The 1,118,761-nt window shown below is 35.0% G+C and overlaps 9 protein-coding genes and 2 non-coding genes across 14 annotated transcripts; 7 read left to right on the top strand and 4 right to left on the bottom strand.

The window, feature by feature from the left end:
* The first annotated feature begins 48,638 nt into the window (after window positions 1-48,638).
* On the top strand, window positions 48,639-114,578 carry Gyf (GIGYF family protein Gyf). 2 transcript variants are annotated; one of them, XM_089235878.1, is made up of 30 exons: window positions 48,639-48,760; window positions 52,923-52,975; window positions 53,300-53,564; window positions 54,894-55,020; window positions 55,962-56,091; window positions 58,107-58,135; window positions 58,262-58,399; window positions 62,027-62,200; window positions 62,341-62,432; window positions 67,706-67,774; window positions 68,301-68,726; window positions 70,351-70,459; window positions 70,717-70,818; window positions 72,710-72,774; window positions 74,000-74,178; window positions 76,675-76,803; window positions 79,450-79,574; window positions 80,041-80,141; window positions 81,831-81,968; window positions 82,253-82,576; window positions 82,914-83,093; window positions 83,855-83,953; window positions 85,277-85,374; window positions 85,828-85,945; window positions 90,007-90,170; window positions 90,322-90,412; window positions 92,934-93,033; window positions 95,118-95,164; window positions 102,147-102,260; window positions 114,253-114,578. In XM_089235878.1, the coding sequence occupies exons 2-30, from the start codon at window positions 52,941-52,943 to the stop codon at window positions 114,463-114,465; spliced, it is 3,981 nt and encodes a 1,326-aa protein (XP_089092004.1). In that variant the 5' UTR covers window positions 48,639-48,760; window positions 52,923-52,940; the 3' UTR covers window positions 114,466-114,578. The 2 variants fall into 2 exon arrangements, with proteins under 2 accessions (XP_089092004.1, XP_089092005.1); XM_089235879.1 differs by lacking the exon at window positions 82,253-82,576 and having other exon boundaries at window positions 48,648-48,760.
* A 10,025-nt stretch (window positions 114,579-124,603) lies between these two features.
* On the bottom strand, window positions 124,604-131,777 carry Spase12 (Signal peptidase complex subunit Spase12). Its single transcript, XM_089235877.1, has 4 exons — window positions 131,618-131,777; window positions 131,428-131,487; window positions 129,545-129,631; window positions 124,604-124,805 (listed from the first exon to the last, which is right to left on the bottom strand). Exons 1-4 carry the CDS (start codon window positions 131,660-131,662, stop codon window positions 124,704-124,706), a joined length of 294 nt encoding a protein of 97 aa, XP_089092003.1. The 5' UTR covers window positions 131,663-131,777; the 3' UTR covers window positions 124,604-124,703.
* Window positions 131,778-133,627: 1,850 nt separating this feature from the next.
* Window positions 133,628-141,165, top strand: RPA1 (replication protein A 70). The gene is made up of 2 exons (XM_089235876.1): window positions 133,628-133,748; window positions 139,074-141,165. The coding sequence occupies exon 2, from the start codon at window positions 139,123-139,125 to the stop codon at window positions 140,962-140,964; it is 1,842 nt and encodes a 613-aa protein (XP_089092002.1). The 5' UTR covers window positions 133,628-133,748; window positions 139,074-139,122; the 3' UTR covers window positions 140,965-141,165.
* Window positions 141,166-159,562: 18,397 nt separating this feature from the next.
* Window positions 159,563-688,432, top strand: LOC149082608 (inactive dipeptidyl peptidase 10-like). 3 transcript variants are annotated; one of them, XM_089235874.1, is made up of 21 exons: window positions 159,563-159,761; window positions 590,884-590,998; window positions 604,544-604,642; window positions 612,191-612,285; window positions 634,366-634,440; window positions 634,575-634,627; window positions 634,943-635,021; window positions 638,034-638,160; window positions 639,932-640,092; window positions 644,964-645,064; window positions 645,248-645,374; window positions 650,939-651,085; window positions 652,422-652,501; window positions 661,480-661,709; window positions 668,983-669,081; window positions 683,886-683,961; window positions 685,180-685,374; window positions 685,560-685,717; window positions 685,864-686,001; window positions 686,088-686,161; window positions 688,001-688,234. In XM_089235874.1, exons 1-21 carry the CDS (start codon window positions 159,645-159,647, stop codon window positions 688,121-688,123), a joined length of 2,469 nt encoding a protein of 822 aa, XP_089092000.1. In that variant the 5' UTR covers window positions 159,563-159,644; the 3' UTR covers window positions 688,124-688,234. The 3 variants fall into 3 exon arrangements, with proteins under 3 accessions (XP_089092000.1, XP_089092001.1, XP_089091999.1); XM_089235875.1 differs by lacking the exon at window positions 159,563-159,761 and adding an exon at window positions 357,174-357,550 and having other exon boundaries at window positions 688,001-688,431; XM_089235873.1 differs by lacking the exon at window positions 159,563-159,761 and adding an exon at window positions 478,889-479,415 and having other exon boundaries at window positions 688,001-688,432.
* TRNAS-GGA (transfer RNA serine (anticodon GGA)) lies at window positions 303,926-304,000 on the bottom strand. The gene has a single exon. It is a non-coding gene; the product is annotated as a tRNA-Ser (tRNA).
* A 13,470-nt stretch (window positions 688,433-701,902) lies between the features above and the next one.
* On the top strand, window positions 701,903-704,211 carry CCT7 (chaperonin containing TCP1 subunit 7). The gene has a single exon (XM_089235872.1). The coding sequence runs from the start codon at window positions 702,152-702,154 to the stop codon at window positions 703,775-703,777; it is 1,626 nt and encodes a 541-aa protein (XP_089091998.1). The 5' UTR covers window positions 701,903-702,151; the 3' UTR covers window positions 703,778-704,211.
* A 3,875-nt stretch (window positions 704,212-708,086) lies between these two features.
* Window positions 708,087-726,864, bottom strand: LOC149082606 (protein arginine methyltransferase NDUFAF7 homolog, mitochondrial). The gene is made up of 11 exons (XM_089235871.1): window positions 726,774-726,864; window positions 724,375-724,454; window positions 722,700-722,845; window positions 722,399-722,479; window positions 720,166-720,276; window positions 716,734-717,024; window positions 716,424-716,540; window positions 715,411-715,557; window positions 713,367-713,472; window positions 711,961-712,028; window positions 708,087-709,359 (listed from the first exon to the last, which is right to left on the bottom strand). The coding sequence occupies exons 2-11, from the start codon at window positions 724,442-724,444 to the stop codon at window positions 709,180-709,182; spliced, it is 1,317 nt and encodes a 438-aa protein (XP_089091997.1). The 5' UTR covers window positions 724,445-724,454; window positions 726,774-726,864; the 3' UTR covers window positions 708,087-709,179.
* A 49,023-nt stretch (window positions 726,865-775,887) lies between these two features.
* LOC149082605 (uncharacterized) lies at window positions 775,888-787,427 on the top strand. Its single transcript, XM_089235870.1, has 3 exons — window positions 775,888-776,943; window positions 777,508-777,656; window positions 786,659-787,427. Exons 1-3 carry the CDS (start codon window positions 776,589-776,591, stop codon window positions 787,157-787,159), a joined length of 1,005 nt encoding a protein of 334 aa, XP_089091996.1. The 5' UTR covers window positions 775,888-776,588; the 3' UTR covers window positions 787,160-787,427.
* A 60,034-nt stretch (window positions 787,428-847,461) lies between these two features.
* LOC149082604 (uncharacterized) lies at window positions 847,462-848,585 on the bottom strand. Its single transcript, XM_089236768.1, has 2 exons — window positions 847,857-848,585; window positions 847,462-847,470 (listed from the first exon to the last, which is right to left on the bottom strand). The coding sequence occupies exons 1-2, from the start codon at window positions 848,583-848,585 to the stop codon at window positions 847,462-847,464; spliced, it is 738 nt and encodes a 245-aa protein (XP_089092894.1).
* Window positions 848,586-872,086: 23,501 nt separating this feature from the next.
* On the top strand, window positions 872,087-872,158 carry TRNAA-GGC (transfer RNA alanine (anticodon GGC)). The gene has a single exon. It is a non-coding gene; the product is annotated as a tRNA-Ala (tRNA).
* A 150,526-nt stretch (window positions 872,159-1,022,684) lies between these two features.
* LOC149082602 (gonadotropin-releasing hormone II receptor-like) lies at window positions 1,022,685-1,117,940 on the top strand. The gene is made up of 5 exons (XM_089235869.1): window positions 1,022,685-1,022,791; window positions 1,051,292-1,052,140; window positions 1,105,333-1,105,566; window positions 1,107,057-1,107,313; window positions 1,116,174-1,117,940. The coding sequence occupies exons 2-5, from the start codon at window positions 1,051,760-1,051,762 to the stop codon at window positions 1,116,658-1,116,660; spliced, it is 1,359 nt and encodes a 452-aa protein (XP_089091995.1). The 5' UTR covers window positions 1,022,685-1,022,791; window positions 1,051,292-1,051,759; the 3' UTR covers window positions 1,116,661-1,117,940.
* Window positions 1,117,941-1,118,761: the final 821 nt, after the last annotated feature.

Genomic DNA, 1,118,761 nt, shown 5'->3' with positions numbered 1-1,118,761 from the left:
GTTGAAAATATTAACTATCATTTCGCAGTGTATTTATCAATCACTTACATGCACTATAAATTTTTCTGAAGTATGTAAATCCCTTAAAAAAAATTTTCACACTCCATCCCATAATTCATGATCAACATGCGTAATTTATCTTCCTACATTTCTTATTCCTATGTTCCAAGACTGGATATGATACTAAATATCGTATGATCTGCTTTTCTTTTAATCAAATAATAACTTGATAAATCTTAATGACATTACTGAAAAATACATAACAGGTTTCAATGATCACAGAGAAACCTCAAAAAACCATTTGTGAATTGTGACGGATGATATCTGAAATACGGTCCTACTTCAAGAATTGGCCAACAAAGCTGCAAGTGGTCTAGCTTGTCGTACATTTAAGACCTTTGACCTATTCCTGAAGATTGTGTTTCACGAAGCATAAATTAACATAGCTGCTACATCAACATAAAGATCGCAAGAACCAAAATTTGGTTTTATCCATTTGCAACCTGAAGTGGAATATTCCATGAACTTTTATCGTCCCTCATCATCAGGCATGTAATATTTCGCAAAATGGTGATTGTTCTTTATCAATGAAAGCGTAATTAGTCCGTTTACACCAACGGTATTTTTGCGCTAACAGAAGTGTGAAACAAACTTTATTTCTTTCTTTCAAACCGATGAAACAAGGCGCTGCGATTCGGTTCGGAAAATAAAGTTCCAATAAGTTCACATACTACTACTGCTACTATACCGTAGGCCTTATATGCAACTCGCAAGCATTCTTTGGCGCAGCATGATCAGACGGGTCCTTGTGGCACAAAAAATGAAAATTCTATCCAAACCGTAAATATACCTCTGGGGAATGTTTTCGGTAAAGTAATTAATTCACGTCAGGGCTGGACAAATCTATTTCCTGACATGCCTGGGGCATATTAAAATTTTGACCAGACAAGCATTTTTTTTTCGACCACATGCCCGACGTGGACATGTTAAACAAATTTAATTTTTTTTTAATTTTTTCATCGACGATGATACAATTGTTCCTATATACATGATTGCATAAAACTTCACGGAAATGCTTTCTTTGGCAGCCATGACGCAAATGTCAACGTATTATGATTTATTTTCAGTCTCAGTATTTAGCAGCTTAGTGGGATCATAGGCCTCTTACATTCTGCTACTAGGCTGTTCCGGAAAACGGAAAACCTCACGTCCGGCAAAATCGTATATCCTGATGTTATTCACGGAAGAAGAGAAAAAACTTAAATCGCATAAAAACGTAAAAATATATTTTTCCAAAAAATTATATATTATATGACATAATTATACTATAAAAAAGTGTCCGAAGGGGATAAAAATTCTGTTATTGATTCTAAAAGAGTAGAAAATACTTATACCTCATTTCTCTTCTACACAGCAATATCGGGGGGAAAATATCACAAAAATACAGGATTCCTGCTGCCACCTATCAACTAAAAACTGAACTATCTGTTACAATTTTGTAAGTGAAGTTAGTTGCATGTTTGAAACCGGTATTTGAAAATGAACAAAATGTGTTATGATACAAAATATTATTTATTTTTATGCTGCGTACTGGTATAAATTTTATGCGCCAGAATACTGGTTAATACGATTTTATGTTTGCCGCTAGATTATTTTTGTAAACATTAAAAATATATTAACCTGTATTTAGACGCATAAAATTATCACCGGTATGTTGAATAAAAAAATATATAGTTTAAGACCACATGTTGTTCATTTTCATCCTGCATATTGGTTTAAACCCTACAATAATTTCATTTTGATAATTATAATTGGCAGTTTTGATTTTATTCAATAGGTGACAACAGAAGTCCTAACTTGAAGGGGTTTATCATACTTATAATTAGCAAACGATAAAAATATGAAATATTCAATATAAAATCAGAATCATAAAGTCAGAAGATTAGAAAATTTTCCTCCTGTTTTTTGTAACCGATTTGCAAATTATTTCTCCTATATATATGCCGGTTTTTGTAAATGTTCCCCTAATTTCAGTGGTCAACAATGAGGAAAAAGGTTGATAAAGCTAATAGGTAATTTTATCGCCTTACAATTCGACACGACATAATTCCCTCTGTATATATATTTTTAAAGAAGTCCCAGTTTCTATCAGTGAATTAGCGTTATGTCCCGGTTTTTATCAGGATTTGTCCCGGTTTCTAGCCACCCTATCCTCGCCCGAGCCTGCCATCTGGTCTCACGTCTTAAATCGGCTATGATTCTATAAGCAAGGTGATTTGTGATTCACCTCTTCTCCGACGCCAATAGTGCGGAAAAATTATAATTAGCGGTTTAACATTTTAGATTTTCTATTAGCGACCACATTCCTTATGAATTTTCGTATTTCTTTCAGAATTTCGATTTAAAGATGAAACTTATACCACTTCAGATAGTTTTTATGCAAATAAATCAATTTGTTTTTAAAATGTTTGAAGTAAATCCAGCGACAATATTTTTCTGGCATATGAAATATTGTTTCGAGCATTTACTATTTCAAGTTAGCTTTTGCAGATTTGTCCAGCCCTGGTTCACTGTTGATGTATTTATCGCCCATTTATTTCATCAAAAAAATTCAGTATTTTAAATAAGTTATTATTACGGTTATTACAAAATAACCATCGATGAACGTTAATACAGTAAAAAGACAGTTGCTTCTATTGGATTTATGAAGTTTTTAGAGTTCTCCGAAAGAGATTTTTAGAGCCGTGATGCAAATTGTTAAGACCGTAGACAGTAAAAAAAATCACAGTACAATTTTTGGCTCTTCTGTATTCATATTCCACCGTCATTCTACAGAAAATTTCAGAATGAAGCAGATATTTGAAACACGATCAGCAAATCTCGATAAAGCCGCTAGATATCAAATAGAAACTAAAAGTTGTAATTGATCCCAACAATAGAAACCGATCTGGTTTGGATATTTTTATCAGTTCAGGATATAATGCGCATTAATGAGATTCACACTTTCACTGCCTACAAGTACCGATGTGCGAGCTATATACCTATACAGAACACATAGCTAACAGCTCGCACCGTGATTTACTGGCGTGCCGTTGATCTATCCTAGAGACGTATTTCCAATTAGAAAATAATTCAAATAATGTGTGGACCTCAGATATGTCATTCATATTACAAGGGTTGTATAGTTATTGAAATAAAGAAATAAACTTTTTATACGGATACCCTATGCCCAAAAAAAACCCCAGTTGGAAAGTTGTTGTCCTTTATTGAATTCCATGTTTCCAAGGGTAATATTCACTGTAATATTTTAATTCAAAATTGGGGAAAAAAGTTTGGAAAAAACATAATCCGTTCATTTCATTTCATGGGAATGGAAAAAAAGGGTTTAAAACCCGTTCCAAGGATTTTCACTAAAACCCGTTTACATGGACTGGAACTTCAGCCACACTTTTTAGATGTCATCAGAGGTCACGTGGGTCGGCCGGTTCAATTTACCAAAGGATTGTAGGTAAAGAGGTTACACTCCCCAAATATCTCCAAGACTCCAACAAAGAAGGGTAATTTCTGCTCTTCTTTTCTTTCCGTACGAGGGCAAAAAAGCCGTCAAGCGAAACTATAACTCAAAATGCAATCGCAATATTGCTCATGTAAATGAGGCTATGAATGAAGGGAAAAAAAACATTTTACGTCTGTTAATACTGTTTTTCTCTAACTTTTCTCCGTTTTTTAATTCAAATATTTCAGCGAAATTTTTGCACTTAGAAACGAGAAATTTCTTTTGTTGACCTTAGAAGAGACGGGCAACAACTTTATAATTGGGTTTTTGAGCAAAATGTGCCCGTATAATTTTTTTTAAATAATTGTACAACCTCTTGCGTGATGAATGACTTATCTGAGGTCCACACATTCTTTAGATACTTTTTCTAACTGGAAGTATGCTTCTAGGATCTCTAATTCGCTACTAATTTGTGGTTCGTGCTGTTAGCTATGTACCCTGTATACGTAACTCATTTAATCTGATACGAATTATTCAGTTAGTGTTTTTTATATATGATGCTTCTTTGAAAATCGAGTTGTGTAAGATTTCAATCATGGATTTTTGTTGTTTTTGGTGATTTGTTTTATTAAGATCTAACAATATCTGTTGAATTGTATATTCTTAGAAGATACAAGTTCTCCCTTTTTTTCAACAATCTCCCAGAACTAAGTACGGTTCAAACGCAAAGTTTTTACTACATAGAGTATTTATTATTTGAGTAATTGTGAAGAGTATATGTGATAACTATAAGCTATTGTGAATATCATGTTTTTTCCAGTTGGTATAATGGAAGTTCGGAATTTTTTTTTTTTTTTTGATTATGCTAATTACGTACATGTGCAAGACAGATAAGAATAGTAATATCAAATTAAAAGCTTTTGATTGCCCTCCTGTATAAAATATCGAGTTTATACTCTGCATAAAACCACAGAATATATTCCCTGATAGTGTTTCAAATGCGAATTTTTATAATTAAAAAAACTTTTAAAGAAGCAAATTTTTTCCTCAAAATATTCATAATCCTAGTGCATTTTAAATCAATCCTCTAAATCAAAGCATCCAATGTGAATTTTAAGTTTCATAATACGAACAAAAATCATATTCGGAGCAATACTAGCTGAGAAGCTGCTATGTTACAAATGAAAGATTTGATCATTGAAAAAAAAAAATACTGGTAGTTTCGGACGAGATCAATGGAAAACTAAAAAGTCAGTTCAAAGTATGTGCGAATACAAATTTACAAGAAATTGCTTGAAAGAATGTGAATACGCATAATTGTATGCACACAAAACAACGCCTTTGTAGGAAACTTAGTATTCCATGTAAAGAGGGGGGGAAACGATTTTGAAGGCAAAATCTTAGCAATTAATGATCGTGAATAAATTTCTTAGAATTTATGAAAAAAATGTTTGCGCCGTCATACATACATATGTATCAGGAAATTAAAACGAATCTATATCTGCAGTCGAAAAATAACTATGAAAATTGAAAAATACTGAACAGAACCTTGAATCCAGCTGCAGTCCTCGTCAGCATTTTTGCCGATTAAATTACTTTTACCTATGTAAAAGCGATGGCCCCCAACATGACCGCAAAAGAAACGCATTGCTACCACTAAAAGTCTCTATTCCGAGTGGTTGGTACACCAATCTTCCGATGGGAGACATAAAGAACCGTTGTACACTTTTCGTGCATGAAATGACCGTGATTTTCAATAAAAATGATCAAAATGATTCGAACAAGAAAGGAAAGGAAAAGCGGAGAAATAATAAAATTTTTCTCAAAAGCATGAAATTGCTATTAAATTTGGAAAAATATTCATAATAATTGTGTGTTGTTTTTTTTTTTGTGAATTTCATTTTCATCATTTGTTTCTCTCTCACTCTAATCACTGATAGATTTATTATTTTAAAAGTTTACTATTTATATAATGAAATTTCCGTCTATATGTCATGAAATTTACCGTTCGCTTCTCCCGTTGAAACGTATTGCAACACGTGCCATCTAGTGAATGGAAATAATAAATATTTCAAGGAACCGAATATGTATTTCGAAATATCTTTGTATCAATTTCAAGCCTGCGTCTTACATACATACATATGTGCATATATATAATGACCTTATCTTTTACATCTATAACTGTTTGAAATACCTTCCAAAGCTTACGGCTTTAATTTCATTGAATCTATAAGACTAAGAATCTCCAGAATTTTTTGTTTTGAAATACTTAGAAGTTCTTTGAAAAAACTAGAAGAATTAATAATCTTTATTTATTTTTATTGAATCTATATTTTCAGTAAAGTCACTGATGTACTTGAAGAAAAAAACCAACCATATTTGAGTTCGAAGAAAAGTGTTTCATTATGTGTATTATTATGCGAAAAGAACACATCAATAAAAAGCACTGCAATTAAATTAGAATAAATCAAAAAAATAAAATTTGTGTAACACATCATTTTATATTCGCGAATGGATTTGAACGTCAGTTACGTTATACAACATCCAGTACATTTGAAAAATTTCTCAATAAATACTGAAGCATTGTTTGTAATCACATACAGTCAAATTTGATTATAACATCGTCGAAGATTCCGTGAATTTTTATTCTTATAGTCGAGGTTGCCGTTTTCAAGGAATTTTTTGGACGAAAAAGTTAATGCCATGCAATCTAATACTATACAAGAAGGTATTATTTCATTATCTTCAGGGTGACCATATTTGAAAACTCGGGAAAATGGGATAAACACGAGAAATCACCAATTCTCGCTAAATTTTAACAAAGGTTACATGCTCCTATTTAACATCGCCCGTAGAAAGAACATTACCGTATTATTTCTCATAATTTCGCACTATGCGACATTTACATTGCAAAAATGTCCTGTTTTTCTCGCTTTTTGAAAACGAATTACTTCAATTAAACTTTTTTTTTTTTACTAGAATGAGAGATGAAGATATTTTGCATAATTTTTTTTCTTATAAATAGCCTAAAAACAAATATATCTATGTAAATATCTTAATAATCTTAAAATTTGCTTAAATTTTTCTCCTGTGAACAACATTTTAGATCACTGCATATTTTTTAGTGTTGTATTTTCCACTGTTTGTTAGCCATATTTGGCGATTTCTCTGACAGTTGATAGTATTTTTAGCGAAAAACAAGTACTATCAACTGTCAGAGAAATCGCCAAATATGACTAACGAACAGTGGGAAATACAACACTAAAAAATATGCAGTGATCTAAAATGTTGTTCGCAGGAGAAAAATTTAAGCAAATGTTAAGATGAATATTTGCATAGATATATTCGTTTTTAGGCTATTTATAAAAATTACGAACAATATCTTCATCTCTGATTCTAGTAAAAATTAATAATTGAAGTAATTCATTTTCAAAAGTGAAAAAAACGGGCCATTTTTGCAATGTAAATGTCGGGTAGTGCGAAATTATGAGAAATAATACGGTAATGTCCCTTCTACGGGCGATGTTAATTAGGAGCATGTAACCTTTGTTAAATTTTTTTTCTTCCGTCGTTAGGTATCAAAAACGTCATAAAACTACGAAAATGTGTCGTTATATCCGAGTTTGTGGCTTTTTCATCGACCTTATAGGCAAAGATAATTAACATTATTCTCTATGGAGTAGTAACAGTCCAGACCACTAATCATTGACGTTATAACCAAAGTGTCGTTACAACCGAGCTCGTTATAGTCGAATTTGACTGTATACTGAAATAATTCTATTGTAACATGATGATATGAATCTATAAAGTCATGAACAATAATATAAATTATCAAATTTCTAAAAAAACATGATACAAAACCTCAGAAATAAAAGAAAAATAGGTATACGCGTATGTTTCTCTGCTTTAAGTGAAGTCAGAAATCTTTTCCTATGACAATACATCGATCAAAAAATTTTTCAAGAAAATAAATATACCCAGTGAAATCTCATATCACGATATTCTAACAATATTAAACTAAAATATTCAAGACGTTCCCATGAATATCATAATAGTGTAAAGTTTTGAAAGCTTACACTCCCTGTTTCCCAGATATCCACTGAAATGACTGAACGCTAGTAAGTATCGTCAAGTTTTCTCCATCATTCCTGGCAGGATTTATGAAAATACATGGTTTTCAGACATAAAAGAACACGTAAACGACAAAATACGCAGTCAGACGCATTTTCCATTCCTCATTAAGGAACAGAATATATTTCAACTAATTAGAGGAGATAAAAGTTCAACTGTCTAATAACACATCCGCTACGTAAATGCACATGCGTGTTTTTTTTTTATCATGGAAGTACATCTAAAACGAAATCTAAATAAATGAATAGAAATGTCATTTCACCCATTTATGAATCATAATTAGTAATTAAATGCGATTTCACTCGGCTGGCACTCTAAAATTCACAAAAGTATGATAATGCCAGCATTTAGTAAGAAAAAATTTCCACATAACGAGAAGTGAGAATATTAAGTTAAAAACACTGAACAATGATGTAAAATTGTGTCCGACACGAAACTGTATCATTCTGAATGATTTTCACCTGCTGAACACGAATATCACCATGAAAATGTTTTATTGGCTCTTGTTTTTGATATCTACTACGTCACTCATTACAATAGTGCTGTAACGCAGTGTTCTTCAACATTTTCCTTCTTTTGGACCGCTGACAATAAGTGAGCAATTTCCCGGACCGGCATAAACGGGGGAAAATCATGTTCGAATCTTCGAAAAAAAATATGAGGGAAAATTTCCTAATTTTCTAACTTGTTGTATTTTACCATGTGAGAAACATAGTTGAGCTGGGATCCATGCTGCCACCTATCAAATAAAAGCAAAACTATGTCTAGTTCTTCAAGTAAAATTAGTTGGTAGTTTTAAACCGGTGTGTGGGGCATGAATAATATTATGTGATTTGATGCCATGTATTTTTTTTGTTTTCATGCCACACATTGGTGTAAATTTCATATGCCATAATACCGGTTACTATGTTTTTATGTAGATCATTAAATTATTTTGCGGCAAACATAATAATATAGTAACCGGTACTATGGCGCATAATATTCACATTAGTATTCTGCATGAAAATACAAAATATGGGGTATCATACCACATATTAGTCATTTTCAAGTTGCATACCGGTATAAAACCAACAGTCAATACAAATAAATATTTTTTATAAACAGGCCAAATGCAAAATGTCAAACGAGGTGGTTGAGAAAAATATGCCCATAACAAATATGGATGTCATATATTTCTAAAATAGAGCAACCCCCAATTAAAATGTAATAACGAAAACTAAAAACTATGTATGATACATGATAAAATACAATGTCCATAATAAAGATTTACGGTTGTCTTGTATGGATAGCTTCTAAAGTTATCCCCAAAGATTTCTTTTTGTTTCTTATTAAACGTGTTGATTGTGTTAGAATTTATTACCTCCGGATGTGAGCTATTTTATTTACTAATAACCCTATTAGAGGAAAAACTCCCTGTGGCACCACTAGCTGGAATTGTCCCTTATCACTCGATACTAGTGTCCCCTTGTCGAAGCAGTTGATTGACGTTGCATTAATAGGCGATGATCCATTTTATCCACGCCTGTTGAATATTTTGAACACTCCGATCATATCCCTCGACAACTTAAATATGTTCAAAAAATGAAGTCTCAGTCTCTCTTCGTAACTCAAGTCCCGTGTGCGAGCAAGAGCACGCGTAGTTGTTCTCTTCATCCCCTTCAATCAACTCTATGTCCCTCTGTAGGTATGATCTAAAAAACCTTTTATTTGATTTATATAATTTTTTTACATTTTACTTGAAGAATATGCAACAAACAGTTTTGTTCCTATGTGAAAGTGCCAGAGGAGATTCTAAAGCATAGCTTCTCTATTTCAAGCAAGATTTATGCGTATTTCTCTTCTATAGAGAATCGGTATTGAGTTATCATACACAGAATTAAATGTGAAATTTTAGAAAAAACCGTAGCCACACACATCAGCATTTTCGTGGTCACATTTATGTTCAGCACACCCCAAATTACATGAGAAATAACTGCTTTCGTCAAAATATGTTGTATGTTGTTTAGTGTCATCATTTCATACGTAGATTTATCAGCTTGATTTTGTTTAGTTATTTTTATGCTACTCAATTATGAGAAACGAATTTTTCATCGCTATTCTTTCGAGAAATCCAATAAATGTTCATTTATACGCGAAGAATAAGAATGTAACTAAAGTGTATTTATCCGAACCCTGAAAAATTTAATATATTAGTGCACTTTGTTCACTATTCACGTCGAATTTTCGTTCTTGAACTATGCAAACACATTTGAGCATTTGTATCAGGAAAAAAAAAACATTATGACGAATATTATCTATTACATATAAATCCTTTATGCATTTCATAATACCTTATCAACTTCACCAAGAATGTAATAAACTAAGCATTAAAAGAAAATAATATTTATGCATTTATTTGATTCTCAGATGCTAATAAAATCACTGATATTGCCTTTTCTGAAATTTTGAAGTACACTGGAAAATACTATATTCTGTATAGCATACGTGAGCGAGAACTCACGGTAATGCTCTAAAACGATGACTTCAATTACTGTAATAATAATAATAATACATGAATGAGCTATTTGAACACCGAGCACTGTATAATCTTTCTTGCAGATCAAAAATTAATTGGACTTGTGTGAAAATAAGAAAATTGTGCTTTGCTATTGTATGTATGTATGTACGAGAAATTTAACAATAAATCCATTTTTTGAATGAAATTATTTCTGGGTATTTTTTAAAATGCATAAATAATAATTATAAATAACTTTGCATATTACTCAATTTTGAAATAGTGAAGGCCATGAAATCCAATTAAATAAGTAGTTGGCGTTATTGCTTTTGTTATGGGTATTGATTTATTTACTTATTAATAATTACATACTCATTTATTTATTCAACCAAACTTACTACTTAATTTGCTATCAAATTTATTGCGAAAAAACTTAATTAATTTATCATTTTCTGACGATTTTTCTTATTTTTTTTCAATAAAGGTATTTAACTGGTCAAAAATTAAATTTTTTTCAAATATTAATTGGAATTCATCACGTATTTTAATATATGGAACATAATTTTTCAGTTTTCTTATCCTTTGGCAATAATTACAGAGTTCATTGAAATTTTTTTTACATTTTACATTACTGTCGTTCCCCCCCCCCCACTCTATTTTATTATTTTTCTACTTCAAATTTATTCAATTAATTTCCTTTTGTTATACAAAACTAATCAATATTTAGTTTGTTTTCAAGTTGTAAAACATATTTGCCTCAAAAAAATTTGCTTAGGCAAATACAATGTTTTTTTAAAAGCTAGAAAATTAATAAAAAATTTTCACGTAGATGTTTACGAAACGAAAGTTAATTCTCGTTAATTTCATTTTTTCTCCAAAATTTTTTGGATAAATAATTGAATGAATTTAATAATGTTCCTACAAATTTTTGTAAAATACCAAAGAAGAAAATATCGTGATTAATTATTTATCACTGTGCATGGAGAAGGCCTTGCAAAACAAGAGAAATTAGTACAGGAATGTTCTCTTCTCTCTTAAAAAATTAATTTATGCTTTTAAATCTCAGTTCGTATGTTTGTTCTTATAGAATTCATTTAACTCTATGTAGGTTTTTCAGAAAATTATTCATATGCAATTTATTCAAGTTTCGCATGGTAATTACATAATAGGCAGCAGAGCAAGTGTGCACAACCTTTCAGTCCACAGCCCTGATACGTACACGGAATTTCTGCCGCTCGCGGGCCAGAAATTCATATATGTAAGAGGATCATATAGCACGTATTTTGAGGAACGTTCCAGTAATTATGGCCGTCCAAACATTTTCATAAAATGCCCATTTTTTTTTCTAATTTTCCACGAAGCTTATTTGAATTTTCGAAATCAAAAATTAAGATTATTTTCATGACTTATTTAAATTTTATTAGGATAATTATGTATGATTCTATCACGATTGTAGTCATATAATATTCATCTTACATATTTGTCAAATATATGCGTTTTATGATGATGAATTACAATTTAATTCATTAAAACTTGCAGTAGCACTCTAATTCTCACTATCAGCAATTTTTCAGCGTTTTTACGGATAGTCTTCAACTTTACTTGTATTTAACATTTTTTTCGGCTGGAATATTCAACACTTTATTGCATTTTTAATGGGGTTTTTTCTTTTTTGGCGTTTTTCCACATTTTTATGAAGTAAATATGATCAGCCTAGGTATTCATTGTGCTGCGTGTATTGACACTTTCCTACCAGAACACCTTTCGCGCGATCGATAGGGGATCCCTTGGCGGACCGCATTTTGCCCGCTGGCCGGAGGTTGTGCATCCCTGCTATAACGATTTTAAATTTCTAAAAATAAAATTTTCAATGCAGAAAGACAAAAAATTATTAAGCTAATTAATTCAATCTTCTATTTTCGATAGGCATAGTGGAGAAAAAAACTCAAACTATTCCAGGAATGATAGCTTCCGTAATTTCAAGAATTTCCCCCTTTCATTCAAAACCTGTTTTTGCTATTTTCACTAAACGTGGTTAGCGATACCATGTTGTATGGAAATTTCTGTTCCTCTTGATGCCTAATATCACCCCTCTGAGTTTGTTGCCACTTCAAGTCTACACCCTGTAGAAAAATCGGCAGAAGTTTTTTTTCCACCAGTTCATCTTCTTTAAATTCCGATGGTATTAATTTTGTTCTTACTTATTTAAGTTACGAACGATTATACTTCATGCATTATTATCAATTCGATACCTTTGATCCTCTGAAAATTATTCTGCAGGTAATGATTTCGTAATTATTCAAAAAGGAGCATTTATAAATTTCGAATTCAAATCTGAAAATTTTGATATATAATGACATCGCAATCATTAAGCATTCATATACGAACGGAATTATTAATTTTAATATATTCAGCACCACTCAATCAAATAAGATGGGGGGGGGGAGAGAAAATAGAAAAATTGAGCTAAATGAAATACACCGTATAAGCATTTATTTTCCCTGAAACGAAGTTTTGTAACAATGCACATATTTCAAAAAAAAAGAGAGAGAGAGAAGTCTTTGAAAATGACGAAGCTTCCAAATTTAATTTCATGCTGCATATATTAAAAGCAGCCAAATTTAAATTGATGCATTGTTAGTGGATCTTCCGATTCCTCGAAATAAAATGTAGGCGAAGAATTTTTTTCTTTTCTTTCTTTTTTTCAAAGAATTTAATGGAATTTTCCTTTATATTTTCTTCTTTGTTCCGAGAAATATTTTACTTTTGTGTTTCTTCTTTTTCGTTCCGTAAGTAAATAAGCGTCTTCAATACAAAAGGGCTGATGTATCAGTCGTTTTTAATGACTTGAGACAGAAATCTCGGAGCTGACCTAAGGGTAAATCTATTTATCCCGGCAATTTATTTACTCAAGAATCAAAATCCTTTCTTCTTTTTTCCGCCCCTAAGGAATTTAAGTAAAATATACTTTTCGTTGCATAAGCTATTTTGGCTATTTGCCGATGATATGCGTTTCCTATATACATAAATCCATTTCGACTAAGAAGCGCATCGGTTGCCATCGAATATAAGTAATTGATTCGAGCAAAATTTGCTCAGAAAAGCATGGTTTTGAATTAAATTAATATTTCTTTGAAGAATTATTATTTAGAAGAAAGTTATCGAGACTGAAACATTTTACGTAATTTTCTTTCGTTTGATTCACCGTATGAATAAATGCATTTGTCTTAAAAAGCTATTTTTTTTAATACTGAATTTCCTTTTAATGACCAGCTTTAAAAATATTTGAGTTTCCAGAAATGATGTATCAAATTATTTTCATTAGATTACAAGGACTTTTAGACAAATATGATTGGGTATGAAAAATGAATGGTATTGAAATATGGAGATGATAATGCGTCATAATAGTGGCATTGTGTGTTTTTTCACGGAGAATATCCAAAAGAAGTAAAAATCCTAGGTTGATTCTGAAATCAAAGTGAAATATGAAAAAATATCAGCAAAAGAAAAAGGAACATTTCGCTAATTTTAAAAACATAAAATCGCAATTGGAAAAATATCAAAATTATAATTATGGCTTATATTTATGAAGAAAAATCAAGAAAAGAAATGTACAGTCGGATCCGTTCATAAAACAAAGTCGGAAAAAACAGCGAAACTCTTCGTTATACGCGAAATTTGTTATATCTGAGGATGGTGTCACTCTCCGCTATCCATACGAAGGTTTTTAATGTCAGTACGGATATAACGGAGTTATATCTAGTTATATTCGTACCGACTTGAAGAATGCGTTTAAGCAAAATAAAACATTTCACATGCGCGATACTCATTTTTTCAGTAATCTGAGCATTCTTAAAATAAACAGATTCAAATAATATATCTTAATAAAGAATAAAAATTTATATAATTAGAATCTCACATAATTGAATACATCAACAAAATTATGTGTCAATCATTGCTTCTTTTTTTTTCGTTGATATTTTCGCCGACTTGGAACGTTTCATGTTGAAATCATTTTTGTTAAATGAGCATACTTTTCTTGTATAGTATGATTACGAACACAGGAAAAATTTTCGTCTTATTTTTTCGAACCATTTGAAGAGAGTTACGAACTCCGAGTAATAACCAATTTTTTTTATTCCTCACTTTTTTTCTTTTTTTTACATTTTTTGTCTTTCAACCAACTGCAAAGCTACAAGTTTTGAAACAATGAGTAACATTTTGCACTTGGACTTTCTCAAAATTATAATTTGCACACGATGAACCCCATCCCAACTGACGTCCGAATCTATCTTGAGAAAGGCAAATATTCACTAACCAAATAAGGTTTTTTGCAAACAAAATCGGATTTAACAGAGAAAAGTAGCGAAAAAGAAACAAAATAGGATTTTACAGTACCGAAAACAGCCCTACTGGAATGTCTTTCAAGTAAAGAAACGAGGCATTATCAGTTGCAGAAAGGTAAATTTACAGATAAGAAGATTTAGATAAGATTGCAAAGAAATTCATGTTGATTTCATGTCTGAATCGTCTAAAATTCGTTATAGGCGTACTTTACTAACATCTGTGTTTTATAAGCAATCAAAATTGCATAGATAAGCAACACGAAATTCACGGGACACGGAAAAACTTTGTTATATGCAGAAATTCGTAATATCCGTGTTCGTTATGAGTGAGTCCGACTGAATATAATTGGCACCTCTTTCTTTTATACCAAAAAATTCCATGTTTTAGCCCAAAAAAAAAAGTGCTTTTGAGCTCTTCTATGCCCGAAATTGGATATTGAAAAATTCTTGTATTTTGCTATTTTTTTTATGATTGTCTCCGAATTCCTTTGAATTTCAAGAAAATAATTTTAGCTTGTAAAAAAAATATCAGAAGCCAAGAGAATCACAATCACCGATGTTTCGAGAAATTGTCTTTCAAATCACGAGTCAAATTCTCCAAGATATGGAGAAAAACGTGAATTTCGCTAATTAAATTTTTTATTTTGTTGGAAATCATAATTTTCATATCTTCTGAAATTATTACTCTTGGAAAGTGACATAATCCGAGCTGAATATTTTTCTTCTCTATCTGATCATTTTTTCGAGTTTACTTCAATTTTTCAATCAATGTTCATTTCAATCGAGAAGAGCATTGGTTGAAAATATTTGCATAGTGTTTTAATGCTAGAATTTGATACATTAAAAATAATTGATTTTTACAAGATTCATTGAAAGATTGGTTAATTGTGGAGATGAAGATTACAAGGAAGAAAATACATCTCTGCCCCCCCCCCCCCACGGGGATTCGAACTGCGGTCTCTCACTTTCTGGATGAGTTTTATTTTGTGTAGCGCCCTCTATCGACAAAAATGTGAACTATTGTTTTTCCTTGTATTTAAAAAAAATAACCCCCCCCCCCACCCTTCTGCAGAGAAGTAAGGATTTTCCTTCGAACTTTGTTTTGAACTTCTTTTTTTTTTTTAATTGTTGGTATTATATGTTTAGGCAATGTAGATTCATAAAACTGCTTGCACCCATACAGTTTTCTTTTCTGGCAACTCTCAAAAAACAAGATGGTGGCCCTCCCCACGTTTTAGTGCGAATAACACACTTTCTCGCTAACCGCATCTAAATATACCAATTCTTTCAACTTTTATGAATTTTTAAAACATTTATGGGGCATCCTGTATATGCCTCCATGTCCAATTTTCTTCAAAATATGTAAAATTCAATGAATAGATGTAACTTTGTTTTCCTTCAGTTAATATTCTTTTTTATCATTTTAATTTCTCAAAAAATTACGAATTTAAAAAATATTACGCAGGTTCTATATTTGGTTGAATTTGAAGAACATAATGTTTTTTTGAAATTGCATGGGGAGGTTGAGAAGATGCTGAATTAAAGTGTATATCTCCGTCCGCAAACTGTTGCAAGAATTTTATTTATTCACAAAATAATTCAAATTTCTTCAAAAGTAAAACTAGTCAATATTTTAGGTTGCATCGATAAAAACAGGTTCTGAAAAGGGAAAAAATTCCATCATCTGCAAAATTATCAAACAAAATTGTGTTTCCCCTTTTTATAATCAAAGTTTTTAAAAGTTCAAAATATACAGTGCATATATGTTAGCGCGGTAAATGTGATAAATCACTTATATAATAACCGGTTTCCATGCATACTTGCCAATTGGCTTGGTAAATTTGATAAATTTATCACTTTTACCAGAGATTATGCATAATGCCCATGAGTCGTTAAGTTTGATAAATACATGAAATTTATCACCTTTACCTGTGATTATGCATAATACCCTAGTGTAATTATTTAACTTGATAAATATGAAAAAAAAAACCCAAATGTGAGTTTCTGGTATGTGTTATGAATATTGTCGGACCCCCGATATAATGATAATAAATTTTGCTATCGTACCCCGATATAATGATACAATGAATTATCATTGTATAGTCTATTATATAGTTCGATTTATCATGCTCACCAAAGACGCGACGCTTGGGTATTATGCAAAATCACTGGTAAAAGAGATAACTTTTATTTAGCACTCATTAAACATACCAACGAAGCTTGGGAACTATGCATAATCGCTGATAAAAGTGATAAATTTAGGTGAACGCATCAAAATGCTTGGCGATTTTGCGCAATCACCAGATTTATCACATTTATCGTGGCATATATATCGTTTATTTTTTAAAGGAAAAAGAATTCCTCATCGATTCCAGATTTTTAAATTTTTCAACGCTCCCTGATATAGTAAAAAGATTTAGAAATTTCTTCAATCGAGTGAACTGAATAAAACTCAAATTTTTATTCAATCCGCTGCTTTGAAGTGCGTGTTTTACTTTATACACACACATACACAGCAATCGGAACTCAATACGCTATCCAATGTTCCTTGAATAAAAATTTAATGAAAATAAAATAACAAGGTACTCCTCAAAGAAAGTTTCTTCCGTGGGAGAGATTTTACCTTCTCCCAGAATAGATTTGCTGATCCATCGAATTTCGTTTGCACACTTTTTCCTTCCCCTTATTCAAACTTTTCTTTATCTCCGAAACCAAAGCCGCGGATGCCCATTGAAAGCTCAAATTTCAAAGCAAACCGTTTTGTAATGGTGGGCTCGACATTTCTAAACTTCTTCTCTAGATATCGACTTATCATTCCCGAATCGATATCGAATGCAGAATAATACTACCGTTGAGCTCACGGTAAGATCCACTCTAAACCTGCACTCGAAAAAGCTAGAAGAAGCTCACCTGCGTCAGCGAGGAAGTATAAAACCTATTCATTTCAACTAAAAAAAAAAAAAGAAGGAATTTTCGAAATATACGAAGAGAAAAGAAAATTCCAACCATTGGATTTCACGTATGAGACTTCCTTGTGATCCCGCCTGAAACACTTCTCGCATCTATTTCATATCATGGAATTTTCAAGTCATTGTACACAAATAGAATATGTATGAACTAAATTATTCTTCATCGATTTTTGTATGTTGAAAGAAAATACCAATTTTACAAACATCATTTCCTAAAGAAAGAATTCTGTCCTGATGTTGAAAATCTTCTTGAATCGATCGATCGAGTTTCCTTCCTTTTCCTTCGATAAAGTTTGCCCCCTGTTAAGTGAATTAAAGAACGCATACAATGTGTCTAACATTATGCATGTTTCCATTATCACGAATGGGAAAATTTTTGAAGAAAAATTTACTTCTTGGTGGTGAGTTAACTCTTTGGATAAAGCAAAAGCTTCTCATGGATAATTTTCGACCATTTATTGATTGATTGGTGAATGAAATACATTGTTATTTTGAATGGTATGAGAAACTAAAATATAACATATTACAATATTATATTTTCTCGGATTTTAGAAAGATGGACAATTTTAAATTAGACATACAGACTCCAATTTCCAGTGTCAATTACCCCTTCCCGTTGATCGTGGGTGCGAAGTACCGGGCACAACAGCCACCATCTTCTCGGTTATAGTTCCTCAAAAAAGAAGTCTGGTTTAAGCCATGGAAAGATGATAGCTTCACAATAATTGTTAAGCTATCATCTTTCCATGACTTGAACTCTTCTTTACTTCATTGTACTACCTTATCACTGTACTACCATTTGACTAAAGAAAAGTCCTATCGTTTTTCCTCTGCGATTCATCCGTTTTTTTTATTCATTAAAAAAAGCATCGGAGTTTCTTAGTGTGGATTATGCACTGCGGCGTTGAATTTCAAATTTCATTTTGCGTGAATACGTGTTATATGATATTATTGGCAACAAAGGAGAAGAATGCCCCATACTGGTTGTTATACAGTGATATATATATATATATAATTTTCAGATATATATTGGGGAAAAAAACAAAAAGTATAGCTGTAGTTACAAATAAAAATAGTATAATTAAAAAAATAAATAAAATATGTTAAAAATTGTAATATAAATAATAAAAGATATTCTGATGCAACGGGTGGAGGTGCTATAAAAATTACATATGAATATTATCAACATGAATTCTTAACATGTACTCAATATTGCCCCCAAATATACAAATAGAAAAAATTAATAAATAAAAACATGTTAATGACACAGGCTACGTGATAAATATAGAGCCAGCACATGAATTTGTACAGCATTTGAAACATTGAGATTGCCTATTTCTTTTATGACCTACCAGTATAATAGAGAATATAGAGTCTCAGATCGCGTATATGGTCGAAAATTATCGTAATCTGAGAAGCAGAGGAAATTCCAAAATAAAAGACCGGCCTATCATAAATTTATTGTTTTCTTTATCGACAACTTAATGGGTAGGCAATTTTGTTTTTCTTCCTCGGTTGGAAACTCTCCTAGGCAATAAAGTTTCATCCACGGATCCGGGCGGAAACACTTTTGCAACACTATTTATAACGTCTCAACCAATATATCTCCATTTTCTTTCGCCTACGCTCGCAGAGCACGATGCTTATAAAGTGATATTTATTTGGCGTAACTTATGTATTTCTTCTTTTTTTCCCCTCCGACGTACCTGCCTCAGAACATCAATCGAATCTGCAACGGAAAGCATAATATACTTTACAAAGACACATAAGACAGAGTCAATAAATAACAACAAAGCATGCTAGAAGATAAGGAAGACAACAACTCCGCTGGTGAATCGAAGTTTCTTAAAGTAATCTGCATGTTTTTGCATATTCATTTTAGTCGTTTGGTAATGTATGTTGACATTATCAGCACCGTTAAAAAAAAAAAAGAGGGAAAATAATGTTCTGTCATCTTTGACATTGAAGATGACGTTGAGCATGAATGAATCAAATTATGAACAGGAAAATATTTTTTCCCCCTTTCCTTTATAAATCTGAAGGAAAAAAAAGCTCAAAAAAAAACTTGTAGAAAATATCGTCTCGAATGAATGTTGAATTTTGATAAATTACGTACGAAAATACTTTCAGATACATGTGCGGAAAAAGTTATGCATCAACACAATTCGTATTGATAAATTGCAAATTATGTAGACCATGGGTTGAAAACTTGGCGTACTATAAGCAAAAACTCATAGATGAAAATTGAAATTTTTATAGAAAACACAAATTATATATTCTTGAATATGTAAGCTGTTGTCACGAAGATGCACAGAGAAATTGCACAAAATTAGTAGAATATTTTGTTAAAGTTGCAAGTCATTTGCAACTTTTTCTGATAGAGGGTTGAGCAAATACTTTTTTCTTATTTAATTTTTTGTCGGTCCCCTAAATGTACTCGTGACTGAATTCTCACTGGAAATAAATGGTGAGTACTAATATAGGGTATATACATGACTGAAATATCAGAGCGATTCGTACAACATTTTTCTAGAAATTCGATAAACTGTCCAAACTCCAAAAAGAACATGGATTTTTGGAAACACATAGTGTACTATTCTGTGTCTATGTCACAACCCGACAACCGTATTCCTGACGTTGAGGAAAACTCGACAAGAAATATGTCAGAATTCTGACCCACACCAACACCAGCTAAAACAGACTGCACCTACTCTGCTTTAGCTTCTGTTGCCCATACCCGATACGTATACGTGTATATTCTCCATTCGCATAACTACTACTACTTACCCGTACATGCACCTCGTACACATTTCTCTACGGAATTTCTAACAAATCGGCACATGTCGAAATGTGTGTTCTGAATGTGGCCCTAATGTATTTCTGTTGTAGAGTTGCGCTTGTTTCGTGTTCATTCTGCCATCTGTCTTCCATTTTCCAAAGTAAAGATGGAAATGCTTAAATCCCCATGCCATGTCAGCACCGTGTTGTAGGTCAGCCTGCTCTCTGCGGAGAGACCCTTCAAATGGGAGGCCGGCTCGCATTCTCACCGCGAAGCCGAAAACAGCAGAAAGCCAGCACAGCCGACCACCACCGTGCCGTCAACGAGGTTCGAAACTGGATCCTCCGGACGAAAGTCCAGCACGATCGTATAGCGGCCATTCCCATAACTACATGATATCAAGATAGGTTATTTCCGTTAAAAAGAAAGGGTAATGGTGGGATCTGTAATAAGATGACGATTAGACGAGACTGGTCGGCAACTCGATGCGAGACTGAGTTCCAATTAAAACCGGAATAACATTTGTTTTCAATGAGAAGGGGGATACAAAATGCATGAAGTACGCAGGCAAATTTTTCTACATACTGAAAGACATCAATACGAGTCGATATGAGATCTCCATCTTTCGTGAGAAATTATAGCTAAGAAAACGCTAGAGCAGGCCTTCCCAATGATTACTGACAGTCACTTTTTTTTTCTTTTGATAATCAAAGAAAAATTCCACGTGTCATTTCAAACGGATCTTGATTATTCAAACGGATAACTAGCTCCATTCAGAATAGCTCGAGGCCGGGAAAATTACTGTCATTAACTTACAGCATTTCTTGATTCCAGCTATTGAATAGCTGATAATTTCGAATGAACGTATCGGATTGGCAGTTCAAAATACTGTAGATTTTGTTAAGCATCAATAGCGGGGGGAAATTGATTCTTCTGCCCCGAATGGGGAAGGGAAATATATCTGCAGCTTTTTATCCACGGGAGATAAGTCCTTGTCCAACGATGCCATTTCCATGAAAGTAATTTCTGACGACATGCCGAATAACATCTTCAAATTAAATGTCTTCAGGGAGAAGAGACAAAAGAGCCGCATCAGATAGACGAGGGGGGACTATTTCAAAATGAATGAAGACTTTTTTGTTTGCCTTTGAAATAACCCCGCTGCTTCATCACAACCGTCATCATTGGGGTACTTTGGTTTTTTGATGACTTCTGTGTTATCACCGAAGAGTCTCGAAAGGAAAGTCGGAACATTCAATTATTTATCTTATTAGATGTCTTGGAATGCAAATCAGGGCACGAGCTGTTATCGTTTCTTGTGAAGATAATGAGTGTTTACATGTTTTTGGGGGAGAGAACATTTTTATTATTGCCGGGACAGCAAATTAACTGTATTCTTCTCCGGGTTGTTAACGCAGACTGGCTGAAAAATATGCATGTCAGAAAACGTATAATAGTGACTCCCATTTGAAGGAAAAAATTACTGGAAACTGCTGAAAATATCCACAAGAACAATGTCGTGATATTTTTTCCGCGAAAGCAACATTTTGTTTTGGCAATGTGCGTGAATAACAATTCAAAAATTAAATTACAGGATGAAGTTTATAATAACAAAAAAATTATCCTTTTAAATTTAGAAACGACACAAAAAATATGTTCTCGTCCTTTAAAAATCTCTTCATGGAAATGAATAAGACTATTTCAACAGCGATTCCGATCTGGAACAATAATCATGTACATGTAAAGTCCCGTTTACATGGGAAATAAAATATCCCGGGAAATTACTGGTAACAGAGATTTCCGCAACAACTCGTTTACATGGCATTTAGTTCATGCCGGTATTCCCTCATCTTCTTCTTTCCGGAATTCGTCACTGGTCACGTGGGTTGAACGGGAGTGGTTGGCTCAAGATGGCTGACAAAGGAGCTAACAGTAGTTTCCGCGGCACAAAGGATTATTGGAGAGGAGGTCGGAGTCACCCACCATTATTTCGCAACAAAGATGATACTCTTTTGAAGGATCTCCGTCCCTCTTCTATTCCCATGAGGAAAAAAATTTGCTATGCAGATAATAATCACCAAAGCAACCCCCCCCCCCCATGCATTTTTACACGCTTCAGCCAATCACCGCCAAAATTCTCAGAATATAAAACTGAAGTTGCCTCTGAGCTGGACAGATGCTATTTTATGGCCGAGCTTACCCCAGGATGACATGAAAAAGTCAGTCCGACAAAAATCTCCGGAAGAACAAAACTTCGTTTTCAGGAATTCCGCTGTTTGCTCACCAACAGCTAATGCCGTGTACTGAAGTGGAGGTTGGAGTTGGGGAGGGTTACCTCTTTTATTCAGAAATAGTGAAAGTAGGATGCGAACAGCACTCGATGTTGATTCCTATGGCCAAATCATCGCCTCTGGCAAAGAAGCAACGCTTGCAAAAGAAAAATAAACTTTCTGAAAGTAAAGAAAGAAAATCTCTCGCCTTGCTCTAGGCAAAGTAATAAAAATGAAAGGACTGTGTGAAAAATTCATTGTAAGCGAGGGGAATCGAATCGTTATTTGTTCTTTTTTTTATCAGTTCTGCTTAAGTTGGAGGAAAATTATTGTTGTGGAGGTTTTTCCTAATAGTATAGTGGCGTCATCTGTTGTGGAAATTGAGAAAAGTGACGTTCCCAAGCACTGGGCAGACATCCTCTTTTCTCGATTTCCGAACCTGGTAACCTTACTCAGAACACATATTCCGGCAGGTGTCGATTCGCCAGAAATTCCGCAGAGGGAATGTGTGCGAGATGCGAGTACGGTTAAGTACATAGTAGTTTCTCTCGTACAGTATGTGTGTTTTGTACGTGCAAGATAAGTTTGTAATGACACACAAAGGTACCAAAAAAAAAGGAATAAATAAAAACGTACTGAACTCGGTTTGCAAGTATCGTTCGAAGCGTTATACTAATGAATCTCAACATCCGTGACGTTGCTAGGTTCATTCTTAGTGCATGAAGAAGGTGCATCTTTTAAAATTTCTGTAGTTGCCTGACATAGAAGTGAAGAAAGCGCCTCTCTGCGCCTAGCGCTTTAGAAGAACCAGATGTTGGTGATGACGTACAAGTGGCGTGGTGGTGGAAGATGCTTGTCTACCACCGTGAAGGTTGCTGTCATTGTCCCAGGTTCAAACCCGAGGGAGGATGTAGATGAGATGTTTTCCCAAACTAACTTGAGGTGACCACCGATAGATAGTGCTTTCATTTCCCACCCATCTCATTAATGGCAGTAAATTGCAATATGGCGACATTCGCAATAGAATACAAGTAATGTAAAGTGAAGCCAAAGCAAAGTACAATAATGAGCTATTCAACAATCATTTTTAAGCCCTGCGGCTCTGACAAATCCTAGGGCCACCACAACAGCATACGAAATCACTGAATATGCTCTCACAGTCAGTTTTAACTTTCAAACCTAACATTGTCCAAGCTCTATATTATATTGTTAATTGCCGCTGTAGTGGTCGAGTGACGGACTAGCGTCGCGAGGTGCCGGATTCGAACCCCACCGTTACCAAAGTGGTGGTCGGCTGAAGTTGGTTTTCTGTGGTTCCCAACTTCAACGCGAGAATACGAGCCGATCTCCCCTTTAAAAAAAGTCTCGCTACAGAGAGTAACAGACCTACAAACAGCATAAATGTAATTCAATCATAACACATCACTCACTTCAGTTCTGAAATATAGATGGCGGGACTGAAAAATCAAACACAACACTGCACACGCATTCAGACGGTTAGGTACACACACACAGTTATACTTCCGGCGCAACTCACTATAGTAAATCGCCCATAGATGGTGATAGACCTGAGTTGTGTTCGGTTTGGAAGAAAGAAATACATTGTTTATTACACAGAAAATTAGTTATTTAATTACTCGATGATTTAATTAGGACTAATTTAAACGGAAATTTCTGCTTCGAGATTTCAAGCGTTCTTCTGTTACGACGGACTCTCATGGTGAACAGGCATGGCTAACCCGATTCCAAAACAGATATTCGTGTCATGTAGCCTAACAATCAATTTTGAACTACAGTACCTCAAAAACCTCTATTTTGCGGACACCGGTGAAACAAAAAAATTCGTCCGCAAGAGGGGGGTGACTGTTAATCAGGGGTTTGAAAAGCATAGCTTTAGTATACACAGGGAAATCATTATTGAGCCATAAAAGAGGGTTGACCTCATCTGAGGGTTGTCCGTTAAGAGGGGGGGGGGGTTACTGTTTTACTGTATTTCATTCAAAATATTTTCTTAACGTTTTGAGAGTTTCGAAAAAAATTCAAATGTCTTTTGTCAACAAGTTCGACCCAAAATTCCCAAAAGATAGAAAGTTTATAATTGTGAGCAATTGTCTGATCCTGAAGAAAGGATAATCATCGGCCAAAACTAGATCACACTCTAAACCAGTGGCTAACTAGGTTTCAGAGAGGTACTCTCTCCAAGTAAGTAAACTTGGTTTCGAACCTAGGACGCTTGTATGCTATTCATAATGATCGTCGGTAGAAGTGATAAATTTAGGACAGTTTATCAAACTTACCAAAATTTTTGGCAACTACGCATAATAACCGATTATTGTGTGTATTATAACCGCATTTACACATCTACCGTACCAGTAACGTTAATTACAACTACCCAAGCATCCAGCAGCAGTCTTCTTTTTCATACCAATCTTGTTACGCCAGAGAATCTCATAACTCACTTACATAAAATTTTGAAATGTCCATATTAAATGGCTACTAACCACATATAACTGCATAATATAATACAGATTACCCGTTACTAAGATTAGGTAATGAAAGATCCATAGTATATGTTAAAAAAATGACTTATTCCGACTGGAAGTAAGTTTTAGGAAAAATGTGATTTCACTGAAAGAACAAAAACAATAAAAAGTAAAAAAAAAAAACTGGGGAGAAGAACATTTTGCGTTGGAAAAGAGGACTTCATTCCAGAATATTCCTTGGATGCGTGACGTGAATAGCAATTCGGGGAAGCTTCCGAATTCGCCTCTGTAGCTCCCTATATAATTTGCGTCGAAATTCGGGAATGACATCTTCTGACTCACAAATAGGTAGAAGTAGAAGGAAAAACTTTTTTTTTTCTTGTCATCATTTTCTTACCCCCTTCCTTCCCCCCCCCCCCTAGGTTTCCAAAATGGAGAAAACTCAGTTTGATTTCGTCGGATGAGTTTTTCTCGATTTCCTCGCTGTCAAGACTTTGATCAGTCAGCCACGTTATCGAGATGGTTTCTAGTGGATTCGATTTCCTTGAGCTTTTGTTTCCCATGTTATTTATTTTTAGTTTTTTTTTTCAAGTTTTAGTCCTATTTTTTTTATTCAAATTGGATCGATTTTAGAATGAGATGGTTTACCTGATAGTTTTATAGTCAGTTACACACACAGGAAAAAACAAAAATTTTCATTCAACTATGATAGATATAAAATGGAATAAAAAGATTTAGGCCGAACACATAGTGAGGCGACAGCGAGGTGGTACGGGAGTGTGTAATGGAGACTAGCGACGAAAACAATTCTATTGTTTTGTTCTAAATAGCACATACTCGAAAGGAAGAGAAAGAGGCACTCAACGAGGTGCGGCATTCGAATAAAGGGTGTTTGTTTATACCTCTATGTGCTGATTCTCGCTATATGCTGATTGGCCCGTTTCTCCCTTCCCCCCTTTTTTCTCTCCCTCTTCTGCGGAGGCATCATCACCACATCCTTACATTTCAGAAACCCTCCGGCCATTTTCTCTATCCTCTTCCTCTTTCACTCCGGCTCTTCCTCCACCCCATACGTGTTTTTTTTTTCTTCCTGGTCGCAATTCTCGTACAGCTTGACCCTTCGCTTCACTATAATCGCAGCCTAAGACACTTCTTTCGGTATTCAGAATACTGTATAAGAAATTTTCTGAGAAAAACTATTCAGAGAAAAATTCACATCAAAATCAATCTTAATATTCCAAATATTTTTTACTGGAATCAATGCCTTGGTTTTCAATGCAATCTTATGCTTTGTCAGGTGCGGCTAAAAATATACTATCCCGCAGCATGAAAATGTGATTCACCATATGGAGTTCCCCCGGAGAGAACATTTTTTTTTCTCCAGAACAAAAAAGTCAACTTTACATCCTACCTCAGGGAGCACCGCTAACATCTCCCGAGCCGCAATTTAGTGCCCCTGCGTTTATAATAATTAATTCACATACTGGCGTTGAATGAAAAGGACATGCATTGGACATGTATATACAAATACATCCCAATTAACTGTTCACGAGCAGGTATTTGGAGACGCTGACAACTTCACTTAGAAAGAGAATTTCAATGTACCCAGATTCACTACACGTATCACACTGTATACGTGTACATTCTCAAAATTCTCCGACGTTTTCTGCAACAATATTACATTTTTTATTATTTGTATTTCAATGCATGAATAAGATAGAATATGAAGTCGGGTGAAACATATCATATCAGTCCGACAATCATTTAATATTCCAACATAAAAAAAAATTATAAATATCAGGCCGGCTGAAATATAGACAAGCAAATCAGTCCGTTTCCACCAGATTGAAGAAAATTGTAATACGGTTCTTTTTTTAATAAGAATATATTTTAACTTAGAACGCATAAGTAATCTCTTATAAGAATATATTTTGAGGTTTATTGTGTAGTTTACTGAACTGAACTGAATTGAATTACATCCTACTTCGCTGGTGCCACGGCACAATTTTTAATGGCCGTTCTGCCAGACTTAGCCGCGGGCCACGAAGTACGTGACCTATATATTGTGTAGTTCAAATTATATTTGGATCAATTTATGCATTATTACATAAATTATACATTATAGAATTAAATATTTACATACGGGGGACGGGGGGGGGGTCCGTAGAAACTTTAAAAATGAATAAAAACCGGAAAAATAATCGAAATAAATAACGGTTTGCAGGGTTAGCATCGCTAGGAATGAAACTCGGAGGATTCTGTCTAACAAGACAGGAAAAAAACTCGAAAAACAGCCGATAGGTGGCGCTGGTACGAGCGACTTCGGTGAAAATATGCAAATGAGACGGTTATAAGAACTTGCGCTCCTAATCCACAACCTGTTCACCGTTGTAAACCGTGTATGTGGGCCTACTGCACTGTGCCGTTGCTGGATTTGGGACTCGCCTACAATGTGTTATTCCCTGTGGTGGTGATGTGGAACACATACTGCTTCAATAAACGATTTAAAGGCATTCTGTTCGCTATTTGCGTATCTTTTCTTTGACTTGTGTACTTCAGCGCCACCTATTGGCTGTTTTTTTCCAGTCAAAAAATTACCGTGACCTAGTGATGGTAACCCTGCAAACCGTTCCTTATTTCGGTTTTTTTCCGGTTTTTATTCATTTTTAAAATTTCTACGTACTTTTTCCCCCCACCCTGTATATTTTGCATTCACTACAATACACTTGTTATCGCGAACAAGTAGATTACATATTGCAGTATAAAAATCAGTATATGACGCAAATGCAAAAAAAAGCAAAAATGCAGTATATATTATTAATAAATTGCCAGTGTAACTCAGCACCACAAAATGTGTATTTATTTACTTACAAATACAAAAATATGTGAATTACACAATACCAATAAATTACGCATTGGTACCAGTTTTGAGAATGAAAATAATTATAGTGCTTCAACAAAATAAAAATCCAAATTTTCATACTCCGTCCCCGTCCTCTAATTTTCGAATAGGAAGTTGTTTCCCTGTCTCTCCTGAAGCCAACAAAACAATTCCAAGTTCCTAAGTGCAATATTCAAATTCAAATTTCCTTTATTTAAGATTTTTAAACACAGTTACAAAACATTTAGGGGCTAAGCAAGCTTGTGAGCTATATTCGCTGAGATACGTGATATTCGAATTCAAAAACCAGAGAAAAGTAGGGAAAGGACAGCATAGATGAGGAGGAGGAATTTCGTTTGTTTTCGCTGCTCTTTCGTAATTTTTCTCCGATTTTGAATTCGAATATCTCAGCGAATATTTCTCTTAGAAACTAGGAATTCTTTTTTTTCTTTTTTTTTTGTAAAAATTTAGATTTTTTTTTTTTTTTGTGACACATACTGTATTTTCACTCTCAATACTGGTACAGGTTAATTTTTGAACCTCTTTTGAGCATTTTTTAATCTGGAATCATAACTCTATACGACGGACGGTTGAAAGAGATAAAAACCGCATTATAGCACTTACACGACATCCTGTATATAACACTGATTCTACCCTGTATATCACAATATGATATACAGACTGGGGGAGGGGGTGGATGACGCACTTTAAAAATTAGTTTGAAGTCAACGAATTGAAATATGTCCGAAAATCTTCAGCCGGCGGCGATTCGTGACTGAAGTAAAACCATTTAATAAATAGCTTAATCACTAATGGTACTTATTCGCAAATGTTAACATAGCAATGAAATCTTATGTATATAAAGCGACAGTAACAGGAATATTAGGAAATAAACTATTTATCGTACACCCTGCATTTTTTATAAGACTTCGATTTGTATATTTCTAGTGATTTGCTTTCGTATAGCGCAGTGTTTCCCAAAGTGGGCATTATTGTCCCCTGGTGGTCGATGGCATGGCCCGGGGGCGATTGAAGATACGAGTACAACATAGGATCATATGGATTTGTTTGAGTAAGGGACCGATGAGAGAAAATAATTTCTGAAAAAGGGAGTAATGGAACAAAAACTTTAGGAAACTATAGTCTAAGTCAGCGGTTCTCAACAGGTGCTCCGCGGAGCCCTTGAGGCTCCTTGTACACTCACCAGTGGCTCCGCGGCCGCTCAATGAAAATTTAAAAAAATGATTATAAATATTTTTAAATAGTAAAAATGAATCAGTAACTTTGATGAATAATTAAAAAATTGGTCTACGGGGCTCCGCCATAGAATTTTTTTTACTGAAAAGGACTCGCGAGTCAAAAAAAATTGAGAACCGCTAGTTTAAGGCTTTTTTTTTTAACCGAGCACAACTCAGGTCTATCGCCATGGGAAAGTGAGTTGTGCCGGAAGTGTAACTGTGTGTGTACCTAACCGTCTGAGTGCGAATGTAGTGTTGTGTTTGACTTTTCAGTGCTGCCATCTATACTGCAGAAGTGATGTGAGTGATGTGTTATGATTGAATTACATTTGTACTGTTTGTAGGTCTGTTGCTCTCTGTGGCGAGACTTTATGAAGGGGAGATCGGCTCGCATTCGCGCCTTGAAGTTGGGAACCACAGAAAACCGACTTCAGCCGACCACCACTGCGGTGAGATTCGAACCCGTGCCGGAATTGTAAGTGTGTGTACCTAACAGTCTAAGTGCGTATCTAGTGTTGTGTATGATTTTTCAGTGCTGCCGTCTATATCTCAGAAGTGAAGTGAGTGATGTGTAGTGACTGAATATTTGTACTGTTTGGAGGCCTGCTGCTCTCTGTGGCGAGACTTTTTAACGGGGAGATCGACTCGCATTTGCGCCTCGAAGTTTGGAACCACAGAAAACCAACTTCAGCCGACCACCACTATGGCGACGGTGGGGCTTGAACCCGGGTCCCCGCGATGCGAGTCCGTCACTATGACCACTCGACCGTTTGGTTTAAGGCTGTCTGTTGACAAAAATTTGAAGTAATTTTGTATTTTTTTAATGTCAAAAATGTTTTCTTTTCAGAGAATAATTTTTTCGCAAATCGCATTCAAATATACCAATTCGTTTCATTTCTATTAAATTCGTGGGACATCCTGTATTTACCATGATGTTGGTTGCAGATTATATTTCATTTTCGATAAAGAAATTTTTTGGAAAAAAAATTTGTTTCACTTCGGGAAAAGAAGAGGAATAGGAAAAATTGAAGACACGTGTCTTCTCAAATAACAACGATGAAAAATAAAATAACATTTATAAATTTAATTCATAAAAACAGAAAGGTTCGAGCCAAACTGGAAAACAATACTATCTTTCCGGAAAAGAAGACAAAAAAACCGGAAATTTATTTTTACTTTTTTTTTCTTTTCCTATTTCTCCTATCTTTTATGGTTACCTGCGGCTTCCTGTTTGTCGATGCGAGTGAGCACCGGGGAGCACTTTTTCGCAGTAACCCGGCCTTGTTATGGTCGCTTCCTCCAGGAATTAGTGAAGAATTATTCTCGGTGCCTCAGAATAATTTCCACTGCTTCCTGTTAGGGAACATCCGGGTTATCGGAGGATAAAAGAAAAAAAGAGTGTTTTTTTTTAACTTCTGCAAAGAAAAACGGAAGCGTATGTTTTGGATATGGTCAGCCGTTTGAGAAAATTGGATAGGATTGTTTCTTTTTTTTTCAGCTCCTGGATATAAATATAACTAACTTTTTTTTCGGACGTAAATAACACACACACACGTATGTCATCGTGTGTTTATCATGCGTTGCTGGACATGTTTTTTTTTTATACTTTTCTTAAAATTTCATTCAGTTTATATATGAAATGAAGTTTCTATAAAAAGGAAATGTTCCCTTAATCTTTCTTTCCATTCAAATTAATTCTCGGTGATTAATTGAATAATCAGCTTCCGGGCATTACCACGAAAAATATCAAAATGACATATGAATTTCCTTTTTGTTTAATTTGAAAAAGACCATCAGTTTTAGCAAAATAAAACGAAAAAAACGGTGTAACTCGCTTAACATTATCATCATAAATAAGACCTGTCACCAGTGATTGTTATCGTGTATACAACCTCATGAGCATAAAGAATTACTGGACAAAATTCAAAATAATAAGTGTGAATAAGTGTTGATACTTTGAAATTAATTACAAATGTATTAAAGCTATTTTTTTGCTCTATTTTTGACATGATGTAGGTACATCTGTGTGCACTGTGCATTCAACTGAGATTTTTCAAAATAGCTCTTCCACCAGCTCTCATATAGTCTGATTACCTTAGTGGGCATCTATGACCTAAATTAATTGACGTTTCCTTTGAAGTCTTCAATTCATAGAACAGGAGACGTTTTCATTTGTGAATTCTTTCATGATGCTTCCTACAATACCAGCTTGGAAAAGTTTTGCCACAGAGAGCAACAGGCCTACAAGTAGTACAAATATTCAATCATCACACTTCACTCATTTCGCTTCTGAAATATAGATGGCAGCACTGAAAAATCAGACATGGCACTAGATGCGCATTCAGACTGTTAGGTACACACACTTACACTTCCGTTACAACTCACTAGGTAGTAAACTGCCCATAGATGGCGATAAACCTGAGTTGTACTTAGTTCGAAAATTTGGAAATAATTTTTGTTTAATGAATTTTTATTATTTAATTTTTAACCCTTAGAATTTCCTACGAATGCCAAGAATCTTCTCCCGTATTTTCGGCTTACATAATTCATAATTTATCTCTTCAACCTCGATTAAAATATCATATAATCGATATTTAGAACTTGGAGGAGAAATAGAGAAATCTTATATTTCTTCTCGATGACTTACGTAAGTTTATAATATGTTGTATATTCTTTTTTCCCCTGTGGCGTCATCTCTCGCTCCCCTTACGTGCACCTCCTGATGCGTGGGTGGCAGAGGCGAAAAAAGGGAACAAGCGAACTGTTTCCCTTGCGTGACCTACTTCTTGCTCAGTGTGTTGCTCTCGCGCAAGTGATATAGTTTCTCCTTTTTTATTGAATAAATTTATTTAAGTGAATAAATTTATATTCTTTAAAAAAAATATCATATAATGTGGCTGTGATCACAGTATTCGTAAGTTCTACCTGATCATCTTCATCCATCGTTACGAAAGCTATGAGCTTTAAAAAAGCACCTCTCTGAATGACAGATAAATAAAAAATTATTACTATTATACTCCCGCGCGTTGAGTCTGTCTCTCTCCGTGGATTTGAGTAGACTGAAGCGCGCATGCGCTAACTGCGCTCACCTCCGTAAAAATTATCCAATTAGCGCCTACTTACAACTTATCGTGAGGACAGTTTCAAGAAGAATCGGTAAGTTAAAATTAAGTTGCCAACTAAAGCACTTGCCTCGTGTAAACGGACCTTCAGTTTCTCTACTTCCAAGACATTGCGTTTAAGCAGATTTTTTTGTATTTTTTCTTTTATTTGAAAAGTTAGCGTCCTCCATGGGCTAAACAAAGAATAAACTAACTGATTATACTGTAGATAACTTTGACATTACATGGTACGAATTCTGAATTTCTCATGAATTTTAATTGTTACATATTTATTTGATTTCTGAATGTTTCATTCAATAAAAATAGTATGTACACATGGTAGTTGATATGTATTTACAGCTGTCGCATGAATTCCAATATTCGCGGGGGTCATTAATTAAACGGGGAGAAGTTTTATAAATTATGACATTAAGCGGGAAGCTTGAACTTTGTCTGTTTTGAAGAAAATTTGGTTCCAGATGGTTTTATCAGTATAAGCGGGATATCAGATTATCCATTACCCGATTCAACGGGGCCGACTGCACGCGCATTTAGCCTACAGTTTGTAGCCCAAGTCAGCTAGCGATACAAAGTCAAACAAGTTGATTAATATGCATACAGTATACGGTCTTGACTTTGTGGGCTGATGCTTCATGCTGCTAGAAACTTCACGTTCGGTTTTAGAAAGAATGGTAGAAAGGACTGCCAAATTCGTAATGAAAGAATCGAAACCCATTGTTCAAAAACCGATTACGAAGCTTCTAGCAGAATTCAGCACCTTCTACGAAGACAATAACACAAGAAAACAAAGAAAAGTGTTTGAAGTCTCTCCAGACCTAAAGTCAGGTCCAGTCCTGGCATCAGCACGTTAAAATACAAACTGTCGGTTGTACTCGAGGACGTGACCTGCCGAAAGCGTCATGCCAGTATTGACAAATTAAAATGTCTTTGATTCTATAGATTGGAAACTTTTCTGGTTGAAATATAGCGTAATTGGGTCGTCAACGGTCAACAGATCGTCGGATTATGTGAACGCCGGTGAAAGCCATTTCTGAAAAGGATAAACTGAATATGCACCGATGTCGTATTTACATCACATCAAGAGTATACAAAATAACTTTGTGAGTAGGTTTGTAAATCATTCCTCAAGAGAAGCAACAGTGTGTTTATAATGATATAACTATGTATATACATATATCTCTTCTTCCTCTAATTATTAAACAAAATAAGTTGGGTTTTGTGTTTTTTAATTGCAATTCAATACCATGCTGCGTAATGTTATATGATTAATTCGAAGAAAAATATTTTAACAAAAATAAAAATTCAGGCTTTAATTTCAAACAAAGAACTAAACGAATTGTTCTTGTAAAGCATGCGTGGATGAAGTGAGCAAAATAGCGCAATCACTTTTTAGGTGAATGAAAACTTATGAAAGTCATGAATTCGGATTTGATATCACGTAAACGAAAACTGCTATTCGAATATCCACGTTAGTTTTTCGTGACTGTTTCGAATTTCGCACTTCCTGATCGAAATCTCTGCCTCTTCTCCCAAATCACACAATCGGACGTCACATACTCGGAGATTCTGGTTCTTTTCCACGGCTTCTTTCAGTGCTCGACCGGCGACCTTTAAAGTGAAAGGAAAAACCAAAAATTTAAATAAAATCTCATAATAAAAGAATGAAAAAAGAATAACGTGCCTGCATTATTGTATTATGCTACAGGATTACACCAAGACTATTTTTATAGCTATTATAAAATAACTATCGCACTTTCTAGCTTCATGTTAAATTTGAAATGCATCATTACATTTATTATATTATTTTCCTACCTGAAGCATGGTATTCCATAATCATCACCATTTTAACGCATGGGCTAACCCGGGTACGCCCAGGGCATAGGCGGAACATGGGGGTGATGGGGTTGTCCCCTCCCCTTTCAGTGAAAAGGTTTTGTTACTAGCACCGGTGGAGGGTGGAGATAGATATACGCTCCTCTCCCTCATTCATTATATACACACCGTAGGTGATTCGCCCCCCCCCACCCCCGTCTGTATCCACTTATGAGCCGGGGGGGGGGGAATTCATAATAGTAAAATCTAATTATAATTTTGGAAAGTAAGTACTCTTCTAGACAGGTAATTAATAATAATTGGTAGAAAGGTACTTTTAGATAGGTGGGCTACCAGAAAAATAACTTTCCCCAAGGGCCTATGATTTTGTTAGACGACTTTGTTCATAACAACTCATAAGAATATTATTTTTTTCATTGTTTGCTAATTCTTCATGACTATTCAGTGTTTTATTTTGATATTTTGTATCGAGAACTTTCGAAACAGAATATTATATATAATATAGAATATATATATTTTGTGTAATATATACAGGGTGATTACTTAATTTCCCTTGCCGCACTTTACTGGCGAATCAATGATACTAGAGGCGTACTTCCAATTAGAAAAATTATCCAAATGACGTGTAGAACTCAGATGCATTATTCATATTGCAACGGGTTGTGTAGTTGAAACTAAAAAAAAAAATTAACTTTTTATACGGACACCCCCCCCCCCTATTCTCAAAAACTCAATTAAAAAGTTGTTGCCCTGTCTTTCTGCGATCAACAAAAATCTTCCATTTTTCGAAGAGCAATATTCACTGAGATAGTTTTCAAAATATTATATATATTAAAAAAATATATAATTATTTATTATGATATATTTCAAAAATCAGAGAAATGTTGGGAAAAAACAACAAAAACTAACGGACAACGCTTCTTTCCCTTACTTATATAAGCTGTTCTTCCCACCTTTCGTCAGAAGAGACACGGCCACAACTTTCTAATTGGGTTTTCGAGGACAGGGTGTCCGTATAAAAAAAATAATTTATTTCAATAACTATACAACCAACCCCTTGAAACATGAATGACGTACCTGAGTTCTCTCTCTCTCAAAAAATGCGGTAAAATGCCGCAAGATGAATTAAGTAATCACTCTGTACAGGGGCGTACGCAGAAAAACTCGACATAGAACATACAAGTATAATGCGCACAAACAATTCATAATTAATGTTTCCCCTTCAAACCTCAGCCAAAACTGGCTGTTTAAAAAAATCATTGATTTGTGTTTATTGTATCAAAATGTCCTTTAGAAAGGAAAAAAAATTAATTAATTAATTTGGGGTGATATCTCTTCACTAAGATAATTTGAGCCAGGTACATATATGTACCACAGGTATTAACTTGAAGAAAAAATCACGGGATCCGTTTCAAAATATTTTATTTTTAAAATGATATCAAGAAATACTAAATAACAAAACTGTATTTATTCGAATGAAACCACATTTATGGACACAAAAATAATTCGCCTGCGATCTTCAAAATTTCCAGTTTCTTGTAAATAGGACAAAAATCCGAAGGTTGTTGGTTGTCTTATTACAATGTGCTATCAAATTTCTATATGAGCGCTCTTTTTACCTCGGGCTATATCTAAACGGGTGGAAGAATACTCATATTGGGAAATATGGTATTTTTATGTAACGCGAATTGCATTAAACATTATAATGCTCTGTTTGTGTTGTATTTTATGTGTTATGTCGAGTTTTTTGTTTTACAGCACCACATGTGAATGAAATTTGATCGTTTTTTTAATTGATCAAAAAAAAAATGTAAGCCATAATAAATATTTTAGTGCCATTCCACATTTTATGTCAACTGGTTAATTTGTTATTACTTTTTAAAATGTGTCCACATGATTTCTCGTTCACTCTGTATTTTCCTCTCAAATACACACGATCAAAATTTTCTTTTGAAAGAAAAAAAAATTCGATATACTCACGGTACCCATACTGTTACCAGAGAGATTCAGAGATTTCAGGGTAGAAGAAAGTCCTATCAGGTTGGCGAGCGCTAATCCAAATTTTTCTCCAAGCAAGTTCGAAGATACGTCAAGAGACTCCAATACAGAATTACATTTGAGGCACTCTACGAAAAATTCCCCAGTATCATCGGATATTCCGTTCAGCTTCACGTTTAGACTTTTCAGAGTACAGTTTTCGGTGAGAGCTACTGCCAGATATGTAAGACCTTCACCGATGGCGTTATGACTCAGTATGAGAACTTCGAGAGAGCTGGTGCTCATCAGAAGCGCTGCGAGCGATATGCAGCAACTGGAATTCAAGACATTGCAAGAGAATTCGACTTCTTTCAGCGATGCGATTTCTCTGAGTGACTTGCAAAGGTGCGACGCAACCTGTTCGCTTATGTGACAGCCACTTAAACGAAATATCTCCAACGTGAGCATTTTAGCCAAACTCTCCGCCAATCTCGAACCATCTTCAGTGGTAAGCTCATAATCGGTGTATTTGTAATCTATCCCACAGTCTTTTGGAGCGAGGAACATCGAAAATTCTTTCAGACGTGGAAAACGCAAGAGAATCAAGCCAATATTGGTATGATTAGGAAGTGCATAGGGAATAGGAACTTGAAAATCCTCCTCTTCCTCCAAATCTTCCTCTTCGCACTTCAGTGCAATCAGTTGGAGTTTGTCCACAGCTATCGAAGTCACGAATTCCTTACACAAGTTGATGACATCATCGAGGACTTTTACGTCCGACTCGTTTTGGACAAATGCCTCGATTGTATCTTCGACGGTGTGTTCAGCAAAGAATTGTCTCCATGGCTTCCGCCTCGAGTTGCAGAATCCCCAACAACTGATAGAGCGTCTTTTCCAATAAGTTTCGTCATCCAATGATGGCAAGAGCAGCTCGTATGGCAAATCGACGGGCAACATCTCCATAATTGTTTTCCACTGTTCGGCTGTAACGTTTCTCCTAATACTGTCTACGCCGTTTTCTGAAATGTGGCAAGTAAATTTGGCAAAGATTATATATCTTGCGTTTATCACTAACGCTGATACTCTATATGCATCACATGTCTTAACACATAAAGTAAATTAACGGTTTTTCAAATAGAAATATCATAACTTTTATGTGTGTGACTCATAATAAAATTTATACAATTTTTAAAAGTTTCGAATCCGTTGAATAGTAAATCCCGTTTTGCTTCTGATATTAACTCCTTCACGTACACATGAATGAATGAACGCCAGGGTCTCTGCCACCGGACTTATCCCGTTGCCGAGATCTCTTCCAGCCCAGCTTCGTGGCAGAGTCTGGAACAAAGTGAGTGTGTACACCTAACAGTCTAAGTGTGTAGGTAGTGTTGTGTATGATATTTCAGTGCTGCCATCTATACTTCAAATTGTGAGTGAAGTGTAATGATTGAATATTTGTAACGTTGTAGCCCTGTCGCTCTCTGTGGCGAGACTTTTTAACAGGGAGATCGGCTTGCATTTGCGCCTTGAAGTTGGGAACCACAGAAAACCAACTTCAGCCGACCACCACTGTGGGGTTCGAACCCGGATCCTCGCATCACGAGTCCGTCACTATAACCACTCGACCACCACAGCGGCCTTCACGTACACAGACATTAGGCCACAAATTTGGACGATCTATATTTCAAGTATCGGTGATAAATCTAAAAAAAACTGGTTTCCTCGTCCGCATGATAAAAAAGGAAGAAGAACGGGAGGAAAAAGAAATAGAACAAAAAAGAAAGAAAAAAAAAAGATGGAGAAAATAGTACATTAGATTTCTCTTCCGCCCCACCCTGTATATGTGTCACTGCCAAAGCCAGAAGTGCGGCCACTTCACGAATTGACCAAGAGTTTTGGCCAAAGTCCAAATTGCACAAATGATTCGGACTTTGGAAGACCAGTTCGAAAAGTAGCCGTAGATCCCTGACCAAAGCTCTATGTGCTGATGTAAGACGGCCCGGTAGGAGCCAAATGCATTTTTTTTAATCGCCAACGTGTCATACACGTCTATATATAGCAGCTGTATTGGATTGGATCCATGTAACGAGAAAAAAAAATTGAAATATCAGAGAAAAAAACTGTAAAAATAATTATATAAACATATAGTTTTTCTGCCAAATTTTGGAGAAAAAATGATTACCGCATCGTGACTGTGGTCTGACGGGTTGCTATAACTAACGTGGACGTAATTATCACGAAAAAAATACGCCAACTTGACGATGATCCCGAATCATGTTTTTTTCTTGGACTTTGGTCAGGAATCACCGGCCAATTCGAGAACTGGTCGGCCAATGTCCGAACTTCAGGGATTTGCCAGGTCAATATATTTAACGAAATTGGCCATTTCGTGAAGGTGCAGGCCCTGTCACGAGTTGGCCAATTTCTGGCTTTGACAGTAACATATATACAGTAGAGACACACGATAATACGAAGTGACCTCATTCCCATCCCCCTCGGGTTATCGAAAAACTCTAATTATCCAAAAAACAATAAAAACTGCTTTAAATGTTAGTTCTACTTAAAAAAGGGCAGGCAAAAGCAGTACCAGCATATTTGATTCTTATATTCTTATCATACATATTTCTTGATTCTTGAATGAGATATAGGAACATACCATGTGTTTAAAAAAATGAAGAATGTGAAAAGGGCGCGAAGATGAGAGAGTGATTGAGAAGATTTGGAAATGGGATTGATGGTGAACGACGCCGAAACACTGATGGCTTTCAACTACGTAAGCAATCAAGGCACAGTGCCATTGTCCACCATTACGAAGAAAACGGCCAAGTGACGCCCCCGGGCTCGGATTTGCAAGATTCTACTGTTGTAGAAAGATACACTATATGTAGGGGGAAAATCCACTAAACAGGAGTATAGAAAGAACGAGGACTGGAAGAAAAAACCACTTACGTTTTCATAGGCTTAAAATAAAGCTTCGCGATGATGAGAAATAAGTTGGGGAAAAACCAGGGAGAACTGGAATGAATTTCTTCCATTGGCGTTTGGACGAGATATTTCGTCCGTGATCGTTAAGAGGTTTATACATGCGTGCCGCTTACAGTAAATGATATTAAATATTTTTCAATACCATCCGTACAAAACTCAATTTTTCATGGTTTTATTTGTTATGCCATCTATTCAACATCGATGACACTAAATGGTATAAAATAAGGTGGCCTCTTCTAAGCCCCCGAATGCATTGTGTTTTTTGCGTTTCGTGGAAAATTATTGCCGTTAATATTCTTCCAGAGATTTTCTCATCTCGTCACTTTTGTGATTAAAACAGAGGTAGATGTTAAATCATTGGCGCAATAAATAAGACCATCAAACATTGAGTCCTGGAACTTTTTGTTCCGACGGTGTATATTTCATAAGAAAACATATGACAATTTTTGTCATCATATTCATGATGAAATCTTTATGAACTATAGTCCAACTCAGTGTTTCCCAACCTGTGGTCATTGGACCCCTGGGGGTCCGTGAGAACTTTGTAAGGAGGTCCGTGGTATCATTTTCATTCATCTATATTACACTTTGCTCATAGTTCGGAAAATAGATGGCAGATGGTAACACTATAACAAGCATTACACAGGTACAAACTTCGTTAGGTTCACAATACGTACATGCACATTCCAACATGTGCCAATTCATTAGAAGTTCCGCAGAAGAATGTGGACGAGATGCATGTGTGGTTTAGTTGTACTAGTAGTAGTGGTGGTTCTCTAAGTAGGGCACCAGGAAACAACTTGTCAAGCTGTACATGTATGCCTTCATGATTTTCATGGAAATAAGCATGGTTTATGAATAAAATTGTGGTCGAATGTTATGATGAATAAAATTTAAATTGATTTGAAAATAAATTTTTTGTTACAAATTCGATTCTTTTTATCTGCCCGATTTATTTTCTTTAATGTAAATTCAACTTTGCACGTATAAAAACAATTCAACATTCGCATACTACTCTACTTTAATGCCGATCAAAAAAATTCTACTCTTAATGTTCCACAGACCATTCAAAATGTTGCGAATGTTTATGAATTAACTGTAATATTTCATACAAAAAAGAAGCATCCTTATTCTTATGATTATTAATTTTTTTAACCGAGTATGAATAAAATCTTCTTTCAAAAAATACAGTTTACCTAAAAAGTGTATTATGATGCTCTCTAAACAAAGATCATGAAGGTATCTGACGGGACATACTGCCCAAAGCTCATCCTCTGCTTTTAAGTGGCGTCCTGTACTTCTCAATATCACATATCGGTGGTTGTAGTCGATTTCTTGTTCGATTGGGCCACTTGGCTCTGGTTCTTTCGTTCTGCAATAGGATACATGATCATATGTTTGAAAAAAAAAAAAAAGGATCAAAGACTGGTTGAGACATTAAAAAAAAAAAAAAAAACCGTGTATATAACGAAAGTCTCCACAAAATATGAAATAGGAAATTTCTTACTCATCCGCAGCTGATGCTTTTGATACTGAGTCGATTATCTCAGTCACTAAAGATGACACTTCAGATGAATCCGCAGGGATTTCGGATGGCTCTTCAGCGGACATGATTTCAGTTGTTAGCGCTTTCAAATATTATACGGGATGCTGAAAACAAGAATAAGAATTAGCAACATAAGAATAACAATTTCACTAAACTGGTAAGTACAAAATTTTTTGAGGGACACTTTTAAGTTCAACATAACCAATTTTGGATCAAAACTTAATCATATTTTAACCAGTCAAGTGGCAATGACGAATATATGGGTCATAATGTTTCCAATCCTTGAGTGGTGATGACGACTATATGGGTCAAACTTTTTCCAATCCTTGAGCGGTGGTGACGAATATATGGGTCATGGAAGACCTGTTCCTTCCCCCTTGACCTATTGTACATTGACTGACACCTTCAACGCCTCCTAATCCTTCAAATGAATGAAGCGCTCAGTTGAACAGTACAATGAATTGGTTATAGACCGGCACAATAAATACCGTCTGTACAGAATAAGGTGTGGCTTTTTTACTGGTATCTTGAAAGTAAGAATGCTAGATTGTTAAAATGGAATTAGGGAGGGGTGGTACAAAGAAAGAGGGAGAGAAACTGTTTATCTTTCTAAGGAGGGGAACTGTTTTTTCCACACTTATATTCACAACATGTGAAGCTGTACGTCAAAATTTTTCTCAAAAATATTTTTTTATTTTATTTTAATTTTTCAGTGAAATCTCGATATAACGATATTCTCGAGACCATGAAAAATATCGTTGTAGAAGGGTTATTGCTATATCGAGAGGCAGCACTTTAATATTAGGCTATAGGCATTGCTAAATAAGACGAAAAAATATCGTTGTAGTAGGATTTATCCATAGCCCCCACAAGGGGTGGGGCAAGGCTCCAGCCGTGGGGCCCGGGACGATTTTCATTATTTTTGTTTTTTAACGCTATAAATCCATCATAAAAGGGCCTGCGAAAGTCTGGTCGGGGGGGGGGGCCCGCAAAAGATTCCAGCCTAGGGGCCCTAGTCCAGGATGTGGGGGCCATGGATTTATCGTTGTATCAGAGACATTGTAACGAGATTTCACTGTATATAAACACATAAATAAACGTATGCAATCCACTAAAATCCAACAAAAGGTTTATTGACTGGAAGATGAAATTAAAATTAAATTTTTTTTCAGAATTTATTATTTTTTTTTAGAATTATTCTAAGTTATTATGTATATAGATTTAACTTGAGACTTGCATAATATTTCGTGCTATTTGTTAATACACAATTGCTGTTTTAATTATAAATGTTTTAATTATATTTTACAAATTTTTTAAATACAGTGGAACCCCGCTACAACGATAAGCGATAAATCCTTCAACAATGATATTTTTTCGAGTTTTGTGCGGAAATGTCACTACTCTAATGTTAAATTGATGCCTCTTGATGTAACGATAACCAATATACAACGATATTTCTTTCTTGGTCTGAATAAATAAATATATATAAATGGGCAGGGCCGCAACTAGGGAGCAGGGGTGTAAGTCGATTGCGCAGAAGATAAACCGTTTATAGGTCGATTGCGCTCACCCCAATATCCAAACAACCCGATTTCCAGACTCGGCGCAATCGACCTGTTGGGGGGAATACAAACACTCCCATTTTCGGCACAATCGACCGAGCCCTGGACCAGAGGGGGGGGGGAGCAAATTTCATTATCAAACCTTACCTTCAACATTACAGGGGGGGGGGGGCAAAATGCGCACTTGCCGCCCCGGGTGATCAAGCATCTAGTTGCGACCCTGCATAACAGTGGCGAAGCCCGAAATTGGGCAGTTTGCCCAGCCAATGTCCAAATTTTGTGCTTTGACCGGCCCCCATGTATCGATTCCTATGATTTAGGGTCATCACCACGTTGGCATAGTGTTTGGTGATAATTGTGACCATTTATAATTATGGCTAGCGACAGCAACTCTAATGATCAAAGAAATCGGTATATTGATATCTTAGAGATCGACATACCGATCAGAAAGACCGTATCAGAAAGACTTTTTTTCTCTTTTGAAAGCAATAATAGTCTATGTGACTTGCACCCTACCAAGGGAACTAAATTTTATAAAGAAATAGCTCATACGCGGTATACGTCAAAACCAAGACTTTCTTTATTTGAAAACGTATGTGATGTGGCTTTTTTGAAACATTGTGCTGCATGTTTAATTTGTCTTCGAAAGCAAAATCTACTGTATTATCCGACATCTTAATTTCCTCAATTTTCTCTTTTTTATGTGAAATTTGAAAGAAAAAAAATCGTAGAGAGATGTCGGTTTGTCAAAAATAATATTGAAATTGACATGTTTTCTGAGCAGCGTCAAGGCATGAAAAGATCCCCCCCCCCCAAATACGGAATGTTTCGTTGGCGTATGAAAAGGGGAGAAGGGATTCAAGCTTTGGCCGAGATTACAGCGTTATTTTTCAGTAAAAACTTCACTTTCCCCCTCCTTCAGAAGAAAAAAAATTTGACCCCTCCTCCCCCCCATTCTTGAGAAAATCCTGAGAACGCCTATGTTGTATTTAGTATAATTTTGATACACAAAGCTACTCGATGTATATATAGTAGTTTTCGTAATACATACCATGCATGCAAAAAAGAATGGGATGATTGTGGTCCGGATTTGATAATATAATTCCTTTTGTATAATTCTTTCATTCTCTTTGAATGATTCAAAAAAGAGACCAAAAATTGTTTGGTGTTTATGCACTTACTAAAATAAAAGACATATTTTGTACATGCTTATTTGGCAAAAATGATTTAAACGCAATACGGTTGACATTTACAATCATATCAAGAAAAATAATAATCGGTACATATTATTTTCTATATAATCACATATTGCATTTTAAGAATGTTCAGATTACTGAAAAATGCGTATCGCTCGTGCAAAATGTGTTATTCGCTTAATCGTATCATTTTCCAAGCTGGAATTCGCGTATATTGAATACATTCGCTGTTTTTTCTAACTTCGTTATAAGCGGGTACAACTGTGTGTATGTATGCGGGTTTTTTTTTTTTTTTGAATGTGTTTATAGAATCCTATGATAACACATGTAATTTATGCGAAGCGTAAAAATTCAATTATATGTGACCAACTGAATGTGACATTACATTGAGATAAACCCTGAAAAGCAGTTGTTATCGTTGATTCAATTAAAATTTTGACAAATATTCCATTTCTTTTGTTACCTTTTATTTTTTTTTGGTCTGTATATCATCAAAGAAAGTAAATTTCATCAAAAGAAAAAAAAATTCTGTAAGATACATCGCGTTGCTGAACATGCCACCTATCGAAACGAGGCTCAAATAGGCTTTTAAAACGTTTGCGTTTATAATGTATCTTACATTATTAATGGCATGTATTAAATACATCATAATAATTGATTCCTTCCATATACACATAAAATCGATATATTTTATAATCAGTTAGTTTTTTACGTGAAGTATAAATCATTTCGTGTTGTATAAATAGATTAAATAAAAACGAAGGTATTTTTTTCCAATTCATTGCATATTTCAAATTTACTCATAAGATATAATATCGATATTTGTATAATTAAAATCATGGACTACTGTTATTTTCAACTTTCTAGGAAATTCAAGGTACACCATATATGTATATTTTTGTGCCTTATCACACATAATGTGTGTTGCTTTCATAAATTTCCTATACTGTTCAAAACTGTGCAGCCTTTTCCCTTGCGAAAAAGCTATTCGATTAAACTGAAAAGTATGCATTGGAAAAGTGCATCACACTTCTCGGATAAAATGGGCTAAGACACTTTAGTGATACCACAAAATGATAAGTCGCATGCAACGTCAGCGAAAGAGGAACGAAAAAATTGCAAGGAAGTGCGATTATAAAGTATTGTAACGCCATGAAACTCTACGTAGACTCAGAACGGGCTTAAATATTTTTTTAAATAAAAATGAAAAGAAAAACTTTGTTGCGAAATCCCTGATACCCCGTTATAGTGTTGCTGTGCATTTAGAGAATATAAACGCTTCTTTTCGCCGATAAATTAGTGAGAAAAGTACAATATATATACAGTGAAACATCGATATAACGATAGTCTGCGGACTAAGAAAAAATATCGCTGTAGTGGGATTATCGCTATATCGAGAGGCAGCCGATTAACATTAGAGTACAGACATTTCCAAATAATACTTGAAAAATATCGTTGTATCAAGTGTCATTTTAGCGATGTTCCACAGCAATAGGAAAAATGAACTTCTAAATATGTCTATGACCACGACAGGGAGAAAAAAAAAATGGCCAATACTGTAACAAAAGAACAGGTACTGAAGTTGAGTGTGTATTAGTAAAGAATAGGATCACTTAGGAATAGGTGTAGCCAACCTGTCACTTGGATGGACCCCACCAACCACGCCTTCTCTGTTGTCCTGCATGTTTGTTGGGGGGGATAGCACTACTTGAGATAAAGAAGCTTCGCCACTTTACAAGTATTTTTCCGTATAACCTCACACCGTTTTTCAAATAGAAATCGAAAAACCTTTCACCGCTCAACCGGTTAATTGCATAAATATAATTCAAAGTATATGTAGTCACAGCTATTTTTATTGAAAACAGGTTTAAATTTAAAAAAAAAAATCTGTACATTTTCAAGTACCAAATTCCCTGCCTTAGCCAGCATGCAGTGAAACTCGAAGGACACCAGCTTTTTGAATGTTGGGATTTGTTCCGTTTCCGGTATGCCGGGAAAAGCGCGGTATAATAAGGATCACAATATGCATTCCACCGATTCAATAGATTTTTAAAATGAAGAATTTAAAAATTTTCCAGAATCAGTGACTCGAATTTTCCGGCACGCCGGCTAATGTGGGGAATGCAGCATTAAGATTGTGGATAGAGTCTAAACGAAGGCCGTCCAAACTCATAAGCCCACCTGCCAGAAGCCCGGGGTCTTTAAGTATGTGGGGGTTCGTGATAGTTATATCTATTACTATGATTTAAAAAGAAAAATATATATATTAGCACGGGGAAGCCCTCAAAATGCATCACACTGCTTAGCGGAGGGGAGGGGGACTATGCTGTTGTTTTCATTCTTGAGACGGCCCTGGTATTAACCTGAATTGAGGAATCGGATTGGGCGAATATTTTATTCATTAAAGGGAACTGCTCCGTTTTTCATGCTATAAATTCACTGTTATGCCTACTCTTTGGCCCTCTGCCCGCCAAAGATCCCAGTCTGGGGCTTTTCTACAAGTTGGGGGAGGGGGCATGAGTAGAAAGGAAGATAAATGAAAATGTGCACCCACAGGGAAAATAATTATTATGTCAAGAAAATTCATTAAATTGGGATTTCTCACTGTTCACTTCTTTCTTTTGAGACGCAATTCGACTTACCGGAACTGTTATGTTGTATGCTCAACGAATCTTCCCAGTGGATGAAATAATTAACATTAAAACAAATACGGAGGAATTTAACACGAACAACAAGCCGTTCTACAAATCAATCGCATTAGTTGGAAATATCTAATTATATTAATCCGAATATTATCTGAACAACCTAATAATTTTTCTGACCAGGATAAACAGGTCAAAATAGTTTAAAGTAAATAGTTTGAAGTAAATTATTCGTTCTGATAATGGATTGTAATGGCACTAATTGCAAAAATTCCAAAATCATAAATTTTTTACAGGCAAAAAAAAAAAAAAACTCTCTCTACACAACTTTTTTTTCCTCGAGGTAACGTTAAAAAAACAAGATCTTGAGTGTAGGAATAGGCTGACCATATATATCTCTCATTCTCTCCTCGGCAAAAATACGGTATATGTACAGTCAACCCTTGGTTTACGAACATCGAAAATTGGTTTGGTTTACGAACAATGAAAATTGATTCGGTTAACGAACTAGTCTCGGTTTATGAACGCACAAAAAAAGATGTTGAATCTCGAGTATATGTCAAAAGTGTGGTCACGTGGTTATTTACCTATTTATTGAGAGAGAGAGAGAGAGAGAGAGGAGTTAGTTGAAATTTGATTCCATCTGAGTAAAGTTTACGCCATCTAATACTATTCCTATTATCCAGTCTTTCATCCATGGATCAACAGGTCATTTCAAACTTCAAGAAAAGAAAATCTATGAGAAAGAACTTTTCAAAAATGTTTCACAATAATTTTTGGCATAAAATTTACCCTCCCGATGATTTCTCAAAGTATTATTTTAATATTGTATATTGCAAATTGCGTATTGCGTTTGATGTTATTGATAAAGTTTGACAGCAAATATTTTACAAAACTATGAATTTGGCTTGGCGGATATTATTGTGGCCAGAGATTTTGTGAGCTTTTACATTGGGATTATGGATGATATTAATGAAATCAGACATCGTTTTCATTTCGTCTCTTTCATACTGTTGTTATTTTCTCAGTAAGTTGTTATTGTATTGATTTTCGTTAGTTTCACGTTATGCACAGGGGCTGCTGCGAAATTTCGAACCGGAGAACATCGGGGTGCCAGCAACGGATTAATTCATTTTAAATTGATTCTTATGAGAAAATATGTTTCGGTTACAAACAATTTGGATTACGAACGAACTTCAGGGACGAATTGAGTTCGTAAACAGAGGGTTGACAGTATTGGGATACCAAGTGCGGAAAAATACGGACATCGCCGAAAATGAACAAACTAACCAATTCTGAATTCACTAAGAAATCGCAGAGCAGGAAATATAGCACACAACTGCGATTTGTAGTGAATTACAATGAATAAAAAGTTTTCTACGGAATAAAAAGTCTCACATGAAAAACTAATATGTCATATGAATATTGGACTAGTGTATAAATAATAATTTATAGTCGTAATTGTCATAATATATTTATGACTTTGAAAGGTTAAATCCTTAGTTTAAATAAAGAATAAAAAAAAGACAAAAAATTCCAGTTGACACCATTGAAAATATGTAAATTCCGAATTTTAGGAAAAGATAAAAAGAAATAACTTAATATAATGTATAATAAAATTTGAAAAGAAATACAATAAACATGTTGGGGTAAATCGAGAAGATATCGATACTTAAAATAAGACAACCATAAGTATTTTTTATGGGCATTGTATAGTATTTTATCACGTGTATATATTGTTTACTATTTTTTGTTAATTGCATTTTTAAGTGGGTTGCTATATTTTTGAAATATATGACATCCATATTTTTATGGGCATCTTTTTCTCAGCCACCTCGTTGGGCATTTTGCCTGTTGTGGCGTTATATTTGTATTTGTATAATAAACATTTTTACAAAACAGTCAGGAAAGAAAAAAAATCCCGTAAAAATACGGATATATCCTGAAAAGTACAGGTCATATGGTCAGAACTATATTTTTATTTATTCGGTAGTATATGAATAGTACTGATTCTGTTAATCATCTAAGTTAGTCATAAATAATGTGGAATAATAAACTTTTCAATTTAAAAGAAACTAAAAGCGTTTAATAACCTTGAAATTCCAAAAACAAAGAAGTTCAAGTTATCACGAACTCTGTGCTTAACCCGCGGTTACAGAAACCAATCTGATTTATTCATCACTAGATGAACTTTAGTTGTGTTTACTGGCTATTTAAAACAGATATTCATTATGAGAACAATTCGAAATTTTGAAGTACACAGAAAATTTCATTAGATATTTTTGTCCACCAAACAAAGAGTATCTTGAACTCCGTAAAAATAGACACGGTTACAGAAACTTGAGTTTTGCATTCCGTAACATCTTTCTCATTACATTGTTCATTAAAAATAATTAATCAAAACAAAAGAATAAAATAATAATACATCTTTAGATATATTATTAATATATTATAAATGACAATAAAAACATGACAATTGCTCAATAAATTTTTTTAAAACGTAAAAAATATACTAATTATAACCGAGATGATTTATTCAAGCCGATCAATAGTATCTGTTCATCAAGTTCATAAATTCATGAGTTTTGTTTTATTTGGGATTGTTTTGAATTTATTAAAATAAATTTCATGGGAAGAGAAAGAGAAAACGTTTTTTTTTATATTTACAAAATCGGAAACCTAAACGTTGCCAGATAGGGTAATCATGAGTGGGGTGGTCACGTGATCATAATATACTGCCATTTTGGTTTGCTGTCGTGTCGAGATTTGGGCGAAATCGCATTTATACAAAATTTTCAAAACATTTCTAGGTAAAAAAAATACTAAATGTCAAAATGTCTATGACCGTTACCGCTTGTCAAAATGTCTCAACTTCGGTTTACCGCTCCGGAGCAGTTTTTATTTAGCATTTATTTCTCTGTAAATCGGGGGTGAGAGAGTATTGTACGATACACAGCTTAAAAAATATGTCAGCTGTATAACAATGTTTTTATTTACATCTGTTCATGTTAACCCGCATGAGAAAAATCATCAACATGGATTATGTTGATTTATTCAAATGAGTTTTTTTATTTGACACCTTCTCTACGGATCGCTTCGCACAATAAAATTTAAACCCCATGTGAAGTGTGAATAATTTCATGCTTAATGCGCGTGTATTGTTGACTCAAAACAGCAGTGCATCATCATCATGATTACATGAGCATGAAACCACAGTTTGAATGTTTCTTTTTCGCCGTGTAAATATGCTATGAGTGATTGAAAGTGTGTTTATGTAAAGTTCATTCATGTTATTTATGTGATTTGTATAAAATATGCTCAATATGCAGTGAAAAATTTGAGTAACAATACTTTCATCAATAATCCCTTATATAGTAAAACCACCTCTTAATGCTCACCTCCCTCTTTGGCGGCCGAATGATAATTTCCCCTTGTGTAATAAAGGTGCATTTCAAACCCGTGATTAACAGCCACCTGTCTTTTATGGGAAATTTTTTTTTGTCCTGATAAGTGTCTGTGAAAGAGGTTTTACTGTATAATATCCAGTCCCGCCACACTTCCCGTAATCTTGGTGTATCCCACTTATAGTAAGATAAATCATCCTTAATATGTGCATAAGTGAGAGGTGTGTAAGAGTGCATAGCATTCACATTTATCTTTGATCCGCAGTGTAGAAAATCTGTCTAAAATTGAGCGAAATGCACAAGTGAGAGATTACTGTGTAAAGCTTAGCAAAGTGACTTTTAACCAAGAGAAAATCATCATGAATTACGTTGATTTTTTAAATGTGTTTTTATTGGACACCTTTACCACTGATCGTTCCGCTGAATAGTGAAATTTCTATGGTTAATGCTTGCTTAGTGTTTATTCACAACAATACATCATCGGGATGATGAAACAAATCTATAGTTTGATTTGTTCTTTTCTCAGTATAAACATGTGATAAATGATTTCAATTAAGTGTTAACATTAAAATCATTTATGTTCTATTTATGATTTTTATACAATATGCTCAGTGAAAATCCTTTTTTAACACTGGAATACTAGCTGAAAAAAAGCTGATAAAAACTGCATGTTAACTGTCTATACCTCTACGTCTGAGACATAAGAGTTAGTATTCTCAGGTTAAAAATACCCTACATAATGATGTTACTCTACATTCAGAGTTGGTCTGATTTTGCACTACCCGAAAAAACCCACCAAAAACTACACTTTAAAACTGCATTTACGTGCAAACAGTATGTTTTCTAATTGCCATTATTGCATTTTTATGCTCTATCTAAAGAGAAATACATGAGTAAATGTATGTATTCAATGTTATTTGCATTAGAGGGAAAACCCTTGAAAAATCCCATTTATCATAATATAGTGCAAAATGATTTTGCCCCTCTCCCTACAGAATTTTCTATAACGAGTCACCGCTGATGTAATTATTACATAATAAATTGTCATACATTATTAGATATATTACATTTATGTAGGCTACATAATATATAACTGTCTTTCCTCATGCCTCTGTGGTGGTCGAGTGGTTATAGTGACAGACTCAAACCCCACAGTTGTTGCAGTGGTGGTCAGCTGAAGTTGGTTTTCTGTCGGTTCCCAACTTTGAGGTGCAAATGTGAGCCGATCTCCCCATTGAAAAATCTCACCACAGAGAGCATTGGGTCTATAATGGGTACAAATATTCAATCGTTAGATTTCATTTCTGAAATACAGTTGGCAGCACTGAAAAATCAGATCACGACACTATATGCATATGATGTCGTCCATGTACGGTGCCTTTCAACATATATATATCCTCCAAGGTTGAAATATTCTATAGGCCTAGCTCAGATGGTAGAGCACTTGTCCAGCAAGCGAGTGACCAGTGTTCGAGTCCCCGTGGGGGCAGTGATGAATTTTCTTTCGTGTAATCTTCATCTCCACAAATAACCAGTCTTTCGATGAATCTTGCATAACACTATATACATACTCAGACTATTGGGTACATACACTTACACTTTTCCAGCACAACTCACTCGGTAGTAAATTACCCATGGGGATATATCAATGTTGTGTTCGATTTCAAAGAAAAAAGTTTTCTACATGCTCCAGTAACATAAACCTGAAAAAAACCTGGGTTTTTGCCAACCCTGTTTCTACTCCTGTCAAACTTCCTATAAGATTAATATATTATATTTATATCGTGATAAATCCTGTACAACAATACTTTTCTCCGGTCCCTTCAGCATAAATAAATTTCAAATTTCACTGTGTGTCATTGACCAAAAGAGGATTCTTGATAACGTACTAAACATATTTTACATTTAAGGAAGTCACTTTATCCAAACTTACCTGGGCCTTTTAACCGAGGGTTGGAAAACCCAGGTTGTTTACAAAGTAAATATGTTGGGGCTGGACAAATTGAGAAACAAAAAAATCTAGGTGCCAAAAATTTTTTTAGGTATCAAAAAATATTTTATCCGAAGAAAAATGTCCAAAATAATGCTTCTTTTGACTTTTTTTATGGCATAGTAACCCTCTTTCATGTTGGCAGATATGCTGCGATAAATTCCAAAAATTCTGTGCTGGTCTCAGCCTGCAAGTTTATAACTACACAACGGAAATTTTAGGCACCAGTACCAGTTTTTTAGTCACCATGGTGATTTGGCACCTAGGATTTGTCCAACCCTGAAGTATGTGCATAAGTAAATATATACAGTGTGGGGCAGCTGGATTACACAGCAAGATTCTAAAGTCATGGGACAAACTTTAAGTGGTGATATAAGACTCCTAAACAAGCATTTTTGATCGTAGAATGCACTGTGAAATCGCAATTGCAAAAGGGTTAGATGGTGTTTTTGGAGAGTTCACAACAGCATTTCACCAAAAGCAAATATGGCCTTTTTCTGACTGATTTGCTGCAATAAGAGCAATCAACTATCTAAGGGGAGTGCAGGATACTGTAATGTGGTAGTCCTTTTCGTGCTATAATCTGTGCAATGCAAATTTCTACCACAAGTCATTATAGTGCTTGGTCATTGAGAAATTGAATTTTCTGGATGTTATGCCAAAACTGATATTTGGAAAGAAAAGTGATTTGTTTCCTCTGGGAATCGACAATGCCCGGCATGCAAGGGGACCCAGGTTCGATTCCAGGAGGAGACCACTTTTCTTTCCAAATATCAGTTTTGGCATAACATCCAGGAAACTCAATTTCTTTGTATATTTCAGGTCGGAAAAAAAACCCATGTCTTTATACTTGGTCATTGTTTGTCGCTGCATAAGCTTGATGATTCTTTCACTCCCAAAGTAGAATATGCCGAAATGTGCAATATATGTTGCAAAACAATAAGTGCTACTGCAGAACAATCTTGAGGAATTGTAAGAAAAATATAGGAAACACTATTATGGGAACTGCAAAACATGCTTTGGGGCCTTGCACCAATAACAAACTCAGTCCAATCTGTGCATATGAACCCTCGAATGGTTGATTGCAGCAAATCTGTCAGACAAACATGAAATTTGTTTTTGGTGAAGCGGTATTGTGCACTCTCTAAAAACTTACTTTACCACCTGTGCTGTTGCAATTTGACCACACATTCTATGGCCAAGAACGCTTATTTAGGTGACTTATATTACCTTTTTTTTTTTTTTTTTGAAAGTGTCCCAGAATCAGGGAAGACGAAATTTAGAATCATCCTGTGTTTGTACGAATTCTTTTCTGAATAAATTTAGGATATTCATTACAACTTTGACTCACAGAAGACATGTTTTTGATTACATATTTTTTGTATACACTGAAAATACTATATAGCAATACCCTCTATAACAATAATTTCCTATATTAGTTTTTAAAGAAACTGGAATCAACAGCTCATAAACATTCTTTATTAGCTGTTCTTTTATAATCCGTTTGCTACCAATTAATAATTATGCTGTTTTTATATGTTTTTATTGCTTGTTGATCAATCTTTTTATTTTTTACAGTGTTATCCAGATTCCACAATGACTGAGACTGCATTGAAGTTTGGTCCGCAATGGTATGTTCCTGTATAAAGTGATGAAATTAATATTTATATGGTGAAGAGATTCATTTCAACTTGGCTTATAATGAAGAAAATGAATTATCTGTCTTATCCCAATGTCATTATTAAATTGCATGTAATAATCCAAAAATTTTCAGTTTTCCCGTGAAGTTTGCAGAGCTGCCAACTTTCCGGAGTTAGCACAGCATTGTCAGATTTCACGCCCTCCTCCCTTTTTTTTCACATCCTGGGATAATTCCCATAAATTTATGTGCAAAGAATATTACTATCAATATTATTGGGATTGGTCTTAACCATTTTTTTAAATAACATTCACAGGCTTCGTGATTTAGCTCATGGTAATAGTGCATCGCCTCCTGTGTCTCCTGAAGCATCTTCTGGTCAAGAAGCCTCATCCATTGCTGAGATACCACCGCCACCTCCAAAGTACAAGCTGGCTCAATACAGGTATGGGAGAGAGGAAATGTTGGCTCTCTACTCCAAAGAATTAAAGATGCCCGAGTGTCTGAAGGAATTTGATTTCTTGATGTCTGAGAAGAACCAATTGCCTTTAGCTTTGGTACCTGTCTCTGAAGAGGAGCAGGTATATTTTACACATACAAAATATTTATTCAAATTTTTTTAAAGCATATTTGTACAGGACTGAACAAATCTTTTTTTTTTTTTTTTTTGTCCACACATTTAGTATTTACACGTAGAAGATTTTAAGTACCAAAAACCTTTTAGTCACCATGGGGGACTAACGCTTGTCAGGGATTTGTCAAGCCCTGTACTTGTATATTGTATACTTTTAAATTTTTCAAATAATATCTCAATTTTTCGTTACTGTTTTCAAGAAAATTAGCTAGAAAATCTAATAATGGGGGGGGGGATAATTTCAAAACCAGATACATGTTTTCTCAGCGGACAATATATCAACGAAAGAAACTTTCTGGGTATTATTGCCGAAGTGAGTTCGGAACTGATGAAGACCATCAAACTCTTTTTCACCTTGGCAATAATCCCCAAAGCAGAATGTTTTGCATTGTTCTGCAATGAACCCTTGGCTGACTGGAAATGTTCTATGGGTAAAAATCCCCATAGTAGTGTTTTTACATTTTTTCTCAAAATTCTTCCAAATTGTTCTGCAGTAGCACTAATTGTTCTTCGGCATACGTCACAGATTCTGTCATATTCTGCTTTTGGGGCAATAATATTCAAAAAGTCTCTTTCCTTAATGTCATAAATTGTTCTGATTCTTGCATGGATTTAGGCCTATTGATGTCAATTTTTGTGGGGTTTTTTATTTTTTATTTTGAAGGTTACTTTTATCAATTTCCCAGAAGTTGAACCCAAGAATGAGCACGTTCGGAAAAAATCAATTTTCAATGTTTGTATCATTCAGTTATTTTGGATTTCTCTCCCGCAGAGAACAGGTGGACCTGCAACATGATACTTATAACATGGAAATTCAAGCCACATCATCTTCACTTCAAAACATAGGGGGACAGATGGCAGCACCAGCAAGAATACAAAACATGCACACCTCTCACAAAATAAATACATGGGGCCACACATGCGCTCAAAACACACATTCCAGCATGTACAGATTCGTTGGAAATTCTGCAGAGGTTAAGTAATAGTTATTTTGGGTCACCCTTCCAGAAATAATGTGGCAAAGTTGAGCAAAATAAATAATGATATAAGTATCATGTTGTGTGATGTCTAACTTGACTGATTAATTTGCTAACCCTCGAGAGCAGCCAGAAAATGATGTGCCTATTGTTATGGGAATTGACACGTTTAAAAATTAGAGGAAATGTTGGTGTTAATTCATGAAACTCAGTTTGACCTAGAACTTGCTACTTGTTTTTAATGTATATATTGAATTTTATCTGTATTCTGATCCTCTTTTTTGTATTATGCATGGTAGCGCATTTGGGCAAGGTCTGTGAATAGCGATGTAGCTCTTAGAGGGTCAGGTAAAACACCGCCTGGGCCTGGTAATGGTGTGATACGTACATCTAGAGGTGGTTCAGTTGATAGAGGCAGAGGGAGAGGTAAATATTTTTTACAAATATTCTGGATATTCTTAATCTTCATATCTATGAAAATTATCTTCTAGAAAAAAATTAATTTACAACTGAAGAAAATAAATTTACAACTGAAGAAAATAAATTTACAACTGAAGAAAATAAATTACTACCATAAAAAAAAAGTCTTGCATACTTATACTACAACTATTCAATAGACATATAATATAGCTTATTATAGCTGCCAAGTCTCCCAAATTTCTACTTATCCCCGGGCTCCAGAAAAATTCTTATATCTCCTGAATGTTGGTGGTTGTAAAAATTCTTTTTTGGGGGGGGGGAATATTCCTTAATAATTTACCCAAAAAAGATGTTGCTTTAGTTTTTTATCTAAAAAAATGGCTTCACGTGCATAATGTGGCGCTATTACGTCAAATCACAAAAAAATATTTCATTTTCCGGAGGAGAGGAGAAATATTTTCCAAACACCATCAGTTCCGTCTTTTGATGCCCAAAATTTGCTCGATGACTTGCATCTGCTTTGACCATGTGACCTGTTTTGGTCCAGATGGCCATTTTTTTATTGATTTGAGAATAGTTATGACCCAGGGACAAAGCTGAAAATTTATTTTGGGGAGGAGGCAGACACCATAGTTCCTCCCCCCTCCCACTACAGCCTTGTATTGGCAGGTAATTCAACCTACTGGTTGGTGACGATTGGTGGCTTGGTGTTAATGATCTTTGGCTTGCAAGATGTCATATTTTGTAAAGAGGAGAAAAGTCCCTACTGTCTTACTTTCAGAAATGAAAAATTCCTATATTGTTTCTCAAAAATCTATTTTATATTTGTTTTCGTGTTGAATTTTGATCTGTGCATAAACTTCCCCAATTTTCACTCTCCAAAGGTGGCAGGTATGTCATAAGCATTGTTGTAAAACATTTTTTAATTTGGTGTGATTTTTTTTAAGGTCGTGGTGGTTATTACCAAAGGGGTATATCATTTGAAGAAGGGGATGATGGCCAACCTAATAGCTTTTCCAGATTGAAGATTGAGAGAAGTCAAAGTGCCAGTGAAAAAGATCCAGGTTGGGAAGATAGGTAAAAATAATGAAATACTTCTCATTTTTCTTCTGCATGAAACTTTTTCTCAGTTATTTTGTAAATCTGTATATTATAGCAAGATAATATCTATACACAGTTTTAGACCAAAATTCTTATTATAACTTGAATATTTTAATTTTTTAATTTTTTTCTCATTCATTCACAAATTTTACAGTTTTGGTGAGAAAATATGATTTTAGAAAAATATATAAGCTAGTGATAATTTGCATAATAAATGTAATTGTTTATTTTTTTAAAGAAAAATGTACATAGTGAAATTCTACAGTGAAATACAAAGATTTTCTTCGGACCAAGAAAAAAATATTATTGAGGGATTATCATTATATCAAGAGGCAGCATTTCTATCATATGCCACCAAATTTATGTTCACATCTCTTCTAAATTGCTGCTGTTACTATCACCAGAAAATATTTTATTCACCGCAAATGAAAAAAAAAAAGCCAGTAAATAAAATTCAGGTAGATCAGTGGTTCCCCACCTTTTATAGGCCATGTCCATTAAAGCATCTCTGAAATCCAGATACCCCAGACTAGCATTTTTTTATGAGGAGTAACCATTCCCCCCACCCCTCCTGTGAAACTTCATAGCTCCATGATAAAGGTTTTTTTTGTGCAAAAACCAATCTTTTTTGCTTTGAATCCTTAAATTTTGTTAACCACAAGAGCTTTGCTGCCCACCCTATTTGTGCTACTTCCCCGTGTTACTTGTAATTCTTGTTTTATTCAAAATTAAACTATTCATGTTCAGGAAGCCAAAAAAGTCATTTGCTTAGTTTAAAGCAGTGTTTTTAACCAGGGGGCCTTGGAAAAACTTCAGGGAGTTTGTGAGTTTGGATGAGAAAACAATTGGGTCAATAGAGATGGATATTTTTTTTTTGATCCACTATACATCAACAGACTTTTTGGATATTATGCCGAGGTTGGGCTGAGAAAATCATTGTCCATTTCTTGTGTTGCTACCTAGAGGCCATTCGCTGAAGTTAAGACAGCCCCTGCAATGTCTCCACTCAGCAGGTCAAGCTACTGTGCATGTTTTAAGGAAAAATGGCCTCGTCTTCATGGTATGCCCTTTCAGTGCCCTTCCTTGATTTACAAGAGATTCTGGACATGATTTCTGGTAGAGACAACGGAACTCATTTCCCAAGTTCACCTTGGCATAATTATGTTCGGAAAGTCCGTCAATTTGATGAATCAACTCGTTTTTATGCAGTTTGCTCATTGCTATATACAGAATTTTATTTTGTAAATGGTTCCATAGCCTTCAATTTTCATTTTATTAGCACAGGGAGTCCACAGACTCGCCTTACTGGCAATAATTGTCCATGGAACACAAAACAATAAAAAACCCTGGTCAAACATCTTTCAAAAGAAACACTGAAGGAGAGAAATGGAGGAAAGGAGTCTGATAAATTGTTTAAAAAGTATAAATTTGAACTGAAAAAAAAAAAAATTCTGAAATTATCCAAGTCTTACTAGAAAAATTCATTCTCAAAGTTGCTCTCTTTAAAAATCAAATTGCCCCCACGTTGGGAATCACAGAGGTAGATATTTTGCCTGTGAACCGGTTTAGCATGACACTTGTGTAGTATCCAGAAAATAGAAACGTAGACAATTTTTTTCCATGAACAAGAAACTTGTGAAGAGTTTAAAAATATATTTAAGATGATTTTGAGTGAGACATGAAGGAATAACATTGTAGGGATTTTGAAATATCTCTAAAATATGTTGTTACAGAGGACTTTATCACATTAAAATATATCATTGCATCACAAATTCAACATTAGACTATAGGCAATCTTGAACAAGATTTAAAAAAATATCATTGAGGAGGATTTATCGTTATATTTTAGCCTTTTCGCAAGATTTCACTACATTTGATGAATATTGTTTCTGTGATTATAGTTACAATAAAAAAAAAAAAAAAAAAAAAAAACTAATTCATGTTCTCAAGACTGAATTTTGATTAGTAAAATTTTCTCTACTCTTTTTCAGAGATCGGCGATTTGAAAGACCATTTGCAGGTGAATATTTTTTCTAATTCCCCATTTATATATAGGGGCCTATGGAAAAATCCAGATCTATTTTCTATGCGTATTATTCATATTATATGATGATTATCAATATAATTTTCATGTTTGTCTTCAAAGTTAGGGGTGTGGATAACAGCAGTAACAATCTAGTGAAGGATGTTTCACGAGCTCCTTCTGATAGTTGGAGAAAAGTTGACAAGGATGATGATGGGGGCTGGAGAACAGCGAGTGGTAGAGGAGGAGTCGATAAATTTGGTATGCATTTGTTTATACAAATAAACAGATTCTTGGCAAATATTTCGGCAATGTGGCTGAAAGAAATATATATGCCCATAGACACCTATGGATGTATTTGCTGTATAATATCAGTTGCATGACTTGCAGTCTTCAATTCTGTTCTTTCATTCTTGTTTGAACAAAACACAATAGTTTTACTGTTTGCTTGCTTTGCAATTTTAAATTGCAGATTTTTCTAAAGAACTGCAAGAAATCATCTAAAATAATAGTAAATTTGTGTGTGTGTGTGCAGATAGTTTACCGAAAATATTATAGAGCTTGACAAATGAACTTAAATAAAATTCCTGCCAGTTATATTTACATAGGCCTACTCACTCTGAAATTGAATCATAAATTTATGTCAGGTTTATAATGTCACAAGACTCTTCATATTTTCTAGTTTGCTAGACCTTTTTTTCAAGATTGTCTCCAGATTGGGTTAGGGTTGGGTTTTCATGACAAGCATCAAAAACTGATCCAAACTTAAAAAATGGTTTATACCATCAAAAATCTAAATGAATGCTTTTGGATAATGTTTTGAACACAACAGGTATAAAGAAAAACTTACTTTTCTGCCTATTACAATGTTTTATTTTTAAACATTAATTTATTAAAATAATTAAAACAAAATATTAATTATAATTTGAAATTTTGAATTTTCCAATATAAAATGAGTCTAAAACATATAAAATATAATTTTTTGGGTTATTTATCTAACCTTCTCTTTACCTGTGTTCAATTTACTGAGTGAAATAGGGCTATTAAGGCACAGTAGCCCAGGTCTATATGATCTGGCCTTGCTCTCCTTGAGTACCAAAAGATGTTTAGATGTGTCATGAATTCGATCAATACCAGGTTTGTCTTTGTCAGAAACTTTCCTGACACGAGGGTACAACAGAAATTTTGGCATGACCACAGAAAAAAATTGCTGCCTCAAGGAGTCCCACACCAAGGGGTTAGCACACCAACCTCTCAGTGAATATAAAAAAGGATACCGTTCGGAATCTCCAATAAATTATAGGCCCTGGTCTAATTAGCACTCATGCAAAAAAAATGACTATGGTGTGACAAAAATGATCAAATAGAGTCATTTTTAAAAATGTGTGATAGGGCATCAGTGTTAAGTTTTTGACTTCAGAAACCAACTCAGTAATAAAACAGTCAAAAAGCATATTGTCAATGTTGTCAAATAGTTTTTTAACCAGGTAGATATGTTCAATAACAAAACACTTACTATTATGTAGATTAAAGTGTTTTATATTTTGAGTTATGTGTAATTACTGAGGAAAAATATAGATATTTTAAATTTTCTAATCTGCCCACAAAATTCAATTCTACACTAAAAATTCTTGTCCATCATTTGTTAACACTAGGAGGGCCAGACTAGATGTTATACCTAGACAGGCCAATTGCAGTTATTTTGACTGCTGCTTCTGTTTAGTACAATATGCTTAATCATACAAAATTTTTACAATAAAAAGTATACAGGGTGTCCATAAAATGACTCTCCAACTTTAAATTTGAAAATAAAGAGGACATTTAAGAAAAATCAACCAACAAAAGCCTACTAGTTATGTTGGCTTAAATGTAGCAAATACACTTCTTTATTGAATTTTTCAAGATTTATATGAGAACCTTTCTAAAACTTTTATAGTGTAATCTCGGCCTAAGAAAGAAATGGTGTTTTGATTGTGAATACACAAACTTCTGTTTTTCCCGCAAAAGCCTTTTTAGCTAGTTGAGTGACATGATGCAACAAATATCATCATTATTATTTGTTACTAGTGATATGACTGTATTGTGTGTGCCATTAGCAAAAAATAGGGAATATACCTAAAAACAAAACCATACAACGCCCACCCCAAAAAGTAAGCAATAGAATTTACGTACAATATTTGGGCCATTCTAGGTATAAATGTCTATCTCCCGAACAAAACCTCCAATTTGTGTACACCAAGAGAAATATATAAATAATGAAATAACCAAAAGCTGAGTCTGTACATTGAATACGGTCAAGATCATAGAGTTTTAAAAATCAAAAACCTTCAAAATGACTGCTCTGGTCATTCTAGTGTTAATACACTAATTAAACTAATTTATTCTCACCTGAAAATTTCTCAGGTTGTATAAATCCAGAGTTTTTAAAGAGTATTTTCAATCAAAGCAGAGCTGGCAAGACTTGATACCAAAAAATCATTGTTTTACATGTTTAGATACAACTTCACTTGGAAAACCATTGTATTATAAATTCTAGTAAATCTACCATATCATGGTCAAACTTAGTCATTCTTACTTTTGCACTAAGAATAAGTTGCAGGAGTTTCTTAAGCATCATATGCAAGCCAGCACTGCCAAAATGAAGGGAATTTTAGTCCTACAATTTTGTATTTTGATTTCTAGCTACATTCTAATGTTATGCACAATATGGGTATTCTTTTAAGTCAGTCATTATCTAGATACTATAATTTAATAACAGAAATCAGCATTACATAGCCTATATGGTGTAAAAATAACTTTTTTTAAACACCTATAGGCTACCTATGTTTACATTGGATGAACGCAGGTGTCGAGGAGATATGATCGAAGTGTTCAAAATTTTCAATGGGATGGATAGGATGGACCATGAACTTTTAGTACATCGCCAATCGACTGCTTTTACAAGGGGACACCAGTATCGATTGGTGAGGGACAATGCAAGGTTATGGTGTCGCAGGGAATTTTTCTCCAATAGGGTTGTTAATAAATGGAATAGCTTACCCCCGGAGGTAGTAAATTGTAACACAATTGACACGTTTAAAAAGAAATACGATAAACATGTTGGGGTAAATCGAGAAGCTATCCATTCTTAGAATAAGACAACCATATGTAATCTTTATGGGCATCGTATAATATTTTATCGTGTATATATTGTTTGTAATTTGTGTTAATTGCATTTTTAATTGGGTTGCTGTATTTTTGAAACATATGACAACCATATTTTTATGGGCATCTTTTTATCAGCCACCTCGTTGGGCATTTTGCCTGTTGTGGCGTTGTATTTGTATTTGTATTTGTATTTATTTGTTATAAAAAGAGTGCAGCAGATGTTTGTCCAACTGTTTTTATATTATACACATATACAAGCAGTTACAGAAATTTTGGAAGGTCAAGAATCATCTTGAATTGAAGAATATCAAGTTTTCATATTCAAGTTCCATAGTTTTCATATAATTATTCTATAGTCCTTCAGCATTTATGCTATGTCTTATTCAAATTTTATATTTTATAAGGGGAAAAAATCCATATATATTGTCCAAAATAATTCTGTAGAGAACAGAAAATTATTGTACAATCACATCAAATATTTATTCTTTGTATTGTATAGTCAGTTTAAACATTACATGCAATTAACATATGTATTTCAAATGGTAATTTTTGTATTGAAAAGCAATATTTGAGGTTTTGACATTACAGTTTAAACCACGATTTAAACCGTCAAAAACTATCATGTGTCAAAACCAGCCAACCCTGGATTGGATGCATGTCACCAAATTCAGGCAGTTTTTATTTCTCTTGTTTCAATGGTATTTTTTTAACATTTGAACTGATTGGTATTATTAATGTTAGGTGCAAGAAGTTCATGGCGAAATCATGATAGGGACAGAAACAGGGGTGAATATGACAGCAAAGAAAAAACTCTGCAGGGTAGAGACACTGTAATGAATGGACCATTGAAAAGTAAGACCACAAATTCAAGGCAAAGAACATCATCCAGCAACTTTTGGGATGATGATAGTCCAAGTATGTTGATATACATGATTAGGTTTAATTTTTGTTCTATTCCAAAAAGTGCCTCCCCTTTTATTTTAGACAAATAGTGTATTTTGAAATTCATCTGGGAAATAAACCTTTCAATTTTTCTTGAAATCATATTTTTTCAGATGATAATTTGCCTGAATGGAGTGTTGAAGAAACGGCTGTCACTGATGCTGTTGGGACGTTTGATTCATCTGGTGCATTCATGGAAACAAAAGTATGCTGGAATTTATTACTTTTTTCATTTCTTTTCTCGAACATTATTATACACTAAAACATTGCTGAATTTTTGTGAGAGAAGCAACATTTTGTAAGAAAGATTATCTATCTACATCAGTGATTCAGAACTTTTTTCTGCCATGCCGCACCTAAGAATCTTGTAAAATCTTGATTGCCCCCTTTTTTAAGAGATACATGGGCGGGGGGGGGGGCAAAGATAATCAATCAAAAAATGAACAAAAGTTAAATTATTGAAAGGAAAACAACTTTAAATGGTGTTTTGAATAGTTTCTGTGAATTTGAAACACTTTTCCATGGTTAAAAGTTTAAAATTTCTTTGGAGCTATATTCTTTGCTCTCCTCATACATCAAATTATCCTGTGTGCTCCTGTTCCCCTCTCTGTGGCATGCACAGTTAAACCTCTCCATAACGGACACCCATGGATTTTGTCCATTAACGAAGAGTGTCCATTAATGGATAACGAAATACTCTGAGGCCTGTCGACATAAGTAAAAAAAGGAATCCATTATCAGGTGGTGTCCACTAAAGAGGGAGCACTTGTTGAGAGAGATATAGTTTTATATTATTTGGAAAGGTATCTCCTATCCACGTGGGAGAAGTCCAAAAATCTATCGACTTTGTCTATAGATTTTGTCTCTAGGTTTTCAACATTTGAGACTGAGCAAGCCAAACAGGAAGTTCTGTATTATTGACAAATTTTATTTATTCTGAGACATTAAATATGAATTTTCATTAATGTGAAATTATTTTCTCATTAAACATGAATTTTCTTTAACTTCTTAAATGTTTTCCTTATGAAATTTGAATTTTTTATCAATTCTGAGAAATTGTTTTTCTATTGAATATGAATTTTCAAATTCTGATTTCTCCCACTAAAAATCAAATTGTACCCCCCCCCCCTCCATGGTCCCCACGTTGCGAATCAGAGATCTATATGTACAATGAACTTTCATTTATCCGAGGATGATGTCACTCTCCGCTATCCATACAGAGGTTTTTAACAGCTGGCTGATGCGAAGATATATTTTGGAAAGAGGGAAAATTCAACTGCACCTGCGTGGAATCAAGCCCATGTCCTTTCGCTTTCCAGCTGTTAAAAAATATCAGTGTAGAGTGATATCATCCTCGGATGAGTCGCCATCTATTGGCATTGTCAGCAATTGTGAGCTCTGGCCTGAGTTAGGTCTGAGTGTCCATGTATAGTACTGTTCAGTGCACACAAGCTCCAAGGAAAGATTGAGATATTCGTTGCCTCTGTAGTCTATTGGTCTAGGGCCTTCACCCAAAAAAGTGAAAGAATGTGGGTTCGATTCCCCGCAGGGGTAGTTGAATTTCCTCTCTTTCCAAAATATATCTTAACATCAGCCAGCTGTTAAACCTCTGTATAACTTTCATTTACATTCGACGCCACCTGTGTGGCCTCCATTGGTTAGGGAGCTAACGGTCTGGGTTTGAATTCTGGTTCGGGTGGACGTCTACTAACACTTAAAAATGGCTCGGGGATCCATGATGTTCTTAAGTACGGCCACCTCGTTGGGCAATTTGCCTGTTGTGGCGTTGTATTTGTAACAAATTCTCTGGACAGATGTAACGTATCTCTTGAGAATACATGAGGGTCACATTATTATTATTACTATTTTAAAAAATGAAATAAAATTGTACTTTCCTTCTAGTAATAATTAATGTGCATTGCTGCATTGAATATCTACTGGTTTTTTTAAATTCAGTAATTTTCTTAAAGACTAAAAATGAATTACTAACTGTTGACTCCTAAATACCAATCAGGCTCCCATGACTGCAATAATATTTGTAATAAAAGAAAATGCAATTATTTAAAAATCTTTAGCACAAAAGATCCTCTCACTACACCTAGAGCTTATCTAAATTTTCAGTGCCACTATGTTTTTGCAACCCCCCCCCCCCCCTTTATAATACCTACACAAATACCCTGTTGTTACAAGTGAAATGTATTATTCCAACTCATGATTTCTCTATAATTTTTTGTTTGATGAAAGGAAGTGACTTATTTATTCGCACACAACAGGCACCAGTCCGATTATAGTGATGAACAAAATCAAGTAATATACAAGAGAAACATATATGAAAAAGAAAACACATGCAAACATACAGAACATGTAAATATAAAAGACCCCCCCCCCCAAAAAAAAACAACAAAAAACATGTATGCATATTAAAAATCTACATTATTTTATATTAAAAAACAAAAAAGTGGGGAACCTCTCTCAATATATATTTGTAGGGACATAGAATATAAACAATGTTTTCTGAGGTTAATGCTGGGACAATAAACTATTGACAGGAGATGTGAGGTAAATAAAAATTGTTCTTGAGTACTTTGATTTCAGAAAAACAAAAACTATGAAAAAGTTTTTTCACATTGAATTTTTAGTGTATTTTATTGAAATGTTGATTTATAAGGATTTCAGTTGGTGAGTAAACACTGTAATTGATTTATTTTTTTTTTTACATAAGTAAAGCGTGAAAATCTGTTTTGGGTACTTTCTATTGTTAATACTTTAAGTGCATAATAAGAATTCCAAACGACACTGCAATATTCCAAAGTTTGTCTGACAAAACAGTTACAAAGGAGGGGGATAGTTTCAGTGTTATGCAAAAAATGACTGTTGTAATAATGACTGTGAATAATAAAACCCGACATTTCTAGATGCTTTGACAAAATATTATACAGTAAAATCTGTCTTCAAGGGAATAGCAAGGGACCAAGATTTTTTCCATTGAATACAGGTTCAATTGATATAATGTGTAAAATTATGTAACAATCTTGTGTGATTGAAATAAAATAAAAATTTAATTAAAGTAAATACCGTATATACTCATGTATAAGCCGACTTGTATATAAGCCAACCCCCCTACTTTAGGACCACCGAAACCGCAATAAATTGAAAACCCGTGTATAAGCCGATCCCCAAAAACTCCGTGCATTTCAGAGAAAAAAAATTCTTATAATTCCATGAAAAATGAATAGCTTACGGAAATTTACAACAGAAAACGATTCAAACTTTTTAAACCATTTCTTCTGAGTCTCCAAGCTCATCGTAATCCATCAGATCATCATAGAGGGTGCGGCATCGCCCCTATGAAGGGTACGCTGTCATCGCCATTGTCACTTTCAAAGAGGGTATCATCTTCAGTTCTGTCAATCGCATTGCTGATGCAACACTTTTTGAAAGATCGGATGATAATTTCGGCGGAAACGGAATTCCACGCCTCATGTACCCATTGGCACACTAGGCCAACGTCAGGTTTCTTCAAGGCACCACCTTTTGTGGTTTCTTTATCATCGGAACTCATCCATTCGATCCACAAATTCCTCAAACAGTCTTTGAAAGGCTTGTTATGCTCACATCTAAAGGCTGCAAAATCGACGTGAGCCCACCTGGTATCAAAGTCAATGATGTTTTCGATTTCTTTGCCTCGTCTTTGACATTTTCGGGGGTTTGAACATATCCCATACCAATAATGCCGGTTTCTCGAACACTGCTACAAAAATGACTACTGATTGTGCGGGGTCGATATTTTCTCATCAAAAACTGACCCGAGTATAAGCCGACCCCCCCCCCCCCCCCACTTGAGGAACGAATTTTTCCACAAAAAAACTCGGCTTATACACGAGTATATACGGTAGTTTAAAAATAGATAAAATAAATTAATAAATAATTAGCCTATAATTACTGAACACTGTATTTAGGTTTTGACAGCATATGTATAAAATTCTGACTTGCATTGTTTTTCCTTCTAAAATAATAACTTCCTCAAAAATGTTCAATTAGGGTGTAAATATCTGTCGTGTCAGGTTCAGTTTGTACATTATTGTCTATGTTTATGTAATCCTCAGCATCAGAGCTGCCACTAGTAATTTTAAGAGGGAAAGAGTAACATGATTTTGCCGTCACTATAAAATTTGATGACTTTATAACTGTGTTTATGTTCCCACCTAAAATTTGAAATCCTCTAAATTTTACCGTTAGGGCAGTTGTCCCCTTTGCCTCTCTATAATTAATTCTGGCCTTGCTCAGCCCTGCAATCATGAAATTCACACAGCTATACAATTGAATACAATTTAAACCTTGCACATCATTTGGAAATTCAACCCTTACACTGATTTTTCCCGTGGAAAAGTCTGTTTTTTTTAAAACATATGTAACTATTTCAGAAAGCAACTGCTTTACTACATATGTTATCAAAATTGCAGCATCAAGTACAGAAACAGTTTTTGCTGATCTAAAGGTGGATGATGTAGAACTCGTATTTGCAAGCATAGATTGTGTAAAAAATTTTGATGTAGCACTTTTAGAGTTTGTATGATCCTTTGCTCTACCGGTCGCCAAACACTTAGTGTTTGTGTGAAATTTTCCATGAAAGGGTGCGATTCTCCTTTCCATTTCTGCATTGGGCAGGTTCCGTTTAATCCAGGTTTTTAATGCATATTTTGGCGTTGAAATCACAGGACCACAATTTTTTCCTGTTGAAGACAGGTTTCCACTTTAAACAGGTTCCAGTACAGACAGGCTTTACTGTAATAATAATAATTAACATTTTCAGTCTGTTTATTGAAGTTAAAGGAACTATTGAATATGATCCCAAAATCTTTCATATATTCCACATGTTCTAAAGGCTGATTGTCAATATTATAGCTATGAAAAAAAAAAGTTTTCTGATTATACATTTGGTAATGTTCAAATTCAGCAAATTATGTTTATACCATGAACTGAGCTTGTCTATAAAATGTTCTCAGCATATTCGCTCTACTGTTCACAAGACAAAAAAATTTTAATATCAGCAAACATTAAAGAAAGGCAAATGGTTATGCGAAGACTTCATAACATTCTCATAATCAAGGATGAAAAACTCCTCCATAGATGGAACGGCTCAGTTTGGTTACAGTTCCAGAATGGGTAATCCATACTCTTATAAAAAAAAGCATATGTGGAATTAATTTTTATGAAATTTCAATGTAGAAATGGGGGAGAAATTCCCTCCCTATTTTTGATCTAATGAAAATGATTGAAATACTGATATTCTGATGAAAATAAATGAAAATCAAAAACCTAACAGCCAAATTTCCAAAAAAGTGGCCAAAAATTTGCTGCTAACAAATTTGGGTGTAAATAATACCACCAAAAGGTATTAAATTATTATTTTTCTTTTAAATTTCTGTTCTTTTTTTATCTACTCTAAAAAAAATTTTTTTTCTTTTCATTCTTTAGGAATTTAATAATTCTTTACCAACAGAAGATGTTTATATATCAGATGAAGAAGAGGCCGCAAAGAGAAAGGTAAGAGTATTGCTTGAATATTTCAACTAGCATATTTTGACTTTCAGCCTATAACCCTACCTGTAACCTTTAACTTGCCATGTATAGTATTTGAGTTAAAATCCCTTCTTTCATTCTTTAATGTCATGACAATGATGCTTTTTTTTATCCAACTGTTTAGCATTTTTGTGAATTTGAAGATAAATTTATAGTATGTGTTTATAAAAATTTGTGCTTAAATTTGCATGGTGTCAAAAACATTGTCAGGTTTCTTAACACTTATCAGATCAAGTTTTACTCTGTACCAGTAGAAATTTATTTCTTTGTGAAAAGTTAATGCAGTTATGACTGTAGAATTTCAAGAAATAATTTAGAACTTGACACAGTGTATTTGTTCTACATGTTCAGAATATAGAAATACTCAGCGATATTGCTGATAAAGCAAATTGATTATAATATTGACTTTCAGTTTCAATAATTTTTTCTTTAAACATTGAGAAAATAATCAATGTATTGAATCAAAAATTCCTTGTGTTTATATCTGTAGGAAGCTTCCAGTAAGTTAACTGCAGCAACACCACCTGACAAAGGAATGAAAAATGGCAGTGGATCAGTATCCTCATGTGTACCACAAATTGCAGCCCCATGTGCCAGAAAGCCAAATGTCCCAGAATCTTTACCAAAACATATAGAAAAACAGAAGACAGTTCCGGTTATGGAAAAGAAACAGAGTGAAGAACATAAGATAAGTGTCTCGTCTCCCAGGCAAGAAAAACCTCCAAATGTTATATCTTCTATGGAGAATAAGACTTCAAGAACTTTGTGTGATAATGAGTCTAAACAAGAAGCAGTAGTTTCTCATGTTATGGACAGCTTAATGTCAGACTTATCTATCCAGTCTGCTGCTGAGGATGATGCCTTTGCACATCACAAGAAAGCCACTGAGAACATGATGGCACAATGGACAGCTGAGGTATGCATGGTTTTTGAATGAAATATTCAATTTGTGCACGTGTGCTTCCAATCCAATGCTCAGGTGAAATTACTCTTTAAAACAATAAATTGTGTTCAAAGTAGTCAATGTGTGTAAAATATGTTTTTTAAGATTTTTGTTGGAGCTATATTTTAATATTTTGCACTGTCTCTGTTGCAACATTGAACTTTCCCTTCAAGTGTCTCGCTGTTCACAGTCACCCATTATGTTGAAAAGTTGTGGTTTTCACCACATATGATTACACCATCTATCTCCATTACTTTATGATCCTATAAATCATCAAGAAATCCATCAAATCACTACTTACAAGTGACTCTATTGGATTATAACCAAGTTTAAATGTTAATACTATTTGAGTACAAATACAGTAGACACTACTTATTAAAATCATAAATAATGTTATCATTTGGAAATTGTCATCACTTATATGAAGTGAGAAATAGACCAACATCATAACATGGGGAAAGTTTTGTTATTAAAGTTATCACACACACACAAGACTTTGGTTTATGTTACTTTTTTTGCCGTATTTTGATGCTATGGTTGAACCAAACACATTTTTCCCCAATAAGTTATCATTATTGATTTGCAAGATTATGTAGGATGTCATAAGGCTTCCTTATTGACAAAAATTCCCGTACTCTGTTCACAATGTCCTGATCAGTCCATAATAGCCCCTATGATTCATGCACATATGCAGCTGATCAAATTAAGTGCCATGCTTTGTATCTTTATATAGTGAAACCTATGTATAACAATCAACCTACTTATAACTGTACTTTGTTTGTTTCCGGTGGAATTCTGATTTGATAGGAAATAACACAAATGCTCAACCTGTCTACAAGGATAACATGTCTATAACAATATTTTTTCTAGGTCCCTACAGTATCATAGGTTCACATGAATCACAGGTTTCATTGTAATTTATATTTTATTAAAAATATATATACTTAGAAATAGATTGAACTAGTGTTTATGATCAGCAGGTTGGTGCTACTCCCAAAGATTAAAAATTAATGAAACTTGAATGGAAAAAAAATGGAATAATGAAAAAAGAGATAGAATTATAAATATTCAATTATTACTACTTACCATATTGCCATTGAAAATACTTCATATTTGAATTAGAAATTCAGAAATTTTTTTTAATTACTTAAGCATTCACCGCGGCCTGTTAATGAATATGTTGCACAACATTATACAAATACAACGCCACAACAGGCAAATTGCCCAACGAGTTGGCTGACTTAAGAACATCATGGATCCCCGAGCCATTTTTTGGAGGCCCTACCGACTACTGCTACACCACACATGCACCCTTTGAATGTTTTCTACTTGCTGCTGTAAAGAATTTTTTGTATTCTTGAAATGTTTTGTCATTATATTTAAATGTATATTATGAGATAGCTAGTTTTTTATTAACCCTAAAATTTGATTCTTAATGATTTTAATTAACACGTAATGATATAAACATGAATACAACTTCAATCAACTTAAACTTCGAAGCTACTTTTTTTTTTCATCTAACACAAATGAATGAACTTGATACTCTAAACCTTGCTGGGCAAAACAGATTTTCAGTGGTCTCTTCTTATAACTGTAGGAAGAGCAGAGGGTGATTTCTGAAACTGTCGCTAAAACTGCTGTCCTTGATCCGCACCACGAGGATGCCCATAAATGGTTTTATCGGGATCCTCAAGGTGAAATTCAAGGTAAGCAATGCACTATTTCATTATTGTGTTCTGTGTTACATTATAATTTCATGCTAGAAACATAATCTTGCCTTTTTAAAAGTTCAGAAAATGTCACTTGTTATTCAACATCAATGGATTGTGAAGTATTTTTTTTACCAAATTGAATATATTTTCTAATATACTATTCTTAAATTTTTTTTCTCATTATGCTTTTGAGTTTGGCTTTTGTTGTTTATTTGTGTCAAATATCAATTTTTTTTCATTATTTTTTGTAGGCCCATTTCCTTCAACCGAAATGCTGGAGTGGTTTAAAGCAGGTTATTTTACAATGAATCTGCTGGTCAGAAGAGGTTGTGATGAAAGGTTTATGCAGCTCGGTATATATATATAACTACCCATTTTTGAACATTTACATTTTTTGGGTTTTTTAGTTTTCCTTTATATAACCTTATTAATCATTACTGCTATTCTGTGCTGGCTTTGATAAGGAAAAAAATAAGTTATGTATCAGAGACTTTCAAAAATGTAACACCTGCCTCTTTCTTGTACAGTAATCCTATGCTACTCTCATGAAAATAATTGTATTTATGGAACAAATCTATTTTTAATTACTCAGAGTAGGCACACGTAGCAATCTTCCTCTTTGTTTCTCAAAGCTATATTGTAAAACATGCACTTCTACAGTCGCATGGCAGGGAAACAAATTTAATGTTAGGTTTCACAACATGTGTGTGCACATTCCAACATGGACCAATTACCTAGAAGTAATATTGATGAGGTGGATGTGTGATTTAATAGTAGTCACGTGGCAGCACCCAGTATGATGTTGGGATTTTTTTTTTTTTCTGACTTTTGGCTTCATTGTCTAAAACATAGTTTCCCAACCTTTTTGTCCCATCGCCCCCTTCAGAAATTTTTTCATCTCATCGCCCTCCAACGCAATTTAGCCCATAGGTATACCCTCTGGTATACCCGTAGCTTCTACTGCCCTCCCGGAACTTTTATCGCCCACATTGGGAATCACTGGTTTAGAACAAGCATCTTCAACCAGTTGCTCATGAGCACCATGGTGCTCTCTGCTGGTCGATTTCGTGCTTTTGAGCACTTCATCACCGTTCCAACCTTGCACAAATTACACTCAAAAATCAAAATCATCCTGATTTCATGCATTCATGTGTCAAAATGGACGTAAGAATACTCTTCTATTGATGAAGGGTACAGACTGCTTGTGACTAGAAAAAGGTTGAAGACTTCTGGTCTAAAAGTTGAAATGTACCTATCTGAAATCAGTAGTAAAAAATGCTTGTATATGTTTAATTCATTTTTTGCCTATGGTTCTGACTCCATTTTTTGAAAATTAATTCAAAAACTAAACTAAAAATTATCACATTTTTTTGAAATTTGAGGGGAAAAAATTTCAATTGTTCTTCACTTATTGATTTCAGCACGAGAAACGGTATTATGTATTTATTTTTTAGCACTTCATAAATTTTTGGACTTTTCCTGAGTCATGCTCACAGCATTATCAAAGCTAAGTGCAGCATGCTAATAACAGGAGGTACCAATGTAAGAAAACTGCGAAATATTTTGGGCTAACACACACAAAATCGTGCAGTGTGCATTTTGCAGGACACAGCAAGTTCCTTTTTGCGGACATAGTTTGCAGGCATTTGTTGGGGAAGGAAAGTTAAAAATTGAGGTGTGAAAATATCTGTATGATTCATATTTTTTCAAAAGGTTCAAGAAATCAGTTTAATTCTTTTCCATCCTTTTAATTTCCTTAAAATATCAGTCAACGTGTTAAAATGTTTTATTCCCATCTCACTTCCCTAACAATGCTTTACTGCACCCCCAGGAGTGTAGGATGCCCAGTTAAGAACCACTGTTATAGACTATTTAATGCATCTTAGGCTAGTTACCTTATGAAATTGTCTAAATAAACAAAGGAAGGGGGGGGGAGAACATTTTTTTTAAATTCATTAAAAAAAGAAGCTGAATGAAATTAGTTAAATCAAAATAAGATTAAATCAAAAATCAGTCGCTATGAAATATTTCATCTTGAAACTAAGATACTTATGCCTGTATCTATCAAGAGCCTGCTGATCTTGAGAAAATTAGTAAATCTCAGAATGATGTATGTTAATTATTGCAACCATCAACTTGGGCTAAGTTGACAGAGAGGAACTAGAACGGTGATTGTGTGCATTTGGGGGAAAAAAATATAAATTTTTTTATTATCATTTATGAAAATTTTCATTTCCATTTTAGGTGAATTGATTCAACTGTGGAACCGCATACCATTTTCACCTGGTAAAAGTCCCCCGCCTTTAAGAGTAAGTATTATATTGTAAATTATATATAAAAGATCCTTGTTAGATAAAATTATACAACCAAACTCTTGTAATTTTTGTGCAGTTCACATGAATTTCCTGTAAAGTGCTCCACTGTGTTAATCAATAATATAAAAGAGGTTTTGTAACCAGTTAACTTCGATTATATACCTACATATCAGAACTTAGATATACTTGATATGTGAACATTATATAATGATCAGCATTAGAATTGGAAAATAAAATTCATTGGTTCCATGGACTAGTGAGTAAGAGAACCTACTAGTCTGCTGACATAATGACCAGTACACTAAACGAAATCTGTTCTAAATAATAATTGTATGTATTAATGTATTAGCATTTAGAAGAGTGATATACCACCCAGAGGGGTGCAAAATACCATAAAACATCCACTGCGGATTGGTGATTCTCCCATGATTAATGCATCATCACTGGGAGAGGTGCACTGTTTTCACTAATTGTCCCGTGGACCACCACAATTTTTTTCTCTGTAGTTCAATTGTTTAATCAGTGGGGTGTCGGACTAGCGAACCACCAATGATTTCAAATGCTGATGATGGTGTTGAGTGAATATAGTTGGATGTATAAGAATCATGTCAAGATATTTTAAGAACTGAATTTATGTACAGTAAAAATATATCAATATTTGTATTAATGGGGGCGGGGGAAACAATCTTAAAGTTTACTATTCTTATTGCATGAATACACTGGGTTATCTGATTTAATAAATGAGGGGAACTCCTGGAATTGCATTAGATAAAAATGTCATTACATCACCCCTTTTATTTCATCAGAGTTCAGAACCATCTTATGGTTCAGATTATAAATAATATATAATGTATTAATGTATTCATATATTTTCTGTTAACAACTTCAGATTAAATAGAAATTGTGATGGTTAGTGCTTTGTGTATGATGCTTCAAATATGGAAATTATTCTCCTTCAATAAAAATATTACTAGCATTACATGCATATCCGACAACCATTAGAGCTGAAAGTTTAAATCAAACTCCTCGAGAGACTTTTCTTTTTCTGATAAACTTAATCATCTTTGCGAGGCTCCAAAAAAGAGTACCACTATGCCTCGTTATGAACTGCTAACTTGTTAAAAAATTTGATTGTCAAGGATGCAGTTTTAGCAAAATGTTTTGGCGATAAATTGTGATGTTTCAAGAATGTGTTGGTGAATTAAATTTTTCTTTTCAGGTGACTCCTGCACCATCCATTGCTGCTCCTGTACCAGTCACAAAACCAGTATTGCCTAACCAATCGCCATCTACTCAGGCCCCATCGCAAATTAGTCAATCAGATGCACAGTTACGGATGATGCAGCAACAACAACAACAAATCTTGCAACAGTTGATGCAGCAACATCTTTTAATGAGGTGAAAATTTTTATTTATATTATTAAATTCAGTTTTTTCATAACTGATAGGAATGGATATTTCACCTAAAAAATTAATTTGGTGTCAAATGGTTAATGCATCTGCATTTGTTTTAATAATTCTTTGTTTGGATTCCAGGAAGGACTTAGTGGTTTTTTTCTGGCAATTCATAATATGCATGAACTGTTGATTCCATTTCAACTTACCTTTAGGGGCATAAAATCATCATTGTTCAACAAAAATGAAATTTGTATATATATATATATATTAATTTGGGAAGCATGGAGAATGGAAAGACTAATAATGACACATTATAATACTTAATCGATGTATGTTTTGCAAATTCTAGAATTTATACAGTGAAATCTTTATACAGTAACATCCTTCGCTTTACGTGATTAATTGGTTTCACAAAATGATCACGTAAGACAAAACCGTGTAAAGAGTTGAATATAACATGGATAAAATAGGGGTTTCCCTCAGAAGGATAAGAAAACAATTAACCCAACTTCCAGCATCAAAATAATGTTTTTTCAATGAATTAGTTATTCAAAATTATAAATAAATCTCATTAATTTAGGCTGTGTGAATAAATCTAATTAATACTTTTAACTTTTCACTTTACTTCTGATTGATTCTAGTGTGAATGTGGATGTTTTGTTCTGAAAGGCCTGATATGGTGTACTGATAACTTTTTTAATGAAAGCAGTGATTCAAATTCAGCTGAAAAACAGTATTTGATTCACTAAATTGACCCTATGGAATATCCTGAACAAAAGAGTAATACCGTCCCCAAAGTTGTATGTTTTGCAACGAGCCATTCAGCTGACTAGAAATTTTCTGCTGTAAATATTCCCATCATAGTGGTTTTTTTTATCAGAAGCATTCTTTTCTTGAGATTCTTACAGATTTCTTTGTAGCAGCACGTATTGTTTGGTGACATAAGTTACAAATTTTGGCATATTCTGCTTTAAGTAATATTGTTATACACAAAGATTATCTTTACAAATAGTATCTTTGTATAAAAGATTATAAAAAAATTATTCTCCCTTTTATTATTAGAGTTGCTATTTGAGTGCAGGGCGGGGTGGCCCAGGTCGATAAGATACTCGCCTGAAGTACCAAAGGATGTTTAGAGGTGTCGTGAGTTTGATACCTGGTTCGTCCGTGTCAGGAAACTTTCCAGACACGAGTACAATAGAAACTGTGACATGACCACAGAAAAAATTGCTACAGCAGGGAGTTCCCATCGAGGGGTTAGTGCACCAACCTGTCAATGAATATAAAAACAAGTCTGGCGTTCGGAATCGGCAATAAATTGTAGGGCCCTGTCTAATTAGCCCTCGTGTGCAGAAAATGACTGTGGTGTGACAAAAATGATCAAATGATTATTTGAGTGTAAAGCATTATAGATTTCAATTTTTTTTTAATAACTAGAATTCCTGGGTTTTTTTTTTCAATTTGGAAGTATCATGATATGAATATTTAAACTTTATATCTGTTTGAGATGTTCATCATTGTTCTTAATGCATAACAGTTCTTTGAATCTATTAATAAATATATGCAGCAAAACCTCTATAAGTTGTCACCCTAATAAGTTATCACTCCTATTAATTGTAATTTTTCTTCTGTCTCGTCCAGCTTTCATAGATAACAATGTTATTAAACCATTGGTTACTGATTTCATTTAACTTGTCACTATAGAAAAGTTTGAGCTAGAGGAACACATGATTAAACTGATTAATGGATGTTTGGTGGGTTTTGATGAGTATTCTAACTACTTCCAAACATATTTTAACTGTGAGACTAAATCCAATGACTTTCCATCATTTGTGTTTACAGTATTTAATCAATGCATTGAATTCATTTGCAAGAGCATGAACTTGAATTTTAAGTTTTTCACTGTATTTCAAACATCAGTTCTTTCTCTTAGTGATAGAGGGCGACGATTATACAAGAGATGTCAATATTAATTAGCGTGGAACAATGTAAAATATATGAGCACAACCAGCAATACATGATTTCAGATTCTAAATGGATATCAGTTACTAAACAAATAACAAACTTCAAGCTGAAATTCAAAAGTACCAAATACAGTATAAAAAAATTTGATCAAACATATTAAAACTTTTGCTGCTATCTAGTGAGCATAATTCGAACCAAAATTACAATTTTTTTGTGTGTATACAGGGGTTTTTGCCCAATGAGAAAAAGGTTAAAATGTTGTCTGTGACCATATCTGAAGGTGATCGTTAAACAGAGGTAAAAATACATTATTTAAATAGTTTTTTGTAAGGAAATTTTTATTTGGCCGTAAAATGGATGACCATTAAGAGGGGCTGTACTGTATTTTAAATTTATAAACATTGAAACTGATGGCACTTTGTTTAAGTCGTCACCCTGCTTAAACCGTCATAATTTCTTGATAATTGAGTGGCGACTTATCAAGGTTTTACTGTTTTTTGCTCTCATGTATTATTTCTTTTATTTTTTCAGACAAGCCCACGTGCAGCAATTGATATCACAACTGAAACAACAAGATGCCTTCTCTAATCTTAACAGTCAGCAACAGAGCCAATTGGTTAAACACCTACTTCAGCAGCAGCAGCAACAACAGGTCCCCAGGTACGTTTGAATTAATTAATGTTCATTGCACCAACCTTAGGTAAAAAAAAAATTTTCAAGATTGATTCTTGATGGGTAGTTAAGAATTGTCTACAGCCTTAATTTATCTATAGCCATAATATGGAAAAACATTCCAGACACGGACCATCACATTATGAATATTTTTATAGTGAAGTTGCATTCACTTCATCAGCTCATACACCCCTCCCCAAATGCCAGATGGTGGTTTTTAAAATAAAACTGACTCGTATAGGGGGAGTCAAATGTTAATGAAAGTGTTGAATCAAAAAATTTTCCCCTGTGTCAGAATTGAACTATTTCTACGTTGATTTGTGACATTTTCAGTTAAACTCAATTCAGCAGCAGTCAGCCAGTTAGTTTTCTAGGGTTTAAGTAATAAATATTACGACATTTGAATTTATGCATAAGAATATTGTCTAGTTTTTTGCAATTCAAAAGATATGTGACAACTCCTGAACATATACCTTGCACAAAACTTGCATTAGGGAGGGTAAGAAGGTATGTGGAATAGTAGGAGGAGTGGGACACGCAGTTGCTTTTATAAATTAATAAAATATTTTAATTTTTTTTTTTCAATGTATGGAGCTGTTAATGCTTAACATTTATTGCTAACAAACTTTGGACAAAAATATTTTCTGCATTATTAATGGAAAAAATCATTATTCAAAAGTATTTTCATTATTCAAAAGTGAATACTTTTAATTTTATGAAGTAATTTTTTAGTTTTATTACGTTTTGAACGCAAATTGGATGGATAATAGTTAAAGTAGATCAATTCCGAATACATTCAAGCATTGGCATTGAGCCTTAAAATGATGTGGCTTGTATTTAAGACTTTTTTTTTTATAAATGAACCCACTAGAGGGAGGAATGAGGCATCCTAATTTTATTAGTTTAAAAATATTTGATACTGTGACTTTTTAATATTTTTTCTTATATATAGTGGCATTCTACCACAGCTGCCAAGTCTCCCGAATTTTAGCTTCATCTCTCAACCTCCCGAAAAGTTCTCGTGTTTCCCAAATTTTTTACAAAAAGCCCAAAAAATCTCTAATTGTCCCTAAACATTTCCTACTTTATTTAAAAAGAATCACCACTTCTGAAAACAAGGTCCATCCCCCCCTATTTATACCATTGAGTTTTAGACAAAGCATATTCATGACTCAGCCATCATCTCCTTGGAAGAAATTACTATAACTTCCCATAACACAACTGTTGCTTTTATAATTTTAAACATTGGTTTTGACTCTAGTTTGTAAATCAAAACTGTAGCCAGTCTATTTTTTTTTACATTTTTCATTGTTAGGGGCCATTCAAGTATTACATCAGCATTGATAGGGGGGAGGGAGTTTCCCGTTTTGCTGACTTTTGATGACAAGGGGGGGGGGTGTTGGATAATGCTTACATCATCAACCACCCTTTATGAAAATATGAAATGTTTTTACTGGCATCTTACTCTGTGCACAAAAATGAGATAAACCTTTCGATAGTTTGGGGCACTTGAAGTAACATTCCCCCTACTGATAAGTGCCCTACAGAACCACTTTAGTGATCTCTAAATGTTTCCTGCATCCAATTGATCTGGAAATGTGTCCAGGCCGCTTAAATGCTATGGAAATGATCTGGGCCGCTTAAGTACTCTAGAATTGTGCCACACATCACTCAAGTGATCTGTAATTATATGCTGTGGATCACACTTAAATAATCTGAGAATGTGCCACGGATAGCTTTAGTGATATAGAACTGCACTGGGGGGTCACTTAAGTGCTTTAAAACTATACCGCATGTCACTCAAGGGATCTCTAAATGTGTTAGGGATCATTTAAGTGTTCTGAATGATGCCCCGGGTCACATAAGTGATCTGAAAATTCGCTGCTTAGTTTATTTTTGCAAAATTCGTTTTGAGGAGGGCAGGCTGCGTCAGATAACCTCCAGGGCTGTCATTTCAACTTTTTCCAGGGGGGACAAAGCACATGTATATATATATATATATATATACCATTTTTAGTGTAAACGGGGGGGGGGCTGACTGACGGGCCTGCCCAGGGCCATATTTAGGCCAAGGGCCTTTATGCGATTTATCATTACATGACATAGAGAGTGGGTCGCAATGAATTTATTAAAGAGATACATTTTGAGTTCATAGCCTTTAAATAACATTGAAATTAACGAAATTGATTATATTAACATATCAAAGTATTTTCTTCCAAAATTTTAATTAAAAAATATTTTTTGTATTAAAAAATAAATTTTTGATGGTTGGGGGGGGGCGCACGAGCTCCTCTATGTTGCCCCCCCCCCCCTTACGTGTACGTCTCTGATCCCACCAATATCAGAGAAGCAGAGCTGATGAAGGAATTTTGCTGACAAGGGGGGAAAGGGAGTCAAAAATTGCTAAAAATTTGCTTACGTAATACTTGAACGGCCCCTTATCTTAGATTGTGCAAAATACTTATTTTTTTAAAGTTTCCTGTACTTATGTCTACATTTTCTCTAAGTTTTCTGTTTGAAATGGTTGGAAGCATCAGTCTGTTTTCTTATGTTGCAAACAAATTCTAAACATTCCAAGTACTGGGACTTTAAAAGAAAAATAATTCCCAATTACATTTTTTTTTTCAATTTTAGGCCTGGAGGGTTCCCGGAAAGTCCAGTGCCAACACTTCCATTCCCCTTGATGGGTTTAACAGTGCCATCCTTAGCAAAAAATGATCTTTCCATGTGGAGCATCCCACCTTCAAATTCTACACCAGGTAATGTTTGCAGATTTTCAAAATGTTGCCAGTAAAAGATCTTACAAAACTGCCAAATAAAATCACCAGTTAACTTTCAAGCAAATTTGAATTTTACTAAGGCTAGGATTACGCTACAAAAGTTTGATAAATGATCTTTTACAAAACTTGAAAAACAATATTGATTATATTCGCTCAAATGCAACCAATTCACTTATTGGTTGTATTTTCAAAGTTTTGTAAATGATCTTTTATCAAATGTTTATAGTGCAATCTTGGCCTAGGAGTATAAATGTTGTACCACATATTTGTTTGTAAAGTATATATTTGCCATTTTATATAATATTTCTATTACTAAGATAAGAAAAGCATATGGAGGATTTACAAAAATGGTTAAAATTTAGACCCACAATACATTGATGTATAAAATTTGTACAAATTTAAGTTACCTGTAAAAAAATCTATTTATATTCAATTTTATTTTAAGCTGCATGGCCTGTTGGACAATCAAATAATCATCCAACAGGTGGTATTTGGGATACAGATACTCCAGCAACTGCACCCATCAATGCAAGCGAACTGGAAAAGGTATGTGCTACAATTCTTACATACACTGTAGTCAATATGGCAATATTTATATCTAGTTTTAAAACTTGTATGTGTAATCGTCCGAGCAAATGAGCATATAATTAAACATTTTCTTTTGACATTATTGCTTGACATGATCACCACAGAAACCTTTTTTGTTTCACTTTCTTTAATTATAAAAATGTATTGAATTCTATCATTTATACCTGTATAAAATGTAAATGGTCATTTCCATTTATACATTATTAAAATTACAAATGTAAAAACATTTTCATTTGTAATTTTAATTTTCTTTCTTTTTGATACTCTTAAACATTGCACAACATTTTCAAAATGATTTTGAGAAGATGCAGTTTTCAAGCTTAAACGGCTTTATTTTTCAACATGTCTGTTGCTTCTGCAAGTATTAGAGTTGAGAACCTGTGTTGCTTCATTATATTCATTTTTGTCCTCTTCATCAATGTCCACAGTTTTTCCCTAGAGTTGAACAAGCCTTGGTTGGACATGGAAATGTTGCTGAGTGACGTGGATATTCTGAAATGAATGAAGAATAATGCTAGAGGGAGGAATGAATTTCCAACACATATCACCAGACTAGGGTTAGATTGCTCCAGCTTTTAAACATTCCATCTGTGTAGAGATTGCCACTCACACACACAAACTTTGTACTTCCTGACTAGTGGCATCTGCTCTTGGCAAGTGCTAATGAAATCATCCAAGAACCAGTAAAACTCCAGCTGCCTATGGAAAAACGAAAGATAGTGTATGTAACTGGAAATGAAAACATTGCTTCTTACTTATTGCTTAGAACCACAACAAAAGGTTTAGATTTCGTTAATTTTAATTTTTTTTTAAATATTGACTGCATTCTGGAAGACATCAGTAAATCATGAAATAAAGAAAAGGATGACCCAAAATTTAGCCAGAAATTATGAGAAAAAGAGACATTTGGCATGTGACATATCAACCTTTGAATTATCCAAAACATGAAGAAAGATTGAATTAAACGGGTAATTTCCACATTAAATTGAATAAAAACTTTCAGGAAAGAGTTAGATTTTTTTCATAAGCTCTTTCAAAATCGCATTTTACAATAGAGCCTTTCAATAGCAAATGCCATGGGACAGAAAAATTTTTCTCCTAACACATGGAGTGTCCATTAATGGGTAGTAAAATATATTGTCGTAATTCCAAAAGGTGTTTGTCATGAGAGGTTATACTGTATAGTGATCACATTTCTTATGTTACTCATGAAAGAGTAATAAGGGTACCTTCATTGACTAGGTGAAACCTTGTGGAATCAGCGGGTATTGTAAAAATTTCTTACTTTTCAAACTTAACAATCTCCTATTTTGATCAAGAGGTGACATTTCCACAAATTTTCCTTCAAAACAGAACATTTCCAAAATTGAAATGTAGATTATCCCTTGAATTTTGATCAGTATTTAGATATGCTTATTCCACTCCCTTGTGCTACCTGCTGGGCTATTTTCTACTTTTGTAAAGCAGTTCATTTCAGAGAAATGGTTTTTATTTCTAGTGTAAATTTAATAATTGTCAAAGTGTTTTTTTTTAAATAAATTCATTTTAAATGAATGTTATAACTTTAGTTCATGTAATTTATTTGTACAATCACACATTTTCTGCTATTTTTTCTTTATGATTTTATTTAATCTTTCTTCTAAGCAGCAGTTTGCTGAAGAAGAAGAAAAAAGAAGGCAAGCACTTGAAACAGCTAAAAGACACGAAGAGGAGCAAAAAAGAAGAGAAGAAGAGCTTAGAAGAAAGGAGGAAGAAGAACGGCTAAAAGAATTGCAGAGACATAAGGTTTGTCTTCTTGTATATATTTAGGTTGGTCATTCTTTGGATATTCAAAACTTCTGAGCGATACAAGTTGGAGTTGCATTATTCTTTTTCATTTTTTTAGCATTCAAATAAGGCTTTTTTTCTGTTGTGTTGTTTGCCTAGTGAATAACAAAATTACTTCGAAATTGACTTTTTATTTTTAACTAATACAGAAATTTAGGTTGAACATAAGTTTCTTTTATGCTGCAGATTTTTTTTAAATTACTATCATGTAAAGTTTGCTAATTGAAGACAGAACATTTCAGGAAGAGGAAGAACGGAGATTGCAAGAGCTTCAGAGGCTAAAAGAAGAAGAGCTTAGAAGACAGGAAGAAATCAGACGTCTAGAAGAACTTCGGTTAGAGCAGGAGAGAAAGTTAGAAGAGCTTAGAATACAAGAGGAAGAGCAAAGAAAGCGGGAGGAACAGAAGAGGCTAGCAGAATTGGAAGAGCAGAGAAGAAAAGCAGAAGAAGAAGAGCAGAGAAAGTTAGAAACACAGAAGAAAGAGGAACAAAGAAAGAAAGAGGAACAGAAAAGGCTAAAAGAACTCAAGAAACAAGAGGAAAGAAAGCGGCAAGAAGAACTCCAGGTATGCTACATTTAAAACGCAGGATAAAAATTAATGTCATTTAAATATTTTTCCTTTAAGCATTTCCTTGCTGCTGTTTAAATGGGTCTTATTTTGTGAAACTGAAGTTTTTATTCTAGTATCAGAGTCAGATTTTTCTGCCCTTCTGTTTTGCTTCAAAATGATGTTTTTCTGTTTTGTGAGATATTTATTAATTATGCTGTAGAAACCAACTTCTTGAAAATGAAGCATATCACATTGATTTGTCGAATTTTTATTATAATGACTTGAATAGAGTAGTTTGCTTTGTGTTTTGTTGATCAGATTCATTTCTCTTCCATTTCTTTGGTTTCTCCAGGCAAAAGAAAGAGAGGAAGAAAAGCTCAAAATGGAAAGGCAGAAAGAAGCACAGAGGCAAAAAGAGCAAGAATTGAAGGCACAAAGGGAAGCTGAGAAAGAGCTAGAGCTACAAATAAGAAGAGAAAAAGAAGCACAGGCAAAGAAAGAGGCGGAACTTTGTGAAATGCAGGAGCAAAAGGTGATAGCCTAATCATTTGTGTGATTTTAAAAATAATAACAATCTTTTATGATTGTGTGACAGATCCTAACAGATCTGTGTGATATTGGTATTCATATAAGCATAGCTGCCAAATCTCTAGAATTCAGACTCCCAAATTTCAACCATGATTGTAAAAAGTGCTTGCTTTTGAGGGTGGGGGATATTCCCAAGGAATTTACCCGGAAAAAATACTGTTGATTTTTTTATGCCCCAGATTATATCACAAGCATAATGGAAAATGCTGCCATTTCCTCTAATCACAAAAAAAAAAAAATCATTTTGGGGGAGGTTTAGATGGACAAAATTTTTTAAACAGCCACCGATAATGTGGTCTTTCCACTTCCGAAATTAAGGAGATGATTTATATCTTTGGCTATGTTTCCTTCCCGTTGAGTCTGTATAGGTCCCGTTTTAGGCCGGATGCCATGTTTTTTTTTGCAAGATTTGGTTTGAGAGTTGAATGACAGGTAATTTAATCCACTGGGTGGCCATGATTGACAACTTGACGCTAATTAGCAATGGTTTGCACGATGTCACGTTTCTGCAAAGGGAAGGAAATCCCTACAATTTTAATTTTATTAATGAAAATTCCTTTGTTTTTTGAAAATCCCTTTTATATTTATTTTTGTGCGAAATTTGGAATGCTTGTGAGAATCTCCAGAGTTTTCACTCTCCAAAGTTGGCAACTATGTATTAGGAAAGTTATAGATTTCTACAAAATTTCTTTTTCTTTTATTTAGGGTCCAGCTTGGAATGTTCAGAACTTAGACAAGAGTTCCAATGAGCTTTCTCTCTCTGATATCCAGAAATTACAGGAGAAAGAAAGGGAGGAAAAAGAGGTAATTTTTTGAGTGCCTGATTTTTTTTTCCTGCATTATACTAGTTATTATATTATATGGTTTTTCATTCTTATGGTTATAAGATATAACTATACTCATTAGACAAAAAAAGATATCAATGTAGGTTGATTATTGTTATATTGAGGGCAAAATTATTCTCATGTACCACTTGATTTATGCACGTTGTTATGTATGTTGTGGCTATTTTCTCTAAAAAAATTGGTGTTAGTACAACCAGAAAATGTGCTTTTTAGTTATTTTCCACCAAAAATTTTAATTTATTTGAAATAAAGTTCAGTTAGATATATTGCTCCTGTAAAGAGGTTTACCACATTACACTTTTGAGTCTTACACAGGAAGTAGCAACACCAATAACTTAATTTATATATTCAGTGATGAGGGGGGTGGTGCCTGATACAGTCGAATCCCGTTTTAACGAATATCGTTACATCATGAATGACTGAACGCCAGAGGCTCTGCCACTGGACTTATCCTGTTGCAGAGATCTCTTCCAGCCCATCTTCGTGGCAGAGTCTGGAACAAAGTGAGTGCACCTAACAATCTGAGTGTGTAGCTAGTGTTGTGCTTGTTATTTCAGTGTTGCCATCTATACTTCAATTTATGAGTGAAGTGTAATGATTGAATAGTTGTTACGTTGTAGGCCTGTTGCTCTCTGTGGCGAGACATTTTAATGGGGAAATCGGCTCGCATGCGCGCCTTGAAGTTGGGAACCACAGAAGACCAACTTCAGCCGACCACCACTGTGGCGACCGTGGGGGTCCTCCCAATGCTAAAAAATATTAAAAATATATATTGTTTTACACAGTTTTTCTACACAGAAAACCAACTTCAGCCAACCACCACTGTGGTGCCGGTGATATCGTTATAGCAAAAATTTTGTTTTAATGAACACTTCTCTAATCCCCGAGGTATGTTTATATAGGAACAATGCAAAAACCTGGAATTCCTTTATACCAAAATTTTGCTATAACGAAGTAATTTCTCCAGTCTCTTGGAGTTCGTTATAATGGAATTCAATTGTACAGATGTTATTCGAAACCCTAAGAAGATCAAAAAGGAGAGAAATTTGCAAATATATTAAAGGTCATTTTGAGGAAAATATAAAAATATTATTGAAGCAATTTCAAAATTTTTTAAAATAATATTGTTACAAAGGGGTTTGTAGTAATAAAGTATATCATTGTGTAAAAAGAGTTTAAGATTAAACTATAGGTGATTTCAAATAAGATTGATTAATAATATCATTGTAGAGGGATTTCTTGTTGCAGGGAGGTTTCACTTGTGTATAATTTTAATTTTCAGAAGATTCGTCAACAGCAACAGCAATTTTTGATGCAACAGCAGCAGCAGAATATGAAACAAGCACAAACAAACAAAAATGGCCTTAGTTGGGCCAAAAGGTAACTTTTTTTCCATTGCATGTGATGTAAAATCCTGGAATTATTTTGAAAGCATAGCTGCACATGTATATCATGAGTAAACTAGACATAAAATGTAAAGATGAGTGATGGTCACTGATAATTATACTCTTCTACTTGTTAAATTTTAGGAATTACACATAATTATAACATTGCTATTATCCACAGTCATAGCTTATCATTACAGTTGGAAAAGCTTAACAAAATTTAGATGCAGTTTGTATGGAGATAGTTCTTTGGCATCGCTGCACACTAGCTATGTAACTGTTTCTTCTTTTGTATCGTTTATCGCACCTTTTTTTTTTTTTCCTACATGCTCACATGCATTGGGCACTGCAAGTCTTTGGTTATAAATCGCTGGGCTGTCGCAAATGAAATTCCCTTTTAAGAGCGCATAAAAACTAATTCATTTTGTGTGTTGCTTTTCTTCTCCAGGTCAAGCAATACTGTCGGAGCCGTGAAATCACTTGCTGAAATTCAGCAAGAAGAGGCTGAAAGAATGGCCCAGGAGCATAAACCTCCGAAAACAGCAGCTTCTACATTGTCTGCAAAAGTAAATGTTTTTCTGTTTCAATGGTATGTGTTTCAGTCCATAGTACTGAAAACACTGGCTCACTGAAGGTGCTTGTTGATCAATTTATGATTTTAGTTTATCAATGTTGAAATACATTGCAACCAGCTATGTGTGTATGCATGTTGTAATTCCAGCAGTAATATCTCTATATGATGGTTCTTGCATTTTCATAAGACCTGACCTAAACGAGATACAAAGAATGATGAAAATACTGTTCATCTTGGGGGGAAAATATTTAGAAGGGATGCATGTGGGATTAACTTTTAGGGGGAGGCACAAAAGGTTATATTAACATATTGGTTGAAATAGTAAGAAGTTGTTTTTTATATTTTAATTTTGTCTCGGAATATATATAACTATAGTTTGTTTCAGGTTAACTTTGCAGTGAAGAGAAAGGTAGAGAGTGTATTCCTTCACCGCAAAATATAGTTCCCATACATCGGAGGTTTCTGATGATCATTTATATAGAATATTTCAATTTTTTTTTATGATTTCGAAAAAGATACTGAAAAAATACCGTTTTGAACCAATGTATATTCGTTTAAAATTTTTAAATTAGAAAAAATATTGGTTACCATTATCAAAAATCCATGGCGAGCTCAAGAACACTTTGGCGCGATTTCCAAGAAATTTTCCCCGCCAATATCACTGTCATGCTTTTTGTTTGGTTGCACAATTATATATATATATTATATCGTTATTTTGTTGAATTTTCCAATGGATACAATTTTTCCTTCAGTTTTGCATGTAGTTATAGGCCTACACACCCAGACAAATATTCAATCAGTTTTTTTTTCTCCCAAAAATAGCCTCTAACGAATTCAGATATTCACTCATTGATTACAGGAAGTGTCCCTCTTTCACGACAGCGCCGATACCGTTGTGAGAGACTCACTTTATGGGTGTAGGTTATGGTTCCAGGCGCCCCCCCCCCTTTTTTTTAATTATATATTTCTTGCCGTGTTCGTAGGATAGGGGTGGTTTCTGAATTCCAATAGCCGATAGCGGAGGGTGTTGACATAAGTAATGTCTCTTTTGCACCAACACGCCATCTTCTCCCCCACAGCAGAGGCTGTTCCTCCAGATGCCCCTTCTGTGTCTCTCCAGATAAATATAAATAAGCAAGAGAGAGAGAGACCCACAATGGTTTAGGCTTGCAGTGTATTTTTTCCTTCTGTGACAGTTGTATCTTTCTTTTCACCAGAGATAGAAACACGCTAAAGCATTCTCTGTTCTTTTTGGCAATAATGCATAAAGCACGTTATTGAAAAGGAAAGAATTTTGGATTGCAGATGGCCTGATGGAACACATGTTGGAGCAACAATTAATAAGTAATAGAGAATCCGATAGTTCTACAACTTCAAGTGAGGATTCCATAGAATGGGAATCGGTAAAAAATGACTAAAACTGTAGTGATAACAAGTGGCATCGACGTATATGCGTTCGGGTGGGTGAGCGACGGAAATTTCGGCAAGAAAAGTGAGTAAAAGAATTCTAAATTTTTCCTTATAATTTTTATTATTATTATTATTCGGGGCTATTCCCAAATTCAAACGTGAAAACCAGGTTAATAGAAGTTATTAAGATATTTTTCAATAAAAAAAAAAAGATTTTTTTTTTCAAAAACCGCACTTTAATTTCTGAAAGTATCAACGATGGTTTTTTTTTTTCATTAGCTAATTGTTACTAACTGACTGCAATTTTTTTCTACAAGATTGGCGAGAATCAGCCATACCTTACCGAGGCCGTGTATCGATACATAGGTTAAAAGGCTTTCGTTGTCATAGCAACGAGTGATGCGGTTCCCTTGTAGCTTCCTCTTCACTGCAAAATTAACCTGAAACGAACTATAGCTATAATACCCGGTACTGCCCAGGTTTTCTTCAATTATTAGGAGAATTTAAATAAAAGTGACAAACCATTATTAATATATTAATAATGGTTTGTCACTTTTATTTAATATATATCTCTCTATATATATATATATATATATAGAGAGAGAGAGAGAGAGAGAGAGAGAGAGCCATAAACTGTTATGCATATACTACTTCAACTTCAGCCATGTCACTATATTGCAATTTACTGCCATTACTGAGTTAGGTTAGGAATCAAGACTTCATCTATTGGTGGTTGCCTCAAGCTCATTAGTGAAAATATCTTGTTATTTATATTCTTTCCCCTGTTTAAATCTGTGACTTGACTGCAACTTCCACGGTGGTTGACGAGCATCTTACCACCGCACCACTTGGACTACTAAACCAGACATGAACCTCATCCATATTCTTCTGCGGAACTTCTAACGAATTGGTACATGGTGGAATGTGTGTGCGTGTAGTGAACCCTCCATGAAGTTTGTTTCTGTGTAATGTTTATTATATGTAGTGCTGCCATCTGCCATGAATTTTTCTAATTTATGCATGAAGTTTAATGATTGAATAGTATACTGGTATACCGTTGTAGGCCTGATGCTCTCTGCGGTGAGACTTTTTAACGTTGAGATCGGCTCACATTTGTGCCTCGAAGTTGGGAACCACAGAAAAACAACTTCAGGCAACCACCACTGCTGTGTGCACCACTCAGTCTATTATACATATACTAGCATTATCAAAGAAATGCCAAACCATTGTAAAGGCATGTATGAAATGCATTGTTTGGGAATCATGGTAACCAAAGTAAGCATTCCAATAGTCATTGTTGAGGCTCAGGTATCATTTTTACACCACAGTTTTTCACCCATTTTGCACATTTGCCCTGGTCTGAGAAACTTTTAAATTAGCCTGTCAGGTCCAGTTTGATATATATGCAAAGTTTGTGTGCTGTCGATCAGTCTAAAATTATAGATTTGTATAGAGAACACAGAGAGAGAGAAAAAAAAAATAATAGAAGTTGTGTGTGTGAAAGATCCAGCAAATATCAGAAACATTGGACATAATTAATATAATTTCTTCAAATTAAATAGTTCCTTTAAAAATAGACTTTGTATCATTATCATTAAATTCTCTATTATTCAATATTTTTACATTGATTTTAGAAGAATAAAATTTTTATATTCACTGCTTGAAAAAAAAGTATATTTTCATGGCCGCTGTGTACACCCCAAGTGGATAAGATACTCATCTAAAATATCAAAGGATGTTTAGAGGTTTCACGAATTTGATATTGATTCATACTTGCAGAATCTCTGCTGATGCAAAGGTGCTATAAAAATGGTGACAACATGCCCATGCAGAAAAGAAGCGCTACTGTATGAAGTCCCCCCCCCCCCCCCCCACAGAGGCAATATGTAAGATATGTAAAAAACAAAAAGCAGAAGCTTTGAATTCTGCTGTTTAAATTCAGTAACTTGTAGGTGCTAGCCTGATTAGCTCTTGTGTACAGAAAATGACCATGGGGTGACAGAAAAGGCTCCCTGTGCCTTCCTCCATTTATGGCCATGATCCTTGGCTCCTAAAACATTTGGCTGGCACTGAAAAATACATTGAGGGCAATTTGAATAGTGATTACAAATTATATTGTATTTGCAGCAGTTTCAAAGAAATCTTTTTAAAATATAGTTGCAGAGGGATTTATGTAGTTGTATTCATAAGAGTGTGTGTAATTAAATTAATGGCAATTCTCTCTACTTAAGGTTTAAAAAAAAATTGCTATGAAGAGATTTATCAATACATTGAATATCATTGTAGTGCAGGGCTGGACAAATCTCAGTGGCCAGGCTGCCATGGTTACTAGAAAATCTATGTTGCGCCTAAGTTTTCTAGATGTGGTTGTTAAATTAGAGTATAAGGGTAACACACAAAATTTTCTGATTTCATTATGCTATGTCTTTTAACATAGGAAAAGTAAAAGAAAACATTATTTAGGACCATTTTTCTTGAGCAAAATACCATGCTTGATTCCTAAGAAATTGGGCTGGTGTTTAAATATTTTTTTCTATTTTAGTGAGGTTTAAAAAGTAGGTGCATTTCTATTTTGAATTCATAATTTGAATGTCATGAAATGTTTTGTTTTAGTTTTGCTATATTAAATATTTTTATGTATAGGTGCAGCAACCACCTCCCACTGGAGGAAGTGTTTGGGGTAGCTCTAGTCAAATCATTCGTTCTTCTTCGTCATCGTCCTCCTCTGCCCCAGGGTGGAATGCAGGTGGTTGCTTCTGGGACACTGCTGTCAAAACTCCAAGTGCTCAAAAACCTACAAAATCAACGTAAGGTTTTTGATATATTCAACTCACTTTTTAATCATTCGAAAATGATCAAAACAATTGTAAAAAATAGAAATTTTTAGCTCTGTTGGTGCTGTTTCAGTTTTTATACTTAATTCTGATCTTATAACAAAAAAAAAATTCAATTTTTCAGTGATAGTGCCTTCCCAGCGTTAAACAACTCTATCAAGCCTGCCAGCACAAATAGCAATAAAAATAAGAATGTCCGAGCCAAGAAAGAGCAGGTAAAGTCATTGAAGCATATCATCAATTTTAAATAGAGTCAAAACTCGTTAAAAGACCACTTCAAGGAACTTGATAAAAGTTGCACAAAAAGGTTCAGTGACCTCACGATTGCACTATATTTAAATGTAGTTACATTAATGGGCATTTCTTATTTATCAGGGTGACACCAAAAAAGAGTGGTTTTATTGCCATTGTCAATTCTTCAGCAATTTTAGTGATAGATGGCAACTTAACTTGCTTTTTTAGCTATAATTAACAACTTAAATTTTGACAATTTTTTTGTCAATAATGTGTGATATCATGATCCAGATTTTCTTTTTCCCATATTTTGATGCTGAAAATATTGGCCAGCCCAGATATATTAGTGTTGTGCTTATTGACACTTTTCTACTGGGATACGTTTGGCTGGCTGGCTGGAACCTCTCAGCTGGCCTCACTTTACCCATCACTAGGTTATCCTTAAAATATTTAATTGCGTAATGAAGAGTTAATAAAATCCTGTACAAACATTGATTATTGCTTTTGCAATGTCAATTTTTTCATTGGTGTAAGGGTGTTATTCCTGTTAATAATTTTGTAATTTCTATGAGAGCCATCAGTAGATATCTAGGCTGATTTAAATTGTTGACAAGAATGAGAAATTCATTGAAATTTTCTGTATTTGCTGTCACTATGACACGTTTTGCCGATATGGCTTCAGCTTCTGTATTCTAGCATTTCTTTCTTTCTGGCACATGATTCATTTAGGAACTGTCTGAATTACTCTGGCATCCATGTGAATCTTCAGTCCATTAGGATGCTTCCAAAAAATAAAACTGATATGAAACATAATAAACATGATATCCCTTTAAGCCCAAGCTCAAATGATGGTGCGGATGAAATACTTAAGAAACATTCATGTTTTCAAAAATTTCCTGGTCTTAAAGGGACATACTAGTGGATACATGTCAGTGCTTTGCCACAAACTTAATGCTGTTAGCACAATAGTAGAACATATATTACTAAAATTCTATGTACGGTAAAACATCCCAACAATGGCCACTAACGGGACCGTGAAAATGTGGCCGTTATTGGGAGAGGGTAGTTTTATTTCTGGGAAAAAAACACTAATTTGCTATCTATGTATACATATATAGCAGATGAAATGACAATTCATTCTGTAACTGATTACAGTAATTATATAATTGAATATTTTAAAATATATGGATATATTTTGATAATTTGATAATGTATTATGATAATTGATTAATCGATCTACAGCACTATTATGACATCCTAAAATTCAGTCTTGCAGTGTTCAGGTAGAACGTAAGTGAGAGAAACTGAAATGGACCAAGACAGTGTACCAGCAAGCCCAAATAGTTTTTTTCACACACTAAACTTTCAACTAGACCTTTTTTTTATGGTGTTCCAAAATCCAATCCGATAGCTGAAGACATAGGCGCTGACATACATGCTTGTTAAAAAAGGGATTGACACATCCCTGGACATTTCTATTGCTATTTGCGAGCACCATTTTTTTAGACGGTGCCATCCCTTGGAGTAGGGAGTTCCGAATAAACAAAGGGTTTCTAGTAATCCAATAACTTGCTTATCCCTCTAGTGATTTGAGTGCTGACAACAGGTCTTCTGTTGTCCCTCATATGATCTCTTCAAGTTTTTTTCCTCTTTAGTACCTTTAATATACCCATCTAGCATTTGTACTCGGGGAAAGAAAGAATACATAATCTTTCCCCCCCCATAAAATTCGAGGAGTGGGAAAACTCCCTCAAAAAAGCAGCTTAAAAATTATTTTTTCTCATCCGATATGCATATTTTTTCGAAAGTGGCCGTTGTTTAAAAATCATTGTTCGGAAGTTTCTTGTAATGTTAAGTCTATGGGACCCATTCGGTTCCAAAAAATGTGGCAGTTGTTCAGAGATTACCGTTCAGAGGTGACCATTAGAGGAGGTTTTACTGTACATTAGATATTAAGATAGAAAGAGGGAGCCCTCAAGCAGAATATGCCGAAAACTGTACAGAACAATCAGTGCTGTTGTAGAAAAGTCTAAAGGATTTTTAAGGAAAGGACTCTTCTCTGGGTATATAGAAAATTTACTATGGAAATTTTTACCGCAGAACATTTTCAATCAGCTGAGGCCTTGTTGCAGAACAGTACAAAACATTCTGCTTTGGGGAAAAGAAGGATATATATATATGAGGGAATGTGGATATAGAAAGAGAAGGGAAAGACTGATTACCTTTTCAGATAATCATGTTGCACTCACCTATCATTAGTGCTGGTTTTCATTTACAGCACAGAAAAAGTAAACATTTCTTTAGTCACATTGAGAATTTTTAAAATATTTTTGTATAATTCATTTAGTTTTATAAGTATTAATAATGACTTAAGTATCAAAAAACTCCACTATATATGATTCATCATTGCTGAGATTATCAAAATGTTCATTATCTAGCATGTAAAAAATTGTCATAAAAATTTATCTTGTTTATATGAATAAAATTTTCATTTGGATATAGGATGCTGTTTTGAAAATATTCGAAACACATAGAAAGCCCACCGATGAGTTTACTGGCTGGTGTACTGAAGCTCTCAAATCTTTGCCTTCATTGGTAGATGGTATGTTTAGTTTTTTTTTTTCTTTTTCCATCAGTCATGATTATATTTAATTTTAAATTCACAGTGAAAAAAAATAGATTTTTTCTGATACACTTAAGCCTAATTTTTTTGCTTAATGCACACCTTCAGGTGCATGAAAAATGTTTTGATTTGTATGAATGACAGAGCTTACCTAATGGAAGGTTAATGGCATATTGATGATACAGTATTTATATCATCTTCATTTAGTGATCCATATTATATGTCCATAAATTTGATTCATCTATGCTGTCTTTGTCTTTCAACATAAATTGTATGTATATATATATATATTTTTTTTTTCAATAGATGAAATATGTGAGTTTTCTCACATTAGTTATGTTTTCATGTATCACAGAAATGACTATTAATTCAGGGTTATTCAAAAGAATTAACGGTCGACCAAATTTCATCTAGCCATTTTCTGGAGGGAAAAAACATTACATTACTTAAAATAAATTGACTCCTGTGATTTTCCTGGGTTGGCCTTTATTGTCCATTGCACAAGTATTCAATATAGCCACTATCTACAGCATGAGCAACATCTAGTTGGTAATTAAATCACTCCAAAAAGGATTCTCTATATTTTGGTCCTAAGATTTTCAGACATCAAATGTGATTTATTCTTGTGGAGATACATTAAAAGAATGGATTGTTGTACCTTTCTCTTTCTTGTTTTAACTGACCACAACCTTAAAAATTTAATCACAACAATGGCATACTATATGGAGCCAGATGCATTTCAAACAGACTCAATGATGTTTGTGCTGGAGGTAGTATTGACATTGAACTCTTGTAAGATGGTTAATAAAAATTCATAATCAAAAAAATCAAAATCATAGGACAATTTACATGAGGTGTGTACTTCGTGTGTGTGTGAGATAGAGAGATCAGGGTATTCCTAGAGACAGAAAAATCACATCCCGGTTCGGGCATGGATATTTACTAACACTAACAAATTCCCTGGACGGATCATGCTGATCCCTTGGGAATACGTGTGGATCACATTATTATTATTATTATTATTATTATAATGAAATTTTGTTATAAAGGAATTACAGGTTTTGCATTGTTCCTATGTAAACTTCTCGGGATTAGAAAAGTGTTTGTTAAAACAAGATTTTCACTATAATGGTATTCGTTAAAACAGAACTTGACTATTTACTAATAAATCAGTCTATAAATTAGTGGGGTAGATCATTATAAGGGTGGTAGTGATCTACCACCCTTTAACTAACACATAGTTTCACACCTGAATATAAGAGCTATGTCAGTATTATTGTGTTGGTGAAACTTAGCAGTGTACTTGTCTGCATTCAGCATTTGGAATGCTATGTGTTCAGTAGGTAGGTGGTGCCATCCAGCTTCCAAGTTGCTAATGCATGGATCCAAAACTTAATGTATACATATTTGTGTTGTAGTTCTCTGTGATAGTCATGGCAACAGAGCTTGTTTTTAAAGGTAGGGGATAGAAAGTATGAAAAACCTGAGAAAATAATATTTAGCCGATGACCACTGCACAAACATGGGTTCCAAACCCAGGTTTTTGCGAAATGTGAAATCTGAGGAGGACAGGGAGGGGGCATGCCTCCTCTCCAAGAAGTTCAAAAATTGAAAAAAAAATTATTATTTCTATAGAAAATTAAAATATTGAAAAAAATACATTACACTATTTGTTAATTTAAAATTATTTTTGGGTGTTAGTGACCAGGGTTTGACAAATTGGAAAGCACATTTAGGTACCAGCAAAAGTTCATGGCGGCAAGCATTTTTGTTTGGTGGTGCTACTCATTGTCTTTTATGGCACTTTTCAGAGCTAGCAGAAACACTGACATAATTTCTTATAATTTTGTGCGACCCAAGACTTCAATTCAGTTATCATACATATAAAAAAAAATTCCACTTTATGAATACTCTTACATCTATACCGATTCCCTGTGTACAAAATTCGCATTGGACCATAAGTTACGTTCATTTCATAATTTTTTTAATGTGCCTTGTACATAAATTTCTACATTCAGAAAATAAATATATTTTTAACCACAATTTTTCTTTCTTTTTTTCAGTACCAACATTTGTTGCGTTTTTAAAAGATGTGGAATCTCCATATGAGGTAACATTTGGTGTGAATTAGTGAACTTGAAGAAAATACAGTTGAGTCTTCATATAATGAAGTCACTTTGTTAAATCAAAATATTTGTTATAAAGAGTCAGGGTTCGTCGATTGATATATATCATTATATATATCCGATATTTATTTTTAAAATATCACGATATCTGATATTTTTGATCAGTATGTATGTATCAATGTGTATAGTTCTGATATTTTCATTATTTAAATATCAATGGGCCGAATTAATAAAAAGAAGGAAAACTTTTTACTTTTTTAAAAATGAAATAAATCCTTCCTTTCAGATTAATAAAAAAAAGCAAAACCTTTTACTCTTTTAAGTAAAAGTAAATCCTCCTTCAGTTGACCTTTTATTTGAGACTGAAGTAAGTGGTTATTAATAAAAAGCACCTTTTACTTGCAATGCAAGAGCAAAATCGTTCAGAAATGATGAGGCTGGTCAGTAGCAGATTCATCCTTGAAGAAAAGGGTTGTTCTGCATTTTCATTCCACTATAGCTGTGTTAGTGAATGTGCGAAAAGTGAAAAATTACAAGTTTCATCCAAACCCACATACCTTTGATTTTAAAAGGTTATTTCGTTTTGAAGAAAAAAATTTGGAATGGCTTACAAATTTACTTTATGGATGAAAAAGTCAAATGGAGAGGCGATGAGCTTTCATCATCGCAAAAAATGATAATATGTTTGCGGTATTTCTCTGATCCTGGTTATCAAAACGGAATTGGCAAGGAACTTGGAGTTTCGCAAGCTACAGTATCACTGACTGTACGTGCTGCCATACCCTGTATAATAGCGTAGGCCGATAGCTGTATAAAATTTTCCACTATGCAAGATGAAATACTAGGAACAAAGGAATTATGGCAGAGAAAATACCCTTCTTTTCCTTCCTTTTATTAATTCGGCCGAATGAATATACGCATGAATTTTTTGAATTTTTGTCAGGAATTGGTTAACCAGTAAATAAATAGGTTTGTTCAAAAATAGATGTATTCAATCTAAAATGGTTTAATATTTTCAGTTGTGAACGCATTGATGTTTTCAATTGTGAATGCACAGATATTTTCAGTCTCGCATTTTCATTTGAGAAGGGTTTGATATTTTCATCTGAGAGGGTTTGATATTTTCATCTGAGAGGGTTTGATATTTTCATCTGAGAGGGTTTGATATTTTCATCTGAGAGGGTTTAATATTTTGATATTTTTTGATTTGATATTTTCAGTTCAAATATCAAATCATTCTCAAATAAAAATATCAAACACTTTTCTCAAATAAAAATATCGAACACTTTTCTCAAATGAAAATATCGAACACTTTTCTCAAATAAAAATATCAAACACTTTTCTCAAATAAAAATATCAAACACTTTTCTCAAATAAAAATATCAAACACTTTTCTCAAATAAAAATATCAAACACTTTTCTCAAATAAAAATATCAAACACTTTTCTCAAATAAAAATATCAAACACTTTTCTCAAATAAAAATATCAAACACTTTTCTCAAATAAAAATATCAAACCCATGCAAATGAAAATATGAGACTGAAAATATCAAACCCATGAAAATGAAAATATGACTGAAAATATCAAATCTTTGTCAACTGAAAATATCAAACCATTCTCAAAAGAAAATATCAAACCATTCTCAAAAGAAAATATCAAACCATTCTCAAAAGAAAATATCAAACCATTCTCAAAAGAAAATATCAAACCATTCTCAAAAGAAAATATCAAACCATTCTCAAAAGAAAATATCAAACCATTCTCAAAAGAAAATATCAAACCATTCTCAAAAGAAAATATCAAACCATTCTCAAAAGAAAATATCAAACCATTCTCAAAAGAAAATATCAAACCATTCTCAAAAGAAAATATCAAACCATTCTCAAAAGAAAATATCAAACCATTCTCATAATATATATTTGAAAATATCAGATATACATATGAAAATATTGGTTATGCATGAAAATGTCAGATGCAAGAGTAAGAGATGAGATTTAAAATATTGTTTTAAAATAAACAGCAAATGAAGTGTTCATGTCAAGTGAAATGTTCTACATTTTAATTTATATCATGTTTAAAACATTCATAATAAAGAGTAAGTTGACCATTTTATTGAAATTATTCGATATATATCACAAATTGGAAATTTTGATATTTTCAAAAATATGATATTTACGAACCCGGTAAAGTGTAAACTTGCAGGAATGTTTATGTTTACAGTGAATATTTTGCTTTATAGAAGTTTGTTATACAAAGACTCTACTGTATTGTATTTGCTAATTTTTTTTGCACTCTCAGTTCAGTACGAAGAACCCTGTTATACTTTGGGTGTTGTTAGAGGGATAGTCTATACTTTAGAACAGTGGTGTTAAATTCAATTGGGCCCCTTAGCCATTTGCTTCAAAATTACCTCTTAAGTGGGCCGCCAATTACTAAAAATTAATAAAACTTGTCCATTACTAATTGAAATTTTTATTTGTAATTAAAAATGAAAAGCATTAGAAATTTTTTTTAATAGGAATCAAAGGGGAAGTGCAAGAATTATAAGTAAGCCATAAAATTAATTCTACTTGCCTACCAACCAAGATTTTTATTGATCAACTGTTTATAAATAACGAAATAATTGAGAATATTATTTTCTGAATTTCTTCTTAGCAAATCCAATTCCCACTTCAACTTAACAAATCCCTTGCCAGAAAAGTATATGTTAGCTGATCTTTTCCTTGAAATTGGGTAAAAGTCATTCAAATGTCCTGTAATATCAATATTAAGAATGCTAGATATTGCACTAGTGTCTTATAATGAAACAAAACACCTTCATGTTTTAAAAAATTTCTAGGAATAGTTCTACCTTATTTAAAAGTAAAAACAAAATTTTTTTAAAACTTTATAACCAGGGTTGTTTGGTTTAAACCACGTTGGTTTAAACCTTGGTTTTAACCAAGTGGTTTTTTTAAAAAAGCCACTTCGGTTTTTTTCAAAAAATCAAATAAAAGTTGCCCAAATATAAATTTTTTTCCTTGAAAATATCATATTGGTTCATTATTAGCCAAAATGTTTCATTTTTACCACATTTTATATCCTTGGGGTACATTCTGATGGTATATCTTTAAATGACATAAGATTTTATAAGTGGTTTTTTTCAAAAAGTCTCATAAAAGTGGCCAGAATATATATATTTTTTTCATATGAAGTATCTTAGTCATTTAATATATGAAATTTATTTATATATGAAAGCCTAAATTTCTCATTCTTACAACATTTTCTAACCTTTGGCTACATTCTGATGCTCTATCTTTAGCAAATTCATGAATAAGGATTGCATCACACATCTAAATGTAGTGGTGTATTATCTCACAGGGTTTTTTTTCCCCTTCACAAAGAAGCAGCTACAGTAGTGACACCATCATGCTAGGGTAGGTGGTCCTATAATCCAATAAAGACACTAGCTGTCCTTAAAGGACAGACTAGTGTACTAGTTCTAACATTACCTCACATACATTTTCATTTTCTTTCCCATAAGAAGTAGCACATCTCCTACTGTATATCTCCCAGTCTTAATATTCTCTCTCAATAGTTGTTTTTTTTATACTTTCACACACACACTGTTAAGCCCAATTAATCAAGGTTCTACTGTATAGTAGTAACAGATTTCCGAAAAATAATCAGCTATATACAGGGTGATTATAATTAAAGTTTTGATTCCAAAACTATACAATAAGTACTGATCAGAATGACTTGAAAATTTGCATGGATACTCCTGAAGCAATGGAAGTTTCTTTCGCAAAAGCAAAAAGTGTAAAATGTGCAAGTAGACGATGCTGTACTTGGCCAGCAGTATAATCTATTTTGTGCAACCACATCATTTCGGCACTTCCACAGCATCAGTGTGTGGATAGAACTTCTATCAAGATGCACATTGCAATACCAGCTGCTGAAGACCCATTTTGACAGGATGCACCTTAACCCTTGCAACTTCTGGCTGTGGGGATACCTCAAAATGTTATAAACAGTGGTCAGATTAAGTGGTTTAATAAAGCTGAATTGCAAGCACATCCACATTATGACCATGGGGCATACTTTGATTCTGTTGTTGAACAAGAATTTTTGTGCTTTCAACCTCATAGCCAGAACACGCGGTGGACAACATATTTAACATTTCTTAAGTAAGTTGTAGTTATTTGTTCAATTACTTCGTTTTTTGTGATGTTTCCATGAATTATGAAATTGTGAAATGTTATAATTAAGGTATCATTCTGCCATGACTGTCTATCGTTTCCATTCTGCGGGCAAATTTCCCACATGTTGCATGATATCATTAATTTTACATTTTTAAGTATTTTTTCCCCTTTATCAAATAAAATTGAATTTTTTTCAGGAATATTCATGTCAATTTTCAAGTCATTCTGACAATCGTTCTTTTTTTACAGTGTTTTGAAATCAGAACCTTAGTTATAATCACCCCGTATATCGTAAACCATTGCTAATTAATCTGCATTATTTATGCTTCATTAAATACATTATATTCACCTAATTTTTATTACTTTTTGCAAAATAGCTTCCTAATTAATTGTACTGAAAGTAACTGGAGAAAAACCTTTATATATTATATGATTAATAATAACATTAAAAGAATTTTCAAACACTCAGTAATCCATTGAGTTAAGCAAAAAATAATTAAATTACAAAAGTTGGTTTTTGTTAAAATGTAAGAAATATTGATTAATTAGCATGGGAATAGTGTTAATTACATTAATAAACATTTTATTTTAGTTAATTATTGGAAGTTTGAATGATTTTTCAGATATTTTATTGTTTTTAATGTTAATACTATTTAAAACAAAAAAACCGGTTTAAACCAAAAAAACCTGGTTTAAACCAAAAAAACCCGGTTTTTTGGTTTTTTTCAAAAAAACCGGTTTTTTTACCAACCCTGTTTATAACCAAGACAACCAATATATTTCAACCAACTCTTTAATGAGGCAGGACCAGCCAAATTTGTCTAAGAAATTGCAAGCATAACCACTGCTTGACGCTTCTGGATCAGGTGAAGTTCAATGTGCTTGTAGAACGAGAGCATTAGTTCTCTGCTGCTAATTTCTGACTCTTTGCAGCAGAGGACCAGCTGTAAATGATACAATGGTAAAATTGCAGTTCAGGAATTTTCTGAGTGAATTTTTTTTTCAATTTTGCAGTAAGTCTTGAAGCAAAATTTATATTTTTAACAGACATTGGTGGCATACCACTCTTTCTCACTGCTACTGGTTTGTTCATGGGAAATTGATATTTTTCATCAGTGCACTTTGCACATAATTTGATACATTTTGCCACAGCATTGGAAATATCATACCCTTTTGTGGTTTCGTGAATAGAAAATATTTCTAAAAATTCTTTAGTGATATTCATATTGTCATTGCACGCTCAAAGAAACAGTCATTTGAGCTACGACTTGAACACCCAAAATTTCTTTCAGGGCGGTTGAAAAGCACTGTACATTTGAGGGTATTACTTCAAATGCACAGTGCACATTATCCCCTATTACTTTTATTATGTTGATTACAACCTGTCTCAGTATAAAAAATATGAAATGCTCCCACATATTTGAGACAGACATTTCCTGCAGCATTTATCATCTATTTCTTAACCAAGGAACCATTGCTAAAAAGTTTGAAATTTTTTGTGAATATGTAGTGGCTCTACACTCCTGAATCATTTGAATTTATAATTTTTGGACGTAAATGCTTTATACTTTTATACAAAAAATATATTTTTTAAATGAATTTTTTTTATTTGATTGGGATGTCACAGTCCCACCAATAGTTCCTTCGGGGGAGTGGGGGTTGCAAGTTTGACGCCCCTACTTTAGAACCTAACCTGATATATGGTGTTGGTAAAAATAGATTTTCTCATCATCTTGAAGATGGTTTAATAGTTTATTTTACAGCAATGCAATATTCTTTTAGTGTGTCCCCACATTGACTTTCACAAAATATCTTATTGGTTATCAAAATGAAAATACAAATACAACGTCACAACAGACAAAATGCCCAACGAGGTGGCTGATAAAAAGATGCCCATAAAAATATGGTTGTCATATATTTCAAAAATACAGCAACCCAATTAAAAATGCAATTAACACAAATTATAAACAATATATGCACATGATAAAATATTATACAACGCCCATAAAGAATACTTATGGTTGTCTTATTCTAAGAATGGATAGCTTCTCGATTTACCCCAACATGTTTATCGTATTTCTTTTTAAACATGTCAATTGTGTTACAGTTTACTACCTCCGGGGTATTAAATGATAATTCAATACATTTTAAAATGCAGTCAATGGCTGTTTTTAGGACCTCATACAGACTTTAAACAAAATCATCTTGTAAATTTGAAAAACATTTGGATAAATGTTGTATTGCTAGGGATCAGACTAAAATTTATAAAAACATGTCAGTTTGTAAATTAGAGCTTTTAATATCAGACGTGAAGTATTTTTTTTTAAATTTATAAAATTATTGTTACCGTGAAACCTCAGATGTGCTCCTCTTTTACATAAAACAAAAACTGCAATTATTATTTAACTTAAATAACAGCTTTTTCTTACTGTCACCCCTCTTTTAAGAAATTGTTTTTGCCCCCATCTGTGTGTAAAAGAGAGAATTTTTATTGAATTTATTATCAACATTTTGATAATTAATGTGCTATTTTTTTAATAACACTCATTATCGGACGAAGCAAATGAAATTAATTTATGTGCTGTCAGAAGTCAAACCATTTGCTACCTTTGTTGAATGTTTGACTTTATATTTCAACATTTTTTCCATTCCTTTCAATGTATTATTCACTTCAACATTTATGGGTATGACAGTCTGACATATCCTCTCCTTATATTTTTTTTTCCCTTGTGGAAGGTTTGCTTAAAAATTTGATTTTGCTCATATTTTGTTTTATCCTTTAAGGTGCACGACTATGTTCGTTCTTATTTGGGTGAGACCAAAGAAGCTCAGGAATTCAGCAAACAGTTCCTAGAAAAACGGAGCAAATACCGCAATCAGTCAAAACAGAATATGGAGGTAATTTACAAGTTTTGGTATTTCATAGCTGCCAAGTCTCACGAATTTTAGCTTCTTTTCTCGACCTCCCGAAAAGTTCTTAAATCTCCAGAATTTTTACGAAAGTCACAAAAAAACCCTAATTATCCCTAAACATTCCCTACTTCATTTAAAAAGAATCCCTGCTTCTGAAAACAATACCTAAGGAATTTCTTGTAGGGCAAAATGTCTTTTGCTTTGATTTTCCCCCTTTCAAAATGACGTCTGACGTTGTGAATAGGGGAATAGTGCGAAATTCCTTTTTTAAGGGATTTTATAAACCCTCTGATCGTAACAAGAAAAGTTGTCTTATCGTGCAGGGAAATAGTATAGCAGCCAATAGTCCTGGATAATAATTGAAGACTATGTGGCGATGCTGTCGGCAAGAGTGTGTAGGTGTTGGTTTCGGATAGCATAAATCTGCCAACACCTCGTTATGTGCGCGCGCCTTTTCTTAGCCTCTCTTCCGCTTTTTGGCAGAGAAGGCTTTGGTTTCTTGCAGAGTAGAGATGTCTTTTGACTGTGTGTCCGTGTATTATTATTTCGTATATATGTGTTAACGTGCCGTGTGTTTCTTCTAATTAATAAACCGTATATTTAACCGTATCTAGAATTGAACAGTCTTAGTGGAGTTAAATAAAATTTAACTATGGATAAATAGCTACTTCAATTTAAATGTCATTATCACCTCCGGCAACTACATATGGTGTCCACAAACTGGTGACTCAGGACTATCGGATTCGTTACAACGAATCATGAATACCTCTCTGCAATGTGGATTTTAATTTCAGTTTCGTGGTGAGTGAATATTTCTCTCTTTCGTAGGACTATTGCCGTCTTCATTCTTTCGCTATGGCAAATCCGCAAGCAACTGCTAGTCAGACTGAACTTTCCCTTTCGGGAACCGAAGTCTCACGTGTTTCATTCCGTGCGCCTCCATTTTGGGAAGCCGACGTTGATTTATGGTTCCTTCAAGTGGAATCCCAGTTTATCACGGCAGGCATTACCGCGGATAAGACGAAGTTTCATTCGGTGATTTCCGTTCTCGACACAAAAATCTTGTCTTACGTGAGTGATTTAGTACGTAATCCTCCCTCACACGATTTATATGAGACTCTAAAGAAACGTATTCTTTCCCGATTTGCTCAATCTGAAACTGCTCGCTTGAAATCTCTTTTTCATGAGTGCGAGCTAGGCGACAAAAAACCGTCCCAGCTACTTTGTGAGATGCGAAACTTGTCGAATAACACAATCAGTGATGATGTTTTGAGCACATTATGGCAGCAAAGATTACCCGTCAGTGTTCAACAAATTTTGTCGATTTGTCGGGATCCTCTTGACTCTTTAGCTCAGATAGCTGATCGCATATTAGAAGCTTCGAGTTTCAACGCTGTCGTTTCTCAGGTGTCTCAACCTCCTCTGCCTTCTTCAGAGTTGCATGAGCTTAAAAAAGAAATTGCATCGCTCGCTACACGAGTCGAAGAGCTCTCTCGTTCTCGAAACCAATACAGAGGTCGGTCGCGAAACAATTCGAAAACTCGTGAGCGGAAAAAATCTTCAGATCGCTCCGATCGACGCAAATTGTGCTGGTATCATGCTCGATATGGTGAAAAAGCACATCGTTGCATTTCACCTTGCCAACACTCGGAAAACTAGTAGGCAATCCTGTTACAGCGGCGGCCGGAGATTGCCACTTTCAAAGTCGCTTATTCATTTGTGATAGAAAATCGAAAATTCGTTTTCTTGTTGACAGTGGTGCAGCTGTGAGCTGTTTTCCTAAATCACTTGCCAAAGTTTCCAAGCCTGACGACCTTTCGTTATATGCGGCTAATGGCACTAAAATTCACACATATGGAACTAAGCATTTTGAACTTGATCTCGGACTGAGGAGAATATTCTCATTCAATTTCTTAGTGGCCGACGTCACAAGTCCTATTTTGGGTGCCGATTTCTTGGAGAGATTCGGTTTACTTGTTGATGTCAAGAATCGCCGGTTGGTTGATAATTTGACAACTCTATACTCTCTTGGTGTCGTTACCACTGGTCCTTCTCTCGGTCTAACTACAGTTTCTGGTGCCACTACATACCATAAAATTTTGACCAAGTTCCCAAATCTCACTGGTTCGGTCTTAAATTCTCAACCCAAACCACATGCCATTATCCACTTCATCGAAACATCAGGGCCTCCCGTCTTCGCAAAGGCTAGACGTCTTTCTCCTGAAAAACTTTTTGCCGTCAAGAAAGAATTTAACTTGCTTTTGAAGCAAGGCATCATTCGTCCTAGCAAAAGCCCTTGGGCTAGTCCTATCCACCTAGTCCCAAAAAAGACAGGTGGTTGGCGCATATGTGGCGATTTTCGTCGGTTGAATGCCGTAACTACTCCTGATCGTTATCCTATTCCCAATATTCAAGACTTTTCTTTCGGTCTGGCTGGAAAAAGAATATTTTCTAAACTCGATCTTGTAAAGGCATACCACCAGATTCCTGTGAAAGAAAGTGATATTCCCAAGACGGCTGTGATTACACCGCACGGTCTCTTTGAGTATGTTTTCATGACCTTTGGGCTCAGGAACGCCGCACAAACATTTCAACGATTCGTTGACAGCATCCTCTCGGATCTCGACTTCTGCTATGTTTACTTAGACGACATTCTTGTTGCGTCAGCTGATGAGAAGTCGCATGAACAAGATCTCGATGTGTTGTTCAAGAGACTAAGCGAATACGGTTTAGTTCTCAATCCTGACAAATGCCAATTTGGACTCAAAGAAATTCAGTTTTTAGGTCATCTTGTGTCAGAAAAGGGCATTTCCCCGTTGCCGGATCGTGTTACCGCACTTTTGGACTATCCATTGCCCAACACAATCGATGAGCTGCGACGTTTTCTGGCACTAATAAATTTTTATCATCGTTTCATGAAAAACGCTGCCTCTACGCAAGCATGTTTACATGATCTAGTTAAAGGCAAACAAAAACGGGATAAAACAAAAATCGTCTGGTCTGAGGAAGCAAAATCTGCATTCGAGTCATGCAAGGAAATGATTTCCAATGCTGCTCTATTGGCTCATCCTATTTCAAGTGCGCATCTCCTTCTAGCTGTCGACGCGTCTGATTTCGCGATTGGCGGAGTTTTGAATCAAGCAGTTAATGATCAAACTCAGCCATTAGGATTCTTCTCGTGTAAGCTAACTTCAGCTGAACGCAGATACAGTGCGTACGATCGAGAATTGCTAGCGATATATTCAGCAATTAAATATTTTCGACATATGCTGGAGGGATCTGACTTCGAAATTCTCACAGACCACAAACCATTGGTCTATGCATTTTCCCAAAAAAGTGAAAAATGTTCACCTAGGCAGATTCGTCATCTAGAATTCATTAGTCAATTTTCAACCCGTATCAAGCACATTTCAGGCGATCGAAATGCAGTAGCCGATGCATTTTCAAGAATATCGGAAATTGAAATACCTCCTAGTATCGATTTCGCCGAGATGGCTCGCGCTCAGGATGAGGAAGAATTGCGATTACTTCGTGAAATGGACTCAGGTCTCGAGTTAAAACCAATGACTTTCGGTTCTCCTGAAGTCACTCTACAGTGTGATGTTTCCACTGGTTCAATTAGACCTTACGTACCGTCAACGTTTCGCCGCGCTATTTTTGATGCAGTGCACAACCTCTCCCACCCTGGTGCCAAAGCTACTACTGAAATGGTTCGCAGACGATTCATCTGGAAATTTTTAGAAAGGGACTGCAAAGAGTGGTGCAAAACTTGCATCCATTGCCAGCGATCCAAAGTTGGTCGTCACACACATTCTCCTATTGGTGCATTCGGATTACCTTCCGCAAGGTTCTCGCATGTCCATATTGACATCGTGGGTCCACTTCCACCAAGTAAAGGAAATCGCTACGTTGTGACTTGCAGTGACCGATTCACCAGATGGCCGGAAGCTATTCCTGTACCCGATCAGACTGCTGAAACTGTGGCATTCGCTTTCCTGTCGAATTGGATCTCCCGTTTTGGCGTTCCAGAACGCATTACTACGGACAGGGGTTCTCAGTTTGAATCTGAACTCTTCCGATCTCTTGCGAAGTTGCTGGGTGTGGACAGGGTGCGTACTGCCGCTTACCACCCACAAAGCAATGGAGCCATCGAGAGATTCCACAGGGACTTGAAAGCTGCCATCATGTGTCACGCCACTGAAAGATGGGTTGACCTTCTTCCTACCATTCTACTCGGGATACGCTCAAGTTTCAAACCTGATTTTGGTGCTACGCCGGCGGACATGGTCTACGGAACATCTCTGAGGTTACCAGGAGACTTCTTCAAAGATTCCGGTAAGCACACCTCAAAATCTGATTATGTCACGAACTTGCGTATGACTATGTCAAAGCTTCGTCCTTCACCTTTGTCCAATCATTCCTCAAAAAACATTTTTGTGCACAAGGACTTGGCCAGATCCACACACGTTTTTGTGAGGGTTGACACTGTAAGGCGTTCGCTACAGCAGCCTTACCAAGGACCTTATGAAGTTTTGAATAGGACTGATAAATTTTTTACTTTGCGTATCAATAATGAATCTAAGTGTATTTCTATTGATCGTTTAAAACCTGCATTTTTGTTTAATTCTCTCGAATGCAAAGAATCTAATGTTCGCAAATCATCTATATGTAATGCCCCAGCCTCGCCACAGGGCTTCGTCACGAGGTCCGGACGGAAAGTCCGTTTTGTAACACCTTATCAAGCTTAACGTCCTTCGGACTCGTGGGGGAGTACTGTGGCGATGCTGTCGGCAAGAGTGTGTAGGTGTTGGTTTCGGATAGCATAAATCTGCCAACACCTCGTTATGTGCGCGCGCCTTTTCTTAGCCTCTCTTCCGCTTTTTGGCAGAGAAGGCTTTGGTTTCTTGCAGAGTAGAGATGTCTTTTGACTGTGTGTCCGTGTATTATTATTTCGTATATATGTGTTAACGTGCCGTGTGTTTCTTCTAATTAATAAACCGTATATTTAACCGTATCTAGAATTGAACAGTCTTAGTGGAGTTAAATAAAATTTAACTATGGATAAATAGCTACTTCAATTTAAATGTCATTATCACCTCCGGCAACTACATATGGTGTCCACAACTATAGTGATACGCATATGGTCAAAACTTCCTCTTTTGTTAAAGTTACGTACTTGCGATAACATGAATACTGATTAGCAAAAAAATATTTAATTAATTTTAAATATACTTATTTCAATGAATTTCCTTTCATCAAATGTTCCTAAAAAAGGCAGACTTTTTCTTTTTGTACAAGTTGTGTTAAGGATATAAACATCGGTCATAATGGAAAGACTGACATCATCACCCATGTGAAATGAAAAAAAACATCAAGCAAATATCACAAAAAAGTCACATGTTTTTCAAAAATTGATGCTTTTTTTCCATTCATCTTCCGATGACTTTGGGTCATTCGGTCATTCGCATAGAATGTTTGTTCACATAGTTTCTGATTGAACACAACACCTTTTTTTAGATCACCATTGAAGTTTTGGCCTCCAATTTCATTTGTTTTTGCATAGGGATTTTATTTTCAAGTGTTTAACTTCCATGTGTGTAAAATCTCTATTTTATTTTACTTCAATTTTTGAGTAAGGATTTTATTCCCTACATTTCAACTTTTATATGTGAAAAATCCCTATTTCATTTGGAAAATCCCTTTTGTATTTATTAGGGAGTGGTTTTAGTATAAAATACGGGTCCCCTCGGAAATCTAATTTTCATTTTCAAAAGTTGGCAGCTATGGTATTTTGTAAATATTTGCTGTCTGTAAAATATTTTGCAAAAGCACAGGGTGGCTATTATTTAAGTTCACATGCTCTGAGCTGTCTACAGCATTAACTAGCCGTTGAAAAATTATGGAACTTTGATAACATCTTAATGAAGGAATTTGGAGAATTTTTAAAGCCTTTTTTAAAAAGACAGAAAAGAAGCTCCGCAACCCCCCCCCCCCCCCCCGGCTTTAGGATGATGCCACACAAGCATTTCTTTCCAGAAAGGGAATTTTTTCGCATGTTTTTAGCGATGAAGTATGAGCTGGGGTGGCCAGACGATCCGGATGGAAAAAATTGTGCAATGAAGCCCCCCAGACAGGAGAAAGAATTTTTGTTCTGTGCTCCTCCACCATGGAACAGATTTTGCATGGTGATGGATATTTTTCATGCATGAGGTGGTCACACAAGTGCTCAAAACACAGAAGATCAAAGATTTTTTTTTTTTTTAAATTTGAGGAGTCATTTCGATTTTTTAAACTTTAAAATTAGATTATTTTTTATTTTTTTTCGTGATCATAGTTTTTTGCCTGCTCACGTTTTTTTCCCCCTAATCAATATGAAATGGATATAGATGCATTGATGCACACGAAAAGGGGAGAAGTGAGTTGAACCCCTTCCCTTTCCCACTGAGATTATCATATTTTGGAGACATATTAGTGGATTAAGAATTGAACCTTCAGGCAAAAATAATTGTAACAATTTATAGCGTGGTTATATTTAGCTACTGATTATTTTTAATAAACCAACATTAAGTCACTAACTACAAGTGGCATAAGGAAAAACAAAAAACTTTATAAAATGTGAATGGAATAAAAAAACCACTGAAAGGCTTGGTCATGGCTACTCTTTATAGCAGTGATTCTCAGCTGGTATGCCGCTGCACTGTGGAGTGTATTGAGATCCTTCAGGTATGTAACAAGAAACCCTGAGGACAGAAATGCCATGCACTTGAATTTGTCTTCACAATACTTCCACAGTGGAGGCGAATTTGAAAACTCTGCTCTTTTATTTTGAAGGGCACATGAATATAAAAAGGTTTAGCAATCTCTGTTCTGTAGAGATTACTAAATGAAAATATCTGATAAGAAATTTTTTATTTTTCCCAACATAAATAAAAATTAATAAAGCCAGTCATATGCTTTGACTCTCATCCAAGCAATTTAACATACAGTATATATATCATGCGTAAAATTTTACATCTCTACAATAATTAATATTAAAAAGTCACCTACAAATAAGGAAAATACACAAGAAAAAATTCAGGGTTCGCACATCCTTACAAACTCCTTAAAAACTCCTTACTTTTCATTTCCCTCTGGAAGGGCCCTTATAACTCCTTACTTTTTGCAGCCACGCCTGAAAAAGTCTTTTTTTTTTTTTCTCTCTGAAGGGATGATCTTTTTTAGAATAGGCGTTCCCCACGGTGATGAATAGCATTGCCTAAAAAAATAAGAGGAAGCTTCCCCCTAATATAAAGAGGAAGAAAAGATAAAAAAAAAAAAACGCGCTCTTCCTCTGTAATAGGAAATGTGAAAGCAGGGGATGGGATTGGAACATCCAATGGTTGTGCATACCTGCCAACCGTTACGATTTTGTCGTATTTAGTAAATTAATACGATTATACGCTTTTGCTTCTAAAAATGCGATTTTTTACCGAATCGCTAGTTTTGACGTGTTTTTCTGCCTATGTCGCAAACTGATCAGCGTTGGAAATCGATGGTCCGTAGAACGACATCACTCCGCTGAACCAGTAGCCGAAAATTCCCCCATGCCCAGTGGTGAGAAAGTTTTTACTTATGTGGCGAAACGATGTCTCGAACCTCCTATATTACGCAGTATACTGAGTGCAGACCTCGCAGCTTTCCTATTTATCCTACTATTTTCCTACTTTCGCCGCAATCGTCTTCTTTTTTACCACAATTCTCTCCTACTGTTCCTATTTTATCCCTCCTTCCTATTTGCTTACAGCCAATATCTCACTACGAAAATTCCGAGAAACCGCAAAATGTCACTGCTTTCCGCAGTTTTTTTGACGTGTTTTATTCACATTACAACTCGCTACTGAAAAAGAAAGGAAAAAAAATTTCGAGTAAGGGACGACGACAAGCGTATCTTTTCGCCGCCGCGCCTTAAAATGCTAAAAACTGAAGTCCAGTGGGGAAAGCGAATCTGTTTCGCAGATTGGTTGCCGTAAATAAAAAGGCAAAAAAAAAAGAAGAAGAGGTACAGGCTCTATCCACACACAAGATTCCATGAGAGAGAATGGGTTTATCTCTCCTGGGATCTCGTAACGAGCGTTCATCCCTGAAGCCAGGTTTTCCTAGGAGTAGGCTTTTTGCGCCGCGTGAACCTAACTGGATCATTTCGTGTCGGCAGAAATGAGTTACATAATGGCGTTACGCATTTGCGTTTTCCAAGCGTGGCACATCGTCTCAGGATGGCTATATAGTATATGACCCTGGCGTCATCTACTCTATCGGCTGCATGCTCCGGTTTAAAGGGAAGAGACACAACACGAAAATGAAGGGAAGGTCGCTGAAACGCGCGGCACACGACGCTTAACTCACTAGAAGCAGTCTGCCAATCACGCCCGATGTAAAGCGCTGTCGTGAGCCGTATTGCGCTCTATAGGAAAACAGTCGTACTGCTTTTCATATTGATGAATAGACGGCGTGTAGCGCTGGGTGATTCACGTTGCGCGTGGCATAGAAAACCTGCTAGTAAAACCCGGCTTTTAAAAGTGACAGCCTCTGGTTTTACAGGAGGGGAGGGGGGAGGACGAGCCGATCAGCCGCTATAGCTGAACCCACTTTTTTTAACCTTAACCTTCTGAAAATAACTTTCGGGTATCTTTATGTTAGGGGTCATTCAAGTATTACGTCAGCATGGATGGGGGATTTTCGATTTGCTGACTTGATGACGTGGAGGGGGGTGGTGTTGGATGATTCTTACGTCATCAACCACCCTTTATAAAAAATATGAAATATTCTTAATGGCGCCTTACTCGGTGCGCGAAAAACGAGTAAAACTTTTCACTAGTTTGTGGGCACCTGAACTAACATTCTCCCTATTGAGTCCCCTACAGAGCCACTCTAGTGATCTTCAAATACTTAGCGGATCCAAATGCTCTGGAGCTGTGCCGCGCGTCATATAAGTGATCCGTGATTATGCCGCAGATCATTGCATTTTTAATTGGGTTGCTGTATTTTTGAAATATGACATCCATATTTTTATGGGCATCTTTTTCTTAGCCACCTCGTTGGACATTTTGCCTGTTGTGGCGTTGTATTTGTATCTCTCTCTGGCAGAAGTGGCCACAGCTCAAGCAAGATAAAAACAAAATTTATTGCAAACTCAATACATCACTTCCGATTTCTTTAAATCATTTTAATACTATATACTACCGCAACTCTCTCTCTTCTTTCTTACTACACTTCTCAATACCTAATCTTGATCATCATGCTCTGTTACTGTTCAAATTTGTGTTCTCTTGTCGCTTGTTACTCGTGCGTACAGTCACGGCATATCTCTTTCTTTTCAGCTGAAATTGCTACCCATCATACCCTTTATTCTGAAAGTTGAAGTCTTGGAAACATTGAAAAAGAAATTAAATGAAAATCAATTCACATGTGGGCTTCTTTTGTTTTTCTGTGGGCTTCTTTTATTGTCTAGTGGTGCAATTTTTTTTTTGGAGAGGGCGTGGCCCCATGACACCTTAAAAACTCCTTACTTTTCATTTTGAAAATTTTATATGAGCCCTGAAGAGTTGCTGCAAATATAAATAATTTTGTAAGAAAAATCCTTGTTGGCTGTGGTTTTTATTTTGAATAATTGGAGGGGGAATGAATATCACTTTTAGAATTTTTATAATTTATGTGATGCTATTATGAGTTATATTTTTGACTAACACTTGAAGGTTTTAGAACACTTTGGTGATGACAGAAAGCATGTACGTGGATTGATTATTTTATGAATTCTTATGATGTCGGGTAACAAATCAAAACTTGTAATTTTTGAACCACTTCTACATCTATATTTTTGAGAAGAGGGAAAGTTTGTTTGCAAATTCAAAATAAATTTGCATATGTGCCCCGCCCCTTTTTTTTGCTGTAAAACTTGTAAGTTATGAAGTTTGCCATGACTCCTTAAAAACTGCTTGAAACTCCTTAAAAAGTCCTTAAAAACTCCTTACTTTTCATTTTGAAAATTTTGTATGAACCCTGAAATTACAATAACTCCTAATGCATTTTGACACAATGGGTGTTGTCTCGTCTTCAAAGGAAAAAAGATTTAACCACCAATTGCGCTGGCCGAGGATCTCACTTGGGTTGAATACCAAATTTTAACTCTCGGTTGCTCAGCGGAAAAAAATATGTTCACTTCAAATATCGTGGTCAGAATGTTTGAAGTGAATTTGATATTCAACCGAAGTGGGATACTCTGTCAGCTTGATTATAGTGGTTAAATATTTTTTCCTCTGAAGACGACTCCTATTGTGTCGAAATCAGGAGTTTTTGTAATTTTCGTGTATTTGCCTTATTCATTGGTGACTTCTTGATATTCTTAGGCAAAGTTGATCTACTCTTCCAAATAATTAATATATATTTAGAATTATTTTTTTCATTGTAATTTTCTTTGTACTAGGGGCCTGGCCCCAGGATGTGTGCCAAATCGTTCCCATCCCATCAGGTCTATCTCCACCTATGAGAGGGAAATCAAAAAATACAGAGAAAAATTCATAAATCATTAAACACGACCTGACATTGCATAATCTATTCACATGATTTAAGACAGTGACTGGCAAGCTGCTGTCCACTTAGACATTGTCTGGCAAGATGCAGATTTTAAATTAATAGTGTAGAATTTTTTTTTTTTTCAATTTCAGTGTCTTACAAAAATTTATCTGGGGAAAGGGGCGTTAGTTTTTTGTGCACATGCAAAATATAGTTTTCACAATTCAAATAGAAATTGATTTAAAAACTTTCATGCACATAGAAAAAAATATGGAAAAAACAGCTTTAGTATGCTTAAAGTGTGACACGCACATATATATAAACCTATTCTGTTCCCCTCCAACGTCGTCATCTCCTCTTACCTTCCGCAGGAGAAAATATACTGTATGTAAAAAAAGAGGGGGAAGATATATATATATGATCCAGTGTGTGTGATTTTGGAGTAAAACTCGTGTTTCAAAGAATAAAGTTGATTAAAAACCAGAGTATTTCTTATAAGAGTTTCTTATTTGTGTTGTGTTAAAAAAAAATGTGGATATTTTTTAAATTAGACAATTTTTTGATTCCAGGTTTGATCATTTTAAAGGGGTATAATTTTTGAATTTCCCATTTCTTCACAGGCATTCACAATAATAATAATTAATATTATTTTCCATGCACCCTTTTCATCTAGTTGTGTTCCGTCACTAAGGCCCGCAATTTGTTTCACTCATAAAAACATTTTCCCATCACTGATTTGAGAAATCGATCTAATTTTTTCATTCCTGAATCTTGAATTTCACTTTAACAAACTTGTTTTACAAGAAGAATAATTATCATGACCATTTACTGATATCATTTGAAAATCATCTGAAATTCTTTATTGAAAAGATTAGCGATAAAATTTTAAAGGAATATTCCCCCAGGCGAGGAGTTTTTATGGACCTACTCCATAGTAAATTGGTCGTGCTTTAAAAAATAAATGAATCCTGAGCTTTTCAGCTGGAAATATTATTCTTCACAAAAACTGTCTATTTTTTTTCTGGGTTGAGCCTATTTATCAGTTTTCACAAGACGTGCCATCTTCTGACATGGGCTCACCCAGGCACGGCCCAGGTGCCTTCAGCTTTATCATAGTTTATCTACGGCTCCCCGAAGTAGCATAGAAAAGAATCACTTGAAAGAACTGAATGGGCCACATTAACTCATTGTAGTGCTTCTGACAAAGGTTGATGGTGCCTTTAGAAGCTGCACCACATACTTTAAGAACCATTGTCTTAATTATTTAATGACGACTTCAATTTTGCATTTTTTCTGTCATATATATTGTCTTATCAATAAACGACAATTCCGACAAGATCATTTAGAGGCCTGTTGATGAGCATATTTTATATGAATTTATTTTATTATGCCTTTTTGTAAAAATTGTTTTTTTTCTTTTTACCAACAGGAGAACATGTGGGGTCCAGCACCAGCTCTAACGCCCTCGGTAAATAAGACGGTTGTACCGTCTATAGCTGATGACGCAGCCAACACCAAAGGCAAAGCAAAGAAAAAGAAAAACAGAATGCAAAAGCTGGACAGTTCAATGCTGGGCTTCACCGTGCAACCTAATCCAGATCGCATCAATGTTGGTGAGATCGACCATGTTGAAGGAATGTGATATCTTACATTTAAATGAAAACAAAAAAAATTATTTCTGAAGAGCTCGCTCATTTCTCACAAACGATGTACATATTTGTAATTATAATAAAAAAAAAACAAATGGCAGTATCATTACTGTTGGTAGAGACCTCAAGCTGAGAAGAGATGCCTTTTGGTTTGAAAGAAAACAAATTGTGATAAATTTGAATTTTGTTACAGAAAATAATCATTGATTCTTGATACCACACATGAAATTTTGGTACGAGTTCTTTGAATGTGTTTGTTATTACGTTCCACGTGTTATAGACATATATACATGGCCGGGAGCTTGTATAAAATGACAAGAGAATAGAAAGCGGGGAAAAAATGAGCCTTAATTGACAGAAAAAATAAGAGATAATTTTTCAATTAAAAAATAAATTTGTATCGAGTTCCATCATTGGAAAAAAAAAAAAAGAAAACTCGTTTGTAATTTTTGCTCCAAATGGTTGTAAATAAACTGCAAGATCAATCGAATATTATATATATATTAAAAGCTATTTATTGAATTTCTATATAAATTTCTTGTTTTCCTTATCGAGAGATGCTGTGTAATGATACAAGAAATAAATTATTAAGTTTATTCCTGCTTCGTTACGTTTAGGATGATGATTGGCATTTAATGGAAACGCCATAAAAATTCTAGTAATATAATGACCTATAAGTTTCAAATATTTGATTTGATAAAAAAGATCATGTGGTTTTTCTTCATAATTTTTTTTTTGGCAGGAGATTTGAAAGAATGTCAAATTCACTGCATAGCAAATACAATATAAAAAGAGGTCACTATCACTATAAAATTTTCATTATAATGGACTTTTCATTATTAGAGTGAAAATTTGAATTTTTTGCTCTGTCGGAGTAAGAAATTGTAGAACATTCCTGTTTTTATAGGTGGATTATGTTGGCTTTTTTTCTTGGCTCACAATAGATAAAATGAATAGACTTTCAGATTATTATGTGGAGATAAACTTGGAAAAAAGTTCTGCTGTTGTCTCTACTGGGAATCGCACCCAGGACCTCTTGCAAACCAGACAAGTATACTGACCATTTTTTCACAGCAAGACAAGATTTTACCCTCTTAAAACACGCCCAGTAGGTGATTGGCCGATTAAAGACGTTGCAGCCTTTCTCAACTTCAGCAAATGGCCTCCAAGTGGTAGCAGTAGAAATGGATGATGATTTTTTTTCTCGATCCACAATACATCAAATCAGTACTCTTTCTGGACATTCCTGCTTTATCTATATTATAAGGTTTTTTTTTATCATTTTCTTTTTATATTAGCTAATGAATAAGATTCCAATTGTGAAATTAATTATAGTAGCAGTTGAATCTCCTAAATGTTTCTGAATAGAACTTTGTTTCCAAAATGATTTAACCTGATCGGCCAAACAATAACATTTCTGAACTATCATCTCACTGTACGAAACAATGAATCAACAATGTTCTTAGGAAAGAAAATGTCTGTCCTCTGTAGTTTAATGGTGGAACACTCGCCCGGAAAGTGCAAGGTTGGTGGTTCGATTCCCCACAGAGGAGTGTGACTTTTCTTTCCAATTATCTTCTCTTGGTATCCTGTTATCTGTTCTTCGTGTTATCTCACTGTTCAATTCCATGTCTACATGGAGGTCTGGTAAAGTAGGCTCTAGCAGTGAAAGACGACAGGGACTCTATATCGCTCTTTAGGCGTAAACCAATAGTAAATTGGTAAATTGCAGGGGCATACGCAGGATGAAACTTTGGTGGGGCACAAGGAATTTTAAAGACATTTTTAGTTACTAACCTTCAAAAAGCATTTAAATTAACAGAAATTGATTAAATAGGACATTGTTCCCACTGATATGGCAAATTTTAGGCTTAATTTGTTCTTTGTGAAGGATGTGGGAAAGATTTTTTGTTTCTTCTAAAAAAAATCATATTTCTTTTGATCCATTCCCTTTTTGAAACTGTTGAACTTCTCCAATTGCTGATTTAATTGAAAATTTTAATTAAATAGCAAGCCGTGTGTTTTAGAATGCTAATGATTTTATATAATTTTCAAACTATTTGAAACACAAAACCTGATTAAACTTTTGCCTGATGGGTTTTTAATTTTTTCTGCATTGAAAATGTCAGGTTTTTTTATTTTTCCATTCTATTCGTGTGTCTATGACTTAGGAATAATAACAGACAATTACAGAAAATCATAATTTTTTAATTTCAAAATCTTAACATTTTGGTTCACTTACCTTTTTTTGAAGTCTTTTTTTATCAAAAGCTCTTATTTGGATTTTTTGCATGGGATAATTTAGGTAGGATTATTGGATAATTTAGGTAGATTATGTGTCTGCTAGCTATAATACCCGGCGCTGCCCGGGTTTTCTTCAATGAGGCTTTTTGGATGACATGATACCTCCCTCTTTGTGGGACATACAAACTGTCCACGTTAACCAATATGGCGACTTCCTGCGCGACTCATGAAATAAACAAATCTAGATGTAAAGAAACGTAGAAATAAAGTTTTTCCTACTTTTTAAGGGCAGCTAAAGATTTGGATCCCCCCCCCCCCAAACTTCAAGTTATCCATCTGCCTGTTTCAGCTCCCAAAAATACTTAATTAAAGCTGTGGAATTTTTTCGATGTACTTTTTATGGACCCATAATTAATTTTAAATATCCTAAGCCACATGAATTTATGCAGTTGAATATTAAAAGACAGAATACAGAGACATTAATTTTCATGCTTGAGAAGATGTAAATAAAAAGTTGACGTCAATGTTATTGCATGAATATCCAACTCAAAAGTAGGTCCGGCTAATTGCTTCATATTTAATCTCCTGGGCTTCGTATATCTCTAAGCGAACTCAATATTTCAAAAGTCGAGAATTCTATGCAGTTTCTTAAAGTTATTGATGTGGCAAGAAACCCCCACTAAATTTCTGCATTTATACAGTAAAATCGGTAATTTTAACACTGATTTCTGTGGGGATCATCCTTTGCCTAACCTTCAAAGTGATGCTGATTCTGACGACTATTGAAAAAGTGGCAGACCATTATAAAGAAATAAACTATTATACATACACTACTTTACCGCACACAAACTCCGGTCATATATCGCCATATGGCAATTTCCAACCAGTGGAGTTGGGTGGGAAATAACGGCTCCATCCATCGGTGGTCACCCTAGGCTCGGTAGGTGAACTTTCTTCTGATGTTCCATGCCTGGATTCGAACCCATGGACCTTGATGGTAACCTTCATATAGTGGAAGACGAGCATCTTTACCACTGTGCCACTCGGGCACATTATGCATATACTGGCAGGGTTAAAGAAGTGACAAACCATTGTAAAGGCCTATACATGTCTGAAACACATTTCTAGGGAACCATGGTAACCAAAGTAAACGTTTCAAAATTGATTTGGGGCCCAAAAACTATTGTGGTCCGATAGTTTTTTTGCTCATTTGGGGCATTTGCCCAGGGCTGACAAACTTTTAAAGTAGCCTATCGTTCAAGTCGGGGCCCCATTTGTTATATATGCAAAATTTGGCGACGGTCGATCTAAAATTGTAGATTTGTATAGAGAACATACGCACACACAGAGACAAAAAATCAGTTTTATATATATAGATATAATTATGTTCAACAGTAGTCAAAAAGACTAATAAAATGCTCGATTTCATTCTTAAAAAGGTCTCTTTGCTTTCTGCTAAAGTGATTCTTCCACTTTTCTGGGGATTGGTTTGTCCTGCATTGAAGTATGTTATTAGGTTTTGGAGACCATACAATGACTTGGTAGAGGAAGTGCAGAGAAGAGACACACGTGCTCTTGATGGCTATGAAGAGCGACTTGCTTTTTTGAAAATGTTTAGATCGGAAGAGCGCAGGTGTCAAGGGAATATATAATTGAGGTATCAAAAATTTTGAATGGGATAAATGGACCATGCGTTATTAATACATCGTTTGTCAACTACTTCAACATGAGCACACCAGTATCTATTGGAAAGGAGCAATTCTGTGTTGTGGTGCATGTCACAGGGAGTTTTTCTCTAATAAGGTTGTGTATAAATGGAATGGCTTACCTCCAAGGGTTGTGAATTCTAACATGATTAACATGTTTAAAAAGAAATACAATAAATATATTGGGATAAAAGAACTATCCATACTTAAATGAGATAGCCATAATTTTGTACTGGCAGTATATTTATATTGTATCATATTTATTGGTTTTTTATTGCTCTTATTGGATTGCTGTATTTTTGATATATAAGGGTGTACGAGAGATCTTTATTCTAAAAATTGATATGAAAAGGTGAAATGAAATGCAGTTTCCGACAAAAGAATGAAGAAAACTATCCAGAAAAAGAGCTATTTTTCTTTGAAAGTTTTTTCAGTGTCAATTGCCTGAGGTAGACTGTGCTAGTTGCTTGCAGCTGCAATAAACGAAAGTGCCGACCGCACAGGAGAAAGCATAGTGTGTATTGTGGTTAGTGGAAACAAAATCACTACTACTAAACCATACATGAAACCCTAAACAAAACCCTAAAACAAAATCACCAAAAACCGGGTAAAGAAAGTTTCGTCTGATGAACCACATGAGAATCCACCTTGCATGTCAGGCAACTGGTTGAAGCAATCTTTCTGCAGGATAACAATAGCACTATTTTGAAACTGCCTTTCTAATAATTGCGAATCCAGCAGGTATTCAATATCATATTTTATTTTTCAGCATAAATTTCTGGGTTCGTACAAGGAGCCTAGGCAAAAGAATTGAAAAAGAATTTTTTCAATAATGCAGGTGTTATACAGCAGCAAAGTAAACCCTATTAATACCTCAGATATAGTCTACTTGGGGAGAAAAATTTTAATCCGATAACTCATATATAGGGAATAAAACTGGTATACAAAGTAAAATCTTGTTTTGACTATTGGAAATGAAGTCTGTGATGAACAGTATGTAGTTTCGAAAAATATTGATTTCTGGGAGAACCACTAGAGATGTTCAAGTTTTACTTTGATCTACTAGGGCTTAAATCCCAGGCTCCACTGTAATGAAAAAAATCAGTACTGATGACTAAAATTTTTTCATGTTATTTCTAAATTGGTGCCTATGTATGACAGTATTTCCTCCAATATCTATTCTATAATATAAAATCACAAACAAACTCGAAAAGGGCCTGTTGCTAAGCAACCGAGTGACGGAAACTCTGTTACGGAAGTGGGTTCGATTGATATATCGATATTCACATTCATATATCGATATGATATCATATATCGATATTGGGTCGATATTCACATATCGGGACCCATTTGACCCATCGGGACCATGTTATGTGCATGTACCAAGAGGCTCCTACATCCTACAGCAGAGCCCTTAGGCTGGAATTTAGATTTCGAGCCCCCAAACCAGCTTTCAGGGGCCCCCCTGTGATTAATTTATAGTGTGAAAAATCAAAAAGTGAAAAGAATCGTTGTGGCCCCTGTCAGCCCTTCCTTTGTGGGGGGGGGGGGGAGGTCCATGCCGAGAGGTATATATATGTGTAATATACACACACAACAGCAGTGCTCCCAACACAGGGTCGGGGTACCCGGGGAAGATTTCACGTATAAGTAAAAAGTTTTCATTTCCAGGGGCCCTTGATGGATCTCATTGTTTTCTTGCTGCTTTAACGTTGAAAAATTTCGATAGCGGAAGCAAAAGATATATCCAGTCTGGGGCCCCACCAAAAGTATGCGAATTGGTGTCCCGGGTAATTGGTTGGGGGGTCCTGGATTTTATTCGTTGGTAAAACGAATACAAATGGACATTTTTCATGGCACTCGCTCCGGGGGATGACCGACAAGCTTCCAAGTCGGGGGCCCTATGTTTACAGGTTTCATTTTGGGGGCCCTGGATTTTATTCGTTGGTAAAACGAATACAAATGAAAATTTTTCATGGCACTCGCTCCGGGGGATGACCGACAAGCTTCCAAGTCGGGGGCCCTATGTTTACAGGTTTCATTTTGGGGGCCCTGGATGAATCTCATTCTTTTCTGTTGTAGAATTTGCAACAGCCGAAGCCCGAGATAAAGCCAGTCTGGGGCCCCACCAAAAGTATGCGAATTGATGTCCCGGGTAATTTGTTGGGGGCCCTGGATTTTATTCGTTGGTAAAACGAATACAAATGAAAATTTTTCATGGCACTCGCTCCGGGGGATGACCGACCATCTTCCAAGTCGGGGCCCATGTTTACAGGTTTCATTTTGGGGGCCCTGGATGAATCTCATTCTTTTCTGTTGTAGAATTTGCAACAGCGGAAGCCCGAGATAAAGCCAGTCTGGGGCCCCACCAAAAGTATGCGAATTGCTGTCCTGGGTAATTGTTTGGGGGCCCTGGATTTTATTCGTTCGTAAAACGAATACAAATGAAAATTTTTCATGGCACTCGCACCGGAGGATGACCGACAAGCTTCCAAGTCGGGGGGCCCATGTTTACAGGTTTGATTTTGGGGGCCCTGGATGAATCTCATTCTTTTCTGTTGTAGAATTTGCCACAGCCGAAACCCGAGATATAGCCAGTCTGGGGCCCCACTAAAAATCTGCGTATTGTGTCCCCGCTACTGTATGTGGGGCCCTGGATTTTATTCGTTGTAAAATTGATAAAAATGAAAAATTCTCACAGAGGGTGTCCGACAAGCTTGCAGGTCAGGGCTTCATGGAAATGTTGGCAGGTTGTAATTCGGTGCCCCTGAATGTATCTCATTGATTTTTGTGGTTTAACATTGTAAAATTTGCAACACATCGGTAGCCCAAGATATATCCAGTGTGGGGCCCCACTGAAATTCAGCGAATTGAATCTGTGGACCCCCATGGGGAAGTTTTCTGGGGATACTTGATGAATCTCATTTGTTTTTTGTTGCTTTATTATTATTTTCATTAAAATTCGCTTCTTCAGTAGGCTGGTGCTTTCACACGTCCCTTTCCCCTTTTCCATAGCACGCTGATGAAGTGGGACGAAATAAACAAGATATGTCCGGGAGAGAAGTGGGGGGGGGGGTTGGCCGCCAAAGGCGGCAGGGGGGCAGAGCCCCCCTAGTAAGATATAAAGTTGTAGGAAATAAAAAATCATCCTTTGGGATTGTCTTTTGTCGATAACAAAATCATGAGTGCGCTTGGCTCCCAAAATATTTGGCTGTTTCTCTTAGCAACGCACAACACATTTGCCGTCCTGTAAGTCTGTCCACTTTTACTTGGTGTTCATTGTGGAATGGATCACAAACACCCAAATTTATTTCTATAAAAAGTAATATTTCTAGCTTTATACAAAACCACCTTGCTCTGAAAGTAAAATGTCTAATTCCTTAACTAGTCATCTCTGGCCAATTAATTTCCTATTTTTCCCCTTTTCAAAAGTTTGCAGCTAATAAACACATTTTCCTGATTAAAATTTTTAATGATTACACTAGAACCCCACTAATCCGAACTAATTGAGACCATGACCTGTTCGGAACACCAGGGTTCATCTTTCAAACACGACTTTTTAAAAACTGTAATAATAGTGAGTTATCCCTACAGATAGAATCCAGATATGGGCGGAGATACGGGGGATCAGAGTCAACAGTATATATGTACAGATGAATTGACATCATCTTGCCCCCCACCCCCAGACTTCCAAGTAAATCTTCGCCTATGCCACCAGATTCATTCAGAAGCTGTGGTTGCTTTTGAAACTGCCCTTCAATACACAAAGCAGCATGATAATGCAACTCTTACAGACCCAGGGCTTCCACTCAAAAAATTAGGAAAACGCAGGACTAAACAGTAAGACGGGGAGGGTAACCCCTTACACAACATAATCATAGCACAATGAAAAAAAATCCCTAAAAAAATTTTTTTTAAATTAACTTTTTTTTTCATAGCACTATTTCAGTATCCTATAAGATTGACTCTCTCATGTCAAAGCAAAATGACAAATGCCAAAACCGTGTGCTAGCAACCACAGGTAATTTTTTGCTGTTTCTCCTCATATATATTACTTTTTTTTTTTGGAGTCTTCCAAAGTGCAGTTTGTCAACTCTTTTCGACAATACACAGCAAATTTTGAAGACACGTTTTTTAAGAATGACGCTCTTTCAAGACCACTTTCAAAAGCACAGTGCAAAATGTGTGAATTACAAGATCCGATGTAAATAAGACAAGGAGACCCAGATAGTTTTTTACTGCTTTGTCCATCCTTTTTTAAAGGGATTTGTTTACATTTTACTGTTCAATGCCAGTGTAATAGCTTTCAACAAATGAAGCACTTTCATTTCTAGCTCTTTGCTGTGCATTGTAAATATTGTTTATGCCTCTTCATGCCTTAAAAATACAGAAGGCAACTGAATGCTATTGGGCAGCATCAGAATCACCGAACCTACAATAGGCCTATGTATCCAACTGCTTTGTAATGCAAACATGTTGTTTCATCTATTTGCACCATAATTTTGAATGATGTTACTGTCCAAGACCATGAAGTAATAAATACAAAATTATTTTCTCCAGTGGGAGCCCTGCAGACCTAAGCGGTTGGTCTACTTTAATAGGGGGTAAAATCACCCCTTTGTATGCTTAGTCATGTTTCTGAGGCGCAAATGCAAGCCGATCTCCCCGTTAAAAAGTCTCGCCACAGAGAGCAACAGTCCTACCACGATAAATCATTCAATCATAACACTTCATTCATAGTTAGAAAAACGGGTGGCAGATGGCAGCACTACACATAAGCATTACAGAGAAACAAAAAAAAACTTCATGTCAGGTTTCACTACACATACACGCACATTCCCGCATGTATCGATTCGTTGGGGGTTCCGCAGGCGGGGTGCATGTGTGGTGTAGCAGTAGTAGGTAGGGCCTCCAAAAAATGGCTCGGGATCCATGATGTTCTTAAGTCAGCCACCTCGTTGGGCAATTTGCCTGTTGTGGCGTTGTATTTGTATGTTACAATAGACGTTATACAGTCAAATCTTGTTATAGCGAAAATCTCGTTTTAACACTTTTCTATAATCCCCCAGATAAGTTTACATAGGAACTAGCTAGGTATCCTGGAATTCCTTTATAACAAAATTTTGTTTTAACAAAGTGATTCCTCTGATCTCTTGGCGTTCGTTATAATGGGATTCGAATGTATTTAGCATTTGTTTTCTGTTGTTGATTCAACTCTTTCGCACAGTTTTTTTAAGAGCCTTTCGATTTAAACAGGTTCTCAGAATTTTGAATGATAAACGAAAAAAAGAATTTCTAGATTTTTACTCAAGGAAATATCAGAGATGTTGAAGTGTTACTTCAGTTTCATCTATATTTTTGAAAATTTGTTCATTCCTCGATCATTTTTTTACTAGGCCTTGTAAAAAATTTTAGGATGAGAATGGCTTGGGTAATGTAACCCAGGTCGATAAGATACTCGCTTGAAGTACCAAAGGATGTTTAGAGGTGTTGCGAGTTTGATACCCGGTTTGTGTGTCCTTGTCAGAAAACTTTCCTGACACAGGGGTACAACAGAAACGCTGAGATGACCAAAGAAAAAATCTACCCCATCAAGGGGTTAGCGCACCAACCTCTCAATGAGTATAAAAAAAAGCCTGCCATTCGGAATCGGCAATAAATTGTAGGTCCCGGGGGTCTATTTAGCCCTCATGTGCAGAAAATGACTGTAGTGTGACAAAAATTATCAATGATAATGCCTTTATTACACTAGGAAATTATTTTATCGACTGAGAAATTGGATGTTATGTGGAAACTGGGTCCCCTTGCATACCGGGCAAGTGCGCTAACCAATACACCAGACACACTTCAAAATTCCTTATAAAAAAATGAGTAGCGTGAAGTCATAGCCTCCCTTAACTGCAGCAATTTTCGCCATTTGACTCCACTCAGCGCTTCATGCTACTAATGAAATTGAAAAGTGACTCTGGTGTATTGGTTAGCGCACTTGCCCGGTATGCAAGGGGATCCAGATTCGATTCCCAGAGGAGATAAATCACTTTTCTTTCCAAATATCAGTTTCGGAATAACATCCAGAAAATTCAATTTCTCAGTATATTTCAGGCCAAAAAAATACTCTCCTCTTCAATTATTCTATCATTCATTTGTCACCACATATCAATAAATTGAAAGTATACTGCCATTAAGTTCATTTTTTTTATTTCAAAACACAAACTGAACACTTCTGATTTACAAGACGTGGAACACATATACACGAATAACTTGTTTTGTGCAAAAAAAAGTTATTTTTTCTTTTTAGACTTCTGGGTGTCCTGCACATCTTCTTTGGGTTTCTGCCATTGGAGTGGGTTCTTGCGATACATCTGCCATGGTGGCAAAGTCAGCTGCAAAACAAAATAAACATCAAATGAAACTAAATTTTGCAACAAAAGAGAAAAACCATTGAAAGACACCTTCTTTTGGTCTTGTCTCTAGCATTGAATCTGAAATTGCACAAAGAATTAATTCATGCACAAATTTATATAGGGTGTTCAGATCCATATGACACAAGTTCCACTATCAGCTTAATCTGTATCAGAATCTTTCCCGGGACAGGAAATGCGATAAGATAGATCAGGAGTGCACAACCTCTAGCTTGTGGGCCAAATGCGGCCCATGAAAGATGTTTAAGTAGAAAATTAGCAATATTATCTATAATTAGACTGACTATGCCTTTGATAAAAATATGGTGAATCATGATACAAATGAGATTGCAAATTTCACCAAAAAGAACTGCCAAAGAAAGTTGGCCAACTAAGAAAAATTTCCAACTATGTCTAAAATTGCCGAAAAATCACTAACGATGGAGGAAATAGAGGACTACTGCAAGTCAAAATGGATTAAGACATAAGTAGATATCTTTTTGGTGAATTAAATGTTATACATTATAATATGAGTATAATTCATTAATTGTAGATACTCTACAATTTATTAAAATCTTGATTTTTCGATAAGGAAAAACAGTAAGCATGTTTCATTGAAAATAGGGGGGGGGGGAAGAGACATTTTATAAAAAGGTTTGAATAAAAATTACCAGAATGCTCCTTAAAATAGGGCCTTATGGTACCAATACATATACAAGTTTCTGGCACCCTGAGACAGACTTAGCCTATCTTACCACATGGTGGAGATGTTTAGTGTAAAGACATCCCCATCAAGGGGTTAGCATACCAGCCTCTTGGAGTTATGAGAAGAAAAAAAATTTTCATTTGCGATCTACAATAAAATAATGCAAGCCAGCCAGATTAGCGCTCATGTGCAGTAAAAAATCCTTGTACAACAAAAAAGTAGTGTTTACTCACTGTTTGCTGCAAATAGGGTCACTAGATGTCCTTGTAATAGAGGAATTTTGTCATTTTTGATGTTATTTTAAGCATAGGCCTACTCTTACGCTTTATAAAATATGTTTTTTTGTCCTCCTTTTTCAGATTTCCAGCATTTTTCTTTTTCTTCAGGGATGGGAGAATTTTTTTTACTCTACAGGATCATATGAAAAAAGGCAGTCCTAAAAACCGCTGGAAGAAGAAAATCACAACATCCCTTCTGAGAATACCACTGTTTTGTAACCAACAGCAAATACTGTATACTGAAGTAAGGAGGGAAGAGGTGTTATATCTTCTATTCAGAAATAAACAAATTAGGATACAAACACTCAATGCCGATTCAGAAAAGGCACCTTCTGAGGGTAGAGCTTGGCAAAGTTATGCAAGCTTTCAGAAATGCCTATAAATGCAACAAAAGACAAGGTCCTCGGCCGAAGGAAAACCTTTCACCATGCTCTAGGCAAAGCAATAAAATTGGCCACATGATAGGAAATTTATTATAAGCCATGGAGAGGGGGGGATCACTATTTGTTCTTTTTTGCTTTAGTTGGGTAAAATTATTATTGCAGGATTGTTTGGTCAGTATAGCATAGCTGCCAACTTTTGAAAATGAAAATTCGGGAGATTTTCGCGCAAACCCGTATTTTATGCTAAAACCACTCCCTAATAAATACAATAGGGATTTTCCAAACATTAAAGTTAAAGCGTAGGGAATAAAATCCCTACGCAAAAAACAAGTGAAATCGGAGGCCAAAACTTCAATGATGTAAAAATAAATATTGTGTTCAATTAGAAATGCTGTGAACAAACATTCTGTGCGAATGACCCCAAAATCATCGGAAGATGAAGGAAAACACCGTCAATTTTTGAAGAACACGGACTTTTTGTGACACTTGCTTGATGTTTTTTTTTCACTTCACGACTGATGATGGCAGTCTTTCCATGACTGATGTTTATGTCCGTAACACAACTTGTACAAAAAGGAAAAGTCGGCCCTCTTCTGGAACGTTTGATGAAAGGAAATTCATCGGAATAAGTATCTTTAAAATTGATTAAATATGTTTTTGCTTATCATTATTCATGCTTTGTTATATCGCACGTACGCAACTTCAACAAAAGAAATTTTGACCATATGCGCGTCACTATAATCTTCAATTATTATCCAGGACTATTGGCTGCTAAGCCATTTCCCTGCACGATAAGACAAACAACTTTCTTGTTACCATCAGAGGGTTTGTAAAACTTCCTTAAAAAGGGAATTTCCCCATTTACGACGTGTGACGTCATTTCAAAAGGGAAAAAAAAGAGGTTTCATGCCCCACAAGAAATTCCTTAGGAATTGTTTTCAAAAGCGGGGGTTTTTTAATGAAGTAGGGAATTTTTAGGGACAATTAGGGATTTTTGTGATTTTCGTAAAAATTCGGGAGATCGAGCGATGAAGCTAAAATTCGGGAGACTTGGCAGCTTTGGTATAGTGATGTCATCTCTTGTGAAAATTGACATTACCAAGAGTGCATGCATTCTGCTTTTGCAGTTTTCAAATTCTCAAACCCTGTACCTCTAAATTATAAATTGTTTTACTGTTGATATTTTCTCAAATGTTGGTGGAAGACTTTTCAAAGCTTTTGCAGAATTCAATCCATTTGATATTTAAATAGAAATAGTTCCATATTGTTGATGATAAAAACATGGCACCTCTTCGCTCTCAATGCTCAAACAGTGTGAAGCTTATACATCGGCACCTCGAGCATCAAAGGGCCAATTATTTGTGTCATGAGAACCAAGGTGAAATAACCTGCTTCTTCACTATACACTCGCACGGATTCGCCAACGTCATTTGATAAATTCCCTATTGTACAGTAATATATTTACTACACCTCCAAATATTCTTTTTTACCACCAGATTTAGAGCTATTTGCCAAGATTACGAACCAAGAAGATAATAACACCTAAAAACGCTTGAAAACAGGAAGGTTAATGCTAGTGACATATATATCACGTTTAACAAGTCCTCTGGCAATGACATCACAGCCACATGCAAAGATGGTGGCTATGATATGCTGATTTTCTGTCTTTCTTACATGGATATAACGGAAAAACTTGTCTGTGTTTGTAATTTTTGTGATTGCATTTTTAATTGGGTTGCTGTATTTTAATATATGACATCCATACTTGTCATGTGCATCTTTTTCCCGGCCACCTCATTGGACATTTTGCCAGTTTTGGCCTTGTACTTGTATATAACATAGATGCTGCCATATGCACTTCTACTTTATTATCTCAGCACTAGATGGAGTTGAACCATTCTATTCCAAGATAGAGCACTCGAGTGGCGTGGTGGTAAGGTGCTTGTCTACCACCGTGAAGGTTGCTGTCATGGTCCAGGGTTCGAATCCGAGGGAGGATACAGTTAAGATATTTTCCCTAACGAGCTTGAGGCGACCACCAATAGACAGTGCCTTGATTTCCAACCCATCTGATTAATGGAAGTAAATTGCAATTTAGCAATATGACCAGAGTTGGTGTTTGGTGAAGTATTATATTTCAAGAGGTCTGGGATTATTATTACCACTATCCTTGCCATGCTTTGCAAGATTGCATCCCCAAGCAATTTTTTTTCCAATTTCAGATTTCCTTGGGAAGATGCATCTGTTTTACTTCCTCATACATCTTTTAGCAAAGGTTCAGCTGCTATGTATCCACATAAATCCGTCAGCAGCATTTCTTAGTCACAGGACAAATTATGTGAACACTCTCTCCTTACTTTTGGGGTACCATATTACATCTCAAAAGATTTCCCGATGTTTATATTTTTCGTAAAGGACCCTCTCCTCAAAAGTCCATCCCATGGGCTATTCAACACTTTCTACCAAGTAAAAAAAATTCATTTTTCCATTCAGCAAGTTGCCCTTATTTTGCTTTTGTGCATCACATTTGAATTCTAAAGTATGTTAATCACTTCAAAGAAAAGGAAAAAAAAGGGTGTGCATGTGTGTTCTTAAAAAAGTGCATTGCGGCTACTGCACAGAAAAATTAATTGGTCAGATGACTGGTTAAAGTTTATTAAAAAACTTGATAACAAAAGGTGAACAGTATATTGGGTATCAAACTACTGAAATAGAACGTCATTGAGAAAAGAAAAAGGGTAATTATGATGAATTCAAATTTAATGCAATGTTATACAGCTACATCAATTACACTCAAAGCTCTGTAATCGATGAATTTTTTAAATTACTAGCACTAGGCCAGTCACTACATAGAGCTCAGCAGGCCATGCTTTGAAGAAATCCCTGCTGCACCACACACTAAAAATGCACAGGGGAACTGAGGATCAATCCATTTTGCGACATACTGTCCACCAGGGCGTGACAAATCTGAGGTTGTCATGGCAACTAAGAAATCTGTATTGGCGCATAAAATTCTCTAAATGTGGTGGCTAGATTGGAGTAAATTTCTAAATTGTAGCCTGAGTGTGAAACAAATTTCCTGATTTCATTACGCTACATCTTTTAACACGAGAAAAGTTGAAAGAAAACATTATTTAGGACCATTTTTCTTAGCAAAATATCATGCTTGACTATTGAGAAATATGCTCATCTTTCATGACAGAGAGCCTGGGTCATGTCTGGCGCTACAGCCCTACTGTCCAAAATATGTTGTTGAAAGCTTAGGCTATACACAATAAATGGCTGGTATTATATTCACTTGAAAGAAGAGTTTTGGCTCCACATTTTAAAAAATAGAACTGAAAAGGAACTCACCAAACACGACAGTATGAAGCCAGACCCCAAGATATACACAGTATGAGAGAATTTCTGCGTTGCATAACCAGTGGCGAGACCCACAGCCTGTTGAATCACAAATACAATGAATGTACAATAAACTTACTATAATGAATATACAGGAAAACTTTTTATTTATGAGCATCTACCTCCATGAAAAAATTCCTCTATTAAGGATTAAATTACATTGTGCGGGTTTACTGGCTACTTGCTAGCAGTTTTACTCTATGTTCCCTCCAAAATAGAATGTTTTGCATTATTCTGCAACGAACCCTCAGCTGATTGGAAATTTTCTGCAGTAAAGATTCCTGCTACGCAGGTCATATGCACATCATGCCAGACTCTCGTCCTGAGGATCCAGGTTCAGACCTCATTGACGGCACAGTAATGGGTCACTGAAGTTGGCTTTTTGCAGTTTTCAAACTTCAAGGCATGAATGCAAGCCAGTCCCCCCATTCGAAAAAGTCCCTCCACAGAGAGCAAGCAGACCTACAACACGATACTGACATAACATGAAAATTAAAGCATTTTCATCTTCCACTTTAGAAAATGGAAGGCAGATGGTAGCAAGAACACAAAACAAATGCAACTCAATGGCATAAATACGTTAGGGGGACACATTCCAGAATGTGCAAATTCATTAGAAATTCCATAGAGGGATGTGTATGAGGTGCATGTACAGTTAAATAGTAGCAATAGATTCCCATATATATAGCAATGGTTCCCAAACTTTCCCAAGCAGGACCCCAGTTTGACAAAAAAAGAAATTGTTGACCCCTTACACGAGCTGACCAAATGTCCCGGAAAACTCTAATATTTTTTTGCCAGTAAATTTGCGGTTGTAAAAACACTTTTTGGAACACTTGTTTTGGTTTTAATCAAGTGATATTGACTTTTGAGGATGCTTAATATATTTTTGATTATATACATACTAGCTACAATACCCAGTACTGCCCGGTTTTCTTCAATTACTGGCAGCATTAAAGAAGTGACACACCATTGTAAAGGCATATGAAAAGAATTGCTAGGGGAACCACGGTAACCAGAGTAAACATTCTCAAAGTGGTTGTTGAGGCCCTGGAACCATTGTTGTCTAAAGTTTTTGGTCCATTTGCTGTGCTCTAAGAAACTTTTAAAGTAGTCTATCATTCAATCCCGATCCTGTTAGTATACGAGCAAAATTTGGCAATGATTGATCTAAAATTGTACATTTGTATGGATCAACATTTCTCAACCTATGGTCCATGATGATGACAAAGGTGGCCTGCAGGCAGACTTAAAATTAACCTCCAAATAAATTGTGAAATTGCTGTTAGTAATATCCTTTCGGAAAGGGTTTTATCCAAGTACCAAGTTTATACTGTGGCGTACCTGCCACAACAGTAATCTCAAGAATATTACATCGCAACATGTGTAATTGAAGCTCTCTGGGCTAGTTGAAACTGGTTCGCTCGCCAGCTACTCGTCAGAGAATAGCTAGGAAACTTGACCAATGTAATTGAGCCTTATAAGTGGAGTGGCCATAGCCCCCCCCCCCCCCACATATTTTTAGAGGCTCCCGAATTGGCTGCCCTTTGCATTATAGTCTTTCGTAGAATACTGCCGAACGTGGAGTTAATTCCGATAGAAATTGTGCACAATCGTCACATAATAATACTCTGTAGCAGTATCAAAGAACATGTATAAAAGCCCCCCACCTCAAAAAGAAACACGGGGGCAATCGTTATTTGGCCGTAAAAGAGGGGTGGCCGTTAGTGGGGGTGGGGAGTTTCATTGCATTATAAATGTCACATACTCCATTGTGATATGAGGTGAATGTACAGTGGAGAGGAATGAAAGTGATAAAAACAAATCAAACTCACAGCAAATGCTAGAATCAAGGTCTGGAAAATCTTCTCAGCTACCTTTTGTCCTTCGTAATCCTAAAAATCGGATATGAAAATTAAAATAGCGCAGTTATTATCTGTATTATGATCACAGTTTTCAAGCCAATGGACTACGGAACAATATAGCATATGGACTGAAAAGAAACAACGTTAACACAAGTATTACCATGTGGACGGGAACACGCTTGAATCTCTCCATAAAACTAGCCATCACTGATGCACCTTGTGATTTATTATAGCTTGAAATAAAATCGGTGAAATGTTGCAATGATCAACACCGGCTCAGTTATGGACACGTAAATAAACGGCTCACATCATCAACCCAAAGTTGCCAGGTTCTTGAAAAAATTTTCAGACAAACTTTTTGGCTGGGAAATCCTCAAAAAGAAGCCGAAAACTTATGAAATTTATATGGTCAGTCACGCATGAATGTAATTTCAAGTCCTTGATCGCTTTTACTGCCATCTATTCAGTAATCCTGAGACTTCATTAATGAAAGAACTCAAGCTATACTCTACTATTTAAAGAGCAAACGAAAAACCGTCAATGAGTATTATTTCCAAACCATAGATGGCAGCAAATTCTGGCTCAGCTCAGTGTTTGAACATGATGTTGACATTGAGCTTATATTAATCACTGAGCTATAAGGAAAGTTTCACTTTAGTTCAGTGTTTTAATTAGGTCAGTAAAAGTTTACTTATAGCTCAGTGATATTAATATAAGCTCGATGGATGTTGAGCATGAGGATGGGTGCGGCACTGAGCTATAAGTAAACTTTACTTAATAGCTCAGTGGGGTGCATAGGCGGAGATAGACTTGGAAGTCTCGGGGGGGGGCACGGTCATTATTGCTGGGGGGGCAAGATGATGATGATGTCGATTCATCTATACATATATGCATTAGATCAGTCGACTTCACCTTTGATGCTGGGGGGGCAATGCCCCCCCCCCACATCTCCGCCCATGGTGGGGTTGGATGACAATTACGGCCGTATTCACCAACACAGTTTCAACTGCGATCGCAGGTTAAACGATCAGTGATCGACACGGATTGGTTAAAATACTTAATTTAACCAATCCGTTTCGATCTTCAATCCTTCCACCTGCGATTTCAGTTGAAACTGTGTTGGTGAATACGGCCGTTAGAGTACGTGAAATGAGTATTTGTATTTATGTCACGTTATATCAAATTATAATGTGATAAAAATTATCTTCATTCATGAATTTGGTCAAGAAAGAGAGATTACGAATTCAAATGCACGTTTTCCAAAATACGGGAAACGGGATATTTTTGTGTTATTTTTGAATAAATGTGTGAAGCAAACAACTAGCGGAGCGCACTCTATTATCAGTAGTTATCAGTTCTGGTCTTGGACCAAACAACCAGAAGGGCTCTGGAAGCTGCTCAGACCTCGGTTTGCAGATTCGCCCTCGGAGCGACCTCACTCGCAGCAACGTGCGCAATTCAAGGTGAAGTTGGTATCTCCACCTTTGAAGTAAGGGAAGCAAGATCAAAACTATCATACGTCGCCCGACTTTGGTCAGTGGATGATCGTAGAGTGGTGAAAAAACTCTTCATCTACTCTTTCTATTGCCTCCAAAATACATCCTGGTGGCGTAGGACCAACTTCCTCGGTAAAAAGTATCTTAACACGCTAGTGCTACAAAACATCCAGCGACCAGGTCGAGCAATTGAAACATCGATTCGCAAGAAGGCCCACGAATTGTGGAGGCAAGAAGTGCTAAAGAAATCATCATTGAACTACTATTGCAGGAAGTTAGCCTATTCCTGGGAGAGCGCGTATGATGGATCTCTTCCATCAACACTCTTCTTCAAAGCTCTTACTCGCTCACTGGAGACAAACCACCGTCTTGCTAAGTTCACTGTGAACATGGTCGCGACATGCCCTCTCTGCAGGATGAACGAGGAAACCATAGAACACATCCTATTGCACTGTCCTGAATTGTCACGCTGCCAAATGTACCTACACGAGCCTCCACATGTAGATGACCGTATTGCTTTTAGACTCGGTCTAAACATAAGAAGACCATCTGACAAAGAAAAAATCGTGAATGACACGAAAGCACTGCTATGGCAGTGGCATAGCAAAAGAAATTAACTACGATGAGAAGAGACACCGGTGTTGCGGTGCTAGCCGTTACAAAGGCGTCCTTATCCTTATCCTTAGTTTCCCGCCATTACGGCAGTCCGTAAATTTTTTTTGGCTGCAGTGAATTGCGCATTTTATTTTGTCTACTGTGTCGAGGAAGATTGCGGTGTTTATTGAATTCAGTGTGGTAAGTGTTTATATCATGTTGAATTGTTTAATGTCAAAAGTTATCCGAATTTGTCGCCGCATTCAAAGTTGTATTCAACCGTTTCATCTGAATGAATACAATAAAGTTGTTTTGTATTGTGACATAATTGATTATGATTTATTGTGAAAATAAATTGAGTATAAATCACTAATATATTGTAGTTCTTTTTACGTAATACAGCGGAACCTCCTTCAACGGACACTCCCCTGTCCCGTGGAATAGGACTAATATATTTCACTCCCCCGGTTAACGAATACTCGATACCGATACAGCAAAATCTGGCAAAATATTTTTTTTTTCATAATCTCTAATTTAATATTCAGTGGTTATTATGTATAATTCCAAGCTCCCGTATTGGTAAATATGTTAATCCGTCAATTACTTGATTAACTGATTTTAACTATCCTCTTAACACTTATTATAGTTTAATTTTGATTTCAGAATATAGATGTGTAATATGCACATATCATGGTTACAGGCAAAAACAATTGGTTTAATGAAGAGAAGAAAGGTTATATATTTTTTTATCAGATTTTCCAACTTTATTTGGGAATTATGCATAATCACCGGTAAAAGTGATAAATGTAGTGAAATTTAATCAAACTTTTTCAAGATGATTGATGATTATGCATAACCACCTTTGTATTATCACTTCCACACACAGTAGCTTAGGAATCAATTGTGACCGAAGCCAAATGTGTAAATGTGAAAGTCTTATAAATGACGTTCTACTGTATTTTGTACCTCCCCATTAGTAGACAAAAGTTTTGGTCCCATGGCTGCCCATTATCGAGAGGTTCTACTGTATAAATCAACTAACAAATGCAAAAAGCTTAATTTTCTATTTCATCAGTAGTTTAAGCTTATGATATGCAATCTTCATGGGCGAAAATGGGGGGGGGGGAAGGCGACGTCAATGACATATGTGACCGTACCCTTGGGTAAAATGAAACTCGTATCTGGTTATAAATGCCTGCCTACTAATTTGCATGTGCTTTTCCTTTAAGCAAACCATTTTCTTTGCGGCCTCTGGGACATGTCCTGGTGGGTTCATGCATTAAATCTGCATTGCAGACTGCTCTAATTTATATTTACATCTATGAATTGATATCAGTGTTTCCTCCCTCTGTCTATGTGCAGTAGTTTTCTCGTTAAAGTGGGTTTACGTCAGTATGAAACAGACCTTCCTAGGGGCTCCCAAAGTAGAATGTTTTGCATGCTCTGCAATGAACCTTCAACTGACTGGAAATGTTCTGTAGTAAAAATTCCAATATAATAGTGTTTCTTCACTACAATTTTTTTTAAAATTCTTTTAGATTGTTCTGCAGTGGCACCGATTGTTCGTGAAGGATTTCAGCATATTCTGCTTTGGAGCCTTCGGGAAGCATGAAGCTTTCACGAAGGAAGTTCAATTAAAGTTAAAGGTGCTTTTTTATTCATAGGTATTTCAAATGGGGGGCACTCCACCCCCCAGTTTTGGTTAAAGTTTGGTGATATTTTGATGCATATGCAGCCAACAACTTTAATTCGGCTGTCATAATCATTATTTCATCTTCCGCTTGGCTAAAAGTTGGATAAATCACGAAAAAATCTAGGACAGTTTTTAGAAAGTGAAAGAAACATTTTTACCCGTAGGCGAAAGTTCAAAATAATGTTTCTTTAGACTTTGTAGTAGGAAGTGGCCTCAAAGCAGAACATGCAAAAATTTGCAACTTATATTGCTAAAAAATTTGAAAGAATTTTAAGAAAAATGTAGAAATTTTTACTGCAGAACATTTTCAGTTAGCAGAGAGCTCCTTGCAGACCAATGTAAAACATTTTGTTTTGGCCAGGGAGGTGGATTTAAAATTTGCTACGCTTGGAAAGAACTATAGGAATTTTTTGGTTAATTTGTGCCTTATAGAGAACAAGTCCCCCCAAAGCAGAATGTGCCGAAATCTGTGACGTACGTCGCAGAACAATTTGGAAGAATTTTAAGAAAAAGTGCGAAAAAATCCCACTATTACATGTATGGGGTTTTTTACTGCAGAACATTTCCAGTCAGCTGAAGACTCGTCGCAGAACAGTGCTAAACATTCTGCTTTAGGGCAAGTCCCTTTCAGGTAAGCCTGCTACCTCTGTTGGCCTGGGAATAAAAGACCAGAGGATGCCAGTCTCTGCTATTACTATGAAGGTTTCGACAGCAGGCTGGTGCAAAGATCTATATATACAGGAAAGAAAATCCACAACTGGTTTTGCAGGGAATCTAACTCACTTCTTGGTGAGCACACTAGACTGCAAACGAATCCTGTTTCCTCAGAGCCTGTGTTTGGACAGCCAGACCGAAGCTCGTGATTTCTGACATTGTCACCGGATGACCACTTATCCAAAACGAAGTCTCTCACCTCTATTAGACCTATTATGAAGGTTTTGACTGCTAGCTGATACAGAGATAAGTTCAGTTAATTTTTTTTACCTGGATTTGTGGGGAATCAAACCCACATCCCACAACACCAGTTGAATTTCCTTTTCTGGATTTATCTTTACATGAGTCGGCTGTCGAAATCTTTGTTATAAAAGATCAGTCCCGCAGTTCTGCAACTCCTACATAAAAGTAGACAGTGTGTATTCACCATACACTTGTCTTCTTTTGCTGATGCACCTCACAAACTCCAACTCAGCAGAGGCATGTGAATTCTCTCTCCGAACTTCCGCCGCTTGGCATGCAATTTGTTTTACTGAGCAGCTGTTGGCAAGAATTTTTTAAATGTAATGTTAGTTCTGTGTTTTTTCAGAACATTGATCAAGGCTCGATGAATCAAGAAAAAAAAATCTAGGTGCCAATTAAATATTTCAGGTGCCAAGCATATATGTTTTTCCCCAAGCTAGTAATTACTCACAGAAAAAATTGTAGGTGCTAATATAAATGTTTTAGTTGCTATAGGGCCTAATGCCCAGGATTTCTTAGACCCTGCATAGGCCTACATATAAAAATAGATTGGTTATAGAGGCTTGAGTCCTGTCAGCCTACATTCATTGTAGAATAGCATAAGATCCCTGGACAGAGATTCTCTTCTTACCATGAAAAAATATGCCATCTCATTTTATAGAAAAGTATACAATTCATTAAAGATCATTGTTTATTGTTATATTTTTTAATTTTGTCTTGTTAACACGGAACACGCTTGTGCATCTACCTTATCAATTTGTCTTTGTTCAGAAAGTCTCAACAGCCCTCAATATATTACACAGTAGAGTCTCGATAATCAGAGGTGAATGGGATCAGGGCCACCTCGGATTATTGAAAAACTTGTATTATCTGAAAAACAAAAAAAATGCTTATCTGGTTTCCAATTTCAAGGTGCAAATGTGAGCCGATCTCCCTGTTAAAAAGTCTTGCCACAGAGAGTAACAGGCCTACAACTACACAAATATTCAAACATCACACTACTCAGAATTTAAAATATAGATGGCATTACTAAAAATGTACACTCAATATATCCACTCAGACTGTTGAGTATACATACCCACACTTCCAGCCCAACTTAGTCGGTAGTGAATTGCCCATGACCATAGACCAGAGTTGTGCTCGGTGTGAAAGAAAAGAGAGAAAGGGCTAGCATACTTACTGTATTTTTATTCTTGAATAAGACATAGATGTCATGTGTTTGAAAAAATGATGAAAGTGAAAAAGCACGAAGATGAGAGTGATTGAGAAGAGTTGCAGATGGGATTGATAGTGAATGGCACTGAGATACTGATAGCTTTCAACTGTGTTTCAAATGATTTTATGTAAGCAATTGGGGGGGGGGGGGGTAGAGGCAATGTCATTATTGTCCATCATTGTAAAGAAAACAGTCAAACTTTCCTGTTTCTCAGCAACCCCCCTAAAAATTCGCTGCGTCCATTCAATAAAATGTATTTTGTTAGACCAGTTACCCATTATAGCCGCTGTGGTGGTCATAGTGACAGACTCGCTTTGCGAGATCCCAGATTCAAACCCCCACCATCACCACAGTGGTGGTTGGCTGAAGTTGGTTTTTTGTGGTTTCCAACTTCAAGGTGCAAATGCGAGCCGATCTCCTCTTTAAAAAGTGTCACCAATGAAAGCAACAGACCTACAACCAGGAAAAATTGTAATTCAATCATAACACATCACTCACTTCACTCCTGAAGTATAGATAGATGGCAGCACTGAAAAATCAAACACAACACTACATACATACTCAAGAGTGTTAGGTACACACACACAGTTACACTTCCAGCACAACTCACTAGGTAGTAAATCACCCATAGATGGTAATAGACCCAAGTTGTGCTCGTTTTGAAAAAATAAAAGTTACCCATTATAGGGCTGGCTAGTCCCTTTCAAACTGAAATTGTTGTATAATGCGTAGGTACTGCAAAGTATTCCTAGCAAAAAACTAAGAAGTTGGGTTATTGGATGGAAAAAGGGATGGAGGCTGGAATTTTCGATACTCTACTGTGTTCACATTGACAAAGCATTTAGAAAACTTTAGAAAAGGTTATAACAATGGATCATGTTTAGAAATATATTCCAACCGCTCGGTAAAAAGAAATGAGAAATGGCAATAAATTATTCACATTAACAATTTCTGATGCTATGATATATAAATCCACATACATAGGAAAATGTGATTTGTGGAAAATTCACAGCACAGTTACATCATTGGTGAGCGAGTGACCAAATAAGTTGCTGAATAAGTTGGGGATTAAAATAGTGAGTGGCATATTTGTGTGACTAACTCACCTGCCCATTCGCTTGCTTCCCCCACTTGCCTATCCGTTCAGTCACCCATTTTTGCACATTGCAGAATACTCTTGTCCACATACGGGCAGCGGTTATTAGGCCTGCTGCTGTGCGGTCATGTGGGCACAGTGCTGGACATCGTGAGGACCCAGGTTCAAACCTTGTTGGTGCACTGTGGCGGTTGGTTGAAGTAGGTTTCCTGTGGTTTTCCAACTTTGAGGAGTGAATGCGAGCCTGTCTTTCATTAAAAAAAGTCTTTCTGCAGAGAGCAGGCAGACTGGATACTAACTGAAAATTCAAGCATTTAGAATCTTCATTTCAAAATATGGAAGGCAGATGATGGCACCAACAAGAACACGCAGAACGTGCACAATTCTGACAAAAATGGGTTGAGGGCCTGCACATGCTGACGTGCGGTTAAATAGTATTAGTTAATAAGCATATCCGTTGCTTAATCAATGTTTTACATATAAGATACTGATCTCATTGATGAAGTTCTTGATGTTTGACGCTAATGTGTTTTACCTAATCATGTGCTCCAATTTTATCTATAGATTTGTTTTGTCTCTCACTTTGGTTGTTCAAGAGGATCGAACAGAAGTCATGGTTCCGAGACTTACAGCTGGAGCTATCCAAAGAATAATCAATGGTGAGGAGGTACCCAAGGCCACCGTGCAGCTCCTGGGATACAAGAAAGTCCCAGGTGGTGGATCCAGCGATCGGTACAGGCTTCTATTGTCTGATGGTTCACAGTTCACACCTTTTGCCATGTTGGGCACCCAGTTGAACCCCATGGTGGTGAATAACGAACTGGAAAAATTCACCGTTATCCAGATTGACAAGTGTGTCTGCAATCATGTTTCTTCCGAGAAGAAAGTGATAATACTTCTCAGTGTGACTGTCCTTGTTCCTGGTGCAGAAGTTGGTGAGAAAATTGGCAATCCTCAGAATGCTGGAGTCCCGTCAGATGCCATGGGTGCTTCTACTGGCGCCCAGAAAGATTCTCAGCTTGGTGCTGCCAGTAATAACACGAGCAGAGATACGTATGGAAGCTCTGGAACTTGTAGGTCTGAAGCAATGGATTCACGAAATAATTCTTATGCTTCCAGTTTTGGCAACAGGTACTCTGACCAGTCTGCTAACACTCACCCGATCAATAGTCTCACGCCCTATCAAAATAAATGGACCATTAAGGCCAGGGTCACCAGTAAAGCCCCAATACGGCATTGGAGCAATTCCAGAGGTGAGGGGAAGTTGTTCTCTGTGAACCTCTTGGATGAAACTGGCGAGATAAGAGCCACGGGTTTCAACGATGCAGTTGACAAGTTTTATGACCTCCTGGAAGTTAATAAGGTCTTCTATATTTCAAAAGCTACCTTGAAGACTGCCAACAAGGCCTACAGCTCTCTCAAAAATGATTATGAGATGACATTCAACAACGACACTACCATTACTCCTTGCGAGGACAACATCTCTTCGATACCAATGTTGCAGTTTGATTTCGTTCCGATCTCGCAAATTCAGCAGGTAGACAAGGATGCTATGATAGACGTGATAGGTGTTTGTAAAAACGCTGGTGATGTGCAGACAATTGTTACCCGTACCACGAACAAGGAGCTGGAAAAACGAGATGTCAGCCTGGTGGATACGACTAACACTGAGGTTTCCTTGACGCTTTGGGGTGAAGAAGCTAAGAAATTCGATCCATCTGCCAATCCTGTCGTTGCGATCAAGGGAGCCAGGGTTTCAGATTTCAGTGGACGATCCCTGTCTATGGTTTCGTCCAGTTCTCTCCAATTAAACCCAGACATCAAAGAAGCGCATGTTCTGAAAGGATGGTTTGACAGGGAAGGTTGTCGATCCGAGTCCCATTCCATCACTACGAGAGGCGCTGCAGGAGGCATGCCGACGTCATTCAAGACTTTTGCTCAGGTGGCATCGGAGAATCTGGGAATGGCAGATAAGCCAGATTTCTATTCAGCTAAAGCCACTGTCGTTCTGGTCCGCAAAGAAAATTGCATGTACATGGCCTGTCCCAGCGAGGAATGTAACAAGAAAGTGGTTGACATGAATAATGGCCTGTACCGCTGCGAGAAATGCAATAAAGAGTACCCTAATTACAAGTGGCGCCTGTTATTGAGCGTCAGTCTTGCCGATTACACCGAGAATGTCTGGGTGACTTGTTTTGAAGAGGCTGCAGAGATTATTCTCGGCGTTCGCTCTCAGGAATTGGGAGCTCTTAAAGAATCAGACGAGGAAAAGTTCAATGAAGCTATATCAGAGGCTAATTTCAAGTCGTACATTTTTAAACTTCGTACAAAAATGGAGACATTCAACGAAGAGAGCAGATTGAAGACCATAGTTGCGTCTGCCATTCCTATCGATCCAGTTACTTACGGAAAGAAGCTATTGAGCGATATCAAATCACTTGTGTCATCTTTGTAAGAGAATCTAGAACTTTTCTGTTTTGTAAGCTTTCTTCTGTTATCATGCCTACTGCGCACGATTCGTCGAACGGAATATGTGAGTCCAGAAATTTTTCTTGTTTCAGAATCATTTGGTTATTAATGATACTCGTATCCTGGAAAAGTGAATATTATCGTTAGACATATTGATTTCTCTGAATAAAAATATTCTTTTTTAAAATTTGTTTTCTCTTCAGTAGAAGGAGTTAATCGTAACTGACCGTGATATAACAAATACTGTACGGTCAAAGAAAGAGGTATTGTTGCAGAGGAATTATCGTTGTATCAAGAGGCACCAGTTTAACATTATAGATTATAGTTTCCCAAAGTTTTTGTTCCATTGCCCCCTTCTTCAGAAGTTTTTCTCTCATTGCCTCCATTTCAACTCAAGTGAACCCATAGGATCCTATGCTATGCCCACCCATTCCATTGCCCACTTTTGGGAAACAGTGAAATAAATATTTCCAAACAAAGCTAGAAAAAGTACTATCGTAGAAGAACTTATCATTATGTCAAGTGTATTTTTGTGGTAAGATTTCACTTAGATTCTCACTAATTCTTCTAATGCAAATTAGAATGTACCCTGTAACCCTTTTCTCTATATGGACATTGGTGGGGCAAAAAAAAATCTCCTGTAAGAGAAGGGGATGACAGTGAATCAAAGATTTGAAATACATACTCTTTATTATACAATAGAAATTATTGACTGCAAAAGAGGGGTTTTATTGCTGTATTTCATAATAGAAAAGTTGGAACATTTCAAATAGTTTGTCCTGCCTAATCGCTTAATCATATATCAACGATTCCTGTGTGCAATATCAGATTATGCAGGGAAAAATTCAATTGCCATTTTACAAGGTTAACATGGTTTGTATATTTGAAACTGATGAAAGGTCAATATTAATAAAGCTTCTCGAATAAGTCAGACATCGCGAATGAAAGTTAGGCATTGTTATCATTGTAATTAAATACTAAGATTTTTAGAAAAGTTAGCGTCTTCTGTTGGCTCAACAGAAGACCAAAGTAAAATGTGCTTATTGAAGACAATTTGCAAAGTTGGAGGACGGTACCTACTCTCAAATGTGTTTATCTTAACATATTTTCCATCAATTTTTTCAAAATGTTTCTATAAAAACATCAATATAGTGGTTGGATGTGTGAAGTGTTTTACAGTCAAATCCCGCTATAATGATCTCCAAGAGACTAGAGAAATCGCTTCGTTAATAACTAGGGTCATCCGCCCCCCCCCCCCCCACTAGGGCAGGGCTGACTGGGAAATTCTCATCACTTTTTGTTTTTTGACGCTATAAATTTACTTTAGGAGGGGGCCCCGTGAAAAGTCTAACCCAGGGGCTCTGTTCCAGTCATGTGGGGGGGGGGGGCATGACTAGGTTTACCAACTGCCCTTCTTTGAGAGGGCATGGCCTCTTTTTATATCATTTCAAGCATCCTTCTACGTTTATGGAAAATTCAGTTTTGTCGTCCTTTTCAGGTTTCCCGAATTATTTTTCATTTTTCTGCAGAAATTTTTTCCCTTCACTTTGAAACATGTATTGCTTCATTGAATTGAGTTCCCCCACACACACACACACACTTATAGACGCTAACTTTTCTGTAGTCACAAATAGTCATCGAAACTCCCAGAATTTTGTTTTTTTAGTGGTTCTGTTTTAGAGTTTTGGCAAAAATTGTGACCGATTTTATTGGTGGGAATAGTGACGCCATCTATTGATAAGTGACGTCATTAAGGATGCGTGAGCAGATCACCTCCTTTCTCAGTCTTCGGATATGGTAATCGTAGTTATAACGCATTCCGGGGTTTTTTTTTTTGTATTATTCCTATATCAACTTATCTGTGGGATTTTAAAAAAGTGTTCGTTACAAGATGTTCGCTGTAACAGTGTTCGTTTAAACGGGTATTCGGTAGGCTGGGAACTTCAACATTGTCTCAAGCATGAAATTTTGGTGCCGGAGAATTTCATCCGATTAAGCGGGGCGGACATCATGTAAAAAGTAGTGTTACAATTTTACTGTTTCATTTATGTTTGGAAAATTTTCATTTGGGATGAAGATTATGAACATGAGTGATTTTTATCGTTGGAAGAAAGTTTGCAAAAACGAACTCAACGGACAGGCGCCACTGAGCTCGGGCCACAGAATTTTCCCGAAATTATTTTTCAGAAATAAAATACAGTGTTGCCATCTATGATTCATAAGTGTTACTTCTGGTGGTCAAATACGCCGTTAGATGGCAGTGTGAAACAATTTTAAGAAATGATTGAAATAATTACAGCGGCATAAGCGAAAATAGACTTGGGGGGGGGGGGGGGGCATAATGATGTCAATTAATATATACATTAAGTAAGTCGACTCTACCTTTGACGCTGCCCCCCCCCCCCTTCCCCTCGTACCTCCGCCCATATCCGGCGAACCTTGTGAGACGAATTTTTCATTCAAATACCAAAGCAAATTTTACTCTCGAATTAATTTTCTTCTTTTAATCCTTCAACTTATAGGCGGAGATAGACTTGGAAGTCTGAAAGGGGGAAGGGCACAATGATGATGATGGCAATTCAACTATACATATATGCATTAGATCAGTCGACTTCACCTTTGATGCTGGGGGGGGGGGGGGCAATACCTCCCCTCCCCCACGACTCCCCGTTTCTTCGCCCATGCTTAAACTGAGTAGGAATTTCCATCCTTGATTTCAGGTCTCATCATGCTTTGCTGGGCATGGCCAACACCCACTAGAGAATGTTTTCTAGTGGGTGTTGGCATGGCCCACAGAGTAAGAATAATATAGAGCGCGCGCGAGGGGTTACAATGTGAAGCAAAGATCCGGAGTCACGTGACTCCGGTCAAAAACCTGGTCAGGGAATCTCGCTTTCAATCAAAGCCAAAGCGCTTGAAGAGGCAAGCGCTTTGATCAAAGCTGCATTAAGAGTCTTTCAAGCATCTTTCAAGCGGCTTTGCTTTCAATGCTTTCCTTATGGCTATTCGTATGACGATCTACACGTGCTGTCTTATTTTTGATTAGAATGGCCAACACTTGCGCAGATGTTCTGAACGGTTTAAGAAAGGGGAACCAGTATCCTTTCACAAGGGAATACTTTTTTGCTTATTCCCCTTCTTATAAATTAAAAATTGGAATATTAAATTGCTGATTCAATGGATTTCTGACGTAGTCTCAGTTTTTAACGATTCCATTTTGGATTTAATTCAATTCCAAGGATTTAATTAAGTTCCAAGTTTTGGTAAAATTCAAATGTCATGAGCCATTATTAAATGTTTTAATAGAATTTTTGGCAATAAATGATTGAAGTAATGAGTTTTATTAACTTTTAACTGAAATATACGTCTCCGCAAGATTTGGCGAGATTTAGCGAGCTAGTGAGTTTATTCGAGTTTCGCTAAGCTTGAAGAAAATATGCTTTTCAGAATGAGGAATATATGGCAAATATTTTATTTAAATAGAATGTAATGGAAACGCACCCTCTAGACCAGTGATTCCCAACGTGGGCGCTGACGCCCCCTTGGGGCGATGGAAAGTTCCAGGGGGGCGGTAGAAGCTACGGATATAACATAGGATCCTATGGGGTGAGATTGCGTTGGGGGGGGGGCGATGGGAGAAAAACATTTCTGAAGAAAGGGGCGATGGGACAAAAAAGGTTGGGAAACCATGCTCTAGACAATGGCAGTTTTGCATAAAAATGTATAACTACCTCTAAAAATAGTATTTTTGCCTCTCTTCACGCCTGAGATAAAACTATTACAGAAAAGAAATTTTTTTATTGATTAATTTGTGTTTGTTGTATGTGAAATTGCCCTCAAACAACAAAAATAAATAAATTAATTAATTTTCAGTCAATATCTTTATTAGGACCATCTGAGTTAAGATATGAAGTCACTATGTGCACCTCAGATGTTAACTTGAAGAAAGAATCATTTTAAAAACTACTTAATACCTAAAACAAAATGAAGATTCACATATGTATACTTCTGGAGCGAAGAGGTTACACATATGTGACATGTAAAATACATTTACGTACTCTAAATTATTACATATATACGCGACACGAAATTTCATTTCTTATAATTTAGAAAAGTACTGACGATGAGGTATTGCAATTTTTTTGAAAAATTCATTTTATTCCTGAAATATTATGTAAGTGTTTACATTTTTGTTTGATAAGGTTATAAAAGGTTTTTCAAGAATGTTGGAAATGAAACTTTTACTTATTATTTAAATATTTCATGACTGAATATGGTATGAGTGTGAATGTGTTATATTACATAACATAATATGATGCATTATAATTATATACTCAAAATGTATGTGTGATTAAAGTAATTTTAATGTTCTTGGAAGATAATTTTTATGTTTTAATAACCCCTAGTTAAAATAAATTTTCGAAATTAAAAGTGACAAAGTGAATGAGAAGAGAATATTTAAAAATATAAATGAAATAGGCTGTATATATAAGAGATAGGTTATATAATAGGATTTAAAAACTCAAAAGTCCTAAATTATTAGGAATTATCCCTTTCGGAAAATAAAATAATTCATTTTTCAATATTTGTTTACATTATATAGAATTGATTTTTTTTTTCGAATCCCTTATTCACTAAATATTTTACAAAAGAATGAACGAAATTCATTGAAGAAATGAAGGAAAGTTTTCATCAACTCGATCGAGTCAAATTTCGTTACAACAAGGCAAGTTTTATGAATAGCGTGCGCGGTCTATTATATCTTTAGTCTATGGCATGGCCATATTAGTCTCCTAGAGATGCATGGCATCACGGCCGGAACTAGGTGGGAGGGGGGCAATTACCCCGGGTTGGAAAAAATTTAGGGGGGTGGCAGTTTTATGTTGCAAAATTATTGAATTTTAAGGTTGTGGGGTCGGCAAATAATCTTGATTACGGCCCTGCATGGCATAGCTCCTAGCCTGAGATCTTTGGTTGGGGTGCTACAAACCAGACATTTCACGGGACAAAGCATTGAGGAGAGGGGACTGAAAATCGCCATTCGTCCCGTATATACGGGACTCGATCCCATACAGAGAAAGCGGAATGGTGCGTTGCCTTGTATATTCATGGATTATTGGGGGGGGGGCGGGGCTGAAAAATTGCATGACCATACAGAACCGACTATTCGGTCGGGGTTTGGGGAAGGGCCAACTGGTTAGAAATGCACGTCTACCTTAGCATGCTTACTCTCGAATCCCATTTTGAAGGGAGTCCCTCTGGGTTTGAGACCCCGGGCTATGACTGGTATGCCCATGCGCTGTGCCCTCTTAACGCATGGGTACGGCCCGTGTGTCTCAAAAGAAGAGACGCCTCACAAAAATGAGGTACGCAAATTTTCGAGGAGTATGCATGTAAATTTGCCTGGTAGAGGGCCTCAGAAAAATCACTTAATTGGTACTCTTAAGACGGTACTGGGGGGGGGGGGACATGATCTATCCGACAGAGAAACAACGACCAGCGGCGTCGGAGCCGGGGAAATCCGTGTAAAAACATATAATAATTTAAATAAAGTTAAAAAGGAAGTTGTTTTGCAGAAAGAGTATATAAAGGGTTTGTGGACTGATTTTTAGTTACACCCCCACCCCAGAAAAAATTTCTAGGTGTATTAACACACACTGCTTTTCAAGAAATGGTCGTGAAAAAAGCATCGTAAGGCTGCAAACGGTAAATCTTAATGAGAATTTATTAATTAATTTACAATAACCCCAGAAGGCGTGAAATGCACTTACACTGGAATAAAGAGTCGGGACTGTTAGAGTTGGGACCACGAAAATGAGTCGTATTAAGTGGGAACGTTATAAGCGGGATAGACTTGTTGTAGAGCAAGGATACTTAATCTTTTTCTAACCGCGACCCATATTCAACAAAAATATCGGCTTCGCGACCAACGAGACTGTTTTTCGAAATCAGTGAAAATTTATAACGTAACTAAGTGGATTCGTACGATCCATCACATAAGCACCTGCGACAAGTTAGGGTCGTGTCGTGACCCATAGCTCAGGAATCCTCTGCTGTAAGTGGATTCGTACGATCGTCTCGTCGGAAGACCCCCCCACCCCCCGGGAATCAAATTCAGGTCGGAACCATAGCTCAAGAATTCCTGGCTATAAATATTCGTACTACCTGTCTCGGAAGCCACTGAGAATCAAACTTGAGTTGTGACCCATACGTCAAGAATCTCTGGCTGTAAGTTGATTTATACGACCCTTCTCGGAAGACCCACGAATCAAGTGTGGTAGTAGCGCAAGAGCTCCTGACTTTAAGTGTATTTGTACGACCTATCTTGGAAGCCTTGAAAACTAAATTCGTGCAGTGACCCATTGATAAAGAATCCCTGACTAAGAGGCTTTATACGGCCCGTGATGGAAGCCATACGACCCATAACTCAAGAATTCCGTGGCTGTAAAGGATTTGAACGAACCATCTCGGAAGACCTTGCGACCCATAGGTTAAGAACCCCTGCAGTAGTTTCGAAAATCCGATCCCCGAAATTGAGAGTTTCCGTATAATCCGAGGAACTGGAAATTTTTGAATTTCCTTCTTGAGAGAGCGACCCAGGGCTGTCATTTCAACTTTTTCCGGGGGGGGGGGGCAAAGAACATGTACTCAATGTATGTGCATATATACCTACCTATACATACCATTTTTACTGTATTTTCAAAAGCCAGGGTGTGGGGCCCTGACCCCCTCCCCCCAAATGACGGGCCTGGCGAGACCCCCTCTTTCTTCCTTTTCATTTTTTTTTTAGTCCAAGAACACAACTTCTCATTCCCCCCCCCCCCCCCCCCCAGGAATACTACGTAGTACGTACGTATTGTGCAGTAATTTCAGTTTGAAAGGGACTAGGCAGCCCTATAATGGGTAACTGGTGTAGTAAAATATTATACTCCTTCAGAATCATCGACGTGAAGAAAACATTATGGGGGGGGGGGGGCCCTGAAAGGTTTTGGTCGTCCCGTATATACGGGACTCAAGCACATACGCAGGATAGGGAGGTCTCAGCCCCTAGGTTCTAACGCCTATGGAATCCTTGAATGGACGTAGACCATTTTAACTTTCGGGGCTCGCTCACCATCAATCCCATCCCCAACTCTTCTCAGTCAATTTCTCATCTTAGCACCTTTTCCCATCACATTCTTTATTTTTTGAAACACGTCGTATGACATCTATATATAATTCAAAAATTAAAAACACAGTAATTATGCTAATACTGCATTTTTGCTATTTGCATTGTTACATATCAAAATATAAAGTATATCTATATAAATGTATATAAAATTGATTTTCTGTGTGTCTGGCTGTATGTATGTTCTCTGTACAAATCTAGAATTTTAAATCGATCATTACCAAATTTTGCATATGTACCAAATGGGACCCGTCTTGAACGATAGGCTACTTTAAAATGTCGTCAGAGCAGGGCAAATGCCCCAAATGGGGAAAAAAACTATCGGGCAACAATGGCTTTTGGGCCTCAACAATCATTTTCGGAAAGTTTTCTTTGGTTACCGTGGATCCCTAGCAATGCGTTTCAGACGTGCATATGCCTTACTATGGTTTGTTACTTCTTTAATGCTACCAGTATATTTACAATAGTTTATGCCTTTATAATGGTTAGCCACTTTTGCAATAGTTGTCAGAATCATCATCAGCACTTTGATGGTCAGGCTCCCCATAGAAATCAGTGTTAAAATTGCCGATTTCGCTGTTTAAATGAAGAAATTTAGTGGGGTTTTCCTGCCACATCAATAATTTTAAAAATTGTATTGTATTCTCGATTTTTGAAATATTGAGTTCGCTTAGAGATACGAAGCCCAGAAAATTACATATGAAGTAATTTGTCGGACCTATTTTTTAGTCGGATATCCATGCAATAACATTGATTTCAACTTTTTATTTATATCTTCTCAAGCGTGAAAATTAACGTTTTCGTATTGTCTTTTAATATCAACTGCATAAATTCATGTGCGTGAGGATATTTTAAAATTAATTATGGGCCCGAAAAAATTCCACAGCTTTAATTAAGTATTTCTTGAAGCAGAAGAGGCAGATGCATGGGCGGAGATACAGGGAGGCGTTTACGTGGAGTCGACTGATGTAATGTGTATATGTATAGATGAATTGACATCATCATCATCGTGCGCCCCCAGCAGTAATGACCTTGCCCCCCCAAGACTTCCAAGTCAATCTCCGCCTATGGGCAGATGGATAACTTGAAGTTCAAGGGGGGAGGGAATCGAAATAACTAGCGCCCCTTAAAAAGGAGAAAAAAAATGAATTCATTTCTAGGTTTCTTTAAATCTAGATTTGTTTATTTCATGAGTCGCGCAGGAAGTCGCCATATTGGTTAACGTGGACACGGTTTGTATGGTCCTCAAAGAAAGACGGCGATATCACGTGAGCCAAAAAGCCTCATTGAAGAAAACCCGGGCAGCGCCGGGTATTATAGCTAGGGATGGACGGCATATGTCTATATAAGGTAGTCAAATTCGTCCCAATCTTTTGCAAGCATGTTTGCATCCACTGCTGCTGTTATGCGTATCTTTAGATCGGCTAATGTAGCTGGAAGGGGAGTCACATAAACGTAGTCTTTTATAAACCCCCGCAAGAACAACAGAAGGAAAAGTAATGATCCACGCTATATCTCGACATGATTCGAGGCACAAATGCGAGCTGATCTCCCCAGTAAAAAGTCTCGCCACAGATAGCAACAGGCCTACAGCGGTACAAATTTTTAATTTCACTTCACTCATGGTTCGAAAAATAGATGGCAACGCTATAACAAGCGTTACACAGCAATAAACTGATACGTTATTTTCACAATACGTACACGCACATTCCAACATGTACCAATTCATTAGAAGTTCCGGAATATGGTAGTAGAAGTATCGAAGGAATATGGACGAGGTGTGCACGTGTGGTTTTGTAGTAGTGTATATCTCGACGGAAAATAAGAAAACAAAATATTTTTTTTTCTTTTCAAAAAGTCTACCTATTGACCATTTCCCTAACAGTGAAGGTAATAGGGTCAATGGAGTCCTCTCTCTCAACATAAAAATCGCAACAAATTAACAGACACTTTTATGAGTATTTGAGATTCTCGACCTCACCTATTACCCAAAGTAGTTGGCTTCCCATATGAATTTGCTGACATAGGATATAAACCCCGCCACCTGAAATACGTTCTATATAAGTGACATTAGGGTTTTACAGGGTCGTATCATGCCTTCCCGGGGCAAACTTTTTCTTGGGGTCCCTTTGAAAGAGTTATTATTATGCGAAATAAGTATACATTTTTGTGGGGAGGATCACGGCCCAGGGGCAGTTCCCAGTTGCCCCAGCATAGTTACGGGCCTGGTGTTAACAGATTTACGGCTCTCAAAGTGGGAACATCCCCGTTAACTGTATAATATTCTACTGAGACCGAAAAATCTAGCAAGTTATCAATTATTGGCAACGTACATTGGATAAAATCACATGGCATTAGTATGGTCGAAGCGAATTAGGTTACTTATTTGTAGGGTAACCATGTTTCCTCCAGAAAAATACGGGAAATTATGGGAAATCGCTAATTGTCGTTAGACAGTCACCAAATTACTGTGAAATTGCCAGTTATGTCACAACTAACCAAAAATTTCTAAATAATGCAAATAGCTATTTTCAATCCCCAAGTTTCAAAACATTTCCAGAATGAGTTCATTTGTGGTGATATTTGAGAATTCCGAATATTTTGTTTCTCATTGTAATCGATTCAAATTTATTTTTTCCAAGTCAATCGTCAACATACCGGTGTTTTACGAACACGTGACAGGAAAGAGAGTTCGACTGTTAACAGGGGTGACCATGAATTGAAAATGCATTGACAACGTAATTCACTTTTTTGTTCATTATGACTGGATAAACTGGTGGGTTTCAGAAATGGTAAGATACATTAGGCTATTGACAGGCCATTTCTAAGTCGAGAGCCGATTGAACTGTACTTCAGCCAACTGCTGTTCGTCTACTTTTCTCTTCACAATGTCAACAAAACTAAAAAGATTGTGCCTGACAGTGGGTGGGAAAAAATATTTTGAAAGAAATTAGGCCTAATATATGTGTGAACACTTACAAAGACTGAAATCGCCAAAAAAGTACGGCATTCAAAAATTTTTATACAGCAAGGAGGTTCTAGCGGCGTGCCATCATCCTGTATTTCAGAGAAGCGAGATCTGCGTGAAAAATGTTATCCTACATCAATTCTATGGAATCTTATATTTACCAAAATGTTGTGCGATGAAGCAAATAAAAATAAGTGATTTTTATGTAAATCCCTCAATATAAAGGTGAATGACCAACTCATTTTTATTCCCCGCATTTTTTTCATCGTCTCTCCCATTTACGAACTTTCGATTTTACGAACAAACTATCATGTCCATACGGGTTTGTAAAAACGGGCATCGACTGTGCAAAGCCTCAAATAAATAACGAATGAAGATAAGACATCCCGATCCATGGGAATATGCTATAGTTTGTTATTGAATACTAGAAATAAGTTATGTTTTTTTTGTTTCTCCCTCTCTCTCCCCCCCCCCCCCCGTTACGTATCAATAGATTCCTTCATGTTCTGACCTAGGAACCTAGGAATGACCTTTAAACCTAGGAATTTTTCTGGAAAAAGCCATACAAATGAAACACAAATGGAGAAAATGTGTCGTTTCCGAGGTCGTTGCATTTCGTTGACGTTATAAGCGAGGTTCATTAGCATTATTATTTATGGGAAACAGTCGCAGCTTCCGCTTAATGTCGTTACAGCCGAGTTGTTGTTACAACCGAGTTTTACTGTAATTGAATTTCGAAAATTTTCCTACTCTTTACCCAGAGAAACATGGGATATAAAGCTCTTTCTCTCTCCCTATTTTCGCAATATGGACAGATGTCATTGAAAAATCCTGGCATAAAGCCCACCAAAGATCTTAAAGCCAAAGGGTCCAGCTCCTCCCCATATATGTTGGGGCCCATATTCCATATATCACATTAAAAAGGGGGCACTGAAATATAGAATACTCCCGATTTTTGTGGAGTATTTTCTACGTATATAGCAATAACTACGCATCATTTGCTCATGCATAAAATGACGAATGCCCAATCACTTACTGATTTGGATAATTTAATTGTTTTTGTTCCAGTAATTTGTTATGGAGAGTCGAATAAAACCAAGAGGAAAATACAAAAACTAACGACTTTTTTCCCTTATATCATCGTCATTAATATCAATATGCGCTACACTGTAAACCATAATTCAATATCAGAATCGTTAATTACGAATAATTGAATGAAAAATATTGTGTAACAAACATAATATTGCTTCTATATATTACATTACCAGGGAAGAAAGAAAGCACTCGTTTCGAGGAGAGGTAGGTAGTTAAGTCCAAATTAGTCATTACGGAGAATTATCTGGATGTTCCTTTGTTATTATTATTTTGTTTTAGTGCTTACATCCGACATAAATATAAGTACCTGACAGTTCCAGCTGCTACGTTGAAATAAAAACGATAATGAGTGCTTTTCTCCGAGAACAATAAATTCGTAAATTATTTTTGTAATTAGAGTTAATTATTGCCATCGTTTCAATTATTTTATTCCCTTCCAAAATTTAATTTTTTTTTTTCACAGCGACGAAATGTTCATTTTTTCAGAGTTTCGTTTTTAATAATTCAATGGCATTGGTTGATCATTGGAAGGTATCAAGGAATAACTGCGATAGTTGATTTAATAATTTATCAATTTCCTATTTGCGTGTGATGAGTTTGAAAATGCAGGTTCTCAATATACAGATCTACAATTTTCGACCGATCTTCTCAAAATTTGTATAATAATACAGGGTATAACTAAACTGATGGTCAGAACTGTAAAGGGGCTGTGATAGAACTCGCCAAAAGAAACACCTTTCACCGTACAACGTGGGGTCGAAAAGCAAGCGGCGAGCCGCGAGAGGGCGCTTTCTCTGGAGTGAATGAAACCTTTCACACAACCCGTCATTCAGCTGCTATACGTCGCTGATGTGACACCTGCATTGCAGCTGCTGGCCGCTCATTTGAGTGTTTGTCGCAAAGTTTTCGATAATAAATATTCTTTGTCCTTTATTATTCGTATTTACTGTGTTCCCCATTTTCACCATGCAGGCGCCCTCTCGCAGCTCGACGCTTGCTTTCCGGCACCACATTGTATGGTAAAGTTGCTTGTTTTGGCGAGTTCTATCACCCCTTACATTTCTGATCATCAGTTTAGTTACACCCTGTTTATCAAACAGGATCCGACAGTCAACGATAATATAGTCTATTTTTAACGTTTTTCACATTTCAAAATAGTCTAAAATTCTTCCATCGGAAATGGTTCATCGGCTTCAACAATGATCCTTTGTAATAATTCTTACTTACACACAATGGTTACTAAGAAATCTGTTTTTCTACATGTTCATCCCTTCACAATGATTAAACACTTCTTTAATGTTTCGAGTATAGAGGAAACATACCAGCAGCGCAGCGCAATATCAGAAGTTAAAAGTGATAAATGCTCACAAACAAATTTTCAATTGAAAAATGAAATTCTCTCATAAAATTATGTAAAAAAATACTAAAATCATTGCTTTAAAACACTGTTTTGTTTATTTATTTTCGCGTCACTATGATCATAAAGTGAAACTGTTCAATTCACACATTTCAATTTCAGTTCCTACTTGCGGACCGATGAGATTGTGTGAACAATTTCGCGGAACGCCATAAATGTGAGGAATAATTTGCAAACAAAACAATAATAGGAAGAACATTTTCCTATGTATTATATTTTAGCATGTGAGAAATAACGTGGAATTGGGACCCGTGCTGCCACCTGTAAAATACAAACAAAAATATTTGCTTTAATTCTTAAAGTAAAATTGGCAGTTGAGAAAAATACCGTTTTTTTTATGCAATACAATACATTTACGTATTACCATTTTTACCGGTGCGCAGCATGCAAATAAATAGTACATGGTATGTGAAACCATGTTTTTATTTTCATAATACACACCGGTGTAAATTTTATGCGTCGTTATACCGGTCACTATGTTTTTGTTTGCCAGAAAGTAATTTTCGCGGCATACATAAAAATATTGTAACCGGTATTTTATATATGTATGAGTATGCAGCATGAAAATAAAAATATATATATTTGTATCATACCACATATATACAGGGTGATTATAAAAAAAACTATCCCGACATATGGGCCCCTAACTATCATGCCATTCACAGAAACTGAATGAAATTTTGGCATAAGGTATTTTGATGCATGCGCTCAAGAATGATATGGAAAACAACAGTGACACTCTAACAGTTACGGTTACAGTGAGAAAATAATTTCGAAAATATCAAATGGCAACACCAAGTTTTTTGTATTGGAATGTGATCTCCATTGTGAAAAACCCTAAATAGCGTTCGAACGGCAACTGTAGCATGAAAATCACCGGCGGTACATAGACTAAAAGTGAGGACAACCAATAAGGACAGAGACGCAGCATAAAATAAAGCATTTTATTGTGTTTCACAAATTTTCCACATGACCTTGTGGAGGACTAATCAGGTTGGGATCTCAACCGAAGAAACGGTGTGACTAATGAAACGAACATTAATGCTCTGGTGCACGGCAAAGTCCTTTTTACTTTTTCCTTGCCCAGCTCCGGGGATTTTCGTGCTACAGGTGCCATTCCAACGCTATTTAGTGTTTTTCAGTATGGAGATCGCATTCCAATACAAAAAATTTGGTGTTGCCATTTGATATTTTCGAAATTTTCTCACTGTAACCGTAACTGTTAGAGTGACACTGTTGTTTTCCATATCATTCTTGAGCGCATACATCAAAATACCTTATGCCAAAATTTCATTCAGTTTCTGTGAATGATATGATAGTTAGGGGCCCATATGTCGGGATAGTTTTTGTATAATCATATATATTATTCATATTTACAGCCCATCGATATAGAATCCACAGTCAATTTTACTTGAAGAATTTATAATGAATAGTTTTATTTGCTAAAGGTGGCATCGTGATTTTTTCCGGAGTGCATGTTGAAAAAAAACCCCACTAATTTAATTATCAGTTGATCAATTGCATTCGAATTCTCTGGAATCAATTTGCAAGGGCGCGGTATCCCAGGTCGATAGGATACTCGCCTAAAGCACCAAAGGATGTTAAGAGGTGTCGCGAGTTCGATACCTAATTCGTCCTAGTCAAAAAACTTTCCTGACGCGGGTACAATAGAAACGGCGACATGACTGCAGAAAAAATTGCTACCGCAGGGAATCCCCCCATCGAGCGGTTAGCGCACCAACCTCTCGATGAGTATAAAAAAAAAAACAGGCCTGTTTTTCGGAATCGGCAATAAATCGTAGGTCCCGGTCTAAAATTGTGTGCAGAAAGTGACCGTGGTGCGACAAACATGATCAAATGATCAATCTACCAAATTTAGTTCATATCTATAGTAAATAGCTAAATTGACCTCAATAACACCGAGAATGATCCAGGGCAGTCTTAAGTGTGTCACGTCCCCCCCGCTCCCGGCAAAATGATTTTTCTGAGCTTTGCCAGGCAAATTATCGAAAATTTCAGCCAGTTCTATTTTTTGTGAGGCCCCCGGGTAGGGCCCATGTCTTAAGACGGCATTGGGGTCATCCGCTTCGGATTGAATCTGGTGAAACGACGGAGATTGAAACCTGCACAATATCAATTACGTATGCTTTGTGAATTTAATGTGTGAATGTTTCATAGAGAAATATTGCACTACATGAAGGTTAGTTAATTGAAGCTAATAAAGTGCAATAAAAAAATTGTTTTATAGAGCCATTAGGGGAATCACATAAATTTCAATACGAATTATTGTACACACCCACATTTAAGTGAAAACTCAGAGAGTATTTTTTTTGTCTAGTTCACGAAAAGATCCAGTTAAAAGAGGTTATATTGTACTGATAAACTATTGTTTGTGGTATGTGGAGTAAAATAAAACAAAATGCTACGCCAAAGTAATTTTTCCCCTCGAAAAAACGAGGTTCTTATATAAATTTAAACCTTATTTCTCATATTGTTCAGTGGTCCTTGCACGCAATACACGATTGTTATAGAAATGAGTTTACTCATCGGAACTTTTAAGGTAAATTTAATGAGTGAGGATAAAAGAGTCTATGAGTTAGACTCGCATGAATGAATAAAATTCGGAAACAAAAAAAGAATTCTTAATGTCCATTTTCAGATGGGCTGTGAAAATTAACGCGTTTTATGGTAGAAGAACGAAATTAAAATGAATTGATTATAGAGAGAAATAGCAATAAAAAAAAAATCTATCCGAGGTTATTACAGAAAAAAACAGGAGTGTAAGAGAGAAGAGATCTCGGGTATATTCCGTCCTGAAAGTTAAGAGTCTATAAAATAGAGAACGGGAAATGGGCATCACGGAATCCAGAAGAAAAAAACCTATAATGAGAGTGAAGAAATAGCAGCATGAGGAAAAAATGAGAGAGAATGAGAACCCAGCTGGCCAAGCGGTGAAAACCCCTGGTTTTGGTCTTTCATAAAGTGCCAAAAATTGTTACCTTCATTCACAATCTTCAATATATCTTGCAAACATTTCTCTCAATAATTATGTAATTATTCAAAGAATTAATGAAATTAAGAAATTATGATTGATTGAGAAATAATTTCTATCAGAAATTACGAAATTATTTCTCTCATTGATTTATAAGTTATTTTTCCCACTAATTCTGAAACTATTTGTTTCAAAAGTTATTATTTTTCAGAAATTGAAAAGTTATTTCTTTCAGTAATTCCGAATTTTCACAAATTCTGGATTTATTTCTTTCATGCATTCCGAAATTATTTCTTTCGCAAATTCTAGAATTAATAGTTTTTCAATGTTTTAAACCATTGAACTGAAAACGATCTGCGGGCCACAGCAAAAAAGCTCCGAGGGACAAATGTGGCTCGCGGGCCATGCGTTGAAGTTGGCTACAATTGCGTTTCATGGAGCAACACACGAAAGTTCATCGGTAAAGAATTCACTTTTCCGAATAAAAAAATATAATTACATTAAAAATCTCATTAAAAAGAAATTCAACAAAATTAATTTTTGTGCCAAAATTAACCAAATCACAGAAATCCCATTAAAGAATATAATACATGCTTATTGTAAAAATAAGTTTACTCACATAGGATCTTTTAAAGTAAATTTAATAGGTGAGGAAAAGAGTATAAAAAAAAAATATCATACTTTCATGTATAAATTATCAGAAACAAAACGGAATTCTTAATCTTCATTTTCAGAAAGGGAAAGAGGAGCTGTGAAAATATTAACGAGTTTTATGGTGGAAGAATAAAAGGAAAATGTGAATTGATTATAGGGAGAAATGACAATTACAAGAAAAATCTATTCGAGGTTATTACAGAAAAAGAAAGAACTATAAGAGAGAAAATGCCTCTCGGGTATTTCGTACTGGAAATTAGAGACTATAACTCCCTGCAATGGATTCATAGTCTCTAATTAGAGACATTCTAGATTCATAGTCCCTAATTAGATACTATAATTCTAGATTCATAGTCTCTAATTAGAGACTGAATTCATTTTCAAATCCATTCATAATTGATTATTCTCCCTATAATCAATTATAACCTAAACCAGGGGTTTTCAACGCGGGATTCTCACACTTTATGTCCAATTTTTTTCCCCAAACTCTTTCTTCACTCTTATTTTGGGTTTCTCCCCCTCCCTATTGTTTTCATAGTCTCTAATTCTAGATTCAGAGACTACGGAAGCAATAGGGATGGGAGGGGGGGGGGGAGGAGAGAAACCCAAAATGAGAGTGAAGAAAGAGTTTGAGGAAAAAAATTGGACAAAAAGTGCGAGAATCCCGCGTTCTTGCATAAAATGCCGACATATTGTCATTCATATTCAACAAATTTGAGGAAAAAAATTGAACTAAGTTTATAATGTTCTCTGACTTTTCTGACTATAACACCTTTCATCAACGTTCACTATCGCGTAAAATTTACCATAATCAATTCATTGTTTGGGGGAACCAGTTTATATTACACTGATATTGGCATGATCATTCTATTAATCAATTTTGAATAATTTATCTCCGATCGTCTTTAATGCTATACAACACAGCGGTTCCCAACCTATCTCCGCGGAACCCTTGGGCGTCCATGTGCACTTCCCAGGGGCTCCGCTACGGTTCGAGGAAAATAAAATGAATCAGTAAATTTTATAAATAAATAAAAAATTAAATAATAAAAAGAAGCCTACGGGGCTCCGCCATAGAAATTACATACTAAAAAGGGTGCTGCGAGTCAAACAGGTTGAGAACCGCTGATATATCACATGAAATTCATCGATTAGTATCAATAACAAATCAATTAAGAATTTATTTTTTCCGAATAACGAAATTAATGCCATTAAAAATCTCATTAAAATAAATGAACGAAAGTATCTATTTTTCGTGCCAAAATTAATCATGTTCAAGAAATCACATTAAAAAGCAATACATATGCTTATTATAGAAATGTGTTTACTTACACAACAATATACAATGGATCTTTTTTCCTCTTCGCCCATTAAATTTCCTTTACTCTATAAATTAGACTCCCAAGAATGAATTCATTAAATCAGAAACAAAAAGGAATTTTTAATGTTCATTTTCAAGATGGGGGGAAGATGAGCTGTGAAAATTAACGGGTTTTATGGCGGAAGAACAAAAGAAAAATTAATTGATTATAGGGAGAAATTGCAATAAAAAAAAATATCTATTCGAGGTTATTACGGGAGAAGAAAAAAGGAGTATAAGAAAAAGGCTCTTGGGTATTCCGTCCTGGAAGTTAGAGACTATAAAGAAAAGAATATGAGAGGAAATGGACATCACGGAATCCATGGGAAAAACCAGAATGAGAGTGAAGAAAGAGCATGAGAAAAAATTGGACACAGAGAGAGCGAGAGGAGCAAGAGTTAGTCACGTGTTTTGTGTTGTGTCGTGCGCCAACCGAAATGCGCACGGCCATATCCAGGAGCACGTTTCCTGCACTGCAGGGAAAGGAAAAGCAAGTGCGATAGATCGTTTCCAAAACTGGGGGTATAGGACCTGGCTCTCTTTCTCTCTCTCTCTTCTCTTACATCAGGACCGGGACCGTCCCCCCCTTGTAGAGTTCATCCTCTTCACACATTTACTTTTGCAGCAGCTCCACACTCACACACACACACAAGGCCAGTCGGATGATTCCCGGACAGTCCAGTCAACAAGAAACCTCTCCCGTTTCCTATAACTGTTTCTTTTCCCCGTTTCCCAGTTATCCTTGTCGTCCCGAGGCCACGTGAGTTTTTGCCGGGACATTTCGACGGTTTGGAACAATTCGACCACCTCTGCGCGGTTTCTTTTGACTCACCTCCTTTGTCAATTCCATCCGGAAGTATCTAATTAGATACTTCTAAATTCTGTTTCGATATTGTTTCTGATCTCTCCCGGACAATTTTCCAGCTGAGACTTTTTGAAAAAAAAAAATTATTGTGTTTAATTTTGACATTGTAAATTATTTGTTGCCCGTGACGTCCACGATTATAAAATTATGAATTATTCCGGTGGTTGTCCTGGAGGCGGAGGTGGTGGAAGTTCTGTGAGGTACAAGAAAGCCGACGGTGGACAAAAAGGTGATGCTGAAAACACGGCCATGAGTGACGATATGGTGAGTCTAATTACTATTTCTTTAGTTGAAAATTTCATGATCATTCTTATTTTATAGGAGATATTCTCAACCGGTGGGTCGCGGAAATTAAGGGAGTGGGGCTCATAGAAATTTAAAACAAAGAGAACAACCAATGATACTATAACCATACATTGCTAATTCATTTTTTATGACCATGTATAAAAGTTTTGCGTAATATCATATTATTTTGTGTGGCATACAATGTTAAAGAACACTTTTTGATAGACGCATCACGTAAAAATTATTTGCCTTTAATATATTTTTAGTTATTCAACCTATATACGAAAGGCGAGATGTAAAATTTCTAAATATTTCTATTTTGTACCGCCATGAAGTAAAGTTAATGAATGCAATTGGGGGATGAAGTCAATGTGAAATTAGGCTAAATCAGGAGTCTTCATTTAAGTCATAGGTTACATGTTTTCAAGAAATCTGCGCGATCTTTCCAATTAAATACGTTCTGCATTGACTGTGCCAATACATTCAAAGAGAAGTGACTGTGTATCTGATCAAAGATTATACGATATTTTTTAACGAAAAACTTTTCACTTGTTACCTGGAAAAATTCATGAAAATGAGTGGTTATATTTCATAGTAACCATAAGTTTATAATGTTTTTCCAAAGGTTTTCAGATTATCGAAACTGCGAAATTAAAATATGCTGTCTGTCATTGATACTGACAAAACGATTTTTTGTGTGATAAGTTTGTAATTAAATCCAAATGATACACATTCATCTCACATAATTTCCGGAATAAAGTAATAATTGCATTCCCCCAGTTTCATACTAATTCCAGTGTGGGTGATATAACCATGATAAATTTCAGTGATTTCAAGTCGGTTGAGGAAATTCTATGAAAAAGTTTTAATAGAAAAAATGTGTTGCAATTTTGTTGAAATGAAAAAAAAAACAAAAAAACGAATCTTATTGCCATATCAAAGCAAAACATGAAAAAACATTCTATTTCGAAACAGTCTACATTCTGGCTACATTTAAAACAATGACATTAATGTGGTCATTCGAGTTATGCCTTTCTTCAGCTTATTTAGTTTTATAAGATGCATTGAAAGAATGGTTATTTGTGGAGATGAAGATCAGAAGGGAGAAAATTAATCTCTGTCCCCACGGGGACCCGAACTCCGGTCTCTCGCTTGCCGGACGAGTGCTCTACCGTCTAAGTTATATATTATATTTCAACCTTGGAGTGTATATACATGTTGAAAGGCTCCGTATATGGACGGCGGCAGCAATCAACTAATAGCTCGTGGGGCAGAGATGAATTTTCTTCCTTGTAAATCTTCATCTCCACAAATAACCAGTCTTTCAATGAATCTTTTATTAACAAGTGGAGAGGACATTTCTATATGTTACCTAATTTTGCAAATAAACATAAAATTTTATTAGTGAAATTTTTTAAAGAGAAGAGAATTGTGTTGAATTGAGGAGAATTTTATCGAGAGACAACCGTACAAAGAAGTACGGAAAAGAAAACTGAAGTTGTTTAAATACGTTTTCTGATTATAACATGAAAATTTATTGATCATGAATTGAATATAGTTTTGACTTTTTTTTTTAATTATCAGCTTTGAACATATTTTTGTATATTATCGAAAGATATATAAATATCTGGGAATATACCGATTTCTCATGTATATGATAAAATTTGTGCTTTAATACTATACTCGTGACCGAGCACGTGATATTAGGAAACATTTAAAATCTTATCAATGGAAAATATAAGGAAATAAATCGCTTATGTTGTGCGCAACATTATAGATAAATATATAAACACTCGTACATTTACGGTGTAGTATGTAGTATTTGCATGAAAGGCATTTTTCAACATCTCTGTGTAGAGATGATTGTTGTGCTGAAGCGAGAGAATTGCATCGAAATTTCAATTAAAGTTTTCTTTTCTTTTTCGAGAGTCAACATTTTTTTTGGATTTATTTGATATGAGAACTTATCCGTCGTTTTTTATGTGAATTCGACGATTTCCATTACTGTTTTATCTTACGCAACGTTTGAATTTATTAAGGAATTTCTACATTTCTACGGAACGCTTGAAAGTATATTTTGCATATCACGTAACTATCATATAATGCTCTCTAAGTGACATATAGGATAGTTACACTTTTTGATTTTTACGTGAAAACTTTCTTGGTGTACGCAAATGTTATGACATATTAGTGTTCAGATCTATTTTCGCAGCTGTCTGAGCCCTGGGTTGTCGCGATTTGTATTGTATTGAGCCTTTGGCAGAGTAAGAGATTTTCTTACCCCTGAAATTATTTGTCTCCTACATCTCGAACGAATTACTGTATAACCTCTCCCTTTAGGATCACCCTGTCTACGATAAATTACGATATTAAGGAAAGAACGACTATTACTATCACCCTATTGCTTAGATGTAAATTTTTTTGTTTATTAGAAAATTCTAAACTGAACTATTTTTATCAGAATATTCTAACCTGAACGATGATTTTTATCAGAATATTCTAAACTGAACGATGATTTTTATCAGAATATTCTAAACTGAACGATGATTTTTATCAGAATATTCTAAACTGAACGATGATTCTTATCCAAATATTTTAAACTGAACGTGAATTTCTATAGGAGCATATTTTAAACGACACTTTTATCAAAATATTTTAGATTGAACGTTAATCTCTATCAGAATATTCTAAACTAAACGATGATTTTTGCAGAGAATGTTCTCCACTAAACGGTACTTCCTATGAAAATATTTAAAAATGAACGGTAAATTCATTCAAAATATTTTTAACTGAACGTTGATTTCCACCAAAGTATTCAAAAATGAACGATTTCTACCAGAATATTCAAAAATGAAGGATACTTTCTATCAGAACATAAAAATTTCTATCAAAATATTTTAAAATGAACGATAATTTTTATCAAAGTGTCATCTATCATACGACAATTTCTACTAGAATATTGTAACCTGAATGATACTTTCTGCCAGAGTATTTTGAACACGCGATACTTTCGATCAGACTATTCTGAATTGAACAAAAGCTCCTATCAAAATATTTGAAACGAATAAAAATCCTTATGAATAAGCTTATATCGAAGTGTCCATGTTTTTGCGAGAGAAAGGCCATTCGATTTCGATTCTGAAAGCGTAACCAAAAACAATAACAAAGTTCTTCTCCCAACCCATGGTTAAAGTTCTGAATCATATTGACCTTGACGAGTTTTATGGGGACCGCTCCTGCCGTCAACGGCATAATGCGATAAATGATAACTTTAAAAATAATGGCATCTAGATAACCTATTACCAAGTACAACCTAGTAAAAGGATGTTAAAGAATTTAAGGTGTGCCCTCTGGGTGTGGTCACGACCGGTTACATATTTGTGACAAAAGAAACAATCTATAAAAGCCGGACCCTTCGACCTTTACTCGTTGGTCCGTCGAAACAATCGAGAACTAGTGACAACGAACAACGCGTAATTACAAAGACCCCAATAGCCTATATTGGTTCAATGAAAAGACCTATTCTTGAATTTATGTTGCAAAAGATTAGGTTCACGAAAACTTTGCCCCTGACGTTTCATTCCTGATATTTCGCCAGCCCTGATCGTATGAGTGAGCCGTATGGGTGACCATATGAGTGTGTGAGTGACTGTGAGTGGATGAGTGATAGTATAAATGACCATCCCTTGGTGCCCGAGTGGCGTGGTGATAAGATGCTCGTCTACCATCGCGAAAGTTGCTGTCACGGTTCCAGGTTCAAACCCGATATAGATAAGATATTTTCCATTACGAGTTTAAGGCTCCCACCGATAGACAGCACCTTTATTTCCAGCCCATCTCATTAACGGCACTAAATTGGAATATAGCGATATGACCAGAGTTGGTGTTTGGTGAAGTAGTATAAATGACCACCTCCCCAGCATGTCTCAACCCACACGGGGAACCATGCCCTTCCCCAGTTCTTGTGTAGGCCTGACAGTATAAATTGCCATGTGAGTGATCGTATGATTGACCAGAAGGGTGATCGTGTTAGTACCTAGTGAGCGATGTATGTGTGACTAAGTAAGTGACCGTATGAGTGATCAAGTGAATTGGACATTTAACCCCTGACATTTCGCCTGCCCTGACAGTATTAGTGACCAAGTGAGTGATGGTCAACTCATTTGATCATGCATATGGTCATTTACTCAACCATAATCATTCACACTCACTTATTCATAGTCACTCATCCACTCATATTGTCACTAATAGTGGCACTCATCTACTTATATGGTCACTCACCCAATCACTCGATCAGTTACTCGGTCAGGGCAAGCGAAATTTCCGGATCCCAAAGATTGAGCGGCAACATCATCGCAACGAAGAGGAAAAATATGCAATATAAATTGATAGCTCAAGACTAACGAAAGGCCCGTTCCATCAAACTGATAACAGCCATTTGCGTTTACCGCTAATTTCCGGCGAATACATTAGTTTGTGTGTGGAAATAAATTGCCACAATTAAAAGGCTGTCTGAACAAGGTTCTTATAAACGACGGAATTATAAATCTCATTTTTACGGACATATTAAAGAAAACGCACAATTTTCTAAGGAGATACTAAATGGTTAAAGCAGGGACGTACTATGAAATAAGGGCCGTATAAGGTTGTATAAAATATAAATTGATTGATAGTATGATGGTGATAATTGATAATGTCTCAAAGGTTGCCTCATATTTATTTGTGTTTCCTCTATAAATGACCAATATGTAAGACATAAGTTATGCCAATTTATATCATTTATACGTTTGTTTCTAAAAATTAGAGCATCGCATAAACTTTCAAGCGCACCTCGTGAAATGCTCAAGTGAAGAAAAAAAGCTCTAATTTCTATAAATTTACAAAAAAAATTAAAAAAAATGCACATAAAGTAGGCTACTGTAGATTTAATGCCTCCTGAAATGCCAAATTACTTTTTTTCCTTTTGGTTAAAAAACCTTACTCTCCCGAAATAATTTTCCACCCATGTCCAAGAAGCTGTATCAACGCTGCTGCTTTTAAATAGGCAAAATATCCATGTCAAATTTCCGTTTTCGTACAAGTCTTCAATTTCTATAACCAAAAGATAAATAACCTAACTTCCACCTTTTTTTTTTCAAGCCGAGCACAACTCAGGTCTATCGTCATGGGCAATTTACTACCTAGTGCTGCCATCTATATCTCAGAAGTGAAGTGAGTGAAGTGTAATGACTGAATATCTGTACTGTTCGTAGGACTGTTGCTCTCTGTGGCGAGACTTTTTTGTCAATTTTAGCCAATGGTCGATAGAGCCTGGGCGGTGCATGGCATGAAATGAGGGATCTTATAACTGCTGTTTGAATTTGAAATTCCAACTTGGTTATAAGATCCCATAGAAAAAAACTGTCTCCTTACAGGGCATTCATTCAAAACATACATGGCTTCAGGACATTTATTCCCGAAGTGTGTCAGTTACCAGCCCACTCATATGAGAAAAGACTGGAATTTCCATGTGCTTTTGGATGCGAAATCTTTCAAGCATTGCACGCGTATACTTCAGAGCAATTTGTTGGTTTCTCAGCCCCCACCCACAATTATTTGCCTAAAATATTTTAAGTAAGTAAAACTTATCCAAACAAAAAATTCAATGCCTAATTGATTGAGTTCGTTTGAGTTATTTTTGAAATTTAACTTCATATTCTTTCTATTATCTAGAACGTAAGTAAATAATGTTTTCCGTAGAATCAAAATTTCGCCACAACGAATTTTTTTTTAAAGAAGTTAAAATTCGTAAAATTGGAAATTTCTTTACAACAAAATTTTGCTGTAACGAAGGAATTTCTTCACTCCCTTGGAGTTCGTTATGACTGGATTCTACTGTATATAAATAATATAATGATAATCACCAAGATGATCTGGTGATTATATATATTTCTGTGGGAACGCAATCAGCGTACGATTATGATTTTAATTCCGTGATATCCGATTATGGCACTGCGATTCCAGGTTTTTCACTGCTAAAGTAACAGATCTACTCACTGTAGACGCATCTTTTTGTGACATGAATAGAGGAATGACGACATTTCATCAAAACAAGAACGAACACTACGGCCGCCGGTTGTACCGGTCTCCGCAACAACGTAAGCTGCGGTGCAAGAACCTAGGCTGACTATAACCACGAGTGGAATGTTATCTTTCTAGGTTGCCGTTTAGCGCGGGACGCTCCCGGCGCCGAGGGACGGTCGATGGTTGTTGTATGCGAGATTTCTAGATTAATCATTGTTGTTGGGACCGATTGCCCTAAATCTATAATTACGTTTCGAAGTATATGACAGTTGTGTGGATGATTGTTGAAGCCACTTATCAATTTACTTTTGTTGTCTTTGTAGGAAGTGGTACGTTATTTGTTATTCAATAAAATTTCCAGACACATCCATCCTTCGGGAACACTTCGATATCTCTGTGAGATGTAAAGTAGGGTGTGTGCGGTACTTCAATGTTCAATGCATAATGAATTATTATAATATCTTATAACGTGTTTACCCAGTGTTGAAACAAATACACGCGTAATTTTGCGTTTGTACAAATGCCCTCTTTTTTTGTCAAAACTCGTAATGTCAAAATTAAGTCATCAAAATTTTACATTCATAACCAGGAAATACAAAAACACTTATTCAATCAAGTTGATATCCATTCGCATGAAAATGTCCATGCAATGAGCTGTTTTTATTCATAATGCTATACTGTTCTAATTTTTTGAAAAAAAGTTCCAGGAAGTTCTAAATTCTTGAAAAAAAGAGGAAAAAAGTAATTTGATATTTTAAGATGTTTTATTTACTTTATGAAAAATTTTTCACCACGTATATGCTCAAGAAGAACCTCTTAGGAGATAGAAATGCAAATTATACAACCATGCTCTTAATGATTTTCAAACTTGAGCATGTCTGGAACGGCTCTAGCGAGTTTCTGGGATGTATTAATTTTTTGAAATAAACGAGTGTAGATGTATTCCAACAAGCGTTTCTATTTTAAAACGGTAAGAGTGAGAATCTCTACGCTGATAGCCCAACAATGCTAAGATTCTGGCAAGCAAGAATCCTGATATCATCAAGATTCCAATAAGCCAAAATCCCGATAAACACATCTCCGATAATATATACAATGCTTTTCAAAAGTTAAGCACGTGATGCAATGCACGCCATGAATTTTATTGGGTGAAAAATGAGTAAAGAAAAATGCAGCACAATGTACGATAACGCGAATGTACACTGCTGGCCATCGTAAATGCAACACCCTGAAGGAAGCATGCAAATAATATGAAATTTACAACATACATTAGCGGAGGTGAGATATGCAAATGATTAGAATTTCAGCGCAGACGCACATCACGCGCGCCTGTGGCGCCACTTCAAAGCGCTATTTAAGGCTTGGAGATTTCGACGATTTGAAGTACGGCAATTGTGTTTTTCTTGTGGTTTTTTCAGAAAAACGATCAATTATGCCTTGTAGAAAACAGCGATCATCTTTTGATCAAGTATCCGAGTTCGACAGAGGAAGGATAGTGGCCTACCGAGATTGTGGATTATCTTTCAGGGAAATCGGTAGTCGTGTTGGCCGAAACCAAACAACTGTAATGCGGATATGTGATCGTTGGATGCAGGAGGGTACGACGGACCGACGTGTTCGATCGCATCCACCTCAGTGCACCACTTCACGTGATGACAGGCGTATTGTGCGTATGGCCGTGACGGATCGCTCAGCCACATCACGAACCATAGCACAGCACATTCAGTCTGTACCGCATCATCCAGTGTCTGCGCGTACCATTCGACGCCGTTTACAGCAGAGTGGTATGTTCGCAAGACGTCCATTGCTTCGTCCACCCTTGACGCAGAACCACAGACGTCTCCGCCGCCAATGGTGCGATGAAAGAAGGATGTGGACGGCACAATGGAATGAAATTGTCTTTACTGACGAGTCACGCTTCTGTCTGCAACACCACGATGGTCGGATTCGAGTCTGGAGACACTGTGGAGAGAGGATGCTGAACAGCTGCGCTATGCACCGCCACACTGGTCCTGCACCGGGTATTATGGTATGGGGCGGTATTGGATATCACTCTCGCACTCCTCTAGTACGCATTGCCGGTACTTTAAAAAGCCAGCGCTACATCTCCGAGGTGTTGGAGCCAGTTGTCCTTCCTTACCTTCAGGGCTTGCCCACAGCCATATTTCAACAGGATAATGCGCGACCACACGTGGCACGCATTGTCCAAAGGTTCTTCGTCAATCGCCAGATTGAATTGCTTCCCTGGCCAGCTCGCTCTCCGGATCTTTCGCCGATAGAAAACATGTGGTTCATGGTTGCTCAACGATTGACCCAGATTACATCCCCAGCTGCCACACCAGATCAACTTTGGCAACGCGTGGAAGCTGCTTGGTCTGCTGTACCCCAAGAACACATCCAAAGTCTCTTTGAATCAATGCCGAGGCGTGTGGCAGCGGTGATCTCCAACAATGGCGGCTAATCTGGCTACTGATTTTGGCAGGAACCACACTTCACAGAAGTCTATAAATTTAATCATTTGATGCTTGGTCAACATGTTATCTATAAAATAAATATTGTTGCGATATCTCTTGTCTTTCTTGGTGTTGCAATTTGGGTGGCCAGCAGTGTATATATCCAATGCGGAAAAAAACATTTGGTATTTGCATAATGTCATAAGCGCTATCGTTGTTTGAGACAAATACTTCGACATTTATTGCCAATATGGCCGATAGATGCACAAATAGTACGGAATAATAATTTACAGAATAAATTTGGATCTGAACGTACATAACTCCAGCACTTCAATCCCCAGAAACGGAACGGGGGGCTTGAAGAGCATAAGGGCCCCTCATGATTTATATGACGTGTTAGTATGATTTTTCTGAAGAATGAAATTGATTGGTAGATACTTCCAGCCTGGTAGGGTTCCCCCCAAAAACATTTCTTGGCCTGGGGCCCATGTTTCTGCCTAAGACGGCCTTGCCGTAGAACGCGACTTTCAGTTTTTTCTGATGGGAATGTTAATGTGTGCAACTTTTGATTTCGTTAATGTAATTTTCAGTGATAAAAATTAAACTTAAGTATTCCAGTTTATGCTTTTCTAACAACATGAGTGAATGTAGCCCTAGGATTTGTTGTGAATATTTTTGGTTTTGACGAATACTACCACCTCTCTTATTTCGCTAAAACAGTTTACGAACACCCTGTATGTGACCTACAACCTTAAAAAAAAAAAATGACCATGAAATAATCAATTTATTCTAAGAAACTTCATTCAGGTATTGTTATTACCTTCTGAGAATTTCCCACAGAGAAAACAATTAATAACCGTATGTCAAAGAGAAGAACCCTACTGTAATTTGAACAATGTTATAGTTGCATTTTTTGTTTATATTCATCGCAATTAATCTCGCTTTCGATTCAATATATGACCCAGTATGAATAGTTATTTCTACAGAGTTTATGCATAGAAGATACAATGTGAAGATATTTCACTTATATTCATATATTAGAGATGAGAAATGGTGTTGCCAGCTGTAAATATAACTTACACCCGATGAGTTACGGACTACTCGCGACGAGAGAACCATTTTTCAGTTTAAATATTCAGAATATACGTCTATAGACGCAAACACATAGGCGTTATATTCACTTGACTGTTCACGGTTATTCATTTTTATACCCTAAAGGAAATTTAAACGGTTCGTTCTCCAGAGGTGGAAAAGTTCCATTTGTTTCACATGGTAAAATATATTTGAAAAAAAAATGAGCACATATATAAAATATTGTCGGAGAAGAAAATTTACCCATCTTTTATAAATATGCCTATGGCATTAACAAGGTGATTACTAATTTTATTGAGATATGCTGTTAATATTTCCCGTGAAATAAAAATACACAGCCGACGTTAATTATAACGACCCCTCCCCCTCAATCGTTCCACGGAAAACGGACGTTATATTGGGAGGTCGTTGTATAGAAATTTTGAAAAAAAAATTCCATTCTATTGAACGGAAAGTAAAATTACGTTATCCGTTTTTTATAACGTAAGCAGTTGCAATGAAAATTTATCGTGTTAGGAAATACTAAATTTGTAAAAATTAATTGCATTCACGCATCTATGTATGTATTCAAGATCAAGGGTCAAGGCCGAACATAATTTTGGTAAACTAAAAACTGGATTTTGTTTATTTTTGGCGAAAAAAGAAGCGAAGCAGTGCTGAATTTGGACTTCGTATTGGAATGAATGGTCTTTGCGGGCCGTTGAATTGGATGAAAAAAGATATGGGATGAATAGGAATGCAATATTGGTACTTATCGTACAGGTCGTTAGAATGAAACGAGTGTCGACTGTATTTTAGAAAAAAGATGAGTTTCAATCAAATGGCAAATACATGCACTAAAAAATTTTGATAACTTTATACAATTTTTCCAATATTTGAAAATAATCTGCTTTTACGGGATACACAGGCTTTATAAAATTATGGTTGGTGTTTTGTGCTGTCTAAAGCATTAACATGTTCCCTGTCCTGTACTTTCCTTGAAGGAAACCAAGGACTGTAAGATAATACAGTCTTACTCTGACAGATTCTTACTCTGTAAGAATATTTCTGCAGGGTGATATCTGTGCGCCTTTTTTGTCTATGCTGCACTTTTAGTCTTTGCGACTATTCAATACATTGGGAAATTCTAATGAATTTGTACAAGCTTGCGTGTGTATATGCGTGGTACATTGATGTTGGTAGTTATGCGTGTTTTGCGTTTCAGCAGTGCCGCCATCTGGCTTCTATATTTTTAACTTAAAAATGGCAGATGACTGTAATTTTGGGTTAGTAATTATCGTGTTGAATGTCTGCCTGCTTCCTGAGGAGAAACTTATAACACGATACTGCTGTTCATGACTTTTTTCCCCGCATTGAATTATCTATTTCTTCCTTGTACACATGATATGAAGTGCCAATCTGAAGCACTATACATGTAATCTATAATGCTCTCTTTCATTCGCATGATTTGAAATTTCATGTATAGAGCCAGCCCACATTCTCGATAAATAGTTATCCCGACTCATGCTCAAACCCTTGATCACTGTGTTCGGGCGCAATGTTCTTTATGTGTGTACATGTACAAAAATGTAATAAACACCTAATTAAGTTCATTTATTGAACTGCCAAGTGATGAACATCATTATTAGGGGGTGTCAATGGAAGGAAAAAAAAAACCACAAAAGTTTCTGCAAAAACACCATGTATTTGATATAAAACGAGTTGAACAAATTTTAATGCGAAGTGAAAAAATAGCCGCGCTGTACTTGTCAGATCAAATGCATCCGAAGGAAGGAAATTAGCGAAAATCTCAAGAAAGTTGTTCCTGTCACCTTTGGGTAAATGAGAGAACTACATGTGCATGGGCCTCACAGACTCAACCCTTGCACTGGAGGGTTGAAATACTTTAACCCATAGTTTCCCAACCTTTTTTGCTCCTTCGGCCCCTTCTTCAAAATTTTTTTTCCTCCATCGCCGCCCCCCAACACAATCCAAACCATAGGATTCTATGTCATACCCTTAGCTTCTACCGCCCCCCCTGGAACATTCCATCGCCACTTAGGGGGTGTTAACGCCCACGTTGGGAATCACTGCTTTAACCCTTCATTATTTACTTTTGCTTTCAAGCAACATGAGTTTCTTACAATTTTCATGTAAAGGCGTTTTATATTTTTATCTCCTTTCGGCATTGACACTTCTAAGCAACTCCTAAACATTCGATTTTTACTTGTGAGCTGTTCATGAAGTTTCTATAATTAGCAGCATAATTGCTCTAATGGCACACATATCTTCTATTTCTTGACAAGCCAAGCAAGAATGATTTTTGATCCTTGCATTTTGGGTGGAAATATCATGCGTAGAGGAGACATATTGTTGTGCATTCTTCGGCAATGATAGAAAAGTAAGTTTGCAAACAATAAATTAAATTTTTAAACTATTTAAATTACACAAATACACTGTGGGATATTTCGATACCGGTCAATTGAAGTAGCTGTTCTCAAATACTCTTAGTCATGGATCCTATCCAAAAATCTTGGTGTCTCTGTAATATACTCCCTTATCTCTATTTATGGCAACAGCCATTTAAACTACAGCCAGCCGACAGCGAGAATGTTCTCGAACAATTGAGGACATTCTAACCAGCACTCGTAAATATGATGCGATAGCAATGCCATCTGCTGGACATCAAAAGTTAACGTTTAACTAAAGCAACGTTTCATACTCTTATCGAGAGATGTCAGCAAAGTACAATTTCTGTCAAAAATCATAACAATATTACTATTGCAGTCTATCAGCGTTGCAGTTGTGCGTAAATTTGAATACGTTTTTTTTTTGTGTATAATTTGTTTATATTATTTTTCTCCAATTTGGCATTAGTTTAAAAAGAGCCGCTTAAGGCCGTATTCACCGGAAGAGTTTAACTGCAATTGCAGGTTAAAGAATTAGAGATCGAAACGGATTGGCTAAATTCGGGATTTCAGAAAAGAGGAAGAAGTGAAATATAATATGTCCATCATACAGGGTATCCTGTAAGTGCTATTGATTTATCTCATCAACCGCCTTCGTAGAGGTATGATTCCAATTTCAAAAAAAAAATGCTCAAAACTCGTTGAAAAATTACCCTATACCAATTTCGAGTGGAAAATGCAGTGGTGTTCCCGAATTAAAAAAAATTAAATTTTTATACGGTCCCCTTGTCCTCTAACTTCCAATAAAAAAGTTATTGCCCTATAGGCTATCTCCTGAGGCCAACGGAAAAAATTCCATGTTTCTAAGTGCAATATTCGCTAAGATATTTTTGGACTCGAAAATCGGAAAAAAGTTATGAAAGAAGAGCAAAAACCAACGCGGACACAACGCTTCTTTCCCTCATTTATGCCGTCCTTTCCCAACTTTCCTCAGATTTTTGAATTCGAATATGTCAGCGAATATTGCACTCGAAACAGAGGATCTCTTTTGTTGTACTCAGAAAAGACAGGGCAACAACTTTTCTAACTGGAAGTTGGAGGGGACAGGGAAACCATATAAACATAAACACTTCGATTTTTTATTTCGTTGCACACTGTATTTTCACTCTCGAAACTGACACAGGGTAGTTTAAGAACGCCTTTTGAGCAGTTTTTAAATTGGAATCATTCCTCTATGATGGACCGTTGATGAGAGAAATGCCGCATTAGCACTTACAGGACACTTTGTATATATATACAGGGTGTCCTGTAAGTGCTAATGCGACCTTTCTCTAGATCCGTTGCGCCCGACGGAAGGTTGAAATGATTCTCGTATATCTACTCAGATAATTTAGGGGGGGGGGGGAAAGAGTTGAAAAACTTAGTTCTGACATAGTGTGTCCGCAACATATGAAGTTAAGACATGAGGAGAGAAGTTTACAGGAATGTTGAAAATATCATCAACAGTCGAGAGGAACAGTTTCAAGTGTGGAAGGAAAGAGTACTTGTGCCGGAAAGTACGTGAGATTTCTTTTAAAGCAATGGATTCGAAATCGGGTCAGGTTTTCGAGAGCATGAAATGCCGTGTCATGTCATGTCGTTCCATTTGGAGACAAGAAAGAAATGTTTTGAGGTATGTGAGAATTTCCAGCGACGGACACGGAGATTTTTAAATGACGTCGTTGTCCTCTCGGAAAAGAATTAACGACTTTTCTTTTCTGTTAATGAATCAACGCGCGAGAAGATTTTACGCTCATTCAAGTTCCCTCTATTAACACCTCGGAAGTACGAGATGAAGTCAACGCTCCATTTATAATTACCGCTCATATTCTTCAAGAGCATCTTCCATGGTACGCAATTCTCAAAGGAAGTACAAAAAAAAAATGTCCGGATATACTTATAATTAGGAAATGCAATCACAGTGGTTTAAAGTATCATCCAAATGGAAGTCTTGATTACTTCTATATTTGTGTACTCGAGAACGCATATGGCTATACACTTGGAGCAACACAATATTCTCACATTATAAAGAATGTCCTGAAGTTCTAATTCATCCTTTATCTCATCAACCGTAGTAGATGAGAAAAGGCCCCTTTATCTCATCGTCGTAGAGCTATGGTTCTAATTCTGAAAATGCCGAAGATGTTTTCAGAAATCACTGGACCACTGATTATGGCCACATTAGCTATGGCAACCCCTCACATCGCTGTCACAACGCCGTAATAATTTTTTCTGCAAAATTTGACAGAAAAACTATATTTTCATGTTGTATATTATTTTTGTAGTTTTTCTCTCAAATTTTTCTTTTCTTCTCTCCCATCACATGGAGCTAATCCAATACAGCTGCTATATGTGGCCATGTATCATATATTGGCGATGGAAAAAATGAATTTGGCACCTACCGGAACGTCCTACATCCTCACATCGAACTTTGTCCAGGGATCTTCATAAAATTCGTGAATTGGCCGCACTTCGGGCTTTGGCAATAACATATACATTGTACACATCCGTATGTGTACATCCACATTCTCTTTCACGAGAGTGCTGTTTTTTAAACTTCTTTTCTCATTTTTCATTATTACTGGTGCATCAATATTTTTTTTACTTTCATATTCGTTTATTCCATTCATTTTTGTTCACTATTTTCGTAATTATGTGTAGTTGTCATACTTGTCAGTAACTTTCCTGGGAATTCCACGCCGAGGGGTTAGTGCATCAACCACTCAGTGAGTATAAAATAGGAAAAATTACCAACGCTGTGTTTGGAATCGGCAAAAAATTGTAGGTCCCGGTCTAACGGCGCTTATGTGCAGAAAATGACCGTAGTGCGACAAAAATGATCAATGACGAAATGATGTCGATTTATGCAACATTGATCTCCCATAAACAAGCCACTGATGACAAAGGCCAACTCATTGTTGATTTGATGGCAAAAATAGTTAAGAGCAGATTCATCTTCTTCTTCTTCATCTCGGTTTCCGGAATTCAAAGGGATCAGTAAAGAGAAAACCCGTTGGATTGTATAATTGATGTTAGTCTTTTATTTGCCTCTAAGTTTGTTTAAAAGGAACATTTATTTCTTCCCTCTTGCTCTTTCAAAATGAGAATGTAGCTCCATTTAGCAGAGCTCTTTTTGAATGTTAATGCGTTTTGAATGGCGAATTTGTGTTGCCGCTTCCTACGCGAATGGATTTTCCTTCTAAACAATCTTAGCATTAGAACTAGTAATTTTTTCTCTGAATAATAACAATAAAAAAAAAAGATTCTTTTTTGACTTTGAAAGAGAAAAGGAAATAAAAAGAATATTAAAATAAAACCTCAGAACTAATTAAAATTAACGAGGGTTTAATCGAAGTACATAAAAAATGAAAAGATAATTAGTTTTTACGTGATCGCGTCCAGTTTCTTTACCCCGTCTAGTTTTGATATTTATGGTGAAATTCTGTTAAATGTAATTCTCAAGTGTACCTTGATTGCATTATTCACACTCCGTATATTGCGTCTGAAACGTCTCGATAACGAAAAATCCAGCGTTAAAAACAAGAATAACTCTCTCGTGTTAGGCGCATCTGAAGTAACATATAGTAATAAATTCCATGCTTTCATTTGACCATTCGGGCAATGTAATATACAAATACAAACATAAATTATACAAACGGCACAAAATACACACATATATTACATACGCTATGTAGCCCCAAGGGACGGTAAGGTCCTTCCAGCAGGCTTATATGATTTTTGTTATTGATTTTTTTCCTGCAGCAACAGCTCATTTATATATTAGATGTATTTTACTATATATATACACAGTATATATTATTGACATGCATTGAACAATAATTGATTTCAAATCACTGCATTAATATCTGTGTTCTTGATCATATCAAAAGTATCGTATTCTGTGTTTCTATTACTATTTGTGTGATTATTAGTAGATGAAGTTCATTATTTTTGGAGCGATGTAAAACGAAAACTTTTTTGAAAAGTTTAATATTAATATTAATATTAAGTTAATTTTTAAAATAAAACATCGGTTTTATTACTTTTAGGCACTTGATGAATATTTTTATTATCTATTCGAGATTTTATTTTCATTTTTTATTGACCACTCTTCATTATTGATGATAAATTTAAAAATTTTGTACACGTAGTTCTGTCTCAGTGTCAATATGTGATCTATCTATTGGAACATTTATTAATTCCCTTAATTTATAATTTAACCAATTAGTATAACTTTTTTTGAAAAAAAAAGAAATTGTTTCAATTTTTCAAATATTAATTAAACCGTAAAGAAAGACGTCCTCTCTTTTTTTGTAAATATATGTATGTGTTTGTGTGAAAAAAAGCTAGCTGTGTGAAGTTATATTGATGGTTATATAGGAAAGGAATATATAAATATAAGGAATATATCTCTACATATGGGTCGCTATCTGGTGGCTCTGATGTCATTTGCGAGTTATTAGCCGAATGTGTTGCCTTCGTACATCGCAGAGCCATTCAGTATATTATTACGTATATAATTATATGTATACGTTCCAAGGAGTGAATATTCTATCTGCTTTCATAGCTTAGAGGTAGAGCATTCGTCCGGCATACGAGAGACCGGGATTCCTGTACCCGTGAGGACAGAGATGAATTTTACTTTCTTATAAACATCTATATCTCTTCACACAGCCAGTTTTCCGTATATATTATATTAATTAGAACGTTTGTTACAAAAAAGAAGGTTTTCCAGACTCTCACTAATCGGGCAAATATCAGACCTAGGTTATGCTTTATTATCGAAATCGCCGGCTAAGTGGAAAGTTGTTTAAAAAAACTGCTTCAATAATGTAAATTTTTCTGGATAGACACTCACACAGGGCCTGACACATGAGCAAGTGGGGCATTTGTTCAAGGGCTTATGGTTTTGAGACAGCAAAATTTAAACAACATGTTGTATTCATTGAATTAACGGAACATCTTTGATTTTAGTCGCAGTCCTATATTTTCTATGCTTCGTCCAGTGTCCTGATCGTATCAAAGTCGGGAACTGGACACACAGTAACGTGTTTTTCCTTTCCCCACACACGATGGGAACCAGCTTGAGAACTCCGGATTACTGGACGGGCCAGACAAGTACACGTTCGGATTATAGAACGTCTACTTTGGTTCCAATTTCTGTGTGTCTAGAATTATCCATTTTATCATATGTCAAAACAAAACTACTTCCGATTTGTGCAAAAGAAAATGTTTTTTATAGGTGAGCTTTAGTCTGTAATAACTGAAAATAATAACTCCAACAAATTTGTTGACTCAACTTGAAAAAGGTAATTTCAACATTTTTTTTTTTTGGTTGTTATGAAATTATGTGAAAATGGAGCTACTTTTTCTCTGCGAAAAATCATTCAATTGGTTTTTCTCCTTCAAAAAGAAAAAAAAAAAAAGATGACAAAGTCAAAAATTTCCTTGGAAATTATCAAAATTTATGGAGTTATCAGAAAGCGGTAGCCCATGGAAATTAGACAACAGCTCAATGCATCAAAGGATTTTTCAAGGTTTTATGGGTTAACACACACAATTCTGGTCAGAATCTTTCTCTTGTAACAACGATGCTAATTTCACTTTAGGAAGGAAGATGGTACCAAGGCAACCACAAAAACATATGGCTATCGCTAAAGTCTACAACAAGTAGTTAGCACACTAATCTCCCATTAAGAGGCATAAAAAAAGCATCCGAAATCTATAGTAAATTGTTGGTCCAGGTCAAAATAGCTCCCATACGCTTGCAATAACAATGGTGCAATAAATGAAAATTGAGGAGTTATTAACTCCTCAGTTCCTTCTGTCGAATGATCGCACTTTCTCACATAGATGAAAGGTTTGAAGCTTATCCCTTCAACAAGAAAATAAACGTGATATATAATGTTTATTTTCTTGTTTAATTTCATTATACAAAAACCTTTGGCCCTTTATCTACTGATGGTATTCTATAGCAGTGTTTCTCAACTTTGGGGCCATATGGCCCCCTGTAGTTCTGAGATACTCAAAGGCACCACGACGGAAAATCAAGCTGAAGGGAAGCCATGGCAGGCTGCTACTCGGGGTCACAAAGCTCAGTAGAAAATAAAATCGGATATAGAGAAATGATGCTTCTCCGTGGAAAAAAAATGTGACTACTTTGAGAATGAAGCAGAACTGCGCATGGACCGAGGAGCGTCTCAACTTAACCCGAACGCAGCCCTGGGTTTTTAGTGCGTAGGGAGGCTCCACGATAATGATATTTGATACTTTTTCTTCTCTTTTTTCGAGAATAAGTATGTAAATATGTATACAGGCACTCTCAACCAGGTAGGGGACCCCCCCCCCCCGATGCTGCTAAAATGGCCTCGCATAGAACCAGTGTCATTTTAACACATGGGGGCCCATCCAGGCATGACACTGAGCCTGATGTTAATAGGGAGTACTACATGATGAGACCTTTTACCATGATTTGCGAGAGTAAGTAAATACCTAAGCTGTTGTTTCCAGCTAAAGTAAAGGGGCTCCAGAACATCTTTTTGAACGAAGGTCCATGGTGTTGAGACGACAGGGTGCCGCGAGTTCGATACCCGGTTCGTCCTTGTCAGAAAACCTTCCTGACACAGGGGTACATCAGAAACGGTGACATGACCGCAGAAGAATTTGCTACCGCAGGGAGTCCCCCATCGAGGGGTTAGCGCACCAACCTCTCGATGAGTATAAGAGAAAAAGCCTGCCGTTCGACAATAAATTGTAGGTCCCGGTCTAAAAAAAAATTAGCCTTCGTGTGCAGAAAATTACCGTGGTGCGACAGAAATGAGCAAATGATCATAAAAAATGCATTTATGCCCTAAACAAACCTAAAAATATGCCGCAAAAACCTAAAAAATATGCTTTCATAAATAGACTGACCATATTTCCCACGAGAAAAATAAAGGGAATTACAGGGAATCGCGAGCGTCAATCATTGTCGAAAATAAAACCTGTCAGTAGTTACTAATAATTATCAATGAGAAATCACGAATCATTGCCAAAAACGATGTCAAAGGTAAGTAAAATGGCCAATAATTGCTAAAATTGCCAATTGCGGAAACTAAAGCTCCGGTGGAGAGCTTGGGAGCGAGGAATCTCTCGTCATTGCTATATGCTGGAATTTACAAAATTATGCTTCATGCCTTAAACTACTGGCAAAAAATGCAAAAATACCCTATAAAACATGGACATATTTGGTGCGTGGGGGAAAAAAATCCGCTATCGCGTAAAAATAGTGTATTATGCGGTTATATAAATCCTAGCCCTAATCATTACACTTATCATTAGTATAAAGGGCAGTGCTTTGAATGTTTTTTATAAGAATAGTTCATTAATCACGCGGACGTATAAAACTACCACATTATACTAGGCCTCGTTAATGTGCTGCGGTTTTAAAACTAAGGTGATAGCAGCAGCAACAGCAACAACAAAAAAATATTTATGGCGTTATAAATTTCATAGAGTTTAATGTAGTGAGAGTATTCGTCGTTAATTCGCAAAAAGGCGTCTGTGAGGCGTCTCTATTTTATTCGTTGGATAGTAGCAGTTGAAATCGATTGTATGATCCTTTTCCTCATTCGTATGCGGAGTCATACAAATAAATGCCTGTAAGAAAAATAAAAAGAGATGGCGAATGAAATTTGAATGATATTTTCAGCAATAACATCAAGAGCCTGTAAGTGAAATTTTTCATTTTTTTTCAAAGATAAAGTTCGGGACGAGTTACTGCTTTTAAAATAATAATAATAATAATGTAGTTGTGCTCTATTTTCTATCCCTTGACTTTTAAAGTCTGGATTATGTTGCTTGTTGAACAGGAGGAGCCATAAAAATTGAAAAGTCTGGCTATTGAAAAGAAAAAAAAAACATTATTTTTCCTTCAATTTTTTAGTGACTTTTGAATAAAATGAAAAAAAAAAGTGAATGAAATGATACTTTTTTTTGTCTGAAAGAAATATCCAGACGGTTTTTAGACTTTTTCGATTCTCGAAACTATTTGTGGTTTTTATGAGTTTTGTGTGTTTAGACATTTTCTTCCCTGTTTTGGAAATTTGCATTTTCATTTTCTATCCAATAATTTGCTGTGTGTATAAATTCTTCGAAGAAAAAGCTTTAGATGTTCTGGGAGTTTTAGTAAGAATGTATAATTTTATGATTGATTAGTTTCCGGTGAATTAGTCGAGTGGTTATGCAGCGGTCTTGAAATTCTGTTTTTACATCACGGCAATTTACCGATATGAAAATTGTATAATTCAATCAAATTAAAATTCACCAAATGGCCGGTTTTCATGCGTAACCGTCGAGAATTTTGGCGAAGTTTGATAAATTTCCATAAATTTATCACTTTTACCGGCGATCGTAGTTAAACATGACGCATCGTACCACGTATATGATACACTGATCCATACATGTAATTATTACATATCACATCATAATATATTTTGTTAATATTTACAACCAATATTTTTTATGAGCATCTTTTCTTTCAGCCACCTCATTGGGCAGTTTGCCTGTTGTGTCCTTTGTTTTTGTATTTGCATGTATTGTATCATTATATTGGGATACAATACAATAATAATTATACAGGGCTTTTTGCCTATTGGGATAGATCGTAAAATCTGTTATCATTATATAGGGGGGTCCGACTATATTCATCACACATACCAGACACATTTGGAATTTCTTTCATATTTATCAAATTCACCAATTACACTAGGGTATTATGCGCAATCACAGGCGATGAATTTCATGAATTTATCAAATTCACCAATTACACTATGTATATTCACTGGATGTAGTGTTAAATTTATCAAACTCACCAAGACGATTGGTAAGTATACATAATAGCCGATTTATTACATTTACCGTAACATATATAAAAAGACAGGCAAATTCAATTTAGTGACACATTAGCTGATCTTGAATAGCATATCGTCTTTCACTTTCGACTGATGCTGATTAATGTTAAGCGCGCAAATTTATATTTCCACCGATTGGACAATTTGGATAATAATTATGTTTTCGATGCAATAGGGAAAAAAACAAAACCAATCCAATCTATTTGCTTTCCGTTCCATTCAAATAGGAATTGTATTCCGAAGATAATTTTTTTTTCTTCAAAATTTCGATGCAATGACCTTCCAATGTAACATCGGTTTCTGTGAAACGATGGTGGTGTGGTTGGTATAACGACTGCCGACTGTATTAATGATTGATATTTAACGTGAGGGTTATATATTTTAAACACACTCGATAAATAACTCATATAATGATAGTATAACCAATATAATAATTTACATCATTAATCAAATACTTGATTGCAACAAAAGAGGGACCATGGAGCCAAGCGTCATCAATTTATGCCCAACAGTGGTCAAAATAATTGGGCACGTATATTGACAGAAATCGGTTAAAATAGTGCACAAAAATATTTTCGATCGATATTTTAATTTTTTCGTCAAAAATATTCCATTTTCGATCGTTTTGGACCCCTACAGGCAAGACCACATCGGACATCATCGGCTACTGTGTCCCCCCACGTTGATCTTAATTACAATTAAATTTCACCAAGGAGGCGAACTCATGGGACGCTTGTATCATAACAGAAGCAGTACGAAAATGAACAAGTTTTGGTATCATGACCATATAGTCATTTTCATGCTACACACCGGTTTGAAACCAACAGCCAATTATATTTGAAGAACTGTAACAAATAGTTTATTGGTTAGTTCACTGACTCCTTGAAATCTCTCCAGTGGGGGGGGGGGGGAGCGTATACCCACGGTTAAAGACCCCTGCTCTAGAAGCTGTTCAAGTTTAATGTCATTATTGACAAGATGAAGAAGCTTTACGATGCCAGAAAATAATACTATATTTCTATAATTTAAAGTACACCTAAAAATCCCTGCTTTCATTATCAACAGTTGCAAATTACATCGAAAACTTGAGAATTATTGTATTATTACCATCAAGATGCTTATAGTAGGATTTAAACGAGTAGGTAGGATATAACGATTTATAGTAGGAACAAAACGTTGATATTTTGGATCAGTCTCCCGAAAAGTCAGTTTGTCAAGTTCGGTCAACAAAACACTTTTTCAACGGAACATAAAGGCAAAAAGAAATTATTATTTCGATTATGTTGATTAGAGTCACTGAAGCTGATGAAAGTTATATCGGAATGTTTCACCGGTGATTAGTCCGATCAATTAATTTTTATGAAGAGACAAACGAATTAATCGAGGCGTAAGGAAACGCCGGATCAAGTTACGCATCATTAAATGAAATCGAGATCCATTCTCTGAGTAAAGAAGACAGTTTAGAAACGAAATCACATAAATTGTTATTAGTGTGCTCGAGTAAACGTTTTCACCCTGCAATTGGTCTGGAAATGACGATAATTATCAGCATTAAAATATGTGAATTTCGTTGGTATTCGATCGAAATGTGACGATATTCAGTTTCGAAATGAGCTCAGATGAAATTTGCCGTCTTGAAAATCATATTACGCATACCCATACCGACTTAAGTACCATGGAGAGGAAAATTTCAAGAGGATGAAAACAATTTTCTGTATTTTAAATGAATGTGAATATGATATATTCTATCTTTTATTATGTAGAATTAAAATAACAATAATCGTTTATCATTCCAACAGCTCTTGCGATTCGTATTGATGAAAATTACCAACATTTCATCACATAGATTTCAGAGTTTGAGGCACTGGAAAACAGTTATGCTAAATTGTTGTCAATTTTTATGCATGAAAATATTTATCTTTTTAGGGACCATTCAAGTATTACGTCAGCATCGATGGGGGGTTTGGATGATGCTTACGTCATCAACTACCCTTTATGAAAATATGAAATATTCTTAATGGTATCTTACTCGGTGTGCTAAAAACGAGATCTTTCGCTAGTTTGTAGGCACCTAAACTAACATTCTCCCTAATGATAAATCGCTTACAGAGCCTCTTCAGCGATCTCTAAATATTTCACGGATCCTTCGGCTCAGGAAATGTTTCCGGGCCGCTTAAGTGCTCGGAACTAAACTGGGCAACGCATCACTCAAGTGATCAGTAATTATGAAACGGATCACTTAAGTAATCTGGGAATGTCCCGCGGGTCACTTGAGTGATGTAGAACCGCACTGGGGGGGGGGGGCGCTTAAGTGCTCCAAAATAAAAATCCACATGTCACTCAAGGGATGTGCCACGGATCCTATTAAGTGTTCTGGAACTGTGTCGCGAGTTACTTAAGTGATCTTTGAATGTGCCACGGGCCTACTTCAGTGATCTGAAAATGTCCCACGGGCTACTTAAATGCTCTGGAATTGCGCCACGGGTCATTTAAGCAATCTGCAAAAATGTGCCACTTAGTTCATTTTTACAAAATTGGGTTTGAGGGGGGGGGGCAAACCACATCAGATAACCTTCAGGGCCTCATTTGGTCCGCGGGGTCAAGGGTTTACCATATATATGTCTTAAAGGGTGGGTGGCAATGAATTTCTTAAAGAGAAATTTCGAGTTCTTACCCTTCATTGAAATTAACAGAAATCGATTATAATAACATATAAAAGTATTTTCTTTCGAAATTTTAATTAAAAAAATTTTTTTTTTTTGCATTAAAAAATATTTTTTCGTCTGGTGGGTAGAGGCGCACGACCCCCTATGCCCCCCCCCCTCCCGCGTACGTTTCTGATCCCACCATTATGCGTTAGGAGATAGGAGGCAGTGCTGACGAAATTTTGCTGACAAAGGGGAGGGGGCGAAAGGGGGTGAAAAATTGTTAAAAATTTGCTGACGTAATACTTGAACGGCCCTTACTATTGAACAAGAAGTGCCGTAGTTCCATGTTACACTTCAAAAATTAACTGAAAATCAACCAATTAGCGTACGAAAGCATATTATGTAATCAAATGTTGATCATGGTATAATTGTCTCTATGAATGAAAAAGTTGAAAATTTCACACATAGATCACATTATATCAGAAGTCACGTTAAGAAAAAGCGTTCAGAATTTTTAATTACACCTTTCATCCCCAAAACCCAATTACATTGAAACCTCGATATAACGATACTCTGGGGACAAAGGAAAAAAATATCGTATGAGGATTATCGTTACATCAAGATGTAGCATTAACATGTCACCACCAAATTTATGCTGTTGTTGGAGTCGTTTTTCAGTGTTGACGTTGTTAGTACCACCATAAAATGTAGTTGCAAGAATTTATTCTCAGCAAAAAATTTTAGTAAAGCAGTATATATATATATAGTATATAGTGGATTATTAAAATTCAGTAAGTTTTGTTTCGCTCTGTGTAGTTATTTACCGCACAATGTTATCATGTCCTACCCAGAAATAAGCTTCACGGCAATTTCATAGGAGGGTAGTTAGTGCAAAATACCGATGTTGTTAAACACCCTCAAAAGAACAAAAACTTGTAAGGAAACTGATTCAAACATAAAAAGTATCGTTATAGAAGGATTTATAGTAGTAAAGGATATTCCAAACAAGCATCGGAAAAATATCGTTTTAGGGGTATGTCGAGTACCGTTGTAGAGAATTCCCTGTATCATGATCTTTCTGTCATTTTGCTTGAGTTTTTCCCTTTTGCGTTGAGAAGTTTCATATCGGGCGGATTGTTGAGATGGCGGGATTACTCACTTCCATAACCTTTTCTGTCATATAAAATGAACGATGTCGGTAAAACTATTGCAATATACTATTGCATTTATTTATATTATGTATCTGAAGGACCAGTTGGAGTAAGTTTGGTTAGCTTGGTTGGTAAGAGTAAGTTTCCCACTGGTTGGAAACTGCCGTATGGAGATATATGGCACACATGAGTTGGTGTGCGGTAAAGTAGTTGGGTTAAGTTTGCATGCGTGACTCAATCATCAATGGCGTGTATTTTTCATGGGTAAACAAATGGGCTCTTTCATTCGAAACGTCTTTTGTAACATGAAACACAACTATAAAAACTTCGTTCAAATTACATTATTCATTCGATATAAGGATATAAAAAAAACTATTATTTATATATTTAAAATATATATATATAAAAGAAATGAAAAATATAAGGAAATAAATAAATTTGATAAGATTTGATTACTTTTATATACTAACAGTGTGTAAAAAAATCATTTTCCGTCAGTCTTGTATGTGCGTGCGCGTCTCTTTATCATCTTAACAAAAATTAACATTCCTTGACATATATCCGCTAAATTTTGTCTGTGTATACGGAACAGCACCCGACAATCTTGATACGTTACTTAGAAACTTTTTCCAGAACTCGAATTGACAACGTCAATTGTTATTTGCAGCCCCACCCCCCCCTTTCTTAGAGCAACACTTCGCTTGGGATCTCATGATTTTCAGCTGAATCTGCATGGATCCAAGACAAGAGGGTCGCTCACTGAATTCTATCATAAGAATCGTCTGATCTGATTTATAAAATTTTTGTTCACTATAAATTTACAGAAGAATAAATATAATGAGTAGAAAGTGTCTGGCTCCTTGTTTAAAGAGTTGGTGCAGTGGTTCTCAACCTTTTTTCCGCCATGCTACAACTAAGCATCTTGAAAAATCCTTATGCCCCCCCCCCATCACTCAAGAGACACACACAGGGTTGGGGGAGGCGAACGATAATTGTAAAAAGGTAAAATATCGAAAAATGTCTTTGAATGCTGTTTCAATCAATTTCTATGAGTGTGGAAATGCTTTTTGAAGGTTAAAGCTCAAAATTTCTTTAGAGAGATTCCATGTGCTCAAAACTTAAACTTCAGATTAGCCTAAGGGCTTCCTCCCCCCAAGAAAGTAGGTTCTACTTACAATCCTGTCCCCTTTCCATGACATACAATAGAACCTCTCAATAACGGACACCCATGGGGCCCGAAAAGTTTTTCTGTTAACGAGGACTGTTCGTTAATAGATAACAAAATACACTGAAGCCCGTGGACGTAATTTGAACGTATCTGCTAAATGGGAGTGTTTGTTGAGGGAGGTTTTACTGTAATTTTTATTATTTGAAAGGGACTTTTTATCCTCACGCGGAGGAAGCCAGGAATCTATCAACCTGGTCTAAACCAGGGTTTTCAACCCTTGAAATCTTTACAGGTAGCCCCAACGGGGACCAAGGACTTCGTGTCAAATACGGAGCCCTACATTATTCAATTACTACAGAATTTGTTTATTCTGTGATAATTTATTCATTAAATATGAATTGTCATTAGTTCGTAAATTATTTCCTTATCAAATATGAATTCTTTCTTAATTTCGAGAAATTATTTTCTCCACTAAATATGAATTTTCCGTTAATATTCTGAGAAATAATTTTTTATTAAATATGAATTTTTCTATTAATTCTGAGAAATTAGTTTTTCATTAAATATATGAATTTTCATAAATCCAGATTGCTACCACTAAAAAGTCAAACTAAAACTTCTACGGTCCCCCGGTGATACGTAGGCCCACATTGTGAATCAGGCTGTTATAGAGAGCTAGATGAGACAGGGGGTGCCCTAAGAAGAAAAGATGGGCGATAAAGGTTAAGAAACACTGCAGTATATATACTACACTGCGAATGTTTTTCTAATCGCATCACGAAAAGACCCTTCCGGGGTATAGTTCGAGGCCTACTCACAAACACTGAAGAGAGTATAAATCTTGATGAATGGGTTATTCTCTTGTATGTTGTCAGTGACTGATGAATAAACTAGGAAAAAATAAATAAATATAAAAAAGAAGCAAGTGTTTCTTTCCTCGAAAGGCAATCGATCAAAAGATACAAAAATGTCTCGTCTTGAAAAAAAAACCATAGATACATTCTTTCTCAAGGAATACAACTTACACAGTGGTTTTTTTCACTCCTTTCGGGTCAGTCTTTGAGAGAATCGTATCAACACTCGAGGGCGTTTACGAGAGAAAATTCATTTGTTGGCTTCCTATCAAAAATGATGGTTATATCCTGTTGTAATAATAATAAAAAAACGAAAATAGGCACCTTTTTAAAGGACTTTTATCTACTTTCGTACAAAGGCGTCACTTATTATCTCTTGCACTCCCTGTGAGTTGCTTTGAAGAACTTCACGGGTCTTTTATACGAATATGAAATACGTGTCAGCGCATCCCATAACACAACTTCCAAAAACGTCCACTGAATATTTCACTGTCATTTTTTCCGCTTTCAATATCTTATATCCCTCGGGTACATAAATATATTGCGCCTTATTCTTTGAATCTCTTGGGGGCCGTTCAAGTATTACGTCATCATCGATGGGAGGGGGTTTCCGATTTGCTGATTTTTGGTGATAAGGGGGGAGGAGGTTTGGATAATGCTTACACGTCATCAACCACCCTTTATGAAAATATAAAATATTTTCAATGGCATCTTACTCGGTGCTACAAAAACGAGAAAAACCTTTCGATAGTTTGTGGGAACATGAAGTAACATCCACCCCCCCCCCCCCATTGATAAGTGCCCTATAGAGCCACTTTAGTGATCTATAAATGTTTCGCGGATCCAAGTGATCTGGAAATGTGTCCGGGCCGCTTAAGTGCTCTGGAGCTGCGACACGCATCACTTGAATAATATGAGAATGTGCCGCGGGTAACTTGAGTGATGTAGAACCACACTGGGGCCACTTAAGTGCTATAAAACTACGTCACATGTCACTCAAGGGACCTCTAAATGTGTCACGGATCGCTGGACCTGTGTCCCGAGTCATTTAAGTGATCTTAAATGATGTGCTAGAGGCCGCTTAAATGTTCTGGAATTGTACCATGGGACACTTAAGCAATCTGTAAATGTGCCGCTCAGTGCATTTTTACAAAATTAGGTTTGAAGAGGGCAGGCCGCATCAGATAACCCCCAGGGCCATATTTGGGCCAAGGGATTTTATGCGATTTATCATTATATGGCTTAGAGGGCGGGTCGCAATGAATTTATTAAAGATATACTTTGAGTTCATATCCCTCGAATGACATTGAAATTAACAGAAATTATAACAACACATATAAAGGTATTTTCTTCCGAAATTTTAATTTAAAAAAATTATTTTTTTGTATGACCCCCCGTGTACGTCTTAGATCCCACCAAGATGCGTTAGGATTCAGAGGGGCAGAGCTGATGACGAAATTATGCTGACAAGGTGGGGGGGGGGGGGTCAGCGTTTTGCTGACTTTTGCTGACAAGAGAAGGAGGGGGTCAAAAATGGGTAAAAATTTGCTTACGTAATACTTGAACGGCCCCTTATAGAATAGTATAGAAGCTCTCTCCGAGTGAATTGCAGAAGATAACAGATTTCGGATAATCTTGTCAGAGCAAATGAAAAAAATCAATAGCTTATTCCATGATCACATGAAAATTCATATCGGATTATACTATTGCTTTTCGATACTTGGTGATTCTAAATTCATAGTAGACTTCAAGAGGTCGATATAAGACGACTAAGCAAACATTTTTGGTCATAAAATGTGTGGCCGAATCGCAATAGCAAAGGCGGTAGAGGGCGCTTTTAGAGAGTGCACGCGGCATTTCAACAAAAGCAAATATATTTTTCTGACGGATTTGCTGCAATAAGCGTAATCAACCATTCGAGGTTGCAGGGTATTGTAATGTGGTTTAAAGGTGGGGGTAACGCAGATTCTACCGCAAGTCATTATACCGCTTGACCATTGTTTGGCGCAGCATAATCTTGATGGTCCTTGCACCAATAAAAAATAAACTCCAACATCCAAGCACCGTCGAATGGTTGTGTATCAATTCCGTCGGAAAAATATGGTATTTGGTTTTATTGAAGTGCTGTTGAGCAGCACTCTCTAAAAACACTCTCTACCGCTTTTGCTATTGCGATTTCATCTCACATTCTACGGTCAAAAATGCTTGTTTAGATGTCTTATATCATCTCTTGAAGTTTTTCCCACGAATTTAGAACCACCCTGTGATTGTTCATCTGGATTTATTTATAAAATTTTATATTTTTGAAATGATTCAGGATTCATTTCTAGGTTCATTTGAGATCTCACCATAGCGAGTATCAGGCCTACAACGCCACAATTATTCAGCCATTACACTTCACGCATGGTTAGAAAAATTGATGGGAGATGGCAGCACTACACCTAACAAGCATTACAACAAACTTCACGGAAGGTTTACTACGCGTACACGCACATTCCAACATGTACATATTCGTTTGAAGTTCCACCGAGGAATGTGGACGAAGTACACGTGTGGTTTGGTAGTGGGTTTATCTGAGAGAATTTTCTTAAAACATTATAAAATAAAATAAAAAAACTTCAGCTTATTCTCTGTGTTTATCGATTTGCTATTTTCAAAGGCTATATCTAATTAATATATTCAATGTTTTATTGTGGTAATGGAAAATGTCTCTTACGTATAGCAGCTAGATTTGTCCTAATCTCGTCTGGTAACCATAACAGACTCACGGTCTTTGTCTGGGGGGGGGGGTGAAAATGAAAAGGAGGAATGAAAAGGGGGGGGGGTTTGAAGGTTGCTTACGTCATCAACCACCCTTTTTGAAGGTATGAAATATTCTAAGCTGCTGACGAAATTTTGCTGACAAGTGGGGGGGGGGGGGGTCAAAAATGGATAAAAATCTACTTACGTAATACTTGAATGGTCCTTAAACTAAATTTACCTGCAATCGGGTTCCACAGGCCGGGGTCTTTGATGTTAGAAGTAAAGTTTTCCCAAGATTTTTTTTTACATTCATTAAGTATAAACTTTGAAAAGTAATGTATGATAATTTCAATGAAAAAATAATTTGAATACATTTTATACCATATTGATTTCATATCTAATCTATAATTTGATTTTTTGCTGGAAAAAAAAAAAACCTCATCTATATAACTTAGGATAATAATAATATACATTTTCATTTCATACCAAGCATCGCCCAGGTTCTATCGACAATTGTGAACTTTAGCCATTGTCTAAGATGAGGGGGTTGGGCGGTGTCGGGTGCTTTATTATGCATGTAAATTATAAATTACATTTGTGCATACGCGATGATATAAAACACATTAAGAAAAATTAAAAACTTACAATAACAATAAATTTACAAAAATTGATCAAATAGCTTTCATATATCCCCGCCACACCAACAGACGGCTCATTCTATCTATCTATCTATCCCAGCGATTGGTTTAGCTTTTCCGCCATATTTCTGAGGTGCCGGTCAAAGTGACTGTGTTGCGGGCTCCCGTTTGAGCCCCCCCTCCCCCCAGAGCTCGGTTGAGCTTTTCAGCCATGTCTCTACGTTGTCGACCACAAGTTAACAAGACCAATAAAACCCATTTGCTCACCAACGAGGTGTTTAGTGAGATGGTTATTTTATATTATACAATAAGAGTTTCTTTTTCGTTTTGTTTGTTTGTTGTATTCTACGTATACATATATAATATGACAAGTGCAAGAGAACAGATGAGATGGAATAGCCCCCCCCCTCTAAATTACTTCTAAAATATACCTTCATTCTTATATATACATTCATTATTCTTAATGAAACCTCAGAACCTTTTCTCCGACAACATTCTTCTTCTTACACGTTATCTGGAGACTTTTTTTTTAATTGGAAGTATACTTCTAGGATCACCAGTTCGTCATTAAAATATCATACCGTCTGTTTGCTATGCACCCTGTATATGTGTGATTCTAAAACATTTCAGTTGTCCGAGTTTTGCTTGTTTCGTGTTGTATTGATGCTGCCATCTGGCTTCCATATTTTGAAGTGAAAACGTCGAATGCCTGAATTTCGATGTTATGGAAGTATCGTTTTGGAGTCTGTGCCACTGTTGTGCTCTGCGGAGAGACCTTTTCATTTTGGAGACAGGCTCAAAATTCCAACTACGGACAGTGTATACTGAGAGTATAGCCATATAAACGGCCACTCACCTGAACTAACTTCAACTACATGACAAGGATGTACAGATTTGTGGAATTTCCAAAAATTATCAGAAATGAGAAATAGTACAAAAAAATTCATGAAATTTTTCAGCAAGGGAGCATGCACAACCATCTTCAGTCTGCGGGCCAGATCTGAGGTATTTCTGCCGCTCTCAAATTTCACCAGAAACTTGTATTTAATGGATGACCATGTGCCCTGCACTTTACGGGACATCCCCGTAATTCTGGCTGGCCCAACATTTTCATCAAAGTTCCATTCCCCCCCCCCCCCTTATTTTTCAATAAAGCTCACTTGAACTTTTGAAATCAAGAGAATTGAGATTATTATAATTCTTAAACCAATGCCTTTGACAATATCTTTGACTGTAATTGACGCAACTTTACTTCCCTTTGATAGTTTTTTTCCCTCAAAAATTGGCAACCTTACTTGCCTTAGATAATTTTTGCTGTAATTGGCAACTTCACTTTTTTTTTGCGATAATTAGTGATATTTCGTTCGATCTTGATTTCCGGTATTTTTATGAAGGAAATATGGTCAACCCAGGCTTTTTATCGTGCTTTGTGTGTGGTGAAACTTTTTCTACCGGAACACCTTACTCGGGCCGGACTGAACCTCTTGGCAGCCACATTTGTCCCGCAGTCTGGAAGTTGTGCGCACCCGTGTTTCACAGTATTCAATTAATTTTTTTCCCCAGTTACTACTGCTAAGAAATAATAAAGATTTCTGAAGAAAAATTTCCATGTAATACTCGATGAACTTCCCATAATATGAATTAATCCCGTATTATCTATCAAATCCACTTTGTATCCACGTCGGAATTTAAATCACGTAATTCGTAGCATAAAACAGTAAAAAAATAACGTAATAATAAAAGAGGTTGTGGGGAGATTCGAAGGGTATCATTACCGGGAAGCACGTGGAAGAAAACGGTATAAAATAAGAAATATATAAGAAAGGTAAGAAATAATACTTTTCTCTCTATAGGAATATTACACCGAAATTACTACCAAACGTGGCATGGAGCCAAACTGAATAGCAATTTTTGACGCTTCGTACAATTTTTTTTTTTGTTCTCTTTCCTTCGACGCTCGGTGTTGGAAAAATACTTAGATAAGGTACAATATGTAAAAAAACGGATAGAAGAAAAAGTATGTTACAATTTTTATTCTTTCCATTCACGTACGAAACTTATCTCTTTACGATTCATTCGATCTCCGTCCGCTCGAACGATTTAATCGTTTAATGAGGCTCGAATAAGAAATTCGATTTCCATTCGAAATGATTCTTAACCTACGAAGACAGATATCAATTCTACCTTTTCTTTTGTTTCACATTCTTCCCGAGTAGAATGGAATTTTTTAGTTTTTTGTTGGAATGAAAATAATAGAAATAATTTGATTATTTGTTGCTGAATCGGAGGTTTTTTCAACCAAAGCATTTGGATTTTCCTCACGTATTTTGCTACGATTCATTTATGTGTTTTTAACAATTGGAATTGGGAGAGAGAGAATCGGTGTTGAGATTATTTCGTCTATACATACATAAATTGAAGTGATGCCTGGATTTTTCTTTTGGTTTTTGAATCATTTAGTTTAAGGACAACAATGATGTTTTGTTTGGGAAAACATATGTGTAAATATAATGGATTAGAGATGCAATTATTATATGAGTAGATAAAATGAAATTCATCTTTTGATCATTACTTGAATTTTTTAATTTTATGGGCATACAATTTTCATATACATTTCAAAATACATGTTCAACATGAAATACATTGAAACATATTTCATATGAAACTATTTTTAACCAGAGTAAAAAAATGATTATTTTGAACCAGTGCTTACAAAACCATTGTAGGAACAATTGTTTACTAAGGCATTGTGGGAACTATGAACTACTGTTAAATGAAGCACGGTTGAAAACAATCGTTTACTAAGGCATTGTTGAAGACAATTTCCTACTGAAAAACCATTATTACTAAAGCAATATAAATACGATTATTTAATAAAGCATTGTTGAAGACTATCGGTTAATAAAGTATTTTTGATGGCATGATTTGATAAAGCATTCTTGAAGATCATCGTTTACTAAAACATTACTCATATTCCTATTTAAGCATTGTAAGGAATATTTTTTACTAAAGCATTGTAGGAACTATTGTTTACTAAAGCATTGTAGGAACTATTGTTTACTAAAGCATTGTAGGAACTATTGTTTACTAAAGCATTGTAGGAACTATTGTTTACTAAAGCATTGTAGGAACTATTGTTTACTAAAGCATTGTAGGAACTATTGTTTACTAAAGCATTGTAGGAACTATTGTTTACTAAAGCATTGTAGGAACTATTGTTTACTAAAGCATTGTAGGAACTATTGTTTACTAAATCATTGTTGAAGACAATAATCCGTAAAGAATTATAAAAGAGAATCGTTTCTTATGGAATTGCTCACAAACCATTATTAGTGAAGTATTGTAGAAATTATATTGTTTACTAAAGCATTGCTTAAAAACCATTGTTACTATAACATTTTCAGAAAAAAAAAAAAAAAAAGTGAGGATTCATACACAAACATTGATAAAAGAGTAAACAGCACAGCGAGTATATTTTTGTAAAGTCCATTTAGCTTAAATTCGTTAGTTGTAGGTCATTTATCGCAAGGATTTCTATGACTGCATATTTTTTATGCCTTTTACACATTTTGCTATTTTTATGTGATAGGGCATTTTTTCACGATTTTCATTAATTTTAAGGTATTTTCAGGATTTTCATTAATTTTAATGCATTTTCATGATTTTCAGTAATTTAGGGGTATTTTTCATGATCTTCAGAATTTAAAGCATATTTTCATAATTTGGAGTACTAATTTGCATATTTCGAGTTTTATTCGACAAAGACCTCTCTCTCTCTCTCTCTCTCTGTTTCCTAGGTTCATTTCTCGCAATTGGCGATTTTAGCAATAATTGGCAATTTTCTTACCTTATCTTTGAAATCGTTTTTGGCCACAATTGGCACTTTTTTGGAGGTTTCAGCAACTATTAGCTATTTTATTTGAGTTTTTTTGGCATCCTTGTTGACAACGATTGGCGATTTCCCGTATTTTCCTCGTGGTCAGCCTATTTATAGAAACCATACTCTTAGATTCTTTAGGGCATAAATACATTTTTATATGGAGCATATTCTGTCGATTTTTAGTCATGACTCCTAGCCCATTAATATAGGTACAGAAACTTCCAAAAATGTTTTGTGCTACTTTCACAAACCATTTTCTTTTTGCCAAAGTTATGTTAAAACCAGTTATAAGCTGTGTTGTATGTCATTGCAATATTTTTCGTGAAATTCAGATTTATTCGTGATTCAGATTTATTCTGCTACCCACCATTACATTACTGCATAATCTATTTCAAGTCGAGTCGTAGATGACACGTGAGATGGCTTTAACTTCTTTTGGAAGAGAGAGGGCAAGGAATCGGAAATATTTTCGGTGAATTGTTGTTCTCTGAAATTTTGATGTTTCCGGAAGATCGTATAGAAATTTTATGGCTTAAACAGCGAAGCACTAGTTACAACACAATACGGGATACCGCACGAACAAGGTGTTGTTCCAATATTTGCCACATAATGTCTCTTCTTATATAGGGTACACGCATCGCAGTGTCTATGTACCCGAGCAAATGATGCGGTCGTAAAGAACAGCCTGACCTGAGCACCATTCGCTACTGAATCTGCTCGTCACACAATGGGAGCAACCCCATCCCTCCCTTGATCTTCGTTCCCTTTAAAAGATTAGTTTCTTGGCCGTTTATTCTATCGATTTGTGTGCCCGTGATCAAGTTACTGTAACATCTATGAGATTTTTGCTATTTCCTGCGCCCCCCCCCCACTACCAGTGACCTTCAGGCAATGGCTTTTGCCAGCGTTGCAATGTGTGTTTGCTTCTTCTTTATTTACTTACTTACACTCGGCCGCGCAGCAAAGCACTCTTACCGCATTACTATAGTTTCGAAGCAATTACTTTTGCCACGAGAAAACCTAAGAGGAGGATAAACTCTCTTATTTCCTCTCCTAGACGATACGATGAATGGACAATTGATATAGATATTAATCGTGAGATATCGCTAATCTTTCGAGACAAAAGTTGCTATAGTTTCGAAGATAGTTGTTGGCAACATTCCTCATTGTTCTTTAAGATATATGGATTGCGTGGGTGACAATAACACATCATCAGTTTTGTGCCGATTAAGTCAGATTACGTTTAGTTTGTTGACACAAACTATAGCAGCCATTTGGTTGCCGATTTACTTGTTGTGCTTGTATGATTGGAAATATATCATAGAATTCCAATGTGTAGAAGAAGTAGTTATGACGTTAATTTAGTGATGGAATTATTAGGTTTGATGCTATAAAAAGGTGACGAGTACTGCAGAAAAATACACATTTAGTTTGTAAAAGCAAACTGCGGTGTTTCACCTTACAAATTATGTTTACGTGCGAAGTAGATCAGCATTACTTATGCGTTTCCAGATTTTGAATCCTTAAGCCGTGTTTTTCTAAGAGTATATTTTTTGTGCAGCGTCAGGTTGTTGATTGGTTAAAAAATTTGAGTTTCCAGTTTTTATCCAATAAACAACCTTACGCTGCGCACGCGGTGCAAAAACCCTACTCTTAGGAAAACACGGCTGTCATAAAAATAATACGAGTAGCCGTTTCCAGTGTTTGAGTTTGGTCGTGGCAGAGATTCTTAAACACCAACGACATTAAGTCTCATTTTTCGGTGACCAAAGAATGCTGCTGATAGATGCCCTTAAACACGGAGCCACCGTCAAAAGTTCAGGAGTACTGAAACTACTCACATATTATATAATGCATGGATGTAACGTGTGGATGTAAATGTATTACATCCACCTCTGCAACATTCCTCTACGGAATTTCTAACCAATTAATTGCATGTCGAATCTATTATTATGTGTGTATGTGTGACAGTAACGTATTTATATGATGCCAGAATTATGTGTTTCCTGTTTCAGTGGTGGCTATCTGTCATCAATCTCAGGTGTTAGGATGGCAGATGCTCATATTTTCGTGTTTATGTAAGTGCCATGTTGGAGGTATGTCTGCTCTCAGCGGAGAGTTTTTAAAATGGGAGACCGACTCGAATTCACACCTTTAAGTTGAAAAACCACAGAAAACAAAATTCAGCAGGCCACTGTGCCTCTAGTAGGGTGCAGGTCATGTTTTGTGCTTTGGGAAGTACTAGAATACTTACCTTAGTCCAGACCTGCGATTTCCTTTTGTCTGCGTCCCCCATCCGAAAAAGTACACAATCCTGAACATATGTAGAGAAATAGAAAATTTTTTCATTGAAACGGGTCGACATGTTAGAAAATACCCGTGAGACGATGATCCCAGTACTGGCTTTGAAAATTTCTCAATTCAAAATGCTTTAATTCTAAATTCTTCAATTTTCAAAACTATTTCGATCTTCATGTTAAATTTTTATTTCAAAAACTTTTCATAGTGGTGTTGCATTGATTTCTGCTGCAATTTACTTTTTTTAGCCTTTGCGCTAACTATTTAAAAATGCATTATATTGTAATATCTTAAATCAAGAACATATTTTGTCGCGAACATCTATTCTAAGGGCATTATTTCGGATGTTTTTTTTTGGCCACTGTCACATAACAAAACTTTCATTTATAAGATAACACAAAAATAGGATATTTGTCTTCAGGTTCAAGGCCTCCAATTGACAAGTGTACTTTATCGCTGGGAAAAAAAAAGAAAAGAAAAAAACTTTTTGTAGTATTTAAGTGGGAAAAAAAAGAATTAAAGTACTTTGTAAAACAGCGTACATATTATCAATGTGATGCCAAAATTTTTTGGCAAAGTGATCTTAAAAAAAAATAACTTAAAAATAAACGAAGTATCCTGGCAGATAACCAGGAAGATGTATGAACTGGTCATGATAAGGATAAAAGTTAATGCCTTCCAATAAATTAATATTTAATCCATTTGAAAAGTATGGCTCTAAACACAGGAAAATCCAAAAAATGCATAGCAATTACATTTATTTGATAATTATGTACCTAGTGTTTGAATATCTAAAATGCGAAATCAAAGCATTCTTCACTGAAATGTTCGATCACGTTTGCCTTATTCTTCGTCTCGTAGAATTTTCCAGAAAAATATCGGAATAAAACGATACATAAAGATATCTATTTTTTCTTCGCAAAGAACGTCCTTGTGATCAAAATGTTTTTGATATGTCTCCGAACAAAAGCTTTCAAGATATCTCGATGCGAATTCTGTCAGGGATTGAATAAATTAAATGGGAAGAAGTTACAATATGTACAATTGTATTGATACTACAGAAAAAAATCAAGGTCACAGAATAATTCTGTTATGACATTTTTCATAAGGGCGTGGCAATCAAATATTGCTTCACGTTACTGCGTTGTCCTTCGAACGCTAACGATATCATTTCATTACGTCTCTTGAAATAAAAGCAATTTAACATGGGGGGGGGGTTATTAAACATAAGCGCATCATATTTCGGTGCTGCAATATTATTTTCCTCAAAGTAGTCGGTGGGCCGAGCCAAAAACACCCACGAGCCATACGTAGAAGAGTTGGTTTACAATTAAATTCGATAATTATTCACCGATGACTGATCCATCAGCTGATATAAGAAGGATACTTGTAATAAACGAAAAATAAATAGGTTCCAAAACTTTCCAAAAGTCATCCTCAAGAAAGAGCAAATTTGCTGCAAGCACCTTAAATTCTTTGGCAATCGACTTCAATCACTTCGGCCAATCACAGACACTTGACTTCGGATACTGTTAAGAGCTCAGTAGAAGAGATTTCACAAAAGCTAAGAGAAATTAAAGAAAACGTGAAGTTCAACCGAAAGAGTAATGAAAAAAATGTGGAAAAAAAACCTCCTCTTTTTTCATCAATTCTGTCTAGTTTTATTTTTCCTCTTCGGTACATTGTACAGATAAAAAAGAAGGAAAGGAGAGAGAAAAATCACCTTGAACATGGCATTGCTCTTTATTATTTTTTTGTGTTCAAGAAACCACCGAAAGAAAGTAGCAATTGTACAGTATATCTGAAACTTTGAGGCTTTTCTGGACGCTTTTTTCTCGGTCTGGAAATAGCGTTTGATTGAGTACCAGACAGAAATAAGAAAATATATCTTCTTTTGACATGTTAACAAATATAAAAGAAAACTCATGGTTATTTCATTTTTTTTTGTGCGTGAAGATATATTGTTTGTTCACTGACCTCTTAGGTACAATAGCTTCTACTATATAATTTTTATACATTGAACTGATACTTATTGGGATTTTTCTGTCATCTTTAACACTTTTTCATGGATTTTAGTTGTTTGGTTATAAATTATAATACACTATAAAGAGATTAGAAAAAAAAAAAAATTCGAAACCATGTATGCCACGGAGTTTTGAGCTAAAATTTTTCACCCAAAATTATACTTAATTTAGTTTTATATTCTATTGTATCAAACATGAACTCTTGTTCACTTAAATATTTACCATCGATAACGCAAATGTACCATAGGTGACCCATATATTTACGATTTTTGAACTCAGAGACCATTTATTGCGCTAATGTTAACCATTGATAACTTAAATACTGGCAATTTACAACTAAAATATCAACCATTGATAACGCAAATATTAACCATTCATACCGCAAACGTTAACCATTTATATATAGCTCAAGTTCTGGTAATTTATAGTTCAAATACAAATACAAATACAACGCCACAACAGACAAAATACCCAACGAGGTGGCTGATAAAAAGATGCCCATAAAAATATGGATGAAATTATCCATAATTTCACCTCAAAAATACAGCAACCCAATTAAAAATGCAATTAACACAAATTATAAACAATTTATACACATGATAAAATATTATACAACGCCCATAAAGAATACTTATGGTTGTCTTATTGTAACAATGGGTAGCTTCTCGATTTATCCCAACATGTTTATCGTATTTCTTTTTAAACGTGTCAATTGTGTTACAATTTACTACCTCCGCGAGTAAGCTATTCCATTTATTAACAACCCTATTAGAGCCCTGCGACACCATAGCCTTGCATTGTCCCTCACCAATCGATACTGGTGTCCCCTTGTAAAAGCAGTCGATTGGCGGTATACTAAAAGTTCATGGTCCGTCCTATTCATCCCATTGAAAATTTTGAACACTTCGATCATATCTCCTCGACACCTGCGTTCATCCAATGTAAACATATTCAAAAAATGAAGTCTCTCTTCATAACTCAAGCCCTGTGTGCCAATAAGGACACGCGTAGCTCTTCTCTGCACCCCTTAAATCAAGTCTATGTCCCTCTGTAGGTATGGTCTCCAAAACCTTACAGCATACTCCAGTCCAGGACGAACTAAGCCTCGAAAAAGCGGAAGAATGACTTTAGGAGAACGCGAAGAGACCTTTTGAAAATGAGACCAAGCATTCTATTCGCTTTTTTTTGACCACCGCTGAACAATGTTCAGAAAACCTAAGTCGCTCGTCAATGAGAATTCCCAAATCGGTGACCCTAGTTGCATCCGGGATAGTGACACCATTCAACTCGTAAGAGAACCGTGGGTTGTTCGAACCAAAATGAGCGACCATGCACTTATCTACGCTAAACGTCATGCTCCATTCATTTGCCCATGCTGCAATCCTATTTAAGTTGGTCTGGAGCAACTCCCTATCGCTTTCATTCCAGATTACCCCCATTAGCTTCACATCATCTGCGAATTTGCTAGTAATCCCATCGATACCCTGATCGAGTTTGTCGATAAAAAGTGATCGGCCAATGTTAACCATCGAGGACTCAAATATCAAATATTGACAATTCATTGCTCAAACATTGACAATTCATTGCTCAAACATTGACAATTCATTGCTCAAACATTGACAATTCATTGCTCAAACATTGACAATTCATTGCTCAAACATTGACAATTCATTGCTCAAACATTGACAATTCATTGCTCAAACATTGACCATATATAATTCAAATATTGACCATTTATAACTTAAATAAAAACCATTTTTGATAACTCATATATGCATTTCAGCTCATATCTTTTGCACGAAAAATAAACTATTAATTGCTCACAAATAACCATACTTAACTCACAAATAAACGATTGAAAACATAAATCAATGTTAACCCTCGTTAACTCAAATATCAACCATTGTTAACTCAAATATCAACCATTGTTAACTCAAATATCAACCATTGTTAACTCAAATATCAACCATTGTTAACTCAAATATCAACCATTGTTAACTCAAATATCAACCATTGTTAACTCAAATATCAACCATTGTTAACTCAAATATCAACCATTGTTAACTCAAATATCAACCATTGTTAACTCAAATATCAACCATTGTTAACTCAAATATCAACCATTGTTAACTCAAATATCAACCATTGTTAACTCAAATATCAACCATTGTTAACTCAAATATTGCTAGCCATTATTAACTCAGATAAAAATCATTGTTAATCATTAAAAATTTAGTCACGTAATATTTGTTCATTAAAAAAATTGCGGATAAAACCATACCACTAAGTTTAATCACAGTTACAGTTTCGATTCTACCATTTATCGTTCCTATCATAGACTATCTAAATGAGTTTATTTTTTAAGTGATCTGAGAGAGAGAGAGAGAGAGTGTATGTACTCTTTTATCATACTTATACCATGTAATTTTTTGTTGTCCCTTGTTTTTTTAGTTAGCTTTGATACTTTTTTCTCCGTAAGTGTTTGGTCTATTTGTTTGTAGAGAATTTGTACTCGTGCAACATAAATCGACATGGATACAAATCTTGAGAAAACACGAACCTATACGCACATGAATGGGTTTTTTTCTCCCCTTATCTCCAATGTTGTAAGAATTTCGTATATGGATGTAAGGGGGGAAGCATCATATTTCCTTAAAGAAACTATTTCGTAGCAAACAAGTTGAATAGTAAAATCGATGAAGGCAAAAAAGTAAGATAATCCTCTTGAAAATCCTTTTCAAACAGGTTTACGTAAACTCGTGGGAAATGTACGGTAAAAGGGATTTTTATGGTTTCAAATTCTGTTTTTCTTACTTTTCAGGTTTTAGTTTTTACCTTTTTTTTCGGCACGAACAAAAAGTTATTTTTGAAAATGCATTTTATCTAGGAAAAAGAATTGTTAATGTATATTTGAAGTTTCTTAAATCACATGGAAATAGAACCAATTTCAGCTTATTGTATGCCGTCTTTACTGCATACGTGGTCTGTAAAACGTATAATTTCAAGCGATTCTTTCTATTCGGAAAAATAATCTATGATAATCCATCATTTATTCCCATCCGCGACTTCCTAATTCTCACGTAAAGATCGTCTACAACATGTATACTCAACCCCTGGCCCGCGCGCGCCAAATGTAGCCCTCGGAGTCATCTAATGCGCCCCGCGATTTCGAACTTAATTTTGTAAAAATAAAAACTAAGTAGCACACATACAGATCACTTAAGTTACCCATCGCACATGTCCAGAGGATACTTAAACGGCCCGTGTCCTATTTACGGATCATTTAAGTGACCAGTGGCACCTTTATAGAGCATTTGCGTCGCTCTATAAAGGGGCCACGGATATAAGTGGACTAATAATAAGACTGGAAATCTTCAATCAAGTTTAATGAAAATATAAACTCATATTATTAATCATCATCATTTAAAAATTATTGTAATTTAAATCAAGAAATATTATATAATTTTAAATATATTATACATAGCGCCCTGTAAATCTAAATTCGGCCATTGTTTCTTAATGTTCACTGTTTTCAATGGGATGGATAGGATGGACCATGAACTTTTAGTACACCGCCAATCGACTGCTTTTACAAGGGGACACCAGTAGCGATTGGTGAGGGACAATGCAAGGTTATGGTGTCGCAGAGAATTTTTCTCTAATAGGGTTGTTATTAAATGGAATAGCTTACCCCCGGAAGTAGTAAATTGAAACACAATTGACACGTTTAAAAAGAAGTACGATAAACATGTTGGGGTAAATCGAGAAGCTATCTATACTTAGAATCAGACAACCATAAGTATTCTTTATGGGCATTGTATAATATTTTGTCATGTGTATATATTTGTTTATAATTTTTGTTAATTGCATTTTTAATTGGGTTGCTGTATTTTTGAAATATATGAATCCATATTTTTATGGGCATCTTTTTCTCAGCCACCTCGTTGGGCATTTTGCCTGTTGTGGCGTTGTATTTGTATTTGTATAAAACGTTCATCGTGGATGCATGGTTTTAGTTTTAAAAAGTGCTCGAAATGTGTTCAAAAGCCACACTGTACCAGTTTTGAAAGTGGAAATACAATGTGTCACAAAATAAAAACTCTTAATTTTTATACTGTCCCCTTGCCCTCTGACTTTTAATCAGGAAGTTGTTGTCCTCTGTTTTCTGAGCCCAACAGAAGAAAGTCTATGTTTCTAAGTGCAGTATTCGCTGAAATATTTGAATTGAAAAAAGAGAAATGACACCATAAATGAGGGAAGGTATGTTGTTCGTTAGTTAATGTCGTTCCTTCCTAACTTTTCTCCGAATTTTGAATTCAAATACCTCAGCGAATACTACAGTTAAAAACATGGTTCCCCCACCCCTGTTAGCCTAAGGACAGGGCAACAACTTTCTAATATTAAGTTAGAAGATGGGGAGGGGGGCGTATAAAAATATAGAGTTTTTTTATTTTTCAACACAATGTATTTCCTCACTCAAAACTGGTACAAGCTCATTTTTTTTTTTAATTTTACAAATACAAACATGTAATACACAAATACAAACATGTGTTATACGAATACAAACATGTGTTATACGAATACAAACATGTGTTAACGAATACAAGTATGTAGTACACAAATCTAGAAATGTGTTACACAAATACAAATATATAATACACAAAAAAACAAAAAACAAAAAATGGATGCACACATATTACAAACAAACACTTTGTAGCCTCAAGGGACTGAAAAGTCCTTCCAGCAGGCCTAAAGGAATAAGCTATAGAATATTTTTTCTTTCTCTTGCAACAGCATTATTATATCTATTAGATATGTGTTCACAAATGTATTTTCGCTTATCTATATATATCTGAATAATGTTCACAATTAAGTTGTTTTTCGTGTAGCTCAAAATAATACAACCATCGTACACCTCTTCTCTTATTTATTATTATACTCTTTTGCTCTTTCAATACTTTCATTTAAATGGTTTCGTAATCTATGCGTCTTACGAAGTCAAAAATCTCATGATTTATGTTTTTATTATTATTAAATTGATTTTCAGTGTGAAAAATGTTCAATATCTTAGGGGCAATGAAGGAAAAGCTCTTTTTATATAATGTTTTAATTTGGTTTTGGTACTTGATAAACTCGATTCTATCTATTTGTAGTTCTATTTTGAGTTTTCGTCAAGTAATTTTCATTTAATCGTGAAAATTTGATAACTCTGTACAAAAAGTTTTGTCTCAAAGTTAGAGTATGGCATTGTATTTTAGAACTATCGATTAATATTTGAGATCTTATTCTGTTATATATATTATCTAATTTTCGAGTATTCTCGTAACATGCTCCTCCCCAAGCACTGATTGCATAATTGACAATTGAATATATCCATGCATAGAATAAATCTTTCAAAAAATGTTCATCAATCAAGTTTTTCATTTTGTAAATGATCACTGCATATTTCCTAATCTTTTTGAACACATTTCTGAACACATTTTGAGCATTTTTTATATTGAAATCAATACCTGTACGACGAATGGTTGGTTGCGATAAAGGCCAAATTAGTACTTACAGGACACCATGTATATCAAATATATTAAATAAAAATTACATCACGTTATTTTATATATATATACACACACACAGTATATACATCTTAATTATCGAATATAATTTCATTAAATTCGTATCCAATCTGACTGTCACACATGACGTGCTGGATTTTTACATTTATTAACTACTGTATGTATTTATAAATTTATCTAAAAATATACTTATGGATTCAAGTTGTTGATTACCCTGTAAATATTCACCTTTGAGTGGTTTTTAAAATTTTCCTGTGATCCGCATTTTAACTGCCACAATGCAAATCGCTGAACCTTCTTGAAATCCCCCCGCTATATTCAAGAAGAATATTTTTTTCCGATCTCGTGAGCTAATAAATGCTTTTCCCTCAATTCAAAATAATTGTTATGATAAAACAAGGAAGGAGGGGGGAACTAACGTTTTCTGTTTCTTATGCTGTAATCGTATACAGACTCGAATGGAAAGAAGAAAGAAACATTCTTTCTCTTCCCCCTTCTGTTATCAGACTTTGAATAGAAGCTGACTCCGCCCATTGGCAGTTGATTGACAGGACAGTGAGAAAGAAAAACGTGTCATCAGGAGAGGAAAACTTATATATGTTACTGCCGAAGCCCGAATTATACAGATATTCCGATTAATATGATCGTTAGAGTTGCCATAGCAAACCATAATAATTTTTTCAAATTTTTTTTAAAATTAGTTATAGCTAATTATAAATGACCATAATTATCAGAAAAAAAAATACGCCAACGTGTCGATGTCTCCGAATCATAGGAATCGATATAAAGATATATGGAGATCAAAACACATAGGAGTCGGTGAAAGCCCGAATTTCGGATATTGGCCGGGTCAACTGGGCTGGCCAGTTCACGAAGTGACCAAATTCGGGTCTTGGCAGCAACATATATATATATACTGTAGTATAAAACAACGGTATCTGGGCTCATGTTTACAGTATCGAGAGAGTTTCAAGAACCCGAGATATCCCGGGATTACCGCTGTACGAGTTATAAGCATTTGAAATATTTCCCACAGAATAAATGTAAATTCACTTCGGAAAAAAAATAAGCGATAAAATTTCATGAAACCAATACCGTGCATTGAATAATGATATATAATGAGAGATATATTCATATGAATATATTATTTTAGATTATAGGAATTGTTCCTACACAGTTCGCGGGAGAAATATTCGCTTTCGCTCCTTTTTCTGAATTTTTTCCATAAATTCAAAAGAAAAATCTGTGAAAAATCAAATTTATACACATGTATTCTATATTCACGGACGGGAAAAAAAAATAGAATAAAAATGGTGCTCGAAGGGTTTTAAGAGAAAGAAATTTTGTGCTCGTCGTGAAAAAGCCTCATCTATCGCCCAAATGATATTCTTAGTATGTCTCTAAGAGAAGAAAGTTTTTTCTCCTTCGAAGGTTTATTCTTCTTATGGTGTCTGAAGTGCCGGCTAAAAAATAAAGAATAAATAAATTCCTACATATATATATGTATACATACATATACGTACGTATGAATGGTTTTCGGAGGCATAAAGTGGACGCAATAAGTAGAGGATAAAAAATAAGAAATACGAAGAAAAAGCACTTCTTTTCTTTTCTATTTCTTATACATTAGATTTTGGTCTTTTTTTTCACTCTTTCCGATTTCTTTTCTTTACTCAAATGGGATCAATAGGTTGGAAACACTGCGAATAAATCGCTTGGGACGACTTGAAATTGTGTCTGAGGTAAGAAATGACCTTTCTTTTTTCTTTTTTACGTAAAACTCGAGAAGTTTTCAATACTATTGGGCTGGAATTTCGCTTTTTAACTTCTTTGTTTTTCTCCCTAAAGAACAATAAAGGAGCGGATGCTCAACTTGGCACGTATTTTGTTGGCCCATTTGTGTAGGACGAGACCTCATAGGTTGTTGTGGTTGAATTAATGAATAGAGTGTATTTCTTAGGTTCTTAGGATCAATAATTTATTTATTAATACGGTATTTTTTTCTTGTAAAATACTTTGATTCTCGGAATTTGTAAATGCATCGACGTCGCTTAATGTGATCAAATCGGAACTCGGGTTTCTGATAACAATAACCAAATGATAACTATATCCGAAAAAAATCACGTTTGAAATTACGGTTACCATACATTTTATTTGGTCAAATGTGACCTATGGTAAACTGGTATTGGTGAAACTGGAATGTTCCGTTTTTCTTTCTCACACTATTGGTCGGAAAATGTTCAATCATTTCATTTTTTCAAAAATTTCATTCTAAAACTGACTTCGTTTTACCTTACTTTGATCTAACATTCTGCATTTCTTTTATCTAACCATTATGAGGCCTTAGAATGGAACTGTCTAACATACATAGAATGTATAATGTGCGTAGTTCTGATTAATTTATCAATTTGTGATGTATTGTAACATTTATACACGGGGATCAAAGAAACATCATCATGAATTGAGCGTTCGTTGTATCTTTTGTAATAAAGTTACTAGTTCTCCATCCTAGGGGATAGAGTTCTCTTCAAACTGTAATACAAAAATTTCGGTATTTTAAATTAATATTTTTGAAGTGATAAATGATATTGAATGAAATAGTCTTCAAGTCATTTTCCAAAAGAACAATAGTGTGTAAAACTCCCTTTCAAAGCAAGTGATTCAAATTTCGTTAAAAGAGTTACCCACCTTTAAAAGAAGAAATTCGTATAATTTGAAGTAATTATAAATATTTATATTTTTGCAGTTGATTAACCCCTTTAGCGGTATGCCCGGAGATCTTCCTGAACACTTTCATAGCATTAAAGAAAACCAATTGAATAGGTTTTCTTTATATAACTTTGAATTGTATGTGTGTGTGCGCTAAAAACTCGAGCCCTTGCCTCCATCCATGAAATAAAAACAAAATCGTATTTGTTGAAATTTTTTTTTACAGTTTACTGCGTTATAATAAGCGATACATTTTTGAAATAACAATTATTCAAGACTATCGTATTTTTAGGAGCAGTACAGAATTTTAACAATTAGTTTTGATGTGCCTTAATCAAATGTCTAAAACAATTTCAAAACACCCATTTTAAACTTTAAGGTGAGACCGCGTATTACTATGTGTCTCGTAATCATGAAATAAGCTGGAAAACACGCACGTTTTACACTCTTAATTAGCTGGAACTTTCCAATTCGGTGAAACACCTTACAGGACGCAGTTTATATCCGGGAGAAGGAGAACGATCAACGCTGGAGGCATTTCTGCATCAGGTAACTGTGTGGAATATACCCGCTCTCAGTCTGATATCGTATTTTTGCGTGGCACGTACGTGTACACACTTTTCACAAACTCGCCAACATCTCATCGGAAATGCATTTCACTAATAAACACATTTCTTCACTTGAAAGCTATTAAGGAAGTGCAAGCGCCTAATAGCGGAACATTTGGATTAAAACTCTGTTTCTCTCTCTCTCTCCCTGGTTCTAATTTCTCGGTGTAACTGTTTCAGAGAGAGAGAGAGAGAGAGGAGTTTGGTATAAATGTTACTACTCACTAACGCCTCTAAGTAGTTTCCACTCTAGGAAAAGAGCACTTCAAGCGTATCTATCTATGCAGCTAGATCTCTCGAGGATTAAGCGGGCAATTGCTGCACAAAACCACACTCACACGCGTAATAATCAGCTGGAAATGAAATGGTGTCGTCGTCATATTCTGACACGCGTCATCATCAAGTATGCCGTAAAATTTAGGCTTAAGTGGATTGGAATTTTGAAAACAGAGGTAATTTTTTCTACGTTGACTATTTGCTACTTCTTTTTATTTTACAAAGTGGACTACCGTATTTCCATGCGTATACATTGAAATACGTTGTAACCATCTGAATTTCTCGATGTGGATTATACAGGGTGTCCTGTAAATCCTAATTCATCATCCGTTCGTTATAGAGGTATGGTTCTAGTTTGAAAAATGCTTGAAATTGGTTCAGGAATCATACAGATTCAAGAGTGAAAATTCGGTGTGTAAAATGAAAAATCTTAATTTTTATCCGTTCCCCCCGTCTTCCAAATTTAAATTCGAAAGTTGTTGCTCTGTCTCCACTGAAGCAAACAATAATAATTCGACGTTTCTAAGTGCACTATTCACTGAGATATTCATATTCGAAAATCGCTGAGAAAATGGAGAGAACAGCATAAATGAGGTAAAGAAGTTCGTTTATGCTGTCCTTTCCCAACGTTTCTCCATTTTTCGAATTCAAATATCTTAGCGAAAATTACATTTAGGAACATGAAAATTTTTTCCTTGGTCTTAGGAGAGACAGGGCAACAACTTTCTAATTGGAAGTTAGAGGACGGGGAACCGTATAAAAAATTTCGGATTTTTTTATTTATTTTACGACTCATTGTATTTTACTCTTGAAACTGGTACAGAGTGATTGCTGAACACATTTTAAGCATTTTTGAGTTTTACCCATACCTCTACGACGAACGGTAATATAAAGGCCGAATTAGGACTTAGGACCCTGTATACGCTGAGTATTACCTGCATTTGGAGGAACCTAAAGTGCCAGCAATAAAATATAAAATTCAGATTTTTTTAAAGACATTGGTAAATATTTGGAAACATGTTGGGCGATAAATACTGTCGACTACCGTTATAGCAAAAATCTCGTTTTAACTAACACTTTTCTAATCTCCCAGATAAGTTAACATAGGTACAATAAAGAAATTTCGTTATAACAAAGTGATTTCTCCGGTCTCTTGGAAGTTCCTTATAACAGGATTCGACTGTACAATGATTGGGTTTTTGAATAAATTTTGAATTATTTCTTTGAAAATTTGTTCTATCGTCAGTAAAAAAAAGATAAATACAGTCGAATGCCGTTATAACGAACTCCAAGAGTCCGGAGAAATCACTTCGTTATAAAGGAATTTCAGGTTTCTCTATTGTTTCTATGTAAACTTATCTTGGGGTATTAGGAAAGTGTTCGTTTTTTAAAATGAGATTTTCGCTATAACGGTATTCGTTAAAACGAGATTCGGCTGTATTCTGATTAAAATATTAAAATATGATAAAATAATTTAAAAAGGAAAATTCGGTCAATAAATGCTGAAGAATTTTTCTTCAAATCTAGACTCGTTTTAATACAGATCGTGGAGGTTTTTCGCTAGCTCAATATGTCTGAGATCTGCTTCAAGACCTATCAAAATAACCCGATTATACCCAAACCTGGTCTCGGTCTCTCTATGAATACTAACCTAGGTACACTGTGTCCCCAGACAGCCAAGAAGAGGTAGGATAAACTTCACATTCGCAACCTACTTCACCAAACACAAACTCTGACGCGCCATATCACAAAATTATTGCCATTAATGAGATGGGTTGGAAATGAAGGCGATGACTATTGGTGGTCGTCTCAAGTTCGTTAGAGAGGGGAAAACATTTTATCTATATATATCCTCCCGTGGGTTTGAACCTGGAACCGCGACAGTAACCTTCCCGGTGACAATATTGGCGCAGTGGTAAAGATGCTCGTCTTCCACTATGAAGGTTACCATCAAGGTCCATGGGTTCGAATCCGGGCATAGAACATCAGAAGCAAGTTCTTTACCTACCGAACCTAGGGCGACCACCGATGGATGGAGCCTTCATTTCCCACTGGTAGGAAATGGCCGTATGTCGATTTATGACTGAAGTTGGTGTGGGGTAAAGTAGTAGTAACCTTCACGGTGGTAGACGCGCATCTTACCACCACGCTACTCAGGAGTGGTAACGTATTTAACTTGGCTTGAAACTTTCATCAGCACCATAAGCTTACAGTAAAACAAATGTCAATTCAAATTTGTTGAATGATACACAATTATGAACATTTATTTATTTTACCACAAACAAAGCCATAATTTGTTTTATACATTTGTTTGGGAACATTTTGTAGAAGCCGCGTTTTATTGCATCACACAAAAGTGAGACCCAGTAAACATTTTTACAGGGGCGAAACATCGAACGAACTGAGTTTTATTATATGACATGATATCGCTCTCCACTTGTTAATGCAAGATATACGGGAAACTGGATGTGAAGGTATTTATTTTTCGAAATGCTGATTTTTTTAAGGAAGGAAAAAAACGACGGACCCGGGTTCGACTCCCGGTAGAGGTTGAGATCAGTGTTGCCTTCCTTAAAAAAAAAATCAACATCTCAAAATATAAATATCGTCACCAACATCCAGTTTTCTGTATGTCTTGCATGAATTTTATTAATTAACCGATTAAGAAATATAGTTGTCCTACACTTGTGCTGTCATATGATGATGGAAGCAGTTGTACAGCTTTTATACTTCAAAACACCAAAACCTCTACAACGCATGTGAGATGTGTTACGGGGGTTTAAAAAACCAGTGCCACTTCCATAGATATAATACAGTCGAATCCCGTTTTAACGAGTACCGTTATAGCGAAAATCTCGTTTCAACGAAAAATTTTCTAATCCCCAGATAAGTTTACATGGAAACATTTTTTAAAACACCTGGAATTCCTTTATAACGAAATTTCGTTATAACGAAGCGATTTCTACGGTCTCTTGGAGTTCGTTATAGTGGGATTAACTGTATAACCTTTAATCTTATGTTCATGTGTACTTCAAAGTACCGCCAGTGGTGAAAGGATTAAAGAAGAGAATGTTAAATCGCCATATTTGGTGAACGTTGCCGTGCAATCGCAGATGATAGAAAATACAAAACACATCGGTATAAGGAAACAATTAATTTGATGCTCAAGGAGAGAGAATGCTAAACTTAATTAATTGAATTCAACAACTACGATTCCACAACGTACAGATAAAATCACCGAAAAAAGAAACCTGAAGGAGATACAAAGGCATTCGAGGGAAAAAAAAGAAATTCGAGATGCAAAATGAAGATTTGTCGGTCGTGCTTCAAGAGGCTGCTCAGAGAGGATTTTGAAAGCGACTAAAGGATTGATTTATTACCAAGAATGAGAAGTAAGAAGATGACCCAGGAAACATTGGTTTTAAAAACTTAGAACTGTGGGTATGAATCGATGTACAGCCCCTGCACTTTAGGGTGACTGGGAATTGCCAAGTGGTGCCATTACGTATTCAAGAAATAAAATTGAACGCATGCCATTATAAGTTATGGTCGTTTCAAGTGTGATGTGGTCATTCAGTATCGAATCACCATATTTTTTCAAGGAAATAGTAGGGGGATGTGGTTTTATGTCCACTTGCTACTAGATCACTCAGTGATACTCAATGATGAAAGATATGCAGGCCTATGTTGGTCTGGTGCTCTGTACAAGAGATTCATGCATATGGTGATTGAATATTTCTTTTAAAGGCACTTCGAGTTCCTAAAATGCTGCCATAAAGTACCTATTTAAAATACTTATTTCTTTCTCAAGGACGCAGCAACCGAAAAAAAAGCTGTCGGAGCTGAAAAAAACCTGAACAGAATATGAGGAAATAGTGTTAATAATGATGAATAAAACTCTCTATCGAGGAAATGACACGTGATATGGATATTGAAAAAAAAATAATGATAATTTAAAATTTGATTTTTTTGAATACCTTGAAGGTAATTTGGTTAACTTTCTGTAAGTCTGATCGAGAAAAAGAGATAATGATGTTCAAACTTCAAAACAAAGTAGTAGTAGATAATCACTATTACTCTGCTATTATGCTGTAACTATTTTACAACAAATATATGCAAAAAGTTAAAAAAACTAGGGGGTACATATTTTTTCATGTTTCCGGTATCATGTAAGTTCAGGTAAAATCATAATAAAATTCAATATACATATATGCTTGTCCCGACGCAAAACCTCAGAGCCTCAAACACACTCTCTAAATGGAGTACAAATGTAAAATCGATTATTTCAACAAGAACCATTTCGTGACTTTCATGTTACGAGACTCACCGAGAACCATTAATCTCGATATATTCGAGTGATAGTTCGTTCGACACGCCTCGAGAACAACCTATGTAATTGATGGGACAAGCAAATATTATAACATTGTTCTAGTCATTTATATATAAATATTTTTTTTCTTCAAAATGCGATGTTTAATAAGAGCAGCACGAAATAAGTATATAACAAGAATAACGTGTAATCATAATTCTCCCAAGAGAGACATCGTGGAGTTATGGGTGAGGCTCTTATACGGACACATGAGCAACCCATATTTTTTTATGAGTTCTTGAGGTGTAGATGAATTGGGGGGAAAAACCCAGTCAAGGTATTTTCCTATCAATCTCTTAAGCTAAAACGAGATCAAGTCAAAGCTTAGAAGTCACCAAAATAGAATCACTCTCCACCACGTTAGAATGGTTATAATGAAAACCAACCTGTTGTACAATTTTCTAAAAAAAAAAAAAATGGAGGAATTGTTTTTAGAAACGTTTTATTCTTCATATTTACAGAATCAGGTTTTTCTTTTCTGAAGAAAACGACACCTGTCTCTGCTGTCATATAAGGAAAATGATAGCCTTAAAAATTCAAATTGCTCCATTGCGAGGATCAAAGATATTGATATTTCATGTAATGTATTGTTTTCTAAGATTGTTTTCGGTGAAGAGTTACTGAAAATATAAACAACTCTTCCGGTATTGCTTGAAGAATTGTTGCAGCAGTAATATTGACTGCAACAGCAATATTGCTATGATTTCACTGAAATTGCATCCGTGGTGACAGCTCTCGATAAGAGTATGGAGCGTTTTTAGTTCTCTTGGTCCAATAGGTGGCATTGCTATTGAGTGGCCGAGCTGTCATAGTGACTTACTCACATCGCGAGAATCCGCGTTCGAACCCCCACTGTCGCCACAGTTGTGGTCGGCTGAAGTTGGTTTTCAGTGGTTCCCAAATTGGAGGAGCTAATGCGAGTCGATCTTCTCTTTTAAAAAGTCTCGCCACAGAGAGCGACGGTAAAATTATTCAATCATTGCACTTCACGCATAGTTTGAAAAATTGATGGTAGATGGCAGCACTACGCATGACAATCATTACACGGTAACATACTTCACGTTAGGTTCATAACACGTACACGTATATTCTAACATGCACGAATTCGTTAGAGATCCCACACAGAGAATATGAGGACGAGGTGCGTGTGTGGTTTAGTTAGTAGTAGTAGTTGTCAAATAGATTTGACTCCATTGTTCGAGAGCATTCTCGCTGTCAGTGGCAGTAGTTTCTGCTGCTATAAATGGGGGGGGGGAGGTCCATGGCAGACACCTAGATTTTCTGGGGTGCACACGACTAAAAGTGGGGGAGGGGTCTATGGCAGACACCAAGTTCTCTAGAGGACGTCTACGACTTAAAGTATTTGGGAACCGCTGGCGTATATTATACTACTACTACTACTACGTAACCATACAATGCACCTCGTATATATTTCTCTGCTGAATTTCTAAGGAGTCGCTACATTCCGAAATGTGTGTTCTAACTAACTTATTTAGGTAGTCAGAGTTATGCTTGTTTCATGTTCTTGGCCGAGCTGCCATCTGTTTTCCATATTTTGAAGTGAAGATGATAAATCCTTGAATTATACATATTATGCAAGCATCATGTTGTAGGTCTGCCTACACTCTCCGAGGAGACCTTTTCGAATGTGGGCTCGTATACTATTCCTCTGCGGAATTTCTGACGAATCGGTACATGCCAAAATGTGTTATGCGTATGCGTGTTATGCGTATATGTATATGCGTCGCCCTGACGTATTTATGTTGTCCGAGTTGTGCTTATCTCGTGTTCATGTAGGTGCTGACATCTGGCTTCAATACTCTTAAGTGAACATTGTAAATGCTTGAATTTTCATGTTCTGTAAGTATACTGTTGAAGGTCTGCCTGCTTTCTGCAGAGAGACTTTTTCGAATGAAAGACCGACTCACATTCACGCTTCGAAGTTTGAAAACCGTGGAAAACCAAGTTCAACCTCAGTGACGCCAACGAGGCTCGAACCTGCATGATGTGCTCATATATGTCTATAGTTATTTGCGGCACCCGTTCGAGGCCTGCTGGCGACGTGCGTATGCACCTGCCCATGTAACCTCAATTTTTTTGTCTTGTCCGCTGGGGGTCTCTCGGTCCTCCGGATGTTGCATCGCTCTTCCACCATGGCCCAAACTTTATGGGTGACCAGCTTATATCCCCTATGGGGGACAGAGAGGGGGTCATGGTGGGTTTCGGGTCCTCACGATGAGAGTCCAGGACGATGCCCACACGACCGCACCGTGTCTGTATATTATCAGGGACGAATAGTAAGAGCTGTTTCATTCCTTTCAAGTCGCTCTTTCTGTCTTGGCTCAGTGGGTTTGTTACCAGATCTACTGCGTGACACATCACTGCTCAAACACTTGTTTTTAGTAGACGGCATCAGCACACGAAACGCGCTGAAAATTTGCGTGACTTTGTTAACATTTGAGTTGATAATTTTGTTGTTCTAAGTGAGTGATCTCTCGTTCATGATGTCGTCTTAGTGTCACAAGTATGTGCGGGTGGTATTTTAATAGTATTTTATAATTTTATGATCTACAACCTAAGAAATGGATTTAACCCAAGAGATACTTGTTAAGTAATAATATATAGTAAATCATTCAAATTTATAATAATAACTTCAAACATTTTGTATTAGGATTTTCTTTTGTATTTGCTTCCTTTGTTGCAGTTGTATTAGCAATAAGACGTCTAAAAGCTACACCTGATTGAAATGAAAGCAAACAGATAATAAAAAATTACTATAAAGTTCAAAAGAAAATTATGTGTGCTTTCAATCAACCCAATAAAAGATGATGTCATTTAAATAATATGGATCCGAGAAAAATATTCTCAGTGGACGTCACCTCGTAAGCAAATGCAAAATTTCGCATTTCAAAATGTTTAAATAGTTGAACAAAGCAAACCACAGTAAATATACAGATACTAATGATAATAATCGAAAAAAATAATTTTTCGGAAAGTATTCAGTAAAATGTACAGTGATTGCAAACTATCGTAACTAACAGGGCAGCAAAGCGAGCCCACTTGGTTTAGCTGGGGGATGACGTCACACATGACGTCAGCCTGTACCAACTGCGAAACAACGCTTATTATATAGCCGTAATATATTACACTGAAATTAATATTGAAGAAACATCGGTGATAATGATTCAAAACAGAAATGGCCGAGATGAGATCCAGTGATTCGTATAGCGCAATCGTTTTTCCAAGTGACTATGCAATAGCACTTTATATATTATTTCTATGCTCAGATTGCAAAATGCTATAAGTCATATTTTTTTTAAAATTTGAATTAATAATATTTTGCAAACAGCTTTTTGACTTAATACAATTTGTCTCCTCATAAACTAAAAGAGAAATATTAAATTTTGCCACCTTCAAAAGGACAAGACTCCGGAATGCGGGCAACTCAAACTTTCGGGAAAAATGACTTATAACATTCTGTCATCTGAGTACAGATTTATTAGCTTATGCCTAAATTTAGAGAAGAAAAAATAAGCTAGATCATAAAGTTGTTTTTCTATACAAAGGGAGTTAAGTCAAATGAAATAAAATCAATCCCATCAAATCTAATTTTTATGATTCTTAATCAGTTTGTATTTGAAATAGAAAACATTCTCTATGAAATTATTGCGAAATATGCTTCAGAAAACACAAAAATATTGCTTAAATGCCACAATCAACAAACCATCCAACCATAAAGGTGTTAAAACAACGCTTCTAAGATTGCGCTATTGCTCTCTCTCGCTCTCTCTCACACATCACTGAACGATAAATCATTATTTAAAAGCCGCGTAGGCGTAGATTCATGAGTAAGAATGTGAAAAAAAAAATAGCCGCACCCACACAGGCCGTAAAGTTCATCGGTGTTAAACTGTTTCGCCACGCCTTTACGAACACAAAAGTGATCAATTAATCGAATTAATTAATTAGTAGCCATTTCGTATGCATTAGATGGGAAAATAAAGTGCACGGATCCTTAATTATTGATTGTCATTAATCAACAAGGACTTAGTTTGCTTGGCAGTAATGTATCGATGATTGTTCTAATTAGATGTTCATCCACTCATTGTGTAACTGATTTTCCTCGATATTGCGGATCTGTAATACCATTTCGGTCGATAGTTATTATCCGTTGATTTGGAGGATTTCAAGACGCCGGAACGTTTCTGTCAATGTCATATGCGCACGCTACGAACGGATTTCACACGCCATCAGAAGAGCGAAGCGTAATGGATTATATAATTTAGGCGAATCAAATCAAGTTATTTTTTTTCCTTAAAGTACATATATACAACAGAGATTTTTTCAGTGTAAGATGCGTTCCATAAAAACAGAGTAAAATCATAAAAAAACAATAAATATAGGTACAGCATAAAATAATTTGTTCTTTTTTTGCCAAATATTTTTTCCTCGATGATATGCAATAGACCCGTCATTCAATTATTTTCAAAATTCTTCTTTTCAGAGCAAGTAAAGACGATTTTTTTCCGGAAGTTTCCTTAATGAACCCTGCACAGAAGAAATAACGTCAGTATTTTTCATTGAATTTTCTATCATGGAGCTTCTTCTTCAACTTCGGAAAACGCCAGGAAATTACATGGTGCGAGATCTGCGCTGTAGGGGGTAGTGGAGTGATTTTAATATTGAATTTACTAAGATATTGCTGAACAGAAGTAGTGCCATGCGGACGGGCGTTATCGTGATGTACGAATACAAGTAAACATACAAATGCCACAACAGGCAAAATGCCAACCAGGTGACTGAAAAAAGATGAACATAAAAATATGGATGTTGAATTCATATCAAAAATACAGCAACCCAATAAGATAATTAAAAAATCAATAATTATGATTAAATATAAATATACTGCCCATAAAATATTATGGTTGTCTCATCAACGTATGGATAGCTTCTCGATTTATCCCAATATGTTTAACGTACTTTTTTTTAAAACGCTCCAATTGTATTATAATTCACGATCCCCGGAGGCAAGCTATTCCATTTATTCTCAACCCTATTAGTGTAAAACTCCCACAACCTAAAATTGTCTCTTACCAATCGATAGTGGTGTTCCCTTGTCGAAGCAGTTGATTGACGATGTATTAAAACTCATGGTCCATACTATCCATTCCGTTGAAAATTTTATACACTTCGATATGATCGATATGATCGAAGTGTAAAATCCTCTTCGCTATCTGTGCTCTTCCAATGTAAATGTATTAAAAAAATCGTCTGTCTTTCTTCTTGGCTTAAGCCCCGTGTGCCATCAAGAACACAAGTGGCTCTTCTCTGCACTCCTATAATCAAGTCTACGTCACTCTGTAAATATGGTCTCCAAAACTTGTCGATGTACTAGGATGAACTAGGCCCCGTGATCACTTTAGGAGAACTCAAAGAGACTGTTTTGAGAAGGGTGCGTTTCGAGGATTCGGTACTTATTTGACCACTGCTGAACAGTGTTCAGAAAACCTAAGCCGCTCGTCAATGAGAATTCCCAAATCGGTGATCCTGGTTGCAAACGGAACGACACCTCCATTCAACTCGTAAGTAAATGGAACAACGTGGTTGTTCGAACCAAAATGAGCGAGCATGCAATTGTCAAGGCTTAAAGTCATGTTCCAATCATTTGCCCATGCTACAATCATATTCAATATCATATCAACGTACACGTAGTGTCATATCCAACATCAAGTTCACGATGCTTTCCAGATATGTGTTGTCCCAAACTTTTCCAAACTGAAACGTGATGAGTAAATCCAATATTAAAGTAATCAAGCATCCACCCAAAAGTCCGAATCTCACACCATGCGATTTCTGGCCGTTTCCGACGTTAAAAAGAAAGCCTCCGTGTTACAAAATTCAATGAAGATGCTGACGATGTTTCAGCTGTGGGGGAACCTGATGTTCACTGAAACAGCTTCCAGAAAAAGGCTCCTTTACTTGCTTTAAAAAGTGGACTGAACGGTGGGGCCATCGCATATAATCTAAGGAAGATATTTTGAAATAGAATAATTATATTTTACTGTACTTATATTTCTTTATTTTTTCATGAGTTTATTCTCAGTTCTTATGGAAAATAAGTTATCCATCAGTTATAATGGAGTTCTTATGCTATGCACAGAGAACAGTGAGGCCAACAACATTTCAAATATTCACGCATGACCCAACAAGCAGAAACATAAACCTGCCAAGTTGACTGCTTCCGAATTCGGAAGACAGATGGTAGCACTTAGAAAGCAACACATATAAACCATTCCTCAGAAAGAGCCATCAGGTTAGGTTCATAACATATACACCAGGGATCTTCAACCTTTCAGACATCGCGGGCTCAACAGGAACTTCCTACTAAGAACGCAGACCACCTACTCATTACTGAGGTATTTAGAATTTTAAGATGAACTCCAAATTTACAATCGCACAGTGGCATCTTAACAGAAGGGCCAACGGGACCCCACAAGTTACACAGGGGCCAAAAATAATTGTAGAGCCCCTTTTGCTCCGGAATTATTTCCTTTAATAATTATCAATCTTAGTTATTGATTAGTTCCTGAAGAAATTATTTTCCAACAATTCTTTGAAGGTTTCTGATTAATCACTTCTTATAATTACTGTGAATTTATTCCAAACGATTCTGTGTAATTATTTATTCCGTTAACTCTGAAATTATTTTCTTCAATGCGTCACCAAATTATTTCTTTCATTAATTCTAAAATAATCTCTTTCAGTAATTCTGGAATTATTTTTTTTATCATTTATGAAATAATTCCTGTCGCTAACGCTGAAATTATTTCTTCTGCTAATTCTGAAAATATTTGTTTCAAGTAGTTCTGCAATTATTCTTCCATTAATCAGAAATTATTATCAATTTCAGAATAAATTCAAAATTTCTAAACATATTTTTTTTAAAAATTCTTAAATAATTTATATGTTAATAAAGTATGCGTTTTTTAGCATTTCTGTGAATTTTGTGATTAGGTATGCCTTCCCAGATGCTCACTTTTCCGTCTGAAATGTATGCATTTAAAGGCCCCATAAGCTGTTTGGGCCTCGTGCTGCCTCTCACTGAGATGCGGCAAAAATTAAATTATTATTTTTTCTAAATCTTCTTTCGATATTGTTAGACATTTTCAAAAATGATCGCTGGAAGACGATAAAAAGCTTCGAGAGCCAACAGTGGCCAGCTGGCCATGCGTTGAAGACTCCTGACATGCGCACACATTCCGACGCGTAACCATTATTAAGAAATTCTGTTGAGAAACATAGACGAGTTGCACATGGACAATTACAATCAGAACTAATAGTAGAATTGTGATCATGGAAAATTAAATTAGGGGTTAAAATGAATGTTATTTTGGAAGAGAAATTTATGAACTTAGTTCTTGATGAGTTTATCTGTAGGTCGATAGAAACAAACCAATTTCAAATTCGAATTAAATCAGTGTTGATTATGTTAGTTAGAGATTGGAAATCGTTAGCTGAGTAATGCAATACTGTGTCATCGGCGGGAGTTATTATATTGGCATTTATATTTAGTTTGCATAAATGGTTTATGAATATTAAAAATAATAATGGTCGTAAGACAGAGCCCTGAGGAACGCCATTCTATATTTCCAACGATGTGCTAAGGCTATTGTGAATTTTGACTGATTGTGTTCAATAAGAAGCAATTAGATTGAAAGCATTACCTCTGATTTCGTAATTTGACAACTTATTTAATAATATATAACGATACACACTATATATATATATATCAAAAGCTTTTCTTATGTCAATAAATATTTCAAAGGTCTTTTTAGAGATTCATCAATATTTTCAGCGATATATTTAGTAAATGTTAGTAGACCAATTTCTGTATTGTTGTGTATGCGTGTAAGGAAGGAATTTAAACTGATTATTAGAGAAGAAATTGTGAAATAGGACAAGAAAGAAACAATTATATTTTTGATAATTGTTTCAAATACTTTTGAGATAGAAGGTAAAACTGAGATTTTGCCGTGAAGATAAAAAGATCATTCGGATATCCAGATTTATACACACGAGTGACGATAGCTTATTTCGGAAATTCACCATTAGCCATACATTTATTTATCAAATCAGAGAGAGTATTCAAAATATAAAATATATGGAAGAATTTTCAAGACCTTGGTATTTATCATTTCTGCAAGGGATCCCCAAGTGGGTAATTATTTAGTAATTGCACCGATTTCCTCAGCAGTTGTTGGAAAAAGGTATATTGAGAGATATAATTCGATTTCATGTATTGCTTAAAATCATCATCCATGTTGATATTGGTGGGAAAATATTTACAGAATGAGAATTTGAGTGTTTGGCCAGAGTGGAATAGGATCAGAATCGGAGGAAAACAGCTTATTTTAACCATCAGTTTTATTAATTATACCATCAGTGAATTTCCAAAGTTCTGTGGCAGTGTTACATTTTGAAAATTGTTTGGAAAAATATTTAGTGTTAGCAGATTTTATTTTGGATTTGATTAGTTTTACAACATTTTTATGGGCTATGTTTAATGGGATACGATAGGAAACGTTCGCGTTTTATAGCAAATTTTTTTCTTAATTTTCTGCAGGTGTAATTCATGAGTGATCCAAGGATTCAGCTGTGTTCGATTATTCTTACAATTAACATATGTAGTGTGATTGTATACTATTGTTTCAAGTTTAAATAAAAACTCTTCAAAATTATTAGAAGGGTCAGTTTTATTGAATGAAAGATTTTAATTTCGAAGACAAATATGAGAAGTTTGCAATAAATAGTTTTTTATATTGGCGATTAGTTCGTTTTGGTCTGATAGTTGAAGAAGTGGGTATACTGAAACCCAGCTTAAAAATTGTGGCCTAATTGTCTGTTAAATCAGAGAAAAAAATGGAAGAATATGTATCACTAATAGGAGGAATTTCGTATGAGTATGTGATCAAGGCATGTATTCGATTGAGGTTATTTATAAATATGGATAAATTGCTAGAATCCTTTACTAAACAATATGTTTAAGTATTCAGCAGTAATATTAGAGGTTTGCGTTAAGAGGTCAGTATTGGTATCACCGATAATTAGAACATTTATACATTTGATACGTTCAATAGTAGTTTGCAGTTCGTTGCTGAAATTGGTAGATAGAAATGACTGAGATCGCTAAATTGATAACATAGTAAAACAAGCTATAACACCCGGCGCTGCCCGTTTTTTCTTCTATTACTGGGAGGATTGAAAAAGGGACAAACCATTATAAAGTCATAAACTATTACACATATTACAATTGACCGACCGATGTTAGTTTACCCAGAATTGCAAAAGAACCACGGTTTGCAATTTTGGGTAAACTAATGTCGGTTGTTCAATTGTATTATATAAACCCAAAAGATAATTAATTTATATTACACATATACCGGCAGGATTAAATAAGTGACGAACCATTCTAAAAGCATATGCATGTTTGAAACGCATTCTTAGGGAACTAGCTGAAAAAAATAATAAATTTTGCAACATATTTAACATGATGGATGTGCGTTAACGACACCGAAGCTCAAAAGCGAAAAATTGTGAAAACTTTTCCTGCAGAAATCAATCAATGATCAAACTACACGATAGTCAATATTTAGTTTATCTAGATCTTGAAAGATATTGAACATCACTATCTCGTCGTTTGCAAATGAAAAAGTTACGAAAATAAACAAATAAAAAAAATAAATACAAAAATATACGAGTACTTTATCCGTGTTTGATTAATTAATTGAAAATTCTTGAAGCTATTTGGGGTGATGTTGAACGGAAAACCACGAACTTTTATTGCTACAAGGTTGGTTGACTATTGAAATTAACGGGGAAAGATAAGATGAATGGCTCAATTTCTTTGGTAATTTGAACACAGCCGGAAGCTTTTCTTTGCTAAATAAACTTTTCTATAAAGCGGCACGTTTAATTCGGGATCATTTTATATATAAGAAACTTTAAAAATCTTTTTTTTAGAGAACTAAAGCTTAAAATTTTCTCATCACGTTATTCAAAAGCGTACATTCATAATGAGAGAAACGAAATTTAGTTACAGGTCTCTAATTGCTCTTCTTATTTCTATTCAAATTACATAACACAGCGAAAAACCTCTAATGGCTACCCCGCATATGCGATCATCCCTCATTTACGGCTAAATAATAATCAAGTTTTATTTTAAAAGCTCCCACATAGCAACCCCGTTTTTTACGCACACCCCCCCCCACTCTTTTTACGGACTTATTATTTTTTGTTTTACCGGTGTCCGCAAAAAGAGTGGTTTTGGTGCATTTATATGTTATGTACACTGCTGGCCACCCAAATTGCAACACCAAGAAAGACAAGAGATATCGCAACAATATTTATTTCGTAGATAACATGTTGACCAAGCATCAAATGATTAAATTTATAGACTTCTGTGAAGTGTGGTTCCTGCCAAAATCAGTAGCCAGAGTAGCCGCCATTGTTGGAGATCACCGCTGCCACACGCCTCGGCATTGATTCAAAGAGACTTTGGATGTGTTCTTGGGGTACAGCAGACCAAGCAGCTTCCACGCGTTGCCAAAGTTGATCTGGTGCGGCAGCTGGAGATGTAATCTGGGTCAATCGTTGAGCAACCATGGACCACATGTTTTCTATCGGCGAAAGATCCGGAGAGCGAGCTGGCCAGGGAAGCAATTCAATCTGGCGATTGACGAAGAACCTTTGGACAATGCGTGCCACGTGTGGTCGCACATTATCCTGTTGAAATATGGCTGTGGGCAAGCCCTGAAGGTAAGGAAGGACAACTGACTCCAACACCTCGGAGATGTAGCGCTGGCTTTTTAAAGTACCGGCAATGCGTACTAGAGGAGTGCGAGAGTGATATCCAATACCGCCCCATACCATAATACCCGGTGCAGGACCAGTGTGGCGGTGCATAACGCAGCTGTTCAGCATCCTCTCTCCACGGTGTCTCCAGACTCGAATCGGACTATCGTGGTGTTGCAGACAGAAGCGTGACTCGTCAGTAAAGACAATTTCATTCCATTGTGCCGTCCACATCCTTCTTTCATCGCGCCATTGGCGGCGGAGACGTCTGTGGTTCTGCGTCAAGGACAGACCACTCTGCTGTAAACGGCGTCGAATGGTACGCGCAGACACTGGATGATGCGGTACAGACTTAATGTGCTGTGCTATGGTTCGTGATGTGGCTGAGCGATCCGTCACTGCCATACGCACAATACGCCTGTCATTACGTGAAGTGGTGCACTGAGGTGGATGCGATCGAACACGTCAGTCCGTCGTACCCTCCTGCATCCAACGATCACATATCCGCATTACAGTTGTTTGGTTTCGTCCAACACGACTACCGATTTCCCTGAAAGATAATCCACAATCTCGGTAGGCCACTATCCTTCCTCTGTCGAACTCGGATACTTGATCAAAAGATGATCGCTGTTTTCTACGAGGCATAATTGATCGTTTTTTTGAAAAAACTACAAGAAAAACACAATTGCCGTACTTCAAATCGTCGAAATCTCCAAGCCTTAAATAGCGCTTTGAAGTGGCGCCACAGGCGCGCGTGATGTGCGTCTGCGCTGAAATTCTAATCATTTGCATATCTCACCTCCGCTAATGCATATTGTAAATTTCATATTATTTGCATGCTTCCTTCAGGGTGTTGCATTTACGGTGGCCAGCAGTGTAATATATATATATACGTATATATATATGGTTATTGATAACTCAAATAACAATACAGTAAAACATCGCTTTAGCGGTCACCGGTGGGACAGAAATTTCGTCGTTAAAAGAGGGATGACCATTATTCAGAGAGTTTGAAATGTATACTTTCATTATACAAGGGGAAATACTTATTTGTCTGCGACCGCATCTGAAGGCGGTCGCCCAATATTCAAAATTGTTTCGAACTCCTCAAATATTGTTACATGTTTTCAAATATTGTTCAGTGCTTTATTTTATGTATAAATTTGTATGGTAAATCAATTGAAAAATCAAGTTTTAATTTATGAAACTATAATCGTTATAAAGTTGCGTTAATTATTTATAAATATGCAGAATCGGCTGTGCAGTGTGTCGCAAAAATAAATTTTTATTTTATAAATTTGTTTCTGTTTATGAATAGAAAAAAATAGGATAGCAATTCCTGAGTCGAACAATGTATAATATTCATATTGAAAACAAATGTTGAAAATATCATTCAACCCCCTCTTTCGCGTACACCAGTGGGACAAAAACACTGTGAAAGCACGAGGGGAAGGGGACCGCTATGAGAATTCACTGCGCAATGTAATTCATTGGGTATCTAACGTATACACAAATTAACACAAAGATAATAAAACATGTGCAAAATATTAATCTGATGAAGTTTTGCTTGAGAAAATGTTGATATAATATTTCACATACAATAGCAGAACCATTCTTAGTACAAAGTCCTCCAGTGTCTCTTCAGAATTTAATACTTCAACAGAAGTAATGCTCTCATTTTTGTAAGAGAGATGGCGTTGCATAAAGATATTGCTACCGCTACAAATCTCGCGTAGCGATTAGAAAAAAAATAAAAAGTAACAAAAAAATCAAAAAAAAAAAAAAAAAAAAAATCGGAGAATCAGCTATTATATAATCCAATGTATATATACTGGTAATGAGCGCTCATGAACATGATGAAAAATATTTCCGGGGAGTGTAAATTTTCGTTATCTAATCATTATTGACGTTTTGGTATAACATTACTAGAGGTAATTTATCATGGAGAGAGAAAATCAACATTTTCGGAGAGTCCGAACATCACGGGTGAGAATTTCAGTGAAAACAGTGAGAAAAAAAAGGCGAGATTTCTTTTTCTTATCGATCTCACCAAGATTCCTTCGAGTCGAGTCGTACATCTTGGGGAATTCAATCTCCCGGAAACATTTCTGGCATAATTGCACATAATTCGTTTTTGTCCCGGTGATAAGGATGAAAAATAAATAGAACGCAATCAATTTGAAAAAAACAACTGGGTAATTTTTCCTTTGATGTTCTTACACCACACAAACATTGCTATCCAATTTGTTACGATTCCCGGAAATCGTATGGGATAATATACAATTGTCTTTTCTTATACAAAAGTCTTGTAACATCTATCTGATCTTTACTTAAATGAATATTTATGTCTAAGATTATAATGCTATTAAAGAAATACTATCAACATTTCATAGAAAATAAATATTGCATCACAATGAGAAATAATTTTGAAAATATTTTTTGTTGATTTTTCAAGATGATTTTGACTGAAATACGAGTTTTTTTCAAAAAGTACCCGGCGATAATTTATTTTTCGGGCATAAACTTATTCTGGATAAGGAGGCGTGATTTGGTGCACGTATGTAGGCAATCCTAGTCCAACAACACACTAGTAGCTTCTGGCTGTGGGGAGGGTACCTCAAATGTTAAGAATAGTGGTTGTATTGCGAACTTAGGTGAATTGAAAGCACATCTACATCATGATCATTACATACTCTGATCTTTTGTTGAACAAGCATTTTTGTGCTTTCACCTCATAGACAAAACACAGTGAACAATATATTTACATTTCTTCAGTAAGTTGTATCTGTGGTTATTTGTTCAATTTCTTCATTTGTGTGATATTTCCATTAATCACGAAATCATGCGATATTAATTAACTTATTTTGCTCGTCACAAAATGCAAGACCGATAGCCACACGAACACGAAGCAAGCGCAACTCGACAACATAAATACGTTAGAGCCCCGCATACACACGAACATAGCATGCAATTAATCTGCTGGAAATGAAAAGTTGCTTCTTTTCAACTATTATAACTATTATGCACTTGTACTACTATGAAATAACCAAATTTAATAAGTTTATTTGAACCTAAGCTTGTTTTCAATTACCCTGAAGTTTTGGGGTAATTGGAAGCATGCATTTCAGGGTCTGTCTAGCAGTTTTCCTACAATTCTATAGGAGTTCAGGCTTCTTCAACGCGACTTTGGATGCCGTCGCATGAATCCAATGCATCAGTCATTCCCCGGTAGCCCGTTATGGAACTTAGTATATAAACTAGATTTTCATAAAATAAAAAACATCCAAGTATTTACGCGGTTTCTTATCCTCTAACTTAACTATAGTGACTAAGTGGAAAAAAATCCATGATCCTAAGTGCAATATTCACTGAGATATTTGAATTCAAAACCAGAGAAAAAGAAAGAACAGAATAAATGAGGGAAAGAAGCACTGCTCGTTAATTAATGCTGTGCTTTGCCAACTTTTTGAAATCAAATATTTCAGTGAATATTGCACTTGGAAACGTGAATTTGTGTGTTTTCCTCAGGAAAGACATGCCAACAACTTTCTAATTGGGGATTTTTTACGACAGGGGCGTCGATATAAAAATTTAAATTTCTTGTTTTGTGACTCGCCTTATTTTCACTCTCAAAATTGCTACACAATGATTTCTGAACACATTTTGAGAATTTTTGTTTTAAATTTAGAAATACACTTTTACGGCGACTGGTTAAAGAGATAAAATTATTAGGACTTCACAGGACACCCTGTATATACACACACACATAACACGTTAGTGGATGTTCCTTTCCGTTAGAAATTCAAAAACAGCCGACAGGTGGCGCTGACGTACACAAGCCAAAGAAAAGATACGCAAATAACAAACAGAATGGCTCCAAATCGTTTATTACTGCAGTATGTGTTCCACATGACCATAGGCGTACGTAGAATTTTCTCGGGGGGTTTCAATTTTTTTTCTTCTTCTCAAGGGAGGGAGGTTTACGTTTTTTCCCGCAAAAAAATTCCCGTGACCTAGCGATGCTAACCCTGCAAACCATTTATTACTTCGGTTACTTTTCCGGTTTTTATGAATTTTCAAAGTTTCTACGGACTTTTTCCCACCTTGTATATATATTTGTTTTCCCAACAATGTTTTTGCCATTTCGATGCATACATATACACACATAACGCATATCCAATGCGAATACAATTCATGCGAAAACTAATCTGAATATTTGAACGTTTCAGTTAGAATATTCTCATCATTAGAGAATGAAAAAATAAGCACAGACTTCTTGAGAAGAAAATGAGTTTATTCTTTTCTTGTTGCTGCTTCTGTGTGAGAACGTTGTGATTAATTTCTCGGAACATTGCATTCAGTCGTGAAAGAGTCAAAGAGTCGTAAGAAATCGTACTCCCCCGAAAAAGACTCCAAAGATATATGATGTCTCTGAGGTATGAACTCGGGAATGCGGTTTCCTCCTGAGCACGAATTCCAAAAGAGTCGGTGACAACAAATTTGTCATCGCTTTTTTCTTCTGGTCTTTCAAAACGACGCTCTTTTCATTCTTTTCATGACCCGATGTAATATGTGTCCGTTTATATCTTTCTTTACCCTGAAATCTCTTTCTATTATCGCTGACTGTGCCATCAGAGAATCTGTCACAGGTATTGGAATGGCGATTTTCCGTTTATCTTTCAGTTTCATTTCACTTATTTACTCGATATCGATTTATTTAGATAACGAATAGTGATTTTTCTAGGGTTATAATTAGTGGTAATATTTCATGAAAAAAATATGCTGATGTTTTAAACTTGGTTTGGTCCCACACGTTGTGTGGTAAAGCTCTATTTAAAATATTACAATTTATTGAAAGTCCATTTTCAAATTCGATTTAAATAACTTTTGAACATAAAAAATATTGTGCATGATTTTGAAGTAAACATTTCTGGAAATACATCATGAACAGCAAAATATTTAGAAATATGCGTGAAAAAATACTATGCGTGGAGTATAAAACTGCACGTCTGAAGAATGTCTCTGACAAATGATTCGAAATGTCCCATGAGCAACTAAATAGTTTAATAATGTCTCATCGAAACCTAAATGTTTAGATGATGTTCCATCAAAAGACAAATTTCTCATTAAAACCTAAATGTCTGGATTATGCCTCATTAAAACCTAAATGTCTGGATAATGTCGTATGAAACGCAAAATACTTGAAAATGTGTTTGAAAAATGTCTTACGAAATGCGAAGTGCTTAGAAATGTATTTTTAAATGACTCACGAAAACCCAAATGTCTGGAAATGTGTCTGAAATGTCTCATGGAAACACAAGCACCTAGAAATGTGTTTCAAATGTCTCATGGAAGCACAAGCACCTAGAAATGTGTCTGAAATGTCTCATGGAAGCACAAGCACCTAAAAATGTGTCTGAAATGTCTCATGGAATCACAAGCACCTAGAAATGTGTCTCAAATGTCTCATGGAAACACAAGCACCTAGAAATGTGTCTCAAATGTCTCATGGAAGCACAAGCACCTAGAAATGTGCCAGGAAATGTCTCATGGAAGCACAAGCACCTAGAAATGTGTCTGAAATTTCCTCATTGAAATCCAAATGGCTGGAAATGTCTTATTGAAATCCAAATTATTGAAATACAAAATATCTCATTGAAATACAAAATATCTCATTGAAATACAAAATATCTCATTGAAATACAAAATATCTCATTGAAATACAAAATATCTCATTGAAATACAAAATATCTCATTGAAATACAAAATATCTCATTGAAATACAAAATATCTCATTGAAATACAAAATATCTCATTGAAATACAAATTATTGAAATACAAAATATCTCATTGAAATACAAAATATCTCATTGAAATACAAAATATCTCATTGAAATACAAAATATCTCATTGAAATACAAATTATTGAAATACAAAATATCTCATTGAAATACAAATTATTGAAATACAAATTATTGAAATACAAAATATCTCATTGAGATCCTAATTATTGAAGTACAAAATATCTCATTGAAATACAAATTATTGAAATACAAAATATCTCATTGAAATACAAATTATTGAAATACAAATTATTGAAATACAAAATATCTCATTGAGATCCTAATTATTGAAGTACAAAATATCTCATTGAAATACAAATTATTGAAATACAAAATATCTCATTGAGATCCTAATTATTGAAGTACAAAATATCTCATGAAAAGCAGCCAAATGTTTGGAAATGAGTCGATACGCCAAATTTCCGAAAATATAGAATGGAAGAAAAAGTGTCACATATGAAAAGACGAATGTGAAACTTACTACTAAATTTCATTCCAGAATTTTTTTAATGCGAATTTTGTTTGGGTAATGAGATGCTGATCCTGACACTCGAGAAAAATATTATAAAATAATGCATATATACCTTCGATGTTCTCCGAGTAAAATTGAAAACAGAAAAAGTTGTTTCTCAGGGTATAAGGAACGTGATCGAAGAAGAAACATTACTCGAATATTTCACATCACAGACAGGTTCATATCTAGTCATTTTGAATATAATGACAGCAATATATCACAATACTCTCTGAGAACAAAGTCTCCGAAAGTGTTTCGCATGTTTTCTTAGTACGTATCTAGTGAGAAACTGATCTATTGGACAGTTGCCAGACTTCCGGGATCTGATGGCTTTGCAAACTCAAAGGGCAATGCAGATGACTACTAAATGTGTCCTATAGGTACTAAATGCTGAGATTTACGAAGTAATGCTTGAACTTACGCATTATCTGAACTTGACGAGTTTTTAGAATTGTTTCAACATATCGTAGGATGGAAGCAAAATCTAAGGCCGTTTTATCTATCTTATAAAGTTTTGGAAAGAAACTGATAATTTCACTGTTAACTCATCTGTTAAGTAGAAACTTTTTAGAAGAGCTTTAAAACATATACCATTCTACAGTGGAACCGTCCCTAACGGACATTCCCCGTTAGTGGACACCTCCCGTTAACGGACATTTTTCTGATCCCCCGGTCTCCCGCAGAATAGGACCTTAATATATTTCACTCCCTGTTAGCGGACACTTTTCTGATCCCCCGGTCTCCCGCAGGATAGGACCTTAATATATTTCACTCCCTGTTAGCGGACACTTTTCTGATCCCCCGGTCTCCCGCAGGATAGGACCTTAATATATTTCACTCCCTGTTAGCGGACACTTTCTATACTCAATACGAATCAGCTAAAATACCCTGGGGGGGGGAGGCCAGAGCGGGGGTCACGCTTGGTCTGGAGGAGGACACTCGATAGCGGACAGTAAAATAAGGCAAATTCAAATTTTTCTTTTCAAACGCTATTTTGTGAATTTTTGTTCATAAATCGGGAATATCATTTTCAACGGTGATTATGTGTAATACCAAGCTCGTATTGGTAAATATGATAATCCGTCAATCAATTACTTGATTAACTGAACATAACTATAGTCCAGGATGGTGAATTTGAATGGTAATGTGTTGGTTTTGTTTGCACATGATGATATATGTGTGAGGAAAGCCAACATTACAAGACAATGATTTTTATGTTTTTTTTTATCATAGTACTTATTTTATTTAATTCCTTTTTCATTGCAAAATACGTGCAGACCACGTATTCATGTATATGGAATAATAACCCACGTATTATTCTATATTTATTACATTCCAACTTTATTTGGGAATTAATACACATTAATATACGCATAGTCGCCAGTGAAAGTGATAAATGTAGTGGAATTTCACCAAACCTTCTTTATCTAGACGATTGGGATTGGTTATTATGCATAACCACCGGTGTATAACTTTTACAGTAATGTACATTTTAAGTTTAAAATGTATAGGAGCCAAACGTCGTATAAATGTGAAAACAGTGTCACCTCGTGTATAAATGTATACATGAGGTGACACTGTATATCGTACCTCCCCAATAGCGGAAAAAATGTTTGGTATCATGAGTGTCCATTATCGAGAGATTCTATTGTATCATAGTACATAAACACATGAACATAAAACTTGATTTTCATATACTTTAAGTATAGTGGAAAAAAAAATCACAATTCCAATTTAGGATTTCATGTGTTATATGCATTTCTTTGGAATATCTTGGTGTTTCCTCCAAAATTTCATATGAGGATGAAATATTTAAGATGCATTTAAGATGTATCTTTTTCCTAAGAAATCATTTATAGTATTTTAAGCTTTTTTATGAATAACTGTCTCTCGGAATGAAGAGAAATGTTAGAGAAGTTTTTGGAAAATTAATCAGAGAGAGGGACATGTCAAAAGGAGACACTTAAAGGCCTTAATATTTTCATTATTAAGTCTATGGCATGCGAGAGGTTAAGACAGGGATTCTTAACCTTTTTCAGCCACGACCAAAAATCGACAACGTCAGCTTCGCGACCCATGGAGCTGTATAATTTTCAAAATTTATGAAATTAGTGACGCAATAAGAGCATTTAAAGTATAACAGGACTGTAAGTGGATTTGTACCGCAAATCAACCCGTGAATCAAGTTTTGGTCGTGACCCATAGCTCAAAAACCTATGGCTGTAAATGGATTTGTACGCCTCTTCTCGGAAACCAATGGAAATGAAGTTTGAGTCAATACCCAGAGCTCAAGAATTCCTGTGTGTAAGTCAATTTGTACGACTCATCGCGGTAGCCCGTGCTACCCAAATTTGGATCGCGACCCATGGGTTGAGAATCCCCGGGTTAAGATATATGACAGCGTATGAAACGAAAACCATTTGAATGATTTTGTTGAGGTTAATGAGAAGACATATCTGATGGCAGAAGTGTGAAAAAATAGACATCAATAAGATAGTCAGAATGCCCTGGTGTTGCTGGAATGAACCACCATTGGCTTTAAGACATTCAAAATATCTTTCTTGAAGAGATGTCGAATTGGGTATTGTCGGTGAATAATTACTTCGCTCGGTTCTCCGTAATGAGAAATTGGGCAAGAAACATGAAAACATGACAAAGCGATCCAGCATGCTTTTCCGTGACGTAATTTGTTTTTGTCGGATAGTAATTGCACATGTCTACGGGTGTTTTTATAGCATGGGAAATTTAGCTATTTTTAATTAGTTTTTGGGTGCGGATTCCAGATCTAACGCTAAAAACGGCCATCACGTCTAGCTTTTTTGTTGTATGGTCATTAATATTGATTATCTTTTAAAATTACTATATTTAAACCATATGTGTATATAACATACGTGGTTCTAGATAATTTATTTCTATTTTTTGCCATTTTCAAACTTAGGGAATGGCAACACCAACACCGATTTTCTCTGTAATTGTAAGCAGATTATTAATTTTTTAGTTGAAAGAGGATAAATGAAAGAAATACGCTTTACGCGCATGTACAACGTTTAGTCAAACAAATGAAGCCATACATCAGAATACCAAAAATAATTTTTGCTTCAACTTTACGTTAAATTTGAGCTGATCAGAAACATACTCAAGGGGGGGGGGGGGGTTGCGGGCATTAGGGGTCTCGTGCCCTTCCCAAGACGATCAAAAATAATTTTTTTTAAATATTTTTATAGAAAAAATTAAATATGGGTATCGAAAGAAAATACCTTTATTAGCTACTTTAATCAATTGCTTTTTGTAGGTTAATAACTAATAATTTATCTAGAAGAAAATTCTTGTGAACCCTCCCTTCCTTCAATCTTTCGTTCCATCTCCAATGTCGGGACTGCGACCGCCTCTGGGGCTGATGGGAAACATTATGAAGGATATGGACAAATTTATTTTACCGCACACCAACTCCGGTTATATATCGCCATACGACAATTTCCAACCAGTGAAGTTGGGTGGATAGGAGGCGCCATCTATCCGTGGCCGCTCCAGGATCGGGAGGCGAAGAGCTTGTTTCGAATGTTCTTTGCCCGGATTCGAACCCGCTAACTTTGAAAGCCACCTTTAAAGGGAAAGACGAACATCTTGCCACTGAGCCACTCGGGTTATGGACAAATCTGATCAAATTTTCTCGCATTTGGAAAAGTTTTCCGACTGAATAAGTGTGACAACAAAAAGAAGAAATATTTGTAAGCTATAAACAAGGATACCATCGAGTGATTTTGTTTTTACAGAGATTTTTAATACAAAGGATTTCGCTGTACATGGTTATCATTCACATCTGTAATGAAGGGGTGTTTAGGGAACCACAAAGAGAAAATTACCAACGGCTTCTTAAAGACCTGTTCTGTTCGTATAGATATTGTTTATAATTTTGGATATTGAATATCTCCAAAAATAAAATTCGATTTTTTTTCCTGATAACCTGGGAGCAGCCAGTGATGAACACTGAGAAAAGTTTCACCAAAACATTCAAACTATGCAGAAGGCAGTTGGGACCCTTCAGTGATGGGTGATTACTGTTTGTTTCTGCAGAAAGAAAACAACACGCTTCACAAGGGAGAAAAATGAATTACTTTTAGAAAATACTGAAGTACATTTATTGATTCACAACGTAATTTCATACACGCTAATTTTTCCGATGAAAATCACAATGGAATTTAATAATGATAAAAATAGAACCGATTAACTTACTCACATCGATTCCATAACTACTAATTATCTCTTACCTTACGAGACGTTACCTTTTGTGAAGAGGAAAGATAAATTGTCTAGAACCTTAATCTTTTCGCGTATGTTAATGTGTATTTTTAGAAATCTCACGCCCGTCATATTCGTCGCGATTCCAGCAGGAGTGGCTGCTCTTACACATGTCTCGGACGAAACACTTGAAAACAAATTCTCAAGGAGCGAAGCATCAAACCGTGACAAAAGTGACAACGAGAGAAGGTTGTAGGAGGATGGTGATGATGATGTCGATTCGAAGCCAAGGCTTTTGGCAAAAAAAGAGATAATCTGTTTTACGCGGTGTGGTGGAGCAGTTAATTCTCTAGATGTCCTTATCTCTGACGAATCCATTATGTCTCGGTGGTCTTTTGTTCGCGACGCAGGGCAGGGGAGATGGAGAGCATTAGCGAAAGAACCCAGGCATCATCCCATTGAAAACACCGTCTTCTCTTGGTATTTCACTCTTTCCTCCTCTTGTTGGAAATGAATCGCAACAAATGAAATCCAGAAGTGGAATGATGATAATAAATGTTCAGCCCTTCCATCCTTGAGGACCAAGCACTTACACATTTTTCGTTCTTGTTATCATTATTATTACTTACCGCCGCTCTTTTTGAAACACTATTTTTAGAATTAATGAAAATTGAACATGTTGATCGTTATCGAAGTGATGTCGAAATGTCTTTCGCTACTTAAAGCTGTTTAGTGATGATAACACGATCCAAATTGGGCAATGTTTCATAAAGAGAGCTGATTGCCTCAATTATAGTCCAAAATATATATCCAGTCATTAACTCAAGTGTCGTATCAGGTATTAAGTATTTTTGAAATGCATTTAAAAAAAGCATGAAAAGCAATGGAACATACTTTGTTTCTGATCCTCTAAGTAAATGAAAGGAATAGAAATTTCATTATTGTTAGCGACGATATAAATATTTTATATAAAAATTAAAGTAAAATATGGTAAACGATTATTAGTAAAGAAAAAAGAAACTGAATTGTAATATTCAGATTTTAGTAAAAGAAAAATTTCGAGAGGTATTATGAAAATGTTTTGTTATAGCCCATGGTTGAAAAATACTAATTGGTGTTTTCAGTTCAGCATTTTTTAGAATTTTAAGGAAAAATTCTCTGCTTGTAGTTAATGCTCTAGATGTCATAATCCCATTGAATACATCGTCTCTTCTTGGCAACGTTCCCCCTCCACCACTTTCTGTTCCGAATGAATCGCGACAAATAAAATCCAAAAGGGGGAATGACGATAATAAATGCTCAGTCCTCACATTCTCGAGTGTAGATTAAGTAAGTATTGATTTTGATATTAAATAAATGGTGGAATCTCATTAAGTTTCGATAGGGATTTTTTTTAAACGTTTTTATTAATTCGTAATATCACTACGCATGGGGACAAATATTAATCCTCGATTCTATCTTTCTGATTTATTTGATTTTATTAAAAAACATTTCTACAGTTTTTATAATCACCATTTACTAAGTCTTAGAAAGTGGCTCAAGTGTTGATCCGAGCGGCAGTTCAACTGGTCTGGGATCAAATTTTAATGAGTGAGCGTAAAAGCTTATGACTGCTGGTTGCAGTATATATAACGAGCGAGGACTAATTGAAGAAAAGTGTCCAAACGGAATAAAAATTTAAAAAAGTAAATAGAATTTGTGGCTTATTATGTCAATAGTAAGGCAATAGTAAGGCAATAAATATACCCCAGTTTTATTACACAATAAAAAATAAGGTGTGTAAAAGGATCATTGCGCAAAAGAAATGAGCAAATGCAAAATAACATGAAATTTTATTATTTAGCAATTTATGCATACAAATATGAAAATGCTTTTCAATAAAATATATTTTTTAAATGTGATTTGATTGCGATATGTGTTGGGTTCTAACGTGTTAGGTTCGAACAACCCTCGTTTCTCATACGAGTTGAATGGTGTCACTATCCTGGAACAACTAGGAGCACCGATTCGGGACTTCTCTGAACAGGTGTTTTAAAGATCGGAAAACCGAATAGAATGCTCGGTTTCATTTTGGAAAAAGTCTCGTTTCGCGTTCTCCTAAAGTCATTCTACCGCTTTTTCGAGGCTTAGTTCGTCCTGGACTGGACTGGAATATGCTGTAGGGGTTTGGAGACCATACCTACGGAGGGACATAGACTTGGTTGAAGGGGTGCAGAGAGAAGCTACGCTTGTCCTCGTTAGTACACGGGACTTGAGAAGAGAGACTTCATTTTTTGAATATGTTTACATTGGAAGAACGTAGGTGTCAGGAGGATATGATCGAAGTGTTCAAAATTTTCAACGGTATGGGATAGGATGTACCATGATTTATTAATACGCCGTCAATCAACTGCTTTTACTAGGGGACACCAATATCGTTTGGTAAGGTACAATTCCAGGTTTTGGTGTCGCAGGGAGTGTTCTAGTTCGTTTGTTAATAAATGGAATAGCTTACTTCCGGAGGTCGTGAATTATAACACGATTAATGCATTTTAAATGAAATATGGTAAACATGTTGGTGGCAAATCGAGAAGCTATCCATACTTAGAGAATAAGACAATCATAAATATATTTCATGGGCATTGTGTATTATTTTATCACGTATATATAGTTATTAATTTTTATAATTGCATTTGTAATTGCGGGTTGCTCTATTTTAGAAATATATGACATCCGCATTTGTAATTGCGGGTTGCTATATTTTAGAAATATATGACATCCGCATTTGTCATGGGCATCTTTTTCTTAGCCACCTAATTAGTTATTTTGTCTGTTGGGGCCTTGTATTTAATGACTTGATTATAACTTGAAATATATTACATACAATACATTTATGCACGTATGAGTATAGGAATGATCTGAATATTTCTCAGCATCCTGAAAATAAATACTGCATTATTTGTGAAAATAATTGCTTTTAAATTTTAATCAATTCAATAGCCTTTTATGAAAATGCAAAGCGTGTACTACAACGCGTCACACAGTTATAGTTACAACGACCATTTAATAAAGTACCATAGAAAGTTTATTTTGTGTAGTTATTAAAATGAAGTGCTGAGACCAAAGTAGTGGAAATTATACGCATACAGCAAGAAGTAGTTCCGGAAAACAAAACTTCACCGTGCATCTTTTTGCTTGGTACCTTCACCTCAATGGCTTCTCATGAAGTGGAGAAGAGAAGATGAAAACAGATTTTTTAGTCCCCAAAAAATCTGCTCTCGCAAGGAGACGGTGCCTCGGGGTGCCGCTGGAGGTGCTAATTACACCCAATTGCTCACAAGCTCCGTTCCCACAGAGAATCCTTATCTCGCGAACTTTCCTCTTCCTTTTCAGGAAAAAGTCTTGCGCGTTGCCTTGCTTGGCTATTGCTTTTGGAGCTCGTCCAACTTTCTCTCGTCTAGTACAAATGGTTCTTTGGAGGAATCTGCTTCTTCCTCCGTTTCTTTTATTATTACTTCCTATTTTATTTTTTTCCACATCTACTTCTTATTCTTCATCCGAGTTTTCTTCCTTATATATATGTATATATATATTTTTTACTCCTATTATTTTGCGGGGGAAGTTGGATCGCCTTCTGTGCCTTAAGATCGTTAGCGAACGTAACACTATAACTATTCTCATCACATGCCTCTGAAGAAGTCTTTCCTCCCCGCTGCCCATGTTTTTTTTTTTCCCTTTGGCATGAAAATTCGTGTTTGAATCAATGCGAATAATGAAAGAGTGTAAAAAAAAAATTTTCTCGTGCTATTTCTTCATCCGTAATAGCCCGAGAAAGCCTTCTAAGAATGTGGAATCTGTGGTTTATTACGTCGATGATGAGCCAATAATTACAGCTCCCTTCTCTCACAGAATACGTTTGGTGATTGATGATAATGATGTACTCTGAGGTTTATCGGTCTTTTCCGTATATTGGACACCTGTAAAGTTACAATGAGCATATCCTGCACGAATATGATTCCCAAATCGGTTTGAATTATGTTTCTAATTCGCTTGTATCTTGAGTGGTTCATTATGGGAGATCTATTTCTTTGACTGAAAGTTAATCATAAGACTTTAATATCAAGTTCTGTAATTAAAACACAAAAAAAAAAAATGCTGAATTCGTTTCTTTCAATAGTTTGTGATTAATTAGTTGGTGAGGTATCGAAGTTCGATGAGATATTTGCATGATGTATATGTTACTGCCATAGCCCAAAATGCTGCCAATTCGCGATAAGGCCGGCCAATTCACGAATTGACCAAGGGTTTTGGACAAAGTACAAATTGCGGAAATGACTCGGACTTTGGCCGACCTTTTCGTCATGTGGCCGGTGACCCCTGCCCAAAGCCCGATGTGTTGATGTAAGACGAGCCGGTAGGCGCGAGATGCATTTTTTTAATCGCCAACGTATGATACATGTCTATATATAGCAACTGTATTGGATTAGCTGCATGTGGCCCGAGAAGAAAAAGTGAAATTTGAGAGAAAAACTATAAATTTATTATATAATTTTTCTTGCCAAATTTCGAAGAAAAAAATGATTACCGCATCGTGACTGTGGTCTGACGGGTTGCCATAACTAACGTGGTCATAGTTATAACGAAAAAATACGCCAACTCGACGATGATCCCGAATCATGACTTTTGTTATCGAACTTTGGTCACACTTCGCGAACTGGCCGGCCCCGTCACGAATTGGCCAATTTCGGGCTTTGGCAGTGCCATATACAGTTAGAACATTTTCTCTCATTATAGTTTGAAACTCTCTCTTTCTCTCTCGGCTCTTGTTAGATTCTCTTCTGTTTCGAAATGGTTAATTCCCCCTTGGGGTAGACAAACAATGTAATAAGTTTACGAATGTCATTTTTAATAAATCGCACATTTACCTCATAAATATTTCTCTGAAAACCAAACCTGAAATGAATTTGTACATTTCTATAAAAGTGTCGTGTTTGTGTTTATTTCCTAATTTGGGTATAAAGGGTTGAAGTGTGCGTGTTATGTTCTCGAAGTGCGGCCATCTACCTTTAGGAACTGGAAGTGACATTTCCAGATTCGTGGATTTTTATCATTATAATTTTTATCTTCTGCGTGGAGCAGTTTTCTGTGGAGAATTTTTTTTTTTGAATTTCAAGCTTTTTTTTAGCTCCAAAATGTTCACATACCAAGGGGTTAAGACTCGAATCTCTCGAGGTCTGTCAAAAAAAATCCACTTAAAACTCCACTATGAACTGTATAGGTTCCAGCGCAATTAACTTTCAACAGTGCAGAATGATGATCGTCATAATGATTCAGTACATTTTATAAAATGATTGATAAAACTATAAGCGTGGATGGAGCCTCATTAGATCAACTTGGAACTTTTATGCTCTTTTATTATTATTGAGACAATGCAGCTATAAATTATGCTGCAATCATATATAATGATCATTCCTTTCGAATATTCACGTCAGATGAAATTATTCAGATATTTGTTGCAGCTGTGAATATGCAGCTATACACGCAATTCGTACATATTCCTCCGTGGAAATTTTAACGAATTGGTGCATCGCGGAATGCGTGTTCTGAGTGTATGCGTGGCTTCTCAACGTATTTATGTTATCAGAATCGTGCTTATTTCATGTTAATTAAATGCTAGAAATTTAAAATTAATGAGACTATTCATGAAATCGAAAATAATTGAATTAAAATTATATGTCATGCTTAGATATATATATATATACAGGGTGATTATAAAAAAACTATCCCGACATATGGGCCCCCTAACTATCATACCATTCACAGAAACTGAATGAAATTTTGGCATAAGGTATTTTGATGTATGCGCTCAAGAATGATATGGAAAACAACAGTGTCACTCTAACAGTTACGGTTACAGTGAGAAAATTTCGAAAATATCAAATGGCAACACCAAGTTTTTTGTATTGGAATGTGATCTCCATTGTGAAAACCCCTAAATAGCGTTCGAACGGCAACTGTAGCATGAAAATCACCGGCGGTAGATAGGCTAAAAGTGAGGACAACCAATAAGGACAGAGAAGCAGCATAAAATAAAGCATTTTATTGTGTTTCACACATGACCTTGTGGAGGACTAATCAGGCTGGGATCTCAGCCGAAGAAACGGTGTGACGAATGAAACGAACATTAATGCTCTGGTGCACGGCAAAGTCCTTTTTACTTTTTCCTTGCCTAGCTCCGGGGATTTTCGTGCGACAGGTGCCATTCCAACGCTATTTAGTGTTTTTCAGTATGGAGATCGCATTCCAATACAAAAAACTTGGTGTTACCATTTGATATTTTCGAAATTTTCTCACTGTAACCGTAACTGTTAGAGTGACACTGTTGTTTTCCATATCATTCTTGAGCGCATACATCAAAATACCTTATGCCAAAATTTCATGCCAGTTTCAGTGAATGGTATGATAGTTAGGGGCCCATATGCTGGGATAGTTTTTTTATAATCACCCCGTATATATATATATATATATATATATGCTCATTCATAAATTTTACGTATTTATCACGGGATCTATGGACACCATACTTGCAAACGGGGCTTTTTCGGATATAGTAATTATTCGCTTATTGGTGTCAGAAACCACGAGCCCGGATGCGATCACACGATGCGGCGTGGACTGTAATTTTATTTAAAAATCTTTATGTAATTTCTTCGCTAAAATTTCTGCTGTTGAAAAATTCCATATAAATTCATATTTAAGAACATTTTCCTTCAGAGAAAAAAAAAAATCTAAATTCACACAAACATCGGTTAAAATATTTCCGTCCTTGAATATACATTCTACGATTCTCATATTACAAAGGGAAAAAAACCCCGAAAATTTTGCATTTTCTTGGAGAAAAAAAAATAGAAAACATGAAGTGATTCTCAAGTTTCAGACCCATTTTTACATTTTTTTCTATCTTATCATTTACATTTTTTTTCAATGGAAACCACTTTATAAAAGAAAACAGTTGAACAGGAATTTACAGATACTTCGACAAGGATAAAGGGGAATAGACAGAAAAAGAAAAACAAATCCTTCCACATCTACAAAGACCTTCGATTCACCAGTATAAATGTATCGGAATGTATGCGTGGGTGTGTGTGTGTTGAGTACGTACTGTGCTCGACCGAGTATTTGCGGAAGCTATAATGCGATAAATTCCGCCCATGAAAGGTTTACTAAAGTCATTTCGTTCTTTTAAGCTCAAAGCAGCCTCAAATAATACCCTTATCTGCTCTAACGACGCCGTAACGTGTGCCGAGAGAGAATAGGATCATGAGGGAAAAACAGGAGTAGAGGGTGGATGGATATATCCAGGGCTGAAGGATCGGACCATTCTGTTTGGCTGAGCCCCTCGGACTCCGAATCCGAGTTGGATACGATCCAAGGACTCTCCTCCGAACAAGTCGACCAGAAGAAAAAAATAATAATAATAGAATGTTGCGAGGAAAAATATCTGAGATTTCACATTTTCCTCTTATTTATGGTTATTTCTGAGTAATATATAAGTAAAAATAACTAAAGAAAAATAAAGGAGTACTCGAACGATAACGTATTTACTGTAGAATGCATCTGTATGGAGTTTGAATATTCACCGTTATCATTAAGATTCGGAGAAGTGGTCATTATGCCCATTCATTTGCTGTCAACAAATGCCAAGGCCATTATCTTCATATCTCTGGTTATGCGAATCTCATTTAATATCGGATTGTCATGCATATTTATATTTCCCCTTTTGTTCGAGAAGTTATTATCCATTAGATAACTTTTAGAGCTTTAATTGCTGATCCATTTAAAGCGTAACCTTTTCTGTTCATGGGCCAGATATGCGATAAATATAAATGACAACTTTACTCTCATTTGACAATTTTTAGGTTATAAATAGCACCGTTACTCATCTTTGCCAATTTGTTTGGCGAAAATCGGCAACTATATTTCACTTTGAAAAAAAATTTTTTTTGGTTATTATCATCAAATTTACCTGCCTTTGGCAAATCGTTATGTCTATAATCGGCAAATTTACGTCACTTTGACAATTTTCTTTGGTTATAGATGACATCTCTACTTGCCTTTGATAATTATTTTTAGCTGTAAATGGCAACTTTACTTGCCTTCAAAAATTTTTTTTTTGGCGGTGATTTGCAATTTTAATCGCTTTGCCAGTGTTTTCAGCGATTATTTCCGATGTCTCGTATGGATCCCGATTTCTCGTACTCATATCTAAAAGATCCTGTGGATAAATCGTATGGTTAATTTTCTACCGGAATACATTTCACTGGCCGGGCCTTCGAAAGCCGGGTTGTGCACCCCTGATTCAAAATATGATTGTCATTTGGGAGTGGAATAATCGTATTAGCTCTTCTCATTCCCGTTTTGTATTTGACAGAATAGTTCACTTCATATCCGTGCTAGTGAGCACGGATATGAATGATGTGTGTGTATGGTCATTGAAGAATATCTTGGTTAATACCGTATATAGCCTATATGTTACGGTAAACTTGATAAATCCGATTATTATACATAATAAACCGGTTATTATGTATAATCACCGAGCTCTTTGGTATGTTTGATAAATTTCCATTTATCATTTTTATCCGCAATCATACATAACACACAAGCGTCGATGGTAAACTTGATAAATTTCACTTAATTTATTACTTTTATCGGCGCTTATACATAGTACCCAAGCGTCGTTGGTAAATTTAATAAGTAATTATTAAATTATGCGTAATACCCAAGCGTCGCGTCTTGGCAATATGATAATTCGTACTCTATAATAAACTATACTACTACTATATATATGATGATTCATACATGTATTGTATCATTATATCGGGGTACTATAGCAAAATTTGTCATCATTATATCCGAGTACGACCGTAAAATTTGTTATCATTTTATCGGCGTCCAGCTATATTTATCATACATAGTAGACTCATTGGCAATTTTATTCATATTTACCTAATTCACAAATTACAGTAGATTACTATACATATTCATAGATAAAAGGCGGTAAATTTCAAGTATTTATCAAATTTACCAATGATATTGGGGTATTTTGCATATTCACCGGTAAAAGTGATAAATTCATCAAACTTAAGAAGACAATTGGTAGGTATGTATAATAACGGATTTATCACATTTACCGTAACATACATACATATGCTGATTCGATGAATTTTGTTTTTCCTAGACGTACATAAAAATAAAAGTGCACTCGAACGATAACGTATTTATTGTAGGAGGAATCCATATGGCTTTTGAATATTCCCCGTAATCATTAAAACTCGAAGAAGTGGTCATTATGACCGGCTATCAACAAATACCAAAGCCATTATCTTCATTTTTCTGGTTACGTGAATTCCACTTAATATCGTATTGTCATGCGTATGTATATATAATTTGCCCTTTCAGGCGAGAAGTTATATCCACTGAATAACTTTTCGAGCTTTAATTTCTGATCCGTTTAAAGTATTACTGTCATTTGGAAGTGGAATAATCGTATTATCTCTTATCATTCCCGTTTTGTACTTGACAGGAATGATTCATTCGATATTCGTGCTAATGTGGGTATGAATATATGGAAGTTTCAAATGAAACACTTACTGCAATCTATTATTTTGAATCTGTGAGTGACACGATTATTTGGTTGGATGCAATGTCTCTGCTGCGTGTATGGTCATTGAAGAATATGTTGTTAATACCGTATATGCTAATTCTGATTCCATGAATTTGATTAGTTCTGGAATTGCGGAACTTCTAGAAGAGTGTTCCGTAGGAATCATTGAATCAAACTTCCAATCTTCCTTGTGTTTCGATCGAGAATCATCAATGCTTGTGTGCGTTTTATTTAAACAGAATCACCACGTGAAGTATACTTTTTGCATGTATAATTTAGGATGAAAATATAGTTCATTATTGAAACTTCTTATTCAAATTGAAAGCAAAAGCTATCTCTCTATGGAAATCAAAAAATATCATGAAAATATCTTTTTAATGAATCACCGAAAACAAAGTACATTTTCTTAGAAAAATAATTAATGAAAGTTAATTATGTAAATTATTTCGCAAAAAATGGAACTCTAGTATGAAGTAGTTTGAAATGAATTATACATATAGGGTATCGTGGAAGTGCTAATGCGGCCTTTATATCATCAGTTGCTCGTCGTAGAAGTAAAGTTTCAATTTAAAAAATGCTCACAAGTCATTCACAAATTACGATGCGTCAGTTTGGACAGTGAAAATACAGTGTAAAACAACATAAAAAAAATCTAAATTTTTATACGGTGACCTCATTTTTTAACTTTCGATTAGAAAGTTGTTGCCCTGTACCTCCTGAGGCCAAGAGAAAAAATTCCATGTTTCTAAGTACAATATTCACTGTGATATTCAAATTCAAAAATCTGAGAAAAGTGGAGAAAGAACAGCATAAACGAGGGAAATGAGAGTTGTCCGTTATTTTTTCGCTGTTCGCTCATAACATTTCTCCGATTTTTGAATTCAAGTATCTTAGCAAATATTGCACTTGGAAACATGGAATTTTTCTTTGTTGGCCTCAAGAAAGACAGGGCAACAACTTTATAATCGGAAGTTGGAACATTTGTTTGAATTCTTGAAAATTTGTAAAAACATAAGCAGTATTGAAGATACGTAAAACATTATGTTGATATAACATAGCACGTACAATCAAATATATTTTTATCAAACTCGAAATAAGTCATTAGTTAAGTAATAGTTTTTATGATATTTTTTTCTACTAGAGCACAGTTATTGTGACTTTTATTGATCATGTTAGAAGGTATATATATATATATCTACAAGACCCGTTAATACAGCTCTGGTTGCTCTCAGAAATTAGAGGTATGTCAAAACGCGGTGCTGTCAAAAGAAATTTTGGCAGCATCAACATAAAAATAGACATTTATTGCTTCTAATTTTGACTAGTACATTGTCCAGTTGGAGTTTTCGGCATTGACGGAACGAAGACAGAGAAGGATGGCTCCCCCTTAAATACATCACATGCAATTTCATTGCAATATCAATCTTATTGCAAAAAAGCTACATATAAGGATGCGTCTTATAACGTCCGGATGGAGCTTTTGGTAAACATTTCATATTGAAGGAAATTGAATCAAACTAATGAAAATCTTTTAAAAATAGAACTGTATCGTAGTATACTTAGTAAAATATCTCAATATAAACTAATTACATATAAGAGAAGATAAAAATATACATGTACACATAAACGGAAACACAATTGTACGTAAAATAATTTATATAAGTAATAATTAATCAGTTAAGAAGCAAGTTAGTAAGTCAACGAATAATTATTAATTATTATTTTTATTTTACTTCCAAATATTTTCTTCTGAATAATGATAATTATACCAATACGAACAATTTTTTATGAATATTTTTTTAATGAATAGCTATTGCAATTTTAACGAACAATGTTCTCAATTAGCAACAGCGGTTTTATTTATTAGAAAAAAATACTTTTTATACTCCAAATATATTTTAATTAGTTAATGTTAATTATTATTCCAATAAATTATTGTTAATTTTACCAATAATTATTTTAGTTACTAAATAATTTTAATTATCAATGGTTATTATATAAAATATTGATTATTAATGTTAATAATTCCACCAAATGTGTTTTCTGCTAAACATTATTAATTCCTTTTAAATTATTTGATACCGATACAATATGTTTTCGATTTTTTTTAAATTAGTAGTTTTTAGTTGCTTTTTTGAAAATATATTTCTCATTCATGATGCATCAAAAAACAGAAAACCTTTTCATGATTTCGTCTGCTTGGTTGCCAATAATATCATATAACATGCCTTCACACAAATTGTAAAATAAATTTGAAATTGGAAATTGAAAAAAAAAAATTGATAGTTCTTATTTTAACGTGCTCCGTCTTTATTTTATATGTGACGATATTTTTCGATTTCTCAGTTTTAAATAAGAAATCACATTTCCATCCTAAATTACGGATGTTAAGAGTGAAAGTTTAGTTGGAGATTCTGTTTAAATCAAAAGAAATCAGGTAAAGGTGTGCGATCTAGAAAAAAGTGAAAGGTAAGGACGTAGACAATAAACATATACGTAAAACTTGAGTGTGGAGTCGTTTTCTCGTCGTTAAGGCACGTCTTGGTATTTCTCGTCTTGTGTGAGGAAATAAAAGAACATCTTATACGGGGAAACGTTGGGGAAAAAAGCAAATTGTTACTGCATCTTGCTATTGCTCGAGGCTATTTAAGTAAATCGCTTGGAGTATCAAGGCACAAGCACAAACTATGTCATTTGTTGAGAGGTTTCAAGATAGCATAGCCATTTACAGGCATCGCCAGAGACTGTTGTGAGAAAATCCCCAAACAAGGTAGACATACGCTTTTGCAAGTGTTTACGACTATTTCGAACGTATACTTTTTTTTATTGAGTATTTATGTCTTACATTTTAACATTTTAAGATAACTGTTTTCACAATTTTGCCTAACATCGTCCTGTGTAATATACGTATATACATAAATTATATTCAATTAAACGTAAATTATTCACAATCGATTCTGAAAATAGTATTGCGTTTCCGCATGAAATCGAGGAAAAATAAAAGTGTCAAAATATCAAACACTTCTATGGCTTACCCCTATACCCTATATAACAGTGTGTTAAAATTTTTTTTCTTAAAAAAAAACCGATCTAAATTGGTTCTGCTAACATATTTTAGTTGGAACAATGCATCATCATGGAAATTTAATTAGAGTGGACTTTTTAATTAGCTGAAATATTTAATTGATTCAAAAATATAAACTTTGCCTTGATTTCAATACTATGCATAAATAGGTAAACTCTTAGCAACGTTGAATAGTTTTTACCTCGAATTTTATTTCTAACCCCTCAATGCGGGGTGCACTTTTATAAATAAATCTCTGAACACGTAAAATTTCAGCAGCTCTCAAACATGACACAAACCAGGAATCAGCTCTTTCTAGATGAAAAAGTACTGTACTTATAGTCGTATTTTGTACTGGAAAAACATAAAAGTTGTGCTTTCTAAAATATCAAAAAAAAAAAAAAAAAAATAAGTATGATGGGGGTTTTTTTTCGACCGTGTATTTTCTATGTATATGCAATTATATACTGGATCATAGAGGGTTGAATTTCAGTGAAATGAATTTGTATATCGATTGAAAAAGAAAAAAAAAACCTATTACGGTAAACATGATAAAATGATCACAAATCATGAAAAAATACGCTGATTTGGCGATGGCCCCGAATCATGTTTTTCGTTATCGGAATCAGGTCAGGGATCTCTGATCACTTCGCGAACAAGCCAAAGCCCGAAATTCGGACATTAGCGGGGCCAATATTCAACGAAATTGACCATTTCGCGATCTCGCCAATTTCGTGTTCTTTGATATAGTAACATATATAATTCCATAATAAATTTATTTAAAGCTTTAGTTGACTTTGTCAACTTGACTCATTTCAAAAATACAGATTTCTTAAAATTAATTCACTTGAAATGCTAAAGTGCTAATGACTAAAAAAGAAATCATTGTTGAAAACATTAACGTATTTTTCTTTCATTAGTTCCGACGTTGAAGAAATATAGAAGTTGAATGAAGTATTAAACATCAGCTACAACTAAGTACATAATATAAATATGTTTGACATTTGGTCTGTAATGTGGAAATATGACATGGTAATAATAGTAATAATAGTAGATAACTAACAAGCATAAACGGAATCGTAAATCATTTATATTATACCATATTTATGTACTAGAGCTTATATGCACCGTGAACGATCAAAATGATAAATAGGTCTTGATCAATAACTTACATCTCAAACAAGTAAATAAAGGTTAGAGAAGGAATAAATATGAATTTTATTTATTCATTTTGGTATGCCTTTATGTGCAAACCTGAATAAAAGCATTGAAAGTGACCAAATATATCAATGTATGCACATGCATAAACACATATAAATGAGATATATAAAGATTTGAAAGAGAATCACGACTTTTTCCAAGTCAGTCTTTCTATTCCTTCTATATGTTATCTCGAAATAGATGACATACTGTATCTTTCGTCAAGAAATGGCTATAAAGACTGCTTTATTTTCTGAAAAAAAAAATATTTATTGAATAAATAACAATTTTGTTTGAAATCAGGATATGAAGCATTGTATATCCAGCAATGATGTAGGCCAGTGTTTATCAACCTTTCTGAAAAGGTTGTTCGGGTCAGTAAAATGTCTGAAAAAATGTGATATATTTTATCCCGTTTCCTCAACGATAGTTTTATTTAAATTTTTAATATTTACTTAAGTCGTGAATACACAACGTTTGCATAATAATATGAAAATTATGTTATGATAAGTATGGCAAAAATTATAACTATTCATCTCACATGTTTGTCAGGATTAACGTTTTGTCCTAAATTTTTTTTGGAATTACAATTACGATTTTATTCATGATGGTGCCTACTTCTAACAATGTTTATACGGGGCATAGGCAATAATTGTCGATGTCCCATGTTTTAACGATTATTATTTAAGATTCCAGTTTACTGAATTTTATTTTTCTCAATGAGACATTGTCATCGAATCATTTGAATAAAGTCGAATCCCTTTTTAACGAATGCCGATATAGCGAAAATCTCGTTTTAACGAAGATTTTTCTAATCCTCCAGATAAGTTTAGACGGGAACAATGCAGAAACCTGGAATTCTTTTATAACGAACTTTCGTTGTAACGAAGTGATTTCTCCGGTCTCTTGGCTTGGAGTTCGTTATAACGGGATTCGACCGTATTTTTCTCTTGAAATACATTTTTGTTCACTGCGATTTGTAGCAGCTCTTTATTTCCACAACCTTCAGCAATTTTAGCAGTAAATAGCAAATTGAATTTGAAGCAGTAAACTGCATTTTTCTTTGTGGAAAATTTAGTGATATCCCGTATTCATGGATCGTGATTTCCCGCATTTTCCTCGATGATGTATGGTGATCCTAAGTATGAACGTATAATTTTATTTGAACACATATGGATATTACTGATATCAACTAAAAAACAGGTGAATAATTTTATTAAGTTTGCCTGAGGACCACCTATATCATCGTCGTGTACCGTAGGTTGAGAAACGCTCATGTAGGTCATACAGGGTGTTCAGAAAAGCGACGAGCCCATTTATAAAATGAATAAAAAAACAAACAGAACGGGAAACGATAGAAATCCACCTTTCGTTGCATTGTGCTTGGGAAAACAACAGGTGGCACCGCAGTCTAGTAACAAAAAGCAAAATAGTACTTTTCTAGATATTTTCAAGTTATCCGCCATTCGCATGCAGCAAAAACCATGGTATACCTGTGCAAACGTCCCAGCTTGGATGGCCTAAATTGAGTTCGATCGGAATTTCGAAATTTGGTGCAAAGTTTTGTTAACAGATGACACTGCAGTCTCTAAAACAAAACAATATAATGATAAACAATATACAATATTCTTAAAACCTGTTTCAGTTTCTGCGAATTTTTGTCCTGACAATTTAACTTTCAATTTTTGACAATTTGATCACTTTCTACACCGTGTTGTTGCTGCAAATGGTGGTTTTTAATAATGGTTCTTAGAAAGAACCGTATTTTACAGTTGTTCCAGATTGCTGCGTCATCTGTTTCCGAACTTTAAAACTAATTTTAAAACTCTGACTGAAAATTTGCAGTTTTCACAAACACAATGCAATGCATCAAATGGTGGATTTCTATTGCTTTCCGTGTTTTTTTTTTTTGTTATTAATTTCCAACTGACAAAGTCATTTCTTGGGACACCCTGATTGGGAAATCCACTGTACGTACATTTATCATCCACATCGAATGAGAAAAAAATTATCACATTAGTGCCATATTGGTGTTGAACTAATTGGATTAAAATACGCAATCAACACATAATATCAGTTCTTTGTTCATGAATTTACAAAAATAATATCGTCTTTTTTGTAATTATCGAAATTGAATAATATTATTTAAAAAACTGAAATTCTAAAAATTTTGAAGCAATTTTTATTTGTGTGAAAACCATTCATTTTTATCTCCGAAATAATCATTTCGCATGTCGGTAAAAGGTAACCTATTTTTTGCATGGACAGAATCCTTAGCGTTGGCTTTTTCTCACTTTAAATTCTATTGCAAGAAAGAGCGATTTAGAAGCAAAATAATTGCAGCATAACCTGATTCTCTCATTATCATATACAGTATGTGCACACATGTTTTAACCTATATGTACAACCTGTGGTACACGTAGCCTACGTGATGGTCCATTAAGGGGGTGCGTAAAAAAACAAGCAACAGCGATGGAAAAAAATGGTTAAAGCATTGAGAACTATTGAAGAGAGCTTTATTTACGGCACAATATGCAAGCGGATACGCAAGCATTGCTAGAGAGCTATACGCAAACATTTCTAGGCATAAGTAACTCTCCTGCGTAATCGCCGTGGTACGAAAACCTTTTAAGGAATACGTGAGTATTTTAAGGGTTACGTAAACCCATGTCTAGAGGTTAATAAGCATAGTAGGAATTTCTAGGAGGGCACTCGTTTTATTGCAACCCAACGGTTACGTATCGCAAGTATCTTACGCATTTCAACGGTATGCATGCATTTCCTTGGGTAGACAGATCTCGTACGTTTGTCTAAGAAAGAGCAAAACTCGTGCGCATGTCTAGGGAAGAGCACAGCTCGAATGAATTTCTATATATAGGAGTATAAGCGCGTTTCTTAATCATTTATGAGAATACTCAAGCTTCGTACGATTGTATGGGGCTAACCGTAGGCATTTCAAAGGTTATGAAAATGCACGCCTTTCACGAATTTTTACGAAGGGGGTACATAACATTTAATTTGCAATCATAAGAAAATTAATTCAGTGTGAGTTTAGTCTTTTTAGGGTCGATGCCAGCACCGGAATCTCCTATGAAAAATGACGTGAGAAAATGTTGGAAAGCATAAGGCTGTACGGGGGTTATTTAACAATAATGGGGGGGGGGGGGCTGTATAACATTGGTCTTCATCTTTCTTATATTATTTTTATCTTATTATTTATTTATTGTTATTCTTTTAATAATAACAATTTTTCGTTCATCACGTGTATTCATAAATTACTTGACATGAAGGTAACACATGATAAGATACATGATATTTGTAGAAATCTTCATACGTCTTTTTTCCAATGGTTATTCACAACTCATCCGGTTATTATATTCTATTTCTTTTGATTCGAAATTGAATCAGATATTCATGTGCAACAAATTCAGACGTGTGAAAAAAAGCAACAGAGAAAGTGCGACCGACATATGGGATTGAGACATAACATAGATATGTTATGTCTATGTTGTGTCCGAATGTTCTTGACAACATCGGACTCAACAATGGATATACTACAAAAAAGGGTAAAGATGGCGCATGCGTCGACCTGTTATATCCAATGGCTATAGGGGAGATGACTTTGTTCAGCGACGTCATGAGCTTCACGCAGAAGCCTTCTGCTATAAATGGTGTTGGCCCTGATCAGTGGTGATAAAAAAAATTCAGATGGGAAGATTCTTCAAGTAAAAAAATAACTTTTTTATTTTGTATCAAAGAAAAAAAGGTTATTGCGTAAGTCGTAACAAAACTTGGCAACCATTTCTGTTGGGAAATTCGGGAGCTTATAACAAGTATTACGTGAGATAGTTTGTCACAAACTTGTCACAAACATGTCACAAAAAACACACACCAACGCCAATGCGTATTTTCATTAAAAGCTTGCATTATTTCTTCGGAAATAGATAACATAGTTTTTTACTACACGATGGGAGTTCCTTGAAGATCTTTTCCTAAGATTATGTTTGTGTTTTCGGTGTGTGTTATTGAATTCGAAGATAAAAAATATTTCTCACACATAAATGCCTTGAAACTTATTTTTTATGATTAGAATTTTTGTACAGATTCCCAGATTGTAAATTCATACATCAGGAAAAAATCGTTCGACGAATAAAGAGTTAATAACAATAAATACGTATTCGAAATTAGACATCTAGGAGTTCAATAACTCATAGGAAATAATTGCTGTAAGTGATAACTGACAGGAAGGATTAGTTTGTCGTTGTCAGAGAGCGCTGAAATGATGGTCACTGCAACAATCCTTGGATATTAGCTGAGTCGGTGTTGATCTCAGAATACTTCTTGAAGAAATCAGTGGGGGGGGGGGGGGGCATGTGGAAACTTCTAGAATTTTCCCACTATCACTAACATCGGAATAAATATTTTATCGCGAAAAAAGCTGTGTGGTTTCAAGTTTCAAAAGATTTTCTGAAAATTATCCATAAATAGAACTCAGTAATTTTTTCAAAAATAATTTTCCTCAAAAACATTTTCATGAACAATTTCGACAATACAAACATTAGCAAATATGCACTAATACCGACAATTATAAACCATAAACGAAATTCATAAAAATTCCTCGGAAGAACTTTTAACTAATTGATGCCTGCCAGAAACAGCAATGCATAACTCCCGTAGTCTGAATTGTATGTTTTTACTTGAGTGCTACCATCTAGCTTTTGGATTTGGAAGAGAAAAATTAGCAAGTGAGTGCTGGTATACTATACAAGCACTTACTATGAAACAAATATACATTTTATACGTGCATGATTTTTTTTAAATGATTTAATAAAAAAATATACAAAGTTTCAAAATACACAGAAACATAAGAATCTTACAGTAATTTATTTTATGTATAACTATCTAATTAAAATTTTATTTCCATATGTTATCGAAACACTAAGATTGGGCCTCGAAACGTGCAGCACGTTACAGGGTCGTGCGTATGGGTCTGAGTTATCAAGCTGTATAATCTTTGTCTATCTATCATGATATTTTTGTACTTTTATCTTGCTATCGACATTGATAAACTCTATTGCATTAACTAGAGCACCAATCTACCCGGGTAGAGATGCCGTACGACCTGTGAAGGAAGTGAAATATTTGGGATGTATTCTAAACCACACACAATCATTATCCTTCGTTCCTCAAATAAATCACGTAAGAATTAAGGCCACCTAAACCATGGGAATGATGTCACGCACAACATTCCCAAGTGCAAGACTATTTCTTAAAAACAGCCATGTTGTTTAAATCGATCATTAGACCTATCATGACCTACACCGCTCCAGCATGGGCTCATGTTTCAAAGACCAACATCCAGCGTCTGCAAAGTCAACAGACTGAAATAATGAGAACCCTTGTGCGTGCCCCAAAGTACATTAGGGGGCTGACATTAGAAAAAACTTGAAGATTCCAACTATCCTCAGCTACATCCAACAAATCTTAGAGGATCACTTTCAAAGGATAAGGAACTCAGAGTGTCGGCATCTGAGAGAACTGGTCGACTACAACTCTCGTCAAAGACTAAAATTTCTCAGGCCTCAAAACGTGCTGCACGTGACATGGTCAGTAGGGTGGAACGAAAAAAAAAATTCGAAATTGCCATCGTAATAGAATTTAAAATATGCCTTTATGTGAAGAAATGCCATTCCTAATTTTTTTTCCCAAACTTCAAACTTCTTGAGGTTCCTCATCGCCCCTGAAGTTTTAAGCACGTGTGGAATTCTCTAGCATGACACCGCTTAAGAGGCTTTCCTATTCCTCTGAACTCGTGATTGGTTCAGTGGCCCCGATGTTTTCCCCTTGTTTTCAGTATTCATCTTCAATCTTACCCCTTAACTGAGAGGGTGTATAGCAGTCAAAATGATGACCAGAAGCTTTTATGGTTGTGACATTTTAGGAAATCCCCCCCTAAAGAGTGGGATTCTCGGGTCTCGCCCACCTATGGCGATGTTAAGCTTTGTTATTTACTGACTCAACGCAATATGAAGGCACAACAATCAAGAAAAGATCCAGCTATTGGAGACATTCTTGAAATTATCATGCCAAAGACAGAAAATATTTGGAAAACTGCTTCAATTCCTACGGTTTCTCACCAACGGATATGCAAAAATTTCAGACATTTACTGTAAATACAAGAATCTTCAGAAAAATATGAAAAAAAGAAAAGATTCTCAAACTTTCAAGTTGAACTTGAAATCCTTTCAGTGCGAAGCACGGACATTTTTCGACATTGAAGCATGCAAATGTGATTTTGAAGACTTTAAGTGTAACAAGTTGAGAAAGATCCCAAATTTAGAGCGAGATTTCTTGCAAGAACAAAGAAGTACACGCAAGATGGCCATTGGTCGGTCGAGTAGATGTCCTAACAACAAAGAAATTGAAAAACAATGAACAAAGGAAAATGAAAATGGTATCCCGTTTGAAGTCATCTCAAGAAGAAACGGCGGAAACTAGTTCATCCACCACTGAAAACTCATCTATATCCAACGATTCTGAGGAAAGTGATCTATGTGAGCCAAAACACAGTTTACCGTTGAAGTTAGCATTTCTATCCACCAGTACTGAAGCTGGTCCATCAATCGGTGCCGAAGCAAGTACTTCATTTGCTTTTGAAGTTCTACCATCATCCTCTCAGATGAGAACTAAATTATCAAATGTTCCTCTTGCTTGTGATAGAACTGGTGTGTCTTATCGATCAGCTGCAATTATGGCGAATGCTGTGCTGGAAGATGTTGGGTTATTGACGAAAGAGAAGGCAAATATGACAATAGACCAATAAATTCAATATGACAGTAGACCAATAAATTCAATATGACAATAGACCAATAAATTCAATATGACAATAGACCAATAAATTCAATATGACAATAGACCAATAAATTCAATATGACAATAGACCAATAAATTCAATATGACAATAGACCAATAAATTCAATATGACATTTAGAAATGAAGGATTATAAGAAGCAGAAATTGGTACATTCCATGTTCCGAAAATAAAATTTTCTGCTAAGCAGTATTCGGAACTAATTTCATGGGATCAAGTGCGAGTGACTGAATCTCCTATTATAAAAAATCAGGAAATGGACCCACAAAAATGATCTGAACCTGCTCTGTACCGAATTTTCCGTGTCACACACAAGCAGTTGAACGGTGCGTACGACTCGTAATTGAAGCATCTCTTGCTGTATCAACAACCGAGAGTCATGAAGGCTTCATTCAGGCTAGAATAAAATCAAGGAGCACTCTTCCATCGTTTAAAAAAAAAAGCGGACTATTTTGCAAAAACGTGAAATGTAATAACAGTGTGATAACAGAGGAAGCAATAGAGGCATTCTTTTCTGATACCTATATCATCAAACTATGTTTTTTTTAAAATTTGGAACATGGTTATAGTTTTGCACTCACCCCCACCCCCCCAAAAAACAGGTTTATTTTCATCTCCCTCTACCAATCACTATATTCGGAGTGCTTGAAAAAATTCTCCTATATATATATATATATATATATATGTGTGTGTATATATATATATATAAAATTAAATATTAAAGAATATATATATATATATATATATATATATATTATGTTCGAAAAGATTTTTATAATGACTTTTCTTAGAAAAGTCTTTTTGCTCGACCTTTAGGGTCTCTGAGGGACCTCAAGATATCAAAATATTTCCTAGATTTTGGTATAACTTCTTAAAACCTAGAAAGACATCTTTTGAATACTAAGGCAACATCAATTTCCAAAAAAAGTGAAGAAACACCCTTTTTCGTTCCACCCTAATGGTCAGTACGTTAGAGTCTGAATTACTGAGCTCTATAATTTTTGTCTATCTATCATAATATTTTTGTACTTTTATCTTGCTATCGAATTTATTGATCAACGCTATTGCATAGAGTAACATTATGTACCAATTATTACAATCTCGGCTAAGACATTAATTTTTCTATTACTTCTTTTGCGTGTTACATTTTTTTTCTCATTAATGCATAATGTAACATTTCGGTGAATTGTACATAAGTTATTAATATCCATTATACTACTCGAATTTGTCTCATAATATTTATTTTCTTACTATTGGTTTTACTGATCAACTCTATTGCATAGAGTAACATTCTGATGAAGTGTACATGGCTGATCTTTGTGTATTGCAGTATTCTGAGGGTAGCATTTACCAGACCGTATGTTTGTGTTTTTTTTATGTGAACTACATTCACTTCACATCTACACAAACTTGTCTATAACGCTCTTCGTAGCCAGCAAGGGCCGTCTGTATGTCACCAGGCAGTCCCCATCGGGCTGGGCAGCGGCGAGAAAAATTAAATTCTGTCTGTCTGTTCAATTATAAAATATTATTACAATTTAATATAATAAAAGTTAAGCTAAATAAATTTAAAGTTGAAATAAAATCGCATATATGTTTGACGTAATCGCAGATCAATCAAAAACTTAATCAGTTACCTTTATTATGATCAAGTGAATGTTGTGAATCAAAAAATTATTGTCGAATGGAATTTTAAATTTATATTTCTATGTTAAAAGAAAGAAAAGAAAAAAACAAGGAGATTTTAAAAGGAAGCTAAATTTATGTAGACAAGATGCTGTTGAAAGTGGCAAAAGCTCTGACCGAAATTTAGCCACATAACAAAAATATTAAAGAATAAGCGAGAGATTTATGAATGCCCGCTATTTTTATCCCTCGGGGTCATCCTGAAATTAGTTTCCTATGTGTTGAGATGAATACGAATTACTGCATAACTGAATATGTAACTTCAATGAAAATAGTTTCCGAGTTAGGATAAAAAATACAGCTCTCGAGAAGAATTTCGAATAAAAGATATTTCAATCTAAGTTTTTAATAAAGAAAAATTTACTAGTAGAATAAAAATTACGGAAAGCATCAAGTTGATAAATTTCAGAAACTTAGAAGAATTCTGTTCTTTCTATTGCATGACATTGTTTGTAATTCTTACAATTTATCCAGAAAAAAACAATGAATTTATCGCTCCTTTACTACAATTTGATTATGTAGTGTCTGATAGGTTTATACCATGCAAACAATAATGAGTGCAGTGGAACCTTTCCTAACGGATACTCTCCATTAACCGGAAAATTCAATTGACTGACACTTTTCTGATCCCCGGACCCGGGGAATAGTGCTTAAAGTATTTTACTCCCAGTTAGCGGATACTCCCGATAGCAGACAGTAAAATCAGAAGAACTCTAATTTTTTCCCAAATTCGAATTTATTTAACAATTTTTGGTCATGAATCAGGAATGCATCATATTCAACTAAGATTATATTTCATCCTATGTTCTCGTGTACGTAAATATAATAGATCGTCTTCATTACTAAATTAACTCAACATGACTATGATCCAGGATCGTGAAATTCGAATGGTAATGTTTTGATTTTTTGTTTGTTGATTACTGTGATGAATGCCAACATTACAAGACTTATAGTGTTGTTATGGATGTTTATTTTTTCTTCACACTTATGCTGATTTGATTTAATTTTTATTGTAAAATATGTCTAGTGCATGTATTGTGTACGGGTAAAAATAATTAATTGGTTTAGTGAAGAGAAGAAAAATATAAATATTTCCATATTTATCAGACTTTCCAAATTTATTTGGGAATTATGCATAATAGTCTGTAAAAGGGATAAATGTATTGAAATTTAATCGACCTTTTTTTTATCGAGACAATTAGCGACTATGCATTTTTACTGTAGCATACATATACAATTTTATTGGAACAAATTTCCTCCGAAGCCAAACGTCGTACAAATATGAAAGGCGTACAAACGAGTTTCCCCTATATATCGTACCTCTCATTAGCACACACACCGGCAGGTTCTACTGTATGCAGATCAAGGATCGATTTTGAGATCTAAAAATATTTTGTTCATCATTCCGATGCAATTTTAAATCTTCATTGTGATATCTCATTCCCGATTTTCAATTACCCAGGCAACTATAAATAGTAACTCCATAACCGAAACACTAAAATTGGAAGTTTCATCAGGTGAAACCTGGATAATCTCCATTAACAGTGTTTTGCGTGTCCTCTCAACATACCATGAAAGGATTGAATATGCTGTTACAATTCCCCAAATATTCCAGGAATAAGAATATTCGAATTTTAACGAACAAAGCAGCGTAAAAACAGGAGTTTATTTTTTGTATTTTGCTACTCATTAGCAATTATTATCATTCCAAAGCTTTACAATTTGAAAACCTGTACTTCAAGATCCGAAACTTTGTTATGGAGCTGTTCTGTTGTATACGTATACAGCTGCACCAAATTGTTTACACAGTGGATATCCCTGCATCCGTAGAGTTTAGAAACACACTTCCGAGCACCAAAAGTTTTCAAATGACGTACAGTTACTTAAAATCTCAAAATTTGTCCTTAAGTAGAATGTCGCAACAAATTTTTTATTTAATGTTTTTAATGTTGCATTCGAAAAAAAATGCAATTTCTAGTGTAAATGACTTATCAGAGAAGCATTTAAATTTCACAAATTGGAAGTTTTAGCACACAGCATCTGTACATAAAAAGTAAATTTTTTAATTTTTCTTATGTATACGAACTCTGGAAAATTTAAGACATTTTGAGTAACCACACGTCATTTGAAAACTTTTTGATAATTGAAAGTATGTTTGAAAAGTCAACAGTTGCAGCGCAAGTTCTATGGACAAGCAATTTGGGACAGCGTGTATGTAAGAAGTCACATTCATATAAAAGATTATTTAGGGGATAGTTACCTTTTTCAATATTAAAAATAAATTAACGTGGAGAATTTCGAGAAAAATTTAGAGTAACTGACAGATATAAAAATCTCAGAAACCTGTCCAAACTACTGGAAAAATTCATAAATCATTAATAACATTGAATCTGAAATGTGTGAGACCTTCTCGTCAATATTTCAATGACTATCGTATCTCGAATATTTCAAAAAATTTCATTTTAAATAATTTTCACATACAAATGTGGAAAAAAAAAAATCATTCCCCCGTAAAGAAACTTCAGAATATATATTTTTCCAATTTGAACTCAGACATTTCTAGAATTTACCGCGATCTAAAGGAGCTTTCTCACATAAAAACTAACAAAGCACCAGCTCTATATTCATGAACTTATTTAAATTCCATTATGGTGAAGTATGTCCGAAGAAAAACTTTAATTCCTTTTACTTTAAATTAAACTTCGATGGTGGAGAAATGTTTATTGTGAAATATTTCAGTTGTCATCTGAAAATTCATTCTAACCCAAGGCAATATATTTTGGTGGAAAAGTAGACCTCTCTTTGTGGGAAGAGAGCGTTCGCTCATCCTTCTCAAATGGTGAACCAACCATCATGCAAAAGTTAAAATATGAGAGGCTTTTTTCTTATATTTTGCTTCTCCCCAAGCAGGGCTATGTATCGGTTTCTGCCCATGCTGTAACATCAAATTCATTGGATAATGTCCAGAGGAATTCTTAATGTTACTGGCTTGGATTATATCCAAGAGAAATATTTCTTAAAGTTGGGAAATTGAAGGGAGAGCGCATTCCTTCATTCGGTAAGCTAGAAAAGTCTCTCTTCGAAAATTAAACAGAATAGCATGTCTTAGAAAAACATGTGATTTCAAAAACTGCTGCTATCCATGCTTTTCATTTGTTTAGAAGAAATATCTGAATCGGCATCGAAAGAAGAGAAAAAAAACATTTTTCCCATTTGTTTTTTCAACAAAATTTTTGAATATCTCGAAGAAAACTAGAACTTTACGTGGGAAATTTGCATGTACAGTATCTGAAACGTAAGTACATATGCGCAAGGAAACGATAGTCTTTTCTGTGTTTCGTATTTTTATATTTACTCTCCCGTAGAAAACAGTCTTGGAATTTCTTTCTATGCTCAGTTTGGAAACATGTTTTTTTTTTTTTGTGCCTTAGGAAACTGTATTTCTGGTGAACATGTATTTGGAATTTTTTACACTGTATGTTTCGAATTGAAATAAATTCAAATAAAATATTACACGAAACTATTCCTAGAATTAGTATTTTAAATTAATTGTGAAAATAGACATACTCTGATACACATTCAAGAAATGTACGTTTGATATTGCATATTTATATTCTATAGTTCACCCCTATAAAAACATATGTTTTTTTTTCCTTGGAAAAAACAGATGCACATTGGGGATATTAGCATATTTTAAATACGAACACATCACACAGCAAGCTAATTGATCAGTGTAGCTTTTCTAATTAGCTAAAATGGTTGATTCAAGGGTAAAATACACTACATATTCGTAGCCTTTATTTTAATGATATCTATCACAACAAATATTACCTCACTCAGCATCATTTACTACCGAGTGAATTGTGCCGGAATAGTGTGTGTATCTAACAATCGGAGTGCGTAATCTAGTACCGTCTGATTTTTTACTGCTGCCATCTACATTTCAAATTGTTGTGCCAGAAAACCATGCAACTTCAGTTGAAGAGTTTTTTCGTTGAATTTTTATTTTGGATTTTTCCTCCATTTGAAGAACGTAATTCTCTGAACACGCGAAATTTCAGCAGCTCTTAAATAAATGACACTGACAGGGAATCAACTCTTACTAGGAAAAAAAGTTTTGTAAAGTAGAACCTCTCCATAACGAACACCCATGAGACTTAAACTTTTATCCGCTAACGGAGTGTCCGCTATTGGAGAGGCACGATATACAGTAGAATGTCGTTTATACGACTTTCCCATTTATACGGCGTTTTTATTCGGTAGCTGTTGGTTCCTATATGTTACTGTGTGTAAAAATGGTACACAGGTGGTTATGCATAATCATTATTCGTCTCGATAAAGATAGTTTCATTAAATTTCACTTCATTTGTAATTTTTACCGGTGATTATGAATAATTCCCAAATAAAGTTGGAAAGTCTGATAAATATAAAAACATTTATATCCTTTCTTCTTTTCATTGAACCAACTAATTATTTTTACTCGTACATGATTCGTGCACTAGATATATTTTGCTACAGAAATTAAATTGAATTAATATAAGCGTGAAGAAGAAATAAACGTTCATAAACACATTATCAGTGTTAAATTGGCTTTCTTCTCACGTATCAACACATGCGAACAAAACCAATATTACATCCGGAATCAGCATCCCGGACCACAGTTACGTTCAGTTAATCAAGTAACTAATTAGCGGATTGCCATATTTACCAATGCGAGCTTGGCATTATACATAATCACCGTTGAATATGATAGATTCCCGATTTATGAACAAAAATTCACAAAATAGCGTTTGGGAAAAAAATTAGAATTTGCATTATTTTACTGTCCGCTAACGGGGAGTGAAATGCATGACAGCCCTACTCTACGGGACCGAGGATCAGAAAAGCATCCGCTAACGGGGAGTGCCCGTTAAGGGAGGTTCCACTGTACTTATATAGCCGTCGTTTATACTGAAATGACTATATATAGAATATACCCTACATTTTCTAAAATACTGAAAACAAATGAGGAAAGAATTAGCACTATAATGGGATTTTTGACCAGGTATATTCAAATATATACGTGGCCATAGAGTGAGTGCTACACAAATGATGAGCAAGAAATATAATTCCTCTCAAAATTTCAGATACTTTATTTCGTGTAGAGTATGAAATGAAAGAAAAATCGCATGTATATCATGGACAGCTTTTAATGGGTATTAAATGATACATTTCTACAGTATATGCATGAAACAGACAAAACTTTTCTACAAAATGAATACTCAAAACTTTTAGAATATAGTATTCGCCATTTGTTAAAATCATCTTTTATCCTCCGCTGATTTTGATTTTCTTGAGCGGCTGATTTTTATAACCGACAAATCTAAATTTTAAAAAATATATATTTTCGAAGAAAAGCTCTTTAAAATTAATTGACACTTGTGCCAGTGTGTAGTTTGTTACTGATCAACCAATTTATTAAACTAGCACATTACAGAGGTTTTTTTGTACAAATGTGTGCGGAGATGACAAAATGTTATAAGCCAATTTTTAAAAATTTTCAAGGTGGAAAATTGTAAATAACATTTCGCCAACCTGTAATTTTGTGCCGATTTTGTTTATTACGATTCACTTCCGTTGTTTTCTCATAAACTGAAAGAGAAAGACTTACATTTTGCCACCTTCTAAATATTAACGATCCAGACAACTCCGGAATGCGGAAACTCAATTTTTTAGTGAAAGTGACGCATAAATGTTTGCTATCTGAGCACACAGAAATGTTCTCTCGACAACATTATTCTCACGTTTTCTTGAAGACTCTGATTTGTCTGAAACGGCTTTTCTCTCAGCTCAATGCATGAAGGAAACAGACCTTTTCTGGACATTATGCTGAAGTGAACTCGCAAAGAAAAGTCAACTGGGTTCCACCAGGAATCGAACCTAGGTCGTCTTGCAAACCGGGCCAAGTGTATGCCCAGATATATATACACACCGAGGACCACCGAGTTTTGATCATTTGATGGTTTTTCGTCGCATCACCGTAATTTTCTGCGGACGAGGGCTAATTAGATCGGGACATACAATTTATTTGCCGATTCCAAACGGCAGCCATTTTTATACTCACCGAGAGGCTGGTGCGCTAACGCTTCGATGTGAGACTCCCTATAGCAAATTTTTTCTCTGGTCACCGGTCTCGTGGCCGTTTTTGTTGTACCCCTGCATCAATGAGACACCCACTCAACACACACCCACACAAGGTGATTTCAGCGCATTGTCCCATGGGAATTCGGGTGCCTCCGGTGAGTTATTGAATATTAAAAAAATATACACCACTGCCACATCCATGCATTTCATTTTTTAGAAAGAATATCTGAATCAGAATTGCAGAAAAAGCCAGAAGGAAAAAATCAACAAAATTTCTGTATACCTCGAAGAAAACTATAAACAGTCTGACACGTAATTCGAGGAATGTAATATCATGCAAAGATATTGAATATTAAAGAGAAGATGGGACAAAGCAATGTTTCGAAATTTGAGATGCTTCATTTTTTGTTGAACAGAAAGGGAAAGAAATGTCATGTATATTATATATATCAGCAGTGTTTTATGGGTAATAACTGGCGCATTTCTATATGTATGAAACAAAAAAAAAATTATAAATGAATATTAAAAACTTTATAATATTATCATAGTAAAAATAAGTTTGTGTATCAAACTACAGGGTATTGTAGTAAAAGTATTCAAAAATAACGTCTTGTATGTAATAAAAGAACTACACATGATTACTTATAAATTTTAAAAATGTTTAAGAGAGAAACTCAAGTTTATTCGCTGGTTGATAATATGCAATGTCAGCACCATCAGTAGCTCTGCAAATATCGGAACGACACCCGACATTTTTCCTGTTGTTTAGTAGCGTTTGAAGTGTTACTAAATCAATTCTTGCAGACACGGGCTATTTCATTTCATTGGAGAGGATTCACATTTAACTCAGTTCGTACACGGCTTCTAACACGCGTCACCGATTTAAATTCAGCTAGACAAAGCAGACACACCGAAACGTTATGTTGTGGCGTCCACATGCTACTTCTGCTAGTACTAAATCACACATGAACCTCATAAGCATTCCTCTGAAAAACTTCGGTGCTAGTCGGAATGGGCAGTGGATGTATCGCGTGCCATCATCATCAAGTTGGTATCTGAAGAAAGCCTATCATGTGTTCCAAAGTGCTGCCATTTGTATTCCTAATTCAAAAGCACAACTCGGCAGTTTATTTTGCCCGTATCACGTAGTAGGCATGAATTTTGAACGTCTTGGACTTGATGCGTTCTGTGAAGAGACTTTATTTTAAATAAGTGATCGGCTCACATTTTCACCTGGAAGTTAGAAATCCATAGGGAGCTGTGGTCAATGCAGCTTCTGCGAAAAACTTCTCAAAGTAGCGGTCGACGGTGAGCATGCGCGAATTGGCGGAAAACTTGAAGCAATATGCTATTGACGATGTGGCACGTTCAAAACCAAGCATGTGTGGTTCTCTCAATATCAGCCATTCCTTTTGAATAGCTTGGACACCTGATATGGAGAAAAATTTCAAATTGAAAACTTACAGGTTTTTAACAGTTAACGGACTTTAAATTATTCATGTAACACACCACACATTTAGACCTTCATGTATTTTATTGAACAAAATTTTATTAAGTAAAATCTCTTCAAAAAATCCGTACGTATTATCCAAGTTATTGGTTATTTGGTTATCCCAGGTTGGTCTTGAGCACGTTAGCTCGGATAAACAGCGCCCTTCTGCATAGACAGTCATTCCTACCAATGCTTAAAAATACAAAATGTTCGCTTTTAAAATTCCTCTTTAATCCTTTATTTGGCTGTGTTGCACTCAAAAGCAAAATGAGTTTCTTATATTTTTCAAGTAAGAGCATTTTAAAATTTCATTTTGGCATTGATGTTTCTAAGCAACTACTGAACATTTGATTTTTACACATGAGATGTTCACGAAGTTTTGTAATCAAAAAACTATACACAAGCAAAATGGTTCGAGAAGGCGCGTGACAAGCCAAGCAAGAACGATTTTTGGTTTTTGCATTTTGGAGAGAAATACCATGTGTAGAGAAGACGTATTGCTGTGCGTTCTTCGCCAATGATTGAAAAGTAACTTAGCAAACGATAAATGCCATTTTTATACTATTCGAATCTACGTAAATCATATATGTATGCTCCCGGTAGTGCAACACCTCATTCTTTTCTAAATAATGACAATAATTTAATTACAATAGCACTCAGGGTTCCTCATGTGCTTAATACACACACAACCCCCTCAAAAAAATTTTCCCTTCTGGATATTTCAATACTTACCAATTAAAGGGTTAAACAGTCATGCGTAGATATGTCACGCATATCTCATTCATTGAATTCATTGAACGGCGGCGAATGTCAAATATTTAACATTTTTGGCCTCCTGGAACTGCTGTTCCTTGGGAACAAATAATTTATAAGAACAATGTTGATGATAACGTTCTTTTTGTTGTTTTTATTAATTTTTTTATTGTCTTGTGTTATATAAGTGTTCATGTCGAATAAAAGAAATATCTAGTGTCTTAACAAATTCTCTTAAATGAAATAACTTTTCCAAAACCAGAGTATTTCTCCAAACAATTCAAAAATGACAGTCCTGAACAATTCTAGTGAAATAAATATATTATGCAATTCAGGCGAATTGTTTTAGTTCGAGAATATTCTTCGGAAAAAAAACCTTGTAAATGTTTGCAGCTGCGGGCAACATCCCGAACAAACAGTTCTAAAGCAACACTCATCAAACATTAATAATTTAATGCATTTTGTGGAACCCGCAAAAGAAATTGAAAACGTTTTCTTTTCAGTTTTAGAAACAATATATCGGTTTTAAAACTTTATTTTGTTTTAAAAAGTATTCCGCTTCTGTAATGTACTCAAAATGTTCTCTTTATACTGTAAACTAATGTATATTTCGGTACATCAGATAAAATTCAGGGTTTATACATTATTCAACAGACTGAGCTGATGAGTTATTGATACGTTTTGTTCATGCGGCATCCGTGAAATCTTGTATCAATCCAAAGACACCGAATGATGTCTGAAAAAATTTGAACCATTTCATTCCAAATGATATTCTGTACAATACTTATATTATGAATATATTTACCTCAAACAGCGTCAGTTTGAACATTTCTCTTTTAAGTATGTAAAAATGTTATGCCATTTGAATAATAACTCTCAGTGTTGAAACATAATAATCCTATATTTAAACTGAAAAAACGTGGAAGTTTTTGTTCTCTTAGGTAATGAATATTACCTAAAGAGAACAAAAAAAAAATAACCAAGTTGTCTGAACATAAATAATAAATATAACAGAAACAAAACACCGAAAGCGTTTAATGTTTTCAAACAAAAGTATCCAAAATCTTAAGAATTGTTCTCAAGGGAACAATAATTTTCCGAATTTATGTCGTTAGGGATTCGTGAAGAAAGATTCGGATTGCGGAAATATATATATACCCGAAAGAAAATTTTTCTGGCTTCGAGTAGTGACAATGGAGAAAGGAACGAAACTATCGAACGTTACTAGTGATTGTGGAATAAAATCTAATGACTTTCACTTATCGGCAATTATTTGAAGGGAAATGGATAATTATAAGTCATAAACGATTTATTTGTGAGAAGTGCAAACTGAAAGAGAGAGTTGCATTTATAACTTAAATGAAAGATTCTTTCTTTCCATCGGATTCTGTTATGTTCATAGATGTCAATAGGGATAATGAATACGGCAGTTTTTTGGCCAAAACATGTGACAGCATTATTCTTGCTTAATATTAGCCTCACGTTCTACATGATTTGAACTAAATAAGTTTTGTTGATTCATTTTACACGATGTACAGTTGAACTTGGCTAATTTGAACTTAGTTAATTAGAATTTTAGGAGTTCCCATTGAGTTTTCTATACAATTTAATGCTAAAGTTGCCTGTTTGAGTCGATATTTTTTCCTCATGCTTTGGATAACTTGAAGTTTGATTCAGATATGTCATTCGCAAAATGTCTATTTTTTCAGAATTTCGGGGGCTACGTTTTGATCATCTCTTTTCTTTTTCCGTGGTTTACTTATTTTTCCAGAATACAACATGTTGCCAACAATGAAAAAATTATAATCAACAAAATAAAGTTTTTTTTTGTCGTGGCTCCAAGCAATAAGAAGAAATATTTTATTTACTAGTTTCGCACATTAGATTTTGTCTTTCTGTGGACAGCTGGAGTTCTACCGATTTTGGGATGACTTGTGATATTAAAATACTTCTACGTGAATATATACTAAGTGAATACACACACAACAACTTAAGTGACCATACAAACGAAAAAGCAAAAATAGCTACATAAATTTCATGAGAACCTTTTCTTTGAAACTGATTTGAAAGGTCCATAGAAATCCAGATCAGAATTGGTGAATGGTGGGCAAGGGGTCACTCTGTCCTCTGGTAAATTTCCCATGATTTGTTTACATATAACTGGTATGTTATCTAAAGCATTACACAATGACACAATTATGAACAATTTAGGAGCACCCAAAATAAAAAAAAAGTTGAAACAACTTCACAAATGAAATAGTTTTGATGTTCATTTACATTTTATGCAGGCATAATAAATGATAGCATTCAATAGATTTTTATAACTATTGAGAGATTTTGATTGTTTGAGAAAGTATAGGTATTCTATATTGATGAATGGGAATGGGATAATTCGAACTTTTTTCCCGTCCTCTTGAGCTTCGAATTAACTAAGTTCGACTGTATGTACCTACGGTTTTAAAGGGAAACCCAAATGGTTGATAAAATGCTTCAATGCTAAGTCATCATTAGAAAAAAGTTCATCCAGAAAATAACATTAAAAAAAAATCTTGAAGATATAACAGGCGTTGCCCAGAATTCGAAGCTCACGTTAAAAGAGAAATTCACATACAGAGAAACGTGTGCGACACATTCCAATATGCATCAATTCGTCAGAAGTCCCTCAGAGAAACGCATAGCCCCCCCCCTCCCCCGCAATCACTATTGCAGGAGGAACCCTGGATGGCTTTTGCACTTTTTTGAATGAATGCCTTCCTGGGTAACCAGCTTATATTTCCCATGAAGACCGGGCGTGAGTATGTTTGGTGATGGTGTTATCATGAGGGCCTGTATGTGTCCCTGAAATACCGTTTCCTTCTAGACATGTAGGTTTAACAAAGGGGTTTAAAGTTCTATCATGCTTGTTATTCGTGATCTTTTATGATCAGAAATCTTCAGTAATTCGAGAATATACAGGGTGAACGCGACCTGTTCTGCCAAATGAAAGAGGGGGTGATAGAAAAGCCCAAGTGGCACATGAAACACCTCACCAACCCTTCCCATCTCGAACCGTTTGTTATAGGGAATATTTTATTGTTGAAGAAAAATGCGTAAGGTCTGAAAAAAAAAACAAATTTATGAAGTTTTTGAAAAACCTATACGCAAACTAAGCATACATTTGGAAAAAGCGGAAATAAATCCTATAAAGTGACATGAGTTTCATCAGAATATCTGGATTTAATGGCGTGTTACAAGAGCTGAATAATTGGCAAAGTTTAAAATCGAAATGTCACCAAAATATTTTAAAACTTTAATTTCGCGAACACTCTTCTAGATACAACCAGTGAAATTTACCAAAAACGTTTCCACTGCATCAGCTTTTGAAAGAGCCTACAATAAACCATAGCGGTGTTCTGGTTCAGGAGAAATTCAGCCTTTTGTTCGCAATACATCAGTGAAATCGGCATTCGTTGAAGATAAAGGGTCTTGCACCTCGAAACGAGGTAAAATTACAGACAAAAATATACAAACGTTACTGGGAAAAACAATATAATGAGTATTTCCTTTAACGTAAAAATCATATATTCAAATAGAAAACATCAAAATAATCCACAAATGTGATTATTAACATATGCACACAAAAGTAACACTAATGGAGGCAGGAACATATTTTACATCGATGAAATGCATAATAAATCTACATTATACTTGTAGAAAAGAAAATTAAATGTTTCTAAATTTTTAGTTCTATCAGTTCCTTTGATGCTAGGAGATTGCATTAGAGATACAACATCTGTTGCAACATCATTGCATTAGAGAAGTCAACATTTGCTGTATCTGACACTGATGTACAATAAAATATTTTCTCGACGCTCCTCCTAAGGAAATTCACTTGATAAAAGTTTTTGTTGGACGCATTTTCCGCTCTGTAAACTTGTTACCAATGCTTTTTCAACCAAATTGATCAGGAAACATCTTAAAGGTGGACGGAAGAGGCGAAATGGTGCTAGCTGAAGTTTTTACAGGAAAAAAGTGTAGAAATATGTAAAATTCAAAGTATAAAGTGTATTTAAAAGCAAAAAAAAAAAAGTGTTAAAAATTTGTGTACGTTGAATATTCCAAAGTAAACTTGTAAAATTCCAAGTTCTATACTGTTCAGAGGTGCACGATCTTTTTTGTTTCAAATTGCGCGATGTTCCATTATTTTTGAAAAATATTAGTAACTTTTTCCACAGTACTTAGTATGACTGAGCATTTGGCACGGTTTATGTGGTAATATTAAATGAATTATAATTACTTAACATACTTCAAGAAGGAGCACGGCAAAAACAAGCGCACAATTTTGTTACTTTTTGTGAGCCTACTTGTAAAATCTCTGTAAAGGTAATAGACAAAGAGCTGAAACTACATTCAGTGGCGAGGTCATGTGTTTCTAATTTCTTGCACTCCATAAACATAAGCTATAATGCTAAAAAAAAGGGTTTTAAATTGTTTATTATGAATTATTTTGAATTTTAAATATTTATATCTGTGTATTGCCAATTATTACAATGCTATAAAAATTATTTCAATTATTTCAAGGTTTGCTATCTTCAAGGAACAACAGTTTCTCTTGTATAAAAATAACAAGAAATCAGCTTCTGATGGACTTGCTAGTTCACACTAAAATTTTGAAACGAATCAAAATAAAACACAAAAAAACGATATTTTAAAAAAAAGATACCAACGGTAAAAAGAATCCACTTTATACAATTTACTATGGATGTCCAAGTTCAAGTCCACTGAGAAAGGAAACGAAACCGAACACATGAATTAAGATCGACGATAGATCGAGATCGTGACATCTGCGCTAGATCTGAAAGAAACTTAAAACCTAAGTCCATAAAAATTCGAGCGTTAAATGCGCACCGCATAAAGCATTTTACTTCATTAGTTTCCGTTAGGCGATGACAGGTGAAACATAGGTTGCTGGATACTTGCCAGCTAATGACTCCGACCCTCTATTCACTATGAAATATGGCGATGACAGCAATAAAAAGGAAAAAAAAAAATTCTTAATGCAAAAATATAAATGTATTCAACTTTTTATTTTAGTCTTTTTTCCCCCCATTCCTTCCTCTCGTTACTTTAACATTATGCAGATGCTTTTCCAGCATCGAGTTTTTGCATTTGCTTCCCGCAGCCGAAACTCTCCCATACGCAGTATATCTTGCAGCAAAATTGAAAGAAAATGAACCGGGAATCTAGAAACAGGTTGAATTGCTCGGAAAGAGACTGTGCGTCTCTATGGGGCAACAACTTTGCACTTATTTATTTATTTGTATTCTTCTTTTGTAACTTAGACATGTATGTATGTATACGTGGAAGCAATATCCCAAGACATAAAATATACGACCCTTGCGGAATGGCATAAATTTTGTAAGATATACCGAAACCATATATATCTCCGTGCATTCCATACTGAAAATTTAAAGTGGTTTGATTTTGAATTTTGATAATACACCAATATGGAAGTATTGCCCTGAGAATATGGTGTAGTTCTTATCTCAAGAAACATAGATATAGGGGGTTCAGTTTCATTGGCAGTAAAGAATCCGATGTGAGAAATTCAAGTATTGTTTCTATCATTCTGCGGTAAATCATTCAACCATAACACTTCACTCATAGTTAGTAAAACTGGGGGCAGATGACAGCACTACACATAACAAGCATTACACAGAAACAAACTTTACGTCAGGTTGCACTACACGTACACGCACATTCCCGCATGTACCTATTCGTTGGGGGGTTCCGCGGGGGGGGGGGGCGCATGTGTGGTGTAGCAGTAGTAGGTAGGGGCTCGGGGATCCATGATGTTCTTAAGTCAGCCACCTCGTTGGGCAATTTGCCTGTTGTGGCGTTGTATTTGTATTTGTATATTTGTTAAATGAAACGATGGTGCGTTTCTATTAAAATCTAAAATATTTCCCGTGTATTTCATGTTATATCTGGTAGTTTATTTCGGTTGTAGATGATGAATAAATGAAATTAGATGTTGCGTCACCCTTATTTTAAGGCCAAATAGTGATTTTAAGGGGGGAAAAACTCTTTTAAATAATGTATTTCGTACCACTATTTAACGGTCACGCTCACATACAGTCATGGACACTATTTTCATCAATCATTCTACACGGTTAGAACCCCCCCCCCCTCTCCCGAACGAGACAGTGTTCGAATGTACCCCCATCGCGTAATTCATCGAATGAATTTCCCGTAAGAAAAAGTGACTTCTCTACTCTTATGGCTCTAAATATCTCAACTTCAAGAGTTAATTTATAGCTCATGTGGCTCAATTCAAACTCACGGCTTTATTCAATAACGTTTTTTTCTGATTTCGGCGGATTTTAATAAAATTTTATAAACACACTTTCGTGTGTTATTACTTTTATTTCGGTTGCAAAATATTTTTTCTGCCAGGATGATGTCTGATGCTTGATTAGAACTTGTTCTAAAACACTTTACCTTCTATGATCTCTTGTATATTTGTTTGCGCATGACAAATACATGGGAAAACACTCATTATACCTAGATCTTTTTTCTCTCTCCCTCTCTCCTTTTTGGTATTTTGGAAAATACATTTTTAATGTGATTCTAACATAAAATATGGCCATGTGAATAAAATACTTTTTTAGCTAGAAAGAGTTGATTCCTTGTAGGCGTCAGTTTTTTTTAGAGCTGCTGAAATTTTACGTGTTCAAATATTTATAAAATCGCACCAAATTGAGGAAGTTGACAATAAAATAATTCAAGATGAAAATTGTTCAGTTATGCTAACCTGTTTATAACCGTTTTATAACCTGTGATTTATAATTGTGATTTTGTGATTTATTTACATGAATCACCAATTTTTCGATTATAAATTTTATACTTGTTTACTGGCGAGGTGCGTAATGGCACCTGCCCATGTATGTAATATATCTTTCTCAAGTTCAATAAATGGTCAAGTTCCCCGGAGGCACCCGAGTCCCCTGGGAGAATGTGCTTATATCACCGAGTGTGACAGAGCCTGGGTGTCTCTCGGTTCCTATCAAAAAATATGGATGTCAAATACATCAAATTATTCAACAACACAAAAAAAAAAAAATCAATTTTCATGGAAAAACTACTTAGAGTATCTATTGAAATTCTGCTATCCGAAGTCCAAACTCAGTTTGAGGAACAAAGTTTTGATGTACGAACAAATCATTCTCCCAGTGTTAACACATGGTTCCCCAACTTGGGCTTTCGCATCTAAGAGCAACATGTACAAATTACAACGATTCCAGAATCGCGTCCTCAGGCGCTTCTCTCTAAAGCACCAAAATTTTTCCTCCTCACCGATCTGCACAAATATTTGAGAGTGTCGTCCATGTATTCCCACATCAAGAGATTAGCTCGAAAACAAGAGATCTCCAATTATAATGCTCACGAGTTTTTTGAAACATCTATTACTTAAAAACATACTCCATACAAAATATGTGTCCGAATTTTGAAAAATGTGTGTGCGCTTCTGTACATATACATGCATATATATGTTTTTGTAAATACTCAAACATTAATTAGTTTATCTTCCAAGACAATGGTTTAAGACAGTCTCACGAACGGAGGCATCAATTATGCGACGAACTGATGGATAAGGCAATTTCTCACAGCAAAATGTTATTTTTTTTTCAAATATTACTATTTTATGCCAATGTAATACTGTGCTACTCCAAGATGAAAAATAAGTCTCTTTTGAGCTCGACGCTCTGTATAACGTTCAACGGTCACGGTCAAATTCACACTATGGTAAAAATCACGACACCCGAGTGTGTAAGATATTCCATTTATTCCCAACCCTGTTAAAAAAAATTCCCTGCTAGTGATCAGCCTGGATTTGTCACCTTACCAATCGATAATGGTGCGCCCCCCCCCTTTCCGAAGCACTAAATTTACGGGATAATTAATAATTAATGTTCAATCCCCGCACACAAACACACACCCCACACACTGTATAAAGAATAATGTCTGTCTCATAGCTCAAGCACCGTGTACCAACAAGAGCCTACATAGGTAAAATTTCTGCAAAATTAATCGCAGCTCTACACATAACCAGTATGTGTTACCAGTATCGATTGGCGAGGGACAATGCAAGGCTATGGTGTCGCAGGGAATTTTTCTCTAATAGGGTTGTTAATAAATGGAATAGCTTACCCCCGGAGGTAGTAAATTGTAACACAAATGACACGTTTGAAAGGAAATACGATAAACATGTTGGGGTAAATCGAGAAGCTATCCATTCTTAGAATAAGACAACCATAAGTATTCTTTATGGGCGTTGTATAGTATTTTATCATGTGTATATATTGTTTGTAATTTGTGTTAATTGCATTTTTAATTGGGTTGCTGTATTTTTGAAATATATGACAACCACATTTTTATGGGCATATTTTTATCAGCCACCTCGTTGGGCATTTTGTCTGTTGTGGTGTTGTATTTGTTTTTATTGGTATAACAAGTATTACACGAAAACAAACTTCACGTCAGGTTTCACACCACGTACACGCACGTTCCAACGCGTACTAATTCGTTAGAAGTTCCGCAAAGGAGTATGGACGAGGTGCATGTGTGGTTTAGTGTAGCAGAGCTATAATCTCTGGACCCCTCGACCAAGACTATCTACGCCTTTATGAAGGTGTGGTCTTTTGATATAACTCCAGATTCACGACACTATTTAAGACAGCATTATCTGTATTTACCAGGTTCAAACTTATTCGATAGATTGTGGAATTTCTTCGATATCGTCAGAAAATTAGAACAATTTAATTATTTTCTTTAGCGAGAGAATTACTAGGTGACAACATATCTATTTCCAGCTTCAATAACGATGGTAGCAATTCGGGGCGTTATTTCGTGAAATATATGGTATGTGTCGCGCGAGTGACTCTACTCGAGCGTATGAAGAACAAACATCGTAATTAAGATGACCTGTCAGCGAGACGGACATTATTCAGCTCGAAGTGATGCGTTATTTACTTCCCAGCCTCAAGATACAGAACGGTGACAGCATTTAGTAAATGTGTGTGTATGTATCTGTGACAGTATAACCGCGGCTTCTCTTAGCGGGAAGCGCATAACTCGGTTATCTAACTTGATTTCCGTTCTAAAACTTAGGCTATTCTGTAAACTGGAAGTCGGTTAATGTTTTAAGTACACCGAAAGGGGAATACGGAAACACTTTTTCCCATGCAATTTTAATATTTAGCCATTAAATTATTTTTATATTTTGATTTAATTGCTTTTCAAGGAAAGCAATTTCGCGAAGCTGAAATATAAGTTTCGAATTATTATGTTCCGAGGATAAATGTGGGGGGGGGGGGACAGAAGCGTTATGTCTGCTACATCTCAAACTAACGTAATTTTCCGAAAATTAATAAACATGTTCTAAGACAAAAACAAATTTATTCTGACAGTAAAAATGTCAAATCTCTCTGACGGTTAAGCAATAATTGGAACGTAAAAGTTCTTAATGTGTAATTATATTTTTGAATTCTCTGTTTCGTGCGCTTACTTAATAAATCCTCAGTAAGGATCACATTCTGATTCGAATTGCAGCATTTATTCGAATAGAAAAATAGGAACGCGACTATTTGAAAAAAAAGATGCAAAAAAAAAAAAAAAAGATAATAATTTATTGAAATATCAAGGCAGGATTATTACTATATTATAAAAGCTGATCACAATCTTTAATGCCATTCGAAAACGGTGCTATCGAACTAAAAACACTGGTGAGGTAATGACACGAATTCCAGGAAAGGATTTTACGTATTCCCGTGTTCAGTGATGTCGCTTACAAACAGGAATAAAACGACAATATTTTTTTCTCTCATATGGTTACTATATCATGTATACTTTGAACAGTTCATAGAGTACTTTTCTTATTTTACATTTTCTTTTTGCGGGTACTGGTGACCATATATATATGTTACAACACAACATGTGCAACTTCCGCGAGTCGGTGTTTATACGATAAATACTGTATAATAAATCGGTATAATTATGCATAATCACCGGTTATTATGCATAACTCGTGAATGAAGTTTGTGATTAATATGGAAATATCACTTTGCATACAGAAATGTCCACCCCACTTGTTAATACAAGATTCACTGAAAGACTGGTTATTTGTAGAGATGAAGATTATAAGGAAGGAATTCATCACTGCCCCCACGGGGACTCGAACAAACCCGGACGAGTGCTCTACCATGTAAGCTAAGGAAGCAGATAGAATATTTTAACTTTGGAGCGTATATATATATGCTGAAAGGTTGAAGCGTTCTATATGTCTCCATAGCTTAGATGGTAGAGCTCTCGTCCGGCAAGCGAGAGACCGGGGTTCGAGTCTCCGTGGAGGCAGTGAAGAATTTTTCTTCCTTGTTTGTAATCTTCATCTCCACAAATAACCAGTTTTTCAATGAATCTTGTAAATATCGCTTTCATTCAACAATTTACCATCTGTACTTACCGGACGACGATGTGCACGTATTTTGCTATAAAAATTCGAATGTGTTTAAAGAAGATAGAATTAAATTTTATTTTTGCTAGTCTTGTGATATTGGATTTCTCTCACATGTGTCAACATGTGCAAACGTAACCGACGTTACCGATCGGATTCGTCAAAACTTAGGCTATTCCGCTAAACTGGAAGTCAGTTAATGTTTTAAGTACACAGAAAGAATACAAACTCTTTTTCCATGCAATTTTAATATTAATATTTCATTTATTCGAAGAAAAAAACTTCAAGAAAAGAAATTTCATGAAGCCGGAATGCAAGTTCCGAAATATTATATTCCAAGGATAAATGAGGAGGGGAAAAAGCGTTAATGATTTTTGAGCGATCTCAAAAAACAACGTAATTTTCCGAAAAGTTACGAGACAAAAACAAGTTTATTCTGACAGTTTAGTAATAATTGAATCGTAAATGTTCTTAATATGTAATTATATTTTTGAATTCGGCATTTCGTGCGTTTATAGACATCTGAAATAAATCCGCATTAAGGATCACAGAATTATTCTGATTTGACTTTTAACATTTATTGGAATAAAAAATTGAAACGAACACTAGAAAAAAAGGATGGGAAAATGATAATTATTTATTGAAATATCAAGGGAGGAATATTACAACCCGGAAATTATTGGTGAAATTAAACCTCGTTGATGGCAATTGATGTTGTGTCATAGACATTCATTAAGCTTGCTATAAATGTGATATCGGAGATTAATGACGATGGGGGAAATCAGAAAAAAATCTAATTCTGTATCTGATCCAAGTATTAATGTACGTTTTGTAAATGAGAACACCGTTGAAAAAATGGATGAAAGTATAACTAAGTTCTTTTTTTTATCCATTATTTATTGAAAGGGAGTCAAAAATTCTGTAGAGCGAAAATGGAGTGAAAGGAGAAAAAAAGTGGAATTAAAAAAAAAGATAGATCAGATGGAAAATGAAATTAAGAAAGAAGGGAATGTGAAAGAAAAGGAAAAATAATGATTAGAAATAAAAGGAAAGAAGTACTGATTGGAAACTGAAGGAAAAAATAACGAGGAAAAGAACGAAAGAGAGAATTAAGTGTCGGAAGCATGAGAGGGAAAAACAGGTTAAAAAACAACAAAAAGAAAATGAAAGAACTTGAGAAAAAAAACAGAAAAGAACGAGAGAAGAAAGGAAAAAACAGAAAATGACAAACGACAGAAAACAAGAAAATGACAACAGAAAGAAAATAGTCAAAACAGTAAACATGAGATAATTGCGAATGAGTGGGAAAAATTCAGTGAATAAGACGAAAACGAAAAATGAAAATTAAGAAGAAAAACGTCGAAAAAAATATTTTACGAGAAAAAACAAGGAAGCAGCAGTTGGAAGCAAAATAAGATCAATTGGAAATGAAAAACAAAATGACAGTAAATACTTATAAATAGAGATTGAAAATTGCTAAAAAGAAAGAGAATGAGTAATAACAGTAAGTACATGTTGAAGGACAATATAATTCATTCACAGTTATGATTTATAGGCCGCTGTGGTGGTCGAGTGGTCAATATGACGGACTCGCATCGTGAGGACCAATTCAATTCGCCGATAATAGCCCCGGCAAATCGTCTAGGGACAATTTACTGCCGAATGCCTTTCGGGTATTTTTATTGTATATGAAAAATATTTACGAAGCAAAACTAACGAAAATATTTACATGATATACACATTATATACATAAAGATACGATGCGCCGCTGTGGTGGTTGAGTGGTCATAGTGACGGACTCGCGTCGCGAGGTCCTAGCCCCATCGTCGCCACAGTGGTGGTCGGCTGAAGTTGGCTTTATGTGTTCCACAATTTCGAGGCGTGAATGCAAGCCGATCTCCCCCTTAAAAAGTCTCGCCGCGGAGAGCAACAGAGACGGGGGGGGGGGGAGGGACTTAGGGGGCTATAGTCAAATTTAAGCCGGGAGTGGTAAAAGAAAATAAAGTAGAATGCGATAAGGAGAGAGACGCGTAACCATAAATACATCTTTATATAGACAGGAAGGAATCATGTCAATGTGGAACCAAACGAGTGACCTAGAGAGTGTGCAAGCATTTGAAGGACCAATAAGAGTGACCCAAAAGGGTGAAAGCATGTGAATGACGAGAAGAATGAACAAAACAGTGTGAAACCATGTGAATGACCAAAAGAGTGACCCATTGAGTTTGTAAGCATGGGAGTGACAAAACGAGTAACCGAGAGAGTGTTTTAGCATGGAATAGTTAAGTATCTTGAAGAGTGGCCTGGTGGGAAGGGACGAAAAGAGTGATCTAGATGGCGTAAAAGTATGAGTGACAAAAAGCGGGACTTACAGACAGAAGCATATTTGCGGGGTCGGATCTAAGTGGGCTATAACCCAGGAGGGAGCATTAGAGGAATCAGCAATCAACAAAATTATAACTGAATGGATACAGAGCGGCAAACTTTCAAAAGCTTTTTGGCATCAAAACCATGAATCCACATTTGGATATGAAAAAAGTTTTTACTCTAACAACAAAAACTATCCGAACCGACATTATATGGAAGATGATTAAAAAATTAGAATAAAAAAAAAAAAAATCTAAAAAAATGGAGCAAAAACATTGTTGTCAGTCAAAGCTGCGCCATCTACCGACGGATAAACTAACTTGTGGGTTGCAATAAATGTTGTAGAAGGCAGAAATCTCTGAGATAAAACGATAAAACATATACATATAAATACAATAAATTGACAAAAAAACCATCTAAGACATTCCAAATCATAACACATATATTCGTGAAACTAGTCGCAAGTGTGAAAATAAGCGAAAACAGTCACGAAACAATAAACAAAGCATAACAATATGCGAAAACAAACGCACAATTCATCAGAAAAATAAAAAACATCGATATAACGAAGAAGGAAAAAAATGAATGTGAATTCCCGTTTTTTTTGTTTTTGTTAGATAGCCCAATGGGCAGAATGCCAAACGTTCCGCCCGTGTTAGCCCTCTCCGAAGAATAAAACGAGGTATTAAAAAAAAAAAAAAAATGTAATAAATAATGTGAAGCTATTACACTTTTGTTGGTGAACTGGAACAGATGCTGTCAAAAACCGAATGAAAAACCCCCGTAATTGTTTTGAACCTTCTGGGCATTTTATTTTTATTTTTGCTCCTCGAGTTCATCCCGGGGGGTATTTCCGTCGAAAAGAAATCCTTATTAATGGCAGGATGTGCGCGGAAAGCTGTAATGAGTCCCTAAGTATACCTGGCATCAGAGAGATAGTACTGAACAGACTCTAGGACAGTAAACATTATATATATTGTCTTTCAAACTATTCTTTTACAGAATAAAAATCCGATTTGTTATAGGTTAAACTAAATTTAACAGCACGCCATACTCGCATAGAAAGGGGGGGGGCGGGCAAGAGGGGCGATCGTCATCCTCACCATTCAGTGGAAACATCTGTATTATTATCATCGGTGGAGGGGCGGGGGTGGACATTATCCCCCCTCCCACTCCCCGTCTACTATATATATATATATATAATCTCTGTGATTCACCACCCGCCGGTTCCAGGAGACTGTATCCGCTTGTGAACAACATATTGCACAGCAATGTTTCTCAAACTTTGTGATATCAGGGACGCCCTGTAGGGAAAGTAAATGCACAGTGGAACACCCCCCCCCCCCATTGTACCGAAAATCAATGTTTCGCGGACCCCATGGAGCATCGGAAGGTCAATTTCCGCGTGAACTATCCCAGAAAATCCAAAATGATTAGTTTTCATAATTTGCGCATAATGAAAAATGAAAGTGGATTATACAATGTCGAAGAACAGAATGTGCCCTTTGTGCTATGGGAGTAAATGTGAAAATGATTCCGTGGATCCTTAAAGAGTACTAAGGGATCCTGGAATGCGGGGCCCTACAGGTTCAAAAACACATGTTACAGAGGGTAATTCAGATTGTTTGTCCACATGACTATCTCTGCAACCGTTGACTTTAGAAGTATACCTCCAGTTACAGAGAGTTTCCAAATCACAAACGGTTTCTAAGAAATTCGTAATTTTTTGATGGATGGAATACATAAAAAATTGGAAAATAAATATATTTGATACAGTCCACGTGAGCTAAAACTTTCATTTATTGAAGTGTAGAAACTGCTTCAAAAAAATTGAAGAAAATTTCATATCTTTAAATGAATGTTTGTCGAGATATTTGAGAGAACAAATTACTATGTTTTGTTGACTCATCGCTGTGTTGGAAAGTTTTTGTTGGCTTGAAAATTTGCATTTCTAGGGATTGCACACAAAAGGGAAGATCTCAAACATTGGTTATTTTACTTAGATTATTTCACTTTGTATTTAGAAGGACGAATGATTTTCTACTGTGTCATGGTTACATGAGCCAAAATCCTGCAGCAGGGCCCCACTAGTAAGGGCGCTTCCGCGGACCCCTTTTTTAATGGATCAATCGTGTGAAAAAAAAATGAAAATCAATCCGGTCCACCCCACCTGAAGTTGGCTGAAGTTTGTTTTATGTGTTGCACAATTTCGAGGTGTGTGGATATGAGCCGATCTACCTTTTAAAAACTCTCGTCATAGACAGCAGCAGACCTACAAACGGTACAAATATTCAATCATTACACTTCGCTGACTTCACTTCTGGAATATAGATGGCGGAACTGAAAAAATCAGACACAACACCACATATGTACTCAGACTGTTAGGCATACTCACACACTTCCAGGACAACTCATAACGCGTAATAAATTTCCCGTGGCGATAGACTTGAGTTGTGCTCGGTTTGAAAGAAAGAAATTGCTCGAGCGCTGTCAGTCCCAGCCTTGTGGGAAGGGGGGGGGGCATTTTCATTATAAATGAATTTTGTCTTGGATAAAATTATAAAAAAGTAATTATTAACCTTTTGGAGGCCAAGTGAAATTCAGAAAAAAAAAATGGAACGAGTTGCAAATGTCTCTTCGGTGGATAGAAACGAATAATAAAATCGTTTGTGGTTTCGACTCCAAACTACTGGGTCTCATGACGAGCGCAAATGAATGGTGATTTCGTAGCGAAACATCTTGACTGGAATGTCTTTAGAGAGATATGCTTGCCCGGTATGCAAGAGGGCCTGGGTTCGAGTCCCGGCGGAGACGTGATGACTTTTCTTTCCGAGCTCCCCTCAGCATAATATCCGGAAAATAACTGTTTCCTTGGAAAGTCTTTATTATAAAAAGTATTTACAGCGTGAAACTCTTTTGTTTTTTCAGTCACAATGCCATTAAAATTTTCGTGATCTTTATGATTTAAGATTTTTTAAGACTTAAGATTTTTTAAGACTTAAGATTTTTTACACTTGGAAATTAATTTAAGTTTCCACAATTTGTGAAACATGCCATAATTATTGGTAATAAATGCTGAAATGTCGAATATCACCGTAAATTTTGCATTTAAAAATACGGAAGCTTTTGAGGATAACTTTTCGAAGCAGCTTCGACATTCCCCTAATTGACACAGGGGGAGCTGTTTGTACAGTTAATTTATTTTTTTTATCACGAAACTAAAAAAAAATGAAAAAAAAATGGCATTTCTAGAAACTGCCTGACGTTTAGAACTTTTTGTATATAAATGGAAGTATACTCCTAATGTCAACGGCTGCAAAGATAGTTCTGTAGAGCAACAAATTGAAACAGCCTTACTTTACGAACTTATTGCATTGTAAGTTTTGGTGCAGGCATTATAATTAGCATGAAAAATTACTTGTGTTTCATTATAAAACTAGCTATATTACCCGGTGCTCTACCCGGGTTTTTTTAAATATACTGGAAGTATTGAAGAAGTGACACATCACTGTAAAGAAATAAACATGTCTGAGCGAAACGCGTTGTCAGGAAACCACGGTAACCAAAGATTTTCGAACGTCATTGTTGATGCCCGCGAACATTGTTGCCTGGTGATTTTTCTCCCATTTCAGACATTTGCTCAGCTCTGACGAAGTTTTAAAATAGCTTATCGTTCAATCCGGTTCCTGTTTGATATATACGCTAAATTTGGCTACGATCGGCGTAAAATTGCAGATTTGTAGACAACACACACACACACACAGGCACACAGAAAATCAATTTTATATTAGAGATACAAAATTTATCACATAAAAATAATATATTTATTATATTTTATTATTTTCTTATATTATTTTATAGAATTTTAAGATCATTTATCAATAAATTATGTAGATAAATGACCGATATTATAATTTTAGATTGAGAAAAAGTTTCTGAAGTTGCGAATAAGAGTTTTTGAAAAATAAAACATTTTACGAATTCAGTAAAAAATCAACAATATATATATTTATATCATATCTATAACTAGATAAACTATATTCTATAACTAGATACGATGTATAGATTGATCTTGCAACCACAAAAGTGTGAACACAATCTGAATATTCTTGGTAAATGGAACTAGAAGACACCAGTCATTTCCAGAAGATCGATCGGTCCAACGAAATTCATTCTTGATGGACTTTTAACTCAAAAAACAAATTCAAAAAACGAACAGAGCAAGAAGTTTTTCTTTTCGTATCAGTTTTCAATCTACCAGCACGATGTTAGTCAGGACGTAAGAATTTATATTTTTGTATGCCATTGGTGAATCGGAGTGTATAAGAATTTCAAGGTGAGAGTGAACGTCTAGGAAGAGAAATTGGTTTTTATTCTGAGATATGTTTCGTTTCTCTAGTTTTAGTGTTCCGGATGTCAGACACAGTGATGTTACGCTATTTTTTATCGAGATATATTACTTTTTTCTTCTCTGTTGTTGCAAGAAATAGGATTCAGATAAGAGGCAAAAAACAAACAAAATAAGAACATAGCTCGTTCATATATCACATACCACTGAAATCATATGTCAGGTGGTTGACGGCTGTTATTTTCGAGTTCAGTGATATCTTCCAAGCAGCTGTTACCAGTCAAAACCGAAAAATAACTTTTTTATTACCGAAACGTATTCCGCGTTTTTTATTTTCCTGCAATCTACACATCGATTCCCCTTGATTACTGTCATCTTTTCTTTATTTGACGGTATTTTCTGTAATGTCCCCCCCCCACCTCCTTTTCCTCCTACATTCTTGTTTTTTGTAACTTTGAAATTCTGTTAGGATTTCTTTAAACATTAGATTCCATATGCAGTATATTCACTTGAAAAGTCCGCTTTGTAAGTATCGATTTACGATTTTCAGGCAGATAAAAAACGAACTCTTGTATACGTCGCAGTTGGACATGTCTCAAAAAATATACATGCCCGACAGGGCACTCGCCTTATAGAAATATCCTATGGTACGGGACCGGACTTGGACAAATACGGACCTGAGATGGTCAGATCATTCGACTGAGAATCACTGTTAAAAACCGGGACATGATGAACATTTTTTTTTTTTCAGAGGGCATTATAATGTCGAACTTTTAAACCAATAAATAGAGTTACCTGTTGGCACAAAAGCCTGGACCTCGTACAGTTTAGCTCACTGTTCTTCAACTTTTTTTCTGTTTGCAGACCGCTGAAATTAAATATGCATTTTGGCGAACTGGCATGATGGAGTGATTATTTGTCATCTATTTTCCTTTCAAATTCTGAAATAACACCATAATGATTTATATTATATTTTATTAATACTGACATTCTCATTTGCCACATAATGATGTTTATATTATACGACAAATTGATTTATTTACTTGTTTCTCTTCAAAAAATCGTCATCTTCATAAATATAATAACTCTAACAATATTAATGAAAATCGTTTCATTCATATATGATGAATTGTATTTATTTATGTGGCTTATGCACATGAAATGAATTGTATATTTCTCATCTACGATCACCAGTATGGATCGTATGATCCCTTTGTGATTCTATTTGTTCTCCGAGATGTATTATGATATATGAATGAAAATAAAAATTGTGAACCGTCGAAAAGGAATGTTTTGAGAAAAATTGTCTAACCTTCAGACTGATTACATTTCATATTTATACTTTGCTATTGTAAATACTATGAGATACCACGTTAAATTATAGGAATCCTGCTAACACTTATTTGATAAAAACAAAACTGTCTGTTATCATTCTTAAAATTAGATGCTTGTTGATTTTGGACCGATTGGGTTTCATGAAAAAGTAATAAACAACATGTAACGTGGGACTAAAAGTTTCTTATTTTTAAGCTACATATTGATATAAATTCTATTCCCCATGATATCAGTCACTGTCTTTTTAAGTTAACCGAAGACCGATAATTTGGCACATAAAATTCACACCAGTATGCAACATAAAAATAAGATAAATTATGGTTTTATACCACATGTTGTTCATTTTCATAATACGCATTGATTTAAAACCAACAACCATTTTATTTTAGGAATTATAACAGATAGTTAAATTTTTATCCCACAAATGGCAGCAAGGGTCCCAGCGTTCAAACATTATCTATGTGCATTTCTCTTCTATACAAAACTTACGAAAAAGCAAATAGAATTCGAGCTCATTCGTCGATGTTGAAGGCAAAATAATTTATTCTTTTGTCACATGGAGAAATCTTTAAGTAACGTCTTCCGCTTTCAAATCGCTGCTCTGGAGTCATCAAGTAAAGATTTGTATGATTATGTATGTACTTTAAATGAAATAAAAAAGCCCAAGTGAGCACCAGGCTTCTAAATTTTAAGTAAAAACAAATCGAAATACGTTGACTACACAGTTGCTTCATGGCTGCTAAAAAAGCATATCTGTGAAAATTTTACGCATGTGAGCAGGCAATTATAATGTGATTGCATGCATCATCGTCGATGAAAATTAAAAAAAAAAAACGGAAGTGTTATTTTTTTTCATAGAAATGCTGGTGTCGGTCACGTGGTTGAAAAAAAAACACATGCCCTGTAGCAGTTTTTAGATACCTGGGCCTGTCGGGCAATGGATTTGTCCAGTCTAGGTTTATGTACCAAAATACTAGAAATAAAGATGAAAAATTAAAATGTATAAAAAGAAAACGATTAAGAACGAATCGTAGACATAGATAAGAATAAAGTATTTAAAAAAAGGAAAAGGGAAGAGAAATACAGAAATCTGAACAAATAATAGTGAGAAGAATCACATACAAAATCCAAATATAGAAATACCATCAAAAAGAAAGAAAATAATAAGATAAGATAGTAAGGGAAAAAAGGAAGGAAATAAGCTTATATATAAAACAAGGCACAGAAAGAAAAAAGGAATATAAAAGATATTACAGAAGAGAAGAAAGCAATAAAAATGAGAAAGAACAAAAAATAATGGAAGTAATAGAAAAAGGAAAAGAAGATAATGAGAAAGAGGTAGAATAAAGAGAATAGAAAGGAAAGAAAAAGAAGAAAGATAAATAAGAATCGATAAGAAATAAAAAAAGACAGAAAAAAATCGAAAGGACAAGAAACGGATAGAATGAGAAAGGGAAAGCAGACAAAAGAGAAGGATGGGAAAAGCAGAGATAGTAGAAGAAAGCTGATAAGGTAATTCAAAAGAAATTAGAGAAAGAAGAAAGGAATACAGAGGACAGCAGAATAAGAAAGGTAAAAAATAGATCGAAAAGAGATACGTAGACGGAAGAAAAAAGATAAGAGGGAATACTGTGCTTTTCCGAAAGTTACACCTGACGAGACTGCATAATACAGTCAAACCCCGATGTAACGCAAAAGTTTTTCTCGCAGATCTCTGGAACTACAACGAGTTGGGCGTTATGTTGAACTACAAATTAACGTGTGCGATCCTTATGTATGGAAGATTTATTCACTGAAAAATTTTGTCACTAAGAGGGATTGGCGCTATATCGGAGGGTGCTACAGCGTGGTTTGACTGCATATACCGAAATACGCTAGCTAAGTTTTTTAGGATGCTCGTAATAAAAGCTCTACTGCAAAATTGAGCCTCAGTTAAGATCGTCCGTCACTCAGAGAAACGTATAAGTGCACACTTCCAGGGTAATGAATCCCAGACTCTTTACATTGTTAGATATTAAACTGCTCAAAGAATATTTGGATGGTGAGGGATTATCTTGGAAAATTTATTAAGCTCACCCGGCAAGACGTCAAGAGAGTCTCTTAAGTGAAGAATTAAAAGGATTAATCCAGTGACAACACTGTGAGCCTTTAGCATTACGAGCAGGCAGGGCCGTCTTAAGAGCATCATGGCCCACTCAGGAACCACTTGGACCCAGGCCAAGTGGTTTTTCTGAGGCCCTACCTGGTAAATTCTAGAAAATTTCAACCGGATCTCATTTTTGTGAGCCCCTCTTCTCTTGGGGCCCCCGGGGCCTTGCCCGGGTGAGCCCATGCGTTAAGACGGCACTGCGAGCAGGCTACATGAACACAAAGTGCTCATTTCAGTATTCAGTTTGGGAGAACACTATTGTAGGAAGAATAAAGGTAAGTGATTCTACAGGAAATATAGTCGCAAAAAATACTTTCATGAATTCGTAGATTTTCACACATCAGTACAAGGATATCACCTGAAAATATGCCGTAATGCATACTTTGCTAGATGCATTAGGGCATAGGAGTTACAGCCCGGGGGGGGGGAGGGCTGTAACCTGGCTCTAGGACCGGGTCTCATTTTTGGAGAAACACGGTAGAAAATAGATCGAATGAAAAAGAAAAAAATGTAGAAGGTTAAACAGAAAATTGGAGAAGGAAAAACATAGTCAAGAAGGAAATATGAAAAGTATAGAAGAAAGGTGATAAGAATAAATACAAATACAAATACAAATACAACGCCACAACAGGCAAATTGCCCAACGAGGTGGCTGACTTAAGAACATCATGGATCCCCGAGCCATTTTTTGGAGGCCCTACCTACCACTGCTACACCACATATGCACCCTTCCCCCGCGAAACCCCCCCCCCCAACGAACCCCCAACGAATCGGTACATGCGGGAATGTGCGTGTACGTGTAGTGCAACCTGACGTAAAGTTTGTTTCTGTGTAATGCTTGTTATGTGTAGTGCTGTCATCTGCCCCCAGTTTTTCTAACTATGCGTGAAGTGTTATGGTTGAATGATTTACCGTTGTAGGACTGTTGCTCTCTGTGGCGAGACTTTTTAACGGGGAGATCGGCTCGCATTTGCGCCTTGAAGTTGGGAACCACAGAAAACCAACTTCAGCCGACCACCACTGTGGGGTTCGAACCCGGATCCTCGCATCACGAGTCCGGCACTATAACCACTCGACCACCACAGCGGCAGAGGAGAAAAGGGAAGAAAAAAATGCATGAGAATGGGAGCGAGAAGGAACTGGAGCAAAAAGTGCAACAGAAAATAAAACAAGAATATATGACGAAAAAAAATAGATATAACAGGACTCAAATAAGAAGAAAAGGAAAAAAAGAAAACAAATGAAAAAAAAACCATGTAAAGTATGGAAAGACGATGAGAAATATGAAAACAAATATAGGAGAAAAGAAAGAAGAGATATTTCATACATATGTATACATATAGAAAGATAAAGAAGAGATAAAGTTGGTAGTTCAGTTCTGAGAAAGGAAAAGGGAATAAAATTTAAGAAGAGATTAGAAAGAGCAGAATGGTGAAATTGAAAAAAATAAAAATGAAAAAAAAGAACAGAAAATGAATATAAGGAAAAAAAAATGTTATGAACGGTGGGAAGGGAGGAGGAAAACAAAAGAAAAAATGAAGAAAAACAAGGTAGAATTTAAACAAATGTGTTTTTTTTTTTCAAAAACCAAGATGTCAAATTACAGAAAACAATGCTCAGAAAACTTTCGATGAATATTTCTATGTCATTATTAAACGATCGAATCATTACGGTAATGTTTCTCATAATTCTTCAGACAATAGAGGAGGAAGAAAGAAAGGCTGAAATATCAGCAAAAGCAGAAAAAAAATCTATGAAAGCCAGGGAATGTAATAGATTGGCCTTTGCCTTATGAAACTGTCAACTCAAGTCAAGCTGATATTTTCCAGATCAGTTCCGATGAAAAGTTATTTTTCCCGAAAAGTCATCGGACATGAAGCGAAAAATTTCGAGAAAAAGTTGCAAGAGTTTTTTTTGAAAGTGTAATAAATGAAGATCAATAAGTTTTCATGACTTGACAACGCAATTCCATTTATATGAAATAGCGTAAGATAAAAATAATTGTATTATCAAGATAATAATAAATACTATTCATAAAAATGATTATATATTTTGCACTTTTATGAAAAAAATTCTAAGTATATCGTTTCATATTTTAAACGATATTAAATCCGTATAATATATATATAATATTGATAATTTGCTATTTTAACACAAAAAGTTTTCTTATAAAAAAAGTATTTATATAAATTTTGTTTCTCTACAAACACGATTGCTTTTAATTGTGCTTTATTTGATCATTATCGGTTATTTTCCATGTATAAAATTTTTTTGTACTCAGTAAATAGTAATTAAACGGATTTAGCATTAGAGAAAAAAATTCTTGTACAAATATTTAATTTCAAATTTTTTCAGAAGAATCATTTTATCACAGTTAGAAACAGTGGAATATTTCCTCATGCTAAATAATTTTATTTAACATAAATACACATAACAATTTCCATTCATACATGGAAGCAGGAAATTTTTGATAATTCTTATCAGAAGGAAAAACTTGCGTAGTGAAATCAAAGAAACTTGATTCTTATATTTAACAGTCAAACCAATTTTATAACCTATTTTAAATCACAGGTTCGATTGAAGCGAGAAATTCATCTCGTATAATGTTTTATTAATTGAGAAATTTAATTTTTACACCACTTGCCACAAAATGTGTTTAAAGTCACAGTAATGATTACTAGGGAAATTTTCAAAATAAGAGAAGTCAAACACTTTAATGAAGTCGAAATTTAGAGAAATTGCTGTTTGCTCCTGGGAAAAATTTTCTTTTGTATTCAATAATAAAACGGTTCCACTAATTACTTCCCAAACTCGGAAGTCGTTTGCCCCCCTCTAAATAGATTGCGTTAATTAAGACTTTCTTTCCTTAATTAGCATCGGTATTCGGTGGTGAATTAATTATTTGCTGAACCAATGGATTTTTTCAAACTTGGTAGTATTCGGCAGAAATTCCTATGTACTATATCCTTTGAGTTCATTATTACCTGATGCTTTAAATCTTATTACCCAAATCTCGTTAAGTTTATGCTCTTTTTCTTGGATTTTTATATACGGAAAATGTCTGTGTGAAAATACATGAACATGCACGTCTATAAATAAATTGGATCCTGTAATGTTTTGCTAAGCTCAGGGCAAGAAATTTGATGAATTTGTGCTTCATTGTCTATTTTGTACTGAATTAAAAAATGCACTCCGATGATGAAATTTGATGTAGAAACTTCATATGGAATTAATCATCGATGCAATATTTTTAATTTGAATTTTGTTCTCGTTATTAGACGCTTTGTTTAAAATTTCCCCCTTTTGTTTTTCTCTCAAGGGCTTTCTTTACTAACCTTTAGGAAATTGAATTTTCATGAACCCGTTCCTATTCATAATCTTTGAATAAATACAGGATGTTGTGTTAATACAACGACAAACTCAGAGGGTTGTTAGTAAGCATCAAGAGGCAATAAAAATTGCAATGGAACATGGTGTCGCAAACCACGTTGAGAGGGTGAAAATCGCGAAAAACGCATGCAGGCTGAGTCCAGAGGAGACGAAAGGTGGATGTCAGTTGATCGCTGAATGCATTCGTGGGTTCGCTCACCACATCGGACGTAAGCAGCGTCGCGAAACAAATGCGCTGGGGTAGTATCACGCGTTGCGGACGACGAAAATTTGGCCGAACGCCTGAATGGAGCAACGTACCTTGTTTTTCCGCAACACATCCTCCCAGAATTGCTGCAAAGTGTGCCGGTCGCAGTGCAGTGAGGTATGGGGTTCATGCATGATGGTGCCCTTGCACATTTTTACCGCGATGTGCGTAATCACTTCGGTGTTTCATACCCAAGGAGGTGGATTGGACGCGCGGGACCCGCTGCTTGGCCTCCGCGTTAGCCGCATCTCAATAAGCGTGACTTTTTCCTATGGGGTTGCCTTAAATCACTAGTTTATGCGACGCCTGTGGACACACCTGAGGACACACCATAGAGCGGATTTTCGTCGCTGCGGCAGACGTCAAACGCATACGTAGTATCTGCGAGCGCATCCGGGAATCGTTTTTACGTCGTTTTAGACTGTGCAATGACGTCAGTGGTTGCCACTTCCAACAACTCTTCTAATAATTAATCGAATAAATCTTTTTATAATATATTATAGTTTTTGTCGTTCCAGAGTGACGTCGAAACCTGCATGCGTTTTTTGCGATTTTCACCCTCTCAAAGTTGTTTGTGACGCCATGTTCCATGGCAATTTTTGTTCATCTTTATGTCCTACTAACAACCCTCTGATTTTCCCGGTCCATTAACAGAGCACCTGTATTTGATTGCACATTAAAAAATTGATTTAGTTTTCGTTGCTCTACCGTAGATTATATTGTTCTGATGTATAGTGATTAAAGAGATCTCCTTTGGATGTTTTATTATGTTATGACATGCATTGTTCTGGAAAAATGAATTGTTTTGGAAACTTTGTTGCAGAAATCATAATTTCGGAAGCATCGCTAATCCTGTATGGTTTACCCTGATAAAAATATATTGAAAAATATTAGCAAATTTGAATAGGTTTTATCTCGAATGTAATTTTTAGTTAATTCAATTTTGTGTGATTTCATAATTCTTTGAAGCCATGAAGTTTCAGCAGCTCTCAAAAAATGACACCGACAAGGAATCAATTCTTTTTAAATAAAAGTAATGTACTTATATAGCTGCATTTTGAACTGAAATGAACACTAAAACATGTACATCCTAAAATACCCGGAAAAAAATATAGAAAAAAAATTAGGTATAATGGTTTTGTTTGACCACGTGTTCGTCACGTGTATTAAAATAATACCTGTTACCCTGCGGCTTCGCTCACGCGGATTAAGTAATCTGAATTGCGATGATTTCCCCATTTGAAATCCTCATGACTACATGGGGTTCAATTTTCAGAAATCACGTCTTAGTGAATCTCTATACTGTAAAATATAATACTGATAAACTTTTATATTTATAGCTTCAGCGGTTTGAGCTCATTGATGATTTCCTACTATGAACTTTGAACACCCCCTTACCGTCTTATATCTCCCTTAGACGTTTGATTTTGAAAACAAACAATCAAACCCTTTTTAGTAAAGCTTTACATTGCAAAATAGAGATACGGACTAAATTTCGTATTTATAGCGTCAGCGGTTTCGGCTCGGCATGATTCCTCTACATAACCTTTGAATACCTTTTTTCAAGGGGACACCAGTATCGATTGGTAAGGGACAATGCAAGGTTATTGTGTCGCAGGGAATTTTTCTCTAATAGGGTTGTTAATAAATGGAATATCTTACCCCCGGAGGTAGTAAATTGCTACAAAATTGACACGTTTAAAAAGAAATACGATAAACATGTTGGGGTAAATCGAGAAGCTATCCATACTTGGAATAAGACAACCATAAGTATTCTGTATGGGCATTGTATAATATTTTATCATGTGTATATATTTTTTACAATTTTTGTTAATTGCATTTTTAATTGGGTTGCTGTATTTTTGAAATATATGACATCCATATTTTTATGGGCATCTTTTTCTCAGCCACCTCGTTGGGCATTTTGCCTGTTGTGGCGTTGTATTTGTATTTTTTTCGATGCAATGAAACCTATACGAAAAAGGTAACGTCAAGAGACAGAAATAATACTCCATTGTAGACATTGTATTCCATTTTATGAAGGTGCACACACATACACACATAAAATCATTAATCAACTATTTTCTGATTCCGTCAAAGACTGGTTTCCGTCTCATAAAGTGTCCGTTTTAATAGGCTTTACCGGACAGTGATACCTCGGCTCACGAAATTTTCGCCTAACGAACGCGATTAAGGAACGAATAATCTTCGTAAGCCGAGATATAACTGTATTTGAAATGTATGAGTTTGAGTAGTGTCACAAAACACAATTGAAAAAATAAGTATATTTTTTTATTTAGTCGATTTCATAGCAGTATTTTTGCGATCGTTCCCACAATAAAAAAAAAACACCGCAAAAAATTTTTGAGAAAATAGAATTAAGTTATTATATATTAAACAAATACAAATCTTCTATTGATTTGATTATCAACATTAATGAGCTGACTTCATACATATAACTTCCAAAAATAGTCTATGAGTTCTAGAAAATTATATGAGGATGACGTTGCAAAATGTAATAATCAATAGCTTGCCAAACCAATCAAATAAACAATGCAGTTTTTAATTCAGAGCAGCTAAAACAATTTTCAATTGTTCATTCAATTTTCAATTTCATTATATATTTGTTTTCCGAATTTATTTGCTTTCATAATTGCTTTTTCTTCTAAAGTAGTCGTAAAAGAACAAAGAAGCTAAAAAAAATTTACGGTATTTATAAATTTCCGCGCTCTTTGTATATCTATATGTGGCGACATCTACCGAGTTTCGTTGTAGATACTAATTCCGAAGAAAACTTTTTGTGATTTGCTTTTTCCCACCAAATAAAAATAAGTGATAAAAATATATTTTGCTTTATTGAAAATAAAACTTTATGGAGTAGCCGTCGCTTATAAGAATCACGTTCGGTTCAGGAATTACTGCTTAGACAGGTTGAGTTACACAGTGTTTTACACGAGGGCCCTCACCCTCTGGGTATTGGTAAAATGCACAGAACTACTGATGAATGGAAGGAGGAGTTACAAAAAATCTTACATCGTGATGTAATGCATGACATCATTACACACACTGAGGAACTTGACATGAGTGGTGTTGAAGTAACAGAGGAAGAAAATGTGCACAGTTCTGAGGAAAGTATGAGAGTGCAGATTGAAAATAATCAAAAAACTGTTAACTTCGGTGCTAAGACATTAGAAGACAAGACACAAAATACTGATAACGAAGGTACTGTGGTCATAGATAAAGTTGTGAATATACTTGAGTCAGCTAAAATTGACTCTGATAAGGTTAAACTGATTATTGCAACTCTAATTCAAATTCTCGAACAGCCTAACAATAGCTCAATTAATTAATGCCCCCCCCAGGCCATTGACCCTAATGGCCTGGAATGCAAATAGCTTAAGAGGAAGTACAAAAGAGATTTTCAAACAAACTCTTTTTGATCATCAAATTGATATAGCATTGATAAACGAGACATGGTTATTACCTAGCAATAAATACGAGGTTAATGGATATCAATGTATAAGAAGGGATAGACTTCATAATAGGGGGGGAGGAGTCGCCTTATTTATTAGGAACAATATCCCTTTTCAGCATTATGCACTCTCTAACTCTTACAATATTGAAGCAGTAGCTGCCACCATATATGTAAACAGAGTGGCTATGAGATTCTGTGCAATTTACAAGCCCCCGAATAACAATTTAGATATGGATCTCTTAAAAGAGATTTTTAACACTACTTTACCTGTCTTGGCAATAGGAGATTGGAACTGTAAATCTTCTCTTTTCCACTCCAGAACAACAAACAGACAGGGTAGGATTTTGAGGAAATTCTGCCTGGACAATTTTTTGGAGGTTATATCTTCACCGGAGCCTACTCACCATCCTCCTCAAAATTTTGGGCTACCGGATGTTATAGACTATGGAATTGCTAAGAACTTTTTACACAATATTAATATGCATGTCAAACCATTGCTTTCATCACCTCATAATCCTCTTTTCCTTACAATAGATTTCTTGATTCCAAGGAAAAAGTTAATCTGGAATCAAATTGACTGGGCTCAGTACACTAATATTTTAGAGGAATTACCGGTCATTGAATTTAATGATCCAAGTGCTTTGGATATTGACCAAGCAGTTGATCATGTTACTACGGTAATTAATAATACAATAAAAGAAGTAACAACAGTTAAGCGAAGTTCCAAAAACAATTTTGGATTACCAAAAGAAATTCTTGAAAAAATCCAACACAAAAATAGAGTTAGAAAAAAATGGCAGAGGTACAGGGGCAATTTGGATAAAATTATACTAAACAGATTACAGAAAGAAATCAAAAAAGAGGTCGCAAATTATGTCAATGAAAGGTTTTCAGATTTCATTGGTAATGCAACAGCAGAAAACGGAGGTCTCTGGAAAGCTTGGAGAATCTGCAAACCCAAAAACACAAGACTTAATAAAATTCAGACAACAGCTGGGAATCTGATTTTTACTGATCAAGAGATAGCTGACACTTTTGCAGAAGTGTATGAAAATCAGTTCACCAGGAATACCAATCAACCATTAAACACATATCAAAGACTGAGACACAGGGTGGCCTCTTATCTATATAATGCTGCGAATTCCCCACAAGGTCACATGGAACTAACCTCAACAAATGAAATTAGGGACATTATCAAACATCTGGATATTAAAAAAGCAGCTGGTATTGATGGAATTTGTAATAAAGCTTTAAAGTGTTTACCAGATAATACTGTAGAATCGATTAGGAATATTTTTAATTCTGCCTTACAAAACAATTATTTTCCTTCCCCCTGGAAGAAATCAATAATCAGGGCAATACATAAACCTAGTACTGATCCTATACTGGCAGGAAATTATAGACCAATTAGTCTTCTTAGTAATCTTAGCAAATTATTCGAAAGAATTGTGGCACCCAGGCTATTACAGTATATTGACACAAACAATGTCATAAGACCTGAGCAGCATGGATTTAGGTCCCAACATTCATGTGTTACGCAGCTGCTAAGAGTGTCTGAATTTATCACAAATGCATTTAATAATTTTGACCATGTTGCTTCTGCGTTCCTCGATATCTCAAAGGCCTTTGACCGTTGCGACCATGTCACATTACTTGCCAAGCTAATTCACCTTGACTTCCCACCATATTTTATAATTTTCTTTTATAATTACCTTTTGGGTAGGACTTTTCAGGTTAAGATACAAGATACTCTTTCAGATGTTAAAAATATCCGAGCCTCTGTGCCACAGGGTAGTGTGTTAGGCCCGCAATTGTTCCTCTTATATATTAATGATATACCAGCTCCGCTGAATGGAACAATTGCGTTATTTGCAGACGACTGTGCGGTGTTGTGTAGCAGCAGAAGTGCATCACAAGCAGTGGAAAATTTACAGGATACTCTGGATCACATCGAATACTGGTGTGATAAATCTGCTATCAAATTGAATGCTGCCAAGTGCAAATTCATGTGGTTTACGCGACGACGTAAACTTCCCAGACAACTTATCCAAATTGGTGACCAGTTTTTAAGACCAGTAAATCAGGTAAAGTATCTGGGATGTACACTAAACAAAAATCTTTCATTTTCTTCACATATTGAAATTGTCAAAAATAAGACTAATGGAGTAATGGGCATGTTAAACAAAATCACGTTTCCACAGGCCAAATTGACATTGCATAACAAAATCATCCTCTTTAAATCAATACTCAGACCTACCCTACTTTATGCATCCCCTGCTTGGGCCCATGCTTGCAAGATGAATATTAAAAACTTACAAACTGTTCAAAATAAAATTCTTAGAAGATTCACAAATGCTCCATGGTTCATCAGAGGTTTTAATATTAGAAAAGACTTGAATATTCCACATATATTTGACTATATTCAAACTCTAAACAAAGATCAGTTTGACAGAATGAGAGAGTCTACGTACCAACACCTTGCTGACATAGTGGACTATGATGTACAAGCCATAGGGAAATATAGGAGACCACAGCAGATATTCCATTTAAATTGGAATAATCTATAGCTGATAATTGTATATATGAAAATGTTGACACCATATGTATATATATAACGGTAGTTGGAATTTTATAGTGTATTCAATAGAAGTTGAATCTTGTGTTTGTACATAATTCTTAAATTCTGAGCACTTACTGAATAGAACTCTTGTGTATGTATATATCTCACTGTATACTTTGATCTTGAACAATTAGAGTAGTAGTGGCATTTTTTTAAATGTGCCCATCTGGTTTTTGACTGTTAACCCTTATGGAGTTGAAATGATGTTGGAGAAATACTAACTTACAGTCAGTTATGTATTAGGACTGCCATTAACTGGAAGGTACAGTAATAAGTTTGTTATGGAAGGTACTTAATAGGTTTGTTACGGAAAATTACATATTCAAAACGTATATTGAGGTTTTTGCGCTGCGTCCCCCATGCAGTGTTTTTTCCCCTTTTTTCCCCCTGTATAGAAGGGACTTTTACGAGTGAAGCTTTCTATGGTGTTTCTGTTCTTGATGTTTCTGCATAATGACTAAACAAACAAACCAAACAAACTCTGGCTTAAATTTGTATAGTCTGACCATTGACGACCAGCTGATGTTTTTCTTTTTCTCTTTCCTCTTCTCCTCTTAAGCTTTTTTTTTTTCTTTCACTCTTCATAGGCCTTCCTGGCCAGTTTGTATGCTGACAGTCGTCCATATAGGATGGGAATCAGCTAAAAGTTCTATTCTGGTCTGGTCTGGAAATGTTGATTGTTATAGGTGGTTGATTCTTATGGCCGGATATTTTTGTTGTTATTCTTCCAGTTACCACTGGAGTATGCACAGGGATGGGGGGCTGGCAACAAGCAAGATTATGGTATTATTAAAGTAAAAACAGAAAAAAAACCTTATGAATTTCTCAGTTATTATTTTAATTCTAAAATCTTAAATCAGTTTTAATTATCTATTATAGTATAACAGTGTCAATGTAGACTGACTAAAATGTTAAACAGTAATTGTACTACTACTGTACTATTGTCGTGGCTGCACACGCGCACGGGTGGGGCTGACAGGGCTGTAGCCCTGGGACCCTTGTTGATTCTCATCTGTTTTTATTTTTTCACGCTATAAATTCACTACAGACGGGGCCCTTGAAATGTCTGCCCAACAAAGATTCAAGCCCTTAGGAGCTCTGCTCCAGTATATGGGACTATGACAATTGTTCGAGCGCAAAATTGTAGATTAGAGGTTTCCAAACTTTTTTGTTTCATCGACCCATGGCCCCCCACATCCTTGAGCCGGGCCCCTAGACCAGACTTTCCACGTGCCCTTCTATATTGAATTTACAGCATTGAAAACAAAAAAGGTAGTAATTGTTCCGATCCCCGGGGCTGGCTGGAGCCCTGTCAGACCCATCCTTGTGGGAGGCCATGCATCGACCCCTCCTTAAGAATGTTTTTTAATCATCGCCCCATCTTAAGTTAAACCATATAATCCTATGTTATACCCATAGGGGATAAGTTCTGTCATTCATGAAAGGATGCTCACTTTACTACAAAGCTGTAATCCTTATTGTTTGTGTGGGGGGGGGGGAAGGGGCAACGATAATATGGGATGGTTTTTTATTACGAAGATAAAAGTGACACAATAAGTAGTCCTCCAAATAACCTTTTGGGTAATAAAAAATATTCTACAAGTTCCCACCACTGCAATGGTACCACCAACGGTGGCAGTTATGAGAAAAATGGGTTTTTTTTGTTTCTTATAAGCGGAAATTTGATTCTTATAACGGATGACTTTCCTATGTTAAAACAGCTTTTGGCTTTTGTTTTGCATATTTGATTTTTATAAGCGGTGGCTACTATATTTCATATTCATTGCTGCTAAACAATGGTAATAATAATATACATGTTTATGTTATGAATTATATAATGCGTACTTGTGAACGTCCAAGCTCCTTCATTACATTTTTCTATATGCGAATTTTGAGGCTTTGCACGTGTTCAATAAGGCCCTGCATAAGTAATACTATTCGGAATAGATTTTTATGAATGTTTAACTAACTATGAAAATAAATTATATATCGGCTCGGAAGAAAAAAGAACATTGAAGGGTCAAGTACCTTAGCTAAATAACTAAATCACGTAGGAGCTATCATGGGTTTTCAATTGGGATTTCGTGACAGCATTTATAGGGTTACGCATGATCAACCGTCGTGTTACCCTTAATAGTCCCAGAACCCAAAGATCTTTCAAAAAAGAAGGATAAATTTATCACTACTGATAACAGTAGCAAAGCTCCTCTTTATTTTGAATTTTATTGATATGGTGCCGTTAAAAAAAAATCAGACCATTTGAACAACTAAAAAACTTAGAAACAGTAACATTACATTTTTCACATTGAATTTTGGAACTAGACGCTCTAGAATTTACATGCACTTTACGGGGTCACGCAGGTCCATCTGAACAGATGAGTTCCTCCCTGGCATGAGGCATGAGGACCTCATTTGCATGGGGGCTTCCGCTGTAAGATCTGGCACTATGATATATGACAATAAATATCCAATTTAAGAGGTGGTGCCTAAGCCCTCTTTCATTTTGTCCTAGAGCCGTGATGCTGTTGCGACGGCATTAGGGATATAATTTTATTTTGGGTAAGTATCAAAAAATTCGTTGGAGTTTCATGGAACAGCCTCATTATCATCAAGGGTTCCACGAGAAGTTATACGTTGGACCCCTGAGCTCGATAGAAAAATAATAAATGAGAATCAAATAATTTGCTCTTATAAGATTATTTGGTTTTTTCAATTCCGGATATTTCACTACAGCTTTTGCAAAATACGAAGTATTTAGTAAATTATACTCATGAATATAGTACTATGAATTTTGTTCAGTCTCTTAAGTTTTAAAAATCGTATATTCGAAACATCTGAGATAGAAAGTTCTGAGAAAGTGTAGGTCGTTGGACATTGTAGATTTTTGGAAAATTTAGATTCACACGATATAATGTTTACAATGTGTGGGCTATTCTCTCTAAAAAAAATGACATCGCATTGCAACAGGTAGGCAACACCCCTAGGAGCCGCGACGCACACCTTGAGGTACACTGTCCTAGTGTATCGTTAGATCGCACAGGATGCGACAGATATTTTAGGGATAAAATTATCGAAATTAATGTAGTATTTGGGTTATGATTTCTGACCAGTTTGTTCTGGCGTTTGTGGCCAGAAATGCCTCGAAATCAGGGACGGGTGCAGCGAGATTAATTTCCTATGTTCCTGTGAGAAGCTTTAGTAATAGGCTATGAATTTACGTCAGTGTTGCAACATTATTTCTAACAATTTTTTTTAGATTTCTGAAAACCATGGTTACAAGAATGATGTTGAAGAATTTAATTTTCAAAGTATTTTCCGACCAACAAAATAAACAATACGGTGCAATAAATAATCCTAATAAATAAATAATCCTCTCCGGAGTATATTTGGATATACATTTCGAATGCCTAATCGAAAAACCCTTGATAAAAATTTATTTTCGGTGTGTAAAATACGATTTTTTGTGTCAGTTCTGTACAAAATACGTCTATATTTAATTCAATTTTGATTGTTTCAACATGGCTCAATACAATGAAATACATCATATGATACGATAACGAGGTAGCACACATATATTAGTGACAACACTAATTTAATACATAGAGAGAGAAAATTTAAATATTCAAATATTGTTCAAACAGATTGCGCATTACATGCAGCTGCTCCAGCCAGATGCCGATAAGGCAACACAAAAATATAACGGTGACTTCCCCAGCTCACGTTTAGTCATCTTCATACAGGGACTGCAAATAACAGAAGAGACGTTATTTCATCCTTTACCAGCCCAATGAGAACTGCAAGACTGAACTCTGACGACTAATAAAAAACTTTTTTTTTTCCTTCCTTAAAAAAATTAACATCTCAAATAATAAATATCTTCACAACATCCAGTCTTCCGTATATCTTGTATTAATAAAAAACCTCTCTGGCGCGTTGTGAAGGAACACAAGTTTGTACATGTATGTGTAAATCACACAGTATCTGTTCGTGTAAACAAAAATTCAGTCCAACGTCATGAGACGGATTGCAAAGGGCGAACATTTCGTACAGACAGAATTAAATTTTTCTCGTCGACTTTGCTCGCTGTGAAGGGGGTTATAGACAAGTTTGTGCGAGTTTTAAATTGTCGATTTGAAGTGCTTGTAAGTTAATAGACACACAAAAAAAACATACGGTCCGAGAAATGCACACAGATCAGCCATGTATTCCTCTTCGAAACATTACTCTATAGTACTGATTCCCGACATACACTAAATATAAATAAAAATATTATTTATATACTTTTTTTTGCACAAAGTGGGCAAAATGTCCATAAAAACTTTAAAAATTCATAAAACCCAGAAAAATAACAAATAAAAATGGTTTGCGGAGTTTTATGTGTTATACACCACAATGTATAACACATTGCAGGTGAGTCACAAATCCAGCAGGTCCGGATGTATAAATGAAAACTCTCGGCGGATCGAATCTTTCAGTTAAGACACACGGTTGTCAACGGTGAATTGTGCCGTTGATGTTGCTGTTGTGGATTAGTAGCGCAAGTTCTTATAACCGTCTCATTTGCATATTTCCACCGAAGTCGCTCGTACCAGCGCTACCTATCGGCGATTTAGAGTTATTTTTCCTGTCAAAAAAATTCCCGTGACCTAGCGATGCTACTCTGCAAACTGTGTTTTATTTCGGTTATTTTTCCGGTTTTTATTCATTTTTAAAGTTTCTACGGACTTTTTGCCCACCCTGTATTTAAATTAATATTGTTAATGAGCTATCGCCTTGTATTTAATGCATAGGTTAGATAAAAATATTTAAGTTGGTAAATAACAATTTTTGAATAGGTTGCCTAAACGCAGTTGCACTAAAACAAAATACGTCTATTTAAGTGTACAGTGATTTTTTTAATCTAAAGTAATTGCTTCCTTGTCGGTGTCTTTTTTTTTTTTTGAGAACTGGTGAAAAATTGTACGTTTTCAGAGATTTGTAAAACCACACCAAATTCAGGGAATTAGGAAAAACAGTTCAAGGTAAAAACTATTCACATACGAAGGTATTTAACAGCTGGCTGATGAGAAGATATATTTAGGCCAGAGAGAAAATTCAACTGCCTTTGCGGGAAATCTGAGAGCTTTGACCTGAGTTAGGTCCGACCGTCCATGTACGGTCCAGTTCAGTGCACACGAGCTTCAAGGAAAGATTGAGATATTCGTTGCCTTTGTAGTCTAGAGCGATCACTCCGAAAGTGAGAGGAAGTAGGTTCGATTCCCGCAAAAAGGCTCTGTTGAACTTTTTTCTCTCCTTCCTATATATATCTTCTCATCATCCAGCTATTAAATACCTTCGTATGGACAGCGGAGAGTGGCATCGTCCTCGGAAAAACTATTCAACTTTGCTGAAGAAGATTTTATCTGTTTCTGGAAAACAGTAAAACTATATTTTACGCTTAATTGTTGATTTAACTGATTAAAATATCCATTTTAATTAATCAAATTGCTGTGTTTCAACTAAATGTGAGCTGGCCAACACGGCTCTTTACATTCGTATTAGCCGAAAAGAAGAATTTCATTGTTTTTAGGGGTAGTGAACCGTAGGGGTTAATACAAATATATGCGAGTCAAACAAATGTAGTATTTATAATGAGAGATTTTGTACATCTTTAATCGTTGGTGTTTTAAACTCCCAATTATACATATAATTTTTTTTGCTGCAATTTGTGATCGAAACTTTGAATTCAAAGGTTATATTTAATTTGAATTATATTTTGGGAAAAATCTACTATTAAGAATTTAATTGTGCTATTATTATCTCGGTTGGAATTTGTTTCATTTACGAACCTACAATTTCTGTTTGGAGATTTCTTGGAATTGCTATGAGAAGAAGCCAAAAGTAACGACAAGTTTGCAATCAGTGGAAATGTAAGTTTCTAATTTCCTCTAAGAGCAACTCCACATTTTCTAAGCAATGAAACCCATTCCCCGTTGTTTCTGGAAATAAAAGAAAAGTTCGTTTGCGGATTAGATGATTAGGTCGTGTTTCTGACGAAAAAGATTAATTTTCGCCCATTTTCCGTGGCTTAAATTCTTATCGAAGGGATTCATTACGGGATTTGCTGCTACTTCGAGAACTCATCGGTTATCGGCAACGTATCTTGATCATTTAAGAAAACAACATTGTGGTAAATTAAACAATGTTCTTTCGAAATAAAACGAAAGCATTAGCAAATTGCTGCTTTTTTTCCTCTATCTTCTTTGGATTGATGGTACAAGTACTGGTTGGTTCAATGTTCGAAAATTCAGTACAATACATTGATTTTTTGGAACTTTTTTTATTTAGTACGTAATGCACATGTTGCAATACAATTGTGAAATTTTTTTTCAATGGTTTTCACCTATTAGCTCCATCATGTAGTTTTGCGAAACTTTTTTCTGCTACTTAATCAAGGGATTATAGAAACGAACAATATACAGGGGCGGCTGAAAGTCAATGTCGCATCCACTGCAGGGCCATATTAAGAGCATCATGGGCCCCCGGGCCAAGTGATTTTTCTGAGACCCTACCTGGCTAATTTTCAAAAAATTCAACTACTTCTCATTTTTCTGAGGTGCCCGGGTGGGCCCATCTTCATATAAGAAATTAAAAATTTTCTTTAATTTTTCACGTATCGATTGCGATTTGCTGCATTTATCGGTGTGGCATTGAACAACTGAAGATTCTAATGATGCGAGTAATCGGAACTCCACCGTAATCCATGTTAGCAAATGCATGGACTACTGCTACTTAATCCTACATGGACTGATATAAATGCTACTTAGACGTGGCTCGAGCTACAAAGGGTTCATACATTGAAATCTGTTAATGATACTGTTTAGTTATTCGTTATTTCTGGTACTGAGTAGTATACTATAACTGTTTGCGTCTTACTTTCATGACCGTCGTTTCACGCGTATAATGAAGCCTCATCATTTCGAACAATTTTTGAACCAATTCGTATCTATTGTTTAATACAACATGATTATTGAGACCACAAGAGTTTTACTTCATACCACACTCTTATAGTTATGTATTCATTTAATATAAACTTTTTAAATGAGCCATGGACTTTCACCCCACCTTGTCCATTCAGGTATTAATTAACACAAAAAATAGCTTTTTTCGTATACAGGGAAATTATTCGCAGTATTTTTTCTAACTACCGTGGCACAAGTTATACTGTTTTGCATTGATAATATGCAACATGCAACGTAAGTGAGAATACTGAAGGAGAGACATCAAGTGCAGGGGGAAAGATTTATTTATAAATTAGAATTGATTCGTGATTTATTTTTTTTTAAACCGCGTAATTATTTCTTGGTAAGCAATATTTGCGTAATCTTCAAAAACAAAAGAAAAGTATTTTCCCAGAGATAGGTTTTGTGCTTTATAATATGTGTTACTGCCAATGTTCGAAATCTGTCAGTTCGTGAATTGGCCAATTTCGTTGTAAATTGACACCATGAATGTCTGAATTTCAATCTTTGAATAACCAGTTCATGAAGTGGCTGAAAAATCCCTGGCTTAAGTACGAACAGAAAAGCCATGCTTCTGGGAAATCGCTATTTGACATTTTTTCGTGATAATAATGTCCATGTTAGCTGTGGCAACCCATCATATCGCAGTCACGATGAGATAGCCGCTGTGCTGGTCGAGGCCGATTGGCCATAGTGACGGACTTGTCTCGCGAGGTCGAACTCCACCGTCTCTATAATGGTGCTCGACTGAAGTTGGGTTTCTGTGGTTCCCAACTTCGAGGTGCAGATGCGAGCCGATCTCCCCGTTGGAAAGAAAAGTCCCGCCACTGAGAGCAACAGGACTACAATGGTACAATTATCCAATCATTGCACTTCACTCATAGTTATAAAAAATGATGGCAGATGGCAGTACTGCACACAAGCATTACGCAGAGACAAACTTCAAGCTAAGCTCACAGCACGAACACGCGCATTCCAACATGTACCAATTCGTTAGAAGTCCCGCGAAGGAATATGAACGAGGTGCATGTATGGTTCAGTAGTAGTAGTAGTAGTCACGATGCGGTTATATTTTTTTTTCCTTCAGAATTTGACGAAAAAACCTACACGTGTTTATATTATTACGAAAATAATTTTTCTCTCACATTTCTTTTTTCTCTCTCTCGTCGCATGAAGCTGATCAAATGCAGTTATTGTATCCAACCATGTATCATACGTTGGCGATGTAAAAAATTGATTTGGCACCTACAGGACCATCTTAAATGGGACATTGGCCTAGGATGTCCATGCAATTCGCGAATTTTGAACTGGCCGGACAATGTCCGCATTATTTCTACAAATCGGACTTTGGTGAAAACTCTCGATCAATTCGCGAATTGGACGCATTTCTGGCTTTGGCAGTTACATGTGTATTTTGAATAGTGAGCTTTTCATATCCACTCAATATGCTTCTGATAATAATTTGTAATTTGAAATATTTTTTGGATTAAAGATGTGTCATTAAAAATATAAATTTATTTACGAGTAACGCAATAAATTAAACCAAACTAAAAATGATAATTAAATTATGTGAAAATATGGTGGGGTGTGTCGTAAATTATCGTCTTCCAGTACGTACATGGATTGCTCTCCCATCTATCCGTTCCGCATAGACATGAAAGAACCTTAAAACTGACAAAAAAATGACAGAATGCATGATTAGTTTTAAAAAATGGTTAAATAAAATGACCAATTCTTAATCATAGACAATTTTTCTATTCGCAGTTTATAGTAATTTGATAATTTTTGATAGCTTCACGGTCATGATTTTTTGCACTTGAGGACAATTTTAACGGATCCATTTAATTTCAAATGATGCTTTTTTTCCAGTTTTTTTCATTATCTGGTAGATTTTTCTGTTAGCTATTCAAAGTTACTTTAGCGCCATCTCTCAATGAGCTGATTCTGTATTCATATAAAACTGTGTTATATTTCAATAAATCTACCAAATACAGGGTGTTTCACAAAATAATCATTCGATTAAAAAAAAAATCATAACTATTCAGCTTTTAATTCGTTTTGATGGAATAGTGTATAGGTAGAAAGACGGAAATTTCGAGTTTCACGCAGTTGCCAACAGGTAGCGCTTACGCTCTTCCTTCGCAAAGCCACTTCAGTGTGTGTCAAGATTGGCTTTTTCCACAGTTAGAAACCGATTCGGATGACTTCATTTTTCAGCAGGACGGGCACCACCCTGCTGCACCACCACACTGGAGCTTGAAATTTCGAGAATTTTTGAACGATCGCATTCCTAAACGATGGATCGACCGTACGGGACCTTCATCACTGGCCTCAAAGATCGCCGGACCTCACATTGTGCCTTTTCTTCTTGTGGGGATTTATAAAAGACTACGTTTATGTGCCTTCCCTATCAGCTACATTAGCTGAACTGAAGATACGCATATTTGTATTTGTATAACAGCAGCAGTGGATGCAATCATGCTCGCAAAAGTTTGGGATGACGTCACTCTCCGCTACCATACGAAGGTTTTAACAACTGGCTGTTGCGAAGATATATTTCGGAAAGAGAGAAAATTCAACTGCCCCCTGCGGGGAATCGAACCCACGTCCTTTCACTTTCCGGGTGAACGCCCTAGACCACTAGACTACAGAGGCCCAGAATCTCTCAATCTTTCCTTTGAGCTCGTGTTCACTGAAAGGGCGTTCACCCGAAAAGTGAAAGGACGTGGGTTCGATTCCCCGCAGGGGCAGTTGAATTTCCTCTCTTTCCGAAATATATCTTCGTAACAGCCAGTTGTTAAAACCTTCGTATGAATTTAACTACCGTATATAGACATAAGCTGTGCATCCCAAGGTGGACATATTGAACACTCCTTTAATTTGGTTTGCGAAAAAAATTTGATTAACCATGTAATATAAAATTAAACTTGAGTGTCTATGTGTTAAATATGTTTCTTAATATACGCATTTCAAATTGGGTGAATGTTTTTGAAACACTCCTAAGTGTAAACGTTTTATATTAGAATGAAAATAGAATTACATTCAATGACAGAAATTTTAATTAAAACGCCATAAAAATAAAAGACCATGTCATTAATTTCTTTTAAACATTTCTTAGACGATATTCATCTACTTTCTCTTCCCACGAATAAAAAGGGATATATGTATTTTTTTCCTTTTTTCTTAGTGTACTTTCTTGTTTTTTCTTGTGTCCCGGAAGAAGTTTTTTTGAGGAGTTTTCGTTGTAGTTTTCTTGATTTAAGGCCGGTGTCTACTCGAAAGTGAAAAATGACTTTCACCATCGCTAAAGTTGTATTCCCGTTCCTTGTATTTTTTTTATTTTTCCTTCTTCTGCTTTTTACTTTATTTATTTAGTCTGTTTAATCTAACAAGGGGCGGTGAAAGCAAAGAACAAGTAAATACAAGTTCTTTTACTAAATAAATCGCAAAGTACTTTTTCCCTTCTTTTCAAAAAGAATGTGTTTCTTTGCATAATCTTTTTTCTGTTTTTGCACTTTTACTTTGTCCAAGCGAATTTTTTCCCCCTGGTTCAAAATGTACGGTACTAAAATGTATGCGATACATGCATGCATGAATATATATTACTTTATAGAACCGAGGGAGTTTGTTTTTTTTTCTCAGTTGAATGTGTAAATGGGAATACATACGTATATATGGAATCAGTTTCCAGTTCTTGAAGCAAAACGTAAGCTTTTCCGAATAGTTCTAGCTTTAAAAAATATTCATTTTTTTATTTTGGATTTTCTGAATTATTTTTTCTATGATGATTTAGTATAGCGTAAAGAATGATTTTTAATGTCTGTACGTATTTCGTGTGATCAAATAAAAAGTTAACGAGGGCTGCTGAGGAAATCCAAAACATTACAGCAGGGTTGCACAACCATTTCAGTCCGCGGGACAGAAACTTTCCCACAGGGACAATGTTGAGGGGTTCCCCCCTTTGAGAAAGATCTCTTCATTGTTCCACTAACACTTTCTTTATCCGTCTCTTTTTTTTGTCTTTGTTCCAATTTTTTTGTTCACTTGTATAATTTCTAGTTAAGTATATAACTGCTGCCTTAGGTGCTATACTCTAACTTTGAATTTTAATGCTGTCTTCTGTTTTTCAGTCAAATCTTTGATTTTCTTTCCCATCTTTTGAATGAATTTTCAACGAGCCCTGCTTGAATTTTTATTCTTTGCTGAAGTCAAGAATTAATATTATTTTCATGACTGATAAATTATATTTTGTTGGATAATTATGCTTCTATCATAATTGAATTATAGTTACATAAATATATTTATTTCACATTGTTCTCTATTTTCCGCTATTGACGATTTTTCAGCGATTTTAGCAATAATTGCCTGTTTTATTTGCCTTCGTAAATTTTTTTTGCTGTTAGTGGCAACTTCACTTGCTTTTGACAACTTTTGGGTATAATTGGTAATTTTACTTGCCCTTGACAATGTTTTGGCTGTGAGCATATAGCTGACAGCATATATACGTTGAAGGGCACACACATACTCGGGAAAAACATATTGTGGAATGTATCAGTTCGTCAGAAATTACGCAGAGGAATATGTACAAGGTGCTTATAAGGTAAAGTGGTAGGATATTTCTCATTCTGATAATATCAGATCTAAATGAGAACTAGCTGGAGAAAAATATGACATTCCAACTGACAATTCTGTATTCCTTGGCAGTCATAATCTAATATGGGATGGTGAACAATAATATAATTCCATTAGAAAATGGTGCTTCTCTTGATAAGATCAGTCTTAAAAATCAATAATTTTTAATTGATTATGATCTTAAATTAATTTCATTATGGCCTGCGAATAGTAAACAAAAATCACGTAAGTGACAGCGATCGGTTACACAGCCATTCAGTGTCCTTTGCTCATCCAAAGGTTGAACACCCCACTTCTAACTCAATACATATTTTGGCGTAATGGATCATCACATGGGCTGACCATATTTCCTGTAGAAAAATACCGGATATCGAGATTTTGAATACGAAGAATATGGGAAATCGCCATGCCAATTATTGCAAAAAATGATTCCATAAGCAAGCAAAGTTACTAACTATTGCTGAAGTCACTAGAAAAATCACCAATGGTGAGAAATGGAGCACTATTGCAAATTGCAGTGAATTAAAATTAGTTCTACGAAATACGTGACGTATGGTCACCTTAATTATCACCGCATTTTCACTTGATATACCCGAATTTATACTATATTTTATTCTGACACGATCTTTTCAACCGAAATACAAAAACTGAAAACTTCCGAATTCATTGATAGTATGAATAATTTAAGATCTGTAATCGTTCGTTGGAGATGAAACTCATTGAAAACGAGTAGTAATTAAAACATGAATATATATCCACAGACCGAGTGGAAGTAGTCAACTCCAATTTCTGTAATGGCTTTCACAGCTTTCACGCTTCCGTGAAGCTCTTTCACTAATGAACAATAAGCTGCCAGTTATCAGTGATTCGAGTGGCACGATGCTGTCAAAATCCGATGCAAACATATTTGCTATCGAGTGAGAAAGTCCAGCGTTTCGGTTCTGGTTATGACGACAGATAACTATACGATTAGGCGTTGCGAATCGTATTTGAGAGATGCCTTTTTCTTGAATGAGTTTTGAGTATATATACAGGATGCGATGACAGTGATAAACCAATCCAGCCAAGGGTGAAGAAGGGTTACTGAGTTCAATTATCACATAAATGTCTTTTTTTTTATCGATTTTCTCTTGAAGTGAAAGCTGTATATTCTCTACTAGTATAGTGTGGTCATGAATAAACAGATACGACGCAGACATATGTAACGCCCATTCTGATAGAGGTATTTTGATGAAACTTGGTATATAGGATACATGGACTATGGGGGGGGGGGAAAGAAAGATTCGATAAAAACATTAGTGCAATTTTTGACTACTAGGTGAAAAATTGGCACTTTATTATTACAGTATATTTTTTCCGTAGTCCAAATAAAGTATATACCAAGTTTCAATGAAATACGTACACCACAACGGGCACTACATAGGTCGGAGTAGTGTCTGTATAATTGAGCTGAGTAGTGTAAGAGTAATTATACCGGCACCTCTCTGACATATTTCATTGAAATTTAGTATATATGTTACGGTAACTACGATAAATTCGATTATTATACATAATAACTTATCATTATGCATACTTACCAAGCGCATGTTGCTAAGTTTGATATATTTTCCCAAATTTATCACTTTTATCGGTGATTATGCATAGTACCCAAGCGTCGCCGTCGTTGGAAAATTTGATGAGTAGCCTACAAAAAAAATTATCAGTTTTTATGATGCATAATACCCAAGCGTGGCATCGTTGGTAAACATGTCGATAGAGCCTGGGTGGTTCACGGGTATGTGTTCTGGATAATATATATAACCGATTTATCACATTTACCGCAACGTATATGTACAATATATAACATGATAAAATATACAAAAAAGGCATACAAATGGTAAAATACTGAAATATAATAAATTTATACGATTTAAACTAAATTTCAAAAGCCCAAAGAATTGAAATTCGCGAAAATTTCATCACCTCCTTCAGAAACTCGTCGAGCGTAATGGTGGGCAAATTATCCCCCAGCAGCAAATCTCATTCGAACTTCGTTACGATGCACGCTCCGAATTCCGAGAAAATTATGTGAGTATTGTCAGTTTAGGCAGAGCTTCAAATGTATGGAAAATGCATGGTTGTACTACAAGTATCATTTATTATCGAACATCGACACTTTACATTATCACACGATTTGTATTCCATGCAATTTCCCAAAAGCGAGAGTCCGTCTCTCACTATCACACGCTCTCTCTCTCTCTCTCTCTCTCTCATGCACGCGCGATTCCAGCCGACGACGCCCATAATTTACACTCGAGGTCTCCCTCTGAACGTCCAAATATAACAAAACCTCCATTAGAAGCACCTCAATCTAAAACGATGGTTTTGCCACCGTTTACGGTAGTAAATTCAACCTTAGCACACCCCCCCCCCCACTCCATGTAGAAATAAATCGTTCTTCATCGGCAACGACGTCGTCGTCACCCGTTAATGATAATTCTAAGTTACCAACCGGGAAACTGCGTAGGCTAAATAGTTCCAGGTTGCGCTGAATTTGGATACATACGCGTTGAATTGATTCCTTTGATTCCTAATGTATCAAAGATTTCCAACACAAAAGCTCTCCCACAACTCTTTATGGCAAGGGTGCTCAACCTTTTGGAGAGCGCGAGTCACACTTCGTTGGTTTGAAAACGTATCGCGGGCCACGTAATTGATGTGGGAATGTACCGTCTCGGCCATTTAAGTGATCTAAATGTGTGCCGCGGTCTCTTAAGATATGCTGATGTGTACCGCAGATCACTTAATTTAAATGGAAAATGTGCCGCAAAAACCAATCAAATGATCTGAAACAGCTCTCCAGGTTACTTGAGTGATCTGAGAATGTTCTGCGATCCTTTGGCACCGTGGGCCAAACAAAAGATCTGTGGATGAGCACCCAGGTCAGTGAGGGATCTGTAAATGTACCGCGGGTCACTTAATTGAAGTGAAAATGCGCCGCTGGTGAAATTAGTAAATGCGCTGTGGATCTGGGAATGTGCCGAGACCACATAAATGATCTGGAATGTGCCACGGGAAACATAAATGATCTGAAAAGATGCTGCCAGCCACTTAAGTGTTCGGAACTGTGCAACGGGTCAGTTAAGTCAACTGTAAATTTGCAAGGAGAGACTTACGTGATCTGGGAATATGTCACGGGCCATTGAAGTAATGCTTCTGGCGCAACCCCATCCCGCCCCTAAGGGCATCCGGGTAAAAATCCGTAGATTCACCGCCGGGGCCACTGAAGTAACGTGGAACTCCATTGTGTGAGTGACTTATGCGATCCGTAAATATGTCGCTTATACTTCATTATCACAATATTAGGTTAGAAGTTCCGGGTCACATCGGATGACTTCGAGGGCCACGGACTGAGCATACATGTGCTTTATGGTTTTGAGGCTGCTTTACGGAACCCAAAAAATTGTGAATATTTCTCTAGTACACAGGGTGCGTGTTAAAGTTCACGCAAGTTCTGTGGTTCACGAATCCTCATTTCTAGAAACTGACAACTTAAAAAAAAAAAAAAAAAACAAATAGGACTTACACGGGAATGACCTTCAAAATACGGGTCATATAGTCTTAATAGTATTCAGATAAAATGATATATTTATCGTATCTTATCGCTCGCGCATGTGGAGTTGGAGTGGGCTTCTCGTTTAAAAATTCATGAAGGAATACAACAAATATTAACTTTGAACAAAACGATTATTTAAAAGAGAAAAATTGACAATGCAGGGTGAGTTGAATTACAGGGTGTCCCATTAATTCGAAAATTTTAGAAATTCATAAAAATTGAAGGAATTTCCATATTTTTATGGGGTTTGCTAGAGAAATTTTTTTTTTTTTCGTACAGAAAAAAATTAAGTTCATCTTTTTGTCGATAGAGGAAGCTGCAAGAAAGCAAATCACTAGAAATATGAAAATCATAATCGTATAAAATGCAGGGTGTACGATTAACAGCTCTCATTTCTATGTTACTACCAACATAAGGTTTCATTACGATGTTGCAATTGGTGGATGAAACATTGCTGGTGAAGGTTTTTGTTGTTTTACCTCAGCCACGAATCACCGGCTCAAAGGTAAACGAATGTTTCGGACAAAGAGGAGATTAAAGAAAGGTTCAGGTTCAATCACTGCGGCCGGATTGGTTTTCATCGCTCTTTTTATCTACAAAAAATTTAGCTTTCCCTTTTTTTGTACCAAAAAATAATTTCCCTTCGTGAAAATAACTTTTTCACAAATCGCCTTCAAATATGTCAATTGCTTCAATTTTTCAAACAATTTAGCAATTTATTGGGAACCTTGTATGTTCATGGTTTGAATGTTCGTAATCTCTGACCGACGATGTCGGTAGTGAAAACAACTGGAATTGTTGTTCTTCAGTGGCTTAGCCGCTGGGGTGGTCGCGTGGTCATAATGACCGACTCGCATCAGACCCGGGCTCGAACCCCACCGTGTCGCCACAGTGGTTTCCGGCTAAAATTTGTTTTCTGTGGTCCTCAACTTCGAGGCGCAAATGCAAACCGGTCTCCCCCGTTAAAAAAACTCGCCGTAAAGAGTGAAAGGCCTCTATATAACGGTATTATTCAATCGTTAAAATTGATGCATAATTAGAAAAATGAATGGCAGATGGCAGCACTAAACATAACAAACATTACACAGAAATAAACTTCATGGAAGGTTCACTACATGTACACAAACATTCCACCATGTACCAATTCGTTCCGCAGAGGAATATGGACGAGGTATATATATCTGGTTTAGTCATCTAAAAAGATCTCAATTAATTTAAACTACTCTATTTCATCAAAATTCAAAATAAAAGAGTATCAGTTATACTGTACGAGCAGCAGTAACAAGAAAGATTTTTTCTTAAAGTAAAAACTCTCCGGGTTTCGGGGATTTCGAAGGATTTCGTGACGTTTGATCTCACGGAACCTCCCCGCCCCCCAAAAAAAACAGCTTTCACGGAACCCCCAAAAATAAAGCTCTCAAGAAACTCCAGGGTCCCACGGAACACCAGTTAGGAAAATATTACATACATCCAATTTCCCCATTTTCTCCTTGCTTCAATCCCTCAACGCAACGGACGGATTCAAAATCAGTTGATAGACTTCGACGAGGCCTGGAAAATAAAACACTTTTTCTAGGGTCTGGTGTTTCTCGAACGGCAAAGGGGCCGATGGTGAAAACCTTGAAAAAATAAAACAAAAAATAAAGTCAGTAGAGAGATGGGCAGAGAAAACATGAAACCGGGAAGGGGGGGGGGCCCGGTTTCCAAATCGATTTTGTGTTCGCCTACCCGGAACTGTTACATTTTCGCCACAAAGGTAATAGTAGCTGCTTGGACGACCGCCAAGCCGGATGGTATATTAGCATGCTTTATTAGAAAAGGGAGAGCGCGTAAGAAAAGTGGAAGAGGTTGAAGGTGAATTTTCAATGTTGTAAAAGGGGGCCCCGGCGCTAAAAATCCTCTCTCCTTATCCGACAATCTTTTCTCGTCTCGTTGCTTCCTTTTCCGTGGTTTTGGAAACGATTTTTTTTTTTTTTTAAAGGGATAAACGATGTTGGAGGTGGTTCGTGTGTGGGAGAAACATGCGAAAAGGAGAAAAAAAAAAATAATTCAAATTCTCCTTTTGTGCAAAAGTTTTCCCAGATAATAATTTGCTGTTTGCGAGTGAAAGAGGAATCGTTATAATTATTATTATTCGCGTAACCGCTACTCTGTAATTCATCAAACACTTTGAATTTTGTCGTGGTATGTTATCAAGGGGGGAATTATTTCGAAGCTACAATATTTGAGATTTAAATAGAAAATTATAGAGTGTAATATATTTTATCATTTGTTTTTTAAATAATGATAAAACTTGAGGAGTAATTTTAGGTAAATTCTAATTCAAAACTCTATGATAAAGTTTTGATAAGTATTGGAAGAAAATATGTTTCATGCTAATTAAAGTTGTTGAAACCGATACGCATTTTATTTTTAATTATTCTAAAATTTGTTCTTCTAAATGTCGATAAATACAGTAATTCATATTTTAGAAAGCATTGGGATTTGTATTACGTGAACGTGTATTAGTCTATGGCATATTCCAAATATATAATTATCAAATTAGCCATGTTTGGCTTATAAAAATGCCCGTTATGTGTTTTCGAAAAATATTTAAACATCGACAGAAAGTTTGAAATTTCAGATAGTGCGCATCACCTCATTTGTACTTTGTTCACATTGATGAGAAAGGATACAAATACCGCAAGTAAAATATGCTCGGATAGACCTTAAAATTCGGATTGTACTGAAGATACATGCATGAAGCTCTACATTACATGCACAGTTAGGTTTCACAACGATGAATTTATTTCGAAAAATCCACCTCTTTGGTGAATTCATTGAATTAAATAATATTTGACCGCTTCTCAAATTCGAGACCAAATTTCACAATTTTTTTATATATGATAACTGGTTACTTAGATAACATGTTTGAGAGATTGCAAAAAATTTAATGTTAATTTAGCATGTTTTTTTTTGTAATTGATGGAAATTTACAATTTACAGACGTTAAACTAATTAATTAATTTAATTAATTAACTTAATTTAATTAAAATAATTAGTGGTTATGATATTGGATAATCTCATGTATCACGTGTAGCGAAAAATATTTTTTTCTAGTTTTAAAAAGTTTGTCTCTCTTCATGGGCATGGAAAAAAAAAAATTCCAGATCAAAAATAAAGATAAAATTTCCAAAATTGTCAATTTTGAAACGCCATAAAAATTTAAATTTATTTGCAAGAAATTAAAAAAAAAAAACCACTATGACACTCGATGTGGAGCTTTTAATTTTCAAAAATCCTAAATTTGAACTAAATCCATTGGTTGGAAATTTCCGTATGGCGATATATGATCGTAGTTAGTTTGCGGTAATGTAATGTTAAGTTTCACACTAAGATTTAGGAAACATATAGCAGCGTCTCCTGAACGTATAACATGCATGATACATACATATACTGTACGTGCCTGGTAAGTCATACAAAAATTTGAATAAAAATTAATTCAAAAAACAAATTTTAAGCAAAGTGTTGCGCGAATGCAAAACAACAGTCAACGTCTACTGAGGTCAAAATGGTTCAAAAATTACAACGTCACTAGAAAACAAGTAGGACTGATGAAAAGAAAAAAAACCACGACTAGTACACGAAAATATTCTAACTCTGCTAACGCAAATACATTTGGGCAACGCACATATTTCGGCTCTCCTTACGAAGGTGTTTAACAGCTGGCTGATGCGAAGATATATTTAGGAAAGAGAAAATTCAAATTCCCCTTGGGAAAATCCCACCTACGTCCTTTGACTTTCCGGGTGAACGCACTAGACCAGTGGTTCTCAACCGGGGACCATATGGCCCCCCTAGTGGTACTGGATACTTCGAGGGGGCTACGGAAGAAAATTTAGAAAGGGGCCATTGTAGGTGGTTTGGAGGACTGCAGAGAACCTAGAAGAAAAATTAAGGTGTGAAGAAATAAAGCTTTTATATTTGTGACTATACAATTACAGAATCCAACAAAACCAGGGCCGTCTTAGGGCATGGACCCACCCGGGCTTCACCACCTATATTTTGCAGCAGGTTCCCTAGAGGATGGGGTTTTTTCGTAGGCCTTGGCTAGATTTTTCACAGACCCCTCCTCTACATTAAATTTATAGTGTGAAAAACGAAAAATTATGAAAACCATACCATCACGATTGCTGACACTGTCACCAGATGGCGACTTAAGATTATGGATAGCGGAGAGTGTCATTACCCTCGGATAATTCGCCATCTGGCGGCAGTGTCAGCAATTGTGAGCTCGGGCCTGAGTTAGGTCCGACCGTCCATGTACGGTCCCGTTCAGTGCACACGAGCTCCAAGGAAAGATTGAGATATTCGTTGCCTTTGAGTCTAGTAGTCTGGGCGTTCACTGTAGAAGGACGTGGGTTCGATTCCCCGCAAGGGCAGTTGAATTTTCTCTCTTTCCCAGATATATCTGTTAAAAACCTCCGAAAAAAATTTAATCCCCAATATTTGATTTTACTTTAAGATAAAAATAACTCTACCTATATACGGAAAATGCTTGTTGGTCTCATAAGAAGAAGGTAGACATCCCACATATGTACATAAATGGGAATACAGTGTAGGCTTCAAAATACAAATTTAGAGACCACAACCGCCAATTTTCCCAATGAGGTGGCTAAAAAAAATTCCAATACGCGCATGCATTACTATTACTACTTAATCGTACAAGCACCTCGTACACATTCCAGTACGGAATTTCTAACAAATCGGTACATGCAAGAATGCGTGTTCTGAGTGTGTGTGTGTGTGTGGCCCTGACGTATTTATGTTGTCGTAACTGCACTTCTACCATGTTGTTGTTGTTGGTGCTGCCATCTATATTTGGAAGGAAAGATGGTAAATGCTTGAATTTTCATGTATGTGCAAGTATCGTGTTGTAGGTCTGCCTGATCTTTGTGGAGAGTCTTACATAGAGATTCATGTACTTGGGAGTTACTAGATGGCGATTTGTAAAGATCAAACTTTGCTAAAACAAACAAATTATTACAACTTAGACAAAAATGTTTTAAAGATTTTCGGTCTCCGAATTTATTTAACTGCGCGTAACGAGATTTCAATCATACGAAACCGCGACATCAGAATTTTTCCACCGAATATAACTCATACAAGTACGACTAAATTACATAATATTACTATATTCTTCTGGAACAATTCAGAAATCGGCCAAGACAATCCGGTACAAGCCTTTCAAACTAGTACGTTTAGTCAAGATAATATCTTAGATTTAGGATAAATATTAGATCTAAGTGACCTAAAATCTGAAAATCAATAAGATATTAGCCTATTATTTTGAAAACCTGCCGTCAATTGCACGAATCTGACTACATTCTGGGTGGAATTAAAAAGAAAATGAAATCAAATAACCATCAATTAAAATAGAATAAAGGAATGAGAATATAAATTCGACAAAAGAGACACATTTTCTTCTACCCGCGCATCATTATAACATGCTATTCATAGTATTAGAGCTATCATTAAGAGAAGACACAACTGTGGAAAGACTACACTGTAATAAATTAGAACCAATTGCCAACTTATTTCGTCGGAAATGTTTTTCGTGAGACAGAAAAGGGTGTCTAACTATTACTAATCGCACACGTAACTTTTCTTCTTCCATCACAAATCGTACAAATAGGGGTTTCCTTTCTCCCTTCAGGTTCCAAAGTCATAGAGTGAACTAACTCAACACACACAAAGAAGAAACAGTAATGAAAGTCACAGAACAATATGTCTTCTTGGTAATCTTCCAACTCAGAAAGTTAATTAGGCATAGTTTAAAGCCGGAATAACGATATAGGTAGAGGGACAAAAAAAAAACCAAAAACGTAAGATATATAAAAGGCGCATGAGAACATAAAAGATTGGTGGCTTGAGCTGCCATTAGCCATTACTAAACTGGCAACTAGAGCCGCTAATTCCTAGGCAATCGTTGTAACCTCTACAATAAGTCAGCCAAAAAAATTAAAAATGGCGTCTCTGTACATTCCCTTTTGCCAAGAAGTGATTCTAGACCCTTCCATTTGTTTTGTGTGTGTGTGTTGCGTGTTGGTTGGTGTCTCTCCATTGTGATGATCGTTTCTTGACAATCCGCAATGGCGATAGGTGGAAAAAGGATCTCTCTATTTTTTTCTTCCAGTCGTTTTTATTCCCAGCACGTGGCACTCGACAATCAAAACAACAACTTGATAAAGTGCTTATTCTTCGAAAACTTATTTATTTTTATTGGGACTCATTCAACTGTGTGTGAACACACGTCATCGATTATCACGTTGGTCAAATACACATACAAGGCCACAACAGGCAAAAAAAAAATCTATAGCCTTCTTTATAGTTCGCCATTCGGCGACAAAGCGACTGTACGGCCTCTTTCGCTTCTGGCGACAGGGGCCCTCAGTAGGCCGCTGTATAGTTCGTCGTTGGCGACAGGGGCCAGCCCTGGCGCATCGAGCGGGATGGAGTGAGTGGCGACCTGCACCCAAAGCCCCCCTCTTCGGCTCTCTTAGAGCCCCGCCCACGAGAGGGAGAGAATGGCTTTGGGTGTCCTCTCTTGAGAGCACCCCAATTCCCCTCTCAGCTCCCGCCGAACCCTTAGCCAATGTCTAACGAGGTGGCTGAGAAAGAGATGCCCATAACAAATGTGGATGCCACATATTTCTAAAATGCAGCAACACAATTAAAAATGCAATTACAAAAACTAGAAACAATATATGTACATGATAAAATATTATACAATGCCCATAAATTATACACGATTATGGTTGTCTTATTCTGGTTTAAGCCAAAGGTGCCCAACCTCTATGAGAGTGCGGGGACACTTCATTGGTTTGGAATGAGTCACGGTCACTTCATTGGTTTGAAACGGGTCACGGGCCACTTAATTAAGTGATGTTGGACAACGGCGCCTGTCACTTAAGTGATCTGAAAATGTGCCACACACGGGCCGCTTGAGTGGTCTGGAACAGTGCCGCTGGTCTCTTAAGTGATTTGGATACGTGGCATTGGTCGCTACGGTGATGAGGAACTGTGCCGTGAGTCACGTAACTGCTCTGTAAATGTGCCGAAGGCCACTTGAGTGATCTGGAACTGTGTCACAGGTCACTTGAGTGGTTTTTAGACCTTTTCACCGGAAGAAGATAAATGGAATCACCCATCGTGGCGTTTCATGACGTAGCCAGACGCCAACTGAGCGGGGATGCACAATATTCCGTGGTTTGTTTGCATTGATAGATTTTTGTTGCCTTAGATTTGATACTGTCGTGAACATACGTCTCTCAGGAAAAATGTCAAAAAATGCAGTCAAGTGTCAAAGAAACAATAATTCATAGTTGTTGTGGCTAGAATCTATAAATCAACTACATGACCAATGTTTTTTTTCCAAATCTCAAAAAATGTCAAAAAATAGCAAGTTCTTTGTTTTTTGTATCGTATTTCAATTAATTTCCAAGAGAAAAAACTTAATTTCCAAAATTAAGTATTAGCCGCTGCGGAAAAGAATTAAACAATAAGTAAAGGAATTCATGAAAACTCATTAATATAATCAATTACAAGGAAAAAACCTGAATTTTCTAACAGATGAAAGATATATTATCCAAGGGGGTGCGGGAAAGAAAAAAGGTTGGGAGCCACACACACTGATCTATAGCGTAATTTAAACACGTATTAGAATTAATATAATAATATTTTCTGCGATAAAATATGTAGCAATATTTAGCACAAAAATAAACAGGCACGGGAGAGTGTGCGGAAAAAGTATTTGCTGTAACATTTATAAAGAAATGTGGGTGGATATGTAGGATGAGTCGTTTAAACGCCGCTAAAACAAAGTTAAATAGAAATATGACAGAAGGAAATGGAGGAATGTGATCATCGAAACGACGTTATTTCCATGGATTATCAAGAGCGAATTTTCTAAATTAACTTTCGTATATAAGAAACAAATTTTATAACTTTATTGAAAGAAAAATGTTCGGTGGACCGATAAGCTTTTATTCGGGAGAAAGGAAAACTAAAATAGAAGCCAATGATGAGGAAGATTTCGAAGAATTCATATGTAAACCTAGTCGATGACAAAAAAAAAAAAAAGAAGAACTAATTTGCATCTAAAGTACATATACAAAAGCATAATATAAAAGAAAATATATTTCAGAATATTCTAAAAAAAAAAAATGCATTTCAACGGAGATTATTAAACAAGAAAATGAAGCGGAAGTGAAGGATTTTCTCAGTGAACACACATAAGAAAATTTCAGAATACATCAAAAATAAGAAAGAGGCGAAGTAATTTTCCTTAGATATATGCGAAGAAAATCTCCAATTTTCAACAGCTATTCCATATTTTGGCTTCGATAAAGATATATTTTCATTTATGTATACACGCGAATCATAAATAAAGATTTCGGTATAATTCCAGTTTCGCCATTTCATGGTTCATTTTTCCTCAAATCCGTTATTCCGAAGTATTTTCATCGGTGTGTAACTGCAAATGTATCTTTAATGGATAGGAATAATATTTTTACTGGGGGTTTTTAACACACCCACACACGTAAGATGTTTGATAAGGTAAACAAACTTAATGTTGTGTCAACACTGGAGATATGGCCGTATTAAGACTATAAATTATATCCTACTTAGTCCTTATGAATCGTAAAACTTGAGGATTTCGGATTTATAATCTCATGGTATTATTTCATTTTTGATTCGAACAAGCTTTTCCCATTTTAAAAGTCAGTGTTTATGGCAATTTTTAGGAGTTATTCGAGGGTTGTAGCTTGTGAAGGAATAGGATTTTATAATATTTACTTTTGAAATACTCTTGTGTGATACTTTGTGATACACACACAGTCGAGTCAAAACATTAAATTCACGTGTGGGATGAACAAAGGTCTAGTACCTCAATGTTTCTGGTGTGTCTGGAAAAATTACCGAATGGAAAATTCGCCGAGAATAGTTTGTCATGAGTGAATGAATGATCTAGTGATAAAATGAGTCACTGAGTGCAAAAATGAGTCAGCGAGTGAGCTATTGGGCCAGCAAGTAAGCAAATGAAAAAATGAGTGAGCAAACGAGTCTGTGAATGAGCAACTAGCTAGGTTTCTCACTCTTTTACACACTCAATCACTTGCTAGCTCCCTCTGTCACGCATTCGGTCACTAACTTGGTCGTTCACTCCCACTCGCTAACCCAGTAACTAGATCGCTCACTCTGTTACTCCCTGGCTATGTCGCTCATTCTATTAATAACTCATCAGGTCGCATACTCTGTCACTCACTCTCATTCTACTGTTACTCGTTCACTCACTAGATCACTCAGTCTACCACTGGGTCGCTCACTATGACACTCACTCACTAGGTCACTCATTCATTCGCTCATTCGTCAGTTTGCTCACTTACCAACACTAACCAAGTCCAAACCAACTCATTTACCAACACAAACCACTCTGTCCCTCACTCACCAACTGCTGCATCATTTACTGACTCACTGACTCGTATCGGATTGTTGTCGGTGAATTTTCAGTTGTTGAAGTTTCTTAGCGGTGAATTGCATGGCAGGCGAATTGTTATCACTGAATTTCCCGTAAAGCAACGTCTGGTCGTTAACATACGACTTATATCAAGCCTCTTCAATTTATACCAAGATTTTGGTCTTGATCAAGGTTAAAATTAAACCTGAGCTGGCGCTGGCTCGGCTAATGTTTCGTTTCTTCACGACACTTGTACGAAAGAAGAGCTCAATTTCAAACGATGCTCGCGTAATAGCATCCCTCATTCAGCAGAGTGTTCATGCACGATTTACGTGTATAAAATTTGGTACAAATAGTTGGTGCTTTGAATAATTGATAAGTACTAGGTCAGAAACACGATTAGTGTATTAGGCTACACACCACATACCGATGAGGTGATCTAGATCAAATTAGTTGTAATCTTATAGAGCTGAATTCAAACGTACCATAAACATATGGTCTTCTGCGCATCGTACACCGATGTCAATCGAGGTAGGAGTATAGAAGGCACAGATAGCGATAGAGCCAGTTTTATTTTTTCTCTAACTCTATCTTCTCTGATGGGACTTTTTTTAATTCTTTTTAATTCATCTCATTCCTTCTAAATTCGTATCATTCCTTCTATATTCCCACCATTTATTCTGAATTTGTCTCATTCCTGATATATATGTGTGTGTGTGTGTGTGTGTGTGTTACTGTCAAATCCCGAAGTTGACCACTTCGCGAAGTGGCCAGGCCAGTTGACCCGGTCAATGTCCGGAATTCTGGCTTTCGCCAAGCTTTGGTCGGCCTCCTGTATGTCGATTCCTGTGCATCCCTATACATTTATCACTAAGATATAGATATTCAGATTCCTTTGACCGTTAGGGTTGCCATATCTAACCATAACGATTATGGTTAGCTGTGGCTAATTCTAAATCGCCATAATTATCACAAAAAAATATGCCAACGCTGCGATGACCTGCAGTCAAAGGGATCGGTCTGAATGGCGTGGTGGTAAGATGCCCGTCTACCACCGTGAAGGTTGCTGTTGCGGTCCCGGGTTCGAAGGGAGGATGTAAATAAGATATTTTCCTTAACGAAGGCAGTAAATTGCAATATAGCGATATCACCAGAGTTGGTAAAGTATTTATAGGGATCGATATATAGAGGGACCGGGAAAAAGCCCAATTTTCGGACATTGGCTTGGTCAACTGGGCTAGACAGTTCACGAAGTGACCAACTTTGGGCTTTGGCAAAGCATATATTTCCATAAATTAATCTAATTTATTCTAAGTTTCTCTAATTATTCTAATTTTTTTCCCCTCTTCAAATTTTAAAAGTGGGGAATGCGGTCTTTGCGTGTGTTAATATCATCACACAAATTTCCGTTTGATCACTCTATAGGAAACTTTTCTTTCGTTGTCATCAAATTTCATCTCCCCGTCAGTTCTGTTTTCAAGCCGTACGTGACACTTTTTTCTCCTGCGTATGTGTGAATGTCAATTTCTTTATCCTTGTTTTCCCTCTATGCACTATCTCTTATGAAGACGCTTCAGTTACTGTATGTGCCCAATCTCAGGCACCAACATAGGCGTTGTTGTGTTGTCCGCAGACTCATGAAGAGACATGTGCACATTTTAATGTAAGGCAATGAAATAACCCGTTGAATTCATCCCTGCAGAGACGCCAGTGCAAATACGTTATTAGAAAATAATTTTTGTCTTTTAACTTTTTCGATTTTCATCTGAATACGTAGATGATCTTGTCCGTATTCACTTGGTCTGGAAATTTCTCTCAAGAATTATTTACCGTGATAATCAAAATTAATTATTGTTATTATGCCGAAGTGGAATCGGAAGGAAAAGTCGTCCGGTCTTCACCGGGAATCGATACAAGTTCTTTTGCAAACCGGGCAAGTACGCTACTGTATACACTACTGGTGACACGACCCTGCCTTCCCGATTTCACGCACTGTGACATGAGGCGCTGAAGTAGAGGCATTTGTTACCTCTCTTAACGTCAACAAATGACTCCCGGGTGGAACGGTATAGAGAGATAGACGGCATTTCTCAGCCCAATACATCAATAAAATAGACATTTCCTGGATATTACGCCAAGATGAACAGGGAAAGGAAAACTATCTGGTTCCTAAGGGAACTTAGCTGGTTTTAACTGGTTTCTAATTATGATGAGTTAAACCTCGGCACTATTTCCAGAAAATGTCTATTTCCTTGATGAATTGCGCTAAGAAAAAGCCGACCATATAATCCCTACCTATTATTAATTAGCTGATAAAATAGTTCATACAATATTTTTGCTGTTTTCCAACTTCGAGCCCATTTGAAACATGCTCTCCAAAGAGAACAATTATACTTTCATCATGATAGTTACACGACATGAAAATTCAAGAATTTATCAATTTTTAGTTCAAAATATGGGCGTCAGATGGCAGAGAGAACGAAAGAAGCATAGCTTTGACAGCATAAATAAGTTGGGGCTGCACATGTTAGGGCATACATTCTGACATGTTACGAATTATTAAAAATCTCGCAGGGGAGTTGCAAAATATGGCTAAGTAGTAGTAGTTGATATAAATATATATTGCTAGCCAATAATCTCCCCCGTTAAATGCTCTCTCTCTCCCTCCACAGAGAACAACAGGCCTCTCTACAACGGTACATTTATTCAACCATTGCACTTCACTCATAGTTGGAAAAATTTATAGCAGACGGCAGCAGTACACATAGCCCCAACTTCGAGCCGCAAATGCGAGCCGAACGCTCCATTAAAAAGTCTCCCCACAGATAGCAACAGGCCTACAACGACAAATAATTCAATCATTCCACTTCACTCATAGTCAGAAAAACTGGTGGCAGATGGCCGCACCACACATAACAAGCATTACACAGAAACCAACTTCACGTCAGGTTTCACTGCACATACCAACCAATGAACCAACTCGTTAGAGGTTCCGCAGAGGAATATGGACAAGGCGCATGTGTGGTTTAGTAGTAGTAGTAGTAAATGTTATAGAGATATTTTAGATATCTCGGTGGATTTTCTTGTTTTATGCAGTATTATGATTAAACCACACATGTTTTGTAAAAATCACAGTGTTTTGGAAAAATGAAGGGCCCCGCACGTACTCAGTTGCCTTAAGAAATGATGCTGGAACATAGAGATAAGTTTTAGCTTTGAATAACTAATAAATTGTCATACATGAGACGGGATGCGGAGGAATAAAAATACGAAAATAAAAGAAAAATTGTATGACAAAGTTTTTGAGGCGCCGGGAAACAGCGATGATAACGCCGATAAAAATAGAGTCGGGAAGTATGTGCACAGTGTTTTATATGTATGTTAAGAATAGCAAAAGAAATGCCTGGGAAAAAAAATTGGTTGCGCGAAGAAAGTGGACACTCAAAATGGCTTTCCATTTTTTTTTACTTCTTCTTTGGTCTCTATTTTAAAACATCTATTTCATCCGGAGTGACATTCACGGGATCGAGTTTCCCTGACTTTTCCGGGAGAGACAGGAAAGAAATGGTTTCTGCACTTATGGCCGACCTCATGGATTATCTTTTCCACAACAAGGGAGCTCTAGCTTTACTGCATATAAAAACGATTCCGAAAATCTGCTTTCAAGGCTCCGGTTTGTTCGCGTCTAAAATGAAAATACCTTCTTTCTTTCTTTCTTCTTTGTCATGTGTTAACAACAACATATTTATGTGTACAGTACTGGCCATACAGGGAGTTTCGTGGAAGACTTCTGAATGAGAGGCATAAGTCCGATGCAATGATAGACAGAAGGGTGAAACAAGTATGTATTAAAGTGGGCAGGCAGTAAAATTGAAATTACATTCTTGATGTTAAATACTACTACTTAACCGTACATGCACTTTGTACTCATTCCTCTGAGGAATTTCTAACTGGTACGTCCCGTGATTTGTGTTCTGAGCGTGGTCCCCCTAGCGTATTTATGTTGCCAGAGTGTAGTGCTTGTTTCGGGTTCTTGCTGGTGCTATCATTTTCACTCTATATTTTTGAAGTAGAGATGTTACATGCTTGAATTCTCATGTTCTGTAAATATGTCTGCCTGCTCTCTGCAGAGAGACTTTTCCAAATGGGAGACCGGTTCGTATTCACGACTCGTAGGGAAATACCGCAGGAAGCCTAATTCATTTGACCACTCTAGAAATTAAGGAGACTTAACAACTTTAACACGGTGAAACATTATGATATAATAGAAATATCACTAAAAATAGTATTTACATATATATATCTATCGATTGATTAATTTAAAATTTTTTTACACATATTCTTGACGTGCTGGTAAAAAGTTCTGCATACCTTGAACACTTAATGTTTTGTACCATGACATCAATGCAATTGAATAAAAATTGATTCAAAATAAAGAAACTGTTCAGTTCGTGAAATGAAGCAAACGTTTGAAATTTCATAGACTCAATCTAATTGAAATTTCAAAAATTTTAAAATTAAATTTTCTAAATAAGATTGAGTCCATGAAATTTCGAACTTATGCTTCATTTCATGAACTGAACAGTTTCTTCATTTTGAATCAATTTTTATTCAATTACATCGATGTCATGGCATTTTATCATTTTCGAAAATCAACTAAATATATATATTTAGTATTCAGAATATGCAAAACTTACGATAACACATACAACCAAGAACATGTGTAAAAAATTTGAAATTAATCAATGGATAAATACTATTTTTAATGATATTTCCATTAGAGCATACTGTGACTCACTATGTATCAAGTTCCCCCTTTGCTGCAGCTCCAGGCAATAGATAGAGCTGCAGTAGCTGAACGATGCTATTTGTAGGATGCAGTAAGAATTTCCAAGCACTGGAACAACAATTCTTATCATATCACAGTTCACAAACTTGCCTTTTTTTGGCTTGGTTGTGATTTTACTCATGATTACGAAAGAAAATTTCATCATTATATTAGAGACATCGCATGGGAATTTGAATGTCATCTATTGACCGAGATTGTGACTATTTCTTCTAGATATCTCTGTATTTTAATTTTTCGACATTCCCTTATACATACCACTTACATCATCTTACACCATCCTTCTATCTTTCACTGTTTCGTAGTTTAATAGTCATATTAGAGAGTCCTTTCAAAAAGCTGCCCTGAGATTGTGTGAACATCGTGCTGGACCGCCACGCGAGGATACAGAATCGGACCCCGTTGGCGGAACGGTTGAAGTTGGTTTCCTGTTGTGTTCACCTTCGAGACACGAATGCGAATCGGTCTATTATTTGAGCATTTGTCAAATCATCAACACAACAGGTATCTGTCATTTTAATTTTAAAATATGAAGACAAACAGCAGCGCCACTAGAACACGAAATACGTATGACTCTGATAATATAAATATGTAAGGAGCCACACCTATACCTTCAGGCATGCTCCAATTCATTCGAAATTCCACAGATGAATGCTTACGAGATGCATGTACGGTTTAGTAGTAGTCACAGGCATCGCATAGTGACTCAGGTGACAACTATTGATTCGGATAGTAAGCACTTTTTAAAATCTCTGTATTTTAATTTTTCGGTGTGTTCTCTCGCTCTCTTTCTTTCTCTCTCTTGTCCATTATACAAATCACCAATTGCACGCTGTCTATACCATTGTCGGAGTTATGACACGTTAAAGTCAGTGAATCTTTAACACACATCCCGCTCTTACATATCGCAAATACTTAAATAAATTAATACGTCAATTATTTAAAAAATCTAAATGCAAATTTAAAATAATTGAGACAGCTTTCATAGCCGAGGATAGATGCATAGATGCTTCTAGGATATACAGCCGCCAAGGGAAAATTGTTCGTCCACAAATAAGGTATACGAAGGTTTTTTAACAACTGGCTGTTGCGAAGATATATTTTGGAAAGAGAGAAAATTCAACTGTGCCCCTGCGGGGAATCGAACCCACGTCCTTTCACTTTCCGGGTGAACGCACTAGACTACAGAAGGAACCGAATCTCTCAATCTTCAATTGGAGCTCGTGTACACTGAAATGGACCTTACATGGACATCTGGACCAGACTCAGGCCAAGCTCACAACTGCTGACGCTGCCACCAGATGGCGACTTATACAAGGATGACGTCACTCTCCGCTACCATACGAAGCCAATGTTGTTAAAATACCTTCGTAAGCCAATGTTGTTAAAAAACCTTCGTATGGTAGCGGAGAATGACGTCATCCTTGTATAAAATACGGTATACACCTTTAGAGTGATCCATTCCCTTCCTTACAATTTCTATTTAATTTTTTTTTTTTTTTTTTGAATATCACGTTCGAAAATCCACCTCGTAGACCCGTAATATACAGTTATTTTACTACGCGGCAATGTATTAAACAACCCATGAATTTTATATAGAAGTCCTATCAATCTCTCATTCCGATTTACTGTAGATTAGTTAGCAGCCTGTGTATACATCGTTGCGTATTTACATACGTTATTAGAGAGCGCATATGCGTAATAACCTACTTATAACTCATATGTTACTCCTAAATACGAAAGCTAAGACTCATAACGCATAGTTGATTATATCTACGCTCCTCAATATCTTACAACATTATATCCCCTTTACATTAGATTTACCAACTATGCACACAGTTTACAGACACAGTCCAAGCAATATATAATTCCCGATTTCGCGAAACGTGTCAAGTATTATTAGGTCGCACCAGACTGTATTACGATATCCTTGGATTTTACGGTGTGTATACCATGAGCAAATTCAACCATTTCAGCAGACCGAGTGGTTGCGATAGGATAGCGCATATCTTCTCTGGGGATGATGAGCGTTTGCAAGAGATCTCATGGAGAGATGTTTGAGAAACTTCATCAAAACTTTCTCCAGTATAAGCTAATAAACTGGTATTATCATAAAAGAAAATAGAGTCCTTTTCTCGTCTCAGTTCATCATCAGATACTTTCGAATTGATGCTGTCGAACCCGATCCTGTCAAGATTTTCGCAATGCCATTGTGATCTCCGGCAAACATTTGCCGTAACCGTTGAACGTAATTGAACCCTGGGTGATAACATAAAACCTTCGGATAGGAGGAAGGGACGTAAGAGAAGGATTTTATGGATTTGGACCGAGACCAAATGTGCAGCTCTGTACGTATGAGCAACTAAGCTACTGTGGATATTGCGTCTGGTATTAACAGGAGCGGCAGTTTTACTGCGCACACTCTCAAAATGAGAATACAGCGCAAACGAAAAAAATGGTAATACTCATTGAAGCAAATAACTGAATAAACACAGATTTTCTCTCAATTAAAGACCTTTATCATATATTTCAGTTTTATGCCACCATACCAGAGTGGACCAAAAGTCACTATACTTTTTAAGGAGTTGGGGAGCGGGGTTTTTCCTTGTAAATATTTTTAGCAAAAAATACATTTTCCATTTTTTCAATATTTGAATACTATAACTTCTGCGTCCAACTGCGTTCGAGTCTTTGTTCAACCTGCATTAGAAGTATTTGTAAAATATTTTAATATCAAACGCTGGCAAGCATTCTACATGCAAATGTTTTCCATTGAAATGGCATTTTCCTCAAAATTATGTTTTTTTTTGTCTGATAAAGAAAATTTATTTTAGACATCGCTTGTTCAAATGTCAAAAATTGTTGTGTCTCTCAGCACTACGGTGTTACATGCTTTAACGCGAGAGTTATTTAAATAAAAATCAATATTTAAAAAAAAATGTATGGTTTTTACAAAACGTGTAGGAATTTCTGTGACTTTTGAAAAAATTTGCATGTTTTTAAAGTTAAAATTCTTAAAAAAAAATAATCAGCAACTAAAACGCATAAAACTTATTGAATTTTACTTTACAAATACGGATGTAAATTGGTGTTGATAGCATATTTTTGAATGAAACAATACATCAACACAGCAATTTAGTTGATTAAAATGGATTTTTTAATTAAATATGATGACCAATTAAAAAGTGTGAAATGTATACAATTTGCCTTTATTTTACTGTTACCTATAAACAGATAAAACCTTGCTTAACGAAGTTGAATATTTGTTGCCTTGAATTTTATTTCCAATTCCCTCAATTCGGTACCATTTTATGTCTCTGAACACGTAAAATATTTCAGCAAAAACGACACCAAAAAGGAATAAATTCTTTTTAGGTAAAAAAAAAATTTAATAACCGTATTTTGTACTGAAATGACACTAAAAGATGTACTTTCTATGATAACATAAAAAAATGAGAAAAAAATAGGTACAATGGGACCACGTATTTCACCATGTATTTGCCTTGTATATTCAAATATACACCAGTTCATCTGCAATATATAGAGGACAGAATATCCGTGAAAGTCAAACAAATTAGCCTACGAGTATGTGCTCTGCTCCGTTATTTTGTCAATTCATATTTTATTAGGTAGAGAAAATAGTTCTAAATTTCCAGGTGGATTGACATTGCCAGGTTCTGGCGTTGTCATTCTACTCTTCGAATGACATTTCATCTGTTTCGGCAAATGTGACTATCGTAAATTTGAAATATACTCGTAGTTAATTTTCAACAGAACTACTAAAAATTTGCAGATATAAACCGGTGCAAAACTTTCAAATATTCATAAATAGACAGATATTTTTCAATGTTATTTCATTTACAAATCTGTTTTCTTTTGAAAGAGCACCCCTTCCAGCAAAATACTGAGCAATTTTTATCTAGTTTTCAAAAGAAGCCGAATTCACGACATGAATTTTTGTTTGAAACCGCATATTTCGGTTCGTCGCTTCTACGACGATTTGTTAGATTTTTATCAATTTCCAAAAAGCCTGGCGTTTTATGATGTACTCTGTGTATAGTTTCCTCATTAATATACATATGCTCTTTTAGTTTTTCTATAAATTTCAACTGATTAGAGATGTTTCCACGATAGCTACGTGTTATTATTGTTAATCTTTAAATAATAATACATATTTCTGGAAGAAAACATAAAATAAATGTCATAAAACTACATATTTTATCTATTTTAGAATTTTTTTTTCATTTAATCCCGATAAGTCATTTTATTTGCCGTTTTTAAATGAAGCCTAATTGTGTGCTCTCTAAATCCAAGAAGAGATGATATCACGCAAACCATTCATCCATAATAACGAGATAAACGCATTGACAAAGCCCGACGTTATTTAAACTGCGAATGGATAGAGAGAATGCGCTGTTTAATTTTTTCTCCTCATCGCACTAATCCGCTGGTAATTTGCCACTCTTTATTGTTATAATTTATAGATTCCTTAAATCATTCAACAGCTTATGATAATATTTGAATAACAATATTATAAATGGGAAAACATGAAATTAACCACTTAAAAATCATCATCAAATGGGAAAGTATTTGAGAACTAATGTGCAATCCTCAAATCAAATAACTTACATACATACATATTTATCAAAAGAATAAGAAAAAAAATTAATTTGTCTATTTAAATATGAAATGATTTTTTTGCAAAGGTTGAAATGATCTGACATTTGAATATTTGTTCTCTTTTGAATATTTTAATCATAATATTTTCTAATTATTCATTTCCTGCATTAAATTATTCTGACACTCTTCAAACATTTGCTAAATTGGCATCTTCATAATCTGAAATCTTATCCCAATACGTCTGTTTTCATCTCAGTACTATCGGTTAATTTTCATTTTTCAAAAAAGGACTACGATCAGTAGTATATAACATATTTAGAACTGTGAGATATACAGGGTGTCCAAAACATTTACTTACACTTTGAAGGTGAAGCTAGAAAGAAACAGCCAGCGCAATAGAAATGCGCTGTTCGCTGCATTTTTATTAAATCCAGTAAATGTTCGATTGAATAGAAAAAAAAAATACTGCGCATTATAAAGCGTACTATACTGTGCCGCTTATAACGTTCCCACTTAAATGTTTTCTCGCTCATTTTCGTGGGGTCCCAACTCTTCGTTTACTCATCGAGATTACTTTTACAGGCACTTTCTTCCGGGTTGGTATTCCAGCATGCCCAGAAAAAGTCGGCGTGCGTCCGAGAGGCGTGGTGGTAAGATGCCCGTCTACCGAGATGAAGGTTGCCGTCGGGTCCCAGGTTCGAACCGCGGGAAGAATATCACTAGCAAGATATTTTCTCTTACGAGCTTGAGGTGACCAACAAGAGATTGGCGCTTTCATATCTTTCCAACGCAACTCGTTAACGGCAGTAAATTGCAGAATATAGTGATGCGGGCGGGGTTGGTGAGTGATGGAGTAGACAAATTCTGTGAAGAGATTTTTTTGTCTGTTCAAATGCAGAGTGACATTATCACGCAGAAAAGTCCGTCACTCAACATTTTCAGAATCTTTGTTATTTTTGGGAAGATTCAATTCCTTGAAGACGCCTGACTGCTAACGTCGGCTTCTCGTTTACGCAACTCATAGGAGGTCATCGGATGGCTTGAGACGAAATTCTTGCGAGACATAGTTTCAGCGCCCTTCCGGCGTATGAGCCGTGCCGATGAATGAGAAGTGTCATTGAAAACGACGTGTGGAAATTTGAACGAGACCATGAATACTCGTAGCTGTGTCCCCCAACTAGATAAAATGTATAAAAAAGAATGTAGCCTTTTTTTTTAGAATAATTTTTTCTAATATACTCATATTTTGAATTTTACAAACAAAACCTTATTTTCTAAATTTTTCTGCAATTATCTTTGGCTTCACTTCTGAGATCTGTTGAAATTCTATAGTGGTGCCCCTAATCGGATATGCTGTGAGAATAAACCGGACTCTCCGAATGCGTAATAACATGCTGATTTAACCCAATTGGTTGTATTTTTCATGTTTTATTAAATAACTTTTCTGATACATTCATAGTTTAATCCCGGCTCAACGGATGTTACGGAGGTTAAAAAGAAAGTGTTACTTTATAGTACAAACCGTTATATTAGTCAAAAAGTAAATTCACGCCCAACATCAACTACAATGTTTTCAATCTTTATAATCTTAAAAATATAACTACAATTTTGTGGTGTTTGGTCAGAACATGATATCTCCAAAAAAAAACGGCTTTTTGATCTAAAAGTAGTCTTGCTAATTATAACTAATTAGAAGTGAAGTAAATGCACAAATGCGTGCGTATGGCTAAACAACATGCTGATGTATGATATTTTCATTTGTATTTGTGTATATGCTTTATTTTTAATTTTTAAATGACAATGAAAATGCTTATATCTCAAAAGTGCGATTTTGGACTTATCATGTTCTGACCAAACACCACAGAATTGTATACTGTGTTAAATATTTATCCCATCGCATAAATATATATTTTGAAAATTCATTTAAAAAATAAATATATCAAGTGGAAAATAATGACTTAATCAGATTTACTTTTTGATTCCTGCAAATATCGTTTTTTTTTATAGTTTCACTGAAATTTCAGTGCTAGTGGAAACTATTCTTATCCTACTTCTTTTCTGGAATGAAACAACACTGAAGCATGCATTTGTTTCGATGCAAGGCGGCTTTTATGGATTCCATGCGTCAGCTGCTTTTATATGTATATGCATTCGGCTAAGACCCAGCGTTAATCTTCCATAAAAAGGACGCTTTTGTTTCCTCCCTTTCCCCCCTCCATTCTAATACAATGTAAAGGCACAGCTAGTTCTCCAAACAGTCGTCGAAATGACATTCTGTGAATGCGAATACATAAAAATTCACGTCTCCGTGTGCAGATTCGGTTCTGTCCGAAAACCCATAAGAACGGGTACAGGCTGAACAACAGTTTCCATCGAAATAGATGGATCGCTCGCTCGCAATTTTATTTTTCGTCTCTCTTTCTCTCTCTCTTCTTGTATCATCGACAAAAAGGATGAGAGAAGTGGCGATTGAAAAAGATGGGTAAGTAGACTTTTGGCTATAATATTGATGTTTCATATATTTCCTTTTTTTTATTTTATCCATCTCTCGGCTGCAGTGAAATGTTGCGTCTTCAGAAAATGGATGGATTCTAAGGTGAAGGAGCAGAAACACCTGGCTTGCTCTTGCTCTTCCTCCTCCTCCTCCTCATTCTTTTATTCATTCTTTAACTCCTATCTCTTTTTCTTTCTTATAATCCATTCTTCTGCACCATAAGTATGAAAGAAAAAAAAAAAAAGATAAAATAGAAAGAGACTATTCCAGCAGAAAGAGTAGCATCAGTCAGACATCATAGCAGTTTTCTTGGAACTTTGCCCGCAAGAGAACCAGACAATAATTCTTTCGTTTCTATTCAAAGACGAAACTGGGACAAGATGATCTTTAACATTCAAAATATATTGTTCTTTTCATTTTTTAAAAAGGAAAAAAAAAAGAATAGAAATATATATTTATATAAAAAAACGTAATGTTCCAGTTATGTTTGTAAAAGGTGAGCCTTGCTTAGCCGAACGAACATTATAATGAAATATATGATCTGAAAAAGATCGAATATTTTTAAGTACCTATTTTTTTTCAAATATTTCTTCAAGAAATGGAATGAAAATCGATTTAGATCGAAGTGTAGATTATGGAATAGCTTTTAAATTACTTTCTAAAATGTTTGATCGATATAATATTACTTGGATGATCATATTCTATGAAGACGAATTTGGAACTTTGGGATAGTAGATACAGGACATCACCAATTTTCGCCAATGAAATTGCCAATCGTTTGTGTCTCGCAATGTGGTATTATCATCAAAATATATCGCGATCTTCTTGAACTTGGTTACAGTCTCTAGAAATATAGCAAACAGCTCGAACTGGTTACCGCCTCAAAAAACATCGCAAACTGCCTGAATTTTGTTATCGTCTTTTCTTCAAAGTTATCGCAAACTTCTTGAATTTAATCACCGTCTTCAAGAAACCTAACGAACTCCTTAAATTTGGTAACTGTCTTTAAAAATGTCGCAATCTGCGTGAATATGGTAATCGTCTCCAAAAATATTGCAACCAGGGGAAAACAAATGCTATTAAAAGAGCTATTTGAATTCTGAATACAACAGTGAAATCAGAGAGCAAATCTACAGTTAATTAGAATGTATTTCATAGAAAACTATTAAATATTCACATTTCTATGCAAAGCTATGTGATTACAGTGTATATAACGAATTCGAGAAAGCTTCGTTCCGAAGTAGGATGGTCAAAAGGCTTACTAAAAATATTGGAAAGTCCCGTAAAATACAGGTCATACAGTCATCGTAAATATAAGGCTACGCCAAGCTTGTTTTATTTTTTTAAGACGTTTTCATCCTTGAACATTATGAATAGCACTCTGATGGCTCTCTCTGAAGCACATGTTCTTAACCAGGTCCACGTCTGAACCCCATTAAATGTCTTTGGAAAATTTTCAGCATGTACATAAGATTGGGTGAGAATATATTCTGAAAAGGTCTTCACAGCCTTGATTTTACTGGTGTAAGGGGTCCGAGGTATTCATTTTGTTACAAAAGGTCCGGGGAATACGAATCATCAAGCACCTCTAGCGTAAATGCTCCCTCAATAAGCATTCTACAGTGCGATTTCATCAACCTTATAACCGAAACTACAGATAATACCGAATTACTGTTTTGTAGATACCGGAGGAAACGTTTGTTGATAATGAATTGTTCCCCGGATGATCACGGGAACCTATTTAATGGCTAATTAACTCGGAGCGTACCTCACCGCTAATGCAAACAATGGGAATCAATTGCCGTCCGTGAGTATTAACGAGATCAATTGTTCGGAATATATAGAGATTATATTGTGGTTCATAATAATTAATCGGTGTTGTTGGAAATTACAAACCAATATTCACACTCATGTTCAAACAGGTACGTAAATCTCAATGATGCACCCCTGACCCACCGTTAAGGTGAACAGAATATTTCGAAAGAGGTACGCAAAGTAAAGGGTACGCGAATTTTCGGAAGACGGTGGTTTTTGTATATTCATGTGCACATCTTGAAACGTTTTTGAGTAAAATCATAGATCGGATGTCATCTTTCTCTTATTTAATCAGTCCGCCATTTATATTATCATTGTTTTTTATGTACTGACTGTATTTCTTGACCAATATTTTCTTTCAAAAACACAATTTTCGATGCTTGGGGGATATAGTGAAATTTTGTTTCAAAAATCTCAATCCCAAACAAAATTAACTATGACATTATAATATAACATTCAAATTTCGACTAATTGAATTCGCTCTTAAAATATTCAGAATTAGTTCTGAGTATTAACCCACAATAAATAACACACGTTATTGAACAGAAGCTTAATTTTTAAAATTGAAAATGGTACATACGTTGATTTTCCATTTTTTTCGTTTTATTTCTTCAGCCAAACTCCTAAGGTTAGTCCTCGCGATCCTTTACACTCCAACAAATACGGTACACGGGGGTATGTAGTCAAAATGAATAATAAATGCACGGTTTCATGCTTAAAATTAATTATGAAGATCGATCAGCAAAAAAGAGGTAAATTCAACCAAAATTTGCGATTTTCTTTATTGCAGTAAAAAAAAAAGAAATTTATCCACATATCATTAGGATAAAAATTCGTCCAGATATCAATGATGGGGGAATTCTTCAAATATCACGTCGTAAACTTCTTTCAGCAGGAAAAAAAAGGAGCAAATTTCATTCACATACATTTCTTATATTTCTCTCGATAGTAATTTTACGGCATTGAAAATATCCCAACGGAATTTCTCTTGCTAATTATTGTTGATTTTTCATATTTTATTTTTTGAATCGGCTTTACATTTTTTTATTCTTTTCGGACACTCTTCATGTACAGTAATCATTAGTAATCATATCAGTAACTGTATCAGTAATCATTATAAATAATACAAGAGTCTTTGATTCCATTTTCCCGAGAAATTTTTAGTTAGCCATACATTCAATACCGCGTACAGTAATTTCCTGTACGTAATCTAAACATGGAAATTTCGGTTCTTTGAGAAAAAATTACATCATATTATCCGCGTAATATTCAAATTTCATTCACCAATAATAAAAATTCATTCACAAATAATAAAAATTCATTCACAAATAATAAAAATTCATTCACAAATAAAAATTCATTTACAAATAATAAAAATTCATTCACAAATAATAAAAATTCATTCACTAATAATAAAATTCATTCACAAATAATAAAAATTCATTCACCAATAATAAAAATTCATTCACAAATAATAAAAATTCATTCACAAATAAAAATTCATTCACAAATAATAAAAATTCATTCACAAATAATAAAAATTCATTCACAAATAACAAAATTTCATTCACAAATAATAAAAATTCATTCACAAATAATAAAAATTCATTCACAAATAACAAAATTTCATTCACAAACAATAAAAATTCATTCACAAATAATAAAAATTTATTCACAAATAATAAAATTTCATTCACAAATAATAAAAATTCATTCACAAATAATAAAAATTCATTATACAATAATAAAATCATATGCAAATTTTATCAACAAATAATGAAATCTTGAGAAATAGAAGAGGTTGCTGATCACGTTTTTGTAGAAAAATAAAAAAGTTTTCTCCTCATACATACACACACCATCTATAAACGTTTAAAAAATTATTTTTTAGAAATTAATTTTCAAAAATAATCACACTCCAACCTCAGAAAAAAAAACAAAAAAAAAAGCTCTGCAGATAAATACGCAGTAGTGTATAATCCGTACTCAGACATTCAGATGCCTTTCACGTAAAATTCACGGAATGTACGGTATTTCTAGCGAATTCATATTATGGGAAGAAAACGCGAATTTATTCCACCGAGGATGTTAAAACATGACCGCTATTTTTGCAATGACTTTTAGAATACGAAAAAATGTGTATTACCATACATTCATCTTTATTTACTGGTCCCAAAAGAATACAGTTATTTCATACTTGGTCGCACGAGGCGATGCCAGCTTCCACGTTAACGAATTCCTTGGGTAAAAGAAAAAAAAAAAAGAGATAAATTTTTCACATCGCTTTCGATTCGGTTCACGTCCAAAGTACTTCGATTTTAAAATAAATTTCACGTCATTTGTTTCCATAGGAGAATTCATTTGTTACTCGAGCTACTGTAACGTATAACATGGATGAAAATTCCAATACATGTGAATTTTTTTTTTCTTTTTATTATCGCACGGTGAAAACTAGATATCGAAATGTGTTATCGAGCGCGCTTCAATGCATTTGCTCATCGGCATGTGACCTGAACTCTAGCCAAACCTGCGCAAGGGAAAATCCGATCAATCTGGACATTACATCGGAACACGACATGCGGTAATTTCATCCATCAGTGAGAAGCTTCCTGAAAATGTATGTATTCAACTCAGACAACGTAAAATGGATTCCTTCCGGAGCCTTTTACAAAATGAAAAAAAAAAGAACTCCTCGAAGAATTAATGGATTGTGACAACGTGTATCGAAAAATTATGTGTATCGCTAAGTCAACGATGAAACCATTTACTTCTAATTTTTGCTACCGGCGCAAAAAAGTAGGGAAGGAGGAGAGACATTATGATTGTCTGTCACGTTTGATGGATCTTGCAAAGCTTTATTTAGTTCTGTAGTGAGTATACCTGAGTAATTATATGCTCAATTTCGTGATGTGAGTGGGAGGGATTTTCACGCACTCTTAGGGTCATGTAATAACTGATAAGATCGGATCATACCACCTATGCTGTTTTGAAATTTTTAATGTGATATACACATATAAAAAATAATTGAATACACAGTATATTGAAGAAGTGTATGATTTGCAGCGTTTTAATTATGTATGTGTGTGTGGTGGTCGAGTGGTGTGTGATGGACTCGCACCGCGGGAACCTGGGTTTGATCCCCATCGGCGCCACAGTAGTAGTCGGCTGAAGTTGGTTTTCCAACTTCGTGGCGCGAATACGAGCTGATCTCCATCTAAAATGACGCGCCACAGAGAGCAACAGGTCTACGAACGGTACAAATATTCAATCATTATGTGGATGAGAATAATGTGGAATCGCTCATGGACAAAAATTCTAATGCCTGATATTCATATACAGAGTGGGCAAAAAGTTCGTAGAAAATTTAAAAATGAACGGTTTGCAGGGTTAGCACCGCTAGGTCACGGGAATATTTTTTAAGGCGGGGTAAAATAGCCGATAGGTGGCGCTGACGTACACAAGAAAAGATACGCAAATAACGCACAGAATGCCTGCAAATCGTTTATTACAGCAGTATGTGTTCCACATGACCACCACAACCACAGGGGATTTCGTGGATCATGTTCCATGTGACCACCATATTGTAGGCGAGTCACAAATACAACAACGGCAGAGTGCAGCAGGTCCACATACACGGTTTACAAAACGGTGAACTGATTATGGATTAGGAGCGCAAGTTCTTGATATCAAGTTATACGTCTCATTTGCATATTTCCACAAAGCTGCTCGTACCAGCGCCATCTATCGGCTTTTCTTCAGTTTTTTTTTCATTTCAAAAAAATTTCCGTGACCTAGTGATGGTAAATATGCAAACCGTTTTTTATTTCGGTTTTTTCCGGTTTATATTCATTTTTAAAGTTTTTACGGACTTTTTACCCACCCTGTATTTGCAGCTATCACGATAACTTATTTCTGAATTAATTGGTGAAATTACAAAGTATGTGGCATTTTGGTGCTGACATCTGCAATCTATCGCTCGCGAGTACACACAATAGTGCTCGATACTTCTTCTTTATTTCATGCTGTAGAGTTTTTAATTGACATCCCAATTCAAGTTGCGTTCACAAGTGCAAGTCACATTAGGCTGATTTTACTTCAAGCAAATGTCAGATTTCCCACATGTGCGATTTGTCATTACCGTTCTTTTGACGACATTAACGGCTCTCGTGAATGGAAAAATATTGAAGGCGTCCCATATCAGTGATGGACAAATATATAGTTCAAAATCAATTGAAAAAAATACAGTCCGGGTTTTTATTTTTGTTGAGATAGTGCGGGTGGAGGAATCCCGGCGTATTTATCCATGAGTATTCTGCCGATGAGATCACGACAGAAACAAGTAATTGTTGGAGAGGTTAATTATTTCGGGCATGAGAAGCATTACGCTATTTCTAGGTAGAACAATGAATATACGAAAGCACTTCAGCAGTTATTCAAAGGATTCGGGACATCGAGATTGTAACATCAATCGCGGTAGAACGAATAACACAAGTGCTAGACATTATTAACCTGCCCGCCCGAATTGCGTGGTGATAAGAGGCTCGTTTTTCACTCTGAAGGTTACCATCAAGATCCACGGGTTTCAATCCGGGCAAGAACATCAGAAACAAGTTCTACCTACCGAGCATGAGGCAACCACCGATTACATGGCACCCTCGTTTCCCATCCAAGTCCAATGGTTGGAAATTGCCGTATGGCGATATATGTCTGGAGTTGGTATGCGGTAAAGTAGGCATTAATCACCAAATGCTATCCTTCAAATTGCAGTACATTTGCTACGGGTTGTTACCTCAGATGTAATATACAGTCGAATCCCGTTATAACGAGCTCCAAGAGACCGGAGAAATCAGTCCGTTATAACGAAATTTCGTTATAAAGGAATTCCAGTATTTTTGCATTGTTCCTGTGTAAACTCATCTGGGGGATTAGAAACGTGTTCGGTAAAACGAGATTTTCGCTATATCGGTATTCGTTAAACGGGATTCGACTGTATATGATTGATTTTCTATTATACTTTACTATGGTGGAGAAATCGATGTTCTTTACACTCTGTGGAGCCCAATCCTTGACTCTCGCTGACTTTTTATGATCGGATCTTTTTTGGAGGAATGAATAATTTTTCACGCAAATTATTTCGCCTTTAAACGTTTCACGTACAAAATTTTGGCAAGAAATTTGGATTATCTCTATTTGACGAATAGGCGATAAATCTGGTAACCTTGTCTTAACCTAATCGCACGTTAGAAAAAAAGAGGGATAAAATATATGAAACGAAAAAGTAAAACACATAAGCAATATATAAGATTTTTTCTAGCCTCTTTTCAACTTCATCCTAGGTGTTCTCTTTCGCTCTTGCATGTATACTCTTTAATGTACAAAGATACATTATATATATATGGGAAAAAATCAGTAACACACAGGAGTATAGAAAGAAAAAGCAACTTTCGTAGATAGGGCTACTATAAAGCTTCGTCATGGGGAAGAGAGTGAGGAAAGAAGGTAGAAAACTTATTTGAATTTATTCCAATGAATGGTATTTGAACGTAATATTACGCCTGTGATCGTAAAGAGGTTAAATCCAAAGAAACTTGGGTATCAAACACATTTTTTTCCAAAAATTCCTCAATGTCAATGTTCAGGTTTGACGAATATGAGACATGAATTTCTTCATGTCTAGTTCACTTCACTCTAGTTAATCATATGTTAGAGTCACAATTATCATATTATAATCTATATGGAGATTTTTAACAGCTGGTTGACGTGAAATGGATACGGGAAAGAAAGTCCAGCTGTCCTCGCGGGAAATCGAAGCGACGTCCTCTCACTGTTCAAAACCTCCGTATGGATAGCGATGGGTGTCGGTATGGATAGCGATAGTCACTATCTGTTAGTAGTGTCAGCAATAGTCAGCTTTGACCCGAGTTACTAGGTCCGACCATCCATGTGCAGTCCCGTTCAGTGAACACAAGCTCTAAGGGAAAATTGAGGTTCGTTGCTTTAGTAATCTAGTGGCCTAGGGCGCTCACCTGGCAAATGAGATGACATGGGTTCGATTCCCCGTAAGGGCAGTTGAATTTTTTTTAATTTCCCGTATTCATCTTCGCATCAGCCAGCTGTTGAAAAACTCCGTATAGATAGCGAAGCATGAAATCATCCTTGGATATAATCTGTATGTCATGAAAATAATCTTAATTCCTGATTTCAGTAAAGAATAAATATTGAAGCAAGTCTTGTTAAAAACACGATAACAAAACGCGACGTTTTACAAAAACGTTTGAAGGACCAGTTTGATTGATGACCGCTCACGCCCATAGCTGGTTGTGCAAGACAACCTCTTCTCTTCAACTCCTAGGAGGATGGGTCGTGTCGGAGAGTATCTTCTATTTATTCAACAAACGAAAGAATTATATACATTCTGTGGAAACAATCCATCAGAAAACATTGAGCACGATATAATCAGGAGTAACATAAGAGAAAAATGAAATAATAACAAAACAAATACCAAAAAATATACCAAGAAATAAGATTGAACAAACTTTAATTTACACTAAATAACTATGTTTCGTAGTGAATGTTCCGTAAAATAAGGATCTTATGGCGACCCCTATATATGTACAAGTTTCTGTCCCGCAAGCATCAAAAATACTGTATACCTGGAACACGGATTGAAAAGGTCGTACACCTCTTGAGTAGGAGCAAATATCGCAGAAAAACACTTCAGAAGCGACATTATGTGATGAACGCAGTCATAAGTATGTTCACTGAATTTATAATGTGCATATTCTGTTGAATATGTTGGAGATTTCACGTATGATAGAATTCGAACTTTAGAGTCGTGATACATTTCAGAAAAAAACTGCACTTATAGCAGATGCTCGTGGACATTTAGACTCTTCAAGTGAATTCCTTTCATCTCGATACCTCGTAGAGAGAAGCTAATCATTTCTTCACTCAAGTTTTACGTATCTCCATTCCATATTGAAAATTAATTATAAAAATAGTCAGCTCAATAATAATTTTTGCACAACAGTATTTTTCTTATCTGTAGCAAGAAGAGAACTGGTGTTGAATACCTTCAGACCTCTTCAGTTTTCTTTAATAAATTTTGTAACTTTTCACTTTGAAAACATTTTGTTATCGGATGGAAAAATCTTTCAAGTCAAAGATAATCTTAATTAGTTCAACTTTGAGTGAGCACATTTAAAGAACGCACTCGAAGTAGAAAAAAAAAACTTGAAACAATAACATCTGCTTTTAAAGATGAATTGTTCGTGACCTGATGCTGGGATGGTGGTGGTGGTGTCTTGTTTGAGGAAAAGAAAACAAAAAAGAAAATGTTATGCCTATAAATAACCTCTAAGATTATGGCTCATGGCTGAGCAGCGACAAATGAAGACGAAGTGAAAAGTGCTTCGATGTAAAAAGGAATGACAGCTGTAAACGCTTGTTTCCATTTTATTTATTTTTTACCAGTCTCTTTATGTTCGCGAAAGGTTATACGCGCTGTCAGCTTTGCATGGTCGGCTCTTTGTGTACGTACATGTCGTTTCGTAGAAAACTATATTAGAAATATCAGGGACTTATAAATAAGAATCCTACTTTTTATTTTCCTACTATGTCTTCTTTTTTTTTTTCAATGTTTTTTTCCCACTTTAATCTCTTTTGGTATGCATTTCACGAGGAATTCTTGCACCTGTCAATGATGTCAGTGTCGAATAGGATAGTACTTTGGATAGTTTCAGCATTATTGTCTGTAAAGATCATGGAATGCTTCTTAGAGGGTGTTTTTCGAATATGAAAGTAATTCAAAAAGTGTCATCTAAACCGTTTCTACTACTACTACTACTGCTATTTAACTGAACATGCACCTCGTACGCATTCCTCTGCGGAATTACTAACAAAGCGGAACATGTTGGAACGTGCTGTGTGACTGTATGTATATGCTTGTTAGAAATGTGATTGTTCTTTATTCTTGCTGGTATTGCCCACTGTGTTCCATATTTTGTATATATATGGTAAATGATTGAATTTTTCATATTATGTAAGTTCCATGTAAAAGTTCTGCCTGCTCACTGTTTTTCCATGATGTTCACACACACACATACAATGCATTAATTAGGTGACAGTTATCGAAATCGCTCTTGTCATTTTCCCTTCCCTTTAAGGAGAAAGAGTGACAGTAAAAAGACAACTATACTCAAGACAAGCGCTCGTTACAAAAATTTACGCACATGAAAAATAACCAACTGTAATGTCTAATATAAATGACCTTGTGAAAAACACGCGTATCGCTATATATACAATGTTGTAGGTACACCAAAGAATTAAGACATCACTCACCACTTTTGTTTAAAACGTAAAAATTTGCCTCAACGGCGATAGACCGGAGTTATACGTAGACGGTTTGAAGAAAAAATCCTGTAATGTCTGCTGCGGTTTGCTTACCGAATGAGAGAAAGTTTGAATAATTCATTCACATTCGACAAAGCGTACACTGTATATATTTCCTGCTTAAAAATAAGAAGTAATATATACACTCGACTTTGTTTCTTTTTACTTTTAAACCGTACACAGGCCTGGTCGATCGCCACAGAGAAAATTCACCAGGTGTTTTCAATTTCAAACCGAAAGAAAGTTAGAAATGTCGATTAAATTATCACTTTTTAGTTTCAACACATTTAACTATGAAGTACAGAGTTTTGGTTGCGCGGTAGTTCTGATCGATAAGATACTCGCTTAGAGTATACCAAAGGATGTCTAGAGGTTCGCGAGGATGTCGCGAGTTCGATACCGGATTCGTTCCCGTCCGAAACTTTCTTGACAAAGTATGACAGAAACGGTGACAACATGACCACGAAGGAAGATTGCTAGCGGAGGCAGTTCCGCAAAGAAGGGTTAGAGCACCAGCCCCTCGATGAGTATTAAAAAAAAATTAAATATCGAACGCTGTCGCTCGGAACAGTCAATAAATTATGGGTACCGGTCTGATTTGGCTCTCGTGTGCAGAAAATGAACGTGGTGTGACAAAAATGATGAAACAGGACACAATTTATTTGCTACGATCAGGCTTCTGAGAAACGATCAAATACATCTGAATATATTTACTTTGGAAGACATTTTGTCTGGTGTGCCCTTTGTATTTGTATTTGCATCTAAGTGAAGGCAATCTCAATAGAGATGCATTACAATCAAGATGTCTTTTTTTGGATTCGTGTGAAATGAATCAAATTTGCAACCATTTCTAATAGCACTCAATTATATATCGGTTTGATTACTCTTAATTATCATTGCCCACATTTATGTGTAATTCACAAACAATGGAATGAGTAACTCAATAATTTTTAAAAGACGTTTGTTATAAGGCTAATAAAAATTTAAAAGTATGGTAATGAGAACATTTGATCGGGTCACTTATAAAAGTATTTTAATGTATGAGAAATATCGAAAAGACGTTGTCATTACACTTGAACCAAATTCCAAAAGAACATTCCAACGATAACTATAAATGAACACCATATTTATGAAAGGTAGAAGTTTATAACTCCCAGTAGATAACAGTATTTCTACTCCGACCTGAAATATTGTGAAGATAAGGAATTCTGAGTTATTAACGATATAAAAGAAGAGACTCAGAATAAAAATGCCCCAAGTATAAAAGTTGACAATAACTTTTTTTCCCCCTAGTGAAAGCATCAGGAGAGAAAAAAAGAAAGAAAAAAGAATCGCAGATGTACTGAATAACTTTCATTCCAGGAAAAATTGGCTTTTCCACTCTTTTCTCTTATTCTGTCCATTTGAGGAATTCCTTCTCATTCATCGTTAATGGTTCGAAGCGAAAGCATTTTGCGTTTTCCATATTTCAAAAGGGGCAGAAAAAAACTACCTCTAGCCTAAAACTCCAAAGTATATACTCTAAAGTAAAGTCTAGATTCCACCTGATAAAAGAAGAAGAAAAAATTGTATATGTATATATATTGAGTTTTCTTGCTTCGAATTTCATTTCTTCTTCTTAGGCGACAGGAAAAACAAATACAAAAAAAAAAACCAACAAAAAATAACTTTGAAGGAAATTCCATGGTATAAAATATACGGCAAAGTACGTGCCAGAAATACACGAGAACTTCGGGGACTGTAAATCGAGTTTTTTTGCACTAAACTGGTGACATCATCACCACCTTCATCACGTGGAAAATGCATTGGGAAAAAAACAAATAAATATTTCGGGATTTATGAACTTCTTGCTTATATAGTGAGATGTAAAGTGTAGAGACAGAGAGAGAGAGAGAGAGAGAAGAAAGCGTTTAAAAAGAATTTTTCTTACAAATATCATTTGAGTCAGGAGGTTTCTTTTAGGTGCCTAGTGATGAATTGCAGGATCACGGTAATTTGTAAGTGGTCGGCATGCGAAGAAAATAACCGTAAACTGAGAAAAAATTGTTATATATGCGTATGTATATCAGTGCTATTTCTCATTCAAGAACTGTGATGCGGTTTCAAGAGTATCAAACTCGAACTTTATAAAAATAGAATAAGGCTGCGTCTCCATGGGTGGTGATACGGGGAAGGGACAGGAGGGGTGCCCACGGCATCGAAGGTAAAGCCGACTGATGTAATGTATTTGCTTATATATGAATTGACATGATCATCATCATCATGAGCCCCCCTCCAGACTTTCAAATCTATCTCCCGCCTATGAGCGTCTCTCAACGTTTCTGAACGCAAGGAACAGTAAAATATCTGAAAAAATTCTACACACGCCCAGTTGTGTCCCGGAACACTCCTGTATTTTCAGCTGTTCCGAATCGTTTTATATTTGTCCAGTTTTTTCAACGATGCGTATTTGAATTTGTAATGTTAACTAAAATAATAGATTTATAGCATAGCTCGAATCTGATCCCATTGGCTCCCGACTCAGGGAATTATCCCGTTTCGCCGTTTCAAGTTTTCGTGCCGGGCAGAACTGTATACTCTTCGGGGTTGGTCAAGGGTGCATCATTGAGATTATTAAATCGTGGATAAACCGCATTTTAATAACATGATGGTAATTATGACTAGAAATACAGTTTTTCATCTTACCTTTTTTTTGTAAGTTTCAACTTCTTCATTCCATTTTTCAGCGGTTTTAACTGCAATTGGGGAATTTGCCAACTTAAGACATTTTTGATGGCAATCAGAAACGTTCCATATTTTACCGTATTTTAGACCTCAGTTCCTCTTATTTATATGAATAAGATATGGCCCTCTGATCATTCGAATATTTTTTTGTGTGTTAAGTGGCAGCTTTTTATATATCTCCACCTTTCATTAATTTTTGAGTTATTAGCACATTTGTCGTGAATTGCAAATTTTGGCTACAACTAATGATATCGCGTACTTGAGATTTCAGTTTTTCGCATTTTCCTTGAAGAGGTATGGTGAATTTAAGTATAAAGGTATAATTTTTATTTGAACTCTTATGGATATTACTAATATCAATATTACAACCACTGAATAAATTGTCATTCAGTTGGAGTCAAATTATCAAGTCTGTCTGCGGACCACCTGTGCTTTCGTCGTACCATATCTGATCCGCGGACCACAGGTTGAGAAATGCTGGAATAATATATTGCAGCTCCCCCTGGCCATGTTTTACTCAATATTTTGCGCGAAGTCATTATAGGTGTTTAATAACATAAAAGATTTATAAAATATACATACAGGGTATCCTGTAAGTACTAGCACGGAATTTTTTTGTTGGCATCAGAAGAGACAGGGCACTAATTTTCTTATTGGAAGATAGGCACAGCGGGAACGTATGGAAATTTAGGTATTTTATTTTGCTACGCACATTTATTCTCAAAACTGGCACTAGGTAATTTTTGAATGAATTTTCGAGCATTTTTTGAATTGGAATCATACCTCTACGACGGACGGTTGATGACATAAAGACCGTGCTAGCATTTATAGGATACTCTGTATATGTTTCATAAAATGATGTTGCGAAAAAAACTTGATTGAAAAATTTACATATTTTTATTGGAATGGTCAGTCTATCAAATCATTATTAAAATGAGTCAAATCAAATTTGTTCAATTCAATTCAAATAAAAAAAAAATCCCAATGTGACCCTAAAACACTTTTTCAGTCTTCCAAGACAGCCCAGAGGACAAAAAGTCCAATATTTTTGGTCTTTGGGGCAATTTTACTAAGATGGGGCTGACAGTGGTTTAGCCCTGGGGCAAAGGACGATTCTCATGATTTTTTTTCTTCCTTCGCACTACGTATTCCCCATAGATTGGGCTTGAAAAACGGGATAGCCTAAGGGCCCTGTTGCAGGATGTGGGAGTCATGGGCTGTGGACACACTTCTTTTGTATATAAAGATTGGAGTCAAGTGATATCTTGTCACATTTATTGATTTTGCTAAGCTCCTTGTTGATTGGTGTCACCAAAAAAAAATGTTTTTTTGTATTTGGTGAGTGTTCGTGTGGCTTCGTCATCGGTGACTGCTTTTTTTGCGAGTCTGTCGTCTATTCCTGTGCTTTTGTGTGACTCGACCGTCATTCATTTGTGTTTTATTTCACACAATTACTCACAATTACGCAATTATCATTATCAATTCCACACATTTTATTGTGTGGCATCACCATAAGCTATTGATGAAGATTTTGTTATTTGATCTGATCACCAATTTGTGAAAGTTCTTTTTCTTGTCCCAGCTGCAATATTATATCATTGACAAGGTATTTAATTATGGTACATCAGGCAATTGAAATCAGAAAATGAAATGACATTGAACACAGCAGTGGAATCACTACAAATCTCTGATTACAGCCAATCGCAAACAATACATATCAGTATTTTAATAAATTATAATACTGATACAGTATAAAACAGTACATAATCAGTTATTATAATAAATTATAAACCATTCACTGTTGGTTATTTAAATTATCAACAAATAAAAAAAAAATCAAGAAAAATCCTACATGTACTGATTACAAAATTGAAATCCTGAGAGCAAAATATGTTTCTGCTTCGAAGCTGGGCGAGATCTTGGCAACAGCGGTTCAAGTCCGGCGGCAGAGTACTGGCGTTCAGAAAGCGAAAAAATATATGCAGTCGAATCCTATTATAACGAACTCCAAGAGACCGGAAAAATCACTTCGTTATAACGAAATTTCGTTATGAAGGAATTCCAGGTTTTTGCATTGTTCTTATGTGAACTTATCTGAGGGATTAGAAAAGATTTTCGCTATAACGGTGTTCGTTAAAACGGGATTCGACTGTACAAAAGATAATCTGAAGAGGAAAACTATTGTACCTTGACCACAGTAAAACCTGAAATAGTTTTGGCACTATTGAGCTGTTCCTTTTTTTTTTTTTTTGCAGTGCAAGAGATTAGAAATATACATGACCTTACTACTATACGTGGTTTAAGCTCTTTGTCTGCGGCATTGACAAACATTTTGCAAGTAGGCACGAAAAGTAAAAAAAATGTGTTCTTGTCTTTTCTGTGTTTCTTCTCAATGTTTTAAGTTTAGTGAATCATATTTAGTAATTATAATCTATGCATTTTCCTGATAAACCCTACCAAGTGCTCAATCATAAATGATTATGAAGAAAGTTATTAATGTTTTTTCACAAATAATAGAGTATCGTGTACCTTGAAACATTATAAAACTTGAAATTTTCTTAGTTCACGTTGGAATACTAAACTTACACTTATTTTTAATTTTTTTTATTGCTTTTAAATACAATTTATATCTTAAATTTCAGTTCAATACTTTCTTTTTGCTATATGAACTTAAAATATATCTATTTCTTCCATTCACCTTCGGTTATTTCCTAGTGAAATTTGTTGAAAAAAAAAAGTTAACAGTGTGGGATGAATCGACAAAAACTTTTATAGAGTGAATTTCATTAGTGGGAGAGGTGGAAAATATTTTATTGTTTATCTGTGCCGAATACAGAATGCAAGCCCATCTCCCATTTGAAAAAGGCTTGCCACAGAGAGCAACAGGCTTACAACGGTACAATTATCCAATCATTGCACTTCACTCTTAGTTGGGAAAATTGATGGCAGATGGTAGCACTACACATAACAAGCATTACATAGGAATAAACTTAACGTAGGTTCACAAAACACGTACACGCACAATCCAACATGCACCATTTTTTTGAAATTCCGCAGAAGAATGTGGAAGAGGTGCATGTGTGGTTTAGCAGTAGTGACTTACACAGCAAATATTGACATCATGGATATTGTATCTGGAATGAAATCACCTAGCATCAATGGACCTGACAGAACTCAAGATCTAGAAACATAATTCGGCTTTTTATAACTATAATGCAAATTAATTACGCATTTCATCTATATAAATACGTTCCTACCTCCATTGTTGTTACTTTAGTTTATATATATATATGTATATTTATAACGTCATTATATTTTGATATTTTTATTTCAATATGTGATTTATATTAAAAAATATTCATTACATACTTATTTACATCAGTTACATTTATTGTATATGATTTTTCTAGTAATATTTGTATTTTTTTTATTTTTATAAGTTTACCCGATTTCAAGGAACAACAATCCATGCTAAAAAGGACAAGATCATGTGTTGTACCTTGGAACATTTCGTCTTTTAAAAATCCATCTTTCAGGATTACAGTAACAAACATATGTAATTTAAAATTTATATGATGTTTAATACAGTATGTAGTTACTAAAAATGAATTTAGTGAAATTTCACAGTAAATAATTGACCGAGTTCCAAAATAAAATTAAGTTTGAAACTAATGTACCAAGATGTAAACAGTTTCCCCCTATATGTTTCGATTTAGTTTAGAAAAAAAAATACAGAGGTAGAGGAAAATATAGAAAGGAACATTTGATTGTTGTATTTTCAAAGTTGTGATTGACTCCATTTTTATGATTACAACCAATTTCAAATCAATACGTAATCAGTGACTACTACCAATTATAAACCGATAATTTGTATTTATTACTTAGGTTCTCGACACATATTTAACATACCATATTTGAAAAAAAAAAATCCGTGCTAGTATTTGGTAAATACTGAAATGCGAAAAACGAAAAAATACATAGAAAAAAAAAAAAAAAAAAAAAAAAAAAATAAATAAATATATATATATATATATATTATATATATATATTGTGTTAGATACAAAACAGGGAAAAGAAAAATTTAAAAAAAAGAGTAGTCTTTTTCTCTCTCTCTCTCATTTTTTTGCTGTAGGCATTGTCTGGTGGAAATCTTTCGCATTCCATTCAGAGTTTTTTTTTCTTTCTAAGGAAATAACTATAATTCCATTTCTTTTCGCCTTTTTTTTTTTCACTCCCATTTCGGGGATGAAGTCCAAAGACGATCGTTTTTCTTAATTTTCTCTGCAACATCAGAAACTCTCACAAAACATTTTCTTCTCTTTCTTACTTGTGTTTTTTTTTTCCCTTGTACACAAATAAGAAAAAAGTTGTCATTTTTTTTACGCTTCATATTTTTTTCTTCTTTGCACATGAAAGTAAAAAATGAATCAAGCTGGAAGTACAAAAATATTCCCGAAAAATTGTTCCCATGTTAGCATTTTTTTTTCCCCTTAAAGCATTAGGGATGGAGAGAAAATGACGGGGAAAAATGTTTTAGATAATTGTTTATCTCCAGGGCAATGAAATATTTTAATTAGTAAAGTTAAGAGAAGAATTCATTAGACTATTACTAGAAGCGTTAAATGTTTTTGATGTTCTTTTTTTTAAACCGAGAAGAAAAAATAATGTGTATATATAATACTTATATTTGTTTTCCTAAAAAAAAATAATGTATGAGCAATCGTTAAAAAAAAGATCAAATAACTAATTTTACACATGAATCAATTACAATTACCGCAATTGATGGTTAATATGGTCAGTGGAATATATTTTATTTATTTTACTGTAAAAAAAGGTGTTTGAAAAACATTATACACTATAACCATAAATATTTCCTATTGAATAACTTTAGGTAGAATTTCTGCAGCTTTGCATAAGTAAGGTGATCATGTGACCCGTATTTTCCAGGACATTCTCATTTTTTTCCGTAATTTTGGTTATCCCGTCTCCCGTACTTGTAACGAACGTGAATTCCAATTCTTTACTGAAATCAAGGACTAGTATTATTTTTTCTCACCCTGTTAATTACATAATGACAATTATGATTATAAATATAAATAATCATTTCATGTTTGTCATGTTCAACCGAGTTTTTTTTTTTTATGAACTTCATTTTTATTCACTACGACCTGCAGTACCGATTCATCTCCCGCCACTTGGCTTTTTTCCAGCGGCTTCTGTCATAGTTATAATCGACAATTTTTCTCACCGTTGACGTTGTTTTTTGGCTATAAATTAGTTATTTCTGGTATTTTTTCCGTATTTGGGATCCTAAAATTTCTGCATTTTTCTCTAGGAATATCATTAGCCTATATGCAAAACCACGCAATTTTGCAAAAAAGATGGAGACAGTTAGGCCGTATTTGCTCCTAACCTGAGCTTCTTTTCTACCATTTTTTTTTTCGTGTATGATTGTCTATACATACTTGTATGGCATATTTGGGTGACCCATGCGAATGGGTTTCAAACTTACTTTTGGAATATCTCAAAGTAAGAGTTTGGAGTATCTACGGCTTGAAAGCTCTGTAAAATGTCATCTTTTAGGAAGCATAGAGAAGTCTCTGACAAACATCCCCATCACACCCATGCTTTACGTTAGATAGAATAGTTAAAATCCCCTATTCATAATCAACTCAGAAAGACATGGTCTCATCTTCTACCATGCTGCACCAAGCTTTCGAACGGTTTTTTTTGCCTAAAAAATGTTTTAATCGAACTATTGTCTCAAAGTCCAACTTTTTTAGCATTTGCGGGAACAATATCTGTCTTCCTATAGAAGACAAAAAATATTGACAACGTGATGAGGACAAACAACTTTTTACAAAAAACTGACTATGTTTCGCACTCATGTGTGCCGTTATCAAGGTGGAGAAACAAAGCCGCGCGCGTCGTGTCCCAACGAAAAACATGGTCAGAATGAGGTAGTGTGTGGTGGTCAGAGTTGTTTGCTTCAGTTCAGTATTTTTTTTTTAATTCTCAATTTTGACGTCCTAGTTGTTGCCATCGGTTGTTAGTGATGACATATCTCCAGCTTAACGGGCCCTTCGAATATTATTCAAATGCTGTTTTTTTTAATGGATTCGTGATAGTACAATGGAATGGAGGACGTTGATTTTATGCGATTTACTAATTGTTCATGAAAAGCCTTTGTGTAGGTACACACAAAAAAATCTAGAAAAAATGGGGGGTTAGAACATTTTGGATCAACTTAGCTTCTGGAAAATCTAATTTGTGGTCTTCACTCCAGCAGTGTAAAGCTATTGTGGACCTACGGACTTCTTGATTTTTAACGTAGCTTCTATGTTCGCTTAATCTACATTTCAGAGAGCGTTTGATTTTACCGTTGTAGTCTTGGGGACAATCTGTGCACGAAATAAAATAAATGCCCTATTGCTTAGTTGGTTAGATGACATGTTTCGGGAGGGACGGGGGACGGGGGGCTAAGTCAAAAATTCTTGGGTGGCAAGTCGATGATCTGTGCTTGAAAACGACTGAGAATATGTTTGAGTTACGTAGAGAGAAATGGATTGAAAGGTATGGCAGCTATATCTTTAATAAAAAGTCCTCACTGTTATTGAAAGTGGTATCGGTTGTCGGTCTCATTGTTTTTCTGATGATGTTATTTATCATTCCCGTGTTAAACCCCCCCATCTATGGCATTAGAAATAATGAAGCTGAATTCATGATCAAATGAGTCACTGTTGGAGCACAATTCAAAACCTCTATGAACATACGACCGAAAAGCTGAAGCAACACATCAAATCACATCTTTGTTTCTCCACCCTGATAACGGCACTCATGAGTGCTGAAACATGCGTCTGTGTTTTGTAAATAGTTATTTGTCCTGATCTCACGTTGGCAATACTTTTGGTTTTCTTTAGTTTCGGGATAGTTTTCATAGTTCGGGCTATAGTTTCATTTTGATTAATCTTTTTTTTTTTCACCTCACACCGGTCAAATCGTCATGAGGCAGTTTACTCCGAATGAGTTGGGTTGAAAAACTTTTTAGGGTAAAACCATGCTATATTTCCGCTCTCATCTTGAAGTACGGACTTTAGACGAGGGCATATTCAGAAGGTTTCATCTATCGGTGTTTACCTTAAGTCTGATAGAGAAAGAACTTTGATTTGAAAATTATTAGGATCGAATACGCGGACCTGACAGCAGCTTCTACGTTGGTAGTCGATCATTTTATCATTACGCCACTCGCACCCCAGTAATATTTGTCGACTAATGTCAATCTATGTCTTTGTTGATACTCAGAACGCGTTGAGACTGCATGAATAAAATATTTTGGAGAAAAGCAAGGAAAAAATAATAATAATTGATGAGCCCTCAGATTTGATCAAGAGACCGGGGGGCTGAAAAATAAAGGCACTCTGACTTCATTACGGTAATCTGAATGTTTTTTTTTTTACCTTTAATTGTAAGACACGATAATTGTAATTCATTAATGAATGAATTAATTAAATAATCGAGTTTTATTCGTGTTTAATCTAATTGAACGAATTAAGTGTACTGGGAAGTGAAACTATTTTGTTTTGTTAATCTTTTAAAAAACATACTGAAGTGTAACACAGAAACGAGAAAGAAAAGGGTTTTATAAACAATTCGACTTGAAAAATTTATGTGAAAAACATAGTTATACCCGTTCTTCCTTTTATACAAAAAAAAAAAAAGAAGCGTTAAAATAATTACAGGATATGCATCTTTTCGGTGGCTTTCTCTAATAAAATAACGAAGATATTCGTATTGATGATTTGATGCGTTGTGAGCAGAGAAAAACAACTTTCTCTATTCGTATCGAAAGGTTGCTATATATGAGAAAAACATAATTTTTATAGATACAATCACTCAATAAATCAATTAATTTAATAACTATTAATATAATAATCATCACTAAAGTAATGTGTATTTTTACGTACATTATTAGTATAATATGCGCACACAGGTTTTTTACGAGCATCATTTGACAACACATTCGAAAGTACAAGAACTGAAATGCCGAATGTCTATAATGCCATCATACTTACACATGTCCAAGAACTCATGTTGTCCGCATCATATAAAGAGCAACATGGTTTTGGTGTTCCCATTATCACTCTTTAACAATTCTAATTAATGTAAAAAATATTTAGCATGTAATCATGTTAATGCACATCACACTGCAAAGAAAGTAACGACATATTAAAAAAAAACGTGGTGTTAGTGCACAATTTATCAGTGTAAATTTAACCTTCTAACTGTAGCTTAAAACATAATAGCTAACTATTACTAAAAACTCATTCAGATATGACAGCATTGAAGAGTAGAAATAAATTTCAACGTTTGAAAATCAAAATTTTATTGACGCTTTATATTTACGATCTTAAAACATAAAAAGTCGTATTCATACGATTAAGAATATTTTTATCCGTCAATTCAATTTTGATGTGGAAAAATTTGGTAACAAAGGAATGCATTTACGGGACCATAATCCCAAATTTAATTCAAGTGATTTGATTATCATAATATGAAAAACTGACATTTTTCTTTCGTACGAGGCTATATCAACTTGACATGTAAATTGGCAACGTTTACCTTATTGAATAAAATACTTTCATAATGAAAGAAAAGAAACCATAAACTGAAAAGTTCTTGTTTTTTTCTGAAAATATCCAGAATTAAAAAGAAAATGCTTAATTTTTCAAAAGAAATCCCTCAGAATGACTTCATAATGTTTTTATCCGTCAATTCACTTTTGATATTATAGGCTTCACATTTGACCTTACAGATACAATTTCGACGCCTTTTCCATTTTATTGAGGCACGTAGGGAAGTCATTTTTCATTCAGGATGATTGGCACATTCGATGGCACCGTTATGTGGCGCTGTCTAGTCACGTTCTCTGATCCCAGAAAAAAAAAAAAAAAATCTAATAAAAAAAGAAGACAACGATTGGGATTACATTTGGGCAAAAAAGATGAGAATAAATCGGACATGTTTTGAGGATGCTTCTTTGAAGATTTTTGAGTCGAAGTACTAGAAGCCATTTCTAGTTATATTTCAGATGCACGACTCGGGTGCCTTTTCCTTATCCTAAGGTTTTTTCGTTCTCTTTCCATATTCGACGTCTAGGAAAGTCTTCCATCACGACAAACTCGTTTTTAGAGTTCTGCTTCTTAGAGATACCAGAGTGGAATACATAAAGAAATATGAAAAAGAAATGATATGACTTTTCTCTTATGCTGTTTGTTCACTTACGGCTATCTCGCGAGTTTTGCCGACTGACTTCAAGGAAGTTTTATGTAAACATCTATTATAAGAAGCTTAAGGTTGAATCTGTCTTGTCCTGTTTAGTTCTTGATGCTGGATTCAGGAAGAGAGAAATTTTTAAATAAAGGAAACTTTATATATACGTTAGGAAGGATAAGGAAATTTTGCGTCAAAATAAATTATTCAAGCTAAGTGAAATCTCAAGTATTATATAAAACACGTGGCGCGAGATTGAGTTTATATTAACCAAGTATCTAACAATATTTGTGAATGACTACTTGCTTCATTTACGTGAGCGAAAATGAATTATATTACTTGAATTTGAGTAATCTATACCAATGTTTTTCACTCGCTGGTCCGGGGAGCGGTGCCTGTATGTGAAACATTTGGCTAAATTCACGTCTTTTACTCATTTGACAGCCTTTGCATACAGTAAGTGCGGATATAATAAATAAGATAGTTTCCATTCATATACGTACACTGTTTTTGCATGTTTTGATGGTCCGCAAATTATTTCTTCTATTTTTTGAAAGTCCTCAAAATACTTATGTTGTTTATGTACCTTTTTCCGGTCCAAAATTTTTTTTCTCCTAATTGTGCAAATAATTTTTTTGTATTTATGTGTTTTTTTCAGTCCGAAATTTTTTCTTCCTATTTATTAATCTATTTTTTTTGTCTGTCAGAATATTTTCCTCTTATTTATTTATTAATTTTTTGCTAATCCGCAGATTATTTCTCTCATTTCGGCCAGTCCACGAAATTTTGCAACGATTTTCACCGATCCGCAGTTGTCAATAAGTTGAAGAACATTTGATCTATACATAATTTTATTGTGTTTGTTTCGGCACAGAATGAGTGTCATTATCAGCTAAAAGGGTAGATAACATACTAATAAAATCTATCATAAGATGTCGTTTTTTCAGGGCTCTATCAGGACGAGCTTGAAACTTCTCTACAGGCTGCTAAATGGACAGAATGACAGTCAGTTGGACATTAACGTCTGATTTTACCAAAATTACCAAAACGTACGACAGAATTTTTAACTTGCAACACTCATTTTCATGGGTTTTAGCGTTAAGAAGCCTGGTATAATTTTAAGGATTAATTTAATTTCAATAATTTCACCTTTAATTGAGGTGACACGGATAGTTAGTTGTTTAACATTAAATGATTTTTTTACAAATATAAAAGTAGTGATATACTCTAAAAAGATGAGAGCTGCGATGGTGGTTTATTTATAAATCTGTGATTTTTTGTAATAAAGCCGCGGCATCTATAGTTTTAAAATTCAGTTTGTGTTCTTGTGGGTAATTCAAAGACGCGGTTTTTTGAAAACAAATGCAAACAGGCTACCCTGTCAGAATGGTCTCATCACAACGATCAGCAGAATCGCAACAGCATAATGCATTCATTAGAAAAAAAGTGGTTAAAATTTATCACTTTAACTTGTGATTGTGCATAGTGCCCAAGCGTCATTGGTAAATTTGATAAATTTCCTTAAATTAATCACTTTTACCGGAGAATATGCATAATAACATTCTAAGAATGCTAACATATGCGAAATTCTAAAGCTCAATAAATGTTTATTCTAATATGAAAACAATTCTAGGTATTTACGGATTCAGTTAATCAACAAATGAGAATCGCGCAAAATTCAAAATTATAATTAATATCTCTGGCTGTTAAAATTCTGTAATCCATATTATTAAACAAATGATAGTGAAACTTATAAGAAGTTGATTTTTTTTCTAATAGGAAAAATTTCAACATAAGTATAAAGGCAGTCAGAATGATCTATAAAATATTTATGAGAAACTATTTCCTGATCTCATTACGAGATAAATATGGAGAAGTCACCGAACCCGATCAGATTTATAATTCATGAAAACATATTTTTCTTCATGAGTAGAAGAATGTCTAAAGCAAATAATAAGTAATAAACAAATAATAATAACTCGATCACACGCAATAGTTTTCGGAAAAATGGAAAAATAGAACAAACTTTACTATATTTATTAAGAAAGATCTTTCTAGCGTTACTCTGGAATCTATGTATATTGCTTTTTTAGTAGAAATTTTGCAATATTTTGTTATCATTTTTAATTTGTTTTCGAAGATCGAAGCAAAGTTCTTCCTCTATTTCTTTTAATCATTATATTATTTTTCTCTTTATTAATTTTTTTTATCAACTTTTAATTTTTTATAATTTTTTAACCAATTCTCACTTTTTTATCAATTTTTAATTTTATTCCGTAAACAAAATTCAACCATTATACTTTCATAATAAAAGTTCATTTTTCTCCCTTTCTCTTACTCTAACTTCTTCCTCTGTTAAATAAATGCCAAAATGCATTCAATAACTTGAAAACTGTATGGAAATATTATTGAGGATTCAAATTATATCACATTTCGTGGATATTTACCTCTTCAGAAAAATTCTTACGTGATAAGAGAATTACCGGCAATTTTTTATGACTTTATTTCCACCGGTCTATTTCTTTACTGTATTAATCATCTACATAATAAATAGTTATGTAGTTCTTCTATATATAAATCTATAAATATATGTATTTATTATAGATTTTATCAATATGAGATTCTTATTCATTAAATTGAAAACAAAAATATCCCTTTTAGGAATTTTAAAATTTGTGAATCTACAATGAATGTGCATAATGAACAAATAATAGAAAAACCAATAATTTTCATTTAGTCGTTAGCTATAATATCCGGTGCTTGCCCAGGATATGCGGTGATTACTGAAATCACCGCATTACTAAAAGTCAATTGAAAAGTCCATTAAAATAATATAAACTTATGTGCAAAGAAAAGCAGTAACTTGTTTTCCTCTTCTATGTTTAAAGAAAATCCGCCAAGAAACGTAGGACTACTGGACGGGCCGGACTATTGAGATTCTACTGCATGTATATACAAAATTTGTGGACACACAAACAGAAAATAAATTTTATATATATTTAATTAAATTTTTCATTTATGAAAAAGCTTAAATGTTTAAAAGATATTCATACGAGAAATATTTTTTGCGTTTACCACCCAATAAATACGGACTGAAAATAACATTTTTGAATTCATAGTTTGATTTTACCAATACAATTAAACTTTCTTTTAAATGACATTAAATTTTTTTTAAAAATTAAATTAATTTTTAGATTATTTTTAAATTAAATTTATTTTTTAATTATATAATTTTATCTTATAAAATTTGTTTTTAATTGAATTTTATTTCGTTTGTTCAAATTTAAATTAGTTTAATTTTTTAAATTGAATTAAATTAATAAAAACATGTTCTTTTGATAATATAAATCATTTTTCACTGATATGTAATTTGATCAGACGCAAGAGTTTCCGGAAAACTGAATAGCCTACATGAGACTATAAATATTTATCGAATTCATTAGCAAGTATGTTTCTAAATTTATGTCTAACTATAAATGATTTCCTGAGTAGAAAACCGAATGTTTTCTGTTCATATTGCAGATTTTTCATAAGAACGCAAAGGGTTTCAGAATTCTAAATCATTCCATTCGTATATACTAAATCAAATTAACAAGCCACTGAATACTACATAGAATTTTCGATGAATTATACAGAAGCACGTACGAGTATTATAAATATTCCATTGTTCTCCATTGAAAACGTTCCACCACGCAAATTAAATCACCGTGCACGTGTGTAATTGAAAAATGGAATTTACAAATAAAAATAAAAACAATCGCGAGATGTGATTTTCGCAGAGAAGGGCGCCGCCGCTTCAGTGGCGATATCTGGCGCGGCCTCGCGCTCTCCAGTTCTAGTTACGGGAGGTGGAAAATCCTGTAATCGTTCCAGACATGCAGGTTTTGGCGAGTTTCCCCCGAAACCGCCAGAATGAATTAAAGGTATAGGGAAAAGACCTTGTACAACAGCGGAACACACACCAGTTTCCGCTCGGGGACCACACAAACTCATGAAAAAAAAACCTAAAAAAAAGCAAACAGGGATATCAGTCCAAATATTATTACCTATTGGGTCCAACAAAAATTGTGTACGTGTGCCGGATAAATGTGCAAAAAAATTAAATATTTATACGTTATTTTGCATCGTGTATACAGCGTGTGATATGCATAGGTGAAAAGTTCACGAAAGCAGTCGGTTGCTTTTTGTTTTCGATTTTTTTTCCGCGCTAAAGGGTTGATTTCAATTTTATGTGGAAAATTTTTGATAATTACTGTTATTAAACCGATCGCTATAATTGGAAGATGGCCGAACCTGGAGCTGATCCTTTCGATGATGAGGTAAGTTCATTCTTTCACGATTTTCGTTTAGCAGTGGAATTTCTCTGGAAAAGCCGGCGTTTTCCTCTTTTTTTCAAACTATTAATGGCATCTGCGCCGCATACGTCACAAGAGCCGCAAGGAAACCCATACTGTTGCGAGATGAGACGCGGTCAATGCGGTTGGTTTCCCGCTCGAACAGTATTACAAGCTTATAAATCGCCATTTGGATAATTAATTTAGAACGTTAAGCAATAAAATGAGTATTACTTCATCCAATAACATAGACGATGTTCAGAAAAATTGAATTTATATCGAATCAAATCAAATTTATTCATTTTCAACATACAGACATTCAACATTAATTTTGTGAAACATATTTATCATCTAGAGCCTATGATGCCTGTACGGATGATTGAAAATTTACATGATAATTAATAAATAAAATAAAAAGAATACGACACATGAACAGAAACATTAAAAAAAGACGCATACAAAATAAACGATACAAAATTATCAATGCCAAATGAAAAACGTAATGATAAAAATTAACAACGTAAGAACATAACACAAAACACACAATTCTGAATGAATGACGAGAAATGTAAAGTGCATTAAATAAAACATATACATGGGGAAAATGAAACTGCACGTACATAGACAACACAAACAAGAACAATTCATTTTTAATTAAAAAATATACATAATTAAAGTGGCAAAGCTAAAGTGAAAAAATATTGCTTCTCCTAAAAGTCAAAATAATTGTTGTCTACATCATCTATTGAAATGAACAATTTTAATAATGAATTATTCAATGCCGCGTGTGTGGCCATATTTTGTATTACTAGTGCTAATGAATTATATAATTTCGGAGCTAAATGATAAAAATGTTTACGAAAGACTTCTTTTCCAAAAGTAGGAATACGGTAAATCATATGAGGTCTTCGCTCGGATAGATTATCATTATTTTTTAATACAGATACAAGGCCACAACAGACAAAATGCCCAACGAGGTGGCTGAAAGAAAGGTACCCATAGCAAGTAGGGATATCATACATTACTAGAATTTTTGAATTGCAAGAGCCTTTATTACGGTTTAAGAAAATAATTATTCGAAAAAGAGCATTGTATGGCGCAAAGGAAGTAGATTAAAATTTCTAAAAATTTTAAAACAATGAGACACTGACCTGAATTCAAAATTTTGTTAACTCTTTCTTTGGATTGAAAATAAAAGGCAATAAATTAGTTTTATGATCACCATCCCCATATAATTGTACCATAATTTAAAAGTGAATAAAGCCGTGCATAATACAGGTCTTTTATAAAATTTGCGGAAACTTTCTTATCTATATAATAAAAATTATATAAAACAAAACGTTTTTTTTAAGTAATTCATGAGCATGGGATTTCCATTTTAAATTGCTGTCTACATTTAAACCCAAGTATTTAATATTATTTATTTCTTGAATTGAATCGCAATATGTTACGGTAAATGTGATAAACGCGGTTATTATGAATACTTACCAATCGCCGTAGTAAGTTTAATAAATTTATCTCTTTTGCCACAGAATATGCATAATGCCCAAGTGTTGTTGGTAAATTTCATAAATACCAATAATATATCATTTTTACTAGAATTTATGCATAATGATCAAGTGCCGTTTGTAAATTTGATAAATACTTAAATTTAATCGCATTTATGTGTGATTTTGCGTAATACCCTAGTGTAATTGGTGAATTTGATAAATTTGAAAAAAATTTACAAATGAGTCTATTATATGTGAGTTAAACAGTCGGACCCCGCTATAAAGATAACAAAAATTACGATCATACCCCGATATAATGATAACAAATTTTGTAAACGTACCCCGGTGTAATGACAACGAAGTTAACGATCGCACCCTAATATAATAGTAACAAATATCGCACCACGATATTATGATACATTACATGTAAGAATTATCATTTATAGTATATAATATAGTACGATTTATCATGTTTAATAACGACGCGACGTTTGGGTATTATGCGCAATTTCCGGTAAAAGTAATAATTTTTTGGTACTTATTAAATTTGTCAACGACGCTTTAGTACTACGCATAATCGCTAATAGTGATAAATTTAGTGAAACGACACTTGGGTTCTATGCATAAACGAAGGTAAAAGTGATTTATTTAGGGAAATTTATCAAACTTACCAAAATTCTTGATAAATATGCATAATACCGTTGTCGTGTATAATAACCACATTTATCATATTTACCGTGACAGATATAACGATTGCTGTAAATTTATCCATGGAGTTATTTCTTACATTTACTTTAGGAAACTATCCACGAGAAATTGAAACGAAAATTTTCATTAAATACTGCTCAGTCTGTGTATTGTAAAAAATTAAATACTGTAATCAAAACTTGTTTAAGACATTTTTTGCCTGAGATCCGTATATCAGTGTATACCATATTATAAATATAGTTTCTCAATATATTCACAGTGCTCATAAGAAATTCTTTTGACGTATCGGTTACTATAGATTTATTCTCTATAAAGTTATCTTTAATTCTTTTTAAGGAAATATCTATCAGGGAAAAAGATGATTGTAAGATGATTGGTAGTTACTTGGTATATTACTTGGTATATATATTGGTATATTACTTGTCTCAGACAAGTAATCTACGGTTTCTAGATAAAACGTATCGTAGCCTGAAATGACAATAAGGGATGTAATTCCAAAATTACTGAAAAATATTGAGAAAAGAAATAGGGGGTACAATAGGTTTTTTTATCATGTATTTGCCATGCATATTCAAATATACACTGGACCAATAGTAGGTTAAACATTAGTTTTTTTTAAATTTCATAAGCTTTATTGTTCGTTTCAGTGGATACCATATTCATGATGAATTGTTTAGCCATTTTAGGGATTTATATTTAGCATTTCGGAAATTTCGCAAACCACGTTTTCTTAGTGAAGGATGTAGACAGACTTGCTTGAAATTTCGAAGCGAGAGGACCACATAAAGGATTGAGAAATGGGTTGCGGGTCAGATAAGTAATTTTTCAACTGGTGAGAAATAGGAACCAACTCCCGTTGGAATTTCGGTGTAGTTTCCACTAGTGGCCGTAGCATTCGAAACTAAAATTTATCACATGATTCGATATATGTTTCGAGAACTGGTCACAAAACGGTCGCTGTTTCGACAGCCGAAAGATTTACTGTCTCTCCTCTCTAAAATTTTTAGTACATTCCCAAATGTATCAAGAAAATTAAAAGGTAACCGTATAGCAAAAATTTTATATGACGCTACACCCATTTTGACTATTAGTTTTTTATTAACTAATAATCATGCAACATAATTAGAGGGGATTACAAACAATTTAGTCCACAGCGTGTCAAGTTATTGCATATAATCTATTCACTTGAATGAAATGATACATGCAAAAACCTATGGTTGGTCATCATCCTATGTCATAGGACAGCAGCTTCAAATGGTCGCGGCACATTTTTAAACGCTTATTTGGCTTTCATATTTCAAATTTAAGACTAAAGATATTTATATACTATTGAATCAATACCACCTTGAAATAACGTAAATCAAATTGAATTTTTATGGGATGAACAGAGAGATGCCACAGAGAGCAACAGTCCTACAACGGTAAATCATTCAACCATAACACTTCACTCATAGTTAGTAAAACTGGGGGCAGATGACAGCACTACACATAACAAGCATTACACAGAACAAACTTTACGTCAGGTTGCACTACACGTACACGCACATTCCCGCATGTACCGATTCGTTGGGGGGTTCCGCGGGGGGGGGGGGGTGCATGTGTGGTGTAGCAGTAGTAGGTAGGGGCTCGGGGATCCATGATGTTCTTAAGTCAGCCACCACGTTGGGCAATTTGCCTGTTGTGGCGTTGTATTTGTATTTTGTATTTGTATTTGAAAATTTTGTGAAAATTTTTGATTGCTTTAGTGCTTGGTCGAATATGGGTTTTGCCAGAAAAACTGTAGAGCCTGGTGTCATCCAACTATGTTGATTGATTTCATGAATGCAAAATCGTCTCTAATGCTTATATTACATTGATGAAAAAAAATATATATATGTACCTTTTTGAAACAAATTTTGTAATACCCAATATAACCGAGAAATATCGCAATTTTTCTCTATGCTCAAAAATGTCTCATGGATGCACCACTCTTCGTGAAATAGTTAATGGTAAATATATGGAAATCGTTTGAGAAAATGATCTCTTCTCGATATACGACATTAGTCTTTCGAAAACGATCTACGAAAGAGATGGAATCGTTCTCTTGAATCTGAGTCAAGTTAGAAAGGCCTGGAAGCATAGTAAGTGGGTCCCACATGATTTGTCAACGAGCAATCAACTTTAAAGCTTTGCATTTGCTGACTCTTTACTTATCCTCCGTCATAAAAATAAATCGTTTCTATACTCCTTGTTGATGAAAATGGAGTCGTTACTTCGTCAACTAGCTGACACATTATTTTGACTTTGCTTTGTCATCCAAGATATCCAAGGTTTCATTTCATGGCAAAAGCCTCGTGATCTAAAAAAGTTAACGCTTGGTGCAGGGAGGATTTTATTTGATATTTTGCACTTGGAGTTTCTTCAGAAAAAAAATTTTCATGCTGAGGTTTAAGCTTTTCAGCACGAATATGTATATATGTATATGCGATATCGATTCACACGTCAATGTCACATAATATACATTGAAAGTTGACCACGATATGAATAAAAGCTACCCATTCACCGTTAGAAATATACAGCAGAACCCCGATTCAACAATTTCTTTATCCCTTTCAGACTCTAGTGCCACAAATGTGTGGGTTGCTTTTTCTCACTTCAGAATGTTTTCTTTTGACCTCAGGGAGCTAAGCCCTGATCTGAAGGATTGTATAAGTTTTGAGTTACATTTATATACTCAATTTGAACTTTTGAGGGCATTCATCAGAGGGCAGCAATTAAAGTTGAACTTTCAAGGAGTATATGAGACGGCTTCCAGGAAAAAGTGAATTCTAGAGAAGTGTGATTTATTTCATAAAATTTAGCAATAAAATTCTGGATGAAATTTATATGTGAAGATGAATTTACCTTGCATCACATCTTATCTGAAAAAAGTTTGAACGAAGTGAAATATTTCTTCACAAAAAATTGAAAATTTGGCAAAATAAAGATTTGGTGACATTTAATTTTTAATGAGTTTTTTGAATACCAATTTTTCAAAACATTTTGAAAATTCTGAAAACTCAATGCTCGGGTTTGAAAGGGCTAATTTAGTAGAATTTTTTCACGGACCTGTGTGAATATATTTGACCCATAAGACTCTCTGTCTCTTCTGGTATGTTAAGTCGGGTATCTACTATATATGATTAAACAAAAAAGTTTTATTTTAATTTTTTCTACTTTGCTTCTTATTTCACTTTTCACAATATTGGATATAAAGTGTTAAAAATCGTGTCTTTTTATAGGCTGTAGGTTCGTATAAGCCACATATTATTCTCAATCAGAAACTAAGGGAAAACCACTATCACGGAAATAAAATAAAATAAATTTCAAGTTTTTATATTCACTGCTTGACAAAGTGCATATAAAAACATAAATCCTAAGGAGAAGTATTATTTTTCGTTGTGAAAAATAAAAATAAAACATTAAAATGAAACTTCGCCATTTTAGTAGACATCCCGGAGTGCCTTGATATTGCGAAATGAAACATATTACCGCTTGGCGAGAAAAAAAAAAAGAGCAAGAGGAAAAAAGATGATCTTCATCACCAGCAATTGTAAACAGTAACGAAAAGTGCTCGAAATCTGCTGGAAATAAGGACAAATATGAGCGGTGTCCGAGGAGGTCACACTTCATACTGAAGAACTCGCATCCTTATTTCCAGCAGAACGAGCACTTTTCTTAACTGTTTACAATAAATTTCTGTGAGGAGCATCATTTCTTCCTTTGCCTAGCTTTTGTTGCCATTTGTCGATATTCGTTTCATTTCACATTATTAAGATACTTCAGTTTGCGTGCTAAAAATGTACCAAGTGTCATGTCTTTGACGGATGTCTATCGTTAGATATGGCGAAAAAAAAACACCGTTCCTTAGCATTTGTCTAGCAGTATATATAACTTGCCGTTTCAGCTTTGTTTGAGAATTTTATAATATTACGTGTCAGATATAGTTTTTGAATAAAAATTTAAGTTTTCTAACTGGGTTTTCTAAAAAGAAAGGCATAAAAACATTCTCATAAAAATTATAATAGGGAAGACTAGATGAATTTGCCTAATAATACTAGATGAATTTGCAAATACCAGGAAATACTAAAAAAGTAGTTTTTAGTATTTCTTAGTATTTGCCTTATTCGTTGACGATTTTTTTGAGAAAAATTAGAATCCTTTGAAGTTAGTACGTCAGAAAAAGAAACTAAGTTTAACAATAATAATTATTGTTTTTTTTTATAAGTGCATCACACAATTTCGTTTAGTACACTTTCTGACAAAGAACAGCATTTCTATTCATGTGAACATGATATGAAAATATTTTCAGCGAGAGGAAAGTGTCGGATTTACTCATTTTTTTCCCCTTCAAAATACGTTGATTGCTAAGTTTTCAGTAAATTTCTTACGAATTGCTTTGTTGTGGCATTAACCTAAATAAATGCGGTTAATGACGCAAAATTTATTGAAAGATCATATAAAAACAATTTTTCGAATTAAGTTGTCAATATTTGTGGGATTTTTCGATTCTAATAACATCTTCTGTTCCCAAAATACGGTTTGACACTTTTCCAAGACTTTCCGAGTCCTGGAGTTTGTGTCAGTATATATCGATGTTGGTCATTAAGATAATCGAATTCATTAAACTGACTAAACTGAATTATGCTTAATTTGAGCAGTTCCCGAGACGAAATGAACATTCGATACCCTAAGCGGATCTGTAAAGGAATATAATGGATCTTAGATTGTATCTTTTGGCTGGAAGCCATAGAAATAAATATGACACTGAATACCTCTAAATCAATTCCATTTCTACAGAACAAAAAATAATATTTTTTCTTCAGTGGTAAATAGCCCCGAAAAACTGTTAGAGCAGCTATTATTTCTAGACACGTCTGATACAATTTCCCGAACAAAAGAGACGGTCATACATTTTTGAGACCATATAAACCAGGAGCTCTTAACCATTTTTAGCCGTGACCAAAAAATCAACAGGATCATCTTCACTACCCTTGGGACTATTTCTTTTTTCTAAGTTCGTAAAATCAGTCTGAGTGCGTATATGGTGTTGTGAGTAAAAAAAAAAAAGAAAATAAAATTCACGTACAACACTATAAACGCAATCAGACTGTTAGGTACACACATTTACACTTCCGGCACGACTCAATGGGTAGTAAATTGCCTGTGGCGGCAGACCGGAGTTGTGTTCGGTGTGAAAGAGAGACAGTGCATTTATCACAGGGCTGTAAATAAATTTGTACGACCCATCTCGGAAACTCCTGCGAATCAATCTTGGGTCGTCACTCTTAGCTCAAGAATCTCTGGTTGTAAGTAGATTTGCACGGCCCACTTTGGGAATCCAGTTTGAGTCGTAACCCATAGCTTTAGAATCCCTGGCTGTAAGTGAATTTGAACGACACAGCTAGAAAGCTCCTACGAATCAACTTTGGGTCCTGACCCATACCTCGAGAATTCCTAGCTGTGAGTGGGTTTGTAAAATCTCGGAAGCCCCTGCGAATCAAGTTTGGGTTGTGACGCATAGCTCAAGAATCTCTGTCTGTTAGGCTGTAAACCGATTTGAGCGATCCATCTCAGACGCTCCTGCGAATAAATTTTCGGTCGTGACCCATATCTCAATAATCCTCAATCTGTAAGTTGATTTGAGCGACCCGTGTCCGATGCCCCTGCCACCCAAATTTGGGTCACGGCTCGTAGGTTTGAAACCTTTGGTGTAAAGTCTAGTATTTATTATGATATTTTTCGATATTGTGAAAACATAAAATCATATCAGAAGCATGAAATTCCTTCTATTCCAACATTGAACGGAACACCTTCATCTGGTACGGTCAGAAATCTCAAACACCCGATACTCCGTCACTTTAGGCATCCGGCAGTTTAAAACGGATTTCATAATCAATTTGTTATGAAAAAAATTGTTGGAATAGAGGAAATTTATATCTCTATGAGATATGTGTGGGTAAGGCAAAATGTGAAAAAATAAATGAGGAGAAATATGGAAACAAGAATAAACTAAAATAAAGAGAGTTAAACTAAGCAAGAATTAAAATCAAGCAATCAATAAAATAAACAATAATAAGTAATTTATATACATAAAAGAAAAACTGTTTTTCTGAATAAAATATTGTTAATTTGCTGTTTCTTGAAGGAAATTTATTGTTGCATTAATACGCCGCCATTAACAAATTAAGAGAGGTGTGAATTTATCTAACCTTAATTTTTGTTAATTAATTAATGTTAAAATTGATTCCGAACTTTTGGGGGTTTCAGGTGTATGTTTGTCCGGAACCTATCCGGAAAATGTGTTTCCATGATTTAGAAGAAAATTTAGTTTCTATATATATTAGAAACTTTTCAGTGTAATGAGCTTTAAAACTGATTTCCTCTAATTTACAGTATATTTTAAATTATTACTCCGTAATGAATTCCCGATGGAACAAAGCAATTTCACACATTCAATGGAGACACACCGATTTCGCTATTTTACTACAACTTGCCTTTTGAAACAGCAGTTTTAGAATCAACCGTATAGTTTTTATTGCTTTAGTCCACTCTTCCAGAAATGATACTGCAGATAATGTGGTGTGCTAGGGTTTTTTATCTATATTTTTGCGTGTAATCTACAGAGGCGAATTTCATTCGTCAATACTGAAATCTTAACCATTGAATACATAGCTTCACATATAAATGCAAAGGGTCTTTCAAACATGCAGCCAGTTTGAAGATAAAAATTCAGAATCACCTTTGCACACATAAGGTGTGGTCATATTATTTTCATTTTATATTTTGAATTTGCTGGTAGATGTATCAATTGACGGTAATAGTTTGTTTGCTACAGAGCATGCGTCGCTGTGAATTCGCGACTTTTGATATATAGTTTTTTATATATTTTGCTTGCATTTCTTTTTTTTAATCTGGAAGTTTGCAATCTTAATTTTATTCTTACTATAGTTTGAATCACAAAGAAGGTAGTTATATATCTGGAAAATAATATTACTTTAATGCAGTTACTTTATGGGTGATTTTTGAAGCCGTATACGGCCTCTTTAAGGTCCTATATATGCCATATAATATTTCATTAAGAGATTCATCAATTCGAAATGGATTTTTTTAATGATTTTTCTGGATTTTGTTTGTACGTGTCATTATTAACTGTGAAAAAAAATTATCGGATAGAAAAAAAAATTATTCATTTGGGTTAAGGAATGGAAGTAGTCGTTAGAACAATTTTTTTTTAGAAAAGATGTCGATTTTTCTATTCGCACTCCTACACCATATAAAAATGTTGAAAAAAAGTATTTTTAATGAATTTTAAAAGCTATTTATTTCTTTATGTTCCAACACCTATAAAAAAAATGATGTAACATAGTAATCCCCTTATGGTGGTCCAAGGGCTTATACGCAAGAAAGAAAATGGTAGATTAGATTTGTTTCGAAACATGAATTTCACTTAACTTGAAAAAAAAAGAATGAATTATCATAAGAATTTCTGATGTCCATTGTTCGGAATGCCCTTTAAATACTCGGAATTCTGAGTATTTAGCAAGCATTTGTAACAATTAATCATTTTTTGAATGTCAGATAACAGTGATTATAATCACTTTCATATAATTATGAGAGTTTATTTTATTAGGAATAAGTACCGCGTGGGGTGAACACGCATACCCTATTCCGCGAAATATTGTATTTGTAATAGAGGATGCTTTTTTTCTTTTACATATCGCCATTACTCTTTCGCCCAAGTTCCACCGTTTTTATTTTACGAATATCCTCTCTTTATTTGAGAATTTATATCCCTTACTTACTTCACTTGAAAAAAACAGTGTTGTAATATTGGAAATTAGGTTGTCAGAATTTCAGGTTTTCGCTATTTTGACGTTGAAATTTAGGTTTATCGACATTCTGACCTGCACACTCGCGATAACGTATAAATTAATACAGATTACAGCCGGAAGAAGGTTCCCACTCATACTGCATCAATCATGCTACTATCATATAGTAGAGCTTCTTCGTGGAGAGTGCAATTGACTCTAAAACTATCTAATTTCTCTACATGTAACTAACTCAGAATATTGTGTTCATTTCAAGCCTCAATTTTTCTGCAATTTGAATAACATTCAGTAAAAACCAGTTACGTTAAAACTGTATAGAGGAACATTCTAGACATGAAAATCACATTCAAAAAACGAATAACTAAACCTTAAACCCTTTTTTATTTATTTTGATTTCTACTAATTCTTTTATGTGAATCTCTGATCCTTCAGAACACGATGTAAAAGTTAGATCGTTTTAGGGATATATTTTATATAAGGGCTGAATCTTCTCGGAGGAATTTCATGAACAAGGGCAAACAAACGGTGGTGTGATTTTCTAATCTCAATAATTCGCAAATACGTTGAACAGCAGATAAGAACCACTTGGAGAGAAAAGTTTAGAAGACAAACTCACTCGGAAAGTTTTAACTGTATAAATAACCAAGTTAAACTGAAGACAAACTTCGATACGTTTCTCGAATGTCGCCTCGGGGAACAATTCCGAGCTTTCACTTCAATTAACTTCAAACAGACCACCGCTTTTATATACATCCTCCACCCTGTAGTTCATGCTTAATTTATATACATTGCCAGCGGCGTACGTATGGTGGATGTCGGGGTGGCTTGTCTCATTCACCCCCGTGTGTATATACGTATGCATGCGACTGGTGGCGATTTCCCACGAGTTTAGACGTCCGGTTTTGGCACGCAGATTTTCGTGTAACTAGCTGGCATGAGCGAACGGTAAGCGTGACCACTATCATGAAGGCGGACCGGATGTCCCAGGTACACGACTGTATATGGTGGGTCGTTAACTACTCTAGTTATGAAAGCAGGTAACTGGCGTAATCTAACCAATGCTCGTTAATTCAGCGCCAGGAAAATTTTTAATTAGTTATTCACCGATGTCTCATAAAGTTTTGATTATTAGTAATCGATTTGGTTTTCGCAAACATAAATATTTCGTTTATTTACATACTGGTTTATCAAAGGATTATGAGCATGCGCCGATCGATCACGTACCGATTCCGATTTACGGACGTTATTATCATTCTGAAACGCGTTTCGATAAATAATTTCGGATGCTGTTAAATTAGCACGAGATAAAACGAGAAACGACATTAGGAGAGTATCACACGATATCAACAGTCATGATGATTTTCACGGCCGGCGTTCATACGTCAATATCAGTCTCATGTTTGAACAGAGCCCGTTATGAAGAGCTGAAATATTCACTGCAAATATTGATAGAATAATGCAGTTCCAAATGGAAGCGTCACTATTATTTTAATATATTCTCAAAAATAATAGAAATGCTTTTGGATAAAAATCTGCGACGTACAGAAATTCAATTTTATTTGCTCGTTAATTTTTTGAATATTTTAATTTAATAAAAGTGATGTAAGCTTCGAACTACTGATGAACTTATTGGATCATTTGTTTAAGGGGTCCTCTACTTTCTAATAACATGGTAAAAACATTTCTTATATTATTTAAAATATTATTCATCCATTGATTTTTTTCAAATATTTACCATATATATTTGATTGTGTATGCTATATTTTATGCCCTCACAAAATTTAACGCGTATCCAATACTTAATTTTTAACAATTTTTTTAAATTCTCAAAAAAAAACTCGTTAAAAGCAGCTTTCGCGCATGAGAAAATAACATGGCAGAATAACAAGGAAACGGAATAAAAATTGGTTCAAAATAAAGAAAACTGTGTCGTGTTCTCTCATAAAATGACAAAAAAGACCAGAAATCAGTTCATAAATACTCGGTTAACAAAATTTTTTAAAGAATTTTTCAAAACTTAAAATTTTCATTTTTTTATAAGTTTTTTCAATATACGAACTGAACATAATTCCTTATTTTGATTCGTTTTTTATTCAATTACATTGATTTCATGCATTTTTATCAAGCGCGAAAGCTGATTTTAATGCATTTTTGAAAATTTGTAAGTCATTAAGTGTAGGGCTGGCATTACACTATGAAAGTTTTAGAAAGTTCTTTTTTAAAAAACTGAAATCAATAACCTTATTGGTCGTATTTTTCAAATATTATAAAAGAACTTTTACTAAACTTTTATAGTGTAATCCCGGCCTTAGAGATGTGTGAAACTCTTTACTGGGGCATAGGATAGCATACATAATCAAATATATGTGATGAAATTTGGAATATTTTTAATAATATTTCAGCATATGAAAGTATTTTACTATGTTAAAAGATAGGGGAAGACCACTTTAAATATACTATGATATTTTCCCTCGAAAAAGCATTTAGTAAATACTGCATTTACTTGAATTAGTGAAATTATAAAAAAATAATTTGGAAAAACGCAAATGTTTAGACATTATTTAAGGATAAAAAATGTCTGTATTATTCCTTTAGCTTGCTATGATTAGGACTATATAACAACTATATTTTTACAGATATTTTTCCAATATTTACTTCTTTACTTTATTTATTAATAGTTCTTATTTTTCTTAGTATTTTTTACCTTTATTCTTAATATTTGTTTGAAGTCACCTCAGTGAGCTATTTGCCTGTTGTGGCTCCAGATTTTGTATCTGTGTAAATATTACCATGAAAAAAAACCGATTAGCACAACCACACGGTATATGAATTTGATAATAAAAATGATAGATATCATTCTTGATAATCATATATAAAAATACAGGCATTGATAATAAAAATGGTGTAAACTGCAAGCACAATCTCGAAACTTTAGGTCATCAATCGAGAAGTCCCTAACAGATTACCTTCATACTTGAAAAATTCGCATCGAATTTGAATTTCAAATATAACTTCGAATTTCGTTTAAAACTAATAAAATGCTACTCAAAGGTATTAGAAAACAATAAATTTTGATATTATTCATGAACACTTTACCATTAAAAAAAACCGTACTATCGGAATCACTGAAAGTAAACATGACGCAAATCAAAATCCCAAAAATTGAAAAAAACAACAACAGATTAATGCATTTCCAACCAATTTTTCTTATGCTTGGTACGCGTTCAAAAATGTAAAAGATAAAACGCATATAATTTAAATTTACATTTCATTTATAATTTAATCGAATCACAAACACAACGTACATATTTTTTTTCAAAATTTAAAGAAAACAAAAATTCAATCCGAAGAAAAGGGTGAGCTCGCTCACTGAAATTGGTGTAGAGTTATTCCACACATGCACGCATATGCAAATGAAGACAATTTTGTCCTCTAATATACTACAGCTTGGAATATATTCTAGAAAGAAGAAATAAAAATAAATTGGAGGTTAAATAGAAGTAGCGGGAGTTCGGTATCACCGAGTTTTTTTTTGTGAGACAAATTGCGAAAATGAAGTAGGAAAAGGGGGAGAATATAATGTATCCCATGTTCCTAACACTAGGCGAGCAATGCTGTAATTTTCTCTTCCCATTTTTTTTTTCTGGATAATGTATACTTAAATTTGCAGCTGCAGAATATTACTTGTCAGTAGATTCCTTTCGAAAGACCCCCATTTGGTACAGCCGCAACTCTTCCCAAAATTTTATAACGGGAAATTTCTTTTTCATACATTTTTTTTGTCATCTCGAAGAGTGAAAATGTCTGGCCCTTTATCACATCAAATATTTTTACGAAAAAATTTCAGTTATGGAAGAAAATAACTCCTTTGTTATCTCTCTAACATTAAAAATTTATCTATTTATTTTATCTTTGACGAAGATATATGAAACAGTTTCTTGTGAATTTTTATTAAGAGGAAGTTTTTGGAAGACATGGATACGAGGGTCCTCGCTGCTAACCTCTTCTATTGTGCCGATTTGAAAATATTAGCTCGCTATATAAATAATTTTCATGGGGGAGGGATGTAATAGAAAATACTTTAAATTTTCTGTACTAGAAAGATAAAACGGGGAGAATAATCCAAATGAAACTTAATTCATAAATATTGGTCTTATTTTTTTGTTGGTTGTGAAGAGATTCTGATAGAGACATTATAGAAAAATGGTCAATAAAACGTTTTGTGACTTATATTGGCAATATATCATTGTGATGGGTTATCTTAATATTATTATTCATTATTCTAACTTTTAATGTGTTTTAGAAGGGACTTGCTACTGTGATCAGCAGGCCCACAACAGAATCTATATTCGTTTCACATTCAGTCGGATTTCCAATTTTTCAATTTTTTTTAATATAGATAGAGGGGCAGCATATACTCAACACGTTTCGAGAATCATGCACATTTCTAGTTTCTAGAATTCAGTGTTTTAACGTAACTCACCTCTCCGGGATAGGGTTACCAGACGTTCTCCTTTAAGAGGACGTTTCGTCCCTTTTGCTGCCATTTCAAGCGTCCTCCTCCGTTTTAGAAAATTTGCCCTTCCGTCCTCCTTTTCAGGTTTCTCGAATTAATTTTCATTTTTGTTTTAATACGCGATCCTCACCCTTTCCCAAGGAATCGGCATGATCCGTCCAGGAAATTTATTAGTGTCAGTAAACATCCGTGTCCGAACCGGGATTCGGATCCAGACCTGCACAGTGAGAAGCTAGCTCCTTAACCTCTCGACTGCCAGGCGGCAAAGTTTTCTCCTGGGGAATTTTTTTTTTACTCTGAAACATACAGTATATCTCTTTGTTTTTGTTTTTTTTTCCGCACCCGTTTTTACTCTCTTTGACCAATGGCCGTTGTAAATCCCAGAGCACAAGAACCCAACAAGTTGTCCCAGAGTAGGGCAAATGCTATTTTAACCATGGTTCAGCTTGCTCCGTGCTAATATGAAAAAGACAGTCCAAAAAACGTTCTGGAAGAACAAACCTCTACATCCATTTTATAATACCATTGCTTGCTCACCAACAGCTGATTCCGTATACTAATGGGGGGGGGGGGGTGTTGACGCTTCCATTTATAAATGAAAGAAATAGGATGCACAAACAGCAATCGATGCTGATTCCTACGGCTAATTCGCCTCTGACTAAAGAAAACAACGTTCCCGAAAAAAAAAAAAAAAACTCTTCTGAGGGTAGAGAGAGGAAACTTCTCTCGCCCTGCTCCAGGCAAAGTAGTGAAACTGATTAGACTGTGCAAATCATTCACTAAAAGTGGGGGAATATGGATCGTTATTTGTTCTTTTTTCTTTTGATTTTTTTCGAGGTTCTGTTTTAATTGAGAAAATTATTGTGGCGGCGGATTTTTGCTAATATAAGTGGCACCGCTTGTTGTTTAACTTTGGAAAAGTGGCCTTAGGAATTGTGCGCACAAGCAACCTCCTGTCTCAGTTTTCGAATCTGGTAACCCTACTCCGGGAATAAATAGTAATAAATTGCCCAATGGGCATATAGAGTATATGTCGACCATATCAAGAGAGGCAAAGTTATTTCATGATATCCAAGTCATGTTTTAGAAATCCATTAGATATTGATCGCTAACCAAATTACTTGAGTGAAATAATATGCATATGCATCGTATAAACATTTTAAACACAGTGTTGAACTAGTGTTCGAAATTACCAGTGTGTATTGAGGAATCTTTAATTTATTTAAATCTGTCGGCATTAATATCATTGCTTTGATATATTTACATCATCAAATTTTGATTGCTGTATGTCGCATATATATAATCGATAGATATTAAATAAATAATTTTAACACGGTTAAACAATTATTCATTATCAGATTTTAAAATTAACAAAATTCACAAACAAATTGTAATTTCAAAACTAATAACTTTTTTAATCGCGACCGATTTACAAATATTTTCAGGTAAATTTAGGTAAACTTTCTTCCTTTAAATCTTTCCTGAAACCTTAAGCCTCTTAGTGTGGAAAAAAACTGTAAGTGAAATATACTCCGATTTTGGAAATTTCTTTTGCAAAATAAATATCCTCTAATTACCTCAAATATTTCACAATTAACCGAAAACAATTCGAATATTCATCAATAAGTTTATTTCGAAAATACGTTTTTTTTTCGTATGATTAAAAAAAAATAAGTAAAATTCATTCATTGACTGATTGTCTTTGTATAACTGGATTATTTCTTAAATTTTATCTCCTTCTTTATTCCGTAAGATTATTAAATGAATACAGGAGATAAAATTAATTTTGAGGCATGAAAGACTTTTTAGTGAAGGCTTCAATAAAATGAAATTCCAGCGTAAAATGTGAGCGGTTGGAAGCATATGTGAATTTTTTGAATTAAAATTGTTAAAGTTATAGCAATTCTTTTCCAAATTTAAAAATTCTAAAAACTTTGTACGATTGTCGTACATCTACGATGGATGTAGGTCATTTTACTAACGAGGCATATAAAAAACCTCTTACAAGTTTCGTGGTTTATTTTTAATTTAATCGACAGTCATGGTAATTTTAATCAAACATTTTCAAATTTTCATTCACACACATTTCTTTCTTTTAATTTTACAAAGAGAGATATTTGCATTCGATTTCTTTTAAAGTATTTTTGTAATCTAAAAATATTACATAATATTCTGAAGATTCAATTGTCACGAGACCTCTTAATTGATGATATTGTAATGCAGTAAATAAATATGTATTAAAATGTATCAACATGACAGTTATACAGGGTTGAAAGAAAAACCTGTTAAAGATAGAGGCAAACTGCTTAAACAATTTGAAAGTTTCAAGTTTTTTTCTATAATTTACTACAAAATGTTTACATGAGTGGCACGAAGGATGTCAAGCCTATATAGCATTTCTTGTTATGCTATTTGTAACATGGATGTCAGGAAAAATGGAAGTAAAAAATTAACGGAAATCAAAAAAACAACTCTTCGACACTTTTTCTTTTTCAAATATTTCAAGCTATTTGTTTCCATTTTTCTGATTTTATGTTAAAATATATATATTTTATGTAAAAAATAAATAAATATATTTTTTCAAATCAGGTCCAGACATCCGGATCGACCAGCATTTAATGCAAGTGCAGATGTGAAAAATTAAAAAAATCCATAAACTCAATAAAAACGTTTAATGGCAACAGTCCAACAAAAATAAAATCAATAAATTGTTTAAAAAATTTTTTTTTTCTTTTACTTCTATCTCTCCACAACTATTTCTGTGAGCAAATGGTCGAAAATTTCGAGTCTAGATTCTACTAGAGATTATGGCTGATTTTTCAGTAATATTCTCGAAATCACTTTAGCGTCATCTTCGTTCAGTGAGAGAAAGTAGTTTATTTGCCGAGAAAAATTCAAATAAGAACAAATCATGTTAAATTCCCGAAAAAATTCAGAACTTACTTTCTTTAAATTCTTATCAATTTTGGCTGCCAAGCACTTTTGACAATGGTTAACTTTTCAATAAATTAATTTTTTATGAGTTTCTCAGTGTATCATAGTAATTTAAATGTTATAAAATTGCTTCATGCTTTTATTAGTATGTATAGGAATTAAATTCAAGCGAAGCATACTATTTTTATGCTGACCTACGTGCGTCACGACGAGCTGGCGATATTGATTTCTGTGGCTATTTTACACTTCGAAGTGACTCGTTTATAAGTGGAGGGCCATGAGCATGGCAAGGGAACCGCGGGTGACAAAAGTTTGATAACTATTGCCTTAATCTGTTTCATGCTTTGATTTTTCTTCGTTAATTACGTACACGAGAGTGGCCATTTGTTTCCCTTCTCGAATCTATATGTCAGAATATAATTTCTTGTCAAGAAAAGTGATAAATAGTGAAGGGTGATTAACACATTTATCCGTATAATTAAACATTTATCTCGCAGAAACGTCCATCATGTATGAGAGGAAAATATGTGTGTTCATTTAGTTTTTTAACAAAATTATTTATCGTGGGAGAATTATGCTATGTTTGGTCTTAAATGTTGAAGAATAGAACATGAAGATAGACAAATAGTTGAAGAAAATAGAAAAATGATGGATGAATATTATGAAAAAAAAATTATTTTCTTTTCAAAAATATCCAAGATAACTGAAAAGAAAATTGCTAAATGAATTTTCTTCTGTGATTTTTTGGCATTACAGAGCTAAAGAAAGGAGCAAATTTTGTTTTTAGGGATTCTCTATATATTAAGCACATAAAATAAAATATTCGGAATCATATGAAAAGATTATACGAATTGTACCAAATTTTATCCAGGCCACTAACATAGTAAATTATAACAAATTTCATTTGTGTAGCAGTTAGACTACTTGAATTCAGACTACTTGAAGACTACTAGAAGACTACTTGATTCAAAAATTTATGAAATGCAGGGTTAAAAATTTCAGTCTGTAATCTTTTATTTTATCAGTGAAAGTGACAGGCCACTGTGAGGTCGTGTGGGCATCGTGCTGATCAAGGTTCGAACCCCGTTGGCGGCACAGTGGTGGTTGGCTGAAGTTGGTTTTCTGTGGGTTTCTAACTTCGAAGTACGAATGCGAGGCGGCCTTCCATTTGAAAAAAAAAAATCTTTCTGCAGACGAGGCAGATCTTCAACATGATACTTACAAAACATGAAAATTCACGCGTTTATCATCTTTACTTCAACATACGGAACGTAGATGGCATCACCAGCGAGAACACGAAACAAGCGCAACTTTAACAATATAAATAATTTAAGGTTATGTATATCAATCAATCAATCAGTATATCGGGACAATATTGCTGTCCCGGCCCTAGGGTTATGTATATAACATATACTCATACAGCACGTTCCAACATGCACCCATTTAATCAGAAATTTATTCCGCAGAGGAAGTGTACAAGATGCCTGTTCGGTATAGTCAGGTTAAGTAAGTCAAGGGACTTATCCCTTTCAGAGAGAGAGGCATATAATTTCAAAATAAATTTCTGTCGAGCGCGAAGGCCAACAAGTCATATTGCGTTAACTAGAGTCACATAATTGTATCTTGACGTGTAGGCCTTGCGTGGGTCCTGGCTGCTAGTCAGATAGGAGACAATCCATTATTGGAGAATTTTATTAATTCTGAGACGTAATATATGAATAGTGAATTCGTGGAATTTCAAATCATTTTCGCATCAAATATGAATTTTCATCAATTCTGAGAATTTAATTTTTCATCACATGGGAATTTCTATCTCTTAATTCTGGACCTCATTAATCTTCATTAACATTCAGGAAATATTTTTGACGTTAATTCTGGAAATATTTTTCCTATTAATTCTGGAAATATTTCTTTCAATAATCTTGGAAAAAGTATTTTTTACTGATATTCCAAAAATATTTCTTCCATTTATTCTGGAAATAATTTTCATTAATTTTGGAAATAATTTTCATTAATTTTGGAAATAATTTTCATTAATTTTGGAAATAATTTTCATTAATTTTGGAAATAATTTTCATTAATTTTGGAAATAATTTTCATTAATTTTGACAATCGTTTTCATTAATTTTGACAATCGTTTTCATTAATTTTGACAATCGTTTTCATTAATTTTGACAATCGTTTTCATTAATTTTGACAATCGTTTTCATTAATTTTGACAATCGTTTTCATTAATTTTGACAATCGTTTTCATTAATTTTGACAATCGTTTTCATTAATTTTCTTTCCACAAATTCTGAAATCAATTATTCCATAATTATGAAATCACATTTCGCTCATCAAATCTGAAATTATTTCTCTCATTAGTTCTGAAATTTTTCTAAAAGTAATTTTAAAATTGCTTCTTCAATCAATTTTGGAATACATATTTCCATTGAGGTTTTTTATAAAGCCTTTCTATAAATTCGGTAACCATTGCATAATTACTTTACATAGTAAGCCTTTGCGTCGTCGGGATACTACAAATAGCTTCAACATCAGCATATGGCAAGCGGACCATGCTTTGAAGACCCCAGGGTGAACTAGTAATAGTAGTAATTTAAAAAAAAAAGGACCTCGGAAACTACTTCAGATTCTTTTTGAGCTATTGTTTCTATCTCTGATATCTTTTTGTGAATATATTTCATTTTCCTCAAAACAACTCAACATCTGGACCACAATTTGTATGAGATCAGAACAAAAGAAACGCATGATTTTTCTATTTTTCGAAAGTTATAACTGAGAATGTTTGAAATGTGCGCACGTGGTGGAAACAAGTTAACGCGTATGTAGAAATAAGAAAAGAAAGTCTTTTAAATCACTAAAAGATCGTGATCGTCGAGAATCGCTAGAAATTTCTTTCGAGTCGAGCGAAAAGATATAAATAATAATAGAAATGAATAAATAGAAAAACACACAAACGTTCCGGTTCATTAAACAGGAATTTTCCTGAAAAAAAAAAAATCCAATTTTTCCCCAAGAATTTGTTACGATCTCACCAGCTGTCCCGAGTTTGAACTGTTCTAGATATTTATTTATACTGAAACAGTACACTCCCTCTCCTCGTAGTTACGTGTATGGGATTTTTTCCTACAAATTTTCACGACACATTAAGCTCTTGCAAGAAAGAAGAGAAAAGAAAATTATTGCTGACATTTCTTTGGGAATTAACATGTCAGCGAACTTAAGCCCTTTAACTATAGTCTAGAATTTTTCCCATCCTATTTTCCTAAACGAAGGGATTATATTCTAACTGATGTAATTAACTTTTGCACAATCGATCCTATTATAGCAAAGTCGAGGATGGATTCTTTGTTTTTGATCTATCACCTAAGTGTCTATGACGTCGGGAGAACATGATGACATGATAAAAACGTGGGCAAAAATGAGAAAATGAAAGGGGACGAGTTTTATCGGTATTTAATCCCATCTAAATGTTTACTTGATAAGAACTCTTCTTGATGTGTGTAGGATTTTCCTCGACTTACGAGTAAAAAGACTTGGAAATAAAATATCTATTAAATACATGATGTTTTCTATAAAATGCTGATAACTTATAATTGCGTTTTGAGAATATATTTTACAATTTTTAAAGCAAGATTCACACAGCAACCAGATATTGAAACCTAATTCTGAGATGTTTGGGCAGAACATGATATCTCCAAAAAATGGTTTTTTGATCTAGTAGTAAGTCATGCTATAGTATAACTAATTAGAAGTGAGATAAATGCACAAATGCCTGCGTACGGCTAAACAACATGCTGATGTATGATATTTTCATTTGTATTTGTGTGTAAGCTTTATTTTTGATTTTTAAATGACAATGAAAATACCTATATCTTAAAAATGTGATTTTGGAGTTACCATGTTCTGACCAAACACCACAGGATTTACGTATCCATTCGGGTATTTAAAACTGACTGTTTCTTAGACAAGATCGAGTTTAGTCGTCTACACAGTGTATTTGAAATACAGTGAAATCTTGCTGCAACGACACTCGATATAACGATAAATCCCTCTATCCCGATATTTTTAAAAAGATTTTTAAACTCCTACAATATTTTTTTATATTTTTCGCTCAAAATAATCTTTAATTTATTTAATTTTAACCGTCACTTGTTTTTATCCTCTCAAGAGCGCCTGATAACATAGTTGTTTTGTACCACGTGATCACTGATAATGTTGATGAAGCTGTTGTTATTGCTGTTTCCACTGTAGGACACAAAAGTGCGTTACGGTAAACTTCTTTATAGGGATATTGCATCTAAGAATAAATTTCGTTAATCAAGTAATTAATTACAGTTTTTCGTGGCGAATAAATACTTTAAGGAACATTTTTTGATGATATTAACAACGCAGTTTTAGAAACTCATCCATTTCAGTTTTCCAAATCACATTTATTTCAATTTATCAACTTTACGTTCATTTCTATAAATTAAATTACGTTCATTCCAATTTTGTACATTAAATTCATTTCAATTTTCAAATTAAATTCATTTCAATTTTTCAAATTAAATTCATTTCAATTTTTCAAATTAAATTCATTTCAATTTTTCAAATTAAATTCATTTCAATTTTTCAAATTAAATTCATTTCAATTTTTCAAATTAAATTCATTTCAATTTTTCAAATTATGTTCATTCCAAAAAATTTGCAGTTCAAATTTTTTTTTTTCACTAAATTGAAATTTTTTAGTGTTTCTTTCCAATTTTTATTTTTGCTACTATTTTTTGTGGAGACAGCATTCATTTACAACAGAGCTAGTGCTTCGCATATGAGACATTAAATACACGTATTTTTTTATGAGATAATGTTGATGCTAACAGATCCACCTGTGTCATCGTTGGCGAGAACAAACGTTATGTGTATCAACGTGAGCAATATGTTTGTGATTGAAATGATGGAAAGAGAATAATACCGATACCAATGAACGAGAAATTGGCCTGGATTCTTGAGTGGTTATTCTTTCGATGATGGTTTTCTTTCTCGAAAAACTTTTTTTTCCCCCTTCGGACTCTTACCAAACAATTCATCTAGCCGGAGTTGCCGAAAACCTTATAGTATATCAAGAACAATACCGATATAGATAAGGTTTGGGGGAAAACTCTTCGATGATGAACGGTATGGAGTGTGTGATGAATAGTGGCACTCAGCGTCATCTATTTGAAGGCATCACTTCGGCAGCTACTTTCACAGAAATGACACCGCCGCTCGGCGTTATTCAAGTTTTCCTTTTCTTCCCACGGCATCGATTTCTTATGGGCAGACAAAACTTTCTATGGCTTATCGAAAAATGTCTTAAATCTTGGAAGGATAATAGCGAATGTCTCTACACATTTCCCGTGAATGAACGTTACACAATCCTTCAAAAATTTTCATATATATATATATATATATATAAAGAGCACAACAACACTTTGGCTGAACTTTATACTGATGATGGTGTGAGGTCAATATCGATTTTCAATGAATTAGCTGGAATGTCAGTATATAAAATGTGTGATTCATCACGTAATAGTGAGACCTTAAATGGCAGAATTTATATCACACTTTTTAGAGTGAAACGGGTTAGTGAGAATCTATTGAAGAGGGTTTTTGTATAACACGTTATTGGTATTATTGCTAGTATAGTGATACGTTATAGTAATTTAGTAACCAGTGTGCTATTATCACTTACATATTTGGTGTATAAAAAAACCTTTGTTCTCAAATCTGTCTAGATTCTCCTCGGAATGAACTCTGCGAAGTGCTCGTAGGTGGCTCGAGAGATATGCAACCAAATAGTGTGGATTGTACCCTTTTCTGATTTACACGGTGGGTCTGAATTGTTGTGAAATAGAAAAGAAGTCTCCAATGGACCAGCTCGTTCCATGGAGAGACGGGCCCTTCGCAAGAAAACCTGTTTCGAAGGACGAGTTGAGAGAACCAATATTTCTCCTATAGATACTCTAGTGGTTCTCAAAGTGTGTGTCGCAACTCCTCGGGGCGTCACGGTGAGCTGGCGATATTAATGCTTGCTTTGAAATGGTTGTTTGGTGGACTATTCTAGAAAGCCGTGGATGAAAAGAAAAAGTATAACCACTGAGTTATAAAGGGCAGTATAGGATAGGATATAAGAGCCATTTGAAGAGAAAGGTCAGGTACATTTTCTTAGCGAAGGAGCCGTCTTTTAGTGAAAGACTGAACTGATCCATTGTGAGGATTTTTCATTGGTGACTTCTTCTTTTTTAAATAAACAACATAATTTAGCTCCCCGGTACTTCTTTTGAGTTCATCAAATTGATGATCAACTAGATTGATATCGTGTCGAAGAGATGAGCAAAATTAAATTCTTCGTTATGCTCTTTAAGCCATCAACAAGTATCGTCATATCCATCAACAAATGCTTGAGATTTGTCGGATGAAGAATCTGGGAAAGAATCCGATGGGAAGCAATGCCATCGTTGGTCATACGTGGCCATCAAAAATATGTAAACACTACTGGCATTTCAGTGTTGTGCTTTTTGAAACAAAGGATCTTGTTCGTGTCGGGGAAATATTCTCCCAAATTATAACTCTCCTTCCCACAGCTTGAAAATTGATGTTAATGCGTTTTTTTTCTTCGGGATCTTGTCGGTAGATTCATACGATGCATCGGTTTAAATAGAGGACCACACAAATTTACTTAAATTATTACTTATATTTGATATTATTTATTATTGTCTCATCTCTTTGACGAACCGGAGACACTTCGCCTAAATCCCTCGTTGCAAAAGCAAAGGTTTTCGCATCATATTTGTCTTGTATCTCAATTGATGTTATTTATGATGAACTAAAAAAAAAAAAAAGACAAGTCATCGGAGTTCATTTTCAGTTAAGATTTTATGTAATTCGACATGTTCTACTCCTTCCATAGATAAGATCATACTTGGCAATTCTTCTTCAGCACGATCATCCAGTAGCCAATTCCAATCACTCGTATTTTATTCAGACACAGCCGTTATTACACTGTATGTCAGCGTTTCTAAACCTATGGTCCGTGGACCTCCTCCTGTCCACGACGATGGCATATATGTCCGCAGGCAGACTTGATAGTTCAATTTTAACTGAATGAAAAATATTCATTTGTTGTGATTGATATTAAAAATATCCATATGGGTTCAAATAAAAATTGTACCTTTATATTTAGGTTCACTATACATCATCAAGGAAAATTCTGGAAATTGCGATCCTATATTTGGGATATCACTAATTGTAGTCAAAAGATGCAATTTACGACAAGTTGGCCAATTACTGCAAAAGTAAGTGAAGTGTGGGGGAAATAAAGGGCTGCTTTTTACAAATCACAATAAAAAAAATATATTTGATAAAAATATTCAAATGACCAGATGACCATATTTCGTTGGGAAAATTAAGGGGAACTGGGGTCTTGAATACGGTAAAATCCTGTCACCGGTCGCCATCGAAATTGTTGCCATAAGTCGAGAAAATCCCTTTTGTAGTTTAAATCGCTAAAAAATTGAGAAAAACACGTTGAACTAGACAGATATGTGAGATGAATATTTGTATTCACAGCTATAATTATCATAAGTTGCGAGAACGCCGTTTATTCACGATTTTAGTAAACATTGGGAATTCAAATAAGCATTGGTAAAAAAAGAGACAAATGTATAAAACAATTCAGAACAACCATATAACTAAAATACAGGAATGCCCATTAATACGGGTTACTAGGGATCCATCGAATTGTTTCAGACATTTTACTGGTCCTTGTGTTTAGGAAGGTTGAGAAACGCTGCTCTATATGTGAACGTTAGCAGTTTCTGCACTCGTACACTTCACGATATCAGCCCCTTTCACTGATGCTCGTGACACTTCAACGGGCACCCATGTTAATTCTACATTCAGAACTAGTTAAATTGCAATCTTCTCATCTCTTTACAGTGAATACAGCTGGAAATATTTAACAAGCATCCAATCAGTTTATTTATTATTCAAGGCAACCTATTTTTCACACCAATCTCCTCCTCTGACCGCTATCAGTTTGGCATGATAACTAATTTACACCAAATTGTGAGGCGGCCATAATGAATCTCGGTACACTGCATGCCTTTTTATTTTTTCTTCATTCCTTACGGAAGGCTAACATTCTTCGACAGCGTATAGGTATCACTTCCAAAACACCAATCATGAATCTGTGTTCGAGAGCGAGTATTCCTGGCATTTGTCCCACTTAACCACGGCCTTGAATCTTCAAGAACAGCGTTTTCCGATAAAATTACTCCGATTTCGTTTTAGTTTTCTTTCTTTTCTCTTATTTTCTCTATCATTTTCTTCGAACTTTCGTTTGGAACAAATCATTCTGAAAGTAGAACAAGCAAACACAGAGAAGCAAAAGAAAGAATTTAAAAAGGAAAACACGAACGGGAAAGAAACTAAAATAAGAAACATAAGATATTGGAAGCAGAGAAATAAATAAATAAATAAAAATGTTAAATGTTTTATGCTGGGATGAGAACCATTTAAGCGTAAAGATCCGAAGAAAAGAAAAAAAAAATCAAATAAATGAAATAACATAAATAAATAAATTTAGTACTATCTTCTATGAAATATCGAAGAAAAGTTCCCGTCTTGTTGAAGATATGAGTGGTTTTTGAGAAGAGAATAATACACTGGGGGGCAAAAGAAGAGGTACATCAGAAAACAGAATTATATACTGTATAGATATTTCTTGGAGAGGAAATATGTATCTCACTGGACATAGGCCATCTTACCCTCATAGAAAAATTACTCCTGCAAGAATAAAATACAATGCATTACGCTCCACAAATCAAATCGGACTCCAAGTAATTTATGATACGGTCTAGTATCGCAAGTTATTTTTTATATATTGTTGGAAGAGAAGATACATCTCTTTCTAGAGGTTTCATACCATCAAAGTTTTTCTATCTACCTGCTAAGATCTTACGTTCAAAAAAAAAAGTTGATGTTATACGTATTTGTACAGTTTATAGAGGAAAGGAAAGTTACCGGAAAGAAATATCTTATTTCCCGATAATTCCTGGTAATGAATGAGACGTAGTATTATATCGAACTGAAATGGGTAGGAAAAAATTATTTTGTGATAACTTTTTATATATATCATCGGTGTTAGTGATATCAAATATCTTTATTTATTATTTGAAAAGAAAATAGTTGGGACGGATTTTGATTGTATAGAGATTCGAAACTTGCTGGTATCAGCTTGTAAATCCGAGGAAAGGGGGGAAATAAGGATTCTAAATAATGGAAAAATACGGGAAATTTCAAACTTTCGTCAAAAAAATTTCAAATGTGAGCAGAGTTCTAAATTACCACTAGAATCGTTAATAGTAGGATATGAAGAACTGTAAATCGCAATGGATTAAAATGTATTCCAAGAGAAACACGTTTAACATAACAATGATGAGATATGAGTAGTATGATATAATTCAAAAAAGTTATGAAAATAATATTAATACTGTGCTTGTTTTGAGTAAAGAATAAAAATTCAAGTGGGTACCGTTAAAAAAACAGGAGAAAAAGAAACTTTTCCCTAATATAAATATAATTTTCATACAAAAAGAGTAGGGATGGCCAGTATTACAGCTAAATACGGAAATGAACCGAAAAAAAAGCAGAGGCTTAAGCCTCATGCCGACCAAGTATTACAGCAAAACATTTAATGTATTCGTTAAAAAAATAAATAAAATATCGGAAAAAAAGTATTTTATATACATAGCATATTTCATACAGCATATTTTACAAAGGCTATTTTATTCAGCCAATTTCTGTTAATTTGAATGCTTTTTGGAGTTTGGTTATTCAAAATTCATCGAGAAGAAAATCCTTATGCCCCCTTCCCAAAGGTCGATCCTGCGTACGTTCCTGATAACAGGCGTCATATGGTAACACTACGTGATCTTTATGGTATCCCCGGGAAAAATTTTGTCCGCAGAGACACATTTCAAGTATTTATTCACTCACCACTCAAAATATCGCATGTCTGTGCCTACACCTAAAGACTGCAATGTTCCAACGCAAGTCCCCTCTAAATGATGTAAGTGGAATCGCCCTGTGGTGTTAGATAAGGTTTTTTAGTCACGGCCATCCCGTTACATGCACGTGCAACGATCTGGTGTGCATTTGTATTGATAGTGTTGCTTCCTCCAATATTACAACGATATGCTTGCGGTTAACAGGTGTGTTAGAAAATAAAGATATGCAAAATGATCTATCATACTGATGATTTAAACTTCAATATAGTTGCATATAATTGCGAAAATAATACGTAAAATGTGATTTTAAATTTTAGTGGCTTTAAACCGTTCTCTACTGTTTCAATGAAAATACTCCATCTCAGTTACCTCGAGATATAATTATCTATCATCATAATTATAAGAAGCAATAACTGTGTTTATGATCTCGAAATATTACCGCGTTTAATACACCTTTAGAAACTGTAAACTGCTACATATATCAGTCTCAAAATGTCCGAATGTAAAAGTTTGTTAAACAAAATAAAATTCATTCACTGATTATTATAAATTTCCCAATAATTAGAAAATATATCTGGAGAAAATATATTTTCAAAAAATCTTATCTGTATTTAATTCCGCAGCTTTCATTACTTATTCCAATCGATTTATTCAAATTGAACTTTGGGTATAACCTCTTGTTCTTGATATTAAATGTAAAATCTCGAATCATCTCGTAATTTTAATAATACTTTGTTTAAATTTATTTCAATATTTATCCTGTGAAAAATTACATTCCCGAAAACGAATCTCAATACCTACCCCTCAATTTCAAATCCTTTTCCAGAATTATCTTAAAATGTGTATGATAAATTAGCAATGGGGTCTTAATCTCCAATGTCGTAAAGGAGGGCAAGGGAATGATTGCCTTGATCGCAGCAGGTCCTAATACCCGATCCCCGATGAGCAGGAACATATTCAGTCAATTTTCCACGTTTAACGAGAGACAGATTCGGAGGTTGAGACATCAAAGCGAATTACGATCTGTCCGATGGTAAACTAACCACGAATAATATCCAAGGGCTATCCCCTTCTCCCTCTCAGATCCTTAATATAGAAATTTCCAGGAACTTGTAACGGATGGGAAATTTATGCAAAATACGTTTCGAGAGTATATTTTGCTCTCATTTTGTTAAAATTATGAAGCAATGGCGATATGTGAACGCTCATTTTCGAGGAAACGAGAGAAGCAGCTGGCGAGAGAGAAAAGATTTCCGTGTATTTTACAAAACGCTGTTGCTCTCTTTTATATAATGAGAATTAATGCGGACTATTTGTTTTCCCAAACATGGTAATTTGTCTCTTAGTTTTATGAATAATATGATGAAAAAGAGAGCATTTGCATTCCATTCAATTAAATGTTACATTCGGTGTCACGTGTTTCAGGTTTTGAAAATATAAAACAATCCCATTTTTGAAGTTGATGAATGGGTTTATTGCATCGATGAAGATAAGATTTAATTTCTAACAATTTCCTAGAGATAACAGTGTTAGGTATTGCAAATTTCCGAGCCAACCAATATTTCTTAAATTTTTCATTGCCTAAAAAATTCGTTGTTTTTCTGAACGTAAATTTTGTATTAATGATTTTACTGTAACTGGATAATGAGAAGCAATCTGAAATTGGATATAACACTGCACACGAGTTTATTACTACAATAAGTATAGTACAAGAGAAGCTATTTTATATAGTATTCTTTTTTGTATAATATCTCATGTAAATGGATTAGTGATTATCGGATGTGTTTATCCATTACTGACGCTGTCAGGGCCACCCTTAACATACGCGGGGATCGGTGCGAAAATAATAGCGGGGACCAGAGGAGTCAATAATTTCGGTACCCCTTAGCACCACTTTTAAGTATTCTGTAGGAGAGGAGAAAAAGGGCTATATAATAAGAGCTGTTTCATCCCTATGAAGTCGCGCTTGCCGCTGTGGGTCAGTGGGTGTGGTCTCGGAGCTACTGCGTGACGTCACTACTCAGACACTTAGGGGTCATTCAAGTATTACGTCAGCATCGAGGGGGAGGGGGTTTCGGATTGCTTGACGACAAGGGGGGGGAAGGGGGTTTGAAAATTGCTTGCGTCATCAACCGCCCCTTTTTGAAGATATGAAATATTCTAAGCTGCTGACGGGATAGGGGGGGGGGGTCAGTGTTTTGCTGACAAGGTGGGGGAGAGGGTCAAAAATGGCTGAAAATCTGATTACGTAATACTTGAATGGCCCCTTATTTAGCAGCATATAAAACGTGCTTTTTTTTTTTACGTTTTCATTGCTTATTTTACTGCTTTTAAGGGAGTAATCTCTCCTTGATGGTGTTGCCACAAGTTATGCGCTTGTGATATTTTTATAATCTATAAGCTAAAAATTAAGTTATAATAAGCTATAATTAATTTATTACAATTAATATGCCACGATATATCATATCATTATATTAAATATAACATAACTATCATAATTAAATATAATTAAATGCAATTTAAACATGTTATATTAATAAATAAAAGAAGAGAGCTTTCTCGTTAGCCCCGTAGTCATTGGATATACTGCAAAAAAAGGTAAAGATATCGCATGCGCTGGCCTGCTACATTTAACAGCGTATCCACGATGTAATGATCGTAAGTTGTAAAAACATACATAGGTCTAAATTATTATTGCGAATGAACACACTCATCGTCTACAATTGTTGAAAATTATAAAGGAAATACAAACACCAAAAATAAATAAATAAATAAATAAATGAAAACTCAAAAGAATTCTGATATAAAAGTGGAACACTTCCGGATAAATTAGGAGGGGGAAAACATAAACGAAAACGTGAATTTATATTTACCCAAAAGATCGAGGGAACGAAACCCAGTATCTTGAATAAGTTAATTTGAATAACCCGGCTCATGAATAATGCGATGAAGTGTTGTAAATGGACAACCACCTAAAAGTAAACGAAGTGTATAGAGAATTCTAGAGAAAGCACCGCCGCTGGTGAATACGGAAGAACATTTAAAAAAAAAAAAACTTTTTGAAGGAGCATTAAATTTAAGAGAAATTCTTAAGAAGATGGAGATGTGCTTCTAGGCATCAGGTGCATAAGAGCATTTCAATCATTCGAAAGAGGCAGTTTGTGTTGTTTGTTGTACTTTGAGAAAAAAAAAATTGAGCTTCTTTTGTATAGTTTTTGACCTTTAAAACATTTTAAGTTCTGATTGATCATGTGTGTGTTTCTTGTAACGAACAAATCTTTGCAGATAACAATTTTCAAGATTGTTCGAAAGTTTGCTTAAGAATAATAATCTTTTAACTTAAATTAACCTGATAATTAAGATAAGAAGATTGAAGTAAATATGTTGCCGAGAACTTGTTCCCGATGCAACTAAAGCAGACCTTATCGAAAGAAGTTATTGATTGTCGATTTAGTTAGCACAATTAGGTAATCATGAGGTAATATTTTGAAAACTTTAATTGCAATGAGCCTTTTTTTTTACTTTATTTCTTAGTTTTGAGACGGTAAAAGTTCTCAGTGATTTTCTTTTAATGGACCATCGGATAGGCGAGATAATATTTTGGATTATCATTTCATGTAAATTTTGGTCATTAATAGTGTTTGATCTCGGCACCACACAGATTATTCAGATGAATTCCTTAATTTTCCGATTTTTCGTTTGCAAAATGTATATGATAGCACTGCATGCAACACGAACTACCCAGAAATGCACGTTTGCGATAGGGAACACAATATTTTCCGAAATGTGTAACACTTTTTGTTAGAGGTTCCTCAAATGAATGTTTACGAGTCCATGTGTTATGTTGTGAAGAAAACTATTAGTAAATTACCCAATAGATTCTTAATCTAGGAGTAGATCATGGAAACCAATAGGCCAGGGGTCTTCTATCTCATATTGGAATTTTGAAAAAAATATCCAAATTGAAATTCTTCACGAAGATCGCGGCTCTCATTCAGAATTCTAAGATGGAATTCAGGTTCAAAAGGGCTAATGTAGAATAGTGTAGAAATGAATTACCTTTTGGGTTTGATCATACAATTGAATAATCGACGTTAAATCTACCCAAAATTCAAAACGAACACGGCCATACGCGTTTCGGAACTATATGAAACAGCTACAAGAGAACCGGCAACAAAAGAGTAGAGTAAGAAGACGGAAGAAAGAAAAATGGCGGAGCCAATCGCAACCGAGAACGTGATAGTGATGCTGATGGAGAAGAATAATTATTGTAGAAACTGTTGCCAGATTTTTGAGAAGGGTGGTGTGGTAGATAGGTCGTTGACCAACTGGTTTTTGTTGATGTGGAATGATTCAAAGAAATCCAAGTCAGACGGTGAGGGGCATTTTCGGATGATTTTGGCAGAAGAGAAGTCAAATTTATGGTCAAAGGACCAGCAGTGTTGGGCTATGGATGAGCGGTTAAAGTCTTCGTTGCTTACGTATCTTCTATGCTCATTTAAACGGTATTTTAGGGCACGTTTAGTTTGGCCTATATATGATAATCCGCATTGACATGAAATGGTGTAGATGCCCCAGTTGTAGAGTGTGTCAATGGATCTTTTAGTTGAGAGAAGCGAAGTTTATTGACGGGGGTGAAAACCACTGAAAAATACAATAGTGTGTTAACGACGGGGTCATAATATTAACAAAAGCTCAAAATAATAATACTTTCATTTATTCTGAAATCATTTCTTTTATTAATTATAAATTTGATTAATCCCGAAATCATTTCTTTCTTTATCACCAATTCCGAAAATTTTTCGACTCTTATATTATTAGTTCTGACTCTTATTTTATGACTCTTATTATTAGTTCTGACTCTTAGTTTATGACTCTTATTATTAGTTCTGACTTATTTTATGACTCTTATTATTAGTTCTGACTCTTATTTTATGACTCTTATTATTAGTTCTGACTCTTATTTTATGACTCTTATTATTAGTTCTGGAATTATTTTCATTGATTCTCAAATTATTTCTTTCGGTAATTTTGGAATTATTTTTTCACTCTTTCTGAAATTGTTTCATTCTTTAATTAATAAACTTACTCGTTTCTTCTATTCTTGAAATCATTTTTTCATTAATTATGAATTTCCATCAAATCAAATCTGTAATGAGAAATATTTTTATTTTTTCACTAATTCTAAAATCATTCCTATAATTGAAGCGTTTTCAGAATTTTTGTAGCTTCTGCAATATATATATACTGTTTATAACTTTTTTTGGAAGCCGACATTTGTCTCTTGAAATTTATGGAATCAGGGCCCCTCAAAATGCTTTAGGACCCCCATACCTATTATAATATCAATTTACCAAAGGAACAACATTATTGGTAAATTGTCGCGGTGTTAAACAATATTATTTATGTTGCGAGTTAAACGATACCACATGTTGAAGATGTAAACGAACTAGTTTCTTTAGCGCGATATACTATATAACACAAGGAAACTATAACCAGGACATTGCGAAAATAATACTACTTTATTTACACTCAGAGAATTACAGGTTAATTTTATTTATTCATGGTAATCCTTAGCCGTGGTGCATTACATTAAACTCAATTACAAATTACAATCAAACAAGGGCACTTTCACTCATTCCATGAATTATACAGAAAAAGGTCACAAAATAATCATATATAGTTTGAAATCACTCACCGTGATCTCAGTGGAAGGTCCTAACCTGCCCCTACATTTGAGGGATCTCGACCCGGGGTTAGGGGGAGAGAGAGAGTTAATGAATCTTCAACCGCGACATGTTGGTCAACCAACTCCCAGAATTTCTCTGGTGAAACGCCTCGTGTGTTCACAAACCAAGTTGGTGAAGACTCCTGCTATAGGATGAAAGCTATCGCCTGATTTCTATAAGGGGTTTTCATTGGCTCAGGTGATGAGAAAAGATCGTATTGTGTAAGTACATATTCGGTACTAAAGTGCGCCGTCGAATTCCCTGGTGAGGGAGAGGTGAACACATGTGTTGCTTTCAATGTCTTGATGTGTGTTCTGTGGTTTCTCGATGGGAAGGGGGGGGGGGAGATTGAGTGTAGGTGCACTCGTGACAAAATCAAAGGAAACATCGCACATCGGGCTTTGTCAGACAATTTTAATCAACGAATTTCAATCGAAATTTTTAAATTTAATTTTTAACTTTTAAAATAAAAAACTGGGCCACGGCAAAAAAGGCTTAGAGAGTCGCATTTCCCCACCCCGGACCATGTATTGAAGACTCCTGCCGTAGGCAATTCAATATTTGTAAGAACTAAGTTTTGATTTAGCATAAATTCAATCAGCTCATTAAGGGAAAATCAGTTTTTCCCCTCCATCAAATATGAGAGCGGATAGAATATAAATATTGAGTTAAACGACATATTTTATAAGTTATCACTATTTCTTTAGTTTACAGAAAAAAAAATGAATTTAATACCACAAAACTGAGTAACAGGCAATTAATTTTCAAAAGGAAATGGTTCCCCAAAAGTCACCGTTCCAAAAACACTCAATATAAAGAAGATAACTCATTAAAATTCATGGAATTTCCTTTGCGCTTCTCTTTCCGTGAATATTTATACTTTTCTACGTTGCATTTAATTAACAGCCGGCTTGGAAGTAACTACTTGGAATTTTGTAGAATAGCAAATTGTGTTCTATTCCATTGGCGATACACAGTAAAACCTGCTCTAACGGCCACCTCAGAACAACGGCCACATTTTGTTTGAACCGAACGCGTTCCTTAGACATAAAATTACAGGCGACCTCCGAGCAACGGGCCACTTTGGACATAGAGTCGGAAAAAAAGTGCACATTTCGCCATGAGAAAATAATTTTCAAACTGATTTTCAAGGGGGGGTCTCCCCCACGGGGGGGGGGGGATATGTATGCTTTCTTTTCGTGGGTACAAATGCTAGATGGGTATATTTAAGGCAGTAGCGATGGAAAAAGGCCCACTTAAAGTGATCTATAGTCGTATCGATAGCTGCTTAAGTGATATTTAAATGCACCTCGGGTCCCTTAAGTGATCTGAAAATGTGCTGCGAACCACTTAATTGAAGTGGAGAATGTGCCGCGGATCACTTAAGTGATCTAGAACAACGCCCCAGGTTGCTTAGTAATCTGTAAATGTGCTGCGAGTCACTCAAGCGATCTGAGAATGTGTCGCTTAGTTAGTTCTTACAAAATTGGGTTTGAGATCGCGGGTCACATCAGATGACTCCGTGGGCCACAATTGGCTCGCGCGTCATTTGCTGTGCATTTATGGTCTAGTTGATCGTGGGTGGCAATGAAGAACTATTTGGGGGGTGGGGGAGGTTCTGGTACACCGTCTTAATCCATATACATTTTCTTTTTTTTTCGCTAAGTCGTTTCTGTTGTGTTCGGTAGCAGCACTGTAACCCTAAATTTTAGGGTGACAAAAAAGCACTGTAGTTCGATTAAAAAGGTCGCAACTAGATGCTTGGTCAGCCGAGAAAGCACACATTCTGGCACCCCTTTCTCGTTCTACGTCGGGGTACCAGACCAACAATTTCTATAGCAGAAAGCTTCCGCGCGAAGCACGTGACATCACTAAAGTCGTCCATTTCACCTATAGTCATTGAATATACTGCAAAAAAAGGGTAAAGATTTCGCATACGTCGCACTGGTGAATGAAATGGATGGTTATTCTCAGGTGAAATAGACGACTTCAGTGACGTCAAAGCTTCATGCGGAGGTTTTCTGCTATAGAAGGTGTTGACCAGACCCGCCTGATTCCCCTCTAGTCGGGTGGCCCCATCAATTAACCAATTATTATAATATACTATTACGATATCAACATAATCATATATTCTGATAAACTTTTTTAATAATTAATGTTATTATAAATTAATAAATTATATAATTATCTTAATCAATTACAGAAAATGGATTATTGTTTTACGTGTTATATAGATCGCAAATATCAGTTGGTTTTTTTTTTCGGAAATAAAATGGCCATTTCCAATAATGGCCAACTTCCTAATAGCCACTACATTTTTACTGTCCCTTTAGTGGCCATTGTTGGGATGTTTTTACTGTATATTTTTTTAATTTTTCTATACGAATATACAGAAATTAAAATATTAAAATTTAGCTGATATTAAAATTTGCACCCAATATTAAAATTTAGCTGATTGTATGCGAACATTGAATTTAATTTTCATGAGCAAGCATTTGTTCCGTCCTAATGTTCTTTAAGAAACAAGGCTCTATAATACTGTGGTTCTCAACCTTCTTCAGTCCATGACTCCCGTTCGAACAATATTTTCTTCTCGTGGCTCCCCTGTCTTATCCAGCCCCCTCCCCCATTCGAGAGCCAGATCCTCTTCTACATATCGAATTGGATTTAATCAAAAATTAAATTTATAGCGAACAAAAATTTTTGTGGATCGATGTCTGGAACCCCCCGGCCCTGGGTAGTCGACCCTACCGCAATTACTCAAATGAAACCCTTGAATAGGCTCTTAGTGTGATAAGAAACCGATGCGCTCACCATATTTGATCTTATTGGGGAGGCGTGTGTAAGGGCCATGAAGGAAGTTGGAAAATTTTACTCTCTCATGGCCTGACCCAGCTGACGAAATCTGGTATCCGAGGTGCCGAATCATTATGAAAATGAAGAAACCTTGAGCATTGGCAAGGACAACAAGTTTGTAGTGGATTCGAAGAAATCAATGTTATATTTATAGTGTGTTATTTTTTTAAAGAAGAGTTTTAAGTCGCCTTTTTTTTATTAATGTTTCAGTGAATTAAAATATTCCAAAAAAGTAAAAATAAATGCTTTCTTTACTTGAAAATGTGAATGAACTGATTTTTTTAGGTTTCAGAGATTATTTTATTAAAAAATTCAAAAATTACCTAATTTTGGACAAAAATAATTTTTCCAAAGGGTTCCAAGTAAAGTTAACAAACGGAAAGCGCGTGGCACATAGTCATCCTCCAGGGGATGAGCAAAAACACGTACATGCACATTCCAGCATGTGCCAATTCGTTAGAAGCTCCGCGGATGAGGTGCGTGTGTGGTTCAGTAGTAGTAGTGGTGTAGATGGTAGCATGCGTACCCGGTTTGTAAAAAAGGCCGGGGTCGTGCAGCCCCATTTAGAGATAAAAGGCCTCCGCACGGGTTGCCGAGTTCATCTGCAACGTCATTAAGACTACCACGTTTACAACATTTTGAACCACAGCATTCCATTTGGTGTCTTCTTAGTTTGGCGTAGAATATTCTTGGTTGGCTCGCAAATACCGCATGATGATTGGATGCCGGGTAAAGAAATCGACAATTCTGAGCCCGATCGTTTCTTTTCCGCACAACGATAATACTGGCACGTGCAGCGGATTTTTTTTTTTTTTGAGTATTCCGAGTGAGGATGGACTACTTACTGACGTCAGGAGTAGTGTGCAGAGGTCTTCTGTCTCAAGGAGGTTATGGTTCGGGTCCCGACGGAGACCACGTGACTTTTTTTTCCGAATTTACCTCGGCACAATATGCAGAAAAAAGAAAAATATTTGTTTCCTCGATATATTGGGGTGCGGAGAAATGTCACCCCTATTTCCCTATTAATATTCCACTTCTCAGTTTCCGTAAATTTGAAATAATAGAAAACAATATTTGAGGATGAGAAATAATTCAAAAATATCGCCCCATGATACATAAATATTTCTGAATAGAAGAAAAGCTAAACACTTACGGCACGTATGTTCTAATTACTGTTTTAATATTTTATCGTACCGTTGGGTAATGTTTCCGTGGAGAGAGTGAGACATACCGTACACTGACTATTCTCTTGATTGAAAGAGCTCACGTGCTTTCTCTGTACTTTTTACCACCGAGTTTTGAATGACTCCCTGATTTGTTGAGGTTAGCTACCGTTCATCTACGAAAAGAGTATTGCTTTTCAAGCACGTTATTCTCCCGCTAATTATTCTCTAGGTGAAAGCATTCCAGCAGGCCTACATAGTGCCATTAACGTAATTTAAACGTGCGTGAACTTCACGATGAAGTATTCGGTTCATGTACAACATGAAGCCAAGGTCTTCAAATAAAAAAAAAATACAAACTTCCGTTGAGTATTACACGCATATATATTATGATATTCAGGGTATTTTCGACGATTTACTCTCATGATACGTGTGGGACTTCATCAAGTGAGATATTTTGCTCGATTAATAAATAATTCACGAGAGATATTTCTCGGAAATGAAATATAAAAGTAAAAATAAAAATAAATGAAATAAAAATGAAAAATGAATGAAATAAAAATGAAAAATGAATGAAATAAAAATGAAAAAATAAAACATTTTACAGATCAATCTATAAATGTTTTTCATGAATGGAAATTTTAAATTCTATGATTTTCTAGGTATATATTTTATGGTTCTGTTTCAATGAATCAAATTCAGAGAAAGAAATTATAATCAAACTTAAATCAAAATGTCACCGTGAGCACGGTTTATTGTCTTGCTAATGGTTTCAGTTCAGTGTGTGTACTTTCTTCATCCGCTTGAGTGGCGCACAGTCATAAGATGGTCGTTTTCCACTGCGAAGGTTACCACGGGTTCGAATCACGGGTTCGAACATCAGAAAGAAGTTCTTTACCTACCGACCCTGGGACGACCACCGATAGATGGCGCCTTCATTTCCCCACCCAGCTACACTGGTTGGAAATTGCCATATGGCGATATATGACCGAAGTTGGTGTGGGGTAAAGTAGTCATTCCATATTTGATCGAAGAAAAAAATGCGTTAGTGTTAATTGTATGCTTCTTTACTGCTATGCATATTTCTTGCGGAATCAATTAGTGGTGTGCAAAGGAATGCACATACTAGATGGAAGCCATTTAAGACTTGCTGTCCGAGTTCAGTGGTGGTAAGATGCTCGTCTGCCACTGTGTAGGTTGCCGTTAGATCTGAGATTTAAAACGGGGGAAAGGCGAATATGGATAACAAGAATTAAAGAGCTTGAGGTGACCATCGATAGATGGCGCTTTCTATACCAATCCAACTCGTTAATGACAGTAAATTGCAGTGTAACGGTTGTATGACCGGAGTTGCTGTTTAGTGAAGTAGCCGTTAGCTTGAAATGTACCATTCAAGCACTGATGCCACAAATGTGTGTTTGTTTTTTCTCGCAGAATTTTCTTTTCGTTTGACCGCATGGTGTCAAGTCATGACTTAAAGGTTATGTAAGTTTTGAATTAAAAAGATGGTGAATAAGAACTTTGGGGGTGGGGGGTGGGGCTTCCACCAGAGTGCAGCAATTAAAGTTGAACTTACAGGGTTTTTTCAAGATGGTTTCAGGATAAAGTGTCTCCGGAAAAAGTGGGATTTACTACATAAAATTTTGCAAAAAAATTCTGGAAACAATTTGTGTACGAAGATCAATACACCCTGTATCATCTTGGCTGAAAAAATTTGAACGAAGGGAATTATTTACTTACAATTAACAATTAAATGCATAAATAAATAAATCCAATGAAAAAGAAAGATTTAATGACATTTATGTTTTTAAGAGTATTAAAAATTACAAATAATTTTGAAAATTCCAAAGAAATGAATGCCCGGGTCTGAACGGTTATAGTTACTTCGAAAGCAATACCTCCCATGATATAACGCTTTAACGGGGCATCTACATCCGCGTGCTATGTGCTATCCTTGAATGGTTTGCTGAAATTTCCCATAGATTTGTACGGATGTCAAGAAATATTTCACAGCTAGCCTACCAAAAGGTATCAGACAAACGTCAAACTTGGTCGAGTCTGCAGACGGTCGGCATATCTAACACGGTACTTGCGTTTCGCCTCCACGAACTTAACTTGTACGTTTGAAGGCTTGTGTGGTTCTGCCATTGCAACCGCTTTGCATATGGGCGAGAAAAAGAAGAGAAGAAGAAAACAAACAAAAAAAGTCCTGCGCCTTTATTTATTATTCCACGGTCAAAGCGAGTAGACATATGTAACTTCAAGTTAACGATAAGCGCAATAGGACTCGGCGTTTACAATGTTCACCTCACGGCAGATAAATAACGGTATACATACACCAAAACAAGGTTTCTTTCCACAAAATATTGTCTTCAACATTCAAAACTCAATCTCGAAACAAACAGAAACGCTCTCTTTCAAGTTTCCACCGAAAATGGTTCTACTCAAACGCAAACAAAAAAATGAGAGGACAATCATGTGTGCTAATTGCATGTATTCAAACACAATTAAGTACGAACGGGAGAATGAACGAATAACAGCGACCCAGAAAAAAAACCCGTTATTTAATTACATAATTTGTTGTTCGCGTGAGTAAAAATAATATTCCCGTTTCATGTTCTAATTTCCAGAAAGCGAGAGACAATGGTAATTACTTTTAAGGGGGAACATACAATTATTTTGTTTAACATTATACATAAAATGTCTTGGAGCATAATAGAAATCAAGTTCGTTATTATCAAATTCTCAGCCCTCTAACGAATTCCGAATTTAATTTTGCAAATATCTGTCAGAAACCAATTTTGATGAAAATAAAATAAGCACTGAGGAGAAATTCACAGAATCAAAACTTTAAGGTTGTTAAGGTTTTGCTTCGGCTGATTATTGAACCTGTATCAATTATTAATAATTATTTATTAACGTACTCAATTAGAAGTTTTAAGTGTGTATTGGGACACACATTTCCTGCTTGATAGAAACAAATTAGTTGCTATTTTACTAAAGTATTAAGTGAAACAACCGTAAGACTCATTATTAAGTAACAATCATTAATCGATTTTCCGCATCAAGTTCGGTTTTTTTTTTAATCCTGAGAGCTAATTATAACGTTTTTTATCGCTAAAATCATTTCCGCCTTGATATCCCAAGGGATTCGAAAGCTGATAAGCTAATTATAATTTATTATCAGACCATCGAAAAAAAAATTTCACGTTAAACATAGCTATTCCATAACTGTCGGATTGAAAAAAGTGAATTGTGAGATTGTCTTATCCCTTTCTTTCTCCAATTTGTTTATTAATCCCTTTCTCTAGTTTCAATAAATTGCTTCATGGTTTATCTTATGGTGGTTCTCAATCCGTCGTTCGCGGAACATTGATGCTCCGTGAAATCACTGTAAGTAAGAAAAAAAACTATGTAACGTTCTCCTTCAAATGCTTAAAGCAGTTCGTCTCTTCTCAACATTTCTTTTCAAAAGGGATAAGGACTTTTGGACCACCCGGTACAATGAATTATATTTTCCGCATACAAATATTCGATTTTCCTTTTATTATGTACTAAGTTCCGTTCTTTAGAGTTTAAGTTGTGTACTTAAAACAAGATAGCTCGTATAAATAGTTTTCAAATTGAGAAAAAAGTGGGAAAGAAATTAGAGAACTAAAATATTTGGAAAAAAATTGAAACGCCATATCCGATGTTTGGCTGACCACTTTGCGATTCCGTCAAAGTTGGAAATATATCACAGTTTGCGACTTTCTACATTTACTTCGAGCTTTGGCTGGTGGTTTCGTGATGTGGCTAACAGTCTATCAATTTGCTTTGGTATGACCTTTTTCCTTTTTCTAACGTGTGGTTGGGTTAGCACAAGTTTTTATAATCGATTCGTCAAATCGAGACCATCCAAATTTGTTGTCAATCGCTTGTTGAAAGAAAGAAAAGGAAACGTCAAAGAAAACTTCGTGGGCCGAAATATTCGTAAGCCAAGGCATCAGTGTAAGCTTATCTTGATGCAGTTAATAATTTTAAATTTTCAGAGAGAGTAATAGGATAATTATCGTAAAAGGGAGAAATTCCAAGAAAAGAAAGCGATTTCGATAGCTCTTCTTTTCTCGTATGGGAGAGTATTCTTAGAATTTTATAGTCTTTTATTGAGAGGATAGACTTGACCCTCTTATGGACAAAGCTCGGAATTCCAGTCCCATTTTTATCTCTCACAACTACTTCGGCTACTTCAAGATGTTCTTCGAGTACAGTCACGCAATAGTGTAGAAGCTTTTGTGAAGGCAAAAGTAGCACTCTCTGTGAATAGAAGCAATGACCAAAAGAATATAAAAGTAGGGGGGAAAAAAAAGAGAATATAGTCTCATTACGATAAGGCAAGAACAGGTCACGCATACAAGATGTTCAACTAGACATACGATTTGGCAGACACCCAACCTAAAATACACGTTTAAAAAAAAATTATATAAGAAATTTGTAATGCATTACGTAAAAGTGTAATTGTAAAAAAAAAAATTTCCAGATCTTCTCTGAAGTCACATAAAAAAAAAAACCCCAAAAAAAAACCTAACCTGAGGTTTTTTTTGTTTTTTTTCGGAATTTTATATTTAAGCTAATTTTTTTCACTTTTTTCTACTATTAGTGGTATAAAAAACTAAAATCAAGGAAAAATTTCCTGACAGGAAAGAGAAGTAATTTAAGATCTTCCGGGTGATGATGAATTCCAGAACAAGATTTTTTTTTTCTTTCTATTCCTTTTATTTTAAAATTCAAATTCAGAAGACTTATATAACGACTTTTAAGATTAATGGAGTCTGAACACCTTTCATGAACTCCAAAGAAAATTTTCTTTGGGTTGAAGAAAATAAAAGTCATTATTTTCTTTATTTCTTGCTCTTCTTCTTAAGTGCTTTCAATGCGTCTTTATTATCCATCGAATAAGCAAGCATCTATCAGTATTTAAATGCATTACTATATATGCGTACAGATGTATTAGTCGTGTATATGAAATTGAAATTTCCACTCAATGTTATAAAAAATATTTTATCAATTGATATGAGATTTAAGATATAACATCCAGTGAAAGCTGTCCAAGACGGACACTGTATGAGACGAAAACCTGCTAAAACGGAAAGATTTTTTGGTCAAGTTCATGTTTTTGATGGGAGGGAAGTTAAGTCGTTCTGATCCCCCTTTTGTAAGGAAAACTCTTTCACATCTTGAAAAAACGATGAAAATGCGCATATTATATATCTGAACTGCATCTGGGGGTCGGGCTTGAGTGGAAGCCGATATACTATTCAAAATTTAGTCAAAATTTGTTTAAAATTTCATTTGTGATGGAAATGGTAACTTATTAAAAAAACACTCCTATTTCTTGGAAAAAGTTTAATTAAAGGCTAAAGTTAACTTCTCAATTTTTATTTTAAATACAGTGAAACCTCGCTAAAATGATACTCGATATAACGATATCCTTTACTACGATAAATCCCTCTATAATGATATTTTTAGGAGATTTCTGAAACCGCTATAATAAACGATACTTTTTTAATATTTTGCTCGAAATCGTTTTGAATTTAATTTTAACTTTGCCACTTGTTTTCTTTCTTGTGAAGGCATCTGATAATAGCAGTATTTTGCTCTAAAAATCCCCGACAGCTAAAGGAAGCTGTAGTCACTTTTTGTGTATGAAACCACAGTGCAATAAGGTAAACGCCTTTACAGGCGCAATAAATCTTAGCTAATTTTTATAATAAATTAATCAATTGCAATTTTTTGCGGTGAATAAATACATAAAAGCGCATTTTTTGATAATATTAATAACGTCGATTTAGAAAAGATGACAACAACAGCACGGATCTGATCACACGTAAGGACAATTTTGCCTCTCGATATAACGATAATCTCTCTACAACGATATTTTCTTTTGGTCCACAGAATATCGTTACATCGAGGTTTCACTGTATTAAAAAAAACCATTTTTGACAAAACTAAGTGTTCATTCTATTGCTATTCAGGAGAACGTTTTATATTGAAGTTTAACTATTAATACATTAAATATGAACTTTCAAATATTTAGTTATTTGAAACAGCAAACATGAAAAAATTCAAAATAATAATAATGCATCTCTCTGTTTAACACTCGTTGGTTCATAGAAATTGATGTTCTCAAAATAAGTTCTTAAACGATAGAAATAAATCACTGCATATATTTTTATGTGCACGTCTATGAAACGGAAAATAATTTCCATCTCTTGACTTTCCGTTCTATACAGGTTTCACTGTTAAGATATATGTTAAATTTATGAAAATAATATTTTATCAATAGATAGAACGTATCGAAATTACTCATTTCTTTGAAATATATCATCAAATACATTTGCATCAAAAATTTAATAAATACGAATGTGTTTTTTCTTAAAGAATAAAAATTTGTAGACCACATAAATATCGTTCACTGGTATTAAAAATATGTATAATCACGTTTATTTTTCTTTTAAAATACTATTTTGGAAAATTTTAATACTGTATCAACTTTTGACATGGAAATTTGGATAGAATTTCACATCCCCACCAAAGAAATTGACTTAAAATTTGGGATTTTTTAAAATTGAAGTTCAATAACTCTTTGAAGATATATTTTACCTTTTGAGCATTGTATTACGAATAATCTACATCTCATCAATAAGAAATCATTTTACATCATTAATATCAGGTAATTTTTTCAACGAACTTTTGTGTTGTAGTCCATAGAAATGAAGGATAAATTCTAATATAATAGATCTTTATAAATTAAGTACATAGCAAAAACAAAAAAAGAACTATACAATAGTCAGGAAAAACTAAATTAAATGTTAAATGACCATGAAAAAAACGTTGAATCAACATGATACAAAAAACATTGGATCACGATAATGAAAAATAATCACCATTTTAAAGAAAAGTTGGATCACTGTGGTAAGAAACTAACATGCTTGAAAATCGAAACAAGCGTTAAATCACCTTCAGAAAAAAAAGATAAATTACCATAAATAAGGAAAAAGTCAAATCACTTTGGTAAGGAAAAAACCACGATTTAAAAAAAAATGTGTTAGTTCTTTACGCAGTCTTTAAAATTTCCTTGATCCGTATTATAATTGACACGGTGAAAATCCCCTACAACAGGCATCTTCAACCCGTTGCTCGCGAGCACTACCGTGATTCCTGAAGTACCCAGAGTGCTAAATGCTTGTGCCCGATTTTGTGCTCGCGAGCACTTGATCAACGTTCCAATTAAAACACCTTGTTAAAATTGCATTCAAGGATTGAAATCATTCTGATTTCATACATTCGTATGTTAAACTTACCGTAAGGGTGCTCTTCTTTTGATGACGGGTACAAACAGTGCTCGCGACTGGAAAAATTTTGAAGACCTCTGAACAAGAATAATATTTTTCCTATACTACCCCAGAAGGGATGGGAAAGCCTCCTTCTGCAACTAAAACGTGAGATGGCTCGTAATCACCGAAATAGAAGACTTCAAGTTAGGCGACATACCTCGTCATTGCCCGTATAAGGGTTGAATCATCATGAATACCGATACGTTTATTCAAAACGATTCAAAAAGTCGTTTAATCACCGTAATAAAAAAGAGGTTGAATCATCATGATACAAAAAAGAAGAGTAAAAAAAAAATAAATCACCATGAAGAAACGGAAAATCTTCAGATCATGAATAAATAAAACGTTAAATTAATTTATAAAAAAACGTGATATCATTAGAAATGATTCTAAACGCGTAAAATAACTATGATGGAAGTTACAGTCAAATCACTATGATTAAAAAAACATTAAATCACTATAATTAAAAGAGCGTTAAATCACTATAATTAAAAGAGCGTTAAATCACTATAATTAAAAAAGTGTTAAATCACTATAATTAAAAGAGCGTCAAATCACAATGATTAAAAAGCTTTAAATCACTATGATTAGAAAAGCGTTAAATCACTATAATTAAAAAAACGTCAAATTACTATGATTAAAAAAAAAAGTTAAATCACTATGATTAAAAAAAAACGTTAAATCACTATGATTAAAAAAAACGTTAAATCACTATGATTAAAAAAAACGTTAAATCACTATGATTAAAAAAACGTTAAATCACTATGATTAAAAACGCTTCAAATCACTATGATTAAAAACACTTCAAATCACTATGATTAAACAGCGTCCAATCACTATGATTAAACAGCGTTAAATCACTATAATTTGAAAAAAAGCGTTAAATCACTATAATTAAAAAATCGTTAAATCACTATGATTTACAAAAACATTAAATCACTATGATTAAAAAAGCGTCCAATCGCTATGATTAAAAACACTTCAAATCACTATGATTAAAAAAGTGTCCAATCACTATGATTAAAAAAGTGTCCAATCACTATAATTTAAAAAAAATAATGAAATCACTATAATTAAAAAATCATCAAATCACTATGATTAAAAAAAGCGTTAAATCACTATAATTGAAAACGTTTCAAATCACTATAATTGAAAACGCTTCAAATCACTATAATTAAAAAATCATCAAATCACTATGATTAAAAAAAGCGTTAAATCACTATAATTGAAAACGCTTTAAATCACTATAATTGAAAACGCTTCAAATCAATATAATTGAAAACGCTTCAAATCACTATAATTGAAAACGCTTGATTAAAAAAGCGTCAAATCACTTGGTGGAAAAAGAAAAGTTAAATCACCATTTTTTAGAACATGATAAATTTTCAATCCAGAATAAAATTAGTCCATTGAAAAATTTATAAAGTATGAAACGCACTCCTTTTCGAATCACGAAGTATATATACCCAAAGTATTTCAGCGAAGCGCTGCGTAAAGATCAGAGCGATTTCGGGGTATCGGTAGATAGTTCATAACGTAGGTTGAAATTTCACATTCAGATCGGGAGATTCGATAGGCTCCCGGTTGATTGTCTCGGCCATTCAACATTAAAAAGAGAAATCGTTTCGGAAATCGGTTATCTACTGCTGTCATCAAGGGGCATCAATTCACTTCAAAGAGGAACACACGGCCATCATGATAACCGAAGGAGATATTTCAGTAATGTCTCTTTATTTCTATCTGCACTAGTCTTAACAAAGAGGGGGGAGACGGTGATTAAAATCGTCCCACAGGACATTAAAATGGGTGTAGAACTTACTATCTGACACTAAAACTCCAATTTTCGAAGTGCGGGTTCCATTTAACTGGTCATTTCACGATTACTTCTCACTTGCTCGAGGCTTACACTCCTACATATGAAACCAATTTTATTTGTGCTATTCCGATGTAGTTTCATTGTTCTACAAAGTAGCGTCACAAGAGGGAGCTTTTCCGAGGATTTGATCTTGCGCGTCGATGCTGCCGGATTTCGAGTTTATTGCGGGTGTGGAATCATGTGGTAAAAAACAAGACAAGAAAAATTGTATACAATTTACGTTGTTTACTTTCATTGTGAGGGGAGTACGGGAGGCGGAACCGTGGGTGGCGGCCGTGGCTGTAATACCCTGCTTTCTGGGCCTTTGCATCACCCGGTTCTTCCAGAATACTCACACCCCTTGGGGTATAACCAGCTTTCATCTCCTATGGAGACAGAGTGGCAGTATGTTTGGTGATAGTGTTTACTTTCATTGATTTTCTGAAGTAACATGAATATACCGGGCTGAAGATACCAAAAAATAACGGCTCATATTGAGAGAACAATACACTATTACCTATTACTTATACATTTAACCACTTTACGATCAAGGACTCACACTAGCTCTCTCTATTTTCTTTCCTCTAATAATATAAGTAGTCCAAAATTTATATTTAACTATAAATATAAATAACTTTACTACATGCCGACTGGCTATCACATCGACTTTAACGTAATAGTTACGTGATACCACAGTTAGATAAAACTTAAAGTTTTGTTTTTCCATTTTCATCTAAAAATATGAAAGATGGTCGGTAGCACCAGTATAAAAAGAAACAAGCGTAATTATAACAAAATAAACATACACGGACATGATCCGGCGCGTACGAATTCACCAGATTAATGTTTACGAGGTGCACGCACGGTTGAACAGTAGTAGTCGGAGCGAAAAACGTCTCAAAGCAGCTATCGAAAGTCCGCATGCGCAACCTTTCCAGAAAACTTTGAGCAATCCCCCCTATCAACGGCACAGAACTTTCATAACTAAGCATAATTGGTTCTTTCAGTGAAAGCCCATACTTTTGGATACCTTTAACCTGTGGACACCCCGTACTTTTTTACCCGTACGGAAAAAAAAAGAGATTTTCCAAAATAACCTACAAATATTTTTATTGTTAGTGTTCAATATTTGGAGTGACATTACCAATAAAAGTTATGGCAACACTTCAACTTTTTCTTTCAAAACTTTCATTTCGTCTCGTGGCTGATTACCAATGTCTTCCATAAGAACGCCATCCATACGTTAGAAAATGTCTTCAAGCTATCAACCTAAATAAAAGGCGTCGTCCAAAGCTTTAACTATCATCACAAAGGATAAAAAAAAGAAGTTTGGATAACGATGGGGTGTAGAAGTAACGCGCAATAGAACTAATGTGGTATGACGGGGGGATTCAGTCTCCTCTTTCTCTGTTATCACACTTTCATTTCGTCTATTTTTGTCATCGGTGGTGATTAATGGTGACAACAAGGATACTTGTTCCACATCTTGAAAAAAAAAATGGTGACGAAAAAAGTAATTCACACACAGGCTTCGAAGTATAACGCAGATACACGCGACACTTTATCATGGGAGACGAAATGTTCAATTTATTTTGTCACCGCACAGCCTCTGTTTGGATGTGATTACAACGACAACCACAATATTTAGGTACATCACAGTGGTAGTATACACACAGTGAAACCTACGTTAATGGTCGCGTCCATTTAGCGGGCACTTTTCTGATCCCCAGCCCAGTGGAATAGGGCTTCAATGTATTTAACTCCCCGTTAGCTGACAGTAAAATCGCTTATATCCCCTTTGGGGACAGAGTGGGAGTCATGTTCTGGATTGGTGGTGGTGTACAAGTAAAATCAGGCAAACTCTACTTTTTTCCAAACTCTCATTTCTCAGTTTTCGATCATATACCGAGAATTTATCACATTAAACTTAGATTATGTATAATCTCAAGCTCGTTATTAATTATGATGAATTAATACGATAAACTGACAATCATTAATTACGTAATTAACTGAACATAACTATGATCCAGGATGGTGAATTCGAGTGGAAATGTGTTGGTTTTGTTCGTTGATAACGTGTGAGGAAAGCCAACATTACTTAGACTGATAATATAAATAAATACAAATACAAGCTGCTCACAACAGGTAAAATGCCCAACGAGGTGACTGTGAGAGAAAGATGTCCAAAACAAATACGGATGCCATTATATTTCTAAAATAACAGCAACTTCCCAATTAAAAGGGCAATTATCAAAACTGAAAACTATATACACATGATAAAATAGTATACAATGCTCATAGAAAGTATTTATAGTGTTACCTTATTCTAAGTATGGATATGTTGCTATGTAAATGTTTTTATCTTCTCTTCACACTTATTTTATTTTAATTTTTGTGGCTTAATATGCGTAGCACACGTATTGTGTACGGGTAAAAATAATTAATTTGGTTTAACGAAGAGGAGAAACGTTATAAATTTTTTTCATATTTATCATACTTTCCAAATTTATTTGGGAACTATGCATAATCGTTGGTCAAAGTGATAAATGGGTGAGACTTTATCAAACTTTCTTTATCGAATGATTGGTGATTATGCACATTCGCCAATTTCACACATACACAGAAATGTATGCATTTCAACACTAACATAATGTGTGGACACTAACATAAGGCTGGGATTCGATTAAAATTTTTAATTGGTTGATCAAAATTCTTTAATCGATTAATCGAATTTTAATCGAATATATTTTGTGACCAAATAATATCAATAGATTCTACAAAAATATATTTTATTCATTTCCTTCATCTATTTGGTAAATGGAAACAAATGTAGGAATAGGTTAAGAAATTAAGGCTGTTCATTTTTCAAGCAGTTTAATATGCTGAATATATTTTGTCAAAACCTGTAATTTCTTCACCTGAATCTTGTCGTTTTTTTAAATTGGTTATTATTCCCTCATTTCGAAACTACTTTCGATTATAGTGTGTGTGTGTTGCTTGTTTTCCTAGAAACGCCTCTCGAATGGTACTCGTGAGATCAGCTGATGCTTCCACGAATACGAAAAACTACTTAGCGGAGACAATAAATTTTGGTCATCTAAAACTCCGACCAAACTGAACTCGAAACTTAATCATCAATATTCGTTGACTAATTCGATCAAAATATGGATTCAAACCTTTCTTTTAATATGGTCACTTATCCAAAATGTCCTGTACACAACAGGATTTATAAGACATCACTAATCGGTTAAAAATATCGTATCAATTCGCAAACATTCGATAAAAATTTTAATCGAATTGGAGTCGATTATAACTCACCTACAATTTTCAACTGTGATTGCCAATTGATCGATTAACTGATTCGATTAATCGGATCAGCCCTAGTGTAAACCAATTGAGACCTAAGCAAAACGTCGAGTAAATTGGAAAGTCGTATATCAGTTCTACTGTTTATCGCACCTCCTCATTAGCGGAAAACATTTAAGGCCCCATTGGTGTCCGTTATCGAGAAATTCTTCTGTTCCAAAAAAAAAAGAATGTTAGTTCGTGAATTGTACAGTTTCTTATATAGTCCCCGTGTGCCCGAAACCTAATTGGAAAGTTGTTGCCCTGTCTCTCCTTATGCCAACAAAAGAAATTCTATTTTTCGAAGTGCAATATTCACTGACATATTTGAATTTAAAAAACGGAGGAAAGTTGAAAAAAGAGAATTTAAATACTAAAACTGTTTTTCCGCATTTTTTAGAGCTGTTTTTTTTCCTAATTTTCCACCGTTTTCTTGAATTCAAATTCAAGTAGCGAATATTGCACTTAGAAACATGGAATTTCTTTTGTTGGCATCAGGAGAGACAGGGCAACAAATTTCCAATTAGATTTCGGGGCACACGAGAACTGTATAAAAAAGTTAATTTTTTTATTTTAATACAATTCCTTGGAACATGAATGACTTATCCGAGTACTGCACGTTATTTGGAAACTTTTTTTGATTGGAAGTATACCTGTAGGATCAACGATTCGAAAGTAAAATGTCATATCCCCCATTTGCTATGCCCCCCGCATGTATACATATATGCAGACACATTTTTCAAAATTCGGAAACATATTTTGTATGGAAGATGTTTTTAGGCCTTAGAATTTTCAGAAACTCGCGAGCATCGCAATTGGAGATATCTCTCAAATGTTGATGACACGACCTCTTTTGTATTTCGAAGTATTTTCAAGCTAGTTTCATGGAATACATGGACGACACCTTCAAGTATGCAGATCGGTGAGGCATTTTGATGTTCTCCAGAGTGAAAAGAGCCCGAGGACGCGAATCTGGAATAGTTGTAATTTGTATATGTTGCTCTCATGCTCTAGATGCGAAGGCCAAAGCTGGGGCACCGTGAGTTAGCAATAGATAGGCCAATGATTTGTTTGTACATCAAAACTTTGTTCCTCAAACTGAGTTTGGACTTCGGGTAGCAGAATCTCAATAGATTATCCAAGAGGATCTGATCCTTTTTGTTCTTGGTATGGCTCCTAAAGTTGAGTCTTTCATCCAGGGCGATACCGAAGCACTTAGTTTGAGTCGACGGCATGATATCTTGTCGCGCTATGACGATCTTCGTGTTTGATGGGATATCTCGGTTCGCGAGCCATATTATCGGACATTAAGTTGGCGTTGTTGCATGCATTTCATCTTTCGATATTTGTAACCAGCTTGGAGATTACTTAACGCCTTCAAGGGCTTCCTGTCAGCGTATAAACCCAGGATGCCCTTTGGTACCATAGGATCATCGGGCCCAAGTTGGAACATTGGTTAATTTCTGCGGTAATAAGCCGTTTATCCTGACCTGAAAGGTCCGATAAGATAAACACAAACTCTTACTAATTGTTTTGAGATTAAATATAATTAAAATATACATACATTATTATTTTCTTTTCATATTCATAGACATGAAATTAGTATAAAAATTATTTATAGCACCTAATTTATATAGAAATTTGTGTTTGTAAAACCAACAGCTCTTCGAATTCCATGTATATTTTCAAAAACGAGGCAGAGAGAAACAAACTGGAAAAAATATCGATTTCGTAATTTTCTAAAAGATGGCAGCACTAACATCGTGTCTACTTTGTTCTCTAAATACAGCACTCAACAATTTATTTGTCGTTTTCCGATGGTTATAGACCTCAAGAACGGCTTCATTTATTATTGTAGTACAGTAAAGCTTGATTAATTCGAACATTTGCGAACACCCCTTGGGTTTTCTATCTAATTTAATGTTAAAAGTTCTTGTTTGATTCGAACCTAATACAAGTGTGAAAAAAAAATTGTTTTTCTTTATCTTTTGTTGTTTTTGATAATTTAATGCCCATTTTAATATTGTTAAGCCGGAGTGAAATCAAGAATTTGTCCCATTTAATAACGATTTTATGCTTTTCAACCTATAGATCGAGGTGTTATATTCAAAATATGAATATTTTTGTCGTCATTAAGAATGTGGGAAGTATCGGAAAGTCAGATATTGTAAATACGTGAATGAAAGTATATTTCCTTGATAGCACAAAGAATGATTAGCAAAATTTGGGAAAAAATAGCATGATGAATGATCATGGACTGTTTCTATAAATCAGGCTTTGAACGTGGTGAATAGATTCTTCAGCGATGATGATTCCAGAAACAATGAAATGACATAGTAGCTATGATCAATTATTATAATTATAAATTAGTAAAAAGTTGGGAAACAGTTTCGTAACTGATGATGCAATTTTTATAATTGACAATTATTATTCTATTTGAATGTTGATCATGGCGCAGTTTGACCAAATTGGTCCTTGCGCCAATAAATTGAAAATCCAATCCAATCCAATCCAATGTTGATCATTAAGTTGCAATTTATTTCGTCATTTTACGAATCCAGGATAGATTAATTGAATAATTTGAACTTTTGTTTGAACTAGAGCATTATTTCCCAAAGTCGATAACCGCTTCAGGCACTTTACTAAGCACCACTTCAGGGGTCCATAGTAATCTTAAGATGGTACTGACGATAGCGGGGTGAGGAGGGGAGGGGTGTTATGGATTGACATATGGGGGGATGGGAGCAGAATGAGAGGAAAAGATACGTTTTTCTGGAATACTGTTCCCAGTGTGTGTAGGTGGTGTTTGTGCGTATGGGGTGGGGGGGATTAAGAATATTGTACAAAAAAGTCGTACTTGTTTCATTCGGGAAGAAAACAGAGCTCTAACTGCCGTATTCACCGACAGAATTTGACCGAAATCGTAGGTTAAAGGATTTGTGGAGATTGATGCGGAGAATCCGTTTCGATCTCTAACCATTTATTCTGCGACTGCAGTTAAACTCTGTTAGTACATACGGCCGTAAGTGTGTGTGTGTGTGTTTTTTTTTTGCTAATGTAACTGTCACCGATCAGTAAAGCTTACCATCGCAAGTTTCAACACCAACTGCAGATGAAAAGGTTCAACATTTCCCCGTCGGTTTAGTTTTGATAATGGTGAGGTCATTATTGTAGTAACACTGCTCATTCACCTACAGCTACGGCAGTTTATTTTCTTTTTTCTACATAATGTCGTCATTGTCATCCCCTTGATGGAAACATTTTGTGATGAATTCAATCTTGCAAAAAAACTAATCTCTAAAAAAATCATTTTTTACGTGAATACGTCTTTTAAATCGTCTGACGATACTGGGAGCATCCGCAGAAAGTTGCTCGACGAAATTCTTTAGTGCAGTATTCACTAAGGTATTTCAATTCGAAAAACGAAGAAAAAAAAAACAAAAAAAAACAACGTTAAATGCGGGTAAAACAGTTTTCCTGGATTGCATGTTAACATGGATTGTAATTATAATTATAATTTGTTTCAAACTGTATAAAAACAAGTTGTTATAAGAGAAAAACTGTTGATATTAACTGTATGAAATCCGGAGAAGTGAAATTCTTTTCCCTCTCAGTAGGAAACAACATTCAAACAAACGTATTGAGAACTTATATTGTATTAAACTTAAATCTATCTCTAAAAGCTTGGATATAAAAAATTTACGCAACTTTATAGATTTTGCTCATGAAACTACATTTTTTCCCCTTGAAAACCATTATTTTTAGCAAAAACAAAAATATTTCAAGAATTGAAAAAAAATTTAGCTGGAAATAAATAAATTTATAAATCTCACATAGTTTCATTTTTTAAAAATAAATCGAAAATAGGTTGATGTTGATTTTATCATTTCTCTCTCTCAGAAAATGGTTAGAGTTTTTACCAATTTATTAATTTATTTTTGTTTTTCGTTTCCCCCGATCCGTATTTTTTTGGTTATCCATTTCTTTTAGTACAAGATCGAATCCACGAATGAATCCATGAGGGAGACGCCCACATCCCAATAATTTATTTCTTCCTCTAGGATGAATCTGTTCTTGACGTTGTCTAAGAATCATTATTTATTGGCTAGTATGACCGCTGTATACCAGTTACAAAAAAAGATAAAAAAAATATATACCTGTATTTCCTCTTGAATCTCTAAGATTTAGTATTTTCTCTCTTATCTCGTTTCTACTTTCACTTCAACGTAACATTTCATCTTTTCTCCTTTACAGAATCGAATATCTTCCTCGAGATTCATTTATTATTTTGGGTTTCCGGGATTAAGAATGACTATTGCGCGTTGACCCAGGTAGATAAGATGTGGCTCAGTCCTTGCTTAGATTTTTCTTGACCAGAGACAGTACGTTTGGTTGTGGAAGAGAGATAGTGCTGAGATTACCGCACAAGCGAATGGTTACCTAAAAATGTCACTCCTTGGTGAGGTATCGGAATCCGAGATGGAGTTTTGATATGTACTTTAATCTAAATATTGAACCTCTTATCGCCTCATAAAAATACGCTTTTTTCATGCGTAAAATCCAAGGATCATACGATGAAAAACACAATTTCTTAACGCGGATTATATAGGCTTTCCCGAATTGTTTGCACAGCAGAGACAGGGCAACCCTTAGTCAAGATCAGCGGTTCTCAAAATTTTTTGATCCACGGAGCCCTTTCTGGTATATAATATCTATGGCGGTGCCCCGTAGGCCTATTTTATATTTATTCATCAAAGTTACTGCTTTTTATGATTCAAAAATATTTATAATTATTTTCTTCAATTTTACTGGGTTTTTCTTATTTTCTTCGAGTGACCGCGGAGCCCCTTGAAGTTCACACGGAGCACTAGTTGAGAACCGCTGGTCTAGATAGCCCCCTCCCCTCAATCTATTCAACGATTACAGGAATATCTACTGCAACCGTTGTTTTTAGAAACATAGTTTTTAATTATAAATATTTTCCAGTGACGTGCGGTCACTCAAATACCCTAAATTTTCCAAAGTTTCATATACTTAAATAAATGGAACAATTAACGCCTTTTATGTAGACCCCCGTTGTTCAAACTTCCCATCATTGAAATGTAACTTGAATTTTAGAAAGCCTTTTACACAAAATCTATTGTTTTGAAAAAACAATATTTATCGAGATATTAAATATAAAAATTACTATATTTCGGAAACTTATCACTGTGTTGGCAAGTTTTCTTTCTCTCAAAATTTGCCATTTTTAGGGATGCGCGTAAATAAAATGAGCTCAAATATTTTTTTACTCACAATAAAAATAAGGTTATATATTTTGACAATTACGAACTGCACAACTTTTAATTTGATTATGTTTCGCAATTTGTGAATCTCACCCTCAGTCATTGAAGATAAATGCTGAAAAGTTGAAAGTCAGATAACACCGTTGATATTGCATTTAAAAATACAGGTTTTTGTAAATGACTTCTCAAAGTCGCATTTACATTTCACTAATTGAAAGGATCAACATGCATACGCGGCAACAAAGGATGCCGCGTATTATTTGAAATTTTTTAACAGGTGTGAATACAAATAAATATTAAGAGAAAGTAGTTTCAAAGATTTATGGACTGAATATAGAAATAGAAAGGAGGAACATCGGCAATTTTTCCTACAAAAACCATTCCGTTCCTTAAGATTTCATTATTGGTAAACTAACCTCATACGCGCATTTTTACATGCCACCGCGGGTTACACATATTATTAACGGTATATGGAATGAGTTAACAGAAATGAGCGAATCAGAATTATTGTGTTCATGTGATTTCATTAATATTTTTCATTCATGACTAGTAACAATGTATTAACATTGTGTTTCAATAAAAATACCCGAAAGTATTGAAAATTCTATGGTTAAATTTGAATTTCGAATAAAACATGGCAAATTATCAGCAAAAATAAAAGGCAAATTTTGCAGAGATGAACTCTAAAAGAAAAGTTTTTTTTAACTCTAAAATTAATTGTCTAGAAAAGCATAAAAATCGAAGTTTTTTTAAATCTTCTTATCAAAAAATTTTCAGTTATTAAAATTGGTATCTCTGCCTATTATCCAAAAAATCCTTCCGGTAACAGTTGAATAACAAACGTTATAGCCGTAATTTTAGTGATTAAAATTCTTTGTCTTTGCTTATTTTTACTCTCCGTAACAAGTAGAATGTGCCAAAAATTAAGAGCTACAATCACTGATATTTCAATAAAATTTCCCTTCTATCGTTATGTTGTGGATTTTTCTTTGTATAACAAAGGGAGGCATAAATTTTATAACTGATATTTTTTTTCCTTTTATTTACTGTATTCCTCTTAATATTCAGTTTTAGGGAATCCAACCATAACAAAACAAATTTAATTTGCTCACTGATTATTTCTCATTGATCACTTGAATTTTAAGATGAAACGTAAAATTTCTATCCCATTCAGACACTTTTGATGAATGACCTTGCATATGACATTAAAAAATTTCTATCATTATAAAAATCATCCAGAACTCATTATAACGAATCGTTATCATAGAATGAGTAGTTACTCATATTCACAAAAAAAAATTAATAATAAATTTGGTTTATCTCAGACCTAAAATGTAATTTGGATCACAAAATGGAATAGGAAAGAAAATAGTAATTGAAGGTCAAAAGTAGGATCTTTATTAATTAACAAACAATACGAAACAAAGAGTTAGAGAAGGGAATATTATTTGAAATATTACTGCCGAAAAAAACGATTATATTATATTTTTCAAATTATCGGTCTATCAGTATTATGATTTGAGACAAAACTGGATTGTTATTTTTTCATTGGATTCAATAAAACACAGATTTCAAAATCCATTTGTTTTCTGATCAAAGAGAGTTCGCTTCCCATTCTTTTCGATATTATAAATGACTTTTAAGAATTGACTTTATCTCTGATAACCATTCATCTGTATAGGGAAGCATTCAATTGTCATTGAATGTTTCTTTTATGAAAACGAACATTAGGAATGCCAATTCTTTGAATTCAATGACAGGACCGTTATCTGCAGAGGGGAATCAGAAAAAATTCTGACTTTTGTCTCCATGACAGAAGAGATAAAAGTTGTCCAAACTAAATTATCGATGATAACAAGTCATTAATATCACTGCGAGAATTATCATGTTATTCCTGCTTATTTTCAGGCAATTGCAAACCTCATTCGAAGTACAGCAATCACGTACTTTTTCCCCCTGGATCCGATAAATAACTATGATGTGTTTCAGTTACATGTATTAGAACTCATACATAGAACGAGTTTTTGCAATCTGATATCTCAAGAGTGTAAAGATAAAAAGCTATAAAAAGTAAGAAATGTGAGAAAAGAAGGGAAAAAATATTCCCTAATATATCGACTGAAACGTAATTTTTGTGGTTATAGCTCAGGGAATAAGTAGAACTCAGACGTTCACAAAGATTTCGAACACTTCCAGAAAATTACTGCAAATGGGTGGTAAACCAAACCCTACTTATTATTCACTGTTTTAAAGAGATTGTTTGAATAGTTTTTAAAGGGATTAAGTTTACTCATTATTGAGATCACAAGACTACGAACCACCACCTATAGGCAAGCCTTTGATAGAGAATAGGGCTCTTTTGAGCTCGGTGGGCTCCGTATAACGCTCAAAGCTCACACTGTGTCTTTTTTAAAGATGGGTCTTCCAGCATCCACTGAGATGGGGGCTAAAGCTGTAACTGATTACAGAAACAGACAATTGATAGTAATATGTGTCATCTGTAAACCACTGAATAATAACTTGGGCATTGACTTGCTAAGCTTCTTATTCAATTCAAGCAAGCCCACGTTCATTGCTGGGGACTGGAACAGCAAAAGTCTTGCGCCTTGTATCAGCGGCCTTGTATAGCAGTATGTCTTTTTGCAAATAAGGCAGCAGAAACCTACCATTGTATTTATTTCCCGAATCGAATTTCTCCGCTGAACTCACTTTATTGACATTTCTCAGAGGTCCAAGTGCTCTTTCTTTCAACCATTTTGTTTTTCCTTCGTCAAACACAACAATGTATTTTTTTTTTCTGCTCTGGGAATCAAAGAATCATGTACGTAGATGTTCTATAAAAATGGGTAGTAAACCAAACCCTATGTATTATTCACTGTTGAGTCACTCAATTTATTCAAAAGCTTTTCTTCTTTTTTTCCGCTTTCGTAATAGAATTAACACTTACGTTAACTATCATATCTCACTGAATCATGTTTTCATGATAGCCATTCGTCTGCATTGGGAAGCATTCAATTGCCATTCAATGTTTCTTTTTTGAAAACGAACATAAGGAATAACAATTCTTTAGATTCAATGACAGGATAGTTATCTATAGAAAAGAATCAGAAAAAAACCCCTCTTACTTTATTTGGTTTCTGTTACAAAAGAGGTAAAAGCTATCCAAACTAAACTATAGATGTTAGCAAATCATTAATATAAATACCACTGCGAGAATTCTCATGTTGTTCCTGCTTATTTTCGGGATATTACAAATCTCGTTTGACGTACTCCAATCACGTACTGTTCCTCTCAGAATCCGATAAATAGCTATGTGTTTCAGTTAGATGTATTAGAGCTCATAGAACGGAGCTTTTGCTGCTTGATATCTCGAGAGCGTAAAGATGAGAAGCTATAAAAAGTAAGAAATATGAGAAAAGACGGGAAAAAAATATTTCCGTGTGTATCAACTAAAGCATAATTTTTGTGGTTATAAGCTCAGCAGAATAAATGGAAACTATGACGTTCGCAGGGATTTCGAGCACTTTCAGAAAATTACTGCAAATGAGTGGTAAACCAAACCCTATGTATTATTCACTGTTGAATCACTAATTTATTCAAGAAGCCTTTTTTTTGTTGTTATCCTCTTTCTCCGCTTCTATAAAAGGATTAACGCCAACATTATCTACCATTTCCTCACTGCATCATGTTTCCATAATGAATGTGTTTCGTTAAACAAAAACGTCAACAGAGTCTTGGCGGGGATCCACTTATTTAAGATCATTTTATTATTGTTCTAAGCTTTTACCACTAAGTATCTATCACACTTTCTGTTATGTTTTATATGCTACGATAAATGTGATAAATCGGTTATTGCACATAGTAACCGGTTATTATGAATACTCACCAATCGTCTTGGTAAGTTTGATAAATGGTAGAAAAATTGTAACTTTTTACCAAAGATTACGCAGAATACCCAAGTGCCTGGCAAATTTAACAAATACTTGAAATTTATCGCCTTCATCTGTCATTATGAATTATACATAATACCCTAATAAATTAATTGGCAAACATGATAAGTATTAAAAAAAAATCCAAATGAGTCTAGCGAGTGTAATGAATATAGTCTGATATAATAGTCTGATCCCCCGATATAATGATGCGATACATGCATAAATAATCATGCAAAGTGCATCATGTCGTTCGATTTATTATGTTTACCAACCACGCAACGCTTGGGTATTGTGCGTAATGGTCGGTAGAACTGGTAAGTTTTTTAGTTTTACTTATTAAATTTACCAATGACACTTGGACACTATGCATAATCACCGGTAAAAGTGATAAATTTATGGAAATTCATCAAACGTGCCAAAATGCTTGGCAAGTATGCATAATTACCAGTTATGTATAATAACCAGATTTATGACATTTTCTGTAACATATAATACACTAATAAATTTGGACGGAAGAAAAAAAAAATTGAAAATTACATGAAAAAAAACAAATTGACATACCTGGTTGGCGCATAGGAGGTTTGTCTTTTTTTGACACTGGAAAAAAAAAAGTAAAAATTAACCAAAAAAATAACAGTAAAAGCTCTATTCGGCGCCAATTTGACCAAATGTAGCGCACTCCGCTTAACACTTTCATTGTGGATGACGCCATAGTGGGGCCATCATTGTCTTGTTCCATTTGGCGTTTTGGCGTGTGTTTTGTTGGGGGGACTATAGAATGGTAATGATGGATGTGGGGGCCTTGAATTTGCATTGCTGCAGCATTCTAAGTTTGTCATACTGTCAGTTAGCTATTTCAAGTTTTTTGTCTACTTTACGAACCTTCCGTTTCCGTAAACGACTTTTTAGATAAGTTTTAAATTTTCATTTATTTGTTTATTTATATATATATATATATATCCACATCCCAAAATGACTGTTTTTTTATTATTACAAATAAACAGTTTTTTTAAACTGAACCATTAAACATGGTTCTAAAGTTTTTTAATTTCTAAATTTACTAACCAGTCACTTTTACATAATTTTACTCGCTCTCGGAGTCACTCTTCCGCTCACTCACCTGCTTGCAAACTTTGTAGGTCACACTTTTGATCACGCACTGACCTATTCCCTTATTTTTAAATTCCCTTATACAACTTTTGCCGCCCTTCTCCTGTTCTACTAATATTTTTGGTTGCTCATTTTGCCACTCCTCTGAACTTGATGCCCTGGGCTATATCACACTAAGCCTTCCTGTAAATACGCGACAGGTTAGTTAATTAAATACGGCTTTGTTAGTTTTTCCATTTGGTTCACCCTGTTGGCTCATTGCTCCTTTCCTTTTATAACTCAAGGTAAGAGAACGGTTTGCAATATAATGTATCAATTCTGACCGTACCAGAAGGAATAAAGTAGCCATATAATACAAATATATGTCAAAAACGTGGAACACTGGGACTGTACATTTCGAGAAAATTTTTAGGTTTTTTAAGTCTACAGCTATTATAGTTGGAAATTTCACGAATATGTTCATAGTCAGAGTTATGTAGAGAATCATAGCAGTTTCTGGAGAGCTTTTTGGCCTAATCCATGATTGTTTCAACCTTGGTATCTCTGCGCGTATATGCTTATTTCTAATGAACCCGGAGACCCTGGTAAAACGTCGGAGTGTTACGTTTTGGAAATGTTCAAGAGCAATAATAGTAGGATTTCTAGTACATATCCAGGCAGGAGCTGCGTAAATTAATGTAAGACGTACGGTAAATTTATAGAAAATGAGTTTGTTGTTGATAGAAAGAGAAGGCCGTATTACGCCTGTCAATTTTGTTAAGTGCCCCTCTGGCTTATTTGGCTTTTTTAATAATTTCAGAACAGTGATGGGCGTACAAAAGACGTCTGTCGAAAATTACACCAAGATATTTATGTGTATCAGATGTATTAATAATGTTTCCTTGCACCAAGTGCCAATTTATTTATTTCACGAGAAAAACGGACCCAGGAAATACTCTCATCTATATCGGTGGAGCGGCCGCAGAACCAGTAAGAAAAGTGAAATACTTAGACGTGTATTTTGGACCGGCCAATGACTTTTGGTCCGCCGATTGACTATGTCAGGAACAAGGCCACCCATGCCCTAGGCATGCTCTCCAAAATGACATTTCCTCAAGCTCATCTCCCGTTAAAGAATAAAGTCATACTAAATAAATCTATACTTGGACGAATTATGACATCTGCAGCCCCGGTCTGAGCCTACGCAAGTCATAGCAACATGCAAAAACTACAATCTCAGCAAAACAAGATCATAAGGTCGCTTGTGAGGGCACCTAAATTTATACGTGGAGCTGACATCAGGAAATACCTAAGTATACCCCTTATACCCTAGGTATACTGGAATTCATCAAGAAGCTATCTACAACCAACTATAACTTCAAAACTCTGAATATGACCATCTCAATGAGATAGCGAATTACAGTCCATTACAGCGAACAATATACCATAGGCCAACAAGCAAAAAGGGTATTGCACTCTGATTGTACACTCTACTGATAAAGAAAATTATGTACTCTATTCTTATTTTCGTTATAAATGTTTTCGAGAAAAATAAAAAAAAAGAATACGAAAAAAATGGAAAAAATGTATATACATTTATACTGTGCATTTCTATTTTCAGTGTTCTGCATGTCATCCTATTATATCCCACTTTATCTACTTTGCCACTGGTATATTGTACTCATTCTTGTATCTGCATGTGTTATCTCGATATCTTATATGCGTTGTATGTATTATATGGTTTTTATCTATAAACGTTTTTTTTAAATATTGACTATTTTAATTTTTCCCCCTTATTGTGACCTTTTGGAACGCATACTACATTTGTACTTTTGACATGGCGTTTGACTGGAGTTTTGTTAACGCAAATACACACTCATGCTTTACACATACATGTACAAACTTGACTTTCTTCTTCACAACGCCTCAGAAAGGCTGTTTGTAAATCGTCAGACAGCCTCATTGGGCTGGGAAACGCCAAAATAAATTAAATTCTTTTCTGTTATATCGTTCTACTTTATATGTGCTAAAAGCTTAACATTAGTCACTCCTCATCTGGAATTAAGGAGTCAATAGAACGATTAACTTTAATTATTTTGATTTTGTGTTATCAAATAATCATGATAACAAGGCAAAGAAAATTTTTCACTGCAAAACACTAGGTTTATTGGAAGAAAAATAAGGCATGAAAAAGGAATGGTAAGCGCATTAGTAAAAATGCATTCTTTGGTGAATACTGTGATTTTGTAGGGATGTTGTAGCTTCCTAACATACACACTAAATTCAGAGACAACCCATTAGCAGTAGAACCACACACACAGAACTAAATTTAGCTGGAAAAAGAAATGTTCGAATATTATGAAAGTAAAAGAATATATTTTAAAGAATAAGTTTTAAAGTAATTTAGTTAAATAGGATTAGTATGATATTTCGTGGCTTATCTACAAGCCGATTTATTTTTAGAAAAACATTATTCTGGAAGCACTGCGCTCACATGGATGCGGCACCTACGTTATCGTATTTTTATGCATCCAAAAAAAAACACTATCTATTATAAATTAACTAAAAATCTTTTCCTGTGACATTCAAACATACCTAATTAAATTCAATTTCTAAACATTCAGAAATAGTTCTAAACATTTACCAAGCATTTTCTAAAAGTATTTGGTTCCAGAATGTAAGAAAAGTGTAATTACAGTACATGTAAGTTAGATTTTATTACGGCAATAAGTGGAGCATGCGTTGAACAAATCTTTTTCATGCATCTTCGACTACTACTACTACCTAACCCCTACAAGCAGCTCCTACACATTACTCTGCTGAATGTTTAAAGAGTTGGTACAAGCAAGAATGTTTATGCATAGACTTAACATATTCACTATTGTCGAAGCCTGTTTTTATCGCTCTTCCTTATCTTGAAGTGAAGATGGTAAATGCTTGAATTTTCATGTTACAGCATTTACTATGCTTCTTTGATCGCGGCGCTTGTAACCGAAAAGTAATTTGCGAATTTTATTTGATTTGGATGTAATAATTATGATAAATATGTAAAATTTGCTGAACACTTCTGAAAAATTCATAGGTTTTAACACGTCAATATATAGAAATAACGCTAATTCTTCGAAATCAATCGGATATTATCAATAAAAATAAATAATTAATTGTCATACTGCTGCAGTCCCTGTAACTGCTAGCACGGCCTTTGAGTCATCAACCGTCCATCGTAGAGGTATGATTCCAACTTAAAAAATGCTCAACAAACGTTCAAAAATTACCCTGTACTAGTTTTAATAGTGAAAATAGAATGTGTAACAAAATAAAAAAATCTAATATTTTTTACAGTCTCTAACTTCTAAAATCTCTCTGTGCTCTAACTTCCAATTAAAAAGTTGTTGCCCTGTCTCTCTCGATGTCAACCCAAAAAATAATCCCACGTTTCTCAGTGCAACATTCACTAAGATATTCGAATGCGAAACACATAGAAAATTTGGGAAAGAACAGCGTTAATTGAGGGTAAGATGGTTTTTCCGCATTTAACGTTGTTTTTTTTCCCCCCACATTTCCTCCGTTTTTCGAATTCGAGAATATCTCTGTGAATATTGCACTTAGAAACATTGGATTTTTTTTTTGTTTGCCCGAGGAGATACAGGGCAAAAATTTCTAATTTGAAGTTAGAGCACAGGGGGACGGTACAAAAATTTCGATTTTTCATTTTGTGATGCAGTGTATTTTCTCTCTCAAAACTGATTTTCGAACACCTGTTAAGCATTTTTAACTGGAATCATACCTCAACGACGGGCGGTTGATGAGATGAAGGCCGTGCTAGCACTTACAGGACATCATGTATAATGACCATGGAGCAATTAGATTAGATTTCCAACTATTAAAAATTGAAAAATCTGTAATTTCTTCCTACTTTGATTCAGTTCTTGAAATTATTTTCAAGAGAAAAAGCTTTTAATTAAAATCAAAACGAACAGAAAAGTTGTAAATTCTGAAAGTTATGTAAAACATTAGGGTTACGTAATTATAAATTTTGAGGTAATAAACAAATACTGTTTCAGGTAATTTAAACAAGGGGATAAATTTGAAAATTCCATTTCGTGTTCATAAAAAATTAACAAACTCCAAAGGTAATATTCGAATTTCCGTTTTAAAGTATCAATAAATCATTTCCTCCCCTCATCATTTCATACCAATTTCTTTTCTGCAAAAAAGGGGTTTTAAATATTCGTCGTTCGTAATGTTTCGCTACTAAAATACGACGTATAAATAATGTCGGATATGAAAAGGAAAATCGAAAGCGCACTTTTGAAACATAAATTATTCATATACGAGTAATATCTTCCCATATCCAATCGCATAATATAACGTATATCGGGTAATGAAATGTGACTCTCAGTATAGCCGTGCGCGATCACCCCACGGTGAAGTATTTATCCAATAAGATCGAACTATCGCAGCAGCTTTTTTAAAAAAAATAAAATAAATGATGAAAAAAAAATGTTAAAATCTTCAGAAAATCGAAAATAGAATAAAATTTAGATTCATGGATGTTCCGTCCGCTTTCATGTTACTTCGACGGTAAAATATATGTATTTGGCTTATATTTCTTCGATATCCATATTTTATCCGTACCTCTTTTATGGATTCCGTTATATATATATATATGTATTGATGTTCTATATGCACATAAGAGACCTATTGAAAGGTACGACTTGGGAATCCGCTGTTGAAGCAAGTTTAGGGATCTAAGTGGAGTTTAATCCAATATATAATACTAAAAGAAAGAGCGAAAAAAAAAAAGGATCTTATAACATACGATATTTTTTCCCCGGAAAATTCCTACCATTTTTTTCCCTGTCCCGATTCCCATTTTATTCTAAGAATCGGCTGGAAATAAAATCAGAAGCGACTTTAGTGTTATTCGTGATTCAGCAAAATCTGCAGTTACGGAGACATTTCTTCCCCACGTATATCTTCGCATGTTATGGGTAACCGTTACGGAAAATATTTTCTTGGAAAAAAATATTTATTGAAAAAGTGTATTTATTTTATAAATATTTGATAAGTATCGCCACCTTGTTCCGACTTGGGCATGAATAATTCATGAACGTACATTTTTAGGCAATTATCTCTCTTGACGCCTCTCAAAAAATCATTCCCAAATAATAGAAATTTATTCTTACGGGAAATATCTTTTTTGTGTCGTTTCCGATTTTCTTTTTAATTGAATACCAATATTTGGTTTTCGTATCTTGTCACTTGTAGTTTAATTTATCATGGTTTTATTCGGTTATATACGATTGAATATTTATGTTTCTCTATAATTGGAGAAAATCCCACTTGTATAAATAGCAATAGAATGTTAATTATTTCCGCGCAAATAAAAGTAATTGTCATTTTGCTTACGTTGAATAATAAAACAAATATCTAAATAGAAATTATGAACTGAAACTAATTGGACAGTCGTTTTTTTCTTTATTTTATGATTTTTTCCACTATATTGAGAATGCAGTTATCAATCCATAGTTTTTATGAATTTTTCCAAAGATTAAGTACATTTATTGACCTACAGTTTTTACAAATTTATCTTAGTTCAATGTTACTTATTTTTCGAAAATTAGCCTAGGATTTATTTTTCTGAAATTGTGTGTAATAAGTCTTTGTTAAATAAATATTAAAAACATTTACTGCATTCATAAACAGTCCGGAATTTATTTTCTAAGTTATCTCCAAACTACAAAATATGTATATCCACATTTAAATGTGGCCATGATGCAAGAATTTTTTCTCTCAGGAACGAAAACTGTAATGACATGAAAATAATTAAAGATATACGAGACGCACTCAGTACTGGATACAGAGTGATACAGAGTTAATTCCCTTTCCCGCATCTTACTGGTGAACCGTTAATCCTAGAGGCATACTTCAAATAAGAAAAAAAAAAAATCCAAATAAGATGTAATACTGAGATACGTCATTCGTGTTGCAAGGGGTAGCATAGTTGTCAAAATAAAAAATAATAATTTTTCATGCATATACCCTATCCTCAAAAAGCCAGCAAGAAAGTTGTTGCTCTGTCTATCTCGAGGCCAACAAACAAAATCCCACGTCTTTTAGTGCAATATTCGCAGAGATATTGGAATCCAAAAGTAGCAAGAAAGTTGTGAAAGCGCAGCAAAAACGAACGGTCAACGCTTCTGTCTCGCATTTGTGCTGTTCGTTCCCAACTTTCCTCCGTTTTTGAAATCAAATATCCCAGTAATACAGAATAACCGTTTTTTACCTGTTTAACCGTCTCACGCTATTTCTTCCCAACTTCCCTCCGTTTTTCGAATTCGAATATATAAGGTAATATTGCACTTAAAAACATGGAAGTTTTTTGTTGTTATCAAGAGAGACAGGGCCGCTACTTTCTAATTGGGTTTTGGGGCACACGGGGACTGCATAAAAAATATTTTTTTTTATTTTAATAACTATACAACCCCTTGCAATTTGAATGTATTTGAAAACTTTTTCTAATTGGAAGTATACCTCTAGGATCAAAGGTTCCCCAGTAAAATGGCATACCAGCAGTTTGCTATGCACCTTGCATGTTTTGATAAATGCGATCAATTGAGTTATTATGCGCATAATCATCGGTTATTATGCATAATAGCAGGCTGTTTTAGTAAGAATGATAAATTTTGCAAATTTATCACATTTACCGGTGATTATGTATAATACCGAGCTTGTATTGGTGAATATGATGAATCGTTTAACCGGACATTATGCTCAATCTACAGTGTACGATAACATATATTTCATTGGTGATGTTGGATACGTTTGTACATGTTGATACAAGTGAAAAAAGTCAACATTGCAAAACTGATTAGCTTTTTTAATATTTGTAACTTCTTCACAATTGTTTGAATTTAATTAAATTTTTATAGCAAATAACTTGTAGTGTACCCATCACGTATGGTACAAACTGATAAATACTGTAGTTGAATTTAAGTGATACTGCAGCATGATTTTATCATGTTTATCAGACTCACTTCATTTGAAAATCATTCATATTCGGTAAAAGTGACAAATGTAGTGAAATTTGTCAAATTTATAGAGACGATTGGTAATTATGCACGGTAACCGGTGATTATGCACAATCTCTCTCACCGATTTATCACATTTACCATAACACATACACATAATAGAGTTGCACTACCAAGTGTGAAATACATTTTTATAAGTTTAATAAATTTAAAGATATAGAATGCATGTGTGTGTGTGTGCGCGCGTGTGTGTGTGTGTGTGTGTGTGTGTGTGTGTGTGAGACCATTTTTTTAATAACATTACCGTTAAGTGGGGTGACTCGGGTACAGATTTTGAACATAATTTATAATGCCTCCCTTATGAATCAACGTTTTTCACTGAAAATTGCAATTTTTCTCAATGATTTTATGCAAGGATAATTGTTTTTCAATTTATTATAATGCAGAAAAATGAATGCACAGTCGTATCGAAGTCATTGCGTCAGATGGATTACCCCCTATTACCTTGATATTTCACCTATGCTTCCATCTCACCCACAGGAAATAATTCGGGACAAATAAAACGAGTATAAATACATAATTATATTTTAATTACAAATATTTAGATTACTCGAAATTATTGTTACATGTCTACAATGTAAACCTGCCTGGTCAAACATCCCTGTTTTGGAGGGTTTATCTTCGTCAATAAGGAGCCAGATGAATTCCAAATCTCATCTTTCAGCTCTGATTTCCAATATATTTACCATTTTTTCTTCCATGGTATTCATATCAAAAATTTCAGTAATCTGACCTGGGTATTTTATTCCCTCATATTTAACCTAAACTATGATCCCCAAATCTGATGTCGGGGGTATACTTTGTCCTTCATCAAACTGTTATGTAGTAGGAGTTAGAGCAACATGTTTATCTTTCATCTCTTGTGGTGCAGGAGCATTGATTTCAGAACCTTCTTGCACGAAAAAAATGTCGTCATTTCAAACAACATTTCTTATGTGGTTTATTCATTTATTTTTTGTTCTACTGTGATTAGTTCTACTGGTTGAAGCCTCCTCAGGGTTTAGACTATCCAGGTCATCGACGGTTATTCCTTTTCCTGGAGAAACTAATAGCAAATACTATCCCCATGTCACCCCGCTGTTTCTAAAAATTTCACTGATCACACAACCATTAATTAAAAAACTGATTTAATTAGATAATTTATCATGCACAATTGAAACAATAAATATACGTACAAAAAGCAAACTACTATCAAGACAACATGTAACCACTAAGCTCTATAAAAAAAGTTTTGCAATGGTTTCACGGAACCTTAAAACACGGATTATGATAAAAGTAATCGGGGAAAAAAAGACATGATAATTACGGGAAATTTTGGGTGCAATTTTTGACCATGGAGGAATTACTCTCGCGTGGCCAGACCTGGAACCTCATCTCTATTCCAATCAGGCTATGGCGTCATCTAAAAAAAGGGGAAAAAAAGAGCATGTATAGCATGTATATAGCCAAGTTACCCCAGTTTACTGTACATCACTACATTATATGTATTAAAATAATATATTTTGAAATAAGATGAAATAATTTGTTTCAAAACAAAAGTATTCTGGACAATTCCGAATGGGATCGAACCTGTGATGAAAAATATAAAAATAAATATTGAACATAATATATTGGTGGTAAATATGTATACTGCTGTCGTAGATTCTGAATCTAAATATAGTTGGTATATTTATTGAAAATACTCTATTAATACAACGTATTTATATGTCCTGTAAAACACAGGAAACATCTCAAAACATCTCTAAGAAGTAAAATACGCCGGGCAATAACTTGGATTGTATTTTGAGCTATATTGCTGTTTGCATATGTCTTTCCGCATGTCTTTTTTGCAAATAAGGCAGCAAAACCTACCATTGTATTTCTTTTCCGAATCGAATTTCTCCTCTGAACTTATTTTATTGACATTTCAGACATTTAAGTGCTCTTTTTTTCCACCCATTTTGTTTTTTTCTTCGTCGAACACAGCAACGGTTTTTTTTTTTCTCTTCTGGGAATCGAAGAATCATGTACGTAGATGTTCTATACAAGTCGTAACATATTCTACTCGGGAAGTATTGCTATCGGGAGAAACAAAATGAAAAAGGAAGAAGAGTTCCACTTAGTTACGATAAAATGAAAAATTAGATGACAAAAACGTAAGGCCTTTTACCCGTTTGGTTTCACTAGACCACCGTTGTAGGAATTGCCATCAAATGCCTGTTCCAGACGCTTGTTAATATTGCTTTTCCCTCGTCTATTATGTAATGTTAAATTACACCCAGCGTTTTGTCGAGAAGGAATGCCACTTCCATTAAAATATCCCAGTATAATTTTTCGTGAGATAGAAAAAAAAAAATTTCCTCTTCGCTGTATTGTTATTAAGTTGTTATAAATATGTATGAGTTTCCATGAGAATATTCTAATGGTTGTGAACACATTCAGTCAGTGTTAATTAAAAAAAGAGAGAGGCTTAAGGGGGGTCGTCACGACCCCTGACGTCGATTTTTGGGAAATAAATTTATATGAAAAATGTTCCATATTCAGTTGTGCGAATCAAATGCAAAAAAATTCGTGGAAGTTGGTAAATTTGTTGTTTTTTTTTTTCTCAAAATAAAAGAAAGAGTTAATGAATTGTAGTATAAATGCATGTTTTACCGTACAACATACAGGCATGCATAACATACATACATAACACAGCCATAATGTTTTACAACCATGCTTTTTTTTAATGAGCAGTGTATTAAACTTTGCAGCGTACCTATTATAATCATTGCTTCCTCCGGGGAGCCCTGTATGGCGAATTATATTTTCCAGGCCGGGAGTTTCATCGCTTGTTATAATGATTGGTGTTTTTATAGCACTTATTGATTGGGTTGCTGTAGTTTTGATGGGCATCTTTTTTCGCCCCCCCCCCCCTCGTTAGGAATTTTGCATGCTGTAGTATTTGTATTTGTTTGGGTAAATATGAAAAATTCGTTTATTATGCATACTCGCCGTGCATACTCACCGTTAATTATGCATAACTACCGACCATTTTGATAAGCTTGAAAACTCTGGTAATTATGTATAATTTCTAGGTCGATTCGGTAAATATTATAAATCATCAACTAATTTGTTAAATTTTCCGGACATTATACTGGAACTTCAATCTACGATGATGGATTTATTCGATGATATTGATTTTGTTTGAAAGTGTTGATAAATGTGAAGAAAACGAACATAACAGTGCTGATAAACATTTATTCGTTTTATCCTCTCGTAACAGTTATTTTCATTTAATTTTATTTTTATTCATCAAAGTATGTGTAATGCATCCATCACGTATGAGAGGAACTGGGAAGTGGTTGAATGCAAGTGATATTTCCGCATGATTACTTCCATATTTATAGTACTAACCAGCTTCATTCGGGAATTATGCATAATCATCGGTAAACGTGATAAATGTAGGTAAATCTATCGAACTTACCGACACGATTGATAATTATGGGCATAATAAGCGGTGATTATGTATAACTTTCGATTTATATCACATTTACCTTAACATATGTAAGAAAAAGTTTTTCAGATTGCATTGTTAGAGCTCATCCGAAAGATAAAAAAAAATTATTGCACCGAAAATTCTAAAATTTCGCATAAATCTTCATTTAATATGTGTTAGTACAATGGACCTCCAATTTAACAATTGGCCAATGGTGTCTTTTTTTTTAATGTTGAATTCGGATTTAAAAAAAATTTCCAAACTTCAAAAATTCATAAAATTCTAACAAATAGTCAAACATACAATTCAGTACATCATCACTTTCACAGACGATTAAGTATATTTACCAAATAAAGTTGGAAAGCCTAATAAGTATGAAAAAATTTATAACCATTCTTACCTTCATTAAACGAATTAATTATTTTTACCATACATGATACGTTCACTAGGCATATTTTGCAACAAAAATTAAATTAAAATAAGTGTGAAAAGAGAAGATAAAAGCATTTACACATAACAACATTATCAGTGTTGTAATGTTGGCTTTCTTCACACGTTGTCAAAAAACAAATTCGAATTCACCATCCTGCACCATGGTTATGTTCAGTTCATCATATTTAGCAACACGAGCTTGAACATGATTTTAGTTGGATATGATAAATTTCCGATTTATGACCAAAAATGAATAAATTCGAGTTTGGGAAAAAATTATATTGTGTCTGATTTTACTGTCCCGTTGCAATGGACTTCATGCCTGAAAGTGTTTATCTATTTAATTACATAAAACAAATCCAATAAGACCACTGATAAATAATCGATTGAGCCTGGAGAAGTAAACGAACTAACTTCTTAAACTAACTTTTTTTTTATATCGTGCTTATGTGATGGAGTCATAGCGAGGCAGTTAAGTATCTCAGCTATTTATCTCAGAGCCTGGATTGAAATTTCTTTGTTACGTGTACAATGTTTATTCTTCGCTTTTCATTTTTAAGTGCACCAAAGCTCTCTCTCTTACGTGCACACCATCTCGCTTATCTCCGATTTATCTTTTTTTTACCGTTTTTTCTCTATTTTTTATATTCTCTCCTCCTACTCTTTGCTTTCCCTCTCGAGATCGGATTATTTTCGGGCCATAAATCCAAAAGCGTGGTAATACTTCAAGCTATGCTTGTGAAAAAGCATAAAAAAAAAAAAGCTTGTGAAAAAAAAATCCCTGGACGAAAATTCCTTCAGAGGCCGCGAATAAAAGTTCTTGATGTCCGGGATTCGAAATCCTTTTGTTCGTGATCAGATTCCTACTCCTCACACACATATATATGTTTTATATCCTATTTTCATCCGGTTTTTTGTGCACATAAATAAGACTCCAATGATTTCCTGTCAGCGAAAAAAAAACTTTAGGATTGGGAATAAAAAGTAGATAAACAGCTTCGATATAGGAGCAAGGGAAAAAATGTATGCGCGTCTCTTTTTATGGCAGGGAATTCCGTAATACTTGAAATAGGAGGAAACAAAAATCTCTCACAGTGTGACCTTTGAGAGTATCAAGAAGGTAACAAGCTTAAAGTCCTTGCATTGATCCCGGCGAAATTGTTTATGCACTTTTGCGATGGTAATGCCTGCACGTAATGCCTTCAGCGTTTTTCTTGATACCCGAAATCCCTTTTCAGAGATGCTTCGATACTGTATATGCCTATCATATCAACGATGGCATGCATAAATTACATGAAATCACGATACTTAGGTAATTAATTTATAAATTGAATGTTAATGAAATAATTAGGATTATCAATATTTGTTTTATTCCTTTTGTACAGAATGCCCCATAAATTCGTAAATAGTTAAAAAAAATGCAGAAAACTTAAAGGAATTAGTGGATTTGAAAGTGGTTAGCAAAAACGTTATTCTCACGAATGGGGAATTTTTTGGTAAAAATATTTTAAAATTTTGTCGATAGAGGGTGCGGCACGAATGTAAATCACAAATTTCCACTCAACCTAAACCTTTCTTCAATCCCTTCTGTGTCCGATGCGTTCATAAAGCTTTAGCCGGCGATTCGCGTTGTTGGAGGTAATACAGCTTACCAACAGTGATTCATCCACCAATGCCAACATAACAATTTAAAAACTTGTCGGAGTAGCCAGTAATACTTTCCTTTTTCGGTGGAGTGAGGGGTGGGGGTTCTTTTAATGAACTTTGGCTGCATAAATCATCTGACGATGGGAGTGATGCATAAAAAAAGTGTATTGAATATACGGAAAATTTAATAAAGCTTATTAAATTATTAACAATGGAGAGATATATATTAATAAAGTTTTTACACTCTGCAATAGATTAGACTATTTCTCTGAGGGAAATGGCGATTTTGATTATAAATACAAATCAGAGAAGCCGTTACGAATTACTGTATACGAGTCTTAAGATGCATGCAAGAAATAAACCCGACGGATAATTTTGCAACAACAACAATACAGATCACATTATGATAACGGAAGAAACAATACAATACAATACAATAAACAATATACAATACACAATACAATATACAATACAATAAAATATGTTTAGAAAAATGAGCAGAAAAGTCCAGGTATAGTCGAAATCGAGCCTGTACTATAATAAACAACTGAATTATTATATCAACAATAATGTTCTAACCCGAAATAAATAACCATGAAAAACAAAAAAAAAACAATGCGTGTATCTGATAGATACAGTGGAACTGACGACAATGGGGTACGTTGGAGCTTTTTTGTTGTTGTAGGTGACATTCAACTACTAGTACTACCAGAGATAGGATTCTATTAGTTTCTTACAATTTTTACCCGGTATTCTCCAATACATATTGCCCTAGATGTATATATTTGACATAAAACTGTATTGTCCTAGATCCGACCAATGCTCATTAATGAAACAGCTGGCAGGTGGCAATTGCAGCGAACAACAACAAGCCGACATTTTTTAATCAAACTCTCGTTTCATGTATAGCATCATCAATACACTATATGACAAATATTTTTATATCAGTGTACCACAATTTCTGAGAATATCACTGTTTTTCCATGTAAGAGAAACTGCTTGTAAAGAACTTTTTCATATTAACCATAAACCTTTTTGTACGAGAAGATACCGAGGAAATAAAATACTTCTACATAAAAAGATTCATATCTGAGAGAAAATGGTCTTTTTCCCCTCAGAAAATCTTCAATATTTATTGCATTTGTTTTTTTTTTCAAGAGTCGACACCTCAAATAATCATTCGTCTTACCTATATATAATTGAAATTCGTTTTATACAACATCTAACGCTGCATTCTATAAGGATATGTTTGAAACGCTTAGATGCTTTATAAACAACAAATTAATAACATTTCCCCGCGTATTAGTTCAACAGAATGTACATAATTCGCAGTTATTCAGTGAATATCCTATGATTATCCGATTGTTTTATGAGCGAAAAATTTCATTGTATTCAATCATACATAACTTTGAAATCTGTTCATAAACTCACACGATGTCACGCTATTACCATGGGAAATTTCGTTATCGAGCTTACTTCCTGCAAATAACTTGCAAATCGATGTCTTGGCAACTGTGTGAGTGTGTAACCCAAAGGCATAAATGGCGATATTCAAATTTCTAAAAGCACTTATTTAATCGAATAACTGTTTTCCCCTTTCTTTTTAAAACACGTTATAGATGCTACAGAATTAATGCCGATGGAACAAAACACGCCGAATCCGAAACTATTACAAATTCTCGCTCTGATAATCATGATTAATCCGGCTAATTGATTAATTTCATCGTGATAACTTACAGGCTTGTCGTGGAAATCGATTTCATGTGATATTTTTAGATTCGCGAAAACGCATTACTGCGCTCTCTGTTAATAATAATAAAATAGGGGAAGAAAAATTCCATAAACGAATTCGATTCCGGATGGAAATTTTACAGTGTTATCTGAAATTGTTATTTGTCTTATCTGCAACAGAGAAAAGAAGTGATAAATAGCATTCTGGAGCATTTCAACGGTTTTTTTTTCATTCTAATAACACTTTACACATTATCTTTTATTGATAATAAGCAAGATTGGAAAATTTTATACAATATATCAGTGATGAGTTAAGAAAAATACTTTTGATCGGAATGAAGAAAAATGTTCTAAATAAAAATGCTTAGAAAAGAATACGAGAGAAATTTAAAACGGTAACATAATATACTTGGCAGTAATTACATTTGAAGGTTTCTTTTGTATTTTTTCGTTCGTTTTTTTTTCATTCCAGAACCGATATTTAGGCGTACGAATGGATTTTCCGATACGAAATCCATAGCTATATGTTGCTTTAATTTTTTATCTCCTTGGAATTTTCTGGCGGAATACCAAGAAAAAAAAGTGTAAAAATACATTTAAAAAAGTATATATATATGTAGCAGTATGAGCTAGATAAAAATCATTATCTCTGAATCAAAGAAGAAACATGATTTTTTTTTCCTTAGTGAAAGAAAGGAAAATGAAAGATACGTTCGGAAAATGAGTTTAACGAAGTGGGAAAACGCATCGAGAAGATATTCTTGAAGAATATCGATATTTTTAGTTTATCTCTCTCATCGCTAGATTTTATTTATTTATCTTAGAAGTATTCTACAACCCGAGTACAATCGATATTTAAATATATCGGGAATTTTTGAATTCAATTCAAATAAAATGTTCAGTATAGTTCAACGATTTTTTAATATATAGGGTGATTATAATTGAAGCTCCCGTACTCTGCGTAGTTTTTCCTCAAAAACTGTTTATCTGAATACTGTCTAAGGCCTAACAAACCACAAAAAAAATCTATAGTATGTCCTTTTTTTAGGATATCTTAGTGAGACCACAAGAGAGAGATTCATGAAACAAAACAAGTTCAATTTTCGACCACTAGGTGAAAAAGTGGGGCTTTTTTATTGAATTTTCTTTTTTCCCCATGGAACATGTAGCGTATGTATCAAATGTCAATGAAATACGTCCTCCAGAACGGGCTGTACATAGGTCGGAGTAGTGTCATTATACTGACGGCGTGCTACATTGGTCTGAGCATTGTCAGGATACCGAAACTGTTGAGACCTCTGTTGCGTCCGTTCTGGTGGACGCATTACATTGAAACTTGATATATATATACGCTTTATGGACCATGGAAAAAATGAAAATGCAATAAAAAAAGTCCCCGCTTTTTCACCTGATGGTCGAAAATTGAACTGTTTTGTATTTCACAAATCTCTCTCTCCCATGGTATCATTAAGATATCCTTAAAATTTGCTGTATTCGCATGTAAGCAGTTTTTCAGAAAAATTACTTAGAGTATGGGAACTTTAATTATAATCACCCTGTATATTCTTGCACTTGATAAGTTGTCAACCATTTTCATAGTTGGTAATATGAATGAAAGGGGGGGGGGTAAAATGTATGTGATAATAAGAAAAAATTTAAATGTTATGCATTACCATATCTACTCGAATGTAGCAAGCAGTGTCTTCATACAAAATCTGAATCTGCCACGGAATGGTAACAATATTAAGGGGATTTATGTATTGTCACAACTATATATAAGGAATAAGGTGTTCTGTAAATTAGATTTAAATAGCATGGATAGAAAATTCGTAGTGAGAGTTATATATAACTTATGTTTGATCTCCAAAATTCATCTTACAAGACGTATTTTAAGAAAAATCATTTTTATAAATTTATGCGACAGGTTTATTGACTAACAAACTACAAAAATTTTACAGTAAGCCCTGGAAGAAACTTTATGCAAACATTTCTTTCAGATAGGTCAATAATAGGTGTAAGGGGACAGTTTCCCCCATCTTGATAGGAGGGTGTAGGGCAGTGATGCCCTACTTTTTTTTTTTTATTAGAATGACACTAGAAGTATTTGTGAGATGACTTACAATAAAAATAGACACTCTAGTAAGGAAAAGTGCACTAATTTCACTCCCCCAATTGCCGAATTCCATCCTCTCTTATAATAAGCTCTCGAAATTGATGATGATGTCCCTACAAGAAACTAACAATAATATTATTATCTCCGTTTGGTTCGGCAAAAAATATAGGGACAACATAAGCAAGCAACTTCGATACATTGGTCTATTTCTAACACCAGTGTTAAGAGTTGAAGTACACGATCATAAAAACCTTAAAAGATTTCCGGTTCGCTGACGCGGATCGTAAAATAACAGGGCAATATTTTCAAGAACTTCTTGTTACCGTCGATCCGACGGAGTCCCTGTGAATACCTGGTACTGGATCAGAAGAGCGAGCGACACACAAGCAGGGGGAAAAAAAACCTATATACAGTCATTAATCATCGTATAAACACCAAAAATTCCGTTGTTCATGTACGTTGAAAGACCAGAAAAAAAAAATACTTTGGTCTATCTGTCAGCTAAATTTCAGTAAATTTCTACGAAGATAAAAATAAACTTTTCAGGAAACTAGAAAACGGGTATACCTAGGAAATTCCAAAAGAGTTTAGCTAGGAGAGTTATTTCCCTCTTTTACCGTAACATATACCGAACCCTTTTTGAAATAACGTTAGAGAAACTTCCGTGATATTACAGTGGTGTGCACATTTAGCACTAAAAGTTCTTGAAACTCAAACATCCTTAAACAATACGGGGGAAATAAATTTTTTCGTTACAATTCAATTTATTTCCACACATGAAAAAAAGAATTACAGAATATTTTAAAAGCTGAAGTACTATAGAAAAAGTAATCATTAAACAATGGAATGCACGTATAATCATGCACATATACACGTATAATCGAACCACGGAGAAAAGGGCAAATAGGAGACTTCGTGGTTGATGTTCATATATTTATTATTTATGCATATTTTTTTTCCTTTATTTATTTATGCATATTTTTTTTCCTTTATTTATTTATGCATATTTTTTTTCCTTTATTTATTTATGCATATTTTTTTTCCTTTATTTATTTATGCATATTTTTTTTCCTTTATTTATTTATGCATATTTTGTTTCTATATTTACTCTTATATATATTTTCTTTATTTACTTGTGCATATTTTTCTATATTTAATTTGTAGAACAATAAAATTCGTATTTTTCAATCTTTTTGCAGGTGAGTAGTTCAAACACAAGTTAGAAATTTATTTTCAATCAATTGTGATGGAAGGAAATGAATATTGCATTATTACTGAGCTGAAAATACACATGTAATTACATGTATATATACCGTAGTAAATGCCTGGACAAAAAAAGTAGGTAGAGCAGTTACCTTTTTGTTCATTTTCCCTTAGTATTTTTATTTTGCATTCTTTCTGAAGTAGTTCATCTACAAATGATAGATTTATTATTCTGTTTTGATAAAATAGTTGTTTTTTTATTACGTGTAATCAACACAAAAATAAAATGTAATCAATAATATAAGTATCATCTCGACGTTTCATAATGGGTTAATAAAAATTAATTCAATTTGCAAAAAAAAAAAAAATAGGTCGGATATTTACTGTCTATTAACTACCTTATTAAAATGCTCAATTTCACACATACAATTTAATTTTGCATTTCAACCCCCAAACTGCGCAAATTGTCGGTGTTGATTATAGGCTGACCATATCTGATCGAGAAAAATTCCGCAAAATATGTATCTCAAATGCGGGCCACGAGTCTTTGCAATCGCATTGAATCAAAACGTTCGTCGTAAAACGATCAACCTAAAAAGCGTTAATTATGTCAAAATATATATGTGTGTGTGATGAATATTTTATTTACAGTAGGGACATCCAGAAACATGTGAAAATGTTCGAATGCTCCATGATATAAGGGCCATATGGTCACCCGACCGCGAGAAGAGAATACTTTTTCGTTCTTTTTGTTCCAGCACTTCCACATCTACTGGGAACGCTAGATGGCGTCTGCATCAATTAAATAACAAGTAATACTTTTCTTGTTATCTAATCCTGAAATCCACAAAACAGCCATAGTGAATAAGCCGTCAATAGGGACTGATCTCCCTGCTATATTTGTCTATAAGTAATAAGAACGGTTGAAGGTTATCCGACTAACGTTGAAAACACCATTTTTGAATTAAATATGTTTTTTTTTTTCGATTTCATTTTTTATGATCGCCCTGCTTTTGCGATTCTAAAGTAGGCCTCGTTTTGTTTATATGACGCTTGAAACCGCAGTTACACCCAGTTTAGTGTTATTTTTTTATATTATATACAAGTAATTTGCGAATAAAAACTTTAAACGCGTGTTACGAAGAATTTTTGCCATTTTGCTTGTGTGAGTTTGAAGCATGATTTCTAAAAATCTATTCATCGTACCATTACGAAATTTTATAATAAAGTATGATATGCTGCCATATATCGTTAAGGTTATGAATCAAAATCCAAGGTATATATATTTGTCGAATTACAGTGTTTTATACAAAATATGTTAAATAAAATATTAAAAAATTCACACTTACATCAACAGATTTGGGTGTAACACATGAGCATACGATACAATCCTTTGAATGAATTTTGTTTAACCTGCATCATATTACTGTCTGAATGTACTGTAAAAGTAACAAATCATTTCATGCATAGAATTTTTTGTAAACGTGTTTCGAATATTACATGAATTTTGTTTAAAATTTGATTTAAATAAAAAGACTTTATAGAAAATGACATCAGGTATCCAAAAATTTGTTATTGTTTTCACTATTTTGAGACACTTTCTGTCAGAAAATGTTATTAACAAGTTCATTCTAGTACAGTCTTATTAAAAAAAAGTAACAAGAAACGTTGTTGGATACCTTATAAATAATGATCTTGGTTTATTAAAAATATGATTTCAGAAAAAATATTATTTCGTGAAAATTTTGATGTAATATTTATGGTTATATACATCGTGAAAGCGTTTTATTTCAGAAATGTTTATCGAAGAACATTAATTAATATATGAGACGCAATTGACGAAATAGTCGACAAAGTGCATGACAAAACGGGAAGGCGAATTGAAGTAACTTATTTGATCACGCATTAAATATTTATCAGTTTTTTTTTTTCAGTTGTTTCAACTGCATATCATCATCCTAATGCACCTTTAATTCGAGTGCACATATTCTCATAAATTTATTTATTCGAAATCATGCAAGTTACTCCAGAGAAATGTTTCTCTCGCCTGAAAATATTTAATTTTTCACACTATAATTCCATTCCATCCACGCATGTAATATGTATATACGTATGCGTTTCAAATCCTTCTAGACTCGCAACTAATTTGCGTGGGAGTCTAAACAATAATAGAACACTTTAAGTACATGAATATTTTTTAATTTAATCAAGTTTCACCATTCTATATGCCGTTTCGTTATGTTTGAATTTTTCTTTGTTTTCTATTATTCTGTAGCATACCATGCATATGGGATGCCCAAACGGAAAATATCCTACCATATAAAGTCAAAATAAATCAATTTTAATGTTCCTTTATCTCATCCTAGTAAATATAATTATTTATGGAATGCCTCTTTCGTGTTTACCGCTAATTAGAAATTCAATATTACCGTAAAATTTTATTTTTTCCGAAGTGTTTCTGAAAGAGACGAGAATATACTTCAAAAGATTTTGTTTATTTTTACATCAACACTTTTTATAAATATCGAATGACTTCCATTTTTCCGTGTATTTTGCTGTTCTTTCGAAGGCAACTATTTTAAAAGTGCAGTTTTTATCTTTGAAGATTTTAAACTGAGAAACGATCTGTTCAAAATTTGAGCAAAAAAATTACCATAAAATCTATTTCTTCTAGAAAAAACTATATTTATTTCGAAGATAAAAATTTCTGTTTCATCTTACAAGATAAAAGTCCCAAGTCTTTAAAAAGTTTTGAAAAAAAATCACCACTGATTTTATTCATTTAAGTTTTCACAGAAATATAAGAAAATCCGGCAGAATTATCAATTTTAATAAATTTTTGTGTCTATAATATTGCATTCCACCGCGAATTTTTGTTTTTGTTTTTATTTTTATGAGTTTCTGAGTGAGATGAATGTACTTAGTTTGTTTTAATATAATTTTTTGAGGACGACACCTTGGAACCATTTCCTTGTTAGTTCAGTTTATTCATGAAATAATTCTATTAAATTTTATTTTTAAAATCAATGATATTCAATATAGAATAATTATAAAAAATATCCACAGCTTATTGTATAGTTCATAACATGCACAGTACATATTTCAACGATATACCTATTTTTAGACCGTATTAGACCAGATAATATTTTGCACAATTTTTTTTTCTTGACTTGCGGGTGAAGGAAACAGTAGATGAACATTGCTGTAAATTGATATTGAACATTTATAAATACGATAATTCAAATTCCAAATTATCCGATTATGTTCATACATTCTACAACAAACATTTAGTTTTCTTTATAGATCCTTACTTGAAAGTTAATTACAAGTTTTTTTTGAAAAATTACATATAAATTTCGAAAATAAAGTGGCCAAATTATCAATATTGAAAATATTTTTTTACTTAATGTTATTTTCATTATTTACTTACCAACATTGTAAATAACATGCCCTGTAAATTTTTACTTTATACATATGACATTAAGAATAACTAAATGAATGATAAACTAATGTGAAGAATAGTCTTGGCATTGTTTAACTCTCTATGGCCCGGTGTATATTTAAAGGTACATGGAAAAAAAACCTCATCAAACCGATTTCTATTCTCAATTTTTGTTGGTATTTTAGCAAGTGGATCATTCTGCAATTTCAGCACGAAAAATACGGCTGCCCAAGTACAATATTTTTTTTTCCATCAAGAAAGAATAGAAACCTGGTCGATGCTATTTTTTGAGAGATTTCGAAATTTTGAGTTCAGAGATTCACAAAACTATGCCGAATTGAATGAATCGGAAATAAAATACACGGTAACAACTATTCAACTTTGCTAAGCAAGATTTTGTCTGCTTATAAGATAACAGTAAAATAAAGAGAAAGTGCATAGTTACTCTTGTTTACCCTATCCTCCTTATCCTTACTTTGTTGCACCCTACCCTAATAACCATTAATTATATTTATCCTTAGTTTGTCCATTGTACCAATCAAAAAAAAATCAATCTCGTAAATTAAATTGCTGTGTTGATGTATTGTTTAAATTAAAATATGCTAACAGCACCAAATTACTTCTATTTTCGTAATAATAACAATTTTTCAATACGTTTTTATGGGGGTGAAGTATAGAGTACTAAAAACCTTTGCTCGGGAACCATGTTGACCAGAGTAAAACTTCAAAACCTATCGTTAATGTCGGAAAACGTTTTTTATCCGACGAACTTGTGACCATTTCGGTCATCTTTAAATAGAGTAAGGCTTTATAGAAGTCATGTATGATAGTATTGAAAACGTACGAACGAATCGACAGAGAAAAGTGAATTTTATTCAAATAGATAGAGATTATATTTCGGCTTACTTTTAAAACTTTAAACACCCGTAGCTTTTCTATACTTAGTCAACTTCGGAACGCCCAAAAATAAAAAGTCATTTCTTATGTAAATTGCCGACGACAGGAAGGTACATAACCTCTTCCGTCATATTATATTCCTTATTATATATCAGAAAAAAAGAACAACGAAAAAATATCAGAACGTATATTAGACGGAAAAGAAAATTATTGGGAAGGAGGCGATGCTGTAGGCTTCTTGCCTGGTCGATATTGCTAAGGACGTAGACATGATGAAAGATAGAGAGAGAGAGAGAGAGAGAGAGAGACGGGGCCAATCAAAACTTCAGGTTGAGAAATATTCTGTAAGAGCGAAAGACTGTCGAAAGGCACGCGAGAAGATATTTAAGGTTAAAGCAAATATTTAAAATACGTCAGATATATGCAATCGCTGTCATCCATCATAACAACGTACAATCAGAGTCAGGGAAGCGGGCCGGGATGGAAATATTCATGCTAAAAACCTAATACATATTTCTGTACCATTTTTGCGATGCCGATGGAGTTCTACGGGAATAGGAGAAAAAAATTCTTATTTTTATATTGAAGAGAACAAGGTTGAAAATTGAGGTAAATTACGTGAAGTTTCAATTCGTATAAAATTGTATTGAATATACCAGTACTAGATATCCATTATTTCAGCTCTTATATATATTCTGAAGACTCACAGCAATAATAAATATGAAAGTCAATGATAACTGCGAGAAGATATATGTACATACACCGCTGTATTCTCAAAAGTAGATATATACGATCATAATAGACAACGGACATTTGATCAATATCCCTTTCAGTGAATACAATTGAAGATCGGGAGAACTAAAAATTACCACATAGAAACCGAGTATGTCGGTATAATAACCATTAATAGAAAGAAAAGAAAATTAACGAATTGATATATCCGTAGACTAGAATGTTTATCAAAATGTATTGTAGCTAGGGCGATAAAATTTGAATTTTCAGTTTCGAAAACTTTTCACAAAATGACTTCAGACCTATATGCAATAGCTGTCATTCATCATAACAATGTTCAACCAGTCAGGGAAGGGGGAGGTGTGAGATGAAAATATTCATGCTAAAAAGCCTAATACATACTCTTCTCTCTACCTTTTTTGAGATACCGATGGAATTCTTCCAGAATAGGAGAAAAAATTCTGATTTTCGCATTCAAGAAGTAGAAAATTAAGGTAAATTCCGTGTAATTCCCATAACTATTCATATAAAACTATATTTAATACTTGTACTAGAAATTCATTATTTCATCTCGTTGTATATACTATTCTGAAGGCATACCGCAGTAATAAGTATGGAATTCAATGAAAACTGCGACAGGATTTACGCACATACGCCGGCTGTATTTCCCAACAGAATCCTCAAATGCAGATAATGCCATTAGACAGCAAACATCTGATCATATACTTTTCAGTGAATACAACTGAACATATCAGGATAGTAAAAATTTCCTCATAAACCGAGTACTGTTGGTACGGTACTCATACATATGGGAAGAAAATTAGCAAATCGATGATGTTCATGGAATAGAAATGTCGGTCAAAATGAATCGCAATAAGGGAAATTAAACTTAAATTTTAGTTTTCAAAAACTAAGGCAATAATGGAGAAAAAAATTTCACCTACACACGACGGGAGACGAGCACTTCGTTTTTTAAATGTGCGCGCGAAATCATTCCTCTTCCGCAGGTGTGTACCGATATTCAATTTATATACACGTGCATTTTCCCTGCATTACCCAGAATCCGGAAGAACATTTCAACAGCAGCTGCTGACAGTGGTGATCAGTGATTCTGGCAGCCCAAGGAGTGTGACGAAGGATTTTTGGGGGTGCGAGAAAAAATCATGAAGTGAAGCCTGATCATAATATAAAACTGATCATAGAATAAATTGAGATGATTGGAAAATTTAATTTTTTTTTAATTCTTTATAAAATATGTATCACGCCGACATTTTGACACCTCATTTTTTAGGCTCCGCTTGCAGAAATGTCCTGCGCAAAGTTGACGATGCAAAATCTTTTTTTAGTGAATGATGATACTTGCTTTCCATTTCAAATTGGGAAAAATACCACTAATACCCAAAGTATTTTGCACTTTGTTCACATTCCTACCTCGTGTTTTTAACATACTGCGCTTATATCTGGTACTATCATAAACATGATTCAGGAAAAACGTCAGAAAACTAAATTAAGTTCTAGCAAACATTATATATTTTCTTTCTAGCTGGAACCGATTTGTTAAGAACAATTCATTGAATCTTTTTCTTTCAAGTTTCGAAAGAAAAATTTTAATTTTATATAATTTCAGTTTTTGAATTAAAAACCAAAATTAACTATTAGCCATGCCAAAAAAGGATATGGTAAATAAAATAATATTTAAAAGTTAACTAATGAACGGTTAATGTAATTAATTACAAAAAGCTTAATTTTATAACTGATATATAATATTTATTACACTAATAAGATAGAACACATTGTTTGCTATTAAATGGCTCCTTCTGTTACTTTATATTTACAAAAGGAAAAAATAATATCAAATACTATCAAGTAATAATCATATATAAGGAATATTAGTAACCATTTCCTAACCCATATTAATAATAATAATTCTATAACCTATTCCCATAACCATCAATTAACTAATTTCTGAAAAAATCTATGACGATTCCCAAATGACTAGTAGATATTATTATCACAAAAAATGAGAAACTTTGCCTGGTTTTAATTTATACAAAAATTGCCACGTTTTTAAGACAAATAAATTCATTCAATTCATTCAAGACAAATAAATTACATTCAATTCGACCAATTGAATTTATTTGTCTTAAAAACGTGGCAATTTTTGTATAAATAGTAGATATTAGATCATTTTTATCACACCTATTGGAAGGACACCCTAGTCCCTTGGGGTCAAGGGACTGTTCCTAATACAATAGAATCCCGTTATAACGAAGAGACCAGAGAAATCACTTCGTTGTAACGAAATTTTAGCATTGTTCTTATGTAAATTTATCTGGAAGGATTAGAACGAGAAGGCTAAAACGCGATTTTCGCTATAACGGTATTCGTTAAAACGGGATTCGACTGTACATGCACTTTTTCCGTTTTTGTCTTTTTTTACAAGTTTGTACCAGTTGTCATATTTTTCTTGTTGTTGAATAAAAAAATAAAAAATAGAAAACACATTTTCCAGGGAGGGAAGTGCTGGAAGTTAAATCATATTATATCGGAGTTACGGAATGGAAAAAAAATGGTCGAGTCTTTAATCTGAAGTCTGCTTTATATTAAAGGTTATGTACACTCAATAACAAATTTTGGCGAAGTATCTGCGTCCGAGATAAAAACAGTAATTTCTTATGTAATTTTGTTTTGCTGAAAATGAATTTGACCATAAAAAAAACTGGACGGTTTTTGTTAGGATGTATGCCCATAAAACGTTTTATTTTTTGAAATTGCGCATTTAATACACATATACAGTAGGTAACTAAACTGATGGTTAGAACGGTAAGGGGTGAAGGAGCTCGCCAAAACAAACAACTTCCACCATACAATGTGAGGTTGGAAAGCAAGCGATGAGCCGCGAGAGGACGCTTCCTCTGGAAATGGATAAAACGTCGCCTTTCGAGAAGCCCGTCATTCAGCTGATATCCGTCGCCGATGTGACGTCCGTATTGCAGCTGATGGTTGCTCATTTGAGCATTTGTTGTAAAGTTTTCGACAAAAAGATTATTTACCCTTTATTATTCGTTTTTACTGTGTTCTACATCTTCACCATGCATCGCCTTCTCGCGGCTCGCCGCTTGCTTTCCAATCCAACATTGTATGGTAAAAGTTGTTTGTTCTAGTGAGTTCCATCCTCCCTTACACTGCTGACCATGAGTTTAATTACACCCTATATAATAACGCCATACAAAACATTGAAAAGCAACGTAGGTATACCGAAAACAGAATAATATATGAAAAAACAACACAAATATACAGAAACTAAACAAAAACGCAACAAAAATACACAGAAACGTAAATGTTCTACAGTGCGACAGTTCATTTATCGGCGTCGGACACGTACTTCGTTTTGCACTAAACATAAGGAGCATCTCTGGAAATCGCTCAACAGTAGTCAGGCAGCATTAAGGTTGGTTATTTTTCCCTGGTATCGTCGTTCTATGGTCTTTACCACGTAAAGCATTCATATTACAAAAACAAGAGCCAATAAAACCTGTTCGTGGGGATATCCGCGTTCATCAGATTAAAACCTTTCTGAATTGTGTACTTTCTTATGAGAAGCAATTTCATTTTTGTCCAGTGTATCCTTTTAGCGAATGAAAGTTGAAGAGATATCGGGGAGATGAAAATGAATACATAGAAACCGAGTACGTGTCGGTATAATAACTATTAGTACACGGGAAAGAAAATAAGAAAATTGATGATGTCGGTGAAATAGAATGTTTGTCAAAATCTATTGCAATAAGGGAAATAAAATTGGAATTTTCAAGTTCGAAAACTTCCACAAAAATTGAGATAAAAGTTTTCGCGCGTGTATAATACACGGCGGGAGACAAACAATTCCATTTCGGAATATGTGTGCGTAATCATTCTTCTTCCGCAGGTGTACCGATATTCAAATCACGAGCATTTTCCAGAATCCGCAAGAACGTTTCCGGAACAGCTGCTGACACTTTAGATTAGAACGTGCGAGCTCTAGGAAAATAAATCGTTAAAACGGAAGGACATTATTTTCGTGGGATGCGGAGCTATGCGTTTTGTTTTGGACCACGTTGTGGAAAATAAACGGAGAGATATCACAGTGTTAAAATTGTTCCTCGTCCTCCTCGCACAACGACTCGAAAATCCCGAATTCGCAAAATTGCATATAATGACATTACACCCCCGTGAGGATGAATAAATATCTCATCTTCACGATACGTGGATTATTCATCGGGAAATATTTTAGTAAATTAGATTTTAAATTCGGTTTCCCCTCCTTTCTATCTTAGAATTGACAATCTATGGAGATATTCCGGATAATAATGATTTTAAGATAAGATTACATATGACAGTATTGATAAATCTACACGGCGATAATGATGAAATTTACATCGCTGCAAGCTGAAAAGTTTCACCTTTAATATTCATTGAATTTCTCATAGTATAAAAACAGTTAGTATTTAAAATATATTTCACTACTTTGTTTTTGAAGTTGAAATGATAAACTTCATATTATGTTTAATTTTTAAATACAGTCAATAATTTATGATAATTTGTTTTCCGTTTATGTGTTCCGCAGCGAACTGTGTTTCTGTGTAAATGTGTGTGTAGTAAAATGCTGACTATAACTTTTTCATAAAAATATGGCAAATTGAAATCTTGAAGGTCCTTCGGCAATTATCTCACAAAAATTTGTGAATAGTTGAATTCAAAGGTTGTGATTTTAGCTCAGTGCCCTAGAGGGAGCGATCGGGCGGGAAAAAAAAAACTCCAGACCGGGAAAGCAAAGGTAAGAAAAGTTGTTAATTATGCCCAAATAATTGTCAAAGGGAGGTAATGTAGCCAGCTATCGCTAGAATTGCTGAAAAATCACCAGCGGTGAGAAAACAGAGGGCTATCGTAACATCCAGTTGATTGAAACATTATTTACCAGGTAAAATATTATATTTTTTACATCATTTTTGTTCCACCACAGTCACTTACTACACACGAGGGCTAATTAAACCAGGACCTACAATTTATTGCCAATTCCAAACGGCAGCCTTTTTTTATACTCACCGAGAGGCTGGCGCGCTAACCCCTGGAAGTGGGCCTCCTGAAGGTAGCAATTTTTTTTCTCCTATGGTCATGTCAACGTTTCTGTTGCACCCCTGTGTCAGAAAAGTTTCTGACAAGCACGAAACGGTATCAAATTCGCGCGTGACACCTCTCAACACCGTTACTTACTTTAGACGAGTATCTTGCCGACCTGGGCTACCGCGTCCATATTTTTTACAAGCACGAAGAATGAATATATAATTATATTACTATAATTAATTATGGTAATCAAATTCATAAATTTTTATCGTATGATTTAGCATCTGAATCCTTGATTTCAATAAACATAAAAATTCACGTAAGATTCGATGAAAATCAGGATATTTTACATGAGTTGGGATAGACAAAGTTAAGAGGATGTCCCACGAAATACGCGAATAGAATAAATGTCACATATCTGGCCCGCGGGCGGAAAAGGTTGTGCACTTATGTTTTACAGTATCATATTTTGGCCAGCCTGCCTGCCACGATGTTTACGTTTTTAAAAACATGCTATTAAGGGCAGGTTTATGCCACTCTCACAATGATATGATATCTCTTGTAGCTCCTTGAGACGACATACAAACACATCCACCATCTTCGAGTGAAGTGTGACGTATCATCGCTTTAGCCAATCGGCAAAATCTGTTTTTTGTTGAGAGATGGAGAACAATGAGTTCGTTTTTATAAAAAATCTCACTTCCGATCTCACTCAAAATTCACGGATAACACTAGATATGCACTGAAACTGTTGGGTGTACATCACAATTCCAGCATAACTCAGTCGGTAATAAGTTGCCTATGGTGATAGACCGGAATCATCGTTATTTTGAAAGAAACTAAGTCCGTTCCTTTGACGATGTGCTGTCGTGTGGGCATCTTGCTGGATTGTCATTGCGAGGATTCAGCTGAGAACTTTGTTGGCGGCACAGTGGTGGGCAGGGTGAAGTTGGGTTTCTGCGGATTTCCAACTCTGAGGTACAAATGTGAACCCATCTCTTCACAGACAGCACGCAAACCTTCACCACGATACTTACTTTGCATGAAAATTTTGTAATTTTTCACTTCAAAATGTTGAAAGCAGATGACATCACCTGCACAACACAAAACAAACATAAATACGTAAGGGTCACACATTTCCCACACGCATAACACGCGTTCCTACATTCAACCAATATATTACCTTGGAAAATAGTTTGTCACCCCGTGATAGACCATACTTTCATGGGTAAATAAGTAAATAAGAAAAGGGGCAATGAACTGCTTAAAGAGATAAAAAAAATTCATAATCTAGAAATAATATGACTAGTGCAATTATTATTTTAATGCCATAAATATGTATTTTATCAAAGTATATAATTTACAAATCAATTATGTACAAAAATATTTGAGTAACCAAGAATGATATTTTCAGTTAAGTATATGCTATAAAAGGTAATTACAATTATTACTCCGTAACTTTTATAACTTTTATGATAATAAGTAACGATACATGTTGCTAAAGAAAAATAGGTACGGGGGAAAAAAAAGGCAGAGAGCTATTCAAATCAAGCTTTGTTGTATAGCATTATATATATTGGTCTCAAATCCCTCGTTATAGTACTTACTGCACAATTCATTCGGAATTACGTGCCATCAATCTATTACGTTCGTATAATTTGCGTCATCACCACCAGCCATTAGGAAAAATAAATCTTTTTTCCAGCATATTCTTTCTCTTCCCCCTCCGGCATATGCACGATGGATTGTTACATTATCTAAAGAATGTTCTCGTTTGTGTGTATTACATGTGTATAAATTTATTAGCCGCGGAATCTGGGAGATATTATACCAGAGACCATCTTTTCAGGGAGAAAATAAATAAGTAAAAAAAAGGGCGATAAACTGCGTAAAGAGATTTGCGAAGATGCTTCTTTTTCTTACCGTATCCTCCTGGAAGAAGTTTCTCAGGCTATTAATCCTTTTCCCTCCTTCTCCTTTATCCTAGGATTTTCCCTTATATATACTTTTCTTCTTATTTCGTTCGTCTTGGCTCTGCTCTAAAAGGCACAAATCGAATTCTGATTACAGGCGCAAAAGAGCATAACCAGAATCTGCTTAAAAGCGAACTTTAATCCATCGTTAAAAGATCATTCAGATGAGAGAATAAAAATAAAATAAAATCTCTCTCTTTCTCTCTCGTATATCTCGTTATCTTTAAAATAAGTTTCGACATCATTAATTTTCCATTTTTTATCTTTCCTAATATGTTGTAGACATTGTACTAACGCCAATCTCAGCTTGATTAAAGCATATTTCCGTTCCATACGTATTGTAGTAGGATTTTTTTTTTTTTTTTTTTTTTTTTTTTTGTGAGCGTCTTAATGGTGATTTGATAATTTTTGTCGTACTATATAAAGAAAAGAAAAAAAAAACTGAACATTTTCGTCCTTTTTAATTTATTGACGATGACACACAAGCGGGGAAATATACCAGAAATGCTTTCTTTGGCATCCATGACGAAAATGTGTAATCAACGTATTTTGATCTGTTTTGAGGGTCTTAATATGTAGGAGCCCGGAGCGGGCATGAGCTCACATATTCGGTGATTTGGCTCAAAACAGAACCATATACTGTAACTGGGCTGTTCTGGAAAACAGAAAATCTTACCTCCAGTGAAATAGTATATCGTAATGGTATATAAAGAAGCACGACTTCTTAGTTTGCATAAAAAGGTAAAAATATATATATATATATTTTCAAAAATATTGTATATTGTACCGCTCTATTATACAGAATATAATGTGTCCGAAAGGGATGGAAATTCTGCGACTGGTTCTAATATTGTAGAAAATATTTATGCCGAATTTTTCATTCTACACAAAAATATCCGAAAAAATATCGAGCAGAAAAATGAGGAACCCTGCTGTCACCTATCAAATGAAAACTGAATTATCTGTTATAATTTTTTGAATAAAGTTATTTTTAGGTTTCAAGTGCAGCATAAAAACGAACGGAATATGTTATGGTACTATATAGTATTTGTTACAGCTATATATACACCTAGGCTCACGGGTTTGTGAATTCTCATTCACGAGCGGCTTAGGTTTTCTGAACATTGTTCCGCGGTGGTCGAAAAGCAAATAGAATGCTCGGTTAGATTTTTAAAAATGTCTCTTTGCGTTCTCCCAGAGTCATTCTTCCATTTTTTCGAGGCTTAGAGTATGCCTTAAGGTTTTGGAGACCCTATCTTCAGAAGGATATAGACTTGTTTAAAGGAGTGACATGGAAGGGAGTGGTCCTTCCATGTATAACGTATAGTTCCGTTCTTTTAGTGTTAAATGGGAAACATATTTCTCTAATTATTATTTCTTAGTACTTTTCGCACCGATCCTTCAATATTAACTAAACACATGGCTTCTTACTGTAAAAAAAAATCAGAAAATCATATAAATTATGAAACTAAATACCTCACTCAGATTTTGTCGTTCGATGACAAAATTTGTTTTGTTTATCACGGAAAAACTTCTAAAACATATGACTATAGGGCCTTAAGAAAAATATAAAAAGTTAATTTTTAAGATTTTTCTTTCTCTCCAAAATTTTATTTATGTAAAAGTAACACAATATGAATGTTTACCTCATATAAAACATTTCTGCAATTGAAAATTCTTGTTTACTACTAACAGATGGGAAGAAAAATTCCTGGGTAGAGACTGTCTGAATACGCTCTATTTATATGACAAACGAATCATTCTAAGAAAAGATAAGCATCAATTTCATATACTTGACACTCATATGCAAAAACGGGTATTTGTAAGTAATATGATAACACTATGGTTCGTAATTATTGTCAAATTCTTTAAAATTTGTTTCTGAAATGTCGAAATCAATTTATCATTGCATCGTACTTTAGTATGCATATATTACTATATCACTTTTAAAATTATACTTTAAAAAATATAGGCACCGTTTCTTTTATTGAAAGAAATACAGGAAGCACTACATTTAAATTACATTATAATTTCATTCACATCACGCATAAAAATGATATACAGTTTTCTGAAGCATTATTCAGGCATGATCAAATACTGCATATTTATTCCCCTCTTATTTAACCACATTCTTGTTATATTAATTCAATAAATTTAAACGATTCAATTTTTAAGAACTCTTGGTTGCACATTACACTTGAATCTATAAATTTTATTTTATGTTTTAGATTTTTGTTGGGCGTAAATGGTTTGTTTTGCACGATAATTAAATTTTTGTCATTTATGGACTATTATTTAGTTTATGAATAATTTATTCTTGGCATAACCATTCTTATTATTCATATCATCAGCAAAAAATATTGGTTAATTGTATAAATTTTCCTTTGTAGGAGATTCTCAGTTTTAACATGAAGATCATGCTGTATTTTATTGGGTTTTTTTTTCATGTTAGGTGAAAGAATATTTAAATCAGCCGTGCTCGAAATTTAGTTAACGATATATCCAAGATGCTTTCATGAATATATTACGAGTGGAAACAATTCCTTCAAAATGTTTACAAAAAAAAAATTATTCATGTTATATCTTGTTCGTTTTTCTCCATTAAAATTGATTACTCACACAACCGAGGTATAATTCATTTCTCTTTTAATAAAGTGAATGTGTGTTTAACAGCATGATGAACACTTCATTATCCTCGAGTAAAGTATCTCCATCTCTCTTCACTTTACTTCTTGAAGAGAGAAAAGGCAACATAAAAGGAGAATGAGTTTTCTACTTATATCCCTCGAGACCTTAATGCGTTCCAGGCTCTCTCGTCGCTCTAGTTTGCATAATCCAGCAAAACAGCCAATCAAAAGCGTGTTTACTGTGGCTACATGGTCTCCAAACTTTGCGTTTTAGTTCAAACTAAACGCTTCGCTCGGCCAAACAGAAACGTTAATTGGTTCTGATATAGACGTTAGGAAGATATGATCACTGCAGGGCTATTTGATGAATGGCTTATTAGTAGCGCACGTCTATGTGAATGGTGTCCTTTTCTTATCGTTGGCCAATAGCTGATTCCTTAACCATCAGTGCTAGAGGAAACTTCTAATTGCAAAAGATGTTTCAAAGAGATAGTTTCCAAAATGTTACGTAATTTAACTTCCATGCGATCCCTGGGTACTAAAGTCACATTTAGTAAGAAATTCTTCATGTACTGATCATATGAAGCAAATAAAAAATACCATAATTTTACAACCAGAACTGTACGATTTATAGTATACACAAAATTATTTTTAAAACAAATTAACTGCCGCATTTCATGCGCAATAGGGTCTCTCAGTTGAAAATCAAGACATTGCCAAAACTAAAAAAATGTGGGGTTCTTTCAGTTGCATCGGAATAACTTCCCGAAGTACTGTTTATTGAAATTCTTTGTCTTTGCCACCGTCTTTGGCATTAAGACTATCTCCGCATTTCTTTTCAGAATACATTTTGGCAAGTACAGTGACATTTATCAGCAATTTCAATCATTGGTCGAAGGAGCCTTACATTGATTTTGGCCCCAATATCTTAATGATTTTTTTACACAAATATTCAAATAGTACGTGGTAAATTGTTTCTGTTTAAATTATAAAGTTGTGAATTTCACTCTGGATAATTTTTTTTAAAGTTGCGCCGTATGAAAACTTCAATTTTCATATTTTCTTAGTTATTATTTCACAGAAATGAATTTACTAAAATCCCGTATGCACTTTCCACCTGGTATTATTTCATATTTTACCTCAATTTTAGAATCAGTTTTAAATTTTTTGTAACTTTCGGGCACTCTTCATGAAGCATCGTGTACACTGGCGATTCAGTTCGTAAGAAATATCAAAATGATAGAGCTCTTATTCTTTTAAGCTGTTTTTAGAATTTTCTTGATCCGCATCATAACTGCGGGGAAAGTCACTAAACCTTATGTAAAATGTTGGGTCGTTTTTCAAAAAGAATAATTCTTTCCGATTTCATGCAAGTGAATATGCTCCCCTTCCACAACTCAAAGAAGAATATAAAAAAACCAAGAAAAAAGAGGAATACTCTATCTTTTAACTATTGTTTCATGCTGTACGTATGTTCCTATCCTATCTTGAAGCGAAGGGGTGAAAACACAGTCTACAGTCTGTCTCCTTCTATTATAAAACTTTGAACAAAAGCTGACTCCGCCCACTAGCAGTTGATCTGACACGTTCGAAAGATGGAAAACATGTTATCGAGGGGTAAACAACTTATAATGGTATCGGGGCTCGAATTGTCGAAATAAGAGGGTTTTAAGGAAGTGAGATATCTTCGAATTCCTGAAATAAAAGGCCTAAATTTAGGCGAGATATCTCGTCGTCACTACTGTAAAGGTTAATAGATAGAGGGGGGTTTGAGCTATTCAAATTACTTGTATTAATTTGATTTTTGAATTAGATAATTTTTAACTGAATTTTGTTGTTTGAATTGATATTTATTCATTATGCCAGAATAGACTTACAAAAAATGCTAATTTCCATTAAAGGAAATTGCAATTCTTATAACATGTTCTTAATGAATTTTTCGAAATGGCCAGTGATGGTATTTATCGACTTCCATAAAGAATCAAATAAGATTGTACATCATTCAAATGATTGGTTTGATGTATATTATAGCAGATCAAATGAATTATTTTTATAGAGAGAAAATATCTATTAAGTGCAGATTATTTCAATGAATAAAAAATGTAACCTCAGCTTATTACATGCGATCTGGAGGAATTGGTCTTTTCCTTAGAATAGAATCTACTAAGTACGCTATAGATCACTATAAAACCATCGAAAGTAATACATAAATAAAATCAAGCAAATATATAAGTACAGTATTATGCTTGTGAATGGACTTCCAAAATCCTTTACTTTATAGGAAATAGTGTCATTTTCAATTATTTTTTTTTTCTATTTTTCAAATCGCACCGAATAAATGAGTCATGCCATTACTCAGATTTCTCTATTGTAATGAATAATTTATATCTTCTCCTCCAAAGGAGGGGAACACTATTCCCGAAAGAAAATTGAGCTATTTATAATAATAACAACCTGCGTTTTCGTACATAAGAAATTTCGAAAAGCTGTAGAATTTATTTTGAGAATACCTCCAAATGAAGTAAGAGTAAAGATTCTTCTAGGAAATCTAACGAGAGAGAGAAGTATTTTAATTTTTTTTAGATATATACGAAAACAAAATATTTATCGAAGAAGTATATTTTCTGATTGATTAATAATTATTTATTACATTTTCAACCAAAAACAATTCTGAGAAATGCTTATATTATATTATAATATTCATTATTTAATCTTTTGCTAAAGGAACTAATGTACTTGAAATTATGAACAATTACACAGGACTAAAAAAGGAATAGGATTGATTATATTTTCGATGTACACTCTTCTCGATTCTAAATCAATTTAAGCCATAAATTAATGCAGAAAGTTACTGTTTATCATGATTAAATCCCGGATTATATGCACTAAAAAATTGCGAAATCATGCTCTAAAAATATGCATTTAAAAACACCAAAATACACACTTAAAAATGCCAAAATATCCACTTAAAAGTGCCAAATTAGTCATAGAAATCCCAAAATATGCACAAAATTTGGAAAATATTGAGAAAATATGCATTAAAAAATCTCCATGAAAAAAACAAGCGGATTTGTTTTAACATGTATGTTTTCTAGTTCTTAGTGCATATTCATTAAGAAAAAATATCCTAACATATGTATATACCGTGCATATGCAAATAACTTTAACATGCATTTATTTAGTCATTTTGTTATGAAAAAATTATGAACAATATTCAGTTGACAAATTATTGAGCTTAAGCTAAGAAGGGGCCAAAGTATTACGTCATCGATGGGAGGGGGGGGGCGAGGGGGTTTCCGATTTGCTGACTTTTGATGACAGGGGGGGGGGAGTTTGGATAATGCTTACGTCAGCAACCACCCTTTATGAAAATATGAGTTAGGATTCAGAGGGGCACAGCTGATGACGAAATTTTGCTGACAAAGGGAGGGGGTGGGGGGTCAAAAATGGTTAGAAATTTGCTTACGTAATACTTGAACGGCCCCTTATTCGGAAAATTCTTTGATTATACGCATTTATATGCATAGTAGGGCTTAAAAAGGCTAAAATATGCAAATGAATATTCAAATATGCATTTTTGCATGTAATATAAGATCTTATAATTATCAAAAGACGTATGCATAGGAATCTTCAATTTGGATGTAACTAGGTAAATAAAAATAGGAAATATTTCCCAATTATTAGGATTTAAAAAAAAGATTTTCCCCCTAATTATAATAACATTCAGGCAAAAATTTATTTAAGAATTTATTTCCCACCGTAAATTAATCTTCAAAAATATATTTTTTTAATAAATAATATTCTTAAAGCAATACTTTTCTATTTTTAAACGGAAAGACTTTTGCGTGGAATAAATGATTTTTCCTTCCTAGGACAATGAAAACATGCAGGAAAATATTCTGTGTGTACCTAAGTTACTAATTGTAACATTTTCGCAATTCTCTCACGATAAAAGTCTAGAGATTAAGTAACTTTTACTATAGCTTTCCGTTAAACCTAGGATTCCTAATCTGGAATCTGGAGTTATTAGATGTAATTCCCGTAAACTCTATCAACTATGAAGAAGTTACGGTACACAAAATAAACCATTAATACTACCCATAGATGAAAAAGAGTATTATCGGAATTGGCAAAAACTACATGCTTTTGAGCTTACTTTTTGTATTTGTGTCCCTTTCAACTATTACGTTGTCTGGTAGGACAGAGTTCAATCCCTTAAAACCACTCAGTCCTGCATCACTAAAGGTTGTTTTTTGAGTTTCTTGATTCCAAAAAAAGTCTTGCAACAATCGGCAGCATTTCAAAAACAATATAAGAATAAAGTAATTATTCATCTATTCACTATTTATTTGAATATTAGATGACGGCACCTTCCAAAGGAATTATTTTTAAGTCACGCTTGGAATCTTCATAAGTTACACCTTTGAAAGATGAAAAATGTTTAATTCATTATTGCTATGCATTTTCCGAGTGGAACACACACATATATATTGCTAAAACAAGGGCAACAAATTAGGTAAAGTAAAAAGAAGTAATCTTGTAACCATCAATCTTTTTTAAATTGTTCTTCTCGTGTAACGCAAAACTATGTTACGAGTGTGTTCCACATTTTGAAACTAAAATGCAAATGCCTGAACACGGAAAAATTCAAGCACCTGCCATTTTCACTTCAAAAATATGGAAAACACATGGCAACACCATTGGAACACAAAAACACGCACATTTTTGACAACATAAATACGCAAGGGATACACGTATAATTTGAAGACGTGTTCCGGCATTTACCATTCCGTTAGCATATCTCTCAGAAATGTTTACGAGGGACATGTACATGGTACCAATGTGTGGAGTAGCTCTTGCTAATTGAGAAAAAATTCTTACCGGAAATCCTTATAGGCTCCATTAACCATAATTTCATACATTTTAATTGTAGCTCATTTGCCTTACGCTCAAATAGTATTCGTGCGATGCATTTAGTCTCTTAGAAGTACCAAACAGATTGGACGTATACGTATAATAATTTTGCCGTGGTATCTATCCCCTTCGGTAAACATGAGTTTCCCCAGGTCAACTGACCGTCAGTCCTAGTTAAGAAGAGACCAGTCGTTAAGATAAGAAAGAGACTCTCTCTTTCTCTCTACAGCAGTGTTTCTCAAAGTGAGCGTCGTAGTTCCTAGTGGACCTATCACCAACCTTCGTCAGAGGACGTCGTGGCGAGTAGGAGATAAACATTTGTGTGAATATTTATCATTTGAAGTTGTTCTTTTTATAAGTGCAAATATATACTAAAATATTCTGGGGAGCCGCGAATAAACCACGAATCGGTGAAAGAGTCGTGGATATCAAAAAACTGTTAATTACTATTGTACAGTAATGACTCTCTTCATACATAGAATAATGGAGTTACTAGTATATAATTAAAACTATGAAATTTTAATTATAGTCATGAAATACCTGTATTCCATTGTATGTAATTATTAAAAATTAGGTTTCGGGTAAATGTAAAAAAAATTGCTGTTGTGAAAGGGAAAAAAAAGAAATAGTTTTTTTTGGCAGAGGAAAAATAATATATATTTTCTTAACAAAAAAAAAATTGTTGAATTTATTGATAATATACAAAAGTATAATAGCAGAGATAAAAGAAGAAAGCTATGTATACCTGGGACAAGAAATTACCATGGACAACGGAATCATTAATGAAATAAACAGAAGGATCAGGATTGAATGGAACACTTTTGGCAAAGACTGTGTAATTCTGAAAAGTTACATGCCATTACGCCTGAAAAGAAAAGTTTTTAACCAGTGTGTGCAACTAGCACTGACTTATGGAGCTGAAACATGGACACTCACAAGCAAGACGATACAAAGGCTACAGACAACACAAAGGAGCATGGAAAGATGTAAGATAGTAAGCAGTGCTACAAAAAGGACCAGAATGCCGCATGCGCCAGCCTGTGTATTAAGGAGTTCTATGCTAGGCATCACAAGGAGAGACAGAAAACGAATCACTTGAATAAGGAACCGCACAAAGGTGTATGATATCATTTAAAGAATTGAACGTTTGAAATGAAAATGGGCTGGACATATTGCATGAAGCCAGGACAACAGATGGACCACAAGTATTCTAGATTGGTACCCCCGTGGTGTAAAACGTCCGAGAAGGTGTCCCCACGCAAGATGGATTGAGGAGATCAGAAAAGTGGCTGGAGTCAACTGGATGATTAAAGCATCAGACAGAGCAGAATGGAAAAATTTAGAGGAGACCTTCATCCAGCAGTGGATTGAAAATGATTGTTATTGATGATGAATAGCAGAGCTTACAAAAACAAGAGTGTTTTACATTTAACGAAATTATTATAGATTTATATTACTTATGGAAATAAGATACCTATAATAATCATTGATCAATTTCTCAACCCTTTAATTGGCAAAAATTGAAATATCCAAAAGAGAAAAAATTAAGTGGTTATATATTAAAAAAAATGAGATACCCTGAATTTTATTAAGACTTGACAAAACGTTTATTGTCAATATTAAAAGAAATATGGGATGCTGCAGTTCAATGAACACACTGTTCTTATATGATTTAGATAGACTTGAATAATATAAAAGTACAAGTGATTTTGCCAACTTTTAGTATTCTATTATTGTTGAAGAATGCACAATGTCTCCTCCACTCATGGGTATTAATAACCCTCCAAAATGCAAGGATCAAAAATCGTTCTTGCTTGGCTCAAGAAATAGGAGACATGCGCTCCTATAAGTCATTCTGCTGGTAATTATAGGAATTTCATGACAAAATTAAAAATAGAATGCTACAAGCTCCTTAGAAGCGTCAATTCCAAAACGAGCACAAATCAAACAACACGTTTATTTTAAAAATATAAAAAAACTCATGTCGCTTTTTTTTTAAGAGCAACACTGTCAAATGAAGGATTAAAATCAATTGCTTGGATCCCGAAAATCATTCACGTAAATGACTGGTATTTTCCGCCGACCTAGGACAGATTCTTGAACTGCGGCCTCAAATCTCTATCTTCCACTCAGAAACTCTCTCCGACTATTTAGTTAATTACTACTTCGCTACAATTTTCTGCAGAGCTTAGCAGAATTCTCCGCAATTAATTGTTCCAGTCAATTTCGTTCCAGTTTTGAAACTGTGTGTGCTAAATGTCGGTTACGGATCGAAATCGGCTGGAAATGGTCGGTAGGTTAGTTAAAGAACAACTAAATGGGGGCGGGGGGTTCCCCTCGTAGCTGGAAAATACGGAAAACAATTTCCCGAATCCCTTCTCAAAATCGATTTGATGGAGCACGAAATTTTGCATTTGAAGACAATTTTCTTCCTCGGAATCGTTTATCAGTTGATTGGTGATTTGAAAGGAAAATGGTAGTTAGTTGTTGTTTGTAACTAATTACCACGGTAATCATGCATATAACGATTAGAAACAAGTTAAATGTTCATGGATGATACTGCATGCTTGCGGTGATTGAAAACTCGTGCAGAAGTTTTCTTTATTTTTGATTCTCCATTACCACAATGCGTTTTATTCATTGTTTATGAGGGAAAATTCTATTTCGAGATTTTTTTTTCACAAAATACATAAAAGAGTAATTTCGAAATCAACGTCACATAAGAAATGTTATCGTTTTCAAAGGAACTTGTCTCACGCACTCGTGTTTCGTAAAGCCTTTCTTCATATTCATCTCATACATTTCTATTGGAACAATCTACTATAAATAAATATGTTTTTCATGTAAAAACTCGATACTTCATTCAGGTTTTCGCGAATAAAAGAAAAGGACAGCATATGTTTACGTAAGATATTGAACGATGTTTTTCTTATAGTTCTATTTATATATAACACGCGTACATTTTTATCTGAAGTAATCATAAAATCTTCTCTGTTCACTATTTTATCTTGAACTTTTTTTTTTCTCTAAACTTTACATAATGTTGTTCTCTCGAACATTTTTGTCTTCAGCCACTACATGAAATTCTTTCTTTTTGAATCTAGAATCGATTGATGTTTCTTGCATGAATTGCTAATTTTCACGAGGCTGAGCTTTCATTACAATATTTGATAAATTACTCACAATGCAAAAGAGATGATTAATTATCATTCGAATGCTGTATTTCTACATAGAGTGGACACTGGATTTTATGATCCTCCAATTTACGAACACGTTTCTTTTTTTTACGAAATGATCTTTTTGTCCCGAACAGCATGCCATAAAGCTGTTCTCTGTTTGAGCTCTATTTTACGAACTCTCATTTTTTCAACTCTATTTTACGAACTCTCATTTTTATCAACTCTATTTTATGAACTCTCATTTTTATCAACTCTATTTTACGAAATTCGATTTTCTTCCGCTATTTTTTGTTCGGTTATTAAATTTTTCCAGCCGAATCCATGCTCGTTGTAATCAAAAGTATCTTTCAACTTTCGGTGTTTCAACTTCAACTTTTCATTATTCAGCGTTTCAGACGTTCTGCGTGTCTCAGAGCCGTATTCACTGACATGGTTTAAACTATAGTCACAATTTTTGGATAATAGATCAACATAGATTGGATAAAAACGTGAATTTAACCAGTCCGTGTCGATCTTTTATCAAAAAATTGTGACTATAGTTTAAACCATGTCGGTGAATACCGCTTTTAAGAGTCAATCTCCAACATATAGTACATGCGTAATTCACTTTTTTTTTTTCATTACAGTCAGTTGAACTAGTAATTTCAGAAATAGTATGTTACATTAGGATTTGGTTATCGATAGGTCATTTATAAGTCAGGAGTCGATCAAACTCTATTTAAGCCAACTGCTGTTCGTGTACTTTCCTACCCGCAATGTCAACAAAACGGAAAAGATTGTGCATGGCAGTGGAAGAAAAAATATTTTGAATGGAATTAATATGAGAACTCTTACAGAGACAGAAGTTTTCAAAAAAGCACGGGATTCCAAAAAATTACGTAGAGTTCTCCAATAAAAGATCGTTTTCCGCGATAAGTGGTTCTGGCGGCGTTTCACCATCGCGGAAATATTTCAGAGAAGCGAGATTCGCGCGAAATTTTGTCCTGCATCAATTCCATGAAATCCTATATTTACCAAAATTTTGCGATGAAGCAAACAAAAATAAGGAATTTGTATGGAAATCATCGATAAAAGTGAACGACTAACTCATTCTTTATTTCCCACATTTTTTCACCGTCTCTCCCATTTACGGACTTTCGATTTTACGAACTGATTACGAAGTCTGGGTTCATAAAAACGGGCGTTGACTGCACAATGATGTTGATCACGTGCTATTTCACGTTTTCCTTACAGATATTATTGTGATGCAATAAATGAACTTGAAGGCTCTCATACTTTGTATTCTCATACTATATTGTGATTGAGCTGAAGATAACCATTCTTAAAATAAACTCGCATACCCTAAATTTGTCATACATGTGACTCTGTGTATTATCTACATTTACCACTTATAATAATAGATTTTTTAGCTAAACTTTCTCCTACGCTTATTTCAATTTTTGTACATAGATTCACAGTTGTGCACAGTAGTTCAAAATCTGTTCCACATAAAAATACAAATGCCTAATATATATATATATATTTATTTATTTATAAGTGGAAAATGTAGATAAGACATTGTGTATATGTGAATCATATAGGGGTGAACACAATTAACTTCCTTTACCGCAAATCACTCAAGAACCGTTAATCCTAGAGTCATACTCCCAAATAGGAAAGGTATGCAAACAACGTGTAGACTTCAGATACGTCATTCATAGTGCAAGGGATTGTTGTATAGTTATTAAAATAAAAGAATAAGCATTCAGTTGTTTACCCTTTCCTAAAAAACCCACAAAGAAAGTTGCTTCCGTCTCTATTGAGCACGACAAAAAAAATTACATGTTTTTAAGTGCGATATTCGCTTAGATGTTGGACTTCAAAAGTAGCTTAAAATGAGGGGCAAAACCTCATGAACTAACACATAAACTCGTTCTACGCCTTCCCCCCATTGTCAATGATTTTTGATTCCCAATATCTGAATATTGCACTTAGAAACGTGAAATGTTTTTGTTGTTCTCAGGAGAGACAGAGCACTATAAAATAACTATACAAACCCTTGCAAAATGAATGGCGTACCTAAAATATAAGTGACGATAATGAATTGGGCACATCCATTTCATTACAGTTGATCTGTTTGGATTTTATGATGTCACTTTCACTACTAATACTACTTCTACTTGACCGTGCATGAACCTTGTGCACATACCTCTGCGGAATTTCTTCTGAATCGCTGCATGCAAGAAGTGAGGGTATGTATGGCCCCAACGTATTCGTGTTGTCAGAATTATGCTTGTTTCGTGGTCTTGCTGGTTCTGCCATCTGTGTTCCATATTTGGAAGTAAAGATGGTAAATGCTTGAATTTCTTGTTATGTAAGTATCCTGTTTAAGATCTGCCTGCTCTCTGGCGATGAGAATCCAGCACGAGACCCACACAACAGCAGAGCGGCCTGTCACTTTCACTAGCATAATCAGAGGGGAATACATCATAGGCGGAGATAGACTTGGAAGTCTGAGGGGACATGGTCATTATTGTTGAGGGGGTACAATCATGTTGATGTCAATTCATATATTCACAAATACATTAGAGTCCACCTCTGGGGGGGGGGGGACGTATCTCCGCCAATGGAATACAGACTCAATTTCTTTTATCTTGTATTTCATAAATTCCTGAGAGAATCAAGTATTCATATAAACCACTACTCAAATTGAGCTTAGTATATTTTACTTTCATAGGGTTTTTTTAGTGGCCTGGATATAAAATTTGGTGCGATTCGTATTTCCTTTTCATACGATTCCGAACACTTTCTCTTATGTGCTTAGTATAGAGAATAATCCCTAAAAACGGATTTTGCTTCTTTTCTTCAACTCCATAATGTCAAAGAAGCACAGAAGGAAATCCTTTAACAATTTTCAATTATCTTAGATATTTTGAAGAAGTGAAAATAAATATTTCTTTATATAATCTTCAACCACATCGTTTTTTTTATTTTCGTCATGGAATTTTTGTGTATCTTCATGTTCCAATCTTCAACAATCACGACCAAACATAACTTAATTTTCCCACGAGAATTTCGTTAAAAACATAATTTTATTTCTTAATTATGTTGGAATTTTCTACGAGAGAAATGTGTAATTACACTTCATTATTCACAGGTTTTCTTGAAAAGAAATAATATTCTTATATGAGATTTGAGAAAGGAGACAAATGGTCACCCAACCGGATAAATTACAGAAAAAGATCAAGGCATGGAACAACATTAATGAATACATGACATGCGTTCCGTTGTAACATAATTACGGAACAGAATTTAATTTATTGCGTCGTTTCCCAGCCCAATGAGGCTGTCTGACGACTTACAAATAGCCTTTCTGAGGCGTTGTGAAGGAGAAAGACAAGTTTGTACATGTATGTGTAGAGCATGAGTGTGTGTTTGTGAAACAAAAAATCCAGTCCAACGTCATGTACAAAGTAAAATTTTGTAGTATCTGCTTCAGAAAGTCACAATAAGGGGGGAAATTGAAATATTCAATATTAAAAAAGAAAATCGTTGGTAGACAAAAACCATATAGCACATACAATACATATAAGACATATAGATACCCATACGGATACAAGAATGAGTACAATGTACCAGTGGCAAAGTAGGTAAAGTGGAATATAATAGGATGACTTATACAGAACAATAAAAATGCACAGTATAAATATATACTTTTTTCAAATCTATCTCCTCTTTTTTCTAATTCACTTTTTTATTCTTTTTTTAATTTTTTTCTCGAAAACACTTATAACAAAAATAATAATATAATACATAATTTTCTTTATCAGTAGAGTGTCAGGTCCGAGTGCAATACCCTTTTTGGCCTATGGTATATTGTTCTCTGTGTAATGGGTCGTAATCCACTATCTCATTTTATCATGTGTATATATTGTTTAAAATTTTTGTTAATTGCATTTTTAATTGGGTTGCTATATTTTTGAAATATGTGACATCCATATTTTTATGGGCATCTTTTTCTCAGCCACTCATTGGGCATTTTGCCTGTTGTGGCGTTGTATTTGTATTTGTATCATTGAGATGGCCATATTCAGAGTTCTGTGGTTCGTCATTCTGTCACTTTGTGCAGTTGGGTTACACAGGAGTGCCCTCGGCGGAAGCCACGTTGCTCGGGTCGGATGATGTTATGTTGATTAAGCCTCTCGATGAGTATAAGAAACAAGCCTAAAGTTCGGGACCGGCAATAAATTGTAGGTCTTGGTCTAATTAGACATCGTGTGCAGAAAATTACCGTGATGCGACAAAAATGATCAAATGTATTATATTGATTAAGATAGTAATCAAGTCGTGTTTTATATATACACTCAAATTATTTAGAGATGCAAGAGAGAAGGCTGATTTTGGTCTATAACTTTTTGCAATGAGCCCCTCATTGCAGAAAAGTATATATATATATATATATTTAACATAATTTTTTACCTGCATATAAATCTGTAAAATTTCAACCCATTAAAAATTTAACAGCGACAGGGAGGTGCATGTCTGCTAGATTATTAAAACTCAAAAGAAAGTGTTTTAATTTCACTTTAAATATGTGAATTGAGAATTTTTCAGAACTCCTATGAATCTTTCTCTTGAAACCTATAACCCACTTTTCTTCAAAGAGCAGAGATGGCACTATACGAACTACGAGAATAACTACCAAAAAATCAGTCATATAACGGCATGTAGAATCTAGATCAGGCATAGGATTGGATTGGATTTTGGTTTTATTGGTGCAAGGAACAATTAGGCCAAATTGCGCCAAAATAAATGACCATTTAAAAATAAGATAATACTTGTTCAACCGGGCATAGACTAAAATTAACATTGATGGTTAAGATTATAAGGTTAATTAGACGCGCGTAGACAGTTATATTATATCTATGACGCCAGGGGTCTTCAACTGACGGCCCACCAAATGTGGCCCTTCGAGCTTTTTGCAGTGGCCCACCGACCATTTTTAGAAAATAGCTAATCTACGATTAATTTAAAAAAAAAACACGTCAAAGAGCTCTGGCCACTAATATATGTACTGCTGTATAAGTGCTGCGCATTTAAGGGACGTACATTGAAAAGGCTGTCGTAACGAATTCGGGGACCCTGAGCCCCCGGTTAAAAAATAAAAAACCAGTTTTTGAAGCCTGTAATTTTTCACATTGGCTACATATCTCGAGGGGCCAAATTCAGCATCCAAAATGCAAAGATAGTTACAGAATCTACAAAAATGCTAAAAACATATCAATGAAATAAATAATTTTATAATTATTGAAAAAAAATATGTAATTTCATAATTGATAAAAATTGATAATTACTGAAAATGTATTTTAAATGAAAAAATAGATAGGCCTACAGAATTACTCAAAGAAATAGTTGAAGAACTACTGATGGAATTAATTTCCGAATTGATGAGGATGATTTCAGAATGGTGAAGAGTAATTTCAGAATTGTTGAAAATAATAATTTTTGAAAAAATTAAGAATTTTTAAAACAAATAATTCCATAATAAGTGAAAATTTAAAATTAATGAAAAGGTAATTTCTCAGAATTATCGGGATGGATTTCGGATTCAGTAAAAGAAATAATTGATTGAAAAGAATAAATAAATTAATTAAAATTTTTATTAGAAACTAAATAAAAATGCATATTCAAATGATAACAATAAATTCAAATTAATTACAAACGTGTTCAGTAATTTGGGGAAGCCCTGTCCAATATGCAATCGATGATACCACGGAACGGATGATACCACGATATCACGGAAGGACTTGGTGGTTCGTGGAAAGTTTAACTTAGCCCACAATGCAAGAAAGGTTGAAAAAACCCCAGATATATAGACAAAATCAAATCTTAAGTTGTTGATCACGGTGTTAACCACGGTGCTCAACCCACTCTTGACTGAAACAGCGTTTGTACAGTGCTTTGTCTGAAAAATTTATAAATAATAAATGTTTGGCAGGGTTAGCATCGCTAGGTCACGGGAGTTTTTTTTACAGGAAAAATATAATTCAAAAACAGCCGATAGGTGGTGCTGACGTACACAAGTCAAAGAAAAGATACGTAAATCACGAAGAGAATGCCTCCAAATCGTTTATTACAGCAGTATGTGTTCCACATTACCACCACCAAAGGGAATGACATATTGCAAGGGGATAACACATTACAGGCGAGTCACAAATCCAGCAACGGCAGAGTGCAGTAGGCCCACATACACGGTTTACAATGATGAACTGGTAGTGGATTAGGAGCGAAGTTCTAAGACCGTCTCATTTGCACATTTCTACCGAAGTCGCTCTCACCAGCGCCACCTAACGGCTATTTTTTAGTTTTCTTCTTTCCAGTCTTAGAAAGTTCCCGTAATGAATAAGTTCCCTAGCAATGCTACCACTGCAAACCGTTTTTGATTTCTGTTATTTTTCCAGTTTTTATTCATTGCTAAAGTGTCTACGGACCCTGTATATATAAAGCGATCTTGGTATTATTTAAAATTTGTTTACAATGAAATCTGATGTTTTATGACTTTTCAAAAATTAAATTTTCAGATATATTATCCCGATTTTCGATCCGGAAGTTTTTTTTTGTTTCTTTTTCATGACTGTAAAGAGATATAATTCTTTTAAAAACATAAAAATGTATATTTTATATCAACCTTCTTGTCGCATGGTACATAAATTTACATGAATTACGAAGAAAAACCATGCTAAACTTATGCACAAACATTTTTTTAAACTTCGAAAATATGTTATTCAAGTGCCAGACATCATTAAGATTAAAAATTGTGCAACTTGGGTCACGAATTGAAAGAATGGTCGAAAATACCACCATCCAAAAGCGTGCTCTGGAAACGTTGACTTTGTTTACCTCGGTGCTCTTAGAACAGTGAGAACTTCCAATCCAGAGACGCAAGATATAAAAATAAAAAAAATCAACATAAATCTGAAAGTAAGACATGGAAGAAATGAGCCGCACTAAATTCGATTAATAGAATATATAATTTAATGAAATTAGCTCTCGTGTACACTGATCATTGATCATTTTTGACGAACCACGGTCATTTTCTGCACACGAGGGGTATTAGACCGGGACTTACAATTTATAGCCGATTCTGAAAATGGCACCATTTTTTTTACTCCCCCTAGTGATTAGTAAGCTAAGCACTCAGGTCGGGAATCTGCGGTAGCAATCTTTTTCTGTGGTCATGTCGTCGTTTCTGTTGTACCCCTGTAAAAGTTTGAATTCAAATTCACCAGGTTCGAATGTAAAAATTATACGACCATAACCATAGGCGGAGATAGACTTGAAAGTTTGGGGGGTGGGGACACTGTCATTATTTCTGGGGGGGGGGGGGCACGATGATGAGGATTTCAATTCATATATACACATATATATTAGATCAGCCGACTCCAACTTTGATGATGCGGGGGGCAATGCCCTCCCATGCCCCCCACCGTATCTCCGCCCATGACCAAAAAATGGTTAACTTAGAAAAACGACGAAAAAAAAAACTTGATCAGAGACTAAGATTATACAGAGGATGTAAATGTTTAATGGGAATTATTTATGTTATAGGAAACATTCTTTTTCATTTGGCAACGTAAAACAGAATAATAATTTTAAAAAATCGGATTCGAATTTTTAGCAATAAAGGTTCTTTATTTATACATTGGGCTTTTACAGACGACAATAGAACACGTGATTGACTTACATGTTGGCATCGATTCAGAGAAGTCGTGGATAACAGAGAACGCTTGAACAAAATATAACACTTGAAATGACAATCGCTGAAGATGTAGAGAAGTCACAGGTGGCTCTATTGACTGCGTCCTCTTTGCGTCGCCTGACTATCGTTAGGCACACTCAAATGAAAGAAAAACGAAACGAATGGCGTATCAGTCCACATGAATTAATTATCATTGCTATTAATTTTTTTTTCATCATGGTTGAAGTATGTGTTTCTGCCGCACCAGAGAGTGAAAACACAAATAACTACGCAACCAGCACAAAAAAAAAAAAAAAAAAATCAAAACAAGGAGAATTTTCTCAGAGGGTATGCTAGAAAAGCCCCTTGGCAAGCTAAAACTATATTAAAAGGTACTGGCTACACGTCCTGAAGGGAATTATTACAGAGAAGGATTGAAATACAACTAGAAAAAGGGGAAATCTCAAGGGGACCGTCCAGACTCGAGATTTTCCTCTCGCCAAGTGCCCCCAATCACACACCCTGAAAAACAAACACTGCCTTATATGGCTTGGCGGCCATTTCCTTCACTCTCTTACAATCCTTTGTAACTCGATACGTGCCTCTCATCTGACCTCAAGACAGCAGTACCGTGTACAACTGTTATCTAAGGCCTTTACTTTCCATACAATAGCTTGGCTTTCCAATTATTATTATTATCATTTCATACGATATAATAGTCGAATTCCGTTATAACGAACTCCCAGAGTCCGGAGAAATCATTCCGTTTTTATGAAATTTCGTTATAAAAAAATTCCAGGTTTTTGCATTGGTTCCTATGTAAACTTATCTGGGAGAATCAGAAAAGTATTCATTTTAAACCGAGATTTTCACTATAACGGTATTCGTTTAAACGGAATTCGAATGTACCTTAAAATTAAAAAAAAAATATATAAGCATGTGCTTAATTATGTAAGACAAGATATACGTTGCACAAATTAAAACCCAACATCCCATGAAGCCAATCTATTCAATATAGTAACCTTTCTCTATAATCAAAACTATTTCAATATTAATAAGTTAATGTAATGTTATATGATGAATTCGACAATTCAACATAATACCCCCACGTGTGTTCACACACAGGAAAGTTTGTCCTCTCTTTTACGTGAAACTATCATGATGCGACGAAAACTATGATCGAAATAAAAGAAAACTAAAAATTGGAAGAAATGTATAAGGAAATCCTGCAACTGTGTGTGTGTGTGTATAGTGATTGTAAGTCAGTATTAATTGCTTTTTCCTTGCAAGAAAATTGCAATAATCCTGTGAAAAATAGGGATTTTAGAGTCTGAAATTCGTTAGAATCTAGTAGGAAAAGCTACAGCACAACGCTAAAAATGTAAATATTTGATTATATATATGTATATAAATTCTAAAACATAACAAAAACAATAATTTAAAAAATGTTTGAATGAACATAAAAATAAATTCAAATTAAAAGATATAGCTATATCAATAGTTATGTAAGGAAAGTATTACCTGTAGAAACTTTCCATTGAAATGTAAGAATTTAGTTACACATTTTATGTCACTTTAACAAATAAAAAAAATTATTCTAGTTACTTTCTCTTTTTGTTATATTTTGTTATCTAAGAAAAAGAAACTTCTTAGAGAAAGAAAAAATATAAATAAATATTATCAATACACGTATTTGCAGAATACATTGTAGAGAGTTTAAGAAAACGTTCACGATGAACGAAGTCAAAAAGATTTGTACTACAGACCATAACATTGCGACGGTAAAAGTCGTATCCAGTGTTTTATTTTTATGTAACATCATAAGAATCCAACATCGCAACAAAAACAAACAAGAAAATCTCTCCGTAAATTTTCCCACATTTGAATTTCAAAATAAGAGACAAGAAAATATTTTGAAATCAAGATATATATAAATAAATATAGCTTGATCGGATCGCAGTTATAGAAATTCTGTCACGTACCCCGTATATGTCTTTAGCAATTCCAGACACGAAATCGTGTCAACATTTGTGAAAAAAAATAAATAAATCTCGTATCCGTTACAACTTTGTGGCGAAAGTGCGAAGATGCTGGAATCATCATCTCAAGGAGCAGGATGAAATTCTTTATAATAAATAAAAAAAATAATAATCATACAGAGAAAAAAAAGAGTTACTTTCATAAAGCGAAAAATCCAATAAAAAAATGGTGACCAATGATTGAAGCGAAGAGAAACATCCACGAATGTACTTTACCCTTGTGATATATAAAATAGAAAAATCTAGAATAACTTCTTTTTATTTCATGTCCAAGAAACAGATTGGCTTTATCCTCTCATAAAATGGTCGGGGGGATCACTTTCCCTTATTTTTGGGGTAAAAAAAGACCCACGAAAAAGTGTTTAGTAGCGTAAAATCTGACAAAATAATTTTTTTTGAAACAGTTATCAAACTTCTACCATTACAGTCATGAAATATGATTCACTTTTCTGAAGAAATCTATCTATAGATCTCTTCTCTATTTCATGAGTTGTAGAGCGGTATCTTGAAGTACTTAGGTAACTGAAACGAACACTTTAATGATTTATTAAACATATCAAATACAGGGTGGCTTTAAGTAAACTGACACTACTCAGAAGTATGTAGCGCCCATTGTGATGGAGGCATTTTGATGAAACATGGTATATGTGAACCATGGGGGAAAGAAAGATTCAATAAAAATAGTTCAATTTTTGACCACCAGGTAAAAAGGGCGCGTTTTATCACATTTATCTTTTCCTAAGGTTATTTTTTCAACATCGCTCAATAGATAGGCAGTACTTCCGTACAGCGCAGTGAGTGAAATTGACTGTGTGTGAACCATTCTTTATAATAAATTATTTATTATTTAATTTTTATTAATTTATTTATTATTATAATTTTATTATTATAATTTTATTATTATAATTTTATTTAAATAAATTATTTTTCAGTTACAACTTTCTGAATGTACGCTGCAGTAAAGTAGTGGAGACAACTCTTGCATATTCTAATACACAAAAACTTTTATCTTCAGTTTTCACCATTTTTAATTTCAGATGCGTTCTATGTAAGTTCTGCCATCTATTGAGCGAATGTTGGAAAAAAAATAATTTTCTTTATTTCCATGTATCACAAATTATATTATGTAAAATAGTTTTGAAAACATAAATTTTTAAAAGCGTGATATTCATTTATGCAAACCCTGTATTTTTCGTCAAAAACGTCTTAGAAATTTCAACCTCGGATATAATGATAAAATTTCATGAAATCTTCAACGTCGTTATAACCAAGTTTGATTATTTAAAAATCCTTACAGAAAATTTAGTAGTCCATCCCTCATGGAAAAGTAAAAATATTATCTCCACTATTTGATAATCAGTACTCATTAGAAAACTGGATTGAATAGAGTGGTTTTACTGCAGATTTATCGCAATTATTGAAATTTCTTATATAATATTTTTCTGTTATATCACTTAACATGCATAATTAAAACCAAAGTAACATATTATTTAATATAATTACAAAATTACAAGGTACTATTTTGACAGAGTATTCACAAATTCAAAACTTCAAATTTAAATCCGGATACAGTATTTATTATATATTATATTATATTTATGGCATCGTGTTCATTTTTGTGAAAAAGTTAGACCAGAAAACCTACAGTATCAGATTCCTGTTCATCGGCATTTCAACCCAGGCATTTCCAACCACAGATTGTTGAACTGCTAAGGGGGCTACATGCATATGTACATGCAAATATATATGAATGAATACATAAAATGAATCCATATGCGGAATAGAACTTATGAAAAGTTAAATAAAACCATATTCAATATTTTCGTCACAACATGATGAAAAGAGAGCATTTTGTATTTGAAAATGTATATTTAAATACTCCTGTTTGAACTTCGAATGCGAATAATTTTTGAAAAATTCTTTCAAAAGATGAAGTTTGATATTTAAGAACGGTTCGTTTCATCGTTTTTATCATTTTGGTCGTTCAATAGAATCTAATATCTAATTCGAATCGTGCAGTTTATAGCTGACTGTGAATGGTTATTCTCACAGGGTGTTTCGAAAAAGTCTATGAAACAGTGATAGATTGAAAGATGGAACAAATGCTGCGTTTAATGAGCAGGGCTGGAATTTTAAATACACCGGTTCACAAAATTAGTTACACTTCGGCTAATAGATGATACCAATAGATGTCTTTTAAAACATTGCACTAAATTTTCCTTCGCAAACGTGAGTCAAATCGCATTAGCATGAATTTAAAATTTTCGCCTTGCCCCAGTGGCGTGGCGCAAGAAAAGACTTGTTGAGCAAAAGCCACTTTGAGCAATGTCTCTACGGTATTGTATGCGCGTCTCCCAGATGAGTTGTTAAACCTGATACAGTTTGAGAACTCTTACTGTGAATAATGACCTTCAAATGCCCTCTCACAGAGAGAAGGAACCGTGGCACTATCTGGAGGTTGAATCATGTAAAATTTATAAGTACTAGGCACCATCTATATATTTATTTCCCATCTATTTTTCACTGCAACTGAAATAACACATTATAATGACTCTGAGATATTATATTTTATTAAAACTGACACTGCTGTTTGCCACACATAATATATTTTACATAATTTTAATTTGTTTCCTTTCGAAGAAAAAAAATTGTCATCTCCATATATCTAATAAATTCTAACAGTATTAATAAAAACCGTTTCACATTTATACATGATAAATAACATTTACATAACTTTTTTTTACGGGAATTATGTTCATGAAATTAATTGTATCCTGTCATTTATGGATCGTATGAAACCTTGTTCTTCATTTGTTCTCTGTAATGTATATGATATTTATGGATGATAATAAAGGGAAGTCGACACTTTTAGGGGCCGTTCAAGTGTTACGTCCACAAATATTTAGCCATTTTTTGAACCCTGCTTCCCCCCCACCTCCCCTTGTCGGCTCTGATCCTTACCTCCAGACGCATATTGGTAGGATCAGATATGCACGCAGGGAGGCGCACAGTGGGCCCGTGCATCCCTCCCCGACGATAAAAAAAAAATTGTTAATGCAAAAAATTGAAATTTCGAAAGAAAATTCTTTTATATGTTGTTATAATCAATTTGTGTTAATTCCAATGCTATTTGAAGGGTAAGTAATTCATTACAACCCACCCTCTAAGCCATGTATGCTAAACTTATTGCTCGCTGACCAAATGTGGCCCTCGGGGTTATCTGGTGTGGCCTGCTACCTCTCTCTCTCTCAAACATAATTTTCCAAAAATCAACTAAGTGGCACATTTATTCTGTAGATCGCTTAAGTGACCCGTTGCAGAGTATTTCTTGTGAAGATTTTTTGCGGAAGCCATATGCTTTTCATGGTCTTCTCCACGCCATCTGTCTAGGACAAGTGAAAGGAGCGCCTCTCATTGAAAAAACATTCCATCAAGGACTGTTCAAAGGTTTTGCACTCACAAAACTTCGGAAATTCCTGCCATTTATTTTTAAGCACATCCTCTATTATTGATTATCGTGTTTTCGTTGCACGTGCTGTGGAAGAAAACTCTAATCATAAAAATAGTTACAGATAAGTTTTGTGTGTCGAATACACACGCCATGCATAGTTGCTACAAAAACACGCAGTAACGAATGAGACTGAAAGAAAGAGAATAATACTTGAAAAACTTGATAATTTGAAAGCATGGTTTTTTTGTATAAAATTCACGAAAAGTATTGAAAAAAATAATATCGGGAAACTTTCCTTTCGAGTTTTCTTCTTGAGATTGAATATTCCGAAAATAGATTTAAAAACATATATATTTCTGGAGCGAAGAAGAGATGAAACATTGAAAGTTTGTTGGAAAAGAAAAATAATAAAAACTAAATAAATAAAATGAAATTTTTTCCATTGATTATATGAAAAAATAAAATGTTGCGAAACAAAAAAGAAAGGGAGAAGAGAAACAATGTTTCTATTTGTGAAATCGAATGATTTATGACCTTTCATTCAATGACAAAGAATGAAAAATCCCGTGTTTATTCATTTTCCCGTGTTTATTCTTTTCTTAGCGTTTACAAAATGTATGCTCTTCATTTATTTTCAATAAAGTTCAAAGATCAAACTTTTTTTTTTTTTACTCGATTTGTAAATAAAACATGCAAAAATATATAAAATATAAAGTAGGAAATAATCGAAAACTGTTGAAATGTTTTTTTTTTTGTTGGACATTCTTGTTTCAACATCAGAATCCGCAAATCATAAAATCCATGTTCTCAATTTTTTTTTAATGAAAATATTTCTTATTCGTTTTCCCACGGTTTTTGAACTTTTCAAATAAGTCCATTGACGTCTTTGGCAATACAATGGAATTTGGATGAAAAATTGGAAATATTTTTGACACTAGCTATATAAAGGAAAAGATGTGTGAACAGTTTATTGATAAAAAATTGTTAAGTTAGATTCCTTTCAATTTTGTTTTGTATTGTGCTTCCCCAATTATTTACCTTCGCTGCTGCTAGAGATCTTATTTGAATTCAATTTTAAATTTTTGAATATAATTTTAAATCCTTCCGCTTGAAGCGATTTCTTTGAAATTCATTGTTTCACATGCACCATGAAATTGAAAAAAAAAAAAGTTAGGTTGCCCATAGTTAATAACGTTTTATCGATAGTGTTTTGCTCGCAGTACCTTTTACATTCAAATATAAAATTTTTTATGTATGAAATTTGATCCGAACTAATTAAAAACTCGCGTTCTTGACATGAAATGTGGTAAAATCCTTTACAACTAGAGATTTGAATATATCTTGTATGGACAAAATAGTGTTTGGTTTAAAACTTTTAGGAAGGCAGTAAAAGCACCATTAATTTATGTCTTTGAAATAAATAAAATTTGTTATTGAAGATTTTGACCAAATAACAGTCTATGTGATTTTTCCAAACTTTAGAGGGTACACAATCATCGCTGAGTTAGGGAAATACCTTTTTTTGCCAGGATTGCAGCTATGTAAAGTGCCATAGAAACTAAATCTGTTGGTTTCTGCAGGAACTTGAATCTACATAGTACGTCGTTTAGTCAATAACTATATTTCGTTTAAATTGTAACATGGGCCATTATTCGGCTAAACCCTTCTATTTTTCATTCTCAAACTGAAGAAAAGAATGAAGAAATCATCAGCTAAAAGTGGTAAGTCAGAATGAGAGTGAATGGAACTTCGCGCCCATAAAATAGGAGAAAAATAATGAAACATTTTGGCCTTGAAAAATCTAGAATAGGACTTAAAGGTTAATGGTAACACAAATATGAACATTTTTCGTTGTCCACCAGATCCCAATTCAGTGATGAAAACAGAAAATTTCAGGAGTCGTTACCAATTTTTTAATCACCTGGGATTTGTTAAGTCCTGGGCTGAAGCATTGTTCGAAAAGTCGTGTTGACTGAATCTTTGTTCAAGAAACATCGTTGTTCTAAAATCTGTGAGGGCCGGCGAATTGTTCATAAAATTGTTCTTTAGTGAAACGTAACTGGAAAAATTATCGTAGGGTAGATCATTTTTGAAAAAAATATAAATAAAAAAAGAACAGCAACACACATTATTTGCTGCAATCTTGTCAAAGAGTTGTCAATAATCAATGCTTACAAAAATATTTTCTTACTAGCAAAAATACCCGGTGCCGCTTAGATTTTCTCCATATACAGGGAGCATTGAAGCAGTTACAGATCATTGTCAAGGGATAAAGATGCCCGATACGCATTGTTTTGGAACCACGGTAACCAACGTAAACATTCCAAAAGTCACTGTTAAAGCTCACGAACCATTGTTGCTTGGCATTTCCGACCATTTCGGGCATTTACCCAGACCTGAAAAACTTTTAAAGCAGCCTATCATTCAAGTTAGGTTCTGTTTGGTACACACAGCATACAATCACACAAAAAGAAAATCAATTTCATATATATATGTATGACAAATATATTTTTTTAAATAGTCACATGCCTGAGAATAGTTTCGGCAATGAGTGTTTATAAAATAGCATATATCGATATTATACCACATAAAGATAATGGCGCGACACAATGTGAAAGCTAAAAAATATATGTATTTTCATTTATTAGAAAGCGGTACATTATAGAACTATTTCATTAGAAAGTTTAAATATATACAGTACTTATCCACGCAGTTTATTTCACCACATGTATAACCATAGACCATCACTTCGATTGGCGATACTTATCTTTCCCGTAACGTAACTTTTCCTCTTATGCATCATCGATAAGTCAGAACAAATTGTCCGAAAAAAAAAAGACAAACAAAAACGTCCCCTTAATATCATTGACTTATTCTGTCCTCGACTCGTTCAATCGATTCCTTGATGGCAACAGAGTGACTACAATTTTTTTTTCGTCCCACTAAGAAAAGAAAACTTATAGGTATTTTTATTTTTATTTTTATATCCTTCACTTGTTTTGGGAATCCCTATTCTAGTTAGTTTTCCTGGTGTATCGTCACGTTTCGCACTGTTTATGGAAGAACCGCTGATAAAACATTGAAGGCTCGTAGAGCGTATAACAAAAGGAAACTCTTCTATAGTAACAGGGTGGTGAAAAAAAAAAAAAAGACAAAATATATTGTTGCCCCTATCAGCAGATCAAATAGCCTTATCACGGTCCGAAGAAAAAAGCAATGCATATATATTCTCTTAAGAGATAGAAGAAAAGAACGAGACAAACTATTTTCCAATATATTGGGGTTGTCTTCCAAAACAGAACGTCTTTTCTTCATCTTGTCTCCTTATCTATTGGGGAAAAAAATTCGATGTTTCCAGTTTTACTAATCATTTATTCAGCTCGACTTTTCAATAGCAATCCTTTCAAAAATCTCTTAAAATATGCTTTACAAGTGGTTACAAGCATATTTTATAACATCATGGAATGTTCCAATTTATAAAATAAATGATATTTTCATTCTATTTTTTCATTAGTTATACAGTCGCTACAGTGATGCTTGATAAAACGTTAAAGGGGTCATTCAAGTATTACGTCATCAGCGATGGGTGGGGGGGGGGTTTGGATAATGCTTACGTCATCGACCACCCTTTATGAAAATATGAGTTAGGATTCAGAGGGGCAGAGCTGATGACGAAATTTTACTGACGGGGGGGGGGGGTCAAAAATGGCTAAAAATTTGCTTACGTAATACTTGAACGGCCCCAAATCCCTTTGCAAAGATATTTTTTTTCAAATCTTGTTTGGAATTGATCAATGTCTAATGTTAAACTCTCCTCGATACAATGATATCCTTCACTACGATAAATTCCCCCTCTACAACGGTATTTTTGGGATCTTTTTTCTGAAACCGCTGCAACAGCATTTTTTAATAATTTGCTCAAAATCGTTTTGAATTCGATTTTAACTTCGTTACTTTTTTTTTTTTTTAATAACGTGATCCTCACGTATTCCCAAGGGATTAGCATGATCCGTCCAAGGAATTTGTAAGTGGTAGTAAACATCCATGACCGAACCCAGACCTGTACAGTGAGAAGCTAGTTCCCTAACCACTCGACTGCCAGGCGGTTTGTTTTCGTTCTTCTGAATGCGTCTTATCACGTAGGTATTTTGCACCACAGGATCACCGAAAGCGCTAATGAAGTTATTGATTTCGCTACTTTCTGTGTATGCCATGACTGTGTAATGCGATAAACAACTTCACAAGGGCAATGCAGTAAATGAATTTTATTATTCAACTGATCAGTTACAATTTTTGTGGCGAATAAACACATGAAAGCGTATTTTCTAAATAACAATGCCGATTTAGAAAAGATGACAACAACAGTATAAATTTGACGAAATGGGACGAAAATGTAATATAACAAGAATCTTTCTACAACGACATTTTTCCTCGGTCTGCAGAGTATCGTTGTATCGAGGTTTCACTGTATATTTATTGACTCGATCATTTTCCTATATTGATTGGTATTTTCAATCATTTAATTATGAAACATTCATTTCTGCAGCTGGGAATACAAATTATCGTTGAATGTATTCAGTATTATATGGACATTTTAAGATCATTTTGAAAATATTTTATGTAAAATTCAAATTAAATTTCATGGTGAAAAAATTTGAAATATATTCTTGCCACTACCAGCAGACCAAACAGCCTTATCACGGTCCAAAGAACAATGAATATATACATATATATGAATGAATGCATGTACAAAAAAAGCAATACATTTATTATTGCAATATAGACAAACTATTTTTTAATGTATATTGAGGTTGTTTTTCCTAAAACAGAACGTCTTTTCATCATCTTACCTTCTCGTCTAGTACAAAAAAACTCGATGTTTCTAGTCTCTCTATTAATTTATTCAGTGCAAATTTTCAATAGGAATCCTTTCAAAAATCCTTAAATCATTCTCTACAAGTGATTGAAAGTATCTTTCATAATGATACGGAATCCTTCAATTTTGAAAATATTTCCATTCCATTTTTTCATTAGTTGTATATTTATTGGATGGATTCTTTCTCCATCTCAGCTGGTATTTTCAATCATTTAATTATGGAACATTTATTTTTGTGATTGGAAAACAAATTATAATTGAATTTATTCAATATTATATTGAAATTTTAAGATTATTTGAAAATACTTTATGTGAAATCTAAATTAATAAATGTATTTATAAATATAACAACATTTTCCAAAATTTACATTTATTATTTTTTGCACCAAAACTCAATATTAATTTCTGAATCAAAATTAATTTTGCCATCGCTAATAAGTTAAAAAAAACGAATTTTATATGAATAACCGTTTTGTTTTTTAACATTAATTTAAATGAAGAGTTAATATAATTTTATCCTTTCTTTTGCTCTTTCATGAGACACTTTTTTTTCCTTTCGAATTTTTCATTTTTTGTCATTTATTATAGTTTCGAGATTATTATAGGAGGCGTTCAAGTATTACGTCAGCAAATTTTTAATCATTTTTGACCCCCTCTCTTTCCTTGTCAGCAGAAGTCAGGAAAACTCTGACCCCCTCCCCCTTGTCATCAAAATTTTGCCCCTCTGAATCTTAACGCATATTGGTGGGATCACAGACGTCAGGGGCGCATAAGGGGCTCTACTCATTGCAAACGTTGGGGAACTAGTACATTATTTTAGGCTTAAGACCCATGTACTCTCAGAAACGTTTGCATATTTTTTGGTTATTCTTTGGGCGTTTCATACTGATGACGAGCCCAGAGATAGCTTCATATATACAGCTCAACGATTTCGTCAATTTTTTTTTCAATTTGAAATATTCATCTTCGATTTTTTTAACTGTTGAATGCTTTTAGCATAACGCTAAGTTGGTTTTTTTTTTAAATCTTCCCCCTTTATTATATTTTTTATCACACTATATATTCCAGCTTCCCTTTGGCGCGTTGATATTGGTTTGATATTTGAGAACTTGTAAATTTTTTTTCAATTCACTCAACTAGGTTATATTTCTGCTCGAATATAGGCATATATATACACACATACATACATATATATGTGAAAATATACACATACATACTTACATATATATATACACACACATACGGTACATATAATATGCTACCTTGAAATTTTGTGAAAACTCTAACTCCATACTACACGAATATTGTGTGTAAGAATTTATATAAAAATGTTTTTGTAATTTTTGTTAGTCAATACAATCTTCAACCAAATCATCCACAAAATAGTTACTCAATTTGATTACATTTGAACGTTATTAACCTGTTGCTGTTGTACGATATACTATCATTGCAGTAAGGCAGTGTTCTTCAACCTTTTTACAACTGCGGACAGGTGAAATCAGTTGAACAATTTTACGGACCAGTAGGAACATGCGAAATAGTTTCCGTACCCGAGCAAAAAATACATAAATAAGGGAAAATAATTTGCTGACCCACCAAAAATAAATGATTAGAAAGATTTGGCAGATTCCCTAAAAAAATAAATAGAATGAATAATTTGTGGGTAAGAAAACAAAAAAATACATAAATAGGAGAGATAATTTGTGGTCCGGCAGAAAACAAATGAAATGAATGAAAGAAATAATTTGCGGACCTGTGCAAAAAATACATAAATGCGAGAAATAATTCGCAGAGCTTTTGACCGCAAAGAAGAAATAAAATCCAATACTGTGTATAGACTGTATTTTATTTGTTGAATATAAAATTATGAATTGGGCGCAAAATGTTTCGTTGACAGGCAGGAAATCCTACGGACCAAAAAGAACATAACGATAAGGAATGTCAGTATGAGTATTTGCCAACACGCGTCTAGATGCGTGATTCATGCATCAAAATTCAATTTCAATCCTCCGAATTTCATTGGGGAGTGAAAATACTCCTCCAAATTTTAAGTAATTTTTTTTTAATAGTTATTTCTCACTGACAGACAAATAACAAAAAAACAACCGTCTTTTGCAACAACATCACTTAAAGTTAAGGAGAGAGGAGTGAAATTACTCTTCAAAATTATATTTTTGGATAACACTGGTCCGTATCATAATATATCTGTTAAGTTTAAAGAGGAAACAATTCTGTCCAACAAAAGTTTTAAAAATATATATTATCCTGGAGAGACATTCTAACCGCTCCCTAAAGATGTCACAAGTTACAAAATATATTTTTTTTCTTCCCTTTAGTCTTTGTTTCCGCGTGAACCGGGAAAAGAAACAAAAAAAAAGACGTGTCTCGAGACAATTTTCTATGTCCTTTTCTTTGTGCAATTTCTTCTTGTTGCATCCAAGAGTTTCTTTCCTCCACACGCACACCAGACGCAACACACACACACGCGTCTCGGAACAGCATCTATGGAAACCAGAAGGAAGCATCATCTCTCTCTCATCCATCCTCTTGTGTTGGTTTGGGCATCCCGCCGACAGAAGACGCCCCTGTTCTCTGTTACAGGCGTCTACTTGTCACTAGTTACCCTGCGTGCGTTCAAAGACGACGACGCCTTTTTACGCTCTTGGAGATCTTCAGAGATCACTTACTTTTCTCTCTCTCTATCTCTCTCTAGAGTTTTATCTCCTTATTTCATTTCATTTCAGTTTTTCTTTATTATTATTCGTTTGTGTATCCCGCCACCGGTTGCCGGTCGACGTCCGGGAAATAGTTTTAAGGCGCAAGGGGAACGAGTGTGTGTGTGTTCGCCGCGCAACAACTTGTTCCTCGCTGCTGTTGTTGTTGTTTATTATTTTATTGAAGAAAGTGAGAAATAAATTCCCGTGAAGTTGTCAAAAAAAAAATGTCTAGTGAACAAAATGAACAACCGTCTAGTTCCGCGGGTGTAGCGACTACGTCTGACGACCAACAGGCGAATAATGCCAAACAAAGGATATCAGTTCAACCACAAGCTGAAAAGGCTGAGGTAAATTAGATGAATGTTCATTTGTTGCATGTGCTTGATGAAGATGAATGTCTCGCGAAGGATAATTTTTGATGGATGACAGGAAAACTCTCAGAAAAAAAAGCATGATTTCATATAGATGGTGATAAATATTTTTCTCTTAATCAAATAAATCGTAGAGTTTCCTTGGATGAACATAGAAAAAAAATTTGGAACTAGAAATTGAGTCAAATATAAGATTTTGTACTGTTTTCGTGATTCTTTTTTAAACACACTTTGTGGTGTGGTTAAAGAAACTGAGAAACTGCCATTATTTATTACAAAAATATATCTTTATATCAACAGGTTTCCATCGTATGATATTTTATTTTATAACCAGAAATATGGTAGACATTTCTTTTATATGTAATATATCAGAATATAGAGATTAATATATAATTACATTTAATTATATTAATATTTAATTATATTAATATATAATTTCTATGATTATAAATTTTTTTGAATTTGATTGGAGATAAACTGATACACATAGTATATCTGCATGAAGATGTTTGATTTTTATTGGCTTTCAATAAAACTTAACAAAAACTTTTTTCTTATAATCGTAAATTGAAAAAAAATTATAAAAAAAAATTCGGGAAATAAAAATTCCTTCAATGTTACGCAATTGAAATTATGAATTGAAAAATACTTAATCTGAATCATTTTATCAAATTACTTATAAATTAATTTTTATTTTATTATAATTGAATTTATTTTCATTTTGTTCCTGAATTATTTCAATTTTATATTTTTGAATAAAAATAATGTAATTATTATTAGTAATTATTTCGATTTTATTTGTGAATTATTTAAATTTAATTTGCGAACTATTTCACACAATTCCATTTGTTTATTATTAAAAGTTTATTAGAAAATTTGTATGCATAAATTAATATACAAATTTATTTCAAAAATTATAAATATTTCAGTTTTATTACAAATTCACTTCAATTTTATTAAATTCTTCTATATCACTATAATTTTTCCCTATTTCGTTACTGAATTCATTCAATTTTCTAATATAAATTATTTCAATCATTTCGATTTTAAATAATAAGGATACGAAATATTTAACATGGTATAGTATGCATATATATATTTTTTTCTTCTTTCTAAGTTAAAATATCAGGAGAATGTTATAAGATTTATGACATTTTATGTAATTTTACATCTCCTCCATCAATATGATCTCATTGAAATTGAATTCGAAATAATAATAAAATGGAAACTTTCCAATCTAGACAGAAATAATTTTTTAGACGAATATCTGTCAATATAAGGAAAACTTCCGAAACAAATCACGATAATTGCAGAAAATTTCTGACTGTTTTCGTATATCATGATACGAATTTTTGTAAGATGAAAATGAAAATTTTCGAATTCGAGATTACGAAATTAAAATAGTTATACACTTGTAGATAAAAATGCCTTATCAAATTAAATTTCAACAAATACACAATTGCATATTTTACAATAATTACAGGAGATTTTTACAGGGATTTGGTAATGCTTTTTTCTTTAAACTATTACTCGCGGAATTTTTACCCTTGATTAATTTAGTCATGCAGTTTAAGTTTTTCCCTGTATTTACGTATGACTTCCTATTGTTTCAGTTACAACGAACGATTAATCACACTAAAAGCAGCGCGGAAAATTTCTGGAAAAATCGTTATTTGTCATACGTGGCTCCCGAATGTCGCGCTCAACTTAATGGATCATTTAACGAGAAATTTTTTTTACTCATAAAAAAAACCAATTTTTTTCTACAATTACTATGCAACAGTACGTGAGGAAACAAACATGCGATTGATGCTATGGGTTGCAATGGAAAATCAACATTATTCGAAATAAGAAAAATTTACCAATTTCCTAATTTCGTGCACGACATTCTTTTATAAAATAACGCGAGTTCGTCAGAGCGAGAAAACGAATTGATTGATCCATGTGTTTCTAATAAAAATCCCTCATTTTTATGAATAACTTTCACTGTTTCTCTGGAAATAATTGGAGATAATATATTAAATGCACTTGAGTTCGAATACTTTGCATTTGATACATGGAAGTATATTAATTCGAATAATTTGTCGTATAAAATAAACGGATAGTTTGCACTTTAAAACGGATAGTTTGCACTTTTATTTAAATTAATTAGTTAATGATTTTATTGTGTCACAATTAATTAACGATTAGTAATAACGATAATTAATCATTAGAAAAACTGGCTTTTATAATTTTACTTTGTCGATACAATATCTTTGTCCACAAACTTTTTATTCAAATTTGAGGCGTTTAGAGCTAAAGTGGGTCAAGTCCAGTAAATTCTGATTTTAAATTGAATTGCCCCTTAATTATTGTTTTTGAATTTCCAAATTATGACCGATATTTAAGTTAGTCTTCATACTACAACAATAAAGAGAAAATTGTCCCCTAAATCTCTTTAGGATTCAACAAGTGTTAATAAACTTTAACCTTGGTTATCTCAAAACTATAATTTATGGACTTAATCCACTCTTTAGCTCTAAACGCCTCATTTAATGCATTTCAATATAGTTAAACCTCTGTTGCTGTTTATAATATACAATCGTTGCAGTAAAGCGGTGTTCTCCAACGTTTCGTATAACTGCGGACAGGTGAAATCAGTAGAAAAATTTCATTAACTGAAGAAAATATGAGAAATTGTTTTTTTTTCGCAAGGAAAAAACCCGACAAACCATACATGGATAAGAGAAATAATTTGCGGAATGGAAAAAAAATAAAAAAATAAATAAACGTTAAAAGCAATTTGTAGACCACAAAAATATACATGAATGGGTGAAATAATGCGCAGACCTTCTGCTTGCAAAGAAGAATCAAAAACCAATCAAAACATTCAAAAAAACTAGACTTATTTTACAAAAAATATATCTGATCTGATGATCAATCGATTGAAATATTTATGATCGATAGTTAAAAATATGCTGAAAATCCTAATCCCTAAACTTTCTAATTTTCCCTTCTTAGTTCGTTCAATTTTTTTTCATTCATGATAATTACAATTGATGCTATGCATTATATTGAAAATGTACGCTATGGTAAATAGGAAAAACTACCCCCCGCCACCCGAATTTCGTGCATCACATTCTTTTCTAATAATTTTGTCAAAGCGAGAAAAAGAATTGATTGATCCGTTGTATTTCCAATAAAAAAATCTCTCTTTTTTTATAAATAACCTTCTCTGTAAATGGAAAAGATTATATCGGCAAGATGGATTTTGATTTAATTCGATTAATACAAAAACAAAAATCAATTGAAACCAACGGTGTGATTATCCGTAAGTTCTATAAACGATCAATCGATTCAGCTAGATAAATTTCCATGCTTTCAGATAATGATTATCGAGATTGATTTAGAATGGATGAATTTGAACCTAGAGAGTTCGAACTGTATCACTGCTTCACGAGCTACATCTTTTTTTCAAAAAGATTTATGTGATGGGATGGAACGACTGATATTGGTTAAAAATCATGCTGAATATATTCTGCTAATTCTATGATTTTCTCTTCCCAGTTTATTCAAAAATTCTTCGTTTCTGATAATTGCGTAGCTCTACATAATCAAAAAGAGATTATCTTCTAAATATGACCTTCATGGAGGTCAATTAAAAATTCTTTTTTCAATAGCAGTCGAATGTGGATAAGTTAAATTGCACACAGGTCACTCTCTCTAGCATTCTTTCGTTTAAACTCCGAAGAAAGGTATATTCGTTGTATATATATTATCATGTAGCATTTTTGAAAGATCAGATAGAAAGGATAAGAAATCGTATTTTGTCCCTCAGGGGTCATTATAGCCCATCTTAATGTCTTCTAATTCATTCTTCATGTACCCTGTGTACTTAATGGTCTTGTGTTTGTTCATTTCCCCGTGTCCTTTATCCCCCATTCCCCCCTAATCACTGAGCAAACAGTTTCAAATGGACTGGAAGAATGGTTCTCTTCTTCGAACAAAAGAATGGCTAGTAGAGTGGAGAGCAGTATCGGGTTCCTTGCTGATATGAATACATATTTTGTATATATATATATATATACATACACACACACACACACACACACACACACACACACACACATATGTATGCATGTATACGTGAGTTCGTATACATGCATACAAGTATACAAGTTCTCGTTGAGTTGTAATGTCGTGGAACAATGGACATAAAATTTTCATTAAGAGTGATTGCAGTACATGCATTTCTACTCATGTGCTGAACGGTATGAAAAAGATTTAAACAAGTTCAATAACGTCACAGTAAGGAAAAGCCAAGGACCAATTTATTAATGTATATACAGGGTGGGTAAAAAGTCAAAGTCCGTAGAAACTTTAAAAATTCATAAAATCCGGAAAAATAATCGAAATGAAAAATGGCTTGCAGGGTTAGCATCGCTAAGACACGGGAATTTTTTTAAAAGAGGGAAAAAATTAGCTCAAAAATGGCCGATAGGTAGGGCTGACGTGCATAAGTCAATGAAAAGATACGCAAATAACGAACAGAATGGCTCCAAATCGTTTATCACAGCAGTAAGTGTTCCACATGACCACCACAACAGGGAATAACACATTGCTGGTGAGTCGCAAATCCTGCAACGGCACAGTGCAGCGGGTCCACATACACGGTTTACAATGGTGAACTGATTGTGGATTAGGAACGCAAGTTCTTATAACCGTCTCATTAGCAGATTTCCACCGAAGTCGCTCATACAGCGCCGTCTATCAGCTGGTTTTTTCCTATCTTAAAATACTTCCCGTGACATAGCGATGGTAACCCTGCAAACCATTTTTTTATTTCGGTTATTTTTCCTGTTTCTATTCATTTCTAAAGTTTCGGAGAACAAAAGAAAAGTTCAATTTTCGACCACCAGATGAAAAAAGTGGCACCTTTTTATTGCATTTTACTTCCCCCCCCCCTGGTCGATATAGCGTATAACCAAGGGTTCTCAAACTGCATGCCAATTTTCAATGGAATACGTCCACCAGAACAAGTGCTGCAACTACTCATATCTATGTAGCGCCCGTCCTGGTGGACGTATTCCATTGAAACTTAGTATATACGCTATATGGACTATGGAAAAAGAAGGAAAACGCAATAAAAAAGCGCCATTTTTGATTGGTAGTCAAAAATGGAACTATTGATTGCATAAATCTCTCTACCATAGTCTTATTAAGATATTGAGAAGACACCAACGAATAAGGCAAATGCACAAAAAATAATAAAAGTCCTAATGCATTTCACCACCAATGGGTGCCGTCTTAAGAGGAAAAATTTAACCACTAGTCTCGCTGACCGAATTTCCCACTTGGGTTGAATACCAAATCTTCACGCTCGGTTGCTCAGCGGAAGAAGTACGTCTGTTCACTTGAACAGACAGTGAACAGACACTTCTTCCGCTGAGCGACCGAGCGTGAAGATTTGGTATTCAACCCAAGTGGGAAACTCGGTCAGCGAGACTAGTTGTTAAATTTTTCCTCTGAAGACGACACCCATTGGTGGTGAAATGCATTAGGACTTTTATTATTTTTTGTGTATTTGCCTTATTCGTTGGTGTCTTCTCAATATTCTTGGGCAAAGTGGATCAACTCTTCCACCTTATTAAGATATCCTGAAAATTTGGCTGCAAATGATGAGTTAGTTTTTGGGGATAACTACTCAGAGTACACGGCAACTTCAATTATAAACACCCTGTACATCCCACCATTAATGTACAGAAAGTCTGTTTGTTTGATGGGCGGAGAAGATAACATCTCTCGCTACTGTTGCCACCTGGGGCTTATAATTAAGTTAATGGTATCTCTACTCAACGCATCACATTATTGTGAGTATTATAATAAGAAAAGATGTAGTTGAGTCTCTGCTCTGGGGTGTATAAGTTATCACACTTGAATGGGATTTCAAGAGCACCGCGATTTTGGTTCTTAGGGGATGCAAAAATCTTTCAATCTTAGAACGCCTCTTTCTTTGATACCAGACAAAATTATATTTGACTAATGAAGCACTATGAAGCAGGGGTATACAACCTTCGGCCCGCGGTCATATGCGGCCAGTGAAGTGGTTTCATTTGGCTCGCGAAAGATATTACAGTAAAATAGTAGCAGTAGTAAAAAGCTCACCATAATTACTTCACCTAAAATACGGCAAATCTGGATCCTTACGCTTCACATCTCAACTATTATACATTGTCAAATGCGAGTAAACTTGATAATTAACGACAATAAAAAAAATTCAAGGAGAAGTAAAGTTTATAATTTTAGATATATAAATTGTCAAAGGGGAATTAAATTTGTTTAAAAAAAAATTCTAGCCAAAAAAAAATTTTAAATGTCATCAAAGTTCTCAAGTATTGTTGGAATCGCTGAAAATCACCAAATTACCAATGATGGAAAATACAGATCTCTACTTGCTTGAAATGTAATTCACCTACAAGAAAATATATATATTTTAACGACATAAGACAACCATAAATGTTGGTCCATATTTGTTATGGGCATATTTTTCTCAGTCACCTCGTTGGGAATTTTGCCTGTTGTGGCCCTGCATTTGTATATATGTTTGATAAATATGTGTAGTGTTTCTATATTTTTCTGACTATAAATAATTGTGATACTTAGAGTGATAATTATCATCATACTCTATAATCTATAATCTCAATCATTGGTTTCAGTAAAGAAATATAAATCCAACTACAATCCGTTGCAAATTCGAGAAAAACGGCACATTCTACAGATAGTGATAGGAACCGATGCACACAACCAGACTCTGTCGCACTCGGTGATATAAGTGCACTGTCCCTGGGAACTCGGGTGCTCTCCGGGGAACCTAACCATTTATTGATCTTGAACAAGATGTGCATACATGGGCAGGTGCCATTATGCACATAGCCAGTAAACAAGTATAAAATTTATGATCGAAAAATGGTGACTGAGGTAAATAAATAAGAATTACAGGTTATAAATCACATAATCGAGAATAGTTCTTGATAAATGTTTATTCTGTGAATATACATTTATCAATAACTATTCTCGTATTCTTGGAATGTGTATAATGTGTTACCATGGGTCTTTAACAATAAAAGAGGCAATGATTCCTTCCTTATACGATACGTCAAAATTGGACAAATGTTGAGAAAACCCAGGCATCAAATATTTCTGCCAGTATCATCATATAATATTACAAACATTTGAATATCTCGCTGATTTTTCACGTATGAGAGAGGATTAAAAAAAAAAACTCTCATAAAAGTAATTTCTCTCTACATTTTGCATTTTTGTAAAAAAAAATTTCTGCACGATTAAGGAATGGGAGTGGAAAAAGAATTCGTAAATGTATCTGTAATATTTATTTCGCTTGGAATTCGAAATTTCGAGATTCTCTCTCCCATATTGAAAAAAAAAAGTATTATTTTTCCCATCCTGTCTCTTCCTCTAACACATCTGAAAATTTCCCTGACTTTTATATAACTCTTTTTATTTTTTTCATATTCTACTGTATACATACTAACGCGCTGACGGGAGCAGTTTCCTACTTATCTGTCTCACGAAAATGTCATTTTTATTTTTATTATAAATTTCAACTTCCCGCAAAATCACTAGAATGCGAGTTATGAAAATATGTGAGACGTATTTATCTGCGGGGAGGTGTTTTTCCGCTGAATTCGCTCAACATATCAATCAAACTCTCGCGCTGTTGAGGGACCGAGGTCGAGTTTGTGGAAATGCATAAATGTAATAAAACAATTGTGACCACCGGAACGAAATTTTATTTTCGAATATTTCATTGGAATCCAGGATATGAATCTGGTTTTTTTTTTCCAGTCAAAATTCGTTTCAGTGAACTTGTGGGTTTATAGCGAGCGATTTTTTTTTTCGTTCCATCGGATTTCCGATGTATTTAATACGGTTGAAATGCAATTCAAAAAGTTAAGAAATCGACTATCGTGAACTTTGTTGATGTCTGACTGAAACCTGAGCGAAAATCGCTGCATCATGAAAAATTTCAGGTTTTCAATTTTTAATACGTAAATGTCGTACGTGTTATTATGGGTTAAATACAGGGTGCCACATAAGACCACAAATAGCTCGAAAAAGTCCTAAAAGTTGATGGATTTGATATATTATAAGAATGCGGTATGCAAAAATATTATGGTAGCGAAATAATTTTTTTTTTTTTTTGGTACAGAAAGAAATTAGTAGTTTTTTTTTTGACAAAGGGCGTTGCACAACAGTTCTTTATTGATTCCCATAATTAATAAGACAAATTATGACAGTTATGACTATGAATATGAACAATAATCTCTCTCTTACATATTTGGCATATGAAAAAAAAAACCACTTTTTATTTGTGAATCAGACTTCCTGTAGCACTGGATTTCTCGCCAAGAAATATTCAAAAGAAATAATTGGTGATTTTGCCAACCAACATTGACGATTGCCTGCATATTTATGTTCCTATCAAATATGGTCATCATCATAAAACAACTTCACGCACCTTATTTGATTGCATCTGATCATATTTTTTATACTTGAAAAGTCTTGAGAACGTCAATCTTCGTTGTAACGACACTTTAGTTAAGCATTTTCGACAAAACTTCGAGGAATCTTCAACGTCATTATAATTATAACCGAGTTTGTATGCATTCAAATTTCGAGTCCGAAAACTTCTAATTTACAGATAGGGAAAGCTTGAGCTATTCTAAATTATTTATGTTATAAGGCAGCCGACGCATTATGAGAAAGAGCTCACAATGCACTTAATGGACAAAATCGAAACCATCGTCAATTCTCATGAAAGAAAATTTCTTATTTTTTCCAAAAAAAAAGTACCTCATAGCCTTCCTTACAAGTATAAAAATAAATGATAACTACTTTTTACACGCAAAAGTAATTATTTCACTACAATTTTAAGACGAGGAATCAAAACACACCAAGAATCAATAGAATTCAAAATAAAAATCGAACTTTTAATGTATGTATGTACATTTACATCATTATTTCACACGAAAGCTTCCAGAAACCATCATTTAATGAGGAAAACTATTTTTCTCAGTTCTTAGAACCTGCTGTTTTAATTAAAAATAATATTTGCGTATATATAACGAGGAATATATCTTTATTTAAAAATTTAAATCTCAATAGAGGAAATACTTAGAGATAACATTAGTAATTCAATTTTTTTTTTTCCTATTCATTATACATCAGAATATATTTATTCCTTATTTTTATTGCACAAATTCAAAAAAAAACAAAGATAATAAAATAAAACTATTTCCACAGAAGTTAAAATTAAAACTCAAAGATTAAAACCATTAATTTTCCCCTCTTTTATTTCGAAGCCATTTTTCAAACTGTTATTTCTTTTCTTCAAAAACCTTCCAAGATTCTTTTATTATTAAATTTTTTTTAAATTTATTTATTTTTTTTCTTTAAAATTCTATTTCTCTCAGAGAATTCTCCTTATCATTTATCGTCCGTGTTTCTTAATTGAAATCGGAATCACTAGCAGATTCTCGAGGAAACTCCAATCAATATTAATATACCATTGCTTGAGATGTATAACTCTCTCGATGTTTTTATTCCTCCTCGAAAATTTTCTTCAATATGACATTTTCGAATGCTTCATTAAACACGTTTCAAGTAAGTGAATTTTCAAGATGGACGATCTTTCTATTTATTTTGTTTTTAATTAGCTCAAAAGAATTTGTTCACTGTACAGATTTGGTAAATAAAACGGAACGCCTTTGTGTCCATTAATTTAAGAAAGATTAATTTGAGATGTTCTGAATAGTTGTTACAACGATGCATTCAACACGATTTTTGAATATATTGTATTAGTTTTTCGATGACTCTTGGAGAATTTTTGAATCTTACATCAAAGAGCATATTTGAGATTAAAGTGTGACTTGTGATGTTGTTTAGAATTGCGAGAGGATTCTAGATAAATGTGTTATTTTATTCCGGATTGAATTTGTGATCTTTTATTCCAATGAAAATATAATCTTTTTCAAAAGAAGAGTTCTTTTCTACTCAAGAGATGAACAGAAAAAATATTTCTACAGCAGGGAATCTCACACCAATGGGTTAGCGTGCTAACTGGCTAACTCCTCTTTGAGTATAAGAAAAGCAAATGTCTTTTGGGATTGACAATAAATTGCAGGTCCTAGTAAAATTAACCGTCGTGCGCAGAAAATGGCCGTGGTACGACAAAAAATGATCAAATGAACAATATTTGGAATGAAATATATTTCATTGATGAGAGAGATTATGATAACACGTATATGCGCACGCACTCACACATTTTATATGCGTTCAGCGGAGTCGCTATATAATAAAAATTTTAATGGAACATTGCTCTTCGTTTTAAGAATATTTAATGTATATAGTATATGTGAATATAGTTTCCTCTATATATAAAATACAGTAGACTCTGGACTATCCGGCTTAATGTGGTGGAAGGGTGGGCCGGATAACAGAAAAGCCGGATAGGACGAAGTTCTATAAATATTCACTTCCTACCTTCAACCATACCATCAAAAACCCATCCTTTTTATACCGAAACCCGATCTTATTCATATTTTCTGACCTACCTCCAAGTATAAGCGAGTACTTCATAAATGTTTGTTATGGACTTCTGAACTATACTGTTTCAAAATAATTTCATTCACTATTATTGCATGAAGGACACATGTCGTTTTTTATGGCATGCATATTATAAAACACAACAACTTTTGTATTTCATGGGAGGCATCGTGTGGAAATTCACCTCCGCTACAAGAAGTCTGTGGTTCTTTGACTTTCACTTAATGGAAGGGGGGGGGGGGGGTTTATCAAAAAAGTTGGGAAACGCTGTTGTATAAATGCACGCACTTCCAAAATTAACAAAGCACAAATATATAAATTGTAGTCTAAGTTCTTATAATAATTATTTATATTTATTTTATTGTTTATTGATAAATGGTTACTCAGATGTGAAAAAAAGGTACTACTGTAATTCATTAATATATTATTGTTGTTTAAGTAGGCCGGGTAGTCACGAGCCGGCTAGTCAAGAGTACACTGTATCTGAAAGAAAATATAAATTCTACGGTTCATTTTAAAGTTGAAGTAAAATAAGGAAAAAATGATCAAGCACAAAGGGAACAAAGTTGTTTTGTGATAGTTGAATGCTCCTTTCCCTTAATTTTTGTCGGAGAAAATACAAAAATTAATTTTTAATTAATAATTAAGAGTTAGCTCATAGTTAGATTTTGTAGATAAAATGGTATATCTTTTTATCCACATTTATTTAAGAATGATTAATTTGAAATGTTATGAATGGGTTGTTACAAAGCTGCTTTTATTGTGTTACTAGTTGAAAATTCGTATGAATTGAAAATTTGTTAATATTTTTTTTAGTGGAAAATTGTATTCAACAAATACAATTTTTGAATATACTGTATTTGTCTGGATAACTCGGAAAATTTTAGAATCTTTGGTCATAGAAAATATTTTAGATCAAACTGTGTGGCTTATGATGCTGCTCAGAATTTTCAAGATTCAAAATAAATAGATTATTTTATTCCGGATTTAATTTGCGATTCATCCCCATGAAAATACTTAATTTTTTCTAAGAACAATTCTTCCTTATCATGGTTAATGAACAAAATTTGAGATGAATACCTTTTTCGTTGCTTGGGGGATTTTTCAATCTTTACACAAATAAAGATCACCCTTCATCTGCGTGAAGTGAAGTGTCTATAGAAGGAATTTTCGATGAAGCTTTGCTCTTCCTTATAAGAGGAATCGACTGTTTACAGTATATGAAGACTGTTTCTCTGATATATCTGAAAGAATTATAAATTCTGCGGTTCATTTTAGATTTGAAGTAAAATAAGAAAAAAAATGATCAGCAGCGAACACAAAATTGTTTTGTGATAAATGAATGCTGCTCCCTTAACAAAGTTTTTGTCGGGGGGGGGGGAATATAAAAATCAGTTTTTTTATAGATTTGAAAGACTTAGTTCACTGTAGATTTCGTGTAGATAAAATAGTATATGTTTGTGTGCATTAATTTAAGAAAGATTAATCACCGAAACGTACTGAATGGTTGTTATAATAATACATTTAATACAATTTCTAAATATGTATATTGTATTTGGTTGGATGACTCTTTGTAAATTTGATTCTTATATCAAAGAGAGTAGGCTTACTTTAGATTCAAGACTGAAACACACTACGCACTTTACGTGTGACTTGTGATATTGTATTTCGGCCTTAACGTGTGTGTGACTTGCGGTGTTGTTTAAAATTGCGAAGGTTAATGATAAATACGTTATTTCATTTCGGAATTTATTTGCAATCCATTCCGATGAAAATATAACTTTTTTCCGAGAATAATTCTTTTCTATCAAGATGAACAATATTTGGAATAAATCTGTTTCATTGCTTGGAGAGTTTACGATCACACTTTATAGCGTACAGCGGAGTCTCTATATAACGAATTTTTTAATGCAAGGATGCTCTTCAAGTACGAAGACTACACTATGTATAGATACAATATGCAGTTTGCGTGTCTCTGTAAAAAATTTTCGCAAGAAATATAAATTCAACTTTTCATCTCAAGTAAAACATGGAAAAGGATTTAAAAAAATAGATCAAGTTTGTCATAGACGAATTCTTCCAACCAAAATGATTGTAGGGAAAAGTTCGAAAAAAATTTGAATTTTCTATTCAATTGCCGTTTATCTGTTAATAATTCACATTTATGTTAAGGACATATTGTCTTTGTACTGAATACTGAAATTATTAAACATTAATTATTATTATTGCAACATTAACATGTTGCGTCTTCAGCATCTCCCTCATCATATGGTGACTTCTCATCATTTTATTCATATTGAATTATATTATTATTACATAAAATTAGTTTGTATCAATTATCATCAATGTATAATATCCATTGGTTCTTGTGGATATGACTGTAACTCCTGGGGGATAAAGTACTTCCAGCCGCATTTCTAAATTTTTTTTCGTCTTAGAATGGTATGAGATGACTTTTAAATTGACATCATCCCTATTCTCTTATACCAACCATGGCTTCAATGCACTACTGCATTTAATTGACAGAACGATGATGAAATTGGTATGAGCTGATAAAATCTCATCTTCGGCACCCCGATATACGAATGAAGGTTCAAGGTTGTCTGTATGACTTCCGCATATACATATTATGCTGATTTTGTAAGCGCAATATATTTTTACAGCAGTAAATCTAGTTAAGCCTACGTGAGTATATATAACTATTTTTTACACGAAACTATTCCAGAGAAAAAACTTGAAAAATATTTGACGAGATTTTTACTTTTTGGAATTTTCTATCATGGTTCCATCTGTACAGTTATATAACTGAAAAGAAATATCTGGCCAGGAACTGTATAATCCCATTTCGAGTTTCTTCTCCAAAGAAAAAGGAGTTATTGCCCTAATATTTAATCGCCTTCCAAGTGCTTCTTATTTGTTCTCTCCGGAAACTTTTTTTTCTCCTCGATCCACAGAACAGTTTTCGGTACTTTTTTTTCAAACTTGAAATTCAAGTAGTCACTTCACATTTTGGGGGAAAATAAAAGCGTTAACACGTGTTCTGCTTTCGAAAATTCAACATCAGATTTTCAAATAAGATACAGGAACTTCCGTTAAATAACAGAAAAAAAAAATTGGATGTCGTTCTCAAACACAGGAAGAATAAGGATAAGGAAAAAGAAAGATTTATATGTGGAAAAGTTGCACCGAAATTCTTGATCTGAACTAAAGAAAATATAAAAAAAGTGAAAAAGTTGAGGCAAAAAAAGGAAAACGCGAAGAGAGATCGATGTCACCGTCAAAATCTTTTGATAACATATATTTTTTTTTTACTTTTGTCTGTGTGTCGACTGATGAAAAAATCGATATCGCATGTCGCTTCATTTCAAATCTTATCGACAAGTCCGATGGTATCGACACTCATCCGGATATTGGGATATGTGTAAGGAGATATCTTCAAAATCATTTTGACAGTTTATTCCCCTCGCTACCTTAAGGTGGTAAAAATATTCCGAGATTCATGAAAAAACATGAAAAGTGATGTAAAAAACTTTTTTTGAGTCATATAATTTTTTTTCTCTTTTTGGTCGTATAAACATTTTCCTTTTTAGTCATGAAGTCTTTTCTTTTTCAAGAGTAGGTCATGCAGATTATGTATACGCAGGATTTTTTTTAAAGAATAGTATTCCTCACAATAGGATTGACTATATTTAGATCTCACGATTCAAATTATGCCTTTCATTGCTAATTTTTTGCTGCTTCGAAGGGAAATTGTGAGCCAGTTTCGCATCGAAGAAGTTTGTCACAACGGCTGCGGAATCTCGAAATCGAAGTTATAATCGTGAAAATATTGCCAATTTCGATTTTAGTGTCGCAAATGCGAGTCGCTTTTCCTTTTATAAAACTCTCAGAGAGCAGGCCCACCTTTTACATGATAATTTCATCACATGGAAATTCGGACATTAGTTATTTTTACTTCAAATACGGAAGGAAGAAGGCAGCACCCCAATGTTACGCCAAGCACCTGAGTGGTGCAGTGGTAAGATGTTTGTCTACTTTATGAAGGTTGCCGTCAGGTCCACAGGTTAAGTCCTGGGGAAAAACACAAATATAAAATGTTATTTTCCCTAACGAACCGGAGGTGACTCCCGATGGATGAAGCCTTAATTTCCAACCAAACTCGTTCGGAAGTAATTGCTGAATGGCGATATGACCGGTGTTGCTGTGTGGTAAAGTAGTAGTATTATAACACTAAACAAGACTCTGACTAAACACTAAACATAACTCTGACATCTGATTGGCTGATTGGACAGGTGTCACAAGCAGGCGCGGATCCAGGGTGATGTGTTGGGGGGGGCGATTTTTCATAATGAAGATGTCGATCGGTGAGACCCAACCTAGTGTCCGCAGGTGCCAAACGTACTTAAAATAAAAAAACTAATAAAAAATTAATTAAGAATTAAAATTATTTAAAACTTTCAATTAATTTTCATTTAAAAAATTAATTAAAATTAACATTAAAATTAATTACGATTACATTTTAATTGAAAATAAAAATTAATTAAAAATTGAAGGCAGTTAAAAATTAAATCTAAATTAAAATTTATATTTATAAAAATTATATTTTTTCAATATGCAGCATACTTATTTAAAAACTTATTTAAAGTTTGAGGTGCAGACTGAATAATGTGTGTTATATTTATAAACATTGTAAGGAATTCTGATGCACATTACCAGTTAAAAATGTTTTTTTATTAACAGTATCATGAGCAATTGTACAAATAAATAAACACTTTGCAGATGAAAAGAGAGCAGAATATGAAAAGCGTATGAAGAATTGGTATTTTAAAATGTTCCTAGAATACTATTTCTTCCTCCTTCGCTTGATAAAAATTAAAAATTAAGGCTCACAGTTAACCGGACAAAACAATGCGCACAAATAAAAATTCATCCGAATGTATTCGATAAATGCTTTTTTTCCAGCTTTTCAAGTCAAAGTAGAGAGATACTTTCCGTTTAAATTTAATTTTTTTGATCCCTGTGAAAGTATTAAACGTTTCTCTTTGTGACGTTATGATAACAATTAGGCAAATTAATATGAATGAAATAAGGATCTCGGTCAACCAGAGGAAATGAATTCTAAGCTAACTCAGATACAAGAAACCTCGTTTAAGAGAGACGATCCTTGAACATTTGAAGGAAAAAAAAATTATCTAAAGCCCTGACCATGGCCTCGACATCCTAGAGCGGGCCCCTAGGCTAAAGCCTCTAGTGGGCCCCCAGACCAGACTTTTCACGGGCCCCTTTATAGTTAATTTATAGCTTAAAAAAACAAAAAAAATGATGAGAATCGTCCCCGGCCCTGTCAGCTCCACCCTTGGGAGCATGAACTTTACGCACAACAGCAAAGTAGTTATCAAATAAATAGGTAGGCTACTACGCGCACACCGACAGCCCCCTTACCCGTAACGAGTCGCACTGAGCTTGCGAAAAATTCTTGTGACCGCTCAAACTTTAAATGACTTCATGGCTTCAGATAAAAAGCTGAACCTATGCGGCGCAGCTTTTGTCCTCTCATATGTAGGGTCCGTGATAAGGCAGTTTCGGTTTCAGTACAGCACAGGGTAGATGTTTTCCCTGTTCAGATTTTGAATGCCGGTGATGGGATCGGCCAAATGAGCTTTGTTTACATCAGTGATTCCAGGTGAGCCCTCTGTGGTCTGTCTCGTTCGATAGAGAATTCTATCTATTTGCCGGCAGATCCATGTGGGGCCCTCAACTGGCTCTGCTTGTCTCGTACTAATTCATATCAGCTCAGTACTCCCCACTCGGCACTGGACCCGACCAAAGGGACTTTGTTTCCATCCATGGGGTCCCTAAGGTGGTCCCTCTTGTTTCGCTCAATACCTTGTTTAGTATTTACTCATGATCTGCTTGGCGTATGCACTGAAAAGGTTCGGAACCGCTGCTGGAAACTCAAGCATCCAAAGCCGAGCTACACTCACTCCAGCAACTTTTCGTGTTCACGTATACGCTTCGAGGACTTGGCGATTGATGTAAAGAACATTAAGCAGTCTTCTTTCAGTTACTCACGTTCTAGACAGTTAATTTTTCTTTCTGTGAACAATTTTATAGCACACCAAACTTGTATCCCTTCTTAAAATGAAAATAAGTACTACACACAATAAAACACCCATTTATGACATGTCTGTATTTACAAATAATACCTTTAACTTCCTCATTTATCACTTATAATTTTCAAACGAGACGATAAAATTGAAAAAATCACAAATTTCCAGCTTTGTATACCCGATTTATGAAAATATTTTGCGTCTGAAACCCATTTTTGTCTTCAAATAAAGTTTCCCATCCTACTACGTATAGAGTCAGACTTTCAATAATCCCACCAGTAATCCGGTGTTTTTAGGCCGGTTTTCTCCGAGCATAGAAGAGGAAAACAGTGCGCACATGTTTATGAGCAGAAGTTTGTTATTTAAATGGACTTTTTCAATCAATCTGCAGTAATTCGGCGATTTCGTTAACCCAGTACACCCTGGTGTGATATGTGCCAGATTAGCGAGAGTCTACTGTACTAATAATTCATATCTCTATTAGTTCTAGAAAAATTGAATTCCATCAGCCTTTTTTTTTTTTGCTGGTAATTTTTCAGTTTTTCCCCTCAATTTTTTTTTTTGCAACACTGATTTTAACCATCCTCATGCCCCGTTACTGAAGACAATGTCCTATTTACAGAACTAAATGGGCTATAGCCCAGGGCGGCAAGTTCAGAAGGTCGGCAAATTTGAGGATTGAGTGGCCAAGAAAATTAGCAAAATGGGAGAAGGGCGGTGAAATTTTTATAACTGTCAAATAAACCCACCTCTTCCCAGACAGCAAGTGACCGTGTCAGTGAGTGACCTAGAGAGTTTGCAAGCACGTGAATGAGCAAAAGCGTGACTTAGAGCGGGAGTAATGAATGATCAAATGAGTGACATAAAGAGTGAGGGACCAGTTCAGTGAGTGGCCTAGAGTCAGCCGTCAGAAGCGTATACTGGGCCCTCGGAAAAAGTAATTTTTCTGAGCCCCCTACCTGGCGAGACACGTTTACTTTTAAAATTTTAAACCAGAGGTCCCTCTGCATTTGAGGCCCCCGCCCGCGGGGAATGCGTTAAGACGGTATTGTCTAGAGCGCGTGTAAGTAACGAAACAATTACCAAAACCAGCGTCAAACACGTGTGTGGCCAAACAGGGTGCAAACATGTAAATGACTAAAAGGTCCGTCCCACGAGAGTTTGCTAGGGGACGCTGGGTAAGATAATTAAAGTTAATAAAAGTCTTTGTCGGACATAAACCGCCAAAAATAACAGCCGGCGTGAAGTAAACCGTGCTTGTTCGGTCATTCACAAAGGAAGACGCTCGTTCCTCTGCCTTTGTATTGAAAGCCTTAAAAATTATTGCTTCCCCGAGGCCCGAGACGACCGCGGATCCTGACAAAGACTTTTATTATCTTTAACTTTAATTATCTTATCCAGCGTCACCTAGCAAACTCTCGTGGGACGGACCTTTAAAAGAGTGACTTTAATACAGGTGTACTTGCACGAGTGGGGGGAGGGCTGTAACATGGGATGGAAAATTCGTGGATAGAGTAGTCGAGAAAATTAGACTAGAGTGGAAGGGCGGTGAAATTTGAATAGCCTTCAAATCGGCAAAACCGTAAATGCGCTTCTGACTGAACATCAAAATTACTCTCAATCTCCTAACCTGAATCTCTGGTTCGGTTTCAAATAAACAACTCATAAAGGATGAAAACTTTAATTTGGATCCACCTTAGCACGAGTTTCAGAGAATTACTAATCAGGAAATATAAAATCTTGGAAACACAAATACACGAAATACTAAATGGTAAATCTTGCTTATTCGAATAGGACGTCAAGATAAAATATGAAAATGTTTTTAAATATGAAAATATAGCATTGAAAAGTTATTGAAACAAGTATAGACTGTTTTCGATAACAAGAAATAATTGACGCATATTTCAATAAAATATGTGGGTGATATTTGTCTGCATAATTAAGAAAAATTTAAGAGTAAAAAAACTTCCTAATGAAATTCTAATATTGCGCAATTTAAAATAATAAATTTCTTATTCGATTTTGTGCAGACTATATGGTTGTCAAAACCCTATTCAAAAACAGTTTTTCGCCACAGATACGTTAAATAGCAAACGCTTACTTTCATGAAAATTGAAATGATTTTCATTATTATTTAATTATGATTATCAAGTGCACAATATTAATTTTCAGATTTTTTGTCTGAAAAGATGGTGGTTAAATTTAATTCCCGCAGAACATCCGACTCCACACAATCAATTTTATATAGTGGATTCCACTTATAACGTTCCTCAAGGCCGAAACATGGGAAGAGGAGGTAGGTTTGGTGCCCCGGGCGCTGGACCGGAGGGGGGGGGGGCGTGAATTTCAACATTTTACCTGCCCTTTAACATTACAAGGGACACCAAGATGCTGACCAAGCATCTGGTTGCGGCACTGCTCTTAGAACCTTTTCCCGCTTAGTGCGATTCATTTTCGTGGTTCCATCTTCAACTAATGCTCACACCATAGAGATGCTTTAAACGGGAAATATTAATATTTCCCGTTTAAAGCGTTTTTCCGCTTAAAACGATTTTATGGCGGTTTTTGGAAAAGCATTGTACGCGCGATCCACTTATAATGTTTAATCCAGGTACTTATTTCAAATTACAAAGGCTTTAATTATTAGATGGGGCAGAGGCCTATATTTTCATAGATATTATAGAGAAACTATGTGTGTTCAAATGCTCACCTTCTGGCGCAGGTCTTTTGAGCTACGTTTTCGAGGAGGGGGGGGGGGCGGCTTTGCTGAGATTTTTCATACTTTTAGACCCCACTATAGTGAATTTGTAGAGTGAAAATCAAAAAATGATAAGAATCGTCCTGAGCCCTGTTAGCCTCACCCTGTGGGGGAACCCCCCGTTAATGTCATTATCAGTGAATCCGTAAGCGAATGCAGCTTCATTCTCTGGGAAAACCCCAGATGTGCTACAAAAAGTAATAGAATTAATTTTCTTAACATCCATTTATTTTAAAATTTTTAAATTTTTGCTTACTGAAAACAGTTTTTTTCGAAGACATGGTCATTTTTTAATTCACGTCAAGCTTGCGGGTTTCAGGACTGAATTTTAAAAAAAAGAGATAACAAAGGCTAGAAAACGATGATTCATCTTATTGGATGACTTGTGCTTTATTGCGCGTTACCAAGAAAACTGAAGGGTGTACATTTTTTTGCCTCTCTACACGAGCCCTTAGGCGCTAGGGGGTAAGCGAAAAGGCAGCGTGACAGCCGAATCGTATGGAATCCCTGTAGAACCTTGGTGGGAATACAATTGACCCTCCCCCGGCTATGACTTCTTTATTTTTTCGACCTTACCAGCAGAAGAAATCTCAAGGTGAAACTTGGGGAACAAATTTTAGGGAAAGGAACTTTGAGAAAAAAAGGAAATTAATTTAAAAAATTAAGGATTAATAAAGAAAAAAAGTGAGGTAACTGGAGTTATGTTTGCTTGAAGGCTCTTGGGAGGGGCGATCGCCCCTTCACCTATTGTTTAAAGGCTCTTGGGGGGGGCGATCGCCCCCATCGCCCCCCCCTGGATCCGCCACTGGTCACAAGTGGAGTCCCTTAAGGAAGTACCCTTTCCCATACTTTTTTTCAATTTTTTTATCGATAAACTCCTTCAGGGTATCGATGGGATTATTAGCAAATTCGCGCAGATGGCGTGAAACTAATGGAGGTAGTCGGGAAGCGAAGCAATAGGTAGTTGCTCCAGACGAACCTAAACAGGATTGCAGAATGGAGCATTTTTTTTTAGCGTTGACAAGTGCATGGTCGTTCATTTTGTTTCGAACAGTTCACGTTTCACTTACGAGTTGAATGGGGCTATTACTCCGGATACAACTATTATCATCGATCTGGGCATTCCTTTTGATGAGCGGCTTAGGTTTTCTGATCATTGTTCAAGCGGTGGTAAAAAAAATCGAATAGAATTCTCGGTTTCATTCTCAGAAAGGTCTCTTCGGGTTCTCCTAAAGTGATCCTTCCACTTTTCGGGGATTAGTTCGTCCTGGATTGGAGTATGCCTTCCGGTTTTGGGGACTCACACATACAGAGGGACATTGACTTGGTCGAGGGCGTGCAGAGAAGAACCGCGGTTGCTCTTGATAGCACACAGGCTTGAGCTATGAAGAGAGATTTGATTTTTTTTGAAAATGTTTACATTGGATACATTGAAAGAGCGCAGGTGTCGGGGAAGGATATGATTGAAGTGTTCAAAATTTTCAACGGGATGGATGAAATGGATCATGAGTTATTAATACACCGTCAATCAACTGCTTCGACAAAGGGGACACCAGTATTGTATAGTAAGGCATGTTCTATTAGGTTGTGATGTCACAGGGAGTTTTTCTCTAAGAGTGTTGTGAATAAATGGAATAGCCAATCTCCGGGGGTCATGAAGTCTTACACAACTGGCCCGTTCGAAAAGAAATACGATAAACATGTTGGGATAAATCGAGAAGTTATCCATACTTAGACGAGACAAATATAATTTTTTATGGGATGTATATTTATATTTTATCATAATTATTGGATTTGCTATTGCTCTTATTGGGTTGCTGTATTTTTGATATAGTTTAAATATGCATTCGATATCCATATTTTTTTAAGAGCATCTTTTTTCAGCTACCTCGTTCGCCATTTTGTCTGTTGTGGTCTTTGTATTTGTGTTTGTATCATAAACAGGTTAGGGTCACGCATATAGTATATACACACACAATACGTTCTGACATTTACTAAGTTGTTAGAGATTCTTCTGAGGATGTTTGCAAGGTTTACAGCATGTACGGCCAAATGGTAGTACAAACAAGCTCTTCCTCCACACGTGCCATGAGCTATGAGGTTTCTAAAAATACACAGTTCAACAAATCGGCTGCTGTGGTGGTCGAGTGGTCATAGTGACGGTGTCGCATCACGTGGATCCGGGTTCGAACCCCACCGGCGCTACAATGGTGGTCGGCTGAAGTTCGTTTTCTATGGTTTCCAACTTCAAGGCGCGAATGCGAGCCGATCTCTCCGTTAAAAAGTCTCGCCACAAAGAGCAACAGGCCTACAATGTTACAAATATTCAATCATTAAACTTCACTTACAATTTGAAGTATAGATGGCAGCACCGAATATCAAACACAACACTATAGGTACACACTCAGACTGTTAGATGCACTCACTTTGTCCCAGACTCTGCCACGAAGCTGGGCTGGAAGAGATCTCGGCAACGGGGGATAAGTCCGGTGGCAGAGCCCCTGGCATTCTTTCAGTTCAGCAAATCTCTCTTCGTGAATGATAATACAGGATGTCAATGATTAAAGTTGGCATGTGATGAAGCATGAAACGTCTACAGCTTTAATTCTTCATCAGAAAATTATGAAGCGGCAGGAATGTCTTGTTGAAAATAGAGGCATAATTTCTTTCAAGGATCAAAAATCTCCGTATAGGTTTCAGTGTGGAAATATATCATATCATCATGTTCTAAAACAGTTCCACCGGCAAAGCAAATTCTTGTGACCTTAACTTCATGTCTTTAGTTAAAAAATAAGAGTGGAGAGGGTTCCGCTAGAAACGTTCAGACACTTTATCATGGAATTTGTGAAGTTTCGTTAGATGCTTAAAAAATGTTTCATGTGCATATTCACAACACCCTATGGTGGCGAATGGTGAAACTTATATTATTTTGCCGCTCTCGATTTCTTTTCCTTCCTTTCATTCAGACATCCCCAATGTTTTATAGCGCTCTTATGGGTGCTTAAGAATACAGATTGACCAGAACATGCCAACATCAGTTGTAAACGACCTGTAGTAAATTACATTTTTTAGAGACTTAGGTTGTGAACGATCAGTGAAAAATAATAATTTAGCGTTACGAGCTCATGTAATGCCAATGGTGACTTCTTTCTGTTATTGATACAATCCATAAATCACGCTTTTACCTTTTAGGAAACTTTGTAAGTAGAAATGCTATGTATTTTCTTCATATGTATCGGGATTTGCTGTGCTACCGTTATCCTCCACTCATATAAATTATTTATTTCCTAGCGATATTCCTTTACATTAAAGAAAATTTTTAGACTTCAACTTTGTACATGTGTGTACGATGTAATATTTTTTGAGTTATTCAAAATTTTTCGTCAAACTATTTTGTCTAACGTTCCAATCTAAATATTTATCGTACTGAAAGAAATTGACAATTTCTTTGTTTTTATGTCTTAAATAGTTTCTGCACTCTTCAATAGTGTTTACATGTTTCTACCAATTTTATTATGCTTTAGAGATGGCGTCCAACTATTCCATCTAAATATTAAATTTTAAAGAAAGGTTTCTAAAAAAAAGTTTGTTTTAGTGAATAAAAAAAAGTGTATGAGGTATTTTTCTGCACTTCTCGAACAAACAAATTAGAAATTTTCATTAAATTCACTGAAAGAGGAAACACATGTGCGATACACGGAAAAACCTGAAAATCGATCTTAGAATTACATTTTTAATTTTTCTTCTTTGTGAAATATGCGAAATACAAACACATTATTGTGAAAAAAGAAAATCTTTAAGGTTGTTTTATTTGATAGTATTTTTCTTTGTACAAATTAAAACTTCGCACATTCGCAAAGTCGTTCTTTTAAGGGAAAAAACCTGAAAATAAATATTTGATAACTGAAAACAAATATTTTGAACAAACTATGCGTGTGTGTGAATGTATATTCCAAACAGTTTCTTTTTTTTTTTGTCTTTTTCAATATTTTCCCCTAAATTAATAAAAATCCTTTTATTTTTTTCTGAGAAAAGAGTTTGAAGTTGGGAACTCTCCAGTATATAAAAATTGACGACTCTTCTCTCTAATACAATTTTTCTTTTTTATGTTAAAAGAGTTTCTATCAATCTTATTAAATTCTCCACTGTTCAATACTTTTCGATTTTCGTAGACAGAATACGTAAAAATAAAATTCGCAAGTTTTAGAATATATTTATGGATATTCTGGGCATTAAATAATTTACGGATCCGTGTTCATTGCCCAAGAATGACGACAAAAGAAATAATGTTATTTTGTTATGTATTTAGATGAGGATGCTATATATATAGGAAGCGTGAATATTATATTATTTAAATGAGAAATGACTTTGTGAGATGCATACTTTAAGAATATTTCTATTCTTTTCTCGGTGTGTTTCTTGAAATAATATTCTTTAGTTGTATATATAGTAGTTGTAATGTACACTTATTCTACGGCAGTGAAGTTTTGTGAGCATCGAACTCGATGCTTATATTTTCTTTACCAGTCTGGAGCATAATTTTGCATAACTTCATCTCCTTCTTGGCAACTCAGACTTTCTTTTCCTTCCAAACTGAGCGCAACGCTGGTCTATCGCCACGGGAAATTTAGTACGGATTTTGTTGTGCCAGAAGTTTGAGTGTGTGGGTACCTAACCATCTACGTGCACATAGTTAAGAACTTGAACGGTTCACACACATGAAAGTTACCCATAAATTACATCCTTATGAATACTTGCACTCCATCAATAACTCAACGTTATCCCAAGTTTCTCAAATCAAATACCTCGGTGTCATAATCTCAGCCGACCTACGTTGGAACAAACATGTTGACTACATTTACCAGAAGTGTCTAAACAAATTTTTCTTCCTCCGCCTCAACCTTAAACACTCCACTCGAGATATCAGACTTCTCTGTTACCAAACTTTTATCTCCTCCGTTCTTTCCTACGCCGCTGAAATCTGGGACCCCTACATCTCCAATAATATAGACAAACTCGATTCAAACCAAAATATAAATCCAACCGGTTTGCTCACGACTGCTGGTCATTTTTCGTTTCCGTCTCGGAACTCAAAAACGAACTTCATCTCCTCCTCTCTCTATTCTTCGTCTCATTTCTCGATTAACATTGTTATATAACATTTTCCATGGTCAATTCCACATAGATACGTCTGGTATCTTAGCCAAACCATCCTACATCTCTAGAAGACTCGACTCGACCATTCCCTTAAAATAAAACCTAATTTTGCTTCCACTGACTGCTTTAAATACAGCTTCTTTCCTCATACCATTGGTAAATGGCACAAACTCCCAAGCTCTACTGTCGAATCCCCCACTATCACTAGTTTTTTTTTTTGTCCAACATCAAACAATATCTTTGTCATTTCAATCGCATCCTCTTGTATATGCTCCAGGGCCAACAATATTGTGTAAACAAATAAATAAATAATAAATAAAGTGTTGTGTGCGAATATTCAGTGTTGTCATCTATATTTGAAATTGTGAGTGTAGTGATTGAATATTTGCACCGTTGTGAGCCCGTTGCTCTCTGTGGCGAGACTTTTTAACGAAGAGCTGGCAACTCAGAATTTTGGGAAATCCAGCTAATGTACCAAAGGACGTTCCAAGGTTTTGCGTGTTCCAAACCCGGCAATTTTTGTCAAAACATTTCTTTTAACAGAGGCGCTGAATTAATCACTTTCCACCCGTGGGTGAGAGATTGGGCATAAGCATATGTCTGCCGCAGAAAATTCCACGTGTAACGATTAATACATATACTTCTTAGTTGGAGGAATGGAAAAAATACTTTCAGAATTAACTATAAAATTATTTGTTCCGGTCTTTGTGTGCATGAAATGGCCACGTTACGGCATATAATGATTTTGAGTGATATTTATACTGTACAAATAGAATTTTTCCCCATTATAATCACTAGAGCTCGGATTTTTATGACATGTTATATTTTTCTATGGCAAGTCATATTTTAGGCATTTTCGAGCAGAAATACATCACTTTTTTGGTCATTTTATCACCGAAATGTTTAATCTCTAGGCATTTTTTTCAGAGATATAGTATGCACTTACAAAATTAATTATTGTTTTTGTTTTTGGGGGAAAAAATTTCATTCCCAGTTGCAGTAGTCACTTTGTTCTCTTGCTGTTTCTGAAGGGAAATTCTGAGGGTATCGTGAGGGATTCCCATCATGAGGACCTGGGATCGAATCCCATGAGTGTTGCAATGGTGGTTGCCTTAAAGTAGTTCTCTATCATTTCCTTGCTTCAGAAGCAAATGGGAATACACACACTTTTACGACACAACTCGCTTACCTCTGGAAGGAGGTAAAACGACATTGGTGCTCGGTTTGAATGAAGAATCGATGGTATCACTTATATAGTATTTTGTTCAATATGTATAAAAGTTTCAGAGCACAAAACCGATTTATTGTGCAGCAACATTGCAATTCAGCTTGAGAAACAATCAACGAGATTGCGGAAACTAGACCCATATATGACAAGCTTTCTTAAAATATTACTCAATCAATTTTTCCGGAATTTTTGAGAAACCATTGCAAAGTGTACAGTACAGTTTCCTCAAATATATTTAGGGGAAACTGAACAAAATAGTTTTTTTTTTTTTTAACCACCTGAAACTGCATCTCAGTGCGAGTCTAGAACTTACTAGTTATTGTGCACAAGGTAAGCGTGTTTTCGTTTTGAATTTCGTGAGATGACTTCAATGAAAAAATTAAGTTGATGAATTTTTTGGTAATTTTTTAACTTGATAGGGTAAAGGAGCAATAACTGAAGAAGACATGAAATAATACAAATACAAATACAACGCCACAACAGGCAAAATGCCCAACGAGGTGGCTGAGATGATAAAATTATAATATGATAAAATTATAAGGTCATATTTTTGTTTTTTAGGTCAATAAATATTTGCATATTTCCAAGATTTTTAGGAGAAAAATTCGAGCCCTAATAATTCCCAATAAATTTCCGAAACTGGTGCTGAAATTCCCCGCCCTATTGATGTTGTCGAGGTTTCTTACCGGTTTTTTGTTTTTTTACACAATTCGCTCAAGTAATAATATGGAAACACGTCCAAGTACTAATTGCGTGTCTTTTACGAATATCAATTCCATTTCTTGAACTCAGATATCAATATTCACTTTCGGGAATTTTTTTTTGAACTTTCCAGATTGATTGATTGTTTTCGAAATGTTAATACAGTTGTGGCCAACCCACAGCACGCGTTCCACAAGTGGTCTGCAATAGCATCAGGAATGGCACGCGAACGATTTTCAAAAATTAAAGAAATTATATTGCATTTTTCACATTCAAAGAAATCCTCTCCAAACTTTAAACGATCCTTTTCTTATGAATGATGGTCTTGTAGGCTACCAAACCAATATTTAGTATAGTAAGCACTTTTAAAATCGTAAATATGCGATGGCTTTCTATTCAATGCGTTTCTGTTCGGTTTGTCATCTTTGAGCATAGCTGCTAGACATCCCATGTGTACGAGGTTCAGGATCATCCGCATGGGGTCATGCATTTTGTAATACATACCCATGAATTGTTGCGTGGAGGGGGGGCACTAAGTTTTCTTCCAAAGTTTATTGGGGGGGGGGGGTGTTCCAAGCAGCCTGAGTGCTTATATAATATCTCGGCTAATGGTGGACTTAAAAGCATGGAATTTTCTTTGTTGAGCACAAGCATTAAAGGGCAGCACTTTGCAATAAGAGGTTAAAAGACAGGAGGACCGTATAAAGTTAAATTTTGTATCTCAGTTTATTTACAGACCCTAGCAAAATAAAGTACATATTCAAAATGCGCTTGTTGATTGAATACTTTTTTTAATAATGTAAAGTATATTACTAGAACTAACAGTTCACGAGTTACTTCAGCTGAGTGAGAGTGAGTTTTTACTCTGGCTATTGACAGTCAATTTCTCTTGATATCGATATCGATCCAAGGCGAAAACTTAGCAGAGAATTAATTGTAAGTCAATAACACTAATCAATATAGAACTTCATGAATAAATTTTCTATTGAGTTTTATTTAAAACATGAACATTATATGATTAACATATAGGTTGGAGCTCATATCACTCCACTTTGACACTTCTTACTGTAGTCATGTTTTTGCGGTCGCCTTGGCACAAGCTATCTTCGAAGCATTGCCTCTGGTTTCGATAAAGATTCTAACGAGAATCTCAAATTTTTCTTCAAGCGGATGCCTTATCGATACAAGCGTGACACCCAAGCAATAAATAATATAATTTATATGATGCATAATAATAAATTTATATAACCTAAAAAAAATGTAGAGAATAATAAAAAATCAGAAAGTGTTTGGTTTTTCGGAGAATCGTTCAATAGGTTTTTTTCCCAGTAACGATTTAAAGATTCCATTAGTTTTAATAAAATATATTTGTTTAGATTTAAAGTAATTGAAAATTTGATTGATGTAGAGATGAAATGTAACAGAAAAAAACAATTTATCCAAGTTTTGAAGAGTGATTTCGTGATGAGATTTTTCAGTTAAATAATTCCAAAATGAATGTTTGATCGTTTTCCGAAAAATTCCACCAAAAGCGTAATGTAAGGAATCTAAAAATATCTTTAAAATATTTTGTTTTATATGTCTTTTCAGATACGAAATTACTTTTAAGATATTTTCCCCTGCATTGGAAAAATATCTATCCAGTGTTCTAAATTCATTTTTATACAGAAAGTAAAAATAAATCGCAAAACTTTTCAAATTATCAAAAAATCTGTCTATTAAATAAAATCATATTATAATGCAAGTGATTTTTTCGTTAAAAAGATACATATATTTTTGAATATCTCCTTCACTTCTTAAATATTATATGAATAGAAAAATAAATGGTTGCTCTAATGCGAAACAAATTAACGGATTGAAGATGAAAATATCCAAGGATTTTTCTGTATCGAAAGAAATTGAATGGAATCAAAATATTATAGTACTTTACAGTAGGACACACACTGCATGCAATTTAGTTAATATAGAGACAGCAATTTGGCGTGATGCCAGTGTCAGTTGATGATGCATAGCATAGTAAAGTCCGGATTCACTTCGGCTGGTTTGTCTAGAGTTTGAAGGAGAAAGGAAATCCACTTTAAAAATTCATTCCAAAAAGTGCATGAGAAATAACTATCATCTGCATCTCGCTCTATTTTTCCTCTGAAAGTTTACAAATCTCGAAACTGGAGTGGAGTGTAAACTTTCAAATGTAGAATGTTTTATATCGAAGACTGCGAATACATTCTCCGTCGTTGACCCTTTTATCATACTGCTATATTCTGTATCGCTCTGGTTTTCTCATGGGAATCGAAATGCATTCGACCTTTTTGATATTGAATACATTTACATCGAACTATTGTTGTTGGTTTTTATCGAATAATTTGTGAAGCAGAACATTCCGAAGTTTTTCGGAACAAAATTTATTTTATTAGTTACTTGGTTGAAAATCTACTTTTTTTTTCAAAATAATAAAATGCACTTTTCATTCTTTAAAACCACTTCTGAAAGAATTCTCTATTCAACAGCCTGACTGTTCAAAATTTTGTTCGCCTCACCAACTACTGCTCTTTTGTAACTGAAATTAACTTTCTTTTCATTACAAAGAAGTCCCATAGAGCCTATGATGATTGAGGCAAAAATTGAGTTTAACTGACAAAAAGTCAAAGATTCTGTAGGGACAAAATCTGCCATTGCCATTTTATTTTGATGCTTAAGTTGATCCAGTAAAAATACCATTAATTATTTTTCTTTCTCATTTGCATAATACCTCTTAGTAGGTAAAATTCTGATTACCATTGAAAAAAATACAATAACAACTACAGATACTATGTTATCGGACACTAAAATTTTGGTAGTCATTTCGGGCGGGGTTCAGTGTATAGCCGTGCCTCTGATTTTTTTTCTTTTTCTACTATGGAACTTGAAGGGCGAAAGTTTCTAGATCCTCACTAAAGATGTCTGTATGCATGCATTTTGTCCATAATTGTCTTTATTCTGCCATCTCATAAAGATCTCTAAAGAGATCTGTGCAGATGATCAGAGTTATCTAATAAGTAAGTAACGCATTAGGCCAAATATTTAGGCCTACATCTCATCTTTTTGCTTACCCGTAAGAAATAATGTCCACATATCGTATCTATACGAGTAGAAACAGCTCCAGTTGCCAGCTTGTGCCAACTTATTAAGATTGATATGTCTAAATTGTGGAATGGCGATGATTTCAATTTTTAAATCCGTAAATATGTTCTTTTAATTGAGAACAAGCTAAGAAAAAATATTTCATAGCAAAAAAGTATTATGCACTGAATATGAGTATACATATGCATATTCAAACCCATTGAAAGTTTTCTTTTTTCAATATACCCCCTCCCAAATTGTTGAAAACGTGGAAACTTTTTTTTTCTCAGAAAATAATTGGAGTTCGGAACGATACAGTAAATATCACAGAAAAAATCGACGACCGTTTTTCCTCTAATAAGTAATTTTTTTTGCAAATTAGTACTTCCAAGTCAATTTTAGAAAAGAAAATATGTAAATTCCCAACTTTTAAAAAAATTGGTACATGAGTGTATTTTCTCCCCCGTTAGTTTTAGGGGAAACTTTTTTCATATACTGTCACCCATTCACCCTGACAATATAAAAAAAAATCATTTCAGAAATTCTAAATCCAATCGAAAAGTTGAAAAATCTGAAAACGAAAGTGGTGGTAGAGTTTCTGAAATAAATATTTTTGATTTCATATTTGAATCAATGTTTAGCAATTCATCCTAAAATCTATTGATTTCGGAAGCTTCTGCTGCGGTGACGAGAATTACATATCCGGAGCCTTTTCCGTTCATTATACGGTTCGGTCGCGTATAGTATAACATCTATTGTCTATCAAAAGCGCATTTAATGCCACGAATTGAATGTATTTACTCATTCGTAATTGTACGCGATTACGATTCCATGTTTGAGGTTTAACGCGTTGGAGTTATCATACGGTAAATTAACTTGTTCGAGCAGCTACTAACGTCCTTTCTTCCCATCTCGAGTAGACAAAGTACAATCTCAGTCTCGGCTCAAAGTCGGCCATCTTATATAAAAGTAAAAACCTGCTTCCACATTAAAAGTATCAACCCAGTGGGGTAGCAGACCCACAAGATCTTAAAAATGCATCCAATGCCAATTTTTTACTGTCAAATCAGAAAGTAAAATCGCAGCACGTACAACACAAAGCACACTTAAGTTCACAATCAAAATATTCTAAATCAACTTTCTTCTTTCGACGAGAAAATGGTAGTAAATCCTCTATCACTACTACACGAGTTTTGGGGATGTCAAGAAAAGCAAAATCATCTTAATGATAAATAACTGTGCCCCTTTTTTTGTCGATTTAACATTATTCGGTGATCAGCAATCTCGTTGTGCTATATGCCTGATGTTAATTTTTTATTTTTAAGGCAACTACATTTTTTTGAACTTCTTATAATGTTCTGGATGACATTGATTTATACTAAAAATTACGGAAACCTGTAAAGACATCACGAGTCTTAATGTAAAACATAATGGCTATTCTTTCACTTCTGACGTACATAGCTCGTTGTATTCTGAACAAAAATAAAATTCAGTTTCGCTTTCTTTAGCATGAAACCATTCTAGGGAGACGGTAAATAACAAAAAAAAAACTCCATTCTTTGTGACAAAAAAAAAAAAAAATTCTTTTCATCTCTTTATTCATATTTTTACGCTTTCACACTCTTTATCTCAAACATCTTTCTCCAGTTTCTTTCTTGAATTTTTTTTTTTTATTTAGGATTCCATTTTTGGTTCTTCATTCAAAAAACTTAAGATAAATGTTTTTCTCTTACACTATATCGTAAAAAGAAATTCTGTCATTTTTATTGAATTTATTAAATATTTTTTTTCTAGAGTTCATCCATTTCTCCATGAATTGAAATAAAATACATTTTTCCATCCTCTAGAAAAGTTTTTTTTCACTCTAAATGCATGGTATTGGATTATTGAAATGTTTTCTTTTTCACCCAAAATATAACTTTGTTTTAATGCCATTAAATGTTTTTATAACTTTTTTTTTTGCTATGTATTTTAACTTCTATAGTTGGAAATCACAACAGAAGTTCTATATTATATTAAGCTAACGTAAATATTTGCTTTCATTTGAGTTACTTTGAGTATATTTTTATAAACAGTTTTTTTGCAGTTTAATGTTTCGGTAAAATTTTGTAAATGCTAGAGAGATATTTTCTCCTCTATCCTATATTTACTTTCAACTCGGTGCGTCAGCAGAGCAGTTTGAGGTGATTTACGGTTCGGTATGACAGGTGTACTATATCGGATTTCATATCTTCTTCGTATATATATGTGTGAAACGCATCTTGTATTTATTCAAGATTTTTCCTATAGATATATGAAGGAATGTGTATTACGTGAATATTTTCTTGACATTTATTATGAGGAGATAAATCCATATTGGTTCTTTTACGAATATTTGTTTATAATAACAATATGTAGAAATTATGATTTGTGAATTTCAATAGATAACTCGTGCGGCATTCAAAAACAAAGGCTTAATATTATACATTAAAAATTTAACACTGTTTGCCACAAAAATATTCTCTCTCTTTTTCTGGGGGCTACTTTTAAAGTTTTTCTTCCAAATGTTCCATAATCGTTTAAAAGTAGTCAATTTTTATTGTTTTATTTTTTAACAGGTAAATATTTGGTTTTTTTTTTCAAGAATTCATTAATTTATCCATGAGTTGTAATAAAATGCATCTTTCGTAAAATATATATACCTTTGTTTTAATACCATTAAATGACTTCATAATTTTTTTATGCTATATTTTTCTGTAGTTGGAAATCTCCACAGAAGTTCCGTATTATGTTAAACTAACGCAAATGTTTGCTTTCATTTGCGTTGCTTTTAGAAAATTTTTGTAACCAATTTTTTGCGGTTTAATGTCCCGATAAAATTTTGTATAAATACTAGAGATACTTTTTTCCCCTCTATCGTATATTCACGCCAAAATCGATGAGTCAGTACTTTCAGGTGATTTACGGTTCGGTATGACAGGTGTACTATATCGGATTTTATATTTGCTTCGTATATATGTGTGAAATGTACCTTGCATTTATTCATGATTTTTCCGATAGAATTATGAATAAATGAACACAAACACACTACGTGAATATTTTTAAATATATTATACGGAGATGATAAATCCATCTTGTTTTGTTTTTTTTTCTCGAATCTTTGTTTATATTAATCATATGTAGGAATTATGATTTGCGACCTTCGACAGATATCGTGTATGGAATCAATCCAAAAACAAAGATTTGAAATTTTACATATCAATATCAACACTGTTTGTGACAAAAATATTCTTTACTTTTCTTTTAGGTGGTCTTCTTCCATATTCGAAGTCTTTCTTTTAAAAGTGCCAGAATCATTTAAAAGTAGTCAGTTTTTCAGGTTTTAATTTTTAACAGCTTAATTTGGTTTTAAATTTTTCTTTCAAAATCGAGACTTTTTCAATCAATCTTGTTATTCCTTTTAAGACTTCATTAATTTCTCCATGAATCGGTATATAAAGTACATCTTCCCCCCTGTATAAAAAGGTTTTTTTCCTCTTAGTTCATAGTTTTGACTATTGAAAAGTTTTCCTATTCTTCTAAAATATAACTCTGCTTAATACCATTACATTTTTTTATAACTTTTTTTTGCTATATATTTTTTATAGCTGGAAATCTCAACGGAAGTTCTATACTATATTAAGCTAACGTAAACATTCGCTTTCATTTGCGTTGCTTTGAGAGTATTTTTGTAATCAATTTTTTTGGGGTTTAACGTTTCGATAAAATTTTATAGTATAAATACTAGCGGTATTTTTTTCTCCATAGTGTATTCACGCCAAAATCGATGCGTCAGTACTTTGAGGTGATTTACGGTTCGGTATGATAAGTGTACTATATCGGATTTTATATTTTCTTTGTATATACGTGTTCGGGATTTAGAAGAGATTTCGTTTTATAAAGCATGAACTACTCCTCAATTAAATAACAAAATAACTAATTTATTATAAAACAGAGATTAACATGATGATACGGAAAACAACACCATCACGCTACATCCTCACAATCTACTCACTATATTTGCGAGAAAACATCTCGTGACCCCTTTCTCTCGCTACTACAGCAACGCAGCCACAAACGATCTCCAGAGGAGGTAGGCGGTGAAGAAAACATTATGCAGTTGAATCCCGTTATAACGAACTCCAAGAGACCGTTATAACGTAATTTCGTTATAAAAGAATTCCAAGTTTTTGCATTGTTCCTATGTAAACTTATCTGAGGGGATTAGAAAAGTGTTCGTTAAAACGAGATTTTCGCTATAATGGTATTCGTTAAAACGGAATTTGACTGTAGTAAATATCTTAAAAATCCCCCTCTTTATGTAAAGTTTTCTTTTAGAACACATGCAAAACAAATTTCACTCAATTCAATATATATCCATATAGAAACCCTTCTCTTAAACATATAACAATCAACGCAATTTTCGTGACACAATGCAATGAACATAAACACAATGGACATGAAATGCAATACAAAATTTTGAGTCAAATAATATGCATTATGCAGAGTATAATCCCAGCAGCTTACAGCAATTATGATGTATGCCAAGACCTTTGGTAAGCATTTCAGCTAGTATATCCAAAGAAGCTAATTATTTTATATCGATAACACCATTTTCATAAATCTCACGAGCAAAATGTTAACGTATATCAATACGCTGGCTTCTAGCATGAAACACAGGGTTTTGCACAAGCTACGCTTCAGATTGATTGTCACGGAACACAGACACGGGTGCAGTCAATGAATTTAGAGACGGTTCTAGGATGAAATTCTTCAAGTATAATCTCTTTCGCAGCTTCGGATAACGCCATGTATTCTGCTTTAGTCGATGACAACGCGACACTTCGTTGTTTTCGGGATTCCCAAGTCACGGCTCCTCGAGTGAGTGTGAACGCGTATCCAGGGCATGAACTTCTGTCATTGATGTCTGAAGCCCAGTCGGCATCAACATATGCAGTCAATGGCTTTCCCTAACGCTTGAATGTGATATCTTGATCCATAGTCCCCTTGAAGTAGTTCAGGATTCTCTTCGCTGCAACCCAATAACATTTCCGGGGTTGTTGTTGAATTGGCTGTCAGAGAACCAATCAGACTTCGGTACGGAACATCTTTCATTTCAGAGTCCATGACTTATTCAAACTCGATGCCCAGACAATAACGCAGCCTTCAAAGATCCGTCATCTTGAAAACTGTTTCAGTCCGTACAGTGATCGCTTTAACAGACACAATTTATCAGCACTCATTTCGTCCTGGAATCCATCTGGGATTTCCATGTAGGTTCCTTCATCTAAATCACCATTCACATATGCCATCGCAAAGTCTAGTTGCTAACCCGTGAGATTGTTCTCAACTGCATAGGCGATTACAGTTCTTATTGAACTCAGCTTTGCCACAGGAGAAAAATTTTCTGCAAAGTCCACTCCAGGTACTTAAGAGCAACATTTTAGCCTCGTTTACATGTGCAAGATTGGGGGTAGCTTTGGTGATTATTACCTGCATGGCAACTTTTTTTCCTCATGGGGAAGAAAAGGTGGGACGGAGATCCGTCAAAAGAGTCCCATCCAAAGCGAATTAATAATGCGTCTTAAATACTCTTAGATACCATCTTTGTTGGGGAATAATGGTGGGTGACTTCGACCTCCTCTCCCATAATTCTTTGTGCCGCGAAAATTGCTGTTAGTTCCTTCGTTGGCCATCTTGAGCTAACCACCCCGTTCAACTCACGGGACTTCCGAAAAGAAGGGGGTATACCGGCATAAACTAAATGGCATGTAAACGGGCTGTAATTGCGAGCAGTCTTTAGTGACGAGCCTTGCTTTGGGTTTTTCCACATTTCCGTTGGATTTGTACTTCAATTTTAGTACCCACTTGCAGCCAATGACCTTTTTATTTCTTGGTCTATTGACGATTTCCTATGCCTTTTCTTGGGTTAAGGCATCATATTCATCGCTCACGGCTTGCTTTCATTGCGCTCCATGCGGCCCACGCAAAGCTTCAGAAACAGGAGGATTATTCTCGGCGCCATCAACCAGCTGCACGGCTTCGTTGTATCGAATAGTTTTCAATTGGTACTGTTTTCCCCGTCTTGACGAGCTTCGGACGACCAAGTGTTCGCGCTTGAACTGCATGTGGGGCGGGAGATGCGTCGCTATATCCGATTCAGTTTCGCCCTCACAGAGGAAGAAATTTCATTCTCGCTAGAATCAGATGATGACAGATTTCGCAGGTGCTCGATTTCGGAGGTGCACAACACAATTTATAGCTTCCGCCCAGAAACTTGCGGGTAGTTTCGACTGGATCAATAGACATATTTGCCATTTCCACAATTGTGCGCTTCATATGCTCGGCGACACCGTTTTGTTGAGGAGTGTACGCGGTGGATTTTTCTCCCGAATCTCTTGCTATAGCTAATATTTGGTGAATTGAGACCCTCAATATTCCAGCCATTGTCAGTGCAAAGTGTTTTATTTTTTGGCCCGATTCGATTTTCCATTTCAGCCTTGAATTTGACGAATGCTTCTAGCTTCTCCAGGTGCCTTTCGTTCAGATGGACATATCTTTGATGCCACTTCTGAAGATCGGGGACAACTGCAGGAGTTTCGATGCACGGTTGTACATTATATAGGTCTCCATGGCGTTGCGCTCGTAGGAGTACGGATCCATCTGGCTCGATGACTCTTGCCTCTCGCTCGTTGAAGATGACGGACCGGTTTTTCGCAGTAGCTTTGGACGTCCACAGCGGATTGCTTTTCAGCTCGAGAACGCATAAAACATTTTCTAGACGAATTGTCTGGTCCCGTGTTCATCTGGCACCCTGATGCGAACGGTTCCTTTTCTCGTCACCTCGGCAGATTTATCGACAGCCAGCTTCACGAACGAGTTCGATTGCTTGTTGATTTCACAAAACAGTTTCTCGTCGTTGCATATGTGTGACGTGGCTCCACTATCCAGGCACCACTGTGTTCGGTAAACCTGGTTCAGCGCAGTCTGTGGATCCTGTGCAGCCATCGAATCTTAGTGCTTCGGAGCTTCAGCTTATCGGTCAGCCCTCCTCTTCCAGCACGCTAAAGCTTTGTGGCCTTTCTTGGAGCAGAAGTTACAGATGATGTTACACAACGCCGTGAATGATAATCGAAAAGAGAGTAATCTTGCAGACTATAGCGATAGAGCTTCGAATTTATTTCAACACAAATGAAACCGAAAGAGCTATGAAGTGACTATATTCACTGAAGTGACTATATATTCAGAAACATAATTTCGTTCAATTAATTTTTCCGTAGATGAGTTTTCTAAGAGAAACTCGTAGTATGATTACAATCAAACATCCTTAATGAGTCAGTCTTGGGAGAGCAAAAATATGACTTGATAAGCGGAGTGACTCGTTAAACGGAGTAAGCCATAGCTGTGCCAATTCCTGCATGAAGATAATTGGGACTTCCAAAAAATGATCCGGTAAGCGGAGTGACGTGTCAACCAGGTGACGCACTAACGAGGTTTGACTGTATATGGTGTTTTAAATTCCAGCTCCTGCAGAGATTAAGACATTTTAATTTTCTTACACGAAGCCTCTCAGATACATTCACCAAACTCATTAAATTATTTTCAACATGTTTTTTTCTATTTTACATTTATTTAAATAAGGTTTGCGAAAACATTTATAAAAAATAATCTATAATTATATATTAGAAAAGGTTTCAAATAACTTTCAGATAATCTCCTTGGCGAAATGAAAGGAACTGTTGAATGCAAGGGATTTCACTCACATATAATTATTAAAAAATATATACATAGTATGTATATTTTTCGTAAGATTTTAGGATAACGAGAATATGACACTTTGTTTCATTAAAGTAATATTTTCCATCCCAGATTAAATTTTAATCTCATTTTTATCACGATGGCATTGATAGAACTTCTATTGTGTAAACAGATTTTCCATTTTGTACCGAAGACGGCGAAGAGGCAATTCGACCATGAATTCTCTGAGTAGTTTAAGGCATAATTAATATCTACCGGGCATTATTGTTTCTTAAATACTGCAAATGACTTAGAAAATAACAATTCTATGGATATGTTACATTTTCAATGTGAAAAATCGGTTATTGTGCATAGCCACCAATTGTCTTGGTAAGTATGATAAATTTTACCAGTGATTATGCATAATATCCAAGAGTCATTGGTTGTTAAATGAAAAAAAATTATCAATTTTGCCGGTGATTATATATAACACCTAAGCGTCTATTGTTATAGAGCATTAAGGTTGTTATATGAGGATTGGTTTTATCGGAATAAAAGCGAAAGATTTGTTAAATAAGAATTTGCTATAGTGAGGATCGATTGTGGAATTCATCAAATATGAGTTAATTATATCAGGGTTAAATTTTATAATTAATTAAATACGAGTTTGTTTTACTGGGGGATCTGATCGCAAAGGCAAAAAAAAAAAAAAACGTGTAAAATTACGTATAATGAAAGAATGTGTTAAATAAGAGTTCGTTATGTCGGAGTATGATCGTGCAATTTACTGAATGAGAGATCATTATATCGGGGTATTATTGTAAAATTTGTTAAAGGAGACTTTGTTATATCGGGGTAAATTGTAAAATTTGTTAAATAGTATACACAGTATGTTCATTATATGCACGTCCGATTTACGTGTATATAACGAGCTCTGCCGCATAGGAGCTCATTTATGATGTTATATCGGGGAGGGGTGTTCGGGAAAAATCGTTAAATCAGAGTTCACTATATCCAATTCAGACTACAACTACAGTCATCTTAATAAAAATTCTTATCGCGGCAACAGGACCAATTCACCATACTAACCAATATAAAATGGTGATTATGAGTAATAACCGACAAATGCGATGAATTTTGTACGAGATTTATATCATATTTACCAACGACGTTTAGATGACATACATGGCTGACGGTAAAAGTGATATTTAAAAAATATATATATCAAATACACCAAATTCGCTTGGATGCTATTTATAATCACCGGTAAAAGTGATAAATTTATAGAAATTTATCAAACTCACAAAAAATGGTCGTTGATTATTCAAAATTACTGGTTATTGTGAATAATAATCAGATTCAGAGCTAAATGTTCAGTTTTCTAGGGAGAAAAACTTAGAAAAAAAAACACCCTAGAATAACATCCTATATAGAATTGCATCTTATAATTAAATTTCAAAACGAAAAATATCGAAATTGATTTAACGAGGATCTATATGATAATTTAAGTATTGGAAATTTTTAGTAAATATTTTAACATCAATACATCCATGTACATCGTCCTTCAAACGATTCATTTTTTTAACTGTTTGAACGTCAAAAATCTCTGTCCTGCGTGTGTATCGTTAGATGAGTATAGCCGAAGAATCTCTGAAACGAGAAAAAGTCATTTCGAGATGTGTCTTCCTCATGAACAGAAAACGTTGATGATCTTGTCCATTCCGAGAAAAAGACACATTAAAAATCGTTGGGAAAAGAAATAAATAAAGACACACCATCTGCTACATGAAAGACACATTCGCAGGGAATTGGTTTCAAAAAGAAGACCAGGAGCAAAAAGATGCGTGTATTTTCCAGAACATGTCCCTCCATCTTCAAGAAAGTTGTCAAGAGATGGGACAAAAAAAAAAATATCCTATGACCCCACACACAAAGTTGTCCATTTTCTATCTAACGCCATTTTTTTTCTCTCTCTTTTTCCTTATTATTCCATTTTATCGGTTTTCTGAATCCGCTTCAACATCGCCTGTCACTTCCGCTTGATGTTTGATTGATTTTGTGGGATGGAGTTTACAGACGTCTCTTCTTTGGAGTAATTGAACCTATGGGAAAACTATTTATCATAGTTTACACAAGATGGACAAAAAAAGAGAGACAGGAAAGCTCGATGAGTGTAAAAAATAGAAAATCGCCTATTGTGAGTTATAATTAAAGGGCTCTCGATTCATCGACGAGAGGCCTGGAAGATTGTATTGATTTAATGCCAACCACTTCAAAAATTCAATAATATTTTGTGACAAATTTTGTATTTTATAGTGAAAATTCTTATATTCATTTCTCTGACGAATGCAGAGTAGGATTGTATTAATATCGATCATCTATGTTTCATATCCCCATCAAAACGTTTTGAAGTATTATCATTATTAATATTTACAAAAATGGATGCAATTGTGTGCTGTTAGCATATTTTTAATAATTAAAACAATACATCAGCACAGCAATTTCATTAATTAGAGCGAGGGTACTCAGCCTTTAGGTGAGTGCAGGTCAGCTCATTGGTTTGAGAACGTGTCGCGGATCAGTTAGTTAAGTGATCTGGAACGGCGGCGCTGGTCGTTTGAGTCACCTGTAAATGCAGCACGTATCGCTTGAGTGATATGGAGCGAGTGGCTTATAGGTAATCTGTAAATGTATAGAGGGGCCAATTAAGTGATTTAGGAATGCGCGCGGGTAAATTAAGTGATTTAGGAATGTGCCGCGGGCCAATTGAGTAATATGATAATTCACTGTGGGCCATTCAAGTACTCTGGAAATGTGCAGCATGTTACTCAAGTGATGTGTAAATTTGCCGCGAGTCATTGACTGAGAATCTGTTGCGGGTCAATCAAGGGATTTGCGAATGTGCTACTGACCACTTAAGCGATATGGAACTTTACCACGGGTTACTTAAGTGATATGTTTATATGCCAATTAGTTCATTTTTACAAAATTAAGTTCGAGGTCGCTGGCCACATCAGATTACTCCGGGGGTCACATTTGGCTCGCGGGTCAGGGTTTGATCACGTGTGGCTTGGAGTGTATTTTTTTATTAGATAAAAAAAAAAGTAGTTAATTAAGGTTAAAATATACAGTTTGCTTTTGTTTCAATGCTGTCTATAAATAAATAAAATCTTGCTCAGCAAAGTTGAAAAGTTTTGACCTTGAATTTTGTTTCCTATTCCTTCAATTTGGTGCCATTTTATAAAGCTTTGAACACGTATATTTTCAGCAGCTCTCAAAAAATGACACCGGCAAGGAACCAACTCATTTTAGATAAAGAAGTATTATGACATGAATGTCGCTTTCCACTTGTTAATACAAGATATACAGAAGACTGGATGTTGTGAAGATATTTATTATTTGAGATGTTAATTTTTTAAGGAAGGAAAAAACTCATCTAAACTCCCGGTAGAGGCAGAGATGAGTTTTTTCCTTCCTTAAAAAATTAACATCTCAAATAATAAATATCTTCACAACATCCAGTCTTCTGTATATCTTGTATAAAGAAGTATTGTAACAATACAGCTCTGTTTTGTACATTGAAATGACACTAAGAGATATACTTTCTAAAATACCAGGAAATTTGAGAAAAAATATCAATATAATGGGTTTTTGACTAAATATTTATATGCATATTCAAGTATGTATAGAGCCATAGAGGGTTAAATGCCCTCAGTAGACAGCTTTTATTGAAAAATATCAAAATTTCCTACGAATCTTTTAGTCTTTAGAATACAGAAAAGAGAATCGTTTTTCCACTTTGATCTCCCACTAAGCTTTCACTTAAATGAAGGAATATGAAACACACAGGAAAAGTATCTATGACGTCTTCCAGTCTAAAAAGCCACCGTTTTCTTCCAGTAAAATAATCTGGCTTGATTCCAACGAGGAAAACAAACTTTTCCCATTGATTCTATTCTTAGAGACTTGGAAATGTTGCAAGTGTGATTTCAAAACATTGAATAACGTCACTTGAAATAAAGAACTGAAATAAACACTGTCAAACGAATCACAGAAGCAAAAAATTTAAACTCGTAGAAGCTTATTATCATATATACTTCAAAGCCTTGTTTTGAAAAATAAAAATAAAAATACTGTAATATCATTTTAGGCTCTTTTACGAATAAGTATCTAGAAATGTAACGGATCGTTACCCCTTCTTCCGAGTTCTTATTAAAATAATGGATTGTGTGTTGCTTAATCAACGTTCCTCAACCATTCTGAAGTCTGAAACAGTTTGACGGACCCACTTGTGTCCCACATTACGGGACATTCCTTTAATTTTGGTTGTTTCGATTTTTTTTGACACAATAAATATTGAGTTTGTAATATTTATTCAGATGTTGAATACACAGTGTTTTCATATATATTCATAATATATAAATTATATTATGATAATTATTACAATAAATATTCATCTTACATATTTTTAGGTGTTTGACGTTTTTTCGAAATTTTTCAGAAATTTTTATTCGTTTAAGCACATATACGTTAGAAATCAATAAACACCCCTCCAAGCAGGCTTTCTTCCGATTTTCAGCAGGTGAAAACTAAGGGTGTAAGGAAAAGTTTTCTATTTAGAAAAACTTTACAAAACATCTGGGCTTGTCTATGTTGAAGTAACAGGCTTTTATCTCGTCATTGCCGCCTAAGGGGTCAATAACAATTGGTGATTGTACCCATTTCTGGCAACGTTTTTGATGACAATTGACGATGTCTCGTAATTTATTCTATTTAAAAAGATCACAGTTTAATATATTTTTCTCAATGAAATATGGCCATCTAATCATTTGAATATTTTTTTCCCAGTGAAATACATTACTGTTTGCTGCTGTTTGTGTCAGCCCTTCATCCCCCCCCCCACCTCGGAGTAATTTCAGCAGAAATTAGAAAATTGCATTTGAAGCAATGGACTGAATTTTTTGACTAAATTTACTGATACCCTGTATTTATCGTATCCCGTAGGATCGCAGTTCCTGACATTTTCCACCATGATGTATGTTGAATCCAAGTATGAAGGTATAATATTTGTTCAAAAGCATACAGAAAAAATCTAACATCAATATAACAAAGGTTGAATAATTTTTCATTCAGTTAGAATTAAGTTTTATTAGAGTAAATTTTATCAAGTCTGCTTGCGGATCACCTCCTATATTATCGTCGCGGACCACTTATGGCCCACTGATCATAGGTTGAGAAAAACTGGGTTAGATGTACTGCATTCATTCCATCAGATTCGTCTTTTTCCTGAAAAGATATGTCATCTGGCAAGTCTAGAGTTGCTGATTTGTTTACGAGACACTTAGTTTGAGGTCTTGTACTGGCCATCTAAGCCACCAACCATATAGAGCAGAGATAGGATTCTGTGCAACACATTATGGAATAGATCAACACAGATAACACTTCTGAATTTATAGAGCAAGTTTTCTGCAAAATACTTACACGATTTCGCATGCCATGTACTAAAATGATATACCAGTGCTTTTGGAAGTTGAGTGCATAGGAAAAGATTTCCCCCCAAGTTACATAACAACAAACCTTTGAAAATAACCTTTGAAACAATTTTAAGGAAGAACTATTTTTTTCAGAACAGTTATCATTTATTATTCAATGATATGCCTCGAGACAATCTCTAATTAAAAGCGTGTTTTTATGCATGAACTATGACAACGGGAAAATGGTTAATTTTCCTTACTAAATTCACCAAAAAATATTAACGTCATTCGCCATTGTCCGAACAGACACAGATGCATGTTTTATCTCTTCGTATTCGCTTCTATAAAATTTTCTGTGTATTCAGAGCGGTATATACTTCCATGAAAGGAATTAAAAAAAAAACACGATTCATCGCTGATGCATTTTCTGCGATTTTTTTTTTCCAGTGAAAAACATCAGCGGAAGTTTCCATAGCCTCCCAATCTGACGTTAATAGCGAGAAATAGATTGCGTTCTTTCTGGAATGGCATATGAATGGCATAGAAAAAGGTTTTTCCAAAGTCACATAATAAAATCCTTGAATCAGTTTTAAGAAAGAACTATTTTTCTTAGAATAATTATCATTTATTATTCAATGGTATACCTCGAGAAAATCTCTAATGAAAAGAAACCTCCCTTAGCCTAACCTATGATAAATATACTTTAATTGTATTCATTACATTCGGATAATTTCATATCCATTTGTCCCATTTGTTTTCTGTTCTAAACGTATTTAATTTCATCTATCAATTACGCAGAGATCCGCAAAAATAACAGAAAATACAGGAAAGGTTCAGTTATGAAATGAAAAATATGCTACGTAATCCTTTCATTCCGCTGAAATACCCAAATTTAGCTTCAACGAACAAAAGCAAATGACAAAAAACAAAAAAAAACCCAGGAATTTCTGACTTTATACAAAACGTATCTTTTGTGCATGAACTATGGCAACGCGAATGATTAATTTTTCTTGATAAATTCCCCAAAAAATATTAACGTCATTCGCCATTGTGCTTACACACACACAGATGCGTGTTTTATCTTCGTATTCCCTTATCTCAAATTTTCTATGTATCCACAGAGGGGGGGGGGGGATATACTTCCAAGAAAGGAATTAAAAAAACACCCACGATTCATGGATGGTGTATTTCCAGTGATATTTTCCAGTGAAAAACGTCACCGAAAGTTTCCACAGCTTCCCAATCTGACGTCAATAGCGAGAAATAAATTGCGTCCTTTTTGGAATGGCATATGAATTAAGTAGATGTGTTTGCATGTAAGATAGATAGTTTTTGAATTTTCCCTATAGGGAGAGAGAGAGAGAGAGACAGAGATACCGAAACTAATATTAATGCCATGTTTTTCCCTCGACAAAAGGATTTATTCCCATTTCTTCCTCTCTTCTTATTTATAATTTCTTATATTCCCGCTTTTAAATCTCAAAAAAAAATTTTCTCCCTTGAGGGAAAACGAATATTACTCATACCTAGAAATATTGTACACGATTTCTTTTACTGTTTCCTTCTTTATATTCCTTGTTATTGCATTCTCTTCATAAATTTATAAAATTCTAGATGTCACTTCAAAACTCGTAGAGAGGAAAAATATAAGATAAAATTTTACTTCTCTATATTGGAAAAATAAAACAGAAATGAACATACGTTTAGACGTTATTCCATTGGGAATTGATATACCTTTGTGTGAGTAGATCGAGGAATCGATCGTTGAATATATTGCTCGGAAATATACAGTTTGTATGTAGTATATCGTCAGTGACGACGAAGGATTCTCATTGTATTCATTTGAAAAGATTTTTTTTTTGTAGTATTGAATTATTTATGAAATACTTTGACAATATTTTCTACAAGGAGAGTAATGGAATATTTTGATGAGAGATATTTTCGAGAACCCGGTTGAATTTCATGTGTATGAAGAGTGTATTACGTAGTTTCCGATGCATAAATTGAATTAAGGGAGTGCTGTAAAGTTCATTCCGTTAAACTTTAGTGAAAATTGCAACTTCTGAGAAAGCGATGAATTTGAAAATGATTGCTGAGAATTCAGGTTCAAACCCCTAACTAGTGTTAATGCTACAAACGTTCTTGTTCGTTTCAAAGATGCTCATAAACACACAGACAAAAATCGAAAGTAAATTTGTTTCATAAGTGGGAAGAAACACCATCTTTTAGCAAAAATATTGTCAATCTATTTCGACAGTTTTGGAATAAAACAAAATTAGTTTCAATGGAACTTTCCTTAAAATTTCTTTACTTTGTATCCATTAGAATCAGCTCTCAATTTAATTTACATAAATGCAGAGATCCAACTTCTCACTAGAAGCCAAAAATAAAGGAATATGAACTCCTGAAGAAAAGGGGGTCTCATTGTTTACTGAGTGTCTATTTGGTTGCTACACTTTGTTCGATAACAAAAACTATCAAAAAGATTTTTACTTTGCAGACACAGAATTTAAATACAGTGAAACAGCACATAATTAACGAACACCCTTCCTTTATCGGGCAAAAATAATGTTTAATTTGAATTCGGAAAGTTTCAATAGAAACCAGAGAGGTGTGCGCTCACAAAACCCGTCCTTCCCTCCCAAGCCAACCATAAATTAAAAAAAATTTCGGTGAAAAAATTGCAACGTCAAAAGAAAATACCCTCTATATGTGCTATATAAACCAATTTCTGTTAATTGGAATGATTTTTAAACGGTGGTACCTCAAAAATACTTGGCGGAAAAATTTTTGTGCCCCCTCCGAATGTCAATCTTTCATACACCCCCAATAAGAACCCACATTTTAATGCACAATTTTTTTGCCCCAAAGGCGAAAACAGTGGGGTTTTACTGTAAATAATTTAGTATCAGTATGCAAAGTCATAGAAAATAAATCCAATGTACCCATTAAAAAACATTCTGTGAAACACAGACATGAATTAAAACCCCAAGAACATTCATCGGAAATTTTTTAGTCTTTACACCGAGAACAAAACGTGAAATATTCATCATAAATACCCAACGTTCATATAAAAGAGTTTCTCGGAGACAAAATTTAAAACTAACACGCACATCGGTTTATGTGTGTTCACAAACACTTTGGTGCCAGTAAAACGAATGTCAGAGACACCCCCCCCCCCCCCGCTATCACTGAGATAGAAAGTCATAGAACCCTTTACAGAATAATATTAAGCGTGTAGTAATGGAAAAACCAGCTAACGGGCCCCCTGTAAGGGCAAAATTAACCCCCTCAGGGACCTTAGTTAAGAGCTACAGGTTTTTTCAGATATTGACCAATTTTAATACATGAAATGGATGTTGATTTCATAGTATCTTCGTACATTTGTACCTAAGTTTTACACACACACAGGCAAATATTAATTTCCCACAAAAAAAAAAAAAAAAAACCAACCAAAGTAAATATTTCGAACCTTTCATTAACGGATACTCTGTCGCAGACACAATTCTCATTATTCACTCCATTGGGTTAGAATTCCCTGTATTGTCAGAAAACATTTTTATAGCCTCACCAACAATTTTTTTGTTCTCCTGCAATTTTTCTGGATGTAGCACATCTAACGAAACTATGGTAATTTGATTTATGTCCTCTTGCAAGTTAGATTACGTATTTGTTCAAAAGTATGTACCAGTTTCCAGCACAATCTCAGATTGCTGTAATTAAAATTGCGTTAATTTTACTATGAAGAACAATTTTGAATAAGCTGACTCCAATGAGGCTTTTTAGCTCCCACGTGATATCTCCCTCTTTCTTTGAGGGACATACCAACCGTTACCAAGGTAACCAATATAGCGACTTACTGACCGACTCATGAAAGAAACAAACTTAAATCAAAGAAACGTGAAAACGAATCATTTTCCTTCTCCTTGATTGGGGCTAAATATTTTGAAAATTTCCTTCAACGTGTAGGAAAATTGGGAAAGAACAGCATAAAATAAGTAGAAGAGACGTTTTCCGTTAGTTTATGCTGTTTTATCCAAAATTTTCCCCGTTTTTTTTGTTGAATTCGAAAAATTAGCGAATATTCACTTAGAAACTTGGAATTTTTTCGTTGGCATCAGAAGAGACAGGGCAACAACTTGAAGTGTGCCTCTGGAATCAACGTGGTTCGCCATTAAAATACTGTACACCTATACACCCTGTATAGTGTCGTATTATTTAAAAAAAAAATCATTTATAAGCAAAATTTTGTTTCATAGTCAGCGTTATTTGGAGGAACGCAGTTTCACCGAAAGCTAGGCCCCTCGTGACGTTTGACATTCTATTTTACTCGTTGATCTAATCACTGAGTGTTAATTTCTCTAATAGAACTCTAATGGTTTTGTTTTTCCATACGGTCAGTTCACTTTAGAAGTGCTCGTCAAAATCTAGCTAGGGTTCAGCCAAAGATCTCAGTTCAGAAGTTCTCTGATCAACTGGGTTCCGTGGGGACACCGACCGGCTGTGATTTGAGCTCGTGGGATTAACGAATCGAGTAACGTATTTAGAGCGTGATGCAAATGTATCAAATAAAAACTTCGTTGCCTCGTGATTCGATGGTAAATTTAACGAAATGATACGCAGTTTTCTTTTTCTGAAGAAGGGGCTATAGGCCAAGAAAATTCTGGAAACTGTTCTAATTGGTCAATCAGCTCGCGGAATATTTGAGTTAATTGCACAAAAACGTTGCATGAAACCATCACTTATTTGATCAAATCCTTCGATTTATATTGTCAAGATACAATAGATGCTACTACATGAATACACTACGTCTATTCTCTACGTCAAGATCTACTAAATAAATAAATTTAACTAAAAGAACAAAATATGAACCCACATTCTTCTTATAAATTAAATAAACTATTATTATTGTGTTCATTACCAGAAAAATGACGGGAACCCATTTTTTTTTATATTGGACTAATTAAAATTTTGCATTTTCATTGAAAAGAAGCAAAAAAAAAAAAAATTGCCGAAGTATATCCACTAAATTTAATCATCCTCCGAGTATCTAACCATTATCAGTTAATGAAGATAATTACTTAATGACATCTATAACATGGTTATAAAAAAATATGTATAAATTAGTTTTTATGATGAGCACTGTACATTTTTTTCTGTAATTTTTTTTTTTTCAATGCCCGTACGAAATGCCATTAATGTACCACGTAAAAGAGTCTGAAAAGAAATAAATATTAAGGAATACCTTTTTTCCCCCATATATTAATATCTTTTTTTTCCCCTTTCATACCCGAACTGTTTTTACTTTTGGTTGATGTTTCATTTCCATCGAATGTGGCACATTCTGTCTTGGGAATTTCCGATATTGCTTTTCGTTTTTAGCTGTTATTGAGATTGGCATCCCACCAAGGGGTTTGTATATATATATATATTGTATGTATATATATATACAAAAGGAATGGAAGACGAAAATGTTGATGACGATCTCTCGATTTTATTGCCTCACGTCCAACTCCCAAGTCAATGAATGATATGAGAAGCTGGAGAGGGAACGAAACTCATTACGGTGATTTAACATTGCAATACCTACTAACGGCGAGAGACTCATAAAAAGAAAGCAAAAATGAAACTATTCCCTTTTCTTTTCTTTTTTTTCATCTGAAAACCACATGCCAAATTTAGATTTTTAGATTTTTCAAATTTAAATTTCCGGTTTTCAAATCGAGAAGAAAATTAAAGGTTTCGCGGTTTCTACCTCAGTGATATGTCATTGGGATTTATTACTCCTCTACTCTTATTTTACGTGTGTAAAAACCGTCTTTAAATACGGAATTCACATCGATTTCTCCTCTCCCTTTTTTTGCCCAAGACTTGGAAGATAAATTTTGACGTTTATGGCATTCTTCAAAAAAAAAATTTCGGGACTAAAAGTTTTATTTGACTTGTAATGTTCGAGATTTCAATCACGGAAATTTTTTTTATCAGCGTATGTGAGTGATACTAGCGGGAGTCTACGTCATAAATTTAGTATTTTTATATATAAAAATATATAGTGAATTTCACTGTTATGCATTCATTATTGAACATTCTTTTAAAAATGCCTCAGTTAATTTAACTACGTTCAGATCATCACATTTAAATAGAAATAGATTTTTAAAAAATTCACCAAAAAAAGGGGAAAAACTTACTTAACATTAAATAGATTTAAATTTAGCTAAAAATAAATTGGATTTTTCTAATTGAATACATAAAAAAATTAACTCAGAATAGATGAATAAAATTTGCCCAAAATGGATTAAGAAAACGGTACAACAAAATGAATCGATTAAAATTCATTTGAAAAAATTAACTCAAAATAAATAAAATTGTTAAGTAAAAATATAGATGAAAAATGTATGTGTGTGTAATTGAAAATAGATTTAAAAAAATTAACTAAAAATTTGTTGTCTCTCTCTCTCTCTTTTAGACCAATAGTTTATTAGGTATTATTATTTATTATTATCTTCAATTGTACTACACAATAAAACAATTCAGTAATTATACTGACGAAGTTGAGATCATTGTTAATGGGGTCTATTTTTTTGTATCAAGATATTTTAGGATTTTCCACTAGAGGATTAGTTTCCAGTTCGAATTGTGTTCAGGTCAATGCATGTGAATGTTCAGTGAATATTTCGTGGAATAAACGAACGGTTCGGTTTAAATGTTACGGAACGGTATAAATGTTCGTATAATCAGCTTATATAATTCATGTAGATTTTCAACTGTTAATCGTAAATCTCATCTGGTAAACATTCCGGAGACTTCTAACCTTCAATAGAATAATGTTTGTTTTTTATTACAAACAAGATATAAATGGAAATATTCAGTTTGATTATAATTGCACTACAATTATTTCAGAAGCGTGATATTCTTAGAAAACTAAATAGTCTATAACGAGAACGAACAGGATCGAAAGCACTTTATCGCCGATGAATATGTTTGCAAGATACAGCATATCTTGCCGTGTATATATTGTTCGCCCCCCCAACCTATTGCAACACAATGGCTACGGTTTGTTTCATTGTTCGGCTGCCAATTAATTCTCGTATCGATCGATCGATGCTAACGAAAAAGGACAAGCAAACAAACCGCTAATCTCTTTATAGGCCTAAATAAACACGTGTCGGCATTAGATGTTGAACACGGTGGATACACGAATACCTGGAAAAGGAATGAATCGCCGATATATCCTTATATGCGAATGATTTCTATTACATCAGAATGTACACGCGCTATATATATTCAGTCAGGTATTTAGAGGAATTTGCAATGAACTATGCGGGGTGTGTGTGTGCTTTCCCTCTGTCTCTCTCCCTCTCTCAGGAGCAATCGATTAGGCCATTCATCCAGCCATTGATGGTGATAAATGATCCGAGAACAGATCGATGAGTCTCTCGTATTATATCTATTGATGTGTGTATAAACTTACCTTATGCCATTATGGTCACGCACGTGCCTGCTTTTTAATTTTCCTTTTCCGGTGTTTTTTTCCCTCCAGAAATTTCTCATTTTCTTCAGAGACTTGATCAATAGTCATATCCATATTCATATCTGGTGCATGATCACTATGAATATAACACCCTCACAGTTCAACACCATTCCTTTTATAAATGTTTCTTTTCCACAGTGTGCGGAAATTCACCGACAACAATTCAACGCCAGGCAATTCACCGATATGACGATTCATCTAGTTAGAGAAATTCACAGACAAAGTCACATATAGTGAATGTGTGAGTTGATACGCAGGTGAGTGAGTAAGTGAGAAAATGAATGATTGAGAGTGAGTGAGCAAATAAGAGAGTGAGTGAGCAAATAATAGAGTGAGTGAGCAAATGAAAGAGTGAGTGAACAAATGAGAGAGTGATTGAGCAGATGAGTGATTGAGTAGAAGAGTAAGTTATTAAATTAGTGTAAGTCACTCACTCACTCATATGGTAACTGACTCACTTAGTCGCTTACTTGGTGACTCACTCACTCTTATGGTAATTGACTCTCACTCATATGGTAACTGACTCACTTGATCGCTCACTTGGTGACTCACTCTGTCACTCTTCCACTCACTTGGCCACTCATCCACTCGCCCATTTACCGATTTACTCATAGGTTCACTCAATCGCTCACTTACCCACTCACTTGGTCCCTCACTCGGTCACATGTTCATTCACTTGCTCATTCATTTGCCCAGCGCTGAATTGCGTGGTGCTGAATTGTTGTAGGTAAATTTTCCGTAAATTCTTTTCTACAATACCAAGAGCTTATCGGTCTTCCTCAGTATTTTGACCCTCTGCTACGATATCAATTCTAGCTATGATCATTACGTCGAATTGCTTCGACGTCTGGGTTTATCTCAGAAGACAACTTGAAATCAGATACCAAGGATATTTTTGCCAAACAATGCACGTCTTAGCTTTCAAGATATGAGTTTCAATTGATTCTTCATCTGCATAGAGTCATATCGATTATATTCTGTATGAAGACTCTTCAATAATAAATATGAAAGTTTTTGAAGACGTTTTCCTATCAAAAGTATTATCTAGTAAGATGTTTGAATTCAATAACAAAATCTTTCATATTCAAGAAAATTTCCAATTTGTCGAAAAACTATTGAAGCCTTTGATTTAGAGTCGAGGGAGTGCAATGAAGAGCCACGCGTGCTCTTGCTGGAACAAGGGGGCTTAAACTATGAAGAGGGACTTGGAATTTTGAACATGTTTACATTAGAAAAACGCGTGTATCGGGTGGATATGATTGAAGTGTTCAAAGTTTTCGACATGGTGGATAGGATGGATCACGAGTTATTAATGCACCATCAATCTGAAAAGCGTTTTGACCAAGACAGACACCGGTATCGATTGGCAAGGGACAACTCTAGGTTGGAGTGTTGCAGGAAATATTTCTCAGACTGGGTTGTGAATACATGGAATAGCTTATATCCGCGGGTGTCTTGCATTTTACCACAATTGACGCGTTTAAAAAAGAAATCAGCTAATATGGGGATATGTAGATTAACTGGGATTGTGAGAAGCTGTTCATACTAAGGTAAAAACAACCTCAATTTCTTATAGCAATGCATTGTATATTTCCCACATTTTTATTTTTATTTTTTTAATGAAAATTGGCATTATAATGGGGAAATTTTGACTTGAAAATACGGATGCCAGATGGCAGCACCAGCAGAACATGGAAACAAGCAAGACTCTGACAGCATAAACACGTTAGGGCTACGCACACATACACATACACACACACACACACACATAATACTGGGTCCGACAGTAGCAATTCGATAGAAGTTTCACAGAGGAATGTGTACGAAGTGCATGTACGATTAAGTAGTGGTATCATTTTGGGACGCTGAATTTTTAAATACTGTAACTTTTTGATATCCATATCTATTATGGGCATTTTTTTTTTCTGCCACCTCGTGGGGCAGCATTATTTGAATTTGAAACGTATATATATGAAGTTATTTGCCTACTAAATTAATTACTGATCAGTGAAATTATGGAATTAATGGTTATTGTATGCCCATACTTAGTTGGCCTCTGACCTTGACGCGCGAAGGGAGGGTTCATTTTCCAAGGAGGGGAAACTGGGGAAAGAAACTCACTAAAATAGAGGAAAATACCAACCTGCTCCTTTTTCCCCGTGATCTTTTTACCGAAAGAAGATGAATGGAATCACCCCTCGTGACGTTTCATGACGTAGCCAGAGGCCAACTCAGTGTGGGTGTATAATACTAGTTAGTGCAATTAACTCCATCGCGAAAGATTTGAGCTGGGCAAGAGTTGCTTTGACCTATCCGCTTTCCGCGGTCAAAGCGAGGGTTTAAAATCACTTTATTAGACGACGTTGCGGAAAGGGAAGAGGGTGACTTTATTTTGAGAAGGGGTGTCATCAAGGCCCGATTTCAATTGCCCATGATCATGGGCATTTGCCTAGTGTCCCATGTTTTGAGGAGGCCCCCCCCAAATTTATAATTGCATATATACAATTTTTATTAGGTAAAATTTTGGAAAATCAAATAATTTTTCCCTCTATAAAAAACACATTATACTATTTCTAGAAACATGAAAAATAAATCGTCATTTAATTTTGAAAATTGATTGTATTTGCGAAATAACATGTCAGCAAATCGAAGGAAATGTGAATAGACGATATTAAGTTGTAAATATAGCGCAAATGTTTTCCTCATTTTTGGATTGGAATTTTTTGGAATTTTGAATTTTGACGTTCGAATTTTCGTAATTCGGGAAGAAATGAGGGGCCGTTCAAGTATTACGTCAGCAATTTATTCTCATTCACTTTTGACCCCCCGCCCCCCACCCGTCAGCAAAATTTCGTCATCTCTGCCCCTCTACCTCCATCACGTATTGGTGGGGATCAGAGACTGTAAACGGAGAGGGGGGATATAGGAGGTCTCCTGCCCCCCCCCCAAACGATTAAAAAAATCATTTTTTTAAATGCAGAAAAAAATTAATCAAAATTGCTAAAGAAAATACCTTTATATGTTATTATAATCAATTTCTGTTAATATTTCAATGCTATTCAAAGGCTAAGAACTCAAATTTCCCTTTTAAGAAATTCATTGTCACTCACTCTCCAAGTCATATAATTAAAAGTCCTTGGCCCGTGGACCAAATGTGGTTCGGAGGGTTATCTGATGTGGCCTGCCCCCTCAAACCTAATTTTGTATAAATGAACTCAGCGACACATTTACAGATCGCTTCGGTGACCCATTCCAGAGTAATTAGGCTGCCCGTGGGGCACATTTTCAGATCATACAAATAGGTCCGTGGCACATTCACAAATCACTTAAGTGACCCGCGACACAGTTCCAGAACACTTAAGCGATACCTGGCACATTTAGGAATTATTTGAGTGACAGTTGGCACAGTTCCAGAACACTTAAGCGATACTTGGCACATTTAGAAATTATTTGAGTGACAGTTGGCACAGTTTTAGAGCACTTTAGTGACCCCTAGTGCGGCTTTACATCACTCAAGTTAACTCCGGCATCTTCCAAGATTACTTAAGTGATGTGCGGCATAATTGAGGATCACTTGAATGATGCGGGGCACAGTTCGAGAGTACTTAAGCGGCCCAAACACATTTCTAGATCACATGAAGGAACATTTAGAGAACCCCGAAACATTTAGAGGTCACTAAAGTGACTCTCCAGGAGACATCAATAGGGAGATTGTTGGTTCAGGTGCCCACAAACCGCAGTTCAGGATACTATTAGGAATATTTCATGAGGAATATTTCATATTCTTATAAAGGGAAGTTGATGACGTAAGCATCATCCAAACCCCTGCCTCCCCCTTGTCATCAAAAGTCAGCAAAATGGAACCCCCCCCCCATGGATGCTGGCGTGATATTTGAATGACCCCCTAATCTCTGTAGACGGAAAATATTAATAAAGCATTTTCGAATGGTGGAGAAGAGCGTATATAAATAATATGTGAAGTGTTGAAATGTGATGAAATGTCAAAAATATATTTGCAATATGCATTACTTCTTCAAATCTTGTTGCAAAATACAAAAAAGCCAGAAAAATTCTGTTCTTCGGGATCTCGTAATAATCTCAGAAAAATAGTCTGAGTTGAATTTTGTTGTTATCTGTATTAACATTTAATTCGATTGCTGGCATGCGATCATTCTATGCTCTGGAGGAATAGTCAGAAAACGACTCAAATTCAAGCCCATACTTCTCTCAAAGTAGAATATTTATCTAATTACTCTGGTTACTGGGCAACAAAGTGAATTTGTTATCGAGATTGCGAATTCCATTTTAAACATAGGTGCGTATGCACGATGATTAAAATATTTACCCAAGCCGTAGGTATAAAGCTATTAGAAATATTGTGTGGGCTTAAAATTATTAGGAGGGTGGGACAAAGTTAATATTTCCATGGGTTACTATGAAGATAGTGGCAAATGTTGTGGGGGAGGGGGGGGGAGAGCTCGAGCCCATGGGACGGATAAAAATTTACGCCTATGCATTTCTGAGGATAACACGTATCATGACAAAAAAATTATTGTCTCTATTGGTTGGTGATAATTAGGGGGCTCGGATTTCTATGTCTTTGCATATTTCGCTATTTTTAAATGACGTTTCAGAGTTTCTGATATAACGTAATTTTTATAGATCGGTTTTTTTCGATTCCCGCCTCTGACGAGAGCTCTTTCCTAGGTAACTTGTGGGAAAATCAGCCGATATTGGTCCAGGAGGAAATTTTTTGGCGGCGTAAAAATTCGGCTGTGTGCGAAAATTTTAGTAATGAATAAAATGATTTTTTTTAAGGAATATAAGGGCATTTTTGTAGAAAAAAATGAGAAATATGTACTGATTTTTCTACTATACTAGTACCACAGTTCTACTAACATTTATATGCTGCCAATTCAACTTTAAAAATTAATCACACAATCACTAAGACATTCCGAGGTTTTTTCAAAGAAATCTTGGGGGCTTTCAAAAATTTGGGAACACATACATATTTAAAACACTTCCATTTTGAGAGCATTTAACCGAGAACCGTTTTTTTTTTCGACGTATTATTCGTAGAATATAGGAAAAAAATGTACAATAATATTCACAGAACAAAGAGGTGCTTCTTACACGTTTTTGCGTGCGTTTAATAAGCTGGCAAATACGCTAAGCATCATAGATTCCGCTCTTTCCTGATCTTCACTGATACTGTCAATACATTATTCTATTGCTATAGACACACTATAACTCGTATGCATTCCGAATTTCGGAACGGAGCCAATTCAGTAGACTGTCCATTTCACGACACCGCTACGTCGGTCTGCATCATTCGCTCGCTCGGGCTTCTCGCGCCATTATTCAATCAAACGGTCGGCGTTCATCTATCAAAACTACGAGTCCGCGTCAGTATCCGAACCTCGTAATAGATCGTCAATTCAGTCTGTGGTGATCATTTTGTGGTAGTTTGGCCTCGGTCATAAACATTGCCTCGCACGCACAAACAATTCCCACTTGATCTAAAGTACTAACGACGTTCCGCGACGCACTTGATATCTCGCAGGAGTTTGATCTTTGCTTCGAGAACACTGGAATAAATCTAATTGTGCAGATAAGAAAATTCCACGCATTTAGGTTATATTTTCGTAAATAAAATATAAATATTTTTTGAATTTGAAATTAGGAAGATTGCGTCACATTTTCATGTTTTTGAACATAATTAGCAATGTCTCGAAATTTTCCCAGTTAATTGCATTTTTTTCGACTTTCAAAACACTTCGAAGTTTTTCTGCTCCAATTTTTTTCCACTTAATGATGTGAAGTAATTGCACAGAAACTAATTAGTTCGGTATAAATTACGTATTCACTACCTTTTAACCAATTTCTCAACTGTTTTTTACTAGAAATTGTGGTGTTGCGTAAGAATAAAATGCTTCGAATGTGTCCTTTTTCCCTTTAGTTTATTAAATTGAACATTTGAAAGTGTGAAATATTTGAGGTTGGAACCAGGTAATTATTTTCTACTAAAATTAGAATAAATTTGTCATCGTATATGTTTACATTGATACTTTAATTAAACGCTAGGAAAGCGGCATCAATTTTTTTTTATTTATCAAAACTTCTATGTCTAAATGCAATTATAACACGGTTTCAGTAATTCAAAATGGATTAAAAATTCTTCGATAATATTATTGTAATATTTGCAAATCTCATTCTCTAAAAATCAAATTTTAAGGAATCGAAGTGAAGTGTTAGTCATGTCTTTGTAGAAAAAAATCCGAATTTTTTCTACTCGCATTACATACGCCAACTATTATCGTTGAAAAAAGAGAATCACAAATCAAGCTTAAAAATATTTACTTCACTTCTTTCCCTTTCAGAAAAACAACAGCAGATAATACGCAGAGGCCTATACAGTCGAATCCCGTTATAGTTAAAATCTTGTTTTAACGAACACTACTTTTTTAATACCCCACATAAGTTTATATAGGACCAATGCAAAAACTTGGAATTCCTTTTTAACGAAATTTCGTTCTAACGAAGTGATTTTTCCGGTCTCTTGGAGTTCGTTATAACGGCATTCGACTGTATAACCCACACTAAGAAATCCCGATGTTTTTCAAGGTACAAGATTTGTTAAAAAAAGTATCCGACCAAAATTTTTTGTGCGTGCAAAAGAGAGGGGTGGTTTGGTGCACGTATGTATGTAACTCTAGTAACATTGGTCAGTCAGAACCTTGCAAGCGAATTTCCACGGATATCTCTTTCTATAAAGAAAATCATTAAATGAATTACCCTACACAAACGCCATGTCAATAATGCATAATTTCGTTTGTAGGTGACGACACTAGATGAAGGGGGTATGTAAGGCCACCACGGTCAAATGGCACCCCAGCTGACCAATGCGGTTCGAGATTCAAGAGAAAATCCTTCAGTATATATGCAAACTGAATTTAATAGACGTGAAGTATTCATGTATATAAGGGCCGTTCAAGTATTACGTAAGCAAATTTTTAGCCATTTTTAACCCCCTCCCCCTTGTTAGCAAAACGCTGACCCCCCCCCCTTTGTCAGCAAAATTTCGTCATCAACTCTGCCCCTCTGAATCCAACTCATATTTTCATAAAGGGGGGGTTGATGACGTAAGCATTATCCAAACCCCCCCTCCCCCCCCTTGTCATCAAAAGTCAGCAAATCGGAACCCCCACCCCATCGATGATGACGGAATACTTGAACGTCCCCTAATCTGTAATTCCCGAATTGTCAACAAATCACCTATCACTCCAATTTCACATTCTACTGTTACCATGCGACAATTAGTACGATGAATAAGTATAAGCACTTGTCACTATTTTCTGAAACTCGCAAATCCTCACTGTGGCTGTAATATATACGTGCATTTTTAGAGACTCACCAGCATCCCTGATTTCGAATACAGTCTATATTCATTAAAAATATTAATTAGTACGTACATAATAATGTATTCAAAAATTTCTGGCTAATATCGGTCAGAAAAGCAGAGGGATTTGTGGCTAATTATGATGTATAAATATCTAAGGACAACACACCGCGGTGAAAATTACTAATAGCCATTTAGAAAATGCTACATACTCTTCTGTGTTCCGTCCCTCTTGTACAACTTTCAATAAATTTCCTCCCCCTTCAAATTTGCATAATAACTACAAAGGATCTCAAATTTCTCGTTATATTACCGCAGCTCATTTCACTAATTGCTTTCATGCAGACTAACCCCGGGTTATGTTTTGAATAAAGTGCAGATTAATGTTCTAATATCGGTGAATTTTAACACGAATTTCTAGTAAGTGTGTCGCTTACTGAGCTCTGAGTGAAATATCTCCGGTAAAATATTAATAAAAATTATATGCATGAATATTTGTAATCAATATATATATTTTCCTTCTATTACTTTCTTATTGTTATGAATTTTTATATTCCCAGAATTTAATATTGAAAATATACATTTTTATAATTTTTCATGGTTATATCATCAGTATAATGTAAAGTTTTACGATAGATTTTATTAAAAATTTCTCACCGAGAAAAGAGAATACAAAAAGAGAACATTCCTAAACTGATTAATATGTTACTCATAAATTTACAGAAAATTCTTCAGATTCGATGCTTGTAAATCCTGATAAAATAAACAGCTCAATACGGAATTTGAGGAGAAAATTCTTTCGCACGGTCTAAAAATAATACCTTCTTAATTAATTATTATTACTTTTTTTTTTGCTTTGAACTAAAAATGTTTATAAAAATTATTTCAAGGGAAGAATTTAATCCACATAACATTGAGTAACTTTACACGAAAAGAAAACGAAGCTGAATATTTATTCCTAACTATTTAGATTATACGATAAAGTTTTGAAAATTAATCATTTAGAATGCACTTTTTTTTTTTTTCATTTTTTAAGCATTTTTTCGGAAAAGCATTTCTATTTAGAAACGATATTTTCTTGATCAAGAAACGTTTCGTATAAAAATATCGTTAATTTATTCAAAACAACGTCACAACCTCTTCACCCAAGAACCAAAACTGACTATTTAAAAACAATTTTTTTATTCATTTGTGTTTATTGCATGTCGAAATGACCCTTATAAAAATAAAATTTCATTTTTTAAATTTGATCAATTAATTTGAGCTGATACTTTTACTAGGACCATTGGAGTTAAGAACAAATATATGCACCTCAGGTCTTAACTAGGAGAAAATTATAATTGGGAACCATTTAACTCTTTCAGTACTGACTGTACTTTAACCCTTTCCGACTCAGTGTGCCCAGTCTGGGCGCACCTAAAAATTCCCTTTTTAAACACTGAAAATAAACAATAAATGAATTGAAAATTAGTTTAGGGATTACTTTGAACCCTTCTTTATCAACACTGAATAACAGCACCACACAAGCCGATCCGTACTTTTGGCCTGCGTTTATTTCTTGAAAACGTTTATTTTTCAAAGAAATGTATTCAAATTTCAAAGATTTTTTTTTTGGATATAAAAAATGATTTCTGGGAAAAATATTCTATGTTATTTTGTTGGTTTTACACTAAACTTTTAATTCTGTATAAGTTTACGTTTTACATTCGAAGCTTGCCTAGAATCTAGTTACGAATTCAAGGTTGGGCACACCCAAAAAAATTGAAATGGTAAGTGCAATCTTTACAAAAATATACCTGCGCACTCTTCTAGGCTTGAATAGACTTGCCTACAAAGTTTTTTTTTGTGAAATTACAACTTTAAAGGATAGCGTGCCGGAAAGGGTTAAAGTACCACCAACTCTTAACTGCAGTAGCATCCCTTTTATACATTGTTGAGTGCCAGTATGTTTGAAACATAAAAGCTGTATGAATACTTCACTATTACCAAATGACAGAACCAATTGTGGAACTATTAGTTCTTCAACTAAATCAATTAATAAAATTGTTATTCATTTCCTCCCTATAAAAGAGTGTTGTTACTGATGAAAATGTAATGCAGTAAAACACTGTATTAGCAAATATACCCTAACAAATGTATGAAACAAACTATGGCTTTCTTTGAGATAAAATAAAATAAAAAAATTCATTATATATATTTTTCGTTATATTCAACAAGGGACGACTATACGTTAAATCGCAAAGTAGCTCGAAAAATAATATTTGCATGTGTCGTCTTTTTGCGAATTACACGTATGTTGATTTTAAACAATACAACTCCGTCTCTGAGTGAAATTTTGAACTTCATGTTGAAATTTATGGGGAACAAATTCCACACCACGATTTGTATTTTCGTGTAAATCACACTTTTTTGTGTGAAATGGTTGATTTATTTATTTATTTTTAATTTTTTTTATGAGCAATTCTTCCATCACGTGTATGGAATATTCACAGAAACACTATATTCAAAGATAGAAAATTGGCTTAAAGGTATTCTCTGAAAGCCCACCATGCATTTAGAGGTGTTGGTGAAATATTTACAACGCCACTGAATCCAAAGATAGAAAAAAATGTACTCAAATGTGTTCTCGCGTGGAAGTAAAATCTCGAAGAAGAAAAAAAAAGGAAAACTAAATTAACTAAACACTCTCAGTTTGAAGTACAGTATCTCGTAAAACAGGGATGAAGGGAGGAAAAGAACAAAAATTGATCACGTTCTGAGATGTATGGCTTCCAATGGCTCCCAAGAGTGCAATACAATACAAACATTGAAATTAAGGACTCCTTTACACGTATTCCTATCTCCCTCTACCCCCCTTAGCTCTTTTTGTCTTAAAGCACACGTTGTTCAAAGCCGACGTCAATCGCAGATAGCTCCATCAGAATTACGAGACTGGACTTGGTTTCAACCAACACCAAACTACAGTACCAGTTGTTTCGGATACTGCGAGTTTGTCCACATCAGATTAAGGTTCTTGTATTGCATAAGATAGAAAAGAGAGAGACGATTCTTTGTGGAAAAGAGTTTTCCTTTGAAGAAAAGAATTCGCCATTAGCTTGACTTGAGGGTGAAATTCATGGCCCTGTTCCGTAATAAGTCTCTCTCTCACTCTCTCCTCTGACTCCAGTTCGTTGATAGCTCTCGTGGGAAAATGGATGGTCTTTATGTGCACGTTTCCCAAAAAGACTTCTTGGCTATTCGCGCAAAAGACTCGAGGGGAAACTTCCCCTCTTTCTTTTCTGTATATACAGTATTATGTGTATACTTATACTCGTACATTTCTTTATAAAAATCAATGTTTCTTCGCCGGAATCACGGACTACCCATAAACACTTTGAATTCCGTGTTCTGCTTGAAACCTCAATCTCAGCGGTGACTATTCTACGAGAAGAAAATGAATATTACAGATTTTTTTTTCAAGTTGTATATATTTTGTTTATACGGGGCCACCATTAGTGGAGTGTGCGACTGGTGAGGTCACACCGGACCCCGCACTCACAGTGAATTACTATTGGATTTCACCTCTGAAATTATTTCTTTCATTAATTCTGAATTTTCATCGATTCTAAGAATAATGATTGATAAAGAATAATTATTGTTATACTTGTAGTCTATAAGGCAGTTCTCAAACTTTTGTTACCCGCGACTATGTATCCCAATTCATGGTTCCTTTGTGGCTTCAGGGGTGGCTTAAACGAGGGTGCTGTGTGCCAATGCGGGTGTATGAAAATGGGGCGGCAGCCAAATCTTTTTTTTCAGACACATAAATTTTAGAAAATTCTGGGACAATAAAAATTGCACTAGACACCCCCCCCCCCAATCTCAAAATGGGTAAGAGTGCATTTTGGTGCCCTCACCCAGGAATTTTTCAGGAGCTGGAAAAAGAAGAATTTGGTTTCTCACTTGTGCAATACCTGGAGCACCAAAAGCACCTTTCCTTGCTCCTATAAGTTTCTGCCGAGGGAACCTTGGAATAGGTTCGTATCGTTAATGTTCAACTCTATGTTGATGATTTAAGATTGATTAGTAAATTGAACCGCAAAAGAAAAGACAATATGATGTCTCGTCAACGAAAGCTGTAATGTGGAATTATGCTCTCAATTATTATATTATCTATGATAACGTTCTCAATTATGTCAGATAATTGGCATAATAAAGAACAGTATAATAACTGGGTATGGTCAAGTACATTTTAAGGATTAAACTATGTGTATGGTTTCGGTGGATAGAAAATCGGGTTTATCCCAGATTCCCTCAGGTTAAAATCTCTTTCGGCCCACCAAGGGTCTTTTTTAGGGTTGGAATACGAAGCTTTGCATCCGGGCGGCAGGGCAGAGCTTCATATGCCGCCCATGTGTGGTTCTCCAGAATAGTTTGGTAGATATTTTTCCGCAAAAAAAAGTTTAATATCCCCAGCTCGGAGCAGTGCCCGTGACAAAGGTTCACGGTGCCCCTAGGAACCGCAATGCACACTTTGAGAAACACTGGTCTAAAATTACGACGTTGTTCCGTAAAGATGTGTGTTTATAAACAATGTCATGATAGAAATATATTTTCCTTGTTTGTGTATTAAGTAATTAAATATAGTTATTTTTGAAATAGGTGCATCATAATTATGTAGAACTTGAAATATAAGCAGATTGATATTTATAACAACTCATTTAAATACATACAGTGTTTCCCCGAAAATAAGCCCTGGTGCATTTTTTAAAGTAAAACTTAATGTACGACAGGGTCTTATTTTCGGGGAAACACGGTAGTACAAAATCGTATATAAGTAGTGTATAATGAAGTAGGTTGGAGATATATTATTAAAAACGTAAAATTATATTAAAAAGTACAGTGACACAGATTTATGTCACTGTACTGATATCACATACCCATTTCAGTCATAGTGTTGAATACACATAGAAATAACATAAAGTAATGAAGATAGTAGAACATAATAGTACGTATAAAACATAACGTAGAAAACACAATAGTAATGAAAAGATAAAAGTATGTGAAAGACGTCGGGATTATATTAAAATAAAACATAATGATAAGAATAAAGAAATTACAGGATGTGAAAGATATAATGGTAAAGATGAAAAATTTGAACATGTAGAGAGCATAATGATAGAGGCATTTAAACTCCTAGGCATAACGATGAAAACATGAAATTGCTGCAAGTAAAATGCAATGATAAAGATGAAAAATTTCCGCATTTAAAATTCAAAAGAAATAACGCTAAGGACATAATGACAAAGACATAAAATATATTCATTGTGGATGTAAAAGACGCAATGATAAAGATTACAGCTGTAAAATACAGAATGATAATGACATAAAATTACAGCATGTAAAATACAAAGTGTGATAGAATGATACAGATATAAAATTATTTACCACTTTTGATCATTTCCAGAAACTTTCACGTAAATAGTTTTTTTTTCTTATAGTTAATAAAGTAAATTATGCAAAATACTTGTTATAATTTTGAAATAAAATATTGAAATTTCAATTTTTTTTCAAATTGTCTGTATTTCTATGTTAAATCTGACTTGTATCTGACTGATAAAAAGCGATCATATTGGTCGCAGTTTTATCAGTATTAGTAAATATTACGCGATGGATTAGGATAGAGAAAAGTTACTTTATAACAAATATTTAAACTAAAAATCTTTGATATTAAAGACGCATTTTGATCGAAAATTCGCCACAGGACGGATATCCTCGCCACCATCAAATAACCGATTCCAGAGAAACAACACCCGGAACGTATCACGATACTCGGAAAACCTCTCTCTTTCTCCCAACTGCAGAAGCTTCAATCTGATAACTGCCCTGTGCTTGCGCAATCAATTACACGTGAGATACGTTTGTATAATTTAGTTTTCGGGGGTGACGTAAGGAATAGGAACTTATAATTATACTTTCCGGTAGCGGATGATTAATTATTAGTAAGTGAGTAAGTAAGAATTAACATATTCCTCTGAGCAGGAATCGAAATGGACTGTAGGAAACACTCGGAATGCATTGTATATTCAACTTGACTATTCATCGCGATCAACAACAAAGAGACAGTATAGAGCAAATACGTATTTATTATGTCAAGATACATATATAGTATTGTAAATAATACCATAATGTATCCTGCAACCAATGGTTGCAACACACACGAGGACTATAGTTGTTATATAGAAGAAGAAAGTGCTTATTGCATAGAGATGACAAATGCTGATAGCGGAACCAGACATGAAGCTCATGTTTATTCAGTAGAAACTTATTCGTCCAGACTAGGTCATTTATGGTTCATATGAATAGAAAAACATTTTGTGATACATGCTCTTGAATAATATATTCGTAAAGAAAAAAAATTTAGAATGACTTGATTTATATGTATTTATTTTTTCAAATGCAACATTCAAAGGATAACTCGAATGGCTAAATCCAATAGAGCTAAGATTGTAACGATACAAAGTTATATTTGAATCAGAATTTGCATATTTGTCTGTATAGCTAGAAGTTGGTGCTCCAACCCTCAGCTGTTAGGTGGCATACAGGGTGATTCTAAATTGATTAGAAAAACTAATTGGTGATACAAGCATTTTTGGTCATAGAATGCGTGGACAAATCGCAATAGGAAGGGTGGTAGAGGGTGGTTTTTCAGAGAATGCACAACAGCATTTCACCAAAAGCAAATCATTTCTGACAGATTTGATGAAATAATTGCAATCAACCATATGCTTTTTAATTATGATTAAAGTTATCAGATTTTTTAACTCACCAAATACTCACCATGTTTCATTCAGACGAAAATGTATATCATGCCGATCATTGCCGACTGATGCCTAGCAATACACAAAATTACCCATCAAACTTACTTCAAAGCGAAATTGTTCCATGCAAAACGTCACCAAACCAAGAAAAGTATAACGGCTCGAGTATTTTCAATGTCCCATTTTTCCTTGTTTTGTTTTTTGCGTTGTGTCGAAAATTCTTCATATTCCGGTACAGCAGAAATCAGTGAAGCATCTGTAAAATAACTTATCTCTTTTTGTAAAATCCGATTTTAACCAAGCTAAAAGTAAAGGGAATAGGAAATTCGTCCCGTTTCTTTTGTCAATTTTACAATATATCTGGGCTTGTCATTGCTGAAATAAAAGTCTGTTAAAAGTCGAGATATCTCGTCAATGCCGGTGAGAGGGTTAATAAGTATTGCAATTGAAGAATTTTTCTCATTAGAAATTGTTGATGATTTCACTTTATGATAATTTCGAAGATAAGCAAATTTCACGTATTGCATACAAATCGGGTATTGACAACGGCATAAACCCTTCAAAATATTGACTCTCTTCATTGGCAAAAATAAATTAATAAATATAAGAAAACACTGGCGTTTTTTAAATAATTTATAATTTTAATTGAATTTTTAATTATTAATTTAAATAATGCATTTGTGAAGGAAAAAAATTGTAACACACTATGTTAAAATATTTAAGAAATATATTTGATTGTTATTTCACACAATCACAAATTCTGTGAATTGGAAAAACTATTTAAAGGTTGAAAACTCAAAATTTTCTGAGAGACATTCTTTGTGCTCTCCTGAAGTCTCAAATTTTAGCCTATGTGACCCTCCAAAATGTAGTCCCTGCTCCTTTTCCGTAAAATGTAGTTGCTATTCCAAAAGGGAACTCCTATCCACGTAGAGCAAGCCCAAAAGACTATTGACCTAGTGAAAAGCAGGGGTTTTCCCCCTTGGAATCATACTACAGTATTTGGAATCACACCGTGGTGTCTTAACGGGTGGACCCAATAGGGCTCCGAATCAAATAGGTAGCCTTACATAGTGAAGAATTTTTATTATTCTGAGATCATATATATTTTTTCCATTAAACATTAATTTTTATTAATTATTATTATTATTATTTTAGTAAATATGGATTTTCATTAACTCGTAAATCATTTTCATATTAAATATGAATTTTCATTGGTTTTTCAATTGTTTTTTTGGATATCAATTTTCATTAGTTTTTGAAAAAAAAATTCATTGGATATAAATTTTCATCAATTATGAAATAACTCTCACTGACTGTGAATTTTCATTAATTCTGAGAAATTTTTGTTTTCATCAAATATGAATTTTCATAAATCCTGATCGCTTCCACTTAAAACCAAAATGTACCCTTTAAAAATTGAATTGATTGTATTGCTGCCCCCCCCCCCCCCCGTGGGGCTTCTGCCCATCGTTGGGAATCATGTTTCTAGAGGCATAATGTACTTCCAATTAGGAAAAAGTATCCAAATAACGTGTACACCTCAAATACGTCATTCAAATTGCACAAGACTGTACAGTTATTAAAATAAAAAAAAATTAGCTTTTTTTATATGGACAAATAAAAAACTAGTTTTTCTTCCTAACATCCAATTATGTTGCCCTGTCTCTTCTGACGCCATCAAAAATCTTCGAAGGTATATCTAATATTCAAATTTTGAATCCAAAATATCGCTTAAAAGAAGAGGAAGAACAGCCTAATACGTGTTTTTCCGATAGTTTATACAGTTTAGTATATTGAAGAAAAGAAACTAAAGACATCACCCTGTAGAATGGCTGCAATTAACTGGACACAACTACTACTTAACCATACAGATTCCTCGTACACATTCCTCTGTAAAATCTCTAGTGAATTTATTACACGCCGGAGAATGTGTATTCTGAATATATAGTATATGTGTGTGTATGTCTGTGCGGTGTCCTAACGCATTTAGGTTGTCAGAGTTACGCTTGTTTCGCTGGTGATGCCCTCTGCCTTCCACATTTGAAGTGAAACGCTTTTTGAGTAAAAACTGATATACAGTATACTCCTTTACCATAATTGAAATAAATAAATGCGGAAAAAAAAATGCTCGAAATAAATTATCAAAAAACTTCAGAAATGTCAGAACTTCAGATAAACAAGAAGTATCAGATGAGCGTTGGCTTTGGATTAGAGCTGAAATTGACAGTTAAAACTATATAGACAATGGCTTCATTACGAGAAATTACGGTAATTGAAATTAATAAGCCATTTGAATCGGTAAATTTATTTATTTTTCGCAGTTGAACCGCAAAGATTTAAAAATTTTGGTTTCACATAATTATGAGTAACGTTTTGGTTTTGCATTCGATTTGCTTTATTCGTGTATGTCGGTTTCTATTTTTTATTAACTTTCCATGTTTTTATAAATCAATATCATTACTTTTTGGCTTGAAAAGACTAAAAAAAGCCAATATTATCAATGACAAGAGAGTTAATTATACAAACACGGAAGCATTTCTAAATATTCATGCAGATAATAGCATTGTTATCGTTTCTTAATAAGTCGTAAACATAATCTTGGAGAGTTGAAACATCTGCTTGAGTTTCGTTAATGGATATATTGCTTTAATATACGAAAAAATTTTCAGTCACAACATGCCTGTGAAGACTGATGATAGGGTATAGACGGTATTTTCAACCATATATACACCGGGACACGTGTTCTTAAACAAATGATATATCGATGTAGTGGAATGTCTATGGTCACATGCTATAATAACATGAAGAATGAGCCCTGCATACGAAAGGAAAGAGAACGCCTTTCATTACCAAGAGTGACTCTTTGACAAGAGGCTATTTATTATGTCCTGACACTTCCAGAGAAAGAGAGAGAGACGCATAAACATCACTTCTATATTGTATTGATGTTTTCTTCTTTTGCATGTCAACGTCCATTTACTGGATTCCCAAGCTCACATCTCTGTGAATGGCTCCGTATACTTGTCATATTTTTTTGTCCAATACTTTGTATAAGTGTTTACTTTTTTTTGTTTGCATAATAGTTCTTGTATAGATTTCCAGCAGGATATTTATTTCAAATTTTTTTATAGAAAATGTTCCTATGAAATTGATTCGGTTCCTATGAAACTGCTCCTAGAAAATGTTCCTTGGTGCCAATAGGGAATTTCAAATAAATTCAAAGTTCGATTGAGTTACCTAAGTACTTTCTCAAGCTACATGTGGTAGGGACGCAGATTGAAATGAGAGCAATAGTGTTTGACCATGACCCATTGAAATTCAATTATTTTTGATAAAATATTAGAAAATACCACAGCTGGTTCGAAGCTTTTGCATTGGGAATAACCAATTGCGGTGTGGAGATATATTTTTTCCGAAGTTTATGAAGGATTTTCATACAGTATTTGCAGTGGCTCTTAACCTAGTGGTTTACTGACCCCTTGTGGGTTCTTTGAGAGGTTTCAGTATGTCCGCCTTCATCTTATTTGCAGAAAATCCCGTGTGACATGAAATGTTAAGAACCCCCTGCAGTAGTCTGGTTAACTATATTGTAAGAATCGTTCGTTTCATACGAAACGATAATTAAGCAAAATATTAAATTACAAAAAAGTCAATGCATCTGCAGTATGAAAGTAACGGTTTATCAGAACGCACTTTCATTTCTTATTCGCACTTTATAGCCAACCCAAAGGCAGCTGCATTCATCCTTTTTCAATCGTAAGCCCTGGAATTATGTAGTCTGCTAACCAAGGCCAAAATTAGTGTTACATAGTGTAATTAATTTTTATTTCGCACGCACGCACGCACCACAATACTTTCTTTCTTTCCTTCAAATCGGACATGGCCAAGGCTCTATCGGATTTACAGTGATACCAACAGCAAGCGCGATGTTCCTGATTTATATCAATACTAATGGTTAAAACAATTATATTGCATTTATAAGTACAGTAAAATCTCCCATAATAATCACCTCCGAGCAACGGTAACTTCTGAACAACGACCGTATTTTCTTGGAACTGAACGCATCCCATTGTATTTACATTAAGGTTAACCTCCGAATAACGGCCACTTTTGGAAATCAAAATGAAAGAAAAATGAGAGATGCATTTTATCACACGCGAAAAATAACCCTGGAGATTTGCTTTGAAGGAGTTTCTCCTTCCATGAGCCCTTCGAACATAAAAAAAAATAACTATGTATATTATGTAATAATAAACTAAATAACTAAATAATCCCCCACGTCAGTGGTTTCCACAATGTGGTCCGCGGGATACGAAAGTTCCTCAAGTAGATGCTACCGGTTCGTTATCACGTGAAATGCGCTAGACGCGTTTCAGGAAGAACAAAGCAGAAGTTAGGGTTAGAATTTGGCAAATGGCATTGACTAAAGAGTTAGGTAAGTACTAATTAAAATCACTGTTTCCCCAGGTAACAATAAAAAATAGCCAATTGCATCGGAGGATGAATCTGATCTGAAGAATGCAAGCCCCAAGATACAAGGATCACAGCGCGGCTGTACGCATTTTAGTTCATGAAATTTTTGAATAAAATAAAAATAGAAAATCGCAAATAAATTCATGTGAAAAATTCACACTCCATCAATACAAAATAAATGTCTTCTTCTACAAAAACAGTTTTCTCCAATTTATTATAGCATGGGTTGTTATAATTTTACAAGCAACCAAAAAATTTAATCTATGTTTCAGAAATACTGAATCTCTGAACAACGGTAACCTCCCTATAACGGCCACATTTGCTCGGTCACGTAAGTGGTCGTTGTTGGGAGGGATTTCACTGTATTTCATTATGGACGTCCAAGCAGCAAAAAATGGCATTCCAGAACACATCTTTTGAATAAAACACGAGATACATGCTTGTAACAAAAATTTACGAAAAAAAAAAGTGCTTTATACTTCATTTTTTAAAAGCATCCACCGAATCTGTTTATTTTCTTATCAAAGTCTTTCTCTTCTTTTCTTTAGGGGTAAAGAAGAGACTCCTTTTCTCTCTCGTCTTATAGGAGAATCCAGGGAAAAAAAAGTGGTGTTTGGGAGGGGAAAAAGGGGTATCTCTCTCCCATAATGCGATCGATACCCTGGGTCTTATAGAAGAAAATCCTAAGGCATCAGCAGGATACGCAACAGTGGATCTCCCCGAAAATATACTCCACTGCGTGGGAAGGGAAAGTATCCAGTCGGTGGTGTAAAGGCACTTTCGTAATCCACAACTTTTCTGTGTTCATTTGCTCTGTACAGTGTCGTAGGTAGATGTTTTCCACGAGGTTCTTGTACAGGATTTCAGCAGCATTACATCAACTCCCGTTCGCTAGATAATACTGCGGTTCTCTTCTCAGCTCTTTTCTTCGGTGCTCCTTTTCTCTGTGCTCGGGGTCTTCCCTCTTATTTCAGTATCTGTGAATTCATTATTTATTCCCTCCTGTTTTTTTTTTCGTGTGTTTTTACTCCCATTTTATCTTTTTTTCTTTTTCTTTTCACACGTGAGTTGGTTCAGTGGCATCACGTACGTTGTTTACTCCCCAGAGATTTGGTGATTTCTCTATACCGCGAGGTTTCTCTCTCTTCCCTGTTCCTTTGCTTCCTATAAGTATTAAGAGGTGTTAGAGGTAATTTTTTTTTCCTTCCTGTTTGAAAATGGCTGGACGTGCTTTCATGTTTTCATGGGCTTTTTCCAAGGAACCTGCAAAAATTGATGTCTCTATTCGGATCTCTCCATTCTTCTTCGGGTTTTTCTTCTCTCGCCTCATCTCTACATGAACTTGATTAAGTTCCAAAACCCTGTCTCATTTCATGATAGACAACGTAGAGCATGCTAAGGCAGGGATACACAACCTCCGGCCCGCGATAGCTATTCTGGTAGGAAAGTATCAATGTACACAACACGATAAAGAATATCTATAATCGAACTATAGAAGAACTATATAGAATAAGAATTATAGAATAACTGTAGTCTATCATGACCATATTTCTTCCATAAAAATACGGGAAATTATACTGTCTATTCGTGACATTGACAATCGCTGCCAAAAATTCGTAAAATGCTAGTAAATATGTAGCCAAAAAAATTGCTAAAAGCCAAAGTTGTCAGTTACAGCCTGTAAAGTTGTCAAAATCAAGTAAAGCCAAAAAGTACAGCCAAAAAACTTATCAAAGGCAAGTAAAGATACAATTACAGCCAAAAAAACTTATCAAAGGCAAATAAAGTTGCCAACTATAGCTGAAATTGCTAAAAAATCGGCAATGACGGGAAATGAAGTTGCAATGAATAAAAAGGCAAGTGGGCAGGTTGCAATGGATAAAAATGTAATTCACTAAGAAAAGTAAATGTTTGACAAATATAAATTATGAAATAGATTATATTAAGGTAATTATGACTCTCAGAGTCATGAAAATAATCTTAATAATAGATTTCAAAAATCTGAGTGATCCTAGTTGAAGATAAGGGGGGAAAAAACGGGACTATATATATATGAAAAAAGTTAGGATGGCCAAAATTACGGAAATGTCTCGCGTAAAGTACGTGTCATATGGTCAGCCTTTACATACATACAGGTTTCTGGTCCGTGGGTAACAGAAATACCGCATACCCCTCCCGCGCACTGAAAACTTTGCGCTCCCCCCTATACAATAAAAACACCAAGATAATCAACAACCTCTAAGCATTATCTCCGTAGAAATTAATAGGATCATATGCATAACTTATTTTTGTGTCCTGATCTCGTATCGAACCGAAATAATACCGAAAATTGAGCGATCAGCAAATAATCTAATTTGCATTCCCTGTGGATGTCGCGGTGCAAATTTCTGTATGTTCCAATTATTATAGCTAGAATTAGATTATGACGTTACATCGGCTGATGAGAACTGAATTAGTGTGAGTCAAATAATTCACTTGCCATTTGGAGTTTCAATACTTCTTTGACGGAGCTCATTAAACGCTATTGGTATTTGAATTAAGACCTGCAACATTATAGTTGTCGGCTATCTTCAAACAGTAGAACCACACTATAACGGACTTCGCTTATAACGGACAGATAAAAAATACACTTGAAAATTAAGAATGGAAAATTAAGATTAATCCAGTCCATACGGACACATCTTTTTTAATTCGACCTGTTATAGCTAACACTTTTTATAGGTAGCTACTGTACTTTCATTCATGTACACCTTGTACATCACATCCCTATAAGAATTATTTCTTATAAACTCTAGACTATCATTACATTAGACAACCTTCACCTCTATTAGTACGTTATAACGAGTCTATAGTACATTTGCAAAATTATCAAAATATTTTCTAACTTTTCTAAATTGTAATGATTAAAAACACAGTATAAATGCTGTTTATACTGTATATTCACAAAGTCTTCGTATTCGTATTTACCTCATAAAATACAGTGATATCTCGGCTAACGAACGCCTCGGTTTACGAATTTTTCAGCTAAAGTTTTTTTCCTGATTTTTCCGCAGCGGCTAATGAACATTTTCGTTGATACGGATGCACGCGGCAATATAAAACAGTCGTGTCGTGAGCTGAATTTTCGCACCAGTAACCATCAGAATTGCTGTCACTCGAGTCCGATCAACTCATATTCACCTCGGAATATTTTTTCCAGATGTACCTACACTTTTCTTTCTGAAATTTCTGAATCATTTCATGCAAAATGAAGGGATCAGCTAATAGAAAATTCATTGTAAAAAAAAAGGAGCCTATGTTCTCAGAGCACGCTTCCCAGTGCAAGACTCATAGTAGTAAGATGAACAGTCTGGACATTCCAGGAGCTTATCTTTCCCATCTGAATGTATCGGACACAGAAATGAGCTGACCAAATTGCAAATGGACGGGGACACCTACGAACTCCACCGGGTTGTCTCAATACCAGCTTTAGTAGACTAAAGATGGTTTTTTTTGTTGTGTACACAGTGTACATTTCTCCAACTCCCAACCCCATCTCGTGTGTAATCACCATAAAATCACAAAATTTGTTAATCGCGACAGTACCCAACTGTCCAGGGAAAATATGCTGTAAAAATCTTGTATGTTATGGTGTGTGTGTGTGTGTGTTTTACACAGAAAATAAAGTGTTCCGGACTCTCCCACGAAGCATGGCTGTAGAGATCTCGGCAACGGGATAAGTCCAGTGGCAAAGTTCTCTCGTTCATTCATTATAAAATAATCTTCACAGTACCTTATCTTCCCGTAAATTCTCATTCACTTTCAGAAAGAGCGCAAACCATCCCAAGATGGTCTCCCTGGGTGGTCAGAGGTCATGTCTGTCTGTAGGTTTTCATTTTCCTAATTTTGAAGCTTCTCATTTTAGCTTTTTTGTAGTAGTTGTTGGTGTTTTAAACAACTTATTCTTAAATTTTGGGCCATATATGAAACGAATTAAACGATTTCCTATGTAAACATATGAGAAATCGCGTTTCGGTCAACGAACGTGATTACGGAGCGAATATCTTTGTTAGCCAAGGTATCGCTGTACAGTGAAATGTCAGTGTAACGATCTTCAAGAAATAATGTCGTTATAGAGGAATTACCGTTATATCCAGAGGCTGCTGTTTTCCATTGGAATGCAGCTATTTCCCATCAAGATTTGGAAAAAAATATCGTTGTAGAGGAATTTATCGTTAAATCGAGTATCGTTGTAGTGAGATTTCACAGTAGTTTACCTACTGTGAACTCTATGAATGTTCGCTTACTCGGTAGAATTTGTTTACGATCGAAACAGAATCGGAAGGAACAATTCAGAAATGGTTTCGCGTCTTGTGGTCGACATCATTCCGAGCGTCAGCTTTGACGTCATTAGCTTAACTGCGTTCCGTGCATTCCGTGACATTTTGTATCCGTTGACAGCGAAAAGACGAGTCTTTCTACAATTTAATCCATTAATTTACCTTAGCTCTATCTGCCATTTTATGCCGTTTTCGACCGGTAATTCCGATTATAATATCATGTTGTTTTGAATAGTTCCCTCTTTCCAACAGGATAAATTCAAAGTTCCGAGTTTATTCAATAGAATCCAAAAATTACATTTGGAAGCTACCAATAATCAGTGATATTTGAAGCGCAAATATTCAGAGGTAAAAGAACCGTATTATAAACATTTTAAAATCTGGCTTATTTATATCATGAGCTTTTTCCATTTGTTATACAGTCGGATTCCGTTTTAACGAATACCGTTATAGTGAAAAAATCTCGTTTTAACGAACACTTTTCTAATCCCATAGATAAGTTCACATAGGAACGATGCAAAAACCCGGAATTCCTTTATCATGAAATTGCAATATAACGGAGTGATTTCTACGGTCTCTTGGAGTTCGTTATAACGGGATTCAACTGTATATGTCAGTCACCTTGGAAAGCTTGATAAATTTATCACTTTTACCGGCAGATTATGCATAGCCCAAGCGTCTTTGGTAAATTCGATAAATACCGAAAAAAATTATCACTTATACCGATGATTATTCATAATGTTAAGTTTTTATTCCATTCATGTAATATAGAAAACTGAAAAAAATTTGAAAAAAAAAGAATTCGTTATATCGAGGTCCGATTGTGGAATTCGTCAAACAGGAGTTTATTATTGTAGTTACTTCGGGGATGTTTAGAAAAATTCGTTCAAACAGAGTTCATTATATCCGGTTCAGACACTTTCTCACAAGTACAGTCGACCGCGCTTAATCAGATAATGCTTAAACGGATAAAGGCATCAAAATTTCTCCCATAGAAACAATGTTCAAGTTCCCTCTTAATATGATCATTTCAATGATTTTTCCTTGCTTGATCGTATATAGCGCTTAACACGTCAACTGTAAACACATATCAAAAACTGTAACTGTGTTTTTTTTCAATGAAATGTTCGTAATTAATGGAAAATACATTATTACATTAAGATTGAAAAAAACATTTGTGAGAGTAGATAACGGCCTCCAAGTATTCAATACGTACATTTAATTATTTTATTTTTGTTCTCAGTAGAGCCAATAGCGGGCGCCCTTTCGTAATGGAAAGCAAATATCTTAGGTATTGCGATCAGTGTAATCAAGCATAATGTTGATTTCATTTTTGATGTCTGATTTATTCCAGAACCTTTACTGATATTTATCCCATCATTTTTAAATATACAAACTATACTGACGTTGTAAAATGGTAATTGAATTGTTCCCCGCTTATACGGATATACTGTGCTGGAATCCTTGATATCCGATTAAGCGTGGCCGACTGTACCTACGGTCATCTGAATGCCAAATATTTTCATATAAAATGGAACCGATTCATCATATTCACGAATACGAAATGACAATTATGCATAATAACCGGCAGCTGTGAGGAATTGAGTAGGATTTGTCATGTTTATATACCAACGACGATTGTGTGTTTTGTTTTACCACTGGTAAAAATTACAATTTAAATTTACCAACTACGCTTGGGTATTAGGCATAATTGCTGGTAATAGTGATAAATTTAGAAAAACTTATCAAACTTCTCAATGTTATGGTAAATAAGATTTATCCCATCCCATTTACCATAACATGGTTCCACAAAAATAAATAAATTGAAAAAATATATATCTATATAGCAATAATACTGTTATTCTGCAGATACTACATTTTAAAAATATCGTTTCGCGATGCCTTTAGGTTGTGCGTTAAAATGGACAGATTATTAATCAAGTTCTCATTCGAAATTTTTCTGTAAATGTTACAAGTTCCTACCATTTAAAAAATGTGTGTCATTTGTCACAGACTTCGTTCAGTTTTTCGCTCTCGTAAAGAAATAAAACGGAATTGGAATCGAATGCACATTATTATTCTTCAGAATAAATTCGCCCATGAAACATTTACTAAATGGCCTTTCGGTGAACTACACACACACACACGATGCAAACTTTCCTGAAACATTCGCGAACTGCAATAAATTTATACATAATCTGAGGAAAGAATTCATACGAGAGAACGATAAGCTTCTTCGGCAAAGCATCGATGTAAGAAACTATTTAATCTAATCACAATTCGTAAGTTCGGGATCGGTGGCATAAGAATTGCATTTCGCGAAAAGTACTTTCTAATTTTTCCAAATGCATCGAATCAACTCTTTTGAAAATGTACATTAAAGTTTGTCTTTTTCTTTTTTTCGTTCGTCATTCCATACTTATCCGTTCTCAGGATTAATGAATGTCAGTGCAATATATCACACAGTGTCTCGGCAATAAAAGGAACTACCATTACCCCCCAACAGGGAGACTCGTCATCAATATAATGACTTGCGGAGCGAAATCGGCGCTTGTCATTACCATGCAACCCGAATGCCCACACACACATTTTTATCTTATTTTTCTTTTATTTCATTCATTCTTCTCCTTCCTCGTACGTGTTTGATCGATGAATAACCCCCTTTCCCTCTAAAAGGTAAGGTGGTAATGGTTGTGGCAGGACACAGAAATTCCTTAAGTCGGAAAGAAATGTCCGAAAAATCGAAAGGGAGGTGGATATGGAGATACCAGAATGGTATAAATTACATAACTGAGAACCGTATTTGACAGATTCCAATTCTCTCTCCCTCTTTTTTTTGCGGGCTGTGGGGAGAGGGGGAGGGTTACCGATAATCGAATCATAATCGTACGATTATTTCGCTATTCGAATCGGTAAAGGACAAATCCATTAACAGCCGCCTTTTCCTATTTGTGTGGTTTTATGTTTTTAAATTCGTCTGCTTAGATCCATATGAAAAATATTTTTCGATGTTTTTGAGAAAAGAAACTAATAATTCTTCAGAAAGATACCAAAATCGATTTCTTGTCTTTACGTTTCTATTGTACCGATTTATCAAATACACTGATTGGACGGAAAATGATTGCGTACTTTAACTGATATTTTCTTTGGATCGAATTTATCTTGAATTAAACGCGCATTTTTCGTATAAATAATTTTATGGGGGCTACACTTGGCCAGCGTCCCGTTTATCTTATTCCCTGATTCTTAACGTTGGCTCCCCACATGGGGGAACAATATGGTTTTATTTTAGAGGGAGAAATCAGGAATTATGAAAATTCATATTTAATGGAAATAAAATTCTCACAAATAATGAAAAATTCACATTCAGTGTGGAAAATAATTTTTAAGAATCAAGGAAGAATTCACTATTACATAAGAAACTAATTAATTCCTAAATAATTAATGGAAAAGAATTAATGCTTCGGTTACCTAAAAATTATTATTTAATCAAAAATCATCAGTTCTTTCTGTTTAGAAAGCAATGGGCACAATCTACAGTGAAAATCAATCCAGGCCAGAGATGAGTCTGAAGAACTATTACTTCTACTCTAAAACTTGAATGAGCTCTACTCTTGTTTATACATCGAGCCCTATCATCCATCCTATGTACACACACGCACGCACAAATCATCCTGATTCAATCTTTTGAATCCCCGGAGCGTATAAATTTGAGAGCTCACATACACACACACACACGTTCTCGCCGAGTTTGAGCATGCGTCGGCACAATTCACACGATGTACGAAGAAGTTAATGAACTAACCTTTGTTCCAAAGATGGTGACAGCGATGATGGTGGTGATGGCATCTTATCTGGAGCCAAAGAAAGACGAGATCTGATTCGAGATCCACGATCCATGAATAATTTTAATCGAACTCTCCAGAATATATATACACATACAGTTTCCACAGGATCATCCTCATTCAATTATGCGTCAATGGAATCGTTTGTGGAGTTGAAAACGAATTTTAAATTGAAATTTAGGGGAAAAAACGAATTCAGTCTGATTGGAATTTTCCCGTAGTAAACGATTTATTCACCTCGGGTGAAACTTTGAGGGATTCCGTTTCAATTAAATTAATTAGAAATCAGCGTGTGTTTCCCTGATGGAACACCGATCTAGAACACACGTCCGATTTGTCAAGTGGCTTGAAAAGAAAAATATTTGAGCTTCAAGTTCGGGCTTGCTTAAAATTAAAAGCAGTGGTAACTATGTTCCTGCTCTTAGAATAAGATCTGGAATGAAAATTATATATGAAGTTAACATGCAGTAACGTTTCGATTCATTAAGTTCTTTGATCTGATTAGAAAATTCAGTCGGAAGAGAATTTTGTCGATTAATCAGTTTATGTGCGTGTTGAAGTTACTTTGACGTAATGCGAAAATGACATTGATTTGGCGGACGGATTTTGAGTTTATGCGGTTTGCGCGATTTTCATCACGTGAAAAAATTTCATCAGCAATATTACGATAATTCTCCGGAAGATTTTCAGTGTTGAAGTATTTAAGAATTGCCAATTAATATTCATATTTAATATTAATTTCCATGTTTTCTCAAAGTTCCGTCGCAATTGCGTATTCAAAATTTATATTTTTAGGGATGCGGTACTTTTGCCAATCTGTGCGTTTATGAACACGTTCTTTTCATATTTTCTTCAATAGTTTTTATCACTGAAAGCTGTACGTTTATATTACTTTAAAATTACATCTTGACTTTCCATACGCAACTTCAACGCTCGAGTGTAAGGGTTGGGTCTGTGAGAGACCCATGATTATATATTTCTCTCATTTACCGACAGGACGCGGGAACATTATTCTTGAGGGGTTCTGGCTATCTTCCAAACTCGTTTACCTTCTATACCAATTTTAAGCACGGTGGCTATTTTTTTTTCGGAACTTCTTTTCTTTCAAACCGAGCACAACTCAGATCTATCGCCATCTATGGGCAATTTAATACCTAGTGAGTTGTGCCGGAAGTGTACCTGTGTGTGTACCTAACAGTCCTTGTGCGTACGTAGTGCTGTGTTTTTTCAGTGCTGTCACCTATATTTCAGAAGTGAAGTGAATGATTTGTAATTATTGAAATACATTTGTACTGTTTGTAGGTCTGTTGCTCGCTGAGGCGAGACTTTTTTTGAAGGGGGGGGGGGATATCGGCTCGCTTTCGCACCTTGAAGTTGGAACTTCCCGGAACTGCTGAAGTCCCGGAACTATTAAAAGATTCACCTGTATCTGGGTGTCTATGAGACCCAGCCCGATATTTTGCACTATCTACCTTTTGAAAGTCCTATTGAAGTTCCATGAACTACTTTCCTCGTAGTACACAAAAGTGCTATATGGTAAACCACACTACATTGAAAACAACTCTAACTGAATTCTGTTCGTAAACTAATCAAATCACAATTTTTTTTTTTTTTTTGCTGTGAATAAACATTCTAACAACGCCACTTCAGAACAGATACCAACAACAGCATAAATTTAGCAGCGTCTGATTATGATGCTACCTTTCGATATAACGATAAAATCTCTACAACGATTTTTTTTTAGTCCACAGAGTGTCGTTATATCGAGGTTTCACTGTAATTTTTTTTAAGAATTTGGGTATTATTTCAAAAAATAAAATCTTCACGAGTTACCAATCACATTGGTGATTCTTTTCAATTTTTCAATTCATATTCATTGTCTCGGAATAATAACTATTGTTTCAATGTTTGTGAAATTTTGATACAAACCTACAAATACAAGGCCACAACAGGCAAAAATGCCCAACGAGATGGCTGAGAAAAAAGATGCTCATAACATGATCTGACTACAGTCTAAAAAATATTTTCTATTCATAGAATTTACTTCTTTAGTTTTCGCAATTTTGTAAATAATGTTGGATTTTTTTTTTCCATTAGAAAACATCGATATTAACATATTTTGAAGAAAACATATAGCTATTGTGCTCAAATATCTTCTTTGAAGAATTGCGAAAATCACAAAGAAAAATACTTCGCATACAGGTGTATGTCAGACTTCCGTATTGAGTTTCTGAGAATCGAGCCGATGATTATTGATTCATACTTCCTTGAAACAAACATGCAAGAGAATAAATTTATTTCTAAAATCGCAATTTCCGTGAATCATATATGTTCCAATAGTCGGTACTTTTAGCTAACTCTTTGAGATTTGCTATGTTCAAATTATAGTCAAGAAAAAAGAAAAAAAATTCTTCAAATTCTATATAAATCATCAAATTTCGTGGAAAATATCTCCAAGTTTCGTTATATGTTGAAAAATCAGATCAAAAGTACATCCTCCGTAAAGTAATAATACATATGACGCGTGAATGCGCTGGATGACATGAAATAATTCGATGTTTTCATCGATTACGTCCACATAAACATACAGGGCGTAGCCTTGAAGTGGCAGCAAACTCAGAGGGGTGATATTAAGCATCAAGAGGAACAAAAATTGCCATACAACAGGGTGTCGCAAACCACGTTCAATCGTCGGTGAAAATCGCAAAAATACTTATGAAAGGTGTGATACAAAAAAAGGCCAATAATAATTAGAAAAAGCATTTTTATGGCAGCATGATTGCAACACAGCTTGTGGTGCACAGAACAAAGCACAATAATATGTACAAAAAAAGTAAAATAAGTGAATACAAAACCATTTACTTCACAGCGTGATTTTGTACTTATTTATTTTACTTTTTTTGCACTTATTTTGTATTTATTATTGTACTTTATTTTCTGTACCACAGGCTGTATTGTAATCATGTTGTCGAATAAATATTTAAATATTTTTTTTTCTACTTATTATTGACCTTTTTGTCCCACTCGACATCACCCCCTTAAGTATTTTTGCGATTTTCACCGACTGAACGTGGTTTGCGATACCATGTTGTATGAGAATTTTTGTATCTCTTTATTTCCAATATCACCCCTCTGAGTTTGTCGCCACTTCAAAGCAACACTCTGTTTATCATAAGAATTGCATGATTCAAAATAATGACCCAAATTGTAAAATCTAAGATGATTCCAGTAAGAGTTTTCCTTAGTGAAAGGATAAGAAATTTTCTCTTCTGTGTCAGAAAACACAAATTTATTTATATTGTACTTTAAAGGGTGAGAATTTTTAAAGTTGCGTGGTTTTTTCCCCTTGCCCTCATTTTTTCATCACGTGGAAATGAGATGAAATTAATATTTTGAGATCACCAGTAAGAAAATTTTTGGGAGTCATCTTTTAGCACTTAAAGAAAAGTTGTAATTATGAGAACTCCGGGTTGCGTATATTTTTTATACATTGTCAGGTTACCCTATGATTGTGCAAACATTAAGTTTTTGTTTTCATTTATATAGTTCGAGTCAATATTTTCACTTGAAACAGCGATCGAACACTTATTTCTCACAAAAAATGCTGAACGAGTACATTTTTCCCGGGTGTTGGAAATTTACAAATTATTTTCATGGCAAATTTGGAATAAATTCACACCATTACTCTCGTAATAATGATGAAGAATTTGTCCTGTCTCTAGCGGTACATACAAATAGCTCGCTTGCCCGGATGGCAAGAGAACTGTTCGATTCCCAGTTGATACTAGATGACATTTTTTTCCGAGTTCGACTCGGCATTATATCCAGAAAAACACCTTTCCTTTTCATTGTTCGTTAGTTTATTTCGTATTTAAAACGATTGTTTTTTTTTTTATTAAAATTTTTACAGCGAGAGAAGCTAAAAAGTTTATTTTAGCTTTTTGCTGTTCGAACATGTTATTAGTAGTGTTCATGTTCATGATTGAACACTTTTTGCAAGGTGTAGTAGAAGGTTCAGAAATGCACGATCGTATGTAGTTGTAAATTTGACTACAATAGACATGTTAAATCAGTAATAATGTGTACGTAGCTGGAAAATCGGGATGCTATAAATTCTCAGATGTATATATCATTATCAACAACCATTTTCAATCCACTGCTGGATGAAGGTCTCTAAATTTTTCCATTCTGCTCTGTCTGATGCTTTAGCCATCAAGTTGACTCCTGCCACTTCCCTAATCTCGTCAATCCATCTTGCGTGGGGACGCCGTCTCGGGCGTTTAACACCACTCTAGAATACTTGTGATCCATCTGTTGTCCTGTCTTCTTGCAATATGTCCAGTCTATTTCCATTTTAGACGTTTATTTCTTTTCATGATATCATATACCTTTGTGTGGTTCCTTATCCAAGTGATTCGTTTTCTGCCTCTTCTTGTGATGCCTAGCTTACATATTTCCATGCTCCTTTGTGTTGTCTGTAGCCTTTGATCGTCTTGCTTGTGAGTGTTCATGTTTCAGCTCCATAAGTCAGTACTGATAGCACACACTGGTTAAATACTTTTCTTTTGAGTCACAGTGGCATGTAACTCTTCAGAATTACACAGTTTTTGCCAACATATGCTTCATCCAATCCTGATCATTCTGTTTATATCATTAATGATTTATTTTTTTTTATTATATATGTATGTATGAATAAATAAATATATTTATTTATTCAAATATATAACAAAGTGCAAACATACAAACAGACACGTATGAGATACAGCATATAAACGTAAAAAGTATACACTTTGTGACCCCAAGAGACTTGAAGTTACTTTCAACAAGTATACAGGGTTGCACTTTCGAATATTTCGTCAAGCAACAGCTTATACGGGGGTTGGATAGTACTATCGACCGCCCAATAATTACACACGTGATGCCTTGTGAAAAAATAATATGGAAAACTGTTTTCAATTTTTTAAATTTTAGTAATAATTATGGAGTTATAACGCATTAAAAATGGATGACGTCACTTTTGAATCCTGCCGAATTTTAAGCTGATAGCAATGCTACAACCCTGAGCTGAAGAAAGAAAGCTAAAGCTGAGAAAACCAGTTGTTCCCCCCCCCCCGTCCTTTAACAATGAAAGAAGAAAAAAAGGAAACAAATTTGTGCAAAAAAAAAAAAAAGTCTTAATTTTAGGAAAACAATGTTTCCAATAGGTGTCGTTTGGCTAACGCTTTACAAACCTACTAAATTTGTCAACATGTGAGGGCGAATGTAACACGCTAATAACAAGGTTAATATCACTCTACACGAAGAGCAAAAAAGCGCCAATCGTTAAAGAAAACAACTGAACTTGGCTTCTAACGTGGTTGAATATTTAATTTCATTTTCAATTAGCGGCAACCTGCTGCATCAGGAAAAATATTTTTTTCGTTGGGTGTAACTGACGTTTACAAAACTTACACGCCACAAAATTTCAAAATGTTATAACTCCCTTAATATCCGTCCATTCTAAAATGGAAAACACTTTTCCGTATCAGTTTTTCAGAATCACGTGTGTAATTTTTGGGCTGTCGATACCATCTACCCTGTATAAGACCATACACGTCATATTATACATTTGCTCATGTATCTATTAGAGAGAGAGAGAGTTTTAGTATTATATAGATAAATTATACTCTCTTTTCTCTCTCTAGTGGTTTTAGTATTATATAGTTAAAATACTCTAGTAGTGCATATAGAAATGTCCTCTCCACTTGTCAATACAAGATTCATCGAAAGACTAGTTATTTGTGGAGATGAAGATTCCAAGGAAGAAAATTCATCACGTGATGAATTTTTGAGACCAGGGTTCGAGTCCCCGTGGGGGCAGTGATGAATTTTCTTCCTCGTAATCTTCATCTCCACAAATAACCAGTCTTTCGATGAATCTTGTACTCTAGTAGTGTTTAGAATTACATAGTTAAATTACTCATACATATTAAATACTCATAATTTGATAAAAATATAATATAAATAAACATTCATAATTTTTATTATAATTATTCATAAATAAAATTTATGAGCAGCATATATATTTTTTTTCTTTTTGAAGTGTTTATTTTATATGAAATATTTTCTTTGCTTATGAGGGTGCGAATAAAGGATAGGCACTATCTGTTCCGTTATGAACAGCTTTACAATTTTCATCTTCACTCAACTCGTTGGGCCTTTTTCCTATTATGGTCTTTGTGTTTGATTTGATATATATTTTTAAAATTACAAGTGAAAAGTGTATATATATATATATATAATATTTCTGAGAGCGTGAAAATTTTGTTTTCTTGCCAATGTGAGTAAAATATAACTGCATAAAGTACCTTCATATAAAAGGACACTTACTCGTAATGTTTATACATGACGTGAGCATTCCAGAGTACATGTTCAAATCAATATCAAGTTGAAAATAAGTACCATCAATTTTCGATGTCACCATATCATGACATTCAAGCATATAAGAAAAACGAGAAATCTTTTCGACCGTGGTTCGTATACCGTTACAATATAATAATATCTTTCATGCTTTCGAATCAGTTCTCCACATTCAACACGGGGAGAAAAATTACTCAGTTTAAACCAACTGACCAAACGAATGGTCTAAATTCCATTCTGTGTTTTTAGTGAATTCATAAACCTTTTTCTTACCCGCTTTAAAGCTGCCGGTTTAGGTGAATGGGATGCTGAATTATTCGGAAGTATGTAACATAAAAGGACTCTTTTTCCCATTTGAAAGAACATTCCTGGAATGGCCTTCCATATTTTACAGATATACCCAGTATAAGTAGTATTAGAAACAGTATCTGTAGCTGTTTTATAGACCTTTTCGTTTCCGGATCGAAAAATTCTTGCGTTTTGCGGCTCGGTCGGGAGAGAAAGATTGCAGCTGGACAAACAAATTTTGTGGTTTGCCTTTAAGCATAAATCACTGGAAACGCAATATCGCATTTCGTCGTTTCACTTCGTCTCACTGTTTTCTGTTTCTCATTTCAGTTGTGTACGAAATTTTCATTTCACCTCTCTCTCTCTCTCTCTCTCTTCCACTCTCGACGGAACGACTTTCCGCATCTCTAAAAGCGTCCTTTTGGGTTCTCGCTATTTTAAATGAATTACGCTGGAGACTTACAAAATTTCGACTTTCCATTTCCATTTTGGCTGAGAGAGGAGAAAATTTCTCTCTGAAAACATATACGCGCACAACACTGGGAGAGAGAGCCAACCGCTGAGTGAAAATTTGTTAATGCATTTCTAAAATTTTCACTGTGAAAAATATTTTCATTTTGTGAAACACATTTTCTCGGATATATATATTTACACTCTCTAGCTCTCTCTTTCTCTCTCTTATGACTGTGTATATATAAATATATGTTTTAAGATACGTGTTTGTAAGCGCGAAACATTCCACGTTGGCTCTCTGTAGACGTATTAGCATTTTCACATTAATGATCTCGTCCGTGAAGCTTTTAGCTTTTTTTCCCCCAATCATTTTATAATCCGGAATGTGACTTACGGGTTTATTGTATTCCCTCGAGGCTTTCTTACAAGGAGATTAACAAGTTCTTCTTGTAATTTCAAGTTAATTGACCGCCGGATGAGCATTGATATTAATATGAAAATATTTTTTTAGTAATTTTTTTTTAAATTGCATGAGCACAAAATAAATATCATCTCGCAGAATAAATTATACATTTTCGTCCCAATGTTATATTTGCATATTTTGATGCATTTTACCATTACTAACTCTAATTTTAAGCACTATCCGTGATATTCCTTTTTTTTTAATTAATATCTTCAATAAAATAATTTGAATTTATATCTCATATATTAAAAAAAAGTTTAGTAAACTCTTTTTTAATTGCATAAATGCAAAATAAAGATCGTCTCGCAGAATAATTGTTTTTTTCGCCAGAATCCTGCTTCCATATTTTGATGCATTTTATCATTAATAACTCGAAAATATTTTATAATTATTCTAAAATAAAATAATTCTATTTATATTGTGCGTCCTTTTTTGCATTTGAATAACTACAATTAAATCATACGTATAGTATTCCTTGTTAATTCAGTCAATTAATCATTTAGATTATTTTCATCCTATATATACGCATTTTATTTTTGAAATAATATTGTGTTAAATACATTTGTTCACATAATATTATTAAAGGTTTTCTTCATTGCGTATAGAAATAATTTATTTGCCTTTAATTTCGGAATTCTCTCTGAATTTCTTTATTAGATTCTCCTTTAACCTGATGCAATTTTGAAAATTCTACTAATGGATATTGAAGTTTTCTTATTCGTGTTAAATATATTAGCGTCTAATAGAATGTCCAAAAGAAATGAAGATGCTATATTTCAAGTAAAGGAAACTGGAAGTAGATTAATTGAAATTTGAAATAGGTTCCGTGTTTTTTCTGAAATGAAATTAATTAATAAACCAGGAATTTTCTCTTGATTCTATTACGTGATGTTATCCTATTGTTATAATTTTATTCTTTGATGAAAGAGAAGAATATCAGTGTTTAACCAGCTTATTTTTTTAAATTAATTACAATTTCGGATTAAAAAATTACATTAGGATTCTTTTTTAAATTATAGTAAGAAAACTTAATCAAATGACCGAAAATTTGGTTTGATATTATTCATGTAATTTCATTTATTTTTTATTGGAATGCATTGGAATTTCTCAAAAGTAATCATGGTTTCACTTATAATATTTCGTATTGAGTCAATATGAGATTTCATTGTTGTTCATGTTAATAACGTTGAACATTTTTTGTATGATTAAAGCATTCTTCTATCGAATGGGGAATTCAAATCTCTAATGAGGGCTCATTTTTTAAATTTTATACCCGGAAAATATTTTTCAAATCTCTTTCAAGTCATGCGAAACATTTTAATCACATACGTATTTTCTTTATACCGCTATGAAATAGATTCCTTTCATCATATAATATTTAAATTAAATTTTAATTCAGGTATTATTTCATAAAAAAAATCCTTGTTGCGCTATTGTTAAAACTAATGGTCATCAATATATGAACAATATTCAGGTTACAGTTTGTGATTTTTTCTTAATCATAATTAATTTCCTTTGTTATTATTTTCTGATATATATGTATGGTAATTACGAGGTGGAAGATAGTATTTAAAGTCGATAGGAAAGTTTTAAAAAAATGTCATTTATATTCTATTAAAATCCTGTATAAATTCCACCTGAAAATTAATTTCATGATTTAGACTAAACAATATTTAAAAATTTATTCAAAAATTATTTTAACATTTCCATCCTCATTTTCAACAGGTGGGCAAAAGTGTATTATAAGATTCATAGCATCTATTGCGTATTTTATCTTGATCATTTCTGAGCAACAACTTTGATTAATCAAAGTCTTATCAGGGGTAATGTCTGAAAATATCTCAAAATGATCGATAGTTTTTCCCTAAAGGGTCTTATTACTGGTTATCTCACAGAGCGGATGATTTATTGAAATATTTATAATGTGTTATAATGTGCAGTATAGCTCTCGTCACTTGATGTGATTAAGCCGTTAACGTTGATGGATTTAATTTGCAAAGCGATGTATTTAAAAATATAAGACTGAAAATAATCGCGAACGGAATTTCAAAAAGAACTCGGCAGAAATTTTCTATGAAATGTGTTCAATATCAGTACTGATAAATCACTGATGAATATTAATATGTTTATCTACAGGGTAGTAAGGAAAGTGACTATGCCACATTTTACAAGCGAAACGCTGATTCTAGAGGATACCTAGAGAAAAGTACTTCCCATTTTCGAAAAAATATTCGAATAATAAAAAGACAGTACATTCGTGGTTCAAATGGGAAGGGATTGCAAAGTTATAAGGATATAAAACTTAATTTTTATACGGACAACGTCTTTAAAAACCCAATTAGGAAGTTGTTGCTCTGTTTCTTCTAAGGCGGGAAGAGAAATTAAACGTTTCTAAGCGCAATATTCGCAATCTAAAAAATTGGGAAAGAACACAAACATTCATGGACAACGCTTCTTTCTCCCATTTGTGCTGTTAGTGCTCTTTTCCTCATTTTCAACGATTTTTGAAAGTCAAGATATTTGTATTCAAAAATCGTTGAAAATGAGGAAAAGAACCACATATATTTAGGGCAAACTTGGAAAAAAGTGCCCGAAATTTTGAACGATTCAATATTAAAGTACTAGTCCATTTTTTTTTCTATAAAATTCTGATACTTTTTTCTTCACATCTCAAGCTTTTCTCAGTTCTTAACGTTCAATACGCGAGTATTGCACTTAGAAACATCTCTAATACATGATATTTTCTTTCGTTGGGCTTCGTAGAGACGGGGCATAAATTTAATAGTTGTAAGTTAGAGGAGTTTATGAGAAATTAAATTAAGTACTCCGGAACATATATTTATTCTAGCAAAATAATTGACATAATCTAAAATGGACACGCCATTTGGATGCTTTGATAACTGAAACTGTGTTTCTAGAGTCAACGACTCCAAAGATCGAGGATGTGTAAGGACGTAACTTTTCACCCTGTATATTCTACATTATAGACTAATATTTCTCAGGGCTGTATAGTAAAGGCTGTTTCATCTCTTTGATGTCGTGCTTGCCTTGCCGCCTTGGATCGGTGAGCGTGGTCACTAAACCGCTGTGTGACGTCACGGCTCTGCTATATATTTCTTTTAGATCACGTCTCTTGAATATTACGTTTTGTGAGCGGAATTATTTTAAATTTTAGCAGCTTATCTTACTGTTCTTAAGTAAGTGATCTCTCGTTTATGGTGTTGCTTTAGTGTCACTGGTGGGGAGCGGGTGGTGTGGTGTTTGTAGTATTTTTTGTGATTCTCGTGTGAAGCAGTGACAAACAAATATGAGTTGTGCGATTGCAACGTGCAAGAACAATTCTCGGATAAATTCCTCTTGGATAATTACTTTATCTTTTGGCGGATTAACAGTGCCGTCGGAGACATGGAGAAGAACGGTTGATAGCTTCGAAAGATATTTTAAATCTGTTCATGGTGAAAGTCAAACATTCAGTCATATAAGATGATGGTATGCTTTGCGCATAGTGTATTGCTAGATAATGATAAGTTAAATGTTAGTAACATAATTGATAAGATCAAAGAAACTGTAGATGATGAAAAGCTACCTCTTCAGGACACTTTAGAATTTATTTTTTATGAACTGGATCCAATTATTCAAGAGTTCATAAATCATAATAAGTTCAGTGAATGGCTATGTGAAATTGATAGTGAATGTGAAACTAATGGTATCTTACGTACCATTATAAAATTAGTTGGAGACTACGAAAATTCGAAAGATGCTGCGTCTGATAAAATAATTAGTACCGAAATTCTCTGTAGTATGAAAAAATTATACAATTGTGATTTCCAGAAATGTGGATTGTATTTAAGTAAGGATAGGGATGACAAAAAATATCCGATAGGGACGCGAAGTAAAAAGAAAACTAAAGTAACTCATGACATTATTGTCAACGATAAGGTAATTGTTGAAAAGGAAACTCGGACTGCGGATGAATCCCAGGCTTCCCAAAACAATCAACAAGAAAAAACAAAAATCATAGCAGATGATCAGGTGGCTGGCCCATCTAAGCAACCTGATAATTGTTTGCCCAATAGGGCTAATGGAAAGTCAATAAGTAAAAATGTTGAAAAAGAAAATACAAATGATCCAGATCCCACTAACACAAATGAGTGGCAGTTGGTTGAAAAAAAGAAGAAAAAAGTCAGAATACCCCCATTAAATCTGACAAAATACAAGAACTGGAAAGAACTCTCAGTTAAAATTAGGGGTGTTTGCGAATCAAATTTTGATGCCAAAAAAACTGGCACAACATTGCAATTACACGTAACAACAGAAAATGATCATAGAGCTGTGACTAAAATGCTTGAAAAAGAGGGAGTAAATTTTAGCACATTCACACTAAAGTCAGACAAAAACATAAGAGTGGTTATTAGGGATTTGGATACAACAACATCTTGCGATGAGATCAAAGAATCTCTCGAGGAGTTGGGTTACACAATTATTAGTGTGGTACAGCTAAAGAGCCCCCGTCATAAAGATGGTGAAAAGATTATGGTCCCAATACCATTATGGCTCATTGATTTGCCAAGAACAGATAAAAGCAAGGAAATATATCAAATATCTTCATTAAATTACTTAAAGATAAGGGTTGAAACATACAAAAGAAGGAAGGGGTACACGCAGTGCTACAACTGTCAAGCCTGGAATGGGCACACAGCCCGAAATTGTTATAACGAAGCCCGCTGTGTCAAATGTCCAGAAAAACATCACACATCACAGTGTGATAAGGTAAAGGGTAAGGACTTACCAGTGTGTATAAACTGTTCCTTAAATCATCCGGCGAGTTTCCGAGGATGTAAAAGGTACCCGGGGAACCTTAAAAAATCTGGTCCTAAAGCAATTACTGGGTCACAAAAACTTAGACCACCAAAGCCCAGGCTTTTTTCCGTCACAAGTTCAAGTGACGATGAAATTGAGAAAATAGACATTGAAGCTGAGGAATTACCTCAACAGCAAAAACCAACAGAAGTAAATAATAGACCTACAAGAAGGCATAAGACATATGCAAAAGCTGCAAATGTCCACGAAGAGGTGGAAAATAACAAAATAGAAACTAACAAAAACACAATGACATCAAAAGATGTTAACATGACTGAAACAAACAATAATGTATACTCTGTACCAGAAATTATACCCAGATCAACTATTGCAGTTGAACGTAGGGAAAGTGTAAATAATGAGGTAACCGCAAAGATCCCTCCCAACAGGATAGATGGGGAGGTGTCCCAGATTGTGAATACCGGTAATAATGAGATATCATTCCCCTTACAGGAGTTAATGGGTCTAATGAGAAAATGTTTTAATAACATATTACAAGCTAAGACATATCAAGAAAAATGCTCAGTATTTATTGATGGCTTTGCTGAGGTATCTATGAAACTATTATCGGTAAACTTCACCAATGTTCAATAATAGTTCACAACAAATAAAATATCTCAAGATCATGGCGTGGAACGCCAGAGGTATTATTCGTGATCTCCAAGAATTAAGAGAAATTGTTGCAGATGAAGATTTTGATCTGATGTTAATTTGCGAAACATTTTTAAAACCATGTTATACAGCTAAGATAGCAAATTATGATTGTATAAGGAAAGATAGAACGCACGAAAGAGGAGGGGGAGTAGCCTTATATATCAAAAGGCATTTAAATTATGACATTGTTGACCTCCCACATTCCCGAGATTGCGAAGCGTTGGCAGTGGATTTGCACCTCACTAGCACTAGAAAAATCCGAATTTGTGTTTTATACAAACCACCAAATAATCAATTTGATATCTCTCTGTTAAATCATATATTTGACTGCAATTATGCAACAATTCTTAGCGGTGATTTAAATTCTAAATCACCAATTTGGAATTCAAATAATTACAATGCAGCAGGACGTATATTAGAGCAGTATTGCAGAAATAAAAATATTATTACATACGGGCCAAGTGCTGCGACACACTATCCGGATGACAGCAACCGAACACCAGACGTCCTAGATATTACACTGGTCAAAAACCTCAGTGTTCCTTTAGCAGTAGAGGTAATATCTGCACTTACATCAGATCACATTCCAACAATTATTGATGTTGATTTCGAAATTCCCATACAACAAAAAATCAAAAAAATTACAAACTGGCCACTATATAGGCAAGTGCTTACAGGAATTGAAACACCAGATAATGCTAGTGAGTGTACCATAGATATAGAAAATGAAATAAACTCATTAACACAAAAATTGCAGGACACTGTTAATAATTCCACTCGGGAAAGGTCAAACGAAAACAACCCATTAGCACTCCCCAGATATCTGAGGGAAATGATAAGAGAAAAGAATAGAGCTAGAAGAAGGTGGCAAAGAACCAGAGATGCTACACATAGGCTCAGATATACAACATTACGAAACAATACACGTCGAGAAATCAGGGAATTTACAAGTGAACGATTTCTAAGGTTCCTAGAAGATGCTAATTGTGAGGATGGGTCGTTCTATAAAATTTATAGAGCACAAAAACCCCGTAGCCAAAGACTTACATCTATACATGGCCCGCATGGACTGGTATATACAGATGAAGATAAGGTAGAAGTATTTGCAGATACCTTTGAACTGCAATTCTCACCAAACACTAATACTTCAAATGTTCAGGTCGAGAGAGTGCTTAGAACTATTAATGAATATTTTGATAATCCTCCACCTGAAACACAAACAGCTCTCACTCCAACAGATATCAATGAATTAAAAACAATAATAAAACATTTGAAAATTCGGAAAGCATCTGGGCATGACCTAATTTCAAATATGGCACTGAAGAATTTGCCCAATAATATTTTAGAATATATTGTCAAAATTTTTAATAGATTGCTGGAGCTCAAATATTTCCCATCTAACTGGAAAACAGCAATTGTTAAAATTATACCAAAAGCTGGCCAAGATTTGCACTTTCCAAGCAATTGGAGACCCATCTCATTGCTTAGTAATTTTGGAAAGTTATTCGAGAGAGTTGTGGTAACACGTATCAACACTTACGAAAAGTCTCATCCAACAATTGGGCCCGAACAACATGGATTTAGAGACGGTCATTCTACAACCACACAATTATTAAGAGTTATAGAAACACTCCAAGAAGCTAGAATTTATCATGATACAGCTGCAGTTGCACTGTTGGATTTAAGTAAGTCATTTGACAAAGTGTGGCATGAGGGGTTGCTCTATAAAATGATTAGAATGGCCCTACCCTTTAGCATAATTAAAATTGTACGTCATTATCTTGCAGCAAGAACTTTTTATGTAAAAATCAATGACACAATATCTACAACTAGACGAATTAGATCATCTATAGTGCAAGGCAGTGTTATAGGACCTTGCCTCCACAATTATCACATGAATGATTTTCCAGTGGCAATTAAGGGTATTACTGCGCTGTACGCAGACGATTCAATGATAATTTGTACAGATAGAAAACCACAGAAGGCATTAAGTAATTTACAAGAATTAATTGATCAAGTCGAAACATGGTGCGAAAACAGCAGAGTTAAACTTAATGCAGACAAGACAGTATTTATGTGGATCACAGGAAAACTAGATCTACCCCCAGATGCCGGAATAGTGGTTGGGGGGAAATTCATTGAACCTGTTATAAGTACTAAATACCTGGGAATAATAATTGACAAACGATTGACATTTGTGCAACAACGCAATTATGTAATACGAAGAGCAGACGTAGCAAAACACACTTTAAAACGCATACTTGCAAGCAGATCAACATTGACAATCAAGAACAAATTAAATGTATACAAAATGGCTATCAGATCCATACTTTTATATGCTGCACCAGTGTGGCTCTACTCGAGCAATCAACACATGGTTAAATTAGAACAATATCAAAACAAAACAATAAGAGCTATGCTGGGAGCCAATTGGTTCATCAGGAATAGAAGTATAAGAAACGATATAGGAATGCCCACCATACACGCCTTTGCTCAAAAGCTGGCTAATAATCTCTTCCAAACTCTTGAAGAGTCAGAATACCAACATCTTAGGGAAATATCCACTTACCCAAAAGATCAGATATCAGCTTTTTCCAGACCCAAAAACTTTCTGGTTATGAAAAGACCGGAGGTACCGGGATTGTGAAAAGTGTATATAAGCAACTATATATAGTGTAAATAATTAGACCAACTGCAAAATATCAAATTTGTAGATAATATATATTTAATCAAATAATCATAATTAACTGCATTTAATAACATATAATCGCATTTATTAATATGATCTATAGTTGACGCTGAACATAAAAATGAGAGTAGGTAATATATGCATTACGATGAATGATTAATGTTAAAAGAATAGCATTAATTATAACTTAATGACGTCCTAACAGGCGGATGAAGTGACATTCTGTCACTGCCCTGTTGAGTGACACTTTCTGCTTTCTATTTCTCCTCCAGCCTACTTAAGCTTTCTTTTCCCCCTAGATAATAACCCAATATGGGTAATATTAAACTCTAAGTAGTTTAAAAATAAAACATATACAACCATGGCGAAAATAGCACTACTAGTCCAGGATGGCTAAGAAATGACTCAGGGGTATGCACTGATTGCCAATTTCAGTCGGAACCCACAGGCCACTATGTCATATTTAGGATTTAGGACATTCAGTCATACAAAAGGTGCTATTAAAGAGCTGAATGAAAGACTTACGAAGGAGTTCCCTGATATACTGTATACCCGTAAGCTATCCACATTTATTCTAGGATAAGGACTTTTATTGGAATTAAAAGTTTGAATAAAGATAAAAAGGGCGTTCAGAAGGAGATAAAAAAGCTAAGAAATGGATAAAATCTAAGCAATATTTGGTAAGTAATTAATGTCTTTTGATATTAGCACCATTCAAAATAATAATAATTTTTCCAACATTTTATATTAGGATTTTTGTTTTGCTTCCTATGTTCTTATGTTGCAGTTGTATTGGTTATAACGAAGTTAGCACTTATAAAAGCTGCACCTCATTCAAATGAAAACAAAAGGTAATTAAAATTAAATGATTAGAAAGTTCAGAAGAGATAATTGGAATTATCTCACTCGAGTTGGGTTCCAATCATTCCAATATAAGCTAACGTATGTGATTCAATTGAAATGGATCAGAGAAAAATATTCTTAGTGGACGTTACGTCATAAGCAAATGCAAAACTCCTTATTTTAAATAGCCGAACGAAGAAAGCCAATAAATAAACATATACTAACGAAAACATCTTCAGCGCCTCATGAGACAGCCCTTCCTATATGGCCCTGATATTTTTTGTAACATTAAAATACTAAAATAAAAGCAATAACTTGACTACATAATCAGAATATTTTTAAAGGCAGTTTCAAAAACATTGTAAACATTAATATCATTAAACTTTCAACTGAAAAACCCAATTAAAAAAAATCCTCTTTCATGCACCGTGACAAAAGATAGGCTGCAAGTAGTTATTACCGCGACAAGAGATACAGTAAAATTTCACGGTACTCTCTCAAGATAATATAATCCATTAAAATATTTCCATTAATGTACTATAAAAATGCATTTTCTCATCAACAATAAAAATATTTTTCAGGTGAATAATTCAATTCAAACCGAGAACACGACTGAATTCTTTTATGGAAGAGCACCCATATAATAAAATAAAATAAAATTTTCATTAAATAAGTAAAAGCACAATGAAAAATACAAGGAAAAAGGACAGCGTTTTCACTTTCTTCAATTAATTAATTGCTATTCTCTATATTTTATTGAAGTTGATAAACACATAATAAAATTGAGACATGCGTCGATTTCTTTTCATTTAACTTGTGCATGCTTATTGCAAGCAATTTGAAGGAGTTCTTTGTATCTTCCGACACGGGAATGAGATAATGGAATTTAAATGGAGTGCAAATAAAAACGCGCACAAAAGAAGTATTTCCATCAAAAACTAATTAGTTTGCGTATACTCTGACAATGAAGGGGAATTAAAAGAAGTATATGAGAAAGTACTTGGGGACGCTTTAATTATTTTATTGGATTTTTATTGTTTTTGTTGCAAATAAAAAAACAGGAAAAAAAGGGTTTAGCTGCGGGATATATTCCATGCTAATTTGTTTGCTTTGAAAGAGAAAAGTTTGTTGCACACGGAAAACTACTTTAACGGGAAGGTATTTCTGTGTATTATGGCCCCGTAGTACAAAGAAAACAAAGAACTGGCTTCATATGTATTCAACAAGTTGAAGAAAAATGGTATCTAGAAGAACGCGCAATAATTATTGTTTGAATATATATATATATGTCATTGCAATTCTTTCATGTCGGAGAATTATATCGATCTTTTCTATATCGGATTACCGTGGTCTCGATGCCATCACCAGCAGTAAGAATAACTGGATTATATCCGTGTATAAGATGGAACATAAATGCAGTTATTATTTATTATTCTTATTATTATACGATGGTGATATGAAGGATACGTTTTGGATAATTTATCCCTAGGGATATATTATATGTTGAGGAATTTTTTTTCCATTGCGAAATTGCATGTTGGAAGAAATGAGTTTACGAATAACGTGTTTTTTTTCGTCGGGCTAAGTAAATATGTATTAATGTATTCATATAATATTAGTAAAAGTCCTGTCGAGATAAACCTTTTCAAGGCTTAAACGTGTGATTAATAGAAATAAATATTTGTGAAGTATACATGGGATATCTAAAGTGAAATCAGTATAGTCTTAACTATTGAAATATTTATGAAATCTGATAATTCAGTTTCTCACGAATATATAGCGGTATAAATATTCTAATGTTCTAAACATTCTAAAAATGTGAAACATTCTCTATTTCGGAATATTTAAGAATTATCGATTACTTGCCATATTCAATATTAAATTCCGTATTTTCTCTGGGAGAAGCGAAATGGCAATTAAATTTTTAAAATCTATATAAGGTGTGACGTCAAATTTTGTGCAGTCTTTACCTTTTGAACCATCGGAGATCAAACATACTTTTAACCCATATTTATCATCACCTTATATATAGGACAGCAGCTTCAATAAGATTAAAGATATCATATCTATCGCACTATATTTAGGTCGCAGTCTAACTGATTAGCTATAAAAGTTTTGATATGTTTTCTGATTTTATGCTTGCTCTTGAACCCAAATATGCAATTGAAAACTTCAAGAGAAAATTTTGATTTCTCCAATGCTTGGTGAAATAAATATTAGTTAGGGAGGAAATAACCGAATAACGTCAGCTATTTAGATATGATATTTATTTTACCAGGGGCCGTAAATTTACCGAGTTGCACAATTTAACTTTTATACAGTACTTCTGTCCTATAACTTTCAGTTAAATAGTTGTTGCTCTGTCTTTACTGAGTCAAAAAAATAATGTTTAATTGCGTATTGAATGTTAAGAGAGCCCTCTGAGAGAATTTAATGTTTCTCAAGTTGCTTCTACTACAGAAGGTGTAACTAAACTGATAGTCAGAACTGTAAGGGGGGGATAGAACTTGAGGGGGGGGGGACGGAAAGCAAGTGACGAACCGCGAGAGGGCGCTCACTTTGTGGTGGATGAAACGTATTCGCAGAACCCGTCATTCAGATCAGTGATGGTAACTCGTGGGAAATTTCCCATATTCATAGGAAAAATTGGCCAAAATTGGTCCACATGTGAAATTTCTTGGCATTTGTGGGAAATTTTGAGAGTTCATCAAACAAAAACTTTTTTTGTGAAAAAAAAGTAAATACAAAACAATGCTTTTCTAGTGAAAAATACTTGACTGCATATTTCCACCGATAGATGACAGCACAGTATTACGAAATATATGGGAAAAATTTAGTCAAAAGGAAAATTTTCGAGGGAAATTTCCTCTTGACGAGATTACCATCACTGATTCAGATGCTATCCGTCGCGTCATCGATGTGACACCTGTAATTCCTCTGGTGGTCACTCACTTGAGCGTTTGTTGTGAAGTTTTCGAGAATTCCATTGTCCTTTATTTTATTCGTCTTTACTCAATTTTCATCACTCAGGAACCCTCTAGCGGCTCGCCAATTGCATTTCAACCCCACAGTGTTTGTTTTGGCGAGCTTTATCAATCCTTACGATTCTGCGGATCTGATCATCGGTTTAGTTACACCCTGTACATGTTGTTCTCCCATCCCTCCCCCCCCGTCGTATTCAGCAATTTTTGAATTCAAATATATAGGAAAATATTGCAGTCAGAAAAATTGGATTTTTTTGTTGAGCTCAGACGAGAGGCAGGGCAACAACTACCTGATCAGAAGTTAGAGAATGGGTGGTCATTCCAAGAAACTTTATCGCGATTCTGTCATCTACGACTTTTACGGTCATATTCACCAACACGGTTTAAACTACAAACGACCAGCGATCGACAAGGATTGGTTAAAATCCTCAATTTAACCAATCCGTTTCGATCTTCAATCTTTTCACCTGCGATTGCAGTTTAAACTGTGTTGGTGAATACGACCACTAGTAAAATAAATGACATACATAAAATAGTCACGTTATTTGGAGACTTTTCTAAGTAAGAGTATATTTCTATAGAGTCAACGATTCAAATTCAAATTCACTAAATCGTGTACCTAACTTTTGTTTTTCAATAGCCTTGTTCTTGTAAGTAATTTGTGAGGATAAGGAAATGAAGAATATAGGGTAGATGAAAGAAAAATATTCGTTAGGTAATTATGGTGGTCTTATTATACTACGTGTATAATGTTTTTTGAAAGAAGTGCCGAAAGAAATCGACATTATACTGTTGATCATGAAGTTAAAGTAAAATATTAAAAATTATCAACAGATAGAAGAAAAATTTGTTGTAATGGTTGTATCTCCCAAAAAATGATTATTGGGAAGAGAATATAAAAATTTAAATTATTATACCGATTAAAGCATTTCACTAGGTAAAAAGTGTGTGTGTGTGTGTGTTCTCTCTTATTATGGAAAAATAAATTCATCCCATAAAAACTGATTGAAAATTCATCAAGATATCTCTGACTACTATTACTACTAAACCACATATGCACCTCGTTCATATTCCTCTGCGGAACTCCTAACAAATTGGTACATGTTGGAATGTGTGTGTATGTGTTGTGTGAACCTGACGTGAAGTTTGTTTCTGTGTAGTGCTGCCATCTGCCACCAATTTGTTTCACTATGACTGAAGTGTAATGAATGAATAATTTTATCGTTAATATACAATAAGTACCTAATTGTACAATCTAGTTGAAAGAACGTTTTAGAAACAAAATTGGAACTCAAGAGGACATTTTTCAGTTGAAATTGATCAAATAACAGGTAAGAGTTGTCAGCAATATTTACGTTTTTATATATACAACGCTTTCTGGGATTTGGATAACTATCTCATAGTTCTATAAGTAAGGGGGATATGGTATATTGCAGCAAGTTAATTGTATACACACCAAGTTCATAACCATGATTTTTTTTAGCTATACTTTTACAAAGATGTGTATAAGCGTCTCAGAATTTAATATTAGCTTCTAAAAACGTCTAGTGGTTTGTTACAAAAATATTAACCATGCCACAATATACAGGGCAGTAAGGAAAGTCCCTAGGCCTCATTTTACTGGTGAACCATCGATCCTAGAGGCATACTTCCATTTATAAAAAGTATCCAAATAACGTGTGGACCTCAGACTCGCCATTCATGTTGCAAGGGTAATAAAGATATAAAAATATAAAGATAATATAAAAAAAAATTTGCAACCCTATTACAGGTGATGCCAGAAAAATACCTAAACAAATCCTGTAATGTTCCAAGAGGTCAGACTACACACACATAAGAATGTAAATATTCACTAATAAATGCTCAAGATACCTGCAGTGTAATGAAGATAGTCGCGGGATAAATTTGAAATATTCGCAATATATTCTAAAGATATTCGCGAGATGTAATCTGTAATGATTCCACTGTGCGGATATGGAATTATTAGATGCCTACATTAAAACGCGAGAGATTCTCCTGGATTGCATTAACAGGAACAGAAGCCGAATTCTTGACCGTATCTTGACCATACGAAGGAAACTGGAGTACGGCCAACTAGATGACTTCAGATATGAGTGTGCAGTAACGAAGGTGGCGTACCAACTCCTTCGGTTCGAGTCTTCGCAGCCTAATGATAAGATGGCCACTTGAATTAAACTACGCAGTCATTCGTTCCCTTCCCCCATAGGTAATGTCTTTTGCCCTTATCGCCTTCAGCAGAAACCTTCACGGTCGTTTAACAGTCAACTAAGCGAAACAGTTGAGCAAGAAAGATTTATTCGCTGGCTTGATGGACATTGGCGCCTATGTGATAAAACCGTGTCGTTCTTCCTTCCACAAGAAACAGGGAACATCAAAAGCTGTATCATTATGGAAACGTTTTGTATCCGGGGGGAAAAGGCAGTAAGCAAGCCCTGATGGGTAATCGTTGCTCACCCGCATCAGCAACGTAATGACTGTAATAATCGCTCGAAAAATACTTATATGATTCATGTATGCGGTTCATGTAATATGTGTATATGTATGTACGAGGAATGCGATTCGCCTCGAAAGGAAGTTTTGAAAAATCATCAATGGAACCGATGAATCGAAAATAAGAAAATGATTCTCAGGAAAGAATTGAAAACCATAAATCAAACTTTTTTTTATCTTTTTCGAAATAAGAAAACATAATCAATAATTCAACTATATTCTAGATCTCCATGGAATAGGAAGACGTTCTGCAAAAAGTTATCGATGAAGTTGTTCATATATATATATATATATCTAATAAGAATCGTCACACACACAATGAAAATGTAATTTTTCAAATATTATTTCGACATTTCGAGTTTTTGATATAATTCAGTTATTCGAATTAAAAACTAGCAAATGTAAGTAAATAGGAAGTTTCGGCAAGATATAAAAAAATATATATTTATATCCAGAACTGCTCTTAAGGATTATAAGGGTTAATAATTATCAATTCAGAAAATCGTAGCTGATGGTGACGAAAGAATCAGAAATTATCAGTTGATGGCTACAGCTGTGATGAAGGTTGTTAATTACGACTAATTAAAGTTTTATGCAAATGAATGAGAGAACTGCTTTGTCGAATTTTTGTGCAAAGTTGCCTAATTTGTGTCACTAGACATTTGATCTTAGTTTCTTCATGTAATTTACAAAAAATATTTCCTGAACATACACTGAACGTATTTCTTCACCTAGTACTAGCTGAAGATAATCTTCCTATCAAACTAGGCACTCTTTCAGCAACAACCATGGTTTGTCTGGTTGGTAAAATCAGCTATTACTATAGAAAATATTCACAACGTGATGTGGACAAATCACAATTTATAACGCACCGACATATGCTTCGGCACTCATGGGTGCCGTTATCAAAGTGGAAAAACACGTTCTGTCCCAACGAAAAACGTGATCAGAATGAAACGGGTTCCGTTCACAATCCCGACAGACGAAATCCCGACAAGTCACAATCCCGACAGACGAAATCCCGACAGGTCAAAATCCCGACAGGGTCGAAATCCCGACAGGTCAAAATCCCGACAGGGTCGAAATCCCGACAGGTCAAAATCCCGACAGGGTCGAAATCCCGACAAGTCAAAATCCCGACACGGTCAGAATCCCGACAGGGGGGTCGAAATCCCGACACGGTCAAAATCCCGACACTGTCCAATTTAAAAATTCAATTTCGCCGTATAACCCGCACTTCGTGATTTCTGTCGGGATTTGAATTTCTCGCGGTGAAGGCCGTTGGGGTGACGATGAGAATGATAAATTGCGATGAAATAAATTTTTTAAATTTTAATTTCGCCGTATAAGCCGCACTTCGCGATTTCTGTCGGGATTTGAATTTCTCGCGATGAAGGCCGTTGGGGTGACGATGAGAATGATAAATTGCTATCAAATAAATTTTCAAATTTTAATTTCGCCGTATAAGCCGCACTTCGCGATTTCTGTCGGGATTTGAATTTCTTGCGGCAATGGGCGTTGGGGTGACGATGAGAATGATAAATTGCGATGAAATAAATTTTTCAAATTTTAATTTCGCCGTATAAGCCACACTTCGCGATTTCTGTCGGGATTTGAATTTCTTGCGGCAAGGGGCGTTGGGGTGACGATGAGAATGATAAATTGCGATGAAATAAATTTTTCAAATTTTAATTTCGCCGTATAAGCCGCACTTCGCGATTTCTGTCGCGATTTGAATTTCTTGTGGCAAGGGGCGTTGGGGTGACGATGAGAATGATAAATTGCGATGAAATAAATTTTTCAAATTTTAATTTCGCCGTATAAGCCGCACTTCGCGATTTCTGTCGGGATTTGAATTTCTTGCAGCAAGGGGCGTTGGGGTGACGATGAGAATGATAAATTGCGATGAAATAAATTTTTCAAATTTTAATTTCGCCGTATAAGCCGCACTTCGCGATTTCTGTCGGGATTTGAATTTCTTGTGGCAAGGGGCGTTGGGGTGACGATGAGAATGATAAATTGCGATGAAATAAATTTTTCAAATTTTAATTTCGCCGTATAAGCCGCACTTCGCGATTTCTGTCGGGATTTGAATTTCTTGTGGCAAGGGGCGTGGGGGCGCCGATGAGAATGATAAATTGCGATCAAATAAATTTTCAAATTTTAATTTCGCCGTATAAGCCGCACTTCGTGATTCCAGAGGCCTGAGTTAGGTCCGACCGTTCATCGCATACAAGTTCCAAGGAAAAATTGATATTCTTTGCCTTTGTAGTCTAGTGGGCTCACCCAGAAAGCTCGAGAACGTGGGTTTGATTCCTAGCAAGAGCACAGGTGAATTTTTCCTTCCTAACTTCATCTCGCATCAGCCAACCGTTGAAACCTCCGTATAGATAGCGGAAAGTGATATCATCCTCGGAAAATACAGTGTGTGTGGCTCAAAACAAAAAAATCTAAATTTTTCTTTGATTTCCCGTCCTTTAACTTCCAATTTGAAAGTTGTTGCATTGTCTCTCCTGATGCCAACAGAAAAATTGCATGTTTCTCAGTGCAATATTCGCTAAGATATTTGAATTCGAAAACTGGAGAAAAGTTATGAAAAGACAGCAAAAACTAATCGACAACGCTCCTTCCCCAAAGTTATGCTGTCCTTTCCACCTTTCCTTCGAATTTTGAATTCAAATATCTCGGCGAACATTGTACTTGTCAACTTAGATTTTTTTTGTTGGTCTCAGGAGATACGGTGCAGTCACTTTATAATTAGAAGTTTTAAAAATTTATATTTTTTTATTTTGTTACACACTGTGTTTTCACTCTCAAAACTGGTACAGGGTAATTTTTGAACGCCTTTTGAGCATTTTTTCAAACTGAAATCATCTCTACCACGGATGGTTGAGAAGACAATGGCCGTACTAACTCTTAAAGGACACCCTGTATGCAACTACACTACCACACAATTTGCATACTCTCTTCAAAGCCTTAAGACCAACTTAGAGATAGAATTTTAAGAAATTTTTTTGGGAGTCTCAACAGTATAAAATAAAACTACTGACAGAATTTTATGTTTATAGCTTCGTAGTGAGAAGGGGGGAATTGGGGATCCGGTCCCTTCGAAATGAGAGAAAATGATTGAAATAAGTTAAAACATGGCCAAATATATTATTTGACCACCTTGTCCCCCCCCCCCCGAATGGAATTTCTAGATACGGGCCTGACCTTCAGTGGTTGCGGCTCGGCGATGAATCAGTGAATTAAGCTGTCAAGACATGTAATTTTATACATATGAATAAAAATATTTCTCTACTATTACATTGCTTTCGAAAACCTTGAAAATTTTAAATTAAGATCTTCATGAAACGGTCTAACTTTGTGCAATATCATTTGACATTTTAAGTCTATTTGAAACTTGAGCGAGAAAGAATTTCGAAAAATTCTCAAAGAAAATAATAAGGAACAGCAGTGTTTGTGGAGGATAGAAAAATCGATAAATGCCAGAAAAAGGCAACCCTGAATCCTTTGCTTTTCGCCAAGTTGGAAAAGTAAATGAATTTCCAAATTATTGATCTCCATTGATCATGGTATGCGCCACAAACCACTTGCAGCGACAAACGGAAATCCCGACAGAAATCGCGAAGTGCGGCTTATACGGCGAAATTAAAGTTTGAAAATTTATTTGATAGCAATTCATCATTCTCATCGTCGCCCCAACGCCCTTAATCGCGAGAAAGTCAAATCCCGACAGAAATCGCGAAGTGTGGCTTATACGGCGAAATTAAAATTTGAAAATTTTATTTGATCGCAATTCACTATTCTCATCGTCGCCCCAACGCCCCTCGCCGAGAGAAATTCAAATCCCGACAGAAATCACGACGTGCGGCTTATGCGACAAAATTAAAATTTGAAAATTTTATTTGATCGCAATTCATCATTCTCATCGTCGCCCCAACGCCCTTAATCGCGAGAAAGTCAAATCCCGACAGAAATCGCGAAGTGTGGCTTATACGGCGAAATTAAAATTTGAAAATTTTATTTGATCGCAATTCACTATTCTCATCGTCGCCCCAACGCCCCTCGCCGAGATAAATTCAAATCCCGACAGAAATCACGACGTGCGGCTTATGCGACAAAATTAAAATTTAAAAATTTTATTTGATCGCAATTCATCATTCTCACCGGCGCCCCCACGCCCCTCGCCACGAGAAATTCAAATCCCGACAGAAATCGCGAAGTGCGGCTTATACGGCGAAATTAAAATTTGAAAAATTTATTTGATCGCAATTTATTATTCTCATCGTCACCCCAAGGCCCCTTGCCGCAAGAAATTCAAATCCCGACAGAAATCGCGAAGTGCGGCTTATACGGCGAAATTAAAATTTGAAAAATTTATTTCATCGCAATTTATCATTCTCATCGTCACCCCAACGCCCCTTGCTGCAAGAAATTCAAATCCCGACAGAAATCGCGAAGTGCGGCTTATACGGCGAAATTAAAATTTAAAAAATTTATTTGATCGCAATTTATCATTCTCATCGTCACCCCAACGCCCCTTGCCGCAAGAAATTCAAATCCCGACAGAAATCGCGAAGTGCGGCTTATACGGCGAAATTAAAATTTGAAAAATTTATTTCATCCCAATTTATCATTCTCATCGGCGCCCCAACGCCCCTCGCCGCGAGAAATTCAAATCCCGACAGAAATCGCGAAGTGCGGCTTATACGGCGAAATTAAAATTTAAAAATTTTATTTGATCGCAATTCATCATTCTCACCGGCGCCCCCACGCCCCTCGCCACGAGAAATTCAAATCCCGACAGAAATCGCGAAGTGCGGCTTATACGGCGAAATTAAAATTTGAAAAATTTATTTGATCGCAATTTATTATTCTCATCGTCACCCCAAGGCCCCTTGCCGCAAGAAATTCAAATCCCGACAGAAATCGCGAAGTGCGGCTTATACGGCGAAATTAAAATTTGAAAAATTTATTTCATCGCAATTTATCATTCTCATCGTCACCCCAACGCCCCTTGCTGCAAGAAATTCAAATCCCGACAGAAATCGCGAAGTGCGGCTTATACGGCGAAATTAAAATTTAAAAAATTTATTTGATCGCAATTTATCATTCTCATCGTCACCCCAACGCCCCTTGCCGCGAGAAAGTCAAATCCCGACAGAAATCGCAAAGTGCGGCTTATACGGCGAAATTAAAATTTGAAAATTTATTTGATAGCAATTTATCATTCTCATCGTCACCCCAACGCCCTTCATCGCGAGAAATTCAAATCCCGACAAAAATCGCGAAGTGCGGCTTATACGGCGAAATTGAAATTTTAAAATTTATTTGATAGCAATTTATCATTCTCATCGTCACCCCAACGCCCCTTGCCGCAAGAAATTCAAATCCCGACAGAAATCGTGAAGTGCGGCTTATACGGCGAAATTAAAATTTGAAAATTTATTTGATCGCAATTTATCATTCTCATCGTCACCCCAAGGCCCCTTGCCGCAAGAAATTCAAATCCCGACAGAAATCGCGAAGTGCGGCTTATACGGCGAAATTAAAATTTGAAAAATTTATTTCATCGCAATTTATCATTCTCATCGTCACCCCAACGCCCCTTGCCGCAAGAAATTCAAATCCCGACAGAAATCGCGAAGTGCGGCTTATACGGCGAAATTAAAATTTAAAAATTTTATTTGATCGCAATTCATCATTCTCACCGGCGCCCCCACGCCCCTCGCCACGAGAAATTCAAATCCCGACAGAAATCGCGAAGTGCGGCTTATACGGCGAAATTAAAATTTGAAAAATTTATTTGATCGCAATTTATTATTCTCATCGTCACTCCAAGGCCCCTTGCCGCAAGAAATTCAAATCCCGACAGAAATCGCGAAGTGCGGCTTATACGGCGAAATTAAAATTTGAAAAATTTATTTCATCGCAATTTATCATTCTCATCGTCACCCCAACGCCCCTTGCTGCAAGAAATTCAAATCCCGACAGAAATCGCGAAGTGCGGCTTATACGGCGAAATTAAAATTTGAAAAATTTATTTCATCCCAATTTATCATTCTCATCGGCGCCCCAACGCCCCTCGCCGCGAGAAATTCAAATCCCGACAGAAATCGCGAAGTGCGGCTTATACGGCGAAATTGAATTTTTAAATTCGACCGTGTCGGGATTTTGACCGTGTCGGGATTTTGACCGTGTCGGGAATTTGACCCTGTCGGGATTTCGACTTGTCGGGATTTTGACCTGTCGGGATTTCGACCCTGTCGGGATTCTGACCGTGTCGGGATTTTGACTTGTCGGGATTCTGACCGTGTCGGGATTTTGACTTGTCGGGATTTCGACCCTGTCGGGATTTTGACCTGTCGGGATTTCGTCTGTCGGGATTGTGACTTGTCGGGATTTCGTCTGTCGGGATTATGACCCACACCCGAATGAAACAGCGTCTGTGGTGGTCAGAGTTGTTTCTTTCACTTCAGTATTTTTACTATCAGTCTTGACGTCATAGTTGTTGCCTTCTGTGCTTATATGACGTCGTGTGCAATAAATTGTTACTTGACCTCATCACGTTGTGAATATTTTCTATAGTATCGGGCAAAATGATTCTTTTGATTAACAGCTATTACTAGACGGGAACTCAATATTTGGAAATATATTTAAGAGAAAAATAAATTTAAAAAAAAAACATCTTGAATCTATGCTACAACCTTGAGAAACCATAAAATTTAGAAATCCTAAAGAAGTTATTTTACTTTAATTACATTACAAACCAGTTTTACTAGAACATTGGAATCGCACATTTGGACATAATTTATAGATGCTAACTCGTCAAATTTATTGTGGTTCAGAAATAAAGCAATGGATTAGCGGGAAAATGTTATTTTATGTTAGTTAATGTTAAATGTTAAATGTTAGTTAATGTTAAATGTTAAATGTTAGTTAATGTTAAATGTTAAGACAATACTTTTGAAACTTTATATGAGATATTTCCCCAAATGAGGTCGGAAATAAGTACAATTCTTACGTCAAATTTTAAAATTCAAGAAAAACATGAAAAGTGATCATTCTCAACGTTGAATTTTCAGACATATCCCGCTTCACAAACCGAACAGAATCGCTCTATAACAGTTGAACTTCAAAACAAAACAAAGATTATTTTTGAGGATATAAAACTTTGATTGTTATACGGCTCCCGAATAAAATTGACAATCGTTAAAATGTAAGCCTCTTTCACTATTGTAACGCAGAAAATATATCCAGCAACAATTGAATAAAAATCCACTGAGATGTCGGTGAATAAATTCTTGCGTTTTGCTAATTTTTAGAAGCTAAACTCACCTGTCTTGTAACACTTCACGATTTCAAAAATTGGCAAAGCGAAGAACTTCAGTCAGAGATACCTTCCAGACGCGAATGCGAGCCGATCACTCCGTTAAAAAGTCTCGCCAAAGAGAGCAACAAGCCTACAGCGATAAAATTACTCATTCATTACACTTCAGTCATAGTGAAACAAATTGGTGGCAGATGGTAGCACTACACAGAAACAAACTTCACGTCAGGTTCACACAACACATACACACACATTCCAACATGTACCAATTTGTTAGGAGTTCCGCAGAGGAATATGAACGAGGTGCATATGTGGTTTCGTAGTAATAGTTGTCAGAGATACCTTGATGAATTTTCAATCAGTTTTTATGGGATGAATTTATTTTTCCATAATAAGAGAGAACACACACACACACACACTTTTTACCTAGTGAAATGCTTTAATCGGTATAATAATTTAAATTTTTATATTCTCTTCCCAATAATCATTTTTTGGGAGGTACAACCATTACAACAAATTTTTCTTCTATCTGTTGATCATTTTTAATATTTTACTTTAACTTCATGATCAACAGTATAATGTCGATTTCTTTCGGCACTTCTTTCAAAAAACATTATACACGTAGTATAATAAGACCACCATAATTACCTAACGAATATTTTTCTTTCATCTCCCCTATATTCTTCATTTCCTTATCCTCACAAATTACTTACGAGAACAAGGCTATTGAAAAACAAAAGTTAATAAACTTCAATTTCTTCTTATTATTAGCATTATTTATACCTTCAGATGCATTGACGAAAACAATATTAATGCTATTTAAAGGATAAAAAATTTTATTATCTTAGAGAATCGATTCAAACAATAACAAAAAAAAAATTATTCCAATTTCGTTGTTTCAGAACTTGATTAAAATTTCGATTTGAAATTTTTTTTCTCTCATTTCCACCTCTTCTCACACACAAAAGGGTAAGGAAACTTCATTAGGTGCGATACTCATAAGAAAATTGTATCCTGTATAAGAGTAGTGAATACGGGCCTTAAGGTACTACCAAAAAAAAAAATCTAAATGAATAGGATAAATTCCTTTTCTTCCTGAAAAACTTATTTATGTCCCGTTTTTTTTCCCTCTTGATAAAGACACGATCTTTGGATGTTTCTTCGCAACAACACTCTTAACATTACGCGCTGAGAATTATAATAGCTTTGTAGAAAGAAAGGCTCTTCAATACATTTGGTTTATATGTATGTACTCGTGTATATATATTTTTTTTCTCACTCCCAAGGAACGAATTTCCACACCGTAATTTATTCATGAAATTCTTTCGTCGAAGATTCTAATAAACTGCTCCAGTGATCACATTCCAACTTGCGTTTTTATCTCTCTTTTTTTTTACGTAAAAAAATAACCAAAACCGAGTAAATGACTCGTTCTCTGAGGAGAACCTAGTCAATGATATACCTCTATTTTTCCTCTTTCTTAGGATGTATACATGTATACTCTTATTTATATATACTTCACCGGTAAAGATACTCTTTGTTTCCCCCCGCAACTAATCATACACCTTAATTAAAAAGAAAATGTTAGATATGCGTGATTTTCGTCGACCTGTCATAAGCATTCTGGTTTTTATGTTAACGAGAGTATATTATGCGTTTGTAACATTGTTTCGACGCGTAATCAACGTGAGACGTGATGAGAATATTTAGATAGGGAGAATTGTTTTAGATAGAACGTATATTATATTTGTTAGAAAGATAAGTACTTGGGGTGGTGATTGTCTTATATAGAAAAGAAATCACTCCTACGAGTGTCGAATTTCAACATAGCGCTAGACAACTTATTAATACTTTATCTTCAGTATATGATGTATTTGTACTTCCTTTTTTTTTTTTTTTTGCATCCTTTTATTCCAAAAATATGGAGCTTGCGAATAGACACCCGTTAACAAAAATATTAAAAGGTTATTGAGTATTACGTTGAAAATATTTCTAAAATTAGGGGCATGAATCGATTGAAATTTTTGATAAATTAATATAATTTCTTTTCGGTTATTTTTAAATGTCAACCACTCATCACAAATGTAATATCGGTAATTATTGAAAAATCTGATTCTATATAAAATTTATTTTATCCCTATATATATAATCTACCTATTTGTCCGATATAAACAAATACAGGAATCTGAAATACATTATGGTGGGAGCAATGAAATATACTGAACTATTTGTCGATTTCTAGATTTTTTATTTAAACTGCCCTTTCAATTCACAATACTCGTAAATCTAATTGTGTCATAATTTCATCAATACATTTTCCGATATATCATACCTTAACATAACTATACATATATTCTGTTCTGTTTCTTTAAATTTGTAAATGATTTTTTTAAAATATTTCATTAAGAATTTTTTTTATATATTTCTTTTATAAAAGAACAAGATTAAAATGACCTAATGAATCTAGTTAATTTGCAAAGTTTTATTCGAAAATTAACTAAAATAATTGCTATTGCGATTAACAATCATCAATTAATCGCGCCAGAGTTAGTTAAAAGAACATGTAGTAATTTCATATTCATGCTCAAATAGTTCAATATCTAATACTTTGTTGTCCATCCTGAGCCAGAGTTTATGTCTAAAAGATGATTCCCCCCCCCTCCTGAGGAACAATCTACATTATATGAGAAATCTGCGCAATTTCGTTTCTGTTATCTAAAAAATCTAAAATGCAATTACCAAGTCGACGTAGATTGTTATATTTTGCCAGAATTCCTTTAATTTTTTAAACTTCAACTGAGTTATAAAAGCATTTCGCATGTATAACAAGATGACACACGACAATAAATCGTGCTTAGTATTGATGTTAGAAGTCATTCCATAAAACGCATCCCTTGATCCTCTTTTGTGTTTGCAACCAAACTATTTAGGGCTGATTGGATTGCAGTTTTATAAATGATACACTAATATATTGGTCAAAATCTTATAGTGTACACAGTTTATCTTGTCATTCGAATTGCCTTAATTGCAGAAGTGTTAAAAAAATGACGTATACGCAGTCTGAGACTAGTGTCTGAGACTATCAAGCTTAATGACCGCAATAAACGAGTAAGACAAAAAAAAAAGAATAAGTCTGTCACGCGTTAATTGGGCCATTAAACACAATTATCGTATTTTCTGTCTTTTAATTTTATAATTGTGACGTCTTATTATCTGAAAAGACTCAATCGGCAAACTATTGATTAAAATACAATAACGTTAGGTCTATACGTACCTCAACCAATATGATTCGTCATGAAATCTTTTGTAATTTTTTTAAACGTTTCATTGACAAAATATAATAAGATACAGTCGAAGCTGCTTATCAGAAACATGGATAATGTTATCATTTAGCTTTTGTTATCACTTTTACAAAGAGTGGAATGAAACAATATCATAACATGTGAAAAAAAAATCCGTTTTTAGCTTTCGGGATCTCGGTTTGTGTAATCTTTTTCGTCGAAATTTTTTTTCGAATTTTTATAATCTAAGGTTTAACCAAACCTATTCTTTCCCCGCAAGTTATCATTACCGATCTGCAAGACTGTGTAGGAGGTGAGAAGACTCCCTTATTGACAAAAAATTTCCGTACTCAATGTCATAATCAGTCCGTAGTATTCGGCCTTCCTATAGTGATAACAAATGTATGACGAAAAAAGTCATTTTCTTCAGTTCTTGATCATTTTTTTTCAGTTGACTAGATTCAAATTACTTTTGTTAAGAAATTTTCCCTCAAAGTATCTATGAAACGTATTGTACATTGAAAAAAATATGTATCGCAAATTCATAATGAACATTAGATAGTTCCATTCTAACACCTCACAATGACTGAATAACAAAAATGTAGGATTTTGATTTAAGGTTGGGGAGGGGGGAGTTCCGTTTCAGCATTTAATTGTGATAATAATAAAGCATACAAAATTTAACATTCTGCAACTTGTGTGGGAAAAAGTAAAATAAAGTTGACCCGTTTTATCGACAACCGTTCACCACACGTCTCATTGGACCAAACTGGATGTATGGCCAACAGAACTGATACAGGACTTTTTTGGATATAATGATCATTCGATTATAGTTATGAGGAACCCCGAGTCCCGATGTAATCACATTAAGTGGTATGGGATGTATAATATAAGAAATATATAAATTGAAGATAATATTGTACAAACATCGGCAGCAATCTTCTTACAAGTGATCTGATCTGTTGGATTAGGTTTTGCTAATGAATGGGTGATGTGCCATGTAATATCATACTGATTATACGAAATATTACTATTTTAAGACGTGTTATTAAATAGCATTTTTCTCTATAGGGTTCTTATACATATTAGTTTCCTCAAGCACTATGTGATATTATATTTTAAATGTTATAGCGTATAAATTATATTGCATTCAGATTTAGCATATACACAATAAATATCTAGTGACAGTTTTTACAGCTACTAAGTTTTAGAATTAATATGGTTGAATGACAATTTTGTCTCAATAAATTGACGACCGGAAAATTCGAAACATGATATAAAAAAATTATGGTTTTTATGTTTAACACTTTGTTTTCCTAAAAATAATAATAATAAATATATTATTATTCCCCAAGAGTTGGAATTTTCACCGCTATTAACCCCCATGTATTTCAAATGGAATGAACTAAAAACAATGTTTGTTTACAGGACTTGGCCTCTGAGGAAGAAGAACAGAGGAACTGGAAAGGAATTTGCATTGCCTTGGTCGTGATTGCTTTGGTTTGCTCACTCATTATCACTTCGGTTGTATTACTATCACCAGGTGAGTCGACAGTTATTGAGTGATTCATTCCGACTAAATTAAATTTATCAGAGAACAATTCCTTCAGAATTCAAGAAAGGGTAGCTGAATTCATGGGATAAATTTGAGGGGGATGATGGAACCTACTCAATGAAACAAATGCACTTTGTCATTGGATGACATGAATTAATATACCATCAATGAAGCGTAAAAGCGTTAGAAATTGCCTCGTGGTTCCTAATATAGCGTTGTTTTATTCTAGATAATTAAACTATTCAACTGTAGTTTTCTGAAATTTCCAAGTTATCGGGTATATTTTAACAATATTTGAATTTGTATTCAATACTATGAATAATGTTTCCCCCGGAACAAGAAAGTTATCGGTAGAAAAACTTTTCTTTCGGCAATCATACTGGATAGTACAGATGATTCTAATATTCACAAGAAAATGAAGTTCATTTATTATATTATTTCATTTCAACTAAATATTCACAACGATATTCATGAATTATTCATTCCTTAAAGAATCTTAGACCGGATTAAATAAACTCAATGTATTCTGCTAGTACCCAACAAAATGTAATTATCGTTTTTAATTCGGCTAATAATTAAATGTCGATGCGAACATTATATCGGAACCAACTATCATGCCGAAGTACTTAATTCATAGTCTCCAGAGACTAGTTGCATTGTTCCTCTTTTGATCTTTCCAATTCATTTACATTTTGTTTTATTAATGGTGATTAAATGAATTCTTTTCACTGATTAATTTAGGTTTCGTTAACTACAAAACACTATCAAGAAATTTATTTCAAGGGTTTTAACTTCGAAAATTCCAGTTAAGTGAAATTCTTGTTGATCGTGGTGCTCGTAGTGGTTCTTAACCTATGGGTCGTGATCTGAACTTGGGTCGTGGGCGCTCCTCAGATGGGTCATACGAATTCACTTATAATCCGGTTATACATCCATTTGGTGCAACTACTGGTTTCAGGGGCGTCCTAACGCTCCACGTCTTAGCTGCCTGGGCTGAGACCCAGACATTTTTGGGAGCCTCTTGAGAATTTTAAATTGATAGAGAAGTACAACATGATTCGAGAATTGAAGAAAAACCCTTATGAAATTAATAAAAAACTATTCTACCATTAATGAAAAACTATTCTAAAATTAATGAAAAATTATTCTATAATTAATGAAAAATTATTCTAAACAGTAATTCTGATGATGATTGGCGCTAAAATTCGGCTCATGAAGTGTCTGTTGTATATCAGCGCATGCACCCATATCAACGAAAATGTTCGTTCTCGTTGCCGAGGCAGAAATCACGAAAAATCTTCGTTATCCGAAAAATTCGTAAACCGGGTCGTTTGTTGGTCAAGGTATCACTGTAGGATATAGACCATTCGTTCTTCTGCATCACAAAACGCACACACTACCGACGTAATTGAAAATGGTGTCTGCATGTGTATAAAGGATGTGTCGGTGATAAATAACATTCATAAGAAAAATTATACGAACTCATACGCTCTGAAAAGACGTCCTTCCAGTCTCCACATTATAATGTTTAAATCCAAAACTGCCTCGTCTTAATAAGACATAATAATTGCATATTTCCTAACAAATACTCAATAACTGTCATCCACATTAATCCCAGATATTTAAAAAATAATTATCGCTTTTCTTAGAAAAGATATTAATAATTAATTTTTTTCTCACATCTCTCTTCATTTCCTTCATTCATTAAAATATTTTTTAAACAATAATCCTGGGAATTTTCTCACATTTAAGCCGTTCAGAAAAATGTGTCATTCCTTCATTATTGAACCAATTTATTTCCATTCTTAAAAAAAGAAAGGGAAAATAATAGAAGATTTAACTTTTAACGTAAGATTTATTCGCTGCTAAAAAGTTAATCCTATAATTGAAAACTTATCACGCAATATTAATATGAATGGATATGACAGTTTAAGATTAATAGAGGGAAAAAAAAAGAAAAAATATATAAATATTTTTAAGCAAAAAGATACAAAATCTAAGTAACGTTTCATGTCATCTAAGATAATCCTTTCTACTTAAAAACTGCCAGTTTCAGATCGAAAGTTTAATTTTTTATAAAAATTATATTTTTTCAGGGAAAAAAAACCAATCTATCAAAAAAGATAAGAAAAAAATTTCAGAAAATCTGTAATCTGAAAAGCGGAAACTTAAATTAACATGACAAAAGAATTCGTAAAGAAAAACTTTTCTTTCCCCTTTTTTAAAAGAATTTGATTAAACATGAAATGTTTTATTAGGATAAATTCTAAAATAAAGTTTATTCATAACGAAATTTCAATGCTTTTCTTTTCTCTTTTTTGATACAACAATAGCCTCGTTTCTTTACGCTTCTCATAAAATTTGCATTAACACAAAACGCTTCTCAGAGAGATTTCTATATTCACCACTAAACTACACGAGAATCACTCCTGCAATATTTAAATAACCTTTTCCTTTTATGAAATTTATACATGCAATGATCTTGGAAATTTAAAGAATTTTAAATATTTATGAAATCTTTTCTTACGTGTTTTCTCAATAAACATAGTTCTAATCTTGCTTCATTAGTCCTATCATGATTTTTTTTTCCACTGTCCTTCACAAAATTAATATCTATATTTGAGTATACTTCACGTATCATGTGATATTTGGATAGATTTCAAGCATGAATCTTCTTAAAAAAAGTGAAGTTGCCTTTCAGTATTAAAGGTATTTAGTTGTTTTCTGGAGTGTGTTAACGAATGGAGTTGCTATATATTTTAGTTGCTCTCTGTTTTGAGTGTATTTACTTTTAATATATATATTTCAAAGTAAAAAATTTCTGTATTATATGAACGTTTACATTGATATAAATATTTGAAGAAGTGAAAAAAAAATGATAATATTTCTTTTCGATTATAATATTTCATTATAATAAAAATCCTTTAGCTATTGAAAAATTTGCTTCTATGTACATATTGAAAGACTCATTGAAAGTTCCTTTTTTAAATTGCATTCAGGTTTGTGCTCATTGATAATTAAACTAAATATTGAAACTTGAACATTGTTTGTTATACCAAAATTCTCGATTTTTCATTCTCTTCTTCAAGAATTAAGCTAAGGATTGATTGATAACAATCATCAATCAGTACTAATTACTGATTGAGTCATGACCATGCACTACATTGGTATTTTGTAACGCTGCGGTCGTGGAATACCGCTAATGGAATTTATAAAGCATAATTCAGTGTGTGACATATTTTATTAAGACAGAGTTCGACTTCGTGCCACTCATTTACTGCCGGCTGACAACCTTATCCCAGTATTATACATAATTTAAAATTCTATAGATTAATAATCTCGTGGTCTCTTAGTATTTTATAATTCTTCCGTAAGATGAAATCTTTTTCCTGACCATACATGAAACGACAAACACTTATATGAAAGAAAAGAGTGTTTCTGGATAAGCTGACAAGGAAAAAAAAAGACTCTGGAAAAAAAGTCCATTCGTCGCTACCGGGAATCGAATCCGGTCCTCTTGCATTCCATTCACGTGTGCTATTTATATGCACCATGAGAGACACGACTTCGCTTTCCTTATAATATACAATGTGTCGTGACTCACTGCAGCATAAATTTGGCTAATCTTTCCTTGATGTATTTGGCTTAGAAAACCATCTCATTTCTGCTACAGTCGTCATTTGTTGAAGTTAAGGGAGGTACTACTACTAAAGCCCACATGCACGTGGCCCATATTCCTTTATAGAACTTCTAACGAATGTGTTGCGAATCTAACGTGAAGTTTGTTTCGGTGTAATGCTTGTTATAATGCTGCCATCTATTTTTCTAACTATATGAGTGAAGTGTAATGATTCATTATCTGCACGGTCGCAGACCTGTTGCTTTCTGTGGCGAGGTTGAGGGAGAGACTGTTAAGTATCTACTCTCTACTCCAATGGATTACGGCGCAGTGCGTATTGTGAGGAAAATGAAGTCGTGTGTTCGTGGCATATGTGGATAAGGCCCATACCGGATTGCAAGAGAACCGGCGAAGACGAGTAGTCTTTTCTTTCTGAAATCACCTCGGCATAATATCGGGGAAAAATCCCTCTTCTTGATATATTATGATGAGAAATACAATGTCATTCTTACAACGCTTATACTTATAATTCACCATCCATGGATTGAACTGCTTGAACAGTGTGAGAAATCGGGAGGTAATAAATTAAAATGTTGTTATCACATTTTGATTAAAAATTCGAACGACTAAAAAATAACTGAAGTTAGAGACCGACTTCGAATCTTACTTTCCCAGGAAACAAACGAAAATAATTATCCCATGCACATTTTCGTAACATCTGCGACACACGGTAAAGATCAGAGAAGAAACTTCTATCCGTTTTGAGTAGATTTTGATAATCTTCATATCCGAAGTCTCATAAACAATCGATAATTTCTCTACCTTATTACACTTCCATAAATAATTAAATACCTCTCTTTAGAACTTTCCTCGGTAAAGTGTTGTAATTGGTTTTCCTAGGTGAGCAAGCGCAACAACAAGGACTCCAGTCGGGAAGAAGAAGCCAATTTAATGCTTCTGCTGCATCTCCCGATATAAAGTGCATTGGCTGCGGAAATGAGAGGGTTACCGTAGAATTATTTTATTTTCTGGCAAACCTCTAACTTATTGCGGTTCAACACCTTCAAGAGTCTTCTCCACTTCATATCCTTTCTTCTCGTCCTGTGTTTAAACATTTTTATCCTCTCAAACATCTCGGGGTACCAAATACTTCTCCCTCCTCTTTTGTTGGGAAATATCTTTTTCATAATTGTATTTTTATCGATTCCTTTCCAGTCGTTAGAAACCGTGTTTCCACGTAAAGTCTGCAAATACCTTATTAGCCATTAACATCTCTGTTTTCGCTACAACGAATCTACAGTCCGTTTTTGTATTTTTATTATTATTATTATTTTCCTCTCTCCTTATTCATGGAGAAAAAATATATATAACGTGAAAAATGGAGAGAATATATCTATAAGAAAGAAAGCAATATTTCACTCAAAACGATATGGTTAAGACTTGGTGTTTGCTCTGAGGATAGAATATGAATTTCTCTTTTCTATCGTTCTGTTTTAGTCTCGCTAGACTAGTCTCATGTGAGATGTTCTTCGTTGGATACTTTTTTTTAAGTTTTTCCGAACGCTATACAATTTTTCTATTACCGAAAATGATCTTCAAGTTTATTTATTTTTTTTTTTTTTCCCCTTCAGTAATTGCTGAAGATAATTAATTTCGATGCAAATGACAGTTGCATGCTTCAATATTCCCTAGATGGATTATATGTTTTAGATGAGGGATCAATGCTTATATTTATCGTCGCATGCATACCATGATTAGTTAAGAAACACTTATAATATTCCGTTATAATTTTTATATCGGTTTTCTTATTTAAGTATTTTTCTCTACGTTATATAAAGTAGTTTTATGTGTGTTTTAGTTAATATTTTATTAAGTATGCATGGATAGTAGTTTTTGTTTTAATTATTTTTTTCTTGTGTAATTTTGATTAAATTTTTATTGATTTAAGCACTATTTTTGTACATGGTATGATTTAAAACTATTGCAGTTTCATTTAGAATTTTTACTTTAACAAAAAAAAATGGTATTAATTCACTTTTTATTCTGGAACCAAAAAACTCTTATATTTAGTGTCGTGTGAGTTTTCTTTTAATTATTTTATAACATAACCAAACTTTCATTAAATATCTTGCATGTTTTTTTATTCGGCCGTGGACGAAATTCATGATCGCGAAACTTGATAAAAAGGCCGGAGAATAAAATTATGATTAAAATATTAAATTAATAAAATTATAAAAGTGCTTGGAAGCAAAAATCAACATAAAATGTTCATATAAAAACAAAAAGTGTGTCTTAGTGTTCCAATTAATATCTGATGTTCAAAAATTCAACGAAATAACTTTTTTTGATGCGTATCTAGTCTGGACAAAAAATGTATAGCGAGTGATTGGAATAGAAGAAAATAATGCAATAAATATAACTGTTTAATCAGTAAGTGACATCTGATATTCAAGAAGTTTTGGTTGAATTCTAAAATTTCATTACGTAAAGCGAAAACATGCAAATTAATCCTTTTGAAACCACCAGCAAAACATTTGCCACTAATCTTGATGTCTTCAATTCAATAACGTCAGAAATCCTGATAATTACAAATACAACGCCACAACAGGCAAAATGCCCAACGAGGTAGCTGATAAAAAGATGCCCATAAAAATAGGTGTCATATATTTAAAAATACAGCAACCCAATTAAAAATGCAATTAACACAAATTATAAACAATATATACACATGATAAAAAATTATACAACGCCCATAAAGAATACTTATGGTTGTCTTATTCTAAGTATGGATAGCTTCTCGATTTACCCCAACATGTTTATCGTATTTCTTTTTAAACGTGTCAATTGTGTTACAATTTACTACCTCCGGGGGTAAGCTATTCCATTTATTAACAACCCTATTAGAGAAAAATTCCCTGCGACACCATAACCTTGCATTGTCCCTCACCAATCTATACTGGTGTCCCCTTGTAAAAGCAGTCGATTGGCGGTGTACTAAAAGTTCATGGTCCATCCTATCAATCCCATTGAAAATTTTGAACTCTCCGATCATATCTCCTCGACACCTGCGTTCATCCAATGTAAACATATTCAAAAAATGAAGTCTCTCTTCATAACTCAAGCCCTGTGTGCCAATAAGGACACGCGTAGCTCTTCTCTGCACCCCTTCAACCAAGTCTATGTCCCTCTGTAGGTATGGTCTCCAAAACCTTACAGCATACTCCAGCCCAGGACAAACTAAGCCACGAAAAAGCGGAAGAACGACTTTAGGAGAACGCGAAGAGACCTTTTTGAAAATGAGACCAAGCATTCTATTCGATTTTTTGACCACCGCTGAACAATGTTCAGAAAACCTAAGTCGCTCATCAATGAGAATTCCCAAATCGGTGACCCTAGTTGCATCCGGGATAGTGACACCATTCAATTCGTAAGAGAACCGTGGGTTGTTCGAACCAAAATGAGCGACCATGCACTTATCAACGCTAAATGTCATGCTCTATTCATTTGCCCATGCTGCAATCCTGTTTAAGTTGGTATGGAGCAACTCCCTATCACTTTCATTCCCGATTATTCCCATTAGCTTCACATCATCTGCGAATTTGCTAGTAATTCCATCGATACCCTGATCGAGTTTATCTATAAAAAGTGAAAAAAGTATGGGGTCAAGGACACTTCCCTGAGGAACTCCACTTGTGACCTCTGTCCAACCAGAGAATTCCCCGTTCACCATAACTCGTTGCGACCTATCTCTTAACCACAATTCTATCCAATTCAGCAAGTTGCCCCCTATTCCAGTCTCGTGTAAACGCTTCAATAGTTTGCCATGTTGGACCCGATCGAATGCCTTCTGCAAATCAAGGTAAACAACGTCGACATTTTTGCTCTTACCCAAAGCCTTAGTCACGTGATCATAGAAGCAAAGCAGGCTAGTTACACATGACTTCCCCTTCCTGAACCCATGCTGATTATCCGACAATACATTATTCTCGTCTATCCACTTCACAAACTGCCTTTTGATGATAATTTCCAAAATTTTCGAGAGAGAGCTCGTCAAACTCACTGGACGATAATTTGACACCGCTTCTCTACTACCCTTCTTAAATATCGGAACGACGTTAGCAAGTTTCCAATCTCTTGGGACGATACCCTCAGCAACACTACTCCTGTATATCTGTGCGACTGGCCCCAACAATTCATTAGCACATTCCCTGAGGACCCTGGGATGGATATCATCTGGTCCTGGTGCTTTGCTTGCACATACATTTCTTAGAAGATTTAGGACCTCCACGTCTTCTACTTGAATATCATTGAGGGTTTTATTACCCCATGCAACACCAGTATATCGAATATCATTATCTCCATTAAAAGCCGACGCGAAAAAGTCATTGAAAGCGTTACACATGCTTACATTGCTCTCTACCCTAGAGCCTCCTATCGAGAGGGGACCAACTGTCCCCTTACATCCATTATTGACGTATCGAAAAAATGATTTTGGGTCAGAGCCAATATTATCTGCCAACCTAGATTCAACTTCCTTTTTACTGTCCCTTATCGCTTTCTTCAACAATCTTCTTTTATCAGTAAACAATGATAGGTCACCTCGTCCACTTTTATACTCTCTGAATGCTCTTTTCTTTTCATGATAAAGGTTCCGCACGCTATCCGTGAACCATAGAGGGTGCGATGTACAAACACGCTTTTTTCGAACAAAGGGTATGACGTCGTGCAAAACAGAATACAGCTTCGTACTAAATTCTTCCCATTGACTTACCACCCGTACTGATTCCAACCGGTCTTTGAAAACTTCCGCTAACCTTCTTCTCAAAATATCAAAGTTAGTTCTCCGAAAACAAGGAACCAGTGTTTTGTTATCAACCTTACCCGAGGAAAAGTTACAGTGAAATCTGACGATACGATGATCACTGGAAGAAAACTCTTCCCCCACCGAAACATGTTCAACTAGATCCTCAGAACTAGTAAGAACTAAATCCAAAATAGCAGTACCCCTAGTGGCTTCTGATACAAAAAATTTTCGAGCACCAACTTAAGAAAGTCTCTTTCATACTGATTTCCAGATGAAAGGTTCTCCCAATCAATACCCGGGTAATTGAAATCCCCTAGTATAAGAACCCTCTTTCGCTTACACATGTAGGAAATTTCATCATGCAATTTGGCGATGTAGTTTTGATCCCTATTCGGAGGATTGTAACAAACCCCAACAATAAGTTTATGACGTCTTTTGTTCTCAAGTTCAACCCATATGGTTTCAATATCACTTCTCTGCACGTTACACTCTCTAGCCTTCAAACAGAATTTCACGTATATCAACACTCCACCCCCTTTCCTATCAGATCTATTTCTCAAAATTGAATCTTATCATTAAATATAACGCAAAGTCGATTCTCCAAAAAAAAAAATGCTAAAATGAGTTCAATTCTGTTAATATATGTGTGTGTAAATATATATATATATATAACATCTAGAATATATCAGAAAATAGCCATTTCCTCTACGAAGCGTTGTAGATATATAGCGTTCGTGTTCTCGAAGTTCAGGAAAATTCTAATCCAAAATGTGTCAAAACGTAGTTTGAAAATAATTTATAAGCACTTCATTAGTATAAAATTATGAAATCGCAGTACACGTGGGCTTTGAAATATTTTTGTCCTAATGAGATCCACGATGATAACTTGAAACTTCACTCTGAAAATTCTGGACTTTGTCAACTGATAATCTCTTTTCAAATTCCAAATAAACTTGCCAAATTCTTGCTTTCAAGTCGAAATCACGTCATATCCGACGAATCCTCTAATCTTCTCCCAGGCAACGGGAAAAGTGTTGATTAAATCCAAGAATCTTCGTACGATTTTCTCAGAGTATTTCCATTCATTAACATCAAACTTTTGTTATATTAGTTTCCTGGAAGTTACTTAGTTGGAGAATCACTAGAATATTTCATTTCCATATTCTATCAATATTTTCTTTCATTGATACTGAGTATTTTTAAAGGATAATCAACAAATAATTATTTGATCAGTAACTGACATTTTGAAGGAATATTCAATATCCATCATTTGTTTACTTTATATCTAATTTCGATCATTTCAATTTTATTAAAATGGCACAGATATCGCATGAAAATTCTCGCCGTTTTCAGATTACGTCTTTCGAAGGAAAAAGTATTGACCGGACGAAACACCTAAAATAAGTATTTACTAAAGCTATATATCTTCGCTTTAATACTAGAAAATTAGAAAATCATATAATGCTTAATGCCTAGAAGCGAGAAATCCTCTCTGAAATTTCTTAATGGTTTCTCTAAAGCCAATATCAAGTATAGAGATTTTTCCATAAGGGAGAATTCTCACAGTATCGTTATATTCGATTCCGCGTTGTTTTCTCCGAATTTTAATTCAGATATTTTGGGAAATAACTGTAAAAGAAATTTATGAGAAAACTTCGGATTTTGAGAAAATACGTGTAATACATTTTCTGGAAAACTCAAAGATAGTTATATTTTCATTTGTTATCCTTGAGCTACTAGTAAATTTTATCGATAAAATTTCATGTTAGATAAAATTATAATAAAATTATATATAAATTTGTATTATAGAATATTTTATATATAACATCTTGTTATCTCTATCGAAATGTTATTATTTTTTTTAATTTCAATTGGTGATTTCCCGACTTATTTTCATAACGTACGAACACCCCCCCCCCCTCCCATTCGTTTCTATATACAGGGTGCATAGCTGGCACCGCAATTTACTAGCGAACCATTGATCCTAGAAGCGTAGTGCCAATTGGAAAAAGTATCCAAATAACGCGTGGACCTCGGATGCGTCATTCATATTGCACGGGGTTGTATAGCCAATAAAGTTAACTTTTTATATGGGCATTCTGTGCTTCGAAAGTTGGTGCCATTGGTTCCACAGCATTTAAGTGACTCATGGCACATTTTACAGATCATTTATGTGACCCGCGAAACGTCTCCAGATCACTCAAATGGCCAAATGCAGATTTTTCAGTTCTCGTTAGTAAACCGCCGTGCATTCTTAGATCATTTGAGTGGCCCACAGTATATTTACAGAACGCTTAGATGGCTCGCAGCTCAGTTCCAGATCAGTACAGTGATCCGCAGCATATTTAAAAATCACCGCGGTGTAGTTCAACAGCATTTAAGTGGCCAATGGTACTTTTTTATGATCAATTAAGTCACACGTGGCATATCCCCATGCCACTCAAGTGTCCAGCAAGCACATTTGAGTGAGTCACTCAAGTGGGGTCGAGGTTTATCTTTAGATCACGTGAGTGGCCGGTGGTATATTTACGAGCACTGCAGCACAGTTTCAAAGAACTTTAGTGATCCGCGGTGCATTTACAGATAACTCAAGCGGTCCTCGGTGCATATACGAATCACCCAATTAACCTGCGGTACTGTTCCAGATCGCTCAATTAAGAGCTGGTCACTTCATTGGTATCACTTAATTTAGTGCCCTACCCCCCCCCCCCTCCTGCAACGAGTTTTCAAACCAACTGACGGTTTTGAGAATGGGAATAGCAAGAAAAAGGTGACTGATATCAACGTCACTCTTGCGGAATATAAATCTGCGAACTCAGGAGTTCCAGCTACGTCATTCATGTTGCAATAGATTGTATAGTTATTGAAATTAAAAAAAAAAAAATTCTTTCTATACGGACACTCTGTGCTCAAAAACGCAATTAAAAAGTTGTTACCCTGCCTCTCCTAAGGCCAAAGAAAACAATTCCATGTTTCCAAGTGCAATATTCGCTGAGATATTTGAATTCAAAAGATAGCGAAAAGTTGGGAAAGAGCAGCATAAACGCTTCTTCCCGTCGTTTTTGCTGTTTTTGGTTTTTTTAATTCAAATATGTCAGTGAATATTGCAATTAGAAACGTGGACAGGGCCGTCATTTAAACTTTTTCCAGTAGCGGGAGGGAGCAAAGCACATGTATTCAGTGTACGTATTAGGGGAGACAGAACAACAACTTTTTAATTGGGTTTTTGGGCATAGGTTGTTCATATAAAAAGTTTTTTTTTTAATTTCAATAATTGCACCATCCCCTTGCAACATGAATGACGTAACTCGAATTCCTGACTGCGAACATTTATACCCCGCAAGAATGACTTTAACTCCCCCCCCCCCCCCCCCACAAAAAGAAATATAAGAAGGTGAAATCTGAAGACAGGTGAAATATTAAAGATTCTTTCCGACGAATCCATCGACCAGGGCATTCCTAATTGAATTTCTTTCCATGTTATAGAACCTGTAAATACCTGTATACGTTTTCCTGGAAAACCGGTAAAGTCGTGTTACACGAATTTAATGCTGTTTTTTTCCCAACTTCCCTCCACAACAACTTTTTAACTGGGGTTTAGGGCACACGGGGACTATATAAATAGTTGTTTTTATTTCAATAACTAGACAGCCCCTTGCACTATGAATGGCAAATCTGACTACTACTCATCCTAAATCCTAAATATGGCATAGTGGCCTGTGGGTTCCGACTGAAATTGGCAAACAGTGCATACCCCTGAGTCATTTCTTAGCCATCCTGGACTAGTAGTGCGATTTTCGCCATGGTTGTACCTTATATATGTTTTATTTTTAAACTACTTAGAGTTTAATATTACCCATATTGGGTTATTAATCTAGGGGGAAAAGAAAGCTTAAGTAGACTGGAGGGGAAATAAAAAGCAGGAAGTGTCACTCAACAGGGCAGTGACAGACTGTCACTTCATCAGCCTGTTAGGACGTCATTAAGTTATAATTAATGCTATTCTTTTAACACTAATCATTCATCATAATGCATATATTACCTACTCTCATTTTTATATTTAGCGTCAACTATATATCATATTAATAAATGCGATTATATGTTATTAAATGCAGTTATTTATGATTATTTGATTAAATATATATTATCTACAAAATTTGATATTTTTTTATTTTTTATATTGATTTATTATTGATTTGATATTTTATTATGATTTAAGTATTCGTCCTGACCTGACCTGAATAAAACGATTTATGGCGGTTCCGCGGCACGTTCGCCGTTCTACCGCACTTAACAAACGGGCCAATGGGGTGGCCTATATTATTTTAAGTATTCGTTCTTTGGAAACTTTTCCTAACTGGAAGTATACCTCTAGTACCGATGGTTCGTCAATGAAATGTAATACCTCCTGTTTGCTATATGCACACTGTATGTGTAAATATTCAAACATTCATTAGTTCATCTTTGAAGACAATGTGCAAGACAGTATCGCTAGGTCTCGGGAATTTTTTTGACAGGAAAAAAATAACTCCAAAAACAGCCGATAGTGGTACGAGTGACTTCGGTGTAAATATGCAAATGAGACGGTTATAAGAACTTGCGCTCCTAATCCACAAGCAATTCACCGTTGTAAACCGTGTATGTTGACCTGCTGCACTCTGCCGTTGCTGGATTTGTGACTCGCCTGCAATGTGTTATCCCCCTTAGTGGTGTCTTTAAAAATATTCCCGTGATTTAGCGATGCTAACCTTGCAAACCGTTTCTTATTTCGGTTATTTTTTCTGGTTTTTATGAATTTTTAAAGTTTCTACGAACTTTTTGCCCACCCTGTATATTATGTCAATGTTACTCCAAAATAAAGAATAATAACACTATTTTGGGTTCAGTGCTCTCTATAACGTTCAGTGGTCCTGGTCACTTAATCAACATATGCATAATGAATACCTGAACATTTATATCTTACCTCTTTTATATAAATCAGAGGCAGAGGTGTCAAGTAATTTGTTTACTGTAATGAATGATTATACCATATTCATAGTTCATATCATTGGCATATTTCTGACAAACCATTGCTATTGGTTGACCATGAATTATTTTGATCCTGTTACAGGTGCCGAAGAACCCAGAGTCAAGAACCCTCGGTTCGGATTAGAAGAAGTTATATCAGGAGAATTCGAGCCAAGATTATTTAATGGGACATGGTTGTCTGGTATGCGTTCAAATTCTCGAGCATTAATTCTGTGTTATGATGATATTATGGCGAATATTTTCTGTATCACAAATCCCTGCATTCATTGTTTCAGAACACACTAAATATCTATGTACGTTACGATAAGAAAAAATAGGACAATGGTGATTACTATTACAAGGGGCTTTTCAGAATTTTTCTACCTAGATATTTATGACAACAGTTTTCAATCTGTATGAAGGGAACTGATGGATAGCTATTTTGAATAGAGATAACACATCACGTCACACAAATGCAGTCGGCCCCGCTTAATCCGGTAGCGGATAAAGAGCTACCCCACTTAAACGGATTAAATTCCACGGCAAAAGAATTTCTCCCATAGAGACAATCTTTCAAGTTTTCCGCTTAATATGATAACTGCCCCGACTTTCCCCCGCTTAATGGAATATTCCGCGTCGCACATTAACGATTAACACACATCAACCACTAACACATAATGTTTTTATTGAATGAAACATTTGGAATTAGTAAAAATATGTTACTAATACTGACCTACAAGTATTCAAGCTATCTCCAATAGGTATATTTAATTATTTTATTATTATTCTCTGTTGTGCCGATAGAGGACACTAACTTTCCTGATGAAAAGTTAACATTTTTGATACTGTGATTAATGTCATTAAATGTAATTTTCATGCCATTTTTGATGTCTGAATTATTCGAATATTATTATTATTTTCAAAAGCTTTATTAATATTGATCGTTCATCATTTTTAATATGTAAACAACACTAACATTATAAAATGGCAATTGAATTGTTCCCCGCTAAATCGGATATTGTGTGTGCCCTCTGGAATCCTTGATATCCTTGATTAAGTGGGGCCGACTGTAATTCGGGTAGAGTTCCTTGAAATACCGGTACGGCTCATCCGTAATTTTTGATCGAAAGTAATAAGTACTTTAGAAATATCGGGAATGTAAATATGAATTTTTACTTTTTTTTAAGCTCAAAATAGCCTTCGGTCATGCATTCGATTTAACAGTGCAATATCACTTTTCCTTTTATGTTACCCCATACTGTGCAACATCCTCAAAAATATTCCGTGTCTTCATACGTAAAGCCAACAGTTGCGGGTGCCAGCAGTTGCTTGCAGCCTAACATTACAGAGCACGCACCTCCGCATTGACGGTGAGATTTATTCTGTAAATCACAGCCCTTTTTTCCCCCCTTTCAAACTAATCGGGAGCAAATGCTTGTCTTTATTCCGGAATATAAAGAAATCATCTCCGACCATCAGAGAAAAGGAATAAAAAAAAAAAAGGAATTGTATTTTACTGATGGATGTGTGTGTTCATTTTCCTCCCAAAAACATAATCGTCTCGTAAAAACAAACAGAAGCGTTAGCGAAGAGAATTACGGAATCGCGTGTTGAGAATAGTCCACGTATTTTGGAAGAAATGTGTATGTTTGTGTAACTCATCTTTTAAAAAAAGGAACGTTAAATGTATCAAGTCTTCATAGGCTCGAAAACTTTGCGTGTGAACCACTTGGATATTTCTTTCGAATTTCTTGAAAGAAACAGCTATACCTACGGTTAAAGATACATAAATATCCAGTTCTTATGATTCTTTACTTTTTGAAACATATTTTTCGCATTTATACTGCGAATATTCTTCAAAGAATATATAGTGGAAGTTTCTAAAATTAAATGAATAATGGCCGAATCAATGGAATTTCAATAAGACCTGAACTTGTCGACTCTCAAATATTCAAAATTTATATCACGTATTCTAATTATTTTATTTCAAGAGCCGAAATGAAATTTTGAGTTACGGGAAATTTCATTAATTATTCATATTCGTTAATATTGTGCATTATAAGTATTTTTATATGAATAAAGAGTACTAAAATATTTAAATTTTGTATATGGGTAGTGGTAATCTTTCTCCCTCGTTTGCGCGAATCACGTGGATCGCTCTGAAAGTTTTTAGCAGCCATCCACTAGATTTATGGCATGGAAATTATTGTATTAAGCTGATTGCCCATGTTGAAGTTTTCCAATCTGGAAACAGTCTTTAAAAGTGCATAGTTGCGAAATTAAAGGTTTTCACTTGAGGGAAGTGCAGCCAATTAACCCCTTTACGATCACGGACGAAATATTTCGCCCAAACGCCAGTGGAATAAATTCAATCCAGTTTTCTGTTTTCTTTCCTCTCTCCTCATCAACGAAAAGCTTTATTGTAATACTATGAACCAAAGTTGTTTTTTTCCACTCTGTTTTTCTATAATCCTGTTAGTCTTTTACCCATATAAAGTATCTTTCTACTAGTATATACATATAAGAGCGAAAGGGAACATCTAGGGAGAGGGTGAGAAAAAAAATCTACTTATGTACTTATACTATATTATATTGTTTTTCACTCTTTTTCATTTCATGCTTTTTTTTTCGTTTCTGTATTTTCTTTTCCCTTATTCTTCCTTTTTCTAATGTGCGGTTCGGGTAGGACGGTGTTACCATATTTATCAGCGATTCGTCAAATAGAGATCATACAAATTTGTTGCCAAAAACTTGTACACGAAGGGATTAGTAACAAGAAAATTACTTATAGTAGGACCCACTCACAAGTCATTATTTTATGCAGGGATTGCAATACATGACGATCGGTAAAAATTTGGTACCAGCTTTAGATGGCATTGCACCCTCAGGGGCATAAGTTGGAAAGTAATACCTTCAATTTAAACATGGAAGACAGTCTGAAAACTAAGCACATGCAACAAGACCTGCTAAAAGTACCTGGGAATATACAAGTCGTGGCTATGGTTCCCCCACCCCATGGAAAGATTTAGCAGCCTCTGAGTATTCAATCATTGACAGGGAAAAGTCATTTTAATCTCGACATTTCAAAGTGATGGCAGTTGCATATTGTTCTATGCCACATTTGCTGACTACCACAAAATGAAGTTCACTTGGACTTGTGCCAGTTTATACTTCTACTTTTACCAAACTACACATGCAACTGTTAAACATTTCTCTAATAAGACTTCTATGGATTTATATGTTCCAGAAAGTGTGGAACACATTATATTCTATAAGATATACCTTAATTTATGAAAAGTCATTTTATAATGCTTTCAAAGAGCTGCCACCTATCCTTCAAACAAAAAATTACTGTAACAAGATACCTGAATTTTTCAATGGCTAGTTTATGCATGGCAAACTCCACAGAGAGGTGGAGTATATATCTGTTCATAATATCTGAAAAGGGGATAAAATATAGATTTTTAGCGTACAATACACGGGACATATAATACATATGCATACTATACACGGGGGCATACAATACATATGCATACTATACAGGGGCATACAATACATATGCATACTATACACGGGGGCATACAATACATATGCATACTATACACGGGGGCATACAATACATATGCATACTATACACGGGGGCATACAATGCATATGCATACACTACTTGAGAGCAGGACTCGGCATGAAATTCTCCCATTCCGCATTCCACAAAATACAGAGCTAAAACAACAATTGAAGGGTTCGGCCGAATAACGTCTATGTTGAATTTTATGTGTAATCGGGTTTCCGACTGATTAGCATTCTATGTAGCTTCAGCCTTACACGTTCCTTAGGTAAGTTCCTGCAGAAACCAGCAGATGTCGATGCCAAGTCCCTTACACACTTACGCATTGAATATTGAAGAACCCGAGTCACCCTGCTTCACATCTCAAAGAGGTATCGAAGCGTTCCTGAAGGATGGATGCATACCAGAGTGTGCATAAGCAAACCTCACATTTACACATTACCAAATTTGAAGAATAACATTCCTCCTGAGAACAAGACAATCACCAAAGGGACACTGCACACAATCATTCAGAACATGAAATATCGAATGCCCGCTTGCCTTCTAGGAAATGGCACCCACTTTCAACATCTGTTCTAATCACAATGTATAACACTCGAATCGAAGATACAGTGCACAATCCAAGATCAATTATATATCAAGCACATAATTACACATATAGTGTCTTTTGCGGTAGTATATGAATCACCCTGTATCACTTTCCCGGGGACTACGTGTACTAACACGTATAACGTTCGGACAGTACTGATTTCCCAATTGGCATACTAGTCTTTCTTTTCCCCCGACAATAAAATACTCCACGATACCTGAAGTACGGTGTATATAATGCATTGCTATTCGAGACAAATCTTGCTTCAACCCTACTCTATTGCCCGGGGGCAACTGAATAAAGAAAATAACTTTAGAGAACCATAATAGAAATTCATGAACGTTTGTGGACGCGGTCGGGATTCTGAATACTTGATCGAGAATAATTCCACGAAGAAAAGAGATAAGGAAAAGAAGCTCGAGAGCGAAATAAGAAAAAATAAGATAAGAATAAGAAGATAAGTAGAGAAATAAACGAATTACGGCAACCGGAACTCTCGCCGTAGAGATGAATGCGGCGCAGTTCGTCTCGCATTCTTGTCATGCCAAAAAGCTGTGGCTTTGTGTAAACGATAAAATTCTTTTGTTGTTTCTTCGGTCCTCCTTCAATTTGTTTGTTTGGTTTTTTTCTTATATATGCACTCTTTTCTTCTTCTTTTTTTTTTCATCTCCGTGGGATTTTTCTTATTCTTGTCAAGGGCTTACGGCCGCATCTCTGTTCCTTTTACCGTAACGACTCTTGCTCTGAATGGCAAATCCCTGTTTTACGAACCTATCCAGTGGACGTGATACAGTTCATTAAATTGCTGCCGGAACAGTCACTCAATGAGCGTGTGCTTGTATCCGTATGTATATGTATGCAGATCTTAAAAAATAGGCGGCGCTATTGTATTTGCTTGAATTATCACAGAACATGGGTTCGAATTTTTCTTTTAATCTCTCCTCTTAATGCCCTAATTTGTCTTCTTTTGTGAAACTGCCGTTTGTTGGAAGGTTCCAATTCCTATTATCTTTTTTGTGTTCGCAATGTCTTGGGCACACACATCCTGAATTTCTAGTGAACCTCATTCTCGTTGATCGAATTGGCGTTCGGATGTTCTTTACGAGATGTTTTCAAGTTGTTCTTTTATCCATAATTATTTCTTATTGATTAGTCCAACTGGTTTGAGATTCACAAATTCATTGCGGTTTTTCAGTAGTTTTGAATCTATTTTGAACACTAGAACGGCAGGAGCAGTCATTTCGATGGGTTTTGATTTTTATAAAGCTATAACCTCGGCAGTATTTGACGTACACACTCCATTGTGGTGACTTTCCATTATTTCTGTATTTATCTCTGTAGAAATATTTGAAGATATCGAAGGTTCTGTTCGGGAGATAACGACGTGTATACCTAGAACAGCCAAGAGCAGTCATTTTGACTGCTATATGAAAATTGTATATGCTTTCCCCCTTGTGGTGGCCGTTGATGTATTCATTTACTTTTAGGTTTATTCCCTGATGGGGTACGCAACACTACATATATTCACGAGCGACGTACCAATAACAAATATAAATAAAATAATGTCATCCGTTGCATCATGTGACTGGGCAATCTAAAGAGTCTATTGACAGGGACAGTATGTATCCACAATCAAAACCCTATATCTTATTGATCTATATCTTTTGTTACCAAAAGTTGAGTAAACTTTTTTTTCTTCAGATCGTTCAGTGGAAAGCTGTTTTTGTTTTAGTTTTCAAAGTAAAACAAAACATTTCACAACTCCTCATGCCACCATCTGCTTTGAAAGCTTCCTAGTAAACAGGTTCAATCACAGTACGTAGAAAGGGTTCTTAGAAAAAGGATGTATTAGAACCAAATAATAAAATTTTATCAGTGCTGAACGATATTTCGGGCAATACATCTGAGGCTGAGGCGACTTACTATGCAAACTCTGACAACGAAAATATTGATTTTTTTCTGCTGTATCTACCCAAAAGAGAAAGTAGTGATGCTGGAAGTGACTGGTCTGAATCAGGTACTACTGACGAGAAAGAGAGATAAAGACCTATTTCTTTTTTTAAATTGTATATTCTTCATAAGTTAATTTATAATAGTAAATTTCAATAGTGCCCTAGTTTTTCCTCTATGGTGCAAATTTACAGTGACGTAATAGCATATCTTATCCATAGCTAACTATATAAAGTGAATAAAAAAATACTGTGATATATACATATAAAAATGCGTATATCATCAAAATGGAGCAATTTACTATGTGATATAAATGCAATGTCTATCCATCTTTTTTTCATGGTAAATCTTGTTCCAGTTGTCCTCTAATTTTTCATATTCATAGTTGAAGAGTGATTTTATGGACACCCTGTATGCTTATGAAAAAGACATTTCTTCAAAATTAACAACTTAACCATGTGAGATAATGCTTGTTGTTTTTTATTGTAAAAATTTAGTGTGATTAAATATATTGCACTAAAAATAAGCAGCAGTCACACACACAAAATGACTGCCAGCGGCCCTTTTAGGTACATCGAAGACTTTCTTTAAAATACAAATAATTTTTTTCCTGCGGCAGTGTGATGATGCAATATCCAACCATAAAAATATTAAATGTGCAGCATATGTGAATAAATAATAGTTATCAATTATAAACAAATCACGTAAAATTTACAAAACCTATACTTATCGGTTTTCAAGGAGTAATGCTACCCGTACTGGCAACTAATCAACTTCATGCACAATGGAAATTAAAACATCAATTATAAACATACAGATGAAAAATATTTCGTCTCGGATACGACAAAGATCAGCAAGCACATGTATCACAAAGTAGATATTGATTATGCTGAACTAGAGGAAATTAATTAGATAAACTCTGAAGGCGCAAAGACTTCTCAAGACAAAATGAGTATTTTATATTTTAATAGATTATGCACATTGCTTAAACTTTTGTGCTTTCCTCCCACGCTGGTCATTTTTTTATTGAGACGGAAATAGGATGACTATAATATTACATTCAGCCAATGATCGCTAAATTACGTAAAATAAGGCTAATTAGTGCTCAGCAGTGTATTGGACTCCATGTTAACCGAAATTTATTCGAGTTTATAGATTAGTAAAAGTTGATATTCTTTCAGGCAAAAGCGGTTTGTTCCAATCATCATCAGTGATTTCCAATTAATACCCCTATAGTGAGTTAAACTCCATTTCAACGTTCTAAAGAGAGCTACAGAGAAAGTGTTCAATAATTTTAGGGTTCTCAACAGTATGAATAAAAATACATTAATATTTTCATGGAGAAACATATAATGAATACAATTGCAACTCTCTTAAAAGCCGGGATGTATGGTCAGCTCAGTTATACATATTTCTGATGGCTGAATTTCAATTCAATAACTTTTAAATGAATCGAATAAATCAGTTTATTCATAACAAAGAAGATATACATCAGGCAACGATATATCGAGTTCTTGAAGTTCAATTTTATAATACGGTATAAATATGTCCAGTCTTGCGTTATTTTCACGTTCCTTGAAATATGCAAAAAAAAAAAAAGACAATATAAAAGTTTATTTCAATTTATTTTCTCTCCGTTACAGAGACAGAAATGTTATTCCGGGATCAAGATGGAGCTGTAGTCATATACAACTGTGAAACCAAAGAAAATACCATAATAATGTCTAATTCCACATTCGTGAGTATGCGTATACTTCCCTATGCAATGATGCATAAATTTTATTTGTATTAGTTGAGACTGTGACTATCATGAACTGGTATTCGAACGATATTTCTCTGGAAAGAGCTAATTATATAAGCATTTTATAGTTATTTCATCATTTTACTCCACAGTCATTTTATTTTCATAGTCGATATATATCCGTCCACTAAATCTGTTTTACTCACGCATCCTAGATTCTTCCCCATACTCGAAGTAAGAATATGGATTATAATCGAAATGTTAATTGATTCGAACAAGTACTGATACTACTCGGGCGATATGAAATGTTAAAACACACGTGCCAATGTTTCTTGAACAAAGCTTTTGAATAATTAATTGCGAGCTTATGCGACAAAGCTTTTAATCAGTTAATCTCAAGAATAAACACTGATCTCACGATTTTTCTGAGAGAAAAACTCACGAAATCAAACATTATCACATGCCTGAGCAAGTTAGTGAAAAACAATTGTCAATAAAACATATGAATAATTTTTTAACAACTGCCTGAGACATCTGGCGATTATCATCTAAAATGTATAGTAGAGCAATTTTACATATTCAAGCTCACTTGTTTACGCAATGAGAATACGGCATCATATTCCATTGCAAATATCGTGCGTCTTCAATAGTGTATCCATCCCTGATTTTTTTTTTTTTGCTCAGAGAGTATGTTCTGAAAAATAAATAAAAAAATTCCCTTATATATAAAACAGTCTGTCTCAAATTGTTTGCACAGCGTATATTTTTGCAATCGTTGGCATTAAAAACATATAATTTAGGTTGCAGAATATTTTTCACATGATGTGCAGTTACGGGGAATATACCATAATTCTCTAAAGGCGCCGTATACTTGAAAAACTGCAAAATTTAACATTTTATAAAGACTCTGTGTGCCGAAACTTCCACTTGCTGAAATGTATATAATGCTTCAGAGGCTATTGTGAAAAATTCCTTATTCCTAAATTCAATACTTATTGAGACATTAGCCCCCTTCACGATCACGGACTAAATATTTCACCCAAACGCCAGTGAAATAAATTCAATATCGTCTCTATATTTTCCTCCTCACCATAACGAAGCTTTATTGTAACCCTATTAACGAAAGTTGTTTTGTTTTTTTTTTCCTCCCGGTTTTTCTAAACTCCTGTTATTGATTTTTACCCACATATAATGTAACTTTTTTACAAGTAAGAGCGAAAGAGAATACGTAGGTTGAAGGTGAAATGAGACATCTACCAACCATACTCTCTTGTCTATTTATCTATTAGGCTGGTATTACACTATAAAATTTTGATAAAAATTATTTTATAAAACTTTTATAGTGTAATTCCGGCCTTATACCGTTTTTCCCTTCCTATTCTTTTTTTCTTCATTTTCTTCAATTTTTCCCCCTTTCCCATTTTTTCTAACGTGCCGTTAGGTTGGGATAAAATTACCAGATTTATCGCCGATTTGTCAAATCGATATCATCAAAAATTGTTGCCAAAAGTTTGAGCACGAAGAGAGAAAGAAAAAAAATTTACCATGTTTTAGAGATTTACCGTCAGCATGACATTTTCTTATTGGCTTGCAAACCTCTATTGTTAGGACTGTACACAAATAGAATGGCCTCAATATTTGTCATGTATTTAGGTTATATTAATATATCTTTAGAAGATGAACGAATTTCATCACTCGCAGTGTCAGGTACTACTTATCATTCTTCTTGAATAAAATTATTTCTAATCATAAAAAATAATTATTCATCCTTTAAAGGGCCAAGAAGTAAAAAAGCAGAACAGAACGCGTGTTATAAATTTGTTTTCGGAAGATAACGCATGCAGGAAACGTTTGTAGTTCCAACTCCAGTCCACTAGGCCATATGTGAAAACGCAAATGAAAAAATGGTTTCGCTGTGTAACAACTGCGATGGAAATGCTTTATCACTAAAATTATTCAAGTATAAAATTATTTTTTTTAAGTCACAATAAAAATTACATTTTTAACAGAATTTGTTTCTGAATCTATATTTATTCGCCAAGACCGAAGCCCCAGAATTACTACATCACATAGTTTCTTAGGCCGGAATTACACTATAAAACTTTGATAAAAGTGCTTTTATAAAACTCCAAAAATGCCACCAGTAAGTAATTTAAGGAATTATAATAAGGAATATTAAGGAATTATTGGTTACATTCTAGAAAATGCAACTGATGGTATCATTACCTACCATCGTATTGGCAGCATTTTTCAAGTTTTATAAAAGGACTTTTATCAAAATTTCATATTATATCCCTGTCTTAACAATATTGAGACAAAAAAAGGTGAAACTACTAAAAATACATGAGAAAATTATTGATTAAAACAAAATTTTACATAGAACCGGGAGGGAGGGAAAAAAATATTCTGCACAAAAAAATTACCTACACTACCTACACTAAGCAAACAGACAAAAATAAATGAAATCACATGAAAAATATAATACACACGCAGAAATAAATAAAGAGCAACATATATGGGAAAAATTCAGCAGAGAGGATTTAGGAGCATTCAAAAGATAGACAAAAATAATAATAATTAAACGAAGGAAAAAAATTATGGTTATCTCCAACATTTTCCACTTATGGGAAAAAAAAGATTCTTATTGTTGTCATGCAGTTCTATGAATACAGGGTGATTCAGGAAAGATGGGGAAAAACTTTAAGAGGTGATAGTACACATCAATACAAACAATTGTCATCAAAGAATACATGGTCTGACATGAAACGCAACCACGTCAGGGCGTTTCGAAACGGCCACTTCGCAAAGGTTATAACGGTAATCCTGTTGAAATCTGTCGGAAGAAAAAGAACACCATGGATGCAAATGTGACCTGGGGAAGAAGAAGAAGAAACCATATGCAAATCTGCATCACAGTGAATAAATGGCATTATACGCCAGCCCTGTGAAGTTATTCCAGCGTGCAACCGTTCTAACAGTGTTAACGTGCAGGATAATGGCGCACTTTAGTAATACTGAAAAAGCAGACATGCATACGGTTTCTTCTTCTTGCCCAGATTACATTTGCATGCATGGTGTTCTTTTTCTCCCGATAAATTTCAACAGAAATTTCGTTTTAACGTTCGCGGAGCGGCCGTTTCGAAACGTGCTAGCGTGTTTCAGTTTCATGTTGGAGGTTATACCATGCATTCTTTGATGACAATTGTTTGTATTGGTGTGTACTATCACCTCTTAAAGTTTTCCCATCTTTTCTGATTCACCCTGTATATTTATCCTATTGGGTTCGTTTTCTGTCATATTCACTGCCTTTGAAGTCGAAACACGGGGTGTCTTGAAAGTGGTAATGTAGCATTTATCTCATCAACCGTCCATCGCAGAGGAATGATTCCAATTTTTAAAAAAAATGCTCAAAGGGCGTTCAAATTTTTTTTTACTAGTTTTGAGAGAGTGAAAATACCAGTGTATAACAACAAAAAAATCTAAATTTTTAAACGGTCCCCCTGTCCTCTAATTTTTAATTAGAAAGTTTTGTCCTATATCCCCAGGCCAACAGAAGAAAATTCATGTTTCTAAGTGCAATATTCGCTAAGATATTTATACACCGCAGAAAAGTTATGAAAGAACAGCAAAAACTAACGAACAACGCTCCTTTCCCCCATTTATGCTGTCCTTTTCCAACTTCCCTCCGTTTTTTCAAATTCGGATATCTCAGCGAATATTGTACGAAAAAACTTGAATTTTTTTATGACCGCGGGAGAGACAGAGCAACGACTTCCTAATTGGAAGTTAGAACACACGCGGACCGTATAAAAATTTAGATTTTTTTTAATTTTGTTATGCACTGTATTTTCCCTATCAACTCTGCTACAGGGTAACCTTTCAACGACTTTTGAGAATTTTTTGAACTGGAATCACACCTCTACGACTGACGGTTGAAAAGATAAAAGCCGCATTAGCACTTACCGGACACCCTGTATATTGAATATTCAAAAAAATGCAGGAACCTCTAAAGTAGTTTCACAATCTTTTTTGTCCCATCGCCCCCCCTGCTTCAGAAATTTTTTTCTCCCATCGCCCCGAACGTAATCTAACCCATAGGATCCTAAGTTATACCTGTAGCTTCTACCGCCCCCCTGGAACTTTCCATCGCCCACTTTGAGAATCACTGCTCTAAACCGATCAACGTTGCAGACCAAATTCAGTCTTTCGTGCAGTGAATTCCTCATAAAGCGGAAACTGCAATTCAAGTAAAACTTGGAAAAAAAGGAATATCTAGATATTTATGGAATTTGGTGGAATTTACTGCTTTTATTTCATTTAAAGATAAAAAATACTTACAAGTGAGTGTTTTTACAAATCGACAAACTTCTGGGGTGAAATCGGGTAAGAACCATTAAACATTAGATTTTGAGGTAGGAATTCAATGTCATATCCAGCATAAAGTGAATGAATTTTATCAACCCAACCAATTATTTTATTCCAGACCAATGTTGACCAATACTCATCAAAACTCAATTTTGCTCCTCCAAATTTTGTTGAGTTTTGTAAATACACCAAATTTTAGACTAGTTTTTTAGTAGTTATAAATCTGTTTTTTTTCACCAAAAAATAAATAAATAAAATAACACACTCCTGTTTTTACAAATTTATCCCTTAAAAGTTTAGAAAGGAGTGAAAAATTAATCTTCAAAATTGTTTGTTTTTTCGCATAATGCTGTTGCAGAATATATTTGATACAAGTTTTCAAAGCATGATTACAATTAAAGTCATTCACTTTGAATCTAATTTACGCTCTCACAATTTGCGAACCACCTCCTTAAGGTCAACGGTTGTAGAGATAATCGCTGAACAAACAATTTGGGGCAGATTATGTTGAAAAATAATCATAAAAACCAAGCACGCTTTGTATGAATAAATAATGAAGGTATACAAAATCTCTACACAGTTTTGTTTTCAAGTATGAATAAACTTATTAGCTCTCATTCTTCACGAGAAAAAAAATTAACATTAGACAACTATTTTTTTACTGAAAATAATGATAACCCCGTAGACTCACGACAGAGAATTCTTACAACAAGATCCTTATCTAAAGCCTTATTGAAATCCCATCGATGACTTCCTAAGCTTTCCTGTTATAAATAATAAATAAGAAGCTGGTATAGAACAGAACCATTTCCAAGCACTCAAGCAACATACAAATGAATATAAAATTATTCCAGCTTATTAAACAAACACGGAGCTCAGAACCCACTTCTACAAGCTTAATAAACTAAATCTAATGCCTTTGAAATGTTTTATTTTTCGTTTGTAAAAATGGCATTTTCAGAACTATTCTCGAGGAATTTCCTTTCTGCAATCTCAAGGTGCGTGTAGACCTGTTGTACGTTTGAAACCTTGTTGCATTTCCTCCACGTTTGAAGAGAAAAAAAAAAACTTGAAAAGAGCGACACAAAGTTTCACCAGGAAAAATTAACATTTTTTTTCGCTTTTTTCTTCTCTTTTCGTACGAAAACTTCCATAATTGGAGAAAGTATGCACATGGAAAGATTCCTTTTCTAAAAGAAAACAACTTTCAATGTGATTCCTTAGAATTTCAACGTTTTCACAACGCTACCACCACGAACAATCCTTATAAAAAAAAGGTAAGGAAATCCGCATATATCACGTCCGCAATGTCTTCTGACTTGACATGACTCCTCAGTTCGTTACATTGGAATTCCATAGAATGAAAAAAAAAATGCATGTCTGTGTGTATATGTTACAGTAGAAGCTCCATTTCGTAGTCAGGAATCTGAAAAAGTGGGTCAAAACTTTGTATCTTTCTCTTTTCTTTGGAAAGACTTTTTATTTCATTTTTTTTATTTCAATTCTTTTATTCCAACACGAAGATGTGAATAAAAATCCGAACACTCTCGTGAAGAAAAGTGGGCAAAAAGAGGAGGGAACAGATAGTGAAAAGATCCATTATTTATACGTATGTATGAATGAATGTATGTTTGTATGTGCCACCAAAATCTAAGGTTTCCCTGTGACATACCGAGCGAAGGAATGTCAATCTTATTTCCCCGGAACAGGAAGTTATAAGGAAAAAAAAAGGGGGGGGGGCTTCCCATAGGCTCTTAGATAGGACGCGATGTTAAAGTAGGAATCATCTAACTTGAGAACCCCCCCACGTATTTACGAAATATTTTTCCCCATAATATTTTATATCAAACTAGGAATTGGTTCTTTCCCGTATAAAAAAATTATATTTTTTCTCCGTTATTTTGTTAAAAATGATAATATATTCGATGAAATAGGACTGCATTCGTCATCTGTATTTCCACCAAGAGGAAAGCAAAACCTAATGAATAGTAAAGTAGAAATTTAAGTTAGAATTTTTGAATAGAACTTTTCTTACGTTAGAATTTTTAAATAACTATCGTTAATTGTTATTTTTTATAGTTATCGCGTGGTGCTTTAGAAAAGATGTTATAGCTTGGAAACGGTGAGAGGTACAAAGATGCAATAAGTGATACATTTGATGGACAGACCTGGAACTTTAAATAAACGGGGTTACAGAATTAGTTATAATATCGATAAATAAATGGCGACACAGTTACTTCATTACACAACTTCGTTCTGTGAGGTCATTTGTAGGTCATTGTTAGCAGCGAGAGTTCAAACGCTCTATCAGTTCGAACACTTTACCTATGAGGCACACGCATCTGTTGCGATAGAGACATTGCAGGAAAAGGCTTTAATCTCTATTATTCACTTTTGCCATGCCATTGCTAGGCCACGAGGAAAATTTCGATTACATTGCAATGTGATTTGTTCAAGTGACAATATCATTCATTGTTTAAAGGAAGGACTGTGGTGTCATCTACCAGCTGAAGTTGTAATCAATATCGCAAGAAAGCGTATTTGCAATCCCAAGCCTTCCCATTAAACGAACTACTTGTTTCATCTTTTTACCTATCACTGCAAGTTATGTCATTGCAAAGTTAAAAAAGTCCATTGCCAACAACAGCCAATGACTCTATTCATGGAATCCCTTCACATCATGTTGGAGGCATGAAACAGAGAGTGTTCCCGAACGTTCAGAACCATTTCTAAACATACCTAAACATTAATCAAGACATTTTTCTTTCACGGACAGATAATCTTTCTTTTACATAAAACCTCTATATGTTTGATTTGTAGTTCTTTGATAATTGTATATTTCTCATTCTAAGCGATCACATTCTTAGTCTATCACCATTACGACAATTCATTACCATAATCGGCGGACGCTATATCTGGTGGCCATTATATCTGTAGGATACATAAAAACTTAAAGGATAATCCGTATATGAAAACATTAGAAACTTATCGTACCGGTAGTTGTAACGGTACAGTCGTCACGATGTATAATCGTTAAAATAAACGTCTACTATATTTGCAAACGAAAGAAGAAGTGGCGTAATTGGAAGTTACCTAACGGTGCTCGGTAAATTCCAGTATACCCAAATCGCGTTAGAATGGTCTAAGAAATCACGTATCAGGGTACAAGAAGATGCACGTTGTACATAATGATTTGTAAAGGCACTGTATAAGAGGGGGAAATGTTTTGCAAGAGTTCTTGTAGTGACATGCACACACACATGAAATTTCGAAACAACCCCTTCAAGAAGAGGTGTTGGATGCGATTTCCAAGATATTTGGGTGAATTCACTTTTTCAGAATATTTATATGATTGAACTTTCGATTAACTCCTTCTACAAGGATACACCAGTATCGTTTAGTAGTATATAACTATATTATATATATGTATATATATAGTTATCGTTGTATAACACAATTGATACGTTTAAAAAGAAGTACAATAGACATGGTTGGATAAATCGAGAAGCTATCTTTACTTAGATAAAGACAACGATAATCTTTCTTATGGGCAGTGTATATCCCAATATTAATTATTAGTTTTTCCTTCCGTGATACATATATGCTTTATATATGTATCACGGAAGGTCGCTGTATTTTGGTTATATTTGGCATCCACATATTTTCCATTGGCATCTTTTTAACAGTAACCTGGTTGAGAATTTGCCTGTTGTGGCCTTTCGTGTTTGTATTTGAATATTATTTCTTTTAAATGGCGGCCATATGAATATATTGCAGTGGAAATCGTATATAATGATATCCCCTGTAAGGATAATTACCTATATAACGATATCACTTTTCATAGTATATATTCCATCTGTTACAATAACTCCTTTATAACGATACGTTTCTCTGGTACCTTGAGTACCGTTATATACACGTTTAACTGTATAGGTTCTTAACGATGGAACAGCAATACATATCTTCAAGAAATGTAATGAAAACTTTCACGCTTACCAGTTAAAACGATGTAGTACTCGTAAAAGCCTGCATCTTTTGTGGATTATCGCACGCGGGACAACGCAGAATCTCCTCAGAATGCCTTTCACGTACATCTGCCAATTCGGCTCGTATTAGTTGCCTACTAGTTGTCAGTATACAGCAGAGACATCCGAAGCTGCATTATACATGTATATATACACATACATACCGTTTCGCAAGCAGTTAAGGATTTGCTTAGAGCCCGGACATAATTCCACTCGAAGATGGAATGGGCTGCAAGAGGCTATAATTTGGAAACACGATTTCGATCCGTCTTATACCAGGTATGTGTGAACCTGGAACGCACTAACTCCGCTTGAATCAACACACGTTCCTCTCTCTCTCTCTCTCTATATATATATATATATACCTCTCCCTCTGTCTTTGGTTGTCGTCGAAGTCGTTCTCCACCACCAGCCCCTTTAGCACGATGACAAAAGAGAAATCGTCTTCACGAATCCAATTCCGGGTCGACGATGGCTTCGTACTGCCTAACAAGATGGTGGAGGCACAGTGGTGACCGAAGTGTGATGGGTGCATTTCCCCTTACCACCAACACACGGAGTTAATCCTTCTACATCAAGTTGCTGCGAAAGCATCTGTGCGGATTGTCTACGGTAGAAATTATCGCTCGGCAAAGAGGCTTTAGTATTTCGATAACCACCCATGCCATTTTCCAGTGTTGTATCGAAACGGGCTAAAGATACCTATTCCTTACGCCAGTGCATATCTCCTCGTCCTTTCTTTATTTGTATTAAATACCGTACATGTGAGTATGTACACACGCACACGCACACACACACCAAGAAGGGAATTGTTCGCGATGGTTCATTACATTTTCCGCCAAGAAAAGCGAAAGTGCTATTGACTTTATTTCTTCCTGTGTATGATGTAAGAAGTTGTCGCAGTGACGTCCGTACTAGCCGTTGGCTATTGGTCTTATGTGTGTGTGTGGGTTTGTTTTTTTTCTTTTACTATAACATCATTATTATTATTTCTTTCTTGTACTAATGGCGAACGATACTGCGCTGCTGTATTTGCCTTACTTCTGTTGTGGATGGAATTTTCTTTTACATTTATGGAGGATGTGGGAAATGATTTCCTCCGTCTTCACTTTTTCCATGTGCGAGATGATCGTTGCTGGGAAATGGTCGATGGGATTCGGGGTTTTTCGATGCCTATCAGTTTCATTCGGTTGATGTTATTTTTCTTTCTCTCATCCCGTGGAGGCCGAACCAAAACTATTTTATTCTTTTTCTTTCGCATACAATTCAATAACATGAGACCATGGAATCATTTATTATAGTTTGGATTTTTTTTTTTTCGCATTTTTCCCCGGGATAAGTTTCATTTTCAGTGCTGGATGTATAAAAAGGGTTCTGTCCGAAGATCTGCGGTACGAATAACCACGTACACGCACATTCTGGTATGTACCAATTCGTTAGGAATTCCGTAGAGGAACGTGTAAGAGGTGCATTTACGGTAAAGTAGTAATAATGGTACGCACACCACTCTAAGAAGTGCTATGGTACTAAGAGCGGAAAGGGGCCGTTCAAGTATTAGTATTACGTAAAAATTTTTTTAATCATTTTTGACCCCCCCCCCCCTGTCAGCAAAAGCCAGCAAAATGCTGACCACCCCCCCCCCCCACTGTCAGCAAAATTTCGTCTTCAGCTCTGCCCCTATGAATCCTAACTCATATTTTCATAAAAGGTGACGTAAGCATTATCCAAACCCCCCCCCCCCTTCCCCCCCTTGTTATCAAAATTCACCAAATCGGAAACCCCCTCCCCCATCGATTATGACGTAATACTTGAATGACCCCAAAGTGAATGTTTGCCGAAAAAACTTCCAACCTACCTTCCTTCCGTACAAGGGCGAGACATCTCTAGAGTAGGTGAAAGAAATGCTTTTCGAAGCTTTCTTTTTTAATTTTCCCTCCGATTATCGCGATAAATAATTAATAACACTATGAATGTGTATTCTACTTTAGCTGAGCATCATCGTTTTCATCCCCGTTTCCGTTTGACGACAAAAAAAAAAAAAACATAGTATCATATACTCCATATACTGCATACTACTAAACATAGTATCTGTGAATGTGGCCACTAAGTGATGCGAAATTGTACCGAGGGCCACTTAAGTGATCTGGAACTTTGTCGCGTGTTACTCAAGTGGTCTGTGCCGCGGAACGCTTAAGCGATCAGTAAATGTTCCGCTGGCCGGTTGAATGTTCAGGAACTTTGTCGTACGTTAGTCAAGTGATCCGTGTATACTTGTATATATGTCGCTGGTCACTTCATTCTCTGATCTGGGTTGCGCTGTGGCAACACCATCTATAGCAGAAGGCCTCCGCGCAAAAATCGCGACATCACCGAAGAAGGTCATCTCACCTATAGCCATTGGATATCCTACAAAAAGGGGTAAATATGGCGCATGCGTCGTCCTCCTATATCCAATGGCTCTAGGTAAGATGACCTTCTTCAGTGGCTTCACGGCCGCTTCACGGTCGAGTGGTCATAGTGTTGGACTCGCGTCACGAGGTCCCGGGTTCAAACCCCCACCGTCGCCACAGTGGTGGTCGGTTGAAGTTGGTTTTCTGCGGTTCCTGACTTCAAGGCGCGAATGCGAGCCGATCTTCCCTTTAAAAAGTCTCGCAACAGACCTACAAACATCGCAATGTAATTGAATCATAACACATCACTCACTTCCCTTCTGAAATATAGATGGCAGCACTGAAAAATCAAACAACACACTACATACGCACTCAGACCGTTAGGTAGACACACACAGTTACACTTCCGGCACAACTCATTGGACAGTAAATCGCCCTTATATAGATGATGATAGACCTGAGTTGTGCTCGGTTTGAAAGAAAGAAAGAAAAGTGGCTTCGCACGGAGGCTTTCTTATAGATGTTGTAGGCCACTTCATTCTGTGATCTGGGTTGTGCTGCGGGCCACTTCATTCATAAGAAATTATGGAGCCTCGGCTGGAGGAAAAACATAATAGCCCCTGCTCTTAAATAATTATAATTCAAATGATCTGAGATTGAGTTCCTAATTCAACGAATCCGGAAAATAATCGATTATTATAGCACTGTAATTATCTAATTAGTCCATGCAGAGAATGTTGGATAGACTCGTTGCATATAAGGGAAAAAAAAAGATACCTCCTCGTTCGTTAAGGTGGTGGTGGATTTCCCTTCGCGGTACATCAGAAAGTTCCAGAAAGTCCGTCGGCAATAAAACTAGATTAAGATCTTCACATTCCGAGGGATTTCTGGTCGAAGGACTTTGATGTAACCTAAAGTTTCTAATACGATTTCTGGCAAGTTGCGGGAAGAAACTTGCTCAATCAATCATTGAATAAGGACACGTCACATAAAATCGGCGATCTTTAACCCGCTGCCTGGTCTTACCTAAACAGAATTTGTGGCAGAATGAACCATTTCTAAACCCCCACTCCTATAAATTGTTCCCATTCATTTCCCCTTTCCTAATACATTAACCGTGGATTTATTTAGAATTATTTGCGGTGTATAACTACATAAGCATCAATGTTTTGATTGGAATTAAAGTCCCGTTAGACATACATGGAGAGATTTTAATTTCAAAAAAGCTAAAAAACATGTTCAAATATATATATTTTTTTTGAAATAGGAAATTGGAAATTTCCGTGTGAAAAGTCGATCGCTTTTCAGTGCATGACGTGTTAAGGCCTGGATATCAGCTTTTTGAAAATATCGAAAGGATTCAACGTTGTAAGAATCGGGAAAACGCAAAAATAGAGAGATGAAGGGGAGAGGAATCTATAAGAGACATCTTATTCGATTCTCGAGAATTTATAGTTCCCGTCTTCATCTTTTGAAAAGTTTATTAATCTTTTCCGTCGTTGGAACCTCGCACATTTTCGAAGGGATTCCTAAGAAGCAGGTCGATGATTCTATTATTGATTCTTTTTTTCTTTTTTCGATTTTGCAAATTCACGTTGAAATTGGAAAATACTTACGAATATAGAACAAGAGGGAGGAAAAAATATTTTTTAGAACTATTTTTGAAACTTATTTTAGAATTCAAACGAGATTTTCGAAATAGTTGAGAGGGGAAGTATAAGAGAGTTACTTAATAATATAGTACGTGCACACAATACTGATACGGTGAAACCTCAATATAACGCTACTCTGCGGACCAAAAAAAAACAAAAATCATGTAGAGGGGGTTATCGTTATACATCGAGACGTAGTATTATCATCAGAAGTCCAGCCAAATTCACGCTATTGTTGACATCTCGTGAATTAGCGTTGTTAGTTAACCCACGAAAAATGCATTTATGAGCGTTTATTCACAGCAAAAAATTGTAATTGATTACGCGATGAATAGAATTAAGTCAGTTGTTTGACCCTGACAGCCTTAAAGCATTTTCTCACGCAACACTTTGTGTACTACACAGGAAATAGCTTTAAGGCAGACTGCAAATTCATTTGCACTTCCAGAGGGTAGTTGTAAAGTACCGAAGTTTTTAAAAACCTTCGAAAGAACAAACACTGATGAGGAATTTAAAAATGTATTGAAGGTTATTTTGGGCGAAACATAAAAAATATCATTATATTAATTTAGCATGATGTTTAAAAAAAAATATCGTTATAGAGGGGGTTTTATCTTGGTAAAGGGTATCGTTGTATCGAGAGTATATTTTCTAAATTGGATAACTTCAATTCCATATTCTATCATATACAAGACAAGATTGCGGTGTGATTATCTACATTAGCACAATGGTATGATTTCGGTCTGATTAACTGTGGACGATGTTATGAAGAGTTTTTATTTACTGATAAAAAATTTTTATTCCGGATTTCTCACTGTATATACGAGATATCATATCATTGTTTGTTATTTTCACATAAATTAATGAATTTGTGAATACACCGATCCTCCGGAAATGCTTCGATATCTCTGAGATGGGAGGGGGCTGTGTGTCCGGTCCTTCAATGTTCAATGCATCGAGAGGAGTTCAACTATAGGCAATTCCAAATATGATCTGGAAAAAAAAAATCGTTGTATCGAGTATCGTTGTAGCGGGGTTTCAATTCATATTAGCACAGTGAAACCTCGGTATGACGATGCTCTGCGAACCAAGAATAAATATCGTTTTAGAGAGGTTATCGTAACATCGAGAGGCAGCATCATCATCCGACGCCACCAAACGAAACCTGTTTATGGCATCTCTTCTATATTGGCGCGTGCGTTATTAATACCACGTAAAATGCTTTTGTGAGTATTGATTCGCGACAAAAAATCTAATCTAATAGTTAGCGAATAAAATGCAGTTACATGCAGCTTTTTCACCGTGTAAAGTAGTTTCTTCCACAACACTTTGTGTATTACTCAGAAAGTAGCTTCAGGACAGCGGCAACTTCACTAGCACTTTCAAAGGGTAGATAGTGCAAAATACCAAACACCCTCAAAGCCTCAAAGGAACAAAAATTTGTGAGAAATTTAAAAATATATCGAAAGTAATTTTTAGCAGAACATAAAAATATCATTTTAGAATTTCTGAATCTCCTCAAAAAATACTGTTATAGAGCAGGGGTTCCCAACTTTTTTCAGTTCGCGTACCCCCAGCTGATTCGGTTCGTTTCCACGTACCCCCGACCCCGAATCCTCCAGGCCCCCCCCCCCACAGGCATTACAAGAATGGTAACCAAAAGAATTTCGATGAGTTCTCTTCTCCAACTAATTACTACATAGTGAATGCTGAACATCTTTCTGAACAACATTTACACATATTTTGCCGACTTTGTATGTATCATTTTGTGAGAGAGTAATGTCTCCCCACATTACCACTTTTATTTTGAACTTCAATTTCACACGCGTGTATTTTCTCAAAAAATGCAGTTCATGATCCATGATGATCAATCCATTTAATATATTGAATTTCCACTGAGAATTTGATATTTCTTACACACGAGAGCCTTCTTTCTCACTTTCTAATATTTTTAGAAGCTTTTATATATCCCACATTCGAGCCTTTTATATGTAGTTGACTTACTTCTACTCAAAATTCGTAACTTAATTTCGAAGAAAATTGAAAGCAAAAAACATAAAAAAACTTCTACTTTATTCTAGAAAAAATTTATAGGGAGTGTATATATGAAAGCTTTTCCGTTCTTGCCTAGTTTTCATGGATTGCGCACATCCCGATATTCTATAAAATAATTTTCAGTTACGGAAAGTTTTCACCATTTCTTTCCTCGTCAGTACGAAAAATTTTTAAAACAATCCAATAAAACTTTCTATAAAACTGTAAATAATTTTTGCAATAAAAATTGCATACGTATAAAAAGCCCTTGAGACAATTTTATATCTCATGTAAAAAATAAAGCTTTTTTCCAATAATTTTTACTGTGCTACTCATGGTTTTATCTGTCATTTTCAATTTAAATTTTGATATAATTTATGAGTGTCGAAAATACACTTTGTGTTTCGATTCTTAAAAATTGTGGACGATACGAGCGTCAATTCTTATTTAATTTATCTGTAAAGAATCTTTATTGAACGATTATCTATTCAGATGATTGTAATAAGCACCTATATTTTGTTAATGAACAATACTTCCCTTGCCAAAAATTTTATGAGGAGCTTCGGATTATATTAGGTATTTATCAATGATCAATGTAAGATATCCAACATCAGTGTTCTTCAAGCTTCTTAGAACTACTTGGCGATGAAAGTATTAAATAACTTGAGGACCTGCAATAATTAGTTAAGTAGAAGAAATAATAGGATTCCGGAAAAAAGTAGATAAGTGGAAGAAATAATTTGCGGGTCAGCAAAACATAAATAAATAGGAAACAAATTATTCCCGGGCCGTTATAAAGAGCAGAAAAATAACGATAAATAATCAGTGAATTTTGCATTTTTATTATGATTTGAAAGACAATTAGTTTCTCCATATAAAAAAACAGCATTTACTTTCTAATTAACTCATTTTTAACAGCAAAATGCAACATTTTCTTGGCAAAAATCCCAGGTGAAATCAACTAGCTCAAATATGTTTAGCAAACGATATCCAAAATAGTGGATGCATCATCAACTCAAATACATGAGTAGAACGATAATGTCTTCTGACAGGAAAATCAAAACCGTTTGGAAATTTTCATCAGAATAATCGTTAGGCAACGAGAGATGAATCTTATTTTATTTCAGGATTGGTGCAAAATTACCTCCCTTGGAGGGAACTAGCCCCAGATTTCATTTGAGATATTTATATGTTTGACGAAATTGCTCTCTGTAATTAATTATTTTATAAATTCAACATTGTTAATTGTTATTTCTGAAACGTTGTATTATTTGAAATTTATCCATTCTTAACGGATATCCAGCTTGTAACGATTCTCTACTCTCCCCCCCCCCTTTCAGCTTCATATACTAATTAACTAACTAACCGTGTGATGTTTCGGTCCATATCCAACGGGACTTCTAACCGTAAAGCCTTCGGTTAGGAAACATATTTTCAATATGTTTAAAATGCAATATTAAATACGTGAATCCTATACACATTCCACAATTTCCAGACATTTCAGAGATAGTTATACATACAAGCAGGGCCGTAACTAGAGGATGGTGGGGGTGTCAACTGTGCCCCGGGCGGTAGAATCTAAGGGGAGGTTTCAGTTTTAGGTAGGAATGAAGAACACCATTACGAAATTATCGAATTTTAAAGTTGGGGGGGCGGGGTGGCAAAATAATGTTTGCCTCGGGTAAAAATACTAGTTATGACCCTGCATACAAGCAGAATAGAATAGTACATGTGTGTATCCCATACACATTCCACAATTTGCAAACATTTCAGAGATAATGATACATACAATCATGGTAAAATAGCGAGCAAATTAAAATAGAACATATGCGTATCCCATACACATTCCGCAATTTCCAAATATTTCAGCGATAGAAATACAAACAGAAATGCGTAGAACAAATAACCCAGTCACATATGGCTAGTCATCAGAGCTGCAATGCGATACCGCAGATATCTATACAATAATATAGGCGTTAAAGCCTGATATACTGGCAAGAATTTGAACCTTCTGTCAGCGTAGTGTGGTATTTAAACCTGTGTGTGTGTGTGTACAGAGTCGAGCATAAATACTAAAACCGCCTGTGCGAAATGCAAATGCGAACTTTTTCCAAGCCAACTTATGGACGTAATAAGGATTTCGAGCAAAATCTGCGTTGGTACTCTTGCAGTTAATGCTTTGTTTCGCCGCACAACACTGGGGAAAGGAAAGGATTCATATGATTTCGACAAAAGCAGATCATCGCATCCGACTCTTTTGAATCAGTGCTGCTGGTAGGATGCTGATTTTATGCAGTAGTTGCGTTCCCACCACCTCCCTCTGCATCCGCGCCTTAATAAAGGCCGACATCTTCAGCTGCGAATGATGCCGAGGCAAATATGTTCAGCTGCGAATGAAGCCGGGTAAGACATCTTCAGCTTGGATGGAACAAAAGCGAATTAGAACTTAGGCAAATATCCTCAGTTGCGAATGGAGCGGAGACAAACGAATCGAGATCGATATGTCGGAGAAGCAACTAATTGTGTAGGTACATCGAATCATCCCGTATTTTACTTGACAGACAAATTTTCCCCATATACAGTCGAATCCCGTTTTAACGAATACCGTTATAGCGAAATTCTCGTTTTAACGAACACTTTTCTAATCCTATAAATTAGTTTATATTGGAACAATGCTAGATAACCTGGAATTCCTTTATCACGAAATTTCGTTTTAACGAAGTGATTCCTCCGGTCTCTTGGCATTCGTTATAAAGGGATTCAACTGTAATTCGACTCACTTCTGGAAGGGGCGATCACCCCCATCGTCTTCCCTCTAGATCCGCGCTTGCCTTGAACGACTCCCCCCCTAACTGAGTTTGACTGTACATGAGAAACGAATCCTGAGCGATCATATTGCGTTCCCACGTAGTTCAAAAGTAAAAAGTATTCCTTGGGAAGTTGAAAAACCTCATATAAATCAAGTAAAAAATAAATGATAATTAACATATTGCACTGATTAAAAAAAGCTAATTTGCAAAACCTTCCACAACGGCATGGAATTCAATCGCGTTATTAATAACCGAACATTAAACCGCTCATTCTCTCTCGGTTTACGCGCGCTTATCGGGAATTTCCATGAGACTTAAGGAAATTAAGGAAAAGTGCACTGTTTATATACATATATATATTAATGGCACTTAAATGATAACAAGGACACGCACTGGGAGAAGAAGAAAAAAAAATATATAATGCTTTTTTTTGTTTAAAAAAAAAAAAATTAAGGACCTCAAGTATGTAATTACCGTTTAATAAATTGGCGTGTTTCGTTTCAATAAACCCCCCCCCCTCCGCCTAAGTTTTGTTTCATGTTACAGAGATAAGGATACAGGAGAATTAAAAAAAAGAGAGAAATTTCGGTAAAAAGATAAAAACACAAAGATTAAAAAAACAATAAAATTGCATAATAATAATAATACTCCGGAAAGAAAATTCCAGATTTTCTTCCTCGCAAAACATTACATTTAATTACTGCGATCAAAATAAAAAGAGTAAAAAAAAAACCAACAAAAAGAAAATAGTTAAGTTCGTTTAAGGCTGTTTAATTTATTTCCTGACAAAACGTAATTTGATTTTACTGGTTGGGTGGAAAATTTAATTTTCTAGCTGAAGAGTAGTTTTCTTTTCCCCTACATCCCCCCCCCTTTAATTCCATTTTAAGAGGAAAAACTATTTATAAAATAATTCTTCTTTTTTTTTATCAATTTAATGGAAAATAACTCATTATAAACCATTCCTATTAGATATCGTTGAAATATATAGTCATACTTGGTTAACTCGAATTCCAAAATCACTGGAAAAAAGTTCGAATTACTCGATCAATCAGTAAAATCTACAATTTGTTACTTAATCATTGAATTCACATGAGAATATCAATTATTAAAATGTTATTATCAGTTGCGGAACTGTTTCCCAAATTTTAATAATTTATAATTATGATATATATAATTGATCTTAGCTGCTATATTAATCCACTATTGTGAAATCTCATCATTACTGCAGAATTTCTTGACCATGTTCAAAGTACGATTTACCGAATAAATTCATGATCATCCGTTACGAAACTATCATTACATCAATTTTTATTATTATCTTATGTATCAAGGAAATATACTTACATTTACGTATTACAATTTGAACTTCGCGAGACTTTCCATACTCTTAATGATGACAAAAAAAAAATCAGATTTTGATTGTTACACCCTGATCCACACGTTTAATAACTTAATAAGTACAGAGTCTCGATGCACTACAGGTGAACAATGTTAAAATGGACACTAAATTACCAAAGAAAAGGGTAAAGAATAAAAAATAATGCAGCGTTTCTCAACCTTTATGAATCCGATGACCAGTAAAGTGCCTGAGGCAATTCCACGAATATCTAACTTACAGCATGAGTAACGTGACTATGCATCCCGTATTTTACGACACATTCCTGTGCTTTTATCCGTTCCGATTCCATACAATTGTCCTTTTTTTTTTAATGAAGCTTATTCGAATTTGTAATCTTTACTCAAAAGGTTGAATGAAGATAATTTTCATCACACAAATTATACTATGATAATTATGCGAATATATAAATACTTCCCTTAGATCTTACATATTTCACCATATTTAACGTTGTTTCCTTGAACTACATTTCACTTCACTGCAAGTCCCAAAAGTCCTTCACTTTTCCTCTGATTCATAATTTTCAGCGATTTCAGCAACAATTGGGGCTTTTGCCGATTTATGACAACGTTTTTGGTGATGATTGGCATTATCTCGTGTTTCGCCGTATTTGCCTTAATGAAAGGTCTCCAGCAATGATGAATCCTTTTTTTCGTGAAATAAATTTTAGTTTACTGCGATTTTTTTTTTTTTTTTTTTTTTTTGCTGCAGTCTTTTATTTCCCGACCCTCAGCAATTTCAGAAAATTTGTCATAAATTGAATTTTTTTGGTTACAATTTATACAAATACAAATACAACGAGCATTCTGGACACTGACAGTTGGACGAAGTGGAAGTCTTTCGTCTGTTAACACGTGGTATAGTGTCATAGGGAACCATTTGAACCGCAAATGCATACGCTGTTACTAGAGCGTTTGATACACTGGAAAAAGGTCATGCTGGACGATAGCGATTGCTTTCTCTCCAGGCCATATGTTCAAAAGCCAATGAACTCGTTGTTGTTCATTGAGACACAACGGAAGGCCGTGATCTAGTTAGTTAGAGGAGGATGCAATGCAATTGAAAAAAAAAAGTCTGTAAATCCATATTGTAAGCATTGACTAACTCTATGCACGATTTCAATGATACTATCTGTCTTTGGGAAGCAAGCCCACGTGACAATTCCGACCACTTATGACAAATTTGGTCATCAAAATGTAAATAAATGTCTTGTGAGAATGATGGAACATAGGCATTAATAGACGAAGATCCCCTTTTTGGCGATTTTTGTACAAGGACACGAATAATTCAGCTTCCCATTTTGTTGTCAAATAAATCAGTGAGTTACAGGATACAGGCTGTTGCATGTTGAAATCTATGCATTTTCTTGAAACATTTCTATTTTATGGAAATAAAGAATTTCAGATATAGCAGAAGATTTCATTTTTGCATTACTTGAAAATAATTTGGATACTAGAACTACAAGAGCGGTCTTTTTGACAGCTATTGCAAAATGTCATGATACTGCTGTAAGTGCTGATATATTTTTAGATGAAACCAAGTGCCATAAGAGTTACCTGTTTTGAATATTATCGTATGAGGATTTAAGGAAACGTGGGTCCCTGGGGACCCAAACACGTAAAAAAAATGTATGTTCATATTTATTTTTTTGGAATTTACATTGCATATTATTCATTGATTTCAAAATTTTGGAATGTAAGTTGCTCCACGACAATCAAGTGACACCTCCTCCATCCGATAAGGCAAAACAATGAGGGTTTACTAGGTTTGCTAGACTTTCCGTTTATATAAAGAATTCCATAAAACACGCGGGGTGGGGTACTGTGCATTGCTTTGTATGTTTATGAATTATTGAGGGCACGATTCACAAAACATTCTTGGAAAATCAAGTGCCCTGAATCCTTAAGGTTCCGCCACCTATACGCCGGCCCCCCTCCCAACCGGAGCGATCAAGATATTTTACGTTTGAAGCTAATACACAATTTACTAGCAGAAAGAACGTCGGGTGTCGCCGCAATTGGCAAACAATTTTATCATTTCTCACATAATTGTTAATTGTATAATGATGTCAAAATAGTTGTGTTATATACATGTAAATACACAGATTATTCGAATGCATTCTGCACCTTACAGAAATTAGTCCTTTTTTCTTTTCTTTTTTAAACACACTGTATGTTTGCTTACGCCTGAAATGTAATAATAATTTTATTTCCTAAAAAATGCATCTCAGTAGCGTCTAGTGTTAAACAAGAATCTCAAATAACTTCACGCGTCAGGTATAATGCAGTTTTAATAACAAGAAATAAAATTTATATCATCTTATTCGAATTAATTATTTTTTTAGATTTCATACTGAGTTCCTTATTAAATTTATAATTGGATATTTTGTTTAATTTGAGATATGATGAAATTCAGACATTTCTCTGGATTCGCTACGAATTGAAAGTATATGCTCTAAAGCATTCTCCTCTAAGATTTTAATTAATTTGATTATCCTATAATGTTGTTTTCAATGAGACATAATAGCTCTCATATATTTATATACGTATATATTAATCAAGAGTCTAATAGCATAATAGCAGTGAGACATAATAGCTCTTCTGTCTAAGCAATTAAAAATGTCATGTCATATGACGTTTCATCTTTATACTCGGGGTATATATATATATTTCACAATGAATTGCCATCTTAATTTCTAAGTTCTATAGTGCATATAATCTTAAATACTATTTGATAGTTATAAAATTATGATCCATATAATTTATCGCAAAACTTTACTTTTAACTTTTCGTTGAAGAGTTTGACATTTATGCAGTAAATATACATATTTCAGAATATGACCGTTAAATTGCCTAACAATATTTTTTTAATCAGTTGAATAAACTTTGCAATATAGAGAATATACGAACTTGAAATTTAATGAGTTTCTTTCCTAATGTTCAAAATATTGAATTGTATAGTCATGTGATGTAGAGTTACATAAAAGATGAAGAATGTTTTGGCTACCGCAAAGTAAGCTAAGCCATTTGGAACCGACTATAATTCATAGATTACAGTCTTATCAGAGTAGAGTGCATAGAATGACCATGATGCTGCAAAAATATCAAGTATTTGAAAAAAAATGCAAATGTTAAAATCCGAATAATATGATATAATTACAAAAAGATGAGTATTGTTAACAACTTTCAACAATGAAATTATTATATTTTTTCACATAATTGAACCACCAGCATGAATTATTTATTTGCCACATTTCCGTACTCGTATTGTATATTCCTATTTGAAATAATGTTTATATAGCAAGATTATATTTTCTCGTCAATAAAAATTTATATTTTCTTTAATAAATGTAAAATATATTAGTATTATAATCGTTAGCTTTTTTGTTTGTTTTTTTTACAGAGACAAATCCCCACTTACACATACAGTATATCTCCAGATAGAAAATACATTTTACTATCCTACGAGAATGAACAGGTACGTATATTGAATGCATTAATTATATTATACAGATATACCTATACAAAATCACTCATATAATTAAAAATTGTATTTTAAAAGGTTTTATATATAGTAATTGCATAATCTTGCAACTGTTGCTTTTCTTCCAGGTATTTACGTTTTCCTACACCGCAAAGTACAAAGTATACATCATCAGTACAGAGTGAGTATCCCTTGCAGAATACACGTGTTAGAAGACGGAAGTTTTAATTAATCGGAAAATCCTTTTTTGCAGTAATTTACACTTGAAAAAACCAAATAAATACCTTTCTTGCATTTTTTCTCTCTTGAACTTAATAGAAATATCATCTCTTTATTATTAATATATACAGTTCTGATACGGAAAATATTTAATGGAAACATTTAATTAATGAAATTTTTTCACCACAAAATGGCACATATCAATAATAAATATTTTATTTGGGTAATTTTTTTTCAAAATAATTTCCTGGACGATTAATAACTTGACATCTTTCAGACAAACGCAGCCTTTGTTGTCTGACACGCCCAATGCCTTGCTCCAATATGTTTCTTGGGGGAAGACTGGCAGCCAGATGGTAAGTGGCATACAGAATTCTAATATAATCGATAATTATAACTATCGAGTGATTCTTGAAAATTGTCATTTTCAACGTTTTCCATACATAATCAGGAAATTCGAAAAATAACCTATGGAAACGTATATTAAATGCATTATATACATAGTATAGTAATTTGTATTTTAATGAGGTTGATATAAAATATCAACCATATTTAATGATCCCCAATATATATATGAATAAGCAAAAAAAAAAAGAGATATAACAATCGTTAGATATTTAAATTTTTCTACTTCAATGAAAATATCAGTAAAGGAATTTAGAATTACATGATATATATTCAACTATATATTCAACCACTCATAACATACATTCAACCAAGAGATAATATATATTCAAAGAGCACGTAAATCTACTGGTACAATCAATAATGCTGTATTGTCTTTATTTTCCGTATATCATCCAGAGAATTTTAAGTATTTAATTTATTTATAGTTAAATTTTGTACTCCCTGCACATTGACAAAATTTGCATTTTTTTTTACTGTTTTTTTTAATATAAACAGAGAGTTTGTGCTTCACATTTAAGTAAGAAAAAATATAATGTTGACTGTTCTTTTTTTTTACAGCTTATCACTTTAAATTCTTTTTAAATTGAGTCATTTGCATACACATTTTCAAAAGAACAACCTTAATTTTAGCGTGTTGACTCAGCGAAGTCATTTTGACTATTTAAAAAAAATGTATGTATTGTAAAATAAACAAAAAAAAACTTTTCCTTCAAAATCTTTTGATGGAAAAAAAAAGTTATTTTTAAATTTTTAAACATCTTGGCTTTTGAAGTAACTGAAATCTATAAAGAGATTTTGTCGCGAAGCAAATTTTTTTTTTTTTTTTTAAAGAAGAGAGTACTCTTCAACTTTTCCTTTTTCAAAAATATTTTCCTCTTTCCCTTTTCTTTTTTCCTCTTCCTTTTTTTGATTTTTCACCGTTTTTCGCTTTCAAGACTAGAATTTTTTTCTTCTTCTCCTATGGATAATAACATCATGTATTTTTTGTTTCAAATATGCAAGTACTGCGTTCTTGCTATGTGCTGAAACTCATGCAGCTGTTTACAGCGCCATCTATCCGTAGAAGAAGTAGTGAAGAAGCTAATTCCTCTCCAAAAATGTTTTCCGCTAATGGGGAGGTACGACATACGGTTGAACATTGTTTATACGACTTTCAAATTTATACGACGTTTAGCAATTACGAATACAAATACAACGCCACAACAGGTAAAATGCCCAATGAGGTGGCTGAGAAGAAGATGTCCATAAAAATATGGATGTCATATATTTCAAAAATACAGCAACCCAATTAAAAATGCAATTAACAAAAATTATAAACAATATATACGCATGATAAAATATTATACAATGCCCATAAAGAATACTTATGTTTGTTTTAATCTAAGTATGGATCGCTTCTCGATTTACCTCAACATGTTTATCCTATTTCTTTTTAAAGTCTCTAGTTTTCCTGTGGGTGGGTCTGAAGCCATGTACCCTGAACTCTTCCCATCTCTGACTCCGTATCTTACCAACCCACCACAACAGCACTGACTCCTATGCATTCACCTATGCCCCATTAACTCCTATGCATTCCACTGTTGAAATGTACATAATGTATATGTTGCTGCGTAAGTGTTACACATTGGAAATCATGCATAATCACCAATCATCTCGATAACGAAAGTTTGATTAAATTTCACTACATTCATCACTTTTACTGGTGGTTATGCATAATTCCCAAATAAAGTTGGAAAGTCTGATAAATATGGAAAAATGTATAATTTTTCTTCTCTTCATTATTAAGTTAATTTAGTTTTTCAGTTAATTTACGTTTTTAATTAACGGTTTATCATATTTACTAAATCGAGTTTGGGATTCAATATAATCTTACTTGAATATGGTAAATTCCCTGTTTACGAACAAAAATTAATAAATTAGAGTTTGGAAAAAAAATCGAGTTTGCCCGATTTTATTGTATTCCTCCGCTAATCGGGAAGGAAATACATGAAAACCACGTTAATGGGGACCGTCCGTCAGCGGTGTTTCCCCTGCCGTAGGGTTTTGAATCACTAAATAAAATTTTGGAAAATGGTCAACTTAACAATTTTATGTACATAAGAAATTTTACAAATACATAGTTTATATTGGCTACTCGGCTATTTTCCTAACCCAGCACTTTTTCAGTACTTTTAATGTCAATTTTACACTACACAATTTGACACCGACTTATTTTATGAAAAAAATGACAAAGCATAACATCCACTGGAAATATCATCTAAAATTAGCTGAAATTAGTAAAAAAAGAAACAATTCTATTACAGTGCAGTATGTAAAAAGGAGTAGGAAAAGGAAAGTATGCGAAATAATTTTTGATTTGAATTAGTGAAAAAAATTTTCTTTTAAAGTGCAGTATTTAAAGTGTGCAAAACAACGATTGATGTACTAAATTCTATTTGTTTACATCAAAGAAATTTACCGAGAAATTTCTGCATAACACAGTAAGGTTGAAGAAATTAATACTAATGACATTTAAATTTTATCAGTTGACATTTCACTTAATCAACTGTTTAATTCTTCAGAATTCCAAATGTCTCGATTTTTGTTTAAGAATAAGAGTTATATATTAAAAGCGTAGGATTTCTGAATTAAAGATATAAACAAGACCCAAAACAAAACATATTTTCAAAATTCCTTAATAGATCTTCCAGAAATAGTCCGCGATCCTGATAAATAAAAACGACGGAGCTCCGTTCAGGAAATTCTACAAATAATCTTAAATTAAACGAATGTAGGATATCGAAACTTAAACGAGAAAATGTCAATCTTCAGCGACACATAAATACGGATCGTAAAACCTTGAAATTCCTACAGCCTCTCACAACGTGTTGAACTTTTTCTAATTAAATAGGGGAAAAAAACGACATAAAATGCGTAAGTGTACCAAAACAATACATACACAGTACCTTATTTCTTTAAAGGTGTACGTTCTCAAGAACAACGTTTATTACATGAACGCCTACAACCCTACCGAGAAGCCCATTCCCGTAACAAGCACAGGAGAAGAAGGCGTCATTTTCAACGGCATTCCAGACTGGTTATACGAAGGTCAGTACTCATGTATAAATGAATTTATACAGTATTATACATAAAGAACTGTACGTCATTATCACTCGCTATAAAGCCTTGTTTTCTTGTTAACGAAAATTTATAGCCGCTATAAAAAAAAAGAAGACAATTTAAGTATTTTTGAGTTAGGGGAGAAGAGTATTACAAAATGGGAAGAGGAGAATGTTCTCAGCTCTGGCGGAGAAATTGGCTTCACTATAAAAAGAACAAAAAACGTTAGGAAATAAATGTTTATTGTCTGGAAACAATTTATGTTAAGTTAAGAGGTTATTTATTTACTCGGTTTATTTTATATTATCGCGATAAATTTAATGAAATGTTTGTTTAGGAGCATTTGTATGCACGTGTATTTCGCACTTACCATGTTGTTGTTAGACGCAATAAAAAATATTGTATTTAAATTGGAGTCAGTGAAATTTACATGAGGATTTCTTTTTAGAACATTTTTACCTTTTATCTTCATTTTTTGATATTTTTCTAATTCTCTCTACTTTTGTTTAATCTTGTAATGGAATTAGGATAGCAATTAATTTTTTACGCTTCACGTAGACGCTACTTATGTACGATTTCGTTATTCTTATGTATCTTCATGTAATAGCATTTTGTAATTTGTTTTGCCCTAAATATTTGTTTCTTGGATTCAGAATGAATTATTTCTTTCTATTATTTAAACATTTTTCTCGCATTTTAACTACTTCATCTGTTATTATAATTATAGGCTGAAGCTCAGCTGAGATTTATATTGTGCACTAAAGTACAAATCTAATACATTACAATTTCTCACGGGGCTGTACTAGATCATTTTTACCGGAAGGTGCACAATATCCGTCCCGCAAGATAAATGCGGCCCACCAAGGCGTTACAAATGGCCCACGAAATGTGTTCTGGTAGGAAATTAACAATAGTATCTATACCTAGGCTGACCATGTCACCCCGATAAAAACACAGGAAATCGGAATCCATACAAAAAAAAATCACGAATTATCACCAAAAACACTATCAAAGGCAAGTAAAAATTTCAATTATGACTAAAAAAATTCTCGAAAGCAAGCGAAGTTGCCATTTGTATCCAAAAAAATATATATCAAAGACAAGTAAAGTTGTCATTTCTAGACAAAAAAGGAATTGAAAAAGGCAAGTCACCAATCAGAGCCGAAAAGATCATCAATTACAGCCAAAAAATTGTCAAAGATAAGAAAAGTTGCTAATTATAGCCAATAAAGTTGTCAAAAATTTGTAAAGTTGCCAACTATCACTAAAATCGCTGAAAAATCGTCAACGACGGGAAATATAATCTATTTAACTTATTATATTTAACTCTGTCATAATATAATCTATATCTTAAAATAATTTTAATTCTTGGTTTCAGCAAATATTAAAAGATCTAGCAAGTCTCGTTGAAAGTACGGGGGAAAAAACGGGACATTTTTTTTTGTATAAGGATTTTGTTGTCCAAAATTACGGAAATGTCCCGTAAAATACGAGTACTACTACCACTATACATACAAATTTCAGACCCGTGGACTGAAAAAGTCCTGCACCCTTCCTGATCTTGACCTTCAAGCTTGAAATCATATACAGTAGTAATCTTTGATTCAATAAAATGATCAAAGTAATGGCTAGAGCGAGTATTTTTACTTCTCTCCCAATTTATTGTATTGTTCATATTGCGAAGAAAAATATTTTATACGTTTCAATAACGGGTTTTCTATGAATTTTGTTTTTTTCCATCGCTAATAATGTAACGCAGCTGAGGTATTCAAGAAAAACAACGCAATCTGGTGGTCTGAAGATGGCAAAAAGATTGCTTTCCTCGTTTTCAACGACACTGAAGTCAATGTGATGACGTACCCCTGGTACGGTTCCTATACCAATGTCTATCCACAAACCATCAAGTTGCGGTACCCAAAGGTACGTGACATGCAAGTGTTACAAGTGTCTTGAAATGTAGATATTTATGAAAGGTGATAAGGTGATTCTCACTCACACACACACACACAAATACAAATACAATTTTGTATTGTATTGTATTATTGTATTGTATTGTATTATTTGTATTTGTATTTGTGATTCTCACTCACACACACACACACATAAATAAGTAGTGTGTGTGTGTGTCTTTAATTGTGTGTGTGTATATATATATATATATATAGGGTGATTCATAAATACAGGGTGTTCAATAAGGATTCCAGAAATGAATCGATAGAAGAATAAAACAAGCTGTGCTTAAACAAACAAGTATGCTTATTCTAAAGCCGTAAAAATCTGATAGTTCCAAAATTGGTTATCGATATTGCCGACAGGTGGCACTGTATGCTGTAATCGCAGTTTGGAGTGTGAGGAATAGGCTACTTCTAAACCACACATGCACCTCGTGCATATTCCTATGCGGAACCTCTAATGAATTGGCACATGCGGGAATGGGGAATGTGCGTGTACGTGTAGTGAAACCTGACGTGAAGTTTTTGTTTCTGTGTAATGCTTGTTATGTGTAGTGCTGCCGTATCCGCCACCAGTTTTTCTAACTATGCGTGAAGTGTAATGATTGAATAATTTATCGATGTAGGCCTGTTACTCTCTGTGGCGAGCCTTTTTAATGGGGAGATCGGCTCGCATTTGCGCCTATGAAAATGAAGGCCACCGAAGAAAATGTTGAGAACCACAGGATACCAACTTCAGCCGACCACCACTGCGGTGACGGTGGGGTTCGAACCGAGGAATAGGCTATACACTGTCCTTTTTTGCAAGCAGTCGTTGCAGTCGCATCACAATAGATTCAAAAATGCACCTTTTGCAGCACAGAGATGGTGCGAACGAAGAATGAAATTTTCACTCACCCTCTACAGTGTCTCAATGGAAATGAACGCTCATTGTCTCACAGATCAACTCTGCAAGCTCACCCAGTGTTACAGGAGGTTCTTCCGGAAAATAGTTTTCTTCAAATTGTCCCACACAGAAGTTAGTTCTGTGGGCGTAAGAGCAGATGATGGGCATGGAGGTCAATCCATGCCTGTTCCAGTAAATATGGAATAGTTCAATGCGATGAACTGTGTGTTCCCGAAGTGTTTCTCAAGAAAGGCACAAATTATTGTTACGGTGTAGTTGGGCCCTCCATATTACATGAAACACGAAGTTCCTCGTCGATCCTCCCGCAGGCGACAAATTGTCCCAAAACTGAGACGTGCCGGTCCATAGTGATCGTTTATGCCATCTCCGTGCAGCGAAAGGTGCACATTTTTGAATCGATTGTGATGTGATTGCAACGACTATTTGCAAAAGACGGTTTATGACCTATTTCTTGAACTCCAAACCACGATCAAAGCTCACAGCGCCTCCCTGTCGACAATATTTGTAACTAGTTTTGAAACTTCTGTATCAGATTTTTAAGGTTTTCAGAATAGACATACCGCTTGTTTTATTCTTTTATCGATCGCTTTTCCCTAGTCATTTCTTTTTACAATCGATTAGTCCTTTCCGGGACGCCCTGTATGTATACAGTTTCCACATGCAACCAGGAACATTAGATACACATCCGGCTTCTCTTAGTGCTCCGATGCTGTAAAACAATTGTGATCCACACAGTTCCCAAACTTGTGTCACCCACTTCTGCTTCGCCTTTTTAATGAACGTCTATCCGTCACTCCCCGATAGTGTCCAACAAGAATCATTTCAAAGAACCGCGAATAGGCACACATCAATATCGAAAACTCACCTATCGCACACAATAGGCAATTTACTACCGTTTGAGTTGTGCCGAAAGTGTGCGTGCGTGCTTTAGGCTACTTAACAGTCTGAGTGCGTATCTAGTGTTCTGTGTGAATTTTTTGTGCTGCCACCCATATTTCGAATTGTGAGTGAAGTGCAATGGTTAAATATTTTACCGTTGCAAGCCTGTTGCTCTCAGCCATTTTGACGTGTACTTGCGTGACACGTACACTATCTTCTAGGGCAGCGGTTCTCAACCGGTGCTCCGCGGAGCCCTTGGAGCTCCGCTGCCGCTCGAGGAAAATGAAAAAAGTAAATTTGAAGGAAAAAATAATTATAAATATTTTTAAATAACAAAAATAAATCAGAAACTTTGATGAATAAATAAAAAATTGGGCATTGCTCCGTCATACTAGAAATTATATATCAGAAAGGGCTTCGCGAGTCAAAAAAGGTTGAGAACCGCTGGTCTAGGGTAAGCCATTTTCCTCAGCGCTATAATGCTCAAGCTGTACATGCACCTGGTAAACATTCCTCTGGGGAATTTCTAACAAAGTGGTACATGCAGGAATGTGCGTGCGTGCTTCTGAGTGTTTATATGCGTGGCCCTAACGTATTTATGTTGTCAGAGTTATGCTTGTTTCATAGTGGTGTGTGTTGCCACCTGTTTTCTTTAAATATTCTGAAGTGAAAATGGCAAGTGCCCGAATTTTTATGTTATGTCTATCGTGTTGAAGTCATGTTGAAGACAGCTATGTCAATGCCTGCTCTCTGTGGCGGACTTCCTTGGCAACGGTACACAAACTTTATGAATACATCGACCTAAAGGATCACAGTTGTGCTCCACGTCTTCAATTGTTTCTATTGTGAAATATCTGTAAATTGCATATAGTGTGACCATGGAAAGATGGCCTCTGACCTTGCATGTCTAAGATAATTTTTTTTTAGAATTCTAAGACAGTTTTTGCAATTTGATTTCATGGCAACATTTCATTTCAATCAACACGGAAATATTGGCAATTACTCACATAATAGCTGGAAATTATTGGAAATTATTAATGCGTTATCTGATATTTCGATTCCCGCGTGAATCCGCAAATCCTTTATTGCGTATGGAAATACTATGCAGCATCCTCTCGTTCTGGCATTGTTTCGGGCAACGACATCGTCATATGTCCAAAGTGAAGGTTGTTATAGTATGAGATGCGCTTAGATCTCAAAAGCGACCTCGACAGGTGGTCGATTGTTATCGTAATGATCGTTACTCCCTAACGATCGGTATCATTACCGTAATCATGTGAATGAAAAGACTGCTTAGTCAGCAACGTTTCCAGCGAAAGGATTATTGTTTGGATCTGGCACACGTCAAAACAGTTATTGAATCAATATCCAGCCCCATGAATAGTCGTCGCTATGGTCCATAGCCTATCATTTACGGTTTTATTCAATGTCTAGAAGCGACATCGATGCGATATATCGATATATATTTTTACTTTCCTTTCTATAGCAATCATCATCAAGGTTGAACTATTTTGAAGCGACGCAGTTGTAATCAATAGTATACTTATAATCAAGCTTTCCGAGGAAAGCGTTCCATATCGATTGAGTTATTTTCTCTTCAAATTTCGGATACTTTGATAGCCAGTGATCTGCTGAACGCGATAACTGAAATGAGGATTTCAGTCGCTTTGATAATGCAAGGGGGGAATTCCTCCCTCTTTAAATCAACTTCCATTCATGTCAGTATCGATGGAATTATTGAATCATGCGAATTCTATAACTGCATTAGTACTGTATTTATGATACCCTCGTTTTAAGTGATATTAGTCTCATTTCATTTTATATCATAACCACATTCGCTAATTAATGCTTTAATGTCGATACATGTACTCCTAGGACAAAATATGACCCCCCCCCCTTTCCTTATGTATATAAAATGTAGCCTCACAAGCAGTTACTGCATTATTTCATGTTCATGAGACGTAGTTCTCTTCACTACGTACGATTTGAAATTGATGAATAGGATCTTTTATTGGTAAATTCCGGCAAATATTATTTTGTTGCTGAGCGATTAGCACTTAGGCTGGTGTTAGGCCCCCGAGATACACACGCTACTTGGCGCCATGAAAGCACGCTACTTTCGAGCAAATGCAACAAATAAGTTTATCGGTTGCCTTTGCTCGAATGCAGCGTGTTTTCATGTTGCCAACTTTTCTAAATATTTTATTCAGATTTATTTTCGCTTCGTCTTTATCAAAGTTTTCTTCGTCTTTATCAAAGTTATCTTCGTCTTTATCAAAGTTATCATCGCCTTTACCGGAGTTATCTTTATAAAGATTACATTCGTCTTTTTCAAAGTATCATCGTCTTATTAAAGTTTTCTTCGTCTTCATCAAAGTTGACATCATGCTATCATATTTCTTTATGCAATTTATGAAGATTTTTATAAAATAACTTTTATGGTGTTGGTGTAACACTGGCCAAAATAGATGATATGATGAGCGACGATCTCTGTACTGTCTATGGGGGAACTTTTTCCCCTACAATTTTCACGGCTGTTTGATCGTGTATGTCTACACCGCCGACTGACACGCTTGAGAATGCTGAATAACAAGCTAGAAAATTAGTTAACTTCAATCAAGCTGTTTCTTTTTCAACGTCCGAATGTAATCATTCCATATAGCCAGTTAAATCATTTTTGTGACTCCATCCCATACATAATGATCCCATACATAAGTGCAGTAACTTCACATAAACGTCAATAAATGCTTTCAAAAAACTAATCTAAAGACATAAAAACAAGTTCAAAAGAATCCGAACTGTAATTGGTGAAGTATTGATAATTAATAAATATCAACTGATTTGCATATAAATCCTAACGTCACCAAAATGATGTAATTTTTGGTCCCGGGAGCGCATCGGTTACATTTAATCAAATATAACAAACATCGTTATCGGAATTTATTTTCAAGTTTTGTAAAGATCTTTTATCAAACTTTCATAGTGTAATCCCACCCTATTCTCATCCACACACACTCAATTTATTATTTTTTTCTTCCGAAAATATTGAACAGCCTGGTAAGCCAAATCCGAAAGTACAACTATTCATAGCTTATCTGGATGAACCATCGCCAACATTAGCAGAAGTTACGCCACCACCACAAATGCACAATCAGTAAGTCAATTTGATTGATTATGGGAATTTTTATCGATATACAATTTTTTTTTTTAATGCGTTCAAAGTTTTTCTAGAATTTCTACAGCACTGTGTATTTTATTTTCTTCAAATTATTTTCCATATTTCACTATTTATGAAGTTTACATTTATTTTTTAAATCAACTGTTTTTTCCCCCTTAGAGAGTTTTACATTACCTCCATACAATGGGTAGACGAAAACAGTCTCATGGCCGTTTGGGTAAGGAGAATTCAAAACTCATCCATCATAAGCATCTGTCGTGAAGCTGACGAATGGAAGTGTAAAAAGGTAAGCTTTTTCTACAAAAACCCTTTATCCTTCATAAAAGTGAAAAATTACTATCCTTTATATATAAATAAAATTCCATATAAAATTCAGAAAATACCTTCCAATAACTCCGAAATTTGAATGGATTATTTTAATCAAATAGTGGAAATCAAATCAAATGGGAATTAGATTAAAAAAAATTTTTTCAATCAATAAAGCAACAAATTTTTATTGATGGAATAATCGTGAAATTTCATGAAATATTCCTTCGGGGGGAAAAATATTTGCTGTGTAGTATTTTTAGAATATTCCCATACATCTAAAACATGTTTAAAATTTCAATTTTCTGAATTTCCCTCTCGTATAATCTCATTATACGTTACTCCGTTATTCTTAATTAATAATTTAAGTTTTCTATATTAAGCAAATTGTTAAATTCAAAATATTTTCTAAAATATATGAGTTATTAATCAACTACTGTATAATTTTATATACATATAATAAATTTAGATATTCTTCTACTTCATTTAAAGAAATTATTTTACATGTATATATATATATATATGCGTGTGTGCACGAAAAGTAATGATTTTCCAGTTTTCAATGAATTAAATTACTTTAAAACTCTAAATATTGTTTTGTAAATTAAGTTTTATTCGAAGGCCGTTTAAAAAATATTAAAATTAATTATTATTGCCATGAGAATTAAGACTTCCCAAGAGTTTAATAAAGTCTGAAAGTCAGTTATTTATCGAGGTTTTTAATTATTGGTATTAAAAGGAGGATTAATTAATTTATGAGTAAATAGAACAATTTTCATACATACAACACACCCCCCAAAATCTTCAAAATATTTGTAGTTAATTTTCGAACATAAAACTTATATGTTGTTCTCTATGCTTTTCCTCATTATTCATTTTTCATTATTCCTAATTAATCATCTAAGTTTTCTATCTTTAAGAAAACTGCGAAATGTAAAATAATTTTTGAAATGTTTGATTTATTGATAATCTAACTGCAATATAAATTGAGATTTTTTTTTTTTCTTCTTTATTTACAGAAAGTATTGTAAATACGTGTTATATATGTACAGAAAATAATGATTTTTTTGTATCTGAAAAAATTATAAATTTATTTAAAACTCATTGAATTATTTTGTAAAAGAAGTTTTACCCACCCAAATCTATTAAAATGTATTAATCGTTGCCATGAGCTTGATTACTTAAGGCTCCCCAAGGCAATAACAAAGTCTGATACTCCGTGATGTATCGGCAGAGTTTTTATTAACTGGTATCAAAAGGCACTATAACTTATGTGCAAACAAAACAAGTTTCACACATTAACGCGTCTCATACCTTTTAACATGATGTAAAACTGTGCTCTAATATATATTTTTTTTCATTAAAATACTGTTTAACTATTAGTTTTTTTTTTTTTTTTGTAAACTTTCGAAAACATACGTTAAAAATAGCTTGTGTGCATCATAATATACTATGATATCAATGTAATTGAATAAAAATCATTTCAAAATATGCAAAAGGTTGAGATTTCATTGACTTAATCTTATTTAAAATTAAATTTTCAATTTCAAAAAAAATTCAATTTGAAATGTATTTTTAAATGAGATTAAAGACAATGAAATCTCAAGTTTTTGCTTCATTTTATGAACTGAGCAGTTCCTTTTATATTTTGAAATGTTTTTCGTTCAATTACATTGATGCCATGATATTTTATCATGCACAAAACCTGTTTTTAATGGTTTTTTTTTCCAAAATTTACAAAAAAGTAAATATAAGAGGTATGGTGAAACACACACACACACATTAGACCGGCATAAGATAGTGCATACAGTCAAGAACATGAGCAAAGATTTTGAAACAAACAAATTGTGTTAAGCAGTATTTTTAATGATGTTTCTATTAAAGCAGTGGTTTCTAACCTTTTTTTAGGGGGGATTTTTACAAGGATTTTAGCCCCCCCCCCCATTTCCCTCTAATTTTACTTAGTCAAAAGCACTGGTTCTTAATCAGGGGTCCTCGAAGAGAGGGAGTCCGTGAGCTTGGATGAGAAAACAATTAACTGATTGTTTTTCATTTCTATACACAGAATATTATTTTTTAAAGGAGTTCGGTGGCCTTCATTTTCTTCATTTTATTAGCACGGGGGGAGGGGGTCTGTGGACTTTATCCTACTGGCACAAATTTTACGCGGAGCACAACATTAAGAACCCTTGGTCAACTCCCCCCCACCCTTTTCCACTGAAAGAGAAAAATAAAAGAAGTCATCAAAAAAGAAATTGTTTAAAAATTAAAAATTTGAATTGATACGAAAAAATGAGTTCGCAAGGTTCAAAACCTTCATAGATAAACCCCTTGTGGGGTGTGGGCCCAACGTTAGGAACCACCGCATTGGAGAAAAGTTTTTCACCATGTTCAAAGTTATAAGAGACCCCTTAAACACCCCACATGCATTCGAAAAATGTATAATTAATTCAAGAACTTAAATTTTATGGGATTTTTTTCTGTGTTTTTTCCCATTATTCATTTTGAGTTATTCTATTATTTAATTAATTATCTAAATTTTCCATCTAAATAATTTTGCGAAATGCAAAATATTTTCTATAATGTTTTAGTCATTCATTAACCAGCCGCTATATAAATTAAGATTTTATATATTTCCCATCTACACAATTTATAGTAAACACTTTTTATATACAGGTTGACCTGTAAATACTGATTCGGGCATTATCTCATCAACTGGAGAAACCAGGCTCTGTCACAAGAAGCAATGTAAGCTCTTCAGCCCCGACAGAAGGGGGGAGGTCCAGGGCATTTCCGGCAAAACCATTATTTATTGATACGTCAAAGATTGCATATAGTGAAAGGAAATTAAAAATTATGTAAAAAGAAGAATCAAATTAATCAAGTTAAAGTCAAAGTGCAACGGGCGCGAATAATAAATAATCATGGAAAGATGTATAAAATCATATCACAAAGGCGCAATCAGAAATTTGATTAAATTAAATTAATTAATTAATCAACTGCTCATTGTAGAGATGATGATCAAGTGTGCATTGTATGAGTTCAAATTTAAAAATGCTCAACATGCGTTTAAAAATCACCCTGCACCAACTTTGAGAATGAAAGTAGTGTGCCACAAAATAAAAAAAAATCTAAATTTTTATTTGGTCACCCTGCTTTAAATAAACCCAATCAGAAAGTTATTGCTCTGTCTATTCTGAGACCATCAAAAAATTCATGTTTCCAAGTGTAATATTTGCTGAGATATCTGAATACAAAAATCGAAAGAAAATTGGGAAAGAACAGCTCAAATGAGAGAAAGATGCGTATTCGCTGTGAATATTGTCTTCAGAAATGCGATTTTTTTGGTAAGTCCCAAAAAATTTATAGAGAGTAATAAATTTCTAATTGAATTTTTTAGGACAGGATGTCTATATAAAAATTTAGCTTTTTTTAGTTTTGTCACACTCGAAACTGTTACAGGGATATTTCTAAACTCATTTTGAGCATTTTTTAAACGGGAATGATACCTATACAACAAACGGTTGATGAGATAAAGGCCGGCCGCATTAGGACTAAGTACTGTATGTACAGACCTTTGTATCACCCTGTATGTTGGTACAGACAGACAGGCAGGTAGACATGACCACTGACCGCCCAGAAAGACCATCTTGGGATGGTTTGCGCTCTTTCCCAAAGGAATGGACGGTCTCAGAGAGCCGTATGTATGTACAGAACACATACCAGTCGTGTGTATGTACCCTATATGTACAGAAAATGAAAATAATGTTTTTTTCTTTGAGTTTTTAAATAATTAAATTTAACTAAGACTCATTGAATTATTTTGCTATTTTGCAAATAATTTTTACTGGACGATTCTGTTGAAAAAATATCAAAATTAATCAATCGTTGCCATGAGCAAAATTATACACCCCGAGGGTTCAATGAAGTCTTAAACTCAGTTGTGTATCGCGAGGGCTTTTTTATTAATTGGTATCAAAAGACGCTATAATTTATGTGCAAATAAAACAATTTTCACACATTGAACACCTCACAAGTATTCAAAAAACTTAGTTATTTCATAAACCTGAATTAAAAGTTTTTTGTTTCCTCCTGGGATATTCCAACGAAAGTATGTGTGTGTTTCTCATTATCTCTCGGTACACAGACTGTCGGTGAACCTCTCAACCAATTGTTTGCATATCCCAAGTCAATTCTTTAAAATCAAGAGAGGAAAAAATAAATTCACCGTATATACTTTTCTATAGTGTTTTTTTTTTCTCCCCCCCATCCTTTTCCATTATAAAGTGATTGATTAGCACTCTCAACCCAACAAGGATTTGAGCTGTTACGTAAGAAGAAAAACCAGAGCTCATTTTTTTTTTTTCATTCAAGATATTAATCACAGGTGATATTTGGAAGCTCCCTTCACGATGTGATTATTCAGTGACTTCCAGACTCTGCTTTCCTAGACTTTTTTTTTTCTTAGTCGTTAATTACGCGTTTTTATGGTCAGAAAATTTGACAAGGTTTCATTTAAATGTGTCAAAATTACAAACGCGTTCTACAGCAGGTGCTAATACATAATAAATATAACTAAGTGGTGTTTTTTTAGAGTTCTGCAAAATGCCATAAAAAATAATGTTAAATATTCATCTTATTGTTTACGTTCCCGATGTTTTTAATGGAAATACATTTCGGAAATTGAAATTTATTGAGGGAAAAAATTTGGAAGATGCATGAGAATTTAGATTTTATTTTAGTTGAATTTATGAAAAAAAATATGTGCAAATACACAGTCACCCCCCCCCCCCCATAATCGGATAATGGATCCACGGACATCCCGCTTAAACGGATAAAATCCTCCGGCACCGAAATTTCTCCTACCGAGACAATATTAAAGTTCCCAGCTTAATATGATAATTGAACATTTCCCCCTCCTAATCGAATATTACGCTTCACACATTAACTCTTGATACACATCAACCAGTATGCACATAAATTTTTTTATTAAATGAAACATTTGTAATTAATGAAAAATATGTTACACTAAAATGAGATTTAGAAAAAGTACATTTCAAAGAAGGTACTGGCCTCCAAGTATTCAAGTTGTCTTCAATACGTACATTATTTTTATTCTGTGTTGAGCCAATAGAAGGCGCTAACTTTTCTAATGAAAAGCAAAAAATGTCAAGTTTTGTAATCGTTGTAATTAAATGTAATTTTTATTTAATTTTTCATGTCAGATTTATTAGAAAAGCTTTATTGGCATTGATTCTTCATCAGTTTTCAATATGCAAACTATACTGAAGTTGTAAAATAACATTTGAATTGTTCCCCGTATAATCGGATGCCCCGCTTATTATGGTATTTCTGGAATCGTTGCTATCCGATTAGTGGGGCCGACTGTATTTTGAAATTCATATTAGTGACTCTCGTGAAAGCTTATGAAAGTTTTACGTTCAGTCACATGAATAAAATGTCATGCGTAAGTGAGGGTATTATTGGATCACTAAAATTTCATCGATGAAATATCATGTCATATATTCTCCATTCTTGTTACAGCATTTGCAAGAGGATGCTCATTATGGTTGGGTTGAAATGAGAGACGAACCATTCGTCGCCGAAGATAAGAAGCATTACTTTCTTCGCTTGCCTGTCGCGGATGGAAAAGCTGGGTATTTCCGCCATATTGCCATGTTCGACATGAAGGTATATTACGTATACTTATTTTACTAATTCGCTAAATAAATTATGTATTATTGTAGATGTTGCACTAATGCCGAGACGGAAGATCACCGAATACATTCAAACTATAATCAGCGTCTTTTCTTATGAATTCAGGAATTTGCTTATGAAAGATACTTACACTTAATCGCTAATAATTCATAAACCTTTTTTCCTTCAAAATACAGCAATTCATTTTCAGATAAAATAAATTTCACAAATATTCCGATTACTTTTGCTCCCACAATAACAAAAACATGCATGTAAAATTAGATACAGGAAGTTTAACAACTAGAAATTGTAAAAATAAGCAGGCAAGAAAGCACTAAAAATGCTTAAAATATTCACGGAGAAAAAGCATTTATAATTAATGTAAAACAGGAAAACAGATATAAAGGATCCGAAAAGTGTTTAAAAATTTTACTCTGTCTGTGTTTCCTTATTAGTTAATAATAACTGCATCCATTAACCAAACTAAGTTTAATACTACATATATCATATACCACAAACAAAAGTTATTATGATCATTCAACTAGATACGTTATTAACTAACATGAATGTATAGCAGAGATGAAAAGTCTTTGTTACTTCTATGCCTGGTAATGCCTTGTTTCATGAGGTGTTTGTTTGTCTCTCAGGCATTACCGCCTATTTGCGTTTGGTTGGGCTAGAGGGAAGAAATGTCTGATATGAAAAAGATAATGCTAAGAATTGAAATTTTTATAAAAGGTAATGTGTGCTTTTGAGGTTCTCGAAACCTGAAACATCCGAGTTTTATATAATATGGCCTTGAAGCTATTAGGAAAAGCATAAAACATTGTCGGAATATGCAGTTAAAACAGGAAAACTTAAAAAAAGGCAATCTTACAAAAAAGTTCGAAAATAGGAAAAAAAAAGCCTGAATCAACGTGCTCTAGTTTAATAGTTTTGGAATTTTATTTTAAATTTTTTTCGATTTTAGTCAGATCATATCGAATCTCAAACTATATATCGATTTATGGATACCTACATTATTTATAAAATTGCTTTGAACCTCTCAACGAAATAAATCTATCAATTTAAAGACATAATCTCATATACGTATAATAAATGCAAAACATAATTATATGTTCATAAAGTTTTCAAAAATTGAAACTATCATAATTTGTTTTTTTATAGAATACTAAAAACTTATTTTTTGAACATGAATTTTCAGGCCATTGGTAAATGGTATAATTTTGCATACGAATTGATTAATTGCATCTTTGATAACACCTTTTTACTCATTAGTTTGTGCTTTGTTTCTTTTCCCCGCTTGACCTTTACTCGTGCTCTCTCTCAGAATGATCGCCAGGACTTCTTGACGCATGGCCAGTATGACGTGTCTCATATTGTTGCGCACCGTCAGGACCTTCATACCGTGTGAGCTTTCTGTATAATCTTCTATATACATGCTCTCTATAAATTGAAACCTTAGTCTCGATCGCATGATGTATCTATCCTACTATAACAACTACGTTTCGCTCCCAATATAAAGACTCGTCTTGTCCAAGCATGCGGCAACGTTACTTTCGTATGCAGGGTGTTTCACGATGAGTGTTCGTAAGGAACTGAAATTATTCTACGGTTTATTTCAAAAGAAACAAATCTTAAAGTTTGATCATAACTTTAATCGCCAACCGGAGTATTTTACGTTGGTAATTGTTGGTCCTAAAAGTGATCATAGCTCTAATTATGAGATCAATAAAAAAAAATTCAAAAAAAAAAAATATTTGTGCCTCTTTTTTTAGAAGAAAATCTACTCCCACAAAATTCAAATGGAAAATCGGCCGAGATATCGATGATTAAAATTCTTGATTTTCAAAAAAAACTGAATCTCCGTCATTCCAGATGCCCCTCCCCCGTTCCTTCTTCTTCTCCTTGTATGATAGGCAGGTTTTTTTTAATTTATTTCAAAGTCTTAGGCACGAAATAAGAGAAAAGTACAAAAACACAGTGAACGGCATTTTACATGTGCAAAACAAATATGTAGATTGCACAAAAAAGTGAAAAACAGAAAAATAACGCAAGCACACACTTTATGACCTGTAAAGGGATTTTACGAAATCCTTCCATCAGGCATAGATGAGAAATTAATTTGAAATTGTTTCAATGCAGCAACGTTGGTTAGGATATTTTTGTTAGTTTAGGAATTTTTTTTTTAATTAACAAAAATCACAAAAACACAGACATATATACAAATACAAACATACACATAGGTACAAACATAAAAACACATGAATACAAACATTTAGTTACAAATTACAACACAATTACTATTAAAATGATATTGGTGCAGGGGATAGAGACGAGAATAATATTTCGTTGGAAAATCAGCATGGGTTCAGAAAGTAGAAGTCATGGGTAACCAAGCTCCTTTGCTTCTATGATCACGTATGGGTAAGGCTATAATAAAAAACGTTGATGTTGTTTATCTTGATTTTCCGAACGAATTCGATCTGGTCCAACATGGCAAACTCTTGAAGCGTTTACATTGTTTACATGAGGTTGGGATTGGGGGGACAACTTGCTGAATCGGATAAAATCGTGGTTAAGAGATAGTTACAACGAATTACGATGAACAAGAAAGTTTCTGATTGGGCATGTGTGAAAAATGGAGTTCCTCAAGGAAGTGTCCTTGGGCCCAAACTTTTTTAACTTTATATAGATAAACTCGATTAGGGTATTCATAGCATAGTTAGAAAATTCGCAGATGACGTGAAGCTAATGATAATAGTTAGTCGGGAATCCACGCGATAGGGAGATGATCCAGGTGGACATGAATATGATTGCAGCATGGGCTAATGAAAGAAGCATGACCTTTAGGGTTGACAAGTGTATGGTCACTCATTTTGGTTCCAACATTACACGTTTCCCTTACGAGTTGAATGGTATTACTATTCTAAATGCAACAAGGGTCACCGATTTGGGAATTCTCATTGAGAGCAGGTTAGGTTTCCTGAATCTAAATTATTAAGCAGTGGTCAGAAAATCGAATAGAATGCTCGGTTTCATTTTCAAAAAGGTCTCTTCACGCTCTCCTAAAATCATTCTTCCGCTTTTCCGATTCTTAATTCGTCCTGGACTAGAGCATGCCGTAAGGTTATGGAGACCATACCTACAAAGGGACATAGACTTGGTTGACGGGTTGCAGAGAAGACCTACGCGCGGTTTTGGTCGTACATGGGGCTTGAGCTATGAAGAGACATTTGATTTCTTGAATATGTTTACATTGGAAGAACGCAGGTATATTTGTATTTATTATAATATTGCTTTTATTAAACATATATCTGAGAAACATTCAGTGTATAAATTTCTGTTTTATAATATCAATTAAGAATATTTTTTTTCAACAGTAAATTTATCTCACTGTATTATAGTTTCATAATTTACGGCTTTTATAATTGAGAGAATGCCTTTTGTGGAATTCGTTACATCGATTCTATTACTAACACTATGCTAGACGTTCAGTATTTTGGGGCTCTGAAGCTGCGGATTCATTTCCTTCTGCAAACACTGAATTACTTGTCACTCAAAAAACAATTGAAATTATAGTAAAGGTAAATGAAAAAGAATGTGGTTTCATTAACGGCTGATTATTACCTTAGAGATGGCTCCTTAAGTTCTTCTTGGTACAAAATGCTAAAAATCAAGAATTTCAATCATCTATGTTTTAACAAATTTATTCCAAATAGTTCATTTCCAATCCAATAGTTCAATTCCAATTTCCATAATAAATAGAGAAGCAAATTTTAATAATTAATATTTTTCATTTGATGGCCGTATAAAAGATGCAATTTTCATAATTTCCCAATGCTCATTTTCCATTGATATCTGAGCAGAATTGTTCCCTATTTTGAAAATTTTACTCAACTTTTGGAATCAAACGTGACATTTTTATTCCATTCAGACACTCTTCGTGAGACACCCTGTACATTGCTTCAAAATTTAAATAGCAATAACATTCAATACTTTCCTGCATGCCAGTTCTAGATTATTCTCTTCATTTCCATTTCAATCAAAAATTTTGCTATTTGTTCTTTGCATGAGTTTTTGTGACGTTGAAGTGATCAGTAAAGTCATTGAAAATAGAAGACAGAAAATTAATTAATACATGATTGTATGTAGTGCTCTCTATCACATGTTATACTGGTTTTTTTTTTAATTCATTGATACAGTGGATCCCGCTTATAACGTTTTTCAAAAATCCTTCATGAAAAAAACTTTGTGAGTGGGGAAACGCTGTAAACAGGAAATCTCTATGAGTATTGGTAAAAGTATAGAGACCGGGAAAATTTGTCGTACTAAGTGGGAAAACGGTCTAATTGGTAACGTGATGAGTGTGATCCACTGAGTAAAACAGGGGTCTTCAACCTTTCAGACACAACGGGTCAAATTGAAACTTCTCGACAAGCCCGCGGGCCTCCAATTTATGTAATTATTTAGTGTCATCTTAATAGAAGGGGCCGATTGGGCTCCGAGTTAAACAGGGACAAAAATTAGTTGAAGAGTTTTATTTATAATCTAAAAAAAATTATTATTTTAAAAATTATCATTTTTGATAAGTTCTAAACTAATTTTTCACTGATTTTTTCACTAATTCTGAAATTTTTTTGTTTCAGAAATTATTTCTTTCAATTGTTCTAGAATTATTTATTTAATAAATTCCAAAAATTAATTGTTTTTCACCAATTTTTTCAAAATTATCGGCAGGCCACAACAAAAAAAAAAGCTCCCAGGGCCAAATGTGGCCCGCGGGCCGCTATGTGTTGAAGACCCCTGGTGTGAAAGAAACTATGAATATTATCGGATAGATGCATTTAGAAAACAAAACTTATCTGGCTTCTATTAATTCTCGATACCGATATTTAGTTAATACGATTATTGATATCGATTTATGATGTAAAACGGCAACGGCAGGAGAATATTCTTTCATAAGCTAAATTTCATGATCCTTGTTATAGAAATGTTCATCGAAAAAACAGTTTTAGCTTACAAAGTAGTTTTATTTTTCAATGTTATCAGAAAATTAAAATTCAAATTGCCAGCTAAGTTTTTCCCCCAAGAATCGATATAAAATAAATATTTTCTCAAGAAATTATGTTTACTTTCATTATATTATGGTAACACACAGTGTGAAGTCAATGCAATAAATATAAATAAAAACAAAAACACTTATTTATATCTCATGATGAATTTTTATTCATAATTTCCATATCACCATATTTATTTATAAAAAGAGTTATCAACATAATTTTAGCGATAGATTTATTCATGTAAATTTATCAGCGGCATATAAAATAATTTGAAGGTGTTTTAATAGCCCCCATCGGTCATTTTGATAGTATTTCACATAATTTACGTAGAATATTACGCTCGAGTATATTTTGATGATATCATTACCAATTCAAATCAGATATTTTCTTTAATAATTCAAAATCTGTTCGTGTGATATTTTTCAAGTATTTCCATTATCTTATGTGAAAATAATATAAAAAATTCACTTTAAAAATTTAAAAGTGTTTATAAGACAATTTTTTGCGATAAAAACAATTATTGCCCCCCCCCAAGAAAAATCATTAAAACGTGCTAATTAATTTCAGTAAAGGAAAATTTAATTATCCTCTCGAGAAGTTTTTGTTTTCCTGACTCTCAACAGTTTCTGTCGTTTTATAAAGAGTTTTAACTCATGCTAACTGCATCATTAAGTTAAGGAAAATCCACAAAATTCGAAATTAAGAGATACCGAGTTTCTCTAAAATCCTACCAAAATCGAAACCTATCCCATCGAACCAATATATATAAATACAAAATCTTCGTCTATAGACTCGCGGAAGTAATTAACTCAAATAATGTGAGTAAAGGAGCCATGAGAGAGACATACAAATTTTCGCCATTTTTGTCCCGGAATTTGTCTTTTTACACCGTAAGCAACGTTGTTGTTACAGTACAACCGAAAATCTCCAGGATGCAATGCAAGAGATTATCGGGTCTTTCCCAACAGCAACTCGCAGCTGATACAACGTTCGTACCTCATTACGGGAGTAAAAAGCTCGAAACTAATTCCGAACGTTAATTATATCGATGCCGATACTTAATACATATCTCTAGCATTAATTAGGGAGAAGGAGGGGGAGAAAGATAGGGGGGGGGGGGTCCACGACAAGCTTCGAACCAAGCCGTAGAGTTACGGGCGAAAACCACCAGGTTTGTCAGCCAGAGGTAATAAAAGTCTGGTGCTATCCTCGTAAAGTCTTTCCTGTATATACATATTTGTTTTTGAATTCATTATTCATTACCCCTGTGTTCTAATTAACAGTTAATTACACTTTTGCACCTTTACCCCCTCCTACAATCTCACTCCCTTGCTGTGCTTTCGCTCGCAGCGGAAGTTATAAGCCGTCAAATTAGGTTGTACGTAGATGCCATCACACGCTGGGTATTATTTCCCCTTACGCTGAACTCACAAGTCGTTATCAAGTGACAGGTGGGTTGGCTTTTCCACTGCTTAATGAATGAATGACATTACACTAATGAAAGGAACACTCTTGTGTGCCCGTGTCGTTCTTTTTAGCTTCGGGTATAAGATAAAAGCGTTTTCTACCCTCCAGGGAAACAAAGATTCTTAAGGTTTCTCAAACTGTGGAAGTGTTTCAACTGAAGTCCAAGACATAGCGTACCCTGGCTATTATCGCTATAAAGAAGGGAAGTTTGAATGGAATGCATGTTTGAACTTAGAACTTTTCTTTACCTACAGAAAATAACACACTTGAGATCTTAGAAATTTGTTCTTATCGATTTGCGCTGACCTTGACCCTTTTAGCGGTTTTTGAAATTTTTCTGATCCGCATTGCAGAGTGATCCTAAATTCATGAAACAAACTCTAAGAGGTGACATAAGACTCCTAAACAAGCATTTTTGGTCATAGAATGAGCGGTCGAACCGCAATTGCAAAGGTGGTTGAGGGTTTTTTTTAATGAGGGCGGAACAGCACTTTACCAAACGCAATTAACTTAACTTCCGCAATTATTAACTTCCAGTTCTCGAAGTTTCCCCCCCCCCACGTGTAAGATGTACCTGGCTTGAACATAGATATAACTGCGCAAAGCTTGGCATGTTGTGCTATCCCATTTTCTGCGAAATACGGTCTGCACAGTATAAGTACCATTGGCTCAATCGAGGCCGTCGAAAGAGCACCGCGCACACAGGATTTACAGAGTGACATGTCGCTGGGCGACGTCAAGCAAATATCATATTTTTCCAACGGATTTTCTGCAATAAATGCAATCAAACATTCCAGGACACAGGGTATTGTACTCAACCTATTGCTCGCGAGCACCATGGTACTCCTCGAAGCACCAAGAGTGTTCAGTGCTTGTTCCGTTTTCGTGCTCGCAAGTGCTTGATCAACGCTTCGATTAGACACCCTGTGAAAATTTCATTCAAGTATTACAAATTTGCAGATTTCAGGCATATCTGTGTCAACGTTGCCGTCAGGAATACTCTTCGTTTGATGATGGGAATATGCAGTGCTCGCGACTCAAGAAAGGTTGAAGACCCCTGTGGTAGGCCTTCTTGTGGTGCAACCTGGGTAACGCAAATCTACCACAAATCGTTATACCACTTGTTCATTGTTTGGCGCGGCATAACCTTGATGGTCCTTGCACAAATGAAAAACAAACGCCAATCCAATCCGAAAGTGAATATGTACCACATACTCCCCCCCCCCCCACCGAATGGTTGATAGCACATATCGCGGCAAATCCGTTGGAAAATTATGTTTTTGGTGAAGTGCTGTTGATCACGAACACCCTCTACCTCCTTCGCTATTGCGATTCGACAGCACATTCTATGACCAAAAATGCTTGTTTAGGAGCCAGCCATATAATCACCTTTTTTAAGTTTGCCCCTGAATTTAGAATCACCCTGTATAAATTCCACAGTGGAAATCACTGAAACCCCTGCGAAATGCAAATTTTACTCTGGCTTTTCCTATTATTTTATAGAGTACTGTATTCTTTAAGCCACCACAACGCGAGGGAAAAAACTACCGCTTACTCTTTTTCGGTTATAAAACTATCGCTCCAGATTCTGCCGCGAAACTAAGCTGAAGAGGTTTCGGCAACCGGATAAGTCCGGTGGCAAAATTCTCGCGTTCATTCATTGCTATCAAATTTTGGACAAAAGCTTACTCTTTCTACTGGCAATTTATCTGGCAGGTTGGGGGGGGGGGGGTTGGTGGAAAGCATGTTGGAGAACAAAGCCCTCTGGATAGAATTAGTTAAACTTACCATTGACGAAATAAGATGGTTTTAAGGACGTGAGATATCTTCAGTTTGCCGATATACAAAACATCGAGTTTGGCGAGATAGCGAGATATCTCGTCATTGCCGCTGTGAGCGTAAATATACGAATTGCATGTTCCGTTTTAAAGGAGTCAATCTTGTACGATATGATAATCATTTATGGAATCATGCAATTAGTGAGAAGTTAGTTCGGCCTAAGTACCTGTGATATATGTAGAGGAATTTGAATTTCCTGTTTTGTACATATCTCCTGTAGACATCTTCAGTAGTAGTAGCTGGGAAGTCACTTTAATCTGCTGTGTAGAGACGGCTAAGTCTGGAGTTTATGGCACTGGTATATGTATAGCGGAGCCAGGTTTAAGCTGCATCGGATTATTGACAAATCAATCGCAACAAAAGAGTTTGTTGGAGTCGTGCAGCTCCAACCTTGAACGTTTCGGTACAGCCAAGGAGGCGCTGTGCGGTCGTGTGGGCACTGAGCTGAACGCTCATTGTGAGGATACAGGTTCGAATTCCATTGACGGCCCAGTGTTAGTCAACTGAAGTCGGCTTTCTGTGACTTCGAAGCTCGAATGCAATGCGATCTCCCAATTGGAAGAGTCTCTCCGCAGAGAGGAGGCAAGACTTCAACATAATGCTTACGTTACACGGAAATTCAAATATCTTCACTTCTTTACACATCTTCACTTCAAAATATAGAAAACAGACAAAGAAAAATATGGCAGCACCAGCAAGAATACGAATCAAGCGCAAAAACATAAATAATACGCTAATACCACGTGTGTACACACACATACACGCTCAACACTTTCCTACATGAACAGATTCGTTAGAAATTCCGCTAAGAAATGCTTACGGAGTGCATGTAATAGTATACCCAAGGAGATCACGAAGACTCCTCGCATAAGCCGGGTTTCCTTAGAAAACTTTTCTGTGCCGCGTGCAACGTGGATCACCCATCGCGGCACGCCGTCCATTCACCAATAGGAAAAGCGGTATAACTTTTTTATCTACAGAGCGCAACACGCCTCACGCCAGCACTTTACGGGCGTAATTGGCCGACTGCCTCTGGAGGCGTCAAATGTGTCATGCGCAGCGCATTTCGCGGATATTCTCTTCCCTTTTGTTGTCTTTTCTTTCCTGTCCTTTCTGTCTCCCTCTTTTATTGTGCAAAAATACATGGACGTGCAGACGGAACAGGTGATGCCCACGCTAGGAAAACACAGACTCGTAGCATGATGAAGTCACACGTTTCTGCTGACGCGAAATGGTCCTCTTCGGTTCACGCGGTGCAGAAGAACCTGCTCCTAGGAAAACCCGGCTTTACTCTGGAAAGGGATCCACAGGTATTTTATGAAACGTCTTCAAGTTCAAATTACCGTGGACCACCTGCTCTTGAACAAGAAACTACTGTATTACCTATAACCATATAGAAAGATCATAAATTCCCAACCTTTGTTTTGACCCATCGCCCCCTTCTTCAGAATTTTTTTTCTCCCATCGCCCCCCAACGCAATCTAACCCATAAGTTCCTGTGTTATACCCGTAGTTTCTACCGCCCCCCTTGAACATTCCATCGTCCCCAAGGGGGCGTTAATGCCCACGTTGGGAATCACTGATATAGATCTTCATTAAATATCTCATTTTTCCGTCATGGCGCTCTCCGTCAAATAACGACTTCGGTGATTGACTCAGATGAGGCTTTAGTTATGTTTTTTTATATTTCCAAAATAATAAATATAAGTCAAGAAAATTGAATCAGCATATGTACTCTTAATAATGTTATCTTCTAAGATTATCCTTTTCAACGCATATTATTGAGCTAGATTATCTTTGATCGTAACAAAATCCGAGACTTCACAAAGCTTACTTCTCAGATCAGAAAAAATTCCATTAAGACAAACTCATTTTATTAAAGGATTTTTCGAATGATATTCCGAAAAAAAATTATTAATTTCTTTTTGAACATAAATTTCTTAACATAAGTTCAAAAAAAGTTTTTTTCCACGCTTTTTTTTTAAAGCATACGTATTCTTCGTTTTTCAAAAACTTCAGGTTCTACATGACTACACTACACGGTTCACCAGGTGAAAGACATCTCTACGTAGTGAACGATATGCTATCCGAGAAACCGAGGGAACAGAAATGTGTGACGTGTGGTAGAGAAGATGGCTGCTTGTACCACAACGCCGTTTTTAGTCCAGGAAACAGATATTATGTCCTGGAGTGCCTCGGACCAGGAGTGCCCAGCGTTGAAGTGCGATCAGCTGATGATCATGAGCTTGGTAAGGACTGTAATTAAACGAATCAAATAAAACATATCTGTATAAAGATTAGCTCTTGCATTTTAACCAGTATCGTTATCAATAATACTAGGTATACAGAGTGTTCTGTTAATGGACCGACAAACTCAGAGGGTTGTTAGTAGGCATCAAGAGGAACAAAAATTGCAATGGAACATGGTATCGCGAATCACGTTGAGAGGGTGAAAATCGCAAAAAACGCATGCAGGCTCTGAGTCCAGAGGAGACGAAAGGTAGCTTTCAGTTGATCGCTGAATGCATTCGTGGATTCGCTCACCATATCTCACGTAAGCAGCGTTGTGAAACGCATGCGCTGGGGTAAGATCACGCATTGCGGATGACGAAACGGACATCAAAAACATACCTGGTATCTTCGAGCGCGTCCGGGAATCGTTTTTACGTCGTTGTAGACTGCGCAATGACGTCAGCGGCCGCCACTTCCAATTACTCTTGTAATAATTAATCAAATAAATCTTTCTGCAGTTATTATTGTAGTTTTTGTCGTTACAGCGTGACGTCGAAACCTGCATGCGTTTTTCGCGATTTTCACCCTCTCAATGAGGTTTGCGACACCATATTCCATTGCAATTTTTGTTCCCCTTGATGTCTACTAACAACCCTCTGAGCTTGTCTGTCCATTAACAGAACACCCTGTATAATAGTGAAGTAGTCAGGTCAATATTAATACCTGACAAACCGTATACAAATAGTATACCCTACAAGCAGTATAGGTTTTTAGCCGATTTTGATAGTGTTTTTGCTCTGAATTGAAGTTTCTTTTTTAGAGCTTTATTTCAAGTTGATTATATAATGAGAGACTATTGCATTAAGACTACTTTGTTTTAATACAAAGGGCCACTTTGTGACTAACGGGTTGACTTTGTGACAAGACGCAAATTTTTCTTATTTCGAATCTGTCGCCGTGATCCTGGAGCCAAACAGAAAACGGACAACGTGATTGGCTGGTGCCATTTGTGCTGTCACCTACCGGTCGGCTGGCGAACTCTCCATGCTTTGACAGTAGCATTATCGAGGGCGTGTTGTGAGGTTATAGTTAGTTGGTGCTTTTGTATTCACCAGTAATTAACTTTGAATTGTGTAGCGAAACACAGAAGAGAATATCGTTTGACAGGTAAAAATCAAAGATCATCGAGGTGACATCGTAAAATCGTCTGTTTGTCACGAAGAGAAGAAAGAAACTAAATGTTCCACTGAGAAAAAGTATGCTTAGGACTATAATAAAATAAATAAATATATTTTGGACAGAACTTTGAATACCAGATCATCTCTGATCAATTCTTGAATCTGTATTATCAGACATCTGTTCTTACCTCGTAGTGACTACTTCGCACATTGAAAAGTAAAGGACTGTATACGTAACTTCCTCGCATTATCTCTTGTTCTCTCACTGTTTTTCTATTGCGTCTCTACGTGCTAAAAAGGTGAAGAAAGTTCCCACAAAGCAAAAAACTTTCAAATCCTATATCTAGATATTTTTATCAGAAAAGAAGCCAACCCTGACAAGCCATCCTCGTCCAGAGGACGAAGTCCGCAAGGCTTTTCAAAGAGGATACAAATGACGAAGAAAGCGAAACTACGTTTCCTCTCTCTGAGATTCGGATGCTAGTGTAGATTTACGTGAAGAGTTTTCCGACGCCGAGATTCCCACCCGAGCTTCACCAACGGAAACAGAGTATGATTGAAGAGATTATGTAATTGTTAACTTTTGAAGGACATATTTTCCCAGGAAAAGTGACAGAGAAGAGACCGGACGGAGTAATAGTCAGCGCGAGGGAAAAGAGTGGGTGCAATTGAAAGTGGCCCTCGAAAAACCATACGTAATTTTGCATTCCAAAGAAGAAGTTTTGTTTCGTAATGATCCTCCAAGAAAGTTGAATAACAAGAAACTCTATAAAGTCATTCAACTCGACCAATTTTAGATCTAAACTTATTTCAACGTAAATGATTATGATTATTAAAATTATATGAAATGATTGTTTATTCATTTCAAACTGTAAAAATGGTTTATAATAAAGAGTACGTGTTTTGACTTTATGACAATTATTTTTCCCATACGTTTCTAATAAAAAAAAACAGCTTGTCATAAACACACACCCCGGGTGCGAGGTGAGTTTGTTACAAATTTTGATGCTGGTTGTTTAAAAATGGTTGAATTGATATATCTAAATACAATTTTGTAGAGGAAGGATGAGGTAATCAAAACCACCGGCTATTAAGGGGACGGTAATGAATATGATTGCTTAACAGCAGGGAAGCTTCAAATTCTGTCTCAAAGTGGCACCGGTTTACGGTAAAAATAGTGGAATTTTTACTTTGTGACCAATAACTTGTAGTATTTAGTAACGAAAATCTGAGAACATTAAAATCGTCACCAAAAATGCGTGAATAGAATATTAGTCTCAATTCAAATTTCATTTAAAAAATATTTGTTTATAAGAATTTTAAAAAAATCGAGGTATTTTCTTGTGCATAACTTTGTATAATATCTCTCGGACATTTCTTTTCATATTTTGATTGTCACTCTCACTATCAAGCATTGATAGCAACATAAAGCACAGTACTATAGTCATTGCTCGTTGTATTTACCTCCTCTCGTTCCACAGGAAATGGACGTTATATTGCAAAGACATTGCATCGAAAGTTGAAAAAAATATATACATCTTTTATTAAAGGATTTCATATTTTGACGAAATAAAAAATTTATTATTAATTTTGTTACAATGTAAGCAGCTGCATTGAAAACGTATCAAGTTAGAAATTGTAATAAGTAATTACATGCACGTCCCAGTGTACTGAATTCTAGTATCAAGGGTCAATGTTTAATACAATTTTGACAAACGGAAAACACAGATTTTGTACATTTCTTGGCAAAAAGATTCGTGGCTGAGCTGATTTCAGACGTTTTATTGAATTGAATGGTCTTCGTAGTGGTCTTCGTTACAGTATTAAAGGGGGATAAACAAAAGGGGTCAATAGGGAAAAGTTTTGGGACACATCGTACCAGTCGTTATAATGGAACGGTCGTAAAAACAAGTGGTTCCCTTAACAACCGTCAACTGTATTAAGTGTATTTGTATTCCGGGTAAAATATGCTGGGATTTATTTCTCTTGAAATTATTTGTGTCGCTAGTTTTTTTTGATATGAGCAGAGAAAGAGGTGACATTAAATTCGGATTTGATTGGCAGATTCAAAGATTGAAAAATTGAGGATTGATGATATGTAATTTGAATTTTGATGTGGCGAGAGATAAGAATACGAGGGCGCGAAGGCAATTATTTGATCAAAAATAAGGAAAATGAAATCTCATCACACAAAAACAAAATACTTACGTCATAGATAGCTAATACGTTCATATAAGTACGTAACTCGAAATGCATCAATATATTATTTAAAATTCAACAGCACAATAATATTCATTCCAAAGGGGCACGATCTAAACTTAATATAGAAAGTTATGGCGCGAGAATTTTCGAAACGTAAGAAACAAAACACCATTTTAATGAGAAATTTTTGTTTTCGTTTTCCTGAAAATAAAATTAAAATAGAAAAATCGATAACTTCAATCGAAAATCTAATAACTTTTTTATACAAACGAATCGTTTTTGACACCCCCCCCCATCAGACTCATTCCATTCGAAAAAACAAAAAAATCTTCGAAAAATATTCGAAATCTTTGTTTCTAAAAATCGTTTAATCATTCTATTTTATTCAAATAACATAAAAACAAAAACAAAAATTGGAACCACACATAAAAACAATACACGCAAAATTCATGTTCTTGTGAATCAACGTGAATTATTTTATCCCTGATTTTTAAATAAATAAATAAATAAAACTCCGAAAATAATGCATTTCGATACAAAAGAATTCAAATAGCATGTTTGTAAACGAAAAAGTTGGAAATGCTAATAAGATGGTGAAATCATGGGAGAAAATGCAGACAAAAATCCCGAAACGGAATGAAACATCGATTAGGCGGTGCTTGTGGTTTTGTCTTGTTGATCTTTTATTCAAATGATACATTAAAGAAAAATTTCTACATTCTGCTTATTTTCACGTAGAAATACTCATCGATTTAAATCTTTATAAGTGGACGGGAAAAATGTTTTTTCCTCTTTACTTTCTATGCTAATGGAACAACCTCGAATTCATTTTAATGGTTCAGATTATTGTTATATCGGAATAAATAAATCTTATATCGAAAAATATTTTTCCTTCTCAATTATATATCTTCATAATCCTATGAAATATATTCCGTTCTATTCTTTTAATGTCTTTATTTACTTTCCGATTCCATTTGTTTCGATTTTATATCCGTTATTATTCATCTCTGAGGTCCATTGACGCCTTTGGGGCGAGGTCACTAGAGATTTCAGGGGGATTTTTGATTTTGGATGAGAAATTCCTCGTATATTACATAGATTAACTGTCTGGGAAGGGACATACAAAATTTATATTTTATCTACAAATCGTTTATATGATAATTTTCGACGAGATGTTCTTCACATTAACGATATTTTCTCACAAGGTAATGTATCACTAAATCATTTCAACATACGTCAACTTTATTTATACAAAGTATTGCTGTTCATGTATAAAAATCCTGACTGGTACCCCAGCAGAGTAATTACACAAAAAAGTGCTATACGAACAGAGAAATTATATGATATACAATTCCCCCCATAAAAAGCAATTTAGAAAAAATCTTTATGCGTTCTTGTTCCAATGTTAACTTCAGCTTAACTTGACTAATGAGTATAATGGTATTAATAGACAACAGCTTTCGTGTAATATGTTTGAAAATGCTATGCAAAATTGTGTATTTGAAATAACGGATATATTGTTAACAGTTCATTTTATTTCATAATTAACTAATCACTGCAATTTGAAACAGAAGGGTAACATTTAAGTAGTATTCTTTAAGAAAAACAATTTGGTATTGTGTATTAATGTTTATTGTGTGTTATTTTTGCACACTTTCAAGGTTGCAAAGAAAATTACCCCATTTGAGTTATTGTTTATGACCCATGGAAAGATTATATGATTTGGGTCGAATAATGTTTGTTTTGTAGTTTTCTTTTCGTCTTTCTGTCTTGCATGTTTTTGTGGAGCCTAGCCTAATAAACATACAATGAACTTTGCATTATTATAAAGTGTATCCAGAAAGTCCCAGGCCTTTCAAAAAATGTTTTAAATAAAATGAATGTGCTCTTATTATGGGACTTTACATCATTTAATTGGTTTTTAACTCAACTACAAAATTTAACTTTTTATATGTTCTACTTGTCTCGTTAGCTATACCTATAAGAAAAAAGTTTGTCTTTTCAGAAAAAAAATCTTTTTAGGAATACTATATGGCTCTGGGGCAGATATAAATGTTAATGGTGTTTTTTTTTCGAAAATATTTGTTTATGTATAAGTACCATGGTAAGAAAATTTACCGCATTCAAAACATGTTTGGCAGCAAAAATTTTTGTCTACGATCAATGGTTGAGAAGAAAAAGACCTGGATAAGGGCTTTCTGGCCGTACTGTATACTGATTGTTATTCTGTAAAATGCTCGAAGGTTTCATTTTATTATTATAAAGGGTCCGTAGACTTCTTTATTTCACGCATTGCGGAGTATAGGCATTAGTAGCTTCTATAGCTGTGACGATTGTATAGAGTGACGACATCTTCTACAAAAATACATTTAATTTATCTATGTATACGGCCGGAATGAAAATACTATGAAATAAAACAACATAAAGACATTCTTCCTGACAACAACAGCTGCGGCCATTCGTGAGCGCTTTCGAAAACCAACCAACTGCACATTGTTGACAACCTTGACTCTGTGATCGACTTTGATCGAATCCCCTACACCTGTCTTAATACCAGCAAATAGCCCCCAGGTGGGACGGCAGTGACAGATCATCATCAATGGTACATCAATTCTGAGACTGGTTCGCCCCCATGCTGAGAAACCGCCAATCATCACAGTCTTGGGCTTTGTGTTCTTTAGTTGGTTATAGCTGATACATTCTGCGTCATTTAGTGGCGTTGAGATCCAGGTGACTCTGGGCCTTCCCCTGGGTTTTTCCTTTTCAATCCTGCCTGCCCTCCATTACATCTCGCAGCAATCCGCCGTGACGGAGAACATGACCCAACCAATGTAGGAGTCTGTATTTAATCCTGGAAAGGATTTAGTGACTCTCTCCGACCTGTGTTAATAGTTGTGAATTTGGCCTTTTCAATGTCCAGCTTATGCGCTCCATGCGCCTCCAGCATCACATCTCCAACGTTTCCAATCGTTTCGCGTCTCTCTCTTGTTTATGGTCCAGGTCTCTGATCCGTATAGTGCGCCACACACATATGCATTAATCAGCCGTTTTCGTAGTTTAATCGGAAAGTTTTTGTTCGTTAACACTGCTTGTTAGAGATATAAGGCTTTTTTCTCAGCCCAAGATATCAAGGAAACTGATATTTTCTGGAAATAACTGCTGTACTACCACTGGTACTTATATAATACTACCAGTGGTGTGGCTGGTAACACGCTTGCCCGGTTTGCAAGAGGACCTGGTTTCGAGTCCCGGCGAAGGCCAGATGACTTTTCTTTCCACGTCCAGCTCGGCATAATATTCAGAAAATATCTGTTTCTCCTTGATATCTTGGGCTGCTGAAATAGCCGTCTATTTCTCACTATGTATGTATGTAACTTCTCACCAAAGTGTTTGTAATTATGTATTTTGTCACAAATATAATCTTCATCACAAACATAAAATTTTTCTGTCACCGAAACGAACTTGAACTATCAAGGGATCAAGATTTCACTTTTATCGAGAGTGAAGTTTTCCCCATACAAATTTACACGCCGCAGCGGATTATACGATGGCATTCTTTAGCAAAGTAACGAAAATTGCATCTACGGATTATACGCGCAAGGAAATTACGGCAGTTTTTAAATAATTCTCTTTTTTTTTGCGATATACGAGAAGATCGACGTGCTTCAATTGAACCTTGTACTTTAATTTACCACTTATTTTAAGAATCAAATTCCAATAGAAAATTCCTTTTATTTCACAATTTTTATGTTGAACGTTCGTGCGATGAAATCGACTTCTCACTAAAGTGTTTGGAATGTAATTGAAGAATCTCGTTCTCATTAATTAGGTACTTTTTGTTTCCATGTAATGCTGAAACGCTTCACTAAATAAGTATATTACACTTCTTTTTTCGTTTTCTCATCTCAAGTTGAAGTATTAGACACAAACAGTGATTTACAAGATGCTCTGAAGGACAGGGCAGAGCCTCAAGTGCAGACATTCCAAGTGCCTTTGAAAGGAAAATATGGTAAGGTTATGGATATCTTTTATCATAAATATGTTTATTTCATCTGGCATACGTTGCTAAAAATGCCAATTTTTTCAATTCTCGAGTGGATTTTTTTTCTTCTTTTTCTCGTTTTTATTTGTACTGATATGCAAAAAGCAATTATTATTTTCCGTTTCTCTCAAGCCAGTGCAGCACCAAAATGGTTTGTGTCTATGTTTTGATTCAATAAATAAATTTGATTTGAGAAAAAGTTTGATATTAATGAGGTTGTCTTTAGCCTCTGTGATATACGGAGTGGGTGAGGAGTTCGTGACACATTTCAAAAAATAATAAAAATGAACCATTTGACCAGGGCCAGATTAACAAATATAAAGGCCATAAGCATTCAAGTAATTTTGATGCCTCCCCGGTCTCCTTCACTTTTAACCATAACGCATGGCCCCGGGCGTCATAACAATCGGATGTGTTCACAATTTTCGAGAGTAAGTAAGAAAATCTGCAAGCAGGTATTTTTAGGTGGGGGAGGAGGAGGGGAATTCAGAAAAATAATTTTGCCCGGGTTTTACGATTCCAAGGCTCGGGAACCTCAAGTGCTGGGGAGGCTTGTGACAATTTGTTCTAGTTGAAATTTTGGAGAGAGAGGGAGTGAACTGCAAATTTGTAAGCAAGTATTTATATCTGGGGGGGGGAGGGCTCAGAAAAGTTTGTTTTGCCTGGGGGGAGCTATGATGTTGTTCAGACAGCTCGAGGCTTACTTTATTGAAATTGAGTGAAATCGAATCCAAAAACTGAGTATTAACGCAACTTGTTGTTAGCAATTAGACGAAAATTTACTCAGTCACTTGAAGGTCTGTATCAATTTTGGCATCCCCTTCCCTGTAATTTTGAAAGGAAAAATAGTAAACTCAGCATTACTCCAGTTCCAGCTCGCGGGGCACCAGACCCCCCCCCCCCTGCCCTCTTTCAGTTGCGGCACTGGTAAACCTTTTGATAAAGATCCTCATCTGGAAAATCAAGTGCTCGTAAATTTTAGAATTTTCTACCAGATGCTTAATGCTGAGAGAAAAAATTACATTATAAAGAAAATGTACTTTATTTAATCATTTTTCATGGTGCCCCTTTTCTTCTGAAGCCCTAAGCACGTGCTTATTTTACTTTATGATTAATCCGGCCCTGCATTTGACAAGTGAAAATACGATTTGTTCATCATAGCGTGGGTATGATATGATATGATATGGTATGGTATGATATGATATGATATGAAGAGTCCAGTCAAGTCACAATGGAGGCAGTTTGTTTATTTTCGTGCTGCGTTAAAAATTTTGTTTTAAAACGTGAATATTAGGTTATGGCAGGCCGTAAATGCGTAATTATTGTCTATTAAGTGTAGGAGTGGGGGTTCACATATGTGGAGTTGTGTGGTGGTGTGATGTAGGAAAAAATTTGGATATTGTTAATGCCACACGTGCTATATCGGTGCAGTAGCGATCAACGGGCGACGGTTACCATCTTCCGCTATCAATGACTGGAAATTTTCAGTGACAATCGGTGTAAATTTTTCATTTGATTTGTCGGCGGGAATGTCAGCTTCAAAACGGTATGAAGATCATTCAAACATTCCAAGTAGTTCGAAGTGGATGGTATGATTACAAACTCTGGATATAAACTTCAATGGTTTTCAAGCGGTGAAGGTGAACTACATTTGAGGACAGTTTGGACATGATAGGGGTGAGTGATTTTCGAAACTTGATAGCAGAGATCATTAACCAGAACATTTGCTATGATTGAACCTGTTAATCGTTGCCATAACTCTTATAATTGGGGAGATATGATTTTGTAAAAAGAATCCAATGTTGTGTGTATGACTCGCCATTTTCGAACCAGGTGACAAGTTTTATTATACATGTAAATGGTTTTTGGACTTTCCACTGCATTTTGTCATGTTTGGTGTTTGACGTCCGGAATTGTTTCTTTAACTGATTTTCTTTTGCCATGGTAAAAGTTTTTTGACGAACATTATACTATTAATATTTTGTGAACGAATTTCATTTGGTGACCATTTAACCGGGTCACACATGTTTCTCATGCATTGGTGTTCATAATTCGTAGTGGTGTTAATAGTTTTGTGCTGAATTTTCATTTCTGAACATTTTACTATAATTTTTTGTGAACGATTTTCATTTGGCGACCATTCAGTCGAGTCGCATACATGTTTCTCATGTGTGGTTATTCGTTATAATTGGTAATGGTGTTAATAGTTTTGGACTGAACTTTCATTTTTGAACATTTTTCTATAATTTTTGTGAACGGATTGATTTTGTGACCATTCAGTCAGGTCACGCATACGTGTCTCATGTGTTAATATTCTTTATAATTGGTATTATAAGTTTATTATTATTATGTTTATTATATTTATATGTTTCTCATGGTGTTAATAGTTTTGTACTGAATTTTCATTTTTGAACATTTTACTTTAATTTTTGTGAACGGATTTGATTTGGTGACCATTCAGTCAGGTCACGCATACGTTTCTCATGTGCTAATATTCTTCATAATTGGTAGTGCCGGTAATAGTTTTGTACTGACTATGGATAAGTCAAATAAGACACCTGTAGGGATCCCAGCTTTTGATTCAAACATGGACAAAAAAGATACCCTTGTGGGAACTTCAAATCAACCAGACTGTACAGATCACCCATTCCATAAGGACATGAACACGTCAAATCCAATACTAGATCTTGAGAGAAGCGAGCACAATGAACGGGATAAAAAGAAAAAAGACCAGAGAGATCATCCAATCAACAAGAAAGCCTCCAAAATTCACCAAGTCTTTAAAAATTTGGCCAGGTCTTTCAATGAAACCTTCAATATTAGCTCCCGTTTAGTAACATCGGAAAACTCAGATGTCTCAATCTCGTCGTCAAACTCATCGATTGGCTCCCTCTCATCTTCGTCGTCAACGTCAGACGTGGTCTACAAACTGAATTCCTGCAACTCACAAACATCAATTTCGAATAAAGCAGAGCTGATAAAACGGAAACATAAAATGGGTATTTTCAACATACAGAAAACATCTTCATTTGCGCATAATGAACAACTAGAAAAGCAAGACTCGCTCAAGTTCAGCATAGAAGATTCAGAATGTCAGAGGAGAGTCTTTCGAGCAACTGATGCCTCTAATGAACCGATTACATTTACAAGTCAAGTAGCAGTGAAAATCCCATTGATAGAAAAGACACAAAACATAGATCTTGAAACAACGGAAACGAAAACTGAACCCTCAATGGTATTGAATAATAACACTCTACATGATCTACAGACTTCCTCTGTAGAAGAAATGGCGAGTAATTTCGGGGAACAGGAACAGGGCAGTGAATCAAAGACACTCCTCTCTACTGATGATCTCAATTACAATGATTCGCAAAGTCAGTTGGGTGTTTCAAACACACCACCTTCTTGTCGGCGCAAACAGCTTGGTAAACTAAATACTGACATATCTTGTGACCCTGAATCTCACTCGAAAGGAACTTCTCTAAATACATCGACGGTCCAACAACTCAATCACTTTCCTTCGAAAATAATGGACTCATCAGTTGAATCATGGGATGAAGGCAGTTATATGGATTCTCTACCAGAGGGAATTGATTACACCGGGAACGACAAGGAACTTCAGACAATGCTTGACTTTTTAGACTTCAAGAAAGAGAAACTTGATAAAAGCCACTTTCTCTTACAAGAGAAGTCAGCAGAAATACAGAACCTCACTTCACATAAAAATTCCAAAAGTTATAAGAGTGGAAAAAAAAAGAAAAGTTCAGGTAAACAAAACGTCAAGTCTCAAGTTAAGAAAAAGAGTGAGGAGAACAATGCTGCCAATATGAACATTTCCCAAGAAACAGAAAGTTTAAAAACCTCCAAGGGAAAAAAAGAGAACCTTGAGATAAGGGTGAAAAAACAAACTCAATATGAAGACAAACTTTGCTCTCAGATCAAGAATACCAAAAAAACTTCTCGTCGGTTAGAAACACCCAACTCCGCTGAAAAACCTGTCAGACGAAGTTCATCAAGACTTAAGGAAAAAGACAAGAACCTTGCCATATCTAGGGGTCAAGGAGGTTCTGAGGATCTCCTCAAGCCCATTTTGATAACAGAAATGCAATCCAGTGATAATTTGAGTAAAAATAATTCTGTAACCTTACCTTCTCAACAAGCATCATCTGAAGTCATATCCAAACTCAACGGTCAACAAGTATATGCACAAAAAACGATGGGTGTCACTACTTCAATCTCAAGTGATTTTTCAGCACATAAGACACTCCAACCAAATGTACACGTACTCCTGGAGGAGCTTCGGGAAATTTTGAACTCCTATACAAGTGATAAAGCCAGAGGAAATGTAGGGTTCTGCATTCCCGCTAAACAACGCAAAAGAAGCAATAAAATAATTGATGCAATCAATATCTGGACAGACAACATCCTCAAATCTACTAGGGACAACTTCTGCCAAACAGAAATATCTTCTCCTCAGGAACAAACGCTCACTTCGACTACACCACATTTTTTTACTCAGTCTCACCAAGACCGTCTCTCAGCTCAACCACAGATCGAGAAACTTCTCCAACAGCAGATTAGCAATATGGGTGAGATGCGCAACAGAGCACCACAACAACCTCCAAAACCACAAAGAGATGTCGCCAAAGAAACTCACAGAGAGGCTGGAGTCAACACCAACATTCCAGAAGTATCGCATGATCTGCCACAATCAGAGAAAGTTACATTATCTCCATCTGCAACCACATCAATTAACACTGCAACTAGTATTAAAGCTGTCAACACCTACATCTCTGGAGTTGGAACTCGGGCAAGACTTGAACAGTGGTTAAGCAATAATTACAACCTCCCTGCAGCGTCACTGGAAAAAACCAACTCTATGATAGATTCTATTGTGGAATGGATTGAGGAGACTATAAAACAAGAACTCAGTGGTTTGACACAAACAGACTCCCCATCACCACAAGGGCAATGCCTTGAAAAACAACATGGAACTGCGAGAAAATCGGCAGAGAAGAAATTGCCCATTGTGGCTAATTCTGAAAAAATCACACAGATATCAATTCCCATACCTTCCCCTCCTCAACAAAAGGACTCTGTAATATCAAATCACGTAGATGAATTGAATGACAGTTCATCTTCATATGTCATACTTGACGAGATCTCTTCCAATACGGAAAATCCTTACCAAGAAGTCAGCTACAGGAAGAAGCAGAGGAAAAACAAGAATCGGCAGATCTATTCAGTGCTGTTATACAAGAAAAGATTGGCTCAACCACATCAAAGTAACAGTAACAACCAAATTATTATCAAAAAATTTGAGAAAAAAATTCACAACATCAGACATATTAGAAATGGTACGGCAGTTGATTGTTACACTAAAGAAGACTGTAAAAACATCCAAAGATTTATACTCAACAACCGAAGCCTCCGGCAGTACATATATGTTGTGTGCCCAGGGACCGATGGTTTTAAACAGCACCGACCTCAACCGCAAACATATGCAGGGGTTAAAACTTCAAATAACAAGAACTTTGGACGTACTTTCAATAATAAAACAACAGCAATGTATCAGAAAAATCCAAACCTCTTGGGTGATATTGTCTATGAGTCCGAGGAACAAAATTATAAGAGAGAGGCCTCTTCGGCATTCAGATTTGGATCCGGCTTGGTTTTCTACAATCGTTGTCATCTTAAGAATCATAGTGAAATTCGAAGCAGTCGTACTACATATGCAGGAATCTCTTGTGCTAACCAGAGAAATCTAACCTCAAGAGCTTGTAATACCGTGCATAAGTATGCCGATATCAATGAATCTAAACTGACATTAAACGCTATTGACCAAAAGGACATCAAGCAAGTTATGAATGACTTAGAAGAACAGTTAAAATACAGCAATCTACAGGAGCTCATTGCTAGTGCTAGAATAGATGAACATAGAGGTCAAATCACTTTGATATGTACAGACTCGTCGGCTGCAAAGGTGATAAGTTCAGCAGTCGCGAACAATTTCAAGTTGAAGTTACACTTGAAAAATTGATAACAAGATAACACATCGTTTTCCTACACATATAAGTCAGGTAGCTTATTATATATATATAACTATTTTAATATTACATTTGATATACAATGCCTCAAGATAACATCAAGGACGCAATAGCCAACTCCCGGATAACAGGTCAAAATAGCAAACGGGAAAAACACCCAAGATTATGTCGACAAGAGCAAATTCAATGCTCTTCAATGACACCATCTCCAATGGGCAATCTCAAAATACTACAAATAAATGTAGATCGAACTAGAGCGGCAATAAACTTGCTTGTAGATACAGCAATCAAGGATAAGATTGACATAATTGCCTTGCAGGAGCCAGGAATATCAGGGAAGCCACTGCGCGGATTTCCGAAAAGATGGAAAAGATGGATGTCCAGAAATGGGAAAGCGGCAATCCTGGTGCTCAATCCAGACATTAACCCTATGACATATCATACGAGCAACAACATCACATCGATTAGAATCTCACAGCCTCAACATGATCTAATATTAGCTAGTGCGTACTCTTCACCAAAAGATTGTGTTGAGAATGTTCTTAAAGAAATGGACCAACTATTGAAACTGTCCACACAAGCGAACTTATTGTTGTGCGGCGACCTCAATAGTCATCACCCGCTCTGGGGAGACCATAGAACAGATACTAGAGGAAATAAGCTCATTGATTATTCTAATAGGAACAATTTATATTTTCTCAACCATAGTAATTCTCCTCCCACCTTCGAGACGGATTATGGGAAAGGATGGCCGGATGTGACTATTACGAACTCGCATGCAACACTACTGAATACATCTTGGAAAGTGGACGAGAAAGTGACTCTCAGCGGACATAAATACATTTATATACAAACGAATGTGACTATTTTCCAAAAGCCACAGAGACGATATAAAATAACAGCGAGGAAGCTAAAGGTTTTCATCTTGAAAACAAAAAGCGTAATTGAAACAATACAATACAATTTGAGGAAATGTCGAGACAACAAAACCCTCCAACAAATATGCCAGGAACTAATGACCTATATTACTAACATGTGTGAGCAGACATTTCCAAAAGTGAAACCTTCACCAATTCAAAACCTCGCATGGTGGAATGATGAACTAACGTTAGAAAGGAAACGTCTGCGAGCACTAAAGAGGAGGTGTGAAAGAGAAAATGACACAGACACTCAAATAAGGTTAAAGCAATTATATCGAAAAGAAATTGCATTATACAAAAAGAAAATCAACAGGGCAAAAAAAGAAGGCTGGATGAGATTTTGTGAAAAAGCGACGGAGCCTTTTGGGAAAGCATACAAGACCGTCACAAATACAAGCTCATTTCTTCCCCAAACATTCCTCGTAAATCCTGATCATCCAACAACATCTTTGCAAGCTGCCCAAAACATTTTAGAAGAAATTTTCCCCAAAAATAATGGGGAAAATGAAAATACTGTAATGCAGTCAAGAAATAAGCAGAATACTGATACCAGAAACGATCCACCTTTCTCAATTCAAGAAATTAATAGAATAATTGATAAACTAAATGTGAAAAAAGCTCCCGGTCCTGATGGAATAACAAACGCATTGATTAAAAGTATACATGCTTTCCACAAGTTCTTTTTCCTGACTCTCTTCAATAAATGCCTCAGCTTCAATATTTTCCCTACAGCATTCAAGAAAGGGCAACTGATACTTTTTCTAAAACCAGGAAAAGATCCGAACAATATCAATTCATACCGTCCAATAATTCTTCTAAACACAATCGGCAAAATTCTCGAAAAATTGCTGACACAAAGAATCAACTACTACATCGAGAAAACGAAGTGGATCAGCGATAAACAACATGGATTCAGAAAAGGGTTCTCGACGGAGACAGCACTATCAAAGATTCATGACAGCATACAAACATTTAAGAGCCAAAAACAAGATGTTGCCCTAATATCAATAGATATTAAGGGAGCTTTCAATAACATTTCACATAAAACAATAGTAAAGCAACTTCTCAACATCTCAATGCCGGACAATGTGAGAAGAACAATGATTGATGCAATCAGAGAAAGACAGATATCCCTTCTTACGGATGAAGGTGAGGCCACTATAATTCAAACAAAAGGGTGCCCTCAAGGTTCCTGTAGTGGGCCTATGATGTGGAACCTTGTCATAAATGATTTACTTACGAAAAACTGGCCAGAAAATATAAAGATTCAAGTGTATGCGGATGATATTGCTATGGTAATTGGTGATTCAACAATCCGCAAGGTCACCGAGCACGCAAAAACAGCAATGGTATTATTGGATACATGGCTCACAAAAAATAAATTAGAAATCGAATTCTCCAAATCCAATTACTTATGGATTTCTCACAAAAAGGGAAGACCAACCATTAGACTGCGAAACAATCCAATAAGACACAATATGAACATGAAATATTTAGGAATAATGTTTGATAGAAACCTGACATGGTTCAAACATGTGAATTATCTGATCACGAAAACACAGAAATGTTTACAAAATTTTAAAAGAATGGCTGGTCCTGCATGGGGCATTAATACGAAAATTAGAAATACGCTTTATAAAGTGGTCGCCATCCGCATTATAGCATATGGTGTTATCGCATGGTTCGGTGATCCCAAACAACAACTAAGAACAAAAGTAGACTCTCTTCAAAGAAAATTTCTGCTATTCATCACTGGAGCCTATTCCACAACACCAAACAGTGCGTTACAAGTATTAACTAACAATCCTCCTCTACATATACTTTTGGAAAACGAAGTACAGAAAGCAAATTTAAGGCTAAAGCGCGAGATTAATATAAACAATGTAACATATCTTCCTACAGATGTAGAGCATAAACATCCACCATGGACGTATCACCCGGTGAAAGATATTTTGCCAACACAGGTCTTGACCATAGATGTAGAAGAATCAACAAATCGAATTATTTTCACAGACGGTTCAAAGACCGTGGATGGCGTAGGGGCCGCCTACATCAGTATATACATGGGTGAAGTAACAGACAAATGGAACTGCCGATTGCTAAATAACAACACTGTATTTCAAGCAGAGTTATACGCAATCTGGATGGCGGTCAGTTATGCAAAAAATTGTGCAGAAAAATCAACTATAAAGACAGACAGCATGTCATGTATACAGGCAATACGAGACGTAGAATCCCCTTATAGCCTAGTGCATGACATTAGAAAAACACTGATGGACCACAGGAAGATTGCAATACGATGGGTGAAAGCTCATGTTGGCATTGAGGGGAATGAAATGGCGGATAAATTCGCAAAAGAGGCTACAAAACATCAACATGAAAACCATCTAATGAAATTACCGGCATCCTACATTAAAAATCTGCTCTTGCAAGAAGCGTCAGAGAAATGGCAACACCATTGGCAAATATGCACAACTGGAAGAAAAGTCTTCGACGTAATACCAAAAGTGGGTAAAATGAAAGAAGTCATGCCGAGAGAAATAGTAATGTTCCTCACAGAACACGGTCCATTCGGGGAATACATGCAAAGGTTCAAAATCAGCCGGACCAGTGCGTGTAGATGCGGCCATCCGGGAAGCGTGATACACTATGTGACACAGTGTGAGTACACAAAGGGATACCATTTACAGGCGCCACCGAACGGACGAGAGATCTTGTGGAAACGGAAAATTATTTTACAAAGATCTGCAACGAGGAAACTACAACAAGTCTTGGGCTATCTGATAAATTATAAAGAAACTATTTTGATAATAACTGGAAGTAGTGAACAATCCACTAGTGATTCGGAAGTGGAATCTGAAACGGATGCGGGTTCCATATAGAGGGGCGCACTTGGGCTCCTAAACCATAACATTTGAGTAATACACCCTGTATAATTTATGAATGTTTTTGTATATACAATTTCATAGTATGATGGTGGTTTAGTAACCTTGTATATTAGTAGGAGCTCATTATGGCATTTGTTGTGAATATGTGACGTACATAGTAATGTTTATGTGTATCAACAATTATTATAAAAATGGGAATTTATATTTTGTAATTAGCGTATATTATGTAAATATGTGTGGGTAATTCAAATGTGATCGCTGCCACCCAGCACTGTGAACAGGGGCTGTATTTGATTGTTCCCGCCGCACTTTTTAGTATGATAGTAATTTGTAACCTTGAATATATATTTGTATGAGTTTATGGTGATATTTGTACCCAATACTACCTTCATACAGTAATGTTTTTGTGCATTCCCAATGGTATAAAAAAAAGGGAAATTTTTGTAAAGTAAATAATATATGCATGTAATTCAAATGTGAATGCCCAGCACTGTCAACGGAGGCTCTGTTTGATTATTCCCGTTGCAGTGCAGGCTCTGTGTGAATTCTGTGTGTGTGTGTGTGTATATTGCATATTCTGCAATAGGTCAGGCAAAACTGCTCAGCACTGTGGACGGAGGCTTTGTTTCTTCGTTTCCCGTCACAGTCGAGGCGCGGTATATATGTAATTTGTATACATTGTGTATTGTGTATTTTGATCATTCTCAAAGCTCTCCCACTTCAACTTGCCAGCTTCTTCCTCTTCTTTCTTGCCCACAAGTCTTTTCCACATTTCTTTCGGAATCCCAGGCTGCGGTCTCCGGCCCTTATGTGCCACTGGGCGCACGTGCAATTTTTCTCCCTAGTCATTGGATTCAGTCACCCATTTTTGTCAAATGGCTCGTATCTTGCATTGGTTGATGGCTGTCTTCCTGGGGAGAACGACGCGAGTAATTCGAAACTTGCGAGCACGGGGCAAGGGAAGCCACCACTATAAATCTTTGCTTACTTTTCCGACACAACTCTGCCTCTTTTGAGGGAACGGAAGTAAGGTGCTTTGCATCAGTCCGGGGTTGTGAGCGGTTCTATCTATCTATCTATGATATGATATGATATGATATGATATGATATGATATGATATGATATGATATGATATGATATGATATGATATGATATGATATGATATGATATGATATGATATGATATGATATGATATGATATGATATGATATGATATGATATGATATGATATGATATGATATGATATGATATGATATGATATGATATGATATGATATGATATGATATGATATGATATGATATGATATGATATGATATGATATGATATGATATGATATGATATGATATGATATGATATGATATGATATGATATGATATGATATGATATGATATGATATGATATGATATGATATGATATGATATGATATGATATGATATGATATGATATGATATGATATGATATGATATGATATGATATGATATGATATGATATGATATGATATGATATGATATGATATGATATGATATGATATGATATGATATGATATGATATGATATGATATGATATGATATGATATGATATGATATGATATGATATGATATGATATGATATTTATTTATTTATTTATTTACACACCTCAACAGGCTGAGCCCAATTACAGAGATGGGAAAAGTAATGAAAATCAATAGAAAAGCAAATAAAAATAATAATTTACAAGTTAAAGAAAAAATCATCAACAAATGTATAATACAAAAATATATATGCGAAACGGAAGCAAACACTGAGAATTCAATATGAGGAAGACAAAACGACCAAAATAGATGAGAAAACATAAAATATATACAAATTCATAAAGTACCTAGTAGAACATGGAATCCCTGTGAAATATATCAGGGAATTCACCCGTATTATAATGCTTGCATGCTCGCAAAATTGGTGAAGCATTTAAAATGTTCGTGCGTGCACGAGGAAAATAAAAGACATTTCGGGAACTATGAACCCGTCGCTCGCGAGATGGCACGGAGATATTAATTAGGCTCGTCAAATAGTAGTCGTCGATTCTGCCGTGAAGAACTTTATGAAGGAATGATAGATCTCGCTTAGTACGTCTGCTATCGAGAGATGTCATCTTGAAAAAAGAGAGAAGACCGAAGTAGGCGCATCTGGGACGTACACACTAAAAGTTTTTCGGAATAATGACCTCAAAAGCTTTTTCTGTACTCGTTCAATACGTACGTTCATCACTGCAGGAATATGGCCCCATATCACTGAGCCATACTCAAGTGAGGGCAAGACATACGCGAAATACAGCCGTACCATCGCTGGAACTGAGGTGAATGGCCCAGACGACCTTACGAGAAAGCCAAGTGACTTGTTGGACTTCGGCAAGACACTTTCCGCGTGAGCGCTAACGTTCAAATCACTCTTGAAAATTACACCTAAATCCATGATGTCATGATGACATGACATGACATGATAATTGCAATTACAAATACAACACAAAGGCATAAAGGCCACAACCGGCAAATGCCCAACGAGGTGGCTGAATAAAGATTTCAAATATAACCAAAATACAGCAACCCAAAGTAGTAGCCATACATCACGAAAGAAAAACTAATAACTAATACTATTTTATACATATTCCCAATGAAAATATTATGATTGTCTCATCTAAGTATGAATAGCTTCTCAATTTATTCCAACATGTTTATCGTTTTGTTTTTTTAACGTTTCAATTATGTTAAAATTTACGACCCCCGGAGGTGAGCTATTCCATTTATTAACATCCAATTAGTGAAAAACGTCCTGCGACACTACAACCTGGAACTGTCCCTTACTAAACGATGCTAGTGTTCCCTTGTCGAAGCATTTGATTGACGGTACGTAAACCCGAGAGAACTCGCTAGGTTTGCTAGTGCACGAGAACTCGCGCGTGAGATCCTTACCGTCACTTGAAGCGCATTGATTACCAAGATGGCTGTGCCGGCCTTTCCCGCTTCTCCCCACTACCAGCCAGACAAAAGCGTAAACTCCGACCTTGGCGGTAAAAAATTTCACAGCGTGAGAGAAAATCTAACGCTGCGAGTTATCCGGCGTTATTAATAACTCGTGGTCCATCCTATCCATACCGTTGAAAATGTTAAACGCTTCTATCATAACCCCCTCCCCAACACCTGCGTTCCTCCAATGTAGACATATTGAAGAAATCATGTCTTCAACTAAAAGAAATGGTTCAGAATTTCACTTACAGATGCCGCTTTATCTTAAAGAAAACCCCCGGGATAACAACATGGAAATGGCACACAAGCAGGGCATAATAACGATTTCCTTTACATAACACTACCTCATTTGAATGTGGGTGTGAAATTTGTAGTACTCTTTATAAACTGCAAAATAACAGATTTTTTTTTTTTTTTAAATCCTACCTACACAGTTCGCTATTTAACTGAGTGAAGCCATTTCTAGGATGACGGTATCGCGACTTACAATACAGAAATATTTTGAAATTATATTACACTTTTTTTTTGTAATTAGCAACTTGCTGCAAACAAGCGTGTCAAAATCCAAAACAGCTCATAACTGGATACTGAAAATTAAACGTTTGCAAATGTCGTTGATGCATTGCATTATTTATGCCAGTATTTCTCAACCTTTTTCAACTCATGCCCCCCCCCCCCATAGATATGAGAACCCGGATCATACCCGAATGGGTCAATGGATTAAGATATCCCTGGTCTACGGACAGCTCTGCTGGATTCTAAAAAAAGGTCACATTTCTTTCCACCATATTTTACTTGAAAGCTTTATCACTCTTCACAGCTTTTAGTGGCTCGCTTCAGAACTTATCGTGGCTCCCCCTTTTTTATCTGATACACCCGATGGGCCGCTTAGAATATTCCAGGACTACAAGGGAGACCACATAGCTCCAGACTGAGCACCACTGATTTATACCATTTATGCCGAATTTTCAATGATACAGCGTCATCTGGGAGTGAAATTTTAAATATTCTTTTGTTTATTAAAAACAAAAAACAAAAAAACACACGCTATGATCAATATTTTAGTGCGGATTACACTTTTTTTAATGTCAATTAATTGATTATTTTATCAATTTTCAAAGTGTATCATTAACTCACCCAATCCTGTACTTTTACATATTGTAAATATAGTGTAGAAAATGTTTTAGATAAAAGATGATAGTTATATATGTACCATAATTTCGTTGAATACTGTAATCGTAGATATGATTTGTTATTTGATGACAACAAAGTGATGACCCCAAAGTCTTAGAACAACATGAAAACAATCTGACATCGATCCGGAATAGGCGGATCTGTCATTACATCTTATATAAATTTACTCCCGTTTTCTTACAAACTAGAAAGGGACGCGTCGTTGACTAGATGGAAGAGCATCGCTTCCTATCCTATCTCTTTATCTCATCCACCCCATCCTGCTTGACCTCTCGGTCCATTAGGCAGTGTCATTTAAGTCTTGTTAATCTTTAAGCTTTCTCCGGAGATCATTCAATCAGATTGCTCCTCGCGGATACATCAGTGTTTGTATGTTGAAGGTAGCAGTCTCTGTTACGGAGCCTCTTTTACGCCGACAATTAAGAACTTGTCTTTAAAGCACTTCCGTTACATCCGAGAGAAATTCGTGGAAACATTTTAACATCGATGCTTCCCCTAAGAAAGAAGAAAACTATTTTTCAAGACGTGTTATAATCAGTTCTCGTGAAGCTGTTCATTATTACCATCTATATCATCTCTTTCGATTTGATACCGAGTTATAAAGTGTTGCACTACAAAATGTTTTAATAATGCATCTAGTTTATGCTTTACCTCGACGGAAGAAAAATGTGTTTTTGTTGTTTCTTTTCTCTCCGTTACATTTAATGATGTTGTTATTTTGCAGAAGCGAATGTAAGGCTGTATTTGCCACCAGGTCTCAGAGAAAACGAAATTATCAAATATCCATTGGTAGTGCATGTGTGAGTATCGATTAAGTTTCGTTTTATGATAAAAAATTTTGTCAAATAATCATTATATATAAGTGATATAGTGCATTCCGGTACGAGTAATATGGAATACCACTTTCATTTTTCGATTATTCCAATTTGAAACATGGTAGAAACCTAAAATCTACATTTTTAAGAGATTTGTTTGTTTTTTTTTTGTTTGCGTTGACAAGTATATCATATTTAAAAATAAATATTATAACTATAAAAAGATCTATATATATATATATATATATATATATATATATATATATACATAAATCGTGCTCCAAAAAGTCTCTAAAAAACTCCATGTTTTTAAATGCAATATTTACAAAGATGTTCAACTTAAACGTTTTCAGTATTCATCGCCTACGATTGATTAGGCGGTTCACGAATTGTGAAATACTTGAATCGAATTCAAAGTAAAAATTCTGTAAAAAAAAATGGAGTTGTCGGTTTGACTAAAAAAAATAAAATAGTTTCACATTTTAATAATTTTAATAATTAAGAATTTACAGTAAAATAGTTTTACAACGTAACTACTTATTTCATCTGCATTTTTCACGTGACCAGTGGTTTGAAGTTGAAACTACCAACGCGCGTTTCCTGCATTTGATTCCGAGGAAAAAAGACATTTACAATACGTTGTGTTTTTTTTATTAACTACTTGGCCTTCAAAAGGTTGAATAACAATTAAAATCGACAAATCTATTCGTACGGCAGAATCAAACAAAGCGATCTTTAAGAGAGCCAGAATACTTTTTTCTTTCTTTAGAAGACTGCACTTATTCGGAAGATACGTGCATTATCCCCACTTCAGAAGTTGACAAAATATGGCAACCTTGCTCGCAGCATGAAAAACGACAGAGAAATTTCTTTCAGTCACAAGCAATTGCGGTCGAACAGGAATATCATCCCTTTTTATCTCTCTCTAACGATGTTGTGTGTGCGTGAGTGAAAAATATTTGCCTTCTCACACCCCAGGGTCACTTTTGCATTTTCCCCTCCTTTTAAGAATAGTGGCATATAAATTGCATGTTAAATGAGTTGACGAAAGACGTTATTTGCGTTCGCATATTCCATTACGAGAACTGTTTGTCTTAACGTTACTAACACCCTTCTCATTTTGATATTAGATTTCTGGGGCGTTCTGCATATATAATTTTGTTTTCTATATCTTTCAAAAGTGCATGTATGTGTGTATTTTAGATGTGGCGCTCCGGGAACTCAGATGGTGGATAATCGATTCCGCGTGGACTGGGGCACCTACTTGGCAAGTTTCAAAAATTTCATATATGCTTACGTCGATGGGCGAGGAAGTGGATATCAAGGAGACAAGAGGGTTCAGGAAGTATTCCGGAGGTTGGGAGTCTTAGAGGTTGAAGATCAGATAACAGTCATTAGGTAAAATCGGTATTAATATTAAGTGGCCATATTATGTAGATTCAAGTATCTCGAAATGCAAACTTTGTATATAGTCAGCTTGATAATCAGCTTTTATGAAAGAATAGAGTAGAAAAATTCTTTCTTTGAGACAACAAAAAATTATTGATAATTTTGTTTTTCGTTTTTTTTTTTTGTTTCTTTAGGTACCTAAAAGAAAACCTTCAGTTTATTGATGGTGATCGAATAGCTTTATGGGGATGGGGCTATGGAGGCTACATGACCATTTCTGCTCTTGCGGCAGATGACGACGTATTCGCTTGCGGGATATCCGTAGCGCCCATAACCAACTTCCTGTATTATGGTAAAGATATCTTTACTTTTCTTCTACGCTATTGTAAGCTATTCAATTCTTGAAAAGATTTTAAATTGTACTTCACATATATAAGGGTTTGATAATAGATATCATTTAGATTTACCGTTCGAAAAGATTTATGTGTTTTTTTTTAGATTCCGTATATGCCGAGAGATACATGCAAAGTCCCAAACCAGAAGACAATTACATTGGGTATGAGAAGTCTGATGCTACAATCAGGGCGGAACACATCAAGGGGAAAAAGTTCCTATTAGTACATGGAACTGCTGACGGTGAGAAAAATTTTGTAATGCTTTTACGTTGACAGTTTTTGTGTGTGTTCTGAGGTTCTAATCTCAAAATTTCATTCTGTTTTCAGATGATGTCCATTTTCAACATTCCATGATGCTTATCAAAGCTCTAACTGCAGCAGGAGTACTTTTCCGCACACAGGTAATATATCAATGATATTTATAGCTGTTAGACCTCTTCATCAAATTTCTCTATTGAAAAAGAAAGCATGCCGTGCTATGCTACCATAATCATGAGAATGTCCATAAATTAATTATTTTTACAATATATATATATGTAACTTTTCTGTATAAATCTTTTTGTTCAGGAAGAAAGGCAAATATTAACATAATATCATAAACAATTAATTTTTTTTACTCCAAATTTTAAACCTAATCCGTCATTAAAACATTGAGTGGAAAAAAGAGCATTCTCATTAGATTTTCTGTGAGAGTTCTCTGTTTCAATACTAGACATGAGTCTGACATCTTCTCTACAGTTTCAATTCTTTCTGTTACAGACTGCTCTAAAACATTAACCTTAGTCTAATAGCGTCATAAAAGTACTTTAATTGTCATCTTGAGTATAATTATCAAGCTCAACCAAGACTCCATTTGAAATCATGTACCAACGAACAACATGAACTGGAAAAGGTTGCGAAATGATGAACATGTAAGAGAGGGGAAAGAATAATCGATAGCCAAAGAGAGAACTTGAGATTCTTCATTCCCACATGGGGATACTCGACCTAAAGTTTGCTCGGATATGGGAAAAGTTTCGCAGTTAGTATCGCTATTTGCCCTCAAATCAAGTAACTTAGATGAAGCTTAGCGATACGGTCTTCTTTTATTTATTCCTATAGTGACACAAGAAACTATTTGTATACTTAAACGTTATTTCCTTGCGAAATAAACTCAGGATGAAGTATTTCCTTAAACTCGAGAAAGAAATTTCATTTGTTTCAAATGCCACGACATTTTTAAACGCTCATTTTTAGTGTTATAGTATCGTTATAGAACATAAAATTACACAGGATTTTCTGAATTCTTACACATGCTCTTTCACACTTTTTCTGCTGCTTTTTTAGAGTTATAAATTTTTAGAGTTAAAGTTGTAAATACTTTATTTACAAGAAATTTTTAAAATGCTCTCATCCACATTCTACTACAAGCTACAATTTGAAAATTTTAGAAGGTTTAACTATGATCTGATCTTTAATATCTGAGTGTTTCTGTTTAGATGTTCTTGATATGATATACGATGCTATCTTTCAGTTCCACAAAATTTGTTACGTATCCGTCACACCCATCCTTCATTAGATACCCTAAAAGCTGAAAATCCCTTTAATACACGCCTGATGAACGTGCTACCTCCGTTAAAAGAAAATAGCGGCTGATTATTGCGCAAAAAACTATTGCCGCGTAGACGATGTTACACTACATTGTGACTTTTGTGAAATAAAGAGGAAATATTCAGCAACGCCCATGTTAACAATGCTGGGGGGGGGGGGAGAGAGAATTATATTCGGGGGGAACCAACCTGCCTGTAACTACTTCCTAAAGATTCGCGTACTTACTCTCGAAAGTCATAGTACCAAATTTAGTTATCACCACCCTACTCCATGCACTTGAGGCTCACGAGTCTTGCCTGGCGAGGAAAGGAGGGACGGGACCCATGCATTAAGATGGCCCCTGCATTCAACCGAACAGATTCTGTTAATTCGCGAATTAACATTGGAAACTGTAGTTGTGTACTGTAAATTCTGTTAAAAGATTTCAGCTTCTACAAGATTGTAAAAGACACCATATTAGCATTTATCATGACAACAGTAATGTTTATTACATACTTCATTTTTGCTTCCTGCCCTAGTAAAGATTATAATGTCTGTCTGGGGGGGGGATCGGAGAATTTTAGTTATAAACACCGATTTTTCCAAAGAATGAAAATGTACTTAAGAGTATATAAAAATATTTTGGCTTTCTTTATCATCGTCTCTTGCAGGTATACCCGGACGAAAAACACAGTCTAATGAACGTGAAAATGCATTTGTACCAGACAATGGAAGACTTTCTGGACTACAACTGCTATAGAGTCCACGAAAACGGTGAAAGCGAAAGCAGATAGTTCCATCTCGAGCGATTCAAATAAACAAGAGTCCCTTTTTCTAAAGGCAAACAATCGTTGCCTATTTCCTGTGATCAAAATAAAACCAAAAAAAATAAATAAAAATCTCAGCCTTTCGTAAATATTCCACTGAAAGACATGGATGATGCTCGAAGATGATGAGAAGAACAAAAGAAAATAATAATGAAGATTCTCTATTCGAATGAAGAAATCTCAGTGACTGCATTATTTCCTTATTTCGAAGAAGTAAGGGAAAAAAAATTGCATTCAATCATGCCTAATCCGAGTCTTCAATCATGCAATTTAAGTAAAAAAAAGAAGAAGGAAAGAAACAACCAAAAACCCATTTGTTACTATTTGAATACCAATCTCAAATACATTGTATGTATGTATATTACATATGTATAATGTTTTTTGCGTATTTTGTCCTTGTTCGTCTTCTATACAGTGTGTCCTATAGAGAGATATTATATTCTTCTAGTCGATACGATCGTTCACGTGGGACTCGTGTCTTCGTTGAAATGCTACGAAGAAATTGTTTGTTTTTCTTGTTGAATTTAAATTTAAGTTTTTTGAGTTTTTAGTCTAGCTTATCGCGTCGAATATCTCGGAAAAGAAGCGCGTTTTTTTTAGAAAGTCTCGAGCTAGGTAAAAATGGTTCTCTCATCCTCATGGTGAAGACCTTAGCATACATATTTAGTGGGCAGCTCAGATTTAAGTAAGGGGGTGGGCGTAAACTATTCTTTTTGCTGGTATTTAAAGGAATCGTAGTCGCTCTAAGAGAAGTTTTCGTTGAATTTACTTATATCAAGTGCACTTTTTCTATTGAGATTTTAGGGGATTTTTAGTGCGTGGCGTTTTTTCTCAACTTCGAGTAGTATCATTAGAATATAAGATTGTGACAGTGACAAAACTCTTGAACTTGCTGCCTTGCTTTCGATAGGACGCGTTAAGGTCCTCTTTCATCAGTACTAAGAACGATTACGTTACACACTGTTTAATCATGCAATATCTTTATCCGTAGTTGAACTTATCAGATGTAGATGAATTTCAATACAAATAAATAGAATGATAATTTATACTTGAAAAATTAACATTTTATTACGTAAGAAGTTGGCCCTTTCTATGCCAATATTTATTTTTCACTCTTATATCCACTCTCTATCACATTTGGAAACCAAACTTCTCTATACTACGTATTTGATTGTACATATGAAAAATAATCATAAATCATCGACTTCTATAGGCCTTCATTAGAATTAATTTTTTTATAAGCTAATAATATTTTATTTTCCTTTTCTCCTCTGAATCTATTGCATAGTTAGACAATAATTTGGAATTTCATATGCTTTGATTGCATATTGCAATGACAATTCAATGTCAATTCAATTCTCAAATATTTGAAGTATTTTGTAAAGAAATTTTTATGAAATGGCTCTTATTGCATGTTTTTTTTTGTATTAGTTTGAGTTTGAGTTTTTATAAGCTATTATTTTGATCATGGTTAATAACAGTTATTCACAAACAATTGATTCTTTTCAAATGAATTAGATCATGGTGCAAAAAAGTTCTTGACAATAGTTTTTTTACGACTCCTAACTATGATTATGTCTGTGAATAATAAGCCCAAGGTTTATACAGGATTAATAACAAATGAGTAAAATAATTCCAATTTGTTCGATTTTTATGTTCCTTTTACCGTTTTGTGACGAATTCATTGATACGAACGTCACAATCAATTAATGTGAATACTGCGATCTGAACTCTTACGACTTAGAATTTGGACGAGGATAATAAGACCCTAGGACTATAATACCCTGGCGCAGAGGAAAATGCATATTCTTATCTTTTATCCCCTACAATCCTTTATCTCCGCAAGAGATTTGAAAAATTCTAATTTATTTAACTTCCTGCATGGGAACTAAAGTGCATTCCAGTCAAATAACAAAAACCTGCTAGTTATACTTAAACCAATATTTACATATCTACCATTTGTTGAGTGATAATATCTGATTTCGAACAATTACAGTATATTAATGTTTCGCTATATAGTTATTATATATTTCACTATTGAAATCTTCTTTTCTGAAATCACTTATTATTCGTTGTTAGAAACCAAAAACGAATTGCATCACGAACGTACACGTGCATACCACAAAGTGCATGCCGATGTTATGAATAATATTGTCCGATACTTCGCATTATTCGATTTCGTATTATCAATCAAACACCCGTTAAATTTGCATTCATGGATCGGCGTTATGTAAATTTGAATGAGAGCAGAATCAGATTTGCCATATGTGTGCAACCCTCTTCTGCTGATGGACACGAACGATACTCGAGAATCGAAAAAATTAAGACTCATGAAGTGACAGCAAAGTATTTGAGCATATCCATTTATAAGTAAGTACAAATACGAAGGCCACAACAGGCAAAATGCCTAACGAGGTAGTGAAAAAAGAAAATGCCCATAAAACGGTGGGTGTCAAATAAACCTGCTATACAGCAACCCAAAATAAGAGCAATCATCACGAAATACTACTACTTATGAGAAAATATAATACACTGCCCATAAAAAAATTATGATTGCCTTATCTAAGAAAGGTTAGCTTCTCGATCTATCCCATTGTAAACATCGTGTTTCTTTTTGAAAGTGTCAAAGCCGGGGAAAAGCTATTCCATTTATTCACAACCCTGTTAGAGAAAAATTCCTTGTGCCGCCACAACCTGGCATTGTCCCTTATCAATCGATACTGGGGTCCGCTTGTCTAAACTCTCGATTGACTGCGTGTTAATAACTCAAGGTACATCCTATCCATCCCATTGAAAATATTAAACACTTCGATCATATCCCCCCCTCCCCCGACACCAGCCATCTTCTAATGTAAACATTTTCAAAAAATCAAGTCTATCTTCATAGCTTATAGTCTTATGCTTATATCAACAAGAGCGTATTTCTTATCAAGCGCGATACAAACTTATAATTTTTTTTTTAATTTTTTGAAGTGTATTGAGTAATTCATAAATATCTTCTAAGAAAATCAGTTCGTAAGAGCACAATGATATAGTTATCCCTCAAATTAATTTCCCATTTCTATTAATATTTGATATTTGTCATCGTTTTGAAATTGATTATCATTTCACGAAAAATAAGTAAAATAACAGATAATGAAACTAAAACTTTAATTTCAAGCCTCGTTAAAAAAAACAGAAACTAAATTGATAATCATTTCAACAACAACATTGAAAAACAGTAAGAACTTGCCATAGAATATATGAAGTTTTTAAATAAAATACTACTTATATTTCAAAGTACTTGGTAAATTAGAAAATTTCATTAAAAAAAAACTTCATTTACTGCATCTCTAATTAAAAAATTGAATAGATAGCTCTGCCATTATCTAAGCTAACCAGTCATATATAGATATTCAATAATATAGATAAATTTAAACTTAGAAATCATGTGTAAAATATATCTCTTTTTCAATTATAGATAAGAAATAAAAACTTTCTTTGTATCTAATATAAATTATCTTCAAATTCAAATATAGCTTCACTTAACGTAAAGTAACATAGGCTCCACCATTGTGCAATAAAAATTAAATTTACTTACAATACTTTATAGAAAAAACACTGGAGAGTAAGTACTAAAAACACAATCACAAAGAGTACTTTACTGAACAAGAAAGAAACACTAATTATATTTCGAAGTCTAAGTAGTATAATTCTATTTTGATATTATGTCCCATTCTGGATGATTAATCATCATTAGCAAAACCCTTCAAAATTAGCTTTAAAACTTGTTTTTCTTTCCCTTTGACTCTTTTTGATTAGGTACATAAAATAATATATATTTATTGTTGAGAAACTTGTCTTCCTGCTTGTATCATATAATTATAAAAAAGTGGGCCTTAGAATCAAGATCGAAGTGAAAATAAAATGGAGTTTTTAATTGATTACAAAGTAGATACAGAAATGTAGCTTTTTCTTTTGTTGTTGATTTTAAATATTATTATATTGTATTGTATCGGTTCCACTGTTTTTACACTTTATCAATCATCATTATCGACTTTTCCACGAATAATTCACTGTTAATATCATACCAATGAAAAGCACAGTGTGAGTGTGATATACGTATATGTAGCCTATTCGAGCTTGGAAATCGGCAAATTAATATCTGAATTTTTTAATTGAATTGAAACAATATTCTTCCTATTTGAAATAATATTCAAATGGTATTAAAAATTATATAATGTGACAAACTACTCCTGAATTTACTTTGTAGGTGCATGAATTTGTTCTGAAAAAAAAAAAAAAAAACTTTCTGTGTGTAAGAAGCATCAGTAGTTGCGTTAAGAACAATCACTCTCCCGTATCTCGTGAAATTTTAATTCTCATGGTAAATTTGGATTTCATCAAGATACTTGTTCCAGTACATATATATATATATAACGATTTTCAAGCTCAAATAGTTGAAAATATGTATTGTATTGTATTGTATGTAAGAAAAGAAATGAAATATATCTTTGCTCACATCTCTTGTTAAATAAAACACTTCGAAGAAAATGCCTGCTGTATCATCTTCTTTTGTCTATAAGTGATCTCTCTGTGAAGAAAATTATTTGACAAAAATCACACACAAATTGATATTCGAAATTAATTTAAATTTTTCCACTTGGCGTACAGATAATTATATTTCAAGTAAAGATAGTTTATAAATCCATTTAATTGTAAGCGGATTTGAAAAATATGTACTTTTTCTTCAAAAAAGAAGCATAAAAATTTGTATTTTTTGTGATGGATATGTTAGTTTAATTTCTTTTACGTAGATTTTTTTTTTTTTTTGCAAATTTATAAAATGCGTGAAAGAGTGTATTGGATTCAACTTGAAACATAATCAAGAAGACTGTACGATAAAAACATATTGGCCAGGAAAATTTCCCAAACGGAAATGTCTCAGTATAGTAAAAGGTATCGATAACGAGCATTCATGGGACCGAAAATTTTTTCCGCTAACAAGGAGTGTCCGTTGATGGATAATAAACTACATTGAGGACCGTCGTTATATTTCAAAAAAGTGTCCGTTCGTTAACAGTAGGTGTCCATTATGGGAGTTTCCACTGTAGCCTATATGTAAAAAAGTGAGATCTCTGGGGGAAAAAAAACAAAACTCCTTTTTCCGGAAAACGTGTAAAGCGGGTATTTCTCAAACGGGATCCACCGTGTTTCAGGATGCAATATTATTCTTGTCAAGAATAATTTCTTCTATCCTAGCGAGGATAATGCAGATAATGCAGACATACACTTGTGTGGAGGTTTTTTTTATTTAATTTTTTTGACAAACAGAAGTGGATTTACGGCTTTGCCGCCTGCAGGCCATTTAAATTTAGCTACCCTTTTGTTCCTGTTTAATATACTTGAACACGACTTTGACTTTGCTGCCCTGGGACATTGTCCGTTTAGCCCCTTCCCCTTGCAAATATGCCTCTGCTGATAAACCATAAAATGACGCTTCATAATAAAAATCTTCATAAAGAACCTAAATAACATATTACGCATTAAGAATTAGGAAGCTCTACGATTGTTTACTCTCTAGGGCATGAGACCTCCTATATCAGCGTTTCTCAACCGCCGCGGCCCGGCACCGGGCCCTGATGTCATTCATACCGGGTCGCAAGTGATTAGCCGTTTCATTTTACCTCATTTATTTTCCGTTGGTCGTGTGTTTGACTGAGCCTTCGACTCACAAAAATGAATGAAACCGGGCCACTGGTTTGCCAAGGTTGAGAACAACCGTCCTATAAAATACAATCTCTCATTTCGGAGGTCATGATCGGGGCTGGACAAATCTTCAAAAAATTTGCATGCCCGACTCAAACTGTCCGAATAAATATTTCATATGCTAGCGTCAGGCATGTGAGTTAAAAAAAATACGTGCCAGGTAAAAAATTGGCCGGGGAATGTCGAGTGATAGATTTATCCAAACCTGTTACGCACCTCACTGAAAATTCATCAAGAGTACACGCGATCACTGAAAAAGGTTGAAGGTTTCCGGAGCAATTTCTCCGATGACAGCGCACGGCTAAAACACTCCTTTAAGTACAAAAAAATGTATACCCATACTGAAACGCCTATGTAATGACTATGAGAAACATATCGTTATGAAGGAGTTATTGTTATAGATGGGGTATAATTAACTCTACGAAAATTTTGATCGGACTACGCTATGTAGGTGATTATAGAGGGTATTGTTCTACAGAAATTTTCACTGTACATCATTGGAGAGCTCAGCGAACGTGTAAGAAATAACTGGTACGTATTAATCTCTCAAAAGGCAGGACAGAAATAAGACCCATTTTTGACTGACGTCATTCATTTGCGCAATGCTTTGTTTGAAATATTTTTTCAGTTAATTTTCATGCAAATTTTTGCATGAAATTAACGTTTTTGGAAATTAATTGTGCATGCATATTTTTTTTTAATTTTGCTCGAGAAGAAATTTAATTTTTTTACAATTTATTTTTCAGTTTCATTCTGATTTTCGGTCCGGAAATGTTTTCTATGACCATTTTTTTCGTAGTTACATGATTGCATGAGATGTTCCAAAACCATAATTACTAATTATTTTTAAATTAAATTAAGTTAATTAATTTATATTAACTATAATGTTAATAAATCGGAAATTTGCATCAATTACAAAGAAAAACATGCTAAATTAACATCCATTTTTTTTTTAATTCACATATGCGTTGTTTAAGTACACGATTATCATACACGGTGGGGGTAAAAAGTCCGTAGAAGCTTTAGAAATTCATAAAAACCGGAAAAATAACCGAAATATAAAACGATTTGCAGGGCTAGGTCACGGGAAAATTTTTAAGACAGGAAAAAAGTTAAGAAAACAGCCGCTAGGTGGCGCTGACGTACACAAGTCAAAGAAAAGATACTCAAATATGCCTCCAAATCGTTTATTACAGAGTATGTGTTTCCCGCGACCACCACCACAAGATGTAACACATTGCAGGCGAGTCACAAATCCAGCAACGGCAGAGTGCAGCAAGTACACATACAATGTTTGTGGATTAGGAGCGCAAGTTCTTAAAACCATCTCATTTGCATATTTCCACCGACGTCGCTCGTACCAGAGCTACCTATATATTGGCTGTTTTTCAGTTTTGTTTTTTTTTCCTATCTTAAAAAGATTCCCGTGACCTAGCGATTCTAGCCCTGCAAACCGTTTTTTATTTCGGTTATTTTTCTAGTATTTATACATTTTTAAAGTTTGTACGGACTTTTTTCCTAACCTGTATATAAAAAGCTGTATGCAATTTAGTCATGAATTGGAAGATTAGTCAAAAATTGTTTTATTATAACGTTTTTGAGGGATCGGCGAGATGCGTTTCAGGACGAAGTAGCAGAGAGGGAAAATATGACCAGAGAGAGAAAGGAGAGCTATATCTTAAATTTGAATATAGATGGCGGTACTTCACTTGCATCACTAGACATTCATGCAGACTACTACTACTTAACCGGACATGCACCTCATACACATTCCTTTACGGAATTTCTAACGAACTGGAACATGCCAGAATGTGCGTATGTACGTGTTGTAAACCTGACGTGAAATTTGTTTCTATGCAATGTTTGCTATTTGTAGTGATGTCATCCCCCATCAATTTGTAGTTCTACCATCTACGCATGCAGACTGTTACTGTTAGGCACACACACATACACACTTTCAGCACATGAAAAAAAGGGATGTAAACCTATTGTAAATCACCCAATGTCTATATACCGACGTTGTGCTCGGTTTGGAAGAAGCTTAATGCCTAAAGGGTGGGTGTGATTATCTTAGTTCTTCCCCTGAAGGGAATGGGTATCTTGGATAAGTGATTGATTGCACAACACTTTATTCAATTTTTGGATTCTCATAAATATTTCCGTTGTTGGAACATGAAAAAAACATTGGTTGAATTGTAAGTTGCACTTCAGTCGGAAAAAAAATCAGTCAATTAAACTTCTCTTAATGTCAGTGCGTGACGTCGGACGTAATTGGTAGACCACTTCTAGAGTAGTCAAATGCATCGCGCGTTCTGCCGATCTTCACTTTTGTTGTGATTTGTTTCCCTTCCTTTCTGTCTCCCCTTTTTATTGCACAAAATGGAAAAATACGTGGCAAATGACAAAAATATGCAGACGACAGAACAGCTGTGAAAAAACCACGCTATGAAAACACAAACGCGTAGCGTAGTAAAGTTACCCGTTTCATCTGTCGTGAATTGGTCCTATTCGGTTCACGTGGCGCAGCTCTTAGGGAAACCCAGCTTTATACATAACTTATAGTTAACATTCAAATACTGAAGCCGGAGTTTCTTTGGAGCACATCTTTTTTGCGCAGCGTGAACCGATTAGGCCTATTTCGCTTCGGCAGAAACATGTGACTTTATCACACTACACGTTTGTGTTGTGTTAGCGTTGCGCATCAGCTGGTCTGCGTATGCATGCTCCGGTCTGAGGGGAAGGAAACACGCAACAAAAATGAAGAGAAGATCGGCGGAATGCGCGGTGCGCGACCCATATGACTCCTTCAGAAATAGTCGGCCCAATCACGCCTGACGTAAAGCACTGGTGTGAGGCGTATCCCTCTGTAGGAAAAGTCATTACGTCGGACCTTACTTGGAATGGACACTCTACGTTAACGGACATCTTTATAGGCATGGATAGACTTGAAAGTGTGGGGGGAGGAGCACAGTAGTTATTGTTGGGGGCATTATGATGATGATGTCAGTTCATTTATACATTAGATCAGTTGACTCAACCTTTGACGATGGATAGGGGGTGGGATCTTCCCCTTCCCGTATATCCACCCATGGACACACCTCCCGTTTGCGGACAAGTGGACACTTTTCTGATCCCCGATCCCGTGGAATAGGATTTTAATGTATTTCACTTCCCATCAGCGGCCACTATCAATAGCGGACAGTAAAATCATGTAAACTCTAATTTATTAATTTTTGGTCACATGCCCAGAATCTATCGTATTCAGCTAAGATTATGTTTAGTCCCAAACTCGTATTGTGGTAAATATTAAAAAAAAGGCATTAATTAACTGAACATAACTACGGTACAGGATGGTGAATTCGAATGGTATTTTGCTAGAGACAGAAAGAGGGAGAGAGAGTTTTTGCTTGTCGCGATACGTGTGAAAAAACCAACATTACAAGACTGATAATGTTGTTATGAATGTTTTGTATTTTCTTCCCAGTTATATTAATTCAATTTTTATTGAATTAATAAAAATCGCACGTGCACGGCAGTGCAGTTTTAACACATGGGCCCATTCGGGCACGGCCTCACAAAAAATGAGATTTGGTTGAAATTTTTTAGAATTCACCTGGTAGGGCCTCAGAAAAACCACATGGCTCGGGGACCCATGCTGCTCTTAAGACGGCCCTGGTGCACGTGTGATGTGCTTATGCGCACGGGTGAAAATCCCATTAATTGGTTTGATTTTAATATTACACATTTTTCCATATTTATCAGACTTTCCAACTTTATTTGGTAATTATCTATAATCACCGGTAAACGTGACAGTAAATGAAATGAAATTTAACCAAACTTTCTATGTCGGGACGACTGGTGATTATGCATGATCACTGGTGTTTTATAGTGCTTTCAGTCACTTAAACAAACACACAAAATATGGAATAAGAATCAATTGTGACCGAAGCCGAACGTCGTGTGAATGCAAGCCCGAAATCATAAATTTCGTTCGGGAGGGGGGGGGGGCAAAGTGATAGAACAATAGATTTGGCCATCTTTTTCCCTTTTATCGGTCATTTCCTCACATTTCGAGGAGGGGGCAGACCCCTCCCTCTCCCTTGCCTTGTACATGGCCCCCACAAGGGATGGGCTGACAAGGCTCCAGGCCTGGGGCCCAGTGTGATTTTAATAATTTCTTTGTTTTTCCACGATATAAAGGGGCTCCGTGAAGGTCTGGTCGGAGGGGGGCGGGCCCGTAAAACATCCCAACCTAGGGGCCCTGCTTAAAAATGTGGGGCCATGGCCTTGTATGAATGTGAAAGTCGTATAAACGATGTTCCACTGCTGAATATCTTAACTTAATCGCTGTGGTGGTCGAGTGGTCATAGTGACGGACTCGCATCGCGAGGATCCGGGTTCGAACCCCACAGGCGCCACACTGGTGGTCGGCGAAAGTTGGTTTTCTGTGGTTCCCAACTTCAAGGCGCGAAAGCGAGTCAATCTCCCCGTTAAAAAGTCTCGCCACAGAAAGCAACAGGCCTAAGACATTACAAATATTCAATCGTTATACTTCACTCACAATTTGAAGTATAGATGGCAGCATTGAAATATCAGATACAATACTAGCTACACACTCAGACTTAGGTGCACTCACTTTGTTTCAGACTCTGCCACGAAAGCTGGGCTGGAAGAGATCTCGGCAAGAGACCAGTGGCGGAGCCCCTGCCGTTCATTCATTGTATATCTTACCATTAGTGGACACAATTTTTGGTCCCACGAGTGCCCGTTATCGGGAGGTTCAACCGTACTGCTTCCCTATTGGTAAGCAGACGACATGTCGCGCTGTGCGATTCAGTTTGGATGCGGAGCATAAAACTTGCCCCTAGGAAAATTACTATTAACTAATCAAGTGGTTACGACGTTTGCCGTCGCTGCCATACGTAATGTTGGTGACTACCACTGGCATTTGCCGACGCGCAGACTTTTTTCGGTCTTTTTCACCAGTCAAGTGGTTAAGACGGCATTTGCCATCGCTGATATACGTAATGGTGTTGCTTACGACGACATTTGCCGACACACAGACTTTTCGGTCTTTTTCACATAGATATTACGAAATAATTTGTCATACATGTGCTGCCATCCCTGTACAGTCATTCTTCTACTTTATTATCTCATCACTAGATGAAGCTAATAATTATATTTCAAGGTCTGAGATTATTATTACTAGGGTGACCATACCGTATTTACGTATTTCCAGGTATTACCAAACCGTCCCGTATTTTCCAGGACAGTCCCGGTATTTTCTGTTTTTTTGGCCGTGTAAATTTTACACGTGTAAAATACGGGAAAAATTCAACTAGGCTACGTACGTAGCCTAGTTGAACTTTTATTCTTTATTGAAGTCAAAGATTGACATTATTTTTCAACTCATAAATTATTTTATGATAGTTACATCTGTATATGAGAATACTAATCTCCCACATTTGCCTTGGTGAACGGTTTTTTTTTTCGTGGAATACATTTTAATCCACTGCAATTTGCAGCTAATACGTCATTTCCCGCCATTGTGATTTATCTGTTATTTCAACAATATTTGGCAACTTTGTGTGGTTTTGGCGTCGTTTTTGGTGATGTCCCGTATTTCCCCGTATTTGGAATCTTAATGTCCCTTGAAATATTGTCTGAGGCTTTCATGGCCGGCGTTAAACGACTTGCAAACTGTTTCCGGGTTATTAGGCCATGGTCTAGGAGATTTTCTTCCTGACGTTTCGCCCACATCTGTGGCAGGCATCATCTGAGGTTAATTCGACGTAAGTCTCCGCGGCAAGCGAGAAAGGCTTCGTACATCTACTGTCATCGACTTGTTCTCTATATGCATTTCTGAGACTTGATCGGCCGCAGAAGAACCGCATTGGTTGGCTTGTGTGGATGTGTTTTGCGCCGATTGGCTGCAAGTGGTGTCTGGCGACGATTGGCTGTCGAGGTCATTTTCTCTCTGGCATTCATCGGGGGCATCCCTCTCAAGGACGTCATCTCACATATCAACGACATGTTCCCACATGATATAGCGAACCTGTTTCGCCACTGCCTCACGTCATCCTACTTCATCTGGAATGGCAGTATATATGAACAACTTGATGGTGTAGCAATGGGCAGCCCCCTCAGTCCGGTGGTGGCCAATTTATTCATGGAGAGATTTGAAGCTGAAGCCTTACGGTCTGCCCCACTAAGCCCTTTGGTATGGCTTCGTTACGTAGACGATACTTTTGTGTTATGGCAGCATGGGGACCTCGAACTACAAAGATTCATGGAACATCTCAACAGCATTCACCCAGCTATAAAGTTCACAATGGAAACGGAGAAAAATTCACAACTAGCGTTTCTGGATGTTCTGGTGAACAGAACTGATGACAACCGCTTAGGGCATAGCGTTTTTAGGAAACCGACGCATACCGACCGGTACCTCCACAAAAACTCCAACCACCATCCGAGACAGAAGAGAGGCGTGATAAAGACACTGGTAAACCGTGCTAACCGTATCTGTGAGCCGCAACATCTCGACACAGAACTGATCCATCTACGGAAGGCCTTCAAAGCTAACGGTTATTCGGTAAAAGAGTTTCAAAGAGCCATACGACCGCGCCTGGAAAGTAACAACAATAGTAACGAAGGAAATCGGGAACCCCGAGCCAAAGCCTACTTACCTTACATCTGGAAGGTCACCGATCGAATCGGTAAAGTTTTGGAAAAGTTCAACGTCAAGCCCATTTTCAAACCCACCAGAAATTTAGCACAATCGCTACGCTCGGCAAAAGATCCGAGAGACCCGCTGTGCATGGCAGGTGTCTACAGGATTCCATGCTCGTGTGAAAAAGTATACATAGGAACAACAAAAAGAAGTACTGCTACAAGAATAAAGGAACACCAGAGGAGCTGCCGCCTGGGTAAAACGGAAAGTTCAGCCGTTGCAGAACATATGTGGGAAACCGGCCACAAAATTAAATTTGAAAAGACCGAGGTAATATCGTCGGAGGTGCACTACTATGCTCGTCTTCATAGAGAAGCCATTGAAATATTCAAGCACCACAACATGAATCGAAAGGAGGAGACGATGAAGGTGCATCCCACTTGGGTCCCGGTACTTCAGCGCCGCAGAGAGTTGAGATGTGCCCCCGATGAATGCCAGAGAGAAAATGACCTCGACAGCCAATCGTCGCCAGACACCACTTGCAGCCAATCGGCGCAAAACACATCCACACAAGCCAACCAATGCGGTTCTTCTGCGGCCGATCAAGTCTCAGAAATGCATATAGAGAACAAGTCGATGACAGTAGATGTACGAAGCCTTTCTCGCTTGCCGCGGAGACTTACGTCGAATTAACCTCAGATGATGCCTGCCACAGATGTGGGCGAAACGTCAGGAAGAAAATCTCCTAGACCATGGCCTAATAACCCGGAAACAGTTTGCAAGTCGCTTAATGTCCCTTATTTATCTCGAGGAAATATGGTCAGTCTGATTATTACAATTATCTTTGTCATGCTTTGCAAAGCTGCATCCCCATCGTTTTTGTTTCAATTTCCAACTCCCTTGCGAAGATGCATCTGTTTTATTACTCATATATCTTTTAGCAAAGGTTCAACTACTATGGTTCCACATAAATCCATCAACAGCATTTCTTTAAACACTTAAAACATGAAAAAATAGACTATCAAAATTATATTTCGAATTAAAAAAACTCATCTCATCTTCGAAACAAAAACAAAAATAAACAGTTTTAGAAGCACCATCAAAACAGTTTTTCATTATACCGCTAGATGGCAGCATTGACTCTATGTCCATTAGAGTCCAGAAAAATGAACGACACATCATGCACCATGAAAGCTTATGACGAATATTTTTATTTATGAACGTTCTTATTATATTTCATCATTATGCCATATTTTATATTGCTATCAACTTTTTTTTTCCATGTATCTTCCGGACTGTGAGAAGTGTTTATGTCGAAAACTTGTAACCGCCCCGCCCTCCCGGTCCATCATTGGAAAAACGTGCAAGTACCTGGTTGACGCTAAAAGCATCTGCGAGTTAATTCTTGTTAAACTCTGATTGATTCCATTGACCAACCCTTACATTCGATTCCATCGCTTACAGCGGGACTTGAGCTGTGATTGACTTGGTCCTTACGGAAGTTCGGTAGCGTAAACAGCCCGTGATCCGCCGGTGTATCGGTAAGCCTATTGCATTGTGTTATAAAAGCCACCGACATGAACGCGCCCATAATTCTATTGAAGGACGGTACCGAGAGCAGTCAGGGCAAATCGCAGTTGATAAGCAACATCAACGCTTGCCAAGTGGTCAGCGATGCCGTCCGCACGACCCTTGGCCCCAGGGGCATGGATAAGCTGATGGTCGACTCCAAGGGCAAGACCATCATATCCAACGATGGCGCGACCATCCTCAAAGAGCTCGACGTCGTTCACGCGGCCGCCAAGACGCTCGTCGACATCGCCAAGTCCCAAGATGCTGAGGTCGGTGACGGCACCACGACCGTCGTGCTGTTGGCGACGGAGTTCCTGAAGCAGATCAAGCCGTTGGTTGAAGATGGCGTCCATCCTCACATCATAATGAAGAGCCTGAGGAAGGGTCTACAGTTGGCGAGGGAGAAGATCAACGAGATCGCCGTCAACGTCAAGAAAGAAGACGCCAAGGAGCACAGGGCCCTGCTCGAGAGATGTGCCATGACCACGTTGAGTTCTAAACTGATCGCCCATCAGAAAGAATTCTTCGCCAGGATGGTGATCGATGCCGTCATGTTACTTGATGACCTTCTACCTTTAAATATGATCGGTATAAAGAAAGTTCCAGGTGGTGGGTTGGAAGATTCTAAGCTCATCGCCGGCGTCGCTTTCAAGAAGACGTTTTCGTACGCTGGGTTTGAGATGCAGCCTAAGAAGTATGCCAATCCTAAGATTGCTTTGCTCAATGTCGAGTTGGAACTGAAAGCTGAGAAAGATAATGCCGAAGTACGAGTTGAAAGTGTAGAAGAATACCAGAATATCGTTGATGCTGAGTGGAATATTCTCTACCAGAAACTGGAGAAGATTCATCTTAGCGGCGCTAAAGTCGTTTTGTCGAAGCTTCCGATTGGAGATGTTGCTACTCAGTATTTTGCTGATCGGGACATGTTCTGTGCGGGCCGTGTCCCAGAGGAAGATTTGAAGCGTACCATGAAGGCTTGCGGCGGATCAGTCTTGTCGACCTGTTTCGATGTCAGCGATAGTAATCTTGGATCCTGTGCATTTTTCGAAGAGATGCAAATTGGCGGAGATCGATTCAACATTTTCACCGGTTGCCCACAGACCAAGACTGTCACTCTGATCTTGCGTGGCGGAGCCGAGCAGTTCATCGAAGAAACCGAAAGGTCTCTCCACGATGCTATCATGATCGTGAGAAGGGCGGTGAAAAATGACGCCGTTGTTGCTGGTGGCGGAGCTATTGAAATGGAACTTTCAAAGTACCTCCGTGACTATTCGAGGACTGTCAAGGGAAAAGAGCAGCTGATCATTGGAGCAATGGCTAAAGCCCTGGAAATTGTTCCGAGACAGCTCTGTGACAACGCTGGTTTTGATGCTACCAACATCCTAAACAAGTTGCGTCAGAAACACGCTACAGGTGGCGTTTGGTTTGGAGTCGATATCCACAATGAAGATATTGCTGATAATTTCGAAGCGTGTGTATGGGAGCCAGCTGCTGTCAAAACGAATGCCCTAACAGCTGCTACGGAAGCTTCTTGCTTGATTGTATCGATCGACGAGACGATCAAGAATGTAAAATCTAACATCGAGAATCCTGGTCCCCTGCCTGGGCAGCGACCTCGTAGACCGTTCTAAATGTTCGCTAAAAAAATTTTCCTTGTTCATAACATTGGGATATTTTTTTGTGTGTGTGCGTGAAAACTAATTGTATAACAAATGTTACGTGAAATACTTACCGTTTTGAACAGTTTTTCTTTTTTTTACTTCAAGTTAATCTGATTTACACTTATTTCATTATGTCTAAAGTGCTACTGTGGAATTTACGTAGACCTCATTAAGTTTTCTTCTTCAGTCATTCAAAGCTGTGTGTATGCTAAGATTTCGGTTAACACTGGCAAGAATCAAAATTGTCATGTAAACGCATTTTATATTTTTAAGCTTTGGGAAAATAAAGGAACATAAAATGCTTCAGAGATTCCTTGTAATTGATCAGAAGCTAGATTTTTGACCGAGTGTATAACATGTGGCCTATTGTAACGTTGAGAACAAATAAATTTAAATATATTTCAGAGCATTGAACGTATATTTGTGATGAGAGACTGGTTTGATCTTAAGGCCAGGGTTGCGTAATGAAAGCTTTGTTAAAGTTCTCTTATAAAACTTATTCAGATAAGCGTATCGGCTACATTCGAGCGAATGTAACCAATAGGCTTATTGTTTTTTTTTTTTCAAGTTTTGTAAAATATATTTTATCGGTACAGATGCTGTATAATCCAGATCACCAAGGATGCCATAAGTCGCCAAGGCAGGTATATGTTGCCGTCAGGTTGTATTTTTCCGATATATTTATTTTTTTTGTAACTTAAATGCCCCGATTGGTTAATTTTTTTATGGAGAGTATTTAATTTTCACAATTAGAAGGAGACCATAAGTTATTTAAAAGGGAATTCCTAAAAGAGTGGATACCCAGAGAAACATGCCGTATCAATTTACTATTTTGAAGAGTTTATTTTTTTCATACTGACAGCCGTCTTAACGCAAGGTCAAGGATTTGTTTTGAAGATCCTGAAAACTGACCCATATTTTGGCTGGACAGACCCGTTTTACCTTTTTAGATGCAGGGTTAGGACACAAATCTAGTAAAAATGGAAAGTCCCACACGTTACACTATGGGTGTTATGCAATTATCAATCATTAGAACTACAATTTTTGATGCACACAGTTTTCGCTTTTTATTTTTTCATATTTCTATTATTGAAGATGTGAAAATTCGAGAGCTTCTCGTGTAAATTTTCCTTAACAACACATTTGTTTTTCATCTCTTGTGCATGATATAATCAAAGTTTGTTGAGAACAACATTGAAACTTAAATGACCACATATTATTTCCTGTAGGTTTACTCTAGGACTGCCGATTTTCTCGTTTGGAAATGAAAAACATGCATATAGAAATTGAAAATCAAGAAATCTTGTTGCCGGTCTTTTAAGTCTCTGCATTGAAACATGAGAAATCTTGCGGGCGGTCGTTTAAGTGTTAAATTGATCGCCCCATATGAAACATTAATTTTGGTTCTATGGATTATCAAATTGAGCAATATGGGAAAGAATAGTACATACTGCAAAAAATTAGAAGGTGGTTAATTGTGTTTGTCTATTACATTCTTGAAAATATATTTTAGAATAGCAAGGCCATGGTAATGTTTGCTTTTGATTTAAGGCTGGGTTTACACTGGACCCGATACAACAACTAGATCTGCAATATCAACGTGGATTGATAAAATCCTGAAATTCAGGTTTTTATTCAATGTCTGATGCTGTGGTTGTATCGTTCTGGTAAATCATCGAAAATTACAATACTGTGAGCTTTGTCAATGATAGTGGTTAATACTTTAGAATGCAGCAAGCACTGACCCTTAATGTGGTATAGAACGTGGGGTTTTTTTTTCCCTCTGCATTTGAATAGGAGGGATACTTGGGTAAATGCTGGATAGAGAAAACACTTCTTACATTCATTGCACTCCAGTGGTATCATTCGTTAGATTTCATTAAGAAAACATGCTTTATTAAGCACTTGTTTACTGGCAACCTGTTCTGCAGAAATTGTTTTTATCCATATTTATCTAAAACCCTTTTGTTTAACTGCTGATTCCAGAGATGGAAAAACAATTTATCTAGTTTTGAATATTTCACCTTTGTAAAGTAAGATTCTCAGAACTTGTTTTGTAAAAGTAAGTTTAAATTTTAAATGTTGATTATTGCCACTGGTAAAAATAGGGCAAAAATTTTGCCCATCCAGTTTTTCACACTATAGCCAACTTGCCAACTCTATAGTAGTATTTCCCAAAAAGTGTGTGTTGGGGCTGGAATATCTACTAAACTAGCTTTTGAGAACCACTTGTTATAGCAAATATAAGACATCCCACGTTTGAGGTTGACCAAAAAATTGCCATCTATTCCCCAAATCTTAATTTGCATGATTATTGAATTTGAGTGCGGAAGTTCAAAGCTTAGTGAGTGTGCTACCAGAAAGACTGACAAAGTCCCAGAACAGTTGTAAAAAATTTTGGAAAAAGTTTGGAATTTTCTCGAAAATAAATACGCCTGACACCTAAATTATTTCTTGATCTGTCGATCTCTGCATGTCTGATCCTCTAAGTATTGTTATGTAAGAGATATACTGTATTTCATTGAAACTTGTTTTAGAAAGCTTGAATGTTATGTTGGAATGGTGTAAGTCACATTTACACTAGGGTTCAACACATTACCACCAGAGGTAGATGGGACACAGGCCACCTCCAATTATTAAAAATTCAAACTATCTAAAGAACAAAAAATGTGGTAAATGTTGATTTTACTTAAAAAAAAAGACAAACAAAAGCAGTACAGACAAATCCCACATTTTAATGTAGTTTTACAGTATTGTATATAGTACTTCCTTATATTTTTGATTCTTGAATACGATACCTAGATGCCATACCATGTGGGGGATGGGACTAATAGCTTTTAGCTGCCTCCAATGATTGGGGGAATTATGAAGAATTCAGTTGAATGGAACTGCGAAGAAAGCAGTCAAGCTTGTTCCCCTTTCTCAGCCACCACTGCCTATTCACTTTCAACCTAAAATTACTGTACAATATGTACGTACTACATAGTATTCTTGGGGGAAAATAAATTTTCAGTGCCTCAGATTATCTGGAAACTAAAATCTGTATTTCCTATATGTGCTCTTCAGACATATCTCACTCATATATATGAGGGGTAAAAGTCAGCTGTGGATGCACCCACCAAAATTTTTGGAGCTTGTCTGAGCACTCCCAGAATTGGTACGAAAATCAAGATTTCCTACATGAAATTCAAGACGGGCACCACAGCTTCGAAACACTTCTGACACCACCGAGTCACATTTTCAACAATTCTGTTTCACGTACAGAAATGCAAAGCTATCAAAACGAAAAATGAATCAAGCTTCAGTAGTTCGCTGTTGATTGTGAAATCACAAACTTTTCAACATGGGACTATGAAAACTTTATAGTAAAACTTTTTTTTCCTAAAAATGGTGATTAATCTACTTCTCACCACTCTGACTTTAACTCCCTCGTGTCCTATCTCATATTTGATACGAACAAATTCCAAAGCAGAATATTTGGCGCTGTTCTGCAACAAGCCCTCAGCCAACTAAAAATATTCTGTAGTAAAAATTTCCATAGTATTTCAATATAAAATTCTTTTGCAGCAGACACTATATCAAAGTATTCTGCTTAGGGGTCATTCAAGTAGTACATCAGCATCAAGGGGGGGTTTTAAGGTCGCTTACGTCATCAACTAGCCCTTTTTGAAGATATGAAATATTCTAAGCTGCTGACAGGGGGGAGGGGGCCAAAAATGACTGAAAATCTGCTTACGTAATACTTGAATGGCCCCTTAAGGGAAAAACACAGCATTTCTAGAATTGCTTTACACACAGGCCGTAGAAAATTCATAAAAGGGCCGAATTGGCTCTCAGGTAAAAGTTTGTGTGCTCATGTTCTAGACTTCAAGACAATAAGAAAATTTTCAGTAACGTGTCCAGTCAACGTTTTACTAGTCATCTGAATACAGTGATACCTCGGCTAATGAAAATAATTTGTTCCAGAATCATGTTCATTAGCCAAAATGCTAATTCCCATAGGTTTCTATGGCCGGTATTATACAATAAAATTTTGATATATAAATTCTTTTACCAAACTTGAAAAATTCAACCAATAAGCATATAGGTTACATCTGCTCAAATGTAACCGATGCGCTTATTGGTTGCATTTTTCGAGTTTGACAATCAAAATTTATTAGTGCAATACCGGCCGATGAGAAAATTGTTTAATTCATTCCAGGTACCGTCAAAAATTTTAAAATATGTTTTTGAAAAATCCAAGAACACTAAAAAAAGACTAAAATGAACAGCTTCCAAATTTGATGAGAATTTACAGCAAAATACACTGAAAATCTTTTTATTTTACATAATGACCACATTTAAAGGTGCATATACATTATTGAGCGGGTCATGCAATGTAAACATTCACAAATGGTTGTTCAGTAATTTGTATGGTGTTGTGAACAATTCTTGAGCTGTTTGAACTGGATTCACCAGGAATTGTTTTTTTCAATGAACACAAAAGAAGTTGATGTATCACTGCAGGGGGGGGTGGTACATTGCAAGATTGGGGTGCTAATGTATACACACCTTTATATTGAAGTACTGGACACTAGAGGAGGCAACTGCCCCGGGCTGGAAAATTCTAGGTGGGAACACAAAACAGTGTTATCAAATTTTAAAGTGGTGGGGGCGTTAAAACAACATAAAAATCCTAGTTCTGGTTTTGCTGGACACAACCTGCTTCCCATCTTGGACATCAAAGCTCTCTCGAAGGATATAGGACGCCATGCACACAGCTTACACCAGCTTTAGAAGAACGTTGCTCTGAAAACATAGCCTTTTTTTTTCGAGCAATGCATTTTCTATTAGCTGAATCTTTCATTTTAAAAAAATTGGTTCAAAAACTTTCAGAAAAAAAGAATAGATACATCTGGGAAAACATTCTGAGGTGGACATGGATTAATTCAAACTTGAGTGACAGTATTCTGATGTGATGATTGGAGCTGCAATTCAGCTCACGAAGGAAGTGGGAGTTTTATGCTAGCCTGTGCATTCATGTCAACAAAAATGTTCATTAACAAACCAGTACTTGTTAGCCAAGGCAGAAAAATCATGAAAAAAAAAATCTTCATTAGCCAAAACATCAATATACTTCTGGCATCAGAACCTAGGTTTATGAAGACTTTTAATTACCCCTCAAAGGATGATCTGTCATTAAGAATGAACAGAAACCAACTTTACTCGAGGATAGAGCCAAAAAATGTTTTGGGAACAAAACTTTGGTTCAGATGGTGAAGAAATATTTTTTTTCCTCTTGAATGTTTTCAGTACAGTTATCTCAGTAAAAAACATGTTCACATCAAAGACATTTCAAAATATGAAAACAGCACAAAAATGCCTTGACAACACTAGCTGGATATAATTGAATTAAATCCTGGCGGTAGGTATCTTTGTAAATGTTCTTTCAATACAGCTGGGTACATGGCCAAGAACTTGTATCTTTCCCCCATCTGCTCAGGCTCTGTCAGCATTTCATAGCCGGAAAGTAACGCCTCCTTTTGCTCTGGTGTTGCATTTGATAGCAGTTTCTAAATTATGAAAACATTTTTATTTTCTATGCGAATAGGAGACATTACATACATAATCAAGGTTCCAGAGTGACCTGTAAAGTTTGGAAAAGAGAAATATTTGGCAAAAAAGGGAAATAGTCAAAGTTGGTTTATTTGATGTCCAAAGTCACTGAAAAAGTTCCAATTATACTATTCATCTGTGCCAGAACAGTAAAATGATTTCAAAAAAATTAATATTCACGCAGAGTCCAGTTGATCTTAACCATGGCCTCCATAAGGGTGGGGCTGGCAGGGCCCGGGACAATTCTCATGATTTTTTTATTTTTCACGTTATAAATTAACTACAGAAGGGCCCATGAAAAGTCTGACAGGGGGCCCGCAGAAAATCCCAGCCTGGGGGCTTTGCTCCAGGATGTGGGAGCCATGATCTTAACTTTAACATTATTCCACTATTCTGGAATCAGCATAACAGTAGAATACATTCCTTAACCATGTTTGAGGTCTGATTTGTAGAAACGGTTCATGATCCTCAGTAACGAAATTCATTATCATTCACGGTATCATTCTCATCATGACAAGGAAATCAATGTTAGAATTTTTACTTTCTGATATTATATTATCTGATTATAAATAGCACACCTTGATCAATATAATCCATATCAAGTGGTACACAATCTCGATGCACTCTGGGTGAACAATGGACATTATCAGAAAACACAGAAAATTTAAGTCATCCCAAGAACTTTTGTTGGATTCATTTAGAATGGATAAACTTTTAGTGAATTTAGATTGTAGGATATTACCAATTACCAACACTTTAACAACTCAGTTTGAGAAACATTAAAACAGTAAATTCAACATGAAAAACTAATTAAAAATTTGGGTATTCATTTTAGCATACAAAGGGTGGCATTTTCAAAGGTAGAAGTACCCATATTTTATTAAAAGTCTATCATAAAACTTAGGGGGTTATGTCCAGAATTGCCTCTAAATTTCTTCACACATACTGATCAGTGAACAGTTAGCACAATTGTTCTAGCCAAAAGTTATGGTAGAAAAAAAAAAAAAAACATTGTGCTCCAAAATTACATCAGAATCAAAGATTATTTGTGTTTAAACATTTGCTGCTTAAAACTTAGTGAAAAGAAGCAGTCAGACTGCTTGTAGAATTTTCCCAAACTGCTCACATTTGCTTGAAATAAAATAGGGTATCCAAATCCCAAAACTGAGGAAGGAAGAGGCCTCCACGTGCACCCTTGGTAACCCCACTTTTCCAGATTTTCACATCAGATGACACCATTATACTGACTAAAAAACAAATAATGACGTGTCTCATTCCCTTATAATAAATTGTCTCCCTACTGTCCAAACAATTTCATTGCTTTTCCTGAAGCATGACAAAAGGGTTTCTTTGGCTAACAACCCTGTCTTTCATTACATTTATAGGCATTTCTAAAAGCTTTCATAGACTTTTTAAGCTCTACCCTTAGAAGTTTTTTTTTTTGGGTGGGGGGGGGGTATTGTTAGTGTCCCCCCCCCCCAAAGAATAAACATTGTGTGTTTGAATCCTATTTTCTTTACTTCTGAATGGAAGAGGTAACAGCCCTCAGTTTAGTATGCATCATTAGCTGTTAGTGAGCAAACAATGGTATTCTAAAGATCTTCCAGATCTGTTCTTTAAACTGTCTTTTTCATATTATCCTGGAGTAAGCTGGGCTGTGGTTAGAATAGTCTGCCCTTCTTGGAGGCAACTTGGGTTCTTGTATTCTGTCAGACCAGACAAGACCCGGGCCCTGTCCCTTCAGGGATGTGGTTCTTGTATTCTGGGAATTTTGACAGAAATTAGTCAAAGTGTGTAAACATGTGCGAAAAAAAAATACTCATATCAATGAAGAAATATAAGGTTCAGAGTAGAAAAAATTGTTTTCCCCAGGAGAAAATAATTCTGGAAAATGAGGAAAAAGGTGTAAATTTTCAAAAACATATGAGGATACTTGAAATGACAACAAAAAAGAGGACACCTGGTAACCATAAATAAAATCATATTTTTTTTCTCTCCAACTTTAAACTATCCAAAACAATCTAAAAACAATTTGAATTAAACAAGTAATCTCAACATTAAATTAGATAGAAAACTCGAGGAGAGTTAATAAAAGTTCAAATAATTTGAATTGAATAAGTTCTGCTGCATCTGATATAAGCCAGGGAAAAAAGCTGAAACTTGAAAAAAACATTTAGAAGGCTGCATTCATTTTTTGCCGCCTGACAGTCGAGTGGTTAGGGAGCTAGCTTCTGACTGTGCAGGTCCGGGTTCGAATCCTGCTTTGGGCATACATGTCTACTAACACTAACAAATTCCAGATCTTAAGGATCTCTTAGGAATACGTGAGAATCACTTTAATGTTAGGATTTCAAATTTATATCTTTTCCTTCAGGAGTTCGGGCCAGGGAAATGAACAAGAGGATTTCGCTAGGAATCGTGATGTTGCATAGTGATATTACTCGTCATGATAAACAGGTTTGATTTTAGATTTAAAAAAAGTAGTGCATCTGATTTGGATAAAAACTATACAAAGCTTTTTCCTGTTATAGATTTTTCGATTCATGGATTATTCTCACCTTTAATCTGAAATCAATAGACATTTCTTTGAGGAATGCATTCTGAGAAACAGGTCCAACAGTAACAGCTGCGAGAGAAAATAAAATGGAAAAATATAAATCATTGCAAGCAACAATTTAACTCTTACATTTCAAAGGTAACAATAAGCAAACAGAAAAAATATATACAAATGACTTCTATAACATAATATAATTTTATAACGTTTAATTATTTAAAAAAATTTAATTTAAAAAAAGCAACAATAATTATAATAATAACATCGACCGGGTCACTTTGAGCCAATCCTGAAAAAATAAAAAAATCACCATTACCAAGCAGCTATTCCAATGAATATTTACTAACAGTTTTAATTCTGCCTAAAAGGGGACATCGTCAGTCGAATGATGAATACGTCCATCATTTTCTGACAGGAAAATTTAAATGGTTCTTGACAAAAGTTCCAGCTGAAATCAAGTAGCACAAATATCTCACATTAAATCATATTGGTTTTCTGGTTCAAGAGAAATTCAGTCCTTTATTTACAATACATCACTGATATCAGCGTTTGTCAAAATAGATATTCAATAAAAATTCTCATTTGGTGGTTTCAGATTTTGGCAAAAATTTGATTTTGACACTACCTTTATCAACAGGATATCCATATTTAATAGCGAGCTACAAGCACTGAGAGATGGGTAAAGTGAAAAATTTAATTGCTGCTAAAACCAACTAAAATTACTTAGACAAACACAGATTTCAGTGATGTATTCCAAACAAACAACTAAATTTCTATGAACTAGACGACCAATTTGGTTCATTCTAGGTTCTTTCAAAAGCTGGTGAAATAGAAACGTTTCGGGCAAATTTGATCGATTGTAGCTAGAAGGGTGTTGCAATTAAAAATTTTGGAATTGGCAATTAAAAATTTTGCAAACAATTCAATTTCAAACTTTCAGTGCCTGTAGCTCGCCATTAAATCAAGGTATTTAAATTCTTATATCACATTCTGTCGCCTGGCAGTCGAGTGGTTAGGGAACTAGCTTCTCACTGTGCAGATCTGGGTTCGAATCCCGGTTCGGGCATGGATGTTTACTAACACTAACAAATTCCCTGGATGGATCATGCTGACCCCTTGGGAATACGTGTGGATCACGTTATTATTATTATAGAATGTTTTCTGCGCTTTCCAAATACATGCTTAGTTTGAGTGTAAGTCTATCAGAAAATTCACAAATCCGAGTTTTTTCAGAGTTCACACATTTCTTTTAATAATCGATTATCCACCATAACTCAAAAATGGTTTGATATAGTACAGGGTAAATAGGATGTTTGATCCACTTGGGCTCGTCTATCACCCCCTTTCGTTTGGCACAATAGGTCAGATTCACCCTGTATATAAACCACAGAGTAAATTAAATTTCCATACCTTTACCCGCGGCACATTTTATTAGATATGAGAAATCAACATCAGCTGTCAGGTCAGCAGTCCCAGGTTCCAAGAGAGGATTATGTTGCTTGTGCTTCCGAAAACTCTGCAAACAAAATTAATTACCTACTTACACATATTCAATATTCAACCTGCATCATATTAATTGTATCAATATAAAATTGATTTTACTATAATAATAAATAGATTTAACTTTACATTACAATATTGCTGGCATTATTACAAAAAATTTACATTCTAGCACAAATCAAAATGTATGTTGCATGGCATTGGTGTTTTTAAAATTTTCAAAGATATTTTAATATCCAGGTACTAGAAATTTAGGCAAAACATTATACTACTTTTTTAAATATCTCTTGATGAGGATAAATTATAATTTTTATTTGAATATAGAGGAAAATATACATGAAATTTATTTGAACATTGAAGCACACAAAATTACAATATTTGTAAGCGTGAGAGATGATTCAAATTTCTACAAAATATGCCAGACTTCTCCTTCACTAAGTGGTTAAAAAATAAATCCAACAAAAAATGGGGAAAACAACTATTCAAAATCCTGATTACACATAACGGGGGTGTCATTATCAAAGGAGAGAGTAGATGATCAAAAATCTACCATATGATCTAATTAACATGGCTGTGTTTTGCAATCTTTTTTTTTTTCTTTAAACTGAGCACAACTCAGGTCTATCGCCATGTGCAATTTACTACCGAGTGAGTTGTGCCGGAAGTGTAAGTGTGTGTGTGTGTACTTAACAGTGTGGGTATGTATTTAGTGTTGTGTCTGATTTTTCATTGCTGCCATCTATATTTTTGAAGTAAAGTGACTGAAGTGTAATGATTGAATATTTGTACTGTTTGTAGGACTGTTGCTCTCTGTGAAGAGATTTTTTAACGAGGAGATCGGCTCGCATTCGGGCCTTGGTGTTTTGCAATCAGCACTTATCTCTTAGCTGAACAAAGGGGACTATAACTAAGGATCTCCTGTGTAACGTCATCATTTTTTTCTTGCTTCATTGGCCTCCTAATTACTTCTTTGTTATGAACACATCATTAAAAAAACACTGATGTAGGGTTCTTGCCAGTATTTACCTATATAGCAAATCTTCACAAAACACGCAGCATCTAGAAATACAGGATGTCTGTCCAAGTTATTTGTTAAGACTGAAATGTGTAAATTTCTGATCATAGCAGGGCTCTCTGTATCTTTCCATGTGAAGTCTGTGACTGATCACATCTATTAAAGGCAGTATCCTTGATGTTTATGTATACCGGCGGTCTTCAACCCATGGCCACACTGAGCTCATGAAACATGCGGTAGCATAGCTGAATGGCCCACAAGCCTCAGTAAAATGTCAGATATGGCTATGTTGTGCCAACAGTTGAAAAAACATGATAGAACTCTCATATTAGCGCATGAGGTGGAATTTCATTCTAAAAATGGCAACGCTTGATGGTACAGAGCTGATACCATGAAAGAGTATTCTCAGAATCGAACGATCTAGCATATGAAGTGGCCGCACCAATCTTCCAATATAAATTTCACTGATTTCATTTTTGGAATTCTGTAGGAATACCTGCAGTTCTTACAACCCTCCACCTCAGACAATTGCTAAACTTATAGCAACATTTGAAATTACTTCCACTTCTTTCTGAGCACATATATACATAGCTCAAAAACGCGATCATATTAGTAGCATTGAACATTGCAGAACAAAAAAAAGTTCGGGATATGCTAAGCATTGACTTCTTTTTTGATGGGGCAACTGAGCAACAGATTTGAGTTTTTTGATGGAAATCATTTGCTGAGAAAATCTCCAAAGCTCTGAAAAATGATTTCAGAACAACTAGTTGGAGAAAAAATAATCTCTATACACCAGGATGGGTCCTACACAGCGATATTGTGTACTTGAATGAAAAATTTATTTACTCCCTTTGTTAATCATGATTTAAAAGTTATAATCACAAAATTTTTTTTAAATATCAGAATATAGCTTAATGAGTAATACTAGATACCTACACGAAATGTGTCAGATTTATCACCTCCAGAATATCCATAGTCAATAATCAAAGCAATGCCCCCGTATTGCTCTAATTTTGCAGACAGATTTCTTATTAAAATTCCACTGTCAATGCTGACTTCAACCAGCTCACGTTTTTCTTCGGGCTGTAAGAAAAATACATGATTATGCCAAATGATCCGAGAAAAAAATTAAACGTGTAAACATAGAGTAATGTGTAATCACAAATTGAGTGAGAGCATAGTAAAAATTTAAGTGTTGACTGGTTATTCCTCACGTGTAAGGTGTTTGTATTTGCATCTGTCACATTACATGGGTCTTTCTTTTGAATTTGTAACACTTCATATTGAAACGAATCATAAGTTTAATGTAAAAATTAAAGTTTTTGAAGGAAAACATTGCATTATGGCAGTGTTTCCTCAAAGTGAGTGTGTCACATCTCCTAAGGGCATCACCAATCTCTGTTAGGGATGTCACCATGAGCTAGCAACATTGATGTTTGCTGCCTCCCTAGGGACATATTGTGATAAGTCAGTGACACATTAATGTGTGTTTGTTTAGTGTTGGAAGTGGTACTTTTCTAGAATGTTTTGATGAGCCATGAGTCGAAAATGTTTGCAAATCACTGCACTATGGTTTTCAATAGTCCATTTTAAATAACATTCCATATTAGTACAGGAGTCTGCACTAATTTTACGCACATTCTCTAACTGTATATAAGAATAATTTTTTTTACAGTCACCCCTCTTTTACAGACAAATATTTTTGTCCTGCACATTCGCAAAAGAGAAGTTTTACTGTACATACATTCCATGAATTACAGTAATACCTCTCTTTAGCGGACACCAATAGGACAGAAAAAAATTCATCCATAAAAGAGGGGTTACCATTAATCGGGGGTTTGAAATACATATCATTATAGTACAAGGGAAATTATAATTTGACCACATTTGAGGGGTTTCTGTTAAGAGGGGTTTTACTGTATATTCAATTTACTGAAAAGAATGCAGACATCAATGTACATCTTGGAGGCAGGAGTTTGATGTCTTGACAAGATATATCTCAGAGATTTCTCACAATTGGTTACATCAACATCAATGAGAACTTCTTTCCAATAACCTTGGACTTTCTGCAGATTGTATAGATATGAAAAGAGAAAAAAAAATCTCTGTAATTACACAGACACAGTCATAATATCAATGTTTATATGAATTTTTAAATATTCAAATATTTTATCAAATGGATATAGATTTTTATTCACTCATGAGAAGAAAAAAAAGATATCAGGATGGAAATTTTTAAATTACAAATAACAGCCATACCTTGAATATGTGTATAGGAAGAGCATCAAAAAATTCATGGGCAAGAACTAATGAAAAGTTGTCAGGAACAGTTTGAAGGTCTGAATGCCACGTCACAGGAACTCCATACTTTGTTACTGATGATGTCAGGTCTGGTAGCTCATCAGTGTGGAACTTTTCAGATTTTGCATCAGGCTCAGTTGATATTGAATCCTGGTTGCATAGAGTTTGTCTTTGAACTCTGCGCAGAAATTGACTGACTTCTACCAGGTGAAGGGAAAAGTTTTCATTCATCCCCAATTTCTGAAAGACCTGAAATTGTATCATACACTAATTAAATCATAAAAAAAAGTGAATATGTATAAATTATACAGTGAATCATTAGTTTTCATTCATCCCCAATTTCTGAAAGACTTGAAATTGTATCATACACTAATTAAATCATAAAAAAAAGTGAATATGTATAAATTATACAGTGAATCGTTACACATTTTTTACAGTGGCAATCAGTAGCATATTTATGGGGGGGGGGGGGGGTGATGAAGAGGCAAGGTAAATGATAGACCAAAACAGTGACAAAGAATGTGTAGAAGCATGTGAGTAATGAAATGAATGGCTTTGAAGCAGGCGTGTTTACAGGAGCAGACACTAATCGGGCCATAGTCCAAGGCAACAAATTCAAGGAATGAGTAGTCATGAAAATTAGACTGGAATGGGAGAAGGGCAGCAAAATTTGTGAGGGCCCACAGGCACATATAACCATAAATTCACCTCTGGTAAGTCAGCAATATCTCTTACTAAACCAGACATGCACCTTGTCCATATTCCTCTGTAGAGCTTCTAACGAATTGGTACACGTTGCAATGTGTGCGCATAGTGAACCTTCCATGAAGTTTGTTTCTGTGTAATGCCTGTTATGTATAGTACTGCTATGTGCCATCAATTTTTCTAACTATGCATGAAGTGTAATTATTGAATAACATACCGTTGTGGGCCTACTGCTCTCTGCAGCAAGACTTTTTAATGGGGAGATCGGCTCACATTTGCACCTCAAAGTTGGGAACCAACCAAATTTAGCTGCCCATCACTTTGGCGACAGTGGGGTTCAAACCCGGGAGCAATATCTTCTAGCAACTGAACAGAATGCTTGGAATAGACTTTAAAGTTCAACTTGGCTATTTCCTAAGATAACCAAGGCTGCTCTTTAGATAAAAAATTATTTGTTTGGAAAAGAAATCAAAAATGTAGGTTGAATATAACATTGAAAAATCCTCTCACTTGGCATACGTAAAATTTATTTTCATTGTTGACTTGAGCAGTTCCCAAATGGGAGGTGGCTGGAATTCCCCCCAGGGGTCCGCAGCCTAATTGTGGAATAATAAAATAAATTAATGCTAAGCTGAAAAAAAAATTAAATTACTTAAAAAAGGAACGTTTTAATGAAATTTATATGCAAAAGCCCAACTGCAATGTTGGTAGACTGCATCATGTATTATGATTTGACAGAAATTGTATTTGTGGTGGCAGCTCTCAATGGGGTATGAAACATTGTTGTAGTTTTTTTCCAATGCAGTAAATTGCATTGCTATTGCATCACATTTGCTAGTTACTGGATAAAATGTCCTCCATTGTTCCAGAACATTCTCACCGACAGTTAACTGTAGTATCTGCTGGCAAAAATGGGGGTTCATGACAGACATCTATATTTCCAGGGATCCACCACCAAAAGTAAAGGATCCACAGCAGGCACTAAGATTTCCTGGGGGTCCACAACTGAAAGTGTTTGGGACCAATGACTTGATTAACAAATGGGTGGAAACTTTGATCTCCACTGCACAACACACAATACAGTCTCTATATACAGTAGAACCTCATTTATCCAAACAACTTGGTCAACCGAACACCTTTTCAACCTAACTCATTTTCAGTCCATGATGCTCAACAGTTGGTACTTTCTTGGAACTTGAATCCTCTTATCTCCCAACTCGATAGCTTTGTTCTATTGTACAGTAATCCACTTCCAAAAAATTGTACATACCATAGCTGTGAGCTACAGATGTAAGTAGGGATGGATCCGGGAACAGCTCATGTAGTTATAAATGTCTGACAAGCAAAAAAAACCATGTGAATAGAAGCAGATTTAGCTGCCATCTTTTTTGTTTTTGACTGACGAATTCATCTTAATCCTATGAGTGTGCCTTAATGAGAGGGAGGAGTGGGTCTTCTGGACAACAAGACAGTTCTTATCACGGTTCTTATGTCGGGGGGGGGGGGCTGGGGGCTAATCATTTGTTGCTATATTTTAATTTATTCCTTTGCACTATCAAATTAGTTTCGAAATCAAATCTTCAAACTTTTCACTTTTCCAAACACCCTTCGGTCCCAATGTGTTTGGATAATCAAGGTTCTACTGTAGTAAACATTTTCCTCTCAAATTTTCATACTTGATGATTTTTTTTAATAAGACATTCACATTTTCATACATGTATATCAAAAAATACTTCACTAAAATGAAAAATTCTGAAAGTATTGCTGTAGTGCTAAAATATGCATTCAAGCATTACAGCAGGAGCTTTTTTTGGTAAATTTCAAGATAGTTGACATAATAAAACAATTAAAGGTGTATTATCACTTTTTATAAACCTTCATGGCTGAGAAAAAGTTTGACAAATCCTCAAAAATCTTGACAATGAGACCAGCATCATGAAATTGTTCCACTAATTTTTAAATTTCCAGCATAATCTCATATGTTTAGCATGTTTAACAAATGAATATTTTTTGGAATGTAAATTGGCTAATATAAGTGGATCGTGTTGCGTGGAAAAATAATTTCATTCAATGAAAATATTTCAGAGCTATGAGTTAACTACTGTCAGTTTATACAAAAACTTTGTGTTTTACACTAATACCGGATGTTTTGTAAATGTAGCTTTAACTCATAAGAAAGAGATTTCTTGTTCAGAGTAGAAAAGCGGTTTCGAAAGAACAATATATTTTTTGTGATTAAAAGACAAAACTAAATTTATCATTGCATCTGGTGCACAGAAAAAGTAGCTTCATTGAAGACATGTGAAACTTCTGTCAATTCATGTACTTTCTTTTATATAAAGTGTTTTTAAAATTAATTTACATGAAAAGTTCATCAAACTATTCACTACACAAATTATAACCTGCTTGTGTGCACCATAGATTAGTTGTCTAAATACAACATGGAAGCATGATGTTCACAAAAGTTTTTCTGTATCCATTTGAGTTTGTCTGTAATTATTAATTATAGTGCTCACTTAACCGGATAGACAGATCCAATAATAATGTAAATTATGTTTTGCATTTTATTGCAAAGCTAAAGGTTATTGAGGTATGGTTCTCAGGGAAATTTTTATCTACTTCAAGTCATTATTCCAAAGAGTTTATATAGCATCACAACAATGCAGAAGAATTAAGAAGAATCACCCGCAGTATATCTTCACTCAGTGTTCCTCTGCCAGGTCCCAATTCAATCAGCTGCAGAGGTGTTGGTTTACCTAAGGTAGACCATTCATTGTAAAACCAAACAGCTATGAGCTGAAAGAGAAGTATTATATGTAATTTAAGAAAGCAAATCAAGTATAATATCATAATGACACACTTCAAATGAGAAAAAACAATGAATAAATCCAAAATGGAAATAAAATAAATCAACCAAATACAGGTAAAAAGAAAGTAATATGCAAAATCATTTTGAAGCATTGCAAGATATCAAAAATATAATGAAATCTTAGCTAACGTTGGTCTTAGCTTATCAATTTTTTGGTTAAAGATTTTTTTCATGATTTTTCTGCCCTGGCTAACAAACATTTTTGTTGATATGGATGCACATGCTAACCCAACGCAGCCACCTTGTGAGCTGAAATTTAATGTCAATCATGATAAATACTGTCACCTGAGCTCGATTAACTGTTTTCCATCTCAGCATCTTTTTCCAGATGAACCTCCACGTCTCTTTCACAAAGTTTTTTAACCATTTCATATAAATTAAAATCTCGGCTTATAGAAATGCTTCGAAGAAAAACAGAGCCAAAGTTTTCAGAGTATGCATTTTTTTTTTCTTTTTCAGTGCAAAGACTCTCAGCATCGAAACTGAACAGTCAGGGTCTGGACATACTAGAAGCTTATCTTGTCCATCTGCGAGTATCAGACACAGAAATGAGCTGAAAAAATCAGAAATATACAGCAACACCTATGACATCTTAAATTGGTTATGTCAACACTAGCTTTAGTGTGCCAAGTTGTGCGCTGGCTGTGCTAGTTTTATACATAGTGTAAAGTAGAAATATCTTGAGCATTTCATTGTCCTGTAGATTTTAATTTATCCAATTTTGAAACTGTTCATTTTAGCCTTCAGTCAGGTTTTTCTTAAATAGTTCTCCTTGGTGGTAGAAAAAACTTCAAATTTTGGGAAGTAGCGAGAACGATTAAACAATTTTTCATGGAAATCTATGGGAAAGCACATTTCTCCTGATGAATTTTATTCCACAAAAAGTTATCTTTGTTAGCCGAAGTATCACTGTACAAAGTTTTCTTATCATAGAAGTGAATAATTTCGACCAAGTAATTTTAAAACCAATTGGAAATATCATCTAATTAATACTAGGGCTGGTTCGATTAATTGATTAATCAGGTCGGTTAATCGATCAATTGCTAATCACAGTTAAAAAATTTAGTTGAGTTGATTAACACGATCAATCCAATCAAAATTATTTTTTTAAATTAAAAGTTTATAATTTAACTTGATTTATATATGGCTAAACCGATAAAATGTCTTAACTTATGTTCGTATACATAACATTTCAAATAAGTGACGGTATTTAAAAATATCTCAATCAATATTTGATCAAATTTTTCACTATGGGGAAACACAAGTTGATTCAACGAAAACTAGTAATAATTTCTAAAATTACAGATTAAAAAAAACAACAACAACATCTACGTTAAAAAATTCCAGGATATAACAAGCAAGTTCAGCATATCATCCCTCCCTGATGCCAGAGACCGAAATGTGCAAATTTTTACTTTTGGGTGTATTAGCTGGTTGGATCACTTATTTTGCTAAATTTTGCCAGAAACGTATATACATATCCCCCCCCCCCCCCATTGAAACACATTTTACAAAACAATTTACGAGAACAAATTTCATTGAGTAGCATTCAAGTCCTTTTCCAAGTTCTAGAAATTTGCACATTCATGTTTCTGGTAAGGTTGGAAGGAGCGATATTAAAATAGCCTCAAACAAGTGACTCTTATTTCTTAATACAAATACAAAAACAATGCCACAACAGTCAACATGCTCAACGAGGTGGCTGATATACATATGTTCATTATTTATGTTGTATAACTGGAACAAAGGTCAAGTTTTCCATATTCCTGGGTTAATCTATTTCTATATTTGTTTACATCCATTCAGTGGATAGATGTGCGAAATGAATCGAATATATTTTTATAGCATAGATTAATATCATATAATTACCAACACTATGTTTGCTATGAATGAATAGAATTTGAAAATATTTGATTAAAATTCAATTAATTGATTACTTTTTTTTTGATTAACCAGTTGAAAATTTAAATCGATTCTCAACCCAAAATCAATACATTTCTGTGAACATTTAGTAAATACTACTGAAATCTTATTTTAATTTGTGCATACTTCACCGAACATCTGTGATATTTCCGGAGAAGTGATAAAATCCCCAGAGGCTCCAAATGCATCGCTATGCATATAATATCCCTAGAGAATTGAAAAAGGGTGGTGGGGGAAAGAAAATAAATTTCAGCAAAAATGTAACACAAAATTCTCAAATAGGGTTGACATCCCAAATTTAATGTGAAACCCTAGATTCTAAGAATATTATTAACATGAATATACAGTGATCAGAATTTAAAAAATAATAACTCCAATTTCGATTAAAATTTGACAAGAAAGGAAAGAAATATACGTATATAATTACTGAATATGGGTTTGTAAGAACTTCTTTCATGTATTCAGCTACAGTTATCGGTCCAGTAGCTTTTATCTTATTGCTGAGGTATCCCAAAAGTTTTCCATCAGGTAGCTTCTTAGTCATTTGTGAGCAAAGTTCTCTTCTGGATGCCACTGTTATAGTAACATGCAAAAGGAAGACAGACCATAAAACAGTTTAAGAAATATATGATTTCACACATGCTAACTTCTAATTGTTACAGAGTTTTGGTCTCTATTAAGTAAAACGTGAGGCTAGATCAAGGTCAAATTGGTCGCATAAATCTTTCACTGGCACAGTGTGATGCATGGTTAGGGGTAACAAAATTATTTAAATCGATGATTTTGACGTATATTTTGGTACTATTCTTAGTTAACATCAAGTATTGAAATTATATTATTATTTGTAAGTAATTTTCTCTGTGATCGGCTGATTTTTCTTTCCCCCTACAATTTGGAGATAGTCTTTATAAAAGAGGATCCCCTTATCTGAGGTGACACCAAACCCATTATCTCTGGTTCAACAAAACTCTGCCAAAGCGCTTAAAGAATATCTTCAATCGTTTTGAACTCTACTGCAGGAGTGCATGACCTCTGGCCCGTAGGTGAAATGCTGCCCACGAAAAGGTCATCAATAGAAAAGTATCAATTTACACAACATGATATATGGGCTATAACCATATTTCAACGATAAAAAATAAAGGAAATTGGGATCCAGACATGAAACATTGCGAATTATCACAAAAAAAAGGTTGTCAAAAGTAAGCAAAATTTAAATTTGTCACTGAAAAATCATTAATTATATGAATTGAAGCACTACTATAACTCACAGTGAGTAAAATTTATAATTCATAGAAAAAATGTTTAGTTCGCAAATATGGGAGATGAATATTTACGATTATAATTTATTATGATAATTATAGTCATAATTATAATATTTTACAAATTATGAAAGTAATCTTCGTTCTTGATTTCAGTAAAGATTTTGTTGAAAATACAGGGGCGTCTCTCATGAAAAGTCTGAATGACCAAAATTACTGGAATGCAGGGCCATCATTTGGGGGGGGGGGGGCGTTGCCCCACCTGGTTTTTGAAAATACACTGAAAATGGTATATATACGAGTATATATATATAGAAATATATATATGTACATACATACATTGTGTATACATGTTCTTTGCACCCCCAGGAAAAGTTGAAATGACGGTCCTGCTGGAATGTCTTGTAAAATAACAGTCTCATATGGTCGTCCTATACATGCCAGTTTCCCTGCGAGCCATAGCAATATCACATATCTGCCCAGCTGACTGAAAATATTCTGCACACCCTGCTCTACTGTATTTTATGGAAGAGTTGCGGACCCAATCACTTTGTCAATGACTGAAGCAGCCTGACCCCCCTACATAATAACATGCTCCTCACATATGCCCAATAACATAAATCTGTATGATCAGTACATGGAATTTGTGAATGTTAGTAGAAACCCAACGCCTGAACGAGGATTCACAGCCAAAGGCTAGCTTAAGCTAACCACTCGACTGCTAGGCGGATTCGGATAAGTGGGGTTAACGTGTAATAGTACCTCACTGAATTTTTTAATTTTTTGTTCTCCGACAATAATTTAAAGATATTAATTAAAAAATTAATGAAATTTTCTAATTACCAGAACTTTTGGGGAAATCAGCAAATTTCCAATTTTTTCTTGTACAACATAGCCTCCGGTACCAGGTCATGGCTTTGACACTGAAAACAAGACAAACTTCATTAGAAATAAGAAGAAAACAGATATATCTGTTTTCTATATGTATATATAACTGTATACATACAGTTATTGGTGTAGGGGGTGGGGATATTTATACAGTCGACACTCTTCACAATGGCCTCATGTTATAGAAACCATTCCATTACAATGACTGGTAGGATAAATCCCAAATGTTTCCATATAATAACTGTCACATGTTTTTCTTTCGATATAACGGCCATGTTAAAAAATATCGCCAAAGAGAGCAACAGGCCTACAATGTTACAAGTATTCAATCATTACGAAGGTTTTAAACAGCTGGGTGATACAAAGATGTATTTAGAAAATAGCGAAAATTCAACTGCCCTTGCAGGGAATCAAAACCACGTCATCTCAGTCACTGGGTGAGCGCACTAGATTACAAGGCAACGAATACCTGAATCTTTCTTTAAAGCTCACATGCACTGAACAGCCATACATGGACGGTTGGACCTAATTCAGGCCAAAGCTCACAATTTGTTACACTGCAACGAGATGGCGACGATGATGTAATTCTCTGCTATCCATACATACGGTTTCAACAGCTGGCTGATATGAAGATATATTTAGGAAAGGGAGAAAATTCATCTACCCTGCCGAGGAATCAAAGCCACATAGTCTCACTTAGTCTAGTGGTGCTAACTCAGCAAGTGAGAGGACCTGGGTTCGATTCCCTACAGTGTAGTTGAATTTTGTCTCTTTCCTAAATATATCTTCGCATCAGTCAGCTATCAAAAATCCTTTGTATGGATAGCAGAGATATCCTCAGGTTCAATCATTACACTCCACTCACTTCTGAAATATAGATGTCTGCACTGAAAAATAAGACACCACACTCAGACTGTTAAGTACACACACACACGCTCATACTTTCAACACAGCTCATTCTGTAGTACACTGAGCATAACGATAGACTGGAGTTGTACTTGTTTTGAAAGAAAACATTCACAGGGCTCTCCTCCCCACATGCGAAAGTCAGGCTGCTACTTTCACCCCCCCCCCCAATTTCCTACAGCCAGGGCTCCAAGTTAGTTGTGATCTTCACCAGCCCAGAATATTTCACATGGGACCCCACAAGAAAATACTTAGTTTTAAAAAATATTTGTTGTCTGTGAGCAGAAGCGCAACTAGATGTTCGGTGAGCCAGGGCAAACTCGGCTAAGATGTCATAAGTGGGGTTGCGGCAAATTTGGCGATTTCCAATTCCACCAAAGTCTTTCCTTCTTAGTGACCTGGATTTTTTTGCTCGCCCAACATCTGCATTATCGTGAAAATCAAGATGGCAGAAAGAAAAAAAATTTTGGCACTCCTTTTTTTTTTTGGCAAGCTAGAACATCACGAGGAAATCTGGAGCCAATGAAAAAAAGTACTGGCCACAGGATTCACCGACTCATCCCATTTGGGCTTCAAGTATTTCCTATTCTGGCAAATCCAACACCAACTGAGTTTATTGGTGCGATTGCTGTTTGAAACCATGCTAGTGACACATTTCGGGCGAGACACTATTTTTTCGCCGGTATCCCACTGAATAGACTTTTATATAGATGAGCTCAGAAGGCTCATCTATAAAAAAATATATTCCCAAGCAAAGGATACAAGATGACAAACATGGGTGGCGATACAGGGAGGGGGGGGGGCATTCTAATGCATGTATGTATGTAAATATCAATTGCCATCATTACCATCGTGCTCTCCCAGCAATAATGACCATACCCACTCCCCTCCCCCAGACTTCTGGAGTGGGGGGGTAGTCATCTCCGCCTATGATGGCAAACAAGGCTTCGAATCAATAAATTTCAATAATGACGAACACAATATAATGAGACCTAAGGCGCTGGTGAAAATAAGAAATGTAAAAGGCACAAAAAATAGATAAGGGTTGCATGTTGGCTTCAAAAAAAAACATTTCTGCCACCAATGAAAAATTTTGAGAGCTACAGTGCAAGGTAATCAGTTGGCGACATAAAATAATCGCCGAATTTGGCGCAACACTGCTTATGGAATTTTAGCCGCAAGCTCGAACTTCGGCGCCCCTGTGTAAGTTTAAGGAGTTATCACAGGAAGAATTCAGCACCCCTTCCCCCCTCCGGTCCAGCGCCCGGGGCACCAGAACCGGCAGCCCAGTTGCGGCCTTGGGTATATGTGGGGGGGGGGGGGTGCTAATAACATTAGTGAGTGTGAAGGGATAAAGATAACATTAAGTGAAAAATCAAAAATAACTTCTTTTTTTTGTAAAAACAATGGGAAAATCTTGTTTCCTCAATCAATTTCTGATACTATACCTTATTAGTGGAGAAAACTATTATTTTTTGAATCAAAAAAATGTAAACAAATATTTTCAGTGGACTTTCAGCCTGCGAATCGAGATTTCTTTGACATTGGATGACCATGTGACCCGCATATTACGGGACATCCGTGTCTTTCCAGAGGCAAATTAGGGCTACTGGAGACAAATTTGAAGGAAATCCACTTCAGTGATAATTTGAGAGGGAATCGACAACGTTGCTAATTTTTTTGGCTACGTTTTTGGCAATAATTGGCCCGTATCTTGGTCTCTCTCAGTTTTGTTATCTTAAATCGAAATATAGAACGTCTAGTGTCATCTAGTGATAAATTAGAACACTGACAACATTTGTGAGTATTTATTTGTTTGGTAGATGACAGCACAAGCTCCAGTGATCGGAAGTAAACGCGCTAATTTCAAAACAATATAGCGTTAATTGAGTACAGTCAAACCTCGTTAATGAGTCACTCTTGGGAGAGCAAAAATATGACTTAGTAAACGGAGTGACTCGTTCAGCGGAGTAAGCCATAGCTGTGGCAATTCCAATTGGGAGTTCCAAAAAGGGATCCGGTAAGCGGAGTGACGTGTTAACCGGGTGACACACTAACGAGGTTTGACTGTATATCGTTTTGGATATGTTACGTATTACTATACTTATTAATAAAAATTTCGTTGTCATAAAAAGAATGGATTTTTAAGTTTTTGTGAAACAGTAGATGCCACTAATTAGAATTTCGGATATTGTTATCATTCGTGAATTGTTATTACTAGAGACCAGATTACATGCACTAAAAAGTGATAAAATATGCTCTAAAAATATGAAAATATGCATTAAAAACATTACCATGCAAAAAAAGCAGATGTGTTTTCAAAATGCATATTTTCTATTTCTTCGTGCATATATATATTTACAATATATATATATATATATATATATATACCGCATATGCAAATAACTTCTACATATTTTTTATTCAAGCATTTTTTACTTTTCAGTTTGTTGTAGCTGCTTAATAACGAAAATAGCAGTAAGAATTTCGACACTATTTCTAAAAAAAAATTTAATACTTTGACGTGTCTCTAGAAATAGCTTTACAATAACACGGTTAATATTCGTAAAATTTTTTATAAATATGTATTTAATTCACTAAAATTCTGCTGCGGGAAAAAAACCGATGAAAATATTATGAACAATATTTATTTGAAAAAAGTTGAAAAGTTATAAAAAAAATTGAGTGAGCTCTTAAATAAACCTTCAAAAATATGCAATTATACTGAAAACTCTTTGATTTTATGCATTTATATGCATTAATGCTAAAAAAGGCCAACATATAATATAATCCGGGCTCTAGTTATTACTTTTGCAAAGAACGGAACGGGTGGATATAACATAGGGGAAAACATCGTTCATAGTTACTGGGACTTCGGATAATGTTATCTTTTTTCCGTCAAAACACTTTTTTTGCGCATTCTGAAGCTAAGATTTTTATTCCTGTAAAGTCATCGTTATCAGGCTGCAACGCTATGTAGGAGGCTAGAAGGTGTTCTTTCCCCCTTCCCCCTCCCCATTGACAAACATTGCCGTATAAGTAATTATAAACATTGTCGTAATTAATGTCGTAATCCAGTCCGTAGCTATTCACTGTTTCACTGTGATCCATATACGTGTGGAGCTTCTTTTGCAATGGCCTTCCTATAGTGAAGGAGAATGACACAGGCTTTGGCGAAAAAAAAAATCCTTTCCTTCAGTTTACCAGATTTAAATTTCTTTTTTGCCAGAAACTTTCTCAAGGGATCTATGAAGTGTTTGTATGTTAGAAACATGTCGTTATTTGTGATATACACGGTGATTATAACTAAAATTCATGTGTACCCTAGTTTTTCTGATAATCTGCTTATCCGAATACCGCCAAATTTTTAGGATATCTTAATGAGACCGTGGGCGAGAAATTTATGAAATAAAGTAACTAAATTTTTGACCACCAGATAAAAAAGAGGCACTTTTTTACTGCATTTCACATTTTTCCCATGGTTCATAGAGCGTATATATCAATTTTCAATGGAATACGCCCTCCAGAACGGGCGCTACAAAGATCCTAACCTATGCAGTGGTCGTTCTGGAGGACGTATTCCATTGAAATTTGGTATATATCAAAGCCGCTTGAAAGTTTTCTTAATGTAGCTTTGTGTATACACGCTATATGGTCCATTGGGGAGGGAAGGAAAATTCAATAAAAAAAGCTCCACTTTTTCACCTGGAGGTCGAAAATTGAACTTTTCTTCATTATTAAATAAATCTCTCTTCCATGGTCTCATTAAAGCCCCGTTTACATGTTCGATAAAACATCCCGGGAAGTTCCCGGTAACGGGGATTTTCGCTACAAACCATTCACATGACGTTTAGTTTATGCCGGTAATCCCCCCCCCCTCTTCTTTCCGGAAGTCATCACTGGTTACGTGGGTTGAACGGAAGTGGTTGATTCAAGATGGCTGACGAAGTAGCTTACAGTAGTTTTCGCGGCGCAAAGGATTATGGGAGAGAAGGTTGGTGTCGACCATCAATCCACCCCAAGAAAGATGAGCTTCTGTCCCACCCTTTTTTCCCTGCGAAGGAAAAAAAGTTGTCATGCCGGTAATTATCACCAAAGCGACCCCTCAATCTTGCACATGTGAACGGGGCTTAAGATATCCTAAATATTTGCCAGTATTCGGATAAGCAGTTTTTGAGAAAAACTACTCAGAGTACGGGAACTTTAATTATGATCACCCTGTTCATTAGACGGCTCCATTCTAACGTCTCACAACTGTTGATTAACAAAAATGCAGAATTTTAGCTCAAAGGAAAAAAAAAAGAGGATCCGTTTTTGAATTAAAAAAAAGTAAAACGATGGTTTTTCAACCAACTTTGCGAGGGAAAGAAAAACAGTTTACCAATACAGTCGAATCCCGTTTTAACGAATTCCGTTGTAGCTAAAATCTCATTTTAACGAATGGTTTTCCAATGGCCCAGATAAGTATACATAGAACAATGCAAAGACCAGAAATTCCTTTATAACGAAATTTCGTTTTAACGAAGTGATTTCTCCGGCCTCTTGGAGTTCGTTATAAAGGGATTCGACTGTCGTTGTTTGCCATGCGTCCAGTTTGGTCAATTGTATTGACGGAGAAATCTAAATTCGAACTCACATATTTAAATCATGGTACATTTATGCCAATTTACGTCATTGATTCGTTTTGTATGTTCATACTCATGTTGGATTAAGGCTATTCTTGTCAGGATACATCGAGAAAAGATATCCATATTTTGATGAAGACATACATAACCTTTTTTTTTCCTCATAATTTTTAGTGTTTTCATGAAAATTTATTTTATTTTGGATTGCTGTATTCTTAATAGATATGCATTCATATATTTATATACATACATTTAATCTACGTTATATTTATATACATTAATTTACGTTAATTTCAAATGCTTTTTGAAGGTAAAAAACTCCAAAATGGAGTTTTACTCTCTGGTAAGATTACGAGAGAGAGCGTGATTTCTCTATATAACCTTATGACCCCCCCCCCCTCCCCAGGAGTCGAATTTCGGAAATACATTTTTTAGAAATGAACTTTATGAAATGAAACTACTGACCGAATTTCATATTCATAACTTCAGTGGTTTTGGCTTGGCGATGATGAATCAGTCAGTCAGTCACGACGTCATTATACATATATAGATTACACAGCATTCTATGCCGAATGAAAACAGTTTTGGTCGCAGTTTATATAGAGATAAACGTCGCTGTCCGGCAATCAGTGTCGGCCTCGATTTATTTTAGCTTTAGTGTGTGGGATGAGCTGCTCATTTTTGAACGTTTCAAGCTCACAATTCGTATATTTGCCCGCAAGTTGAAGCTTTTCTAACGAACAATTTTTGCTAGTAACTTAGATTACTCGCAAATCCAGACCTTATGATTTTCATTAATTAACCAATGTAAATTATTCTGCTCCATGCCATCTTAATGACCATGGAAGTTCTAGGCCCCAAGCATTTTTGGCTTTCTTGAGCCTAATTTATACACACAAATAAAACCTCTTGATTTTTAACCCCTTTAACTGCGACATATACAGGGTGATTATAAAAAAACTATCGCGACATATGGGCCCCTAACTATCATACCATTCACAGAAACTGAATGAAATTTTGGCATAAGGTATTTTGATGTATACGCTCAAGAATGATATGGAAAACAACAGTGTCACTCTAACAGTTACGGTTACAGTGAGAAAATTTCGAAAATATCAAACGGCAACACCAAGTTTTTTGTATTGGAATGCGATCTCCATTGTGAAAAACCCTAAATAGCGTTCGAACGGCAACTGTAGCATGAAAATCACCGGCGGTAGATAGGCTAAAAGTGAGGACAACCAATAAGGACAGAGAAGCAGCATAAAATAAAGCATTTTATTGTGTTTCACAAATTTTCCACATGACCTTGTGGAGGACAAATCAGGCTGGGATCTCAGCCGAAGAAACGGTGTGACGAATGAAACGAACATTAATGCTCTGGTGCACGGCAAAGTCCTTTTTACTTTTTCCTTGCCTAGCTCCGGGGATTTTCGTGCTACAGGTGCCATTCCAACGCTATTTAGTGTTTTTCAGTATGGAGATCGCATTCCAATACAAAAAACTTGGTGTTGCCATTTGATATTTTCGAAATTTTCTCACTGTAACCGTAACTGTGAATGGTATGATAGTTAGGGGCCCATATGTCGGGATAGTTTTTTTATAATCACCCCGTATATTGGAAAAGAATGCATAAAAAAAAGGAACTGCTTTTTTCCCTTTAGATTTTTGTGCATTATATCAATAAAAAAGATAAACGAACGCAATTTGAATTGTGGAGCCTCATTTTCACCCAGGGCCTGTTAGACTCACCCGTTAAGATACCATTGATTCTATAAGAAAACTTGAAAGCCTTCGGCTTGTAAGTAATAATAATAATGAAAAATACGCTTAATTAATAAATTTCGTGATGAAGGTCGGGAATAGTTCACGCTTAAGTGACAATATTCATCGTTATTTCAACTATGTATACAAATGTGAATACAAAGGCCACAACAGAGACAAAATGCCCAACGTGGTGGCTGAAAAAAAGATTCCCATAAAAAATATGAATGTCGGATAAATATCTAAACTGTACCCCAAAAATACAGCAACTCAATAAGAGCCATAAAAAACCAATAACTGTGATAAAATATAAATATACTGCCCACAAAAATTATGGTTGCCTCATTTAAGTATGGGGATATTTTTTCGGAGAGAGAGAGATTTATCCCATTATGTTTATCACATTTCTTTCTAAACGTTAAGCCATCGCCGTATTTAATGAGTAGTAATAAGAGTAATGTGGAGAGCAAATTATGGTAAATTATTGCGTTGCACACGTGATTGTGAGAGATTATCTCTGGATCGACTCAGTTACCGAATCGTTCCAAGCAGAAATATTCAATAGAATGAAAGCAGTGGCATTTTTGAACACCGGAGCAGTCAATTTGACCGATTTTGCAAAAATTCATGATTTATATTTTCAGATTTAAACCAAGTGCTGTAAAAAACCAGGGTTGCCTGTTTTGAATTATTGTCGTATGTGGGGAAGGGAGGTAGGGGAAACGAGGGGTACCCCCACTGGGGCGCCACCCCATGAAAAATATCATAATATTTTTCGAACTTACATTTGCGTATTATTCATTGATTTCAAAATTTCGGAATGTAAGTTACTCCAGGACAATCAAGTGACACTCCCCTCCACTAATAAGGAAAACAATGAAGAGTAACTAGGGCTACCAGAGTTTTCGTACATAAGGAATTCGATAAAACATGCGGGAAGCGGATGGGGGGGGGGTTACGTGCATTGCTTTGTATGTTCACGAATTATTGAGGGCACGCTTCACAAAAGTTCTTGGGGATCAAGTGACCTGAATGCTTACTAGGGTTCCACCACCTATGCCCCACCCTCATCCTAGCTGGGGAAGTCGAGATTTTATGATTGAAACTAATTCTCAGTTTACTAGCAGAAAGAATGTGAAGCGTTGTCGCAATTAGCAAGCAATTTTATAATTTCTCATATAATGATGTCAAAATAGTTGTGTTATATACATGTAAAGACAGATTATTTGAATGCATTCTACCGGGTTCTGGAAATTAGCCCATTCTCTTTTTGAAGCCACCTTGTATATTTGCTTACGCCTGAAATGTAACAGAGCATGGACGGGTCTATACTCTATTTTTAGAAGATAAAAATTAATAATAATTTTTTCAATTGTAAAAAAAAATGCATCCCTAATATATTTATAATCAGGATAGAAATAAAATTTCTGAGTGGGGTCAGAATTATTGATCTAGTGTTAAAGGATTTAAAACTTTTATGACTTTGCAGCGTAAAATGAAAACCCCTTGTTGAAGAATAAAAATGCAATTCACACACATAAATGTTTTCTTCCGTTAGTTCTCAATGTAATTTCAAACATGCAGTCTTCCCTAAAAAAATGAAATATTTTTTGTAGCATAAGTTTTTTGAAGAATGTTTAAAAATATGTATTCAAACTAAAAACTGTTCAAAATATTTTTTACGAAGACATCGAGTGTGTATAAAATTTGAAATGCGTATTAATTTGATTGAAAGCAAGGGAAAATTATCAGTGAAAGAAAATATCATGACTTTTTGATACAAACTGTCTCCAGTTAAAAAAATAGAAAAAAATAATAATAACACCTGAAAGCACGCACAAAAACAACTGGAAATGTCAATATATTAAAAATAAAACAAAAACAACCACAACTAATGAAATCAGACATAGCTTAGAATTCAATCAAAATCGGAAAACGGAACTGCACTGATCAATAATAAGTTGGAGGGTATTTCGAGGTTAAGCACCTGAAAGTAAAGAGATGGAGGATAAGCCTGAATGATAAAGTCATCACACGCACAACAAGCAAATAGATAGATCCAAAAAAAGAGGGATTCCACCAGTTGGTGCTTGAAGAAATATAATATATAATTCTGGGAATTTTTTGTCAATGCGTGCGTGGAATAAAGAATTTTATGTATTCGATAAGAGAAAGACACAGATTTTTCTGCATAACCAACAGCAGAATGCATCTCTCGGTAAGTACAGGAGCCGCTGGAATAATGTTTTCATTTGTTGTTGTTATAGAAACAGCAGACCATTGAAGCCTGAAAATTGCAAAACAAGAGTTACTAGCAAAAAGGGCTAAAGTTATTGTCTCGAAATTGAAAATTTTCGTCTGAAAACCCATTGACATCATATTTATGCGGAGGTAAAAATAAAGTAGAAAAGACCTAATATATATAAGATTCCACGATGATATCATGATCATGATCATGATGATGCTCATGCATCATTTGATTTTTTTCCCGATTTTCATGATTTGATTGACCCGTGACAAAATAACAGATGATTTAAGTGGCCAATGGTCCAGTTCCAGATCACAGAAGCGGCCCGTGGCATATTTACAGATCACTTATTATTTTTCAACAGCGGTATATCTCCAGATCATCTAAGCAAGGGACTCGCAACATATGTACAGATCACTTAGGGTGACCGCGATAAACTTACAGATCACTTAGGCTGCCCGCGAAAAATTTACAGATCACCTAAGCGACCAGCAGTACATTTGCAGATCACTCAAGCGGCCCGCGGCACATTTACAGATAACTTAAGTGATCCGCAGAATATTTATGCACTGCTTAAATGACCTGCAGCCCATCTCTAGATCACTCAAAAGGCCTACGACACAATTCCGGATCACTTTAGCTGCCCGCAGCACATTTACAGATTACATATTTGGTCAGTTATACAATTTTAAACCAGTGAAGTGGCCCGCATTCTTCTGAAGGTTGATCACCCTTGCCGTTAGGGGTGTTCTTTGTTTGATCGACTTGAGGAAGGTCGAAGACCCTTGCATACTGTGATCCTTAAAACTTCGCTTTTCCGGCATGCCGAGAACGGACAAGACCCATACATTGAGCGTCCGAGTGGTGTGGTGATAAGATGCTCGTCTACCGCCGTGAAGGTGATGTACAAGGTTCAAACTGCGGGAAGAGAATATCGATAATAAAAGATATTTCCCCTAACGAGCTTGAGGTGACCACCGATAGTTGGCGCTTTCATTTTTTACTCATTAACGACAGTAAATTGCTTTATATCGATATGACCGGAATTGGTGTGTGAAGTAGTAGACCCCCCCTCTACATTGAAAAAATCGGGAACCCTCGAGTTTGGGAGCATGCCGGCTGATACGGAGGGAAGGGGGGGGGGAAACACTGATCACAATGAGATATATTCCCGAAATAAATTTGAACTTGCGCCATTAAAAACTGCACATAAGCAGCGGTTGTGGCTGTAGCATTTGCGTCTCAAATCGATCTCATTAAAATAATTATATTTCCTCACAATTAGAAATTATGCAGATGATTCCATAGAGGTAAAAGAAAAGGATTTTTACTACTACTTCACCAAACACCAACTCTGGCCATATCACTATATTGCAATTTACTGCTATTAATGAGATGGGTTGGAAATGAAGGTTCTCGCCTCACGTTCATTAGGGAAAACATCTTATCTACATCCTCCCTCGCGTTTGAACCTGGAACAGTGACAGCAACCTTCACGCGGTGGAAGACGAGCATCTTACCACCGAGCCACTCGGGCTTCCAATCGATTTACTGCCAGTCATTCTTATTCGGTTGAAATTTAAACAAAACATTCAGCCAACTTGGCAATCATCGCTAAAAGTTCACAGCAGAGAATCACACTTAATTTTAACTGAAACATTGTGAAACGAATAATGCACCGCGGAAGAATTTTCATCTCAGATTTCTTTTGCTTTTTAATAAAGTTGAAAGTATTGAGATATCCATTATAAATACACTATTCCCATAGTAAAGATTCTGTGGTGAAAAAAAAAAATTTCGCTCAAAGTCACATTTAAGTGAAGCACTTTGAGATATGTAAAAATTATTATCTTACCAAGCAACGGAAACGAGCTGGCATTTGCGAATTTTTAAGAGCACGTTACCCTAAAAAGAAAGTACATAATCGAATTGGGAGATATTTCTTTTATGAATGATAAGAGCGTCTCGAGTACATGACAACAGTAATTTATTTATGTATCGTATTTCAGAACTAAGAAATCACATAACATGACTTTTTTTTCTCTCACAGGGAGTTGCACAAGAAAAGAAAGTTTTATTTATTTATTTTATTTTATTTTTTTGCAATTATACGTAGTGCAGCATGAAAAAAATAAAAGCAGTTAAAAATTTCACACACACGTGCGATACGTCATAAAATACAGAATATCGAAATGTTGAAGTATATTTGAGAAAGGAAAACGCAATTTCATTAAAAAAAATTAAAATATAATTTTTCAACTGATTTTCTATCATCTTATATATATATATATGTTTTTTCACTACACTGCATATTACAGCTGCCTATGGCGCTGATATTGGTGAGTTTCGACAAAAAATTTTTTTTTGCATGATGTACATTTATATATATATATATATATATATAATTCAATCTCATGAGAAATTCGAAAAAATGGCATGAAGTGACAGAAATCTTTCGTTCGTTGTAACGGAAATCGTTATCAAAAGGCTATGCTGTCATTTATTACTAATAGAATATTATTTTTTCAATGCATTATTACCTACGAAAATGTTTTTTTTTTTCTCATGTAAAACGAATGTGATCATCGAATCACTTTCTTACGGAGAGATAAAATGGTTTAATCTGACGTCTGATGAAGTGTATTATTTCGAATAATCATGAAACATATGTCACTCTCCGATTCGAGGACGTTTGTTTAATTATTTGCTGTTTGCTTGTTGTCATTGATGAAATTGCATGTTTGCGAGGAAATAGATTCATCACTCGTAGATTTCCTAAATTCATAAAAATAAATCTGTTATATTTTGTGTAACATTTCGAATTTAATTAAGGCTGTTGTTTTTTGCACTGTAGTTTCACGAGTATTCTCAATTCAATCGCATTTTCCGATTGAAATTGTTCATCATTACCTAGTGTTAATTTTCTATGCAAGTAGTGGGTTCGAATCCTAGCTGGAGCTTGGCTGGTTTTTGAAGACGTTCGGAATGGTATCGAAACTGTAACTGGTCATGGTATGGTCAATTTGATCTCACCTCAAGATTTTTGCATTATTTTGTGTTATTTTTGAGTGGTATAAGATCGGTATACCATTCCTTTTTAGTGTTCTGACTCTTTCCCATGATAATTTTGTTGAAAATTCTATCATTATTATTTTCCCGTTTTTAAAATTTCGCAAATGGTGAATTAGGCATTTCAGTAAAAGTGATGGAAATCAAATTGTAGCGTCACTTTTTCATCGTTTACCGGGAATATTTCGGTAGATTTCAAATCTCGCACAAGTGGGACATTATAAATGCGTTAGGATTAAACAAAACTTTCCGGCCGGTACCGATTTGTTATCCCCAGGGAAATGTTTATGAATTCAACGAGTTTACAAGAAAACATTTTCTTATAAAAGCCTATTATGTTATTGTAAGTCGCTTTCTTAACCAACTACAGGAATGGTTTAGAGTAAAAATGACGTTGCCTTAGAAATTTCCGGCATTATCTTACGAATGACATTATCTTAGTTATTTATATCGAAATTTTTTATCTTGGGAATGCGAGGATTAAACGTTGAAAACTGGAAAATATCTAAAGAGCAGTTTTCAAGGAGAGGAAAATTAACAAAGTAAAGTTATTACGTTTAAAACGCAAATGCATTAGCCGCAGGCTGTGGGTAATGTAAAAGGTTTTGGTGGGACAGGTTCAAATTCCAGTCGGGCGTAGATCTGGTAGTAAGTGTAACTATGTAACCATTTCCTGGAAAGATTGCGGAGATTTCCGAAGCTGCTCTAATTACATCATTTATCGAAAGGAAAAATAGAACCATCACATTATCATCTGAAAAGAGAGTTAAGAGTTTCCAAATCTAATTAATGCATGTGCAAGCATTTTTATGACCAAAATTCCCTTCTACTATAATTAAAAGGCCCTATTTTAAAGTAGCCTACAGGCGAAACTAGTCTTCAGAAAAATTTGAAATTTTGTGGGGGACTTCATGAATTGATTGGTAGTGGTTTCTCAAGGAAGGGCGGCGGGGGGGGGGGGGGTTAATTGCACATGTCGCCACCAGAGAGTGTTTCACTTTGAATACCTGTAGTAATCATGTAAATTTATGTGATGTCAAGCAACAGCTGTTATAAAACCTAGAAACATTCGCGAAGATCTCAATGTGCTTGCTGCTCACAAAGACGATAAGTTTACGAGATCGCGGTTTCTTGGTTAAATTGTTTTACAAAAACAGCAGTTCCACAGTAACTGCTCTACGGAAATATCGGACTTGGAAGAGGATTCGAAAAGGTCCAATGAATGTTAAAAACCTTCCGAGTATGATAACGAAATTTGAAACCACAAAAGGATCGTTGGCTGTTCGTCCTGAAAAAGGAAGAAAACTCGTTTCTATAGATGCAGTACAGGAGGTTTCGCTTCAGGTGGAAGAGGACAGAGCTTCAAATTCTCGTGGTAGCACTAGTAGTGTCAGGCGTGTAGCACAGGCGTTGGACAGGCCACGTTCAACTGTCCATAAGATCATGCGGGGAATATCCTTCGATATTATTCGTACAAATTTTAACTTGTGCAGCGGTTGCTTCCATATGATTATGACGCTCGACTCCGGTTCTGACTGCAGTTTCTAGCTCGCGTTGAGGTCGATTCAGAACGGCCTTGGAATATCCTCTGGACAGACGAAGCGCATTTTCACTTGGATAGTGCAGTCAATACTCACAACTACCGAATTTCAGAACCAGAACTTCCGCACGCTATCTGAGAGGGTCCGTTGCATTCACCAAAAGTGACGGTATGGTGTGGATTTACTGCATCATTTATTCTCGGTCCCTACTTCTATGAAGAGTAACGTTCTACAGGTCCAGTGACATGTTCGATCACAGGTAAGCAATATGCATTGCCGTTACAGAAGGAAATTATTCCGGCTCTGCAAGCACGCCACTTCCTTGCAGACACAATCTTTATGCAAGACGGAGCTCCTCCACGCATTGCAGTGAGTGTTAAGAATGTTCTTAAAACACATTTTACAGAAGAACGTCTCATCAGCCGGCACTTCCTCAATCTATCGGGGGGCCTCCCGATCCCCGGACTTTAATCCATGCAATTTTTGGATTTGGGGGCATTTGAAACGTCTGATAAGTCATGACAATCCAAGAACTTTACCTGACCTTAAATTTCACGTCACGTGCTGAACCTGCGCACAATTCGGTCAGTTGTGGAACATGGCATCTTGCAATTTCACATGGTATCTAAAAATGATGGCCACCATGTGGAACATGCTTTGTTGCAGTAAGAATTGTTGAAATTGTAAATGTTTGCCTAAATGCGTCATTTATTAATAAAACGTCCTCTAGTGGCGACATGTGCAACTAATTCCCCCCTCCCCGAAACTAATTCCCATCACTTCATGAAGTCTTTCACAAAATTTTATAATTTTCTGATGACTGGTTTCACCAGTAGGCTACTTCAAAATAGGGTCTTTCAATCATGGATGCCCTGTATATATTTATAATTTTTATCGGAAAAGAGAAATCTCACTGAATTCAAAGATGAATAAAACACAGTATACATGTACAGCAAATTGCTACCTTGAGTTGAAAATTGACCAGTTTACAAACAAAAAAATCTTTGGAATGCTTCAATTCTGCAAGCAAAAGTATTCGATTGCGCATAAATAAAAAATGCTCATTTGACAAAAGTTGTTCAGAGTACGTAAGGCACTTTGAACAAAGTTGGTTACAAATCAAAATTGTAACCAACCATAATCGTGTGAAACCACCCTCTTTGCTTCTGTGATCACGTGACTAAGGTTTTGGGTAAGGGCAAAAACGCGATGTTGTTTATATTGATTTTTAGAAGGCATTCGGTCGGTTCCAACATGGTAAATTCTTGAGGCGTTTACATGAGATTAGGATTTTGGGCAATTTGTTTAATTGGACAGAATCGTAATTGAGAGATAGGTCACAACGAATTCTGGTGAACGGGGAATTTTCTGATTGGGCAGGTATGAAAAGTGGAATCCCTCAAAAGAGTGCCCTTGGGCTCATATTTTTTCACTTTTTATAGATATACTCGATCAGAGTATCAGAGTATCGATGGGCTTTTTAGAAAATTCACAGATGACGTGAAGCTACTGGAGGGATTCGGGAATTCAAATGACAGGGAGACGCTCCAAACGAACTTGAATATGATTGCAGCATGGACAAATGGAGCATAACATTCATTGTGAAATGCATGGTCACTTATTTTGGTTCGAACAACCCTCATTTCACTTACTAGTTCAAAGGTATTACTATCCCAGATGAAACTATCTGGGAATTCTCATTGACGAGCGGCTTAGGTTTTCTGGACATTGTTCAGCGGTGGTCAAAAAATCGAATAGAATGCTTGGTCTCATTCTTAACGTTTTCCTAAAGTATTCCTTCCGCTATTTTGAGGCTTAGTTCGTCGTGGGCAAAGGCTAGTTGAGGGGTTTGCAGATAAGATTCACAGATGCTCTTGTTAGTACACAAGGCTTGAGTTAGGAAGATAGACTTGATTTTTTGAATATGTTTACACTAGAAAAAATGCAGGTATCGGGAGGATATGATCGAAGTGCCTAAAACTTTCAACGAGATGGGTAGCGTGGACCATGAATTATATTCATACATCGTCAATCCACTGCTTCGACAAGAGAACACCAGTATGGTTTAGTAAGGTGCAATCCCAGGTTGTGGTATCGCAGGGAGTTCTTCTCTAATAGGGTTGTCAATAAATGGAATAACTTCCCTACGGGGGTCGTTTACTCTAACACAATTGTTGCTTTCAAAAAGAACTACGATAGACATAGTGGGATACATCGAGAAGCTAACCATACTTAAATATGACAACCGTATAATCTTTTTTATGGGCAGTGTGTTATATGTTATTAATTATTTTCGGGGTATACGCTTTTACATTGGGTTGCTGTATATTGGTTATATTTGAAATCCATGTTTTTTATTGGCATCTTTTTTCATCCACTTCGTTTGGCAATATGTCTGTTGTGACCTTTGTATTTGTTTTGTAATTGCTTGTATGTGTAACTGTACTGAGTGAAAGAACACTGTGTTCGTCTCGTATGAACGAAGTTAGCTTAATTCCGCATAGGATGCGATACTAATTACCATTATCTTATGAGTTACTTACCCCGGCCCGGCGAATGTGATTCGTCATACGGGAGACTACTATTATCTTATATAGTCTTACTATTATCTTATATAGTCTTACTATTATCTTATATAGTCTTACTATTATCTTATATAGTCTTACTATTATCTTATATAGTCTTACTATTATCTTATACAGTCTTACTATTATCTTATATGGGAAACTTTGCTTTGAGATTTTCACGATACCAGTTATTTTCAGAAACGAATCTTGGTACCATTCATCAGGAAATACGGCAAATATATGTGATATTTACGTAGCATATGCGTGCATATTCCCTGTGTTGTGCGTGGTTCGAAAACTCGTGAAATCGGAGTAATAAATCATAAGTCAATAAATCAGAGTTTATGATACATCGTGGTTCTACGTGTGCGTTATATTGGTAAATATTGTTCATATTTATTGTTCTCCAAAGCCTCATATAGTCCTGATGGCGAAGGAGTAACTTAGAAGTTCCCTACAGAGTTTCGTAATTTATGAGGTACTGACATATCAAAATGTGAAATTCTATGCGCTGAACAAAGTAGTCTGCTACTTCCTATTCTGAATATTCATGGGAGTAGGAAAATGAAAATTCCCTAACACGCATACATATTATGCTGATTAAATTCTTTCAAACAGTTGGCTATACAGAAAAGTTTCATTGTTATAAACACTTTATTAAGCCGATATATTCATTTTTTTGTTAATTTGGGTATGTTCAGTGTGAAATTTTTCTTGTATAATAAATTGCTGCATCCCTACAAGTACTTTACTCAATAATTATTATATTAATGACTTAGAGACCAATGTTTGTATTGATTTTAAGGGATGTCTTTGATCGTTTTACTGTATAAAAGCAATACTTTATTGAAAAAGAAAGTATGTATATATGTTACCGGCAAATTCTATAGAATACCGGACCTGTTTTGGTATAGAATGCCTATACCACTTGACTGTATAAAAGCAATACTTTATTGAAAAAGAAAGTATGTATATATGTTACCGGCAAATTCTATAGAATACCGGACCTGTTTTGGTATAGAATGCCTTCAAGCGAAGTGTAGAATCCGACCCGTCAGTCTGATTGCCGTCATGTTTCAGTTTCTTTGGAAGGTAATTTTTGACAAAGAATCGGACGACCGCCATTAGCTAATTTTTTATAAATTTTGAGTAAAATGAATTTATTTATTTTTTTCTCTCACTCTTATGCTACTCACTCCTATGCCTCATTCCAACTTTTAACTCACTCTTATGCCCACTTGCTCATTCACTCATTCCTGTGATCCTTGCTTCATTACTTCTGTGCTGACTTGCTCATTGATTTGCTCATTTAAGTGAGTATTAAGTGACAAAATCAGTGAGCACGGAAGTGAGTGAATGAACAAGTGATCAAGAGAGCACAGAAGTAGTGAATGAACAAGTTAGTGAACTAGTGAGCGTAGGAATGAGTGAATGAGCAAATCAGTGAGCGAGACAGCATAGGAGTGAGTGAATGAGCAAATCAGTTAGGAAATTAGTGTTCACTTGCTCACTGACTTGCTCATGATCCCTATCACTAGCTATAGTCGTTGAATTGCTTGTTGGTAAATTGTTTGGCAGTGACAGAAACATAACCGACAATGAACTGATATGTATGAATAGCTCACACTGTGACGGGTCGGATGCATCGACGTCTGTACAAAAATAGTATGACGATTACACTGATGTGTGCGAAGAAACCTTTAACATTGATCCTTCCTCAGAGTTTTCAATATACAAATTCTACTAACGGTATTGAACAACAATTAAATTGTTCCCCGCATAACTGAATACCCCACTTAATCGGATATCGTGTGTCGGAACTGTTGATATTGATTTAAGCGAGGCCGGCACTCACTCTGTATATATGTAAGGTTTTTAATCCAACTTTTATCTAGAATATCATAGAACATTCCAAAGATTACAGGATGTCCTTTGCTTGAAATTCTTCCCCACTTGAATCCAGATATATGAAACTGCTGTATATTCATGAATATATTCGGTGACGCAGGTGTTGCTTAACTTATCTTGATCAGATTTCTAGATAAGAACGAAATCCTGTGCTCAATTTTCCTAGTCAAAATCTCGACAGTAAAAAAAAAAAAAACAATCTTACACAATCTACTTGCTTCACTAAATCTTTCGAATAAACCATGGTATAAACCATGCTAAGAAGTAAACTGTGGAAAAAGTATAATTATGTAGCCATATATATATTTTTTTTTTCTCCGTTGAATTTGTGTATAAATATTTATGATGGAGAAAGTTTCTTTCGTAGCGTAGAGGCCTTAGATTTCGTTTCATAATAGTGTATCGTTATGCAAATTTTATTGGATAGATTTCACCGCAATGTCGTCGACGTGATTCCAACTTCTTTTTACGATAAGCTTTTATTTTATTTTATTCTTCTACCGAGATCCACTCACATTTTTCTCCAGGTTTGTCTCCAACTTACGACAATTTCTTGGGTTTTTTTCGAAAAGAAAAGAAAAATATATGTGAGAAGAGACATTTTTCAACAAAGTCAGAGAGCGTGAAAAGTGCCATTCATGACTTCTCCGAATCCAAGAGAAAAAGAGAATTTTATTCCAGAAGATAAAAATTCGAACATATTACATGGAGAATGTCACTTACTTATATAAAAATATTGCATTGTACATCACTCAAAGTTGTATTTTTCCTGTGAGAGTTTTTGAAATTCAAGAAGAAATAGAAATTTTCTTGTTTATTGGATACATTCTTTAAGAAAGTATCAAAGAAAACCAATTACTAAGAATAATTCCGTATTTGAACTTGGAAGAGCTGAAAAGAAAAACAGAAAACAATTAATTAAATTAGTGCTATCACGATCGCTCAATTGATTTTCCTCAATTTAATTTGCTTTTATTTTTTATTCAGTTTTTTATTTTTCTCGATTCTTCTGCAATTGAAGAATTCTAAGGTTTTCATTTGTAAGGACAAAGAAAATTTAATTTTGTAAGTTTTATATCTTTTCTCATTCTTCTTTTTTTTTAAAGGGAAGCTTTCTTGTATCATTTATTGTGTCATTTATAACTTATTTCACAGAATAACATTTACTATAAATAACTATAATAAACAGTTATGACAAAAATCAGCCGCGATTGTTTAAAATTTTTTTTTTACTTTTGTTTAAGTGAAATTAAAAACAAATGGTGTGTGTGTGTGTGTGTGTGTTTACGTTGTGATTCAATAACAAATATTCCATTATTGGATTATCGAGATTATTCAAACCAATTTTCATCCTCTTCTCCCGTTCATATTATTTAGGGATGCGATACTACTTCGATTACTAGCGATATTCTATATATAAATTTTTAGTAAATTTATATATTTATATATTTATACTGGAAAAAAAAATCCAGTGAATACATACATGACAATAACAACCGAACCTGCATTCTAATGCTACGCTGTTGCCATTCCACGACTCGTTATAATCAATAATTATTGTCATCTTCAACACATACCTTTTTTCCATTATTTTCCCATTCATTTATTTTCAGTTCTTTTATTCCCTTCGATGCTTTAGTTAGTTTTGTCATTATCACCTTACTTTCTAAAGTGAAGAGAGCAATTTAATGAAAGTGGATGTCAATTCACTGTGTTAAATAAAGACATATGTAATTTGTTTGGTGCAAACTACTTTGGTACGATTGTTTTCCTTTCTTTCCGTGTGCGGTCAATTACTGAAATTAATGAGTTAATAATTAATAAATAAAAACAATTAAAAATAATATTTATCTGTGTTTTTATTTAGCAGCACAAAATATTTTTATGTCATTTGATATGTTCTAAAAGTGTTAGGCTTTATACATTTTTTTTGTTAAAATACCTTTTTCCTTTTCGCATGGCTACGTTTTTTCTCAATGGTATCGAATTTTTATTTCAATTAACAGACAGAAAGGATTTTTGTTACAAATGCAATTACCAGACATACAAATGAAGAATATGAAGAACAATGTGCTGTGTCAAATTCAATTACTGTATTCTTTAATCATTGCATTTCTTCCATTGTTAAAGCATGTAATTGATTTTGTGTATTGATAGCCACTCAAACTCAATTACAACGGCGTCGAGGATTTCGCGAAGGTTTTTTGTTGAATGTTGTTATCGAGGTCTTGTTGCATCCAAAAGATCAACGCTTTCAAAAACTTTTTTGACTAAAAATGTAATTAAATGCTGTGCAAGCATCGTGAGGTTATTTCATTATGATTATTGTAACCAAATTTGATTGAAAAAATACGGTAAATCGGGATCATGAATTTAATGCATCACAACTTGATGATATTGTCAAATAATACTTATAAATGGCCCTTGACGAGAATGCAGTGATGCAGCAAGTTTGTACTGATTCAAAATATATTTCAAGAGGAAAATAATTGAATATGACTAATATATTTATGTGATAAATATTTATAGTGATATTCACCATAACACATTTTTAAAATTATGTTATATTGAATATATTGCAAATGATCTTCATCCCTGATTTTAGTAAAGACTATAAATTAAAGCACACTTCGTTAGAAAAAACGGAATATTTTTATAAAAATAAAAAAGTCGGGAAAGGCAAAATACCAGGGTCATAATGGGAAAGTCCCGTATATGGGCTATGCCAATGAGTAAGTTTGAGCGACAAACATGTAATACATTTTTTAACAACAGACAAACTTTGCCTCAATTGTGTCAATAAGCTAAAATTCCAAAAATTTCTTGGGAAAGTGCCTTAAAAAATATAAGCAAATACTGCAAAATATATGTCGTTATATCCGAGGCCATTGCATTCTTATCGACGTCATTAGCAAGGTTCGTTGACATTATTTTCTTATCTGCTCGGACCACCAATTATAGCCGAAGTCTCGTTATATTCAAATTTGACTGTAGACATGTTTTTGCATCACAGTTGAATAATATAAATAAATATAAGACTATGGGAATATATAAAATGAATGAATTAAAATAAAAGTTATAGTTTAATATATACATATTTTTGAATTGAAATATTTCGTCAGATACAGTATTTATACAGCATTTACTCTCAAAAGGAAATAAAGTTCAGAATCAATCTAGATTTTATCTACAAACTTCTGCTGTTCTCATTTTCTATCGCCCATCGAGAAGATTCTAATGATTTGGAAATATTTCCTACTTTCAAGTTTTACTTTGCAATAAAGTCCATGAAGAAATGGTATACGTTGGTGATGAGAAAAATATTGCTTGGAAACAGGGACAAGTAAGCTGCAGTCTCACTCTTGAAATCATTTAAAAAACTATTTCGAAACGAATATCTGTAAAAAAGAGAGAAAGAAAGAGAGAATATATTAAGAAATAACGTGGGTAGATTAGAGAAACGGAAGTTTTCCCCGATTGAACATTTCTAAACGATAATATGAAAAAAAGAAAAGAAGATAAAGTAATTTTTTTTTATTTGCAAGTACTGTGCGACATTTATACAGGAAAATAAATAGAACTGAATGATTGAAAAACAGAGGAATTGACTGAACACAGAAGAATCTGGAGTATTTCAATGACTGAATTCTTGCAACAAATATTCTTCTTGTAAAGAAAATAAGAAAAATAATGGCTTGGAACACTACTTTAAAGTTTTATAACAATGTCGAATCGGAGAACAAAATTCCAACATATTGCACCAATAGTATTTGAACGTTTGTCACCCGGAATTCTTTTATTCAGAATGTTTATTTCAGTTTCAGTGTTGATTCTCTTTGAACTTTGAAAAATACTATTTTATTTTAGACTCCTTTCTTCTCGCAAGAGGAAAAAAAAAACAACTCGTTGACTTCAATTGAAAAGTAATAACTATAATATTCTATGTTTGGAAGACAAAATTTAAGGCTATAGGAACAAGTATCAAATAAGTATATAAACTTGTATCAAATCATTTTTATTCGTTTGAACCGCTTTACATCGTTTTATTGACGAATTTCGGAAAGACATTCCTGTTTAGGTTTTTATTCTTTGAATATTTTACTACAAAAATGGAGTATGTTCACGTGAAACCGTTTCTTTGAAAAGTTTTACGGATTTATTTATAAAACTCACTCCACTGATTCATAAAAAAATAAATTCTGCGCATTAAATACAGTATATATATATACCAGATAAATACAATCATTTTATGACATTTATTTGATTTATCTCAAATGATTTAACATTTTTTTTTCTCTCAGTTTTCAGTAAACGATATTGCTCTGCAATGTTTAAACACGGTATTTCAAGAGACTTGTAATATATACAGTGCATTATAGCATGGGTTTTCAACGCATGCCCCACGGGGCCTCATATGGCCCTCGAAGTTTTTTGCATTAACTCGTCGACGTGAAGGCTTACATAGTTACAGGATTCATATAAAATTGCTTCTAGAAATAATTTCAGATTTTTATGAGAAATAATTTCAGATTTTATTAAAAATAATTTCAGATTTTATTAAAAATAATTTCAAAATTAATGAGAAATAATTTCAGATTGTATTAAAAATAATTTCAAAAGTTAATGAGAAATAATTTCAGATTTTATTAAAAATAATTTCAAAATTAATGAGAAATAATTTCAGATTTTATTAAAAATAATTTCAAAATTAATGAGAAATAATTTCAAAATTAATGAGAAATAATTTCAAAATTAATGAGAAATAATTTCAAAATTAATGAGAAATAATTTCAAAATTAATGAGAAATAATTTCAAAATTAATGAGAAATAATTAATGATGTATATATTCTTAACTATTGAAAGGAGTAATTTCATAACTACTGAAAGTAGTAATTTCATATAACTATTGAAAGAAATAATTTTAGAATTACTAGGAGAAATTATTTTATAATTATTGAAGGAAATAATTCCAGAATTAATGATAAATAATTTCAGAATCAATAAAGAATGATTTCAGAATCAATAAAGAATGATTTCAGAATCAATAAAGAATGATTTCAGAATCAATAATGAATAATTTAATGAGGTAATGATAAATAATTTTAGAATTAATGGAAAAAATTGTTTTATAATTATTGAAGGAAATAATTTCAAAATATGTTTCACATTTCATGAAATTCATAATTAATGAAAAAAATATTTTTCTTTAATTCTTTGAAACCAATGAAGAATCGGCTCGCGTTTGTTTTTAAATTGTTTTAATATACTGTAATGTTACGAGAATTGACGGCGTAGAAATATTTCTCGTGAAATTATATTGAAAACACGAATCGACACACAGAAATACAACATATTGTTTAGTTGAAATAAAAATGCGAACTACGGAGACAAAAATGGAAATGTAAATATAAATTCACGGGTTTGTGTTTGAGATGGACGTGTAGTATATTGAAGAATATGCATACCATTTCGCTTATACCACATAATATCGAAAAACCGGAACGAAACCAAATTTGTTTTTGAAATATACGTCAAGAAAGTTACATTTTTCAAAGATTTCCCGAGTTTTTGAGTTTTCTTTTCCTGATTACGTCACTGAAATACATCCCGGAGTGAAATAAGCTATATATTTTTCCCGATGTAATTGACGATAGGGATGCTTTTCGGCACTCTTTTTGATGCGTAGGCGGAAGAAGATATGACTCTTTTCTAGGATATGTGTTATCTTACACCTTCTACTTCCCCCCACCCCCCTGAAGTTTAGTCTCTTGCTCTCTGTTTGGTGCATAATAATTATTTGAGAAGCCATGCCATATACATTCGGAAATAACCATCGAGCTTATATTACTGGAGGGAGTATGACGTCAGCGGTCTCCTCCTTCACAGTGCTGAGAGCGGTGTCGATAACATCATTCGTCGGAAGATCACGTGACTCGGTGAAAACATACATAATCCCCCGTTATTTTTTAATGGCATAAATAGGAGTTCAAAACAATAAACAGCAATAATTTCAGCATCCATGACATAATTCCAAAATCAGTGAGAGATAATTTCAGTATTAATGAAAGGTACTTCCAAAATTAATGAAAGCAATAACTACAGAATTAAAGAGAAAGATAATTCCAAAATTAATGAAAGAAAAATTATAGAAATAATGAAAGAGATAATTCCAAAATTAATGAAAAAAATTCTAGAATTGATGAAAGCAATAATGCCAGCATCGATGAAAGTGATAATTCAAAAATCAATGAAATTGGTAATTCCAAAATCAATGGAAGTGGTAATTTCAGTAATTAATGAAAGATAATTCTAGTATTAATGAAAGAGATAATTCCAAAGATAATTAAGGAAAGAGGTAATTCCAGAGAACTACTGAGAAATAATTCCAGAATCAATGAAAAATAATTCCAGCCTTAATAAAAGATATAATTTCAGGATTAATGAAAGTAACAAACCCAGAATTGAAAGAAATTATTCAAAAGTAATGAAAGAAATAATAATTAATAAAAGAAATGATTCCAGAATAAAAAAGGAAATAATAATTAATAAAGGAAATAATAATTAATAAAGGAAATAATAATTAATAAAGGAAATAATAATTAATAAAGGAAATAATAATTAATAAAGGAAATAATAATTAATAAAGGAAATAATTCCAGAATTAATGAAATAATTTCCAGAATTAAGGAAGGAAGTTTTTCAGCATTAATGAAAGAAGTTATTCCAGCATTGATTAAAAAAATTACTCCAGTGTATTAACGAAATAAATAATTAAATTTTTTTTTATCTTTAGATGAGTACTCTATCCTTTTTTAATCTTTAAAACGCAATATTTAGAGACTGAACTGTACATTTCTATGGGGAAATTGCCAGACAGGAACTGTGTTTTTACCGAGTCACGTGATTTCCTTGCATTCGATGTTAACCCCGTCGCAGCGGTTCGATGCTCCCCCCAGTAATATAAGCTCGATGGAAATAACTTTCCGAAAACTCGATGTTTCAGAACTCATAACGTAAACAAGCATGTGAAGCTTGAAGAGAGAAAGCAATCGTAAGCACTAAAATGATTTTATATCAGATTCGAAATCATTGCAATTCTTATGAGAGCCAGTTCGAGTCTTTTTGATACGGAATCGTTTTTTTTGTTTAAATAGCTACAATTCCCGGCGCTGCCCCGGTTTTGTTTGCATTGCTGGGAAGATGGAAAAAGTGACAAACCATTACAAAGGTATAAACTATGATACATAACACTGGCGGCATCAAAGGAGTGACAAACCATTGTAAAGGCATATGCATGTCTGAAACGCATTGCTAGGGAACCACGGTAATTAAAGTAAATATTCTAAAAGTGATCGTTGAGGCCCAAAAACAATTGTTGTACGAGTTTTTCACCCAGTTTAGGCATTTGCTCAGCTCTGACGAATTTTTAAAGTAGCCTATCTATCGTTCAAGTCGGGCCCCGTTTGGTATATATGCAAAATTTGGTGACGATAGATCTAAAATTCTAGATTTGTATATATATATATAGACACAGAGAGAGAGAGAGACAGAAAATCAGTTTTATATATATAAATTTTGGAAAAACAGAGCGTTTTGAGAGCATTGTCAGGCTCAATTAAAATGTAATGGATCGATAAATCAACAACATTCTCACAATCGAGCGTATTCAGACTGTTGTTTTTAAGTGATACATTGTTAAGTTTTTTTTACGTTATGTAAATTGTTTAAAACAATTACATAAAAAACAATAAATTGAAAACAATTTTCAAAAAATCAATATGTTTTCTTGCTCCAAGAATATGTAGAGAATTTGATGATATTATTAGACAACAGCAATCATTTTATATGTTTAAAAAGGCTATAAAAGATCGTATACTGGAAATAGCAGATATGGAGCGGTTCGTTTCATTCGATAATTAATGTATTTCGACATATCAGACTATAGTTAAACATTTTAAGGTAATATAGTTGGTGTGACTTGAATGCAGCAATTGTAGTAAAATATATACAAATACAAATACAACGCCACAACAGGCAAATTGCCCAACGAGGTGGCTTACGTAAGAACATCATGGATCCCCGAGCCCCTACCTACTACTGCTACATCACACATGCACCCCCCCAACGAATCGGTACATGCGGGAATGTGCGTGTACGTGTAGTGCAACCTGACGTAAAGTTTGTTTCTGTGTAATGCTTGTTATGTGTAGTGCTGTCATCTGCCCCCAGTTTTACTAACTATGAGTGAAGTGTTATGGTTGAATGATTTACCGTTGTAGGACTGTTGCTCTCTGTGGCGAGACTTTTTAACAGGGAGATCGGCTCGCATTTGCGCCTTGAAGTTGGGAACCACAGAAAACCAACTTCAGCCGACCACCACTGTGGGGTTCGAACCCGGATCCTCGCATCACGAGTCCGGCACTATAACCACTCGACCACCACAGCGGCAACATATCTATGTATGTTACCAGAAATTCTTTATGTAATGTATCAATACGACCCATGGAAGGTTTTTTATATCCCTTTTTGGGTCGAAAAGTGTTTGTTTAATTTTTTTTTTGTCTGTTTTGTCCATTGTGCTGTTTGTTGTTTTGTTTGTTCAATAAGCCTAAAGCAAATGCATCCAAAGCCCGCCGCAACGAGAAAGCATATACAATTAACATTTAGCAATCAAAACGACTGCTCTTGGCCTTTGTATTTATGAACGACGATATCTCCCGAACAAAACATTCAATGTCTTAAAATTTTTGTACGCAAAGAAAATATAGAAATAATGAAAAGTCACCAAAAAATTGAATGTGTGCGTCGAATACTGTTGAGATTATAGCGTTTTCAATATCAAATGACGTCAAAATGACTGCTCCGGCCGTTCTAGTTTTAAGAAAATTACTCATCAGAGTAAAAAGTCACATGGGGGCAAAATCAGAGGGAATAGAGTAAGCTAATTGTGGAAGCATCAGAATACGATGTTCTGACAGGCAATCGGACACCAGGAGAGACATGCGAGTCCTTAAACGTCTGAATGATTCGGTGAGATGCAAGTGACCAGATCTTTGGAAGGCAAAGATGTGGGTGCTCCATCACGACAATGCGCCGGCTCACAGGTCCCACCTGGTGTCAGATTACCTATCAAAAAAACATCACATTCCGATATTTCCACAACAGCATATTCCCCTGACCTTGCCCCTTGTAACTTTTTACTTTTTCCTCTAATAAAGAATTTGCTTATAAGACAACGATTCTTAGATTCCGAAGAAATGCAACGACGAAGAAAACACCAAATAAACAGGTTCTGTCTGTATTCATTATTCCGTAATAAAATAAGTCTCGGAACTTTTTGAGCGTATTAGTATTTATTTTTCCCTCGTAATAATCCATGAGAATATTCATCAGGGTAATGGCCTAAAATGTTTACACACTTTGCCTAAGAAAAGAACAATTTAGAACAATTCTAGTCCTCTTCGCTTTCTTATTGCTTTTTTTGAATTTCATAGTTTAGAAAATCTAGTTAGTTTGCAGGTCAAATGATCGGAAATCTTTTATTTTAATGCAGATGACATATATCTTCCCTAAAAAGAATGAGAAGCACTAGAAAAGAAAATATTTTATAATAAATATCAAGTGTTTCACCTGATTTTTTTTTACATCAGAAAATTTCACCCGATAGGAATTAAATCATGCAATGGGGGCTAATATATATTTAGATAAATAAAAATACAAAAAAAAGGCCTCAAAACAGAAAAGAAATTGAAATCACTACACATGCCAACATTGCTCTCTACCCTAGACCATCCTATCGAGAGGTGGGTGGGGGGCAGCTCTCCCCCCTAAAGTCCATTATTGTCGTACCTGAAAAATGAATTTGGGCCAGAGACAATGCTATCTGCCAACCTTGATTCAACTTCCTTTTTACTGTCCCTTATCGTTTTCTTCAACGCGCTTCTTTTTTCAGTACCTCTTACACTTTCGTATTCCTTGAATGTCCTCCTCTTTCCAAGATAACGATTGCACACGTTATCCGTGAACCAGAGAAGGTTTGATGAACAAACCCGCTTTTTACGAACAAAGGGTATGACATCATGTAAAACAGAGGAGAGTTTTTTTCTGAATCCTTCCCATTGAGCTATCATACCCACTGATACCAACCGGTCATTGAAAATTAACCCTAACCTTTCCCCTCAAATGTTCGAAGTTGGTTCTTCGAAAACAAAGAACCATTCTTTTATTGTTCGATTTATCCACGAAGAAGCTACAAAAAAGTTAATAACCAGATGATCACTAGAACAAAAGTTGTCTCCAACCGAAAACATGTTCAACAAGAAAACAACAGCCAGTTACAGTTTATCTATGATAACGGAACTATTTATATTTCAATGTGTGGTTCTTAACATAGCACGAGGACAAGAAGTATTGATCTTGCTATCGGTCACTTTCTTGGTTTCGTCCTTGTGAGGGTGGGCAGTACCGTACCGGGTTTTTTTTAGAGTTTGCCCACGGCAAATGATAAAGCGGCTACTACTACAAAAATGGAACGAGAGTGTGACACACTTTCTTTCTATGTCCCTAAAAGCAGCAACATTGACTTCATGTTCAATTCGACGGTTGATCTAAGAATAAACGTTAACATTTTGTAGACTGGCTATTATCTTTAAAAAAAAGTAGGTCGTGTAACCAAAATATATTTTAAGGAGCCATTTTAATATATAATAAAATAGTAGTGCTTCCGAATTATTCCCCTGAAATTAAAAGTAAAAAATGATTTTTATTTATGTGTGGCTAAAATAAAATCAGTTATGACATGAACAGTTTCCTGTTTTGTGTGTGAAATTAACATTTATAATATATTTTAAAAAAATAAAATAAAAAAAAACGAGAAAGCATCCCATTTGTAGATGTACTTCACTGCAATATGATGCTTATTGAGGAGAAGCCAATACAAATATTTGGTGTTTAATCTTAACAAGTTCATAACCTTATTCAAGCTCCAAAATCATTGTTTCAGAAACACAAATTAATGTCATTATCATCCAAAACTAACATGAAGATTTTCGAGATTCCGGTTTGTCATTTCAATTTTTATTCAGTTTTAAATAAAAACAAACTGAATATGCAAGTTGGAGTTAATTCTTCTCATTGAATATACAATGTAATTAGGCCAAGCTTGCACGTGAAAACATGAATTGACTCTTAAAAATATTTTAAAATAAAATACAGTATATGTCCGATATAACAATGGCTCACAATCAGGGGGAAAATCTGTCGTTAAAATGGACTTCTCGTTATAAGCTGATGTTTTTGTACCATCGGCTCTGATAATCTCTTGCAAATCACGTGTTATATCGAGAGTATCGTTATAATCCATACACGTTATAACTGACTTTTACTGTGATATAAAAGTGAAAGTAAAAAATGAAATAAGAAAAAACAGAATTAAAAATAAAATAATATGAAATAGAAATATAGAAAAAAAATAAAATGAAAAATATATAGAAATATAGAAAAAAAAAATGAAAAATATATAGAAATACAAAAACAAATAAAGTATTATAAAGTAAAAAATAAAAGAAAAAATAAATAAAAAAAGAGAGAAATCAACAAAATAATACATAAGGAAAATCAATAAAACTATGGGAAAGTATGAGAAATATTCAAGTTACATAAAAAGATAGAATTAGTCTTTTGAAACAGAGATTTCTAGAATATTTGACGACACTGTATAAGACTTCAAGTAACTGATTAAAAAACAAGATGCTAAAAATTCTGTGCATGCTAGAAATTACAGAAAACCCATAAATTTGTGAATCTGCCAATGACATTTTATCAAATTAGAGATATAGATATTTCCGTTATTTAAATTTTTTAAACACAGTTACAAAACATTTAGGGGCTAAGCAAGCTTGTAACAATACAATAACCGATACATATCAGTCGGCATAAATGATAACAAAATTATAAATTGAATCTATTCTACTTATTGATTTCAGCTAGGCGTGCAAAAGTCTTCACTGTACAATATATAGAGAAAACCGGCTGTATGAAGAGATATTGATGTTTTTAGGAAAAGAAAATTCATTTCTGCCCTCACGGGCACTCGAATCACATTTCCTAAAAACATCAATACTTCTTCATACATCCAGTATTTCACATATATTATGTTAACAAGGGAGAAGACGTTTGTCTTCACTATATACAAATACAAATACAAATACAACGCCACAACAGGCAAATTGCCCAACGAGGTGGCTGACTTAAGAACATCATGGATCCCCGAGCCCCTACCTACTACTGCTACACCACACATGAACCCCCCCCCCGCGGAACCCCCCAACGAATCTGTACATGCGGGAATGTGCGTGTACGTGTAGTGCAACCTGACGTAAAGTTTGTTTCTGTGTAATGCTTGTTATGTGTAGTGCTGTCATCTGCCCCCAGTTTTACTAACTATGAGTGAAGTGTTATGGTTGAATGATTTTACCGTTGTAGGACTGTTGCTCTCTGTGGCGAGACTTTTTAACGGGGAGATCGGCTCGCATTTGCGCCTTGAAGTTGGGAACCACAGAAAACCAACTTCAGCCGACCACCACTGTGGGGTTCGAACCCGGATCCTCGCATCACGAGTCCGGCACTATAACCACTCGACCACCACAGCGGCCCACTCGACCACCACAGCGGCCCACTCGACCACCACAGCGGCGAATTGTAAATTAGATTTAAGATATTGTTTCGGTATAAAAGGTATATTCAATGTTCACAATACATACGAAATTCCCCGTTGACAATTCTAACGCCGAAACTCTCCACGAGTTCATTTTCATAGTCAAATAACTGTTTAATGTAAAATCCTTAGAGTGATCAATCCAATTGGCGATCAGCACTGGGAAATCAAATATTTATTAGTGCGTTTTATTATTTCTTTAATTATATTTCTGTAAATATTCTTATTGATGAAGTGCATTGAAGAAATAATAATAATAAAAAGTACATTTATATGCAGTTTGTAAAAGAAATTGAGTCTTTTATTCAATCGAATATTTTTAACTTTCCTCAAAAATATTTTGTTTCAAAGGGAAATATTTTTTATTTCCGAAGAATGAAAATCCCAACGAATGGAAACTTTTCTTAATCTTATTTTCGAAAGCAAGATTTGTGTGTTATTACTTTCTTCTGCCTATGAGTGAATCAAAATAAACTGGAACAAAAACAGAGAAAACCTACTTTTATACGAAATGTAAAGTATGAATCACACGATATGAGACAATAAAATACGAATGTACTGTTGAAACCAATGGTGAAGCACATTTGTTTCATTTCATTTTTGAAATAAAAGAATAAGCAGATAACGATGGAACGCAATCGTAATGTGAGATAAATTCACTTATACAAAACAAAATAAAAAAATTCAAGATGACGAACGGAAGAGTATTTCAAACGATGAGTGGTGAATATTTAAACAAATAAAATGTTCGAAAGAGAAATATATCACTTAGATTACATTGAAGAACATTATTATCATATAATGTTCTCTCTTCGATACAAAGTTTTCGATTGATTAGGCTATTTCCCATTCTATGAACATTACTCATTCTTCCCCGATGTTAATATTGATAGTTGAAAATACTTTTGCAAATTTGTTTGAGCTGACAACAGCAAAATTCGAAGTAATTTAAAGTATTCTATTCGATACAAGATTCATCGAAAGACTGGTTATTTGTGGAGATGAAGATTACAAGGAAGAATATTCATCACTGCCCCCACGGGGACTCGAATCCCGGAACAAGTGGAGAGGACGTTTCCATACGCATATGGCCATCTGGTTGGCCTTTGTCATTCACGAGCTATTAGTTGATTGTTGACGCCGTCCATGTACGGTGCCTTTCAACATATATATACGCTCCAAGGTTGAAATATTCTATCTGCTCCCATAGCTTAGATGGTAGAGCACTAGTCCGGCAAGCGAGAGACCGGGGTTCGAGTCTCCGTGGGGGCAGTGATGAATTTTCTTCTCCTTGTAATCTTCATCTCCACAAATAACCAGTCTTCCGATGAATCTTGTATTGACAAGTGGAGAGGACGTTTCTATATGTATTCTATTCGAGTCTTGAATCATTACTTTATAAACTGAAATTGTAGATACAGTGTTGAAGAAATTGAATTCTGAAAAATGAAATGTAAGGTGGGTGCTCCTGTTACGGCCATATTCCTGATATCTCCTCGATTGTGAGTTGGCTAACCAAAAAATCCGCTGGATGAAATCAGCATCCAGTGAGAGGGTCTCCTAGAGTGTCAATTGTTCATTTCCCATCCACCCATGACGAGCAATATGGCGTCAGTTGCCTGTTTTATGTTTTTTATGTAACCTCTTCTTGTTTTACTCCGCCAAGTCTCCTTCGTTTTATGCATGTTTTTAAAAGACTTTTTCATCAAAACCACCATACTCTATGCAGTTGTTAATGCTAATTCAATTGGTGTTGTGGTTGACGGTGTATCTTTCACGAATTTTCATATATATCTACATATCATATATATCTTTTCCATAATCAAACGTTATTCGTAAAACTGACCTGCTCCTGATCAGCTTTTCATCATCTTGGAGCAGCTCATCTGGGTCATCGCAATCTGATCCAGATGATCCTCTTGACGTTGGTGCTCTGTCTATGAATGGAGATGTCCCTCCGCCAGGTATTGAATCATGCGGAAGTAAATCTTCTAGCTCTGATACACTTCTGCCAACCCCAAAAAAGGAAGAGAAAAACAACGAGGGTCATAAGACTAGCCATGAATTCGCATCGGATCAAGTTGAAAAAAAAATTCTTTTCCAGCCAACAGAATCTCAGACGTCTAAACCGAAAGAAGGAACAACCACGAAACAGCAGTTGACCGACAAGCCAAAGAACAAACAGCAGCAATCAAGCAAGAACAATTCTCAGAAAACTATAGAAGCTGAAAGTTGGTACTGCAGTTTTTGTCATGCTGACGAAGTCAGGGACATACGACTCTGTGCAGTCTGAGGGACTTTCTACCATGAAGAGTGTGTTGGCCTCACTGCTGCTGACAAAGACATTTTTATGTCTCAATTGCGATAAATAATAATGTTTTAACAATCTCATTTTTGTCTTGTACTCTTCTTTGCCATGATTTCACGATTTTATTTTTAAAATGAATTTTTAACTTCTGGTTTTTAATGGAATATCTCATTTTAAATCCTCTTTTGACTGACGAAAAGGATTGTTGACTATCAGATTTATTCATTTTACACAAAAAATTACATCAAAACTGCGCCATGAAACTTAAAAAAGTCACGATTCGTAGAACATGAAAAGGGTTGCTATATCATGTGCACATGCGCCTGATATGGCCACTTGGTACACTTCAGGATTTTTGGTTTTTGAACTAGTAAAAGTATTTCCTTGGGGAATGTAAATCTTATTTTATGAAAGTCCATTAACCGGAGAACGATATAAAAAAAAATGGTTTTGATTCTTTTCGAAACGCGGTCTGGAAAAATTTTCAAACCTTAGCATGGCCATATCAGGGACACCCACCTTATATAATGTATTTACTCATATTCACAGATCAATTAAAATTCATTTTAAAAGATTTATGAATATGTTTTTGATAATAGCACGAAGAAAAATGATCGATATTGGTTTCTGAGAAACTTGAAACACAGATTTATCGAAATTAATTCTATCCAATTCAGAGGATTTGGAAAGGAGGAGATGGGTCTACTGGTTGTTGTTGCGTTGATAGTTGATGCGAAGTACCTAGCATTGAGCTTGTGGTGAGATTCGATTTGTATTTTATCTCACAGATGGCGGCACTTGTAAAGCCGATGCCATTGGATTGTTCACGCGGGAAATCACCAGAGAAGCGACCGAACCATCAAGAGCTTAACATGTCGCTCCGTAGATTTTTTTATTTCGTCTTATGTTTCGTGTTGTAAATAAATAATTATTTTAAGAAATTAATCAATTATCCTGAATCCATCATTTTATCCAAATCACGCAACCTCATAACCCAAAGTATGGTGACCGCGGACTTCAAACAAGTTCCAGTTTCTTCACTGCAGCACGAGGCAATCTACTGGCGTTTCCCGTGAGTGAACTTTCGCTTTCCGGAACTTGACATCACTTTTCCTGGATTTTCATCATGGAAGTAAGTGCCGTTCAGGTACCACTTTTTAACCACCATGATCCAGCGCTGTGGTTTATCATGTGTGAAAGCACTTTCGCTCTCGCTGTTCCGAAACCGATAACCGAATCTGTCACAAAGTACAACTATGTTGTCGCGAATCTGCCTCCGGAAAGTGCGGCTCTTGTCCGGGACATTCTCGTTAATCCGCCGGCCACGGATCCGTATGAAAGGCTGAAATCGGAACTGATTAAACGGTCGAGCGAGTCGTCGTCCACTCAACTTCGAAAGCTCTTAACATGCGGGTCATTGGGAGATCGGAAACCATCCGACATTCTCCGCGAATTGCGACGACGAGCGGAATCGCATTCTGTCTCCGACGAATTGCTGATGGAACTTTTTCTCCAACACCTACCGGCATCAACTCAGTCCATTCTCGCTGCTGTCACTCCACTCGTTCTCGAGAAAGCTGCTCAACTCGCCGACAAAATTCATGAAGTGAACCCTCATCATGTTGACGCAGTTGAGAAACCGCAACAGCCGGATTCCGTCGCGCAACTTCGGGACGAAGTGGCTCAGTTACGCCGCGAGTTGAAAAACATCCTGCGTTCGCGTAGCAACTCTCGCCAACGTACCTTACGTGCGCGCAGTCCGCATCCACGATCGGAAAACTGCTGGTATCACAACAAATTCGGCAACAACGCCAAAAAGTGCGTGTCGCCGTGCAAGTTTCAAAAAAACGGGGCGGGCGAGGAGTAATCGCGACATGCTCCTTGCCACAGGCATCTCGTCGCCTTTTTACCATGGACAGAAATTCCAAAATTCGATTCCTGATTGACACTGGATCCGATGTTTCTATCCTTCCAGCATCACCATCACAACGACGCCGCGACGCCACTATGAAGCTCTCTGCTGCTAATGCTTCATCCATTAGTGTTTATGGTCAAAAGAGGGTGACATTAGATTTCAATCTCCGTCGTAATTTCACTTGGACTTTCCTACTGGCTAATGTTTCCACACCCATCATTGGGGCAGACTTTCTGTTCAACTTTGATCTTGTTCCGGATCTCCGACGACGATGTTTACTAGATAGGACAACAAAACTCAACGCTGACTGTGATCTTCACATTGCAGAAGTTCACTCAATCAAACTCATCGAAGGTGACACCATCTACCACAGCCTTCTCAGCAAGTTTCCCGACATCATCAAACCACCACAACCAGGACAACCTGTGAAACACTCTGTCGTGCATCATATTGAGACTGTTGGTCCACCTGTGCATGCCAAACCAAGACGTCTAGCTCCTGATCGATTGAAAATCGTGAAGCAAGAATTTCAGCAGATGCTTGACCTCGGCCATTTACGACCATCTAACAGCTGCTATGCATCACCTCTGCACTTGGTCCCGAAAAAGGACAGTGATGAATGGCGTCCAGTTGGTGATTACCGAGCTTTAAATGCACAGACTGTGAAAGACCGGTACAGTGTTCCAAATGTTCTGGACTTTACATCTGAATTGCATGGTAGTAAAATCTTTTCCCATATAGATCTCATTAGGGCCTATCATCAGATTCCTATACATCTGGAAGATGTTCATAAAAGTGCTATTATCACACCGTTTGGGTTATTCGAGAGCACTCGAATGCAATTTGGCCTTTGCAACGCTGCAGCCACATTCCAAAGGTTTATTGACGAGGTCACTCGTGGACTTCCATTTGTATATGCCTTTGTTGATGACATACTGGTAGCCTCGAAATCACCAGAAGAGCACATCGAACATCTAAGGTTGTTATTCGAACGTCTGCAAATATATGGCCTCAGCATCAAGCCCTCTAAATGTGTATTTGGTGTTTCATCAATTGAATTTTTGGGTTACCAAGTTTCTGGATCTGGCATCGAGCCTTTAACAGATCGTGTTGATTGCATCCTGAACTTTCCTAAGCCAAACACCATCACTCAATTACGACGTTTTCTTGGTCTCTTCAACTTTTATCGTCGTTTTGTGCCCAGAGCTGCACACATCTTAACACCTCTACACAAGTTTTTGGAGGGAATAAAAAACAAAAAGAAATCCAAAAGAGCCACTCAAACCAAGCCAGCTGATATCCTTCAGTGGACTGATCCAGCCGAGCAAGCATTCATCGATGCGAAGCAAGCTTTAGCGGGTGCAACATTACTTCACCATCCAATTCCTGGTGCCAAGCTAAGTCTATGGGTTGACGCCAGTGATTTAGCAGTCGGTGGTTCGCTAATGCAATCAAATGGAAAAGGATGGGAACCCATTGCATTCCTGTCCATGAAACTGACAAAGAGTCAACAGAAGTTCTCCACTTACGACCGAGAACTGTTAGCAATGTACACTGCTGTCAAAAGATTCCGGCACATGCTAGACGGCCGTGAGTTCATAATTTTCACCGATCAGAAACCTCTCGTCTTCGCCTTCAAGCAAAATCCTGATAAATGCAGCCCACGTCAATGGCGACACCTCGACTTCATCTCGCAATTCAGCACTGATGTTCGTCATACTAAAGGTGCAGATAATGTGGTAGCTGACGCTCTTTCAAGAATAGAAATCAACTCGATTTCCAAATCACCATTCCTGGATTTTGACCTTTTTGCAACTGCTCAACGAGAGGATCCAGAATTAAAACAGTTACAGCAAGACAACTCTAGTTCACTGACTTTCAAGTCAATGCCAAGTCCATTTACCGCAACAGAACTCGTGTGTGATGTGTCTACAGGCTCACCAAGACCATTTGTTCCAGCGAGCTTCCGCAAGACTATTTTTCATCATTTCCACAATCTTGCTCATGCAGGTGTAACATCATCTACTCAGCTAATATCTGCAAGATACGTTTGGCCTAACATGAGAAGGAACATCAAAGATTGGGTAAAGTGTTGCAATGAGTGCCAACGCTCAAAGGTTCATAAGCATACCAAAACACCTTTAGGCACCTTTGCAACACCCGATGCAAGATTTTCTCATATTCATATCGATCTGGTTGGACCTCTGCCTCCTTCAGAAGGAAAGACATACTGCTTAACAGTAATTGATCGCTACACCAGATGGCCGGAAGTCATACCTGTAGCAGACATCACAGCAGACACAGTTTGTCGTGCCTTGTTCGATGGTTGGATTTGCCGTTATGGATGTCCATCAACCATAACAACCGATCAAGGACGGCAGTTCGAATCATCGCTCTTCAGAGAACTGATCAACCTGCTTGGCACTAGCAGGATTCGTACCACTGCTTACCATCCACAGGCCAATGGCATGGTCGAACGGTTCCACCGTGTCTTAAAAAGCTCATTGAAGGCACATGAGAATCCAAAGTGGACCGTCACATTGCCAGCCATCTTACTTGGTCTCAGGGCAGCCGTCAAGCCGGATATCAAAGCCTCTAGTGCCGAGTTAGTTTTTGGTACATCTTTGAGATTACCTGCAGATCTCTGCACGGATACACCCGGTCAGCTCTCATCAACATACACATACGTACAACAGCTCAGAGAGCGTATGAATAGTATCAAACCATGCAAAACATCAGCTCATGGTCAATCCAAAATTTATGTGCATCCTCAACTGCAAACTTGCTCACATGTGTTTCTTCGAATTGACAAGATCACACCACCTTTGACACAACCATATACTGGACCCCATGAAGTGATTTCTCGTAATGAAAAAAATATCACTTTAAATGTAAATGGGAGAAAGACCTGTGTTTCACTTGACAGAGTGAAACCCGCATTTATCTTTAACGATGTCTGTGTGGAACTTGACAAAAACAAGCTCGAAGAAAAGAAAAATGACACTGTGCCAGTACAACCATATGTCACTAGGTCTGGCAGAAAAGTCAAATTCAGTCCTAGGCTGATAACCAAAATTAATTTTGTTTCGAATTGTGCATCATAATATTTTTTTGCATCATATTTTTTTTTAAGTGTATACTTATTGCACATGATTTCCTGCATCATTGTATTATGTCTTGCACACCTATTATTCTGCATCTTATGATTAATTTTTTGTATCACATTTTCATTTTGTATCTCATTTATCGTTCTCTCACCATGTTCCTTCACTGGGGGGAAACTCATGTGGTGAGATTCGATTTGTATTTTATCTCACAGATGGCGGCACTTGTAAAGCCGATGCCATTGGATTGTTCACGCGGGAAATCACCAGAGAAGCGACCGAACCATCAAGAGCTTAACATGTCGCTCCGTAGATTTTTTTATTTCGTCTTATGTTTCGTGTTGTAAATAAATAATTATTTTAAGAAATTAATCAATTATCCTGAATCCATCATTTTATCCAAATCACGCAACCTCATAACCCAAAAGCTCTTGTACTCTTCATCTTGGTTTCTCTACTTGGGTAGAGATATTGATCGGTCAATGTGGCGAGATGACTGCTTATACCGAAATATACAGTATTTTTTATATATTTAACAAATAAGCTCACACTTTTTCTTCCCAATAAACTTAGGTAATAGCTTCAGTGCAGCTAAAAAGTTGTACGGGCGTGTTCACATCGCCATATATTCCTATATGCTTAGTTTATGCATTTTAGTTTAGCCTTAAACATCTACATGGAATTATCATCAAGAGGATATGGATGACGCTCGGAAAGGAAATTCACACATGCCTCTGTGGGGAATCGAACCACCAACTTCTCATAATCCGGGCGAGTGCTTTACCATTAAGCAACGGAGGACAGGCATTTTCTTCCCTTTGATTGGTAATGTGTGTTATGTGTTGGAGGCGCAGCAACGTCGTTTGGCAGGCGATCTTACAAGTTGAATATATCGATTCTTAATTATTTACATGTTTTATTCACAATTTATACAATTATTACAAACATAACAGTAGGAGCGTATCAGTATAATTCTATATCTGATAAATATGTCTCCCCATCCTCATTGGTTTCATACAATTCCCTCCGTTCACAAGTCTAACGAGAAAACCTGCAAGTCTGTTGTATCTGAAATACAGCATTCGTTAGCATTTTTATAGCAATTAATGCAGAATCACTGTGCGCAGGTCATTGATCATTTTTGACGGTTTTCTGCACACGAGGTCTAATTCGACCGGGAGCTACAATTTATTGCCAATTTCCAACGGCCGAAGTTTTTTTAATATTCACTGAGAGGTTGGTACGCTAACTACTCTGTGTGGGACTCCTTGCTGTAGCAATCTTTTTCTGTAGTCTGCTGTGAATAAAAACATAGCTCTTAACTGAAAGAAGCATATTGAACATCCGTAAATTGACTTGTGGGTTGCGCCATCGTAATCTATCGATGAGATTTTGTTCTAATTTATTAATAAAGTAACCGCATCATCTGAAATGCCTGTTCTGAGTTAGACCATTATAACGCCCTCTTCACACAATGTTCTTTGTTAGACGTGTAATTTTGATAACCCTGAGTATATTAATTGATTTTGCATCTGCCCGTGTGCATTTTGTTAATAACATGAGCATACTTTTCAGTTATCTCGAACTTTGTATATTTATGCCATACTCGATCTGGCATGAAGAATAGGATAATTTGGAACTTGGCCAGAACTCGTGAATGCTTGCGTCGTACGGTATCAAAATAATTACATGTTGCACAAACGATAAGTCCCCATATTTTCATTAAAACTGAACGTCAGTTTGTAATTAAAAGATTACCTAGCAAAATGATTCTCCACTAATTTAGCAGATTTCATTGTTATTTTTTCCGTTTTATATTGCAGTTAGTTTTTAGTACTATTATTCGGCTTAAAAAAAAGTAGAATTTCAATAAACTATGCTATTATCTGAGAATAAGTAATTATCAGCTTCTTATTTCCGATTTTGCGAGAAAAAGAACCGTGCAATAATTAGAAGTTCATTTCAATGAAAAAGATCCCATTTCTTTTCAAGCGTGTTGTAAATAATAGTTGATATACTGATAGAGTATTATGAAAAAGATAATAATGATCATTGCAAAGTTGTTTACTGTAATTGAGATAAACGCCTTTATGTATCGTATGATATTCAGCAAAAACACTCGTAAATTTAAATAACTCCTTTTCATTTAATATCTTGATTTTTAGTTTTCAATAAATATTTTGAATTAACGAGATTCTATTTTAATCTTTAAGAGCTTTCTTTTTCATTTCCCATTTTATTCTTTAATAGGATTTTTTCTCTTTTTTTGGTTTCCTTGAATGTGTGAATTTTACCTTTTTTTCCTAATTTATTTTTAATACTAAAATATTTTATTTTATTCTTCAGATTTAAATACAATTACCTAAATAAATATTATTAAGGTAGAATATAATATATTCGTTTCAGATACTTATTTTACAATTTTTCAGGATGATAGAAAATAAAATTGTATAATTTGCACGTGAATAGACGCTACCGTGTGAGAATAAATATTTAGTGAAAATTGCTGTTAATATGATAGATGTCCTTGTTTTGTCAAAATAAAATCTGATAACCCTATTTATGCAAACTCTTGCTTAAAAAATATTGTTGTTTTTTTTAAACTTATTTTAAAATTTTGTTTTTGAACCGAAGTTTAGTTACATAACAGTTTTGATGAGACACCGTTCTGGTGCTGAGAAAGCCAACTTTGAGTAAAAATGTCGTTTTTCCGATGTAATTAAAAATTATCATAAATTAATAAATTCAATACTTGTAACAGACTTGAATGCTGATTTCCATTCAATTCACTTTATTATTTCAATCTGTTACATAAATACCAGATTAGACGGAGCAAAAAAATCAGCTAAGGGGTCTAGAAACCCATACTGGGTAATACATTGCAAGTTGATAATGAGTGCTATTGAACACAGTTACTTATTAGTGAAGAATATCAACTAACTAAAAGGGAAAAAAATATTGGAAAAAAATGCAAAAGAGGGTTTTAAAAATTAAATTTCCCCTTTTTTCACACTTTTTTTTGTAGTGGTTAATATGAGAAAAAAATCAAATATCAAAACAAAACTCTCGCATGAGTTGTAGTATTTTCGGCAACAGCAAAGTTTTCAACGATATGAAATATAGATTGTGTGTATGTGTGCATCATTTTCAGATGAGTACAAATAATAAGAAATACAGAATTGCACAATAACACGAAATACAGAATTGCACAATAACACGAAATACAGAATTGCACAATAACAATAATTCCATAATTGCACAGTAACATACGAACAAATACAGACTTTTTTATTAAAGAATATGTTCATTTTTGGATGCGACCGAAAAAAGAAATTTTCAGGTAGTTAACAAATATATTTAAAACCGGGATTACAATATAAAAATTTAATAAAAGTTCTTTTATGAAACTTGAAAAATTTAACCAATAAACGCATCGGTTACATTCGAGCGAATGAAACCAATAGGATTATTGGTTGTTTTTTTTTAAGTCTTTTACAAGATCTTTTATCAAACTTTTATGTTGCAATCCTGTCCTGCCAATAGTTATCACACTTATTATTCTGTTTAGTATTGAAAAAAGTTTCTAAACTGAAGAGTCAAAAAAACTGGTACAGGCATGCGCATGCAAATAAAGAGATATGGAACCAATCGGAGTACGGCGCTGCGGTCGGCAACGCCTATATAACACAACAAGTGTCTGGCATAGTTGTTAGATCGGTTACTGATGCTACAATGGCAGGTTATCGAGATTTAAGTGAGTTTGAACGTAGTGTTATGGTCGGCGTACGAGAGATGGGACATACCATCTCCGAGGTAGCGATGAAATTTTGAATTTCACGCACGACCATTTCACGAGTGTACCGTGAATATCGGGAATCCGGTAAAAAATTAAATCTACGACATCGCTGCGGCCGGAAAAAGATCATGCAAGAACGGGACCAACGAGGACTGACGAGAATCATTAAACGTGACAGACGTGCAACCCTTCCGCAAATTGCTGCAGATTTCAATGCTCGACCATCAACAAGTGTCAGCGTGCGAACCATTCAACGAAACATCATCGATGTGGGCTTTCGGAGCTACTCGTGTACCCTTGATGACTGCACGACACAAAGCTTTACGCCTCGCCTGGGCCCGACAACACCGACATTGGACTGTTGAGGACTGGAAACACGTTGCCTGGTCTGACGAGTCTCGGTTCCAATTGCTACCTCATGAATCCATGGACCCTACATGTCAACAGGGGACTGTTCAAGCTGGTGGAGGCTCTGTGATGGTATGGGGCGTGTGCACTTGGCGTGATATGGGACCCCTGATACGTCTAGATACGACTCTGACAGGTGACAGGTACGTAAGCATCCTGTCTGATCACCTGCACCCATTCATGTCCATTGTGCATTCCGACGGACTTGGACAATTTCAGCAGGACAATGCGACACCCCACACGTCCAGAATTGCTACAAAGTGGCTCCAGGAACACACTTCTGACTTTAGACACTTCCGCTGGCCACCAAAATCCTCAGACATGAACATTATTCAACATATCTGGGATGCCTTGCAACGTGCTGTTCAGAAGAGATCTCCACCCCCTCTTACTCCTACGTATTTATGGACAGCCCTGCAGGATTCATGGTGTCAATTACCTCCAGCACTACTTCAGACATTAGTCGAGTCCATGCCACGTCCTGTTGCGGCACTTCTGCGGGCTCGCGGGACCCTACACGATATTAGGCAGGTGGACCAGTTTTTTTGGCTCTTCAGTGTATAATTTTGTCCTTCAAACTGAAAAAAATGTTTGTGTAATGATGAGGAAATAAAAACGAATGAACCAATGCATTCTAGTGAAGCAGAGCAGAATTAGTACTCTTTTAGTTCTAATTATTAACAAGAAGATTATTTTATGTCATTTTTCGACGACATAATCAAAAGACATCGCAAATAATGAGTTTTCCTCACGCCAAATTCACATCAAGCGCAGTTCTATCAACGTTGTCTGTATATATGGTTACGTACATGGCAATAAAGATAATGTTTCTTATAGTAAATTAAGTTAGATCATTTCACCATCAATACAACGATTGTTGTTCGTGTGTAGTTTTTATTAGGAATGAAACTAGGTATTCGTTTCACATTTTTTGCTATTTATTTTTTCTTAAGCAATGTCAGGATTAAGGAGAGTTATTTTTATAAAGTGACAGGATTAAAGTGAACCATAAGTGTTCTGAGATTAATTCTGTTATTCTAAATACCAGTAATTTCCATGCGTGATAACCCTTCAGTTGTTTCATTTCCCCGTTTTTCTACTAGGTGAAATGCCAAGTCTGTTCATTCATGTTTTGTTTCTGCAGAAATGGACACTACGGATTATCCGAGGATGATGTCACTCTCCGCTATCCATACGAAGATTTTTAACAGCTGGTTGTTATACTGTATATTTAGGAAAGAGAGAAAATCCGACTGACCTTGCGGGGAATCGAACCCCCGTCCTTTCACTTTTTGGGTGAACGCTCTAGACCGCAAAAGCAACGAATATCTCAATCTTTTCTTGGAGCTCGCGTGCAATGAACGGAACCGTATATGGACGGTCGGACCTAACTCAGGCCAAAGCTCGCAATTGCGGACACTCACTGGCACCAGATAGCGACTATCTAAGGATAATGTCACTCTCCGCTATCCATACGAAGGTTTTAACAGCTGGCTGATGCGAAAATATATTCAGGAAAGAGAGAAAATTCAACTGCCGATGCGGGAATCGAACCCACGTCCTTTCACTTTTCGAGTGAACGCACCAGACTGCAAAGGCAACGAATATCTCAATCTTTCCTTGGAGCTCGTGTGTGCGGATTCCCCGCATGGGCAGTTGAATTTTCTCCTTTTCCTAAATACATCTTCGCACCAGTCAGCTATTAAAAACGTTCGAATGTGTCTTACATTTGCAATTGGGGAGCCAAGGGGGATACAATTAATGAGGTTTCGATGAAAGAGTGTTTTGGGTGTTATTGATGTTTGTCCAGGACTGGTTTTTCTGGTGCTAAACCCATAAGAGGACGTTAATAGGCGTTTCAGGCTATTATTAAAGCTATTATTCCGATGCTTAAGGAGAGCACATGGGTGAAAAAAAAAGACTTTTTTGAGAGAAAGAAAAAAGATGAATTTGAGTGAAAAGAAATAATTTTTTTATGGGAAAAATAATGACCGTGAATGAGGAAAAAAAAAGATGACGGGCTTCCGTGAGCGTAAAAAATAACTTCGTGACTGCCCAAAAAAAAGGTTTTTTTTACCTTGGATATCATAACTAGCTATACCAGCGAAAAAAATTATGGGGAGCCATTCACTAGAAGAGTTGAAAATAAGAATCGCTCTCTGTTGTTTCGCACATTTGTGGCGTGCCCTCTCAATCACTCTTATTTAGCGTCTTTAAATGGGTCAACACAGAAGATAAAACTGCAATCAAAGCTACATTTAACTTTTTTACGTAGACGCTTTTGGCAACGCATTTGAACTATCTGTATATTTGAAGCAACAGCGATAAAGCTCAAAAACTGATTTTCTTGTTCGCATGATAGAAATTATAGAAATTGAAGGGAGGGAAGATGAATGTAGCAGTTACAAATCAGATTCTTTACACTTCCCTATGTGTTCCTTTTCTTTGTACACGTAGAAAGATATGGTTAGAGTGAATCAACTCTAAAGAGTAGTGTAGAATGAACGGGGGAGGGATACCTTTACAGAATTAATCGATGGATTTTGAAACCGAAGGATTCGCCATCCTTCAATGAGTTGAAATTGCTTAACGGAAATAAAAATTTAACCACATTAAACTATGGTCAGTAAAACAAATGATTAAAGATTGAATAATCTTAATTAATATTTAAATAATCTATGTATATTGGTTTTTAAAAATCTACAATTAATGAAAATTAAATCCATGATCATTGTCGAGATGAATCGATCAAAAATGGAACATTTGTTGGAAATAAATGCAATGTACTACTAAGTGCACAGACATATAATTTCGAATTTCTTCAGTGCGATCACACGCTTGCGCTCTTGCATCAACTAGCATTGCATTCCCCAATAATTTGCGGGTTCACTTATTAATTATAATTTCTTATTAAGTTTTCTATTATTAATTAGTTGACTTATTGATTTCGGTTTGTTTCAACGAAGATAATAAACTTCTTTTCAATTAAGATTATATCCTGATATATTTCCACGAATGTAATTTTAATAATGTATGAATAAACCAATTCTATTGTATATATAATTGTAAACAATATAATATTGTAATATATATATATGTTATACATATAACGGGATCCGGAAAAATTTCGCTCCCCCACGAAAATTTCTCACCTGACATTTCACTCGCACTGAACGTATGAGTGACTGACTGTGTGAGTAATCACATAGGTGGGGTGAGTGATCGATGGTTGACCAAGTGAGTGACCATATAATTGACCGAATGATTGACCAAGTAAGTGACCGTATAATTGACCGCATGATTGACTAAGTGAGTGACCGTATAATTGACCGAATGACTGACCAAGTGAGTGACCGTATAATTGACCGAATGACTGACCAAGTGAGTGACCATATAATTGACCGAATGATTGACCAAGTAAGTGACCGTATAATTGACCGCATGATTGACTAAGTGAGTGACCGTATAATTGACCGAATGACTGACCAAGTGAGTGACCGTATAATTGACCAAGTGAGTGACCGTATAATTGACCGAATGACTGACCAAGTGAGTGACCGTATAATTGACCAAGTTAGTGACCGTATAATTGACCGAATGACTGACCAAGTGAGTGACCATATAATTGACCGAATGATTGACCAAGTAAGTGACCGTATAATTGACCGCATGATTGACTAAGTGAGTGACCGTATAATTGACCGAATGACTGACCAAGTGAGTGACCGTATAATTGACCGAATGACTGACCAAGTGAGTGACCGTATAATTGACCAAGTGAGTGACCGTATAATTGACCGAATGACTGACCAAGTGAGTGACCGTATAATTGACCAAGTGAGTGACCGTATAATTGACCGCATGATTGACCAAGTGAGTGACCGTATAATTGACCAACTGAGTGACCGTATAATTAACCGAATGATTGACCAAGTGAGTGACCGCATAATTGACAGAATGATTGACCAAGTGAGTGACCGCATAATTGACAGAATGATTGACCAAGTGAGTGACCGCATAATTGACAGAATGATTGACCAAGTGAGTCTTGGTCACTCATACCATGATTCATACGATCACTCATTCGGTCAGGGCAGGCAAAATGTCAAGGGTTGAATGTTCAACTCACATTATCACTCATACGGTCTCTCACTTGGTCACTCATGCCATCAGTTATATATTCACTCATGCGGTCATTCTCACGAACACTCATACGGTCAGGACATGTGAAATGTCAGGGGCAGAATGTCACGGGGTAAATATCCAACCTACTTTATCATTCATACGATCACTCATACCATGATTCATACGGTTATTCATACCGTTAGGGCTGGTGAGATGTCGGGAATAAATATTCAGCTCACTTTATCACTCATATGGTCACTCACTGGGTGGCGCATATGGTCAGGGCAGGTGAAATGTCAGGGAGTAGATGTCCAACTTACTTGATCATTCATAGGTTCATGCACTCGGTCAATCATACCATTATTAATATGTTGAGTCATACGATTACTCATAGGTCAGGACAGGCGAAATATCCGGGGTGGAATGCCAAGGATGGCCAAATGTACCGGGGACCAAACGTGCTAGGGGGACGAGATGTCGGAAGCGAAATGTCGTTGGTAAAGTTTCCGTAAACTATATACAGGGTGTTCTATTAATGGACCCGCAAACTCAGAGGGTTGTTAGTAGACATCAAAAGAAACAAAAAATTGCATTGGAACATGGTGTCGCAAACCACGTTGAAAGGGTAAAAATCGCATGCAGGTTTCGACGTCACGCTGGAACGACAAAATCTACAATAATAACTACAAAAAGATTGTAATTATTACAAGAGTTGTTGGAAGTGACGGCCGCTGACGTCATTGCAGTCTACAACGACGTAAAAACGATTCCCGGACTCACTAGAAGAGTACCAGGTATGCTTTTAATGTACGTTTCGTCGTCCGTAGCGCGTGATCCTACCCCAGCTCATGCGTTTCCGCGCTCTGAGATTCTCCGGTGTGTCCGCAGGCGTCGCATAAACGAGCGATTTAAGGTGGCCCCAGAGGAAAAATTTCAACGGATTGAGATCCGGTGAACGTGGAGGTCGAAGAGTAGTTATGTAGCCAGCCATCACGATACTCATTGAAACAGACAACTAACTGCTACACTTACTTACTACCGCAATAACGCTAATTTAAGTCGTCCGCAACGCGTGATCCTACCCCAGCGCATGCGTTTCACGACGCTGCTTTCGTCAGATATGGTGAGTGAACACACGAACACATTCAGCGATCAACTGACATACACCTTTCGTCTCCTCTGGACTCAGAGCCTACATGCGTTTTCCGCGATTTTCACGCTCTCACCGTGGTTTGCGACTCCATCTTCTATTGCAATATTTGTTCTTCTTGATGCTTACTAACAACCCCCTGAGTTTGTCGGTCCATTAATAACAGAACACCATGTATAATCGAAAAATTGCGCGTGTAAGTGCAAAATGAAAATAAACTACTGTATATATTTATTTGTTATAGAAACTATTTTCACTTCAAATAATCAAACGTACAATACTTATTACCTAATTATTTACCTCTAGTAAATATTAAATAAATAATTTCGCTTTATTAATGAGTATATCCACTGTAGTGAGTTTATTCGAGGTTAGCTGGTTACCATTGGTGTATGAGATAATCAAATAAAACCATAATTTAATTCGAACAATGTCTGGTAAATTATTTATGTATAATTTACACACGAGGAAAAAAATGTTCAAAAACAAAACAAAAATCCTCATCAAGTGGAAGAATTTTTTTTCCTTTAATGCGGACTTGAAAGAAAAACTGAACTCCCTCGTGTTCGGAAATGGAATTGAGTTGAGAAATGGCGCTGAATTAAGCATCAGGCGTGAGCTTGATGTGTTTTCCCAGTTGATTACACATAATTCCTAATTGTTTCTTTCTCATCAAATAAGAATGTGGTTTGTTACTGCGGTAGTTGGAAAATAATGCTAAGTATAAACGATTTGCTCGAAATTTCTTCTGTGAATTATATTCCCTTACTTATATTCTAAAGTCAAATTATTTAATTAATATTAATGTCAGAAAAATGAACGCTGAAACTAATTTTCCAAAAATCACTTTTCAAAATTCAAGGTAATATCTAAAGCACAATCAGCGCCATTTATCCTTGGATCGATTCGCTGATTTTTCTGAAGACTGTAATTAACACAATCGATTAGTTCAATCGAGGGACTTTTATTCCTATTGAGAATTCTAACTTATCGAGATTTGTATTTCGTAAATAAAATTGAACTTTGTATAAATTAGGTAATCATAAACTCAAAATGGGTGATTTAAGCGTCAGTTAAGATTTGAAAGTTCGATAATTTATGGAAAAATGTACGTAGAGGGATATAAATTGACGCACATGCTGGGAAATGATTCGGAGTGTTATTGAAACCTTAGAAGATAATTTCAAAAATGGGGCTGACAGATGGGGCGCTGGACAGATTTTAAATCTATCTCTGTAATTAATATATTAATTCATCTTTGCTTGCAGATGCTTTGCAATGCTAATTCTCGCTTTTGTTATCAGATGAAGCGCCATTTGTTGGCCATTTCTGTGATTATTTTTTGAGATTTCAATATAAAACCCGTTTTAAGTATGTGTGTCAATTTTTATCCCTCTCCGGTGCATTATTTCTTGAATTATTGAACTTTCAGACGTTAACTGACTTTTAAATCCCCCTGCACACATATTATAAAAAATGTTAGGACTTACCTGACGTTAAAAGTGCTACATAATGTTCCATATAAAAATGCATTAAATAACCAATAATGTATCCTACAATGCAATAAAAAGTAAGTCTGAAAATTTTTGCATTTTATATATTTTCGATAATCTTCTTTTAGGAAAATAATGTGAGAATGAGATATGTTAACACAATCCAAACTATTTTAAGCTATTAATCATTGCTGTATCAACAAAAACTCTCTAAATTTACAAAGCAACATATGCATATTGGAGGAGCAATTAAAAATATTTAAATAAAAGCAATTACCAAACTTTAAAAAACATTATTGTAAAGTACACTACCTAATTCTGCAAGACAAAAATAAGAAAAACAATTAAAAACGCAAATTCATCTATGGATTTACGGCTCAAATGCAAGTATTATGTTAGCCAATAAAATAAAACAAGGAAACGACATAAATACAACTCATACCTTTTTCAGAATCGGGCACGTTTGTTTTTAAAATTTCATTTAGGGCACAAGTAGTACGGAATCCATTAATCAATGTGAAGCTATTTTGATCTTACATAGGGCTTTCAGTAGTAAATTCAGTGAGAAGGCTTTCATATAGAAGACAGGTGGTAGCGCAAGATAGAGCAAAACAAGCATAACTCTGATGACATAAATGCGTTAGGGACATAAATACGCACGCAGCACCTTTCGTACAAATTCATTAGAAATTCTCCAGAGGAACGTTTAAGAAATACATCTTCGGTGAAGCAGGTAGTTGGGTGACACAAGGGAAAAATTAGGTTCTAATTTAAATGATAACATATGCAAGATAATGTCTTAAAAAACAAACTAACTAACACATACCCATGCAAAATCATAAAAATCTTAGTCCGAATCGTAACTTAAATAAACCCTTTTTACTTGTGAATGTTGCGAGATTAATTTTTATCATGTTTCGAATTTTCTTAACATGACTATATGTTAAATTAGACGAATTAGTTATTTCAATACGCAAAAAGATACAAGCTAACACTAGGATCCAACGCACCTTGATAACAGGGAGGACACATTCGTCTTAGAGCGTCAAAACCAGTTTTTTTTTGTTTTAAGTGATATATATTCGTTAATAAAAAATTATTATATTAGTTGTGGTGATAATACTGACGTCACACCTGGCAATAAAGATGGTGGGTAAGTCAGCCTGAGTTTCCAGGAGCCGTACTTACGCCTAGAATTTTTCAAGTACGTTATAAAGGTTACATCTGAATTCGTACTGAGTACTAAATTACCAACCAAATAAAGGACTAGATTATTTTTTGGCGAAATTATCAAATTCGTGATCACAACGAGAGCACTGGAGAAAGATTATAACCGCATCGGAATGTACAGGGTGTTCCATAAATTCACGAATAGTTTAGAAATTCATAAAAATTGAAGGAATTAGTATATTTGAATGCGGTTTGCGAAAAAGTTATTCTCACGAAGGGGGATTTTTTGGCAGAAGAAAAAAATAATTTAAATTTTTGTCGATTAAAAGCGCTGCACATAAGTAAATAACTGAAAATATGAAAATCAGAGTCGTATAAAATTCAGTGTGTACAATTAATATCTTATTTTTATCTATGATTTTTTCTGTTGCTAGCACTTACATAAGGTCTTCATTGTGATGTTAACACTGGTGGAGAAAACACAAGCTGCTGAAGTTGTTTTACCCCAACCATGAACCAGTCGCTGAATCTTTACGACCGTTTCGGACACGAGATCGAAGAACGATTCAGTTCTGATCATTCCTGTAGGGATGCTTTTCAGCGACCTCTATCCACAGAAATTTGAAATAATTTTTTTTCTGCATCAAAAGAAATCCCCCTTCGTGAGAATAATTTTTTCGCAAACCGCATTCAAAAATATACCAACTCCTTCGATTATTATGCATTTTTAAACTATTTGCGAATTTATGGGACAGCTGAAGAAAAATGTCTGTTGATTGGCGACGAAATTGGAGAACTTTTTTGTGAAACTTTTGGCAGAAAAAATTTATTCAAATCACGTGTCTCTCATTAATGTTAGTACATCGTTCTCGTGGTTGCTTTGTTAGGCGTACTTGTAGTTTATAGAGTGGTAATAGATTGTTTGAAAGAGAGTTTGAATGCGTAAACAACAGTGTTAATTAGATGCCAAGACTTTCTTATCAAATCAGATTTTATCCGATTTCGCTGATGCTCAAAGGGTTTGCTTTAAATGTCTAGCAGGAATATTCTTTCAACATTACGAAGTTGTCATTGGATTTAATTGAAAACTCGATGGCTGCGCCATATCATTAAAATTACCTTCTCCACCTCCTAACCTAATCAGATCATGGTCCGCCGTTTTGTCTGAATGAACCATTAAAATTACCGAATGAATTATTAAAAATAGACAAACCTTTGGGTGAACGACTCTTAAAGCTCGAAAAATCTAACAATTTTCATTATGCAAATGCATCGCTATCAGTTATTTAGACGAAATGCATTGCTCGTTTCATTTACATTTCAATAATTAATATTTACATTTAGCTATTTCGAACAATGGATGACAATGATGATCTCACGAAGGAGTTGGAAGAGATATTATCTTCCTTTAAAGACATCGACCCGCTTTATCTCGAACCGTGTGGGACTGAAAATGGCATTTCGATTCCGAATTCAGATCCCGAAATAACATCAAATTTTATTAGTTCGAGTTATGAGGAGATATACTTTGATTTCAGCCATTTCGAACCGGAAAAATTGAATTCGTCATCCGCAGGGTCACCAGAAATGCGTTTGATGCTAGATGATCCTCCTTCAAATTCCCAAATTGTTAAATTCGAAAGTCTCTGTGAAGATGATCCGAATTACAACGAACCAGAAAAGCCTAGTGCCAAGAAAAAAAGATTCAAAGGTAATGTTGCTATATCAGTTTTTTACACTCTTTCAATCTCAAAACAGCAGTATTTTCATCTGATATGCATTTTGATGGTCACGATTCTTTAATTAATTTGTAACCATAGAGGTGATAGTTATTTTTTTAGAAATCGGAACGTCAATATTTTGGTATAAGTATTTTGCACAAACATGGCCCGACACATAATTTGAATTTATGTAAACATTCGAACAAATACACACCCTCAAATACTTATGAATATTGTAATGAATACATATTGTGGTGAATACTTCTCAAACAGTTGAATATCTGTTTCGTAAACACCACGAGTGGATTTAGATAAAATACACACACACACAAGTAATGAAACATTTTTCATTTGTATCCCAATTTGTGAAATGCACATTTGAAGAAAGCATGGTTAGATAATGAAATTGAACAACGAATGGTATAGATTCGAGGGGAACAATATTCATATATATATAGATTTAAAATAATAATATATGAATGTGTTTACTTGATCATATGAAGCAACATTCCGGGTTTAAATATTTACTGATGTGTTTCTCAACATTTTTGCAGCCGCCGGTCAAACAAAGCCTCGTGAGAAATATTTCACGAGGTATCAAGTAAGCTTGTTAGAATCGTGTTTCTTGGAGGATTCCGAGCCATCTAAAAATACGAGAAGACTAATAGCGAAGGCATTGGGTACGAAAGAAGCAAGAATTACGGTAAAATTTGATTCACACTTCTATAAATTATAAAGATCGTTACTGACGGGTGTGAAACGTGTAAGAATTTTGAAATGAAATAGAGTTCGTTTAAAAAAATTCCAATGATTCCCGTAAGATTTGGTGGAGGAAAACCCCATTGAGAATATACAGTAGGACGATCTGATTTTTCTCCAAAGTGTTTACCACACTTTACAGGGTTTCATACCTATTGACATGGTCATAAAAGCTATGTTCTGGTAGAAATATGATCAAAAAATATTCAACCATTGATTCAATTTCATATTAAATACATATTCAGTATATATAGTTCTGATTGTATGCTATACTGCCACAACATTTTATAAAACTCAAATAATTTTTTTTTGTAAGTTTTCAAACATTAAGAAAAATGCATTATTATCACCTTGCGCGCGTGATAAAATACCATGACATCAATGTAATTGAATAAAACATGATTGAAAATTTAAAAAAAAAATGTTCGATTCTCACCAAATGAGGCAAAATGTTTGCGATACATGCATAAATATTTTATTTATAAAAAGCCAATAGAAAAATTTTGATAATTATAATTTTGAATGTAATATTAAATGGGATTGAGTTTTAATTTAAATTAAAATTTGAATATTCTACCTCATTTTAGTGAATTGAATTTTTTTCCCTTAAAATTTTTATTCAATTACGTTCATTTCTCACTACAGTCGACGTTCGTTATCCCATCGCTCCACGCAAAACCGGAAAAAAGACGTTATATTGGAAGGTCGTATTAGTGAAAGTTTGAAAAAAAATTAGCTAAAGATATTTTCCATATTTGGACAGAATAAGAATTTCATGTTATGTAAGCAGTTGTAATGAAAATGTATCAGGTTAGTAAACAATCTAAATGTAAATATTTAATTGCATTCACGCGAAAAAAAAAAACTGTGTCGAATTCTCCAATATTGAAGGTGAAATACGCTAAACGCCAGATATCTTTTAAATTTCATAGCTTTGCCCCGCCCTTTTTTTCTGAGTTTGGATGTTATATTTATTGAATTGAATGATCTCTGTAGGTCATTATGAAGGGGCTAGGATTTTTGACCTAAAAACCGGCAGAATGTGATCCATGGAAAATTCATTTATGCCGTAAAAATATGCCATAAAAACCTAAAAAATATGCTTTTACAAAACGCCTGACCATATTTCATCGAAAAAATTACAGGTAGTTACAAAAAATCATCAATCATTGTCAAAAATGACGCCAAAGGTATAAAAATAAAATTGCCTGGTTGCTAATATCGCCAAGAAATCAAAATTAACTGCCAAAAACGGAAGGTAAGTAAAATTTCTACTACTGCTAAAATCGCCAATTGCGAGAAATGACGCTAAGAGAGAGAGAGAGCTGGGGGGGGGGGGGAGATCCCTCTTCATTATTATGCTGAAATATGCAAAATAATGCTTCAAAATACGAAAATACGCCTTAAATTCTGATCATGAAAAATAACCTAAAATTTCTGAAAACCATGAAAAACTGCACTCTCGCGTGAAAATAGCGAAACATGCTAAATGCATAAAAAATATGCAAAGTCATATATATCCTAGTCATTATAATGGTTGAAAAATTGTATAGAAGGATACGTAAACATTTGAGACATAAATCATGCTGGTTATTAACCCATTCAATATTTACTCGCTGATTTGAAATAAGGGGCTGTTCAAGTATTACGTCAGCAAATTTTTAGCCATTTTTGCCCCCCCCCCTGTTTCAGCAAAATTTCTTCATCTCTGCCCCCACCTCCTAACACAGAATGGTGGGATCAGAGACATGTGGGGGTGGGGCATAGGTGTGGGCCCCCCGTCAGACGATCAAAAATGAATTTTTTAATGCAAAAAATATTTAAATAATTAAAATTTGAATGAAATTACTTTTATATGCTAATGTAATCGATTTCTGTCAATTTCAATGCTATTTAAAGGCTAAGAACTGAAAATTTCTTTTTAAGAAATTCATTGCAACCCAACCTCTGCGCCGTATATGGTACACCTTTGGCTCGCGGATCAAATGTGGCCCTGGGAATTATCTGATTTGGCACGCCACCTCAAACTTAAATTTGTAAAAATAAACTAAACGGTACATTTAAAGATCGCCTAGGTGACCCATGGCACAGCTCGAGAGCACTTAAGCGACCCGCACACATTTCCAGATCACTTGGACCAGCGAAAAATTTAGAGATCACTGAAGTGGCTCTGTAGGGGACTTTTCATTAGGAAGAACGTTAGTTCAGGTGCCCACAAACTAGCGACAGGTTTTTCTCGTTTTTGGCGCACAGAGTAAGATGCCATTAATAATATTTCGTATTTTTATGAAGGGGGTGGTTGATGATGTAAGCATTATCCAAAACTCCTCCCTCTTGTCATCAAAAGTCAGCAAATCGGAACGCCCCCTCCGATGTTGACGTAACACTTGAATGACCCCTAAAAGGGTAACGTTACTACCCTTCTGTGTCAGTAAATACATGTTCCCATCCCGAAATGTTTTTTCCTTTGTAGTCTTTGTCTGTGGAGGTGTGTATTAGAATAATTTCGTAGATAGAGGATTTTTAAAACCGACTAGTGCGTTATCAAATTAGAAAAACTGCGGATCCCGCTTATAATAGTATTTCCCGCTTAATGCATTTTCCCGTTTGCTTTTTTTTCTTGACGGTGTTTTGGAAAACGTTAAGAGCGAGAATCATTGCAAAAAGTATTAAGTACAATATGCAAAGGCTTGAGGTTAATGGAAATATTTGGGGGCTCTTAAAAATATTTGGGTTTGATCCTCCCCCCCCCCTCCCTTGTCTACGGGTATTATAGAGAAGGCCATAGTTATTGACTGGATAAAAGTTTATAACTACGTCAATTTGGCATTATGTAGTTCGCTAGAATTTTATTTGGCTTTATATTGTTACGAACGGTAGAAATTTGAAAAGGCTTGTTAATGCATGTAAGGTACGCGTGGCATGCGATTGTACAAAAAGAAGAGCGAGGTTCTATGGACTCGGACAGAAGAATTGGAATAGAGAGAAGACTTGGTTATATATACGAATGGCTGCTGTAGTTCAACAAGACCTCTAGTTGCTGTAAATAAAAGTTTCTTCGTTCTCAAATCCTCTTTCCTGTGAGCAGGAATTTTTAAAATCTTTCGTTAACAAAAAAAAAGGGTTTATTCTAAAACAAGAAACAAATGTCAGAATAAATACTGGTTCCTTGGCCGAAAAACCGCTTCCTACTACAATGATGAATACTCACTCATAGATGCTCCCCAATCTCCATGTACAAGATCGCTTATTGTTATTGAATTGGTAAACACGGTTTGTGTGCAAGTAATTCTGCACTGCTCTAAGTATATACAAGGTGCCCTGTAAGTACTAATTCGACCTTTTACCTCATCAAGCGTTCATCGTAGATTTATCGCTCTAATTTAAAAAATGCTCGAAATGTGTTTAGGAATCGTTCTGTAGCAATTTCGAGATTAAAATACAATAGCATATACCCTCCCCTATAACCTCTAATTGCCAATTAAGAGAAGTGGTTGCCACGTCTCTCTTGAACCCAAAAGAAAAAAAAAATCAACGTTCCTAAGTGAAATATTCACCGAGATATATGAATTAAAAAATCGAAGGGAAGTTGTGAAAGAGCAGCATAAACTAACGGACGATACTTCTTTCGCATTTATGCGGTAGTTTCCCAAATTTTCCCCGATTTTTTAAATCCGATATCTCGGGGGGGGGGGGAGAGATATTGCCCTTAAAAACATGGAATTATTTTTTGTTGGTTCCTAGGGTGACGGACATCTTTCTAACTGGAAGTTAGAGAACGGGGGGGACACTATAAAACATGTAGATTTTTTTTTTGTTTTGTGACACACTGTATTTTCCCTCTCGAAACTAGTACAGAATAATTGCCAATCATACTTTGAGCAATTCGTAAATTAGAACCATACCTCTCCGACTAACGATTGATGACATAAAGGCCGAATTAGGACTTACGTTAGGGCACCTTGTATGAAAAAAGAATTTATCTAGACAATTTTTTTTCCACGTTTCTTCTTGAGACCTGTTTTCATTTTCGATGAATCTTGGCGCGGGGAAAGAAAAAGTGCAGTTTATTGGAAAAAAGGAGCGAAAAGGAGATTTGAGGGGTTAAACGGAACGGTCGCAATATAATGCATGGTCGTTATAACAAGCGTCGACTGTATTTTATCATGTCCGTAAGGGGCGTTAACAATACATTTTCTCCCTTGTTTAAAAATTTGTAAAAAAAGTATTGAAGATGTGTGTTAAGGGATTGGGCTTGCAGAGCATAGCAAAAATAGTGGAAAATGCGTGTGCCAAGTATTTCATATGATGTACAAAAAAATGAATGGTAAAATAATATTTCTACTAGAGCAGTTTTGAGGTTTTCTTTGATCGTGTTAAAAGGGGGTTCGAGATCTTTTTAATGAGACCAAAATAATCTTTGAAACTGAAAATTAGTGCTGTGAGAATTTTAGAATTATGATCTTTTTTCGAGAGGTGCGAAAAATCTACGTTTAGTAAGATTTACTGTCATTTAAAGGGTTCATAGTTTGGTGTGTCCGGAACATTCACCGCCATGCAATTCACCGCTAGGAAAATTCACCGACTAACATTCCACCGAATGGAAAATTCACCGGCAAACAATTCACTGAAAACAGTTCGATATTAGTGAAGGAATGATCGAGTGAGCAAAACGATTGAGTTAATAAGTCAGCGAGCCGCTCATTATATTACTCCCCCACTAGGCTACTCACTTGCTATCCAGGCCACTCACTCACAATGCCGCACACACTGTCACTGAATCCCTCTCTTGGTAGGTAGGTTACTCATTCTAATTCACTAACAAAATCGCTCACTCTGTTACTTCCCGACAAGGTGACACACTCTGTCAGACTCAATCACCAGGTCATGCACTTTCTCATTAGGCCCTTTACACTCACTTGTTTGCTCACTCACTCACTAATTACTGCATCATTTACTGACTCGGTCATTTCTCGCTCACTGACTCGTGTCGAACTGTTGTCGGTGAATATGCCGTCGGTGAATTTTTTGGGAGGTGAATTGCATGGCGGTAAATTTTTGACGGTGAATTTCCAATAAACCCTAGTCTTTGGAGTAGATTTTTTTCTCAATAATTTGATTTCTAGGAATTTATTATTCACATGATACAAGTGGTAGACCAAACAAATTTTTCATGCAACGATATTATTGCATTATCACTAACATTCCGCATGCAATTATTCTCACAACGTAAGTTCAACGAACTTGTCCTTGTTTATGAGTAACTTTCAACGAGAAGACACGAAGTGATTTAAATCACATCGAATACGGTCACTGCGTAACACACATGAGCGCCTAGAAGTTCTTGCTATGCTTATGCTAACTAGGATGTTGGATGGATTTCTAATTGAAATGCTAATGATTACACACATTAATGCCCGTTTCTACAGGGAACACGTAAGTTTCGCACTATATATATTGTCTGGGAACTTGGAATTCTCGATTAGATTAGATGTGAACGTGATCCGGATTCCAATGATCATATTTGAACTAAGAGCTCGATTTTTATAATAATTTTGTTTCTGGCTGTTCAAATGGAGAAATGATCTAAGCTTTATGATCTGTATTCGGGGAACGAGTTCTAGTTCATCCCGATTGGAAGCAAATATTCGATGCGTGCGATGGATGAACAGGGGTTTTTCTTTTTTCTGATCATGTTCGATTGGAAGGATACAGGAACCATTCAAGCTTTACGTCAGCCTCCTTTTCCCTTGTCAGCAAAATTTCGTCAGCTCTGGCCCCCCCTACCCCCTTAACACAAATTGTGATCAGAGACGTATGCGGTTTGTGGGGGGGGGGGCGGATGAGCCTATGCTCCCCCGCCCCCCCCCCCGGACGATCAAAACCCACCCTTCCTGTGATAAAAGTCAGCAAATCCGAAATCCTCCTTGTCGATGCTGAAATAATATTTTAATGATCCCTATATGGAACGAATTATGGGAAAAACTGAGTTGTCCCGTTCGACCAGACGGGTTATAAAGGGTGAATCCGACATGTTCTGCCAAATAAAAGGGGGGGGGGGTTGACTGATAAGCCCAAGTAGATCACGAAACACCCAACCAACCTTGTTCCTATGTCGAACCGTGTTCGACCATGGAAAAAAAGCTTCAAGTCTAAAAATAACCCCGGATTAGTGAAGTTTACTTCTCAAACTACACTTAAACTAAGCACATATTTGGAAAGCGCAGTAAAGTCCTGTAAGTTCACATCAATTTCATTGAAATATCTGGATTTAATGGCGAGCTACAGAGGCACTAAAAGATTGGCGGAGTTCAAAATCAAATTGTTGCCATAACTTTTAATTGCCCATTCCACAAACACACTTCTAGCTGCAATCAGTCAAATTTGTCCGTTCGACCACCTTTTCAATGAGAGTCTAGTATAAATCAATTTAGTCATCTAGTTCAGGAGAAATTTAGTCGTTTGTTTGCAATAAATATATCACTGAAACCTGCGTTCATCGAAGTAATTTCAGTAGGTTTTTTTTCTGGCGGCAAGTCGATTTTTCACTTCACCGATCTCTCAGTGCTTGTAACTTGCCATTAAAACCAGATATTTCAATGAAATTGGTGTCACCTCATAAAATTTTTTCTGCTCTGTGAGCTGAGTTTGCGTATAGAGGTCTTTCAGAAAATTCACAAATTCTGGTTTTTCCCTCATTTGCTGCATTTGTTTTCACAATCGATTATCCACCATAACTCGGAAACGCTTTGAGTAAGGACAGGATAAGTGGGGTGTTTCATAATTCACTTGGGCTCCTCTATCACCTCTTCGTTTGGCAGAATAGTTCGGACTCACCCGTATAGTCATAGTTCTTGCTACCGGATTTTTTTTTTAAATATAGTTTTCAATCACTTGTTGCTATCAGAAACCTCGAATCTCGTTGTGATCACATTAAGCAGTCAGCACTGTATTGCTAAATTTTCGGCATTTGTTATTTTTCTTAGAGTTACGGAAAATTCACCGCCAACAATTCTTTGATAGAAAAATTCAACGACAAAATTTACCGACAACACTTCGTCACCAGTGAGTGATTGAGCGAGCGAGTGAGTGAATGTGTGATCGAGTGAGTAACCGAATGAGTGGCCACCTTTTTCCAATCCGTGCCACAATCAAGAGTATTTTCTATACGAGTGCCACTCTACGAATTTTAGCTCGCAGACCATACATTCTATTTTTATGGGACGCTAGCATTTCTTCCGTTTTAGCAAAATATTGTTCGGTTGTCATATTTTTTGTAAAAATGTTCAGTTTGTCAGTCTTGAGTTCAAAACTGCTTTTATTTTTGATCCGATTATCGTACGATCGGTTAAGTTCATCTTTCATACACCATGTTGGGCACAGACATCCGAACCTGAGGACTCTGTGTGCTTGCCCCGCCCGCCCCAAGAATCCATGGTCATAAAGTTTAATTGTATTATATTAGGTGGGAGCAAAGTTCTTGCTAGAAATGATAGGTAGCGCCAGACGAGCTGCAGTAATCGTGTTTATAGTCTAATTTGCATAAAAGCGATTATTTTGGAAACGAAAAAGTGTGTTCTAGTAGTATACGCAAAATTTTATTAATTATTTGCAACTTTTAGGTGTCATACGGGACGCGTAAAAATGTCTGTTGAAAGATCTACAGTTCGTCGCATTTTTGGTTCCGCTGGAAATCCAAACTTGGTGCTTTCAGGGCTGCAACCGCGATAAATTCCGTCTTCGGCTAGTTCACTGTATGCGCCAGAGAACAGTAGGATACTTTTTCTGCTATGGAGTCGATTCCCCTCGACGATCCAGCTGGAAATTGCCCGGTCGAAGGCAAAAAAAGTCGCCAGACGCAAGGTCATATTGTCTTTCTGGTGTGATCACCGTGGAATAATTTTCAATGATTTTCTTCCGGAAACATTGTATTTCTTGAGGTTTTTTCAAACAATAAATATCCGTCAAGAACTTTGTTCCCCACTAATTACAATGCATGTCCCCCGCGGACGATCTTGAATCTCGTACACACATGGGGTCGTCCAGAAATTATTCCCAAAGATGAAAAACCGAACAGAAACGCTTTTAATGTAGAACGTCACCACATAATTATTTTTAGAGGGCCTATATATATATATATATATATATATATACAGTATATATATATATATATATATATATATATATACAGTATATATATATATATATATATATACAGTATATATATATATATATATATATATATATATATATATATATATATATATATATATATATATATATATATATATATATATATATATTACAGTATATACCCCATACTAAATATAGGTTAGGCAGCCTACAAGACCACCCTTCATTAAAAAAAAGGATTGTTCTTTGTGCACGAAAAATTTAACAAAATTTCTTAATTTTTGAAGTGTTTGTGTGCCATTCCTGATAACATGGCGTGCCGCGGGTTGGCCACCCCTGAGCCAGTGAATGAGTGATCAAGGGATTTCCCGAATGAGAGTGAGTAAACTTTTAGTGATCGACTTATGAGTTACACATACTGACTGAGCCATTGAGTGAAACACCGCATGAGTGGCAAGTGTAAGCAACCTGTAACAAAGTAAGCAACCGATAAGAAAGCAATTGAGTAACTGTATGGGAGTGAGCGAGTCAGTGACAATATGAGTGATTGACAGTATGAATGAACGAGCGAATTATTGATTGAGCAATAGTATAAGTGTGTGTGACTCGCTCATTTCCTTGCTCACCCACCAACTTCCTGACTCATTTTATTAATCACTCACTTGCGCATCAACTTACTCACTAACTTTGTCAATGAATTGTTGGTCGGTGAATTTCCAAAGCGGTTAATTTTCTATTCAGTGAATTACGTGGCAGTGAATTTTCTTGTGGTGAATTGTTAGCGATGAACTTTCAGATCAGTTTTCTTTGCAGGCATGGTTCACGAAAAGAAGAGGTAAAAGAAAAATCGAATCGAAACGCAAAGTGATTTCAAGATTGAATCAAATTCAAAACCAGCTCAATCCAGATGGATGCTCATTTGTGACGAATGCAAGAAATGATTACTTGCAGGTCAGGGGAACAATCTGGAAGCACATTTCCACAGATAGAAGATCATCTCAATGTAATCATCTCTGGAACGATGAATCGGAACATGGCACTTTCCAATTATCTGATGACACCCTAAGTTACTGCTCTCAACTTCATCTAGACGGTAGCTCTTTGCAGGAAACAAATAACGGGAATACAAACCCGGATGTGCGTGGAGAAGTGCAAGATCCTGCATGGAAGAAGAAATTGGTGGAAATGGAAGGCACAATATGCTACGAAATCGCCGAAACTTTTAATGTAGAGTCCTCATGGGATATAGTCGACGAGGATTTCGATCCGTGTAATGAGATTCGCCATATGAAAATTGAGGTTTTCGGAAATTAAAAGCCACCACGGGAGAGAGAGACATTTTCCCGTTCACAAAACTTTGAATATGATCAAGAGAATGTATGAGTCAGTTTTTATGTCTAAGTTTTAATAGATAGAAGTTTAGGAAAATCTCTAATGGATAGATCATGCGAATTGTTTAGATACTTGTAATTTTAAGCCTTTGTATAATGTGATGTTAAAAATTTTAATAAAGTTCTAGATGTGTGTGTGTGAAAAGCAGAAAATGAATTTTAAATAAACATTGAAACGGATTTTTTTCAATACATTTTGGATACTTAGTGTTGATCCAACATTATGACAATTCTTATTTGTTCTCGTTCGGATATCACCTGTTTCCTCATCCGAACAGCATGATATACACTATCAAATCACTTGTAATTCCTTAATTTATTTATGATTCTATCGGGGCACCAGGTCCGCTGCCCCGATACGTTACGAAGTTGTTTTCTGCTTTATCTCAAAGAATACACAAGTCAAAACCAATGATATAGTCAGATGCACATTGAAAAAACAAATCCGATGAATATCCGGTTTTAATATTTGGTCCCGTCTGGACACCAGGCTTGCTGCCTTGATTCGTAATTTATAATGTGAAAGAACAAAATTCAAGAATTGTCACGGCTCCTCTAGGCTTGAGCCTTGTCAGCCCCATCCTTGGGTGGGGGGCCATGAAGTCAATACTTACCAAGCGATACTAAACACACAAACGTATTCACGTCAAATCGGGTGGTCGTTTCTATGAGACAGCCCAGAGCCATAACTGCGATTTTTGCAGCCTTTAAAATTGGGTAATTTTAAGTGTTTTTTGTTCCTACCTAAAATCGCCGCCCGGCAATAATATTAATGCATATATTATATACAAACTATCTCTAAATTTTTTGTCTCCGGGGGCAGTTGCCCCTCCTGCCCCCCTCTAGTTACGGCCCTAACACTGCCTACTCAAGCGTTTTTTGGTCCATACCGGAACGTGTCGTGTGTATGTACATACAGTAAATGCATGACACTAACGTATTGATGGTGTGCTTGTTTCGTGTTCTTGCTCATGCTGCCATCTGCCCTCTATATTTTGAAGTAGAGATGGTAAATGGGGTTGAAGTTTCATATTGTAGGTCTGCTTGTGCTTTCTGCGGAGAGAGTTTTTTGTTACATAAAACTGCGTCTAAGCAAAGCTTTCGTGTATGTAAACTAATATAATAAATAGCAAAACGAGTCACATAAATGAGTCATTCTATAAATTCATTCGCTTGCACGTTATCCAAAAAATAATAATAATGCTTTTGTTGCACATGATTCTTCAAACTTTATTTAAATTCTCTTTTTATAATCTCTTTTTTTTATAAAAGAAACCGAACATTTTTTCAAACTATTCTAACGGGACTTTCGAAGAAAGAAGTTGTTAATGGGAAAACTATACATGACGTTTGCTACGGTTTCAACAGTAACGGCCATAAAAGTCGGAATAGCTTCATCGCCATTATTTCTCTAACCACGCTTCACGCCATAAGTTTTATGCTCTCGCTGTTTTTCATCTTCCGTAAAACATTAAACTAAGAATTAAAGAGCAGTCGTTCTCATGAATGAAGCCATTTAATGCAGACTTACAAGGGAAATTGAACATTATTTTAAAAATATTAATTATCTTGCATTTTAAGCGCTATTTCACCATACAAACAATTTCCCATCGAATATGATGTATTCGATGGAAAATTGTGCGTATTCTATTATACATTCAGTTCTCATCTTATTTCAGCCATTTGTTAAACCATATCTTATAATAAAGATTCTAATAAGGACACGCACTCATTCTCTAGAGTCCAAACGAGCTTATGTTCAAGGTTGTAATAATTATAGAAATAACGAAGAGACTTATTGGGTATTTTGATTTAGATTTCCAGACTCGTAAATAGTACAAAAGTGCTATTTCAATTGAATTTTATTAGGTCATCTGTGTATTTTTCGAGAATTGTCTTCACAAGTTATTGATCGAAAGAAAAATATTCAAGACCCACGCATGTGTTTTTCAAAGTGTTCATTTTTTAACAATCTCAAGTTTTCGAGAATTTTTGAAATTCTGTCTTCTTTTTTTTGTGCAGGCTTAGTGGTAAAACATTTGCCGAAACGTGGCTTTTGACAGCCCTTTCTCCATGAAAATAAGTTGTCATTTTTAAAACTTCCTAACCCTTCCACAAGTACAGTTTCTTGAACGCGAATTTCTTTCTCTTTTCTTCTCTTCCTTTTTCTCTTTTGTTGTCATTTATGCCGACAGATATGTATCAGTTATTGTTCTGTGGGCTTACAAGCTTGCATAGCCCCTAAATGATTTGTAACTGTTTAAAAAATTTTAAATAAAGTAAAATATCTAAAAACAATTGAAAAGAGGGAAAAATATACGTGTAGAAGGTTTTTCTTCAGATGCCTTGAACCGAAAATTAGTCTAATATGGGGTATGGTCACCCCACACAGTCAGAAAGGTCACACAGCTCGACGGCATACTGTGCACGAGACAACTGAGGTCCCTGCGGCAATCGGCTCCGGGATGGTTCTCGGAAGGGGTGGTGAGATGCAATTGCCGTTCCGAGAGCGTCCCAGACATGTTCTATAGGGTTTAGGTTCAGGAGATATGGCTGGGCAATCCATGCGCCTAATAGTCCCACTTTCCAGATAATCGTTGACCAGGTGATCCCGATGTGAACGAGAGTTGTCGTCCATGAACCAAGGGCTAACTGAGCCCCTGAAAAGTCCTACGTAGGGCTCTAAGATATCCTATTTGTACTTCCTGGCAGCTAGAGACCCTCTGCTAAACACATGGAGGTTTGTGTGGTCATCCAACATAATCTCTCAAATAGACAGCGTGCAAATTCTCTTACTTTTGCATTTCATTATTTTCCACTAGCTACACCCCATGCCCATGGAAACACCAAGAAGAATTATCCACCATATTTATGCAAAGTGTGGCGTCAATATCATCGCTGTAGCCAGTTGCCGTTCCCTACCTAGTCTTTTTTTCAAAGATTCCACGTCACTTGGAACATAAACTGGTTTTACCACTTTCAAATGGAGGGAGATGATTCAGCTCGGAACAATATGTGCCTTGCCATTGGACGATTCCCCCGCCCCCACTATTACACATACGGAACAGTGGCGCCTTCATGGCACAAAAGGAGGGTGGAAATTGCATCATGGGTAAATGACAAGAAAGATATTGACGGATTTTTACCTCTTTACGATCACGGGCGTAACATTACGTCCAAACACCAGTGGAATAAATTCAAACAAGTTCTGTGTTTTCATTCCTCTCTTCCCCATCGCGAAGCTTTATAGAAAACCAAACCATATTATCTACGCAAGTTGCTTTTTCTTTCCCCCTCTTTTCTGTATAATGTATCTCTCTACTATATACATGCAAGAGTGAAAGAAAACGCGTAGGGTAAGGGTAAAAAAGGACTCTTAAAAAAAAAACTCATCTATTACACTGTATTTTATATTTTCCTTCCCATTTTTTCTAACGTGCGATTATGTTAGGACTAGTTTACCTGATTTATCGCCTATTCGTAAAATAAAGATAATCCAAAACTTTGTACGTGAAGTGGTTAAATACTGTACTACGATTTGTGCTAGCTGAAATAAGATATATAAACTTTGTTTCGGACATTCTCTAAATATCGCGTGAAACATTGAACATGCGTTTGAAGAGCGTGGGAATCTCACAAATTCGTTCGTCACAGCATATTATTTCAATTTGTTCCCCAACCCCCACTGGAAATTGGATGACTCCCGAATTCTTTGTTTCGTGTTTATTTAGTTGTGGAATATATGACTGGAAGTTAAAATATGACTTTGACGTCACCGACCAGATCAAATATGGTGCCTTCGAAATTATTAAAAGTTTTCAACATTTGCTAAATTATGTCTTGCCCGAAAGTTCTCATTTTCATTAATATTCTAAAGCTTCTATTTATTTTTTGATTATTTATAAATAAAAATATAAATGTTTTTAACAAATTAAATTAATTTTTATTCATCGATTTTGGACTGCAGAATATATGGCAACTCGAATGTTATGAAAGAAAATCACCACACCCCACAGGCGTGCTGAAAAAAAAAAAACCCCGATCTGTAGAACTGGTTTTTAAAGCAAAGGATAATAGAATACGTCATTTCCGTTAATTTTTCAAATCAAATCAAATTTATCAATTTCCAACATACAGAGATTTAGATTAGTTTAAAAAAACATATTTATCATCCAGAGGCTGTGATGCCTGTACTGATGATTGAAAATTTACATTATAATTAATGAATAAAATATAAAGCATACAACATGAACAGAAACATAAAAAAAAGACACATGTACAACATAAAAGAGACAAAATTATCACTCTCAAATAAAAAAATACGTAAAGATAAAAAATCAATAACGAAAAAACATACACAGCACAAAAAAGACAAAGTTCTTAATGCATGGCGAGAAATGTAAAATAAAACAAAACATTAGATAAAAAATATATGAAAAAAATGGAACTCGCACATACATAGACAAACGAAAACATTTTGCGTATTTATGTGTATTAAAAAAATACACATAATTAAAGTGGCAAAGCTAAATTGAATAAATTTAATTGCTCCTCCTAAAGGTCAAAATAAGAGTGTGCATCGTCTATTAAAATTAATAATTTGAATAATGATTTTTTAAATGCCGCGTGTGTGGGTATATTTTGTATTTCTAGTGGTAGTGAATTATATAAATTCGGAGCTAAATAATAAAAATGTTTACAAAAAATTTCCTTTCCTAAAAGTAGGAATACGCTAAATCATATGAGGTCTTCGCTCGGAAACATTATCGTTTAAACTGCATAAGCCTTTATTACGGTTTAAGAACAGAATAATACGAAAAAGAGCATTATAGCGTGAAGGAAGTAGATTAAGATTTTTAAAAATTATAGAAGAATGAGACTACTACACCGCACACAAACTCCGGTCATATATCGCCATATGGCAATTTCCAACCAGTGGAGTTGGGTGGGAAATGAAGGCTCCATCCATCGGTGGTCGCCCTAGGATCGGGGGCGACGATCGCCCTTTCTACTGTATGCACATATTTTTACTCGTCAAACCGGCGCAAGGGGGAAAAACAGTTTCGATTCCACATTTGCTGCAGCATCTTTTATTAGCCGCACCAATAAAGTGAGTGAGCGAGAGAGAGAGAGATCCACAAAACTCGCTCATTTGTACATTCCGTAAGTACTTATATGACAAAGCACGGGCAATTTAGTCGCTGAACTTTTACACTGTGGGCATTGTATTCCCTTTCATCTCCAAAAACATATTCATCACTTATTTGGTTGCCTTCCCAGCTACGTGTAATGCATTGAAAATTAGTTTTTTATGCAAATTATTTCATCACATCTATTCATAGTTCGAATTTCTCTCACAAATGAAACATTTTTTTCAATTTTTTTTCCAATTATTATTTCGGTAAAACAGGCAATTGGTCAAATGAGGCGGCAGAAAAAAAAAGGGATAAATTGCCTTTGCGTCAAGTTTTATGAGTATAATTTGTGTTTGAAAAGGAGTATGGTTATAACCAGGACATGCGAGCCGATCTGTCCGTTAAGAAGATTCACCAGAGATTACAACGATACAATTATTCAATCACTTCACTCAGTTAGAAAAATTGATGGCAGATAGAAGCACTTTTTTGTACTTTTATTACCAGACGCGTCCTGCTCCCCCATCCGATACAGACATCAAAGCGTTTCCGAAGGTCGGACAAGCCTGGAAAAAAATCCAGACAATTTTTTTTCCGCCAACGGATGAAGAATTGAATCGTAAACACCGTCAACGGACGGATGTATATAAAATCTTAATCGTCAATGAAAAATCGAGAAAAATAAATGACTTGATAATCTTTGGCTTGAGCGTCCTTTGTGCGCCCGTCGTCACTCAAAAAATCGCAGTTGCCAATATATTAGGATCTTAAATTTTTTTCAGTAATGCAATCGATTGATATATTTTCTTTTTGACCTCAAGGGAGGGTTCAAATCTTAATGCTCTTCCTTTTGTTCACAAATATCTTATTGTTGTCATCTCCTGCTCTTGCCCAATCTCCAAAATCAATGAAGTCTTAGATAGCAGGACTTTTATTTTTCGATTGTGATCGAGTAAGTGGTGGAGAAATACGACCTTGTATATCAATAGCCGTCGATCTTCTTGTTTGAGGAGGTATATGATGGATCTATTTCTTTGTTCCGGCATCTGTAGTAACTAGATCTTTTGTTATAAATTGGCTTCTAGAAATATCGGAAGATTCACAATTCTGTTAGAGTTCATTGGGCTATGAAGGATCCTTTTCTTCCAAATGGCGAGCGATTTCTCAGAAACGTTGCTAAAGTGAAAGTGCTTTTTGCTCTTGCACCTATATATCGTGTGTTGCTTACATTTCTCAGTGCAAAAAGGACAATATTGTGGAGTTGAAGTGTCACGTGCAATTGCGGTTTTCATCTAAAAGTTTTACAGAAGTAGCTGTCAGTTGTGACGGTTCGTCCGGACTTCAGATTGTGCATTGATTTGTTGCTCTTTATCTTTGCCCAAATACGGATAGCCCTTCAAAGCATGTTTGTGGATATCACAACAGATGTTAACCAGAACTTGATGCCAAACTTGTCCGGCTTATTTGAAATGCATTGGATAAATTTGCTTTGCATCGTTATCTACATGGCAAGAATTGCTCATCAACGGTTATTTTTGGCCCAAGACTATGCGCTAATATCAGGCCAGCTTGTACCAAATGTCTGAAGCGAGAGCGAATCTGTTTGTAGACAGGCACTTAGCTCTGATTCTTCGGATGTTATATCTAAAATACCACATTATTTCACGGTTCGGATCACAAGTGGTCCCCAACATGTTTATCACAAATAATCTACAGAAATTTACTTTAAAATCGATCATTTTTCTTATGGGAATCAAAATGACCCCTGCTGGCTATTTTATATATTTCTATGATAATTTAATTTAATAATAAATATAGAAATGGAAATATTTGTCACAGTATTATCTAAAGTATTTTAAAAAAAGTCAGAAAATATTAGCTTTGACGTTCCATGGAGTAATCGGAAAATGGGTCAAAATGATCCCAACGGTACTTCTAGCGTTAATATAAATGGAGGGAGGGATATCCAAAACACATTTTTTCACATTGGAATTCCATGAAAATTCAATTTTTAGCAAAATCTTGAAATATACGAGAACTAAAAATTCTATTCCTAAAAATGTTTTGGGAGAAGAAAAAATGCGTGCTTTTTTAAAAATATTTTCCAAGGCTGATATCTTCTCTGAACGGATAGAGTATGAAAAGAATTCCTCTTTTCGTGTATTTTTTCCCCTCCACAAAATACCATTTGCGAGTGCCGTAAAAATTTGAATGAAAAGAAAGCTCACATACTCTGTATCGAACATTTTCAATGGAATCAGTAAAAGTTTTCTCTGGTGTGTTTTTTTTAAACCCATTAAATGAGTGAAAGTAAAGCGATAAAAAAGCACTAAATCCATGACGATTTTTTTATATGCATTAACATTTAATTTGAAATTGGAAATCTTCATATTTCCTTTTACATTTAATATCTGTACAAGCATGATGCTTCTAATTTTTTTCCACGTTTACTTTCAAATTGGATTATCGACATTTTCTACGAGAAAGTGAATAAATGAGTCAAATTGTGTGTCTTGAATAAATGATCAAATTTCTCACGTATACGTAGTTTCGCCGTCTTCGAAAGAAATACAAATTACTTCGGTTCTATAATTAAAATATGGAGAAAAACGTCGTTAAAAGAATGAGCTGCGATGGTTTCAGTCTCGAAAAATTACTTTTTAAAATAAAATTAGTTTTTATATGTTCTCTAGTCAAAAGGAAAAAAAGCAATGAAATTTGTACTTATCTGTAATGTACTGAAATTAATTTATCTCCTAACATTTGAGTGAAAATTTTTCAAGGCGACCGTGGCCGGTCTTCAAATGGCGAATTTTACAAAAAATTGGTAATTGATTTTGGGTGTTAATTTTTTTTCAACACCACTTTATTAGTGAGAAACGTGGAATACAGAGAAAGGGGAAAAAATACCAATAAGCCAAATGTGACCCTTACTAGCGAACACAAATTACAATTTGGTATTAATAATGTTAGCAAATAAATAAAAAGATAAAAAAAATTAACATGTATATACAAAAAAGGAAATAAACAAAACTAACCAGAGTATATATGTGTGTGAATTGTGATAGGTCTTATGGCCACAGGCATGTGGTGATAATATCCTGATTGTAGAAAAAAAGGGGAAGTTCATTTTTAATGTAAAGTAGGTCCCTATTGTAACACCAAGGGAGAAAAAGGAAGTTATAGAGAGGGAGATTTAACTTTAAAAAATTATTCAATATTATTTATTGAAAACAAGTAGAATTTTTTGGTTTTTTTTAAGACTAATAATGGAGTATTATTGAGCTGATTAGGTAAAGAGTTATAGAATTTTGGGACAATATATGAAAAGTTTTTCTTGCCAATCGTTTTTTATAGATTCTAGGGAGTAAATAGGTGGAGTTGGTTCTTGCAGAAGAACGGAAGGTGTTCAGAGGTAAAGAATGTTGTTTTTTAAATAAAGTAACTATTGATTTTAAGAAATAGAGATGTAGAAATGGTAAAATATTTAGAGGATGGAAAAGTTCAAATGAGGGAGTGCTATAATCGTTAGTTATCAGTCTAATTATTATTTTGCGCAAAGTAATCAAAGGATATAAGTTATTAATGTAGTCAATGGTCAAGGCGATTAAACCATAGAGTAGTTGAGAGTGAAAAAAATGAGTAATACAAAATTACTTTCATTTTTCAAACTACTACACTCGATTTAAACTGCATTTATTCTAAAATCCAATAATATTTCATTTTTGTCTCTATAATAACTCAAGGCGAAGTTATTGCCGATTCAATAAAACAAGTATAATGATCTTGCGCAATTATCCAGTACGTTATAGCTGTTAGAACGGTTGCGCACTGGAATAACTTCACATTCCTCGCCTTTTATTCAGTGACGCAAATTTTTTCATACGGTTTCTTCTTCCCCAGGTTACATTTGCATTCAAGTTGTTCTTTTTCTCCTGATAAACCCCGGATAGCCTGCACAGAAGAAATAGACACTATGTACGCTTTTGTTTTGTTCATTTTGGCCTAGTCGATCTAAAACAGGCTTCACAGATTGGGATTTTTTTGCATTGTGTGTGTGTGGGAGACAATTTAATTATTTAAGTAGATTTTTATATTTTTATTTCCCCGAATTTTGAATTTTACAGAACTATCACAGCTCAATGTTTTTTTTAATACTTAATTTTAATAGCAATCACATAGCAGTTTTATTTTTGTTAGGACTTCAAAACATCCTGCATTTCTTGTATACAGATGTTGCATTTTATATTAAAACGTTGACTAACAAAAAACCTACTGCGAGTGCGAATTTCTCTTCATTGATTTTCTCGTGTGTATGTTCACTATACAAATCTACAATTTTAGACCGATCTCCGCCAAAGTTTTGACATGCCTCAAACAGGACCCAACTAGAACGATCGGCTATTTTGAAAGTTTTGCCAGAGCTTGGCGGAAGCCCGAAATAATCGGAAACTGTCGGGCAAATATGGTTCGTATTCCTCAACAATTAATTTTGGAATTTTTACTTTGGTTGCCGTGGTACCATGCGTTTCAGACATGGTTATCACTTTACAGTGGTTTGCCAATTCAAGTGACATATGTCAGTCCATAATATGGAGAAAACTTGGTCAACGCTGGGTATCTTTGGTATTTTACAATAATTTACAGAATTCCATGTTTCTGTGATGAAATTGTTCAGTTGCAATGTTTGACTGTAACTTGGCTAAACAAAATTTCCAAAGAAATGTTGGAAGTCCGAGTTTCTTTTTCTTTTTGAGAAAGACTTGTTAAAATATTGTTCTGAAATGTTTTACCTTCATTACTCTAGATCAAATCTGATCAATATATAACAAGTCAAAGTGGGAAACGGTGTATTAAGTAGTGCGTCCGAAAGTGAATATTTGATCACTTCGGATACCTAATCTTCTTAGATGAAATTTGTCGACTGGAATTAATTATGGACTGATCTGCATCCGCAAATGAGATTAGAAATCATTATTTATTCAACAAATAATTAGTTGGAGCGCAGTTGATTTTAATATTGTTTCCCCCGGTGTTAGAATCCAAGAACTCGATCCGGCATTTTGCTCTTTGAAGAAGATATTTAAATCATGCGATATTTATTTTTGAAACGCGTCGGGGAGATCTGGGATCCGGCTTAACTCGCCCCGCTAACACGATGCCTGGAATCTTTCAGAGTTAATTAAATTTAAGTAGATATTTCTCGATACTAGGCCATACGCCGTCATCTAAAGCACAAGTTGTTACTGAGTTTCTCTTCAGAAAAACAATTTTGTTAACAACATAATTGGACGAATTTTCCGAATCAAGTCATCTTCAGTTGATGGAGCGTAAACATTTCGCGTGAACTTTCTTGAGTAAACTAACTTCTTTGTTTTTAGTTCAGTATTTAGATGGTTCAGATTTCGCGTTCAATGGCAGTTTTTGGGAAAAATGTAAGAGTGACGTTCTGTAATTTCGTTCTTTCTCTTTCATTGGTTGATGTATTTAGTGTACACGCCTTCCGATATTTGTAGATTTACGTTTCTGAATGCAATATTTCCATCGATATTTAAATTCGGAAATCGCTAAAAATGAAGGAAAGAACAGCATATGATGCATAGAATGAACTTGTCCGTAAGTTCATTTGTTTCCTTCATCAATGAAGTTCTTCAATCAATGTAGAAAACAAATGAACTAACGGACAAGCTAATTCTACACATTACATGCTGTTCTTTCCTTCAATTTCGAATTCAAATATTTCGCGAATATTGCACTTAGATCGTGGAATTTTTTTTGTTTGGTTCAGGAGACACAGGACAACTTTATAAAAATACAATACAAACAAAAAGGCAACAATATGCAAATTGCCCAACGAGGTGGCCTGAAAAAAAAAAAGGTGCGCATAAAAATATTGATGCCAAATACAATCATAATGCGGCAACCAAAAATAAAGCATATATCACGGAAGAAAAAAATTACTATATGATACACTGCCCATAAAAATGATTGTTTCTCTTATCTAAGTGAGGATAACTTCTCGATTTATCCCACTATGTCTATCGTACTTCTTTTTATACGTGTCAATTGGTTAGAATTCACGACCCCCGAAGTAAGCTATTCCATTTCTTATCAATTCTATTAGAGAAATACTCCCGGCGATACCACAACCCATAATTGTCCCTTACCAATCGATAATGGTGTTCCCCTTGTCAAAACACTCGATTGACGGTGTATCAATAACTTATGATCTACCCTAACCATCCCGTTAAAATTTTAAACACTTCGATTATATTCCCCCGACACCTGCGTTCCTCCAATGTAAACATATTCAAGAAATTCTGTATTCAAGCCTTATGTGCCACGCAAGCACGCGTAGCTCTTTTCTGTACACCCTCAACCAAGTTTATGTCTCTCTGTTGGTACGGTCTCCAATAACCTTACGGCATACTCCAGTTTAGCCGTCATATATCACGCGTTAAGCTCATACAAATCAAATCGCGTCGCAAAACGAGACACGAGATCTTGTAAAATCCCCCACCCACATTTTCTCATTTATAACGACGGGCTCAGACGATTATAGTTGGTTTTTTTTTAAAAACGGTGACGAAATAGAGAAAGTCTACTTTTTTTATTTTAGTAATTGCACAACGCTTGCTATATGAATGACGTATCTGATCTCTACACGTTATTTGGATACTTTTTATAATTGCACCCGGTATAGGTTATATTAATTGGCCGAAATTTTTCGTGCATCGTTGAGGGGAATTTGCTCGTATCATTTTGAATTCACCGAGAAATCAGTGATTGAAATTTTTGATTTTTTGAAATCCTGGAAACGTTGGTTTTTTACCACTTTTTGCATGCTAAAATAACTGAGAATTTCAATCATATTTTTCATAATGGATTTTTATTTGAATGGTGTGAGGTGAGTCTTTTTCATTTAAATATTGAAATGTTATGTATGAGGAGGGTTCTCTCTCTCTCTCTCTCTCTCTCTCTCTCATTCAAATGCTATGACGTAATTTTTTCTTGTAGTATATTAGTGGGAGAGGAACAAATTTTACTAATATGACATATTTGATTGGGGTTGTATAAAAATTAGAAATTTATTTCCCTTAGATCTCATGTGAGTTTAATTGTCACATATCATCTGTCTCCTTTTTACTGTAATTTTCTCTGGTATCTTAAATTATATTTTGCACCTCTTCACAGCTCCCAAATCCGGTATTCATTAATTCTTCGAGTATTAAATTTTTTTGGCATCCATTTTTGCGTATAATTTTTTCATGCATTCAATTTTATTTGTTTTATACCAAGGAAAAAAAAGTAACTTCATACATCAGTTTAATTTTAAATAAAATTTTGTTACTTTCATTAGATTTTTCCACATAGATATAAAACGGGAAACAATTATCTCATCGCTGACAAGATGCAGAATTCGTATTTTTCGTACAATTCGTACTTTAATAACCCTTTATATGGGTCAGAAAAACGTTTTTTTTCCCCTGTCTTTTGCCCTATAAAGGTTTATTAAAGTACACGCGCACTCGTACAGTGAATCCCAAATTGTCACAGCTATAAATTATATTAGTTGCGAATTCGGGCAATGACAACACATTGGGAATATTTGAAGGTCATAGGAAGGCAATGGATAGAAGCCATATTACAAGAGTTTTTGTTTACACACCGCAGGTTCCTGCTTATAATCCGCAGATAAGGAAAACATCACAGTATGTTCTGCAGAAGCGTGTCTGTCTAATCCGCTTAAGAAAATGTAAGTCATAAATAATGAAACATCAAAGAATGGAAAGGATTGTTTTTGTGGAAAACAATAATCTCTTTCTACCTTGGCATTTATAAATTTTTAAAAAACTGTTTTTTGTTAATTTTTTAAATATTCGTTCACTCCAAAATTTTTAAAATTGGAGGGAGAAGCTGCATATAAGACACGACGGTATACCCCGATAATTTGCAGAAGAAAAAATATTGTATAGGGGTTATCGTTATATATATGTGTGAGTGAGTGAATTAAGAGATAGCATTTATATCATCGATCACAGCCAAATTTATGATATCGTTGGCATTTTTACTGAATTCGCGTTATTAGTACCACCAGAAAATGCATTAAGAGTATATACTCGCAGCAAAAAAATTCGAATAGATTAGTGGATTTAATAAAATTCAGTAACCCACTAATACTACAGTTATATTATTAATGCAGTATAAAATAAGATAACCCACTTTAAAGAGTGAAATAATTGTTTCACTCTTTAAAGAGGGTTATCGCTTTTGGGGCAACAGGGGAGCACATCACTTTTGTTTACTACGTACAAACCAGCTTCGCGGCAACTTCATTAACGACGACATTAACATGACGTTGCATTTTACAAAAAAAAATTTTTCGATCGGTTTTTACGAATTTTTTGTACAAAATTAGCTTTCTTGGAAAATAAAATGTCTAACGAGTGTGCCATAGTATTTCTAAAAGTTTGTTTGCAAAGAAATTAATTTTTTATGACTTCAAAAATTTTTATCGTGATTTCCGATCTGGGAAAATTTTTTCCATCAACATAAACAGAAAGAATTTTTTTTAATTCTTAGTTATAAAGTAAATAAGTAAATAATTCTTAGTTATAAATTTAATAAGTTAAAATTTTAATTGAAAATCAACATTAGGTGAAAATTTACATTAATTACAATGAAAAACGTGATAAAGAAAAGTGGATATTAATTTAACTTCTGTGACGGTCGGTGAGGTGTATACGGAGCGGTGAATATGGAAAATTCCTTTATTCTACGTTAATGCATAAACACTCTACGTTAACATGCGAAACTGACAACCCTTTACCATTTGGAGGTTAAAATTACTCGAGAATGTGTTCGTCCCTCGATACAACTTAAACCTCGCGTGTCTCGAGAATAAAAGTACTACTGAACATCCTTCTCAACGGCTTGAGTGTTACAACTTAAATATGCTATTTAAGAGTAACCAGTTATCATATACTTGTATAAAAAAATTATGGAATTTGATCATCTATATAGGCCTATATAAAATTGATTTTCTGTCTGTCTGTGTGTGTATGTATGTTCTCTATACAAATCTACAATTTTAGATCAATCGTCGCTAAATTTTGCATATATACCAAATGGGACCCGACTTGAACGATAGGCTACTTTAAAATTTCGTAAGAGAAGGGCAAATGCCCCAAACGGGCAAAAAACTGTCGGACAACAATGGTTTTTAGGCCTCAACAATCACTTTCGGAACGTTTACTTTGGTTACCGTGGTTTCCTAGCAATGCGTTTCAGACGTGTATATGCCTTTACAGTGGTTTGTTACTTCTCTAATCCTGTTATTATATGAATAATAATTTTTTGTCTTTATAATGGTTTGCCACATTTTCAATACTCCCAGTAATGAGGTTTTTTGAATGACGTCATAATAAATAAACTGTTATTTATTTACAATAACAATAATAATAACCCCAGAAGGCATGAAATGCACTTATACTGGAAGAAAAAAAAAATAATAATAGTCAGTACGGGAAGCACTTCGCATACGGAGCCAGGTCGAAATCCCCAATAGTGGAAGTAAATCTTGCGTAGGAGGCACGTACAAGTTCTGATGGAAGACTGTTCCATATTCTTGCCACACGGCATCTATATCCGTGGAAAAAGCAATCCCTTCTAGCCATTGGTATTCTTATTTGGAAGCGATGCCTACGTAGGTTAACTCGCCTGTCTATGATCTCAAAGAAAGGCTCTCTCGATGGTAGATAAACAATTTGGTGGACTAGTTTGTAGCACATCTTCAGATCTGCAGCGATTCTACGCCATTCCAGTGAGTGTAAACCCAGAAATTGAAGTCTCTGGCAATAAGATAGACCGCTCATGCCAGGTATTCGTTTAGTAAACGACCTCTGTGGCTTTTCGAGGAGCTGTATGTCCTTGATTTTGTAAGGGCTCCATACTTGCGAACAGAACTCCAGGGTCGGGCGAACGTACACACAGAAACATATGACAACGTATGCGCATCACATCTATAGGCCACCCTATTGGCCCGCTTGTTAAGTGCGGTAGAACGGCGAACGTGCCGCGGAACCGCCGTAAAACGTTTTATTCAGGTCAGGTCAGGTCAGGCGCATCACACCTATAGGCCACCCTATTGGCCCGCTTGTTAAGTGCGGTAGAACGGCGAACGTGCCGCGGAACCGCCGTAAAACGTTTTATTCAGGTCAGGTCAGGTCAGGCGCATCACACTTACGGTATGCCGTACGTAACATATATGAAATTCTATTAGCTTTGCAGACTATGCCATGATAATGATCAGTGAAATCCAGAATGCGGCTCATTGCAATACCTAAATCTACGCAAGAATCCAATTGCTGTAACGTTTTATTACCTAGTTGGTAATATTCAGGATCGGTGTGATAATCATCATTAGCATCGCTTTGAGGGTCAGGAAAAGGGTGATCCTCATAGAAATCAGTGTTAAAATTGCCGATTTTACTGTAGAAATGCGGAAATTTGATGATGTTTTCTGTCATATCAATAATTTTAAAAATTGTATTGAATTCTCGATTTTTTTTGAAATATTGAGTTCGCTTAGAGATTTACGAAGCCCAGGAGATTAAATATGAAGTAATTTTCCGGACATATATATATATACTTTTGAGTTGGATATCCAGGCAATAACATTAATTTCCACTTTTTATTTATATACTCTGAAGCATGAAAATTAATGTCTCCGTATTGTCTTTTTATATTCAACTGCATAAATTGATATATTTTAGGTTGTTTTAAAATCAATTATGGGTCCGTATAGTACATCGAAGAAATTCCACAGCTTTAAGCATTTTTGGAAACAGAAACAGGCAGAAATAGATAACTTGAAGTTCGGGAGGGGGATCGAAATACCTAGCGCCCCTTAAAAAAAAAGGAAAAAAAAATATATTCGTTTCTATGTTTCTTTAAATCTAGATTTGTTTATTTCATGAAGTCACGCAGGAAGCCGCCATATTGGTTAACTTAGACACGGTTTGCATGTCCCTCAAAGAAAGAGGGAGATATCACATGATCCAAAAAGGCCTCATTGAAGAAATCCCGGGCAGCGCCGGGTATTATAGCTAGTGATATATATTATACATGGAGGGGCGGTCAAAAATGGGTAAATTCTTTCGGAGGGTAGTTAGTGCATAATGGCTGTTATTAAACACCCTCAAAAGAACTAACACTGGTGTGAAATTTAAAAATATTTAAGGTTATTTCTTTTTCAGTGATATATAAAGAAAATATCACGGTGAAAAAAATATGTAGCGGTTTCGAAACATCCGAAAAATAGATGGGTTTATCGTAGTAAAGGACATCATTGTATTGGGAAGAGTTTAACATTAGACCAGTGGTTTTCAAACTTTGTAACTCTTGGCCCCATTGCTCTACTCGTCATCTATCCTCGGCTTTCCAGTTTAATGGATATTATGCATCTATAAAGATACACTTTAAATAACGACGAGTGAATCATCGATATCGCTAGCTCACCGCGATACCCTAACAAGGCTGGTGACACCCACTTTGGTAAAAGCTGCATTGGACACAATTCCAATTAAGACTTGAAAAAATATCTTTGCAGAGTGATTTATCGTTATATCAAGTATCGTTGTAGCGAGGTTTCACTGTAATACTTACCAAGAAATTGTTTTTTTTAACGTATAATTCATGGATTATACGCAGGAACATATAGTTCCCAAAAGACAATTATGAGTTAAACCTTTAATTGGTAAGCATTGAAATATCCAGAAGAGAAACATTTTCAGGGGCTATACAGGAGGGTGATTCAAAACTCAACGTGCAAACATTTAGTGAAGTAGGAAACACTAAACAGAATCGCATAGGAATGTATGACCGGAAAACCCAACCTGATCAGCTGGAGGATAAACGAGGATGCAGAAATGACAAGCCAATAATGGATGGAAAAACTCTTTATTTTGCTATACTTTACATGAGGACAGACGTGTACACGTTAAGTCTCACAACAAGTGGTCAAAGTTCTTGCCATCCAGTTATGCAACGGCGACACATTGATTGTCGAACCTTTACAAAAATACCCGGCATTTCGCAGACGTTTCTAGCTGCGACAGATTTTCACGACCAGGTCGATGTCAGAGTCAACTGGCGTCTCGTAGAAGATCATGGCTTTCAGGGTCCCCCACAAGAAGGAATCCAGGCTAAATATTGCTAAATAAAGAGTTTTCCACCCATTAGGTGTTTGTGATCTCTGCATCTTCGTTTATCCTCCAGCTGAATCGGCTGGGAGTTTCCGGTCATACATTCCTGTGTGATTCTGTATTGTTTTTGTTTTATACTTCCCCTAAAAGTTTGTACGTTGAGTTTTGAATCGCCCTGTATTAAGCAAATGAGGTACCCTGAATGCTGCTACATGACGGAAAAAAATTATTGTCAATGATTGGAAAAATATGGGATGTTGTATTTCAGGGAAAAATTGTATTTATGATATACATAGATTTTTGAATAGTTCACAAAAATGTCATTCGTTTGTTCGCACAACTTACTTTTCTGTCATTGTTGAAGAATGCACAGCAATATGTTCCCTTTCACACATGATATTTTTCTTCAAAATGACAGAGCCGAAAAATCGTTCTTGTTTGGCTAGCAAGAAATAGGAGACGTGTACCTTTTGAGCCATTCTTCTGGTAATTATAGGAACTTCATGAACAGTTTACAAGTAAAAATTGGATGTTTAGGAGTTGCTTAGAAGCATGAATGCCGTAACGACATCAAAATATAAAATGCCTTCACTTGAAAATATAATAAAACCATGTCGCTTTTGTTAGCCCAGTGCCGAATAAAGTAAAAATAAAATTCCCTGTCATTATAACGAGACGCCAACAAAGTACGTTCCAAAAATAATCTTATCTTTGATAAAAATAGTTTACTCGTAACATAACATTTTTGAACAGAACAACTTCAAAAAATTTAACCAAACTCCAATTTCACGATGAAATGTTAATTACAAATGCATAATATATGTTCTATAAGGACAAATATCGTAGAATATTCTCCCATTTAATTAATTCGACGGTACGTCGACCTCGAACACAAACACACACGTGCCTGACTGACATTGACAACAGCTTACTTCTGGAATGGACTTCAGCGCTTATGTCTAGAACATTACAGGACGTGAAAATTACTCTGCTTTCGGTGAACATGCGACTACACGTTTTATTTTTTCCCCCCGTAAATCTGTTTGAAAGATTCGTTGACGCAAATAATTTAGGTATGGTGACACTATTTCTCTTTTTTTTCCTGTCCTTGTAAATAGTTTGTTGACTCTTTGTAAACGACACATAGTATTTGAAGCCTTTTTCTAATCAATACGGCGGATCATAGTGTATAAAAAAATCGGTGAGGACGAAAGTAGATAAATGCTGTAACATAAAAAGAACATTAACAACGTCAGAAAATTTCTTGGAAGGAAGGACGTGAAAAAATGGCTGAAAAAACAACAAAATCCTGATAAGTTGATAAGTCTCGTGGTGGTAAACAAGGTCATTAGTCCACGAGACAACCGATAGAGCAGCCACATGTGGCAAAAGTTTTGGTTGAAGTCTGTCAAGTCTTAATCCACGTTGAGGTAATTCCTTGTGTTATACGTGGACGAGTATATTTATCGTGTTTGAATGCTTTGGGGAAAAGAATATGATAACTATCAGGAAAGTTATGAAGTTTTTCTAAGTATCGGATTGAGCTAAAAATAGCACAGAGGTTCACGTGTTATGATCTAAAAAGAAGGATTTATTTTTGTACAAGGCAGTCATGAGGGTTGGTGCACTGACGCCTGCCTGGAAATTTCTGGTCGAATTCACGATTGCCTGTCTGTTTAAAGTAGAACCTAATTTAGAAATCTATTCTGATCAATTCCTGTTCTCACAAATTTCATTGGCAGCAATTCATAGACACAAAAATCTATCGAGAACTGTTCGGCGTATGTTGGGCATCTGCTTCTTTTAAATATACATCTCCATGCAGAGCTATTATTGATTATCAATATAATGGTACGTGCACGATATTCGTATGACTTGTTGAGCTGACGAGTACGTGATGACAAGCAACGTGTCAGGCTAGTTGGTAGTTTGTTGAGTAGCGTCTACATATGTGAGTTATACGTTGTTTTGAATGATTTGCTGAATTGTTTTTTTTTTTTTTTTCAATTTCTCCAACTGTCACAAAATATTTCATTGCGAGAAAAGCAGTGTGGAGTAGACGAACGTTAAAATTGGGTCGACCCGCCGACAGTGGGTTCCATCAGACTTGTGGCGCAGTGATCGCAACCGGTCTGTGCTTAAGCGGCGAAAGAAGAGGAAAAACCGGTCGTATTAAATGATGACCCCAGGAGTAATGTAGCCTTAATACATACTCGTGAAGTATTGCGAATAATTGATGATTGTCTGAAAGCGGTATCATCGAACTCGTTAGCTTTGTCAGCGAGTTTACTGGACTCGAGAAACTGATTCCAATAGCAAAATAGCTAAATTAACGCTTAAAAATATTTTCATCTCTCGAAATATCTAAACGAAAACAGCATCACATATGCCAAGATTAAAAAAAAAAAAAGAATCTACCCCTCACAATATATCCTGTTTATTTCCCATGCTAGAGTTGCCTGTTTCATGTTCTTGCTACTTCATCACCACATACCAACTCCGGCCACACCGCTGCTCTTCAATGTCTTGTCGTTATAGAGTCTGTAAATGAAAGCGCCATCTCTTGGTGGTCGCCTCAAGCTCGTGAGGAAAAACCATCTTACTATATATATTCTTCCCCGCATCGAACTAGGGAACTGACGGTAACCTTCACAGTGGTAGACGAGCCTCTTACCACCACGACACTCGGCGCTTCTATTGCTCGTCATTGCTGGTGTTGCCGTCAGTTTTTCATATTTTGAAGTAAGGTTGGTAAATTCTTGAATTTTCATGTTATGTAACAATCGTGTTGAAGGTGTGCTTGCTCTCTGCAGAGATTTATGAAATCATTTGCATTTTACTCGCCCTTTACGTTAGTCCAGGCTAGACCTCTTTGAAATACCACGGGTGACAACGTCATCGTTGAACAAAAGTGTGGCGTCAGTATTATCACTATATAGCCAATTGCCGTTCTCGAAACAGCTTTTTTTTCAGCGATTTCCTCCTCCGTAATGACTTAATCTTGTCTAACACACCTATAAAGGAGTCCTGTACGCCCTAATTCGGCATTTAGCTCATCAACCGATCGTAGTAGAGGTGTGGCTTTCATTTAAAAAATGCTTAAAATGTGTTAAAAAATCACCCTGTACAAGTTTTAAAACTGAAAATACGCAGCGTGTCACTAAATAAAAAATCTAGTGCTAAATGTTTGATCTCAGCATGATGCCAAAGATAACACAATAGCGTAGCAAACATGAAATAGGTGAACTGTCGTTTCATATTGGTATAACTTCAGGACTCCGGTCTGCTGTAACCATATGTGAGATGGCAATGGACTCACCTTAGCAAGAATATACAGGATGTCCCGGATTCCCCAAGTCCTAATTCGGATTTTATCTTAACCGTTCGCCGAAGAGGTATGATTCTAATTTGAAAAATGAACAAAATGTGTTCGAAAATCATTCTGTACCGGTTTTGAAAGTGAAAATACAGCGTGTCACAAAATAAAATAAAAAAATCTGAATTTTTATATGGACATCCAGCCTAAAAGAACTCAATTAGAGAAAGTTGTTGACCTGTATCTCCTGAAGACAACGAAAAAAATTCCGCGTTTCTAAGTGTAATATTCGCTGAAATATTTGAATTCCAAAGTGGCCAGAGGCCAACTCAACATGGGTGCACAAAATATTTATTTTGATAAATTTATACATTCAATTTGTTTGAATTACTGTATTTTACATATTCTCAAAAATCAGTAGGTGTGTCGTTTTATTGTATGTATACTATGTTTTTTTTTCGCTCTATAAAATAATGTGTTTTTTTTTGTATTCTTAGTATTTGGTATAGTTATTTTGCACCGTCATAAAACAGCTTGGAATTGCTTGCTCCTCCTTCTGCTATAACTCAAATTTAAGTGTCTTATAATCATGTCTCGCCTCGTAGTTAGCTCTATTCAGTTTTATATTGAAGAGTTAAAATCATGGGCGGAGATACGGGGGGCATCTCTCCCCCCCCCCCCCCAGCGTCAAAGGTGGAGTCGATCGATCTAATGTATACATGAATTGACATCATGCCCCCACCCCAGACCTCCAAGTCTATCACCGCCTATAGTTAAAATAGAAGAGAAAATGGGTTTTGTTTTGAAACGTCCTAGTAATTTATTAACTTCTTCTGCATTTGACAACTCGATTTTTTATACTGCATATCTATATATACTTTATTATCACATGAACGGATTAAGGGGACAAGAGACGTTCAAATAAAAATTTCTTATTACTGTATAGTTTTCGCTTAAAATGCTCAATGTATCAATATTATAACAATTTCAGGTTAAATTGTTACTGTCTCTTAGGTTAAAAGAAATTGTGTTTTAACAAGCTTGGCGCCTTATTTAGACACCTAAATTGGAGCGATCTTTTTTTTTTTTTTTGTCCCGTGTCTCAAATTTCACTGACGAGCATCAGTTTTTTTTTTTATTTTGCTCTGTAGGCATAATATCAATAATTTTTAGCACGCATTTTGTATTATGATAAACCATTAATGAATAAAAATATATATACCTGTTTTGTGGCATAAATTTGCAAATTTTTCATCGTTTTCAACTTTTTTCCCGAAATTACAATGAAAATAAAATCACACAGTGAAAATGGATGCTGCAGATCATTGATCTGCCTACAGAGCAAAATAAAGATAAAAAAAAGTTATGCTTTTCATTGAAATCAGAGACACGGGACAAAAAATCACCAGAAATACCCGTTCCAGTTTGGCGCCATTGGTGTCTAAATAAGGCATCAAGCTTGTTAGAACGCATATTTTTTAAACTAAAGAGACCTGAAATTGTTATCATATTGCTACTGAAATGCCATTAAAGCATTTTTAGCAAGAAATATACAGTAATAACAAATTTTTATTTGAATGTCTCTTGTGCCCCTTTAAGTAGTTCTCAACCTTTTTTGACCCGCGGAGGCTTTTTTAGTCTATAATTTCTGGTGGAGCGCCATAGGAATTTTTAAAAAAAAAATTTGTTTATCATATTTACTGATTTATTTCATTTTCCTTTAGTAGCCGTGGAGCTCCGATTGGAATTAAGACATAGCTTACCTTTTCCAGAATTTTCCAGAATTATGGACATTTTATGAAGTGATTTACATCGAATATTGATTCCACAATCAGATCAAATCTTTTCTTTACGCATGAACGTTAATTAAATCTGAAAGTGTAATGGATTTAATGTTGTAAATGTTTACGTATTCTTTCAAAAATGGAAGTATTTGCTTCTCCACCCAAATGTGTCATCATTTATTTATGGAGTTGTGAGCTCGAAAAATTATTAAATTATCACATTTCTCCCCGAAGACTTAACTTGCGAATTATTTATTTATTAAGGAGTTCTACAGAAGAGTGAGAAAGACAATTTCAAAATTTCTATGAATGACACTAATGGCGGATTGAAATTTAATTAATTTCCTGGAATTTTCTTCTCTCGAAAAAATCTCTCTTATAAATTACTGTACTTTCATCTGTTCGTTATATTGATATCAAATAGGTATCGGGAATAGTTTTACTTGAAAGGTTTTCGACATTTTCATCAGAATTTTCATTTTTCAATATCATTTGAAGTATCTTACTAAGGAGAGTGAGAATGTTGCTAATTTTGTTTATATTCTTTAGTATCCTTATTTTTTATCAGGTATTTCTGATATGTATAATAAAAAAATAGCAACATATTCCAGATTTTAATATCTTAATGTTGAATAATAATATCAAGTAATATCAACAGAATTTTATTTCAAAAACAGAATATGTTTAAGTGTAATAAGATAATTTTATTTCAAAATACATACCTACACATTTCGATCTTTCACTGGGCAAGCCATCTCTAGAATGACACTATCAGAAAGGTATGACATTATCAGATGACTGCTTTCAGATTGCATCTCATTTTGCTCAGCAACTAGCAGCAAGCAAGCATGCCAAAATGCAAAACGGCTCATTTCTGCATCCTGAAAGATATAGTTTCTAAGGTGTTTAAAATTAAGTTTTATTTTGCTTCAAAAGACACGTCTATACTGATTCATTTTAAGATAGTCCAACGGTATGTGAGGAAAAAAAGTAAACAAAATGTCAAACGATAATTTTTTTGGCGTGATTATGTAACTTAAATCATCTACGATACTTGGTGCAATCGCGAAAATTTGCGTAACGAAATACCTTAAACGCTTGTATCTCTCAGATTATATCAATGTTTTTGAAGCCTGCGGGTAAATATCGTTAAAGCAAATCCAACGATACCCCTCTGGTTTCAATATCTCGTCCGGTCTGGGCACCAGCCTTGCAGCCCGCTTTCGTAACAAAAGTATTTTACACTATATCTTTAAAGGTTCGCAACGCAAATAGACGATATTGGTATAATCAATTAGCTACTTTAGAAACAAGTCCGTTGTTTTTATATTCGCTATGTCAGTGCCTATCGCGATTCAAGGGGCAAAGAACGTATTCAACGTCAAAACTTGCGGCCGTGTCTATTGCACAGCCCACCCTAATTTAATAACAATTAAATATTTTGAAGATAAACTTTTCCTAATAATACTCAGAAAATCACCAACGAATCACGCAAATATATAACGCGAAGTTTCTGTGTAATGGTTGTTATGTGTACTGCTGCCATCTGCCGTCAAATTTTCTAACCATGAGTGAAGTGTGATGCTTAATTGTACCGTTGTAGGCCCGTTCTTCTCTGCGGCGAGATCTTCCTTGTGCTGTGCCATACATATTTCGAAGTAAAGATGGCAAATGCTTGGATTTTTCCTGTTATGCCAGTATCGTCTAGCTTTCCCTCTGTAAAGACACTTTTTAAATGAAAGATTGGCTATAGCGTTCACACCTCGATGTTGGGAAACCGCAGAAAACCAACTTCAGTTGACCACCACTGTGCGTCAACGGGGTTCGAAGCTGGATCCGCAAAGATGAGAGTCCAGAATGATGCACACACGACCACACAGAGGCAATTAGATATACAATTCTATGTCGCTTTTTACGTATCCCGTCACGTTTCATGGTACAGTGCGACCTGCGAATGAAATTTTGAACATTTTTTCCAAATTATCATAAATAAAAAACACATCCTACTCTACGACATAAGTAGGCCTATGTTCTGTTCATTATCGGAAAAGTTTCTTTATTTCGCTAATTAATACTACGAAAGCCTACTCTAAATGTCTAAGTTTGGTGAAACATATTTTTTGGACTTATCCAGTGTCCACTGTATTGACTTCAGATGTTTACTATAAACAGTAAACACCTCTCCCCATTTTTGGAAACTCTGTACTTGAAATGATATTTTTCTTCTCATTTTCCACGCTTCTAACGGTAAAAAAAGTTCCCCCTTCTTAGTTCGTTCTCCTTTTTTAAAATCCTTATTTTCTGTAGGGTGTTTTCCTTCCTTTGACTATCAAGAACGGACCAAAAATTTCAACATCTTATCGGGAAAAAAATTCCATATTACGTACATGCAAATTAATTAATGAGCTGTGAAAAAAGAGCCGGGGCAGGTTTTTTCTTATATAAATGTGAGAAATTCTGTAAAATTCATTTTAATATCGTTCGATTGCGTTTCGAGGACCTTCATTAGCATTTTTAATTTTCGCACCATCGGGGAAATTAAAAACGAGTCTTAATTACAAAAAAAAGAAAAGAAAAAACAACAAAACCCCTTGAAATTCCATGCCTAATTTTCTTTAGTGAAGTTATGTTGCAGAAATTAGTGAAATGAGGCTCGTATTAAACTCACCTGCTTCACCAAAGAACATCATTTAATTTTTTGTAACATATCTGTGATTTTTTAAATCTTACCATTAACTTTTATACTTTTTATCACCAATTTTATGAATAGCTTACAAGTTCAAAAACATATTGAGAAGTTCTAACATTAATAATATTCGTGGAAAATCGAATACATTTTTTTATAGAATAAAGAGGTCGAAAGAAGTTTCTCTAAAAAATGAGAAATGTATACCAAGTGTTGTGAAAAATAGTTTTATGAACAAAAATGTTCTGTTGGTTTCTCAATCCTCTGAAAACAAATATTTTACGATTTTTTCTACCATATCTGAGACGATATACCAAGCAGTGTTTGTTATCAGAAAAAAATAATTTTGAAGAGCAATTCCTTTTCCAAATTATAGGAGTGGGGGAGTGTTTTTGTGGGAATTGATTTTTTGAGAAATAACCATACTTAAAAAACCCTTTAAAATTTAAGATTAAATGAGGAATATTTTCACTCCTCAACGAAATTTGGAGTAAAATAGAATGTTTTATGCGTGAATCACGCATCTAGCTATGTATAATGGCGAACACTGATACAAAGATATGAAACCGGTAACGTCCGTCAAAAACTAAATCAAAATCATTTTTTTACGAATAAAGAAATCAAAAAATGTTTCTAAAAAAATGAGGAATATATAATTCGTAAAAAATATCAAATGAAATCAAATTTATTCATTTCAACATACAGAATTTTTGTAAAACTAATGTTAATGTTGCCTGTACGGATGATTGGAAATTTACATGATAATTAATGAATAAAATATATAAAACATACGACTTGAACAGAAAAATTAAAAAAAAGACACATATACAATACAAACGACCCAAAATTATGAATATAAAAAGCAAAAAAATAAATTAATGATAAAAATTAACAGCGTAAGAACATACGCACACAACACGCAATTTTGAATGCATAAAGAGAAACGTAAAGTAAACAGAACATTAAATAAAAAATATATGGGAAAAAGTGAAACTCGCACAAGCATAGACAACATAAACTAGAATTTTTTTTTTTAGAATTAAAACATATACATAATTAAAGTGGCAAAGCTAAAGTGAATAAATTTAATTGCACCTCCTAAAGGTCAAAATAAGAGTGTACATCGTGTATTGAAATTAACAATTTTAATAATGAATTATTGAATGCCACGTGTGTGGCTATATTTTGTATTACTAGTGCTAATGAATTGCAGAATTTCAGAGCTAAATAATGAAAATGTTTACGAAAAATTTCTTTCCTAAAAGTAGGAATACGGAAAATCACACGAGGTCTTCGCATCGGAAACATTATCTTTTAAACTGCATATAAGCCTTTATTACAGTTTAAGGAAAGAATAATTCGAAAAGAGCATTCTGTGTGGCGTAAAGGAAGTAGATTGAGATTTCTAAAAATTGTAGAAGAATGAAACTGACCCAGACTCAAAATTTTGAAAACTCTTTTTTTGATTGAAAATAAAGGCAGTAAATTAGTTTTATTAATCGCCGCCCCATATAATTATACCATGATTTATAAGTGAATAAAACTAAGCATAGTACAGGTCTTTTAAGAAATTAGCGGAAACTTTCTTACTCATATAATAGCCGTTACGGTGGTCGAGCGGTCATAGTGACGGATTCGCATCGCGTGTTCGAACCCACTGTCACCGTAGTGGTGGTCGGCTGAAGTTGGTTTTCTGTGGTCCCAACTTCAACGCGTGAATGCGAGCCGATCTCCCCCTTTAAAAAGTCTCGCCACAGACAGCAACGGACCTACAAACAGTACAAATGCAATTCAATCATAACACATCACTCACTTCCTTTCTGAAATACAGATGGCATCACCGAAAAATCAAATAACACAACACTACATATGTACTCAGAATGTTGGATACGCGCACAGTTATACTTGCGGCACAACTCACTAGGTAGTAAATCGCCCATAGATGGTGATAGACCTGAGTTGTGCTCGGTTTGAAAGAAAGAAAAAGACTTATATAATATTTATTATATAAAACAAAACGAAGTTTTTTAAGTAATTCATGAACATGACATTTCCATTTTAAATTGCTGTCTACATTTAAGCTCAATTAAAACAAATGAGGTTGAAAATTACAAGCGAGGGTGTGAAATTTAAGATTATGATTATTAAATATTAAATTTAAGATTAATGTTTCTGTTGGTATTTCATTTTCCTCTAAAAATCATTAATTTAACAATTTTCTAAATCTTTAAATTTATTTTGTAATACCACTTTTCAATATGGAAGTATATATGACAGAAAAAATGACAATTTTTCGAATATGTCTCTAACGAGATAAGAAGTTGCTTCACTGAATGCAAGCTTCAACCGAATTCCGAGGTCTAGAAATTGAATGCCGATCTATTGCGGTGGAAGAAAATGAAACGAGATATTACGAAACACGAGTACACGTACGAATATGCATCCGCACTAAAAATAGAACTTTCATTTTGTAGCATATTGTGCTTAAATATTAAAGGAAAAGGCTTTGAATTCAATCAATTATTTATAGGATCAAATACAAACACAAACGCCACAACAAATAAATTGCCCAACGCGGGGTGGCTGAAAAAAAACCCCATAAAAATATGGATGTAAAATATAACCAAAGTACAGCAACCGAATATAAAAGCATACATCACGAAAGAAAAAAAACTAATATATAAATGTATAACTAGTACTATATATTACACTGCCCATAAAAATATTATGGTTGTCATATCAACGTATGGATAGCTTCTCGATTTATCCCACTATGTTTATCCTACTTGTTTTTAAACGCATCAATTGTATTAAAATTCACAACCCCCAGAGGTCTCTAACAACCCTGTTAGAGAAAACTCTGCGACACCACAACTTGGAGTTGTCGCTTACTAAACGATACTGGTGCACTTTTTTGTCGAAGCAGTTTATTCACGGTTTATTAATACCTCGTGGTTTGACCTATCTTGCCAATGTCAACATTTAAGTTTCTTGGCCGCAAATTACTGACGAACCGTTGATCGTAGAGGCATAATTCAAATAAGAAAAAATAAAAAGTACACAAATAACGCGTAAGACACATCAAATACTTCATTCATATTGCAATGGATTGTATAGTTATTAAAATGAAAAGCAATAACTTTTGGTCATCTTGTGATTCCCGTCTCCCTTCAGGCCAAAAAAAAAAAAGTCCACGTTCCTAAGGCCGGGATTACACTATAAAAGTTTGATAAAAGTCCTTTATAAAACTTGAAAAATTTAGCCAATAAGATTGTCGGTTGTATTCGGTTGAATGTAACCTATGAGCTTTATTAGTTGGATTTTTTAAGTTTTATAAAAGGGATTTTATCAAACTTTTATAGTGTAATACCGGCCTAAGTGCAGTATTCGCTGAGACATTTGAATCGCATTAAATGAGGAAAAGCATATGAAGCCGTGAATGTGAGCTTGTCCGTTTGTTTATGCGGTTTTTTTCTTCAATTCCAGAGACTTTTTGAGTTCGCATATAACTAGGTAATTATTACACTTAAAAACATGGATTTTTTTTTGGAGAGGAGGGTCAGGATGGCTAGGTCTAATAACTTTCTAATTGGGGTTTTTTACAACATGGTGACAAAATAAAAAGTTAACTTTTTTTAATGTGATAATCACATATTTCCAAGAGATCTTTACGATCCGCCAGCGAATTTGTTAGTATAGACATCCATACCCGAATCGGGATTCGAACCTAGACCTGCACAGTCGGGGGCTAGCTTCCTAACCACTCGACTGCCAGGCGGCGAATTTTTCTATTCTAATAACTAAAGCCCGGAAGTTTAGGCACTAAAGATGGTCGAAATAGTCATGCTTAAAAGCACTAAAAATTGCCTGAAATAGGCACTAAAAAAAGGCATTTATGGTTTTTGGAAAGAAGAAAAAATAACTACAATACCTTAGTTTTTAGTTATTTGAGGGTCCAAAAAAATATATGAAAAATCGATTGCACTTAATCCATCTATTGTTTTTATTACAGTGTATAATAACTGCATTATTATCTAAGTTAAATAGATTTTAAGTCAAAAATGAAATGTTACTAGACCCTCCAGGGCCAAGATTAGGCCAATTCCAGGGTCACCATTACCAGACGAGGGGTCGGTAGGAATAATGAACTGTAGGGCTATCTCGAGTTGCGAATGATTCTCGTTTATTTGTCGTATAATTTTGAATAATCATTATCATTTCTATAGCTGAAAAACACGGCCATCTTGTTCTATTTTTATAACAAGAAAAAATAATTTTTTTATTGCCAAAACGTATGTGGGACTCCTTCAAGCGTGGGGCGCTGCATGACCACATTTGTCACACACACACCCCTAAGGAGTAAAGTTTTGTCAATTTAATTGAATATTATAAATGTGTATGATTAATGAATAGCCATGGTTGTTTGCAGTGCATTTATGGTGCAAAAAATAAAGCCAAAAATTCGGGCAAAGAACCCTCTCTGCTTGTACTCCGCCATACATGACGTCAATTCAAGACATCTTGGGACAATCAGCGGTTCGTTTTACACATACAACGCAATCCAATCCCTGAGCGAGACATATTATGTGAAGCCTGTGAGGGGAAAAAATTCCTAACTTTCTTCTGCTTTTCTAACGTTTATCTGAAACAAAATCATTCTCGTCTAATACCAATCTCTCAGATCATTTAGTTTCGTCTAAATGGGGTGGGGCTTTCTGATGACAACTGAAACTAGGCAAGTAATACTGAGATTTATAAAATTTAAAAAGGAGCTATTTTTTTCAATGCCCATAAAATCCAAGTTTTACATATTATGACCTCTGAAGTTCACTAATGAACTTACAACTATGTTAAAATAGGCATTTATGGCACGAAAATGTCAAAAAAGGCATTTTTACCGAAAAGTTTGAAACTAGGCAAAAAAAAAAAGGCATTTATGGCATTTTTGCCTGAACTTCCGGGCTCTACAAATAACTATATAACCGTTTGCAATGAGAATGGCATATGTAAAGTGGTATACGCGCGCTGTTTGGATCATTTTTCCGATTGGAAGTTGATCAATGAAAATTCTTTTTCATTTCACACTCGAGTATCGTGTTTCTCCGAAAATAAGACCCGGTCTTATATTAATTTTTGCTTCAAAAAATGCATTAGGTCTTAATATTAGGAGCATCCTGAAAAATCACGCTACGGCTTATTTTTTGGTAGAAATTTGAATGAAGACAGACAAAAACATTTAGGCCGGGATTATTGGAGAAAAACAATAAGCCAATTGGTTGCATTCGAGCGAATGTAACACATGCGCTTATTATTTGCAATTTCCAAGTTTTTAAAATATCTTTCATCAAACTTTTATAGTGTAATCCCAGTTGTAGGCTGTTCATCTCTCGTCCAAGGAGGTCTGCTTACGTCTTAACGAAAATTTCAATGAAAATCAAATGGTATCATTTATTTATATTTTTATTTGACAATACTACTGTGATAATAATAATAATAATATACCGTGATAATAAAACCATTATCCTTATTATAGCTCAATACAGTCGATCCGTCATGTGTTGCAACGACATACTAAATGCGTCTCACTGACGATTTTAGCTAGGGATTATTTTCGTTGAAACACGGTAGTATTGTTCAGGTAGATAATTAGGATCTGCTCACTGTGTGTCAGAAAAGTGGTACGTTATTTTCACCGGTAAGCGTAGTGCATATTGTAGCTAAGACTTCTTTCTTTGAAAGATAGTAGAGGGGGATGCCATCTTAGTGCCAGAACTGAGCCGTAAGTAAAATAACTTTCATGTCCACTGCTTTTATTGAAAATATATCACCAATCAGGATGTTAAGGTGCCACCGATGTCAAGTTTTCACAAGCTGTTCAAAATTCACATATTTCTCGTGATTTTAAATTTTGTGATATTTTCCAAAGGAAATATTTTTGGGGCTATAAAAATCCGTGGTGTGCAGTATTTCTCAATGGTTACTCGACGTTTCCCCAACTTAAATAGGATTATGCAGAGGTTTTCAACCCCTCAGCTGCCAAATTAAAATTTTTTACTTTCTCACGATTTATTCTAAAATTGTTTCGTTTGTTAATATGACTTTTCATACATTCAGAAATCATTTCTATAATTAAATATCAATTTTCAAGGAATTCCTGAAAACATTCCAAACATCTGAAATTATTTCCTCCAAAAGTTTTGAATATATTTTTTTGATTAATTATGAATTTTCATCTTTTTTTTATTTCAATAATTATAAAATAGTTCATTTTAATAACTATGAGAAAGTTTATTTTTCACTGGTTCTTAAAACATTTCTTTCAATAATTCTTAAATAGTTTTTTTTGGAAAACAACTTTTCCTTCTCGAAACTTTTCCTTCGCGCCTCTGATCTCCTTGGAGCTGGAGAAACATCGATCAACACAAATTGAATATAATGGCTTTTTAATCCGAAATTATTTATTGAAAAACCGCAGATATATTTATTTAATTTTAATAATTATTATATTCCGTAATCAGGGCCGCAACTGGGAAGGGGGGAAGCAGGCGGGTCTAGTGCCCTGTGCGCTGACCAGAAGGGGAGCCGAATTCACGCTTGCTTAAATGTATCCTATGAACAAAAGACGTAGCGAATGTTGGAGCATTGATTAGTTTATTCCATTTTGGTTTCAATCTTTAATAAATACGGTGTTTTCTGCGTCTTTATGAATAATAATGAAAAAATAAACAATGATATGCGAAATTAATTTCCTCCCCCCCCCCCTTTATTCCTGAATTCGAATTATAAACATCTAACTGCTTCCTCTACATGCAAGGGGAGCCCAAAATTCCGGCTTGCCCCGGGTGACAAAGTATCTAGTTGCGGCCCTGTCTGTAATATATAAAAGTGTACAAGTATGTCTAATATTAGTGAAGGAATACACAAAGCTATTTTTTTCCACAGGCCAATGCACTTACATTATTATTTATAATAATATTTTATACACTTTAAGCCTTCGGTATTTTCCGTATTATTCTTTTTATTTTAAAGAAGAAGTAACGAAAACGGCATCGTGTCTTTTGAATTCTATGTACCGAAAAAAAAAAAATGTGAATTGTAGAGAGAAAAAGAAATTGCTATTCATTATAAGGGAAAAGATGAAAGAATCAGAAATTTATTTTTGATCATTTGTTTCAGAATAATATTTTCTGAAATACATTCGTATATTTACAAAGTACATACTCCTGTGTGGATAAAAAAAAAAAAAAATGGATCCTACATGAACAAAAGGCGTAGCGAATGTTGAAGCATTGATTAGTTTATTCCATTTTGGTTTCGCTTTTCTTTAATGAATACGGTTTTTTCTGCGTCTTTACGAATAACAATGAAAAACAAAACAATGATATGCGAAATTAATTTCCCCCCCCCCCCTTATTCCTGAATTCGAATTGAAAACTTCTAAATGATTTCTGAAAAGAACCAAGAACCTTTTGAATGAATGTATTAAAAATGTTTTCTTGTCATGAATATTTTGCCTTTTTTATGTTTTTGATTTAATGAATGAAAGACCTGTTACAGAATCCTTAGTTATAACTATTTTTTGCTAAATTATTTTTGATATGCTACTTGAGTCTTTTTTTTTACATTTAAAAGAAATAAAATAACGTCTGTGGTTTTTTTCAAAGTTTTTACTTACGACCATATGTGTCTCAATTATTTGTAATTACTCAGAAATGGTACATAAAACAAATCGTATTGATATCAAAAATAAAAAAATATATCCAATATTTATAACACAGATAATTTCAAAATTCTAAATCAAAAATCATCGATGTTTTGAATACTTTAAATTTATAATACTTTTTAAGATATATAAGAGAAATCATATAGCGGAGACTATAAGATAATAGCAAAACTGAAGAGTTCATTGTCTTCAATACTATGGGAGCACTGAATAATGAATATCATACATGGTGCTCGTTGTCAGCGTTTCAGTTCCCTGGAGACACAACAAATGTAATGCCGTTACTACGTTGTCGAAGACTTTATAGCCAATTAGACGACTTCGAACGTGGTCGCGTAGTCGAAATGCGTGAAGCTGGCTGGTCATACCAAGTAAAGCCGGGTTTTCCTAGGAGTAGAATTTCTGCGCTGTGTGCAGCGTGAAAATGCTGTAGCAACCTGCTCCTAGGAAAACTCGGCTTAATAGGCTGCACCGTACTGACACGCCTGTGCAAAGGTTCTGGCAGCAATGGTTGTTGCAAGGAATTTGTGGCTTGAATGAAGACTCTGGAAGGCCAGGGTGCGGTGCACAAGTGTGAGACAAGATCGGATGATTGTACTATAGGCCCGAACTGCCCCAACGCCATCATTGTACACTATCCAACGTGCTACAGCCTCTTCCATACAACCCGTGGTACCTTCCGCCATCTCACGGCACTTGGCTGAGGTGGGGTTATTCTCACCGCTCCCTTTAAGACGTCTGCCTTTAACCCCGCAACATCAGCAAAGTCTCCTAGAGTGGTGTCGTTGTCGATCATCATGGGTGCCCGCAGACTTACTTGCACAACATAATGTTCAGCAATGAATCCCGCTTCAGTCTTGGAGCAGATGACCATCGGGCCCGTGTGTGGAGGGGCTGGGCCCAGCTGTCCCAATCAACCTTTGTTTTACAGAGGCATACAGCCATTACCCCTGGTGTGATGGTGTGGCGTGCTATCTCTTACGGCAGCTGGTCGTCTCTAGTCAGCCGGCGTACAATTTTAGTAGCTCAACGATATGTTGATGACATCCTGTGGCCGGTTGCGTTACCTTTATGGTAGTCATCCTCGGGCCATTTTGCAACAAAATAATGCAATGCCCTTAATGGCTCGCACATCTCTGGACTGCCGCAGTGCTGTTGATATTCTTCCTCGACCTGCATGGTCACGAGATCTTTTGCCTATCGAACATGTATGGGACATGGTAGGCCTGCCAGATTTAGGCACCCCGAAAAGTGCAAATCTGGAGCAATAATTGATGAATGCCTGGCAGAATGTATCATAAGATGAGATTAGAAATCTTTCACTCCTTACATCGACGTATGCAAGCATGCATCGCCACCAGGCGGGTTTCATCAGTAACTAATTTGGACATTTAATGTACAATTGCTAGCTATTGATGGGTCCTTTGGTTTTGAATTTTTAATCATTTCATTATCTGTGTTTATGAGCTTCGCACATATTTAATTTCATTAAAAACAGTCAAATTCTTCATGGTGCTGCGTTTTTTTGCAAAAGGGTGTATTCAGTCAAGCGTTGTTTATACACTGACACATTAACCTTAAAAAAATAATAATTTGTGACCAGAATTGAAAGCATGAAACGGTTCATTTTAAGCCTTTTCCTTGTCAGAAATAACATCCCTTGAGCTGAGTATTGGGGGGGGGGGGAAGAGGGTGTATAATCATTTATACATAATAATAAATATAAACATTTTTAATTTTAAGATTAAGATTTGATTTTATTATTAAGATTTTTTATTCAATGACATAACATTAGTACTTAAGATGCTCCAGATGGATAAATTAAAATTTATCAAACTAGTTTATCAATGAAAAAATTTCGTGTATGATCTCGACCAGCAGGGCTGGACGAATCTCCAAAAATTAGTATACGCGGTCGGGCATGTATTTTTAAGTAATAGATGTCCGAATGAATATTTTACATGCCTGAAAAATATTATCCACTGGACTTCACTGACTTCAAAAAAATTTAAAAGCATATCGATTTATTTGCGTAAGAAAGAAGTGAGATAATTTTTCAGTCACCTATCGAATGAAAACAAAACTATCTGTTATTATACTTTAAATAAAATGACTGTTGGTTTGAACCGATGCGCAGATTGAAAATTAGCAATATGACGTATGGAACTATAGCCGCTATGCGGTTTCGTGGTGATTATGCTGGAAATTATCCTAAGGATCTAGGTTCGAACCCCATTGACGGCACAGTGGTGGTCGGCTGAAGTTGTTTATCTGCGAGCCGGTATCCCGTTTGAAGTTTCCCCCGCTGAGAGCAGGCAGACTTACAACATGATACTCGAGCCGGGCACCTAGTGAGGCAACCAAGAGGAACGGGAATGCATAATAAAGACTACCCACAAGACAATTGTATTGTTTTGTTCTACACCGCACATATGCGAGAAGCGAGAGAAAAGGGCCACTCAACGAGGTACGGGAGTTGGACAAACATGTTTGTTTTCATCTCGATCTGCTGATTGGTCCGCATGTCAATTTTTTTATTTCTCACTTCTGTGGAGGCATCATCATCATCATCATCATCACACCCTTACACTTCAGAACTCCTCTGTCATTTTCTCTATCCTCCTCCTTTTACTATGTGCGGACATCTTTTCCACCACCCCATGCATTTTTTTTATTCCTAGTCGCAATTCACGGACATCGTACCTCTTCACTCCACTATTAGCGCAGCGTTATATGACATGAAAATTCAAGCATTTACCACCTTCACTTCAAAACATGGAAGACATATGGCTGCACCGCTGAACAAGCGCAACCTCTCACAACATAAATTCGTTAGGGGCCGCACACACACCGAGGGCACACATTTCGGCATGTGCGGGTTCGTTAGAAATTCCACAGAAGAATGGGTACGAGGTGCATGTACGGTTAAGCAGTGGCATGAAACTATAGTTTTATTTATATGCTGCATACCGTATAAATTCTATGCGCCATAATAACAATCGCTATATTGCTAAGATCGCAGCGGAATCAATTCCTGCAGGCGCACACACACACACACAGTACCCAATTGTGCGTGGGGAAATTATATTGCAACCGTTTTTGTGTATTTGTTATTATTATTTTTTTCTTTTTGACTCATTGTTCTCCGGACTCTGCCACGAAACTGAGCTGGAAGAGATCTCGGCAACAGGATAAGTCAAAGTCACTTTGTCATATGGCAAAGTGCGGGTGTTCATTCATTCAGCATGAAAATAAATAATAGTTCCATGTTTTTCATTTTCAATGTATTAAAGCAAATTAATTTGCGAAAATTTTAAGAAATATTTTTTTGGCTTATCCTTTTCTCGTGAATGAATGCCGCTAAGAGGTTTATCTCACCTTCTTGAAAGCCTTGTATTATAGCTATGCAAGTCCAGATATTTGATTTAAAAATGATTTTTTCCCCAATGAAACACATATTTTTCTATTCCCTAAGTTTGAGGAAAGCATAAGAAGAAATACGTGAAAAATATATACGGTATTTTACAGAGGGTTTATATATATAGTGATTTATGCTATGCCGGTAAAGAAAGGTGAACGTTTTCTAGGATTACGTCCGAAAAAACGTTTTCTATGTTGAGAATCTTTTTTGAGAGGTTTCAAGTATAGTAAGAAGAATTTAGTAAAAGAAAGTTCATTTATTGAACAAAAATTGTTCATTCTCTTACAACTAAAACCGACAAATTTATAGAACATTGATTCCATTAACTTCGGCATATTCCTCAATCAGAAAGAGCATCATTATGGTAAAACTTTAACCCTCACAGTAACACAATTACGAGATATCTCGTCTAATTTTATGCGCTTCATTTCGAAAATCACGAAATATCTCGGCTACTTAAAACTCTCATTTCGGTAATGACGAGCCTATTTAATACGTTGAAGTTGTTTTTGCGGTCAAACACATGCTCTTTCCAATTCACCCGAACCTGTTGATTAAAGTTTATAATAAGTATATAATAAAATATATATATATTTATATAATAAAATTCTATAAATATACAATACTCTACGTCAGGAGGTGCGCAACCAGATATGCGGTATTTCTGCCGCTCTCGGGGCAAAACTTGTGTATACAGTGACCATATGTCTCGTGTTTTTGGCCGTTCCAAATGTATTTATAAAATGTGTATTTTTTTTTCTCTCTCTCCCTGATTTTCAACAAGGCTTAATTGAATTTTTGAAATCAAAAGTAAAATTATTTTCATGACTTAAAATCCTAATCGTGATATAATTTATATCATAATTAATTAGAGCTGATGCACAGGGTGTTCTGTTTGTTAATGCATCAACAAACTCGGAGGGTTGTTAGTAGACATCAAGAGGAACAAAAATTGCAATGGAACATATCGTCGTAGTTGATAATAGAAGAGAGATAGGCGCTCTTTCTTTACTTTTCGGAGCGGTATCGAATAAGTAATAAAAAAAAGAGTGTACTTCTCTCTTCCTTGTGGTTTCATTATTCTCGGTTTCTGGGGAAAAGCAATATCGTGGCACAAACTCGGGAAAAAATGTTCTTGAAAATATGTGGCAACTTATGGATAGAAGGCTCGGTTATTTCCTCTGTGGTAGTTATAATGCGGATCAGGGAACTTTTAAAAACCGCTGAAATTCCTAAGAGGAGCCGCACCGCATTGCATTTTGTTCAAATGTAAACTTAACTTGTTTTAGTGTAAATAAATAATTGCGGTATTGGCAAATGGTATAATTATTTAAAAAATCATAAATTGCGTTTCCGGAGCAATATAAAATCGTGTTTCGAAATTTATCAGAAAAGCTTGCCCCAGCTGTTTTGAAATACTTTGTAGAAAATATAATAACGTGCAGAGAAATATCTCGAGAGGCAATCGCTAGAATTGGTTGATGACATTCTTTCTGATGGTTACAATTTCATCATATAGGAGAAGTATTTCTGGAATTTCTACTTTTCGAACCCATTATTTGGAAAGATAAAAAAGTATATAACATATCAAAACATTGTTCTATCGATAGATAACATGGTCCATATATCACTCGAGCTGAATCCAAACTATTATTTTTGAGATATTATTTTCATCCGTAGAAGTAACATATCACACAATGCGTAAGCTCTAAGATTGACGAAAATATGAGTTCATTTATCAACCAATATTGAAAATTCAGCCATTTTATATTTCCATCCACATTTTTCCGGATAGTAGTTTTCGGCAAGGCAGGAGAAATTGACTCCACCGCATTTGTTACATTATGTGTCACTAAGGAATGGCACATACGTTTCCAAGTTTTATTTTTTAAATTAGATAGAATTTGAAAACATTAATTTTCTTGAAAATTCATAAGTATCTATAAATATACAATACTCTCCGTTAGGAGGCGCGCAACCAGATACGCGCTATTTCTGCCGCTCTCGGGGCAAAACTTGTACGTATATATAGAGTGATCATATGTCCCGTATTTTTGGCCATTCCAAATGTATTTATAAAATGTGTAATTTCCCCTGATTTTCAACAAGGCTTAGTTGAATTTTTGAAATCAAAAAGTAAGATTATTTTCATGACTTCAAAATCCTAATATCGTGATATAATTTATATCATAATGAATTAGAGCCGATATACAGGGTATTCTGTTAATGGACCGACAAACTCTCAGAGGATTTTTAGTAGATATCAGGAGGAACAAAAATTGCTGTGAAACATTGTCACAAACCACGTTGGGGGTGAAAATCGAGAAAAACGCATACAGGTTTCGATGTCACGCTGGAACGACAAAACGTATAACCACAAAAAGATTTAATTGATTAATTATTACAAGAGTTGTTGGAAGTAGCGGCCGCTGACATCATTACGCAATCTACAACGACGTAAAAACGATTGCCGGACGCGCTCGAATATACCAGGTATACTTTTGATATCTGCCGCAGAGAAGACAATCCGCACTATGAAATTCTCCGATGTGTCCACGGGCGTCGCATAAACAAGTGATTTAAGGTGATCCCATAGGAAAAAGTCACATTTGATTGAGATCCTGCGAACGTGGCGGCCAAGCAATGGGTCCCGCGCGTCCAATCCACCTCTTCTGGATTCACAGCCTGAATGCGTTTTTCGCGATTTTCACCCCCTCAACAGGGTTTGCGACACCTTCCATTGCAATTTTTGTTCCTCTTGATGTCTACTTACAACCTCTGTGTTTGTCACCATGTATAAGATATTCATCTCACATGTTTGTCCGATATTCGTTTATTTTGGTGAATTGCATTTCGACTTACAGTATACCTATCATTTTTCGAAATTGACAATTTTTCATCAATTTCAGCCATAGTTGGCAACATTACTTGCATCTGACAACTTTTGGGGCTGTGAATAGTAACTTAAGTTTGCCTATGACAAATTTTCTGGCTGTATATGGCAACTTAATTTTGCCTATGATGAATTTTTCGGCTGCATATGGCAACTTTGCAATTGACAATTCTTTTGAACTGCAACTGGTATCTTTATATGCCTTTCACAATTTTTTTTCGCTGTAGATGGCAACACCACTTTAATTTTGACAATTTCCTTGATTGTAACTTTGGCAATATTTTTTTGTTTTTTTAATGGTAATTTTATTTGATTTATACATTTTGTCGCTGTAACTGGCAAACATTATTTGTCTCTGACAATTTTCTGGCTGTAACGTTGACTCTTTTTGGCTTTAACTGGCAACAAAATTTGGCTTTGCCGATTTTTTCGGCTGTAATTGGCAACTTTACTAGTCTTGTTAACTTTTTTAAGCGACATCCATATTTTATGAAAGAAACATGGTCAGCACAGGCATTTTTTATGCCGTGTGTATTGATATTTTCCTACCTTAAGAACATTCTCGGGTAGGAAATTGAACACCCCTGCTCTACGTCATGAAACATTATTGCAGTGAAGGTATTTGCTGAAGTTATCACTATGAAGAATAATTAATTTCCACTGATTTTAGAGTAAAATTTCACATAATACATCGACAAATGTCAGACACGCAAAAGGTATTTTTGGAACTTCTAGTTCTCTAACCCATTATTTGGAAAAGGGGGAAAAAGTATACAACGAATCAAAACGCTGTTTCAGTGATAGATAACACAGCCCATATCTCACTGGAGCTGAATCCAAGCGGGTATCTTTGAGAAATTGGAATCCGTAGAGGTAACGTATTGCACATCGCGTAAGCTCTAAGAGAAGATGTTGACGAAAATGAGTTCGTGTATCAACCGAATATCGAAAATCCAACCGTTTTCAATATCCAAGCAATATCCTTCTCTCTCTCTCTCTCGCTCGCGGCCGATGAAATTTCATCGATCGCATTCGTTACACAATGTCAAAAGAAAGAAAAAAAAAACTCATATTTTTTTTAAATTAGATCGAATTTGAAAACATGAGAAATTTTCTTGAAAAATTCATGAGTATATATATACAAACTATGTCCAGAAAAAAAAAATTCTGGGCCAAATGAAAAAAAAAACCCCATTTATTTCAGATTAAGTTTAAATCTGAAGTAATACATTTATAAATGAAGAGCATATGAAAGGATAAAATATATCCTTTTTTTGAATATGTCCAGAATTTTGAATTACATCGACGGGACCCAATGTATCTTAATATTCATTAATGGACACTCCTCGTCGTAAGGACACAGAATTTTCGGTCCCATGGGTGTCCGTTATCGAGAGGTGAAAAATATCGAAGCGTATGAAAAAGGTTAATATGTTTCCTTTTGGTAAAAACGACTAACTTTACGTGGGTATATTTTTTGGTACAAATTACAGTTTGAATTATCCCGGTTGCATAATCTGGCAGAGCTTATCCCACAAATTCATAAACCATTAAAAAAATGCATTTCGGGAAAAAAAAGTTACCTTTTGAAATTCCTCTTTGTGCGCGAAAAGAAATGGTTCATAAAATACATTAAAACCTCACTACAACGATAGTCGACACAACGATATTTTTTGCAAGTATTGTATGTAAAACGCCTCCCGACGCAGCGATATCCTCTAATACGATAAATCCCTCCATAACGATATATTTGTAGAGATGCTGAAATCGCTGAAACAATAATGTATTTTATATATTTCGCTCAAACTCGTCGTATATTTAATTTTAACTTCGTCTCATGTTTGTTTTCGTTCTTCCAAAGGCATCTAATAACACCGGTGGTTTGCATCATGAAGTACGTTCGACGTGGTACCATGAAGTACAATGGACACACAGAAGTGTTGGTGAACTTATTGGTATTGCCGCTTTTTCCTCTATAAGACACAAACGTGAGATACAGCAAACCGATCTACAGGAGCGATGCATCTATACTAATTAATTAGTTTTTCGCGGCGAATCAGTGCATAAGTGCTGTAAGTACATTTTCTGATGGTGCTAATAATGAACATATATTAGATAAGATGACAAGAACTACACTATAAATTTGGTGCCACGTGATGCAATGTTGTTTATTCAATGCCTCGATATAACGCGATAATTCCTGTACAACGATATTTTTTCTTGGTCCGCTGAATATCGTTATAGAGGTTTCACTGTGAAAGATTGAATTTTATTCACATCCTTTCAGACCCTTGCAATCATTTTTTTTTGGAATTAATGTACAATTGGAATAATGTCGTACTTCTTTTTAAACGTTTCAGTTGTGTTAGAATTCACGACTCCCGAAGGAAGCTATTCCATTTATCGACAACCCTTTCTTAGATGAAGAAAACCCCTGCGACACCGCAACCTGGAATTGCCTCCTTCTCGAAGAAGTTGATTGACGATGTACAGTAAAATCTCCATCTTAACCAACACCCCCCCTCAGATGCGGTCGCCCCTCTTTTATAAGGCCAAATAATAATTTCCCCTTGTATAATGAAAGTACGCATTTTAAACCTCTGTTTAACGGTCACCCCTCTTTTACGGACGAATTTTTTTTGTCCCATCAGTTTCCGCTAAAAAGAGGTTTTACTACAAAAGGAGCTGTATTAATAGAACTCGTGGTTCATTCTATCCATTCTTCTAAAAATTTTAAACACTTCTATCATATCCGACATCTTTCTTCCAATGTAAACATATTCAAGAAATCAAGCCTCTCTTCATAGCTCAAGCTTTGCGTGGCAACAAGAGCACACGTGGCTTTTCTGAGCACCCCCCTCCCCTCCCTCACAACCAGGTCTATGTTCCTCTGTAGCAAAACTGCATTAAGAGTTTGCTACCTTTCAGGCGGCTTTGCTCAGTAAAGCAGCTTAAATCCAAAACCTTATGATACTCGAGTCCAGGACGAACTAAGCCTCAGAAAAGCAGAAGAATGACTTCAGACTGAGAACGCGAAAAGCCCTTTTTAAGAATGAAACCGAGAATTTTGTTCAGTTTTTTGACCTCAGAATACTTAAGCCGCTCGTCAATCAGAATTCCCAAATCGGTGACCCTAGTTGCATAAAAAAATGTCATGTCAGCAAATATTTTTATTTTTTCAATTTTTTTTTCTGTGGTGAAATAATTCACATCATTAAGTTTTTTTTCAGCCATGGTGATGCAGGGTATATTCATCTAAAAATTTACATTACAAATTATTATATATTTGATAAATTTTGTGTAATAAATCACACTTTCTCCTGGAAGCTATCTTATACCCTCTTAGAGTTCAACTTAAAGTGCTGCCCTCCGATGAACTCGCTCAAAGTTCATATTCGCCATATTTCTACCTCAAATTTTATACAATCCTTTAAGTCAGGGCATAACTCCTTGAGGTCAAAATAAAAATTTTCTACAGTGAGAAAAAGTAACGCACACATTTATGGCACTAAGATCTAAAAGGGTTGATGTGTAAATTTTTTGTTTAGCAAATAATGAAAGACTTGCAAATACATGCATAGAAAAAAGCAGCCAAAACACGATTGCACAACAAATAGACATAACAATTAACAGAAATCTACTCTATAGATGTTCATATTAAGGCACCTTTGACCTAAAATAGCTTGCGATTAAGAATGGCTGCAGAGCTAAGAAACTTGCTGAAATTGATTTTCTGCAGTTCTGAAAATTCTACGCGTGTCGGTGAATGCGAGTCGGTCTCCCATTTGAAAAAAAAAAATTTATCTGTAGATAACAGGCACAGTCCTTCAACACGATACTTACACAACATGAAAATCTACTTCAAAATGTGGAAACCAGATGGCAGCACCAGCAGAACAACAAGTAGACCGTCAAACCGAAAGATACCCAGGCCACATCGCCATATGGCAATATCGGCTCATTGTCCACACGGACTGGATACCTCTGGCAATTTATTCATAAAAAGCATACATTACAAAATATACATTACAATCATAACAACTATAAAATCATAATCTAAGTGTAAAATCAATTGCGAGATCACAAATCTACGTAGAACCAGTAGAACTCTGACAACAAAAAATACGTTAGGACCCTACATACGTTCAAAGCACACATTCCGGCACCGCTTAGTCAAATTCCTCAGAGCATGTTTACCAGGTGCATGTACGGTTAAGTAATACCAGCTAAGCAACTCAGATAACGGTATAGTAAAATGATTTTGTCAGATTAGATGCAACATAAAACCTGTGTGACAAATAACAATTGGGTCTGTAAAATAAAAAAAACCGTTAAGAGTGCCTCTGCGTGTTATTGTGTAATATTTTTTTTGCGGCAATTTGACAAATTTGCCGAGATATCAGTTGTTGAAATCCCTGAATTTCGTGACTCCTAGAACAATTTCCGGAAATAAGACGCGGTTATTTCAACAGTTCAAAAATTGAGGAAAGTCAAGAATTCGAAATATCGATATTTCGGCAAATTTTTCGTCGAACGCTACGGAAAATTGTTATCCGTAAAATGAGGGACAAGTTTTACATATTGCCATTTGCAAAATTTTATAAAACTCTCATTTTTTTTGCGTTTCTCAATTCATTAACCCCTTCACGTACAAGCTTTTGACAACAAATTTGGATGATTTTTATTTTGACGAATCAGCGGTAAATCTGATAACCCTGTCCTGACCTAATCGCACGTTGGGAAAAAGTAGAAGAAAAAAAAGAGACGAGGAAATAATACTGTGGAGAATGATCACTTGAACACATTCAATGGGACTAAGACAGTTTATTCTATTGATCTTGGTTAAAAATATGAAACAAAATAATAAAACAAAAGCGTCAGTGTGAGAGTCCTTTTCTGGTCTCACCAACGTATACGTCGACGTCTGCGTCTCTCAGCTACGTACAACGTCGACAGAGGGCGCTCTTATCTTACCGAAAGAGATAGGAATCTTCCATCCTACAATACTATTTTCTCGTCTCCTTTTTCTATTTAATTAAAATACAATTAATTAAATACATTTAATTGAAATACATGTATCCCCGCAATGTAAGTGCAACCAGCTTTATGTGGATGTAAATAAATATAGTAGAAAGGTAGAATAGATGTGGGGGGGGGGGAGTCACTAACAGCAATATAGAAAAAACGGGGAGGAAAAAAAACCAGTTTCGGTTCATAGGGTTACCATAAAGCTTCACGATGGTGAAGAGAGAGAGAGCAAAGAAAGCACACAGAATTTGATTGATTTTATTCCGCTGGCGTTTGCACGAAATATTTCGTCCGTGATCGTAAAGGGGTCGATTCTACATCCATAAGTTACTTCAGGTAAAAGGCCACGAGGTCGAGGCTAAAAAAGCCTAAGCATGCTGTATATTCTGCACCCAGAGTAATAAGTTTATACAGTATAATTCATTTCAAAGCTCTTCCTCAGATCTCGCAGGTTTTATTTTCATGTGTTGTGACAATTGAAGTTTGCTCGAATGTGTGTATTTCTCTATACAACACAAAAAATATTCAAATAATTTGAGGAAAACACAAAAAAAAATTGTATTTTTGTATTGTTATGTCCGTGTGTTTCCCATCTCTGTAATTGGGCTCAGTCTGTTGAGATGTGTAAATAAATAAATCAATAAATGTCGTCGGTAATTAATGTCTATCGATATTCTCCATAAACTCTAATCCTATAATGCATTTTAATTTCTCTTTACAATAAATTTCTTTTTTCACGAAACAGATTTTCAAAATAATCGCGTTTTTTTTGTCTTGTCTGTTGAGCTTAGAAATTTAAATGATCAACGAAGAAAAGCGACAAAAAAAAAAGTAATTTACCATTCCCTATTTTTTTTAAATCCTGTTTTTCATTGAAATCGGGTCTTTGAACGGACGTTTCGACAATCTAAATTTAATACGCACTCGCAATTTGCTTTAAATAATTTTTTTCCCTGCCTAAGTCAAAAAAAAAAGTCTGTTGTAATGACTAAGTTTTTTTTGGCATTTTATGGTTTAAGTAAAAGAAATCTCGCTATGTATGTGCAGAATTTACATTATTCAAATTACAAGGTAGAACTTTATTTATTCTCTGTTATTTCGGATTTTTTTTATTTATTATTATTTCTAAATGGGTATTTCTAATTTGAATATGCATAGGAAAAATGTTTTCGGTTTATGCATAAATGAAGAGAGAAAGAATTGCAATTAAGAAATTTCAAAACATGTTAAGTGATACTCGATGAAACGGTGACATTGTATAACTTACTGGCTTGATTTTCTTAGTCTTTACATAACGGTAGACTAATTAAAAATCATAAAATCATAATAATTAAGAATCATGATTAGATTTTAAAGCGGAAAATAGCAAAGTCACAACGTCTTTTGGGTTTTCAAAATTACATTTTTTTTCCCACCGCTATTGCCAGTGACTGGGAGAGGAAGAATTTCTCTCACACCGTATATCAAACTTCTCCGTCGTTGTTAGCGATGTGAGAAATGTTGCTAAATTTTGGCGACTTCTGAAGTCGGGATGTTTTACGCATCCCCCCTCCAAATAAGTAGGTTGCGGCCCTTTTCTTTCATTGGAAAAAAAAATGTCTTGACGTATCTATCACTCCTCCCATATTAAAGAGTTCTGGGGAGAACATATATCCTTGTATTTTTTTTAACTTTAATAGATGAGCTTCTCTTATTTCACTCATTTTTGGAAGCTATTTACTTTTATGATTCGGACCTCAGTGTTCGATTTCTCTTGGAGGGGAGGGGGGGGGGTTACAAAAGACTACGTTTATGTGCCTCCCCTTCCAGCTACATTAGCCGAACTGAAGATACGCATAACAGCAACCGTGGAAGCAGTGCTTGCAAACATGCTCGCGAAAGTTTGGGACGAATTTGAATACCGTATAGACATATGCCGTGAACCCCAAAGATATTGAGCACATTTATTTTGGTTTGTAAAAAACTTTCATTAGCCATGTAATATATAAAATTAATCTTAAGTGCGTATGTTCAATATTTTTCGTAATATACGCATTGCAAATCGGGTGATTTTTTTTTTAAACCACCTTGTATTTTATTTTTAAATATAAATATTTTAATTTTATAAATAAATATTTCGATTTGAAAAAATTTCCATCAATGCAAAAGACACAACGTAAAATTTCCAAGTCAATTTTCTAATTATTTCCTCAATAAATATCTAAACAATGACTGGATTCTTTTAATAAAAGTACATATAAATTTGAAAGCAAATTAATTTTCACAATCTAATCGCGTTTACTGAAATCTTCGAAAATAATACAATTTCAATTGTTATAAAATTTGACTATTCATAAATTTTAGAAGACAACCAGCTTTTAAAATAAGCTATTCATATAAGCAGTTCCATATTCAATGGTTATAAACTCAACATATCCAATATATTACCTTTCAAATATTCAGATATTAGATTATCAAATGAATTGGAATACATTGGTAATAAGTATGCTAAATTAATTACAAAAAGCATTCATAGTCTAGATATGCTTATCAAAATTTAAAATCTTGTGAATAACAATGAAGTTCTAGTTACTCGTGAGCCATTCTTCTTTGTATAACTAGTATAAGATAGTACTAGAAATTTCAGAATAGATATTAAGTTTAAATTCGAATGTGTTTATGAATCACCACCATGCATAGAAAAGCTTACTTTTGTAGACACAGTAGGAGAGTGAATTCATCAGTTAAGGAAATGTTCCGATCAAAGGGGTTGATTATATTCAAAATTCAGATCTTGAGAGTGCCACAGATGAGTGTCGCAAGGATACAGGGTGCATAGGAAGTCTTTTTTATCCTGGGACTCGGAACCGTTGATAGTAGAAGCATACTTCCTGTTCGAAAAAGTATTCAAATAACGCGTATACCTCAGATATTGTCCGTCATCCATATTGAAAGGGGTTGTATAGTTATTTAAAAAAAATAGCTTTTTATACTGACACCTTTCCTAAAAAAAAACAAATTAGAAAGTTGATGCGCCATATCTACCGAGCCTAACATCAAAAAAAATAATTTAATCTAATATTTGCTTAGATATTTGAATTTGGAAATCGCTCAAAAGGAGGAATAGCATATGAAGCATAGAATGAACTTGTCTGTTAGTTCATGCTGTTGTTTTCTTCATTTTGAGCGATTTTTTAATTCAAATACCTAAGCAATAATTGATTTTAAAAACATGGTTTTTTTTTGGGCTCTGTAGGGCCACCGCATTAACTTCATTACTTAAGACTGGGTGTCCGTATAGAAAGTTTTTTTATAACTATACGACCCCCCTTATCCTATATATATAAAGTTTGGAAACCATAAAGTATTTTTATGTGTTCAAACTTCACCCACGTTTTTCGAATTGCTAGTTGACGTCATATGACTCATAATTTGTGACATTGTCATTAAAGAGTTGAATTTCATGTAGGGTTTTACATTTTTAATTTCCTATTATTATTACCAACTCTTTGAACACACTTTTGTGGAGGTGTTCATTTAACATTGTACTACTAATGTATTTTTCGTGCCTTACTAATTTTTTTTCAATCTTTGTATTTTTTCATATTCATCTTTTTCGACTTTCGAAGCTTGTTTACGCAAAAATGTCCAGGGAACTGATGGTAATTCTATGTCTTTCTTTGGCTTACCATCACCCATCACCAGAAACAATTTTGCTTCTTGGGAAAATGGTGGGGGAAGGGGGGTTCCTCCCTTGAGATAACGGCCTCCTCATTGTTCCATTTATGATTATTTCTTTCATTCTATTCTAATTTTATGATTTCTGGTTATGCGTATACAGCTGCCCTGTGCGCTATGCTCTGGCTTTTGAAATTTTGAATTTTGAATATTTCAACTCACTTTGATTAAAATTTAGTATTTCTTTTAATGCATACATATATGTCTACACGTTATTTGAATATATATATGTATTTTTTGAAGTATTGTGTAGTGCTTCTAGAATCAACCCTTCATGAGTTATTCCAGAAGAAACGCACTTTCGTATGCACTCTGCATATTGTATACGCACTTATTTCGAGACTCTTTAATAAACATAATAAGTGAAATCTCGATATAATTCAGAACGTATTGATAGTGTCAAGTGGAAATCTACCAAAGGAAAAATTCTTCTAGAATTTATATTTTGAATCCCTGTCGTATTCATTATTTGTTCAGCGTATGCGCGTAAGGATGACATTTCCACGTAGCTTGAGTGAATCTGACATTGCGTAACTTTATTTTCCCTTTTTTTTCGTTTCCGTATAATTGCATCCCATGACATCGACAAACTAAAAATGTATAAGCAGCCATTCTAAATAAAATATTATTAATAATGAGTTACGTCAATCCTTTGCATACCACATTTTGAATTTAAAAAAAAAGAAATTGTTATCAGTAAAATTTTTTGTAAGTAAATTTTAGTTCTAATTAAAGTCTAAAAAGAAAAAAAAATCTTAGAATATAATGAATTGATTAACTCGATATTTAAAAGTACTGTCAGTACGTTTGCAATAAAAAAAACCAATGCAAAAGTGTAATGCGGTAAACATGCCGCCTGGCAGTCGAGTGGTTAGGGAACTAGCTTCTCACTGTGCAGGTCTGGGTTCGAATCCCGGTTCGGGCATGGATGTTTACTAACGCTAACAAATTCCCTGGACGGATCATGCTGATCCCTTGGGAATACGTGAGTATCACGATATTATTATTTTTATTTTACAAGGGCGAAACAACTACAGTGGATTCCCTTTTCAACGAATGCTGTTACAGCGAAAATCTCGTTTTAATGAAAACTTTTCTAACCAAGTCCCATAACTATTTTCTCGGTATTACCCTTCTGTTATTCCTCTCATCAAATCTGAAATTATTTCTCTCATTAATTCTGAAATTATCTCTCATAAATTATGAAAGTATTTCTCATCAATTCTGAGATTATTTCTCTCGCCACCTTGCAGTCGTGTGGTTACGGAACTAGCTCCTTACTGTGCAAGTCTGGTTTCGAATCCCGGTTCGGGCATGGATGTCTACTAACCTAACACTAACAAATATCCTGGACGGATCATGCAGATCCCTTGGGAATACGTGAAGATCACGTTATTTTTTTTTTTTTAAAGTTCTGAAATGTTTTTTTCTTCAAAGTATAGTTGTGAAATTATACACTCAGAAATTCAAGAATACTCTGAAATTTCTTCATTCAGCATTTCTACGAATTCTCTAACTTGTACTTTTGTTCATGAGCGCGCGCTACTGTAAAAACATTCGACCGACACATGTGACCCACGGGCTAATCGTTGAATACCTTTGGAATAGACCAACGTGCTGACAGTATCGGGACATTTTGAAAGGATGGAACTTCAATCCATTTTGCAGTGTGAATACAGTATTTTATCTTCATTAAATTAATAAATTTCCATCTAACTTAAATAAATCCCGAGTATCCATTCTTACAGAGAAATAAATATAAAAACACTTTGAGAGAGAGAGAGAGAATAGACTGAGGGGAAGTGAAGTTGTCGATTGAGTCATTAGCGCAGGTAATTTTCACCTGAAAAGGTTTGACATTTCAGCCATTAAACTTTCAAAAACACATAAATTTAAAAAAGACGCTCTCGGTTATTTCAATTCTGGTATAAAAGTTTGTTGTTCGATATTCTTCTCAGAAAATAATCAATAATTTAAACGGAATTCTAGTTCATACATATATATATATATATATGTACACTATATATATATATATACATATGGAATTCTAGTTGTTCTTCCTCGATGATTTGGAAATTATCTGGAATTGAGTACACGCTGAGTTTATTAATGCCTGCGGGTACTCTGATTAACTTCGAGTGAATATTCCACTGTGGCTCAAAATGTTTACTACCTACATTCACAAACATGGTTGGCCGGAGAATCGGTCACGCCTAAAAATTATTAAATTAATAATTTCCCTCCAAGTAATTTAATCTTCAAAGTTTAGTTCGATTTTTATAAACTTTGTGAGCATGAATAACACTCATTAATGCAATTATTGTCTCAAACAATGAATTCATTAAATGAGTTTTTGAATAATCAATATAACTGTCTTCATAGTTCACTGAATAGGTTTATATTCAGTATAGGAAGCTCGGTTATTATATGGAATAATCAGATAATACATGGAATTTTGGAATTTCTACCCCTTCGAGTATCGCCATCAACGAAATAATGATAAACTACTTCAAAATCCCCCCATGGTGTTATAGAGTCAATGTCGCTCGGTTGTCACCATCACGGCTGCTATACGAGAAGATTCGTTTTTTCTGCTTCCAGAAACTTAGAGACTACTTTTCAAAAGGGTTTGTCAGTTATTGAGAGTCATAATTAGAAACCAAGCTCAATTTACATCACGAATGTTTGATTTCATTGTGCTCTGTTCATTCTTTAGCTAGAGATTATTCTCGGTTAGTTGAGACGCTATTTCTTCAAAGATTATGCGTCGGGCAATTTATGTACAGTCGGCGCTCGTTATAACAACCGCACGTTATAGCGACCATTCCATTACAAGGGGCCAGTAGGATACGTCCCAAATGTTTTCATAGAACGACTATCATATATATGTTTCACTTTCGATATAACGACCCTCCCAATATAACGTATTTCGACGGGATTAAAGGGAATCGTTATATCGAGCGTCGACTGTATGCAATATAACATGTCCTGACTGATTGACTGATTCATTATTGCCGAGCCGAAACCACTGAAGCAATAAATATACAATTTCGTCAGTATTTTTATTTTGTAATGTAGAGAAGGGATTTTTCAAAATTCAAACTCTAAACAGGGTCATACGAGGGGAGGGTTGTTCGAAGGTAATATGTGGCAATCATAGTTGAGCCTAAACTCCTAAACTTCTGAAGCCATGAATATGAAATTTGTTCAGTATTGTATTTTACAATATAAAGGCTTACTAAGGAGCTAGTTTTCTGACTAGATATCTGAAAATTCAACTCCCAAGGGAATCAAATGTTATATGGCGGTTAGGGGTCATAACCGAAAAATCTTCAGATTACCAAATGCACGCTAGCGAAGCCGCAGGTTACACAGCGGTAATAGGATATGCGAAGTATCATCTGATTTTGTCTAGAATATAATATCTTCAAGTGGAAAAGCTTAGGTAGATAGAAGAGGAGAGGTCTGGGAGTAAAGTGCATCCTTGGAAGGAAGATTGCCTCTGGGACTCTTGTAAACAGACTCACTCCACCACATCACCATTTCAAAAAAAATCAGATGAAATTTTAATTTTCATTACTAATGGACTCACAAAATCTAGTTTATGATCAATTTGAATTAGTCTTTTTCATTTCGAGCTCCCTATTGCACATTGCCCTCTAAAACATTTTTTTTTCAATGCTTATTTCTCAGACATAACATTAATTTCTAAATACGGTACACTTGTCAGTGCAAAGAAAAGAGATATGTGGTTTAAATTATTTTCCTCCAGATGGTTCTTTAAACGTTTGTAAAGCACCAGGGTCATACACACATTACTCCAAACACTTTTTGTTGAAGTATTTATTCTTCTCCACTTCGGGTATACGGAAAGTCGTGTAGAACGAGATGTTCCCGATTTGAATTGATATAATCGTTGACATTACAAGCTATCAAAATGAATAAGGCATTTACGTTAAGAAGGCCCGTCTCGCAGGTGTTGCCACCTTATCGTGGTGAACGGGCTAGCGTGTGTTAATGATCTACTGAGCTATGCTTGAGGTAGTATTTGCTACCGGATGGGTCAGACAGGTCAGTAGTGAAATACCTGACTAAGAGCAACACCAAAAATCTAATCCAAGGTGTGAGAAACCATGCTGATGGATGAATGGCACCTTGGGAAGATGGTGTCACAAACGGTCCCCTCGAGGAACCAGGAAAAACCTCCTTGTAACTCAGCCTTACACATGCACAGGAAGACTATGCAAGTGTGGACTAAGAGATTCCTCCCAGCTCTCCGGTTTTCTGTATGGAAACTAATAAAAGTAAACCAAAAAAAGGATTTGGTACATCTATGGATAAAACCCGATCAACTCATTTGGGTCACAAAAAGAGGCAACAAGCAACCCTGTTGTTGTCGGAAGTGGAGTTGCGGGCGCAAGCCAGCAGCACGCTGTGAAGCAATATTTAAGATGCAGGTTGTCCTCACCAAAACGCAGAGACGCAATCAACGCCGTCTTCTGAGAAAGAAACCTGAGAGGCAGCTGACAGCTGCTGATGAATCTGTGAAGACTGGTGGTGGAGCAAAACGAATGGAACAGATTCCTCACCTACTGCAAAAGCAGTGACCACTGCAAAGAAGCCAAAGACGGAGTCTCGTCCTAGGACATTTTCCCAAGTGTTTCAAAGCACCAAAATGGCAGTTGTGAGGGAAGCAAAAGCCAAATAAAGAGAATGTAGATCTCATTCAGCAAGGGATCCTTGGGAAGATTGATCTGATCCCTACGGGAGGTCATCTAAGATTCAGGGTTCAACCTTAACTGGTGGAGGACTCATGATCTAGATGCTCAAACATTGGAATGGGTGAAAACCACCTTCCATGGTAAGGGGCAAGTTTTGAGTGGCGAGGCACATGTAACCAATTTTGTAAGCTTTGTAAAAAAAAAAATTCTGCAAAATAAAGTTTCCTACAACAAAAGAAACTGTCTTTTTCTGTTTCATAAAAGAAAACTTTTCTAAAACTTTTATAGTGTAATCCCGGCCCAAAGAATATTTCCGGAGTTTCCCGTAATTTTGCTCTTCTCAACTATCAAAAAAAAAAAGACACTTTTCAACGTACTTAGCATTAATGATAATTTTCATAATTTACACATTACCGTATTTTAACATGTACAAGGATTCCCCTCGATTTTTTGGGCTTAAAATTAGGAAAAGCAATTCAGAAGGTGACTATAATACTATCCATGTATAAACCCCCCCTCCTCCTATTTTTTTGGAACCAAATTTTTGCCAAAGTATGATACTACATTCATCACAATTTTCGTTTGGTGGTGAATTTTGGAACTTTAAATTCCATTTTTTATATACAGGGCGGGCAAAAAGTCCGTAGAAACTTTAAAAATGAATAAAAACCGGAAAAATAACCGAAATAAAAAACGGTTTGCAGGGTTAGCATGGCTAGGTCACGGGAATTTTTTAAGAGAGGAAATAAAACAGTCGAAAGGTGGTGCTGGTACGAGTGACTTCGGTGGAAATATGAAAATGAGAGGGTTATAAGAACTTGCGCTCCTAATCCACAAGAAGTTCACCGTTATAAATCATGTATGTGGACCTGCTGCACTCTGCCGTTGTTCGATTTGTGACTCGCCTGCAATGTGTTATCCCTTGTGGTGGTCATGTGGAACACATACTGCTGTAATAAACGATTTGAAGGCATTCTGTTCGTTATTTTCGTACCTTTTCTTTGACTTGTGTACGTCAGCTATCGGCTGTTATTTGAGTTATATTTCTTCCAGTCTTAAAAATTTCCGTGACCTAGCGATGCTAATCCTGCAAACCATTTTTATTTCAGTTATTTTTCCCGGTTATTATTAATTTTTAAAATTTCTACGGACTTTTTACCCACCCTCTACAAAGTTTGTACGTACTGTACATCACCTTCGACTTCGTTAAGCTCAATAGATTTTTTTCTGTTTATGGCCTGAACATCCTCTCAATAACTATGGTCACTATGTACATTCAAAAAATCGCACTCGCTGAAAAATAAGCTTTCATTATATTCATATGAGTTCATAATTAAAAATTTCAAATGAGGTACGAAAATTCATAAATTTGAAACTCATACGAATATCATAACCGTATGAAAATTCAAATTTTATTTGATTAAATAAAGGTTATATTACCATCGAATAAACTTATCAAAATTAATTACGTGGAATAATACCGAATCATTGAATTTACGATACGAAATTTCAAAATCCCTTTTCAAGGAAAATTTATTCTGGTTGCCATCAATTGCATATCAAAAGAATGCAGAGTAAAAATTACGTGTACATAAAGAGAATGGGAAGAGTTTTGAGGGAAAAATACCTTAAAATTAATTAAACTTCCATCCTAACTATAGTGTCAGTCGCGTAGAGAATTTCGGTTTATTTCTATGTCCACACTTTCTTGTTTCTAGGGAATTTCCAAATTAATTTCTATCTCATTCAACGAGTTAGTCTTCGGAGAAATGTAATAATTTATAAGTTTTGGGTTGCATCTGCAATAATTGTCAGTGAAATAGCGAGAGAAGGTGGAAATGTGGTAAATACCTCTGATTTTGCCGGAATTTGTAAACATTCAGAAAATTAATCGGTTACAAGTTCAGATTTTATTAATCTTCATGTGCTTACATAAAAAACATATTTAATAAGATTTTGGAATGCGTTTCACTGATGTATATTTCAGTGAATATACAGAATGGATTTTAATTAAATACGATGGACAAAGTACACAGTAATTTATAAAAAATGAAAAGCATTATGTTGCATCAAATACAGATATTTGCTATAAAACATGATTTTAAAAAAGAAAGAACTTCATAAAAAATGCCTAAATTTGGTAGAAATTTTTATTTGACTTGTGTGTTAGTAAAATTAAATTCTGATTTAGCAACCGACTGAAGAAAAATAGAAAAATAATTTTTAATTCAGATATTTGATTTTATTTCAAATTTTCGAATTTATTAGAGTTTAAAAAAATGGTCAAGTTTCTACATCCAAAGTTGATTTCAGTAGCTCATGTCGAATAAGCATTCTTACAAAATTTGAGTAATTTTGGAGCAGCAGTTATTTTTTTAGTCTTACGGATGAATAGAAAAAACAATGAGACAAACACGTTCCAAATGTGTTTCTGGTGTATTTTTACACTGTGTCATTTATTTCTTTTCTGCTTTATTTGGATGAAACCAATTGACTTGAATTTTTTTCTGATTTGATTTGCAATTAAGCGAAATATTTTTTAGTCATTTTTAGAAAATCGATTTTTTTGAAACTTCAGAGGTCATGACATGCTCTTTAGAATAATAATAAGAAGAAAAAATTAGACTATTGATTACAACTTGATTAGTGTTTTCGAATTTTTTTTTTATTTCAAGACTGACTATAAAGATAGCAATAATAATGGTCGGTGTTGCCTGAGTTCTTCTGTACTTAACTAATTCAGGACATATCGTTGAGAATTTATCCATTATAGAAACATAAATTTTATATTCTGCATTGTTTGGGAGAGAGAGAGAATCGTGGTATAAAAATAATCTATACCATTTTTCGCTGACGGCGCACTGATGATTTTTTTCATTCATCGTGCATTGACGTGGGTATAAAATAGCCAATCGATCAAGTGTCTGATCTCGTTTGATAAAGACATTATTACATTCCAAAAAATAGTTTTTAATAAAATCAATGTTTAGTATTATTAATTTTGTTAAATTTTTACTATAAACTTGTTGAGGTAAATCGAGAAGCTATCCATACTTAGAATAAGACAACCATAAATATTCGTTATGGGCATTGTATAATTTTTATCACGTGTATATATTGTTTATAATTTTTATTAATTGCATTATTAATTGGGTTGCTGTATATTTGAAATATATGACAATACCAATTAATTAATATTATTAATTAGTAGTAAATATTAATTAGTAGTAAATATTAATTAGTAGTAAATATTAATTAGTAGTAAATATTAATTAGTAGTAAATATTAATTAGTAGTAAATATTAGTAGTAAATATTAATAAATTAGTTTAACCCAATTAAAACATTTGATATTTTATGAAAGGTGGTTTATAACCACCATCCATATTTTTATGCATCTTTTCCTCAGCCACCTTGTTAGGCATTTTGCCTGTTGTGGCGTTGTATTAGTATTTGTATTTATATTTATTTGATATAAATTTATTTAAAATTATTTTTCTGTCTTTCTTTTGTGAATGCTATCGGCGCAATACAGAATTATTTGACCGATCTTCATTAGCAAAAAAGAAGTGACTTGTATAATTAGCTATATCGTCAGTATCAGACAAAGGTCCTAAGTTGTGAAAATACTGTCCGATAACAATGGTTTCTCCTGTATGCAAGTCTGTTAAAATGAAGTCTCTTAAACTTTCTAAAGAATGTTTGATTATCGTGTTTCCCAACGAATGTATGTGTGTGCCTCCCAATAATGCGAAGACATGTTTATCTCCGTACGATGATAAAGTACACTTTCTCCTTAATGCGTCCCATGTCTTACTTTTCATAAATGCTTCTCCGATTTCACGTGTTGGAATGTTACATGGTTACACTGTAGAGTTTGCACATAAAAAAGTAAAAATAGCACAAATATAATAGCACTCTCTTTCTCTCTCGCTCTTTACCTATGTCAGAGCATTTTTCCCCATCGGAATACTTTAACCGATTTGTGTCAGAGAAATTCTATAAATTTCCTTTCTTTTACATCACGCTTTCAGCTTTTACATATAATGATGTTTTTATTTTCGTACTGTGATTGTTATTCACGCTGTGTCACTAGGTTATATCCAGAAATAACTTTCTATGTGAATGCATTCTTTGATTAAACCGATCCCAACAAAACTCGGCCTACCTCGAATGCTCTGAAAATACCATTCATTCCACTTTCCCATTTTATATTACCGCGCACATTTTATTATATTGAAATACACCAAAATATGTTGGATGAAAAATTATTTCGATTGTTCTGGGTGCGTTGGAGTTTACTTAGCTAGATCTGGTGATCTGTTTATTATGAAAAGATTGCGCGAAAGAAAATAAAATATTTCCTTTAGGAAATTTTTTTTCAGGTAAAAGAACAAATATTGTTATATGGAAATATTTGGCTTTCACACGATGCCCGGATCAATTTTCATATCATCCAAATGACTAGCAGTTGACGTCAAGGAATAGAACATCGATATCATATAACATAATAATACCGTCTTTTGAAGAGCGAAAGGTCAAGGTGCTTGGTATACGTTGTCATACAAGTTAGCTTCGAGAACGTCATCTTTTGAGGAATTATGAATGAACATAAACTTTCAACGAGCATTTAAATAAATAATTTCTTGAAATTGGAAATCACATGTCATGGAACTTTTCTAATATGCGTTTACGACCACCACTAAATGAATGAACGCCAGGGTCTCTGCCACCGGACTTATCCCGTTGTCGAGATCTCTTCGAGCCCAGCTTCGTGGCATAGTCTGGAAGAAAGTGAGTGCACCTAACAGTCTGAGTGTGTAGCTAGTGTTGTCTGATATTTCAGTTCTGCCATCTATACTTAAAATGATGAGTGAAGTGTAATGATTGAATATTTGTAACGTTGTAGGCCTGTTGCTCTCTGTGGCGAGACTTTTTAACAGGGAGATCGGCTCGCATTCGCGCCTTGAACTTTTAAACCACAGAAAACCAACTTCAGCCGACCACCACTGTGGCGCCGGTGGGGTTCGAACCCGGATACCCGCGATGTGAGTCCGTCACTGTGACTTTACGACCACCACTATAACTTGAGGGTCGTAACTAAGTTATCAATACTTGAAATATTTATCCATCTATCCGGTGTCTATCTGACTTCGTAATTAATAGAAATATTGCAATAAAGAATTGATACGATCAGAATCTAATTTCAACATTATTGAAACATTATTCAAACTTAACAAAATAATGATTAAAATCATTTTAACATGTTAAGGCAGCCAGCTGCTGTGAAAGTGCGTAAGCGAAACCATGTACGCACAACAAATAACGTGGAATATACAGGGTGTCCCATCAAGACCGTCCGAACTCTGCACAACCAGATTCGTCACTTTCGAATACATAAAAAAATAACCAAAGAACTGTACCTCCCATTGTTTTCGAGAAAAATGCGAAATAAAAGTATGACGTCATATCCGGTGCAAGAAAAAACAAACTTTGTTGGAAACATGAACATCGGTATTCACATATGTGTACATAGGAAGACATTCAAAATGCCCACTGTGCATATCGAAGGATGCAAATACCAATGTTCATGCTTCCAATAATTATTTTTTCTTTCAAATACAAATACAAATACAACGCCACAACAGACAAAATGCCCAACGAGGTGGCTGATAAAAAGATGCCCTTAAAAATATGGATGACATTTCCCCGGATATGACATCATACTTTTCTTTCGCATTTTTCTCGAACACAATGGGTCGTACAGGTACAGTTCTTTGGTCATTTTTTATGCATTCAAAGCGAGGAATCTGGCTGTGCAGAGTTTGGATGGTCCTGTGCAGAATTTGGATGGGACACCCTGTATATATATATACATTCATTATATGTTTTTGCCCCCCCCCCGGAAAATATTTGAACTGACAGCCCTGCCGAAAATTCGATTAATTTGAACGTCCCTTGGAAAAAAAATTACTTCAATTACTTGGGGTCATTGTTTGACTAGCGGCCTCGTTGGCCCATCTTGTTAAGCAACCACTATACATTACATTACTTAAACCCTTGTGAATCTGGATTCCGTCTTACGATTCTAAACACTGCAGCAGGAGTTCGTATACAGTGGGTTTCAATTCTGATCGCAATGTATGAAAGGTTGTAGACTCCTGGCTTAGAAAAAAGACCATCAGATAAATTTCTCACACGTGTGTGGTTGTTCTATTTCTCATTCCAAGGACTTATGGAATTGTTTTTCATCCAAAAAACACGAAAAAAAAATTTCAAGGTGTTTGTTTTTTCAGTCATGCATTACTGGCCTCGTACACACACTCACGGTGTCACACGTTTTATACATATTTTTTCTTCATCACAAAAAATAAACTTGTTTTTTTTTTTCACAGCGATCCACCGTATTGATTAGACAGCTTCAAAATGTGTGAAAAAACACTTTGCATAATGAAAAAGGAAGGAAAATAGCGTCACCATAAACCTACATTATTTGGAACAACGAGTGTGTTTTTTTTAAGTATAAGTAGATTTTAAGGAGATAAAAACAAGTGTCGAATGTTCACTGAAAGAGAAAAGTAATTTTCTGTAACTTTTTATAAGTCTATTCGGAAAGTAATCTGCTGTCAATGCCAGCGCGGCACGTGTTGGTGTGGGTCGATGTTCCGTCGAATTAACGAGAATATTGTACATTGTTCTAACGTCTTCCCAACGTGGTGAAAGTGGAGTCAATTTCTCCAATTTGCTTCAGTATTTCGTAAACTTGATAAAATAACCAATTACTGTAACCACAGAAAGTCATTGTCGTAAGAATGAAATGCAGTCGAATCCCGTTATAATGACCTCCAAGAGACTGGAGAAATCACTTCGTTATAACGAAATTTCGTTATAAAGAATTCCAGGTTTTTTGCATTGTCATCATGTGAACTTATTTGGGAGATTATAGGAAAGTGTCCGTTAACGGTACAACGTTATTCGTTAAAACGGGATTCTACTGTATATCGTGTCTGGACCTCCTTCGTATATAATGCATAGTTTTAAATTTAATAATTACTGGTGTTACAAAAAAATTTCGTTTTTAAGGGAAAAAGTGTTTCTTTTTCTTTCTACTTTAAATTTTAAGGGAAAGAAACAACAACAATCTCGTTCAAGTGGATTCAATTAATTTCCTGGTAAGACAATGGAAATACAAAATAGGTAATATCAACTGATTTAAAAAAGCTATAGAGTGTTTCGAAAGGACTCCTTAACTTTTTAAAGGGTATATCTGAGGATCAGTCACATATGGATAGATGAAACAAGAGCAGTTTGTTTAATGGGTAAGCTTAAACTTTTAAATACACCGGTCCGTGAAATTAGTTGCAATTTAAACTAATAGATGGCGCGACAGTCTTCAAAACATTGGGGGTGATATTGTCCTCCTCAAACATGGTTTCAAATCACATTGCGGTGGATTCGAAATCGTGGCCTTGCTTAGCAAAGACATGACCATGAGGAAGGAGCCATTCAAGTACTACGCCATCATCGAAGCGGGGTTTCGAATTTTCTGATTTTGATGGAGTGAGAGAGGAGAGTTGAATGATGATTTCGTCACAACTACTCTTTCTGAAAATATGAGATTTTCTTAATGTCATCTTTATTTTGCACTTCATTGTGCGTAATATTTATGTATTCCACTTCAATGCTCGAAACTGAAAACACGAGCTAAAAATATTGTGTGTTCAGTGTGTGATCATGTGGAAAATGATTCCCGTACATAGCATAGTTCACCACATCAGCATCAGATATATTTATATAGCAATAAAAAATGAATGGTCTTACATTAAACGCGAACGCGGTAGCGCGTTTCGAAACGGCCGCTCCGCAAACGTTAAAACCAAAATTTATTGATACGTCAAAGATTACATATAGTGAAAGGAAATAAAAAAATATGTAAATCGAAGAACCGCATCCGCTAGCTCGTTTCCCCACTGGACGTTGTGGGCTTTTACCCAGGAGATGCGTATTGATGGGTGAGATACAAGTATACTCCTGATCTTTCTCGCCATTGTGTTTTGAGAGAGCGGGTATAGAATGGCCTGAAGGCTTGAACGGCTATCCGATCTTATTACAGTCTGTCTCCTGTTTGTAGCTGCATCCAGAGCTGCTGTAAAGATAGCGAGCATCTCAACTTGATATACTGAATTATTTTCTTTTAGTTTAGCAGCCCATTTATCCACGATCTCCGTTCCCACGGTTTTTATACAGGCAGCTCCTCTACCTGATTCCAGTTTAGAGCCATCCGTGTAATATACAACGGATTTCTCGTCAGGTGTATCATCCTCCGAAGAGTCTAGGAGTGATTGATTGGCTTGCAGAAATTCTGCAGGATGCGAGGTCCAGCCTATAGTTATTTGCTCGAAGGCGTGTGGGACTAATGTTTCCTCTAACAATGGACATGGCTTGTGAAGCTTTAGAACACGTGTGACTCTTGCCAGGAATTCTATCTTGAGGGATAATGGCAGAAACCCCAAGATCACCTGAAGAGCATTCGTAGGTGTAGTTCTATACGCACCAGAGATATATAGAAGGAAGGGTCTTTGTATAGAATCGAGCCGTCTGAACATCTGGACCTTGGGAGAATGCCATATTGAAGCTCCATAAGCTATCATAGGCTCAACCACTGTCAAGTAGAGGGATCTCCTCAGAGTCCGTGCCAGTCCCCACTGTGGTCCGGCCATCAGGCGCATCTTCTGAAGAACACCAGACGCCTTTCTCTTCTGTTCTTTGATGTGATCTTCCCAGCTAAGTTGCTTATCGATGAAGACGCCTAAATAACATAGCACGTCCGTTTCTTGATGGTTTTCCCTTGGAACCAAATGGTGGGAGATCTTTTCTTTGATATCCACAAGAGAGAGTGAGCCATAGAGAGAGGGAGCTTATGCATGTGCAACCATTTTGACACTGTTCTATGGGCTTCCTCTGCTAGATCACCTGATCCCTTGACAGTAGGGGCAGACGCAATTACCAAAAGGTCATCAGCATAAGCCTGAACTTTGACGTGTGAGGGCCTATTAATTTTCAACAGCTCATCCAGAACAAGATTCCATAACAAGGGGCCGGAACATGAGCCCTGAGGAGCACCTTTTCGAAACTCTTTCACAGCTTTTCCCGCATCCGTGACCAACACCGCTCGGCGGTGGTTCAAAAGGTCCGATAAGATGATCTTGAGCTGTTGTGGTATGGGCGCTATTGGTAGACGACGGCGTATAGACGAGTATCTGAGGTTATCGAACGCCCCTTCTATATCCAGGGATAGGATGGCTACGTCATTGCCTCGATTTCTTTGCGTCTTGACCTTTTCCATCATGTCTGCAAGCGCCATTTCCGCTGAACGACCTTGCCGGAATCCATACTGGTTGGCATGCCAGAATCCTTGCCTCTCCGTGTAAAATATGACTCGTTGTACCAAAATTTTTTCCAGTACCTTCCCGAAGCCAGAGAGTAAAGAAATAGGGTGGTAAGCTTTTGGGTCTCTTGCACGTCTTCCTTTCTTCAATAAAAGAAGTAGCTTACCTTCTTTGAAATGATTTGGAAAACATCCCAGTTGCAAGCACTTATTGTATAGGGAATGTAAAAGATCTGAAAATGCTTTATTTATCGCCTTGACCATCCTGTTGTTCACCCGGTCCATACCCGGGGCTTTCCGCATATTAAGCTGGTCAACGATTCTTTTTATCTCTTGCTTAGATATTGCTCTCATATTCAAATCCGGGTCGAAGTACAGACTAGAGCTCATACAAGGAGGACCATAGTCATCGGGGTAAATGTCATTAAGGTGTCTTTCCCCCGCCTGCAAAACTGTTTCGTCACCAAATTGGCTCATAGTCAGCTGTGGCATCGTTTTGCGGGACATAGAAGAATGATAAACGGTACCAAATTCAGAGGCCGTTTTTTCACATAGTGTACGCCAGGCAGTTAATTTTGTTTTACGGATCTCTTTACGGTACTGAACCTGATATTTATTAAATGCCATGCGCAGGCGAATTTTGTCCTCCTGATCTTTTGCTCGTATATATCGTCTTTTCACAGCTCTGAGCTTCTTGCGTGACACTTCCAGTTCAGTTGTCCACCATGTGCTTCTGAATTTAACTGGCATCTGCGATTCGTTGCTCCCAGGGAGCAACGACCTATTACCTGCCTCTTCTATTACTTGATGCACAGTGTTTGTACTATGCTGAAGTTGATCATACGTTCGGCACTCACGAATCTGTCTTATCAGGACTGGTGTCGTACTTCTGAGGATACGAATAAAATTGAAGAGCTTACACTGCGTTGTTTTGAAACCAGGGGTTTCAGATGACGGAGATGAGTCGCATATCACCATGTGGATATAGCAGTGACTACTTGCCGATGGTTCCTCACCCACAGACCATTGTATGGCATTTGCTAGAGACACGTGATTGCATATAGACAGATCCGGCCATACGAAGGATCCAGTATGTCCATAGGTCGGTGTGCTGTTGTCGCCATTCAAAAGGAAGAGGTCTTTGGACATAAGGAAGTTTAGGATGTCTTCACCTCTTTCATTATTATCGGAGTAACCCCATAGAGAGTTGTGTCCATTCCAGTCTACAGCAATAATGATCCAGTGCCTTCCATTCTTTACCATGATCTTCTCAATCTCCTGGATAGCTTCTTTTATGTCCTTGTATGGAGACGAATACGAACTAGCCACGATCAATTCCCTCTCGTCTAGGTGCAGTTGCACCGCCACCGAGTTATTCATAACCGACAGCACAGCTCCATGAAGTGCTCTGTTGCGGATCATGATCGCAGCCTTCACATTATTTGATGTCCAGCGTGACCAAGTCAAGGGAAGACCCTTGAGTTCTGGACCTTGTGCTTTGGACCAGATCCAGGGCTCTTGGGCGAGAACTATGTCTACGTTCATTTTGTTGGCAGTTTCTTCTAATTGGAAAGTAGCCGCATTAGAGCGATCTAAGTTAATCTGAAGTAATCTAATTCCCCGCTCTTTACTCGGCAAATTATTATTGACCATTACACAATCTATTTCAGGATATTTCGTCTAACCTTGATAAGAAGAAAACTGGTGCCCATACGATCATCGGCACGGTGGTAGACATCCAAATTTGAGCCATATTCTAGGTTTTGGTAACAGCAATTCACACATCGGTCCTTTCCTTCTGTCCTCAAATTGAGGATCGACGGGAAGTTATATTGATAGAGTTGAGCACCGAATCGGAAACGATCAGCTTCTTGGCAAGATCCGATAATCTGCCTGCCATCCATAGTTTTTGCCACTACGATAGCTACTTCCATTGAGATGCTTCATATTTCCCGTGCGTCGCTGACGATTTGAGTCAAAGCGATGTCGTCATGGGCATGCCGGCTGGGATCTCTCGCCGCCCGTCCATTCTGAATTTACAGTGTGGAAAAAAAAGAAAATTATAAGAATTCTCCTATAGCCTGGATTTTGTCGGCCCATCCTTCTGGGGGCCATGGTTGAAAATGTTTTATACGTGTAGTGTTCAGCTTCAGCTTGATGCATGGAACTGATTATTGAAAAAAAGGATGGAGTTTTCGATCCCTTCTGCGGAATTAAAAACGTACTTACCGGGCCAAGTGATTTTTCTGAGGCCCTACCACGTAAATTCTGGAAAATTTCAACCAGATCTTATTTTTGTGAATTTAATGCGACAATGCCTTAAGATGACATTGTCGAACAGCCGGTGTTTACGTAACAAAAACACTGCGATGACAACGTTATCGAGAGCACTGTCGTGGTGCTTTTAGTGAAATTTCTAGGAGGCCAAAATAGTGCTAAAGATGCCAATCAGGAAAGCGCCGTTGCTAATGCGCTATTCTCGGTGGGCAGTTGCTTTACCTAAAAGGAAATAATAGAATTGTCCGACACGTGACGTAGGCGATGTTCTTCTCGTGATCGGTGGAATACAAAACGACTGCGGTGTCATCTGTTAAGTGAAATTGTAATTAATTTTGCAAATCGATGTATTTAAAATTCCAGGTCTGCCCATCAAACTTATCACTTGCTGCATTTTTCCATCACTGTTTCTGATTTAAGTCATTTCAAAGCTTGGCAGTCCTTTTTCTAAAAGCTTCCGTATCTCTACTATTTAAATGTGACATGTTGCAATGCTTGGCTATGCTCCAGCTGGATATTAGTATAGTATCGAGGAAAAAAGTTGTACACGTATCCATATCCAAATTCCCATGAGCTTTCGTTTTCGTAATGGAGGGGTAGGCATTACCGTACTAAATATTCAAACTTATTTCTGAAATATTGGAAATGTTTTAAGCGATACCATTAAACTAGTAAAAAATAGTAAAAACGAAGCTTTTATGATGTCAAATTTACTTAAAGTACATACATATATGAAAACTTGATGAGCATGGGCTGAACGTAGTTTGAAAAGAAAATAAATACTCAAGAAATTCGGATAAAAACAAAAGCAAATATGCACGTGGCAATTTATTTAAGTACCTCATGGACGATATACAGTTATTAGATTTATTTCAAGGACTTGATAAAAGATTCTCGGATTATCATAGAAGTATATTCCCTATCGCTTAATATGACTAAATTCATATAGACAACTCATTTCTGACCTTTTGGTGAGGGTGTTTCTCCACACCGAATCAAATCAATGTCTGAACAGCATTTATATCATCGACTAAATTTGCTTCTATACAGTCAACCCTTAGCTTACGAACATCTCGGTGTGCGAACAATTCGGTTTACGAACAGCGAAACGGTCTAAAAGCTGAAGGAAGCATACTTCACAGGTCTTAGATAGCAATTTTTTTTTTTTGGTAAAATTTGTCTGAAGCACTATATTTCACCACAGTAAAGAGTTCTCGCCACCAAATAGGATACTACTACTCTCATCCAGCCCATGGATCTGCAGGTCGTTTCAAACTTTATGAAGCTCTGAAGAGAGGAAATGTTTTGAAAGACGTTTTTTTCGCAATAACATCTGACATGGAAGTAATAGCCAGCAACTTCTGGAAACCATATTTCATCATACTATATTTCATAGTTCTTATTCACAAAGCTTGCCTGTAAGTGTCTTACAAAACCATCAATTTGGCTGGGAGTATATTTTGCTGATAGTGTTGTAAACGGAGATTTTGGCGGCTTTGACACTGAGATTATAAATTATACATATACACGAAACCAAACTTTGCTATGACACCGTTTTCGTTTCGTTTGCATTTCATCTCTTACGAATTATGCTAATGTTTTCAGTATTGGTTTGATGTTAACCATTGGTTATGCACAGTGGCTGTTGTAAAGTTCACACTGGAAATCTTCGGAGTACTCGGAACCGATTCGTTATACATTGATTCCTATAAGAAAAATTATTTCCGTTTACGAACGGACTTCTGGAACGAATTAATCCCTAGAACTACAATTTATTTTTAGGCAGCACTGCTCAGACAGACAATTTAATTTTCTTCGTTTCAAGAGGAGGGATTGATGTAGAAAGTAACGGTTTTCTTGCTAAAGTTATTTGTATATAATTAGTAAAAACAATATTTGATTCATACTTTTACGTGAATGTCTGTTATATATATATACACTAACTATAATGCCCGGCCCTTCCCGGGTGTTCTTCAATGAGGCTGTTTGGATCACGTGACATCTCCCTCTTTCTTTGAGGGACATGCAAACCGTGTCTAAGTTAACCAATATGGTGACTTCCTGTACGACTTCATGAAATAAACAAATCCAGATTTAAAGAAACATAGAAACAAATATGTTTTTTTTCCCTTTTTTAATGGACGCTAGGTATTTCGGTCCCCCTCCCGCGAACATCAAGTTCTACCTGTTTCTGCTTCCAAAAATGCTTAATTAAAGCTGTGGAATTTCTTCGATGTACTTTACGGACCAATGATTGATTTTAAAACAACCTAAACTATATCAGTTTATGCAGTTGAATATCAAAAGACAATACGGAGAACTTAATTTTCATGCTTGAGAAGATGTAAATAAAAAGTTAAAATATCAATGTTATTTCCTGGATATCCAACTCAAAAGTAGGTCCGGATAATTACTTCACATTCAATCTCCTGGGCTTCGTATATCTCTAAGCGAACTCAATATTTCAAAAATTTAGAATTCAATAAAATTTTTGAAATTATTGATGTGGTGGAAAACCCCACCAAAATTCCGCATTTCTACAGTAAATTCGGCAATTTTAACACTGATTTCTATAAGGATTACCCTTTTCCTGACCCTCAAAGCGATGCTGATGAAGATTATGACGTCTATTCAAAACGCCTCATTACTGGGAGTATTGAATATGTGGCGAACCATTATAAAGGCATAAACTATTATACATATACATATATGTATAATAGAACTAACGGGATTAGAGAAATGACAAACCAGTGTAAAGGCTTATACACGCCTGAAACGCATTGCTAGGGAACCACGGTAACCAAAGTAAACGTTCGGAAAATGATTGTTGAGGCCCAAAAACCACTGTTGCCCGACAGTTTTTTGCCCATTTGGGGCACTTGCCTGCTCTGACAAAATTTTATATATTTACGGGTCCCATTTGGTATATATACAAAATTTGGTTACGATCCATCTAAAATTGTAGATTTGTATAGAGAACATACACACACACACACACACAGAAAATCAATTTTATATATATAGATAATAGAACACAGTGTCGAGATATTAATAATGTTTAAAATGTTTCAAACTTCAATAATGTTTAACAAAAGTATATTACAGTTCTGGTCTTTTAAAGAAAAAAGTATGTGTTTCAATACAATGCTAATGTATTTTCAACAAATTCAAACAATGTAAATGTATATATTTATCCTTACCTGTATATATTCGGGTTTATTTTAAAATACTAATAAACTTGAAGTGCTTCAAGTGCATACTTCTCAAAACGCTCCGGAGGATGCAGTGCTACTTTTATACAAATTACATTCAAACTGCTACTAGAAGCATGCAAACAAATGTACAGATGACTCGCCATGACTTTCATATACTTCTCTCATAAAAAGTTTCAACAGTCAATAATTCCTGGCGAGTGCAGCTCGTCATTGTCATTTTGCTCAAGAAAATTCCTGACGAGCTGGACTCGTCATTTCAGTTCAAGGGGTAAGTTCGTAAACCGAGATTTAACTGTCCCTATATTTTTACTATGTCTATGGAAATAGAAATAGCTTTTCATGCACGAGATTAATGAATATCCAAATTTGAGACACATAAATTATTGGCTTTTAGAATAGATAGGATACACGGTGTCCTGTAAGTCCTAATTTGGCCTTTGTCTGTCTCATCAACCGTTCGTCGTAGAGTCACGTTTACAGTTTAAAAAATGCTCAAAATGTATTCAGAAAGCACTCTATACCAATTTCGAGAGGAAAAAATATAGTGCATCATATATAAAATAAAGAAATCTAAATTTTTCTACGGTCCCTCTGTTTTCTAATTTCCAATTAAAAAGTTGCTGCCTTGTCCTTCCTGGATGCCAACAAAAGAAAAATCATGTTTCCACGTGCAATATTCGCTGAGATATTTGAATGCAGAATCAGATAAAAGTTGAGAAAAACCAGCATAAACTTACAGACTGCTTCTTATCCTCATTTATGTCTTTTTTTCGATTTTTGAATCAAAAAAGCTCAGTATATATTGCGCTTGGAGGCATGGGATGTTTTTGTTGGCCTCAGGAAACAACTTTCTAATTAAAAGTTAAAGGGCAGAAGGACTGTATAAAAATTTAGTTTTTTCTTTATAACGCACTATATTTTCATTACCAAAACTAATACAAGGTGATTTCTAAACAAATTTTGAGCATTTTTTTAAACTGAAACCATACCTCTACGACGAACGGTTGATGAAATAAAGGCCGCATTAGAACTTACAGGAGACCCTGTATAAATTAAAACTAAGCACATGAGTAACTACGAATTTTCATGTTGTTGATAAATTTGGATAAATATTTTTAAACCGAGAATGTACCTCAATTGATTTAGACTCATATTTATTACCAATATCTTTCAGTTCATTGCTAATCTAATCTTTGAATATCTTGAAAGGCCGATATTATAACCATTGGATATGAAACGTTTTTATGAATTTCTAAAATCCATTTATATTCGAAAAATATTTGAATAGAATTGAATTTTGAATTTGAATTAAAAAAAAAAAATTACAATAAGATTTCATTTTGAGAGATTTATCTATTTTCTCACAAATCTATGCGTATTTCTGATAAATGAATACATTTTACACCGAACCGAGTTATATTTATCAGGAAATTGATTGGAAAATTTATTTGGAAATAATGCATTTTGTCTTTTATATTGACAAGAAACTCATAAATTTCAGAATTCTTATCGAATTTTCAAGAATGAAATTTTGAATGAGGCTTTGAAGTGTTGGTAATTTTTCTTCCGGCAAATTAGGAAAGCAAATAGAGTTTCGAAGATTGAGTGAGAAATAACTAAAGCTCATTTTTCAAGATAAAAAGATAAAGCTCTCGTTTATGGATTTAATTTCATTCATAGAGAATAAATTTCATGCATCCACAGTTATGCAAACGTTTCGACTCTGAGGTCTTTGGAAATCCACTGAGAATAATTCCATCAAAGCGTGTCATGCTTCAAATCTCTGTGCTCTCTTCAACGCCCACTGATTGACATAATATGATATAAAAGTGAGGTGAACATACATATGTTCATGTATTCACTTTATTCTGTTTCTAACGTCAAAGAAAGACGTTATTAGAAAGAAAAACAATGAGAGAGAGGTACAAACTCCGCTGTTGCTAGAAAGTACGAAAGACTGGATATAAATCGGACATAACGTTGAAGGTATTTCTTCCTTTCAAACCGAGCAAACAACTCAGATCTATCACCATCTATGGGCGATTTACTATCTAGTGAGTTGTGCCGGAAGTGTAACTGTTCGAGTCCTGTATGTATGTTCTAACAGTCTGAGTGCGTATAATGTGTTGTCTTTTATTTTTCAGTGCTTCCATGTATATTTCAGAAATGAAATGTGTGATGTTTTATGATTGCATTACATTTGTACTGTATGAAGGTCCATTGCTCTTTGTGGCGAGAGTTTTTTGAAGGGGGACATCGGCTCGTATTCGCGCCTTGAAGTTGGGAACCACAGAAAACCAGCTTCAGCCGACCACCAGTGTGGTGACGGTGGGGTTCGAATACGGCGAGTCCGTCACTATGACCACTCGACCACCACAGCGGCAAAGATGAAGGTCTGGAAAAAAAAATACACGTTTCCGCTGGGAATCGAACCGGATCGGTTGGAAATTTCTTTCCGAACTTCATCTTTATCTCCGCTTGGTATTCGGTCTTTCGTACTTTGAAAGTGTGATTATTTCAGGATGATTCCTGATTATATTGGTACCCGACAGTCACATTTCATGTACAGTAGAATCTCTCTAATCCGGACTCCTCGGGGCCTAGGTAATTCCGGATTACGGATCAAGTTCTGCTTATTTGCCAAGATTTTCAAGCAGCAATGCGCCTTGAGCAATTTAATTTATATTCTACCTTCGAATGAAGATCAATAAAGCAATATACAGGGTGTTTCAAAAAGAATCACCCAGTTTTAAATACGTATATTACGAAAAATATCGATTATAGACACCTAAGATTACTTTTATATTACATGGCTAATCATAAAGTTTTTTTTTTACAAACCAAATTAAAGGTGTTCAATATGTCCACCTTGGGATGCAAGGCATATGTCTATACGATGGTCAAATTCGTCCCAAACTTTTGCGAGCACGTTTGCATCCAGTGCGAGTGGATTTCTGTGAACTTCACGTGCGAAACTCTGTCTTATGCGCTCCACATTTTCGTCTGACATGCGGGGACGGCCAGGGGATTTCCCTTTACACAAACAACCCGTGTCTCGGTATTGTTTATACCATCGGCTAATGCACGATGAACAGTTGCTGCGGACTCGCACTTCACGATCACGAAGCTTAGAACACAAAACGATTTCTGTTGTGCACAGCCACCTTCTTGACAAATACTGAAGTGGCGGCCGAAGAAAGAGCATTAGCGCTACCTGTCGGCAACTGCGTGAAACTCGAGATTTCCCTCTTTCTACTTATAGATAATTCGATCAAAACGGATTGAAAGCTGAATAGTTATGATTTTTTTAAAATTGTATGATTCTTTTTGAAACACCCTGTATATGCCTATAATGCAGATAATTTAATTCTGACGAATAATTTATAATTTAAATGCCCCCCCCCCCGTTATACTAGAAATAAAAATCTATAGAGAGAAATCCCTTTATTGCTATAAACATTTTTTAGGCATTGCTCACATCCGAAAAGAACTGTAATTTTGTATATACAGGATGTCCTTTGTGGGCTAATGCGGCCTTTACCTCATCAACCGCCTTACGTAGAGGTACGATTCCAATTTAAGAAATGCTCAAAATGCGTTCAGGAATCACTGTGTGCTAGTATCAAGAGTGAAAATACAGTGTGCCACAAAATAAAAAAAAATTTATATGGTCCCCTTGTCCTCCAACTTCCAGTAAAAAAGTTGTTGCCCTTATCTCCAGAGGCTAACAGATTAAATTTTCTTGTTTCTAGTACAAACCGAACTAAAGAGCAATATTCACAGAGATATTTTAATTTATAAACCAGAAAAAAAAAGTTGGGAAATAACAGTAAAGCTAACGGAAATTTTCAATTACACATCGGATATTTTTTTTATTTTTTATATTATTTTCTTTTTCCCGGATAAACTGTTGGTGTCACTGTGGTTTTCGGGATTCTGGGAAACTGGAAACAATGATTAGCACTTGTTGAATATGAATAATCAGAAAGTCAGCTTTTATCAAAACAACTTTTTTTCTGCATTTCTTCGTGCTGAACCTCGGTGTTTTAGAAGTTATTCAGCGCTATATTATTTTTTGTGATTTTCTAAGCATGCATCCAAACATGCGGAAAAGTCGAAATATGTGACACGTACAAGCTACAAACAGAAACGTAATCCTTGAATTCCCGTTTCAATACGTTTTTTTTCACACATTTCAATCATAATTTATTCGTACGTGTAATGCCAATTTTTTTCTGTCACTGAGTATAAGAATTAGCAATACACAGTCAAAACATCTTTCAGGAAAAAAAAGAGAACCATCGAGTAACGTAAGTTTTTTATAAAGGCTTTCTTTTAATATTACTGTGGAATAACAAAAAATATATATAATTATTATAACAGACTCACAGTGTGAGTGCATGAATGAATGAACGCCAGAACTTTGCCACTGGACTTATCCCGTTACCCAGATCTCTTCCAGCCCAGCTTCGAACAGTGTGAGTGCACAAAGGGATACCATTTACAGGCGCCACCGAACGGACGAGAGATCTTGTGGAAACGGAAAATTATTTTACAAAGATCTGCAACGAGGAAACTACAACAAGTCTTGGGCTATCTGATAAATTATAAAGAAACTATTTTGATAATAACTGGAAGTAGTGAACAATCCACTAGTGATTCGGAAGTGGAATCTGAAACAGATTCAGATTCAATATAGAGGGGCGCACTCAGGCTCCTAAACCAAAACATTTTAGTAATACACCTTGTATAATTTATGAATGTTTTTTGTATATACACTTTAATAGCATGATGGTGGTTTTGTAACCTTGAATTTGTATGTACCATTTGTATGAGCTCATTATGTCATTTGTTTAGAATATAAGTGAAGCACATAGTAATGTTTATGTGAATCAACAATTATATAAAAAGGGAAACTTATATTATGCAAATAGCGTATATTATATAAATATATTATGTAAATATATGTGTGGGTAATTCAAATGTGATCGGTGACACCCGGCACTGTGAACGGAGGATGTGTTTGATTGTTCTCGCCGCACTTTTATAGTATGTTAATAATTTTGTAGCCTTGAATATTTGTATGAGCTCATGGTGATATTTGTACCACTTTCATAGTAATGTTTATGTGCATTCCCAATATTATAAAAAAGGGACATTTCTGTAATGTAAATAATGTATGCATGTAATTCAAATGTGAATACCCAGCACTGTCAACGGAGTCTCTGTTTGATTATTCCCGTCGCAGTGCAGGCTCTGTGTGTTTTCTGTGTGTGTGTATACTGCATATTCTGTAAAAGGAAAGGCAAACAAAACTGCTCAGCACTGTGGACGGAGGCTTTGTTTCTTCGTTTCCCGTCACAGTCCAGGCGCTGTATATATATATTTTGTATACTTTGTGTATTTAGACCATTCTCAAATCTCTCCCACTTCAACATGCCAGCTTCTTTTTCTTCTTTCTTCCCCACAAGTCTTTTGCTCACTTCTTTTGAAATCCCAGGCTGCGGTCTCCGGCCCTTATGTGCCACTGGGCGCACGTGCAATTTTTCTTCCTTGTAATTGGATTCAGTCACCCATTTTTGTCAAATCGCTTGTATGTTGCATCGAGTTCATGACTGTCTTCATGGGGAGAACGGCGCGAGTGATTCGAAACTTGCAAGCACGGAGCAAGGGGAGCCACCACTATAAATCTTTGTTAACTTTTCCGACACAACTCTCCCTCTTTTGAGGTAACGGAAGTAAGGTGCTTTGCATCAGTCCGGGGTTGTGAGCGGTTCTTTCTATCTATCTATCTATCTATAAGAACAGACCTTTTTCACATCTTGAGTAAACACACGCAAAAAAAAAAAATCTATTCCTAAAGATGCGAATTGCAAATATCGTACTAAATTTCGATTACTTAAACGTCCGTTTCAGACTCGGTTTTAGTTTTTCTGTATAAAACCTCTGGAGAGAGAGAGAGAGATACAGAGTAGCAAATAACTTTCTTCCTTTCTCACAATGTTGTTGTATTCCAAATTTTTACGCATATTAAGTATATCGAAAACAACAACAAAAAAACGAAAAAAAAGAAAAATATTTTGTCATTGTTTTTTAAATAGAAAAATATTCAAAAATATGTGTTCTGCCAATAAATACAGAATTTGTACTATAATGAAATTGAATACATTTCGGGAATAAAGTCCGCAGAGAGTAGAAATAGATTTTAATAACAGAGAGTATATAGTTTGTGATATTTTTTCCTTCAATTATTTATATATTAAATTTTTTGTGTTGTGAAGTACGATTTGAACATTTTTCAATTATAGTAGTACTGGGAGTCTGCATCATTGGAAAGACAGCTTCCATGATCAGTTTCTTGGCTACAGTATGAATTTGGTTTATACTTCCATCGGGAGTTAAATAACATGTCCTGAGGCTATGTGTCACAGACATATTAGATTAAATCATAAATATAAACACATTAAAATGTATCTGAACATTGGCGTTGTGAGCAGAAAGTTCTTTAATCATTCAAGCTTGGTTTTGGTGTCTCGCCTTGACACAAAGTGCAAAGGTGGTAACTTTTATCTCTATAACATGATCGATAACGAGGGCAAAACAATAGAGATTCCAACATTTAATATGTCTGGGTAGTGATTAATGAAAAAAAATTTATTCCAAAATTGATGATGATTGATACATAATTTCAAATTTACTTTTAGAAAACATTTCAGAACTAATGAGAGAAATAATTTTAGACTTCATAAAAAAACTTCATAATTAGTGAAAAACAATTTTATAATTAGTGAAAAACACTTTCATAATTATTGTAAGAAATAATTTTTCATAACCGTTGAAAGAAATAATTTCATAATTAGCCGAATTACAATTATTTCCAAATTTATGAAAATTTATTATTAATGAAAGATATTTCCAGTAGTATTGCCAGAAACATTTTCGGAATTAATGAAGATTCATAATTGAAATATAATTTCAGAATTGATGGATATTTTAATATTTAATAGAAATGTTTCAGAAATCATTATATTCATATTTAATAATTCCTGAGATTTAAATATTTCAGGAATTATTAGATTATTCAATGACGAAATAGTACCAGAATTACCGAATATTCATAATCAATGAAAAAATAGTCTAAGAATAAATAAAATTCGCATCTTGTAAGTGCTAATGCAGTCATCATTCTATCAACCATTTCCCGTGGAGGTATGGTTTCAGTCTAAAAAGTGCTCAAAATGTATTCAAAAATTACTCTGTACCAGTTTTGAGAGTGAAAATACAGTGTGTCACAAAATAAAAAAAATCTAAATTTTTATACGGTCCCTCCCCCGTTCTCTTACTTCCAATTAGTAAGTTGTTGCCCTTTCCTGAGTTCAACAAAAGAGAAAAAAAAGTTTAGAATCACAGAAAAGTGACTTAATCTTTTCAGACTTGGAGCCTTAGGGACCCACCCGTTATCTCGCCATTGTGTAAATCTGGTATATTTACACCCCGTATGACTTATTAGCTCTAAGGTTTCATGTGTTTTTTTTGGCTCGTAATATCCGAAATGTTGAATACCCGTGACTGATATAGTCAATATAGATATAGCGTCTGACAAGTATGTTCGAAATGGTTTCTTAACCTTCAGTTGCTAATGCGAGATGGCTCTCTCACATCAAAGAAATGTCAAGCGAAACAACAATATATTCGTATAAATTTTGAATGTTCAACTATATTTTCCCATGTTTTTTATTTCTTCAATACATAAATTTGAAAGTCTTTTACTACTCAACCGTACACGCATCACGTAAACATTTCTCTGGGGAATTTCTAACGAATTCCTTTCGTGCCAGAAATGTTATTACTAAACAAAAGAAAAAAAATTATATTTGCTACAAAACTGCATTCACGTTGTCATTCTCTGAATCCTTCCAATTCAAACGCACCAAATACATTTTAGTGCTGTATTATACTTCCTACTAGTCACGATAAAAGCCAGTTGAAAAACTATAAATTCACCGCTATTTATTGGAATTTTCACCGGAGGTACTTTAAGTACCATCGACTCTTTGAGGGTTTGTATTTATTGCCTTTCATATCCGCTTCTTTTATCTGAATCGGAGAGTGAGATGCATAGTTGTCCCAAAGCTTCGTACAGAGTCATGTGAAGAATTAGATATAAAGCTTCGGCTTTTCAATAAGGATTATAACTGTTCATAGATGTAGAAAATGAATTCACCAGGTAAACCCTCAGGATTGATACACGCTCGTATAGATTCCAATTGAATGCAATCGTTGTAGTGTAAAAGAAAAAAAAATGAATATATATATATATATATGAAGGTAGGCACTTTAGATCAGTTTCTACTCGTGCATCGCTCCTATTCGCATTCGAAACCGCACGATATAAATAAGAAAGCGTTCCATGCAAGTTGGCAAAACCAATATATTTGAATGTGATTTTTGAAACTGTAACTGAACCTAGAATAGAGATATCTGTTTTATTGAGTTTCGTATTCATTGAAACTATTTTTCTAACGGAAGTCGAATATTTATGACTACCACTTCCGACATTTATTAATTTGGAGAAAGGTTTTACTTTCCCGGCTTGTCTTTCTTTTTCGAGTGGTTGTCAACCAGCTAATGTTAAAGATACAAAAAGCATTCGGTTATAACGAGTTGAAAATTATGCAGCTTTCACTATAACGTCAAAAAATTCTCTAAAATTGTCAAATTTTCTTTCTTTCCCTTGAAGAATTTAACTAATAAGATTGATTGCTATCATCGCACATACTTTTTATAAACATTACTCTGAGGTACTTCTAACAAAGGATGGACTCACAGAGGTCACATTTTTTTACTCTCTCTCTTCATATTTTTAGACCTCTACACACATGGAATATGCGACGGTTTTATTCGACGTCTGTCTCTCCCAGTGACGAGAACCCAGTCACTGATATTGGTCGTCACTTGCATGCACTTTACATAAATTCGTTTCTGAACATTTGAACAAATCGTGCCAAGAAAAGTTTCCTATCAGCACAAAAATTATACGAGTCGAAGAAGCCTGCAATGGCAATTTTAATTGCTCAGTCAGTTGTCTAATTTGTTTTGAACATGCGAAACTTTACATGAAAACATCTTATAAAATCAAGTGCTGTCAGACTAAAAATGTTCAGACCAGAAATGTTCGATTCCTCAAGCGTTTCACTGGAGCACCACATTTTTTTTGCTCCTCACCGATCTGCACAAATATTTGAAGGTGTCGCCCTGTATATATAAGTAACATAATATATTTTATAGGCATTGTGTATCATATTTTACCATGTATATATGGTCATTACATGTATAATTACATTTTTGATTGGGTTGCTATATTTTAGAAATATGACGTCCATATTTGTTTTGCGAATCTTTTTCTCAGCCACACACCTCGTTGGGCATATTGCCTGTTGAAACCTTGTATTTGTATTCCCACATCAGGAAAATATTTCCGAACTGCTACGAAACACAATAGAGGGCGTATCATCAACATCTCAGAGAGATTTACAATTATGATGATAACGAGTTCCTGAAACATTTAAGGCCTAAAAACATGCTCGATATAAAATGTGTCCGAATTTTGAAACGTTTGGTGTGCGCTTGCGTGCATACAGGGTGCATACGTTACCAGGCCATATGACATTTTACAAGCGAACAGTTAATCCTAGAGGCATACTTCCAATTAGATGGAGACCGTTTTACATGGACTGTCTTACGAATGGTGTCTGATGTACTTGGACGACATATTGATTGTTCGAAGAACATTCTCGGAACGTCTAGAGAGTTCGAGCAAATTCTTTTTGAAGCTGAGCGATGCCAATTTGAAATTCAGCTCCACAAAGTGCTGTCTGTTTAGACACGAAGTCACCTACTTGAGTCACATCATCTCTCGAGAGGGAATAAGGACGGGTTCTGTGAAGACCAAAGCCGTGGAAGATTGCCGCAACATAATGTTATTTTCTGTTTTCCCCTTTCAAATATTACAATTTTATGCCGATGTAATATTGTGTTACTCCAAGATGAAGGAGAATCGGGCGCTTTTGAGCTCGTCCTTCTGTATAACAGTCACGGTTTTAATGTTGAGATAGTGGATTACGACCCATTGCACAAAGACATTTATCTCTAGATCGAAAATTCATTTTAATTTTTTTTTAATATGAAAAAAAAAATAAAGCTGATTTGATTTGAAATTCTAGATATGACGGTAGCAAAAATAACGAATATGTAGTGCACCAAAGATATAATAATATAATTTTTCTTGCGTGTGGAATAATAGTTGAATCTTGTGGACACAGCATATTGCATGCGAACTCATGCATTTTTCAAGAGACTTCATGTTTTCAAACTTGGGAATATATGAGGTTTCCTTTCTAGACACGATGTAACAAATGCGGTGGCTGAAATTTCTTGTCTTTCCGGAAACTAGAAAAAAAAAAGAGAAGACAGAAAAATGGGAAACTGTAGAATTTTCGATTTCCGTTTGATATACGGACTCGTATTCTTGTCAATTTCTTCATTCGACGTATATGTAACTTGTAATACGTTACATGGAGTCGAATTTTTCGAAAATAGTACTTTGGATTCAGTTCAAATGAAATACAGGCTGGGTTTTATATGACTAAAACTTCAATCCAGTAATCCCTTTTTTTTTTTAAATAACACATTAGTGAAGTAGAAATTCTGTAAATACCTCTGATATGATAAAATTATGATACGGAAAAAAAAACCACTATATCATTAGCAATTGTAAAAATTGCCTGTCATGACAATGAGGGTCAATTTCCTCCAAATGTTTTACGGAATCTATAATTTAAATGAATTTTTACACATTTTGAAACAGAAAATCTATTTGCAGGGTTTGGGAAACATACCCGAAACTATCCGATTATAGTTATTTTTAGTCGATGCTGTACAAGTTTTATCTGCAATATACGCAAGTTCGGTTTTGCTTTTAGAAAAATTGTTATTGCAGAAAACATTTCTTTGAACGTGCTTATTGCAACATTTCTATTTGTTCAAGATTGAAAATGCCATATTCTATGAAAATGTAAAACATATAACTCATATTTTATTCAGGAAAAGGAAATATATATGGTTGCTTTCCTTCCAAATCTTTAAATAAATCGCAACTCAATTCTATTTATTCCTTTTTTGATGAACCCATTTTTTTTAATGTGACGGTTAATAAAAAAAATGAACAAAAAATAAGTTTTAATAAAGTTTTCATAAGTTTTATAACATGAATTTTATTTTGCATTCTATAAAGTATATTATATATCACCAAGTCTTACGTCCGAATTTATTCCACAGTTTCCAATCCATTATTTTAGGATTAGCTATAATTCTCAAGTCCTTTGAGGAGACAAAGTATTTAAAAAAAAATTATTCATGATATGAAATTGCTAATGATATTATATAATAGATTTTTCTCAGAGTAGAAAAGAAAAAATTCAATTTTTTGTACTTTTCTGTCTCGCGTGTATTTTTAGAAGTACTACTTCTTACGAAAGGGTATTACAGCTAATATAGGTCCACATTTTCGTTTTGATTATTTATAACGCACAGAAATGAATGATGAAATTATATATATGTGTATATATGTATATGTTACGGTAAATGTGATAAATCCGGTTATATATTATGCATAATTTCCGACCATATTGGTAAGTTTGATGAATTTTGCATTTTTTTAGAGCACCTCTCACGTACGGGAGAAACTGATGAGTTGTTGAATTTTTAAAAAAATTATATTTCTGCATAATTTCTTCTATATTTACATTCTTACTAATTTCGATCGGGTATCGTGCAAAATCAGCAGTAAACTTGATAGATGTAGGAAAATTTATCAAAATAACCAAGTCGATTAATGTAAGTATAATAACCGAGTAACATAGTCGTTGTATAGAAATACATAGTCGTTGCTATACTACTAGAGAAAGTCAATTCTTTACAGATTTTTGCTTCGAATCGTATTTTACCCCTTTACGCAGATGATTCGGTTAAATTTTTTCTTCACAGAATGCCCAAAAAAGCACTTGGCAATCATCGAGAAACGTTTTATCGGGTTAAGGACTCGTGTGAAAATAGTAGTAGTACCAATAAATCGATATACGTGTGGATCACCGGCGCAAACATGACAAATCCTGACGCTACTACTGAAATAAATGACACTGAAATCTTACCTGTTAACATTACTAGATACTTTGGTGTCATTTATTCGTAATTATTTTCGTTATTAATACGTGATTTGTGATATACAGGGTGAATCCGATCTATTCTGCCAAACGAAAGGGGGTGATAAACGACCCCAAAAGTGGATCATGAAACACGGTACCAACCCTGTCCTATCCCAAACCGATTTCGAGTTATGGTGGATAATCGATTATGGAAAAAAATGCGTCAAGTCTGAAAAGAAAAGAATTTGTGAAGTTTCTGAAATACTGAGATTACGCCAATTACATTGAAATATCAGAATTTAATGCAGGCTCTGAAAGATTGGCGAAGTTCAAAATCGAATTGCCGCCAAAATTTTTAATTACCACTTTCACAAAGACCCTTCTAGTTACAATCGGTCAATTTGCCAAAAAATTGTCCATTCCACCAGCTTTCAAAAGCGCATAGAATAAGCCAAATTGGTCATGTATTTCAGGAGAAATTTACTCGTTTGTTTGCAATAAATACATATGAATGAAATCTGCGTTCGTCGAGGTAATTTTAGTAGGTTTTGGCAACAATTCGATTTTTCACTACACCAATCTCTCAGCGCTTGTAGCTCGCCATCACATACGGATATGCAGTAGATAGAGGTGGTGTCACCGTATGGATTTCTTGACCAAATCAAATTGCCATCAAAATCTGTAACCGCCAATTACGAATTTAGCACCTCTTTGTAGTACCTTAACAGACCAAGGATGGTTTGAGATTCGAGAATTCCGAATTTTGGTCGAATATCTACTTCGACAAACGTTTATTTCAGTAATTTATTACAAACAAAAGACTAAATTTCGCCTGAACCAGAAAACCGATATATGGCTTCTTTCAGTAGTTCAGTAAGTTCTTTCTAAAGCTGGTGGAATGGACAAGATTTTGGCAAATTTGACCGATTGCATCTAGAAGACTGTTAGCAGAATTGGTGATTAAAAATTTTAAGCGACAATTCAATTTATAACATTATAAATCTTTCAGCGTTTGTAGCTTGCCATCAAGACCAGATATTTCAAAAAAATTGGTACCACCTTAGAGAATTTTTTTCTTTTTTCTTTTAAATTTGTGCTTAGTTTTTCTTATAGGTCTCTCAAAACTTTACAAATTTGGGATTTTTCAGGCTTGACTCATTTTTTTCCACAATCGATTATCCGTCGTAAAACGGTTTGAAGAATAGGGTTGGTGGGAGGGGGGGGGGTTTCCATGATTCACCTGGGCTCGTCTATCACCCCCTAAACTTCGCAGAATAGGTCAGATTCACCCTGTATATAAATGTGAACATATCAGTCTAATCCATCGATGTGTTTTTTAAACATGAAAAAAATGGGCTGTATTGCTTATTGTAGTGTACTGAAAATAATTGTGCATCGCTGATTATAGTGTATCGCTTGCTTATTGTGTTTCAGTGGTTATAGCGTATTGTGGTGCTTATTGCGATGTATAGTGCTTTATTGCGTATTGTGGTGTTTATTGCGATGTATAGTGCTTTATTGCGTATTGTGGTGTTTATTGCGATGTATAGTGCTTTATTGCGTATTGAGCTGTATTGCTTATTATGATGTGTATTGCGTATTGTGGTGCTTTATTGCGTATTGAGCTGTATTGCTTATTATGGTGTGTATTGCGTATTGAGCTGTATTGCTTATTATGGTGTGTATTGCGTATTGAGCTGTATTGCTTATTATGGTGTGTATTGCGTATTGAGCTGTATTGCTTATTATGGTGTGTATTGCGTATTGAGCTGTATTGCTTATTATGGTGTGTATTGCGTATTGAGCTGTATTGCTTATTATGGTGTGTATTGCGTATTGAGCTGTATTGCTTATTATGGTGTGTATTGCGTATTGAGCTGTATTGCTTATTATGGTGTGTATTGCGTATTGAGCTGTATTGCGTATTGAGCTGTATTGCTTATTATATTGTCGTGCGTACTGCTTATTGTGTGGTGTACTGCAATATGGTGAATGTGGTGCATTGCGTATTGTATGCATTACGTAGTACATAGTGTTCCTTATTGCTTATTATAATGCCGTGTCTACTGCTTATTGTGTTGTAGGCCTTATTGTAGTGCACTGCAATATAGTGCATTGCTGATTGTGGTGCATTGGGTATTCTTATGCATCACGTATTGTAGTGCATTGCATGCTGTATTGCTTATTATAATGCAGTGCTTATTCCGTATTGTCGTAAATTGCGTATTGTGGTACATTGCGTATTGTGCTGTTTTGCTTATTGTAATACATTGCGTATTGTGCTGTTTTGCTTATTGTAAGGCATTGCGTATTGTAGTGTATTGCTTAATCTGATGCAGTGGTTATTGCTATTGTGTTGTATTGCTTATTGCTATTGTGCTGTATTGCTTATTGCTATTGTGCTGTATTGCTTATTGCTATTGTGCTGTATTGCTTATTGTTATTGTGCTGTATTGCTTATTGCTATTGTGCTGCATTGCTTATTGCGGTGCACTGTATTGTTTAGTGTAATGCAGTGGGTATTGCTGTTATGCTGTATTCGTTATTGTGGTTCACTGCCCATACAATGCTGATTTTAGCGCATCGCATGCTGTATTGCTTATTATAATGCAGTCCGATGCTGTCTGTATTGCGTATTGTGGTAAATTGCTTATTGCGATTTTTCGATGATTGCAGTGCATTGCTGATTTTGCTGGTTGTTGATTTGTACTGTTATGCATTACGCACTGTAGTTGTAGTGCATAACGTGCTGTATTGCTTATTGTAATGTAGTTCTTATTGCGTATTGAGGTGCATTGCGTATTATTTTGCTCTGTGCTTGATGCGATAAATCGCGTTTGCGTATTGTGGTGGATTGCATATTATACTGTATTGCTGTGGAATGCAAATGGTGGCGATTGTAATGCATTGCGTATAGTAGTGCATCGCGTGCTGTATTGCTTATTTTAATGAGTGCTTACTTTGTGGCGTACTGCAAATAGTGGTGCATTCCATATTGTAGTGCATCGCGTGCTCATTATTTTTTGCCACGCAGTGCTTATTGCGTATAGTGGTGCATTGCGTATCATTGTGTTTTGTTGAATGGGATACATTGCGTATTGTGGTGCATTGCATATGTGCTGTATTGCTTATTGTAATGCAGTGCTTACGGTGTATTGTGGTACATATTATGATGTTTTGCCTATTGCGATGCATCGGGTATTGCGCTGTATTGCGTATCGTGGTGCATTCCTTATCGTGGTGCATTCCTTATCATAGTACACTACTTATTTTGCAGTATTGCTGATGTTGGTGCATTGCATATAGTGGTGTAATGGTAATGGTGGTACATTACTTATTGTGCTGTATTGCCTATCGTGGTGTATCACGTATGTATTGTGGTGCATCGAGTATTCTGTTGTATTTATGATGACAGTGCATTGCTTATCGAAATCAGAATGGAAAAATAGGAGCTGAAATAGGCAGATCGATAATTTAAAGTTCCGGGGGGGGGCGGGATCGAAATACCTAGCGCCCCTTAAAATAGGAAAAAAAATATGCATTTCTACGTTTCTTTAAATCTACTGTAGATTTGTTTATGAGTCGCGGAGGAAGTCACCATTTTGGTTAACTTAGATATGTGGTTTGTAATCTCGGGCAGCGCCGGGTATATAGCTGGACAGAAATATAAATGTCGCAAATAACAACAGTGTCTCAATTTATTATGCATCATTTTCTTCTGCCAAGTGATGTGTTCATACAGAAAAGTGGTTTTTTTGGTTGTCGAGGACTTCCTCGTCTCCGATCTGGCAAATTTAAAATAAAAAAATAATACTTTTCAGTAATATATTTTCAAATGACTGCTTCAAATGACTGCTATTAAATAGTTAATTCTAAACGCAAAACAATTTTTTTTGTTAAAATATATGCATAAATGAAGATGAAATCATGCGCACAGCGACGGTATGTGTGTTGAAATTTTGACAATATTTTTCTCAATTTCATTTCAAATTACAAAAAACCACAATTCTTTCAAATTTGAAGTAAAATAGAACACTTTAAGATATGTACAAACATTTGAAAAAATAATATTACTAATATAACCAATAATAATAAACCAATTATTACTTTTATATATATAATGGAATTTTAAACTAATGTTCTTTTTGCCTAATTTTCCTATGTTCAAAAGTCCTGATCCCCCTTAAGTTGGTCTTCGGTTTCCAGACTTCAAAGCGTGAACGCAAGTTGTTTTCCGGTTTGAGAAAGTCTCTCCAGAGAGAACTGGCAGACCTTCAACACGATACATGCATAACACGGAAATTAAGGCATCCGTCATTTTCACGCCGAAATGTAGAAAACGGTTGGCAGCAACAGTATAACTTTAGACAAACATACCTTAACTCCGACAATACGAATACATCAGACCACGTGTACGCACATAACATGTTTCGGCATGTACTGATTCGTTAGAAATTTCCCAGTAGAACGTTTACGAAATGCGCGTATACAGTTAAACAGCCACAGTTTATTCACTTGACGTCCACATGGACATTGTGTCTACAACATCATCGTGTCTACTTGACGAATCAGCGATAAATCTGATAATCTTGACTCCTAAACTAACTCGACGGTAGAAGAGGAAGGGGGGAAGAAAAAAATATAATAGATGAGGTACATAAGGGGTAGATTTTTGGGGTAGAGTCTCGTTTCACTCTCACCTTTACGTGTTCTCTTTCGCTATTACACGCATATAGTAGAAAGATACATTTTATTTGTGGGAAAAAATTATTACAGGAATACACAAAGATAAAGAACAACGACTTCGGTTGAGATAGGGTTGCTACGTACGAAGCTTCGCAATTGTGAAGAGAGGGGGGGGGGAAAGAAACACAGAGAACTTGCATATAGAAACGTCCTCTCCACGTGTCAATACAAGATTCATCGAAAGATTGGTTATTTGTGAAGATGAAGATTACAAGGAAGAAAATTTATCACTGCCCCCACGCAGTGATATTGATATGGCCAGTGATATTCTATATGCATATGGCCATCTGGTTGGCCTTTGTCATTCACGAGCTATTAGTTGATTGTTGACGTCGTCCATGTACGGTGCCGTTCAACATATATATACGCTCCAAGGTTGAAACATTTTATCTGCTTCCATAGCTTAGATGGTAGAGCACTCGTCCGGCAAGCGAGAGACCGGGGTTCGAGTCCCCGTGGGGGCAGTGATGAATTTTCTTCCCCTTGTAATCTTCATCTCCACAGATAACCAGTCTTCCGATGAATCTTGTACAGAGAACTTGTTTGAACTTATTCCACTGCCATTTGGACGCAATATTACGCCCGTGATCGTAAAATGTGGACTAATCCAAATCATTGTTATTACTTGTTTCCAAATCCTATCGATTAAAACACAAAACGAACACGATCCGTTTAGCCCAAGTATTAAATTTCGTAAACATCTCTCTCTGAACAGCTGTGAATTCAGAAGATAATTTGGATTATAACAACTTGATTTTTTTTCAACGAAAGCATCAATTACAAATTCTTCAAACATTTTCGCATAATACATTTTGTATCGCAAAATGTGAATCAGTAGCATACAAAGTTCTTTATTCCTAATTCACGAAGGAAATATCGAGTTAAAAAAAACACGTAAATGATCCGTATATTTGACATCACAAGGGAGAAGCTTAAAATTTGCCCTTGAGATCTATCAAAGTTATCAAATTTCATTATGCTTACACAATTTCTTATTCTTTCATTCAGTTACCTGGAAACCAATTTTTTTTTTCTGTTTATGATCTGAATAGCATCTAATTAGCATATGCGTTCGAGTTTCGTCTTCTAGATTTTATTCCGTACGAATATTTCCAAGGTTGGAAATTCTCAACTGACGTCTCACGAGACAGAAGACGAATTTAATTGTATGCATACAATGGACATTTTCGAACATTAATCCCTCTCTCAATAACAAAATAAGTATTTTTCCGACTCGAGAATTTATTTAATCCTCATATAAAAATGATGGTTTTTCGAAACACTGGAATTTAATTTTCAAGTTTTCTCCATTATCAGCATATACAAAGTGGTGGGATTTTAAAGATTATATTTTAAGCTTGCGTTTCACATCGGAAAAAGTTTCAAAAATCATTTTGCATTTTAAAATCCATATTTGTTGCTTAATATTTTTGTAACTCAATTAAGGCCTGTAGTTTTATCGTTAAAGCCTCGAGTTTGTTCAAATTCCTTACTTAGCCAAATAATTGATTATTTTTTTTCTATTAACATACTTTTTTTTTCTTAAATTCTTTAAAAATTGTTTAACAAAATGGACAGAATATTTAAAAAAAAAAGACTACAGCTTTTTTTCATAATATATATGTATCAATTCTGTCAGTTCTACTAATTGATTTTTAATGTACTGTAATGTAAAAAAAAAATTACAGATTTCAGAAAGAAGAAGCTTTATCGCTTATGGATGTTATACTCCACAAAAAATTGTTCACCAAAGATTTGAGATGCTTTAACATTAGAACGGCCGGAACAGTCATTTTGACTGTTTTTAATTTTGGAAACGCTGTAAGATCTCGGCAGTATTTAATGTGCAAACTTAATTTATGGTGAATTGTTTTATATTTCTGTACTTGCCCCTTTGTACAAAAATTTGAAGGCATTGAATGTTTTGTTCGCAAGATAACGGCGTTTATACCTAGAACGACCAAGAACGGTCATTTTAGTCAGTGCTAACATTTTTTGTTATCAGAATTGTGCTCGTTTCGTGTTCTTGCTAGTGGTGTCATCTGTCTTCCATGTGTTGAAGTGAAGATGATAAATGCTTGAATTTTCATGTTATATAAGCATCGTGTTGTAGGTCTGCCTGCTCTCTGCGCAGAGAAATTTTCAATTGGAGAACTAACTCGCATTCGTGCCTTGAATTTAGAAAATCACAGAAAATCGACATCAGCTATCAACCAGAGTTGCGCCGGTAAGGTTCGGAATAGACGCATTTCGATGCAGCATGGAGGGGACAAATTTATTGATGTTGAGGGGAAAAAACATTTCTAGTTACGTGCTGTGAACCTAACGGGAAGTTTTGTGCTGTGAACCTAACGAATTCCTGCCCTTTACCTTTCAATTGAAAAGGTGTTCTGTTTCTATTAAGCCCAACTGCACCAAAAAAAAAAATAATAATAATAATTTTTCCAAGTACAATATTCACCGAGGTTGAACATTATAAAGGGCATTTCAGAATTTAGAAAAGTTTCAATGAACTGCAACTTTAAGGAATGTTTAACATGATTTTTCTTGAATTGGTGCCTTTATACAAGGTATAAAGTCATATCCCTATAAATCCCTTATCTTTTGAACCGTTCCTGATAAAAACATAATTTTGCTTAGAAAAAGTATCCGAACACAGTGTGCTTATTTCAAATGTTATTTCTCTCACTGGGGACGGATAATGTACTGAGATACAAAATTTAACTTTTTATACAATATCACACTCCCTAACTTCCAATTAAACAGTTCTTGCGCCGTCTCTTCAGAACTTAATGAGAAAACTCCTTAGCTCTGAAACCGAAATATCTCTGCTAATATTACACTTAAAAATCCTTTTTAACTGCAATATTAGCAGAGATGTTTGAGTTCAAAGGGCATCGAAAATGAGATAAGAGAACAACATATTTTAAAGAAAAAACTCTAGAAATGAAATCGATTCTTGAGTTCATTTGAACTTTTGTGACGGTTGGTGAGGTGTATACGAAGCGGCGAACATGGAGCATTCCTTTATTCTGAATTAACATGCGAAACACACAACCCTTCGTCATGAAGGTTAAAATCGAACTCTTGGAGAATGTGTTCGTCTCTCGATACAGCTTAAATTTCACGTGTCTCGTGAATAAAAATATTACTGTACATCATTGTTAACAGCTTGCCTGTTACACTTTTCTATATTCTGAGATGTTCCGTTTTCTTTCAAACAGCAATAACTCGGCGAATATTGCTCTTAGAAATATGGAATTTTTTTTGTCGACATCAAGAGATACACGGCAACAACTTTTTATAAGAAATTAGAGGACACAGAGGGACCGCATAAAATTTAATATAGGATCTCAGTATATATATATACGATCCTTAGTAAAATGCATGTCATATCTGAAAATGGGTACATTATTTGGTTGCTTTTTCTAATTGAAAGTATGTGTTTATTACCAACGGTTCGTATGACTTAACTTTACGCCCTGTGTACAGTCGATACCGCTTATTGGAATTACAGATAATGTTATCATTCGGGTATTATTACTTTGCAAAGAACGGAACGGACCAATATCATGACGTAGGAAAAATTAATTTTTGTTATCGGGACTTCGGATAATGTTATAATTTTTTTTCTCCCGTGAAAAGATTTTTTTGCGCTTTCAGAAGCTAATGTTTAACCAAACTTATTTTTGTTCTATAAGTTATCGTTATTATAGGCTGCTAGACCACGAAAGAGGCAAGATGTCCCCCCCCCCCGTTCATAAATATTTCCGTACTTATAACGTAATTAGGGTCCGTAGTATGCACTGCGATCCATGTACGCGTGTGGAGCTGCTTTTAGAAAACAGCCTTCCGTCAGCGCCTGTATGGCGAACAAAAATCTCTTTCCTTCAGTTCTTGATCAGTTTCTTTCAGTTGACCAGATTCAAATTACTTCCTCCGAGAGACTTTCTCAAGAGATCTGTGAAACGTAGTGTACATTTAAAAATAATATCATAATTCACGCTATACATTTGGCAGTTTCATTCTAACGCTGAATTACAAAATGATGGATTTTAGCTCAAAGGAAACAAAGTTGAAAAATGAAAAACCAAAACGAAAATATACAATTTTAAAACAGAATTGAAAAAAAAAATAAGAATTTGAACATTCCCCACCCACAATTATGTGGGAAATAAGAGTTGTCCTGTTTTTACCAACACACGTTCCGTTCAGCGAAACGGGATATATGGTACTTTCAAACGGGACTTTGTCGGGTATATTCAGTGCCGTAACTAGCCATTCTTATGCCCTGTGCAAGAATTTGCATTGAGGAGAATTTGCATTCTGGCCCATTTAGGTCCATTCTGGGCCCCCTTCCAAGTGGGCCCTGTGCAGGTGCACCTACCTAGTTACGGCACTGGGTATAGTTCTCATTCGGTTATTGTTATTAGAAATCCAGAGTCCCGATGTGATCACATTAAACAGCGTGAACTGTAAATAAATTGAGACGAATAAAACCTATTATCAAAACACTATAAGATCATATTTTTTGAAAGCACACTTCCCATTTAATATAGGCTTAATCTTTATCAATATTGATTTCAAATAGTAGCATTGGATATTTTTAGAATCGGTGTTACTGAGACAGAATATAAACTGATATATAAAAGGTGAGACGGTGCCATATCTCCCTAGCTGATACCAGAAAGAAAGCTGGTGAGCTATAAATACCTTGAAGCGACGAAATGTGTCACCTTTAATTTTAGATATCATCTCATCCGTAAAGTATAGCGTTAAAAACAAATATAAATTGAAAACGTAGGCGTGTAAATTTCCCAAAAAAAAATTTATGATTCAGAAAATCATTGGTCAATTTTACACGTTCTTTTCCACGAACCCGATTTATTCATCGAGAGCCATAAAAAAAAATTCTCGTTTTGAGAAATTGCTTTAATTTTTTTTTGGTAAAACAGAATAGAGATACCTCCCACGTTTTCTTCTATCTTTCAAATAGCCATCGATAAAAATGCAGGGTTTTTCCATTATTAGTAACAGTTTAACGTTTTCAATTAGACTATACCAAAGATGGTAATTTCTTTTTTGTTGAGATATTTTCTGATTATTATACAGTGAATTGAAATTTTGCAAGAACAAAATTATTGTTTAAAAGAATTTCCATCCTATTGAAGAAATCTCCATTGGCAAATATTTCCAATGGATATTTCTTTTTTTTTCTGAATCCATGTTTGTTAAAGTTTAAAAAAAGAGAAACTTGCAATAATTTACCCTATTAATCATCCGTCTTATGAAATTCCTATCTCATTCCAGAACAAATTTCCCTCTTTCATTATACGCTTGATTAAACGAAATTTTCAACGAAATCACCTAAATAGAATAACATTTTTTCTCTCACTTCTCTGAAACCTTCGAAATTAGGTTTATCAGATGTATCTTTACAATTATTCAGAAGGGAGGAATTAAAACAATTAATGAACATATCTAAGTTAGGTTCAGTTCGATTTTTTATAGCTATGAAAAATTGAATTTTTGTAAACGCTGATGTTGTTAAAAATATATGTTTTCCTTTCAATTTAAAATGAAATTTCTATGTTATGTAATTGAATATTTGCGTACCAGTATTTCAGGTGGAAACCAGTGAGTAAAAATACCATTGTTTACTATCTAATATGCAGTCGGTGGTTTCAAATATTGGTCTTTCCGATTCATATGCGCTTTTTCGCCTCTTTGCAAATAAATTATGCAAACTGTGTATTGTGTACATAAGAATTTTCAAGAACTAAAAATATAAGTTTCTAGTAGATATTCACATAGATTTTATTTTCAAAAATCATATTTACGATAAAGAAGTTAAATTTACTCGTTCAAATAGCTCCGGAAATGATCATTCTTGTATAATTATTTTTTCTACACCTGAATCTGATTGATGCTATTATTTCTCAATGAAAGAAACTTTTTTTTGGTCTGATGCACCAAATGATATTATGAGATTCTATGAATTCATCGCTAGTTCAGCCATTCTGAAGAATATCTATCTATCTAGTTCATCTACTTATTATGATCAGGAGATAAAGCCATGACGATGACCAATCAATTATATGATTATAATAACTCATCTCTCCGTAAGAAACATTAAGTTGAATGTCGATCAAAATCGCTATGAAATTCAGGTCCCAATTTAGTTATCACTCGTCTGTTTAATATTAACATAGTGCAACAGAAAACGACCACGGTATTTATCAAATACATGAAAATCATACAAATCTTTGTTTAGAAAACATTACAATGAGGACAGAGATGAGTTTTCCTTCCCTGCAAAACCGAATATCTCTTCATTCAGCGAGTTTCCGAATCTGTTGTACCGAACCAACAGGGGAGAGTGATGTCTTTCTACATAAAATACATTACTCGGAAAATCCAAATGAATTTTTTAATTTTTAGTTAAATTGTGTTTAAATACTGATTCTTATATTCATTTTCCTACATTTATATATTTTTAAGCATAACTACAAATATTATATTTGTAGTATCGAAACAAATAGGATCTTTTCTTAATTGTTGATAGATTATCATGACAATCATTTCAATATACTCGAATTAATTATTGTTCGATTCGGAGAAAATTATGAATTGATCTATTAATAATTAGAGCCCAGAAGTTTATTCATTCCCTAAAAATGGTAGAAATAGGCAGGGAAAAAAACACTAAAACTGCCTAAAATAGGCACTAAAAAAAAGGCATTTATAATTTTTGGAAGGAAGGAAAAAAACAACTAAAGCAAAGTTATTAAGGGTGCAGAAACTAGCTGAAAAATTGGTTGCACTTATTCCGTATATTGTTTTAATTATAGTTTATAATAACTGCATAACTGCATTATTATTTAAGTTAAGTTGATTAGAAGCCCAAAATAAAATGTTAGTAGACCCTCAGGATTAGGCCAATTGCAAAACCACAATTACCAAACGCGGAGCCGGTAGATAAAATGATCTGTGTGGGGCTCCTTCGATTTCCGAATAATTCTCTTTATTTGTTGTATAATTAGTAATAATCATTATCACTTCTGTAGTTGAAACATGGCTATCTTGCTCCATTTTTGTAAAAAAAACCATTTTTTTTTGTATCACCACATAGGGAAAACTCCTTCAATGGCAGGGCCTTGTGTGGCCGCATCTGTCATACACCCCTCAGGGTGCCTCTGGTCAATTTTATCGAATACCAAATATGTATGTTTAATAAATAGTCATGGTTGTTTGCAGTGCATTTGTTCAAATTCACTAATAAAACTAAAACTTAATTAAAATAGGCATTTATGGCACGAAAATTTCAAAAAAGGCATTCATTTTTACCACAAAAGTTTGAAAATAAGGAAAAAAAGGCACTTACGGGGCATGTTGCCTGAACTTCCGGGCTATATTAATAACAATTTTTTAATTTAAACTTTTATATATATAAAAAATGAGTTTTCTTTTCAATTTTGATAATAACTATGACGATGCAACGATATATGAAAGGTTTTCTAATACACTTATGAATGTATTGTTATCAGAAGCAATACTACACACAACAAAGGAAAAATAAGATAATCTCAATTATCTCTAACAGTTTGTCATTGAATATGATAAGGTAGTTAGAAAAAAATGTGTTTGGAGTAACAAATAAGATTTATTCACAATATTCGGATCCAATTCACTCGAAATTATTTTCCTGAAAAATTCATTTTATCTTTTTGTAGAATAATGAACAGGTGATAATTACTCCCCTTGATAATCCGAAACCATGTTCATGGCATATACATAAATTCTTCGACGACAGATTTCATCTCACCAGACATTTTTACTCAACAGATTTAATTAATCCCTTCAGCTAACAGTGGAAAAAAAAAACATAATATTTTGGTTAATATCCGTAAAAAATATCTGAATTTTCATGGAACTTTAAAAAAATAACAATAATGAGATAATTTTATAAATCTGTATTTTTTGTTCACAAAAATAAATTATACATTAATATATGAACATTAATAGGAATTTTTTTTATTATTTTAAAATAATAAAAATAACAACAATAATTTTATTCTACCATCAACTCGGTGGCTTTTCCCAGTTTTAACCACAAAAGTTTAAAAATAGGAAAAAAAAGACATTTACGGCATTTTGTCTGAATTTCCGGGCAGAACTTCTATTAATAACAACGGGGTACAACATATCAACACGGGGTGTCAAAAAAACTGCAATGACAACTAAATAACGCGAAACAATGCAATGAAATTTTATTTCTAAAACATGACTAAATTGTGACTCTTCTTTAAAGCGAGTCCACGAAACATTACGATAGATTAGAAAAGCAGATTTGTCAAAGTTGAAATGTAGTAAATTGTATATATTAAAAATTCATTAGTTATTATAAGGATGTGAGCTGTTTAAAAAAAATAAATTACAATCCGAATTTCGGAGACAACGAAGCAACAATAAGAAAAGTTCAACCGAAACGATGATTTCACTACAATATAAGTTAACGTGCACAGAAAACAACTCAACATAGTTTAAAGCTCCAAGCACGTATTATCTTTAGAAAATACTGTAAATCTAATATTGAAAGAGTTAAAAAAAACCGGAATCGAAAGGAAAACATGCGGTTTAAAGCAGTGAAAGTTGCAGGTTGAATAGTTCCCACACAAATTTCATGAAAGAAAATTTATCACAGAAAAATCGTGAATAAAGCAAGCTATTTTCTGTGTTCTCATAAGAGTGAATCCCGTACTCAAATTAATGATTTTTTTTTCAAGTTGTTGAACAGTTTCAATTCATATTTACGTTATAAGATTTCATCCCTTTATACTTTTTAGGTTGATACTCTGAGGCACACAAAATGGCAATTAGAAAGTAGGCAAAGTGACCCCGAATTTTCTATGGAACCTGGGGTGACATATTGCCCACCAAAATCTTCCGGTTAGGTGCAAAACCAAAACATTTCACAATATTCATCTACAAATAATAACAACAATAATTGATGGGATTCACCTAGGTATCGCAAAGACTTCACAAATGAAAAAGTCTGAGGTCTTGAAATTTTTCTTGACATTGAATCTCGTCGAGAAACCGGCTTATTAGCAATGGCCCTTATCAGGAAGCGCTCCAAAACCCTAGGTCGTCTCATTAACATGTAAAGCAACATGTAGCATGTAGCTAAAAAAGCAATCAACAAAGTCTGTTTTACACTGCTAGAAAACTTCTTTTTTTTCAATACTGGGCAGTCACCTCTGTTGACGGTACTGTATTTGATTTATAAAAAGAAAAGTGGGCATTACGACATTGGCACTCCGTTATTACAGTTACTAAGAAAACATAAAAGTTGGTGAGATAACTGATTTTTGTTATTACTGCATCCAGCTTCATATTCTGCGTCATCATTGATATCCATTTAAAGACACTAAATTTGCATCCAATTCGCATCATGTGAGAATGAAATTTCGTTATTTGTCGTTAAAAGACAGCCTCTTTTCTAACACAAATTAGAAATTCACGAAAACGTCAAATAACGGAAGTTTTTGATAGATAAATGGAGAATTTTTGGTTATTTTGTTATATTGTCTGTGAAGAATGTATTACTGCTTGAGAAAATTTCTAGTCATTGTTATCTGTTGTGTCCATGGAATTTTAATTAACTCTTTATTTTCAAATTCGTAATTTGTAATTTAGAATGAACCTGGCGTTTGATGCCAGGTCTTGGTTAACTAACTGATGGCAACCCGATGCCAAAATAATGTCTTATTTGACATCTTTTTTTCTATCCAGTTTCCAAATATTCACTGAATTCCTCAGTTTTAATTACCTATCATTGGAAAGATTAAACTTCGTTCGTAATGGTGTAGTTTATTGCGCTTACACGCGTATAAAAATGGTAGCCACAATAAAGTCAAACTCGGTTATAACTACCATGGTTGTAAGAACACCTCGACTATAACGTCAATAATTGGCGGTCTATACTGATTCTCATAGAGAATAATGTTAGTGAACCTTGCTTATACCAGAGAGTTAAAACCTTAACTTACACGACTGTGCAAGTTTTGCGTTAGAAAATGGTGAATATGAACATTGGGGGGGGAGGCTTTCATCAGAGGGCAGCACTCAAAGTTGAACATTTAGCGGAGTTTTAATAAGACTTCCAGGAAGGGAAGTCCTATTAAAGGGTGGGAAAAGGGTGGGAACGGGAAAAGTGTGGCTTATTGCATACATTTTTTCAAGAATTTTATTGCAAAATTTTATGTGAAAATAAACACCCTTCATCATCTTCACTGAAAAAATTTGAACGAAGTTAATAGTTTCTGATGGAAATTTTTTTTAAATATAGATTTGCCGATATTTAATGTTTTTAATGCATTTTCAAAGTATCAAAAATACAAAAACATTTTGAAAATTACAAAAAAATGAATGCTCATGTCTGAAATGGTGCAAAACGACAAATTTCACATAATTTTTGCTTCAGTTTCGATGACTATTTCCCTAAGAAACTCCCAAGATCAGAGCTGATCACATTTGCAGAGAAAAAATCTTCGTCTATTTTTCAATTTATATCTAACGTTGAAAAAAAAAATATATATTGCATGTTTTACGTCCCGACTTCTCGGTCATTGACTCCTAGACGAAGCATTTTCGTATTTTGCCTTTCTGGACAATTTTTTTACAAATATGTCCTGTTTTTTTCAGCGAAGCTTACTTTAATTTTTGATTCCCAATCTTTACTATAATCATGAATAAAACTAATTCACTTAATTTATAAATTACTCTATAATGAATATAAATATTCAACTGCTGTAACAATTTTTTTCTAGGCAATGGTCGTTTGAAACACTATTTTCTAATTTCGTGGACGTTTGGCAAAATTTTTTGGCACAGATTTGCGATGGCTTGTGTTCATATCCCGAACTCCCGTATTTTTCTTGATTGAATTTGTTACCTTAATCATAAAGAAATAAAAACTCCATGCGAAGAATTTGATTTTCCCTCCGATTATATAATTCGCTAAAAGTGTTCTTGAAAACGTCAACGTTGGTTATAAGTCGGTTATATAACTTCGGTTGTAATAAATTTTGTCATTATAACGTATAACGACAAAATTTCGGGAAATCTCCGATGTCGTTGGTTACAGTCAAATTAATTACTGTCAAAGTCGTTGTAACCGACTTTGACTGTAATTAATTGCTTACCTTGTTGTTTTAAGACGTTGAAGTATTCGATATAAACTGTTTGTAAACGATTATTGAATAATGACTTTCAATGAGTATAAAAAAAAGAAACATTATTTCTCATCTATATATACATGTATAGAAGAGTGTTCGTTAGTGTTTGTGTAATTCATAAAATTCTGCAGTTTTATTCCGATCTGGATAAAATTTAGCACACTTGATCTTCAAAACTAGAGGAAGGTCACTGTCTATATAAGAATAATAATATTTTGAAAAACCAACCCCGCATAAGGTTACCAGATTTGAAAGCTCAGAAAGGAGGACACCTGCGCACACCATTAGTGACGTCGAAAAATGTTCTGTGCAACATTAATTCCACGAACATGTTCCTTGCAATAATTTTGTGAACAATTTTATACGCAACAATAAGTTTTGGGGCATGTTCTACATAATAAAAAATAAACCTCTCAATATTCTGTGCAAAAATTATTTTCTCGCACAATGTTCTTTTCAACAATAACTTGTCGACCAGTGTTCTATACAACAATAATTTCTCAAACAACGTTCCGTGCAACAATAATTCGCGTTTAAGTGAAAAATTGAAAAAAAAAGAACTATATCAAACAATATGTTCAGCTCATCAGTGGGACAGGATCAACGAGTTTTCTTACGGGCTAGTGTCAAATTAATATTCTCAGCTACCACAAAAGACTTAAGAATTATTGGTTAATTTAGACACAAACAAAATATTAATTTTTTTCCTCACTACTTCAAAAGTTAAGTTCTTTCTTATGGAAAAAAGAAGGTTTTTTTCTCAGCCATATTAATCAAGATTACTGGAATTTTGAAATACTGCAATAAACGCATTATTATTTTTTTTTCTCTGATGCCTTTGAAAGACGATTAGCATTTGCCATTGAAAAGAAAGGTAAATAATACACAGCAGAAGAGAGAAAAAAGAGACACATACGAAATAATCAAAAGAGATTATTTCCTTGTTTTTAAGACACGAGAATAATTCAAAGGTCCAAAGGATTTCGATTATTTTTTCTTTCGAAACCAGAAATTAATTTCGAATGGAGAAATGAATTAAATGTGTTAATTATTTTATAATCTGCCTATAGGAATATTCATAAGCACTGGTAAGTTGCATAGTGTATATGTGTTCAAATAATAATACAGTGTTAATAATAATACACACCTCGACTAATGGAGATTCGCTACAGGGAGCAACAGGCTTACAACGAATATTTAGACATTACACTTCACTCATAGTTCGAAATGCAGGTGGCAGATGGCAACACTGTGATAAGCATCACACAGAAACATATTTTACGTTAGGTTCATAACACATGCACGCACAGCTTCTGCCGTGGCCCAGGTCTCCTTCGCCCACCTGTTTATATCTCTTCATTGAGACAGAGCGGCGGGACATGATCTTGTGAGGGGGAAGCAAACGAAAATAATTCGCTCTGGAATCGCGTTCACTAGTCGACATCTTTGCTATCCGCAACGCGATTTCCCATAGGTTTCTGTGGTAAATCGTCTAATTCGTTTCAGATACTGCCCAAAATTTAAAGGTAAGTACGATTTAAAACATCAAGGAGCGCTATAAGATACACAAAAACTATCCGAAGACAAAAGTGAACAGCTTCGAAATTTTCTAAATGAGAATTTACAGAAAGGAGAGATGCTGAAGATCGTTTTCATATGTGCAGTACATCAGCTTCATTCTACTAGAGCTAGTGTCAAGTTCGAAGGTGTCCTCATCCATTAGTGATTTGGTCAGCTCATATTTCTGTGTCCAATACATGTAAATCACAGATTTAAGATTATAGATTATGACTATTTATAGTTATATTATGCCTATGATGTATGGAAAAGATAATCTCTTAGAGATCTTAGAATGTACAGACTGTTCAGTTTGATGCTGAGGTTTGCACTGAAAGAATAGGCTCTTTTTTTTTCTCAATGCATTTTCTATTCACTGAACTTTTCATTTTACATGAAATAGTTCAAAATCTTCCAGAAAGGGAAGTTTATCTGGAAAGAGATTCCGAGTCGGACATGGGTTAGTCGGGCTCGAATGAAAGTACTTCTGGGGCAGGGGTCGGGAAGGAAGACAGATTTGGGTCTCCAATGGTGTAGAACTGTAGATGGTAGTATGCTTACCTGATTTGCAAGAGGGTCTGGGTTCGAGTCCCGGCGGAGACCTCATGACTTTTCTTTCCGAATTCATCTCGGCGTAAAATCCAGAAAATATGTTTCCTTGGAGTAATTCTCATGATTGGCACTAAAAAATTTAACATAAAAAGTGTTATGTTGGCACGTGCATCCATGTCAACAAAAATGTTCGTTAAACGAATTCGTATTCGTTAGCCGCGGTTAAAAAGCCGCAAAAAAAATCTTCGTTAGCCGAAAGATTCGTAAGCCGTGGTATCAGTATACTTGTAAAAAGTCGTATTATAAGAAATTTGAGATTTTTAAACATCAGCCTTTTAGAAAGAAAATTGATTCATTGGGAAACATAAAATATAGAATATGGAAATACGTAAATACATTGCTTTGTTCACTCGCGCGAGACAAAATCCAACCTGATACGAATTCTTATAAACCTGAAATAAAGCCGACGATCGATGCAAATGACACTTTATTTTCCCGCAGTCACACATACCTACGCAAATTTCCGGGACACACAGACCCAATCGATCATATCGAACTGTTTTCGTGGAAGCCTTATTTTCAAATTTGTCTCCATATACACATATATCTTATGTACAACATACATGGTTGTCCAAAAGTCCTGGCCTGTTTTGGAAAAAATAAATAATTAAAAATATACTGTTAAAGATATAAAGACAAACGGCTTAAAGGATTTGAAAGAGGATGTTTGAAATTTTTTTTTTGTTACCTAAAAACTACAGAATTTCTACATGCGTACATTACGTGTGTCATTGAGTGATAAAGCCCACAAGGATATTTAAGTGGAAGATGTGGCAGCTCTAAAACTTCTAAAAAATGTATGTGCAAGCAAAACACCAGGAACAGATGATTCTAGGGCCCTTAGAGAATTTGATAATGAACATTTGGTGTCAAAAGCACAGATTTACAGAAGTAGTGTTGCTAAGGGCATCGTTCCAGGAGAGTGAAGCTTACTCCCGATATTTAAAAAGGGTAGTAGCGAAACCATGTCGGATTATCGTCCAGAGAGATTGGCGTGCTCGCTCTCGAAAATTTTTGAAATTACTGTCAAAATTCAATCGGTGAAGTGGATAGAAGGGAAATAACGTATTGTCGGAAAACCAGCATGGGTTCAGGTAGGGTATGTCATGTGTAATTCATCTTCTTTGCTTCTATGATCCCGTGACTAAAACTTTGGGAAAAGGCAAAAACTTAGATGCTGTTTACCTTAATTGCCAGAAGGCATTCGAATGGGTCCAATACGGTAAACTCATAAAGCTTTTACATAAAATCGGGATTGAGAACAACTTGTTGAATTCGATAAAATCGTGGTTGAGAGATAGGCCACAACGGGTTATGCTGAACGGGGAATCGGGTTTGGAAGGTAATGTTAGCAAATTCGAAGATGACGTGAAACTAATGGGGACAGTCAGAAATCCAAGCAATAGGGAGATGCAGTACCGTAAAGGCATACTACTTTGGCAGATTTTTTTAAACTTTCGAATTCACTTTACAATAAATCAAATATTATTAATATTTTTAAATTCTGGCAACCTTTTCAATTTTGATAGGCTATCCTAAATTATGTATATGTAAACAGGAAACGAATTTCTTTAACCTAAGAAAATAAAATAAAATAAAACATTTTTTTAGGGCTAATGCTACCCTTGCATGTTCCTAACTATGGCCCACTTCACTTTTTTCTATCTTAAAGCATTAAATGGAGAGCTAGGGTATTCCCTGAAACTGGGCGCGTGATAAAATTTCAATTTTGAAATAAAACTTATATTTCAACTTTTATTGATCATATAGAAATAGCAATTATTTACACGTGTTTTTTTTTGTTTTTTTTTTTAAATTTTCACTTAACAATATTATGTTTTACAAAGTGTTGGTAAAAACCCCTCTTTTGACATGCTTTGCAGGCTTAATTATTTGTTTTATGTCATTCCAATTATAAAAAAATTGTCTTTGTCCTGAGGTCACTCCCAAAACTTTTGAGTATGTTATAGTGGACATAACATGAAGTCGACGACAATGGCTGATTTTTCTTCCACAGCTAACACTAACAGCCCGGAAACTTTTTTTTTTATCAGTTTTCCCTTTTCTACATTGTATTGTCTTCTTTGGCTTTGCAGTATTTGCTTTTTTTTCTGAAACTTCAGTACTAAATTCCTAGACACAGAAAATCTTGGGATGACCTGGTGTGACAGAAAATGCATATTTGAGATTGTTTTTTAAGGTGCTGTGGGGTATTTTAAAATGCTCTGTAACTTGCCTTTGGATCATCTCATCACATCTAACAACATATAAATAGTTTTAAAGATGGCTATTGCTGTATTCTGCATATCTTCGTTTTCCAAGTACACTTATTTATACACCTTCTGTGCAGTCTGGAAACAAAAAAATAAAATAAGGGAGAAAACCATAGTTATAACATATCAGAGACATTGCCAGAAATTTATTTCGGGGGCGGGGCAAAAGTTATAGAACAATAGACTTATAAGCACTGTTATTCCCTATCTATCAGCCATTTACCAATATTTCGGTGGGGGCCCAACCACCTGGTCAACACCCTCTCGCTACGGCATTGATAAAATGTATAATTATGTTTTTATGTGTGCTCAGAAACAAACTTAAAAAAACAAGGCTGCCGTTCGGAATCGCCAATAAATTGTAGGTCCCGTTCTAATTAGCCCACGTGTGCAGAAAATGACCGTGGTGCGACAAAAATGATCAAAATGATGAAACAAACAAATTACCAAGTGTTGCAAAAAATACGACCTACTTTGTCTCGTTAAAATGTTGGGCCAAAGTATGATGCATTTTCCAGGTTTCCAGAGCTTTAATTTCCAATTAATGTTTTAGGAAAACATGAAAGACTAAACGAAACTATACTATAGTTGAACGTAAATCATATACTTACCTACCTGGAAAAGCTGGATTACAATCTACACAGTTGAAAGTTTAGAGGTGGAAAAAGAAATTGTGCAATCACAGTATACCCACCCCTCTGCTGTTTAGTAGGCAATTTGTGAATTAGCCAATGCACTCAGTTACCTAGTTTAGTGCCACTATACCTAGAAAAAACTACAGAAACCAGTTTATAAAAAATATTTATACAATAATTACAGCACGTTTTATTATTTTATCGTTTCCGGAAAAAGTTAGGTACCTGGGCCAAAGCAGCCCGCGTTTAAGGTAGTTTTGCAAAAATCTCCGCGTTCTTCTAAAGCCATTCTTCCGCTTTTCCAAATCTTAGTTCGTCCTGGAGTGGAGTGTGCCGTAAGGTTTTGGAAACCACGTACCTACAAAGGGGCGTAGACTTAGTTGAAGGAGTGCAGAGAAGAGCTACGCGTGCTCTTCTTGGGACATAAGGCTTTTGAGCTATATTTAAATACTTGATTTCTTGAGTATGTTTATATTGGGGGGACGCAGTTGTCGGAGATATGATCGAAGTGTTTAAAATTTTCAACGGGATGGATGGGATGGACCATGGATTATTGATACACCGTTAATCAACTATTTCGACAAAGGGGCACTAGTATCGTTTACCAAAGGACAATTCTCGGTTATGGTGTGGCGGGGAGTTTTTCCTCTAATAGTTTGTTAATAAATGGAATAGCTTGCCTCCAGGGGTCGTGAATTCTAACACAATTGATACGTTTAAAAAGAAATACGATAAACATAGTAGAATAAATCGAGAGGTTATCCATTCTTAGATTAACCATAATCATTTTTTATGGGAAGTGTATTATGTAGTATTAATTACTTGTTTTTTTTTACAAGGGATGCTCTATTTTGATTATATTTGATATCCATATTTTTTATGGTTAGGTTTTTCCAGGCACCTCGTTGGGAAATTTGCATGTTGTGACCTTTATGTTTTGTGTTTGTGTAATCAACAAGATGCCAATAGGAAAATTTGGCGTCTCTGTCATACCGGAGGAATTTTACGTCTTGACGATAAATGGTAATTCGTTGAGACATCGGTGATTGAAGTTCTTCATTTATGTTTTTGGATACTTCTCTTAGATCGGAAAAACACCAAAAACCAAGATTTTACATTACCGATATCCCGATGTTGAATTCGATTCGGTATTAGAGAGCAGCGTACTTCAACCACCGATCTGTAGGAATTCTTTACTGGTCCGCAAAAAGTAGTTTTCAAAATTCATACAAAGGTGCTTTGCAATTTTAAATATAATTTTTAATTGTTATATATCAAATCTCTACTGTATATTGGTTTTTATTTCTGTCTTGATCGTCTGCAGGTCTGAAAATTTTTCTCCCATTCATTTATTTTTTGCCACACACGCAATCCGCAAATTATTTTTGTCATTTATTTTTTCTCCTGGTTGTTTTTTGCTGGAGAAAATGAAATATTTTCTCCCATTTTCCTATTTTGCAAATTATTTGTCCTTTTTTCAGCGGGCTTCGATATTTTTCTCCCATTCATTTATTTTTTGCTCTGATCCGTAAATTATTCCACTTAGTTTTTCTCCTTCATTTTTTTTGCTAGACAGCAAATATTCTCTCCCCATAAATTTATTTCTTTTGCTGGTCCGTAAATTGTTTCGTCCTTTTATTTTTTTCCCCGATTATCTTTTGCTGGTCTGCAAATTGTTTTCCAATTTTATTATTGCTATCCGCTAATTATTTCTCTTATTTTTTTTCTTAATTATTTTCTTCTCCTGCTTGTCAGCAAATATTTTCTCAAATTTATTTTTTTGCTGGTCAGCAAATTGTTTTAAACTATTTATTTTTTCTCATTAATTTTACTGGTCCAGAAATACCCCCCCCCCCCATTTACATATTGTTGGCTGCTAATTACCTCTCTCATTTATTTATTTTTTATGCTGGTCTAAATATTTTCTCGTGTTCGTTTATTTTTTGCTGGTCAACAAATTATTTCTCGCATTTATTCATTTTTGCCAGTTCTCAGCTTTTTTCTCCCACTCATTTTTTTTTTTGCTGGTCCGAAAATATTCACTCAATTTAATTTTTTTTGCTGGTCCGCAGAAATATTTTCTTCCCGTTTATTTTTTTGTTATTCCTCAATTTTTATCTCATTTATTTAATTTCTGCTGTGTGGTCCGTAAATTATTTTTCAATTTATGTTTGTACTCAAATTACAAATTTTTTCTATTTATTTCCACCCCGGTCCGAAAATTATATCTCCCGCTTATTCTGTTTTTGTTGGTCTTCAAACTTCTCCTCCCATTCTTTTATTATTTACCGGTCCGCAAATTTTTTCGCCGCTCATTCTATTTTTCTTATCTTCGTAATGTTTACCTGCAGATAGTACCTTCTGTGATTATATAGAAAAGTCCAACATAATCGATGTCGAAATGTCATTCATCTTTATTATACAGGGTGAATCTGACCTATTCTGCCATCCGGGGAAAGGAGGTGATAGACGAGCCTAAGTGGATCATAAAACACCCCATCAACCCTGTGCTATTACAAACCGTGTTTGAATTATGGTGGATAATCGATTATGGGGAGAAAAATGCATCATGTATGAAAAACTACGATTTGTAAAGTTTCTGAGAGACCTGTACTCAAAATAAGCAAATATTTGGAAAGCGCAGAAAAAAATCTTATTCACTTATTGTCACACCAATTTCATTGAAACATCTGAATTTAATGGCGAGCTACACGCTTTGAAAGATTGGCGAAGTTCAAAATCGAATTGTCGCCAAAACCTACTAAAATTACCTCGACGAACGCAGATTTCAATGATATGTTTATTGCAAAGAAACGACTAAATTTCACCTGAGCTAGATAACCAATTTGGTTTATTGTAAGCTCTTTCGGAAGCTGGTAGAATGGACAAGCATTTTTTTCTTCAAATTTCTGCGATTGTAGCTAGAAGGGTGTTTACGATTAAAAATTTTGGCGAAAATTCGATTTCGAACTTTGCCAATCTTTCAGCGCTTTCAGCTCGCGGATTAAAACCAGATATTACGATGAAATTGGTGTCACCTTACAGCATTTTTTCTGCTTTTTTCAAATGTGTGCTTAGTTTGCGTATAGATTTTTTAGAAACTTCACAAATTTATGTTCATTTCAGATTTTCCGCATTATGTTTCCATAACCGATTAGCCATCATAACTCGAAAACGGTTTGAGATAAGACAGGGTCGGTAGGGTGTTTCATGATCTATTTGGGCTCGTCTATCACACCCCTTTGGTTTGCAGAATAGGTCAGATTCACCCTGTATACTATTCCTTACATTCTGCATGCCTATTATATATATATATATATATATATATATATATATATATATATATATATATATATATATATATATATATATATATATATATATATATCGTTACGGAAATTATGTGAATAGTCATTATTTATCATGCATTATGTGATTTTTCACCTGTAAATAATCATCGGTGCATTTCTTTCTAAATTGCGCCAAATTGACAATAAACTTTTCAAGTCTAGCGACAGTGATAATTTGATGATGTCATAGCGCCGAGAGAAGTGTAAAGATGTCACGTGAATAGAATTACAATAGAATAGAATAGGGTAGAATTCTCTGGAAGCTTTTCTCGAGATATAAGCTCCGCCACCGGAGAACTAAATATGCGAATTTTGTTGAGATATCTTATTTGACGATCGTGTTTCGTCAAAAATCGCTGCTTGTGAATACGCGTAAAAATTGTTCTGTAAAATAAATTTGTTTTGTTCGTAAAATTGCTTCGTGCTTTGCCATCTCGAGTATCTGTGAAATACATTATCCGGAACAATATATTTTAAAATACTCTACATCGGATATTGAATGTTACATGATATTGGAATCAATTTATTTTATATTCACTTGAGACAAAAATAATACTTTATAATGATGAATCGAATACGGAAAAAGAATAATCTAATGTTATGCATTAAGCTCCTAAGATAATTAGGAATTGAGATAGATATGTAAAATTGTCGATTTAATGTGAAATACATGCGGCTTGTTTGAATTTCGTTTCTTTTAAACATTTGCGATCACTTAGCTACAACATTCTGTATATAAAATCAAAATTGAAAATATTATTTTAAAGAAATTATACATATTTCCAAATGGATTCCGTGCTTTGAATTCATTTAATAGCTTCTTTCGGCATTAAATTAATATAATTTTACTTGTATTAAAATAAAAGTTATTCGACACCAATATCAATTTAAAATAAATTGAAATTTCTTTATTTCTGTACATAGATAAATTAATTGAGAATATGTGGAATGTAAAACGATAGGAGAAAAATTCCGATTTCAGTCATCCTACAAGCGTTATCGAGACAGAATTAAATATCAATATTAAAGAGAAGAGTAATTGCAACGTGGAAGGAAATGGCCGATAATAATTGGAATTAAAATCAGGATTAAAATGCTTTTAAACTAAAATTTCTAGATACACTCTGGTTTTTTTTACTTCAATGTTTAAAATAATTTTTACGAAATCCTGATTTCGTGCCCGGAAGATGCTGATAAATTTTTCCATTAAACAGCCTTATTCGAATTTCAGTGAAGACTTAGGATTATGCAAATCTAAGCTTGATTGCATGACAGAGCTCTCTGATGATGGGATCAGAAGATGCTCGCGACTCTGAAAAGGTTGACGAACCCCAGTTAAAAATATTCATTTCATACTAAGCGTTTGATCTTGTTGCAATGCTCCACACGTGCGAGGGCTTGGAAGAGAAACATAAAAGACATACTAAAGCAATGGATGAATTCATTAAAACTTTCTTACCATGGAAAGGATATAAACTTCTCTGGTGAATAGGCGAGACGATAAAAAGCTGAACTAAACCTCTATATTAGCTGCTGGAACATGCCCCCATGCAATTCCGAATGGAAAATGTATGTAGATTTTGAATAGAATAAAAGTAAAAGTATTTCAAAATCTATGAATTTTTTTTCCGTTTTTGTTTTTCCTATGCTTTTCATGACAGTCCCGTGAAAGTTAATAGAAAAAATTAGTATATATTTTATTTGACTGTTTTTCTTCCTTCTTTTTAGGTACGTATTCTTGAATTTTATTTCTTGAGTGTCTCGTAGCATTCATATATTTCTTTCGAATGTAACCAAATTTTTCCTAAAGAAATTGCCGTAGTACAGTGTTTTGACATCTATAACTTCGAAAAGTCCTGGCTTTTACCAGTGTCATGGGAATCACTTAATGTATTGAAACAATGCGTCGAAATAGATATGTAAATGGATAAAATTTATTTCCTTCAAATTTGAACGCACCATCAAAAAAAATCTTAAAATTCTGAAAACATATACTTTTAGTTATCCAGTAAATATTCAAAAACTGTTTCGATCAAAAGAAAAGACAGCGTTGAAAAATAAGAAAAACATAAAAAAAAAGTTTCTTTTGAAAGTGTTATTATCAATGATTTTTTTATGTCAAATTGATATTTCTTGGCTACAGCGGCTGCATCGTATCTGCGAGGCAAAGAATCCATCAAATTAGGTGAGGCATATTTTGCTATTCCTTTATGTGGAATGTTTTTTACCCGCATCAGAAGCTTGTGACGCGCTGTATTAGAGTAGTTTCAGATTCTCTTAAAGTATGTATTTCTATTGAATTAGGATCCTGGATCACGATATTCTAAAAACGGTTATACAAAACTTCGAAATTTTGAAGTTTTTTCCCTACAGATCACGATTTTACCAATACGTGAGGTATTCTATACTCGAGAATAAATAGTCTTGTTTGAAATTCCATTTTTTAGCGTTTGACTTTTCCCTTAGAAATCGTGTTTCTGCCTTTCTCTTTTCTCTCTAGTACAATTTAATTTTTATTTATAGTACTGATACTGTGTGACCAAAAGTACTTCACTAATCAATTCCACGAAATTCTATGTTACATGTCTGTCGCATTGCGGTTGCATCTCTTGTTCTCTGGACGTACATTGATGTTTTGATCAGTAACTTTAACTGACGTTAGAAATACCGCAAAAACAACATAATTGGTGAATAATAAATTTATGTCTGTTCTGAACATCGTTTCGGCACCCATGGGTGCCGTTTCCAAGAAGTTCGAGGAGCACAAACGAGCTTCTGCACGGAGAGGGGGAAAAGGACATGGTTCGGAGAGTCAGGCTTGTTTATTTCAGTTGGGTGTTTTCTTTTTAGCGTCGGAGTTGTTGTTTCTGTTATCAGGACCGTTTTGTGATTAGTTTGGTCACTTTGAGTATCATTAAGGTGATTTTTTTAATGAAACTTAAGAGAGAAAATTGAATAAAATGTGTTGATTTGTTGTCATTCACTGCTGCTATTATTTGCTAGTGATACGTGATTGCTCCTCCATTTCTAGTTTAACGTAAATTGCGTGAATTGGCTCGGTTAATTGAAACTTTCGATTGGCAGTGGCAGCTGAGCAATTCTTCCTTTAATATGGAGTATATGAGATTCCTGCTCTGCCACATCGTGTGAGTATCAACGTGTTTTTGTTTCAAGAAAGTTTGGATTCGAACCTCATTACCGATACAATAGTGATCAGCTGGAGTAGAAAAATATGATCTGGTATTCTCCTAAGAAAAAAAATGGACCAATGAATAGCACATCAGCAACATTTCATTACATTTAGATTAATTTTCACTTAATTTGAAGATGATTCAATTCACTCAATTTCATTTGAGATGACAGCATCCATAAAACACATACCTACAACCAGATTTTGTAACAGCCTATCTCTTTAGAGGTGAAATGGTAGTTGATTCTCTGTATCGCGATAGACTACAAATGTATCAACTTATCCATTTTTCATTATTGTATATAGTTTGTTTGGTCGTTATTAGGAGTCAAGTTACAATCCGTTGAATAACTAATTTATAAGCACGGTAGATGATTCACAGATACTCGAGATGGCAAAGCACGAAGCAATTTTACGAACAAAACAAATTTATTTTACAGAACAATTTTTACGCGTATTCACAAGCAGCGATTTTTGACGAAACACGATCGTCAAATAAGATATCTCAACAAAATTCGCATTTTTAGTTCTCCGGTGGCGGAGCTTATATCTCGAGAAAAGCTTCCAGAGAATTCTACCCTATTCTATTCTATTGTAATTCTATTCACGTGACATCTTTACACTTCTATCGGCGCTATGACATCACCAAATTATCACTGTCGCCAGACTTGAAAAGTTTATTGTCAATTTGGCGCAATTTAGAAAGAAGTGCACTGATGATTATTTACAGGTGAAAAATCACATAATGCATGATAAATAATGACTATTCGCATAATTTCCGTAACGATACATATAAAAAAAAAATATATAATAGACATGCGTAAGGAATAGTATATACAGGGTGAATCTGACCTATTCTGCAAACCAAAGGGGTGTGATAAACGAGCCCAAATGGATCATGAAACAGATCCCTGTCTTATCTCAAACCGTTTTCGAGTTATGATGGCTAATCGGTTATTTAAACATAATGCGGAAAATCTGAAATGAACATCAATTTGTGAAGTTTCTGAAAAATCTATAAGCAAACTAAGCACACATTTGGAAAAGGTAGAAAAAATGCTGTAAGGTGACACCAATTTCATCGTAATATCTGGCTTTAATCGCGAGCTGAAAGTGCTGAAAAATTGGCAAAGTTCGAAATCGAATTTTCGCCAAAATTTTTAATCGTAAACACCCTTCTAGCTACAATCGCTCAAATTTGAAGAAAAAAAAACTTGCCCATTCTACCAGCTTCCGAAAGAGCTTACAATAAACCAAGATGTAAGAAAAAAATTATAATAGAAATTGTGCTTTGATCTGTGGTGGTATCGAAGAAACCACTCGTTCATCAGTGACGTTAAAAATTTTTTTTAATAAATATAAAACACTTTTGAATCTACTTTTATAAGTACATGATGCTACGGGCAGGCACGCATGATGCATCTTGGAAATCAGTAGTGTTCATTAATATCATCGGAGGGCTTTATTAATCAGTCGTTTTATATATCCATATAAATTATAAATCATAAACTACAAACTATGAAGCCGCTTAAGAAAATTGAGCATAAAGGTGGAAAGACATTAATAAAGGGGTAATAAATAAATTACAAAAAAAAAATATATGAACAAATTAAAATTAACAAAAAAAGTAACAATAAATGAAAAAAAAAGAAAAATATGAATAATAAAAATACCAAAAATAAATACAAATAATGAAAATACTAAAAATAAATACAAATAATGAAAATACTAAAAATAAATACAAATAATGAAAATACTAAAAATAAATACAAATAATAAAAATGTGAAAGAAAGTAACTTTAAAGCAATAAAAATATTGAAAAAGAAATTTAAAATAAAATATAAAAAAATAAGAATAATTAAAAAACAAAATGAAAATACGGAAGTGTAAAATATGATGAAAAAAAAAAGCTTCAAAATGATAAAATAAAATCAATGAACTAAAATTAATTAGAATTCAATAAAAATATATTTTTTTTCTTTTTTTTCTGTCAAATCATTATTTGTACGGACAAATATGTAAGAATTATTATTTTTTACGGCTAGTTTAGCCCCCAAATGTTTTGCGACAGTGTTTTAACTAATTAAAAAAAAAAATTTTCTATCTTATATTATAAAATTGTAATGCTATTTCTAAAAAACTTTAATCCACGTTAAAAAATATAACTAATTAAAAAAGTTCATCATCAAAAACATTTCATCAAAATCCAAAAAATCAGTACAAAATTGTTGAGCATTATTAAAAATCTCAAAATTGATTAAAAATGGTTTATGTGAATAAAATTCATGTTTAAAAATGTTAATATTTTGAAATTGCTACAAATATTAAAATCTCGAAACGATTAAAACTGTTAAAATTTTGAAACACAAAAAATGTTAAAATTTGGAAATTAATAAAAATGTTAAACTTCCGAAAAGTTTGAATTATTAAGTAACGGAAAATGACATGCTGTCGAATAGAAGTATGTAGTGTATGTTGCATTCGAAATTAACTGCGATTTAGTAAATTACTGAATTTCCTGATAAAACGTCGAAGCAGTTTTCTCTCTGATCTATCCGAAAACTCTCTAGAATGTTGTCGTAATTTAAATATGATTAATACCGAATGAATAATTTGTGGAATCGGATTCTTTGATAAAGAGAGAACTGCATTTTATATGTGTGTCGTTATAGTTGCGGTTATCACAGGATCAAAACGTTATTTTATGAAGAAAATCGGGAAAATAATGAGGGCCCATTAAAATTTCCAGCTTAGTATTGTGGTTTTCTCATCAGCCCATTATAATAGTGACCCCCTTTCAATATTATCAATCGAATTCATTGAAAATAAAATAGATTTAAAATTACATCCTGAATATAAATATCATTTTTGATATAATTTATATATAACATATAATTTAATTATAACATTCGCTCCCCTTATATATGGAAGACAGAAAGGAAACTGAAAATATAATAAAATAACATAATATATATAATAAAATGATATAAAAATAATAATTCAGGGAAGAGCTAACTTTTTCTTTTGAAGTTGTCAAGGTAAATAGAAAGCGAGTGAATCCATGATAAATAAAATGAAGCGTATATTATGTTTCCTTTTAAAGTTGCAACGAAAAAAAAATTAATTTTGTGTGTCGGAAATGATTGCTAAAAGCTTCGGTGGAATCTCACGGGAATACAATGCTTTTAAAAAACAGAAGAAAAAAGAACTTCTTTTTCCCATTTTCTTAGACATCGAACGAGTCCTAAAAACATGCTTTCGAACCGCATTTCTTTGAGATCCACACTTATAGAATCAAATCAATGACTATTAATACCTGCCAGTTGCCTCATGTATAGCCATGTGAGTTTTTTTTCTCTCTTCCAATCCTCATAAAAATGTAGAAAAAAAGAATTACATTGAAAAACATGAACATTGTTCAATTTTCCAAACTGTAAAATGCCTTACACAACATCATAAAAATGCATTCATTTCAACATTACATCAACTGATTGCCAAAACAAAAAAGTGTATATGGCAGCCTTATTTAACCCGTATCATGCACAGTCTCAAAGACTTTAGACTTTGTGACTTCTCAGGTTTAAAGGAATAAGATAAGAAATAACATAAATTTATTTTATTTTGAGAAAAACATTTCAAAGTAATACAGTAGAAATTTGTTAATTTGAATTTTGGATAGTTCTAACTATTATGAACTCATCATTAAGTTTTCTATATAATTTAATGTTAAAATTTCTAGCTTAATTCGAACATTTTATCTAAGTTTTTGAATAATTCGAATTTGGGGGAAAGAAATTATGATTTTTGTATGAGGAAATTTAGTTTTGAAATGTTCCACAAGAAGCCAGGCTTTGTTCAGCTGCAGTGCATCCAGACTCCGAATGACTCACTTGATACCGATTATGCTTTTCAGCCTATAGATCATGGTGCAACACTCAAAATCTGAATCGTTTTGTCGTCATTTACAGTATGGAAAATATCGGGAATTTCAGATTGTAACACGTGAATGAAAGAATATTTCCTTGATAGCATAAGACTGTTAAGAAAAATTTTGGAAACTGTTTTGTGACGGATGATCATGAAGTGTTTCCTCAAATTAGGCTTTCAGTGGTGCTTCAAATGGGGCAGAAATTCAGCAGTGATGCTGATTCCAGAATTGTGGAATAACAAAGCAGCTGAGAGATCATCAATTACGGAAATACTTCATGATCATCCTTTACAAAACTGTTTCCACAATTTTTCTTAACAGTCTTATGCTATCAAGGAAATATTCTTTCATTCACGTGTTACAATCTGAAATTCCCAGTATTTTCCATACTCTTAATGACGAAAAAAAGAAGATTCAAAATAATGTAAAAAATTAAAGATCAAAATGAAAATTTCAAAGCCAAAGTATAGCGCCCAAGGCAGCTGTGAACACATAACTGAAAATTATGGAAATGGAAATTAGCACAAAGTAGAAAATAAATAAATGGAACGTACTTGGCTCACAATCTCGTGACAGTTCCATTAAAAAAAGTTGAATTTCAGATAGGAATTTTATATATTTTTAATTATAATTTATTATCCTTTTTTATTAACTGTGGTAGTGTCCATTAAATATTGTGTTACTAATGTATTTTTCCGTGCTTTTCTAATGATTTTAAATTTTTGTATTTTCTCAATTTTGCTTTTTCTTTCTCATGTTCTCTGGACTTCTAAAGCTTGTTATCGCAAAAATGTAGGGAGAACGCGTGGTAGTTTTATGCCTATTTTTGGCTTACCATCATCAGAAACATTTTTGCTGTTTGAGAAAAATTCGGGGTTCCCCCTTGAGAACGACTTCCTCATTATTCCATTTATTTATTTTCTCCTTCTTTGTTCTATTTTCCATTTTTGTGGGTGTGTGTATGTGATGTATACACAGTCAAATCCCGTTGTAACGAACTCTAAAGGACAAAAGTAGAAATCACTTTGTTATAACAAAATTTATTTTTTTAAGTTATAAAAGAATTCAATGTTATTTAAAAATGCACCTATGTAAACTTATCTGGGGGATTAGAAAAGTGTTCGTTGAAACGAGATTTTCGCTATAACGATATTCGTTAAAACGGGATTCGTTTGTATTTATTTACATTTTTTCGGAAACACTGTCGTAACTTATGATAAAATTTTGATAATTAACAAAAAAATTATCCGATGTGAAATTTGATGATTAAGTTGTAATGTTTAGTTTCTTTACGGATCTAGGATAGATTAATTAAATAATTAGAAAAAATTTTGGGAATTCGAACTTTTTCCCACTGACTTTGGAATTAATCAAGTTCGACTGCAATAGTAAGACCTCATTCAAAAGCCTCGATTAAACAAGATTCGAGTTTCAGGGATGATTTCCATGCATTCATTCTGGACAAGTAGGTGCAGTATATAAAACGGCGCACGCGGGTCACTCTTCGCGTTGCGGAAAACTAGCTCAAATTACAACCTCAGCATGTGGCAAGAGCTTTACGTGTTATTAAAGGCAATAGTTTAAAATGAGGAACGGGTATCACTGTTTATAATTTCTCGTAATGAAGCCATGGATTCATAGCTTTAAAAAAATTTATAGTTCTTGCGAGTAATTCATACCGTCAACTGTTCGATAACTTTTCGGCATTGCAACTTCAAGAGGGTCTAATTGAATTTCTATAAAAATATTTTACAATTACGAATTTTTACAAAACTGAAGGCAAGTTAATAGTTGAAAATTCAGTGTTTTATTATTATTATTTTTACTTTTATAGTTCTTGAATGGAAAATTACTCAAAAAATTATTCTTATCACTAGGGATCGGATATTTATGAACTGGAAATCTTGAAAATATGCAAGCATTTATGACCTCAAAACATGAAAATATGCAAGCATTTATGACCTAAAAGACGTGAAAATATGACCTTAAAATTTATAAATTTGATCACGATTCATCCAGGGTCCCAAGAATGAAACCTGTCAACTTCCACATGGGGTCCTCGACTTGGAAACTTGTCGCACATTCCCCCCCCCCCCTCCCTGCGTAGGCCACGAAAAATTTTCATTTTACTTAATTTTACAACGAATAAAACCCAAGGCCCCCCCCCCCACATCGAGTAGTGGGGATCCAGATTGGATTTATTTAGGGCTTCCGCTGTTGCGAATTCTGCAATGTTAAACAGCAGAAAACAATGAGATTCATCCAGTGACCCCAAAATTAACCTGTCAACTTCCACAGACGGGGGCCTCCCGTCTCGGGAGCTTGTCGGCCATCCGTCCTGTGAGGGCCACGGAAAATTTTCATTTGTATTCATTTCACCAACGAATAAAATCCACGGCACCCCCATCCAGTACAGGGGACCCAAAACGCAGATTTTCAGTGGTGATCCCAAACTGGATTTAACTCGAGCTTCCACTGTTACGAATTTTACAATGTGAAACAAAAAAAATCCTTGAGATTCATCCAGGGCCACCCGAAATGAAACCTGTCAACTTTTCCATGGGAGCCCCGACTTGGAGGTTTATCGGACCCCTCTGTGAGGCCACGAAAAAACTTCATCTACTATATTCATCTATTTGAACAACGAATATAATCCAGGGACCCCCAACCAATTACCCGGCACAAAATTCGCAGATTTGCATGGGGCTCCCAGACTGGAAATATCTTGGACTTCCACTATTGCACATTTTTCAATGTTAATTCAGCAAGAAAACAATGACACCCATCAAGAGCCCCTGGAAATGAAATCTTTTAACTTCCCCATGAAGATATATGTGCAACGTCTCACCCCCTGGGTACCCAACACTGTGTGTTGGAAGCACTGGTGATATATGTATATTATGCATATACTTACCTCTCGGCAAGGCCCCTACCCTCATGGCGGTGCTGACAGGGGCTGGAACGATTCTTATCACGTTTTAATTTTTCACAATATAAATTAGGGGGCCCCGTGAAAATGCTGGTTTGGGCCCGCCAACTATCCCAGCCTAGGGAGCCTTGCTGCAGGATCTGTGGGAGCTCCCATTTCTATGCAACGGAAATCGATTACGATTTTTGGTGACAGAGGTCGATTACGATTTTGGGTCAAGTTTTCATTTAACTTTTGAATATATCGGGAACCGTTTGAACCATCGAGACCAAATTTTGTGCATGTACCGAGAGGTACATCCTGCAGCAAGGCCCCTAGGCTAGGATAGTTGGCGTGCCCAAACCAGTCTTTTCACGGGCCCCTATAGTTAATTTATATTGGGAAAAATGAAAACGTGATAAGAATCGTTCCAGTCCCTGTCAGCCCTGCCCTTGTAGGGGCCACGCCGAGAGGTAAGTATATGCATAATATACATTCACCAGTGCTTCCAACACACAGGGTTAGGTACCTAGGGTGAGACGTTGCACATATATTCGAGTTTGTGATTTTATATTATAGAGTAGATTTATAGATTTATTGCGTGACCATCTTTATATAAATCTGCATAAGTCTGGGATGCAATTCGGACGTCATACTATACACAGATAACAAAACCCAATGAAACTAATTTTTCAATTTTTTTTTCTACATTCAGCTTCTAAAGTTAATTACTCCTTAATTCAATTCACTACCACAAGTTATAATTGTGTGTGCGTGCGAGCATGTTCTGCCTCTCTCTCTATCTTTTCTAGTTTTTCCAAAAAAAAATTCTAGATTATGCAGAAAAACTATCCATAATGTTTTTTAAATTTTAAATCTTAATTTATATTTTCGTAATTAAATCAGAAATTTCCATGCTCATTTTTTTCAGCATTGAAGATAAAATTGCAAGAATAATACGTTAAGTGGCACGTTTCCATAATTTGAGACTCATCGTTAGAATTCGACTTTTGTAATTTACGTCACTTCCGACTCTTGCGATTCGAAGTCAGAAATAAAATGCACCGGCATTCCTTACACGCCTTTTTATTGTAGTGTTTTCAAGAGATTTATGGGAGACTCGGGACTTTCAATTAAGTCGCGTGTTTACTAGGAATTAAAAGAAGAACAAAAACGGATTCGAATTCTGAAGTTTTCTTCAGAGTTCCGTGGAGTCTGAGAATTTCAATTACGCTCAGTGGGCGATTGAATTTCTAGGAGAAGAAAAAATAAATCGAGGTGGATTAATTCGAGGAACAAAAAAAAATTATAGCTTCGTCAATAAAGGAAATAATGATTCTTAAATTTTAAGTCCTATGTTTTCTTATTGGCTGAATGGCTGAATAATATTTTCCCCATGAGATGTGTGATGGTTCGAAAATCCCGTGATTGATTGAGAAATACCTTTCGGAGATCAAAAGAGCATGAGGTGACATTAAAAAGAGAAAAAAAGCAAAAAGAAATAGCTATTGATTTTTATTTATTTATTTTTTTTTGGCAGAGAATATTTGAAAACAATCAGTTTTGAGAACGGCTATTGTAAAGAGGAAAATTGTCTAGGTATAAAAATATATATGTTATGGTAAATGTAATTAATGCTGCTATTATGCCTAATCGGCAAGCATTTTGGTAAAGTTGAGAAATTTCCTTAAATTTATCACTTTTACCGGTGAATGAATAGTTCCCAAGCGTCGCGTCGTTGGCAAATATGATAAATCGTACCATATGAGATGTTATACATGATAATTCATACATGTATTGTGTCATTTGATCGTAAAATTTGTTATCATTATATGGGATGGTCCGACTATATTCATCACACTTACTAGACCCATTGAGAATTTTTTATACTTAGTAAATTCACCAAGTAAAATAAAGTATTATGCAATAATCACAGATAAAAACAATAAATTTCAAGTATTTATCAAATTTACAAACGACACTTAGTATACGACACATGCATAATATCCGGTAAAAGTGATAAATTTATAAAACTTAAAAAGACAGACAATTAATTGGTCAGTATTATTATGTATAACTAATAACATGCATAATAACAGTCGGTTATTATGTATAACAACCCCTTTATCACATCTACCGTAATATATACAGGAAGTAAATTTTGCAGAGGAAAATGCAGCCAAAATTTACATGGCTACAATTTTAAGGGTAGGGATGCATTAAATTGGATTTCAATGAGTGGGAAAAGTCACCTCTGTCTTCAGAAACATTCATAATCTTTCTATCCGTTTTAGGTATCCAATGTTTTTTGTTCTAAAAATATTGTTCTACTACCCTATCTAATTCTATTTCAATCTCACCAGCATTTAAATTTTTAAAAAATCACTAAGCTTTATTCATCCAATACGTTTTGACAACCGGCCCTTTACACGCGCAAAGGAGAAATTTACCCATATTTTATGCCATTTAATGGCTTGAAATAATTATAACAAAACATCCTCTCGTTGAGCCGAATACCATTGGATTCTATCTATTTTTCTCACTTCTTGAGATGCATAAAGTGTTTCAATTACGGAAAGGTCGCAAGCCTGGCGAAAGTATAAACACCAATGTGATACTACTAGATTTTAATCTAAAAAATTACTACTTTTTTACTTTTCTCGAGATTTTTGAAGATAGTTCCACCACAATCTCTCTTTAACTGTCTTGAAATACCAAAATCTATACCCATTTGAGCTTGACTTTATTTAAAAGACCAAATAACACTTTCACCCTTTCTCCACTCCCCCAAAATATTCCACAAAGTATTATTTTCGTTTTACAGCGTTTATCATTTGTTCCTTTAATCCTACAATAAATTTATATAGACAGTATATCCATTTCAGGAACGAGCTTTCATTTTTTGGAGTTTTCAAGATGTTTTTGCATTTTTGATATTCAAAAAATGTATTAAAAACATAAATGTCATCAAATCTGTATATTTTTCTAATTTTTTTTCCTTCAAATTTCCAATTTTTCCGTGAAGAAACAATTTACTTCGTTAAAATGTTTTCAGCCAAGATGCTACAGGACGTATCCATCTTCACATACAATTTCTTCTAGAATTTTATTGCTAAAGTATATGTAATAAATCACACTTTTCCCGGATGGACTTCCTCCTGAAAGCCATATAAAAAAAAAACCAGCTAAAGTTCAAATGAAGTGCGATATTCACTGAGATATTTGAATTCAAAATTGGAGAAAAGTTATAAAAAACCAGCATAACTTAACAGACAACACTTCCCCCAATTATGCTGTTTTTCCTTCGATTTTTGAATTCAAATACCTCAACTGAATACGAATATTGTACTTACAAACTTCGAATTTTTGTTATTGAAATTTGTTGTTGACATCAGGAGAGGCATGGCAACAACTACCTAATTGGGTTTTTAAAGGCAGGGTGCACGCATTAAAAAAAATTATTTTCTTATTTTAATAACTTGCATTGCATATTTATTGAAATAAAAAAAGTTGTGTACTATACAAGCCCTTGCACACACAATTTAAATGGCGTATCTCAGGTCAACACGTTATTCGAATACTCTTTCTAATTCGAAGTATGTGTCGACCATCTATGGTTCGGCAATGAAATGCTGAAAAGGGAGTTATGGAATCTCCCTGCATATTATACTTCTATATTTGTCGAAACACTTTCTTATCCTCCCAAGAACAATAATGAGATTATCAAAGCTCATCGATCCCAAACCATCAAATCTCAATTACACGTGTCGCATTCTGCTTTATACATGTCAACACAGTCACGGCAGTGCATGAAAATGTGCTAGGGATACAAGCATTATTGTATCTATTCAAAGATGAACTACTGTATTCACGTTAAAATATATTGACAAAAGAATTTAAAAAATCTCGATATTATGAAAAAAATATCATTCTCTCTAATTTAATTGATGACTTTTGATTAAGAATCAATAAAAAAAAAACATTTTTACAACAGGGCTGTCTTAAGAGCATCACGGGCCCCCGGGCCAAGTGGCTTTTCTGAGGCCCTACCTGCCAAATTCTCGAAAAATTCAACTACTTCTCATACTTTTGAGGACCCTATTCTCTCGAGGCCCCCGGGCCTATGCGTTAAGACGTCGCTGCTTTACTACAGTTTTTGTAATAATGTCTGATCCCATTTTAAGCATCCTCAAACCATTCGATCTAAAATCGATGGAAAATTACAACCTTAACTTTTGTTGTTTATATATACTACATGTTATATTGTTGTATATTTCACTCTAAAAATGCATCGGAAATACATGTGCTGCCTAAAAATGTTATTTTTAACAAATTAGCGAGATTTTAAAAGACAATAATAACTCTTCCATAGAAAAATCTTTCTAACAGCGTAAGCACTGAGAATTGGAGTGTACCTTATATTGGATTTGATTTCTAATTCGAGAAGCGAAAAAAGTAATATGAGGTTCGAAATGAAAGTGGAAACGTAATGTAATTACGCACTTGATATTTCTATTCCAGAAGAATTTCGGGATTATAAATTTCTGAGCTATTTTCAGGGAAATTTCTCATAAATAAGATCTTAACGATATAAAAATGAACTCATTTTTGCATCCAAATATTATTTCTTGAGTATTTTTGAACGATTTTAATTACAATTTTGGATGAAATATAAGATGTTTTATTCATTTTATCCAGCATTTGAACTTGCTCTTTATGCGCACACATATTAGCTTTTCCTCATTTGCACTTTAATACAAAAATTTGAATATTTGTTTCCAGAAAAGCAATACCGTAAAATGGTAAAACTTTGTGCTAATTTTTGAATTTTTTAACGAGTATCTCCTTACAACTTTGGGCCCCTCGTTTTCCTGCCTTTAAAATGCATTATAAAAAAACTTTATCTTCTTTTATTATTTCTACCTATCTGCTTTATTAAAAACCCTCCGAGCATTATATTACCTATTTTTTTTTTTTTGTTTATTTTTTACGTTTTTTTATGAATTAAAGAATAAAAATAATAGAAAACAATGAAAACAAGTTTAATTAAAATTATTTTATTAAGGAAATGTTGGTAGGTTTGATACACACATCTGCCTTTAACAATTATAAACCCTCTTATGAAGAACACTCACGGTTTCATGTCAACTTGGTACGTGCTATTATTGCCCGTATGTTTTGGTAGACTTATTTTCCCTTACAATCTTATTTTCGCGATACAAGACAATGTCAGCCTGATCTGGCCATGTCAAATACTTTCCTTTATTCACCATAGCGGAAACTAGTACGTACATCTCTTTCGTCGTCTCGCTTGGAAACCTTCAGTCCTGGATGAAACTCCTCTATATTTCACAATAACTCAAATATTTAGATCCTTTTTGTGCGCATCACCTTGTACACTCTCCTCTACATCATCAAATAAGTGGACACTCTCAACTTCATCTCGGCTTTTAACCCGATTAGCAAAAAAAAAAAGAAAAAAAATGAAAATTGGGGAAAAATTGGTTATAACACAAAAGTTTTGATTATTGGTAACAAGTGATACTCTACACGGGTAAACAAAAGATAAACATTTAGAAACACCCACTGCACCAATTTGTAATAGGTAACATAGAAATAAACTTACCGGGGGATTCAGAAAAGATGGGGAAAAACTTTAAGAGGTGATGGTACACACCAATACAAGCAATTTCCATCAAGGAATGCTTGGTCTAACATGAAACGCAAACGTGCTAGCGCGTTTCGAAACGGCCGCTCCGCAAACGTTAAAACGGCACTCCTGTTGAAATTTATCGGGAGAAAAAGAACACATTGCATGCAAATGTAACCTGAGGAAGAAGAAACCGTACGTAAATCTGCGTCGCAATGAATAAAAGGCGTGTATGCAAGCCCTGTGAAATTATTCCAGCGTGCAACCGTTCTAACAGTTGTAACGTACGGGATAATGGCGCACTTTAGTAATACTGAGTCCGCTATCATCTGTGAAAAGTAGGAAAAGTCTTGTTCTTGAAAATGATGTGACATTCCACAGAGGGTTTAGTTACTTCCCACTGTGATATTACAATGGGGATGACATGAAATAAATTAGTGGAATTTATATACAGTAGAACCCATTAATCCGAACCGATTGGGACCGGGACCTGTTCGGATTACCGGGATTTGCCTTTTCAACATAGCTTTTTTTAAACTGTAATAATAGTGAGCATGTCTGAGGGTGGGATAAAAGTTAAAGATCAGATAATTCCGTTTAACAATAACCAAAACATTTGCCGAAAAATTAGTGATTTTTTACGTACCATTGTTACGTTTTTGCTCTAGCCAACTGAGCAAGAGGCGTTACAAAACATCAAGCAGATGTGCAAAAACATGTTGCTTCGGTTTCTCATTGAAGATGAGAATGAGTCCCTTTCCATTCCCCAAAAATGATTTTAAAAAAATCGGTGGAGACTGTCATTTACTGGCATGCAGAAGCGTGGGGAGAAAAGTGACGAAAACGTTGCTAAAGAAAGCCTGGGAAAAATTATGATCAAGACGCTTTCGACGACAATCAAAAAACAACAGAGGGATCCGTCGGAATCCTCTAGCTTTTAAAATGAATCCCTGGTTGCGAGGGTAGCAGAGGAAATGATGTGGGAAAAATGTTATCATTATAGACCCCAACAGCAATCAAATTCTCACGGATGCAGAATTCGTCTCCGAAGTTCCAAGTGGCAGGGACTTATCGTTCAGCGATGAGTTAGATCAGTGGTTCTCAAAGTGTGCGTCGTTTCTCTTAGAGACGTTACAAACCTTTGTCCAGCGCGTCACGGTGAGCTGCGAGCATTGATAATTGCCTATTCAGTGCTTTGGAGTTGTTCTTTCTTAGACTATTTTGGAGGGTCGCGGATAAACGTTGTCATAGCAAGAGAGACACGGATGCCAAAAGTTTGAGACCCACGGGGTTATATCACGACGCTTCACCGCCAAAGACTCATTCAGAAGCTGAGATAGGTTTTGAAACTGCCCTTCCATACGGGGGAAGTAGCATATTAATGCTACCTTTGCAGTTATCATGTTTTTGAATGCTTGTTTCATGTTTTAAGACGATGACTACGAACTGCATCGTCCTCTAGACATATGTCACTTCTTCAAATATAAACGGAAATTTCTTTTCAAGCCAACTATGTGATTCATCTCAATATGAAATATTTGTATTCGTTCGAATCAAGCGAGTTTTGGGATTAGTGGAGTTTTTATAACCACTTAAACCCCAGGGGTTCCCAAATTTTCTTCACCAGTGGCACCCCTTTTTCCAAGTTATACTTATCAGCGGCTTTCCAGAGCAGCTTATCAAAGAATCTCTTCGAAAAATCTTTGTCCAGGACGCCCCTGACAAAGGTTGGAGCTGCGCAAATTTAGAACTCTGGCAAAAAGGGTTAATAGACACCTAGATTTACATTTCATCTTGGTCCCCGTAGTGACACTGCTGTTATTACTGAGTTCATTTGATAATTTTCGTCACAACACGGTCATTTTCTGCACACGAGGGTTAATTAGACCGGGACTTACAATTTATTGCCGAATCCGAACGGCAGGCTTCTTTTTTTATACTCATCGAGAGGTTGGTGTGCTAAACCCTCGATGGGGGACTCCCTGCGGCAACAATTTTTTTCTGTGGTCATATCACCGTTTTTGTTTTACCCCTGTGTCAGGAAAGTTTTCTGACAAGGACGAACCGGGTATCGACTTCACGACACCTCTAAACATCCATTGGTACTTGAGGTGAGTATCTTTTATTACTGTGTAGATTCCGTTCATACGCTGACGTACCTCTTACCATTATTCGAGTTCATTATTCCAATTCTTTTTCAAAAAGCACGAAAAAATACCACGCTCTTCTGCTCCAAAATATTTGGTTTCGAACATGAGAAAAAAAAAATTCAGATTTTCTGCGATAAGCACAAGATACCGAGGGCCAACATAGTTAATTCGTCAGAGATTTATAGCACTTCTATGTACACTAGTATTTACCATTATCATCACATGAACGATCAATATTACGTGAATTGTAAACAAGAATTTCTGTTGTTTGGTCAATTAACGTTCTCTTGTTTCAATATTCCAATTTGTCGGGTACGTAATATGTGAGCTAATTACCAAAGTGCCAATTTTCGAGAACTTAGAGAAACTAATTCATTCCATTTATAAGAGATAACTCATCTGTTCGACACGACTGCTAAAACATTAATATATACATATGCACATACACCCGTGGAGAATATTAAATGGTTTAGTCTTTGTCACTAGTCATTCAGAGTCTACTAATACTCTGAACGGTTTATCGTAGATATTAGAAACATGCATCAAATAACTTAATATACTTTATATGTCGCTAATTAGGTTAACAGCAGATTAGCGCTTATACTGCTGACTTTAGTCGTAAAATGAACACATTCATTAAATACTAGAAAACAATATACTGTTATCATTATAATGACAACTCGGAAGTTCTGAGTGTTTATTGGTAATCCCATGTTTCTTCGGCTGCAGCTGCTGTGTCTTTTTATTAAATGCTCTAGTAACAGTGTATGTATATGCGGCTCAAATGGTTCCCTGTGGCATTACATCACCACGTGCCCCCAGACGAAAGACTTCTACTTTGGCCAACTGCCCGAGTCCAGAATGCTTTCTTGGAAGATAAGAACTCCAAACAGCCCTCTGAACTTTCGACGTTTGCAGAAGATTCAATTCCTGGACCGTAACCTGCATCTACTCCACTATAAAACGCGAGCTGTAGTAACAAGTGTTCGACATTCACGCTCAGAGGGCCCGTCTTATGAGCCTACAAGAGAGGTAGTATGGATACCTATTAAAAAAGTCTAATTTAAGCACAAGAAGACAGGCGTCAGCTTTTTCATCCAATACTGGAGGGTGTGAATGAAACGGAGAAAGCGCCGGCTATACAGACAATAATTTATATCTCATCCCGGCGTGATTGCTTATACTGCAAACCAATGAGATTAGCGTATTCTATATAGATTGGATTAATTCAATTCCATATTCTATCCTATACAAGGTAAGATTATTGTGAAACTATTTGTCTAAGGACATTGTACGATTACGTACTTTTTTTAACCGTGGACAATAATGATTATAAGATTACAATTTTCTTTTCAGATTCTTTATTGTAGATACGTATAATGTATATGTAATATGATTGTTTGTTATTTTCACATAGATTTATAAATTTCCGGATACACCCGGAACGCTTCGATATCTCACTTAGATTGGAAGTGGCGTATGTCCGAGGTATGTATGTGTCTTTTTATTGTATTAAAACTAACATCCTGTATCCCACACGGGGAATTTCAGTTCGTTTTCTGAAGTCCCCATTGTGAATTGCACTATAAATTTGGAAATTTTTAGCTTCAATATGGGTGATAAATTTGCATTTATTTTAATTTTAATGTTATGCATGTAATGTTGCTCGAATTTATATACATATTTATGAAATAGCGCTCTCTGCATTAATCGATTAATTAATTAATTAATTAATTTGTGTCACTATATTTACTAGGACCACATTTGAGTTAGGTACATATACATATGTGTGTGTCTCAGGTCTTAAAATGAAAAAAAACAACCATTTAAAACCGCTGCTTGTTTATTTAGTATTTAGATATTTATTCATTTTATTTAATGCATTTTCGCTGATGATTTGGGACGGTGTATTATTCGCATATGTAATTTTCATTCACCAATAATGAAATTAGAAATTATAAATAAAGGGGTTTGTTTATTTGGAAACTACAGTGAAACCTGTCCAAGGTGGACTCTATATGAGACGGAAACCTGTCTTAAACGGAATCAAAATTTAGTCTGTTCAATCATTAGTGCTTTCAATTGCACCTTTATAAAATGGAAATCTGTCTAAAACTGAGTATTATTTCAGTCTATTGACGTTCCGTTTCGTACAGGTTTCACACTGTAGTTAGATTTTTCTATAAATATCCTTAGATCCAGAAAAGAATGATTTTCTAAGTTTATTTTTTGAAAATATTTGTCTCTATTCAAACCTCTCAGATAAAAAACTGCAATCCGACTTGTTATTAGCGTATAATAGGAGAATACTATAATTATTTATTCATCAATTTCATTTTTTAAGTGGTTATACAGTCGAATCCCGTTATAACGAACTCCACGAGACCGCAGAAATCATTTCGCTATAGGGAAATTTCGTTATAAAAGGATTTCAGTTTTTTGTATTGTTCCTATGCCAACTTACCTGGGGAATTAGAAAAGTGTTCGTTAAAACGAGATTTTCGTTGTATCGGTATCCGTTAAAACGGGATTCAACTGTATAAAAAAAGAAATCAGCAACAACAACAACACACACACACGAGCGCGCATAAAATGATCACAATTCTTAATAAAACTATCTAGTACCGTATTAAGTTAAAAAATTAAGAAATTTATATATTTATTCACCTTTTTAATTACAGTTTTTTCTTTATAACATTTTTATCGTATTATCCATTATTACAGTTTTTTACACTCCTAAAGTAATTGCGGTTCTTGAAAGATTTCAAGAATATCCTTGTGGTTTGTCGTTATCAACCAATTCTTAGCTTGGCTAAGAAAACTTAAAAAAAAAAAAAACCCTTTAATGGTGTTTACATGTCAATCTTCATACATATTAAGGTTTTTTTCTCCTTTACAAGTGTTTATCCTTCTCTTTTGTCGAAAAAAATTTCTGATATACATCAAAATAAGGACCACAAGTCACTTTCAGTGACTAAAACAAATTTTAGTATATAAATTTTTAATCGAGATGTTCGTTAGCTGTCAATGAAACCCCTCTAATCTCTTGAGCAAGTATGGCTTTTTATTTTTACAATAAATATGACTATAACGATACAATACCTTGACCTAGATCGATACGAAGAGTTTGAGTATATTGTTCTTGTTTTAATGTATGTATTATGCATATTTTTCAATTTATCGTGTACGTTATTCCACCCATATATACCTTATTTGACAGCAATAACGTAGACAATGAAGGAACTTTGACGGATGGGACTAAACATTCATGGCGGGTGGTATATTTTTCTTGTGCGTTTACTGTATTGATAGTCAATATTTATTCTTCGTTCAATATTACGAATATCTACGAGTATGTTTTCGTATCAGGTCTGTTTTTCTTCTTTTTTTTGCGCTTCCAGGTAAATAGCTCATACATAACGCTCTGAACTTCCAGCTGCATTGAATCTGAATGAATTCGAGATTTTCTCATTGGTGTGTGTGCCCCTGGCAACAGATATTTCTCTCGGAAAATCGATCTCTCTGGTGACTAGTGTCATCGAGACCAACCCTTCTTCGATTGAGCTGAGACTTATATATCGAAGAATTTTATTCTTTGCGATTTGGACTGAGTATATACGCTAATTATTGTATTGATTTTAGATTGGTAATGGCATATGTGGATACAATCGAGTGCCCATACTTAAGACAGTGGTCTTGATTTGGGGCTTTTTGTTTTAATATGTTTGGTAGCTCTGGTTACGTTTTAAAGGACACCACGACACCTACACATTTGTTTGTTGTTATGGTAACATTTCATGATAGTTTCAGTAGTGAAACGAGCGAAAAAGATTTTCACGGGTTTTCCCGGAAATCGCTAAATTTTGTTTCACTGAAATACTAAGGTTTTCAATACTACTACTACTGAACCCCCTCGTCCGTATTAATCTGCAGAGTTTCTAACGAATCGGTGCATGTTGGAATGTGCGTGTCCGGACGTAAAGTTTGTTAATGTGTAATATGTGTTATGTGTACCGGTGCCATCTGCCATGAATTCTTCACAGTATCATATGCGGTATGGTTCGAGAAGGAAAAATTCGATCATTTACGAAAATGCGAAAGAGACCTTAGTGACAAATAATTTAAAAAAAAATTGTTAAAGAATTAATTGTAGGAAATTGATAAAAGTGAAATGAAAATTAATAGGAAATAATTAACTGCAAACATTTTTTTCTGAATTGGTAAAAAGAAAAGTTTAAAAAAATAATGAATATTCATATTTAATGAAATGTGCAGCCCTGCTTGAGTAGGAAAAAGTCAAGTTTGTCTAAACTTGGGACATTGTGCCATGTTGAGGACATATAAATAAATAAAGTGTCAAAGTGTCAAAACTTGCATGGCAATGGGCATACATGCTAGTTAAAATGGGTAGGATTTATGAGAACTTATATGGTTAAAACAGATGTGCTCTCATTTCCTGATGGTGATGGCATTGATGATGTTCCAATAAATGAGATAAAAAGAATTGCGAAACCCCCCCCCCCCCCCCGCTGAAATTGTTTCATTTTTGTCTTCTAGCTTTTCAAATATTAATTTTTTTTTTCCTTTGTTTGTTCGTGTCAACCGAAGTCGCTATACACATTGTCGTTTTTCAATTTTGTGAAGCTTTTCTAATTCAAGTTTTTCTTTTTTAGATTTTTAAGTTTTTTACTTCCGAAGTTTATTTGTTCTTTTTTTATTACACATATTCTTGATGTGTGATATTTTCTTACCAGAGAACTCTCTGGTTTTGTCATAAACGCTACGATGTTATTTTTGATGAATGAAAAGGATTTCTCCGAACTGTTTTCAGTGTTTTTCGGGGCTTTTTTAAAAAAAAATAATAATCTTTCTCAAGTTAAAAAAACTAAGGAGCAACTATACTGTCCGAAGTTGGTGATAATGGTAAAGGTCGTGGGGAAGGGGGGGGGGTGACCCAGTATGATGAATCATATTCGCCAGGCCGGGGAAAATATCGCATAGTGTCTGAAGTTAGGATACTCTTGCCTATAGCTACTACAATAGGGGTCTCTATCCAGTCGTCTTACTCTTGCCTAATTTGGGATAAACGTCATTTATTTTGTTAGATACTAAATGTGCAGTTAAATTTTCAAATTATCAACAAAAGCGATTTTGGACTCCCTTTTATTTTTACTTTCATTTATTTTTATTTTAATGTTTCACTGAGGGGTTGATTTTTCAGTGTAAAAGTTCAAAATTGCCCAAAGTATCCACACTTGTAATTATTCTTTTTGTATATTTCCCCCACCATTGAAAGTGACTTAACATGGTTTTTATGTTGTAAGTCAATCATCCTTGAAATTTTGAGAAAACTGGATTTACACATAGAGGTTAGTTATCAGAGATCTAATTTGAACTGTGACATAAAATATATATGGTACAATAAAGCACAGCGACTAACTTCTCATTATATTGTTACTAGAATTTTTGAAGGTCAACAGCGCAAAAGTTCCTCTGCAAGAAGTCCCAAGTCCCGGCTTTAGGGCTGTGGCACTCAAGAGGTCACTGTAGGAGGGGTTGCAGAATCATGTTAAAATAGAAAAAAATTAGCAGACCAGTAAAAGAGAAAAATAATTTGTAATGTTCGAGCAATGTGAATGTATTTGATGGGATGATTCGCAGAGGGAAACTATAATTTTTGATGCATTTAATCTTGCTGGGAATACAACTGTGAGTGCTCGATGTGATTTACTGGTGCAGCTTGTACGCCAGAGCGGTGCTGAAACGATTTTTTTCACTGGTGGAAATTTTGTTGTCTATAGCCACTCCTGCTATTTCTTACGTAAGCCACTACAAATTGGATATTCCTGTGAATTTCTTATATTCTGTTAAACTAAATCACTATAAATGGTGTATAATTAATAAGAACATGTAGAATGAACATGGAACACTTGAAAATTGGTTGGTATTCAATCGAACATTTGATGAGAAATTCTTATTGCCTCACATAAATTTTTAGCAAGCAAAATTGTATTCTCAATTATTTCCAGATTTTCAAAAAATGCCGTTCGCCTTCTTTCTAATCAGTTTGAAGGGAAACAAATAGAAAATAAAATGGTATAAACCTATAATATATATATTATGTATAATAAACCTATCTGTTGATATTCTTTCGCAATGTATGTTGTAAGAAGGAAGCCGAAGAGCAATTCTTAATTTTGAAATATATCTGTTCACGTAATATTTGATTTCCACTCATTTTGTATCTATTCTGTCGGATTCAGTTAGAATTTGACAGAATACAGCAATGGATTAAAAAAGAGGTGATTATATGTGCAATAGTTAATAATTAATAAAAACGTGTTAAAATAGGCAAGAAACTCTTGAATCATGGATTTATTTATTTTTTTACATATATACAGACATATATTTATACAACAAACAATACACTTAATATTAACCACGAGGGACTTGAATATCTTTCCAGCAGGTCAGTGAGAGTTATTCCAATAAGAAAAGTGTCCCAAGGTGTATCAAAATAATTAGAAAAAAAAATTATATACATGTATCTCACCCAGAAATACATAAAAACAACATAATTAGCGGCAGTGCGGAATTATTAAAGCCGCAAAAATCATTAAAAATGACAACAGTTGCCTACTCATTGCTTCTCGTGCTTCTTGGCGAATGTCTATAAAAAACCTTCTTTTCACTTTCTTTACACGCTTTTTTCTCCTCTTTCCTTTTCATTATCCGATCATGCATTGTTCGAATAACGTTACTGTAGTGTTGAGCGATTTTTGTCTCTATTGGCATTAAAATATTAATGCAGTATCACGTTTTTTTTTTAACTGACCCATAATAATTCCACTGGATTTTTTTTTTCATTTCTGTGCATATTTAAATGAGTAGAAAATCGTAATTTTTGTTTTTAATTTTTTGAAGACGTCACCTCGGGAACCTTTCCTTATCAGTGATATTAGTTTATCAATACCCTTATTATTATGGTTTATACATTGCAGGGAGCATCTGATGGAAAATTTCTTTTGTTTCATGGAAACATATTAGTGAGCTGAATAATCTGAATAAGCTGAAATATTCAGAGATTTTCACGGAACGCTGTTTATTTTTACTCTAGCAAAATTAAAGGGAAAGAGATGGGAAACTAAATGATGTGTTCATTTTTTGTGTATACTAGTCATTGATAAGCAAGCACTACTTTTTTGTTGATATTCTTTCTGCCATCAGGAAAAGGGTTTTACTCAAAATAGCACGTAATATGCCATAATATATCTTGCAAGCAGGAAGTCGAGGATCGATTCCCAACATTGAAATCGATCTGTTTGTGCGAGATATACGATTTCCCCTCAATATCACTTTCAATCTAAGATTGGATCTACATCGACGAAAACATTTTCTGCAACAGTTATTGCAGGATTAAGCATCGATCGTTCTCTCATTAAACAATCAGAGAACATCAAGCCCATAACAAGAGGAACATAAATTTGAGCATTAAATTTTATCGAACTCGCAGGAGCGTTGCAATGATTGCGACCGCATGGCTCGAATACGCCCCGAGGTTCTCATAATCTACATGAAATCGCATCGATTATTAATTTTTAAATGATATTTTCCAAGGACGGTGACCGGTTAATCAACTCTTGAAAACAATTTGTATATAATCATTTTCAATGTAAATACTTATTTCACCTTTCTTTTACCATATATACACGAAAAAAAATTATCTATATATTTTTCTAATTAACACGTAATTAAAAATGAAATCTCGAGGACATTTTTAGATAAATCGTAACAATATTGAAAATCTTTTAACGGGATTTACCGAAGAAAGCTGTGGGTTTACGTTCACGCCTATTTTTAAATACACCCATCAAAGGAATTTAGTGCAGATTAAAGCTCAGCTCTTGTCATTTATTTATTATGGAAGCTTTCACAAAACAGCGTTAAGAACAATGTTAATAAATACTCGTGAGTGTTCGTATTATCAGTGATTCCAATTTACGAAACCCCACACATTGAAAAAAATATTAAAACTAACAACTGATAGCAAATAATAATCTCATTAGTTAATCTCCAATTTTTTCTACAGACATTTTCGTTTTCTTTTTATAATTTCGGAGAATTTTTATTAAGACTTTTACAAAATCCTTAATTATTTTTGTCATTAAAATCCATTAATTTATGCTTGCATGTTATTATATATTACCGTATCTCTTACAGAATTTTTACTGCACTAAATATGGAGTTACTATAACTGCGGAGTCTCTGTGGCATCCAAGTCTATTTTTTATCTATTTATTTTTCCCAGTTTGTGTGAAAATCCGCACATTGTTATGATTCCGGCTCCATTATTATGAAACTTTATTTCCCAATTTCATAACCGACTCGAGAGAGAAAAATATCTATGGGAACAATAGACTGCACGAATATAAATACAAACATTTCTGATTTTGATTAAGCTGGTGGAAAGAGTCGTAATATACAATAGACCAGATGATCCGAAATTCAGAGTAAAATTAAAAATTTAATAAATTCGAAATATGTGGACAGTGGTACGATGCGGTTTTTGCGAAGAAATGCACAGAAACTTATTTAATTTTTTTAATGGTGAAAACTTTTATTGCCAGGATATTTACATTCGAAATTGACCGGTGGCGCTTTGGTTGTGCTAGTAGTAGCCCGCAGGTTACTGAGAGCCATGCTGTGGTGTTTACGTAGTACTTTGAGATTTGCCAGTAACTGTGTTGTTAAGGCATGAATGAGCTGATACAGGCTCATCGAACGGGAGGGGTTGGGTGGGAATGGATTTCCCCTTCCTTCCGCCTATGCTAATAATTCAAATTTTGGGCTAACGGGGGGCGGGAGGTCACTCCTACCACTCCCGCAGTATCCGTGTATGGGTTAAGGCACCTTGGGAGAGCGAGTATCATTACCAAAAGTCCTCCGTAACAATTTCGAGGGACCATATCCAACACAAACACTTTCTAGTTTCAATACTACTACTACTAAACCCCCTCGTCCGTATTAATCTGCAGAGTTTCTAACGAATCGGTGCATGTTGGAATGTGCGTGTCCGGACGTAAAGTTTGTTAATGTGTAATATGTGTTATGTGTACCGGTGCCATCTGCCATGAATTCTTCACAGTTTCATATACGGTATGTTTCGAGAAGGAAAAATTCGATCATTTACGAAAATGCGAAAGAGACCTTAGTGACAAATAATTGAAAAAAAAATTGTTAAAGAATTAATTGTAGGAAATTGATAAAAGTGAAATGAAAATTAATAAAAAATAATTAACTGCAAACATTTCTCTCTGAATTGGTAAAAAGAAAAGTTTAAAAAACTAATGAATAATCATATTTAATGAATGAAATTTCAAGAATTAATAAAATTCTTTTAGGCCCTACTCAACTCGAGGCCCGTTGGTCTATCCGTTACGACGCCACTGCACATGGCAATCAGTACTTGTGAATTTGTGGATGGAACCTTATAATTGTAAATACTACAGTATGACTTGTGACCCGTAGGCTTCGTGGTAAGTTTAAATTCAGCCAGCGATGTCTGAACGATTGCAGAACTCTGCCTTAGGGCCTCCACACACACAAAACCAAGAATTTTCACACATTCCTCTTCTTTCAATAAAATTTTCTCTACAAAGTATTCGCTTGGTTATTGAACACTATATTCAAACACGTTAATGTGGAAAGTGTCCCAAAGCGTCACCCTAAAAAAAATGAAATAATTCAAGTACATTCATCTCACCCAGAATTACATAAAAATTAAAATATATATATATGGTGGAATGCAATTATTAAATCCACAAAACATTATTAGAATGACCACAGTTGGCTACTCATCGCTTCTCACGCTTCTTGGCTATTTATCTGTAAAAACTATTTTCACTGTCTTAACACACTCTTTCTCTCTCTCTCGGTTTTGTTTGTTTCTTTTTTTTTCTTCTTTGTCTGTGCTGTACCTCGGTGTTTCTCGACCACCGGCCCGGTACCAGGCCCATAGGCCACTAAACAATTCTAATCGGCCGTGCCAGGCCCTAGCATTAGAAACTGGGCCTGAGTGATTCCTCTCCTTCATATTTCCCCATTCATTTCCCTTTAGTCGTGTTTATGACCGGGCCTTCCGCTCAAGAAAAAAAAATCCTACAGGGCGGCGGGCTTCCAAATTTTGAGAACCACTGCTGTACCTGACCATGTGTTATTTGCAAGGTGTCACTCTAGAGAGTTGCGGGATTTTTAAATTCATTCTTGGCCTTTTTCGGCGTTGAAATCATTAATATTTACATAATTATTTTTTTTTGGGTGACGCATAATAATTCCGCAGGATTTTTTTATATTTCTGTGCACATTTGAATGAGTAGAATCAGAGAGTAACTTTTTTCTTACAAAAATTTTTGAGGACGTCAGCTTGGGACCGTATCCTTGTGAGTTGATAGAATTTCTTAATTTATATCACAAATATCTTTATTATTATCGTACAAATAGAATTCTGTAATCCTAGTTACTTCCCATAATGAATGTTATCACTATGGATGGTTCAATGTCCAGATGATTCTTGCCAATAAAAACGTTTTTCCCAACTTCCGGGTGAAACTTTGTCAGTTCTCTTGTCTTCTCGCCACGTCACATGCTTATTTATCCCTGAGTAAAGTTCGTTGGCATGGAAATAACATGTGAACCTTTCGAAGTGTCAATGTTTTTCCCCTCGGTGAAAGGTTGAAGAATAAATATAGAAGAGATGCCAATCTTAATTTTGGTTATTTAAACAAGAACTAACACTGATAATATTAAATTCCGTTGTCATGCACAACCAAAACACGGCATTCTATTGTAATGTTTTTCTGTTGAAAATCTACATCTTGGCAGAAAGTGAATTGTTGTTAAATTATGTACTGCGTAATATAAAATTTCGAAGCCAAAGTATCAAAGCACTTCATAATTCTTCAAATTATTTTTATATTGAATTTAATGAAGTTAATAAAATTTTTATTATTTCAATCAAAATAAAAAGACAATTCAGAGCTTAGGGGAAAGCAATTACATTGAACCGCATTATTAAAAAAAGCCATTTCCTAAGGAATATGATCATTTAATTTCAAATTCGTGTTTTTACCAGTACGGGAAAAAAAGGGTATTAGTTTCGATGAAATATGAAAGGACTACCCACATACACTAATTAATTAGCGCGAGTTCATTCGGTTCACAACTGGATTACTGGCTTTTAAGAAGTGAACACGTGGCTACAACTTAATTATCTTATTCCAATTTTTTGAAACTCAATGAACAATTAAATCAGTCAGTGTTATTACTTTATCATTGGTTTCTTCAGCATTGAGACCGTGAAATAAAAAAAATAAAAAGGAATAAATAATAATTTTTTTTTTATACTTTAAGTATTGATAGATTTAAATTCGCTTTTTTAAGGGGGTTGGTACACGCAAATTTTCCAAAAAACAAATTTCCTAATTTTTTAATTTTTAAATACAAATATTCAATTTTCTGCGTCTGTGTTAAAGTTTTTGTCCTCTACATGCACTAAAATATTCTTAAGATATTTTAATATAAACTTCTGGCAGACATTACATATGCTAATGTTTTTCACTAAAATTCATTTTTCTCAAAACTAAGCGTTTTTTTAGATAAGGAACATTTTTTCGAACACCAGTCATTCAAAATGTTTTGAAACTTTGTGTGTCTCTCAACACTATGGTGTTATATACTTTAATACGAGCGATTTTATTGTTGGATATTTTTTGAAATGTCAAAGGTGTTTATGTAGTACTTTGAGATTCACTAGTAACGGCGTTGTTAAGGCATGAGCCGATACAGGCTCATCGAACGGGGGGGGGGGGGTATACGGATTTTCCCCTTCCTTCCCCCTCCAACTATGCTAACAATTCCACATTTTGGACTGACGGGGAAGGTCGCTCCTACCCCCTCCCCCCAGTTCCGCCTATGGGTTAAGAAACCTTGGCAGAGAGAGTAACATTACCAAAAAGCCGCCTTAACAATTTCGAGGGACTATATCCCAAACGCTTTCTAGTTTCACATACTACTGCTAAACCCCCTCGTCCGTATTAATCTGCCGAATTCCTAACGAATTGGTGCATGTTGGAATGTGCGTGTCCGTGTTGTCAACCGGACGTAAAGTTTGTTAATGTGTAATATTTTGTTATGTGTACCGGTGCAATCGGCCATCAATTCTTTACAGTTTCATATACGGTATATTTCGGAAAGGAAAATGTCGAGAAAATGTTTCAGAATTAAAATAAAATTCTTTAATAATTTGAGGCCCCTATTCAACTCTAGGCCCGTTGGTCTATCCGTTACGACGCCACTGCACATTGCATTGAGTACTTGTGAATTTGTGGATGGAACCTTATAATTGTAAATACTACAGTATGACTTGTGACCCGTAAGCTTCATGGTAAGTTTAAATTCGGCAGATTTGAACGATTGCAGAACTCTGCCTTAGGGACTCCACACAAAACCAAGAATTTTCACACATTCCTCTTCTTTCAATAAATTTTTCTCTACAAAGCATTCGCTTGGTTATTGAACACTATATTCACACACGTTAATGGGAAATTTATACAATTTGCTGTATGTCTAACAAAGAAAGTGTCTCAAAGTGTCACCCTCAAGAAATTATGAAATAATTCAAGTACATTCATCTCACCTAGAATTACATAAAAATTAAAAAATTGAAAAAAAAATAGCGGTGGAATGCAATTATATTAAATCCACAAAAAATTATTAAAATGACTACAGTTGGCTACTCATCGCTTCTCACGCTTCTTGGCGATTTATCGGTAAAAAAATCTTTTCACTGTCTTTACCTTACAGTTTGAATTTCAACTCTAGCAACATGCGACTTTTTCAAAAACACCAAAATTTACCCATATATTGTGCCATAAAATTTTTTAAATAATTGTAATGAAAAATCTTCATGTTAAAGTATGTAACACAATGGTGTTGAGAGGCGCATAAAGTTTCAAAACATTTGAATGAGTGGTGTTCGTAAAAACTTTCTTTATTTAACAAAAAATTTAATTTTGAGAAAAATAAAGCATTTTATTTTGAAAAATTAGCATGTGTAATGCCTACCAACAGTTTATATTAAAATATTTTATTGCAAGTAGAACAGAAACTTTACCACATTTAGACGTGGAAAATTTCATAGTATTTAAAAATAGAAAAACTCGAAATGTGTTTTTATTGTAAAATTTACATGCACCAACCCCCTTAAACTACACACATTTGTTCGTTACAGACAATAAGCAACAGCACCCCTTCAAAACAAGTACACATATGTGTAACTCTGAAGCGAAGATGTTATATTAGATATTGTAGAACAGCGGATTGTTCTTCATTCAAGATGTCAGTGCAGGAGTAATATTTTGATAGGTATGAGTTTTTTTAGAAAACACAGGGAGCGAATAAAAACTTAAATTTCGTAATTTATTTTTCGAAATAGCTCATTTTCATTGAATGTTGAGTTGTTTTTTGAACAGTTTGCAGCAATACCATGTTTGAAATGTTCATTTCCTTGTACTGGCAAATTGCTCTAAGACTAACGGTTGTGGAATTAGCTAATGGGCAACAATAAGATTCAACAACCTGTATATATAACTGGATATTATATATACAGGAAGCAAAGTCATAAATATTATAAATATTTATCACAAATTGTTGGACATTTCATTAAATTAGCATCTTAAGCTCTCGTGACAGGTGCATTAGCAAACCTAAACAAAAAGTTGATTTACTAAACTTTATATTTTGCTTCTATATAAATTCTTTAAATTTGTAGCATGTGTGCGATTTCCATCGTTAACTCTGAAACAGTGATTAAATCTAAGTAAATCTGTTTTTTCCACAAAATATACAAATACAAATACAACGCCACAACAGGCAAGTGGCTGACTTAAGAACATCATAGATCCCCGAGCCCCTACCTACTACTGCTACACCACACATGAACCCCCCCCCCCCCGCGGAACCCCCCAACGAATCGGTACATGCGGGAATGTGCGTGTACGTGTAGTGCAACCTGACGTAAAGTTTTGTTTCTGTGTAATGCTTTTTATGTGTAGTGCTGTCACCTGCCCCCAGTTTTACTAACTATGAGTGAAGTGTTATGGTTGAATGATTTACCGTTGTAGGACTGTTGCTCTCTGTGGCGAGACTTTTTAACGGGGAGATCGGCTCGCATTTGCGCCTTGAAGTTGGGAACCACAGAAAACCAACTTCAGCCGACCACCACTGTGGGGTTCGAACCCGGATCCTCGCATCAGGAGTCCGGCACTATAACCACTCGACCACCACAGCGGCAATTTAATTTAATAAATAAAAGTATCTTCACCTGTGTGTTGATCATTAAATCCTACCCCTGTATGGATCTCGATAATATTTCAACCGCTCCTAGCGATACCATGCTATACTGTACTCATACAGCATATATCCACCATAATGAATGTATATGTAACGGTAAATGCAATAAACACTGGAGATTATGTGTAATTGTCGCATTTTTATTACATTTAATGTTACATATATATCGTATATAAAAATACACCATACATAAAAATAAGAGTAGAAGAAAATAAGGTTTTGTTTTTTCAGCAGGTTCAAGGGTATTGTTGTATCAGGAAAAATTAATAGGCAACTGCAAGAAAAGTGGCGGGCTCTTGAAAAATTGAACAAGAGTTTCGAAGTTCGAAGCATAAGTTCATTTTATCGGAAAAAAAACAAAGCATATTTTCCATAGAAACAAATTTATTGTCCTCACTTGTTCTTCATCACCAAATTCATACTTTTACAAGTATTTCGATTCATCTGAGATTTCCAGAGCAAAAATATCGTTAGCAAAAATATGTTTTTCAACAAGAGTGGAAAACATTTTCCCTAAGGTAAACAATACAGTCAAATTAATTTTGAATCATATTATGGATTATTTACTGATGGGGGAAGTTCTACTCAACATATTATTAAAAACACTCACATAAAGCAAGATAATAAATCGAACAATGAAATAACAGAAAATGGCATTGACGAAGACCAGAAACATCAACATTGAGCACATAGCATTATGTGGCCCGAAGGACAGCAGTCCTTCCGGGAGGGGAAGGGGGGAATGATAGAGGCATTACATACTTGACATCGCCGAAGTCGATCAATAGATCAAGTGCGTGACATATTTCTGCATTTTATAAGTAGAAATATTAATATAATTCTATATTTTTCCTTAAATAAAAAAAAAAAAATGCTTACAATTTTTTGCTATATTTGCAAACAGTGCGATTCAAATACACGATGTACAAAAAGTTTTCATTTTGAAAAATAAATGAATACATACATCATATGCACATATGTACACTTTTTAGCATTTATTTCAAAAAAGAAAAACAATTCGAATTTATAAGGAAATTCGATGGAGAGCTTAGGTTTCTATAAATGAATTATTCCTATTCAGATCTCACTTGAGGAGCTGAAATCTGGTATTATTCACAAGGAGCCTCAATCCACAATATTGATTGCACTTGTTAATATCGGGAGACCTACATATTCAAATTTACTCCCTTCCGGATTAATTCGTTGTTAAAGTTTCCTTTGCACAGGGGCTTAGACAAATATTCATTATCTGGGCAGCATGCGTAAATGGAATTAGTTACTGATCAATTTCTATCGGGATTAATTTAATTACGTGCTTTACGATGATACTGCCGTCAAGTTATTACAATAAGCTTCAGATTGATTAATTTGGTTCCGTAACGTCATCATTGCTGAAAAACGAAATTTTTATTCCCTGGATGTAATTGATTTATACGTGGTTCGCTATTTATATGCTGCGATTCGTTTACGCGCAAAGAATGTATGAAATTCTAATTTTTTTTCCATTATAAATAAAGCTGATCTGGTGCTTAAAGAAATAAGAAGATATTCATTTTTTCCAAGAAGTCCAGGTTTTTCTTCAGTTCAAGGTACAGTCGGCTCCACTTAATCGGGTATCGGATACCCCGCTTAAACGGATAAAGTACTCTGGCTCTAAAATTTCTCCCATAGAGACAATGTTATGTACAGTTTCCCACTTAATATGGTAATCTCAACTTTTCCCTTCTTAATTGAATATTGTCACGCACCAACTGTTAATGCACATCAACCACTGTACATATAATGTTTTTATTGAATGAAACATTTTAAATTAATAAAAAATATGTTACTAGGTGTTAAGATGAATACATATGAGAGTAGGAATTAGCCTCCACGTATTCAAGTTATCTTCAATACGTACATTTGATTATTTTACTTTTGTTCTCTTTTGAGCCAATAGAGGCCACTAACTTTAGTAATGAAAAGTAAAAATCAAAATATTTTCATTTCATTTTTGATGCCGGATTTATTAAAAAAAGCTTTATTAATATTGATCCCTGTTACATGTCCACTCACATGCGTACACACGCTCTAGGTTTTGATCACTCAGGGCCGTATTCACCGACATGATTTAAACTGTAGTCAAAATTTTTGGATAACAGATCAAACATAGATTGGTTAAAAACCTGAATTTAACCAATATATATGATATCCGTGTCGATCTCTCATTAAAAAATTGTGACTACAGTTTAAACCATGTCGGTGAATACCGCCCTCACTGATATAATCTCTCACTCTCTAGACAGAGGCGAATATATGGTATTACTACTTTGGCTATATACATTTTTTCCCCTCTTCTCCAATTATACTGATTTTCTCGACCCCTCATTCCTAAAATTTACCACCCCTCCGGACATGCCAACCAAGTGCCCCCCCCCCCGTAAATACGCCACTGCATATCACTCACGCACCTCGAGAATTTGTAACGAACCGTAAAAGATAATACGAATCGAAACAGGTAATACCAATATCAAAATATTGCAATGAGAGTATTTCATTCGTATAAATATATGGAATCCATTCGCACTCAACGTTTTTAATGCTTTCATAATCCACGAATTTCTGTTATGTTGAAATTCCTTAATGAATTTAATATTTTCATTAATTTGTTTAATATTCAGTTCCGTTTATCAACCATGTATCCTCAGTTGTTTTCTCTAATATATATCAGATAATTAATTCGATATTATAATTTTTAATTTTATTTTTAATCTTATTCGTAACAATTACGCAAATGAATTTTTGACTCAACATAAATATATTTATTTTCTTCTTGTAATTTAATAAGAAAAATGTAGATTAATTTTTTTTCTCAGTCAAATCTTAACTAAACCAAAACATTTGGAACACTTTTGTGCATCAAAAACTATTACGTAATCTGTATTTATTATATTGAAACTTTACCACAATAACATTTGAAGCGACACGGTATCCGAAAAATAATGCTCTGTAAACTGTAGAAAAACGAATAACGAATTTATTATCATAAGTAAATATTTGAAGGTATGGAGGGGAATTAAACGCATTAAATAATTATCCTCTAAAAGCATTCCCGAAAAAATTATAATTGATATTTATTTCCCCAACGAAACGCGATTATTAACGTTTTAATGGTTACATTCATGAGCTGCAATAAATAGTGAATTAACCTCGTTTATCCACCGTTTGTTACCTCCACCAGAATTAGATTGAATTATTTATACTCCACCACAGCGATCGCTATATTTTCTGTTAATGCTGCACAAGGAAGATGTCCTTGTTTAATGAGAAAACGAATTATGAGCATTCATAAAAGCACTTTTCTTTGAAACCTTACTATTTGATTGCAGTTGGAAAAAGTACCGTCATAAATGAAATCTTTATGGGTATTGGTACAGATCGAATACTATTTGATTTCCCAATCTGTAAGTGGTTGTTGCAGAAGCGAAGAATAAAAAAAAAAGCAATTGCTGAAGCATAGACATGATTGAAGAGCATAAAAAGTAGCGGCAATTCAGTTCAAGTCTCGGTATCTAAGAAGAAAATATCAAATTTTTTATCTGCCTCTTTTACGAAGTAGTAATCGACAAGGCGGGATTGTTTCTGGTGTTTACCTTAATTACTTTTCTTGATACAGTTTGAGTTTTTATGTCTTCCCTCTCTGGAGGTGTTAGTGGAAAACTTATTTTAGGAACTCGCATCCCGTATAATAACGGTTTGTTCAGTTGATAAGCGCCCACGATTTATGACATATTTATAACCTAGACGTCTGTATAGGTCAGGATCGCTTTTTTCCCTTGAAAAATGAAAATAAATCGATCCAATATCATTCTTATATACCTACTGTATTATATAAAAAACAAACTCTTTTAGGATATATTTATTTCGAAGGACATATTTTATAAAAACGTGCACAAAAATAATTTATGACGTCCGTTTTTTGAATAAGGTCTTTATGTTACGGTAGATGTGATGAATCCGACCATTTTACATAATAGCTGTTTATTATGCATAATCACCGAGCATTTTGGTTTGATAAAGTTGTCAACAATTGTGCATAGTACCCAAGCACCGTTGGTAAATGAAATAAGTTTCCTGAATCTTAATGACTTTTACCGGCGATTATGCATAATGCTTGTTAGCGTACGTGATTGGCACGTGATCGCGCGATTGTTTAATTGAATTTTCGAATGCTATTGCCCAGGGGATTCACTCTTTCGCTTCCGGGAAGAGAGATCGCGACGTATGATATCTGTATAATTCGGATTTAATTAAAGTTTTGTTTCGTTTAAACCTGGAATTCTTCTTCTGTTTGCAGCGTGCACAAAACAATACTCAAGCATCGCACCGTTGGTAAACATGATAAATCGTACTATATGATATACTGTACATGATAATTCACACACTTATTGTATCATTGTACCGGATTACGATCGTAAAATCTTTTATCATTATGTCCTGGTCTGAATATATTATATTAACACACATACTAGACTCATTTGGGTTTTTTTTTCATATTTTTCAAATTCACCATCAAGATTATTATGCATTATCACACAGATAAAGGCGATAAATTTCAAGAATTTATCAAATTTGCTAACGACACTGTGTTATTATGCATAATCACCGGTAAAAGTGATAAGTGTTTAGTGTTTACCAAGTTTACCAACGGCGCTTAGGTATTATGCATATTTGCCAGTAAAAGGGATACGTTTATAAAACTTACAAAGACGATTGGTAAGTATACATAAATACCTGGTTATCATGTATGATAACCGATTTATCACATTTATCGTAACAATGAATCGGGGTTAAGAGATAGGTCGCAACGAGTTATGGTGAACGGGGAATTCTCTGGTTGGACAGACGTCATAAGTGGAGTTACTCAAGGAAGTGCCCTTAGCCCCTTCCTTTTTTCACTTTTTATCGATAAACTCGATCAGGGTATCGATGGAATTACTAGCAAATTCGCAGATGATGTGAAGCTAATGGGGGTAATCGGAAATCAAAACGATAGGGAGTTGCTCCAGACCAACTTAAACAGGATTGCAGCATGGGCAAATGAATGGAGCATGATGTTTAGCGTTGATAAGTGCATGGTCGCTCATTTTGGTTCGAACAACCCACGGTTCTCTTACGAGTTGAATGGTGTCACTATCCCGAATGCAACTAGGGTCACCGATTTGGGAATTCTCATTGGCAAGCGGCTTAGGTTTTCTGAACATTGTTCAGCGGTGGTCAAAAAATCGAATAGAATGCTTGGTCTCATTTTCAAAAGAGTCTCTTCGCGTTCTCCTAAAGTCATTCTTCCGCTTTTTCGAGGCTTAGTTCGTCTTGGACTGGAGTATGCTGTAAGGTTTTGGAGACCATACCAACAGAGGGACATAGACTTGGTTGAAGGGGTGCAGAGAAGAGCTACGAGGGTTCCTAATTGGCTTGAGTTATGAAGAGAGACTTCATTTTTTGAATATGTTTACATTGGATGAACGCAGGTGTCGAGGAGATATGATCGAAGTGTTCAAAATTTTCAATGGGATGAATAGGATGGACCATGAACTTTTAGTACACCGCCAATCGACTGCTTTTACAAGGGGACACCAGTATCGATTGGTGAGGGACAATGCAAGGCTATGGTGTCGCAGGGAATTTTTATCGAATAGGGTTGTTAATAAATGGAATAGCTTACCGCCGGGGGTAGTATATTCTAACACAATTGACACATTTGAAAAGATATACGATAACATGTTGGGGTAAATCGAGAAGCTATCCATTCTTAAAATAAGACAACCATAATATTCTTTATGGGCATTGTATAATATTTTATCATGTATATATATTGTTTGCAAGTTTTGTTAATTGCATTTTTAATTGGGTTGCTATATTTTTTAAATATATGACATCCATATTTTTATGGGCATCTTTTTCGCAGCCACCTCGTTGGGCATTTTGCCTGTTGTGGCGTTGTATTTGTATTTGTATGTATACAAGCTCGAACCTCACACAAGTTCTCGAAAAACAATCTAAGCGGCATGTTCAATATTTACTTGAGATATTTATGGATTCAAATTATTTTTTTCAAATTATTTTTAATGAAAGAATAGTTAGATATGTGTTTTTATTTGAAAACGCATCTAATGAGTGTAGTGAATATCATTAAAAGACAAAGAATCGAGTTTCATTCGATGGAAAACAGTTATTATTTATTAAAAATAGCATCAATTAAGATGAGTAATTCATTTGAGAAAATAAATTGAATTTATACGGGAAAAAAAGAACAAGAGTAGCAGCTATTTTATTAAAATAATTCCATTAATTGTTATGATAGGGAGGGGGCTCGGCGTCCACCCGTTCCTCCCTACTTCCTACGATGAACCTAACTCTCGTCACATCTTCTTTATTTCGTCAAGTAAAATATTCCCCAGGCAGTACGGATGCCTGAAAAATACTCATTGAATGCATCACCATCAGCAATAGAGCACAATATACGATGCACCACAATTCATACGGGATGCACCACGATAGGCAATTTGCACAATGACATCACTATATGTATGCAGTGCACCAAAATAAGCCATACAGCACAATAAGTAATGCACTACTATATGGGGCACATCACAACACGCAATGCACCACCACCATCGGCAATACAATAATCAATGCACTACTAAATAATATGCACTAATAATTGATGCAACACCAGCACAATAACCAATGCACCACTATGTGCAGTGCATCAAATTAAGAAATACAACACAATACGCAATGTACCACCATTGGCAATACAACACAATAAGAAATGCACTACTATATGTAGTACAGCACCACACGCGAAGGACCACCTTCGGCAATACATCACAATAAGCAATACATCACAATAAGCAATACATCACAATAAGCAATACATCACAATAAGCAATGCATCACAAAATGCAGGGCATCACAATAAGCAATACAGCACAATACGTGATGCATCGCGATAAGCAAAGCACCACAATACGTGATGCATCGCGATGAGCAAAGCACCGCAATACGTGATGCATTGCGATAAGCAAAGCACCACATTTCGCAATAAGCCACAATAGCCATAAGCAAAGCACCACAATTCGCAATAAGCCACAATAGCCATAAGCAAAGCACCACAATTCGCAATAAGCCACAATAGCCATAAGCAAAGCACCACAATTCGCAATAAGCCACAATAGCCATAAGCAAAGCACCACAATTCGCAATAAGCCACAATAGCCATAAGCAAAGCACCACAATTCGCAATAAGCCACAATAGCCATAAGCAAAGCACCACAATTCGCAATAAGCCACAATAGCCATAAGCAAAGCACCACAATTCGCAATAAGCCACAATAGCCATAAGCAAAGCACCACAATTCGCAATAAGCCACAATAGCCATAAGCAAAGCACCACAATTCGCAATAAGCCACAATAGCCATAAGCAAAGCACCACAATTCGCAATAAGCCACAATAGCCATAAGCACCGCATTACAATAAGCAATACAGCACGCTATGCACTACAATACGCAATACAGCACGCTATGCACTACAATACGCAATACAGCACGCTATGCACTACAATACGCAATACAGCACGCTATGCACTACAATACAGCACGCTATGCACTACAATACAGCACGCTATGCACTACAATACAGCACGCTATGCACTACAATACAGCACGCTATGCACTACAATACAGCACGCTATGCACTACAATACAGCACGCTATGCACTACAATACAGCACGCTATGCACTACAATACAGCACGCTATGCACTACAATACAGCACGCTATGCACTACAATACAGCACGCTATGCACTACAATACAGCACGCTATGCACTACAATACAGCACGCTATGCACTACAATACGCAATGCACCACAATAAGCAATGCACCACAATAAGCAATGCACTACTATTTGCAGTGCGCCACAATAAGCAATACAGCACAATACGCAATGAAAAGCAAGGAAATTACTTTGCTTCAATGAGATTCATAAACCGCCCCTCGAAATGAAACCTGCCAACTTCTCTATGTAGGCATCTGCCCAATGCCCCGCCGTGAGTACCCAGATCATGTGTGTTGGGAGCACTGGTGATATGTATATGTACATACCTCTTGGTGCATATACAAAACTTTGTTCCATTGGTTTCCGATATATTCATGAGTTAAATGGAAACTTCATCCAAAATCGAAACCGATTTCCGTCACACAAAATCGTAACCAATCTCCGTTGCATAGAAATGAGTCCTTTTCAAGTTTGTGATTTTATATTATAGAGAGGGTAATGGAAATAATTTAAGCTGTTTACAGTATATGGTTTTTCCATAACGTTTATTAAACTAATTGTTACAATGATCTGATTTATTTTTACATGCATGCATGCAAATGCCTCCGATTTTCTCGTATCTTCATAGAAAAATCCCTAAAAGTCCTCAAATTGAGATTTGTTTGAATGGAAAATCCCTAAAGGAAATACTCTTCCAGTCCTTGCGATTTCAGGCTATCCCCGTTTTCTCAGGAAAAATATGGGGAATCAAGATTTCAAGTAAGAGAAAGCGGCAGTTGTCACCAATTATGATGATTAAAGCAAGCAAAATGGGTAATTATTGCTAAAAAATTAGGGCAGGGAAAATGCGTCCCGGAAAAACGGGATTTATATATAGTCACGCGTTTAAAATTTCAAAAAAAGTCCTCGGTTTTTCTTTTTTATTTGTTTGACATGTTTTCTTTGATGCGGAATGTGTCATCACGGGGATAAACTACATATTTTTCAAGACTGTGAATTGGCACGTTCTGTGCATTGGAATTTATCATTTACAGCTGTGGAATAAAATGTGAAAATCTACAGATTTCAAATGATTCGGATGGAAAAACACACACTTTTTCCATATTAATTATCCTCCAAGTGTTTTCCGTTGAGGAAATTACTTCCAAAGTATTTTCTACAAAAGCCCCCTTGAACTTTCTCCAGACTCGAGGTAATCGAAAACCTATCGGATCGATATTCGATTTCCTGTGAAGATAAAACCGAGAAGATTTGGTTTTTTTTTTCCTTCATACGCTTTTCCTCAGCCTTAGAAGAGTGAGAAAAATGATTATGAGTTGAAATGGGAAAAATATTTATTGAAAAAAAAAACCAGTTGCTAAGAGATATTTTTGAATCGGAAAAAAGAGTGGAACTCCAAAAATGTCCGAGGTAGGATTTTTATATCTCCTGTAAATGATATTATTTACGAAATACTTTTTCCCTCTCTCTCTGGAAAAAAATGTTTATCTGGGAGTCCGATCGACCTCAATCCACGGAATGCCCTGGAATCATTATTCAAAGGGAAGGAATGTGCGTTTTCATTTCCTTTTCGTTTACTTATTTATTCTGAATGAATGAATTTTTATTCTAGATACTTTTTTAATCGCCCGTCCCACTATAAATGTAATTATAAATTTTCCCAAAAAATTTAATAAGCAAGTCGGATGTAAATATTTATGTTGATGGAAACAGCTTTTTTTTAGCTCGAGTTAGCTGATCATTTTAGTTTTCGTATTTGGAAAATTAATTTAAACTGAAATTATTACCTTATTATATCAGAATGTTTTCGTTTAAACCGAATAACCGTGGTAAATTGTATCGCAAAGAATCAACGACGTGTCCTAGTCCCCGTATTTACGTTCCGCTCGTAAGAGATAATTTACGATTCTGGATTCCCGAATAGAGGCATATCTGAAAACTCCTAGATTGAAAAAACAATCGAAGTTCTCTCGCGACACCCTTCTCGTTAATATAATCTGAAAGGTTCTGGAATTATTCCAAAAAAAAAAAACAGTCCTAGAACAACTCTGGAAAAATTCTGTGCAGTGTTTAGTAACGTTTTGGGAAAGCGTCCCGTAAGTTTTCGTTAGAATTAGAATGACGATGGGGTTTTCAGTGTAGATTAGAAGTACCGTAAATTGTGTGGGGTGACTTGGGTGCAGATTCTCTGAAAGCTTTTGTGTTATCTCCCTTACAAATTGCCATTTTTTATTAACAGTTGCACGACTGGGGAATAAAAAGAGATTTTAGTTTTTGTTTATGTCAGGATATATAATTGTTTTGTATTTATTTTAACGGAGTGCAATTTCGTAGCCAAGTTGCCCTATCTGAAATGTCGAATACACTGTTGCAGGGGTGCACAACCTCAGGCCCGCAGGCCAAATGTTACCCGCCAAGGGGTTCAATCCATCTCCCAAAATATTTCGGTGGGAAAGTATCAATACATGCAACACGATAAATGCCTGGCAAGACCATATTTCCTTTATAAAAGTACAGGAAATTGGGATCCATACGTGGCATTGCCAATTATCGCCTAAAATTATAAAATGCAAATAATGTTGGCAATTACATCCAAAAAAAATGTCAAAAGCAAACGAAGTTTTGCCAATTACAGCCGAAAGAAAAATTGATAAAAGCATGTAAAGTTTCCAATAACGGACGGAAAATCAACTAAAAAGTTAATCTCATCTTCTGTGTAATTTCTATAGAGCATGAAGCTAAAGCCGTAGTGAAAGGGATCCTCCCCCCCCCCCAAACTTACCCCAAAATGTTAGAAAATGGCTCATTTTTATGGAATAACATGGTTAAATCTATTGTGTTTTATAACTTTGCCCTCCCCCGAAACACTGGTCATCCCCACTCAGAAAAAGATTCTGGTTACAGCCCTGCCAAAAACCTAACAATTTATGTGTCCGTGACATCTATATAAATGTGTGTACCTCTAACGATTATAACATATTGCCGTCAAGTCATCCCGCTAATATTAAACATTTCACTAGTAAAACAACCAGTAATTGAGAAACTAATTTAATTAATTAATTTGTCATCCACAAATGAAACAATAAGTACACCTACCAAAGCAAACTTCTCTCAACGATGCAAGATGTAACAAATAAGCAATGTAAACAGCTTTGCAATGTTTTCATTGCAAGTAGGCGAAGTAATTATGAGAGATTTGGGCACCATTTTCAATCGTGGAAGCTCACTCTTGCGGCTGGACCTCTGGAATCACCACTGTATTTTATTTACAGGTGAAGTTATTTGAAATAAAAAATTACAGTGGGTACCTGAGTCACTCCAGTTTATGATATGAATTGTGATGACTGGCACGATGGTTCATGCTTGTAAGGGATAATAACCTAGCCATGGAGCCTTATTTGCTTTATCCGAGTACTCAGACTGGAATCTATCATGTTGTTTTAGCCAGAAGTTTCCTCCAGCCACTCCTATAGAAAATTTGTGAGAAAGCAAACATATTTCATTTTATCCCTTGTGGGCCATGATATGACGCTAGGGTTCATGAGTGTGTGTGTGTGTGATTAATAGAGCCCGGATTATATGAAAAAAAAAAGTGGTAAAATATAATCTGAACATATGCAAATATGCACCTAAAAATGCAAAAATATGCACTTAAAAATGCAAAAATATGCACATAAAAATGCAAAAATATGCACTTAAAAATGAAAAAATATGCACTTAAAAATGCAAAAATATGCACTTAAAAATTAAAAAATATGTACTTAAAAATGCAAAAATATGCACTTAAAATGCTATAATACAAATAGTGCACTTAAAATGCCAAAATATGCATTAAACACCCCAGAATATGCACTAGAAATCTTGAAAAAGAAAAAAAAAATTCGAAATATGCACAAAAAATGAGAAAATATGCATTAAAACATTACCATGCAAAAAAAAGCAGATGTATTTTTAAAATGCATCTTTTCTATTTCTTCGTGCATATGTATTTATTTACAAAAAATATATACCGCATATGCAAATAACTTCTGTATACTTTTTATTCAGACACTTTTTACTTTTCAGTTTGTTGTAGCTGCTCAATAACGAAAATACCAATTATTATTTTGACGCGTCTCTAGAAAAAGCCCTACAATAAAACTGTTAATATTCGTATAAAATTCTTTATGAATATGTATTAATTCACTAAATTTCTGCAGGAAAAAAATCGATGTTATGAAAATATTATGAACAATATTTATTTGAAAAAGTATTAAAAAATTTGAGTGAGCTTAAATAAACCTTCAAAAATATGCACTTATACTGAAAATTCTTTGATTGTATGCATTTATATGCATTAATGATAAAAAAAAGGAAAAAAAAGGAAATGCATATGCACATATGCATTTGCATATAATCCCGGCTCTAGTGATTAGATAACTCAGCTATCAGAAGGAAATATTTGAAGCAACAGCTCTCTATCATTCTCTATGCTAATCCTCTTGACATTCTCTGAGACAGTAATTATTGCCTAGTGCCTACCAGTGCCACGCGAGTGAGAGAGGACTACTAAACCATCAGAAATACGTGAAACATGGGAATACAATAGGTTATCCGATGGCTGAACCATTTTCAATTCTGAATAAACATTCTAAACCATTTTTCATGAAAATTTTTTCATAAAAATAAACCTGTACGAAAAAGAATGATCAATAAGATAATGAGCGAAGAAGAATACAGCAATTCAAATATTAAATATTTAAAAATTTGTTAAATCAAGTTTTAATTCTTTTGATAGAATGCATAGTGCATAGCTAACTCCTCACGCCACAAATTACTAATTTGGCTGTATTGTTTACCTTAGAGAAATTGTTTTCCACTCTTGTTGAAAAACATATTTTTGTTAACGATATTTTTGCTCTGGAAGTCTCAGATGAATCGAAATACTTGTAAAAGTATGAATTTGGTGATGAAGAACAACAGTGAGGACAATAAATTTGTTTCTATGGAAAATATGCTTTGTTTTTTTTCCGATAAAATGAACTTATCTATCTTCGAAACTCTTGTTCAATTTTTCAAGAGCCCGCCACTTTTCTTGCAGTTGCCTATTAATTTTTCCTGATACAACAATATCCTTGAACATGCTGAAAAAACAAAACCTTATTTTCTTTTAGTCTTCTTTTTATGTATGGTGTATTTTTATATACGATTTATATGTAACATTAAATGTAATAAAAATGGGACAATTGCACATCATCTTCAGTGTTTATCACATTTGTCGTTACATATACATTCATTATGGTGGATATATGCTGTATGAGTACAGTATAGCATGGTATCGCTAGGAGCGGTTGAAATATTATCGAGATCCATACAGGGGTAGGATTTAACCCTTCGACCGTTACGCATTGATCAACACACAGGTGAAGATACTTTTATTTATTAAATTATACTAGCGAATATTGCATTTTGAAACGCAATTTTTTTTCAGTCAGCTTCAGGAAAAACAGAGGAACGATTTTCTTACTTGGCTTTTGAGAACACAATGTCAGTTTAAAAAGTTTTTTTTTTTTTAATTTTAATAACTATGCAACCCTTTGCAATATAAGTAATATACCCAAAGATCTACAATAGCGCTCAAAAGTCTTTTGACGGATTTTTTAATGAAATCAATCCTATAAAACACAAGTACTAAAGCTCATTACAAATTATTATGACCAAACAATTGCTTATCCGCAATCTGCGAAATCAGGGGAAAAAAACACTTGTATGGTAGGTCAAAAATCTTTTGACACAAACAAAAAAAAAAAATCAAACAACTAATAAATAGTCAAATCGGCCATGACATGGGCATTATAGTAAAGTACGAGGTGTTTCAAAAAGAATCATTCGATTTAAAAAAATCATACCTATTCAGCTTCTAATTCGTTTTGATCGAATAATGTATAGGTAGAAAGAGGGAAATCTCGAGTTTCACGTAGTTGCCGACAGGTAGCGCTAACGCTCTTCCTTCGGCTGCCACTTCAGTGTTTGTTAAGATTATCTTTTCCCACAGATAGAAACCGATTCGGATGAATTCATTTTCTAGCAGGACAGGGTACCACCACAGTGGAGCTTGGACGTTGGAGAATTTTTGAACAATCGCACTCCTAAACGATGGATCGGCCGTACGGGACCTACATCACTGGCCACCTCCAAGATCACCGGACCTCACAGTGTTCGATTTCTTCTTGCGGGGGTTTATAAAAGACTACGTTTATGTGCTACCCCTTCCAGCTACAATAGCCGAACTGACGATATGCATAACAGCAGCAGCAGTAGATGCAAACATGCTCGCAAAAGTTTGGGATGAATTTGACTACTGTATAGAAATATGCCGCGCATCCCAAGGTGGACATAGTGAGCACCTTTAATTTGGTTTGTAAAAAAATTTTATGATTAGCCATGTAATATAAAATTAATCTTAAGTGTCTATGTTCAATATCTTTTGTAATATACGCATTTCAAATCGGGTGATTCTTTTTGAAACTGTATATTAAATCCATTCTTCATTGGAAAATGTTTGGACTGTGAAATTCTTTGGCATGGGCTCTGTGAGCTCGTCCCATGGCCAGTAAATATTTTTTACCATTATTTTTTCGCACAGTTGAAAAACCATAGAATTTATATAATTTCTGGCTCCGACTCGTCTATCGAACTCAACCCGTAAATACTTGGTGGTATTCAAGTAATATCTCTGACTTCAACACCCATAAAACTGAAAATCATTTTGTTGCCTTTCAGGTAATATCTAATAACTTTTGAGCTACACTTACTGTGATTGTCGTGCTGCAATATCGCTAATAGCGGCATGTGTCACGCCGTAAAAGACGACATTGCGGTTATGAAATAACATTGTCTCAACGAAACCTGTGCCTGGTGTTTTTTCTAGAAGGTAAAGAAGATCGACACCTCCAGCAGAAATGCATTCCCACTTTCGCCTTCGTGTTTAACAATAAAATCCTATAATACCTTTATAAGTTATTTATAATTTACCTTATAACTACCTTTTAGAACCTGTAATACCTCATGTGTTTATTAAATATTACCTATTTGTACCTTGGGTTGTCTCTATTTTCAATAGGAAAATTGACATAATTCTCTCAATTGCATCACATAAAATCGTTTTTGTGCTGGAACTTTTGATTTTAACAAAATTTGTTAAAATCAAAAAAATCAAATTTGTTTGCACAAACTTTCGAGAGAAAGTGACTATAACTACTCACTTAGTGAGCAAGTGACTTAGAGAGAGAGAGAGAGAGAGACCAAAAAAATTATCTATTCTTCAAAAATTTCTGAAATGTAACCAATCTCTTAAAAGTGCTTAAAAATGCTTGCAATACAAATACAAGGGTACAACAGGCAAAATGCCCAACGAGGTATGTGAAAAAAAAAACTTGCCCATAACAAATATGGATTTCATATATTTTTAACATACAGCAATCCAATTAATAGCGCAATTATAATAACCAAAAACCATATATGCATGACAAAACACAACACACTGCCCACACAAAGCATTTATGGTTGTCCCATCTAAGAATGGATAGCCTCTCTCTCTCTCTCTCTCTCTCGAGGGAGAGAGAGAGAGAGAGAGGCTATCCAGAGCTAGGTCTCGAGAGAGAGAGAGAGATTCACCCCAATATATTTATCGTATTTATTTTAAAACATGAATTGTGTTAGAATTCACTATCCCCCGTGGGTAAGCCATCTATTCACAACCCTACTAGAGAAAAATGCCCTGCGACACCACAACCTTGAGCCGTCCCTTATCAATCGATACTGGTGTGTCTCCCCTGCACAAGCAGTCAATTGGTGGTGTATTATTAATTCACGTGAGAGAGAGAGAGAGAGAGAGAGAGAGAGAGAGAGAGATAGAGATATCGAGAGATCCATTCTATCCACCCCGCGGAAAATTTTAAATATGACCAATAGCTGGAAAATATCCAAAATATGACTTGTCATAAAAATCCGAGCCTTTGTGATGAATAACATACGTATACAATAGAATCCGGATTATCCGGTATAATGTGGTGGAAGGGCGGCCGAAGTTCTATAAATGCCCATTTCCTACTGCCATCATGAAATGAAAACCGCATTTTAATACCAAAAACCACTCCTATTCACATTTTGTGACCACTTAGTGCAGGTCAGTCTTTATACATAAATGTAATACATGCATGTATATGCTACTGTCATAGCCCGAAGTTGAACCCTTCGCAAACTGGCCGGCCCAGTTGACCCGGCCAATGTTCGAAAGTCGGACTTTCGCCGTGCTTTTGCCGGCGTTATATATCTCTAAAATTCGATCCCTATGATTCGGGGGGTCATCGCCACGATGTAAATGTTTTGTGCAGTACTGTTCGTTTTAAAAATTTATTACTGAAAAAATATGTCCAAGAATATAAATATTCTTGCGAAAATCATGTAATAAGTTCTCATGCAACCATTTATTATGTATGCCATTTTTCGCCTATAAATAATCATTAGCTTACGAAAAGAAAATGAAAATTAGCGCATTCCTATGTAAATATCGCCAAATTGGTAACAAACTTAAGTAGCAAAATTTAGTGCCAGCTCCAATGATTTGGCGACGTCATGGCACCAAGAGACTAGGCCGGATATTATGGAAGCCGGATAGTGGAGATTCTAATGTAGGCTACTTCAATTAAATTAATAAATTTACATGTGGTGTTGTGTTTTTGAAATTATCTTGGGAATAGGACGAAAAACAAATTCCTATCAAAACTTTTTTTTACGTAGCACAAAATTCAAAAGAGGGAACTTTTTCTTTAGAAATTATTTCGTTTACAATTAACGAAAAAAGATGCAATAAGAAGATATAAAACTATATGTCTTTTTTAGAAATAAAATCTATTTATTTTAAATTAAGACATTTTTTTTAAATTAAAAAAGAAAAATGTATAGACATTTGAGAAATAATTCACCGTTGCAATTACTACGAAATGAATTTTGGAAAATTTTATGGGGAAATTTTTTAAGATATAGTAATGCTGAAAATATATTGATCATTTTCGATTCCTATGAATTCAAATATAATTAACATATTTTTAGAAGAAAAAGTAATGTAAGAAATTATAATTTGATAGTTTTTGTCGCAGCATGGTCACTTTCTGCATACGAGGGCTAATTAGACCGGTACCTGCAATTTATTGCCGATTCCAAAAGGCAGCCTTTTTTTTTTATACTCATCGAGAGGTTGGTGCTCTAACCGCTCGATGCGAGACTCCCTGTGGTAGCAATATTTTTCTGTGGCTTTGTCGCCGTTTCTGTTGTACCCCAGTGTCTGGAAAGTTTCTGACGAAGTCGAACTGGGTATCGAACTCGCGACACTTCTGAACATCCTTTCGTGCTCATACGCGAGCATTTCATCAAACTGGGCTTCAGCGCTCCTTTAAAAAAAACAAATTTCCATTATTTTTGTATTTCCAGAGCGAGATGTTCCTTTCAACCGAAAATAATTATCATCATGAACCAATCATTAGCGACTAAAATGTGGGGCATCGCGCTGAACTCGCCTATGGTTCGAACCGCATTAGGGCACAGTGGTTGTCTGCTCGGGTTGGTTTTCCGCAGCTTTCCAATTGCAGCTGTGGTGGTCCGCCGAATGCGAGCTGATCTCTCCGCTGAAAGCAACAGGCCTGCAACGGCACAAATATTCAGTAATTACAATTCACTTTATTCAATTTGAAGTATACATAGCAGCACTAAAATTCGCATATAGCATTTTATACGCACTCAGACTGTTAGATATATACGCACGCACGCACGCACACACACACACTCCCGGCATAACTCGGTAGTAAATTGCCCATGGTGATAGACCAGAGTTGTAGTCGGTTTGAAAGACAAGGAAAGAAAGAAAGCTTTCCAACTTCGAGAGACAAATTGCGAGCCGGTTTCCCATTCGAAGTCGCTTCGCAGAGAGCAAGCACGATACCTACGTAACACAAAAATTCAGGCACCCGCCATTTTCACTTTAAAATATGGAAAAAATGACACCACCGGTATAACATGAAACCCGAACAACCCTGACAACATAAATACGATACTCAAAAAAGACATTCCGGCGTGTACCAATCTATTAGAAATTCTCCAAAAGAATGTTTACGAGAAGTATGTACAGGAATTAGTTAGAAGCCACATAAAGTAATTTACTGGCTTGACAAAGGCCACCTGTACGAAATGCATCGTCCTAACATCCTAACCGAACGGTGACCCAGTCCATATTCCAAGGAATTTCTAACTGAAAGATCACCGCTGTATTATGATATCATCTTTTCCCACGGGGCCCCAAGATCAGCCACACAGGCAGACAAAGAACTGGACCCCTGCCCGCCAACACAAACGTCCAGTGCGACCACGAGCACTCTCGAGCACCCACCAACCAGAGGACCATATGTTGTGCTAAAAAAACTAATACAGGCAGGAGCTGTGGGGGAGCCGAATAGGGCACTTCACAGGTCGTGAAACATGATAATAAATAAATATTATATGCCAGTTAGAGAACAGACAAATAGAGGAACGTAACTACACATCAATACGCTATCGAAGCATAGTTGACACTGGAAAACACTGCTATCATGTCGCTAAAGTATTGATAAAAAACAACATGGTTGTGTCCTTGCTATGGATAGTAAGTCGAGCCAAGATAACATCCCGCCGTCCAGGGGCGGAGATACGGGGGGGGGCGTAGGGGCATTGCCCCCCCCCCAAGCGTCAGAGGTAGAGTCCACTGATCTAATGTATATATGTATAGACATCATCATCGTGCCCCCCCCCCCCCCAGACTTCCAAGTCTATCTCCGACTATGCCGCCGTCCTGCCTGGTGTAGCAAACCTAAAACAACATCTCAACCAACATCCGCGATGGCCTGAGTAAATGGCTCACAGAAGAAACTGGGCCGTTCAGGGAACGTTGGCAGGTGCATATCGAAACGAGCGAAACATGTTACACACATCGTATCCACACACACACATACTTAAGTTGATGAATTTACGCTTTCGTTTAGGACTAACATCTTAGGGCTTTTATTGTTTTGGCATGATTCTGTATGTTTTTACAGAAATTTTCTGATGAATCGAATCAGGTTTAGAAACCATTAAACGCAAATAAAACTAGAAAAGCTCAAATATTATCTACGAGAAATGTTGCTTTTTTGACGTTTATTTAAGCAATTGTTTTATTTTTCAAGTAGTTTAAAATATCAAGTGCAGAATAAATGGCAGTTGAAGCGGTAAGGAATTAGCCTCCTTATTCTCTCATTGTCAAATTTTAATTGATTTAATTACTGGCTCGTAACTCTAGGAAACAATAGACTTCTCCCCCAAATATTCCTGAACTGAAAAATTCTTCCATTTAAATTATCTGCTCTCGAACACCTACACGTGTAAACTTTTACCCTTCAGGCTTGTTAATAATTAGTCAGAAACAATATAATTACAGATTTTAATTCTTTCATTCAAAGTGTTGTTATGCTCTATCCTCTAAGACATAGTTTCCCAAACTTTTCATTCCACAGTCCCCTTCTTCAGAAATTTCTTTCTCTCATCGCCCCCACCCCCAACTCGAGTGAACCCATAGGATCCTATGTTAAATACGTAACTTCTATCGCCCCCTGGAACATTCCATCGCCCACCTTGGGAAACACTGCTCTAATATATAAATGACACTTGAATTAACTATAAACATGTTGGACATGTTTTTTCCGCATATTTGAGATTGTAGTGTTTGATTCAAATACAAAAACAACGCCACAACAGGCAAAACGCCCAACGAGGTGGCTGAGAAAAAGATACCCAAAAAATATGGATGAACTAGCTACTCTAGCATGTATCAATTGTCAGAAAAAAACGGAATTGTATATATTTCACAATAATTTAATTTAGGCGTTCTTGGTAATGTTATTATAACGTAGCATTTTGATTGGAAAACGATTCAGAGATGACTCAAATAAAATAATAAAAATGTTTAATTTTAATGAGTAAAACCAGTTTTAAAGGTAACTTCAAAGTCCATCAAATACAAATACAACGCCACAACAGGCAAATTGCCCAACGAGGTGGCTGACTTAAGATCATCATGGATCCCCGAGCCATTTTTTGGAGGCCCTACCTACTACTGCTACACCACACATGCACCCCGCCCACACCCCCTCCCCGCGGAACCCCCAACGAATCGGTACATGCGGGAATGTGCGTGTACGTGTAGTGAAACCTGACGTGAAGTTCTTTTGTTCTGGCCATCTGCCACCAGTTTTTCTAACTATGAGTGAAGTGTTATGATTGAATGATTTATCGTTGTAGGACTGTTGCTCTCTGTGGCGAGACTTTTTAACGGGGAGATTGGCTCGCATTTGTGCCTTGAAGTTGGGAACCACAGAAAACCAGCTTCAGCCGACCACCACTGTGGAGTTCGAACCCGGATCCTCGCCGTCACTATAACCACTCGACCACCACAGCGGCCAAATCAAGAATAGTTAATGAATTGAATACGCAAAATATTTTCTGTTCATTCAGATTCAAAAGCTTATATATATATTACATAAATGTTAAATATAGCGCTTAATGAGTATTGCGAGAATTACGTAACGGAAATATAATTGCAATCAACTCTGAGAAAAATATAAAGTAAAATATTCAAATGAATAGAATTCAATTACTGCTTGGAGATTCACACGTAAAGCTTTAGGTAACTAATGGAGTTTTTAACGATCGTCATTCCAATATTGAAACTGATTTTTTTTTTAAATTATTTTAAATCAGTGTAGAATTGAGAAAAATATTCGTCTGAATTTTCCTGCAGGTTTTTCTCGAATAATGAGGATCCCTATAATCATCTCATAATCCATAAGGGTTCAGAAACCGCAAAAGATCACTGGGGAAATGTTTTCACCTGAGTGATATAAATGAATCTAATGCAATTGATTGTTCTTTTCCGCATTAGACACTGAAGTGCCAGAAAACCTGGTACCCCCACCTAATATCGTGTAGGTTCCCACTAGAACACTCAGGAACGCTGCAGCACGACGTGGCATAGATTCCACTAATGTGTGAAAGTATCTTGAAGGCAATTCACACCATGATTCTCTCAGGGCAGTCCACAATTCCATAACGGTGAGAGGCGATTTTGTACAGCACGTTGCAAGGGGTATCCCATATATTCTGTCAATAATTGTCATGTCTGGAGATTTAGGTGGCCTACGGAGGATGCTGAAGTCAGAAGTGTGCTCCTGGAGCCACACAGTAGCAGCTTCCGACGTGTGTGGTGTCACATTGTCATGTTGGGATTAACCAAGCCGGTCGGAATGCGCACAGGACATGAACGGGTGTAAGTTATTGGAAAGGATGTTTACGTACTAGTCACAATTCAGAGTTGTCTACAGCCCTATCAGTGGTCCTTTATTAACTACACACGCCCCATACCATGACAGAGCCTCTACCATCTTGAATTGTCTCCTGTTCACATGCGGGGCCCATGGTTTTATGGGGTTCTCTCCATAACCCGTACACGTCCATTTAGCTCGATTTAACTGAAAACGTAACTCATCAGCCCAGCCAACGTGTTTCCAGTCGTCAACAGTCCAATGGCGGTGCTGGCAAGCCCAGACTAGGAGCATAGTTTTGTACCTTGCAGTCGTCAAAGGTGCTCGAGTAAGTCTTCGGCTCCGAAAGCCCATATCAAGGAGGGATCGTTGTCAAGTTAACATGCTGACGCTTGTTGATGCTCCAACATTGAAATCTATAGTTATTTGATTCGGTGTAGAGACAGAGAGAGAGCCAGTCTATCTCGCGAAAGGATTCTTGTCAGCTGTTGATGGTACCGTTCTTTCAGGGTATTTTTCCGCCCTCATCTTTCTCGTAGATTTGATTTTTTTCCCCGGATTCTTTATATTCAAGGTATGCTCTTGCGATGGTTTTGCGCAACTATCTAAATTTCATCTCCACCTCGAAAATAAGGCGATCCATCTCACGAGCGCTTACTACTCAGCCACGTCCGAAGTCACTAAAATAGACTGACACCTAAACAAGCGTTGTTGTTTAAGAATGTGCGGCCGAATCGCAATAGCTAAGACAGTAGAAGGCGTTTTTATGGAATGCACAGCAGCATTTCACCAAAAGCAAATATCATATTTTCCAGACGGATTTGCTACAATGAGTGCAATCAACCATTCGAGGGTACAGGATACTGCAATAAGGTAGTCCTTCCCATGGTGTAACGTGGGTAACGCAAATTCTACCGCAAGTCATTATATCGCTTTATCACTGTTTGGTGCAGCATAACCTTGATGGCCCTTTCCACCAATAAAAAACAAACTCCAATCCAAATGTGCATATGCACCCTTGAATGGTTGATAGCACATATCGCAGTAAAGCCGTCGGGGAAATATGATATTTGCTTCTGGTGAAGTGCCGTTGTGCAATCATTGAAACAATCCTCTACCGCCTTTGCTATTGCGATTCGACCGCACATTCTATAATGAAAAATCGATATATATATTTGTTTAGGTGTGCTATATCACTTCTTTAAGTTTGTCCCATGAATTTAGGATCACTTTGTATAGGGTGCTGCTGCTGCTGCATCGACTTACGTTAATTGGTTGCATTTCTCCTTTAATCGTAAACGCTTGTCTGTACCAGATTTTCTGGCACTACATTGTAATTATTCCGAAGAAGTAAACAGTGTCTGATAAAATGTTGGTGCTGCGGTATTTGTTTCCTCGCACCCGTGAGACTTCAACTCAGCTCGGAGTTTTAGATCAAATGTCTGTTTGACGTGACATGTAGCTTTAGATCCTTTATCTTGTTACGTCCAGGATGGCCAATAAGCAGACGTTGTGAGACGGTGTGACTTTGTGGCGACCCTATAATTTATATGCAGAACACTATCTATCTTCCCCGAGAGGAAGCAGAAACGGTGTCTGTTTAGGAAATTGTTCCATCGGAGGAAAAAGCCAGAGGTAGATTTATGTTCTACTGAGCGGGTGTATTTAAACAGACCATATTTCATGGGGACAAATAAGTGTAAACGAGATGCTAAATACTGAAGACTATGGGAATAGGATTTCACAAATTCTTTCAGGAAAAACAATCGTCGATTTTGAATTCATTGATAAAATAGCTAAAAATTTGTGATGAGCTGGAAATAAAGGGCTGCTGCAAATCACAGTGAATTGAAATGGAAGATTTAAAAAAGAAAGTGACAAAATATATTGGATAAATACAGGGTGGTTATAAATAAACTGACACTACTCAGCTTAATTATACTGACACGACTCTGACTTATGTATCTCCCGTTGTGTCGGACGCATTTCATTGAAACTTGGTTTTTACTTTATTTTCACCATGGGAAAAATATAGCCGCAATGAAAAAACGTCGCTTTGTCACCTGGTGGTCAGAAATAGAAGTATTTCTTATTGTACCCAAGGTGTCCTTTTTTTACCAAGTTTTATCAAAATACTTAATTTATATATTTACGTTGGGATGAAAAGAATTTTAATTATTATTAAAGTAACATTAGATGATAAAATAATCTCTATAAGTACAAATACGAGGTAGTTATAAATAAACTGACACTACTCAGACGTATATGGCGCCCATTCTGATGGAAGTGAACTTCAATGCGGAAATAGGACATTTATATAGAAAAGTCGACACGGCAAAAAATAACAAAAATAGGGGGAAATTACAGAGAATGCCCCGTAAAATACTTGTCATATGGTTACCCTACGTGTGCTTATAAAAAATAATAGCTACAATCGAAGGCTCTACGCCAGTACGGTAGTATGGTTCTTTCGTTCAAATTATAGAGGTGTATAATGAAGGATAATGAAGGTAACCATTCCGGATGCCCTTTGGTTCAAGTAACTCTGGACGAATCGACATTTTCTAAAATTTTTGACATACCACATGCTTAAAATTTGTACCGTAGCCAGTGGGCACCAGCCGTAGAGGTCCATTTAGTTGCGATCTTCGCCGAAGATAATTATAACCCCACCCCACTACAATCATAATTTAATAACAATACAGTGGAACCTCCCATATCGGATACCCCCCCCCCCTCCGTTAGCAGATACAATTTTCGCTCCCAAGGGTGTCCGGTGTTGGTTATCGAGAGGTTCCACTGTATTCTGATCCAATGACTGATTCAACGTGACGAAAATGCTGTTCATATGTTACAGTGGATGTGATAAATCGGTAATTGATGCATAATAACTGGCTATTATGCATATTTACCAATCCTCTTGGAAAGTTTGATAAATTTTCAAACACTTTCAACGGGACGAATATGTATTATACCCAAGTGTAATTGGCAAATTTGATACGTACTAAAAAACTTATTATCGCTTTTACCGGAGATTATACATAATACCCAAGCATCATTAGTAAATTTGATAAATACTGAAAACATTACCACTTTTAAACACAATGCCAGAGGGAAAAGAAGTGACGCTTGTGGGTTTCCTTTCAAGTACGCTCACGCGTACTGACCAAAATTACGATTTCTCCAATTTTAGCATTTATTCATCAAAATTGGCAAATTTCGCATTTATTCGTCAAAATTGGCAAATTTCGCATTTATTCGTCAAAATTGGCAAATTTTGCATTTATGGCATTTATTTTGGGAATTTCGCAATTATCGCATTTATTTTGGGAATTTCGCAATTAGCGCATTTATTTCAGGAATTTTGAATTTATCGCGGTTATTTCGTAAATACGAAATTTATATATCGCTAATAGTGTAATGCTTTTCTATTGTAAAGTACTTGATTACGTATTTTCCCCGCTAGGTGACAGCACATTTTTCGGAATGCGTGGGAAAAATCTAGTCAAAAGGGAAATTTTGATGGAAGAGTTTACCATCACTGACGAAACACCAGTGTATTCAGCGGGAGAACTTGTTGCCGGGATTCTTGTTGCTACAGACGAGATTAATTCGACACCAGGCACCTGCGAGCGGGTGCGCCATTCCTACATTCGCCGGTGTTGCAACAGTTGTTGTGCAACAGCACCCTGGGACGCCTCTTTGACGGGACGCAAGTTTTGACGAGAATACTGTTCTTTGTGTCTTGAATCGCTTAGTAGGTACTGCATAATGAAATGGCACCATCGGATTTGTCTTTAGAATAGCTAACAGACTATACCAATGCCGACTATTTGCGTTGCGAACCTTCTGAGATATAGGGTAAAAGAATTTCGCTACGAATGTGGGCCGCAAGCTGGCGCCCAAACCGGAAGAGGTATTAAAACCAGAGTTATATCATTAAATTTGTTTTAAAAATGTCTAACAGACGACATCATTAGCTTCTATTTTCGTTGCGAATCTTTAGAGTTATAGTGTAAAACATTTTTGTTACGCATTTGGGCCGCGGGTCAAGTGTCAAGACCGGAAGAGGTATTAAAACCAGAGTGGCGTCATTGAATTATTTTTAAGAAAGATATCACGCGACACTATATTCTTCTAATTGTGTTGCGAACTTCTCAAGATACAGCCTGAAATAATTTCGTTACGAATATGGGCCGTAGATGGTTCCCCAGACCGGAAGAGGCATTAAAACTAAAGTAGCATCATTGGATTTGCCCTAAGAATTCCTATCCGACGACATCAACGGGTTCTATTTACATTGCGAATCTTTGGAGCTATACCGTAAAACAATTTCGTTACGCATATGGGCCGAGAGTCTGGTGCCAAGACTGGAAGAGGTCTTGAAAGCCTACTTCACCAAACACCATATCGCTATATTGCAATTTACTGTCATTAATGAAATGGGGTTGGGGTTGGGGCGGGATGGTAAGATGCTCGCCCGGGCGTGGCATTGAAAGCCGAGTGACGTCATTGGATTAGTCTTAAGAGTGTAGTATATCAGGTGAGACCATTGTTTTTGTTTGCGTTGCAAACTTCTCGAGATATAGCGTAAAACAATTTCGTTACGAAATCGGGCCGTGAGCCTACTTTACCGCACACCAAATCAGGTCATATCGCTATATAGTAATTTCCACCCAGTGGGGGTGGGGGGGGGGGGAAATGAAGTTCCAGCGTGGCTTCGTTAACCGCTTATGATCTTTGGGACAGAGTGGAAGCTATGTTCTTGTTTATGGTGGGAAATGAAGGCGCAATCTATTAATGGTCACCCCAGGCTCGATAGGTAGGGATCTTGTTTAACTTGGACTGAGAGCCTACTTCACCAAACACCAACACTGGCCATATTGAAATTTACTGCCATTAGTTAGATCGGTTGGAAATGAAGGCGCTATCTATCGGTGGTCGCCTCAAGCTCGTAAGGGAAAATATCTTACTTATATCCTTCCTCTGGTCCGAACCTGGGGCATCAACTTTCACGCTACTCGGACGCGGGTCTAGGTCAATTCGTCGCGATCAACTTGTCGCGCGACAATTCGTCGCAATCAATTTGTCGCAGCGTCAATTCGTCGTGCTACAAACTCGTCGCGGTACAAATTTGTCGCAGAGTCAGTTCGTCGCGGTACAAATTTGTCGCAGAGTCATTTCGTCGCGGTACAAATTTGTCGCAGAGTCAATTTGTCGCGGTACAAATTTGTCGCAGAATCAGTTCGTCGCGGTACGAATTTGTCGCAGAATCAGTTCGTCGCGGTACAAATTTGTCGCAGAGTCAGTACGCCGATCAAATAAATTTTCAAAATTCAGTTTTCATGGTATTCATGCCACACTTCCCGCTTTCTGGCGGGATCTCCATTTCTCGCAGCGAGGGGCGTTGGGCGAACACACGAAGATGATAGATAAGTTATGATAAAATAAATTTTTAAAATTAAATTTTCACCGTATAAGCCGCACTCCCGCTTTCTGGCGGGATCTCCATTTCTCGCAGCGAGGGGTGTTGCGGGAACACACCAAGATGATAAATTAGGATCAATGCCCATCCCAAAGCACAATTTGCCTAAGGGGTCATTTAAGTATTACGTCAGGATCGGGGAGGGAGTTTCGGATTTGTTGACTTTTGATGGCGGGGGGGGGGGGGGGGGGGGTTGAAGGTCGCTTACGTCATCAACCACCCCTTTTTGAAGATATGAAATATTCTAAGCTGCTGGTGAAATTTTGCTGACAGGGGAGGGGATGGGGGTCAGTGTTTTGCTGATTTTTGCTGACAAGGGGGAGGGGGTCAAAAATGGCTGAAAATCTGCTTACGTAATACTTGAATGGCCCTAATTCACTATTGAATATGTATCTGCCATGTAGAGAATACATCTTTGAGGAATTTTTTACCGACAATATATCTAAGGCTAGCATTACACTATGAAAGTGTTCTAAAAGTCCTTTTATAAAACTTGAAAAATTCAACCAATAAGATTATCGGTTGCATTTGCTCGAATGTAACCTATGAACTTTATTGGTTGGATTTTTTGAGTTTTTAACTTGAGCAACTTATCCGGTGCAAATTAAATTTTGAAAATGTATGTGATCGCAATTTATCATCTCGGTGTGCGCCCCAACTCCCCTCGCTACGAGTAATGGAAATCTCGAGAGAAAGCGACAAGTGTGGCTTATCCGGTGAAAATGAAATATTAATTAAATTAAATTATTAATTATTTCAGGTTCTTGTGGAGATACTGTAGTGGTTAATGTTGGTGGGAGTCTCGAGTCCACATGGGACAGATACAAGTTTACACTTAAAGAGAGCCTCCGCTGTGCTGTAATTTGGGGAATATCATAAACACCGACATTTTTTTACAGAATTTTAAAATTTTATCATAGAAAAAATGATTTTTTTAACATTTACAATAATTGAATAATAAAACATTAATATCAATTGTAATTTTAATTTCGATGTAATTTCGATGATTTTTTTCGAAATGACAAAAAAAAAATTTAATAAACTGTGTGCATTTCTTGATGGAAAAAAACTTTTCTTCATGTTTATTTTTTCACGTATGTGACAAAAAACCTACATACAGATCGCGTGACGAGTTGACTCTGCGATAAATTGACGTCCCGACGAATTGGTTACACGACAAATTGTCACTGCGACGAATTTGTACCGCGACGAATTGGCTCTGCGACGAATTTGTACCGCGACGAATTGGCTCTGCGACGAATTTGTACCGCGACGAATTGGCTCTGCGACGAATTTGTACCGCGACGAATTGGCTCTGCGACGAATTTGTACCGCGACGAATTTGTATCGCGACGAATTGGCTCTGCGACGAATTTGTACCGCGACGAATTGGCACTGCGACAAATTGATGCGCGACGAGTTGAGCGCGACAAGTTGAGTGCGACAAATTGACCGGCTACGCTCGGACGCTTGGGCTGTGAGCCTGGTGCCCAGACTGGAAGAGGTATTAAAATCATAATAGAGTATCATTGGATTTGCCTTAACGAGATCCACTCTCCGACATCAAAATCGCTGACAGATTCTGAATATTTCCCGAGATATAGGAGCGTTTAAATTATTTCATTGCGCAATATTTTACGAATACACAAAGACGTATTCACGCGAAAATATCAGCGAAAAATTGATAATTCATCTGTGAAAGTTCTACACACACACACCAGTAACATGTTAGTTGACTAAAATTTGAAAAAGTTGAATTTACTGTCCCTTACAGAAAATGTATCAATTAGTGAAATTAAAGCCTCTCTCTATTATTATTATCCGAAAATTATTTACCGGGAAACTCATTTGAATGAAAAACTGGAAATGATTGAGATTCTTGATTTTTCTATTTTTTTACTACCCATCTCCATATATTTTTTTTTTTTGAGACGTTCATTTTAGACGTAAAAAGTGGCGAAAATTAAGATTTTCAACTATAGATATCTCAGGAATATTTTATTTAAATACACCACAAATAAAATACAATATTTTATTAAATATGGTAAAATAAAAAAAGATACGAATCCTAACAATTACTTTTTTTTTGATTGAAGTAGCACAAAAATTTCTAATGTATCCCCAATCATCATCATATGGGAGTGAAACATCACATCTTACTTTAAAATTTTAATCAACTGTAAAATTTCTATCCATAGCTCTATCCCCTTTCAGAAACATTTTGTGAAACATGCAGTGCATACTATATACACCTATATACGTGCTGGTTTTCTTTAAAAAGTATTCAAATAGAGAAATACAATTCCCAGTCGTTATCGTCTTAGCAAAAAATAACTTTTCCACGTGCCTCCTCATCATCTCGGAATGATCCCAGACATAATGGCGTATATGAAAGATAACATTTCCTCTCGAAAAATAATAAATGTTTGAGTATCACTATAAAGTTTAGTATTTCATCGATGCACGGCTCAAAGAAACTGTTGAAACTACTTTCAACATCATGGTTCCAAATTAGCGAAAAATTTAGGTCACATTTTCGAAAGAATATTATAAAATATTATCGTACCTAGTGTCATTATCCCTGCATCACAAAACACATCGCAATGATTCGTGCTTTGAATTCCAAAAATTCGCAAGAACCGAATCATTTTATTTCATTCGAGTTTCGAGAAATTTCAAAAATATTGCGGAACTTGTGAATTTAGCGCCATGATTTAGATAACGCATTAATACATGAAAAGGAAATTCCGTTAGGAATTTTATTCGCTCAAGAAATTACTCACTATTTTAATTTGAATTGACTTGAAATCAATTAATCTACCGTATGGAAATCCATAAGGCCTCGAGAGAGAATGAGTTTCACATCCTCTACACGGGATCCTCCCTCTTTCTCAGAAGTTTTCCCGTATGAGAATTTTCCAAACTTCGAGTTTACTTGAGAGAACCCGTTTCTCATCTGGAAACACCATGAACGATGTCTCTACATCGTACACCACAGTTACTTCGGATATCCTAAAGATGTGAATGAACGCATTAACGTGAAAATTATAATGAATCTCTCTCTCTCGCGTCTGAAGATTAATTCAACATGAAATGAGCAACGTTTCATTTCAATCGTGAATATCTCTCAAAGAGTGATGAGACAGTAACCGCGTGTTTATTATGTGCAGTCTTTGAGAAAAACATCAAAGCGTAAATATTTAAATGTAGATGAGGATGGTATATCATAAACTATGGTATGATTCACGGAAGAAGAACCACATGCAAAGTTCTTAATTAACTTATGGAAAAAATAAAATGTGGTACGCTCTGTCATATAGACACTGCTGAAAGTTTTGATGCGAATACGTTATTTGCGCTTTGAATCGTGTGTTAGGTACTGACACAATGAAATAGGTACCATTAATGTTTTTGTGGGTTTGTCTTTGGAATAGCTAACGGACAATACCAATGTAGTCTATTTGTGTTACGAACCTCTCGCGATGTAGCGTAAAACAATTTTGTTACGAATGCGGGGTTGCGGGTCTGGTGCTCAGACCGGAATGGGTATTAAAACCAGAAGGCGGCATTGTATTAATCTCAGTAATGCCTATCAAACGACACCAGTGTTTCCTATTTACGCTATGAACCTCTCGAGATATAGCGTATATAGACACAGTTTCGTTACGAAAGCGGGCCTGGAGACATGTGCCCAGACCGGAAGAGGTATTAAAACCAGAGTGGTATCATCGGAATTGTGTTAACGAGATCTACTCGCTGACATCAAATACACTGACAGATTCGGAATACTTCCTGAAATATGAGCTTTGAAATTATTTCGTAACGCAACTTTTTACGATTGCACCCAGTATCGTCAGATCATTGAAAAGACGTGTTCAGGTAAAAAAAAGCATGTTTAATATGAATCTCTTAAATAATTTCTCGCTAAAACTTCATTCATTTGGCAAGGCCACAGCGGGTTTAGTTGGTTTCAATGTAATAGCTTTAGCTTTTATTTAGCTTTTTTTTACGCACGATGCTCGTAAAAATGGTAGAGTAGTAAAGTTGCGCCTGGAATTTCGTATTAGAGAACGTAATTTTGGTCGACAGATTAACCGAATTCTTTTCTAAAGGAATTTGAGATAAGATTTTAAAAAACAAGGCGACAACTCATTTCTTGTTTTTGTGGGCATTGAAAATACAAAAATCAAAGCTAAAATACAGAGTTTTAATTTTAAATTCCGTAATCAAATAAGCAGTTGAAATTAAATCAGCTTTAAATAAAATAATTGTAATAAAATGAATTTTTGTGGTGATTCCCTATAAATGTTAAAGGTTCAAACAGTACCGTTTCCTCACAGAGCATATACACTCAAGGTAAGGTGCATAAAAGTAAAAGAGAGGGGGGCCTCGTCGTCCATCTTTGAGCAAAGAATAGGTTTGCCAATCCAAGTGATGTCTCGAAAATCGTTGGAAGAAAAGAATAGACAGTGCAGGACACTGCCGCTGATATTTGCGTGAAAACGTCAATCATGTATAGAGAGAGAACATTACTGTGATGGGGATTTGAGCGTCTGTTTAGATACGTCAGCAATGTAAAAAATATTTTAATCCACATGCGTACTTGACGCAGACTCTTCAGATGCCACCTGAGCTGTCCGAGCGTGCTTACGTTGCCTACCTCAAGTCTCTTGGCCGCAAATTACTGGTGAACCGTTAATTCTTGAGACACTCTTTTCAATTAGAAAAATTATTCAAATAACGTATAGATTTCATGTATATTAGGTAAGAACGAAGTTCTTGGCAGAAATTTATTGTTGGAAAAAGGATACAGAAAAAACACCCAAGAAATATCTTTTCGGAAGAATGTCATATTCCACGGTGATCACAGCAGAAAGACAATATCATCTTTTGTGTCAGTGCGTCTGGTGAATTTTTTGTCCTTGCACTGGGAAATTTCCAGCTGTATGGTCGTGGGGGAATATTCATAGTGAAAAACAGTATTCTATTGTTCCGGCACTTACAGTTGGACTCTTCTAAGACGGAATTTATCGCGCTTGCTGCCCTGAAAGCTGTAACTTGGGATTTTCGGTAGAACCAAATGATGTGACGAATTTTAGATTTTTCAACAGCCATTTTACACGTCCCGTATTACGCTTGAAAAAAATTTGTTTATTTATTAGAACACACTTTAACGTTTCTAAAACAATCACGATCATGCAAATTAGACTAAACAACATTGCTGCAGCTCGTTCTGGTGATACCCATCATTTCTGACAAGAACTTTGTTCCCCACCTAGAATCCAAATACGTCATTTACATTGAAACGGGTTGCGTAGTTATGAAAAAAAAAAAACCTTTTTATTTGTGGTTACCCTGTCCAGAAAAATCTCAATTTGAAAGTTCTCACCCTGTCCTCCTGAGCCCAACAAAAAAAATTCCACATTTGTAAGTGCAACACTTGCTGAGATATTTCAATCCAAAAATAGCATAAAATAACCGAAAATCTGATCTTTTTGATTTGGGGTCCAACATATATGCTCTATTTTAGCTTCCCGTCATTGAATTCGAGAAATGTTTCGTTCAAACGATTAAAAGCCTGATCCTCTCAAGAGACCTGTTAAAAAAATTCTTCATTTGCCCAAACTTGGTATGGAGCGGAGGTGAATTTTTGTACTCAAACACCATCACCACTACGAAACCAAGGAATAAAAGAGAGTACTATTACAGAATATCTGCCACTCACATGACCTTTATATCTGATTGCTTCCAGTAAAAACAGGTCATGCTTTCATATGTCTACTCCACTAAGTCTCAGGCACAGAAAAGAAGTTTATTGCCATTATGCAATAATACTGCTTTGAAGCTGATTTTATTTGAATCACTAAATAGCCACCCCACCTGTGAATTCTACTGAACACCCCCTATTTCCACCATCAGTCCATTTATGTTGAAACACACACACAAATATAAAAACGGTCACATCTTAATCTAAATCTGGAAATCTTTGTTTCTTCAGCTTTTCCCATTCTTCTTCCATTTTTTCGACCTAGAACTCAAAATTTCAGGTTGTTTCAATTGCGAATGCTTTAAATTGCGGAACTAATTCATCCAGTTTCTTCTCTTCTACGAGGTGAGGTCATTCAATCAGGTATATATAGTTCTGAAGGTCGTACATCTTCTGGTTTACTTTCCTCTGACATTTGTAATTCAGTGATTTCTAAATTTGACTCGCTGTATAGTATGTTTGATTACAAAGTGTTTGAGTAAATAATGATTATATTAATTTCGTAAATGTGCATTATACGGAGTGCAACACGTAATAAATGTCGCAAACAACACAAAAACCTTGGAAAAATAATTAATAAATTCAAATTACATAAAAACCTAACATCTTAGCTCATTCCGAATCTGCCCTTAACGCAGATTCGGATTCTATACTCAAAAATACATAGGAATAAATGTATCACGTCAGGTACAAAATCGCTACTGACCAGTGACTACTGCCAAAGGACTGAAAGGATCATCCTCTATATTCGCGACCGCTCTGAGGGGTTGGTTTTAGATTGCGCCCGACGTTTTTGGTGTTATTGTAGTAGGAATGTTGTGCCCTACGCGTTTGTGCGCAATTTTTGTACTTATTGTTGTGCTTACCCATAAACCGCAACATTTGAAGAAAAACTGGGAATTTTCAAACTTTTTCAAATTTATAGTCTTGTATTTTTTCGATTTTTCCAGATACAGATTTTAATCTGAAATCGGGTTGTAGCACATACTTCAAAACAGTAGCAGCTTCAAAACAACACTTGATTCACTCGAATTGGATAAATAGGCTTTGAGATATAGTCCCATTTGTAGACACATGTCGAATCCAAAACAGTCGAAACCATGGGTTTACTTTGCGCACTGACAGTTCCTAAATACTGCCGTAATCTCAAAGTGGTACTGGCAGAAACTTTCATCTGTCCTCTTTAAAACGAGACCAAGATGGATTCGCTGTCTATTTTTTGCTTTAGTTACTGGCGTTTGAAATTACTTCGATAGAAACTGTCGCTCATTTGAGCGCGATTGTCTCCCCCACACCTGTCACCCGATTTTAAACACGTTTTCATGTCAGGAAGTAGGAGAGAAATAGTGATTAGGTATAGTGATAATTAAAGCCCTGATTATATGCAAATGCATATGTGTATATGCATTTGCATATTTTGGCCTTTTTAGCATTAATGCATATAAATGCATAGAATCGAAGAATTTTCAGAATAAGTGCATATTTTTGGAAGTTTATTTAAGCGTAATCACTTTTTTATGATCTTTCAAATAATTATTGCTTATAATACAGTAAAGCCGCTCTTTTACTTTCACCGGCGGGATAAAAATATTCGTTCGTAAAAGAGGGGTGGCCGTTGACTAGAGATTTGAAATGCATACTTCTAATATACAAGGAGGAAATATTAGTTTCCCGTAAAAGAAGGGTGACCGCATTTGACCGGTGTCCGTTAAGAGGGGGGTTTACTTTATTTTTATAACATCGGTTTTTCTGCCGCAGGTGGAATTTAGTGAATATTAATTCACTAAATTCCTAATTCCTAAATTCACTAATTCACTAAATGATAAGAGATGTTCGTATTTTCCAAATATCAAGTGTTGTATTATTAAGGCTATTTCTGGAGATATGTCGAAAAGCGTTCCATTTTTTTCGGAAATAGTGTTGAAACTCTTTTTGTATTTCGTTACTAACAACAAACTAGAAATTAAAAATGCCTGAATAAAAAATGTGTAGAAGTTTTTGCATATGCAGGTATATGTGTGGGGGATATTTTCTTGTAAAAAAAATATGCACTAAGAAATAGAAAATATTCATTTTAATACTTTTTCGTGAATTTTTAGTTTATACTTTGGGTTTTAGTACATATTTTGGCATTTTTGAGTGCACATTTTAGCATTTTTGAGTGCACATTTTAGCATTTTTGAGTGCACATTTTGGGCATTTTTGAGTGTATATTTTGGCATTTTTAAACGCATATTTTGGCATTTTTAAACGCATATTTTGGCATTTTTCAATGCATATTTCGTCACTTTTAGTGCATATAATCCGGGCTCTAGTGATAATACTTGCGTATCGTACTTTTGCTCAAACATGGTCGATGAACCACGCTGTTATCAAAAGGAGGTCTGACTGAGGGTCCACAAATTATCAGGGCGTAAAAAATATTCATACTTTCTTTCTTATTTATCTATCTTATTTGATTCTTCAATGACGTTTCTAAAATTTTAGACTCTGGCAGATTGTAGTGTATATACAGTATATATATATACAATACAATACGGACTGCTAAGAATGAAAAATTTGCTCCGAAAATTCATGTTTGAATAGAGCCCCAACTTTCGATAAATCAACCCTAGTTTCAAGCAGTTTTTCAAATTCTGATGGGTCTCGTAGAAAGTCGTAGTTTCGAACATTAAAGTAATGTAACAACCAGTTTTTTTCAAAATTCTGACGTCAAAAAATATACGCAGACGCAGCATATTATTATTATTTTTTTCACTTTCCCCCGCATTATGATTTCAAAGTTTAAAGAGCTGTTTCTGTGTTATACACAACCAGAAACAGCAAGGAAATGGGCGGTTCTCCCCTGCATTAAACATGAGTCTACAGCTGTCGTGAGCATCTTGGTCAACGTGATCGATCAATAGAGTTCATAATGTATCGTTTCTGTTTGTGGATGAAATGTAACTAACGACGCATTTGTCAGTCTTTGTCATGTCCAGAAAGGGTTGCCTTAACCAGGTAATTTCAGTTCATATGTTACGTTCGACGGTGGAAAATGTTATGACGGTATTCACAATGAAAGGCATTCTGAATAGAATGATTTGTGGTCAATTGTCCTTGATTAACCACTAAGCTGCGGTATCTGCCGGAGAAAACTTGCTCTTAGTGCGGCTGAGTAAAAAAGAAATCCCATTTTTTTGATGATAGAGGGTACGAAAATTCATACGTTGCAAATACAGTGATATTTCGGCTAACGATGATAATTCGTTCCAGAATCACGTTTGTTAGCCGAAAACTTCGTAGGCCGAAGCAGTGTGATAAAAGGCGCGATACAAAGAATCTGGGTTCGAACCCAGAATCACCAACAAAATATCGATTAAGGGATTTTACCCTACGCAAACACGCACAGTCACCCCTAAGACAACCTGTTAGAAAAAGCATTTACAATATCTATGCATACGCCATCTATAAGTCATTTTAAGAACATCATGTTAAAAAACTTTGGGAAAAAATCAAGATCTCTAGAGCCGGGTTTTCCTAGGTGTAGAACTTTCACGCTGCGAGCGCTGTAGAAACCTGCTCCTAGGAAAACCCGGCTTAGGGGTGACAGAGCCCGCTGCTCTTCATTCCTGAATGATGGGAGCATTCTGAAGGTGAAGTGTTGTCGAATATCACTTTTTCCTTTTCAAACCTGATACACATAAATGTAGAGGGTGCTTTTACCGCTTAGATCATCTTGTTTTAATCTGACGTAATTCAGGCCTGACTTCAAAGATGAAACACCCACAATCCTTGACGTCACAGGTAAAATCCTGAGATTGTAAACAGAATACCTACTGGGAGAAAAAACGACCCTTGCGCTATCTGTATCTGTAAGTGGCGCTGCAAGTTTTAGAATTGGCACAAAAGCTTTGGCAGATGCTGGAAATTTTTGTGAATGCTTTTTCCGTGATAGCCTGCCTGTGCTCTCTCCAGGAAGATGTTTTTGAAGTGGAAGCCGAATCGCTTTCGGGACTTATGGGATATCGTTTCCCAACTTGTGATCTCTAGGAACACTGCGTTGAGCTGCTACTTAATCGCACATGCAACTCGTACACATTCCTCTGCGGAATTTCGAAAGAATTGGTACATTCCGGAATGTGTGTACGTATTGTGAGGCTACCGTGAAGTTTGTTTCTGTGCAATGCTTGTTATGTTTAGAGTGCTGCCATCTGCTGTCAATTTTTCTAACCACGAGTGAAGTGTAATGATTGTTTACTTTCACCGTTGTAGACCTGCTGGTCCGCGTGGCGAGAGTTTTTAATGGGGAGATCGGCTCGCATATACGCCTCGAAGTTGGGAACCACAGAAAACCAACTTCAGCCGACCACCACTGTGGCGACGGTGGGGTTCGTACACTGCGTTAGCTATTGATATCGTTTGTGCCTTTTCATAGATTTGAAATTATTTTGTTCTACACTATTCCGAAAAGCCACAAAAGCAACGTTGTTGTCAAGGTCTGAGGGGCTGGTAAAAGCTTTCTGCGATTGCTTCAGCCATATATCAAATGACAAATTATTTATTGGGTTATTTTCGAATTATTTTGAGGCCTGATTTGAAGCATCAGAAGTGACATTGAAACTTTCCACTTCGCAATTTGCTCAAAAATTGTCCCGTGAAGAAAGAAAGCGCCTTTTAAAACATACCATATGTTTCTGCGTATGTGTGATCTACGGATTATACGTAGAAACTCTTCGGAATTTTCCAGTGCAGATTTTGGACCCCTGTGTATATTATCTGCAGCTTCATTTACAGAATGTTGTTGCAAAAATAAATGGTATTGCAAATTAATTTTTTTTTATTATAATTTCTGAAAGATAAATGCGTTGAGAGCATAAAAATATATATGAAAAAAATTACACATATGTGGAATATACTCTACTAGTATATGAGGTACACGACAGGACTATATTATAAGGGCTTTTTCATGACGCGCCGCAGTCGGTACTAGCTGACGTCATTGCTCAAACAGAACCGAGTGCGCCCGCTTTGCTGTTAATTATGATAGTTTGCAACAGGCATGGCCGTGCCGTCTCACTATAATGGTTACTAGGGCAAAATGATATTCTGGGGCACCCTTTATGTAATTCAAACAGCTTACATATTTACTCAAACATCATAGTACCATACATGACCATGAAGGGCTTCCATGAGCACCCCAAGCCATGCCCACATAGATTTAGATGGCTTCTGCTTCATGGACAGCTCTGCTGGATTTTGAAACTTTAGTCACTTTTTTCCCCAACATTTTTCACTTGAAAATTTGATTTCCTCATATCTCTCTGTGGGCCCCTTCAACACTTGTCTTGATTCCCCCTTTCATCTGATTTTCACTCTTGGCCCCCTTAGAATATCCCAGGACCGCAAGGGGGCCATATGGCCCCAGGTTGAGAAACACTGCTTTAGAGGACAGACAAATTTCCCCATGTTATTCGGCTCTCTTCAAAAGGGAGGTCGTTCCCATCTCCAACTCTAGATCTGCCTAAGCAAAAGCGGGCATCCTCAGCTACGAATAGAGCTGAGGCAGATATCTTCAGATACGAATAGAGCTAAGACAGATATCTTCAGATACGAATAGAGCTGAGGCAGATATCTTCAGATACGAATAGAGCTGAGGCAGATATCTTCAGATACGAACGACGTCGAAATAAACATCTTCAACTTCGAATGGAGCTGAGCCAGATAACTTCGGCTGCGGATGAAGCTGAGGCAGATATCTTCAGCTGCGAATGAAGCTGAGGCAGATATTTTCAGCTGCGAATGTAATGAAGGCAGAAATTTTCTCACATTCGAATTGAGTTAAGGCAGGCATCTTCAGCTGCGAGTGAGCCGAGGCAGGCGGATCCAGAAGATGTGTCGGAGAAGGGACTTACTGTGTATATGCATCGGATCATCTCATATTTTACGTAAGAGATTAGTTCCCCCCCCCCCCATATTATTCGACTCTTGGCCCTCCTCGGAATTGTTTTGCAATCCCTCTACTGCCCGTTTCACCGAATTCTTCCCAAAATTATCTTTCCGGTTATTATCCGCAGTACTTGTATATTTCTTGTCTTGTCATTCAACCATATAATTATTTAAAAATGAGAAATTTTTCATCTTTTCACACTTACGTTACTGATTTTTATTGAGCGATTGAAGCCAACACACACGCGCGTACGTACAAATAATTTAAATAATGTTTTGAGCTTTCTAATAATTTTTAATTACCTTTTTTATTATGATTTCAATTATAGGTGTAGCTTTTGGAAGCCTTGGACTTCGTTATTACCTAAGAAACTGCAATATAAAAACATGGGAAGCAAATATTAAAAAAAATTTAAATATTTTTAACATAAAATATTATTATTTTATATGCTAACTAGCTATAATACCCGGCGTTGCACAGGTTTTCTTCGATGAGGCTTTTTGGATCACGTGATATCTCCCTCTTTCTTTGAGAGGGACATACAAACCGTGTTCAAGTTGAACCAATATGGCGGCTTACTGCGCGACTCATGAAATAAACAAAAATCTAGATTTAAAGAAACGTAGAAATGAATATATATCTTTTTTTTTCAAGGGGTGCCAAGTATTTTGATTCCCCCCCCCCCGAAGTTCTAGTATTCATCTGCCGGTTTCTGCTTCAAAAAATATTAAAACTGTGGAATTTCTTCGATGTACTTTATGATCCCATAATTAATTTTAAAACAATCTAAACTATATGAATTTACGCAGTTGGACAATAAGGAGACATTTCATGCTAGAGAAGATATAAATAAAAAGTTGAAATCAGTGTTATTGCATGGATCTCAACTCAAAAGCAGGTCTGGCTAATCACTTCACATTTAATCTCCTGGGCTTCGTATATCTCTCAGCGAACTCAATATTTCAAAAATCTAGAATTCAATCAATTTTTTTTAAATTATTGATGTGTGGCGGAAAAACCCACCAAATTTCCGCATTTCTACAGTAAAATTAGCAATTTTAACACTGATTTCTATGAGAATTACCCTTTTCGTGACCAAAGCTGCATAAAGATCTCGAGCCGCTTTGTTCCTGACCCTCAAAGCGATGCTGATGATCATCATGACGTATATTCAAAAAGCCTCATGACTGAGAGTATTGAAAATGTGGCCAACCATTATAAAGGCTTAAACTATTATACATATACATATGCTAACAGGATTAGAGAAGTGGCAAACCATTGTTAAGACATAAAACACGTCTGAAACGCATTGCTAGGGAACCACGGTAACCAAAGTAAACGTTCGGAAAGTGATTGTTGAGGCCCAAAACCATTGTTGCCATACGGTTTTTTGCCCATTTGGGACATTTGCCCTGCTCTGACAAACTTTTAAAGTAGTCTATCGTTCAAGTCTGGTCCCATTTGCTATATATGCAAAATTTGGTGACGATCGATCTAAAATTGTAGATTTTTATAGAGAACACACACAGACACACAGAAAATCAATTTTATATATATAGATATCGAAATTCATTATTACTTATGAACTATTTCTTAGATATTCCACACATCCATTTCTTTGCTTATGGATTATAAATAGTTTATGAAAATGCCACACGCGCTTACCTATGACACTAAAACACTTTAAACGAGAGAACACTAACGTAAAAAAACCCATTAAAATAGACAACTCAAATACAAAAAAAGCCACCCTCAATTCAGACGTTTAGTGTGCTGATGACGTCTGTCCTAAAAGAAGTGTTTGGGCAGTGACATCACGCAGTAGCTCTGGGACCACGCCCACTGATCGAAGGAGGCAAGGAAAACTTCAAAGGGATGAAGCAGCCCTTACTATATAGCCCTGGGTGCACATACACATAGTTAATATTCCTCTGAGGGACTTCTAACGAATTGGAGCATCTCGGAATGTACCAAGTATGTGTTCTCTTCGTACCGCGAAGTTTGTTTTTGAAGAAATGCTTCTATGTGTTTAAAACGAAGTGCTGTCATCCTGGTTTTTTTCTGAATGCGGATCAAAATAGCTTATTTTGCTTAATGTATTATGCCCGGATTTTTTGAATGCTAGTGCCTGCGGCGTACACGCTGACTTTTCTACTCAAGAAAACAAAATGTGTATCTGTGTACTCTACACATAAAATTACTTCAACTATAGAGCGTCTGAGTCAAATCTGTATTTCCTAAAGTACTAATTTGTTTAATCTTTTAGCCTAAAAATATCAATTATGCATATTTTAAAACAGAAGGTCATTTGATCGTTTTTGTTGCACCATGGTCATTTCATGCATAAGAGGGCTAATTTTAGACCGGGACCTACAATTTAATGCCGATTCCGAACGGCAGCCTTGTTTTTTCGTGAGGTTGGTGCGCTAACCCCTCGATGGAGACTTGTGTCAGGAAAGTTTTCTGGCAAGGACGAACCGGGTATCGAACTCGCAACACCTCTAAACATCCTTTGGTATTTGAGGCGAGTATCTTATCAACCTGGGCTACCGCGCTCTAAAACGAAAGTAATTAGAGAAATATTTTCACTCGTGTTTTATACTCTGAAAATATTGAGAAAATCTATTTAATTTTCATAATTGTATGCACAGCTATAAAACGCTGTACAAATTAGATAGAAAATAAATAAATTCCACAATATACCTCTATGCCCCTCATTATCCGAAACTAATGATAGATAATCTCGAATTTGAAAAAAAAAGAAGTGATTTCCGTGGGCGAAAACACGTAAACAAGGATCATTGCATTTCATTTAGAACCTCTCGATGCTCTGGTTATTATTAGTTTTATAGTAAGTTATTTATCTTGCGACACACACACACGCACACAGACACAGACGTCCGTGTGATCATCTAAATTCATTGTGTTGTCTCAGTCCATCGAAATAAACGGTATAAGAACAATCGCATGAAACCCTCAAGGTGATTTCTATTTATATCCAAGGCAAAAATGTCTCAAGATCGTTTGATATATCAAACCTTGTTGACTCTGTCTCGACTTTTGAAATGTCTGTTTTTTCTTTATCCCATCAAACCTTGTTTACAACCATCACAATTACTTTTACCTTGCAGTAGAGCCTCGAAAATCCGAGCCCCGAAAGGTCGTGTTTTTCGGTTAATCCGGGGGCTCGAAAATTTTCGAATTTCCTTCTTGAGACCTGCAAGAACCCAACTTTTTTATTCTTTTATTACGAACACTTCCTAGTACGTGCGTTTTGCAACGAAAATTTCTGTTTTAAAGGGACTAAAATAGCAGCCCTTATAATGTTAGTTACCACTTGCAATGGGTAACAGATGTAATAAAATATTAGACTCCTTTGAATGGACGTAGACCATTTTAACTTTCGGGGAGAGGGGTCACTGAAAAAAGAGATGAACGTTTGATAGTTTTCTTCGAAATGGGGTGGACAATGGCATTAACCTCTAATTTCTTAAGTGAAATCATTGGAAAGGCAGTTGCAAGCTATCAGAGTCTCAGCGTCGTTCACCATCAATCCCATCCCCAACTCTCTCTCCTCAATCACTCTCTCATCTCTTCGCGACCATTGATTCATTTTTCGAAACACATCCTATAGCATGTTATTGAAGAATAAAAATACGGTAAGTATGCTACTGATTTTGCTTGTCTTTTTTTTTAATGTAAGACCAACATTTAAAGAACTTTTTATCGTTTTTCTGATAATTCGAGTTTTTCGATTATCTGGTCCGTAAGAATTCCTTGCCGTTCGTAGACGCATTTCGCGAATTAAAGCCACTATATGCTTTGGGAGCGGCATTGTGTGTAGGGGTACATATGGTACTACCAAAGATCGGAATCGGTCAGTTCGCGAACTGTTCAATTTTGTTGCAAATTCAAACCTAGCCAATGTCTGAACTTTTGCCTTTGGTGAGCCAGTTCGAGAAGTGGTTGGAGATCCCCGGCGTCCGAAAAGCCGAAAAGAAGAGGCATGATTCGGGGTCATCGTCATTTGGCGTATTTTTTCCTGACAGTTATGTCCACTTTAGCTATAGCAACCCATAATATCGCAGTCACGATACGGTAATCATTTTTTTTTCTCGAAATCTGACGGAAAAACTATGTCTATATTATTATATGAATAGTTTTTCTTTTCCAAATTTATCTTTTTTTTCTCGCGTCACATGGAGCTAATCCAATACAGATACTATAGATAGGAATGTATCACAGGTGGAGGAGGGGGGGGGGGTGAAAAAATTATTTTGGTCTTACCGAAATATCTTACATCAGCACATCGAACATTGGCCAGAGATTTCCAGCCACTTCGCAAATTGGCCGGCCAAAGCCCGAAACATTTCTGCAAATTGGACATTATCCAAAACTCTCGGCCAATTCGCGAATTGGCCGCACTTCAGGAACAAGAGAAGATCTAAGAAAATTGGTTGCTAGAAATTTCTTTATAATGGTTTGCAGGCCGCTTTCAGTCAAATCTAAACGTCTACTCGTATAAATGTATATCAATCCTGATAATCTAACCAGTTTATGATGTTTCGAAGGTCGTATGAATATTGATGAAAGCCCTCCAGAAAATTACTCAAACATTTCTATCATCTTTCAATGCCACTTTCGGAATTATATATGTTTCGATGCTTGAAAAGTAATTCTGGAACGTTTGTTCATGAAAGACCATCAATGTCCCCAATGGGTACGTCACTTATAATGAGAACAGTTGATCGTCTACGGTGCTATGTCGACCTTCTTTGATGTTCAAAGATTACTTTGATGTGCTTGGGAATTCCCCAAAGGACTTTCATTGACTTACTGGTCAGTATAAAGGTCTTTGGTGTGATTAGGTAACAATTTGTATGCGGTAGGGACGAAAATATCGCTTTATAGTGAGAATGAATTGAGAGTCATACAGACAGGAGGAAAATTATATATATTGGGTCCGTCGTATAGGTATGCTTCCAATTTTAACAAAAATGCTGAAATGGCGTTCAAAAATTACCCTGTACCAGTTTTGAGAATGAAAATACAGTTTGTCACAAAATAAAAAACAAATCTGAATTTTTATACGGTCCCTTTGTCCTCTAACTTCCAATAGAAATGTTGTTGCCCCGTAGGCTATCTCCTGAGGCCAACAGAAAGACTTCCATGTTTCTAAGTGCAATATTCGGTGAGATATTTTTGAATTCAAAAATCGGAGAAAATTTATGGAAGAAAACAGCAAAAACTGACAGACAACGCTTCTTTCCTTCATTTATGCTGGCTTTTTTACCAAATTTTCTGACTTCAAACATAGGATCTCTTTTGTTGTACTCAGAAAAGACAGGGCAACAACTTTCTAATTAGAAGTCAGAGGACAGAATAGAACAGAATGAGCACGACCATGCTCTGTTGCTTACGCGATTTTTTACTCATTTTCCGGAGGGCGCGGTCGTGCCGGAGAGAATTCTGAAAAACAAGGAGGGATTTGGACCCCCCTTTCGTAGGGAATAATATACATATAATCACTGTAACAATATGCATACAATCGTTGTGACAATATACATTCATTCGAGATTCATAAATACAATTCACAATGTGTAAATGCAAAATTATAAAAAAGAAAAATCAGGAGCCCTATCATGGGACCCAAAGGAGGAGAACCTAACTCATGTCATTAGTGTCTCTGCGCAAGTTCCAAGTACTATCCTTCTGCGTCTAATTGGACCTCTGTGCACTCTGTGCCTTGTTGTCAATCTAGCTGATCTCCGGGGGACCACTGGGGTGTCGGTCCACCCTTTCTTCATTATCATCCGGGCTCCCCCATCAGCTTGGCCTTCTCTGGGTGGTCATTCAGGAAGGTGATGAGTTTTACCAGCCATTTGGTTAGTTCCGGTCTTTTTAGTACCCATTTTATCCAGGCCGCTGTCCAGCATTCAGCAGGGGTCCTGAAGTGAAAAGAAGTCAGAGGACAGGGGGACCATTTAAAAATTTAGATTATTTTATTTTGTGAAACGCTGTATTTTCACTCTCAAAACTGACTCATGGTAATTTTTGAACGCTTTTTTGAGTATCTTTTAAATTTAAACCATATCTCTTCGACGGTAGGTTGATGAGATAAATGCCGCATTAGCACTTGAAGGGCATACTGTATAACGCTGCCAAGAGCTTAAACTTGAGATGTTGAGCCATTTCACACACACACACACACACACTGACGAAATAGACTGGAGCAAGGAAAATATATTCATAGACGTTTTTCTTGAAGTTACTCGGAAAGCTGAAAGCTATTACTCGCGGAGGATAATCGATGCAACTTTCGTCCGAGTGAATAAATACATAGATATGATGACGCATCAGTAAACTGTAAGGAAATTTGTGCTTATGCAGCATTAAATGAGATCCTTTTAAAAACATCAATATTTTTATTTATACAAGGCATTTGATGTTGAAATGCCAACTTCAAAAAAAGAATACATTGACTGAGCTTAAATTGTTCTCTGTGAAAGAACAATTCTATTTACAGAAATATTCTGATTTTCATCTTGCACTCTCTTCATCCATCTAACAGAATCACGTGATTAATTCAGCAAACTATAAAAATAAATTATTCTCGTATGCAGCTTTGCGTATGCGAAAAATTTCCGAATTTTTAGCAGTATTCCAGTAAGTGAAATTTTCTATCCTTTATATGTATTTTATACATAAAAAGCCTTCTCTCCTTTCATAAAATAACAAAAAGCTCGCCACAGCGAGTAAGACCATACCATCACACTACAAATCACAATTGCATTCAATTTTTTTCAATTTGTTTTTCAAATTTTTACTTGCCATATATGGCACATATTTTTTGGAGAAACAATAAATGTATCGTAATCGAATTTTGTACATCATGATTGCAAAATTATAATTGCTGTGAAATAGTGACGGCACAAATATTGGAAAAATGTATACTACGGTACATGTAAAGCTTCAATAGAAAATATTTGTATAAACGAGGGGCAATATGATTGCCCGCGAGTTGTTACCCACTCAGTGCCGTCCTACGTAAATGTGGCTTTGTACAATGACATAACTATTATATTATTTTTAATTATCATATTTTATTTTGAGTGATTAACGTTTGCTGCTTAACACGTGGGGATCCGATATGTTATTATATCTTAAATAGCCTGTTTTAGCCTATTGAGCTGAAACACCATCTATAATTACTATTGTAAAGGACATGTTTAAGAGCTAAAATGTCCTGTATAATTAAGTTTATAGTTCTTTGTTACAGTCAGGTGGCTATGTTGTAAATCCGATTTTTGGCAGCCGTAGAAGTGAAAACAAATGTTTACAAAAAAAACATTACATAAATTTGCAAGCAATACAAGTTATTCTATATAATGTTATATTCAAGATCTTATTTTATATAAATATAAAAATTCAAATTAATTCAATTATTAGTTCAAAAGTTATAATTTTTTTAAATAAAGATCAGCGGGAACCCAGCTGATTTCATTTCAATCTCTGACCTCTACGAGATGGGATTCATTTAAATCTCCCCGGACTTGACGGGTTGAACCATAAGCATTCACTTGTCGCTAATGCGCATATGCTTTAAGACTGTACCGATGACAATATTATCCGGTTGAGGTCTGCTCTAACCAATGATCTCAGTTGTCTGGCTTAGAGAGCAAAAACTACACATAAACTAGTTCTGAAATTATTTTTTCTACACAGTGATTAGAAAATAAATTTTATTATTTTATCCTTTCTGGCCAAAGAAGGGTTCCAAAGTGAAAGTAACCCGCTTTTACGACTTTGCATTTCCATTGAACACCAGTGTATGTATTAATCGAAGAGGTAAAAACAGAGTAGAAGCTCTCAACTATCTCATATTGTATTCGAGGCAATTTAGCTAATTTCAAATTTGTTCATCCGATTTATATATAATTCATCTTCAAAAAATCTTAATCGACACAACACATAATGCGCTGCACATTTTTCGATTTTCTGAACTTTACGTATAAACCATTGTTTTGTTCATACCGGTTGCGTGGGAAGATCACAGTCAGATCACGTCTCACTCCCAACACAACTTGTTGCGATACATCTTGGAAGTAAACATTTTAAGAATTCATCCTCATTTCTTTAATGGTATCATGAGAAGTAAAAATCGAACGATTTTCGAGAGATCAAATTAATTCACGACATATATCGAGCTTCAAATTCACATACCTGCGATCTTTGAAGACTTTTTGAAGTCAAACACAAATCCGAAATCACTTCCTTAACGACATACTTTATGCTTGTGTATTCCATCATATTTTTGTATATCTTCAGAATAATCTTAACATTCATCATCTGTTTTTATGACGTTTCTGAGCAGTGATACCTCGGCTAACAAAGATAACTCGTTCCGGAATCATGTTCATTAGCCGAAACACGATTTTTCATACGTTCCTATGGAAAATCGTTTAATTCTTTCCAGCAACGGCCGAAAATTGAAAGATATATATATATATTTTTTTAATGCCAAGGATTACTGCAGAAAATACAAAACTGATTGAGAGTTAAAATGAACAGCTACAAAATTGGATAAAAGTGAATTATTTATAGGAAGATGCGATGCTGGAGGATACTTTGTTTTGTAACGTGTTTTTCAATAGAGATACACATTCGCGTTTCTGGCAAAACTTAGATAGCAAAATAACGGGTCAACCAGCTGATAAAAAGAAAAAAAATTAAAATTTGCACATTCGTGTTTCTGGCATTAGAGGGATACGGAGCGATTCAAAACTCAACGCACAAACTTTTAGGGGAGGTAGAAAACACAAAAACAAAACAGAATCACATAGGAAGGTTAAATCGTAAACCCCAACCTGATCAGCTGGAGGATAAACGAAGATGCAGAAATGACAAGCCAGTAATGAAGGAAAAACTTTTTATTCATGGGATACTTTACACGAGGACAGTACGTGCACACGTTAAGTTTTCCAACAAGTGCTTGAAGTTCTTACCATCCACAGTTATGCAAGCAATGAAACTTTTAGAGTTTTTTCACCCATTATTGGCTTGTCATTTCTGCATCTTTGTTTATCCTCCAGCTGATCAGGTTGGGGTTTCTTGTCATGCATTTCCATGTGATTCTGTTTTGTTTTTGTGTTTTTTACACTTCCCTTAAAAGTTTGTACATTGAGTTTTGAATCACCCTGTATACATAGAAAAATATTCCGAGGTGGACATTAGTAAATTGGGATGAAGTTACAGTAATTCTTTTTGATGGAGATTGGCGCGAAAATTCAACTCACAACGTAGCTGTAAGGGGTTAGCATGTGCACCCATATTAACGAAATTGTTGGTTAGCCGAATGTTCTTTAATCGAAGCAGAAAATTACATAAAATATCTTCGTCAGAGGAGAAATTCTTAAGCCAAGGTATCACTGTATTTACATTCTTCTACGCAATGAAAGGTTATTGAACGTTAACCTAAAAGCAAAAAAAAAATTAACGCTAACGTTTTCCTGAAAGGAAAATTATAATCAATAAACGCAATGTGTGTGTTTGCGTATTTGCTGAGTGTATTGACATTACATTTAGGGTTTGGGGCGATTTCAAAGAAACATATGCTCATTAATAATTAATGACGATAACTGATAATTATTACCAGTATAAGAGTAAATAAGAATTAGAGTAATTCTTCTTGACTAGAAACTCTCATTTCTTGTAAAGATAAGATACCAGTTGCTTTTCCTCCAACTTAACAAATTCCATTAATCAATTCATTACAGGATTTAATTATTATTATTATGCTTTAACAGTTAATCTATCATGAATGATATTCGCTCTAACATGGATATATGGTAGAGCTGGGATGATTAGTATGAGTTATTTGTATTCTATTATGACCTGTGAATGTATTTCAATATGAAAGCATTCGATAAGCCTCTGCAAAGAATGATATTAGAATCTCAGTCAACTACAATACAAGTTATGCTATTGGTTGCTTACGTGTTATCTCGATGGTGTTGTTGAAGTTGTTTTATAGAAGTTTTGGAAGAGGGGTATTTTTCAATTAGCATGTGAGAGAGAGAGATTCATGAGTACGCTCGAATCCCAGACATTCCCAGCGGTATGAATAGTTAGGTGGTAATTATTGCAATGCGGATTCACTGATTGAGTTTATCTACATACATTCATTTCCTTTTCCCATAGTCATGCAAATGTAATTAATAATTAAAGTAAAAAAAGTGACCATGCGTTAAGGAATATCAACCAATTCCTCGATTATTTGTAAACTAATCGAGTTAAAGTGTTATTCCAGTATGAGATAGTACATTAGCGTTTTTATAAATGGGAGTCCTAATTATTCTGGTATGCAGCTCCCTCTATTTATTTCATTACGGTATATATTCAAGGTATTTATTTCATTTTATTGAAAAAAGTGAGTGCATCCTCCTTTCAATAGTTCGCATTTATTTGAAAAAAAAGAACATTCCAGAAGTTCGCGCCAAATTTACAGTATGGATGTTACTTGAATTTTAATCACCTATGAAGTTTTTGAGCAATGCCCGCGGGCCAGATGCGGCCCGTCAAGGTGTTCCATCGGGCCCGCGAAAGTTGCTGCGGTAGGAAAAAAAAAAGTATTTATATAAACACAGAACGATAAATACTTAGGCTGACCATATTTCCTTCATAAAAGTACAAGGGGGGTAATTTAATACTTCAAATTTTTTTTAATTTTACGTTTATCTCAAACGTGGTACACCTCACAATTTTACCACTTGAAAAAAGGAGCTTTAAAATTTTACAGCATGCTCAAAATAAACTCAATTTGAGAGCTCACATATCATATATAATACGCTTAATCACATATAAACGATCAATCAAATACATGTGTATATATAACACAAAAATAATAATTTCTTTTCTTTTTATCAATCATCCCACACACATGCCCTATACTACCTTCAATCCTAAAAAAACATGTAAGTGATTCGTCTGACGATCATCTCGCTGTATACACATACCATCTTGCTGGGTCGAGAGAGAGCTCGCTAACGTAATTTCACGCGACATGTTTACCTGATCATGGCCTAAAATCTGTTCGCTGGAAAGCACAGTCAGTGCTAACCATCGAGCTTATATTACAATACGTAATTATACGTAATATAAGCTCGATGGTGCTTACTCTATATCGGTGGAAACTCCTCCTATTGGTTGAGTACGATCGCCTGACAACCTTCCAATTGTGTTCTAACAGACACGTGTAGAATACCATAATGTTCCTTTGTCAGAGGGAAAGTAATGAGAGAAATGCGATTGCGTTCAACTCTTGTACCTATCTCTTATATAAAAATAAGAGCGACGTAAGAATTCTCAAGCCGGGAAAATAAGAAAATGCTAGGCCACGAAAGAGACGTGTTTTCTCCTGATGCATTCAAGTGTGGTTTCCGAAGGGAGGGATGCGATCGTGACGCCCTTCAAAAGGCATTTAAATTAACAGAAATATGTTGAAATATTTCAACATATTCCTTTCATTTTCAAATTAATCTTATCAATAGACGATATTGAGGTATACTTTCATATCCAATAGCGAAATTCTTATTACCTTTATGCCTGCGTGTGCCATAATTCTATCTAACTCAGGAACAGATATGAAATTTATTTAAATGTATTAAACGAAAATTGTATTTAGATATAGTGTTTTTATTTGTAATAGTAAATAAGTACGAACGTGTGTATATGTATAACTATTATTTATGCTGTTTTATGTGTAGATGTATTCTATTTAACACATTTACTGTCTACCCTTTCCCTTCTACTAATAATTTGATCATAAAAATTGTCTACGGTCGACTGTACAGGCACCGGCCTCTTGTCGACTGTATATATATATATATATATATATATTATACACTGTAATTTATTACATATCTTGAATTGGAATAAATTTAACTTGATTTGAAAGAATAAAAATAGCGTATATAAAATGTATTTTCTTTCAATATTTTTTTAATTTTTTTATCAAAATATTAAACTTTTTTTAATTTGTGGTCAGCTTGAGCAGGGGGGGAGGGGGCAAGGACCCTCTATGCCCTCCGCCCCCTGCCGACACCTCTGACCATGGCTCCCATTGTCACTGTTGTCAAGTGATAATTATGGTCATACTGTGAATTTGGTCTTTCTTGCATTCATTGAACTGTGCTCGCGGAGTGTTTAGGGGATGTTCTAATTTGACAAACGCGTTTATGAGCTAAACAAACATTTATATGCACAATCAAGTGCCCACACTTGAGGCAGCGACCTTACTTGTGACGATTTGGAACTTTTTCTTCTTATAAGTTAGTAAACCTGACGGTTGTTGCAGGTTTTCGTTTTAAAGCCACGTTTGTTGATGTGAACATGTTTCGGTTGAAAAAAAGTTTTTATAGATTTTTCAAGAAAATCTTTGAGATTTTTATTGAAATACTAAGGTTTGCACTTTTTTCCTACTTCCTAAGTTCATTTTCATATTTACGTTCAGGCAGGGGGGGGGGGGTTTACTCTGATTTGAGGCAGTCTCCCCTATAAAAATTGACGGTTAAATGTTCTTTTATCGTCATTATTTTTATTGTATTAAGTATGCAGCCCGGTTTGATTTAAAAAAAATCAATTTTTTTTTAAACTTGGGACACTCTCCCATGTTATACAATATTGTCCCAAGTTAGAAAACGCATTGTTATTGTTATGTTTTCGAATGTTTACATGCGATACATCGTATATAATCCAATTCCCTGACGTAAACAAACATAAAATATATATACAGTATTGGTATTTCAGTCGGGCAGCTGTTCACAATCCATTTTATGAGAACTTACATGGGTAAAACAGATGCGTTCTCACTTTCTGATGCTAATGACATTGATGAAGTTTCAATAAATGAGATAAAGAAGATTATGTGAAACTTCTTAGCTTCCTCCGAAATCGCAACGCTTATGTCTTCTTGCTTTTTAGACATTCGAATGTTTTATTATTTGTTCGTTCGTGTCGGGCGCGGTAGCCCAGGTCGATAAGATACTCACCTAAAGTACCAAAGGATGTTTAGAGGTGTTGCGAGTTCGATACCCGGTTCGTCCTTGTCAGAAAAACTTTCCTGACACAGGGGTACAACGAAAAACGGCGACTTGACTGCAGCAAAGAGTTGCTACCGCATGGAGTTCCTCCATCGAGGGGTTAGCGCACCAACCTCTCAATGAGTATGAAAAAAACAAGCCTGCCGTTCGGAATCGGCAATAAGTTATAGGTCCCAGTCTAATTAGCCCTCTTGTGTAGAAAATGACCGTGGTGCGACGAAAATGATCAAATGATCGTTCGTGTCAGCCAGAGTCGCTATATACTGTATATATTGATGTTTTTCAAATATGTTCAAACTTTTCTAGATTATTATGTCTCTTACTGCCAAAGTTCGTTTTTTTTTTTTTTTTTTAAATGTGTTCTGTGATGTGTGATATTTCCGCACTGCCGAACCTACTCTGTGATTGTGTCATAAATTTTGTGACGTTATTTTCGATGAATGATTTGATTTCTGAACTTCTTTTAATCTGGTATTGTCTTGGGGTTTAAAAAAAAGATTCAATCTGTCTGGAGTTGAAACTAAGGCAATTAAACATGAGACATCGCATAAAGCTATATTGTCGCAAGTTAGAATTCCCGTGCTTCACGGGGGAGAAACACACTTTTAATTTTTTTTAACTTTAAATTTACACCTAAAATTTCCAAATTATCAGCACAGAGTCGAGACACTCTTTAAAATATGTGGGATTTGTTTTTTTTTAATTTTAATGTTTCATTAAGAGGATGATTTTTCAATGTGAAGTCCGAACTTTTCCCAAATATTGACCCTTGACTGTACCAATTTTAACGAAGATTCACAACTAACGGTTACAACTGCAGAATGTTCTGAGGAAACAAAACTTCTTCAACGCTCACCGAGAACGTCATACCACAAATACATTACCTTTATCCGAAGCTTTTCAACGAACAGTCGTGTTTGATTTACACGATGAACGTATCGTATTGAGTCGTTTCAATGTCAGGTGACTTGATACCTCTGTTCTTATAAATGCATAAAATATCAACCATTACACACGGAAATATGGGAAAATGGTGAATTTATTATTCATTTGATAGAAACGTAAAAGGTAAATATTAAGTTTGCCGTAAATCTCTTGCTTCAGAATATCAGAATATCCAAGTCCGATCCAAACTGAAAGGTCGAAAGAGTTTGTAATCAGACTTCGCGGATGGTAAGTAAATAGAATAGATTTGAATGCGGTACAACATACATAAAATGTAGACGAAAAGTGAATCAAAATATCTGTAATCAGGATTCCAAAAGGAGATTACGAAATGTACATGCTGAGGCAGTTTAATTAAAACTTCTTGGAACTTTTGATTACTCTTAGAAACAAATTTCCGCTTCTCTGCAAAGATATGCATATTCTATATTGTAGATTACATGTTTCAGACCCAAGCATTCATTTTATTGGAATTTTCAAAATGTTTTTGCATTTTTTTGTAGCCAAAAAAGGCATTAAACATAAATGTCAGCAAATCTATATATTTTCATATATATATATTTTTTTTCAAATTTTCGATTTTTTTTCCGTGAAGAATTATTTTGTTTCGTTCAAACTTTTGCAGCCAAGATGATGCAAGATATATTAATATTTACATAAATTTAAATTTTCAAAGAATTTTATTGCTGAATTTTATGCATTAATTCACATTTTTCCTGGAGGCACGTTCTTCTCAAAGTGAAGTAAAAGGTAAGAAGAGCCATCTTAAAAACCTCCTAAAATTAAACTTCAAGTGCTGCCCTCTGATGAAATTCCCCCACCATATTTCAAACTTAAAACTTGCGCAATCCTTTAAAAGCCAGAGCTTAATTCCCTGAGGTCAAAAGAAATAATACTACTACAGTGAGAGAAAAAGGGTCTGAAAGGGTTATTTACCAAAGCGTACTAGGCAAAGGGAAATTCCAAAAACATTCTATGAAATAATCCAATCGATATCCTCCGAACTGGGTATCGTGGATGATAACCTATCACTATATATGAAAATTTGCATTGAGACATTTACTATATCCATCGCAATACGGGCTGTTTCACCAAGTCTAAAGATAATATAAGTTCTATTTTTGATTCTAAAATTAAAGCAAAATAGGAAAAAAAGAAAGAAAAAAAGAGTAAGTGAACAGTGAAAATTTCACGCACATGATAATTGAAAGAAATGCAAAAATTTAAATTTCATACACCTCCCAATAAAAAACTCTGATATAATATTCACTCCTCGCTTAATTTAACCGAAATAAATACATTTGAATGAAAAGTATAGAGATACGGTAGTTGAAGTTCTTATTTTTTTTCCCTTTTTTAATTGATTCTTCACATATTTTTAAAAAAAATTAAATTTCTGTTAAAATTTGCAGTTTGACTGTCAGAAGAACAAATAATAAATAAATCTCTTTGTACTGAAAGAAATTCACCTCGTAACATTTGAAGGAATATTCATCGAAGATACCGATAACTGAAATGTTCATTTCAAGTTCAACTCGAGAAATTCAATTTCAATTCAAGAAATTCAATTTCAATTCAAGAAATTCAATTTCAATTCAAGAAATTCAATTCCAATTCAAGAAATTCAATTTTAGCTCAAGAATTTAGTCATTCATATTTATGCGAATTTCTATTCTAATGTTACGTGATGAATCTATTTTTATATAAAGAGACGCGAACAATTTATCAACTGAAACCTTTTGCGTAAGGACCGTGTGAAAATTTTATGTTTCACTGAATCACTATTTTACGGAAGTGAAACAAAATATAAAAGCTAAATTCTTTATTTTTACTGGAGTAACAAGAACATGTCACATCACTATCGACATATTAAAAAAAAAAAAAAAACTGCAAAAATTTTTGCGTCCAACTATGTTCGAGTTTTTGTTCTCTACCCCTTCACTAGAAGTATTTTTAGCATATTTTAATATAAACTGCTGGCAGTTTATATTAAAATATAATTTTAGAAGACAATATCGTTACATATACATATATATATGCTAATGATTCCAATATAAAATGCTCTTTTCTGAAAACTTTGTTTTTTGTCAGATTAGGAACACTTTTTCTAACACCACTCGTTCAAATGTCCTGGAACTTTGTGTGTCTCTCAACACTGAGGTGTTACATACTTACTTTAACACTAGAACAGCCGACATTTCTGTTACCCTAGAACAGCCGCTGCTGTCATTTTGACACCAGGTCCCCACGCTAAAGCCCTCAAAGACCTACCCATGGGGAGCGGTCCCGGTGCTCACTCAAACCATTGAGGATGGATGCTTGATTTCTTACTCAGGAGATATTTTCATCGACTACTCAAATGAACAGCCCGAGAATCAATGATTCACATCATGGTTATTTCAGTTTCAGTGAGCGTTCATGTACAGTTGTTTGGTGATAGTTACGTTCAAAGCTCTCCGATAGGCTCAGTGGGCTCCAACCTCGTGGCTACGAATCGACTTAAGGGCCACCTTGAGAACATCATGGGCACCCCGGACAAGTGTGGTTGTACAGGTGCCCCTACTTGATTGGAATTCACAGCCCACCAGTTTACATGATTTGTCTTTAAAATCACACTGCCGGATTTCAAATAATCATAACACGCTTCTATGCATTTGGGCCTTTCCCCCCCCCCGGGGTAAGACTCATGCGTTTAAAAATAACTACAGAGATTTCTCGCTTATCTCACTCTAAACTCTACTGGAAACCTATTGAAAATTCCCATTTTCAAAGACAAATGAAAAAAAAAAAAGAAATCCTAGAATAGTTCAATTTGAATTCTTACAGGTGACAGACTATTACGAAACCTGTGAATATATAGTATATCTCTCTCTCTCTATCCCACTCTCTCTCCCCTGTAAAAAGTGGAAGCGTCCAATTTAAAAAAGAAAAACAATCATTTCTTAAAATTTTATAAAATTTGAATTTTTGTCAGACTGTTCACGAGCCCCTCTATTATGAATTTATAGTGTGAAATATTATGAGAATCATCTCACCCCCCCCCCCGCCCCCGGCACAGGATGGAGCCCTGACCCTCTCCCCCCTTGTGAGAAAGATGGGGGGACCTCAGTTGCATAGTGACATCCTCCGATAAGATCTGGCACAATGATTTATGACAATAAATATTCATATTAAGTGATGGTGACTCTTTCATTTTCCCTGAGGCTATGATGCTGTTGAGACAGCAGTAGGGACTCTGTTTTTTCGTAAAAATATTCAAAAATTTGAGTTCCGTAGAAAAGCCTCATTATCATCAAGGGTTCCACGAGAAGCTATGAGTTGGAAACCCCTGACTTACATAACACGGAAATCCACACAACTGATATTTTTAATATCAAAGCACCACAAGAACACGCGTAACACTGAAAAAATAAGTTCGGGCCACACACATACACTCATGGCGCACCCTCAAGCACATGTGACACGTACCAGTTCGACAAAAATTCCCCAGAAGAATGTTAATGAGGTGCATGTATGTTATAAAATAGCAATATCCGATAATACTGTGCAATGTGTTTACAAGATACGCATTAAGGTCTCTGGATCGCTTACAGACACTTCATCATCCTTAAGTAACAACACGCGTCAGTGAATTTTTCCTTATTCCCCCCTTAGGACGGAAACAACCGCCTCTTGGTAAGGAATTTGATTAATCGAATCACTGCAAGAGGTAACACAATCACGAACTCGAAAAAGATGATCGTTGTAGATGATATTTTTACTTCACTCGAGATAATTAATAGCGAGATATTCCGTAAAAGTGTTTACGGAATACTTGGCGTCAATCTCAATAATGCAACTAAAAATACTTACATTTTATCGATCAGGATGTTCCTGTCTAACAAACCGGATGATTTGTTAGACAGGATGACCTGCTCTGACCACATGAGTGACCGTATGAATGGTCAGGTGAGTGATCATATGAGTGACCAAGTGCGTGACGGTCTCTCGCTCACAGTGACTCGCTTGATAATTCACATGGTCATTTACTAAACCTTATAGGCATCACTCATCATTACTTGCTCATATGGTCACTCACTTAGTCTCTCATGCGGTCATTCACTCGGTAACTCATACAGTTATTCACTCACTCATGTGGTCACGCGATCATTCACATGGCCATTTAGTCAACCATACAGTCACTCACACTGGCATACTCATACGGTCAGTCCCTTCGGCATCATCGATGTAGCCTAGCGGTTCCGGAGTGGGAATGCCTGGGCCCTCAGGAGCCCATGGCCCAATTGTAGAATTAAAAAAAAGTTAACGCGAGGTTGGAAAATAAATAACATAAATAATTTAAAAAGAAAACTTGAAAATAAATTAACGTGCAATATAGAGAGAGAGCACCATTGTAACTTTTGGTAGACTGCAGTAGTAATATTGTTACGTTTTAACAATTGTGGTTTTGGTGACATCTCTCGATAGGAGTATGAAACGTTGCTTTAGTTTGAAGCACAGATGACGAGATACCAAGCAAAATTAATTGTAAAGTAAAAAGTCACATTCTCTCCCCCTATGGAAAATCGAACCACCAATCTCGCACTTTCCGGGCGCGTGCTCTACCATTAAGTTACAGAGGGCAGACTTTTTTTTTCCTTAGGGCACTCTGTTCCTTTTGTGTTGAACCGGATTGAGCAATAGACATGCTCCTGACTCAGCAACAGTTCGTAATGAAATTAGCCCTCAGATGGCGGCAAAGTACACAACAATGAACCTCTCCGCTAATTACCAATATCAATTTTTGCTTGGTATCCAGTCATCTGTACTTCGTATAATTAGCGGATAGGTTCATCGTTCTGTTCGTTGTTTTAGTTCTTTTTCAGTCCAGTAGACAGCATTGCTATCGCTTCGCGGTTACTATTACTGGATAGAAAGAATGTCGTCTCCATTCACACATTTCACACTAAACGACAGCTGCTTCTGCTGCTGTAAATGGGGTCCATGGCAAACCTCAAATTTCTGGGGTCCATGGTAGACACCACGACAAAAACTATTTGAAAACCGTTTGTATAGCCAAACGTATGACACCTAAATAAAGGAGAGCACACTTGTCGCTTATCTTCGAGCAGAGAATGATTGACGTTTCCATGGTGATGTCACTGAAATCGTTAGAGAAAAAACAGAAGAGGGAACAGTAACTAGTCATAGCGATAATACTGACGTCACACGTTTGCTGAAATATGATGGATGAGTCAACCTATTATTTCAAGGCGCCTAGCCAATCGCCGTGTGTTCCTTAAACTACTTTTTATTCAACAAATATATCATTTATTGTGTAGTGTAATTTTTCACCAAGTTTTTTTTTTTAAAGGAAAAAAATGAAAGATAACTCCTTATTACTGCGAATATTTTATTGTAAACACATATATTTTCATACGCCTATTGGTTTATTTTATATCAATTTCTCATTTCTCTATCCTGAAAATTTCTTCTGTAACTTTTGATCTTATCCAAAAAAGACAAAAAGATATAGCAATCCTTTCTAATCCGATTGATGTCTTAAAAAATTTACTACACAAAAGCAGCAAATACTTTTCCACAAGGTGAATAAAAACGGTTTTTTTTTTTCGGCAAACGTTGTTCTCACCGCTTTTAATACGGTAACTGCATCGTCAGAATTAAGTGGTACGAAAAAAAAAACACCAAAATCACCAGTCCCTAGAGACAGATATAGGAGCTAGAAAAAGCATAAGGTTTTTAAGGAGTTAATGTATCATTCATAGTTTTTTTTCCCCGATATTTCTCAGACAAACTTGCTATCTTTGTACTTATTTACTTCTTCAGAAAACTGACGATTCAATTTCAGTTATACCTCGCGTAATGAAAGCCTCGTCTTACGAATTTTTACAACTTTCTAATTGGAAGTTAGAAGAGACGGTACCGTATAAACATTTAGATTTAGAATTTGGTGACACAATGTGTGTGGCTCTCAAAATTGGTACAGGGGGATTTCTGAATACATTTTGAGAATTTTTTCGAATTTTTTAAATAGGGACCTTACATCTACGACTGCTGGTGATATAAATGGCGAATTTGTACTCACAGGACATACGGTTCACTTTATCCGTCAAATAACATCAAATCTCAACGTGATCATCAATATTCACATAGGAGCCACTGTATGTGTGCGTTGTTTTATTTCATTTCCTACTAGCTAATACCACGTTTTTATATGAAATATTCGCAGAGATATATGAATTCAAAAATCGGAGGAAAGTTGGGGAGAAACAGCATAAACTAACGGACAAGGTTTCTTTCCCTGATTTATAAAAATTGTTTTCTTGTAAATAATTATTCAACATCTTGCAACATGAGTGATGCTTGGGAGTTCTACGCGTTGTTTAGATACGTTAGATAGTATTCTTCTAGGATCAACATTTTGTCAGTAAAATGCGACAAAGGGAATTAAATAATCACCTTGTACAACTTAAAAAATATTTCTGAAACATTCGAAAAAAATTGTAATTGATTCCAGAAATAAAAAGAAGAAAATAAACAAGTTCTTCTTAGAAGATCGAATCAGTTTTTCTCCATCTCAAACATGCAGAAAAATATAAAATAAATTAGTAAATACAAAAGAAAAAAATTATTTCTCATTATTTTTACTGAAGTGTCGTAATATAAGCTGTTACAAAATAAATTGTAGCAATTAGCTCACGATATCTCATTGTCAACGGATCCGAGAAATTCCTAGAACGAGTGGAAATATTGCAATTAGGTAAAAAGATCACAATGATGCATTAATTTAGAGAAGATAAAATAAAAAGAAGAAAAAATACCAGAAAAACCAATCATGATAAAACAATAAAACCAGTAATGGCATTTTATCCCCTAGAAAAATATACGTTTTCACGGTTGATGTACAGGGTGAGCAAAAACTCCGTAGAAACTTTAAAAATGAATAAAAACCGGAAAAAAGCCGAAATAAAAAACGGTTTGCAGGGCTAGCATCGCTATGCCACGAGAAATTTTTTTAAGACAGGAAAAGGAAATTACTCAAAAACAGCCGATAGGTGACACTGGTACGAGAGACTTCGGTGGAAATATGCAAATGAGACGGTTATAAGAACTTACAACCGGTTCACCGTTGTAAACCGTGTATGTGGCCCTGCTTCAGTCTGCCGTTGCTGGATTTGTGACTCGCCTGCAATGTGTTATCCCCTGTGGTTGTGGTCATGTGGAAAACACATACTGCTGTAATAAACGATTTGGAGGCATTCTGTTCGTTATTTGCGAATGTTTTCTTTGACTTGTGTACGTCAGTGCCACCAATCGGCTGTTTTTTTTAGCTATTTTTTTCTTATCCAAGAAAAATTCCCGTGACCTAGCGGGAATCCTAACCCTGTAAACCGTTTTTCATTTCTGTTATTTTTTCGGTTTTTATGAATATTTAAAGTTTCTACGGACTTTTTGCCCACCCTGTATAATATCCTCATAGTTTCAGATATTAGGTGTCTCAAAGAATTAATTTCGTGAGAATTAACGGAAAATAGCAAAATGATCAACACATGTTGACAAAATCACTCAAAAACTTTCTTTCTTTACTTTTGCTAAGTTTCCAAACAAATTTTGCATTACGCCTTTTGCATTTTTACACTTGGCATATAGAGCTGGTGTGTTATATATAATAATGGCAATAATTTTATATACACATCTCCAAAATACTTTTTTTTTCTATTTAATAATATAAAGGCCTACAACGGTAAAATCTTCTTTGTAAAAACTAACAATTCGCTTTCCTGAGGGTTAACGATTATTGCCATAATCAACGCCCAGATGACGTTAACCTAAAAAATCCTGAAAATCACCATAAAAATGGCAAAAAACTCGAATAAATGCTTTAAAACTAAATGAAAAATTCCCCAAAAATGAGAAGAAACGGTATTAAAATAAGAAAAAAAAAATTCTTTAGAAACTCGCCCAATCGTTATGGCGGTGAAAGAAATAAAAAATCTCAGATAGAGTATCTATTGGAAGTCATATTCAATCTCAGCATTGGAATTCAACTAGAACTGCCAATGGGATTTTTCAAATAAACAATTCGTAAGTGGATTAGAAAATGTACAAAGCGAAACAGAAATTTCTGAAAAGTAAACTTCTATCAACATTAACAGATAATAAGGGGAATATTTGGAGGGTGGAAATCTAATCTACTCCTAGTGTTAATTTCTCTTCAATTTTAAAATTTTAGACGTTCCTGTAAGACATCAAATTTTTTTCTACGGGTAATAAGTCCGCTTTTTTCCGCCGTTTATGTTTGCAAATTCCAGGATAGGAAATTGGCCTATTCCAATTTTAGCAGACTGATTTTATCGATAGCATCAATAATCCTGATACTTTTCTGCTTACTGAATTGTGGAAACCAGAATGCTGAAGAATAATCTTATCTACGTCGTCAGTTCTTCAATATTCCCAAGACAAAACGAAGCTTATCAAATCTTTTTGCATGAAGCATTCTGCAAAACATTCAACATAAAAAATCATTCAATATGAATCTAGATACAGTCGCATCCCGTTTTAACGAATACCGTTATAGCAAAAATTTTGTTGTAACGCACACATTTCTAATCCCCCAGATAATTTGCGTAAGAACAATGGAATTCCTATAGAGCGAAATTTCACTATAACGAAGTGATTTCTCCGGTCTCTTGGCGTTTGTTATAACTGGACACACACACACTCGACTGTATTTCAAAATTCCTCCTTTAGTACATGCAAGTGCTGTACCATGTTCCCCTTTATATAATAAAAGTGTCTCGCCTCCCCCCCCCTCTCTCTCAACATATACCATATAGGATCAGAAGTTCTTGGATTTACTTTCATTTATTGTTTGGTTAAGTATGGCCAGCTCTTGGCATTTTTACTAAATACTAAATTCACTTGGAATTGATTCTAAACTTTGTTTGTCATTTAAAAGGAAGGTACAACTTGAGTGATGAGAGTAACGCGCATTTTTTTTTAAATTGTTTAGCCTACTTTTGATTTTGAAAAAAAAAATTCAGAAGTGAAAAAAAAATCTCAAAAATGCCAAAAATGTCTTAGAAGTGAAAAATGCAAAAAAAAAAAACAAATTGCAAATGTCATCAACATCCGGGCACTGATCATAATTGTACTACTTCTTCACTAAGTGTATTGTATTCTGTATATTTCCCCCAATCTTTTTTTTGTTCAATGCTTACGATAACAGCTAAATGCGGCATCATACGAACCGAATTATCCCTCTGAAGGAAATCAGGAAAGTCAGTATATTTTACATAAAAAGGAACAAGTGTTGAGCCCTGAGGAACAGAATCTAAAATGCGTGCCATATTAATCGGGAGAAAAACCCTTCAAACGTCCAGGAATAAAAAAAAATAAAAATCATATAGTTTTTTATATATTTTTGAATTTTATTCCGTAAATAAGGTCATCCTCACTTTTTTCCTTGAATTTGCCCGTTTTCATTTTTTTCAACTGAAGAAAAGAAATGGTGCCAAGAAAATCACTCAAATATATTTCTTGAAGTGAAAAACTCGTCTACACCGATAGGTGAAAGAGTTTGAACTTTCAGTGAGACATGCAAAAAAAAATCATTCGAATGTTCTTTGCAACACTGAAGATCGAACAAAATTTCCTACGCATGCGTAAAATTACTTTCCTCCGACAAAAGAAGATCAAAGTATCGAATAAACTGACTTCTTGGGGAATATAAAAACATTCAGAGACATTTTTTAAGGTGCACTACTACTACTTAGCCATGCATACACCTCGTACCATTTATCTACGGAATTTCTAACGGATAGGTATATGCCGGAACGTGTGTTTTGAGTGTATGAGTGGGCCTAACGTATTTATGTTGTCGAGTTGCGCTTGTTTCATGATCATGCTATCTTCCATTTTCTGAAGTAAAGATGGAGATGCTTGCATTTTTCATGTTATGTCAGTATCGTGTTGTACGTCTGCCTGCTCTCTGCGGAGAGACTTTTTCAAATGAGAGACCGGCTCGCATTCGCGCCTCGAAGCTGCAAAACCACAGAAAACCATCTTCAGCCGAAATAATTTGTGCCACCATTGTATCATGAGTTCTTGAACGACCAACGAAGCCTAATGGTTATGTTTATCGGAGGTCGTGATGCACTAGAGAGTCAAAAACTCAAGAAACATAGTAAAGGAAAGGGAAATTCTTTGCAGTCCGAGCGAAATAGAAGTCTCCAACCAACAAAGACTCTAGCTTCGAGACAAGAAGGCAACGATATTCAAAATGATTCAATGTCAGAGAGTTCAAGCGATGAAAGTGTATTTGATAGTAAAATGCTTTCACCATGGGAAAAGCCATAAATTTCAAGTGTTTCAGTGAAGCAAAGGCTGCCGGAAAGTCTACCCCTCTTTTTTCTAGAGCATGTAACCGTAGAGCCATTTCCAGTAGAATAGAAGCTAAGGTTGCAAGTGCTCTTTTGTAGGATTTAAATGTTGTAACGCCAGAAAATCAGGCAGCGGTAATAGATAAATAGTGAAGTACCGCAAATGGTCGAAAAGATGAAGCAATAAATAAAGAAATTGTAACTGGTAAATGTGTTCGTATTACTGTACAAGGAACACATGTTTTTGGTGAAGAACAAGATTTAACATATTTAGGACACGTAACTCCAGACAGCGAAAGACATAGGTGTCATCAGTACTAAAATTTATGAAAGAAAACTGCATTCATGAGAAAACTATTGAAGCTCTTGGTTGTGATTGTACCGCATATTACTGGAGCCTCTAATTAATGAATTTCATTGTTCGAAAATGGTTTATAACACCCAGTAAAAGCAGTGATTTGTTTGCTTCATTTAAACGAATTGCCTCTCAGGAAAGTTATGGTTGCCCTCGATTGTCCAACTTCTGGTCCTACTTGTTTTTTGGTCTAGTAGGAAAACGTTTAACAAGTTGTCAAGATTTACCAGTTGTTGAGTACAATAAAATAAATAGTATTTTTCCAGAGTTTGTTTCCAAGGAGTTGTGAGCACCGACAAGAAATATCTCTGGCATATTATGTCAGGCTGTACTAACAGGCGTCAGATCATGATTTATTATAATAATTCCGTTTATTTATACGTCTGTAATTGGACTTGTTATTCTGTTATACAAATTTATATAGATAATATACATATACATATTTAATAAAATTCCGGATCCACCCATCTTTCGGGAACGCTTCGATATCTCCTTGGGATGGAAAGCGGGGTGTGTCCGGTCCTTCAATGTTCAATGTACTAACAGGCGAATGTCCACGAGAGTTGACAAACAGAAACCCTGGGAGCATCTCGCATGCAAGATGGCTCACAATGGTAAATCGAATTTTACGTTCATATATTGTATCACTTGATCCACCCCCGCAGTTGAAAAAATTAGCTGAGTTTGTTATGAAAGTTTATGCTCTCCTCATAATTTATAATAAAATGTCATACAAAAATTACTTATGCATCACAAAATTTTTTAAAGTAATATAATGCATCAAGTACTTGGAAGATAATCGTAAGGCTATACTGTTCAATCAACTCTACAGAGAAGTGCTTTTATGGTACACCCAGAACATCTCCTTTTGTGAATGCTGTTCGACTCCCGAAAACACAGCAGATGTCTGGCAAGCAAAAGGATACAAGTAGTTCGACAAACAGAGTTAAAAGCAAAGTGGGTTTTCAAACTGCCACAAGTTAATTTTGACAGAGGGCTACATATATCATCTTATTATTTGGCAGTTTACAACAGAAACGGGACCACCTCTCATAACTAACCTAAGCAAACAAGAGTTAGAGTTGATCGTTGAAACAGGAGCTAGCGATAGAAAGGAGTTTAAAACTCCTTCTCACGCACACAAGAAGTGGAAATAATTGCAAAAGAAGTTGCAGAAGCTTCTAAGCACGTGTGCTTTCAAAGAGCGAAATGGGTTCATTAGATCACACACAAGATTGCTGGATAGGAAATACGTTGAAAAGTTTGAAATGAAAAACATCACTTCACATCTGCAATTACAACAGTCCAGGAATGAATATCAAGTAAGACTTTATTTTCTCTAACGATAAAAATATACTATTTTTGGAACAATAATGAACTTCATCTAATATTTTTGTATTGTTGCAAGCATATTGTAAATTAGTTGCTATAAATTGTCCTTTACAACCAACCAAGCCATAAATGTTGGTTGCAGGTTGAGAAAGTGCTGCTTATAACTGTGATGCCACATGCATATGAAATAAGCGTATTCCGAACTGCCAACTATAACATTCTTAAATGTTTATCAATTATTAAGATCAAGAGATAATGTAATCAAGGTTCATTTTGAATTACTTTTTCAATTTCAACGTTTTATATATTCAATGTGTCAATTCAACGTTTTAATATTTGTAACCTTTTTTCCTTCTTTAGAAAATGAAATCCTTTTTAATTGTCAGTTCTGATTCTCTCACTCCAAAAATAGGCTTAATTTCATTAAATAAAAATTAACTTTGAAATACTTTTTACTCGTTTAGTTACGAGAAATTCGTTAATGAAAAAAGTAGACTAGAAGTAAATGAAACCGTGAACAATAGACCTTCATTTTGTGAAAAAATGATAATTTTACTGCTAATCCGGGAGGTCTAAATGTTACATGACAGGTATAATTTTTATAATTATTGTATAATTTGTATAATTTTTAACAGGTATAATTACTTTTAATTAACATTCTAAACTTTACATTTTTGTACTGGAAAAAAACCTTTTTGCTTTATATTTATGTTTAAAAAAATAAATATAAATCTACGTATTTGACAAAAACATATCAAACTTTATGCCCATTCCGAGAGACCTGAATATTTTTCAATTTGACTAAAATTATTTTTGGTACATATGTGTACTTTTTGTCCACTTGAAAAATTTTCAATTTCAAAAAAAAGTTATCGCAGAGAGTAAATTCAGAAGAGACGAGAATAACAACATACATTTGGTGGCACCTGATGATGATTCTGCCTTTCGATATAAGGATAACACCAGTTACCCTCTAAAAAGATATTTTTCCCCAGTCCGTGGAGCATCGTTATATAAAGGTTTCGCTGTATTGCCGTCTATTGCAGATTCCGTTTCTCTATGGCGTATATAACATAATATACTGTATATATGTTATGGTGGAAGACCGAAATCTGCTGAATGTCCAAAATATTTGGTTCTGTTATAATACATTCGGACAATCGCGGATAAGCTCCGGTGGGGGTCCAAACCAGAAGCCAAGAAGACACAGCCAGAGAGGCCAAATTGTTGTTGTGGATCTTTTTGGCCGGTTGTGGTGAAAATAGAGTATATATGTTGTATATATGTTACCGGCAAAGTATGAAATCCAGGCATTCTATAGAATGCCTAGGCATTGTATAGAATGCCTGGTCGTTTCAGGCAAAGTATGAAATACCGGTTTTATTCTATACTTTGCCTAGGCATTCTATAGAATGACTAGTCATTCTATAGAATGCCTAAACACAACCCAGGCAAAGTATGAAATATCTTCTTCCAACAAATCTCTTAAGGGGCGGTATAAAATATTACATAAAATTAAAATTCCACAGAATTTTCTTTTTTTCCCGGAAACGTTTCCCTTTCGCTCTCGTGAAAAAGGATCTGTGGAGGGACGATATAAAATATTACAATTTCTTCGAATTAAAATTTCGCAGAATTTTCGTCATTTTTTCCCCGAAACGTTTCCCTTTCGCTCTCGTGAAAAAGGATCTGTTGAGGGGCGGTATAAAACATTACAATTTCTTCCAATTAAAATTCCGCAGAATTTTCGTCATTTTTTCCCGAAAACGTTTCCCTTTCGCTCTCGTGAAAAAGGATCTGTGGAGGGACGATATAAAATATTACAATTTCTTCCAATTAAAATTTCGCAGAATTTTCGTCATTTTTTCAATGAAACGTTTCCCTTTCGCTCTCGTGAAAAAGGATCTGTTGAGGGGCGGTATAAAACATTACAATTTCTTCGAATTAAAATTTCGCAGAATTTTCGTCATTTTTTCCCCGAAACGTTTCCCTTTCGCTCTCGTGAAAAAGGATCTGTTGAGGGGCGGTATAAAACATTACAATTTCTTCCAATTAAAATTCCGCAGAATTTTCGTCATTTTTTCCCGAAAACGTTTCCCTTTCGCTCTCGTGAAAAAGGATCTGTGGAGGGACGATATAAAATATTACAATTTCTTCCAATTAAAATTTCGCAGAATTTTCGTCATTTTTTCAATGAAACGTTTCCCTTTCGCTCTCGTGAAAAAGGATCTGTTGAGGGGCGGTATAAAACATTACAATTTCTTCGAATTAATATTTTGCAGAATTGTCGTCATTTTTTTCCGGAAACGTTTCCCTTTCGCTGTCTTGAGAAGGGATCCCTTGAGGGGCGGTGTCGTCAAATTAAATTTTCACACGGTTTTCTTCCATTTTTCCGGGAAACCTTAACGTCTGGCTCTCTGGAGAAGGGATCTGTTTATAGGGTCGGTATTCTTATTCATAGTTGTAATTATAGTGATATAATTTATGCGTCGAAAAATAATTTCAATAGTTGATTTTAATAAAGTATAAAACTATAAGCATCTAAAAGTAGGCTTTGTAGATTCTACAATGTAGAACATTCGCGACAAACCACGGCATTCTTGCAAAAAAAGTCGGGACAGCCAAAATAAAGTGAAAACACGGGAATGTCCCGGGAAATGCGTGACATATGTGTCATATGCATAAGGTCACCACAAAACTTTGCTAAGTAGGCATATATTTTGCTATTTATCTTTTATGTTCACTGTCCCAAATTTGTTTTTCAAAATGTCCCGTATTTTCGACTAAACTCACTTGACTCGCTGAAACTCGCTCAATCTTGACTGAAAACGTGGAGGAAGATAATTTTAATTTCTTACAAATCACGGTACGATTAATTATGATTGTAAACATAAACGTTCATGTCGTATATATATTTGTGACGTGTTTCTTTTTTACATAACAAAAACAAGACATTTTTAAATAAATACCAATAACATAACATTTATTTCGTAAAAATACATTTTTATTTACAGCAATTTATTGTAGTCCTTCTTCGTACATACCCATCAGCATTTCTTTCCCATCAATTTTAACCATAATTATCAATTTTTCAACATTTGACAATTTTTTGAGAGATAGAATAGCAATAAGCAGGGTGACCATACATCCCGTATTTCTCGGGACAGTCCCAGTTCTTTTCTGTTTTCTTGCTGTCCCGACTTTTTTGCAGAAATGTCCTGAGTTTTCAAATATTTTCAACGAAGTCAACTTGACTTTTTATTCTTCAAATCAACGATTAAAATTATCTTTCCAGCTTAGAAATTACATCACGATAATGAGGCTTTTGGAATAGACATCATAATCATCATCAGCATTCTCAAAGGGAATCCCCCCCCCCCCGAGCCAAGATTATAGTGTTATTTTACAGGAAAAAAGGTAAAACCCCCTCAGAAGGTAAAAAAATCTCAATTCCCCCTCGAGAAAATTCTGCGTACGCCTATGATCATCAGTATCACTTGGAGGGATAAGCACAGCATGCTTTTCCCATGGAAATCAATGTTAAAATTGCCGAATTTACCGTAGAAATGTGGAAATTTAGTAGGGTTTTCCGCCTCATCAATAATTTTAAAAGTTGAACTGAATTCTCGATTTTCGAAAAATTGAGTTCACTTAGAAATATGAAGCACAGAAAATTAAATATAAAATAATTAGCCGGACCTACTTTTGAGTTAGATATTCATGCAATAACATTGATTTATATCTTCTCAAGCACAAAAATGAGAATTAATACTTCTGTATTGTTTTATAATATCCAATATCATCAATCTATATAGTTTAGGATGTTTTGAAGTTAATTATGGGCCCATAAATTACCCTGAAGAAATTCCGCAGCTTTAATCAAGCATTTTTTGAAGCAAAGGCAAGCAAATCGATAACTTGAGCTTCAAGAAAATTTTCGAAATATCTAGCACCCATCAAAAAGAAAAAAAAAACCAATTCATTTCTGTTTCTTTAATTTTGATTTATGTCTTTCATGAGTTGCGCAGGAAGTCGCCATATTGGTTACCATGTATGTCTCTCCAGAAAAAGGGAAATATCACGTGATTCAAAAAAGCCTCATTAAGAGACTAAAAACAAGAATATTCATCTCACACATTTGTCATGTTTTTTTTAATTCATTGCAATTTGAAGTGGCGCTTTATTTCTCGCGGTTGGCGAATTTTCAGTGATTTTAGCACGAGTTAACGACTTCGCTTACTTTTGGCATCATTTAGCGATAATTGACATTGTCCCGCAATTTCCCGTATTTCGAATCCCAATTTCACGTATTTTTCTCGAGCAAATATGATCGGCCTAACAATAAGCAATTATTTACTTAGAATCTCTATCTCCCGTATTTCCAACGATAAAATATGGTAAACCTACGTATACCAATTTGTTTTCCGTGACCGACATACCACGGTCACTTTCCCTCGAATAGATGAGTTAACGGGCGCTTTATACATTATATTTTTTGTTCATAAATCCGTATATAAAAATTTCGGTTACTTCAAGACAAAATGATATCGCATAATCCGCATTTGCAAGTTCCATTTATCAATGATGAAATATTAACAGTAGAAAGACGGAACGGGGGTCTTTTTGACCCTGTACGCTGTTTAAGCTTACATATCTCTGCTAAGAATAAACCGAACCACCTGGAATTTCTGGACTTTTCCTGAATTAGCATGTTCTTATTGTATACCAAAGCTTCCTTTCGTTACCTTTTTAACAACGAAGCTACGAGCGTATATACCTAGAAAGACCGAAGGGGGTCATAGTGACCCTTAATTATATTCTAGCACATTATGCGGTAAATACTACTATCGTCGTCACAATTGATTTCTAAGTAGGTTATAATCCTTCTGAAAGTCTTTTTTGCATTTGACCTTGTGTGTGACCTTTCTTTTCCTCTCATTCTTATCTGCAAGTGTCGTCAGCAGGTGTGTCATTTTTGGTTTTTGTCAAGCATTCTTGCCATATTATCCGTTAAATTGTTTATTCTGGGACGTAGAAAATTTGAGTGCATGTGATCTTTTCAAACAGTTTAGAACATAGTTTCAAAAACTTTTTGTTCCATCGCCCCCTTCTTCAGATAAATTTTTCCCTCATCACCCCCCAACTCAAGCGAACCCATAGGATCCTATGTTATACCCGTGGCTTCTATCGCCTCCTTGGCCCTTTCTATCGCCCACCAGGAGGCGATATTGCCCACTTTGGGAAACATTGGTTTAGAATGACAAGAAAACGTATATTTATTGAAGAAATACTCCAGGAGATGCAAAGATTAGATGAGAGAAACTCTGGAAGCAGTTATGATGAAAGTGCAGAAGAGCATAGACCTACCCTATGTCGAACTGTAGTGAAGAAAGTAGCGGTTCTGATGACGAAGATTTAAATCAATATAAAATTATTTCTCGGGAGCGGTAGCCCAGGTCGATAAGATACTCGCCTAAAGTACCAAAGGATGTTTAGAGGTGTCGCGAGTTTGATACCCGGTTCGTCTTTGTCAGAAAACTTTCCTGGCACAGGGGTACAACAGACACGGCGACTTGACCGCATGAAGTCCCTCATTGAGGAGTTAGTGCACCAACCTCTCGATGAGCTTAGAAACAAGCTTGCCGTTCGGAATCGGCAATAAATTGTAGGTCCCGGTCTAATTAGCTCTCGTGTGCAGAAAATGACCGTGGTGTGACTCATTATAACTCGTTGAAGCCACAGAAACGATCTAAGAAACTGTAGCAGATGGGAGCATATGGAAAATCATAGAACCTTCCTCAACTTTAGGATGTCGAGGATCGCAAAATATATTGAGAGAAAATCAAGGCCCCACATTTTATGCGCTCAAAAAACATAAATGAAAGTGTTCTGGGTTCGTGACGCCTTATTTTCTGCGACAAAATGATTCGACATATACAGAAGCTGAAGCCCATCGTCGTCTAAATAAAACTTCTTGGTCAGTTTCTTTGCTTGAACTGGATGCAACGATATCCATTATGTATGCAAGAGGTGCAAAAAACTTCCTACTGAATTCATTGTGGTCGTCGAGATTTGGGGTCCTCTATTTTTTCTCCAAACAATGACAATATATCGTTTCAAAGAAATTTTGAAATTCATGCAATTCGATCTGACCAATTTTCTCTTGCATGTTCACTATGGATTTCATTCATAGAATACAGTGCGACTTGCTACAAAACAGGGCCCAATCTAACTGTGGACGAACAACTTCTACCCTCAAAAGCAAGATGTCCATTTACACAGTATATCCCAAGTAAGCCAGACAAATTTGCGATAAAATTCTGGCTTCTTGCCTGCGTTGATTCCAAATATATTCTGAATGGACAGAAAATCAGTTTCGATTACATTGGGACAGATAACATCAGACCAGCAAATCAACTTGTCTATGAACATGTAATTCGATTAGCCAAACCTTATCTAGGAGAACGTCGAAACAAAACAACAGATGATTATTTCACATCACTGAGATTATGTGCAGTTTTGAAAAGGACAGTCTTGGTTGGGACCCTTCAAAAAGACCGTCGTGAGGTACCTCCAACTGCAAAAACAGGAACACAGGATCTATACTCGTCGATAGTATTCAAAACTGGAACTGATATCACGCTGACATCTTATCAGAAAAAAAAAAAATTAAAAATGTCTAGTTCTGAGTTCAATCCATACTGATGTAACTATCAACGAAAACGTGAAAAAGACCCCAGAAACAGTTGCCTACAATAACGAAATTAAATATGGAGTCGACATCGTGGATCAAATGGTGCGATTATACACCAATAAGGATGGAAGTCGTCGCTTACTAATGCATGTTTTCGGAAAAAATTACGAACCTCAACAGATCCTTTTTCGCGAGAGCGAAAGGGAAACGTTTTCGGGGAAAAATGACGAAAATTCTGCGAAATTTTAATTCGAAGAAATTGTAATATTTTATACCGCCCTTCAACAGATCCTTTTTCACGAGAGCGAAAGGGAAACGTTTCCGGGAAAAAATGACGAAAATTCTGCGAAATTTTAATTCGAAGAAATTGTAATATTTTATACCGCCCTTCAACAGATCCTTTTTCACGAGAGCGAAAGGGAAACGTTTCCGGGAAAAAATGACGAAAATTCTGCGAAATTTTAATTCGAAGAAATTGTAATATTTTATATCGCCCCTCAACAGATCCTTTTTCACGAGAGCGAAAGGGAAACTTTTCCGGGAAAAAATGACGAAAATTCTGCGAAATTTTAATTCGAAGAAATTGTAATATTTTATACCGCCCTTCAACAGATCCTTTTTCACGAGAGCGAAAGGGAAACGTTTCCGGGAAAAAATGACGAAAATTCTGCGAAATTTTAATTCGAAGAAATTGTAATATTTTATACCGCCCTTCAACAGATCCTTTTTCACGAGAGCGAAAGGGAAACGTTTCCGGGAAAAAATGACGAAAATTCTGCGAAATTTTAATTCGAAGAAATTGTAATATTTTATACCGCCCTTCAACAGATCCTTTTTCACGAGAGCGAAAGGGAAACTTTTCCGGGAAAAAATGACGAAAATTCTGCGGAATTTTAATTCGAAGAAATTGTAATATTTTATACCGCCCTTCAACAGATCCTTTTTCACGAGAGCGAAAGGGAAACGTTTCCGGGAAAAAATGACGAAAATTCTGCGAAATTTTAATTCGAAGAAATTGTAATATTTTATACCGCCCTTCAACAGATCCTTTTTCACGAGAGCGAAAGGGAAACGTTTCCGGGAAAAAATGATGGAAATTCTGCGAAATTTTAATTCGAAGAAATTGTAATATTTTATATCGCCCCTCAACAGATCCTTTTTCACGAGAGCGAAAGGGAAACGTTTCCGGGAAAAAAAGAAAATTCTGCGAAATTTTAATTCGAAGGAATTGTAATATTTTATATCGCCCCTCAACAGATCATTTTTCACGAGAGCGAAAGGGAAACTTTTCCGGGAAAAAATGACGAAAATTCTGCGAAATTTTAATTCGAAGAAATTGTAATATTTTATACCGCCCCTCAACAGATGCTTTTTCACGAGAGCGAAAGGGAAACGTTTCCGGGAAAAAATGACGAAAATTCTGCGAAATTTTAATTCGAAGGAATTGTAATATTTTATATCGCCCCTCAACAGATCCTTTTTCACGAGAGCGAAAGGGAAACTTTTCCGGGAAAAAAAGAAAATTCTGCGAAATTTTAATTCGAAGGAATTGTAATATTTTATATCGCCCCTCAACAGATCATTTTTCACGAGAGCGAAAGGGAAACTTTTCCGGGAAAAAATGACGAAAATTCTGCGAAATTTTAATTCGAAGAAATTGTAATATTTTATACCGCCCCTCCACAGATCCTTTTTCGTGAGAGCGAAAGGGAAACGTTTTCGGGAAAAAATGACGAAAATTCTGCGAAATTTTAATTCGAAGAAATTGTAATATTTTATACCGCCCTTCAACAGATCCTTTTTCACGAGAGCGAAAGGGAAACGTTTCCGGGAAAAAATGACGAAAATTCTGCGAAATTTTAATTCGAAGAAATTGTAATATTTTATAGCGCCCCTCAACAGATCCTTTTTCACGAGAGCGAAAGGGAAACGTTTCCGGGAAAAAAAGAAAATTCTGTGAAATTTTAATTTTATGTAATATTTTATACCGCCCGATAAATATAGATTTATTGGAAGAAGATATTTCATACTTTGCCTGGGTTGTGTTTAGGCATTCTATAGAATGACTAGTCATTCTATAGAATGCCTAGGCAAAGTATAGAATAAAACCGGTATTTCATACTTTGCCTGAAACGACCAGGCATTCTATACAATGCCTAGGCATTGTATAGAATGCCTGGATTTCATACTTTGCCGGTAACATATATAGTTGCCGCTGTGGTGGTCGAGTGGTTATAGTGCCGGACTCGTGCTGCGAGGATCCGGGTTCGAACCCCACAGTGGTGGTCGGCTGAAGTTGGTTTTCTGTGGTTCCCAACTTCAAGGCGCAAATGCGAGCCGATCTCCCCGTTAAAAAAGTCTTGCCACAGAGAGCAACAGTCCTACAACGGTAAATCATTCAACCATAACACTTCACTCATAGTTAGTAAAACTGGGGGCAGATGACAGCACTACACATAACAAGCATTACACAGAAACAAACTTTACGTCAGGTTGCACTACACGTACACGCACATTCCCGCATGTACCGATTCGTTGGGGGTTCCGCGGGGGGGGGGGGTGCATGTGTGGTGTAGCAGTAGTAGGTAGGGGCTCGGGGATCCATGATGTTCTTAAGTCAGCCACCTCGTTGGACAATTTGCCTGTTGTGGCGTTGTATTTGTATATTTTCAGGTTCGGGGCCAGGGGCCCCCCGTTATGTGAAGCCATTTGCGGGTCGCAGATCCGCTCCAAAGGGAGTTCGGCCTACAGGTGTACTTACTAATAAAGTAGTCGGAAATAGCAAGCGCCCAGCGAGGGCCCTGCTATCTCTTACAAAAAATATTTCTGTAATTATATTTAATTACATATAATAATTATATTTCAACATTCATCATCAATGCATGATATAATGCATGTATAACCAAATATTTCGGACATCCACCAGAGTTTATCTGCGATTGTCGACATACACCGGCGATGGTCCGAATGTTTCGGACATTCTCCAATTTTGGTCTTTCACAGTGATGAAACAACAAGTTTCAGTGAAACGCGCCAACCAGAATGTGTTCTGCATAGGTCTTAGTGGTCACTTTAATAATAACTACCCTGTACATATTAACAAAGATGTTACTGAGAACCGCGCATGTTTACTCGTATACTATCTATGTTGTGTGCATATTTGTAGAAATGGTACAAGCATTCTAAATCAGACAAACTACTGTGAAATTACTATTCCTAAGAGATGCATTTGCATGTTTGTTTTGAATATTTTAAAACTAGAGCGTGAACCACTATATTAGTACGAAATATTTTAAAACGACCTACGGAATAAAATATTTTCCAAGAACAATATACGTAATCATTCCAAGTTTCTTTTATTCTTTGCAGATATACTTTTAGTTTCATTCCAAACTGTTAAAATGAAAACAAGACCATAGAGAAATAACATCTTTTTTTTTCTTCTTCGAGCATTTCTCTCTATTACAAACGCATTGTTCTTCTTACAGCAACTTTGAATCTCTGAGCCGTAAAATCAACATTTTCTGCAGGAAATACTCCCATTATTCATGAGAGTCAGAGAAGAACGACCGCGTGAATCGCTTGCATAACCTCGAGTCACATTCTAAAATGAAAAACCTCAATGGAAGTAAAAGTTATGAGCATCTTCGCACAACGTTAATTAAATGGCAATGTTTTCTTGCAGAAAAGGATCTGGTGTTTTTGCATTTTATGATGTTTTACATGAGTTTTCTTTTTACAAACATGCATTTTTTATTCCTTGATAAGGAATCATTTGTGTGAAACATACTTTTTATAGGGAAAGTAAAATATATCTGAATCCCAGTCGTGTTGTTTGCGATAGATTTCACTCTGCAGTCTGTATTATTATTTAGTATTATAGCTGGAAAATTTCCGGTGCACAATATATGCAGGGGTAGATCCATATCATAATACACCCTTTATCTTTTGAACAGTTGCTTAGAGAAACACACTTTTCATTAGAAAAGCATCCAAATAATGTACACATTTCAGATATGGCATTAATTTTACTAGGAATCTCATATATTCACTGAGATACAAAATTTAATTTTTCATACTGCCTCCTTATCCTCTGGATACGGAATCTAATAACACGAGGATATTGACATAATGTCGACGAAATATCCCACGCGACGGAGTCATTGGCGGTTGTAGCGCGACTTCATAGTATGCCTTCATATTTTTTGGTCTAGGTTGTACGATGGGATGATCACGCGTTGGATTTGACTCGCATTCTTAAAAGCAATTCTCTCTGATGCAGGCCCCAATAATCCGTCTGAACTGGAATGCGTTTAATATGAATATAGGCACGCACACACGTGCGTGCGGGAGGAAATTCCATACCCCTCCAAGATCAACACAGTTATGTTTTTCTGTCCGTACGATAACAATGTGGTCTGCTATTACCGAAATAAAGGTTATTCATCTTATGGAACTAGCATTCCGTGCAGTTTTATTGCATGGGCCCACCCGGGCACGGCCCGCTGCCCTCAAGTGAAGGGGGTCTCACAAATATGAGAATCGGTTGAAATTTTCAAGAATTCGCTACACAGATCCTCAGAAAAAATCACTTGACTCGGGGAGACCATGATGCTGTTTAGACGGCCGTTTGTAAGGGGAATATTCGCAGAGATATTTGAATTCAAAAATCGGAGAAAGTAATCGAAGGACAATAACTTTCTAATTGAAAGTTAGAGGACAAGGGCGACCGTATAAAAATTATGATTTTTTTTAATTAGTAACACTATTTCCAGGCTCGAAACTGGTGCGGGGTGATTTTTAAACGCATTTTGAACATTTTTTAAGATTAAACCATACCTCTACCACGGACGCTTAATAAGATAATGTACGCATTGGCACTTATAGAACACCCTGTATAATTGAAGTATATTTTATAAACAGAAAGAGTTTAATGGAGATGCGTTGTATAAAATTTAAAAATCAGGTGCAGTCTGAAGTAATAAATGAGACCTTTTTCATAAGCATGCGCCTATGCTGTCGACACATAACGTGTGAAAAAATGAAGATAAAAGTCATCTCGAAGTGTCTTGAATGTCATTCAATCTTGTTCCTCTGTCTAGACATGAAAATTCTTGTTGGAGTTTCTTATTTTCCTTATCTTTGCTGCCCTTCTCCTAAAATTAAACATTTCGCTAAATTGCTAATGGAACTTAAGTACGATAAGGAAATGTACGATTTTTAGTGAATATTATTCAACGTGTGATCGTAATTTATGAAAAGAGATTGAATCAAATATAACATACTAAAAGGGAAAATGAAAATAGAATTCAATAAAAAAGAAGCATGTAACATTCAAATTGAAATCTGCTGCAGATGTAGAATAATACAGACGGTTCTGCTTAAACGAGACTCAATCACACCATATATGATTAAGCGGGACATTTTCGAATATGCACGAAACAATTCAACTGCTGTTTAACACCGTTAGAAAAATTTGTACAGTCCACGCCACTTTATAGGCTGTGGATAATATGTTTTCCACTATTGAAAATTAAAGTAATTATTGTGTGAAATTTATTATTTTTCTGGTGAAGTGTTGTATGAAGTTGGGAATGGTGCTCATAGATATAGATGTCATTTATTGATATAAGATATCCATTTCCAGTCTAAAATGAAAGATGTTTCATGAAAGTGGGAAGTATATATTCCGGTGGTTCGCTCGTTACCTGCAGGAAGCTGGATATCATCATTCTGTGTCGTTCACGGTTAAATTATCCATCTTAAAAAGCAGTGACTTATTTAATGAGTAAGTAACCAATTTCATTGTAGTTCAATGTTTAATTTAGTATCAAAAATTTCTTGATGACGACACAAATCTTGCTAAAAAAAGAGAGTTTTGATTTCGAATTATTGAAAGCGTGAGCCTTATTATGAATAGCCCTTTTTATCTTGTTCAAATGTTGTGGCAAAAATATTATAGGCAGTAATTTCCTTTATTATTGCATGCATAGATCCTCTCGAAAGGCATCTGGCAGCAAGTAGTAGAGCAATAGAAAAATTTAGGTCTATATGAAGAAGTCAAACTGAAAACAAGTTCATTTATATTACCTCTATTATAAACCCATAAGTCACAGTTCCTTTCAATTTTAGCACATTTTGCAGCAAAAATCGCCCTGGTTACGTACCCTTACATGGGGTTTGTAAGAAGAGGAAATAATCCTCATGGGTCGCCTGTGATCGAAAATAAATTGCGTCTTTCAAACGTAGGATCACATATTCGTATTGATAAATACGGGCGCTGTGCATTCTGCAGCACATAGGACAATCAAAAAAGAAGCAATATGATTTGTATTAATGTGATGTGGCTTGTGGCTTTATGTAAAGTTTTTGTTTTGCCCCTTTTCTTACTTCAAGAGTCTGATTTTCATTAATTCTTTATGCATTGAATTTTTGTGTATTAAGTTTTTTAATGTTTTATACTAAACATTAAGGAAATTTTTCATAAATTCCATTAATTTTAAATAGAATTTTGTCTCATTCACTTGATATTTCCATATATAGATATAAAGTAGGAAATTATCATACCACCGATGTAACATGTTGCGCTAAACAGTTGGTGGGATATTAGGACAATATTTTTCCACCCCATAATTTGCATAATATTAATAATATTAATCATATTCATGAAATTTCTAGAGTAACATGATTTTATATACTTCCTTCTGACATATAAAGGCAAAAGAAAAGGATTTAAATTTGTGCCTTATAGTCTTTTGCTCTATAAAGAGTTAATGTGATCACATTGGTAGTCGGGGTTTCTATTAACAATAACCGGTGATAATTATATACAAAAAAGTCCCGTTTGCAAGTACGATGATCATGCATTCCGTTTGATAGAACGGGACGCATGGTAAACGAGTGTTGGTAAAATGGGATAACTGCTTTAACTTTTCCCACATAAGTGTCAAACTGAAAACAAGTTCATTTATATATGACCTCTATCTATTATAAACCCACATATAAGTCAATTTACAGTTCCTTTCAATTTTAGCAAATGAGTTGATAATCACATTTTGCAGCAAAAACAACGCTCTGGTTACGTACCTTTTATATTGGGGTTTTTAAGAAGAGGAAATAATCCTGATGGGTCACCTGTGATGGAAAATAAATTGCGTCTTTCAATTGCAGGATCACATATTCCTATTGATAAATACAGGCGCTGTGCATTCTACAGCACATAGGCCAATCAAAAAAGAAGCAATATGATTTGTAGGAAATGCGATGTGGCTTTATGTGAAGTTTTTGTTTTGTCCCATGTCACAGTTCCCAAGTCTGATTTTCATTAATTGTTTATGCATTCAACTTTTGTGTATTACCGGCGGTTATGCATAATGTCAAAGTGTCGTCGGTAAATTACGTTGGTAAATACTTGAAATTTATCTCCTTTATCTGTGATTACGCATAATACCTTATTGTAATTGGTGGATAATCTGAAAAAAAAATATGCAAATGAGTCTAGTACGTGTGATGAATATAATCGGTCCCCGATATAATGACACAATACATGTATGAATTATCATGTATAGTTCATTGTGAAGTACGATTTATCATATTTACCAACGACGCGATACTTTGGTATTATGCATAATCGTAGGTAAAAGGGGATGAATTTATGAAAATGTATCAAATTTACCAAAATTCTCGGTGATTATGCATAATAACCGATTATTATATGTAATAACAGGATTTATTACATTCACCGTAGCGTATCAATTATGAAAACGCTGTTCACGACTTCAGCAAATATTACAAATTCAATATTTATTGTATTAAACAAATCGGAACAACCAAAATTAAAAGGCAGAAGTGGTCCGTCAAATTGTTTCAGACATTCCATTGGTCCTTCGGTTCTGAAAGGTTGAGAAACGCTCTGTGCTATTCTATCCCTTATTTCAAGTGGCTTTGGAATTCAAATATCTCGGCTAATATTGCAGCTAGAAATATGGAATTTTTATTTTTAATTTTTGTTGAGCCCAGAAGAGATGGGGCAAAAACTTCCCGGAGGACAGAAGGGTACAATATATAAAATTAAATTTCACATCTTTTTAGAGATGCGGCCCTTAGTAAAATAAATGACATATATATTACTTGAAAACATACCTTTAGTCAAAAGTATGTTTCTATAGTCAACGATTCAAAAGATAAAGGGGGTGATTCAAAAGATATAAAAGAGAGGATTTTAAAGTACCGAGCAAATTTATTAGACATATTAAATTTTATCCATTTAATTTTATTCAACAAAATAAAATAAACAGAAATGATTTATTTTACTTATTGTCCTTTCATGCATCACTTATTATCCATATTTTACTGGAAATTACCACAAAAATTAGTGATTGAAATAATTAATTTGCTAATTTTTCAACTACTTTTATCAAAGAAATGACTGCAAAAATTTTATATCATTTCCTGATAATTGAAATAACAATTACATGTTTATCTATAACTTGAATATAATTAATTACACTATATAGTATTATTTATGAAAAGTTAAGAAATGCATTAATCTGAAATTTTAGATTAATTGATCTAATTAATTAGATTGCGTCTTTCCCTTCTAAACTTTTTTGGAAATTGTTTGCTTGATTTTTGTTTCACTTTGATGAAAATCCAATACTTAATTTGTAGTGGGGCCACTGCAGGTCGAAATTTGCCTTTTTTATTCTGTAGGTAATTAGCAGATTAGATTTCATTCAATTATTGACTTGATGCTGTTAGGGCTTCAAAAAACAATTTCCTGGGCTTCTGGATCTCCTTTTTCACTGTATAAAAAATTTAATTAATTTTGAAGTATATCATGAAAAGGTGATTGAGAGTGATGCATTTCTATATAACTTTCTCAGTGGCATAAGAAATGAGATTTATACAAATAAAAAGAGATCATTACCAAAAAAATGAAGAGCAATTTTTTTCATTTGAGAAAAAAATAATGGTTGAGAATTTCTCACTGAAAAAATAATTTGGATGACAATTTTCTTCATATAAAGACAAAGACAAATTCATCAATAACTTGTCTGTTATATATAAATGAAATATTTAGTTATAAAAAAATTAATGAAACTTCCTCTTACAAAGAATGAGTGATGATTGGTTTATAAAAAATGAATGATGATTTCATTCGTGGAGAACAATTGGAAGTTTTGTAGAAAGAAAAGACAATTTTGTGTGAGTAAATGAGTAATGAGTTCAATTTCGTAATATTAAAGAATGAATGACAGTTTCAGCCACAGAGTTTTTCCTCAGCCACCTCGTTGGGCATTTTGCCTGTTATGGCGTTGTATTTGTATTTCTTATTTTATAGAAAATAATGACAGCTCTGTAAAGTAAGGAACGAATGACAAATTCATGTTCCGTAAAGTGAATCAGAAATTCATGCGACGTTAAAGTGAATCACAGATTCATGTCATGTAAAAGGAATGATAAATTCATGTTACGTAAAATGAACGACAAGTTTCTATTGCGAAAAATGAATGGCAATTTTCTTTTATGGAAAGAGCGATTAAAAAAGTATTTTGGAGGGTTAAGTGCATTTATTTAAAAAAAATCCATTGAATTGTCAGAATCGATACTGTGATCGTTATTAAACCTCGCTTTTCTCGACATGCTGGGAACGGACCAGACTCCAACATTCAAAAAGACGGTGTCTCTCGAGTTTTACTGTATGTTGGCTAATGTAGGAGGAATACGGTATTTCTAACAAAACAAAATGAGGAATAATTAATGAGATGTATCTAACGCACGACTGTACAGTAGCAAACGACGATCTTCCTTCTCATTATTTTTATTTATTAATGTGTTTGCAAAGCTTTCTTTAAGAAACTCTTGGAAGGAATTAACGGAATCGCAACTACTAGAACCTGTTAGCTTATAAGAAATTGTCATGGTTGCGAGAAGCGATAATCAATCCTATGGCGTTGTTGGAACTAGTGAAATCTATTTACATGGTTCGATAGCGTCAGTACATGGTCCAATCCCATCAGTTATGTCGAGTGGAAAGTGAATTATTGTGATGCGTTCTCCAAATTCCAGACGTTTGTATTGTGCGCCGTTTCCGGGATTCAGGTTAAACCTCCTCTGAATAATCGTGAAATCTAGAACCACGCGCGCAATTCATGCATTAACCAACAGTGTATGTAACAGTATTTGAAGTTTACGATTAACGGGACATGGGATTCGTTATGATCGGATGAGCTCATTTTGCGTCGCACAATCAAACGTCACATGAAGGTAACGACAACAATCCGTACATCTCTGTCAATCTCTCTCTCTATTCCTGGTGTTTTAGCATAAACTTTGGTGTTTTAGCATAACACTAGTCCAAAAAAACATTATCTTTCATCTTCTTCACGAGTTGAGTTTTGCTGATAATTTTCAGTATTTTTGAGAAGGAGCTAGTTAAACTTAACGACCGATAATTTGAGACGGTCTCCCTACGATCTTTTTTAAAAATAGGAACTACATTAGCGAGTTTCCAATCTCGTGAGACGATAGATTCAGCCACACTACTCCTGTAGATCTGTGAAACTGATAAAAGCAGCTGATTAGCGCATTCCCCAAGGACCATTGGACAAATGTCACCCGGTTTTGGTGCCTTGGCGGATAATTTCCTAAGAAGCCGGAGGACTTCCTCATCATCAACTTAAATTTCATTGAGTTCCTTATCAATCCTAGGTTTACTCTACTTGAAACATCACTGTCTTTGTTGAAAACTGACACGAAAAAAATCGTTGAATCCCTTCCACATGTTTTGTTGCCCTATACCCTAGACCCTTCGATGACTAATGAACCAAAAGACCAACAGATACCTTGCATCCATTATTAACATATCTAAAAATGATTTTGTGTCTGTGCCAATATCATCTGCCAATCTAGAGAGATATGCCACTTTTTTTCTTACTCTCTCTAATCGCTTTCATTACTATATGTGGTTAAATCTAAGTTTTCATTCTTTAATTCTCCAAATGCCTTTTTATTTTCAAAATAAAGATTAAACACGTTATCTGTGAACCAGAGGTGGTACGATGAACAAACGTATCTTTCTGCGAACAAGATATAATGGCGTCACGTAAAACAGAAGAACGTTTCCCCGAAAACACTGCCAATTGGTTTACCGTCCCTGATGATACTAACTGGTCTTTGAAAATATTCGCCAACTTATCTCGCAATAGACCAAAATTTGTTTTTTACGAAAACCAGGAACAAATCTTTATTGCTTTTCCCTCAGAAAAATCATATACAACACTAACGACACGATGATCACTAGAAGAAAATTCGTCCCCCACCGATAAATGTTGAATGAGAAATTTGGCATTAGTAAGAATCAAATCCAAAGAGAGGTTGAGAGATTCTTTCTCATAATGATCCGTAACCGAAAGATTCCCCTAATCGATATCTTATGCTTACACATATGGGAAATCCCAATTCTGTAGCTCGAAAATGTAATTAGGTTCCCTATTCGGGGGGTTATAACATACTCCGACAGTAAGCTTATAATCATTTTTATTTTCAAGGTCCCCCATGTAGTTTCAATGGCACTATTCTGTACTTACACTCTCTGGCATGTAAGCCATGATTTAACATATATCAATGTACATACCCCCCTTCCTACCTACGCTATTTCTGAAAAAAAAAAAATATCGCATCCAGATATATGTAAAATGCAAGATTCATCCCCATCGTTTGCCCGAGTTTCTGTCTTTCTGCAATAGTTATAAGATGAAAGTCATCCACAGCAATCATAGTTTCCGAGAAGTATTTTTTCATTTCCCAAATTTCTAGCATTTACTAAAACACAATGCTACAATGCTAAATAAAATTGACATTTTTAAAAGGAAATTCGATAACGATATTGGGATAAATCGAGAAGCTATTTTTATACTTAGAATAAGACAACCATATTTTTTCATGAGCCGTGCGTTATATAGTATTAATTATTAGTATTTATTTTTCTTTCTGAAATATATGCTTTATATTGGGTTGCAGTATTTTGGTTATATTTGTCATCCATCCATATTTTTATGAACATCTTATTTCAGCCACCTCGCTGCCTTGTTTGTGTTTGTATTTGTATAAATTAAAAATTAATGATTTGGCAATATAAAATGATATTTACATAAATAATAATATTTACAACTTTACCAATTCATTTTGGAATAGCATTTCAACCTTCAAAGAAATTCTTTTTTATGCGATGTCACTTATATTCTATTACTAAAATGGGATTAGTATATATCTACACATGGTATTATAAACTCTTGCTAATATATTATTAATATCCTATATGTTTTTATTACCTCGAAAAACGTTAAATTTTTCATTAGTGGTTTCTATAATTGCAAAATCAAAAAGTCGCTTTACATGCACATTCGAGAAAAAAAAAACTACTCAAAATTCGTCAAATTAAAGCTAATTATAAAAATATAATCATAGCAAAAAAATCTCTGAAATCATGGAGTTATTAACGATATTTATTAAAATTTTTATTGTTTGAAAGTTTACCTATCATAATATCCTTTATGTTAAAAAAACGAGTTTCCAATAATTAATTAATTTTGGTTATACTTCTCAGAATTTCGAATTTTCTTCATCAGGAAGGGGAAAAAATATCCTTCAAAAAAAAAAAGTTCTATCACATTTCCTACTTTTGTTCAATATTCTAATTTTTAAAAGAAAAGAAGTAAGTCTATTTTTTTTATTATTTTTTTTCCGCATAAATAATTATTTTTATTTTTTATGTTTACAGAAAAAAATTAATGGATGATGATGTGATATTCCTTCGTCTAATATGGAATATAAACGCGTAGGAAGGAAGAAATCACGAAGAGACATATTTCTTGTTGCAATATATTTTCCTAGCCTATATTGTGTACTTATTATATCTTACGTACTTTCTACGGAATGAAATGAGATTTTTTGAATCATTTAATATGTATTATTGGAAGATATGATGCTCACAAAAGCTTTTCATATATGCAGGTTATTGATAGCATTTCACAGATGTTTCGCAATGATTACTTGTTTATGATTGCTTGCATCAGCCGGTTCCAGTGTGCTTTGGATCTTCCTTTGAATTTTTCTCTTCAAACAAAAGTTGTTTTTGAAAAGAATTTAGTGAAAAATTTCGTTAAACTGACTTGTCGATACATATATATATATATATATATATAGTGATGTAAAATTTTTTTTTCCTTCTTTCCCTATGAAATCAAATTTTACTCACCTTAAAAGCAAGCACAATGGAAAACATGTGAGGAAAAAATAGCCAAGGAGAGATCTTCCACTTTAGTTGATATTATTTTATTCCTAATACAACAATTCTTCACAATATAAGCTACACTATGACTAGAAGTTTATAGGGTTTCAAAAAGGTTTTTCGGAGAAATTAATGAAAATAAATGCATGCACGTGTAAAAAATATTGCATTGAATTGCCACATTCGATTGGCATTCAACAACTCATTTGAAAGTAAAAGCATTTTTATAACAAATAAATATCAAATGCAAACGAAGGCTGTTCCAAAAGTTTATGGAATAATTAAAAAAGTTTTAATTTCTGACAAACGCGTGTTAAAATTAATAACTGATGATTTTTCTATTTGGAAGAACGTGAAACAAGCGATCTGCAATGGGAAGCTAAACTTTGTATGAGTTAAGGGTCTGAATTATACCATTCAGTTTCTATAGCATGTTTAAAGGCGTTCTCGAGCTGAACTGCCGTCCATTGTAGTCAATATGCTCCACACACTTTCTATCTGGCTGAGATCAAGACTCGGTGGCCACTCCAGTAGAGTCACATTTTTCATTTTGAAATAAGGTTTCGCAACGTTTCACATGATCATGGGAGCGTTACTATGCTAACAAAAACTCCAGTTCTCTCCCCTTAAAATTTAACCAAAAAGAATGAATTGATTTTTTAGTGTCTCTATGTATTTTTGTGCGTCTTGTCTCTAATCTGGGATTGCTAGAGATGCGTGTCTATTGAATGTGGAGGCAATACCATAACAGAACGTCCACCCTGATGTCTGATGAAGTACGAGAGTAGCTTTTCCCTCGAATGATGACAATACGTCTTATAATGCATCGGGATCATCTAAGTTGCATTTCTTTTCGTCACGGAATATGAACCATAAAATCAGCTCATTTTAATTCTTTTTAAAGCCGTATCTGACGATATATTCAAACCAGAGGACTGAGCACAATGCTGCAAACAAACATCACCTGGGTGGACACCATTCTTTTTCTCAACCTAACATCGCGTGTGTAGTCGTATGTCGAGGGAGTTGCAGAATGTGATTTTGAATGGTGAAAGGCGTCTTATTTGTTAAAACGTGATAAATTATGCTTTTGCAACGATTTAAAGCCTTTGAAAAGTATTCAATAAGCTTACTTTGCAACTTCCATCTCAAAATTTTTGTTAATATCGTCCATAGAGAAAGCTGCGTTAATTTTGCCGTCTAGCAAACAAAAAAAATTTTTTCACCTTGTTCTATTATATTGCATTTATAGGTTTCTAGCTTTGTATCACGATTACGCGTTTCAAATTTGCATACATTCAAAGGTTTCCATAAACTTTTGGGTCACGTGATATAAGGAATTAACTATTATATATAAACACAATTTTCATCTTTTTAAAAAAAATGTCTTTATATCATCGAAAAATTTTTTTTCTAATAATTCAAATAAAAGTTCTCTATGTTTTCTTTCCTCTCTCTGCACCATCACGAAACGATTTATTGTAACCTATGTATTGATGTTGCTTTTACTTTCGCTCCTTTCTTTCTATACTCCTGTTAATGTTAAATTTAACATTAACACTCCCTCCACACATATAATTATTTTACATGCATGTAAGATCGAAAGAGAACACGCAGGGTGAGGGATGAAGAGAAACTAAAAGCTCTTATCTACTTTATCCATTGTATTTTTCTTTTTATATCTTTTCCCCTTTCCCCTTCATTTCTCTAACGTGTGGTTAAGTTAGCACGAGGTTACAAGATTTATCGCCGATCCGTCAAATACAGATAAGCCAAATTTTTCGCAAAAAGCTTGTACGTGACGAGGTTAATCAATGATAAATGAATCAATAACTATGCATAACTCTATATGGGAGTAAGTACAATTAATCGATTGAAAGACTTCATAAATGCGGAAACACATGGTGATAGCGCGTTCGCAAAATTCGCTTCAATAATAATAATAGGTGACGTCTATGATAATAATGAAACGAGAGACAATTATGAAAAGTTTTGTGGAAAATACCATCGAATCAAGATACTCATCAAGCATCTATTCAATGTGTCAACTGGCCGTCCATCTCGGTCTTTGAATGCAGCATATACTCTGTAAAGTATACTCGTTGGAGGACTATCGCAATTTTTGTCCAGGTAATGGCTACAGATTTCAAATAAATCTAGGTAATAAATACCTCGAATAAACTCTCGAATTCAATAGTAAATAATTACGGAATAGCGAAAACGAAAAATATTATCCCAAAAGGATAAACAACTCGAACAAAACTGTCGATAAATTATCCAAAATGTGGAGATTAAATTAACGTTACTTGGAAAATTAACATGTTTAAGTGCTATAGATAAATGTTTTTAGAAAATTTTCTTCCGCAAAAGCTCGCCGTCATAACAGCCTTAAACGTCAGTTTTAGTTCAATATTTACTGTATTTTATACAGCATTATATGCAGCAATTTTTTTAGATAAACTGAGTACAATTATATAGATAGAATACAGAATATATATAATTTCCCGGAATATATGATTCATAGAATTCATCGCATACACGTGTATATATTTTATGAGATTTTTTTTTTTTTCAAATAATTCTGCAAATCGTAATTCATCGTAATATTTCATAAAGGGGTAAAAATAGTACATACCGGAAAATAGAATGTTATTTTATGGCTTATCATTCTATACACCGCAATATACAGTCAGAGCTTCGCTTCAATGGATAAACAACCTCTGAAGCCAAATTTTTTTCGATAGAGACAATGTTAATCTTCTCCACTTAATTGACTCACTTCAGCGACTTTTTTCCGCTTAATTGAATATAGGAATTCACAAGAGAACTGTTAAACACATATCAAACACTATATATACAGTATATGCACAGAGTGACCACTCTTATCGTTGTGTAATGGCTATGTCCTGAACCGTTCGTTTCCGGGACAACATTCAATTTGAAAAAAGATGTTTCAAATGACGTCGGCTATTATCTTAAATGACTAAAAAAAATTTAATCTTTTATACGGTTTCCCTGTCCTTTAACTTCTAATTATAGGTTGTTGCCCTGTCTCTCCTGAGACCAAAAAAATTGTTCATGTTTCTAAGTGCAATATTCGCCGAGATATTTGAATTCAAAAACAGAGGAAAAGGGGGTTAAAGCGGTATGTGGGGCCGTTGTCTGTTATTTTATGCTGTTATTTTCCCCTTTATTCTCTGCTTTGTGATTTTAAATATCTTAGCGAATATTGCACTTACAAACACGGAACTTTTTTTTGTTGTCCTCAGGAGAGACAGGGCAGCAATTTTCTTATTAGCAGTGAAAGGACAAGAGGGACTGTATAAAAATTTGAATTTTGTACCTTTTTATTACAGTAGAATCTCGGCTATCCGGCCTATTCCCTTGGCGCTATATGATGTCCCCAAACTTCGCTAAGTTTGTGACGAATTTGGAGATATTTAGAGAGAAATGCTTTAATTTTCATTTTTACAATACAATACAAATACAAATACAATACAAATACAAATATAATACAAATACAAATACAATACAAATACAAATACAAATACAAATACAATACAAATACAAATACAATACAAATACAGCGCCACAACAGGCAAATTGCCCAACGAGGTGGCTGACTTAAGAACATCATGGATCCCCGAACCATTTTTTCGAGACCCTACCTACCTACTACTACTACACCACACATGCACCCCGCCAACACCCCCCCCCCGCGGAACCCCCCAACGAATCGGTACATGCGGGAATGTGCGTGTACGTGTAGTGAAACCTGACGTGAAGTTTTGTTGTTTCTCTGTAATGCTTGTTATGTGTAGTGCCGCCATCTGCCACCAGTTTTTCTAACTATGAGTGAAGTGTTATGATTGAATGATTTATCGTTGTAGGACTGTTGCTCTCTGTGGCGAGACTTTTTAACGGGGAGATCGGCTCGCATTTGCGCCTTGAAGTTGGGAACCACAGAAAACCAACTTCAGCCGACCACCACTGTGGGGGTTCGAACCCGGATCCTCGCATCGCGAGTTACATACGATTATGACTATTTAGAGGCGAAAAATGGCATAATAAATTATAAATAAAAACTATTTACACATGATTTTCGTTATAATATTTATATGCTTGGACTTTCTTTTTCTGTAAACGTGCAGTACAATACATAACACTTTTGTAACCACTTACATTATACATACATTTATATATAATGTAATATAATTACATATAAACTATATATATATATATATATATAATTAATAACATATATAATTATGTATAAACATATACATATAATATAATTATATATAAACATTTATGTATAAAATACTGACCTCTACGAAGAGGTCACAAAATATGAATAGGTGCGGTTTTTTGATATTAAAATGATGTCTTTGATAGGGTATGTGGGAAGGGGTGTAGGAAGTGAGCATTCGTAGATTTCCGGCTTATCCGGTAGAGGACGCTAACTTAGGCGATGAAAAAATCTCGGGTATTTTGATCGTTGCAATCCAATGTAATTTTCATTCCTTTTTGATGCCTGATTTCTTCCAGAAGCTTTATTAATATTGATTCATCATTACTTTTCAATATACGGTCGACACCACTTATTAGAATTACGGATAATGCGATCATTTGGGTATTTTATCACTTTTGCGAGGAAAACGGAACGGACCAATATCATGACATTGTAGTTCATAGTTATCGGGACTTCGGATGACGTTTCCCTTCACCCCGTCGAAATTTTGTGCTTCGAGAATCCTGAAGCTAAGGTTTAACCAAAATATTTTTCCCCTGTAAGTTATCGTTATCAGGCTGCGAGGCTAAGAGGTATCCCCCCCCCCTCCACCCTGTTGACAAACATTTCTGTACTTAATGTCGTAATCGGACGATAGTATTCACTGTGTTCCATATACGTGTGGAGCTGCTTTGTAATGGCCATCCTATAGAGAAGCAAATGAATGACGAAAAAAACCCTTTCTTGATCAGTTTCTTTCAATTGACCAGATTCCAATTTTTATTCTCAATAAACTTTCTAAAGTGATCATGAAATATATTGTGTGCACATTAAAAAATATATATTGTAATTACCGTTGAACATTAGACAGTTCTGTTATAACACCTCATAATGGCTGAATAACAAAAATGCAGAATTCTAGCTTAAAGTGGGGGGGGGGAAGGTCCCGTTTTAGAATGGGACAAAAAAGGAACCGATTGCACATTTTTAACCACTTATGTGAGAAAGGGGAAAACAGTTATCCCATTTTACCAACACTCGTTTACCATGAGTCCCGTTCCATCAAACGGAATGTATGATCATCGTACTTGCAAACGGGACTTTTTCGTATATAGTAATTACATCGGTTATTGTTAATAGAGACCCCGACTCCCCCGATGTGATCACATTAACTCTTTATAGGGCAAAAGACTATTAGGCACAAATTTGAATCCTTTTCTTTTGCCTTGTTATATGTCAGAAAGAAGTATATAAAACAAGATATACAGAAGACTGGATGTTGTGAAGACACACAACATCCAGTCTTCTGTATATCTTGTATTAACAAATGGAGAGCGACATTCATGTCATAAGTATATAAAATAATGTTACTCTAGAAATTTCATGAATATCATTAATATTATGCAAATCAGGGGGCGGGAAAATATTGTCCTATTATCCCACCACCTGTTTAGCTCAACATTCTACATCGGTGGTATAATAATTTCCTACTTTATATCTATATATGGAAATATCAAGTGAATGTGACAAAATTATATTTGAAATTGAAGGAATATGAAATTTCCTTAAGTAAGAAAAGGGGCAAAACAAAAACTTTACATGAAGCCACATCACATTTCCTACAAATCATATTGCTCCTTTTTTTTTGTTTGGCCTTTGTGCTGCAGAATGCACAGCAACCGTATTTATAAATTCGAATATGTGATCCTATATTTGAAAGACGCAATTTATTTTCCATCACAGGCGCGCATCAGGATTATTTCCTCTTCTTACAAATCCCATGTAAGGGTACGTAACCAGAGCGTTTTTTGCTGCAAAATGTGCTTACCAATTCATTTGCTAAAATTGAAAGGAACTGTGACTTATGGGTTTATAATAAATAGATAGAGGTCACATATAAATGAACTTGTTTTCAGTTTGACTTTCTCTTCATGGAGCTAAATTTTCCTATTACTCTATTACTTGCTGATAGATGGCTTTCGAGAGGATCTAAGCATGCAATGATAAAGGAAATTACTGCCTATAACATCTTTGCCATAACATTTGAACAAAATAAAAAGGGCTATTCATAAGGTTCACGCTTTCAATAATTCGAAATAAATCAAAACATTCATAAATTGTGACGCATTGCTGACAAAAAATAGAGAAAAATTAAGAATGAAGAATTAAAAATGTCATTATTATTTTAAAACTCTTTCTTGAGCAAAATTTTTGACGTCATCAAGAAATTTTAAATACCAAATTACACATTGGATTACAATGAAATTTGTTACATACCTGTTAAATAAGTCACTGTTTTTCTTAACAAGGATAATTTGACCGCGAACGCCACAGAACAATAATACCCAGTTTCGTACCGGTAGCGAGCGAACCATATACAAATATTTCCCACTTTTATTAAAAATCTTTCATTATAGACTGGAAATAGATATCTTATATCAATAAATGGCATCTCTCTCTATATATATAGATATATCTATGAGCAACATTCCAAACTTCATACAACTTCACCAGAAAAAATAATGAATTTCATACAATAATTACTTTAATTTTCAATAGTGGGAAATTATTATCAAGAGCTTAAAAAGGGGGTTAAGTGGCGTGGACTGTGTACAAACTTTTCTAACGATTTCAGTTTAACTGTTACATGCTTCTTGTTTACTGAATTCTATTTTTAATTTCTTTTTTTACTATATTATATTCGACTCAATCTCTTTTCGTAAATTACAATCGTACATTGAATAAAATTCAATAAAAATCGTACATTTCCTTATTTACCTAAGTTTCATTTGCAATTTAGCGAATAGATTAATTTCAAGAGAAGGTCAACAAAGAGAAGTAAAATAAGTAAACACTCCAACAGGAAATTCCATGTATAAACAGAGGAACAGGATTGAATGACATTCAAGACACTTCGAGATGACTTTGATCTTCATTTTTTCACAGGTTTTGTGTCAATAGCATAGGCGCATTCTTATTAAAATGGACTGATTTATTGCTTCAAACTCCACCTGATCGTTTAATTTTATACAATGCATCCCCATTAAACTTGTTCTGTTTATAAAGTATACTTGAATTATACAGGATGTTCTATAAGTTCTAATGCGTACATTATGTTATTCTTTAATGTATTAAATTTTTTAGGTTATCTTAGTGAGACCATGGGAGAGAGATTTATAAAATAAAAAAAGTACTTGAATTTTCAACCACCAGGTGAAAAAATAGCGCTTTTTTATTGAATTTTACACTTGGCCATGTTCCATATAGCATATATACCAAGTTTCAGTAGAATACGTCCTCCGGAACGGGTTGAAGTAGTGTCAGTATACTGACGGGTGCTACATTGATCTGAGCAGTTACTACTGAACCGCTAAGACCTACGTAGCACCCTTTCTGGTGGACGTATTCCAATAAAACTCCATATATACGTTATATGTTACCATGCGAAAATGCAAAATTCAATAACAAAAATGTCACTTTTTCACTTGGTGGTCGAAAATTGAAGTACTTTCCTTTATTTCATAAATCCCTCTCCCACCCGATTACTACTTAACCCGATTTTCTATCTATACATCCTCACCACCAGCTGACTAGGGAGACCGGCCAGCGCTTTAGACTTGGACAATTCCACTTCACCGTCTGACACAGCCGCCTTCACACGCTGATGTGACATCCGTTGAGACAGTGCAACAAACTTGGAATTTAGTTAAAGGAAACGTGTAAAAATTCAGATTTTTTAATTTTATGATACACTGAATTTTCATTCTCGAAACTGGTACAGGGTGGTTCTTGTGAACGCGATTTGAGATTATTTTTTAAATTAGAACCATACCTGTGTACGACAAACAGATGATGAGATAAAGACCAAATAAGGACTTCCGGGACACCCTATATATTTTTGACGCAATTCATTTTATTCGATCTTTCTTTTTTACGAAAGGGGTCATTCAAGTATTACGTCAGCATTGACGGGGGGGTCCGATTTGCTGACTTTTTGAAGATATGAAATATTCTAAGCTGCTGATGAAATTTTGCTGATGGGGGAATGGGGGCAAGGGGGGGGGGTCAGTGTTTTGCTGACTTTTGCTGACAAGGGAAGGGGGAGGGGGTCAAAAATGGCTGAAAAACTGCTTACGTAATACTTGAATGGCCCCAAACACCCTAAATAGCGATTTATTAAAAGTAGGAAGATTCAGCTGTGTCGTCCCCTGCGCGGCCTAGATGGCATTTATCTCAGCCACGATGATATTTATCTTCGTCACACAGGGCACGTAGCCTCAGCGGTCGCGTACTAAACTAAATGTTACATAAGGGACCATTCAAGTATTACGTAAGCAGATTTTCAGTCATTTTTGACACCCCCCCCCCTCCCCCCGTCAGCAAAATTTCGTCAGCAGCTTAGACTATTTCATATCTTCAAAAAGGGGTTAAAAATAGATTTTAACTAATTTTTTACTTTCCCCCCCCCTCCGCCGTCAGCAGAAAGCCAGCAATATTCTGACCCCCACTTCCTCCCCTTATCAGCAAAATTTCGTCAGCTCTTTCCCCCACCTCCTAACGCATATTGGAATCAGAGACATACGCGGGGAATAGGGGGTGCACGAGCCACCTACGCCTCCCCCCAGACATTCAAAAATTCTTTTTGATGCAAAATTTCAAAATTCAAAATTTCATTTTTGATGCAAAAAAATAGTTAAAAAAATTAAAACAACTAAAGAAAATAGTTTCATACGTTCTTATCAGGGGCGTACACAAGATTGACCTTTCGAAGGGGGGGCTACAAAGTTTTTTTCCGAGAAATTATTTTGAGTTGCTACTCTTCAAAAAGCATTTAAATTGATAGAAATTGTTAAAATATCACATAAAAGGTAATTCTTTCCATACATTAATTTTTTGGCGAAATATTAATTTTTTTCTCATTTTTGACCGTCTTGGGGGGGGGGCACTTCTGCGTACACCTGGTTGTTATAGTCACTTATGCTAATTTTAGTGTTATTTGAATTCTAAAAACTTGGAATTTCTCTTTAAGAAATTCATTTCGACCCACCCTTAAGACCTTCGCGCTCCCTCCCCTGAAGGTCAATCCTGCGGATGCCTGACTGATAGTGCTGTTCGAAAATAAAAGATAGTGAATCTGACCAAATCATCTGGCACTTCTGTTGTGAGCATTGGTATAAATGCACGGGAATTATTTTTCACATGATTATGGGCAGAACACACTATATTTTTAGCTTGCGTGTTTTAAGTTTATAAATCACTGGTTTAAGTTGAGAGTTAATTAAAGGAGAGATTGCCGTCGCTAGTTCGGACAAAGTACGGGGGGAGCATTGAGCTCTCGTCTTCTTCATCATGGGTTCTCTAAATTCCGCGGATTTTGATCAGTGAATGGCAAGATGGCTGCTATAAAGAAAAAAAGCCTTATCAATGGGGGGAGGAGGATGTTAGTTCAGGTGCCCGCAAACTAGAGGAAAGGTTTTTTTCTAGTTTTTGACCTTCTCAATAAATATGCCATTAAGAATATTTCATATTTTTTTAAGGGTGGTCGATGACGTAAGCATCATTACCCCCCTTCCCACTTCTCCCTTTGTCATCAAAAAGTCAGCAAACCCGAAATACCCATTCCCCCCCAGCATCGGTGCTGATGTAATACTCGAATGGCCCTTATCTGGTTGAATAGCGTATTTGTTATCTATGCTTTTCCAGAAACCCCAATAATATTAAACATATTAATAAAATAACATTAAAACGTCATTTCCCAAGTTTTCGAGATTTGCATATTTATGTTTCTGGCATAAGGGAGACGATACGTGCATGCATATTAAACATATTTTATTATTGCTTTTCACTCGATTTGACAATCATTTATCAATCTTCATTTTATACATTATGTATTCCCAAAAAATGATTTCTGTTAATCCTCTTAGCGGCACTGACGAGATATCTCGCCCCCTAAAAAGCCTCTTATTTTAGCATTGGCAAGCCATTTTGTAGTTTATTTCTCAAAAAGGAAATATTTTTCCCTTATACCACTGTAAATATTTGTAAATTATAAGTTATGCTATAGATCTCGGGATGATGCAAACATTGTACTATCACGACGGGGAAAAAACTTGGTCTACTTGAATTTGACCTAGTATCGCAAGTAGCGATTTCGTCAAGCCTGCCATGCGCCGGATCCCCAGAACCAGGTGTATGCCACCAGGAGCGGGTCAGGTTTTGCCATGCATTTTCCTAAATCCGTTATTTTGCACCTGCGGATAATCGGAAGAAAGTCTACTTCAAAAAATATATATATACAGGTTGGGAAAAAAGGTCTAGAAATTTTAAATACAAATAAAAACCGGAAAAATAACAGAAAAAATGGTTTGCAGGGTTAGCGTCGCTAGGTCACGGAATTTTTTTTTAAGACGGGATGAAGATAACTCAAAAACAGCCGATAGGTAGCGCTGGTACGGGCGATTTCGGTAGAAATATGCAAATGACACGGTTATAAGAGCTTGCGCTCCTAATCCACAACCAGTTCACCGTTGTAAACCGTGTATGTGGATCTGCTGCATTCTGCTGTTCCTGGGTTTGTGACTCGCCTGCAATGTATTATCCCCTGTGGGTGTGGACATGTGGAACACATACTGCTGTAATAAATGATTTGGAGACATTCTGTTCGTTATTTACGTATCTTTTCTTTGACGTGTGTATCGTCAACGCCACCTATCGGCTGTTTTTTTAGTTTTTTTTTTCCTTGTCCTAAAAAAATTCCCGCGACATAGCGGGAATCCTAACCCTGTAAACCGTTTTTTATTTCGGTTATTTTTTCCGGTTTTTATTAAGTTTTATAGTTTCTACGGACTTTTTGCCCACCCTGTATAGCATCCTCATAGTTTCAGATATTAGTTGTCTCAAAGAATTAATTTCGTGAGAATTAACGGAAAATAGCAAGTTTTTGAGATATGCTTTATAGAGTTTTTTCATGTCTTAAACATTTCCGTGACATACTGATGCTAACCCTGCAAACCGTTGTTTCTTTCGGTTACTTTTCCATGTTTTATGAGTTTTTAAATTTTCTACGGAATTTTTGCCCTCCCTGTACATGACATTTTGAAGGGGGCAACTGTGATGTCAACTGTGCCGCTTAAAAGGTTAATATAGCGGTGTATAGTCCCTTTCCAGAAAATAATGGCGAACCGTTCTGCCTAGAGGCGCACATCCAATTAAGAAAAGATATCCAAATAACGTGTAGACCTCACATACACGGGTCTTGTTAGTGCTAATGCGGCCTTTATCTCATCAACCGTTCGTCGTAAAAGCATGATTCAAGTTTAAAAAATGCTCAAAAGACATTCATAAAATACCCTGTACCAATTTCGAAAGTGAAGATACAGTGTGTCACAAAGTAAAAAATTCTGATTTTTTTTTTTTATACGATCCCCCTTATTTTCTAACTTTTAGTTAGAAAGTTGTTGTCCTGTATCTCCTGAGGCCAACGGAAAAAATCCATGTTTCTCAGCGCAACATTCGCCGAGATATTTGAATTCAAAAACCGAAGGAAATGTACCAGAGACCAGTAAAAACGAACGCAAAACGCTTCTTTTCCTTATTTATCCAAACTTTTCTACGATTTTTGAATTCGAATATCTCAGCGAATATTTCAATTAAAAACATGGAATCTCGTTGTTGGACTCGGAAAATAAATGGCAACAACATTTTAATTGGAAGTAAGAGGACAAGTGGGCTACATAAAAATGCGGATTTATTTTGTGACTCGCTATATTTCCACACTCAAAGCTGGTACAAGGTAAATTTTGAACGGACGGTTGATGAGATAAAGGCCACATTAGCACTTACAGGACACCCTGTATACGTCTTTCATCAAATCAAATCAAATTTATTCATTTCCAACATACAGAGATTTAGATTAGTTTAAAAAAACGTATTTATCATCCAGAGGCTGTGATGCCATGATTGAAAATTTACATGATAATTAATTAATAAAATATATAAAGCATACGAAATGAACAGAAACATAAAACAAAAAAAGAGACACATATACAACATAAAAGAGACAAAATTATCACTGTCAAATAAAAAAATACGTAAAGATAAAAAATCAAGAACGAAAAAGCATACACAACACAAAAAAGACAAAGTTCTTAATGCATGGTGAGAAATGTAAAATAAAACAAAACATTAGATAAAAAATATATGAAAACAAAAAAGAAACTCGCACATACATAGACACAAACACAAAAAAATTTTTTAATTGAAAAAATACACATAATGGCAAAGCTAAATTGAATAAATTTTATTGCTCCTCCTAAATGGCAAAATAAGAGTCTACATCGTCTATTGAAATTAATGATTTGAATAATGATTTTTTAAATGCCGCGTGTGTGGGTATATTTTGTATTTCTAGTGGTAGTGAATTATACAATTTCGGAGCTAAATAATAATAATATTTACGAAAAATTTCTTTCCTAAAGTAGGAATACGGAAAATCACATGAGGTCTTCGATCAGAAACATTATCTTTTAAGCCTTTATTACGGTTTAAGAAAAGAATAATACGAAAAAGAGCATTATAGCGTAAAGGAAGTAGATTAAGATTTCTAAAAATTATAGAAGAATGAGACTGACCCCGATTCAAAATTCATATTGGAAGGAGTTGTATAGTAATTGGAATTAAAAAAAAAATCTTCATATATGGACACCCTGTGCTTAAAAACCAAATTATAAAGTTGTTGCCTTGTTTCTCCTGATCCCATCGAAAAGTTCCGGTTTCAAAGTGCTCAACGAATATTGATTCGTTGTGATATTTGAGTTTAAAAATTCGGAAAGAACTTGGGAAATAACCACGTAAATTAGGGGAATGAGCGTTTTCCGCGACTTTATTTGGTCTTTTCCCACATTTTTTTTCCACGTTTTTGAATTCAAATATCTCCGCAAACACTGTACTTAGAAAAGTAGATTTTTTATCGGTCTCACAGACGGGGCAACACCTTCATAACTGGATTTCTTTTAGTACAGGGTGAACAAATATAAAGTTCATTTTCAATAACTACACAAGCCCTTGCAAAACCAATGACGTATTTGGAAGTATACCTGTAAGATCAACTGTTCGCCAGTGGTGGCAAGGGCACTGGGCTACATATACACCCCTGTACATTTAAATTTTACTCATTTTTGAAGTATTTCATCAGAACTTTTTTGTGAAACATCCTAATGTCTTTTAAAATGTGGAAGATTTAAAATATCAAAGAGGAAGAAATATAAAAATTGATTACAGAAAATAATGGAGTTTTATAATATATACACATATATGTAAAAAAATAATGATAGAAAATGTTTTTAAATGGATAATTTTTTAAACACCATTTTTACTATCATTATTATTACCCATTTCATAAAATTCATGTTAAACAAATTTACATCATATTCAATCATTAGAAAATATCACCATGCTCTCAAGAAATGGTGTCTATGTGTATTATAAGCAAAGCGGGAGCTCTCCCTCCCTCCCTCCCCTTCTCTCCCTTTACCTCTCCCCCCCTTCCCCTCTCTCCCCCCCCCTTCTCTCCCCTCACCCCTCCCTTTCCCTCTCCCCTTCCCCTCCTCCCCCCTCTCCCCTCTCTCTCAGTTCTGCAACATTCATGTAAAACAAATTCGCATCATATTCTCTGGCTCAAACTGGCCTTTTATCACGCTGTATAAAAACTACTGTTTTGAAAGTTATATTCAAATTGAATGTATATGCAAGCTTATACATACATGATATATGAGGGGAAAAAACCTAAATAAAATTTATTTTCAAATATTTGCTATTATTATCAGATTTCCAACGTTTAATGGAAACAAATTTCAATCATTTTTATTATTTCAAAAGATTATTATACACTTTTAAGAAAATGATTTGTGTGTAGTGTATATTATATCCACAGGGTATATTCAAAAGTATTCAGATGATAATACGCAAATACCCTTGTGTGAAAAATCTCAGAAATAATGAATATAAAATATGTTCCCACCCACGCACATGAAAGTCTCAAAGCAACTTTTGTTTACTTTCATTTCAATACTCCCTTAACTTTGTTTTTCTATTTTCCTCTAGTGAATAAAAACGAATTCTTGCAGATAGTTGGTACTTGCCTTCTTCACTTTTTTTTTGTACTTTCGAATCTATTACTTTCTTCCTTTATTTTTTCACCGTGAGTTTCTGGAAAATTCGGGATACAGCGCTTTGTAGAGGGCGCATCAGTTCAATTTTCTACAACGGTATACCTTTTGCCTCCTTTTCGAATCCTCAAAAGAGGAATCGTTTACTCATTGACTTGTTTCCGCCGGCTTCTGATCCATTCTCCACATTAAAGTTCTTCAAGGTATCGGCGCTGCTGCTGCTGCTGCTCCACAATCGATGTCCACCTGTTTCTCTGGAACTTTATCATGTTCGTTGCCGTAGTGGAAGGATGGTTATATACCGTGTCGTAGATTCCTAAAGTTTTCGTAAGTATTTTAAATAAAGTTTTGTGGTTTGTTTTGTTCGTGAAATAAAACGTTTTGCCGGAGATAAAGCACACAGCATGCCACAAAACGGAAACTTCACAGGCAGAGCAGTTTAAATGTTCACTTTGTCTATTTTTGAGTCTGCCATTCTTTCTATACAGCTTCGCTTGTTTTGTAAAGTGAATAGCGCTGTATCCTTTTCAAAACTGAACCAAAACTAATCATTCAAAAAAGAAAGGGTTAGTTTAATGTTTAGTAAATGTAAAAGTACCCTTTAAAAAGAAAAAAAATGATAATTTCTTATTTAATTAATTAATTTGGGTCGATATGTTTACTACGACCATTTGAGTTAGATACCCCTGTTTCCGCCAAGTCATAACTTGAAAAAAAAAATCATTAAAACCATTAAAAACATTTAAAACTGAAAGTACACGTATGTGTGCTTCTGGAGCGAAGAGGATATTTATTGAAAGAGGACTTAGTGTTCTATACGTCTGATACGTCTGTTTGATGTTATGAAAGTTATGAAAGCACAGAGAATTAATAGCGTTGTTCCAATATATTTACAAAAATGGAGATAGTGCCGTTTACCTCTGGCATACAGAAATATGATGATGAAATATTTTTATTATAGAAATTATAGTTATTATTTTTTATTCATTGAGTGATGCTTATGAAAATAATTTTATGAATATATTATACAAATAAATATATGAATTTGTGTGTGTGTGATACACGAATACTTAACACCAATTTATTTATTTTTTATTTTTTTTAGACATTTTTATAACCATATATTTCAAAGATAAAAGGTTTTTGTTATAGAAGTTTTATATATTTTTTCATTCATTGCTGAACGTGATAATTATAGAAATTATTATTTTTGTGATTATGAAATCTATGAAATCCCTCACACACATAAAGGCCACTCTTGTTTTGCGGACAAATAAAATATCCCTGGGAGAAATTTGTAACATGTCCTACTAAAGAACAACTTCCGTCTCTTTTTCATCGGGGGTTGAAATAGCTATACGGACACACACACATATAACCTACTTTTTCCAAACCGCCTGAAATAAGTGATAGGATATGAAAGAAGATGCAATTTTAGAGGTAAATGCAATTATTGGGTCTATACGCAGGTGTAGAAAATGTAACATAAACGTTTCGAATTCAATTGACGCGTTGAATGCAAGTTTAGCGCATATAATTTATATGATCTCATAAATTCAAAATACATTTCATATTCAATAAATAAATATAAAATTTGTGCAATAAAACACCAGTTTCATAACGTCGAACTAATGTTATTGAAATTGCGATTATTTCCGAATGAATTAAATATTTCACAGTAAAACCCCCTCTTAAGGACACCCCTCAGATGCACCCATCCTTAACGGCCAAATAATAAAATTCTCTTATATAGTAAAAGTATACATTTCTAACCCCTGATTAACAATCACTCCCCTCTTTTACAAACGAAGTTTTTTTTCCCCGCCGGTGACCGCAAAAGCGAGGTTTTACACTATTATGTTAAATGTATCCGATAAGCATTTAATATTTTCGTAACGATATCAATTAGTCTTTCATCATGCATAATTATTGAATTTTCGAACGTTTTTCAACAGTTTCATAATGCGACATAAATGCATTAATGTCAAAGAATACCAACTGAATTATTGTTTTTTTTTAATTATTGCATTATATTTTCCATATTCAAAAATTTGCGCTCATATATTCGAATTTCCTGAATATTTCCTTCCATTATCAATATGCATAAATATTTTTAATATTTATAATAAATTTATATATTTTTTTTTAAATCGCTGTAAATTATTTTTACCGACTATATTTTTTGTGATTTTTCCTGGATTATAACACGTCCTTTTTCAATTGATCCACTCGATAGAAAATAGCATAAGCTTGACGTCGACGCCTACGCTAAGTGCCCGGGAAATTTTGTGACGCAAACAAAGCCTAGAGAAATGAAATATTTGCTTTAGTTTACGGCTCAGGATTAGCACATCCTTTTTTTCTTAGATCAACTTTGATGCGAAAATTATTTTATTTTCTGATAACTAATTAGGTGTTTTAAATATACAAGATACAGAGTCCCGCATAAACGTGAAATAAGAAAATTTTGGTTCTAGAGTGAATGTTCGATGCTTATTATGATCTGATGGATGTAGGAGGAATCTGAAACCTGCATGGTTTACCGCTTATCATATAAGAGCGTGGTATCTCGTAGTTGAAGTAGCTAGAAGAAGTGCAGTAGCCGCCGCTTATACGAATTACGTTTAGTTCAGCAATTTTGATTTTTATAAGCAAGCGATTGAATCTTATATAGAATCCGGAAATTTTTTGCGGTTACTCTTCTAGTTACCGTTGAAGTGCGCAAAGGGTAGTGGGGGTTTGGGAGGCTGGCATTCAGGCGACATTATGAAGTTTTTAAATTAAAAACCGAAGAAAAAAACCTTATTAATTTCTTATTGAATGAACTTATCAGTGACTTCTTTGACAAAAGACCAGTGTTGTTTTTTTTCTTACCATAAACCTCTTGCGAATAAGTCATTCATGGAAGGAAGCTCACTTTACTACAAAGCTGTAATCTTTACCGTTTGGGGGGGGGGGCGGCAACAGTCAATATGGGATGGTTTTATTACGTGTGACAATAAGGGGTCCTCCAAAATCCGTGTGTATAATCAAAAATATTCTACAACTTCTCACTACTGAGATGAACGGTGGCAGTTTTTGAAAGAGAAAAAAAAACTTATTTTGATTCTCTTAAGTGGAAATATGATTCTTATAACGATGATTTTCCTATGTTGAAACAGCGTTTGGTTTTCGTTTTGCCGATTTGATTCTTATAAGCGGTGGCTACTGTACTTCAAAAAAGTTCTTTACAGTTTATCTCTCCTCTTTTCTTTCCGTTTCGTCATCGCGATTTTGCGCTGGTAACGGAATTCGTTTCCAAAACCGTTCGTGTGAGCATCTTTTACTTTTTACGTTGCGTTATATTTTTTTCTTTTCTCCCTGGCTCTCACCTCCAGTGTTAGCGATATAATAATCAGTACAGTAAAACCCCTTTTAACGGTCACCCTTGTTTTACGGCCACATAAAAATATCCCGTCAAAATTCTATTTAAACAATGTATTTCCAACCCCTGCTTCACGGTTGCCCTTAGCTACGGTCACGGAGACTATTTTCGTCATTCGTTCTATTGAACTAAAATTCCTTCACGGACACAAACAGTTGAAATTTTGGTTCCAATTATGCTCACTAGATGGCAGCACGTTTATAATATTTGATACACTTTATGGCTAAAATTTCGGCTTGTTAATGTTAGTCAGCTCTAGTGTCAATTTAGAATACTCCCACAGATGATAATGTGAGAATAGATCATTCCACGGAAATATCCAGACATCATTTAAGAAATTAGCAATATTAGAGTCATCTGAAGAAGAAGACTATATGAAAGAAGTAGAGTGTGAGTAGCAAGAAAGTAGTGTCAAAAACTATTCAGGTGTCTATTTTAAAGTACTGGTCGAATTAAATTAATATTTTTCGTAAACACAATGGTGGAAAGACATCTCGCAGCTTGAATAATATTTTGAAGGAGTTGAAATACTTGACTCGTAAGAATCTCATCGATTTAACAGTTTTTTCAATAGATTCAGTCTGGAAATTTTGTATAATATTTCTTCAAAAAATTTAATTGCCTATCTGTGCTATAATTATGTGCTTTCATGTTTTTAAACGACATGACGTATTATATTGTCACGTGATTTCATTCATTTTCAAATAAAGAACCATTTAAATTATTGTGTTGTGAATACTGTGTGTTGCACTTTGAATAGGATTTCCCCCCGGATATGGTCACCCCATCTTTCACGGACGAATTTTTTGGTCCCGCAAATGTCCGTAAAACAGGGTTTTTGCTGTATTCTAGAGTAAAGATCATCTGACAAGAGAAACGTTGAGGGCACGGTTCGATGAGGAAAAAAAAATAAAGTCTGGAAAAGAGTACAGAAAATATCAGGAGAAAACAGTAGGACTTTTCGTATCCGAACACCCATAATCCGGATGGATCCGTTATATGGACACAGAAAAATGAACAAAATTGAATTTATAATACGGAAGATTCCGTAATCCGGAATCACCTGGGTCCCAAGAAGTCAGGATTTGGGAGGTCCTACTGTATATATAGGCAGTGTATAAGATCGCATAAGCTATAGCTCCTTGAAATATCAGGCTGAGTCATTCGCCATTTTCGAACAAGAGTGTGACGTCAGTATTTCCGCTAAAGCCGATTCCTGAGGCGTATAGATTACCGGTCGGAATCATCATCCTCCATCTAGGAGTGGCAAAACCGGTTTTTGTCAAAGTGACGTCTAATCACTAAAAAAATTCAGATGGGAACAGCGGTTGGCTATAGTGATAATACTGACGCCACATTTCGCTTCCTACACTGCTCTTTTTCTTCTTTTGATAAGGCCTTACTTGGAGCGGCACACCAGTTTTTTCGTTCACAGATTTAGCACTTACAGTATAAGAAAGTCAGCTCTGTTATACTGCATAGGCGTCTTTGTGTAGGCCGGTGTTTCCAAACATTTTTTTTGATATCGCGGACCCCAGTGATGAAAGTCAATGGACGGACCCCCCGTAGCGAAGGTCAATTTCAGCGCCCCACATGAAATTCTAAACGGTCTGTTTTTTATAATTCGCATATCATAAAAAACTGAAGTAAATACACCAATCGAAATTTAACAGCATGAAATGTGCAATGGTAATAAATGGAAATGATCCCACGGAGCCTTGAAATAATCCACGAGTACTTTGTAAAGTACTCGAGGTCCATGAATACTTTACAAAGTACACTCGGAGATCGCGGGCCACAGGTGGAAAAACAGTTGTGCGGATGAATGAAGGCGAATGCGGTTAAGTAGGTTTATCAACTTCTTATGCTCAACCACTGATCTTTTTCCCCCTTTAAATATTAAAAAAAAGATACTGATTTCGTAGATACATTTTTCTGGTACCTCAACCGTATACCACCCAAGTTTGTTGCCAAAAAACAGTACGTAAACTAGTTTAACACTTTTCACAAGAGCTGTCTGCCCATATAGCGGTCAAAATGATGTGCTTTCCCTAATCAGTGCAAATAAATACGATACGTCTTCGAAACTAGTCGTGCCTTTGCAGATCAGAAAAAACTCATTAGCGTACCTTATAAATGGCGGTGGCGCTTCCGTGAAACGAGGTATTTTCTAGGTTATGCTTAACGAGGCCCGTCATTTAGGGGGCTTTTGAAAATACTCTAAAAATGGTATATATATATACAAATATATATATATACATACATTGAGTACATGTGTTTTGCCCCCTGGAAAAAGTTGAAATGACGGCCCTGTGCTTAACCCACTCGGGTACGAGAGTAAGTTTTTCGATATCCTCTCGGGATAGCCACTATTCTATTCCAACATAGCACACTCTATTCTATTCCCCTGGTGTAGTTCTGAAAGGTATCCCAGCAGTCGAGATTAACTGATAAATAAAAAATAAATTCCCACACAATTGCACTTACCGTTTTGGCAGTATGGCTCTGGGCAATACGTTATGTAAGGCGGCATTCACCTGGATATCATCTGACACTTATATCGATGGCGAAGTGACACTTATAGGCGATTCACTCGCTATCGTCTTGTATCATCATTGATGTCCAGATCGAAACAGACGTCATCCGAACAAAACAAAAAAAAAAAAAAAAAAAAAATACTGCGCAGATTCAGGCTGAAAAATTTTTCTCACATGAGCCTATTTATATACGAGATGCGAAATGTCGAAGCTCGACAGAATCTTCGTGTGTTTGATATACAGTCGGAAAGCATTTCAGAAAGTTATACTTCAGGAAAGAATGAAGATATCATGCGATGAAATAAGCGCAGACACTTTCTTTCTTTCAATTCTGCCACAACTCCGGCCTATCGCTGTGGGCAATTTACTACAGATTGTATTGTGCCGTATGTGTGTATGCAGGTACCTAGCAATCTCTGAGTGCATATCTAGTGTCGTGTTTGGAATTTCAGTGGCTGCTATCTATGATTGAAGTGTAATGATTGAATATTTGTACCGTTGTATACCTGTATACCTCTCTGTGGGGAGACTTTTTAACGGGGAGTTCGGCTCGCATTCGCGCAACCACAGAAAACCTACTTCAGCTGCCACCACCATTCCGGTGACAGTGGGGTTTGAAGTACACGGACACTGATAATATAACTTATTGTTTTATTTAGGAACAAGAAGTTTAGTTACAATTTATATCTACTAGATGGCACTACACCAGCATTGATAAACCAAACTTTATGAAAATGTTATGGAACAAATCTACGAAAATTTATGTTATGACCTTTGGGAATTCTTTTTTTAATTTTTGATACAGGTGTTGCGCTATCTGGTGTGCGTGAACATGATTTAAATTTTTTTTCTTTTCTTTTCAAATGAAACCGAATTTTAGAGGGCGTATTATGGTTAGGAAGAGTAGATAAACTTTGCCAAATAATACTTAAAAATCACCAACGAATGAGGCAAATACATGGAAAATGCAAAACTTCCGATGCATTTCGACACACAATGGGTGTAGTATTCAGAGGAAAATATATACCGTATATACTCGTGTATAAGCCGACTCGTATATAAGCCGACCCCCTCACTTCAGGACCACCAAAACCGCAATAAATTGAAAACCCGTGTATAAGCCGACCCCAAAAAAATCTGTGCATTTTAGGGAAAAAAATTCTTATATTTTTATGCAAAATGAATAGCTTCCGGAAATTTACAATAGAAAATGATTCAAACTTTTTAATCCATTTCTTTTGAGTCTCCAAGCTCATCGTAATCGATCATATCATCATAGGGGGTGCGGCATCTTCGTTTTTATCCTCATCTGCGCTGGCATCGCCATTGTCACTTTCAGAGGATATCATCTTCTGTTCCGTCCATCGCATTGCTGATGCAACACTTTTTGAAGGATCGGATGATAATTTCGGTGGTAACAGAATTCCACGCCTCGTGTACCCATTGGCACACTAGGCCAATGTCAGGTTTCTTCCAGGCACCACCTTTTTGCAGTTGCTTTATCATCGGGACTCATCCATTCGATCCAGAAATTTCTCAGTCTTTGAGAGGCTGTTGATGCTCATATCTAAAGGCTTCACAATCGACGTTAGCCCACCTGGTATAAAAGCTAATGATATTTTCGATTTCTTTGCCTCGGCTTTGACATTATCGGTTCTGTGGGGTTTGAACGTTTGAACGTATCCCATACCAATAATGCCGGTTTCTCGAACACTGCTCCGGGCCTTTTGTTCCATATTTCCTGGATCCATTGTAGAATACCCTTTTCATCCATCCAGCCCTTTTCCTGGGCTTTCGCGATCTTTCTTAATCGCATTTGTCACATTAATGTAACATACTTATCAATTTCAGATGTCACATACGCAATTGTGGTGATTTCTTTTTCTCACTGTATAAATTTTTTTTATAACCTCCTCAGGGATTTTCGCCCTGGCTTAAAGGATTATGTACGTTTTGAGATAGAATATGGTGAATATGAACTTTGGGTGACTTTTATCATAAATCAGCACTTAAAGTTGAACTTCCAGGCTTCCAGGAGAAATATCCTATGGGAAAAGTGTGATTAATTACATAAAATTTAGCAGTAAAATTATAGAAAAAAATATATCTAAAGATGAATATTGCCTGCACCATCTTGGGTGAAACACTTTGTTCAAAGTGTTCACAAAAATAAATAAATGAATGAAAATCTGAAAGGAATGCATATTTGCTGAGAGAGAGAGAGAAAGAGGAAGAATTTTCTTCCTTTTGAAAATCACAACTGGAGGCAATTTCTTTCCATCGGCCATGCACGATAGCACGACCGTAAATCGTGTTTTTTAGGGCCCAGTTGTTCTAACAAAGATGTTTTTTTTTCCCCGAGTTCATCAACAGTTCTATTGCTTGAAAAATCGAAAGTAACTGGAGTTTCGTCCATATTACCGATTTGTGACAGTTCAAATCCATGTCTTTTTCGCAGTTCAATTATGAACTTCTGGAAAGATTCAATTCTGCTTTCCAATTTTTCTGAGAGTTTTTGTGCGATCTTTGTTCGCTGGCGTAAGCACAGGTCGAAACGGTTCATGAAACGAGTACACCAACCTGAGGATGCATAGAACTTTTCTGGATTTGTGTCTTTGAATTTAACACTCTCAGCTAGTTTCGATGCTTTCGGACGAATGGCTGTCCTTGCCACGATTGTACCTTTGAGTCTGAGGTGTAGCACCCATTCGTTCAATTCCTTTTCAAGTTCAGGGAACACCGATACTTTTCCTCGAAGAGTGTTTTTTGTCTTTCGCATGGCTGAAACTTTCTCTTTCATTTTCCGCCATTCTCTCACTTGTTTCTCATTGACGTTATATGTCCGAGCTGCAGCACAGTTATTGTTTTCTTCCGCGAATTTGATAACTTTCAGTATGAAAGACGCATCATACGGGAACATTTTTGCTTTCCCCATTTTTGATCGTTGATACTTACTGATACAACACTAGATCAATGATTTTTCTGTGGGTGATCACGACTTGTACTGCCCGGGAAAAAAATTACCACGTGGATTTAAACTGGAAAGTACTAACACTACTAACACAACCGCCATATATAGCTACAAAAATCACTCTGATGATTTGCAACACCATCTATCGCTACTAATCATTAGCGCCATCTATAGTTACAAAAATGACTACTGATTGCGGGGGTCGATATTTTCTCGTCAAAAACTGACCCGTGTATAAGCCGACCCCCCCACTTGAGGAACGAATTTTTCCACAAAAAAACTCGGCTTATACACGATTATATACGGTAACTTCTTATCACAATGAGCAAGGATTCCACTTAGGTTGGACAACAAATCTCAATTCCTTCTCGGTTGCTCAGGGGAAAGCAGTACGCCTGTTTACTTCAAACGTCGCGGCCAGAAACTGAGCAACGGGGAGTTGCTCAGTTTCAAGTTGCAAGACTTGATAACCAACCCAAGTGAGATCCTCGGTTAGCGTGATTAGTGGGTATGTATTTCTTCCTCTGAAGAGACGGCACTCACTGCGTGTCGAAATGCATTAAGAGTTTTGTGATCTTCGTGTATTTGCCTTATTTGCTGCTGATTTCTACGTAGTATGGTTGTTTGCACATATTCATCACGATCTGTGTACTCCAGATGCGTATCTAGATGCGTGATTCATGCGTGAAAAGTCCATTTACTCCACCGAATTTCGTTGAGGAGTGAAAATGCTTCGTCAAATTTTAAGTATTGTTTTAATAGCTATTTCTCACTGATAAAAAGAAAAAAAACCTCTTTTTACTGAAAAAGCCCTTAAAATTTCTGAGAGGAGCGAAATTACTGTTCAAAATTATATTTCTAGATAGCACTGTCATATAAAGGAATACATAAACTTGCGTCACCCCATATTTACGTCATCGCCTTCTAAAAATGACTTTTTTCTCAATTAGACGCATTTTGGGCAAAGCTTGAGGGCTTTTCACGTCACTTCACAACTAAATTTCGTTATAAAGGAACTCCATGTTTTTTGCATTCTTCCTATGTAAACTTATCTGGGGATTAAAAAGGTTCGTTAAAACGAGATTTTCGCTATAACCGTATTCGTTAAAACGGGATTCAACTGTACTGTCAAAGGTAGTGGTTCCCAATCGGGGGTTCCTAGACGCTCGTGTCCACGGTCTTTTTACTGGGGGAAGTCCATGGACCAATTGTAGAATTATTAAAAAAACAAAAACTTATTCTAAAAAAGTGGAAATAAAATAATATAAACATATTGCTTTAAAAATATAATAAAGAGAAAAGTTTTAATTAAATTAACACGCAAAAGCACCGTTGCAACATTGTTAGACTGCGTCGTGTGATTGTTATGAGTACAAAATTACAAGTACGAAAATTGCACTTGCGGCATAAGATATTGATAAGGATATGACATGTTGTTTTATAGTTCTTTTGCAGTCTAGCAGATTGCATTGCTCTCGCATCACATTTACTAAGTACTGGACAAAATGTCCTTCTTTGTTCTAGAACATTCTTGTTAATAGATGACTGCAGTTTTTGCTAGAAATGTGGGTCCATGGCCGAAGATTTCCGTCCACGACTAAAAATATTTGGAAACCGCTGGTCGGAGGATTATGTAGAACTGGTTTGAGATTACAATTTATTTGTCCCGCTGTTCAGAAGTGCTCCAACTCATATTCATTTCATATGCATGACATTCATATGACCTTCATATTCATGCTTTCCGTTTCCCGTAAGCCCCGTGTTCTTGGTATGACTTAGCGAATTCCAAATCACATGAGTGGATGAAATCTCTTCATTGATCCGCTCTTGTGGTAAAAACACATAACAAAAAAGAGTAAAAGTTTACACATAGCCATTTCTAAAAACATATCGAATATGTACTAAAATTTTTCTTCTTTTAGAGTTTAGCGGTCCAATCAAAGTCTGTTTTCGTAACTTGAAAGAGACCTGAGTTGTCACAAAAATTTTGTTCTTTTATAAGCATTCTTTGCAACTTCCATCGAAAAACGATACGCCATTTGTGGATTGGAAACATGTGCTTTTGTTAAAAGAGACACGTAGGATGCGTATCGACTCCCACGATAAATACGTATTAGAGCTTCCAAAGGAATCGAGTGACTTCGTGCATCTCGTGTAATCACCCGGGATTGATTTCGTGGAGAAATAGTTTCAAAGACATTCTCATCGGTCGTTAGTTACAATGAAACGTACACAATACCCCTGTTCATTGAAGTCCTTTCGATGGCTTACCGATTAAAGCTGGCTCGCGACGATGGAAACCCGATGGAGTCGTATCTTGTAGAGTGAATTCCCCCTGAATGAAAACTGATGTATACCCTGATTTACATAAATTAAGTAGAAAAATACCAAATTAGCGATTATTCAGAAAGTTGCTTGAATTTTTACGCAACCATTAGGATAATTAGTACGCATTTTGAGGTGTCAGTTCGATTTCATTGTATTGGGGAAGTAGCTTCAGTGTGATTACCCTGAGCCGCAATACAGCATCTACAGCGATGTCCCAAGCTTTAAATCATGGTTATGCTAGCATTTCCGTTAGTGGAACGCATTTCGGGACTACTTTTACGAGCCACATAAGAGCTAAATAATCTCTTCGTGAACCAAATATGATTGAAAAACTATTTATTAAAAAGTAATTTGGGCGTGTACAATTATTTTCGATGTGCTTTCTGAAAAATTATGATGCAATTGTCAAATAATGCAAGGGTTAAGACAACTAGCTTATGCGAAGATTAATTGAGAAAAGAAAAATCAATTGCCTCGGGAGGAAGGAAACGAAAAACCTGACATATCAGGGTTGAGCAAATCTATGGTTATGGCCCGTCATGTCCAGGACATGTAAAAATTCCGGCCGGGCGTGTATGCTATTTCAACGACATGCCCGACGCGGGCATATAAAATCATCAAAAAATTGAAAATTGAAACCTTTTCGCTTTTTAATTTATTCACAGACGATGTAATCCCACACACATTCGTGAAATTACCCAGAAATAATTTGTTTGACAGCCATGATACAACGTGTAGGCAACGTTGTTTCGGTGTATTTTCACGGACGTATATATATTATACGTCACTTACCCCGGCCCCGCAAATAAGATTCGCCCGGCCTTATATATATAAATATATACATATAATAAGGTAGCAGGCTGGTGGGGTAAGCCAGTTGCAGTATATGGGGGCCTCATATACTACTACTACACCGCACACCAACTCTGGTCACATATCGCCATACGGCAATTTCCAACCAGTGGTGTTGGGTGGGAAATGAAGGCTCCATATATCGGTGGTCGCCCTAGGCTCTGTCGGCAGGTAAAGAACTTGCTTCTAATGTTCTATGCCCGGATTCGAACCCATGGACCTTGATGGTAACCTTCGTAGGAAATATATGTGTATATACAAAATTCAATAATGAGAAGATGCAAATCGCATAGAAAATTGGAATCGAATGTCAAAAGTGGATAGTTCTGTTTTTATTCAGTAGGTGACAGTAGGGATCCCAGCATAAAACAGTTTTCCGTATTAATAATAGCAAAGTATGAATATGAAATATGTACTCAAGTAAATCCAGTGATAATATTTTTCAGTCATGCAAAATACTGATTCGAGCATCGATTACTTAAAGTTGCATGCCTGGTCGGGCAATTGCGAGGACCCCGTATCTCCGCCCATGTCCAACTACGATCAAATATCATAAGTATTCAAATTTTATGCAGCAAGTGTGTATTCGGTTTCAGAATCCTGCTCAAAATACATGTTCGTGGTTAGTGAAGCCAAGAAAAAAAATTTATATGCGACCATTATTTCATTTGCTTTTGAAAAATAGTTTGGTTTGAGTTTTACATAACATTGTACCATGAGAAGCAATTAAAATGAAGTTTCTGACATTGTAATTAAACCAGATTTTTAAAGAAAGAATTTGTTTTTGGTCTCTTGAAAAATTTCGTTGCATAGAACCTCGAATTTTTTTCCCCGACCTTCCAATTTCTATGGTTATGTGAATACAAGTGATTAGTTTCGGGCAATTAGAAAGGCTTTCACTGAATAGCCGTTGCTCCCAATGGCTTAAAACTTCGTAAATGACCCGATTTTCGAAAATAGCGAGACATACGATCAAGGATATTCTCGCCAAGCTTAATGATGTTTTTATGTGTTCTGTAAGCACTGTGTATTCTATTGGTTATGTGTAAGCATTAATAGTTTCGAACCCCTTAAGTACACATTAGAGAAGTTGGTATCTTGAACAAATATGGAACTCGTGTTTGTGGAGATCGTTATGTTGCATGCTGCAAAATTGACTGGAGATACATGTATATATCTCCGTAAGAGGGAAAGAGTTATGAATATATCTATATACTGTATCTTATTGCGAATTAATCCTATTCAAGCTGTATTACTAATGTAATATTGGTTGGTTATGATTTACTGTCGGTGATATGTTTGTCTGACTCAAATGCGTGTGCGACCGAAATATTTCACATTCATAATGTATTAATGAATTGGAATTCCAACGACCCAACAACCCTGGAGTAAGTAAGCAAGCTGTCAGGGATGCCAGAACAACATGCTGTGAAAGATATTTTATTTCTACTTGGATGTAATTCTTTACATCAAATGACAGTTAATGACGAACTCAGTTGTAACGAATTTCGAGGGACTGGGAAGTTTGACCAAAAAATATGTAAGAATAATTTTGTCTATTTTCTTATGATTCTTTTGATTTTTCGATATTTCTTAATTACTTTTCATTAAAATTATACTTACTTCCCGAATTTCCTAGAGGCTGAGAATTTTCCTCGCATCATCTCATAATCAGCGCGGGAACTAGAGGTGGAAAAGAGGGACAACTGCCCTGTATTGCAAACTTGAGGGGGAGAATTAAATTTTGAGAAAGAACACAAAATATTGTGCTAAAATTATCAAATTTTACAGTGAAGTTTACTTTTCTTTATGTAATCATTTGCATTTTTATATTACTTATTTTTTACTGCTGGAAGAAGGTCTCCTCTAAATGTTTCAATTTTGCTCTGTCTGATGCTTTAATCTTCCAGTTGACTCCAGCCACTTTTCTGATCTCGTCGATCCATATTTTTTTTTTCTTTTCGAATTTTTTGACAAAAAACATTTCTTGAATATGTTTACACACATTGGAAGAACGCAGGTGACGCAGGGACACGATTGAAGTGTTAAAAATTTTCAACGGGATAGATAAAATTGACCATGAGCTATTAATTCATCGTCAATCAACTGCTTCGATAAGGGAACAACGACAGTATGGTTCAGTAACGAGACGATTCCAGGTTGTAGCGTCTCAGGGAATTGTTTTTCTAATAGGGTTGTGAATAAATGAAATAGCTTACTCGAGGTTGTTGTTAATTCTAACACAAATGACGCATTTTTTTTGAATTAGAGATAATCTCGAATTTATAAAATTAGATTATCTCTAATTTTCTGCAGACTAATCAACATGATCAAGACAACATTGAAAATAACATTCTTAAATTCAATAAAACTATAGCTTCATATTGTGATCTGTAATTTTGTGAAAAATATTTATATAAATATTTTTCAGTATTCATATAAATACTTTTCATAAAAATTCTGAAAACATTCTCATCCAATTACATCAGCTTAACTTAAATCATCGTAACTTACACAGCAATATTAATACTGTATCAAAAATTGAAACTAAATTTTAATACCAATAATATGTTTTATACAAAAACAGTTTTGGGGCATTAATGTTTACAATTTATTTTTTACTACATTAACATTCCTTAGCGCATACGCTATAAAAGAAATTCTAACATTGCATTTTATTTTAAAACTGAATCATTTTTAATAGGCTTAGCATTAGAATTATAGCCTTTTTCTCCGAGATGGGTAACATCAGGTTTAATCAGAGCATTTGATAAGAAAATCTTATTTGATGGTTCCGCTATCAACAGATTCAAAAAAAAATATATAGATGAATGAATAATGACTGGATGTGATTAGAATTCACTTCATCGTATCAGTTAGAACAAACTTATTCTGTTCTGTTGTCGACGATATCACTTTTTGACTATCATTATTCCAAGGCAATTAAACAAAACGGAAAATATATATTTAGTAATTAGAGTATATCTCCGATTCAAAAACGAAAGAAAAATTTCTTAGACTAATTATTACAACCTCGAACATTGAAAAAAGATTCAATAGTTCAAAAGTTTCATCTTCATATTCTGAAATGTAATGCCAATTTGTAAATAATTTTATAAAAGTTAGGAAAAATTTTCTAATCCAATTAAATCAGCACTTAGAAAGTAATAAAATTTTGTATTAAAATCAATATATACTAAACTTTTCATACCAAAAATATTTCTATGCAAATATAACTTCGTCATTAATGTTTAATAGATAAACATTCCTTAACACAGGGGCGATTAATCCCCGTCCCGCGGGAGAAAGCTGACCCACCAAGCGGTTTCTTTCGACCCGCGAAGAATGTTCCGGTAATGAAGTATCAGTAGTAAACGGCTGGCCATATTTCCTTCACATAAAAATGCGTGAAATTGGGATCCATATGGGCCATCGCCAATTTTCACCAAAAAAATTAAGAATGGTGAGTAAAATTGCCAATTTTTGACTAAAAACTCGTCAAGGGGATTAAGGTTGCTAATAATAGCCCAAGAAATTCACAAAGAAAAGTAAATTTGTTAATTATAGCCAAAAAAATTAACAAAGACTAGTAAAGTTGCTAGCTATCGTTAAAATGGCTAAAAAAAACACCAATGGAGGGAAATAAAGAGCTACATGAACTTTACTTAAAATGTAATTCATAAAAAAAAAACGTGTTCGACCAATATATGAGATGAATTTATGTTTGTCTAATTAAAAGTAATTATGGTGTAATTAGAGACATAACCATCATAAAAAAAAATCTTCGTCTTTGATTTCAGTGGAAAAAATATAAATTCGAGTAGAATTCGTTGAAAAATCATAAAAAAAAATAATACATCATATAGAAAAGTCGGAACGAGAACAAAATTACGGGAATGCTCCATAAAATTTAGGTCGCATTATATATACTCCAGTTTCTGGCTCCCGAGCGGCAGAAATACCATATATCTGGCCCACGAAGTGAAAAGTTTGAGCACCCCCCGCCTTAGCACATATTATAAAGAAAATTATAATTTTGCATTGTATTCCGGTACTGAATTATTTCTAATAGACTCAGCATTATAATAAAAATATTTTCCCTCCCCTATGGGTAACATCAGTTTTAATTAGAGCATTTAATTAGGAAAACTTATTTGATGGTTCAGGGATCGACAGAATCAAAGATAAAAAATAATAAAAGAATAACAGGATGTTAATGGAATTCACTTGATTGTGTTAGAACAAACTTTTACTCTCTTATATTTTCGACATCATTTTTATGTTTCACTATCATTACTCCAAGGCAAATGAACAAAACAAAAGAAAAAATATAATAAGAGTATCTTGGATTCAGAAACGAAATAAAAATTTCCCAGACTAATTATCATAACAGTGGGCATTGAAAAAAGATTCTCAAGTTCAGAAAATTACCACCTCATCTTTAATCTTCAATTCTGTCTATTTGTGAGAATATTTTTTATAAAAGTTGTGTGTAAAACACACACTCTAATCCAACTAAATCAGCATTTAAAACGCAATAATCCTATGTTAAAATTAATCCTTTGCACTCGAGAGATGACTCTCGGTCACCACTTGATTTGATGCGGTAACTGAACACCTCCTAGAGATAGAAGGCCTCCGCAGTCTGCTTGTTACGTCAGTAAGTAGTCCATTTTCCCACAGAATATTTAGGGAAAAATAATTCGCTGCTCGTTCCAGTATCATCGTTGTGAGGAAAAGAAATGATCGGCCTCAGAATTGGTGATTTCTATGCCCCACATCCAATCACTATACGGTATTTGTGAGCCAATCCAGGAAGATTCTACGCCAAAATAAGAAGAAACGAAATAAGATGCTGCGTTTTAAAATGTGCGGAACTTGCTAGGTAGTCTGAATGACGTTTATGGCAAACATTGCAGAGGCCTTCTATCTCTAGGAAGTGCTGGGTAACTAAAACGGTAACGATGTTTATTTATGTTTGGTTTGGGCAATATCGTTTCTTGAGTGTATTAAACAATACATGCGTATAAAACCACTGCCAATCTTTAATCTTAAATACATTTTTTATATTTATTGTTATGTATTCGTATTCACGTTAGTTTGAACTCAACAATCGTGGCAATAGGAATATTATTTTCAAATTACGGAACCCAATAAAAATGAAATACGATGAAGGAATCAGTTCAAGTGAAGATGAGTTCGATTTTTCGTTCATGAAGAACGAAATTACGTCCATGCATAGACTACTTGACAATAGAAAGGAGGAAAGCAGTGATGAAGATAGCAATGAAGTAAGAGGTGTAAGAAAGCGAAAAATCAGAGCAATAGATAGGGGAATGTGAAAGCGGTAGTGATTCCACAAAAGAGACAGAAAATTCAGAATGGATAACGTGCACAGAATCCGAGGAAATACCGCAAAAGAATATTAGTTCGGTGAATATTATGCGAAAGAGCCGCAGGACCGCAAGTATCTCCAGACATAAAAGAACCATTAGATTTCTTTAATTTATTTTTTATTTATTTATTTGAAGTATAAAGATATATAAAATGTTAAAATATAAAAGTTTTGAACGTTGAATTGTGTGTGACATCATTTTATGCTAGCTGTAAGAATTGCGAGTTGCTGTGGTTTGCCCAAGTGGAAAAGGCCTCGAGTGCAAAGGGTTAATACTAAATTTCCATACCACGAATACAGTAGAACTTTGTTAGTTAGAATTTTTGTAATTCGAATTTTTACGAACTCCCCATGAACTTTCTATCCAACTTCATGATAAAATGTGTTGTTTAATTTAATTTTTTTTGATAATTCGAAGTTGGAAGACGAAAAACATGATTTTTGTATGAGCAAATTTAGTTTTGAAAAATTCTACAAGAAAAAACATTTTTTTTTACCAAGTTGTTAAACAACAAATTTTGAAAAACAAATAAAAATTTGAAAATTTTGTTTTTCCCTACTCTTTCTTCGATTAATTAATGTCCGATTTAACATTGTTCAGCTGGAGTGCAGCGAGAATGTGTATCACTTTTGATACCGATTATACTCTTAAACCTATAGATCAAGGTGTGAAATTCAAAGTCTGGATCTTTTTGTCGTCATTGGAAGTACGGAAAGTATCAGAAAGTTCAGATTGCAATACGTAAATGGAAGTATATTTCCTTGACATAGCCCAAGAATGTAAAATTTGGGAAACAGAACCATAATAGTATTTCCGCAAATAATGCTTTGAGCATGGTCGCGAAATTCTGCACTGATGCCGATTTTTCAGAACAGTGGAATGATGTAGCATCTAAAATCAATTACATATATGTATTATAATTTTCGTAACCGATGATGAAACTTTAATACTTTATAATTATTGTCGTATGTGAATGTTGATGTTTAAGTTCTGATTTCCAGTCATTTTAAAAATCCAGTGGAGATAAGTTGGATAATTCGAACTTTTTCCCAGTGACTTTGGACTTCGAATAACTAAGTTCGACTATTTCTAGACAAAAAATTATTTCGAAGCAATAATGTTTAATATATAAACATTCTTTATCACATAACATAAAGAGAAAATTCTGACACTACATTTAATTCTGAAACTGAACTATTCTTGATAGGCATTAGCATTGGAATTGAAGCCTTTTTTCTTCCCGATGGATAACATTAACATCAATTTTAATTTCGCCTAAAATACCAAAAGGTGTTTAGAGGTGTCGCGAGTTCGATACCCTGTTCGTCCTTGTCAGAAAACTTTCCTGACACAGGGGTACAACAAAAAACGGCGACTTGACCGCAGCAAAAAATTGCTACCGCAGGGAGTGCCCCATCGAGGGGTTAGCCCACCAACCTCTCGATGAGTATAAAAAAAAACAAGCCTGCCGTTCGGAATCGGCAATAAATTGTAGGTCCAGGTCTAATTAGCCCTCGTGTGCAGAAAATCACCGTGGTGCGACAAAAATGATCAAATGATCAAAAATGATGTTTTAATTAGAGCATTTAATTATTAAAAAAAGTTTTGATGGTTCAGGAATCCACAGAATCAAAAAAAAATAAATAAATAAGCTCCCTTCGTAATCAGAACAAACTTATTCTGTTGTTTTCGACAATATTTTCGTTTACTATCATTATTTAAAGACAAACAAACGAAAAAAAAATTAAGTCACAGTAATTTTGGTATCTGGGATTCTTAAAAAACGAAACAAAAATTCTCAGACTAATTAGAAAATTCTCAGAATAAATTATGATAGCTACGAACATTGGACAAAGTTTCTTGAGTTCAAAAAAATTACAATCTCATATTTTGTTCTGTAAAGTTGTGAAAAATCTTCTAAACCAATTAAAGCAGCACTTAGAAAGCAATAATCCTCTATTAAAATACATACTAAATTATTTTCATAACAAGAATATTTCTGTACAAAAAGTATTTTGGAGCATTAACATTTACAAAATCGACTTTCCTTAGCACAAAACATGAAGATGATTTTAACACTGCATTTTTATTCTGAAATTACATTATTCTTGATAGGTTTAGCATTAGAATCGAAGCCTTTTCCTTCCCTGATGAGCAATATCAGTTTTAATTAGAGCATTCAATTAAGAAGACTTATTTGACGGTTCAGGCATCGACGAAATAAAATATAAAAATTAGTGGATATTAATAGAACTCACTTCATTGCGTTAGTTAGAACAAACTTATTCTGTTCGGTTTTCGACGGTATCTTTTTTTTCACTATCATTATTTCAAGGCAAACAAACAATACAAAAATGACTAATAGTAATTGGAATATACATTGGATTCAAAAACGAAACAAAAAAATTTGCTCTCTCTCTCTCTCTCTCTCTCTCTCTCTAGTAAATGGTGGTTAAAAGCAAACCTCTGGAAAATTAATCATCTGCGGCATAATTATGTTTCAGGAATTCCATTCATCGTCCGCACTCCGAGGTTTGTGAATAGAATTTTTCATAGTTTAAATTGAGTATTGGGCATTTCTGATAATGATAGATCTGTGAAACCATCCATACCTCTTTTGTGCAGAAACTTTCACTTTTTTGTGTGCATATATTTAGTTTTGGGCTATCGTATCGGGAATATAATAGGTATCATATTATTTCATTAAGGTGAATAGAATGTGAATGTTATCTTATGTTATCTTTAGTTTCTTAATTACATCAACTAATTTTGATCTTAATTAAGAATTCGGTATTTTGAGATCGAAGCGACGATAATACGTGCAGTTTTGTTTGAATAACAGATTATTTTATCAAAAATGTTTTTAATTATTACCTGATTTCTATACTACAAAAGAATGATTACTACTAATAAGATAGTAAAATCATCTCGTAACCTTTTCTTACGAACCACTTTTATTCCGTTGGAATAAAAGTGCGTCACATAATTTTGTGTTCATGAAACCTAACATTGCGTGTATTGAGAAGTGCTGTCATCTAGCTTTCGCGTTGTGAACGGATAAATTTGCAAATGAGTGGGTTTACACTTACTCTAATGCCTTTCTCTATAGAGCTGGCTGTATAGCTAAAATGATCTTTTCGCTATCGCTCTTGTGTATGGTGGACAATATCGATCAAATATACGCCCAAGGTAGTAAGAGGCATTGCGAATCGGATATTTTCGATAGCTACAGAGCCAAAAAATCACTTGCACTGTCAGTTGTGTTGTCAATTTTTGACCCGTCCGTGAAATTTGTCGCCATTCTGATACTGCTCCCGTCGCCGCACCACCCATTCTAACCCGGTGCACTGCCGGGGCGATACAGGGATGGTGGAGCCATTGAGCTTGGCGTTGCTCATATGAACTACAGTTCAGCATTCAGCACAATGTCCTTGCCGATGTGTAACAGTCGTATCTTCTTGGCCTCACAGTCCATAAATCTACACAACGTAGGATTTCAAGTGGCAGCATATCGTTTGCCGTGGCTACGTATCACAGCACACTAGCACGGCATCTTGCTTGGTTGATCATTTCATTCATGAAAAAAGAATCCCGTAATCCATCTTCCCGATTATGTTATAATAATGTCCCGAATTGTCCTTCCATATTTTTACCGAAGCGTACTTGAATTAGTAACCTCTACTGAGATCATGAATGAAGATAGTTTTCACATTCTACAATTTCAATTATGACAATTATGACAATAAATTGCGAGAAATTTTTTTTTTTAATGTTTAATAATTTCTCGTAAATACATTAAGATTCAATGTGATTTGGATTTTTATTTCACTATCGGCTATTTTCCCTCATTTTAGCAAATATTGACGATTATGCTGATCCCCTGGATAGTTTGACAATGCCTAATGGTCATTTTCCCGAATCTCTATGAAATAGGGTCAGCATATTTACGGCGCTTCTAAATTTTCGCGCGTACATTGCTCATTAATAGTTTTGGATGTACATATCGAACCATTATGACCCATATTTCCAGTAACTTTGGTCATCCCGACATTTCCATAAAAATTGTGTTTTTTTTCCCCCCAATTTAAATGAAACACGTGCAAATATTTATTCTATACTGAAATCAGATTAAAATTACTTCCTCCAGTTATTAAGTATGTTATGATGGTTATGATTAAAACGGCGCTTGACAGGCGAATGGTTAGAGAGCCATCTTCTCACTGTGCACGTCTAGGTTCGAATCGCGATTCGGGCATGAATGTCTACTAACCCTAACAAAGTTCTGGACAGATCGTAAAGACCGCTTTGGAATATGTGATGATCACATCACATGATTTAAAAATAATACATACATATATATATATATACATATGTGTATGCATGTATATATATATATATATATATGCATATTCTTCACAAATATTTGTCATGTTTAACTCCTTAACGATCATAGACGAGATATCTCGACTCGATGTAAATGAAAGAAATACATTAGAGAGAGTTCTTTCTCTCTCAATTCTCTTCATTGGTAATAATCCTGTAAACAAATTTTTTTTTGCTTTTTTTTTTCTTTACACCATAGCATTATATTTTTGTATTTTCTCCCTCGCTACGGTTTAATGATTAAAAAATATATAGTATTATATGTACATAGGGAAAGGGTAGCTTAGATAGGAACAAAGATCTGAAAAACCTGCTCCTTTCTCACGTTTTTTTTTTCCTTTATTTCTCATACAATGGCACCAATTTTCGAGTTTTAGTTCAACTGCATGCCATCCAAATTTGTTGCCGGAAGCCTGTACATAAAGGTGTCATTTCCCGCCATTTGACAATTTCAGTGATTTCAGCCATAACTGACTGTTTTTGTTATCTTTAGCATCATTTTTTGCGACAGTCGCTTATTTACCGTATTTTCCCGTATTTAGCATCCCAAACTGCCATATTTTTTACGAGGAAATGTGGTTTGTCTAGTTGTAGACAGCTCAGAGCAAGCGAACGTAATTCATAGACATATATAAATATTTTAAATATTTCTCATTATAATTTCGTTTTATTCCGTATTTATACTCGAAACAGAATAATGTTAAAAAAAAAATTATCACCCATAATGTGTTTTCTTCTTCCCCAATGGATTATAAAGATTATATAGTGATTTTTTATTTATTCCTCTACAATGAAAAATTATCTTATAAAATGTTTTGACACTATTCAGTGATTCAATCTACAATTGAATAAAAAAAATAAATGATTTATTTTTCTTTATTATTCAAACATGTTTTGCGTAATGCAATTTTCTTGATCGATTTTACACGTGAAATTTACTTAAATATTTCCAGATAAAAAGAAACTGGGAAATAAAATTCGGGTGAATATAATAGAGAAAAAAAAATAAACTATTTAACAAGCACTGTCCTAATCTTTTGTTATATTATCTATTTAAATTTAATTATGAACTGTTTGATTATTCTTATTTTTATATGTTTGAGTTTAATTAGAGCAGCGAATGTATTGATACAAGAATTAATTTTTTTTCCCGTCAGTACAGAAACTATTATATCTATTACTTCCTTTTTCAGACTAAAGCAATATCTAATGCCAAGTGGAATAATTTTAACTCTTACGCAAATTCAATCGTTTTCACAATAAAAGTGGAGATTAAATACGTTCTTTAATTTATAAAGAGATAAAAATAGTACCAATTGTTATATATCTTGCAATTTTAGCTTCAAACAATAAAAAAGATTCATTGTGTATTTGCCCGTAATCAAGAATGTTGATGATTACCACAATTTTCATCATCAGCGTTCAAATAAAGTACTAACTATATTGTTATGAAAACTATGTAAGTAGTCCTTATTTATCATTTATCGTGTCATTTTTTGCTTGCAGATAGTAATAACTAGGGCAGGGAATCGATTAAAATTTTTAACTGGCTAAAAGAAATATTAATCGATTAATCAACCTATGAATTGAATTTTAATCGAATACTTTTTGTGACCATATAATATTAATAGATGCTTTAAAAATATAATTTATTGATTTCATTCACCTATTCGGTAGAGGTAAGCATACATAAGAATAGGTTAAGAATTTAAGGCTGCCGCATTCAAGCAATTTAATATATATACACTGCTGGCCACCGTAAATGCAACACCCTGAAGGAAGCATGCAAATAATATGAAATTAACAACATGCATTAGCGGAGGTGAGATATGCAAATGATTAGAATTTCAGCGCAGACGCACATCACGCGCGCCTGTGGCGCCACTTCAAAGCGCTATTTCAGGCTTGGAGATTTCGACGATTTGAAGTACGGCAATTGTGTTTTTCTTGTAGTTTTTCCAAAAAAACGATCAATTATGCCTCGTAGAAAACAGCGATCATCTTTTGATCAAGTATCCGAGTTCGACAGAGGAAGGATAGTGGCCTACCGAGATTATGGATTACGATTTCAGGACGTTCACGATTCAGGACGTTACGATTCACGACTACCAATTTCAGGGAAATCGGTAGTCGTGTTGGACGACTACCGACTAATTCGTGTTGGACGAAACCAAACAACTGTAATGCGGATATGTGATCGTTGGGTGCAGGAGGGTACGACCAACACCCCCTAAAGAAGAGGGGGGGTGTTCTTCTTTAGGGGGTGTTGGTACGACGGACCGACGTGTTCGATCGCATCCACCTCAGTGCACCACTTCACGTGATGATAGGCGTATTGTGCGTATGGCAGTGACGGATCGCTCAGCCACATCACGAACCATAGCACAGCACATTCAGTCTGTACCGCATCATCCAGTGTCTGCGCGTACCATTTGTCGCAGTTTACAGCAGAGTGGTCTGTCCGCATGACGTCCTTTGCTTCGTCTACCCTTGACGCAGAACCACAGACGTCTCCGCCGCCAATGGTGCGATGAAAGAAGGATGTGGACGGCACAATGGATGAAATTGTCTTTACTGACGAGTCACGCTTCTGTCTGCAACACCACGATGGTCGGATTTGAGTCTGGAGACACCGTGGAGAGAGGATGCTGAACAGCTGCGTTATGCACCGCCACACTGGTCCTGCACCGGGTATTATGGTATGGGACGGTATTGGATATCACTCTCGCACTCCTCTAGTACGTATTGCCGGTACTTTAAAAAGCCAGCGCTACATCTCCGAGGTGTTGGAGCCAGTTGTCCTTCCTTACCTTCAGGGCTTGCCCACAGCCATATTTCAACAGGGTAATGCGCGACCACACGTGGCACGCATTGTCCAAAGGTTCTTCGTCAATCGCCAGATTGAATTGCTTCCCTGGCCAGCTCGCTCTCCGGATCTTTCGCCGATAGAAAACATGTGGTCCATGGTTACTCAACGATTGACCCAGATTACATCCCCAGCTGCCACACCAGATCAACTTTGGCAACGCGTGGAAGCTGCTTGGTCTGCTGTACCCCAAGAACACATCCAAAGTCTCTTTGAATCAATGCCGAGGCGTGTGGCAGCGGTGATCTCCAACAATGGCGGCTACTCTGGCTACTGATTTTGGCAGGAACCACACTTCACAGAAGTCTATAAATTTAATCATTTGATGCTTGGTCAACATGTTATCTACGAAATAAATATTGTTGCGATATCTCTTGTCTTTCTTGGTGTTGCAATTTGGGTGGCCAGCAGTGTATGTGCTGAACATAATAATTGCCAAAACTTTTGATTTCTTCACTTGGATCCTATCGTATTTTTTTAAACGGTTATTTTTGGTTATTATTCACAGATTTCGAAACTACTTTCGATTATACTGTAGATTTTTTTTCTGGAAACTCCTCTCGAATGGTACTTGTGAAAAGATGAGCTGACGCTTGCGAGAATACGAAAAACTACTGTTCATAATGGAAACAATAAATTTTTCTAAAACTCCAATCACACTCAATTTGAAATGGGGATCATCAATTTTCGATGAATCGAATTCTGTAAAAGTATTGATTCAAATATTTTTTAATTTAGTCTCTTATCCAAACTGTTCTGCATTAAACATAATTTATAAGACATATTTAATCAGTTTTTTCAAACAAATCAAGTTAATTCACAAATTTTTAATTAAAATTTTTATCGAATTAATAGAGTCGATTAGCTCAAGTAAAATTTTTAACTAATCGATTAACCGACCCGATTAATCGATTAATTGTACCAGCCCTAGTAATATCGCATTTCTCTGTGAATCTCTCCTAATTAACGACAAACTTGGCAAATCTGGCGACAGCTCCGATAATTTGGCGGTGTCATAACGCCAACAGTTTTGTTAAGTTTTCTTGAAGACGTGTGCGTACGTGTGTGTGTGTGTTAGAGAAGTCGCTCTGTTTTCGGCGTGTTTGGTCAAAATCTCTGCTTGTGAATGCCTGTAAATAGCTGTTCTGTGAAATAAATTTGTGTTGTCCTTCGAAATGCTTCGGGCTTTGCCATCTCTAGGGCTTGTGAGAGACATTATCCTGAACAATTTCATTCAGTACGTATTTCTTCTCGATGGAATATGTATATTCCATCTATATATCTTGCAATCAACTGTCTACCAAATAAGCTTAAATAAGTATTCGTTAAAATGATTTCCTTTTGTGATATCTAGTTATATCTCAATTGCGAAAGCCGACAGTACCATAAACTTCATGAAAGCACAACCTAATTACTTCATAATGGTGAAATACGGTTTTTCGAGCCATGAGGAAACCCTATATTCTATTGTTCAAGCTCAGAAATCGATATTGTATATTCGATAGACCTATTTATAAAAGTTTCTATTCCCTCCCATCCTGCCACTATCATGTGATGTACGGATGGCATACCTAAAATTAGGTCATGGTGTCAAATTATTATACAAAAGGTTTTTGCGAAATCCGTCGGGACACATAATATAGCTTAACCCGATATTCTTACTATCTTGGATTATATAGGTAATGGATTTCCGGTGTAATTACGAGCAATAATTCCTAAAATATTTCACCTATCGTGTAGAAAAGAGATCCGGTAATCAATCCTGAATATGTGAATAGCATAATATTTTATTAGATGCAGGCCTATCTGCTTATAAAAATGGTGTTAGCTAATTTCTTAGAAAATAACTGCAACTAACAAAAATTGTTTCAAATGATGTCACGCATTTTATTTTAGCACCTATCCAAATAATTAAAAAAAGTATTTCTGAATAAATTAAAAAAATTAAATTTATATCTTGTATATATTATATGTTTTTCAAACAGTTCATTCACGGTCACCCCTCTTTTACGCACGATTTTTTTTATCCCACCGGTGTCCGCAAAACAGAGGTTTTACTGTATAACTTTATGGGCATTATTTAAATTAAAGGAATGCCATTATTTCTACAAAACTAACCAAGTTACTGTCCATGTAGAAGGACTTAGATTGATCCACTGGAATATCAGATTGAGTAAACTGCATTAACCATCAAGCTTGAGTAAACTGCATTAACCATCAAGCTTGAGTAAACTGCATTAACCATCAAGCTTGAGTAAACTGCATTAACCATCAAGCTTGAGTAAACTGCATTAACCATCAAGCTTGAGTAAACTGCATTAACCATCAAGCTTGAGTAAACTGCATTAACCATCAAGCTTGAGTAAACTGCATTAACCATCAAGCTTGAGTAAACTGCATTAACCATCAAGCTTGAGTAAACTGCATTAACCATCAAGCTTGAGTAAACTGCATTAACCATCAAGCTTGAGTAAACTGCATTAACCATCAAGCTTGAGTAAACTGCATTAACCATCAAGCTTGAGTAAACTGCATTAACCATCAAGCTTGAGTAAACTGCATTAACCATCAAGCTTGAGTAAACTGCATTAACCATCAAGCTTGAGTAAACTGCATTAACCATCAAGCTTGAGTAAACTGCATTAACCATCAAGCTTGAGTAAACTGCATTAACCATCAAGCTTGAGTGACCCTGCATACTTTAGCGTCATTTTGTTGCATGACAATGCTCGTCATCATCCATGACCCTTCAGTGTGAGGATGTTTGGCATTTTCTCCTATGGACCCTCCTTAGAGGAGAATTTTGCTTAATTGACTTCTGCTTCAGTGTTTTTTTTTCTTTTGTTCTTTTTCAAAAAATAGTAATCATCACACATAACTCATGGTACCGACCAAGGCTATAGAATTAATGGGTCGTGTCTAACTTTTCGCCCGTTCCATGCTGAAGCATTGCCGTGCTAAAAACTCACGCTATGAGAAAGCAGGCAGGTTCGCATTGTTGATAGATTTGCGCAGCTTACCCAATGCGCCATTGTAGTGTACCAACTTGGGACCTTCAGAACGAATGGTATTTGTCAACCCTTCTGAATATCTCTCTGAATTCTCGTGACGCATCAATGTCAAGCCACACAACCATAACGAATCACATTCTTGACGGTTTATTTTAGCATACCCAATGTGTCATTGTATACTGGGGGTGCACAAGCTTTTCAGTCCACGGACCAGAAACTAGTCTATATACGGTGACAATATGACCTATTTTATGCTACATTCACCCTAATTTCCAGACTGTCCTGACCTTTTTCTAAATTGCCCCGTATTTTCAATGAAGCTTACATGAATTTTATTCTTTACTGAGATCAAGGATTGAGATAATTGCAATAACTTAGAAATTGCACCATAGTAATTATGAATAATTATCACAATTAATTATTATGTAATAAATATATTCAACTCAAATGTTCAACACGGTGAGAAACCCTCTATTTCTCAACACTAGCGATTTTTCAACGATTTCAGAAATAGTTGGGAACTATACCTTTCATAACATTTTTGGCTGTAATTGGCAACCTTATCCTTGAAAATGTTTTGGCGACAATTAGAACCTTTACTTATCTCTGAGATATTTTTAGTGATCATTGGCGACGTCCCATATGGATTCTGATTTAACAGTATTTTTTATGAAGGAACTCTGTGATCAGGTCTTTTTTATTGATACCCTAACTTTCTACCGGAACACCTTTCGCAGTCCTTATGGTACCCCATGGCGGGTCGCATTTGGAGGAGGAGGATATTCACCCCTTTTGTAGAGAATAGTTGACCAATCTAAGTCCTGGATGGGCGGTACCCACTAATTCCTCAAGAAATATGATGCCTTTCTGAATGCCTATGGTGAGTACTTCAAGTGAACGTAAGTTTATTCTGGTTTCATTCTGGCTTCTTTATAGGTTTTTTTTTTTGCATTTCGGCCACACATCATTGGATTTACTTCATCCTCAATTAATCTATTCTGAAATGTATCGTTTGACCAACCATTAAAATATGTTCTATATAAGACGTTTTTTTTACAGGTACATTTGTGAGCAAATCATCAATGGCTTGCCGTGATGTATCGAACATACCCGCCAGTATTTACTACCCATTCCGCTGATGGAAATATTTTGCGTGTGTTATATATACGAAAATGATTGAATTGACGGATGCGATCTGTGAATTTCTTTAACTAATCATAGACTTACCTCTCAGACTAAACCATTTGCTGTACCTTGAATAATATCTGAAATGAGTTTTATCCCTGACTTGATTATTGTCAATGCCAGTGACAAATAACAATTGAAAATCAAAATTTACTATTTATTTGCTAGTAGGGAATTCGAATTTCCATTGGAATATGAATGCTCATTAAAACATAACCAGAAGCTTTTCTGAAGGATCTGGGAAATGACAACCAATCTCGATATTTGATCGGTGCTGATACTAATCGCGTATGAAAAAGTCAAGAATCTTCTTGATGTTTTATTACACAACAAAATAGAGACATGAACAACCCTCAACTTTCCGCGGGATTGCTAATGTGGATAATAGCGTCGCCTACAGTAGTGCAACAGTCAGTGGACATGGCTAACAGCAACATATCCATTTATGACAACCCCATGACCATCGACACAGATTTCCCGAGCTACCTGAACCTTACTGTTTATCCGGACGGCGTCATCTGGAACGCTTCCGTCTTACAGCGAGTCGTGACTCTCATTGTGATCATGGTGCTGACTCTTATCGGAAATACGATCATCGTGTTGGTGCTATCTAGATCCAGATACAGGAAGAGATCATCCAGGGTCAATATATTCATCCTGAATCTTGCGATCGGAGACATGGCCGTTTGCTGTATTACCATGACATCGGAGCTTCTGTTCGAGGTGAGTTATACATTACAAATATATTTGTATCTTACATTTATCTATCTCAATGCAAATCGTTTATAAATCACTATTTGTCTCAGTGATACATTACGTCATCCAGTTCAAACCCGTTCACCAATCAACCATCGCCGAACGGCAAGCCTGCACGTTAGACCCCAGCTTTTCGGTCATGTAAGTCCTGAATGCGGGGGTCACGGTTCGTCGGAGATCATGTAAGTCCTAGCACTGTTAAGATTCCGTGTATTTTCCGATACTACTACTAAAGTGGATATGCAAGAGACAAAATTCAGTTGATCCGCATTCACTGCTGAATGATGATACTTATGATGCCTGAACAGAACAGATACTGCGCATATCCAAGCGCAAAACCTCTGAGTGAAACATTGAACAGAATTAGTTCCACCGTTTCAAGTACGATGGGATGCAGCAGAATATCGCGAAAATGATAAAAAAAATGTGGACCTAAAACTGAGAACAAGATCGAAGCAGTAACTATTATATACTGTTTCCCTTTTATATTTTTTCTTCCTTTTCTTCAGTTTTTTCTTTTCTTCTCCTTATTTTTTCTATCGTGCGGTTAGATTAGGACAAGGTTGCAAGATTTATCGCCGATTCGTCAAATAGAGATAAAATATAGCGGTTAAAAGTCGTGGAGTGTGATGGCTCATGCTGTCCTCAGATCCGATCCCAGAGACTGGCAAAGAAGAAATACTTCAATTCCGAAACCTGAAGCGACCATTATATGCGGATACACAGAGGACGATAACGGCGATCTCCACTTCCCCCTTTCAGAAAAAAAATACATAGGCCGGAGGGCAGATGGGACATATTCCCCCACCCCCGGTCACTTTTCACAAAACCTCGGTAAATTACCTGTTCGATGAGCCTGTATCCGATTATGATGATCACCGATAGATGGTGCCTTCGCAAAATTCCACCACTAGGTCCACGGGAGGAGGGTCCGGAAATACGATACGGCATTTGAACACGTGTGACTCTACCCGGAAATGTGTGTGTGAAAGGGGTAGAAACATTCTGATGCAAACATTCTGTACTAAACAGTAGCACCAAATTACTAACACTATAGGCAGAAAGAATTCCGACTCAATTTCAATCGGTAGTAATTTGCCCTGTGGTGTTTTGATGTTATATTCACTCGTTATTAAAATATCAAATGTTATGACTTCGATCATAACAATGGCTACTACTTAGTGGCAACTCGTACACAATTCCTCTGCGGCATTGTGTACGAGGAATCAATACATGCGTGAAAATCAATACAAGCGGAATGTGTGTTTGGCCATATGATTGAAAAAAATATGTTTACGGTAAAAGAAAGAAATGTGATTCATATTGCCATCACACATAAAATCCATGTGCCGCTGGTGATACAACCGAGAAATTGCGCATGTGCTAGAAGAATGTTAAATAGGCTACCACAAGTGCTGAACACAGGGTAGTTGGTGGTATACGTGGTTTACCGCAATGAACTTGCGACAATGTAAGCAACAAAAAATCCAATGCTCCCAAAGTAGTAAATATCGCCCCGGGGGGATGGGGGTGCGAAAAAAAAATTCTGAATAAAAGGTTGATGGAACGAACAGTTTAACCTTAGCCACTAGATCTTGTACAGGATCCTGTGGCAAGAAAATATCCTGTATACAATAAATAGTTTCGGATTTGACGAGACAAATAATTCTAGAATAATTGAAATAAATAATTATTTAACAAATTGATGGAAACTCGGAATTAATAAAAGGAATAACTCCAGAAAAGTGATAAAAATCACTGAAAGGAATAATTTTTGAAACATAATTTTAGAATTAGTGAAAAAATTACTTATAAATCAATGAGAAAAATAATTCCGTAATTGCTGATAGGAATTACATCACAATCAATAAAAGAACAGTTGCATAATTATTGAAAGAAACGATTACACATTAGTAAGGGAAATAATTTCAGAATTGACGAAAAAATAAAAAGAACATTTAAAATGGTTTCAGATTAAAATTAATCGCACAATTAATTAATTTAATCATTGAAAAATCAAAACGCTTTCACAATTAGTGAAAAAAAATATTTCAGTGCCAATCAAAATTGGTAATTACTAAACGAAATAATTGCAAAATAAATAAAAGTCATCAATTATTTTTGTCCCTGTTTAAATCGGAGCCCCACTGGCCCCCATTCAATTAAGATGTCAATTAGAGTAAATTGCATGAATTTGTGGCCGGCGGGCTTCGTGGGAAGTTTCAATTTAGCCCGTGTCTGAAGGGTTGAAGGCCACTTGTATATGCAATGATAAAAGAAAGAGGAGGGAAGTCTTGTTGGAAAATCGTCCCAGTAGAATCAGTGCTTGTCGTCATTTTCGAAAGTATCAGCGTTAAAGATTAGGAACATACAGTGTATGGAAAATTTATGTATCGAACGAAGCGACCGTAAATAACATGGTCGATAAATAACGAAAATAATATGACCGATCAAATTTTTTGCATGCCATGGGCTGTCAGGCAAATTGTCCTCATTCAAAATATAATAAACACTAGAAATACATGAACGCAGGAGAAATTTATTTCTCGAATAAAAAAACGATGGGATATAAAAAATATGAAAAATGTTTCTATACGTGTAAAATTACAAATTAATATTTATAGTCAAAGACAGATGACACTAAAAAACAAAACACAAAAGTTATTTAGGCGCGCACAAAATCGAAACTTAAACTGACTCGAAACGAAACAGAATTTGTCCACTGACCAAAAAATAAAAGTAAAAAGTATATTAACTGATATTTGACTGTAGCAAATTTCCCTATAATTGAGTTCAACAGAGCTATATTTCATCGGTGTTATAATTTAAGGCATACATTTTTTTCAATAAAAGAGTTAAACATATTTCTATAATATTCATTAATTTGGAAATTAATATTTTAAGTCAACAGCACACACACAGGGGACGCTTGTAAAAAAAATTTCTGCCACAACACATTTTTGGCCACTATTTCGATTTCTCAACCAAATTGAGCATGATTTTTACATATGATCCTGGTTACTTAAATAACATATTTGAGAAGTTTTTCAAAATCACCCCCCTAATTCCATCACCTAGTTCGCAACTCTTCCAGATTCTATCTATAACTCATTAATTATGGCTCAAATAAAAATGGCTCAATCCATGCTAGTTTTTCACAAGGAATCAAGAGTGTAATTATTTTGATGTCGATAGTTACCACCTTGTATGTAGAAGTGGCAATGTAAAAACAGTGCATTAATTGTTTCCTTTTCCAAGCGCACGGACCCCCTGAAATATTTCCAAGGACCGGGTTCGTGGGCCTCTGATTTAAGGGTTGATTGATGAAAGGGTTTGATCTGGATGAAGTGATATAAATGTTTCAATATGTAGAGTTAATTACTGGGTATTTTGCATGTTTTTCATTACAGGAGTTACCACTTCATCTATAAATAGCATTCTTACTTATATTAATAAGTATATTGATAGCATAATAATAATAATGCTGAAATATACTATAATTAGTATATAATAATACAGTGGAATCCCGTTATAATGAACTCCAAGAGAGACCAGAAAAATCACTTCGTTATAACGAGATTTCGGTATGAAGAATTTCAGATTTTTTGCATTGTTCATATGTAAACTTATCTGGTGGATTAGAAAAGTGCTCGTTAAAACGAGATTTTCGCTATATCGGTATTCGATAAAATGAGATTCGACTGTATATATTAATAGTATATTTCCATGTACAGTGAAACGGTTTAAAAATCCATAAGAGTTGAAGGAATTGGTATATTTGGATGGGTTTGTGATTAAATTATTCCCTTTTGGTACAGAAAAAGTTAAAATTTTTGTCGACACAGACGGTGCTACACGAACGAAAGTCATTAAAGATATGCAAATCAGAGTCCCTGTAAAACGCAGGGTGTACGATTAACCGTTCATTTCTAAATTTTCCTGTTATTGGCACAAACATAAGGTTTCCAAAGTGATGATGTCATTGGTGGATAAAATACTATTTGTGAAGTTGTTTTAGCTCAACCACACGCATCGCCGGCCGAAGCTTTAAGCATGTTTCGGACACAGAACAGAATTAAGAAAGGTTTGGATTCAATCACTCTGTCTGGCATTCGGGCAGCGTCCTCTATGGACGAAAATTCGAAAATTCGTGCTTCTATGTGAATATAACTTTTTCGCAAACCGCATTCAAATATACGAGTTCCTTCAATTCTTATGGATTTTATAACTACATATTCACGAATTTATGGTACTTTGAAAATATTCGAATAGCGAATTTAAAATAAACGCTACGTGTATGCAATAAATGTTGTTGTTTTCAGTGGAATCTTGAAAACATTTTTCAACGCCTTTCTTTCCATTAAATTAAACTTGCTAAGAGTCTTTCAGCACGGCTCAAACATTTTTATATTATTTGAATAGGATCTATCTTTCACTTCTGTACAGAATATGTACAAATACCAATCTCGAAAGTCATCGGGATTCCATTTTTCGTTTCACATATGATAATGCATCTCTATATGTACATGACTTTTTTACATACATCTATTTACGTGTGAGTAAACTGCCGCTTTATATGCTTCCCCAAACATGCAAATATTCATGTTATATTCTTTCTATATTTGATTTCGTCTTTCCGAATTATTCTTCAGAAATACGCATTCTGTTGGGACCCTGTTGAGGGAAATATTTTCTATTTAAGTCGAACTTTATGTATATATGGTCGAATATTACACGCAGTTGCACTCGATGAAAGTAAATATTGTACACAGGAACTTGGTATTTCCAGCTCTTTTTGATGGAAAACTTTGTAGTTCGGTAAAAACTAGAACCTTAAGAACTAGAAACTTATTCCCTTGTGTGTAAGAATGAGACATGGAACAGTATACATCATTTTTCTAGAAAGAAATATACAACATTCAAGTTACATGAAGTCTTGGAATGTTGGTATCATTGTATTTCACTCAGACCATATTTCGAGAACTATTTCTAGAGCATTCAGAATCGTGAAATACAAAACGATGAATGGGGTTCATAGCCACCGAATAAAAAGAACGGAAAGAAAGGGAGAATTTCACTGTACTAGGTGTTATTAAAGTTTTTTGGTCCCATGGACCCCTTGACAGATCCCTTTTGCAAATGAAATTAAGTTACGAGATATACGGGAAACTGCTTGTATGTAGAGACTTTTAGCAAAGAAAAATCCGTCTATGCCTCTACGGGGACGCCCTCGCCGGTCTCTCATATGACCGGACGAGCGCTCTACCACTAAGCTATGGAGACAGGTAGAATATTTCTTCTTTGGAGCATATATATACTCAACTGTACCATATGATTGACAGAGACAACAATCAGTTGATTGTAAATGTCATCGAGGGTGACATATATGTAGAGAATTAATAGTTGCTCTGAAACTGTGCACGCATCACTCAAGTGATACGTAATTATGCCGCGGATCACTTAAGTAATTTGGGTGCTAACCCCTCGGTGGAGACTCCCTGCGGTAGCAATTTTTTCTGTGGTCTTGTCGCCGTTACCGATCTCTTTGAAAACTTCTGCTAACCTTTCTCTCAAAACATCCGAAAACAAGGGACCATTCTTTTGTTATGAACCTTACCCAAAGAAAACTTACAGAGAAAGCTGACGACATGGTGATCATTGGAAGAAAACTCGTTCTCTACCGAAATATGTTTAACAAGTTCCTCAGAACTAGTAAGAAATAATCCAAAATGGCAGTACCCCTAGTAACTTCTGATACCAAAAATTATCGAGCACCAACTGAAGAAAGTCTCTTTTATATTGATCTCTAGCTAAAAGATTCGCCCAATCTATACCCGTGTAATTGAAATCCCCAAGTATCACAACCTTTTTACGCTTACACATGTAGGAAATTCCATCATGAAGTTTGGCTCCCTATTTGGTGGATTGTAACAAACCCAAACAATAAGTTTATGACGTCTTTTATTTTCAAGCTCAGCCCTTATAGTTTCAATATCACTTCAATGCACGTTACTCTCTCTAGACTTCAAACATGATTTCACGTATATCAACATTCCACCCCCTTGCCTACCTGATCTATTTCTTAAAAAAGTATAGTATCCTAAGATGTGCAAGAAAGATTCATCTCCAACGTTTGGCCAGGATACTGTAATAGCTATAAGATCCAGGCACTCCAAAACTATCATACTTCCTAAAAAATCTTTCTTGTTACCCAGGCCCCTGGCACTAATTAGTGCATATTTTAATTTGTTCTGTGCCATCCAAGTCTGAGGTGGGTAATTCTCTGTCAATACTGTTGCTATTACCATTGACTAACCTGCATTCCCGTCTTTGTGGTCTAATAGTAGAAACCTGATCGAAGCCTATCGTAAACCTCTCAGATTCCCCCCTCCTATATTCAGATGAATCCCATACCAACGAAGCCACCTATCCGTAAATGCGGGAAGCTCCAAGAACGTGAACCCAAATGAGTCTTATTAACCCCAATGTCCTTCAGGCCTAAATTGAATTGAATACTACTCCTATACTCCCTACTACTCCTTGGCAGTACTGTAATCACTGCCACATCTGAACCTCTCACCCCGTTCCAAGCGGATAATACTAAATCCCGGTACTCTGACAGAGACTCACTTATATCCGCTGCTACCTGATTCGTTCCAACCCACGAGGGTAATTCTGTGGGAAGGACTGACACGACAGCAATTCTTTTGTTTTCTTCAAAATTCCAAATTTTTTTGCAAAATTTTGGAGTTTCTCTTAAGTAAAGAAATGATTCGTCTTATTCACAATTTTTTTGCAGCGAAGATGATGAAAGGTATATTTATAATTGCATACAATTCTTTTCCAGAACTTTATTGCAAATTTTTATTAAATTCATCGCATTTTATCCGGCGACACTTTCTCCTGGAAGCCATCTTGAAAGAACAATTCAACTTTAAGTGCTGCCCTCTGATGAAAGCCCCAAAGTTCATATTCACTATATTTCTAACTCAAAGTTAAACAATCATTTAAGCCAGGTTACGCAATCATTAAGTCAATCATTTAGCTCTCCAAGGTTTATAAAAAGATCTACAATTAGAAAAAACAACCCACATATTCGTGGCTAAAGGCTCTAAAAGGGATGATACGATTAAACTGATAAAAATTGGCGATATTCATTCCCTTTATTGTTATGCGTTCGTAACTCGCTTCCCCACGATGTCACAAAAGTTGCCATATTCTGAAAGTTAATGTATGTATTCCCCCGAGTAAGTGATCCGACTCTGGGTTCTGTTGAAAAAATTGTTTGTCGGGACCTGTACTACCACCTCTATCATTTTAGCGGAAGAGATTGCGATCACCTAAATACTGAATCTTGAAACACCATTAAAGAATATCTAGTCGATTCATAGTTCAAGTGTTAGTTTTATTATATCCTGTTATATATGTTACGGTAAATAGGATAAATCTGGTAATTATAAGTCTGGTTATCTCATAATCGTCGAGCATTTTGGTAAGATATATGATATCTTACGGATAAGATATATCTTCAAGAAATTTGATAAATTTCCCTAAATTTATCACTTTTACCGGCGATTATGCATAGTACTCCAGCGTCGTTGGTAAATTTAATAAGTACTAAACAAATTATCACTTTCACAAGCGATTATGCATAATACTCACGCGTCGTTGGTAAACATGATACATTGTACTACATGTATATGATATAATATACATGATAATTCATACTTGTATTGTATCAGTATATCAAGGTACGATTGCAATATTTATCATTATATCGGGGTCCAACTGTATTCATCACACACACACTAGACTTTTTGGATTTTTTTCATACTTATCAAATTCACCAATTATGCTTGGGTATTATGTATGATCACAGATAAAAGGTGATAATTGTCATGTATGTATTTATCAAATTTACCAACGAAAGAAACTCTCCTATGAACAAGACGGTAGCGCCACCAGTTGTGAACTATGGTAGACTTTTCTCGAAAATTCGCAATATTTATAAAATGATGCGATAGACAGAGTTAACTGTCAGTCTTGTTTTTAATTTAAGCTCAGTGCGAGATTCTTATTTGTCAATCGCGTTCTGTCTGCTTGTAAATACGTGTAAAATAGCTGTTTTCTGTGAATAAACCTGTGTCGTCCTGCAAATTGTTTCATCCTCTGCTTATTTCAAGAACTTGTGAGAAGTTATGCGGAACAATGCAATGTAATAATCTTTTCAGCGTTCGATTGTACGAATACAAAAACATCACTTAAGAATTCCTCGTTCAACAAATATTTGGTACTGCGTTCGAAAATACAGATGAAAATTTCTGTATAAATATTTTCGATGGGCTTTTTCAACTGATTCTCATATGCAAAATAGGCAGTAGCTTCACATGAGGAAGTCATCAAAACACTAGACATGGTGGACGAAAACATCCGTGAATTTTGTGAAAACATCTGAATTTATGCATGTTCTCTTCTAATGCATAAAATAGAGGGGAAAAGAAGATGCAGAATAAACAAAATGAATGCAAAAGAGTGGATCAGAAATCAGAAAAATAGTAGCTTTTTCACCCGAAAACTATATATCAAAGAAATATATGTATAATGTGTTTTTATCGTTCTTCGTTTCTACTTACATTAGGAAATTACTTTTGTAGAATTATGTAGGCACTATATATGGTATCTAACCCTTCATCCTCTTTCAACGTGCAGTTTTTATTTTCATTTCTTTCAAAATGGAGTACACGTGAACTTATACTCAATATAAGTGATGCAATGGAGTTCCTAAAAACATTCTCAAAGCTCAATATGTCACTTAATACATTATTCATTGACTGATGAATTGCAATGTGCGCCGAATGATGCTTTCAACATGCTCTCTTTCCTGAAACAAGACGTGAAACTATATTCACAAAATCAAAAATTAATGAATTTCATATGTAGTTCCCGTTCGACATGACTTGTGCCGCTTGGTTTTCCATGTCAATGGAGACAGCTCCAATAAAGTTTTTTTTTTCCTTTAAAAATATGGAATATTCACTAAAGGAAGAGTATTTTTTCCTCTAATAAACAATAGTTAATCTATTTATAAAATGTCTTTTTGGCCATGTTTTTTAATGAAAGTTTTTTTGAAAATTATAAATATTCAACAATTCCTTTTAAGTACGTGGGCCTGAAAGGTTGTCTCATCCCTTTCAAGTCTAATAATAATAATTAATTATAGACATGTAAATGTCTATATATCACATATTTGTTTAACATATACGATTTTTTGGTGAATTACATTTTTACTCATCGTGTCTGGCAGCGGAGGTATATGAGCACCCCCCACACCCCTTCCCTCGAGCCGCGCAAGCTGACCAAAAATAAATAAGTAAATCGTTGATAAATAAATAAGTAAAGTAACGATTAAGTAACGATTTCACTTTTATTTTGTAATGACGGCCACCCCACTGAGAAAGGGTATTCTGGCCCCGTAAACTACCGGGGTTGTCGGGACGCTAACTATTGGCTTGTAATGCAATCAAACCTAAACTTGTGTACGGGCTTGTATTTAAATGATTCATTAATGATAATTCATTATACAATTAAATACTAGCACGTACACAAGTTTAGGTTTCATCGCATTACATAGGTATTTAATAATAAGTTATCCGTAATTTATTAATAAGTGATGAGTTATTACTTATGAGGTTCCTGGCAGTTGAACCTCAAGTAATAATTTATCAGAAAATTGTTATTGAATATGGTTATTAAGTAACAAGTGTTAGGAACTTATATGGAGCTTAAGTTCATGATGGTTAGTTTTTTCATTACAAATTGGCTTCACTGGAGTAAATTGATTAATTACTGCGGTAATTATTAATTTGTTAGTTAAATTATAATTTCAACTAACGGAAACTTAATTTGGTTGTAGTTAATTTTTTTTTTTTTTTTTAAATTTTAAACATCCACTAGTTTATCAAATTTATAATGCAAAGGATTCGAATTTAGCTCCATGTGCAGAATGTACACTATCTGTGTGAACTGAAGTGCAGTTATATTGTATATCAGAGGTTCTCAAACTTTTGTCGCCCGCGGCGCTTTTGTCTAATTTATGGTTTGTCTGCGACTCCCCGGAATAGATTATAGTAGATATTTTCACTTATAAAAGAACCACTTCAAAGCACAAATAGATATTTCCAGCTCGCCGTGACTGCTGTATATATTTCCGAAAATGAATATGTAATGTGAAATAACAGAGATGGCGTTCTCATATGACTGATGCAAGAAAATGCTAAAATTTTGCCACAGGGGAAATAAAAATTGGACTGAAGTCACTATATTATTTTAGAAAAACAAAATATAAATCGAACAAAATGTCGAATAAAAACGTGATTTGAACCGGAATTGCGGATAAACTTCGTATTTTGTTTGACAAAAAAAATTGTTAAAAATTTCAATTAAAGTGAAAGGGAGGGGGGGGGGTGACCGCTCCTCCGCAAGGACTATGCAAATGGAATTTAGAAAAATTGCTTTAATCATATTCGAAAATAGCTGTCCATTTTGTTATTCAGATTTTATTCGTTGAGTTTTCTTGATAAGCAATTGCTGGCCAAATTATTCTATCCCGTATATTCAGAGAGACCAGTTATTTCATTTTTGTGAAAGTTTTTCAACGCATGCAGACAAGACCGTTTTGCGAGCATTGTGGGCCCCCGGGCCAAGTGATTTTTCTGAGAGACCCTACCAATCAAATTCTTGAAAATTTCAACTGGTTCTCATTTATGTGAGGCCTCTATTCTCCTCGGGGCCCCCCGGGCTATGCGTTAAGACGGCACTGCATGCAGATTAAATTAATATAAATTAATGCAGAGCCAGCCACTGATCAGGGAAATTTCTCAATAATTCCCATTTAGTTGTAAAGAAATTCCGAATAAATAAATTGAATTTCGGTGCAAACCTCATATTATTATCGGATTCGTACTTTCCCTAGATTTAGAGATAAAAAGTTCTTATCCAATTCTTTCGGCCGTATATTTCCTTCTGGCGATACGACCAGTGTTGTAAAATAAATCATTTTGCATAGAGGTAAACGGCTTCCGATAAAATAAACAGATGTTATTAAACAATTTTACCCTAGGCGAACAAATTTACTCTCTCATAGAAAGACGAATGGTTTTTTAAACTGCGTCGTGAAATTATTGTCGGATAGCATCAGATACAGAAAAATAACCTGTAAACACGGCTTTTTTGCCCCCTCAGTTTAACGGAAAATAGAATCATTTTCAATGGGGCTTCTTTACACACAAGAACACATCTCAGATAAATATATATAAAGTCATAGAGAGAGGGAGAGATTTTTTTTTTCCACATATACCAAACTTCTCTCCATGGATTCGAAGGAAAACATTATCGAAAGACGAAAAATATTTTCTTTCTATTCGGTTCTACTGTTTGTTTTTATCTGACATATCCTTGTTTATCTCTGACTCCATCGAAACTGGATCAAAAAGAAAAAAAAGCAGTCATTTTTTATTCAGACTTAAGATCTAACCCCTGAATTGCTTATCGTAAATCTTCATTAATGAAGAATAGGAAAAGTGTCTGAAGTGGGGCTATGTTGTGGCCAATGTTATCTTATTCCGTATAAATGTTTCCATGTTTCCAATATTCCATTTCCAATATTCCATGTTTTATGATACTCGTAAAAGGAGAGGAAATGTGTCTTTCTGAAGGAAAACTGTACTACATTATTCTACGCATAGCCAGTCATTCAATATGCGAATAGACCAAATGGAATTGCCGCTGAAATTCACTCATCACTCCTTTTGCATCTAACCACAATGACATCCTATTTCGCTTTGCTGTACCATTCCAGTGATTGACTTGAAAGAATCATATCAACACGCATATTACCTTACCCAACATTTGGGGCAGTTGTGCCCCCCCCCCTCCCGTTTGAAGTGTAAATTTTTTTTTCGATGTTTTACATAGAATTTCATCTTGACTGTTTTGTAGAGTATAAAGTCTACTTAGAATGCTTCGTTTTAAAAGGTGTACTTGACAATGTTCTCTAAATGTGGATGTTTAGTCGATGCGCAAGATTCAGCGCTTTCTTAGATAAAATCTTATACGGATTCTCCGACTCATGACTCCACAGATAAGAGTCACGAGTTCCATGGGTTCAATACCGGTTCAGCTTGTTGAAGACGTTTCTTTCCTATAGCGAAGTAGAAAAAGAGTATGTCTAATATGAAACAACATATATGGCGCTTACACAAAACTGATGCAAACAATGCTAGAATTTTGTCTCTGCAGAAGTAAAAGCTGGACCAAAATTACAGGAATTTTAGAAAAATAAAATGTAAATTTATCGAATTGTCAAATAAGAATTTGTTTCAATCTAAATTGTGGATTAAATTCCTATTTTATTCCCATGAAGGCATTTGCTCGAAATTTCGATTACATTCAGCGGGATCCAGTACTCCAAAAATGGATATACAAATGAAATTTTGAAAAATTGTTTTCATCTCATTCGAAAATGGCTGTTCATTTTGTTCTTGAGTTCTTATTTTATTATTTGCTGAGTTCGCTTCAATAGCAATATCTGGCAAAGTTGTTCTATTCCATGTGAGAGATAACCTGTTCCAATGTTACAGAAGTTGTTCAACAAATGCAGATTGAAAAAGCATTAAATGCAGAGCCAGCCACATATCAGTAAAATTTTGCGATGATGATTTTCTTTTAGTTCTCAAATATATTTCAAATAAGTAAACTGAATTTCGGTATGAGCCTTATATTCACCCTGTACTTTCTGATTACTTATCCATTTCTTTCAGAGGTATATTTGCTTCGGGCGATCCGAAATTGATAAAGAAAGCATTTCCTGCGAAGTGCTTTCTTTATCAATTTCGGATGCTTTTTTTTACACTTCAAGAAGTAAACGGTTTCTGATAAAATAAATAGATGTTATCACTACGAAACAATTTTACCTTAGGCAAAGTTTTAATAGTTCCCAATAACTCAACACACAATCTTAGAATGGCTACCGAGGCCTCACCGTGTAGAGGAGGTTTGAAGTATGTATCTAGGGCAACGGCTCATCATCCAGCATTTCAATACGATACCTACATGAACACTAAAATTCAGGCATCGTCTACTTACAATTCACACATAGAAAACAGATGGCAGTACTTCTCGAACACATAACGCTCACATAAAAATACGTTAAGGCCATGTATATACACACGTAAAACTTTTCGGCATGCGCTGATATTTTCGAAATTTCAAAGATGAATGTTCACAAGCTGCATGCGTCACGCATGATGTCTGTACGGCTGCAGTGGTAGCAGGCAATGCTGAATTGGCTCAGACCACCGACCGGTCCCAAAATAAGATTGTTTCAACCCTAAAGGTTCGATGGTGGTGTATAACGGAAAACGGTAATGCGAGTGGTACCAAAGCAACGATTGCTCCCCGCGCCTCCCTCTTTTTCGCCCAGAAATACTTTTTTGCGGGTCGTATAAGAGCTGAAATCGCAGCTTCAAGGGTCAATTATTATATTTTGGAACCTATTATTATTTTTCATCATTACAGAGGTCTTCACTCACGTTAATTGATATCCGTGTTTTGCTTTGATCATTTTTGTCGCACCACGGTCATTTTCTGCTCACGAGAGCTAATTACACCGAAACCTACGATTTATTGCTGATTCCGAACGGCAGGCTTATTTTTATACTCATCGAGAGGCGCACTAATCCCTCGATGGGGGGACTCCTTGCGGTATCAATTTTTTCTGCGGTTAGGTCGCCGTTTCTGTTGTATCCCTGTGTCAGGAAAGTTTTCTGACAAGGACGAACCGGGTATCGAACTCGCGACACCTCTAAACATCCTTTAGTACGTTAGGCGAGTATCTTATCGACCTGGGTTACCATAACCCTCCGTGTTTTCCGAAACTCTTTTTCGTTAGCCTCTTCGTTTCAGAGATACACAACTCATTCTCAACGGTTTTAAATAGTTTCTAATTGTGTCTTTTCACGTTAATACTTGAGGCACACACTTGTGTACCTCATTTTTAATGTTTCTAAATGATTTCTAATGACATTTTTTTCTAGTTGGAGACCTGACGCACACATATCCGTACCTTGCTCAAATGGTCCTAATAAAGATGTCGACCCGAATTAAATAAATTAAATAATTAATAATTAATTTAAATAATTAAAGAAATTAATTAAATTAATTATATAATAAATTAATCTGATTAGAATTAATTAAACAAGTCATTAATAAATTAATTGAATAAATTAAAAAATTTAAATAAATATAATTAGAATTTTTTAACTTTTTAAAAGTACAATAAAAGCAGATCAATCAAAAAGAAATTTTTTTAGTTTTGGCTCAGTTGTGAAGAGGTTAAAAGTTTGCTTCAACTTCATTTTTTCTATGAAATGTTAACATAATTGATATGTAGACGGCCCCGTTTAATCGGATATCAATTATTCCAGCACACAATATCTGATTAAGCGAGTTATCCGATTATGGGGGATATAATTCCAATTTTATAACATTAGTATAGTTTGTATATTGAAATGTGACGAAGGATCGATATAAATAAAGCTTCTCGAATAAATGTGAGGCCTCAAAAATTAAAGGGAAGTTATATTTAATTACAATGATCACTTTACCTGGGATTTTCACTTTTTCTTTTGAAAGTTAGCGCTCTCTATTGGCTCAAGTGAGAACAAAAATAAAATAATTAAGTGTACGTACTGAACACAACTTTATTTCTAATAATGCAACTTTAATTTTTAATATATAACACATTTTTCATTAATTTCAATAGACTCATTCAATAAAAACGTATTTGTGTATAGCGGTTGATGTGCATTGTCAGTTGGAGTGTGAAGCGTAATACACATTCGATAAGAATACGTAAATTTCGCAAAAAAAATTCATTTCAGAAATTTCGTATTTGTACGCAAAAAAAAATCCATTTTTTCACAAAAAATAAAAATCTAAAATATAAATGAAATATATTTTTAAAATTAGCATATCATAGGACCTTGGCTAAAATTATTTTTCTGAGGCCCCTCCCCCTACCTTGCTGGAAATGCTTACTCTCGATAATTTGAACCAGATCTCATTTTCATGAGGCCCCTCTACACTTGAGGTTTCTGGACCGTGCTCGGTCGGACCCATGCATCAAGACGACACTGATTGGATGTCATGCGTAAAGTCTATTTATTTTAATTATTTTCTGCTTGCTGTGTCTTCAGCAGAATACTATGCCGCTCATCAATTCCAACTTACAGTAGAGTCCCGTTTATCCCAACTTCCGTATTATCCGCCATCCCACAGCAAAAAAAAAAAAAATTATCAAGCACGAACTGTTGAGCTTTCAGAATTTCACATAACGACGGAGTTAAAGGCTCTAGAAACTGCTATTAAATACGTTGAGCAACAAGAAGAAGCTACAGGAATCAACATAATGATACTGCAAAGATGGCGAGATTTGGCAGCGAAGAAACGGCACTCATCAGGGGAGAAACCATACTACAATCAAAAGATATTTTAAATCATCACAGGACTGAACTTTTTAAGTATATTGTATTTAACTTCAAAATATTCAGTAACTGTAAGTTCATTTTCTCACTTAATTTTTTCTGTTGTTTTTCTGCAAACATGATTATTAGGTTCGTAATGTGCAAAATGATGACATAGTTTGACGTTTAATAGGATTTTCCTTAACACCTTCGTATTATCCGACGTTCTGCCGGCCCGTTTATGTCGGATAAGCGAGACTCCACTGTACTCATTTGTCAATTTTTTTTTTCTCGTAAAAATACCCTCAAAGACTTCAAATCTACTTACTCCACAAACATGTGAGAATGAAAAGTTTGATCGTTTCAAATTGTCGATTAGCATAATTTTTCTACAGAACTAGGAAACGGAAGTCAACTGAACCCATATTTTAGGATCTAGAATTTCATTGTCAAAACCTATTTTTAAGAAACTTATGCTGGAGTAATCGCCTTCATATTTATTGAGAAAAGCAGCAATATATGATATTCGCTCAGATGAACGACACCTTTGAACCATGACTTTATACAGTGATACTTTTTTTTTTTTTTTGACAGCTTAAATAGGCACTGTTCATTTTTCTTGAATGCGAAAAAAGTTATCTTCGTCTTGGCCACAACAGAATTAAATTCTTTAAATTCTTTAATGAATACCCACAAATTTCACTTCATGCGCCCAGCATTGGTAGTGCAAAATGTTGTCACCAAGATATGTTTTTAATAATTTGAAGCACGCAGTCATGTAGCGCGCGGAGTGAGTCTGATCCTCGATCTCCTTTATTTTCGTATTTAGTCTTGTATTCTTTTAAGGTGTCAATTATAGTTTGGAGAAACACACGGAAGAATTAACGATACACTTAAAATTATCGATATTTCGCAAAAAAGTAGTAAAAATTCAAATTTTTGCATTTTATTTATTCGTCAAAATTGGCAAATTTCGCATTTATCGCATTTATTCGTCAAAATTGGCAAATTTCGCATTTATCGCATTTATTCGTCAAAATTGGCAAATTTCGCATTTATCGCATTTATTCGTCAAAATTGGCAAATTTCGCATTTATCGCATTTATTCGTCAAAATTGGCAAATTTCGCATTTATCGCATTTATTCGTCAAAATTGGCAAATTTCGCATTTATCGCATTTATTCGTCAAAATTGGCAAATTTCGCATTTATCGCATTTATTCGTCAAAATTGGCAAATTTCGCATTTATCGCATTTATTCGTCAAAATTGGCAAATTTCGCATTTATCGCATTTATTTGGTGACTTTCGCATTTATCGCGGTCATTTCGTAAATACAAAGTTTTACGTATCCCTAATATTCGATTAAGCGAGGATAAGACACCACTTATAGAACAAAGCCTCCGCACTAAGCTCGTTACGTCACTGAAGTTAATTTTTGATGAAAAGTAAATCCCCCCCCCCCCGTTCAATTCCGCCTCAGACTGGTGTTTTCGGCTCCCGCCTCTGACGAGAGCTCCTTCTTCTTCTTCTCCTTTCCCGTAAGTCACAAAATCCTCCAAAACGTACTTCCACCGACCAAATTTGACCAACTATGACCATTTATTAAAAGGTCAAACTTCTGCTGAACCCCAGAAATATGGGAGCCAACTGATATAATCTTAGCAACCTTTTATCCTGAAATTCAGGTTTTTTTTAACCAATCAGCAACGGCACTGAATTTTTACACCATTCAAATCAGGGGGTGCATATCCCGTTATGTGGCGCTTATAAAAATACTAGCCATTCAACGACACTGGTGTGTGGCTATAAATAGATTAATCATCTGAATCGGTGATGGTAATTCGGGACCTCACACACGGACCACACACAGGACCTCAATATTTTCAAATTCTTCGGTAGTTACCCTATAGGTTGCAGTAACGTTTAGGAAGTGGAGCAAAGGCCTGATGAAATTTGTTTCTTAATATGGCGAGAAAGTGTTCTGTGATGAAACAATATTGTTTTGTACGAGATATACGGAAGACTGGATGTTGTGAAGATATTTATTATAAATATCTTCACAACATCCAGTCTTCCGTATATCTTGTATTAACAAGTGGAGAGTGACATTCATGTCATAATATTGTTTTGCACACACACACAAACTGTGCGTTATAACACTTCTCATTATTATATTATTCTGCTGAAGCTTATGTTATGTGAGATAGGAATGAAAAATTTTAGGACATATTTTTCTCTTTATACGGCGTTTTTACAGTTTAAGGTCATAAATGCATTTTTTATCGAGCATTTTTCACAAGTTTTTAGTGCATAAAATCCTAGCCCTGATAATTAATTAGTAATAATGATATACTCGATGCGAGAAATTTTTATCAAATAATAATACGTAAGTAGTATCAAAGATCACAAGGAAATACGAATACGCATTAATGTACGCAGTTATGTTATTCTTGGTAGGATAAAATTGGTCCCAAGTCCAACGCAATCACCTTGCTTTTATTAGATTTCTACTGATGCTCCTTCTCATATCTCTCGATGCTTTTATCTCCATTATCCAAGCCATATTATCGCAAGAAAAAAATAGTCTTTTCTTAAGAAAACAAGAAAATATTTCCACTGTCCCTGCTTTCATACACCCAATACATCGGACGTTACAGACAAGATCATCGAGTATTTATATGACATACCTGTTTCCTCAGATTGTTTTGAAAAACCATTTCGCATCATGGAATTATATACCCGATAGATATACAGTATAGACAAATATTTTCAGATTTTTTCGGTGTGAATTTTTTCGTTTCAAAAGAAATATTCCCAATAAATGTGTTAGAGGCGTGTCCTCATCCTTTCCTTTCAGACCAATGCTGAGATATTCGTTAAAAAATACGATTTTACTAGCAAAAAATGTTTTAATTTAAAGATAATATGATCGTTTTGTATTTCTCTCAATTCGAACCGAATTCAACGTATGGTCCTCATATTGTATGATGCTGAATATGCCTTTGGAAAACCTAATTCCTCTTGTGTTGGCGGACGTATTGTTAGCTGCCGATTCGCCACATTCTACAGATTTTTATTTGCATTTCTTTTCGTAATCTATTTATCCATAATTTGCATTCCTTAATCCTTTAAGCGGCACAGCGCAGAAATCACTAAACCCCTCTTCAATATGTCATAGCTTTTTAATGACGCAGGCTTTCCTCTGATTTTCAGCAGATACAAGCTGTGGGGTTGGGGGGTATAAGGAAAATATGTTTCAGTGAGGAAGCAATTTTGCGAAATATCTGGACTTGTGTGTCAATGCTAAATAAAAGACTTCTAAGAATGTGAGATATCTCGTCAATGCCGCTCCAAGTGTTGATACGTGTGTAGTTTTCACCGTTAGTGCGATATGAAAAAGTTTTTTTTTCCTTCCAACTAGGTTGACAAATTCTCATAAATCGATATTAGGACTATTGCAATGCTGACGAAATTTACCGCTAAAGCTCGCGTTATCTTCTCTGTTCCCCATTCCTGTCAAAATCACAATACCTATTAGTTTCATTGTTTTGGTGTGTGTGTTTTAATATTTTTTAAAGGATACTCAAATCTTGTTGTCAAATTTTTGCAGTTTTGAAAACCAACATTTTTCAAAACTCAATTCTTCTCCCCATAAAAAAGTTCTAGTAAATACTGCATGCAACCTGCTATTACTATTTTACCTTAAATTAACTCCTAAATCAAGCTTTCTCAACCTTCAGAAGAATGCGGGCCACTTCATTGGTTTGAAAACGTGTCACGGGCCACTCGAGTGATCCGGAACTATAGCCGTGGGTAACATAAGTGATTTGGAACTGCAAAGCAAGCCGCTTGAATGCTCTGATATTATGCCACAGGTCAATTAAGTGAACTGTAAATATATCGTAGGTCACTTAAGTGATCTGTAAAATACCAGAACGTGTGTTCTGGGTGTATGAGTAGCCCTAAAGTATCCGAGTTGTTAAAGTTATACGCTTATTTCCTGTTATACTGGTGCTACTATGTGAATTCCATATTCTGAAGTGAAATTTTTCAAATGCCTAAATTTTCGTGTTATGTAAGTGTCGTATTGAATGTTGACTAGAATTCCTTTTGCTCTCTATGAAGTTAAATTTAATAACCCAAAAAATGAATAACTCAGTTGGATGTTTCAATATCATTGTTTCCAGTATGGAAAAAAATGTACTATCTCTGGTAGAAAATTATTTTCATACTTTTTATTATATATAGACAGACTTTAGATTAGTTTCCTCTCGACTAAAATTTTATTTTTCATCATTTACCGTTAATTACTCTTCATTTAAATTCGCATACGCTTAGCATGGTAATATCACGGTTCCCCTAATGTTCCTTTTATAACTAGACAATGCAATCGGAATGAATGTTTTCGTGGTAAAAGATACGTTTCTAATAAATGCTGTTGTGTTCACGTAGGTGCTCTCTAGGTTAATCTTTAGGTCCAACGCTACAATTATTTTCGAAAAAGTAGTACAGTAAATTCTAAAATTATTCAAATATTCCATACTTCCGTACCCACACGCATAATAATAAAGAAGTCGGCTCTATCTCGCATGTATATTACTAGGAAACAAATATCTTCACCGTTAACATTTCTAGCAGAAAAGCATGTTACGGTCATTAAACGGAGGAATTCAACAGATACTGTGAGGAGGAAAACTAACTATTGCGCGGTTGCCATAGAAATATAGTGGATCTTAACAACTGCCCAGAACGAACATAAATCTGAACTTCTTACTCATATTCACGGGGCCTTGTAAATTCTCGTTGAAATATTTTAGCGGTAAATTACTTGAAGCGAAAGAGGGAGGATGAACAAATAAACTTTCGCTCTTACCGGGAACAGAAATTTCACGAGAGAAAGGCTAAATGGCTTTTGGATCGAAACAGTAAAGCTCTCTCCACTCTTAAAGATCTTCATTCTTTAGCGAAATCACGTAATCTTTTCAAATTCTCACTGCGGACTAAAAGACTGCTGACAAATACACTGACATCATTAGGTCTTTTTTTCCCAAATAATGAAGCTTATTTAAAGCACGAGTAATTTAGACCATGAGTAACTCAAGAAATAATTGTTCGTAAAGACAAAAATTTGTTTGAGAGCTCTCTAAAAAAATGTATGAATAAAACTAATCATTTATTTTCTTCGTTAAATATAATCGAAACTGGAGTAAATATTTAAGAAATTAAATTGCAAAAAAAAATGATTATAAAAAGTATATTTCTTATTCATGTGGAAAATTTCAAATTATATCTTTGAATTACAATTTAGAAATTTAATAAATATGAAAATGCTCGGCATTAATTAATTTTTTTTTTTTTTGAAAATGCTTTTCTTTAAGACTTTTATAATTCTGAATCTATAAAATATTTTATAGTCATTTTCATATGGAAAAAAATTACTACTTCCTCTTTTTAAAATTACGTACATCGTGATTAACATAAGTAAGTCATGTATATACATTTTACTTGGATGTTTATTTTCCCGGACATGTTCATTTATGATTTTAATGCTTTTATCGGAGTGTAATTGGAGTAGATTTTCCGTATCTTCGCCGATGACCATTTTGTTCTGTCATCATTGAGGACCAAAAAAATGGTCCTTCCTATTTCTATTCTGCAGCTTCGTGGACGTGGTGTATTAGAACTAAGTTAACGCACACCAACTCATATATATTGTTATATATCGTCATACCACAATTTCCAACCATTAGAGTTGGATGGGAAATGAAGGTGCCATCTGTTGGTAGTCGAACAGGTACAGGTTAAGACGGCCGTGCATACGGATACCTGGCATTGACGTGTGATGGTAAACGCTGATGGAGGAAAAACGAAAATGAATAAAATTGATCGTAGAAAAATTATTTCAATATGAAACAACTTTGATCCACATTCGCCCCAATAAGTAGTCTAATCTACGCGTATACCATCTTCATAAAAAATACGAGTAATGAAAGCTGTTACACCTTGATCATTGTAAACCTTGAAACATTTAAAATAGTTTTAATAATAATAATAATACTGAATTGAATTTTTGCTAATGTTTTTGAAGTGCGAGAGATTAGAAATACCTCAACTCACAATTGAATGTGTTTTTAGCTCTTTTTCGGGGGACTGTTACCTACACGCAGTAATTATAATCTATGCAATCAAAACCGTACCAAGTGCTCAATCATACCAAGCACTGAAAAAATTATTATTTTTCACGGATAGTGAAACACCGTGTACCTTGAAACAAAAGAGAAATCGTATGACTCGGAACAGTATAAAATTTGAAATTTTTCTCTAGTTTACCTTGAAAAATACTCAAGTTACAGTAATTTTTAATTATTCTTCTTTTGCTTTCAGATACAATTTATGTTTTAAATTTCAATTACACACTTCTCTCTCATTAAAACACTTCAGCTATATGAATTTCCTCTCTTCTATTCACCTTCGGTTATTTCCTAGACAAATTTGTTGAGGAAAACAAAGTTTGGGATGCGTCCAACAAAAACTTTTCACAAGTGAATTTCCTCAGGAGGTGAGGTAAGAAAGTATTTTATTGTTATCAGTGCCAGATACAGCAAATGTTAACATCAAGGATGTTAAATCTCTACTGAAATCACATAGTATCAAAGGCACTGACAGAACTAAACATGAAAAACATAACATCTCTCTACACGTATAATGTAGAATAATCAAGCATTTCATCCGTATAAATGCGTTCCTACCTCCATTATTGTTAATGTTTGTGTATTGTATATTAATAATCATATTTAAGTCATTATTTTGATATTTTTATTCCAATATAAGATTTTATATTTTAAAAAAATTACTCATTATATTATTTCTCCAGTAATATTTGTATATTTTTTTTGTCTTTTTAATTCTACCCCGTCTCAAGATGCAACAGTACTTCGAGGTACGGGAGTTGTTATTGTAGCTTGAAACAATTTTTGTCTTTTCAAAAATCCATATTTCATTATTACTGTGTGAAAGAAAATCAGTTTAAAATTTATATGCGTTTTATAAAAAATACAGATACTGTACCGCTGTAAGCCTACAACGGTAAAATTATGCAATAATTACTCTTCACTGGAAATTATACAAATTGATGACAGATGTTAGCACTGCATATAACAGGCATTAAGCAGAAACATATTTCACGTTAGGTTCACAACACGTCCACGCACATTCCGGCATGTACCAATTCGTTAGAAATTCCGTAGAGAAATGTGCACGATTCGCATGTACGGTTAAGTAGTATGAAGATATAAAAAATGAATATAGTGAAATTTTTTTAAGGTAAAAATTGACTCAAAAAAAAAGTTTGAAAGACAATGTGCTAAGGTATAACAGTCTGTTATACTACCCAACTGTAGTAGGGGGGGGGGGGTTGAAATCAAAGTGATGCAACTTGGATAATCCTCATTTTGAAAAAAATAAATATTTATTAGAATTGCTGCCATATAGTCCCAAGTTATGAAGTGTGTGATTTCAGAATCTAGTGGTGATTTCTTGAAGTTGAGACTTAATTCATTTTTTTCTTTCAATAGTTTATCACGTCTAGATTGCATTTCTGGACTTAAGTCAGAATTGTTGAAAATGTCTTACTACTCTCCTGACTTTAATCCCCCCCCCCCCATGATCTATGAACAGTGTGACACACTTATTCCCAAACAACGCCCCCATGACACCTACGATGCCACGAGATTGATAACGGTCGACGTTTTGAGGATAAAATCAGATTAAAAGTGCTAGTGACGCTGTAATTTCCGACCAGTGTCGGCAATTATGGATGCTCTCTAAGTCTTCGTGATCCAGCGGAATTGCAGCGGAAAATTTGAATCATAATCTCAATCTAATAGGTACAGTGAACGTGAAAGGTTTTGAAATCCCTGGTGTAAGGGTTGATAAACTCTCCAGATAATTATCTTATGTCCATGTTAGATTCCGAGCGATTTGAGGAAGAATAGCCGCGCCCAAAAATTTTTGTGCTAACCCATACATATTCAGAAAGTGAACTTTTTATTGATTAATAATTGAATAAGTTAAATATATGAAACTTTTAAAATAACTGCTTATAGTAGAGATATGTTATGTTATTCATGTCAAAATATCAAATTTAATACATCGCATACATATTTCTGAAGTGACACAAGTCAATTGGGTTATCACATTGGAAGAATTGTATAAACCGCCCTCTATCTCCGTGATTCTCAACCTTCGGAAGTCCTCGGCCCAAACAATTTTTTTTTGTGAGCGAAAGGCCCAGGAAAACGCACGACTAATGGGAAATGAATGGGTTAAGAAATGAAACAGTTAACTAGTCACGGCCCAGTTTGACTGATGTCACGCTCCGGCAATTTGAAAAAAAAAAGCCAGTGAAATACGCCCGCCAACACGGACGCTACATAGGTCGAAGTAGTGTCAGTGTAATTAAACTGACACTACTCCGACCTATGTAGCGCTCGTTGTGGTGGAAGTATTTCATTAAAACTTGGTATATACGCGTTATTGGTATATACGCGTTATTTGGAACATGGGGGAAAAGATAACAGAGCGATAAAAGGCGCCACTGTTTCAGCTGGTGGTCAGAAATTGAACTACTTTTTTATTGAGTCTTTCTTTCAACATGGGTCCATACATCCTATATACCACGTTTCATCAAAATTCATTATAGAATGGACACTACATACGCCTTAGTAGTGTCAGTTTATTTATATCCACCCTGTAAATGTGGAACGTGTGAAAGCCACTTCTCAGCTTGTGGGCAAACCAACCAACCAGCGATCCGGCAATTATGGTTTTAAATCTCAGTTCCTGCATATGTCTTTGCTATTGCAGTTTTTAAATCTTGGACATGCATATACATCGATGCAAAAAACAGCTTTGCTTCGAACAAATGAATGCAGTACTACTTTCTATTAATGACAACGCTCCTAACATAATTTTTGAGTTTTGAACTGCCAAACACAGAAAATCTTTTTCCTAAAACTTTTGAAAAATGCCTTTAGAAATTGCCAGAAACGGCATCAAAAGACATATTTTCAACAGAAGATTTTCAACGAAATACAATATAATCAATGATCGGGGGGAAACCTTCAAAAACTCTACGGAATTCCTCCTAAGTATACTTCCTATTAATCTCTGAGATGTATTATAATTCTTCAAAAGAACTATGAAATACAATAGAGAGATATTGAACTTTGTTTTAAGAATCGTAATTCGTCTGGAGACATACCTACGAGGTATCAAGAGCTGCATCGATGTAGAAAGGAATTAAAAGGGAAAATCCTTTGTAATTTCAATTGAAATATTCATCTCAAGACATGAAGTATTCTTGATGGAACAAGAATTATAAAAATGTTTTTCGAGCGCATTAGAATAATATTCTATTCGCAAAGAATGTAGTTTTATTCTAATGAGTTGTATAGTAATAAGGCAAATTTCCGAATACATAATTTCCTATGGATTATTCAAAAAGCTAACCGTCGATTCAAACTCTGCATTTCTTTTTTGAATTCACTACCAGCAATAATATAACACACAATTTAATGGCGTCTGGAAAAGAAGTTCATAGAATAAAAATGAAACATCTTGAATGCGTGGATAAAATATTATCAATCTTTATTGAACCAAATATTACGAATAATATGTGAGTAACATTTTTTCCAATTTGTTTCCTCTACTAGATTTTGTTTTCTTTTTTAGTATGTAGTTGGTGGTACGTACAGTAAATAACCAGTCTTTCAATGAATCTTGTATCAACAAGTGGAGAGGATATTTCTATATGCATGTGGCCATCTGGTGGCCTGTGTCATTCACGAGAAATTAGTTGATTGCTGCCGCCGTCCATGTGCGGAGCCTTTTAATATATATATACGCTCCAAGGTTGAAATATTCTATCTGCTTCCATAGCTTAGATGATAGAGCACTCATCCGGCAAACGAGAGACCGGGGTCCGAGTCCCCATGGGGGCAGTGATGAACTTTCTTCCTTGTAATCTTCATCTCTACAAATAACCAGTCTTTCAATGAATCTTGTACATACAGAAAGGACGTCACGAATGTTTTCATGATTGATTTTCTCGCAAATTACTCATTATTCTTACATATGTAGTTTTTTTTTTTTTAAGAAAAAAAAGTCAACACATTTTATAATTAAAATTCTAAATGTTCGACTACGAAAAAATAAACGATAAAAAATATTCTTGAATTTTAATCAAAGTTTAGTTAAAATTTTTCTCGTGGCTTTAATGTTCTGGAAAATTCTCATTTTTTTTGCGCGTGGATAATTTTATTTTAATTTTAAAAAAATGTACCGACAGACTGAAGTTTTTTCAAGTATGTGTGAAGATTTTCGAATAATTAACATTCATAATTAACATAAGCACAAAACTTTTTGCTTGTGTAGCGCAGTTTGGGTGAGAAATTTTCATTGATGTGTGTAAATATTTTACATGATAGTTCAGATGTCCTGACTCTTTTTCAAAAAAGTATTTTAAAAAAGCTACTGAAGGTAGAGACAAACGGATTAGAGCATTTGGGAGAGTGAAGGTTCTTTTATTTCTTTTAGTTACAAAAAAATTTCTACATGATGTCATAGGCAGAGATAGACTTGAAAAGTCTGGGGGGAGCATGATGGTGATGTCAATTCATATATACATATACATATATATATATATATACACATACAATATATCAGTCCGCTCCGCCTTTGAGGCTGGGGGAGGGAATGCCCCATGCTACACGCGCACACCTTCAGTGACGTGAAGAATGTCAAGCCTATATAGCATTTCCTGCCATGTTATTTGCAGCATGGGTGTTACGAAGAATGGAAGTACAGTATAAGGGTGGATCAAATGAAAACGGAACGGTTGTTATCATTTGATTTACTTTTTTTATGAGTGGGGGCGAAACTTTGTGGAGAGGTAGAGAGTAAGGTATGAAAGACAACCCTTGCTGCAGCACGAACTTGCCCTATATAGGTAGTATCGCGTAATCGCAAAGTGTGTGCTAGCGGTCGGTCGACAGTACCATCAAACAGGAATTTGGTTGTTTTTTTTTACCTGCATCTGCGAAATATTTGGGAGTAAAGAAGAGCAACATTGTGTTATTTGTTTTTTATTGGCAGAAGGAGTTTAAGTGCGTGGAATCATCCGCGTACGAAGGCAGTGTACGGAGAACATGTGCTGTCATTGGGTCCTGTGCAGAACTGGTGTAAGCGTTTCCGAGAGGGCAGCAAACAGGGAATGATGATACGCGATGTGGTCAAAAAAACTTCGTAATCACGAACGCTTTGGTGAAAGAAGTCGACCAGATAATCAATCCAAACAGACGACGCACAATAGGGGGCACAAGCAAGAAAGTGGGAGTGCGTTTCTGTTCCGTTCATGTCGTCGTTGCAGAGAAACTTCACTATAGGAAAGTGAGTGTACTGTGCCAGGCCTGCACACGACTCAATAACAGTGCGTGTTCACCATACATTGCCTTTGTTCGCCGATGTACTTCGCAAACACTAACTCCTTCTGCCACTAAACAACGAATAACACCGCGTTGTTCTTCTTTACTGCAAACATTCAGCAGACGCAGATGAAAAAACAACCGATTGCCTGCTTGACGATACTGTCGGCCGACCGACAACACATATCACATGATTCAGCGCTAGCGCCTAAAGCAAGTTCAATCCACAACAGTGGTTGCCTCCCGCTCTACCTCTACACAAAGTTTCACCAGACTCGTACAAAATTATAACCAAATTATAACAACCATTCTCCGTTTTCATTCGATCCACCCTTATAGTACTTCCATCCTTACTTTCATTCTTTCTAACATCCATGTTACAGATAACATGGCAAGAAATGCTATATAGGCTTGGCATCCTTCACGTCACTGAAATTTTATAGGCATTTTACTCGCATGTAGAAATTTTGTAGTATGCAAAAAAAGATAAATAAATAAAACCTCTCTTTCAAATGCTCTGTTTGGGAATAGAAGCAATTCCCATCTTTGGGTCTAATTTGTTGGTCCCTATGTAGATAGATAGATAGATAGAACCGCTCACCACTCCGGACTGATGCAAAGCACCTTACTTCCGTTACCTCAAAAGAGGCGGAGTTGTGTTGAAAGGTTAGCTCTATATAGCTTTAATGATTATTTATTTATTTTTTTTTAATTTTAGGGAATTCTGGACCACCATTGTATAACCTGATATGTAATGCCAGACAGCTGGAACTTTTCCACATTTATAAAAGTAATTACAGTGCTTAAATTTTTAAAGGGCAGTTTAGAACTACTCGTAAGAACTTTGAGAAGAAATGCAAAATACCATAACGTGTGTTTGGAGTGAACACCAAAACACCATGATCGTAAACGTCCCTCGAACTTGGTAGATGACGCTTTAGTGCCAGCGCTAAATCGCGGAGAATTTTCTAGGTCATAATGTGCTAAACGCCTGTTGTCCCGGAAAAGACAGGGTAGCAATAATCATCATTGCCACCATGGTCGATATCTCCTAAACTTTAGGTGTCATAAAATATACATGCAAAATGCATCAGTGGTGCCAATATGTATCACTGGCAATAATAGTAATGAGAGAATATTCTTTCTACCTGTCCATTTCGGTTGCAAAATGTGTTTCTCCCTTTCTTTGTGACTTCAGAAGGTCCCGATTTACCATAAGAAATGAATGGGAAATAATGTCATCTGTACCCTTCAGTGCGTTTCTGGTAAAGCTTTTTGGATCAATACAACTAATTTTGATGTTCGTTATCACTCTTCAAATTTCCACTAGTTTCAAACCGCCTTGTACATGAATAGGCAAATTATAAATTCACCATTATCATATTTGATCAAGAACCCTGACCTCTATGATACAAGCTTTTATGAACACTTAACCTTCCAATGCACAGTGTTTCTTGAGTCTCACAGACGCGTATTGAACTATACATTACATAAAACAATTATACATTTTATTTTAGTATTTTAATACTAAAAAAGGACGAGGATCCAAGTTCAAGCCCCTTTGGCACACAATAGTGGTCGGCTGTTAAAAATTTAAAATTTTTGAATTTAATTAAGTTTTTCAGTGTTAATGGAAGACATCTTTAAAATACTTGGCAATGGTTCGTATATGGGACGTCTTGTAATAAATTATAAATGAACTAACAAGAATGAGTAACACACATGAAATTTTCAATGTAGTTGTGTGGTAGGCGTAAGGTTTACGGTGGTTTTGATTGTTGCATCGGCTAGAAAAGGTTGGCTACCATTGCTCTATAGCAGTGGTTCTCAACCTTTGGAAGCTCGCGGCCCGGTTGAGTATTTTTTATTCGAGTGGAAGGCCCGGCCGGGAATAAACATGACTAATGGGAAATTGATGGGGAAAAATTAAACGATGAATCACTCACGGCCCGGTTTGACTGATATCAGGGCCCAGTACCGGGCCGCGGCCCTACGGTTGAGAAACACTGCTCTATGGCAGTGGTTCTCGAATACTTTTAGTCGTGGACCCCCTCCCCACCCCAGAAATCTTGGTCTATGCCATAAAATCCAAATTTTGACCGTGTACCCCCATTTACAGCAGCAGAAACTACAGTCATCTATCACCGAGAAGGTTCTTGAACAATGGAGGACATTCATTCCAGTATTACTAAATGTGATGCGATAGCAATGCCATCTACTGGGTTGCAAAAGAACTAAAACAACATTCCACAACCCTATTCAGTGATAACACACACACACACACACACAATTGCTATTTTTATCAAATAATAACAATACCGTTACAGCTGTGCTCTCTCTCTCTCGCACGTTAATTTAATTTAAACTTTTCTTTCTAAGTAGTTTATTTATATTTTTTCAGCTTAGCTATAATATTTAGTTTACAATTATACAATAATTGGGCAGTGGACGCCTGGGCTTAAAGGCATTCCCCCAATTGGAAACCGCTGCTCTAGATCAACATGAAATCTGCCAGAAAAAATTTAGAGAAGACGAACACACATCTAGTAGGGAATTGAAAATCTTTGACGAAGGTAAGGATTTGATAGAAAATCTATGTTTAAAGCCATCGAACTAACAACAATACGAATTGCCTTTTTACCATATCCAAGTCCCTTGGCGAGCATCCAACCACTTTCAATGTACATCTGTATCAGTGAAAGGAAATCGGCAGACTCATGTTATTCAATTGCTACCGTATCTGTTTCTAACCAAACAGTACAACTACGAACAACGTCAGAACAAAAACATGTTTACTGAAGAGAACTATAGACAGAAATTTCCACAAATAATGTTATCAAAACCACCAAACTGAGCATTTTCATAAGAAACGTAGTTCACTTTCTGAAGAGGACTAAAAATAAAAAAAATAAAAACAGAATTTTCAGTTGGAAATAGTTTTGCTTTCTATCAAAAATGGGGTTTCACCACTTTAAAGTCTTTTCTCCGCTTTTTTATTTCTAAAAAGAAAAATTGGAAGAAATGCCAAAGAATAAATGGATCAAACATGAAATGGACAGGCAGCATCTACTACATCATAAAAGGTCGTGAGTGAAAAATCATGTTACGACGGGTAATGTAATAGAGTAACGCACGCACACACACGCGCATCTTGAGTCCCATATAATGTGATCTCTTTTACGTAACATAACCTAGATTATAGCGTTATTTATTCTTATGAAGGATTTAACGTGAAAAAAGATCCATGCTTCTGCATTTCCATGCTTCGAATGTAATCATGTAATTTTTCGCCTTCCGAAAAAAATATATAAACGTCGAACGCAACGTGAAATATTGGTTTTTTTCCCTCTCTTTCTTTTCCGATGTCGTGACATGGAATGAAAGCAATCTGCCGTCATTAATTTGAAAATCCAGTTATCTTTTATGAAACGCATTTTCTGTAAGAAAACTTTTATAAAAAAAGGAATTTTGACTGTGATGTCATTTTGTTATTGAGATTTTTAGAACGTATAGTATTGATATTTTTTTCCCTTGTGAAATCATTCACTCGGACTGACGTAAAAGTTGACGTAAACATTACGTAGTTATTAACGGATAAATTTACCCAAACTTTAAATCTAAATTTTGAAGGTTTCTTTCGTTCATGTGACAAGCATTTTTTTCGTAGTACTTTAATATTAAAATTACATGTTTACAAGAGATGTTTCCGAAAAAAAAATTATACACCCTTTTTAGCATCGAAAATATTATTTTAATTCTATAACTACTGAATATCCACGAAAATCAAAATTTCGCAGCAAGATGTCTCTGTATTTTGATGTTCAAATTGGCCAACATCTGCATTGCTGCTCGTGACCAGTATTATCCGGAAAATTCTAAAGTATTTTCACTCCTCTACAAAATGTTGAACGTTAGTTTTAAAATGGAGGGCATTATTTGAGTCGAATAGCTGCAAAAGTGGTCATCTCCATTTTTTTCACAAATTCTGAGTCCATTTGATCTATTTTACGACTTGGGAACTCGAAAATGTTTCAAAACCGTGTCAAAATCTAAAAATCACGGTGTGCTACAGAACTGGTCGTTCTGTATGACAGAAAATGAACTTTTCCCAAAACTTTTCTTTTTTTGGAGATGACCACTTTTGTAGCTACTCGACACACATTTTGTGGAAAGCGTGAATAATCTCTATTAAAAAAGTAACCTAAAATATGAAAGAGAATTTTCACTTCTCATCCAAATTTGGAAGAGGAAAATTTAATTTTTAAGAGTGATCACGCGCATCTAGATGTGCATTGACAACACTGCTCGTGAGATATTTTTATATATTTCTCGTAGCACTTGCAATATCCAGCTGACTTTCTCTAATACACATCAGCATAAATGTAAATCGGGGTGGGGTCAACCTACGGTCCAAGCAAGTTGTTCCGGTAGAAAAGTATCAATATACACAAAACACGATAAATACATAGACTGTCCACATTTATTTCGTAGAAGTACTGGATACCACTAGTAAAGTTGTCAAGGAGTGTAAAGTTGTCATTTACAGACGAAAATGGGAAAAAAATTACTATTCTTTCAGAACGTTCTAGAAATGTTCTGAATTATAAATTTTTTTTTGAAATATACAGAAAAAGTAAACTCTTGCAATTTAGTTTCTTTTAAGAAATATTTGAAGACCAGCAAAGGAGTCTTTTGAAAATCAAAAAAAAGAGCGATATCTGAAGAAGCCTTGTCATAAAGTTGACGTTTGGTTTCTACAGTCTCGCTAACTTCAAAATATAAGAGTAGGATGGTAGCACCAGCAAGAACAATTCTAACATAAACATGTTTATAGGTCACACATACGTTCAGAACACTCATTCCGCAGAGTAATGTGTACGAGGTGCATGTACGGTCAAGTTGTCGTAGTAGTCTCGTAAACCCCAGTTTTACCGTAGCCGAATAGTAATGCTGCTTCACACTGAATAGCTTTTTCGTGCTAGAAATTTTAGCACATTTCAAAAACTAAAACAGTATCATCCGTACTGAAAATATTCTCACTACTACTAAATCTAACGACTTGCACATTCATCTCAACATCATTCATTCACCATCTTCCCTCTCATTAATCCTTCATTCACCATCCTTCATCTCACTATAATCTCCTGCAATAAACTTCTTCACTGTTTTTTCTCTCTCTCTCTCTGAGAGCTATCAATGTACCGATTCCTTCGATTCTTATGAATTTTCAAGCTACACGTGTATTTATGGTGCACCCTGTACGTACAAAGCGAATGCATTTTTAGACCCACTGTGTACGTACGTTGCACATCAATGTCTTACACAGTATATCATTCGTTGAAAGGTTTACTGAAATTTAATACGTACTTGAGTTCGAAGTTTGTTCGACTTCATTCTATAGTGAATGTTACTTGACGTCATACAGGAAAAAAGATGAGTTTTATTTCCTGCCATCGACGTTTATATCAAATTTCTGCTCTAAATCCCCTCAATTTTTGTCTTTTTCTCTAAAGAGAAAAAAAAAATTTCCGAGATTCAACCATGGAAATTGAAAAAAAAAATGTATTTTGCCTCTAAGTGATATTCAGGTGGAATTTTCTAAAAATAAAGCACTAATAACTTTTTTGAAATGAACTTTGTCAATACCTGTTTTTTCCTTCAAAAAAAATCCCATCATTTTTAAAAACGTTTATTGACTGAGTGTGTACCTAATCGTTGAATATGACGTATATTCGTGTAATAACTGCTCATACGTATTATTTTTAATTAAAAATTTAATTAGTTTTATTTATTTACATTAATTTCAATGTTCGAATGGCCATCGAGCATGAATTTGGCGATGCTCGGATGTCTGCTAATTACGATTTACGGAAAATTAACCGACACGCAATTTACCGACAGAAAAAATCGCAGATAAACATTTCGTCGACAACAGTTTATTCCCAGTGAGTGAGTGACCGAGTGAAAAAATATGTGAGAGATATGACAGTGACCCAACGAGTAGACGAATGAGCTAGCAACAAAAGTTAGTGAGTAAGTGGCAGACGGTATAAGTGACCGAATTAGTGGGTGAGGGAGTATCCGCACAAATGACAAGAGTGAATGATCGAGCGAGTGAGTATTCGTATTATAGTGGTCCAGTGAGTGAGTTACCAGCCGACTGGGTGATGGAGTGAGTTACCAACTGAGTGAATGATCTTGCGTGTGATTTAGTGATAAAACTGTACAAGTGACTAAGTTAGTGAGTTACTGGGAGAGTGACCGTGTAAGTGACCAACTGAGACTTAACCAGAGATTGATCTAGTCAGTGACAGTATGAGTAAGTGAGCGATTGAGCGAGTCAGTAACCATATGGGTGAGTGGCAGCATGAATGATCGAGTGAGTGTGAGTGACTGAGTGAGTGACGGTTATGACTTACTCATTCGCTTGTCAATGAATTGTTTATCTGTGATTTTTCCTAGCAGCGAATTATTGGCGAAGAATTTTCCTTTCGGTGAATTGCGTATCAGTGAATTATTGGCGAAGAATTTTCCTTTCGGTGAATTGCGGGGCAGTGAATTGTGCGATGAATTTTCCGCACACGGCTAGTATGGAAACCCATTCATATTACACGTATGTAAATTAAATTCTATTGCATTATTTTATAAATTAAAGAATAAATCTATGATTCTAAATAAACAAAAAATTTTGATGTCGTAAATTAAAATTTTAATTAAAATGACTAGAAGCAGGGAAGTTGGTTAAGCCATCTCATCAATAAAAAATATATTTATTAAAAGTCTTTCCATAGAATCAACCGTAAATTGGATTTCGTTGAACAGTATATTTTCGTTAGATGTGTGTACAGTATTTTATTTGAAATTCTAGAAGTTTCTTGCTCTTCAGACATGTTTGTGCTGGAAAGTTTCACTTAACTATAACTATAAACATATACACGGTGTCTTTTTCTTTTATATTTTAGAACTATAAGATGGCAGAAACCAATCTCATTCATTATTCATACTTGAGTTTTATGTTTTCAAAGTTCGCAAAGTTTTCCTTGATGTAATTCAAATTCTTTCTATTTTGTATTATATGCTCAAAAAACAAAAAATTCACCATATTCTGCATGTGCATGGAAAGAATATTTTTGCTTTGAAACAACTCTTGTCACAAACATATTTGTTTTTTGCGTTGGCTTTCGAGGCCGGTATTTGATGAAATAGCCGAAAATTTACAAATATCAAATCATATTCGGTTTATTCGTAACTAGCAAAAAATACCCGGAGCTTCCCGGGTTTTCTCCAATTACTGGGAAGATTGAGAAAGTGACAAGCCATTGCAAAGGCACATTGTGTATGTCCGAAACGCATTGTTAGGGGAACCACGTTAAGAAATGTAAACATTCCGAAAGTGATTGTTGGGGCCCTGGAACCATTGTTGCCCGATGGTTTTTAGCCCATTTCGGGCATTTGCCCAGCTCTGATGAACTTTTAAAGTAGCCTATGGTTTCATCCCGGTTCTATTTGGTATACAGTCGAATACCGTTTCAACGAATACCACTATAGCGAAAATTTCTTTTTAACGAAAACTTTTCTAATCCTCAGTTAAGTCTACATAGGAATAATGCTAAAACCTGAAATTCCTTTACAACGAAATTTCGTTATAACAGAGTGACTCCTCCGGTCTCTTAGAATTTGCTAAAACGGGATTCGACTGTATATGCAAAATTTCGCGACGATCCGTCTAAAATTGTAGAATTGTATAAAAAACAAATATACATACATACTTTCACATTTATGTATAAGATAAACAGAAAGACTGTTAGTCGCTCAAAAGAAGGAATGGCGGCTCGTAAGTATGATGCCTGCCTAAGTTATCTAAATTTCTTAAAACTGATATATTTCCCGATGGCTTTATTACTGTTTGATTGAAAAAAATGTTCTCAACCGAAATGTGAATATACCTGCAGGAAAATTATTTAGAACTTGCAACAAAAAGATTCAATTAAACGACAAGTTCAGTTCATATTTTCGGCGCTTGAGGAGTACCGAGTGACTTAAAAAATTGTCTAAAATTGATATACGTAGGAATTTCTTTGACATTTGTGTAATTTTTTTTTTTTTTAATTTCATCAAACAAAAACAATTTTTTTTTAAATCATACATGCTGTTCAACATGCTTACATATTTTCACCGATAGGTGGCAGCACATTATTAATGTGGAAAAATTTTTTCACGTGTGTGAAAAAATTTACTCAAATTGTAATTTTTTTTTTCCTTCACTTAATATCCATAAGGTGATCAAAAAGTAACAAAAAAAATTTAAAAATTCAATTACTCGCGCGAAAAACATGAACGATTTGGTTTGCACAAAAGGACAAGTTTTAAGTACCCATGTGCCCTTTTGTTTACTCATGTACCTACAATCTATATAGGTCACCCGTTTGGTCACTCACTGACCGAGTTCCTCGCTCTCTGGGCAAAGGTGGGCTATAAAATTTTTGCTGCCATTCTTCCATTCTACTAATTTTCGGCTACTCATTCCTCAAACTTGCCTCCCGGGCTATAGCCAGCTAGCCCCCCCCCCTGTAAATACGCCACTGTCAATAATATCTAGACAGCAAATGATGGAATCATAATATTTTGAATTTCAAATATGGTCTCCTCGATCAAACACCATTATTAGAATTCATTTAATCACAATAGGTTGTGATAAATAGAGAAATATATGGTGACATTTACAGACAGTATCGTTCAACACTCTGTTAGGACAAGGGTCCTTAATCAGGGGTCCAAGGACCCCTTGGGATCCTTAGAGAGATTTTAGAGGGGGGGGGTCCGTGAACTGTAATGATGAAAAATTAACGTTATGTTTTTTACACATTTTCCTTCTTCTGATCAAAGCACAACTCCGGTCTATCGCCATGGTTAATTTTGAGTTTTTCTGAGTGAGTTTCGCTTTGAGTGTGAGTTTGTGTATAGCCTAGCGTATTTAGTATTTTGTCTGATTTTTTCAGTGCTGCCATCTATATTTCAAATTGTAAGTAAGAATATTTGTGCCGTAATAGGCTCTCTCTGTGGTGGGACTTTTTAATATTATTTCATACTGAATTTTATTCTATGAAAAGCTCATCGGCACAAGAGGTCCGAAAAACACGAAAGATTAAGATCTTGTTCTCTCTCTAGGACTATGTCTACTAAGAATAAATATAGTCCTCCGACCACGAGATGAATTTTCGCTGCGTCATGTCACGTCACGTTGGATGATTTTATTCAATTTTTTTTTGGTAAAACGATTGCACATCGAGAAAAGTTCATCAGTGACTGAGCTTTCACGATTGTCATGTCCTTCTAGGATAAAATAGAATCGTTTGACGTGACATGACGTGCCGTAGCCAAATCTCATCTCGTGGTAGGAGGACTATATATGATTTCTTCCGATTTTCAGCAGTTGCAAAGCAAACTGAAAAATTAATCATTGAGAAACCAATTTACAAAATATCTGGGCTCGTGAATGTCAAAATAAGAGGCTTTTAATGATGCGAGATATCTCGCCGATGTCTCATGAAGTGTTAAATGTTTAGCCTCCTTTTAATACTGCAAATAAATCGAAGCTCTCTAAAGACAAATGTTCACTAAAATTCACTAAATTATTCACTTATTGCCTTTATTTGTTGACTTTCTTATTTTCTCTTTCCAGCCACGTTGTTGGAAAATTTCCTTGTTGTGGCTCCTGGTTTCATATATTTGTATTTCTAATTTCCAACTTCCTTTCAAAGAAGGTGGATGACGCATACAATGCAAAAACTTGTTGGGTCTTTATATTGCTTAAAAAAACTATTTTTGTCCAAACTTTCCTGCTAGCTTAAGTCAATATCAAAAACAAAAAAAAAATAACATAAAACACTACGGCATCTGTACGCCATTTTGAGAATTTAAAGCATTCATATATCATTTCGAATCGTCAATAGATAATCGAGGTATGCGTTGATTTTTTTGTTTAAATAAATATGTCTACAAATGCCTTTTTTTTTTTTATTTCCTGGCATTCTTCCATAATTATCATTTTCAAAGTAATTATTATTTTCAGGTTAATATATTACAGTTCATTCATGACCTATATCTACAGGCTGCATGGTGTGCGTGGGTGTGTGTTTTGCCCCTATATAAACCTGCAGTGTTAGATCGATCGTCATCAAATTTTGCGTGTACAGTGGAATCCCGTTATAACGAATTCCAAGAAACCAGAGAAATCACTTCGTTATAACGAAATTTCATTATAAAGGAATTCCAGGTTTCCGAATTTTCCCTATGTAAACTTAAACGAGAATTTCGCTATAACGGTATTCGTTAAAACGGGGTTCGACTGTATACCAAACGGAACCCGACTTGAAAAATAGGCTACTTTAATAGTTTGCCAGAGCTAAGCAAATGGGCGAAAAAATATCTGGCAACAATGAGCCTCATGAGCCTCAAAAATGAATTTCGGAATGTTTACTTTGGTTACCGTGTCTCCCAAACAATTTGTTTCAGACATGTATGTACCTTTACAGTACTTTGTCACTTTTTTAATGCTTCCAGTGTATGTGGAAATCAGGGACAGAACCGGGTATTATATAGCTATATAGTCATCTCACAATACCAGATATCATCCACACTCGGACACCCTTTCTTGAAAATATATTTTACTACATATGCTTTATGCTTTTCATATAAAAGTATAAGCCGATAACAACATGCATATAATCGTTACCTATTTGTGCATTTCCCAATATGTGTTGATTTTTTTCCTCCTGAAAAAGTATTATTTATGCAAATACGAAATATGATTATTTTTTTTCTGGATTCAAAATAATCCTTTCAAACAGATATAATCTTACGATTTAATTTCAATTTATAAACGAAAAATTCGCTCTATCTCTATTTCTTCATCAGTATGAATCTTTTAGTTCGAGATGCGATGATTCAATAGAGAAATATGAGAAATTAATTTCTTAGAAAATTCTTTTGTTTTTCTTTCGAATTTCAAAGAATTCTATTAATACATTTTTGTTTCGATTTAAAAGTTCCTCTTAAACATTACTTTTTAATGAAAGTTTTAAACTGAAGCACATTTTGTATTGTGTGTTCTTTTGAAATCCGTAAACGAAAAAGGAAAACTTTCTTTAAATCTTGATTCATTGAATAGAGTCACGAGTTCATTTTTCCGTGAGTTTCCGGTGATTTACTGTCGACTTTTCTATAAACCCAGGCAGATATAAAGATTAATTCTTTCATAAATTTCCGGTACGTAGAGTATAACATAAGTTTCATTACTTTAATGATATAGAATATTCTAAAAAATATTACGAAAATTTCATTTCCGAAGTTCTATCTCTCTCGTAAACCATTTATATACAGGGTGATTCCATAATTCTCTTTACCGCATTTTTCTGGCTAATCGTTGATCCTAGAGGCGTACTTCCAATTCGAAAATGTGTCCAAATAACTTGTGAACTCGGATAAGTCATTCATATTGCTACTGTTTGTGCAGTTATTAAAATACAGAGTTTGCACAAATGAATGGCACCATTTTTAAATTTCATATTTTCAAAACTATTATACATAATGCTAATCTGTGATACATCAAAATAAAGAAAAACATTCAAAGTTTTTAATTCATCATCGCTTAATAGATGAAAGCACTTCCGTAGAAAGCAATTACTGAAATTGAAAATCGTGACAATGAGAAAAAATTATTTTTGTGTATTAGGATATGCAAGGGTTGTTTCCGCTACTTCTGTGTAGTATACATTTAGAAATCTGTGTAACTGAAAAAAAAATGCTTCAGGCCAGATTTAGTCATTGCGTTTTACGGGAGGACTGTCATCTACTGAGCAAGATGGTGAAAAAAAAAATTAATGTTTTTAGTTTTTTTCATGAATCTGAAATTATATTACGCGTAATAAATTTTGAAAAAATATATACAGGGTGTTTCAAAAAGAATCACCCGATTTGAAATGCGTATATTACGAAAAATATTGAACATAGACATTTAAGATTAATTTTATATTGCATGGTTAGTCAAGAAGTTATTTTACAAACCAAGTTAAAGGTGCTCAATATGTCCACCTTGGGATGCACGGTATATGTCTATAGGATAGTCAAATTCGTCCCAAACCTTTGCGAGCATGTTTGCATCCACTGCTGCTGTTATGCGTATCTTCAGTTCGGGTAATGTAGCTGGAAGGGAAGGCACATAAACGTAGTTTTTTATAAACCCCACAAGAGGACATTCCCTGTATAGTGTACAGTGGAACTTCGGTTAACGAGCTTAATTCGTTCTGTGAACGTGCTCATTATTCGAATAAAATTTCCCCAATAATTGAAACACGGATAATTCGTACTATTCGATCACTATTCTGAAGTTATGAAAAAAAAGGAAAACAAGTCAGAGGGGTCCTTAGCAAAATTTACAGGTGTAGTACAGCCCTTTCTATCGACAACAAACATATTGTGTATTAATTAATCGTACGTCCTACGTTACTATACGCAGCTCTTGCCTCAATGTATGCTAGAAATCCTACTATTATTGCTCTCGAACCTTTCAAAAAACGTAGCACTCTGAATTTTTTCGAGGTTCCCCTGGTTCATCAGAAATAGGCATATACGCAGGTATGCTAAGATTGAAACAACAATCATGGATTATGCCAAAAGGCTGTCCAGAAACTGCTTTGATTCTCTGCACAACTCTAACTATGAACATCTTCGTCAAAAATCTCCAATTATAATAACACTGATACTTTTATTTAACCTCGGGTTGAGTATTATTAAAAATTATTATTTTTATCTGCATTATCATATTCATATAGCAGAAATTACACTTCATAATTCTGAATCTCCAGCATCTTATTCATAGTGTGGTGGCTTTATTGCCATTTATTCATATTAGATCATGCTATCACATATAATTAGTTAGCATCAAATATCATCAATATATGATAGCCATTAGTTCCTGAGAAGCTGGCTGTTAATTCCCAGAGTAAAGAGGTACTTCCAGCTATATTTCTAAATTTCCGTCATCTTAGAGATGGTGTGAGATGACTCTTAAATTGCCATCATCCCTGACATCCCTACACCAACCATGGTTTCAATGCACTAATGCATTTAATTGTTAGAGCGATGATGAAGGGATTATGAGCTGTCATAGTCTCATCCACAGGACCCCGATATACGAGTGAAGGTTCAAGGCAAGAGTACAATAATGTTTACAAATTAACTTACCCTACACGACGAGAGAAAGGAGGATTATTGTTTAGGATGACACGGACTCACTATTGTCTGTAAATATTTTTTTGTGCTCTTTCAACATTAAACAAAAGCATAATTAGAAGGAATAAAATGCAGTTCAATGTCAATGCCTTTCTCAAGTTTTTCCCATGTGGTTTAAATGAACTGAGTTTCGCAAGATGCGGACGGGAACGAAAACAGAGACAACAGGACATTTATGAGTCACAAAAAACTTCAAATACTCGATGTTTTCACTTTAATTCGAGCTCCAAAATGTTTGAAAAATCCTCATTCCTGTACATTGAATCTATGTAATTTATTTATTTATTTATTTATTTATTTATTCAATATTACTTGGCTGAGGCCTGTACAGGAGAATGCGGTGGTGAAGTTTGACAGAAGAAATCGGAAACTGTTGTACAATCAATAATTATTGGTGATTACAAAAATGTGTCACTAGTAGTTTTTCATTGCATATTATCACCTCAAAAGCCCTAAGCTTTCATGATTGACTACTTGACTGATTGCTGACCGAGATACGGTATCGTGGGACCGTCGTCCGGGACAAGCACGCATTTTGGCACTTATTTTTAATGTTGAAGAGTTAAAGGATGAAATTTGCCGCCCTTCTGGTCCGGCGCTATACTAGACACTAATGTCTAGAGAGAGAGAGAGAGTATTTCGGTTCTTTTCTTTTAGACAACTTTCAAAGATTCGATTCATTATCTGCTTCGCTTAGTCTCGCCACAGAGAGCACCATACCTACAAACAGTACAAATTGTACTTCAATCGTAACATATCACTCACTTCACTTCTGAAATACAGATGCCAGCACTGAAAAATCAAGCACAACACTAAATACTATTAGGTACGCACACAGTTGCATTTCCGGTACAACTCACTAGGTAGCAAATCGCCCATAGATGGCGATACAACTGAGTTGTGCTCGGTTTGAAAGAAAAAAGAAAGAAAGATGCTTTGCTTAGGTATGTAAAACAAAACTTTTGGAGAAAGTAAAAAATTGCGTTTTTTTTCTTTCAAAACTTTAGGAGAGCAATATAAGAAAACTCAACATTTCAGCAACGTGGATGCAATGTGAATTAAAATTATTTAAGTAGTTTATATATAATGTGATTTTGAAAAATATTTAATGATGTGGGTAATTTTTCTCAAAAAAGAATGATTATTATATATGTAACAAACAAACTGCAACTGAAACCGTTGAATTTTCGTGATGTTTTCTTTGAGGTCTATGTGGGAGGTGGGTTCATTTTCAGTAAAATCTCGGTTGTATAGTTTTTCCCCTTACACGACGTTTGGACGTGGCGTCTTGAACGCCTCGTAAACGAAGTTCCATTTGTGGTAAAGAATCTGTGGAATGGGAAAAATAACCTCAGGCAAGTTAGAAAGTGAAGCTTTTTCTTGTTTCTGTCTTACGATTGCTATTAGGAAAGCCATAAGAATCCGACATCACGAAGCTCAACTGGCGATCCTACGGAAAAGGGGGGGGGGCACAGAACGCAAAGACACAATTTAAAAGTTCGGCATCTTTGGAGGCATCTTCCTCACAAAATCCGCATGTAGGTCTTGAATTTCTGGAATGCCATTTCCCAGGATATCTTATTGACTCTGTTGTTGTCTGAAGGACTAGGAAGAGGGGAGAGAATGGGAAGAAAAAAAAGGAGCCAACACACGAATATTGTCTCCTACTGATCGATTACCCCAATATGTTATCTAAATTCTTTTTAGAGTACATGTATACAAAATTACTTCAGATGAAACAGTAACAAGAAAACTTTTGAAGCTGTCAGGGTTCCAAGATTTTTGGAGTACCGTCACTTTTGATTCCGCGGAAGACCAGTTGGGGAAAACCCTGGCGTAGACAAAAACCAGCAATTCAGTTGCGATAACGTGAAACTAATTAAACAAAGCTCAATTTTTTTCGCTCGTAACTCGAATCACCGCTCGTTACCAGTCAAAATTTTCTAAAAATTTCTGCTCGTTATGTGAATTGCTCGTTAATCGAAATTCCACTGAAAAAAAGAAAAAACTTTTTATACGGGCACCTCACCCTCAAAAACCCAGTTAGGAACTTATCGCCCAGTCTCTTCTGAGGCGAACAAAAAACTTTCACAACGAACAAAAAATTCCAGTGCAATATTCGCTGAGATATTTGAATTCACAATCGGAGAAAAGTTCAGAAGGAACAGCATAAAACGAGAGAAAGAAGGATTGTTCGTTAGTTTTTGCTGTTTTTTACCAATTTTTTCTCCGATTTAGAATTAAATATTTCAGAGAATATTTCACTTAGAAACTAGAAACTTGTTTCGTAGACCTCGGCAGAGACAGGAACACAACTTTTTTGATTGAGTTTTAAAAGACAGGGTGTCCGTATAAAAAATTTAATATTTTTATTTTAATAATTACACAACTCCTTGCAACATGAATAACGTATCTGAGATCTACACGTTATTTGGATATTTTTTCCATTTGGGAGCATGCCTCTAGACTCAACATTTCCCGAGTAAAATGCGACAAAGGGAATTATGGAATCACTCTGTATTTATCACTCTGGCTTTCCACTTCAGAGAGCCAGCTGAACATCTGCGAATACCTTGGCTTGAGTGCATCTTGACGCGAGAAGATTCGAAAAGTAAAATACGTAAACTGGTCCGCTTTCTAGAGCACCCTGAAGATATCAGAGCTACAGTCCCGGAGCCAGAACCAGATAGAGAGCCACCCATGCCAGTTAGGAGATCCACTAGACTACGACGTCAACTGCACCCGGGATCTCATACATCTGTTTAGAGAAGAGGAAGAAGAAGAGGAGCCTGAGTAGTCGGCAATAGTTTGATCCACGCTGGCTTATCGAAAAGCTGGATACAGGCAGCAATTGCTGACGAATGTTTTTGGACCAAATCAAACTACACGGTGCAGCGATTAGATCAACCCAGCAGCAGATTGACAGCTTTCATTGATGTGATAGTTACTGATCCAATGAAAATCCCTGAAGAGAAGCAGATCAATTTTATCAAGAACTATTCTCGATTATGACGATTATTATGATGATTCCGTGATTTATAATTGTGATTTATAATTGTGATTTATAATTGTGATTTATAATTGTGATTTATAATTGTGATTTATAATTGTGATTTATAATTGTGATTTATAATTGTGATTTATAATTGTGATTTATAATTGTGATTTATAATTGTGATTTATAATTGTGATTTATAATTGTGATTTATAATTGTGATTTATAATTGTGATTTATAATTGTGATTTATAATTGTGATTTTGTGATTTATTTACATGAATCACCATTTTTTCGGTCATAAATTATATACTTGTGTACTGGCGAGGTGCGTAATGGCACCTGCCCATGTATGTAATATATCTTTCTCAAGCTCAATAAATGGTTAGGTTCCCCGGAGGCACCCGAGTCCCCTAGGACAATATGCTTACAACACCGAGTGTGACAGAGCCTGGGTGTCTCTCGGTTCCTATCACTATCACTCTGTATAGTATTCACAAATGTTTTAATAAATCTTACTTATATTTAAGATTATTTATCCTCAGTATATCTACATAAGATTACGATATATTTCCCTCTGGGCCTTATATACAAGTATTTCTCAGAATTTATGGTTTTGAAATAATCACACATTATTCATATCTAACGAATTGGTATTCACAAAATTTTCATTCCAAATGTTTACTGAAGTGAATATAAATGAAAGGATTCCTGAAAGAGAAATAAAGAGAGATATATACGGAATCTTTGATTGCTCATTTTCTAAGAAAAATTCACGCTCTTATTAAGTGTACCCGGTGAACCCCGGGAAGAATTTCGATTTAATTGCGCCGAAACCTGGAACATCAACGCTGTCATTGAATGCGTGTCTGTGAAAAATTTAATTTCCTTCTAATGACGTACGAGATTCGGGAAATCACTGTTTACTGTGAGTTTACTTCGGGGATGTGATTCGCGCATTGAGTTTCCTCTTCAACCTATAAATCCATTAAGAACGACAACGGGGAGAGAAAGGTACGAACTTGTATCAACTTTTACATTACTAAGGTCGTGTAGACTCGATTATTATTGTTAAGATTTGCAAAACAGCTAAATAAAAACATCTTTCTAGTTGCATAAGCACATTAGACTGGAGTTAGCATTTATGTTTTTGTCCATTAGATGAAAAGAAATAGATTATTTTCTGCCTTATTAATGAAACTTTAGGGTACATTAAAAATAACAATTTAACTTTGAAAATACAAATTGAATATGTATATTATGCAAGTTGTGGGTATTCTTCATTTTTATCGTTTTTATTGAAAATATGAAGGGTGTAAGGTCACCCTTTATCTATTAAAGCTTTGATTATGCAGTTGATACCGCGCATTAGAATCGCGGATAAAGTCATCGTTTGTGTATTGCTTTCACTTTTGCGAATAACGGAACTGGCCAATATGATAACATGGGAAACAATTTCTTTGTAGCTATCGAGACTTCGGATAATGTTATCAATTCTTTTCCCGCGGGGTTTTTTTTTTTTTTTTTTTTTTTTTTTGCGCGTTCTGATGCTGAGAGTTAATCACAAACTTAATTTTTTTTGTGTAAGTTACCGTTATCAAGCTGCGAGACTATGTAGGAGGATATATGAGGTGTTTTCTCCCCTCCCCCTCTTTTGCTGACAAGCATTTCCGTACCTAATGTATGTAAAGTTCCATATACGTGTGGAGCTGCTTTTGTAATGGCCTTCCCAAAGTGAAGACAAATGTATGACGAACAAAAAAGGGTTTTCCTTCCGTTATCGAACAGTTTCATTCAGTTGATCAGACTCAAATTTCTGTTTTCAGAGAAACTTTCTAAAGTAATGTATGAAACGTATTTTCTACATTAAAAGAATACCGTGATTTGTGTGTAATAAACAGTAGAGTTTTAGACAGTTCCATTCTAACGCTTCGCAATTGGATGAATAACAAAAATGTAGAATTTTAGCTTAAAGGTAAAAAAAAAGTTCTCGTTTTAGAATACAGTAGAATAAAAAAAAAAGAATAAACGGAAACGATTCAACATTTTGCAACCAATTATGTGGGAAAGGAAAATAGTTTAAATTCTCAATACCCGTTTACTATACTCCCGTCCCGTTTAACAGAACGGATAGTATGGTCACTGTAATTGCAAACGGGGCTTTTTTTGAACACATCATTTGGTTATTATTATCACAAACGCCGAATCTTAATGTGATCGCATTAACCGACGTGCACGGTATAAACATATTTTCAATTGAAAAATACATCCAAATAACGCACCTATTAGTTAAGATACGTTATTCATTTTACTAAGAGCCGTACAAATCAAAAAGATAATTTTATCTTTCTATACAGTCCCTCCCGTCCTCTAACTTGTAATGGTGGCCATTTCTCTCTTGAGCCCCAAAAAAAAGAAAATATTCTATGTTTCAATATTCGTTCAGATAATCGCTGATTAAAAATTAAGGGATAATTTCAGAATTCAGAAATGTTTTAGTAAAGTGCAACTGAATGAATGAACGTCAGAACTTTGCCACTGGACTTATTCCGTTGCCGAGATCTCTTCCAGCCCAGCTTCGGGGCAGAGTCTGGAACACTTTATTTAGTGTCAAAAAAAATGACTATATAAAAACAAGAAAAATTGTCCCTTTGTCATATCGAAAAATAAGACTGCTCATGATAAAAAGGGATGGGAAACGTAAAACACTGACATGAATTGTAAAAAGCTATAATTTGTTATAAAATCCAATGGCTTTGATAAACTTAAAAATGCGAGATGCATCGCTATGGTCATTTAAAATGTCATGAAGTGAAAGATGACTATGACCAAAAGCGGTCGTAAAATGATGACGATGATGTGAACAAGTAAAAGCATGAGCAATGGTCAATGGAATGTGAGCAACATGTGTGAATACGACAATATGAATACGCACGTGTGTTGTGGATATGAAATTCATGAAGAACTTGAATAAAAGAAAGAGAAATACATACACATACATATTCATATATATAACCGCCAGGCCAAGTCGTCTCGCTCTAAACCTATTTTGGTGAGCAATGTGGGATTAAGGAAACATTTATTTTCTGGATATTATGCTGAGGTGAACTCGGAAAGGAAAGTCATCCTTTCTCCACCGGGCCTCTCGAACCCAGGCCCTCTTGCATACCGGGCAAACATGCTACCATCTACACCACTGGAGACACGACCCTGCCTTCCTTATTTCACGCACTGTGCCGTGAGGCACTGAAGTAGAGACATTACTAGCCTCTCTTAACTCCAGGAAATGGCCTCCAGGTGGGACGGTCGGACGGTGGGGACGCGACCCTGCCTTCCTAAGCGAAGGCCGGGTCGTCCAGTGGTGTAGATGGTAGCATGCGCGCACGGTATGCAAGAGGGCCTGGGTTCGAGTCCCGGTGGAGACAGGATAACTTTTCTTTCCGAGTTCACCTCAGCATAATAACCAGAAAATAAATGTTTCCTTGATATCTTGGACTGAGAAAAAAGTCATCCACCTCTCTCTAAAAAATGTGGGATTAGTTTAAATGGATTGTCTGGAGAGAGCCTTAGCTAAGGATTAGCTTCTAAAGGGTTATTAGTATCTAAAAGGGGTATGTTATATTTTAATACTTTTTCTAATTGATAACGTTTCCCATAACCAATGGTTGAGAAGGAAAAAAGCCGGGGTATGGACTTTCTGGGTGCACTTCAAACAAAATTAAAAATTTATACAAAAATTGCCACGTTTTTAAGACAAATAAATTCAACTGGTCGAATGGTCGACGCGTTTCGGCTCTTCAATGGAGAGCCGTCATCAGGACCTCGTGATCAGAACTCACACGAATGAAGAGTGATGTTTACGTCTGGTCGTCCGAAGAGTTCGCCTTTGTATTTGCTGCGTCCGAGTGGTCTTTGGATGCGAATTGGGGAGCCATCTGTTGTAAAGTGTTGAAAGTTTTTGTGATAAAATTAAAAAGATTAAAAACCGGTACGAGAGTACGAGAAAAAAACGAAACGCATCTTTTCAAACAGGTGAAAGCTCTAGATTTATAGTGGAATAATTATGAATTATGTGCATATTGTTATCTCTTTTATTTTTCATAATAGCTTGTCTTCTATTCAAGTTTATTCTGTCTTGTGCGTTTGAAATCTCTCCTATATTAAAATATTCTGAATTTATTAAAGTCGCTATCAATTGAATGCACTAATATGCATATCACTATTTAGTAGCTCGTAGGAAACTCAATTCATCATGGATTTTCACGAACCTGACACGCGCTTCCTACTCATGATAACAATTTGTAAAACTTTTATAGAAAATTCCCTCATTGTTGTCAATTTTTGGGAAATATATTGTAAAATGTTAATCACGTAGGATTCTTATTTGACTTCATGGAACATCCAAAATCCTATTACGACGTCTCACTCGAGAATAAATAACATAACTAAACAAAATAATGTTCAATAGTGTTACAGACTTGGAATTCTATTTCTACAAATCTTTCCTACGGAATCGCATGTTCTGAATCGATAAAAATATATGTACTGTATATGAATTTCAAATAAAAACTCTACTGAATACAAATTGAAAATATAAATTGAAATATTTCTCGTCCACGGACCGAATAAAACATAAATCCCAACACAGACATGAAGAAAATCTTCAAAGAAAAAGAGGAGTGAACTCGTATGTTCAATATTTACCAAAACAACACAAGTCCACTTCAAGTCCAGCAGCTGTTTGCATCTCACGGCGCACTCTCGAGATCACCGTATTCAAAAGATGAAATGCGTGAGGAAAAAAATCTCGAACATGATAGATCTTTTTTGTTTTCCCTTATCTGATGCCATTATTCTTGAAACAGCATCGAATAAGGGGGAAAATATTTTTGCATATATATATATAGATAGGGTTAGCAATCATCTTCTTTTAGAAGGGCATGTCCTCTTTTTTGATATCATTTCAAGCATCCTCCTTCGTTTCGGAAAATTCAAATTTTTGTCCTCCTTTTCAGTTTTCCAGAATTTTTTTTTTTTTTTCTGTGAAAAGTGACGTTTCTAAGCCCGCGAGCGCAGGCGTACTCCTTTTTTTCAGTTTTCGGATCTGGTAACCCTAGTTTTAGAGTTGAGGAAAATTAATTGGAACTGAAAGTCCTTCCAGTGGGTCAGTACAAATTAAGTTATTATGCAACAGCCTTGTTACAGTACTAATTTATTAATTTTTTATAAAGTCATATATATTTTTTTAGATATTTTTTAACCGATAAAGAAAACACAGAATTCACATGTATTTTGAAGTTCTTAAAATGAATTATTTGTGTATTTTATGACCTATTATTGTTGTTATATGGATTCTAGACTAGTGTTTATTGAGAATATAAATATATATATTGTGATTGGATCTTATGTTATTATTTTTATGACTAATTCCATATATATATGGTATAGGTTAATTATTTCCACGCGATATATTTTTATCCTCAAAAGAAAGAAAAAATCCTCGATTTCATTTTTTAAAATTCGCTTTTGTGAGTGTTGTTGGATTTTCAAGAAAATAATCGATTTTTTCTCCCTTTGGCTTCAAGAAAAAAATATACAATTCAAATGAATTTCCGAGTCAGATTCAAAAATCCCCGAAACTATAGTCTTTTGAGGAGAGCAACGCTTGGATTTATCGACTGATCTTATGTATGTGTGTGCCACGTTCAGCTATATTATTTATGATATCTATTCGCAAACACGCGTGCGTAAAGGAACAAAGAAACAAGCGTTAAAGAAACAAAGCTTAAACCTATATGAATGAGAGTACGGTACTGAAACGTGTGCAAATCAGAAAACAATAGGATATGTCTACAATTCTGTAAGTTCCATATATAAGGCAGTGTTTCTTAACCGGGAGAGCATTTTTGGGGGGGATGCGAGATGGAAAAAGAAAATCACGTTGACACTGATTATTCAGAAAAATTTAAATTTGATAAAAATTGAATTTTTTTTTTAATTCTTCAAGAAATATCTCATCTTACATAAGACATTACATGAAATATGTACATCTTATTTTAGCTTTCGTTTTGCAATTCTGAAATTCTGCCTACTGTTTCGATTGGGGAAAAAAAAATTATTATTAATAATCATATCGTGTCCTGGATCCGCCTGCTTCCGCTTCATTCACAACTGAAGATATCAGTCTTCACTCCATTATGAGATGAAAAGATCTGCCTCCTCTTCATTTGAGGCCGAAGATGCTGCCTCCACTCCATTCACAACTAAAAACTGAAGATGTCTGCCTTCACTTCATTTGAGGCTGAAGATGTCTGCCTCCACTCCATTTACAGCTGAAAAGCTGAAGATGTCTGCCTTCGCTCCAATGGAATCTGAAGATGCATGCTTTTGCTCCATTCGCAGCCGAAGTCAAAAATTTCATTTCTTTTTTTCATTCACGATAAAAACAATTACGTTTGTCAGCAATTGCAGAATTTTTACAACTTGGTATTTAATCTGCGTTTCGCAATTCGTGAACCTCATCTTCACTCATTGACGAGCTAAATGCTCAAAACTTCAAACTAAGATATCTCCGTTAATTTTACATTTAAAAATATAATTTTTTTTTTTTTTTTGTAAATGACTTCTTAGAGCCGCATTTATATTTCATTAATCTATGGGATCTTAATGAAATGTTAACACCAGAATGTGTTAAGCACACAGAATCTACAAAAAAAGTTAATTTTCCTAATTTTTTATGTATACGCAACTTTAATAAACGCATTTCATTTGAAAACGTTTTTGTAATGAAAAGTATATTTCTAAAGTGATCGGTTGTGTGTAGAGATATCAGCTGTGAAAACAACTTGGGACAGCTTATATCATAGACTGCTGAACAGGGGGCTGAGGCTATTTAAGCCCCCTCCATTCAATATGATTTATGAGATGACTGAGCCCCCCCCCCCCCAACAGTTCATTAATATCCAACGCAATGCACCATTCTGCATATAGGCTTGAGTCCTGTATATACGGGACGAATGCCGACTTTTCAGCCGCACCACCCTCAATTTTTTCCTCATTCGGTCTCATGCGGTCAGTGCCTCTGGCTAGTACAGTTTAAAATCTTATAACATTTCTGACACCAGTGTTATAACATGTATATAGTGTTTTATACCTATCAAGCCCGTATACGCATAGACTGCGTCGCTGGATCTTCTCTCACAAATGTGACACTCAAATGTTCACGTATCGGATGCTAAGATAATTTCAGTGATGAATAGGGGATGTTAAAAACGGAATCCGGAAATTTCGTCCCCTGTACATTTCGCCCCGACATTCCGGCTGCCCTGACAGTATGAGTGACAGAGTGAGTGGCATATGAGAAAGTGAGAAATCGTGACTGCATGGTTGAGTAAATGACCATATGAATCACCAAGGCAGTGACTGTATAGGTGAGTAACCACCACTCACCTGGTCACTCATACGGTCATTCACTTGGTCATTTATGCTGTCACTCATCGACTCATTTGGCCATATAAATGGTCATCCATTCACTTGGTCACTTATATGGTCACTCACTTATTTCGCCCCTCTCACAGGCATTCACCCACTCACATGGTCTCATACGGTCACTCACTCATTTGGTCACACACAGGCATTCATCCAATCACATGGTCTCATACAGTCACTCACTCATTTGGTCACTTGTATGGTCACTCACCACTCACTTGGTCCCTTTTATGGTCACTCACCACTGACTTGGTCACTTGTATGGTCACTCACCACTCACCAGATCTCTTATACGATTACTCTCTTGGTCACTCATACGGTCAGGGGAAGCGCAAATGTCAGGGGCGAAATTTCCAGTACCGGGTTACCAGTAAACGTGCTAGAGGCTAGATGTCGAAGGCGAAATGTCGGGAACAAAGTTTCCGAAAGCCGTTAAAAACATCTTTTGGATGAACGCGTTCTTGCAGTTAAATTAATGGTTATTGCTCGCGTTCGACACTAAAGAATATCTCGAACATCGTATTTCTTTCTTTTAATGCAGCTTTTTTCTTTCGGGGAAGTATTATTTTTATTTATGAAGAATTTTCCTTGGATCCCGTCTTATTCCTTTCACTCTCTGCTTTTTTTTTTAAATATCGTTACTTTGTTTCAAATCATGAATTTATGCAACATCGCGTTAATTATTATCGCATGGTTGCTTTTTATTTCTTGGCCTACTTGTAGGTGTTGGTTCTTTGTTGGGCGATAATTACCAGGGCGTAGGTCGAGATGCTGCTTTGTATTCTTCAAATCCCGATTGCGTTCATGGCAACCATTCCCTTGGGGGTCATCCAACGTGACTTATGAAGTGGAAATTTTTAAAAGTAAAAATACCTTTTCGGAGGCAACGAGAAAAGTTATAAATTGACTTTATTTTTTTTTTATAAGGAATGCTATCGCATAGAATTTTATCATACCACATAGGGGGTAAAATAATAATTCAGTAAATTCAATTAAATTCCGATTTATTGGAAAAGAACTTCTATACCACAGGTGAACAAATTTTCCGTCTTAATGCCATATTTCGCTCGGGTCGTGTTAATTAGAACTTTTAGAAGTTTAATTACTTTTGCCTGAGGTCTTTTAAAAACAATAATTTTTCGAGGGTCGTATAAAAGCTGAATAACTCCTTTATCTCATAGAAAGAAATAATTTATCTTCCATTAAAAATAAATAGTTCATTAACCTCATATAAAAGATAACTTATTAATCTAATATAAGAGTAAATAACTTAATTTTTATCTCGCATAAAAGATAAATTTTTTGAGCATCGTGTAGGAACTGAACTTCTTCGAAGCTCGTACAAAATCGGAATAACGTGTTTGAGTGTCGTATAAAAACAGAATTTCTTCTGTATCTCATAGGAAGGAAAACCACTAACTTATTTTTCTCATATAAGAAATAAATTACTTTCTATGATCACCATATAAAAACGGAATCAATTATTCGAGGCTAAAAATCTGAGTAGCGTGTTCAATCTGGCACAAGAGTTGAATGACATCTTGATTGGGCGTATAAAGACCGAATAACATGTTCGAAGGTATCGAGGGAAGTGTAAAAGCTGAATGGCATCTTGAGTGGGCGTATAAAGACTGAATAACGTGTTCGAGGACAGTATAAAGACTGAATAACATCTTCGAGGACAGTATAAAGACTGAATAACGTCTTCGAGGACAGCATAAAGACTGAATAACGTGTTCGAAGACAGTGTAAAGACTGAATAACGTGTTCGAGGACAGTATAAGAACTGAATATATTGTTTATATTATAATGGAAAGGAATTATATTTATATTATGTAAAATATAAGCTACTTTTTTTTTTTGAGCATCGCATAAAAGCTGAATAAATTCTTCGAGGGTCGTATAAAGACTCGATGACTTACTTAAGGACCGTATAGACGCTCTATCATTTCTTCGAGGCGTGAATAGAAATTTTAAAGTTTGTTTTGTTTTGATGTTTCAAATTTATTCCAGGCCGAGAGAGAGTAGAACTTGTGTATGGGCCAAATAGGCCAGGTCCTGGGGTTGGTGGGGTGGGGGGGGGGTTCCTATGTGTTGGCATGACATGAAAAAGGGACGCTAAGAAAAAAAATCATTGGAAAGGGAAGTTCGGAACAATAAGTTTGGAAAACATTGTAGTCTAGAAGAATCTGGAATATACCTGTGAAATCACACTACATATAAATGTACCTCATTTTGATTACACCCCCTGTTTTTTGTTTTTTTTTTTCATTAAATGTTTTCTTTTTTTTAATATTCTATAAATATAGAATATGATACTCATATAGAAGCAGTATATATTTTCTTATATCATGGATTTTTTTGTTTTGTTTCTTCAGGTTTTCGGCCAATGGGTGCTGGGTAACGCAGCCTGTAAAATAATCCTCTATTCTCAAATAGTAACCCTAGCCGGTACAACTTTCATTCTGACGACTATGAGCTACGACAGATACTTGGCAATTTGCTCTCCGCTCACGTCTACGGGCGGCGTCAAACAAGCGAAAAGGATGATAGCTGCCTCGTGGATTGCTGCATTTACATTCGCCACGCCCCAGCTGTTCATTTTCTTACAGGTAACAAACAGGCTTTTATGCATGCATACAAAGCTGCTGTCGAACATTGTCAAACACAGATGTTGCCTGCTCGCGCTCACTATTTGATTCCCGTCGGAAGATCCTTAAATTTTTCGTGATGATGAGAGTCTTAGGGAAAAGAACTTTCTTCGAACCTATCGAAGCGGACCAGTGGGTTCTCAAATTTTTTTATCCCTAGGAGCTCTTTGTGTCAATATATAAGATGGAATTCTTTTCCGAATAATATTCCGTAGGACTGTAATACACAGATACGTTGAATGTTTTCTTACCAATGCTTACCAACCCCCCCCCCCCCCACCAAAAAAAGGATTTTGTTGGTGGTTGTAAAAATAATGCCCAAAATCATGTCCCGAAATATTTTGAGGGTTTTTTTAAGATTTTTCCAAAATTATTTTTCGGGGTTTTCACCATGAATCTCTTGAGGGTCCGTGGTTACCATCTCCTGATCTAATAAAATTCAGAAGGTCGCGTAGTGAGACATTGAGTTATTTTTTACTTTTCATATAAGTTCTTCAAACTCCGTGGTGCATTAATTTAGATTCGGATGGATCCAGCTACATGAGATGAGCTATTACTCGATAACTCAGAAGGTTTCTGGGCTTCGTGGTCCAGTGGTATATATCCTAAGGGTTCACTCTCATCTGATGTAGATATTTTCTGGATAAATATGAAAAGCATCAATATCGACGGTCCAGCTCAAAAAAGCAAATCAGAAAATTGCATTTTAGAGTTTTGCACGCCATGAGAACGGTAAAAAAATGTCTCCCCCCACCCACATCACAAAACAGCAACAACTCTCAACCCCGCTTACCTGTTTGCTTCGATTCCCATTTAGTTTCATACAAAGTGAATCTTGAAAATGCAGATATCGCAAAACATAGAATTTTGGGTAGTTGCCGTTTTGATGAGAACCGGGCCGTCGATATAATCTCTTCTAATCTCCAGTGACACTAAGATTGTTTTCAAATACTTTGCAATCCAAAAGATCACATCAACCCTTTAAATGACACAACAGGAACCATTAAACCCCCTTCGAAATGCCATATCTCTTTTAATGGAGTAGGATTTCTTCCGCTGTTCAATAGGTGCAAACAAAGGGTTATAGAGAAGGGTGTTTCACTGAGAAATACGCATAACAAAATATCTGGGCTTGTCAATGCTAAGATAAAGAGCTTTTAAGGAGACGAAATATCCCATCAATGCCACTCAAAGGGATATATATTCCAGTTCTCTCTGAAAATACTACAGTAGATGCGAATGAAACATTTGGAAATCATAATTCCTCTGGATCACTCTTTAGCCCAGAATCTTCCAACTTAATGCCGGTTTGGAAAGAATACATTCCTCATATTACTCGACAAGCATTTTTCTATGTAATTACACAAGAAAATAAAAATAATAAAAAAAACAGATTGTTTAATGTTATATATTACGAACACCACGAAATGTTTCTTTAATGCTTCTTTCAGGTAGAGAGAGGTTTCACCGAGAGCGGTGAGATCAGGTACGAATGTCTAAGCGTCGGATATACCGCAGACTGGCAAAGAAAAGTCTACTTCAGTTGGCTCACTACTTACATACTGATCGTACCTGCTTGCTGCATCAGCTACTGCTATCTCATGGTCTTGAAGACAGTGTGGGCGGCTGGAAGGGAAAGTACGGTGTCGAGCAGTAAGGGATCCATTCATCTGAGGAGATCTGTGAACGCGGCTTCCACTATCCCTAGGTTAGTTGATCTTATTCTCATAGTTGAAGAAATGTATTGAACTGCACTTGTAACAATCATAAAAATTCAAAACAACGTTTGAAGACAAAAATATTCACAATAATAAAAGGACCGGGCTCTGGCCACTAAGCCAGGATGGAAGAGATCGCTGTAAGGGGATAAGTTTTGTGGCAGAGTTCTGGTGTTCATTCTTATGTTGCGTACATACTTGACTGTCCTCTCGATCGTCTATTTGAACTAGACTGCATAACTGGTGACTTTGTACTTGGTGTACGTATGTTCTCTGGCAGCCATAATTATTCATGGCTAGTGGTAGAATTGCTCACATCATTACCATGGCTAAATTCGATTTCCAAAAGATGCACACCATTGTTCATTAACCAGTGGCCCCCCTTAGGTCTATATTTATCTCCGTTTTGCCCCCCCCCCACACACACACACCGGAAATGATACCATTTCTACTTAATGAATTGATGTCTATGTAAATTTATAATGTACTGAAGTTTTATAAATAACGTGATTTCCTGACGTCTGGGCTGGATATCCAGCAGCCTCCCTCTCATGGGTGTAGTACAGGTGGCTCTTCTGGATCATAAAAGTAGTAAGCACACTTTTTCCCACCGTATCTCACTCAAATACATATTCCCCGAGGTATCCGTAGCCTCTTTAATCAACTGCCATGGCTTCCCTTTTACCTGATTTTCACCCTTGCCGCCCCCCTCCCAGAATATTATAGAGCAAGACACACCGGTTGGCTTCCGGTTAAGAACCACTGATCTACACCATTTTGTAGCCGATTCCATATAGACCAATTAGACCAGCGCTTCTCAACCTATGGTCCGCGGGCCAGTAGTAGTCCCTAGACAGACTTCGTAATTCAATTTTAACTTGATCAAAAGTCATTTAATTGTTGTAGTTGATAAAAGTAATATCCATATGGGTTAAAATAAAAATTTTACCCTCATACTTAGGTTCACCGTACCTCATCAAGGAAAATGCGGTAAAATTACGATCCCAAATACTTATGTTGCGAATTGTAGTCAAAAAAGGCAATATACGACGAACTTGGTAATTATCACTAAATTGGATGTAGGGTGGGGTAATAAAGGACTGCTAAAAGTAGCAGTAAACAAAAATGCATTTAACGAAAAAAAATTGAGAAATCGTTATCTTAAATACGGTAAAATACGGGATGTCGTCAATTGTCATCGAAAACTTGCCAGCATAAGTCTGCAAAATCCCCAATTAGGGCAAAAATCGCTGAAAAATTTAGGGAAAAAAACGTTGAACCTGACAAATATGTGAGTTGAATAATATTTACAGCCATAAATTATGACCTATAATTACTTATGACCATAATAGTTTATGAAAACGCTGTTTATCCTTGATTTCAGTGTGAACATTACAAATTCAAAAAAACACCATTAAAAAACGAGACAAATATATAAAAAAATTCAAAATAAAATACAGGAATGTCCCGTAATACGGGACTAAAGTAATCTGTCGAATTGTTTCAGACATTTTACTGGTCCTAGGGTTCAGAAATGTTGAGAAACGCTGAATAATTAGAGACGATCAAGACGACAGCCAAGTACGACGCAGCATGGGAATTGCAACAGACGTTTCATTCCAAAAGCTTTAAGATTGACAGATACGGTAATTCTAGTTCAAGCCTTTGATAACGGCACCCAGACGAGTGTCGAAACGTGTCTCAGTGTGTGTCATATTCATTCTCAATTATTTTTTTTAAATTTTTGGTCATATTCTTATAGTGAATGCAATAGCGAGTTATAACTACAAACAAGGTTACATCCATAAAATTGAGAAATATAGATAACCAGAAAGAGACAGATAACCAGAAACGATTGAAGATAACCAGAAACGATTGAAGATAACCAGAAACGATTGAAGATAACCAGAAACGATTGAAGATAACCAGAAAATAGATCGAAAAATTCAGGGAAAAAAATCTACGGCAGAAGAGGGTATGCTGTGTGTTGAAAATAACTAAGTGATATTCGATTTTCAGCCAACCTTTGGCGTATAGTATGAAGTAAACAAGTCAGCTGATGCTTGAGAACGGATTATAACAGATCCTCATCGATCGATCGGTCGTAAGGATAGTTTCAAGGTGCATTATAACGTGAAATATGATGTTCGCGTGAGAGAAAAGCTTATTAAAACGCTCTCACTCACATATTACGTCGAGATGACCTAAGTGAAGGAACATAATTGCCTAACTGCCTTCTCGATTCTTCAAAGGTTCAGTATCGAGTTGCCTGCCCCCACTCATGAAATAAAGTCTTCAACAGAATAGAGATGTCACGCTTCATTCATGTTGTGGTTAGGAAATTGATTAACAGCGGAAATGTCTTCTAAAAATATAACATTATGGTTACGGCACGAATCTAATATGCGACCCGAGACCACTCAATTCGATTAGGAAATAAGTTCCCAATTGACCGTACTTTTTTTTCTTGCCCCTTCAGCTATTAATGTACGTTGACCCCCATGATGTACTTCGTGGTCAAATAACTAATTGATTTTTCTATCAAAACCCGTGTCAGACTTGGAGTAGCGTCACTCACGGTTACCGACACAACAGTCATCTATCGCTGATACCAGGACCCAGCCACAGCTTAGGGTTAGTTATGAAAGACTGGACAAAGACGTCTTTGCCCTGAATGGATATATATTTATATATTTATCCCGGGTATATATAATCGAATCGAGGGTAAATGTGATCGCTCAAGAAAATTCATCTCATCTCAGTTGTATCCAAAATAATCTTCCATTTATGGTGATGATATGAAAAACCAAGCGCTGCTTCCAAAAAATGAAATAATCATCATTCACATTCAATGCAAACCATCCCAGTCCAAGCAGTACATGGACCAAGGAGTCTAACATGTGCGCGACTCAGTGGTACTCGATCAAGCCCCGGGCAGAACGAAAGTGAGACATCAAAGTGTCAGGATCTCCGTCAGAGGTGGCGGTGCGCACCGACGGCCTGGTCAATAAAACATAAAATTCAAATGAGAAAAGAACGGCAAAATTTGAATAGCCCACAGGTGGGCTGGGCGTCCCATAATTACGTGGGGTCCCGGAACTAGAGTGCACACGTTGGGACCCGAAAGATAGTGAACTGTGCTCTAACAGGTCGAAAAGCTAGAGGAAACTCTGGTGGAGGACCGCAGCAGTTCTGACGTGCAAAAGTCCAAACAGTTGAGAGCTGTTTCTTATTTTCAGTTCAAATGTGATAACCATGGCCCCCACATCCTGGAGCAGGGCCCCTAGGCTGGGATCTTTTTCGCCCCCCCCCCCCCGACCACACTTTCACGGTCCCTTTTATGATGAACTAGCTGATACCCGGCGACGTTGCCCGCCCCGTAAAAAATTTATATATGTATAGCTTATTAATTATTTCTTACTCAAAAAAATTTCTGCATCAAGTAAGAAAAAATTACTTTTATTTTTAAATATTTTAATTAAAATCTTCAGGCAATCGCTTGTGGATACACAATATTTTTGTTTGTCCATCTGGTGTGTAGATGTACAAATTTTTGCTATTACCAACACGTGAACAGGTGACGAAAAGGTGTCCGTGTGAAAAACAGGGCTCAAGTAGGTTGATACCTGCCACTGCTAACGACTGGCCTTGCGCTTTGTTGATTGTCATGGCAAAAGCTAAATGAATCGGGAACTGTGATCGCTTGAAAGTGAATGGCATTTCTTCAGTGATAATTGGGATACGTGGAACGAAGACGTCTTCTCTCCTTTGGCACATCCAGTTAGAATCGTCGCTTCAATGATGCAATTGTGCAATTTCTTCACGCAGAGTCTGGTGCCATTGCAGAGTCTCGGTGTGTCCAAATTTCTTAAAAGCATTATAGGTGCTCCGACTTTGAGGGTCAAATTGTGTGGTGGCACACCCGGAATATCCAAAGGAGTTCAGAAATTCTGCAGGATACAGAGCTAAATGTCTGCGCTGTGTCTGTGACAGTGTCAACCGAATTGTAAGATGTGGAGTCTCCTGGAATAATTTTTAGGATTTTTTCGTTGATCTTGTTCACACTGTCATTTTTCGGTGCCAGAATCGCTCTCAGAAAGCCACTCATGGTTTTGGTAATTTTTGGGAAGACTTTGTCTGCAAGTTCTTGAACTGAGTTTAACAACTGGCAAAATCCATTTGGGAACGTAATCGGTCCAGTGCTTGGGGTCTACTGATTGGTCAACTGATGTGAAAATGATAGCGGTGCTGAGTCATTTTGCAGTTGAACTCGCATGTTGGTGGATAATGATAATTTTTTAACTTCGTGCCAGAGTGCTGATGATTTGAGGCAAGCATTGAGTTCATCAGTTGGCGTTGAACATTTTTATTCCCAGTTTTGTCAGCGTAGTTGTTGTTCTCTGTTGTTAGCGACGTCATACGTCCAGCTTGTGCAGCGAATATTATTCAAACGCCTTTTACGCATTTTTTAAATTGAAACTATACCTATACGATGGGCGGTTGATGAGATAAAGGCCGCATTATCACTTACAGGATTACAGAACAACCTGTATATAGGCTAGCAGAAATACCCGGCGCTTCCCGGGTTTTCTGCAATTAAATTGGAAAAGTGACAAACCGTTATAAAAGAATAAACTGTTATAATAACAGAATTAAAGGTGTGACAAACCATTGTAAAGGCATTGTAAAGGCATTGTAAAGGCAAATGTTCCCGTCTGAAACGCATTGTTGGAAACCACGGTAACCAAAGTAAACGTTCCGAAAGTGATTGTTGAGGCCCCAAAACCATTGTTGCCCGACAGTTTTTTGCCCATTTCGGGCATTTGCCCAGCTCTGACGAACTTTTAAAGTAGCCTACGGTTCAATCCCGGACCTGTTTGGTATATATGCAAAATCTGGCGACGATCGGTCTAAAACTGTAGATTTGTATAAAGAGCATACATACATACATACATACATACATACATACATACATACATACTTTCACATTTATATATAAGATTTATAGTATGAAAAAGCAAAAAAATGGTGAAAATCGTCTTGGGCCCCAGGGCTGGAGTCGTTCAAAATGACGTCTAACCGTTAAAAAAAATCGGGTTAGAGAACAATGATTGGCTATAGCAATAATAATGGTGTCAGTCTGGAGTTTCAAGGAGTCCTACTTTTCCATAATTTTCGATATAACGTCAGTAGCGTTTTGGTGGTTGCATCGGGTCTTGAACCACAAGGCAAACAAAGAGTCCTAAATGATTGAAGATTTGAAGATACTTATTCATTCTGTGTGACTGATGAAATTGTTATAGTAAATGTAATAAATTCGGATGTTATACATAATAACCTATTATTATCCATAATCGCCGAGCATTTTGATATGTTTCATAAATTCCCCTAAATTAATCATTTTTGCCGGCGATTATGCAAGCGTCGTTGATAAATTTAATAAGTAGCCTACTAAAAAAAGTATCACTTTTACCGGCGACTGTCCATAATACCCAAGCGTCGCGTCGTTGGTAAACATGATAAATCGCTGTGTATGATATACTATACATGATAATTCAGACATGTATTGTATCATTATATCGGGGTTCGGCTATATTCATCACGCATATAAGACTCGTTTAAATTTTTTTTTCATATTTATCAATTCATCAATTACTTTAGGGTATTATAAATAACCACAGAGGAAAAGGCGATATAAATTTCAAGTATTTATAAAATTTGCCAACCACTTGGGTACTATGCATAAGCTGTGGGAAAAAAGTGATAACTTTTTAGTGTACAATAAGAGTGTGTGTACAAATACAAGGCAACAGGCAAACTGCCCAACGAGGTGGCTGACTTAAGAACATCATGGATCCCCGAGCTATTTTTTGGAGGCCCTACCTACTACTGCTACACCACACCTGCACGCCCCCCCCCGCGGAACCCCCAACGAATCGGTACATGCGGAAATGTGCGTGTACGTGTAGTGAAACCTAACGTGAAGTTTATTTGTTTCTCTGTAATGCTTGTTATGTGTAGTGCTGCCATCTGCCACCAGTTTTTCTGACTATGAGTGAAGTGTTATGATTGAATGATTTATCGTTGTAGGACTGTTGCTCTCTGTGGCAGAAAACCAACTTCAGCCGACCACTAGTATATATATTTATCAAATTTACCTGCAACGTTTGAGTAATTTGTATATTCGCCGGTAAAAGTGATAAATTCATCAAAGATTGGAAAGCATGCATAATTGCCTGTCATTATGCATAATAAACGATTTATCGCATTTATCATAACATATTGGGTTTTTTTTCCCCTTAAATACGGTGAATTTTCTTTTTTTTTAACATAGACTTGATAATAGTTGCTATAAATTGCTTTCAAAAATACTTGCTATCTAGTTTGAATATATAACGGCATTCCTGTCTGGCTAAGGGAGATTTTTTACTGATGTCATGTAGCGCATTCAATTATAGATTACTCCCAAATCTCTTATCGATGATTTTCTCCGATCTCTAGAAAAAGTCATTATATAGAGATTTCACGAAATTTCATTTTATATTGTTACTGCCAATTTGCTTCAATCTTTCCACCGCAGAAAAAGGGAAATTTATTTTAAGAAATTAATAAAAAAGTCCCAAAAAATATATATATTTAAACGTCGGAACATTCGTTGAAGTCTCATTTATGGAATAAATTTCCCTTCAAATAAATCTGCCGACATAAATTTCTAGAACTGATTTAAAGATTTGATCCCGTGTTTTTGAACTTCAAATGAAATGCACGTTTTCTTTAGTTTTCACCTTAAAACGAAAATAGCAGTTTCCTTTGCGTTTAAATTGAATGTCGGAGCATGTAGTTTCATATTCTTAATGGAAAAGACGCATATACATGTGCTTCTTTTTCTATCCAAATCCATTTCTATACTGGAGAAACCGCGAGACATCCAGGCTCTGTCGCAAAAAGCAACGTAAGCACTCCGCCCCCACCCGGGGGGAGAACCAGGGCATCTCTATACTGACAAATATATTTTTTTTTCTTTTACACCGTGAAAATAATAGAAGTGGTGGATTGTTGTGTTTTTTCCCCTCGTGTGAATGACCAGGTTGCTTTTTATTAAAGAACCGGGTTGAAGATATCCTCGCTACATGGTAGATTAACCATATTCTTCTTCACTTGCAATGCTTAAATGAAAATAGTACAATAGGAGAAGTGTTATATATTATATAAGAGTTGATGAAATTCTTTGACAGGGGTTTTCATATCGTAGACAACTAAAATCGCTTGAGAAAGCATTTTTCCTTTCACTGGCTTATGTATGTCTCTGATGTGTCGAACTGAATTTTCTAGTATACGAGCGTATTACTTAAGGGCGACCGAAAATTGCTACAAAATATGTTACTTCTATAGTGAAAAATGAAGTATGCAATTAAACGTATTTATAAAATTATCCGATGAAATTTTATCGTTTTTTCAATGAGGCCATTTTGGAAAATTTCTGAAAGAAAAAAATGAGACTTAATTGATAGAACAACAAACTAATTCTCTTCCGAATGTTTTGTGAATGTTTAAAAATTATTCTTTTCAGAATGTTTTAAGAACTCTTTAAAGTTTTATGCAATAATTTCAACTCATGGCATGTTATGAGTCTTAAAGGTTTTTCGGTAACTTGTAGATCTACTTCAAGCTCTTCAACAGCTCATGAGATCTCCTTGAAACTCTTCAATAGTTCATTATGTCTTCTTAAAAACAATTTAATAGTTTGTGGGGTCTCCTTGTAACTCTCCAACAGCTTTATGTCTCCTTGAAAATTTTCAATAGTTTATGAGGTCATCTTAACCCTCTATGGTCTCGTTTATATTTGAATATACATCACAAATTCATGGACAAGAAATCCATTATAACAATTTCTTTACTAAAATTTTTTCGTTATTTTAGAAAGTGCATCTTTAAATGTACTTCAGAACAAAATACACAGATATAAAATTACACACTATACTTTTTCATCAAGAAAGAAGTTGATTTCTTACTGTTATTATTTTTTGGAGCTCCTGAAATTTTACGTGTTCAGAGGTTTTATAAAATCGCACCAAATGGGAAATAAAATTCAAGTTAAAAGCTATTCAATATTGCTGAGCAAGATTTTATCTGTTTATAGATAACATTAAAGTCAAGGCAAAGTGTATATGTTTTCTTTTAACTTAATTTACACTCTATTAACTATTAAACTCAATTAACTATTTTAGCTAATTTAAAAATCCGCTCCAATTAATTAAAAATTAAAATGCTTAGTTGATGTATTGTTTCAATTAGCAATATGCTAACAGTACCAATTTACATTAATTTTTGTTTTAAAAAATCAATACGTTTTTATGGAGGGGGGGGGGGTGGAACCATATAGGGTTAAGAACAATTTAACAGTTTTTGAGGTCTCCTTGAAACTCTTCAATAACTTATTAGTTCTTAATAACTTTCAACAGTGCGTGAGGTCTCCTACTGAACACTTCAGCAGTCTATAAGAAGTTGTGATTTAAATGTCGAATACCTTTGTTTATAATAACAGGTTACTATGTTTTCCAGGAATGACTATATACTAAGCAGAATTTTACTATGAAGATTTTACTATGTACTAATTACTGCTACTATTACATTATGCACCTCGTAAACATTCCTCTAAATAATTTCAAACGAATTGGTGCGGGCGTGCGTGCGCATGCGGAGCCCTAACGTATTTATGTTAGACGTATGCTTGTTTTGTATTGTACTGGTACTGCTATCTCTCCCATATTTTGAAGTGAAAAGGGCAAATGTAATAGTATACTTATTGCAGTCTGAGTTTCATTTCTTGTTTCTTCTTCTCTTTCAAAGAGCCAAAATCAAGACTCTGAAGTTGACGGTATGCATAATAGCGAGCTTCATCATATGTTGGACACCGTACTTCATCGTCCACAACATAAGAATATTCAGCGACTACAGCATCAACATACCGAACGTCATCTTGGTTATGGCCGAAACCATGGCGCTGCTGAACAGCGCTCTCAACCCTATTTTTTACGGTTACTTCAACGTCACCCTGCGCAAGGGTTTTAAAGAGATCGTGTACAGGAAGAAAGAGAATAGGAACGGTTTCGCGAACGCCATGTGCAACGGCAAACTGGCTTCTGAGGAATATTGTTCGGCCAGCAGCTCCGTCGAAAGGGAACGGCTTTCGGCAACTTCAACACATGTTCAAGAGTCACCGATGCCCGAATGCTGCCCCCATATAGTCATCAACACCGGTAGCGCCCCTGGCAAAGTCAGGAAGAAAACGGCCATTGCAAAGAAAGTTTGTCGTTTTCGGGAAGCCCAATTATGACATAAGAAAGAATACTTCGATTGAAAAAATATATATATGATTATATTTATCTTTTATCGGATCATACAGGGAACGGCCATGTCTCTCCAAAATTTGATTTGATGCTTGAATTTTGTTTTTCTGTGATATGTGTTGTGATATGCTGCTTATAACACCTAATTTGAATCTTGAATGCATGTCGCTGCTGTGTTTTGAAACCTCCATGTTGAAATATCATTGTCATGTGACGTTAACTTGTCCAATTTTCCTTGTATAAATAGTCATAAAACATTTTTCCATTTAAGAAATATCATTTTTTGCTCCATTATAATGATGAGCATTGAGCATGAACAAAATAAAAGAGCAACCATCGTGACTGAGTTCCACAAGGCATTTAAATTCTCTGTCTTTCCTGTGATTTTCACGAGAGACGGATCATATATAAAAGAACTGAATATGAAGCAGATTATGCATAGATTTTATGGGATTATTGAAAGTTAATCCGCGCCCGAAAAGAAGAGATTTTGTCATTTCTCCTTCAAAAAATATCTTTCGATTACACTTAGTCACGTAGATTTCAGCATGTGCATGTGTGCGTGTACATTGTTTCCAATGGCAGGACTTTATTTATAATTTCAGTTCTCGCCCTGACCATTAACATTAAGTACATACACCCGATTATATAATTTTTTAAATGTAATTTAACTGATGATACAAAAGTCACCGAAAGGTTAGAATTCAATTCATTCGAAAATTTTAGGCAGTAGTGTGTGATATATTTTCAGAGAAATATTCAGAAAGACGTGGTATTTATATATATTTTAGTAACGGAAATATTTTTTTCAGAATAGTTATATTCGCCACTGACGGGTAGTGCTGTTGTATTCCCAGAGCGCCGCTATACGGTCGTGTGGGCATCATGAGGACCGAAGTTCGAACCCCATTGACGCCATAGTAGTGGTCAGCTGAAGTTTGTTTTTCGTGGTTTTTCAACTTCAAGGCGCGAATGCGGGTAGATCATGGCCCCCCACAAGAGGTGGACTGACAAGTCTCCAGCCCTGGGGCCCGGGACGATTTTCACCATTTTGTTTTTTCACATTGTAAATTCATCATAAAGGTGGCCCGTGAAAGTCTAGTCGGGGGCCAGCATAAGATTCTGGCCTGGAGGCACTGCTCCAGGATGTGGGGACCATGGGGCAGATCACCCAGTCAACCCATTATTTACCCTTGTCCCTTTTCTGGGATGCTTGTTTTCATTTCTTTTTGAACAGTGGAACTTTTAGTTTTCATTGTTGTCCATAAATTTTGAATTGACTGATTTGAAAGCTACAAACTAAATGAAAAAACTTACATTTTTTTAATAAATAGCGTAAAATTAATTAACATAATTGATATTTATAATTTAATAAAACTTTTTTTCCTAAATTGTTTGCCTTTCACATTTCATTGATGTTATCGTAAAATGACTTCCTTTTTTTTGAAAAAGTTAAATAATAGAGTTTTAGCGCATATAAATGAGTTCAAAAAAAAAATGTCTCTCTAAAGGAAGCGCACATATACACACAATCACGTCGACAATATTTAAAAATATCACGGGCGACACAACAAGCAAAACTTAACCTGCCGAATTGTCTGCTTCCAAATTCGGAAGGCAGGTGGTGGTACTACTTGAACATACACAACACGCATTCCCAAGAAACAAACTTCACGTTGATTCACAACACATGCACGCACATTCCAACACTCATTTGTTAGAAATTGCATAGAGGAATATGGATGAGGTGTATTGTGTGGTTTTGTATTATTGGTCCCTAAATGGCTAAAATTGGCTAGAACTGATAGAGCCTGTGCCTTTTTCGATTTGAAAGAAAGGAAAATAGTGGTCCATGAGTTGCCCATCGCTACTCTTAAACAGATCCGCCACTGTAAAAACTACTGACGCTACTAAAGCACCGCCTGTTTCCTTGCTATTCTGGTAATATGTTTTCGCTATAAAAAATCTCATGTTATATCCTTCTGTGTTTGTGCATTTCTGTGAAAACCATCTCGCGCTACTGTCTATACAATACTTTTTGAAACATTTAATTTTGAAAACGTTTTTGTACTTTTAATTATAATCCTT

This window comes from Pholcus phalangioides, unplaced genomic scaffold (assembly GCF_987345545.1).
Source record: "Pholcus phalangioides strain wild (caught in Gottingen) unplaced genomic scaffold, Ppha-v1.0 ptg000009l_1, whole genome shotgun sequence".
Lineage (NCBI taxonomy): Eukaryota > Metazoa > Arthropoda > Arachnida > Araneae > Pholcidae > Pholcus > Pholcus phalangioides.
Note: the sequence above shows the minus strand (reverse complement) of the source record. Positions and strands in the feature narration are given on the sequence as shown.

What these genes read in the sequence shown, in the direction of transcription:
- LOC149082602 (XM_089235869.1), top strand. Translation starts at nt 1,051,760, where the DNA reads ATGAACAACCCTCAACTTTCCGCGGGATTGCTAATGTGGATAATAGCG. An exon ending in CATCGGAGCTTCTGTTCGAG is followed by an intron (nt 1,052,141 to 1,105,332) that starts GTGAGTTATACA and finishes TTGTTTCTTCAG; the next exon opens with GTTTTCGGCCAATGGGTGCT. An exon ending in GCGGCTTCCACTATCCCTAG is followed by an intron (nt 1,107,314 to 1,116,173) that starts GTTAGTTGATCT and finishes TCTCTTTCAAAG; the next exon opens with AGCCAAAATCAAGACTCTGA.
- LOC149082608 (XM_089235873.1), top strand. Translation starts at nt 479,293, where the DNA reads ATGTCTAGTGAACAAAATGAACAACCGTCTAGTTCCGCGGGTGTAGCG. An exon ending in CACAAGCTGAAAAGGCTGAG is followed by an intron (nt 479,416 to 590,883) that starts GTAAATTAGATG and finishes GTTTGTTTACAG; the next exon opens with GACTTGGCCTCTGAGGAAGA. An exon ending in GGTTGTATTACTATCACCAG is followed by an intron (nt 590,999 to 604,543) that starts GTGAGTCGACAG and finishes ATCCTGTTACAG; the next exon opens with GTGCCGAAGAACCCAGAGTC.
- LOC149082605 (XM_089235870.1), top strand. Translation starts at nt 776,589, where the DNA reads ATGGATGACAATGATGATCTCACGAAGGAGTTGGAAGAGATATTATCT. An exon ending in CAAGAAAAAAAGATTCAAAG is followed by an intron (nt 776,944 to 777,507) that starts GTAATGTTGCTA and finishes ACATTTTTGCAG; the next exon opens with CCGCCGGTCAAACAAAGCCT. An exon ending in CGAAAGAAGCAAGAATTACG is followed by an intron (nt 777,657 to 786,658) that starts GTAAAATTTGAT and finishes TTTTCTTTGCAG; the next exon opens with GCATGGTTCACGAAAAGAAG.
- LOC149082606 (XM_089235871.1), bottom strand. Translation starts at nt 724,444, where the DNA reads ATGACCTGGTACCGGAGGCTATGTTGTACAAGAAAAAATTGGAAATTT. An exon ending in TTCTTACAAACCCATATTCA is followed by an intron (nt 722,480 to 722,699) that starts GTAATTATATAC and finishes TCAATTCTCTAG; the next exon opens with GGATATTATATGCATAGCGA. An exon ending in TGAGTGAAGATATACTGCGG is followed by an intron (nt 717,025 to 720,165) that starts GTGATTCTTCTT and finishes ATACAATTTCAG; the next exon opens with GTCTTTCAGAAATTGGGGAT.
- RPA1 (XM_089235876.1), top strand. Translation starts at nt 139,123, where the DNA reads ATGGTTCCGAGACTTACAGCTGGAGCTATCCAAAGAATAATCAATGGT.
- LOC149082604 (XM_089236768.1), bottom strand. Translation starts at nt 848,585, where the DNA reads ATGGCCGGACCACAGTGGGGACTGGCACGGACTCTGAGGAGATCCCTC.
- Spase12 (XM_089235877.1), bottom strand. Translation starts at nt 131,662, where the DNA reads ATGGCTAGTTTTATGGAGAGATTCAAGCGTGTTCCCGTCCACATG. An exon ending in AGCGTGTTCCCGTCCACATG is followed by an intron (nt 131,488 to 131,617) that starts GTAATACTTGTG and finishes TCCGATTTTTAG; the next exon opens with GATTACGAAGGACAAAAGGT. An exon ending in GCTTCATACTGTCGTGTTTG is followed by an intron (nt 124,806 to 129,544) that starts GTGAGTTCCTTT and finishes TTTGTTTTGCAG; the next exon opens with CTGACTTTGCCACCATGGCA.
- Gyf (XM_089235878.1), top strand. Translation starts at nt 52,941, where the DNA reads ATGACTGAGACTGCATTGAAGTTTGGTCCGCAATG. An exon ending in ATTTGAAAGACCATTTGCAG is followed by an intron (nt 58,136 to 58,261) that starts GTGAATATTTTT and finishes TTGTCTTCAAAG; the next exon opens with TTAGGGGTGTGGATAACAGC. An exon ending in CAAAAACCTACAAAATCAAC is followed by an intron (nt 90,171 to 90,321) that starts GTAAGGTTTTTG and finishes TCAATTTTTCAG; the next exon opens with TGATAGTGCCTTCCCAGCGT.
- CCT7 (XM_089235872.1), top strand. Translation starts at nt 702,152, where the DNA reads ATGAACGCGCCCATAATTCTATTGAAGGACGGTACCGAGAGCAGTCAG.